The 1153433-nt window shown below is 45.1% G+C and overlaps 1 protein-coding gene and 12 pseudogenes across 7 annotated transcripts; 8 read left to right on the plus strand and 5 right to left on the minus strand.

Moving 5' to 3' along the window:
* Window positions 1–14456: 14456 nt before the first annotated feature.
* LOC136646791 (5S ribosomal RNA) lies at window positions 14457–14576 on the minus strand (annotated as a pseudogene).
* Window positions 14577–136741: 122165 nt separating this feature from the next.
* On the plus strand, window positions 136742–706285 carry NLGN1 (neuroligin 1). 7 transcript variants are annotated; one of them, XM_066619273.1, is made up of 7 exons: window positions 136742–137234; window positions 137720–137779; window positions 334881–334940; window positions 352580–352732; window positions 692164–692349; window positions 701882–702671; window positions 705451–706285. In XM_066619273.1, exons 1-7 carry the CDS (start codon window positions 136742–136744, stop codon window positions 706283–706285), a joined length of 2577 nt encoding a protein of 858 aa, XP_066475370.1. The 7 variants fall into 7 exon arrangements, with proteins under 7 accessions (XP_066475370.1, XP_066475373.1, XP_066475372.1 ...); XM_066619276.1 differs by lacking the exon at window positions 334881–334940 and having other exon boundaries at window positions 692164–692376; XM_066619275.1 differs by lacking the exon at window positions 137720–137779 and having other exon boundaries at window positions 692164–692376.
* LOC136647056 (5S ribosomal RNA) lies at window positions 188874–188989 on the minus strand (annotated as a pseudogene).
* LOC136646818 (5S ribosomal RNA) lies at window positions 204206–204325 on the plus strand (annotated as a pseudogene).
* Window positions 332660–332779, plus strand: LOC136646355 (5S ribosomal RNA; annotated as a pseudogene).
* On the minus strand, window positions 386437–386553 carry LOC136646429 (5S ribosomal RNA; annotated as a pseudogene).
* On the plus strand, window positions 435329–435445 carry LOC136647262 (5S ribosomal RNA; annotated as a pseudogene).
* On the plus strand, window positions 439848–439964 carry LOC136646359 (5S ribosomal RNA; annotated as a pseudogene).
* LOC136646529 (5S ribosomal RNA) lies at window positions 508930–509049 on the minus strand (annotated as a pseudogene).
* Window positions 662707–662823, plus strand: LOC136647080 (5S ribosomal RNA; annotated as a pseudogene).
* Window positions 706286–882029: 175744 nt separating the features above from the next.
* LOC136647066 (U6 spliceosomal RNA) lies at window positions 882030–882127 on the plus strand (annotated as a pseudogene).
* Window positions 882128–916158: 34031 nt separating this feature from the next.
* LOC136647145 (5S ribosomal RNA) lies at window positions 916159–916277 on the minus strand (annotated as a pseudogene).
* Window positions 916278–1083124: 166847 nt separating this feature from the next.
* Window positions 1083125–1083244, plus strand: LOC136646795 (5S ribosomal RNA; annotated as a pseudogene).
* The last annotated feature ends 70189 nt before the right edge of the window (window positions 1083245–1153433 follow it).

A 1153433-nucleotide genomic window follows, 5' to 3' on the forward strand; every position in this document is an offset into this window, starting at 1 on the left:
CGCCACACACAGACATGCAGCGGTGTAGCTAAGAGGGTACAGGGGGTATCAATTTCACCGGGCAACAAGCTTCCAGGGAGAAACAACCTGAGCTTGACACTAGTGGCCAAAATTGTGAAAACATTGGTATGTCCGAATAATACCATCATGTTATATACCATTCAATGTGGAATTCAATGCAGAATGCAATGAAACAAACTACATCAAATTATCCCTGTTCTATCAATAGTTATAGCCAAATAACCAGAAAACAAAAACACATCTGTTTTGTGTAATAAAAAGTAGATTTCTTTAACCTAAAACTAACAAATGAGTCTGATTGATCCAAGAGCTAATTAGGTATATTATGATACCGCAGGGATAAGGTGTTAATATGAGTCAGCTCTCATTTCCATGGATCATAATACAGTTGCCCCTCTTAACTGGGCAAAGCATTTTCAAGTAATGCTCCTCTTATGTTTAGCAAGTGGAGAATAACTGTCGCCCTTCACCCCAGCATAGTGTCTCTAACCCTCTAATACAGGGTACACTTCTTATTTATTTACTTAATTAAATTTGATTTCATTGTGGAGGGGAAAATCTTCTTTGACCCCCAGTAGCAGATGCCTTAGCTATCCCATTGGCTTGAGGGAGGTGGCAGAGCAAGTGTGTGGGAAGCAGCGGGGGGGGGGAGGCAGATTTTACCCCAATTTTACTTTTTTAACATCACGGGCATGACATCACTTCTGGGGCATCATTTTGACCTTGGCCCGAGCTACATGATCATTAGCGATGCCACCACTAACGTGGTGCTAAAATTCTCAAGGCACACCAGCAGTTTTTTGACAACTGACAAGGGACACCACACTGCCAGCGTGGGGACTCGCATCCCCCAATGGCCCTAGTAACAAATGACCCTCCCCCAAACTCCTGTGACACTTCGCGACCCTTCGCGACACACCAATTCGTGGCACAGTGGTTGAAAATCACTGCCTTGGGCACTCCTATGTATGTATGATACATTTGAAGTATCCATGGCAGCTTCTAAGTTTGGGGGGGGGGGAATTCCCCAGGCAGTATCTCAGTTTCCCAGCCAAGAATATAATAAACTCTAGATAGGCCCATCGCTTTCCCTCACCTTTCCAATCATCAACCTCAATGTGATGCTGCTCCGGTTTTACAGCCCTGGTACCTGATCCGACCTCTTTTGAACCTACACAGAAAGGTCTTAGGAGGAGGCTGTAAAAGTTACAGCTGGTCCTCACCAGCCATCTGTTTTTGGAGCTATATAACCTGTCACATCTCTGGATGGAAGGTGCATTGCCCATTCTGTTGCTTTGGTTATGTGCCTTTTTATTGTCTCAGCAGTGACACTGCCTCGTGAAAGGCCTCCTTCTCCCCAACCCAAATTCTGTTTGGTGTTAGCAATGATATGCTTGATCAGCCAACTAAGGCAATCTCTTTGTATCCTACTGTACAGCAAGGAAGTGTATCACACAGGGAACACTGTCATGCTTTTGTTTTATGTTCCTTCCTTTCTTTTTTTCTGGGATGTCACGCAGCCTTTGAAGTGGAAACATTTTCCAGTGACTCCACCTCCTCCTTTTCTGCCATTTGGCCATTTTTATTTAACCTGCTAGTGCCATCAGCACCGGAGATCACGTTTGCCTGGCTCTGGAAATAGCGGCTGACAGTTTGATCTTCTTTCCATGTGCCTAGGTGACCTAACTCATTATGTCGTTTTGTGTGTAGACAAGAATATAAAAAGATTTTGCTTAATAAACTGCATGCACGCTAGGCTTCTTCCACATTTATATTCTACTTTCCCCTCTAGATAGGAAGTACAATAATTCTCTCTCTCTATCTCGGTAGTGGGCCTGGAGGGAGGGCAGGGGGGCAAAGGCCCGACGTGCTGCATCTGTGGGCCCTATAGGGGCAGCACCCTCCACACCTACCACAGCACTGCCTCCATTCACATGCCACTGTCTCCGTCTGCCCTGAGGAGCCATTCGGGGGGGGGGGGCAGGCGAAGCCCAGTGTAACCTTCCCACAGTGCTCCAAAAGGCTTCTCGAGCATCCTTTGGAAAACAGACCATTGGAAAACTTTTAACGGCACTCCAGAAGCCTCAGATGGCTTTTGGAGCCCGAGAGGAAGGTTGCATGAGGTTCCATTTGATGGGGTAAGTATGGGGGGGGGTGTGTTGTGGGGAAGTGACATGTCCCCGGGCACTACAGTGACCAGGCCTGTAACTGCTCCCTCCCTCTCGTTCTCTGTAATATAAACAAACATAATAAATAATAACCAAAATTCAGCACTACTTCAGCCAACAGTAAAATTTCAGTTCATTATAAAAAGCCCTGATAATTGTTCACCTTTTTTCTAAAAATAGGGATGAGCTCTGGTGGACTTGCCGAGGAGGGATGAGCATGTAGGTCAATTTCTCAGGTGAATTTGGGATGAGGTGTCAGCCATATATAAATTGCACACAGCTCTATTTCTGATTCAGAACCGGTGGTGGATTCTCTGAATGGCAAATCATAGCTGGGTGAGTAAGCTGAAGCTTAAATGAGATGAGACAGAGCTGTTGATGCTTCTAGGCAAGTTGACCTAGAATTAGGGGGATTACCTGTCCTAGAGGATGTCACACTCCTGAAGCAGCTTGTGTTCTGTTGGGGGTACTGCAGCATTACATCTGGATACTTAGTTGGCATCTTTGATCAGGGCTACTTTTAAATCCTTTTTGGCTGATTATGCACTTACAGTTTCTTTGGGAAAGATAATCCAGCTCTTGTTATTCTTGAACCGGTAATTCCACATTTGAACAATTGTAAAACACAGTATGTGATGATGTCCTTGAAGATGATTTGGATACTGCAGCAAGGAAAGAAATGTGGCAAGCTCAGCTACTGACTGAGACTGGTCAGTAGAAACCTGCCATAACGGTATTGAAAGAAGTACACTGGTTGCCAGGTAGCTCCTGAGAAGATTTCAAGATGCGGCTTCTTACTAACAGCTCAGTCCAATGAAACTCCCCTGGTGCCAATGCATCCCTCCCAACAGGACATGTGCTGCTTCCAGCGGGGGAATTTCACCTAGTGGTAAGGGGTAAGACACCTTAGGTAAGACACCTTAGGTAAGACAACCTAGTGGTAAGGGGGATGCCTTGCCCTCGGGTAAACCTTTGCTGCCCTGCTGGATCTATTCAGACCAACTGGTGCAAGTTCAAGTTGACATAGCTGGATTGAGGCTGGGAAGGGGAACAGGCTTTTGCCCAAGCAGCTGCCACTGATATTGCTCCCTTCATATAACACTGGGTATTTATTGCGAATGTGTGTACATGCATGTATAGGTATAGAAAGTATATTATGTGTATTCATATCTATATATAAAGGTGTTTGAAAATGGTAAATGCAAAATAACACAATATAATGCAAAATTTGCATCAGAAAACAAAACTATTTTTATTTATGAAATGAAGTGACCCCAATTTTAGCCCTCTCGCAGCCTGATTGGACTTTAATGGACAATCGACTTATATGCCATTTGTGATCTGGGGTAGAATTAGTGGAAATCTTTGCTCTTTTTATGCTTATTGATTTTGACTGTTTTTATGCTCTGCTTGTTATGGTGATAGCGGGATTTTTGTTTGCTTTTGTTTTTTTGGGTAAAGTATTACCTTTTGCCCCCTTTTGTATCATCTTTGACATGTATCCTGATTTATAAATATAAACATCTGTCTGGGATGGAAGTGGGGCCAACGCTGAAACAGTAATTTTAAAAAACTATACAAATTCAATAGTTAGCATTGTTTGCTAGCAGTTGAGGTGGAGCTTGGAACCAGAAGGAACTTCCTGTTTCATACACTGTGGCATATAAATATATACATAGCACATATAGACACCCCTCCTGTATCCATGGAGCCGGTATCCATGGATCCAATTATCCATGGCAACTTGCATCCCTGCACCCTTTGTTTTTCTTTAGTACTGCTTGAAGCACAAGTGTTTCTTGCTTAACGGAGGAATATTCTGGCTTAACTGAAGAATGCAACATGCAGGCAGGCAGCCTGCTGGCTAGAGCAGCCATTTTCAACCACCGTGCCACAACACATTGGTGTGCTATGAATGATCTCCAGGTATACCGCAGGAGTTTGGGGGAAGGTCATTTCTTAGTAGGGCCATTGGGAGATATGAAACTCCTGCCGGCAGTTTGTGGTGCCTTGTCAAATGTCTAAAAACTGGTGCGTGCCTTGACAATTTTAGTCCCTTGTTCACGTGCTGTGCAATGAAAAAGGTCGAAAATCACTGTGCTAGAGGGACACAGCTAGATTGTTAACAGAAAGCAGGAAGCCTTGTTCCTGTATGTGTGCTCTCTCTCTCTCTCTCTCTCTCTCTCTCTCTCTCTCTCTCTCTGATCTTCTTGATTAACTTGCACTGGAACAGGCTAGCAGGCCTTCCCCATATCCAGTGTGAGTTTCAAGCTGCAAGCAGCTCAGCCCAGGACAAGGGGAATCGCTCCCTCTTACCCTGGGGAGAGCCACTGCAGCCCCAGTGGGTCTACTTGGATCACTCAAAGAGGTGGTGCAGAACCAAGCAGCTTCCCGGGAATGAGGTCAGGATCCAGCATAACTGCTGAGTCTTAGCCCCACCCCCGCTCTCCCACTGCCTCCCCATGAGTCCGTCTGCTGCCCGCCCTCCCTCTGCCCTAGAACGCCACCTCCCTGCCCTCCCCGTGCTCCCACAGACCAACTGCGCCAGTCAAGCTCAGTGGGCGCGTACCTACCTTCTCCCAAAGGCACAGAGGCTGGATCTGGCCTCCATGGGCTGGCGCACCTTCCTAAATTGGCCCAGCTGACTTCAGAGGAGGCACAAACGTGCTTTACAGCACATTTGCAACCCTCCCAGGCTGGTGGAAAGGACTTGCACCAGCCAAGTACACCTTTTGGATTGCGCTCTAACTCTTGCTGAATGGGTATTCTGCTTTATGATTCCTGTCTGGTATTGTTGCTGTCCCAGTAGTTTCTTTTTTTGTTTGTTGTTTTTTATAATTTTAAGGGGAATGGTTGTTTCATATTTATTTTGTTAGCCACACTGAAGTCTCTTTTTGGACCACAAATGCAGAATATAAATCAGCATGAACAAAAATCTGTGGACATATTACTGAGTGCAAGGACGAAGGTGTTTGCAAGGGTCAAAGCAAGTTGGCAACCTTCAGTCTCGAAAGACTATGGTATCGCGCTCTGAAAGGTGGTTCTGGAACAGCGTCTAGTGTGGCTGAAAAGGCCGATTCGGGAGTGACAGTCCCTTCCACACTGGGAGCAAGTGCAGTCTGTCCCTGGTCTGTCTCCCTGGCTATGGGCCTTCCTTCTTTGCCTCTTTGCCTCAGACTGTTGGCCAAGTGTCTCTTCAAACTGGGAAAGGCCATGCTGCACAGCCTGCCTCCAAGCGGGCCGCTCAGAGGCCAGGGTTTCCCACCTGTTGAGGTCCACTCCTAAGGCCTTCAGATCCCTCTTGCAGATGTCTTTGTGTCGCAGCTAAAGCAAGACAGAGGTGGAATAAGTGGGTAAGGGGAAACCAGGCAGTCATTGTGGCATGAATAGTCCACAGGTGTGCCAAGGGAGTTTGGGGAAGGATCATTTATTAGTAAGGCCATTGGGGGATGTGAGTCCCCCCACCCCCATTGGCAGCACGGTGTAACTTGTCAATTGTCCAAAAACTGATGGTGTGCCTTGTCAGTTTTAGTGCTGTGTCAGAGTGTCATGAGATGAAAAAGGTTGAAAATTCCTGTATAGTCTTAATGGGGCATGGCTGTGGGGGTGTGTGTGAATATCATGGGGTGTCATGATGAGCTCCTAAACTTTAAAATTTAACACTGCGCTTTAGGGTAAGCCAAGAAGTAAGCGAAGAAGAATTAATTGAGGCTGATGACCAACCAGCAACCTGTTCCTGCTTCCTCTTCTAGGGACTGCCTGGAAGCTATAAGGAAGCCCAGGTAGCCTGAGTCTGCATTGCAAGGCAGGATAGAGCTGAAAAAAAGAGTGATACTTGACAAGAGGGTGGACACATCATTTTTTGTAGAAGGTAAACCCAGCCAGTAAAGTGATGCTCATTCTGCAACCTGATTACATTGTATTAAGTTGTGACACTCGGTGATATGACATACTACGATAGACAGTTCCCAGGCAAGAGTTTGATGTAGTTTATGTTGTTGTTTAATCATATCAGGAAGCAGTAAGATATATATTTAAGAAATAATCAAGGTTTGGCCTTGGAACTTCTAAGCTAAATCGATAACCATTTGCCATTTATCTGCCGGAAATCTCGAGAAGATGGGTGAGGATAGCTTCTGCATGCAAACGGCTTCTCCATTTAATTATTCAGTCCCTTATCTGGCGCCCTGAGCTCTTTGGATAAGTGTAGCTTGATTGTTTAGTAATGAAGCTTTTGATAATGTACTATCATGCTGCCAGATTCCACGCTCCTTCATTCATGTTCTGCTTACGAGGAGGTAAAACAAGATCAATTGGGTATTAAGTAATTACTACATTGGACTACCACTACAAGGCTGTCTTGTAATGTAAGGTTCAGCAGATCTAACGATAGACCATTCTGGCTTTCAGAGGAGTTGCAAATATTTCCTTGAATGTGTCCTCGTCAAAAGGAACTACACTTGATTCTAAAGAAAACAGATCTAAATTCAACTGAGGGTTGTTCTTCCAGAATTGGGCTCCAGTTTCTGAGACCTTTTATTCTGATGTTCCCTGTGTAGATGAAAGTATGGCTAAGATCTGTTTGAGCTGGCCTGTAAATCTGATTACCTGGAGAGAGGTAGCAAACATCTAAGATTTGTTGGCCAAGGACATCTGCTAACTTTTTCTCTGCCAACTCCTGCCTTTTAATTTTAAAAAAAATCTTATTGCTAACTTTCCACTCTCAGGATTCTGTAACTAGGAAAGTTTGTAAGGTTTAGAAAGATTTAGGGGTATCCTGAAACATGGCCCAATGCTGGCAGAAAGCGCATTCTGCCAGCACACTCTGTTGCAAAAGTGCCATAAAGCAGTTTGTGATAGCATGAGTAGCTGGCATGCCAATAGCGGTCCGGGAGGGCAGGATCTGTGGCGCCCAAACACCCCGTGTTCTAACCCTGTTTGTGAGCCTGATCTGCTTGCATGGATTAGGTTGGACTTACACCAGCAATATCACTGGCATAGGTCTGAGTTGCCCATTGTGGTTACTGGGGATTGCCCAGTAACCACAAGGGAACAAATCTCCCCTTAACCCAAAGAGACCTCCAGCAGCCAAACCTCCCCGTGGGATGCAGTGGAGGCCACACCCGCATAAGAACATAAGAACAGCCCCACTGGATCAGGCCATAGGCCCATCTAGTCCAGCTTCCTGTATCTCACAGCGGCCCACCAAATGCCCCAGGGAGCACACCTGATAACAAGAGACCTGCAAGGCCTCCTGGGAATTGTAGTTAAGAACATAAGAACAGCCCCACTGGATCAGGCCATAGGCCAATCTATTCCAGCTTCCTGTATCTCACAGCGGCCTACCAAATGCCCCAGGGAGCACACCTGATAACAAGAGACCTGCAAGGCCTCCTGGGAATTGTAGTTTAAGAACATAAGAACAGCCCCACTGGATCAGGCCATAGGCCCATCTAGTCCAGCTTCCTGTATCTCACAGCGGCCCACCAAATGCCCCAGGGAGCACACAGATAACAAGAATCCTGCAAGGCATCCTGGGAATTGTAGTTAAGAACATAAGAACAGCCCCACTGGTTCAGGCCATAGGCCCATCTAGTCCAGCTTCCTGTATCTCACAGCGGCCCACCAAATGCCCCAGGGAGCACACCAGATAACAAGAGACCTGCAAGGCCTCCTGGGAATTGTAGTTAAGAACATAAGAACAGCCCCACTGGTTCAGGCCATAGGCCCATCTAGTCCAGCTTCCTGTATCTCACAGCGGCCCACCAAATGCCCCAGGGAGCACACCAGATAACAAGAGACCTGCAAGGCCTCCTGGGAATTGTAGTTAAGAACATAAGAACAGCCCCACTGGTTCAGGCCATAGGCCCATCTAGTCCAGCTTCCTGTATCTCCCAGCGGCCCACCAAATGCCCCAGGGAGCACACAAGACAACAAGAGACCTGCAAGTCCTCCTGGGAATTGTAGTTTAAGAACATAAGAACAGCCCCACTGGATCAGGCCATAGGCCCACCTAGTCCAGCTTCCTGTATCTCACAGCGGCCCACCAAATGCCCCAGGGAGCACACCAGATAACAAGAGACCTCATCCTGGTACCCTCCCTTGCTTCTGACATAGCCCATTTCGAAAATCAGGAGGTTGCACATACACATCATGTCTTGTAACCTGTAATGGGTTTTTCCTTCAGAAATTTGTCCAATCCCCTTTTAAAGGCATCCAGGCCAGATGCCATCACCACATCCTGTGGCAAGGAGTTCTACAGACCAACCACACGCTGAGTAAAGAAATATTTTCTTTTGTCTGTCCTAACTCTCCCAATACTCAATTTTAGTGGATGTCCCCTGGTTCTGGTGTTATGTGAGAGTGTAAAGAGCATCTCCCTATCCACTCTGTCCATCCCCTGCATAATTTTGTATGTCTCAGTCATGTCAGGTGTCTCTTTTCTAGGCTGAAGAGGCCCAAACGCCATAGCCTTTCCTCATAAGGAAGGTGCCCCAGCCCTATAATCATCTTAGTCGCTCTCTTTTGCACCTTTTCCATTTCCACTATGTCCTTTTTGAGACGTGGTGACCAGAACTGGACACAACACTCCAGGTGTGGCCTTACCATAGATTTGTACAACAGGTGATGCTGTAACCTCACCACTACATCTCGTCACAGGAGTTTTGTTAGGATTGGACTGTTAATCTCAGATTATTTGTTTTTGTTTTCAGCCTTTCCATAAAGCAGTTGAAGGTCGGGAAGGGCATATTGTCAGGAGTGCTCACCAAGTATCAAATTAAGCATTGCCTAGCACAGGTTGCTTTCATACAGTGATGTCAGTGTATTCAGCAGTGGTACTTATTTATAGTGGAGTTAAAGGGCATTTCACTTTGTCCAGGAATATTAGTAATTGATGAAGGAGATCTAGTGGTGGTCTTGATGCCTGTATGGAATCTCCAGGTTCAGGAATCATAGGAAATCATAGGAAGTCCAGTTGCTGGGGAGCCATGTAGGAGAAGACTGCTTCCATCATGCCCCATTTGTGGGATCCTGGGAAGATCAGATTGACCATTGTGGGAAAAGATATTGAACCATTAATCTGATGAACCAGCAGAGCTCTTTCTGTGTTCTTTAGAGCAAGGGTGTCCAAAGTTTTCGGCAGGAGGGCTACATCATCTCTCTGACAGTGTCGGGGGCTGGGGGGAAAAAAGAATTAATTTACATTTAAAATTTGAATAAATTTACGTAAGTTTACATAAATGAATATATTAAAGATGAACATATGAATGATGGTCTTGCAATAGCTCAAGACCTATAAAAGGCCTTGCACAAAGCAAGGCTGGCCTTTCCTTTGCTGCCTCTGCTTCATCACAGACTTGAAACTGCAAGCAGTGAGTGGCAGGAGCCCTCATCCCACAGCTCACGCAAGAGGTCAAACAGTTGCCCTCACGCTAAGAGCGGCTGCGTCGGGCCAGTGGGGGCGCCAACAAATCTCCAGAGGGCCAGAGGCTCATTTGAGACTGGGGGCTCCCTGAGGGCAGCATTGAGAGTCCTCGAGGGCCGCAAGTGGCCCCAGGGCCGGGGTTTGGGCACCCCTGCTTTAGAGAGTAAGCTTTGATTTGCATGCCCTCTCCTAGCAAGTGTAACCTATTTTGTGAAACGAACTGGGGCATAAATGAGTTATATTATGAGTGTTGTTATTATATTAGTATTAATTAAATAGTATCATTAATTATTATTATATTAGTATTATATTATTAATAAAAGATGTCATGAGTTATAAAAAGGGATCACAACTGATGCTCTTAAAAATAAAAAATAGGTGTTTTCCACAATCTAATCCCGTAGCTGTCCAGAGTAGAGAGTACAAGCTTTTCCGCCTAGTCCCTAAAAGAAGTTCAGTGTACAAGCATCTTCAGAGACAACCCAAGAAATATTCATTTCTAACGCAGTTTGCCCAATCAAGCGTAACCTAAGGCTAAGCCAGACCGATGAATTAGGAAGCTCTGTGTTCAGATCATGTCTCTGTTATGAACTTGAAGCCTAAGCAACTCTGCCATCACAGCACCTCCATCCCAGCTTGCAATACTGGGGGCCATACTGGCCTAACTTACGGGCGTGCTGTATGTATTGCTGTGAATGTTGGTATGAATGTTGTGAATGTATTGCTGTATTGCTGTGAATGTTTGTATGCAGGTCCTGGAGGCCAAATTTAGGCTTTTAGGCAGGAAGCTGAAAGCCAGGACCTCAAAGGTAGCGTTCTCTGAAGTGCTACCTGTTCCACGCGCAGGGCCAGCTAGGCAGGCGGAGATCAGGGGTCTCAATGCGTGGATGAGACGGTGGTGTAGGGAGGAGGGGTTTAGATTCGTTAGGCACTGGGGAACGTTTTGGGACAAGCGGGGCCTGTACAAGAGGGACGGGCTCCATTTGAACCAGAATGGAACCAGACTGCTGGCGCATAACATTAAAAAGGTGGCAGAGCAGCTTTTAAACTGATCCCTGGGGGAAGGCCGACAGGAGCCGAGGGGCATCCGGTTCGGGACTCCTCATCCCTATGGGATGAGGATGGGGAGGTTAGAGAACAACAAGACAAAGGCAGGGTAGGAGAAGAAATTGGGAAAGGTAGGGTGATGGGATGTGATAGACGGTTTGGCACAATGAGAGGATGCGGGGACAAAGGAGCAAATAAGCAGCCCATCCTGGGGCATTCCGTGTATAAATGCTTTTATGCGAATGCCCGAAGTCTACGAGCAAAGGTGGGAGAACTGGAATGTCTGGTGACAAGGGAAAATATTGACATAGTGGGCATAACGGAAACCTGGTGGAATGCGGAGAATCAGTGGGATACTGCAATCCCGGGCTATAAACTCTACAGGAGGGACAGGCAGGGGCGTGTTGGAGGTGGGGTGGCCCTTTATGTTAAGGAAGGGATAGAATCCAGCAAAGTAGAGATTGAAGGTGGGTCCGACTCCACCGTAGAATCTCTGTGGGTTAAATTACCAGGCTTGTGCAGCGATGTAATACTGGGGGCGTGCTATCGTCCTCCAGACCAGAAATCTGATGGGGACCTTGAAATGAGGAAACAGATCAGGGAGGTGACAAGGAAGGACAGGGTTGTAATCATGGGGGACTTCAATTATCCTCATATTGACTGGGTCAATTTGTGTTCTGGTCACGATAAGGAAACCAGATTTCTTGACGTGCTAAATGACTGTGGCTTAGATCAGCTAGTCAAGGAGCCCACCAGAGGACAGGTGACTCTGGATTTAATTTTGTGCGGTACGCAGGACCTGGTTAGAGATGTAAACGTTACTGAGCCATTGGGGAACAGTGATCATGCTGCGATCCGTTTTGATGTGCACGTTGGGGGAAGAATACCAGGCAAATCTCTAACAAAAACCCTTGACTTCCGACGGGCGGACTTCCCTCAAACGAGGAGGCTGGTTAGAAGGAGGTTGAAAGGGAGGGTAAAAAGAGTCCAGTCTCTCCAGAGTGCATGGAGGCTGCTTAAAACAACAGTAATAGAGGCCCAGCAGAGGTGTATACCGCAAAGAAAGAAGGGTTCCACTAAATCCAGGAGAGTGCCCGCATGGCTAACCAGCCAAGTTAGAGAGGCTGTGAAGGGCAAGGAAGCTTCCTTCCGTAAATGGAAGTCTTGCCCTAATGAAGAGAATAAAAAGGAACATAAACTGTGGCAAAAGAAATGTAAGAAGGTGATAGGGGAGGCCAAGCGAGACTATGAGGAACGCATGGCCAGCAACATTAAGGGGAATAATAAAAGCTTCTTCAAATATGTTAGAAGCAGGAAACCCACCAGAGAAGCGGTTGGCCCTCTGGATGGTGAGGGAGGGAAAGGGGAGATAAAAGGAGACTTAGAGATGGCAGAGAAATTAAATGAGTTCTTTGCATCTGTCTTCACGGCAGAAGACCTCGGGCAGATACCGCTGCCCGAACGGCCCCTCCTGACCGAGGAGTTAAGTCAGATAGAGGTTAAAAGAGAAGATGTTTCAGACCTCATTGATAAATTAAAGATCAATAAGTCACCGGGCCCTGATGGCATACACCCAAGGGTTATTAAGGAATTGAAGAATGAAGTTGCAGATCTCTTGACTAAGGTATGCAACTTGTCCCTCAAAACAGCCACGGTACCAGAAGATTGGAGGATAGCAAATGTCACGCCTATTTTTAAAAAGGGAAAGAGGGGGGACCCGGGAAACTATAGGCCGGTCAGCCTAACATCCATACCGGGTAAGATGGTGGAATGCCTCATCAAAGATAGGATCTCAAAACACATAGACGAACAGGCCTTGCTGAGGGAGAGTCAGCATGGCTTCTGTAAGGGTAAGTCTTGCCTCACGAACCTTATAGAATTCTTTGAAAATGTCAACAGGCATGTGGATGCGGGAGAACCCGTGGACATTATATATCTGGACTTTCAGAAGGCGTTTGACACGGTCCCTCACCAAAGGCTACTGAAAAAACTCCACAGTCAGGGAATTAGAGGACAGGTCCTCTCGTGGATTGAGAACTGGTTGGAGGCCAGGAAGCAGAGAGTGGGTGTCAATGGGCAATTTTCACAATGGAGAGAGGTGAAAAGCGGTGTGCCCCAAGGATCTGTCCTGGGACCGGTGCTTTTCAACCTCTTCATAAATGACCTAGAGACAGGGTTGAGCAGTGAAGTGGCTAAGTTTGCAGACGACACCAAACTTTTCCGAGTGGTAAAGACCAGAAGTGATTGTGAGGAGCTCCAGAAGGATCTCTCCAGACTGGCAGAATGGGCAGCAAAATGGCAGATGCGCTTCAATGTCAGTAAGTGTAAAGTCATGCACATTGGGGCAAAAAATCAAAACTTTAGATATAGGCTGATGGGTTCTGAGCTGTCTGTGACAGATCAGGAGAGAGATCTTGGGGTGGTGGTGGACAGGTCGATGAAAGTGTCGACCCAATGTGCGGCGGCAGTGAAGAAGGCCAATTCTATGCTTGGGATCATTAGGAAGGGTATTGAGAACAAAACGGCTAATATTATAATGCCGTTGTACAAATCGATGGTAAAGCCACACCTGGAGTATTGTGTCCAGTTCTGGTCGCCGCATCTCAAAAAAGACATAGTGGAAATGGAGAAGGTGCAAAAGAGAGCGACTAAGCTGATTACAGGGCTGGGGCACCTTCCTTATGAGGAAAGGCTACGGCGTTTGGGCCTCTTCAGCCTAGAAAAGAGACGCTTGAGGGGGGACATGATTGAGACATACAAAATTATGCAGGGGATGGACAGAGTGGATAGGGAGATGCTCTTTACACTCTCACATAATACCAGAACCAGGGGACATCCACTAAAATTGAGTGTTGGGCGGGTTAGGACAGACAAAAGAAAATATTTCTTTACTCAGCGCGTGGTCAGTCTGTGGAACTCCTTGCCACAGGATGTGGTGCTGGCGTCTAGCCTAGACGCCTTTAAAAGGGAATTGGACGAGTTTCTGGAGGAAAAATCCATTATGGGGTACAAGCCATGATGTGTATGCGCAACCTCCTGATTTTAGGAATGGGTTAAGTCAGAATGCCAGATGTAGGGGAGAGCACCAGGATGAGGTCTCTTGTTATCTGGTGTGCTCCCTGGGGCATTTGGTGGGCCGCTGTGAGATACAGGAAGCTGGACTAGATGGGCCTATGGCCTGATCCAGTGGGGCTGTTCTTATGTTCTTATGTTCTTATGTTCATGTGTGGATCCAGCTAACTGTGGACTTGCACTGAAGTAACACCCAAATTCCATCAACCCCTCCCCCCTTTGTTTATGTGGTCCCACACATGCAATTGCCACAGTCTCTACCTCCCTATCTCTTCTGCTGCCTGGCACTTCAAAATTGGATGCATGGACAAGATCCTGAGAACAGAAAAGGTTTATTTTCCACCCCCAAGATCTTCTGTGCCCAACTTTTTTTGAAAAAGCACCAAGCACAGGATGAGTTAAGGTTGGCAACCTCCAGTCTCAAAAGACTATGGTATAAGCCTACAGCACCCGGTATTCCCAGGCGGTCTCCCATCCAAGTACTAACCAGGCCTGACCCTGCTTAGCTTCCAAGATCAGGAGATAGTGTTCAGTATAGGGAGATGGTTGGCAACCTTCAGTCTCGAAAGACTATGGTATAACCCTACAGCACCCAGTATTCCCAGGCGGTCGCCCATCCAAGTACTAACCAGGCCTGACCCTGCTTAGCTTCCAAGATCAGGAGATAGTGTTCAGTATAGGGAGATGGTTGGCAACCTTCAGTCTCGAAAGACTATGGTATAACCCTACAGCACCCAGTATTCCCAGGCGGTCGCCCATCCAAGTACTAACCAGGCCTGACCCTGCTTAGCTTCCAAGATCAGACGAGATTGGGCATGTGCAGGGTAACAGTTGCTGTCAGGAGACAGCAGTCTTCTTCCTGAGAGCAGCTGGGATTAGAATTGCAGAGACCCCAACCTCCTTTTCAAGCTCCACTCTCACAATTTTTGGCAGCGACAATGGAAGTGATAAGCCACCCCCACCCATTCTCCAAGGAAAGTGAGCAAGAAGAGGTGCAAGACACCTCCCCACCTTCCCCAACGTGCCACTTGGAGCAGCCACTTTGCCCTGCTGCATGGATGGCCTGGCCCTGTGTGTGTGTGTGTGTGTGTGTGTGTGAGAGAGAGAGAGAGAGAGAGAGAGAGAGAGAGAGAGCACCTAGGAGGAGTATTGGTTGGCAACCTTCAGTCTCGAAAGACTATGGTATAAGCCTACAGCACCCAGTATGGTCTCCCATCCAAGTACTAACCAGGCCTGACCCTGCTTAGCTTCCAAGATCAGACAAGATCAGCCATGTGCAGGGAGTATGCGTGCTGTTTCAGATTTCATTTGGAGGTAGCCCATTGGCCATTGCCATATTCCTTCCCTTAGGGAGAGGCAAGATTAGACCATGAAAACATTGCATTAACTGAGTATCTTTTGTGGTTTTTATACTTTGTAATATATTATATGATGTTTTCATCTATGGGTCTAGTTGTTTATATGAATTATTACTCACAGAAACACACTACTTGTGATTCTCCAAGCCAAACAGCCTCTGTGAGTCATATCCGGTAGCCCACTAAGAATTCAATACACGTCTCTTTGATGCCTGCCTGGGGTTGCAAACGCATGATGGGGAGGAATCAAATGCCTGCCAGATCGTAGTACCTGGTTTGTGAGCTGCATCTGCTTGGTGGGCGATCAGCTGTGCAGGCTTTCTTTATCGCAGAACTCTTGTTAGTATGTTGTGATGCTTCCATCTAAATCAGCATTTCTCCACCGGTGACACTCGTACCGCCGCTGGTACTTGAGGTGGTGTCTGGTGGTATGCACAGGACCACCAGACCCCCGTCACCTGGCAGTGTGACCTGCGATGCAATGCAAAAAGCAGCAACAAAAGGCTCAGCTTGGCAGGCAGAGCTCCAATATGCACTTTTTGCACACTCAACAAAGCCCTCCTATCCAGCCTGAGCCTCTTACCGGTGTTTGTTGTATCAGGCCTGGCCTCCCAATCTGGAAGTAACTGGCAGTGACATCATCATCACGATCACTTCCAGTGGTACTTCCAATAGGTGGACCATAAGAAGGGGGTCAGGGGGCAAACATTATGAATTGCTGATCTAAATGGGGGGAGGGGACCACAACTGAAAGCATGCACTAGTGGATATGCAAGCAGAATCCAGCCTTTCCCCCTGCCACCCCCTTCTATTTGACTTAACATTTCTGTAGAAATTTAATCTGACTCTGAATCTTTCAGGCATAGGAGTTGTACTCACTGACCTTTTCCAACATACTAGACCTTACATGAACTTGACGTGTAACAGTGAAGGTGAACAGAAGGAGGAGGAGGGATTAGGATACGCTTGGTGACCAGCATGGTCCTTCCATTCTTCCTGCCTTGTATGTCAGGGTTTTGAAGGTAGGATGTGTTAAAGGGGGCAACCTATTATCTGGTCCATTTTGATTCATCTGTTCTAGCTGTGAGAGAGGAACCGTGCCTGGGAGGGAGCTCCTGGCGTGTTCAAACTGTCTATCCAATTGCAAGGTGCTCTTTTGCTTCCGAACGAGACAGCCTAGAGACACACAAGGAGCCCGAAGGGAAAGTGAACACGCTGCCTCTTAATTAGGACACCTTCCGAGTGGCAACATGCAAACCCGACAGCAGAGGTTTCTGCCGACACCAGCCATTTTCAATTGGTGGCTTTGGACAAGGCGTTTGCGTCCCCAACGTTGGACTGGGGCCAAAGGTGAATCAGCAAATCCGTGCCACTTGAAAGGTCAGAGGCACATCATGCTCCACTCTGCCCATAAATACGTCAAGAGCAAAAGTGCTGAGGCTTGCATTCTCGTGGTGTAAATCTGCAGTGTAGATGAGAGAATAACAGCATTGCATTAATGCAGTCTCATGACAGTGAAAGTTACGAGACTGGAAAAGGCCATCACCCCGTCACTTTTTGGTGTAACCTGCCAGCCTCCTTTACTGCAATATATGAAATGGAGTGAAAGTGGGTTGGCCTGGGTGAAGCTTATGTCTTTCCTTTCCATGGTCGTTTTCACGTTCCCGTATGCTAGCATCACATGCTTGGAACGTTTGTCTGCAAAAGTAGATAGACGAGGTTTACAGTGAAAACTGAGGGCACTGTTGTCTTAGCCACAGCTGGGATAACTACACATTCAAAAGCAGAGGCATTTGTCTAAACGGAATCATGAAAATTTGAATCATTATGCATTATACAGGCATTATTATAATCATCGTCCTCATTAGTGATTGATATTAATTGCTTATCAGGTTGCACATCTAGTTGTTCCTTTCTGTGATATTTTCTAATGACATTTTCAGTCTTGCTGAGTTGTTGGGACACTTATCTGTCAAAGTAAATGTACAGTTTTTGCATTTGAAGTGGGGGAAAAAATGAGTATTTCCATAATACCTAAAAACTGGAAATGAAAAACTGATGGCCCAATCTTATAAGGGCATAACGCAGCCAGAACTAGAGCTCTGGCATCATGAGGTCCTTTATGGCTGTTGCAAAAGGCAGCGTGCACTATCACGGAACAGTAAGCAGTTGCAGTGGTGCACCAGAAATTCCTCCATGTTCATTGGTGCTAGTAAGTCAGCAAAGGGGGTGGGAAGGAAGCAGAACAGGGCAGGCAGGGGAAGGAATGGGGAAGAGATGAGGGTGAAACACGGGGCAGAATAAGCCCTGGAAGGGGTTGATATCAGCAGTGATGGACCTCCCCAGCCCTGCAGCCTGGGGCAAAGGTCTGCAGTGGTGCCCCCCGCGGGCTGTTGCTGCCCCCCGCATGGAAATCTGCCCCTCCCCATTCACCTGAGGCTCATGGAGCCTCGTGTGACCCGACCCTGCGTTGGGAGAACTCCCTGAGGCTTCCACGATGCTATAAATTGTGCTTCAGGGAAACTGGAAGCACAGTTTCTGACCCCTTTGGGAACCTCAGAGAGACTTCCATGGGGTCCTGCAGGCTCACACCCAGAGCATTTGCTCCATCAGACATAATGGGAGGTCCAAAGCTGGTTATCAGCTGCAGTGTCCCCGCCAATATCCTACCCCCCCTTCCAGGCCTAAATCACTGGCACAGGTGGAAATATCGTTTTGAAGTGTAATGTGTGAATCACCGACACACAGAATTCACCTCTGGTTCATGGATCTCTATAGATCTTAGGACATGGATCCTAAAGGGATATCTGTGTCAGTGATCTGAATATTACATTTTTTCCCCCAGTGCATACACAGAGGCAAAAGTTGCTTGCGGGGTCTTGTCATCTTTCCATGGCTGGGCTTCCAGCTCTTGGTACTGTATGCAGTGCAAGCATACCATCTTATTAAAAAGAATACTGACATTTATTAAAATTTTAGGCTGTTCTAAAGCTAAAGTCTCCTGCTTCTTAATGGACAAAATATAAAGGTATACCACTGAAATAAATTAACATTCCTTTCCCACAGCATGGAGTCAAATATGAAATAATAGTAGAGCAGCTACACTACGAGTCAGAACTATGAACTTGGTGATAAAAGTGTGGCACTTGATAGATGCCAGGGTGAAACTCAAATTAAGAAATTGATAGGTTGCAATCCTATAATACATACCAGAGAGTAAGTTCCATTAAACTCAGTGAACCTTACTTCTGAGTAGACATGCCTAGATTGCATTGTAAGATAGGAAAACATTCCTAAGTATCTCAGAAATCTTCCGAATAGTTTCCAAAGCAAAATCTCACCAAGTTCAATGGGGCTTTGCTTCATGTAAGTGTACTTACCTGGGAGTAAGGTCTACCCAACAGGCAGCCCAATCCTGAGCTGCCCGAGGCGCCCATGCTCGACGGCACCGAGAATGGCCGCCACCGGATCCTGCACACCCCAGGCTTACGCAGGAGGCACCTCGGGAGAAGGAGACTTTCATCCCCTTCTCCCAGGGAAGGGAAGCAGCCCCGCAATGGGGCTACTCACTTTACCACCGACCTTTTGGTTGGCAGTAAGGTAAAGGAGCTTGCGTAGGGCACCAAGCCCTCCACGAGCACCTTGGATCCTGTGCAGCAGAGCTCCACGGACCTGTCTCCCTCTCTCCCGCCAGCACGCCTCCAGCCCGCCCCCCCTCCCTGCATCACGCCTCCACGTCATGCCCCCCACCTGCCCTCTCTCCACCCCCCGCCGGCCTCCCCCCCCGGAACACCTCCTCCCTGCCCCTGTTTACTGTGCCGCGGCTCGATGGTCTGGGAGACCCTGGCCGGCGCTGGGCTAGCACGGGCAGGAGCCCGGCGGACAGGCTCGCAAACATGTCTTACAGCACGTTTACGACACTGCTTGGTGGCACAAAGCCATGCCGCTGAGCAAGGATTGGGCTCTCAGTGATCCTTCCTTCTTAGAATAATAGGAATGCCACTCTATCTTAATTTGTTCTTCATGGGGTACCACTTATATAGACCAAACCTTTTGCTGTGTTATCATAATGTGCCCATTTTTTTTTTTTAGAATTGTCCCTGACAATTCAAAAGGTCAAATTCAAAATTAATTTCATGAGCCATCTCAAGGAAAAATATCTGACACTTTTCAAGGGAAGGCAAACAAGTTTCTCTAAGTGAAAGGAAATTTCTCAAGGAGTGTCTGCTTTTTGATATGCCAGATGCAGGGGAGGGCACCAGGATGCAGGCTGTGGTCTTGTGTGCTCCCTGAAACATTTTGTGGGCCACTGTGAGAAACAGGAAGCCGAACTAGATAGGACTTTGGCCTGATCCAATGGGGCTCTTCTTATGTTCTTATGGTAAACCTCTGTACTGCAGCCAGAATGGCAGCTTGCTACCTAGTTTGACATCAGGTCCACACAATTTGTGACCCAAGCAAGCTGAAAATGTATGGTAGCTTACATGCTTTTGCTATCTGAGGCAGACAGTCAAAGCCAGAAGGTTCATCAAGCAAACCTTTATGGATTGCCAATGTCATACATAGCTATCTGTTGGGCTTCACTCAGCTTGGCGGGTCACAAGTTGTGCAAGCCTATTCTACATTAGGAGGCAACTAGCATTATATGTGGCAGCTCATAAATGCATGTGGCCTGGTAAATTGGACCAAAGTCCACCAATGACTGTTTCCAACAGGGGTGGTGTGACCTGGAACTTTACCTCTTGCTGTCTTGGGCCTGCCACCTCTACGCTGAGGCGATGGTGGCAGATTCAGGGAGAAAGTCACCCCAAACACACCACTCCCTCAGATCCTTCACAATCTGTTGCTGATGCAACCCTCATCAGCTGGATTCATGGATGAGCTGGCATTGCCAACAGTGTTCAATTGGATGATCCTGAGAAGCCCCTAAGTAGGGCATGAAGACACTGGTCCTCCTCTATTATTTCTTCCCAGTACCTCATACAATAATGAACTGTAGCTCTCAGTGAATGCCACTTCAGATCATGATGTCCTCCTTTCCACCTTACCCAAGAAAAAAGTGTGTAGTGGGGAGCAGAGAGTTGGGCTCCGGTCACTAACCGCTAGGCTGTACCCCATCTTGCCCTCTGATGTCCCTTACAGGCAGTTACCACATTGTGTGGTCATGAATTATTTTGCCTTGGTGTTCAGCCTAGAAAAGAGACGCCTGAGGGGGGACATGATTGAGACATACAAAATTATGCATGGGAAGGATAAAGTGGATAGAGAGATGCTCTTTGCACTCTCATATAACACCAGAACCAGGGGACATCCACTAAAATTGAGTGTTGGGAGAGTTAGAACAGACAAGAGAAAATATTTCTTTACTCAGCGTGTGGTTGGTCTGTGGAACTCCTTGCCACAGGATGTGGTGACGGCATCTGGCCTGGACGCCTTTAAAAGGGGATTGGACAAGTTTCTGGAGGAAAAATCCATTACGGGTTACAAGCCATGATGTGTATGTGCAACCTCCTGATTTTAGAAATGGGCTATGTCAGAATGACAGATGCAAGGGAGGGCACCAGGATGAGGTCTCTTGTTGTCTTGTGTGCTCCCTGGGGCATTTGGTGGGCCGCTGTGAGATACAGGAAGCTGGACTAGATGGGCCTGTGGCCTGATCCAGTGGGGCTGTTCTTATGTTCTTAAACTACAATTCCCAAGAGGCCTTGCAGGTCTCTTGTTGCCTTGTGTGTTCCCAGGGGGAATTTGATGGGCCACTGTGAGATACAGGAAGCTGGACTAGATGGGCCTTTGGCCTAATCTAGCAGGGCTCTTCTTATGTTTTTATGTTCTTAACTACAATTCCCAGAAAGCCTTGCAGGTCTCTTGTTAGCTGGTGTGCTCCCTGGGGCATTTGGTGGGCCGCTGTGAGATACAGGAAGCTGGACTAGATGGGCCTATGGCCTGATCCAGTGGGGCTGTTCTTATGTTCTTATGTCCCTCGGCATGAGCGTTTTGTTTTAAAGCAGTGGCTGCTGACCTCTGAAATGCTTGGCTCGTGAGCATCATCAAAATCAAGAATTGGCCTCTCCAAAATAATGATTGGATGGGTTGAACCTGCTGCATCCCCCCAAACCCAGCAGTATTACGTTTGTTTGAAAAATGCCTGGATTTAATGTTAGCTCTCCCCCCCCTCCCCATAACATGGTGACTAGGACTGGAAGTTGGCAACATGACAGCTATTTATTAGGCTTCAAATGCTGTCTATATAGGGGTGAGATGCAAGGCAGGGGGTCAGCCTGATATTAATTCATCAGCCCCTTCACGGCCTCAAAGAGTTCTGGCATCTGTTTCGGTTGTCCTTTAATTGCAGCTGCTTGCTTGCCGAGTGATGGAATAAAAATGACAGATTGCAGCATTCCTCTCTGTAACAAATAATCTACAGGCAAGATCAAAGTTTGCTGTTAATTATTGCTGCTTTCTTTGTGTACCACTTTTGATCATTATTTCCTCTCCACAAAGATCTCTGACTTCTAGGCAAAAACAAAAAAGAGAGAGACGATAAAACACATTGTGGATTTTTGCCATTATAGATCTTGGAGTTTGTTGTTTTTCAAATTACATCATGAATAGAGGCTACAGAAAAAATTAAGTGTTAGGTTGCTTTTGATAAATTTAACCCAGTGAGATGTGGCTGTCACTTCATTAAACAACTAGAAGGCAGTACACAGAGAATGAAGTCGTCTTGGAAACGATCAATCTTTTAGGGTGTCTGAAGGTAATCCTTCATATTTTTTTTTCCTTCTTAAAATGCTAGTAGAGAAAACTTCAGCAAACTCAAAACATCGTGAGCCATGGGCAGGTGGCAGTAGGAGAGGTTGATGCAATGTGATGGAAACAGAGGAAGACGGCTCTGAACCTGTAGTAAGTGTGTAGAAGAGAGAAATTTATCCAGTGCTGCTTTTCCCATCCCTGCATGACAAACTGCATCTGCTGATATTCTCTCTTCAACACTTGAAGCAAGCCTACACAATTTGTTTAAACAACTAGCATCAAGGCTGACTTTAAACCAGTTGGATGAAGTGTGCCCAATTGGGCCCCGTGTCTAAGGGCCACGCACTACGGCAGTGATTTTCAACTAGTGTGTTGTGCTGTGAATGGTCTGCAGTGTGCCATGGGAGTTTGGGGGAAGGCCGTTTATTAGGAGGGCCATTGGGGGATATGACCCCCCCCCCACCGGCAGTGTGTGGTGCCTTATCAAGTGTCAAAAAATGGATCATGTACCTTGACAATTTTAACACCTTGTCAGTGTGCCATGAGATGAAAATGTTTGAAAATCACCGCTCCAGGGTAATCTAGTTGTGCCAAATATACACAGCAACACATCGCAATGGACACCTAACGCCACACTGCAGGTTTTTATAGAGAACAGTTACGATATTAATTTTCTTCTGAATACTTAAAAGGTCAGTAGTGTTGGTTTGTACTAAACAAATATAAACATATTTTGAAACTTCTTTCCCACTGTCCTTGAATTATATAATATATTAATGATAGAGCATTTTAAAATTTATTTCTCTGAAAAAAAAACAAATCTGTAAATGTACATGCAACGTGGATATTTTTTCAGGATCCTGTGGTTCCTGTAAATATGAACAAAAGACTAATGGATATTGGAAGATTCTACAGACCTTGGCTAGGAACCTGGGGCCCTGAAAAAATGTTTCCAGTTTGATCCTGAGGCTGTTAAGGCCAGTCTTGACTAGCATGACGCACGTGGCCATCATAGGAAGCACTAGTGTAGCTAGAGGGGGTGCAAAGCACTAAGTTTTGCAGGGAGCCTCACCGTGGCGTGCAAGTGCCCCTCTTCCTCCCCTTCGGAGCCATTCTGGGCCGTAAGAACAAAACGGAGAAAGCACCCATCATACCGACTTCCAGTCCTCATGGTCTCAGATTTGCCTAGTTTTGGAACCTGCAGAGACCTAACACACTGCCCTGTGCCTGAGGCAGTGATGTCATGACATCACATGATGCTGTGACGTCACATCTGGGTTCTCCCCGAAGGAGGGAGGGCTTGCCTCAGCGGCTTTGCACCCTATACCTTCTCCTGTGCAGGCTCCCCTTAGTGCCCGCCTTGGTGTAGCACCTGGAGTAGTTGCCCCTCAGGCTCCTCCCTAGTTATGCCTCTGGGTACCTGAGATCCACTGTGGAAATGCCAAGGGTTGGATCTGGGACCTTCTGCACCCAAAGCATGTATTCTACCACAATGTTATTTCCTTTCCCTATAGGAGGGATCATTGTTATGCAGTCGGAACACCAGAATATGTATTGCATGGGCTGCAAACAGCTTGGCAGGTGATAAGTTGTGCTGGCTTATTAACAGTACACAACCTTGACCTCTTTTGTTTCTTGTCACTCACAGTCATAGTCTTATCTTGTAACATGAGAGCACATCAGCTAATAATAATAATACAGGTATTTATATACCGCCTTTCTAGGTCCTCAGATTTCTCCTCAGACTTTATTCAAGGCGGTTTACATAGGCAGGCTTACTTAAATCCCCGTAGGGATTTTTACAATTGAAAGAGGGCTCTATCTTTCAAGAGCTACAACAATTCAGATGTTTCGTTCTGATCTGGCCTTCATCCTGGCCTCCATCCTCCCATGCTCAGAGCAGATGGAATAACTTGCCGCAGCTTGTCAGCTGCTTCAAGGTCTCACAGTGCCGGTGGCCTCGAACTGGCAAACTTCGGATGTTATCTTCAGGCAAACGGAGGCTCAACCCTCTAGACCAGACCTCCTGCCCATGATTCATGATTGCATGATTGCAATTCATGATTGCAGAGTAGTATACCCCAAGAGAGAGTTGAATTATGTCAGCCTTTCTGCCATCTATGAGGGACTAGTGTGGCTTTTCCCACATATAAACCCCTGAATTGGAGTGAACATGGGGTTGCAAATACCCTGTGGGTTGAAACTCATGGGTGTATTTTCCCACATTTGGAGCTTGAACAATGTGGAAAGAAGCTTAAAAAATTGCAGCAGGGAAAAGAAGACTTCCCTCCAAGCCCAAGAAGCCTATTATTTCTAGGGCATGTTTTGAAAACAACAATGAAGTAAAGAAAGGAAAGGTGAAGGGGGTAGGAGAGAAATGCAAACAGCCACTAAGTTAACAAGGTTGTTAGAAAAATGGAAATGAAAGGGGGGAAAAACCTGAAAGATCCAAAAGGGAAAAAAAGGAGGAAAGATTAGCTGGTTAAGGGCCAAATCCTATCCAATTTTCCAGCACCAGTGCAGCTATGTCAAGAGGACATGTGCTGCATCCTGTGTTGAGAAGGCGATCACGGAGGCCTCCTCCAGGTAAGGGAACATTTGTTCGCTTTCCTCAAGGCTGCACTGTGGCAGCACTGGAAAGTTGGATTGGGCCCTAAGACTACTCCCACATGTTGAATGATGTACATACCCAGAGCACAGGCATACCCTGGCCCTTTCCTTGCACTTCCTGCTTCCCCCATAACTTGTTGGCATCCTTCAGTCTCAGAAGACTATGGTGTCACGCTCTGAATGGTGGTTCTGGAACAGAGTGTCCTCTCCAGTGCGCAAAGCCTGGGTAAAGTAGGTATGGAGAATAGGCTGTTACCCATGCAGCAGATCCCCCCTCTCCACGTCGCTGAAATGGTCCAATGGAAAGGCAGAGGCCAATACGGTTGTTGAAGGAGTTGCCAGAACGTGACTGTGTTCAGCCATGAACTGCCTCAGGGACTCCGGCTCCGGATTTTGCCTGGAGGTTGACTCCTGAAGCCTTTTCCATAACTGGATGTAGCCACAAGGCAGTGGAGGTTTGGGATCAGAGTTTTCCTTCTCTCAGATGAGCTGCCTTCCCAGGCTGACGAGTCCCATCTACCCGGTGGTTGTTTAGTCGCCTCTTACGACAAGTACAACCAAACTGAGGGTCTATTCTTATCCCCAGCCCCCAGGGGAAATATTGCCCCATAAACTATTGTCCTAAGCTTATCAGGGGTGGTGGTCCAGATGGGGGAAATGATGGAAGGCCCTAGGAGCACATGCACTAACAGTGTATGCATCATTAAATGTGTGTGGGAAGCAGATTGGGTACGTATCACCTGAACCCGTCCAGAGAGAAAATGGAAACCACTGAAGAGAAGAAGAAAAAACTAGAGGAGAAAATGAACAGAAAAAAAACAACAACCATATAACTCATTTTGGGGGGTTGGTTAGATGTTGCAACATTTTGTTGCGGACGCTTTCCAACTGAAATCTGACCCGGTACCCTTGATTGGACTACCATAAAGAAAGGTCCAGAGCTGAAGATTGCACAGCATATAACAACTGCAACCATTAGCCAACTGTGCAAGAAAAAGGAAACAGCAGAACACTCTAATAGAATATTGCGCATAATGGCAATGACGGCGCATAGTGTGACACCGTGTAGCATCTTTGAACCTTGCCAATGAAATAATTGAGGTTCACAGCAAACGTCTAGAAATTGTTTGGCATGAGAGGGTAGAAATGTCTCTAGCTTTCCCTTTACAACCTTGTGTATTGTATCGGGTATAATTTTAATGAAATCACTGGGTACAGATGTCAGTAGGGGCTGTTCTTGGCCTGGCAGGTGAGATTCTGGCAAGAATGACCATTTTGGCCGTGTCAGAGGCTTTAAAATTCATTTGTAGAATTTAAACAAGTCATAAAAAGTAAATTGGCTTCAAATACTTATACTGTAAAACAACAATGGGATGAATTGCTTATTGTTGGGTGCGGGAAGGAGGGTATGAAATTTAGACTTGCCAGATTGCTAAATGAAGGATATTATTTGGAGTTTTCTCTCTTGTTATGGAAGAACTTGTGACAGCATGATTACAGCACAGGCTACTTCATGGATTTTTTTTTCTTCCCAGCCTTGCACGGATGGGTCTGTGAACTAGACCGGTTGGCAACTATTCCTGCAATCAGTTTTTTCCCCAGGTGCCCCCATCAAGATAACTGCTGCAGGCTGAATTTTTAAACAGTAGTGACGTTGCTCAGAAATATGAATTTCAAACATTTGTAATGCTCCCTTCTAACGCTACAGTCTTAGAGTTCTCCAGCTTTGCTTTTCATCAGAGATTGAGAAGAAATAGAGTATAAGAACATAAGAACAGCCCCACTGGATCAGGCCATAGGCCCATCGAGTCCAGCTTCCTGTATCTCACAGCAGCCCACCAAATACCCCAGGGAGCACACCAGATAACAAGAGACCTGCATCCTGCTGCCCTCCCTTACATCTAGCATTCTGATACATAGCCCATTTCTAAAATCAGGAGGTGGCACATACACATCATGGCTTGTAACCCATAATGGATTTTTCCTCCAGAAACTTGTCCAATCCCCTTTTAAAGGCGTCCAGGCCAGATGCCATCACCACATCCTGTGGCAAGGAGTTCCACAGACCAACCACACACTGAGTAAAGAAATATTTTCTCTTGTCTGTTCTAACTCTCCCAACACTCAATTTTAGTGGATGTTCCCTGGTTCTGGGCACTCCTATAAGTCTCACACATGCTGTAGGGCATTCACTGCCCTGAACTGGGGCTTCCGGTAGCTAGGCTCCAGTGCCTTATATCAGGATTAGGTGTGCTCCACTGTCACTGATCCCGCCTCCTCCTGGGCTGGATCTTCCCTCCACTCTACCCCCAACACTGCCCTCATCCACCTACCTCTCCCCCATTCTGCCTGCCCCAATGAACTCCCTCCTTGCCTCCGTCCAAACCCCTACATGGGCTTACCTGCTCAATCAGGTCTCTGTGGATCCTCTGGCATGTCCAGCCTCCCCACCAGCAGGCCTCCAGGCAGCATGCACTGGTAGGTTGGAACTTTCAGTCTCGAAAGACTATGGTATAAGCCGACAGCACCCGGTATTCCCAGGCGGTCTCCCATCCAAGTACTAACCAGGCCTGACCCTGCTTAGCTTCCGAGATCAGACAAGATCAGGCATGTGTACTGCAAGCACAGTGCTAGTTGTGCTGGCAGGAGAGGGGAATAGGATTGGGCTGTTTGAAGCTCTGGGCCAACTTCACCAAACCCTGCACTGAATTAGCCCTGCATCTTGTGTCTTTGATCACCTGTATCCTCTTCATTTTATTTTATTTGCCTTGTTTATCCCTGCCTTTTGATAAGCCCCTTTTGATTGCTTGTCATTGCCAGCTTGATCTCAGTTCCTCAGATTGCTGGTTGTCATGTTTTCCCACACAGCCTTTGTTATTGTTTGGTTTTATGCAAGTGAGGATCACCCAGACTTTGGAAACCCCTTTGCAGATCAGAGAGGGAAGTTTCTGAGGTTCATCTGGCAAGAATTGCTCTTGAAAATCCCAAGCTGGATCCTAGAAATCATCCTGTTATTTTCTAAGTATTCAGACATTCTGCTTAATAATCTTCCAGAATCCTTCCAAGTTTTGATAGGCTGTCAGCTCATCAGCTGTGCAAATTAAAATTCTGAATATAACATTTAAAAAAGATGGTGCAAGGGAAAGTTTTAATTTTTAGGAGGAACTAAATTTATAGAGAAGCTAGAAGTGCAGGTTGATCTTTAAAAAAAATCTTTCTTAAGAGTTAAACATGGTTGTCTCTATGTTTAAAATTCAGGATTGAGTCACTTGACTAAATTTGGTTCCATGAAAAAATAAATTGGATATATCATTAAGTGGTACACTGGTGGTTTTTGAAGGCAAGTACACCCAAGAGATGCGTGGAAGCTGTCTTCTCTATACAGTATTGGTTATATCTGTAGTTCCATCCACAACAGAGGCCAAAAATAGCATAAGGAGCCCTGCAGTGTCCCAGATTCAGGACTCCTACTTCCCATACCACACTGTTCCCATTATCCTTACCACAAGGATTAACATTTATTTATTAATATTTGTAGCCTTCCTTTCAAATAATTTTTTAGCAGCGCAGCTTACAAAGCAACATTTAAACTATCACCATCTTTGAAAACAAACCATACACAGCAAAAACCAAGCAACAGAACCTCACACTTCCACTAATACATAGAGTACTGCCCATATTATTATTTGGACTGGGGGGTTCCAGTCTTCTGGATAAAAGCCACTCAATATTCATTCATTCATAGGAGGCAGCCCCAATGCAACTTGCAGGAGCTGGAAAAACTTTGAACCTCTGTTCTCCATCCTCAATAGAGTTATAAGGACCACTCAGATAACATCAGATAAGTACTAATGTACAAACATTACTACATACATATTATTACTAATATCTTCATAAGAACATAAGAACAGCCCCACTGGATCAGGCCATAGGCCCATCTAGTCCAGCTTCCTGTATCTCACAGCGGCCCACCAAATGCCCCAGGGAGCACACCAGATAACAAGAGACCTCATCCTGGTGCCCTCCTTGCATTGGCTTTCTGACATAACCCATTTCTAAAATCAGGAGGTTGCACATACACATCATGGCTTGTAACCCATAGTGGATTTTTCCTCCAGAAACTTGTCCAATCCCCTTTTAAAGGCATCCAGGCCAGATGCCGTCACCACATCCTGCAGCAAGGAGTTCCACAGACTGACCACACGCTGAGTAAATATTTTCTTTTGTCTGTCCTAACCCTCCCAACACTCAATTTTAGTGGATGTCCCCTGGTTCTGGTGTTATATGAGAGTGTAAAGAGCATCTCTCTATCCACTTTATCCTTCCCATGCATAATTTTGTATGTCTCAATCATGTCCCCCCTCAGGCGTCTCTTTTCTAGGCTGAAGAGGCCCAAACGCCGTAGCCTTTCCTCATAAGGAAGGTGCCCCAACCCAGTAATCATCTTAGTCACTCTCTTTTGCACCTTTTCCATTTCCACTATGTCCTTTTTGAGATGTGGCGACCAGAACTGGACACAATACTCCAGGTGTGGCCATACCATCGATTTGTACAACGGCATTATAATATTAGCCGTTTTGTTCTCAATACCTTTTCTAATGATCCCAAGCATAGAATTGGCCTTCTTTACTGCCACTGCACATTGGGTCGACACTTTCATCGACCTGTCCACCACCACCCCAAGATCTGATCTGTCACAGACAGCTCAGAACCCATTAGCCTATAGGTTTCAGTTTACAAAATTACCATCTTTATTGCCCTGGCTCTCCCAACAGACCAGTTTGATAAGCCACTATTCATCTGTTTTCCCTTCTTGATCTGAGACAGGCTCAGAGACAGAATATGTGATCAAGGAAAGACTGCAGTAGAAGACAAATTAGAGGCAGTCTAGACAGTCTAGAGGCAGTCTAATTAGACAAATTAGATCTTCCATATCCCAAACAGAAGCATCGCAAGGCCAGTGCAGCTGGTGTGGGCCACCCTGGGTGCAGTGCTCAACATGGACCTGGGGTGGCACCATCACTGCCCAAGTCTTTGGCCCTCATTTCTTTGTTGGTGACAGAAGCCTAGAGCAGTGAGTAGAGCTCTGACTCTGCACATGTTTTTCTGCACATTGGAAGGACCCTCCCACTCATCCCTACCTCTGATTGGCTCTAAATCAGGGAAATCCGGAAGCAGTTGATGGTGTCATGGTTGAAGTGATGATGTCATCATGTCAAACCCAAACTTCCAGTATGCTGAGCCTCTGCAAGACAAGCTCCACCCTGGATGCCAGTCAATCCAGCAACACTGGTGCCCCCAAATAGGTGACCCTCTCACCATATTAGATATGTCACATATCACATAGCTAATAGCCTATGTGACATATCCCATATATCAGTAATGACAGTGTGGCTACTAGCCAAGGTTGGTGAGGTTGTTAGTGCACCAACTTAAGACTCTCAGGGCACAAGCCTAACCAGGTTTACTCAGAAGTAAGTCCTATTTTGATCAATGGGGCTTACTCTCAGGAAAGTGTGGTTAGGATTACAGCCTTAATTTCCTAACAACCTCCAATAGGCTATTCATGGGAGAAACAAATGTTTGAGTGAAGTACCAAGCACAGAACCCTATGGTTCTAGCCATAGCAGCAAACTCAGTGGACTTGGAAATTTCTGGTTAGTAGTTAAGGGAAGAGTTATTGATTGTTTTACCGAGTAAGAAGTCTTTAGCGTATTATAAAACTGGGGCATTCGGCTCCTTTGGGTCCCTCTTGCTGTCTTCTCTGCACATGGTTGTAAATGGTGTCCAATCCACTAATGAATGAGGCCCCAAGTACCCTCATTGGTACTTATACACCAGATGGTGCCATATACCTTATTGGTCAACAGAGCAGGATTACAATGAAGACAAATCGAGCTAATAAAGTAGAACACACTTGTGAATACTCAATAAGGCTGTGTACACAATATGAGTGTCAGTACGAATGTAGTGCTGTTAAAAAGAAAAAAAAAGAACCCCGTATAAGCATAGGGAAGGGGGACAGTCAGTGTGCGAGGGAGATGTAAACAGAGCCTTGGGGTTAACAGGAGAAAGATAATCCGTATTAGACTATTTGAAAACAAGCGCATAACAAGCCAATGTGTTCTGCATGCTAATCGCCCCTAGACTGCATGTTTTCTCCAGCTGTGAATCTGAAATATGGCAGGAAAATTAGAGACTGCAGTTATAATGGAGCATTTGATTTGCAATTAATTTTAATTTGACAATTACAAAGGTAATTGATTTAGGAACATAAGAAGAGCCCCAGAGGATCGCGATGCCGCCAAATGGCTTCTCCGGTCCTGTGAGATATTAGCGTGAAATATCTCCACCAGCAAGCTCAGGAGACATGCACGTGTCTCATGATCCTTGGCTCTGGGGACGGAGAGCAGGGCACGGAACCACCACGTTTTGCGGGGCTCGGTAACTAGACATTGTTTTGCAGAGCCAGTGGGTCTTCGCTTTCTCTCTTCCTACTGTTGTACTCACAACAAGAGTTTGCACAGCAGAGGGGAGGAGCAGTGGACAGTGCATGATATGTGTAGCAACATCTCCCCTCCAGCGCATGTTACTGATGGTGTGTACCACTGCATGATGCAGCCTGGCACCATTTTGAAAGTGACACCACTCTCTGCCGTCCTATTTTGCTAGCAGCTTCTAAAAAATATACTACTATGGTCAGAGCGAAGTTGCTCCAATGGGTGTTGCTCCACGTATAGGCAGCCAATGGGAGAAAGGGATGCCTATACATGGAGGGGGAAGGATGTAGAGGGGAATTGTATTTTAGTTGTTCATTTTAGGGCCATTGTAGTCAAGACATGTGGGGGTCTATGCCTGGACATTTTTATTCTTTTATTCTTACCTACCTGGTGTGTATCCATGTTCCAAATCTAGTTGTAGCAGCATTGAGTAGGTGGGTTATTTAACTATTTCCTTGCACTGTTTCTATGATCTAACATAAGAAGAGTCCCCTGAATCAGGCTAAAAGTCCATCTAGTCCAGCTTCCTGTATCTCACAGTGGTCCACCAGATGCCTCCAGGAGCACGCAAGACAATGAGATACCTGCATCCTGGTGCTCTCCCTTGCATCTGGCATTCTGAGGTAGCCTACTTCTTAAAACCAGGAGGTTGCACATTCCCACCATGGCTTGTAAGCTGTGATGGACTTTTCCTCCAGAAATGTCCTATCCCCTTTTAAAGGCATTGTTTAAAAGGTCAGACACATCTAGGCCAGACACCACCACCACATCCTGTGGCAAGGAGTTCCACAGACTAATTACATACTGGTTAAAGAAAGATTTTATTTTGTCTGATCTAAACCCCAACAAGCTGCTATTATCTTGGGAGGAAAAGACAGGGACTCATATTGGATGTGCCTTTTTCCCAGTGAAGCCTTTAGCATTTGTGCGTGTGTGTGTGTGTGAGAGAGAGATTTTGATCAGGGAAATGATGGGGTGATAAAGTTGTTCTTCCGTCAACATCCTCAATGCAACTCTGGCACCTTCCTAGCTTTAAAATACACCAGGATATCAGATCACAAATCTCCTATGTTACATATAGTTTCACTTTGGATTTAAAAGTAGATGGAGGAATAGGCTATCGATACCTTTTTCAATACCATGTTTGGAGGCATCTGGCATCTGGTATTCAGACAAAGAACAGGGGATCTGTTGCCTTTCACGTCCTCTCAAGTTCTTGGACACATGTGGCCACCACTGTAGGCCACTGTTGACACACCACTGATGGATCTAGTTGAACCCTGGTCTGGTCCTGCAGAACTCTTCCTCTGCGCTCAGTATGGTTGAAGATGGAATTGTTTTGATTTTTCCTGTGTTTGCTCGTCAGCTGGCACCATTGTATAGTGTATCTCATCTGTCGCATTCTTTGGTCCATACAGCATGGGATGGGTTGATAGGCAAGTGGGGGATGCTGGGTGCAGGTCCTGTTCCCACACTCCAGTCGAGTTGGACTACCTAGTTGTTTCCAACTCTATAAGCCTTTCACTTTATGAATAAATGATAATGGATTGCATTTAGCTGGTCCTTTTCATCACGGCCATCACAACCTTTCCACTGGACCCTCCCATTGAGTTCAGTGCCCGAAAGTGCCTGTCTGATGTCATTTGGACAACTTACTCGATCAACCGATCTCGCTCAATTATGACAGCTGCCAATAAGACGCAAATCTTAAATGTCAAAAGAATGGAGTGGAAATGGCCCCCATAAAAGGGCATGCTACTCAAGTGTCTTTCGCATGCAAGCCATTTCAGCCATTGCGTGTGAGCAATATGTGGTTTAGACATTGGGGAAATGGCTCATTTGCAGGGATCTGAATACATGGACACACTCAATATCATTGTCAACTATGGAGGTACTAGGATTGCACTGTAGATAGGTTGAATTTGTGTTATAGTTGGTGATCCTTTACAATCCAGGATGGACAAGTCATCATTGAAGGAAAAGGGCTGGGCTTGATAATGACCTCAATGAGTTTGGTTCTGTTGGGCCTTTTCTCCAGTGGCTGCACTGGCTGCCCATTTTTTTCTGGGCCCGGTACAAGGTGCTGGTTTTGACCTTTAAGGCCTTATACAGCCCAGGGCCAGGATATTTGAAGGACCAACTATTTCCGTACAATCCAGCCCTTTTTCTTTTCACTTGTAAAAGAAAAGGCCCTTTTACAAGTGCCACCACCTAGAGAGGTGGGGGGGGGGTGGCGGCAAGATCTTCTGACGAGGCCTGAAGGCATTTTTATTCAGGCAAGCCTTCAGAGTATTGGCCTTCTTAATTAATTTCTGGTTTCCATAGGCTTGTCCTTTTTAGGTCTTGCTGTTGCTCTGTAGATGTGAATTATGTTTTATTGTTTTATGGTTGTTTTTAATGTTTGTTTTAATGTTTTATGGATTTTTAGGGCAGAGTACGATTGTTTTAACTCTGTTTTTACTTTTTTTTTTTTTGTACCTGCCCTTTTGTACACCGCCTTGAATCCCCTTGGGGAGAAAGGCAGGGCATAAATGCTGTAAATAAATAAATAAATAAATAAATAAATAAATAAATAAATGAGTCATAGATAGTGATGGCAATATTGTTATACATTTTAGCTGTCACCATTGTTATGAATGGGTTTTGCACCTGGCAAGTAGGCTGACTAGGGGCTTAATGGATGGGATTGATGCGAAATCTCTCTCCGGCTTTTGAGAATGTCTCAGCCTTCAAGTACTATTTGAAGCTGGACATAGAGAGAGACGTGGAAGTTTTTCTCTGAAATTAGCTGAAGTAAAGGTGGAATGACACATTACCTGAGCAAATGTGGATTCCTAAAGAGCAAATGCAAGGGTGGAGGGACACTTTTTTGCCGGGGGGGGGGGGGGAGGATCTGCAGATGAATCTCTTATGAGCCTGCCTCCCTCTAAATGCCCTTCAAGCCATTTCCCCCTCAACCAGACATAATTCCAGTTTTATAGCCTCTTGGGGAAATCAAATTTCAAAGTTAATTCAAATCAAAATCCAACGCCTGACTTTTTGCTCTCACCCATAAATGTGCAAGGAATATCACCCTCATGTGCCTGTGCACATGGCCCCACAGTCTTTTTGTCCACCCCTTAACCTGCTTGCTATCTAGAACAGTCTCACAGCATAGGGACAGCCACTTTCAACCTTTTTTCACCTCGTGGTATGCTGACAAGTCACTAAAATTGTCAAGACACTAAAATTGTCACACCATCCTTTTTTTGACAATTGACAAGGCACACTGAACTAACGGTAGGGGCCTCAATGTCTCTGTTAATAAAGGATGCTCCCCCAAACTCCCGTGGAACACCTACCACACCATTCATGGGCACACTGGCATAGGAGATAGTGGATAAAAGAAATGTGGGACCAATATGTGGGAGAAACTGCAATTACGCTGTCTCCCATATTTAAAGGTAAAGGGGAACCCTCTGGGTCGTAACATGGAAGTGCTACCTGTATGCCTGTACAGGTGTGATGTCCCCAGCTGACTTTCCTATATAAAGGGTATTTTATGGCCCATCACTAGAGGGGTTTGCTTCCGGAGAGTATGATAGGATTACAACCTGTCTAACTGAAAACAGTGGGCTTACTGCTGAGTAAAAAAAAAACACCATGTTCAAATACCTCTACACATCACAGATCAAGTATTGCTCTCTATTTCAACCTCTCCCTCAATGAGAGACATGAACAAGTGCTCAATTCATGTCCTGAATCTGAATTTTCTTCCCATAAAATGTTTCTGACTTCTGGATTGAATTTCTGACTGTGCAACTTGAGTCATTCTTTTAAGACAAGTGCGCGATGAGAGATGAATCAATTAGGGGCGGCCAAAATGCCTTACACTCTCTGCACAGATGAAACCAATGTCGAAGAAGCAAGGGGACGAGGCTGCTTTGCATAAATCTCCAGGTGTGTGGAATTTATGAGTCATCACTGACTTTGTGTTTCGCTCCCAGTTTATCCGTGGGCAGTGATATACAGTCAGCTCCCAGATGACAGATCACAGCTAGAAGAAGGTTAGTTAGTGGAAGGAAGGGGGATCTGGGCTTGTGGTTTTATTTAGTAGTAAGGTGTTAAAATGCCACCAATTAGGGCATTTTATGTTGTTGCTTCTGTACATGAGGCTTGTATTGGCACATTGTGGAAGACCTATGTACGTTGAGGTGATGATGGTCCACATAGTTTCTTGCCGATGGTCAGTCTGCCCCTCCATTATTGGGTTAATCTTTGGCATAAGTGCAGTTTGCGCCTGTTTGCAAGGATGCCCCCTTTGCCTTATCTTGTCAGGAGGCATTCTGGGCACCACGCCAAGATCACACACCTGGATGAAGTCATCTCTCCCAGGATTGCATCAGCTACTTTTCCCCTATGGAATGATATAAAAGGGGATATGAAGCACCATTCAGCATGCCTCAGGTGTCATGTATGGGCAGCAGCAGATGGGCCACATGTAAACTTGCTCATGGGAGGAATGCATCTACTAGGAAGGAGGTGCCACTTCTGTTTGGAGAGACTTAAGAATGCTGCATTTTGTTGCATCTGTTTGAGGGGAAATTGTAACTTGTGCAAGGTAATAAAATCTCGGCTTCTGTCTGCCTCCCACTGTCCTGCTTTTTCTTTCCTTTTGCCCTTCTGGCAATACACAGCTACAGTAACAGTTGTGAATCTTCAATACTGCATGCAAAATGGCAGTTTTACAGCCCCAACCTAGTGTACTTTCCTTTATCTTAAGATTACTCCCCTGATCAAAGCACGAAGATGCACCTTTCCCAGTCTCGGTTCATAACCAAGTGAGATTCTAGAGCTTCTAACTACTTCCCTCCCCCCCCCGCCCCACAATTACCCACACCCAATATTCATTTCAAATTAGCTCACATAATGTGGATCACTCCACAAGATCACTGGAAGGGCTGCTTTTACTGTTTGAACATCTTTACCGTCCACCAGCTGAATCCATCTGTAGCCCCTCCTGTTCCCTGCCACTAGAGAGTAGAGCCAAGAACTGGAACTATCACATCAGCTGCTAGAAGCATGAAATGACAGCTGTAAATATCTCAATGAATCCATATATTACACTCTTTTACATTTTTTAATTGTAAGTCACTTTGAGAGCCAATCTTGGCTGAGAAGAACTTTATGTATGTATGTACTTATGTATGTATGTACGGGTGTGCATGACTTAATGACGGAGATACGTTCTCCAATCCCTGTTATGCGATTTGGACATTAAACAAATATTCAGTCCAATCTATTGCCTTTGTTGTGTAAGCAAACACTTCCTGCCAGACACAAGCTCACTGCACAGGCTACTGGAGACTGATTGCCTCTTCTTTGCATTTAGAGCCTCTTGGTTGTGTACCCTGCTGCAGGCTATGGGAGACTTGACTGCCTCATTAAGAGCCTCTTTGTTGTGCTTTGATCATCATCGTATACGCGGTCCGTCGTTAAACAGAACGCCATTAAGCGACGCTCGCCTGAAAAGGTTGCCGGAAAAGATGGCCAAACCTGGTGTACTATACGAGGTTTGGCCCTAGTTAATAATAAATGTATCTCCACTGAGGAGCTCTGGCCCATTCAAGGTTTTCAGAGGTATGGGCAAGAAATTCACATGTCTGATATGGGGAAAGGTAGTATTACCCCACGTTTACAGCCTAGAAACAAAAGGAACCCTAATACAAGGTGTATTGTAATTTTGAGCTTTGATCAAGGAGCTGGGTTGTTGTTGTTTTTCTTCAGCTGAACACAGTCCACCAGCCTTGTGTTACAATCTACAAGGAACTTTGCAAACTTCTTTTGTTGCCTGTCTGGGCTAAGCAACTTGCCAAGCACTGACGAGTCTCAAAACACAACTATGATACTGTGTTCAGTCTAGTTTATCAAGAGTTGTGCCAGACTTGCCAAAATATGCAAAGTTGGCTTACCCTGTCTGACCACTGGTCCATCTGACTTAGTGCCAGATGTCTCTCCAACTGGGAGCAGTACTCTGAGGGCGCAATCCGATTCAGTTTTCCAGCACCAGTGCAGCTGCACTGAAGCCTTGAAGTAAGGGAACAAATGTTTCCCTGCCTTAAGGAGGCCTCTGTGACTGCCCTACCACCACAGGATGCAGCACACACCCCATAGGCATGGCTGCGCTGGTACTGGAAAATTGGATCGGATTGGGCCATAAGTTCTCAAACTCTTGTTCAGTTTTATTTCTATAGAACATCTTAACTGGAGATCCAGGGATTGAAGGAACGGTAAACATGTGATCAAGTACTGTACTCTATCTTCTCCTTGCACACTTTCTTTCTTTCTTTCTTTCTTTCTTTCTTTCAGGTTAATGATTGAATAAATGTACCCTCACACATGAAAAGAGGGCACACCTGCAAATTTCAGGCCTTCAATGGCTGAAATTTGTGGTTCTCCTAGATGGGACACATTTATACAATTGTTACAGGTCGATGGACTGCAGTATGTTCTCTCCCTCTTGGTTCCAAAGCTCTGTCCAAAAACCAAGGATAAATTCACTCTTACTTTACACCAGCTGAAGATGTGTCTGAGAGAATCTTTGTCAGTGTGCACAAAAGGCACTGTCATTTTATTTGTTTGAGAGAGCCATATTTGGGTTCCTTGCTGCGCGCTACTCATTTCCGAATTGGTTCGGGGGCTGTATTATCATCCCACAGTTTTTCAGTACAGATCTTATGGCAAACTAGAAGGATGGACGGTGAGAGATATCACAATGTGACATTATACAGAACTTTTTACATAATATAGCCATTTACCCTGGCCATTTATTTTTCTTTCTATATAGACAATTTTTGCGCGAGTCCGTTTTGGTTACATTTATTTACAGCAGCCTCGTTTGGGACTCAGTGGAGACATTTCTGCAGCATGAACTGATTCGAGGCAATAATGGCCTCCTCAGTCAAATACCATGGGTATTATGGTGTGTTGGATATAAATTATGTTACATTCTGTGCAGCCAAGATGGTGTACTATGAGAGGTTATTTTATTTAGAAAAATGTCGGCGTCAGCGTCGTACTCTGACATGCGCTGCCTTAATGTCCCCAATAGATGCAGGCGCAGAACGTTTGCCCATTTCCCCTAAATATGATCAATGCGCGTATTTTTCCGGTGCGAATTTGTTCAGCGCTATAAGTTAATAATAATTGCATTTTCCAGATGTCAGTCCACTCAAGATGCAGTATCCCTCTACTTACTTAACAATGGATGGCGCTGAGGCCAAAGCTGTGTTTCTGTTCTTAATGGCCCAGACCTGCCTTCAGTCTCCAAGATTATTGCTGCCACAATGTCTGGCCTAATTAATACACAGGACATTAATGGATTTTTCTTCATGTAGTCTCAAAAAAAAAATAAAATTGTGCTGCATGACTTTAAAACCGTTTTAGCGACTGTCTCGAAATTCATTAAGAAGCAGAACTCCTTTCTGCTGATACCTGCCAAATACCTGCCTGGCATACTTGCTGACTTATCTTCAGTTTTAATATGCTGTAAACAAGAATTTTAGCAGAGGTAGAATACTTACCATTTTTGGGATTTAGTAGATTTTGCTGATATGTTGTGACTTCTATATAGCATCCCCAGCCTTCAGAATTTTTTTTTTTTAAAGACCCAACTTTAACTTTGTAGGGGTTCAGAAAGGGCAAAGTAGAGTTAGAAAAACTTTTTTTTTTAATGATTTCATATACCCTCCAAAATTAAACAGAAAAAAACCCATAAGGGCATATTTGAAACAACCCAGTTCTCATAGCAAGACAATTGCCTAAGCCTCCCTGTACCCATTTCATTCTGCCAAAGGCCTTATTCTTCCACTGAATACTGTATTTAATTCATTTACTCTTCAAGGGTCTGTTTGCCACTGATTTAATAGCCAAGAAGGCAATCATTCTTAATCACCCTACAACTTGACATTGACAGTTCATAAAATACACGTCAGCAGCTGTAGTGTGTATAACGGCAGACTGCGCACTGCCTGATACCTGAATGTTCATGCACATACTTTACATGCATGTGAGCTAGAGACAAAATGCATCAATTCCTCACTAATAGTCTAAGATCATTACAGCCACACAAGGACAGCTAGTGGTACTTGATGCAGGACAGGCACACCGAGTGGGTAGGGAGGAAGGTGTGCTCTTACTCCCCACTAGATGTAGGGGAGTGGAGACAAGTAAGGGCCTTGTCTGCTCCTTTGTGATGTTACATTTTGACAGCGTCTTCCCTGGGCTGCTTGGGGAGTTCACTGAGTTAAAAAAAAACAAAAACAGATTTGTGGATTTGGCATTAGAACTGCTTAGAAGGAAAAACCTATGAAGAGACAAGTAGTGTGTGTGTGTACACCAGACAGCAGAAAAACTGAGCAGTTAAGGTCAGGCACTGAGTTCTGGCATTCAATGGTGTGATAGTATTGAAGTCCTGCCGCAGGGCATGTGCTTTAAAATTCTTGGAAAACATTTTGGACTATGTTCCCAAATTGCTGTCAAGGGTGGGTGGATAGTGGCAGTGCTAGTTAATGTCTTTTTCTTTTTTTTTAAAGAGAAGTGAGAACTGTGCCATCTGCCCAGCCTTGCTCATTAGTCCTGTGTTTGGGGGGGGGGTGTAGTGACATTGTGGAAGATATTACCGAGGAGATAGGGTGTGGTGTCCACAGTGCCCCTTGCTCTAAGTGAATGCAGGATTAAGGCCCAGGTGGTAGCTGGAGGTGTGCTGCACAGCTGCAGCCACTAGAGGCTAAAGGAGATCCTCAGGATATAAGGAGCACCTGAGATAGAAAGGATTGTGGGTTGTAGGAGGAGATGAGACGGACGGACGGACTGACTGACTGACTGACTGACTTGGCACCTTTGGCTGATTGGACTGACTGACTGACTGACCTTGGACTGTGACTTGGCTTACTGACTCTGGACTCTGACTTTTGCTTGCTGTACTGGTGAGTCAACCAAGGAAAACTAATCAGCCTTAAGCGGGCACAAAGCCCAGTGGGGAGGAGCTGTGACCAGACAGGGGGACAGGCTGTAGTTGCCATCGCTGCCCTGAATGGCTCCAACGGTGAGTGGTAGGGGGCTCTTACATGACATGTGGTGCCTGCTGTACTCACTGCACCACCCCCACCCCCAGCTATGCTACTGGTTCAGTGCTGCGGGACCTTCCTGAAAGGAGTTGGGGGAAATGGGTGAGCAAAAGGGCTGCACACTCTCCAATTTCACTCTGCAGTCTACGGTTGCTGAAGTTGGGCTATTTGGGGAAGCAGAAGGGGACGCTAGGGGGACTTTTCCCATGATGGTGGTGGCAAGCGTTGTCAGGTTAGACGGCCAAGGGTTTTTTGGAAGAGATCAGAGAGGGTGGTATGATAGGACCAAGGCAGGAGGAACCCCGGTTGCCTTTTCTCCTGTTAGAGTGGGAATAGAGTGTTATATTCCTGTAAGCAATATACAGCCTCCCCCCCATATCTATGACGAATACATTCCCGCTGCTACCGCAGATACCCCAAAACATGGATAGCAGTGAACCATATAAATACTGATGCTCCGCGCAAGCCCTCCAAGCTGCTTCCTCTTTCCATCTGCTTGTTAGTGCTTGCCTTCCAAACTGCTTTGCTCAAGCAGAAGCAGAGAGTCTGGAGGGCTGCAAACAGGCAACAAGAACAGATGAGTCAAGCGCAGTGAGGGAATTTGTGAACCCTGAATAACTGAAACTGTGGACGTGGAGGGGGGGGACTGTCTCTTTGTATGACATGTTCTATTGGATAGCATAGGTTGACGGTATTATTGTTCTTACTAATAAGAGTATTTATATATTTTATTTATTTTTCACATTTTTATACCAAGGAGCTCAGGGTGGTGTGCATAGTTCCTCCCCTCCTTTGGTCCTCACAACAGCCCTGTGAGGTAGGTAAGGCTGAGAGAGAGTGACTGGCCCAAGGTCACCCAGAGCGTGACCAGCCAAATTCATGGCTGTGCAGGAATTTGAACCTGTATCTTCCGGGTCCAACCCCAGAACCAGTACAGCATCCTAGCTCTCAGGATAGATATATCCATTTTCCATTCAGAAACTTGAAAGTGGTTTATGTAGCTAAATAAATAAATAAATAAATAAATAAATAAATAAATAAATAGTTCCCTATCACCAAAAGGCTCAAGTACTCAAGAGGTCCAAAGATCACTGGGCATTTGTATAGATATGACAGCCCAATCGTGAGCAACTCAGCACACGGGGCTGCCGCGGCGTCAAAATAGCTACCACGGCATCCAATGTGCAACTGGGCAGCCCATGGCAGCTCTTTGGGGACTCTCGTCCCCTTCCCCCGGATAAGGGAAGTAGCCCCAGAATGGGGCTATTCGATTCTGTGGTGGCTCTGGAGCCAGTGCAGAATCAGTGTCCCATGTTAGGCTGCTTGGCTTGACACGGGGCTCAGGATCTGGTGGAGCTGAGCTCTACCAGTCCTGCCCTTCCCACTCTACTTCCTCCCCCTCTGCACCTCCTCCCTGCCCTCCCCCACCTCAGAACACCACCCCCCACGCCCCCACTCACCTCTCTGCTGCCCAGTGGTTCGGGCAAGCAGGATGTGGGCCCAGCACCTGAGCTGGTCTAGCACAGACTCATGCTGGCTTAGCTCTGGCATTAGGCCTGCAGTAATGGCCTTGTGGCACATTCGGGACAGTGTGCGCCCAGGGTAAGCCAGCACGCAGGCTCTGGATTGGACTCTGAGTATTTTTGCAATGCTATTGAGCTCTATAGGTTTTCTCAATAAATATTGTTCAGGGAATTTCACCAATAAAAAAAAAAATGTGAACAATAGCAATGTAATCATTTTCAGATGGCACAGTTTTTAGATTTGAACTCAAAGTCTCCGTCGGACAAGCACGTGGGGCAAATACGCTGCTGTGGTCTTAGAGAAATGTATGAGTTGGGCTATTAAAGTACACAAAGCACCTGAGTTTACAAATCAGGTAAACTGGGTGGTAAAACAAAACTCTGAAGAGAAAAAGGCTGCGTTGTTTGAGATCTCTGTAGAGATGAGCTCTGAGAGCTCCGGGCTGAGTTGATTGACAGGGGCGCTCCCGATCCATTGACTCAGTTATGGAGATTTTATGTAATGTTGTCATGTTCATAACAGCTTTACAGCAGAGAGGAGGCAAGCACCCAATCTCAAAGATCAATCAAAAACATAAAAAAGCTTCATGGGAATGTTAAGGAAAGCTGGTTCTTCAGCAGCATCTGCTCTGTGGGGTGGCCCACCTTACATGTTAAGTACGCTGAAATAATCTGTTTGATGCACACCATCTATTTTTGCAGTCCTTAGACCATTTCTGCCCAGCCCACAGGTGTACGCATTTGATCCCTGTTGCATATAGGGCAGAAATGGCTTAAAGTAAGTGACTGGAATAATTTCTGTACCCTTACCAGTGTGCATCTTCTGAATAGAAGACAATATTTGCTGGATCAGACTGAAGGACCATCTTGTCCTGACAGCTTTTCCACAGTGGACAACCAGCTGCCTCCTTTCTGCTCCCCAGTCAACTAGGAAAAGGATATGGAGAGAAGAGGGTGGTTATACTTACTGTAACTGAAGCCGCCACCGTTACTCACCCTTTCCTTATTCTGATCCTCACCCTGCAGAGTGCACATGGCCAACTGGTAGAAGAGCACAAAAAGATGTTAGGGAACAGGGTGGGAGAGGTGGGTATTGTGAACTTTCCATGCCATTGGGGGGAAAAAAAAACCTGGAAAAATGGGGGGGGCACCTTGAGGGTTTGGGGTTTTGGTTTGGGGCTGGACCTGTCTAGCTTTTTGATTTCTTGTAGAGATATGAGGACAGGTTGTGCTCTCCTAGTAATAGCACTGTCCGTAACTCGGTGCTTATTTTTACAGAATATGTACCATGATGTACATATGATGTACATTAGGGTGGGACCTGATGGTATCCACCCAAGAGTTATTAAGGAATTGAAGAATGAAGTTGCTGATCTCTTGACTAAAATATGCAACTTGTCCCTCAAAATGGATACGGTGCCAGAGGATTGGAGGATAGCAAATGTCACGCCGATCTTTAAAAAGGGAAAGAGGGGGGACCCGGGAAACTATAGGCTGGTCAGCCTAACATCTATACCAGGTAAGATGGTGGAATGCCTCATCAAAGATAGAATCTCAAAACACACAGACGAACAGGCCTTGCTGAGGGAGAATCAGCATGGCTTCTGTAAGGGTAAGTCTTGCCTCACAAACCTTTTAGAATTCTTTGAAAAGGTCAACAGGCATGTGAATGCGGGAGAACCTGTGGACATTATATATCTGGACTTTCAGAAGGCGTTCGACACGGTCCCTCACCAAAGGCTACTGAAAACTCCACAGTCAGGGAATTAGAGGGCAGGTCCTCTCCTGAATTGAGACCTGGTTGAAGACCAGGAAACAGAGAGTGGGTGTCAATGGGCAATTTTCACAATGGAGAGAGGTGAAAAGCGGTGTGCCCCAAGGATCTGTCCTGGGACCGATGCTTTTCAACCTCTTCATAAAAGACCTGGAGACAGGGGTGAGCAAAGTTTGCAAAGTTTACAAAGGTGGCAAAGTTTGCAGATGACACCAAACTTTTCCAAGTGGTGAAGACCAGAAGTGATTGTGAGGAGCTCCAGAAGGATCTCTCCAAACTGGCAGAATGGGCAGCAAAACGGCAGATGCATTTCAGTGTAAGTAAGTGTAAAGTCATGCACATTGGGGCAAAAAATCAAAACTTCACATATAGGCTGATGGGTTCTGAGCTGTCTGTGACAGATCAGGAGAGAGGTCTTGGGGTGGTGGTGGACAGGTCGATGGAAGTGTTGACCCAATGTGCGGCGGCAGTAAAGAAGGCCAATTCTATGCTTGGTATCATTAGAAAAGGTATTGAGAGCAAAACGGCTAATATTATCATGCTGTTGTACAAATCGATGGTAAGGCCACACCTGGAGTATTGTGTCCAGTTCTGGTCACCACATCTCAAAAAGGACATAGTGGAAATGGAAAAGGTGCAAAAGAGGGCAACTAAGATGATTACTGGGTTGGGGCACCTTCCTTATGAGGAAAGGCTACGGCGTTTGGGCCTCTTCAGCCTAGAAAAGAGATGCCTGAGGGGGGACATGATTGAGACATACAAAATTATGCATGGGAAGGATAAATTGGATAGAGAGATGCTCTTTACACTCTCACATAACACCAGAACCAGGGGACATCCACTAAAATTGAGTGCTGGGAGGGTTAGGACAGATAAAAGAAAATATTTACTCAGCATGTGGTCAGTCTGTGGAACTCCTTGCTGCAGGATGTGGTGATGGCAACTGGCCTGGATGCCTTTAAAAGGGGGTTGAACAAGTTTCTGGAGGAAAAATCCATTACGGGTTACAAGCCATGATGTTTATGTGCAACCTCCTGATTTTAGAAATGGGCTATGTCAGAAGCAAGGGAGGGTACCAGGATGCAGGTCTCTTGTTATCTGGTGTGCTCCCTGGGGCATTTGGTGGGGCCGCTGTGAGATACAGGAAGCTGGACTAGATGGGCCTATGGCCTGGTCCAGTGGGGCTGTTCTTATGTTCTTATGTAAAACAGCCATTTTCACCCACTGTGCCACCACACACTGGTGTGGCACAAATGGTCTGCAGATGTGCTGTGGGAGTTTGGGGAGGGTCATTAATAGTAATTGGGGGATGTGAGCCTCCCTACTATGGTGTGCCTTGTTTGATTTTCCAAAAAATGGATGGTTTACCTTGACAATTTTTGTACCATGTCAGTGTGCCAAGAGACGAGAAAGGTTGAAAATCACTGACGTAAAAGATCAAGATGCAAGATTGAGGGCAGGAGGTATTCTTTAAGGTGCTAGTGGTAGATAACGTTTTCCCAGCAATCACTGAGAGTTCTGCTCTCTGTCCTTGTTGCTTTTCCATTATTATGTGGACTTCCTACTTTCAATGGAAAATAATGGGGTGGGCGGGAATGGTTTGTGGCATGCCTGTCTTATTCCAATGTCTCTGGGAAACATGGCATTTAAGGGGCAAGAGCCGGGGTGTGTCAAAGACCCTGCCAAGTCTGTATCTGATCTTGGAAGCTAAGCAGGGTCAGGCCTGGTTAGTACTTGGATGGGAGACTGCTTGGGAATACCAGGTGCTGTAGGCATATACCATAGTCTTTCGAGACTGAAGGTTGCCAACCACTAGCTGAGATTCACAAGGATTTGCTGAGGATGAAAGCTGTTAGTTGTTCTAAGCAGGAAATCTGAATTTGATCCCATTAGTTTAATGCTTGGGATCATTTAAAAAGGGATTGAGAATAAAACAGCCAATATAACAATGCCATTGTACAAATCAGTTGTAAAGCTGGAATTGCAAAGCTTGTGACACATCTGGACTATTGTGTCCAGTTCTGGTCATCATATCTAAAAGGATAAAGTGGAACTGGAAAAGGGGCAGAAGAGAGCAACCAAAATGATTAGCAGGTTGGCATCTCTCTTAGGAGGAAAGGCAGTAGTGTTTGAGGCTCTTCTAGAAAGAAGGTGCCTGAGGGGGGACGTGATTGAGACATATAAAATTATGTATTGGATGGATAATGTGAATAGAGGGAAGTTATTTTCCCTCTCGCACAACACCAGGATTGGGGGCATCCACTAAAATTGCCTGGTGGAAGAGTCAGAACTGGCAAAAGTAAATATTTCTTTACCAGAGTAAAAAGGTTATGTGGAACTCAATTTTAAAATGGTTAACCACCAAAAGAAAGAACAACACCAAAATTTGGTTAACCACCAAATTATGAAATAATTTGAATTGGAAAGAGTATGAAGTTCTGTCTTTGCTACTACTCCCAGGAGTGCGTGTCTGCATGTGGAGGGCGGGATACTATTGTCCCATGGCGTAGCTAGAGGGGATGCAAAGCACTAAGTTTTGCAGGGAGCCTCACCACAGTGTGCAAGCAGCCCCTCCCCTTCAGAGCCATTCCCCATGGTGGGAGCAAAACAGAGGCATTTGTGGTAACTTGTATACTTTGCCTTGATGCTTCAAGACCTCAGTTGGCTTCTAAGACAATGTGATTTTAAAGAGAATTATCACATGCCCACTTTTGTCTCCCCATCAGGCCAGATTTTCAGTTGCCGGAGGTAAACTGGTGAATACAAATCACAGATTTTCCCACTTTCTAATTCCAAATGCTACTGTTATCTTGATGCCAAATTCTTCCTTTCCCACTGTCCCAATCCTAACCCCTCCCCAAAGCACAGTGTATTAGAAGAACAAATAATTTAGATGTAGATAAAGAGGTTTTGCATGAAGTTTAGTAATTTAAGGGTGGTCTTGATTTTTATTTACTTTCACATCAAACCATTCATTCAATTATCTCTATTTTCCAGTTCCTCTACCTGGAAAATCACTGTAGCCCACTCTATTTGCATAATTAGTAAAAATTTTGCATAATGCGCAGATTGGACTGCCCGGATTTGGTGAACTGGAATGTGGCAACTCTAAGTGAGGGTATTTAGCAGTTCTAACCTGATTAGTAAAATAATCACTTTGTTACTTTGCTTGAGCTCTCCATGGGTAGCTGTTCCAAAGCTTTTCCCCCCCTGGCCAGTACTCCCAGAATAGAATCACTGCAAATGATCATGATGATGATGAATATTTATATCCAGAAGTTCACAAAGCAGTTTGCATAGGAAAAGGAATGAGAAAATGAGGACATGGGGACCCAGTAGTTTCCAGAGGGTGCTATGTGCTAATACTGGAGGGGGGGAAGCAACATTAATTTCAGCTATTTCTTTTGCTGCTTGGAGTCAGATCAGGGTTTGACGTTATTCTGCATGAACTGCATTGCAGCCGGTTCAACACCAATTCCAGAACTACTTCTGAAAGTTAATATTGGAATCAGAACCAAACAAGAGGGTTTAAAAATGCTGATGGATTGGAACTGTAACCGAAGCCTTACAAGGAAAGGCTACGGCGTTTGGGCCTCTTCAGCCTAGAAAAGAGACGCCTGAGGGGAGACATGATTGAGACATACAAAATTATGCAGGGGATGGACAGAATGGATAGGGAGATGCTCTTTACACTCTCACATAACACCAGAACCAGGGGACATCCACTAAAATTGAGTATTGGGAGAGTTAGGACAGACAAAAGAAAATATTTCTTTACTCAGCGTGTGGTTGGTCTGTGGAACTCTTTGCTGCAGGATGTGGTGACGGCATCTGGCCTGGATGCCTTTCAAAGGGGCTTGGACAAGTTTCCGGAGGAAAAATCCATTACGGGTTACAAGCCATGATGTGTATGTGCAACCTCCTGATTTTAGAAATGGGCTATGCCAGAATGCCAATGTAAGGGAGGGCTACAGAATGCAGGTCTCTTGTTATCTGGTGTGCTCCCTGAGGCATTTGGTGGGCTGCTGTGAGATGCAGGAAGCTGGACTAGATGGGGCTATGGCCTGCTCCAGTGGGGCTGTTCTTATGTACTTAAGCCAAAGTTGGAATGGTTCAACGACCTGCTTCTCCTCCCAGCTTTTTCCCTAGAACTACCATGTACTTTGTTCATGCACTTTTTATGCAGCACCCAAATGATGGCACATCTAGATGAATCTGGGTTTAATTATTTTCTTTCTTTCTTTTTTCCGAATAGTGAAAAAATGCATGTGCTGTTTTTTTTTAAAAAAATGAGATGAAATCAATCATTGAAGCTGGCTCCCTGTATGAATAGAAACCCATATGGGGCGATTCGGAGAAGTTTTTCAAGGGGCTATTATTCACTGATTCCTTAGCTGGAACCAAGAAGAAGCGATAACACCGGCTGAACTTGCATGCAATTTTCATTTATTTCAAATAGCAAGGAGCATTTATTATTTTTTTAACAGTATTTTTACCTGCCTTTCTCCCCAAGGAGACTCACAGCCCAATCCTATCCACACTTTCCTGGGAGTAAGCCCCATTGACTCAAATGGGACTTACTTCTGCGTGGACATGCACAGGATTGGGCTGCCAAGCAGCTGGGGCACCTCCCTTACGAGGAAAGGCTACAGTGTTTGGGGCTAGAAAGGGAAAGCATCGCTGGTTAGGGTTGTTGCTAGTCAGAGACGTAACGCCCTGTTCTGGCTCCCAGGGCAGTGTCGTTGCACCATCACGTGATGCTGTGACATCACTTTTGGGTTCTCCTTGGAAGAGGGAGTGCTTGCTGTGCACTCCTTTTCCTTTGAAGGCTATGCTTGGAAGGAGAAGGGGCATGAAGCTGCCAGCACCTCCTCTGAAACCAGGGCACAGTCTGAAGGGCAGTCATGCACCCCACCTTGGTGTAGCGCCCAGGGCAGGTGCCCCTCAAGCTGCACCCTACTTATGTCCTGGTTGCTAGTTATAGTTAGTGCCATAGTAAGTGCTATGGGGAACTTGCTGTTTCAATTCTGCTTTCAGGGAATTGAGAAAAGCAGTGCCTCCACTCCATGAAAGAGCTTTGGTGTGGACTGAAACCCCCCTGGCTAGCAGCTGTCTTTGGAATGAGAGGCATTTTGAAGCCAACATACTGGTTGGCAACCTTCAGTCTTGAAAAACTATGGTAGAAGCCTACAGCACCCGGTATTCCCAGGCAGTCTCCCATCCAAGTACTAACCAGGCCTGACCCTGCTTAGCTTCCGAGATCAGACAAGATCAGGCATGTGCAGGCTAACAGAAGCCAACATTCATGTGCACCATCCCCGCAACAAGACAGGATGGTATACAACTCAGCTCAGTAGCTGTTTTTGCACGTCCGTGGTGTGCGAGGAGACACTGTTGTGGTTCAGGTCTTAATCTCTTGAAAGTACAGGTAAGCAACCTCATAATTTGTATGCTTGTGGATGATTTAGTGTAGCAGCATATCCAAAAGCACAAAAGATCCCTGATGGGAACGAGATAAGCAACTTGCCTTACGTACAATCTTCTCACAGGGCCTTTAGTGTTAATAGGATATTTTGTAGGAATCTCATTAGGCTGTAGCTAGAATTTGCATATTGAACAATACAGGAGCGAAATCTTTCCTTAGGGGGAAAAGTGATAGGTACACCTGGCTCCTTGCAAGCTTAAAATACACCCTGGAAACAGTTGCCTTTTAAAAAAATATTAGCTGTGTGCAATATTTCTCCCGCAAATATATTCTGTTCATTCTCAAGACTGGCAGAATCTTGTTCCATTCATTCACAAGGCCCAAATTAACCCCAGAATTGTATGGATGTATTTATTTAGTTAAAGCCCAGTAATATCTGGATATAATGCAGGCAGAGCATGGGATCCTGTCAGCTTATATCCCAGACTGTTGACAGGAAAGCTGCTCTGCACTCCAGTGTGGCTGCCAGAGCAAATTGCTGAAGGCCAACCCTTGGGTGACAGTGGCACACTGAACCTCCTCCATCCCCTGTTGTCACCAGTAAGATGGCAGTGAGGGTTGTGCACAAATTGGGAGGGGAACAGTCTGGACTGGGCTGGGGGAGGGCAGGAGGGGGATGATATTGGTGGCAGCCATGCTCACTGCGCTTCTGTTTGCTCTTTCCAGTCCATACGAGTCTCCTAGGATGTATGCCAGCTAAAGAACTGGCATAGGTTCAGAGAGACCCATTGGAGACCAGACAGCCTATGGAGAGGTAAGTAAGGACCAAATCCTAAGCCAGCATCAGTTGGTGTTGGGCCTCAGCACCAGTAAGATGCCTCCAAGGAGCACCAGGCAGTAAGCATCCCCGCTAGGTGGCAGGGAGGCTTTTTGGGGTGGGGGGAAGGCAGTGGGACTGGGCGGAGGGAGTTCTGGAGGGTGGATTGCTGGAAGGGGGCAGGGATAGTGGTAGCGTCTGCTGCCAAATCCAATGCCCCCTCCTGTGCTACTCTGCCTGGCCCAGGCCTCTTCCATTCTGTGCCTGATAAATGACAGGCGCAGTTCCAAGGAGACCCATTGCCACCAGCAGAGCTCAACCCGGGGAAAGGGAATATTTGTTCCCTTATTCTGAGGATGCTCTGACGCTCTGGCAGCTGGTCTGGCCCCGCAGGATACAGTGTCAGCCATTTCGGTGCTTCTGTTCCTCATGGTTGGGACACTTACTGCCCCTGGGCCAGCTGGTCAACCCCACCCTAGCGTGCAGCATGTGCTCCATTGGTGGCGCTGTGTGGTCTGGGCTGGCAAGAGAAAGAATTGGGCCCTTAATTACATTCATTTGTCAATATTTTTTTCTTCCCTTTCATTGGAGAAAAAAAAGAGTTTAGTGCAGCTTACAATCAATTTCATAAATCCATTGAAGGTCAAAAATTCTATGCCTTACTCAAAAGAGTGGGGATTTCTTTTGTGTAAGTATGTATTGTACTGTGGTTGTTCCACTGAAATCTATGAGATGTTACAGAGACCTTGATCCTGGGAATAAGTAACATATGAGAATATGTTACCTTGATCCTGGAAATAAGTTCCCATGTAATATAAGGGCACATACTGCTGAGTACACATGCAGAGGATTGGGCTGAAAGTCCTCTGGTTGTACCAAGATCTTGGTTTTAATCTTTAATGTAGGAAAATCACTGAGTGGAGAAAGAAAGGCACTTCTGTGCAGAAGCACACTTGCATAACATGCACTTGTGTACATATCTAGTTTGTGATGCAAACATAGTGTGGAAACATCGACATTCACAATATAGATGCACAATTCATGCATGTGAATAATATAGATGCACAATGAATAATAATAATATAGTGAATAATATAGATGCACAATAATATAGATGCACAATGGCATGATGTGCCATTCGAATATTTATTCACTTATCATTTAGAATAAGTAACATACCACTTTTCAAGCAACAAGTACTCAGGGTGGTTTACATTCTTATGTTATAGGAACATAACATAAGAACAGTCCCGTTGGATTAGGCCAGAGGCTCATATAGACCAACTTCCTGTATCCCACAGTGGCCCACCAAAGGGACAAGGATGGTTCTCTGTCCCAAATGGGCTCACAATCCCTATAAAGAAATGTAAGGGAAATACCATCAACAGCTACTTGGAAAGGTGCTGTGATGAGACCAGTAAGGACAGTTGCTATACCCCACCTACATATAAGAGAAGGGCAATATAATTGAAGGGCATATATAATAATAATAATAATAATAATAATAATAATAATAATTATTATTATTATTATTATTATTATTATTATTATTATTATTATTATTATTATTATTATTATTATTATTATAACTTTATATTAATATTTATAATACTATATATATTATAAACTTTATATTAATATTTATAATATTATTAACTTTATTTTTACCCCGCCTTTCTCCCCGGAGGGACTCAAGGCGGCTTACAACAAAGGTTAAAACAAATTAAAAAAACATAATTTAAAAACAGATAAACAGATAAAAGCATATTAACAACATATCATACAAACAGTATTCAGATAAAAAGTAGTCAGGTAAAAGAGCATAGAACAGCAAATCATAAAAGGATCAGGCCTGTAACCAGGTTTTTAAAAAGGTATTAACAGATGTTAAAAAGATGTTAAAAAGGCCAGAAACTCAGAAGGCTTGTCTAAACAGAAGGGTCTTCAGGCCTCGCTGAAAAGTTTCAAGAGAGGGAGCCATTCTTATGTCAAGGGGAAGGGAATTCCATAGCGTTGGTGCCACTACTGAGAAGGCCGTATTTCTTGCTGCCACCCCACGTACCTTCCTAGGCGGCGGCACTTGTATAAAGGCCTTCTCTGATAACCTAAGAGGACGAGCCGGATTGTACGGGAGTAGGCCATCTCTAAGATACCTTATATAACCTTATATATACCTTATATATAACTGGCATATATAATTGGTATCTGCAGGGGATCTGTTCCTGGACCCCTTGCGGATACCGAAACCTGTGGATAAATGAATCAGTCCAATATGACCGTCTAGTGTGGCTGAAAAGGCCAATTCGGGAGTGACAATCCCTTCCACACTGGGAGCAAGTGCAGTCTGTCCCTGGTCTGTCTCCCATAGCCAGGGAGACAGACCAGGGACAGACTGCACTTGCTCCCGGTGTGGAAGGGATTGTCACTCCCGAATTGGCCTTTTCAGCCACACTAGACGCTGTTCCAGGACCACCTTTCAGAGCGTGATACCATATTCTTTCGAGACTGAAGGTTGCCAACAAACCAATATGACCTTAGATGCAACCGAAAATGTTTCTCGGCTGCATCTGGAGATGTTTCTGAGGCCCACGTGGCCTCTGGGCCTCTAAACGCCGCTCAGATGTGACTGGAAAACACCTCAGGTTGCGTCTGGGAGCTCAGGTTTGAACCTGTGGATAAAGAGGTCAGTCCTGTGTACATATATGTGATTTTTTCTTTTCTTTTCAAAAACAGCTATTAGGGCCAGGAATATTGAGGTGGGTGTGGGGAGAGAGAAAGAGAGTGAGAGCAGGGACATACCACCCTTGAGGCAAAGCATGGTGCATGCCCTGGGTATCATCGGGGCGCCAGAGCATGTGCTCCAACAGCTTCCCCTTTGGGAAGCAGTTGGAACTCATATACCTTGTCAGCGGCCGGTCAGGCGAAATGATGGGGTTGAGGGTTGCCAAGAATGCCCTTGCGCTCCAACTGCTTCCCCGTCGGGAAGCAGTTGTAGTGCGAGCATGCTGAGGACATCATGACACTGCGTGGCATCGTGATGTCAGGTGTTGGCCTGGGTGCCAAAAGCCCTGGGTACACCACTGAGAGAGAGAGAGAGAGAGAGAGAGAGAGAGAGAGAGAGAGAGAGAGAGAGAGAGAGAGACTCACTCTTTCCTCTCATGCTGCTTTTCCTCAAGAAATTACTCCTCTGAAGAACTGGTTTGCTTCTAAAAAGCAATTTGAGGAAATTGCTGTTTTGGGGAGGCAAATCAGTACTTCTGGGGGTGATTCACTGACTATTGCAGTGGGAAAAACAGTGAGAGAGGAAGGAATGACACTCTCATGGACCCCAGCCCTGACGGTAGTCACCCCCCCTCCACAGTGGCTGTTTTTTGAGAGAGAGAGAGAGAGAGAGAGAGAGAGAGAGAGAGAGAGAGAGAGAGAGAGAGGTACTTCCAGTTGGAAACATGCTTTTATAGAGCACACTTGTGTGCATGTCTACTTTCACCCTTAGCAAATGGGGAATTGATTTCACAGCTACATTTCCAGGGTGTGCTGCAGTCTTGGGTGTTTAGTGAATGACGCACTCCGACTTTTTCATCTATCAAGGTTACTGAACTTCAGATTTGCTTTTCTTTCTGAGTTTACAAATCAATGAAACTGGAAGAACAAAGCTTTCTTTCTTTTCTCCTTTTCCCCCACGCTCATGAAATAATGCTCATTAAATGTTGGCTTAAGGTAGAATGACAGGTGATTTTCGGGATGTATGAAATTGTGCTGCCTTTAGTTCCTCTGCTGCTTTCCTTCTTCTTTTCTTCTCAGTTCCTCTTTAAAGTAACTTCTCTTTAAAGACCATGCAGTACTAAAAATTCAAACAAAGGGCTGTGATCCAACTGCCACGAGGCACTTTGAAAGTCTAATTGAGATCAGTGGGAGAGCTGTGGCATGTTTACTTGGAAGTGAGTCGCAATGTTGCAGGTTCAGGCAAGGATGGAAGTGGACACCAGGAGGTTTCAAGGAAAACAAGCTTTTATTCTCAGCCGGCTGATGGTCACAGAGGAATAGCTTCCAAAGTCTGTGACCCCGATTTTCTCGGGGCTCTGAGTTGATATACTAAAGCATATTCATTGTAAAGCATTGGTCAGATTTCTGATTGGCCAAATGCAAATTGCAAAGCCTTGGATACATTCTTGATTGGCAAACAGCGTATCACATGACGCTTTGTCCCTGCCTACACAGCCCCCTACTCAAATTCTGCTTCGCATGCTCTTACTAAATATGGCATTTAAAACATGAAATCTTTCTTACTGTAAAAATCCCCCTCTTCCCCTCCCACTGGCTAATAGCACGCTTGCAAAAAGTCCCTTGCAAAAAGTCCCTGTCTACTTGCGGTTGAAGCTCGCTGTTTCCTGTTATTGAGGTACTAGCTGCAACACAACTTCCTTTTTAACACAGACACAAAAGGGCTTTCAAGGGGCATCTTCTAAAATATCCTGTTGACCCAAGCAGCTAAGTATAGGGCCTACTTTGGCCAAAGCACCCTGCTTATGATTACAGCAAAACCTAAACGGGGCTCTGAAAGGATTTAAGCATCTAGGGGTTCTCCTCACACTATAGTACTCAGTAGGACTTACAGGAAAATGTGCATAAGATAGCAGCCTTAAACCATGAGCTTTACAGCCCAATCCTACCCCCTTTCCCCCGCTCCACAGCATACAGCCATGCCAACTAAGTGCACACTGCGTGCTATGGTGGAGGAGGTGATCACCAGCAAGCACTAAGTAGAACACTTTTTCCTTACCTTCCAGTAGGCCTCCTAATTGCCTGTGGATCTCCTTGAACACAAGCCACTTGTTTTGCTGGAAAAAGTCCAAGGAGATGAAGGGGGTGGTACAGATTAGAAAATCAGAGATAGAATCCAGAGTGTGCTTTTGCTGCCAAGATCTACCCCCTCCAGCCCACGCCCTGCCCACCCTGAACCTCCCCCAAACAGTCCATGAACAGTCTCTTTGCCACCTTACCTGGACCAGCACAGCATCTGAGTGAATCTGGCACACACAGAGCACCATCATATGATGGTGGCATGATGTTTGCACCGTCACAATCTCTCAAATTGATTTTAAAATGCTTAATTTTGGTGAATCATCTGAATATCTGCTGTGAGTTCTGTAGTCTGAGAGGGGCAGAGCTTTTGGAAAAGGAAACCAAGGGCCGATATAATAATTTTCTGTGCATTTGTATTTTTGCAGCAATGCCTGTGAATATTCTTGTACCCAGGCTTGTACTAAAGCCTTCTGTGTCTGAGGCCAGAGTTCTGAGCAGGTCTAGTGGTGGACACTGGAGGCGTCACACCGCAGCTTTTGTTGGAACGGGAGGGCGAGCTCCCATAGACCGTCACAGATTTTCACAGTCCAAGCGCAGCACAGAATAAGCATTGTCTATGGCTGCACAAGCCATGTTTTTAAAAAATTTAAAAATAAATAAATAAAGAGAAGATTACACTGCAGACCCATAAATCCTTTTAAATTAATTGAACAGTGATTTATGGGAACTTGTTATACATTTTACAGGATTAAATCTTTGCATTCTCCGGGCGCATTAAATTGTTTGCAGCATAAAGACTGGTCCTCATTTGCTTCCAGGCAGTCTTGCCGTGCAAAGGGAAAAAAGGCCGACGGATTCTTATGCAAAGTAGACAATCTCCAACCCATTATTCGGAGAGTTGTGATGAAATATTGTAAAGGAGAAATGAGTCCTGGAGACTGTCCAGGCATATGTTTTAAAAGCCTTATTAATTTCCCCCATTTACTCGGTTTAGTCTAAATAAGGAAGAGTCAAATAATACATATGGATAAATCATCCTCCTTAACGCAGTCATAGAAATGGCTCAAATAGTCATATATTGGTTGCCTTACCAGTTTCCAAGGGGGAAAAAAGTGTTTTATGATGCAAACTGCTAGAGATTCTTTCGGCAATAAACCTGTCAGGAGATTGAGTTATTAACTTAACCTTTTGTATGTATGTGTGTTTAAAAAAAAAAAAAAAGACCTCAAACTGTAAGACTGATTCATTACAAATTATACATCACTATTGCATGGGATGCTGGCATAATTTAAAAGATCCTATGAACCTAAATTTAAAAAGAAATTGGGACTAGGGCTTGGCTGATGTAAATCAGAATAACAGTGTTGAACTTGGTGACAGTGCTGTCACTTGCATACTGGTGGCTACGGCTGATTCAATCAGCTGCCCACACCAGGATTTAGCCGCATATCGTGGGTATCACTGAACATTCAGCTGCTTCATCCAGACATCTCCTTGCTGGTGCATTTTGAGCTGGGCAAGCATTGTCCTACATGTTAGATTTTGAAGAGAAGCAACTATTCGCAGTCCTGCTCCCATCTGAAACATACTCTCTCCAAAGTCAGTCATCTTGATTTTTATGATGTCAGTTTTCAAGTTGCCAGTTTATGACTCAGCCATGGATGCAGTAATATTGGGGTGTGTGGAGATAAGTTCCATGTCTGGAGCTACTTGACCGGGGTGATTTGTGCCCTCTTTTTGCCTGCTGTGGCTCTGCCTGTTCCAGGATCTCAAGCAAAGATCTTTCCTCAACCTGTGAAGTTACTGGAGATCTCGGTGTTCCAGGGTCACAATCACAGGGAGAAGCTTGTCCCTGCCACAGGGAAGTGCTGATCGTGAAGAGGACAGGGCATACCCATGGGTATCATTGGCAGAGCTAGTCTAAGTAGGCATGTTCATGGAAAGCCCTCATGTAGTCATCTTCTCAGGGACTGACTTTGGAGAGATCCATGGGCATTTCCAAGTAGGACAGTAGCTCAACTCAGATTGAACCAAGGACTTCCTACGGACACAGTCTGCTGCATACAAGACCTGTGCTCTACTGCTGAGCTATGGTCCTTCCTCTATGTTTGCTTCACTAGTTTTTCAGGGTATGTGTGGCTTGAATCAAGAACCTGCAGACTGAGACTGGGATTGAGCTTAAACTATTTCAGAGTGTGCGCTCCTAGCCATCCATGTCCTGCTTAAGTACCCAAGGGAACTGAGATGTGCAACATCAGCTCCTGCAATTGACAATTGGCATGAAAGTTCTGGATTGGCTGGTGCTTGTTCTGTATAAATAGTAGGAACTGTGAATTTGTCTGCCTTCTGTACAGCTCCCCGGTTCGGTTCCACTTCCAGAAATGTGAATGGCAGTGATCCTGGTTTGGAAAATACCCACAATGCACCTGGATTCCACTCTAGCCTGGCCTGTGTAGCCTATAATAGATTGCTTCGGTGACATGAGATATCCAAAGGTGTCCTGTGGTCTTAACAAGATGGTAGTGCTTTGAGTCAAGACAGAAAAAGTGTCACTAAGAAAAATGTCTGAGGGGCAGAAGAAGGTCTTCCCAGCACTGGCCTCAAGACTTTGGAGTAGACTTCGTGGTGAAGTGCATTATTACTTTTTTTGGTTGACCTTTGGAAAAAGTTGCCCAGTTTCTTAAAAAATAAAAAAAATCAAGCAAACTTTCCATGAAATGTGAAGGCTACCCACTGTTATACAGCTGCTGTGATATATTGGTTTAGAGTTTTGATATTGCAATCATTTCATTGACGGGATTTATTCTCTTTTATTCTCCTTTCTTTGCTTCCACAGCACTGCCTGCTGGGGTCAGGAAGGTGATTCTCCTGCTGCATGCGATCTGGAGAATCAGTGCCTTTTTCATGATCTTAGTTAGCCACTGGGGAATTGTGGCCTCTCAGTACATGAGTGGGAAGATGTGGCAAAAATCTTTGAGCTTCCCCTTAGTTTTGCTCGTTTTTTTCTCCATTTGTGGATCTCTCTAACACCCTCCCCCCCTGCGATGTCCCAGCTTCCTTAAAGTGTCTGAGACATCCTTCTGCAGCAGCCTTGTCTTTGGTTTGAATCCAGTGTCATTATAGAAGAGTCACATCACATGTGTATTCACGCTCTTCATGTCTGGAGTTTTTAGGAGAAAAAAGACTTTTGACCAGTCTTCCTGCTGGGATTGGCAGGTGTCCACTGATTGGACAGCCAAGCACACCTGGCTAGGTAAAGGTGAGGGATGGAACATCCCAGATGACCATCACCCCTCTAACCTGCTGGCTTTATGATACCAGCAAACATCTTTCTTTCTTTTTTTAAGTCCATGCAGAGATGCTTAGGGCTGTTTAACTCTGGTTCACCATATGATACTCAGGTCTCTTGCATTAACTAAAAGCTTGCTTGCTCCTCACAGGGGTCTGTGCAGCTAAAAGATAGGAAAATATCTCTCTGCTTGCATTCAGGGATTTTATTTTGCTTCCAGCTAGTCTTTTAAGTTCTATACCAACTTCAACAAACTTTGTTTTGGGACAGCCCTGCTTTCATCTGACCTGTGTTGATCACTTTCTTGTTTCTTTTATTTTGTCTTGTTTATTTAGGGCTTGATCCTAAATTCCCTCCACCCCCACACACGCACACAGCATGCAGCTTCACTGACAGAGCATGTGCTGTATACTGGGGGGACGGGACAGGAACCAGACAGCTCAGAAGGAAATCTTTATTACTTACCTCCACATAGGCTGTCAGGGTCTCCAGTGAGTCTCCTTGGACTTCTGCTAGCTATTCAGCAGGTGTACATCTGAGGAGACTTTAAGGCCAGGGCTCAGGCCAGTTATAGGGAATACGGCATCTGCTGTGTTGCGAGCATCTAGACCAGGGGTGTCCAAACTTTTTGCCAGGAGGGCCACATCATCTCTCTGACACTGTGTTGGGGGCTGGGGAAAAAAGAATTAATTTACTTTTCAAATTTGAATAAGTTTACATAAATGAATATATTAGAGATGGATCTTATATGAATGAATGAAGGTCTTGCAATAGCTCAAGGCCTATAAAAGGCCTTGCACAAAGCAAGGCCAGTCTTCCCTTTGCTGCTACTGCAGCATCACAGATGTGAACAGCAAGCAGTGGAAGGAGCCCTCGTCCCACAGCTCACGCAAGAGGTCAAACAGTTGGCCGTCATGTTGAGAGCAGTTGCATCAGGCCACCGTGGGCTCCAGCACATCTCTGGAGGGTCAGAGGCTCATTGGAGACTGGGGGCTCCCTGAGGGCCGGATTGGGAGTCCTCGAGGGCTGCAAGTGGCCCCAGGGCCGGGGTTTGGGCACCCCTGATCTAGACAGTGGCAGGAGGCTCAGCATGGCAGGCAGAGCGGCTGTGCTTGAAAACCGCGTTAGGCTCACACAAGGCCTCTGAACCTGGAAGTGAATGGTGGTGATGTCACCGTGTGATGTGTTTCGTGTCACCATCACTCGCTTTAGAGTGTCACAGTAACAGAATGTTTAGGAACCATTGGGATAGGGCCTCAGCTGCTGCTAAGGTTCTCTCCCTCCTGCCCCCACCCCTGGCCTGGGCTACTCCCTGCCTCATTCTGCCCCCAGTCCTCCCCTGTACCATTCCCAAACCATTGACCTACCTGCTACAGTGGAGGATGGGAGGTTCTGAGAGCTTGTGGCACCTTTGGTCCACAGAACAACTTTCATGCTGTCATTCCAGGACTTATAGTGGTGGATTGTGAGATAGCGCCATAAGTTTTTGACAAATGCCTTTCAAAATTGCTTTTTATTGCCTGCTTGGTCTGAATGCCTCAGCTGCAGGTATCCCTCCTTTCCCAGACTGCTCAGTCCTTGATATTGTTTGTTTTGGTTTTTGCACAAGTGGGTATCATCCAGATTTTGGGAACACCTTTACAGATCAGAGTTGGAGGTTTTCAAGGTACTCTGTCTCTGGTTTTTCTCTGCCTTATTGCAAGGGAGGGCACCCAGATGCAAGGGAGAGCACCAGGATGCAAGTCTCTTGTTGTCTTGTGTGCTCCGTGAGACATCTGGTGGGCCACTGTGAGATACAGAAAGTTGGACTAGATGGACCTTTGACCTGATCCAGTGGGGCTCGTCTTATGTTGGTGGCAGTGGGGACCTACTGAAACTCCCCAAATATCCTCCACATAAATCAGTTGGGAAAAGGGAGGGCTGTCATTAACCACTATGTGTTGCCCTGTTTCGCCCTCCAGTCAGGCTGTCTGCCTGTGCTATCTTCCACTAGTGAATACTTTGCATTTTTATTTCTTGCCTTCCTTGTACTGTACGTCTTTCTTTATCTACATTTGGGTCCCATCTGTCATCTTGATGGGAGGTGCCATTCTCTGAAGTCATTTGATTGAATAAATGCATTTTAAACTTTGGGGGGAATGCATTAAAGGGCCTAATAACTGCAGAGTTAGCTGCACGTATGGTTTCCTCCTTGCTTGCCAAATGCTTTTTGGACAACATAAATGATCCAACATAAATGATTCAACGTTTATCCTTTTGCCAACATTGACAATAAAAGTCTCAATGAAATCTAAGTTAGGGCCAGTTCCCATGAGCACAGGGTGCTTAGATGGCCACAGTTCCAATCCGGTTTGGGGACCCCTACAGCTGCTGTTTGTCCAAAAAGGGAAGCTCCCATTGATTGAGGCCATGCTGGTTGAAATGATGGATTGTCTTCTCTGTGTTGGCACCACAACCTAGGAACTCTATCCCAATGGAATTTGCTTTCTCCCTGTCAGCCTTCTGGGTCTTTAGTATTCCCACCATAGTTTTTTTCCCCATATCTTTTGGGCTTTTTTCCCTTTCTGGCTTTTTGGTCTTGTTGCCATTAAGAGGGGATGTTTGTGTTCTGATGCCTGCTTTTATTCTTATTGCTGTATTATTGTCAACTCTAGCAGGTGTTGGCCATTTTCGTTCATCTTCCCAGTCCGAACTGACCTAAGCAAGTGGGCCACGAAAGGATCTCCTCTATGGAGAACTCATGCAAGGAAAGCGCCCTACAGGTAGACCACAGCTGCGATACAAGGACATCTGCAAGAGGGATCTGAAGGCCTTAGGAGTGGACCTCAACAAGTGGGAAACCCTGGCCTCTGAGCGGCCCGCTTGGAGGCAGGCTGTGCAGCATGGCCTTTCTCAGTTTGAAGAGACACTTGGCCAACAGTCTGAGGCTAAGAGGCAAAGAAGGAAGGCCCATAGCCAGGGAGACAGACCAGGGACAGACTGCACTTGCTCCCGGTGTGGAAGAGATTGTCACTCCCGAATTAGCCTTTTCAGCCACACTAGACGCTGTTCCAGAACCACCTTTCAGAGCGTGATACCATAGTCTTTCGAGACTGAAGGTTGCCAACAACAATTATTGTCAATTATCACTGCCTTTTAATGAATTGTTTTATATTTATGAATGAGTGGATGCATTTTAAGGAGCAGCAACTGTTACCCTGCACATGCTCGATCTTGTCTGATCTTGGAAGCTAAGCAGGGTCAGGCCTGGTTAGTACTTGGATGGGAGACCGACTGGGAATACCGGGTGCTGTAAGGCTTATACCATAGTCTTTCGAGACTGAAGGTTGCCAACCACATTTTAAGGAATGTTGTTTGCTGCCTTGGGCATCCTGCTCGTGGGAGGAAAGACAGGGTATGTCTGGTCTAGACAAATAAATAAGTATATAAAACAACTGTTTTCTTAACTGTAAATATGCAGGCCCCCTTCATACATTTCTGTCTCTGGATCATCTAGTTTGGCCCTCATTATCAAGGGACTATATTGCTCACTATATATGAAAAACCACCTAAAGCAGATGGGGGAACATTATGACAGGTGCTCAAGAGGGTTGACTGGAAATATGACAAATATTCCCAGACAAATATTCCCAGACAAATATTCCTTCTGGGATAGGAAATATTGAATGAGGAAGGACAGAGGTACAACTCTATTCAATCAGAATTCTAAGTAGAGGCTATGCCTGGGCAAAAATTATATAAGCCTCTCTTGGCCTGAGATGGGGCTGAATTTTTTTTTTCTCCAGTTATTCCCCCCCCCCCCGTGTGAGGTGCAGAATGAGCCCATGCTTTACCTCTCTACCCATGTGGCATGCCTGCCCTGACTCTGACGCTACCAGCTGTTAACACAAGGGAGGAACGTTTGAATGAGGCCAGGTTTAATACAGTCCAAAGCATAAAGGCCCATTTCTCATGGTTGATTTCAGGAACTGACTATGTGATATGAACCAAGATACATTGTCACCCTATTCAGACAAAACTGTAACTGTGGACATGGCCTACATTTATAACCACATAGCACACACAAGACTGCCACACCACTGGCACAGCTGGCCCCTATAGCACCTGGGACCAGCGCACTCGACAACCTTGACACCCCTCAAGGTGTGGTACACAGGAACCTGTACCGTACCCCTAGTTACGCCACTGTGCCACACCCTCTGCTCCCCCTGTGGATAGCATTGGCCACGCCAATGCTCTTCATAGAGAGAACAGAGGCAGGGCTTGTAGCCTGGTGGGAGGGCTTGCTGGCACACTGTAACTCAATCTGTAACCCTGGAGAGTGCCCCCAGTTGCAGTTTTGTCTGAGCAGGGCTCGTGCTGCATGTACAATGATGCTACTGGGACATTCTGTCTCTGTGCGCATGGCCATTTCCCTTAGTGAGTTCACAACACAAACGAATTAAATCACAGGATATACCTTCTTCCCAGCTTTGAAATGCGAATACCCAACAAACATGCCAGTGAACTCAACACTTTTTCAGCCTTATCGCTTCCCTCTGTGCTTCAGCCAGTTTGCCTTTTTTTTTTTTTAAATGCTGTCTATACATTTACCTGTTCATTTGTCTCCTTATATATAATGTTTCTAAAAGTGAAAACACCTTTGCGGAAAGTGGAAGAAAGTGATGTGTTTGTGACAGCCCAGGCACCAGCCAGTCAGCACTGTTCACAACTGGCTTCTGCTGTACACTTGCAGAATTGTTTTCAGAGCATAACTGCAGAGAGGAAAGGTACATTTGGACTTGAGGCAGTGTGGGGGCTTCCGTATTGGTCTCACTGCCCTAGAAATAATACTTTATCCATTGGAATGCTTTGGGGAAGAGGCTTGTTTTCCTCCTCAGATTTATCTGCTTTATGAAGAACAATCTAGTTAATTGCAGGTTTCAGCTCCTCCTGTTCTTTGATTCTTCATTCATATCTCCATGTTGCATCTTTAGGCAAACAGCTGCCCTCTTCAGTTTTAAAAGACAGGTGCAGAAACAATGGCTCTAAAAGAGCCTTCTTGTTCCTTTACAGTCCATCACTTTTCTTTCCTCCCGTCAGTCGCCTGGTGTATAATTATGCTTAAAATGTTCTTTGGTATTAGCTGAGATTCTCGGCACTATTTGATGCTCATTTTTCAATTTGGCTTCCTCAAGTATTTTTGATTGCCGCAGGCTCTTGTCGTAATTTACATAATCCTCCTGTTTCTCAGATTCTCGGTGCTCTTTAGGACTGCCGTTTTCATCCCTGATATAGTTTTGTTCCTTCCTCGTTTTCTTCTCCCCGACTTCTTTTCTCTTTCGGTATGAAGAACACTGCGGGCATTTTACTGGGACGGAGAGAGACTGCAATATTCTCTTTTACGGCTCTTGGCTTTTAGACTGTGTTCATTTCCTCTCCATCTTCTCAGCTTCAATTGTCTCCCCTTTTCGGGAGGGGGGGATAAGGGAGAGCTTATTTAAAAGTCTATTTTGGGGTGCTATTTGACAACGTTCTAGTAACTGTCTTGTTAGGCATACCGTACTTCAAAATCCATAGTAGCCCCTGTAGAAATTCGGCTGCTCTTTAATAATTCATTTATACATCTGCAAAAAATAAAATAAATGAAAGTATCTGGGATTGCATTAAAACCTGTTTTATCAGCTTCAGTTGATCAGCAGTGTAAAAGACTGGCCATGCTTAGTATTTTACTGTTTTTCAAGGCTTAGTTTCAGTAGCTTCCCCTAAACCAGTGGCCTTCAACCTTTTAGCTTGTCTAGGGCAGTGTATCTCAACCAGTGGTACTCATATCACCGATGTGGTGTCCGGTGGTACCCATGGGACCCCAGGCCCCTGCCGCCTGGCAGCAAGACCAGCAATGCGATACAACAAGCGGCAGTAGGAGATTCGACTTGGCTGGCAAAGTTTCAACAGGTGCTTTTTGGACATTCAAAAAAGTCCTCCCATCTGCCCTGAGACTCTTACCAGTGTTGGTCATGCCGCATCTGGCCTTCCAATCCAGAAGTAACTGGTGATGATATTATCGCCAGTTACTTCCAGTGGTACTTCCATTAGGTGGGCCATGTGAAGTGGTATGGCAGGGGACAAGGTCTGGGGGATCCTGGTTCAGAGCACCCAAGAAGCTACCAGTATTTGTCATGTTGCATCTGGCCTTCCAATCCAGAAGTAACTGGTGATGATATTATCGCCAGTTACTTCTGGTGGTACTTCCATTAGGTCGACCATTTAAAGTGGTATGGCAGGGGACAAGGTCTAGGGGATCCTGGTTCAGAGCGCTCAAGAAGCTACACTTGGTCTCCCCCCCTCCCCTAAAGGGGAAAAGAACAAGCAAGGAAAGCAAACGTTCTAAGAAGATGGGGAAGGCTGGATTTTATTTCATTTGCTTATTGGAAGCTTATTTTTCTTTGCTTTTCTGCCTGGATGCCTAATTAAATACTCCAGTGGAACAGTAACATAAAGTTCCTGCCGTCAACTATCTTGGGTTGTATCACTTTGGCTTCCTTCCCCACAATTTGCTCATCTCAGGATATGGTTATTACCCAGAATTAACGGCTGGCCCCCACATGCTACAATATTTACTGGTGTCGCAGAAGGCTCAGTGCCATTGCTTAAGATCAGCAAACACTGGATAAAAATTCAAGTGGCTCCAGGGATGGGTGTGCTGTTACATCTTGCCTCAGGACAGCCAAAGCCTTTGATTCATTTTCGTTCCTTCTTTGACCAAAGAGGCTACCTGTGTTTCTGAGACTGATGGACCAGAGCAGGCTGCTTGTGGATCTCTGTTATCTGAACAAAACGAAACAGATCCAGAGCACAAAGCATTATATGCTATATCCAGCAATGAAGTTGTGCTGGGCAACAGAAGTAACTGCCATCAGTCCAGTCTATACAGAATACAAGATGCAGTGGCAGACCTCTCCAGCCCCACGCCCTAGGGCAAAGGACTGTGATGGTGCCCCCCCCCGCAGGATGCAGCTGCCCACAGGCGCCAATCTCCACTTATTTGGAGTGCACGGTGCCTCGTGCGACTCTAGGATGCGTCAGGGAAGCCTCTGGAAGGTTCCTGATGCTTCCGGCAACCGGAAGAGGCTTCTGTAGGGTCCTAAAGGTGCGTGAGGCTCAGCGCCCAGGGCATTTGCCCCATCAAGTGAATGGGAGGTTTGCCATTGGCAAGAAGGATTCTATTGACATTAAACATAAACAATGAATGTAGCAATGCACACACCTCTGTTACAAGACAGTAGGTGAAAAGTCAGGTGTTACTTTTCCTGGGAGGCTTAGTGAGGGCAGCAGGCCAGACAGAATTGCAGCTTCTTCTTGATTTTGCAGTGGAGACAGTAAAGCGCATTCAATTATTGAATACTGCAGTTAAGGGACCATGAAACAAATCTGCATTGTGCAACTGCTGCTGAGCAGGAGAAGTTGATCAGAGCAGCAAGAACGCTGAATTTCAGCAGCAGTACCTGCAAAGTCCACAATCATCCTTAAAACTGTAATCATAGGCATGCGTACCTGGGTATAAACCCCACTGAACATAGAGTAGGATTTACTTTTGAATAAACATTATAGAATTTTAGAAATGGGCTATGTCAGATTGCCAGATGCAAGGGAGGGCACCACGATGAGGTCTCTTGTTATCAGGTGTGCTCCCTGGGACATTTGGTGAGCCGCTGTGAGATACAGGAAGCTGGACTAGATGGGCCTATGGCCTGATCCAGTGGGGCTGTTCTTATGTTGTGTCTGTTGTCTTGTGTGCTCCCTGGGGCATTTGGTGGGCCGCTGTGAGATACAGGAAGCTGGACTAGATGGGCCTATGGCCTGATCCAGTGGGGCTGTTTTATGTTCTTATGATTGTGCTGTAAGTAGAGCTTTTGGGTTTAGGGCTCAATAAACTGTGGAACAGCAATGTCTTTGGTTTGCTTAGCATGGAAAGTACCCAAGACCAATTCAGAGCAGTGTTTTCAGTGAACTGAAACCAAACCAGACTCTAAAATGTCTTGACTGACTTTAATTTGGACCTGAACCACATCTCTAAATCAGCAATTTTCAACCTGTTCCATCTCACGACACACTGACAAAGTGTTAAAATTGTCATGGCACACCATCAGTTGTTTGTCAATGACAAGTCATACCCACTGAAAGCAGAGGCTCGCATCCCCCCAGTGGCTCTTCTTACAAATTTCCCTTTCCCAAACTCTTGCAGCACACTTGCAGACCATCTGTGGCACACGACACAGTGGTTGAAAATGGCTACTCTAAATCAAGGATGGTGTCAGGGGTTGGCAGGTGGGGTGGTGGTGGCCAGGATCCCATGGCTATCTGAGGGCCTTCCTGGTTAGGCTGACCCCTCAACCCTTCGTACAGCACCCAGTGTGCCAAGGAAGAGCCTAGGAGATGTCATGGGTGATTTCAGCAACCTTGAGCTGATAATTCAAGTAATGATAACTGGTACAAAATCAGTAATTGGGCACTTAGCTTGCAGTTATCATATTAATATTTTCTTTTCCTGTTCCTTATTTTGTTGTAGGTACCTGACATATAAAACCCTTCTAATCCTTAAAAATAAAACATTTAAAATAAATCTTTTTTGTGAGCTAAATGGTTAGGATTGTATACATTTTATAGTCACATCACAAGCAAGAGTCTGAGATCATTCTGCATGCATCTAAACCAAATCAGAACCAATTCAAAGGAGGTGAATCAGTCACTGAACACTTAAAGTTCATATCTGAACCAGGACTGAAGTAGAGAGTTAAAAAATGCTGATGAACCTGAATCAGAACTGAAGCCAAATGTGTAATGGTTTGGCTCCAGACTTTTACATTGATCAATTTATATCAATCATCTGTAAGGTGCTTTTCTCTGTCTAGTGACTCTCCAGGCAGCTACAGCTGTTAAAAAGAAAACCAAGTATAATAATACAATTTAAGCAGTAATAAAATAGTAAAACACAGGCAATGCAAGGAGAATACATGACAATGCACAGCCCAGTCCTGGACTGCTGCATGGAACCTGTTACAACAACAGAAGTCAATGGTGGCAATGTTGCATGATCTTATCCCCTCCTTTTTGAGGTTCTCACCCCATTCCTCTCCTTAGACTAAAGAGCTGGCACAGGTCTTAGGAGACCCTTGAAGAGGTCTGTCTCACCTTTTGAGACCCTTACCCAGAGCAGTCTTCCCTGGAAATGCTGGGATGAGGTTTGCAGGGGAAATTCCCAGAGGTCCACAAAATCCACTTTATCGCGCTTGAACTTAGCACGGTGACATCCCTCCTTACCTAATAGATCACGGAAATGGAGATAAAGTAGCAGTTCTGTTTGCTCTTTAGCACTATAGACTTACATTTACATTTAGTTGGGACTGCAGATGTTATCACTTTGCCAGTGTTTTTTGTTTCAAAAAAAAAAAAAAAGTTCTAAAGAGCATACAGATACTCCTTGAGGGCTGTACCAAGCGTGCAGATATTCTGTGGGACAATATATTCATGAGTATGTCTGTGATGTTCAACCCATGTGGGAATTGCAACTGCAAGTCCTCACCAATCCAGGGTTAGGTTGATGCAGCAGGATTTGCCTGTAGCTGCTTGTTTATGTGTCAGAGTTCAAGCCTATACATGTCTACTCAGATGTAAGGCCCATTGTAGTCAGTGGGCCTTACTCCCAGGTAAGTGTGGATAGGATTGTATCCACAGAGTGCAACTGTATTCAGGCAGCATTCCTCAGTATACTCACAGCTGTACAAGTCCTCAAGATTTCTTGTACATCCGAAAGCATGTCTATGATTGCAGCATGTTCACAGGTCTCCAGCCCCACAGCTGAACAGAGCATGTATGAAGAGCTGACCGTTGGCTGCAGTTTGGGGCTTGTTTCCAAGTTGGAGGGCATAGGATTATGCCCCAAAGCAGCACTGGCATTCCTGGGGGGGGGGGCAAAATGCTAATTTTTCAGGCATAGGAACACCTGTGTAAAGTTCCCCTTCCCCTTGCCTTCAAAGCCCGTCATGACTGCAAAGGCCTTTGCTTTGCTCTGAAGGCAAGGGGGAGGGGGCATTTTGCACAGGCATCCATGTACCTGGAAAAAAAAAATTAGTGTTCCTCCCACCTCAAACACCAGTGAAAGACAGGCAGGTAGGATGGTAGCCAAGCAAATTGTTCATACCCATGCTCAGGAAAGCAGAGAGAGATTTCAGTTTCAAAAATAATTTCTGCATGTCAAAAGATATTCCCAGCCCAACCCTAATCAGGGTTTATGCTGGCAGATCTTGTGATCTGTCAGCCTAAGTCCTGGAACAGTGGTGTTAAAGTCACTCCACCATTCTGCAGGCTGCAGCCATGAGGGTACACAGCCGGAAGACTCATGCAGGTGACTCTGGCCTGTTAAACTGTCCCACAGTGCTTCCAGTAAGTCAGTGGAAGGGGACGATCCAGGGCAGGATTCTGGGCAGATCAAGATGGGGAGCAGACAAGCCAGGGGTGGGAGGGGAATGATTTTGGTGGCAGCAGTGCATACCAAGATCTTATCCCCCTTTTCTTGGCCCAACACACAACCTGATTGACTAACACCAGCTATTTTGTTGGAGACCCATCAGCTAAAAAGTTGGTGCAGGTCTGAGTAAGCTCATTGAGTATCACGTCCCGGCAAAGTAGGTAAGTAAGAATTTAATTTATTTACTTCTCTGTTGCACCGTGGTCCTCAGCTGGATCACAGGATGCAGCAGAGGAGGCATCAGTGCTACTGTGCTGGGTTGAAAGGCTGCAATCCTATACACACTTACCTGGTGCGAATGTGTTCCATTCAATTCAACAGGACATATTTCAGACTAGGATTGCACTGTTAATATGATGGTTATTTACAGATCCTGATCTGCGTATCAATGAATAACGTAATAATGCTGCCTTAATAGTGTGTGTTTTTTATCTCTTTGCCAGAAAATAAAACAAATTTGAGATAATAATAATTCCATCTCCTGCGATTGATGCCCAGATTCTGGTTAGTGCTGAAATCGACCCCTCCATTACCGCTGTTCCTTTGCTGATGCTCCAATCAGCTTCTTAGGGCATTTTTCACACTTGAGGCTTAAAGTGGCTCTTGCTTCAATTGGGTTTGTAACGCGGATATAAAGCCGGGGACATCAGCTGGAACGCTAATTCGCATTACGAATGTCTCTCTCTCTCTCTCTTTCCCTTCCACATGAACAATGATCAGACACTATGAAAGGTGTGAGAGTCTCAGAGGCAACCTAAGACTTGCATGCAAAAAAAAAAAAATGTTCTTCCAGTCGTTCTGCCTTTGGTGATTCCCTTGTCAGCTTCTTTTGTTGCTGTTTGAATGCCTCTAGAGATTAAATTGCGACCCTTGCCATTTTCATTTGCAGGGGCTTCTGCTGATAGATGGGCTAAGCATGAACAACTGGGAAGCCTCTGCAGGTGGGTGGGCCAAACTGGGCTGATCTCTCCTTCTCTTTTACTTGTCACCTCCCAGGGACTCTCTAAACCTCCTGTTTGAGCTGCTTGCCTGGATGTGCTTTGATGGTTTGCACCTGGTTTGGTGAGTGACAATTTTTGCAGGCCTGTATCCTCCAGCCACACTGTATCCTCCAGCCCCCTCTGCCTCCAGCCCCACCAGGCAGTGGCACCTTTTAGCCCTGTATAGTCGGGGACTTCACAACTGCCATTTGCAGTAAATACGAGCAATTCTTTTCAGCTAACAGGGCAGGGGAAAGTGTAATCCGCAGGTACACCGGTGCAGTTCTCTAGCTGTGATAAAAGATGTGCAGTTTCACCATTAGACCTTTGGAAATGGAGAGGGCAGGCAGGAAGCCCAAAGGCATGACTCTGCATTGCTATCGTCTTTTTTAAGAAGTGAAATTAAGAGCTCCCTCGATTGCCGACTGCTTGGGATAACAGTGGGGTCAGTCATATTTTGCTTTTTGCTTTTCATCAGACAGCAAAAATACCGTGGTGCAACCTTTGCTTGGGGGCAGGACACACCATTTATTACACCGTCTTTGCAGTATTGATCATTGTCTGAGAAGCACCGCATTATTTTCTTTCATCTTTTTTTTTTTTAATACGCCTCTAAAAAGGGTTGTCATTGGCCTGCAGTTCAGGAAATTCTAACAAAATGAGGGCGAAAGGAAGTACATTGTAGCTCTGACCTCACTCTCCTGGGCTGTCCACTCCTGAAGCAGGTGGCTGGGGGAGGTGGTGAACTAGTAAGGGCACCCACACTCCATCCCCCCACCAGTGTTAGTGGTGTTCAGGTTGCTGCCTATAGCTATAGTGACACACACAAGCCCTGTCCATGCAATGCTAGCACTGCAGTCAGCGGATTACTGGGTTCTTCCTGCTGCTGATGCGGCTGTTAGCCATGCTTCCCAGTGGCCACATGTTTGGCATTTGTCTGAATGTATAATCAGGGTTTCAAACTGAACTTACAGGGACCAGGCAAGGAAGGTTTGAGGGTAAAGAAGTGCTCCTTCCTCACACAGTTTAACATTTAAAGAGATCACGTGAGGAAGAAATACTTCCCTATCGCTTCACCATGTTCTGTGTGAACTCTTTAAATTAAACAAGAAGTCCCGCATTCTCAGCCCAATCCAGCCTAACCTTTCCCCCACCACAGGGTGCGTGAACTGCACCCCTGTGGAGCAGTTTCAGGTCTCTGATGTCTCCTCCGGGTAAGGAAGCATTTGTTCCCTTGCCCCACGGAATAAGCCTCTGCTGCCCAAATGGGTCTACTTAGACCTGTGCCAGCTACTTTGCTAGCGCAAGTCCACGGGGACCTGGGAAGGCAGATTTAGGTTGGGAAGAGGGATAGGAGATTGGCAACACTGCCAGTATTGCCTCCTTCCTGGAACTTCCCATGTAGCTGGCCGAGGAGACTCAGGGAGCGGTTCAGGGCAGAGAAAATGCAGTAGGGCTGCCTTTGAAATTCTCCTCTTCCCACGCTGACCCAACCCCTGCCAGGCCCACTCTCTGCCTCAAACCACCCACAATCCTGCTCCAAACTGTCTCTGCTACTGACTGACCTGATCCAGCAGGGCTTATGTAAGCTGCTATTGTGCCTGCAAGGCCTCTGGCTGTTTTTCACTGGACCTCCAGGATGGCCGGATCCCAAAGAATATCCTTTATGGAGAATTCATGCAGGGAAAGCGCCCTACAGGTAGACCACAGCTATGATACAAGGACATCTGCAAGAGGGATCTGAAGGCCTTAGGAGTGGACCTCAACGAGTGGGAAACCCTGGCCTCTGAGCGGCCCGCTTGGAGGCAGGCTGTGCAGCATGGCCTTTCCCAGTTTGAAGAGACACTTGGACAGCAGACTGAGGCAGAGGCAAAAGAAGGAAGGCCCATAGCCAGGAAGACAGACCAGGGACAGACTGCACTTGCTCCCAGTGTGGAAGGGATTCTCACTCCTGAATTGGCCTTTTCAGCCACACTAGACGTTGTTCCAGAACCACCATTCAGAGCGCAATACCATAGTCCTTTGAGACTGAAGGTTGCCAACAATAATGCCTTTTAGTGGCATAAAAACATCACTTCTAGTTTTGCTGAAAAAAAATGGAAGTGACGTATTTTCTCTTCTGACAGTCGTTCTGAGCCTGGCAGAGGCTGTGGGAAGACTCATGTGACCTCTGCTGGGCTCAGAAGAACCTCTGGAGGCATGGAAAGCATAGCTCTCCTTGCCGTCAGAGAATAGGAGGGAGATCTCCCCTGTATCCAAAGTGGAACCCCCATGGATGTGGGGGCGCACCTGCAGATTAAAAATGAAATACACATTGAAAGGAATGGGGGCACACCTTAAATTGGCTCAGGACCCACAGTTTGAGAAACACTGCTATGCACACTTTCCTGGGAACAAACACCATTAAACATAATGTGACTTACTTTTGAGAAGACATACAAAGGATTGTGCTGTCAGTTGGACCTACCGCTGAATAAACATATATAGCAGGGGTGGGCACACTTTCAACTTTAGGGATCCTGGACCTTTAACAATTGTGTAGGAGAGAGAATTTCAGCACAATCTTCAGCAAAAGTCTGCTCACCCCTGATATATAGGATCAGATTGCACATGAGCATCTCAAGGACCAGTGCCAAAGGTAGCAGGAGGTCTTTTTTGGCATTGCCAAAATTATTTGTAAAAGCAGGAAGTCATTTTGTTTCAGGCTAGTCTTCATCCCCAACTCAGGAAACAGTTAGAGAAAATTAATTTCAGGCAGGAAAGAAAAGTGGACATTCTCAGAATGGACCTTTGTTTTTCTGATTTGATTGATCTCTCATAGATATTTGCTGATGTGGGTTCCAGAGAATTAAATTTAGAAAGCAGGATGTCATTTTAGGCATTTTAAACATTTTTATACGGTATAATCTCTGTTTGACTTTCTGATATTAGCTATACACTCATTGCCCTTTTTGCATGGCTCTCATTTAATTATAGTTTTGATCAAATGTCAGTAGAAATGTGTACTTAATTATACCTATGACATAATTTCATCTCCTTTGCCATGGAGGTGTAAAAATGTTTCTCCCCTTTTAGTCTTAAATAGAAGAGGAAGATTTATTGGGTCCTAGTGCACTGTGCCCAGTGGTTATGTCACTGAGGTCATCCTTTAATTTATTTGGACTGAAGTCAGAATGGATTTTGCAATATTCCAGTGCACATATTGAATGCATGACAAATGTATCTTCAGACCTTGTGCAGATGTCAGAGATGATAACTCTGAGGGTTTGGAAATAGACCCTTCTTTAGGTGGTGGGAGGATTCCAGCAGAAAGAGGTTAGGGTTTGGGCAAGACTTCTCTATTCCTGAAAATCCAATTACCTTACCTAGGCTATTTCAGGGATATTTTCCTCTAATATGGGGTTTGTCTGATGGACAACAACTTCATTGCATTGAGATATCCTTGTTGCAAGCGTATTGAATAACCAGATTGTCCCTATAAGACTGGATGTCTAAAAAAAAAAAAAACCCTTTGGGCAGTGGCGTAGCTAGAGGGGGGTCCAAGGCACTAACTTTTCCAGGGAGCCTCTCCTCAGTGTGCAAGTGGCCCCTCCCCTTCAGAGCCATTCTGGGCAGTGGGAGCAAAACAGAGGCATCCAAAGGGGAGGGGCCGCGTGCACTCCATGGTGAGGCTCCCTGAAAAACTTAGTGCTTTGTACCCCCTCTAGCTATGCCATTGCTTTTGGGAAAGAGTTTTCACAAACAGGGAAAATTAGAATGGGTACCAACTTGGTCAGCATTTTTAGACTGTTTTGTATCATAATGTATTAGATTCTCCTCCTAGTAGCTTCTTTTGCTTAGTGAGTTATGTTGCTAGATCATTAAATGATAAGCAGAAAGGCCAGGGTCAATTTTTCTGAATTATTTGCTGTGATATTTTTGTTTTTTCAAAACATTGTGTGTGCATATATGTGTATGCATTCAGAGTAATAGAAAATAACCTGTTAAAACAACAAAAAAATTATATGTACCTCACTTATTCCAATTTCTTTGACTTATATATACACAGGCAGTAGAATAAAGTAGAAATGAAGTACTGGAATCCTGTGGTGACAGAAAGGACTGACTCACTCCGGAATCGAGTTGGAAGATTCCACGTGTTATACTCCCCGCAGGTAGAAAACTAGCATAGCAGGAAGTAGATTGGGCTGGCATATTCTCCAGGATATGGTTGTTTTCCAAATTTTGTTGTTTTTTTTAACATGTGGGAAGGTTCAAACATTGTCTGCCACTTACAGTCTGAAATGATACAGTCCATTCTGCTACCCCAGGACTCTTCCACCCAATTCTTACTTCATTCTGTGGTTGAATCTGTTATCTTTCCGTAGGTACGAAAGGGCATGAAAACAGAATTAAAAATGTAAGTTTTCAAATAGTGACACACTGAGAAAAACAAAACTTATCCATTCTAACCCCCAACCCCCCGCAGCTGATGCAACGGCATCAAAATGGTTACCTTTGCATCCTATGGTGGGAGGCAATTGTGGAGGTCTCCTCTGGGAACATTTACAGCCCAATCCTATCCACACTTTCCTGAGAGTAAGCCCCATTGACTCTAATTGGACTTACTTCTGAGTAGACACGCATAGGATTGGGCTGCCATTCTCTTATTCAGGGACAACCTCTGCAGTGCGAGGGGGTCTGCTCTGACCTGCTCTCCCTAACTAGCTGGCACAGGTCTGTGTGGACGCGCCCCATGAGATTGGGTCTGGGAAGGGAGGTAGGATATTGGTGGCTGTGTAGATGCTGATCTCCTCCCCATCCAGGCCTGAACTGCCCAGCCCCTGCCCTCATCAACACCCTTCTCCTGCCATATTTGCCCCTCCCAACCTTGTTCCATAATATTATTATATTATATTATAATATATATTATATAATAATAATAATAATAATAATAATAATAATAATAATAATAATAAACAACTTTATTTCTATCCTGCCCTTCTCCCTAAAGGGACCCAGCAGGGGTCCATACTCTTGCCCCACCTCTTCCTCTGACTTACCTACTCCAATGAGCGGTGGGAGAAGCGCTTGGAAGGCACAGGCCTACCAGCAGTGCGCCAAGTGGTGCACTGTTCGAGTCCCTTTGCAACCGGTGCTGACTGCTTTACTCTCATAGCTTGAAAGTCACCTAGGCTTGACTCGAAATAGTTACACCAGTGTTTCTCAAACTGTGGGTCTGGACCCACTAGGTGAGTCGCGAGCCAATTTCAGGTGGGTCCCCATTCATTTCAATATTTTATTTTTAATATATTGAGGCTACCATAGTATGTGACTGCATTTGGGGAAATGTTACAGGCCTGTACTTTTAACAAGCTACTATGTATAATCTTTTAACAATGATAGTAAACGGGACTTGCTCCTGGGTAAGTGTGGGTAGGATTGCAGTGTAGGATTGTTAAAAATGTTCCTGCTTGATGATGTCACTTCCGGTCATGACATCACGTCCTGTGGGTCCTGACAGATTCTCATTCTAAAAAGTGGGCCCCGGTGCTAAATGTGTGAGAACCACACAAAACGTTCATACAACCACAGAATTGTTCTTAGATAGTTCTGTAAACCGCTTTGTGAACTTTCCGTTGAAAAGCGGTATATAAATACTGTTACTGCTACTAATAATAATAGCTGAAGTTTTCCTGCAAGATTAGAGCCAGATCAAATCTCCCACTGAAATGAAAGGTGCACCTCCATCATTCTTTCCTCCGGCTTTTTGGGAACCGTTGCTTGCTGGTAACTAGCACAGTGGTTGTTAAGGTTTGACAATAATGAATCTGGATGGCCAATGGATCTGTGGTCAAAAAGGAACAATAATAATGTCAGAAGCAGGCTATGATGAACAGCTCATGGAAGGTGGTAGCCTTAGATAGATCATTAGTGATGACTGATGTTCCAAGAAGCAATATACCAAGGTGATATATCAGGTCACCATATGAAGCTCCTCTTAGCCTGGGAATTGCACCGCCAATCACTCTCTTCTGAAGGTCTTTTCTGCCACGAGTGAGGGGGACCGGATATAAGTCTCCATTCCTAGCTTGATGGATGATGATTGAACTTTTGCCTGTTTCCATCTAGAATATTTGGAGATGTTTAGAGCAATGGCAGCCATCCTTAGACAGGCCGCAGTGCAACGACGCAGGGAAGGCTCTGCGAGATTCGGAATTTTGCGAACCCTAAATGAGGCAAAGCTGGGTGCTTCTTCGCTGTGTTATGGTTTCATTTTCAGAATTTTATCTTATATGCAAATTGGTTGGGTAGGGAGAGTAGCTACCCAAAATTGGAATGAGTGTGATGTGAAGACCTCCTCTGCTGGCCAATGTCTTCAGACATTCTTTTGAAGTCCTGGTTGTAGAGAAATGGTGCAGTCCACCATTGTAAGGACCTGAAATCCATTGGTCTTTGCTTTATTTGTTCTTGGCCTGTTTAGCATGCTCTTCCTTCAAGGAACTCAGGGCAGTGCATGAGGTCTCGCAATTCTGTCCTCACAACAAGCCTGACTCAAGGTCATCTGCGATTGTTATGACTGGGATTGGGGAGCAGGATCAGCTGAGACCTCTTCCACCATACCTAATACTCTTTCCTGGGCATCTCAGCTTTACACTGGGCTTCCCAGATTTGTGCCAGCTAAGTAACTGGCATGAATCGAAGAAGCCCCAGAGGGCAGGCTTGGGCTCCACAAGGGGTAAGGGAAAAAATATCCCTTTACCACAAGGAGACCTCCAACTGCCTCCCAACCTGTACTGGATACATCACAGGCCACTGTAGCCTGGCTGTGCCAGTGGAGGTTAGGATTGGGCTGCCTATATCAGACTCCTAGTCAATTTCCCCTTGGCAATGTGGCCAACCTCTCTTTTTTTCCAAGTTGCAGTGGTTACCGCTAGAGAGTGCATTATTTGCACAACCATGTGAAGCCTTCTTATACTGAATCAGTGCAGTAGTCCATCTAGTTCTCTGTCACGTAATCCAGTCTAACCAGCCATAACTCTTCAAGGTCTCAGCAGAGCTAAAGTGACTCTTTTAAACTGAAAATGCCAGGAACTTGACTTCGAATTCCATTCATGGAGAACATGAACTCTACAACTTTGTCTCTGAATGCTGTATTGTGTTTTGAACTGAAATCTGTGCTTGAGATGATTTTTCCAAGAGGAGTTAACGTTGCCTGCGGCAAATCATGGTTGAGAGAAATAGTTATGATTTCTATTTGTTTTTTGTAAATATTTACATTATGGAAATAACATTCGAGATGGCTTGGAAAAATTAAAACACATCATACACTTACAGCAGAAAAAAAAACAATTAAAAAAAGCAATTGAAAAGGTGGTTCAACAGCAAATATAAAACAGGGTTTAAAAGACGAGAGGTAAAACATCATCCACCAGGCAAGTTAAAGCCAGCCAGGATATTCAACAGAGAAGTGCTAACAAGCAAGTGAGGGAGGTCCAGAGTTGGGCATGAGGACCACAGAGAAGACCTCTTCCATGGCTCAGCCATGGATAGGAGGATAGGTGTGAGATCAGCTTCAGGCCTTGCTGATCAGCTTCAGGCCTTGCTGAAATTTAAGTACTGTACTAAATATCCTCCTAAATTGTTTTTCGATCAGGAGATCGCAGGAGAGAATGAAGTTTATTTTAAAGGCCAGTCCTATCCAGGCCAGGCCAGGCCTGGCCTATCCAGGCCAATACCCCGTGGTATGGTGGCACCGAAATGGCTGCTGTTGTACCCAAATGGCGCCGAAATGGCTGCTGTTGTTGTTCTGATTTTAGAAATGGGTTCTGTCAGAATGCCAGATGCAAGGGAGGGCACCAGGATGAGGTCTCTTGTTATCTGGAGTGCTCCCTAGGGCATTTGGTGGGCCACTGTGAGATACAGGAAGCTGGACTAGATGGGCCTATGGCCTGATCCAGTGGGGCTGTTCTTATGTATCCTGTGGGGCCAGGGAAGCAGCCAGAGGTCTCCTGGGGGTAAGGGAACTTTGAGACCCCTTGTCGGGCCTCGGCATCCCCTATGGGTCTACTCGGAGCTGTGCTAGCTGTTTAACTGGTGAAGAACCTAGGAGATTTGGGTTGGGCTCTGAGGCCAGGGAGGGTGGATAGGGTTTAGTGGCAAACAAGGCTGCCATTCCGGCCCGCCTCCCAGGCCTAAACCACCCCAGAAGTGCTCTTTGAAATTTTGTTCAAAATATTTCTGACAAAGCAGGCATGTAGCGAGTCAAGGAAGAAAGGAGCCCTCTGTGACACATACCAGGCTCTGTCTGCAAAAGCGGGAGTGGGAGTTGGGGCTGGGATCCGGCAGTTCTGTTATGCTGGATCCCAACCCCCTTCAGGCCTGAGCGGCTTCAGGCCTCTCCACTCTCCTTGGACTTGTGCCGCCTCAAGAGGTGGTGCAAGTCCGAAGAGACCCATACGGGCCAGCAGCCCTTACCCGGAGGCAAGGGGAAGTGTTACCTCTGGCTAAGCTGCTTACGGTCACTATCCTGTGCTAGATACAGCGCAAACCTCCTGGCTTGCCTGTTCCAGCGCAGGATAGGATTGTGCCCTGAATCACAGATCTCATTACAGGAAAGCTTTGCCCATCAACCAAACTGTTCTGTTTGGTTATTCATTTTATCTCTTTTTACTAGCAATAGTCTAAATTGCTTTTTACCTTTGGTGACTTTTCAATATTGTGGATGATTGTTATGTGACAATCCCTCTCCTTGCAGAATGTCTCTTGACTTAAAGTGATTCCATGGGTCAAAGTGGGCATGGAGGCCGGCAGAGACAGAGTCAAGGGGTATTGGAGATGGGAGGAGAGAGAGCCACATTATTTCTGTGGTAGTAGTGGTAAAGGAGTTGGAGTGAAAAGGGATAAGGGTTACCTCTCCTTGCACTCTTGAAATGTTATCGGCAAAAGAAACATAAAAGCGTACAGGTCCGATAAAAATATGGACGCATGGCACGGTCTGATGTCATATCACACAGTTGCTTTGGTGAAGCTAAGCAAGTCTAGGACTGGTCGGTGTCTGGATGAATGGCTACCTAGGAACCCCACAAACAACTGTGGGGATTCCACAAAGGACCACAGTTGAGATACAGGTGTGATGAATAAAATATCAGCTACAAGATAGTTTTGGCATAAGTCATAAAAAAAGAACAGCAGCAAGAATACATGTTAGACGTACTAAAAAATCTTTACTAGGAAAGAGTCCTTTTTAGAAGCTATATGTGCATGAATGAACCAGGCTGAGCTACTATAATGCACACTATTTGGGGCTGTGTAATGCCCATGGTGGGCAGAGACCCCGCCCCTTGGTGTGCAACCGAGCGCGGGGAGCTTACCCTGTTGAGGCAAGTCAGTCGGCGGCGGAAAGAAGGACGGGAGACAGACACAGCTGTTTTGCACAGACGGTTTACTCACGTCAAACTCTTGACATTCATGGGGCCTGTTACGTCACAGGCCCCATTGCCTTACACAGACTTGTGGCGTCGGTGCACGATAGGCTCTTTCCCTGCTCCTACCCAACCCCTTGAGGTTTCAGGCAGAGCTCTTGGGCTGGTGCCTGTCGGTCAAGGGTATGGATTCCCAAGGGCTGCAGTGCTGTTGTCTGGGGTCAGCTTAGCTGTCCTCAGGAGGACCCCCGGTACCTCCGGACTTGCCTCCCGATCAGCTAGCCTCCAATGGAGGTAGTTGGTACCGGGTCCTTGGTTCTGCAACCTCACCTCTCCTGCTGTCACCCCCAGGGCCCAGGCGGGCTTAGGATCGGGGAGTTCCCAGACTCCGGCCCCTCTCTCCAGGGCCGAGGTAAGCAAAGTTCCCCTTGGGTCCTGGGTTGTCAGCATAAGGCCGGGGTGGCTACCCCCTCTGGCCTTCCCTTCGACCCTGCTCCCAACTGGAGAGAAGCAACCTCTCTCTAGGCTGTCCAGCCTCCTTATGAAGCCAACCTTGGGCTGGGCCAGCCCCACCCCTTCTGCCCACATGTCTGCTGGCTGCTCCCAGGAGGCACTAGGTCCTACTCCCAGGGAGGTGTCTTGCCTGGGACCCCAGTCCTGACAGTGCTTAGGTCTTGCTCCCGAGGAGGCCCCTACCCCTGAGGAGACCCCTGCTCCTGACCATTTTTTCCTGTTTTTCTTGGAATTCCTTGCAATATGCCCAATATGGGGAGAAAGGCGGAATATAAATTAAATAAATAAATAAAATAAATGTGTCTCTACCTTTTGAGTGTAAAGCAGGAGATTGAATGACATGTTGTCAGATGAGTAAAGGGGATGGAACATTGTGATCCATTGTCCTTTCCCTGCATTGAGGGAAGTTCAGGTCAGGCTTCCCAGCATCCATTTCCTCTGGAGATGAGGACACTGGAGACCTACAGTGTTCATGCTGAAATCTGTTTATTTCTTAATGTACAGGCTGAGAAGGAATAATAGTGCATTCTCTAACGTTTGACAGAGGAAAATAAGCACGCTAGTTTTATGTGAAGTGAACAAGGGACTCGTAGTACAAGACGCAGGAAGCCAAATCAGCTTTCACAGGCAATGGCAGCATGTTTGCTGAACTTTTGAAATATTAACTTCTTCTAAATTTACATTTCCCTCCAATGCAGAGTGCACATTTTTGCATTTAGAGGTTATAAATGCAAGCATTTTTTATCACAGGAGTTTTGCTCCCAAATCACAAAGGATCCGTATATATGTAACAATGGCAATTGTTTAACCATGGTTAAGCAGTCAGGGGCAGGCCCCAGACTCATGTGCATCCTTCTCGATTACTACTGCAAGGCAAATCCGACCCACTGGGTGTACACCTCTGGTTAGCGATTACATTTGCAATGACCGTGCTTTAATTAGAAGCAAATCAGGTTTGGCAACTTGCGCCATGATCAGAAACCATAGTTTGGTGCTGGTTTTCTTGGAAGTTGGTGGTAACTGTGGGGATGCAGAAGGCATCCCCATCTGGACAAAGTCCCCAGCTATGAGAAGAGGGTCCATGACAGGAGTGGTAGTAAAAGCAGAAAGAACTGAAGTGGGAGGAAGCCTCATCTCCCATGGAGCTGGGAAGACCACCTCTGCCTGCAGCCTAGGAGAGCTGCTGCCATCAGTGTAGACAATGCTGAAGTAGCTAGACCAATATTCTGATGCAGTAGAACAGGGGTGCCCAAACCCCGGCCCTGGGGCCACTTTTGCCCCTCAAGGCCTCTCAATGCGGCCCTCAGGGAGCCCCTAGTCTCCAATGAGCCTCTGGCCCTCCAGAGATTTGTTGAAGCCCACACTGGCCCAACGCAACTTCTCTCAGCGTGAGGGCGACTGTTTGACCTCTCTTGTGAGCTGTGGAATGAGAGTTCCCTCCACTGCTTGCTGTTTCATGTCTGTGATGCAGCAGAGGCAGCAAAGGAAAGGCCAACCTTGCTTTGTGCAAGGCCTTTTATAGGCATTGAGCTATTGCAAGACCTTCATTTGTTGATTTAAGTTCATCTTTAATATATTCATTTATGAAAACTTATGTACATTTTTTCTCCAGCCCCCGACACAGTGTCAGAGAGCTGATGTGGCCCTCCTGCCAAAAACTTTGGACACCCCTGCAGTAGAAGACCGTCATATGGGAAACATTGCACTCTGTACAGGTGACCAGTTCCCTGAAGCCAGAGGAAGCCTTGCTCATGAACACGAACCTGTTTGTGAGTAAAGGAGTGAATGTGGTTGGGGGAAAAAAGCAGAGTAAATGGACTTGGCCCAAGCTTCCATGTGCTCTGCATTAGTGTGAATGGGGGTTACTCACATGCAGTTGTATATCCACAGGGCTCTAGCACATGATCATGAACTCCTAAGGGAATCAAGGATTCTGTAGAGGTGCACAGTGCACATTCAGCTTTATGTGCTTGGCTTTGTTTCCACTAACACCCAGCAAGCAGCTGCTAGGGGGTGAAGCCAATAGGCACCAATTTGCTCTTCCTTCGTATGTTCAGAAAACATGCAAAGGACATATTCATGCTTTGGAATCCTTTTACCTTCAACTCATGAACATATGAAGCTGCCTTACCTGAATCAGACCACTGGTCCATCCAGCTATGTATTGTATACACTGAGTAGCCGCCACTCTGTAGGGTTTCAGGCAAGAGTCCCTTCCAGGCCCAATTGGGAATGCCAGGATTGAACTGGGGACCTTCTGCATGTAAAACCTCTGCTCTTCCACTGAGCAATGCCCTAAACGATGTTTCTTAACTCAGCTTCATGTTTCCAATGGCGCAATCCTATGGGCCTGTGGTGCCAGCACATTGCCAGGTATGCCAGCACAACAAAGGTCCCACTGGGACAGCAGCCTCTCTGCTGGCCTATGACTGGTTCAGCAGTGAGAGAGCTGTGTGTCACCGGCAGTGCGGTGCAGACCGGCCACCCGCAGGGTTCTGCTGGTGGAGGGGCAGGGATTGGGATGGATCAGAGAGGGTGTGGCTTGCAGTGAGACTAACATGCGCTGTATCCCAAGCCCCTATTCCAGGCTGGACATGTCCCCCAGTTGCCTTGTCAGAACGATACCAGCAAAATAGCTGGCATGGAGCTGAGGGGTCTCATAGGGGGCTCTTCGGCAGAGACGCAGAGGTGTCTCCTCTCCTCTCTCTCTCTCTTTTGGCCCCTCCTCCCATAGGACTGCGCTGTTAATTCCGCTTAACCTGCTGAATAGGAGTCACAGTGGCAGCACGGATCACTACTGTGATGGGCCACTCTTGTATTTCTTTCTCCCAAACATCTGTCAGAGGCATGGCAGCTCCTGCCAGGCTAGTAGTAGCAGGCAGCCCAAAGCAAATGAGATGACAAATCGTCTTCCAAGTGTCAGACTTCATTCTGCATTGGAGTGATATTTTCTTGGAACTCATGCCATGCAAAAGACCCTCCACGGGCCAAGTGACTAGAGCCATTTCTCATCTTCTGCTTCAGTATGTATATTATCTGACCAGTTAGATGTCTGGACATCTTGGGAGCTACTTCTGCCTAATTAGTTCCCACGGCTCCTCTTATAGGTTTCTGTGTGTGCGTGTGTTTATTTATTTATTTATTTATTGGTAAACTTACTCTCAGTGCTGTCAAATTAGTTTGGGACCATTATCTACCAGATAAATATTTTCTCCAAGCAAAAGTCTTCCCAGAAGGGACTCTACATAGTTGTCTTGTCTTGTGCCACTCTGCCTGTTCTTGAACCTTGACCATAATTTACCAAAGCTTCATTCCCCCAAATTATCCAGTCTGCAGCACTTGCCTCAAAACGACACTTTACACACCAATATATGTAATAGTAGATCAATGACCTGTTTATATCCAGAAATGCCATTTCTGATCGAACCTGTCGCAAGTGGAGAAGAGGCACTTACTCCACAAAACGTCTTTCTCTCTTGTAGGTTTCAATGCACGTTGTCTTGCATTTGAGAGGCAAAAATGCAGGCAGGGAAAAAGTTGTGCGTCTTCCCCTGCTTCCCACAAATGCAATTTCTTACCCCCATAAAAAATGGTTTCCCCCTGATCTAAACATGCCATGGAAGCGTTCGTCATTTATCTAAGAATGGGCTGCTTACCGTAAAATAGTACTTACTATGCAAACCTCACATAAAAACAGACATAGCAGATAAAATTATGACTTTCAAAATAAAAAATAAGAGAGGAGCTCAGTGGGTGCAGGGGGTGTGGGCCGCACCGGTGTTGAACACGGGGAGGGGGGGATGACACCACTACTGGCCAAAATGTTTAAATTCTTGGTATTTTCAAATAATACCATCAGATTATATATCATTCAATGCTTTATTTCATGCAGAATGCAATGGAACTAACCACCTTTAAATATCTCCATTCTGTCAAAGGTTATAGCCAAGAAACCAGTAGGGGCGGGGCAATGGTGCATCACCACACCCACTGCCTGGCCCACTACATAGGCAGAGGTCCACCATGGGGGTGGTGTGCTGGTCTCCCTCACTGAGTGTCATAAACCCTAGTGACACCACTCAAGGAGCTGGCTGAAATCAACTACAGTCAGCCCTTCTTACTGTGGGTTCTGCATCTGTGGATTTGACCCAACACAGGTGCCAACACCACATCAGAAGGGGCCCCAAGGACCTCCCAGATGTGAATGGGTCTTCTGGTTGTGTCTGGGAAGTGTTCTGAGGTGGGGAGGAGCTACGCACAGCCACTCCACACTTCAGAAGATCTCAGAAGGCCTACTGGAGGCTTCAGAAAAACACTACTGGTTTTCAGCAAAACCAGAAGTGCCTTTGGATGCCTCCAGGAGGCCTTTTGAGGCACAGGAAGACCACAGCCATCCTTCCCAGGCCTCAGAACACCTCCCAGACATGAGCATTGTGCCCCTGAATGCCTTGTGGCACCACTGTAAATATGGGGTTTGCTGCTATCCACAGTGGCAGTTGGAGCATATCCCCTGTAGATGGGGCGGGGGGGCACTACTATGATTGATTTTGAGTTAGTGTTCAGTCCATTGGCAGTTAAAGTCAAAGACAGATAGTTGAACTAAGATTGGGGAAGTGCCAGATCTCTATAACTTGTCAAAAGGGTCTCACTTGCTTCACCCTTTTAGATATTCAAGATAGCAAGGAAATTGAATTAGGATTGGCTTTGGAGAAGGACACTGGAAGTTTGGGTCCAAGTAGCTTTGTAGACCTAAAATGGCCTTGTTTTTCTGTCGTGACAGGCTGCCCCAGTTTGTATGCCATGCCCAGCAATTTCAGACAGGACAGGCAAGCAACTGCAATCACTAGGTACTGTACATAAGGCTTCTTCAAGCAAGGGGGTAGAAGAAATGAGATACAAAAAGAGAAGTGTCCTTAAAAATCTTGCTTGGGTTTGATGCATTCCTAATATTGACCCTCAACCAAAGATTTGTGTCCGCAGCTTGAATCACTGGATTCAAGACCAAAGCCTCCAGATTAATTAATTACAAGGCAAATTATTCATAAATGTAGCATTGGAACAGATTGCTGAAGGAGGTGGTGGATTCCACCTCACTGAAGATCTTCAAGCTAAGTTTCGACAGGCACCTGCTGGAGATGCTCTGGTCTTCAACCTTTTTTGTGCAACGATCCCAATAAATAAATAAATAAATAAACAGTGAGACTGGGGACCCACCACATATCCCGCCCCCTTCCAGGACCCAATCCATCCAGCCTCCCTGCCCCATTGTGGATGTGGATCATTGCGTAAATAAGTGAGAACGGAACTTGAGCCATTTTGGTTCCTTTAAGAGGTGGGCTTGAAAGGTTGCCACAGCCCCGCACATGGGGCTACGCAACCCCCTTGGGATCATGACTTACGGGTTCTGCTCTAGGAGGACTTCCTGCTACGGACAGGGGTTGGACTAGATGACTTTGTGGGGTCCCTTCCAACTCTATGATTCAATGATTTTGAAGCTGCTTGTTATAAAGTCAGATGTTTATCCACCAAGTCCAGTCCTGTTGGCTCTGACTGTCTGTGACTCTCCAGAGCAGGGGTCTTCTGTCAGCCTTGCTGAGATGCTTTTAACTGAGAGCGCCAGGGAAGACCTCTGCAACAGAGCCGACAGCATTCTTGCACAAAATGCTCCCTTTGACAGTGTCGGCCACCAGCTAAGTTCTGCTGGCATGGCTGAAACGTCCCCTGATGATTAGAATGTCTGGCTCCTCCCCTTTTCTGTGCAGCCTGCTGTTGTCCCAATTTCTCATCAATGAGTCATTTCCTCTCCTTGGATGCAAAGAGCCTGATTAATTATCTTAAACAGTAATTTATGATTAAAAGGCAAATTGTGTGTTCTTCCACCTACCATAAATTATGTGGAATGTGTATCAGTACCCGACAATTTTCCTGGTCTTTATTAATAGGGCTGCCTCAGAACAGAATTAATGATACTTTTCACGAAAATAATTTTGGAGGAGTCGGGAGTCTGAATCTGATTTTTATCCCATGTCAGGTTCAGGAGGCCAGTCCAACACATTTTGAGCTTCTTTCTTGTGCGTGGGAGCCCCTCTTTTGTGGTTGCCTCCTTGCCGCGCGATTCCTGCTATCAAGATATTTGAATTTTGCACTCAGAATATCAAAGTAAAGTTGACGTGAGCTCCTTGTGGATAAATGCAGTCAGTATGCATAAGAATTTTGGGATCAAGCCAATAGTCCACTAGCCCAGCATTCTGCTTCCTTCCTCCAATGGCCAGCCAGTAATAGGCAAGCCCAGCAATAGGGCATAGAAGAAATAGCCCTCTACCAGTACACATCTCCTGGGCCTGGAGGCAGTGCTGGACTTACCCTGCTTCCAGGGCAAAGGTCCACAAAGCTGTCCCCCCGCAAGATGTTGCCCCTCTCCGCGTGCGAAGCTGCCCCTCCTACCTTTGGAATGTGACAGACTTGCGCAACCTGGGACCAACCAGGGAAGCCTTCTGAGGCTTCCCCGCAGTTTTAAACGGCGGAAGTGCAGTTTCTGACCAGGTCTGGAGCCTCAGTGAGGCTTCCCGCGCGGTCCTAGATGCATGTGGATCCAGTGCCCAGGGCATTTGCCCCGTTTGCCCAGCACTAGGCCCACTGCTGCTTGGAGGTTCCATTTAGCCATGTAATGACTGCCTTGTTTGTCCTTGGGTTTTTTTTTGCCTGTTTTTCTGTATTTTGGACATTTTCAACCTCTAGAAGCCCCAGTGTAAGCTGCTGAGACATCTGTTTGCAGGCAGCCTTTGTCTGGATGAAACTCCATTGCTAGAGGGCGCGTCCATGGGTTTGTGGATTGGGTTCACTTCCTGTCTGGAATGGCTACCGAATTAGGATGTACGTAGCAGTTGGGCAGTCGAATCTGTCCATCTCTGTCAAGGGGGGAAATGGTGAAGCCAGTGAGTTCTGTTCCTCCAGTTGGGTAACTTGATGACATCATCAAAGCCACGTTACATAAGTACCAGCCCATAGGAAGACTGGTTCTCTGCCAGTCGCCTGAACTGACAGTAAAATAGTATGTATTATACAAACATTTGGAGTCTGTTCATTGGGAGTTCAGAGAGGAGCACCTGCTTGCACACCTACCCCCTGCAAGTGCAAGGACGGAGGCTTCCTTGGACAAATGTAAGTAGGTCATTAATAGTGGATCACTGTTACCCTGCACATGCTTGATCTCATCTGATCTTGGAAGCTAAGCAGGGTCAGGCCTGGTTAGTACTTGGATGGGAGACCGCTTGGGAATACTGGGTGCTGTAGGCTTATACCATAGTCTTTCAAGACTGAAGGTTGCCAACCATCCATTAATAGTGACTATTTCTAGCTAAATTGCATTTAGGATTTATTTTTTTTTTGCTTTGTCTGCTATGTAACTCCAGCTAGCAACCAACCTGGTTTAAGCAATTGGACATGGGGGGGCCCCCCTATGGGCTGAGAGTTTTGGGAAGCATCCCAGCTCCATCTGCTAGGTCTTACTAGTTACAGCATTGATGTGGTGAAAAACTTTTTTTGTGCTTTCCAACCAAACTCACGTTTATGGGAAAGTTGTATTTAGACTACTCTGTTTTTCCCCCCATATTGTTTAATTCCGTTTTTGTTAAACTTCAAATAAATTAGTGACATTCTGATTCTTTGCTTGCCAGGTCCTTGTTCACGAGTAGTTCAGTAGATTGTTGTGTCTCTTTGCCCTGCAGATGCTATGGTGGGTTTGATTTCTAATAAGAACCCCTGGGATTCAGTGGTCTTCCGAGAGAGATTTGTCCTTCTCTGTCTGGTCTCTGCAGCTTGGGGTAGTGGCAGTGGATTCAGACTACTAAGGGCTTTCCCCATTCAGCTGCTGGTCCAGTAAAGGGAAAACAGTAAACAAGAAGGGTTGAAGGAACATGAACCACTAAGTGCTACTAAGTGCTACTCCCCTTGGTCAGGCTTTCTCCCAGGTCTCCCTTCTCCCTCTTCCCTAACAAGCTGTCATAATTAATACCTATTGATACACTTGCTGTCTTTGAATGTATTACATTCCCTTTTAACATTACCTAAGCAAGTGGCCATAAACGCAATGCCTCGGTTCCTTGCAGATCTGATATTTGCAAGACCCAGCTCTGCTCATTAAACATCGAAGTCTTGACACAGCCTGCAAGTTTCCCAAAACATTTTATTTATTTCCCTTAAGGCTGCCACCTTAAGGGAAATAAATAAAATATTTAACATGACCACATTTAGCAGCACCGTAAGGGAAGGTGAGGTTGCCTGCTTTAGGTAGCAGATTCTGGAGCACCATTAAAGGGCAGTCAATGGTGATATATATATAAACGATGATGCCACTTCTGCTTGCTGCCTCTGGCACTAACTTGTTGCAGGCTCTCTCTGTACATTTTCCAACTCAAGACTTATCCTGTTTTCAGCTGTGAGGCTGTGAGTTGAGACCACCCTGGTGTATCTTGTAGTGATTTTTTATCATACTTATTACCATCATAACGTGTGTTGCCATCAATGGGAAACTAGGGAGAGGCTACAACATTGCATACAGGGGTCCCAATTCTAACATATTTATCCTCTCTAAAATATCCATCAGTGTCCATATTGGTTAGATCTTTGGTGGTGAGGAGTTGTACCCCTGGAGAACAGCCATCAAGAACATCTCCCACCTGCCATCATCATTGTTAGATATAAGAACATAAGAACATAAGAAGAGCCCCACTGGATCAGGCCATAGGCCCATCGAGTCCAGCTTCCTGTATCTCACAGCGGCCCACCAAATGCCCCAGGGAGCACACCAGATAACAAGAGACCTCATCCTGGTGCCTCCCTTGCATCTGGCATTCTGACATAGCCCATTTCTAAAATCAGGAGGTTGCGCATACACATCATGGCTTGTACCCCGTAATGGATTTTTCCTCCAGAAACTTGTCCAATCCCCTTTTAAAGGTGTCCAGGCCAGATGCCTGGTGTCCGTCACCACATCCTGTGGCAAGGAGTTCCACAGACCAACCACACGCTGAGTAAACAAATATTTTCTCTTGTCTAACTCTCCCAACACTCAATTTTAGTGGATGTCCCCTGGTTCTGGTGTTATGTGAGAGTGTAAAGAGCATCTCCCTATCCACTCTGTCCATCCCCTGCATAATTTTGTATATCTCAATCATGTCCCCCCTCAGGCGTCTCTTTTCTAGGCTGAAGAGGCCCAAACGCCATAGCCTTTCCTCGCAAGGAAGGTGCCCCAGCCCCGTAATCATCTTAGTCGCTCTCTTTTGCACCTTTTCCATTTCCACTATGTCCTTTTTGAGATGTGGCGACCAGAACTGGACACAGTACTCCAGGTGTGGCCTTACCATCGATTTGTACAATGGCATTATAATATTAGCTGTTTTGTTCTCTTATACTCCCAAACCTGGGATTTCTGAGGATTTCTGTTGGTGACAACCAGTGGAATATGGGGGAAAATCTGGTAATGGGGCTGCCATTACCCAGTGGAAAAAGAATGGTCTAGCACAGTGGTTCTCAAACTTTTTAGAGGCCCTGGAGGCTGCTAACTGATTTATAAATGCCAAGGGGTGTAGCTATAATGGTGATTGGGCAGCAGCACTCCCCCCACATAGCATTGGGTTTAACCCTTGATGCACATAGCCTAATCTGCCCTGTCAGTTTGTGAATCACCAAAAATTGGGTCATGACCCATTGGTGGGTCCCAGACCTACAGTTTGAGAACTGCTTGTCTAGCAGAAAAAGGAGAGGAACAAGTGTCAGCCCCCAGATGGCCTGAGGTCAACTTTTACTGCCTGCCTGCCTGAGAAAGATGCCAAAGAAACAGAGTGATTCAACCACAAAAGTCCAGAGGAGCTGTGCTTCCTCCAAAAAAAAAAAATGGCCCAGCACTGTGTAATAATATCCTTATTGTACAGGCTGCAGACTTTGTCCAGGAAGTAAGTGTGAGCCATGAAAATTAGTATCTTTAAAAATGTTGCTCCGCAGCCTTCTTTCCGATGACTTGTCACTTCCAATGCAAGTTATATCTCACGTCTTTTCTGGAAGTGGGAACCAATTTAGCCATAAATATATATTATAAAAGCATTTCCTGCTGGTTTCATTGTTCAGCCTTCTGTGGAAGGCTGATTGTCAAGAGAAAAAAAAATTACTGATTGAAAAGTACCCCCTTATATATGCTGCCATATGACCATATTACATATGGAACAATGGGGTTCCACCGGGCCTGCCACCAAGTGAATTACATTCTTCCACATTGCTTTAGAATCTTGCAATTGCTTTTTTGTGCCCACTTCTGACTTTTTCTGTTACAAAAAAAAGTTAATACAAAAAACTTTGCTTGGTTTAACAATCCTCGGACAGAAGTCTTTCTCTGTACAGATGCACAGGGGACACAAGTTGCACTTGATTAAACTCTAACCGTCACGTCCCTTGTGGCGAAAAAACTCTGGGGGTCTCCATAGCCTCTGGAGCTTGCAGTGCAGAAGCAGCAGGAGGGAGGAGTTGTCAAAGGAGGCAGGTGAGGCAGAGCCTCCCCTGTCTAACTAAAAACAAAAATAGCTATTACAAAAGTTTAAAAAATAATATTAAGAATTTTCCACTGACCTGCATTGTAAATGTCATTTCTCTGTGATTCCAATCGTTTTTTTAAATAGTCAAAATCACCAAATTTGCAGAGCTCAGCTGCAAATCCAAAGAGAGACAAGAGGTGCAGCAGCAATTAGCTCAGCCTCCCCTCTGATTGCGCAACCCTGTGGAAACTGGGTGGAGCATGTGCACAGTGTGAGCATGGAGTGGTGCCCGTTGCTATACTGGGAGAGGCGAGAGGTGCAGTAGCAACAGCCTCCCCTCTGACTGCAGCCAGGGAGTGCCCCAGAATGCCTTGGGGCACCACAGCAAGTGCCCCCCCCAGACATTGACTTCACTCTTCTTCTGCTTACCACTGTTCTACTTTGGTTCCTTCCTCTAACAGCTCCCCCCCCCCACAGCCATGGGTTTACCCTCCTAAGCCCATCTCGCGCTTTGTGCAGGAGTTGTAGTCGCAAAGTAAAAAGATAGAGGGTGAACAACCTTTTCACTAAAACCTACTTTTCACTAAAAACTGTGTGTAATGTAGTTCAAGAAATACAGCACCATTGTAAAACTCACCATCCTTTTATTATTTAATTGCTTTTAAAATGAAATGCTCTGTCATTGAGATGGGTATGATGTGTGTGAAGGAAGGACCTATACATTATAGGTGAATTTCTTGCTTTAAATCTCCAGCTCATTAGAGAAAAAGAACCATATCTCTGATGTACTGTTGTCACTACCTGCCCTAAAAACGTAGAGGAGAGGATGTAAATTTCATAGGAGAACACTGAAGCATTTGCTCTGTTTTATTCATTCTGGGCTCTGCCTGTTGAATCAGACAGGCTTATGAGGCAGGTCAATAGATTCCTAGCTGAAGATCAACAGATTCCAATCAAGGCGGAGAGACTGGAAGTGAAACCGGGTTCTTTTGCCAAGGCATATTAGACTTTTTTAAAAAAATGTATATGTGAAATATTTTCACCATGTTGAGGGGGTGAGGGCCAAACGGTTTGCATAAACTTAAATTCACAAGAATTGAAGACTGTGAAAAGCCCTCTCCTTGCCAAGAAAAGAAAAACAGAGGGAAATGATTGACATTAAAATAGAATTGCTGGGTGCAATCAGCACGTTTCGATTCAATGGTTACTTTCTCATTTTTATTGCAACGTAAGTTATTAATCATGTGGTATAAATTCTAAATATGAAATATTAGAGACGGGTGATTCTCTCGCGTCGTCCCCCACCGTTCCCAGAGACTTGTGCCAGTTTTTACTTGGAAATAACAAGCGAAAACTGAATTTGTTCCCTGTGAAGATCTCCCCCCCTCCTTCCCTTCCCTTTAAACACCAATTACCAGTTGAGCCCGCAGCGGTGCTCCAGCAGAGGACGATGGAGGAAGTTTTCTACACCATGTAGACACATCCAGCACTGTGCACCTCTGCAGCTGTACGTCACATTGAAACAACCTTGCAATACTTGGGAAATGTGGTTTTCCAAGGTCTACCACAACATCAGTAGCCCATGGGAAAATGACATTCATTCATTCATTCATTCATTCAGGGCACAGTCCTAATCCCTTATGCAATGCAGCTCAGATAAGGGAACAAACATTCCCTTACTTTGAGGAGGCCCCTGTGAGCGACACCCAACTGCAGGATGCAGCACACGTCCCATTGGCACTGCTATGCCAGTGCTGGAAAGTACTGACATAAGGGGTTAGGATTGCACCCTCATTCATTTAACTTTTTGGAATTAAAACGTCTTCAGGTGCCATCAGAAGATTAATAATGAGGGAGCTATTCTCAGCTCAAAGGGGATAGAATTCCAGAGTACGGGTGCCACCACCGAGAAGGCCCTATATCTGGCCACCATCTTCCTGACCTCTCTTAATGATGGCACAACCAAAACGGCTTTCTCAGACAACCAAAGTGAATGGATTAGACTGTATGGAAGAAAGTAATCTTTGGATTTTCAAGGATCACCAGGGCTTTTCATGCTGACGAACACAGCGGTGTGCCATGGGGCCAGAGAAGGAAAGGAGAGAGGCCTCCCCATGTTCATTCCCACAGAGTCAAAGCATTTGTATCGATACTGCTGCTGTTGACCCAGTCAATAGATGCCATTTCAAAGAGAAAGGGGAATGGGGTTGGCAGTTGGGGAGAGTGGGAAGGAGGTAAACCAGGAATACTATTCTGGCTCAGATTGTAATCAAAGCAGGAAAGGAATCCATCACTCAAAAGGTTAACCTTTGAGACCAACATTATTTACTTTAAAAGATGTATAGCTCACCTTTCTTCATAAATTCAAGGCACCTCCCAGTAAAAACACAATGAAAGCAAAAACAAAACACAGAGTATCACAAAAACATCAATAGCATCACATCAAACAGCAAGGAGGGAGGAGACAAATGTTACCCCCTCCCAAACCATGCATGTATCCTGCTGCCAGATGAACAAGCATCACCAACATCTCTATCAAAGAGTCAACTCCTATATATACTTATTTGTTACCAACCAGTAGAGTTAGCACTGAAACTGCTTGAATGATTCTGGCTGTTCTTCCTCCAGGTACCCTGGGAATTGTGGTTTTCTGAGGTTGGAGAGAATCTTCTTTTAGAGGTATTTAGTGCCCTTGCCAGGCCGCTAAGAAGGAAGCCATGATCATTAAGTCAGCTTAGGTTTATAATGCAGGCCCCCTCTGACTGCACAATTCAGCTGGTAAGAATCAAAATATAGCAACGCTTGTTTATATAACACGTCGGTGGAAGTGAAAAGGCTAGGCAAGGATGGTTAAGAGTTTGTTATATAACAAGTTATGAACTTTGAAATATGATTCATTCCTTCTAAATATAGTGTCAAGAAGACTATCTTATCCAACAAAACTTACTGGATAGTATCAAAATGCCCACCAGATTGTAGGAATATCTGTAGAATACCTGAATTGGTTGTTGCTCACCTCTGTATCCTTACTTTGATTCTTGCCCCTTTGTATCCAGACCTGTTAAGTATGCTCTTTACCTTAGTCATAAAAGTAGTAGGTTGCTGGACATGCAAATAGGTCTGAGATGAAAATGGGGATTAGTGTGATAGCTGTTAATGTTCCAGTGGCATTGCTCACTCCCTGAAAAGGAAGAAAGCATTTGGTGGGCCTTTCCTGAGATACAGGAAGCTGGAGCAGCAGAGCTCTTCTTATGTTGTTATATATATATATATATATATATATATATATATATATATATATATATATATATATATATATTATTTTGCATGAAGAAAATCTAAAAACAAATTTGGCATTGCAAGAGTACTTAACCCGTAATTGTTTATGCTTCAGTTTATCTGAAGCAGCGATGGACAGGATGTGATGAAATATCACTGCATAAATTCACCTGAAGGGAGCTAGAAGGTCTACCTCCTTAAGAGAATAATTTTTGTTAGGAGGTCTCTAGTGTGAAAGTTGACTGAAATGGGTATTTTGAATAGATGCTCTGAAACTCAACCTCACTAAGCCTTGCATGCCAAACAGGTACTCGTATAAGATGTTTGTGAGCAACTTATCTCCATAATTAGGATGCCCATTTATGAAGCTTACCCTGCAATTTGCCTTGCTTGTGAGCTTTGCCTGCTTCTTAGGCAGCCAGGGAGTCTCAGCATGGAGGTCTGTTTCCATTGCTGGTTTCTTCTAGTCTAGTCTAGTTGCTGGTTTTCTCCTTCAAGGCCACAAGGTGCAATCCTGGGTCACCCTTGGGCTGCGGCAAGCTTCTTGTGCTAGCCCAGGAGTATTGCAAATGTGCAATAAGTTGGGTAGGCCAACAAAGAGATGCATGCCAGCCTCCCTGCACTGCTTCCTATACTTCAGCTGGTGAGTTGTGCCGGTCAAGGGTGGCTGGCATAGGGGATTGGAGAGGGAGGGGAGAGAGGAACTGCCCACTGGAGTGGGCAGAGGACAGACCGGTAGGAGAACAGGGCCTGGGAGGGGTGTGGTGCCAGGATCTGGCACTTAGGCCAGATCCTAACTCCTCTCCCCGGCGATCCAGCCTGGCACTGGGCCACTTGGATCTTTAGGTAGCACAGATCCAAGTAGCCTCCTAGGGGCAGCTACCGTGTGACATGGGGTAAGGAGAATGGATTCCCCTTACTCTGAGCTGCACTGCAACCCAGCCGAGACCTGCTCTTGATGGACCCCAGGCCAGCCAGCTTGCCTGCTCTGGCGCATGTCAAGGATTGGGTTGATCTAATTGGGCATAATCTACTACAGTGGTTCCCAAACTGTGGGATGGGACCGACCAGTGGGTTGTGACCCAATTTTGGGTGGGTCATGAAATTGAGGAACTGATGGTTGACAAGGAAAATGTATTGAGGCCTGTGGGAACTGGAACTGAGCAGAACATGCATGTTTATTTGCAAGTAGGTGAACCTGTCTCGGCCCACTTCCTGCCCAGGGGCAGGTTGAGGGGAATGCAAGGCCACCAGAATGGTCCCTATCAGATGAATGTGGAGCTCAACAAACGTTGTAGATGGCAGCCCCCCCACTATAGTAAAAGCCATAACAACTGAGACTTGAGTAATTGGTAAAATGATACTTTTTTTTTTTAAGTCTCGTAAAGCTAGGTGGGTCCTGACAGTTTGAAAAAGTGGGTCCTAGTACTGAAAAGTTTGGGAACCAGTGATCTACTACATCCATATGAAACTGCCTAACCCTGAAGGTGGTCTACTGAGTGTTACCAGTTGTGCTTTTAAGACATACGGAAAATGTGCACATGAGGGAAATTTAGTGCATGCCTGGGGATCAAGTGCAGTGGCCAATGGCACAGCCCCACGGAATGGTATTCCAAAAAGGAGGAGATGCGTTTAAAGGTGTAACAATAAGGAACTTTTATTGGGGGGGGGGGATAAAAATGCAATAATGTGGAGAGGAAATCAATAGTAAAAACAGCCCCGGCATGCAATCCTTTGGCTATAACTTTTGATAGAAGTATTTCATCGCAGTTTGTTTCATTGCACTTCTCATGAAATTACACGTCAAATGATATATAACATGATGGTATTATCCAAGATTTTAAAAAATTTGGCTAGTAGTGGTGTCACTCCCCCCCATGCTCATCACCCAGTGTGGCTCTCACTCCGCGCACCTCTCTAGCAACACCACTGATAATAAGGCACATGATATCTGCATGGTTTCCAAATGCCCCCCAGTTTGTACAGACCAATTTTAATACATAGTATGGCATCAGGGGGTAGCTATAGGATAGGTTAGGACTATAGCTAAAGGATAAGTTATGTCAGAATGCCAGATGCAGGGGAGGGCACCAGGATGAGGTCTCTTGTTATCTGGTGTGCTCCCTGGGGCATTTGGTGGGCCGCTGTGAGCTACAGGAAGCTGGACTAGATGGGCCTATGGCCTGATCCAGTGGGGCTGTTCTTATGTTCTTAAACTACAATTCCCAGGAGGCCTTGCAGGTCTCTTGTTATCTGGTGTGCTCCCTGGGGCATTTGGTGGGCCGCTGTGAGATACAGGAAGCTGGACTAGATGGGCCTATGGCCTGATCCAGTGGGGCTGTTCTTATGTTCTTATGACTCTTGGAATAGTTGGCACTGCAGGAAGACAATTCCACCTGACAATCAATACAAGCCAAGTGCTTAGTTATTCATTCTTGATTCTGCAGTTTATTGACGTTCCGTAGCTGATTCTTCCTGTAAAAATCATCTTTGCTTCCCAGGCAACTTATTACTCAGACCTGATATTTACACATCTTTGAAATTCAAAATCAAAAAGGCTTTCTAAAATTAAACTCAGCCTATGCCTAACTTCATCTTTTTTAGAGCGTGTTCCAAGCCTTATAGAAAAATATATATATAAAATAGACAATTTTATTTGAAATGCCCCCCCACCCCACACACACCAAGATGATATGCAGACTCATTAGCACCAGAGCTGGAAAAGTTGCCAAAAAGAGCCACCCAAAAGGTCAGGAGGTGGAGAACGTCCTTTCCAAGAAAAGAACAAAGCATTGGGGGCTTTTTAGTTTTGAAAACTATGACTAAGTAAGGAATAACCTGGGAGCTTATAAAATTGTGAATGTGGGCCAATTATGAAGTGGGCAAGGATGCATTTTTCCCCCTGCATGCTGCTAGAGTTTGTATGTCTCCCTCTGGTTCTTGGAGAACCAGAAGTAGGTGTGAGGCATGGTATGATACAACCAATTCCGGGAGAGGAGAAAGCTCTAGGCATGAGATTTTCAACATTTTTTTTCTCATAGCACACTGACCTCCAAGGTCTTCTCTATAGTCTTAGCCTCTTACGATGTCACTCCTGGCTTCTGGGGCTCTGATTCTAGGGCAATTGTCTATTCCTAGGGCAATTGTCTGTCTCTGCCGGACTCACTGCTTCATGATCTCTCTCTCTCTCTCTCTCTCACACACACACACACATATACACACACCCTGCTCCGGCTATTTGCCATGGAGGGCAAAATTGAGTAGCATCTTTGGAGAAGATGACTGAAATCAAACAATTGGCATGTGGGAAAGGGGTGGATCTCACATCCCCATTGCTGAGGCATTGATCCAAATAAGGATCTCCCCCCACAGCTGCTTTTATAAGAGGTATACTCAAAAAATCAGTGGGGGCAGAGCACTGGTTCATCACCAAGCACATTGCCTGGGGTACTGCCCCACCCACTGCATGGGAGGAGGTCCATCATGGGAGTGGCAGGATGGCCTCCCTCCCAGGTGATGCTGCTTTCAGCATGACTGCAAGGTTCATTTCATTTGCACACCCTATTAGTGCTTCGAAATGTACACGAAACAGCCCTGGCATGCATTCTTTATTGGAGCATGCTAAATATTTCAGGGAGGCTAGACGACCCTTGCTTGGACTTCTGTCATAGCTGCTTCAGACATTCAGGCTGCAGCTGCCTGCCACTGAATCTTACAAGCACAAAGGGTTTATCCAATTTCCTGGCACCTTTAGACCTTGCCTGGGGGCTCTATGCACACCAGACTTCTGAATGCATTGGGGATGCTCGGCTACACACCAGTATTTTGAAGTCAGACGGTTTGGTCAGAAAGTCTACCACTCCAAGTGTGAGCATGGAAAAGGAGCCCAGCCATCAAAGAGCATGAAGTGAGAATCTGAAAAGAGGATATTTAAAAGCAACTTTAAATACTTTTTTTTTAAAAAAAGATATGGCATGAATGACTTTGGAAATGGAATTGGTGATTCTCAGACTGTGGGCCTGGGACCTACCAGTGGCTCATGACCCAATGGGCTCCTGCAGTGGTCACTTATCCAGCCACTGCTTGTGGCAGTGGCCAGGCTGCACGATATGGCATATGATTTTTGCTGGCCATAAAGCAAGCTGTAGTACAGGAACACATATTTCAGTAGTCTCATAGGATTGGGCTGTAAATCTATCAATGCTTGTTTGCCCTGATTGCTGAATGGAACCTTTGTGTTCAGAGCCAGTAGACTTCTGAATCTGGGGTCAAGCTGTGGCTTTCATGGACTTCTTTCTGGTTGACCACCATTGGAAACAGAAGGCTGAACCAAATGAGTCCCAGGAAGACTTAAGAACATAAGAACATAAGAACAGCCCCACTGGATCAGGCCATAGGCCCATCTAGTCCAGTTTCCTGTATCTCACAGCGGCCCACCAAATGCCCCAGGGAGCACACCAGATAACTTAACATTCTAACAGCGCAATCCTAACTTCCAGCAATCCTAACTTGTGCTGAAACAGGCAGGCCAGAGAGGGCCTGTGCTGTATCCAGGGCAAGTTTCCGGTGCTTAGTGGCTTAACCCGGGGCTTCCCTTTTCGCTAATCCCTTTTCCCTTTCCCTAATCACTTCCCCTTACCCTGGGGAGAGCCACTACTTGGATCTGCACCACCAAAGTCAGTGGTACAAAACCAAGCAGCCCAGGGCTAGCCGAGGCTGCCTGGGAACGGGATTAGGATCCAGCATAACCACCGGATCCTGGCCAAGCCTCCTGCTCCCCACTGTCTCATCTGATTTTTCCTATCCTGCCAATTTGTCCAGTCCAAATAGTCCAACTCCCTTCTAATGCCCACTTTTTGGCTAATTAACACCCTCCTTTTCCAAGAACAGCTATGGTGTGCAAAGAAACGCAGAACTCCTTATCAGTTGAACAGTTAACAAGAATTTATTGCTACGAACACTGACGCTCCCTGCAAGTCCTCTTGTCCAGAGGCTTTCCCTCCCCAAAACTCCACTTAATTCAGGGGTAAAGGTCCAAGGCCTCTAGTCCAAGTCTACGGTCTAATCTCCAAAGCACAGTTCAGTCTTCTGCAGCAGAGTCCCTCGTCTCCAGCAGTGTCCTCTCCAGCAGAGTGTCTCCTCCAGCAGGGTCCTGGCAGGCCTCTCTTCTGTGTCCTGGCAGTCCCCTTCTCCTGTAGGTATGGGTCAGGTAGTGTCTCCCTCTGGGTCAGGGTAGCCCTGTCTGGGTCAGGCTCCCACTGGATCAGGTAGCTTTGTTCCTTCTGAAGCTGCCTTTTATCCTTGTATGTCCCATTAAGCCCAAATTAGGCTCAGGTGAGCCATCTCTTCAGTCCATGTCCACTTAAAGTCCCATCAAGGTCAAATGAAGCTCAGGTGTCCATCAGAGTTTCCATTGGCCTTGATTGACTACAGCTGTGAAGCCAGCCCTGCCCTTCCCAGAGCTGTCAAACAGCTGTCAAAACATGGAATCGCTGTCAACACCACATCATCCATCTGATGATCTTCTGATCTTCCATTACACCCACTCAGAAAGTTATCCTTTCCTAACCTGTCTCTTTGATTGGTGAGTACCTTCATTAGTGAACAGCTTTTTGGGGAGGCTTGAAAGTAGGTGCACCAAGACTTTTTGTCCAAGCCCCAATGCCATGGGTGCAACACCATGTTCCTCCTCACTCCTGTTTAACTGGTTGGTGTGGATATAGAGGGCAAGATGGAATTACACAGTCTAAGAAGCCGCCAGTCACCAATTCCTACCTTATATTCTCCTGCAGGCCCACCATTTAATGCTGCTACAGTTCTTGAAGCAAGCCTTTTGATTTAATCAAGAAAGAAGGCTAATTTTCAATATCAAAAACTACAACTGCAGCATGCTGTTAATGAATTGGTTGGATGAACTGATGAAAAACAAGCTGGTTGACTCAAAAGGTAGCCCCAGTGAAATGAACAGTACAGTGCTGTAGTTCTTTTTTAAAAAAAAATTCTGTTTTTAATATAAGTGCCAACAAAAACTGCAGCTGGCAAGTGAATCTGAGAAGAGGCATCCCTTTGCATTTGTGAGAAAAGGGGAAATACCTCTCCAGAGATGATGTACTGTGACCGATCCATGCATCATTTACAATGAAAGAAAATACTTTTTTCCTCTCATGTTTTCATATGCAGCTTTATGCAAATGTAATTGACCAATCAATCAAGTAACACATATAATTAATCAGCTAAGGCTTCCAGTCCTATGTACAATTACCTAGCAGTAAGCTCCACTGAACACAGTGCAACTTCTGAGCAAGCATGCAAAGAATTGCTCTGCACATTTTTGTTGATAGGTTGTCAAACAAATGGAGCATTTCAGGCGAATCCTGTGCATCTTTTTCTCCAAAGTAAATTGCAGTAAGTTCAAGGAGCCTGTGGGTGGGCCTGGCTCAGGCAGAGGGTGAGACCAGGATCTGGTACTCAGGATGGATTCTAATCTCACTCCTGAGTAGCCTGGCAGAACACAGGCTGCTCAAAGGAAAAGTTCATCACTGGTTAAAAGTCATGGTAGGTATGTGCAAGGTAGAGGTAGGCTGCCTCTGATTGCCAGACGTAGGGGAGGGCACCGGGATGCAGGTTGTGTTTGTTGTCTAGTGTGTTCCCTGAAGCATTTGATGGGCCACTGTGAGATACAGGAAGCTGGACTAGATGGCTCTTTGGCTTGATCCAATGGGGCTCTTCTTATGTTTTTATGAATCTGCACAAGTTCTCCATAGAGGAGATCCTTTGGGATCTGGCCATCTATGATCTGCAAGAGGACATCTGCAAGAGGGATCTGAAGGCCTTAGGAGTGGACCTCAACAAGTGGGAAACCCTGGCCTCTGAGCGGCCCACTTGGAGACAGGCTGTGCAGCATGGCCTTTCCCAGTTTGAAGAGACACTTGGCCAACAGTCTGAGGCTAAGAGGCAAAGAAGGAAGACCCATAGCCAGGGAGACAGACCAGGGACAGACTGCACTTGCTCCCAGTGTGGAAGGGATTGTCACTCCCGAATTGGCCTTTTCAGCCACACTAGACGCTGTTCCAGAACCACCATTCAGAGCGCGATACCATAGTCTTTCGAGACTGAAGGTTGCCAACATGTATGCACCCCCAGTTTAGTGGCACAGATCTGAGTAGCCCCATAGGTGAAATGATTCCCCTTACTCCAAGCTGCACCCCAGCCTGCACCAAACCTACCAGCTGGCCTGCCTTTTCCAGTGCAGGTTAGGATTGTGCCCTAAATAAACCAAATACCGCAGGTAACTAAAACAACATGGTGCAGTTCCTGGAACCTTTCATGGACAGCACCATACAATGCATTAATTGGAATCAGTGGTTAAGAGTTTCCCCATCTCTGACAGTACCACTCCAAGCTGTGTGTATGTAGCATGTTGGAATCTTTTTTTATCTGTAGAAAAAGATAATCCATGCATGGAATTAAACTGTGCCTTAGGGAGAAGCCTGGAGTGAACTCTTCTGCCTGACATGCTAGATTTGTAGACGCAGGGAGATTTTTTTTAAAGAGAGAGCCTTCAGTCATGAGATGCCCCAACTACAACTTCCTGAAGTGGTACAGACTAGGAAACCTGTACTGGTATAGAGCAGTGGTTGTCAAACTTTGAAGGAGCTTTACTCCCTCAGTAAGTTCTTGCAGGGGAGGGGCTAGGGCAGTGACGTGATCCCCACGACCGCACTTCCGTTTTGCAGGAGGTGCTTTGCGCCAGCTTCTATTGCAGGTTCTAAGCATCGGGGAGTGCTGCGGAGAGCTGCGCAGGGCTCCCCACACCTCCTGCAGCCATGCATTGTACAAAGTAAGTCACAAGCACCCCTCTCACCCCCCCTTAAAGGGACAAGGAAGTGTTATACGAACTGGTGGGTTGCGACCCACAAGTTTGAGAACCACTGGTATAAAGGGCTGGAGAACAAGCCCTACGAGGAAAGGTTGAGGGAACTTGGTATGTTCAGCCTAGAGAAGAGAAGGCTGAGGGGGAATAGGATAGTGCTCTTCAAATACCTGAAGGGCTGATATATGGAAGAAGGGACAAATTTGTTCTCAGCTGCCTCTGAAAGTAGAATGAGATCCAACAGGTACGAACTGCAAGAGAGGAGATTCTGAATGGACATTAGGAAAAATTTTCTGATGGTAAGGGTTCAGCAGTGGAACAGATTGCTGTGGGAGGTGGTGGCTTCTCCCTCACAGATCTTCAAGCAGAGCTCAACTTGCTGGAGATGCTCTAGTAGGAGTTCCTGCTTCAGGCAGGGGCTTAGACTAGATAACCTTTTAGGTGGCTTCCAACTCTATAATTCTAAGGCTTCTACCATCTGTTGAAGGTATATATTGGTGCTTTTTACATGCAAGAAGTTCTTATTCTGCCCCGGTCAATCCTGACAAAGGGTCATGTGTCCACTTCTGGACACTGCACTTTAAAACAAATCTAGACAGCATCAGTGTGTGTGTGTGGGGGGGGGGGAATCAAAACTGGCCAGGGGTCTGGAAAACAAGTCTTATGAGGAAAGTTTCAAGGAATTGGGTATGTTTGGCCTGGAAAGAAGAAGACTGAGAGGAGAGGCAGGACAACACTTTTCCAATACCTGAAGGGTGGTTCCGTGAAGAGGGCAAAGCTTGTTCTTTGCTACCCAGGGGCCAGAACTATATGCTATGGGCTGAAGTTAGGAGAAATGTCTTAAAAGTAAGAGTAGTTCAGCAGTGGAACAATTACCATGGGATATGGTGGAGGGGTAGGCTCTACTTTCTGAATGTTTTCAAGCATAGACAGGCAATTGTTGGGGGTGTGCCAGTGCAGGATATCCTATATTGGGGGGGGGGGATGTTGGAGAATATGTCCAATAAGGGCCCCTCCTTGCTTTATGGTACTTCCTAGGAGGTTCCTTTAGGCAGTGATGTAGCCAGAGGGGGTGCAAAGCACTAAGTTTTGCAGGCACCTGTAACATGCTGTGTAAATGGCCCCTCCCCTTTGGAGCCATTCTGGGTGATGGGAGCAAAACAGAGACATTCACCTCCCTGCCTCTGTTTTGCTCCCACTGCCTGGAATGGCTCCAATGGGGAAGGGGAGGGACCACTTATGTGGCCTGTTGAGGTACCTGCAAAACTTAGTGCTTTGCACCCCCTCTAGCTACACTATACCTTTAGGGTTGTTGCAGCCTTTGACAGCCCAATCCTATCCACACTTCCCTGGGAGTAAACCCCATTGACTCTGATAGGACTTACTTCTGAGTAGACATGCTCAGGCTTGGGCTGTGAATTAGTTCCTGGCTTTTAAGGACAATATGACAGTGGTTCTCAAACTTCTAGCACCGGGAACCACTTTTTAGAATATGAATCTCTCAGGACTCACTGGAAGTGACGTCATCAAGCAGCAAGAATTTTAACAATCCTAGGCTGCAAGCCTACTCACAATTGCCCAGGAGTAAGTCCCATTGAGTGACATTGCTAAAAGCATATACTGTACATAGTAGCCTGTTAAAAGTACATTTCCCCAGATGCAGTCACCTACCATGGTAGCATCAAGTTGAATATATTAAAAATAAAATATTGAAATGAATGGGGACTCACCTGAAATGGGTTTGTGACCCACAGTTTAAGAAACACTGCAGTATGGTTTTAGTTTCATACACACACACACACACCCAGGTAGCAAGAAAAAAATCATCGGGTTTTAATTCTCCCAGCTCGGTGCGATTAAAGTTGATTCCTCTATCCAGAGACATGGCTAATTAAGAAGGCAGAACAGCCCCCTTATAGAGACTCCTCTTAGCAGACGACTGTCTTGAAAGAAGGAAAAAAGAAGAAGGAAAAAAGAAAAACCAGTTGGGGGGGAAGAGAGAGAAAGAAAGAAAAGGGAAAAGTGGGATACCTTGTCCTTCTCCTCTTGGCCACTAGGGGTACCTTTGTACCATTTTTCATCCAGCAGCAATTTGGAGTTGAAACCTATAATAGGGGAAAACCAGGGTTCTTGGCATTTTTTCCCCCCCTCTTTTAGAGAGCAGTGCATCCAGGATCCTAGGGGGGGGGGAATAAATTAAAATTAGAAAGAAAGGGGGAAAGAAAAACCCAAACCCAGCCAGGCAGCAGCTCCTCTCCAGCCTGCCCCCTCCCTCCCCACACTCTGCTGTGTGCGTGAAATCGCCCCACTGGACCCCACCAGCCAAAAGGAGGCTTCATCCGGAGGGCAATTGGAGATCCAGCTCAATCTATTGGATTACTCGGGATTATCTGATTGCGGCTGCAAAAGAAGTCACGTTTGATCATTTCGAGTTCTTGCCTGATGGTCGGATTTCCATGGAGGTGGCGGCGCTTCGGTCCAGAGGGGGATGAATTCCGGATGGGGTTTTTTTTGGGGGGGAGGTCTCCTTCTTTCTCGCAGTCTTGGGAAGAGAAGAGCTGATTTTTTTTTTATTGGGGGGGGATATATGTATATCTAAATCGGATCCATTTGGAGATGTCCAGGGGATGATGGAAGAACTGGTTGCAGCTGCTTAAAGAGGGATCACGCCTGGAATCCAGTGAATTAGGGTTTTAGCGGTGGACTTGCATTTTTTTTTTTTAATTTAAAAAGACACACACAACACAACACACACAGGAGAGCCTTCGCTGGACTGGTAAATACTTTGCTTTCTCTCCCTCCCCCCCTTGCAATGATGCTATATGGTCACTCCTTGTATAATTTGGGGGGGGGGTGTCTTGGAGATCTATGTGTGTGTCGGAGGGTTGCCTGCTTGCTGCTCCTTCTGGTGGGGGGGAGGGGGGTTTCATAGTTTCATAGATCAAGGAAGGGAGGGGGGTTGCAAAGAGGGGACGGTTCCTGGGATGGAGATTGGGGGGGGCGCGCACACACACACGCACACGCACACACAGGGACGGAGAGAGCGGGGTGCGCAATTGCTTGTGACTTGCAAAACAGTGCTGGTATTGAGAGTGGGGCGGATGGATGGGGGGAGAGAAGGGGGAGGCTCTCCCGCAACTTTCCCTGGCGGGGGAGGCAGGATCGGTTTGCAAACCGTCCCCCCCCCCGCCCCAGACTGGTCTCTGCAGGCGTGTGTTAGTTTATGGAGGGATGTAATGGCGGGGGAGTGGATGCACGGCTCTCCCCCCCCCCGGCTGGAGGAGGCGTCTTTGCTCTCCCGGATCCTGCTCTGTGGCTGTCGAGAGAAATCTTGGCAGGCGCTGAATTGGGAATGGGGAGGGGGGAGGACAGATCTGGGCTGTTTAGATGCCCGTGCGGGGGGGGGGGGGCAGCGTCCAAGCCAAGTGCGTGGAGAGACCCGGGCACCTCCTGCGCCTCTCGGGTGCCTGCCCTTGTTTAGCTTGCCTTGCTGCTGCAAAGGCTGCGAACTTTCCTGCCGGAGCTGCAAGCCGGCCCTTGCTGGGGGGGGGGGCGGGGGGAGAGGAAGGAAGATGCCTGGCCCCGGAGCGAGGGGGGAGCGTGGGCGTGTGCAGGGCTTCTGTACTGCAAAGATCTGGGGCGTGTGTGCGCCTAATAAACATTGCACGGACCCCCCCAGTACATGGCATAGACCTCCCCAAATATTTTGCACGAACCCCCCCAAAGATATCGCACAGACCCCCCCCCAATACTTTGCATGAACTCCCCAAATGCATTGCACGGATTCCCCCCCCCAAAGATATTGCACAGACCTCCCCCAGTACTTTGCATGAACCCCCAAATGCATTGCACGGATTCCCCCCATACTTTGCACGGATCTCCCTCCAAAGATATTGCACAGGACCTCCCAAATAATTTGCATGGACCTCCCAAATATTTTGCACAGACCCCCCCTAAGGATATTGTACAGACCCCCCCAAATAATTTGCATTGACCCCCCCAAATACATTACACGCCCCCCCCACAGTGAGATCCCTAATCAGATGTCTGGATAACAGTTTGAGACCTTTTCGGTGGGAGCAAGTGCCGCCCCATTCATCTCACTGGACGGGAGGAAGTGAATGGGTGGGCTCCAGTTTCCCCGTTCTTGGGGGGCTGGCTGGGCTTTTCTCCCCAGCCCTGCCCGTTCATCTGTTTAGGGGGTGCCCTTTCTGGGTTCTTCTGGAGCCTAGTGATCTTTAGGGCAGAGGCTTTGGAGGACGGGTGCCATCCATTCCCAAGCCTTTGCAGTCCTCTGGGGGCTGCTGCCTGCCTGGGTTTCCAGAGCTGGAAAGGTCGCCTGGATGCCCCATCCCAGTGCATGGCTGGAGAGCCCCTGGATGCCTCTTATGGAGGCTTCCTCTAAATGGGGGGGGGGATATCACCCAGCACTCCCTGCCAAAAGACTGGCCTGGGGAGGGTTTGGGGGCATCATCTCTAGGAGAGGAAAGGATGGCATGAACTTCCATGGGGGGGCAGATGGGGGAATGCTTCAGACTGGCTGACCTCAGGTTGTGATGGAAATAGCAAGAGGCTACAATGAAGTCAGAGCCAAAGGGGAAAAGGTGGAATTAGCAAAGGCTTCCATGACACCAAGGTAGCTATCAACAGGTTTAAAAGAAAAGGAGTCAGTAAAGAATACCTTAACGTGATCATCTCAAGAGAGGCACAGAACTATTTTTAAATGCATCTGAAAGTGTCCAAGTGATGCTCCCCTGGAATGTCCCCGTTCATTCCCCACCACTGCAAATTCTGAGATTGGCCTGGATGTCCTACATTCCCAATGACTGTTTTGTGAGGTTAGAAGAGTGTGTGTGTGTGTGCCCGTTTCATATTTCTATCCTAACAAATGCAGTTTGAAAATCTGGAACTGGAGAAACATCTTTACCCATTTGACTTATTTGGAAGTAAATTCCTTCTGGATTCAGTGGAATTGACAACTGTAGGGGTGTCATCCGTGACCATTTCCTTGGGCGTAAGTCCCCAGGACTGAAAATCTGTGGCACTGACTTCTGAATAAACAGTCATCTCTACCGAGCTGAACTTGGCCTGCGTACTTGCAAATTGCACTGTTTTTGCAACCTTGATCTTTTTAAGTGTTACAGCAAAGTTGGGGGGGGGGGATAAATCTTAGTAAACATATATCTCTAAAGATATTTTCACATTGGCATTTCAGACCACTGACACTTTCAGTTCTTTCAGTTAGAAGTGAAGTGGTTAAAACTTTTTTTTTTTTTGTAAAAGACATGGGTTTCCATTAGAAATCCCAGTGTATAGTGCCATACAAACATAAGAACAGCCCCTCTGGATCAGGCCATAGGCCCATCTAGTCCAACTTCCTGTTTCTCACAGTGACCCACCAAATGCCCCAGGGAGCACACAAGACAGCAAGAGAACTGCATCCTGGTGTCCTCCCTTGCCTTTTGACTGGAGGTTGTACTCAAACCTCGTCTTTGCTTGGCTGAAGGAAAATCAATTTTCAGGAGGTTTAATTAAAATTAGTCAGATTACTTAATATTAATTGACTTTTAATTAAATATAGAAGTTACCTTGGAATCTGGAGAAAGGGCATTATCTCAAATCATTTTAAGGGTGCATATGGCTGCACAGCAATTAAGTTAAAATAATTTATTTATTTAAGCAGGTCGGTTATTTAATGGTGGCATTCTTCTAGCTTCAGGAAACATCACCTTAATAAACCACCATTGTCTGTCTCAGATTCCTTGAAGACAAATTTTTGTTCTATCTATCTATCTATCTATCTATCTATCTATCTATCTATCTATCTATCTATCTAGGTCTATTTGAAATGAAAGACTGGCTTTGTGACGATTTGAGAATCTTGTCCCTAAAAATGTAATTGTTGTCTGGACATTCCATGCATTTAGGGTTGCTCGTATCAGACTGAATGTTTCCCATCCTTTTGAGATCATTCACAGTGTTGAAATGAAACACTTGGCCATGACATTTGGCAAGTATGATTTTGTCAATGCCATTCTGTTCAAAATAATTTTTTTTTTTTTGCATTTATACAGCTGCCTCTTCCCTTTAAATAAACACAGGTAATTCACACTAGAAAACATTTATTTGTGAACAGATTGCAAACCACATTTCCAGCCCTTCGAACATCTGCTGCTCGATTACTGTAACTAGTTTGGTCAACACAAGAGATGGTTGGGCTTGGTTTGCAGTGATCTGGGCTGCCCTGGATGCACAGCATGGCCTTCCAGCCGTTGGTCCTTTATTACAATTATCATCAAGGCACCTAGATGTGTTTTTAATTTGGGAGAGGAGCAGCACTGAGATCTCATCAAATTTTGTGTTTTCTCTTCAAGTAAAAAATGACTGTAGAGCTATCTGCATGTCACCGAACAGTGTCTATGTTCAGTGAACAGTGAACACTGGGCTATGTCAGAAGGCCAGATGCAAGGGAGGGCACCAGGATGAGGTCTCTTGTTATCTGGTGTGGTCCCTGGGGCATTTGGTGGGCCGCTGTGAGATACAGGAAGCTGGACTAGATGGGCCTATGGCCTGATCCAGTGGGGCTGTTCTTATGTTCTTATGTCTAAGCTTTATTTAGACTTGCAGGCCTAAGAAAATCTACCCGAGACTTCAGGGCAGCCATTTTCAGCCAGTGTGCCACGGCTCATTAATGTGCCCCAAAAGTTGAAAACTACTGAAAAAAAACACTTCCAAGTTCTGTAGCTCTGTTGCTCGGGCAAACGCCTGTAGTAACAAATTGTTTAGCCTTCTTCCTCTACCCAAAGAGCAGAGCGGGCAGAGGAAGGACAATTTGTTACTACAGACAGTCACCCTACAAACTTGGAAGAGACTCTGGAAGCTGGAAGTGACATCACGAAAGGCAAAGACTACAGAGGAGATCATAGAGGTCAGTGTGCCTTGAGAAGAAGAGCATTGAAAATGGCTGATTTAGAGCCACTGCCATTCAAAGAAGTCAGTACTAAGAAGGCTAGATGTCTCTGTTTGTAATATACAGTTAGTTCTCATCATCTGCTAGGGTTAGGTCCCTGGAAAACCTAGTGGATACCGAATTAGCAGACACTGTATCATTGAGCCTATAGGGAAACAGTGAAAGTTCTCTATGGCCATGGCGTGGCAAGGGGAAGTCAGGTTCTGATCAGGACAAAAATGTTAAACCAGTGGCTCTCAAACTTTTAGCACTGGGACCCACTTTTTAGAATGACAATCTGTCGAGACCCACTGGACGTGATGTAATTAACCTGGAAGTTATGCCAGAAGGCCAGTGAGGCCAGAAGTGACATCATCAATTTAGGATTCAAGTCTAAGCCACAGTCAGCTAAAGGTCCCATTATACAGCATGCTCACAGTATTATTTTGTATAGCTCAGAATTCAGACATTGCAGCTTGGAAGGCAAAGGCTTGGATCCTTTTCCAACCACATTGCCCTTTCCCATATTCCCACCTATTCATCGCAAAGCACCATGCCTTTCTCCCACTGGCAGCTCCTCCGCCCAGCACTCTGCACCCTGTATTTTCAGCTCTGTAGTTTCAATGGTGGCTGAGCTAGGTGCTACATGACCCACCTGAAATTGGCACATGACCCACCTAGTGGGTCCCGACCCACAGTTTGAGAAACACTGAAATATGCAATCCCCAGTATGTGGGCAAGGAAAAAGTTTTAAAGCTGCTTAAAACTTTGCTCTCACAAATGCTGCCCTCTCCTCACACCCATGTCAGTGTTATGAATGAATTAGATTATTTCTTTGTAATGTGCAGATCTGCCCATAATTATCACCAGATCTGAAAAAACTTAGCTGTGATTTTTAAAAAGCCAGTGTCTTAAACTAGATTTCTAAGAGCCCAATGCTAGGCATGTCTACACAGAAGTAAATCCCATCATAGCCAATGTACCTTACTCCCAGGTAACCATGGATAGAACTGAAGTGTAAATAAAGCTGTGTTTTATTTACAGCCTCAATGTATGTGGCATTCCATAGAGCTACTGCAACAAAACAAAACAAAAAAAAAAAACAACCATTAGTCCTGTGCCTCCTAGAAGCTTACAATCGAAATCTGCTCTGGCCTTTGAAGGTAGGAAGTCCCCTTACTTCTCTTTGGTGCCAATGGGAAGATTTGCTTACTTCTCTTTGGTGCCTTACTTTGGCCCCTTACTTCTCTTTGGTGCCAATGGGTGCCAATGGGAAGTCCCCTTACTTCTCTTTGGTGCCCATTTACCTCCAATTCTCTTTGGAGGTAAATGGGCACTCAGCACTTAGAATGAGGTCACACAAGCTTTGCCATCCATTAGTGTCTTGAAAGAATCTTGGACAATGGCCCTTCCAGGTCTCCTGGAGGTAACCAAGTGAGGGCCTGAGGATTGCTTGAAATGATCCTGTTTTTATACAACAGCTTCATGCTACCTACCCTGCTTGAAAAGATGAACCTTGGAGCTCAAAGGCTCACTTCTGTCTCATGGTTATTTGCTTCCCAGATAACATCAGCAGGTTCCTGAGAAAGGAGGGCAATGAATTCCATCAGAACATTCTCTTGGCTACTTTGAGGAAGAGAAAAACAAATAAGATAACCAGTGCTGCATTTCAGAATAAATAAAAAGGAATGTTTTATTCAAAATGAAAATTATTGCCATCAGTTATTGCAGCCCAGAGGGAAATATTAAAGAATAGAGATATGGGGAAGTGCTGCTCCTGTGTGTATGTGTTGTCATTATAATTAATATGGCATGCAAAAGGGGAAAAAAAGTCATTTTTAAATTTAAATGCCTAGTGACCAGATAGATGGCTGTTCAAAGACATCATAAGTAGATTGATCAAATCTGCATAAATTTGCATGCAAATATAAAAAAAATAGTTACCTTCCTTCATTTGTAAATGGTGAGCAAATGTGTCATCCCAAAAACCATCTGAGAAGATGCATTCTCTCCCATGGGTGAGAGAAGGGGGAATGCCTCTTCTAAGTTGGTGCTGGTCATCCTCAGATATTCTCTTAAAATGATACCTGATTAGTCAGGGGAATTTTAATCGATCAAAGAAAAATTGTCATTTTTTCTTTGATCGATTAAAATTTCTTTGATCAATTAAAATTGTCAAAGAAAAATTGTCATAAAAGCTTTTTAGGGTGCAATCCTAACCCCTTATGTCAGTGCTTTCCAGCACTGGCATAGCGGTGCCAATGGGACATGTGCTGGATCCTGCAGTTGGGTGTCACTCACGGAGACCTCCTCAAAGTAAGGGAATGTTTGTTCCCTTAACTCAGAGCTACATTGCTCTTATGTCAGCACTGGAAAGCACTGACATAAGGGGTTAGGATTTCGTCCTAAATCAGTTAATGTGTTTGACTAAGGCTGCAGTCCTAACCACACTTTCCTGAGAGTAAGCCCCATTGAACAAAATAGGACTTACTTCTGAGTAGACCTGGTTAGGATTGTGCCCTAAATATCGCATCCCTAAGCGCAAATGGTCCTGTGGGCATCTCCTGTTCTTGTGTCACTAATAGGAAGTAAAAGAATTGTTTTGGTTCACACATGTATGCGCACAATTTTCAGCATGTTGAATAGCCATCATTTGACTGAATGTGTCCATCAATTTGTGTAAACGTGTGTTCTTTGGTGTGGTAGCGTGGTGTTACATTCTCATTCTTCTGCATTAGAAAATGCTAACCTAATATTTCAAAACTGGGCAAGGTTAGGAGCATGTTGCCAGTTAACCTGACTGCAAGCCAGCGCATCACCCCTCATGCAGTGGGCGGGGCAACACCCCAGGTGGTGGGCGTGGTGATGTACCATCACTCAGCCCCCACTGGATTTTTGGCTGTACCCTTTGATAGAACAAAGTTAGAACACATTCTGCGTGAAATTACGCATTGATTGATATATAACATGATGGTATTATTCCTCCAAACTGTGATTTTAGTGATTTTGGTCACTAGTGGTGTCACCCCCCCCAAGGGTGTCAACTTACTAACACCTTATTGCAGCAGTTCTCAAACTTTTAGCACTGGGACGCACTTTTAGAATGACAATCTGTCCAAGACCCACCAGAAGTGATGTCATGGTGGAAGTGACATCATCAGGCAAATTAAAATAAATAAGTATAATAATTAAAATAAAACAAATAATTAAATAAGCAGAAGCCAGACCTGTTCCACCAAGTGAATTTCCTCTGTAGCCTGCCTGCAATAACACCCCCTCTCCAAAACCAGTAAGGTTTTCAGCCCTATCCCAGTACCCTGTTCAATTTAAGAACTTATGTTTAAACTAGATCACTGTCAGGATCCACCTGGCTTTGCAAGTCTCAAAAAAGTTCACCTTATCAGCTGAAGCGTCTGTTTTGATCCTTTTTAGTGGGGGGGGGGGGCTGCCTTCTGAAGCACTTATTTAGCTCCAGGTGCATAGGATCAGGACCATTCTGGTAGCCTTGCACTCTCCTTCACCTGATCTTCCACACCAGCCAAGGCACGTTTGCTTACCTGCAAGTAAACTAGACCATGAGGCTTAGTTGCACTTTCCATAGGGCTCAATACATTCATCTGCTTGTAGAGAGGAACTTTCTTCTCAGGTGTTTTTGGGGGCTGGATTCATTGGATCAGGGCCACTTTGGTGTTGTTGGATTCCTCTCAATCTGCCCTTTCCAACAGACTAAGGCAAGTTCGCCTACTTGTGAGTAAACGTGCGATACGGCTCACTTTCACTTTCCATAGGGATCCATGCATTTTTTATTTTCCGAGTTTTTGGCCATAACTTTTGATAGAAAGGAGATATTTCGCTCTGATTTTTTGCACTGCATTCCGCTGGAAATTCTGCATCCAATGGTATATAACATGATGAGGTTACTCCGAACCACCACAATTTTAGCTTGTCACCCCCCCAGTGCACATCACCCCCCCGTGTGTGTCACCCGGTGCGGCCCGCACCCCCCTAGCGATGCCACTGCTGCAAGCAATTGCAGGAGATGATGTTGAAGAAGTTTGCTGTGAACATGGCTCAAATGTTTAGCAAAGCTGATCTCTATTAACTTGCATGTGCCTGAGGTCTTGCAATGAGTTTTGTTTTGATCAGTCAGCTCAGGTTCTGCAAACCTTATTCAAGTCCAAGTGCAGACACCCCTATCTGGTGGCATGCCATTAAACTGTACAGAGTCTTGGGAAGACCCCCACCCCTCCCTCCCTCTCTCTCTCTGTGGCTTCTACAGCAGCACTAGATCCTGAAGAAGAGTGTGTCCCTATTCTGTAGCCTGCTTAACAAGACACTTAGCCCTGCTCTTGGAAACAAATGGAACACACCCTTTGGACCCTAATAAATGGAATGTGAATTGCATGCAAAAATATATCAGGAGGAAGTAGGAGTTTAGGGATAATTGTATTAAGTGTGCTTGAGTGGAGCATTTGGCTGAAGACCTCTGCTAGGGATGATTCACTGAAACACAGAGATAAGCAAAATATAGTACATCACTTAATAGCGAGAGAACAAGAAGCTTGATGGAAATGGACTGGAGATTAATTTCCCCATTGCACTGGTGCTGTGGTGGCATTATTACGTATTAAGCAAGTTCTTAAAATGGCCAGGTGTGTGAGCATTGGAAGAGATGCAACTTATTTCATTGGGGAGGGATAGCAGGGTAGTGGTGGCATATGTGCCTTGTGTGTAGAATGATCTGAATTCAGTCCCTGGCAGCATCTCTGGATACGACAGTGAAGGACACCTGCCCCAAACCCTGGAGAGCTGCTGCTGGTCAGTGAGGATGATGATGATGATAATAGACAGGTCAATGGCCTGACTGTAAGGCAGCTTTATTTGTTTCTTGTGTGTTCTGTTGACAGGTTGACCATCTCAAGGTAAAGGTGTAATAAATTGAGAGAGGAAAAAGGAATGAAAATCAAGTGTGTTTTTTTTGGGGGGGGGGGAACCAGGGTGAGTGAATGTCAAAATAGCGCAGTGGAAGGGCTGCTTTCTTCCTCTGTTCCATGCAAAGTGCCTGGATCCTGCAGCCGCTAGAGTTCAAGATGGTATGTGCCAGGTGCCAGGTGGGCCCTGCTCTCTCTCTCCTTCTGCAGAACAGCAGAGTCACTGGCTGCTACTGGTGTCCCTATTTTGATCCACTTATCCTCAGTATCTAACAAATGTTGAAGAATCTGAGCAGGGGATGCCGATGAATTATTTGATGGCAGTTGGACCACTGCCCCAAAGGCGTTGAGTTTTCAGGACTGAAGTGCAGTCCAGGCTGAGACATTGGACTTGCAAGGAAGCGGTGCTCTGAGATGATGGTGCTAATTTTGTTTAGAACTATTTGCATATTTCATAACCACTGACTCATCGGCAGCCACAAGAGATGGCATTGTTAGACCCAAGTGGATGGCGGGAGGAGGCAGAGGAGAGCGGAGCACAGAAAAATGAGCAGCAGCTGCTTGTTTTGTATGTGTTTTAAAGAGGTACCATTTCCGTTATTCGGAGATAATGCCTGTTTAGTTTCCATCATGTACGGGGCTTCTAATGCAATTGTCCAACACCATTTGAATAATTTGTTCGATGCCTTATTGATTATATTTTTTTTTAATTGGGCACACCAAAAGAGAACTGCTTAATGCTGAATAAAACAGAGGAGCAGCCGTGGCACGGTGAATCATTGAAACTGCATCAGTAGATAATAATGGATTCATTTGAAAATATTCTGAGCGAAGAATCCTTTTAAACAAAAAAAGAAGAAGCTGCTGTTTAATCTTCCCTGATAAACAGAATCATGTCCCCATTATTCCAAATGGTAGCAATGCTTGCAACAACCCAGGATTGTAACAATTCCTTTACTGTATTTGAAAAAAAAAATAAGGTAATAAAAGAGAAATGTTAGATATTGAAATATTGCGGGGTGTTCTTTTTGCATACAGCCCTAAATCAAATCAATATACTGCTGTGGGAGGATGGATAGATGGATGGGGTATTGAAATACAGTGGTAATACTGTACACTTCCATTGGGGAAAAAAACAAGTGCGATTTAGCTAGCATTCTTTGGCAGTTTGCAAAAAAGGGGGGAGAAAAAAGTTGTGTGTGTGTGGGGGGGGGGAGAGAGATGCCTTGATTCAATTGAGGAGTTGGGCATGCATAAATAGACTTACATGCAGGTAACCTGGCTTACGTATGCATGTCAGTAGCTGGATAGGGACCTGTGGGCATAAACCTGTGGGCATCTGAGTGAGAGTGCTGTCTGTCTCCATTGCATTGCTTTGAGTGTGACGCACCTTCAGATGCACATCTGTGGGGACTGGGGAGGGGGACAGCCCTGGCTCCTGTACCTCCCACTAAGTCTGCCTTGATGTGCTCCTATGCCAGGGTTACAATTGGTAGATCACTGTGACAACACAAGGATATAGATTGGGGAGGGGGGAGAGAGTCTGTCCTTGGAAGCTTCCCTCCAAGTTACGCAGAGATTTCTCCCAAAACCTAGGCTATAGCAGACAGCCAAAGATCCAGGAGGACTAGGGCAAGGCTCTGATTTAGTTCAGCTGACAATAGGCAGGTAAAACAAGAATCATAAAGAGTATTTTAAAACACCAAAAAGGTTCGAGGAGGGGAATATTGGATAGTACAAAGAGGGGGAAAATAGAACATGTAGGCTTGGAATTCAGGACCGGCGGGGTCCAATGTGGGGTGCTCATGCCCCCCCCCACTCACCAGGCAGCCATAGAAACTGCGGCTGTGGCGAGCCAGGTGTTTGTGGTCCTGCTCACAAAACATGGCGCTTGGAAATGGCTGGCAGTGACAATTGACCACACACAGATTCGCTCTGAGAAAAGCCAGGCCAGAGCATGCATGAGCATCGTTGAGTCAAGACCTTAGGCCATTTCTTCCCAATGTTGCATGTACGCAACAGGGACCAAATGTGTGCATCTGTGGGTCAGGCAAAAATGGGTTAAGTAACCTAGGTTGTAATGGAGTTGGATGGCCCTATTTTTCACAGGGCCATCCAATTGAGTGGCTTATCTATGACCACCTGGGCATCCCCACCTACTCTCTGACCTGGTCAGGTGGACACGGATGCCCAACTGACTGGTGCATGCCAATCCCTGAAGATGGGTGGACCTGAAGTTATTGCTTTTGGTGGACTCAGATGATGGAAGACAAGGAATCCATGTCTGCTTGGTCATGCAGTTTTTCAGCAAGGGCACTGATTTCAAACTCTCAGAAAAGCCTTTTCCTGTTGGATCTTAACACTGAGATTTTCTGTAAGGGAACGCATTGGCAGTGAAGGGAGCCCAGTCATTGTGGCATCCCTATTGCATCTTAACACCACTTGTTTTTTCACATACAAACATAAGAGCCCCACCGGATCAGGCCAGAGACCAATCTAGTTCAGCTTCCTGTATCTCACAGAGGCCCACCAGATGCCTCAGGGAACACACAAGACAACAAGAGACCTGCATGCTGTTGCCACTCCCTTGCACCTGACATTCTGAGATAGGCTACCTCTAAAACCAAGAGGTTGAACACACCCATCATGGCTTGTAACCTGTGATGGACTTTTCTTCCAGAAATCTGTCCAACCCCATTTTAAAGGCACCTAGGTCAGATGCCATTACCACACCATGTGGCAAGGAGTTCCACAGACTAATTGCACACTGGGTAAAGCAATATTTACTTTTTCTCTGTTCTGATTCTCCCAACACTCAGTTTTTGTGGCTGTCCCCTGGTGTTTTTCAAGAGAGAAAAGAACATCCCTCGATCCACTCTACCTATTCTATGCATAATTTTATGAATCTCAATTGTGTCCCCCCTCAGGCACCTTTTTTTTGTAGACTGAAGAGCCCCAAACGCTGTGGCCTTTCCTCATAAGGGAGGCAGCATACCTATGGCTGCCTTATCCTGAGTGAGACCATGGGTCAATCCGGCCCGGAGTTCTCACTGACATCAGCTCTCAAGGGTTTCAGGCTGACATCTTTCCCAGCTCTACCAGGAGATGCCAGGCACTGCTCCTGAAACCTTCTGCTTGTATGGTATGTGATTTATCACTGGCCTGTGGCCCCTTCCTTTCGAACTAGAACGTTACTAGTGGGGAGGACAGCATTGGATGCAGACAGCAAGGCCTTCCTACAGCTTTCATGACACGCAGTTGGATGAAATCTCCTTCATCTCCCACAGTGAAAGTACTGGTAGTGAAGGGAAATGGTGCCAATTTGTCAGTTACTCAGCTTTGCATTTTGCACCTGCCTTTGAAGATCTACGTGTTTTCCCAACACACTCTGCTGTTCATAATTATCGCATTAATAGCTAATGCCGTGCATCTAAGCTTGAGGCTGCAATGTGGGGCACGAGGAGGAGGGGGGGTGTCTGCAGAGCTCACCTGGGTGTTCCAATTGTAGACAGCCATCATGATAGAATCTAATAGGAGTTAGTGCACCAAAGTATCCTCTCCCCCATGAAAAATAGCAATGGGGTATATATTTTACCCCACCTCTTATCTGAAAATGTGTTATCCAAGTCAATGCATAAGTCTAGAAGTCAAAAGAGATTAAAGGAAAGAAGGAATCTTTTCTGTATCAGCTGATTCTGTGAGAATATAATCCACATATTGAAAAGTCAGCATTCCCAATCTGTGGCCACTTCCGTCCAACGAGTAGCATAGCTACAGGGGGGCACAGCGCTAAGTTTTTCAGGGTGCCTCAATGCACTGTGCAAGCTGCCCCGCCCCCTTGCTGTCGGAGCCATCCCTGGTAGCAAGAGCAAAGGGTAGGAGACGCCTCCGCTTTGCTCTCACCCCCCCCCCGGGAATGGCTCTGACAGCGAGGGGGAAGGGTAGCTTCCATGACGCATTGACACCCTGCAAAACTTAGTTCCGTACCCCCCTGTAGCTATGCTACTGCCTCCAACTCACTGCTGGAAGTGCTTCAACCTCATTATTAAGCCAACCCTGCTACCTTATCAGATGAGTTTTTAGGGAGGGAGTTCCATGGCTCTGGTTCCAGCATTGATAATTCTGTGGTCCTTCTCACCATCCTTTTTATAACTGCAGAAGCACATCCATGGCTTAGGTCCTGCACTGATGATCTGCCTTCTGGACCAGCTTGAGTATCAAGTGGCCCAATCCTATGGGCCATTTATGGCAGTGGATCTAGTGATCCTCCTTTATAAATGGCCCTTTGATGGTGCAGATGTTGAGCAGCCATAATTCATGATGGAGCTGCTGGCACAAATGAGCCAGACTCAGTCAGACACTTGACTGGCCCAGGTAAGGTGGTAAAGGAGGCAGTTTGTGGCATGTGAAGCTTATAGGCTGCAGTGAATCTTGGCAGCAAAAAGGGCATGCCAGATCCCATCCCAAATTTTTCAACCAACCTCCTCCTCCTCCTCCTCCTCTCCTAACATACACACAAGTGAAATAGCTGATGTGGATCTGAGGAGACCCATAGGTGTTTGAAAATGGTGTTATTTATTTTACTCAGAAGTCCACTGTGTTCAGTAAGACAGTAGCTGTAATCCTAACTTACTCACCAGAAACAAACACCTCTACCCATAGGCAATCAGGCTACCCATAGGCAATCAGGTCACCTATCAGGAGGTAAGTAAAAATATTTTTGTCTTGCTGGCAGTCTTATCCCCCACCACCACAGCATGCATGGCATTAGGTGGTGGTGGGTAGGATTGGGCTCTTAATTAGAACAGACAAAAGGAAATATTTCCTTATCTAGCATGGAATTGGTCTGTGGAACTCCTTGCCACGGGATGTGGTGATGGGCATCTGGTCTGGATGCCTTTAGAATGGGATTGGACAGATTTCTGGAAGAAAAGTCCATCACAGTTTACAACTGATGATGAGGTATGTGCAACCTCCTGGTTTTAGAAGTAAGCTACCACAGAAAGCCAGGTGTAAGGGAGTGGCAACAGGATGCAGGTGTCTTGTTGTCTTGTGTGCCCCCTGAGGCATCTGGTGGGTCACTGTGGGATAGATACAGGAAGCTGGACTTGATAGGCCTTTGGCCTTATCCATCGGGGTCCTTATTATGCTTCTCATGTGTAATGCCTGAAATAGTCCCTGATTCTAACTTCCAAGGGCTTTGGGATGCAGTGAGTTGTACTCAGGGTGTCTCCTGGAGTAGTTGCAGGATCGGTTCAAAATGTGTAATAAAGAGAGGGAAGTTAACTGATGTTTATTTCAGTCTGTGCATGTTTGTGTTTAAATTATTGTGACTGAGCTGACATTTCTAAGTCCAGAACTAGTGAGCACAAGCATTGCATTTGGTAATGGTTTTTTAAATGTGTTAATGGTTTCTTTTTAATTGATTGTAGGATGGTGTTGTTGTTTTTTAAAGTAATTTGTCATACGCACAAATCTTTGCATATCTACTCAGAAGTAACTTTCATTGTGTTCAGTGTGGGCTTATGCCCAGGAAAGTGCATATAGGATTGCAGTCTTAATTTTTTTTTCTTCAGAAAAATTATCTGTACATTTGAGCAGAAAAGTGTTTTATAAGTGACTTGAAACCCTCAACTTGACTCATGAGTTATGATGGCTGTCATAGCTTGACCCGCAAGAAATTGAGTCATTTCAAGTCAAGTCACAAGTCATTTCAAGGAACAAGTTGAGAAGGATGGCCAAAAAAAAAAAAAAAGATCCTTCCTCCTCCCCTCAATCCCCTACCCCATGCCCTACCTTTTAGAACCTATCCTTCCACCATGTCTGCTACTATCCTTCAGAAGGCCTGCTTCTGAATTGCCCACAAGATCTTCGGTGTGACGTGGAAGTGGTGAAAAAAGTAAGCAAGAGAACACACACACACAAAGAGAGTTGGAACTTGAGTCCTTTCAAGTCCTCATTCTTTTTTAAAGTCACCGACCCTGAGTTGCGAGTCAAGTCAAGGTCCATGATGTCCATGACTTGAGTTGAGTCATAAAAAAACAGCATTTTTGTGTCGAGTCATCCTGAGTCAAGTGCCCATCCCTGCCTGGAACAAATAAATATTTGATGGACCTTTATTTGGATCCAACAAAGCAGTTATTTCTTATGTGGGAGCAACAGAAACAAGAAGCATGAGCAAAATGAGGGCTTGGAATAGGGCAGGCCTGAATGAGTCTGCACCTCTGGAGTTTTGCATTGCAGAGATTTGTTCGTACACCAGAGAGAGCTTTTACCTGAATAAATTTGTTTCCATGTTATCAGCTCACCTCTTAGTAATACCAGGTTGTCAGAGTTTCTTTTTAGCTTTCTGTTATTAGGTTATAGCCTAAGTTGTATTTTCCCAAACCTGTAATCAACGAATGACTCGAATTCAGCTCCTACAGTTTCCTGACTCACTGGGCATTTATGTGCTGAGCCTTTCTTTTGCTAATTTTGCATGGGTGGCGATGTTAATACCGGTCTTGCTGTTGCTTCTCTGCTCCTCCAGCCCACATTCTTGACATGAGCAGTGAGGCTGTAGAAGTGGCAGCCTGCAGGGAGAAACCAGCAGGACAGATACCTGACACGGGGGCTATCACCTGAAGTGAAGGCTGAACAACTGGTGGCTGAGGGTCACTGTATCTAGGCTGCTGGCAACCACACTTGGCAGCGAGTAGCTGCAGGGGCAGTGACACCCTTCCATTTTCCTAACCCCTTTTAGATCGGCTTGCCAGTGGGTAGGGGTTAATCCTGAAGTCGCCTAGCAACCCCAGTCTATTGCTTCTCCTTTGGTGCAACGTTGCAGTGCCGTACAGAGGCAATAGCACATAAGTGGTTCCAGAAGAGGATAAGGACCCATTCAGACAAGTACTTGCTTGAGCCTCCCATTGCTGAGCCTACCTGAAGGAAAGGCACTTCTCTTGATTATATTCAATATACGTATGTAAAGGGCATCATTAGTGCATAAAAAGAGCCATTCCCTGTGCAACCCTTTGTGTTTAGGGTAGCAGCATTAATTCGAAGTGGACCATTATTTCTCTTTTCAGAAATCTAATGCCAAACAACATTTGTTCCACTCTGCACTTTGCCTCTTCTGTGCCAACTGTGTAAATTTAGACCGGTCCCTGCTCCCACCCAGGCAATAGGAAAGGGAGGAAGGCAGGGAGGAATGTGGGCAAATTCCTGGTTGGTTTTGGTTCTAGCCCACTCTTCTCAACTTTTACCACTATAATTCAGTTGTATGCTGTGGCAACCACGTTGCGCTCCAGAATGCCTTGGGACTTCTGGGTGGCACCGGCAAACTTTGTGGGCCTTGTTGTGCCCCAGAATGCCTTGCTGCTTTTGGGTAGTGCTGGTGTGCGATCCACCAAAAATCAGGTCATGACCGCCTGGTATTCGCAACCCACAGTTTGAGAACCGCTGGAGTCTGGTCCAACAAGAAGCTGACAGAACATACCAAGATCCAGGTCTGCAGAGCTTGCATCCTGAGTACACTTCTGTACTGCAGCGAGTCATGGACTCTTCGCTCACGACAGGAGAGGAAACTGAACGCTTTCCACATGCGCTGCCTCCGACGCATTCTCGGCATCACCTGGCAGGACAAAGTTCCAAACAACACAGTCCTGGAACGTGCTGGAATCCCTAGCATGTATGCACTGCTGAAACAGAGATGCCTGCATTGGTTCGGTCATGTCGTGAGAATGGATGATGGCCGGATCCCAAAGGATCTCCTCTATGGAGAACTTGTGCAAGGAAAGCGCAGGTAGACCACAGCTGCGATACAAGGACATCTGCAAGAGGGATCTGAAGGCCTTAGGGGTGGACCTCAACAAGTGGGAAACCCTGGCCTCTGTGCGGCCTGCTTGGAGGCAGGCTGTGCAGCATGGCCTTTCCCAGTTTGGCCGACAGTCTGAGGCAAAGAGGCAAAGAAGGAAGGCCCATAGCCAGGGAGACAGACCAGGGACAGACTGCATTTGCTCCCAGTGTGGAAGGGATTGTCACTCCCGAATTGGCCTTTTCAGCCACACTAGACGCTGTTCCAGAACCACCTTTCAGAGCGCGATACCATAGTCTCTTGAGACTGAAGGTTGCCAACAACATGGTCTAGCCCCATGACTGAGCCGGTTAATGGCCAAGGACTGCTTTCTCCATGGGGAACATGGCCAGTCCCTCCAGTCTTGTGGCTAACACCTGCTCAGTGTCACCATATCATCTGGGATGAGTATGGTGACTATGTAGTTCAGAGCCTTCTCTGTTATTGCACTAAAACCCTTGGAGCCTTGCCTGGCCCTTTGCCTTCTGGTGATGTATGGAACCATTTTTCATTTCAGAAAGCATTTGGGCAGGGTTTTGAGCCTCAACTGTTGCTATTTGTGTTTCTGTTCCCCCCCCCTAAGTTTTTCTGTTTTTAGGTGGCATGGGTTTTGGGGGCACTGAGGTGCAGTATTTCTTATTCCTGTGTTATCTGCTCAGCTATTAGCAAAATATTAGGCTGTGGTTGGTGTTTTGTTTTTTTTCTTTCAGATATTTTCCAATTTAATATAAAAGAGAAAAAAAAAACCGGTGTTGTAAAGCTGCCTTGAATTCTGTGATTAAAGCAGAAAGATAATCCAAAACAGGTTTCAAATTAATAAATGAATCAAGGGCAACTAGAGTTGCCAGGGTAGCCAGCTGGAGATTGACTCCTACCTTGAATCAGAACGCCTCTGTTCTGATTGGTGAAAAGGCTGCAGAAGTCTTCCTCTCCTGGTCTCAGCTCCTACTCTCCCTCCTCTGTTGGAAAAAAAATCCCTAGAGCTGCCCCCCACTTGTTCCCCCCCCCAGTTGTCCAAGATATGTGGACAGGTGCATATGGGAGACAATTGCTTGCTTATTGCTAATGTAGAAGACCTGCAGAACTTGACCACAAAGAGACTTGAGGTTACAGTAATTTCTTCGAAGCTTTAAATGGGGCTCTTTCTATCACACAGGCATGAAAGGAAGTAGAAAACAAGGCAGCCACTTAGATTAGGCTGCACACATGAATTTGTGTGGAAAGAGGAAATCATTGCCGACGTTTTATAGAAAAGCTTTAGGGAAATTTTTATTTGAATTTGATTTTTTCTTGCAATAACAAATACAGTCTCGGCTCTACCTATTTCTGTTTTCATGTGCGAGAAAGAAAAATCCCCAGTCTGTGGCACAACATTTTACCACTGTCATTACTGCAGGCTTTATAGATCAGAGATGTGTCAGCATGTTAGCTTTAACTGTAATGTTTTTTGTGTGTGAGCCCTTATGGGCCTCGCAGCCACTTTCTCTTATCGAAACTCATAGACACATTCAGGCTCCCTTATTTATTATTTGATTCTCTCCCCAATCTAAAGCAATAGAGAACTTTCGAGGTAGATATTTCTGTGAGTGCGAAGCTAGAAGTGATGGACAGGATTGAATGTGACTAATAAGTTTTAATAATATACCTATTACCGATGACTAAAAGGAAGTGTCAATTATGCCAAATAAACTAAGCATGAAATTCATTTTTTTGGGAACACACACCAGTTGTGTTACCGCTACAGATTTGTAAAACTGAGTTGGTTGTTGTAGACACATGTGTTCAGTTCATGGGAAGGGCATCGTTACCACCGTTAAACGGGCCTGCATTTGTCAAGTGTTGTAGCTCCTCCTATCTGAAGGGACCTGGGGTGTAGCAATTCTGGAAGGGGTGGAGCCATGAATCACTCATGGAAAGTTCTGGCACCCTGACAATGACAATTTCCTGACTTCTGGGAGAGAAGCCACCACAATTAAAATGGTTTAATTTTGTAATGTAGATTTGGCCGAAGACCAAAATAACCCCTGTACAACTGTCAATGGTTTTCAGTCACACTCCAAAGCACATCAACCTTTTCTAGGTAGGAGGGCTTCGATGCGCATACCCAGCTCATTGCTCTCGCAGGTTTCCTCGTACAGTTTGGTTCATGAGAAATGGCTGCTCAGAGTGCATAAAGGGACATCTTCAGGTCTTGCAGAATTGCCATTTCCATCAAAGGGAAGGGGAGTGCTGGGATATGTATTGGATGGGATGGAAGAAGGGATTGTAGTTTAAAAATGGATCCTGCAAATGCATGCCTTTGCTTGCCTTTAGTCCCAGATAAAATTAATTGGATTCTGAATGTCTATTGGTGGCACTGGCATATCTGGGGGAGGTCACTGGGGCAAATACCCGAGGCATCACCCAGCTGGGGTGCTGCCACAACCACCTCCCCCTGCAACCCATTTTTTTCTCCCTTTGGACCCTTTTACTGGGCTTTAGAAGGTGAAAACAGGAAGTGATGTTTTTTAAGACCTTCCAGAGGCTTCAGAAGGCCTACCGGGGTCTGGAGAGGCTGTGCATGGCCAGCCCTCAGAAGGTCTAAAAACATCACTTTCGATTGATTGGACATGCCTATGTTTTTCTCCCACCACCCAGATTAGCTCCAAAGGGGAGGAGGAGGGGCCACTTGCGTGCCACAGTGAGGCTCCCTGCATAACTTAGGGCGCAATCCTAACCCCTTATGTCAGTGCTTTCCAGCACTGACATAAGGGCAATGCAGCTCTGAGGTAAGGGAACAAACATTCCCGTACTTTGAGGAGGCTTCCATGAGTGACACTCAACTGCAGGATGCAGCGCATGTCCCATTGACACCGCTATGCCAGCGCTGGAAAGCAATGACATAAGGGGTTAGGATTGCGCCCTTAGTGCTTTAAACCCCCTCTAAACTATAACATTGGTCAGGTCATACTTTTGTCAAATAAACCAGAAAGGCAAATGGACTAGATCAGTGTTTCTCAAACTGTGGGTTGGGACCCACTAGGTGGGTTGCGAGCCAATTTCAGGTGGGTCTCCATTCATTTCAATATTTTATTTTTAATATATTAGATGATGCTACAATTATATGACTGCATTTTGGAAAATGTACTTTTAAAAAGCTACTGTGTATATTCTTTTAACAATGACAGTAAATGGGGCTTAATCCTGAGTAGAATTGCAGCCTAGAATTATCAAAAATTTTCCTGCTTGATGATGTCACTTCTGGTCATGACATCACTTCCGGTGGGTCATGAAAGATTCTCATTCTAAAAAGTGGGTCCCGGTGCAAAATGTGTGAGAACCACTGGTTTAGATCCTTCAGCAATGTGTAACAGTGTGCAACGCAGGGTATGGAAGTCGAGTAATTATCTTAGTGGGAGAAGCATGCCAATATTTTATTAATCTGTGAGTGATTATTGTTTGTACACGGCTTTTCAACAACAAGTAGTTCACAATGCAGTTTAGATAGCAAAATAAATCAATAAATTGTTCCCATCCCCAAAGGGCTCACCAGTAAAATGTTAGAACAGTGATTCGTGAACATTTTAGCACTGGGACTCACTTTTTAGAATGACCATCTCTTGAGACCCACTGGAAGTGATGTCAATTAAAAGTAAATTAAAATTTTACAATAAGTTTTAAAATTTATTTAAAATAAATAAAAAACACTCCTAACCCTCCCAAGCTGTTGCTGATCTGTTTAAATAAAAAACCCCAAACATCCCAAAGGCTGCAATCTTATCCACATTTACCCGGGATTATTATTATTATTATTATTATTATTATTATTATTATTATTATTATTATTATTATTATTATTATTAACAGTATTTATATACTGCTTTTCAACTAAAAGTTCACAAAGCGGTTTACAGAGAAAAATCAAATAACTAGTGGCTCCCAGTTCCGAAAGGGCTCACAATCTAAAAAGATGCCACACCGGCAGACAGCCACTCAAACAGACACTGCTGGGGTGAGGTGGGCCAGTTACTTTCCCCCTGCTAAATAAAAGAGGAGCGCTGACTTGAAAAAGTGCCTCTTACCCAATTAGCAAGGGTAGAGAAAACACCATTGACTATCATTGTTAAAAGCAAATATATCCTGTCAAAAATACAGATCTGTAACATTTTTCCAAATGCAGTCACATACCATGGTAACATCAAGTCTAATATATTAACAATAAAATGCACATTGAAATGAATGGGGACCCACCTGAACATGGCTCACAACTCACCTAGTGGGTCCTGACCCACAGTTTGAGAACACTGTATCTCAACGCTGTATCTCTGTATCTCAACACTGTATCTCTAACACTGTGTTAGAAAGTATCAGAAAGTAGTTATTATGTTCTTATGTTCTTAGTTGTATCTTGGGTCTCAGTCTGTTATTCTGAGTCCAGGAGAGTCTTTTGTACAGGACTTTCCTAGTGAGTCACTGCAGTGGTTGTGGTCTATATGCATGACTGATCCAGTCAGTGGAGGCACCAGAGAAAGATACTCTGGGGTCACTGAAGGGACAAAGTGAATTTCGGGACTGGCCTTTTAGATTTTTAGGCAGTTAGATGTTTGACAGAGCAACAACAGTACTTCATGCCCCCCATCCTATGCATGACTACTCAGAAATAAGTCCCATTATACTCAATGAAGCTTACTCCCATGTAAATGTCTATAGGGTTGGTGCCTGATCTCCAGGTTATAGGATGAGGAGGTGAGTTACTTGTCTGGTGACATTTGCCCCCTTTTGTGCCACTCATGGGGCATGTGTGTTCAGAAAGCAACATGGCCTCAGCAACATCTCTGTCCTTTTCAGCTGTTACCTTGCAGGAAAAAGTAACCCAAGAACTGCTCTTTGGCATGTTTCCTAAATTCTAATGTGAAAGCTTGGATTTATTTGCTGAACATCATATTATAGGGTCAAATCCTGCTTACCCTATTCTATGATTAGTCCTACTAAATTTAGTTCTAATTATAGCGCTTAATCCTTCACTCACCCAAGGCTGAAATTTCTGGCAACTTTGAGGGATGCGTTGCTTCTCAGTTTTCATGACCAAAGAAAAAGGGAGAGAGTCCAATGAAACTGGTGTGAAATGAGGGGAGAGTGCGAGTCTCCATCCACCATCTAAGTAAATTTACATTTCAAAATATTGATGTGTCACTATAGTCCTGGGTGGTTTTAGTTGAAGACAATCACAAAGGAAAATTCCACATCTTATCTACACAAATAATAATAATAATAATAATAATAATAATAATAATAATAATAATAATAATAATAATAAAATTATTATTATTATTATTATTATTATTATTATTATTATTATTATTATTATTATTATTATTATTATTATTAACTCGGTATTTATATACCAGCTTTCTGGTCATCGGATTACTCCTCTGACTTTATTCAAGGTGGTTTACATAGGCAGGTGTTTCTAAATCCCTCAAGGGGATTTTTACAATCATAGAGGTTCTCTCTTTCAAGAACCAACAACATTTCAGAATGGATCTTCCTGGTTTGGTCTCACTTCTGGCCTCCAGTTCTCCCACGCAGGCTGACAAGCAGCTCCATCTCTCGCATAGAGGGCAGCCAAGACGCTTCTTGCTCACACCAAGAGCAGGAGGAATCACTCAGCTCAGCCTGTCAGCTGCTTCAAGGTCTCGCCATTCTCAGCCTCTCAGTCATTCAGGGAGCTGTCAGTGTCCTCGAACTGGCAACCTTCTGATATTATCTTCAGGCTAACAGAGGCTCTACCCTCTAGACCAGACCTCCTGCCCCAAATCCTATATCCATGTTGGCATCCTTCAGTCTTGGAAGACTATGGTATTGCGCTCTGAATGGTGGTTCTGGAACAGAGTGTCCTCTCCAGTGCACGAAGCCTGGGTGAAGTAGATATGGAGGATAGGCTGTTTCCCATGCAACAAATCCCCCCTCTCCACGTTGCTGAAATGGTCCAATGGAAAGGCAGAACCAATATGGTTGGTTCCAACGGCGTTGCAGGAGTTGCTAGAACATGACTGTGTTCAGCCATGAACTGCCTCAGGGACTCTGGCTCTGGATTTTGCCTCGAGGTTGACTCCTGAAGCCTTTTCCATAACTGGATGTAGCCACAAGGCAGTGGAGGTTTGGATCAGAGTTTTCCTTCTCTCAGATAAGCTGCCTTCCCAGGCTAACAAGTCCCATCTACCCGGTGGCTGTTTAGTTGCCTCTTATGACAAGTACAGCCAAACCGAGGGCCTATTCTTATCCCCCAGCCCCCAGGGGAGTAAATCCTAAATAAAGACTACAAAATTATACTCTTTTCATGATGGGAGTGATGATTCCATTACAACTGATCTATTATTAGATGCACATGCTGTTTACCATCAGCAAAAGTAGCATGAGCTTATTCGAGAAAGTAGCACTCATACAAGGGGCCTCTCTCTGTTCTGTTGGTAAAAGAGTGCATTAGCACAGGAGGATGCTTGAATGGGATTCTTCGATGGTTGATTCCAAATGAGAGAGCCCAGTCAAGCCTTTGTTAGTTCCATCTTCGCCACCATTACCAGCACCAACAACAAACAGGGCAAGGACCTGTAATTTTTGCTCAAGCTGCGATCAGCCGGGCATGCTGGTCATTCTGCAATAATAACAGTTCTGCAGCCTGCCTCTGTCCTTGCGTTTTCATAACCTACTGTTATTTGTGGCAAAGGAGGATGCCTTCTGCTCCATATCAGAAAGATGCTCTTCTCATTGACATCATCTAGTGCTCAACCCAGGCAGTGACAAGGGGCTCTAGGGCTGCGTCCTGGAACAGAAAGCCAACTTGGTGTCATGGTTTCAACGTTTTTGTTCTCATGACACACTGAACTCTATGGCCTTCTCTATGGTCTTCACCGCTTATGATGTCACTTCTGACTTCCAGGAGACTGTTCTGGGTTCTGTGGCTCTTTGTCTGTGGCAACTGTCTATAGAGCCAGCAGAGGAAGAAGCCATTTGTTACTGCAGATACTGTTACCCGGCAGATGCCTGATCTTGTCTGATCTTGGAAGCTAAGCAGGGTCAGGACTGGTTAATACTTGGATGGGAGACCGCTTGGGAATATCAGTGGCTGTAGGCTTATACCATAGTCTTTCGAGTCTGAAGGTTGCCAACCAATCCTAGAAACAGAGATGCAGAACCCTGAACGGTTTCTCAGTGATTTTCAATGCTCTGCTGCAAACTCCCACAGCACACCTGTGGACCTTTCATGGCACACCAATGTGCCATGGCACACCCGTTGAAAATACCTGGGATAGAGGATCAGTCTAGAGGTGGGAATACTGAAGTTCTTAACTCCACGCAGCTGTGATTCACACTGGCCAGCCTGAGGCCAGTCGCTATTCCACAGCCCATCCTACACACAGGGTTGTTGTGAAGATAAAAATTGGGAGGAGGAGGGATAACTTTGCCTGCCACATGTGAACTTATGGGAAAAGAATGGTGTCAAATTGTAAATAATATCAATATGGTGATAAATAGAAAAAAAGCTATTGGAAGGGAGATTAGGGACTGGATTGAATGCTGGGGGGCAGTTCTCTGCTTGGTCACTGGAAACTTCTCATAGATCCTTTCAAAAGACTACACTTTTTTCATTTTCAGCACATGGTGTGAAGACTTATAGCTAGAGGTGGGAGAAAACGGTTTTATATTTTCACGCATTTTGGTGTTTTCCAAAGTTAGAAGTGTAGAAAGCGGCATTCTGTGTTTTTATTTAAAAATTTACATTATAATTATAATCACTTTAAAAGTGTACTAGATTTGTGATATAGGTGGTATAGCGTCAGCTGATTCAGCCATCCTCATTACCCATGCAACTGTCTCCATTAAATAATAAATAAAAACCAAACGAAATAGGTTTTTCTGGGGTGTTTTTTTTGCAGATTTTGGGTTTGTTTGTTTACAAAGATGAGAAGTGCAGAAAGCAGTGTTATGTGTTTTTATTTCATTATCGCTGGTTTCCCCCCCCCACCTCTACTAATAGCTTTTTAAAAAAAGAATTAATAAATGAAATCTTAGATTCTTGAGAATGTCATACATTCACTGCATTCTGTACTGGAAGCCAGAGCCCATATCATATGAAGTTCCCTGTTGATAAAATTGAGAATCAAGCATGCCTGGATGGTTTTGTTCTTCTTTTTTTTCTTTTTTTTATAAGAGACTCCTTTAAAATAAAGTCTGTCTATGTTTCAAGATCAGTCCCCATCTTCTTTATGTCCAGGACCAAATTGCAAATTGACTATAATACTTGGAATGTTTAAGAGTTAACCATAAACTGCTAAAAGGAATAAACATTCACTTCAGTACCCATTATATTCCAAGCCAGCGCATCTGTCATTTTTAATTTAAATCTGTATTACTTAGCTGTCTAAAACTTTGCACATAAGTGACAAGAGTTATCCATTCTTTCTGTTATGGGGAAATCACCATTCTATTACCTACCTACCAGGGAAAATGTCACAGGTTTGCTGCACATTAGCAAACAGGGAATGTAAATATCATCTCCTAATATGAATAATTACTTTTGTTCTGATTTTTTCCAAAGAAAAGCAAAACTATGTTTTATTATGAAAAAAGGGAGGCTGATAAGAATTAAATGACTGTCATACATGCACTTATTTTGTACATAAAGAGAAACTTAAGGGCATAATCCAATACCCTACCAGTCCATAGCATACAGCTGTGGTTGGGGGGGGCATGATTGGTCAGCTAGCAAGAGATAAATAAAAATATCCCTTACTTACCCCTGCCCCCCAGTAGACTGCCTGATTATTAATGGGTCTCCCCAGACCAGTGCCAGGCATTTTGCTGGTTTATGTCAGAGGACAGGAAGGGGGCAGGTCTGGGTTGAACATGTGGGTTAGAATCCAGTGTGCATGACCAGAACCAGGGGACATCCACTAAAATTGAGTGTTGGGAGGGTTAGGACAGACAAAAGAAAATATTTCTTTACTCAGCGTGTGGTCGGTCTGTGGAACTCCTTGCCACAGGATGTGGTGACAGCGTCTGGCCTGGATGCCTTTAAAAGGGGATTGGACAAGTTTCTGGAGGAAAAATCCATTACGGGTTACAAGCCATGATGTGTATGCACAACCTCCTGATCTTAGAAATGGGCTATGTCAGAATGCCAATGCAAGGGAGGGCACCAGGATGCAGGTCTCTTGTTATCTGGTGTGCTCCCTGGGGCATTTGGTGGGCCGTTGTGAGATACAGGAAGCTGGACTAGATGGACCTATGGCCTGATCCACTGGGGCTGTTCTTATATTCTCCCCTCCCAGCCCTTGAACAATCCCCCAGTTTGGCCCACTCACAAATGGCCTCCTCTACCACTTTACCTTAATTGGCAGAGTGCCTGGGCAGTTCTGGTGCACACATGGAGCACAGCATTTGCGCCATCATCAGGTTACTCATGAAAGCAGATTGTGAGATCCGTTGCTGTAAATGACCCATAAGATGGGGCCATTGGTGGTAAAATAGTCTGAATGGTTACTTCTTGGTGTCGTTTAACACTGTTCACATGATCAATTTGATAGAACAGTGCTAAATGATACAGTGCTTAAATGCTTATGCACTTCCATGCTACTGAGAGAGTTTTCCACAGCATCAAGGAACATAGCTGAATGCTTGCAGAATCTTTATTCACCAGTATAATAATATTTATTTTGCATCTTTTAAAAGAGTTCTGAATAGTATAGAATAACAACAGAGGCCTGCCCTCAAGCTCACAATCCAAGTATTTGCATTTTCATTTCATTTTGTGTGTCTGTGAAATCACTTATTGGGGATTCATGTATTGTATGAACACTTGGGTAAGCAGCTACCCAAATGTAGCTTACAGTGCCTGGGAGAGAATGCCCACTTTGTAGCTCATCAGCTCTATGAAATAGTATGATCCACATTAATTCTAAGATCTGTACAACTTGAAAGTGCATTTTTAAACTTATTTAAAGCAGTTCAATGGGAATTCGGCCCTCTTCTGAAGTTCATGTTTTTTTACAGCAGATCTTGGCAACTAAAGAGGGCTAAAGTGTAATGAATTTTAGTCGGGTTGTCAGGGTTCAAATCAGAGAACCCCCCTGCCTAGTAAAAGGAAGTCCAGTTTGGCGGCTTTTCGCTGTGAGTGAGCTGCAGGTGGTTCTTGCAGGCAACTTTACAAAGAACAAGAAATCTCGGAGTTATGAAATGGAAGGGCTTTGGCAGTTTTTATGCCTCCATTCATATTGGTTTCACATGAACATCTAGGCTTTGCATGAGCTGTGTTTTGCCAGCGCAGGTGGTTCGTAGAAAGCCAATTCCGGGATTTGAAGTTCAAGTAGACTTAACTTTCCATTATTGCTGCATCCATCAGTCTCCCGTTGCCCAGTGTCAGGGCAATTCAGGTTCTTTCCTTGGGTTATGTCTCTGCTGCTACCAGTGCAATAGGAAAGCCTGTGGAGGGAGCATATTTCCCCTGTAGATAGACAGGAACTTAAAAATAAGGAATATTCAGAAAATAATTTGCAACACATTGAACATAAGAAGAGCTCTGCTGGGTTAGGCCCAGGGCCCATCTAGTTCAGCTTCCTGTATGTCACAGCAGCCCGCCAGATGCCTCAGGGAGCACACAAGCCCACAAGATACTTGCATCTTGCTACCACTCTCTTGCATTCTATTTATCCTCACACTTCCCGATGAAGATACCAGACTGCACTTGGGTTTAACTTGGGCCACTTTGTTAAACACAGGGACCAATTTTTAACACATGAAACCTACTGAGCACACCTTCCCTCCCTCTCCAGTCTGGGGTAGGTGAAAAACCTGCCATCCACGGCCAATTTGAATGACAGAATAAAATTCCTACCCAACCCTCATGATGAGCGACCAGCTAATCTCAGACTGTACATACGCATTATGGCTTGTAACCTGTGATGGAGTTTTCTTCCAGAAATCTGTCGAAACCCCTTTTAAAGGCATCTGGGCCGGATGCCATCACCACATCCTGTGGCAAGACTGGTAACAAAGAGAGTAGTTTCTTCATTTAGCAATTTATTCTTAATTTTTATGCACACATGGTCTATACACACCTCTTGCTGATAAGCCCAGAGCTATACAAATTTCTATTCAAACCTTCAATATTAATATTTTTCAGGGCATCTTACAATAGGAAAAATGTGACAAAGAAACAGTAAAACAGCAGTAATTTAAGTCATTTCAGCCCAACGTTGCATATACACAATAGCGATCAAATGTGTACACCTGTGGGCTGGGCAGAAATGTTAAAATGTGAAAACCAGAGATGAAAGTGTCAGGAGTAAAGTCCTGGTATGAACAGTCAAAGGCACGGTAGCAAAATTAGACAGCAGGCAGGTCCTCGTGGGAAGAGGATTCCATAAATGGGGCATCACAGCTGAGGAAACTGTCTCGCCAGCTGCTATCTCATGCCTGATATCGGCACACTCAGATGTGGACCTCCAGTGATGATCTCAGTGCATGGACAGGTTCGTGTTGGAGGCAGACAAGCCTCCAGGTTCCCTGGTTTTCAGATGTGCAGACACCCCCTCAGGAATTTCACTTGTCTTAAAGAAATGTGTTTGTCTTCCCTTGAAGCTTCATAGAGGCTTCCCCTTGGGAGAATGCTGACATTTGTTTCAGTGTTCAACTTTTTGCCAACCCTACTCTGTTCACAGGCTGTATAGGGCTTTAAAGACAAGAGCTAGCAAAGAGATCCACACTTACTATCTAGCTTGGGGTGACGGAGGCAAGAAAGTCCCTTTGTCACCAGTGGGTGCTTTTTCTCTGGTCAAATAAAGAGGAGGGGATGCTGGTCTGGACTGGAACCGTGACAATGAAAACAAGGATTTAATTCTTCTTCCTCCGTGGTCCCAGTCCAGATGGGGGGAGGGGCTGCACAATATTTTGTGCAAAAATACCCAGGCACACAACTGTGTAGCATTTGCTTGAAGTTATGTTTAAGAAAGAGAACATTCCTGAAGGTGTTTTTGTGTCCAGCTGGTGCTCACCCCCCGTTTATTATGATAAATCTAAAAGCGTGCACTAACCTCAAAAAAAGTTTGTGCAGCTAGATCTGTGTGTTCTTGACAAATCCTTCTGCTCTAGTGTGGAAGAATGAAGGGCCTAAGCCTGCCTTAGTGCAGTTTCACAGCAAAGATTTTATTGAAATTAGGAGAGAGATGGAGCTTGAGTGAAATTGTCAAAAAGCTCCACCTATCTCCTTATTGCCTTCTGAGATAAATGGTTCAACATTGTCAGAGCTATATAGGACAGCAGGTGATTTGGCATTTGTTTTAGTACAATATTTCTTCAATCTTCCCCCCCCCCCATTTTTTTTAAACAACCAAAACATCAGACTCTCCTTTTGAATTCCTTCTGGAAAATGTATGCAGGGAAATTAGAAAATTCTCATAGAACCTGCTAAGTTTCCCCTCTTTTTATAAAGCAGATTTTTTTAAAAGTCAAACTGTACAAGCCTAAACCCGCTACTTTTCTTGCATGAGGCTTTAATAAAGAATGCACTGCTTTTAAAACTGATTGTTAAGTTGGAATGGGAGCTGTGATTATGATTAATACAAGTGATATTATATAATGTGGACTGAGTAATGTTTCCCCAAACTCTGCATTGTGTTCACGGTGCTAATATAAGGATGAGAAAAAACACTTTATTTTTGCCATATATGGGAATGCACCTGGCAAGGTGAGATTGCCATGGCACGTCCCACATTCATGTGATGTGTGATTGTACAACAGTTTGCGAGCCAGACCTGGCACGCAAAATTACATCAGTGTAGGCTCTGTATGTGTGGTCCTTGCAAAAAGCAGTGTTCCCGATTGTGGGACACGACACCCAGGCTTTGCAGCTCCCTTCCTCAAGAGGCACATCCCACCCATCCAGCCATCCCCCCTTTTAATTTGATTAAGGGTGCAATCCTAAAGTGCAGTTGGGCCGGCGCAAGCCCCTGCGTCGGTCCAATGTTGTCGCGAAAGTGCTGTAAAGCACTTTTGTGCTGACACAACTTCACTTTAGCTGGCACAAGGGATTTGCACCAGCCTCTCTGCACCAATGTGGGCCCTGGGGAGGGTGAGTTTGTGCCACCCTCTGGAGGGGGCATGAGTAGGGCAGGGAGGAGGTGGGAGGGTAGCGTTCCAGGGAGGGGGTGGGTGGGTGGTGGGCATTCCCAGGGGTGAGCGGGGAGCAAGGCCAGGGCCAGGACCCAGCAGTTATGCCGGATCCTAGTCCCATTCCCGGGTAGTCCAGGGCAGTGTTGGGCTGCTTGGATTTGCGCCGCTGATTGAAGTGGCACAGATTCGAGTAGCCCCACTGGGGCTGCAGTGGCTCTCCCTGGGGTAAGGGGAAAACTTTCCCCTTGCCTTGGGGCGAACCTCTGGCTGCCTGAAACATGCGCTGGATACAGCACAGGCAAGCTGACCTGCTTGTTCCAGCGCAAGTTAAGATTGCGCTGTAAAAAGCGCTGTACTGAGGCAAATTTTAATGACTAACAGAATAGTTAGCATGTGTATAGTGCATGGTTTTTACAACAACCCTGTAAGGTAAGTAAGTATTCTTATTTCTGTCCTGCAGCTGAATGGGTGTGGCTGGCCTAAGGCCACTAGTTACGTTCCGGTCAGAGGCAAGATTTAATCCAGGCAAATTCTGGTTTGCACCTGTCTGTTATGCTTCAATAGAGTTCATGAGCTATTCCATGGGAAGCAGTATTTTTGCTGTGTATAGATGTGTCTTACTATGCCAATGGTACCATTGCATCAGATACAATTCTGTACTACTAGGTTGGGATTTTCAGTTGAGTGTCAAGTATTTCCTCTACAGCTGTTAATTACTATCATGTATCTCCGTTTTTTTTTGGGGGGGGGGCATGACTCTGGAATGAAAAGTAGTGAAATTGTCTAAACAGAAATAGTTAAAAGAGGTTCATAGTATTGGATGGCAGAACCCTTTGAGGATCACCTCCTTCCATGCAATCCAACCCGTCCTCTCATGTCATCAAGGGGGTCCTTCTAGCTGTGCTGTGACCAGCAGAGGTGAGGGGGATTGTGGCAAGAAATAGGGCCTTCTCAGTGGTGGCGCCCCACTTGTGGAATTCCCTCCCTGTGGAATTGAGAACAGCTTCCTCTCTAGAGTCTATTTGGCGGGGTCTTAAGACATTTTTTTTTCAGGGAAGCTGTTCTATGCTGACACCGGGGGGGAGGGGCTGGCACTTTTTATGGACATATTTTAATTGGGATCCAAGTTTTATTGTGTTTTAATTATTTTTAATAATTGTGTTTTATTGTGTTTTAATTATGTCAGAATGCCAGATGCAAGGGAGGGCACCACGATGCAGGTCTCTTGTTATCTGGTGTACTCCCTGGGACATTTGGTGGGCTGCTGTGAGATACAAGAAGCTGGACTAGATGGGCCTATGGCCTGATGTAGTGGGGGTGTTCTTATGTTCTTATTTTATCATATATATCAATATTTTTAGTATAGTTTTATTTGTAAGCCACTTTGAGTGCTCTTAGAGGGGTAGAAAGGCGGGGTTAATGTGGCACAGTGGGTAGGAGAACTACAGTAGTTGTGGACTTTCCATACTAGAAAGTAGTAGATTCAAAAGTAGCCAGGGAGCTAGGTTAGCTGTAATCAAGGCAGTCCACACCCCAGAGAGCTTGATCTGCAAGTTTTGACATTCCAGGATTCCATACTACTTATTTGGTAAACTCTTTTCACATTCTCAGAGGCCCCCTTCACATCCACCCAGCAGTGTGGGAGTGCCCACCCATGGTGGGTCACCATGATGCTATGGAGTGTGTGTATGTGTGGTGTGTGCATGTGGGAAAGGGAGAGAGATCAAGAGAGAGATATCATTCCCTAAACTAGGCCAACTGTACCATTCTTTCCCATTTGGCTGGTGCCATTTAATGCTTCATCTGAAGACAGGTGAGACAAAACCAAGGCACTGTCTCCACTCCTATGGTGGTTTAGTAACACTGGCCTGTGAAATTGAGGGTCACAAAAACTTTTTTCTCCAAAATTCATGGTGGTTTTATATGAATTTGAGGTGCTGATTTCAAAATTGGCATCAGTTTTGTCCTGTCAAAACTATGCAATTCATGCTTGCTGGAAGTGTGTGATGTTGTGTTGCATCCACTTGATGCTGTGGTTATTCACACAGTCATGGTTGCAGAGGCTATATTGGGATTATTTTCCTCTGAGCAGTGACGTAGCTAGAGGGGGTTGCGGAGAGAATGCCTCCATTTTGCTCCAGCTGCCTGGAATGGCTGAAAGGGGAGGAAGAAGGGCTGCTTGCGTGGCGCATTCAAGTGCCTGCAAAACTTAGTGCATTGGACCCCCTCTAGCTACACCACTGCCTGCAAGCTATGCTGAGAAAGAATTCAGCCACGCATATTTGCTGACAGCTTCAGAGCATTCCGCAGGTCACCGGGTCTCTCTGTAGAACGCTGTGGTCCACTTTGCGTTTACTGCAACTCTTAAGGTGATATAAAATTATAATTGATTTGTGGTTCCTATTAAACCATCCTCCAGTAAAGAGTTTAAAATTGATTACGAGCTCCTTTGAGATGTATAAAAAATGCAACATTAAAACACACTCAGTCCGGCCTCTGACTCCATGTGTTTAGTTTCAGAAATGGGGATTTGAAGGCTGCATTTCGATGAAACCTGTTTATACTCAGCAGGTGACATCATAAATAACTTGGTAATCAGTATTTTTCCTGTCATCTCGTGGAACCGTAAACCACTTATGGTAGGATTTTTACTTCCATGGCTCTAGCAAATATTAATGTATGTACAGTAACTTGTAAAACATCTAGTTATTATTCTGCCCATATTAGCTCTTTCATACTAATGATTTATTTTTCATTTTCTCCAGGATATAGACTTGCAGCTAACTGGAATTGATTTATTAGCGGGGATTCTGCGGTAAATGGCTGCTCTCGTATTGCTACAGTGGAAAAGAGAATTGCCAACAGAATGAGCCTGATAAATAGAACTGAATGAGGATGCTGCCACGACGAGGATGAAATCGACGGAAGATTTTTGTTGCGGGAAGAGCTTTTGGAGGGTTTGCTGACCGGCTTACATATTGGAGGCACGCTCCATTTCATCCCCCTGGTTCCCCGCAAAGAGTTCTGGTTCACCCTCTCCCTCTCCATCAAGTGGATACAAATCAGATCGCTTCAACCACAGCTATACAACTGATGTGGGACCATGGCTTTTCCAAGATCCATGTGGCTGAACTGCGTGTGGAGAGCAATGCTGGTCCGCCTTTTGCACATGCGCTTGGATGCCACATTCACCCTTTGCGTCCTGGGATTCTTGCTTCATGCTGCCGCGGTATCGTCGCAAAAATTGGATGATACCGACCCAGTGGTGACCACCAGCTTTGGGAAGGTCAGAGGGATGAAGAAGGAATTGAACAATGAAATTTTGGGTCCTGTCGTTCAGTTCCTCGGGGTTCCTTACGCTGCTGCACCTGTCGGGGAGCGCCGATTTCAACCGCCCGAACCGCCGTCTCCCTGGCCAGATATTAAGAACGCAACACAGTTTGCTCCGGTCTGTCCTCAGAACATTATAGAGGGCAGGCTACCGGAAGTCATGCTTCCTGTCTGGTTTACTAATAACTTGGATATAGTTTCGACCTATGTACAAGATCAGAATGAAGACTGCCTCTATTTGAATATATATGTCCCAACTGAAGATGGTGAGTTACTTACAGGAGAAGTAGGGTGAACTTTTTATTTTTTCTTTCCCTATTTGAAATTTTTTACTCTTAAATCATGTGTACTGGTAGCCAGCACGGCTTTCTTGTTTGCATGCCAGCATTTTTTTTTTAAATTTACATGTATGCATGTGGCTTTTCTATGTATGCATCAGTTCTTAGCCTCTACAGGCCCTCCCCTTCTCTTGTCTCTATTCATTTTCTTTGTCCTTCAGCACGTGTATTTTTTTAGGTCAAAGTCGGTACCTAATTCTCATTCCCACCCATTGACTTCTGGGAAAGATGCATCAAACATCTTGTTCCATTGCATGGGTAGGCAAACGGAGTTGGGACTCTTCTGCACCTAACCAAAACTGTACATAAGTAAATTAAGCAGGCCATCTTGAAGTTAGCTAGTGGTATTGCATGCTCCTACTGTCTTGTCACGGAGCTCCATGTTATTTTCTAGTCTTCTATTCATTTTTCAGTCAAAAGAATATCCAAGGAATGTGCCAGAAAACCCGGCAAGAAAATATGTAGAAAAGGAGGTATGTATAAAGCGGACACAAAATGAAACCTGATTTGGAAAAAGAAAAAGAAAAAATCTCAACTATTTAAAACCATACAGAGGAAGAACATTTTAAAAGAAAATTAGTCTGCTTTTGTTAATGATTGAAGTGCAGAAGGAAGCAATAGCTTGTGATTAATGAACTTGATAACCGGCTAAACGGGGCAGTTTAAAAACAAGGGAATGAAAGGATAATCATTTTTCTCCCCGGAGTCGGCAGGCGGAATCTTTCTCCCTTATTGTCTTGTACTGGCAGATTTGAGTGTTTGTTTGCACAGGGGCTGGATAGTTTAGAGATGCCATGCTGAACTATGGCTGGTATTTTTCTTACAGGGACCTAGTGATGTGTCATAGTGTCCGGTGAGTTGTAGTGTTTGAAGTCAGTACGAAATGCGGTTGACCTCTGGGATTCCAGGGGAAAGAAAACCCACTGAAAATGTTGTAGTAGGCCACAATCAGTATCACTTGCATGCTTTTTTTTTTTTTTTTTTTTTTTTGCCATTTTAGCTGGTGGAATGGTTGAAAAATTGTTATTTTCTACTGGCAGAAAAAGAACACTGGAATTCTAGGGAGTTCAGTTGATTTCTTTTTATTATTATATACTAATTATATAGCACCATATATAGTAATTCATAAGGCCTTTTATGCCAGCCCTCTTTGCTGCAGTTATGTACCTGAACAATGGAAACATCAGCTGAATAACTTACCCAAACAGATTATTGATAGAGATCTGGTGATGGTGGAAGGGTTAGATGGGATCCTGGAGCCAGTGCCTACCCTGATTGGTTCTACCACCCAGGACTGAAAAGAGTATACTCTGCTAACACCAGGAGGACAAAGCTGGGCAGAGAGAAACCATTCTCAAAAGCCTCCCTTCCCAGTTGCATTGGGGAATTCTCAAAAGCCTCCGCCGTAGCATGTAGCCAGTGGTCCAGGAGCACTACAGTAAAGTGCTGACTGAGTTCAACCACCAGACTAAGTGGTCAGATTTGAAAATAGTTTACTAAAACACCAGAAGGGTGGGTGGGTTGGCTGGACAATACGAAGAAGGAAAGAATAGAACCAGCAGACTGGAAAATGGTTTGAGCATTGGAAGTGCATAGATGTGGGTCATAGCAAAAATACAGGCAGGTGATTACAGGTGAGCTATGAAGTCCAATTGGTTGGCGAATGCCAATCCCAACATAATTGCCAGGGACTCTTGTTCTTGATATACCTGGGCAACGAAGACAAGCAGCCCACAAATTCTATAAAACAAATGCTGGTACCCACACATGAAATCTAAGTCTGAAATTTGGTCCCAAATATGCAGGTGGATGACTTTTCCATGGGTGGCAGCAGATGGAGAATTGATTTCTCTCTTGATCTAGAAATTGCTGAGATAATTTGGTCAGATAGGTTTTCCTGATAGAAGTGAATAAAATCATTCCACTGGTGTGTGTTTCTGATCCAAAAACCCCCAACTTAATTAATGAACTGAGAATGTGCATTAATTTTTCTACACAATTATATCAAAAATTTAATTTATTTTTAATGGGCTTAACTTCTTATAGTTCTCTCTATCAATCCAGCAGTTTTTGAAAAGTTTTGTAGCTAAGTGCCTATATGTTTTTGACAATGAAATCTGAAGACAGCCATTTTTGGTGATTCCATCCCTCCCCCACACCTTTTCTGTGTTTTCATCTTTCATAGCCAGACTGGAGAACTTGCAAAAAATGCTTTTGACAATGCTTGCAGAGTGCTAACCTAGCAATATGCATTTTTATTTGCATACTTTACAATAATAAACCGATACTGTTCATAAGGTACTGTAACTTTAAATGTGGCTCCAAAGAATCCACTTACAAAGTCACAGCCCATTTGAAAAGGGGACTACTGGAGATCAGTCCACGTGTTCAGAAAAAGCATGTGACAATTGAAGATTTGATCACTTCAGAATCTTGACAGAAGCTTGTGTAGTTGAAATCTGAATGTTTCTCCACTTGAAGCCCTTCTCCTTCTCACATGTCTGTCTATGAGAAAGATACAAAAATGTAGCAATTCAAGAACTTGGAAATTTGAAACCATCCATGAGAAAATAAGGGTTAGGCAGAGATGAGGAGGATTGAAATGTATGCAAGTTTGCTTATCAGATTTAGGGCGCAATCCTAACCGGCAGTTATGCTGGCATAGGTGGCCCTGGAGGGTCGCAAACATGCTGTCAAGCACATTTGCGCCTCCGTGAGCGGGAGCTGACACGAGTGGCAAAGGTAGGTGTGGGGGGCGTGGGGAGGGGGCAGGAGGGGGTGTTATTGGGTGGGGGGAGGGTGGGCCCGGCTACTTTTCTGGTGCAGGTCCAAGATAAGTAAAGGGGAATGAGGATTTCAGCTGAAGTTGTTGCCACCTATATATGCCCCCTTCCCCTCCTGGATGTTCCCCCCATTCCTCTTCCTCCCTGTCCACATTCTGCCCACTCCCTGCCCCCACCACTGGTTTCCCAACTCTGGCTTCAGGTGCTTCCATAACGGCTGCTTCCATAACGGCTGCTTCTGATGTTCTATATGTGCCATGAGCATCCATTTTATGACAGTAAAACAGCAGCTCTTTTTAGATTTCCTGTGTGAACCAGATCCCACTCCACTTCTTACAGACCTGCACAAATACAGTTTGGATTAGAAGCTGAACCTCAGGCCTCTGTTGAATTGAACGTGGCTCACTTTATAGACTTCTGCGCACTTTGCAAGAACGATAATAAATTGGATTTATTTCCCTAAAACATAATTTTGTTCAGCCTTCTTCTTTACATTTGGCATCGTGAAGATGTCATTTATTAACTTCAGTATTGCAGATGACCAAAAAGGATGTGCACCAGGGGAAATTAGGGTGTTCTCCTGAACAACACTGTCTTGCACTCCCATATCTCCTTCAAATGAGAATAACTGCAGTATTATGACTTGACTAACAGTATTATGACTTGACTATGCAGTATTTACATGACTTGACTAACTTGCGGTGCAGCAGTGGCTGTTATGCTGTTCATCAAGCATGTGTAATTAGCTGAGTGACTTTCGCCGTCTATTACTAGGCATTGATTTTACATAGCCATAAATAAAGATGCAGAGTTCCATCTCTTTTGAAAGTACAGCAAGACTTTTCCAGACTTTAAAAATCAAACCACAAGCAACAGGGACATCAGAAAGCTGAAAATTTGGGGTGCACAGTTGACAAGGTTATTGGATGTTGAACTTCTTGGAAAGTTTCCAAGAAGTTTCCAAGTTCTTGGAAAGTTTCTTTGGAATGGTTTACCAGCCTTTCTGATTGTTTTGACACAGAATTAACCAATTTGTTAATGAACCCTTTTGGCTTGAAAGGAGAACTTTTTGAAGGGAACACCCAAAAAAGTTTCATGAAAGGCTCACCTTTCCTGTTAATAATCTCCTGTGCATAATTCTGGTGTTGGTGCCATTCATGTTCCCTGCTGCTGCTGGGTGCGATGTTTTAAAATTTCTTTCTTTCTTTCTTTCTTTCTTTCTTTCTTTCTTTTTTTAACTAACAAGATACCAGAGTGATAGCAGGTACCATTTGCTTTTGCTCTGATTTGGCTTCAGAGGTCAGTGTGAAGCCAAATCAGAGAGAAGGCAGAGCTTCTTTTTTCCTGTTGTGTCCTGTGGGTATACAGAGATGTGTACATATTTGTATCTCTGTATAAACATTTAAAAAATGTTAACCCAGAAGCAATGGGGAATGTGATTGTTAACATGCTACAGGCGCAATCCTAACCCCTTATGTCAGCGCTTTCCAGCACTGGTATAGCAGTGCCAGTGGGACGTGTGCTGCATCCTGCAGTTGGGTGTCACTCACGGAGGCCTCCTCAAAGTAAGGGAATGCTTGTTCCCTTACCTCAGAGCTGCATTGCCCTTATGTCAGTGCGGGAAAGCACTGACATAAGGGGTTAGGATTGTGCCCTAAGTAAACATCCCTCTTCATTGGCTTCCAGAAATTGCCAGGGTTGTTCTCAGTCTGTGTCTTGGACAGTGACAGGGGCATTTTGGCTTAGTACAGCTTCTACTACCAAAATTATTCTATTTTTAATTGAATTACAGAAGTTAGAAAGGGAAAAAAATATCATTAAAGGTCAGTGTCCTGTTCCAAAAACCTTCTGGCTCAGTCCCTGCAAGGGAGTCCCAGTTAACTTAAGTGGAAAGGCCAAACTGCATGGCTGTGTGCACACAAAACAGTCAGCCTCTGTTGGAGTGGTTGGGAATGCCTTCTTATGGAGACCTGCTACCATTTTGGTTCTTGGTGTTTCCCAGTAGTCGAGCCATTCACCCTCTCAGTGGGACAAAGGAGTCAGGTTGTTACAGTTACCAAGAATATCCAGTCACATCATCAGTTTAATTATTAAATCTGGAGCTGGAAAGCAGATAATTAAAACTTCACGATCATTACAGCTCCTTTTTTTCAAACTTGTCATTAGGACCAGGCATGACAAAAACTTTGCATTGTATTTCTACAAAAAACAGCCTGCCCTCATTCATCTGTTTGTAAACACAGTTGCTGCAGGGTTGATTGAGGTTTGTTCAGAGAGACGGCTTTGGCCTTCATATGCAACACTTCTTTCAGTTTCATTTCTTAAAAGAAATAGCTCATTATTATTAGCCTGACACCAAAAATATAGAGAAGTTGGCCAAAGTAAACAATCTGTTTTGGGGGATTCTTATACATGCCTCTATTGGAGCTTTATGTGAGTGCATACAGTGGTCAGAAAGGGCACATGAGCAACCCAGTCCTATCGTAGCTCCCCTCACTGATGCAGTGGTGCCGGAACGGGTAAGCTATATCCCATGGGGAAGTTTAACAGGCAGAAAATCTCCTTGAGATAGGGGGACATTTGGCACCTTGCCCTGGCGGTTAGCCCCAGCCTGCACAATGGGCCATCCATCCATCCGTCCGTCCGTCTGTCCGTCCGTCCGTAATTCGCCTTTCTCCCCGGAGGGTACCCAGGGGTCATCTTGGACCCCTGCCAGTTATGTCACCGGCACAAGTCCAAGTTAATTTGTGTTGGCAGATCAGGCCAGGGAAGGGGGCTCGGATCCAGTGCATACTGGCACTGCCAATTTATCCCCCTTCTCATGTCCAGTCTGCCCACCCCATCCCAGTTGCTGCCCACCCCTTGCCCTGTTCCACCTCTCTCTACGCTCCCCTTCCCCCGCCCCTGTGCTGCACAGCACAGAACATTCCTGCAATGGCGTGTGCTGGTTCGTTGTGCTGGCTCTGGCCTACTAACTGGCACACTGTTGTGACAGTGGGTCACTTGGCCAAGCCGATTCCTAGAGACTTAGCACTGTGGGCAATGATAGCACTGAAAGGACTGTCAGGGGGTGGGTGAGGGATACCATGGGGGGTGAACTGAAAGTTTTGCCCTAGGGCTGTCAGCAACTTGCCTTCTTTGTTCCAGGGCGTTGCAGGACTCTGTCCTTTGGGAGGCTTATCTTGCCTGTTCCTGAATGGCTTTTCGATGCCTGATAGAAGACTGTCTTTATTCAATCTGCCTTAAGAAGTTAGTGCTCTGAACGTCCGTGATTTTGATGAGATTTGCTGGTTTAGGTGCTGATGTTGGTCCTTTTTTCTTTTCCGCTATTTGAGATCCCTATTTGTTCTTGTTGTGGTGTTGTTGAAATATTTTCTTTTTTGTTTTCTTCTTGAGAGTCATTTTGGGATATAAAATCAGATTGCAAATTTTTAGAAATCAAATCAAATATAGATGTAGTTTCAGGTTGGACTGTAATTGGCAAAAAAGATTGGCACCTTTTTAAAAAAAAATACGGCAGCCGTTTTTAATCTGCATGTACACAAATGGGGGGAAATGGCACAAGTGGGGAAAAACAGGTAGGGAAAGCAACGTTTGATGTAAGAGCAGTGGAAGTAGAGGGAACTGTAAGTTGGCTTGGTATGTGCACTGGTATTTTAGGAGCTTTGACACATTCTCTTCAATGTCCCGAATAGTTCAATATTTAAGGCATCTAATGCTTCTTTGTTGTTCTTTGTATGTTCTTCTTAGCATATATATTTATAAAAGTAAATGCAGTGGTTTAGCCAAACTCAAATTCAAGGCCACAAGCAAAAGTAAGAATTCAGATGGCCATCTGATAGTTTCCACAATAACATGAATCTATTATACAAATATATTCAGTGACTAGTTCATAAACTCAGAATTATCTCCATTAGATGGCTGGCAGACACACATGGTTTTTTTTCATTCATCTCTTGTGTCTACTTTTCTGCTCAGATTCCAGATAACACTTGGCCAAAATAATTCATTATTCAGAACCACATTATGACTGCAAACAGCGAAGGGGGAAGCTGTCGACTCTTGTTTTACTACAGCAAATAATGAACGCAGATACAGAACACCTGGAGCCCCTCCAGAACGGCTTTGGCCCTGCCTCCTTGTCCATCCTGGCCCCGTAATAAGCAGAGTTCTTTTATTAATGGGCTGGAAGGAAATTCAATAACACAGATGGACTGATGTTGTGTCTACTACTCAGATAACTTAGACACCCAGTGTAAGGGGATAACACTTGTACCAATTTGAGAAGCCCAGTGCTGGGATGCCAGAAAAATGCTGAATGGATCCACCAGGAACTCCTCCTGCTTGATTTCAGCAGGAGACAAAAGCACAAGAGTCCTGTAACATCTGCTCAGTGGCAGAATTTTCTGTGCCAGGAAGAATGCAGCCAGGTGAATGGATTCTTTTCCTGTTGGTCTTTGAAAAGTGAGCGAAGAAGGCACTGTGACGTTTCCAGTTGGCTAAGTAATTGTAAAACATGGCTTGTTAACCAACGTGGAGCACTGCTCTGTGATTCTCTTGAAGTTCATCTGCAAGTCAAACACTCTGCCTTGCTTGATTCCCAGATCTCTTTGATTCTATCCGGGGGGGGGGTCTCCCTTCCTACTTGTCTGATCTTTCAATATTTCCGTGGGGACAGCTCTTCCTCCACTTCCCTCCTCTCAGTTGGGGTCCCTCAGGGACCTGTTTTTGGCCTGCTGCTATTCTTTCTCTCTGCATGCTATTCTTGGTACTCTAATGCACCACATGGCTTTCCCGCTATGTTGATGATGCTCAATTCTAGCTCTCTGCCCCACCCCTCTCTCCTCTGCTCTCTTACTGCAAATGCTTGTCTCATATTTTCACATGGATGCTTCACCGGCCTATCAAACTCAAGGCAGAACTATTACTCCGTCGTCGTCATTATTGCACTGCTTTAAAAAAAATTAACATTGTAGTTTATATAGCTAAATAAATCATTTCCTGTCCCCAAAAGGGTCACAATCGAACAAAAATGCAAACGAAATACCAACAGCTACTTGGGGAAAGAAAAGAAACTGAACAGGTGTGAACAGAGTTTGTCACTCTCCCCCTGCTAAATAAAAGAGAAACACCATATGAAAAGGGGTAACATTGTTCTTATCATTTGTCCAAACCCCACCTCTCCTTACAATTCACCCTGTTGACTTGGCTTGGGATTTGGACTTAATCTGCCCTCTCCTTCCTTCCTCCTACTTCCTCCATCAATGGCTTGTGACACTTTGTTCTCTAAATTGCAAAAATACAACACTGCTTTGCTACTAGTTCACAACTTGATCTCTTCCCTAGTCTTCTGTTATTTTACTCTAGTGCTCCCACCATACTGTATATCCAGCATATTTATTTATCCAGCATATGCTGCCACATCTCTTAGGCACATTTCACATCTCTTAGGCACCCACTTGGCTTCCCATAAAAATTCTCAGATGTTTCTCTGTTATAGTCTTAGCCTGGACCCTGGAACTTTGCTGCTCTAACACAACCACTCTGAAGGCCTCCTTCTCCTGCAAAGGACTCCTCTCTTATCACACACTGCTCGCACCTACCGCCAAAGATGTTTCTTTGATGTCCTCTCTCTTATGTCTTCAGAATCTACCTCTTCTGTGAAGACCTTAAGAGCCCAATCCTATCCAACTTTCTAGCACTGGTGCAACAGCAATGCAGCCTCAAGATGTTCCCATACCTTGAGGAGGCTTCTGTTAGTGCCTCCCCACCATAGGATGCAGTGCACACCCCATTGGCACAGCTGCACCAGCACTGGAAAATTGGATAGGATTGGGCTTTAAGACTATCCTCTCGTTCCCATACTACTGCAACTAAACATGTGTTACTAAAATAATCACATATTCCTTCCTTGTTTTCTTCTGCTGCCAATTCTCAATTCTCAGTGTGGGCTCGCACTGCTCAGGCGCCAGATGGTAGACTATGCGACTTAACTTCGGAGTAAATGCACCTAGGATTGGGCTGCAAGAACTTGTAGCCCAAAGTAAAGGAGGAAAAAGTAAATCATAGTTTTATTTCATATAAAATTGCAGTATAAGGTAGTATATAAATATTTTTATTAATAACAAGAATAATGTTGGGTATACAGGTGATGCCTCATTATCCACTGATTTAGCATGCACTGATGTGACTCACCACTGATACTGGGGTCCTCCTTAAATGCCTTATGACAAGGAAAAAGATCACCAAAATCTAATTTCCACCTTTGCGCTGTTAAACCTGCTGCCCGAGGTTTCTCGGGATTAAAGATAGCTTTAAAGATTTACTTCCATAGTCAACCCAGAATGCGTCAGTATAGATGCTATACTGCACTCAGCCAAAATTTCATTCCATTATTGACCCCATCTAGTGGCTGAATGCAGTCAATACCAATGCAGTTTGGGGCATGGAGGAGCAAGTAACTTGGAAGTGGGTCTTTAAAGCTATTTTTCCACAGATTTAGTATCTACGAATTTTTTTTTTTTAATTCACTGAAGGTTCCGGAGTGGAACTCCAGTGGATAACGAGGCATGACCTGTAATCAGTGAATATACTTCTCCCTTTAACTATGCAAGCTTCAGCTGTAATGCTATTTGTGAAAAAAAAAAAAAATTTAAACGCGAACTAGTAATGGAGATCTATAAAATCTGTCTGGCACTCAAAAATCAAGTGTACTAGAGAAGCATTTATATCTCTCTGTGTGGCTGAATTATATTCTTATTAAAACTGGGCATAAAACCGAGAGCAATTCCTTTTACTGCAGAAGAAAAAGAACAGCATCTGACCTTATAAACCAGATTGGAAAAGTTAGCATTTCTAGTATTACAGCACCAAATCCATTATTTAACGTGATGCTACACAGTATTTGCTTTTCTGTATCTTTCCCAGCCTGTTGATTTTATATTTCTTGGCATCTCTTAATATGCTGTCATGACCTAGGATAGTCTGGTAATATGCCTTGGTCTATTATGTTCCCTGACTGTCACACTGAGAGTTCATGTCATGTTCTGATAATGTTATTTTGCTGGTTAATATTTCCCACCCTCTCATTTAAGTCTCCATAACACCTTGATACGTGTTTTCCTGATTTTCATTCCAGTCCTTTAATGTGGGAGAAATTAAACCATAAAGCCCTCCATAACTTCTATCCTGATAGGAAAATATGATATTCCCTGAGCTATCACCCTCCTGTGTCTCAACCTCCACGATCAGGGAATCTACTCTAGTATCACTAATCTCACAATTGGTAGGATACAGCAGGACCTTTGCTGTGGTGACCCCGGAGTCTCAAGTTCTGTATGTCCTTATTTCTGCAAGTGTTTTTATTCCAGTGAATGGTATCTTGCAGGCAGTGGCGTCACTAGGATTTGCGTCACCCGGTGCGGGAGGCCTGCGCGTCACCCCATGCAGTGGGCGGGGCAACGTTCCAGGTGGTGGGCATGGTGATGTACCATCGTCCCACCCCCACTGGTTTTTTGGCTGTACCTTTTGTTAGAACACAGATATTTCAATGTGGTTTGTTTCATTGCATTCTGCATGAAATTACGCATTGATTGATATATAACATGATGGTCTTATTCCTCCAAATTCTGACTTTAGTGATTTTGAAAACTTGTGGAGTCTCTCTCTTTCTCTCTCTCTCTCTCTCTCTCTCTCTCTCTCACACACACACACACACACACACACACACACACACACACACACTCACACACACGCACCCATGTCAACTTACTAACACCTTATTGCAGCAGTTCTCAAACTTTTAGTACTGGGACCCACTTTTTAGAATGACAATCTGTCCAGGACCCATTGGAAGTGATGTCATGGCCAGAAGTGACATCATCAAGCAATTTAAAATAAATAATTATAAATAATTAAATTAAAATAAAAGAAATAATTACATAAGGGAAGCCAGTCCTGTTCCACCAAGTGAATCTACTCTGAAGTAAGTCCTATTGTGGTCAAGTGTGGCCTGCAATAACCCCCCTCCCCCCCCCCCAAAAAAAAAAAACCAGTGAGATTTCCAGCCTTCCCCAGTGCCCAGTTTCAAGTTCTTCTATTTCAGGCACATCAAGATAAAGACCCACCTGGCTTTGCAAGTGCAAAATAGAAAACATGCCCCTTACCAGCTCAAGCCTCTTTTTTCTCCTTTTTAGTGGGGGAGAGAGGCTGCCTTTTGGAACAGATGTTGAGCTTCAATTCCATCGGATTGGGAACATTCTGGTGTCCTCACATTCCCCTTTGCCTGGCCTGACCACCAACCAAGGCACGTCTGCCTACCCACGAGTAAACGTGACCGTGAGGCTACTTTGCTTTCCATAGGGCTGAATAGACTCGCAGCTGGGAGGGGGGACCTCCTTCTCGGGTGTTTGTTTTTTTTGGCTGCATTCATTGGATCAGGACCATTGGATCAGGTGTCCTTGGATTCCTCTCAGCCTGCCCTTTCCGAAGGACTATGGCAAGTACCCCTACTTGCGAGTAAACGCGCGATACTACTCACTTTCACTTTCCATAGGGATCCATTCATTTTTTCTTTCTGGTTTTTTGGCCATAACCTTTGAAGGAAAGGAGCTATTTCAATTCTGTTTCTTGCACTGCATTCCGTTGGGAATTCCACATCCAACAGTGTATGGCATGATGGGGTAGCTCCTAAAGCCGTGATTTTGGCGCGTCATACCCCACCCCTGCGTCACCCCCCCCACGCGTGCCCCCCCGGCGCGTCACCCGGGGCGACCCGCACCCCCTAGCATCACCACTGCTTGCAGGTGTGTAAGGATCCAGTCTTCTCTGTTTACTGGTCTTAATGGTACTAATTTACAGCAGGGCTTTCCAAATCCTGGCCCAGTGGCCAGATCCAGGATTCAGGAAAGCCCTTAATTCCAGGAGCAGAGCTTACCTATCCACCTTTGTGCTGCATGTATTCCCTGTAGATCTGGGCGCAGGGACACTCTGGGCTGTCACATCTGCCCAGGTGTCCTGTCAATAGCTTTCTGGGATGCCGGGCAACAGATGTGACTGCCCGTAGCATCCCTGTGCCCAGATGTACTGGGAATACACACGACACGGAAATGGATGGTAAGCTCCGGTTTTCAGAGGATAATGGTTATGAGTTTGGCAACCACTGAATGAAATCCTTTGCTGGTTTTGCTGGTTCTATTTAGAGCTAATCTGAAAAATTTCACCAAACATATTTGGTGAAATCTGGGACAGGGTGCAATGGAAGTTGGGGGGGGGTTGAAACAATGCAATTTCAGAGGGTGGGTGAGATGTGTTTAACTTTCATGCTTCACTTTTCATGCTTGCCTCTTGCCAGTGGCAGATTTCATGTTTTAATTTTTTAAAAACTATTTTACTCTGCCACCGACAGGGCTGGCACTGCTGGAATGCTTTTGGCTCTTGTTTAACCACCAATTTCCTGTAGAATGCACTGGGGGAATAGGATGTGATGTCAACTGTAGCATCATTCCCAGTGCATCTTAAAGAGGACAAATGGAATACAGCTTCTCCAGCTGCAAGCTAGTTAGTTTTTCCAGTGCTCATTCTCAATGGGGAGAGCAGGGGGATGAGCGGACCACTCAACCCTCCCTCTTTTTCCAAGGTGCCCATGCCCAGCTAACTTGGTGATGGATGTCTCCTGTTCTTCAGTGTTGCCTGTTTTTAAGGAGGGAGACTGTCATTGGTGTCAACCACCAAACTCTGCTAAACTCCCCACTGGGCCCTAGTAGACTCACCAGGAGATGGTGGAGATTCTCCACTATAGAGCATGGGGTCACTTACATTTTCCAAATGCCTTGCTTCTGACATTACATTATTGTGAGGATTGAATGGGTGGGAGAACCATATATGCCACCCTTAGCTTCTTAGAGTCAGGGCAGAATACAAATGTAAGAAATAAATCCTTTCCCCCTTTCTAGTCAGGCTCCGAAACCATGTTCCCAAATCAAGTGAGGAAACACCGTTTAGGATATGAAGTTCAGTGGCATAGCTAAAGGAGGGGTGATGTGATAAGTAATGCAGGCACCACAATGTGTTGCGGTAAGTGGCCCCTCCCACTCACCGTAAGAGCCATTCCGGGCAATGATGGCAATGAACAGGAGTGGCTCTGATGGCAGGCAGGAGGGGCCAATGCAGCGCATTGTGTCGCCTGTAGTATTTACTGCGCCACCTCTCCTGTAGCTACACCACTTCACAGGGGGAAAGTGTCAGTCACAGGGGTAGTTAATCCCCCATCTGTGCCCCCACCTACATAAATCCCCTCTCTGCAAGCACGAGATTGGAAGTCTCCTATTTGGTACTTGGTTCTGCCCACTATGTAAGTTTCAGAATGTGGGTTTCTTTTTCTTTTTTGCAACTCATAAGCCAGCTTCATTCTGGAAGACCATCAGAAACAAATTTGGCCTCATAATCTCCGGCAGCGCCACTTGCACTACCAAGCAGATGCATTTTGCTGTTGATGTTTGAAATGTGGCTTGTTCCAGGTGTCTCTTTCTTCCTTTTTTATTGTTTAAATACCACTGAGGCCTTTCCTATTGAGCTTCTCTGCTCATAATACACGCAGTAAGATAATGAACCAAACATTGTCTTGTGCAGCCCTTTTCATCCCTCCACTATCTGAAGCCATTAGTATCACCTGGCAGTGTTTCCCCAAGACATGAGATAACTTAATGCCACATTTCTGAAATAATATAAAATGCTTAAACTAGCATCCTTTTTGTGGAGTCTTCTTTCTGGGAAAGGCAATGCTTGATGGTGCTATTGCTGCCAGGCTCTAAATGTGAAAATGCCAGCCATTTCTCATTTCTGTCTTTACTGAATGAAGTCATGTTTGAACGCTTTTCTTTTTTGGCTCCGTAGCATCTTGCTGACGTGTCTCAAAAATGCAGTCCACTGCCAACCAGCTAGGGCTTTGCATAGAGAATATGGGCTCAATGCTAACCAACTTCCAGCACTGAGGTAAGGGCAATGCATCTCCGAGGTAAAGAAACAAACACTCCCTTACCTTGAGGAGGCCTCCATGACTGCCACCCAACTGCGGGATGTGGCACATGCCCCATTGGCAGAGCTACGTCAGTGCTGGAAAGTTGGTTAGAATTTGGGCTTAATACTTTTTTCCAAGATCCTATTACATAGACAGAGAACATTGGCTGTTATCTGTGGCATCCCCTGCCCCGTTGGATGACCTGCTGTGATGTAACAGAATGTTTCCAAACATCATTCCTGTGCTTTGTTCATGTTAGCAGTGGTGTCTTGATTAACATTCTGGTGCTGGTGGTTTAGAGAAGGAAAGCACCTTGCCTGCTAACTGCCCACTGTCTCTGACACCTTGTCTGTGGTTTTTACCACTGCAGTTCTCCATCTTGATGATTGCAGTGGGCATTAGGAATTGTCAATGGTGGGAGAAGTGATAACTGTGATGCCAAGTTCTATGCGCAGCCCTGATCTAAGGGGCCTCGCAGCTCCTTAAATCAAAGGTAGATTTTCTCTTAGATCCCTGTCTGCTTGTGCCTTCTTGCAGCCATTCTGTGGAAGAGACAGGGATTTTTCTTAAGTGTGTATCCACCCAAAAGTATCAGCCCAATCCAGTGAGCTCTTCACGCTGGTAGAACAGCCTTGTGGATCAAGTTGTGAATCTTATACTGCGCTTGCACGTTGCTTTTATATTTACACTCCACCCTATCATCCTATTTGCTCAGGATGGCTTACAAAAGTTTTCCCTGGTATCCATCCATTCCCAAAGGTGCTGCTTCCGTTCTAAATTCCTATTCAGACATGCTCCTCCATGCGTGTACGTGACACTTGGGTCAGGGGGAGCAGGTCTATATACGACCTTCCCAACCCTCGTACTTCCCAACCCTGCCCGGTGATGTTAATGTATTATGTGAGTTATCAGATGGGGGCATCCATGTCCATTTGTATGCATATACTGTAGGCATGCAACTAGGAACCCGGCATTGGTTGGGTTTCTTATAGTATGGTAAAATAGACACAGTCAGATCTGTATGCATAGATCCCTTTTCTGACATTCTGCTGAAGGTGTGGTTTTGGGGAGGTGATGGAGACAGGAATTGGGTTGCATATAGCCCTGCCAAGGCTCATTGAATGGAGATTAAATATTAGGATAACCTGAGGGACTAAATGAGGGCAAACTAAAAACAGAATAAATGGTTTATCAAAGCTATGCTCTTGCATTTTTTGTGGTTGATAAAGTCCAGTCCTATGGGACCCGAGCAATGGCACTAAGCTGCAGTGCCAGCGCTAGGTGTCATAAATGTGCTGTAAAGCACAATTATGGGACCCTCGGAGCAGGGAGCTCTGGCACTGGGCCAGTGCCAGTTGCTGCTGAACCCAGCACCAGAAGGAACTCATTCCATGGCCACACGGAGCGAGGTAAGAGTGCTGGGCAGTGGCATGGCTTTTTGGAGTGGGAGGAGGCATTCTGGAATGGGGGGCAGGGAGGGGGGAGGAACTGTCCTGGGAAAGGGGTAGGACCAGCTGAAGCCTCCACCACCAAATCCAATCCTCCATGTTGGGTTGCAAAGCCTCTTCCCCCAAGAAGACCCCCGGCTTCTTCCCAGTATCCACTGGATACAGTAATCGGCATTTTGGTGCCGCTGTTCCACCGGGTGCCAGGAAGGGTAGGATTGGGCTGCCCGTCTCTGTATCCTGAAAGGAAGGCCTCTTGCTTTGCTCTTACTGGGTTTCTCTTCCCAGATCCAATACACAGCTAAAAGGAAATGAATAAATAAACTAAAGGTAATCATGATCATCATCACGGCCAGTTAATGAGGAGCTGACATAATTGTACAAACGCTGAAGGTCCAGCAGTGGCATAGCTAAGAGGGGCAGAGGGTACTTTGCCCTACGTACAGCACCTTGAAGGGTTGCCAACCCACAGTCCCAACGGCAGAGCCAGAGCCAGAGCCAGCCTGCTCATCCTGCCCCCTTGCCCTTGGTGCTTGCCTCTTCGCCACTGCAGTACCTTCTCCTGAATCCCCTCTCATGCACTCAGAGGGGTTGCAAGCCACTCTGAGCAGCCAAGCACTTTTTTTGCTTTTTTCCCTGGTGAATATAAAAGCAAAAAAAGCTATCTGCCACTCATAGTGGCTTGGAGCGGCTCTGGGCATGCTATAAACCCAAAAATAATTGACAGTGACATCATAATGTCACTGCAATTACTTCTGGGTCAGGCATTTCCAGGGGGTGCCCTGGGTACCAGTTGCTCTAACTATGACACAGTGACCCAGAGTTTTCAGAAGGTCCACTGTAGATCCCTAAGACCACTTCTGTGACCATGGTCTTCATAGAAATTGCTGGGGAGTCATGTGCCCACCCAGTTAGGAAAGGGCCATGGCAGGCAGTTTGTTCTGAGCCCTCTGTAACCTGGAGCTGGCCCTAATAATGCTGCAATTCTGGAGTTTGCTACTTCCCAATTGCTTTTTAAGAATAAAATAGGCATATTTGGGTCTTATGACTTGTAATGAAAGGGAGGATCTCAGACCATCTGACATGGTCACTGCAGAGGGAAGTGATGATGGAGACCATTGGCTTGGCTTACGTCTTCTTCTGTTCATAGAGCAGCTTATTCTCCAATATCTGTGATAAGGCCCATGTAAATAAAAGCAGTATCATTTCACTTAGCTTGTTCTATCAGGATGTGGTGACGGCATCTGGCCTGGATGCCTTTAAAAGCGGATTGGACAAGTGTCTGGAGGAAAAATCTATTATGGGTTACAAGCCATGATGCGTATGTGCAACCTCCTGATTTTAGAAATGGGCTATGTCAGAATGCCAGATGCAAGGGAGGGCACCAGGATGCAGGTCTCTTGTTATCTGGTGTGCTCCCTGGGGCATTTGGTGGGCGCTGTGAGATACAGGAAGCTGGACTAGATGGGCCTATGGCCTAATCCAGTGAGGCCGTTCTTATGTTCTTAACTACAATTCCCAGGAAGCCTTGCAGGTCTTCTTGTTATCTGGTGTGCTCCTTGGGGCATTTGGTGGGCCGCTGTGAGATACAGGAAGCTGGACTAGATGGGCCTGTGGCCTGATCCAGTGGGGCTGTTCTTATCATTATGCAGGATTGACAGAGACCACTGAAACCAACGTAAGTTCAAGGCTTTTATTGTGAGGAATGGAACCTGAACCAAAAAAAAAAAAAAAACACCTTTGTTCCAAATTCCCCAATTGAGTGAGGACCTGAGGCAGGCAGTAGGCAGGCAGGAGGCAGCAGGACTTGAGGCAAAAGGCTGGGTGGTTGCTCCCTGGTTCTCAGAGGCTCTTCCAGGGCTCCTTGCCTACAGCTCTCTCCTCAGCTCTTCTGTAGCTCCGCTCTGCAGCTTGGTCTCTTCCCCAGCTCGCTCCTTCCTGCAGCTCCTTCTCTCATCAGCTTCCCTGGTGGTCCCCTTCCTCTGTAGAGCTCGCTCTCCAAGGCTCCTCACAGGAGCTCTTCCCTGGTGGTCTATCCCCTCTCTGCTTGTGCAGCCCCTTTTATAGGCCTCTGCACACAGCAGCCTCTACCTTCCCTCTGCTGGTACTGCAGCCTCCTCTCCTGCAGCAGTTTTCCCTCTGGTCCTCCTCAGACAAACTCAAGTTTTACACATAACATTATGTTCTTATCAGAGGGAGACTCTGTGCTTGCCAATTCTTTACGTACGTATGGGACAATGGCAAAATGTTCTAATCATAAGGCATTTCTTTGAGAACTTCTCTGTTACTGAAATACTTTTAATAATCTCCTTATAGTTTAACCAGTGCCATAAAAATCCATCCTTTTTTCTTCAGAGTTTATTTTTTGTTTGTCCTTTTGTCAATTCTCACTTAATTTTATCAGATTGCATGTTTTACACTTCCCTTTCCTCAGTGTTCAGAACCTCTGATATTGTTAACTGTAGTTCACAGTCATAATTCCATTGTTCCATTAAGCTTAAGTGCCAGTGAAATTTGTTCTTGGGAATTAGACCCATTCATGCATTTTGTTCTTCACATGTGCGATCTGTCTACAGTCTGCAGTGTTCGCAAGTGCTCTTCTTGAATTCCCATCCATGTGTTCAGTTAATGCCTGGGGAAGGCCAGATCACACCAGCTACCCCCACATAGTGGATGGCGATCATTCCCAGCCCCCAACCATTGTTTATCAGACAGACTATATAAGAACAAGTCCTATAGGTCCTATATGCATGGAACAGATGGTAAAATGAGCCCTGTTAAAACAAACCAAATGACCCTCTAGTCCAGCATTCTGTTTCCCGCAGTGGCCAGTTGGATGACTCTGGAAGGCCCACAAGCAGAAGATAGTTACTATGTGCATGTAGGGCTGGCACACATAATCAGGAGCCATGGTTATGCCAGTGATATGCTCACAAAGCCCTGTCTTAGGTTCTGCTCCTTGGCTAAGCCAGGAGTATCATGTTTGGCATCTGGCCCCCAGAAGTTCTTTATCTGGCCTGTGTTATAACTGGGCTCTCCCAGAGGTGCCCTTTCAGCAGCGCTGCTTCTGCCAAGGTGTCACTTCACAGAGCATTTCTCAGCTGCTAAGGTACGAAGCGATTCTGCTGCCTAAGAGGCTCTGCTGAAAGGGCAGCCCGCATGATAATTGGGCTCTCCCAAAGCAATAATTGGGCTCTCTAGTATATTGAAAATGTCAAGATTTGCTCCTTTTCTCTTTTCATTTGCAGCTGAGTTTCTATGTGAAACCAAAGTGCTTATTTCTGACCATCGTCTGCTTAATGACATCACTTCCTGCTTAATGATGTCATTTCTGGCCCTAAGTAGGCACCATGAATGCTGTTGGCCCACTGTATGAAACCAGTTTGACACCCCTGGGCTAAGCAGATTGGGGTGGCAACCACATGCTACTCAGGGATGGGCCTAGCTGATATGACCTCAGTTGTGCTGATTGAATGCATGTAGGAGAGCATGAAAAGAGGGCTATGAAGTTGATCTATATGTGGATACATAACACAATGCATACATGCATTTTTCAAGGTGTTTCTAATATCCTCTTGCTCATCAAAGGATGTTCCTTCACCTAGGCCTGGAATCTCCAGACTCCGGCCCATGGGCCTGATCTGGCACCCTGCGTTTTTCCTCCCCCACATGAATGGTGCTTATAGTTCCATGAAGGAGCCTTCCTTCCCCACCACTGATCTCCCCTGAACTGTACTCCAGCCTGCTGCTTCTGGTTTCTGTTGCCCCAGCAGCCACTGTGCTTGGATTTCTAGGCAGATGCTGCTGGCCATGCCTGATCTCATCTGACCTCAGAAGCTAAGCAGGGTCAGGCCTGGTTAATACTTGGATGGGAGACCGCCAGGGAATACCAGGTGCTGTAGGCTTATACCATAGTCTTTCGAGACTGAAGGTTGCCAACCATATAGTGGTGGGGAAGGTAGACTCCCAAGCAGAATGGTAAGTGCTGGTCACCCTGGGAATGTCTTTCCCAGAGCGCAACAGTCTCCACTTTGGAGATGACTGACCTAATTAAACATGGATCTATTTCAGTAAGTCTTAGATAGCTGCTATACTATTCAAGTTCCTTGATTTAACAAATAATGGACAAGGAATGTTTGGATCTGGTGTACTTTAATTTTTTTAATGAATGCATTTACTCATAAAAGTACTACAGCTGTGCTAGTACTCTAGTTTACACAGAAATAAGAAGTCCTACTGTCTTCAGTGGGGCTTTTCCCAAGTATGGTGACAAAATATTGTCATTTGAAGTATAATATGAAAAAATGATTGGTCTCTCAAAAATGTCTCTTTAAAATATTACCATAGCTCTATTCAGGAGGATATTTGTTTTTTGAATGAAAAAAATATTTTTAGTTTTTTATAGTGTTGTTTTTCACAATTTAGCTGCCAGTTTCAAATAGATTATTTTGGGGAAAGTGTAGATCTTACTCAGTTTGAGAAACATTGGAATTGTTTCATTTAAACCACCCAAATATATACTGAATATTTATCATTTTTATGAAAATCTCTATGGATCTTTTTATAAAATAACCTGGATGAGAGGATAGAGGGGGTATTTATCAAATCTGCAGATGATATGCAATGGGAGGGAGAGAGAGAGAGAATAGCTAACACAGTGGGAGACTAAATCAGGATTCTAAACGATCTTGACAGCCTCTATCATTCGGCCTGGATCAACAAGATGAAGTTCAATGGAAACAAATGAGAAGTCCTGTACATAGGTACAAAATATTAGAGGCACATGTAAAGGGTGGGAGGGACCTGACTTGGCAGCCACACTGAAAAGGATTTAGGTATCCTAGTGGACCACCAGCTAAACACAGCCGAACGAAACAGTGTTTACTGCTTGTTGCTGTTGCTGCCTGGAATGGCTCCAGTGGTAAGTGGGAGAGTCCACTTACAAGGCAGCTGCTGGACTTGCTCTTTTGCCCCCTCTAGCTATGCCACTGCGGACTAGTCACTAGTCCAAACCCCTGTTGCCGCTGAACACATGCCAAGCATTCAACTCTTATGGAAAAGGAGCTCCATACACATACTCCTTACAAAAATGGTTCCTACTAGATAGAAGTATGTGTGTTGTGGTAGACCCTTTCTTTTGACAACTGAAGATGTGGCTGTTGGGCAGTGGTCAGCAGGTACACCATGGGGGGGTGAACACAACTGGTTGGAATGTTGGATGATTTTGGTAGGAAAGGGCTTAAGTCTCAATACTTTAATGTTATTGCAATCAGGCTTCTTAGTAACAGAAGTGAGGGGAGGAGTTTGAGGCGATCTAATAGGATGAAATCATATGGCATAAATAAATGTAAATCTATATCCTTCATTTACTGACAAGTGTCTCTATATGACATTTTATCAATTTTCCAAGAGGCTTCTTGTGAAATAACTGTTAGCAAAAAATCAGGTATTTATGCAATTACTGTAATTATATCTATGCATCTGCTGTGGTGTACCTATAATTATTTCATTAAAAATGGCAATTATAACGTAATTGTAGGTGATAATGATATATTTGGAGCGCATTGCAAAAATCCTTAACAAGTCAGCGTGGATGAACTTGGTGCCGTTTTAAAGCACAGTACATTATTTTAATGGGAGCGTCAGGAATTATTTGCACAGTCGGTGAATCGGCTGCAAAAATTTATGTGAAAATCATAAACCTTTTCCTTCTTCCCCCTCCCACCCAAAAAACATAAACAGCAAAACAATATTTTCAAAGTTGTTTTGAGGGGGAGGGAGTAGACTGTAAGCGGAATAAGCAATTGGCTGTCTGCCTTCCTTGCACACTTTTTTCTTGCTTGCTGAAAACTTGGAAATATATTTTACAAAATAGCATTTTATATGGTGTAGAATGGCCCGCACATTTGTGATATCTCCTGTGCCCCCTTGAAAACAAATACAGTCAATCATGCGTATACTGTTGCTTAATCCCCCCCCCCCCCATCAGCAAAAATGGGAGATTTATTAAGCCCCTGGACAACTCCGGTATATATCCAATGAACCTTGTTCCTTTTGAGGGAGGGGTCACAAATTGGGTAGATTTGATGTAGAAAAAACAAATGCATTTGCTGAATATCTCACCTTATACATTATAACTTTTCTATGCAGGCATTACTTTTATTTAGGAAACGGGCTATTCCCCTATAGCCAGAACATGTTAAAAAAAAACCTGTAATATTATGTCTACTTGTCAAATGCACTATGAGGATAAGGGAATCTGGGTATACCTCCTGATCCCTGTAATAGTGAGATATGCCCCCTAGTGTACATATGTTTGCTAATGAAGGGAAGCATGAAACCAGAGGCCTAAAGACATCCCTTCGTGCATGAGTGTTGACCAGTTAGAAAATACATTGCTCCCTTAGCATTCTATAAGTCATCGTAATTTGCAACAGTCCTTTACAGCTCTTGCCACATTTCTGCAGCTTGGGATGAAATTCTGAGATCATCCATCAGAGCCATAACTAGAGTGGAGGCTGAGGGGCATCTGTGCCAAGTGGAAGCACATGACTCTCCTCTCAGGCTCTGCCTTAGTTACAGAGGAGGTGCTGGCAGCTTCACACACCCTGTTCCTTCTCCTGTGGTGGCTCCCAGCCATGATAGACATAACATTGTGATGTCACTGACCCAGGAGGGGCAGCGTGTTACGGCTCTGACATCCACAATTCTTTGCATTTTACAATTAGGAGTATTGAATCTCAGAAATACCAGCCTGCTCACGATCACACCCATCTCTTATATATGGATTCCAGTCCTATCTCCCTTCTCTCAAGTTCAGCACTCTTCATCAAAGGCCAAGATATTATAATGATATATAATTATAACTAATAGAGGTAGGCTGTCAAGCATCCCAATGTGAATCCCCTCCCCTGTCTGTGCAGCATCTAGAAATGCCTACTTATGGCAGAATATCACTATGTTGTACATTTCCCTACCTTGGCAGCAGCTAATACGGAGCAACTAACTAGTGTGTGGAAGGGAAAATGACATCACAGCTTGAATAAGTATTGTTGCACACTCCTCACTTCCCCGAGGAATAAGAAGTTTCAGGGCTGGTGATGCTAGACTTTGCCTGCCATTGGATGAGAGACACCTCGGAAGACTTATGGCATTTTAAAAATATTTGCTTTACTTAAAAATATACAAGCATGTTGTAAGAAAACATAAGAACATAAGAACAGCCCCACTGGATCAGGCCATTGGTCCATCTAGTCCAGCTTCCTGTATCACAGCGGCCCACCAAATGAGCACACCAGGATAGCACACCAGGATAGCACACCAGATAACAAGAGACCTGCATCCTGGTGCCCTCCCTTGCATTGGCGTTCTGACATAGTCCATTTCTAAAATCAGGAGGTTGCACATACACATCATGGCTTGTAACCCGTAATGGATTTCTCTCTATCAAAAACAGCTTGCGCTCCTATAAGATAGCAGGTCGGCTACCCCAACCAGATCTCCAGGATCGTTGATGGTCAACACTCATGAGAGGTCTCCAGGTATTGAGAGACCATCTTATACTAATTTGTTCCCACTGCAGAAACATTAGCCAATCATTTTGGCCAAAGTAGCTATAACAGTATTTTAACACTCTGGGGGGAGTAGGGAAGGAGAACTTATGATGGGGCTGCCATATTGAAAAGCATTCCCATGTTATTTGTAATATTTACTTCCGCCCTCCACCAGAGCCATGTTTCAGAGCAGTTATAATATTAGAACAATATAAATGACTAGACAGATATATTCTCTTACAAAAAGAACTATAAACAAAGCTTATAAAAATAATGGAAACCACTGCAGTGCCACAAGTATTCCTCTCCAACCAAGCCTCTGAAAATTTATATTTTATTGATTTATCTTAGTTCAGGCTAAAATTGCAGTGACAAAGTGCTTCAATTTCCCGAGTTGCCCTGGAGGACTAAGACAATTTACAATCATTTCTGCAGTAAAATTACTGCCTCATGATATTGACCAACACAATTGTATGTAGCCTTGGTGAACAAATAGGAGAGAATAAAGAGTTGCCTTTTTTAAAAAGGATACCTCTTTCCTTATTACTGCCATTGTCAAGTCTTATTCCCACTGTCTAGAATTACTGTGCTTGATTTAAGAAAAAAACAACCGTGCAGGCATATGTGAAAATATTACTTTCTTGCTCATTCACTTATTTATTTGAGAACACGATCAATACATGGCTGTGCTATTGCTTCCTGTCTCCAGCACCAGACAGCTGGGTCTTATCAGGCTCTAGGTCTGAGACTTGACATACCTCAAAGGTCCTGTGCAGATTGCGACTGGTCAGAATAGTGACGAAGGGTCCTAGCTCAGGCTTGCACAGCTCATGACTCACCCAGCTGAATTCTTTAGACCAGGATGGCAAATTTTGCCCTTTCTTTGTCCACTGCATTTCATGGTCCTCATGGGGTGACACTCAACAGAACAGATTGAGAGACTCCTGCTCTTCCTTAATCTTGACATCATCCCCTACACGCACGTGCATGCCAGTGATATGCTGTGAAGTCCAGGCCTGGGGAGGCACAACTACATGCATAATCTCTCTTTCCCTCTGTTATGCAGGATTGAAAGAGACCACTAACACCAAACTGAGTTTAAGGTTTTTTTAGGAGGAATGGAACCTGAACCAAATAAAAACAGCCTTGTTCCAAATCTCCCCAATTGAATGAACCTGAGGCAGGCAGGCAGGCACTAGGCAGGCAGGAGGCAGCAGGACTTGAGGCAAAGGCTAGATGGTTGTTCCCTGGTTCTCAGAGGCTTTCCCATTTTAGATTTTAGAAATGGGCTATGTCAGAATGCCAGATGCAAGGGAGGGCACCAAGATGAGGTCTCTTATTATCTGGTGTGCTCCCTGGGGCATTTGGTGGGCCGCTGTGCAATACAGGAAGCTGGACTAGATGGGCCTATGGCCTGATCCAGTGGGGCTGTTCTTATGTCTTATGTTCCCAGGGGCTCCTTCCTGCAACTCTCTCCTCAGCTCCTTCTGTAGCTTGGTCTCTCCCAGCTCACTCCTTGCAGCTCTGAACTGGCTCCCATGCACATGTCTTTTTTAAAAGTATACAAAAGTTTTCCTGTTTTCATCTGTGAAAGAATCAGAAGTAGAACTATGCCAATATTTTGCACTTCAAAATTGCTGGGATGATATTTTCCCCCCAGTTTCCATTAAAAGGAAGGACAGATAAATAGGGTTACCAGATACAAAAAGGGACAGAGTGCCATTGTATTGAAGACAGAATTTTGGCAGGTACTGCTCAACATGGAAGGGTTTAAAAAGCCACACCTGCCAAAATTCAATCTTCTACAGCAGAGCTTCTTTACCCAGCATGTAATTAGTTTGTGGAACTCTTTGCCACAAGAAGTAGTTATGGCATCTTGCCTGGATGCCTTTAAGAGGGGATTGGACAAATTTCTGGGGGAGAAGTTCGTTACAGGTTACAAATCATAGTAGGTATGTGTTGGTTGGTTGGCAACCTTCAGTCTTGAAAGACTATGGTATAAGCCTACAGCACCCAGTATTCCCAGGTGGTCTCCCCTCCAAGTACTAACCAGGCCTGACTCTGCTTAGCTTCCAAGATCAGACAAGATCGGGCATGTGCAGGGGTTTTAGAGGCAGGCTGCCTCTGATTGCCAGATGCAGGGGAGGGCACCAGGACGCAGGTTGTGTCTGTTGTCTTGTGTGCTCCCTGGGGCATTTGGTGGGCCACTGTGAGATACAGGAAGCTGGACTAGATGGGCCTTTGGCCTGATCCAGCAGGGCTCTTCTTATCTTCTTATCTTCTTATGAGCTGTGCAAACTGCGGCTCAGTGTTCACGCAGATCTGCCTGTCTGGTGAGTGGACCTTTTGGTTCCACCTGGGTGCTGCATGATATCCTCCATGATCGGGAGACAGGGACACTCTGGGCAGTCACAGCTGCCCGGATGTCATGTTTGCACAGCCTTCTGCTCAGTGTGGTCCTGATCCCAACTATGGAGGACATTGCATGACTTCTGGGTGAAACAGAAAGAAGCGGTCCGAACGGGGACTACTTTTCCGTAACCCAGCAACCGTGAGTTTGGGCGCCACTGTTTTATAGTATAGAAGTATAGTATAGTTATAGTAAGTGGGACAGAGTGCCTATACCTTTAACCATTGTATAGAATTATACAATGGTTAAAGGCACTGTTTCTCAAACTGTGGGTTGGGACCCACTAAGTGGGTCGTGAGCCAATTTCAGGTGGGTTCCCATTCATTTCAATATTTTATTTTTAATATAGTAGACTTGATGCTACCGAGGTATGTGACTACCTTTGGGGAAATGTTACAGACCTGTAATTTTAACAAGCTACTAAGTGTATTCTTTTAACGCTAGTAAATGGGACTTGCTCCTGAGTAAATGTGGGTAGGATTGCAACCTAGGATGGTTAAAAATGTTCCTGCTTGATGATGCCACTTCAGGTCACGGCATCACTTCTGGTGGGTCCTGACAGATTCTCATTCTAAAAAGTGGGTAAATGTGCTAAATGTGTGAGAACCACTGGTTAAAGGTATAGGAACTCTGTCCCAATTTGTATCTGATAACCCTACAGATAAACTTCAGAGAAGTAGCTGAGCTATGGGACTGTGGCGTGATAAGTATTGCAGGCGCACTCAGGCCGTTGCCACTGCTGCCCAGAATGCCTCCGAAGGCAAGGGGCTGCTTACACAGTTCATTACAGCACCTTCAATACTTCCTGTTCCACCCCCTGTAGCTATTCTGCTGCAGCAGAGAACCCAAACCAGGCCCCCGTAATTCTACACTCAGGTCTGTGAGGATTCCTTGCTGTCTTGGCATGTTCCATTAAATCACGTTGGCGTCCAGGGCTGCTAGTACAAGCATCCCCAAATAAGCAACGAGTTGTTTTCCTTAAAACTCCAAAGAGATTGGATGCCTGCCAAGGAAGCAGGATAAAAAAAAAAAGACCATAAATAAATTAAAGTCACTAACCTACTGTAAATGTTTTCACTGCATTTGCTTGTTCCTTTCTTCAAGTTTGAGCTTCCTCGTGCAACCCAACAGCCTTTGGGATATTTCCTGTGGCTTTTCTCTGCGCATTTTAATGCCATGTTGCCTCTTTTCCTCACTTGAATATGCCCTTCTCACGTATTTTAAATGGAAAAGGTGGTCTGTTAGTTTCACATGGTGGCACCTTAGATGAACCGCCTTGGAGGGATAATTAATTGGGAGCATGGCTCAGAAAATAAGAGCATGCTTAGACGCACCTGGGAGCACTGCCTCCACAGCTGCCACCATATTGGCAGTGAAAGGTATTTACTTTTAAATGACTGGAGGGGAGGTTATCATGGTGTGGGGAACTTGGGTGGCATGAGTCTGCATGAATGAATGCATACCAGTGAGGAGCAGAGCTAGCAAGTGTGTCTTTGTGGAATGTCGGAGGGGTATGCATTTGCATACCCAATGGCCCTACTGATAAATGACCATCCCCCAAACTCCCGTGGCACACCTACAGACATTTGCGGCACACCAGTGTGCCACGGCACAGTGTTTGAAAATGGCTGCATTAGACTGTAAGAGGAGGCTTACTGAGTCTGGCCTAGTGCCCAGGGCCAGCCTTTGGAGCTGTGGGATTCAATTGGAAATATTTTCTCCAGTGCCCCAGGTTCACAGTTAAGGTCTGTAGAATCTTAGAGAGAGGAATAAAATTCATTATGGTCTTTATATCTCTATAGCGGAGTGGAAAGCAATCAAAATGTGCCCTTAAAAAGTTCACACGTGTGAATGGACCAAGTGGATCTAAGCACATTTTAATGTAAAATTGCATACATGAGAACCTACAAGGAAACAAGCAAAATGTGTAGATTGCCTTTGAGAAGCAAATAGTTACAAAACCACTCGTTTAAGTGTCTATGAAATGATTTAGTAAAAATGTTAATTTTATTTATTTTTTTAACCCTAGTGCAGCGGTTTTCAAACTCTCCGCGAGTTTGGAAACGGCTGTACGTTCCTGCGGGGTTGGGGGGAGGCAGCGGTGCGATCCCTAGGATTGCACCACCCAGGGGGCTGCAGGGGCTTGGCTTGCACTTACCGGAGCCTCCTGCAGCCTCCAGGGGGTGCGGCGCTCCACTTCCTGTTTAGCGGAGGCGGGGCACGATAGCCCCACTTTCACTTCTAAAGCATCAGGGAGCCCTGCAGACAGTTGCGCAGGGCTCCCCACACCCCCAGGAGGCTGCAGGAGGCTCTGGTAAGTGCACCCAAGCCCCTGCGGCCCCCTGCGTGGTGCGATCCTGAGGATTGTTCAGCTGCCTCCTCGCTGCCCCCGCCCCTTAAGGGGGCAGAGGCCAGGGCCCACAGGCTAAGGCATTGCAGCACCCCAGTTTGAAAAGCCCTGCCCTAGTGCAAGGTCCCCTTAGAGCAATTGGTCCAACTGGCCTAAAGATGGCCCTGCAAGGGCTCATCTAGTCCACCTTCTTTTATTTTACAATGGTCCGCGGGATGCTTCTGGAAGCACTAAAAGACAACATGATCCCTCTATCTTGTTGCCACTCCCTTGCATCTGGCATTCAGAGATATTAATGGTGGCACAGAAGAAAGTGCCACTCCAGATAAGCACCATGAGCTAGCAGTCTCCTTTACTCAATCCCATATGGTCTCCCTGCCATTTACCCGGCAATGTCTCAATTTGAGGAACAAGGTAAGAATGAAGAGATGAAAGTTCAGATAAAGAGCAATCAGAAAAAAAAACTGGACATTCTTAATGCAAATTTCCTTTGCTCCTATACAGAGTGAACAGAAGCCTATATAGGAGTTGGACTTGCACATGTTCATCTTGTGGACTTGGCCTCTCCCCAGTGTTGAATTTGATTGTAAGCTCCTTGGGACGGAGACCTCTCTTTTTCTTTATGTACATTGCTGTCCCGGTACGTTCAGAGTCATGCAAGAATGGCTTCTGAAACTGATTACAGCTTGCTAATATATATATTTTTTAAAGAGATGCTTAGTGTATATATGCCATATGAAACTCTGGTTACTATGGAAATGGTTTGAGCTAAATCAATCTTAAATAGGAGGATTTATGGAGAATAATTAGCCACAGCTTTTAAATAAACCCATTGGGAAGATACATACATCAGAATACATTTCGGTCCAATGTGTCCATGTGAGATAACACTTCACTTGGTATCCAACTTTGTGACAAGGCATTTCCTTTTAATTTATTTTTTTTTGGCAAAAGCACATTTTCATTGTTTCTGCCTCTCAAGTGAGATGAAATTTGCATTTGCTTGAGTTTGGGATCTGTAAGTTTCGGTAACTGCAGAGTTTAGAAGCCTGTAGAAGGGGGACTTTGAGCTGGGGCAAGTTTGTCCATATGAGTATCAAAATAGTTACAAGGATGCTGCCTTTTGTGCATCTGATCACTCAACCCTTCATTTATTTCTGACATGAGCAAGTGTTTTGAACGCGTTTCCTTGTACGGTTGCCAACTTTTCAGTGGGTTCATGCAGCTGTGCCTTTAACAGTATCTTGATCTGCTGCAACGAGTTTGCAAAAACTTACCTTCAAGCCATGAATGTTGCCCATCACCTTCTTGATGCTTCAGCCCAAGCCGCTGTTAATGATTGCAAGAAGCTTTTCTCATCCCTGTATCTTGCCAGAAAAAGCAGCAGGTTGAATTTATGCCTGAAATGCCACCATTTTAATGGCACAGGATCCCTGCCGGAACAAAACTTGGGGGACCTACTCTGGAAGTGAGTATGGCTTTTCGATGTCCTCTGCTTCCTCCCAAGAGCTGTCATATGCGAAGGTGGTCCTCAAATATGTTTTGGGAAATGTTTTGGGGATTGAAGTGATTGCTTCAGTGGGAAGTTGACTCATGCCTAGACATGTATTTATGCTCTTCCATGAAGTACTTAAGTAAATACATGCTAATCCCAGTAATCCGAAGTCTTTAGGAAACAAGACAATTGTCCAAAATTGCAGGACGTCGGCATTGCGAGCATCTGGGCATGCTCAGTATTTGCATACAGAGCAGCCAAATGTGCTGTGCGAGTTCAAACTCAATTAGCCCCAGGCAGAAGCAAGAGTTGACGCTTTAATGCCAACATCTCTTATCAGAATGCTTACCAGCTGATCGGCGCAGTTGGCGGCCAACAGCTGATCAACATTATTGGTGTTTATACTGCTATTTAGTGCTGGGAGCGTCAGATCATCCATCAATCACTCGATTGAATCCCAACAGCTGCTCAAAGAGTAAGGCGGAGGGGGGATATCTTGTGCCTCCAGGCGATTCTTAAAGAGGCTGATACGTGGCGCTTGGATAATAGACCCATCCACAAACCAGTTAAACCTCAGTGTGCTAATTTATTTCTTACATTTCAGGTTGAAACTAGCACTTTCCTGAAGAGAGAGAGAGTCACCAAACCACAATTACCATTTATTTAGCGCTGCTAATAGTGTGTGCAACAGAATTGTGTATGCAACAAAAGTGCAACTGTCCTTACCAGATGGGTTGCAGGCTACAGCATGTCACGACTCAGTCCGGAATCCTTCTAACCAGGCAGTGGTGTAGCCAAGGATGGGAACTCGAGTCACGGGGATGAGTGACTCAAGTCCAAGATGTGAAAATTCACGTTTTTTGCTGACTTGTGTGCGTGAAGGACTTGGCAAAATATTTGAGTCAAGGGCTCCTGACTCGACACTCATCCCCACGCATGCAGACTCATGTCTGGGTGTGCTTGCTTACTGTTTATGTGGCGTGAAAAACTTTGTGGGGCCACCATTCAGACTGGGAGGCCACCATTCAGCAGCAGAGAGGTTCCGGTCAGGAGGCAGGGAAGGGTCAATAATAATAATAATAATAATAATAATAATAATAATACAGGTATTTATATACTGCCTTTCTTGGTCTCTATTCAAGACTTTATTCAAGGCGGTTTACATAGGCAGGCTTATTTAAATCCCTGTAGGGATTTTTACAATTGAAAGAGGGCTCTATTTTTCAAGAGCCACAACAATTCAGATGTTTCGTTCTGATCTGGCCTCCATCCTGGCCTCCATCCTCCCCCGCTCAGAGCAGATGGAATAGCTCGGCTTCAGCTTGTCAGCTGCTTCAAGGTCGCACGGTGCCGGTGGCCTCGAACTGGCAACCTTGTGGATATTATCTTCAGGCAAATGGAGGCTCTACCCTCTAGACCAGACCTCCTGCCAAATGTTTGCTTTTGCAATGAATAGGAGGTGGTAACACGTTCTCTTGCCTGTCTCTGAAGGAACCAGTGATCAGTGGACAAAGGTTGGGTGGTCTGATATTTTCTTTGGCTGAGATAGGACAGAAGGTGGAGCCCAAGGGGGTTCTTGCCTTATGATTGACTGGAGAACTCAAGGGAAAGGGAGAAGGCGGTTTGTAGCAATCACGCTTTTCTCCTCATGGCTCTGTTGTTACTTGGGAGGAGGCAGCCTCATTGAACAACCGGTGCAAATGGGACTGCTTCTGAGTAGAGCTGCGAAAGATTGGGTCGTCCTAGTAAGCCTCGCAGCTGCTGCTTGTGACCTTCCTCCCTCTTGCTGCTTCTCTCCTGGATCTCACACAGCACAGACAGCAGCAGAAGTCACCCAGAGGAAGGAATTAAGCACCCTTGTCAAATGCTGCTGTTGCTTGTCCCTCTCGTGCCATCCATGTACTTGTTTGCTCCCAGCTCCCTGGACGAAGAAGTGGGTGGTGGCAATAAAGCGGCCGGTGGAGGAAAGTGCTAGATTGCTGTACTTGTAGGATTGGATCACAGAGATCTCACTCCTTCCTCCACACAGGCTCTTTACACAAAGCAGACAATGTAGGGTGTGCTGGACGTGTGCTCTGCATTGCTTGTTTTGATGAAAGAACCATGTGGAGGAAGAGGCCAGTAAAGGAGGACTGGGAGGTGGGTGGGAGATGAGATTTCCTACTGTTTTTCTCTTACCCATTAATTTTCATGGACTTAGTACTAACTACACTAGGCTTGTCAGTGTAGTTTTTCCGGTGTTGGAAGCATGTCCATCATCTGAAAAGGGGTTGGGATATGGTATGTACTTACTCCCGCTTGTCCCAGCCATGCCTCAATCTCCTCCCTGTTCTCGCCTCTCTGCTGGTAGAGTTGCACCAGCATCTGAGCTACGGCAGTGTGAGTTTTTCCAGCATTGCGTTGACATCTGTGGCACAGTGGCATCACAAGGGTTTGTGTCACCCGGTACCGGAGGCCAGTATGTCACCCCCATGATGGACCTCTTCCCATGCAGTGGGCATGGCAATGCATCATCGTCCTGCACCCGCTGGATTTTTGGCTATAATTTTTGATAGAATAGAGCTATTCCAATGCAGTTTGCTTCACTGCATTGTGCATGAAATGATGCATCAAATGATATACAACATGATGGTATTATTTCTAAAAACCGTTATTTTAATCATATTGGCCAGTAGTGGTGTCATCCCCCCATGTGCATCACCCAGTGTGGCTCGAACCCCCCCCCCCATGATGCCACTGCTGTGACATACCCATTGGCAGGCAGGTGTCTACACTGCCAAGGCTCTTGCTGCACCAGCATACATGGAGATACCCTGGCATATCTCAAGGATCGGATCAGGCTGTGGCAACCCAATCCTATCCACACTTTCCTGGGAGTAAGCCCCATTGACACTAATGGGAGTTACTTCTGAGTACACATACATAGGATTGGGCTGTGAGTCTGTTGGGACTATGCTGGCTCGAGTTTTAGTATTCTGCATTTGTTGACCTGTAAGTTTTAAAGTTATGGTACTCGGCCTATCCTTCAAGAACGAATGCTTTAAAGTGTGATTGTATGAACACTAATTTTGTAGCATGCTGAGCTGAGCTGAGCTGAGTCTCAGTCAGTAGGATTTCATTCTGAGTGCACGTTTATAGAGATAAGGCTGCCTTATAATCATTCCAACCCCATAAGATGTATTTTAGCCCTAGTTCTCTATAGGATCCAAAGTTATGATTCATGAACTTCATTCATTCACAGTTTTATTCTTTTTTAATAAAAATATAAATGTGCTTTCTTCAGAGCCATCCTGAAAACTCATCTCATTCCAGGTAGCGTAATATACATCGGACATTTAAACTCAATAAAACACCATAGAAATCTGTTTTACTTCTCCCTCTGTGTTACACATGACTGGATGATATAATATCTAGGTTCACAGAGCTCTCAGGACATTCGAAAGCAGCCAGTGCATGTGGTATTTTTAGTAATATCTGCATTCTTTTCCCGCTCCCCCCATTCTAATGTACACTTTCTGTTCTGATCCTGAATTGACCTAACTGTGCTGTCATGTTGATGTAGCCTAAATTTCTGATGTGATCTCACTTTCCTTCCCAGTGAAAGGGGGACGCACGCTTATTCCCATTGATAAAGGCACTAAAACACGAGCACGGCTAGAGGAGAACCACTTTGACTGCCTCAGGAGGCAACGGTCTTTTCTGTCTTTTGGAGAGGTGGAGATTTTTCCCCTCCATCTTTTTTCTTTAACAGCCTTTTTGTTTGCAAAAATATGTATATTGTGGATTTTAAAGTGGATACAGCTCTGAAGCTGCCCCACATCCCTGTCACTAAAATGTGCTTAGTTGTTGTCAAACTCCACCTTATGTACAGTTTAAGGGGCCTGGTGAATGCTTACCTTAATGCAGCCATTTTTAGTGTTTGCCTTCTCGTGGCACACTGACCTTTATGGTCTTCTCTATGGTCTTGACCTTTTGTGATGTCACTTCCAGCTTCTGGGAGACTCTTCTGGGCTCTGCAGCTCTGTTTTCTTGGACAGTTTCTTGGCCATTTGGCCTAGAAATAGAACTGCAGAACCCAGAACAGTTTTTCAGCAATTTTCAACTGCTCTGCTCCATAGGTGGCCCGTGGCACACCTATGGACCTCTCATGGCACACCAATATGCTTCAGCACACCAGTTGAAATTGTTGCCTTAATGCAGTGGTTTTCAAACTCTTGTGGAGAGTTTGAGCCACTGTAAGTGCTTGCGGGGGGGCAGGGGAAAGGCAGCGGCATGATCCCCAGGATCACACCGCTCAGGGGGCTTTAGGGGCTTGGGTGCACTTACCCAAGCCTCCTGCAGCCTCTCCCTCTCCGGGGTGCAGGGAGCCCGGCGCGACCTTCTGCAGGGCTCCCCGCAGCTGTGAAAGTGGAGTGATCACGCTCCACTTCCGCTTTAGCTGCCTCCACCTTGCCTCTAGGCTGCCCCTGCCCCTTAAGGGGGCAGAGGCCAGGGCCCACAGGCTGGGACGTCACGACGCCCCAGTTTGAAAAGCCCTGCCTTAATGGATAGATATTTAGGGTCAGTGAATAAATTCAGAGCACAAACTTGCATGTCATGGACTATGCTGTGCTTGAGGTTCAGGTTTGGACTTGGGCCACACAACTAGATGAGAAGGCTAAAGAAGTAGGTTCAGGGAGGATCAGGAGAACTGGGGGTAGACAAGCAGAATTATAAGTAGATTCAATAGGGATATTCAAGGCATAGCAAAGAGGAGGATGGACAAGCAAATTTCAAGGTCTCAGAAGCTTTAAACAGGATCTGTTGAGCAGCCTGCCAAAACCCTTGGCCATGCTTTCTTTGGCGGGGGGGGGGGGGCTGCTGGGGGTAGCAGTTTGTGGAAAGCACCCGAGTCAGTGATTCTCGCACATTTAGCACCAGGACACACTTTTTAGAATTAGAATTTGTCAGGACCCACCAGAAGTGATGTCATGACCAGAAGTGGCATCATCAAGCAGGAAAATTTTTAACTATCCTAGGCTGCAATCCTACCCACACTTACCCAGGAGTACGTCCCATTTACTAGCATTGTTAAAAAAAAAAATATGCATAGTAGCTAGTTAAAAGTACAGGTCTGTAACATTTCCCCAGATGCTACCATGGTAGCATCAAGTCTAATACATTAAAAATAAAATATTAAAATGAATGGGGACCCACCTGAAATTGACTCACGACCCACCTAGTGGGTCCCAACCCACAGTCTGAGAAACAGTGACCTGAGTCGTTTCAAATTGATGCAGGACTTCACTGCACAGAAAACCAATTTGGCTTCCCTTGAAGATCCTCAGAGATTTCTTCTTGGAAGGAACCCTGGTATTCTCTTTGAGTTTCATGGCTTTCAACATTTTTGGGTCACCCCTACTGAAGGTTGAAACTGAAGATAACAGGGAAGCCCAATGATGAGTTGGTGTTTTCTAACTTACTAGCTCGCAGTGTTGTTACAAGAGTAAAACTGCTCCATGCTCCTCAGAAGAAAAGCAGGATGCAAATGAAACAAAATTCGTTTGAAAGCATCCTATATAAAAAACAGCGTCATGTGAAAAATTCACATATTAGAAATCAGAATGTGAATTTTTGGATTCTTCAGGCATGTGAGAGTACCTCCCATGAGCCAGTAGCTCTTGGAATGGGCCAAGATTGTACTGCAAAGGAACCTGGAGAAAGTGTGTTCATTGGAGGACCCACCATGGTGAATTTAGGACCTGCTGGGGATGAGGGCTAGTGCGCGAGACAGAATGTGTGCAGGTTTGGGGCTCCATGCTAGGTTGCTTAGTCATGATTAAGCTGTCCGAGGCTGGCTGGGCGTGCTTTAGAATTTGCCTCTTGCAGGTCACAGTAGAGATCAGTGATGTGACTCAGGACAGACCAGCTTCATTTGTTCATCTGATGACCACTGGGGAATCACTTAGCCAGCCCACTGTGATCAAATGTCTGTGGGAGGAGGGGGGGGTCAAGGGAACTGCACATAGGAAGTTAAGGTTTCCCAGTAGCCTGCATGCACTGGGCGTCACTGTGATTCTGTCTTGTCTGATATCAAAAGCAATTTGCAGGGGAGGGCACCAGGACGCAGGTTGTGTCTTGTTGTCTTGTGTGCTCCCTGAAGCATTTGGTGGGCCACTGTGAGATATAGGAAGCTGGACTAGATGCGCCTTTGCCCTGATCCAGCAGGGCTCTTCTTATGTTCTTCTCTTTCCTTCTCCATATAAGAGGCCCCCACATTAAAGCAATTTTTATGCCATGAATCATCCATCCCTTCTTTCTCTATCTTAAACCTAGCTCTCAGCTTTTCAAACTGGGCAACACATTCAACGTTTTATATTAACATTGGATTACAGGAAGCAACAATGGCCTTACAGTTCTGATCTCCGACAATGGGTTTAGCCTAGTTTGAAGCTAAACTAAATAGAAGACAACTGTGCACTGCAAATAATAGCTCGGATTGTAGCCAATAAAGAAATAGCTCTTTGTAGGAGATAAACATGCTAGGCAATAACACATGATCCTCCCCTCTCTGAAAAGAAAATTGCTCCTTCCTGGCTAATGGTCTTAGATAGTGGCCGATTCGCTGTTTTCACTGCAATTCCACCATAAGGGTATCTATTGACTGGCATATTGGAGAGTCACAGATCTATCCGTGGGTGTATTGATCCCTTTGGAGATTGTCACTAGTACTCATTAAACGGTCTCCTGCTTTCATCTGCAGCTGGTGTTTTGCTCCTACTGCATGAGAAGGGGATTTCCTCTTCTCTGAAGTATTTATGAGATTAACCGTAGCTGATTTTTGCCAGCGTTTCTGCAAGAGAACTAGAAGTTGCACATATCTATTCATTTAAACAAACATACACCTTGAATTGCCTATTGTCTACCATGGTGGCTGAAGTGCATGGGGAAGGGAGCCCCTAACATGCTGAACACTGGTCAGTTTTGGGTCCAGGTGCTTTAAAAGTGGGTCCAGATGCTTAAAAGTTTGGAAACCATTGCCATAAATCTTGTTTTTCTTCATTTATATTCCACCCTTTCTCTAAAGCGCTTAGAACAGCACATGTTCTCTCCCTGCCATTTTATCCTAGAAACCTTATGAGATAGGTTGGACTAAGACAGCGGTTTTCAACATTTTTCTTACAGCTCATTGATCTCTATGGTCTTCTTCATGGTCTTTGTCTCTTGTGATGTCACTTCTAGCTTCTAGGAGACTTTTCCGGGTTCTGCAGTTCTGTTTCTAGGGCAACTATCTATAGCAGTGGTTCCCAAACTTTTTAGATCAATGAGCACCATCACATTTGCATCTCTTTTCTTTTTTTTAGATAGCATCTGGGGGGGAGGGGGCTGACAATCTGCACTGGGACTGTGGTGCAGAGGAAGGAGGTATTTCCCCCTCCAAGACAAGAAGAAAATGTGATAATGCATTGTGTGTCAAGTCTAGACTAGCTCCTTCCAGAGCTCAAGAAACAAGCAAACGGAGCTGGTGAGGATGGATCCGGAATGCACACACAGACTTTCTATTCCCTTGACCGGGGGTGTCCAAACATTTTGGCAGGAGGGCCACATCATTTCTCTGACACTGTGTCAGGGCTGGGGGAAAAATGAATTAATTTACATTTAAAATTTGAATCTCATGTTGGCAACCTTCAGTCTCGAAAGACTATGGTATCGCGCTCTGAAAGGTGGTTCTGGAACAGCGTCTAGTGTGGCTGAAAAGGCCAATTCAGGAGTGGCAATCCCTTCCACACCAGGAGCAAGTGCAGTCTGTCCCTGGTCTGTCTCCCTGGCTATGGGCCTTCCTTCTTTGCCTCTTAGCCTCAGACTGTTGGCAAAGTGTCTCTTCAAACTGGGAAAGGCCATGCTGCACAGCCTGCCTCCAAGCGGGCTGCTCAGAGGCCAGGGTTTCCCACTTGTTGAGGTCCATCCCTAAGGCCTTCAGATCCCTCTTGCAGATGTCCTTGTATCGCAGCTGTGGTCTACCTGTAGGGCGCTTTCCTTGCACGAGTTCTCCATAGAGGAGATCCTTTGGGATCCGGCCATCATCCATTCTCACGACATGACCGAGCCAACGTAGGTGTCTCTGTTTCAGCAGTGAATACATGCTAGGGATTCCAGCATGTTCCAGGACTGTGTTGTTTGGAACTTTGTCCTGCCAGGTGATGCCGAGAATGCGTAGGAGGCAGTGCATGTGGAAAGCATTCAGTTTCCTCTCCTGTTGTGAGCGAAGAGTCCATGACTCGCTGCAGTACAGAAGTGTACTCAGGACGCAAGCTCTGTAGACCTGGATCTTGGTATGTTCCGTCAGCTTCTTGTTGGACCAGACTCTCTTTGTGAATAAATTTGAATAAATTTACATAAATGAATATATTAGAGATGGAACTTATATGAATGAAAGGTCTTACAGTAGCTCATGGCCTATAAAAGGCCTTGCACAAAGCAAGGCTAGCCTTTCCTTCGCTGCCGCTGCTACATCACCAAACAGCAGGTAATGGAGAGAGCCCTTGTTCCACAGCTCAAGTGAGAGGTTGAACAGTTGAACAGTCGTCCTCTTGCTGAGAGCAGTTGTGTCAGGCCAGCATGGGCTCCAGCAAGTCTCCGTAGGGCCAGAGGCTCATTGGAGACTGGGGGCTTCCCGAGAGCCGCAAGTGGCCCCTGCGCTGGGGTTTGGGTACTCCTGCCCTTGACTAACCTGGCAGGTGTGGAGGGGAGAGGGGAGGGACAGGTGAAGCAACATTGTCCGCAGTTGGGTATGGAACCCTCTCAGATATCACTGCCCTGGCTCCTAGGGCAGTGACGTCTTGTGACGTTGTGTCATGTGACATCATTTCCAGATTCACCCTGGAGCTTGCTGCAGCAGCTTCTCATCCCTTGTTCCTTCTCCTGAAGGGGGGCCTCAACAGGACAGGGGGTGTGAAGCTGCCAGCACCTTCTCTTAACTAGGGTGGAATCAGTCATGCATCCCCCTTGGTATTGCAACCAGGGCAGGTGTCTCTAGACTCTGCCCTACTTACAGCTCTGACCCCTCTTGTTCCTTCCTGAAGCACCAATGAGAGCTTTCCCTCTGAAAGAATCAGCGACAACAAAGGGCCCAAATCCAGATTCTGACTAAGGTAGAAGGAAAGGTTTAAAACCTTTCTCCACTCCCAGCACAAATCTGGATCTGGGAATAACTTTGGGTCAAACCCCCGTCAACTGATTTTTAGGAAAGAGGCCAAGCACAAAATGCCCGTGAGCGCAATCCTAAGCACCCGTTTCGCCGGCAAAGTCTCTTGCGCTGGTCGAAGAGTGTTGCGAAAGTGGCGTAAAGTGACAGCCTCCTGCACTGATACGAACTCCAGGGCCTGGTAAGTTTCTGTTGGCGGAGCTTGGCCAGCACAAGGGGCTGGGGGGGGGAGAGGTGGGAGGGAAGGGAAGTGTTTCAGGGCAGGAGGAGGGCAGGTGGCGGGTGTTCTCTGGGACAGGTGGGCGGGGAGTGGGAAGCAGGACTTATGCTAGATGCTAGCCCTGTTCACAGGTGGCCTGGGACAGTCCTAGGCTGCTCAGATTTGCTCCACCGATTTTGGTGGTAAGTAGCCCCATTGGCACTGCTGCGGCTCTCCCTGGGATAAGGGGAAAAATTTCCCCTTGTCTTGGGCCGAGCCTCAGCAACCTGAAACATGCGCTGGATCCAGCTCAGGTCTGCTGGTCTGTCTGTTCCAGCACGAGTTAGGACTGGGCTGTGTGTCGTGTAATGTGTAGTTTGACTTCATTGTTCTCTAACTTAGCCTCTTCCACAAGCAATACCTGAAGTGTTAGCAAACGTGTGTTTTGGCATTCAACAATACCTGCTAAAAGGCAGCAAGTGAGCTAGCAACAAAATAGCCTTTGGGACAATGCAGAAATTAAATACTGGTGCTTTTAAGGGTAGAACACCGTACCCCGCTGATATTGTTTATTTACCTGCTGAGCCAGAAGCTTTTCTCTCTTGAAAGTCTACAAAAGGCTATTGATGAATGCGATGCGCAACAAGTATACAGGCCTGAGAGGGAAACTCTTAAAGGAATCAATTTTGCTTTTATTGAATTACTCTTCTTTTTAAACATTTTTTTATTCACACAGAGCGAGAGAGAGTTGATTGCACTTGGTATGTACGTTTGAGGAACGCTTTAGTTCCTGCTAAGTTTGCACAAAGCACAATCCATGAGTCAAGTACAGTAGTCCAGCTGGGGGTGGATCCAGTGTTTGGGGCGGGGAGCATGAGCATTACCTTAACTCCAGAGCCTAGGTCAACCAGTTGGGTAGATCTGGGCTCTTGGCTGAACTTTGACCTCTGTGGCTGGGGTTTGCTGGGCAGGTGGACCTGGCTCCTGCCTGGACTTGGAACCCAGATCTACCTGCTGGGTAGACCTGGGCTCCCATCTCACCTCTTGAGGGCAGGTAAACCTGAGCTCCTGGCCATGCTTGGGCTGTTCCCCATCCCAGTGGGTGCCCTTCCCCACTGGGATGTGGAGCCACAGTTGAGGGGGGCATGCACCCATAGTCGCCCCTTGGATCTGCCCCTGAGTCCAACAGGGGTTCAATAAACTGCCTGTTTTTGCTGCTTGTCTGGAAGTATAAAAACAGATCACCAGCTCAGATACTAACTGGGTCACAATACTTGATACTTGGAGCTGTGTTTGGCTTGGCATGACACAAGTACTTCAGGCTCAGTCAATGCTATCATTCCATGGTAAGGAATGTAGCTTAATAATCCACTGGATTCCTTCTCGTTTTGTTGCTTTCCAGATGATCAGAGAGTGTTTACTGAACAACAGATTTGCTCCTGCAGACCACCCCATCTATGTGCCTTCATTGGAAAGATTTTATAGAACTTCTGCATGTGCAGTTCTCTCCTGTGGTCAGAAAGCTTGCTGTACTCTTGTTCATGCATAGATTTTATTCCAAGCTTTAGCTAAGTGCCTGGAGGTCAATGAGCAAGAAAATAAAGTGTAATCTTTCTCTTCTTTTCCATGCATTTTGTGAAAGTTAAAAGGGCCTTCTGTCATTCCTGCATTGGCTTCCCTGGTGACTGTTCACACCTTCTGCTGAGCACACATATGGGATGGTGGGAGAGTATCAGGTCTACTCATGTGCAGATGAAGCAGAACAGTAAAAGAGCCTATGTGTGTAATAAATTAGGGAAGTGCAGAAACACACAGAGAAATTTTACTTTTCTTCTAGAAAAGTCTTTTGCTGGCTTCCCTTGAAATTTCTTCTTGGAAGGAATCCTGAAATTTGTTTTGGATTTAATTTCTTTGACATTTTGATGCCTACTTTGATGCCTACTTTGACTGCAGCACAGATTTCCATATCTTGTCTCATTGAGTTTTTAGGCATTATTGCTGCTGGGGAGAAATACTTTTAGAGGTAAATAGGAAAAAAAATAGGTATTTATATAAAGAGATAAAACTGATTGATCTCCATTGATATCATGCAGTCTGGGGAGGCAGTCTCCCCCCAGACCCAGCAAGTGAAAACACAAAGCCAAAGATCCAACAACAAAAAAAGTTCCCTGCCTTTCTGTGCTGCTCCTATCTTCTCCAGCACAACCAGAGAGATTAAGTAGGGCACACACACCCATTACAATACATAGTGAAGAAGCTAGCAGCTGATTTGCTGTAATCATTACTGGCTTTCAATGGAAAGCCAGCTGGGGGAAAAAAAAAAAAAAACAACCCTGGCAAGTTGCCTGGGTCAGCAGTCTCTGGAGAGGCAGCAGGAGGAGTTGCCTCCAGCAGGCTAGGCTGCAATCATGGGTAGCTATCAATTAAAAAAAAAAAAAAAGCAGGGTGACTGATTTCCAATGGAAAAAAAATAGCAGGACTACGTCAGCAAGCTTTGAGGAGGCAGCAGGAAGAGTTGCCTCAGCTCTTTTAAAAAAAAAACAAACCATGAAAAAGCAGGGAACCTGTGCAGTGGACCAGCTCTCTAATGCAGCAGGCAGCAAACCCTGGCCCCTGGACTGGATCTGTTGCCCTTCCTGATCTTTCCCCAGGGTGAATGGTGCCTACTGTTCCACCGGGCAGCCTCTACAAAGTCCCTTTGATTGCCCCCATTCCTCGTGCCAGCCAACTGCTTCCAGGTTTTGTCACCCCAGCAGGCTTTGTGCCCAGATTTCCAATCAGAAGCGGCTGGCCTACGTGAGAAATGGGGGTGATCGGAGAGTTTGCAGAGGCTCCCCAGTAGAATGGCAAGCACCTTTTGCACTGGGGAAGCCTTGGCTAGTGCACAGCGGTCTGCACTTTGGCAATCACTGCTCTAAAACACCAGGGGAGGCAATTTTCCAGTTGCCTCAGGGGGCGTGTAGCTGTGCTCTCACTAGCTCCAAGTGGGAGAAGAAGTGAGTTTTCTTTTTCCAGGGGGAGGGGGGGAGAGTGAGTGTGTATTTCAGAGACTGAGCTTTGCTTAAGGGGGAGGGAAGGGGATTGTGAGTGTGTATTGCCTCCCAGTCGGATACAAAAAATGTATGAGAAATGGCCTAGCAATATTTCTGGTCTGCACAAGGTTTGTTTGTTTGCCTGTTTTATGGTGCCGCCTAACCCCTTGACAAGTGACTAAATCAGATGTTATACGAAAGTAAGATATTTTTTTTTCCATTTCTTGCTTTCTAGCTCTCACTGTTTCTTTTTACACTTTTTTTTTAAAGCAATAGGATGAAGTATAAATTATTGACTCTGAGCCAAGATCTTACTGCCTTAAGCTTCGTCTGATGGTTAGTGGAGCACTATGCTAATATTTTTTTCCTTGTATGACAAAGAAAGGGCTTCCTTTTTTTTTTTTGCTAGGCTCAGTCCCCCTGTAAGAGAGCCTCTGTTCCTGTGATGCAAAGGTAGGCAACAGCAGTGAGCTTTTTTGAATTAAAAAGGGCAGCATTTAGTCATTTTCCAAGGGCCTGTTCAGTACTGTGATAGCCGTACCAGGTGACTCATGTGCGGCCACACTGGGCTTCCCGTTAAATAGGCCTTTATCTTTCCTGCACTCAGAAGGCAACCAGAAGAATGCAAAGCAGTTTTCCAGCATACAATGAATCACTCTGTACGTCTCCAACGAGTTGCTCGCCAAACACTTGCTGCAGATATTACAGCCGTTGGAGGAAGCTAGTTATCTAACAAGGACAGATTGTGGCCATCTTGGCTGAGCGATGACCTTTCCATTTGTCCGACCATAGACAAAATATTTGCAGTGACTGTCCTACGGAGACAGCATTGCTCTGATGGTCTTAAAATCTCATGGCAAAGCTGTAAAGAGAATGTAGTTGGGTTTACTCCTGTCATGAAAAGGTTGCCGCGGACTGCATTAGTCTATATTGCCTGCGTAAGCCGCATTCTTTCACAGCCAGCTCAACAACTCAGCCTCCTGGAAAACGTCTTTGGGTAAATGAAGTGTTCTTGAGCCAAACTCCAAAGGCCCTGAGGATTGTAAAGATGAGATTCAGAATCCATTCCATCCTTTTTTGTCCAAGGGCTTAAATACAGGTTCACACCAAGAGAGTTTGCACTGTCTGTTAGTCCTGACCAAAGCTTCAGATGCTCAACTCTTTGAAGCAGAGGGCTGTCTAGAGACAGGGTGGAGCATGCCTCTGTGCTACCTAAATTGCTACCCATCTGTGCACACCCTTCCTGTGCTGGGTGGGTTGGCAATATATGGGTACACTTCCACCGCCTCCCTTTACTACAAATATAGCTGCATGCAGCTTGGTCGTCATCTTTTTTGAAATGTACAGCTGCAGAGGATTCTGGGAACCCAGTATCCCAGGCTCATGCTCATTACAAAGAGAAGAGGGGAGGAGTGGAGTGGAGTGGCTGCATGCAGCGATCTTTGTAAGTGCCGGGAAGGAATGGACAGGCTCTAAATAACATTTTCTTTCCTACTTGGTGCTTTCTTGCCTACTTTCTTGCCTACTTGGTGCAATGAACAGGTGCTTGCCGAACCAAACTGCATCTCTTGCATATTTCCATCACTGCCTGGAATGGTTCGGACAGCGAGTCACAGAGGTCACTTACACTGCGTGTTGTGCTGCCTTCAGTACTTACCATTTGCCCCCCCCAACTACGCTACTGCTTCTTCCTCTAGAAGTACTGGAGGAAGAACAAAGTCACCACTGCTGTGACCCCTCTTCTGACTTGCTTCCAGCAAGCTGAAGGAAATCAGAGCACCTAGTGGAGCAGAGGTCTGGAGAAGACAGTGGACAGATGGGCTGGGGGTTTGTCTGTTTGCTATCCCTCTAAGGGTGCCACTCCATGTGAACACTTCAGGTGGCCTCATGTCACTCTGTCACCCTGGGAGGTAACACTTTAGTTGCTGGAAAATTGGATAGGATTGGGCCCTAAGGCTGCAATCCTATCCACACTTACCTGGGAGTAAGCTCCCTTGACTATCATTGTTAAGCTGATCCTGCTTAGTTTTACAGGCAAGTCAACAGCTCAACCTTCAGACTACACCTCCTGCTTTGCTCTTTGTGGTTTTTTCCTTCCTTAAAATAACAGCTGTAGGGGGATCAAGACTGGGTTTATCATCTTCTCTTTAGTCTTCTTTTTCATGCAGTGGTTCCAATGAAAATAGTCTCTCCCCCTACCCAAGAAGCTGCTAAAACCCAAAGAAGACTACCCAAGAAGCTGCTAAAACTAAAGAAGACACTTTAGTCTTCTCTTTCATGCAGTGGTTCCAATGAAAATAGTCTCTCCCCCTACCCAAGAAGCTGCTAAAACCCAAAAGCTGGCACCAAAAGGAAATCCCCCCCCCATGGGTTTATAACACATTTGGGGGCATTTTTGTTGGGCTCATGCTGCAAAGGGGAATAGTTAAATGTGCTCTCCTCTCATGTCATGGGCCTGATTCTGGTCAGGCCCCTCTTGTGGTTGCTCATTTCAGAAGCAGAGAAGAAGACATGTACACATGACACATTGTGTTGTGCTGCTTGTGGTTTGACCCTTAGCCAGCCTATTCGGCAAACATCTGTAATTGCATCAAGGGATTTTTTGCGGAAGATATAGTTGACTCTTTTAAAATAATGATCATGAAAATAGTATAGTAATATTAGAAAATGTACCAGCTGGATTTGGAAGAGCTGGAGAAAAAAAATTAGTTGGAGTGCTTCTCCGCCACTCCAAATAATGTGTTCCTACATTAATAATCAGACTCTTAATATGCATTCCAGTGGTCACACTTGCTGGTTCATTCATGTGTCTCCTTGTTGAGACACTTCACTTTCATCTGAATGGATTCCTGCTAAGAGGCTACTTTGTCATCATAATTATATGTCTATATGTGTTTGCAAATTGGAGGAATGTAACAGTCATTGAGACTCTTCCACGGATACCCTTCCCGCCCGCCCCCACCCCGAAGTACTGAACCTGTGTTTTCAGTCGTAAGAGAAAGTTAACACAAAATTGACGGGTGGCCAATTTTGTCGGGGGCAAAGGGCATAGAAAATGCCAGAGGCACATGATTGTGGCTTAGTTCTCTACTAATTAGATATGATCAGCTTTCTGTTAATTGAATTCCACCGTGGGTTGATTGCTGAAGGCATAAAGCTGTCCAGGCATAAGGAAGTTCTCAAACTTGAGCCTCTGCATTGCCCAGTGGGGGCGCAAAGCTTACTGTACAGCCCTATGTACAGTGGCATTGCTAGGGAGGTAAAGGCCACACCGGGTGATGTGCACAGGAAGTTACGCGACTTCTGGCCAAAATTTTTAAAATCTTGGGTTTTTTTGAGTAATACCATCACGTTTTATATAAATGTGTAATTTCGTGTGGAATGCAAGGAAACAAACCACGCTGAAATATCTCCATTCTATCAAAAGTTATAGTCAAAAAACCAACGGGAGAAGCGCATTGGTACATCATCATGCCTACTGCCCAGGGCATTGTCCCACCCTCTGCATGGGAGAAGGTCCATCATGGGGGTGACGTACTAGCCTCCTGCATCGGGTGGCACAAAACCAAGTGACACCACTGCCTATGCATGTTTACTCACAAGTAAGACTTGTGTGTTCAATGGGGCTTACACTCAGGAAAGCATGCATACAATTGCAGCCTTATTCTGCCATTTCTGAGGTCCTGCACTTAGATGGCAACTCTGTCATTGTCCTTCACTTCCATTTGTTAAAGTTCCATGAGCGCAGACCAGTATTTAATGTATATTAAATAGTTCATTCAAATCAGTGAGCTCTTATCATGCAATTCTCTGGGTAAGGTGTTGGGGTCTTGAACTGGGCAATACCAAGAGCCCAAAGAATTGCGCCCAAATTCAGTGTTGGCAACCTTCAGTCTCGAAAGACTATGGTATCGCGCTCTGAAAGGTGGTTCTGGAACAGCGTCTAGTGTGGCTGAAAAGGCCGATTCGGGAGTGACAATCCCTTCCACACCGGGAGCAAGTGCAGTCTGTCCCTGGTCTGTCTCCCTGGCTATGGGTCTTCCTTCTTTGCCTCTTTGCCTCAGACTGTTGGCCAAGTGTCTCTTCAAACTGGGAAAGGCCATGCTGCACAGCCTGCCTCCAAGTCTTTTGAAAATAATTATTTCACTCTCGTCTCAATTCAGTAATATTTTTCTCACTTGAAACAGGTTTCTTCTGATGGCTTAAGTAAATGCAAAGGCTTGAGGACCTGGATTGAAGGAACAGAAGAAGGAAATCTGCTGATCTCTGGCTTAGTGATGGCGCCAGATTCTACATGGTGTTGCCTACTGCTGAGGTTCTCAAACTGGGACGTCGCGATGCCCCAGTCTGAGAGCCTCAGCCCCAGGCCCCTTAAGGGGTGGGAGAAGGTGGAAGAAGGAGTTTATTTTTACTCCCAGCGGGCTGCTGCAAGGTCCAGGAGGTGCGGGGTGCCCCTATTCTGCAAACATCTCTCCCCAGTGCTCCCCAAGTCAGAGTACTGACAATAAGTGCACAGAAACCACTTCCGGTTTGCAATCTTGAAACTGGAAATGGTTTGCTATTGCTTATTGTTAGTATTCTAAGACTCGGGGAGCCCTGCAGAGGACTATGTGGAACTCCCCACACCTCCTGGACCTTGCAGCAGCCCCTTGTAAGTAAAAAAAAAAGTCGTCCCCTCCTGTTAGCCCCCTCCCCTGCAAAGACTTTCCTCTGGAGTTTTACTCCCAAGAACCTCAGGCCTACTGTCTTGACATGAGTATTGCATCAGTGGGATGGAACATTGGGGCGTCTCCTGCAGGGAAATGAGTTGAGCCCACTAGAGCAGTCCCCCAAATGCATGCCTCATTCTTCAGATTTGAATGGCACCAATTCATTGTTGACAATACAATACCTGCAAAGTTGCTCAGTATAACACTTACCCAGGAGTAAGTTCCATTTATATATTTCTGTTTAAAGCATATTATTATTATTATTATTATTATTATTATTATTATTATTATTATTATTATTATTATTATTATTAACAGTATTTATATACTGCTTTTCAACAAAAAGTTCACAAAGCGGTTTACAGAGAAAGTCAAATAACTAATGTCTCCCTGTCCCAATAGGGCTCACAATCTAAAAGATGTAGCCACTATAAAAGACACTGCTGGGGTGAGGAGGGCCAGTTACTCTCCCCCTGCTAAAAAAAGAGGAGCACCCACTTGAAAAAGTGCCTCTTACTCAGTTAGCAGAGGTTCACAGGAACCTATGAAAAGTGCAGATCAGTAATATTCCCCCAAATGCAGTCGCATACCATTGGATCATCAAGTCTAATATATTCAAAATAAAATAGTGGGTCCTGACCCACAGTTTGAGAAATGCTGCTATAGTGTGATGTGAGAAAAGCAGGTGTGTATGGTTCTTGAACGCAGATGAAATGGATATGGCAAAGGAAGAGCTCAGGGATCAACTTTCAGCAAAACAATGATCTTGTCATGTTAATACTCCTTCATGATTCAGTATCATCACTGACACCAGAGCAGTGTAAAAATATGTAAAAGGTTTTTCTTCAGCTGTGTAAAAGGTTTCCATTACAGTATGTCCTTACAGTAAATGAGTCCATGGTTTTGAGGCATTTCAGCTTCGCAGCTACAGTTTCAGAAAGCCACAAGACATCATGATTTGGCTAATAGGGTGCACGGCTTCTAGATGTTGTTAAGGGAGTCTGCATTGTCCCCATAATTTTACAACCGCTTCCTCCCCTTCCTTCATTACGTTTTAAATATTGAGGTTTCAGTAGAAGTACATTGCAGTCAGTTAGAGCTCTATTAAGCCATTTCTGCCCAATGTTGCATATACGTAACAAGGACTAAATTTGTACGCCTGTGGGCTGGGCAAAAATGGGTTTAAGCAAATAGGCAGGAGGAATGAAACGCGGTATTTCCAAGGTTCGGAGGTGTCCATATGACCCCACCATCGTGAATGTTCTCACTTCACAACACAATAGACACTTGAGGAATTTTTTTTTTCCAGTTATATCTCCAAGAGGTTTTGAGTTGAAGGAAAAAGTGCAAAAATAAGGTATTAGTGATGTGTGATAATGTGCAGCAGCAATTCCAAAACTTAAGGTAGTCGCAGCACCCATTTTTCGCCGTGGCCTTCCCAGTTCTCCCAGGTGCCACCAGCTTGATCATGTGGGATCTTGCACGCTCCAGGATGGGAGGCCCCGGAATTGCAGAAAAGATGGGCACTGCCATCTTGGATCACATGAAATCTTGTGCGATTCTCATGAGATCTCGCATGATCCAAGATAGTGGTGACCAGGACAGCCGGGAAAATGAGGCCGCTGGGGCAAGGCCCATGAGAGGGGGGTAAAGGGGGTAATTTGTACCTGGACCCAGGTTTAAAAAAGGGGCCCAGGAGCCAAAGGAGGGGCCCAGAAATTTCCTAGGTTCTTACATATTCCTGTCTACTCAGACTTATTGCCCACATGGGATGCTGGGTGTGTGTGGCTGCAGTTACTGGGAAGCCATATCTGCTGGGCCGAAGAAAGCATACATGACACTCTTTAACACAGTGTCAAATCTGGGAGGAAACAGGCCTGCTACAGTAGCTCTTTGGCTTGTGGATCTCAGCTGTGGGACTACAGCTGCTGCAGAAGTAAGTTTTGATACCCACAGGACACTTTCCATTCTAGTGTGAGCCTAAATGGGATGATAATAATGTTCTGCAATGATTTTCTATATTGAAAAGATTTTAGAGAGACTTAATAGTGTGTTTGGCTTTCCGTATTACTGTATCTAGCTGCTGACACTGTGCAGGGGGGTGGACCTGGTCTGTGCATTGGGAAGCCCTGTCTACTAGGTTCCAAAGACTTTTCTGGCTGTTGTCACCCTTCTTCTTTTTTGCTTCCTTCCAACCCCTGTTCTGCCTACCTTCTCACACACTTGTTCTGTCCACCCTCTCGCACCCTCCCCTGCTCTGTTTCACCCCTCCCCACCCCTTTGGGAAGGGCTCAAAATAATAAAATGATAAAATTCCTCTCGGAGGCCTCGGGCTGGGGACATCCTGTGGCACTCCTGCGAGTTTGTCGTGGCACCCTGAGGTGCTATGGCACACAGTTTGGGACCAGTGCCGCACAGGAATGTATAGGAGCGATTGTCAAAATAATGTCACTTTTTATTATAAATCAACTGGAGTCTTTTTGACCCCCAACATCAGATTAGTTAAGTGCTTTTTTCCAATGAACATTTTAATAGCATTTGATGGAATTTAGGGGTAAAGATCTTTGGCAGAGTGGGTAGTGACAGCTGCATCGTTGGCAAAGAGGAAGTCACGCAGACATTTCAGCTGGACTTTGGACTTTGCTCTCAGTCTGGAGAGGTTGAAGAGCTTTCCATCTGATCTGGTCTGGAGATAGATGCCTTCTGTTGCAGTTCCAAAGGCCTGCTTCAGGACAAAGGCAGGACAAAATTCCAAACAACACAGTCCTGGAATGAGCTGGAATCCCTAGCATGTATGCACTGCTGAAACAGAGACGCCTGCGTTGGCTCGGCTCGTGAGAATGGATGATGGCTGGATCCCAAAGGATCTCCTCTATGGAGAACTCGTGCAAGGAAAGCACCCTACAGGTAGACCACAGCCACAATACAAGGACATCTGCAAGAGGGATCTGAAGGTCTTAGGAGTGGACCTCAACAAGTGGGAAACCCTGGCCTCTGAGCGACCCGCTTGGAGGCAGGCTGTGCAGCATGGCCTTTCCCAGTTTGAAGAGACACTTTGCCAACAGTCTGAGGCAAAGAGGCAAAGAAGAAAGGCCCATAGCCAGGGAGACAGACCAGGGACAGACTGCACTTGCTCCCAGTGTGGAAGGGATTGTCACTCCCGAATCGGCCTTTTCAGCCACACTAGACGCTGTTCCAGAACCACCTTTCAGAGCACGATACCATAGTCTTTCGAGACTGAAGGTTGCCAACATACAGGGGTAAAGATTTCCTTCTTCTCAAGCGGGATTTATGCTTACATTTCAGTGCTACCAAGATGGGGTTGTGCTCCACACCGCCTAACGTGGCTTGGAGCAATGTCCTCTAAAACAGCCTGATTTATTAATAAGTAATTGGATTCCCTATGCAAAATGCTGCGCATCTCTTTGATCTGTAGAATTATCATCTTAAAAAAAAATCCATTTCACCAGGCCACAGCATGAGACTGAAGCAGGTGGAAATTACAAGATTGTCTTTTGAATGAAAGAATTTGGGGATCGTACTAGAGATTTCATCTCATTTGGGTTGTGTTAAGCTTATGACTGGAGGAAAAATTGCACTAGCAAGGAAAGCCCTAGCGTGGCAGCACAATCACAGGGCCAAAGAAAACTCTTTGTTTCCTACTTCATGATCACCAAGGATGGTAAAATCCAAGATGGATTTTCTCTTACGGAAACAAACACACACAGAAAAGGCAGGGAGCCCTACTCTCTGCAGTAGCGTGGCAATGGGCAGGCACTTGCTGAACCAAACAGCTTCTCCTGCACATTGCTATCGCTGCCTGGAATGGCTTCAGCCGTGAGTGGGCCACTTACACAGCATGTTGCAGCGCCCGCAGTACTTACCATTTTACCCCCCCGGCTATGCTACTCTACTATGGTTTAGGGAACTCTATACCCTGCCCCATGGTCTGGATCCAGTGCATGGCCAAATTTGTCCCTGGGTGAGTGGAGTGATCCATTCCGTCAGGGAGCCTCCTTACTGTGTCACCGATCTCCCCCTAAACTGCTTCCCAGCCAGCCACTTCCAGGGTCAGTCGCGGCAGCAGGATTTCTGGGCAGAAATGGCTGGCCTGCAAGCAGTTTGGGGGGATGAGTGGCATGGCAAGGGGACTCCCCTGTGGGACAGAGTGTTCCATTTGCACCAGAGAAACCTTTTTTGGGAGACCCGGATACCTCTGGTATAGTCCAGCAACTGCTATATACTGGTACTGCCATAATGTTATGCCGGATCCCAACCTCTGTTCCTGAGCAGTGGAGAGCGGCTTTAAGCCGCTCCGCTCTCCTCAGACTTGTGCAGACACCTGAGGACACCTGAAGAGACACCTGAGGAGACTCAGGAGCTGCAGTGGCTTACCTGGAGGTAAGAGTTTCCCCTTATCTTTGGCTGAGCCACTGCAGAGTCCTATCTTGCGCTGGATACAGTGCAAGCCTCCGGGCTTGCCTGTTCCAGCACAAGATAGGATTGTGCCCTAAGTTAGCTGAAAAGGAACTCAGTTATACACATGACACTGAAAAGGTTTCCTAATTACAGAGTGGTGGTGCTGAAAGATAATACAGCCTGACCTCTTTTGTGAAGGACAGTGATATAAGAACTGAGTAAACTGGATCAGACCACGAGTCCATTTGGTCCAGGACTCTGTCTTCAACAGTAGCTAATCAGGGGGCCATTCAATAGTGGCCAATGAGTTACTCAAAACAGGAGCACTCCAATGACTTTGCCTGTATCTCTCTGATGTGTAAAATGCCATTTACAGAAATCAGGAGTCAGGACCCATCTTGGTGATTGCTATGTGTTCTTTTTTTTTTTTTTCCCCAAGGAATGTCACCTATCCTGAATGGTCATCCCTAGGTTTCAGTGAAGAGTCAAATACAAAGAAAAGGATGTTTCTGGCATGCTTAACCTGTCGAAGAAAATGGACAGAATAGGAAAACAAGTCTACGAGCAATACAAAACAAATTCATGTGCGTCTACTTAGAAGTTTCCATTGAGCTCAATGGGACTTACTCTCAGATAAGTGTGTATAGGTTTGCATCCTAGATGAATTTCATCAGCTTTGACAGCTGTCCTTGTTAGCCCAAATGAATAATCTATCCTCCAATCAAACCATCAATGACAATGCAATAAATGTAAGCAAGGAACAAAGATTTCCGGATCATGATAATATAAGAAAAATTGAAATTTTATGTGCATGTCATCATGACAGCTGAATTCATCAGGTCTTCCTGAGAAACTCTTAGATAAAGCACCATGTGTTCTAAGTTGCAAATGGAGTATAAGTAGCCTTCCATTCTTATTTCAGTGGAGGCACAGCTGGTTGGCAACCTTCAGTCTCAAAAGACTATGGTATAAGCCTACAGCACCCGGTATTCCCAGGCAGTCTCCCATCCAAGTACTAACCAGGCCTGACCCTGCTTAGCTTCCAAGATCAGACGAGATTGGGCATCTGCAGGGCACAGCTGTGGACACATATACAAGCATGCCTCCTATCCACAGGAGTTCTCTTGCGGAATCCCCTGGGGTTACGTGAAACTGGATACGGGTCTGCAACAGCAATAGGACTGGGCCATTAGTTTATAATAAGGCATGTTTCTTACACTCTTTGTAGTACATAATGTATGTTTATGTACATTTTTAAGGACTGTTTAAATTTTCAAAAGTATTTCAAAAAGACTGAAAGCAAACTACAGACTGGAGCTGCCAGAAAAATATTCACCTAAAATGAAATTCAGTTTTTTTGCATATGCAAAACGTCTGAAGAACTTTGAGGGAAACATAAGGATGTGCAGAAATTACCTGAGCGATTTCTCCTGTCTTAGAAATGTATTGAAGTTTCCTTGAAAATTTCCAGATGTGTCTCTTTGGAAGGTACAGACATTCCCCCTTATCTGCTGGGAGTTCTGTTCTGGAACCCCCCCCCATTATGTCTATACCATGCCAGGATGGTATAGTGGTTCTGGTGTTGTACTTATAACTGGAAGTTCCAGGTTCAAATCCCTGCTCTGCCATGAAGCCTCCTGGATGACCTTGGGCCATTCACTATCTTTTACCCTCACCTACCTCACAGGTGGGAGTGAAGGAAGCTTATACAACATCCTGAGTTCCTTGGAGGATGTGTGGTATAAAAATACACCAAAAAAAGCAGCTTATTATCACTGATAATAGCATCCTTGCATCTCCCCCTCTCATCCTTGGTAACATATTCAAACAGGCCGGTATAGCAGTCAGCATGGTTGGGCCACTGTCTACCATCTAGCTGGAGGCCCACCATCAAGCACCTCTAGATCTGATGCTCTTTCTCATCATTTACCACCATCATTTACCATCCTCCTCTGGCCCAGAGAAAGTGAGCATGCAGACAACTGTGGTGATGAGGATTTCAACTCTGGAAAAACATTTGTGGAATTTAGATGGAAGGTAACAGAGTTACAGTGAGACCAGAGATGTTTCTCAAGGGAGATTTGCAAATCCCTGTTGCTGGCTGCCCCTCTGTGAAATTTCCTTTCTGTGAAGTATAAAGGAGATTACACTAAGGATACACTTGAATAAAAGTCATAAATTTCCGACCTTGAATCCCTTTTTCAAAGTAGTCCTGAATTTAAATAAATGGGAATATTCCAAGATTAATCCAGATTAGGTAACTTTGAGGACTTTAGTCATCCGTGATTAATTGTAATGCATTCAAACAATTAATTGACCAATAAATCAATTATAGAAAAGATGGCAGAACATAAATACAGCCTCATATAACATAATTCATTGGTATTTTTACTCCTCAGTGAACGTATTATTTTAAAGCATTAATTGATGAATAGGACCAATTAAGACTAATGGCTGCTGCCCTATATTAAGCAGTATTAAAAAATAGCGTTCATATAGAGACAAAGATAAATTAAGTATATAGCTTATGCTTCATTTTGTAATTTTATTTAATTGTATTGAAATCCCATAATGTTGAATTCCAGTAGCTGGATGATGGATATGAAATGGGCATCTTCCCAGTGATGGGCCAGGAGGAGGGGGGGGCAGAAGGACAAATGCCCCAAGAGCTGCGTCCACGCAGTGTTCCGGACTGCATGGGAAACCTTATGAAGTTTCCGATGTGATCTTAAGCAGTGCTTCCGGTTTCCTGTAAGTAACTGTTTAGATCGTGGGGAAGCTACAGAACGCTTTCCCAGCTGTCTGGAATGAGGCTCCAATGTGCTGGGTAAATATGGGGGGGGTGGCATGGTGTGGGGGGGGAGAGCATTGCGCACCTTTGCCTTGAGTGCGTCGAGGGGCAGGTCCATTACTGCATCTTCTCCACAGATCCAGTCACTATTTTCAATTTGGAGAATTTAAAGATAATGAAAAAATCCTTTGGCTTTTGTCATTTTAAAATGTAAACACCATTATGGTAAGAGATGAACGATACGTTGTATATCAAGAATGCGCCATAAAATAATTCACATCTTTTCATAGCACTCAGAGAAGGTAGGTTTTGTATTATCTAAAAATGTCAACTTTGATCAACTTTGTTTCATTATTATAAATGTCCCTGTGCCCAAACTTTTCTGGTTTAGATGTCTGTGACTTATTTTCATGTTATGTGGGTTGAGACCACCCCCCACCCCCCCACAAACACAGCAAGCTTGTAATACTAATCTCTTCTGATCTCTGGCATTTTCACAAAGAATATTAGTTTAGGTTCTAAAAATAGCAAGATGAAAGTCCTAGGGAAATGGACAGTGAGACTCCAAACATTAGAGTAATGGCATCCTTTCTGTAAGCAAAATTCTGCCACAACGTGCAGTTTATAGAGACACAGATATAACAGTATGCATGTATATTTGATGAACCCCTCCCCAAACCTAGACCCAAAAAGAGATGCCTGGCACATCTTTCAAATGCACCTTCTCTTTGAAGTGGAAATAATGCATTTCTGGATTGGCCTGAGGGCACATCACAGTGGGGATGAATTTTGGGTGAATTTTGAAATTTGAATACATATAGATAGGCCTGAGTAAATGCAAAAATGACCCCCCCCCCAAATCAGAATAAATATAGAAGAGCACGTTGTCATGAGCAGATATTTCTAATGATACCCAGAAATCCATTTGCTTTGCCTAGTTGCAAGTGGAGTGATGATGAGGCTCAAAAATAAATATGAGGTTATTTTTTGCATCCCCTGGAGAGAGCATCAGGGAATCTCATGCCACATTGTGCCTTCTAGATCAGCAATTTTTCTAGATCAATCATATGCCACAGCACATTGGTGTTCCATGAAAGATGCGCAGATGTGCTGTAGGAATTTGGAGCACAGTGCTTGAAAATTTTTTCCAGGTTTTGTGGCTCTGTTTCTATGGCAACTGTCTGTTCCTCTTCCTCTGCCGGCAGAACCGAAGAAGAAGGATAGAGAAAGAAGGACAAACAATTTGTTACTATAGATACTTGCCCCAGAAGCAAAGCCGCAGAACCTGGAAGTGTCTCCCGGATGCTGAAAGTAACATCGCAAGAGGTGAAGACCATAGAGAAGACCATAGATGTCTGTGTGCCATGAGACGAAAAAGGTTGAAAATTATTATTCCAGATGGATTAGGTCAAATGCTCATAATGATGTTGCTGGTGTTTCTTAACTTGAAAAGCAGGCTGAGATTTTAATGGGAGTGAAGGTGAAGTGCTGGCTTTAAGTCAGTTGAACCAATTGCCCCCCAATTGGGCCCTGCACCTAAAGGGGCCCCATGTGAGGGCAAAAACAAAAAATAAAATTAATATTTTTGCTAAATTACTCCACAGTCACTAAACCAAGTGTTTCTGTAACTATTTATATCTCTAAGGGCACAATTCAGCCCTTCACCGTAAGGCACGTTTGCGCCTCCTCAGGAGGAAGCCAGGCCGGTTCTCAGAAGAGCGCCGGCCTGCGGAGTCTGATGGAAGCCTCTGCGCCAGCTTCCTCGGTGAGACCCAACTGGGCCGACGCAAGGCTCTGGGGTGGGCAGACGGGAGGCGTTCCTGGGAGGGGGAGGGCAGGGGAGGGCGGGCAGTGGGCAGCCCCGGGGGTGGGCGGGTAGGGAATGGAAGGCGGGGCTGGGATCCAGCAGTTATGGCAGATCCCAACCCCCATTCCTGAGGAGAATGGAGTGGCTTGAAGCCGCTCCGCTCTCCTTAGACTTGTGCCACCTGAGGAACCTTGCATCCAAGCCGACGCAAGGCACTTGGAGGAAGCCACCACAGTGGCTGGATTTAGCCTCCGTGTGTCAGCGCACCTCTATGCGCTGACGCAGCTTCCTCCTGAGGAAGGGACTTGCATTGGCCCATGGGCACCTTTGGATTGCTCCCTCAGTCTGTTTGCTTCAATGCAAGTCCTTTAGTCTTGAATTGTTATCTTTTGTTCACTTCTGGTGGAAAAACCAGACTATGTCATTGTTAAAGTCCTCTATTCCACTGTTTTTCTGTGTTGTCTCATGCCCTTTTGCAGATCTGATTTTTGGTGATTTTGGGCGCAAACCAAACTTGTGCTGGAAGCAGGCAGGCCAGCGGGCCTGTTCTGCATCCAGTGCAAGTTTGGGGCCCAAAGTTGCACAGCCCGAGGCAAGGGGAAGCTTTTCCCTTTATCCTGTGTCTCGCTGCAGCGGCCACAATGGGTCTACTCAGATCTGCATCCCCTGATGAAGTGGTGCAGATCCAAACAGCTCAGAGCCACGCCATGCTGCCTGGAACAGGGTCAGTATCCAGCATAACCACTGGATCCTGGCCCCACCTCCCGCCCCTGGCCGCCCCCAGGAAAACCCAGTGCCCACCCTCTCCCCGCCTGAAATAGATCCCTCCTCCCCACCCTCACCACTCCCTCCCTCCTCCCTCCCCTTCCCACACCTTTCCCAGACCCCTGTATCAGCCGGCCTCAGCTGACTTAACTCACCCTTCTTCCAAGGCCTGCATTGGCATGGCCATCTCCCTGGAAAGTGCCTTATGGCACTTTTGCAATGCTTTTGGGCTGGCACAAGGGACTTGTGTCGGCCCCAGTGAAGGGCAGGATTGTGCCCTCTGTTTCTTACTTGAAATGGAATTATAGCACCAGCCTATCAAGTGTGGACTGGCAAAGCACAATTGAAGTATTTCAGGGCTGCTGTGCCCTTAACCAGAAGGTGCCTCCTTCTGCCTTCTGCCTCTGATTGCTTCCTGTTTGCCATCACAGCTTTAGGGATGATTTTCATTGTAATTGCCTCTTAGTTCCCTGTTTCCATGTGTCCTTAATTATTAGTATCCTCATCTTTTTAATTCATTTAATCATGAAAAAGAACAATGTTAGAAAATCAATATTTTGAACCTTTGTATTGGAATCGTGGAAGATCTGGCGAGGAGGTAGATGTGGTGTCAGCAGTGTCCCCTTTAAGGGTAAGGCCTGGGCACCCAGCAGAGTGTGCTGCACAGCTGCAGCCACTTGAAGGCAATAGGGCCCTCAGGGATATAAGGAGAACCTGAGGCAGGAAGGGGGTGTGGGTAGCAGAAGGAAGAAAGCTTGAGGAAGGACAGACTGGATTAACGGACTAAGGAATTGATGATGAATGGACTTTGGAGACTGCTGGAACAGACTGCTGGAGTTTGGTGTGTGGCTGCTGTGCCCAAGACCTGCTGAGGACCCAGGGTCTGCTGTAGTGGTGGGAGGCTGCTGGCAGGAGAGAGGACCTCTGCAGGTTGAACAGGTGAGCTACCCTGGAGGTGGGGTCCAGCAGGACTGCAGGGCAGAACCAGGGTCATTCTTGGGTGAAAAAGGAGTGCTAATGAGCTTAAAGTATTTTAATTATTTGTAAATTGTTTTAATGTTTTTAATGTTGTATTTTTAATTGCTGTAAGCCGCCTTGTGTGCCCTTTGGGCATAAAGGTGGGATATAAATTAATAAATTAATAATAATAATAATAATAATAAAGTGGGCATAATTCTCCAGGTGGAGCTTGAACTGGGAATCTGGCAAAACACCTTTTTCCCTGAACTAATGAAGGCAACAGCAGCAGATGACCTCCTGGGCCCCTTTCGGGGGAAGTAACTTCCATGGGGCTTGTGGCATGGGCTTGCACAGCACAATGCATTTGCCAGGAACAGACAAGGTTGCTCCGCAAAAGTCCTGCTGACAGTCTGTTTTCTTCTCTGAACTTAAACGCGGGCTTCTTAATAGATTGAACTGCCAACTGATTTAGCGAAAGCTTTTCCTGTTTTGTCATAAATGCCATATCCAGGCACTGGATTGGAAAATGAGTAGCGGCTGAAGTGTTTGTGTGTTTAAAGGTGTCACCATAGGTGGCTTCCTGCTGCTTTCTTGCTTGTGGCATATAGCAGAGATGTTCATCATTATGGTTGATATTTAAAATGTCAGAGGACCGTAATGTGAAGAAAAAGGTTTCAAGGAAGGCCCCTGCTGTACCAGGCCTGCTAATAAGCAGGCAGGGGAACAGAGCTTGCCTTCGTTCTTAGTGCAGCAGAACGATATGTCACTTCAAACAGCATGACAACCAGAGGCAATGACAAGAGGAAACTGAGCAGCGTGTATCATGGGTGCCACAGTGACTTTCCTGTCTCCCAGATCCAGAGGAAGGTTTGTGCAGGGATCAAGAGGAGAATTTAGTGCTCTCTCTCTCTCTCTCTGCGAGTGTGTGTGCATACATGGTATCTCTTCTCTCACCTGATTGCTTCAAGAACAGGGTTCTCTACTAGTGTCCCCCCCCCTCCCAATAAAAAAGAAAGGCTCCTTCTGTATTGCACCTCAGGCTTAAACACATGAAGGTGTCATATACTGAATCAGTTCATCTACGCTGGTATTTTCTGCTTTGATCAGCAGCATCTCTCTAGGTCTCAGGTAGAGGTCTTCCTCATCATTTCCTGGCTGGAGTTTTAAGTGATGATGCCGGACACTGAACCTGTAGTTTTCTTCATGTTCTATCACTGAGCTGTGGCCCCTCGTATTTCCCTCAGCTGTTCAATAGGGGAAAGGACAGGAAAAAATTTGGAAGGCTGTTGCCACTTGGGGTGGACCCAGTGGGCTCACTAGGGTTCGCATCACCCAGTGGGAGAGCTCACTGCATCACCCCCATGATGGAACTCCTCCCTTACCAGACCATAAAGAAAAAAATTATAATATCATATACACAACCTAAATGCAGTGGCATAACTAGAGTTGGTGTCACTCCTTTCACTTCATTCATCCAGTTATTCATTCATTTTAATGTATAACAGAGCAGGTCACCCAACAGATCAGTAACCAACAAAAAATAAGTGGCCATCTTGATGACATTCACACAACTGAATAAGATTTCTAGTATTGGTTGGCAACCTTCAGTCTCGAAAGACTATGGTATAAGCGTACAGCACCCAGTATTCCCAAGTGGTCTCCCATCCAAGTACTAACCAGGCCTGACTCTGCTTAGCTTCCAAGATCAGATGAGATCAAGTGTTATCTGATTCTCAATGGCTCTGATACATGGAAATGAGAACAGAATCTTACTGATACCTTATGGGTTTCCTGCTGTGTCATAATGACACTTCAAGGGCTCTCAGAACCATCAGTCTCATTGGTCAGTTTTGAGTTGGGAAAATCCACTTTTTGTTTCATAAGGCAGTTGTGTTTTCTTTTTCTGGTTATTTGGCTATAACTTTTGATAGAATACAGATATTTCAAAACAGTTTTTTTCACTGCATGCAGCATTAGATCACACATCAAATGAGGCATTCGATGGTATTATCCGAGGCATATGAGGCATATGATGGTATTATCCGAATGAGGCATAAGATGGTATTATCCGAAAGTACCAAGATTTTAACAACTTTGGCCAGTGGTGGTGTCATCCCCCCTGAGTGCGTCTCTCAATGAAATCCACAACGCACACACAGCTTTAGCGACACCAGTGCATAGACCATTCTGGGCTAGAGAAATCAATGGTCTGTATCTGACGAGTTAATTCATCTATTAAAAAGATGTTTGATCAGGAACTCCATAACTTCATATCACTACATAATGCTAGTTAAGTAACCTGAAATATACTTCAGTTATAGAACACTCCTATATCCTGGTGAATTCTTTTGTAGCAAATATCTGCAACAATTGTGGCTTCATCTAAGCAAAATAGTAGCAGGAATGGAACGTTCTTGAAATGCCATTTTTCACAATATAGTTTTTTTATTTTATTTGCAACTATAAGCATGCTGAGAGGCTATTTAGCACATGGCCTTTTAGTCTGCTTTGTGGGGAAGGCTCTGGTTAGCATATTGTTTCCTTCCAATCTCCCAGAGATCAGAAAACATTGTGAAGTATGCCATAGTCTGATTTTTAAGAAATGCTAAGAAAATGCATGAAAATAACACCAGACTTTAGCTCATGGCAAGGTGACACAAAATGTCTTTTTGGGGCTGCCTTCAAAGTTCTGGAAAGAGAATAGAAGGAGATTGATGTCTTGATGGATAATCATTGACACTTAGCCTCCCCTCTCCCCAATTTTCCGCACAACAAACTATTTTCTAAAAAGCAGGAATGAATTTACATTGCTGTTACCTTAGATGTCATTCTCAATAATATATTGCTGAGATTCAAGTACTTTTCTGTAATTTTAAGCTGGCTTTTCCCCCTTCCCCAGAGACTCAACAGCCTGATTGATCTGTTCATGAGATAAGAGACTTTAACTATTTGGTTGGCAGATAAAATCTAGAATCAGTGAGTACTACATGAAAGGACCTTTCACCAAGCTTGCTTTGGCGTTATTGTCTACCTTCATATTGACCTGAACTATAATTGCACACCGACCAGAAAAAATGGCCTAACCTCTCTTATGCCTCTAACAGCCACACAAATCAGCAGGTGAAGGTTCTCATGGCATGCAAAAATTTGCTAAGGTTGCAGATCTTGATTAAAGGCACAGCCCTAAAGGCTGGTTGATAAGTTGGCTATCCTCGCTGTAAATCAAAGTACAAAATCTAAATAATGGGTTAAATTAATATGCTTGTGGGCTTTGACTAAACATTGGATAAATGTGTAAAACTGAGAGAATGCTTCCTTTTCTAGTGCTGTGCTTAATAAGGAATTGTTAATTGGAAAATGCACCTGCTTTTCTAGTAGCGATAGTCACCGGTCATTGACCATCAGCATATCTGATATAATTGCAGAAGCATAGCTGGAGCTGGGCGGCACGGCAAGTATGACAGTCTTCACAACATGCTGGGTAAGCAGTCCCTCCTCCTTGCTGTTGGAGCCATTCAGGGCAACAACAGCAGCCTCCATCACTGCCCTGAATGGCTCCAACAACAAACTGGAGGAGTTGCCATACCTGCCATACTTACTGAACTGCCCCCAGCGACGTTTCTGTATAATGGCAACATCAACTTCAACCTGCTGTCCCTACAAATAGCCAGATGTGATGTGATGATGGGTTAATCTTGAAAGAAAACTGACAGTGTGCTAGGAGTGCCAACAGCTAATCTGTAGGTGAGCCCTCAGCAGCTCTGGAAGCTGGGAAGGACGGATGGCATGTACCACTCAGTGGCTTGGTAGTGGCTGCAAGCATGTTGTTAGTTGTTACGGTCAACATCCTTCAACAAAGGACATTCCCTGCCCCTCCCAACAGCATCCCTTCTGTGGCCTCCAAAGGTCCATTCCTGCGGTGGACCAGAGCAAAAAGAGGGGCAGCGCAGAGGATTGCCAATGGGATCAGTGAAAATTAGTCTCCCTTGTATGAGCAGAACTATCTTCTGTTTAGCTTCTGTATCTTTTGAACAGAAGTCTCTTCTGTTCGCAGAAAAGCAGGTTAGGATACAACCCAGCGGTTGGAGAAAGGGAAAAAGAAAGGTTAAGAGAGTGTTCTCTCATGTTACAGATGAAAACACCTTGAACCATGTGCAATAACCGTGCAAACATACCAAACAGTTTTCAACAATGCAAATCAGCTAGAACGGTTTCTCTGCTAACCTATCCAATGCACCCTTGCTTAGAAATACATCCCGTCGAATTCTGTGATACTGAACTTCTGAGAAACTCTGCAGAGGATTGAGCTATTTTGGTATTAATGTGCTTCGTTCTGCCGTCACCTATTGGATCAGGTTGCAGTCTGGTTTGGTTGAACCCCGCACTGTAATGTTTTCCATAGTTAAAAACCATCTAGCATGTCAGGCAGAGTTGCTGTTCTTCCACAGTATCAAATAGCCCCTTTTTTCCCCCTCCCTTCCTTAGTCCCTCCTCTGCTATTGTTATACAAGCTTTCAAAATGTTGCAGAAAGCAGAGATAGCAGCTAAGCGCTGAAGGTGCTGGAGGGTTGTATGTAAGCGAAGCAGTGGCACGCATGGTTTTCCTTTACGTCACCCAAAGGCTTGGAAAACTAGCTCTGTGATCTTCCTAGCTCTGACACACCAGTGTGAAGTCGAAAACCTGAGGTTATGTTCAGATTCAGATCTCTCAGGGCAGGGAAGCTCGGAGCTATTGTGCCTACCTGATTTTGAAGGGAAAGGTTACATCAAGTGTAAACTGCCTACTGTTAACCTTGTTTATTAAAATGCACGTGTGTGTATGTGTGAGTGCGTATAGTAAGCTTACTCATGGCTTACATGAACTCCATGAAAATGAGAGATCTGTATTACTTACAGCCCAATCCTATTCTTCCCCCTCCCCCACTGCCAATGTAACAATGCCAACAGTGCATTCCACTGCCAATACAAAAGTGGCAGAAGTCTCCTCTGGGTAAAGGAACATTCATTCCCTTACCTGGGGGTAAGCTCTGTAGCATGGGAGTTCTACTCAGACCTGCACTAGCAAACTGCAGATCATCCAAACCTGCACCATGGGAACAAGTGCAGGAAAGGGACTAGTATTCAGTGTCTGCGGCTGCAAACACACCCACCTTCCCAGAGCTGATCCACCTTTACCCCATCTCCGTCACCACTCTTTTTTCTTTAGCACCTTTTCCAGTTCTGTGATATCCTTTTTGAGATGCGGAGACCAGAACTGGACACAATACTCCAAGTGTGGCTTTACCATTGATTTGTACAATGGCATAATAATATTGGCCGTTTTAGTCTCAATTCCCCTTTTAATTATCCCGAGCATGGAATTGGCCTTCTTCACAGCTGCCACACTCTGGGTCGATAGTTGTACGGAACTGTCCGTCAGCGCCCAAGATCTGTTCCGCAACAGACAGCTGAGAACCCATCATCGTATCTGTAAAATTTGGATTTTTTGCCCCAGTGTGCATCACTTGATACTTCCTTACACTGAAGTGCATCTGCCATTTTGCTTCCCATTCGCCCGGTTTAGAGAGATCCTTTTGAAGCTGCTCCTCACAATCCCTTCTGGACTTCACCACCTGGAAAAAATTTAGTGTGGTGTTTCCCAAACTGGTGGAATGTGACCCACCAGCCAGGGAAGCACTCATTTCTGGCCCTTAAGAAGCAGGGTGGGGGAATGGTAACAATGCAATTCTCAGTATCGTACCACAGCCAGGGACAAAAGTGTTTTTTCTTTAACTTACCCAAGCCAGCAGTGGCCTGTGGAGGGTGCAGGAAGCCCCATGGAAAACTCCGCAGGCCTCCCCAATCCTCAGAATGATTAAAAATAGCAATTGGAACCCACTTCTGTTTTATCATGAAACTGGGTTATGATAGCTATATTTAGTCATCTTGAGGAGCCCTGCGGAGGTGTCCACACCTGCACCTCCCCAGGGATGCACCCCCCCAGGGATGCTTACTTAGGTAAGTAGCCCCCTTCTATCCCTGATAGCAGCACGATCCTGGAGATTGCGTCTCTGCCATCCCCCACAAAGACATGGTTCCTAACTCCTGAGGAGAATTTTGGGGACCACATGTTTAGTGTCAACCACACACTTGGGTCACCTCACCGCTTATCCCTAACTTTAGATCATTTATGAATAAGTTGAAATACACAAGTTCCAAGACTGATCCTTGGGGGATGCCACTTTTCACCTCTCTCCATTGTGCAAATTGCCCATTTGCAGACACTGTCTGTTCCCTGGTTTTTTTACCAGTGCCTAATTCATAAGAGGACCTGCCCTCTTATTCCCTGACTGTGGAGTTTTCTCAGGAGCCGTTGGTGAGGGCTGGAAACTTTTGTAAGGTGAAGTATTTGAAAGCTTCTGAGAAGAAGTATACGATGTGGTGGCTAATGATTCAACCCCTAATTTGAATCTTACTTTAGCCATGAACTCACTAAGAGAACATTAGTCAAGCTATAGTCTCTCATCTACAATATGATGGTCATTTACCTTTAAGGGTTATTGTAAGAATGTCAAGGTAAAATATGTGAAGTGCTTTGAACACTTGAAAGTGTTCATACAGATGATGATAATGATTGATTCTTAGAACTCAAGGCTGGGGAAGGTGACACTAGGAATGTCTGGGACAGCCTTCTGAAGCTTCCACGTGTTCTTACACAATACTTCTGGGAAACCAGAAGTACTGGTTAAGGTCTCCTCGGAAGCCTCAGAAAGCTTCTCGCGTGGTCCAGAATGCCATGCAGTCTCAGCACTCGGGCATTTGCCCCCCTGCCCCAAGGCCTGCCACTGTTTGCAAAACTGCCCTGCTAGGTCATCTTATTTTTCTTTATTAAGTTAATTTGAAGCTGCCTTTATGCTGAGGTCTTCCAAGCCAGATAAAATGAATACATGTGTGTTCCCATCATAAAGCTTCTGTGATGGAAGGCAGGTCTATCATGGGCTGCTAACCCTGATGGTTCTGTGCCATTTCTGAAATGTGCCGCAAAAGGTATGCCACAGGAATTTTGAGAACAGCATTTGAGAATCACTGAAAAACTCTTCCAGGTTCTGTGCCTCCATCTTTAGGGCATTTGTCTGTAGTTACGAATTGTTTGTCTCTCTTCTTCCATCGGCTAAGCAGTGGAGCAACATTACTACAGACATTACTACATTACTGCAGACATTACTACAGACAGGTGCCCTAGAAACAGAGCTGAAGAACCCGGAAGCCAGAAGTGACATCACGAGAGATGAAGACCATAGAGGTCATTATGCTGTGAGAAGAGGAGGGACAAACAATTTGTAACACACTGGCTGAAAATCGCTGAGTTAGAGTGTTGGACTTAAACCAAGAAGAAGACTCTGGTTCAAATACCTGGCCAGCTCCAAAGCTTTCTGGGTGACTCGGATTCAAGCGCAATCTCAGCCCAACCTCCATTACAGGGTTGTTGTGAGGATAAAATTGGGGACACTGATCAAAGCGCCGTGTGTGCTGTCATGTATTCTTGCAGAAGGGAGAGACAAACCTTCAAAATAAATGCACTGTGCTTAATAAATGCTTAGACCGGCTCCTATGGTTGCTTTTCATGTTAAACATCTGGGCCTTGACATTGAACACAGATTGTAGGGTTGAGACTTAGGGATTCCTAGGGTGTTCCCACAATAGGGCCCATTAGCACTCTGGAGACATTGCTGTCCCACAATCAGCTGGAAACAGAGTTTTAATTATGGTTCTGCACAGCACTTAATATATCACCACAACCCCATTAACACCCTGCAATGATTGTCCCCACAGCAATGGCAAAAAATAAAAAACCAAAAAAAAAACCCCTTGCTATTTAAATAGAGGGGGGAAGAACCACTTGCAGAGTTAATTTTTTCCATCTGATTGTTATGCATGAGACTTGCAAGCTAATGAAAATAATTTGAAATAATTGTTGCAAGAAGGATGGCTGTGGGTTCTGGAGAAAGATTGAAAAAGTCCAAAGTGAGTCAGAGAAATCACCCCAGACCTCCTGCTCTTATTCTGGAGCCAGAAGGAGGTCAGAAAGAATTTCTCTCTGTCTGGTGCCGAGAGTCTCCTGCAGCTCAGCATGACTGAGGAAGATTTTCTCTGACCTTCTGGAACTGGAAAAGCGAATTTTTCTGACTGCTTTGAAGAAAAAAAAAAAAAAGGAAAGAAAGAAACAACCTCAAAGCTGTTTGCAAGGTTGGCTCAGTGGCATAGCCGGGGGTGTGTGTAAAGCAATAGGTTTTTTCAGGGAGCCTCACCACCGCATGCAAGGGGTCCTGTCCCTTCAGAGTCATTCCAGTTGGTGGGAGCAAAACGGAGACGTACGAATGGCGCTGATGGGGAGGGGCCCCTTGCACACCGCGGTGAGGTTCCCTGATAAACTTAATGCTTTGCACCCCCTCTAGCTACACCTCTGGGTTGGCTGCTGTGCTTCCGCTTCCCACAGTGTAGATGTTCTCTTCCTTTCTCTGGATCCCCCATCTTCTTTTTGGCATTTAAATAATGATTGTTGATTTCTTTTCGTTTTTACAGTTCAATGTAATAGTGAAGGGGTGCCCAAGTGTGGAAGCGAAATGCTGTGGTGTTACAGTTCAGCCCTTCAAAACATCACTGCATGTGTCAAAGCGACAACTCTTCAGAAAGTGGGGAGTCATGCTAAAGTTTACCCTGCTCTTCTCTTCAGTCCAAAACGTTGTTCAACGTGCTCCTGAAAGAAACAGATACAGCATCAGGGCAGCATAGGAGAACAGCCATTTTCAGATGATGCTGGGGGCTCTGGAGAGGAATTTCAGGGGGTACAAAGCTTCTCTGGAGTCCCTTCCCTTGTCCATTGGAACATAATTTTGTGCAATCATTACATCATAATTTGTATGAATTGTGATTAAAAAAAACTATGTAGGCTTACACAAAATATGAATGCTAGTCATCACATGTAAACATTTTCTGAGATTCCAGGAAGTTTCTGGCTGGCTCCTGAGCTTCTTTTTGGACCCTGGACTCAGGCACAATGTACCCTTCTGCTCCCCCCTCTCGTTGGCCCTGGTGAGATTGGAAAATGTAAGATTCCAGGAAAGTTTTGGGATCCCTCCTTTGGCTCCTGGACCCCACCTTTTTGACCCCAGGCATGGGTACAATTTACACCCTGCACCCACCTCTCACGGACCCAGGATAACATAGGTCCATGAGAGGGGCATTTGGTGGGCCAGTGTGAGATACAGGAAGCTGGACTAGATGGGCCAATGGCCTGATCCAGCGGGGCTGTTCTTATGTTCTAACATCTAGTAGGTACTCTGCAAAAACAGAATGAACCAAGCAATAATAAAAGTAGTTGAAAGTACCCCTACCTCAGATAGAACACCATAGGGAATCAACATCAGGTGAAAGTGCCCAGACTGAAAGCGATGACCCACATCACTCATCAAACCCATGGGCATACCTTAACACAAATGGGATTAGGCAAAGGCGTCATGCTCTCTCACTCACATCAGGTGCAGAACATTTCCTACACACGGTGTCACAGCAACTTTGGAAAGTCTAAATCTGGCAGCCGCTGGTCAGGATGCATTTCATACACTTTCCTCTCCTAGAGTTGTTAGGTGTAGTGGTTCTCCCTAGAGTGGTGGGATAGAAAAGATGTTTGATGCTCCCCCCCCCACACACACACATTATATAACTAAAAGTGCAGCAACTGTCCTGCACATGCCTGATCTCGGAAGCTAAGCAGGGTCAGGCCTGGTTAGTACTTGGATGGGAGACCTCTTGGGAATACCGGGTGCTGTAGGCTTATACCATAGTCTTCCGAGACTGAAGGTTGCCAACCAACCAAACAGTGATCTTTGACAGTAATTATGGGGGATGAAACCTTACAAAACTCCAAGCTCCAGGTCTTATCTCCTCTTAATTTTAGACAGTTCATTTGTCATGATTTAACCTTAGAAAAAAAATCCACAAGCAACAGCAACTCTTACCCTGCACATGCCCAATCTCGTCTGATCTTGGAAGCTAAGCAGGGTCAGGCCTGGTTAGTACTTGGATGGGAGACCGCCTGGGAATACTGGGTGCTGTAGGCTTATACCATAGTCTTTCGAGACTGAAGGTTGCCAACCAGCAGTTGAATGTTTCATGTAAAGATGATTCTTTGCCTCCAGCTTTGAAACGCCACATTTGCTGCTGCTTTTTAAAAATTAAATATTGGCACAAGTAAACAAGGCAATTTGCTCTGAAGTTTTTTTTAAAAAAATCATTTTTCTTCTGTCTCTGTTTCCCAGTGTTAATGAGACACCTATAAGCATGAATAATGAAGTAATATATAAACATCATTATAAAAGACAGCTTTTCTTTTCCATTTTGGTCTCGTGGCCCTACCAAGTCAAGACATGGTTTGATTTTATGAAGATCAGTTCTGTATTAAATGGCAAGCCAAGCTAGGCTGGTACATATTAATAGAAGTATAGCGGTACACACTAGATAGCACTGGCACTGCAAAATAATCTATCACTGAATAGCAAACCCAGATATTTTTTTTATTTTGGTTATCACATAAGACAACTCTATTGGATTATCTCAATGGTCATTTTCTCAGTATCTTGATAGTCTAATACAGTATTCTGATACTGTGAGGAAATCATCAAAGGCTCCTGTGCGCCTTTGTAGCCACCCACAAAGAAGGCTCTTTCTCAGTAAGGTTCTGCCTGATACATTAACCCAGCTTGGCCTTCTTCCAATTAACTTCTGCTGCAGACAGGTGCATAGAAACCTGCTTAATCCTGAATCATTCTGTCTGCTGACTAGCGTGCAGCTTTCTAAGGTCTCAGGCAGGGGTCTTTGCCAGTCTTGGCACCTGTGATGCTTTTATAACTGGAGATGCCTGAGACTTTGTAAAAACACGGCATTTGTGCCACCACTGAGCTGTGGACCCAGCCCTAAAATCTGCCTATGTAAGAACAATGCACTGGGGGTCTCAAACCAGGGACTCAAGGCATGGAACCCAGGTGCTGCATCACCATAGTCATTCTGCTGTGATTCTTTGAATGATCCAGTTACTTCCAATGCAGGAGCATTGCTAAATGTTGTGCCTGGGGGTGGGGTGGGGTGGGGGCTGTATGCCAGGTTCTGCTGGCTGGGAAAGACCACCATCTGAAACCCCAGAGGGCGAATGCTTGCTAAAGAAAAGTGTGCTAGGTGGGCCAATGGTCTGACTCAGTGTAAGGCCACGGCATATGTTCCAAGCATAATTTATCAGCAAAAACTTTGGGTGAATAGGATGAGAGCAAAAGCAAGCTTTTGCAGCATTCGGATGGTGAGCCATCTGGTGGGCTGCACAGTTTCAGACTGTATATGAAGAACTGCTTCTTTTATTTCACTTTTATTGTGCATGTTCTTACCTGCATTAAAAAAAAAAACCCTCCTTGGGATTGGTATGTTTGGGAAGCTAAACTAGGCTAGAACCCTCTCCCCATATATAGTTGGAAGCTCATAGGTAGTGGAAGATGAAGGGGCAGAGGTTAGGTCATAACAACTGGTACATGTCTGCCCCTGTTTTCTCTATTGAGCTGGCATTAAACTGGCCATCAGTCAAAGCTACGAAGTTCCAGAACACTTTGGGAAAATCTCCCTCCCAGGTTAGCAAAGAGCCCCAGAATCCAGAGGTTTTTTTCAATAGTAGCTGAAGGTGATGGGGTCTGGGAAGATGGGGCAACTGGCTCTTCCCTGGTGAATAGGGACAGGCGGGTAAAATAGTCTAGCATATGACTAGCCATGGCTTGCAAAAGACTTAGAGCCCAATCCTGTGGTCCGCGCCGCGCCTCCGTGGTGCAGACCACAGTCGCAAACATGCCGTAGGGCATATTTGCAGGGCTTATCACCGGGCTCCCACTGGAGATGGCTCAGCTCCGGCCAGCGCTGAGCCACCACCCGGCGGGCGCCCGTGTTCTGCAGCTTGGCGGTGCCTGCGACTGCTGGGCTGTGGAACGGGGAATGGGGGCGTTCCTGGGGCTGTAGGGGAGGTGTCCCGGGGAGGGGGGAGGCGTGGTTGGGGGTGTTCTCGGGGGCAGGGGAGAGGCGGGTCCGCGGAGCCGACCTCTGCAGGATCCAGGATGCTCGGGCAGGGCTGCTCGCCCTACACTAGCGCCTTCACTTTAGCGGTGACCAAACAGTCGCCACTAAAGTGAGTAGTCTCATTGCGGGACTGCTTCCCTTACTCAGGGAAAGGGGATGAACATCCCCTTCTCCCGAGGAGCCTCCTGCAGTAGCACAGGAGGCTGTGGATCTGGCGGGAGCCCTTTATGGAGCTGCTGGGTCCTGCAACTCCAGGCAGCTCAGGATTGGGCTGTTAGGCAGAAGTTTCTTCCAGTCCTGTTCCCTGATATGCTTTTAACTGGAGATGCCAGGGATCCAGTCTGGTTGTGAAAGAAAAGCATATTCTTGACTACTGATCCCTCTTCAATATTATGTGAAAAGAGAACCTTTGAAGATGCGGGAAGGGTCATGGATAAATTAGTCAGTCGACTACAGGCCCAATGCTAAGGTGGGCCAGCATGTGTGCTGAGCTCCAGTGCTGACGCCGGACCAGTGCCATTCGGTGCTGAGCCCAGCGCCAGACTGATGCAGCCCAGAGCACAGGAAGAACTCAGGTTGTGGTGAGGGCATGGAGCAGAGGAACCAAGACAGGAGGGGAGTGGGACCAGCTGAGTCCTGCTCCACCATATTCTATCCTCCATGTTGGACTTTTGACACAGAGGCTCTCAAGTGTGTATGGTCAAAACAGTCGGCACAGACTTGAAAAGCCCCATTGTGAGGTTTGGGGCTTTCTTCAGGGGAAGGGGAGTCCCCTTCCCTGGAGGAGACCTCCAGTGGCCTGGCACTGCTGCTGGATGCAGCAGTAGCCATTTTGGTGCCGCTGCACCCAGTGGCGCTGCCAGGGCTAGGATTGGGCTGTGAGTTAGCTTAATCTTCAGTGTGTGAATGCTGCATCTCCAGGTTCCATTGAGCTTGGTAGACCATATTAGTCATTCAGATCACAAACTAGTGCAGGAGTGAAAGAAGAGAACATGCTTCTCCACTTGGGGACTTGACCATTGGTCAATGTTCCATCTAGTTTCAAAGGAGACCTGTAATGCTTAATATTTTCAAAGGGGAATGCTACTGTCCTCTTGCTTTAACTAGACATGGAGACAGGATTCTTTGCTTACGCTGGGACTGTAGCATTGTTGCAAAAAGTAAAAAAAAAAAAATGAAAATGGGTCAGTGTAAATGTCTAACTTTTCATTTGGAAAAGTGCACCAATATGAATGTTACCCAGAGTTTGTAATGCAGCCAGACATGATTTTCAAGTGGGAACATTTGTGGTGCGGTTTGGGGGTAGGCTTTGTGGTCAAGTCCGGGTGGTAAGACATGCAAGTGTTATTAGACTGACTGGGCCATTTCCATGGGAAGTGAAGAGAAGGAGAAAAGATAAACCTGTGGTGGCTGACAGTGATATGTTACATGTCACAGTTCAGAAAAGGAAAAAATGATGCAGGATGTCAGGAAGGTCCAGGATAAACCAGAAGTACAGGGGTGGACAGACTTCAGGCTTCTGGAATTTGCTTTCTATTTAAACTCTATGGTCCACCTAGGTTGGCCAAAGACCTCCTGGCGCCCAAGGCAGTGTGCCAATGCAGCTCTCCCTTACTGATTGACGTGACAGCCTCTGCTCAGACTGGGAAAGGAAGTGGAGTGGACCACCCTATCTTGTCTTCTACACTTCCACTTCATTTCCATCATTTTTTTTCAATCCAGGGAGTTGCAGAAGGAGAAGCAGTGAAGGTAAGTGAGCAGAAGACACAACCAGCAACCTGCTCAGAGGCAAGTAAGTTGGCACAGGAAGTAGGCTATGGGTAGGTGGTGGAATGGGGTGCGCAATGAGCGGAAAGGGGAGAGTATGTTATACTCCCTTAGAATTGCATTAGGAAAGCGGTATTCAATTTTCTCATCAAACCAATTTCCCCAAAACATAAGTCAAGGTATCTAAATCAGAGAAGTTAAACTATTGGTTCAGTACTGACTCTTTAATCAATCCAATCTCTTAACCATAGAACAGTTATGACTTTGTAAAGGTCAGTTTTGGTACAATCATAATGTACTCGCTCATACTGCATAAATAATCTGTATTGCTCCTTGAATGAGATTAATACTTTCTCATTTTCCTTTTCTAATTATCCAGCAATTGGTAATTTTCAATAACACCAGAGTATGCCAAACTTTAATTAGTTCCTGCTTTACTGCTGGAATTTCTTTTGACTGTGCATTTTTTTTTTTTGCAATCAAAGCCCTTGGAACTTTCGATAGATTAAATATTAGCTCAATTTCCCATCTTGAAACGAGTCCTTTCAAATATCCTAAGAAAATAACTACTAGATCCATAAGAATTAAATTGCCTGTTATACTATATATCCAGTGTTATTTTTGTCTAACATTATTTAATTTGGGGGCAGAATCACCCAAATATATAAAATAAAAATCATGCTATAGATGGAGAAAAGAGATGACTGTTTGAGCTACGTCCTTTGCTACGTCCTCTGCATAGAGTTGAATTGGACCAAGAATGAGCCATTTCATGAGATAACGAAGAACCTTTTCAATGTCATTGATCTCTTGCTTTCGTTTCACAACTATTTTTCCCCACCCAAATAAGTAACAGCTCAGTCCTGTATCCAGCGCACCCCAGGCAGCTGCTGCCGCTTCCTCAAGAGAAGGGGACATTCATCCCCTTCCCCCAGGTAAAGCAAGGGGCTATTCAATTCTACAATGACCCAAGGGTCAACGTAGAATTCAGAGCAAAGCTCCTCTGGTTCCGTCTCCCTCCTGCCCCACGCCCTCCCCTGACACGCCTCCTCCCTGCCCTCCCCCTCCCCCTCCCCCAACCTGGAATGCCTCCTCCCCATCTCCCCCCATGCCTCCACCTTCCTCTCCATTGCCTGGTGGGCCAGCACCAAGTGGCGGAGCTTCAGTGCTCCACCGGCGCCACCCCAGCACTAGCCAGCGATGGGCTAGCACTGGTGCTCCACCGGCACTAGGGCCCACAGACGTGCATTATGACATGTTTCCAACAGTGCGTGCTGGCGGTGAGCCGGCGTGCACTGAATCGGATTGGGCCCTTAGTTTCTCTGTTTTCAAACTTGGGTTACAACAAAATCGCACACATTTACAAATATGTGCATAAAATATGTGAACTGAATGAAATATTTCAGTAGTCATCATCAAGAGCACAAGAGGTCTTAGAGGAGACCACAATATCCTAAATGGAAACTTTGATGGAACCACTAATTACCATTTATAGCCATGATTAAATTATGGGCCATAGCTCAGAGGTATAGCTCAATGGACTATAGCTCAGTGGTAAAGCACTTCTAGAAGATGCCCAGCTCAACTCCTGGTATTACTAGAGAGGGCCAGTGAAGATCTAATAGGAATCCCTGGAGAATCAATTTAGACTGTGCTATATAAACCAAGGACCTCAGTCAGCATAAGCCATGTTCATGCAATTTAAGGACGTACACCTAGAGTAGTAATTTTCAACTACTGTGCTGCAGCACACTGGTGTGCCACAGATTGTCTGCAAGTGTGCTGTGGGAGTTTGAATCACAGTGGTTGAAAATCATTGAAAAACTCTCCCAGGTTTTGCAACTCTGTTTCTAGGGCAGGGCCAGTTGTGGACCTACCATAGACATGCCTCAGGTGCGAGCCTCTAGGACCCTGTGGGAGCCTCTCTGACACTCCCAACGGAGTCAGAAATTGTGCTTCCGGTTTCCCGGAAGAGAGGATTCCCTGACATGGGCTCAGGTCGCGCAAGGCTCCGAGAGCCTTGGGGGAGGGGGCGGATTTGCATGTGGGGGAGGAACGACAGCCCACGGGGACACCATCACAGACCTTTGCCCCAGGCGTGGGGCTGGGGGGGTCCATTGCTAGGCAGGGCTGGTGGAGGAAGAGTACAGACAATTCATTATTACAGACATTTGCCCAAGCAGAGCTGCAGAACCCAGAAAAGTCACTCAGAAACTGGAAGTGACATCAGAAGAGGTGAAGGCCACAGGCAGAGTGCAGTGACAAGAAAAGCATTGAAAATTACTAAGCTAGAAGCTCCCCTAAAGTCTACCCCCCATACTCACACACTCCATTTTTATTGCTGAAATCCATCCCCTGTCCCAGGCTGCCATCCAAGGCCAGCTGAGACAGCTATTGGGCTGCCTCTCAGGTAGCACATAGCACCACCACCCTTTCCAGCTCTGCTACCTCTCCTTATCTCCTCCTCCTTCCATATGGACTCTTGAATCAAAGCAGGAAGTGTGAAGCATGCTGGGCTCACTTGTTTGAAGAGCTCCCACATAGGAAAGAGCAATCTTGCTCCTTCTCCCACAGGGTTCTGTTAAGAGTATCCAGCGTAGGTGAGGGAACCAGATCAATGTCCACTGAGGGCTGGAATGCAGCAATGTCACTCTTTCCACCACATGGGATTTTTACAAAAAGCATGCTGGAAACACTCCCTGCATTCCCTGCTTTGATTAACCCATTTCTGCCCAGCCCACAGGTGTACACATTTGATCCCTGTTGCATATATGCAACACTGAGCAGAAATGGCTTAAAGAGCCACGTAGAAGAAGTGACTGAACATATGAACAGCCCCACTGGATCAGGCCATAGGCCCATCTAGTCCACCTTCCTGTATCTCACAGAGGCCCAACAAACGCCCCAGGGAGCACACCAGATAAGAGACCTGCATCCTGGTTCCCTTCCTTGCATCTGGCATTCTGACACAGCCCGTTTCTAAAATCAGGAGGTTGCACATACACATCATGGCTTGTAACCCGTAATGGATTTTTCCGCCAGAAATTTGTCCAATTCCCTTTTAAAGACATCTAGGCCAGATGCCATCACCACATCCTGTGGCAATGAGTTCCACAGGCCAACCACATGCTGAGTAAAGAAAGTAAAGACTGGTAAGGAGGCCAGCCATTTGTAGGGTCAGAGTGGGGCGAATAGGCCAGTGTCTCTTCACTGCCCCTCTGCTTGAGCCTTAATCCGCCGCTTGATGCAAATGGACTCATTTGCATAACAGATGGGCCAGAGGTCTGCCATTTTCCCTATGCAGGAAAAATAAAAGCTACTGTATAGCTCTATAAGTGTATTGTTCTATTTATCAAGCCATTCAAATGACCAAACCATCCTTTGCTTCCCAGAGGCTCCTTGTTAGCCATTCATTTCTTACCATTACTGTCTTCCTGCGGCTGTTAAGGATTATGCTGCACCAATCTTTCTTTCCTAGAACTGAATATTTGACTGTGATTCACAAACCAGTAGGAATAATTCAGCATATATCCAAATATCCATGCCCTCTAGAACCTAAAAGCCGCTTGTGGTTGTGATCTGCAGATGCAGAAGAATTTATCCTTTTTCTGCTAAAATTTAACATAAACTAGTCATCTGTGCTTGGATTCACACATCACAGCAACCTCTTCTGCTTTAAATTATTGACAAAATGCTTTCTATCTAATTGACCATGCGTTAGCAAAGCATATATATTTAACTTTAAACATTGCCTTGCCTTTTTTTCAAAGTCTCTTCCCAGCATGCCTGCAATTTATCTTTCAGCTATCTTTTTTTCCTTAATCTTCCAGTGGATTTTTCCCCCCTCTAAAATGTCAGCAAATGTTGGAGGATGCAGATATTTTCAAAATGTGGGAGATACCACAGTTCTATAAATTCCAGATGATTAGTCACATTAATACCTTGCATCAAAATAAGGGCCCAATTCTATCCCCTGCTAGCCCAGAGCATGCAGTACCACTGATGGAACCCACGCTGCATGCTATGGGGGGATGACCAGATGGCTCAAGAGAGGTAGGCCGCTAGGCTTCCAATGGCTCTTCCCGGATTTGCGTCAGCTATTTCGCTGGCATAAATTGGAGAGACTCACAACTCACAACTGAGCTGAGTTGTTGCGCTGCTTGTTGCGCTCCAATCCTGAGCTGCTTGTTGCGCTGGGACTGCCACAGTGCCAGAACAGCTGCTGTGGCGTCCTGCGTGCAACAGGGCAACCGCTGGCAGTTCCTTGGGGGAAGGGGACTTTCGTCCTACAATGGGGCTACTCAATCCTGTGGCAACCCTTGGGCTGCCATAGAATCAAGAACCTCCATGTGGGGCTCACAACCCAACATGGAAGCTCTGGATGAGGAGAAGCAGAGCTCCTCTGGCTCCCTCCCGCCCCGCTCCCTCCCCATGCATGCATCCTCCCCACCCTCACTCCCCCACCCTGGAATGCCTCCTCCTCCCCTCCCCCCACACTCCCACCGACCACTCCTCTGTCCAGTGGTTTGGGCAACCACAGAGCAGCGGAACAGTGGTGGTCCACCAGCACTAACCCAGCACCGGCCAGCACTGAGCTAGCGCTGGACTGGTGCTGAGGGCTGAATACTTGCCTTACAGCAAGTTTGCAACACTAAGCGCTGGAAGAGGTCCAGTGGTAAGAAATCAGGATTGGGCTGTCAGGCTGCAACCCTATCCACACTTACCTGGGAGTAAACATCATTGAATAATAATGAGACTAACTTGTGAGTAGACATGCCTAGGATTGGGCTCTCATGAGGTAGTTCAGAGGGGGGAAAGGGGATTTGGATCTTGGCATGCACTGCTGCTGCTGAAATCCTCCCCCTCCTGCCTCCCTCCCCCAGCCCAGCCCAGCCCAGCCCAACTGAGTTTTGGGGTGGAACTGTTTTTTAGTTGAATATTAAAGAATGAACAAACACCTCTCAAAAGCAAAGATAAATCATACAGTAATCAAACCAACCATGCTAAGTTGAAAGTTAAGGTATGTGAAAACGGCTATTGGAGACGCCGTTGCTGTAATAAACAGGCACAGATTTGCCCAGAATGCACTGCTTCCACTGAGCAGAATGGCTGTCAATCACACCAGGACAAACAGTTGTGTAACAAATGGGCTTGAAAAGAAACTGCATCGTTCAAGGGAGGATACTTGTGTGTCGTTCTTAGAGATGCTTTGTTTCCACATTGTTTGAGCCCCAAGACAGTTCTGACAACCTGCTCTGTATATTCCCATTATTGCACTGTGCGTGGCATATGGTGCAGAATACAGACTCTATCAGATTCACTGCTCTGCCTAAATTCCACCTGGTCAAGGCAATAGTTATTTATAACGGGAACAAGGAGGCAGAGGGCTGTGTAGTGTGCTGTCCATGGTGCTGTTCCAGCTCTCCTGTAACTCACATGATTACTACCACATTAACTCTAGGTTACTATCTCAATAACTTATACCTTCCCTACACACACACACACACACACACACAGAGAGAGAGAGAGAGAGAGAGAGAGAGAGAGAGAGAGAGAGAGAGAGAGACTTGTGAAGTATTAATGCAATTAACTGAAAGAAGTCCTTGGATTTCATTTGCCGCTAAACATTTACAGGTACAACTCTCTGTAGAACAGCCTGTAACCCTGCAGTAGCATGAACTGCAGATCAAAGATAAGCACATTATGGTGAGCATGTAAACAATATGGTGCGATGACCAAAATGTTCCCTGCCTTCCGCAAGCGTGCAAGGCGCAAGCAGCAAGTGCGTTGTGCATTATCTAGAAAAAGCATACCGCAAACGAATCCTTAGCATTCTTTTCTTTCTCTTCCTCAATTTGTTTAAGCAGTGCAAGTTGGATAAGTCTTGGCTGTTCCATCTACAGGCAAGGTTCCAATTTTTAGTATATGTGCTGCCGAAGCGAGCACAGGCAAGGTGCAGAAGAGAGCGACCAGAATGATTCCTGGGCTTGAGCACCTCCTTTACGAGGAAAGGCTACAGCGTTTGGGGCTCTTCGGTCTAGAAAAAAGGTGCCTGAGGGGGGGCATGCTTGAGACATACAAATTTATGCAGGGGTTAGATAGAGGGATGTTCTTTTCCCTCCCACACAACAAAAGAACCGGGAGACATTCACTAAAATTGAGTGTTGAGAGAGTTAGGACAAGCAAGAGAAAATATCTCTTTACCCAATATGTAATTGGAACTCTTTGCCACAGGTTGTGGTGATAGCATCTGGCCTAGATGCCTTTAAAAGGGGATGGGACAAATTTCTGCAAATCACGGCTTATATGCTGCGATAGGTACGTGCAACCTCCTGATTTCGGAAGTAGGCTGCCTCAGCATGGCAGATGCAAGAGAGGGCACCAGGATGCAGGTCTCTTGTTGTCTTGTGTGCTCCCTGAGGCATCTGGTGGGCTAACGTGAGATACAGGAAACTGGGCTAGATGAGCCTTTGGCCTGATCCATTGGGGCGCTTCTTATATTCTACTTTGGGCCCAAGCCATTAAGAGTTTCTACTGTGGAATTTCCACTGAGATGAATGATCCTGTATTGTTTCAATAAGGCTTGTTAAGCTGCCTGGTGGATTGTGCCCTTCATGTGTACATGTCTGACAAGCATGACTTCAGAGTGTTCAGTGCACCCATCCTGGACTTGGGAATCATTATGTGCCTTCCATGATTCTGTGATCTCTCTGATGAAAGACAGCATGGTGTAGTGAACAAGTGGAGTTGCCCGGTACTGAATGGTAGCCCAGTCCTGTGCTCCCATGGCACACGGCTGTGTCGGCACAGAAAACGGCTGCCGCCACATCCAGCGCACCCACAGCAGCTGCAGGCAGCACCTCGGGAAAAGGGGACTTTCTTCCCCTTCTTCCAGGAAAGGGAAGTAGCCCCGCAATAGGGCTACTCAATTCACCACTGACCAAAAGGTTGGTGGTGATGGAAGAGCATTTGTGTAGGGCGCTGAGCCCCACATGAACACTTTGGATCCGGTGGAGCAAAGCTCCACCAGACCCACCTCCTTCCCTCCCTGCTCCCTCCCCCTGTCACGCCTCCTCCTCACCCTCTCCCTGCCTTCCCCCTTCCCAAAAAGCCTCCTCTCTTCCTCCCCACCTCTCCCCCGCCCCCACTTACCGCAGCTCGGCGGTCTGTGCAACCACCGAGTGATGGAGGCTGGGCACCTGCCCGGCGCTAGCCCAGCGCCGGCCAGCACTTGGCTAGCACAGGTGCTCGCCTGGTGGTAAGCCTCGCAAACGTGCCTTATGGCACATTTGTGACAGTGTATGCCAGTAGTAAGCTGGCGCGTCGAGGGCAGGATTGGACTCTCAGTTAATTGGCCCATCTAGCCCAGACCTGTCTGTTCAGGCAGCTATCCATTCTTCATGGACTCATGTAGAGAACATTCTTGCTCCCTTAACAGGAGATGCCAGGAACTGAACTTCCAATCTTCTGCATAGTCATTTCTTCCTATGTCACTGAGCTACAATTCTTCCATTGAGATGTACTCCTAGTATGTAGTGTTGGGTTTTGAAAGGGGAGACCAGAATTCCATTTCATTCACAAAATTCACTAGGTGATCTTGGTCAAGTCACTTAGCTTTTAGTACAACCAGTTTCACAGGGTTGTGAGGATAAACGCCATGGATGGGAGACTATTAATTCTGTCCTGAGCTTTGCAGAGAATAAGTGCAATGGGATAAACTTTGCAAATGCAGAAATTGGCTTTGGGTGACTTCAGTGTCCTGAAAACCTCAGGTTTTTTTTTTTACTTTTAAAAGACTAATTTTCTAGCTCTTCAACTTATGAAGGTAGATGTGAAAGTAACTCCCAGTAAATCCAGCCCACAGTTTTTTCCTCCCTCCAAACACATGGAATGTCCCTTTCAGTCAGTACCTTTGCAATCCACCTCAGTATTCCACTTCAGGCATCATTCCTAGTCTCAGGTTCTTCTCAGCTTTGCCACTGCAAGGAAAGTTCATTTACCAATGCCAGGCTTCTCTGAGAGGATAACTAGTCCTGGTGAGAAAAAGAAGTGGATGATATCCACAGCACAGCATGACTCTCAAATTGCTTTCATGCATTCGGGAGGTCCTAAGTCCAGAATGAAACGTGCAGAACTCACTTGAAATATTTCACTAGTGTCATAGGGGGATAGCTTGGTGATAAACTGCATTTCTTGCATGCAGAAGGACCCAGGTTCAATTCCAGTTAGGGCTGGAGAAAGATCCTTTACTCAGCGTGTGGTCGGTCTGTGGAACTCCTTGCCACAGGATGTGGTGACGGCATCTAGCCTGGACGCCTTTAAAAGGGGATTGGACAAGTTTCTGGAGGAAAAATCCATTACGGGGTACAAGCCATGATGTGTATGCGCAACCTCCTGATTTGAGAAATGGGCTATGTCAGAAGGCCAGATGCAAGGGAGGGCACCAGGATGAGGTCTCTTGTAATCTGGTGTGCTCCCTGGGGCATTTGGTGGGCTGCTGTGAGATACAGGAAGCTGGACTAGATGGGCCTATGGCCTGATCCAGTGGGGCTGTTCTTATGTTCTTAAACTCTGGAAATCCCCTGCCGGTCAATGTAGATAGTCAGGAGCTGGATGGGCCAATGTTCTGGTTTAAGTGACACACACATCATTCTGTCAATTGTTGTTTTATTTCCTTAGATCAGGGTGGCCAACCTGCAGCATGCATGCCACTAGTGGCACATGGACACTTTCTAAGTGGCACATGCAAAGTCACCTGTGACGGCTGCACTGATCAATGCAGGGCTCCACAGCTGTAAGCACATGGTGCTTGTCCCTGCACAGAGCCCAGAAAGGGAGCAACAAGGCTTGGGGTGGGGTGAAGATAGACCAATAGTCTAAACCGATCATGTGGGCCAGTAAAACCACACAAGAAGGTCCAGAGAGGGCAAAAATAAGTTGGACTGGCATGTTCAAAATTCTGTATGTATGAAGTGGCGCGTGGTGTACTGCAGTTTGGCCATCCCAGTCTTAGAGGTACCTTTGATCTCCTGGCCAAGCAGGAACTTCCAAATCTGCATCAAGTTAAGCAGAAGAACTGCTTAAATTAAGTAGGCTGTTGTTCCTGCATTTTGATACCTGGTAGCAATGTGCATGCCAGTGTGCCGCTGGTATCCACAGATCCAGCTCAACCTCTCCCCTATTTTCTGCCTGCCCCATCCCCTGGCTCTCCTCGGACTTATACCTGCTCTATAAGGACACCCATGAGCCAACAGGAGGGCTGTGAAGAGGTTACCTTTCACAGGCTGTCTGATCTCCCCTCCCCTCCTGATCTCCATGGTGCTCCTGCATGCATTACAGGATAGCAGAACTGTTAGGGATGTGTTGAACTGACTGCAAACAGTTTAGACACCAGGGGCAAGGAAGATGCTGAGAAGGTTTTGAGCATGAACATTTTTGTCAACTTTTTTAAAAAATAGAAAAAAATGGCTTTGATCGGTGAGGCAAGGCATTGAGTTGTACTTGGATGATGTATCTTAGTGGCGAGGATGTGAAGGAATCCCCCTTGGACTCCACTGACCTGTGCAATATGCTGTGTTTTGAAACAATCTTTTTGGAAGGGAGGGTTTGGGCTTACCGCTCCTATTGTTTGGTGCTGAGTATTTAAATCACATCATAGCGCATGAAATGTTTTCACAGTGATGCTATGCTTGATTTTGCCTGATGTTTACATAATTATGCAGTTTAATGTAGATGTTAAACAGCATTAGGGATGAAATAAAAACTAGGTGGCCACCCATCACATAATTGCAATGGAGCAAAACAGTTGTGTCTCCACTCCCCACCCCCAGCACCACCTTCTCAAAACAGCCATTCAGACAGAAATAAAACTACTGAGATTTAATGCCTCCAATTCCCTTCTCAGACAGCTGCTCTGGGGTAGAACCTAGATTGAAATAGATCAAGATTATCAGTAGTTCCTGGCATTGCACTGTCACTGCCCAGTTAAACACCCTACCCAGAAAGGATATACTGTATGTGCAACTGGCTGATAGATAGATTAATACTGAGTGTCTCTTTACCCAGCTTGTTATTGGTCTGTGGAACTCTTTGCCGTGGGACATGGTGATGGCATCTGGCCTAGATGCCTTTAAAAGGGGATTGGAGAAATTTATGGAGGAAAATTCCATCACAGTTTACAAGCCATGATGGTTGGATGGAATCCTTTGGTTCTAGAAGTAAGCTATACCTGAATGCCAGATGCAAGGGACTGGCAACAGGATACAGGTCTCTTGTCTTGTGTGCTCCCTGAGGGTCCGGTCCTATCCAACTTCCCACAAGTAGCCACAATGCAGCTCCAAGGTAAGGGAAAAAATGTTCCTATACCTTGAGGAGGTCTTTGTGACTGCCTCCCCACAACAGGATGCAGCGCACACCCTATTGCCACTGCTACACCGACACTGGAATATTGGATAGGATTGAGCCCTGAGGCATCTGATGGACCACTGTGAGATACAGAAAGCTGGACTAGATGGGCCTTTGGCCTGCTGCACTGGGGCTCTTCTCATGTTCTTAATGTAGACTTTTGGCCAAGTTGAAGAACATCGTGCACCACTCAGAACATTCTGCTGATCAGAACTGCAAGTGCTAACTGAGAAGTGTTGCTTCTTTGATGTCATCACCATCACAGAGCAGGGCTTAAGATGAGCTCTTAGCTGTTCTCAATCAGAGCTATGAGTCTTCTTCTGCCTTTGTTCCATCTGCCTGAAAGTGACGCCTCAATTCAAGGCAGCTCAGGAAGGCAATCAGTGTGGATCCCTTTGACAGCTCGCTCCATCTCCCAGCTTTGGTTTCTTAGACAAGATGGAAATATTGATGACTGCCTTCTCAGGACTATTGTGAAGATGAATGAAGTCAGGACTGTAAATACTTTGTACACTAAACTGCTTACCAGCTGGGAAGCATAATATTTTTGAGGACCGCGGGGAGGAAAGGATTTGAAGAATATGACCATCCTTGCAATCCCTCACAATGCACATAAAACTATCCTCAGGAAAGCAACTTTCAGAACAAAATCCTGATAAAAATAAAGCAGAACATCTGGCTACGGTATTTGACACCTGGGAGCAAGAATATCAGGTCAGAAATGTAGGTCATATTAGACTGCACTGACTGAGCCTGAAAAATCAGACTAGCATTGTATAGGACCACTGAGATATAAGGTTTGTTGTTCTCTGGAGTCTAATGCCAACCTCCCCTATGGTACCATCAACAAAAGGAGGGAGTCATGAGCACCTATGGAACTATCATTTTGCAAGTGCTGTGGAAGGACAATGTTTTGAAGACTGGGAATCAAATAATATAGAATTGAAGTTTTGCAGTAGAATAATGAAAATTTGGTGGCATTTGTGCAGAATATTTCAAGTGTCCAAAGTGTTTTGCACACAGTATCTCAGTAATGTATATGACGACTCTGTAAGGTAGGCCAGTATGTAAAATGACTGGTGGGAGAGTCAAAACAGACAAAAGGAAATATTTGTTTACCCGACCTGTGATTAATTGGTGGAACTCCTTGCCACAGGTTGTTGTGATGACACCTGGCCTACACGCCTTTAAAAGGGGACTGGACAGATTTATGGAGAAAAAGTCCATCACATGTTACGAGCCATGATGGGTATACAAAACCTCCTGGTTTTAGAAGTAGGCTATCTCTGAAAGCCAGATGCAAGGAAGTGGCAACAGGATACAGGTATCATGTTGTCTTGTATGCACCCTGCGGCATCCGGTGGGCCACTGTGAAATGCAGGAAGCTGACTAGATGGGCCTTTGACCTGATCCAGCAGGGCTCTTCTTATGCTCTTAATTATCCACATAATGCAGCTTGAGGGCTGAGACCATGAGAATAATGGCTTGCCTAAGGCCATCTAGTGGATTTATGGCAATGGTGAGATTCGAACTGGGGCCCTGCTGGTTCATAATCAAGTCCCAAAGGCACTCTCGCTTACCTCTATTCCTTTTTATATTTCTGTGTTAGCAGAGATATGGCAGCAGGACATCACAGAACATCTCTATTGGGATGAAACCCACCAGTTATTATGGTCATCTCCCAAAGGTGAATTTCCAAGTACTTCCCATGGAGGGATGAGGACACACCTGAGAATCTTCAAGGGAAACCAAATGAGTTTTTTTTTTTCTAAGACAAGTATCATTTCTCAGGGGGTTGCTGCATATCCTCCACAGTGCTGCGTCATTCTGTTTTTAACATATACGTATATAACGTTAAACTGTAGAAACGCTAGTTCTGATCTCTGCAGAAGTACAAACCTTGTAATTGTCGAATTGTCAAATGACTAGGGGAGGCTTTGCCACTGTGCTCTTCCACCACTCAATAATCTTTTGCGATTCACTCCTTGTAGAAGTATTGCATGACTAGGCTATTATTAATTAGCATTTATATAGTGCCGGCCATGTACTGAGCACTCTACGGAGCTTTTGTTAGAGCTCCTGTACTTTATTTAAGCTTTGTTACAGCTGCCTTCTATTGACTTTGCAGTATTATGTCAGGAATTCGTTCGGAGGCTGGGTGTTTATTTTATTATGCCGTAAAACATTTGTATCTCACCTTTCTCCCTGGAAGTTGCCTGAGCTGTCTAGTACTGTAACTTGCATACTGCGGTGAGGCTCCCTGCAAAACGTAGTGCTTTGCACCCCCTCTAGCTGCACCACTGACTGCAACAGCAATTGTCGATATTGCTCCCTTCCTGTCCTCGATTCATGTTTCTCCCCTGATCTCCCCATTCCCCATCTCCTTTCTGCCCACCCCCTGCACTGACTTAGGTGCACCCAAAGGCCCGGTTAGGATTGGGCCATTAATGTTCATATGTTGGGAGTTCCCCAAAATACAGTTTGTTTTTTATTCCAATTATAAAAAAAAGAAATGTTTAGAAGTAAGGGCACAATCCTAACTTTCTAGCACTGGCGTAGCGGTGCCAGTGGGGCTTGTGCTGCATCCTGTAGCTGGGGGCCAGTCATGGAGGCCTCCTCAAGGTAAGGGAATGTTTGTTTCATTGCATTGCCCTTATGTCAGTGCTGGAAAGTTGGTTAGGATTGCAGCCTAGGGTGGCCGTTAGTTGCTGTTTGGAATATCAGGGAAGACAAGGTTCAAGACAAGATAATTAATTTGCTTTCTTTTAATACCCCTAAGATTATGCTTGCACATATTTGAAGGACAACAGAAATATTGTTTCATTCACAATAGGAAAAGATATGGTCTCTTTTTAAATGTAACTTTTGAACATTAGAAAAGGTAATGGAATTGTATGAGAAATATCAGTGCACATCTCCTCTATGGAGAACTCGTGCAAGGAAAGCGCCCTACAGGTAGACCACAGCTGCAATACAAGGACATCTGCAAGAGGGATCTGAAGGCCTTAGGAGTGGACCTCAACAAGTGGGAAACCCTGGCCTCTGAGCAGCCCGCTTGGAGGCAGGCTGTGCACCATGGCCTTTCCCAGTTTGAAGAGACACTTGGCCAACAGTCTGAGGCAAAGAGGCAAAGAAGGAAGGCCCATAGCCAGGGAGACAGGCCAGGGACAGACTGCACTTGCTCCCAGTGTGGAAGGGATTGTCACTCCCGAATTGGCCTTTTCAGCCACACTAGACGCTGTTCCAGAACCACCTTTCAGAGCGCGATACCATAGTCTTTCGAGACTGAAGGTTGCCAACTAACTTTTTAAAAAAATATTTATTTGTAACAGCAACTGTTACCCTGCACATGCCCGATCATATCTGATCTTGGAAGCTAAGCAGCGTCAGGCCTGGTTTGTACTTGGATGGGAGACTGCCTGGGAATACCGGGGGCTGTAGGCTTATACCATGATCTCAGAAGCTAAGCAGGGTCAGGCCTGGTTAGTACTTGGATGGGAGACTGCCTGGGAATACCGGGTGCTGTAGGCTTATACCATAGTCTTTCGAGACTGAAGGTTGCCAACCATTTATTTCTACCCTGCTTTATCTCCCCAAATGGCATTCAATTAATATTGAGATGGATAGTCACCTCCAAGTTAACAATTTTATTAATTACATAAATATATTTGATAATTTAAGGATGCGTTTGGGTTTTAGATGTTGTATATGTTTGTCTTTTTTATTTTGATAGTTTTCATTTTGCATATTTAGATAAATTCCTGAAAGAAGTATATTGTCTCCCTCTCTTACTTTATGTTATGTGCCTTCCCATACTATACCCCCAGCTGCTTCTCTGACAGTACCTGTTTCCTCCTCCACCCCCACTCTTGCCAAGAGTTCATTTGCGGACATGCTCTATCCTTGTTATAATTTAGTGCAACCTGCATACACAGCTTTGTGTCAGAGAAGATCCAAGTTGGCAAACGGCTCTTGGAACCATATCACTCAACAATCCTATCTTATAAACAAGGTAGTGGGCGTAGCGAGATTTAATACCAATATGAATTCTCACCAGTTTTTTTTCTTCTTCTTTTAATACCCAGTGTTAAATGTTAAGTGCTCACAGTGAATCTATGGAAAAGAGTGTCATATCTGCAGTTCTTGGTACTTTTGAAGTAGCACAAGGTCTTTCCACATAATTAGCAGAAAATATTGAGCCTGGCCAAAAATATGGGATTTGTCATTAAGTTTAGAGGCTGCGTTATCTCTGGGAGTCTAATCATGTGTGCTGAAGACTAATTGTTAATGGCTACGTCTTATTGCTCATAGCTTTCTTTTATTTTAAGTGGAATGGTCTGCTTTGTGAGAAATAATTAGGTTTTATAGTTCTACCTGCATTGAGCCTTTTGTTGAAATGCCTTATGGTTTTTCCAATGCAATTCCTAAGAGCAATTAGCGGCAATGGAGATGCTTTTCCCTAAATCACACATACGTAGTGTCATTGCAGGTTTCAACCTTTTTCCTTTGTTTTTCATCTTGGCTTCTCTCCTGTATGCGCACGCTTTAATTCAGAACTACCACCGCCAATACAGGAGATCTAGACGTCTGCAAACAGTTCTTGATAAGTGACCAGCGTGACAGCAGTGCGCAACTTTGGTGGTTGTGAGACACAGGTTGGACATGGCACATATGTTTTCTTGGTTCTAATGCATCCTTGGCCATGCATTTCAACAAAGGATTAAAAACAAACACAGTAGTTTAGCACTTAATGCCTTGTGACATTTTTTTCTGCTGACAATGTAATCTTGTTGACCTTGATTCCCGCCCGCCCCCCATACTTAAAATAACAGGATGATCATTTTTAAGGCATAGTGTGAGCACTGGGGGATTCCTTTATATGAATTTTTTTTCCCCTTGCTAACAAGAGAAATTCCCCCCCCCCCTTTCAGGCTGTGGGAATGTTTCCCTTATTCTGTATTTCAGAATCAGTGTAAACCATGTTAGGCTTTGTAAAGCAGGCTATAAATTCATTACACAAACAAACAAGAAGGCAACCACAAACACTTGGTGATTAGTAGAAGAGTCAGAGGAGAAGGAAAAAGGGGACTTGTGCAAGCAGATGCATGCAAAAAAAAAAAAAAATTAAATGTCAAGTTTCATGTAAAATGTAAGGTTTGTAAGACCATGAGATGGTACTTGGGGAAGGGTCATTATTCAGAGGTAGAGTACTTACTTTGCATACAGAAGGTCTCGCAGGTTCATCATCAGTTAAAAGGAGAGAAGGTACTATGAAAGACTTTTGCCTAACCCTGGAGAAAAGAGGCGCCTGAGGGGGACATAATGAAGACATACAAAATTATGCAGGGGATGGATAGTGTGAATAGAGAGATGTTCTTTTCCCTCTCATATAACACCAGAACCAGGGGAAATCCACTAAAATTGAGTGTTTGGGAGAGTTAGAACAGAAAAAAGAAAATATTTCTTTATACAGTGTGTAGTTAGTCTGTGGAACTCCTTGCCTCAGAGATGGTGATGGCATCTCGCCTAGATGCCTTTAAGAGGGAATTGGACAAATTTCTGGAGGAGCAGTCCATCACGGGTTACAAGTCATGACAGGTATGTGCCAGCTCCTGATTTTAGAAGTAGGCTACCTCAGAATGCCAGATGCAGGGGAGGGCACCAGGTCACAGGTTGTGTCTTATTGCCTTGGGTGCTCCCTGAAGCATTTGGTGGGCCACTATGAGATACAGGAAGCTGGCCTAGATGGGCCTTTGATCTGATCCAGCGGGGCTCTTCTTATGTTCTTATGAGAACTGGTGCCAATACTGGACTAGATAGACCAACAGCCCTGATTAAGCTCCCAATCCTATCCAACTTTCCGGTGCCAATGCAGGCATGCCAATGGGGCATGCACTGCATCCTGTGGTGGGGGGGCAATCACAGAGACCTCCCTAAAGTAAGAGAACATTTGTTCCCTTACCTTGGGGCTGTACTGCAGCTGCATTGGTGCTGGAAGGTTCAATAGGATTGGGCCCAAAGTGGAAGGCAATTCTATGTGTTTCTGGTTTGCTCAGTGAGTTTCATGGCTGAATGGTGATTTGGACAATGGCTCTCCTTCATAAGAGGTCAGTACTCTTTATATCTTGTGCCATACCCTTGGCTAACTCAAGTGTCACTGTTCTGTTTTGGGGTGTGTGTCTGCATGTGTGTTTTAAATACAAATGGAAGGAATAACAGAAGGAAAGCAGCATGGAACAGATTTTCTTATGCTTTAAATGAAATGTGACAGAGGTTTTGACTTGCTCTACCATACTCTCAGATGTGTCTCCTACTGTTCAGAAGTTTGTGACCATGTTGTGGTGTGTTCTCAGACCCACTCCAGCTATCAGTGTCCTCCGAGTGGTGTTGAAACTGAAAATGTATGCAGGGTCTGATTTCTGTTCCACTGCTGGTGAGCACGCTCCGAGAGTCAGCAGGCTTCCCTGAAAATGTTACTGTTGGACTTAACTGCAATAAATGTCATATTGTGGGCAATTTCCATGCAGCATGTTACAGTCCATTATCCTAGAGTTATAGCAGCACAAATAAATGTACTATCGTTATTTTCACCCAAAGATGAGCTGACCCACAATTGCCAACTGTTTTTGTTGATCTCTCCTCCTGTATGCTTATAGTGGAGATATCTGAGGTTAAACACATATGGCCATTAGCTTACCACCTTGTACATTTTACACGCTGCAAGGTTTAATGCTTGGTAATTCTTTGAATAGCTTCAACTCCCTTTATGGTGAACAAGACCCATCACCCATGGGAAGCTCCTAATATTATACAAGAAGTTGGGCTTGTCTTTATGCAGCTTTGCCATTGACCATTGTAACTTGTACATCTACAAGAAAAAAACCTAGGATGTGGCTTGCCTGTGCCAGTGTGGCTGAAACCTAGCCTAGGTAGAACAATGAACCAGGAGGAAAACATAGCTCCCCCCTGCTGGGTTTTGCTCACACATGTATGTTGATCAAGCCCAGCCACCGGAATATGGGTGGGGGGGGAGTCCAGGTGCTGAGCTAGAGTTTGCACTGTTGAAGTAACCAATGGGAAAGATATGATCTCAGACCCCCAAAATCCTGCAAGAGGAGGTGGCTAGATTGAGAGGTGGTGCATTTTGTTTCACGGCCCATTTGTGGCACAGGAGATATAGGATGTGCACCAGATCCTAACCACTTTCCTTATCTGCTTCTCTCTCCCTTACTCTCCTGAGTTCTGCACCAGCAAAATAGCTGGCCCAGATCCAATGAGACACCTTGGGGCAAGAGAGGCTTACAACTTCGTTTGCAGGTGATAAATGTGGGGAGGACTCTTCAGTGATTTTCAGAGAGGCAAATGGAGGGTGAAATGGGGCCTTTCACCTATGGTGAAAGGTGCTGTGGTGCTGTCCTGTTGGCTGAGGGCTACCACCTCCCCCTGCCTCCCAAACAGAATTTCCCTCAGAGCAATGCCATATTATCCTGAAACAGGCAGCAATGATGAAACAAGGTGAGCCGTGGGTGTGAATTCATCCCTTCAAATTCCAGCCACCTGTTCTCCATGGAGAACTTCTGCCGCAGCATTAGTTTTGATTCTCACTGGTATTTAACAGAGTTGGATTTTAATCCTGTTACCAACATGCTGTTATTACCTATTTTAATTTTTTGGGGGGGGGACGGACAGACGGATGGACTGTATTGCGTATGTTATTGTGTTTGGATAGTTAACCACAGGAGTCTTTGTCTGAGAGGCAGGGTATGACAAGTTTAATAAAGAAATGTTTCTGAGAAAGAGCAGAGAATATGAAGCGTAATAGATATCATGGTGAAATTAAGCAAGACTTGGTACTTTCCATGATCCTGTAATAGCATCACAAAATAAAATGGATCGGGCTGCACTTGTTGATATCCACTGTTCTTCTGCAATTTAATCTTGAACTTATCCATGATTTGGTTAGGATTAAAGGTCTGAGCCAGCCCCTCACCTTTCTCGTGGGACATACACATTCTGGTCCCGTCCGTCCCCCCCAGTGCACTTTCTACATTCTTCTAAATCCAAACATCTTCTCACGAGATTTAAACTAGCATTTAGATTGTGTGTGAAGAGAGGTTAGGGCAAACCCCCGTAACAGAACCCAGAAGACACACCAGGAGGTGGACCAGTACATGTTCTTATACATTTCTGATTGTGTGCTGAAGGGGCTGGCTTGGCCCTGTTGTTTAACCTAGCCCCAATAATAAACCTTTCAACCTTGCTCCAAATCCCTCCTCTATTCAAATCTAAAATATGGTCCAGTATTCTAGAGCAGGCACAAAGAGAATTGCATCATCATGATATGATGACTCATGGCGTTGGCACTCATAATGCGACCAAATTATGCAGGGGACCGCCTGGGAATACCGGGTGCTGTAGGCTTATACCATAGTCTTTCAAGACTGAAGGTTGCCAACCACAAGAGAATGTGCAGGGGATGGATAGAGTGGATAGAGAGATGCTCTTTTCCCTCTCATACAATACCAGAACCAGGGGGCATCTGCTAAAATTGAGTGTTGGGAGAGTTAGGACAAACAGAAGAATTTCTTTACCCAGCGTATAATTAGTCTGTGGAACTCCTTGCCCCACAAAGTGTTGATGGCATCTCATCCGGATGTCTTTAAGAGTGGATTGGACAAATTTCTGGAGGAAAAGTCCATCACAGGTTACAAGTCATGATAGGTATGTGCCAGCTCCTGATTTTAGAAGTGGGTTACCTCAGAATGCCAGATGCCGGGGAGGTCAACAAGTTCAGGTTGTGTCTTGTGTGCTCCCTGAAGCACTTGGTGGTCCATTGTGAGATGCAGGAAGCTGGACTAGATGGGCCTTTGGCCTGATCCAGTGGGGCTCCTTATGTTCTTATGCAGGGGGTGTCCAAAGTTTTTGGCAGGAGGGCCACATCATCTCTCTGACACTGTCAGGGGCCGAGGAAAAAAAGAATCAATTTAAATTTAAAATTTGAATAAATTTACGTAAGTTTACATAAATGACTAAATTAAAGATGAACTTATATGAATGAATGAAGGTCTTGAAATAGCTCAAGGCCTGTAAAAAGCTTGCACAAAGCAAAACTGCCTTTCCTTCATTGGCACTACTGCATCACAGATGTGAAACAGCAAGCAGTGGAGGAAGCCCTCATCCCACAGCTCATGCAAGAGGTCAAACAGTCACCCTCATGCTGAGAGCAGATGCATCGGGCCCAGTGTGGGCTCCAACAAATCTCCGGAGGGCCAGAGGTTCATTGGAGACTGGGGGCTCCCTGAGGGCCGCATTGAGAGGCCTCAAGGCCGCAAGTGGTCCCAGGGCTGGGGTTTGGGCACCCCTGTTCTTATGTAATTCTATATATTCAAATAGCGACTACGTGGAGTCCTAACCCAGAATTGTGGTAGAGACTGAGAACCCAGTGCCTATCCAACTTTCCATCACTGATGCAGCCATGCCAATGGGGCACATGCTGCATCCTGCAGTGTGTATGTGTGGGGGGGGGCAGTCATGGGGCCTCCTTAAGATTCTCCCCCTTAGTTTGGGGCTGTACTGCGGTTGCATTGTTGTTGGAAAGTTGAATAGGATTGGGCCTTAAGGGTTAAGGGCCCTCCTAAGGGACTGTCTGCAGACCTGATCTGGTTCTGAGCTGTACACAGTTGCTATTTATGTTTCACAAAACAAAAACTCAGGTTTTAGTCATGCAATCTGCATGTCCTCTTGTTTTTGACCCCAAGTAAGTAACTTCCCATCGGCAGCTCTGCTTTCTGGTTTAATGCATTTATCACGCCCACCCCTGTTCTGCCAAATCCCAATCCAATGGGCCTCGTGCCTGCTTAAAGCTTATCAGTCCCCCTGGTGAAACTCACCAGTGCAGCAAGCAAAAGTCAGTTCCAGATGCCAAGTTCCAGATGCCAAGTAAACCAGTCCAATCAATTAGAGTTGCCAAATCAGAATCTAGAGCCAATAAGCCAAGTTACAGTCCAAGGTCCAGTTCCGGGTAGGTCAGTCAAATCCATCAGGGTATCCAAGTCCAAAGCCAAAGTCCAGTCACAATCCACAGTCAGATTCCAAATTCAATAAGCAAGTCAGTCTCCTCTCCAACCTGCACTCCTTCAAAACCCATACCCACTAGTTCCTCCAGGTGTTTATATCCCTGAGGTGTTTATATCCCTGTTTATATCCCTGAGGGCCCTATTGCCTTCCAGTGGCTGCAGCTGTGCAGCACACTCTGCTGGATGCCCAGGCCTTACCCTTAAAAGGGCCACTGCTGACACCACATCTACCTCCTCGCCAGTTCTTCCAGATTCCAGTACAACCCCCCACCCACCCACACACACACAAACAATAAAAGGATTCAAACAAAATAAAAAGGAGAAACAAAATAAAAAGGATTCAAACAAAATAAAAGGAGAAACAACAGAAGCAAACAGAGGGCTACACTGTCTTACCCATATGATGGAATAGTTAAATTATTGGATATATCTAATTAGCAACCTGCAAAATTATAGTTTGCCTGCTGCCAATACTAAAGCCAATGGTCTGTGAGATAATTTTGGAACAGAGCTGAAGAACTGGTCCCACCATCGGAGAGTTTTACTGTGGTTCTGCCACCTGCCCCTGGAAATAAAATAATCCTAGCAATTAAAGTTTGTAATTTGAGAGTGGTTCGTAGCGTAATGACTTTTACTGTAAGAGATGAATTATCGTGCGTTGACAAAGCGCAGGTTTAATGAATAGTTGATGGCTAAAAGTTATTTGCATCCAGGCACTGTCGATTATTATAAAAATGCCTGAAAGAGGATTTTATTTTGGAAGCACAAGCTCCAGAAGAATAGCTGTGCTAACTTGTCATGGCAACTCATCATCCCCCCCCCCACAAAATCCTATGATGCCTTCCAGACAAACGGTTTTCTTACAGTAAGAACTTTGCAGGCAGGGGGCCTTCTTCATCAGGTGCACAAAGTAGGCTGTGATAATGCTAGATAACAATTATTTCCATACTCAGAAGCAGTGACGCCACTAGAGGTTTTTCAACACAGTTTGTTTCATTGCATTCTGTATGAAATTGCACATTGAATGATATGTACTGTGATGTGTATTCGTCAAAAATAGCAAAATTTTATGTTTTGGCTAGTAGTGGTGTCACTTCCCCTATGCGCATCCCCCAGTGCAGCCCGAAATCCCAGTGATGCCACTGCTCAGAAGGGATGGGGTGGAAATCAAGCTTATACAATGAGAAATGAATTAATTTTCTACTCCTCTTCCATCGCAGAAATCAAGGTGAAATACATGGTGTTCCTAAGCATACAGACCAGTCCTTTTCAGGACTGGGCTGTGATAAGGCAGTGGTGCGGGCAGGGAGGGGGTGAAACTGGGCAGGGAGGGGGAGGGATGACAGATAGGGAGGCTGCAAGAGTGGGTGGATCTGGAGGCAATCGTGTGCGTTGGATTCTGTCCCCTCCATCAGCAGCTTCCCGTTCCCTTTCTTTCCTTGGACTTGTGCCAGCTACAGGAGACCCATTGCAGAGCTGGAGGCTTACAATGCTGGAGTAAGGGGGATTGACAGCACAATCCTATGCCTACTCAGAAGTAAGTCACATTGTGTTCAGTGGTGCTTACTCCCAGGAAAGTGTGCATAGGATTGTAGCCTTGATCCCATTTTTGGTGGTACTGCACCAGTGGGGGGGGGGGGGAAGAGGATAGGATTGGGCTCTCAGTGTTTATTCAAACCAAAAGGTACGATACAAAAGGGACTTGTCTTGCAGGGTTGTTCTAAAGATCACTGACGTTATGGTCGTGAAGTATTTTGACCAGTCTAAAATAGTATATATAAATTCCCAGTTTCCACCTAAGTCTCCCCATCCTAGGAGCTGAACTTTGTGCTCAAGGGATTTTATTTTATTTTGCCACATAGTACTGACTGCACAGGAAGCCTGGATTTCAAGGCAGTGGCATAGCTTGAGGGAGTGCAAAGCACTAAGTTTTGCATGGAGCCTCACCACAGTGTGCAAGTGACCCCTCCCCCTCGAAGCCATTCTGGGCGGGGTGAGCAAAACAATGGCATTTGCCTCCATTTTGCTCCCCCCCCCCCCATGGGTCCAAAGGGGCCACCTGTACTCTGCGATGAGGCTTCCTGCAAAACTTAGTGCTTTGCACCCCCTCAAGCTACGCCACTGTTTCAAGCTACTTGTGCATGTTAGCATGATGTGAAGCATATACCTACTTTGGCAAAATGGTGTTTGAGAGGAAGATTTTGTGTTCTCATCTGTCATCAATTTAGCACATCCATCAGCTGCATGTTGATGGAGGCTGTGGACATGATGTCTAGCCTGCAGCCAGTTACTAACTTTAGTTTGCTGGGGAAGAGTTCAGCTTAGTTCACTTGCTTGCCTTGCATTGTCTTTCCCTCCCCCTCCCCCTCTCTGTTTGTGTGATTGACATGACTAGGAAAAAGATATTCTTAAAGAGACACAGTCTGCCAATTTGCTTATTTGATACTTAAAAAACAAATATGGCACTATATCTATGTTTTATTCATGGTGGAAAACCAGAGCGAGACTCTCAGAGGAATGAAGACTAGAATCTTGGGTGCCAAATTTCAAGACACAGCATTTAACTGTGCTAAGCCTCCATTTTCACACCTGTAAAATGGGAATCTACCGCACGGGGTACTGCAACAATAAATGAAAAGAGATAATACAGGTGGGGCCTCCGTATTCTCTGACCCATTCTCAGACCCCACACAGATACCCAAAACTGTGGCTAATGAAATCTGTGGTTTTTGGCCCCTTAAACCCTCCAAAGCTGTGCTCTTGTTGCCTTTGGAGGGCTTTCTGAAGTCTGCAGGGGCTGCATGCATTCGCTTGTGGCTTCTGCCAGCTTCACAATGGCCCGTAGAGGGGGAAAAAAAGCTATTTCCAGTTTCCCAAGGGAAATAGTAGCTTTTAAGGCATTCTGAGGCCTGAGGAAGCCCCCAGAGGAGCACAGCTCCAGTTGCCTTCAGAGGGTTCAGGTGGGACCAAATCTGGTTCAATTTGGGTCCATGAGATCCACGTTGAGCCAGATCTGCGGATGTAAAATCCGCAGATAAACGGGCTTCACCTGTACATTGCATGAACGCTACTGCTATGTATATGATGATGTTGAAGGCATCACATGTTGATTTTAAGTGCCATGACTCTGGGACCTACCCTTGACTTATGCTACTCTATACAGCAACTTGTACCCTGGTGACACAATTTAAATAATAACAACATCTAGGCTGCAATCCTAACCATGCTTTCCTGGGAATAAGTCCCATTTAATGCAATAGGACTGCCTTCTGAGTAGACCTGCCTAGGATTGTGCCCCTATTCACACAAGTCTAGTGAAGTCCTCATTTTACGTGCTGACAGCAGCAGCTGTAGTAAGGGGAATTCCCCCCCCCCTTTTTTTTTCCTTCTCATCTCTTGCTGCCACCAAAGGACAGGCTCAAGCTGTTCATGTTGTAGAGTTCATACATTCCTCCTTTTTTGTTTTGTTTTTTGACCTGCTCATGGACGACAAATGAATAGTGCCTTGTCCTTTATGCTAGTCAGTAAACAGCACTGCTGCTCTCAGCAGCATAATTCTGTCTTCCTTGCTGATATTCAAAGATAAGGAGGTGCACACTAATGCTGGGAGACAAACCTCATGCATACTCCTAGTGTTTTCCTTTCTCACCTCTGAACTCTAACTTCAAGGCACAGGGCAGAAGCTGTTCCACTTCATAACAACAACAACAACAACAACAACAACTTTATTTTTTTACCCCACCTTTCTCCCCGAAGGGACTCAAGGCGGCTTACAACAGATTAAAAAACATAATTTAAAACAAATAAAAACATATTAACACATGTCATAAAAACAGCAGTCAGATAAAAAATAGGTAAAAAGAGCATAGAGCAGCAGCAAATCATAAAAGAATCAGGCCTGTAAAAAAGCATTCATGTGCATTTCATGTGAAGTTAGCAGAGCCAAAGTTATTCATGAAGTTATTCATGCCAAAGATGAAATGCTTCCTTGTAACTTCAACTATGCACCTCTTGGATAAAGCACGCATGTCTTTTTGTGTGCCTCATTTCTTCTTAAAGACATTGAACTGCGTCGTTTTATGGAAATGTTTCAGCAGGAATAGTGGGGTTGGGGCAGGAGAATTAAAAAAAAGTGGATGCTTGTTTTCAAGAAGGAAGAAGAGTGGAATTGCCATAGTTATCAAATAGTTTGGACCAGAAGGTACAGAGAAGTTAATGTCATTCAGCACATTTTGAATAATGGACTCTATTAATAAGTGACTCTAATATTTTTTCCCCCCAAGGAGACACCAGAGATGTTTTCCACACCATCTCAAAATAACATCTTTGAGATATGTTGGGCAACTGTCAAGACCTGTTGGTGCTCAGACCGCAGCATCAATTACACCTCAATAAAGGAGCATAATCCTGTCCCAGGGGTCCTGCAGAGTCAGCCTCCCAAGGTAATGACAGGGAACACCTTTCCCCAGGTGGAACTTGCCCAAGAAGGCTGTAATACTGAGGGACCTTTCCCTGTTCAGTCCTCCATTTTGGCTCCAGACCTTCTACCATCACTTCTGACACCCTGGACTAGCAACACAATTAGGTTCATGCCAAAGCTCTGATCTGGCAATACAGTGCTCTGCTGTTCATCCGGCCGGATGAGGATGCAGGCCACATGTGTGCTGAAGATTAAGGGTATTAGGTTAGATATAGGAAACTTCAAGAAGTAACAAGTCCGACAGATCTACTGCAAAAAAAACTACTATAAAATTTCTCAGTGCTGGTGCAATGTTACTTTTGAGAAGCAGTAGCATAGCGGAGGGGGAGCAAACAATAAGTATTGCTGACCCTGCTACATGCCATGTAAGTGACCCCTCCCACTTGTCAAAGCCATTCTGGGCAGTGATGGTAACATACCAATGCTCACCAAACCAAATGGCATCCCTTGCGCATTTCTGTCACTGCCCGGAATGGCTCCGATGGTGAGTGGGAGAGGCCGCTTACATGGTCCACTGTGGCACCTGCAGTACTTACTGTTTTCCCCCCCTGCTACTTTTGAGAAGCTTCTTACCTAGTTGTGCAGACCCCCCCCCCCCCAATTGCTGCTTAAATTCTGCTGGTCAGTTTCCCTGGTGTTTCAGGCCTTCTGGTGTTGACTCTGCTCCTGTCACACAGGTCTTGTTGGACAGCTCCCCACCAGGCATCCTTCCCTCTTGCTTCTGTTGCTTGTGATACCAACATTGTTTTGGGCTGGCAGAAAAACAAACAGAAATCTATCCTTCTGCCTTTAGCAGCGGTTAGGTCAACAGGAGGCCAGTCTTCTCTTGAAGGTTGGGTTAACTTCCTGTAGTGCTGAAAGATCCTCCCCAATACAGTAGGACAAGAGGAGTTGTTGCTACTACTTTAAGTTAAAGGAGGGGAGTAGTGGAGATCACATTGAAGAGAAAAATGTCATCTCTCTCACTGACTTCATGACAGCCAGGCTGAGGAGGTGCACCTCTTGGATGGGAGGGGAAAGGACAGGTAGGTGTCCAAAGCAGCCTATCTCCAAACTACCACTTCTGTTGAGTCTTTCTTCCTATTGGCTGAGAGTTCCAAAGCTCTAGCATCCTTCATTCGCATACCTTACCAGGGTGAAGACTTTAACTGTGCCTTTTTGCACAGAGGGAGATGATTTGATTTAATTGGCAGGGGAGGGGTATAAGGCTGCAATTCTATTCACATTTACCTGGGAAGAAGCTCCATTGACTACAATGGGACTTGCACCTGAGTAGACTTGCATAGGATTGGGCTCTAAGAGGGCAGGGACTTAACTGCTTGAGGCTTTTCTCTTCTATTGCAAAATTAGTGTGTCACTGTTGACTGGGAATTAGCCAGGGTCCCGGGTGATTGTTTTAGTGGGCTTTGAAGATGGTTGGCTTTGAGATATTGGTAAACCTGTAGAGAAGAGACTGAGCCAATATGTTTGACAGGGTAGGAGTCGCTTACTTGTTGCATGTCTGATATTATTATGTGTTCTTTTCCTGATTCTTTCTGTTAATAAATTGACTGTGTTAAGTGGCTGCCCCTGTGTGTGGTTATGTCATGACTTCATGGTACCCTGAGAAGAATCTCACTCCTGGGTGGTGTTTGGGGTGATTTTTCCTACATAAGTGTCTGGATCCTACCTGGGCACTTATCTGGTCAAAGGTGTCCCAGGGCAGCAATTCCCCTCCTAGCTGGTGCTCTCTCCAACGAGTCCACAGGGCCCAAACCCCAGAGAGGCTGAGGTTGGCAAAACAGCTGCAGCTCGAGCTGAGGCTCTGGAAGACAGAGGGGACATGGGCAGAGTACAAGGAGAAATAGAGGCATTGAGGGCACAAGGGGGAGAAGGGGAAAGATCCTGCGATAGACCTGAAACCAGGGAGCGGGGAAGGAACAGGTCCAGAGGAGCCCTTCGAACCCTTTATAAGCAAGAAGCAGATCAGGGATCAAGGTCAGTGGTGGCCAGGAGGCTGGCTGGAGCCTACAAGGAGCCTACAAGGAGCCATAAGCAGGAAGAAGGCTGAAGCAAACCCCTTCCTCATAGCCTATCTATCACAGCAACCGGAGAGCCACTCCCTTTGCCAGATAGCTGTGTCCCCTGGTGGACCCCATTGAGCCTGACACCCCAGGGGTGGCAGATGTCCTGCCAGGGGCTGGACAATTGGCAAAATCTTATATGTGGCTGCTAAGCAACTACACAGACTCTGTTCTTTCTTCCTCTTAATATTGAATAAATAAAGGATACTTGCATGGTTGCCTAGCAGCTTCGGAAGCCATGTTTCTCCTTCTCCTCCCATCAAAGTTTAACTCTTCTTCAACCAACATGAAAGAGGCAGGAAAGTCATGCTGCTGTTTCCACCACTATTGCTGCACTCTTTGTTCATTAGTGGTGGTGGTGAGAGAACTCCTGCCTGGGGGCTGTGGATTCTGTAAGGCAGATTCTGCCTGATGAATGCCACAAGTAGTCCGTCCCGAGTCTACTGCCCATTCCCACAAAAGAGTTGCCAAACCAGTGAAGTGGGAAATCTCCATTTTGTTTGAAAGTGCTTGTCCATTCAGAAGCCACTGCAGAGATGCACAGTAACCTACCTCAGTTCTTCTACTGTATTCACAGAATTATTTTTTTTCCTCCTTTAAAAAGCTGTGGGCTGTGAAATCACAGCTCATATATTTTACACTAATGGGCTTCATAGTTGCTTTTCTTGAGGAGTCCATCAGCAATTCCACAGAATATCTAAGTCAGTCTATAGTTTCTCTGCTAAGAGCCCCCCCCCCACTTTCTGTTACCTCTTCCCTCCCCCTTCCCTTTGTTTTAATATATTAGGCTTTGCTAAAGGTTATAGCTTTGGCAATGTGTGTCTGGTGGTTTTGTGGGGGCTGTGGTTTAATTGCAAATGCCGCAGTTGTTTAGCTAATTGGTAACATTTTGAAATAAAGGGTTCTGTTTATAAATGATGTATTAATAGGCAGTTCATGGATAATAAATGTGCCTCTGTTGTTCTTTAGCTTATGGAAAAGTGTGTTCAAGTGCCATCAGCAGATGCGCAACCGATGCTATAATAAAGTGCTATAAATTAAGGTATAACCTATAGATACTTTTCAAAGCCTCATGCACTCAGTGCTTCAGAGACTCTGAGCAGTCTCAAGGCCCAGCTGAAAATGGAAGGCAATTTTTTTATGAAAACATTCATCAGCATTGAAGGGCACCCCTTTTTGTCGTCTTTCCTGGGTCACTAAGAAAGAATAAGAGCGTTCAGCTAATCAGGAAGCACTGGAATGAGTGCTTTTGATGTAGTGGAAATGCACAAGATCCCTTGAGACAGAGTGTGGTGTCAAGAGTAACCTCTTGCTCTGACAGGTCTGGGAAGCATGGGGTTAACACCAGGACCTTAGATTGTGGTCCATGTGCTGCACAGCTGCAGCTACTTAGAGGCAACAAGGCCTTGAGGGATAAAAGTAGCACCTGGAGGAGGGAGAGTTTTTGTGGGTAGCAGGAGGAGGAAAGGTTGGAGGAAAGAGAGAGGATTGATAAACTGACTGAGGGATTAATGGGCAGGTAAATGAACTACTGGACTGGGGAAGGCTAGAGATTGCTGGACGGTGGTGAGCTGAGTGGGTATTGCTGTACCTGGGAGAGCTGTTGCTTTAAGAACCAGGAGTAGGAGCCCTTTAACCCCACAGGTAAGTTACCTACTGGTTACCTTCCTGTTGGTACTGAGGGTCAATAGTAGTTTTGTATGCTGCTAGAGTGAGCTGGGTTTGAACCAAGAGAACTAATTAGCTTAAAGTGGGCATTAGTTCTCCAGGTAAAGCTTAGAATGGGAATTTGGCAAGGCTCACTGGTATGAAAAAGCCAATTGGCTTTTCCCTTACTCTAAATAAGCTTCCTTTACTTTTAGTGACTGACATCAGCATGTAGTCAAAACTGACTGGCTATATTGTGCATGAGATGGTGCAATGATGCCCAATCATCCCTGATGGATTGGAATCGCATTGAGAAGAGGCCCAACCACAAAGAGAAGCAGTTCCAGTGTAGTTGCAGTTTGGAGAACCAATAACTGCAGACAAGCGTGAAAGAAGAGAAGTGTTCTTGGAAGTAGTTTTTTCCCCTTTACTTTTTTAAGGGGGGAACATTGTGGAGGGCCCAAAGGCACTGCCTTGCCCCTGAAAACCAAAATGGGAGTGTCTGCTTAACAAGTACTTATTTCTAACCCTGTAGAGAGAAACAGGTGTATCATAATTCTAAAGTGGGCCAAATTATGCATCCAAGATGATGACACAGGGTAGTAACAGAAATATATTTGTGTTTGGCTCAGTTCCAGAAGTTCTTCTTGTTGCAGTCAGTAAAGAAATCTCTCTTGTTGTCCTGGAACAAGTTCCAAAAACTGAATTCTTCACTGAAGTGTGTGGTTCACGTTGGCTATGTTGGCAACTAGGAGAAAGTTGGCTATGGAAAGCATCAGGTGGCTAGCATCCTTTACAACATCAACACAATTTCCCCCTCTCACATAACACCAGAACCAGGGGACATCCACTAAAACTGAGTGTTGGGAGAGTTAGAACAGACACAAGAAAATATTACTTTACCCAGCATGTAGTTAGTCTGTGGAACTCCTTGCCACAGGGAGCCGTGATGGCATCTTGCTTAGATGCTTTTAAGAGGGGATTGGACACATTTCTGGAGGAAATATCCATCATAGGTTACAAGTCATGATAGGTTATGTGCAAACTCCTGATTTTAGAAGTTGGCTACTTCAGAATGCCAGATGCAGGGGAGAGCACCAGGATGCAGTTTGTGTCTTGTGTGCTCCCTGAAACATTTGGTGAGCCACTGGATGTGAGATACAAATATCTTCCTGATCCAGTGGGCCTGATCCAGTGGGGCTCTTCTTATGTTCTTACACTTTCTCTCTCCCCCCCCCAATTCTCAAAATAAATTAATTGTAACTGTTTTTAAACAATTTTCTTAACCAAATGGATAACAAACATGCATTACTACACTTTTTTAGAAGGTGAGGCATCTCACTTATAGCAGGCTGTGGGGTGGAAAAAGACAGGGCTGAATTAACATTTGACTTGTTGGTTTATATATCAGTCATAAAATGTGCATACCATGATATAGTGTCCATATAGAAATATATTCTAGAAAGTTATTTGTTACTTAAACAAAAAGGTAGATGCAGGAACTGTAGAGGAGAAGGGTGCAGGAAGGTGCAAGCTAGGAAATTATGTTGGCAACCTTCAGTCTCGAAAGACTATGGTATCGCGCTCTGAAAAGTGGTTCTGGAACAGCGTTTAGTGTGGCTGAAAAGGCTGATTCAGGAGTGACAGTCCCTTCCACACTGGGAGCAAGTGCAGTCTGTACCTGGTCTGTCTCCCTGGCTATGGGCCTTCCTTCTTTGCCTCTTTGCCTCAGTCTGTTGGCCAAGTGTCTCTTCAAACTGGGAAAGGCCATGCTGCACAGCCTGCCTCCAAGCGGGCCGCTCAGAGGCCAGGGTTTCCCACTTGTTGAGGTCCACTCCTAAGGCCTTCAGATCCCTCTTGCAGATGTCCTTGTATCGCAGCTGTAGTCTACCTATATGGCGCTTTCCTTGCATGAGTTCTCCATAGAGGAGATCCTTTGGGATCCGGCCATCATCCGTTCTCACGACATGACCGAGCCAATGCAGGTGTCTCTGTTTCAGCAGTGCATACATGCTAGGGATTCCAGCATGTTCCAGGACTGTGTTGTTTGGAACTTTGTCCTGCCAGGTGATGCCAAGGATGCGTCGGAGGCAGCGCATGTGGAAAGCGTTCAGTTTCCTCTCCTGTTGTGAGCGAAGAGTCCATGACTCGCTGCAGTACAGAAGTGTACTCGGGACGCAAGCTCTGTAGACCTGGATCTTGGTACGTTCCATCAGCTTCTTGTTGGACCAGACTCTCTTTGTGAGTCTGGAAAATGTGGTAGCTGCTTTACTGATGCGCTTGTTTAGCTCGGTATCGAGAGACAGAGTGTCAGAGATCGTTGAGCCAAGGTACACAAAGTCATGGACAACCTCCAGTTCATGCGCAGAGATTGTAATGCGGGGAGGTGAGTCCACATCCTGAACCATGACCTGTGTTTTCTTCAGGCTGATCGTCAGTCCAAAATCTTGGCAGGCCTTGCTAAAACAATCCTGGTACAGTGCAATTGTGGCAGTGTTCAAAGTAAGTGAAACCTGGACTTGGACATGTCCAAGCACCTGCCCAGTAATTCTCTTACATGTAATCCTAGGGAAGTCTATTCAGAAGTCTCATTGTTTTAAATGGCAAATGTATATAGTATTTCAGTCTTAGACCTTGTCTATCTAAAGAAGTAATCCTATGCACACTTTCATGGGAGTAAGCCATTAGTTATTTGATTTTTTTTCTCTGTAAACTGCTTTGTGAACTTTTAGTTGAAAAGCGGTATATAAATACTGTTAATAATAATAATAATTAATAAGTAAGCCCCACTTAAAACAATGGGATTTAATTCTGAGTAGCCATGCATAGGATTGTGCTGTGAGTCAGTACCGTCTGCACTGATTTGCAGTGGCTGTTCAGGGTCCTATACATGTTTACTTAGAAGCAAGTTCCTCTATATTCAGTAGGGTTACTCTTTAGAAAGTATAGGATTGCAGCTTTAGAGCAGTACATGTGGGTGAAGAATCTTCTGGCTGTTTAAATATGACATGCATCCATAGTTGCCTAAACATCTGAAACAAGAAAAATCAAATTGGGATTCTATTGCCCTGAGTAGCTTCAGGTCAGGGCATCCCAGATTTTCTCCTGAACTTAAAGGAAATGGGCTTGAAGGAATGAGACTTAGGCTGAATTCCTAACACAGCTGTAGACATGTTTAAGGCCTTGGACAACCACACAATTAAACCAGTTTCAGACCTGTTTAGCATACTATACAAATAATCCTAGGGACTGTTTTTTTTTAGTTTTTTTTTTGACAGGGTCTAGAATTTTAAGGAAATAATCCTCAGTACCTTCACACAGTTTCTTTAATTTGATTTCAATTCGCTTCACATCTTGTACCTTTTGACAAAGAAAAGTGGAGTGTTTTGGGCAGTATGTCTGTGTGGAACTTGTGAGTAAGCAAACGTGCCTTGGCTGGTGTGGAAGATCAGGCAAAGGAGACTGCAAGGCTACCACAATGGTCCTGATCCTATGCACCTGCAGCTAAACAAGTGCTCCAGAAGGCAGCCTCCCCCCCCCCCCACTAAAAAGGATCAAAACAGAGGCTTCAGCTGATAAGGTGAACTTTTTTGAGACTTTCAAAGCCAGGTGGATCCTGACAGTGATTGGTTTAAACAAAAGTTCTTCAATTGAACTGGGCGCTGGATAGAGCTGAAAAACTTACAGATTTTGGAGGGTGTTATTGCAGGCAGGCTACAGAGGAAATTCACTTGGTGGAACAAGGCTGGCTTCTGCTTATTTATTTGTTTTACTTTAATTATTTATACTTATTTATTTTAATTTGCCTGATAATGTCACTTCCACCATGACCTCACTTCTGGTGGGTCTTAGACAGATTGTCATTCTAAAAAGTGGGTCCCAGTGCTAAAAGTTTGAGAACTGCTGCAATAAGGTGTTAGTAAGTTGACACCCAGGGTCTGGGGTCTAACACCACTAGTGACCAAAATCATAGTTTGGAGGAATAATACCATCATGTTATATATCAATCAATGCATAATTTCATGCCGAATGTGTTCTATCTTTGTTCTGTCAAAAGATACAGCCAAAAAACCAGTGGGGGCGGAGTGATGGTACATCACCATGCCCACCACCTGGGGTGTTGCCCCACCTACTGCATGGGGGGGTGACGTGCTGGCATCCCACCCCGAGTAACGTGAACCCTAGTGACACCACTGCCATGGAGAGTCAGTAAAAAGAGGCCTGGATTGCCAAAGGGATATCATGCACATTCATTATGGTGCACTTGGGTGCTGCGGCACACAGTTTGGGAACCACTGCCTTAGCCCCCAGATCTTTCTTTTCCTATCTCCAAATTAAATCTTTTGTTGCGCCTTTTTTGCATCTCCTCCTACACTTGCTCAGTTGAATTTTTTCAGTGTTTTTCTCCAGCATCAAATTGCCTCGAAAGGCAAAATCCTACTACAGCTGAACAAAGGAATGAAGCCTGTCTGGATTCTTCCTGAATCTCTTGGCAGTTTTCAGACACTGTCTGACTTTCAGGGCACTTGCTTTGTAGAGAGTATACATTAATATTAATCAAAAAACAGTTTAAAGTTTGGAAATGGTCTCCCTCTTTTGCAAACTGAATTAATGTAAAGCAAAAATAAGCTCCCAAACGGCATTCAAGCACTACATTTTCAACAGCTAATTTTGCTGGGAGGGATATTTTAACTGAGTTTAATTGCCAAAAGACATTGGACCTTGATGCCCCTTTGAAGCAGTAGCTGTTTCCCCAAGGATCTAGGGGGAAAAAAATTATCACACTGAGGCACTTAGGGTACAGTCCCAACCTCATGTTGAGCTGGCGCAAGTCCCTTGCACTGACCCAATGGTGTCGTGAAGGTGCCGTAAAGCACTTTTGTGCCACTGCTCGAGGAGGGAGGCGGAGGCCAGCGCATGGATGTGCACTGGAAGCCAGCCCAAGCCCCACTGGGCCAGTAGACCAGTAAGGTTCTCTTAGAATGTTCCTACCTCATATAGGTTGTAGATTTGTGGAGCATTTTTCATCTATATAATCACAAGTGCAGTCCTTGTTTTCTTTGGGAGAAGACGGTTAACAACCAACTAGCCCAACAGTTTAAGCCAACGAGCCCAAGTTCCTTCCTCTGTTTAATTTGGAAGTTTGCACATAGGTGATGCAATTTTTAAATCTTCCCATGGGAAAATTATTTTCTGAAAGGGGAAAAAAATCTTCCCACTCCAGGGGTGTCAAACTCATTTCGTACAGCAGGATGAATAGCATTCATGCTGCTGAGGGCCAGAAGTGATGTCATTAATATTAATAATAATAATAATACTACAGGTATTTATATACCGCCTTTCATGGTCATCAGATTTCTCCTCAGACTTTATTTCAAGGCAGTTTACACAGGCAGGCTATACTAAATCCCTATAGGGATTTTTACAATTGAAGAAAGTTCTGTCTTTCAAGAACTACAACATTTCAGATGGATCCTTTTATGATCTGGTATCACATTCTGGCCTCCAGTTTCCTCCGACGCAAGCTGACAATCCTTCATATCTTACTTGAAGGGCGGCCAAAGAGCAGATGGAAAAACTCGGCTTGGCTTGTCAGCTGCTTCAAGGTCTCGCCGTTCACGGTGCCGGTGGCCTCGAACTGGTGACCTTCAGCTGTTATCTTATTAAGCAGGAAATGATGTCGTTCAGCAGGAAGTGACCTGAAATAAGCACTTCTCACCTAAGAACTCATTAGCTGCAAAAGACAGAAGAGAAAATACACAAATCTGGGATCAGTTATAAAGTAATTACAACTTCAGAAACTTCAAAAGGCTTCAGAGAATGCAAATTCCATCCTGTGATGTTTGATGCAACAACTATGGGCACAGTCCTATGCACGTCTACTCAGAAGTAAGTCCTAGTGTCTTCAATGGGACTTATTCCCAGGAAAGTGTGGATAGGGTTGCAACCTATGTTATACGTAGCTTTCATGAGTGACTCTTTCATGAGTCTGAAGATGGCCCTTCAAGTTTTGTAACAGCATCATAAAGAGCTTCCATGGGCCAGTTGAGGAGCTTCTGGGGGCTGGATATGGCCTGTGGGCCTTATGTTTGACACGGCTGGTCTAGCATATCAAGAAGAAAGATTCTGGTCCAGCCCAACTCTTGCTGTGCACATTTTCTTTGTCTTGCAGAGAACTTCCCTGGATGCTCCTGATGTGACATGTAAGCCCCCACCGGCAGGCTAAAGTGGTGCAGCTCATTCTATCACTTTGGACCTCTACTCCTCATTCCCACTTTAGCCTGTTGCACATGTAGGCTAGGCATTGGAGGTCAGAGATTTGCTTTGGCTAGAGTGAGTACATAATACGAGACTTGAGAAAGGGATAGTTTGACTTGGTGACTTGGAATGAGAGAGGTTCCTATGCTTACCATAAACCTGAGAAGCGGCAATTGTTTCTTCACCAGAGAATTACAAAAAACAGCCAAGCTAGTTCTGGTGATTTTTATTATCTCTTGCATTTATACCCTGCTTTTCTTCCAAAGTGCTCAGAGTGGCTTATATATGGCTCCATCAAGGCAGATTATAGGGCCAGAACTGCTTAGCAGCAGCAGCAAGAAAACTGGCAGCCCCATCCTAACTGGCCTTTCTGCTGGAAGAATGTGCATTTCACGGGTAGCAGTGCCACTGCCACGATGTATGCTACAAGGCTGCCAGCACACGCGGCTGGTGGCTTGTGCTTGAACCAGTAGAGAGGCCTTCCACCACCAGTGCTGATTAGGTGGTGGGGGTCTGGGTGGTGGGAAGAACTGGGCAAGAGGGGGAGAAATGGAGGAGTGTCTGGGAGGGGAGGTGGAATGGGGAGGGAGGGGCAGTTACCAACAGTTGTACCAGTGTTATAATCCCATTCCTTTCCCCCATTCCCTCTCCCTTACTATTCTTGGTTCAATGTAATAGCTGGCACAGATCCAAGGAAAAAAAGGAGACTTACCCCATAAGAAGAGAATAAAAGTTCTTTACCTTGAGGAGACCTCCAGACTGCTCCCTGCTGGATGCAGCATGCTCTGTGTCCATGGGGGAGGGGTAAATTAGGATTGGGGTGAGTATTATGTAACTTTCACTCATACAGCCCATCCAGAGATGCAGCTGGGATTGCTTGTTAATGTACTTCTTAGGAAGCTTCCCTTCCACAGCATTTTTGATTGCCAAGGGCTATGTGGTCCTTTCCAAGGCTATCGGCTCTGCAGACAAACGGAGAGAGATAAACAAAAAAGCCCACAGCCCAATAGTTGGTTTTGATGGGCGTTAATGAAACGGCAGCTTCGATTTGTTGGTCTGAATCCATTTCTAGTATTTGATTTTCCCTCCAGCTACCTCTGCAAGTTACTTTTTTATTAAATGACTGTCGATGAACAGAATGACCTGAACCACTCCTTAGTCCCTTTCTCCCACAGCGTTGTTGCAAAGAGGAGGCAATTAAACAAAAACGACCTCCAGCAAACATAGATTTAAGGAACAAATTCTGTTGACTTTTTTCCTTGTACCACCACATTAATTCTTACTATTACAGAGCCCCTTTGGTGAACTTGGTTCATTAATTGAACTTGAAATAATCTGGAATGAATTGCTGGTTTTATCTCTAGACTTGTAAAACAGTTTCTTGTAGAGAAGTGTCACTAGCACCAATGAGTTATGAAATCAAATATAACTGTTTCTGGCTGAGGGCTTTAAGAACATAAGAATAGCCCCGCTGGATCAGGCCATAGACCCATCTAGTTCAGCTTCCTGTATCTCACAGTGAACAAATGTTCCCTTACTTTTGGGAGACCTCTGTGATTGCTTCCCCACCACAGGATGCAGTGCATGCCCCATTGGCATGCCTGCATTGCCGCTGAAAGTTGGATAGGATTGGGAGCTTAATCAGGCTGTTGGTCCACCTAGTCCAGTATTGGCACCAGTTCTCACAAGAGCGTAAGAAGAGCCCCGCTGAGGGCTTTAAGAACATAAGAATAGCCCCGCTGGATCAGGTCAAAGGCCCATCTAGTCCAGCTTCCTGTATCTCACAGCGGCCCACCAAATGCCCCAGGGAGCACACAAGACAACAAGAGACCTGCATCCTGGTGCCCTCCCTTGCATCTGGCATTCTGATGTAGCCCATTTCTAAAATCAGGAGGTTGCACGTACCCATTATGGCTTGTAACCCATAATGGATTTTTCCTCCAGAAACTTGTCCAATTCCCTTTTAAAGGCATCCAGGCCAGATGCCATCCCCATATCCTGTGGCAAGGAGTTCCACAGACCAATCACACACTGAGTAAAGAAATATTTTCTTTTGTCTGTCCTAACTCTCCCAACACTCAATTTGAGTGGATGTCCCCTGGTTCTGGTGTTGTGTGAGAGTGTAAAGAGCATCTCTCTATCCACTCTGTCCGTCCCCTGCATAATTTGTTATGTCTCAATCTTGTCCCCCCACAGGGATCTCTTTTCTAGGCTGAAGAGGCCCAAACACCGTAGCCTTTCCTCATAAGGAAGGTGCCCCAGCCCAGTAATCATCTTAGTTGCTCTTTTGCACCTTTTCCATTTCCACTATATCCTTTTTGAGATGTGGCCACCAGAACCTTACTCCAGGTGTGGCCTTAGCATTGATTTCTACAATGGCATAATATTAGCCATTTTGTTAGAATCGAATTCTATTCTATTCAAGCATAGAATTGGCCTTTTTCATTGCTGCCGCACATTGGGTCGACACTTTCATCGACCTGTCCACCACCACCCCAAGATCTCTCTCCTGATCTGTCACACGCAGCTCAGAACCCATTAGCCTATATGTGAAGTTGATTTTTTGACCCAATGTGCATGACTTTACACTTACTGACATTGAAGCGCATCTGCCATTTTGCTGCCCATTCTGCCAGTTTGGAGAGATCCTTCTGGAGCTCCTCACAATCACGTCTGGTCTTCACCACTCGGAAAAGTTTGGTGTCTGCAAACTTAGCCACCTCACTGCTCAACCCTGTCTTTAGGTCATTTATGAAGAGGTTGAAAAGCACCAGTCCCAGGACAGATCCTTGGGGCACACTGCTTTTCACCAATCTCCATTTTGAAAATTGCCCATTGACACCCACTCTGTTTCCTGGTCTTCAACCAGTTCTCAATCCATGAGAGGACCTGTCCTCTAATTCCCTGACTGTGGAGTTTTCTCAACAGTCTTTGGTGAGGGACCGTGTCAAACGCCTTCTGAAAGTCCAGATATATAATGTCCATGGGTTCTCCCACATCCACATGCCTGTTGACCTTTTGAAAGAATTCTAAAAGGTTTGTGAGGCAAGATGTACCCTTACAGAAGCCATGCTGATTCTCCCTCAGCAAGCCTTGTTTGTCCATGTGTTTTGAGATTCTATCTTTGATAAGGCATTCCACCATCTTACCCGTTATAGATGTTAGGCTGACCGGCCTATAGTTTCCCGGGTCCCTCCTCCTTCCCTTTTTAAAGATCGGTGTGACATTTGCTATCCTCCAATCCTCTGGTACCGTGGCCGTTTTGAGGGACAAGTTGCATATTTTAGTCAAGAGATCAGATAAGTAATTCCTTAATTACTCTTGGGTGAATGCCATCAGGGCCCGGTGACTTACTGATCTTTAATTTGCTTTACAACACAGAGCATGCTTTTGTACATTACAGTGGGCCCTCATCTGTGGGTTTGGGTTTGACCTGGAGTATTTGATGGATTTGGCTAGAGGGCATCACATGACCTTCTGGACGCAACCAGAAGTGTCTTCTGGTCACATCTGGGAAGTGTTCTGAGGTGTGGAAAAGCCTGGCCTCCCAGACCTTCAGAAAGTCTACCAGGTATATGGAGGGCACAACTTTTTTTTTTACTAAAGCATAGGTGCCTTTCAGAAGGCTCCTGCAGGCCTTCTGGGGTGCAGGGAGAACCCCATGCCTCAGATGACTTGTTGGGGCCTTCTAATAGGCACCTCTGGTTTTTGAGTCCCATAGATTCCATTATCCATGGATAGTAGGGGCTAACTGTACTCCACTTTCTTCCTTGTTTATATTTTAGTCCACCTCCAGGGGCTGTACTTCCTGTTTTGTTTGGTTTGCAGAAAGGTGATTTGGCAGAGAGAGGTCAAAACATGACTAGCTACTTAACTAAAGTAGCCCCTTTAGTGGAATGTGAACCCCTATTTCACATTTATTTAAAATATAGTTTAATCGAAATATCTCATTTTCTGTTTTGAAAAAAAATATTTGGTTTCTAATTAAAACAGATATACAAGCAATCAGCAAACAATTAAAATAGAAAGAAGCGTCAAAACACATACAGCATCAAGAGGCAGGCAGGCCGGCCTTAGTTTGTTTTTCCCAGATTGTGGTTTTAAATAAACCACAGTTCTGAATGTGTACTGAACTGTGGTTCATTGAAACTGGAAGTAACAGCATTCCTTTTGGCACAACAGAGCAGGAGGAGACAGCAGGCTACACAAACCCATAACTTGCTGAGGTTCTTGTTGTGGAAAGCAATGGGTTCCTGTTTTGCCTGACCCAGGCCTTTGTGCTTCTTCATGAGTGACAGTATTGGGCACTCTTCCTTGGCAGAACTCATGCTAGAATGAAACAAGAGCAGTAACTCTGTTGGATCATCAAGCATGATTAAATGATCGACCATGTAGGGGAACACCAGAGAATGACTTGACCCCAAGGAAGATGAGTAAAGAGCCATAAATCATGAGAAGTAGTAAAGAACAGTTTGTTAATGCATTAATTGATTGATTTCTCAAGGCATACTAGCAGTTTGCTGCTTTGGGAATTACCGGTTCTATCTCAAGTCAAACCATCAGTCACAATTTGGTCTCGACAAATTGAGTTATTTTTAACCCATTTTCTTTTTCATCTACTCTGTTTGCATTCATTATGTTGATGTCTGATCCTTCAAAGTTCTTTCCCTTTTTCCTCCTCAATGGTTGAATCCTCCACTGTATATGGAATTCAAGTTACATTTCACATGAGGGATTGTGAATAATAAATATGAATTTAATGGCCACAATTTTGGCCACTAGTGTCAAATTCCAGTTGTCGCCCCCCTAAAGTTTGTTGCCTGGTGCAATTGCTACCTCCTGCACCCCTTAGCTATGCCACTACTCTCTATGACCCTTTTCCTCCTTCCTGCTACACTGAACTAGCAAAGTGTGCACTCTTGAATTGCTTTAACTGTTCCGCTACGAATTTTTTTTCCTGCTCATCCACGTGGTACTGCCAATTACCAAAGTCTGCTAGACATAACTGAGTGCAGTGCTGCCCACATAATACACTTGCTCTGTCCTTTATGGGATCTGTGGATGTCAGTGCTTACATACAACTGTGTTTAAAAGCAAGGAAATGGCTGCACGTACGTCTTAAAGCACGTAGGTCTGTATTAAAAACAGGGCATTAGAACTGCACATTTTGCAGAAAAGAACAGTTTTATTGCTCTTTTTATTGCCTGCAAAATGCAAGGAAAGTTTAAAATTAATAGCAACCAATGTACAGTAACAGAGCAGAGAATAAAAGATATGTTTATTGCACCAAGCAGCTGTATTCGCCTTACCTCCTTTCGAAAGGAACAAAGAAGCTTTATATCTTGGCACAGAAAAAACAATTTTTTTATTTGTAAAACACCAGAATGTTTTTTTTCCTTCTCTCCCTTCCTGCAGTCAAAATTTTGCAAGAAGAGGGGCGCAAAGAAAACAAATCCAAATGTATGTGGGAAAATTATTTTAGCTGTAATACAGAATATGGAGTTATAGGACTCAAGCGGACCAGGAAGTCGTCAAGTACAGTGGCAAAGCTAGAGGGGGTTCAAATCACTATACAGGTCCAGCCTATTTATACACGAGTTTTTTATACACGGATTTGTCTCAACAGGAATCGCCCCTGCAAATGAGAAGGAATGTGCTGATCCCTGGAGAAGGGGAAAATGCATCCCTTTAAAATCAATTTAAAAAACTGAACAGTCCTTTAACAATAGCCTTGTTAATGAGAGAGGGGGGGCAGCTGGCTGACAATCCATCAGTCCTTCTCTCTCCAGTGGACCCCTCCCTTCCCCCTGAGCACGTGAAAGAAAGGTGATATTTCTTTACTCAGCGTGTGGTCGGTCTGTGGAACTCCTTGCCACAGGATGTGGTGATGGCGTCTAGCCTGGATGCCTTTAAAAGGGGATTGGACAAGTTTCTGGAGGAAAAATCCATTACGGGGTACAAGCCATGATGTGTGTGCGCAACCTCCTGATTTTAGAAATGGGCTATGTCAGAATGCCAGATGCAAGGGAGGGCACCAGGATGAGGTCTCTTGTTATCTGGTGTGCTCCCTGGGGCATTTGGTGGTCCGCTGTGAGATACAGGAAGCTGGACTAGGTGGGTCTATGGCCTGATCCAGTGGGGCTGTTCTTATGTTCTTATGATCATTTTGCATTGGTGAAGGGAGGGGCTGATTGAAACACCTTTGTAAGCTCTTGGAGGATGACTGATGGATTGTCTTCCTAATGACTCTTATCTTGCATCACAAAGGTCAGCAAGGTTGTTTTTAAATCACTGGAGCAAAGAAACTTTGTTCTTTAAATTGATTTGCTGTAGTGCATTTTTTGCCATCTGCATGAGTGCTTGGAACGGAACCCAGGAGTCTCAACCTGTATTTTGCAGGGAGCCTTATTTCTGCACTAAGTTCTGCAGGGAACCTCAAACCTCAGAACTTTGAAGTGGGCTCAAAATAAAGGCAAACTCCTCCGTTTTGTGCCCACTGCCCAGAATGGCTCAGAAGGGGATGGGCTGCTTGCATGCCACGGTGAGGTTCCCTGCAGAACCTAATGCATTGCACCCCATCTAGCTACACCACTGGTCACGTGTTACTGTGTGATACAAGGCAGGTCCTTCATAAGCAATTCCCCCACCACCACCACCACAGCATGCCATGAGCTGTGAGCACAGGAGCAAATAAAGGGCACCACACCGCGGTGCCTGCGGAACACGTCGCTCCTGGTTACACAAGTAAGTGTACCGTATCTGTCAGCGCATTTAAAAAAAGTTGGTCAGTACCAGTCATAAAAGGTGCCTAAGCTGTACACTCAGTAGCATGCTTCTGGGGTGATGGCGGGAAGGCATGGCAGCAGATCCTGAGCCACCCACTGAGGAGGTAAGGTGGCAAGGGAGGCGGGAGGGCAGAACAGGGGCAGGGGATGATGAAATGAGGCAGGGATGGGATGGGATGGGGGTAGGTGAATTGGGTCTGGGAAGCAGCAGGGGCAAATCCTAACCCTCTTCCTGGACCTGATCTTATGGTGCAGGTCCATTGCAGACCTGCCACAGGTATTTAGCTAGCACAGGTCCAAGTAGACTCTCCTGCACCGTGGTGGCTTACCCTTTGGTAAGGAAATAATTATTCCCTTACCCAGGGGAAATCTCCACAATTGCCCTTCCCTGCACGATGCAGTGGTACCCATTTTGGTGGGGAGGGGAGAAGAATAGGATTGGGCTCTTAGTATACTAACAATAAAAATACTGTTCTATAGGGGGAGTGGGGTTTGGATTTGTTTCTGCTAAAGCAGAGTAGTGTCTCAGACAGATCATGGTGAAATCTTCCTCCCTTTTCAGTCTCTCAAAATTTTGATAATTTTAATCATCTATCTTGAGTTATGAGTATGAAGGAGTGACTTTATGTACCCCCCTCTGCAATCATTGTAGTTCTCAATCAGTTCTGTATGGTGCATCTTTAGACAGCGTGTTTTGTTACTTTGTGGTGTTCTATATCAGGGGTGCCCAAACCCTGGCCCAGGAGCCACTTGCAGCCCTCAGGGACTCCCAACCTGGCCCACAGGGAGCACCCAGTCTCCAATGAGCCTCTGGCCCTCCAGATACTTGCTGCAGCCCATTCCTTTACATAAAGGAATATATTAGAGACGGAACATAAATGAACGAATGAAGGCTTGCAATAGCTCAAGGTCTATAAAAGGCCTTGCACAAAGCAAGGCCCAGCCTTTCAAAGTTGAAATGTAAATTAATTCTTTTTTCCCCTGACACAGTGACAGAGAGATGATGTGGCCCTCTTGCCAAAAAGTTTGGACACCCCTGTTCTATATCCACAGAAGATTCTGAGCCAGCATTTCTTTAGTAGAAATCATTGTTGAAATGGCCCATTCCAAGGTCTTCTCTCTGGGTCAGATTTCTCCTTCAGCATAAGGAAGTACACCTGCTTCCCACTCCACCAGCCCATCCTACAGGACTGACCATACAAGTCACAATTCAGTACACTGATCCACACTGCAAAGCCTGCTACAATCTCTTTCTCTCTCTCCCCTCATCCCTTCCCTTGTCTGTGTTGAAAAACTGGAGGATGGATTGTTATCCTTTCATTTCTGTTAGTTCTCTTTGTTTAAGCGTCTCCTGTTTCTGCAGTCTAATGTGTATTATAATCAGAACTGGCAGTGTAGCATGTACGTCTTTTAATTATACACAAGTGCGCTGACAAATGGCCTTTAGACACTTTTCCTTGGTATCTAGTGGCTATTCATCAATGTCCCCTGGAAACAAAACGTCTGACTTTTTTTGCTCACACATCTTCTGGGACCTGGAAATTCCATCAGTAGCAATGGCCTTCTTCCATTCCTCCTGCATATCAAGGCCCCTCATTTTGATGCTGCCTGCCTGTTTCTTGTTGCCATACCCCACAACTATCCCGCAGTTCAAGGTTTGAGAAAATTGGACTTCCCTCCAAAGTGCCACACCAGAGGCTGCAGTGACGGGTGGTGTCCTAGGGTTGCACCACCCTTGCCATAACCTGTTGGTTCCCCTACCTGTGCCTAGTTAAAGCCAGTAGGAATCCTGGGACTTGACGGAAGATGCCACACTAGGAAGCAGACTGCTTTCTGCCTCTCAAATCTCAAGTTATAGAATTGCCTTCTGTAAAGGGGTCTCTTTTTGTCTTCAACAGGCAGGTTGGGCCAATAGCTCAGAATGTTACTGAACCAAAAAATGTCTTCTGCACACTGCCATTGCTACCTGGCTCTGATGGCAAGTGGGAGGGGCTGCTTACATAGTGCAGTACAGGTGTGTTGTACTCACATGCAGTACAGGTGGGGCCTCAGGTGCACCTCACATGCAGTACAGGTGGGGCCTCTTTATCCGTGGATTTGGCATTCATGGATTTACCTTACCACGGATATTGAACCTCCAGATCTCTCCCACCGCAGATCTTTCAGATGTGACCGCTCTCTTGTTATGGTAATCTCTGGGAGGTTTTCTGAGCCTCAGAAAAGAAGCGTGTCACTGCACAGGCTCCCTGAGGCTCAGAATGCCACCCAGAGCCTTTCTAATGTGACTTCTGGTTTGTGTTTGGCTCCGGTTGTGTTTGGAGTCTAGGTGGGCTGAAAATGGCTGATTCGATTATCCATAATTTTCAGTATCTGTGGGAAGTCAGGGAACAGATCCCCATGGATACAAAGGCACCTCCCGTACTGTTTCACCCCCTCTAGCTACCCCACTGCATTCTCTCAATAAAATACTGTATACATATACAATAGCAGTCTGATTCTGCCTCTCACCAGGGGGGAAGGGTATGGGGGGGGTGTTAAAAATGGTTGGCAACCTTCAGTCTCGAAAGACTATGGTATAAGCCTACAGCACCCGGTATTCCCAGGCAGTCTCCCATCCAAGTACTAACCAGGCCTGACCCTGCTTAGCTTCCAAGATCAGACAAGATTGGACATGTGCAGGGTAACAATTTTGTCATACAGAGGAGGGGATGATACCTGCCCTAGGTGTGAACTGTACTAGCTACGCCACTGGTTCAGAATATAGTTCATGACATGTATGAATTTGTTACTCTTTCAGGTGCTTCAGGAATTTTTGTTTTTTTTTCTGCAACAGGTTTAATACTGCTACCCCTTTTGGAGGCAATCAAAGACGTGGTGCTTGTGTCTGAACGAGCCTTAGTATTTGTTGTATGGTGGTTTTGGAGGTACTGACTGCAGTTATTTTCAGCGAGTTTTTTTGCTAGAACTTGAAATCTTGGGGCATGTAAAAAAAATAATTCTTTAAATTGTTCTAGCTAAGAACATAAGCTGTGTAGGTGTAAGAGACCGGCAATCAGGCTGTGTTATAAAAGCAATCCACATGCTGCTTCAGATCTGCTAACAGTTCCTTCCGTGTGTAGTGTTAGTGAAGGAAATGGAAATGCGTTCTGCACTTCTAATTTGTACCATTTGCGACAGATGCACATCAACATAAGACCCTCTTTTTTTTGAAGGCACACATGGAAAAAAAGATTTCTTACACCTATAATTGGGCTAATTAAAATGAGTGAACATTCCAGTTATTGTCTGGCAGTGGGATGGGTTTAAAGGGGGAAAAAAAACTGGAGAAAAATAAAACCCTTTACCTAAAAACCCTGAGAAATGTGGTTGTCTTGCATGAGTAAACTTCATCACCATTTGGAAAGCTTGACTATATTCATGTAGGTTTTGTAGCAAGTAACTTTGGGGCTTCCTTGGCTTCCCCCAAAACCTGAGGGCATGGTGGTGTGCCTGGTGTACTGTGATCCAATAACGCACCAAGTGGAAAGTGCAGAAACAGCTGTTTATTGCAAGTTAACCAAGCAAACACAATGTTCTCAGATCATGTGCAAAGTTCAGCTGGACACAGCCAGCGTTTTATACTCAGCTCAAAGCAATACAATCCAACAGGCAAAAGCTCAGTAGATTTCCACTCCAAATTTTGCTGTTCTTGCAGGATGACACAGTGTTTATACAGATCAGCTCTGTCTGATCCTCAAGGGCCAAAGCGCTGGGAAACTGGACACTGGGTGAGGATGTGGAGCCACTACTTATTATGCAAAAGGTTTGTAAGCATTTAGTTTTACTCTTGTCTCTAAGCATGGAGTTACTGCTGTTAAAGCAGCAGTTCTCAAACTTTTAGCACTGGGACTCACTTTTTAGAATGAGAATCTGTCAGGACTCACCAGAAGTGATTTCATGACTGGAAGTGACATCAACAAGCAGGAAAATTTTTAACAAGCCTACACTGCAATCCTACCCACACTTACCCAGGAATAAGTCCCATTTACCACCATTGTTAAAGCACATGTAGCCTGTTAAAAGGACAGACCTGTAACATTTCCCCAGATGCAGCCACATACCATGGTAGCATCAAGTCTAATATATTAAAAACAAAATCTTGAAATGAATGGGGACCCACCTGAAATTGGCTCACGACCCACCTAGTGGATCCCAACCCACAGTTTGAGAAACACTGTGGCAAGGTGATGAATCAGGAAAGAGGCATTGGGATCAAGCTAGATCACTTAGTGGGACATCAACCCTCTGGGTATCAGATGTGAAGAAGGCACTTTCCTTGCTGGGGTCATTGGGAAAGGAATTGAGAATAAGACTGCTAATGTTGTAATGCTCTTAAACAGATCTATGGTGTGAACACATTTGGAATGCTGTGTCCAGTTCTGGTCACCAATCTCAAGAAGAATAAGTGTATTGCTGGGGAAAGGCTACAGAAAAAGGGTGACCAAAATGATTAGAGAGCTCGAGCATCTTCCGAGTGAGAAAAAGTTACAGTGTTGGGGCTTTTTAGTTTCTTAAAAAGGTGATCAAGTGGTGAAATGACTGACACACAGAATTATGCATGATGTGAAGAGAATAGACACATACGTGGAAGGCAAGTCTAACAATGGCTACTTGGCATGATGGGTATTCATTAACTCTGTTTCACTGGTAGTCAGCCCCTGAATTTCAGTTGCAGAGGAAATTGGAAGAAGAGAATTACAGCTTCCTCTTCTGCTTATGGACTTCCCAGATGTGGCTGGTGAACCACTGTGAACAGTAGGATGCTGGATAAGATAGGCCTTACAGTCTGGTCTAGCAGAACTTTTCTTATTTTCTTATGACTCATTTATATATGTAGACCTTAAAACAGTGAGGATTTATGTGTTAGATCAGTTTGTTTTTTTTTATCTTAGATGGACTAAATCTATTGGCTAGTAGGCAACAGCTCTATCAAAATAGCTTCTCCAAAACAGCTGCCACAGTGGCAACAGATTTCTTCCACCTGAGCTTTCCTTATGCCTCTTAATAACATTCAGAATATCAGGGCAGAGGGAGCTCTATTAGTAGGAATGTGCAGGGGTGTTCTTTCACAAGAACTTAAATATATACCTGCCATCTGGTATGTTCAGGTGTATTCCAAAGGACAAAATGAAAAGATGTTGTGTTTTTTTTCTTGTTTGAGACAAAATGCATCTGGTGTTGGGCTGTGGATCACTGACTGTTTATGAACTTATTTTGATGCAAAGCTAAGTAGGGAAATGGGTTGCAGACTTCAGATATGCTGATGTTTTAGGGTCTCCTGAAATGCATTTTCTGGGGATCTGATTCAACTTTCATTGTCTGAAATGGTGCTGTTCTCATATCTGTGACTTAGATCAGAGGGTTAATTCATATTTTCAAAGGATGAACCTGCTATTTTGCCATCTCTGTGCTTAGACGTAACACCCGGTGAAAAATCATGACTCATGAAAATTTGCTACCTTGAATATTTGCTCATCTGGTATGGCCATTTTTCTTAGGTTTGCTTCCAAAATTCTCCCTATTTGAACTTCTCCCTGGGCTTGGAGTTGTGAATTACCTGTGGAGCTGAAGGAGAGCTCTCCATTGTTCTGTCTTTTTACTCCATATTTTGTATAGGACATTGTCCATACATGCAGTTTATTATAGCTGTCAGTTCCTTCATACAGTCTTACCCTTTACTAGAATGATAAAACACCACAAAAAAGCCAACTTTTTGTATTTGCATGCTCGATGATTTCATCAGGATTACTTTTTTGCAGTGTTTTATCAGTGCATAAGTTCACATTGTTAATATACACTGGGGGAAAGAAACAAATGAGCTGAAGGAATTGAAAGTTTTTGCAACATCACATGCTCGAGTTCTGGAATTAATTTTAGAAATTCTTCTAACTAAGAATTGAGGGGGAGTGGAATGCAAGGCAGGGCAAACTAACAGAACAAAGAGTCAATGAAACTAGAAAAATCTGCTCTTCTGTCATTCTGACATGGGGCTTGCCATTCAAATGTGGATGCATTTCAACAAGTGACTCCCCATGAGAAATCTAAGGTAGGGTTCTATGAAAGAACTATACCTCCACAGATGGTCAACAGTTGAGTTGCTCTTGCTTTAGAATGGCGATTTTCAACCACTGTGCCATGGCACACTGGTGTGCCACAAAAGCTCTGCAAGTGTGCCATGGGAGTTCGGGGGAGGGTCATTTATTGGTAGGGCTATTGGGGGATGTGAGCCAACAGCATGGTGTGCCTTCTCAATTGTCAAAAAACTTGACAATGTTAGCACCTTATAAGTGTGCCACCAGACAAAAAAGGTTGAAAAACACTGCTTTAGAACAACACAGATGAACACACTGTCCTGGTGTTCTTATACTCTGCAGTCTGGAAGCATAGATTTGCTTGGTCACATGCATGCTGATGAGTGTTGACTTCCACATGGCTGCTAACAGATTAATTTGATGTATACTGAAGCACTTCATAATACTGTTGAATGCTTCATGCGATCTTCGAACCTGAATGAGTCTATCCATCACTAAGCACGAGTAGGTGCACTGTGTGGCAATAATGAAGAGGTTATCTTGGATTTTCAGGCGTTAAGTTTGTGATTGTCGGCTCTCTTCTGCAACATTCAAGGTGTACACATTCTTAAACTGCTGCACTACCTTTTTTGGGGTGGGGAATGAAGGGCAAATAATAATAAAAACCTTGGAATAAGGGGTAACCCAGGAGATATAAATGTTTTCAAGGACATCATAACTTGCCATGATTTGGATCTACACTGTGAAAATTGTATACCCAATTCTTACTAGAACTGGCTCACCCGTGAGGCAGGCTGAAGTGCCAGCTTCAAAATTTGGGTTGGAAGAGGAGCTGAACTCGCTAGGTCTCCTTACATCCAATCCTCACCTGACCCATCCTCTGCTTGTTCACTGATCAGTGAACAAGTGAGGATGGGGGGCGGCTTACCCCCTCCTCCAAAGAATGTGGTGGTGGTAGAGCTGGAGACAGGGCCCCATGTTTGGTGCTCCCCCTGCGCTGTAGCAGACAGCAGATTGCCCACAGTCACAGCCGCCCCTTCATATGGTGGCAAGCCCCCACGCAGAGGCCAACACGGTGAGTGGAGCTCTTGTTGGGCCTGCTCACTGATCCCTGCATGTGTTTGTTTGGGCCAAAATTGGCCCCGGAAGCAATTGGCGGTGATGTCATCACATCACTGCCACCTACTTCTGGGTGCCACGTTTTACATGGGGTGTCATTGGCCTCAGGTTTGCTGATGACGCCCCACAGCAGGGTGGGGGCCCTATAAAATCACAGAGGCCAGCAAGATAAAATGAGAAGCACTTCCGCTGTCCAGTCTCTGGCACAGATCATCCACCAGGGTGTCCAAGGCTGTCACCGTCCTGAAGATTAGCCTGAAGCCAAACTGAAAAGGGTTTACCCTGTCCTTTTAAATTATCAGTTGTTTGTTAGCTGCAGCGTGCCAGTGTGATTGTATTTATTTTATTTACTCATTAAAATATCTCTGTCCTGCCTGACTGTTCATCAAAGGCAGCTCACAGTACAGAAAATAAAACAAATAAAATACAACAGATATCAATCAATTAAAAAAAAACACACATTAACAATGAATCATCCAACAAATCTATAGAGAAAGGCAGGATATAAATTCCTAAAGTAAAGACAAACACAGAAGTTGTTATAAAATAAAATATTTTTATTTATTTAATGCCCGTATTTCTTCCATCATGGAACCCAAGATGACACTGATCCCCATTCATGCCCCCAACCACACTGACACCTGCATAGCTTCAGTAAGGAAGCTATGGATCCTCAGATAGTACCATGGGACCACACTTCGGAACAATAAAACACCTGCAGTAGTAAGTTAAATAGAACCGAAGACAATCAGCCTCTAACTAGGTCAAATGCTCCTACAATAGTAGCTTCTTGACCTGGTGCCTAAGAACAAACTAGGAGAGAAGAGGGGTGTCTGTTGTGGCACTGAATCCCAAACCAGGAGTGTTACTGCTGAGAAGACCCTCTAACATGAATCCATGCAATGTAGTTCAGATAGTTATGGAACACTGGGCAAAACCACTTCCAAGGTACTTAGTATTTGAGTAGGTGTGTATGGGTTGTTGTTGGCATCCTTCAGTCTCGGAAGACTATGATGTCACGCTCTGAATGGTGGTTCTGGAACAGTGTTCTCTCCAGTGCGCGAAGCCTGGGTAAAGTAGGTATGGAGGATAGGCTGTTTCCCATGCAGCAAATCCCCCCTCTCCACGTGGCTGAAATGGTCCAATGGAAAGGCAGAGGCCAATACGATTGGTTCCAGCGGCGTCGCAGGAGTTGCCAGAACGTGACTGTGTTCAGCCATGAACTGCCTCAGGGACTCCGGCTCCGCATTTTGCCTCGAGGTTGACTCCTGAAGCCTTTTCCATAACTGGATGTAGCCACAAGGCAGTGGAGGTTTGGGATCAGAGTTTTCCTTCTCTCAGATGAGCTGCCTTCCCAGGCTAACGAGTCCCATCTACCCGGTGGCTGTTTAGTTGCCTCTTACAAGTACAGCCAAACCGAGGGCCTATTCTTATCCCCAGCCCCCAGGGGAAGGTAGTCCATCAGGGATCCTGATCTTAAGCTGCTTAGGGCTTTAAAACGGAGAATCAGCACTTCCGGTTGGGCTTGGAAACCAATCAACAAGTATACAAATGGCACAAGTCATCTTCATACTCTTAACTCAGTGTGTTCCATGAATGCAAGGGGAGGAGGTGAGACCACACTAATTGGCCATGCCTCCCAATGCAATGCATCCATTGGCCACACTCTCCAGTAGCTGTACATTCAGTGTTGGTGTGAAAGGAAGCATACATGTGCACCATTTCATGCACTTGCTCTTACTTGCATGGAATCATATTTAACCAGGATTCCTGCTTGTGAGGAGCAATCCAATGCATGTACCTACCTATACCTACCTTGGCCAGCTTTTACACCAACACTGTTGTGTTGAGGACACTGCAAGTGAATAGGATCCCAATAATAATAATATAATAATAATATACAGTATTTATATACCGCCTTTCTTGGTCTTTATTCAAGACTTTATTCAAGGCGGTTTACATAGGCAGGCTTATTAAATCCACGCAGGGATTTTTACAAATTGAAAGAAGGTTCTTTCTTTCAAGAACCACTACATTCAAGGTGTTACACTCCGATCTGGTTTAACATTCTGGCCTCCATCCTCCCACGCTCCGAGCAGATGGAACAGCTCAGCTGCAGCTTGCCAGCTGCTTCAAGGTCGCACGGTGCCGGTGGCCTCGAACTGGCGACCTTGTGGATGTTAATTTTCAGGCAAATGGAGGCTCTACCCTCTAGACCAGACCTCCTGCCAATGTGTTCATTGTTGTGGGGCAGTTTTGTGAAGAGAACTATAGCACAGAGGCTATATGGTCTAGGGATGAGCTCCCATCCTAACCATGGGAGTTCTGTACCAGTTCACATTTCTGAGCACACTCCAGGGCAGAACACACTCCACGTAGAGTGTGTTGCAGTAGTCTGATGTAAGTATAGCCAAGTAATGTGCAACAGTGGCTGCCTGCTTTTATAGGAAAGCATGCAGCTGGTACCACAGTTCAAAGCACCTGTGGCCATGGCTGCTACCTGCAATGTCCGCATACGATGCCAGAAGGTATCTCAAACCCAGCAGTCAAGCTCTGGTGTCCTCTGGCATCAGTTCTCTGTTCTAGTGCAAACCTAGTAGAAGAGCTTTGAGGCTCTAGCACAGAACCATATTGCCCAAGCCTCCAGATGGCTGCCCCCAAGAGTCGGCTGGCCCCAGAGCTTATTATTATTATTATTATTATTATTAACAGTATTTATATACTGCTTTTCAACTAAAAGTTCACAAAGCGGTTTCCAGAGAAAAATCAAATAACTAAATGGCTCCCTGTCCCCAAAGGGCTCACAATCTAAAAAGATGCCAAAGAATACCAGTAGACAGCCACTAGAACAGACAGTGCTGGGGTGAGGTGGGCCAGTTACTCTCCCCCTGCTAAAAAAAGGAGCACCCACTTGAAAAAGTGCCTCTTACCCAATTAGCAAGGGTTATCCTAAGCTTATCCTAAGTTTGAGCAACATCTAGCTCCTGCTGTCTGTCTAGCTCCTGCTCCCATATCCTGATTGCTGCCTTAGACCTTGTCATTTCTCTCCGTTCCTGCCTCTTGCCCCTCTGATCTTCCTTTGCTGTTCTGGACCTGAACTTCTGCCTTTTTGAGGAAAAAACGTGTATATTTCTGACTTACTTGGATGGACAGCCAGCTCCTGTGGGCCGTGGTACTTGCCAGCCCGGAGCCCTGACCCCTTGCTGAGGTCTGACAGTCGGCTCCCAGAGCTAGTTCAGAGGCTGTGAGCGCTTGAGTGCCCTCGGCGCTTGCCCTCCACCCTGGTTACACCGGCACAATCTGATTTGTAACTTGTGCGACGAGAATACAATACTTCTGGAAGAAGTTTAAGTTCCCAAAGGACGTTGTGGGACCTATAAACCAGAGTGGGACAAATGGCGGCTTTAATAATACAGTGAAAGGCTCATGCTGAAAGGAAAGCCTTCTGCTTGCTTTCCACATCACATACCGAACAAAAAACTGTGGCGCTTCCCGCATTGCTTGGTTGCCTAGGAGACACTGTCTATTCCACTAGGAGACACTTGTGACGATTCCAGCAGACACTTTTTCAAACCGTGATGGAAAATGCCATGGACAGCTGGTTGTATTCGTAATATAGAGTTAAGGCAGGAAACATATTAAGAAAGGAAAAGGTAGTAGTTTCTGAGGACAGTTGTTTATTAATTAGGTCAGTTAATTATTCTGCTTGTTGTATTCCAGCTTGTAAAACTTGGGAAGTATTTCTAGGGTAACAGTCTTGCAGTCAAGGGGTGATGCTAGGCATGATTTCCTTGACTGCATACATATAATTGTACACATCAGTGTTTCTCAAACTGTGGGTCGGGAGCCAATTGCAGGTGGGTCCCCATCATTTCAATATTTTATTTTTAATATATCAGACTTGATGCTCCCATGGTATGTGCCTGCATCTGGGGCAATGTTACAGGTCTGTACTTTGAACAGGCTACTCTGTATATGCTTTTACCAATGACAGTAAATGGGACTTACTCCTGGGTAAGTGTGGGTAGGATTGCAGCCTAGGATTGTTAAAAGTTTGCCTGCTTGATGATGTCACTTCCAATTATGACACCATTTCTGGTGGGTCCTGACAGATTCTCATTCTAAAATGTGGGTCCCGGTGCTAAATGTTGGCAGCCACTGGTGTACATGATTTCTAGGTGTACATAGAGTAGAATAAAATTAATGCATATTGGGTCACCGCTAAAATATGCCCCATTGTAGTTCTATGATCCCCAACAGTTTGCAAGCAAAGCAATCAGTTTGCAACCATAGGTGATTCGATGGTACAAGTTCTGGATGACTCTTATAACTTTAATTGTTGTAAGTGTCTTCTCTGTTGTGGCACCTGCCCTATGGCACTCACTTCTGTAGGAAATGGGATTGGCTCTCCCCTTGCTGGTGTTTCTATCCCGAGTGAAGACTCTCCTGTTCCAACAAACCTTATCTGCATGTGGGAGAGAACATCCCTAAGAGATGATGGGCCCAGACTGTGCAAGGCTTCAGACCTGGCACGTGTATATCAGTACAATGAAGATAGTCATGTTTCTGTTTTGCTTCCACCAGTGACCAGTCTCTCTCCTTGCATGCATACAAACATGAAAGAGCTATTAAATCATTCTAGGTTGACGGGTATGTCAATTTCAGACAGTTCTTGGCCCAGTTGGCATCCTTCAGTCTCGGAAGACTATGGTATCGCGCTCTGAATAGTGTTCTGGAATGGAGTGTCCTTTCCAGTGCGCGAAGCCTGGGTAAGGTAGATATGGACTGTTACCCATGCAGCAAATCCCCCCTCTCCACGTTGCTGAAATGGTCCAATGGAAAGGCAGAAGCCAATACGGTTGGTTCCAGCGGCGTCGCAGGAGTTGCCAGAACGTGACTGTGTTCAGCCATGAACTGCCTCGGGGACTTTGGCTCCGGATTTTGCCTCGAGGTTGACTCCTGAAGCCTTTTCCATAACTGGATGTAGCCACAAGGCAGTGGAGGTTTGGGATCAGAGTTTTCCTTCTCTCAGATGAGCTGCTTTCCCAGGCTAACGAGTCCCATCTACCCGGTGGCTGTTTAGTCATCTCTTACAACAAGTACAGCCAAACTGAGGGCCTATTCTTATCCCCAGCGCCCAGGGGAAACATCTCTCCAACCCCCTTTTCAAGGCGCCAGATGCCATCAACACATTATGTGGCAAGCAGTTCCACATGCTCACTTAGCTGGGGGGGGGGAAGTGAGCTGAGTAATTTTCTGGGATGAAATCCCCCAGTGTGGACTTGAAGCGAGGAGAGTTCTCCTCAGCACCCCGATAGCGCGCAAGGGGCGAGTCGAGGCCGCGGGGTGTCTCGCTACTGCTCGCCCGCCGGCCCCAGCCCTCAGAAGCAGCACCGCGGCTCAGCCCTGCCTGGAAGGTGCCGCCTCGGCTGTCAAGGCTTCTTCCCAGGGAGGAAACTCTTCACATGCTCAGGAGAACTCTCCTCGCTTCGAGTTCTTGGCCCAGCAGCAGCCAAACAACATGATAAGGATAATTACAGATAGAATGGAAGATATGCAGCATGTTGAACAACTGAGATTGCCTCCCACTAACTGCAATTATTAGGGTAGTCAGGGGCCATGGTTTATTGAATATCCATGAGTGCACTAGGCTTCACTAAATCCTTAGTGCATCCATTGGGTTCCTGAGAATTCTGGCTGTAGTTTTTACACTTGGACATTCTGTTTAGCCAGCAAAAGTTATTCAGGAATATTACTGCTAAAGAAAAGTAGTTCCAGTAGCAATTCTAATCCCATCCACTGTCAGTTGCTTTTGCTGTAACATCCCTGTTGGAAGGAACACATTGGAGATGAAACTGTAGATTCGGAGAGCTGACCCTGGTTTGTTTACAATAGCTCAATATTTGATGTTAGACAGACAGAAAGAGCCAGGGGAGCTTTGGTCATGATGTCAAGATTGGTATGGAAGAGGCCCTGCTGACATGGAAGAGGAAAGTTTCTTGAAGAATTCATAATGAAATATTGTATTATAGTAGCAAAATCGATACTAGAAACCTTTGTTATAAGTATACTTATACTTGCTATATATATTTGCTATAAGGAGCAGTATACACAGAAGAAAAGGATCTCTGGTAAACAGGATTTGAAAAACATTTTGAATTTTTACAAAATTGTCATGCACTAGATGGGCCTTTGACCTGATCCAGTGGTCTCTTCTTATAATAATAATAATAATATAGGTATTTATATACCGCCTTTCTTGGTCGTCAGATTTCTCCTCAGACTTTATTCAAGGCAGTTTACATAGGCAGGCTATTTAAATCCCCATAGGGATTTTTACAATTGAAAGAAGGTTCTATCTTTCAAGAACCACAACATTCAGATGTTTCTTTCTTGATCTGGCCGCACATTCTGGCCTCCATCCTCCCACGCTCAGAGCAGATGGAATAACTCGGCTCAGCTTGTCAGCTGCTTCAAGGTTGCACGGTGCCGGTGGTCTCGAACTGGCGACCTTGTGGATGTTATCTTCAGGCAAATGGAGACTCTATCCTCTAGAACAGACCTCCAGACCTCCTATGTTCTTATTATAGTCCCGACATGGGCTCAGCTGTTTTTTTATCACTTTCTTCATCAGAATTACCTATGGGATTATAACCAGATGAAAACTATATTGTGAGAACTGCCAGCATACCAAAACACTTAAGACTGTCTTAAGGAATTCTCAGAGCACTTTTTGGAGGTTGAACAGCACAAATGGTTGCATGCATTCATATACCACGGGTGCTTGTAATAACCTTGTTCGGTGCAATGAAATTCCCAGTGCTTCCTGAAAGACAAGCACATAGAGAAGAACAAACACCCTCCAATGACTGTTAATTAATGACTGACTCCAGTTAGCGAACCATTGTAGAGACAACCTGCACGTTACACAGGACATGATGGCTGCAAGTGGCTGGTTGAATTTTGGAGTCCTTTAGTAAAACTGCATGTTGGAGAGAGGACTTCAGTTTGTTCCTATTCTTGATGTGTAACATCACTATATGCCATGAGTTGTTTTTTTTAATGGAAGCATTAAAAAATGACATCCTACATGTGTCTTTGTACAACTGAGAATTCTACATCCTCAGTTGACCCCTTTGTCTGTGTAGAATGCCTATGAAATACGTGTCTAGACTAGTACTCCCGTTGCATTTTATATGCCCTTTTCTTCTCAATATCCTAGTACTAAACTACATGATCATGTTATTAGGGTTAACCAGTAAGTGTTCAAAAAGAAGGAAGTATGAGATGGGACGATGAAGTGGATTCCAGGATTGCAAAAGTAGCCAGGTTTATTTATGAGGCTAGATGGAGAAATCAGAGAGGTACCTATGGCAAATGGATATTAAAATGTAAAAGACTCAATTGGTGAAGGAGATGGAATGATGGCTGGAAATAAGCCCAGCATGAGACTTTTGTCCAGACCAATCATGGGAAGATTTGTACCTCTTTTATGAAATACAGGCTTTCATGAAAAAAACTAGGAAATGGGACACTAAGGAGAAATGAGTGACAGTTCATGGGGTACAATTCAGACTGTACCACCTCCTACCTAAGACTGCTATCTACGGAAGCAGGAAGTTGGTGCCAACACTAGAAGTTGTCTAGATTGCAAATAGCTAGGCTTTTATGCCTGGTTATCATGTCACAGAGGCCACCTAAAAAATGCAAAGTAACAAATGAAAACATATAAATGTTGCCAGAATCTAAAGGCTTTGATGGCAGCTGTGGTCTATGCAGGGTGGATCAAGCCCATACTTTCATCCAAGGAGGGTAGAACAGGCCCAGTTGCACAACTTGAAGACTCCTGCATGTTCAGCTGTCCTAAATGCAACATGTATATGTGCAGTTCATGTGGAAACATGCAACATGATGAGAACTGCAGTGCCCGTGAATTGTGGCCTGTGTGACACAAATCAGATTCTTCTTAGTGCATTATCTCCCCTTTCCAGTGACTGCAGGCGCAGAGGGAGTGCCCAAGTTACTCTGCCCAGACTACACCAGACATGGTGTCCTGTTCTCTATACCCTGGCATGTGCCAGGGATGTCAGTTCATGCCCAAATGTTCCAGACAAAATGTACAGAGACAAAATATCTCTGGACAACATGTTCAGATCATAGCGGATTTTGGAATAAGAAATCTGATGACAGATATCCAGAAAACATAATCTTTCAAGCCTGAACTAAAATCCATACCTGACTTGTCTCATGTCATCTTTAAGGCCATTTATGCTGTCTTTATGGGAACTACAATGTGCAGTGAACAGCTAAAAGACGTGGTTGAACTGCAGAGGTACCAGTATTTTGAAAGTTACTGTAAACAACTCTAAAGTTCATTTAACGGTGGGGACGGGAATACTGAGACAATGGCAGAATTTCTTTGTCTTTCTTCTAGATCTGATGAGATCTGATCTAGAGATCAGATTACTGATCTAGAGATAGTAATGAGTATCTATCATGAATTTGCTTATTCTGATGCTCTGCATTGATTTTCCTGTTACTGATGATTTTGGTTGGGCTTTTGCCCCTTGATTTTAGTCTTATTATTTAGATTTGCTTTGTTTTAATTGTGAATTGTTTTGATCTTTTTTAAAAATTGTAGACTTTTTTAAAATTGTAAACCACCGTGGGAGCCATTCTAACTGAAAGCAAATCTATAGATCTTATAACTAAATAAATGGAACATATTAAGTGCGCCCGGCTGCTCTATGAATCCCTTCCGCTGCACACTCTTTAACCAAATCATCTAGTATCTTTCATAACTGCTGCAGTAAATCAGTAAATTGGGCATGGTTCAATGGTGGAATTTTTACATTTTGGAGTGGGAAAAAACAACACATTGAGACAATAAATTCTTCTGCGCGCCGTACAAAACTGACAATTGTCTTCTGAGGTCTTAATTGAATATATTTTTCTCATTAATGTTTTATGACTATGTTAATATTTAAAATCATAATACCTAACAAGAGTAGGGAACGAATGAACAGAATACAAATTGGCTTGTTTAAGCACTCCAGAGACAAATGCTGGATTTTTCTCTTATCTTGGGTTTCTTCTGTAGTGCTGTGTTAGTCTCTGTCACAGTGTGGATTAACAGTGCTATTGTTAAATTTGTCTTAGGTGGGTGTATTTTGCTTAAAGATCCCCCACAGGTAATTATATGTCCGCACTTGATTAAATAGTTGGTTATATCTGCATAACGGACTACAGCAACCTATATTGTAATACAACAAGAGCCCAATCCTTTCCCCTGTTATATACCTACATGCAGCTGCGCTTACGGATTGCGTGCTGCATGCAGTGATGGGAGGGGGGTGACCAGATGGCCTGGGAGAGGCAAGTAAGAATATTTTTCACTTACCTCTTCATAGGCCACCTGGCTGTCAGTGGATCTCCTTGAACCTGTCACTGTGCTGACATTAGTTTGAGGAGAGGCAGGGGAGATGTCAGTTTGGGAAAATGGGGATAGTATACTGGTGGATGCTGCTGTTGGGATCCACTTCCATCTTTGAAATGTACCGTTTGCCCCACTTTCTTTCCTGATCCCAGTGGCATCACTAGGGTTCGCGTCACCCGGTGCGGGGTGCCAGCAGGTCACTCCCCATGTGGTGGGCGGGGCAACACCCCAGGTGGTGGGCGTGGTGATGTACTAGCACTCTGCCCCCACTAGTTTTTTTGGCTGTACCTTTTGACAGAACAAAGAACACATTCTGCATGAAATTATGCATTGATTGATATATAAAATGATAGTATTATTCCTCCAAACTGTGATTTTGGTCACTAGTGGTGTCAGACCCCACCCCCGGGTGTCAACTTACTAACACCTTACTGCAACAGTTTTCAAACTTTTAACACTGGGACCCACTTTTTAGAATGACAATCTGTCCAAGACCCACCAGAAGTGAGGTCATGGTGGAAGTGACATCATCAGGCAAATTAAAATAAATAAGTATAAATAATTAAAGTAAAACAAATAAGCAGAACCAAGTGAATTTCCTCTGTAGCCTGCCTGCAATAACACCCCCCCCCCCCCAAAATCAGTAAGGTCTTCAGCCCTACCCAGTGCCCAGTTCAATTTAACCAGATCACTGTCAGGATCCACCTGGCTTTGAAAGTCTCAAAAAAGTTCACCTTATCAGCTGAAGCCTCTGTTTTGATCCTTTTTAGTGGGGGGAGGGGAAGCTGCCTTCTGGAGCACTTGTTTAGCTCCAGGTGCATAGGATCAGGACCATTCTGGTAGCCTTGCAGTCTCCTTCACCTGCTCTTCCAAGGCATGTTTGCTTACTTGTGAGTAAAATGCGCAATACGACTCACTTGCACTTTCTATAGGGCTCCATGCATTTTTGTTCTCCAGTTTTTTGGCCATAACTGTTGATAGAAAGGAGATATTTCACTCCGGTTTTTTGCATTGTATTCTGCTCGTAATTCCACATCCAATGGTATATAATATGATGGGGTTACTCCTAACCACCACAATTTTAGTGCATCACCCCCCCAGTGTACGTCACCCGGTGAGGCCCGCACCCCCGCACCTCCTTAGCGACGCCACTGCCTGATCCTCTCCCTCTCACCCTCAAACCACCTCATCTCCCACCTTACTGCTCTAGCATGGTGTCCAGGAGCAACTGCTGCTGTGTGCATAGGGCCTGTTTGGTCCAGCAGCCGCAAAGTGCCCAGCAGCAAAAGCCTTTTATAACACCTCTGCGTTACTCACAGTGGTGGACCAGGATCTCTGCTACTGTAAGTGCCCAAGAGGGATCGGGTTGCCTGGAGTTTTGCATTGACACAGTAATGAGGTATCTGGAGCAATGTTTCTCAAACTGTGGGTCAGGACCCACTAGTTGGGTTGTGAGTCAATTTCAGGTGGGTCCCCATTCATTTCAAGATTTTATTTATAATATATTAGACTTGATGCTACCATGGTATGTGACTGCATTTGGGGAAATGTTACAGACCTGTACTTTTAACAAGCTACTTTGTATATTCTTTAACAATTATAGTAAATGGTACTTACTCCTGGGTAGGTGTGGCGTACCCAGATTGAGGCGTAGGATGGTTAAAAAATTTTTCCTGCTTGATGATGTCTGGTCATGACATCACTACCGGTGGGTCCTGAGATTCTCATTCTAAAAAGTGGGTAAATGTGCTAAATGTGTGAGAACCACTGCTTTAAAGGCAACTCCAAACTAGCTTCAGGCCTTGTTTCTTATCCTGGTTTGGTGGCCATTTGCAAACCATCATTTCTAAGGAGCTGTGGGTCCATTCAGGCATCGTGAGAAGCCATGGTCTGCATCACATTGAACTGTTTTCTCATATCCTGATGCCATTCTGCTGTACCCCACCCCATGTCACTACATTAGTTGCCATTGCGTTTATTACAAGGAAAGTCTCACCATAAGGATGTCAAACCGTGGCAGACAGATAGTACAGACATTTGATATCTGTAGCCCAGAAGAAACACTGATCTATCCATTATGACATAGAATTTGCTGTCTAGCATAACTGCAGAAACAGGTCAGTGTTTCCATAACATGGAAACAGGTCAGTGAAGAAATTCAGTCTTGCCCAGCAAAGGGAGAATTCTCAGTTTGGCTGCCCTCAACCTTGTTTAGTAGATGACAGTGAGAGATAACTTGCCTAAGGCTATCCCATAATAAATGTCAGCCAGATTGTGAACCCACCACTGCCAAGGTTGCCTCTTCTTCCTATTCACCAAGCTTGAAAAGGAGGTGGCCTTCTCCTCTGTTTTATCTGGCAGTGACAACATCATGACATCACAACGTGGCTATGCCACTGTCAACCTGGGGTCCAACCTTCTAGCCACTACACCGTGTTGTGATAGTGCATCAGACAGGGCCCTCTTCCAACCCCCTGTCTGTTATACAAAGAATATTTTATAAGGTGAACCTTGCTTTATTCCTTCAGCATGCAACATTTTGTCTTCCTTTTCAAACAGATTCACCTTATAAAATGTTCTACATTTTATATGTATGATAGACACTCAACCTTCACTTTTGTATATCGCAATTATGCTGCTGAACCTGAAAAGGGGTTGCGTACCGCACAATTTAGCCTTGGTACACTTATAGAAATTGTCGCATGTGCTGGTTAATTTTTCAGTTATGTTTCGTAAGTGAGGACTGGCAATTGCTGGTCAAAGTACCAAACCACTTTGGAGCCATTAAATGAGCTGCTGTAGTGTATCATGATGTCCATAAACGTTGTAACTGCTCAGAGTGACTGTGTAAGCAAGAGAACTTTGACCACCATGCAGCTTCTGTTGGGGGGGGGGGAATGGAATGCCAAGAGAGACCCTTCAGAATGTAGGAACTTGGGTGCTGCCGCTAGGAAGATGGGAAGTCCTGCACAGGAATGTTGGGCAGACGGGGATGTTTAGGTATAGGAAACTGAATGAGAAGTGGACTTAGTAAGCAGTATGGTGCAGTAGAGTAGCCATGGGGGGTGGCATGGCAAGATTTGCGTCCCATGCGCTGTGTAACTGGGCCCTCCCATGTGCCGTTGGAACTATTCTGGGCAGCGATGGCTATGTGTGTTGCCATTGCTTCCCAGAATGGCTCTGATGGTAAGTGGGAGGGGCCAGTTACACGGCATGTTGGACCACCTGCAATACTCACTGTGTTGCCTCCCCTGTAGCTACACTACCAGCATGATGAAAGAAGACAGAGGCAGAGTGCCTCAACGTGGCAGAAGAGATAGAGCTGTCACCTTTCCCATCCATTGAGGAAAAGCAGTCAGGAAAAGGTTGACTCCTAAACTAAATCAGAAGCCATAGCTGAAATCTTTCATCTATTACATTTTCCACTTTTCAATCAAGATTACATTCCAGGCCTATGTTTAAAATCAACATAAAGGTTCGGTATAACAGGGATGCATGTGAGGGAACATGATCCTGAGCTACTAGTGGGCAGAATGTAGGTGGGATTGGCCTGAAACTCACAAACTGATTGATTGACAGCTGCCATTTTGTTTTCCACTTGCCCTGTTCTAAGAGGCATTCTGGGAAAAGTAGCAGCCACCCCAAAATAGGGTAGATTGGGTGAAGGATGAATGGATAAGGCAGAGGTTGAGGAAAACAGCTGCAAGAAAGAGAATTTTGAGGAGTGGGCAGTCTAAGGAGAAAGGGGGACGACCTCCCCCAAAATAGTGAATTATACTCTTTCCATCTTTGGTGCTAGTAGCTTGATGGGGCTAAAGAGAGCCTACTGAGCTTGAAAAATGCAGTTCTGCCAACCACACTAACCAGCCAGTGCAGTGGGCCAGGTTACAGAGAACATCCTTGATCCTACCGTTTCCCTAGCTATTCAGCTCATATCTGTCATGAATCGGCAATGGAGACCAGGGCACGCCATTCCGTTTTGCAGACTGACTAAGTGCGCTTGTAGTGGCCATTCCTCATCTGTTGGGAAGGTGCCGATAAATCTCTCCATGTTGCCTGTTCTCCCTGGAAAGCATCATATAAATCTCTCTGGGTTGCTTGTCCCAGCAGCTGAAGGCTCTATAAATCTTCCCCTGCCCCCTGTCTCCACCATGAAGGCATCTATAGCTCTCTTCATGCCACCTGTCCCCCAATGCAGTGAATTGAGGCGCCAAGATTTATTGCGGGGGAATCTAGTGAAGGGGATTTCTTTCTCTTTTTTTTAAAGGAGATTTTTCAACAGGGAGAGATGAAACAAGGGGTTGCGAATGACACAATGTTTGTTTGCTTAAGATGGTAGTTGGTGTCCAGCCATAATCCTGCAAGTTCTTCATAGAGAGCAATTACATTACCAGTTTTCTGCCTTTAAGTCGAGAAGCACTTGATTAAATTTAGCACAGCTATAGTGTTTATATGGTGTTCGTCTCTTTTCAGATTTGAATTTACTAGCAGTGGCCTAGCTGTTATATCTGACATCCGATTCCTTTTCTAATGATACCGATGATTAAACTTTTATCAAAGCCGTGATCTATGTGGATTTACAGTGGAAGAAGCTGTCATAGGATTCCTTCAGCACAGCAATTTTCAATGCTTTTCTCATGGCACATTGACCTCGAGTCTGCTCTATGGTTTTTGCCTCCTGTGATGTCACTTCAGGCTCCCAGGAGACTTCTGAATTCTGCGGTTCTGTTTTTAGGGCAATCATCTGTAGTAACGAATGGTCTGTCCCTCTTCTTTGGCCACAGGAGGAAGAGAGAAAGCCAATTTGTTACTACAAACAGTTGCCACATAACCCAGGAGAGACTCCCATCAATTTTTAACTGCTGTGCTCCAACTTCCCCTGGCACACCTGTGAACCTTTCATGACACACCAGTGTGCCACGACACACTCATTGAAAATGGCTCCTCTAGTGCAAGCAGACCAGAACAGAAAGTCTGTATTGGGAGTCTTCTCTCTTCTCCTGAATGGCCTTGAAACAAACAAAAATCCCCAGAATATCAGGCCCATTCTGTATGATTAAACTGGCACATGGATTATAAAGCTGCCCTACAGTAAATCAAACCACCAGTCCAGCTTAATCTACTACAGTTTTGCCCCGGTATCTGCAGGGGATGCGTTCCTGTCCTCACCGCAGATACTGGACACCCCAGATATGGGGGAATGCTATATAAATAGTGCCCCCCCTTGTATGCCCATTAAATTACCTTAGTGGAAGCCCCTGCAGCACAAATGTTTTTGTTTCTTGCTGAACTAAATAGCTGAAAGTCCAGGCAACTATCCTTCATGCTCAGAAAGGCTAACCAAAAGCAAGAATTTGTGCTTCCTGCTGGTCACCCTCTAGTGTGCATGTTGATTACCTGCACTTTTAGCTCTTCCGTTCAGCAAGAATGTTGTGCTGCAAGCGCTTCTGGCTTACAACTAAGGTAATTTAATGGGTGTTGGAGGTGCGAGGGGCAAAGAGGCCCCCAATCTGTTGATAACCCCTGCTAATTGGGTAAGAGGCACTTGTTCAAGTGGGTGCTCCTTTTTTTAGCAGGGGGAGAGTAACTGGCCCACCTCACCCCAGCACTGTCTGGCTGTCTGCTGGTATTCATTTGCATCTTTTTAGATTGTGAGCCCTTTTGGGACAGGGAGCCATTTAGTTATTTGATTTTTCTCTGTAAACCGCTTTGTGAACTTTTGGTTGAGAAGTGGTATATAAATACTGTTAATATTAATAATAATATAATAACGGAATCCACTCATATGGAAACTATGACTAAAGCGGCCTGCCTGTATTGGCAAAAGCCCCTTGGGGTTCAGGAAGGGGTCTCTTTATTTCCTGTTACCTGAAATCCTTTGACCTGAGATGCGAGGAATTGAACCTGGATTCTCTGCATATGAAGTACAGGTGTACGCCACTTAACAACCATTCGTTTAACGACAGACCACATATATGACAGTGGTCAAAGCACAATAAAAATGCTCTTAATGAAGCAATCTTGTCTCCCATAGCCTGCAACAGAGTGTCCGTTTACACAATAGAGAGGCTCTTAATGCAAAGAGGCAATCTGTCTCCAGTAGCCTGTGCAGCCAGCAAGTGTCTGGCAGGGAGTGTCTGTTTATACAACAAAGGCAATAGATTGGACTAATGTTCACTTAATAACCTACTCACATAATGGGGAACGTATCCCTGTTAAGTGGCACATACCTGTATGCACCCGACTTGAACCTGTCTTTGAGGCAGGGAGGCCTTTCCAGAAACAGCCGTTCTCTTGTCACTTACATCCATCTATTAACATCCATAAGGACCTCAGGAACTGACCCATTATATTTACATTCCATGGAACTGGTGATTACACAACTGTCTGTAGGGAGGCACAAAAGCCCTGCCTTTTGTCCTCTGTCATAGTTTTGCTTCTCTTTTTGTGTGTATGTTTCAAGGAGGCGGGAAGGGTCTTGAATTCTGGTAGCTGCAGCTGTTCAAAGTTGCACAATAGAAACCTCAGCAAAAAGCTTTTCAGATAATGATTTTGAAAAGCACTTTATTCTCACCAAACATAACAAAGCTGCTAAAAAAAGAGTTGATCTTCTCAATAAAAGGTGGTTAGGAGCAGCAAGAAATACAAACACAAACACACACCCCTATCATTTGAATAGGCAGGAACAGTAATGCAGAGTTCCAGTAAGTGATACACAATGAGGATCAACTGAAATAAGAGCTGCTCTATTTTCAGGCTACTGTGTTTTTAGAAATGCATCCAAGAGCAGTTGCCAGTATCTCACTCTTCATCTTCATATTGGTTATTCAAAACCTATGTAAGGTTAAGAAGCAATCTGGGGTATGCTTGGTGACATGAGTAAAAACCCTGTGTGGAAGCTGTAGTCATAATTTAAAAAAATATTCATTTAATAGTACAGGTGTGCGCCACTTAATGACAGGATACATACTCCTATCCCCATTGTTATGCAATTAGGTCACTAAGTGAACATTCAGCCCAATCTACTGCTTTTGTTGTGTAAACCAACACGGCCTGCCAGACCCAAGCTGGCTGCACAGGCTACTGGAGACTGTTTGCCTCTTCTTTGCACTAAGAGCCTCTTTGTTGTCTAAACAGACACTCTGCTGCAGGCTATGGGAGTCCTGACTGCCTCATTAAGAGACTCTTTGTTGTGTTTTGACCACTGTTGTATATGCAGTCCTTCATTAAGTGAATAGTTGTTAAGTGGTGCATGCCTGTATATACTTCAGGGCAGTGATTCTCAAATATTTAGCTTTGGGACCCACTTGTTAGAATGAGAATCTGTCAGGACCCACCGGAAGTGACGGTGAGGATGGGCCCATGAGCAAGGGAGCTTCAATTGACCATATCCATTCCCTTTGGAATCTGGAGAGAAAACCAGACATCTCAAGAAAGGGCAGGAGGGAAATAGGGTTAAGGAGCCACACCTCCTGCAAGAACCACAGAGAGTAGGTCACAGTACCACAGTAGATGGTCACAGACAGCCATCTGCCCTCCAGATGTTGAACCAAAAATCCAACTATCTTGTCTTGCTACTCTCCATATAGCAACCCTGTGGGGTGAGTAATTGAAGATGGGGGAAGAGGCTGATGCACAGCGGGAGAAGTTGGGAAGTTTTGCAAGGGCCTCAATGCGTCGTGTAAGTGACTCCTCGCCCTCTCCTCCAAAGCCATTTCAGGCAACGCTTTGCTCTCAACACCCAGAATTGCTACAGTGAGGGGGAGGGGCTGCTTACACAGCACATTGAGGTGCCTACAAATCTTACCGTATTGCCCCCCTCTGGGAACACTGCTGCTCTAAGGTGATTGCAAGAGTTCATGGTGGAGCCAAGATTCAAACCAGGACCTTCCTCATTTGCGTCACAGTCTCTTAGGCTGCAATCTTAAACACAATTGCTAGGGCGCATGTCCCGTTGAGTACAGTGGGACTTACTTCTGAGTAGACATGCCTAGAATTATGGTGTTAGCCACTATGCCTCAGCTCTCTTGTTCTTCTGGTTATAGTGGAAAATCTTGGGGCTGGTGGAGCAAAAAGAAGGGCTGTATGCCCACAAGGAAAAAAAGACAAAAGCAAACATGAAAAACACATCACACATTTATGTCTTTAATTCAAATTGATTGAAATAAAGATTCACGTGTTTCAAAGCAGTGCAGCTTTATGCTTTTCAGGCAAACCAAGCAGCCCTGATCAGTTCAAAGAGAAATTCCCTTTTCCCTCTCAGCTTATCCTCCCCTGCATACTGGCAAAGAAAACTTAGACTTTATGTGCATCTTGATCATCAGTGCTCTGCAAAAACAGATGATCAGTGTATGAACCGGAAGTGCTTTGTATCAGAATCAGAAGTTAGACTGTGAGCCACAGCTGTTTTGGTATCACCAAATCATAGAGCAGTGCCAGTTGTGGATTGTAATGGCTTTGCCAGTGGCGTAGCTAGAGGGGTGCAAAGCATTAGGTTTTGCAGGGAGCCTCACCTTGGCATGCAAGTGGCCCCTTGCCCTCCCCTTCGAAGCCGTTCCGGGCCGTGAGCAAAACAGAGGCAACACCTCAGTTGTTGCCAAAGGCGGGGCACTTGCATGCCAGGATGAGACTCCCTGCAAAACCTAGTGCCTTGCACCCCCTCTAGCTGTGCCACTGCTGTGTGTGCACAGATAATGAGCTCAGAGAGGCCAAAGCAGTCATTCTGCAGGTGTCCAAGTGCACATGCATGTGTATTTTGAAACAGCAGGGATCTAAATATGAGGTGGCAGCATCCCATTCCACCAGTCATTCCTCTGGACTCTCTACCTGCACCCTAACAGCTCCTTGTATATCTGAGCTCAGTTGCCAAAATGGCAGCAGCGGTACTGACAATGAGAATGCATGCACACCCAGTAGCGCAGCTAGAGCGGTAATGGGAAGTAGCGCAGGCTCCCGAACTTGAGTGTAAGCAGCCCTTCCCACGGCTGTCGCTGCCTGATTGGTTCCCAGGGTGAGTGGGAGGGGCTGCTTACACTCATGTTTGGGAGCCTGCACTACTTACCATTTTGCACCACTCCAGCTACACTACTGTGTACACTTAGTGATTCGCCAAGTTGCATGCAGCCCACCAGACGCACAAGCTGGTCCATCAGGGGCTAAGGAGCCTACCTGTCTTAGCTATCTGCCTGGCATTGCAAAAAAACTGGAGGATGTTGAACACCTGCTCGGCTGAGCTGTTTTCACCTTGCTGGGTCACTTCAGGTTTGCCTCCCCCCTGCAGGCCAGGTTTGATGGGTCACCCAACTGTGTGAGTCGGCATGAGAAAGCGTGCGCGTCTCATTGGTTTGCAGGTGCAGCAGCGCCGAGAATCGGATCATTAGACTGATAAAAGTCTTTCCCGACTGCAGACTTTGCTGGCCATGTCAGCTGGTGCTTCATGAGTATGCTGCCGATTTCTCACAGTTCAAAGAGAGCCTGCAGGAGAGTGCGAGGTTGGAGAGGTTACCAGGACATGGAGAAGCTTTTGCTAACAGGCCGACAGGGTTGCAGGAGTGCAGAGTCTCTTGAGAGAGAGAAAGAGACCGAGCAGAACGTGGGTGGAAACTGCCAGCGTTAAATTGCACACGTAGGTGGATACCCAGATTTTTTTTTCTCCCTTCCCCTTCCAACCACTTTGGATCAGCTGTACTGCAAGATGTGGGGGGGGGGGGGAGAGGAGAGAGAGAAAAGCAGCTGAACATAATCTGCCTAAATATGTTCCTGACATTAGACGCTTCCACATGGATTTGTTAGAAATAGGATAGGGGAGGAATAATAATAAGCTTATATATTTATCCTACTTGCATAAAGGGTTGCTTGTCAGAATCCGTTTGTCGTTTTGCCAGTTATGCCTTAAGGTGCCTTTTTTTTTTAACCAATGCATGTATTCCTGCTTGCATTATCTATTTTACGGGGGGGGGGGGGGGGGCGGAACTGTGCAGATATCACGGACATGGACATGATTGTGTGCAAGTCTCATGCCTTAAGACACTATCAGCATTTCCATAAAGCTCACCGTTTCGGTGGCTCTGAACTTTTGTAATGTGCTTCGCGGAAGGCTGATGCACTGCTTTTAAAAGCTGTGGAACATTTGCTTTCCCGGATTTGACATGAATTCAGTGGAGTTCTGTTTTCTCATTGTCGTGCTTTTGGTGATGGCTAAAGCGTTGGATTTGGAGTGGGGTTTGCTCTGACCTCTATTTTTTTTTAAAAAAACAACAACTTTGAATTGTATGAAAAGTGGCTTCTGGCTGGTGCACACAAAATGTCAAGGGAGTCTTAACCATGGTTAAGAAAAGATAGGGGGTAACCATGATTAAGAAGACATGGGAGATGTTTTAAGCCTACAACCCTATGTGCAAGCTCCTGGTTTTAGAGGTACGCTACCTCAGATTGCCAGATGCAGGGGAGGGCACCAGGATGCAGGTTGTGTCTTGTGTGCTCCCTAGAGCATTTGATGGGCCACCGTGAGATACAGGAAGTTGGTCTAGATGGGCCTTTGGCCTGATCCAGCAGGGCTCTTCTTATGTTCTTATGTTTAACCCCCTCCCCTCCAAAATCACCCTGTCTTAACTCCCTTACCCTAATCCATTGAATCCCCCCGCCCTAATACAAAGCCATGTGGGCAAAGTTTTAGTGGGCTTTCTTCAATGTGAGGTGTTTTTTTCCTGGTTACCATTTAATGTATACATGAATGTTCACTGTAGTTAAAGTTACCATCATCTCTTAACCACAGTTAACCACAGAGTCCTAATGCAACTGAGGAAAGGGCAGTCGAGGGACCTTTGTAATGATTAGGTGGTATGCATTGTAAGAACATAAGAATATAAGAACAGCCCCACTGGATCAGGCCATAGGCCCATCTAGTCCAGCTTCCTGTATCTCACAGCGGCCCACCAAATGCCCCAGGGAGCACACCAGATAACAAGAGACCTCATCCTGGTGCCCTCCCTTGCATCTGGCATTCTGACATAACCCATTTCTAAAATCAGGAGGTTGTGCATACACATCATGGCTTGTACCCCGTAATGGATTTTTCCTTCAGAAACTTGTCCAATCCCCTTTTAAAGGCGTCCAGGCTAGACGCCATCACCACATCCTGTGGCAAGGAGTTCCACAGACCAACCACACGCTGAGTAAAGAAATATTTTCTTTTGTCTGTTCTAACTCTCCCAACACTCAATTTTAGTGGATGTCCCCTGGTTCTGGTGTTACCCCCACACCCGCAATAAAGACACCAGACTTCGGCTTGGATGAAAATGGGCCACTTTATTGAACTTTAACTGCAGCAGGGCAATAACACTGAACATCAATCATGCTGGGCCATATGGGGGAAACGGTCCTAGCCTTCTGCCTCCCCCTGCGTACTCATTGGCATACTACCTGGCTCGAGGCCCCAGCCGTCAGATGCCAGCTTAGGTCTGTCACCGCCACCCCCCAAAGGGGGACAAGGCAGCTGGACTTCAGGCTAGTTGGCCGAGCCACACCATCCTGTCAGTCCAGGCAAGGGGTTCGCCTGCCTGCCTCCTGGAGCCGGTTAAGCATCATAGGAGTGGTTCAGACTTACCCCTCACCCTGCTGCCTTGGATAAACACCGAGCCAAGTACCTGCCTACCCAGCCCCGCACGTACCCTGCCACAGGGGAGAGACAGCCTAGCGCTTGTCCTCACCGCTCCCCACAAGGAGAAAATCCCCCAAGCCCTGCTGCAGATCGGCCAAAAGCAAATCATTGCCCATCGGTTAAAGGTACCCCGTCACTATGAAAAACAGGGCGGGCTGATGGAACCCAATGGCAGGGCGCTGAATCACAGCCCTGCCCTGCCCGACTACGACCCTCCCCAGGTAAGCGTCCACCAATTTTCTAGTGACATTGATCCTACAGGACACACCGTGCCCCGTGCCAAACGCAACGGGAAGGAGATCGGACCAGAGGATGGTGATCCCCGGAAACCAACTTCTAATCAACGAGAACTCCTACGGGCCTAGGAGCCTCATCGACAGTGAAGTCCTCTGGCCCAAGTCGTTCTCCCGAAATACATTACGATTACCTGGGGCGGGGGGGGGTGCCACCTAAGACAGTCGAACAATATGGGCATAACTGCTCCTAGCGCATGCCCCTTCTGGCAGCCCCGGGTGACACTGGCCAGGCCACCCCAGTCCCAACTGGGATCCGAAGCTGCCCGCCAGCACTCTTTTCCTGGCCCAAAAGACAATTGCATGACTGCAGATTAGGACCCTCACCAGAGTCAACCGGGGCAGACTTGCAACAGCTAAGGTGACATAAGCTCCTGATTCCCTGTAACAAGATGCCGCTAGGCAACAAAACCAGGGACTCCAACGGATCATCCCCTCCGGAATTAATACCAAGGCTGGCAATGCCAGTCAACATGCCCCCCCAACCACTGGGGGAGCCCGATAACCTGCGTTCCGTCCCCACCACCGGCAGGCTCAACGCACATAGTACTTGAACGCCACAGAGCGCCACCGCCCAATCAACTGAACAGCTCCCGCTCAGAAGCCCAGCCCCACTGCCGCCGATGTGGCTCTAAATCTGAATGAATGCAAGTCGAACTGTCCGGCTGCTACACCCAGCCATTGCAGGGTGGCATTGAGAACTGCCCAAAACTGGTACACAGCAGGCGAGCATCCTGGTGACGGAAGAAAGGCCCCTCTCCGCAGGGCGCCACTCGGCAGTATTCCACCACTGCCTGGACAAGACAGATGACCTCACAGGCCACTCTTTTCAGATGGACCCACTGGCCCTTACCTCTCTGGTCAGTTGTAGAGTACCTTAACAAGAAAGAAAAGATGGTTAACACCCAACTGACAATCATCCATCGCAGGGCCCTGCCCCCAGGAGAAGCCTCGGAAACAGACAAGACTTCACTGGGCGAAAGCCCCGAAAAACAGCACCAGGCAACAAGCCTTGAAAGCATGGCTTCATATCGCGATGCACAGTGCAGACTGAAATCCACACATAAGCTGCTCAATAGGTCTGGGGTGACCGGTCTCCAGCATCCCGAACCACCGGGGCATGCCGCCTGACTCCTTCCAGCATCCCCTGGACCCTAAAGGCAGAGGTGCTAACAGCCCCACCCCAGGGCCTTGAATTGAAAAGAGAGCACCGCCGAATAGACTGAGATTGAGCGCGCTGAGAGCCCCCTTGTCCTAAGGGCAAGAACCAAGCGCATCAAGTGGTGCATGGCACCGGTCACAGCGTCCGCCAGACGCTCTGCCTGCGAAAGGCCAGGAATCCTGAACCTTCCTCCTCTAACTGACCCTGGTAATGGACGCTAGGGATGCCCAGATCAAATCTTGGGCAGAACTGAGCCAAGGCTCCACAGCCATAGGGGCATGGGTTCTGGGTCCACACAAGCCACTGGAGCCAGCAGCCAGAAACGCTCCTCCTGAAAACGAGAGAGAGCGTCGGCAATGCCGTCTGCACCCCGGGCCGTTGCCTCGCATAAAGAGAGCGTTAATCGACAAGCACTGGAGAACAAAAGCTCTCACCCGCGCACATAACACTAGGGGACTTGGATGTCTGCTGGTTGATAACCACCACTACTGCCCAGTTATCACACCAGAAACGAAAAACCGAGTTGGCCAACTCATGAGCCCATATATGCATGGTCCACAAGAATGGGAAAAAGACCAAAACATAAGGTCCCTGGCGAACCCTGCACACACCCAGTCACTTGGCCAGCGCGCAGGTGCACCAGCAGCCCCTAACATAAACTCTAAACCCATATGACCACCCTCCGCGCCAGACTGCACCTGCAGCTCAGCCTTGACCAGCTTCTGAATCCTCCAGAAGGAGACGCCATTAAACCGGATGAGGAACTGAAGCCACATCGCCACACCGCCCTGCAGGGCAGCCGTGACTCGGGTGCGGTGAAAAGGCCCATGCAATCCGGCCAGAGCCTCACCCAGCGCCTTAGAAAGGCGCGGCCCGGTGCCACTACTTGACAGGCAGAGTTCAGGTTACCTGCGAGCACCTGCAACTCCCTTAGAGTCAGTTTCTTAGCCACCAGAGCCAGTCTGAGCAACTCCTCCAGCTTGTGCAGCTTAGCCTCAGGGAGCCTGCTACACTAATTGACTGTGTCCAACTCAATACCCAGATATGTAAGCTGAGTGGCAGAGCCCTCGTTTATATCCTGTGCTGGGGGAACTCCCAACTGCTCACATGAAGACATAAACTCGAGGGCAGCATCTCGCACGTTCCAATACCTTCCGGACCCATAAACAAAATTTATCAAGATAATGAGTCGTGAAAAAATATTCTAGTCCTAAACTGGACCGCCTGCTCCAGAAAGGCACTAAACACACAAAATGGGGACACGAGATAGTGCACCCCATGGGCAGCGCCCTATCGCATAATGGCACCCTTGAAACAAAATCCCCGGTGACAAAAGTCCTCAGGATGGACCGGAATTAGGCGAAAGGCTGACTCAATGTCTGCCTTGGCCATCAATGCGCCCCTACCACAGGATCACCGCCACCCTATAGCGTGATCTAATGAAGTATACTTAACCGAGCACATAGTGCTCGGAATGCCGTCGTTCACGGAGCTACCCTCCGGGGACGAGGTGATGAATCATCCTAAACTCCCCTGGAGCCTTCTTAGAAATGACCCCCAACGGGGAGACCCTCAGCTTTCAAATAGGAGGGGTCGAGAAGGGGCCGACCACCCTACCAGCCTCAACCTCCTTTACTATCTCATTCCTAAAATATGCTCAAAGCCTTTAACAGAACGTAAATTCTCGGACAGCACAGGCCCAACTGGCTTTACTGCCGGAATTCGAAAACCCCAGGAAAAAACCTCCACCAAACGAACAGCTGCAACTTTATCAGGGCGACTAGTCCACTATAAACGTGAACTGGGGCAATTTAATCGGTGTTGGCCCCCTTGCTGTTGGGGGGGAGAAGGGGGAAGAGCCCCCCCCTTTGGCCCCACCTGGGCTGCTGCCCTGCATTTGGCCTGGACCTCCCCAGCTTCGGGCAGGAAAACACCGGATGCATTGCCTCACACAGACCACAAGCATGCAGGAAAGCGCAGTTGTTCCTACCACACTTTCCCGAGGCGTGGAATGTGAAGCAAGACCACGGGTTATGAACCCATGCGGCACTGTTAGGTGCCTTGCTGGGTTCCAATTTGCTCCTGGCTATAAGGTGCCCGCCATCGGAGTGAGCACCCCACGCCAGCCTGAAGGCCCTCCAGGCATATGTTGGGTAGGGGGCCCCCCACGGAGACCAAGGCCACCCTTGCGCCCCTGAGGCGGCAGGAGGCACCACAATGCCTTCCTGTTCGTGCCATACAGAGCCAATGCTACTGCCAGCATCCATCCTCGCCTCATCTGCAGCGCCAGGCGTGGGCTGAGCACCCTTCCATGCTGCCAGCGTGGCGCCTGTGATCTCCACATCAGGAGCAATGTCCCCCTGCACAGAAGAATCTGAAATGTCCTCACCCCCTTGTCCCCTCGCACGCTTTCCAGAAGACAAGAGTTCCCTGAGACGACTCCTTTGCCCCTCTCAGGTAGCCCTGTGAAGCGGCGTGGCTGCACCGGGAACTCTGCCTCCATCGCCTTTACCGGCCCCTCGGAGAGCTTTCTCTTTCTCCCTAGCCTCAGAGCGCGCAAGAAGCGCACTCAACTCGCCCTAAACCTCCTCATCCTCTGGAGAAGGCAAGCAGGGGGAGGGAGGGGGTGCCGGACGCCTGGGGGGGGCATTACCGCCCTTATTCTGGCTTTCTCACCCATAGGGAACCTGTAAATGAAGTGTCCCCCCGCCCAAGTGCTAAATTTCACAGTAGGATACAGGTGCACAAAGCACAAAACAACAGAGGAGGCCGAAGAAGCCCCCTCTCCGGCGCTCCCACGACACTCTCTCCGCTCCTCTCGGGCACAGGTGGACGCTGTCCAGGCGTCCTCCGCACAGTCCTCTGTGTCCTCTGCACGGTCCTCCGTGTCCTTCATGCTGTCCTACCCATCCTCCAAACTGTCCTCCACACGTCCTCCACGTCCGCGCTGTCCTCCGCATGGCCCAGGTCCCACAACGGAGCGCTGCCGCCGACCGCCATGTGAAAACCACCACCCCCGTGTACTAGATTCACAGAGGATACAAGTGCTACACCAGCACAAAATGGGGGAGGAGGTGTGCTTCCTTCACTCCCACTCGCTCAGAAGCCAGTCGCAGGAACCACCACGCCAGCGGGGCAGGGCACTATAGCCTCAACCAAGAGCCTCTGTTGCTGCTCCAGCGCCCTAGCCGCTTCTGTCCTGCTCCTCCCCGCCAGAAGCCAGTCGCAGGAACCACCACACCAGCGGGGCAGGGCACTACAGCCTCAACCAAGAGCCTCAGTTGCTGCTCCAGTGCCCTAGCCGCTTCTGTCCTGCTCCTCCCCGCCTTTGAGGCAACCCACGCTCCCTAGGGGAAACGGCGAGAGGCCACGCGCTCGACCAGCTGCTCCATCTGTCCTCGTTGCCAGCCGGGAGCAAACTGAGCTCCAGCCAGAGCGCGGGCTCCTTGCTGGAGCTCAAGTCCCGCCTCCCCAGCCACTTCACCCAATCGCGGCTCAAGCCTCAGCCCTGGAGCACGAGGCAGGGAGGGGGCAATCGGCTGCTAGCGCCTGATTGGCGCCAACAGCTGTTATGTGAGAGTGTAAAGAGCATCTCCCTATCCACTCTGTCCATCCCCTGCATAATTTTGTATGTCTCAATCATGTCCCCCCTCAGGCGTCTCTTTTCTAGGCTGAAGAGGCCCAAACGCTGTAGCCTTTCCTCATAGGGAAGGTGCCCCAGCCCCGTAATCATCTGAGTAGTCGTATCTGAGTAGTCGTTCTTGTTGACATTGCCAGAGGAACATCAACTTCGCTATTTCTCAAAGTGCAACTATAAAGTCGGTCCTTAAGTTGAGGTTTTGTATGACCATTATGCGCTCCCTCCCTCACACACAGGGAAGGACATTTTCTACTTCCAATGGTAGTTTAGAAAGCTGGGATTTGTTGCGAGATCCAAACTCTTCAAATCCAACTTTGTCCTAACCAAAGTTTAGGGCAAATGAGATCATGAAACTGGGATTCAGCCCTAGGCTGAACTATATCATGATTTAGCCATAGTATTGTGTGAAGTCTAGTCATGGCCACAGGATCTGTTCTATATGAAAAAATAGAGCAGAAGCCAAATTGGGGAAGCTTTGCATAGCTTCCTGGAGGCACAAAAACTGACATCTCTGACCTAAATCCACCCAACAGTACAGTCATGTCAATGGCGCACAGGTTGTATCCTGCAAAGGGGGAGGGCAGTTCATTCCCTTACCTTGGGGTAAGTCCCCACTTCCTTGATAGGTCTAGGTTGATCTGTGCCAGCTCTTTGGCTGGCACAACTCTGACTGGTCCCAGGGAGGTGGATTGAGGCCAGGAAGGAGGATGGAATGTTGGCAGAGATCCTGCCGCCAATAACCTCCTTTTCCCACTCTCAACACACCCCCTCTCTGCCCCGGTCCCTGCCCCATTCGTCCCCTTCCCTGCCGCATTCCCCCCCACCTCCTGGTCCATTTCTCATGCCAACCTTCTGGTGCCAGGGCATCTTCTAAAGCTGTTGATGCATGGCTGTAGCTCATCCTGTCCAGCAGTACTGCAGCCCAATTGCAGGCAACAGCATATTACTTTTTTTTTTTAAGCTGGAGAGGCTGTTTTGCCTCTGGAACATGAGTTCCAGCTGTGCAGTGGCGTGTTAGGATTAGGCCCTAAAAAGAGCACCAACCAGCCTTTCTCAAACTGTATATGTCATTGTTTAACATCTAGGACTGTCCCTGGAATACTGAGTGAGCCAATCTTTACCTCTCACAAGAAATGATTCAAAAGCAGAAAATGCAAAAGTCAGCTAATTCTAAAACTAATAATTAGCTTTCCCATCTTAACTCTCCTCTGTGTCATCATGAGGCATTTGGGACAGAGAGGGCAGCTGTGCAAACACACCGATATTGATGGAAGGCTTTGTGTATCACTTGATGATTAGGTATATCACCTATCTTAATTTTTGCCTTTCTTTAGAGTGACTTTGCAGATCACCTTTACATCTAGGTCTTGATTAGACAGAAGAAATGGAAATAAAGAAAAGAGGCACGGTTCTTGTGCAGCATTCCTAGAGAGGCGACCGGCTGTTTTGAAGCTGGTTCAGCACTGCTGACCAAGACAAGGAAGAGAACATTCTATAAGGAGGGCAAGGGGTTCTTTTGCAACTGCTTTGAGAAAAGCCTAAGCCTAAGTTTAAGCCTAAGTTTAAATCTTACCTACCTACCAGTTCTTTTGCAACTGCTTTGAGAAAAGCCTAAGTTTAAATCTTACCTACATCTTGTGCTCTCCACCCACCCACCCATGGTCTTTTGAAAAACAGAACACACTGTGACATCTCAATATAGAAAATGGTATTTTGGTTGATAGGGTTTGAAGGACGTAAGGTAGGATGTGTGGTGTGGAAGACAATATGTTCCCAGAAGCCAACAACAGCCTACAAGAAATCCCTTGCATATGGTCACACCTGGAAGGGTAGGCTCTATGTTGGAAATGGGAATAGGAGGAAACTCTTAACACAAAAGTTTTTTTTCACAAAGTCCACAAGTTTTAATTGGTGGATTCAATGCTTTGCTCCATTTATCCCAAGGAGGCTGTGGGCGCAATCCTAACCCCTTATGTCAGTGCTTTCCAGCACTGGCATAGCGGTTCCAATGGGATGTGTGCTGCCTCCTGCAGTTGGGTGTCACTCACGGAGACCTCCTCAAAGTAAGAGAATACTTGTTCCCTTACCTCAGAGCTGCATTGCCCTTATGTGAGTGCTGGAAAGCACTGACATAAGGGGTTAGGATTGTGCTCTATTTGACCCAACAAGCATAAATTGTAATTGGTAGAGATACAAATTAAGAGCACACAAAGGACAAAAATTTAGTTCTGGGGTGTGGCATAGTTAGAAGATAAGGACGAAGAAAGGTCATCTTTCAGATTTTCTGATCTTAAGTCTTACCTTCATCTGTTATCAGTATAAAAGTATAAAAATCAATACGTTTATTAATTAGAAAGGGCCAACCTCAGTGGTGTAGCTAGAGGGGGTGCAAAGCACAAAGTTTTGTAGGGAACCTCACGGAGGTGTACAATGGGAGCAAAAGGGAATGGCTCCAAAGGGGAGGGGGAGAGGCCACTTGCAAGCCACAGTGAGGCTCCCTGCAAAACTTAGTGCTTTGCACCCCCTCTAGCTACACCACTGGCCAACCTAGATGGAATATGGGAGCACGGTTTCCTCACATTTTTGTTTTGTTGAAGTGCAGCTGCTGTGAAGGGCTGAGTGTGTTTGATTGAAAGAGTGATGAGGAAAAATGCTTAATCGTCAAAATCCAGCCCAGCTGTTTTTTAACTGACAAAAGCAAAGAAATAGGCCCCTTTTCCTGAATTATATAAATATGGGGAGAAAAACATTGGGGGGAAAAACAGCTTGTCGAGAAAGGATTAAGTACCCTCCCCACTGTTTCACTGATCAAATTCACAGTTGCTCACTACAGCTGCATTTCAGGAGAAAGAAAATGTTTAGGCAACATGCACCTATATTTAATTACCTGGAGCAACCAAGAGCAGGCGTTTAATCAATCAAGCTGCTTTGTCCAAAGCTCCCAAGTTATTGCAGATGTTCAAAACGCTGTTACTGCCCGATCCTATTTGAGGATTATGCCAATGGAACATACCCTCTAGGCCTCGAGTCCTGATTCTTCTTCATGCTCCCTTTTCCCATGATTATTTCGTAAGTGATGGGCAGCCCAATCCTAATCTGCGCTGGTGCAACCAGGCTGCATGGCTTGTGCTGTACCCAGTGCAGGTGAGGAGGTGGCTGGAGGTCTCCTCGGGATAAGGAGATATTTTTTCCCCTTTCCCTAAGTAACACCCCAGCCTGTCCTATGTGGTGCTGGTAGACCTGGGAGGTGGGTTAGGATACAGTAAGAAGGCCTCCATCGATCCCATCCACACCCAGTCCTGATCCTGCCCCTCCACCATCTCGCACCCAGAAATGCCTCCTCCCCATGTCTGCGCTGGCAGCAGGGGGCTCTGAATGTGGCGCCAGCAAGTTGTCCACCCTGCCTGCTCTCCAGGTGCCGCAAATGTGCTTCACAGCACATTCATGACACCGCTGCGCTAGCCAGAGTTTGGATCACACTCTGAAGTCTGTTTCATACCTTAAATTGCAACCTGTTGGGATTTGCCCCCAAGTGTACACTCAGCAAGAAGCCGACAACAGCTCATTGATGAGCAATCCTGCATGACCTGCATGCTTTCAGACTCCTGCTTTTCACATTCACGCTTTTCATGTTTCCGTGAATAACTCTTAGGTATGGCTGTAATGTGTGAAGATGGCTGGCATATACTTCTATGTTCATCATTGTTGGCAACCTTCAGTCTCGAAAGACTATGGTATCGTGCTCTGAATGGTGGTTCTGGCACAGCGTCTAGTGTGGCTGAAAAGGCCAATCCGGGAGTGACAATCCCTTCCACACCGGGAGCAAGTGCAGTCTGCCCCTGGCCTGTCTCCCTGGCTATGGGCCTTCCTTCTTTGCCTCTTTGCCTCAGACTGTTGGCCAAGTGTCTCTTCAAACTGGGAAAGGCCATGCTGCACAGCCTGCCTCCAAGCGGGCCGCTCAGAGGCCAGGGTTTCCCACTTGTGGAGGTCCACTTCTAAGGCCTTCAGATCCCTATTGCAGATGTCCTTGTATCGCAGCTGTAACTTCTATGTTATCACTCAGTAAATGGTCCAACTCTTCTCCTTTTTCTTTCTTTCAATCTTGTGTGGTGGGCTCCAACAATTCCTAGTTTATGGATGGAGAAGTAAGAACAAGAAAGAGCAACCTGTCCAGGTCTCTCTGCTAAAAAAAAGCCAGTGCTCACATTTGGCAGGCATGCAAGATTAATTACTTTAGATATGTATCAGGTGTTGGAATGCCAGGTGGGGGCACTCTTTGACAACTCTTTGACGCTACTTTTGGTCCCAATGAAAAGCCCACCTGCACGTATAACGCTAGAATCTCCCTGCAAATCTAATACTTGCCTGTTGAGTAACTGAAGGTAGACTGACTTGAGTTTAGATTGGCTGAGAAGTTACCGTAAATCTCACTACGTAAATTCAGCAATACCCACTCAAATGCCTGCTCAGTTTTAGTGATGAACCAAGGTCTTTCTGGGTCAATGCTTGTATTATGGAGAAAGACCAGAAGACCTTTAATGAAATCTACAAAACCCATCCCCTGATTCTCCTGTGTTTTAGTCAGATAAAGCCCCTTGTATTATTTAGGGGGCCAACCCAAGAAGTAAGAGGGGCAGGTCCCCTCTGGCTCTCTGTAATGGACAGCAAACTGTGCTGTAACAGGCAGGACAACTGGCCTATGTTATATCCAGTACCAGATAGGAACTGGCTGCCACACTGTTTGGAATAAGGGAATTTATTTCCTCTGTGGGGCTACTCAGATCTGCAACAGCTATTTCACTGGCGCAGATCCTGGTGTAATGCTGGGCTGTTCGGGATGGGGGTTAGGAGGCCTAGGTCACCCAGGGAGGTCTAGTTCACCCAGGCGAGTCCCCCCCCCCAGTCCAGTCTGTCCACCGCTTTGCCCTCCCCCATCCCGAAACACCCCTGTTCCACCCTTCCTAGCCTGGCACAAACTCACCCCTATGAGGCAGGATCCAAGGGAGGGAGGGAAGCGAGCTTCACATAAGGGATATATGCTGATGAAGATACCTTCTGGATTATTCTCTTAAGCACTATAGCAAACTTCATAAACTAAGGGATGCAAAAGCACAGTCCACTGAAACAGAAATAATCACAGCAGCACCTTTAATTAAAGGAGAAAATGGTTTCAATCAGGTAAAGTTTAGATCTTTAAATTTTCAAAAAGTTTTCCTAGTTCAAAGGAAGTAACTAACAGGCTTTCAGTGTTTCTGTTGTTCTATAAAGGAAAGTAGAAAGAAATCCAGCAGGGGAAGAAGACAATTAATACCAGGGTGAAAGAAAAGAAAAGAAGGAAGGCGTCTCACCTCACTAAGTCTTAGTGGCTTCATAAAACTTATTTTGCTTTGGGGATGTCAGTGATAATAAAGTACCAAGCCCAGCCACAAATCCTTGCATTGTGAGTAGCTGTTTGCTTTTTTTTTTTTTTCATGAGACATATAGAACATATTTTGCTGCAAGGCGAGAAAGAATTAAGGAATTATCCACCACTGATGAAATAAAAGGGGTCCGTTTGCTTGCTTGCTTGAAAAAATCAACACCCTGCTCAGTGTTGCAGACAATGTGTTCTGCCTTGCCACGTAACGAGAATCTTGTTTGTGAATAATGTTCTGCACGGAGTCCACACGAATGGCATTGGAAATGGTCTCCCCATTGATCCAACGCTGGGAGGTTCAAAATAATAGCCCTATCAGGAGCTGATTTCGTACTTTTCCTCGTAATTCAAGTACTGGTCCTCCAAGGCTTTGATTCGTCGCCACAATTCACTTTCAGGTTTAATTAAAACTGTTGAGGCTCAACAGTTTGGAATGGACTAGAACCTACCAGAACCTTAGATCAGTGCCCAATCCTATCCCCACCCCCATGCAGCCCCCATCCTATCCCCGCCCCCATGCCAAAAATAGGTGCATTGTATCCAGCAGGGGGAAGATCAGGAGGCTTCAGAGGCAAAATGAGATTTAAATTCCCTTACACCCCTGTAAGCCTCTTGACTTGCAGCGGGTCTCCTCAGACCTGTAAGCCTCTTGACTTGCAATGGGTCTCCTCAGACCTGTGCTAGCAATTTTGCTAGCACAAGTCCTAGGAGAGAAAGGGGGACAGGGAGGCTGCAGGAAAGGAGAATAGGATCCGGCACACCTTCCCCGTAGCTGGCATGCTTTTCCATATTAGCATCGATGGCATTTAGATTTGACTGTATGGTGATGCCAATAAGGGCAGACAATGCTAGCTCAGAGAGAGGCCATTATTCCAAACTTGCTTGGTTTGACTTTAGTGATATGTGTCAGATAGACCTGACAGTGGCACCTGTAGGAAGGAAGTTGAATCCAGACCAGCGTTTCTCGAAGTTGTTGAGACAATGTACCACTTCATGTGTGGCCTCCTAGTTTGTGTATCTGAAGGCCTTAGGAGTGGACCTCAACAGGTGGGAAACCCTGGCCTCTGAGCGGCCCGCTTGGAGGCAGGCTGTGCAGCATGGCCTTTCCCAGTTTGAAGAGACACTTGGCCAACAGTCTGAGGCTAAGAGGCAAAGAAGGAAGGCCCATAGCCAGAGAGGCAGACCAGGGACAGACTGCACTTGCTCCCAGTGTGGAAGGGACTGTCACTCCCAAATCGGCCTTTTCAGCCACACTAGACGCTGTTCCAGAACCACCTTTCAGAGCGCGATACCGTAGTCTTTCGAGACTGAAGGTTGCCAACACAGAGAGATGACATCATGAATTAAGTGCCTGTAATTGCAATGGTGATCACATTCATAGTGCATGGGGCAGACAGCGCGTGCTTCATTGTCATGCGCCAACTTTCTGCCTTCCACCAAAATTAAAGTAGAAACCAATGGGGGCTCCAGCTTTTGAAGGGGCTGTGGACAACAGCACTTTGGAGAGCACTTGCCTGTGCCAGGTAACCCTCCGTAGTGACCGCAAACCAGGCAACAGGCAGTCTCAAGTCCTCCTTGGCACTGCTGACTGCAGCTACAACTCTACCGGTTACAGAAGGCTCTTGCTTGTCTGCTGCCTTGTTCCTGGGTAGCTTTCTGAGCTTCTCACCCTCTGTGGTACCTGGCCAGGAAGGCTCACTAGGCATTGCACAAGTGATAGTACACTGCCAGCATTGTTGTTACAGGGGGGCAGCGCAAAGGGGCACTTGTGCCTGCTGGTTCTGCCTGCTCCCCACTGCCTCCCCTTTGGGCCTTGGACACTGCTTTTTGAGTCCTGGCTGCTTTTTGGGTGTGAGGAAGGAGATGCGGGTCAGACGGCAAAAATCCTCACAGGCCCTGACTTATCAGGCAGAGGTGGGGGGGGAGAAGCCCCCACAACTGTACCCCAACAGTCTCCAAACACTGATAGAAGTAATGATGACAACTGGCTTCAACGGTTTTCCACTGATTAATATGCTCACAAATTTATGCAGTTGGTGGTGTTCTTAGACCTGTTCTTCAAGTCTGCCAGGATGTCGTTTTACAGGGTTAGCTCTTTCAAAAGTGTCTTGAGACTTCAGGCATTGCATCGGTGTTTGTTTGGCATGTTCATTGTCATGGATGTGCCCTTTCTGGTGTAAATCAAATGCCTCGTTAGCCTTCTGTTCTCTGAAATGTAGACTTCAATTTTAGAGCTGTTTCAGTCCAATTTTCCATTCCCAGCCCTGAGTCATTTGGGTGGACATCTGTTGCATATTTTCAGATGCTTCAATATGCTTCCTGTAATCTTGCTGCCAACATTGCAAACAGTACTTCAAATATTATCTTGTTAGTGGAGGGGAAGACGAGGCCTCAGAAGTTATCGTGGAAGTGTTAAAGCTCCTGATCTTGTCAAAACACTATCCAAGGAGGCAGAGAGGCACTCTTGTAAAATGTCTGGCTGTGATTAAGAAAATCCTAAAGGAAAGCCCTGCTGAATCAAGCCAGAGAACTATCTAGTCCGGCATCCTTTTCCCCCAGTGGCCCATCAGCTGCCTCTGGGAAGCTCACAAGTGGGAGAGAAAGCACCCATTTCTCTCACCTTTGCTCCCTTGAACATAAGAAGAGCCCTGCTGGATCAGGCAAAAGGCCCATCCAGTACAGCTTTTTTTTATCTCACAGTGGCCCACCAAATGCCTCAAGGAGTGTATACAAGACAAGGAAACATCCTGTTGCCCCTCCGTTGCTTCTGACCTTCTGAGGTAGCCTGCTATTAAAACTGGAATGATGCGTATACCCATTATGGCTTGTAACCTGTGATGAACTTTTCCTGCATAAATCTATCCAACCTCCTTTTAAAGGCATTTAAGCCAGGTGCCATCACCGCATCCTGTGGCAAGGAGTTCCATAGACTAATGACACGCCGGACAAATAAATATTTTCTTTTGCCTGTTCTGACTCTCCTATTGCTCAATTTTGGTGGATGTCTCCTGGTATTGTGCCATAGGGAAAAGAACAGCCCTCTAGCCACTCTATCCATCCTTTGCATAATTTTATATGTCTCAATTGTGCCCCCCCTCAAGTGCATTCTTTCTAGAGTGAAGAGCCCCAAGTGCTGTAGCCTTTCCTCATAAGGGAGGTGCCTCAGCCCAGTAATCATTTTGGTTGCTCTCTTCTGCACCTTTCCCACTTCCGTTATATACTTTTTAAGATGTGGTGACCCTGCAACTGGTATTCAGAGGTGTACTGCTGCTGAAAGAGCTGCATAGGAATAAAGACTAGTAGCCATTGATAGAGCTGTCCTCCATGAATGTATTCAACCCCCTCTGAAAACCATCCAAGTTTGGAGAAGTCCTTTTAGAGCACTTAATGAGTTCTATGGCTTGTAGCACCCTCATCGCTTTGCTGTCATCGGCAAGATAGTTTGCAAAATTGCTCAACTCAATTTGATTGCCTGCTCAAATTTTTAATAAGGCAAACAAACACGAATGGACTTCCTTTAAAGTTAGAGAGGAGCTGTGTCTCTGGAGTATTACACGTGCTTGCAATGCTGGTCACCCCAAGTTCATTCTCTTAGGGGGCTAGCAAAGTCCCCTGCCTGAATCCCTGGAAGGGTTGCCCCCAGTCATGGTAGATAGTACTGACTTAGTTGGACCAGTGGTCTAGGTGGTTATATGGGAGCGTTGTACATGAGGCCCACCACATGACTCTTGAAGCATCAAGTTGAATGCAACTTGCCACTGCTTGTCTGTTTTCAAAGACACATAAGAAACCCAACAGATTTTTTTTATGAAGAACTAAGACCCTGATGGGCTGTCCTAGATAACTGGTAGGGCTGCTTCAGCTGGATCAAGCACACATTGTGCAGAGCTCATCTAAAATGTTATTTTAAATTTTTCTGCAGAAGTAGAAAGTAGGATGGGCAGATGCAATAGATGGCAGGGTTCATCAATAGTGACAGGGAATAGGAAATTCCACATATGCAGGTTTATTTATTTATTTATTTATTTATTTATTTTCACTTAGCACCTTGGCAATACCTGCTGAAATTCCTTCTTCTAGAGCAGTAGTTCTCACACTTTTAAATCCGGGACCTACTTTTTAGAAGAAGAATCTGTCAGGACCCACTGGAAGTGATGTCATGACCAGAAGTGACATCATCAAGCAGGAAAATTTTGTGACAATCCTAGGCTGCAATCCTAACCACACTTACCCAGGAGTAAGTCCCATTTACTATCATTGTTCAAAGCATATACAGAGTAGCCTGCACACTGTTTAGTGTACAGATCTGTAACAGTTCCCCAAATGCAGTCACATACCATGGTGTTATCAAGTAATATATTAAAAATAAAATACTGAAATGAATGGGCACCCACCTGAAATTGGCTTGTGACCCACAGTTTGAGAAACGCTGTTCTAGAGAACTATTAGGGGGGAAATGGAGTCCTGCCCTCTGCTGTTTCCGCTCACCTTGTTGGGAGATGGCCTTGGTAAGCAATCTGCAGAAATGGGGCAGAGGGAGAGGGCTTAAGAAACACCTTAGAGATTCATGTAGAAAGTGGCAGCTCCTGAGGTCTCCTGGTCTAGAGAGGTCTAGAGCCAGTGTGAACTTGAAAAGGAAATGCACCACTTTAAAGTGGGCCAGGTGATGGACTGGGAGCTAGTGCAGTTCTTCTTACTCAATTGTAGTTAGTAACCCAACTGCCATATTTTGTACCAACAGTTGTTTCTGGATTGTCTTCTAGGGCTATGTGCTGTGCATTGCAGTAGTCAAGCTGGAACTTTCCCAGAACCTAAATGACTATAGCCAGGCTATCTCTGCCTAGGAGACATTGTAGCTGGCATGAAAGGGCCACTTTTGTGTGTCCACAGCTAGGGAACAGCCACCATACTTTCACAGTTTTGAATGGCTTATCAGGGGCGAGGGAGGTATTGGCAGTCCATTTAGTGTAAAGGAGCATCATGCCATGGGTTGAGTGTTGGATTCTGACAAGGGAGACATTGATTCAGATCACTGCTGGCCATGGGGCTCCCTGGGTGACCTTGAGACAGTTCCCCCCCCCACCTAATCCACCACACAGGATTGTTGCCAGGATAAAAGGTAGGGATGATTAGACCTCCCTGGAGAAAGAATGGGATAATAAAGGAATATACTGTAATTGCCATCTTTCATGTGTTTGTTTTAGTCTTTAAAATATGTGACAGTGTGATCCAACAGAAAGAGTTTGAGGAGGAGGGGGAGAGAGAGAGAGGCTACATTATAATTTAGAAGCTCTGTATCAGTAAGTTCCTGTCCTGCTTGCTTTTAAATTTGACCAATGGACAAATGAGTGTAACCTCATAAAAATTCTATATTTCTCTTTGATGAATATATCAATCATTACTATTGGCCAGCACAGAAACAAAATCTATAACACATTTTTATTAGTCACCTTAATGCGATTTCCAATCGTTAAAAAGGAGAGAAGAACAGATTTCAAAATGTTGTTGGAAAAACTCCAGTTTTCAACCTACAGATACTAATTAAGCTTTTGACTAATTTACTTGCTGCTTAGCCACAAAAATAACAAGGCGGGGTGTGTGTGTGTGTGTGTGTGTGTGTGTGTGTGTGTGTGTGTGTGTGTGTGTGTGTGTGTGTGTGTATTTGCTGCCATATTCCTTTTCTGCACACTTTTCCCCTGTGCTTCTTGTTAGTTCTCAGCACTGAAATACACGTGAGCAGAATGCAGCCCAAGCTGGGTCTGTTGGCAGAGATGTCGGCAAATTCTTAACACGCCCGTAAAAATCCATAGGAATTAAAACTAAGTCTAGGATGGACGGTGCCCCCCCCTCCATGTTTCTGCTCCTACATTTCAACCTAATCAATGGCATGCTTCCACACTGGAAAAACGAGAAGTTCAGCTGTTGCAACAGACAAATGTACTAGTTAAACAGTGTTTCTCAAACGATGGGTCAGGACCCACTAGGTGGGTTGCAAGCCAACTTCAGGTTACGTAGCACCTAACTCAAAATACAGAGCTGAAAATACAGGGTACAGAGCTGCTGGGCAGGGCAGGCTCCTGGTCAGAGACAGGCATGGTGCTTTGCCCTGAATAGGCGGGAAGATGGGATGCTGGAAAGGGAGGAGGTCTGTGTGGTTGGTGAAGGATCCAAGTCTCCTTTGACTTCCAAGCTGGAATGCTTGAATTTCAAGCTATGCAAAATAACAGCATGAGCATGCTGTGTAAGGGGACCCTTGGCTGACTGGGGCTTAGGTTTGAAGCCTAAATTGATGATGTCATTTCTGGCCATGACATCACTTCCAGGTTAATGACATCACTTTCAGTGGGTCCTGACAAACTGTCATTCTAAATAGTGGGTCCTGGTGCTAAAAAGTTTGAGAATCACTAAACTAGTAATATACATCCCAATGCGTTACCAGCAAAGAGTCTTCATCAGGGAATTGGTTGTAACTTCTTCAACAACTAGTTTCAAAAGTAGCCAAGACAGTAAGCTGCTGAATCCTACAATGGCAGCTGACTCAGGGCCCAATCCTATCCAATTTTCCGGTGCCGGTGCAGCCGTGCCAATGGGGCATGCACTGCGTCCTGTGGTGGGGAGGCAATCACAAAAGTCTCCTTAAGGAATGGGAACATTTGTTGCCTTCCCTTGGGGCTGCATTGTGGCTACACCAGTGCTGGAAAATTGGATAGGACAGGGCCATCAATCCACTATAACAGTTTGTTTGGACTAAAACAGGAAGAGTTAGAGTTGCAGTCTTCTAATGCAGTATCTTACAGTCCACTCTGAACACATCCTGTAATCAACACGTGCTTTGTGTCCCCTTTATGCTCAGTGTTCTCTTGTTAGTTTTGTTACCGAATTTCCAAGCCTATGTAGCATTAGCATTATTGCTGCAGGTGTCAGATCTCCGGAATGCTGTAGAGTCCAAAGTTTGAGAGCTAAGGCAGTGGTTTGCAAACTGCACATTGGCATCCTGGGGTACCATGGTAAACTCACCATGGTGCAGCGAGATTTTTCCAGAAGTTCCAGCTGCATGCAGGCCCTATAGCAGGGATGCCCAAACCCCGGCCCTGGGGCCACTTGCGGCCCTCAAGGCCTCTCAATGCGGCCCTCAAGGAGCCCCCAGTCTCTAATGAGCCTCTGGCCCTCCGAAGATTTGTTGGAGCCCACACTGGCCCAATGCAACTGCTCTCAGCGTGAGGGCGACTGTTTGACCTCTTGCATGAGCTGTGGGATGAGGGCTCCCTCCACTGCTTGTTGTTTCACATCTGTGATGCAGTAGCGGCAGCAAAGGAAAGGCTGGTCTTGCTTTGTGCAAGGACTTTTATAGGCCTTGAGCTATTGCAAGACCTTCATTCATTCATATAAGTTTATCTTTAATATATTCATTTATGTAAATTTATTCAAATTTTAAATGTAAATTAATTCTTTTTCCCCCCTGGCCCCCCACACAGAATCAGAGAGACAATGTGGCCCTGCTGCCAAAAACTTTGGACACCCCTGCCCTATAGCAACAGAACTGTAGGGGTGGTACAAATGAATTGCTGTGACACTAAGGATGCCGTGACCAGGGTAAGTTTGGAAATCACCGGACTAAGGGGTGTTGCTTGATCAGAGTAGGATAGGGGGTAGAACTTGGTGGGATGGAAATTGACAGGATTTGAATGAGATTAGTGGAGGCAAGTCTGGCATGTCGAGGAGTAGGAAAAGAGCCTGGCTGTACTTGGTTATCTAGTTGTGCATAGGGCTGGGATAAATATCAGTTCTCAAGCCATGCACAGAATAGTTTGGTTTGCCCCTTGATTCCCATCACCCTGAGAATGTCTTTCTTCCCCTAGAAACACTGATAAAACCAGAACTCAGAAAGCAGGATTTCAGCTTGAAGCCCCCCACCGGACATGCAGTTGTTCTGTGTAATATCAGATCTGTGAGGCGCATCTGTGTCAGTGCGCGAGGCTTGTGACACGTTCACCCCAATCTAGGGGTTTCTTCTTGGTAAAAACTGCACTATTCTTTCCTTTGATGCTATCAGACACCCTTGGTAGACTTCCTATGCTTGCATGTATCCCAGCAGTCGAAAGTGGTTCTTGAAGGTCCTCCTTTGTGAAGATGGTAAACTTCTCTTCTCCTCTACAAGTGTATATAGGATTGCAGCCCAAGTCATGGGGAAGGAGGCTTGCAATTTGTCTCAGAAACTACCACTTTTCTACATGTATCGGTCTCCTGGCTAAAAAAAAAAAAAAGGGAAGGACAACTCTGATGAAGGCCAGTTCCTCCAAGGGACAGTCTAGGGCAGGGATGTCCAAACATTTTGGCAGGAGGGCCACATCATCTCTCTGACACTGTGTCAGTGGCCAGGGAAAAACAGAATTAATTTTCATTTCAAATTTGAATAAATTTACATGAATAAATATATTAGAGATTAAACTTGTATGAATGAACAAAGGTCTTGCAATAGCTCAAGTCCTACAAAAGACCTTGCACAAAGCAAGGCCGGCCTTTCCTTTGCTGCCACTGCTGCATCGCAGACGTGAAACAGCAAGCAGTGGAGGGAGCCTTCGTCCCACAGCTCAAGCGAGAGGTCAAACAGTTGCCCCCATGCTGAGAGCAGTTGTGTCGGGCCAGCGCGGGCTCCAGCAAGTCTCTAGAGGGCCAGAGGCTCATTGGAGACTGGAGGCTGCCCACAGGCCAGATCGGGAGTCCCCGAGGGCCATAAGTGGCCCCTGGGCTGGGGTTTGGGCACGCCTGGTTTAGGGCAATGTTCTTTACCTTGTGGGTTGTGACCCCAATAGGGTCTTTGCAAGAGAGGGCTTGAATCCAATCCAGTAATGGTACTACCTTATCAAACATGAGTTCTTTATATAATTATGCACAATCATGCAGTCTTGCCCTGCAGCTCCTAAAGACAGCCCTGCTCAGGCAGCTAGTGATAGGGTGAGTGGATTGGGTCCCAAGAGCGGGGCAGAATCGGCAGTGGGTCCCCAGTTTCGTTCATTTATTGGGGTCATGGCATGAAAAAGGTTGAAGACCACTGGTCTAGAGTGCCATCTCATTTGTTCCAAGGATTTGAACTCATGCACAGAAGACAACCATAGGTTTGACCATATATACAAAACCCTTGTGGAAGATTCAGTACTAATGGAATAAAAAGTTTAAAAGATGCTTAACTTATTCCTTGGGGCGATTCTCATGGATAAGGAAGCCCACATAGATATTGCATCCATGGAAAACGCTCATTTCTCTCTGGGTTTCTGCACATCTGGGCTGGGCCTATGATTTTGTAATCTTTATTGTAGGTATCTCTCTGGGGGCAAAAATGTGGTTAATGTGGGCAGGAGGTCTGCTCTAGAGGGTAGAGCCTCTGTTAGCCCGAAGATAACATCAGAAGATCACCAGTTTGAGGACACCAGCAGCTCCCTGAACAGCTGAGAATGGCGAGATCTTGGAGCTAGAGAAGCTGCTCTGTGGGCAATGATTAGTAGTCCACAACTAGAGAAGTAGCAATTGCATTAGAAGTCACATAGAAGCAGCACCTGAGGTGCATCTCTGGCGAAATCTGTGCTTTCTATTGCAACAACTGGAATTTTTAAACTGGATTAAAAGGAAATAAAAATCTATTTAAGATTTAGAGATATATTTGAAGCCATATTTTTGTGCCCTTTTTTCTACCTGGAATTGTTAGAGCCAGCAATGAAACTGAAGTGGGATTGCCTTTTTTTCCATTTAATATGAAATTCTAATTCCAACGACAGGCCAAAGTGGCAGAGCCACTTGGATTTTCAGATCATTTGGAGTTTCTGTTCTGAGGGCTTTGGGTTTGACACTGAGCCCTGCTTTGTAGTTGAGCCGAATCCAATCCTTAAACACGGTTGCACAGTGTGGCCTGGTGTCAAAGCATGTTGCCTTACTGTGATCAGGCATCAGGCCAACATATTAATGTTGCTATTTCTCAATTACACAATAGTTTGTCATCTCTTTGTGCAGGAGTGTTGCCTTCAAGTTGTATTAGCGAGCGGCGGGGTGCCTTTCAGCTAAATGGGCATGACAGACAAATAGGAATCGGTTGCTGGGCTTCACATGACATGTTCGCTGTGATGCATTTCTATGAATGGACGACAGTCTTTAATTACACTCCTCCGCTCCTCTCCTGTGTGGTTTTTTGACACTATTAGCCCCCTAATGATATCTCATTTGACATGATCAAGTTACCCATCAGCTAGCATCCTGTCAGTATTATTCAGGCTGTTGACTTGGGAAATTGGTCTCCAGACAGGTGTGCTTACTTCTTTGTAAGCCTCTTAGGGTGCAATCCTAACCCCTTATGTCAGTGTTTTACAGCACTGGCTTAGCGGTGTCAACGGGACGTGTGCTGCATCCTGCAGTCGGGTGCCACTCACAGAGGCCTCTTCAACGTAAGGGAATGTTTGTTCCCTTATCTCAGGGCTGCATTGCGCTTAAGTCAATGCTGGAAAGCACTGACCTAAGGGGTTAGGATTGCCCCCTTGCTTGCTTTTTTATTTTTATTTATTTATTTTTCACTTTTTTATGCCGCCCTTTCTCCAAAGAGCTCAGGGCGGTGTACACAGCTGCTCCCCTACTTTTTGTCCTCACAACAACCCTGTGAGGTAGGTGAGGCTGAGAGAAAGTGACTGGCCCAAGGTCACCCAGGAAGCTTTCTGGCTGGGGGGGGGGGTTCGAACCTGAATCTTCCAGGTTTAAGTCTACCTCCCAAACCACTACACTGCCCTGGCTCTTTTTTTTTTTTTTTTTTCCTATTTCCAGATCTCATCCTAAGTTAAAAGATCCCTCTTTTTTCCTAACCTTTGGAAGTAAGTGGGAACTTTGTGGAGCAAGATCCAGAAGCCCATATACCCATACCCACTGGGATGGGCTACACTGCATCCTGCAGGAAAATTTTGGCTGCTGGAGGTCTTGTCTGGGTAAGGGAACATTTGTCCCCTTGCCCTTGGGTGGGCCCCGACAGCCTATGCACAGGTACCTGGGAGTAAGTCCTACTGCACCCAATAGGACTTACTTCTGTGTAGACATGCCGAGGATTGGGTTGTTTCTCTTAAGACATTCAGCAAGGCAAGAGCCACAGTTTGTGGGCCCAAAATGCAAAGTTTGTATGTTGCAATAAGACCCCCGATTCAGTTTCTGAAACCAGTCAAAGGATCTCAGGTTGAAGGGTTGAGAAAAAATGGTTCTTCTGAAGAGTGAAGAACAAAAAAAGCCTATTCGGGTATCCAGTGTTTCAAGTGCCATGACAGTCAGGTGGAATGGCCACTGAGGAAGCGGTTTTGTGAGTAGAGACACCCAAAGGTAGCTGGTCCCAGCCATGCAGATGGGGTGGCATTTCCTGGCCACATCTTCCCTCCTATGCAGCTTGAAGTAATAGCTGCTGAGTTCTGGGAGAGGAGGACTCCAAGGATGGTTGGTCTCAGACAGGCTGATGGAGTAGGGTTGAATGTCCACCTCTCCTTCATGTGCAGCCTGATAGATGGAAACAGTTTTGGATGGGTAGGAGCCAAATGGGGGTGGATGGCAGCTGATGGAGTGGGCCACACTGTCACCTTTTCTTCTACTGTAGCCACATTTATGACCCGATCCTGTGCTAGCCTGGGCTTCTGGCAATGCAGCAACGGCATATGAAATGGGCCACCAGCACAAGTGGCTGACAACCTCACACATACACATGCCACTGGAGTACCCAGCCACCACCAGTAAGTTGGTGGTAAGAATGGGCTGAGTGCAGGGAGGGGGAGCATTGGGGCAGGGATTGGGCCTACCGGGTTGTCAGGGTGGGGTAGGGCAGGGCAGGAGACAGATATTGGCAGCAGCAGCAGCTCCACTGATATCTTATACCTCGCTTTCAGCCTCAGCATGCCCCCATGGTCCAACTTGGACTTCTGCTAGTCAAAGAGCTGGCACAGATCCAAGTAGACTCATTGGGGACCATGTTGTGGCAGAGTAAGTAAGTAAAAATTCCTTTTACTTATCTCACCATTGTGTCCTGGTCACCATCTGGCCCATAGCATGCAGTGGAACCCATGCCAGCACGCCTGCATGCTATTTGCCAGCTGAGAATTGGGTCATTAATGGATTTACTTCTTGTGGCACACAGAATGCATGCTCATGGCAGACTACTAGAGTGCCCTGACTTGAAGCTAGTTGTAACTGCAAGATAGTCCAATGGTCTGACTTGGAGTAAGGTAGCTCCTTCGAGATCTCCGCAGGGTTGAAGGCTTGATCTTGAAAAGAATCTCTGTGCCAAAATCAATTTTAACAGTGTCCAGGCAGTTTGTCATGTCTATCATTTTTCATGTCTTCTGTATTGTGAACCCAAAATCCAGACCCTTGATGTGTTCAGATGTTCATCCTGCTATATAACTTCTTGTCTTCTAAACATTTCATTGTCAAGATCAGGATTTTGGAAACAAGTCTTAAAGAAGATTTAGTGAAGCATGTTCGGTATGAATCACTATGAAGATGGTATTTATTTTGTACATGAACACTGGCAAATGCATACTTTGCAGGAAACTGGAGGCTGGGAAATACATAATGTTCTCTTACAGGAAGTTAACAGTTATTTCTATTGGTCTTTAAATTTTGAGATATGTGCAGTGCAATACTATGAATGTTGTACTAAATTCAAGCCGCAATGACTTTAGTTAGGCTTACTCCCAAGTAAGTGTGTATAGGACTGCAGTCTTACAGCACAATCCAAGAAATGTCTACTCATAAGTGAGTCCTATTGTGTTCAATGTGGCTTATTCCCAAGAAAATGTGTATAGCAGTGGTTCTCACACAATTAGCACTGGGACCCACTTTTTAGAATGAGAATCTGTCAGGACCCACTGGAAGTGATGTCATGACCAGAAGTGACATCTTCTAGCAGGAAAATTTTTAACAATTCTAGGCTGCAATCCTACCCACACTTTTCCAGGAGTAAGTCGCATTGACTATCATTGTTAAAAAAACATACAGAGTAGCTTGTTAAAAGTACAGGTCTGTCACATTTCTCCAAATGCAGTCACATACCATGATAGCATCAAGTCTGTTATATTAAAAATAAAATATTGAAATGAATGGGGGGACCCACTTGAAATTGGCTCATGACCCACCTAGTGGGTCCTGACCCACAGTTTGACAAACACTGGTGTATAGGATCTCAGCTTTTGTCAGGTGTCATTTACCTTGTGCATATCTTACATTATGAACCTGGGCATATGGGTCATGCCAGTCTTAAAATAGCTATCTTCACAGTCTGTATTGAAACTTGGCTTTACCTAAGCTTGGCACCTTGAAAACAAAGTGCCAAGTTTGGGTAAAGCCCTAAATGGCTTGGAACCTGGAGACCTAAAGGATTGTGTTCTGCCACTCGAACTAGTCCAAATATTAAGATCTTCCTCAAAGGCCATTCTCTGTGTATCACTTCTGGCCGTGACATCCACCGTTTAAGGCAAGGTTGTGGCACTTCAGCTCTAAAGTGTTGGCACTGAGTCTGATGTCTTTCCATGCCAAATGAGAATCACTTTATTTGCCTAGTTCAGTGGATCCCAGTGGAACTTTTTAGCACTGGGACCCACTTTTTGGAATAACAATCTGTTTGGACCCACCAGAAGTGATGTCATTAACCTGGAAGTGATGTCACGGCCAGAAGTGATATAATCAAGCAGGAACATTTTTAACACCACATATGACCAAATCAAGTCAAATTAAGGGAAAAAAGTAAAGTAAAAGTTTACAATTAGTATAAGTTTAAAAATTTACTTAAAATAAAGAATAACCCTCCCAAGCAGTTGCTGATGTGTTTAAAAACAATTCCCCAAACATCCCAATGGCTGCAATCCCATCCACACTTACCCAGGAGTAAGTTCCATTGACTATCATTGTTAGGAGCATATACATAGTAGCCTGTTAAAAGTACAGATCTGGAACATATCCCCAAATGCAATCACATGCCATGGTAGCATCAAATCTAATATATTAAAAATAAAATTCACATTGAAATGAATGGGTCCTCACCTGAAATTGGCTTGTGACCCGCCTAGTGGGTCTTGACCCACAGTTAGAGAAACACTGGTCTACTGGATTCAGTAGTGTAGCCAAGAGGGGGGCGGCACAGTAAGTACAGCAGGCTCCACAACTCCCAGTATAAGAGGCTTCTCCTATTCAGTGAGTACCAATGTATTGCTTTCAGTGCCCCAAATGGCTCCAACAAATAATAATAATAATAATAATAATAATAATAATAATAATAATAATAATAATAATAATAATAAAAACTTTATTTTTATCCCGCCCTTCTCCCTAATGGGACCCAGGGCAGCTAACAAAGCCACTTACATGGGGAGTCGCGGCACCTGCTATTCTTACTGCACCTTCCCCCCTCTGGCTATGCTACAGAATCAGACTGTCAGTGTTTAGATTGTCAGTGTTAACCTTGTATGCTGTTGCTCCACTGGGTTTTTAATGTATTTAAAAGACGTTATTTTTTACTGGATTTTTATGGTGTGCTTGGTTTTGTCAGTTTCTCTGGCACGCTGTTTTGGAATTGAAGGCTGGGATAAACCATTGGTTCCTTTTGCCATGCTCTGTCTGTCTGCACCATTTGACAGTGGTTCCCCAAGGTCTCACAGAGGGTTGTTTTCCAGACTTGCTACTGAGATCCTTTCTGCTGGGTGTGCAAGGAACAGAATCTTGGGCTTCCTGCGTGCATGGCGTTTGATATAACACTGAACTAGAACTCCGACAGCAAATCCTAGGCATGTCTCCTCAGAAGTACATTCCATTGTGTTCAACATAGCTTACTCCCAGGAAAGTGTGTATATAGGATTGCAGCCTGAGGTATAACCTCTCTTGCTGATGGGCTAGTAGCATCTCTTTGCAAAGCCAGAATCAACTACCCGGGTGTCTGGAGCCATGACGTTACAACTTCAAGTGACTTCTGGGTTATCTCTGGAGAAGAGGGCACTTGCTGCAGCCACTTCGTGCACTCATTCCTTCCCCACAAGGAGAAGGAATGGGGCACGTGAAGCCCCCAGTGCCTCCTCCGTAACTAGGGTGGAGCCTCAAGCAATCATGTGCCCCCACTTGGTGGAGTGCCCGGGGCTGTTGCCCCTTGGGCTAGTTATGGCTCTGTCTCTTTGTAAACAAGTATTTCATATCCTTTAAAATATCACAGTATTATTATGCCTGGTCATTGTGGAGAGAGATAAAGAGAAAATCATAGAAGCAAGTGACATGATTGGCTATGTGGTCTTGCCTGATGCATGTATTCGAACGTGACTTTGGCAGCACCCCTGTTTTGGCAGAGTCCAGTTTTTGACACATGGCTGACAAACTGACAAGAGCTGAGGGAACAGAGAGCTTTGAAGGTTAAATTTCCTGGCCTCTGTTCTGGTCCACCAGAGTTTATATGCTGCAAGTTACACTGTCTGTATTCACCCCATTCCTTGTATTGCAATGCAACCCATGGGAAGGTCCCAGCACTGCCCCGTGAGGTCTTCTGCTCACACAAGCGTGCACAGAGCAGGACAAAAATATTTCTTCATCCTCCTCCTAGTCCAGGGACCCAATCCAATGCAACCCTACTGTCAGTACTGAGCTCCAGCGCTGGCACTCGGTGTCACAAACGTGCCATAAGGCACATCTGCGGCACCCAGGGAGGAGGGACCACTGGCACTGGACCTCAGCAGTACGTGGAGGGCCAGCTGGTGCTCCTGCAGCACCAGCCAGTGGTGAGTAATTTCAGGGTTGGGGGGAGGGGCAGAATGGGACAAGAGAAGGAGCCAGCCCAGGAGGGGGTGGGACCTACAGAGTTCTACTGTGCCTTATCCTATCCTTTGTGTCGGGCTGCAAAGTCCGACACAGAGACTCTCAAGTCTTCACCAGCATGACAGCTGGTGCATTCTTGAGAAGCCCCATTGCGGAGCTTGGGGCTTCCCCAGGGAGAAGGGGTTGAAAATTCCCTTCCTCCAAGGAGACCTCTGGTGGCCTCGGTGGTGCTGCCCGATGCAGTACTAGCCATTTTGGCACTGCAGCATCCAGCAGTGCCACTAGGGATTGGATTGGGTCATCCAACAATTGAAGGAAGATGAATACTATATGCCTGCTAGGACCTTCCCAGAGTAAGCATCGTGGAGTTCCTGTAGTTGTTGTTGGCAACCTTCAGTCTCGAAAGACTATGGTCTCGCACTCTGAATGGTGGTTCTGGAACAGCATCTAGTGTGGCTGAAAAGGCCAATTCGGGAGTGACAGTCCCTTCCACACCGGGAGCAAGTGCAGTCTGTCCCTGGTTTCTTGACGTGATTTCTTGACGTGCTAAATGACTGTGGCTTAGATCAGCTAGTCAAGGAGCCCACCAGAGGACAGGTGACTCTGGATTTAATTTTGTGCAGTACGCAGGACCTGGTTAGAGATGTAAACGTTACTGAGCCATTGGGGAACAGTGATCATGCTGCGATCCGTTTTGACGTGCACGTTGGGGGAAGAATACCAGGCAAATCTCTAACAAAAACCCTTGACTTCCGACGGGCGGACTTCCCTCAAATGAGGAGGCTGGTTAGGAGGAGGTTGAAAGGGAGGGTAAAAAGAGTCCAATCTCTCCAGAGTGCATGGAGGCTGCTTAAAACAACAGTAATAGAGGCCCAGCAGAGGTGTATACCACAAAGAAAGAAGGGTTCCACTAAATCCAGGAGAGTGCCCGCATGGCTAACCAGCCAAGTTAGAGAGGCTGTGAAGGGCAAGGAAGCTTCCTTCCGTAAATGGAAGTCTTGCCCTAATGAAGAGAATAAAAAGGAACATAAACTGTGGCAAAAGAAATGTAAGAAGGTGATAGGGGAGGCCAAGCGAGACTATGAGGAACGCATGGCCAGCAACATTAAGGGGAATAATAAAAGCTTCTTCAAATATCTTAGAAGCAGGAAACCCGCCAGAGAAGCGGTTGGCCCTCTGGATGGTGAGGGAGGGAAAGGGGAGATAAAAGGAGACTTAGAGATGGCAGAGAAATTAAATGAGTTCTTTGCATCTGTCTTCACGGCAGAAGACCTCGGGCAGATACCGCTGCCCGAACGGCCCCTCCTAACCAAGGAGTTAAGTCAGATAGAGGTTAAAAGAGAAGATGTTTCAGACCTCATTGATAAATTAAAGATCAATAAGTCACCGGGCCCTGATGGCATACACCCAAGGGTTATTAAGGAATTGAAGAATGAAGTTGCAGATCTCTTGACTAAGATATGCAACTTGTCCCTCAAAACAGCCACGGTACCAGAAGATTGGAGGATAGCAAATGTCACGCCTATTTTTAAAAAGGGAAAGAGGGGGGACCCGGGAAACTATAGGCCGGTCAGCCTAACATCCATACCGGGTAAGATGGTGGAATGCCTCATCAAAGATAGGATCTCAAAACACATAGACGAACAGGCCTTGCTGAGGGAGAGTCAGCATGGCTTCTGTAAGGGTAAGTCTTGCCTCACGAACCTTATAGAATTCTTTGAAAAGGTCAACAGGCATGTGGATGCGGGAGAACCCGTGGACATTATATATCTGGACTTTCAGAAGGCATTTGACACGGTCCCTCACCAAAGGCTACTGAAAAAACTCCACAGTCAGGGAATTAGAGGACAGGTCCTCTCGTGGATTGAGAACTGGTTGGAGGCCAGGAAGCAGAGAGTGGGTGTCAATGGGCAATTTTCACAATGGAGAGAGGTGAAAAGCGGTGTGCCCCAAGGATCTGTCCTGGGACCGGTGCTTTTCAACCTCTTCATAAATGACCTGGAGACAGGGTTGAGCAGTGAAGTGGCTAAGTTTGCAGACGACACCAAACTTTTCTGAGTGGTAAAGACCAGAAGTGATTGTGAGGAGCTCCAGAAGGAACTCTCCAGACTGGCAGAATGGGCAGCAAAATGGCAGATGCGCTTCAATGTCAGTAAGTGTAAAGTCATGCACATTGGGGCAAAAAATCAAAACTTTAGATATAGGCTGATGGGTTCTGAGCTGTCTGTGACAGATCAGGAGAGAGATCTTGGGGTGGTGGTGGACAGGTCGATGAAAGTGTCGACCCAATGTGCGGCGGCAGTGAAGAAGGCCAATTCTATGCTTGGGATCATTAGGAAGGGTATTGAGAACAAAACGGCTAATATTATAATGCCGTTGTACAAATCGATGGTAAGGCCACACCTGGAGTATTGTGTCCAGTTCTGGTCGCCGCATCTCAAAAAAGACATAGTGGAAATGGAAAAGGTGCAAAAGAGAGCGACTAAGATGATTATGGGGCTGGGGCACCTTCCTTATGAGGAAAGGCTACGGCGTTTGGGCCTCTTCAGCCTAGAAAAGAGACGCTTGAGGGGGGACATGATTGAGACATACAAAATTATGCAGGGGATGGACAGAGTGGATAGGGAGATGCTCTTTACACTCTCACATAATACCAGAACCAGGGGACATCCACTAAAATTGAGTGTTGGGCGGGTTAGGACAGACAAAAGAAAATATTTCTTTACTCAGCGCGTGGTCAGTCTGTGGAACTCCTTGCCACAGGATGTGGTGATGGCGTCTAGCCTAGACGCCTTTAAAAGGGGATTGGACGAGTTTCTGGAGGAAAAATCCATTATGGGGTAGAAGCCATGATGTGTATGCGCAACCTCCTGATTTTAGGAATGGGTTAAGTCAGAATGCCAGATGTAGGGGAGAGCACCAGGACGAGGTCTCTTGTTATCTGGTGTGCTCCCTGGGGCATTTGGTGGGCCGCTGTGAGATACAGGAAGCTGGACTAGATGGGCCTATGGCCTGATCCAGTGGGGCTGTTCTTATGTTCTTATGTTCTGGTCTGTCTCCCTGGCTATGGGCCTTCCTTCTTGGCCTCTTGGCCTCAGTTTGTTGGCCAAGTGTCTCTTCAAACTGGGAAAGGCCATGCTGCACAGCCTGCCTCCAAGCGGGCCGCTCAGAGGCCAGGGTTTCCCACACTACAGTGGCCTTGTTACAGTTTTACAGTGGAGTTACAGTGCTTTGGAAAATGGTGAAATCTTGCCTCATGAGGGGTTTTTCAGGCAAAACTAAACAAACATCCATCAGGAGTAGATGATCTACCTCAGATGCTTGATAGCCAACAAATACTTCTCCTTAGTCAGTGATTCTTTTATTCCAACAGCTTGCCCAGTACCTCCATTTTTTTTGCATATATAATTTCTGCTTAGAATTTTGCAGTGTGAGAAGGAACAGTGGATATGAAAAGACTGATATTTTAATCCTGAACAATGTATTTAGAATTAAGTCCTGTTTTTTCACTGGTCACAGTGAATGCACAAACCTAATTCCTAATAATAGGGTAGAGTTTTTCAGGACCCAGTTCTATCCAACTTCCCTGCGCCAGCACAGCTGCAGTGCAGCCCCAAGGCAAGGGAAAAAATGTTCCCTTACCTTGTGGAGGCCTCTATAACTACTCTCCCACCACAAGATGCAGTGCATACCCCATTGGCACCACTACACCAGAGCTGGAAAGTTGGATAGGACTAGGCCCTAAGTCACCGGCATGTAATCATGCACAAGTTTCTGGAGTTTTGTATAGTTTCTTCTCCCCCTTTTTCTTCTTCCTTCCAAAATTTAGTCATGTTGCAAAAAAAAAAAAAAATGCACTTAAAGATTTTGCTGTGTTATTGTGCATTCGTTTAGAATTCTGTTGGGCTTTTGTCTCTTCTCGCCGATGTCTGGCAAGCCAACAGCATGAATAGGAAGTGACATATGGCATACACAGTAAAATTCTGTATGTGCTTTGCTTTGCACTAAACAATTGGCTTCTCCTTTTAGTGGGTGAGAGGTGTCAAAGCTTTCTACCATGTGCCAGAAAAGCCTGAGTGGGTGGGAAGCAGCTGCCCACATCTTAGTTACCAGGAGCCTCTGAAGTGCACAAGCTTTTAAAACTAGCATCAACACAATTTTAAAAGGCAGAGATAGTGGCAGCTTTGAAGGCCTGGCTCTGAGTTGAAGACTGTCAGAGAAACTGCCCAAGGGGAGTTGTGCCTAATGGTTAGCACTCAGTGCACCCCTTTCCACCATCTGCTTTCCCATGATGATGGGCCAAGCGATGAATGTGGAGAGGACTGGTAGAACTACGTGATGCCATCATCCCAGGATAAGGAGACCAAGTACAGGGGGCGAGGTGGGAAAAACCACCCCTGCCAGAAGAATCCAGCGCCCTTATTTACAATCAAATCCCAGTAGCACACGTGAGCTCTCAGGTGCAATGACCTGTGACCCTGGGCTAGGTAAACAAGGAGTCAAAAGCTAGCCAGCTTATTTAAAAACCTAAAGAAAAAGGAATTGAACAAAATGGGGAAAGAGAATAGAGAAACAGAGAAAGAGCACAACAAAAAATGACTACCCTTGGCTGGATGGACACGAAAATATAGCTTGCCCAAATAGGGTGCCATATCTAGCAAGGCCCAGCAGAGAGAGCCAGGCAGCTACTTAAGTAAGAGCACAGAACCCAAGATGGAGTAGAAACAACTACAAAATTAATACCCTAAATGAGTCTAGCTAGTAATACAGCCCCTATTGCTAACTATTTACATTGTCCCCAGAATTCTTACCTTCTGCACTTGGGTGTTCCTTGTGTGAACTAGAATTTGGTTCCAACATGAGACCTGGAAAATACACTAGCATCTTGTGCTCAGTCTTATGAAACATTGTTTTGGTGATGTCATAAGGTTACCTGACTGGATGAGGCAAAACCACCTGCTCGCTTCATACCACCCATTTACCTGGGCGAGTGGGCCTGGCTGTTCAATCGGCGGGCACATGCCATTCTTGGTAGGAGCTGTGGCTAGGAGCTATACCCCTTTGTGAAGTCCAGAAATTGTGAAGGGGCAATTTGCGTCCAGCCACATGGCTGTTTGCTAATAGTGTATTCAAACAAAGGCTAATTCAGGAGGGTGTTGACGGCAGCTTTTAACATCAGAGAAGTCTTTGGGGAAGTAGATGTGTCCAAAAATAAGGGGGAGGGGACTTCACACCTTCATCACACAGATCCTAAAGGATGCATGTTTAGCATGTTTTGAATGAAGAACTGAGCAGGTATATCAGCAATATTTCCACATTTTGCTAAATTTTCTTTGACTGGTGGGCAGAGACCCATCCCTTTTCCTTACATCCTGACAGATTCCTATAGGCTCTTCCTTGGGAACCCATAGGTTACACCAGGCTGTTCTATCAAGAAGCATGCAGGTTTAAAGCTGTATTTGCAGGAACTTGACAAACTTTGATATTCCGTTGACCCCAGTTGGATGACCCAGAGAGAGAGAGAGGCAACAAAACCATGCTCAAACTACAGCCATAGCCCAGGTTTTAAATGCTAATGTGCATTAAACAGAACTTTCACTGAGCCATTGACATGACAATACATGGGCAAACAGTTCTAAAGACAGTATTCATTATACAGGGATTTGGGTCTGTTTGTTTAGTTTTGTGCACTCCCCAACAGCAAAGTGTAAATCAGGGGGACTCTTTCTGCAATCTCTGGATGAAGCATAATAAGAGGAAGAGCATTAAAGAGTCTCCAATAAATAACAGCAACAGTAAAGGCCTGCTTTTCAAGAAACAGCTTAAAGTAACCTATAGTGTTCTTTAGGATCTCTTGTCAGCAAATGACTCCATAGGCTGTGGCTTGCTGGAAAAGAAGTATCATTATTAAAAATAAAAAAATAAAAAACCAGGAAAAGGAATAGACATGAGAGTGGCATCACTAGGGTTAGTGTCACCCAGTTTGGTCACTCATGGTGCCACCCCCATGGATCTCCTCCTGAACCAGACCATACAAGAGATCAGGTCTACTGGAGAGGTAGACCATGGGTTCCGTATTGGGAAACCTGTTAGGCCTGGGCTCCAGAGCCTCGCCACAGATGGATATTGGTGTGCCTGGCTAGTGCTATCACATGCTTCTCCAGGAGCACACTCATTCCTCAGGTACCCAAACCGCTCTTTTAAAACAAGTTCTACCCCAGCAAGAACAGGTTAAATATCCCCTCCAAAACCTGTTCATCTACCTGTCAAAAGGACCTCCATCTTGCCTAAATTAAGCTCCAATCTGTTTAGCATCATCCAGCCCATTACCACCTGCAGACCTCAGTTGAGGGTCTCCACTGAACTCCTGGGATCAGATGACTGGAGAGGTAGAGCTGGATATCATCTACATGCTGGTAACTTCTCAGTCCAAACCTCTTCTGCTCACAGGAGCTTGAAATCTAGTGTTCTAATGGCTTCAAATTAAAGTGTGTTAAGACCCTGAATGAAAGCTCATTGAAAGCCATGGAAATCTTTTATGTTCCCATCTAAAGCCCTTGAGGAATCATCCTTTTAAATACAAGCCTCTTTCAGAAAAGTGTTGGTCGGCTTATGTACTAAACAGAACATCTTCCAATGTTACCCTGGGCGCCATTTTCCAAGACAGATGGTTATTAATGATGTGCTTTATGCTTTTATGTCTGCAATTATTACATAAAGTAATTCTTTTACCTCATGGTGTGTTAATATAGTTTTCTTTATTAAAGAGACACATCAGCAGAGAATGTGGCTAGCTCATACATAGGGCGACTAATGCTGTTTTAATCAAATGAACTGCTTGCTGGGTGATAGGGTCTTTCCTCCCACAGAGGAACTATTTGTAAAACTCAGTTCTAGCAGAAAAGTTGAAATTTGCCCTGTCTCATCTTAAACAGAAGTTGAGGTGTACTTTTTTCCCCCCTCAGTAGGTGGTTGACATGTTCTAAGCCAGTGTTTCTCAGACTATGGGTTGGGACCCACCAGGTGGATCCCCATTCATTTCAATATTTTATTTTTAATATCTTAGATTTGATGCTCGCATGGTATGTGACTGCATTTGGGAAAATGTTACAGACCTGTACTTTTAACAAGCTACTATGTATACGTTTTTAACAATGATGGTAAATGGGACTTACTCCTGGGTAAGTGTGGGTAGGATTGCAGCCTAGAATTGTTAAAAATCTTGCTGCTTGATGATGTCACTTCCGGTCATGACATCACTTCCAGTGGGTCCTGGCAGATTCCCACAGTAAAAAGTGGGTCCCAGTGCTAAATGTGTGAGAATCACTATTCTAAGCATATACCTCCCTGGCCGAACTATCACTGAATGCGGCAGTTCCCAAACTCTCTGGACTCAGTGGCATAATTAGAGGGGGTGCAAAGCACTATGTTTGGCAGGTAGACTCACCGCAGTGTGCAAATACCCCCTCCCCTTTGCAGCTATTCCGGGCAGGGGAAGCAAAATGGAGGGTAGTGAACAACTTCATGCTCAAATATGCTGAACAATAAAGAGTTCACGGAAGGGGGAGAGGATGCAAGTGGCAAAACAGTTGGGGGAAATAGCATAAAAACTGGAAACCAATAGCAATGATATACAGTTAAGTGACTCATGCTGAGCATGGACAACTGTAGTGGTGAATGATGTAACAAAACAGCCCAGTTTAATTAGCCTTGAAATGAGAGGTGCCTTGCCAGGGGAATGACAGGAGAAACTGGCAAGGCAGGGAGAGGGTAAGGGAACAATGGAAGAGAAGTTTCTCATCAAACAAAGGTGGGGGGGAGAGAGAGGTGCATTGAAGTCTTGCATTATAGGAGTAGAGTATAAAAAATCACACTACCATTGGCTACGTGTGAGAAATAGAGGAGTAAATTATATCTGTCCCCAGACTAAACAGACTGCGTCAGTGGTTTCCCCAGGGGCCATGGTGCCCAGTGTGGCACCATATCACGTGACATCATGAAGCCACAGTTCTCCCAAAGGAGGTGGCCTTCTCTTCATGTTTGGTGAACATGAAGAGGAGATGCCTGTCAAAAAAAAGTTGCCACCGCTGCTTTGAATGCACACACACTCTGTGTGCTTCCTGAGCATGTGCACTTACACTTCACGGCACCCCCTTCTGGCAGCTGGTGCAGGCTGCCCCCTCCACCCCAGCTTGCGTAGTCACTTGACTGAATGAAGAAAGATGGTGCTCCAAGGACACTGTGGTGATGTCAAGGTGTGTTAAGTTCCCAGGGGAGGCTTAGGGACCAAGCTGGATTCTAAAAAGGAAGCTCCAGAGACGTGTGTGCACAATCCTGCCCAGCTTGTAGAGCACGTGGATTGCGAAGGGGTTTGGCAAGAAAGAGCGAGTCTCCATCTCAAGGATAAGAGTGCTCCCTTTATAGGAAAGGGCGGCCACCTGAGAAAGGGGGGAATTGAACAAGGAAGGGACTCCAGTGGACGAAGGTGAAGACCGCTTGAACTCAAACTGTTAAAGGAGGATGTGTCAGACTTCTTACCATCCTGGTTTTGGTTCAAGTTGCAACAGCCAATACTGCAGGTCACTTAGGGGAAGGTAGCCACAGATTGAGAAGCCTCCATAACTTCACCAAGACTTTTGGTCAGTCAGTCAATTAGCCAGTCAGGGAGTGTCCTATTGTTCCTGCTCAGGGGAGCCATCAGGACAGAGGGCACTATTTCTGTTAGGCAAACGTGAGTAGGATCTGTTGCTTCTGAGTAGATACTATAGCAAGGGCTAGTTTCAGCACTTTGTCTACTCCAAAGGTTCAGGGCTGTAGAAACATGGCTCTAAAAGCCAACTTTGGGGTAACAACAGCCACCTCCATACAGGCAAATATAACTGTCTCCTCCACTGTAGTGAATGGGGATGCCTACTAGGGCCAAACCTCTGTGTGCATATCAGAATCCTTGTGATGTTCTGTACTGGGGGCAATGTGTGTACACTATCTATCTATCTATCTATCTATCTATCTATCTATCTATCTATCTATCTATCTATCTATCTATCTATCTATCTATCTGCACAAACATTATATATAAAGCATTATATAAAAAGCATGCGCAAACATTTTGAACTGTGTACTTTAACTGCTTCACCAGTAGGGGCAGGAGAGGTCTCGTCAGACAGCTGGGGGAAGGAAACAGAATATAATGGGTTGGAAAACTTGTGACCTCCTACTGTATATGAAAAAGCTTGTTACTTAAGGCAGAGCTTGTCGCTGACTGGGTCAGAAGACCAATTATCAGTCTTTTCCCTTTTAACATGTTTGTCATGTTGTGACATCAACAGCTGGAAGCCTCTTCCTCTTCCATTGCCCCATTTTCCATTGCCCTCTTCCATTCCATTCCATGTGTATATTTGACAGTTCCATGCTGACAATAGTGATTTGAGTAGGAATCACAATTTCTAAAAGATTATCTAATAAGCAAGTCTATTCAGAGGTGTGACTAGAAGCCCTGCTGCCCGGGGTAACGATGTCACAATGTCACATGACATCATGATGTCACTTTCAGGTTCTCCCTGGAGGGGGAGGTGTAGACTGCTTTGAACCCCCCTGTTCCATCTCCTGTGGAGGCTCCTCAAAGGGAAGCCTCCAGAGGAAAAGGCACGGAGGGCAGTGCAAAGTCGCCAGCACCTTCTCCTTTAGGGATAATCTAGAAGTGACTGCCTTACACACTGCACCCCCTGAGCATAGCACCTAAGGCAGGTGCCCCTCAGGCAGGGACATGCAGTGGGGGGCAGGTGAGGCAGAACCTCCCCACTGTAATCCTTCAGAAAGTGCCGCTACCATGTGAGGCACCCGTGTGTGGGTTGTGGGTGCTTGGGTGCCTCACACGGCGGTGGAGTTTTTCAAAGGCTCTGGTGGGGAAGCTCTTCGTCACCTGCCCCCACCCACCCACCGCACATCCCTGCCCTCAGGCTGCAGCCTAGTTACACCTCTGAGGCCCAAATTCTAACCAACTTTCCAGCACTGGCATAGCTATGTAATGGGATGTGTGCTGCATCCTGCAGTTGGGTGGCAGTCTCAGAGACCTCCTCAAAGTAAGGGAATGTCTGTTTCCTTGTGTCGGAGTTGCACAGCCCATATGTCCATGCTGGAAAGTGGTTTAGGATTGCGTTGTGAGTCTATTGCCTGGACAGACAACTGAGCAACAGTTTATACTCCCAGTATGGGGGCAACAAAAACTACCTGACCTTACCACTTGGTGGGCAACTTGCCAGTGATGTCATGATAGATTCCATTTGTTAACATTTCCCAACTGGTTTCCACAGAGAGAAGAGGAAAAACAAATGTGCAATGGTTTAGAAATTGGAAAAAAAGAAAGAAAGAGGTGATATGAAAGTATTAATTTGAAAAATAAGGCTGAGTGTTTTAGTATTGATGAAATAATAAAGTAGCAATACCTAGATTTTGAACTGCGTCTGTGATCTTTGAAAGGTATTCAAAACTAGCGATTCCTCCCCATTCATCTTCTGCTTGAAAACATTTGATCCTTTCATATTATAGACAGGAGATGATGAAACAATACAGGAGCGGGGAACAGACACGCAATGCAGTCGATCTCTCAAAATAATGCTGCCTCTTATTCTGTGTTGACCCCCAAGTTCTAATAAAGAGATTGGAATTATTGAGAGGAATGCTTCTTAGCCTATGCTTTTATTCAGGAGATGTAATGGTTTCATTTTTCACCTTCCAGGTCTAGGGAAGAACTGAAAGAAATTCAGTTTAGGATCAAGTAATTTCCCCTGCATTACGGAAGTGGGCTTTTAAAGAAAACTAAATCTCAACATAATTACAGTAGCTCTCAGGGTTTTCCTCTGTGTTTGTGGTTAATGCCACTAGCTGAGAATGATTTGCAGAAAACTGCCTTTAAGCCATGAACCTAATGCATTACCTTTTAAATATTTTGTAAACACAGTAGAATTATGTCCTGGCTCTGTGTTAAAGTAGATGTCTTGGGGGCATGGACAATGACACCCTGAAGTGAAAAATCTTCTGTAAGCATGCTTCCAGGCAGAGGGAACTTAGGAGTGTCAGGCATACTGAATCTGTGTGGCTCCTGACAAGATGAGGCTGATTGACCACATGGGTGCAGTGCTGTAGCTAGGGCATCTAGCACCTGGAGGCCATAAACTTTTAACACTTTCCCCATACACCCCCCAGGCCTTTAAAGGCCTTCTGGAGGCCTTCTTAGAAAGGCACTTTCAGTTTTAGCGGAAAATCAGAAATGCCTTTCTAAGGCCTCAGAAGGCCTACAAAAAGCATCTCTTGAACTTCCTCAAGGCAAGGTACCTGGGGCAATTGATCTCCAGCCCCCTCTTAGGTATACCACTGCATAGGTGACTCATGGTCACTCAGCACATGTGGAACAATGAAGGTAGCAGTCATTCATTTGCCATTGTACCAACCAGGGGACATCCACTAAAATTGAGTGTTGAGCGGGTTAGGACAGACAAAAGAAAATATTTCTTTACTCAGCATGTGGTCGGTCTGTGGAACTCCTTGCCACAGGATGTGGTGCTGGCGTCTAGCCTGGACGCCTTTAAAAGGGGATTGGACGAGTTTCTGGAGGAAAAATCCATTACGGGGTACAAGCCATGATGTGTATGTGCAAACCTCCTGATTTTAGAAATGGGTTATGTCAGAATGCCAGATGCAAGGGAGGGTACCAGGATGAGGTCTCTTGTTATCTGGTGTGCTCCCTGGGGCATTTGGTGGGCCGCTGTGAGATACAGGAAGCTGGACTAGATGGGCCTATGGCCTGATCCAGTGGGGCTGTTCTTATGTTCTTAACTACAATTCCCAGGAAGCCTTGCAGGTCTCTTGTTTATCTGGTGTGCTCCCTGGGGCATTTGGTGGGCCGCTGTGAGATACAGGAAGCTGGACTAGATGGGCCTATGGCCTGATCCAGTGGGGCTGTTCTTATGTTCTCTTCTGGAGCAATAGCCAGTTCGTTTTTAGGTTGCAAGCATTACTGGTACGGTGGGCTCGTGTGTTCCGCATCCATGGATTTTACCATCTGCAGATTGAAAATGTATTTAAAAAAAATTTTTTTTTCACATACCCTGCTGTAGCCTCCCACTATTTCACAGCTCTCTCTGGCTCTAGCACAAGGCTGTACCACTTGCCTCGTTCATGCCGTTCACGCAAGTTTAGGCAATTAAACCATTTCTGCCCAATGTTGCATATATGCAACAAGGATCAAATGTGTACACCTGTGGAGCAGGCAAAAATGGGTTAACACAAGTTCAGGCAATGTACACAATTTTCACAACTTTATGCAAATTTGCACAATTCACACAAATGTATGTAATTTACACAATTTTTTGCAATTTGCACAAATTTGTGAAATTTACACAAATTTACACAATTCATGTAAATGTATGCAATTTACATAAATTTATGCATTTTTTGCCATTTTCTGAACTGTCTGTGGCAGATCAGGAGAGAGATCTTGGTGTGCTTGTGGACAGTTCAATGAAAATGTCGACCCAATGTGTGGCGGCAGTGAAGAAGGCTAATTCCATGCTTGGGATCATTAGGAAAGGCACTGAGAATAAGGCAACTAATATTGTAATGCCATTGTGCAAATCGATGGTAAGGCCACACCTGGAATATTGTTTCCAGTTCTGGTCGCCACATCTCAAAAAGTATATCGTGGAAATGGAAAAAGTGCAAAAGAGAACAACCAAAATGATTACTGGGCTGGGGCACCTCCCTTATGAGGAAAGGCTACAGTGCCTGCGGCTTTTCAGTCTAGAAAAGAGTCGCCTGAGGGGGGACATGATTGAGACATACAAAATTATGCAGGGGGTGGACAGAGTGGATAGAGGGATACTCTTTTCCCTCTCACATAACACCAGAACCAGGGGATATCCACTAAAGTTGAGTGTTGGGAGAGTTAGGATAGACAAAAGAAAATATTTCATTACTTAGCATGTAATTGGTCTGTGGAACTCTTTACCACAGGAAGTAGTGATGGCATCTTGCCTAGATGCCTTTAAGGGGGGATTGGACAAATTTCTGGAGGAAAAGTTCATTACAGGTTGCAAGTCATAGTAGGTAAGCGGAAGCTCTTGGTTTTAGAGGCAGACTTTGTTTTTGTTCCTTTTTCATTTTAATTAAAAACAAGAACTGATGTACTTCTGAATAGCTTGGAAGTCCTCCAGAAACATCATGCACTGTAATGTAAGGAGCAATACACTGTCTGCGGATGGCTCCATTTTGTCACCTTACTGACGGTCGTAGGATCACCTCGTCTGCAAGTACGTGTAGTCATAAAGAAATGCAATTTAGGCCCAAATCCTAACCAACTTTCCAGCTGTGCCAAGGAGGCATGAGTTGCATCCTGCAGTTGAATGGCAGTCACGGAGGTCTCCTCAAGGTAAGGGAATGTTTGTTCCCTTATCTCAGAGCTACATTGCCCTTATCTTGGTCCTGCAAGATTAATAATAATAATAAACTTTATTTATACTCTGCCTTTCTCCCCAAAGGGACCCAGGGCGGCTTACAACAGGTTAAAAACAGATTAAAACATAATATTAAAAAACAGATAAAAACATTAACATATTAACAAATATCATAAAAACAGTAACAGATTGGTTAGGATTGTGCCCAAAGAAATGTAAGCCTAAGCCACTCTTTGCTGAAACATGCTAGCTCTAAACCAGCCATTTTCAACCACTGGTGTACTGCAACTGGTCCCTAGGTGTGCCACCGAAATCTGGGAGAGGGTCACTTATTAGTAGGGCCACTGGGGGATGTGACAACACAGTGTGCCTTGTCAGTTGTCAAAAAATGGATGGTGTGCATTGACCATTTAGTGCCTTGCCAGTGTGCCATGAGATGAAAAAGGTTGAAAATCACTGCTCTAAACTTTTGGTTTTACCTGCCATGCTTAGGGTGTGCTTCCCCTCCCCCCATATTTCTGTATTCCCACCAAATAAAATGAGAAATGTTTTCATTGTTCCCTGACTGTCAATTCTCCCTTTAAGGAGAATAGAAAATAAGAACCGATTTGACATTTTGCTCTTTAAAAATTCTGTTTATAATACCTGTATCCTTTTAATTCTCTCTTCACGGGCTTCAGTTTTTAAATAGTAAATTATTCATTGTGAGTGGGGAGGAATAGAAATTTCTGCTGGGGGAACTGACATCTGCTTTGAACCTAGGATGGGGCTATGGAAGAGATACGGTCTTGGACCCTCCCTCCTTCATTTCTTCTTGTTTTTGCAAAGCCCCCACATGGCTTGATTTTCTTTTCAGTGCCTCTGAGTGTAAAAGACTTTACGTTGCCATAGATGCGTCAGCAATACAAGCCAACCACCATTCAAAATAAATGTTGCCCTTGTGCTGAAAGCATCTTGGAAAGCAAATGTCTCTTTATGACATGCATTTGGATACTTCTAGTCTCCAGCAAGATGCTTTTTTATGTTCTGCTGAAGCTTGAAGATGCTTTTGGATGTTCTGCTTAGCATTTTGTTGTTGAGCCAAGTGGATAGAGAAGTCTATCTAACTCTCTGCCTTTTAGGGAATGTTTGCTGCATTAGCCCATCTGCCATAGAATCCTTGTGCTTTGCAGTGAATTAAGAGGCATACTTGAGGTGTACCCAAGCTAATGGGGGCCGTGGGGCTGCGCTGCTGCTCCATGTGAATTTGATGTATGTCACAGAACACACCCAACACTCTCTCTGCATTGCAAGAGAAGATCAGGAGTTGTGAGCTCACCACTCCTGATCTTCTCACTTGACTGCCATGCCTGATCTTCTCACTGAGAAGCCTCTAATGAACTTCCAAGGACTGGAAGCCCCTCGGGAAAGGGTATTTGTTTTAGGCCCAAATCCTAACCAACTTTCCAGCACTGGCATAGCTGTGCCAATGTGACGTATGCTACATCCTACAGATGGGCGGCACTCACAGAGTCCTCCTCAAAGTAAAGGCATGTTTGTCCCCTTACCTTGGGACTGCATTGCCCTTATGTCGGTACTGGAAAGTGTGTTAGGCTGACTATCTTTGGTCAGCCTGTGAGGTACAGCAATACTGATAAAGGCTCTGCTGCACCCTGCAGATCAGCCAGAAACCATGGCGTGATGGAGAGATATTTGTGGGGGATAGTCATGAAAATCAATCTTTTTTCAAAACTGTTTTCTTCACATTTTTTTCCCCTCTCTGCTGTGGCTTTGGCTTGATTTTGCAGAGGAATTTTACAGAGGGTCTCTTTCCTAATGAAGTCCTCAGCCAAAAAGGGGTCACACATGCATGACATCATGGTGATAAAAAGTTACATAGATTTAGCTGTGTGATGACATCACTTGACAAGAGTCCAGCAATTCTCCTGTATCAGTAAGATAGGCGATCTCAGCTAATCAGATCACCACTGTACAGGCAGGACGAACATTTTCACCCTCCTCTAGATGCAATCTATGAAAAATCATTGAAAGGGAAAGTCCCTTTCAATGATGCGGCCAAATTATCCCCAAAACGTTGACACTTTTGGCTCAGCCCTCATTTGGGCAAATCAGGCTGCAATCCAATATACACTTTCCAGGGAGTAAGTCCCATTGAATATACTGGGACTTACTTCTGAGTAGGGAAAGGGAGAGGGTTGGGCTGTCATTGGTTATCACATAGTGTTTTACACTGAAACATAATATGTACATTATTGAAATAATTAGCATTAGTATTTTATTTTAAGCTTATAAAGTGCAGATTCTGGTCCTTCTTGCTTCTGTGGGACCTCTTCCTAAATAGCTGCCTTCAATCTACTGTATAGCTGGAAGGTATAAATGCCACTTTTCACAGTTATCAGCTTGAGCTGAGCTGAATTTTCATAAGTTTTCATTCTGGTGGAAATGTTTTTCGCAACAGCAAAAATGAAAACTAACCTAGATAGATAGTTTCAATTCAGCTCTGTTATCAATCCGTTTGCTCCCCTGCCCTTCTGCCTTTGAGAATTAGACATGAATGAACTTCTTGAACCATTCACACCATTCCATATGTTTTGCGTCTTTTCCCTACCACTAGGCAGTTAATTGCTGCTGTTGCTGCTGCTACAGGTTTGGGCATCCCTTATCTGGAATTCTGAAATATGGGATATTCCCAAATACAGAACTTTTTTGAGCACCAACATGACTTGTTTGTGCCTCCGTTTTGCTCCCACCTCCGGGAATGGCTCCAAAGAGGAGGGGGAGGGACTACTTGCACGATACAGTGAGGCTCCCTGCATGACTTAGTGCTTTGCACCCCTTTGAGCTATGCCACTGAACCTGTGTCTACCAGTGAAATTAGACCACCACCCACAGTGAGGGTGTACAGGTCCAGCCTATTTATACACAGATTTTTTATACACGGATTTCACTCAACACGAATGGCCCCTGCAAATGAGAAGGAATGTGCTGATCCCTGGAGAAGGGGAAAAATGCACCCCTTTACAATCAGTTTAAAAAACTGAACAGTCCTTTAACAATAGCCTCCTTAATGAGAGAGAGAGGGCAGCTGGCTGACAATCCATCAATCCTTCTCTCTCCAGGCGACCCCTCCCTTCCCCCTGAGCACGTGAAAGAAAAGTGATCACTTTGTATTGGTGAACGGAGGGGCTGAGTGAAGCACCTTTCTAAGCTCTTGGAGGATGACTGATTGATGGATTGTCTTCTTAATGACTCTTATCTTATATCACAAAGGTCAGCAAGGCTGTTTTTAAATCACCGGAGCAAAGAAACTTTGTTTTTTAAATTGATTTGCTATAGTGCGTTTTTTGCCATCCACGTGAGTGCTTGGAACGGAACCCACGTGAATAATCTCAACCTGTAGTTTCATCATCCTCGGGGGTGGGGGGGAATTCTCCAGAAATATATTGAGATGTATCCAAAGAAAGGCAAGGTTAGTTCTGTGTGCCCAAGGTTGATTTGGGCTTGGGTGTCTTGCAAGGCATCCCTCATGCTGCATCCCTTTCGAAACCATGGAAAGCTTGGAGAACAGTTTGTGATGAGGCTTGAGCATGGGTGTCTCAAAAGCAGAACACCCAAGATTCCAGTAGGAGCCAAGCTGCTGGTATTAAAATTAAGAGAGAAAGAAAAGCAACCCTTCACTGCCACCATACCAACAATGACTGAGCATGCTTAGTGGTTTCCGGGCTCTGAGGTAGGTTGAGGATGATACTGGTCACCGCAAAACGGTATTCTCTGTTGTTGTTATGGTATCCTATTGATATGGAAAGATGCACCAGAAAAATGATCACATCTGCTGAAACAAAATGGTGTCAACTGCCTGTCTGACAAGCCTCACCTCCCTCTCTCTTCCCCTTCTTTCTGCCGAAAAGGCTTTTTTGGGGGCAGTAGCATAGCTAGAGGGGGGCAAAATAGCATATACTGCAGGCGCCACAACGCATCATGTGAGCAGTTCGTTCTACTCACTATTGGAGCCATTCTGGGCAGTGACGGCAATGTGCAGGTGCTTGCCGAACCAAACAGCACCTCCTGCACATTGCCGTCGCTGTCTGGAATAGTGATGGCAGGTGGGAGGGGCCACTTGCACAGCACATTGTGGTGCCTGCGGTAATTACCATTTTACCCTACTCTCTAGCTGAGTGATTTTCAACTTTTTTGTCTCATGGCACATTGACAAGGTACTAAAATTATCAAGGCACACCATTAATTTTTTGACAACTGGCAAGGCACACCATGCTGCTGGTGGGGGGCTCACATCCCTAATGACCCTACTAATAAATGACCCTCCCCCAAACTCCCCAGGCAAACCTGCAGACCATTCGTGTCACCCCAGTGTGCCATGGCGCAGTGGTTGAAAATGGCTGCTCTAGTGACTGTTTTGGGGTCATGCACAGGTGCTCTGTCAAGACTCCAGAACAACAGAAAAGCAATAATGATAGCCATGGCTCTTCCGGAACTGGTAAATGAGACCAGAGTGGGAGCAAATCAATTTTGCATCCCACTATGCAAGGAAATCTTCTACCACAACCTCTGTGTGCCTGTCTCCTACGGCACTTGACTAGTAGAAAAGGAGCTGCAACCTTTTGACAGGCTGCATCTTCTTTAGCAGATGCGTGATGGGCAGAAATTCAATACTTGCAACTTTATCTGGTATGGAGATGCGGGGACACGGAAAACGGCACCAGCCGAATCTCTGTTTATCATGTTGCTATTGAAGAGCAGTGTCAGAGAAGTACTTGCAGCTCTGCAGTCTCAACAGAGCATAGATTGGACTGATAGACTACTACGATCTGTTCCTGGAAGGGCCCTGAAGCAAATTTGCAACCAGGTTTTACAAGTCTGCTTTTGCACCTCTTGTGCAATATGGGAAAGGGCAATATCACATCCCGTGCATTGAGATAAACAAGTTTCATGTGAGGGTACAGCACATGCATCTTACTGCAGGGAAGGTGTACAGTGACAAGACCATTGCATCCTGGACAACTGTAACCTGGTCAAATGCGTCCAGATACTGGACATTAGCATCTCTTCTTTTTGCATCCCAGACATTTGTGTCCCAGTATATGTATATTTAAATTAGGTATATTAAATTTACCCCTGCTAACTGGGTAAGAGGGACTTTTCAAGTGGGTGCTCTTCTTTTATTTAGTGGGGGGAGAGTAACTGGCCCTCCTCACCCCAGCATTGTCTTTCTAGTGGCTGTTTGCTGGTATTCTTTTGTGTACTTTTAGATTGTGAGTCCTTTCGGGACAGGGAGCCATTAGTTGTTTGATTTTCTCTGTGAACTGCTTTGTGAACTTTCTGCTGAAAAGTGGTATATAATTACTGTTAATAATAATAATAATAATAATAATAATAATAATAATAATATACTTTTTTATTTTTATAACATAAAGTTAGGGTTAGCATTAGGGCTTGGGTAAGAGGCTTAGGATATATACATGGGGTTTGTTGCCCAGTTATAGCTTGTTTATTGCCTAGTTATAGTGGGACACAAATAACCAGGATGACAAAAATCTGGACATGAATGTCTAGGTAAACCAATGATTGGGACATATTTGACCAGAACACAGTTGTCCAGGATGCAAATACCCTAGTACAGTGGTTCTCAAATTGGTGGGTTGCAACCACTGTCAGAGGCAGGGGCAGGGGGAAGGCAGCGACATGAACATCAGGATCATGCCACTGTGGGGAAAGAGGGGGCTTTTTTAAACATCTTACCTGCTGCCAGGGTCTGGGGGATGCGGGGAGCTCCGTGGAGCCCTCTGCAGGGCTCCTTGCAGCTTGTAGAAAGTAATTGTGACCAACTTCCAGGTTGCAATCATGAAACCAAAAGTGGGTCGCGATTGCCTTTTTCTGCTTTCTGCAAGCCTGGGGAGCCCTCCAGAGGGTTCCACAGGACTCCTCACACACACACCCCTGACCCTGGCAGCAGGTAAGGTATGTTTAGAAAAAGCCCCTTCTTCCCCTGCAGCAAAACCATCCTTAGGATTGCTTCACTGCTGTTCTCCCTGCCCCTGAAAAGACTTACCATGGAGCTCAAATTCCGAGAGTGAGAACGAATGCCTTAGTAGCAAGATGTACAAATTTTTTGACCTGTGAATGGTTGGAGGCATTTTTGACTAGCTTTTTTTAAGGTTGGTGTGCCCCTCATTGCTCGGTGACACACTTCTGCCTCCAGCTGTTCTCTTCCATGGTCCCCATGGAATCTTCAAAAGAAAATAGTTCTTTACGCAGTGTGTAATTAGTCTGTGGAACTCCTTGCCACAGGAAGTAGCGATGGTATCTTGCCTGGATGCCTTTAAGAGGGGATTGGGGGCAAATTTCTGGAGGAAAAGTTCATCATGGGTTACAAGTCATGGTAGGTATGTGCAAGCTCCTGGTTTTAGAGGTAGGCTACCTCACATCGCCAGATGTAGGGGAGGGCACCAGGACACAATTGTGTCTTGTTGTCTTGTGTGCTCCCTGAAGCATTTGTTGGGCCACTATGAGATACAGGAAGCTGGGCCTTTGGCCTGATCCAGCATGGCTCTTCTTATGTTCTTATGATCTAAAGATAGCCCTCTCGGTGTCTGCACCATTGCCTCTAAAGAGTATTATTCTATTTATTGTACATTAATTTTGTCTTACTGTCAGGTGCCTTAGAAACCTGTCATCAGGCAGATAGGTGGAAGATACATTGTTCAAATCCATAAATAATAATAAATTAAAGTATTCACTCCCTGCTGGTTCCCACAATGTTCAAAGCTGCTCCTAGACTACAAGCTGCGCGATCTGCGCTTCATCATATCACCTTAATCCTTCTTTACTCTCTCGGCACTTGAAGGAACATGAGAACTCAGCCTATTCTCTGCAGCTGATTCTCTTATTGCCTTTTGGAAAAGATATCTGGGGCGGAGCAAAGTTGCGTGAAATAATACTGTCACAGTCAGCAATTAGCTTAATTAACTCTGATTATGGGTTGGAGTGCTCCTGCAAGTGCGTGGGAAAGGTAGTAACTTTGGAGAGCTAAATGCACTTGCAAATCTAACTCCCGTCTATAGAGCTACCACCTGCACAGGGGGAGATGTTCCCCAGCTCAGGCCTAAGAGACTCTTGATTTTGTTAGCAGAGTTGCCCTCAAGAAATTCCAAAAGTGTATTGCTGCTTTATCTGAAAGATTTGATAAGTGTTTGAGACATTTGAGAGAAGATTTCACATTCTGCTACATTATTTTCTTCTCTACTGAATACAGGATTCTTGTTCCTGCTTTACAAGGCAACTTCTGGGAGTTCTGGTTTTTAGTGGCAAGGGAATAGGACAGGCATTAAGAGATCAGACCCATTATGGGCGGGTTGCAAGGACTGTTGAGCGCATTGCTTAGAGTCTGGGGCCATAAGAGGGTTTGAGTAGTCCTACAAAGAAAGAATTGTCAAGATGGTGGGCATAAAGTATGAGTCCCTGTGACTGGGGGATGGGGGGTGCAGGGAATCCATGCCATAAGAAGAGTAAAAAGTCAGTAGAGCAGCAGTTCTCAAATTGTGACCCAATTTTGGGTGGGTCGTATAATTTCACCTGAGTTTTGCTAAGCATCCGAGTTGTCAAGCCTTCACTTTTTTTTTTACCACCCAAAAGTGGGTCCCAATCCACTGGTGGGTTCTGGACCCACAGATTGAGAATCACTGCCATATCCTATCCCCATTCCCAAACCTGATCCACTAACATGGATCCACTTGATTTGTGCCAGCTATTTAATTCCTACAAGCCCAAGCGGACCTCTTGCAGCTGTTGGGGCTTACTCTGGGGCAAGGGGATGAATGTCCCCTTACCTTGAGGAAGCTGCCAGCCTTTCAACTTCCCCCATATGATGTAGTGCAGCCCACACTGGCCCCACTGCATCAGAGTAGGGAGGGGGTCAAATTGGATTGGCCATCCAGTGCGTTTTAATCACTCTATCTGACCATGCGCCACTTTAAGCAAGAATACATTCTTTAAAACAGTAAAAATGTCTGCTTGGCAATATACTTAAATGGAAAATAATTATGTGATCTGAAATAATTAAAATCTATCCACGGCGCTCCAAGACTCCTTGTCTATGTGGTCAGGCACTTAAATATGTTCCTGCACTCTCCACTGTCAAAATACTGAGAGGTGAAATATACCATGTCCTCCTTTTTAACATCAGTTACTTTAAAGCTGGAGCGCAAAAGGTTGAATTATGTGCTCAATAATGGTAGACCAAGCACACTGAAATTAAATGAGTTCAGAGTTCATTAGGAGGTCCCCATTCACTTACAGCAGTCCTCTTGTTTCTGCATTGACGCCCTTCATTGCCTTTATGAAATGCAAAATGCAGTCATTTCTTTTGCTCCTATTTTTCCTCCCCAATTGACGTGGGGGTCTATTTCCCCATTAATGCTAATGAGAGTCATATGTTTGCGGCAATGGGAGGTTGAACTGGGCAGGGTCACTTGATTAAAGAAAAATCACTTCTGGAGGCTGAGTGTGGAGGTTTAGTGTCTTTGGTTTAAAAAACTGATTGAAACGATTTGCTTAGTTTACCAATATATATCATTTACATTGCAATAAATCACATATTTGATTTTGAATAACTTGTTTTTTTTTTCAATTGACATGGAGCAATAGCTGCTAGCTGGGGTCAGAGTGGGGAAGAGAGGTGTGTGCCTTAAGGCAGTATTTCTCGAATGATGTGTCAGGACCCACTGGGTAAATCATGAGCAAATTTCAGGTGGATCCCCATTCCAAGGTGTATTTTGTTTTAATGAATTAGACTTGATGCTACCATGGTATGTGACTGCGTTTGGCAAAATTATAGATCTGTTCTTTTAATCTGTTCTACTATGTCTATGCTTTTAACATTCATAGCCAATGGGACTTAGTCCCGAGTAAGTGTGGATAGGTTTACAACTTTTGGGATGTTTGGGGAATTTTTTTAGAAATAGATCAGCAACTGCTTGGGGGGGGGGGTTTAGGAGGGTTTTTTATTTTACATAAATTTCTAAATTTATATTTACTCTAAACTTTTAATTTATTTACTTGATTGATTAATATTTGTTGTATGGGGGTGTTAAAAATTTTCCAGTTGATGATATCATTTCCATTGGGTCCCAACAAATTGTCATTCTAAAAAGTGGGTCCTAGTGCTAAATAGTTTAAGAACCACTGCCTTAAAGAACTTGTGGCTAAGCATTATAGCTTAGTGGTAGAGAAACAGCCCGATCCGTTGTATCTTGCCACACAGTGATGAAATGCCACCAAGACAGCATTGGCTGAATGCAGTGGAGGGGTTTGGGGCTCCAGAAGCCTTCTTGGGGTAAGGGAAGATTTGTGCCCTTGCCCCAGAGTAAGCCCCTGTGGGCCCAGTAGGTTAACCGTGTTCTAACTGTTACCCTGCACATGCCCAATCTTGTCTGATCTTGGAAGCTAAGCAGGGTCAGGCCTGGTTAGTATTTGGATGGGAGACCACTTGGGAATACTGGGTGCTGTAGGCTTATACCATAGTCTTCCGAGACTGAAGGTTGCCAACCAACCATACTTTTGGAGCATGTCTACATTGACCGTAAAGACAGATCAGGTCTGGGAAGGAGGTTAGGATTCAGCTGCTGCTGACCCACCAAACCAGTTGAACTTGCTCCTAGTTCACCCTCTTCCCTACCCCCATTGCCACCCCATTCTACCCGCTCCCACCCCATTCTAACTGCTGCTCCCCATCTCCCTCTAGTCCTATACATGGTCTTACCTGAAAAGGCAGGCATCCATAGTCTGTCACTGCAGGTACCTGACAGCTCAGCTTTTCCTGAGTCACATTTGTGACAGCCAGTAAGTGCACTTTCTTAGCACACCCTTAGGATTGGGCCCTAAATTTGTTGTGCGCAGAAGGTCTTTGGTTAAGTGCTAGATATCTCCAGTTAACAGATCAGGGGCTACGCCTCAGGAAAAATTGTGTGGAGAAACCACCCAAGAATGCAGACAATACTGGGTAATCAGCTGGAACAGTGGCTTAGGGCCCAATCCTCTCCAACTTTCCAGCGCCGGTGCAACCGAAATGCAGCCCCGAGGTAAGGGAACAAATGTTCCCATACCTTGAGGAGGCCTCTGTGAATGCCTCCCTACCACAGGATGCAGTGCATGCCACACTGGCATGGCTACACCGGTCCTAGAAAATTGGATAGGATTGGGCCCTTAATCAGTTGTCACACAACAGGGTCAGGCCTCTCTTGGAGCAGTGGCATAGCTAGAGGGGGTGCAAAGCATATAGATTTTCAGGAAGCCTCACTACGGTGTACAAGCAACCTCTCCCCCTCCCCTTCGGAGCCACTCTGGGCAGTGGGAGCAAAACAGAGGCAAATGCCCAGAATGCGTCTGCCTGGAATGGCTCTGAACGGGAGGGGCAGCTTGCATGCTGCAGTGAGGCTCCCCGCAAAACTTTGTGCTTTGCACCCCCTCTAGCTACACCACTGCCTTGGAGCAAGGTGTAAAGCAAGAAGGATTCAGAGGCAAATTCAGGTTTAGGGATGGCATGGCTGCTTCCCCTTCTCCGCCTTCCCACCATGGATGTCCTGCTGAAGGAAGGTGAAATGCCACACCTCCAGAAGGAAGGGACTGCAGTTGTAGCTTCCATAGTTGCAACTTTTCTTGAATAGAGAAAGGAGAGAGAAAGTCAGGGGCTCTACATACTGCTCTATTGTGCACCCTGCTTTGTAAGGCCGCTTCATACCTTCACAGCCTGGGTCTTTGAAAAACATAAAAACAGAAACACAATGAACTTGTATCTTCCATTAATCCGTTGCAAGTTTCCACATAAAACAACGAAGCAGGAGATACGAGTACATTCAGTCCGTATCTCTTCTTCCAGAAAATTCAGGACAAGATCTGTTTTTTTTTTTCGTGAAAGGCTTTCCTGTCTTCCCGGCTCCTTCCATATCTAATTAAATGCAAAAGCAGAGGGTGCTACACACTCAGGATCCAGTTTGCCATCTGAAGCATCATTTGATTTCAATTTAGATGCCAGCTCTGTTCCCGCCGTAACAAGCACATAAATTATTAATTTCTGGTCCTGTTGTTCAGCACAACATCCGTTATATGTCCCACAAGTCTGATTAGAGGAAGTTGCAGCCGATTAGGTCTTTAATTTACATTGGCAACTCGTTTTGAAACCCTTCCCTTTATTGCAGGCCCACCTCAAGTGTAAATCATCTGCACGTGGGCTACAGTTTTTCCAACCGTTCCTGAGTTGGGTCATGCACATTTCCTTTCATTTTTCTGGGGTTCTCAAGCATGAATTCAGGTGGGTACAATGATAACCTTTCAGACCCGTGGAGTGCTTCAAATCACCTTTCTTCTTTTTTCACAGTGGGCCCTGCTTATCTGTGGGATCGGGATCTGCGGAATTGACTCATAGCATATCCGACCCCATGGTTGGAGGGCCTCGCAGGACCTCCTGGACATCACCAGAAGTGCTTTACAGTTATGACCGGGTAGTCTTCTGAGGCCTCAGAAAGGCACTTCTGATTTGTTGAAAAACCGGAAGTGTCTTTTAGAAGTCTCTAGCAGGAACTTCTGAGGCATGGGGAGATTGCATGTGACATCCCTGTACCTCTGAAGACCTCCTGGAGGCTTCTGAGAAGCACTTCCAGTTGGAGGGCAGCACCCCCCTCCCCCCATGGATTAGATTAACCGCAGAAATCAGCATCCACAGTCGTTCCTGGAATTGATCCTCCCCCTGTGTATATTGAAGACCAACTGTATATGGCCAATCAAGTGCAAAGAACTTGATAGGATTCATGGAATTGTCAGAAGAGGTTATGGGCTAAGACAGTGATTTTCAACCTTTTTTATCTCATGGCACATTGACAAGGTACTAACATTGTCAAGCACACAATCAGTTTTTTGACAATTGACAAGGAACACCATGCTGTTGGTGGGGGGGGGGCTCACACCCCCCAATGACCCTACTAATAAATAACCCTCCCCCAAACTCCGGCGGTACACCTGCAGACCATTTGCAGCACATCCCAGTGTGCCACAGCACACAGTGGTTGAAAACGGTTGGGCTAAGAGAAGACTGGGAAGGAAAACACAGAATGAATGGAGTGGGGTGTGTGTGTGTGTGTGTGTGTGTGTGTGTGTATTCAGTCTAGAAGTTCCTCTGCCTTTAGTTGCAAGATAGTTGCACATTCAACAGAGATTTTTTTTTTCCCCTGGCATGGAAATGCAGTGATGCCTGCCAATCATACCACTATAAAAAGTACAGGGAAATATATCAACTGTAAGAGCCAGGACGGTGCAGTGGTTCAGGAGTCAGACTTAGACCTGGAAGATCCAGGTTCAAATCCTCACTAAACTAAGAAGCTTCCTGGGTGACTCTGGGCCATTTGCTGTTCACTATCTTCTAACCTCACCTACCTCACAGGGTTGTTGTGAGTACAAAAGGAGGAGAGGAACTATGTAAACCACCCTGAGCTGCTGAGAGAAAGGGTAGTATAACAATGTAATTGATTAATAAACAATTTAGCCTCAATTGTGGGAGATGAAGAATCACATTTCCAGATCTGCAATATATTTGATCTGTTGCTGGCTGAGGCTAAATTATTATGAATAATTTTTAGGAATCATCTGCTTAGAATAGGTTTGGAATGATACTCTGGGAGTATCTGGGAGGCCTTCTCAGGGCTGGTGATCTGAAGGCACTGGCGTCGCTAGGAGGTTGCAGGGGGTACGGGCCACACCGGGTGACACGTCGGGGGGGTGACGTACCCTGGGGGGTGACGTACCCTGGGGGGGAGGACATGCTTACATCGCAGCATTAGGAGCTACCCCATTGTGCCATACACCATTGGATGCGGAATGTCCAGCGGAGTGCGATGCAAAAGACAGAATTAAAATCGCTCCTTTTGTTCAAAACTTATACCCAAAAAATGAAAAGGAAAAAAACGAATGGATCCCTATGGAAAGTGAAAGTGAGCTGTATCATGCGTTTACTCATGAGTAGGCAAACTTGCCATAGTGCATTGGAAAGGGCAGGCTGAGAGGACTCCAAGGAAGTCAGAATGGTCCTGATCCAATGAATGCAGCCTCCAAAAACACAAAAGGGAGAAGGAGGTCCCTCCCTCCCAGCTGCAATCTGTTGAGCCCTGTGGAAAGCGAAGCGGTTTCCTCACGAGTAGGCAGGCGTGCCTTGGCTGGTGGTCAGGCCAGGCAAAGGGGAATATGAGGACACCAGAAGGGTCCTGATCCGATGGAACTGGAGCGCAACAAATGCTCCAGAAGGCAGCCTCCTCCCCCCCACTAAAAAGGACAAAAAAGAGGCTTGAACTGGTAAGGATCATGTTTTCTATTTCGCACTTGTGAAGCCGGGTGGGTCTTTATCTTGATGTGCCTGAAATAGAAGAATTTTAAACTGGGCACTGGGGAGGACTGGAAATCTCACTGATTCTTTTTTTGGGGGGTGGGGGTTATTGCAGGTAGGTTACAGAGTAAGCTCCATTGACCACTATGGGACTTACTTCAGAGTAGATTCACTTGGTGGAACAGGACTGGCTCCCCCTTATGTAATTATTTCTTTTATTTTTAGTTATTTATAATTATTTATTTTAATTTGCTTGATGATGTCACTTCTGGCCATGACATCACTTCCAATAGGTCCTGGACAGATTGTCATTCTAAAAAGTGGATCCCAGTGCTAAAAGTTTGAGAACTGCTGCAATAAGGTGTTAGTAAGTTGACACAGGGGTGTGTGTGAGAGAGAGACTCTACAAGTTTTCAAAATCACTAAAATCAGAATTTGGAGGCATAAGACCATCATGTTATATATCAATCCATGCGTAATTTCATGCAGAATGCAATGAAACAAACAACATTGAAATATCTGTGTTCTAACAAAAGGTACAGCCAAAAAACCAGTGGGGGTAGGGCGATGGTACATCACCACGCCCACCACCTGAGGCGTTGCCCCGCCCACTGCATGGGGTGATGTGCAGGCGTCCCGCACCAGGTGACGCAAATCCTAGTGATGCCACTTTCTGAAGGCAAGCTAGTATTCAAACCAGGTAGCCCATTAGTGGGAATGGGCACTCTGAGGACTAAGGCAGACACTAAGGGTGCAATCGTAACCAACTTTCCCACACCAAGCTAAGGGCACTGCAACACTGAGGTAAGAGAATAAACATTGCCTTACCTTGAGGAGGCCTCCGTGACTGCCCCCCAACTGCAGGATGCAACACGGGTCACACTGGCATAGCTATGGCAGTGCTGGAAAGTTGGTTAGGATTGTGCCCTAAGTTGCTCAGACCAAGGAGGTAGACCAGAGGAAAAGTTGTATAGGAGAAGCCAGAACTCAACTGGTTGCTTCTGCCTGATGGCAGCTGCAATATCACCTCTGGGCCATTCAGAGTGGTGGTGCTGAAGTATAGCAGAGACCAAATGTCTAAGCAGCAACTGATGTGGTTCAGAGTAAGCTTTGCTTAGATATTGTTATCAGAGTCTTGGTTTGAAATCTCTTACAGGTGTTACCCTGTACCACAATTAAGCATGCGCACAGTCTTAGAAATAAACTGTGCCTCTTATATACAAAAACAAAACAAAACAGCAGGGCAGTAGCTAAAACAAGGCAGTGTGGGGAGTTAAGCTTGGGGAAAGCGTTCCAACCGTCTGCATTTACCCCAGGTTGTAAATTGGCCGTACCATCTGAATCTAGGTAGCACTCTGTCATTAACTAAGCCTAAGTACCTATTCATGTCAACCCATTAGGGTCGAGGCAGCTGGATGGCACTGATAAACGCTGTGTTAGCAGCAACTGTTACCCTGCACATGCCTGATCTCATCTGATCTCGGAAGCTAAGCAGGGTCAGGCCTGGTTAGTACTTGGATGGGAGACCTCTTGGGAATACCGGGTGCTGTAGGCTTATACCATAGTCTTTCGAGACTGAAGGTTGCCAACCATTGCTTATAAACCCTATTTCAGCTCAGAGTTTTGCCAGCCAGCCTCTTAGAGCCAGTCAGGCATCATGGGAGCGGTACTGGCTCACCCCTTGCTTTTGGCTTATCTCAAATTGGAAACCGAGGCCTAATACCTACCTACCCACCCCACACAACACCTGCCAAAGTGACCTATATTAAAACCTAACCCAAAACTCTGCATCACTCAGCCTATAGTTCAGGGTAGGTGGGAAAAAATCCCACTCTACCACCAATCTGGGTGGGAGCAAAAAGTTTTTACCCAGCCTTCTAATGAGCGACCAGCTAGACTAAAGAAGGGCGGGTGGGAGGGGGACGCTGTATGGGATACATCCGAACTGGCTGGGAAGCTGAGCATCTTGACCAACCCACTTAGTCCAACCCCTGAAGACCGGGCTGGTCAATCAGGCTGAAAGCCTGTGTCTGGCTGCACAAGGCTGGCGGTGGGGTAAATTCGTCAGCACACCAACGCAATTTGCAACGGGCTCCACCTGCAATGCTTTGCTCTTGGGATAAAGCCATTTTGTTTTTATTTGGAAGGAAAAATCTCTTGGCAGTTTGTGCATTGTGTCCATTTCTCAAACACCTACTGCCATGCCGGTAACTCCACTGTAGCTCATGATGCAGAAAAGTAGCACGTATTGTAATTTTCACGTATTGCGGATTTCATGTTGTTTTTTTCTTGTACAGTCCATAAAAACCAAGAAGAAAGTTTAAAAATACAAACCTTCCAGTGTTTCTGTGACCAAATGCATGCCTTTGCCTACCCATGCTCTACGTATGGTACTAATATACACCATTCATCTCCCCCCGCCCCACCCCACGTTTCCTTCTACTGTTACTTTGTGCATGAGATTTTTTAATCTTTATTTTTTTGGCTTTTCAGCTCTGTGCTTGGCTGCCTTTTCTCAACTTAAAAGTTGTACTGATTTCAGCAGGGGGAGGGCCTGTGTGTGTCTTGCATGCAGATTACAGAATGTCGTGGATGTGCACACATATAATGCTGAGTTTCTGCTGCTTTTGTTTGTGCTTTAAAGTGTGAAAATACATGGCATATGGTAATAGTTTTTTGATGGCCTTTGACTTCCCTTCTGGATCATTTAAAAAAAAAAAAAAAACTTACTAACTATGCTGTGTGCTTGAGAAGAAGGGTAACCATTTTTTCCCCTTGCAAAGTATGATTAATCTCCTAACACTTGTTAATAGTTTCTGTCCTGGGCAGGGAATGGTATTAAGTCTTAATTCCTTTATTCTTATGAATCGATTGTCTGATAATACCTTGACCTGCTGAGGCTGTAATCAACTCCGAGAAAGCAGAGTCTTCTAATATCTGACTTTTAATCCCATTTTGGAACCTCTTATTTTTTTTTAACAAATATGTTAGCAGGTAGTCAAAGGTTTCAAAGGATTCTTCTGTCCAGGATAGCATTTAAATTATGAACTAATGGGCAGACTACAAAAATCCAACCCAAGCTTAATGTTGGAAAGCATTAACTAATGTGGCTGGGTTGAGGGAATTCAATTTACATTTCACAGAGTCTTTTCTTTTCAAGTAAACTGATTATAAAGGCCTTTTTCTTCTCTCCCACCCACCCACTCCCCTTCCAGAAAAATCTCTCTAACCCAAACCAGGAACTAAATTTCTTTCATCATTTGGTTTAAATTTTTAAAAACGAACCAGTAGATTGAGCAGATGAAAAAACAGCATGGTTATTTTTGAATACAATGGGCCTGGTCGTTTGGGGTGTTTTTGTTTTTATGTTTTTTGAACGGTACTGATGGTGGTTCATGACTTTTTAATTTAATTTATGGAGTGCATATTTGCTTTTGATATTACGTGTTTGTAAAGAGGAAAAAAGAAATTCATCCAGTAGGGGGCTATTTTGCGGGAAAATCCTTTTTCAAGAACGAAAAGCAATACTTGTACTTCATCTCCCAAGTGTTTTTCTTGAAACGTCCTTGGAAGTTTAATATTGACTATTTTTTTTCCTCAGTCTTGTATATTCTTGAATTGTCTTTTTCCTCCATTTTCTCCGTTCTCAATCCTAGGTCCCCTAACAAAGAAACAGACAGATGATTTAGGTGATAATGAAGGTGCAGAGGACGAAGGTATTTTTTTCCCCGCCAAACTGATTTGCATGACAAGGACCCCTTGAAAAACCTTTTTTCTCCCCTCTTTTTTTTTTTTTTTGACTTCTTGTCTTCTTTTGAAGATTTGTTTTTTAATTCCCATTTTTGATGTGTTTTGTCTTCTTGCTTGTTGTTACATATTTTAATTTTTCTTAAAAGAAAAAAAATGTTACGTTCTTATGGTAACTGCGTTTAAAAAAAAATGGAGGGTGTTTTACTTTTGTTTCCTTGAAACAGACTCTTGGTATGTTGCATCCCACTTTTGACTGAATTTTTCCATAATAGCCACTAACACGCTTTAGAAACAGTCTCTCTCTGTACACCTTCTTGCATGTTTTCTAACCTCTGTTTCTATATATTTCACCAAATACAAAGGCAATGTTGTTGTTTTTTTTTCTTTTTGTCACCCACTTATCTCCATTTTAATAAATACGGAAATGTTGTGTTTGATGATGACAGAATGATAAATGCTGCTTTAAAAGTGTATCCCAAGCAACTTAATTTTTGTGACTACCATACGACTGTTCAGAATTCCTCGTTTCGGTTCCAAAATAATGTCTTGAACGTGGGTCAGACTTGATGTGATGTGGCAGCTCTTGATTTTTCTTCTAAAAAAAAGTCATGGAGGGATAGCTGTATGATCAGGTATATGTGGGCAGAAGGGGGCTTAACCATATACCCTTGCAACTGTGCCCCCAAATTCTTTCCTATTTAACAGCCCAGTCCTGAGCTCCCGTGGCGCGCAGCTTCAGCGGCACTGAAAATGGGTGCTGCCTCATCATCTGTGCCTTGGGCTGCTGCAGGTGACACCTTCCCCTTTCTTCCCCTTCTCTGGGGTAATAGAAATAGCCCTGCAATGGGGCTACTCAGTTCACTCCTGGGCTGGCGGCTCAGAAGTAAGTTCCTTCTTACTTAAAGATGAACTTACTTCTGAGTAGGCTATGCACCCTTTCCCGGGAGTAAGCCCCATTGAACACAATGGAACTTACTTCTGAGTAGACATGCATAGGCTTGGGCTCTCAGGCTGCAAGGCTATAAAACTTTCCTTGGAGTAAGCCCCTTTGAACACAATGGAACTTACTTCTAAGTAGACATGCATAGGCTTGGGCTCTCAGGCTGCAAGGCTATGACACTTTCCCGGGAGTAAGCCCCATTGAACACAATGGAACTTACTTCTGAGTAGACATGCATAGGCTTGGGCTCTCAGGCTGCAAGGCTGTGCACCCTTTCCCAGGAGCCCCTGGGTGAGGTAAAAGCATAAAAGGTAAAAGCATTTGTGTAGGATGCCGAGCCCCTCACAAACGCTCTGGATCCAGTGGAGTGGAGCTCCGCCAGACCTGCCTCCTTCCCCCTGACACACCTCCTCCCTGCCCTCTCCCTGCCCTCTGCCCACCTCCCCTCTTCCCGGAATGCCTCCTCCCCGCCTCCCTACACGCCCCTGCTTTCCTCATCATGTCTCGGTGGTCCATGCAACCGCCAAGTGGTGGAGGCCAGGCACCACCCGGCACTAGCCCAGCATCAGCCAGCACTGGCGTTAGGCCTTGCAAATATGCCTTATGGCACGTTTGCGACAACGTTTGCGGTAAGCCGTTGCATTGAGCTCAGGATTGGGCTCTAAATCTGCTACAGATGGTGAAGGAGAAAACTTATGGGTGCAAAAACTGTGGGGATGCTTAAATTATGAAGGACACAGTTTACTTCTAAACCACGGTTCATTCCCAATTATTATTCAAGCTCCTTAGAACAGTGCTTCCCAAACTTTTTAGCACCAGGACCCACTTTTTTAAATGACCCACGGTCAGGACCCACCTAGGTTTACCAGTCTTTAAAAAAAAGGAGTTCTAGAAAGTAATAATATTTCCTTTATTTATAAGACGCCTGCGTTGGCTCGGTCATGTCGTGAGAATGGATGATGGCCGGATCCCAAAGGATCTCCTCTATGGAGAACTCATGCAAGGAAAGCGCCCTACAGGTAGACCACAGCTGCAACACAAGGATATCTGCAAGAGGGATCTGAAGGCCTTAGCAGTGGACCTCAACAAGTGGGAAACCCTGGCCTCTGAGCGGCCCGCTTGGAGGCAGGCTGTGCAGCATGGCCTTTCCCAGTTTGAAGAGACACTTGGCCAACACACTGAGGCCAAGAGGCAAAGAAAGAAGGCCCATAGCCAGGGAGACAGACTGGGGACAGACTGCACTTGCCCCCAGTGTGGAAGGGATTGGCCCGAATTGTCCTTTTCAGCCACAGTAGACACTGTTCCAGAACCACCTTTCAAAGCGCGATACCATAGTCTTTCGAGACTGAAGGTTGCCAACAAGAAGAAATAATAACCAGAGAAAAAATTGATAATAACCAAAGGAAACCTCAAACTTTATCTCTCTGTATTTGCACATGCTTACAACAGGAGAAGCTCAACTCCTTGCAGGGCAGTTAGCAGCTATCTTGCAAGCTGTAGGAGCTGAGAACTTTACAGGGTAATTATCAGCTACAGTTTCTGATTTTTCAATCGTCTCAGGGCTTGAGGCAATTTGTTATCTGGTCTTTCCATTATCCTTTGGTGGCCCACCAAAAATCAGGTTGCAACCCACCTGTGGGTCCTGATCCACAGTTTGGGAACCACTGCCTTAGAGCAGGGGTCTCCAAACTTTTTGGCCAGAGGGAGGCATCAAATATCTGGCACAGTATTGAGGGCCAGGGGAAAAAATTAAATATAAAATTTTAGTAAATACATTAGAGATGGAACTTAGATGAATGAATGAATGAATGAATAAATGAATGGGCTCAAATGTCCAGGATTTCTCCAAGTACCAACACAGCCCAAGAAATAAAGCATACACTTAAATGGACCCCCATTCCCCCACCCCACAAGCACAACTCTGGTTGTGTTGGTCAACTGGGCCAGAGGCACTCAGGGGATCAGAGGCTGGCTGGATAGAGGCTCTCCGCAGGCCGCATCTGGCCCCCGGGCCGGGGCTTGGAGACCCCTGCCTTAGAGTACTGATCACATTAATAATGTAACCAAACATCTATTTATTTTTATTTTATTTTTAAACCTTATACACTACCCTTTTGTATTACCCAGGACAGTTTACATCAGATACCGCAACAATCAATAAGTATACAATAATGCTAAAACTATGGTTAAACAGTCAAAAACACATTGTAAACCAGCAATCAAGTCAGCAAAAACCAGGGCAAAATTAATTAAGGAGAGCTCCAGTATAACCAAATAACAATAGCCAGCACCAAAGTCCTTTGCAAACCATCACATTTTGCACCCAGGAAAGTGGCAGTGTCAGCTGGCAAATCCTTACCCCCTTCCCAATCCACCTTCACCATGTAGACTTGCACCAGTTGATATTGCTAGTGCAGGTCTGACTAGACCCATTGGCCAGGCACAGGCTTATCCCAGGCCAAGGGAACAAATGATCCCTTACTCCACAGAAGCCTCATGAGGACAAAACCCTTCTACTGGATGCAGCAGGTGCTGCTTTGAGTCACAAAAGCCCTCTTCAGAAATTCTAAAAATACCACATTCATAAGAACATAAGAACAGCCCCACTGGATCAGGCCATAGGCCCATCTAGTCCAGCTTCCTGTATCTCACAGCGGCCCACCAAATGCCCCAGGGAGCACACCAGATAACAAGAGACCTCATCCTGGTGCCCTCCCTTGCATCTGGCATTCTGACATAGCCCATTTCTAAAATCAGGAGGTTGCGCATACACATCATGGCTTGTACCCCATAATGGATTTTTCCTCCAGAAACTTGTCCAATCCCCTTTTAAAGGCGTCTAGGCTAGACGCCATCACCACATCCTGTGGCAAGGAGTTCCACAGACCGACCACACGCTGAGTAAAGAAATATTTTCTTTTGTCTGTCCTAACCCTCCCAACACTCAATTTTAGTGGATGTCCCCTGGTTCTGGTGTTATGTGAGAGTGTAAAGAGCATCTCCCTATCCACTCTGTCCATCCCCTGCATAATTTTGTATGTCTCAATCATGTCCCCCCTCAGGCATCTCTTTTCTAGGCTGAAGAGGCCCAAACGCCATAGCCTTTCCTCATAAGGAAGCCTTTCCTCATTCAACCAACATAGGTAAAGGAGAAACAGGAGCACCCTGGCAAACCATGCCCCCACTCCCACTTTCCCTGCATCCAGTGTTTGTTTCCAAAGGGCAGTGCTGAATGTGATGGCATCTTGCCTAGTTGCCTTTAAGAGGGGATTGGTCAAATTTCTGGAGGAAAAGTTCATGATGGGTTACAAGTCACCGTAAGTATGTGCAAGCTCTTGGTTTTAGAGGCAGGTTGCCTCTGATTGCCCGATGCAGGGGAGGGCACCAGGACGCAGGTTGTGTCTGTTGTCTTGTGTGTGTTCCCTGAAGCATTTGGTGGGCCGCTGTGAGATACAGGAAGCTGGACTAGATGGACCGATGGCCTGATCCAGTGGGGCTCTTCTCATGTTCTTATGTAATGCAAGGAGAGTTTATCCCTATGTTCTGGAACTCTCACAAGTCAAGAGACTAGAGCGTGGGAAGACGCTTACCCAGTGTTCAACACCTGTATCTGCAGATGAGTGCTGAATGTAAGGAAGAGTTGTGAGGCTAGGGAGCAGTGTGACACCAGGGGCATGGCTAGCCAGTGTGCTTCCATCCCTGCAATGGCAAATTGAGCGTACAGAGTAATTCAGGGAGGCAGTTATTGCTCATTTAGAAAACAGATTATTATTAGAAATATGTGGGCTGAACACATATGGATGTTAATGGTTCTTCAGGCACTTTACATGATTTAAGGCCCAGTCATATCCAAGGTTGGCCTGTGTGGTGCAGGCACACTGACACAACCTTTGCCACATCCTGCAGTCCAGCCAGGTACTAGGCTAGACAAGAGAGGTAAATTTAAAAAAAAAAATTACTTACTTCCTCTGTTGCTCCCGTGTCCCACATGGGCCTGCTCAGATCTACACCAGCTGTTTTATTGGTGCACATTTATTAGGGTGAAGTGGGCATGTCAGGCCTGAGACAAGGGCTCCAGACCTTGTGGATGCCACTACTGCTAATTCCTACCCCGATCGGACAGTGCTGCCACTGAGATCTGCCCTAATCCACCCCCCTGCCACCTTACTTGTGCTGATCTGATCTGCTGCCTGCCATTGCCGTTGGCAGCCTGTATGATGTGCTCGCGGATCACACAGATAGAATTGGACTGTCAAAGTTTAAACACTTCTTAAGTTTTAAGCAAACCAAGCTCCAGCAAACCTGGAGTATTGTGTCCAGTTCTGGTCGCCGCATCTCAAAAAAGGCATAGTAGAAATGGAAAAGGTGCAAAAGAGAGCGACTAAGATGATTACGGGGCTGGGGCACCTTCCTTATGAGGAAAGGCTAAGGCGTTTGGGCCTCTTCAGCCTAGAAAAGAGATGCCTGAGGGGGGACATGATTGAGACATACAAGATTATGCAGGGGATGGAGAGAGAGATGCTCTTTACACTCTCACATAACACCAGAACCAGGGGACATCCACTAAAATTGAGTGTTGGGAGAGTTAGGACAGACAAAAGAAAATATTTCTTTACTCAGCGTGTGGTTGGTCTGTGGAACTCCTTGCCACAGGATGTGGTGATGGCATCTGGCCTGGACGCCTTTAAAAGGGGATTGGACAAGTTTCTGGAGGAAAAATCCATTACAGGTTACAAGCCATGATGTGTATGCGCAACCTCCTGATTTTAGAAATGGGCTATGTCAAAATGCCAGATGCAAGGGAGGGCACCAGGACGAGGTCTCTTGTTATCTGGTGTGCTCCCTGGGGCATTTGGTGGGCCGCTGTGAGATACAGGAAGCTGGACTAGATGGGCTTATGGCCTGATCCAGTGGGGCTGTTCTATGTTCTTATGAGCTAACAAGTCTTAGGAAATGTTTTCTGTGTATATTTTATAATCCCTCTGGCTCTTCAACAATGCCAAACAATATTTCTGCCCAGGCGCAATCATGCAATCAGCTCTTGAGCAGCTCCCTTTGTGATCCTGAGCTGGATTAAGAAAACTTGTTAGCAGAAGCAGAAGGGTCATTTTGGCTGTTCCACAGATGTTTGTGCCAAAGCTCACAAGAGCGGTGCTGGTGCACAAGACCCTGCAAAGAAAAGAACATCTGGGGATTTTAGTTTCACTTTTCTCCTGCTCTGTTCCCACATAACAGAGGCAAAATGTGTAGAGGATTACACACTGCCCCGACGCCCGGGCAGTGACATCATGACGTCACATGACATCACTTCTGGGTTCTCCCTGGGCGAGGGGCGGTCGCTGCAGCAGCTTTGCGCCTCCTGTCCCTTCTGCTGTGGGTGCTCCCCTTGAAGGGAAGTCTCCGCAGGGGAAGAAACGGGGGTACAAAACCACTAGCACCTTCTCTGTAACTAGAGCAAAGTCTGTGCCCTCCCTTGGCATAGCACCCAGGGAAAGTACCCTCTGGCTTCACTCTAGTTATGGCTCTGCCCATGTGAAGTCTAAAACAGCCCTTCTGTGAGCAAAAGACACTGTCTGCCATGGGAGAGCCCCTTTGGGATCCAACCTGTTTGTTCAGGTTGCCTGGTTCTTTTGATCCATGGCTGTTACCTTTCACCCTCCGTTCCATGCTATGTAAGCCATTTTTGCACCCACTCAAAGCTGTGCGGGCCAGTTCCTTCGTCCGTAGTGGCTCTCCCTAGAATCATCAGGAATTCATACAAAGAATATTGTGAAATGCAACACTTTTGAGATATATCAGCCCAGATTTTATTTAATTAGTAACTGGAAAAGCCTATGTTCATCTCAGATAATTTTGAAGAATAGCTTCAAACCCGTGCTATTCGCACAGCAGACCTTTGCGGCTTTCCTAATTTGCCGCATAATTGCGAGGGCAGGCTCTAATAGCTAAAAATCTGTTGAGTTAATCAGTACCTTTCACTCTTTGAAAAAGCAGAACATTAAACATATCAGCTCAAATCCAGCCCCACTTGGCAGAGCCCAGTTCAGTCGCTTATATGAAACGAGTCAGTGGAATCTGTTGTGTTGGTGATGAATAACTACCCTTCCCAGTAAAACCCATTGCCACCAGGTTGAGTCACAAAAGGTAGACCTAGTACTGGAATAATACAGAGAGGAATAGAATGGAAAACATAACATAATCATGTTAATAATAATCATACCCCACACCATTTTCAACTCTTAAGATCAGTTAAGCCATTTCTGCCCAACGTTGCGTATATGCAACAGGGATCAAATGTGTACACCTGTGGTCTAGGCAGAAATGAGTTAAGCCATTAATATTTATTTGCAGCTACTCCCTGAGTTATGACTATCCAATTTATAAACACATCTAAGAAAATAAGATTGAAATCCTCCTGCTCCGAGTAAACACACGCAGGAGAACGACTGATGTGGTAGAGCACTGAAGTGGTAGAATAGACTGTATCATTCCAGACTGCAAAAATATCCCATCACCAATGGCAAACCCAGTAGTGTAGCGGGGGGGGGATAAATGGTAAGTACTGAAGGAGCTACAACACACTGTGTAAACACCCCTCCCACTCTTACGAGTGCCATACAGGAAGCTGTACTAGATGGGCCCTTGGCCTGATCGAACAGGGCTCTTCTCATATGTGGATGGCCTGCTCTTGTCTGTTTCCCTCTAAGTCTCCCCATTGGGTTCTCAGCCAGGAAAACTAACTAGGAGCTGGACAGCAGATAGGAAGCAGCCATCCACTACCATTTTCTGTAGATGTGGGTGGTGGCATAAAGAAGGACTTGGAGCCATTTGTTATCCTTGTGCTGGGCTCCATGAGGAGGTAGCTGGGTCATGGGTGTGCTTCTCAAGGCATAGGGAAGTGCGGAGCTTTTGCTGCTGTCTCCCCCAAACTGGGACCACCACTGCTGCAAACACCTTAAGAGTTGCAAAACAGTACCTGGCAAGCCATTGTGGGTCCTAGTGATGGAATATTTTCTGCAACTGTCTTTCTCCTTTCATATGTTCACAATGAAAAACAAAACAAAAAAGAATCAGCCCCACCCAAAAAAAATCTGCATAATAGGTTTTGTCAGAACTCAGAAAAGAACAGCTGGATTTGAACGGAATTCAGTGCCACCTTTGCTGCTCTCCGTATGTTACATCTGTCTTCGTGCCACATTATTTATTTATTAAGAAAATCCTCCTGCCTGCCCATCTTTCAGAAGGATCCCTTCACCTGAAGGCAGCTAGCAATAATAAAACAATACTGCATTCCGTCAAAACAATTAAAGTTTAATAGACATCAGCGCATGGGAATGCTAACGAAGTCAGAACACAGGGAACATACACCGCTATAAATCAGTCTCTTTCCCCAAAGAGCTATTTTGAAATGACAAAGTTTTTACTGAGAAAGGAGCTGTTTAGAAATCAAGCGTATCCACAACCCCAAGAGGGCATTCCGCAGCTGTGGATCGGGACCAGACAGGTCCTCATATGCCTACCATGCTTCAGATGACGGGGACACACTGAGCAAGGGGCTGAGAGAGACAGTGTTGTGTAGTGGTTAAAAGTACCAAACTAGGGGGAGTCTTTGCCGTGATTCTCCCAAAATGACCCAGCTTTTAGCATAACCTACTTATTTATTATTATTATTATTTATTTATTACATTTTAATTACATTTTTATACCGCCCTTCCTCCAAAGAGCTCAGGGCGGTGTGCATGGCAGCCCCCTCCTTTTTTCCTCACAACAACGCTGTGAGGTAGGTGAGGCTAAGGAATTAATTATATGGGCAGTCACTAAATAATTATACTGGGTACTCAAACTGGGTAGTGATATAATAATAATAATAATAATAATAATAATAATAATACAGGTATTTATATACTGTCTTTCTAGGTCCTCAGATTTCTCCTCAGACTTTATTCAAGGCGGTTTACATAGGCAGGCTAATTTAAATCCCCATAGGGATTTTTACAATTGAAAGAAGGCTCTATCTTTCAAGAGCTACAACAATTCAGGTGTTTTGTTCTGATCTGGCCTCCATCCTGGCCTCCATCCTCCCACACTCAGAGCAGATGGAAAAACTTGTCAGCTGCTTCAAGGTCTCGCCGTTCACGGTGCTGGTGGCCTCGAACTGGCAACCTTCAGATGTTATCTTCAGGCAAACAGAGGCTCAACCCTCTAGACCAGACCTCCTGCCCAGGGTAGGGTAATGTAGGTAGAGGGAGTGCAAAGCACTAAGTTTTGCAGGTGCCTGAACTCGCCATGCAAGCATAACTTCCCCTTCTCTTTGGAGCAATTCCAGACAGTGGGAGCAAAACAGAGGCATATGCTTCTATGGTCTTCTCTGTGGTCTTTGCCTCATGTGATGTCACTTGCGGTTTCCAGGAGCCTCCTCTGGGTTCTGTAGCTCTGCTTCTAGGGCAACTGTCTGTAGTAACAAATTATCTGTCCCTCTTCCTCTGCCGCTATGCTCCAAACTCCCACAGCACATCTACAGACCTTTCACGGCACGTGGGTTGAAAATGGCTGTCCTATGTGCAGCGGAGGGAACAGAAAGGCAGGAGCTGTTTTTGGCAGTGGACCGCTGCCTCTTATAACATCTGCTGTGAGAGAATAAAAGGAAAATGTCTGACTTCCAAGGAGAAATGAGAAGGAGAGCGAATAAATCACAAAATATGACAGAAAGGAAACTAACTAAATCTGCTTAGCAAATTCCAGGAACATAAATCCAGCTTTCTAATAAAATTCATATCAGTAGATCACTCCGATATCATATTTTTCAGCCCATTTCGGAGCTCTGCTCCAACTGCAAAGCGTCCTTCAACTCCATATGTAAGAAAAATTGCAGGTGAACCATTTCCTTTTCAAGCTTTTCTTCTACTTTTTTCTTTTTCTTTTTATAATATTGGGGAATTGCCCCATATCCAACCTTCCCCAATCCATACAACACAAAACAATAACTAAACCTGGGGCTCTAGAACTAAGCTGGCATTAATTAGATCATTTTTCATTTTTGTTTTCAGGAGACCCAAAGGCACCTCATGAACATTACAGGCTAATGATCTCTAGTTCTACAGTTTTGTAACAAAAAAAAATTTTTTTAAGAGGTTTCTAGACACCATATCAGTTTCCTTGGCTACTGCTAGGTTTCAGTGGTAGGGTAATTTCTAATGAAATTAAGGCTGTAATCTATGCACACTTACCTGGGAATAAGTCCCATTGACTTATTTCTGAGTAGACATGCATAGGATTGCACTGTAATAAATGCTACTGTAACACAGGAGAACGATGCCCTAAATAATTCAACATATATTGCTTTGGTTTCATGAAAACAGATACCCCTATAGAATATTTGAACTCATAAGTAGGAAATACATTGATAATTATCTAATTATATTTGGACTCTCAGTTGACCTGGTGTGGCATTCTATCTGGGAAAACTGACAGAGCTATTGATTAGAAGTTCAGAGAATACCTAAGTCCAGAGAGGTAATTGTGTTAGAGCCCGATCCTGTGGTTCGTGCCACACCTCCATGGCGCGGACTATAGTCACAACAGTGCCGTAAAGCATATTTGCGGGGCTTACCGCCAGGCATCCACCACAGCTAAACCAGCTCCGGCCGGTGCTGAGCCAGCATGCGGCGGGCGCCCAGGTTCCATGGCTCGGCGGTCTCTGTGACCACCGGGCTGCGGAATGGGATGGTCAGGGGCATGGTCAGGGGCGTGGAGGAGGCATGTCGGGGGAGGGGGAGAGGCAGATCCGCAGAGCCGAGCTACACAGGATCCAAGGCGCTCGGGTAGGGCTGCTCGCCCTACATGAGCGCCTTTACTTTAGCAGTGACCAAACAGTCACCGCTAAAGTGAGTAGCCCCATTGCAGGGCTGTTTCCCTTACTCGGAGGAAGGGGACAACCATCCCCTTCTCCCGAGGAGCCTCCCATGGTAGCGTGGGAGGTGCTGGATCTGGCAGGAGCCCTCCGTGGAGCCGTCGGGTCCTGCAGCTCAGGATTGGGCTGCCCATCTGGAACAGGATTGTGCCCGAAGTGTCTTGTGACCTCTTAAATGCTAACCAATTTATTTTTAGCACAAATTTTTGTGGGCCACAGTTAGCAATGATAGCTAAATGGATCCTCTATTTTGAGTCCTCCTATTGCATGAATTTAAGACAATGGATTAAAGATTTTTATTTTTTTTAATGCTACATCAAATTTAGTAACATCTCATTGACATAATGTGACTTGTTTTAAAAGGGTCAGTTACTTTTAAATGTCAGATAAGCACAGGTAAACTTTTATTATTTTCCTGTATTATTCAATTTTTTAATTTATTTTATTACATAAACCTCTTTGTGATAGATAAATAAATAAATAATAAGGCCCAAATCCTAACCAACTCCAGCACTGACACAGCTCTACCAGTGGGGCATGTGCTGCATTCTGCAGTTGGGGGGCAGGCATGGATACCTCCTCCAAGTAAGGGAATGTTTGTTCCCTTATCTCAGAGTTGCATTAGGATTGCGCCCTGAATGTTGTTGTTGTTGTTACTGTTGTTGTTGTTGTTGTTAATAATAATAATAATAATAATAATAATAATAATAATAATAGTTTTGTTTTTAATAGTTTGTAACAAAACAAAATAGTTTTGTTTGTAATAGTAATAGTATTAATAATATTTAATAGTAATAGTAATAGTATTATTAATACTAATAATATTAATATTAATTAATAATAATAATAATAATAGTTTTGGCATCAGCTATCTTAACCCAGTCTTGATGCACAAATGGAGATCCTCCTTTCCCACCACAAGAGGGAGCACTCCCTTGATCAAAAAGCAGTGCATTTGTGCTCTCTCTCTCTCTCTCTCTCCCCCCCCCCATTTGAAACAAATAGGAAAGACTTTGGAACAGTGAAGCTCTATGTTTGCACATGAGCTTCTAGTCTTGCAAGAATGCACTTGATGGGGACAAATACTTCTCTGTCATTGATCGAAGAGTCAATGCAGTTAAGGCTGCATTGCTTTCTGTTCTCTCTCGCAGTGAGCTCATTTGCTGACAATATCGAGAGTAAGAGAAGCCCTGACCTACTGCGGAAATTTAGATGACAATCCTTCCTAGTATTCAGTTTTATATTGGAATTAAAGCATATTCATAGGACACCCTCCTGACCCCTCCACTTCTTTATTTATGGCTTCATTTTAGAATGTTTTATCCTCCTTGTTTACCTTCTGCAGGCGGTATCCAAAGTGGCTTAACATAAAAGAAAGCCATAAATCAAAATTAAGCAGTCTTAAAGGAAAAAAAAAATCAAATAACATTCTCAAAAGCAGCACATTAAAGAACCTGGCATCCATTGGCTGGAGTCGCCAAGTCCATATTTCTTGTGCAAGCTGATCGTGCAAATACAAAAAGCCAGCCTCTCGTCTCCCGTTTTATAACCGCGGAAGCGTTCAAGTTAACCTTTCAAATTATTTGTGCTTTCAGGTTTGCTATTAGTTATGTTTCCCCGCAGACAAAGATAGAGCTCGCCCTGAATTATCATAATTGTATTGGTAACACTTGGAAATACAGGAAGAATAAACCCTGACAGAGCAATCGTGGCGGCAGCGCCCATATAATTATGAGCAATGAAGGGGCTATCAGCACTTCCTGTTGTCTAGCCCACATTTCCTATAGCAGGTATACGAGAGCTCTTGTCTTGCTCTAATTAGGAACTTCTGCGGCAGCTTCCCTTTGAAAGTTTGGAAGTCTGGCACTGCATCCTGCACAATCTAAGCTTATTCTAGGTTGTTAGTCATCTAGAATAAGGGCAGATGGCCTGTCCTGCAGGCAGGGACAAAGTCCAGCTCCTTCATTTATTTGAAAAGGTTTATATCCCACCATTCTCCTTAGTGAAAACATAAGGTAGAGGCCTCTATGTAGCCAAATGCCTACCAGTTGCCCCTCGACCATCTCTTGTCCAGCATTTTTATGACTTATTGACCTTGAATGAAGCACCACTGGGACTCACAATGGACAACAGAACATAAGAAATTCCCTGCAAAAGAAAACTAGCACAAGGGTAAAAAAAACAATCCCTGAGCATTTTGTCCACTGTACCGGTTTTCTGCTTGCAGGGAATTTGTAACATTGGGTAGCATCCAACGCTGTAATCCTGCTCCTGCAACCTGAATGGACTACAGACCATTCTACCATCTCATTCAGCTGCCGTTGTTGACTAGCTCCTTTTCAGGCTGCCTTGGTGACAGTGACTCGAGATTTCCAGAAGCCCCCAAAACAGGCAGCAGGAAAAGACCAATGACAGGTTGGTCAGCAAAGGAACTTCAGTGTTCCTCACAGTGAGGACTACCTCCTGGGACCAGGCTTGCTTGCTTACCTGTTTTTGGACATGTACTTCTGTTTGCCCTTGATCCTCCAAGTACCCCTCTCTTGAACCTGTCTCCTGACCATATTGCACATGGAGGTTTCGGGCTGAGAGAATAGTGGCTTGTTTGGGAAACCTTGTGGTGGTGGCGGCAAGATTTGAACTCAGGATTTCAGAACTCCATCTGCAACCCATGCCACTCTTTCCAGGAGCAGGGAGCAAGCAGGGAGAACCTCCATGCTTACAAAATTCCAGAGGCACCCCAGTGAGCCCCACCAATTTGCTCCATAGCCCCATCGCCATTTCCTGCAAATAATGTCCACAAGGATTTCTTCCTATGGTTGCATACCCTGTGCAAATGAGCACTGCCCAGGGAGAAGGGGGTGGAGGTACTTCATTCAAACACTGCACCAAAAGCGTTCCTGATGTGAATCATGCATTTGGGGTACTTAATGGTGGGGGCGATACTACATTAAGGAGAATTTTGGAAGCCCGCCTTATTAGCAATTTCAGAGAGAGGACTATACAGTTTTAGGATGACATTCCTCCTGATTCTCTGGGGAAATAGATGCCAAAAGTCCGTTTCTTACCATTCACAACGGCTGAGTGGAGTGAACCACCTCACTACTCACAGAAGACGAGGATTTCCTCTAGGTCACTGCTGAGATCTCTGACAGTGCAGTGTGGAGAAAATTTATGTCATCTCTATTCTTATCTGCTCCGGCATGTGGATAAATTGAGAGGAGTTTGCAGTACTGCCTGTCCTTAACCTTCTGGAGCATAATATTCTGAAGGAAGTCATAAAAAAGGCATTATGTAGGCTGAATTTATTCAGAGAATCCATTACACCTCGAACTTTACTTTATGTTGAAATGTAAGGTTGAGTCCTTTTTTTTCCTCGAGGTATGCTGCCCCATTTTTTCTAAACACCCCAGATTTTTGGTTTCCTTTTTTTTTTTTTCCTTTTTTGACCAGAGACACCAAAAATTGTGTGACCAAGATTTCATTACTGTTCACAGTTGGCGCTCTGTAATTCTATGTAATTTTAATTAAAGATGAATTCTTAAACAATCTCCTCCTGTGCTACCTCCAAGCATACAATTAGCCATGTACAGCGTCTGCTGTGAACAGTCATTTAGTGGTTTTAAATTAATAATTTATGATATTCCTCACTGCATTCTGCATCCGGGGTGGAAAAATATGAAGCCAAAGCGTGGGGAGAAATAGCCATCTGAAGCCAAAGTTTGGAGGAACTGGAAAGGGCCCGCAAATTCTCCGGAAATGTCCTTTCCGCATTAAGCTTGAAACGTTAACATGGAATGTTAACCAGCTGTACCACCCTCAGCTGCAGTAGCATAGCCAGAGGGGGGTGGCACGGTAAGTATTGCAGGTGCCATAAGGCTCTGTGTAAGCTGCCCCTCCCACTAGATGCCAGAACCATTGGGGCAGCAATAGCAACACACAGGCGCTGAGGTGAGTGGGAGGGGCTGCTTCATGGCACATAGCAGCACCTGTAGTACTTACTGTGCCACCCTCCTCTGGCTACACTTCTGTTCAGTTGCCCTCAACCACTGGTACCTCTTGTAAAGGAGCTGCAGCAATTCTCCCTCTTTGCTTTTACTCCTGCAATTTCCACCAGGTGAGACTCTCTCTCTCCTTCACATTGGTCCCTGCTCCCAGTCAAAAGCTTAAGTACATGCAGGTTCGTGTACTTATTCATTCTGTATTAGCATCCCAAATCCCCTTCCTCCTGAGATCTCCTGCTGTTAAAACTTAGACCGTCATCTAGTCAGGTCAGGGATCTCTCATTTTGGCTTGTGTTCATTTGTAAGCACCATAAACACTGGCGATGATGAGAAAGGCAATATATTTCATAGTAGCTTAACCGTGAAATCCAGTCCACTGCCTGAGAACATAAGAACAGCCCCACTGGATCAGGCCAAAGGCCCATCTAGTCCAGCTTCCTGTATCTCACAGCGACCCACCAAATGCCCCAGGGAGCACACCAGATAACAAGAGACCTCATCCTGGTGCCCTCCCCTGGATCTGGCATTCTGACATAGCCCATTTCTAAAATCAGGAGGGGGCACATACACATCATGGCTTGTAACCCGTAATGGATTTTTCCTCCAGAAACTTGTCCAATCCCCTTTTAAAGGCATCCAGGCCAGATGCCGTCACCACATCCTGCAGCAAGGAGTTCCACAGCCTGACCACACGCTGAGTAAAGAAATATTTTCTTTTTTCTGTCCCAACCCTCCCAACACTCAATTTTAGTGGATGTCCCCTGGTTCTGGTGTTACGTGAGAGTGTATAGAGCATCTCCCTATCCACTTTATCCGTCCCATGCATAATTTTGTATGTCTCAGTCATGTCCCCCCTCAGGCGTCTCTTTTCTAGGCTGAAGAGGCCCAAACGCCATAGCCTTTCCTCATAAGGAAGGTGCCCCAGCCCAGTAATCATTTTAGTCGCTCTCTTTTGCACCTTTTCGATTTCCACTATGTCCTTTTTGAGATGTGGTGACCAGAACTGGACACAATACTCCAGGTGTGGCCTTACCATAGATTTGTACAACGGCATTATAATACTAGCCGTTTTGTTCTCAATACCCTTCCTAATGATCCCAAGCATAGAATTGGCCTTCTTCACTGCCACCGCACATTGGGTCGACACTTTCATCGACCTTTCCACCACCACCCCAAGATCTCTCTCCTGATCTGTCACAGACAGCTCAGAACCCATCAGTCTATATGTGAAGTTTTGATTTTTTGACCCAATGTGCATGACTTTACACTGACTTACATTGAAACGCATCTGCCATTTTGCTGCCCATTCTGCCAGTCTGGAGAGATCCTTCTGGAGCTCCTCACAATCACTTCTGGTCTTCACCACTCGGAAAAGTTTGGTGTCATCTGCAAACTTAGCCACCTCACTGCTCACCCCTGTCTCCAGGTCATTTATGAAGAGGTTGAAAAGCACCGGTCCCAGGACAGATCCTTGGGGCACACCGCTTTTCACTTCTCTCCATTGTGAAAATTGCCCATTGACACCCACTCTCTGCTTCCTGGTATTCAACCAGTTCTCAATCCACAAGAGGACCTGTCCTCTAATTCCCTGACTGTGGAGTTTTCTCAGCAGTCGGTGAGGGACCGTGTCAAACGCCTTCTGAAAGTCCAGATATATAATGTCCAGGGGTTCTCCCGCATCCACATGCCTGTTGACCTTTTCAAAGAATTCTAAAAGGTTTGTGAGGCAAGACTTACCCTTACAGAAGCCAGGCTGATTCTCCCTCAGCAAGTGCAGCCGTCCCTGTGTCGACTCAGAGTGTTTTAGAAGTGCCGTAGAGTCACTTTGGGACCCTTTGGGGAGAAAAGTGGGATGAAAATACTGCAAATAAATAAATAAATAAAATACATACATACATACAAATTTGTGAGCTGGCAGCCAGCCTGCCGGTGCTTCATCCAAGAGCAGCAACAAACAGAGCAGGTAGGCTTGCACCAGGTGGTGCAGTGGCACGGGGAAGATGGTGGGGAGGAGGCATTTCTGGGTGGGCAGATCGGGCCTGGGAAGGGGCTGGATCAGTGAGGCCTCCTCCACCATATCCAACCCTCCTGGCTTTACACCAGGCTTCCTTGATTTGCCCTAGCTAAATAGCTGGTGCAGATCCAAGAAGCCTCTAGGGGCTCGACCCGGGGTAAGGAGAAACATATTCCCTTACCCCAAGGAGACCTTCAGCCACCACCTAACTTGTACTAGGTACAGCGCAAGCCATGCAGCCTGGACTGTGCCGGCACAGGTTAGATTTGGCTGTACATTTCTTAGTGAAAATAGGACCTGCCATATTCCCCAAACCAGCTCATTGCTCAGTTTTAGTCTTGAATGGGTTTTGCTATAGGTCAGAGGTCTCTATACACCTTTGTCATCATGATCTCCACCTTGAATCACTGTCATTGGTGATCAGCTGATAAAAGCTGTCCTCCACGAATGTGTCTGATCCAAGAAAAGTGACCAGGATTTCCATGGACCTATCCCCACACTACAGATTTCACACTCAAGCAGAAGCACAGAATACCCCAGACTGGATGAGCTCCATTTGTACTGATCCATAATTGCTTCAGATAACCTTCAGCGGCTTTAATGTTTGACCCATCTGTCTGTGGCACTGCATATATGTTGCTTGGGAAACACTTTCAAAAACAGCATGGGAAGCGCCTGAAAAATGTTGCCTGCATCACAACCTGCTTGGGATAACATGTTTCTCGCTATTTTTCTTCTAGACATTCGAGATAGTGGGGGGCCCAAACCAGTGATGGTGTATATTCATGGAGGGTCCTACATGGAAGGCACTGGAAATTTATATGATGGCAGTGTGCTGGCAAGTTATGGCAATGTGATAGTCATCACCGTCAACTACCGGCTTGGGGTACTTGGTAAGAAAGAATTGGATTTTAATCAGTTCTTGCATTGTTCAGTACCTTTTATCTTTGGAAAAAAAGACAATTACAGATGCTTTTGTTTTTTTAAAGCAAGGTTTGTATTCTGTGGATGTCCGCTGATTATTTGCAGACTAACCTGAAATTATACTCCGCTTTGATGATGCAGAAGCGCAGTGCAGATGTTCAGAAAGACACACTGCTTTCTTGTGGCTGTGCCTCTTGTATTCACAATGCAATTACATATTGTAAAGGGATTTAAAACAACTGGCAGACGCCGACTGAGATGGCATGTCCCTGTTTGTGGTGAGGCAAAAGCCTGGGTATTGTCCTTACGGGCTCATTATGTTTCTCTGAACTCAGTGTAGTAAATGCATTTGGGAAAGGAAGTTGGTTAGTTGGTACCTTAAACAGAAAAAAAGTGTTACTCTGGTTCAAGACATTTCCAGGTAAGGTAAGCTTGTTAAGGGAGAACTGTTTCGTAGTGTTGGTGTTGGAGAAACATTATTGTGTTAATGTTGTTCTGTACAACACAGATGAATACTTTTTAATCCCAAGTCATGTTTCTAGAAAGCTGTGGTTTCCAAAAGGTACCATTGTTCAGGCTTCTACGCTATGCACACTTACCTGGGAGTAAATCCCATTGTACTCAGTGGGACTTATTTCCAAGTAGGCAGGCATAGGGTTGGGCTGTACTGTCATTGTGGTTTTGACAAGAGTTTGCAGGTTGCTTCTTCTGTAGATTTTGGTATTCGTTGTGCTCCATCATTTTCTGAATATTTTCTGAATTTTCATGATTTTTTCTGAATATTCCTTGGAGAAAGGTTTTGTAACATACACTGAATATTAGAGTCTGGTGTGACAAGTTGGTAACATGAAATATGTTGGTAACATATGGCTAAGAAAAAGCAGAGGATCACCTACCAACAACACCCCAAATTCATTTGGCCAAGATGCAGTTTGATTTATATGCTGTGGTTTGCCTTGTAGGATCTTTTTATTTTTTAGCATGAAGAGAAGGCAACTTGGTTTTTAGACTTCTCTGTTCCATCATAAGATAATTTCCTCAGTACTCATCTTTGGAATTTACTTGTGGATGCCTCAGTTAATTCCCTGTTATTGGTTCTTTCTGGGGTGGGGAGAGGCATCCATCTGCTGGTTTTTGTTTTTTTTTTACCTTGTGATTAAAAAAGAATGATGCACTGGTAGGAGAATGAATTTTACTTCCTTGGTGTTCTTGGTTGTCATTGGCTTTGAATGCAATCTAACTTTAGTCCTTGAGACGTGGTGTAATTTTTGTTGCTCTGCCTGACAATCCTTCCCTGTCCACTTGCACACAGAGAAGTGAAATTTAATAGATGTGCATGACATAATGTGAAATCGCCAGACCCGACTTTGATTTGTATCAGAGTCCTTTTGCCAGGCACCTGGTATCTACTTTGCTCTCTCAGTGCAATTAAATATTGACTTGGAGTCCCTAGAGCCATGTTGTGTATTAATTTGCAATTCACTTTTGTGGTTGGTATGCAAGATCATCTTTCTGTTTAGCATACGTTTCTGATTTCTGACCTGTGGGTGTGTGTGTGTGTGGGGGGGAATGCATTTATGGTGTATCCACCTCCTAATTTCCAATCCATTATGCTGGATGAACTGTCAAATGCAGGCGGAAAACAAAGTTCATCTCTGAAAGTTGCATGATTTCAGAGACAACTTCTTGACAACCAGAGCAGTGCACTTAATTTATAAGAGGGGACAAAACCAATAACTTACTGGATCACTCTTTTCTTCCCTGCCCAATAAATCAGAGGTCATCTTTAGAAAAGACACGAGCTTTAGAATGGGGACTTATAACTGTGAACACAAGGGCCCCTCCCAAGTGCAAACTAACTGAGCCCACAACTGTGTTGAAGTTGGGCCCAGCCTCTGCTGGGTTTACCACCATTCTTTCTTGCTGGTTCACCTTGCCACCAGTGGTGTGTTTATGTTCTGTGTTATTCCTGAATCCGTCCCTTATATTCACGTACCTATGAGTTACGTACAGTATCCCAAATGCATTGCGTTCTAATGTAGACCAGGGGTGTCCAAAGTTTTTGGCAGGAGGGCCACATCAGCTCTCTGACATTGTGTGGGGGGCCAGGGAAAAAAAGAATTAATTTACATTTCAAATTTGAATAAATTTACATAAGTTTGCATAAATCAATATATTAAAAATGAACTTATATGAATGAATGATGGTCTTGCAATAGCTCAAGGCCTATAAAAAGTCTTGCACAAAGCAAGGCTGACCTTTCCTTTTCTGCCGCTACTGCATCACAGATGTGAAACAACAAGCAGTGGAGGGAGCCCTCATCCCACAGCTCACACGAAAGGTCAAACAGTCGCCCTCACACTGAGAGCAGTTGCATTGGGCCAACAAATCTCTGGAGGGCCAGAGGCTCATTGGAGACTGGGGGCTCCCTGAGGGCCAGATTGAGAGGCCTCAAGGGCCGCAAGTGGCCCCAGGACTGGGGTTTGGGCACCCCTGATCTAGACCAACAGTTTCCAAAGTTGTACAAGGGACTTGGGAACCTGGTAAGAGTTTGTGTGGGGTGGGGAGGGGGCAGTGATGGCGCTACAGGAATCACACCACTGCCAAGGGATTGTTTCACTTACCTGGGGGCTATGTGCAGCCTTCTGGAAGGTGTCAGGGGCTTGCAGCCCCGTCTGTGCACCCCAACTAAACAGCACTAAATTCCAATCAGGAGTCATTTCCGGTGACAATGATCCTCCAACACCCAAGACTCTGAAGTTAATTTAGTTAGAATTGGAGTGTAAATGTTACATATCTTACCTTACCATTGTGAACTGGTTGCCTTTATTCTGCTGGTTTCCATCTCCCTCTAGGCTTATTCTTGGTTGCTAGGAGTAACTCATTCCCAGTTGGAAATGGCAAGAGGGGACATAATGATAGGCTAATGAAAATGTACCTTTTGTGCTTCTTTGACCATTCCATCCTGTTGATATGCAAGTCCTGTGCAGCTGTCTATTTTAGTGATGGATCGTACATGGGAGAGTCTGGTATCCTTGAACTCCTGGGTCTCAGAAGGAAAGCTCTGCATTAAGAGTTAAGGCTTGTTTTCTTTCTTTCTTTTAAATAGAAATGACTTGCAAAAGGGCCTCACTGCCGAAACGGGAAGAAAATTTGGAGATCAGCTGCTCAAAGCCCTTTAGATGGCTCATTCAAATTTGAGCTAGATTACAGTAAAACTTTAGAGCGGGCATGTCGTAGGTGAAACATTAAAAATGAAGAGTCTGTGTTTTGCATTCAGGAAAAGAAAAAAAAGAAAAAAGGCCCAAATGGGTAGAAGCAGATTATCCTTACATAGATCCATATCAATGAATGAATGAACAAATGACCTTTCTTAGACCAGTATGTATTGAAATGATTGTCTGCTTGCCGTGTTCTTTTAACTCTCTCCTGCAAGAAAGGAAAAATATCAAAAGAGAAGTTTTTCTGCCATCCTTCATTGTAATGCTTTGCCATCTGAATCACTTGGCATTGCCAAGGACAGCCATATCTCTTGCCCTTGGCTGTTATATATTCAGCCTTTCTTTTCCCTGCCTTACATTCCTTTCCTTAGAGCTCTTGGATGAATTTTTTTCCCTTCGAAGGACTCTAATGGGATTCAAAGGAAAAGAACGTTTAAGAATCTGTTACTCCAACTCATCAGTAAATTGCTTTGAGGTTACCAGGGTGATTCACAGAAATCTTTTTTTGTCATTGCAAACGCGGGACTTAGTTCAAGGTTTTGTTTTGGACGGCATTTTTTGTTCTTCTTGCCAGCCAACGGGCATTTAGCCAAAGACACTACAACATCCACTCCCCCAAATGTCTAGCACCCTGTCGCATTGGGCCTACAGTCACATTCATGCTTCCAGTTCTTTCACTGCCATGTCTGAAGCGCCTGTTGGCATAGGGGAGATGCCCAGGCTTCAAAGGAATGCGCTACTTCTGCAACTCAGTGGTTGGTTATAGAACATCAATACTGCTGTGCTGAATCAGATCATGTTTCATCTCATCCCTAATTTGATTTCCAGCTGTGGCCAGCCAAATGTTGCTGGAAGCTTCACTGCAGGACATGGTGGCGATAGCCTTCTCCCCCCCTCCCCCAAAGATGGTATTCATTCATAAATCTGAATCTGGAGGGTCCATCTAGTTATCATGGCTCAGGGCCAGCATCAGAGCTCAGCATCATCAGGTGCTTGCAGACGCTCCATGCCCACAGAAAGACCCATTGCCAATCCCCAAGACCGCTTCTGTACCCATATCCTTGATGGTGGTGATGTAAAGGATGATGGAGTAGCTTTCTCTGTTTTCCCATCCCAAATGCCAAGGTAAGCCCCATTATGAACCTTTAGTGTGATCCTGATAAGAGGAGGCCCATGGAGGGCATTTTTTCAAGGGCCCCTTCAAATGCTGATGACTGTTAATCGCCCTATCTCCCCTAAATTAGGAACAGGGCAGATGATATACCCCCTGAAGAACTGGGGCCTGCATGCTTGAATGTTCTAATCATTAGATTATCTAATGCAATTGCATGTGTATGGGGGCCCTGAATCAGATAGAGACTGCAGGGTGAGGAGGGAGGGCTTTAACTCTTTGCCTCAATATACTCCCCAAACAACTGCTCTTTGCCCCCAGGATCGAAGCTTGGGGCAAACAACCATCACAGGGATCCAGATAGGAACCATGATAAAAGCAAAGTTCACAGGCTCTCTCATGGTCATGAATCCAGCCTGGATCAGGCTTCCCATGCATATACTTTGCATTGTCTACCAGTAACATAGCTAGAGGGGATGCAAAGCACTAAGATTTTCAGGAGCCTCATCGCAGTGTGCAGGTGGCCCCTCGCACTCCCGTTCGGAGCCGTTCTGGATGCTTGGAGCAAAACGGAGGTGTTTGCCTCTGTTTTGCTCCCACCTTGTGGAATGGCTCCAAAGGGGAGGGAGAGGGGCCACGTACACACTGTGCTGACGCTCCCTGCAAAACTTAGTGCTTTGCACCCCTCTAGCTACACCACTGTTGTCTACTATACGTAATGTGCAAAAATGGACTTTCTGTCCCCAACTCTTTGAAGGAAGGTTGAGTGAAGAGCAGAATAATAATGGAAATAAATTCTCTTGTCTTCAGAGTAACTTGCAAAATGTATTCTCAGAAATCTCTCTCAATAATTGCAAAGTGTGAATTACATTCCGCACAGTTTTGGATGCGCAGGCCAGGAATGGGACTGGTTGCCCAAGTGCTGTTTGCTGTATTATAGCTTTATTTCAGCAGGGAGCCTTGGAAGATGACATATATTAATATTAATCATCATGAAAGGGAAATAGTCTATGACGGTATTATCATTTTCTGAAATGCGTCTAGACTCCTTCCTCTCTCTTTTTGTGCTTGATGAAATGAACAAACAGCTTTCAGGAATCTTCAGCTTCTATATGGCAGCTCAGGAGACTTTGGAGTGTTGACGGGGTAATAAGGTAGAGGTAGGCTGCCTCTGATTACCAGTTGCGGGGAGGGCACCAGGACACAGGTTGCGCCTGTTATCTGGTGTGTTCCCTGAAGCATTTGGTGGGCCACTGTGGGATACAGGAAGCTGGACTAGACAGGCCTTTGGCCTGATCCAGTGGGGCTCTTCTTATGTAAGAACTGAATGACTGGTTTCGCCTTGAGGAGCACTTTACAGTGGGAACCCAATATCTATGGGTCCAGTATCCGTGGGACTGGCATTTGACTCATTGCTGATGCCAGCAGATATTGGGGTCTAATTTTAACCTTCAGACACAAACAGCTTGAAAATCAGGGTTTCTACCTTTTCACAACCAAACGGTGCCATTTTCAAGTCTTTATAGTTATTTTTAGAACCATAAGACCCATTGTATTAGGGTCTAATCTTGCCCTACAATGGGACCCCTGATGAATGGATGCACCACATCCATCAACTCAGACTTGTCCCAAGTAGTCCCAAGTAGACGCATTCCAAGTCCAAGTAGATGCATTCAGGCAGTGTTCCCTTACCTCGAAGAGACTTTTGGGACTACCCCCTGCAGGATGCAACACATGCTGTATTGGCACGGCTGCATCAGTCGGGGCGGGGTTAGACAGGATTGTTCTGCCATGCTCTTACATCCTGACTCGGGCACTGCATGTCCAAATGTAGCAGCCTCACTACCACTGCAGTATCATTCATGTTTGTGTGTGCATAGAAAAAAGGTACAGGTGTGCCCCCTTATCCGCAGGGGCTCCATTCCGGAACTCCCCGCAGATAGCCAAAACTGTGAATATGGACAGATGTCCATCCTTGCAGTCTGGACCATCTGGAGTGAGGAGAGCCTGGCTCTCCTGCCCTCCAGTGGGGCTTCTGAGCCCTGTGGAGGCTGTGGACGTCTGCCCACTACCTCAGTGGGCTTCAGAATGGCCATTTTTAGCCAAAAAAAGTCACTTCTGTTTTTTGGCTGAAAGTAATATTTTTTGGTCAAAAATGGTCATTCTGAGGCTACAGGCAGACACCCACAGCCTTGGCAGGGCTCAGAAGCCCCTCCAAAGCAAAGGGGGGCTGGCTGGTCCAGGTCATGGGAATGGGCATTCACCCGTATCCACGGTTTTGGCTATCTGCCGGGTTTTGTTTTTTTTCCAGAACTCTTTCCTTGCCTCCAGATACATGAAACCACAGATACAGGATCCATGGATAAAGGGACCCCCCTTCAGGGACCCCTTCAGGGACCCCTGTTGGCAACCTTCAGTCTCGAAAGACTATGGTATCGCGCTCTGAAAGGTGGTTCTGGAACAGCGTCTAGTGTGGCTGAAAAGGCCAATTCGGGAGTGACAATCCCTTCCACACTGGGAGCAAGTGCAGTCTGCCCCTGGTCTAACTCCCTGGCTATGGGCCTTCCTTCTTTGCCTCTTAGCCTCAGACTGTTGGCCAAGTGTCTCTTCAAACTGGGAAAGGCCATGCTGCACAGCCTGCCTCCAAGCGGGCCGCTCAGAGGCCAGGGTTTCCCACTTGTTGAGGTCCACTGCTAAGGCCTTCAGATCCCTCTTGCAGATATCCTTGTGTCGCAGCTGTGGTCTACCTGTAGGGCGCTTTCCTTGCACGAGTTCTCCATAGAGGAGATCCTTTGGGATCCGACCATCATGACCCCCCTGTACACATGCACATTGACCACTAACCAAGCTGAGATTAAGAATAAGCAAGAAAGTGTCCTGTCTGGGGGCAGTGCAAGTATAAAAGAACTGGGTAAAAACAAAAGAAGTTCAAGGAAGGAGCAGTTTCTATTTTTCTCCGTAGAACTCCTCCCATTAAAAAATGAGCACCACAAAAAGAAAACAGTGAATGTTGTGTGTTCAAAACGAATGGATTGCAGTTTATGTATTTCTACAAGGGCCTGTCATTTTACATGTGTTTGATTTAGAAGTTTTTGGAAGAATGAGCTTGTTTAATACCAAAACCTAAATGATGCTCACAATTTTTGGGAATGACATGGTCAAATGTAATGAAGTGCAGTTTTTAATTAAACTTACGTGCCATTCCGCCATAGATGGTTCTCTAGTATAGCAATCCTTACAATATTGTAGGGGGTGAGTTGTGAAAAACAACACTATAGGAAATCTGTTAATCTAGTAAATGGGCAACAGGCACTGATTGGGGCAGAAAGCAATAATCCCAGTAGTATGGCTGTCAGTTATGCTGGGAGAAAAAACTGTAAGAAATCTGTTTTAAAGGAAGCTGCGTTATTGGAGATATGTCTGTACAGTACAGCCGACCCCTGTCTCCACAAGGGATCTGTTCCAGAGCCATTACAGATCTCATGGCCCCTCATAGCCCCCACCCACTGTGCCAATTAATGTTGTTTATTTGCTTAAGAAAATATTTATTACTTTTACAGGCCACCATAAGCATGCAAGCTTAAAGCAACATGGAGGGAGGCTGCTGGCAGCCTCAATGCTTGAAAAGTCTACACTGAACGCTAACAGGAAGCAGGAAGTTAACTGCTTCCTGGTCATGTTTGATCTAGTCTTTTCAAACTTCCAGGCTGCTGGCAGTCAGCCTGCACGAGCGATAAGCTTGCATGCTTATAGCGACCTCTAAAAGCAAAAAGTATTTTCTTAGTGGTAAGCAAATAAACATTAATGGGCATGGAGGGTGCACCCCCTGGATCCCCGGATAAGTGAGACCACGAAAACTGGATCCATCGGTAGAGAGGGGGCACCATATATGGTACTCTTTAAGACCGACTCCCAGGGTCTCAAGCTAAAGAGTTATGACTGGAAACTGGGGAGGAGATTAGCACAGCCTGAGCACAGATGACTGCTGTTAGGTTGGTTGGTTACGCCACAGAATATGCTGTTGTATTGACAGCATCTTGTCTCCATTACTGGTTCTTCACCTTAAAACAGGGGTGTCCAAAGTTTTTGGCAGGAGGGCCACATCATCTCTCTGACACTGTGTCGGGGGCCGGGGGGAAAAAAGAATTAATTTACATTTAAAATTTGAATAAATTTACATAAGTTTACATAAATGAATATATTAAAGATGAACTTATATGAATGAATGAAGGTCTTGCAATAGCTCAAGGCCTGTAAAAGGCCTTGTGCAAAGCAAGGCTGGCCTTTCCTTTGCTGCTGCTACTGTATCACAGACATGAAACAACAAGCCGTGGAAGGAGCCCTCATCCCACAGCTCACGTAAGAGGTCAAACAGTTGTCCTCATGCTGAGAGCAGTTGTGTCGGGCCAGTGTGGGCTTCAACAAACTCCGGAGGGCCAGAGGCTCATTGGAGACTGGGGGCTCTCTGAGGGCCGCATTGAGAGGTTTCGAGGGCCGCATGTGGCCCCAGGACCAGGGTTTGGACACCCCTGCCTTAAAATAATAGCAACATAGGCAGTTTATCTCACTTCAAGCACGCAGCTTTCATAGCTCATGGGTTTTCAGAAGTTGGCATTCCCAACTGCTTTTTTTCTTTTTCTTTTTAATTTGCGGTGTACACCAAGGCCCCGTACCCATTCCTAGGGCACTGTTACGGTCGTATGTTTTAGCTCTATATTTGGCGCTTAAAAGCTTAAATTTGCTTTTCGCAATGGTTCCCGTTGTGAGATGAAGTAAAACTCTGGAAAACGTTAAATCGTTAGCTGGTGACTGACTGGCACATCCATTATCTTTTATGACATATTAAAGGTACTGTCAAAAGCAGGCAATACTATTTCGTCTCTCTCTGCAGTGCCACTCCAGGCTCCCCGCCCCCCGCTTTGAGCAGAGATGATAAATGAATGGAAGATTATATGTTATTGCCTAATTAAAGGTACATTAAAGTGAAAGTAAAGATGGGAAATTAATAGCAAAACACATCAAAAATGTGGCAGTAATAGAACTCTCTTATTTGAACTTCTTGCATTTGAAGAACAGACAGCAAAAGCCATTTATAATCTGAGATCCCTTAGTGATGGCATTTTAACAGCTCTTTCCGAAGTTATTTGCACACTCTGAACTTAGCAGCGGATTCCGCCTCCCTGACCACCACCTCCTTTCTATTTAACTTGCAGCAAGAGTTCATCAAGAATACTGAACTCGCACAGATTAAAGAATCGCTTTGGGGATGAGGCCGTAGCTCGTTGGGAGAGCACTTGCTCTGCATGCCGAAGGTTCCACTTTCAGTCGTCAGCATCTCCAGATATAGGGTGAAAGAGACGCTTCTCTGAAACCTGGGAGGGCCAGGACTGACAGAACTGCTAGATGGACCGCACTCACTTAAAAATAGTTCCATATGTTGATAAATTGTCAAGTCCTTCATCATGACGATTCTTAAGGACACTAGAGGGGGTGTAGCTAGAGGGGGTGGAAAGCAATAGGTTTTTCAGGGAGCTTCACCATAGTATGCAAGTGACCCCCTCCCCTTTGGAGTCGTTCCGGATGGTGGGAGCAAAATGGAGGCGAATGCATATGGAATTGAATAAAACGAAATATGTTGTGTACACCCCCCCCACTAGCCTGTTGTACTCCCATATATTTCTCTCCGTTCGTCACTTGTCCCTGTATTCTTAGGAAAGTGGTGCTGAAATGACACACGGTGGCAGCAGACTAATTTGTGACAAACTTGGATCTGCCATCATCAAATAGAAGGAGCCGTACTATTTAGAATGACTCCAGGTGAAGAGGAAAAGATGCTAGATTCTCCCCCTGGCTGCAGAACCTCTCCAGAGCCTGTTCTCCAATATCACTTCTCCATTCGCTGACCCAGTTAGAAGACAAAACCGCCTGGAAGGTAAGCGGCTGTAGCGGGGAGGATTCAGCTCCCCTTACTTGGAAGTGATATTACTGTAAAACTCAGATCCATAACCCCTGCTTTATGAGCAGTGGCATATCTAGGGAGAATGGCACCCGTGGCAAGCACTGAAATTGCACCCCTGTCCAAACAGAGAAGGGAAGATCATGGGATGGGAAGCCAACCCTGTCCATCCCACCATGTGAATCTATTCATTTGGCTACACAGAAAAATAATGGTTGGTTGGCAACCTTCAGTCTCGAAAGACTATGGTATAAGCCTGCAACAGCACCTGGTATTCCCAGGTGGTCTCCCATCCAAGTAATAACCAGGCCTGATGCTGCTTAGCTTCTAAGATCAAACAAGATCATGAAGAATTATTCAAGCACCAGAAAAGCACCTTGAATTTTTTTCTGCAGGCATTTACCTCTTTTTGGAGGTCCCCTGAAGCAAATGCAGGAATACAGCATTGCCTGTGGTGCTGAAACACCCCATCGGTAGAAGATGGGGATTTCCCCACTTGCCACACCCTAGATACACCAGTGATCATGAGTGCCTGCCCGAGGCCCTGGTCTCCAGCTGCCACAGGTAGTTTGAGCCATCAGATTTGGAAGCAGAATACATTAAGCAGCATAAGGAAAGACTTGCAATTATCTTTAACTTGCATGGATTACACAGACCTACACACATTTTTGCTGTCTTAAGAATAAGACCTATTCTTGGGTATATCTGGAGTGTTTGAACAAATTTAGGATATTTGGGGGGCACTGAATCCAAAAATGGCACCGGTTTTGCCTGATTGGCTCTAGTTTGGGGGGGGGGAGTATGGCATAACCGCCTTATATGCTGATTCAAGCAGCTTCCTCGTGAGGGATCCATAGCACCGGCTTTCTCACAAGGAAGCTGCTTGAATCAGCATATAAAGCGGTTATGCCATACCGTCCCCCAAACTAGAGCCAATTGGGCAAAACCGGTGCCATTTTTGGATTCAGCATCCCCAAAATAGCCTAAATTCATTCAAACATCCTTGGCAACTAAAAAATAATAATAATAATTGTAGCCTGTTATTGGTTCCCCCAAGCACCCCTTCTATTTCTGTCTTTTTTTTCTTTTTGAAATAGTTTTAACTTCTTTTGAATGTGTCCTTATGTTGTTGTTGTTTTTAACTCCAATTCCCTGTCATCCAGTTAACAACAGAATGTGTGTTTGTTGGGGGTTACAGAAATAAAACAAATTCATGTTTATTGTTGTATGTACACACACAGTAATAAACAGGAAGGGTTGCCACACTGAAGACTTTGGGATATTTTTGTTTTATGTTTTGGCACCAAGGATACACAAAGGATCTCCTAATATCAGTGAAAGACACAGTTTTCCTGGTGAAATCCTGCTTTCATCTCAGGTGCAGGAGTTAGCTGATAAAAGAGAACAGCATAATTTAGTAGAGAGCCAGGGATCAAAGGCCTGTGAATAATAGATGGTTGTTCTGTTGTCTTCCGGCGCTGTCAAGAATCCCAAACCCATCAGGATGTTCCCTCTGGTCTCGATTATTGCAATGCCCTTTATATAGGATGCCTTCAAAGATGGTTCAGAAGCTGCAACTGGTCCGGACAACTCTGTAACTTGCTCTCTCTTGGGGATGAGCTTCAAAGAGCATATTTCACCTATTTTAGCTCAGCTGCATGGTTGCCATTCAGTTTCCAGCCCCAATTCAAGATTCTGGTACTTACTTTAACTACAGTGTGTCTACCATAGCACCTTTACCCATAAATTCTTTCCTGTTTGCTTTTTAAGACCCCGGCTGGATCCACTGGCAATCTTGGCTGCCCTACTGCCCTGGGGCCAAGGGGCAAGGTGTTGCCCCCTGAACCAGAAATAATTGTGGTGATGTCATCATTTTTCACATACTCCTTTCACACTTGTATATGAATACAAAGCAGAACTAATCCAAGTGGGGGGAGAGAAACCAGCACCTGGTTGCATGTTCACCTGCGATGAGTAAGAATTATCTTCAGCCACGAAAGCTTTTGTGCACTAAAAAGGTTGGGTTTCTTGTAGCGTGTCGGGATGCCACAGCATAGATATGAGTAGATCATGTAGTTCAGTAAAGCATTTTTGTGGACCAGTGTCAGTGGCGAACCTCTCACTCATTTGATGGGAAAAATGTCCAGGCGCGGAAACTGGTGCACCTTTAGAATCCCACAGAAGCCTCTCTGATGGGATCTGTGCTTCTGATTTGCTAGAAGCAGAGTTTAAAGTGTTGGGGAACCTTCAGGAGGCTTCCTTGATGCATCCTGGAATTGTGCAAAGCACCATGTGCTCCAGGTAAGTGGGGGGGGCATCCGAGGGGGGGCCACCATCACATACTTTGTCCCTAGGGTGCAGGGCTGGGGAAGTCCACTACTGACCAGTGTGACTCACATGGACATATTTGCAAGCTTGCTTAGGGACAAGCAAGGATCCTTTCTTGTGAGATCAAAGCCTTAGTTTCCACTTTCAGCATAAAAGGGCAGGAATCAAGAAGCAGCAAGCATGAGATACAAGGGCAGATGTGTCCATGGCTGGGCCTTAAAAAGTGAGAAGTGGCAGTCACCTTCCTCCTGTCTCCACTAGCTAGCTAGCTAGCTCTGTCAGTGTGCTTCCCACACTAGGCTCATTTTGAATGCTGGGCACAGATGCACCCTCTCTTTTGTTAATGTAAGACACAACCTCGGGACAACCCGGATTGTATGAAGTTTCGCCTACCTAGATTTACAATGGTCCGATTTCATAGGTCAGTTAATAGGATTAACATTTGGCTCTCAGACCTGCTGTAATGCATGGCTTTCAAGTGGCTCTTTTACACCACGGCACTAGCTAAAGGGTGTCATGTATGTGGGGAAGCGGAGCGCAAAGAGAAGCTTGCCACGCTTGAATCGGTGCCATCAAAATGACAAAATGGGCTTACAGGAAACAATTGAGATGCTTCAGGGGCCAACTGCTGAGAACTGCATGCTGTGGATACTTATGAAATCTTCACCCTGAATATATTGTGGGTCAGGAAAATCAAACCCATCTTTTCTCAGCATTGTTCTTCACTCAGGCACCAGAACATATCATATGGATAAAGCTGTGTTTCTCAAACTGTGGGTCAGGACCCACTAGGTGGGTCGCAAGTCAATTTCAGATGGCTCATTCATTTCAATAATTTATTTTTAATATATTAGACTCAATGCTACCATGGGATGTTACTGCATATGGGAAAATTACACATCTGTACTTTTAACAGGCTACAATGTATGTGCTTGGAACAATGATAGTCAATGGGACTTACTCCTGGGTAAGTGTGGGTAGGAGTACAGCAAAGGATTGTTAAAAATGTTCTTGCTTGATTGCGTCACTTCTGGTCATGACCCACCATCTTCTGGTGGGTCCTGATAGATTCTGATTCTAAAAAGTGGGTCCCGGTGCTGAAAGTTTGAGAACCATTGATGTGGATGATTTGTTTGACCAATGAACAGGTTTTTGCTTTTCACTTTTTTTTTCCAAGTATACTGACACATGTAATTAGTGGTGCAGTTCGAGATCAATTCTGATAGCCCCAGCTTTTTATATCCCCTCATAGAAATCTATCATGGATTCCTGCATATTGCAGAGGATTCTGGGACATTTTTTAGCAACGTACTTGATTTTTGAAGCACGTCGACTAACACCATTTCCCTCTGTAAACTGGGCGTGCTCCCCAAAAGAGACCCAGCATTCTCCCAATGGCTATACCTTGGAAAGAAAGATCAGTAGTGGTGGGCAAGCTGTTTTTTTTTTTCCCCCAGGGATGCTTATTGGCTGCTATTGTTCTCCTCACTAAGGAATCCATCATGAGCTTTTAAGGAACCTGAGTTCCGTAGATCAGTTTTGAAGTAGTTAAATCATGGTCTAGGAATAAGCCCATTTGTTCTCTGTTCCCTTTGGGTATCAGAGGAACTTTTTTCCTTCAGTTGTTTCGAGTGTGTTACTTTGTTTTTTTGCAGAGATTTTCAACATTTTTCTTCTGGCAAGGCCACACCTGGAGCATTGCATCCAGTTCTGGTTGCCACATCTCAAAAAGGATACAGTGGAAATGGAAAGGGGTGAAGAAGAGGGCGATCAAAATGATTACTGGGCTGGGGCACCTCCCTTGCAAGGAAAGGCTACAGCATTTGGGGCTAGAAATCTAGAAATCTTCAATGTAGACAAAAGGTGCCTGAGGGGGGACATGATTGGAATATACAAAATTATATAGGGGATGGATAAAGTGGACAGGGGAATGTTCTTTTCTCTCTCACACATCAGAACCAGGGGACATCCACTAAAATTGAGTGCTGGGAGAGTTAGAACAGACTAAAGAAAATATTTCTTTACCAACGTGTAATTAGTCTGTGGAACGCCTTGCCACAGGATGTGGCGATGGCATCTGACCTGGATGCCTTTAAAAGGGGATTGGACGAATTTCTGGAGGAACAGTCCATCACAGGTTTATAAGCCGTGATGGGTATGTGCCACCTCCTGATTTTCGAGGTAGGCTACCTCAGAATGCCAGGTGCAAGGGAGGGCACCAGAATGGAGCTCTCCCGTTGTCTTGTGTGCTCCCTGAGGCATCTAGTGGGCCAGTCTAGAGGTACAGGAAACTGGACTATATAGGCCTTTGGCCTGATCCAGTGGGGCTCCCCCACCTTCATGCTCATGGAAGTAGAGAAGAGTGCTGTCCACAGAATTGGGCTAAGTTTTAGAAGATGAAAGTGAAATGGAGGTGGGGCGAAGAGAGTGCTGCCTGTACAATTGGGTTCAAGTGTTGGAAGAGGGAGGGGAAGTGAAAGCTGCTTTGGAACAGGGCTGGCCAAGCCCTCCTGATGCCTGAGGCAGCTTGTGAGATGCTGCCCACCTTTTCCAATCATGTGCCAGTGTCTGCTCCTTCCGCTCCTAGCCAAGCACTACCATCCCCTGCACATTTCCTCTTCCTGCCTGTCCCCTGCCTGGATTTTTCTCTTCAAATCCAGGGAGTGAAAAGAGGAGGAGGAGGATCTATGCAGGCAGGTATGAAGACAGGTCCCTCAGAAGACGATCTGCTGCCTGAGTTGGCCTCATGAATGGGTTATCTCTCTGACTAGAGAGTGACCTTTATTGTACTGAGAGCAGCAACAGAAGTAGCAGCAGCTGAGTGGGGGAGCAAGTCGGAGGGATGCATGCAAGTATACCCCACCATTCTCTCCTACAGCCCAAGCTGCTGCTCACTACATGAGCTTCTTGCTTCATGACAATGCACCTGGCTTAAAGCATGCAGACCCTTTCTTAAACTCTGTCCTCAGTTGTAAGTTGGATGTTTGTAGGATCCTATGCTGTACAGAGAATGGGGCTGGACCATCTTAAACCCCTCACAACCCTACAACTTTCAGGGGTTCCCAAAGTGTGGGTCATGGCCCACTGGTGACCCGCTGGTGGGTCATGAGCCCATATGTGGTGGGGCACAAGCTGGGCCCTCCTGCCAGCCCCAGGACCATTTGGCTCCAAATTGGAGCCATTCCAGAATGGGGGGAGGGGTGCTGGCCCAGTTATGCTGCTGGCTGGAATGACTTACCAGGAGCCTCCAGAGGTCTCTTCCAGGTCATGCTGGGCAGGCAACCCACTCTATTGGCCTCTGATGGCCTCAGAATGACCTGCAGAAGTGTCCAGAAGTGACTTCCAGTTTTCATGACTTTCAGATGCTTCTGCAGGCCATTCTGAGGCCCACGGGGGCCAATAGAGTAGAAGCGTCAGCACACCCACCATCTGTGGTGCTCCAGTTGTTTCTTGGCCTTTCCACAGAGAGGACTGGACTTGTTGCCTGAAGTTGGGCCTACTAGCGCTCCTGAGGGCCTGTTTGGCTCTGAAATGGAGCCATTCAGGCAGGGGGATGTAGAGCTTGCAGGCACAGGGGCAATGTGACGACATGGCGAAGTCACACTGCCATGTTTACTTGTCCCCATGAGGCCCAGGATGTGGCTGTTCTGCCAAATCCCAATCCACTGGGCCTCGTGCCCACTTAAGGCTGATTAGTTTCCCTGGTGAAACTCAGCAGTGCAGCAAGCAAAAGTCAGAGTCCAGTTCTAGTCCACAGATGCCAAGTAAACCTGTCCAATCAATCAGAGTTGCCAAATCAGAGTCCAGAGCCAGTAAGCCAAGTTACAGTCCAAGGTCAGGTTCCAGGTCGGTCAGTCAAATCCATCAGGATATCCATCAGGATATCCAAGTCAAAGTCCAAAGCCAAAGTCCAGTCACAATCTACAGTCAGATTCCAAATTCAATAAGCCAAGTCAGTCTTCTCTCCTACCTCCAACCTGCACTCCTTCAAAACCCACCAACCCTTCCTGCCTCAGGTGCTCTTATATCCCTGAGGGCCCTATTGCCTTCAAGTGGCTGCAGCTGTGCAGCACACTCTGCTGGATGCTCAGGCCTTACCCCTAAAGGGGCCACTGCTGACACCACATCTACCTCCTCTCCAGTTCTTCCGCAATTCCAATACAGTGGTTCATGCCTTCTCTGACTAAGGTTATGGTATACTTAAAAGAATTCCAACTTCTGTGAATGTGAATTGAACAAAACAGTTTTGTTTGAGGGTCTATGTTTGTGGGTCTAGGAAGCAACAAAAGCCTCACAATAGGGAAGATCCAGACATATTATGAAGTATTGGGTCAAAGTGGCATCTCTCTAAATCCCAGCTCTATATTCCAGCCCACCACAGTGTCTTTTAATGGCTTCAAATAAGCCATATATCAGGCAATAGATTCACATGTTTCAGGACCCCAAACTCTCCTGACAGTGCTAAGGGCAAAACATAGCCATGCATTATTTCCCTCATTTTGATGGGTGGTCCCTTGATAACTGTCTACTGTAGAAGCCAAAGATGGAAAATTGTACAGCATAATAGAGCCATTTGCATTAAACTCCAGCTGAGAATAAACAAGTCTGCAATTTTTTTTGACATGTCTTATTCCTAACTTGCACCCCTCAAATTCCTGTCAAAGAAATAATACACTTTTCCCTTGGAAGTGACCTTAAATGTATAATTACATGACAGGCTGTTAGAATGCCAAGAAATTTATTTGAATCTGTGGGTAAATCATGTGCATATGTTTTTAAGAGGCCTTCCAGTACATGTTATGAACATTGCCGAAAGGCTTATTTACATAATAAGCTCTAACACCTCTTTTTGAAACATTTTGAAGATCACTAGCATAATGTGTTCTTCTACCCCTGGCAGACTAAAAGCTACTTAGGCAAAACCATGCACAGGTCTTTGATGCTTTCTTTCTTTTAAAAGCTATACATAAAGTGACTTGTAATAAGAGATGAGTTAAGGTTAATTACCCATCCTCATCTACTCCATTTATATACCAAATATAATTTGAAACACTTAAGAAAAGGTGGTGCCTTATTTTCTATGCCACGTGCAATCTAAAGACATGAAATCTGTTCATGGAGCTATTTGGGGGAGCATATTTTCAAACTTACTTTTGTGTACATGCAGAAGGTTCCAGATTCAATCCCTGGCATTCCTTGGTAACCAGGGAGGGCTACTGATAGTCAGTATACACAACTACTAAGCTACGTAGATGAAACAACAGTCTAATGCCCAATCTGCACCAGCAGAATACGCATTCCACTGGCATGCGCTGTCACAAAAAACACCATAAAGAGCTTTGCGACAGCACTTCTAGCTGGTGCACTGGTGGAAAAACTGAAGCCTTCCTGCTGGCACCAGTGGAATGGGGGGAGGAATGGGATGGGAAAGGGTGGCAATGGGGGTTGGGTAGGGGTGGACAGATCAGGTCCAGAAGGGAGCAGGATCAGTGGCACCAGCACACAGTATCCTACTCCCCCTTCCCAGGCCTGAATTTGCATGCACAGATCAACCTGGATTTGCGCCAGCGATCTAGCTGGTGCAGGTCCTAGATGATCCATAGCGACTGCTGGGGCTTACCCAGGGGCAAGGGGACAAATGTCCCCCAACCCCAAGAAGACCTCCAGCAGCCTAAATTCCCCAGCAGGATACAGCATAGCCTGCATTGGTCTGTAAGTATCAGGATGGAACCCATGTTTTGCATGCAAAAGATTGCAGATTCCATCTTAAGCATCTTCAGGAAGGAGTGGGAGAAACCACCCTAGCCAACTTGAGTTCAACGGATCGATGGTCTGCTGTAAGACAGGTTCATATGGTTAAGCCTATTTCGTGACTGTATCAACTAGAAACATGTTTTTGTGGTTGTTTAATGAACCCTGAGATTTTCAGGACACTGAACAGCACGCAATACAAAAGCAAGGCATGGCTGCAGGGTTGCAAAATACGTACAGCTCTTTCTTTGCTCAGAAAGAGGAATGATTGTTGCTGAGTCAATGGATTTTGTACTCCAGTTGTTGTTGTTTTTTGTCACCAGCCTATATGTCAGGGCTCCTAAGAGAGAACATAAAAATTTGGTGAGCCAGCAGTCTTTGTCAGAGTGATTTACTTCACATGCAAAAGCCCCACTGACACAGGAAATAGCCTTCCCCACTGTGTATTTCTGTCACCTCTTGCAAGTTTGGTTTCCCAAACTCATTCGAAATTCAACAAATAGAAATGGTTACACATACCCCCTCCTACACACACTTACACCTTTCAGCCGTACTTACTGTGAGGGATTTCATATTACCAGGATGGCAGCACAGAGTGGCTTTGGAACAGAAATGTGTTTTTTTTTTCTCAAAATGGCTCACAGCTTCGTGCAACAAGTAGATGGAAATGCTAGCAAGAGGCAAAGACTTCCGTAAAGGGCGGAAAAGCGTCCCCTTATTGAGCTATACTTCATTCATCTCACTTAAGGATGGAGAACCCTCAACCTCCTTCCAACATTTGGTGTGACTTTACAGACTGGATGTTATGACCAATCCTAGAGGAAGGAGATTTCATCCAGGGAGAGCTGATGTATGCAAACAAAGGCGTGGTCTGCCTCTAGGATTGTTCCCCTCCACTGGGGTCTTTGTATGTTGTTGTTTTCAGTATGGGATGTGATGATGGTGAGAGGTTATAACTGGGGAATTAAATATTATTTTAGTTAGTAGGAAGAAGAAGGGATACATTATAAAGGATACAGGGAAAATGGAATTAACTGTATGAATGCTTTGCTTTGAATATTCAGAAGCCTAACCATCACCTCTGTTACATGGGGGAAAACACATTTTTCCCACAATCCACAGTGGTGGTTTGCAAGGTCCCCACCTTTGGGCCTGGATAGGATTGGGTTGTAAATCTGTCATTTTGTGGGTCCCCTGGGGAGGGAGCTGAACTGTGAAGAATGATGCTAGAATTCAAACATTTTAACAACATTCCCACAAAAAAATGGGGAATAAATAGGGATACTTGTTTAAATGGGGCAGGAACCAGAAAATAGGAGGTACCGGAAAAGCCACCTTGAGACCTGTCTATGTTAGCAGCATAAAATAGAGAAGAAAGAGTTGGAAAATGTGGTGATGGTCCACCTTTTGGTCAGGTCATGCCCCAAGAATGAGGAAGCACCACTCTAGCACACCTTCCAGTGAAGCTTGCAATCACCCTTGCAAGCTCGGTTCCAATGGGTGAGGATAAGCATTTGCCAGGATCCCCCACTGCCTGCGCCATTGTGTTGCACAACACACTGCACTGCCCCACGCTACTCCACCCTGGCTCCTGACAGGGGCAAGGAACTGAAGAGGTTGTGCAGAGGAACTTCAGGATCTTAACACCAGAAACAAGAATCCTTCTGGGCCTCCAGACAGACAGTCATTTGGCACTTCCTTCTATACACATTCGAGGTCCTTTGCTCTTCAAGACCATTGGCCCCCCTTGCAACTGCTGTCCTTCCCTCACATCTCTTCTGCGCCACATAATTGTCACTTTCCTTACTACTGTTGGGGCTAGACCCAATTTGCACTGAGGAATGGTTGCTGCTACACAGGCGTGAGACCAGAATAGTATACAGGATCACACTTATTTTGGAAAAAGAGTCCTTGCAAAAATAGCCTCTCCTCTTGTTCCGTTCCCTAATCGGCATGAGGGAAGGGCCACTCACTCTCCCACATACTTGTGGTTTCAGTACTCAGCATTTCCTAGCAAGGGTGACAATTCACCTGCTCCTTCCGCTGGTTACAGGGAGAAAAAATAAACTGCATTTGAAAAACTTAGGGTGCCTTTAAGAACTGTGCAACAAGCCATCCTCTTTTGAAATCCTGGATTTGCAAGCCCTTTATGTACAAAAGGTTCCTGTAAATATGATTCTGTGCGTAGACCTGAATGCACGCTGTCTGTCTGTGGCTTTGGTAAAACTGCAAGGAAAAACATTATGGTACAACTGAAAGCAGTTGAGCATTTGAGCATGAAGTGTTTATTAAGGCACAGGGACATTATTGGGCATGCTTTATAGTGCCATTAATGCATGCCTCATGTGTGTTGGGAAACATAAGGCCAAAGGCCATGTACATTCAACTGCTTGCATGTGGCCTTAATGATGCTGTAAAAATACCCAGGAGCCTCTTAATGCTATTATAATAAGGACTTTTATTATTACATAGTCTTTTGGAAGAAAAAAAAAAATACCCCTCTGTATTCACACTTTGCATTGCTTTTATCTAGGCAGGCAGCCCCCTTTGCTGTGAGCATACAAAGTGTCACCACTTCTCCCATCACCCAGTGCTTCTCGCTTATTCTAACAGGCTGCGTAGGAAGATGTTGGGAACCAAAGTTCACTTCCTCTTCCACTCCCAGAGTCCTCCTCCCAGCATGTTTCATAGAAGCAGTGAACTGGGGTCAGAGAAGGACATGGTGGTGAGAGGGCAGCGTTGGAGCATGCATGTGCTCACATGCGCGCACAAAAAATGGGAAGAAACTTTGGGTTCCAGTTCATGTGCTAGTTCAGCTTGCTTGGGCTGAGGCTGAAAAAGCTGGGTTTGGGCTAGAAACTCTCCCAGGGTGAGGAAGCAATGAAAACACAGTTATGTGTTTTCGTTGCGAAAGCAGCAATGATGCGCAATTAAGTCATGAAAGCCTGCTCCCATTTCCACTAGAGATACAAGGACTAGCTGTGACATCATGCTTCCCATGTGAAAATGCAGGCCTGCTGTCGTAGGTGAGTGTCTCAAGCTATACACTGTTTAAAAGTATGGCCTTCTCATCCGAGGAGAAAAAAGTGGCATATGGATGCACAGTTAAGTCGTATCCTCTCCCAGTCATTTCATGCAGATGCCAAACAGTGTGTACAACCAGAGCTAAGTCAGTTGTAGGTAAAAGTACCCACACAGTGTGCAACAATCATTCTGGCTTCATGGTGTAACCTGAATCTGCCTTTTCTACTAATAAGTATCCCAAATATGTATGGTAAGAATCCCAAATACAGGAAAGTATACATTGCTATGAAAATAATGGGGCAGGTATTGTATATCCCTGACTTTCGTAATGTTGGGTATTTTGTTATAAATAGAGAGCCTGCCTCTGCATATTCCTTCTGTAATAACAGATGCCTGCGGTCATGCTGAACTACCGCATCAGCATTTTAAAACTAAGGGTCCTTATAGTAAAGTTTGTATTATTGCACTAGGAAGTCTCTCCCACTCCTGTCTCTGTTAAGGAAACGGTCAAAGCTCAGTAAAGGGTGTATTAACACTATGGGCATAAAAGCCCTTTAAATGTATCAAGGTACTTTTAAAACCAATACAAAGTGAATGTGAAGCGTGAGATGAGAGCTCTGCTTCTCACTGGTGGGAACTGCATCCCTATGAGACCAACACCTTCCCTATAATTTCAGCTGGATGTTCAAGAGCAACCAGCAGCACCTTTTAAAGTGCTAAGGCATATAGAAAATAACTGCGCTCTCAGTGGTTGCACCAGAGCTCTGGAATTCCTCATTTGTATTGAGGTTCCTCACATCTTAGCATTCTCCACAGGTGAACTTATGCTGCAGTTCCAGTGAACCTTATGCCGAGTCAGATCACTGATCCATTTAGTTTAAAGTTATTTACTCTGATCATTAGCAGCTGTCAGTAGCTCCCATCTTCCAGACAGAGAGACATTCCTGCTACCTTAGACCCCAGTGCCATGCACTGCTAGGGTTCCGGCGCTGCAAGCATTCCAGAAGCGCAAAGCCCTTTACGGTGGCATGAAAGCTGGGCAGTCATCACATGCTTCTAGATTGCTGTCACAAGCAGACAGTGGTGCAGTGCATATGGCAGTGGCTTCAGAGGCCTTTGGGCCCAATCCTATCCAGTTTTCCAGCGCGGGCGCAGCTGTGCCAGTAGGGCATGCACTGTATCCTGTGGTGGGGAAGCAGTCACAGAGGACTCCGCAAGGTATGGTAACATTTGTTGCCTTACCTCTGGCTTGCATTGCAGCTGTACCAGTGCTGGAACGTTGGATCGGATTGGGCCTTAGTCAGCACTGGTAAGATGGCAGCAGAGGCATGTCATGGGCAGGGAGAGTTTTGAGGTGGATCAGGGAAAGAGTGGGGAAGGGGAGGAAGGGGGTAGATCTCAGTGGCACAGGTGTGTTCCAGATTATATCTCCTCTTACCCAGGTTGTTCTGCCCCTTTTCTCTCCTCATACATACATTAGCAAAATGGCTGGTGTAGATCTGAGGACATCTGTAGGTGATCGGGCAGCCAACCTGCGTAAGTAAAACATTTTTAATTACCTCTTGCTGGATGCCTGATCACCTATTCAACCATTCATCAGCACCAGTGGTGGGGGATAGGACTGGGCAGTCAAGTTTCTTGAACTAGAGATGCCCAGAAACTGAAACTGAAACTTTATGCATGTAGTAGTAGTAGTAGTAGTAGTAGTAGTAGTAGTAGTAATAATAATAATAAATAGGCTCTTAATATTGAACTTTAGTTAATCTTATACTATCAACAGACGCTCCCTGCCAGACGCTCACTGGCTGTACAGGCTACTGGAGATAGAGTGCCTCTTTTTTACATTAACAGCCTCTTTGTTGCGTAAACAGACACTCTGCTGCAGGCTGTGGGAGACCTGACTGCCTCATTAAGAGCCTCTTTGCTGTGCTTTGACCAACATCGTATATGCGGTCCGTCATTAAGTGGAAGGGTGTTAAATGACACACACCTGTATACAAGCTGGCTTGTCATAGTTCTGTTCCTCAACCCAGGGACTCTGACCCTGCTTGTCCCCTGCCAATCTTATATGAATGACATGCTTTTATTCCTCTTCTGTTCTTTTACTGCATTAACTTCCTGCAATTGTGACAAGAGTCACAAACAACTCACCAAGTCTGGTGTTGCCAAAGAGCATTTGGTTGATTTATTATATCAAGCAGTCAATTAACCTTCTTTCTTACGCACATTAAATTTATAAAACTTGGCATCCCCACTAATCTCATTTCTGTTTTCACTTGTAGCAGATTTTTTCCCTGCTCCTGACTGTGGGACATGGTAATATTAATTATGTTTATTATGTGGACTGACCTGAGAGTAAAGTAAAAGAACTATAGTAGACTACACCCCTGATAGATGAGTGGTCTGCCTGTTATCTAACTAACCTGACTGGCAGAGGCTCTCCAGCAAAGATCTTCCACAACTCTGAGACTTGGGAGCCATGAATGAATCATTAGGGATATGTGATATGTTGTTTTTGCACATGTTTGGCTTTGCTGGAGTGTTGCAGTGTGTGTTCAGGCTACTTTTTGCGATAATGCATGGCATGCTGACAGGAGATTTTTCAAATTATTGAAAATTATTGAAAAATTATTGAAATTATTGAAAAATTATAGGAGTGTTTCAAATACACTAGTTGGGGGTTGTAGCATTCTTGTGCTTTCTTCTCCTTTTAAACGCAAAGAAACCTGGCTTAATTGTACTCATTTAAAAGTATACATAGGCACGCTTTTAAAAATATAGGACATGGTACTTGACCTGCCATCATTCTTTGTTCATAGTGTTGATTGATGACTTGCTATCTTACAGGATATCAAGCTATTTAGCATCCTTCCCCACTGTGCTTCTCGGGGTGCTTATCTGCTATGAGGACAACCAGTGGCATAGCTAGATGGGGTGCAGAGCAATAAGTTTTGCGGGTGCCTGAACGTGCCATGCAAGCAGCCCCTCCCCCTCCCCTTCAGAGCAATTCCATGTGCCTTTGTTTTGCTCCCACCACCCAGAATGGCTCCATCCCTAAGGGATGGGGAAGGGCCCTTTACATGACGCGTTCAGGCACCTGCAAAACTTAGTGCTTTTCACCCCCTCTAGCTAAGCCACTGAGGACACTTCCTCCCTTTTAGAAATGGATTATTTTCTTTGCCACCACATCTTTCCTGATAATAGCAGATGAGTTTGGAACTTTATACAACTGAACGTTTTACATGGGTTATAACACTGAGTTTATGGTCCATTCCTATTTTTGTGATATGTTGTTTTTCTAATCAGGACATTTTTGAATTGCATGCATTTTAAAAGATGTGGGTTCGGGGGCAGGGGGGGAATGATGACACAACTTTCCATCTAGGGGCAGTTCATCCATGATGCAGACAGTGCAACTTACATGTGCAGTGGGTGCTGAAGTTGCACATTTAGGGTACCCTTAGCCCCAAGCCTGCTCCTACCTCCCTCCAACCTGCCATGGATCATCCACTTCCCGACAGATTCATTTCACTCATTCCTCCAGCGGTCGCTTTAAATTTGAGCGTAAAGAAGTGCCCTGTGGCTGCCTGCATCTTTTTTATTGAGTGGCAGCAGCGGTGCCCCACTTCACTCAACACTGGCATATCAGATATATTGTATTTTTTCATATTTCATATTTTTAGCAGCCTTGGGTCCCCTTTGATGTGGGAGAAAGGATAAAAATACTAGAAATAAATAAAATCAATAAGGGGCAAATTCCCCAGGTTGCCACACCTCTGGGGGGTGGCACCGTGACCCACAACCCTGCTGCCACCTTTCCTCGGCCATCATCTGGAGGCCTTCTGAGTCCTCCAGGGGGGCCTATAAACGTCATCAGAAAATGAGAAGTAACATTTAAAGGCCCTCTGAAGTGCTCAGAAGGCTTCTGGAGGGCCAAAGGAGACTACTCATTTCCCCGAAAGTGACCGGTAAGGGGGGGGCAACTGGCAGGGAGTGACATTCTGTGGTCCTAATATAATAACATTATATTATATATATAATATAATATATATTATATATTATATTATAATATATATATAATATATATATAATATATAATAATGCGCATAATGCGCATAACATTAAAAAGGTGGCAGAGCAGCTTTTAAACTGATCCCTGGGGGAAGGCCGACAGGAGCCGAGGGGCATCCGGTTCGGGACTCCTCATCCCTATGGGATGAGGATGGGGAGGTTAGAGAACAACAAGACAAAGGCAGGGTAGGAGAAGAAATTGGGAAAGGTAGGGTGATGGGATGTGATAGACGGTTTGGCACAATGAGAGGATGCGGGGACAAAGGAGCGAATAAGCAGCGCAAACTGGGGCATTCCGTGTATAAATGCTTTTATGCGAATGCCCGAAGTCTACGAGCAAAGGTGGGAGAACTGGAATGTCTGGTGACAAGGGAAAACATTGACATAGTGGGCATAACGGAAACCTGGTGGAATGCGGAGAATCAGTGGGATACCGCAATCCCGGGCTATAAACTCTACAGGAGGGACAGGCAGGGGCGTGTTGGAGGTGGGGTGGCCCTTTATGTTAAGGAAGGGATAGAATCCAGCAAAGTAGAGATTGAAGGTGGGTCCGACTCCACCGTAGAATCTCTGTGGGTTAAATTACCAGGCTTGTGCAGCAATGTAATACTGGGGGCGTGCTATTGTCCTCCAGACCAGAAATCTGATGGGGACCTTAAAATGAGGAAACAGATCAGGGAGGTGACAAGGAGGGACAGGGTTGTAATCATGGGGGACTTCAATTATCCTCATATTGACTGGGTCAATTTGTGTTCTGGTCACGATAAGGAAACCGGATTTCTTGACGTGCTAAATGACTGTGGCTTAGATCAGCTAGTCACGGAGCCCACCAGAGGACAGGTGACTCTGGATTTAATTTTGTGCGGTACGTAGGACCTGGTTAGAGATGTAAACGTTACTGAGCCATTGGGGAACAGTGATCATGCTGCGATCCGTTTTGACGTGCACGTTGGGGGAAGAATACCGGGCAAATCTCTAACAAAAACCCTTGACTTCCGACGGGCGGACTTCCCTCAAATGAGGAGGCTGGTTAGAAGGAGGTTGAAAGGGAGGGTAAAAAGAGTCCAGTCTCTCCAGAGTGCATGGAGGCTGCTTAAAACAACAGTAATAGAGGCCCAGCAGAGGTGTATACCGCAAAGAAAGAAGGGTTCCACTAAATCCAGGAGAGTGCCTGCATGGCTAACCAGCCAAGTTAGAGAGGCTGTGAAGGGCAAGGAAGCTTCCTTCCGTAAATGGAAGTCTTGCCCTAATGAAGAGAATAAAAAGGAACATAAACTGTGGCAAAAGAAATGTAAGAAGGTGATAGGGGAGGCCAAGCGAGATTATGAGGAACGCATGGCCAGCAACATTAAGGGGAATAATAAAAGCTTCTTCAAATATGTTAGAAGCAGGAAACCCACCAGAGAAGCGGTTGGCCCTCTGGATGGTGAGGGAGGGAAAGGGGAGATAAAAGGAGACTTAGAGATGGCAGAGAAATTAAATGAGTTCTTTGCATCTGTCTTCACGGCAGAAGACCTCGGGCAGATACCGCTGCCCGAACGGCCCCTCCTAACCGAGGAGTTAAGTCAGATAGAGGTTAAAAGAGAAGATGTTTCAGACCTCATTGATAAATTAAAGATCAATAAGTCACCGGGCCCTGATGGCATACACCCAAGGGTTATTAAGGAATTGAAGAATGAAGTTGCAGATCTCTTGACTAAGGTATGCAACTTGTCCCTCAAAACGGCCACAGTGCCAGAAGATTGGAGGATAGCAAATGTCACGCCTATCTTTAAAAAGGGAAATAGGGGGGACCCGGGAAACTATAGGCCAGTCAGCCTAACATCCATACCGGGTAAGATGGTGGAATGCCTCATCAAAGATAGGATCTCAAAACACATAGACGAACAGGCCTTGCTGAGGGAGAGTCAGCATGGCTTCTGTAAGGGTAAGTCTTGCCTCACGAACCTTATAGAATTCTTTGAAAAGGTCAACAGGCATGTGGATGCGGGAGAACCCATGGACATTATATATCTGGACTTTCAGAAGGCGTTTGACAGTCCCTCACCAAAGGCTACTGAAAAAACTCCACAGTCAGGGAATTAGAGGACAGGTCCTCTCGTGGATTGAGAACTGGTTGGAGGCCAGGAAGCAGAGAGTGGGTGTCAATGGGCAATTTTCACAATGGAGAGAGGTGAAAAGCGGTGTGCCCCAAGGATCTGTCCTGGGACCGGTGCTTTTCAACCTCTTCATAAATGACCTGGAGACAGGGTTGAGCAGTGAAGTGGCTAAGTTTGCAGACAACACCAAACTTTTCCAGAAGACCAGAAGTGATTGTGAGGAGCTCCAGAAGGATCTCTCCAGACTGGCAGAATGGGCAGCAAAATGGCAGATGCGCTTCAATGTCAGTAAGTGTAAAGTCATGCACATTGGGGCAAAAAATCAAAACTTTAGATATAGGCTGATGGGTTCTGAGCTGTCTGTGACAGATCAGGAGAGAGATCTTGGGGTGGTGGTGGACAGGTCGATGAAAGTGTCGACCCAATGTGCGGTGGCAGTGAAGAAGGCCAATTCTATGCTTGGGATCATTAGGAAGGGTATTGAGAACAAAACGGTTAGTATTATAATGCCGTTGTACAAATCTATGGTAAGGCCACACCTGGAGTATTGTGTCCAGTTCTGGTCGCCGCATCTCAAAAAAGACATAGTGGAAATGGAAAAGGTGCAAAAGAGAGCGACTAAGATGATTACGGGGCTGGGGCACCTTCCTTATGAGGAAAGGCTACGGCGTTTGGGCCTCTTCAGCCTAGAAAAGAGACGCTTGAGGGGGGACATGATTGAGACATACAAAATTATGCAGGGGATGGACAGAGTGGATAGGGAGATGCTCTTTACACTCTCACATAATACCAGAACCAGGGGACATCCACTAAAATTGAGTGTTGGGCGGGTTAGGACAGACAAAAGAAAATATTTCTTTACTCAGCGCGTGGTCGGTCTGTGGAACTCCTTGCCACAGGATGTGGTGCTGGCATCTAGCCTAGACGCCTTTAAAAGGGGATTGGACGAGTTTCTGGAGGAAAAATCCATTATGGGGTACAAGCCATGATGTGTATGCGCAACCTCCTGATTTTAGGAATGGGTTAAGTCAGAATGCCAGATGTAGGGGAGAGCACCAGGATGAGGTCTCTTGTTATCTGGTGTGCTCCCTGGGGCATTTGGTGGGCCGCTGTGAGATACAGGAAGCTGGACTAGATGGGCCTATGGCCTGATCCAGTGGGGCTGTTCTTATGTTCTTATGTTCTTATGTCCTGGTCCTGGGCAGCATAGGAGCCAGACTTGCCAGTGTGACTCACCTCCCTCCTTCCACAGTCTCTTTAAACTGAAAGGAGCCATGCAATGAATGAGTGAGGAGAGGGAAACAGCCACTCACTTGGCTCCGCCCTTGTAGCCTGAATGTGAAAGCTCCCAGCATGACCCGCACTTCCTGTTTTGTAAAAGGATTGTGCTCGAAGAAATGAAGCAAGTGGCTGGGTTGTCTGTTTTGTTTCCAGCTTTTATAACGGGAGTAGTGGTGGCACTGGCAGGTCAGAGCAGCCTCAGGGGTGAGATCCCACATGGACCACCTCATTTCCACCTGAAGTCTGTCTACTCGGTAGGCAAGCACTTACTTAAAATACATTAGTAAAATTCTAAACCCTTTGCAACAATCGTTGGCAACTCCAAAGATGTCACTTAATGCATCATCAGTGGGGAGCAGAGAGGAGTGAAATTGGCCAATTACAGTTGATAGCATTTCGAAAACGACATTCATAAAGCAGGCTTTTAATAGTTCATTCTAAGAGGAAGGTAGTAGGACACTTTGCGATATAAAGTTACTGCAGAAAAGCAAGTTAAATGTCTTGCGGTTAGCAACTTAAGAAATGCACAGAGGGCATCTTTGGAACAGTGGCTCTCTGATGGTCTGAGCCACAGTCAGATTAATAGCATTTGGTGAGGCTAATTGGGCTTAATTAGAGCGACTGCAGGCTGCGTCTAACTGGTTTGTCAGTCCGGTGGAACACACCATCAGCTAGTTCTCATTGGAGGACACAGACTTTCCCAATGCAACTTTGGTTGATGATTAGTGCACCTCAAGCATTCAGAAGCAGAAGAGATAGGCCTTGGGCTTCCTGTGGGTTACCTGGCAGGAATATCCAAAGGGATTCTCCAGATCTCATCCTCTGGAGGCACATCCAACATTAGCACCCTTGAACATTCTAGCATGGATACAAAATCTGCCCTTTGTTTCCAGCAGAATTCTTCCCTGATATACAGAATGAAGAGCCTTTCCTCATTCACCTAGACCAGGGTTCTCTTAACCCCAGCCCGTGGGCCGGATCCATGGTTTGGCCCTCCCCCCTTGAGTGGTGCTTACCACTCTGCATCACTGTGCCCAGTTAGCTTGAAAGAAAAACGGCACCATGGCAGAACAGTAAGCACAGCTCAGGCCAGGGAGGCCTTTTCGGAATACAGGGGTTTCCAGTTTAGAGACCTCTGACCTAGATCAGTGGTTGCCGAACTTGCAACTGCTGCCCGACAGAAAATTAGTCCCCATTTGGACTGGGGCTTACTGTTTAACCTCTGTGCTGCTTGTTTCTGAGTGGATCTAGGCACAGGGATGCTCTGGGCAATCACGTCTGCCCAGACATACTATTGCACAGCCTTCTGAGATGCCAGGCAACAGACGAAACTGCCCAGAGTGTCCAGGTGCCCAGATCTACTTGGAATACAAGCAGCACGGAGGCAGAAGCTCCACTCACAGAGCAGAGCTCTTTCCCCAAACCCCAGATCCAGCCCCCAGACCAGGGTTTATATCTGCCAATACTGACTGATACACATGAGGGCAGCCTCAGTGGTAGGCTAAGAACATAAGAACAGCCCTGCTGGATCAGGCCAGAGGCCCATCTAGTCCAGCTTCCTGTATCTCACAGCGGCCCACCAAATGCCCCAGGGAGCACACCTGATAACAAGAGACCTGCATCCTGGTACCCTCCCTTGCATCTGGCATTCTGACATAGCCCATTTCAGAAATCAGGAGGTTGCACATACACATCATATCTTGTAACCCGTAATGGATTTTTCCTCCAGAAACTTGTCCAATCCCCTTTTAAAGGCATCCAGGCCAGATGCCATCACCACATCCTGTGGCAAGGAGTTCCACAGACCAACCACACGCTGTTGAGTAAAGAAATATTTTCTTTTGTCTGTCCTAACTCTCCCAACACTCAATTTTAGTGGGTGTCCCCTGGTTCTGGTGTTATGTGAGCGAGACTAGATATGAACCTGATGTGCCCAGCAGAGGGCACTGCATGGTCAACCTTTGAAGACCCAATCCTTAGATGGAGTATCCATTGCTGCCCGTTACCCAGTAATCATCCCCTGTCAAATTGACTGGGCAATGGTGGGCAGTAGAAGCAAATGCGCCTCCTTCAGCACTGCTGTCCGCAGTGGTGGTACTGAAGGAGAAGCATGCATTTGCTGAATTGTTCGCTCTTTTGACCACCAGCTGGGGCATTGCACACCTGCGCCATCAGGACCCAGGGGCCAAGTGGGCACAGTGGGGGGTTCAGCTAAGGTCTGAGGTTGGCATCAATCTTGCACGCACAATACAAAAACACCCACTGTGACATCTCATAGATAGGTTTTTTTTTTCCTCTGTGGCTAACACAGAATGCAAAATAATGAGAATTTTCTGCTCAAATTGTGATATAAAACGATATTAGGATCAAAACAAGAAAAACAACTCGTTTCACAAAATAACTCCACTTTTGCTTACTTTGAACAAATCCACAAGTAGTTTCACTAAGACAGCAAGCCCCTGAAGCCTTTCCAATGGTGGAGCAAATGAGTGAAAATATCTGCTAGAGCAGTGATTTGCCACTTTTTTTGTCTAGAGCAGGGGTGTCCAAACATTTTGGCAGGAGGGCCACATCATCTCTCTGACACTGTGTCAGGGGCCGGGGAAAAAAGAATTAATTTACCATTTAAAATTTGAATAAATTTACATAAATGAATATATTAGAGATGGAACTTAGATGAATGAATGAAGGTCTTGCAGTAGCTCAAGGCCTATAAAAGGCTTTGCCCAAAGCAAGGCCAGTCTTTCCTTCACTGCCACTGCTGCATCACAGACATGAAACAGCACATCACAGATGTGAAACAGCAAGCAGTGGACGGAGCCCTTGTCCCACAGCTCAGGTGAGAAGTCAAACAGTCATACTCTTGCTGACAGCAGTTGCGTCGGGCCAGCATGGGCTCCAACAAGTCTCTGGAGGGCCAGAGGCTCATTAGAGACTGGAGGCTCCCAGAGGGCCTGATTGAGAGTCCCCGAGGGCCGCAAGTGGCCCCCGGGCCGGGGTTTGGGCACCCCTGGTCTAGAGGCACACTGACAAGACACTAAATAGTCAAGGCACACCATCAGTCTTTTGACAATTGACAAGGCACTCCGTACTGCCAGCAGGGGGCTCACATCCCCCAGTGGGCCTACTAATACAGGACCCTCCCCAAACTCCCATGGCGCACCTGCAAACCATTTGCGGCACACCAGTGTGCCAAGGCACTTGTGGTTGAAAATGGCTGTGCTAGAGGGTGTGCACATGTGAGGGGGGGAAGAGGAGGAGGAGACGTGAGTTGGTGGGGAGTGAATGGGATGCCCATGTAGTATACCAGCACTGTACTGTAATCTTGAGGTGAGGCGATTAAGTTCTAAACTGTAATATATATGTGATCTGTGATCAAGATCTGGATCTCCCCTCTGCCCCAAGCCACTTTCTGTAAATGCCTTTTCTGGGCTTCTCTGTGTGGTGCTGCACTTTTGAGAAGCTTAGAAAACCAAGCAAGGTTCAGTGAAGCCTTTCTTTGATTTTATTTTTTGTGTATTGCACTGCATCTTGAACTGATCACTTTCTGCGAGTGTGCATGCAGTCCAGAGGTGCAGAAAGAGAACCTGTTGGTATTAATGAGAAATCTGTCGCTCACACTGTGGGTTGAATGACATGGAAGATCCATGATTAGGATCTCACGGGTTTATTTGCTTGGAGTTCTAATCTGCACCAGGGCTATTCACTGACAAAGCAGCACTGGTGGAAAGGGAATTTAACCCTTTATCCCAGTGGTACTCAAACTTTTAGCACCGGGAGCCACTTTTTAGAATGAGAATCTGTCAGGACCCACCGGAAGTGATGTCATGACCAGGAAGTGACATCACCAGGCAGGAAGAATTTTAACAGTCCTACCCACACTTCCCCAGGAGTAAGTCCCATTGACTATCATTGTTAAAAGCATATACAGGTTGAGTCTCATTATTTGCAAGGGTTCTGTTCGAAGAACTCATGTGGATGGCAAAAAACGCATGAAAGCAAATCAATTTAAAGAACAAAGTCCCTTTGCTCTGGTGATTTAAAAACAGCCTTTTGTAATGGACACAGAGGCAATCAGTCTCTCTCCAGGTACTTAGGCTTCACTAGGAGGAAGCAATCCCTACCTTCACCAGGAGCCCCAGCGAGGGGGAAAGAATGGAGGAGGTGATAATTACTGCCATTTAGCCTTCTTTCACTTGCTCAGGGGGAAGGGAGGAGTGAAGCCTGCAGACAGATTGTCAGCCAGCTGCCCTCTCTGACATTATTAAACAACTGTTTTAATTTAAAGGGCCCTTCACATCAGCTTTGAGATAGAAAAATCTGTGGAATCTGTGGATAATTAGGTTATACCTGTAATCTAACCTGTATAATTATATAGGTTAATTATATAATTAATTCTACAACAGTAAAAAACAGTTTTTTAAACTGTGATTTTAAAGGGGTGCATTTTTCTCCTTCTCCAGGAATCAGCACATTTGCAGTGGCCATTCATGTTGAGTCAAATCCGTGTACAAAAATTCATGTATAACAAGGTTGGACCTGTACATAGTTACTTGTTAAAAGTACAGATCTGTAAATATTTCCCCAAATGCAGTCACATATCATGGTAGTATCAAGTCTATTATATTAAAAATAAAATATTAAAGTGAATGGGGACCCATTTGAAATTGGCTCACAACCCATTTAGTGGGTCCTGACCCACAATTTGAGAAACACTGCTTTATCCTATGTCATTTACTTAGTTGGAATCAGTCCACACACACACACCCCTTTGCACCAATGGGTTTTTTTGGTTGGTTGGCAACCTTCAGTCTCGAAAGACTATGGTATAAGCCTACAGCACCCAGTATTCCCAGGCGGTCTCCCATCCAAGTACTAACCAGGCCTGACCCTGCTTAGCTTCCAAGATCAGACAAGATTGGGCATGTGCAGGGTAACAGTTGCTGTCAAGGAGGAATCTAAACAAAATATTGAGACACCTGATCAGACACCTGCCATGTTATATCAAGTTTGGCCCTGAGAGTATGTAGCAGATCTAGGCTCTTTATAACATGCCTAGCATTGACATGGCATTGGCTCCCTGAGATCACCTGGTTTGTTTGGATCACAGCTTGTGTCCTTACTACCTTTGTCCTGTCCTCATGGAAAGCCACCACTGGGATTAAGAGAGAGGGTTTCCTTGCTCTCAAGAGATTGTGTAACTGTACATCTGGGACTCAACATTTTTAAGTCATTGCCAAATGAATAGTAACATTAAAGGGAAGAGGAAACAAGTTTAAAAGCCTCGCTTGGAGTGATAAAAACTTGCAATATACTGTTAAGTGTTCCCACTAATGGTTCTGCACTTACAGATGTTGACAAAATGGATCAAATGAACCCCTCCAAACTGTAGTTTCTCTCTCTTCACCCAAATTTGTTCTGCCTATTAAGCTGCTCATTTTGTGGGAAGAATGAATTAGTATCCTTAATGTTGGGAGAAACTACATGGGCAAAAGGCTATTTGACATATTTACAAAAAACCCAGGGCTCATTTCCCCCCCCAAAGAATAAGGAATAAGCCTTTCTGTGTCGTATTTCCTGATTATCTTGAAAGTACACCAAGCATAGATGGAAGGTTAAGAGAGGCGTAAACAATGGATGCAGCATGACATTGATGGAGAGTATGGCACTCTGATCAGTGTCTTTAAAAAGACCACAGGAGTCGGATTTGGAATTTAGGCAAAATGGAAACAGTGGCAAATATCCCATTTCAGGCTAAAAGGGAGGAGTAGAAAAGACAAGATTACGGTCCAATGACAGATTCTGGAAATGGACATAATGATTGCATCTGGATCTCAGGACCAGATTTCTAGTGCCGTTTTCCAAGTATTAAGGATTAAGTATATTAGGGCACAATCCTAACCAACTTTCCAGCACTGGCATAGCTGTGCCAGTGGGGCATGTGCTGCATCCTACAGTTGTGGGACAGTCACGGAAGCCTCCTCAAGGCAAGGCAATGTTTGTTCCGTTACCTTAGAGTTGCATTGCCCTTACCTCGGAGTTGGAAAGTTGGTTGATTGCACCCTTAATCATGGATGCATATAGGGGCAACACATCTCATTTCCAGGTGACTTTTGTTGCAGAGCACAACTGGATGCTCTCACCCCAAGAGCCACAATGTAAGCACCGATGCTTTGAGAGTTATGACCATACATGCATTGACAGAATGTGGTGCCAGTGGTACCAATACAAATGATACTAGTACAGCCAGGAGCCAAGCCTGCATCAAACCAGCAGTGGCCCTGTGCTAATTACTGAACCCTTATTATAGCATTGCCTTCTGCTGGAAGAGCTATTTATAATTTATTTATTAAACTTCCACTCCACTCTTGAAAGAAAGAAAGAAAGAAAGAAAGAAAGAAAGAAAGAAAGAAAGAAAGAAATGTTCCAGGAGTCACATCAGGAATAAGAAGTGCTTATTGCAAGGCCTGGAAAAGTTAACAGGCCTTCTCCTCAGAAGGGCAGGTAGCAGTGTGTGCTCCCTGGGGCATTTGGTGGGCCGCTGTGAGATACAGGAAGCTGGACTAGATGGGCCTATGGCCTGATCCAGTGGGGCTGTTCTTATGTTCTTAGAGTGGGGTGTCAGGCAATCCTTCCTGGGGAAAAAGTGCGCCACTTAAGCACCCTCATCAAGAAGGCCTACTCCACTTGTTTGCTACCTGCTATCCCTCAGCCAGCATGGGATCACTGAAGGTAACCTCAGTGTACTGATAGGCTGATATGGAGGTTGGCCACTCTTTTAGATCCTGTGATCCCAAACCACATGAAGCTTTAAAAGGGAAGCGTACATTCTGATGTTGAACTGCGCCTGGATGTATTCTCGGAAGCAAGGCAGCCGTTTCAGCCCTGGTGAGATGTGTTCTGAATGTCCCAAAGCAATAGAGAGAAAGGGAGATGAAGTTAGTCAGGTGTACTCACTGGGTCTTGACAAATGTTGTTCAGAAATACCCTTCTAAAATGGCGCCAGCCAGACCAGGATAATCACACTTGGTCAATGCTTAAGGCAAGGCCAAGGAAGGGGAAGTGGTGTAAGCCTGGCTGGCAAACCACCCAACCATGAGGCCAGTCTAGGCTGTTGCTTCAGGTGGCTGATTGGTGGGGGTGCCTACCTATGTCCTCCAACTTGCCTCTACTGCTCCTCCTCCTTCCTTGTTAAAAGAAGAGGGGTTGGAAGGGAAGAGGAAGTATGGTAGAGAATGGTAGGCTAGAGCGTCCGTGTTTTAGCCCATCACTTTCCTCTTTGCTGCATGTTCTTTTCCCCTGCACCCCCCACTGTCTTTCCAGTACAGGCAATGGGAAGAGCAGGGGCTGCACATCACTGTGTAAGGAGGGCAGCATTTGGAACACCAACTTGGGTCTTGTGCTGGCTGCGCTAATACGTGGCAGCAATTGCTGTGCTTGTACAAGTGCCAGATTTTTTTTTTTTTGTGCTTGTACAATAATAGACCAAAAGTTCATTAAAAAAAAAAAAAAAAGATGAGAAATTCAGTCCAAAAACTCCTCTGTGATCTCTTTCCAAATCTCTCCCTTGATATGTATATACACATATTCCTATCAAGATAACAACATATGGCTGTTAAAACTTGAATCACATTTGAAATATGCCAATATCTTTTAATTGCATTCCTAACATGGTTTGACCTGATGGAATATATCATGGAGCCTTGATTCATATTACTAGGAGAGAAACAGTTTGCCCTTGCTGGAAGTCTTTCTGTGCAAAAACAGGAGGGCTCTAATTATTCCTAGTGAGCTATCCATCGAACATCTTCTGTCATCAGCTGCGGAAGGTACCCTCAAAACTGCATAAAAATGATAGCTTTCTAAAGCAGATATTATTTCATTTAACTAGGAAAATAAGAAACAAGGTTTTGCATTTACCCGGAGTCAGTCATTTTATTTCAGCTGATATTTGGGGAACACTTTTGTGAGATCCCATTTGCTTCTTTGAATACCTTGGCTAGAGCATCTGGTGGTTCAGCCTTTATTAGATTAGAATAGTCCACAGCAGTGTTTCTCAAACTGTGGGTCAGGACAGTATTCATTTCAATATTTTATTTTTGATATATTAGACTTGATGCTACCATGGTATGTGACTGCAGGTGCTTTCAAGCTAGTTCCAACTCAGTACCTCTTTCCACCATCAATTACACTGTGATAACCCCTGGATTCATTTTGACCGCTAATTTGTATATGCAAATGGAGTGAATTAAAGGCTGAGGTTCAAAGGGAACCATTGTCCCAGCAAGATCAGGGAATCCTTCTTTCCATTCCAGCAACAGTGGTCATGTGATCAATAGCAGGGTTATATCTGATGGGAGGAATTGATAATTCTATAGGAAAACAAAGTGAGTTGTGAGCACCTGGGAGGAAGTGGAGAAGCTACAATGGTGAGGCAATTTGTGCTTCTGGCTTCTGTTGCCATTTTTTTAACTGGCTTTCAAACACCCTGACATTTTTTGTATTGTTAGGCAGAGGGTTTGTTTAAAACAAGACCAACAACTTGAAAATGACAATAGTAAAATCAGCAGGTCTGAAATAACATTTAACAGCCCAATCCGACAAGTATGTTATGCCAGTGGATCTTGTGTTCCCTTACCCCCAGGAAGCCTCAACATGGTGAAACTTCCTCGCAGGATACAACAGAATCCCTGCTGGCCCTGCTGCACTGCTGTTCAGGGAGTAACACTGGATGGAGGTGTGAGTCTCAGAGCCCAATCTAAACTTGGCACTGGCACAGCCACATTAGCTTTGGCGCCAACAGAGGGTGTTGCAAATGTGCTGTAAGGCATGTTGCAACACTGTGTGAGCAACTAGCACCAGTGGAGCAGCCAGCATCAGTGTTGCATTTAGAGTTCCAGGCTGCAGGTATTGCGCCAAGCAGTGCAGGGTCATGGGGAGGGTGGTGAAGAAGCAGGGAGCAGGCATTTCAGGGCAGGGGGATAGTGGAACAGGGGGCAGATCTGGCCCAGGAGAGGGGTGGGATTGGCACAACAGGCTGTCATCATATCCTAACACCCTTCCCAGGCCTACATGGGGCTGCTTGGACTTCTACCAGCTAAATAACTGACAGAGATTCCTGTAGCCCCATAGGACTTGCTGGGGCATGAAAATATCTCCTTACCCTGAGGAGACCTCCAGCTGGCTCCCAACTAGCACTGGATACAACGCAGGCCCAGTGGCCTGGCTGTGCCAGTGCTAGTTGGGATTGGGCTGCCTTTTGTGTCACTATGGGCACAATCCTAACTAGCTTTCCAGCACCAAGTTAAGGCAATGCAACTCCAGGGTAAGGGGACAAACATTCCCTTACCTTGAGGAGGGCTCTGTGACTGCCCCCCAACTTCAAGATGCAGCACATGCCCCATTGGCACAGCTATGTCAGAGCCGAAAAATTGGTTAGAATTTGGACCTAAGCCCACAGATAGACTACTGTATTAAATAATTTGCAGTGGCCAAGAATGAATTTCAAGGTCTTAGCCCACAAATATTGGTAAACAGCTTGAAGAAAGGGATGACAGATTGAAAAACACTGACTTAATTTTACGAGGTCTTCCTTGGTGAGACCAAATGTCACTGCACATTCTGTGTCCAAGTGCTTCTTAATGATACTTGTATAACCAGTGACCTTCAGGGTTTGTTTGTTTTTTAAATGTTGGTGTGAATACAAGAAAAAGGAAAATAAACTCATTGCTTTTCAAAGTACAGAGTGGGGGTTATTCTAAACTTTCCTTTGGTGCATTTTTCTTGTCTTAACTCCTTGTAACAGAATCAGAGAGGAAGACAGCCATGTTGCTGTCTATGTAAAACAGAAATAATGACTTGATTCACATATAAGGTCCCTAACTCAGTACCTTGGAGCAGGAAGGGTCTACTACTAGGCTGGGAGGGTGCTTTGCACACAGAAGATCCCAGGGATGGGAATTTGAGTGTTGGGAGAGTTAGAACAGACAAAAGAAAATATTTCTTCACTCAGCATGTAGTTAATCTGTGGAACTCCTTGCCACAGGATGTGGTGATAGCTTCTGTCCTAGTTGCCTTTAAAAGGGGATTAGACAAATTTCTGGAGGAAAAATCTATTATGGGATAGAAGTCATACTGTGTATGTGCAACCTCCTGATTTCAGAAATGGGCTATGTCAGAATGCCAGATGCAAGGGAGGGCACCAGGATGCAGGTCTCTTGCTGTCTTGTGTGCTCCCTGGGGCATTTGGTGGGCCACTGTGAGATACAGGAAGCTGGGCTAGATGGGCCTATAGCCTGATCCAGCGGGGCTGTCCTTATGCTCTTGTGAACTTGGCAGCCTGATGAGACTCAAGTCAAGTCCCAAGTCTCCGCCCCTGCAACTTGAGGTGTGCACAAGTCTTAATGGGCTCCCTTTGCTGACTCACCCTTCAAAATTCCTGAGTCATTATGACTCGAGTCAGTGTCTTTTGGGTCAGGCACACCAGGGCACAGAACAAAAGGGACTGGGAGATGTCCCAGTTTGGCAAAGTGGAAGAGGGCAGGACAGGCAGCAAGAGTGGACAGAAGTGGCAAGCGGGAGAAGGGTTGTGCAGCAGTGGCTGGGAAGCTTATTTTAAGAGTATGACCCAGTCTTTTGCAGCTCTACTCAGAACTCGTTCCATTGGCTGTCATACAATGAGGCAGCTTCTTCCTCCCATGGCCAAAGCCATGAGGAACCCGGAAGCCACTGATGCTTAGAGTAGGCAACTGGGTAGGGGTATGTCTTTTGATGGTGTTTAGGCTATTTTAGACCTGTTTGGGCTTTTCTCCAGGATTGTTCCAGGATGCATTTGGAGTGTTCCGATTCATTTTACTAACCCCAGTCATTTTTGTTCGATTAATTATAAAAATCTTGCTTTTTGTAAGTAGTTTTCACTGTGATCTGTTGGTGGCAGCAAGAGCTCCATTTTTACAGCCACCTTCTGGCAGGCTCCATCCTGAATACCACTGATGCCCTGGGAGCAGTATTGTTCTGGGACAGATTTGTTTGTGTATATTGGTGATATATCTGAACATCCGCTCTGCTTCCTCATCTGAGGCCCAAATCCTAACCCGCTTTCCAGCACTGGTATAGTGGTGCCAATGGGATGTATGCTGCTGTTGGGTGGCACTCTCGGAGGTCTCCTCAAATTAAGGGGATGTTTGTTCCCTTACCTTGGAGCTGCATTGCCCTTATGTCAGTGCTGGAAAGTGGGTTAGGACTGCACCCTAAGGGCCCAATCCTATCCAGTTTTCTGGTTTATTTATTTATCTATCTTGTCAAGGTGCTGGTTTTCCCTGTCAGTCTGCTTCTCCAGCAGTTGCATTGGCTGCCCATTCGTTTCCGGGCCCAATTCAAGGTGCTGGTTTTGACCTTTAAAGCCCTATACTGCTCTGGACCAGGGTATCTTAGAGATCGCCTACTCCCATACAATCCGGCTCATCCTCTTAGGTCATCAGAGAAGGCCTTTTTACAAGTGCTGCCGCCTAGGGAGGCACGTGGGGCGGCGGCAAGAAATAGGGCCTTCTCAGTAGTGGCACCAACGCTATGGAACTCCCTTCCCCTTGATTTAAGAATGGCTCCCTCTGTTGAGACCTTTCGGCGAGGCCTGAAGACCCTTCTGTTTAAACAAGCCTTCTGAGTTCTCGGCCTTTTTAACATCTTTTAATATTTTTTACAGGCCTGATTCTTTTATGACTTGCTGCTGCTCTATGCTCTTTTTACCTAATTTTTATTCTGACTGCTGTTTTTATGATATGTGTTAATATGTTTTTAATTGTTTAAATTATGTTTTTTAATCTGTTGTAAGCCGCCTTGGGGAGAAAGGCAGGGTAAAAATAAAGTTGTTGTTGTTGTTGTTGTTGTTGTTGTTGTTTCACAAGTACTTCTCTTCTCTTGAGTGAAGCCTGGCATGAGTTTGGTGGTGAGCTTGAGACGTTTTATGTGAGGTCCACTGTAAATGTGAGCTGCCCTGTTATTCCCTTTCCTGTCCCTTAGTGCATACTGAGTAGTAGTGTTCCTTTTCTCCTAGCCTTTACACAGCACAGTGGAGAATGAGTAACGCTGAGGAAGAATGATTGTATTACAGTACTGGGCTTGGAGACTGTAATCTAGGATTTCATGTCAGTTCCAGAGTACGATGTTGAATTGTTTGTCATTGGGGAAGTGAGCTAGGAGCGGCTGTGCCTGTGAGGGCTGAATAAGCTGGCTTTCTTCTTGCCTTTAAAGGGAATATATGGCTACAGCATCACGGTATAGTCTATCTGCTTTTCAGGATCTGTTTTTATATTGCTGGCTGCCATAGGTTAGAAAAATGTCATCTTTACTGAGTATAAATCCCTTGTTGATCTATCGGAGAGCATGTGTGGTCCAGAAGAAAGAGCACCGGCTGTGAGGCTCTGTCCAGTGAGTCAACTGCTTTACTGTACAAACTGCTTGGCCATTTTTATCTTGCTCTTTCTCTTAATGAGAAAGATTGGACACAGGTTAGAATTCATGAGGTGAGCCCCTGGCAGGCCATGGCTCCTGCTGCTGACATTGTGGTGGGAGAAGGGTGGCCAGATACCATGTGTACACCTGTGGGCTGGGCAAAAACGGGTTAATATAAAAATGAGGTGTATTCATGCTTGCTCTTTGTTCCCACCCTGGGTGGCCCAATACAATGGAGGACAGAGTTCCTATGTTGGCAACCTTCAGTCTCGAAAGACTATGGTATCGCGCTCTGAAAGGTGGTTCTGGAACAGCGTCTAGTGTGGCTGAAAAGGCCAATTCAGGAGTGACAATCCCTTCCACCTTTAACCAATGTATAGAAGAGGAAATTTGGGCAAGTGCAGCTTTTTAAACTCTTCCATGTTGAGCTGGAACTGCCCAAATTCCCTCTTCTATGCAATGTTAGAAGGTATAGGCACTCCATCCTCCATTGTATCTGGTCAACCTGGGCAGGAGCAAAGAGTAAGTATGCACACCTTGTTTTTATATTAACCCATTTTTGTCCAGCCCACAGGTGTACACATTTGGTCCACATATATGCAACGTTGGGGTCCCAAAATGTACAGGACTCAGAGGCCTGCCCTAACTGCACTTCATAATGACAAAGGGGTAAGCATTTCAGTGCCAACTCTGCATAGATCTTGTAGTTTATTTCTTCATATTTGCACATGAGCACATGTGCCGAACCTCCCTCCCAAACAATAAATACCAATAACATTTCAATATTTGATTTGGATAGTACTTAAATTGAAGCACCCCAGGCTACCCGAAATTGTAACATTAAGCCAAGCTGCCAATGTGAAATATGTCATCAGGCAAACAATAAGATTGAGAGAAAATATAGAGCAGCAATATCATTTTTTCCCCCCTTCCATTCTATTCCAATTTAATGAGACTTTTTTTTTCTTTAACTCCGCTAGTTAAATTACAATAGTTTATGAAGTCAGTTGTAGATGAGAGAAGAGTAAAACAGCAGGGTGTTGTGGGTTTCTTTGGGTACAGTTTTAGATATCTAGCTGATTTAGTAGGCTTTTATCTGTATCAAAATACATTATAGAAGTGGTCCCCAAGTTCCTACAGGGGAGTTGGGAACCAGGTAAGTATTTGTGAGGGTGAGGGCGGGGAGGGAGACAGAGGAAGGGGGAGACGGAGGGAGGGGGCAGCAAGGGCACCCTACCGTTGCTGCCAAGGGGCTTATTTCTTACATAAGAGGCAGAACTGGCTTCTGTGGGGTCCTAGAGGCTTGCAGCCCCCTCCGATGTCCTCCAGCCCTTATCTCCAATCAGCAGCTACTTCCAGTTTTCGCAGGAAAATGGAAGTAGCTGCTGATCGGAGATAAGGATTGTTTACAGAAGCCTCGGAGGACGTTGGAGGGGGCTGCAAGCCTCCAGGCCCTGCAGGGGCCCAACTCTGCCCCCAAGATAATAAGCCCCTTGGCAGCGGCAGCACTGAGATCTCTGCAGCTTTGCCATTGGAGCAGGGCCCCTTAAGGGGAAATGCCCTGCTTCCAGTTCCCCTGGTGGGTCATGACCCACCAGTTTGGGAACCACTGCATTGTAGGCTGTTTTTAATTGACACCTAGGCTTGGCGCTAGAATCTATTTTCAGTCCCAGTAAACATAGAGTGGGATGTGAATGTGTTTGCACTAGTTATCTTTTGTTTAAGTGGAAGAAAAAATAAAACCTGCCATCTCTTTTCCTACATGGAGTCAAAGAGTCAGTTCGCACATGCCTTTTAGATGTGTGTCTCAGATGTTATAAATGCCTATTTGAAAATGTGCAATGGGATCAACCACAAACTTCTGTTTGCAAACATTTGTGTAGGCCTCCATTTTGCTCCCCATTCCCAGAATGGCTCTGAAGGGGAGGGGGAGAGACCACTTGCATGCCGCGAGGAGGTTCCCTGCAAAACTTAGTGCTTTGAACCCCCTCTAATTATGCTGCTGTTCTGAAGAGATACACACCTCTCCTTGCTGATCCTGAGCACTGACATAGCAGTGCCTGACCTTGATTTTTTGGGCCTTTAATTGGCAATATTTATATCCCACTTTTCCAAAGCTCAAGGCATCAAGCTAAGGTGATGTGAATATTTTTCACGAATACTGCTCTCTCCCCTCCTTGGTGGTCTTAGCGCAGCTAATCTGGGTGTCACCTGCGTAACTCCGTAATGAACAGTAATAGTTCATAATGACCATAATAAGTGGTAACAGGTGAACATGTCAAATATATTGATGCTGAGAATCATCCCCTGTGGGATACCCAAGTTACAAAGTGGAGGCACGAAGTAGCTGGCAGAAGCTCAGCTCCATTGAGGAGCATTTTAAATGGCAAATCATCCATCCTGGGTAGCTTATTTGATGGTTAAGCTGCACCTTTGACACCCTGCTTGTTAAAAGGTGAGATTTATCAGGGGAATGTTAATATGAAGGGGCTGTTCAACTTTTAAATTCGGCACAAAGGAACTGGAGTCACGAACACAATAAACTGTCTTAAGAACCTCTAATCAATGGATTCCTGAAACTTGCGCTCCCCGTAGAGACACATGGGTGGATTTTGTCATACTTGCGGCATTAGTTGTGATTGCCAAATCTCCCAACCATTCTTGAAGTTTTAACAGCAGTTTACCTGCAGGGGTCATGAGGTGATACTTCTAGTACGGAGTATCAAGATCACCTGCTACTTGCTATAGATCAAACCACAGTTACACCTCAGAGCTGCAGGTGAGCTACTCAGCATCTTGAACCACAGTTCTCTAAATGGTAATTGAGTCTGCCTAGGACACCTGCATGCTTTTCCTACTGTGACAAACAGTGGTTTAAAGGGGAGGTGATTTTCATTGAGAAAATTGCTCTGGGACAAGTGTTGCGTATATTTCAAAGAAAGAAGTGCAGTGATGTAGCTGAAGTGGCTTGGGGGGTACATGCTCTCCCCATGGGGGAATGGCAGGTTTCCATTGTCTCTGCTGAAGGGGGGTGTGTGACAGCCCTTACCTCAGGCATGTGGCAGACACCGCAAAATCGACCCTCCTACCCACCCCTGGCTCCGTATGGCTCCAAATGGAGCTGTTTTCAGAAGTAAGGGCCACACATGCACAGGGGAGGGGGTGACAGCACAGGCGTGGGGGGTTTCTACTCATTTAGGGGGGTTACAAGTAGTTAGCCTTGACTAAGGTGCAAAACAGCCTGGCACCGGCCCTGGCTCTACCTGAAGCTGGGGTGTCTCTGTGTAGAACAGCATTTCTCAGTGTTTGACCCCCACTGTACAACTTCACATGGCTCCACCTACTGGAAGTACCACCAGAAAGAAGTGGTGATGGTGTCATTGCCAGTTACTGCCAGATTGGGAGACCAGACACAATGCAAGAAACACCAGTAAGAGGGTCAGAGCATATGGTGTGCAAATAGTGCATGCTGGAGCTGTGCCCATAAAGCTTCTTACTGCTATCTGTCATTGCTGGTCTTGCTGCCTGATGGTTGGTCTTGCTGCCTGCAGATCCTGCGAGTACCACCGGCCACCACCTTAAGTTCTTCTGGTGGTGTGAGTACCACTGGTTGAGAAATATCGGCCTAGAGATACACAGTAAACAGCCCATTTCACCCCAACAGGGAGCCTAGCATGACACCTTTTTTTTTTCACCACACCAACTATTCATCATAGTGAACTTTTGGCTGTGCAAATACACAGGCCATGTTTTCATTCCGAGTTAGTTTGCAAAACTCTTTACTTGCCCGGAGGACAAGAAAGTGCGGATTGCTGACACTGCCATCTCGACTTCCTTGCTGCTTGGGAATGCAACATTTCACATAATGTAACAGTGCTCATATTGAATTCTGATTCCCCACCCCCACCCTTTTAGCAAGCTAGTCCCACCTTTGTTTTTCCTTGGGCACCTCATTACATTTGGTTCTTTCTATCCATTTATTGACCTAGCCGCTGGTTTTTTTTTTTTATCATCTGCCTTTTTATTCATTACATAGACTCTTAGGACTAATAAACACTAAAAAAAGTTATGACATTCGACATGGCTGCAATGCAAGTGATGACATTCGACATGGCTGGTAAAAGCTGACAGTGTGAATGTACAGTATTATGGGTTTTGGTGGGCTACAAGCTCTGCGCCTGGTGATTCTCTGAGCTGCATTGCTACTTTTCAAAGTCTAATGCTCCCGTTGCAGGCCTATGTCGAAGTATCAATCTCCGTTTCCTAGAAATTGTTCATGTTCCCAAGCCACTGCTGACTTTGGAGAGTCAGACAGGAGCGTGGTTAAAATGATTGCCAGCTTTTAAAGAGCAAACTATCCCCACTGGACTCTGTTACAATTACTGTTGCTGTTGTTATTATTTTATTGAGACAGGTCCAATAAGTTGAATTCTTTCAGTGTTTCTGTACTTAAAGAGATTTGAACTCCCATGAAACTACCCTATGCTGAATCTGATCATTGGGCCTGCTAGCTTAGGGCCCAATCCTATCCAATTTTCTAGTGCCAGTGCTGTTGTGTCAATGGGGTATGCACTGTTTCCTGTGTTGGGGAGGTAGTCACAGACGCCTCCTCAAGGTATGGGAACATTTGTACCCTTACCTCAGGGCTGCATTGCAGCTGCGCCGGTGCTGGAAAGTTGGATAGGATTGGGCCCTTTGTCTCGCTTGCACTGACTGGCAGGGAGTCTCCAGGTTTTCAGGTATCATCTACCTGGAGATGCCAGGGGACTGAACCTGGGACCTTTATGCAGATCACTGAGCTAAAGACCCTCCCTCTAAAAATTCATTTGCCATTAAACCCAGCCCCTATTAAACGTAAAGTATCGTAAGATGCAGGATTCAGTCTGGCTTATTCGTCATAAACTACATTTGTCCCAGGAGAGAAGTGGGTGGGTTGTCATTGCAGATGAGCAATCAGATTCCCCCTGTAACTGCTACAACATTCTCCCATCTCTTGGGTTCTGTTTTGTTCGAAGTTTGGAGGGAACTCTGGACTCCAAAATGTTGGCAACAAATGTTGCCCATTACCCGATTGATGTGGCTCGCATCAAACAGCAGGTGGCAGGGGAGTGGCCAACGTGGGGTGCCCTTCACCCTGAGCCTGCTCCCGCCTCTCTCCAGCCCCCCACTGATGGAACTGCATTGTTCTGCTTCCTTAACCTCTCACCTTGCTCTTTCCTCACATGGTCATTTTAGGACTGAAAAAGACTGCAGATGGGTCCGAGGAGACCCATATGCAGTCAGAAGGTGTACCCAGAAATAAAGGGCAGCCTGATCCTACACATGAGCAGCACTGGTGGACCATGTGCTCCCCCAGTGACAGCCATTGCAAACTTGCCATAAGGCATATTGCGGCAGCTGGAGGTGGGGGAAGAGGCGCCAGCGTAAAGCCCACACCAGTTGATGCCGGGCCTCTCTGTTGGCAAGAGGACCTGCTGGAGTGCGCGGCGGGAGTACAGTGCTGAGTGGTGGGGAGGCGTTCTGGGGCATGAGAAGGTGCGGGAAGGTGGAGAGGGTTGAAACTGGGTAGGGGGTGGTGGGTCATGGCAGATTAGGCCCAGGAGGGGATGGGCTGGAGGCAGCACTGCCACTTAATCCTATCCCCCCTTCCTAATCTTGGAGCCCAACAGGGGTTTCCTCGGCTCTGCACAACTCTAAGAAGACCTGGGCTCTATCCAGGATAAGGGAACCAATGTTCCATTAGCCCAAGGATACTTCCAGGTGCTTCCCCGGCTGTGCAGGATACAAGGGCACAGCACTACTGTACTGTGCTAGCCAGGCATAGGATTGGGCCCTAATAATGAATAATTTTCCTTTTAAAAAAATCGGTCACAGTGGAATCTAAATAGCAAGCTCAAGCCAGCTGGCTTTGACTGGCAAAGACGAATGTTTGATGTCTGTGCTTCTTTCTTCTCTCCATACGTCTCATCTGAACTTGACAGATTGGGGAAGCTTTATTTTCTTCTTAAAAAAATATGAAACAACAACGCATTGTGCATTAGTAAAATAAACAATTTCTATTCTGAAGAAGAGGGAGAATTTTTAATATTTATAAAGCAGATTGCGGCTCTCTAAGAAAGAAATTAATCAGGTTTATGTTGAGACACTCGTCACTCTTTCCGGAGGCAGAGGACCAAGCAGTGCGAATTCCTGAATGATAATATCCTTAGTGTCTGCTACTCTTTAATTATTGTATTTTATTTATTACAGAATTTATATACCTCTTGTGGATTCAAGGTTGTTTATATAGGCAGGCTAGTCATTTCAAATGGGGTTTTTATAAGTATTGTTCCAGGAGAGACTCATAGAGCCCTCTGTTTCTCCAGATGTTTCCCTCCATAGGAAACATCCTGGCTTGCCAGCTTTTTGCACTTCCAAGGTTTCACAGTCAACTGCAAATCAAGCCACAGGTGTTATCTTGCCAGCTAACTGCTCTGCATTCCTCCACACTCCTCTGCAGAGATCTGTCCATGGGTTCCATCTTTGGCTTTCAGTCTCCCAGTGGTCTCCCATTCAAGGCTGCTGATCCTGTCTAGCTTTTTCAAGCAAGGCAACAGCTCAGCTTCCTGGCCACACCTCCTGCCCTTATTTTGGCGTTGAGAAGAGGGAGGGAGGGAGGAGGTTTACTTCCATCAGTTCCGTCACACCAGACCATCATCTCCTGACCAAGAGAGAACTCCAGAAAAGCAGGACAATGCCTCCTGGCTTTCCCCCAATCTCAGTCTATTCTTCTGAACAAACCCCCATTAGTCGACGAAAAAAGGGCTCCTGACTTCACAGGGAAACCCTATTTGCATTCAAGTTGTACACATGTAGGAATTATTCAGAGGTTCAACGAAATATGGGGAAGTGATGCCACACTCCTTTCATGTGTTCAGTGTATGTGATATTGTCTTCTGACCAGGGTAGAATTGGTTTAGGTAACCAAGGGTGCAATCCTAACCCCTTATGTCAGTACTTTCCAGCACTGTCATAGCGGTGCCAATGGGATGTGTGCTGCATCCCGCAGTTGGATGTCACTCACGGAGGCCTCCTCAGAGTAAGGGAATGTTTATTCCCTTACCTCAGAGCTGCATTGCCCTTATGTCAGTGCTGGAAAGCACTGACATAAGGGGTTAGGATTGCGCCCCAAATTGTTCCCTGCACCACTCTTCAAGAAGTCTCCCAAGTTCTACTCCCATCTGATTATTTTTCATGTCTGTTCTGACCCTCAGTCACACATAATAATAATAATAATAATAATAATAAAACTTTATTTTTATCCCGCCCTTCTCCCTAACGGGACCCAGGGCGGCTAACAACATATTAAAAAACAATAGAATTTAAAAAACATTAATACAAACAGATAAAAACATTTAAAAACACACTACAGGGCCATAAAAACAGTAGTCAGATTAAAAGAGTAAAAGAGCAGATCACCGAGGAATCAAGCCTGTAAAACTAAAAGATGTATAAAAAGTTAAGAAGGCCAGAAATCAGAAGGCTTGTTTAAACAACAGTGTTTTCAGGCCTTGCCGAAAGCTCTCAAGAGAGGGAGCCATTCTCAAGTCAAGGGGAAGGGAGTTCCATAATGTTGGTGCCACTACCGAGAAGGCCCTATTTCTTGCAGCCACCCCCCGGACCTCCTTGGGTGGCGGCACTTGCAAAAAGGCCTTCTCTGATGACCTGAGATGGCGAGCCCGATTGTACGGGAGTAGGTGGTCTCTAAGATATCCTGGCCCAGAGCAGTATAGGGCTTTAAAGGTCAAAACCAGCACCTTGAATTGGGCCCGGCAATGAATGGGCAGCCAATGCAGCCCCCGGAGAAGCGGGCTGACAGAGTCAAACCGCCTGGCTCCGGTGACCACACGGGCCGCCGCATTCTGTACTAATTGTAGTTTCCGAACCATCTTCAGGGGCAGCCCCACATAGAGCGCGTCATGAAAGCCTCATGAAAGCCTTGTTAACCTTCCCATACAGTTACCTGATTCACCACTGTACCTGTAAGGATGGCTACACCCTTGAAATTCTTACAACTTGAGCTATGACTGGAGAAAGTTTTCCCACTGTCTGTTTCCTTTCTGGCTCTTAAGTGGGTTTCATCCTCCATTTCACTGCAAGGGGTTCAAGATGGTTATCTGGGCCTAGTAATTTGCTATGGACATGGGAGGTCAAGCATGCATGTGGAGCTTTTCTGCTTGTTTGAACTAACATGCCAAATTTTCAATTTCTTTTTAATTTCCCTTCACCCCTCTCTTGAATTCCAGCTAAAAGAAAGAAAGTCCGCATTTGGCACCTCCCCCTTCAAATGGTGCCCAAGGCAGATGTCCCCACTTGCCACACTCTAGATACGCTACTATCCTCTCATACTCCCACAACAGCAGGAGATCCTATGCTGAGTCACATCTAGTTTGGCCTTTGATTCACTATAGATTTGAACATATCCAGGATCAAGCAATTAATCCTTAGTTAATGGCTTTCCCCCCAAAAAACAAAATCTCTCCCACATCCAAAATTTAAGACCCCTGACTGGAAGCTGGCCAAATTTTCAATTTCTTTTCTGGTTTACCTTCACCCTTCCCTTCCCTTGAGTTCCAGAAAGTCTGTGTGCAGTTTTTACAATGAAACAACTCTTTATGACTAGGGCTTTCTTCCATGTTTTCATTTCCAACTTCACCACACCAGACATTTTTCAAAAAGTAAACATAGGTTGATGGTCTCCTGCAGCCATAGAAAGAATGTGTCCTAAAAATAGTTATAGTGGGACCTCAGTAACCGCGAATTGGGCATCCACAGTCTTGACTCACCGCAGATACCAAGGTCCCATCTGCAGAATGCATGCCTACTCAGAAGTAATAATAATAATAACAACAGGTATTTATATACCGCCTTTCTTGGTCTTTATTCAAGACTTTATTCAAGGCGGTTTACATAGGCAGGCTTTATTTAAATCCCTTATTAAATAGGGATTTTTACAATTTGAAAGAAGGTTCTTTCTTTCAAGAACCACTACATTCAGGTGTTTCATTCTGATCTGGCTTCACATTCTGGCCTCCATCCTCCCACGCTCAGAGCAGATGGAATAGCTTGGCTTCAGCTTGTCAGCTGCTTCAAGGTCGCACGGTGCCGGTGGCCTTGAACTGGCGACTTTGTGGATGTTATCTTCAGGCAGAGGGAGGCTCTACCCTCTAGACCAGACCTCCTGCCCTGCCCTCAAAGTAAATCCCTTTGAGTTCAATGGGGCTTACTCCCAGCTGTTTAGATTGCACTCTTAAGCTCTTTTCAGTGCAGAAGAACCACATTAACCACTGCCCTTTGCAGACAAACTGTGAGTGTTGGGATGCTGGGGAGGTGACCAGTGGGCATGGCTAGCAAGCACAATTCAATTGTACGCTCATATGCTCACTGTACATGAAAAGGGAATTGTTTGAAGAGAACTATTGTTTGTGGGTGTGCAGTGCCTGTCTGTGTTTGCAAATACTTTCAAAAATATAGCACAGCCTAATTAATATGCTGGCTAAGATATGTTTTTCGTTTCTATTTCTACTGACTCAAACATCAAATTCATATTGTCCAAAACAGGAAGTAGCATCTGTAAAAAAGACAGAAGAGCTTCACTGGCAGCCAGTCAAATGATAATTAATGCAAAAATGCTTTTTAACCAACACACACACACACACACACACACACACACAATTTTGAAATAACAGCTAAAGAGGTCCTGATGAAAACCTAAATTGCAGGTGACTTACAGTCGTGCCTTATTATCTGCAGGGGTTCCATTCCCGGAATTCCTGCGGATTCCAAAACCTGTGGATAGTGAAATCCGTGGGTCAGACATGCCAGATCCTCCGAACACATCCAAGGCTGCACCCATAGCCACACAAGCCCTCAGAGCACCCTCTGGACTGCACTTCAGTCACATTCGGAGGGCAATAGGTCCTGCCAATCAGCGAGTTCGAAACCCGCAGTTAGATAAAACAGTGGATCCCAAATCTGTGGAATTTATTGATGCAGGTTGGACCCTGGTATCTGTGGGGGTTCTGATCTGGAACCCCCTGCGGATACTGGATTCTGTGGATTCAAGTTTGTGCTGTTGGAGCCCAAGCCTATGCGTGTCTACTCAGAAGTAAGTCCTATTATAGTCAATACGGCCTACTCCCAGATAAGTGTGGATAGGATTGCAGCCACAGTCAAATATTTGGAAAAAAAACAAGCTGTGCACTGAAGTGACTGCAGTAACAAAGGTTCAGTCATTCCACAATGTAAGATGTGATGGGAAGACCTGTTTTCCTCTATTGCAGGTGAGCCCTGAGTATAGACAGTGAGATGAGCCAGACTGTACCATTCCAGAGTTTAAAAAAAATAAAAATGGAAAGCAGCTGTGCATAGGGTACAGCAAGAAAATTAATGTCTGAAATTTATTTGGCATTTCTGAATGTAGTAAAAAGGCAAAAAGGAGGAGAGAGGAGAAAGAGACTTGCGTGAAGGTGACTTGTAAATATGGAGTGTTTTCATTACTTTTAATGTATGTGCCTTTAATACAGAAATACGTTATTATACCGAAGTGCAGTAAAATTTGATGATGGGTTTGAGTCACCAAGGATTTCCGCACTTCCTCCCCTCTCCCTTTTCTTTCATTAATGCAGCAATGAGTCAAACAGAATATTCAGTGATCTCCTCTGGAACAGAGACTTTTTTTCCCCCATATCAAATAATGTTACTGCTCTTCCCTTAAAGGTTCCCCCCCCCCTTTTACTTGCTCTGATGTGGCCTTCGGTCTTTAATATTCTAAAAGTATATTTCTTACATGGAGTGTGTGATAATCTCCTTAGAGATGATGCATTGGCTGGATGTAGGATTTTGGCAAAAGGCAGTTCCCTCCTGACACATCTTGCCCCTTGTCCGTGAGCTTTTCGAGTCAGAACAGGGGTTTTGGAAAGAGAAATCTGACTTATCTCCCGCTTTGTGACATGAAACTCGCACAGCGGGAAGGCGGTCCCTTTGTCGGCCTCACAGGTCCACTGCTGTGACATCACCTTTTATTACTGTGAATCATTTATGTGATACCTTTGAATATGCAAAGTGATTTAATGGGGCTTTTATTTAAAAAAATTGGACTCGCCCTCACAGTAATTCTCTGAGATAGGTGATTATTATCATTCCATTATTCAGCAAACATTTTCTTTTACCTCCCTGCTTTTAACAGCACCTGGTTCCGCAGCTGTAATTATATATTGCTTTATATCAATATTTCTGCTCCACTATGTTTATGGTCTTTTTCTTTTTTGTATAATATTTCAGCGTGGCTTACAAGAAGATAAAAGCCCTTAAAAGTACAAAAGAAAAGCAAAAAGAAAAGCAGATCAGTATCAACAATCAAGTGAAATTAACAATGTTTAAAACCAGGATAAACAAAAGGAGTGGTCAGCTTTTTAATATATCAAGCAGGAAAGGAGACTGCAGACTTGATATCCTTGGGGAGGGAGTTTGCAAGTTGGGTGCCACCACTGATAAGGCCTTGCCCCTGGTGGCTGCTAGAGTTGCCAGGAGGGATGCATTCCCCAACCTGAGAATTTCTGAGGCAGGGCTTGGTGATGTCAGAGGACTGTTAGCCCTTGAACATGGTGGTAGTGGGCAAAGCTGGCACAGCTGAGTAGTAAAGGGGTGGAACTCCGCAGTCATCCCAAAATGATCTAAGTTTAAACTTTGCCACCAGGCTACCTGAGAAAGAAAGGCTGAAGAAAGGCTGGAGAAATAGGGTTGTTTTTTGGCTGAGGTCAAAACCATCATATTGCAGGTGGACCCTTGACAAAATGTGCCAGACATTGTGATGGACACTGACAGTCATTCAAGCCATTAAACAGTGCACCATTTTCCACACTGAAAAACAAAACAAAAACTGATTAACCTAGCTTGCTAGTTATTGCAATACAAAAATAAGGATTTGCCTGCATATCCCAATCTTGTTGGCATCCTTCAGTCTCAGAAGACTATGGTGTCACGATCTGAATGGTGGTTCTGGAACAGAGTGTCCTCTCCAGTGCGCGAAGCCTGAGTAAAGTAGGTATGGAGGATAGACTGTTACCCATGCAGCAAATCCCCCCTCTCCACGTTGCTGAAATGGTCCAATGGAAAGGCAGAGGCCAATACGGTTGGTTCCAGCAGCGTCGCAGGAGTTGCCAGAACGTGACTGTGTTCAGCCATGTACTGCCTCAGGGACTCCGGCTCCGGATTTTGCCTCGAGGTTGACTCCTGAAACCTTTTCCATAACTGGATGTAGCCACAAGGCAGTGGAGGTTTGGGATCAGAGTTTTCCTTCTCTCAGATGAGCTGCCTTCCAAGGCTGACGAGTCCCATCTACCCAGTGGCTGTTTAGTTGCCTCTTACGACAAGTACAGCCAAACTGAGGGCCTATTCTTATCCCCAGCCCCCAGGGGAATATACCAATAAGTCATGATATAAGGAGTTATTGGTTATAATGAACTATAGTTTATTTGTGGATCATAAAAGAGGCTCTGCAGCAGGAGCTAACTACCCTAAGACTCTGCCCTCCTTTAGAGTAGGCTCTTACTTTCGAGAAGACTGCAGCTGCTGTCTGTTCCCCTTTCAGGTGTACCCACTCCAACTCAAAGTGATAAATTGCCTTTGGGCAGTTTCAACTTCTCTGCATCCACCTCTGCAAACAAGGGGAAAGAATCACATCTTTCACCCCATGCCACAAAGCCCTGGGACTGGAAGCTATTTCCAGCTGTGGCTGCCTGGAAGAAACCTGTATGTCCTGCATTTATATATGTCAGTGTTTCTCAAACCGTGGGTTGGGACCCACCAGGTGGGTCGCGAGCCAATTTCAGGTGGGTCCCCATTCATTTCAATATTTTATTTTAAATATATTAGACTTGATGCTACCATGGTATGTGACTGCATTTGGGGAAATTTTTAATAGAAACTTTTAACAGGCTACTATGTACAGGTCCAGACTATTTATACATAGATTTTTTTTATACACAGATTTGACTCAACACAAATGGCCCCTGCAAATGAGAAGGAATGTGCTGATCCCTGGAGAAGGGGAAAAATGCACCCCTTTAAAATCAGTTTAAAAAACTGAACAGTCCTTTAACAATAGCCTTGTAAATGAGAGAAAGAGAGGGTAGCTGGCTGACATCAATCCTTCTCTCTCCAGGCGACCCCTCCCTTCCCCCTGAGCACGTGAAAGAAAGGTGATCACTTTGCATTGGTGAAGGGAGGGACTGAATGAAGCTGATGACTGATTGATGGATTGTCTTCTTAATGACGCTTATCTTACATCACAAAGGTCAGCAAGGCTGTTTTTAAAGCCCCTGAGCAAAGAAACTTTGTTTTTTAAATTGATTTGCTATAGTGTGTTTTTTGCCATCCACTGAGTGCTTGGATGGAACCCATGCAAATAATGAGGCTCAAACTGTGTATGCTTTTATCAATGACAGTAAATGGGACTTACTCTTGAGTAAGTGTGAGTAGGATTGCAGCCTAGGATTACTAAAAAATTTCCTGCTTGATGTCACTTCTGATCATGACATCACTTCTGGTGGGTCCTGACAGATTCTTATTTTAAAAAGTGGGTCCTGGTGCTAAAAGTTTGAGAACCAATGATATATGTAAACACACACACACACACACATATATATATGCACATATATTTGTATGTGTGTTTAAATTCCCTATTCCAAGTTGTCAGCAAGACTCAAAAAGATGACCAACACCTGGCATGAAACAAAACAAAAAACTCCCAAAGAGAATTGTTACCAGTCCTTCCCCACTTACCTTGACTGAGGCTGCCTGTATTCTGATTAAAAGCTGTGAGCTATTGTGTGTGACTAAGCTAGTAAAAATGGTTATGAATTTTATCACTGGTTGTTATCTGACCATAAACACACACACTTTAATTTGCTGAGGTGCCTTCTACTCAAATTCCTACAGTAATCCTCAGCCTTCATATCTTTTTTCATTACCTTTTTGAATGTCAGATTTAAACCTCTAAATATTGAGTTCAAATGAAAGTTGGAATGGTAGTCTTCATGGAAGGAATAAGCCTTGTATTTACCACTATATATGCAAAGCAGGTCTGTTTTTTGAAACACCAGGATGGGACCCTCCTTCCCAGGCTACAATTCAGTGCACCATTACTTAAGAATAACACCCATGAAAAGCAGTGGGTCTACTTCTGAGTAAAAAGGTTGCAAATATCTCATCTCTCTGCTGTGAATTGAATTGCACACTCTCAGTTATGTGTTGTATGTTGTATATAGAGCTTCTGGCTTAACACACCAGGGACCTTAAAAGGGTCTTTGATTCATGGTTCTCCTCATGTCCACTTTAAAGGTGGATTTGATTCATGGATCTCCTGCAGTGGTTCCCAACCTTTTTCACTTGCATATCCCTTGGCAGCCCATTTCCATAAATTGTACCCTTCATATTAGCAAAATGTTTATAATTAATAATACAAGCCTTCATCTCCTCCATATGAAAGCCCAGACTTCATGTATTCATCATATATTTTCTCTTTTCATCTGAACAGAAGACTCTGCCTTTGCACTGTTTTGCATCAGAAGTATGCTGAGAAATTCTGGGTGATTGATCACTTTCCATATTATGTTTCAGCTTTTTTACTGTGATGGTTTTCAATCACTGATTCATACATGAATTGATGACTGAAAACTAGCTATTGGCGGGGCTTTCACAGCCAACTAGCTACTTCCCTTCCTGCCTTCCTGGTCCTTTCAAGGCATTCCTGCCTTGCCAGGCATTCTAGAGCACAGCCTGCCTTTTTCTGCCATTATTTCATTCTTTTTCAATTACCCCTAAAGGTCCTGTTGAGTGTCCCTGGGAGTACGTGAATACCAGGTTGGGAACCACTGCTTTACTGGTATGTTGTTTACAGTGCACTTACTCTGATAGTGTTTACAAAAAGGTGGTGAAGACCAGAATTTTAAAAAGAATAAAAATGTATCTTATGATCTTTTACTATGTTTTTAATAAATTAGAGACTACAGTTCTTAGGTAACAATTACTGGTAGGTTATTTTTCAGGATCTGGCCTTGGGTAAAATTAGACAAAACTATAGTCAGACACACCCCTAAGTTTAACCCCCGACTTATCCAAGGGTCATAGAAAATTCCATGATTGTTGGTTCAAAACGTGTCCTCGACTTATCTGTGGGGTCGACTTATATGCGAGTCAGAGAGGTCCCTGTGAGTTGCTATAACAGTGGTTCCCAAATTGGGGCATCACAGTGCACCAGCCTGAGAGTCCTGGCCTCTGCCACCTTAAGGGCGAGGGAAGATAGCAACACAATCGCGCCTCTGCAGGGGTAGGGGGGCTTTTGTAAAACGTAATTATCCTCATATTGACTGGGTCAATTTGTGTTCTGGTCACGATAAGGAAACCGGATTTCTTGACGTGCTGAATGACTGTGGCTTAGATCAGCTAGTCAAGGAGCCCACCAGAGGACAGGTGACTCTGGATTTAATTTTGTGCGGTACGCAGGACCTGGTTAGAGATGTAAACGTTACTGAGCCATTGGGGAACAGTGATCATGCTGCGATCCGTTTTGATGTGCACGTTGGGGGAAGAATACCAAGCAAATCTCTAACAAAAACCCTTGACTTCCGACGGGCGGACTTCCCTCAAATGAGGAGGCTGGTTAGAAGGAGGTTGAAAGGGAGGGTAAAAAGAGTCCAGTCTCTCCAGAGTGCATGGAGGCTGCTTAAAACAACAGTAATAGAGGCCCAGCAGAGGTGTATACCGCAAAGAAAGAAGGGTTCCACTAAATCCAGGAGAGTGCCCGCATGGCTAACCAGCCAAGTTAGAGAGGCTGTGAAGGGCAAGGAAGCTTCCTTCCGTAAATGGAAGTCTTGCCCTAATGAAGAGAATAAAAAGGAACATAAACTGTGGCAAAAGAAATGTAAGAAGGTGATAGGGGAGGCCAAGCGAGACTATGAGGAACGCATGGCCAGCAACATTAAGGGGAATAATAAAAGCTTCTTCAAATATGTTAGAAGCAGGAAACCCGCCAGAGAAGCGGTTGGCCCTCTGGATGGTGAGGGAGGGAAAGGGGAGATAAAAGGAGACTTAGAGATGGCAGAGAAATTAAATGAGTTCTTTGCATCTGTCTTCACGGCAGAAGACCTCGGGCAGATACCGCTGCCCGAACGGCCCCTCCTAACCGAGGAGTTAAGTCAGATAGAGGTTAAAAGAGAAGATGTTTCAGACCTCATTGATAAATTAAAGATCAATAAGTCACCGGGCCCTGATGGCATACACCCAAGGGTTATTAAGGAATTGAAGAATGAAGTTGCAGATCTCTTGACTAAGGTATGCAACTTGTCCCTCAAAACGGCCACGGTACCAGAAGATTGGAGGATAGCAAATGTCACGCCTATTTTTAAAAAGGGAAAGAGGGGGGACCCGGGAAACTATAGGCCGGTCAGCCTAACATCCATACCGGGTAAGATGGTGGAATGCCTCATCAAAGATAGGATCTCAAAACACATAGATGAACAGGCCTTGCTGAGGGAGAGTCAGCATGGCTTCTGTAAGGGTAAGTCTTGCCTCACGAACCTTATAGAATTCTTTGAAAAGGTCAACAGGCATGTGGATGTGGGAGAACCCGTGGACATTATATATCTGGACTTTCAGAAGGCATTTGACACGGTCCCTCACCAAAGGCTACTGAAAAAACTCCACAGTCAGGGAATTAGAGGACAGGTCCTCTCGTGGATTGAGAACTGGTTGGAGGCCAGGAAGCAGAGAGTGGGTGTCAATGGGCAATTTTCACAATGGAGAGAGGTGAAAAGCGGTGTGCCCCAAGGATCTGTCCTGGGACCGGTGCTTTTCAACCTCTTCATAAATGACCTGGAGACAGGGTTGAGCAGTGAAGTGGCTAAGTTTGCAGATGACACCAAACTTTTCCGAGTGGTAAAGACCAGAAGTGATTGTGAGGAGCTCCAGAAGGATCTCTCCAGACTGGCAGAATGGGCAGCAAAATGGCAGATGCGCTTCAATGTCAGTAAGTGTAAAGTCATGCACATTGGGGCAAAAAATCAAAACTTTAGATATAGGCTGATGGGTTCTGAGCTGTCTGTGACAGATCAGGAGAGAGATCTTGGGGTGGTGGTGGACAGGTCGATGAAAGTGTCGACCCAATGTGCGGCGGCAGTGAAGAAGGCCAATTCTATGCTTGGGATCATTAGGAAGGGTATTGAGAACAAAACGGCTAATATTATAATGCCGTTGTACAAATCGATGGTAAGGCCACACCTGGAGTATTGTGTCCAGTTCTGGTCGCCGCATCTCAAAAAAGACATAGTGGAAATGGAAAAGGTGCAAAAGAGAGCGACTAAGCTGATTACGGGGCTGGGGCACCTTCCTTATGAGGAAAGGCTACGGCGTTTGGGCCTCTTCAGCCTAGAAAAGAGACGCTTGAGGGGGGACATGATTGAGACATACAAAATTATGCAGGGAATGGACAGAGTGGATAGGGAGATGCTCTTTACACTCTCACATAATACCAGAACCAGGGGACATCCACTAAAATTGAGTGTTGGGCGGGTTAGGACAGACAAAAGAAAATATTTCTTTACTCAGCGCGTGGTCAGTCTGTGGAACTCCTTGCCACAGGATGTGGTGCTGGCGTCTAGCCTAGACGCCTTTAAAAGGGGATTGGACGAGTTTCTGGAGGAAAAATCCATTATGGGGTACAAGCCATGATGTGTATGCGCAACCTCCTGATTTTAGGAATGGGTTAAGTCAGAATGCCAGATGTAGGGGAGAGCACCAGGACGAAGTCTCTTGTTATCTGGTGTGCTCCCTGGGGCATTTGGTGGGCCGCTGTGAGATACAGGAAGCTGGACTAGATGGGCCTATGGCCTGATCCAGTGGGGCTGTTCTTATGTTCTTATGTAACTTGCCTCCTGCCGGGGTCTGGGTGGTGCAGGGAGCCCCACAGAGCACAAGCAAAAATATGGGGAAAGGGCTTTGTATATCCCTACTAACCCTAGAGCAGTGGTTCTCAAACATTTTAGCACTTGAACCCACTTTTTAGAATGACAATCTATCCAGGACCCACCAGGAGTGATGTCATTAATCTGGAAGTGAACTCATTGCCAAAAGTGACATCATCAAGCAGGACCATTTTTAACACCCCCATAAGGCAAAATTAAATCAAATTAAGCCATTAAGGGCACAATCTTAACTCACTTTCCAACACCAACATAAGGGCAATGCAGCTCTGAGGTAAGGGAACACATACTCCCTTACTTTGAGGAGGTCTCTGTGAGTGCCCCCCAATTGCAGGATGCAGCACATGCCCCATTGGCACAGCTATGCCAGTGCTGGAAAGTTGGTTAGGATTTGGGCCCATGTGAACTGAAAGTATAAGTTCAATATTTTATTTAAAATAAAGAAGAGCCCTCCTAACCCTCCCAAGCAGTTACTGTTCTGTTTAAAAAAATATTCTGTTAAAAAAAAAAAAAAAAGCCTTCTTGGGTGAATGGGGATCCCAACCTAGGTTTTAGTCATCCTACACTGACACTTTATCCACTGCATCAGACTGACTGCTCCCTTACAAATTTGCAGGTTTCTATAACGGATGCAGTTTGCACTCTCTCTGCAGGGCAACCAAATCGGAACAGCCTTGGAAGTATAGCAGTAAAATCTCTGCTCCTTGTCCCAGATGTCCTCACCTTGCATGGTGTGGGCACCTAGGTTGAGACCTGACCTGCAGACCACGACCACGGGGCTCATACAATAAGACAGTGTGACTTGTAAGAGTAAAGTAGACTTAGTGGGACCAGGATTCAAATCATAACATTGAAATGTGAATGGATTGAATTAGTGTTGGGCCAAAATGCTTGAACTGAACACTTGGCTATATGGGGGGGAGGGGGTTCAGTGGTGAAAGAAGGACCCCATTTTACCTTTCTCCCCTGCTGTATCTGTTTTGTGGCAGCAGCAGTGCTCCTCTTGAGTGTTAGTTGGCTGCTAGCATTGTTTTCCCTCAAAATGCATCTTCAAAGGATGCTGTATGATGTCATGACATCATGTAGAAGATCATTCTGGGGGGAAAATGGCAGCTACCTGGAGAAGCACCAAGCCGTTGTCAGTAAGTTTAGCCCTCCACCTCCAAAATTTGCCGTCATCCCTGAAAATTTACTGAACTGGGACAGGGAAGCAGGGAAACCCATCTCAACTTGACCCTTGGTTATACGAATATTGAGTCCTTGAAAACATGGACAGGGCTTAACTAATTAGTGATTTTTTTTGGGGGGGGGGGGGAGGAAGACCCAAACATTAACGGAGGTTGGATATATCAAATCAGGAAAATTGCTGAGTATATGAATTAACTTAATGAATATCGGAATTCTTTAATCATTTTGAAAGAAAAAAGCACGGGAGCGGCAAATTACTGAAAAAATTGTAGCTATTTAAATAGTATAATTATGTTGAATATCATATACAGAAATTGACAGATTACAAACAGCCTAGGGGAGAAAATATGAGATTTATGAAAGTGTGTGTGTGTGTGTGTGTGTGTGTGTGTGTGTGTGTGTGTGTTTAAAGTAATATAACAACAATAAAGGATCATGGATAGTTTTCTGACACTTAATGCTGTAGCACAGTGGTTCTCCAATCTTTTAGCACCGGGACCCACTTTTTAAAATGACACTCTACTTACTGGATTTTAAACAATTGAAATAGAAGGTGCAGTATAACTCAAGGGGCAAGACTGAAAGGGAATCCCCACTTCTTTTGTATCTATTTGCAGGTATGTCTGGTAAATTGCAAAGCCCATTTTAAACTAAGGGCATAATCCTAACCAAATTTCCAGCACTGGCATAGCTTTGCCAGTGGGGTATGTGCTGCATCCTGCAGTTGGGGGGCAGTCACAGAGACCTCCTCAAGGTAAGGGAATGTTTGTTGCATTGCCCTTACCTTGGTGCTGGAAAGAGGGTTAGGATTGTGACCTAAGGGTCTGATGCCTTCTTATCTCAAGGCTTGTCCCATAGTGCAGTGTTTGAGTTATCCTTTACGCTCCACCATGCAATAGGATAGTCAAAACTACCTTTGTCTCAGTGGTGGAAATGAGATGTAAGCTACGTTATAGGAATTTGTTGCAGTTCATTGCCGTGACAGCTAATAGATGTACATATTGGCAAATTGCTTAGTAGATTATCATTTACTGTCACATTTTTTAATTAGAATGTGATCTTCCTTTGTCTTCAATCTGTTTGCATCATGGGTGACAAATTTCTTCTCCTAAGGCACTGCAGGCTCTTATCGCAAGATGATTTTTACCCTAACCATTACACTTCAGAGGGGGAACCCCAGTGTTGGCAGCATTTGACTTCTGTTCACTTGGGAGCAATAACAGATTTTTAAATGGTTGATTTATCATAGTTGACAGGGCACTAGTTCTTCTTGCCGCTCTAACCTTTTGCAGCGGTTACGCAATATAAGCCATATCCTATAATTGCTTTGAATCTTCAGATCTCTATCATAGACACTTCAGACCAAACTGCTTTACTGCACTCACAGCTGAGGAACTAGGAAAGGCCAGAGATGCTAAGAGTGTGGTTGGAGGAATGAAGCATTTTCTCTGCACAGTCGTTTATCCTCTGAAAACTCCTACATTTGCTTACATTTCTGATTTACACATTATCGAGAGGTTAATCAGAGGCCGAATCAATGTGAAGTGAGAAAAGGATTTACTTCTCACCTTTATTAAGTATTTCTATAGTGCTTCAAGATATTCAAAGTGCTTAAGGCTGCAATCCTGTATACACTTGCCTGAGAGTAAGCCCCACTGTATCAAAAGGTGCGGAAGAGAGCAACCAAAATGATGAGTCAGCTCCGCTACCTCCGTTATGAGGAGAGGCTACAGCATTTGAGGCTCCTCAGTTTAGAAAGAAGGCATCTCAGGGGGGACATGATTGAGGCGAACAAAATTATTCAAGGGATGGATCAAATGAACATACAGTGCTCTGCGGCAGCAGTAGTTGCCAGTGCGCCAGTGGGTAGGCCAGAGCCTTCCCCTGCATACCAGCAGACATTGGAAGAACATGGAGAGGGGAGAAAGGGGGTGGACAGTGTGGGGTGGGGGGAGATGGGGTGGATCAGGCCCAGGAAGGAATAGGGGCGGCAGCGGCCACTGAATCCGAAAGCCCTTCCCAGGTCTGATTCACCTGCATGGGTCAACTTGCTGGAGCTTAGCCCTGGGTAGGGGGACAAAAATCCCAAGCAGAAATTCAGCAGCCAAAGCTTCCCTGCAAGAAGCACGGAGGCTGTGCTGACACAGCTGTGTTGCTGCACGGGGGTTTTGGTAGGTTGTCTGTGAATCTTATTTTTTTATTTGTTGGCAGCCTTCAGTCTCGAAAGACTATGGTATCACGCTCTGAATGGTGGTTCTCTCTGTGAATCATAGCAGAGGCAAGATTTGAATCAGGGACTATTTATATGCCAGTATTTTGCAGATAGTTTTTTAGATGTGCTGCTTGACGTGGCCCTCAGGCAAACACCTTTGTGAGGATATTGGAAGAACCCAATAGGCACCAACCCACCAACCTGTTCTGTCGTGTGGCCATTTTCTTCAAATATATATTTCCACTTCCGAGGCAGAAGAGTGATAGATTTTAAGTGACTAATACTTAATCCATTATATAGAATTCTCCTCCAGCTTGCCATTAAACTTCCTCCTGAAATGCAGTTTGCTTACTTTGTGAAAATCTGCAGTGGTTAAATGCTCCAATAACGGATGAGGAACAATAAAGCAAATAAAGTGGACACAAAGTGAAGTATCTGTCACTTGCAGCAAGAAAAAGTAAGGCTTGGCAGCACACAGCAAGCCAACCCCAGCCCCTCATTTTGATGAGTAATACTGTGTTTTCATAATTTTTCCTGATTTAATTATGCCGACATTATGAAGGCATTTAACCACAGTAATTGAATCAGTGTCAGAAACTAGCACTTAGTGGAGTTCAGGCTCAAGGCAAGAAGAATCACAAGTGAGCAGGGAAAAGCTGGGAGACGTGCTCCAAAAGTTTTCTGCGGACGTGTGGCTCAGACAGCTTCTCTGCACAAAGGAAACTGCAGTTTCAGGTATGGGATCACCTGTTCCACAGGTGAGCAGCCTGGGAAGGAGATATTATTGCTTTGCTAGCTCTGACCAATATCCCTCTAGTGCAGCAGTCCTTTTCCACCAGTGATCAGACAGTTATTCCTGGAGGTTCTGGAACTCAATATGACATACTGTCTCTGGAAGGAGGACTGGTCCAACTTCAGTTCCTTCCCCCAATGCCTCTCACGCTTGCTCACTACTTTGGAACGTTTTAGTTTTCTGACCCTAAAGAAGGTATTGCTTTTTTCCTAGTGGACCAACACAGCTACCTAGGATTTCCAGTGGTCTACTTGGCCTGGGCATGGAAGTTGCATGGAACTATCATGGCCAATAGAGATCAATTTCTTCATCTATTGTGTCATGTATTTCTCCCATAGGCTACCCATGCTTATTGTTTGGTATTCATGCAGGCCCCGCCATGGCTTGGCACGGAAAGAATCACTCTATGAGACGAATCACCCTGCTTGAACAATACCAGAATCGGGACAACTGCTAAAACTGAGTGTTGGGAGAGTTAGAATAGACAAAAGAAAATATTTCTTTACCCAATGTATCGTTAATCTGTGGAACTCCTTGCCAAAGGATGTGGTGATGGCATCCGGCCTAGATGCCTTGAAAGGGGATTGGACAAATTTCTGGAGGAAAAATCCATTACGGGTTACAAGACATGATGGGTATACACAACTTTCTGGGTTTAGAAGTAGTAGGCTACCTCAGAATGCCAGGTGCAAGGGAGTGTCAATAGGATGTAGGTATCTTGTTGCCTTGTGTACTCTCTCAGGCATCTGGGGTGGGTGGGGGAGCACTGTGAGATACAGAAAGGCAACAAAGGTGTGAGTCTCTGCACATTTCACCTCCACCCACACCATCCTTCAAAGTTTCTAAAAGTTTAGCCCTTCTCATCCAGATTAGTGTGGGCTCAGGTAACAGCATCTGCTTTGAGAGATTTTCAGCTGGAATTTGTTCTCGATCTCTCAGCAGCCTGGCATTTTGGGAATGGGTCTTGCATCAGTCAAGCCTCTGGAAAGCTGCAGGCTCAACATTTGGTGTCTTTTGGGGAAAGCTCACCCTGCTTCTTTTGCTCTTGACATTTTGTCACTCTGCAGAGAATTGCTGGGAAAGGTTACTTTGAGGGCATTGTCATATATGATACCTGGGTTCTGTTCCAAAAGTAGAGTTTAGAAATGCTCTTTGACTACAAGTCTAGACTGAAAAAGTTTCCTGAGGTCTAGCAGAGGTGACCCCTGTGTGCAGTGCTGCCAAAATATTTGGGGTGAACTGAACTTAGCTGCAGGGCATGTGCGGAAAATTCCTCTCGTCCCTCTGGAAGCCCTACAGCTTGCTTCAAGGTCCTCGGTTCCTTGCTATAGCCTTCGCTAAAGCTTAGCAAGCAAATAGCAGTCCGCGTTAATATTTAAAGAGTGGCGCTCATAAATATAGTCATGTTCTGTGTGTTCCCTATTAAATAAAGAGGGCCAGGTTTTCTACCAACCTGGTTACAGTGGTATCAACCCCAGCAGAGCCATTTACTCCCGTTCACAATATGGACCTGAATGTGATATCATTTGAGGATGACTTCTCAGGTAGGAGTGGGTGAGGTCCCTCAGATCCTGTCTGAAAATAACTCAGCACTACCATGCAAAGGTGTAGCTAAGGCATCAGGCACAACATTTTTTAATAACATCCCATACCCTGTACTCCCATAATATCTAACACTCCCCCATTTTTAACACCCCCCCTCATATGAGAGGCCTCCAAAAGTGCCTTCCAGAGGCCTCTAAGACACCCCTCTAAGTGTGGTACTTGGGGCAGTGTACCCCCGTGCTCCCCTTAGCTACACCACTGCTAGCTTGCTATATTTTTGCTAAATGTGGTGATCTTGGTAGCTGCATGTACAGTCTCTGTCTGGAGAAGCCATTTCTCACCAGGATAGCACTGGGAACTAGACCAAAAATAGTACAAACTGCAAAAGAAGAGATTCCGATTGGACATCAGGAAAAAATTCCTGACGGTAAGGGCGGTTCAGCAGTGGAACAGATTGCTGAGGGAAGTGGTGGATTCTCCCTCATTGGAGATCTTCAGGCAGAGGCTTGACACCTGTTGGAGCACTGTTGGAGATGGTCTAGGAGGATTTCCTGCTACAGGCAGGGGGTTGGACTAGATGGACCTATGAGGACCCTTCCATTGCTATATGAAAGGAAGGGGAGCACCTTTGGAGCCAGTGCAGTGCTTTGTCCAGAGCCCCAAGCAACCAGGTTCCAGTGTTGGCTCTCACAAAGCCTGCCTCCTCTTGAGCTCTGCCTAGTCACAAGTTATTGGTGGCCCTTCCCAACATGGATCATATGACGTGTTGCTGGCAGCAGGACCCATCCCTGGGCTTTCTTTATTGCAGTATCAGAGGATGGCTGATGCATCAGTAATTGTCAGCATTGCGTATCACATGTTCATAAACAATTGCAATGTTATGGCCCACCTAACAGCTATGAATCAGATTCATATGGGTCTCCAAATGGGGCACAGCTTTTTGGGTGAATTTCTCTCCTTTCAAATATGCACCTCTACCCTAGCTGGTTCCCTACAGCTTCTTTTCTCATTGATTACTCCAGAGTGGGACTACTTGTGTGGGTAGAAAGCAAAAAACAAAGGAGACAGCAAGCTTTTGTTTTTATTCTTCAGTGAAGACCTTTCCTCTGTGAACATTGAAAGGGCACTTACAACCCAGTCCTAACTAAATTCCATAATGATGCAGCGGCTTTGGCATAGGCTATTCTGCATCCTATGGGATTTTGGCAGCTGCACGTCTTCTCAAGATAAGGGGACATTTCTCCCCTTGTCCCAGGGTGTCCCAGCAGTCACAGTGGGTCAACCTGGACCCAGCAACTTCACTGGTGCAAGTTCAAGTTGGTCTGTGCAGGTGGATCGGGCCTGGGAAGGGGGATAGAACATGGTACATGAAAGTGCCACCAATCTCACCCCCTCCCAGGCCTGATCTATCCACCCCCTGCCCCATCACCATTCACCCCCTGGCCTGTTCTAAACCCTTCTGACCTTCCCCGGCAGCAGACCTCCCCAGCCCCGCGCCCGGAGCAAAGGTCTGCAATGGTGCCCCCCCGTGGGCTGTTGCTGCCTCCCCCCCCACAAAAAGCTGCCCCCCACTCACCTGAGTCTCATGGAGCCTCACACTACCTCCACCCATGTCGGGGAAACCTCTCTGAGAGGTCCGCGGGGTCCAGATTGCTCCCTTGGCTTTTTGCTCGTCTGACCTTATGGCAGGTCCGCAACTGACCTTCCCCCTTCCCCTGCACTGGACTTACCTGGTCCGGCAGGTGTCCCTCCTAGTGCCGGTATGCGTGGGAAGTCTTTGGCCATCATGTCGGCAAGCTGGCTAGAAGCATGTGTTCCACTGGCACAGGGATTCAATGTGCAAAATGTTTGTACTCTATGATAATGTTCTTTGTCATGTGCAGAGAGAGAGAGAGGTTGACTGAAAATGAAGTGCCCGTGGAACTCCTTATTGCTTGGAAAATAGGAAGCATGTACCTATATTCTTAAACATGTAAGAATATATCTGAGAGCAAAAGCAGTTCAAGGAGGTAATCCATCTCATTGAATTCAATAGGAAGAGAAAAGCATTGGTTATAATGGAGGAGGGTTACAGTTTCTTGATTGTGAGCTTTTTCCTGTGTTAAAGAAGATTGACCACAAAGTTATGTGAAATCCTGGGAATTGGCGCCAAGTGTGCCCTGCTGTGTGCACAAACAGTAATAAAAATCGAAAGCAATGTAAACAAAGCAATAAAAAGAAGCAAAATAAAGATCTCAAGTTATTTTGCTTTCATCTGGTAACTGAACTTTGTTCATTTAATTTCAGATACAGCTATTGTCGGGTGGGGGGAGGTTGGCTAATTTGTTCCGTAATGTGGAAAAGCCATAATCTCCATCTAGACCAGTGATGTCACTAGGGGGTGCGGACCGCACTGGGTGAAACACAAAGGGGAGAGGTGATACCCACTACTAGCCAAAATTTATAAAATGTTGCTGTTTTCAAATAGTACCATCATGTTATATATCATTCAGTGCACAATTTCACACAGAATGCAGTGAAACAAATCGTGTTGAAATATCTATATTCTGCCAAACGTTACAGCCAAAAAACCAGCAGTCGGGGCAATGGTGCATCACCACATCTACCACCTAGGTCATTGGCTCGCCCACTGCATGGCAGGAGGTCCATCATGGAGATGACACGCTAGCTTCCCACAAAGGGGAATGCAAACCTAGTAACGCCACTGGTCTGGACTTAGGCATGTAATGGAAGAGCATATTCTTGAACATTTTACAAACAAAAATAGGGACATGTTTGTATCACCCCAGTTCTCATAGCAAGAATTACTGGCCTCTTCCTGCCCACCAGCATTAGACATTGATAAAGGCTCTGTTCCACCTTTTGGATGCTCCATTCATTGACAGTCTTCCACCAGATTCAGAGCCTAAAAAGAGCTTGCTCTTCCTGTTAAAAAATATACTAGAGCAGGGGTTTCCAAACCCGGGCCCGGGGGCCAGATGTGGCCCGCGGCAAGCCTCTATCTGGTCCATGGCCAGCCTCTGGCCCCCTGAGAGCCTCTGGCCCAGTTGACCAAACTCGACCAGAGCTCTGCTTGTTGGGTGGGAGAATGGGGGTCAATTTAAGTGTGTGCCTTTTTTTTTTTTCCTGTGGTGTGTGTTGGTACTTGGAGAAATCCTGGAAATTTAAGCCCATTCATTCATTTATTCATTCATCTAAGTTCCATCTCTAATGTATTTATTTACATTTTATATTTTATATTTAAAATTATTTTTTCTGGCCCTCGACACTGGGCCAGATATTTGATATTTGATGCAGCCCTTTGTCCAAAACCTTTGGAGACCCCTGTACTAGAGGGATGTAAAAGTCCACAGTAGGTGATCAGCAGTTCAACACATACCATAGCACAGTGTTTTTCAGACTGGGGTTGGGACCCACTAGGTCCCCATCCATGTCAATATTTTATTTTTAATATGTTAGACTTGATGTGACCATGGTATGTGACTGCATTTGGGGAAATGTTACAGATCTGTACTTTGAACAGGCTACTCTGTATATACATACTTTTAACAACGATAGTCAGTGGGACTTACTCCTGGGTAAGTGCGGGTAGGATTGCAGCCTAGGATTATTAAAACGTTCCTGCTTGATGATGTCACTTCAGGTCATGACATCACTTCCAGTGGGTCCTGACAGATTCTCATTCTAAAAAGTGGGCCCTGGTACTAAATGTGTGAGAACCACTGCCATAGCAGCTGCACTGTGTGTTAAATGACACTGCATGGTGTTGTAGCATGCATATTAGAGGCAAGATGTTTCTACTCCCCACTCTAGTGGTGTAGCTAGACTACGTTTTGCAGGGAGCCTCACCATGGTGTGCAAGCGGCCCTTCTCTCCCTTCGGAGTCATTCCAGGCTTCAAGAGCAAAACTTGCTCTCATAACCCAGAATGGCTCTGAAGAGGGAGGAGGAGCCACTCACATGCCATGATGAAGATGCAAAACTTAGTGCTTTGCCCCCCCCCATCTAGCTACACCACTGCCCCACCCTGAGCTTTTGGTTTTAGAAACTATGGAAAAGGAGCTGAACTCTAAAGTTTGGGAACTCGTGGTAACAGTGTTTTAACAAGGCAACTCCCAAAAGCAAAAATAGGGATAGCCAATCAATAAGGCTAAGGCCCAACTTCAGGAAAATAGGGGTCGTTCCTGGTAAATATGGTATCTGGAAGCACTGTCAGCTCTTTGCTAAAAGGCTTGTTTTAGGGGAATTATTCTGTTTCGTGTTGTTGTTCCACAAATAGACCTCTGATCAGTGTATGACCTTAGGAAAGTGTTTGCTTTCCTCAAAACAGTTTCTGCAAGAGCAGCTAGAATCATCTCTCCTTAACAAATACTATCTCCAGCTACAGTAAACTCTGATTACACAGATAATAGACCTTGTGTGCTTGACACAGGCTTCAAATTCGGCATTCGATAAAACCAGACTCTCACAGCACCTTAAAGGCAAACAGATTTGTTGTGTGGCAGAAGCTTTCAAGGCTGAGAGCCCACTCCATGTAAAGCAATGGAGTGGCATACAGAAGCCCCCCTCCCCCAAAACAACTTTTTTTCCAGGGAAAAACCTTGTGGAATTGTTCCCTGTGGAAAACATCCTATAAATTTTTGACTGTTAGGAGAAAGTTCTGGCTTAGTTCAGAGGCAGAGCAAAGGCTTTCTCAGATGTACCTGGCTCTGAGGGCAAGAGGGAGAGGCACTTTACACAGACATCCCTGCACCTGAAAAAGCCTTAGTATTTCCCCCCCCCTCCAGGAACACCACTGGAGGCACTATGTCGGGCAATATGGGGTAGGTAGCATCATCTAGGACAGCATTTTTCAAACTGTGGGTCAGGATCCACTAGGTGGGTTATGAGCCAATTTCAGGTGGATCGTTTAGCACCTATCTCAACTGCCATTGAAAATACAAGGGACAGAGCTGCTGGGCAGGGGAAACTCCCAGTGGGAGAGAGGCCTGGTGCTTTGCCCTGAATAGGTGGGAAGATGGGGTGCTGGAAAGGGGGAAGGGATGTGTGGTTGGAGAAGTCTGCATTCTGCATGGACTTCCAAGCTGGAATGCTTCAATTCTGGGCTATGCAAAATAAGACCACCAGTATGCAGTGTAATGGGACCTTTGGCTGATCGTTGCTTAGGTTTGAAGCCTAAATTGATGATGTCATTTCCAGCCATGACATCCCTTCCAGGTTAATGACATCACTTCCGCTGGGTCCCGACAGATTGTCATTCTAAAAAGTAGATCCCGGTGCAAAAACATTGGAGAGCCGCTGATCTAGGAGTATAATTTGTAAAAAGAAGTCCATCATAAAGTAATGCCTGTCCTTGCAGGAGGCGGCTCTTTTTCTGGTCTGTCTGTCAGTCTTGTTTTTTAATCCACACTGCCCTGGGAAAACAAAACTCTGCCTCCCGGGGAATTAATGAGACTTGTCAAGATGGCAGCTGCCAAAAGGAAACCATGCTGACAAGACACTGTGCTGCTGAGAAAGCAAAGGGAAGCCCCTCTCCTTGTAAAGAAGTTATGAATGGTTGAATATGACTCCCAAACGCCTTGGTACCCATTCATAGCTCTGTTGGAACCAATGCGTTTGTTTTGTAATACATGAAAAAAATGAACTGGCTGGGCGTCAGCTGGTTGGTTTTTTGTGTTTGTCACAAAACAAATTCACACTCTTCCTTGTTATAACGCCCATACCTGTCCGTGACATAAGAGGGGAAAATGTGGAAGTTTCCAGAACAGGATTTCATTTACAGCCCAATCCTAACTAAATCCCCATGTGGTGATGCAGTAGCAACTACAGGGGATTTTCAGCCACTGGAGGTCTCCTTAGAGTAAGGGGACATTTGTCCCCTTGCCTCTGGGTAAGCCCCAGCAGTCACTATAGATCAACTTGGACCTGTACCAGCTCAATCGCTGACCTGTATTGATCTGTGAAGGCGGGTTAGGCCTGGGAAGGGGTTCAGGATTCAACGTGCACTGCCAGCAATCCTGTCCCCCCTCCAGGCCTGATCCACCCTCCTCCCCACCCTGTCACTGCCCTGTTATGCCCAACCGTCCTCCATTCCACTCCTGCCCCATACAACCCTCTCCCCTCCTTCCTCCAACTTCCTATGCAAGCTCATCTGTTCTGGCCTCCCCGCCAGCAGGCCTGTAGCGCATGCTGGCAGAAGTTGCTTTGCAACTGCTGTAAAATGACCTCTGCCTACACAAGGTTAGCAGTGCCAGCAGGGGAGGGGATAGGATTGGGCCATTAGTCCCTCACAGGTTATAAGTGCTAAGAAAGTCACAGTTAGCCATATTCTTACCTTTACATCCACACTGAGTTAGATGTGTGGAAGGTGAGTTAGATCATGTCCACTGGCCCCCACCCTCCACATTCAGCAGGAGGTACAAATTGGTGTGCAAACAGATGTGCACACGTTAGCTCTTCCAGGCAATCAGGAACCCTGTATATTTAGATTGCGTGTCTGGAACCTCTGGGCATATAACCTTCTGCTGAATGTATGGAGGTTGGAGGTGGGGTTAGCAGACATGATTCTGCACTCACCGACATGTATTCAATGAACGTGCATACTGAAGGTAAGATACCAATAGCACAATCCTAGGCATATCCTACTCAGAAATAAACCCTGTTGAGTTCAAGGGGATTTATTCCCTGGCAAGTATGCATAGAGGTGGTTGTGTGTGAGAGAGAGAGGGAGATTATACCAGGTCTAAGAAACATCAGTTGCTATCCATTACTATTTTCCATCAGCAAGTAAAAGAACATTTTTTCTGAAAGAACTACTTAATTTGATTAAATAGTTTGTCCATTATGGGCGCTTTAAAGTGCTCTGTTCTTTGTATTAGCTGAGCCACATCCTCTGAAAAGCTCCTGATTTCTTGTAACCAGAGCCAAAGAGTAAAGGAACTTCCTTCTTAACCAAAGGGAGCACACAGGGCTTTTAAAAAACTAATTAGTGACCGGGGGGGGGGGTGTCACTGGAGCAGGTGAAGATGGCAGCTGTTATCGTCATGTTGCTGCCGCTCCTGTTGGTGCAATTTGAGGTCTCTGGTTACTTTTTTATGACTTGGAGAACAAACGCCAGCGTAGAAAACATCCCTGGACCCAGCCGCGTGTTGCTCAGTCACCTGAATTTCCTCCTCCTGATGTGTCCTTTCTCTTTCACACAAAGTGTGCCTGGGCACCTGCAATCCAAAGCAGAAGATTAAACAGGCAGAGGGTTTGCTTAATGCTTTCCTGGTCAGCCACTTCTCCAAATCATCCAGTTCAACTTTGTGTGTGTGTGTGTGTGTGTGTGTGTGTGTGTGTGTGTGTGCGTGCGTGCGTGCGTGCGTGCTTGCACGCGCGGTGTGTGTGTTTGCTTGTTGCTCTCTTGGGTGAAAAACAGTTCATGGGTTATTTTTATAAGAAAAATTACTTATGGGAAACTTAGAGCCCAATCCTGAAGCTGGTGGTTTGGACCTACCACTAGCTGCAGTGTAGTGAATGTGCCGTAAAGCACGGGGGAGGAGGGAGTGCCAGTGCTGAGCCAGTACAAGTAGGTGCTGCGCCCCTGTGCTGGGAGGATGCCCAGTCGGCACTCCCACAGCGCCAGCCAGAAGTAAGTGTTTTCAGGGCAAGGGAGGGAGTGGGTGGAACAGGGCAGAGAGAGGGTGCCGGGAGGGGAGGATCAGACCCCTGATGGGGTGGAGATGGCAGCAGTGTCTGCCGCTGCATCCTGAATCCCCTGGCAAGCTGGGCAGCCCAACATGGACCTCCTTGACTCTGCGCCTGGTCAAACACGGGCACAGAGCCGAGGAGACCCATTGCCACTGGCTGCTGTCTGCTGTGGGAAGGGAGTGAGCACTTTCCACGAGGAAACACCGGTGGTAGCCATGGTGCCCACAGGATACAGCTGTTGCCCTTTTGATGCCACTGGAGCCCTTGGTGCCACCGGGTTCAGGACTGGGCTACAAGGCTCATCCTGCCCTATATGACATCTGCTTCTTATTGTAGCTTCCCATTAGTCCTCTGGATTAAAAAACAAGTCAGGGAAACATTTGCATAACTGAGCCTTATGTGTAGTTTGTCCCTAAAATTGGGAAACTGGGGAAAAGGACAAATTATGGTGCTGCAGTTGCAGTTCCCCAAGCAGAGTTTGTGGAATTCTTGCAGATGGCATATTTGTGGATCGTGTCTGTCTGTGAGCTTGATTGTGGCCACTGTACCCATCCAAGTTATTCACAGGGTCAATGTGAATGGAACCATGGATAAGAAAATCATAATGTGAAAGAGCTGTGCCCATATCTTAGAATTGCACACACAGTGATAGCCTTCAGTTGCTGCTAAACATATGCAAACTGTGTCTCACACTTGGGTTCATAAGGTATATATACACAAGCAGTGTCCTACAGTACATGGTGTTGCTACATAACAGCTATCTGCAGCATAAGCTAGGATAGATAAGACATGCGGGAAGATTGCAATCAAGAGGTAAGTGGTGAGAACAGGGAGAGATGGATACAACAAGTGATGGATATGAAGGTATCCAGAGGATAGTCAAGAGTGGTACCCAAGTGCTCAGTTTGTAGAACAAGATCAGATTTAAACCATTTCTCTGGGGACTTTCTTCCCTGGGACGGGGGGGGGGGGTGTCACAGATGCTACAGCTGGATGTTGACATGTGAATTCCAAATGTAGTGAGGATCCAGATCTAGTAAATTATTGAAGAATACATGCTATGTATTGGAAAGCTTTCTAATGCCCCAAGGCATACGGCGTCTTTTCTTTAGTGCTTTTCTCTCTTTTGTTTGTTTTGTGTTTTGGAGGGGGAAGAATTTTGTAATTTTTCTCATTTTGCAGAACTCTCTTTTCCTTCCCCTCTTCCTCTTCTCCCGCCTTGATTTGTTTTGATCTCATTGCTTCTTTACCATTGTTGCCTTAATCTGACATCTCCGTATACATACAACCCACACTTCTGCATCAAGAGATGAGAGGTTTTCCCCTGTTCCATTCTTTTGTACTTTCACTGGTTCAGCATACCATTTATTACAGAATAGCCCCATTAAATTTGATGTCACTGCTCCAAAGCCAGAATTTGAAAACTGGAGCCAAAATGCTGTCTGACATTAGTGTGTGTGTATATAACCCATTCCTAGTGTCTGGTTTCTCCTCTCTTTTTCCTAATTTTATGCTCTGCTGCTTATAAACGTTTTTATTGACAACAGAAAATTTTGCTGATTTTACAAGGAGCATTTAAAAAAAAAAATAACAGGTTTTGACGACTTTCATTGCAGGAAACCAAAGCCCAGCAGCAATAGCACTTCAGTAGGAGTCTATATTAAGAGGTGTGGCTAACATCAACCTCTTTTCTCCAAAGACAGCCCTCTGAAAAGTGTGTGGTGTGATAAGGCTGGGTCTTTCGGTTGTAAAATTAAAATGTGCCTGGACATAGTCCAGCCTGGAAATTCTGCATTCCAGACAGGAATGGGCAGAGGCTTATAGAGGAATGTGACTCAGTATTAATCCACATCATTTGTATATAGAAGGTCCCATGCAGTGGCTTAGCTAGGATATTGGACACCTGGGGCTGGCCACTCAAAGTGAAGGGTAGACCTGGTCTCTGCCTTGGGATACCTGGGTGGAGGGCAAGTCTACCCTTTGCTTCAAGAGGCCAGTAGAACTGGCTTCCACCAGGAGATCTCAAGGCAGAAGCCAGATCTACCCTTTGCTTCAAGCAGTTGCTCAAAGCAAGGGGAGACACTTCCCTATTGCTTTTGCATCTCGGAATAGCCCTGAGAGCAATGGAGAGGGGCAGCTTACATGGTGAGTTTCTAAGTAGTGTGGGGCTTACAGCTCCAAACCCCCTCTAGCTCTGCTACTGCAGGCAGGGCTGGTCTTAGGATCAGCTGGGCCCAATTGGAAGGATTTTTGAAGGACCCCAAATTCACAGCCCAAATCTGTAGAATCAGAGAGTTATAAATACAAGTTATTATAGACTTTGTATCTCTATGGTAGAATGGAAAGCAATCAAAATGTGTGCTTAAAAAGTGCATGTGAGTTAATGGACCAACCAAATGGATTTCATTACGTTTTAATATAAAATTGCATAAATGTAAGTCTGCAAGTAAACAAGCAAAATGTGTAGATTATCTTTGAAAAGAAAATACAGTAAACCCTTGGTATCTGTGGGGGGTCTCTTCTAGGATCCCCCCTCCTGTTCCAGGACCCCCTCCCCCTGATATCCGTGGATACTGGGTCTGTGTTAAAACCAGTTATGAAACATTTTTAAATGTTTTTCTTTTTAAAGTACTTACTTTAGTGCAGCAAACTGTGTCATCTAATGTTTCCTAAACACTTCCACATTGCATTCTGGGGTGAACCAGGGTCAAGGGAGGGGGTCATGGACCTTGACATGACCTGGAAGTGGCTTCGGGACCACCAGAGACTATTTTGCAGCCCTTCAGCTGGTGCAATTTTCTGCAGTAAGGAATGCTTAAAAAAAACAAACAACTCTTTTTGCCTGTTTTTATGGGAATATTTTTTAAAATTATCTGGTGTGACTTGAAAGTGGCTTCCCTGCCATCTGTGGATGGTCAAAACCATGGATGCTAAGACCGTGAATGGCAAAGGACCACTGCAGATACAAAACCACTTGTTTTAGTGACTGTGAAATGATTTAGTAAAAATATTAATTTTATTTTTATTTAGAAAAAAATTCAAAATAAACAGTATAAGCAATACTACTGACTTTTTAAAGAATTCAGAAGAAAATCAAAATCGTTGCTGTTCTCTATCAAACCAGCAATGCAGTGTTGGGTGTCTGTTGTAATGTGTTGTTGTGTGTGTGCTTCACAAGACCAGATTATCCTATCAAGGGGTCCCCTTAGACATGGGAGCAATTGGTCTGATAGGCTTAAAGCGGGCCCTGGATGCAAGACAGTAAAAAGCAACATCAACTAATACATGCATGACAGACAAAAGCAGATTCTAGTGCGTTATAATGAAATGTGAACAGGGTTCTGGAGCTGGACATTACAAACACCATGGGCAGAGTTTAGCACTGGAAGCTTGCAGCGGCTTGAAGACTTTGAACTGACTGAATTTGATGTTAATGTTTCATGCTGAGAGGGCCCTTAGCTGAGTAGTAGTACACATGTGTGCCAATTCGTAACATCTCGAATTCAAGAATCTCAGGCAGCAGTGGTGGAAAGGACTGTGCCCAACTCCCTGAAGAACTGCTTCCAGGCAGAGTGGATAGTTCTCATAAAAAGACAACTCTGTATATGTCTTCCTTCAAATGCTGGGAGGTTTTGGATGCCATTACAGAGGGTGCTTCCTATACAAGTTCAGTTCTTTTTTAGAGCAGAGCACTAGCGATTCAGGGATAGAACCTGTGGCATAGCTAGAGGGGATGCAAAGCACTAAGTTTTGCAGGTGCCTGAACGCACAATGCTAGTGGCCCCGCCCCCTACCCTTCAGAGCCATGCCGGGTGGTGGGAGCAAAACAGAGGCAAATATTCCCACTACCCAGAATGGCTCGGAAGGGGAGGGGGAGAGGGAGGGGGCGCTTGCACAGTGCATTCGGGTGCCTGCAAAACTTAGTGCTTTGCACTCCCCCTAGCTACACCACTGAATAGGAGTGTGCTGAAACAGGGGAAAGGTATTTTTCACAAACATTTTCCATGCACTGTGTTAAAAGCAGGGTTGGGAACTCGAGTCGCAAAACTGTGTGATTTGGGGCGACTCGTGAGTCGCACACATGGAAGACTGAAAAAGATTTGAGTCGGGAGCCCCCCTTGTGCGCACACATGCTGACTCGAGTCTGCCTGTGTCTAGGTGTGCTTGCTTACCGTTTTTGCAGCATGAAAAACCTTGTGGGGCCAGCGTTCCAACGGGGCGAGCAGCAGGGAAGTTCCATACGGGAGGCAGGAAAGGGTTAATGTGAGCATGAGGGGGGAGACAAGACTGGGCTCTCTTTTCCCATGTCTGATCTGAAGGAAGGAACAGATACCACTGGACAAAGGATGGGCATTCTCATATTTCCATGGGCTGAGGGAGGGCAGGAGTTGGAGCCAAGGGGGTTCTTGTCTTACAGTTGGCTTAAAAAGCCCAAGGAGAGAGAGGAGCAGGGAAGGGCAGAGGGAGTTCATAGAGATCACGCTTTGTACAGTATGGCTGGTTGGGAGGAGGGCACCTCTCTGAATGACCAGCTTCAGTGGGACTGCTTCTGAGTAGGGCTGCCAAGGATTGGGTCATCCTTGTAAGCCTCATAGCTGTTGTGCATGGCCCTCCTCCCTCTTACCGCTTCTGTCCTGCTCTCTCCCTGTCCCTCCCACTCTGTTTACATATGGGACGGGCAGCTGGGGAGACTTTAAAGGTGAACTCCCATACACGCACAGCATGGCAGCAGCACTGTTTTTTCCACAGTGGGCTTTTTAAAGGGCGGTGATTCAACTCAAGTCCTTTAGAGTCACTAAAGGGTGACTCAGCAACTCGGAAAGTGCCCCCGTTAGGACTCTTTTTCAAGTCGGGTCGAGGGGGGGCAGTGACTCTAGACTCGACTCGAGTCAAGCCATGCTGGGTTTTCCCATCCCTGGTTAAAATGTACAGGGAAGTACAGTATTGACTCTGAGAATGGAGATAATTTAAGTTCCATCTCCCCATAATAACATCAGCACATAATTGTTTAGCTTTAATCTGTTGCAGCGACATTTCGGTCACTATGTAATCTTCGACTGGCTGTCAATATTACCAGTAACAGGAAGTTCTAGAAAAGAAATGGTACAGCTTCAGTTTGGATGGCAGTGATCACACATGGAGAAAACAGTGGTCCTTCTTGTCACAAATGGACATTTTTAGGGGAATATTTAGCCCAAGCGAAAGTGCAGCTTTTTTCTCATCAAACCAACAAAATGGACTCAGGAGCCACAATTCAGTACATAGTTTTACACTCATAGATTTTATTTGTTGCCATGCATTCCTGCTGTCTGAAGGAAAGGGACAATGGGCGCAATCCTATACAGGTCTACTCAGAAGAAAATCCTATTGTGTTCAATGGGACTTACTCCCAGGATAGTGAGGATAGGATTGCAGCCAATGTGTGTTAAGAACTTCTTAGCAATGGCCCACTTGACTGAGATCATGCCTGCCAACTAGCAGGTATCTCCATGCCTAAGAGATAATGGCTCCATCCTTGGCATGTCATAAATACATGAATTTATACACAGTGGCACCACTAGGGTTTGCGTCAGCCAGTGTGGGAGGCCAGCATGGTACATCACCCCTATGATGGATCTCGTCCCATTCAGTGGATAGGGCAATGCCCCAGACAGTGGACATAGTGATGTACCATTGCCCTGCTTTATCTGGTTTTTTGGCTATAATTTTTTTATAGAACAGAGATATTTCAACGTGGTTTGTTTCATTGCATTCTGCATGAAATTACACATTGATTGCTGTATAACATGATGATATTATTCGAAAACACCCAGATTTTAAAAATTTTGGTCAGTAATGGTGTCACCCCTACCCCTGTGCGCATCAGCCAGTACACCCCCTAGTAAGCCACAGTTTATACATATCTTGGGGGCCCCTTTTGTGGTAGAAATGTGTGATATAAATACCTGGATAAATAAATAAATAAATAGCACTGTGTTAATTGCATAATGTTCCCCTGTACAACCCGATAGGATACATAGATTGTGTTCCATATTCCATATTCCCCTGGGGGCTGGGGATAAGAATAGGCCCTCAGTTTGGCTGTACTTGTCATAAGAGGCGACTAAACAGCCACCAGGTAGATGGGCTGTTAGCCTGGGAAGGCAGCTCCTCTGAGAGAAGGAGAACTCTGATCCCAAACCTCCACTGCCTTGTGGCTACATCCAGTTATGGAAAAGGCTTCAGGAGTCAACCTCAAGGCAAAATCTGGAGCCGGAGTCCCTGAGGCAGTTCAAGGCTGAACATAGTCATGTTCTGGCAACTCCTGCGACACCGCTGGAACCAACTGTATTGGCTTCTGCCTTTCCATTGGACCATTTCAGCGACGTGGAGAGGGGGGATTTGCTGCATGGGAAGCAGTCTATCCTCCATATCTACTTTACGCAGGCTTCGCGCACTGGAGAGGACACTGTTCCAGAGCCACTGTTCAGAGCACGATACCATAGTTTTCCGAAACTAAAGGATGCCAACATAGTTCTGTATTATTTTCAAATGTCTTTGAAGAATGGGCATATAACCATTGTCAGCTTGGATTCTTCATTTTTATGACTTTTCACATGAGATGTAAGTCCAGGCTTAGGCTGACAACTGCATATGCTTCAAGTCTATGTGATGATATTTGTACAATATAGGTAACAATTCCTCCACATTTTATATGATAGAATGTTTGTTACTGCGTAATAATGAGCAGGGGGTTTGGCCCTCCCCTTCCCTTTGAGGAAGGGAAAAGCATCTGAGACTCTTTAATTTTGAAAAGAGTGACCAAGACAGGACATGACTGAGATTTATAACATTATGCATGGTGTGGAGACTGGATGTTGTGGTGGTCATTAGATGGTTTAAAAAGAGGATTAGACAAATTCATAGTGGACAAATTCATAGTGGATTCATAGTAGTTTTATCATCATCTATTAGTCTGATAGCTATGTGGAACCTGTACAGGTTGTGTCTCAGCAACTGAGAGGGTTCTGTTCCCAAAACCCCTATTGATGCTAAAAATTGTGTTAAATGAAATCCATTTTAAAAAAATAAACAATGTCTCTTTACTCAGTGGTTTAAAAATAGCCTCACTTACCATTGTAATGCAAGAGAGCAGAAGGAGACAGACAATCAAATCAATCGATCTCTCTCCAGGGGCTTAGGTGAACAGCTTAGGTTCAATTCACGCCAATGCAAATGACCCTTCCCTTCCCTAAAGCACAGGAAAAAATGCAATCAATGCAGACGTGATTATCATCTCCACCTTGCATTCTCTTTGCATTTTTTCATACACTCCAGGGGGAAGGGAGGGGTTGCTGGCCTTGGCGTGAACTGAACCTAAGCTGTTCTAAGCCCCTGGAGAGAGACTGCCTGCCTGCTGCCACACTTCTACATTACAATAGTAAGCTAGGCTATTTTGAAACCTCAAAGAAAAGGGACATTTTCCCTTTAATTTAAAGGGCCCCTCTCCTCTTGTTGAGATAAAACCATGGGTGAAAAAAATCAATGGATAATTAGGCTATACCTGAATACCTTTGTATATCCGTTGCTGGAAAGGGGGCAATAGCAGGGGAAGATGATTGTTTCTGGGCTTCCTAGAAGCATGTGGTTGGCTACTGTGGAAAACAAAATGCTAGACTTGATGGATCCTTGGTTAGAGAGCTCGGCCTAAATAATTAATCTTTAAGGAAGTGAGCCTAAAGCATGACTATTCCATGGATTCCAGTTCCTGTGTTCTAGTATGAGACCTGCCATTGAAAGGAAGTTCTAGGGTTGCATTCTGGTTTAAATTAAGCCACGATTTCTCTTCCAGAAGACCTTTTTCAACCCAGATGAGGAAATCATTAGCTGCCAGTTGTTTCTCTCTGCACCAAGCCGAGCAAAAGGGGCTCCAGGCAGGATGGTTCATACATTAAAAAAACAGAGTACTCCAGCTCTCTTTTGTTGTGTTTTCCCTTTACTCACCAGTGCCCTGTTGGAGAGCCCAAGGCCACTCTGTGCACTCCCTCTTTCTTTTTTTATGTTGTTTGAGACTCTTGCCTTAAGCTTCTCTTATGGTTCTCTGTTCAGCCAACTTTTATCTTTCCCCTCCCCTTCATTCTATTTATATGTGATAGCCGCAGGACCCGAAATGGTGATATCGTGTGACATTTGAAAGAATTCTCCACAATTATGCACACATTTTGTTGCAATTTACTTTACAAATTGCCAGCTGTTGAAAGAAAGTGCTGTAGCCAGGGATGTTCACTTTCAAAGGGTAAGCCCATAATGCGGACTTGGAAGCCGTACCGCGAAAGTAGAAGAGTGCCCCATTTCAAAGTATGACCTCGCAGTGTTCTGTGCTGTATCCGGCATGCTATGAATTATGGAAACAAATCCTTTTGAAACACAGTGATCTCCACTGCCTGGAGGGGTTGGCTTCAACAAGAACTCCAGTGTTCAGAGAGCCGTAAAAAGTATTTACCTTCCTCTCCAATTGCAACACCAACCCCACAATTTCAACCAGTACCTTATTATGCAAGGGTATTTCTTGATATGCTCATAAGGCTTCTGTATGATGAATTCAAATCGAATTCCTTGATTCCTGCACTGAACTCTGTAGTTCAAAGGAGAATTGCCCTCTGTAATGGGGGGGGGGGGCCATAACTCCATGGCAAACACATGTTTTGCATGCAGACAATCCCAGGTTCAATTCTAGACATCCACATGTAGTGCTGGGTCAGGCCTCTAACTGAAGCCGTGGCACATCAGTGCAGACCATGCTGATGGACGGATGGTAAGGCAGCTTCATATGTTGAATTCAGTCCAAAACTGCATTGATCTTTTTGCTCGCTCTGAGATGTGAACATATTATAATTGCAGATTACTGCAACATACACCAACTTGGCTGAAGGAAAGAATCTGTTTAATGCCATGTCATGGAAGGAACCCCAATTTTGCCTCCTTTCCCTATGTTCACAAATCATAATAGACACTGGATTTGGTTTGAACTAGACCTCTGCAGCTTGTGGTCTCAGAAAGCAGAACAAAGCCTAGGAGCTATATGTGGTAGTTGTCCTCTGTGGGCTCAATAAATCTATTTTCAGCCTGCCTAGAACTGCAGTGGGATGTTAACAAGCAAATGGCAGGCTCCACCATGCCATGTGGCTGGTGAGTTGCATTTAGCCTGATGACATTGGTGGTCTAAGACATCGAGGTGACTGAAATGAGGCACTAGATATCACCCTGACATCACCCCCTACTCATAATTGTCCCTCCCCCAGGCTAGTCTTCTATCACACTTTCTGCTGTTAGAAAGTGACTGTAGAAAGTGATTTTAGCTGACTTTGGTGCTAGCCATGGAAGAGGGGAGCGAAAGTGTAAAATGAGGCAAGGAAAGGAGGAGAGATTCTTACCTGCCCACACTGCTGGACTGGCTGGTGCATTAGAGATGGCACAGCCTCCCATAGTGGAAATGAGCCACCTGAAGGAAGATGATCCCAAGTTAGCTACCTGAGGTGATTTGCTTCACCTTGCTGCATGGTAGGGCTGGCCCTGCTTGGTGGGGCCATAGGTTGTGTAGTCCTGCTTTACGCACCTGCCTTTGGAGAAGGCTTGGTCAGCCTCATCCGCTAATTCAGTTGCATTGCATTGCTAGGTCCTGGTGGCACCTGGGGCCGGGTGATGTCACCGAGGAGGGGAGTACCTCTCTCCCCTGCACTGTCACCCCTTCTCCTGTAGATGCATGGCCCTTGCCTCTGAAAACTGCCCCATTTGGAGCCGTCCAGAGCAGAAGACAGGCAGGAGGGCCAATTTTGTGGTGTTTGCCACACAACTGTTACCCTGCACAAGCCCGATCTCATCTGATCTCGGAAGCTAAGCAGGGTCAGGCCTGGTTAGTACTTGGATGGGAGATCGCCTGGGAATACCAGGTGCTGTAGGCTTATACCATAGTCTTTCAAGACTGAAGGTTGCCAACCAGTCCTTGACTGCTGTCACCCTCTTAAGCAGGGATGGCAGAAAATTGCTACTCTGCCATGGGGGGGGCATGTGACACCCCCAGGCCCACGTTAGCTATTCCACTGAACTTATTTGCATTAATGCATATGTCTTCAGAGAGGGTTTGTGGTTCAATCAGAGAAGTCTGAAGCTGCAAACCAAATTGGTAGTCAGTTGGTCTGCCTTTTCATGATACCGGAATATTCGAGCAAGCAATTATTTTTGAGACTTGTTAATCTTCCTATAAAGAGAGCGGAAAACATATAATGTACAAATTATAAATATATCATTTCCTACCCTTTGGTTTTATGGCAGAAATTGAATGTAATTGAAAAACATAAAGCTGCTATTAGTAATCACTTAGACCTTCTACCAAAAATTAAAGCGATCCAGGAAAAAAATATTGTTATACCTAATCCATTTATTTTCAATTTATGAGAGGCAAACATCTGTAAGAGAAACCAATGTTATTAGGAGGCATGGTTTCCGGCAGCTAGTTCAATATTACGATCATAGAATAGTTTCCACTGCAAATCCCTGTTTTTTAATTTGTTCATAACATTTATTAGGGGGGGAAACGCACCTTTGGGGTCTGAAAGATCCTGGATGCTTAATTAGCCAAAGTTATTACCGCAAGTTGCACATTGATTTCTTAGCATCAGAGGCTGAATATTTGGAGAACATTGTTCTGTTTTCTGTCCCTATCCCTTTACATTATGGCAGCATCACATGCCACCTTCGTAGTTGGTCCATTTTTTCCTCATTTGGTAAGACTGATTGGTTGATGATGTGCTATGCTAGAGGTGCTGCTTCACTGCGATTGCAACAGTATGGGAGCAACCACAGATACAGTGAAAGTCAGCTCCACATGACCTGGCAGTTCTAAGTTTCTGATAACTATACAGGTGTGCGCCACTTAACAAAGGGATTAAGTTCTCCTATCCCTGTTGTCATGTGATCAGGTCGTTAAGCGAACATTCAGACAAAGTTCCAAACAACACAGTCCTGGAACGTGCTGGAATCTCTAGCATGTATGCACTGCTGAAACAGAGACGCCTGCGTTGGCTCGGTCATGTCGTGAGAATGGATGATGGCCGGATCCCAAAGGATCTCTTCTATGGAGAACTCGTGCAAGGAAAGCGCCCTACAGGTAGACCACAGCTGCGATACAAGGACATCTGCAAGAGGGATCTGAAGGCCTTAGGAGTGGACCTCAACAAGTGGGAAACCCTGGCCTCTGAGCGGCCCGCTTGGAGGTAGGCTGTGCAGCATGGCCTTTCCCAGTTTGAAGAGGCACTTGGCCAACAGACTGAGGCTAAGAGGCAAAGAAGGAAGGCCCATAGCCAGGGAGACAGGCCAGGGACAGACTGCACTTGCTCCCAGTGTGGAAGGGATTGTCACTCCCGAATCGGCCTTTTCAGCCACACTAGACACTGTTCCAGAACCACCTTTCAGAGCGCGATACCATAGTCTTTCGAGACTGAAGGTTGCCAACACAGCCCAACCTAGTGCCTTTGTTGTGTAAACAGACACTCCCTGCCGGAAACTAGCTGACTTCACAGGCTACTGGAGATAGATGGCCTCTTCTTTGCATTTAGAGCCATCTGGCCTTCCAACACAGAAGTAACTGGTGATTATGTCATCACCAGTTACTTCTTGTAGTACTTTGAACAGGTGGACTGTGTGAAGTGGTACAGTGGAGGACAAACATTGAGAAACACTGTTGTAGACAAACTACGTTCCTGAAAGAGTAGTCTGGCCAAAGGAAAATGGATACTGAGAGGCAAGGAAGGCGCTACTAATACGGATGTATGTTTCAGTTCATGAAGAGAATACCTCTCTACCCCTCTCTGGGGGTCTGGTTACTAGCAAATAGTCCTCCAGTGTATCCATTCAGATCCATAGTTCTTGTCATTCAAATTGGTGTCTACTGTTCACAGGATGGTTTATTCAGGATGTGTGCCACAAGGAAGGGGGTGGCTCCACCAGTCAGCTGCTGTCCCCAGAAAGCCCAAGGGCCCTGGCCCAGCCCAATGGGGTAGTAATTTTGGGGAAGTCCTCCTGAAGCTCCTGTCTCATTCTGCTTCTTTCCTGTGCCTCTAATGTTTCTCCCACCCTCCTCTGCTCCTTGCCTTTTCCCTCCTGTCTTCCTTTCCCCCCTGTTTAAACCCACACTTTCTGGCCCTGCCTCTCTTACTTTGCCATAAGCTGATAGTGTCTATTCCCAGTTTGATGCAGGGTGATGATGTCATTGCCAGGTTGATGATGTCATGGCCAAGAACAGACCATATCTTGCTGCAGTGACTCCCCACTGAAGCAATGCTAGGTGGGCTGGATGCTGGATCCTCCAGGGGAGTGTTCTAAAGAACCGAATAAGATGCAATTTAAAAAGGAGCAGATTTTCCTCTTATCTATTTTTCTCTTCCTTATCTAGCCCTCTAGAAATTCCATCGGCTCCTAAGTTTTGCAATAAAAGGGGGGAGGGAAGCATCTCTGCTTTTAGAGAAGGATCTTATTAATAGTATTAATATTATTAATATTAATAATAAAAATATTCTTATTATTTTTCATGTGAGTTAAAATTTTTAGCCCCTGCTGCTTCCCGTTTTATTTATATATTATTTATTTAAAATATTTGTACCCAGCTTTTCCCCTCCCAGCAAGAAAGGGCTTGCTCAAAGTGGCTTGCAATATGTTTATTTGTAGATTTATACCCTGCCTTTTCATTAAATTGACTCCCAGGTAGGCTTACAATAGGAATTGAAAACAAACCAGGAGCATTCTCTGGCTGATGCTCCCACTTTCTTCCCCATTCCCTGGGCAATGTGGCTGTTAGAACAGTGTTCTTTTCAAGCAGGGAGAGTAAGGCAATCTCCCTGCAATGGATCCATTCATTGACCAGTGGTAGGGGCCAGGGCAATCTTCCCCTTGCCATGGTTGTTCATCTTAGGAGGACAGGGGCTCTAGCCTTCCAGGGACCTTAAGTCATCTGGCTGATGAAGACCAGAAGATGTCTTGACTTGCTTCTGTTGACCCTGGGCAGTTGGACAGAGTTCTTTTATACTAGTGCTGTGTACAAACAAGGATGGTTGTCATTTTTTTTTTTTAACTGGGTCCTGCTCCTCTACCCATAACAGCAACCTGACACACAGGAATGTAGCAGATGAAGATGTTTCCATCACTTATCCCCTTGCCAGGAAAAGCTACGTGTCTGTGTGCCAGTCAACTCTTCCAGGGACAGGGTCAAAGCCAATTTAAACAGTGTGCATGGGGGAGGTTGGAATATAAACTAGTTCTCTGACTACAGCTGTGACTTCATTACAAGAGGCATCATTCAGCTATGCGCTTAACTATATGCCTATAAGGGAGAGACATGTTCGGAGGCCCTTAATGTCATTCATGCATGAGAGCCAGCAGGGAACATCAAAGAGAAATGTAGCCTGCATTTTGCAATCTCTGAAACCAAGTATTATGTTCGCTGCTGTTCTGTCTGTGTTAGCACGGGAAAAAATATCTAAGGTCCCAGCAATGTTTTCAAGCTTTGAGCTCTCCATATGGCATGATGTGCCATCACCAGCAGAGCCAGCAGGGGGAAAAAAATCTAATTGATCTTGACATGGAACATCACAATTAAGTGTCAAAAGGAAAATAGCAATTTTTGCATGTCGGCCATGCTTAGGAACTGCATCTTTGATTCAAGCAACTTTTTATTCCCCCCCCCCCCCCAAATAAAGCGTTCATGGTAAATACGCATGTGGGAATTGATGTGCCTTCAGGTATAAAGATTGAGAAAGGAAGAGAGGGAAAGTCATACTTAGAAGCCAGACTTCAGGAGATGCTCTGGCAATGGGCATGTAGTCATGTGGTTTACATAAGAACATAAGAACAGCCCCACTGGATCAGGCCGTAGGCCCATCTAGTCCAGCTTCCTGTATCTCACAGCGGCCCACCAAATGCCCCAGAATTTAATAATTCACTCCCACCCTAGTTGCGTGCTTAATTGTGCTGATAGCAACTGCATGATGTCAGAGGTCAGCCAGGTTGGGCGCTGGTCAAGGGCCCATACCTGCCACTGGGCCCACTTTCCGAGGCTGAGCCTCTGAACCCTCAACATTGGTTGCAGTGGTTGCACCCAGTGCACTGTAGCTGTGGGCAAAGGGCATCACTGGAACCTGGTGCTGGACGTTGCTTTAGGACACCAGGAACCTGCCATGATTTATTTGGGGGTGCAATATATATGCTCTATACTAGAGTGTGCATATCTGGATGGGGGGAAGTCAGTTTTCTCCACATGTTTGCTCATTCAGATTCAGAAGAAGTCTGTTGCTAGAGGTTGTAGATCAAGGGGACAGCAGCTGTCACCCTGCACATGCCCAATCTTGTCTGATCTCGGAAGCTAAGCAGGGTCAGGCCTGGTTAGTACTTGGATGGGAGACCGCCTGGGAATACCGGGTGCTGTAGGCTTATACCATAGTCTTTCGAGACTGAAGGTTGCCAACCAGATCAAGGGGGCTCTCACTGGGCTGCCCACTAGAGAGGAATCTGAGTTGCAGTCCACTGGCAGAAGTGACATTCTGCCAATGGACCAGCATCTTTGCTGGCAAGAGGCCACCAACACAATCATGCATGCTTGCCAGCAGTGAGGACACTGTTCACTGAAGCCTGTAAGGCAGTGGCGGGAGTGGGGATATTTGGAAAGGGGTGGGCTGATATGACTGGGGATCAGGGCCTCAGAGCCAGCAAGTCAACCCCCATGATGGACCTCCTCCCATGCAGTGGGCAGGGCAATGCCCCAAGCAGTGGGCATGGTGATGCACCATTGCCCCGTCCCTGCTGGGTTTTTTTTGGCTATAACTTCTGATAGAATAGAGGTAATTCAGTGTGGTTTGTTTCACTGCATTCTGCATGAAATTATGCACTGAATGATATATAACATGGTGATATTATTCTGGTTGGCAACCTTCAGTCTCGAAAGACTATGGTATAAGCCTACAGCACCCAGTATTCCCAGGCGGTCTCCCATCCAAGTACTAACCAGGCCTGACCCTGCTTAGCTTCCAAGATCAGACAAGATTGAGCACATGCAGGGTAACAGTTGATATTATTCTAAAACACCAAGATTTTAAAAATTTTGGCCAGTAGTGGTGTCATCCCCCACCCCTTGTGCATGTCACCCGGTGCATTCCACACACCCCTATCAACACCACTGCACTTACGTCTCCTCCCCTGCATGGTCTCTGGCCACCTGCAGGATTCAGCAGACTCTGTGCTGTTGCACCCTGCAGGCACCCCTTAGTTCAGATTGGGTGCTAAAAAAAAAAAAGAACTATCAATCCTAGCTAGGAAGCAGTTCAATCTGATTTGTTTATCCATATATCATCCTACTGAGAACATTCAGTGTTTCTAGGTAGAATTGTTTTACCGGGTATTCGGGAGGGAAAGTGGAGCTTGCACCTTCCTTAACAACTATCACCCCTCTCTGTCGATTTACAGAACTCAGGTAACTCTATAGACATGCCTCATTTGATTTAAAGAGCACAGAAAATTGTGTCTTTTACTGAATCAGTCAACAGGTTCTGCAAAGGTTTTAAAGTTCTTCTGCAAAGGTTTTAAAGTTAGAACAAAAATACCTGCTGGAGGATCCAGGCACGTCCAGGCTTGGATTTTCAAATTGAATCCAGCATCGCAACCCACTCTCACATTGTCACCTCTGTTCTCCGAGTACTCGGGTGACCAACAGCCATGCCTAAGAGTGTGTCCAAGCTCAGGTTCTGTCTTATTACTGCTTAAAAAATTCTTTCTCCGCGACTTAGAATGCAGTCTCGGTCCCCTGATGCCCTGGCTGTTCAGACAGATAGAATAAAGAATTTTTTTTTTTTAAAGAAACCTATTAGGAGAATGTGATATTATTAGAGAATCTATCATTTGCAGCAGAGCATGCCAGCAAAGTGATGCTTTGCATTCGGTGCCCCGTGACAGGGTGCTTAGCCGGGGAGACAAATGGCCAGCCTCTGGCAGGTGTGTCAGCCTATCTCGGCAGCTATCTCGCCACTTTGACCCTGCCTGCTGCATAGCTGCCATTTTTACCCAGATGCATCCATCCTCTTTGAGGAGATCTTGACAAAATCAGCAGGAAGGTATATGCTAGAGGTCAGTTTGCATGTCCCGGGAGAGTCTCGCTTTGTACTGTGTAAACCCCAGCAGCGTGCGCATGAAGCTGAAACATGTTATTTTCAAGCAGCTGCACTTTCTTCTCTGCTGCCTGTGATGAAATAAAATGTACTGCCCTACTTTTCTTTTCTTTTTTCCTCTAGCTTTAGCATATGTTGGCATTATGTATTGCATCTGTGGGCAGAATGCAGAAGGCTCTCTTGCAGAACCGGGCACACTGTCACATGGGATGATTATTTTTTGAAAAGTTGTGCAATAACCATGTATGTACTGTGTGGTAAATAGGAAAGACTCTAACAGTGCAATCCTATGCCTGTCTATGCAGAAGTAAGCTGCATTGTATTAAATACAACTCACTCCTAGGAAAGTGCGTATAAGATTGCAGTCTCAGTTCGACAGGTGTATTATTTTTTTCTTCCTCTGAAGAATGTCAAGAAGGGCAGGAACTATCGCAATTCATGAGCCTCTGTTCCATGTGGATTGAATGACAGGGTCATGTCACTGGACAGCTTTAGGCACCCAAGGTCTAGATTCACTATCTACATGCAACTGGGTACATTAGCATGTGGAGAACATGATTCTATGAAGCAGGTGTCACACAGACCACTGGTGCGCTCCTCTTGATTTCAACAAAGAAAGTATAATCGCGACTGTCGAAATGGCTGTTGCAGGTGTACCTGTGTGTACCTGTTCCAACTTCTGTTTCTCATTCTGGACATAAATGTACATACAAAGTCTTGCAGAGCGAATATAGGACGCACAGCACATGATGGAGAAATGCAAACAAGAAATGAGAAAATGCCAACAACTTTAACATCTCTGTTTTGCTCCCCCCATCTGGAATGGCTCCAAGAGGAGGGGTTGCTTGCGCACTGCAGTGAGGCTCCCTGCAAAGCTTAGTGCTTTGCACCCCCTCTAGCTATGCCACTGGTGACAAGCCAAACATGAGTCAGTACTGCAGTGCTACAGCAAAGAAGGCAAATGCAATTCTAGGCTGCATCAACAGAAGTACAATATCCAGATCCCAAGAAATAATGGTACGGATGTATTCTTCTTTAGTCAGAGCCTCCCTGGAATTTTAAGTCCATTTCTGGGCAATGCAGTTTGAGAGGGGTATTGACAAATTAGAGTTTGTATGGTGAGGGTGTTGGAGACCATGTAAAGCTTGAAGGTTTGGGGGACGTTTAGTTTGGGAAAGAAACAGTTATGAGGTGACATCATTATCTGCAAAGATCTGAGGGGCTGTCATGTGGAGGATAGAGGGTTTGTTCTCAGTTGCTCTGGATGAAAGGACCAGGACAAATGGGTTTAAATTGTAAGGGAGATTTTAATTAAACATTAGGAAGAACTTCCTGACATTACCAACTCCATGCATGCCTCTTCCAGCCACCGGGGAGATGGGACTCATTAGCCTGGGAAGGCAGCTCATCTGAGAGAAGGAAAACTCTGATCCCAAACCTCCACTGCCTTGTGGCTACATCTAGTTATGGAAAAGGCTTCAGGAGTCAACCTGGAGGCAAAATCCGGAGCTGGAGTCCCTGAGGCAGTTCATGGCTGAACACAGTCATGTTCTGGCAACTCCTGCGACGCCACTGGAACCAACCGAAAGCCTCTGCCTTTCCATTGGAGCATTTCAGCAACGTGGAGAGGAGGGATTTGCTGCATGGGAAACAGTCTGTCCTCCATATCTACTTTACGCGGGCTTTGCGCACTGGAGAGGACACTGTTCCAGAACCACCATTCACAGCGCGATACCATAGTCTTCCAAGACTGAAGGATGCCAACAAGTTCTGTCCTTAGACTGCCAAATAGATGCCCAAGGGTGTTTGACTTCTATGAGAACATGGGAGATCCAACAGCAAGCAAACCAAGCTCCTGTAAGGTTGTGATTACCAAGCCAAGAGATGAGGGTTAGTTCCAGGACCAGGAGAAATGGAGGCTCACAAGATGCAAAAGAATGTAACTGTGGAGTCCGAGTGCCAGGTCTGGGGGCAAAAGTCACTGTCTGACTGTGGGCAGCTTTTAGTTAGTTCAGCTCTGAAACAGTTTCTGAGTAGCCACTTTGGCTGGGAATTACAGGGCTCCTGAAGCTTGGAAAGTAAAAGATGGGGGGGGGGGAAAGAGAGAGAGAGAGAGAAAGGGGACATTCTTGGACATTGCCAAGTGTAGCCAGGCACTGACACTCTGGCACCAACAGTGGATAACCTTGAATTTTGTTTTTACCTGTTCACACAAAGGTCAATCAAGACACTGAACAAGACAATCAGGAGTGGATAGCTGAGGATGTTAGCCCATTAACATAGGGCACTGGGTGTGGAAGGAATTGTAAGGAGGCTCACAAGACCTCCAGACTCTCTTGATTAAATTAGCTGAGAGAGCAATCTGTCTGATTGCATCTGGCCAGGAAGGCTCTTCTGTTTGCTGAGCTCTCCTATTCATCTGGGGTGAGGCAAGGCATTAACATCAGGGTCACAGAGGCTGGTTCCTGTGTGGCTGAGCTTCCTGCTCTCTTGAGGCTTGAGTGTAAACTCTAGCCATTGGTCATGTGGTTTGTACTCTTTCAAAAAAAAAAGAAGCCATTTTGGCCTGAAAGGTGGGTGACAAATTGCTTCATGAGTTTCCCTATTCCCCCAGCAACAGACATTGCAGTAGAATGGAGATGGAGAAAGTTGTAATGCAGCAGTATAAAAAAACCAGGGGTAGTAACCAGAGCCATGGATCATAATAGGAAATAAATAAAAGGGCCACACGGAAAAGGTCCCGAAGGCACAAGCATTAGAGGGCAGAATAACATGGTCAAACACCATGGGCACAATCCTAACCAAACTTTCCAGCACTGAGGTAAGTGCAATGCAACTCCAAGGTAAGGGAACAAACCTTGCCTTACCTTGAGGAGGCTTCCATTACTGCCCCCCAACTGCAGGATGCAGCACATGCCCCACTGGCACAGCTATGCCAGTGCTGGAAAGTTGGTTAGGATTTCACCCTATATCACTTCTCATATGAGCAAATGGTATATCACTTATCACCCCCCCAATAGCCAAGGGCATACAGGGGGAAGCAATTGCACCAGGTAACAAGCTTTAGGGGAACAAAAAACTGAGCTTGATACTAGTGGCCAAAATTGTGAAAAAATTGGTATATACGAATAATACCATCATTTTATATATCATTGGAAAGGAAATTTAATTCAGAATGCAATGAAACAAACCACATTGGAATATCTTTATTCTATCAAAAGTTATGGCCAATTAACCAGAAAAGGAAAACACAACCACCTTATGGAACAAAAGGTGGATTTTCTTCACTCAAAACTAACCTGAGACTGATTGTTCTGAGAGCCAGTGAGATGTTGTTATGATACAGTATGGAACCTATAAGGTGTTAGTATGAGTCAACCCTTATTTTCATGTATTATGAATACGGTTAACCTTACTAACTGGATAAAGAGGCATTTTTTCAAGTGGTGCTGCTCTTATATTTATCAGGGGGAGAATAACCATCCCTCTTCACCCCAGCACAGTGTCTCTGACCAATAAGGGGCACACTTTTAATTTATTTACTTAATTAAATTTGATTTTGTCGTGGAGGACTACAAAATCTTCTCTGACCCCAGGTAGCAGGAGATGCCTTAGCTATGCCGCTGGCTGGAGAGAGGTGATAAAGTGGGTGGCAATCTGGGGGGGAAGAGGCAGGTTTTTCCTCGATTTTCCCTTTTTTAAAAGTGCAGGCATGACGTCACTTCTGGTTGTGACATCACTTCCAGGGCATTTTGAGCTGAGCATCAGGTTACATGATCATTAGCTATGCCACTGGCTGACAATCACCAAGAAATAATCATGAAAGTCAAAATTAACAGGGAGAAATTCGGTGTAGGGAGACAACAGGGCAGGGAAGCACAAGATGAGGGGAGAGCTTCCCTGAGAAATTATCTGATGAAACCACTATTTGCTTCCTCAAAATGCCAAAAATGGGCAGAACATCCTGCTGGGAAATTTTATAACCCTCAGAAGCTGCTAGAGCAATAACTGAGTTGCATTTTGCTCTCTGCTCACACAGGCTTCAGTCTGGCAGCCACCCTGGAAGCCCAATCCAACCTCTTGAGCATGTTCAATCTTAGAATACATAAGATGTTAAGGCCGCCATGAACAGATGGGCATAAAAAACGAAATGGACCGGGGTGGCCTTTCTATGCCCAAGTAAAACAGCAGAGGGCCTTGATCTGCTTTGAGACTCTGGTGTGCAATGTGAAGGTGTGACGGTTTCCCCCTTGCACCATTTTTGCATGTTCAATCATCCTGTCCCTGCCTCATGTCTGTTTGGTGGCATGTTGGTGCAAAGTTCAAAGAGGAGGATGAGAACAAACAGGTAAACAGGCCACAAATGTAGAATGTTACAACATTATTGGCATGACAAAGGTAGTAACCCTGAATCCTGACAGCAGTAATCCCAGCTCAACTCCTGAGAAGGAATCTGGAGGAGAGACTAATGTAGTGTTGTCAATAGCAGATGCCCCTCCTTTTGCCTACCATCACCAACAGGTAGGATCTAATTGCCGGCTAAGGGGGGGCTGGGCTCCCCTAAACCGTGGCCCTTTTGTGGAGTCTGTTCCAACTTTGTCTCTGTCTATTGCCCCTGCTTAAAGCCCCATTACCTCTAACCCCAGTTTGTGACACAGGTGAGCAAGATACCCAAAACAAAAACAGTACCATGGAAAGATATTCCCAGTCCATGTAGTCTCCTGCTTCCTGTGAAATGCCTTAAAGCACACTCTAAGAAGATACATTAAGAACATCAGCTGTGCATATGCACATTTCAACAAGCTAAGCCATAGTTGTTTAGAAAATGATTTGCCCTGATTTGGAGTCTTGGGGGGGAGGGAGGAGCTTGTGGTGGTAAAAATTTGACATGTTGATTTTGAATGTGAACTTCTGTTTAAACTCTGCCGCATGAAGCTATGACCTTGGTAAATGCTTTCACATCAAATCCATGTGCAACCTGCCAAGCTGGATGAGATGGGTCTGGAATACTGGTGGATATTTTTATTCAAGCAACGTCTTTACAGCAGGGGCAGAGGACCAAAAAATGTGAAATATTCTTCCTTGCATTCTCCTCGAGAGAGACAGCCTGTCCAGCCAATGCGCCATTCACAGCTGCCGGCGTGCAGAGATGCCACCTGCTATGCTGGCCTTTGTGGTCAGAGAGGCCAGTACGTGATCTGTTCCCTTTGGAAATGATCAACCTCAGCCATCCCTTGTCAACCAGGCCACTGCCAGAATTTCAGCTTTTCCGCTGAAATAACCTAACGGGTGCCAGAGTGACCCTGAATTTTGACACTTTAATCATGCTCCTGGCAGTCGGGTAACCCAGTTTGAGTCAGCATATAATTGAAACATATTAGTTGTCCTGAATTTTCAACGAAGGGTTGGATACGAATGTTTCATCCGTTTAACCTTCACTACAGTCTCCCCTCCCTTTCTTTCATGTCACTGTTCTCTTTAAATTTAGATTCAAGGTGGTAGTCCTTGTTTTTTACATTCTGTTCCCAACTAGGTCTCTCTTTCTTTCTCATCTATTTTTATTTTGCTTGCCTTTGTGATTTTTTTAAATTACAGTGGTGCCTCGCATAACGAAATTAATCCGTTCCGCGAATCCTTTTGTTATGCGAAATTTTCGTTGCGCGAATCACGTTGCGCGAATCACGAATGCATTGAAATCTAATTAATGCGTTCCTATTGGCAAAAAAGGTCAAAACAAAGTCAAATATGGTTTACAAAGTGTTTATTACGTGCTCTTTAAAGGCATACATACTGTACAGAGAATTTCTAAAATTTGAAGCATACACGAAATTTTTAATTTTTAAAAAATTCGTTATGCGAAGCACGGACCTAAAAAATTTTTCGTTATGCGAAGCAAGGCCAGAAATTTTCGTTATGCGAGTTTTTCGCTGCACGGGGCATTCGTTATGCGAGGCACCACTGTATATGTTACCGGCGCACCCCCCCCCCCCCCAATAAATGCACCAGACTGCGGCTTGGATTTAAAACTGGGCCACTTTATTGATTGTTAAGTTACAGCAGGGTGACTGGGGTAGTTGGCTAAACTCCCAGTCCTATGTTCTGTGGGGTCATTAATAGGGGGAAACGAGCCTAGCTGTCACCTCCCCCTAGGTCAAAGGGCGAAACCCAACTCAAGGCTATCACCAAACCATGGCCTAGGACAACCTGTCAGTGTCGCCCAAATGGTTAAAACAGTAGGACTGGTGGCCCGCAGGTCAAGCCTTGCCAAGCGTGCCAGTCCAGTCAAAAGGGCTTGCCAGCCAGCCTCTTCGAGCCGGGAAAGCATCATGTGAGCGGTACTGGCTCACCCCTTGTCCTTGCTGTCTTAGACGGGCACCAGGGTGTGTCTGCCTACCCTGATCCCGCGTGCTTCACACTAAAGCGACCAATTTTCCATAACCAGTGACAACCTAGCCATGACAGACCGGGGTAGGTGAAAAAACCGACAGCCAAGGCCAGTGTTGTTCAAACTGTGAGGCGTCGCCCTTTAGGGCGGCACCAGGAACTCAAAGGGGAGGCGCGGGTTGTCCTCTCACAGCAATACAGTCACACCCCTGGGCAGAATACGAGCCCCGTCTTCTGCCCGTCATCTGCGCTTTTTTTTAAAGCAGAAGAAACGGGAGTTGCTCAGCTACAAGAGTAGCTGCTGCTGCCCTGCCCTCTTCCGAGCATGCTCGGCTTGCAGTCCTTAACCCTCGCTGATCCTTGTCTGGTTGGTTCCTAGTTCCCAACCTGGGATCGCTTCTCATCAAAGTGAAATCTCTCTTTCCAACCTCCCCGCTTTCGATCTCCAAACCTTCCCGCTTTCCTCCCCCTCCCCTTAAAGTTGTTTCCATGCAGTTAGCGGGGGGGGGGGGGGAGAGACAAGCACACACTTTAATTGGCCAGGAGCTGAAAAAGGGTACTGTTTTTAAAGTGTTTTATTAATCTTGTTTGACTGAAGAGGAGAGGCTGTATTTTTTAAGTGATGAATCTTGCTATTTGAAGGGAATACTTATCAGCCATTGATGAAGTGATTGCCAGCTCAATCCTATCCACACTTTCCTGGGAGTAAGCCCCATTGACTCTAATGGGACTTACTTCTGAGTAGACATGCATAGGCTTGAGCTGTGCCTCTCCTAGTATAGGAGACAAATTAGCTTCCTAACCAAACCCTTATCAGCTCTGATATATTTTCATGGTCTATTTTTGTTTTCCCCACTAGCTGCTGGAAAAATTTAATTTCATTAAATTAATAAAGGGTTCAGTCCTACCCAAGGAGAATGGGAAAAATGACTAGTTGGATTGGGATCCACAGGGGTGTGTGTGTGTGTGTAATGTTGGTCAGACTGGTTGTTCACAAAGTTCATTTGATAAAACAATTCTATTGGTATGCTTACAAAGTTTAACAAAAATGAGTCCTCCTGGACCAGACAAAATCTACCTACTCCAGCATCCTGACTCCAACAGTGATCAGCAGCTGATCATTTATAAAGCATGTATATTGCTGTGTATTAATAATATATTTTTAAGATCTGCATTTAATTAATGATATGATTAATATAATTAATATTAATATAGTTAATATATATTTAATATTACATTATAATAAATATAATGTTATAATATTGTATTTAATATATTTAATAGAGTTAATATTTCTGGCCACTTCCTGTTTAATGATGTCACTTCCAGCCCTCAGGAACATGATGGGGAGTCATGGCCAACAGCCACGGGGGTCAAGGGAGCCACTGGCCGGAAAAGTTTGAGTTCTACTGGCCAAGGCCAATCAGGACGTCAGCAAAAAATTCCTACCCAGCCCCAACGGCGGCCAGCTAATCTCAGACTGACGTAAAGGGGCAGGAGGGCGGGGTCACCGCTCGCTCCCGGACTGAGGCTGGGTCGGGCAGCCGCCCAACTCCAGCCTGATTGTCCCGTCTCCAGCTGCAGGAGGGCCAATGTGGAAACAAGCCCCAGCCTGTCTGCAGGGTTAGCAGCCATTAGAACAGTCATTTATCTTTTAATATTGACTGTAAGCCATCTTAAGCTCTGGGAAGGCAGGTGTATATCTAAATCATCATCATCATCATCATCATCATCATCATCATCTCTTTGTCAGACTCCTTCATTTGTTATCTAACATTATCAGTGGTGTTGCAGCCCACCAGATGTTTGAACTGAGGTTTGTGGATTCTCACTAGTTTGAATTCTTCCCAAGAGTTTAAGAACTGGTGAGACATCTCCCTTTAACGCTTTCTGTTCTTAATATTGTGGCTTATTGCAGCTGTTTATCTTATCTATAGCTATACTGGCCAGATGTTTCTTAAGGGTCTTGGGGATTGCACCTAGTGGACCACTGACAATAGGGATGGTTGTACTAACACATCATCATCATCATCATCACCACCACCACCACCACCACCACCATCATCACCAACACTACTACTACTACTACTACTAGTATTAGTAGTAGTATTTTTCAGAATGTGAAAAGAAAGGATTACAACCTTAAATCTAAATTTAAAGAGAACACTGACATGAAAGAAAGGGGGGGAGAATGTAGTGAAGATTAAACAGTACTACTACTACTATTACTACTACCACCAGCACCTTCTTTTATGCTGCTCCCAATTCTCGCTCTGTTCATTGCCTTGCCTCCCTCACCTCTTTTCGGTGCCTCCTCAAAACCCATTGATTTAACAGAGCAATTCCTGAATTACTCTAGCTTCAGTTTACCTGCTGTTTGATTGCCCCAACTTAACTTCTCCATTAGCCTCTACTGTTGCTTGACTTCTTTGCCTGCTCCTGACATGTCTATCCTACATTTTAATCTTTCAGAGCAGGGATTCTGCCATTTCTAAGCAGCACTGCTGTAAACGCTTTTCATTCAGTTCAGTAGTGCCAAACAGATGCTTTCAAAGTTTAGAGAGCAAGGGTTAAACGCAGTACATAAGTGATAGCAGGTAGTAAATTGGAATGAGCTCTCTGCACCAGAAAACAGAAAATATTCTTGTATTATGAAAAACAAGAGTGTCTTATTTATAGCAGGGATGGGCATTAATGAAGTGCTTCTACAAAGCAGGGGGAAAAAACCAGATTTGTTTTTGGCTTGAGGAGAGCTGTTTTTGCAAAGTAAATTTCATGGCTTGCAGCAAGCAACATTTTTTTTTTCATAGAGGCTGACCTGTTTACAGTATATATGACCCATCTCAAAATGTGTGTTTCTTGACTCTGAACAAAATGTTTGAACTCTGTACAGAGCTTGCTTCCTTTTATTTTTCCTTTCCCCCCAACAGATAAAAACACGTGTTTTGTAACCTATTGTGCTCAAATTTTGTTTTCTGCAATGGTTACCGCACTGGGGAAAAATGTGGCTATACCAGAAATATGGGAACACCCCAGCAGACTTGAGCCTTCCTGATACATGCGTATAAACTAGTATAAATTAAAATCACAGAGAAAACTCACTTCAAATCTGACTTTTTTCAGAATGTCAGTGTCACCCCTAGAACAAACCCACCTATGATTTTAGCTGTGAAAGTTACTAACAGGAACAAGGCCATGAGTTAAAACTGCAGCCTGGGAAGTGCCTGGAAGCAAATGGATCCTTATTGTTTCCATTCTGCGCTATAATTCCAGAGCAATCTCCTTGGCTTCATTCAGAGTGCATTAAAGCTAATACAAGAGCATTAAAGTGCATCGCAGTGTTTTGGGCGATTAGGTTTTCCTCTGTGTAAGTTTGACTATTGCTTTACTCAAGCCTGCTGTAAGGAATGTTATGTTGAGAGGAATGACAGGTCTGGGGGGGTACCTCTGGTGGAGGAGGGGGTGCCCTAGCACATTCTTTGTTCATTATATCTTATGGAAGAAAAGTTATATTCAGTGACATCACTAGAAGGGTTTTCGGGGTGTGGGCCACACTGGGTGACGTGCACATGGGGGGGGGGTGATACCAGTAGTAACCAAATTGTTAAAATATTGGTATTTTCAAATGCGATCGTGTTATATATCAGTTGATATGTAATTTAATGCAGAATGCAGTGAAATAAACCATTTTGAAATATCTCTATTCTATCAAAAGTTATAGCAAAAAAAAACCCAAAATATTGGGCTAGGGTGATGATGTATCACAATGTCCACCGCCTGGGCATTGCCCCACCCATTGCGTGGGACAAGGTCCATCATGGGGGTGACGTGCTGGTCTCCTGCACTAGGGATGACACGAACCCTAGTGTTACCACTGGTTATATTCCACCTTTCCAATCACACAGGAGTTCATGTTCAATGTAAGACTTCAGTTCTAGGCACATATACTTAGGAAATAGTCCCACTGAGTTCAGTTGGGCTTACTTCAGAGTAAGCATGCATGGGATCAGGCTGCACAGTAAATGAAGAATTATTTTTTTTTAAGGTAATTGCTTGAAACTTTGACCCCCTATGTTTTTGTAGCTCCTTCATGAAACAACCATATTGAAAGCATGCTCAGTATATAAGATGAATGCCAGGCTATTTTCTTGCTCAAGGTTTTCTGCAGTAGGGTGTATTGACAAGCAATCTTCAGAAGCAAACAGGAAGATTTCACAAATTTTTTGAAACTGAGTTAGTTTGATTAATTGAGTCAGGGAATCAGATTTGACGGTGACGTCAACTCTGATAAAGCAAACTAATGATTTTAAAGATCGCATGCACAGTCCCCGACTCTTACAGAGTTTCACTCAATTACTTTTAAAGCCCAAGGAGCTCCTATGCTGTCCTTCACAGGCCCCCGTGTGGATTTGTTCAAAGCGCATCTGCTCAATGGCTTCCAACACAAATGGTGTCATTTGTCTCAAATCACGATCCCGTGAGGTGGCTACAGAGGTACAATCTGTCAGACTGAATGATGCTTTCGTGATTGTCCGGTTTTAATGACTGTGTGGGCTGAAGAAAGCAAACACTTTGTAGGCAAGCAAATCCGCACTCCGTTTTCTAGGCAACATGTTTAAATGTTTGCAGTCTGAAAAAGACAACATATACTGAATTTATATATACTGAATTTATCCCTGAGGCTGAATGAGTTTGTATCTGATGAGCTCTGTCTGCCAGTCTGAGGACAGTTCGAGGTATTCAACTGAATTCTCATCACAAAGCTCTATACTTCCCTCCTCAGTTGTCCTCTCCATTCCCTTCCCAGCTATGTTTCTCTCAGGCTGGCTCTGACACCTGGTTTCTCAATCAAGAGAGGAAAAAGTGACAGGGAGAGGATGTGGAGGACAAGTACAACAGGTGCAAAGCCCCACTTTGTATGTCGAGGGCAAACACAAGCTCAGGAACTCCTTGCTTTCCTACTGAACATTAAGCTCCCATGTAAGTGATGCCCAAACCAACTCACTCCTTCCTGGGACTAAGAGCATCACATTTTTGTCAGTGTCCCAGTAACTTCACTGATGATCAGGGAGTCCACAACCACCCACATCTGAGCTTTTTGAGGATTTCAGGATTGAGATTTCAGGCTGTAAGCTTATGTTCCTTTGCAAAAGCTTAGATCATTTTTATACATGTAGCTTCAGGCAGTTTGTGCTTAATTAAATTGGTCTCCATTGCCAATGTCCTTCAATTTCTTTTCCACATTTTATCCCACAAAAACAACCTTCGTGAAGAGCACGCACAAGAGGCTCAACTGTGCTTTTCTGTGTGTTACATTTGTATCTCTGTTCTCTGTTTAAATCCTTCTTAAAGGGGCTTTCAAAGTTACCTTTTAACATGCGCCTCTTAGTGGCTGTGCATAAATAAAATCCCAGGTCTAATCTGAAAGTATATAGCAGCCTTGCAGCCCAATCCTACCTAACTCCACTTTGCTGATGTAGGCACTCCAATGGAGCACTGCATTGTTGGGGTGGGGGTGGCAGTTGCAATGGGTCTACTCAGAGTAAGGGAACCTTACCTGCAAACCCTCCACTTTCCCTGTGGGTCTCCTTGGTCCTGCACCAGCTATTTTGTTGGTGCAGAACCAAGGAGTATAATAGTGGCAGAGAAGGATAGTATCCAGCTGCACAGGAATACAATCAGTTCTTCCCCCATTCTGACACCTTTCCCATCCCCTCCCTTTCCAGAAACCGTCCTGTTCCTCCCTCTCCCCACCTTGTTACTCCCACCACCTACCCCCTCCGCCACTCAACTCATGCCAACAGACAGTCTTCTCTGCTGGTCAGTGTGCCCAGCCACCAGCAGTAGCGTTGGGGGCCTTACTGTGGCTGCAGGCAGAAGGGACATTCCACCAGCATCATCTTCCTGCCAGAGAAATGTGTGTTTCACCTGCTGGGGTGGGTGATAGCTTTGGGCTATTGGAGTAAGTAAGCAGGGGGTGTGGGTCTCACTAATCCTTCGATAAGAGTCCACTTTCAAACCCCATGCACACTTCCTTTAGTACTGGCATGGAAAATATAAGTGTAATGAATCTATAAATAAAATGTATGGATGTCTCTTAAGGATTGGACATGTCTATTTCACTGCAAGGTCACAACTGACAACCTTCAGAGATGGTTGAATCTGAAAGATACACTTGTTGATCCCTTGGCCTGCATCACTTGTTTGCTCAGTGCCCAATGAGTTGCAGCTGAATGTGTGAACTAGCTTCATGGAAAAGTACTATGTTTAAATTAACAGCTGATGTTATTAAAGTTCTATTTATGGTGATTTAATCAAGCATCACTTGACGCTACAACCAGTGAAGTGAAGGACATGCATGTCACCTATCTTTTAGTACCAGGGAGAACATTCCTGGAAGTTAAGATTACCTGAGGAGGGTCTGGTTTGAGCTCTCATCCTTCAGGTTAGGTCAGTGATGTTCGGGCAGAGTCTCTTCTAAGGTGGCACCACAATTGTGGCACCACAATTAGGGAATTGTGGCAGCACAATTAGGGAATGCCCTCACCTGGGAGGGCAATCGGGCCCCATGCTTTTGAATTAGAAAAACGCTTAGTCAAATCTGTCAGGCACTTCGAAAAAATGTTACGTTTCTTTGCTTGGTAATTTTATGATGCTGCTCTTATTGCATGTTGTTTCTGTCAATGGCATTGCTAGGGAGGTATGGGGGGTGCAGGCTGCACCAGGTGATGTCCACAGGGGGGTGACACCACAACTGGCCAAAATTTTTAAAATCTTGGTATTTTCAAATGATACCATGTTATATATCATTTGATGTGTAATTTCATGTAGAGTGCCATGAAGCAAACCATGTTGAATTTTCTCTATTCTATCAAAAGTTATAGCCAGCGGGGACAATCACCTTCCCCACCACCCAGACATTGCCCCACCCACTGCATGGTAGAAGATCCATCATAGGGATGACACGATGGTCTCTTGTACCGGGTGATGCAAACCAAAACAGACACTACTGGTTTCTGTTGGTCTGCAGTTTGAATTAATAGATCGTTAGTCTTTCGATTTGTTTGACTGTGTGGTTCTATCCAACTTTCCAGTGGTGATGCAGCTGCAATGCAGCCCCAAGGTGAGGGCTAAAAAATTTCCTTACCTTGAGGAGGCCGTCATGTTTGCCCATCACTGCAGAATATAGCACATACCCTGTTGGCGTGGCTGCATCAGTGCTGAAAATTTGAATAGGATTGGGCCCTTTGTTTTTATGGATATTGTTACCTTTAAGACCTCTAGTTTTTATTGCTGCACGCTACCACGAGCACCTGCAGGTGAGACAGCAGTAAAGAAATTTAGGGAAAAGAAACCAATATTTTTATACATATATAATTATGTTTTTTTTAAAAACCTTTGCACTTTGGAAGTGGCCCTAAAATGTCACACCTCTGAAAAAGTGAAAATGATGTAAACTTGACCCAGTGCACAATGATAAGTTTCACCTGAAAATTGTCACCCGGTTGTGTGAAAGGAACTATTTGCGTAAGAAAAGAGTTTGCTTGGGTAAGACTCCATTTTAGGATGAAGTCCTAGATATGTCTAAAGCAATAAAGTACTGTTTTTAGCTTCCGCTGCACAAATGTCAGTGTAATTTTTTTTATTAAAATATTCTAATTAAGAGAGGCTCTCCACATTTAGCTCCACTCTGCCCCTTGACATGTATGTCTTGGTTGCTATTAATGCCACTGGGAGTCTTGAGTACCTGTTAATAGATGAAGGGAGCTTGGTGAATTTTTTTTCCCCCAAAACACAGGAAATGTCACTTATCATCCCCATATAGGAAAGCAAAATAGGGTACATTTATCAGAGATTAAACTCAAGTGATCTGTGATCTTGAAATGTTATGAAGAATTATAGAAAAATATTACTCTTTAGTAAATGAGCTTCCTCGGAAAGAGTACTCCAAAGGCGCATGAACTAGAGTTCTGTACAACTGCGGCTTTGAGACTTGAAAAAATAATTAAGGGTGGCCCTAGCATTGAGTTTTACCAGAATCATGATGTCATTCTTACTCTATTCATCTCTCCATCACCGGAGAATGGGTCTGAATCAAAAGAGAGCTGTACCTTTTCTACCGAAATTCAAAAGCCTGCAATTTACATGGCTTTGAGAGTCAGCGTGAAAATCTTCGTTGATCTTACTCAGGTTTAAAATAAAAAACGTGTCTGTTTTGTAACTATTATTAGTTAGTTTTGTGACTATTATTAGTTTTGTAACGATTATTCTGCTTAAATGAGTATGTGGCAGCTCAAGCCACTTGGTCGTGTAGCAACTGCCTCAACCATCATTGAAAATACAGAGTTGAAAATAAAGGGTATCAAGCTGCTGGGCGGGGGAGACTCCTTTTGGGGGAGAGGCGTGGTGCTTTGCCCTGAATAGTGGGAAGATGGGATGCTGGAAAGAGGGGAGGATTATGTGGTTGTAGAAGGATCCAAATCTCTGTTCTGCTTTGGTTGCATGCTAGGAAGAGAAGACCAAGAAATATATTGTAGATGTATTAATGTTGCCTGTTTGGGTCTGTTTGATAACAGCGGTTGTGATAAGCTCTGCTACTTCTATGGCCTGGAACTCCCTTCTTCAAGTTCAGTAAAGTTTATTCCCCTTATTCGTTCCCATTATTAACCACTGTATAGATTTGAAATGAATCCATATTAACCTCACTTGGAATTGCTTCTAAAACCCGGGGCCAACTCTTCTGACTACCAGGCCAGGAAAACAAAACAAAACTTCTTTTTATATATATAAAGCAGGTCTCCGGACATTTTGGTGATTGTTAATTAAGCGGCAGGAGTAACAGATCTCCTGTCTCAGCCAATCGGGATTAACGCGTTTGCACGCGGACTTCTTACGCCACGGGACGGCAAATGTCAGCGGACCATCTGAATACGTTCAATCGGGTTACAAGCTTGGAAATCGAGGGTGGGAAGGGGGGGAAAGGGCGAAAGAAAGAAAAAGTCTTTGGGGAAAATAAATAAATAAATGCACCCAGCACCTCCTAAGCCATCTAGGCAAACAGAATGCTTAGCGGAGACAGGACTAATTTGTCATAGTGCAGTTGCCATGGCAACAACAGTTCTCGGTGATCAGGTGACCCAAGGCAGTTTCTGTTGACTGGTTCTGACTCACTATCAGTTCAGCAAAGGTTCCTCTGTTTACCCAGTGAAAAGAGAAGGCTCTTTGCATTGATGCAAGTTGAAAAGGCGCAGAATCGTAGCATATGAAAGCATCTCTTTGTCCTGGGCCGTGTTTGTTTCTGTTCAGCTTAAAGGACCCCCAACACCCCCCCCTCCACCTCCCAATTTTGGTCCTCTACAAAGTCCCCCTTATTTATTCACCCTTTAAAAATGTGTTTCTTTGCTTACTCAGGAGGAATGTCAACTAATCCATCGACAAGGCCTCAGATTCATTTGACACGAAACTTCCTGATTCGCATCCATTGCGGACTCTTGCAACTTAGGCGTGCAACTTACCTCGCAACTCTTTCACACCTTGCAACGGTTAACAATAGATTGGTTCTTTTCAGCCTTTTTCATCTCACAGCGCACTGACAAGGCGTGGAAATCTTCAAGGCACACCATCAGTTTTTTGACCATTGGCAAGGCACATCATGCTGCTGGTGGGAGGGGGCGAGAGGCTTGCATCCCTCAAGGGCTCTCCTAATAAATAACCTTTTCCCAAACTCCTGCGGCACACCTGCAGGCCATTTGCGGCACACCGATGTGTCACGGCACACTGATTGAAAATCATTGCAAACAGATGTTCAACTATTATGTGAACTATTATGTCAGAAAGCCAGATGCAAGGGAGGGCACCAGGATACAGGTCTCTTACTGTCTTGCGTGCTCCTTGGGGCATTTGGTGTGCTGCTGTGAGATACAGGAAGCTGGACTAGATGGGCCTATGACCTGATCCAGCGGGGCTGTTGTTATGTGAAACAGTCACCAGTATGTACTTCTCTGCTATGTGGGACTGTGAAGAAGGACTTCAGTATGTAGCTATTTGACAGTTGCAATACTTATTTGGTACATAGCATTCCAGCTTCTCTTATTTTCCTTTGATTACTCTTTTCTTCCATTTTTCTTTAATTGTATGGACGGAACTATATGAATATGGAATACTATGGCAAATAGACTTGTGGAACAAAGTGTATGCTTCTAGGGTGGAGTCATCACACCCCCCAGAAGGTCATCTCAGTCCTGGGCAAAGGGAGTTGCCTTATCAGAATCTTCTTGGTAGGAGCAGGCAAGGGTATCAATCCCGCGGGGGTTGATACTGGTCACTGGGCTGTCCTAAGACTGGGCCAGGAGAGGGGGTTATGTCACCCAAGCCCTTCGCCCATGCCCTCGCTTATCAGGCTGAGTCACATAGGGCCATGGGCCTCTGCTCTACCCAGCTGTTACCCTGCTACTGTGCATCTCCTCATCAGCTGGGCTGGTTTGTTTATATAGTTACCTCCCTGTTGGGCTGGCCTCTTCTGGCTGCCCTGTCAGCTTGTAAAGGGCTCTTGCCTCCTTACCAATTGCTCTCCCTCCTCCCGTTCCCACCCGCTGGAGCTCCCCTTCTGTTGGGGATGCCTTCCTGTATCAAGGGAGAATGTAGCACTTCTAGCAGGACACAACACAGTCCTGGAACGAGCTGGAATCCCTAGCATGTATGCACTGCTGAAACAGAGACGCCTGCGTTGGCTTGGTCATGTCGTGAGAATGGATGATGGCCGGATCCCAAAGGATCTCCTCTATGGAGAACTCGTGCAGGGAAAGCGCCCTACAGGTAGACCACAGCTGCGATACAAGGACATCTGCAAGAGGGATCTGAAGGCCTTAGGAGTGGACCTCAACAGGTGGGAAACCCTGGCCTCTGAGCGGCCCGCTTGGAGGCATGCTGTGCAGCATGGCCTTTCCCAGTTTGAAGAGACACTTTGCCAACAGTCTGAGGCTAAGAGGCAAAGAAGGAAGGCCCATAGCCAGGGAGACAGACCAGGGACAGACTGCACTTGCTCCCGGTGTGGAAGGGATTGTCACTCCCGAATCGGCCTTTTCAGCCACACTAGACGCTGTGCCAGAACCACCTTTCAGAGCGCGATACCATAGTCTTTCGAGACTGAAGGTTGCCAACTAGCAGGACAGTGTTTGCCGCTGCTTTTCCTTGGTGTCTCCAGGGGTGGCCGGCACATCATGCCACTGGACCACCCAGGAGCTAGGTGTCACCCCAGACAGCCCAGTAGTGTAGCATCCAAGGTCCCATTTGGCAGCCTGCCCCCTGCAAGCAACCACAGCCGTTGCAGGAAGTCTGGGAGCTGGGACTCAGCCTGCTGCCTCTCCAGGGAAGCTGGATTCTGGATGGAAAATTAACAGGAGAAAGGATGCAACACTAGGAAGAATATGTGATTCTGGGGTATTTTTGTGCTTAAAGTTTTTAAAAGACCAGTATGCTTAACAATATGAATTGGGAACTTGGATTCTTTCACATCATGTACCTGTTACCAGGACTGGTATATGTGATGAGTACATGACCTTGATAAGTAAACGACCATGCAATCCAGCTGAAGCATGGAAATGAATGGTGTAGACTTGTGGTTCTCACTCATTTAGCGCCAGGACCCACTTTTTAGAATGAGAATCTGTCAGGACCCACTGGAAGTGACATCATCAAGCAGGAAAAAATTTTTTAACAATCCTACCCACACTTACCCAGGAGTAAGTCCCACTATCGTTGTTAAAAGAATATACATAGTAGCTTGTTAAAAGTGCAGGTCTGTAACATTTCCCCAAATGCAGTCACATACTATGGTAGCATCAAGTCTAATATATTAAAAATAAAATATTGAAGTGAATGGGGACCCACCTGGAATTGGCTCATGACCCACCTAGTGGGTCCCGGCCCACAGTTTGAGAAACACTGGTGTAGACATTAGGTGGAGCAACATGGGGCCGTCTGTTATGACACCCCTTGATCATGGTTTGCTGTTACATCTTAACCCTGTCACTGAAACAAGTTTACACATTTAGTCGAGACATATGGTTGGTGTCCACTGTACAATTGTGGAATTTTTTTCCATTTGAAACTAGCCAAAGCTATCATTTCAGTCATTTTGGGATGTCCTTGAAGACTCTGCATTAGATTGACTCACAAGTGCTATATTTGTTTTGAAACATTGACTTTTTAGCTACTTAATTATAAATGAATTATAATGGGCTATACATTAAAATGAAATGTTTTCCAGTTGGCATCTCTCGTGTTTATAATAGAGTTCCACAATTTTGTTGTTTGCCTTTTATATTATACTAGCAAAGGGACCACCAGAATAGCAGGCCATTAGTATTATCCAAATTTGCCCTCAAACCATCCTCCTCATCCTTTCACCTCCTTACTCACTGTTATCTAGGCAGGCATTGATATCCAGGCACTGATATCCGTTACAAATGTCTGCCTGGGTATTCGATGTTACTCAGCGTGTGGTCGGTCTGTGGAACTCCTTGCTGCAGGATGTGGTGATGGCATCTGGCCTGGATGCCTTTAAAAGCAGATTGGACAAGTTTCTGGAGGATAAATCCATTATGGGTTACAAGCCATGACATGTATGTGCAACCTCCTGATTTTAGAAATGGGTTATGTCAGAATGCCAGGTGCAAGGGAGGGCACCAGGATGAGGTCTCTTGTTATCTGGTGTGCTCCCTGGGGCATTTGGTGGGCCGCTGTGAGATACAGGAAGCTGGACTAGATGCCTATGGCCTGATCCAGTGGGGCTGTTCTTATGTTCTTATGTCTCTTTATGTCTGCTTGATGCCTTTTTCTGATCTTCTCTAATGTACTCTTCACAGTTCTTGTGCGTGTGTGTTGGCTGCCATTGACGTATAGTGCAATCCTATGCTTGTCTAGTCGGAAGTCTAGTCAGAAGGAAGTCTTCTTCAGAAGGAAATCCCACTATGTTCAGTAGGGCTTACTCTCTGCTAAGTGTGCATATGTGCAGTGTAATGCCCCAATCCTATCCCCCACCATTGGTGGTGATCTGCAGTGCATCCAATGGGGGGGGGGGTGGTCGTCAAGAGGCCTCCTCAAAGTAAGGGAAATTTTGCTCTCTTACTTCTACATAGGCCTCCAGATGGCCTCTATAGCTGGCATAGAAATGAGGAAAATGAGGAGATGAAGTGTGCCCAAACAAGGTTACGGCTTGCATATTTGCTGCCAAGATGCACTCTCTCTTGCCCACTCCCCATATCCTGTCCTCCCCCCAGTCCACTTAGAAACTCCTCTTCCTTCCCCTTCCCTGCCCGTGAGTGAGGGTGCTGCCCTGCTGTCGTAAAATGGTAGATAGGATTGAGCTGTTAGTGCACCAACATCACAGAAGGGCCTACTAGTGTGGAGGCAGGCAGCCCAATACTGATTTTTATTTATTTTAACATTTTTATATCTTCAGCTCCACCACCAAAAAGGTCCTGTTTCTTGTGGTTGCCCTCTGCACCTGTCGTCTGCAAGAGCCCCTGGAGTAAGGCCTCTGATGGTTAACAGAGTATTCCAAGGGGCATCTGGTTGGAAGTCAGTCTGTGTAGAGGGGTTTTTTGGAAACTTTATAGCCCCATCTAAGTCAGTATGTCATGGACTTGTGAATGATACCTTGTCAGTGTGTATCTGTTGAGCAGGGCTGGCCTTAGGAATTAGAAGGGCCAAATGGCAAGAGTTTTTGTGGGGGACCCACCCCCACAGTGTCCTCTACTCATTGGGAAGAGTGGCAACAGCTCAAGCCTGGGGCGGATGGTAGTGAAGTGTGGTACCTGGAAGTAGATGTGACAATGTTACCACCAACTGCTTCTGAGGCTCAGTTTTGGCATTTTTGGATCCAGGGACAGCTGGCTCCATGGTCAAGGAGAGCATGAGAGCTCCTCTAATGCCGGCCTTTGCATGGAGACTTACCTCCATGGTGAGTGCTGTCTGGCTGCAGACAGCCCACTCTCTGCCACAGCATGGGGGAACCCAAGCACAAGGCCTGATTCCCCTGAATCAGACTGGAGCAGACCCTGTTGTTGAGTAGTCTCAAAGCCTTTTGCCAGAAAGTGATAGATGACCGCTTCTGCTTATGTATGCAGTGTGCAGGGTTGGGTCTAGAGCATGGCGAGGAATTGCACATGCCCGATCTTGTCTGATCTCGGAAGCTAAGCAGGGTCAGGCCTGGTTAGTACTTGGATGGGAGACTGCCTGGGACTACTGGTTGCTGTAGGCTTATACCATAGTCTTTCGAGACTGAAGGTTGCCAACCATTAGCAGAGGACCACAACGCCCTAATGTGCTACCATTCTCACTTTGCACTGAGCACTTTGGAAGACCAGAGGAGCAGGACAGAATTTTCACTCTACATGCTTTGCGCAGGTTAAGGCTGCAATCCTATCCACACTTTCCTGGGAGTAAGCCCTATTGAACTCAGTGGAACTTACTTCTGAGTAGACATGCATAGGATTGGGCTGTCAGATGGGCAGCTTAGGGTGCTGGTACAATATAATAAATCAGGATCGACAAACTTGTTTAATGTAAGAGCAGTGTATGATAAACTTCAGATATTTGAGTGTTGCAAGCGAAATGTTTGAGAGCTGCAATATTTAAGAAGTGCTTAAATTGTGAAATATGTTTACTCACCATGAACTTTAAACTTGTTTTAATCCAGTGGACTCTCAGTTTATACCTGGTAAATAATGATAGAACTTGGAAAAAAATTTACTTTTTTTTTTAAATAATTGTGAGGCAATAAGGAGCCCAGCCAATGTATTTCCACAATCTGCACATTGACTGTCAAAGGTGGCTCACATGCTCTGATTTGGCCACCCCTGTAATAAATGTTACATTCTCATTATAGATGGTTGCATCCTAATGAAATCCATGGAGGAGTTTTGGTCGAGTACAAGGCTAGGAAACTTCCAAGGTCTCATGAATTATAAACTTTTCATCAGAGTGTTCTGTAGTCAGTGCTCTGAGAATTTTGAACCTACCAGCATAAGCCCAATTGAAATGAATGAGACTTTTGCTGGCAGAGAGCTTTATGGGTTGGAGCCAACATCTTTCTGAAGACTTCATTGTCAAGGAGAGAAAAAGCAACAGTTTCCACTAAGGTTTCTTTTGAAATTGCAACAAATAAGCCACTGAGGTCAAATCAACCTGTCAGATACACACACAGAATAACAAGGCCCCACATATTGTAGGTGGTTGTCGTAGTGACTCTATTAAAACAATGTCTGCTTTTAGCTTTGATGGTCATTCCACACACATCACTGAAGGGATTGCCTCTGGCACGAAAGCCTGTTTATTATTTTTGCCGAGCTCTTCTGCTATTCATTTGTGGGGATGTTGTCTGTTGATTTACTGTGGTTTTTTTGAATTTGCATTATGTGGCAATTTAGGACCCTGTGCAACAGTCAGAAATTCCTAAAATAAACAGCACAATCTAATGTTTAGTCAATTAGCTTTAAAAAGCCATTGATGAGCATCAGCAGAAGAATAGCGAGGGGGAAAGAGGAAAAAAAAAGTGGGGCCTTGGAGCAAATCAGATGTTCTTTTAAAAAAAAGATTAATTATGCTGTCATGAAACCAGAAAAACAAAACAGTTGCATTTCTGGATTGGACAAAAATTCAGACTAGTCCAGGATTCTATCTGCAGGACTGACTTGCTAGGTATGTATAGGATTGCAGCCTTACTTTGTTTTCCTGTACCCATTGCCAATCAATTTAATTGAACATATCCCAGGATCTAGTATGTGGTGTCAAGTGCAACTGGGTGGGGAAGAGAGAAAGAAATTTCTCTGTTCAGTCTTTCCATACCATCTATCTTTCTGTATGTAAACAACCCTAGATGATCTGAAATATGTAAAGACCTTTGGGTTTCACCGATTCATTGATCGATGGGGTGTCAGAGTTTCTAAGGGCACAATCCTAACCCCTTATGTCAGTGCTTTCCAGCACGGACATAAGAGCAATGCAACTCTGAGGTAAGGGAACAAACATTCCCTTATTTTGAGGAGGCCTCTGTGAGTGACACCCAACTGTGGGATGCAGCACATGTCCCATTGGCACCACTATGCCAGTGCTGGAAAGCACTGACATTATTATTATTATTATTATTATTATTATTATTATTATTATTATTATTATTATTATTATTATTAACAGTATTTATATACTGCTTTTCAACTAAAAGTTCACAAAGCGGTTTACAGTGAAAAATCAAATAACTAAATGGCTCCCTGTCCCAAAAGGGCTCACAATCTAAAAAGATGCCAAGGAATACCAGCAGACAGCCACTAGAACAGACAGTGCTGGCATGAGATGGGCCAGTTACTCTCCCCCTGCTATAAAAAGGAGCACCCACTTGAAAAAGTTCCTCTTACCCAATTAGCAGGGGTTAATAAGGCGTTAACCCTTTTAGCAGGGGTTAATAAGGGGTTAGGATTGCAGGGGTTAATAAGGTTAGCAGGGGTTAATAAGGGGTTAACCCAATTAGCAGGGGTTAATAAGGGGTTAGGATTGCACCCTAAGGTGACTTCTGCAGTAGGTAAAAAGCTGAGGGTCATCATAGTCCAAGATATCCTGGTCATTTAAAATGTTTTGTTTTTTTTAATTACCTCTGTCTCTTATAATTTGGGATGTGCTCTCTGCCTCCTAAATGCAGCCAACACAGTGCAAGCCAAGGAACAAACTGGTCAGAATGCTTGGCTCTGGGATTGCACTTTTAGTGGCAGCCAGGAATGTAAGTCATAAAATGAGACAAGCCAGACATGCATGACTGTTCCCCTTCCTCTTTTGCATGCTTTAACATCTTCAGAGTAGAGAAGGGGAGATTTCAAAAGCTTGAATTTAATAGTCCTTATATAAGTTTCTTTCATATGTCCTCTTCTTAATCTAGAGAGTAGCAATCAGTTTTAGTCCTTTGTAAGGAAGGTGTATGAGCTCATTATTTTAGTTGATTTAGTTTCCTTTTTTTCCAGCTGTGGCATCTCTTTTTTTTTGAGACAATGTACTCAGAACTCAGACAGACATGCCTGCCCCCAAATATTTTCCAAGGTACAATAGACTTCAACCCTTCTTCTAACACTGTCATTTTACAGAGATGAAGAAAAGCAAATATCAAAATATCTTTAGCAGTAGCTGTTTTTGTGACTGCATTTGGAATAATGTGTGTAGTTTGTGTTGCCACCCCTCCCCCAAATAAAAAATATCGCAAAGCTGCTGAAGAAGCACAGAAAAGACCAGCTAGAACGACCAGGGTGATGAAACAGCTCTACAAATGAAGGCTTAGCAAACAGGCAGCCCAATCCTAACCTGCGCTGATGCAGCAGGGCCGTGTACGCCTCCGTTTTGCTCCCATCACTTGGAATGGCTCCTGCAAAACTTAGTGCTTTGCACCCCCTCTAGCTATGCCACTGGTGTGACTCCATTCCCTTTGCTTCTGTCACTATTTTTCTCACACTATGGAGTGAATGTTCCTTTCTCAAATGCTCATTTCCCAGCAGTACAGCAGGCAGCAGGCAATTTTGCCTTGACTTGCCATGTTTAAAGCTAGAAGTGTTTATACTCTTGCATAGGTTTAAGTTTGAAGAATCTAAAAAGCAATCTTCAGCCTTATGGGAAGTTCACTCCAGCAAATCATAACTTCAGTTTTACATCTTGCTTTACAGGTAATGTAAAGTGATAAAGATAGAATCATGCTTGGCTTAGACAGTTACAAATGATTGTTTTATCTCTTCTATGCCCAGGAATGGCTTTGTGCCCAGTAATTTATCACAATTTTCCCCATGTACAGTGCATCAACTACTTCTGTAATATAAGAAGCCCACATGTTCCCCTTTTTTTCCTGGTTTCCCCCCCCCCCCACCATTTTTTCAAGCAGAATGTGTCATTGCATTCATCAAATTAGATATATGAGAGATAATACATTAGAAGAGAGCTTTGCACTGTCAGGGAAATTCCCATAGCAAATCTACCTTTTGAAAGGAGTGGCTAAACTAGACACTTTCAATATGGCAACCCTTTATTGCTGATGTGCGTAGCTAACATACCGTACTTTCTTCAGCCATAACATTTACTAAAGAGATGCTTGGTTAGCCCTTGTGCATTTTTAAAATTATAATTCTTTGAGTAGAGCTGGATACCAGAATTTGATGAGATATTTGAGATGTTTCGTCCTGCAATTTTCTCTATTTTTATTGTGCATTGCCTGTATCTGTTGCTCTTAAATACATAATTTAAAAAGAGATATTAACATGATAGAACAGTGGTTCTCAAACTTATTCACACCGGGACCCACTTGTCAGAATGACAATCTATCAGGATCACCAAAAGTGATGTCATTAACCTTGAAGTAATGCCATAGCCAAAAGTGACATCATCAAGGAGAATTTTTTAACCCCCCCATACAACAAATTCAAACCAAATCAGTTAATTAAGTTAAAAAGGCCCAAATCCTAACCAACTTTCCAGCACTGACACAGCTGTGCTAATGGGGTATGTGCTGCATACTGCAGTGAATGGCAGTCATGGAGGTCTTCTCAAGGTAAGGGAATGTTTGTTCTCTTACCTTGAAGCTGTACTGCCCTTACCTTGGTGCTGGAAAATTGGTTAGGATTGCACCCGAACCCTCCTAACTCACCTAAGCAGTTGCTGATCTGTTTGAATGTTCCCCAAACATTCTAAATCCTCTTCGCACTTACCCGGGAGTAAACCCCATTGACTATCATAGTTAAAAGTATATGCATAATAGCCTGTTAAAAATATAGATCTGTAACATTTCCCCAAATGCAGTCACATTCTATGGTAGCATCAAGTCTAATATACTAAAAATAAAATGCCCATTGAAATGAATGGTGACCCACCTGAAATTGGCTTGCGACCCACCCAGTGGACCCCAACCCACAGTTTGAGAAACACTGTTTTAGAATGACTATCTGTCGGGATCCACCGAAAGTGATGTCATTAACTTGGAACGGATGTCAATGACATCAATTTAGGCTTCAAACCTAAGCCCCAGTCAGCCAAAGGTCCCATTCCACAGCGCGCTCATGCGGTTATTTTGCAAAGCTTGAAATTCAAACATTCCAGCTTGGAAGTCAAAGCAGACTTGGATCCTTTGCCAATCAGACAGACCTCCCCCCTTTCCAGCATCCCATCTTCCCATGGGATGCTATTCTGGACAGAGCACCACCCCCCTCTCCCAGCAGGAGTCTGCCCTGCCTAGCAGCTCGGTACCCTTTATTTTCAACTCTGTATTTTCAATGATAGTTGAGGCAGTTGCTACACTTGAAATTACCCAGTTGCTACCCTTGATTACCCAGAAATCAAGTTGCTACCAACTTGAAATTACCCAGTGATCCACCTAGTGGGTCTTGACCCACCTGAAATTTCCTAGTGATCCAACTGGTGGGTCCTGACCCGCAGTTTGAAACACTGTAATAGAAGGATAAGTAACGTGTGTCTTTCTGCTGGGTAAAATTGAACATAGTTCATGCAAAGAATTCTGAAAAATGTCTTCGTCCATATATTTTTTTTTCCCCAAGAAGCCCCTTAAAATGACATAGCATCATTCATGGTGCATTCTGAGAAGAAATGGGAAGGCAGCTGATGGGAGCTGGCTCCTTAAAAGTGTTCCATACTGCAACTACTGCTGTCACTGCCACAAAAAACCTATGGGGCAAAAGATAGTTGCCTGCTGCTCCCAGGATTTCTCTGGGCACTGCGGAATCTTGCCCGCCACTCCAAATTGGATGCAGAAAATTATTCAATGGGAATATTTGGTGCCACGCTCCCAAAACAGAAACACATTCTTTCATATTGTGAAAGAATGTAGATATCGTGTAGGGAGTCTGGCTCTAGTTTCTGTGTTTACCGCACAAAGCTCAAAGAGAATTATTTAATCCTTGTTTGCATAGAAATTTTCCATAAATAATTCAGTGACACGTTGGCCTCGAGTTTTTTTAAGGCATTGCCAAGCAGGGAAGGAACGCCGTTCCGCTCTTGTCTTAACAAGGAACCCCCAGCAGAGTTTCTGGAGCTCTTCTCACACCTGCTCGGTCAGGTTTTCATCGGAGAAATGCCGCAGATTGTGCCAGCGGAGGACTGGGAGGAATTTCAGGGGAGTTGTCAAGTAGGAAATATGAGTCGGCAATACAAATAACGTTTGCATATTGTGCACGAGAGAAATTGTGGGCTTGGAAGATAGATGCTTAGTAACTTGGTTTAATAGAGTAATCTATTAAATCAAATGTCTCGAGGGCAGCGTTCTGAAAAGGAATCTTTGCCTTATCTCAACAAGATGCTTTATGCAGCCTTGCTGACAGTAAGTGCTTGAAATTAACTTTTCCTTCTCTCCTGTGGAATATTTAACATGTTAAAATGATCCTGATTAAGCAATGAAGATGATATCATTGTTTTTGGCAGCACTTTCCCTTCCATGTCCTGTTCTTAAAATTACTTTGCTGTACATGCAGTAATTCTGACACCACTTAACCACTACACAGCATTCCTTGTGTCAGTGGCTCACATAGGCCGCCGCATCCAACCTAAATCCCCGCGTGGCAATGCAGCAGTCAATCATGGGACACATTGCACCCCACGGGATTTTTGGCTGCTTGAGATCTCCTTGGGGTAAGAGGGCATTAGCAGATGTCCCATACATCTTAAGTGGTCATTTGTCCAACTCGTCCAGCTTTTCGCAAAGAGGGCTGAGTGGTGCTGTTGTGATACGCGATTGAACTGCAAAAGAAGGCAGAGTGCAGCAAAATCACATGGTCATGCTTCTCCTCACCTTAAGAGCCCAATCCTATCCTTCCCCAGGTGCTGATGCAGCAGAGCCAAAAAGGCTATTGCTGCATCCTGTGAGGGGCAGTCACAGAGGTCTCTTCCCAGCAAGGGAACATTTCCTTCCCAGAGGGTAAGCCTTGGCAGCACCAAGGAGTCTACTCAGACCTGCATTAGAGAATTCACTGGCACAGATCCACGGGGACCTGTACCATGGAATTGGATCTGTGAAGGGTCCAGCGTGTGGTCGGTCTGTGGAACTCCTTGCCACAGGATGTGGTGCTGGCGTCTAGCCTAGACGCCTTTAAAAGGGGATTGGACGAGTTTCTGGAGGAAAAATCCATTATGGGGTACAAGCCATGATGAGTATGCGCAACCTCCTGATTTTAGGAATGGGTTAAGTCAGAATGCCAGATGTAGGGGAGGGCACCAGGATGAGGTCTCTTGTTATCTGGTGTGCTCCCTGGGGCATTTGGTGGGCCGCTGTGAGATACAGGAAGCTGGACTAGATGGGCCTATGGCCTGATCCAGTGAGGCTGTTCTTATGTTCTTATGTTCTTAAGGGGCAGTAGTGGACCTCTCCTTGAGGTCCAAAAATCCTTGATGGCGTCCTCCCCACAAGGAGTCCCCCATTTTCTTGGAGCACATGGTGCCTCGTGTGACTGCAGTATACACCGGGAAAGCCTCCTGAAGTTTCCCTGGGCTCTTAAATTGTGCTTCCAGCCTCAGTGAGGCTTTCAACGCAGTCCTAAAGGCATGCAAACTCAGCACCCCTTTGAATCAGTGGAAGGTCCACTTCTGTGAAGGGGGCTACCACTGCCACCGCCACCAAACCCACCCTCTTAGTGGACCGGAACAATCCTTCCCTTGTCCCATTGCTGCCCCATTCTGCCTTTCCCCATCCCGTCAGCACCTAATTCCGCCTTCTCCTGTCCCTGTTCTGCCTTCCCTGCTGCCTTACCTATGTCAATGGGTGTGAGTGGCTGCTCCCATGTGTGCAGAAAATCTCCAGCCTTCCCAACAGTGCAGGGATGTGCGGTGTAGGTGTGGCAGATGAGACAGAACCACTCTATCGTAGTCCATAGAAAAGCAGCACAGCTGCCATGACTGTTGATACCCAAGTAGGCTCTCCTTACGCCTGAGGAGACTCTCCCTTACACCAGCTTTCTCAGGTGTAAGGAGAGCCTCCTCAGGTATAAGCAGGCAGAGTGGCTGTGCTGCTTTTCCATGGACTACGATGGGGTAATTCTGCCTCACCTGCCCCACCCACACTTGCGCATCCCTGCAACAGTGCTCTGGCAGCACACAAGACCATGCACTGCTAGAAGTAGTTTCAAGACAGCCGTACGAAAAGGTAGCACTGGTGGAATGCTAGTTCTGCCAGTGCTAAGAGCCCATAGGATTGGGCTGTAAATTCTCTCTACCAGTGTTCTCAACAAGCTGGTTTGTTCATATGAATGCATTCTGGCTATCACACTGTTTCTCAAACTGTTGGTTGGGACCCACTAGCCGGGTCACAAGTCAATTTCTGGTGAGTCCTCATACATTTCAATATTTTGTTTTTAGTATTTTAGAATTAATGGCAACATGGTATGTGTCTGCATTTGGGGAGATCTGTACGTTTAATAGGCTACAATGTGTGTACTTTCTAACAGTCAATGGGGCTTACTTGTGGGTAAGTGTGGATCCAAATGCAGCCTAGGATTATTAAAAAAAAATGTCCTGCTTGATGATGTCACTACAGGTGGGTCCCGACAGATTATCATTCTAAAAAGTGGGTCCAGGGCTAAAAAGTTTGAGCGCCACTGGACTATCAGCTTCCTTTTTAGCCATCACCGATACTCACTAATGTGAAATAGCTGGACCTGGTGTGACAAAAGATGAAAACCACACTGTGTCTTCGCAAATTCTATACACTGAGCAATAGACTGCTGAAGAGGTTTCCTTGAAGAATCATGAACTAATGAAAACAACTCGGTATAGAGGGACTTTGTCAGGGAAAAGGACAAAGTGAACTATCGATTTTAATTTTGAATGGAGCGTTTCATACCTTCTCATTAGCAGGCTGCTGAAATGTATCTCTAGGTGTGGTACATTTATTTCAAGAAGTTGTTTTCTTCTAAGTAGGTTATTCATCTCTATAAATTTCAGAAATGAAAAAGGGATTTGTCCCTGTGGTCAGTGTTCATTTTCTCCTTAAGCATTAAGGGTGTCTCTTGAACACAACAGTGTGTGGAAATCCTTTAAAAAAAAAATCATACTCTTTTCTCATTTTATACCCAGTGGATCTCTTTAATTCATGTGAATTCATGCTTGCTGAATACAGAGATGATCATTGATTGGAAAATGATGATTGGTTAAGTACTTTATTATGTTCCTCATATCACCAGACTGTTTTAGGATATATTTCGCTTAATAATATGGTAAAATTATATGAGATGTGGAGAATTTGTCAGATCTCCTAATATTTCCATAAAACAAAAATAAAAGCAAAGCCAGTTGCACTGGGGGGGGGGGATAAGCTCTTTCCACCATTTCCTAATTTCAATCCCTCCTTCCCCATCACCCTCTGTCTGTGCCCTGCCTGAGAAAACGTATGCCCCAAATGGCTTCTAAATGGGTCAAATATCAAAGTAATGGAGGGGAAAAAGCAAGGATAAAAAGCAAACCATTGATAATTCTAATGAAAGTTGATGGGGGGGGGGTTTGGCAAAGATGCTAAAATGCAAGGCACAGATAAAACAAATCTGGTATGACTTCTCGGTACTTACCCACTGTCATCACTCACACTCTTCCAGGGTCTTAGTCAGTGGTGTAGCTAGAGGGGATGCAAAGTGCAAAGTTTTACAGGGAGCCTCATTGCAGCATGCAAGCGGCCCTTCCCCCTCCCCTTCGGAGCCATTCTGGGCAGGGGGAGCAAAACAGAGGCATATGCCTCTGTTTTGCTCCCCCTGCCCAGAATGGCTCCGAAGGGGAGGGGCCACTTGCACACTAAGATGAGGTTCCCTGCAAATCTTAGTACTTTGACCCCCCTCTAGCTATGCCCCTGGTCTTGGTTCTTGTACCTGCTCTTATAAGAACCTAAGAAGAGCCAAACTGGATCAGGGCAAAGGCCCATCTAGTCCAGCTTCCTGTATCTTACAGTGGTTCATCAAATGCTTCAGGGAGCACACAAGACAGCAAGACACAACCTGTGTCCTGGTTTCCTCCCCTGCATCTGGCATTTAGAGGTAGCCTACTTCTAATAGGAACATAAGAAGAGCCAAGCAAGGCAGGCAGGCCAGCCACCATGAAGCATCAGTTGCTCTCAACATTTGAGCTGGACAGATGTTCACCAAGGGAGTGTGTGACCCTCACTTGTGGGTGTTCACTGGGTTTCACTTGTCAGATTGGGGGTGGGGGGGTCACCTGAGCACCTGAATTTTCCACTCCTGGAAATCAGGTGAACTTCATAGTCCAATGAGCTGGTTCAAAAGTTTATTTGGTTTGCTGGTTGGTTAGAGAAGAAGGAGATGGTCAACGGAGAAACTGTGGCTTCTGCATCTGGATTACGGCAGCCAATTGAGGACACTGAAACATTGCAAAAGCCTCTGAAGTGATAGAGAGGTCAAAACAGGTGAACCAAAATTTGGGAAAAATCAGGTTTCACCGCCGGGCCTGATGAGAGAGGGGCTAAGGGGCAAAATCCCCAGGGCCTGGCTTCCAGGGGGTCCAGGCCGTGACAAAGTAACATCTGATTTGTAGGAAAATTTAGGAAGGGGAGGAACCCAATCAGACATCCTGCCTTCGGCCCATTGCCAGCTCTCAGTAGCCCCTGTTCCCCACACTCTCTTAAAAGTTGCTTTGAAGATGATTAAGTGTTAGTTAGTGATAGGACAGATTATGAATCTAAAATAAATAAGTTATACCATCCAATAATAACTAATTAGTTTGTTACCTGATTATGATTCTGTACGTGCCATCTGTTGTGCAGCGGGACTCAAGTCGTAAAAGTTGCAGTATCGATGGTAAATGAGGCATTACTGGAAAAGTTTTATAGAGGTTTTTGTTTTAATGCATTTATGCAAATTATTTTATGGGCTAATTTACAAATTCCCATACATTTCTGTTGACGTTAATCTTTTTTTTTTTTTTTTTTGCTAGTGTTCGTTTAGGCTTTCTCTTGATAGCCGCAGGGCCAAACTAGACACTGGTAGACTCCACTGTTTAAATACAGATCACATGGAAATCTGCATGTGAGGAGAGGGATTTGTTTTCGGCAGTAAACGTGGTGTGCAGAAAAGGAGTGCACGAGCCTTTCTCCTGCTGCCTGTAGCTCAAGCTCCAGTGCAGGGGTCAGCAACCTACGCCCCACAGGCCAGATCCTGTGTGCCAACCAAAGTCATTCAGCCCATACGGATCTCAGCTTTGAAGGTTAAGGCTCTGCCATTCCCTGTCCAGCACATGGCAAATTGGGTGAGAAGCTTTTCCTCTCATACTGAGCTCTGCACAGCCACTTCTGGGAGCTGGGCAACCTGGAAGTTCATCACCGATTGTCTGGTCCCTTTGCCCAGAAAGGTTGCTGGCCCCTGCTGGAAGTGCTGGAAGTATGCTCTGCTGGGTGGAGAGTGCTTGGGGAGAGAAGCTGCAGGAGAATAAGTAATAGGTGAGGAACCAGTTCTGCATTTTTTTCCCCATATGCCCCTTATACTCAACTACCCTTAGAGCAGGGGTGTCCAAAGTTTTTGGCAGGAGGGCCACATCATCTCTCTGACACTGTGTCGGGGGCCAGGGAAAAAAAAAAAGAATTAATTTACATTTAAAATTTGAATAAATTTACATAAGTTTACTTAAATGAATATATTAAAGATGAACTTATATGAACAAATGAAGGTCTTGCAATAGCTCAAGGCCTATAAAAGGCCTTGCACAAAGCAAGGCTGGCCTTTCCTTTGCTGCCACTGCTGCATCACTGATGTGAAAGAGCAAGCAGTGGAGGGAGCCCTCATCCCACAGCTCACACAAGAGGTCAAACAGTCGCCCTCAAGCTGAGAGAAGTTGCGTTGGGCCAGTGCGGGCTTCAACAAAACTCCGGAGGGCCAGAGGCTCATTGGAGACTGGGGGCTCCCTGAGGGCCGCATTGAGAGGCCTTGAGGGCCGCAAGTGGCCCCCAGGCCGGGTTTTGGGCACCCCTGCCTTAGAGGATAAACTTTAATCCTCCCCCTGCCATGGCTGATTCAGACTGCCTCCTCCCCACAGCTGGAATTTGCAGGGGAAAAATATTCCCATTGGCTTAATTTTCAATAGCAGTTGTAGAAGGAAAGGAGATCCATGAAGGATGAGTTGATCTGCTATTTAACATTAAAAGAAACAAACGTGTGTTTCACAACATGTTGTCTCAACTTCGGGTTTAGCCCTTAGTGAAGTAACATTAACTTCTCCATCCATAGGATTCAAAAACCTTTGCTCTGTTGGAAATCCACAGGTTGGCATATAATTCTCATTCTGGTCTCAGCCTCAGAGCTCCCTCTGTTTGTTTGGCGCACTCATGGAACACTTTTTTGAGCAAGAACCATGCAAAGATTAATGGTGTATGTGTTGTAAACACATCTTTTCTTAAAAGGCCAAGACACATGTTTGCAACACTGCCAAAGTCTACTAATCTTTATTCTATCCCAGAAATGTTGATCCTTATGCATTTTTGTCATTTGGGCTCCAAGTCACAAAAGATGATGCAGTGGCATAGCTAGGAGGGGGTCAAAGCACTAGGTTTTGCAGGGAGCCTCACCACGGCATGCAAGTGGTCCCTTCCCATCCCCTTCAGAGCCAGTTCAGGCAGTGGGAGCAAAACAGAGGCAAGTGCCTACATTTTGCTCATCTGGAATGGCCCCTAAGGGGAGGGGCCGCTTGCATGGTGTGGTGAGGCTCCCTGCAAAACTTAGTGCTTTGCATGCTCTCTAGCCATACCACTGAGATGATGATTCCACCAATGCCTGATCAGAGCTTGAATTACTGGGCAAATGGAGGAGACTCCAGTCCTCTTGTCTTTTTGTGCTAGCTGTTGTTTTTAGAAAGGTACAGCAGAACGGGGAGGGGGGGAGAGACTGGCAATACTTGAAGAGAGTTGGGAGGTGGGCTGCTCAATTTTAAGTCTCCACCTACTTTTTCTCCCATAACTTCAAGTACTGCAGAAATCTATAAATTTACCTAGCAAATCTCTTAATCCAAAAGGATGATCAGAGTCCTGCATGTCTTGAACTGTGCAGCCATTTTTCAGGACAATAATTGATGTCAGAACAGGTAAAAGAAGAACATTCATATAGTCCCATTTGCCATTTCAAAGGCTCCACAGGCTCCAGTTCAAGTATTCCCCGTAAGAAGAGCTATACAGTCCAAAATGCACAGGGATCTTCATAGATTTTCTGTTCATCTGTTCTGTCTTGTCGGGTAGATTTCCTTTTTGAACCTGGTTTTCATGAGGCAAATAGTTCTTCTTCCCTGTCTCTCTTCCTGCCATTCACAAGAGTCTGAAGCTGAATTATTTTTCCCCAAGAAACTGAGCAGGTAGATTCCTCTGATGCTGACAGGTACTTACAAGCTTTCATCTCCAGGTTATGTAGGTAAACAATTCATTTTTGGATGAGGATTTTATACTAAAGACACTTGTAAGAAAGCATCTCTTCAAGCACACACTCACACAGGCAGCCCAATCTTGACTAGCACTAGTGCAACCAAGCCACATGGCCTGCACTGTATCCAGTGCTATTTTGGAGGTGGCTGAAGGTTGCTTTGGGGTAAGGGGATATTTTATCCTATGCAGTCCTATGGGGCTATTTGGATCTTCGCCAGCTGTTTAACTGGTGCAATTCCAAGTGGCCCCATGTACAGCTACCTGGCCTGGGAAGCAGGTTAGGATACAGCAGAGGAAGGCTCCACCAATCTTGTCCCCTCCCGGTCTTGATTCACCCCCTTTAGGCACTTCTCCCACCCTGAAATGCCCTTCCCCACCTCTAAAACTCCCTCCTGCTGCCCCTCCACTGTCCAGCTCAAGTCTTGTCTCCACTGGCAACCGATTGGCAGGAAACTGAGTGCCAGTCATAGTGGTGGCCCAAGCCTCCCTGCTGGCACTGCTTACTCCTAGGGTGTCACGAGTGTGCTTTACGGCATGGTCATGACACCTTCAGCAGGTGCAGCGGCCACTGCACCAGCCAAAGCCTCTGTTAGAATTGTGCTCACACACACACAGAGCTGCCACAGTGAGAACCACTGGTCCATCTATTTCAACCTTCTGCACAAAATAACACAAAACCCGATGGATGAAAGGGTTAAACTTCGCTCCGCCAGTGTTATTTTCTTATTTTCTTAATCCTGACATCGATTTGTATGGCTAACATTTTAGTAATAAAAGGCATAATGTAAAGCCGAAGCCTGCTGTGAAGGGAGGTCTACACATTGAATGAACACTGCGGGATCTCGTCATAAATATTCATTAAGCCCAGCCTCATCGAAAATGAAGTTTAAGTACTTAGGATAATGGAATAAAAATAGGTAGAATGCTCTTTCACATGGGCTAAGAAATGAGGAGTCAGGGGGAGACAAACAAAAAAGGAGTAGGGAAAAAAGGTAGGATCATATTTTCAGATGAAAACCTGAGGTTTACATCTGTGATAGGATAAAAGGAGCGGAGATGGGTAGATCTCCACAGTCCAAATACTTGATATTAGCACCAAAGTAGCCTTGCTAGCAGGCTGCCCAGAAGTAGCTCACATTCGGTTGTGAAACTTTTACTCCCTGTGCCTTTGTGCCATCCTTCCAGTAGGGATCTGGTGGAAATGGAAGGTCAGCCTTGCCCAGTTTCTGCAAGGGCCACACTACATTCCCTGTCCTTGGAATCCCAGTCATCAACACACCCATTCAATAAGTGGGCCAGAGGGAGAAGATTGCAATGGCAAATGCACACACCAGATCCTATCCCCCATTCTTTGACCCATCCTATTTCTCTTCTTAGATGTATGCCGGCTAGATGTAATGTGGAACCAGAGACCCAGAGACCAGTGGTTCTCAAGCTTTTAGCACCTGGACCCATTTTTTATAATGAGAATCTGTCAGAACCCGCCGGGAGTGATGTCACGACCAGAAGTGACATCATAAAGCAGGACGGGTTTTGACAATCCTAAACTGCAATCCTACCCACACTTACCCAGGAGTAAGTTCCATTTACTGCCTTGTTGGCATCCTTCAGTCTCGGAAGACTATGGTATCGCGCTCTGAATGGTGGTTCTGGAACAGAGTGTCCTCTCCAGTGCGCAAAGCCTGCGTAAAGTAGATATGGAGGATAGACTGTTACCCATGCAGCAAATCCCCCCTCTCCACATCACTGAAATGGTCCAATGGAAAGGCAGAAGCCAATACGGTTGGTTCCATTGGTGTCACAGGAGTTGCCAGAACATGACTGTGTTCAGCCATGAACTGCCTCAGGGACACCGGCTCCGGATTTTGCCTCGAGGTTGACTCCTGAAGCCTTTTCCGTAACTGGATGTAGCCACAAGGCAGTGGAAGTTTGGGATCAGAGTTTTCCTTCTCTCAGATGAGCTGCCTTCCCAAGCTGACGAGTCCTATCTACCCGGTGGCTGTTTAGTCACCTCTTACGACAAGTACAGCCAAACTGAGTTCCATTTACTATCACTGTTAAAAACATATACATAGTAGCCTGTTAAAAGATCTGTAACATTTCCCCAGATGCAGTCACATACCATGGCAGCATCAAATCTAATATATTATAAATAAAACACACATTTAAATGAGTGAGAACCCCCTGAAATTGGCTTGCGTCCCACCTAGTGAGTCCCAACCCACAGTTTGAGAAACACTGCAGACCATAAGGGGATCTCTGTAGAAGTTAGTAAAAATATTTTCCATTCCTCTGGCAGACCTGATAATTCCTCAGCCCTGGGGACAGTGTGCACTCTGTCAGCCTAGCTGCATCTGCACCAATAGTGGGGTGGTAAGATTCGGCAATCAGTCACAGGAAGTATCTTTGCATTATGTATGACCAGAGACAATGTCAATACCAAGCTTTTTCCTTAAGGCTCACATCCTTTTGGGGTAATCCTTTTGGGGGCCTTTCTGAGACTATAGAGCATTTACCTTTGCCCATGTTTGGATGATGGTCATCTTCCAGACTTATTCTGGAATAGATAGCCTGGTGGAATTGCCTGCTTGTGGAGATCCCAAGGATTGTTTGTGAACTGGCACCACTCCACCACCGTATGCAGGCCACCATTGAACTTCTTCAAATTAAGACAGTCTTTTTTGTAGCTCTTACATCTACCTTGAGAGTGTTGGAACTGGGAACATTCTTGGCTCACCCCAGGTTGTGTGTACTCCCCGACCACAAGCTTGTGTTGTGCCCCAGCCCTTCATTTATACCTAAAATAAATTCAATTTTTCATGGGACTCAGAAAGTGAGCTTGCCATCCTTTTGTCCTAAGCCTTTGTAAGTAAGGAAAGCATTGGCGCAGACTAGACATCCACAGGGCATAACAAGTTTACCCAGTGGCGTAGCTAGAGGGGGTGCAAAGCCATTAGTTTTGCTGGTGCCTGCAAAACTTAGTGCTTTGCAACCCCTCTAATTATGCCACTGGGTTTACCTGCATAGGTTTGTTATGGTTAGGAGGTCTGATCCTTTTTTGTTGCTTTTTAGGAGTTTTCCTTGGGGAAGAAAGTGTCTCAGATCATCATCTCTTGATGGCTTGACAATTGTTTTTGTCTATGAAACATTGTGGAAGGTTCGGCCAATGGGGAACACTGCTCACTCAATCTTGAGAGGCTTCAGCAACTGAATCCACAACTTCTTGGGAAAGTTCTTCCCTGGAGGAGATTTCTTGGGCAGCCATCTGGGGATCTGCTCATACGTTAGCTTAGCGTGATAAAATCACTGTATGGTCTTCTTCTAAGCTGAGCTCAGTCTGTCATTTGCAGTTAACGAGTACTTATTGATTGAGAACAAAGTGCTTATTTTTGGTTGTGACCAGGTAAATTATGTACTTCCTGCTTAATGACATCACTTCTGGTCTGGGGGGGGGGGCGGGTCTCAAAAGACTATCATTCAAAAAAGTGGGTCTTCGCACAAAGTTTTGGGAACCACTGGTCTAGAATGAGGACTGGGAATTACCTCCAGGTGTTCTGGAAAACAGAAATTCATGGTAAGAATGTCCGTTTTCTCAGTCCCAGATGGCTCACAATCTTAAAAAAGATATAAAGGAAACACCAGCAAAAGAGCTGAAGGTAGGCCTCAAAAGTATCATTAGCAATTAGTTAGGGAGTTATGAGCCTCCAGGATTTCTCTCTTTTGAGTCTTCTGAAGGAGGTTGGCTCAGATCCAGTAAGTCCACTCGCGGAAGGCAAGCTAATATACCCACTGTGCAAATTCATATGAGGGGCTGTTTTTGTTTTTTTTGGTTTTGCTTTTAACAGCTGTGGCATCCGCAGCAAAGAATTACAAGGAATACCTCAGGGGAAACCTGCTGTGAGTCAAGTCATCTGAAAAATGAAATGCAGGTGAAGTCTGTGTTACCAAAGGACCAGATATGGTTTCATTCTTGAAATTAAATGCTTGCAGGTGTGCCCACATGACTTTGGTAGTGACAGAGAAAGGGACTCCTTGGGCATGACTGGCTGATCAAGGGAAATAATGCATAATGGTTAGCATGCATGCACTCCTTCCTTCTCCCCACTTTCCCCTTACTAGACCAGCAGCTAAGTGGGGAAAATGGGGAAAATGGGGAAAAATATTTGTACCTGTTGCCACTATCCCAGACTGTAGAGACCAGGCAGAGGGGGACCATCTGGGAAAACACACTTCTCAGGAGCATTCCTATTAAAAATCAAACCCATAGCAGCATCTACAGAGTGAAGAAATGTGACAATTCACTGAATCATCTGTGAATATGGACCAGGCAGACCAAGGGTCAAGACATAAGTAGTTTAATCAAAGTCCAAGAGAAAAAGGAATTAACCAAATGGGAGAAGAAAGTGGTGCCTGAATTTCGCTGGAAAGCACAAAGAAAAGTTTTCACCAACTGGATGCAGTAACCACTGAAACCCAGCAGATGGAGCTGGGATGCTATTCAAAACATTCAGCCCACAACCCCCACCCCACCTGGACATGTCACTGGGTTAAATCCCAGGTCGTTTTACACACTGGCAAAGATTGCCTGGAAGCTTTTTAGGTTGCTGAACCTGAACAGGAGCTTCTGGGGAGTTTTAAGCATCAAAAATAGGCAAAAAATGGGGGGGGGGTTAGAAACCGGGCATTCATCACAGATGGGCACTGAGAGTAACCATCAGGTAAGGGGTTTAAGGAGTTATCCTAAAACTATAACTACATTGCAAATTAGGGCCAAACTAGATGTGACTTTAGAAACATCATTAGCCCTGCCATGCTGGCTTTTTCATATGTAAATAATTGTGGGTGCGGACCATGGTGCGGTAAGAGGGTTTAACTGTGCACCCCCCCAGTTTGGATCAGGCCCTCCACATAAGCTAATTACTGAAGAAAAAAAACAAAAGGTCTGATTGACTCAACTAAAAGCTCTGTTCTGTCCCAGAAACCTGCTGCTATCCCTGCTGTTTGTTCTTCCCCTCTCTGCGCACATTCTGGTTCCCAAGTTTGATCTTATTTTATTCCTTTCCTGTCTTGCCTTTCAATCCAAAAGGATCCCCAAGGCAGCTTATGTACATAAAATAGTACCATATGATAGCTGTGGCTCCTTCCCCCAGTACTAGATGCCATTTTTTTACTCTCCAAAGGAGAAACCTACAGTAACTGCTTCTTGTTGAGTTGCTAAGCGATGGCACTAATCGGTCACTTGGATGTTGCGCTGCCTGGTTCTGTCCTTCTTCTCTTTCCCTTCTGAACTGCCGGTCTTTTGTACCATCTTGAAGGGGCATGCCCCATATTAGCAGACCAGACCGAGGGTAAGACTATCTCCTATGACTAGCTCAAAGAGAATCATGGGAAATAAGAAACATCATGGCAATTTGCTTAATGTGAAGGATTCTACAGCTCACCGAATACAATCACCTTGAAAGAGACTTGTGTTCTGTTTTCTTTAATTCAGAATTGACACAGCCCACTTAATGACTCCCTGCCCTTTTGTAATTGAACTTTAACAAATATCAAATGGTAGCATGAGAACCACCGGTACGCAGAATGTGTGTTTTCAAGTGTAAATAAATGGAGAATATATATATTTTTTTCTTTCCAAGATGGCATTATTTGCTTTTGTGTTGGAAACAGGGTTTCAATTAACATTCCCTTTATGCAGATGAGAAACCTTGAAAATACCGAGTCCTTGACATTTTTTTCCCTTGTAGTGTGTAACTAAAGTTTCTAAATTGCCATTCTCAGCTGAGGATGTTCCACAAGATTGAAGAAATGACCTTTACGGTGCAATAACATTCCTTAGCCGCCAGGAATTAGCACATTGCATCTATCATTCTTGAAGTCCTTTAAGGTATGAACACAGTTCTGTTATGCCATTCCTGTAATGATGTTACAGCCTTGAGAGAGACACTTTGCTCTCCTCAGTACAGTTATAGCCCAGAAATTGGTACTCTGGTTCCTGCAATATTACCACCATGTGTTATGGAACAAAATAGACCTTTAAAAAAGGTAATCTAGTTGTTACAATCGATTATTTTATTTATTTTGTGGGGTGTTTTTTTGGGTTTTTTTTTTTTTTTTTTTTTGCATGATCTATTCCAAAACCTCAGGAAGGTGCCCACAATATTTCCAAATTGGCAATGGCCTTTCTTGGAGCTGGGGTAATGGAAATGTGCAAGTTCCCTGGTGGAGATAGGGTGTGGTGTCAGCAGTGAGCCCCTAACTCTAACAGGTCTAGGATGCATGGGGTCCTTAGATTGTACCAGGACCTTAGATTGTAGTGAGTGTGCTGCACAGCTGAAGCCACTTTGAGACAACAAGGCCCTTAGGGATAAAAGCATCACCTGGAGGAGAGGGAGCTTTTGGGTAGCAGGAGGAGGAAAGGAAGGAGAGAGGACTAACTGACGGACTACCTGACAGACTGACTAGCGGGCTGAGGGACTAACGGTCTAGCTGACGGACTACTGGACGGACTAAATGACACTTTCTGACACCTCTTTGGGAGAAGGGAACATTTGTCCCCTTCTCCTGCATAAGGTAAAAAGCCCCACAATGGGACTATTTAGCTGGCACAGAGTGAAATAGTCTCATGTCGGGCCAGGAGGCACAACATAGGGCTTTGGATCTGGCGGTTCTGAGCCAGTTGACCTGGGCTCTGGCGTTAAGGTAGTGCTCATACTCCCCTCCCCCAACACAAACACTGGATCCACTCCTAGTGTCAACCCCCCAAGGTGTCACCTTGCTAACACCTTTTTGGTTCCATGCTGTGTCATAATCACATCCCATTGGCTCTTTGGACAGTCAGTCTTGTTGGTTCACTTTGAGTTAAGGAAACTGAACTTTTTGTTATATAAGGCAGCTGCATTTTTTCTGGGTTTTTTTTTGGGGGGGGGCATATGGAGATATTTCACTCCATTTTTTTCATTGCATTCTGCTATAAATTCCACATTGAATGGTATATAACATGATGGTATTATTCCTAACAACTGTAATTTTGGTCACTGGTGGTGTCACCCCCGAGGTTTGCACCCAGGGCGGACCACATCACCACCTCCGTTAGCTATGTCACTGTGCTGAACTAATGCAAGAACAGTGCATTGGTCTACTTACTATAGTATTGTCTGCCAGCAATGTTTACTCTAGCGGTGCTCCAATTGGGGAGAGAAAGGTAGGGGGCCTTGTCTTGAAATCCATGAGCCCCACCTTGTCTCCTCCCAATTTTTCCCAGCTGTATCATCTAATCATAGCCAGCTGTAGCCTTCAAAACAATAGCTAAGGGGGATACCCCAAATGTAACAGCCACGCTGTTCTCCAGCATTTCAGGCAGCAGCTTTCCTCTCCCCCCCAAGTCCTACTTGGAGATGTCAGGGATTGAAACTGGGGCAACCTGCCTGCCCTGGCCCTTAGAAACTGTGCTACATTCACTCACAGCTTTTTATGATCCACTTTGATGACAATTCAGTTAGGCAGTCATGAAGTCATAAAAGCAGATCCACATGGGTCCTATACGGATATAATGTTTTCCTGTGGTTTCCTGAAATAAGAATTGATGCTAGGTCTGCATACATTCGTGGTTTGGACGAGCTGCAAACCAGGATGTGAAATCATGGTTTGAAGGCAGCTCGCAAATAAATAATAATAATAATAATAATATAATATACAGTATTTATATACCACCTTTCTTTGTCTTTATTCAAGACTTTATTCAAGGCGGTTTACATAGGCAGGCTTATTAAATCCACGCAGGGATTTTTACAAATTGAAAGAAGGTTCTTTCTTTCAAGAACCACTACATTCAAGGTGTTACACTCCAATCTGGTTTAACATTCTGGCCTCCATCCTCCCACGCTCTGAGCAGATGGAACAGCTCAGCTGCAGCTTGCCAGCTGCTTCAAGGTCGCACGGTGCCGGTGGCCTCGAACTGGCGACCTTGTGGATGTTAATCTTCAGGCAAATGGAGGCTCTACCCTCTAGACCAGACCTCCTGCCCAACAGTAGCTTTGCATTGTGCATGTACCAAGCAAATTATGGTTAAGGCAATTTTCCCACTTCGCAAGTCTCTCTGCTTGCAAGCCAACAGACAAATCCTGCTGGTCTGTCCATGTACATGCCAATGAGGGCAGGGCTTAGGTCAAAAGCTAAGCTGTGGGTTTCATCATCTGCTTAGGCTTCAATCCTTTACACACTTTCCTGGGAGTAAGCTCCATTGATTGCAGAGGGATTTACTTCTGAGTAGACGTGCATAGGATTGCGCTGTTAAGGTCCTAACCAGGGTTAAGATAACCTGATTAGTGTGCTAACGCTGTTTAAGTATTACGCCAGCACTACACATTATGTCAGCACCGTACAGGGGGTTCCGTGATACCACAGGCGCTGGGAATGTCCCCACTCTCTGGAAGGTCGCAGAGGCTACATGTGTCTGCCTGCAGCCTCTTTGGGCCTCGGAATGACTGCTTAAATGAAAAGGTAACTTTTGGTTTTGTCAAAATCAGAAGTGACATTCTTATGCGTTTCAAAGACATTAGGAGGGCCGGGAGGCTCCCATATCTGTGGATACTTGAAACCACAGGTACAGGATCCATGGGTACAGGGCCCCCCCCATAGTCTATTCATAAGCAATAGCTAGCTTTTTTTCTCCTATAAAGACCCATATTTAGTCTTAGTCTGTGACAGTAACTTAATATTACAACTTGGAATAAAATAATCAGTAAAGCTGTTTTCAAAATTAAAGGTTTAAGGATCTATGAAGCCCGCCTTCATTCTACTTTTATTCATGTCGGCAAGACTTGCACTCTGTGGCCTTCTGTGGGTGGTACCCCAGGACTTTGCACCGACGATTAAAATGTCCAGAGAAGACACTTCTGGATTCACTGGCTTATTTTGCGAGCTGGATTTATTAATCAAATCTTTAGGGCTGAATTGACTATTAAGCAGGCAAATATATTGTGTCAGGCTTTGAAAACTGTTAGTTCTTCCCACTTAATGCACTTGCCAAAGTTTCAGTGTAAGAGCTAATAAAAAGGAATTTACTCAACCAACCAGCCTTTAATGCAAGAAAAAAGGAATTTTATTTGAACAACTTGAAAAGTGTGCCCAGGAAAACAAATAACAATGCAGTTAAATATATGTCTGCAGTATATTTAACTGAGTTTATTTCATGTGCCACATGTATCAAAATCTGATTACATTTTATTTTATTATAGTAATTAAACTGCAGGTGTCATTAGAATGAGCTTCATTTAGGCTTGTAAAGTGCAAGGTGCCCTACTGACTTGAAGCACTCACCCTGTTAAAATGGTTAAGGGGCCCAAAGGAGCTGAGATGATGGGCTTGCTCCAGTGGCAGCTGTCGGAATGGGTTGGTTTAGCAAACGCGAGAAGGATTGTTAGAGTGAAGTGGCTTTTGCCGAAGGCGATTAGGAAGAGAAAAGCCAGCGGTTCACAAATGTTTCAGGCTACAAACTGCAATGTGCATCCACGGGTGTAACGAACTAGGGGAACAGTGTGATCTGATCACCTTCTAAATTAAGTGATCACTTTCCTAAATAAATACATGGCAAAATCAAAAGGGTTGGTTGCAGCTTGTATTGTATCATTTACATCAGGGGTGGCCACTCTTTCAACATTAGGGCTCCTGGACCTTTAACATATGTGAGATGACAAGCTACTCCTTCTGAAATTCCCTCCTCTACACAATTGTTAAAGGTCCAGGAGCCCTAGTGAAAGTTGAAAGGGTGGCCACCGCTGAGTTAATGTATTCCTGAGAGACTTATGTGATTTGGGTCAGACATGGTTAGAATGTAGTGACTTGCTAAACAACAGCACTGCGACTCATGTACAGCCTAGAACCATGGTTTAACTCTACCTTACAAGCCAGGATGTAAAACCCCAGCATGAAATTTGTAGCTCATCCCAGTTGAGCTGAATGATATTTCCTAGCTTTGTAAAAACCAGAGAGTTTTGGGTTAAGAAGCCATGGTTGAAGTATTATGGTGTTACTACAGTGCCAAGGAGATAAGAGAACGAGGGAGCATGTAGGTTCAGCTCACATTCCCAAGCAAGCAACCCATGGTTCATCCAGTCATGTGAACTCACAGTATTAGCCATGTTTCCTGATTTGTTCTTACAGGTTGAGCATCCCTCATCCAGATTCCTTGGGATAGGAAGGTGTCTGGATTTTGGGTTTGTCTGGATTTTGGAATACAGGTTGAGTCTCATTATTCATAAGGGTTCCGTTTCCAGAACTCATGTGGATGGCAAAAAACGCACTATAGCAAATCAATTTAAAAAACAAAGTTTCTTTGCTCTGGTAATTAAAAAACAGCCTTGATGACCTTTGTAATGCACACAGAGTCAGTCAGTCTCTCTCCAGGTGCTCAGGCTTCACTAGAGGCAGCAATCCCTTCCTTCACCAGGAGCCCCAGCAAGGGGGAAAGAATGAAGAAGGTGATAATCACTGCCATTTAGACTTCTTTCATGTGCTCAGGGGGAAGGGAGGAGTGAAGCCTGCAGAGAGAATGATTGATGGATTGTCAGCCAGCTGCTCTCTCTGGCATTATTAAATGACTGTTTTCCTTTAATTTAAAGGGCCCTTCTAATCAGCTTTCAGATAGAAAAAACTATGGATACTTAAGTTATACCTGTAATCACTTGTTTGACTGTCTGTCTGCAACAGTAAAAAGCAGTTTTTTTAAACTGTGATTTTAAAGGGATGCATTTTTCCCCTTCTCCAGGGATCAGCACATTCCTTCTCATTTGCAGGGGCCATTTGTGTTTAGTCAAATTGTGTATAAAATCAAATTCGTGTATAAAAAATCCATGTATAACAAGGCTGGACCTGTAACTGCATAAATATAATGAGAAATCCCATCTCTTGCTCTTTTCACTGTTAACGGGTGCCTGCGGGCCTCTTTGACATTTTTCAAACAATGTCTGTACAGGAACACAATGCAGAGCAGGAAAACAGAACTTACATCCTGTACCTGCACTGTACATGGGAATGAGCACAAGACCTTCTAGTGTTCACACCACATAAAACAGTATACTAGTGCTCCTTGTTTTCACATGGCGTTCACGCTTCCTCTGTTTAAACATCACAAGTGCTCCTTCTGCAGTCCACAATGTCCTGCCTGCTTCTTTGCTGCTTTCTTCACTTTTTTTTTTTTTTAAAGGAGGGGCTTAGACAAAATTGTCTGGATATTGGAATAGCCTGGATTTCAGATGCCTGGATAAGGGAGAATCTACTATTTTGCAAGTTGTTTGTGAGGATAAGAACATAAGAACATAAGAACAGCCCCACTGGATCAGGCCATAGGCCCATCTAGTCCAGCTTCCTGTATCTCACAGCGGCCCACCAAATGCCCCAGGGAGCACACCAGATAACAAGAGACCTCATCCTGGTGCTCTCCCCTACATCTGGCATTCTGACTTAACCCATTCCTAAAATCAGGAGGTTGCGCATACACATCATGGCTTGTACCCCATAATGGATTTTTCCTCCAGAAACTCGTCCAATCCCCTTTTAAAGGCGTCTAGGCTAGACGCCAGCACCACATCCTGTGGCAAGGAGTTCCACAGACCGACCACGCGCTGAGTAAAGAAATATTTTCTTTTGTCTGTCCTAACCCGCCCAACACTCAATTTTAGTGGATGTCCCCTGGTTCTGGTATTATGTGAGAGTGTAAAGAGCATCTCCCTATCCACTCTGTCCATCCCCTGCATAATAAGGATGTGTTACTTGCCCTCATGAGTTTATTTTCATGCTGCCTTCTTTCAAATTTGGGGGGCTGGTTTCTGTGATCCTCCCCCTACCTGCTTGATCCTGATCTGCAGTGGGTTAGGCTGAGAGACAGTATGGCGCTGACCCAAGGAGAATGCCATAGCTGAGAAGTGATTTCAGCCCATTATCCCCAATTCTAATCTGTTGCACTAATGATTGTACCACACAGCCTGCTGCTGAAAGCAAATCTGAGTTGAAGACACATATGAAGAGAGTCACAGTCTCTCAGCCTGTGCCTGAGCATGTCTCATGTGTCTCTTCTGAGTAACTCTCATGTGTCTGATTCAAAGATCCCCCTGCCCCTGTGACACCTCCCCACACTTTTCACAGTAACCAAATTTTCTTATTAGAGAGAGCAGAAAAAATTACTAAGAACCTGGCGCTAGTGAAAGCTATTTTAGCACAAGTGCTAAGATCCTGAGCAGGACTAGGACACAATCTCCTGGTGCCTGGAGGGGTACACCTCTTGCCTCCCTGTTTACCTGGTGGTGCTCTAGTTCAGTGGTCTTTAACCTTTTTCATTCCTGTAAGTTGCCGCAACCCCACAACTGAAGCTTTGTGACCCCACTGGGGTCCCGACCCCAAGGTTGAAGAACACTGCTCTAGAGGCACCAAGGAAGGCGCCTAAGAGGTCATTTTACATGAATGTTAACTTTTGGTTGCACTTATCTTGTTGGCTAAAACGGTTCATTGATTACCAGTCACCTGTGGTTGTCGCCACGCACCCATTACCTTGTCTAGCATGAAGCTGAATGGAGGCTTAAAGGTGTCACCGGAAGCGATCAATAACAAGGTCTCATGAAATTCTTAATGCAAATACACTGGAAGGCTTTTGCTTGGTGGAGTGAGGACGTCTGTACACACAAACACCCCTTTGCTGAGAAAATCCTTCTCTGTTCCCTTCCCTCCCTGAAGCGGGAGGCAAATCCACCCCTTCTTTTTGTCACAGTGACTTTAAAGTTGAAAGGCTTTCTTCCCCAGTCTCTTTCATTAACTAAAGCTGTTATAAAGCAAGCAAGGAATTTTATATATATATATATATATATATATATATATATATATATATATATATATATATATATATATATATATACATACATACATACACACACACACACTTCAAGTTTCCTGGTGAATAGTGTGAAAATAATATCCATTGTTGCCTTGGCAATCTCACATGTGTGTTTTTCGGTTCTGTTTCATTGCCAATAGTGACAACAAGATTATTAATTTTCATTGCAGCTGTAGCCGACTGTGGCTTTCAGTTGGAATGTTGAAGTCAGTCTCCCTACAGATTTGGGTGTGATTAATTAATGTGCAGGTTTAATATGCATTAATTAATACGAAGTACAATGGCAGTAAGGTGGCGTGGTCTAGTGTAAAACAAAAGGCATAGCTATTATGTCACACTGTTTTTGAGACTTCAGAGTGCTTCATATGTGTGAGAGCTGGCATAGGGTGATGGGCAGGGATTCAAAACAGGCCATTTTAGGTTCAGATCTGAACTGGGCCATAAACTCTTCAGGTATGCAAGCCACTGTTTCTCAGTCTGAGGTCCTCATCTGCTTATATTAACAAATGTGCTCCATATTCATTTATTGTGCACAAAAAACAAATCTCACCTCATCTGTGAGGCCAAGTGAAGCATCTGGTCGCCGCATCTCAAAAAAGACATAGTGGAAATGGAAAAGGTGCAAAAGAGAGCGACTAAGATGATTACAGGCTGGGGCACCTTCCTTTTGAGGAAAGGCTACAGCGTTTGGGCCTCTTCAGCCTAGAAAAGAGGTGCCTGAGGGGGGACATGATTGAGACATACAAAATTATGCAGAGGATGGACAGAGTGGATAGAGAGATGCTCTTTACACTCTCACATAACACCAGAACCAGGGGACATCCACTCAAATTGAGTGTTGGGAGAGTCAGAACAGGCAAAAGAAAACATTTCTTTACTCAGCATGTGGTTGGTCTGTGGAACTCCTTGCCACAGGATGTGGTGTTGGCGACTGGCCTGGACGCCTTTAAAAGGGGATTGGACAAGTTTCTGGAGGAAAAATCCATTACGGGTTACAAGCCATGATGTGTATGCGCAACCTCCTGATTTTAGAAATGGGCTATGTATCAGAATGCCAGATGCAAGGGAGGGCACCAGGATGCAGGTCTCTTGTTATCTGGTGTGCTCCCTGGGGCATTTGGTGGGCCGCTGTGAGATACAGGAAGCTGGTCTAGATGGGCCTATGGCCTGATCCAGTGGGGCTGTTCTTGTGTTCTTAAGCAGTTGATTCAGGCAGCAGATTTGTGGGGTGCACCTATCTCTTGCCTCCACTGCTACTTCTTTCCCTTCCACTCCCTGGATTGGAAAAAGACGTGTGTACAGAAAGGAAGAGGAAATGTGGAAGGCAAGAGAGTGCTGAGCTGAGACAGTGAAGACTGGGAGGTTGGCTCACCATCAGGTAGGGAGAGTAGCATTTGGGATATCGCTTCAGGCATCAGGCAGTCTTAGGCCAGCCCTAAGCAGAAGACAAGGTGAATATCTAATTGAAATCAATTTGTTTTCCATTGATTAATTTCAATGGAAAACAAAACTGAGAAGACTGAAAATGAATGAAATTTTTTTTAATGGATTGAATCAAAGTAAATGGAAAATAAATGAAAACGAATCAACATTCAAAAAATTAAAATCAAGATGAATAATGTCGTTGTTGCTGTAGCATGGCCAAGAAAATAAATGTTGCTGGGAGACATGCTCTGTAGTAACTTTCCATAGTCTGTCCTTTCTACTGGCAACATTTAGGACACAATCCTAACCAGGTCTACTCAGAAGTAAGTCCTATTTTGTTCATTGGGGCCTAGTTTCAGGAAAGTGTGGTTAGGATTGCAGCCTTAGTGGTTTGGATTGTGTTAGTAGATTGGTCAGGATGTCATGCATAACTGGACATTGTCTGAAGGTGCAAGAGACAGCAGTCTTGATGAAGCTGAACAGGTTTCGAGCTGGTTAGTGCCTGGATGAGAGACTACATAAGATCCCTGTTCCTTATATTGAATTCCACAGAAGATAGAACAGAAAGTAATGGCCCACATATTCCATGTAGTGTATTGTATCACTGTGGGATGTGTATCACATGCTTTTAATCATCCCCCACCACTTGTAGTAAGGGCTTGTTATCTCCGGGTAACAACAGCGCTAGACCAAACCTGCAATGATTACAGTGTGGGAGCATTTCTACAATACCATATTTTTCTTTCTTTCTTTCTTAGTAATTATTAAGTAAAATAAATAGCAAATCCTTATGCATTTGATAAAATCCATTTGGCACAACATTAGAACTTTTAATCGTATTGGCTCATCCATTCCATTAGTTTAATTATTCTTTGGAAAACTGGGATGTCTATAATGGTGGTATATTTGTACAGTATTTCTAAGTTGTTGGTATTTAAAAGAGTGGCCTATTCCCCCATGTTAAGCTGCATAAGACCGTCAGGATTTCTGCGATCACACAGATTCAGAGAGACACTGGGGATGTCAGTTAATGTTTGCATGCTGAATGTTCAGTGTGCCGCTCCAATTATCCAAGTCTCGATCACTGTGTGTAATCATAATTTGTTCACCAAACTACCCAGGCCTGTCAGAGCAGTGCCTGAAATTAAGCCTCCGCTGCCTGCACGCAGCTTATGAAAAATTGAATGGCAGTCCATTTTCACAAAACATGACAAACACAAAAGAAAATTACGAATTAATTTTAAGCCCTCCTCACGGAGCCTTATCAAATGGAGGGAGCCTTTGTCTTGTTGGAGACGTCACCCGGGCTGATATGCTTAATTAGTATCAAGCATCTCTAAATGGCTGGTGACTGACAGCTGCAATCACTCGCTGCCCTAACTCCTAACCTGCTCCAGGTTGGAGTTAAGAACAGAACAATTGGTTTAGGAGGGAGATTAAATAGAATCTGCCCACCTGGCCAGTGAATTAAACACAAGCCAGTGGAAGTGTGCCCCGGAGCTTCACAATATGCAAGGCAATTAAAATGAAAACAATGCATAATTAATTTCTGAAATTCACTGCCACAACATGTGGTGATGGCCAGTTGCTTATAAATGACTTTATAAAAAAAAATTGGAAGAAATTTGTCATAGAAGCGAGGTCTCTGAAGGACTACAAGCCATAGGTTGTCCATATGGGACCTCCACATTCCAGATGTAGCCTGCCACTACTGAAGAGGGTGATTGCATTTAAGCTTTGCTTGTGGACTTCTTGGAGGCATCTTGTGACCTCCTGTGGGATGCTGGACAAAAGTAACCTTTGCCCTTAGGCTGCAAACAGCAAAAACCCACCTCATTTTCTTTTCTATAATTGGATGATCTAACCTGACTCATGGCTCAGCATTTTGAGAAACTAGGGCTACAATCATATCTACACTTACCTGGGAGTAAGCCGCATTGACTATAATGAAACTTATGTCTCACATGTTATGACATGCAAAGGATTAGGCCAGGGGTTCTCACACTTCATCCTGCCATGACCCACCTCCTTCTCCGGACCTCCAGAGGCCTCTGGAAACAACCAGAAGTCACTGTCACAAACCTGGAAGTAAACCAGAAGTGCCTTTCTTGAATTATGGAGGCCTGCAGAGGTCTGGTGCAACCTCCAATTGTGCCTGGAATGCTCCAATTTGGAGCCAACTGGACAAAAGGGCAGGTGGGAGGGCACAGCCCAGGACCCACCGGGCATTAGGTTTGACCCACCAAGGGGGTCCCAACCCACAGTTTGAGAAACCCTGGATTAGGCTGTTAGCCATGAATACTTAAAATTTTAGGTTGAAACCACCTTCAAATTCTGTTGCTAGAATTTTTGATGGTCTGCTGCAGAAATTATAGCTGGCTTGTGAGAGAACAGACAAAGCACCCTTTAAATCATTCATTACCGATTCAAGCTGTGCATTGATATTGCGCTATCTCAAAGCCGTCTTGTCTGATCACATATATGAATCAAGATTCTATCTGTATAGCATTTACTACACAGATAGATATGTCTAGATACAGATATGTATATCTGCTGCTGTGTGTTAGTAAAACACAACACAAAAAGAATCTTGTTGTAACCATAGAAATCACATCAAGACTGCACATTATTAATGACTTATAACTGCATATAGCCATACCTTGCATGTTCATCTATTTAGTGACCAGAGCATGGATAAAAGTAAAAAATTGATGAATATCAAAGCATGGCCTTAATTAGCTTGCAAATTAATTTTGATCAGTGAAAATTCACTATATAGGGCTCACTATAACCATCACTATATAACAACTGCAAATGTGTGTGAAACCTAAATAAACAGAAATAAAAGGGAAAAAAATAAACATAAGAACATTTTCAAGCATCAAGGAAAGTTGGATAAAATTGGATGAAAGAGGAAAGCACATGGACGAAACTTGAAATGCAGTTATAATTGAAAGCAGTTGAAAGAGCAAAGCGATGAAAAGTCAAGAGGGTGACTTGTATTCCATGTATGTACACATTGGAAATGTAATGGATGGAGAAAATTTGATGGAACTGAAAGCTGTGAAACCTGTAAATTACAGTCTCCATGCAGACATAAAAACAGAAAAATGGTGGATTCCTAATTCACGAGTTCCACTTTGAAAACAAGACCAATGTCCTTTGAGCATCTGATTCCAGGTTTGGAGAATGGGACAGAACCTCAGGCTAACTCTAGTTGTTAGGACACATGAGGTAACCCCACCAAAACTTTCTTACCCTGAAGCCCGATAGACTTGGGCCCTAAATCTATTTCAGAATATTCTCAGAATCTTGTTATGTTCTAGAACGACACCACCAAATCAAGCCTAATGAAGCAACATACAAAAAGAGGATGAAAAACCCAAACAAAGGAAAAATGAAATGTCCTCACTAGTCTTTAAAAGTGCATACAATAGAATTAGCAGAGGCAGCACCATTAATAATCCGTTATATGGCTCCATCAATTACCTGGCTCAGCTTGCCATTTAAGAAAGGACTCTAATAAATTCTATTTCCTGCTGTTGAGGGATGTTAGCCATCCATTTGCGGGGAGGGTTTTAATTTACAGGGATGTGAAACAATGTTTGACCCACTAGCTATTGAACAGGAGGTAATGGAAGATACAAATTGCTGCCTGATGTTGTTTAATATTTTAGACAACTAAGAAAAGGAGCCAGTCCCAGTAGTTGACCTCTGCATTTTGAATTTATTCTTGCAGATTCACAGGCTCTGCTGATATGAGAGGGAAATGTAGCTGCCTGTAATAAGGTGACAGGTAGTCATTAGAATACAAGAGCGTCCTCCCTTCCTTCCTTCCGGTTGAGGTATAGAGTATAACGTGTGTAGTTTAAAACATTAACAGTGATCTTCTGGAAGTATTTTTTTTTCAGAAATGTTGACAGTCAAACACAGTTATAATTTTGAAATGCAGCTGTTTTAATTAATTATTTTAATTAATTTATTTATTATATTTTATTTTCGTTTATTTAATTACTTTTAATTTTAATAAAGGAATTTATGCCCCACCTTTCCACCCCGCTTAAGGGCCCTCAAGGCGGCTCATTTTTGAAAGGAGGTTTACGCTTTTCTGATGGCAGGAAACTTATTTTACTCATTAGGTCCCACTCCACTTATGAAGTCGAAAAAGCTGATTTTTTTTCGATTTTTTTTAAATTCGCGAATGATACAGAATGATTTGTATAATCAAACAAGCACCAGAGAATTTCAATACCCAACACTTTGAGGTTCTTTGAATCCTCAGAGGCATAATTTTTTTTTTTTTTGGGGGGGGGGGATCAGATTACTTCCTCATCTCATATGATCTTGCATAGTTTTGCCATCTCCCCTCCCCTGAACTACCCACTATATATATATATATATATATATATATATATATATATATATATATATATATATATATATATGTTGCTTGTTGCTTATATATATATATATATATATATATATATATATATATATATATATATATATATATATATATATAGTTGCAATATATATTGCTTGTTGGCATCCTTCAATCTCAGAAGACTTTATGGTATCATGATCTGAATGGTGATTCTGGAACAGAGTGTCCTCTCCAGTGCATATATAAAAATAAAATGTATTTCTTTGAGTGCTGTATGTTCCCCCTCCAGAAAGAGCATTTCTTATGTTTCTTAAACTTGGTGTTAGGTTATGAATACCTCTTTACAGTCTTGGATTGCCCATGTAGCAGAGCCTGTTCAAAGCCTGTTCATCAAAGCTATTTCCCTCTACATTAACTCAGTCCCCCCCCAGATTAAGCCATTTCTGTCCAAAGCTGCGTATACGCAACAGGGATCAAATGTGTACACCTGTGGGCTGGGCAGAAATGGGTTAAGTGCAGGTTGGGTATAGTGTTAAGACATACCTGCAAAAGTTTGACATGCTCTGAGCCTTCTATATATGGTCTTTGGGGAATGGCTTTCTGAACTGGCCTGATGCCCACAGTACAGAATGGCAGAGTTACAAACGCAAGTTAAATCCTATTGGTATTCCTTGCACTTACGTGCAAGGAAGGACCTCCTTTCCTTAACTCAAAATGCAGAATTGCAGAATTGGTTTCTAGACTCACCGAACTGTGAGGTCTTCATTAGCTCCTCGGTTCCATAACATATCCCTTATGTTCTCTTTCCATCCTATATATTTGTCTGTTTTGTAACGGAGACCTCTTTGCTCTCCTAGCTAGAGCAGCTTGATCCTGCCTGAAATTTGAGTAAATAATTCAGTAATGCAGAGACAGGGCAGCTTTGCTGCAATTTTGCAATCCTTTCTTGCTCAGGTAGGCAGGACAAAGAGCAGAAACCATTTGCACCAGTCTAACTGCTTTCAGAAATTGTACACTGTCTTGAGCTCTGTCTACAGCTATCAAAACAAGGACAGGGAGACAAACGTTTCATTCTGAAAATCATTGTTTTGCATTGGGCTGTGGTAGATTTTACTGATGTCCACACAGCCTCTACCATCTCTTCCAATGTGTCTTGATGTAATAAGCTATAGAAGTGGAACTGGGAAGTTGAAAATTCCCTGTGTTGATTAAAGACAGAGGTGTATTAAGATCACCAATTCCAGCCATACCCCCAGCCGTAAGCATGTTCATTTGCAGGGCTACAAATAAGCTTCCTGCCGAATCCTATCTCCCACGATTGGCGTTGATGCATCCATGGTGATGGAGCACATGCTGCATCCTATGGTCAGGAGGCCGGCCAGAGGCAAGCAAAAATATTTTCTACCTCTGAGTAGGTCTCCCGGTGGCCTGTGGGTCTCCCCTTGGACTTAACGCAGCTGGTGTAGGTCTGAGGAGCAAAACGGGATGAGATATGTTCTCACGCATTTTCAAGGTGAGATCTTGAAGCAGCTGACAAGCCAAGCTGAGTTATTCCACCTGCTCTTTGGTTTGAGCGAAGAAGCGTCTTGGCTACCCTTCAAGTGAGAGATGAAGGAGCTGCTTGTCAGCTTGCGTGGGAGGCAACCGGAGGCCAGAAGTGATACCAGGCCAGAAAGATCCATCTGAAATGTTGTGTGGTTCTTGAAAGAGAGAACCTTCTATGATTGTAAAAATCCCCTTGAGGGATTTAGAAACGCCTGCCTATGTAAACCACCTTGAATAAAGTCAAAGGAGTAATCCGATGACCAGAAAGGCGGTATATAAATACCTGGTGGTTGTTGTTGTTATTATTATATGCATTCAAAAAGAGGGGATTGGCTGCTGGTGCAAGTCACTGCCACCAGGATCCACGCCCTCCTTCCTCCTCAAAGTCTCCTCCCTGCCCTCAAAGTCCCTGCCCCTGCCCACAACACATCCCTGTCACCAACTCACCAGGAGCAGTGGAGCCTCTGGGAGCCAGTGCTCAATGCTCCATGCTCCTTCTCATTTGCTGCAGCAGCCAGGAAGCATGCAACATGGCCTGGCTTTTGTGCCACAGTAAAGGGCCAAATCCCAGATAGGATTGGGCCCTTAAAACATATAGGCTCATATCTCCGTTCAAGTATCTGGAGGAAAAAAAAACCCAGTGTCCCACACTGTTCTTATAAGCCCATGCTCGTCTGTGGGTGCACACACATTATAGTGATGCAAGTAGCTGTACATACAGAAGGTTGTAGAGCTTGCTGCTGGAATCCCAGACCCTTTGTGTGTGTTTGTATGTGTGTTTGATCATATGAGATGGGCTTTTGTGTTTTTCTAATACATGGTGAAATCCAGTGATGGGAAATCAAGTCAGGTGACTCAGTCATTCGCAAAAATCGGTGTTTTTTGCTGACTCATGGAGACTCGAGACACCTGCACTGATGACTCAGGCATTGACTCAAGTCTGAGGTCACTGACTCGTCACTCATTCCCACACATGCAGACTCGAGCCTATCTGTGTCTGGGCATGCTTGCTTACCTTTTTTGCGGCATGAAAGACCTTGCAAACAGCAGGAAGTTCCAGCCAGAAGCAGGGAAGAGTTAATGTTTTGCTTTTGCATTGGGTGGGAGGGCAAGAGTGGGTTCTCTTTTCCATCTCTGAAGGAACCAATGGTCATTGGACAAAGGATGGGCAGTCTGATTTTTTTATTTGGATGAGGCAGGGCAGAAGGAGCCACCCAAGGGAGTTGTTGCCTTAGAACTGGCTCAAGAAGCCCAGCGAGGGGAAGGAGGCAGGGAAGCCAGGAGGAGAGGCGGTTCGTAGGGATTGTGCTTTCCAATGCGTGGCTCCTTTTGTTACGTGGGAGGAGGAAGCTTCACTGAATGACCTATGCAAATAGGATTACTTCTGAGTAGAGCTGCAAAGTATTGGGTTGTTCTGGTAAACCTCACAGTTGCTGCGCGTGACCCTCCTCTCTCTTCTGTCCCTGCTCTCTTGCAGTCCGTCCCACCCCCTCCTGCGTTGTTTACAGGTGGAATGGGGCAGCAGGGTGTGTGTTTAAAGAGAACTGATACGCACAGTGGCAGCAGCCGTGCTTTTTTCGACAGGACTCGAGTCTTTTTGAGTCATGAGAATGCTTCTGGTGACTCGGCAAGTGCCCTTGTTATGACCCATTTTTGAGTCAAGTCACGGGGACAGAAACTCGTGGCTCGACTCGAGTCAAGCCGCGCCTGACTTGCCCATCCCTGGTGAAATCTAAGTGACAGCCCTGAGTTCAGGCACTGTTGTTGTAAGAGCTGATTAGCTTACATGTTTTAAAAATTATCCCAGTCCTTCATCTGTTTGTCAAACACATTTTCACAGTGACATCAGCCCACATTTCCATGGCAAGATATAACTCCATAATCTTAGTATTTAAATGTTCAGTTTACTGGAAGCGAGAAAGCCAGTAAAATTTGCTTTTTAAGAACAAAGAACAAGTGACTTTTTCCTGGTTATGAAATATCCCTATTGCGGTTTGTGAGGCCTCCCTGTGGGGGGAGGGGAGGGGAGGGAAGGGCCCATCCAGCCTTTCCGAGGGGGATCCCCTTGTGGAGGCCTCAGAACAGTTCAGCAGAAGAAGGGGGGGTTGCGTCACCTGGTTCCCCCTCTTTGGGTTGGCAGCATTTGCCAGTCAGGAGCAGGGGCTGCTTGCAGCAGATCCTCCTGCCTGCTCTTCTGATTCCAAATTGCCTTACATAAGAACATAAGAACATCCCCACTGGATCAGGCCATAGGCCCATCTAGTCCAGCTTCCTGTATCCTGTACAGCGGCCCACCAAATGCCCCAGGGAGCACACCAGATAACAAGAGACCTCATCCTGGTGCCCTCCCCCACATCTGGCATTCTGACTTAACCCATTTCTAAAATCAGGAGGTTGTGCATACACATCATGGCTTGTACCCCATAATGGATTTTTCCTCCAGAAACTCATCCAATCCCCTTTTAAAGGCGTCTAGGCTAGACGCCAGCACCACATCCTGTGGCAAGGAGTTCCACAGACCGACCACACGCTGAGTAAAGAAATATTTTCTTTTGTCTGTCCTAACCCGCCCAACACTCAATTTTAGTGGATGTCCCCTGGTTCTGGTATTATGTGAGAGTGTAAAGAGCATCTCCCTATCCACTCTGTCCATTCCCTGCATAATTTTGTATGTCTCAATCATGTCCCCCCTCAAGCGTATCTTTTCTAGGCTGAAGAGGCCCAAACGCCGTAGCCTTTCCTCATAAGGAAGGTGCCCCAGCCCCGTAATCATCTTAGTCGCTCTCTTTTGCACCTTTTCCATTTCCACTATGTCTTTTTTGAGATGCGGCGACCAGAACTGGACACAATACTCCAGGTGTGGCCTTACCATAGATTTGTACAACGGCATTATAATACTAGCCGTTTTGTTCTCAATACCCTTCCTAATGATCCCAAGCATAGAATTGGCCTTCTTCACTGCCGCTGCACATTGGGTCGACACTTTCATCGACCTGTCCACCACCACCCCAAGATCTCTCTCCTGATCTGTCACAGACAGCTCAGAACCCATCAGCGTATATCTAAAGTTTTAATTTTTTGCCCCAATGTGCATGACTTTACACTTACTGACATTGAAGCGCATCTGCCATTTTGCTGCCCATTCTGCCAGTCTGGAGAGATCCTTCTGGAGCTCCTCACAATCACTTCTGGTCTTTACCACTCGGAAAAGTTTGGTGTCGTCTGCAAACTTAGCCACTTCACTGCACAACCCTGTCTCCAGGTCATTTATGAAGAGGTTGAAAAGCACCGGTCCCAGGACAGATCCTTGGGGGACACCGCTTTTCACCTCTCTCCATTGTGAAAATTGCCCATTGACACCCACTCTCTGCTTCCTGGCCTCCAGCCAGTTCTCAATCCATGAGAGGACCTGTCCTCTAATTCCCTGACTGTGGAGTTTTTTCAGTAGCCTTTGGTGAGGGACCGTGTCAAACGCCTTCTGAAAGTCCAGATATATAATGTCCACAGGTTCTCCCGCATCCACATGCCTGTTGACCTTTTCAAAGAATTGTCTTGTCATCCTTGTCTTGTCATGCCTTGTCATCCCTGGCCTCCAGGTTTATGTAGGGAAGGCCCCTCCCCTTTGGCCCCTCCCTTTCCCTCACAGGGATGGTACAAAAAGGGCCTGTCTCTGGGACTGCCCTCCCCTGGGATGACCAGCACTCCTCCCCTTCCTCTCTCTGTTTCTCTCCCACCTCCTCTCACCTGGAGCTGCCAGGGTTGCTCCTGAGATGGCTGGGAAGGCTGCTGTCTCTGCTCTGGTCTCTGCCTTTGGGGAGCGGGCTGGCCCTGCCCACCTGGGTCCTGTAGCTCTGCAGACGACGCCTGGAGGTCCAGCTGTGGGTTCCTGATGTCACAGCCAGGTGCCCTGTCCGGCAAGGCAGGCCCCGGCTGGTTGGGCAAGGGAGTGCTCCCCTTCCCCCACCCAGGTGGGGGAGGGGTGACTGCCCGGCAGCCGAATGGCCTGAGCCCTGTCTCCCCCCTCCCTCCTCCAAGGTGGAGGGCGAAGCAGTTCCTCCAAGCTGGAGGGCGAACACCTCCTCCAAGCTGGAGGGCAGTGTTCCTCTGCTGTGCCTTTCCGCCCACAGGAGTGCCCAGGCAGTGTATGGAGAGGTGGCCCCATGCTCCACCGACTTCCTCCCTGATCCTCTGACCCAGAAGTCCTCTCCCTGGGTAAGTTGGGGACCTGTGGGAGGAGGGGAACCCCGACAGGGTTTTAGATTTCTAATAAATGCTGCTTTATATTGGGTTTTAGGTAAACAGAGGTATTGTTTCCAACCATAATGCATAGCTAAAAGGCACAAGCAAAACGCAGCCAGTTTCTCCACCAAGGTTATCTCCCCTCCCCCCATCACACTGATGCTCTGAATCTTCAAAGGCAAAACAATTAACCTTGTTCAGTGTGCTACAAAGGATTTGGGGGAACCACATTCAAGATGACAACGCAAATTAGTGCCTAGCGACGCTTGAGACATCATTGTGCTTCCATATTTTTTCCTAAGGAATAAATAGCAGCTGTAGGGTGAATTTGTGTGTGTGAACTCAGATCAGGACTGTGGAGTGGAGGGTGGTGGAGCTTGACTCATCCCCACAGCAAAAAGGGAAGTTGGTGGTGTTCATCAGGATTGCAGCACAGGGGAAAGGACTGACCCCTCTCCTTCCTCCTCCCTGTCTGGATCATGCCTTCTCACACAGCGATTTTTTTTTTTGTATAAAACATTAACCGAAGAGCAGTGATACTTTTTAGAGTGTTGCACTTAGCACTCCATTTTGACTTGCAACAGCTGTTCCCAAAGTGTGTGTTGCATGCAAGGAAAAACCTCCCACCTGCCCTGACCCTCTTACCACTATTTTTGAGGCTTACAATGCCCTCCAAACTTGTAAGTGGTGATGGCATCACCTGCATGGCATGCGTCATTGCCACTTCCTTCTGGGTTCCGAGGGTGTTGCAAGGCAGGTATGTTTGGGAAGCGCTGACTTTCAGTCTTGGGCCAATTATGCAGCGTACATGTTTAAACCCAATAGATAAATAGATCCTGTTTAGTTCACAATCACAATAAAGGACAGGCTGTCCCCCACACTTTGAGTAATGCTCCTGGGAGGTTCCCCTCACCAGTGAGTATATCGCTAGAATAAAGCTTTTCCCCGATTGTAGCACCTGGCTGCATTTGGAAACCAGCTGGTTTTCTTTCGTCTCTCACATCATTTTGCCAACCCGCTTTCCCCCAAATTACGAGTGAATTATTGGAGAGGCCTATGACCACAAATGAAGGCATTAGCATGTCTGGCAGATGTTTTCCTAGCTCAACCTCCCCATCCCTGCTTCAGATAGTATTGCTCAGCGTGACAAGAGCATCTATTTTCCCACAGAGATACATTCACTCAGGCAACCCTGGCCTCCATAAACTGGACCTTGAACCAGATCCACACATGATGTCTCAAAACAACAACAACAACAGTATACCACTTTTCAACAAAAAGTTCACAAAGCTGTTTACAGAGAAAATCAAATATCTAATGGCTCCCTGTCCCAAAAGGGCTCACAATCTAAAAATATGCAACACCAGCAGACAGCCACTAGAAAAGACACTGCTGGGGTGAGGTGGGCCAGTTACTCTCCCCCTGCTAAATAAAAGAGGAGCACCCACTTGAAAAAGTGCCTCTTAACCAGTTAGCAGGTTGTACTGCAGGGTGTACAAAACAAGCTAGGAGTGTACTGGAGTTCTGTGATGGTACCACTTCTGAGTGCGCATGGGAAATGATATTTTTGAATGCTCCCCTACAGCCCTCCCCCATCCCTGCCCTTCCAGAAGAAAACTAGCATATCAGGGAACATAGGCTAAAGTACAACTTCTCTTCCTAACTTTCAGGATTTTTTTTTAAAGCAGCTTCAAAAGCAAAACAGCAGGTTGAAGTGGTACCATCCACCTTAGCATTTCAGACTGGCCAGTGTCATATTGCTGTGAGCCCTACACTGGAATCTGTGGTACTCCCTGCCCACCTTCTGGTGGCACATTGAATGTGACCAGTATCACAAATTCTGAAAGGCTCCAGGGTCAGTCCAGCCTGGTGTGCCATCTGATGGAGTGTGGGTCCAGGCCAGTGTCTGATCTGGCCAGCTCCTGATTCCACTCCTGACCACAGACAGTGGCATAGTGAAGGGTTCTGGCACCCAGGGGCACAAAAGTTTTTAACACCCCCAGATGTTAGCATCCGCTGGAGGCCGGATGCCCAGAACACCCCTGGGCAACATCCGAAAGATGGTTTGAGGCATGGGGAGCCACCTTGGGTCTCAGAAGGCCTGCTAGAGAGGCATTTCTGCAAAAAATGGAAGTGCCCTTGTAAGGTGGCCTCCCCAAGCCTCGGAAGGCCTGCTGGAGCCCCCTGTCTGCCTCAGGATCCACCATCAGGGGTATAGGTTAGCACATGACGGCATCTGGCCTGGACGCCTTTAAAAGGGGATTGGACCAATTTCTGGAGGAAAAATCCATTACGGGTTACAAGCCATGATGTGTATGCGCAACCTCCTGATTTGAGAAATGGGCTATGTCAGAAGGCCAGATGCAAGGGAGGGCACCAGGATGAGGTCTCTTGTTATCTGGTGTGCTCCCTGGGGCATTTGGTGGGCCGCTGTGAGATACAGGAAGCTGGACTAGATGGGCCTATGGCCTGATTCAGTGGGGCTGTTCTTATGTTGTGTCTGTTGTCTTGTGTGCTACCTGGGGCATTTGTTGGGCTGCTGTGAGATACAGGAAGCTGGACTAGATGGGCCTATGGCCTGATCCAGTGGGGCTGTTCTTATGTTGTGTCTGTTGTCTTGTGTGCTCCCTGGGGCATTTGGTGGGCCGCTGTGAGATACAGGAAGCTGGACTAGATGGGCCTATGGCCTGATCCAGCGGGGCTGTTCTTATGTTCTTATGTGTAGTACCTGGAACAATTTACCCCCCTTCCTCCCCTTAGGTATGCCACTGACCGCAAGATGCTTCATTCTCATTCAGTACATGTGTACAGCAGATGTGGCATTTCTGGTTGAACAAGGGGCAGTAGTTACTCTGGGCTTTTTAGCGCAAAGAACAAGGAGGACATGATCTTGTGTATGTGATACTAAGCATCTCGTGTTTTCCTCTGACAGATCTGAGGCATAGCTGCTGTTTGTATTATAAATAGAAGCAGTTATAATAACCCTTTTTATGCCCAGTGCCCTCCATAGACATCAGAAATATAAAAGAGGGAAAGAAGATAATGCAAAACTATAAATAACTGCTATAAAGATGTTTACCCTTTAATAAACGTGAAGCTTCTGATGCCGTTCAAAATGTATTTTTTGGTTTTTAAATAATAATAATAAGAGGCTGGATTTTAATATTATTTACTGTGTTGCAATTAAATTGTTGATCATATATCCAGGCTTAGCAGGAGCAGTGCATTAATTTATTGAATGGCTGGAGAAAGAGGGAGAGCAAATGCAGGGTTAGAAGGACAGTAAGAGCTTTTACTGCAGGGGGGGAAAAAGGAACTGATTTCTCTTTTCTAGGAAAAAGAAAGGGCTTCAGAGCACAGGTTGTTCTTGCAAGCACAAAACACTCTTCCATCATTGATGAGCCAATTAGCAATGCTGCCTACCCAGGCATGGGCATTTTTCCTTCAGGCTACAATGAAATGGTGCCCTTTGACAAGGAAAGCCTTGGGACCTGTGGGACCTAACATAAAATGATTTTGTTGGAACCCCCCCCCCCCCACAGTCCCCCTATTCACTGGGGCAGGACAAGCAGAAGCTGAAAGCCTGGGCTTGTGGGCATGCCCACACCAAGCGCAGCACCCGAAAGTAGGTGACATGACATGATGTTGGTTGGTTGGCAACCTTCAGTCTCGAAAGACTATGGAATAAGCCTACAGCACCCGGTGTTCCCAGGCGGTCTCCCATCCAAGTACTAACCAGGCCTGACCCTGCTTAGCTTCCGAGATCAGACGAGATCAGGCATGTGATGACATCACCACCAACTGCTTTCAGCTGTCCAATTTCAGGACAATCGACCCCAAGGTTGGGTGGGCCACATAGCAGCAAGGCTCTGCTCACCACACGATCCTCACAATGCCCCAGTATAGGCAAATCCATGCCAGGGTGTCAAGTGCAGAGCACAGTGATGTCTGTGGCTGCGGGCACTGCTTGCTGCCCCAGTGCGGGATCCTCCTGTCTGCAGGGCCTGATTCACTTGAATTGACCAAATTGCCCTAAGGCTGACCCTGCCCTTCAAGGAGCCCTATCAGCCTGTTTACAAGATAAGTTGATGATGGTTGGCAACCTTCAGTCTCGGAAGACTATGGTATAAGCCTACAGCACCAGGTATTCCCAAGCGGTCTCCCATACAAGTTCTAACCAAGCCTGACCCTGCTTAGCTTCCGAGATCATGGTATAAGCCTACAGCACCCGGTATTCCCAGGCAGTCTCCCATCCAAGTACTAACCAGGCCTGAACTTGCTTAGCTTCCGAGATCAGACGAGATCGGGCATGTGCAGGGTAACAGATAAGTTGAGTTGGGTTAACAACCCCTGAATTCACTTTCACCTTGATTTTCAGAGGCAGAGGTGAATCAGAGGTGGCGTTTACTAGTTTACTTTTTACATTTCTGTCCCACCTCTCCTCCAGCACAGAACTCAGCCTGACTGGGAATTTCCTGCAGTTGCCCATCGAGGCACCAACCAGACCTAGGCGTAGTGAGCTTCACCAATGTGGCTGCATCATGTGCCTGGCCAACCATGCTGCAGACTAAGGTCCTGAGGTTTTTTTTTCCCCATTCATGCCAACATATTATACAACATAATCATGAATACATGGCTTTTGAAGGCACATTTAGATGAGAGTTTCGCCCCAGGAAAATGCTTCTTTTCTGTTTTGCGATGGGCACCATTGAAGCAAGAGATACAATAAATTATTGCCATTGATTCCCAGTGGTATGCAGGGCTTTTCCCACTCTGAGTGTAAAGGTGATATATTTTTGCCCATAAGAAGAGTGAACTTTTTGAGCTAGATATTCCTCTTGGCTACATGCTGCATCACTGCCCATCACAGTAGTTACATTTCGCTTGCAACCCAAAGTTAGACTGACTCTGCTGCAGAGCATTTTTGCTTACATTCCGTATCCTGAGCTGTCTATCAAATCTGTTGTGAGGGGTAAGTGTGAGATCACATAGAGAGTGACGATATTAGAGTGACAGGACTGTCTCTAAGTTATGCAACATGGCTGTCGAGGTTGTAGCCCTGCATAAGAGAGTGATGCACTAGAGAGGATCAGTCCCTCTCTGGGGGAAACAAGGATGCAGATTTTTATAGGGTCAGGCCTCTTCTGATGAGCAGGCCAGACAAATGCCTGTGTGACTAAATGACAAAGTGAATCCATAGGGCAGAGAGGCAGGTGTGGGGAGAACAAGGATTCAGCTGAAGGCTTGCAGGACAAAAGAACAACACAGGAATAGGTAATGGCACGGCACGGAGTGACATCTGTTAGCGGCACAGTTGTGGCTGATCTACACATGAAGCAGAATGAGGTAGGAATGGATAGTATCTTTATGAGCTGGGAGAAAGGGCTGACTTCAGTGTATAGATGTGGGTTACATTTTTGAACAAATGCTTACATTAAAAACTCCCTGCCATTTCTTGCAAGCATCGTGGGACCTGTCTTTTTCTGAAACTAGTGCAGTTAGAATCGTGGATGCATACGTTTTTCAGCTAGCAGGAAGTGACATCACTAGCAGACCTCTAGTACACTTCTTTTCCCATTCATTACTAAATGACAAAATGGCATCGAGTCATAGACGTGTCATTACAACTCAAATGCACAGAGGCCAACATGTTTCTGCCAGTAGAACTCAAATGCATGGAGGTCACCATGTTTAGTAGCTTTGAACTAATGGTTGCAAGTATGGCAGGCATGTTAGAAGTTGAAAAACATATGCAACCAGAGCATCATGCTGGGAGGAGGTTTACATACATCTCTCCGGCACTACTGCTACCTGAAAAAATATATGCAGCTTGCTGGGATTTGTAGTCCCAAGCTGGAAAAGATGCCGCCTCCCCAGGCCCTGTAGCACATGTTGCAACTGCCTTCGCCCCCTCTCTGCTCCAAGAGGCAACCTTCAGTATCAAGGTGAGCACAGCTCTGCTCAGGTTTGCACCAGTCCTGCTTGTGAACATTGGAGCAGGGGCGTTTGCACTCCCAAATGTCACAGCTGAATACAGAATTCACCGCATCCCTAAATAGTAAGCTTGAGAACATTTGGGTTTTTTTAGTTAATTGTGGCCTGAACTCTGGTTACTGTATCAGGATAACTAAAGAGATCTTCCGAAGTCTGAGAAATAATGGAAAAATGTATTGTCGTGTACTCGGATAGTGCTATGGCTGTTTTTCTATGACTTCATATGTGCTGGCCAAATTGCTTAGGCTGTATTATTATTATTATTATTATTATTATTATTATTATTATTATTATTATTGATGCCAACCAGCCGCAAGCTAGTACCTCTACTAGAGACATAAGATTTCTACAATCCACATATGGCAATGGTTGCAGTTCTACAGATTAAGGTACCTTTACAGTGGGGGGGGGGGGTCTGGTTCCTACACTAGTTGTAAACAGTAGGAAACTACAACCACAGCCGTGCATGTGATCCGTCAACTTAAGATAGTCACCCATGAACCAGTCAGCATCTTTTTTTCCCCAGATACATTTTTAAAGCGTCCTGAACCTGGGGGTAGGAAATGTTTTATGCATGACTGCATAGGATATATTATAGCTTTTGCTTATGGCACCCGGAACGCCAAGGTCTGGGAATGCAAAGGGACAGGAAGCCCTGCTTCCTGAGCAACCAACATGTGAGCTTATGAATTTCACAATTTCTCTTACCACTAATGTCAGGCTAGGTGACTTGCATAATGAGCCCTGTCAAATTTACAGTGGAGCATGTTTTATTCAGCACGATGACCTAGAAATTCTTCTATTATTTCTAAGACCTAATACGGAGTCACAGAAAAACTTTTGGGCATTTTCGAAAGGGGGCAAAAAAAGAATCCATTATTAAAGAGATGCTGAGGAACAGAACTGAATGTACAAGGCCTATTCCTCTGTGTGGCTCTTTTCATATATTTAAAAATCCCCCCATGGTAATTGCGCTCTTCTTAGATTGTCGCTGTCTGTAAGTCATTGCTGGGGCCTACGCTACCATCAACTGCCTCAGAGTTCCACTGCACCCCCATCCCACTGCCTGAACAAATATTGGGGCCAGGAGATTCTCAGCCCCAAGGACACATGCAGGCATTCCGCTTGACTGTCTCCTTCAGTGGAGATCAGGGGCAGCTGCTCATAAGTTCAAGGGCAGGAGAGAGATGGAGCTGTTGGAGGCAGAGGTATCAGCAACGGCCTGCCTTCATTGTCAAGGGCTTGCAGGGACACTGAGACATCAGGCAGAGATCTTAGCTAACCTGGACAGGGGAAAGGTCTTTGCAGTCTAGCCACAGTAACAAAGAGAGGCTAAAAACGATTGCTGGGAAAACATCTGAACTACAGATGGGCCATGTGTACAGGTGTGCATCCCTTAACGATGGGGATGCATTCCTGCACCCCCGTCATCAAGTGACACGGCATGTTCAAAGATGTTACCTGTTCTAACCCTCTGAAACCAAGAGCTTCCCTCACCTCCGGAGGCTTTTCTGAGCTCCGCAGGGTCAAAAAGTCTGAAAAATTGCAACTTGCAGTTTCCTGGGGGAAACGGAAGTGACGTTTTTCGCCTTATAATACATTCTGAGGCCTGGGGAAGCCCTTCAGGAGCTTCCCAGGGCCTCAGAGGCTTGGGAGAGAACAGTGACTGGTGACGGATCATCACATTTGCAGCCCATCACTGATTGGAACTCACAAAGGGACAATCACCTGTACCAGTGTTTGAAGTACTTAAAATCAGTGTTTGTGTTCATTCCTGGAATGGAGTTGACCTAAACGTTTATTTAGGTCCGCCTCATCGGACAAGGGTTTGCACCCATGATCCTGAACACATGACCTGCTCTGCACCCAATGTGCAGCCCATTGGCTTTAAGCTAACACGCCACTGGGTCTAATTCTGTGATTGAGCTGTCGCTAGGGCCCAAGAGTAAAAGTTGGGAACCTACAGTCAAGATAACTTTGGCCTCCTGGCTGTTTTTCTAGGAAAACAGATCCCTTGGGTCAAAGGTAGCCCCAGTATTAGCCCATTTTTGCCCGGCTCACAGGTGTACACATTTTGTCCCTGCTGTGTATATGCAACGTTGGGCAGAAATGGCTTTTAAACAAAAATCATTTTTTTCTCTCTTTGGATTATTTTTTAAAAACCATTCCAGAATGCAGATGTTGTGGTAGCAAGCTCTGTTTGCCTGCCCTGATCTGGATCACTTCTTTTTTCAGTTCTATGTTCAGTTCATTAGCTTTCATTGCTCCTTCACTAATCACCAGCACTTGAAGACTTGACAGCACCGAGTCCAAGGAAGTTAGTGGCACTCCATGAACATCCTCTGATAATTTGGACTGGAGGCACTTAACATTTACTTCAGCTGCTTAACTTTGTGTGCACTTGGAGACTGTAAACAGAGGAATAACAGTAGAGCTCAAATGCGAGACAGGCTAAAAGTGTTCCACAGGGACATTGGATAGAACAGTGGCATAACTAGAAGGGGTGCAATCCACTAGGTTTTTCAGGGAACCTCACCACAGCGTGTAAGGGCAGGGGCCACTTGCATGCTGTGGTGAGACTTCCTGCAAAACTTAGTGCTTTGCACCCCTCTCTAGCTACACCACTGGGATAGAATGGAGACCAACAAGCTTATTAAGTCTCTGCACTGTGGAAATGCAACATGAATATCTGAGTATGAAAAGGTACTCAGACTCAATGTATTAATCTGATTTCTGTGCTGTGGGCAGCCATTCGTTGCTTTTACAGCCCTTTTGACAGGTGATGGAGAGCTAAAATGTTGACCTATTCAGGTGCTGTTCAGGTGTTGACCTATTCAGGTTGACCTGTTCAGGCCACATTCCATGGTCCGGACAGCGGAAAGGACTGGAGCAGCCCAATTCAGTCAGGCCAGCTGGTTGGTTGGCAACCTTCAGTCTCGAAAGACGATGGTATAAGCCTACAGCACCCAGTATTCCCAGGCGGTCTCCCATCCAAGTACTAACCAGGCCTGACTCTGCTTAGCTTCCAAGATCAGACAAGATTGGGCATGTGCAGGGTAACAGTTGCTGCCGACTTGTCTCTTATCCAGCACGGGGCTGGGGCTGGCTGTGGCCACAAGTCAGAGTAAAGGAAATGAACTCCCCTTATCCCATGTCATGCTGCAGCCAGCCCTAATGGGGCTACTCGGATTTGCACCAGTGAAATTGCTGAAGCAAATCTGAGCAGCCTGGGTTGGGCCAACCCAGCAGGGGACAGGGGTTAGGATCAGGCCTAAGTACCAGAGTCTGGTCCCACCTCCATCCAGTCCACCCATAAGCCCACCCGCCACCCGCCCTCTCCCCTGCCCAAAATGCCTTTGTTCCATCCTCCCCCTGCGCCCCACACTGGCTGCCCTTGGCTGGCACAAGCTTACCTGTTTCAAGCGGCACAGAGGCTGGATGCAGCCTCTGCGGGCCAGAACACAGCCTTGCACTGGTGAATGAATGAGGTGCAGAAGTGCCTTAGGACTTGCACTGGCCCAGAAAGCACTCAGGATTGCACTCTCAATCTCTCATTCCCAGGAAAGTGTGCACAGGTTCGCAGCCTTAGGCTGCAATCCTAACCACACTTTCCTGAGAGTAAGCCCCATTGAACAAAATAGGACTTACTTCTGAGTAGACCTGGTTAGGATTGTGCCCTTGGTTTAATAACTATTAGTTGTTGGCAACCTTCAGTCTCGAAAGACTGTGGTATCGCTCTCTGAAAGGTGGTTCTGGAACAGCGTCTAGTGTGGCTGAAAAGGCCAATCCGGGAGTGACAATCCCTTCCACACCGGGAGCAAGTGCAGTCTGTCCCTGGTCTGTCTCCCTGACTATGGGCCTTCCTTCTTTGCCTCTTTGCCTCAGACTGTTGGCCAAGTGTCTCTTCAAACTGGGAAAGGCCATGCTGCACAGCCTGCCTCCAAGCGGGCCGCTCAGAGGCCAGGGTTTCCCACCTGTTGAGGTCCACTCCTAAGGCCTTCAGATCCCTCTTGCAGTTGTATCGCAGCTATGGTCTACCTGTAGGGCGCTTTCCTTGTACGAGTTCTTCATAGAGGAGATCCTTTGGGATCCGGCCATCATCCATTCTCACAACATGACCCAGCCAACGCAGGCGTCTGTGTTTCAGCAGTGCATTGAAACAGAGTGCCTTCCATTGAATCCCAGTTTGCGCCCTTCTCCAAGTTTTGCCCAGGGTCTGTTTTGCTCCATCCTCATTCTCTACTAGAGCCACCACCAAAAATGTCCTGCCTTGGTATTGACCAACCTTGCCTCAAATGGTGGCATTCAAAACCGCTGCATTTGCCAAGCTCATGATGGTGGAACAAGTTTAGAAGGAAATGGCTGCGATCCTATCCACACTTACCTGGGAGAAAGCCCCATTGACTACAGTGGGACTTACTTCTGAGTAGACCTGCCTAGGATTGGGCTCAACAGCTTCAAAGCAATGTCTGTCCAAGCAGTGTCTGTCCAAGCCATTGTGTCTGCTATTGCAAGCATGTAAAGCTATTACGCTGGCATTGAAGATGTTATGATGCTGCTGTCTGATTTACCTTGCAGGCTTTAGTGTCTGCGTGAATGGCATTTGAATGTTCTTATTATCCAAGCTGTAACAGTCAGCTCAATTTGCAGGATTCTTTAGGAGAAGGACCAGTAGCTGCTCTCCTTTCTTCGCTGCCTGTGCTTGCAGATGAACTGTAACGAAATTTGCTAAGTGCATAATGTGTAGGGTCTGTTTTACAGCCAGATGGTGCACTTTGTATGCAATGTACAAGAGCAGGCACTCTGAGTAGTTCATTATTACACCAACCAACATGAATTATGCACACCCATCCTCCATGGCCATATATCTGAAGTTGCACAATAATCCTTTTTTAGTATCACTGGTTTTTTTTTTCCAGCTGAACCCTGTAAACAAAGACTAGGCAACAATTTCGCATGGTATCAGTGTACTGTATGTACTTCAGTGGTCATACTTCTCAGGGTTTTTCCAGCACTGCTTTGAAAACACATTTCAAAGACCATGGGCTGCAAACAAGGAAGTCATTGAAGATTTTTGCTGCAAGTCACATTTCAAGACACATATGGAGGTTCATGCAGAGCGAAACCTCCAAGGAGTTTTGAGAGAAGCAAAAAGTTGTTGAATGAGACCAGGAAAATATCTGATGTGGGGGACCATCCTGGAACCAATAGAAAGCAATGCAGCTTGTTAGTCAAGCTGAGTTGTGGGGTGTCACCTGTATCTAGCGAAAGTTGTCCAGGCCTTCACTATATGTCAAACGAAGTGGCCTTCTGCTGAGGCAGATCACCTAGTTCAGTACTATCTGGCAGCTGAATCCTGGGTTTCAGACAGGTCTTTCCCAACTCTTCCTGGAAATGTCAGGGACTGGGACCCGTTGCACGCAAGGCAGGGGCTGTATCATGAAGCTACAGTTCCTCCTCGCAGCTCCATAGACTTCCCGAAAAACCTTCCTTTAGTCCAGGGACATGCGGTCAAGAGAGGCAAGGAAGGCAGAGTCTCACATGTCATATGCAAATGAACACAACTGTCACAAAAAGTTTAAAAAAATACGAAGAATTTTCAACTGAGCTGTTACAAATGTCATTTTGATATGATTGGAATGTAGTGGTGGTGTTGCTAGAGGGGGTGCATTTGCCTGTTTTGCTCAGAATGGCTCCAAAGGGGAGGGGGTTTAATAACTATTAGTCCCTTCCATTGAATCCCAGTTTGTGCCCTTCTCCAAGTTGTGCCCAGTGTCCACTTTATACACTGCAGTGAGCAAAACCTTGTGCTTTGCACCCCCTCTAGCTATGCCACTGATTCCAATCATTTTTAAATAATCAAGATCACCAAGTTTGCAGAGCTCCGCTGCAAGTGCAGAGAGAAACTAGAGGTGCAGCAATGATGAGCTCAGCCTCCCCTTTGATAACACAACCCCTACAAAACTGGTTGGAGCACAGGCCATAAGTACGTGTGCATGCACTCCTGCACTCCACCCAGTTTCTGCCTGCACTCCATCCAGTTTCTGTGGGGTAGCGCAATCAGAAGGGTGGCTGAGCTTGTCACTGCTGCACCTCTTGTCTCTCCCTGTATAGCGACAGGCACCATGTGCAGTGACGAGCTCAGCCTCACCTTTGATTACAGCCAGGTAGGGCCCTAGAATGCCTTGCAGTTTCTGAGTAGCGTCCCAGAATACCTTGCAGTGCCACAGTAAGTGGCCTCCGTAGCCGTCGACCTCACCACACATCGCAGCTTTAGTGAAGACATTGTGCTTTGTGTACTGTTTAGCTTCAGGACTTTTATACCTCGATGCTAAATGTCTCAGCTAGCATATTTGTCTGTAATGGCTGAAAGCCATCCCTTCACTGCAAGGATAACATCTTTCATAATAGTAAGCTGGTTCAGTGGTGGAAATGCCCCATCTCCATCATTTATTTGCTGGCCCAGCAAGTCTCGGGGTGGTCCAATAGAGTGTCATTGAACAAGTAAAGCACAGTCTGCTTACTGTTTTATTTTGGCTATAATTTTGCTTCTTTCTCCAGGAAGGAAGGAACCATGTGTAACTGCCATCAAACCGAATACGCTCCAGTTGCTTTTTAAATGCAAGACTGGAAATAGCTTGATAGGGAGGTAAATATTTTGACCATTTATTTACAGGCAAAAAAAAAATAAAAATGTTTTGTTATGATGCTGCGATGTATGCTAATTGCAGTAATTGGCAAATTATTATTTTCAATAAAGTGTGAATAACAAACAGCTAGAGAGTTGGGAAGTTAAACGTAATAGCAGTGGCATAGCTGCAGGGGGGCATGGTAAGTACTGCAAGCGATGAAACATGCCATGTAATCTGCCCCTTCCACTTGCTAAGCCATTGCAAAGCCATGGCAACACACAGCCTCTCAAGGGCCATTTACGTTGTGTGGCTTCTCTATTGTTTATAACACATTGTGCTGGCAAACCTTGATATCAAGGGGTTGGTTTCAGTAGTATCACTAGGGTTCGTATCATCCATAAGAACATAAGAACAGCCCCACTGGATCAGGCCATAGGCCCATCTAGTCCAGCTTCTTGTATCTCACAGCAGCCCACCAAATTCCCCAGGGGAGCACACCAGATAACAAGAGTCCTGCATCCTGGTGCCCTCCCTTGCATCTGACATTCTGACATAGCCCATTTCTAAAATCAGGAGGTTGCGCATGCACATCATGGCTTGTACCCCGTAATGAATTTTTCCTCCAGAAACTTGTCCAATCCCCTTTTAAAGGCGTCCAGGCCAGACGCCATCACCACATCCTGTGGCAAGGAGTTCCACAGACCAACCACACGCTGAGTAAAGAAATATTTTTTTCTTTTGTCTGTTCTAACTCTCTGAACACTCAGTTTTAGTGATTGTGGGCATGTTGATGTAGCATCATCCCTCCTGCTGGGTTTTTGGCTATAACATTTGAAAGAATAGCGATATTTCAACTCTATTTGTTTCATTGCATTCTGCATGAAATTACGCATCGAATGATATATAACATGATGGTATTATTTAAAAAATACCAAGATTTTAAACATTTTGATCAGTAGCCGCCCTGGGTCCCTTTTAGGGAGAAGGGCGGGGTATAAATAAAGTTTATTATTATTATTATTATTATTATTATTATTATTATTATTATTATTAGTGGTGTAACCCCCCCACCCCGTGTGTGTCACCCAGTGTGGCCTGTACCCCCTAGTGACTCCACTAAGTGGAAATGGAAAAGGTGCAAAAGAGAGCGACTAAGATGATTACGGGGCTGGGGCACCTTCATTATGAGGAAAGGCTACGGCGTTTGGGCCTCTTCAGCCTAGAAAAGAGACGCTTGAGGGGGGACATGATTGAGACATACAAAATTATGCAGGGGATGGACAGAGTGGATAGGGAGATGCTCTTTACACTCTCACATAATACCAGAACCAGGGGACATCCACTAAAATTGAGTGTTGGGCGGGTTAGGACAGACAAAAGAAAATATTTCTTTACTCAGCGCGTGGTCGGTCTGTGGAACTCCTTGCCACAGGATGTGGTGCTGGCGTCTAGCCTAGACGCCTTTAAAAGGGGATTGGACGAGTTTCTGGAGGAAAAATCCATTATGGGGTACAAGCCATGATGTGTATGCGCAACCTCCTGATTTTAGGAATGGGTTAAGTCAGAATGCCAGATGTAGGGGAGAGCACCAGGATGAGGTCTCTTGTTATCTGGTGTGCTCCCTGGGGCATTTGGTGGGCCGCTGTGAGATACAGGAAGCTGGACTAGATGGGCCTATGGCCTGATCCATTGGGGCTGTTCTTATTTTCTTATGTTCTTATGTTCACTGGTTGGTAAGACTTTGAAAAGATGTTATGCCATCTTTGCTTACTAAGAACCTACCATTTAGAGTTGCAGTATCAAATCTGCTGAAGTAGAGTTCCTTTGCCAAGCAGGAAAAAAGCACTAGCTCAGATGCAAGAAGTGCACACCATCTCTCTTTACCTCTTTAACCTTTAGCTCAGGGATGGCCAACCTTCCAACTTTAGGGCTCCTGGACCTTTAACAATTGTGTAGAAGAGGGAATTTTAGAAGGTGCAGCTTGTCATCTGTGCAATTACCACTTCTACACAATTTTTAAAGGCCAGGCAATGGCATAGCTACACCATCTGGCACCCAGGGACACAAAATTTTAACACACCCCTGACCTGCTGAAGCCCTTAGAAAGGCATTCCCGGTTTTTGGTAAGATGGGAAGTGCCTTTCCAAGGCTTCCGGCAAACCTTCTGAGGCCCAGGAAGGCTGTTTGTGGTCTCCTCAAGGCCTTAGAAAGGCACTTCCCATTTTCAATAACTGGAAATGCTTTTCTAAGGCCAGGGGGGTGTTGCACAGTTATGCATAGCCTCCCTGATTCTAAACAGTTCTGATTTTAGCAAAAACCGGAGGTGTCTTTCTAAGTGCTCAAGCGGGTCTTTTAAATATTTTCAAGGCTCATGGCCGTGCGCTGACTCTATGAGTCTTGGAAGGCCTCAGAAAGGCACTCCCAAGGGTTGTACCTGGGGCAATTGATTCCCCAGCCCTCCCTAGCTATACCACTGAATCGCGGAGCATTAAAGTTGGAAGTTTGCTCACCCCTGCTTTAGCTGATAGGGTAGCAACTCCAGTGAATTATCAAAATAAAAACTTAGGAGGGGGGCTGAAGTTCAGTGGCAGAGCATATGCTTTGCATGCAGAAGACCCCTCTTGGGTTTTTTCCCCCTTTTTATATCACATGTTAAGCACGGTCACCCCCTTCTTGAGGTCAGTTTCTTCCCTTATTGCAGTGGCATATTCAAAACATGTTTAAAAGTTGGCGTCAATAGCATTTTGTCTGTTTTTCCGCACACCCGCTTTTGGGGTACTTACCTAGAGCAGTGTTGATTGTTTGCTTTTTAATTAGATATCGCTAAGGTTTGCACTGCAGAACTGCCAATGATTCAGTGGGACTAAAGTTCCAATCCTGAAAGCAGATCTGATAGCCTTGAGCACTTGGGAGTATCTTGAGAATGCAGGTGTGTTCAGGGTTGTGGCACTTACACAACCTGTGCTAGGCATGTGTAAACCGAAAGGTAGATTTCCATTTTCGTGTCTATTCTCCTGGCTCAAAGAAGAGTGGATTTCCACAGAAAATTCATCTGCCTATTTGAATAGTGTCAGTTTCCATTTTCACTGCCCTTGCTTGCAACATTTATATTTTGTAATTTTATCCCACACTTCCTCCCTTTTGCTCAGTGATGACATGGATCTGCCTCCCCCCCCCCCCATTTTATCATTACAGCTACCATGTGAAGTAAGTTGGCTGAGAGGTGGTGACAAACTGAAAGTCATCCATTGTGCACCTACACTGAACAGGGATTTGAACTAAGATCTAAATACTGACAAATCTTGTCAAAGGCTCACTTCACTTGAAAGCCTGCACATGCGTTTTCTACCACATTGCATCATGGATCTTGTAATCCTAAAACTGCAGAAACCAGTGGTTCTCAAACCTTTAGCACTGGGACCCACTTTTTAGAATGAGTATCTGTCAGGGCCGACCAGAAGTTATGTCATGACCAGAAGTGACATCATCAAGCAGAAATTTTTTTAACAATCCTAGGCTGCAATCCTACCCATACTTACCCAGGAATAAATCCAATATACTATCATTGTTAAAAGTATATATAGGTTGAGCAACAGTCAGTCGCTTAGAAAGGATTATCTTTCACTTGTTCAGGGGGAAGGAAGAGTGTTGCTTGGAGAGAGAATGATTGATGGATTGTCAGCTGGCTGCCCTCTCTCTAACTATTGTAAAGGACTGTTATTCTTTAATTTAAAGGGCCCTTCTCATCCTGTTGAGATAAAAATCTCTACAACAGTAAGAAAAGCAGTTTAAAGGGGTGTATTTTTCCCCTTCTCCAGGGATTAGCACATTCCTTCTCATTTGCAGTGGCCATTTGTGTTGAGTCAAATCAGTGTATAAAAAATCAGTGTATGAAAAGGTTGAACCTGTACATAGTAGCCTGTTAAAAGTACAGATGTGTAACATTTCCCTAAATCCAGTCACATACCAGAGTAGCATCAAGTATATTAAAAAATAAAATATTGAAATGAATAGGGATCCACCTGAAATTGGTTTGTGACCCACCAAGTGGGTCCCAACCCACAGTTTGTGAAACACTGGTAAACTATTAGTTGGCATTTGACTTATGATAGTTTGGTATAAAAGGGGCAGACTTTAATGAATTAGTTCTTGTTCATGTATGCTTATCTCATCAGAATGAAGATGAGTTGACATGATGTATGTATTGAAAGAATTCAGCTGAGTACAGACTACAGAAAGAATACAGGGAAGCCTTTTTATGCTGACACTGGGGGCATGGTGATTTTAATCAGAATCCAAGTTTTGAGTGCCCTTTGTTGGGATAGAAGGGTGGGCTATGAATTCTAAATAAATAAATAAATAAATAATGCTCATTCACATATCTTGCAAGTGGATTGCTTAACAGCATAGCAGTTTTTCAGATCAGTATTCAGAAATGATGAAACTGCAATCATTGACCTGAATTGCATGATTTCCCCCTAAAATTTGGCAGCACTCCTGAACTGTGCTAAAAGAAAATGATAGAATTCTTTCTTCATAGAAAGAAAGCTACTTTTGCCAGCTCTTCTTCAGTGGGGATAGAAAACAGTCCAAAATATTTATGATATGGAAAATCCTTGTTTTCCAGGTTGGTGGTAAAATTGGAATATGAATTACCTCCATACCGAGCTGTTGGAAAGATGAATGAAACAAGCATTGTAAAACAGGTCATGCATTGTACCCTTTTTTAAAAATGTCTGGTATGTCTGCTAGTAATCCCAGACTGAAGGTCTGGTTGGTGTGGTTGATTGCACTCAGGGATAGGTAAGTGGCTACCTAGCTTAAGCATGCATGTTTTTGGCACAGCAGATACAAGAATAGGCTACATGAAATAAACTAGCATAACACTGCTGCCTTTCCTCTCCAGTGCGCGAAGCCTGGGTAAAGTAGGTATGGAGGATAGGCTGTTACCCATGCAGCAAATCCCCCCTCTCCACATCGCTGAAATGGTCCAATGGAAAGGCAGAGGCCAATACGGTTGATTCCAGCAGCGTCGCAGGAGTTGCCAGAACGTGACTGTGTTCAGCCATGAACTGCCTCAGGGACTCCAGCTCCGGATTTTGCCTCGAGGTTGACTCCTGAAGCCTTTTCCATAACTGGATGTAGCCACAAGGCAGTGGAGGTTTGGGATCAGAGTTTTCCTTCTCTCGGATGAGCTGCCTTCCCAGGCTGACGAGTCCCATTTACCCGGTGGCTGTTTAGTCGCCTCTAACGACAAGTACAGCCAAACTGAGGGCCTATTCTTATCCCCAGCCCCCAGGGGTATGACCCCTATATATGACCCAATATAGGGTCATAATAACCCTTATAGAGCCTTACACTGCTGGAACTATCATCCTTTATGACTATTGCAAAGTGTGACATGACATTCCTTATAGCCTGGCCACTGCCGCAAGCCGTGATCAGCCAGGTACACGTACCTGCAGTCCGTACATATTCCCCAACACCAAAAAAATAAGGACGGGGGCAGAAGGAAGTTTAATAGGCAAAGTCCACAGTCCTGATTTCTCAGTACATGCATGCACTGGTTCTGCTTTGAGGTGAATTGTTATTAACATACCTCCTTTCTTGGTCAATTCAGCTGCTTTCTTCATCACCAGGTCTTGTGATTTTGCTCGTTTACATCGAAATCCTGAGCATTAAGCAATTAGCTATGCACCACTGGTGAAAGGTAGAGATATACTCTAAATGTGACAATTAGCTGTTTCGTTTGTTTATCTGGGTGAATAATGACAGAGCCTTGCACCAGAAGCCACAGAACAAATTGGTTTGCTTGCTACTATATTCTCTCAAATATTCACGGAAATGATAAAGAAAATCCATTTTCTTCTATCTTAAATGTCCCTCTCTCTTAAATTCACTAATGACACTGATTATTTTACAGGCAACTAATCTTTGGAATTAAAGACTCAAGTAAGAGAATCCAAGAGCTGTTCTAATTGGGTTGATACATGGGCTAGCAGAATAATTGATTGACACCAGGATCGCTTAAGCACACAGAGAGCGAACAGAATCAGATTAATGAAAACATATGGTAATTACAACTGTGGAAAAACAAGTTAAGATCTATAATGGAGCCTAAGGGTAAATAAGCAAAAGTGTGATCTAGCAATGATTAGAGTTTAAAAAGAAAATAATTTCTGAAGGGTATACTTCTTGAGCTCCGACAATGTTTAAATGGAAGATCTCAGCAATGTGTTTCTTCACACATTGATATTGTGTGTGATATTATGAAAGCTGTCTTCTTGATCGCTAAAGAAACATAATCCCTTAGTGATATTCTGAAATAAGAATGACTTTATTTATTTTTTCTGCACTATAAAATAAACTATGGCCTAGTTGCCACCCTTCTGCAAACTCTCCCATCCACTGGCTAAGGTACGGTGTCGGTCATGGAATGTTCATAGCGTTCTAACTGCTCAAGTGAAAGTAACTACCAATGAGAAGTTGATAAACAGCGTAGCTTCTGTGAAAGAAGCAACAAACCTCACACACTAACCTACTAACACGAACACGCTAACACACAGACAAAAGGAGCTTTGGGAAGGCAGTGGGATGTTACCTTCCCTCAAGAGCTCCTCTACTTAACATGCAACTTGAACATTCAGCTTTCAATAAAGGGGGGGCTCCCCATATCTACAGATCCCGTATCTGAAGATTCAGTTATCCGCAGATTGGGTCTGGCCCACTCATGCATCCCCTCCAGAGACAATCAATCAACAGTATTGTTGATTCAAGGGGAGCTCCACTCCACTTGCCTCAGTAGGTCCTTCTGAGCCCAGCAGAGATGCCCCTGGCAGGCTTCCCTGGGCCTCTTAATGCCTTTTAAGGCATTAAAAATGTCACTTCCAGTTTCTCTGTGAAACTGGATATCACATGTTCTAAGCCAGGGGTGTCCAAAGTTTTTGGCAGGAGGGCCACATCAGCTCTCTGACACTGTGTTGGGGGCCGGGGGAAAAAAGAATTAATTTACATTTAAAATTTGAATAAATTTACATAAATGAATATATTAGAGATGGAATTTATATGAATGAATGAAGGTTTTGCAATAGCTCAAGGCCTATAAAAGGCCTTACACAAAGCAAGGCTGGCCTTTCCTTTGCTGCCACTGCTGCATCAGAGATGTGAAACAACAAGCCGTGGAGGGATCCCACAGCTCACGTGAGAGGTCAAACAGACGCCCTCACGCTGAGAACAGTTGTGTTGGGTCAGTGTGGGCTCCAACAAATCTCTGGAGGGCCAGAGGCTCATTGGAGACTGGGGGCTCCCTGAGGGCTGCATAGAAAGTCCTTGAGGGCCGCAAGTGGCCCCAGGGCCAGGGTTTGGGCACCCCTGTTCTAAGCTCTAAAGCTCAGTCTGAGTCTGGCAGAGGCCAGGAGCAGATATCAGAAGCCCCTCCAGAAGTGATGTTACCTCCAGAGGGAGGGGCAGCCCCCTGGGATTGCGGGGATGGGTGTTCGCCGATATCCGTGGTTTTAGCTAACCGTGTAAGGGTTCGGGAACGGAACCCCCATGGATAAGGGGGCATGTCTCTATGTCTGAACATGTCTCCATAGATGGCTTTAGCACCCATTCTCAGCATTCCCAAACATTCCCCATCCTATTCCAGCCAGCCCCAGTAAGTCCCGTTAAGCCACTTTTCAAAGTCCACACAATACAGAATACTGTACTATAAGTGTACCGTGCATACATTTTTTGTTCAGATTTCACAACATGTTCACTATTTCACTATAAAAGCGATGTTGGACTTAAGAACTAAACACTTAACAAACTAACCTCTAGAACCTAACCTGTTCTTAAATAGAGGAACATCTATACTCCTTTCAGGAGTGGTGCTATCATTAGGCCAACTCGTCGGCCACCTAGGGCACAGACCTCAGAGGGGAGCAGATTTACGCTGCAATCCTAACGACACTTTCCTGAGAGAAAGCCCCACTGAACAAAATAGAACTTACTTCTGAGTAGACCTGGTTAGGATTGTGCACTTATACAGATTAGGTTTTGGGGGGGCATGTAGACCCTTTCTAAGTGGCACACACAAAGTCGTCATATGTTTTTGAAAACCACAGCAGTTTACTGTTTGCTTGATTTATTTATTTTATTTTTATTTACTATATTTATATCCCACCTTACTCCCTGAAGGGACCCAAGGCGGCTTACAACAATGATTAAAACGAATACAAAAAAACAACACATTAAAAACACAATCAAAAACAAGGTGAAAACACATTCACAACACAATACATTTCTTTGCTACTTCTTACATAGAATGCCCCCAAGTTTCTAGTGTTACAATGGGCGCACTCAAGGTGGGCACAACTACCCTGCTTGAGCAGGGAAATGGGGAGAAAAGTGGGGAAAGAGCATAAGAATATAAGAAGAGCCCTGCTGGATCAGGCCAAAGGCCCATCTGGTCCAGCTTCCTGTGTCTCACAGTGGCCCCCCAGATGCCTCAGGGAGCACACAAGACAGCAAGAGACCTGCTTCCTGGTGCCCTCCCTTGCATCTGACATTCTGTGGTAGCCCATTTCTAAAATCAGGAGGTTGCACATACCCATCATGGCTTGTAACCCTTGATGGACTTTTCTTCCATAAACTTGTCCAATCCCCTTTTAAAGGCATTTAGGCCAGATGCCATCACCAGATGGACTGTGTGATCGACAGGAGGGAATGATGGACAGAAGAGAAAGTCAATAGTGGGATGCTAGTGAGCTGCATTCCACTAACTGGCAGTTAATTTGCTTACCCGAGAATGCCAGTATTGGTGGAGTGTTGAAGAGGCAAGGGGGCAGAATGTAGAAGGCAGCGGGGGCCGATTGGAGCAGTGCAGAGATGACCAATGAGATCAGCCAAGCCCAGGTGGCCCTACTGGGAAGAGATACCATCTCTAGGAAAACCATCCACAAAGAGATTTTGGCTAAGATAATCTCTGAGAAGGTGGGCAAGCGGGGGGGGGGGGCTGGGCTGGGCTGTGCAGAAGGGCAATGACACCAGCCCACCTCACCAGTCTTACCCTCACCCAGTGGAAGAGGTAGAACAGAAGGTGAAGCAGAAAAGCTTATTGAAAACCCCACTCCTACATCCTACCTATCTGTAGCAAATAGATTGCAATCCCTAAGGAAGCATATGTTTGGTGTTGAAGGTAGATAAGATAGAAGGAGAAGAGACCAATAGATTTCTGGTGCACCGTGGAGGGAATCTTGCCTTGTGCCTTATCCTTTGACATTATATTAATATTTGGACCATTGCTGACCAACCACTTGTCCATTATGTGATGAGAAGGGAGTTCTCATCTTTGGTGAACCACCCCTTCCCAACATGGACATATGAGGGAGACCTGTGGACCTAATTGCATGGTTGATTGAATACTTCACTAACGTGTGAGAAGGATGTACACTCATTGCTTCTCAATATGTGATGGGCCAGTGGTTAGGCAGTGATTGACTGAACTAGCATGTTGCTGTCGCTACCCAGAATGGCTCCACTGGAGTGTTAGGGACTGTTTACACAGTGTGTTGCAGTGCCTGCAATATGTTCGGTGCTGCCCCCCATAGATGCATGATTGAACCAAGCCCAATATTTATGGCTGATAGTCACCACCTTCTATCTAGCATATGAAGCTTGATTTAGTAAACATATATGATTGCCTTGTGTGTTTGGGCTGTATGCAGTGGTATCACTAGGGTTTGTGTCACCCAGTACAGGAGGCCAACATGTCACCCTATGATGGACCTCCCCCCATGCAATGGGTGGGGTAAGACCCTGGGAGGTGGGCATGGTGACATACCATCGCCCTGTCCCTACTGGTTTTTTGGCTATAACTTTTGATAGAATAGTAATATTTCAACGCTGTTTGTTTCATTAAATGAAACAAATTAAATGAGTTATTTGCATCTGTCTTCACGGCAGAAGACCTCGGGCAGATACCGCTGCCCGAACGGCCCCTCCTGACCGAGGAGTTAAGTCAGATAGAGGTTAAAAGAGAAGATGTTTCAGACCTCATTGATAAATTAAAGATCAATAAGTCACCGGGCCCTGATGGCATCCACCCAAGGGTTATTAAGGAATTGAAGAATGAAGTTGCAGATCTCTTGACTAAGGTATGCAACTTGTCCCTCAAAACGGCCACAGTGCCAGAAGATTGGAGGATAGCAAATGTCACGCCTATTTTTAAAAAGGGAAAGAGGGGGGACCCGGGAAACTATAGGCCGGTCAGCCTAACATCCATACCGGGTAAGATGGTGGAATGCCTCATCAAAGATAGGATCTCAAAACACATAGACGAACAGGCCTTGCTGAGGGAGAGTCAGCATGGCTTCTGTAAGGGTAAGTCTTGCCTCACGAACCTTATAGAATTCTTTGAAAAGGTCAACAGGCATGTGGATGCGGGAGAACCCGTGGACATTATATATCTGGACTTTCAGAAGGCGTTTGACACGGTCCCTCACCAAAGGCTACTGAAAAAACTCCACAGTCAGGGAATTAGAGGACAGGTCCTCTCGTGGATTGAGAACTGGCTGGAGGCCAGGAAGCAGAGAGTGGGTGTCAATGGGCAATTTTCACAATGGAGAGAGGTGAAAAGCGGTGTGCCCCAAGGATCTGTCCTGGGACCGGTGCTTTTCAACCTCTTCATAAATGACCTGGAGACAGGGTTGAGCAGTGAAGTGGCTAAGTTTGCAGACGACACCAAACTTTTCCGAGTGGTAAAGACCAGAAGTGATTGTGAGGAGCTCCAGAAGGATCTCTCCAGACTGGCAGAATGGGCAGCAAAATGGCAGATGCGCTTCAATGTCAGTAAGTGTAAAGTCATGCACATTGGGGCAAAAAATCAAAACTTTAGATATAGGCTGATGGGTTCCGAGCTGTCTGTGACAGATCAGGAGAGAGATCTTGGGGTGGTGGTGGACAGGTCGATGAAAGTGTCGACCCAATGTGCGGCGGCAGTGAAGAAGGCCAATTCTATGCTTGGGATCATTAGGAAGGGTATTGAGAACAAAATGGCTAGTATTATAATGCCGTTGTACAAATCGATGGTAAGGCCACACCTGGAGTATTGTGTCCAGTTCTGGTCGCCGCATCTCAAAAAAGACATAGTGGAAATGGAAAAGGTGCAAAAGAGAGCGACTAAGATGATTACGGGGCTGGGGCACCTTCCTTATGAGGAAAGGCTACGGCGTTTGGGCCTCTTCAGCCTAGAAAAGAGACGCTTGAGGGGGGACATGATTGAGACATACAAAATTATGCAGGGGATGGACAGAGTGGATAGGGAGATGCTCTTTACACTCTCACATAATACAAGAACCAGGGGACATCCACTAAAATTGAGTGTTGGGCAGGTTAGGACAGACAAAAGAAAATATTTCTTTACTCGGCGCGTGGTCGGTCTGTGGAACTCCTTGCCACAGGATGTGGTGCTGGTGTCTAGCCTAGACGCCTTTAAAAGGGGATTGGACGAGTTTCTGGAGGAAAAATCCATTATGGGGTACAAGCCATGATGAGTATGTGCAACCTCCTGATTTTAGGAATGGGTTAAGTCAGAATGCCAGATGTAGGGGAGGGCACCAGGATGAGGTCTCTTGTTATCTGGTGTGCTCCCTGGGGCATTTGGTGGGCCGCTGTGAGATACAGGAAGCTGGACTAGATGGGCCTATGGCCTGATCCAGTGGGGCTGTTCTTATGTTCTTATGTTCTTATGTTCATTGCATTCTGCATGAAATGGTGCATCAAATGATATATAACGTGATGATATTATTGAAAAATACAAAGATTTAAAAATATTTGGTGAGTAGTGATATCAGACACACACACACCCATGCATATCACCCGGTGCAGCTTGAACCTCCTAGCACAGTGATTTTCATCCTTTTTCATCTCACGGCACACTGACAAGGCACTAAAATGGTCAAGGCACACCACCAGGTTTTTGACAATTGACAAGGCACACCATGCTGCCCGTGGGGGCTCACATCTCCCATTGGCCCTATTAATAAATGACCTTCCCCCAAATTCCTGTGGCACACCTGTAGACCACTCGTGGCACACCAGTGTGCCACGGCACAGTGGTTGAAAATGGCTGACCTAGCAACACCACTGGCTGTATGTTGTTTTTATTTTTCCTCACATGACACTGATTGGCTGAAAACAAGTGTTCAAGCATTATTTACATTTATATTTGCATCAGCCCAAAGTGTCATTAAACATTTTTCTGGCAGTAAAATTTCAGTTTAGTGTCTCTAACAGCCCAATCCTATCAACACTTTCCTGGGAGTAAGCCCCATTGACTCTAATGGGACTAACTTCTGAGTAGACCTGCATAGGATTGGGCTCTAACTCAGTGGTTCTCACACATTTAGCACCGGGACCCACTTTTTAGAATGAGAATCTGTCAGGAACGACCGGAAGTGATATGACCGGAAGTGACATCATCAAGCAGGAAAATATTTAACTATCCTAGACTGCAATCCTATCCACACGTACCCAGGAGTAAGTTCCATTTACTATAATTGTTAAAAGAATATACATAGTACCTTGTTAAAAGTACAGGTCTGTAACATTTCCCTCAATGCAATCACATATCATGGTAGCATTAAGTATAAAATATTAAAAATAAAATATTGACATCAATGGGGACCCACCTGAAATTGGTTCATGACCCACCTAGTGGGTCCCGACCCACAGTTAGATAAACACTGGTCTAAATCAAAGCAAGATATTCAATTCTGTTCTCATTTTTGGACTTTGTATTGTACTGATTTGTGTGTTTGCTTGTCAGGATAGTTCTACATCAACTGAGCAAACAAAATGGTGTTTAAAAATATTAAGCGTCTGACACATTTGTCTATCTTTTGTATGTCTCTTCCCTTTGGGAGACAGAGAGGCGAGTCTGCATATAAAGGAAGTGAACAAAATATGCTAATAAGGCTTTTATCTTGGATGTGCTCCATAAGCAGATTCTACAGGTATCTCCACGATTGTATACGCAATTGGCAATTGATTAATCAGCCTTCTCCGAGCAGATACAACAATACAGAGACCTTCTTGAGATAATAGCAGTTTGATTTGAAATAGGATTCAGTAAACAACACATAACTGTGTTCAGAGCAAGATAGGCTTGTAATCTTGAGAATTTCATATAGCAACTGTTTTTATTAATTTTTTTTTCAGAGAGAAACAAGCAAATGATGTTTTGTAAATAAATGTTTAGTAAATAACACAGTTGCTTTTGGCAGATTCTTTGTAAGCTTGTTCAGGCTGCCTAGGTTTGAAGGATATTTTATCACAGGGTCCTCCAGACCATGGCCCGTGGGCCAGATCCGGTGCCCTTCCATAGGCCTCCACTGCGTGACTGGTGCTTACCATTCTGCAGGGGCATCTTGACAAAGTACCTCAGTTTGCCCCAATTTCTTCTTGTATTCAGCCACTTCTGCCCGGAAATCTGGACGCAAATGCTGTTGGAGACCAGAAGTGGCTAGACACAAGGAAGAATGGGGATGAATGAACAGAGGTGCTTTGTCAAGACTCACCCACGGAATGGTAAGTGCCGTCCACACTAGGGAAGCCTTCACAGTTGCACAGCAGTCTCCACTTTGGAGACTGTTGCTTTACCATGAAGCAGCTTTCTTTCCTTTAGATATCTTTTCTGATATCTAGGGCTTTTTCTGATGAGGGCCAGCACTTTCTCTGAATGTTATCCGTGCCAAACATTGTGAACGACCTCTGATAGCTTGCAAGGTTTTCTACTCCCTTCACAAGATCCCTTTTGGTGACTGCTATACAGAAATCTTAGACTGTTTTGCAAAATTTTAATTCGAAGTATGTAGGGAACATACAGAGATGGGATGAAGTGCATTAATGTATGCATTCTGTAACCCTCCCCCCATTTATTTAAGGTAGGGTAAAAATCCCACTTATTAATGCTTAATCTTTCAGATTTGTGCCGCTGAGGCTTAATAGGCCAAGAAAAAAGATCCAATTGTCCCCGTACCATGCCATCCTTTCTTCTCTCCTGTGCTAACATCAATTTACAACAAATCTCTTCAAACTGGTCCAGCGCATGATGGATTTTGACATGGAAAACAATTTGCTTGCTCTAAGCTTTGGTAGTATTCTAATCTATTATGCAGTGAGCTCCTAATGATCATTCAGTTCAACAGCAATTTATTTTTACTTTATTTTTCACATTTTTAATACCTCCCTTCCCCCACGGAGCTCAGGTTGGTTTACCGGTTCCTTCCCTCCTTTCGTCCCCACAGCAACCCTGTGAAGTAGGCGAGAGAGAGAGAGAGAGAGAGACTGGTCCAAGGTCACCCAGGAAGCTTCATGGCTGAGCATGAATTTGAACCTGGGTCTTCCAGGTTAAGTTCAACACCAGAACCATTACTGTATCCTGGCTCTTTGATTCTTATTTGAAACCTAAAGGAAGTTTGCTACATTGGGGAGGGCACATGGCTCAGTAACAGAATAAGAGCTTTGCATGGAATTGTCTCAAATTTGATCCTTGGCATCTTTAGTTAGGAAGAAACCAGGTAGGCTTAAGCTGCATTGGAAACATTCTGAGAAGGTGGAATAATAAGCTACTAAGGGCCCAATCCTATCCAACTTTCCAGCGCTGATGCAGCTGCAATGTAGCCCCGAGGTAAGAGAACAAATGTTCTCGAACCTAGAGGAGACTTTCATGTTTGTACCCCAACCGCAGGCTGTCACACATACCCCATTGGAAAGGTCGCATCAGTGCTGGAAATTTGTATAGGATTGGGCCAGTAGTTGTCAAACTTTTTCAACTGGCGGCTCCTTTGACCTAGTGGGTCACTGGCCATGGCTCCCCATTAAGGCTACAATCCTGTATATTGCATAGGGTGATGGGTTTTACACAAGGATTCCACAGCTCCCCTGGCTGGGTTCTGCAACTTCCCGAGGACCTCTGGATTGGGCCTTAAATGTCCAATGATCTGACTCATCAAGGCAGCTTTATATGACCATAAATGTTCACATGTGGCCACTCTTGCTAACCATCCAAGATCGTTGAAGGTTTATTGCAGCTAAACAGTTATTCTTCTGTGGCAGAACATTGGAGCATTGATCTCAAATTATTTCATTAGCAATATTAGCCATAGGAGTGACTGCACGTTCATCGGATCTGAAGCCCTACCACCCACAGATTTAATATGTGGACTTGTGCCTACACAGGACATGGCAATTCTTCCAAATGACTTGGACTGGGAACCTTGAAGGTATGTTCATCTGTAGCACGGTGTTAAAATGCCAGGCTAAAAGTGGAACTCAGACCACTCATTTCTGGTTGAGTCTTCTTCAATCAAGCACTTGTCCACCGAACCTTTAAGAGAAAAAAACAGCCCCTTAGGCTGAAGACTCTCCAGTGTGACAAGTGTTCAGGTTACAGAGCAGGGTTGCATTAAGTGCAAGGCCGGATTTATGCTTAGTGGAGGGATGTCCCTATGTTTAGAATAATTTTTCTGTTAAAAAGAAAATCACATTTCACCTGGATTGTGACATTAACTGTCCTTTTGTGTTTATACAGCAGCGATTTTCAACCTTTCTCATCTCACAGCACACTGACGAAGAGCTAAAATTTTCAGAGCACGCCATCAATTTTTTGACAATTAACATCACACTGCAGGTGGCAGGCACACATCCCCCAATGGCCCTACTAATAAATGATCCTCCTGCAGCACACCTGCGGACCATTTGCAGCTCACCAATGGGCTGCAGCATGCTGGTTGAAAATTGCTGTTACAGAGGGACAAGTTTCTGTTTTCTTGAACATAGTCTCCTCTTGTATCAGGTAAGCTGATGATCAAGAGCCCAGTCTTCAGCTCTTCGGTACTGGCAGTACAAACATACTGCCAGTGGGTGTCATAAACGTGCCATAAAGCATGTTTATGGCACCCTGGGAGTAGGGAATGGCAGTGCCAGGCCAGCCCCAGTTGGCGCCGAGCCCCAACATGGTGGGGACAGCTGGCTGGTGTTCCACCATCGCTGGCCAGAGGTAAGGCTTTTCAGGGTGGGGGAGCTGGGAAGTGGTTGGAACAGGGCAGAGGGAGGGGAGAATCAGGCTCAGGAAGGGGGTGGGCCTGCAGAGGAGGCCTCCTCTGGATTCTATGCTCTGTGTCGGGCTGCAAAATAAGAACATAAGAACAGCCCCACTGGATCAGGCCATAGGCCCATCTAGTCCAGCTTCCTGTATCTCACAGCGGCCCACCAAATGCCCCAGGGAGCACACCAGATAACAAGAGGCCTCATCCTGGTGCCCTCCCTTGCATCTGGCATTCTGACATAATGCCATGTCAGAATGCCATGTTGGGTTTTGTTTCTTTTAGCCTTTGGGCCCAAATAATATTGATTTGCTCTGCTTGGACAAGGTACTGCTTTGTTGATACAGAATGAGAGTCGTAGTCCAGGTAATTATTATGCCTTTTTATTAGATTGGGCATAGCTTTTTTCTTCTTCTTTTTAATGTACTGTACAGGTTCAAGGTTCGCACAGTGAGAGTTCTCTTCTAGATAGCAGGGATGCCTTTGCAAAGTAGTCAGGGCGTCAAGCCTGCAAATGGAAGGATATAAAATCCTGTGGCATATCTAGAAGGGGGGCAAAGCACTAAGTTTGCAGGGAGCCTCACTGCAGTGTACATGTGGCCTCTCCTCATCTCCTTCAAAGCCATTCTGGGAGAATAGCTGCCCAGAATAGCTCTGAGAGGGGCAGAGGAGCCACTTGCATGCTGTGGTGAGGCTCCCTGAAAAAACATAGTGCCTTGCCCCCCTCTAGCTACACCACTGATAAAATCAAATTCCACCCTCTATTTTTATGATTTAGAAGCAGAAGGGGGCATTTGGTGGGCCGCTGTGAGATACAGGAAGCTGGACTAGATGAGCCTATGGCCTGATCCAGTGGGGCTGTTCTTATGTTCTTAAACTACAATTCCCAGGAGGCCTTGCAGGTCTCTTGTTGTCTGGTGTGCTCCCTGGGGCATTTGGTGGGCCGCTGTGAGATACAGGAAGCTGGACTAGATGGGCCTATGGCCTGATCCAGTGAGGCTGTTCTTATGTTCTTAAACAGCCTTATGGGAAGTCAGAGATTTGTGCATTGAGTTCAGTACTGTTTTTGTTAAGTGATTGTGGTTCTGCAAGGGCTCAGGCCTTTCCAGACACTGCAACCTGAGATCCTTTTCACTGGAGATGCAAGGAATAGAACTGGGACCTTCTGCGTACAAAATGCTGAGTAATGTCCCTTCGCCGTATGACAAACCTGATAACTGTAAGGCATGGGGGCCAAACTCTGCCTCTTCTCTGTAGAGACCAGCTCCTTCAACTACCAGTTCCTTGAGCTGGCAAGCATTTTTACAGCACAGAGCAGCGTTCCTCCTCAGCCTGGAGTGGTATGGGATCTTGTGTTTGTTCTGCATTGCTTGCTGATATCCAGTGAAAAATCTTGTGAGAGTCTGAAGGCTTGAGGAACATCTGGAATAGCAAGAAAAGAGTTTTTGTTTTCTTTTATTTTTTTATAGTCCCTGTCCATTGTGCAGCTGAATACACCCTGCAGGATCATAAGGACAGAATAATTGCCTTCCTGTGGCATCCCAATCCTATGCTGCCCTGGCACGGGGCAGTACAGATGTGTCAAATTAATTTCCTTACCACATGTTAAACTTGGATGGCCCCAATGGGTCTACTCAGATCTGTGCCAGCTCCTGAGCTGGCACAGAACCAAGGAAACCCATGTCAGTCTATGTGGTCTATGTGGTAGACTATATGTCAGTCTATGTCAGTCTATGTCTATGTAGGGGGGATAGGATTTAGCGGCATACTCTGCTGCCATCTTGCCCCCCCCCCCCAATCTGGGTCTGATCCTTTCCTCCTCCACTCCATTTCATCCCTTCCTCTGCTTCCCCCTCCCCGAAAAACTTTCCCACCACGCAGCAGGGGAACTCACTGGCTGGCACTCCTCTTCAGTGCCCATCTGGTGCAGAGGCCCAGCGCCAACTAGAGCATGCCCCTGCAACAGTGCTGGTTATCTCCCACCTGTGGAAAGTGCCTTATGGCACTTTTGCGATACCCACCACCACTGCTGAGGCTGCAGCACTGGTAGTGGGCACTATAGGATTGAGCCCTAAAAGTCAATCTAAACTGGGACTCCCCAAAATATAGATAATGGGGCACTTTCACCCCAGCAACACATTTTGAGCATCAACTAAACAACCCCATTGTTCTTTCCTGCCCCCTACAATGGCCTTTCCCTTTGGAAGGAGGCAAAGGATGGAGGGCAGAATAGCTCAACATCTTATGTCAGTTCTTTTGGCTTTTACTAATTTGTTGTAATGACAATTTCCAGAATTAAAAGTAGAGGGGGGGATAGTTATTTTGCCTTGTATTGAAACAACAGAGAAATCTCAAGTCAGATTCATTATGGATAATGACTGTCATTAGTGGTGTAGCTAGAGGGGGTGCAAAGCACTCAGTTTTGCAGGGAGACTCACCGCAGTGTGCAAGCAGCCCCTGTCCCTCCCCTTTGAAGCATTCAATTCTGTTTTGCTTCCTTGCCTGGAATGGCTCCAAATGGGAGGGGGAAGGACCACTTGCACGCTGCAGTGAGGTTCCCTGAAAAACTTAGTGCTTTGCCCCCCTCTAGCTACACCACTGCTCGACACTGAGCAACAGATTCAGCACTAGGATTAAATATTCCTATTAAATACCTCTTTATTCAGCCCATTCATTCCTGTAATCTCCTTTCACACGGTCTATGAAGCCTGCAAATGCTTGTTTATAACACTAGTGGCGCCCACACTTTGTCATGATTCGATTGAGCGATGTATATACATACACACCCACCGTTTCTTATCTTTCTTCATAAGTCGCTCTCTCCAGATTCATAATTACGTTAATTGCTCTTCTCTCGTTCCCTCCAATTTACCAAGCACTTCATAATATTAAAGTAAGCAGAAATGAATACTTTCTTCTTGATGCAATTATACAAGCACCATATTAAGAGGGACTATTGCTTTCCCGGATCCATATTGAAAAGTAATATTACAGGAGAGGCCACGGGCCTGCAAAAAGCACACGATATTCAGGGCAGGCAAAGTTTGGCACTTTAAGTATATTTATCTTACTTTTCTCGGTGAGGGTTGTTTTCTTCATGCTCGATACCAAAGTAAGGCAATTAAAATTAATGGTGATATAGTTTAATGGGACAAAAGGATCTCTAGTCCCTGTGGATAAACAGTTTCTCAATGCAATTTATTTTTCCTCCTGTTTCTTGTTAAAATATGTAAATAAGCAAAGGACACCCTGCAGTCATTTTCATTAGCTCTTTCGGTGTCACTGGAAATATGTTAGCATTGTTATGATGAGTGACCTACATGTGGCGTAAAAGTAACCCCATCAGTAATTGCGCGTTGAAATCTGGGGCGACTGCTACAGCAGTGGGTCACTGCTGTTAGCTAATCAACTGCTGTTGTTGATTCTTCAATTAACTAAAGGTCCATCAGGTTTGTCAGGTGCGGGGAGAAGAGCAACGGAGACTTCAAGTCCTTTCCCTAAGCAGCTCTACCATGCTTCATTGATGCCATTACATCGGGCTGGACAAGGTGGGATGAGGCCTGCTCTTTCAGACTTGGCCTTGAAGAACCAGGAGTCACTGAGCACCAAGGTGGTGGTGTATGAAGAGGGTGACGGCAGCATATATATATGTGAGATACAGCTGGACTAGATGGGCCTATGGCCTGATCCAGTGGGGCTGTTCTTATGCTCTTATATAAATATACAAACTTACACAAGCGTGATACCCGTGTTTTGCTACAGTATTTAACTACTTTAAGGCTGCAATCCTAACTGCACTTTCCTGAGAATACGCCCCAGTGAACAAAATTGGACTTACTTCTGAGTAGACCTGGTTAGGATTGTGCCCTGAATCTGTTTTCACTCCATTGCAAGAAACAATTGCAAGGAACAAGTGAAATTTAGAACTACCCCAAGTCATGCAACACCCTGTAATTATTGAAAATAATGGTTCCATTGAATTTTTTTGTTCAATAAATTGTTATTTTTGTATATTGAATTGCTTTTGTTCTATAATAGTATAGTATCCCTCCCTAACTCTCCTCTCACTGGAACACAGGGATAAGCCAAGCAAGGGCTGGCAATACTAGGAGAAAGGCTTGTCAAAGTCTTGGGGTAGCAGAACTTCTCATTGAGCCACAAATACACCATTTTACTGTTCAGAGTAAACAGTAAAATGACGGATATTTTACTGCAATTACTACCCCTTCCCATATGGACTTAAAAAGGGTTAAGTTAAAAGGACCAGCTTGCCCCAGTTGCCACGTACGCCGTTGGCCTCTCTCAGACAGTAGCACAAAGGAAAAAGCCAGTCAGGCCTAAGTAATAGCAAGGGTTCTGTAATTCACTCCTGAATTTAGATTTGCCTCTTTAGGGGTTGATTAGGGTGAAATCCTAAATTATGTTTTGCAGCATTTGTATGGGGAACCTTTGCAAGCAAAAACCAAGTTGATATCTCGTCGGATCTAAGAGATATTGAGGAATCCATGAAAACACATTTTACCCTTTTCACCCCCTTAGGGGTCAAATTTCTAAAAATCCCATCTTAGTTGATCCTTATTTCTTGGAAGGAATATACTCCTCAAATTTCATGCTTCTAAGTCCAGGGTTTTGGGCTGGGCATTGATGTGTCAGTCACAACACTTCTTTTTATATATATAATGCCCACTAATGACTTTCCAGTTCCAGGTAAAAACAGGTTTGTTTGATCAGGATTTTAACTTTAAGCACAAAATCATGTTGTTTTGTATCAATGTAGTGCTTCTGGTACTGCTTTATTAACTCCTCTTGTATTCTTTTGCTTTTAAATTAGCTTTAGTATGTGTACATTTTATTTTGTTTTCAGTATTTATTTTGTTTTTCTTGGAAATTGTGAACTACCTTGGAAATAATGCTATTTATTTAAAATGTATTTAAAAGTAAAGGCTAAGAATGAACAGCACTCTGTGAATGTTCAGAGGCATTTCATAGGGGAAAATACTCCATGCATACCCACAAGCTTTTTGCTTTTATGTTATTTTAACAAGAAAAGAGAAAAAAAGAAGCTTTCCTTTATACATGCTCTGGCAGTTGGGGGGGGCTCTCAAGGAGATGGGGTGGGGAACCTTCAGGTGAGAGTGAGATGCGACAAGATGTGGAGTTCAGAATGTCAGAGTCTAAATGAATTCATTTGAGTCTGATCTGAACTGAGTCCAAATTAGCTTGTTTTTAGGTGAGTTCATTCTGAATGGAGCCTGGGGGTACTGGCCCATCGCTAATTGCCCCTATAATGCAGATGGGGAGGGGGCTGAGACGGAGCGATGCCCCTGAGCTAGTTCACGGGAGTGTCAACAACTGAACGAAGGACTTTTTGGTTCACTGCCCATTCTCTTAGCCTCTGCACTAAATTACCACAAGCCCTTGCACCATTAGAGAGATGTTTCTTATTTTAGCATAGTAACACAGCACAGTGGAACAGGCTCGAAGAGAGTGTCTTACTTGGGGGGTGTTGACAGTGGCCTCTGTTCTCCTCTACCCTCTTTTGTTTGTGTTTCTGTAAAGTGAGATTTGCACTAAGTGAGACAGGTTCTTCCAGATCTGGGCTTCAGTGCAGCAGTTCTATGGGAGTGTAGATTTTAAGCACAGCTTGTTACTAGTCAAGAAAGATGGTTGGCTTGATTTTCTCATCACCGTTTCTGTGGCTGCTGTAGAAACAGTTGGTCAGTAGATGGAGCAGCAGGTCACACAGTTTTCCCATGAGGCATCTCCCTGATGGTCCTTGCTCAGAGTAATATAGAAGAAGATCTATTCTGTTGTTTCAGTGTCTTTTTTTTCCTTGTTCACTCATTAGTGTCTGGTTTATGGAAGAGGCCTCTTTCTATAGAGATATCTGCATAAACCCACTGAGCAATCATTCCCACAAGACTGAATATTCAGTGTTGTTAAATTTTAGAAATGCTGAATATTCATCAGCCAGAAAGTATTTAGCATGCAGGAAAATGGCACTGGCTTAACTGCAGATCTTTGACAAATGTCTTGAACCTCTAGTTGAAAATCTTTGGGCCGAATCCTATCCAGCTTTCCAGCACACGGTAGCCCCAACGCAAAGGAACAAGTGTTCTCTTACATTGAGGTGGCCTCTGTGATTGTTCCACCCCACAGCAGGATGCAATGTGTGCCCCATTGACATGGCTGCACAGTAGCATAACTGGGCTAGCTGGGCAGGTGATGCGATGGTGCCCTGAGTCATTGCCTCACATCACATTGCATCGCATCAATTTCCTGCCTATGGCAGGGGGTTGGACTAGATGACCTATTAGGTCCCTTCCAACTCTATGACTCTATGATTTACACTCTCACATAACACCAGAACCAGGGGACATCCACTAAAATTGAGTGTTCGGAGAGTTAGGACAGACAAAAGAAAATATTTCTTTAATCAGCGTGTGGTTGGTCTGTGGAACTCCTTGCCACAGGATGTAGTGACGGCATCTGGCCTGGATGCCTTTAAAAGGGAAGTTTCTGGACAAGTTTCTGGAGGACAAATCCATTATGGGTTACAAGCCATGATGTGTATGTGCAACCTCCTGATTTTAGAAACGGGCTGTGTCAGATGCAAGGGAGGGCACCTGGATGCAGGTCTCTTGTTATCAGGTGTGCTCCCTGGGGCATTTGGTGGGGCCGTTGTGAGATACAGGAAGCTGGACTAGATGGGCCTATGGCCTGATCCAGTGGGGCTGTTCTTATGTTCTTAAACTACAATTCCCAGGAGGCCTTGCAGGTTATCAGGTGTGCTCCCTCGGGCATTTGGTGGGGCCGTTGTGAGATACAGGAAGCTAGACTAGATGGGCCTATGATCTGATCCAGTGGGGCTCTTATGATTCTGTGATCACCCCCTGAATATGGGTTGTCACCTTCTCCCTGTGCATGCGCAGGCCTGATCTCGAAAACAGCTCCACTTGGAGCCGTATGGGAGCAAGTGTGGGCGGAAGGACCTCAGGTAAGAGCTGTCATCCCCCCCAGCTGAAAAGGTGGAAACCGCCACTCCACCATGGGGGGCCATGTACTCCCCTGGCCCTGGCTTAGTTATGTCACTGTGGTTGCATCCGTGCTCAGAAGTTGGATAGGATTGTGCTCTTTGTTTCTAAGAGCACAGTATTCTTTGTGTAAAAAATTCTGCCATTTATAAGCTAAAATATATCTGGATTAGGTCATTTAAAGCCATAAAGTTCCCAGTAGTTTCCCCCTGTCAGTCTGAACAGTTGGGTCGCTCAGTATATCGGCATTCGTAATGCTCTAGAAAGAAGCTTGTTCGGCACTCCCTGCTTGATTAAATCTTAAAGTACATGAAAAGGCTCTTATGCTAATCTCCAACATGAAATCAAGAGCTAGCAAGTCAGTCTAGTAATTAAGAACCAAACACATCAATTAGTATCTACTAAAATTCAGCTTCTGTGCTGTTTTAATTATGTGTTGCCCATGTGTGGTTTCCCTTTGTTTTAAAGGATGCCCGTGTTATGTACACTGAAGTCTGGGATGATACAGTAGGAGCTTGTTAACACTGTCAGCTATCCTAAAATAGCTTTCATTCCAACCTTTGATTTGTTTGTACATCCAGTGGAATAATTCAGAAATTGAAGCGAATCAAAAAAGAGTCAACATCCTTTTGCAGAATTAGGGACTCTCAGCTGGCCTCTTTTTCATGCCTGCAGAATATGTAATATGCACATATAGCAGAATTCTTACCTGGGATAAAAATTTCCATGTGTACAGAGAGTATTAAAAACTGTTAATAATTACTGTTAATAATTACTGTTAATTACTGTAAGTAAGTAAGTAAAGTAAAGTAAATAAGTAAAGTAAAGTAAGTAAATAAGTATTAATTACTTATTAATTACTTTAATAAATAAATTAATTACTTTAATTAAGTAAAGTAAGTAAATAAGTATTAATTACTGTTAATAATTAATAATTACTGTTAATAATTACTGTTAATAAATACTGTTAATAATGTGTACAGAGAGTATTAAATACTGTTAATAATATGTGTACAGAGAGTATTAAATACTGTTAATAATACAGAGAGGGCACAGTGATATTTGGCTCACCCAAGCAGCTCTGGTAGGCCACTGAATTGCTCTGGAAGTCTTTGCTCACGTAACCAAGGATTGTTATTTTGAGATACTCTCCATAGGATAAACATGGACACATGTCCTTCAGCTGTGGGAAGTCTTCAGTCGGGGACTCAGATCTAGGATGGAACTTTATTTCCTGATCCGCTTATTTTCCTTTGAAAACACAGACTTTGTAGAACCCAAGACCTTCCTTTCCTTGCTTTATCCCCCACCCATGTGAGTGTTCATTGCCCTACTTGGCTCCTATATCAACTTTTTCATCCTATCCGTAAATTTTAACCCTGTACAGAAGGTGAACACATGAGGCAGGAACTGGGATACCACCCATTGCTGCTGCTACCAGTTTCTACATGTTCTTCTGAAGTTCCAAGCAAACCTCTCATGCTGACAACTGGACCAGTAACCCTTGCCTTTTGTATGTCTTTATACATACATGGACTCTTTGACGATCTGCAGTAGAATATATGGAGGAAGGGGGTGAAATAACCAGCATGATCTTTATCACCTTGGGTCCCTTCAGGTTGAAAGGTGGGGTAGAAATTTAAGTCAGTCAGTCAATCAGTCAGTAAATGATCCTAATCCTATGCATATCTGTATGAATATCTGTATGAAGCTCTGGTTCATGCACTGTAGAATCTCTTGTGTGCTGCTGATGTAGAGAGTATACTTTCTGTTCCTACCTCTCTTACTGGCCTTTGTATGCTCCCCCATGCACATCATCCTATTATCCACTCTGCTCTGCTGCATTTGGACTACTTTCTCGAAACTGAACTTGGCTTAACTATAGGGACACACCCTTCCAGCGCTGCTAATTGCCCAGCTTCCAGAGCACTAGAGCAGTGTTTCCCAACCTGGGGGCCACAACCCTCCCAGGGTAGGTATACATGTTCACTTTGGGACACCATCCCATTAAGAAGGGTAGCGACCCAACCAGGGACCCTTAGGTGTTGGTCGTACAGCACTTCTGGGTTTCACTGCTGCCAGGGTTTTTAACTTACTCCTGTTATCCGGCGGTGGTAGAAAAACCCAGACATGCCATATTAATGCACCTATGGGTTCTTAGGCTGGTTGCTGCTTCTTAAAGGGTAGCACCCGACTGAAGGTTGGAACCAGTACACTAGGGGCTGTAATGCTACTAGATTCCAAAGCATCATGGATTCAAGATTCCAAAGCATCATCACCATCAATCACCATCATCAAAAAAGCATGACAAGCCATTCATCTTTCCTTTTACTCTGACTCTTTCCTCCTTCAAATGAATCAGCAGTAGCAGTGGTAACATATGCCCAACAGTTCCACTGTATGATATTCCAGCTTACATGCTAAATTGAATATAAATTATCCTTGACACCTTGGCCATATTTACTACTTGCAGGAAAAAAAATTTTGCTCCACTGAAGTCCACGACAACACTCTCTCGTTGACCTCGGAGGGCCAGAATGTTGCCCCTGTTGCCTGTTATTCATGAAAAATGACCTATAACAGAATGAAAGCTTTATGCCTTCTTATTAAGTTTTCAACATTAAAAAAAAAAAGAATGTTTGTTTTGCTCTTCAGGAGCACAAATCAATACCGGCTGGTCAATAAAGTTGAAATGAACTGGCCCATTTTGACTTCACAAATTGGATTTTGGTATTTGTGTGCTTCTGTGTATACTTGTTTTTGAAATCATGGCGCTCCCAAAGCCCGCAGTGGCCATTTGGGTCTCAATTGTGGTTTTGCTATCAGAATGACGATGCTACAGCCATCACAAAGAAATCATTCCGCGTCTTGACTACCAAATTTATTTTTTTTTTTCACTACTTATTCACCTGCCACCCACTGTATGCACACATGAGCTCCCACAGGCCCAGGCAGGTGATAGTACATTGAAAGATACATGAGTTAGCAATCAGATAGAAGAATACCATAATGGTTCAGTCCTATGTGCCTTTTACGGCAGTGTATCTCTTAATACATTGTCATGAAAGGCCAAGTGACAGAGAGAAAATCACTCTGCTGCTGGGTCAGTTGTAGCTGCATTGCAGAGCAGCAACAGCTCTGCACCCCTCTGTAGTGGGGTGTGTCTGTTGGGGTGGAGAAGAGGAAGGGAAAGGGCCATTCAGGGGAGGGACGAGGTGGAACTCAGCAGCAGTGACTTGCTCCAAGACCCAATCCCCTCTTTCCCAGTCCACGCTGCCACTTTCCTCTCCTCAGACTTACATCAGCTCCATAGCCGGTGTGGGTCCAAGGAGACCCATAGGCAGCCAGGTAAGTTTTTACTTACCTCTGTTTTGCCTTCTTGCCCTCCATAGATGCAGAATAGCCCCCAATGGTAAGTAACAGCATAGCCCCCGATGGTGTGGCTACATGCCATGAACTGGCCGGGGATAGCATTGTGCTACATCAGCACATGAGCACAATCAGGGGTCGCTATTCCCCTCTGGAGGGTGTGGAGAGCCCCCGGTCCCCTCTGTGGGTCTTCTCACACCTCAAAATGGCTCCCTGTTGCGATCACAACCCACTTCTGGTTTTTGTTGTGAAACCAGCAGTGGGTTGTGACTGCAGCAAGGAGCCATTCTGAGGCAGAAGGAGGCCCGCAGAGGGGACCACAGGCTGCCCACACCCTCCAGAGAGCCATAGTGACCCTTGATAAGTGGAAAACACCACTTCTCTGTGGCAGCATGATCCCCACACTACCATCAGTGTGTGGTATCTGATCATCCACACACTGGATGGATGGGATGCCATCCCCCAGCAGTCCCAATAAGGACTTAGTGGTGCTCAAACCTTTGCGTAAAAGTTGAGAACACTGGCGCAGACCAGGCTTCCTTTCTTGAACTAGCTAGCATTCAAGAGGCTGGAAGCAAACTTTCCAGTTACACAGATTTTCTCTTTTGGCAGACATGTCCAAAACAAAACTTTATACGCAGAGGTAGGCAGGGCCAGGTGGCTACACAGCTGAATTAACTGCCTTTTCAGACAAAAAGGCCACAAGTACTAGGCAAGGGGTACACACAGAAGCTCTGCCTTTGCTTAATCAGCCACTGCCCTATCTTTAAAGGACCACCCAAATCTATGTGTTTAAAATCTATCTGTATGGCTTAAGGCTGCTTTTAGTTTCACATTTATTTATTTATTTACTTACTTACTTACTTACTTACTTACTTACTTACTTACTTACTTACTTACTCACATTAGTGCCTGAAAAAGAGATGTTGTGTGTGTGTGTCCCCATCCCAATTTATGTTTATTTGACATCAATATCTGAAAAAAAAAAGCCAACGGAGTCTGTATCCCTCAATCCTGATGCTTCTCAGTATTTTCAACATTAGCCAGCTAGTGGTTATCACTTCTCTTCCTCTTTGTTCCCTATGTCTATTAAAACTCTGATCTCTTAGAAACAAAGAACACTCTGCAGAAGAAATTGTTACTAAAAGTGTTGCGTTGTCCACCCGAGATCCTGTGGCCCAAACCTCTCTCAATGTTTCTTTGAAGAAGCGACACTCGGAAGCAATTGCTGTATTGGAAAAAGTATGTGGTTGAACATTACCAAGCTGAAGCAAATTAGATCCACTGGGGCACACTGAGCAACTATTTAAAATGTGGAGAGGACCGGTGTGGCTTCCTGAGAGATGGTAGTGTTTGCTGCTTCACTAACTTTGGAAAATTTGTCAAAATATTTCCATGGATAGCACTAGCACTGAACAGGAAAACAAATAAAGACTATCGAACCAGACTCTCTAAGAAGGACAGCAAGACAAATAGCGGCAGGAACAGACTTCCCAGTGGAGAGCAAAGTCTCAAAATTCATTCTGAAGATAAGAGATTGTCTCATCATCGGTATGTGAACTAAAACATTCTCATTTGATTCTTCTGTTGAACCAGCACTAATTTTTCCCAGAGAAATTGCCTCTCTCGTTTGCGCTCACAAATGTTCTCCTTTTTACTGAATACTTCCCCTTCCCTAGACCGTCTTGACTCATGCTGGCAGATATCCGAAGTTGTGTGCCCGACAAAACCGAATCCTGCATTAACTAAACAAAGCAGTGACAGGCAGTTAATGCACGAGAAGTATTTGTGCAGTCTTGGCCACAGGTTGCGCAGCTCATCTTGCTGGGATCGACAAGAGCAGGGACGGAGGAGTGAAAAGTGGAAAATAGGCAAGGGCCTTGATGGTCGTATAGCAGTGCTGAAGTGATCACAACCTGTGGTGCTTCCCTGGGGATGATGCTATCTGTGTTAACTTGTAACATTGGCATGACATTTGCCTTGATTGCAGTGGCAGACCTCCCATTCGTTTGATGGGGCACATGCCCCAGGCGCAAAGCCTCGCGCAGCTGTAGGACCCCGCGGAAGCCTCTCTGAGGCTCCCGACAGGATTGGAAACTGTGCTTCTAGTTTTCTGGAAGCACAGGTTAAAGCATTAGGGAACCTTTAGGAAGCTTCCCCGATGCATCCTAGAGTTGTGCGTGCGCTCCAGGTAAGTGGGGAGGGGTGGATTTGCACGTGGTGGGTGGTGGCATCCCACGGGAGGTGCCATTGCAGACCTTTGCCCTGTGGCACGGGGCTGGGGAGGTCCACCACTGCTTGATCAAACTATCGCTTGTTGTCAGGGGTGGCGTGTACCTGTGCGCCACCTGAATCCACCATCCACTGCCACCTCTGCCCATGCACATCTGTGCACATCCTTCCTATGTAAAGTGGTTGAGTGAAGAAGTGAGACCATTCTGTCTCCTCCTTCCCTGCACATATGCATGCAGCCCTTCTTGGTCTACACCATCTTCTGTTTGAAATGAACCTGGCTCGTGCTCAGTGAAGAGGTGGGCAGGTAGGCTCCACATCACCCTTCCCAGCATACTTGGTACTTTGTAAGGAGCAAGGGAGGTTGCCGCTGCTACAGTCCTCTTCCAGCTTGCTCCCAGCAAGCAGGAAGAGGGTTGGAGCACCCAGTGGAGCAGTGGGTTGTAAAGGGCAGTGGATAGATAGGCTTTTGACTCATGTGTTCACCACCCCTCTAAGGGTGCTGCTCTACATGAACACTTCAGGGGGCCTCATGGGCGGGCCACCCCTGCTTGTCGCAGTCAGAAGGCGGCTGTCCTGCACTACATACATTTGATTGACCACAGGTTTTCCTCTCCATAGCAGCATATAGCAAGTCATCTTTTAGTTGTTGTCCTGGTATAAATATGAGATTTATAGATTTTTCTATACGAATTTTTCTAAACGATCTATACGTTTTCTAACGTATAAATTCTACGTACGTTAAAAACGTATAAATTCTACGTACGTTTTCTAACGTATAAATTTTTCTAAACGATCTAAAAATCTATAGATTTTTCTAAACGAATGGGAGGCTTGTAGATTTTTCAAGCCGTCCTCATCACTGCAAGAAAAAAGTATACAATTTTTCCATACCAGTGGGAGGAGATTATAATAAGAATGGTTGAATTTCAGTTTTCAGGTATCTGTACTTTATTCAAAATGCAGCTGTCAATTCAAAAGCAAAAAAAGAACAACTCATAATCCCCAAATGGAATCGTTCCCTATGTTTGGGGCGTTGCACAAGAATTGCACGTTACCACATTTCCGAAAGTGAATCCAGACTGAGTGGGATGTTGAAACTGTCTCCGCATCCGCACAAGTCAGTGCAATGCTGATTGTTCTGTTGACAGCCACATATCTGTGTGTCGTGTCAAGTTTTACAGTAACATTTTCACAATTCTAATGGGCCTTTGTAGCTGGAGCTTTCATGCGGTATGTTAGAACCATTTAGCCATCTGCCTAACTGTACTCAAATGCTGGTGAAAGGGGAGGCATTGGTTTCCCTGAGCTTTTCCAAATGAATGCCATGTCAAAGTAGCTTGGGTGAGCTGAATTGCAATTTCCTTGAAGTTGGTGGCCACTGACAGTCTTCCTTGTCCTGTGTTCTTTTCCCACTCACACAATACCAGAACCAAGGGACATCCACTAAAACCGAGTGTCAGGAGAGTTAGAACAGACAAAAGAAAATATTTCTTTACCCAGCATGTAATTAATATGTGGAACTCCTTGCCACAGGATGTGGCATAGCATCTGGCCTAGTTGCCTTTAAAGGGGCAGAATTCTGGAAGGAAAGTCAATCACAGGTTACAAGCCATGATGGGTATACACAACCTCCTGGTTTTAGAAGCAGGTTATGTCAGAATGCAAGGGAGTGGTAACAGAGTCCAGGTATCTTGTTGTCTTGAGTGCTCCCTGAGGCTTCTGGAGCATTTATTTAGCTGACAAAATTCCAAGGAGCCTCAATGCGCATGTCAGGTTGGAAAGAGGATTAGATCTTGGCCTGAACTGCTACCACTCAGATCCTCCTCCTCTCCCATTTCAGCCTCATCCCTTCACACAATCCTCTCTAAAACACTCCTGTTGCAACCTTAACTTCTCCAGTGGGGTATCTGGAAGCTGCAGGTGGATGCATGGAAGGAACCTCCAGCCTATTGCACTGGTGGTTCTGAAGAGCATGACAGCAGAGAAGGTTTTGTGCAGCCAGAATATGATTTATGCTCATTCATCTCGAGATCCATCAGCATAAGCCCACAATACCACTGGGCTGTTAATCATGGATACGAAAGTATTTACATATTGTCTCCTTTGAAGTAGCGTTTCCAGTTGCCTGTTTTGGTCACTGCATGATTTAATATACATACCATTAGAAGTTTCAGGAATATACTCTAAAAAAAGAAATCACGGTGATGACCAAGTAAAAAATTCACCCATGCAATGTAAACGATTCATATTGAAAAAAATCCAGAAGTTTCCCAAATGTATGCAATGGGTACCGCTGCCCTATGGCTACTGGGAATGTTAGCAACTGAGATGAATGGAGTTGGTGTTGGGCTAGAAGGCAGGGTGCTGGAACCTATGAATATAAAAGACCTACATGTCTCTTGGCCAAAGCTCCAGAAACACTAGTGCCATTACCCCTGAACACTGACCTCTGCCCCCATCTGTCCATGCCCTTTGTGGTAGAAAGCTCCATCTTTCACTGCTCCCCAAAGCTTGGTAATGGAGGTGAGGGTTGATGCTTTTTTACTTCTATGTGAAAATGAAACTCAGAGGCTGAAGATGGAAAAATCAAGCAGATTTGACTGTTCCAGTTTAAGTACAGCAGCAGACAGCGGCCCCTGCTACTTTTGCCCTGAGGGCTGTTTGCAGTGTTTTTATGCTATCTTATGCACCTGTACCTTGTCTTTTTGACTGGAGAAGGAGAGGAACATGAATTTAAAACCTGGGCAAAAAAGGGGAATGAGGACTATTGAGAAAATCCTCAATATGGGAGAGAGAAGGAAATATTAGAACTAGAAGTACAAATAAATAGGACAGAATTAAACTTCTTAATCACTTTTAATTTCTTTAGCTATAAAATCTAATGTGTAATTTTGGAGGCTTTTTATACTCTAAGCTCTTTAATTACTTAATTTACCTTTATTCCGAGCCCCTTGGGAGCAGAAACGTGGGCATCCGTGTCTGCGAAAACCGCTGTAATCCACTCCGAGCCCCTGGGATAGAGTAGGCTACAAATCTAATAAAATTATACAAAGGGATTATATAGATGTACTTGCTGTGCATAATTGTGTTTCTGTGATTCAAGTTTACAACAAATGTGGATTTTTTTTCTGTTTGCTTGTTTGTTTTTTTTGGCAAGGGCTGGGATGGCAAAATACACAATGAGAAGTCAATGGAACAGGAATACTGCTCTGCCCCCATGAATATGTGGGCGGGACTAATTTGTATGTCTTCCCCGATACACATGTTGTGGTTGCTGGTACAGGATTGGCCAAGTTGGGAGTAGCTGCCTGGACGTACAGGCAGACAGGATGAGAGGAGATGCCATTCTGCACCCAGGAGCGAGACCCACCTGCCCCCCAGTAGTTCAGTCTAATGCTTGTCTGGTCACCCTTTGTGGTCTTAGTAGGAATTTTTTGCTTCTCTCTACACTGGCCCAAAGAGCAGGTTTTTAAAAAATCCTGCCCCAGACTGTGACCAGCAGGGGGAGCTAGCTAGGTCATGCCTGGAAGTGTAGTGTGGGCAAGGAGGATATCAGGGTATCTGCATTTAGGTAAGTAAGAGTCAAGAGGAACAGTCAGAACTGATTCCAAGTGTCCTGCTAGTGCTGGATGCAGCTGTGTCCACTCTGCTACCTTGCCTTGGCCCAGTATTCTTTTATTTCAGGAAATGAGCTCTGTGTAGACCCCTCCCACAAGAACCACTAAGCTGTGATGCTTTCTTGGCTGTGATGCCCTGTTCTCGACATTTGTGAAAGCAGGTGAGGCAGCAAGGTATAGTGGTGTGGCTATGCTAAGTGTCTAGGTAGGCTCCTTCATTAAAAAATTTACCCATACACCACTTTGGGGGGCATTTGGTGGGCCGCTGTGAGATACAGGAAGCTGGACTAGATGGGCCTATGACCTGATCCAGTGGGGCTGTTCTTATGTTCGTATGTTGTTATTTTTTTTCAGAAAGCCTACATGTCTGTACCAATTCTATGGACATGCAGTGCGTAAACACATAGCTGCTGAGCAGAAGTTCTCACCCCTCCCCCATCTATATACCTATTTTGGTTGTGTGAGCGGGGTGTCTCAGGCATTAGTAGCCTGTCCTTCCTCCAAAGGTCTCACAGTGATGTACATGTGGGTTATGTGTTCTGCCTTTGCAACAGGTCTGTGAAGTCAATCAAGCTGAGAAAGAATGGCTAAACCTTAAAACACCCAAGAAATGCATGTATTGTGGGCTGGGGTATACATCTATGAAATGAACAAATCGATGAAAATGGTGGAATGGGATTTGAACCCAGGTCTCAGTAAACAGTGATTGGCAGTTTGTGTCAAATGTTTACTCCAGGCTAAGCCACTGCCCCTGTGGTTCAGTTAGTCTCACTGCACTGACATGGGAAACTTCAAAAAATGATTTTGAGCATTTGCTGTGAAAGAGGCCTTAGTGTACCCTCAGTGACTTCTGTTCTGCTTCACGAGATCTTTCCACATGAACATTTGGGCCCTTTGCCCCCTCACTGCTGAGCAGCATAGCATCTAGTTAAGCAAAGGTACCAAAGCTTTGTAATGTTCTGGTTAGGTCATTTCCCCCCCCCCCCCCAAGAACGCAGTTCGTAAAGTGTACTGTAGGATCCTATATATGTTTTGAGGTAGCCATTTCAGCCCATCATTCCTCCAAATTAAAAAGCCATCACTTGTAATTTGACTCAATTAACAATTTTATAGGTGGCAATTAACTTTATCGTTAATTGATTCCTCATGAACAAAATGCTGAAGGGAAGCATGTATATATAGGTTGATATTTAAAATGCTGGGGAAATGTACAGAGGTGGGGTTTTTATGTTTATGCCAATGTGGAAAGTGTCGTAATGCCAGGCTTACTATAAAACAAACATTATTTGTTGGAGGATACAAAAATTTAGTGGCTGCCACATTATCCATTCAGCAGTACATAATACCTCTTGTTAAATTGCAACATTAATGTAGTGGTGCTGAAAGCCATAAGAGAGAGAGAGAGAGAGAGAGAGAGAAATCCTAGCTTTAAAAGATTGTAATCTAAAGAAGAATAAGGAGTAATGAGTGAGAGAGAGATGGGCAGCGCAATCCTAACTTGCGCTGGAACAGCCAGGCTGGCGGACCTCTGCTGTATCCAGCACAAGTTTGGGCTCCATCTATCTAAGGCTCAGCCCAAGGCAAGGAGAAACTTTTGCCCTTACCCTGGGGAGAGCCGCAGCTGCCCCAATGGGTCTACTTGGATCTGCGCCACCTAAAGAGGTGGCACAAATCTGAGCAGCTCAGGACTGCTCTGGGCCACCTGGAGTTGGGGCTGGATGCCGGATCCTGACCCCGCCTCCTGCTCCCTGCCTGCCCAAGGGAACACCCATACCCGCCTTCCGCTCCCCCGCTCTGCCTCCACCCCGAAACACCTCCTTCCTGCTTCCTTCCCGCCCTCCCCATGCCCCCTCCAGACCTTTGCACCGACCAAGGTCGGCAGGCGCGAACTCACCTCTTCCTAGGCCTGGGGAGGCAGGCGCACATCCATTACAGCACCTTTGTGACACTCTTCAGCTGGTTCAAGGGACTTGAGCTGGCCGATTGGAGGGTTGGGATTACAGCCTGAGAAGCTGAGAATGATGTAAAGCAGGGGTGCTCACACTTTTTTGACTCGAGTGCTACTTTGAAACCCAGCAAGGCCCGGAGATCTACCAGGGGGGAAGGAAGAGTCTGACAGACACCCCCTTTAATGTATGGAGCCCCTGCTGGAGTCTAGTCAGTTTTGTCAGTTTTCTTGCTGCATGCCTGAAGAGCAGCTAAAGTGTCAGTTTCAATGTCAGTTTAGTGTCAGCTAAATATGTCAGTTTCATCTAGTCACTAGACAAAACTGACATATTAACAGTTTGGAGAGACAGGGCTCTGCGATCTACTCATTTTGCCTCGCGATCTACCGGTAGATCGCGATCCACCTATTGAGCACCCGTGATGTAAAGGTTTTTTATTGATTACGTTTTTGTTGTCATTCTTTTTAAAACAAAACAAAACAAAGTTGTTAGTTGTTATTACCCCAAAAGGACAGATTTAAAGGGGCCCATCTGTCCAAGAAGATGTCATATATGAGTTTGTTAAAATGAACCCAAAATTTAACAAAATTCATCAGTGGACAAGATCCCTAAACCGCCAGTTTCTAACCATACTCCTAGACTTCCTGGAGGTTAGCTGGAGATTTGCCATTCAATGGACTGCCCTTTGGTCACCAAACCAAACTGGAATACATTTTGCCTTTGACCCAGAGTGTGCCTGCTTGCTGTGCTGTTTCCTGTTAGCTGCACCTGAAATTGAAACAGAATCCCCTAGAGAACCATGGTTTAATCATGCAACAGCCCCTGGCACAATGGAGTTTAAATAATGCTACCCAGCAAAAACACTAGTTACTAATTACTACAAGTGAGAGAATTGCAATGGAAAACTTTCAGCAGTTTGTCATTCCTCAGTGACAGTATTATAAGGCCGGCTTGCTCTTGCCATATAAAATCCTGATTTTAAACTGATTAACAAAAACAAACAAACAAAACCCCTATTGGGGAGCAGAGCTCTCACATTGGAATTCGATATTTAGGGAAAACATACAAAAACTGCCTGGGTAATAAGCAGCACCATAAAAAGGTGTTGAACACTGAGTTTCATGGCACAAGCAGGAAGCATTAATCCTTAGAAGTGCTGAGCACATGCAACTCTCATTGATGTTGGAAAGACTTATGGGATCTTGGGATGCCCGGAACATTCGTCCTTTCGGTGGTTTCTGGTTTTAGGGGCAGCATGATCTAGAAATGAAGTAAAATAAATGATAAACATAAATCACAGGTCAGAAGTTTCACTGCTACCAGTTGCACTGCATGTTTAATTTTTATTATTAAAAGTTTTAGAAGACCGAAACACAAGTCCAAGGGTCATTTGGATGCTTTCTTCAGGAGAAGGAGAACTTAGAAAAACAGCTAGTAAATAAGGCTGCAATTCTAAGCATACTTACCTGAGAGTAAGCTCCATTGACTATCATGGGAATTACAACTGAGTAGACAAGCATAGGATTGGGCTCTGTATGTATTAACAGGTATAAACAGACCAGGCCCAGTGTAAATCGTTGGTTGTGAAATGAACATATGCTAAAGTACAAGCGTCCTCCAGAATCTCTGCAGTTGGTTGCATAACCAGTATGTGCAATGCACAACTGAACATACACAATTGGCAGTGTGAGAAGTAGTGTTATTTATGGCACTTCTCCAGGATTCCAGTTTGCTCAGGGTCTATTACATTCTGTTCTCCTGAGTGGAATGGAGGAACCCTTGATTGCAATCAATTTGTGAGACACACCACGGATCAAAATCACTCACATCCATCTTGGCCTTGATTCCACACTGGCTGTAGTACCACAAGATGTGATGAACTGTCACAAGGTGCAGTGATGATCAGTAGCTTAGGTGTCTTCTTGAATTAGTCTAAGCTCCTGTCAAAACTTCATGCGTTGTAGCAGTAGCAGAGATGACTACAAACAGCTTCTTGTCCTCTTTCTAGGGATACTTTTCAGTTAGTATATAGCCTGAGGACATAGAATTGCTAGAAACAGCAGCACATCAGAGCCTCCTGGCCCCTGGGGCGTGGTGACACATCGATGCAGAAACATCACCCCCCCCATGTAATTGTGTCACCCTGCACCTGCATTGGACCTCCCCCCCCACACACACATCTGGTATGGTTCCATTTTGGAGCCAAAGGAGGGCAGGTGGGCACAATTTGCTGCACATGTGCCCCCCACACCAAGCCCAGGATACACCCGGAGTGCCATAGAAGGGGATTGTGTCACCCCCTTGCACACCACTAGCCCAATACCCCCTGTGGTCTGGCATGTGGGCCCCCCCCGGCTACCCGCTTCGTCCACTACTGGCTAGATCACTTGGGCATTCAACCCCTGCCCCTTGTGGCTTTTCAAGCCTTGTCAGCATGGTACTAGAGACATTTACTCCTTCCTGCTGCCTGCAAAGGCTGCATTGTTCATAGGCATCTGTCCAGTGGCATCTTTAAGATTTAAGGAGCCGTTTCAGTGCTGGATCAACCTGTTCTGCACCATCCCTCTCCCCTGTCACAAACTGCAGCTCCCTTCTTGTGCCCTCTTTTCCTGCTTCCTCCTCAGTTAAAAAAGAAAAAAGAAAAAAGCAGGAATTGCTCATGGGGATGCAACCTGATCTTAGAGTCTGACATGCATCCCAGAGAATATCTGTGGGACTTACCTGTCGATGACTAAGCATAAATCTCCAGTGCAATTTAAAAGGGAAGGTCTGGAAGAGTAATGTAGTGTTTAATAGACAAGGCAAACAGCACTGATGAAAAGGAATACCAAATGAAGTGAGGGCTGAGGACAGAGCCATATGGAACAGAATATTCTTTGATACCCGGCAGCCTAAATTGCCTATGATGATTCCAGGAGAGAAGCAACATAAATATTTTAGGCGGGTAAAGTGGCAGTGAGGCATCACTGTGCTTGGCAGAAACAGGTGGAGAGACGAACAGATCAGGAATGAGAAATGAACTATGAAATAGTATGGAAATCGGCAGAACATCACAGTGTGTGGGGCCGGAGACCCATCCATACCGAGGGCATTTCCATAACTTCCGCAAGCACTAGCACAAATCCTCAACTCGAAAATAAATACACAGGCGGGTTTATCGTTTTTGCCTGCCTGTCATGTCAGTCAGCTGTGAAAAGAGGCCCTATTTCCGAAACACCCAGAAGTGGCTTGGCTTCTTTTGGAAATTGCTTCTCCTTCCTTTGCAGCCCCTCCCCGCTTCTTCCATTGTGCTAGTCCTTGTAAAAACCCTTTTACTTAAGAGCCAGAGTCCTTTTTCCTCGTGTGTTGCCAGCCCATCAGAGTGGGAAGGGAGAGAAATAACCAACAACACCACTACTGCTGGCTCAGCCAGGTTAAAGGGAGGGAGAGAGGTTGGGGAGGGGCTCAGAGGTTGCGTGGATAAGCTGGGAGTTCTTCTCTGAGTTGGACAAAAATTCAGGGATCTTGTAATATGCACTTCTTCTTTGAAGTGAGCAATACAAGTCCTCAAAGGTCACAACTGAGCCCAAGCTCCGTGAGATTCAGCAACATCTCCAGCCTGATTTTTATGCTCAGCGCAGCCCCACTTCTCAAGTGCACCCAGGGAAGTGGCACCCAGGGAAGAAAGGCTTGGGAAATGCAGTGGCCTTGGGAAATGTAGTGACCTTGGGAAATGCAGTTTTCCCCACCCCCAGCTTTTCAGAATGCTTTCTCCTGATCCTCGGCACACTGAGCCTAGTCTCACGCATCACATTAATGGAGTAGATTTGGACCTGCCAGTACTAGTGCAGACTGCACGTCCATTCAGTCTCAGCATCTTTCTTCCTGTAAACTGGAGCAATCCTGGCCTGAGAAGGAGTTACAGCATGGCATGTTCCTGCAAGGCTGCAGACTTTTGATGTCACCGGGGACTATAGGAGGGAGCCACACTGCACAGGTTCCCCATGTGCTGAAGATGCTGTCAATCCAGGGCTCCAGACCATGGCTACAGTCACCCCATGGAGTTGACAAGCAGCAGGCTGAAACTGGCCTCTCAGTTTTTCTTCCTCTTGCCAAAGTAGCTTTATTTTTTTTTTCTTTTTGCCTAAACTCTTCTTGAAGCTTGAGGGATCCCAAGCAGATCCACAGTGGCTTATTAATGTCAGTTTTTTGAGTTGCTTTCTCTTGCTCTTATTGAGATATTACTGTTCCTCCTTCAAAGCACTGATGGTTGAACCAGTTGGGAAATGGAAAACGTGGCCATGTAAAGTTCCTTTCTCTTTTGCCTGTCAGGTTTGGGCGAATTTACCCACAGCGTTCGTTTAGAACAAGGCACAACACCCATCCTTCAGCAAGCTGGCGACAGTGCTGAAGCACATAGAAGCCTTTCCCCTTATGTTCTTCAGAAAGCTGCAGCAACGTCTGGGGACTTCATTAGAGGGTTAACAGGATTCCTTCTATTAGTTTCTTTGGCAAACAAGAGCCCTGGGGATGGATGTATAATATAGAGTGAATAATGTGCAAAGTTTGGACGAGAGCAAAGCGGGAAGGAAGTACAACAGGCCAGTGTTCATTAGAAAATGAAAATACTGTAATATTGAAACATGCCTTAAAATTCCTGTTTGGAAGAACAGGCAGGTCAGGAGCCGGGTGTCAGTTTACTGCTGCATCAGAAATTGGAGGCTTATAAGGAAGTTCTCAGCCCCGTTTATTGACTTACTTTTAAACATTTGTACCTCTCCTTTCCCCTCCCGGGGGGGGGGGCACTACAGTTGCCTAACAGCCCAGTCCTACCCCCCATCATTGCACATGATGCTGCTGTGCTGATGGGGCATGCACGGCATCCAATGGTGTGTGTGTGGGGGGGCTTATCCCGGAGTATGCCTTCTAGCATGGCGCATTCAGGCGCCTGCAAAACTTAGTGCTTTGCACCCTCTCTAGCTACGCCACTGGACTGAATGGTTGTATAAGAGGACAGAAAACTCCACATTTCCTGGATACAACTCTGTTCCAGAGCTTTTCCCTGCATCTTTCTCCCAAGTATACCTAGAGACTGCTATGTGGGAGCTTTTGCATTGGGTCTGATGCCCTGATCCAGCAGCATAGCTGGAGTGGTCCAAAATGGTAAGTAGTGCAGGCTCCAAAGGCAAGTGGGAGGGGCTGCTTTTGTTCAGGATCCTGCCAAACATACCATTTTGCATCACTCTAGCTATGCTACTGCCCTGATTGGGGATTGCCTCTGGTCCTGGAGGCAGCAGGGACTGGAGAGGGTCTGCATGGAGTGGCAACTTCCTGGTTATGGAACTCCCTCCCCCATGAGACCTCACCAGCACCGACACTGTCCATTACAGCAGGGGTGCCCAAACCCCGGCCCTGGGGCCACTTGCAGCCCTTGAGGACTTCCAGTGCGGTCCGCAGGGAGACCCTAGTCTCCAATGAGCCTCTGGCCCTCCAAAAACTTGCTGGAGCCCTCAATGGCCCAACGCAACTGCTCTCAGCGTGAGGGCAACTGTTTGAGCTCTCGCGTTAGCTGTGGGATGTGGGCTCCCTCCACTGCTTGCTGTTTCATGTGTGTGATGCAGCAGCAGCAGCAAAGGAAAGGCCAGCCTTGCTTTGTGCAAGGCCTTTTATAGGCCTTGAGCTATTGCAAGATCATCATTCATTCATATAAGTTCTACCTCTAGTGTATTAATTTATGTAAACTTATGTAAATTTATTCAAATTTTAAATGTAAATTAATTCTTTTTTCGCCGGCCCCTGACAGTGTCAGAGAGATGATGTGGCCCTCCTGCCGAAAACTTTGGACACCCCTGCATTACAGTAATGAGCAGTAACGAACAACAGTAATGGAACAACATCCTGGCTCCATCTGACTTTCCTTTGATTACTCTTCTGTGCCTTATGCTTGCTGATGTTTGCTGGTTCCTGTTGGTTGGTTTGTTCAGTTTGCTGTGGTGTTTTACGTGGCTGGTAAATTGCTTTTACTGAGATCGTAAACCACTTTGGTGACTCCTTTATTGAACTAGAAAGGCAGCCTGTGAACTTCCAAATTCTGTCATTCAAAGAATCTTAGGTGTGGCTGGAAAAGAGCCTCTCTCTGAGAGCCACTCTCAGTCATAGAAAATCCCATCAGGCTAGAGCAGGGGTGGGCAAACATTTTGCCCAGAGGGTCACATCATCTCTCTGACACTGTGTCAGGGGCCGGGCAAAAAAGAAATAATTTACATTTCAAATTTGAATAAATTTACATAAATGAATACATTCGAGCAGGAACTTATATGAATGAATGAATTTTACGGAGCTTATTTATGACACACATGAGGACTATAATATAAGCATGTAGAACCACATGAGAACTATGAACTGTTTGGAACACACTTCTTGCACAGTGAAAACATGCAGATCAAGCCAGAAACACATGGAGACATAAGTTGTTCAGAGGCAATGGGGGGCGTTAAAATAATGCCCAGGGAAAAGCAGAAAATACATGGAGACTATAAAAGGCCTTGCTCCAACTTGGTCCACAGCTTGGTCCATGTCTGGTGGTTGCGACCATCTGTCACAGGCCAGTGCAGGTTCCAGCAGTCTCCAATGGGCCAGAGCTCCCTGCAGGCTAGATTGGGGGTTCTTGAGGGCTGCAAATGGTCCCCAGGCCAGGGTTTGCTCACCCCTGGGCTAGAGGGCCAATGGGCTGACCCCTTCAGAGCCTTGTAACTTTTTTTTAACAAACTCTGAGGGCCCAATCCTATCCAACTTTCCTGAGCTGATGCATCTGCAGTGAAGCAAATGTTTGGGAAACGGGGGGGGGGATACCATATTATCACTCATCCCCCCCTCTTCAGGATGCAGCACTGACTTCTTTGTCAAGGCTGCATCAGTGCTTGAAAATTGGGTAGGACTGGGCCCTTAGAGTCTTGTCTTTATCATGGTAAACATGGAATTGATTGAATAAATAATGACATTAATTTATCCTGCAATGGTGGCTCTCCTCAGGGTGTGCATGTGTTTTTTAATTGAGATATATTTTTTTCTTAAATACTTTTAAGAAAAATGATTTAAGATTAATTACTTGTTGATTGACATTTTGAACTGGTGCCTATTTTCCTCTTGCCTAATTGCACCTAATCATTTTGTTATCATTCTTTAATTTCGTGATAACACTACCAAAAGCATTTGTGTGACTGCTGATGGATGCTTTGCCACAACACACACACAAACACACACACACACACACACACACACACACACACAGAGCAACAGAGTGCCTATTAACAATGGAGAGAAAGCCCACCATGAACATAATTGGTTTTAAATTGGTCTTAAATTGTAATTGGAACAGAAATGAAGTCACAACTTGTGTATTTTTTTTTATCACAACATAATTAAGCAGGGTTGATCTGGCATTTAGTAATGATTCATAGATTGGATGTGCTGCAAAAAAAAAAATCTGTACTGTACATTCCAGTACAAGCAGTCTGTCAAAGGAGCTACAAAGAAGCAGGGATGGGGAAATCCAGGGCAGTGCAACTTGAGTCAAGTCAAGAGTCTCCGCCCCCATGACTCAACTCAAAAACGAGTCATAAGGGGGCACTTTACAAGTGTTCTCTACACGCAGCACTTTACAAGTTCCTGAGTCACCCTTTCGTGACTCTAAAGCAGGGGTGTCCAAAGTTTTTGGCAGGAGGGCCACATCATCTCTCTGACACACATTTAAAATTTGCATAAATTTACATAATTTTACATAAATGAATATATTAAAGATGAACTGATATGAATGAATGAAGGTCTTGCAATAGCTCAAGGCCTATAAAAGGCCTTACACAAAGCAAAACTCGCCTTTCCTTTGCTGCCGCTACTGCATCACAGACATGAAACAGCAAGCAGTGGACGGAGCCCTCATCCCACAGCTCACGTGAGAGGTCAAACAGTCACACTCACGCTGAGAGCAGTTGTTTCGGGCCAGTGTGGGCTCCAACAAATCTCCAGAGGGCCAGAGGCTCATTGGAAACTGTGGGCTCCCTGAGGGCCACATTGAGAGGCCTCGAGGGCCACAAGTGGCCCCAGGGCCAGGGTTTGGGCACCCCTGCTCTAAAGGACTCGAGTTACCCCGCCCCCCTTTAAAAAGCCTGCAGTGAAAAAAACAGGGCTGCTGCTGGGGTGTGTGTGTGTGTTGGAGTTCTCTTTGAACACAACTCTGCTGTCCCCACCCATCTGTAAACAGGGCGGGAGGGGGTGAGACGGACAGTGGGAGAGCAGGGACAGAAGCGGCAAGAGGGAGGGGGGGCCACGCACAGCAGCTGCAATGCTTATCAGGACAACCCAATCCTCGGCAGCTCTACTCAAAAGTAGTCCCACCGCAGCCGGTCATTCAATGTGGATTCCCCCTCCCAAGTAACACCGGAGCCCATAGAAGCCACAAGGTTGGAAAGCGTGATTGCTACGAACTGCCTCCCCCCTGCTTCTCCACCTCCTTTTTCCTCCTCCAGCCAATCCTAAGGCAAGAACCCCCTTGGGCTCTTCCTCCTGCCCTCCCATGCTGTGTCCAATGATCATGGTTTCCTTCCTTCCTATCGTAGGCAAAACAGCTCACTCCCACCTCCCCATTCCTGCTTGGATGCATTCTCTCTTCCCTGCGTCATAGCTGGAACCTCCAGCTATGAAATGATGGCCCATCAGGTCTTCCTCACTGCAAAAATGTAAGAAAGCACACCCAGACACAGCCTGTCTAATTTCAGCACAGAGTACGGCGTGGGCCGTGTGGCCCTGTTGCATCAGCTCTGCATAGGATTGAGCTGCAACTGACATGGCCCCAGCTGCTGAAACTTAGGGGGCCTGACCTGGCGTTTGATATCCATTGCATGTTGAAACATTGTTCTAGTTGTACTTATTACTTGATTTTGTTTTAATTTTGTGACAGCTTATCTGGTTGTAGGGTTATTAGCTTCTTTATTCTATAACTTATGGGAAAAGAGGGATATAATTTTTTTTAACAAATAAATTTAAATAGAATAAATTAAAGTTTAGTTACAGTTGGGAATGAGGATTTGTTGGAGAAGGGAAAAGCTGTACGATCGACTCAGCCTGCTTCGCAACAGAAGGAAACCTCGGTGAGTATATTATGCAGTAATTGAGGTTATTATGCAAATTGCAGTAGCAGTTCCCTTCATGTGCAAAGAGAAAGGGATTTGATAAACCAGTACCCTGATCCTCACAGCAGAAGCAGCAGCTGTTTCTGCAAGTTTGGAGAATTGTCTGGCATCAAGTTGTGAGGCAAAGTTGATGGTGAGTGAAAAATGTGCAAGCTTCCCAACGTAAGTCTTAATGATTTGAATAAGTGTGCCTTCTTGGACCAGGACCCCTCAGTCTTTCCAGTCTGCCAGTGTGACTTTCACATACATCCAAGGCACAGTTCTCTATAGTGCAGGTGGGGCAGAGTTCAAGACAGATACGACCTCCCATAAGTCCACATTGCTAGCATAAATGACACTGCCTTCAGCTAAGTCACACTGCTGGCTTAGCTAGCTCAGTATTCTCTACACCCAGCGGCTCTGAAACTTCTTTGCACCACGACCCACTTTTTAGAATGACAATCTGTTGGGACCCACCGGAAGTGATCTCATTAACCTGGAAGTGATGTCATGGTTGGAAGTGACATCATCAAGCGAGAGAAATGTTAACAACCCCCCCACCTCACATGACAAAATCAAATTAAGTGAATTAATTCATTAACAGTGCAATCCTATCTTGCGCTGGAACAGGCAGGCCAGGAGGCCTGCGCTGTATCCAGCGCAAGATAGGGGCCCAAAGTGACTCAGCCAGAGGTAAGGGGAAACACTTCCCCTTACTCCCGGGTAAGCCAACACAGCACCAATGGATCTCCTCGGACTTGCACCACCTCAGGAGGTGGCATAAATCCGAGGAGAGTGGAGTGGCTTGCAGCCACTCTGCACCACACACGAACGGGGGCTAGGATCAGTCATATCTGCCGGGTCCCAGCCCTGCCTCCTGCTCTCCACCTGCCTGCCCGCCCTCCCCTGTCCTGGAATGCCTGCTTCCTGCCTCCCCACCTCCTCCCTGCTCGGCCGACGCAAGCCTCCCCTTTCAAGTCAGTGCGGAGGCTGGATTCAGCCTCCACGGGCTGCGCGAGTTCCTGCGCCGGCCGAGCCAACTCTTGAGGAGGCACAAATGCGCCTTATGGCACGTTTGCAACTATCCTGGGCTGGCACAAGGGACTTGCACCAGCCCAAGGTGCAGTTCGGATTGCAGGTGATTATATCTTCTATAAATATAGAAGAACCTTCCTAACCCTCCCAAGCAGTTGTAGATCTTTTTTAAAAAACTTTAAACTTTTGTAGATTGTGATGGAAAGTGGGTTAGGAGTGTGCCCTTAGGATCATATGTTAATGTTTAGGCCATTATCTTTCTCAAGGGCTGTCTGAAAGACCAAATATAGTGAAATGCTTAACAAGTATAACAGTGGGAGCAGATACCAACAAAGTTGGCTTCAGAAGATCTAGTTCAGGGGTGTCAAATATAAGGCCCGGGGGCTGGATGTGGCCCGCGGAAGCTTTTTATCCGGCCCTCATACTCTCAGCTACTGAGTAGCGCTGAGGTGTTACTGCTGCAAGGGCAACCCATATGAAAATTGGGCTCTCTTATATCTTGAAATATGATCAAGATTTATGTATTTTCTCTTCTGTCATTTGCAGCTAATGAGTTCCTAAGTGAGAAAGAGTGCTTATTTTTGGTTCATAACCAAAAATAAGCACTTTTTCTCATTTAATGACATCACTTCCTGCCTAATGACATCACTTCTGGCCCTCGGCAGGCATCAGGAATGCTCTTCGGCCCTCGGTATGAAACGAGTTTGACACCCCTGATCTAGTTCATGATATCCAACCACAATTTATCTATATTTATGGTAGCTACATTTAAATATTGCCTTTCTGCCAATGCATTCAGGGCAACTTACTGGGGGGAAAAAGCCCTGCCTTGCAATCTAATAGATGCAATACAAAAAAATGACTGAACAGCAGAGAGGAAAATAAGCAAAGCCTGGTAACAGTAGCAGCTTGTGCATTTTATGACTTACAGTCCAATCATTATTGGGCATATATGGTGACAGATCTCATCTGCCTCCATGCGTGACGCTGAGGTATTGCAAATCCCATGTCACTATTATGCGCTATGGAGGTGCTGGCGCAAAGGGTTAAAGGGTCCTTGTCTCAGTGGCTCCTGGATTCCGGAGCAGAGGGGGTGGTACTGGGGAAGATTGGGACAGGGAGAAGGCTGAATTGGGGAAGGGAGAGGGTGGGAGGGGGAGGATTTCAGTACATACCAAGATCCTTTCCCCCTTTTCCTGGCATAGTCCCACCACCTGCAGGACTCTGGAATTACACCAGCTAAATAGCTATTCTTAAACATAGAGTTGGCCCACCAAATAATTATTTTAGTGTAGGTTTCCTCTTTTCTTACCCCAGTGGTGTAGCTAGAGGGGGTGCAAAGCACTAAGTTTAGCAGGGAGCCTCACCACAGCGTACAAGCAGTCCCTCCCCCTCCCCTTCAGAGCCATTCCGGGCAGGGGGAGCAAAATATATGCCTCCTTTTGGCTCCCCCCACTCAGAATGGCTCTGAAGGGGAAGAAGGGCTGCTTGCATGCTGCAGTGAGGCTTGCTGCAAAACTTAGTGCACCCCCTTGAGCTATGCCACTGTCTCATGCCACCATCAAGCTAAACTAGCCACCAGAACTGTAAAGAGTAGATTAATATAAAGTTAAGCTCTTCTTACATTCATTTGATTGAACATCCTCCTGCCCAAGATCTATTATCTTGCTGCCATTCAGTTGGCTCTCTTGCATGACCTCCTGCAACTGTTTCTCTCCTGACAGCATGAGAAATCCCATTTCTCCTCCATTACAACATTTCCTCACTCACAGAGAGCTACCCGGTGACATCCTCAAGATCCCCCCTTCCCTTTCCGTATTAGCAAATCTCAGGGTCATCGCGAAACGCCAATGGTTTTATTCCTCCTCTGGGTTCTGCCGGCTCTTTAAGTGGCATCCCATGGCTGCCTGTTGTAGAGGTGCTTTCAAAGTTCTTGCCTGGATTCTGCCGTGACCTTGGTGTTGTGTGCCATTTGTGCATCATTAAAAGGTTGTAATGAAGTTCTGCCTCACACAGATTGTAAAAGGTCAAGCAGAAAGTTGGGAGCCAGTGAGGTTGGGAAGAAAAATTGTGCTGGCGGCAGAGGTTGAGGGATTCATTATACTGATGCTGTGGGGTTTTCAGCAGAGTAATAACTGGGTTAGCAATAGAATGTAAATCTTCTCCGCCACTTAGTCGAAGTCTGCTTCTTCTTGATTTGTGGGGATATATTTTTACTCGAGTACAGGAAAAGTCATTACACTCTTCAGGAAAGCCCCTGGAAGCGGTGAAGCCCTTGTCGATGGAGAGGCACAAGGCAAACAGAGAGGGCTGTTGCTTGTTGGGAACCTTGCAGTGGTTGGTGTGGGTTGATGAATGGAATCATGGGATGTTGGCTTCTGTTCAAAGGGTTTTAATTGGAAAAATAATGGCTTGATCCTCAATCAAAATAACTGCTATTATGGTGGGCGGAGTATGTGTGGAAGGGCTAATATTGACTAGGTTACAAGATCTGTACACCACCTTTTTGCTAGACGGTATTCGAGTGGGTTCAGCGCCAAACTACACATGACATTTAAAGTGTTATTCACCCTAGAAAGTTAAGTTTCCTTTAACCAATGACAGGCTACACAGCCAGCCCAAGACCTGCTGGCACCTGAGTTGGTGTACCAAACTAACCCTTACCTGGTAGTGTGCCAGTCTCTGCACCCTGTCCCAGCACTCTCCTGAACACTTCTGCTTTGTCCCTCTCTTCCTTTTCCAGTTCAGGGAATGGGAGGAAGAGAATCAGCTAAAGCAAGAGGGTGGTCAGATGTGGGTGCTCCCATCAGACTGCTGTCTGTGATGACTGCTTCAGCTGGCCTCATTGATGGACCAACCTTGGCTGGATCAGGGCCACCCATGGATCAGAACTGAGGAAGGCTTAGTATGCCCTCACCATGATATTGCAGAGCCCTGATCTTGGCATCCACAGATGCCTTTTCCTAGATAAATAGTAGCTGGATGACCCTCCCAACAGATTGAGAAAGTGGTGTGGGGTTAAAGCCTATTGCTTGCTGTGCTCCTGGCTCACAGACACAAAACCCTTTCCATTCTCCTGGTGCACTGTCAAAAACCTGGAAGTGCGGGACTTCCAGTTGGGACAGCCTGAACTCTCATGCTGTCCCTGCAGATAAAACTCAAACTCTCACACTTCCAAGTATGAAAACAGCATACGAGGAGCATGGTAAGGAGAGAACTGATCAGCTTCTCACTCGAGTGAGTGGGAAGCAGGTGATTGTGGCTTGCATTGACAGCTGGCTGAAGGCAGCTGGTGAAGGCAGTAGAGTCAGGGTGAAAGAAAAGCACCCCGAATCCTCAGCCCCTCACAGACCTCTCACAATCTACCGAACATCTCACAGTCAGGACGCAACCTGCATTGTCTGACCTAATGGATAGACTGCCGTGTCAATATAAAGGGAGCTATCCACTCAGACCTTCATCAGGACCTCCCTTCTGGATTGTAACTTTGACTAGAGACAGGGCCTTTTCTGTTGTGGCACTATGTCTAGAACACCCTCTCTTGTGAAGTCTGTATGTATGTACCATTTATTTATTTATTTATTTATTTATTTATATCCCCTCTTACCCATGCCGAAGCAAATGCCCAATGTGGCTTACAAACACCACATCAAAATGCACAGTATGTAGAACGATAAAGAATGTCATAATAAGAACAGCCCTTCTTGTGTCTTTACCTGATGCCTCTTTTATCAGTTTGTTCTGCTCTAGTTGATATCTATTTAGCTCATATGTTCGTGTTCTGGTTAGTTTAATCCTGAGATTTACCGGATTGTGTTGGTTTTATATTGTAATTATTGTACTGCAAGTCACTTAGAAGAGCATTTTTTTTAAAGTGGCGTATAAATATTGTATGAATAATAATTACAAAGAGGTAATAATCAGGTAAAGTTCATCCAACAGATGAATGTGAATGAAAAACTACTTCACTTATTCCTCACGTTGTCTTCTTGAAATAATCATGTGTATTATTTTTTAATGAAACAGAATGCATATGTTCAAGCAATGGTTCCCAAACTTTTAAGCATTGGGACCCACTTTTAAAAACAGCACTCTTTTGGGACCCACCTAGCTTTATGAGACTAAAAATAAGTTTCACTTTACCAGCTACTCAAGCCTTTGTTTTTATCCTTCTTTACTATGGTAGGGGTGCACCTTCTGGAGTATTTGTTGAGCTCCATCATGTCTGGTGGCCTTGCATTCCCCTTTGCCTGTCCTTCAATAGGAGTCAAGGCATGGTTGCCTACTCTTGAGTAAATGTGCTTGTGTGGCTGAGTTTTGCTTTCCATAGGGCTCAATCCATTTTCTTGTCAGGATGGAGTGGAGGACTTCACTCTTGAGTGTTTTGGGGGGACCTGCATTCATCAGACTGGGACCGTTTTGGTGGTGCTACGTTCCTCTTGGCCTGCCCTTCAAAGTGGATTGAGACATATTTGCCTATAAGCATGTAAATGTGCACATGAGGCTCTGTTTCACTTTCCATAGGACTCAATACATTTTCCTTGTCGGCTATCAGGTTTTCAGTTTCACAACCCATCAACTGGTGGGGTGCAACCCACAGATTGGGAAACACCACGTTAAAGATTTGTTAAACTGGGGTAACAGTGAACATGACCCGCATGAAGGAAATTTTGCTCACTGTTGTCATCCTTAGAGTTGCAGATTTATGTGAAAGTATAACACGAAGAGATAATTTATGGTTCAGAAAATCAGCTTAGATACATTCCGGAATCAAAACCATTTACAGAGAATATTTACAGCAAAGCTGTTGGCATCGAACCACCATTTCATGGAGAACAAATCTCTGATTAATGAATTAATCTCACAGATTAATTGAGCAACGCTTTCATATCTCATTCTTCATAAAAAAAAATTTTTTTACATTACATGGTTTGCATTTATGTGACTTAAGTTAAAATACTTGTGGCAGATTATCTAGAGTCCTGTTCATACTTAGTTTAGTTTAGTTCCCCCCCGCCCCTGATGGGAGCCATGTGCATTATTAACAGGGTAATAATTCCTCTGTTGGAGGAAGAACTGGAAAAAAAAAAGCTGCATTGCCACAAATAGCCTTGGCAATATAAAAATGAGTAAATAATTAATTAGATTAGGTTCTGAGTGAATAAAACTGGGTTGCATTTAGTTTCGTTCTCCTTTGCAATTTGTCCCCTGCAAAAGGCAAAATCTTCGTTACCACCATCCTTTCCTCTCCCATCAGAATTTTCATTCAAATCAATCATTTCTTAAAAGCCTTTGACTGGAGATTGATTTGCACAAATAGACTTTCAAATGCTGAACACCTCAATGACATGATGTTGCCTGCATCCTCTGAGACTGTTTTGATAGCCAACCCAATGCTACTATCATGTGTCAATAGTATGGGTGCGGCCTCCACATCCACGGATCCTGTAACCGTGGATCTGGCTCAATGTGGGTCTCCCGGATCTGTGTTGAGTGAGACTCAGGTCCCACCTGGATACTTCAAAGGAGACCAGAGCTGTTTTCTGGTCTCCTCCAGAAGACTTTCTGAACCCTGCAGAGGTGGTGCATGTCCTCCTGCTGCCTTTGTGAGCTTCAAAATGGCCCATAAAGGCAAAAAAAAAAATTCCACTTCCGGATTCCCGGAGGGCTTCCCTAGGCCTCAGGATGCCGAATATGGGATAAAAACATCAATTCTGGTTTCTCTCAGAGTTTTCTGGTTTTTTTCACTTCTACAGGCCATTCTGAAGCCCACAGAGGCAGTGGGCAGAAGCTCCAGTCCCCTCCACAGGGCAGCTCTGGTCCCTTTTGGAGGGCATAAGGTGCCTAAAATTGTGGATTTGCTTATCCGCGATTTTCAGTATCCACGGCGGATTTGAGAACGGATTCCCCCACAGATACCACCTATATATCCCCTGTGCTCAGAGGGCTCTGGGTTCAAACACTTGCCTGAATCTAGGAAAGGGTGCAAGGTTTCCCCTGCCTTGAAATCCTGGAGAGCTGCTAGAGGTTGGTGTAGACAAGACTGACCTAGAGAAGCCAGTGTCTGATTCTGCATAAGGCAGCTAATACACTGGAAGATTAAAAATAGCAATGGCCATGTGGCAGAATCATCGCAGGAAAAATCACCGCCTTGATTTTTCATGCAGTACGGTATTCTGTTTCGCTCTGTGTGTTTGTGCTTTTGAAGCAGAGATGGTAACAGCAACAATTTATGAAAAGGGAATTTTTGGTTGTTTTTTTGTATGTAGTCTTAATGTGATGCAGATATAATTTTGTTTTCTTTTTTCTCCTCTCCATTTCTTTTATCTTCCTTTTTTTAGTTGACTGTAGTTTTTTTTTTCCTTTCCCACTAATAAAGGGTGGGGAAAATGAAATGGGAGTGTTTCAGAATTTGGAAACCTTTTGTGCTAATAATTTTGTCTACAGAAGTCACATGGTATTCTGAGAGACCCCTTCCACCCGGCTCATAAATTCTTTGAACTGTTGCCTTTGGGTGGACGATACAGAACTATTAGATCAGCACCACACGATTCCTGAACGGTTTTTATCCCACAGCCATAATTACGTTGAATAAGGCGATAGAGTTGTTACCATGCTCCTGGGCATTATGGTCTGTTATATTGTTTTTATATTGTGATGCATGTTGTATCGAATGTGTGGGTGAGTGTGTAGAGTGTGACAATTGCACAATGACAATAAAGTTACTACTACTACTACTACTACTACTACTACTTTTAATATAGCCTCATAAAATATTCTTGGGTAAGAAACAAAATGAAATTTACAGTAGCTATGATTTTTTTTTTTAAATATAGCACATAAATCCAGTTTTTCTCAGGGTTAGGGTTAGGTAGTTTTAATGTTTACTGAAACACAGAAGTTTCCCTCATAGGTAAGCCTATCCTAACTAAATCCCCCCCCACACACACACACACACACACCGATGCAGTGGTGCTGGTGTGGGCTATCCTGCATTAGGCAGGGGAATTACAACTCCTGGAGGTCTCCTCAGAGTAAGGGGACTTGTGCCCTTGTCTCGGAGTAAGCCCCAGCAGCCAAAATGGGTCAACTTGGACATGTACCAGCAATATTGCTGATGCAGGTCTGAATTGATCAGTGTCAGCGGATCAGACCCAGTAGGGAGAGAGAATACAGTGCACACTGGTGCCACTGATCAAACCTTGTTCCCAGGCCCAATCTGCCATCACCACCCTCTCCTGCCCTGTTGCACCTTATGGCACATTTGCAACTGTCCGCGGTGGCACAGAGCCACGGCACGGAGCCCAAGATTGGGCTCTTAATTGGGGCACCTTTTCAGGCAATCCAAATGCTTTTAATTGATTAACAGGGTAAATTAATCAACTAATTCTTTCAGGTCTAATGAAAAAAAATACTGTTAAACTGAGCATGAAAAATCTTCTGCTCTCTACAAAATCTGATTATACTGTATCTGTGCTGTGCCAACCAACTCTGCTATATATTCCCACTTATTCAGTGCCACTCGGCTCATAAACATAAGGACAGCCCATAAGATCAGGTCATAGGCCCATCTAGTCCAGCTTCCTGTATCTCACAGTTACTAGCTTAATTAGAACTGGGATTATATTCCTTACTTGCCAAATTGCTTTGATGTTCTATAATGTGTGTGGAAAAATGGGTTGTGGTTCATGATACCACACAATTGCTCTTGGTAGAAAGTAACTAAGTATTCAAAAGTAGAAGATAAATACATGCATTTTTAGTAGACCTTAAACCCACTGTGGGTCCTTAGAGAAACATGATACTGTGTGCAATTGCACACCAAGATCCATGGGTAGAAGCAGTTGGATACATGAATATGATTATTAATAACCAGATATGCTGGTTGAGCAGTTGTGGGATACCAGTTAAGAGCTAACTGCATGAAGCTCTGTTCCTTGAGAAGACGCTCTGTGTGAAGCATCTGGGAATCCATAAACGCATCAACATCTCAATCATTATCGCCTACCACTTACATTGTGCAAGGTGCGCTACACTAAATCCTGGCTGTATTGTTTATAAGTCATTGGTGTCCAGCGTCTGTCTCATATGAAATCATGTCATACCTATTAGCTTGTGAATTTTATGTACGCGTATGTAGGCCAGTGGTTCCCAAACTTTTTGCTCCAGGACCCACCTTTTAAAACCACACTCTATCAGGACCCACCTAGGTTTCGGAGACTTAAAAAAAAAATCTAGAAATGAATAATATATTTATCTACAAGTTACCCTGCACATGCCTGATCTTGTTTAATCTTGGAAGCTAAGCAGGGTCAGGCCTGGTTGGTACTTGGATGGGAGACTGCCTGGGAATACCAGGTGCTGTAGGCTTATACCATAGTCTTTCGAGACTGAAGGTTGCCAACCAAGTAATATTTTTATTTCTTTATTTACAAAAAATTCAATCCATTTCTCATAATGAGGCAGCCCTAATGAACTTAAATGCTCTCCTTCCTGTTCCATTTCTTCTTAGAAAAATAAAAAAAATCAAATATTCTTTTTTTTAAAAAAAATTTTATTAGGGGACATCAACTAAGACATGTTTATATCTCTATATTTACAGATGCTTGCAAACTGCAGTAGCTCAGCTCTTTGCAAACTGCAGAAGCTGAACCATTTGCAGGGCAATTAACTCCTGCAGTTTGCAAGTTAGCTGCTGAGCTCTTTTGCAGGGTAGTTAGCAGCTAATATTACAAACTCTAGGAGCTGGGATGTTGGCAGGACAATTAGCAGCTATCTGATTACTGAATAGCTTCAGGGTTTCAGGCAGTTAGTTATGTGGTCTTGCCATCACCTATGTTTACATTGGAGACTCTACTCAGTGCTTTGAGACCCATCAAAAATCAGGTTGTGACCCACCAGTGGGTTCCAACCCACAGTTTGGGAAACACTGAGATAGGCGGTAGTGTAATGTCTTCGAATCAAGTGTAGAAATCCTTGGGCCAAATGGACAGAACGTTAAGTGGAGAACCATTGGATCAGTTCATAGCTTAGCCATGAACTCAATGCACAGAGAATAAAAAGCCCACATTGACCTTCTTAGCAACTGCATAGGCCAGCAGGAAAGACCAGTGAAGATGAAAAAACGACACCATAAGCTGCCCAAGTCCCATGGCTTTGTCAGGGAATGCAGGATATAAAATAATAGCACCCTTGATGTCTGAAATCTAAACCTTCTAGTCTGTGCTTCCCAAACTGTGGGTCAGGACCTACTGTTGGGTCACAACCTGATTTTTAGTGGATCGCCAAAGGGTGATGGAAAGATCAGATAATTGTCTCAAGCCCTGAGACTATTTAAAAATCAGATACTATAGCTGCTAATTACCCTGCAAAAGCTCAGCTCCTGCAGTTATCAAGCATGGGTAAATAGAGAGAGATAAATGCTTGAGGGTTTTTTTTCCTGGTTAATATTTCTTGTAAATAAATAAAATAAAATCCAATATTATTTCTTTCTAGATCTCCCTTTTTTTAAAGTCTGGTAAACCTAGGTGGGTCCTGATAAAGTGTCATTTTAAAAAACGAGTCCTGGTGCTAAACAATTTGGGAACCACTGTACTAGATGTCCCTTCAGGAGAGATGGGGCCATGTGTCACAGTGTCCTTAACATACATGGTTAAACTGGCATCTTTTGTAGTTCTGATATGGGGGAAAAAACAGTGTTCCTTTGACCTTGTGGGATTCAGCCTCATATGCCCAAACGAAGAAGATGCAACTGCTTCAAGAATGTTCAGCTAGACAGCGTATTAACATCAAGGAATTAGCGCATGAAATGCAAAGTGACGCACTATTAAAATGGCTTTCAAGCATAAATACATTGCAGCTGCTGTTCCAGTGACAAGATATCTATCCCCATCACTCAAATTTCCACACTTATCACACAAAGGACCCGTGTTTACAAGGAAGGCCTGAAGATATCAAAGTGAAAGCAGGGAGAGAAGAGATAACCTCATTTGCAGTGCTTGAGGCTCTCTCTTGGAGATGGTGCTTGCATCTTCCCTTGACTGATAGATCTCAGGAAGACAGCCGCAGACATTTTTATAAAAAATGCATAAACAAAGATCATACAGCTGTTCACTTAATGGGCAACCAATTATTCAGAATTCTGTGAAAAGCGCAAAAGTCATTTGAGGCTTGCAAACTTGGCAAGGAGATGATCTGGAACTCTGAAGGTCTTTCTTCCCACCCACCCCCTCCCCCAAATTGGCAGTCGAGCAGCCTTCAGAAAAGCAAGACAGATTTCTCTGATAAAACTTTTAAGTGGCAAATTGCTCAGAAAATAAGCCATTTATCAATGTAAGGAGCAACAGAGCGCAGTGATGGTCTGCTGGCACGCTGATTAAAAACCTGCAACTCCTTTAACGGAATATGATAATAGTTATGGGACTGTGGGCTAGCCAAGCTGTGCTCCTGGAACTGCTTACTCTGGAGTAGTTCCAATGTCTTCCATGGGTTAACCCCAGCAGATTCAAAGCAAAATATTTCAGTAGTCCATCCTAATCCAGTCAAACCACTGCCAGTTTCACTTTGATGTCTTTGGGGGAATCTAAGCCTGCTAGATCATTAATCTTGGCCCACATGCTGGAGTTACAATCACTTGAACTGGTAATTTCTTCTGCTGTTTCCCATCAGCGCAATCCCAACCAACTTTCCAGCACTGGCATAGCTGTGCCAGTGGGGCATGTGCTGCATCCTGCAGTTGGGGGGCAGTCACAGAGGCCTCCTCAAGGTAAGGCAATGTTTGTTCCCTCACCTTGAGGTTGCATTGCCCTTACCTCGGTGCTGGAAAGTTGGTTAGGGTTGCACCCTATGTCAGTGAAACAAGCTGAGGAGCCTATTTTGACCATAGCACAAGCAATATCCATGCCTTCTTCCCTCACGTTCACTGAATGCATGAAGGGGATGTGAGATCACACCTGCTGACCTTGTCCATTTAGCCCCATTCATTCAGCTCCCTCCCCTTGCATACTTCACCCAAATGCATAAAGCTGCGGTTTTCAAACTCTCTGGGAGTTTGAAAAGCGCAATAAGTTCTTGCAAGGGAGGGGAGGGAGGCAGAGGGGGTGGGGCGAAGGCAGTGATGCGATCCCCAGGATCATGTCGCTCAGGGGGGCTGCAGGGACTGGGATGCACTCACCAGTCCCTGCAGCATTGTCCTGGGGGTGTAGGGAGCCCTGCATGATCGCCTGCAGGGCTCCCTAACTGGCTTGAAGTGAAAGTAGAGCGATCGCGCTCCACTTCCACAAAACCGGAAGTGCGCTGGTGAGTAAATCGCAGTCCCTGCAGCCCCGTTAAGGATGCGATCCTGGGGATCGCGCTGCTGCCTTCCCCCCTGCCCCCGCCCCTTAAGGGGGCAGAGGCCAGGGCCCTCAGGTTGGGGCGTCGTGACGCCCCACTCTGAATATCACTGGCATAGAGGAAAGGAGACAAGATCCATGGGCATGGAGTGGTCTTATCTGACATGATCCTAATCCTTCTCCAGGAGGAAGAGAGGAGGAATGAATAGAGCTAGAGTGCTGGCCAGGGCCAACACAGGTTTGTGCTGTACTCTGGGACAAAAGGGTAGGCCCACAGCCCCTACCCTCATGTCATGCTTTTGGCAGCAGCAGCTCCTTTCCCCTCTCACCTCCAGATGGTGGGAATGAAGAGAAGTTGCTACTGCTAAGGCTTCCGACAGCCTCAGAAGTGACTCCTTTGCTGTACCTCTAGCTGTACCTTTGCTCTACCGCTAGATCAGGCTTTCTCCGATCTCTGTGCTTTCCTCCATACAACTCTACTCATCCATTAAGATCTGGGAGGAAGACACTCTTGTACCTCATGCCACCTTTTGGAGTTTGGTTGGCAGCAACACATGAGAGGGCCTCCTCAGTGGTAGCCCCCACAATTGGGAATATACTGCAATCTAGAGTGTGTCTATCTCCTTACCAGTACTTTGCCAGGAGTTGAAGACTTGGCTTCTCTCACAGCAGTTTTCTGAATTTTTATGATGTGCTACACTCTTACTTTTGTTGCTTATGTGTTTGTTCCTGGTGCAATGTTGTCTTTTTCAAACGCTTTTGCGTAGACTTGTTTTTATCGTATTGTAAGCTGCCTGGAGTTCCTCATATCATTAGAAAGCGCAGTGATGGTCTGGTGTCATTTGAGATGGTTTGGCTTTTATGCTGGTGTTTGTACCATGTGCTGTATTTATTGCTGAGGGTTTTTATTGTTATTTATATACTATCTATACACTGCTCTGGCAGCAAATAAATATCAAAAAACAAAGAAGCCAATAAACTAACATGAATTTAAAATTATAATCAGAGGTGGAAAAGAAATCACCATCAACCAGTGGCCTCTATAGTGCCTGCCATACACTCACTCCAGCTTTCAGAGCAAGTATGACAAGAAAATGGCACCTTTCTGCCTTTGATTTGTACAGGACAATGAGCTTTTCCTATTCATAGAGAAAGGAGGATCTTGCTGCTGTTCCTTGTTGGTTCCAGAAGACCCCCGTTGCTCCTTGAAGTTTACTTAGAACCCAGTCCAAACTAAATTAGGCACGGGAAGGATAGAGTGGAGAGATGCTCTTTTCCCTCTCACATAACACCAGAACCAGGGGACATCCACTAAAACTGAGTGTTGGGAGAGTTAGGACACACAAAAGAAAATATTTCTTTACTTGGTGTGTAGTTAGTCTGTGGAACTCCTTGCCACAGGATGTGGTGATGGCATCTGGCCTAGATGTCTTTAAAAGGGAATTGGACGAATTTCTGGAGGAAAAATCCATCATGGGTTACAAGCCATGATGTGTATGTGCAAACTCCTGATTTCAGAAATGGGCTATGTCAGATGCAAGGGAGGGCACCAGGATGAGGTCTCTTGTTATCTGGTGTGCTCCCTGGGGCATTTGGTGGGCCGCTGTGAGATACAGGAAGCTGAACTAGATGGACCTATGGCTTGATCCAGCAGGACTGTTCTTAAATGCTGCCCAGATCTACAGCGGCATCAGCACAGGCTCCACGGCATCCTGCAGGCAGTTGGAGAGCATGTGGGGGTGGAGAGGTAAGTAAAAGGTTTCTTTACTTACCCTACTCAGTGCACAGATGGACTCCAATGGGTCTACTCAGTAGATATTTTGCTGACACAAGTCTGAGCAGACCCAAGGACACGTCAAGGGTGAAATGCGGGGACAGGATGTTGGTAGACAAGGCTCTGCCGATACCTGCTCACGACACCGCCCCTGAGGCCCCAATCCCTGCCCTGAAATGCCCACCCCCACCCTTTCAGCCTACCCCCAGTGGCTTACCAGTTCCAGCAGGTATAATGTGCTGTGGTGGTGAGCCTGTGGGGCCACTGCCATTTTATGGTAGCGGAGCACTGTTCTGTTCTTGTAAATGCCTCTGCGGGCCATCCTGATCCTAGTTAGGATTGAGCTGTCAGGCTAAAATTCTATACTCTTTCCTGGGAGTAAGCCACACTGAGCACAATGGAACCTACTTCTGAGTAGACACGCATAGGCTTGGACTGTTAGAGATACGTTTCTGCCTAGCCGCTGGTAGGCTGCCTGATTGCTTATGGATCTCCTTGGCCCTACGCCAGCATTTCTCCTATGGTAACACCAAGGAGACCCAGGGGGATTCCAAGGTGGGGTTTCAGAGAGAGGATCCAGCAGCAAATTGCTGCTGCTGAGCTTCACCCCTCCTTCCTCTGAAACACTTCCTGCTCTGCCTTCCTCCACCCCCAACATGTTCCCACCACTTACTTACAGAGGCTGATACAGTCGTGAGTCTGCAGCAGTAGGGATCTGATGTTGTCACCGCTTTGTGATTGCAGCTCAGACTGACCTGGCAGTGGTGTGCTCTGGGTGCTATCACTGGAAGCAGTGGTGTAGCTAGAGGGGGTGCAAATGACTACGTTTTGCAGGTGCCTGAGCGTGCCGTGTAAGTGGCCCCTCTTCTCCTCTTTGGAGCTGATCCAGGAGGTGGGAACACAACAGAGGCATATGCATTCAGGCACCTGCAAAATAATAATAATAACAACAACAACAACAGGTATTTATATACCGCCTTTCTTGGTCTTTATTCAAGACTTTATTCAAGGCGGTTTACATAGGCAGGCTTTATTTAAATCCCTTATTAAATAGGGATTTTTACAATTTAAATCTTTCAAGAACCACTGCATTCAGGTGTTTCATTCCGATCTGGCTTCACATTCTGGCCTTCATCCTCCCACGCTCAGAGCAGATGGAATAGCTCGGCTCAGCTTGTCAGCTGCTTCAAGGTCGCACGGTGCCGGTGGCCTCGAACTAGCAACCTTGTGGATGTTATCTTCAGGCAGACGGAGGCTCTACGCTCTAGACCAGACCTCCTGCCCTTAGTGCTTTGCACCCCATCGAGCTATGCCACTGACTGGGTGCTCTTCCTATAGTTGCAAACAGCCCATAGGATTGGGCAGTATGTGACCTGGCATAAGCAACAAATCATTTTTAAGCGACTGCTGGTTGGCTATCCCTGCTTATGTGCAAATTATCGTGCAGGTGCTTTGTTTTGTTCTTTCTGCGGTATCTTGACAGATCCAACAGTTCCTGTGTATATCAGATGATGGATTTTATGCACTGATGGTGGGGGAAAAAAACGCTCGTGCCATACGTCATGCGCCCGCACATTTTCCTACATGGCCTTTTCAATCTCCATTCAGAAGATTACAGTGGTCAGCAACATTCTCATTTAAGAGGAAAGTGCTGCAGCTGGGAAAGTTCAGGTCAATATTGGACACATCCTTCAAGTGTTCACACATTCATTGGTTAGTAAACTGGCTTTTAGTGGGTCTTAAGTGTCATTAGCAATGATGGGGTAAACAAAGCAATTCAGGGATCAAGCATGTTGATAAAATACCCATGTGCGGTGTGTTGTGCTTTGAATACTTGCTGCCTCCTCAGAGGCGAAGACCTGTGTTTTACTTGATGCCACAGGTTCCAACTGTTCAGAGGCTTTTTTTTTTTTTATTTGGAGGTTATCAGGCTCAATTCACATATCTAGTTCTGAGGTTGACAGCCCAGTCCTACATCCACGACCAGTGCTGATGCAGCCGTGATAGAAAAGGCATGTTCTACATCTGGTGGGGGGGGGGGCAATCTGAAGGCAAACTGGAGGTAAGTAAAAAACATTTGGACTTACCTCCAAGTAAGCCCTCAGGTCATGTATGGGTCTCCTCAGACAAATGCCACCTATTTTGGTGGTGTGAATCCAAGTAGGGAGAAGGGGCAGGTAGATTTACAAAAGTGGGGATAAGATCCAGACTGCCATTGCTTCTAGATCCATCACCTCCCCCAGTTTTTTCCCTGCCCAGAAGTGCCCCTGTTCCTCCGACTGCCTGCTCCTCACAGGTGCCAGAGGGCAGTGCTCTCTCCTCTGGGCTGTGCATATAGCCGCCGGCCATTGCAATGGCAACCTCATTGTTTGGGTTTCACCCCAGGGAAAACATCTGAGATGTTTCAAGGGAAGCAAGACTACATTCTGTTCAACTTATGAAATGTCTAGTTTCATCCCTAGGTTCAAGTTGTTTTATAAGTGACAAAAAGTACCTCCCGCTTCCAATAGTTGTTGACATTCACAGCAAACGCACAGTGTGTCAGGGCTGTTCTTGATGGCATGTCCCTACATCTTTTTTGTCCTCACTGTCCTTGGCCTAATTGCCTTCTACTGCTGTTTAATCCAATTGGATGTGTGACTCATGATGCTTTTGATCATATCATGATGCTACGTCTGTTGCGGTGACATAAACATCTGTAAACAAAAATTGCTTGACTACAATCCAATTGGATTCAGCTTATTTTTTTTCTTCTTGTTTTGATTGATTTAATTTGTTCTTCTGCACCACCTTGGGAGGTTGCTGACTTGAAAGGCACGATATACATCTTTTTATGGTTTTTAATGAGGCAAATGAAACCAATGACGGTGAAGGCAAAAAAAGAGAAAGATAACTGATGCTGAGAAGCATCAAATGGGGTTAGAGTATGTAGCTTGCATGCAGAAGGTCCCTGGTAAGGCTGGGAAAGACCTCATGCTTGAAATTCCAGGGAGCCAGTGCCTATCAGGGTAGACAATTCTGAGCTAAGATGGACCAGATGTCTCACTCAGTACAGTATAAAGCAGCTTCATATCTTCAGGATCCATGGAATAAAAAATAGCACTGCCCAACACTGAAACAATTCCAGTGCCGAGCCGTTTTACAGTGGATCTGGACCTCCAACAATTTGAGCAGCATTTGCTGTTAAGACTGGTAGCAGAGAAGAGAAAGGAAAAAATGTACTGGGATTTTACATATGGATGAGAGAGACTCCTCTGGATAGACTGCATGTATGATTTAAATGCAGAAAAGAAATGTGTGCAATGGGGAGGGGGTTGGTTGGTAAAGTATCTGAAAAATAGCCATTTTCCTATTATACATTGTCATACACAGTTCAAAATTATCTTTATAGCTTTGGCTGCTCATGCACTACATGGGGTCCCAATGTTCATTTGCATGCCTTTACAAGCTAAGGCATTGAAGCTGAGATGCATCCACCTGCTGTTCATATATACAGGTGACAATCACAGTTGCTGGAGAATCAGCCTCTCTAAATGTCAGGGACTTATGTCTGAGTCAGCATGTACAGGATTGTGCTGGTAAGGACTAGAGCAATGGTTCAAACTGTGGGTCAGGACCCACCTGGTGGGGTCATGACATGATTTCAGGTGAGTCCTGCAGAGCCTCCAATGAAAACATGGTTGTTGGAAAGATCAGATAACGAGTTGCCTCAAGCTCTGAGGCTATTCAAAAACCCAATAGCTGCTAAATAATAATAATAATAATAATAATAATAATAATAATAATAATAATAATAATAATAATAATAATACAGGCATTTATATACTGCCTTTCTTGGTCGTCAGATTTCTCCTCAGACTTTAATTCAAGGCGGTTTACATGGGCAGGCTGTTCTAAATCCCGGTAGGGATTTTTACAATTGAAGAAAGGTTCTATCTTTCAAGAACCATAGCATTTCAGATGGATCTTTTATGGTCTGTTATCACTTTCTGGCCTCCAGATTCCCCCCACGCAGGCTGACAAGCAGCTCCTTCATCTCTCCAAGAGCAGGTGGAATAACTCGGATGGGCTGGTCAGCTGCTTCAAGGTCTCGCCATTCACGGTGCCGGTGGCCTCAAACTGGCGACCTTCGAATGTGATCTTCAGGCAAACGGAGGCTCAACCCTCTAGACCAGACCTCTTGCCCAGACCTCCTAAATGCATAGTTTAAGGAACATATAAGGATTGTAAAAAATGAATGCACATTCATACATTTTTGGGGGACAGTTCATAACGCACAGATAAATCTGTGCCTGAAAAATGTAGGCACCTCTTCTCCCAGTGCTAGCACCAAATTGGTTTGGGGCCCTGGGTTGCCAGGGGCCATGGTTTCACATGGCACCCCTTCCCACTGCCTAATGGCACAATGGGTAGTACCACTACCACTGGTACTGAGAATTCAGGGGATGCTCCAGCCTGGTGGGTCCTGCAATGGGCATATGCACTTGGTCAGTGCCTGATTGCACAGATTGTTGACACCACCCCCATCCCTCCACCTAAAGAGGCATTCATATAGTGCCAAGTATTGCCTCCCCCAAAGAATAATTTTGAAGACTGATTTAGCAAATGGCAGCAGCTCCTCTTCTCTCATTGCAGGGATAGAACATGGTCCTGCTGTCTTTCCACTGTTTTCATTAAGGAAAGAGATGAGAGAACAGAATTCCCAAAGAGGAACAGGAACTTGGCTCACCCAGGATTGATTCAGACACCCCACACTTGGTCTATTTGCCCTATTGACTGTTAGGTATGTTTATGTCGATTCTGGAGAAATCACTGATTTTTCATTCATGCCTTTTAAACCCATCTTACTCCACCTAGCAGCGAAGGCTATCTATGGCCCTTGGACAAATTCTTCCCCAAAGGTAATATACATACAGTAATTGACCAGTGACAGGCACCAGAGAGCTGAATTCTGGGAATTTCATGTCTGCTCTTCTAAATAAGGGCAGAAATATTTGGGAAAAGTCTCCATATCATATAAAAAATCCTTTCGCAGAAAACGTTTTTAGTGGGAAAATCAGGATCATTGTGGGAACTCTCTTAGACCCAAGTCCTAACCCACTTTCCAGCACTGGCATAGCTATGCCAATAGGACGTGTGCTGCATCCTGCAGTTGGGTGGCACTTACAGAGACCTCCTCACAGTAAGAGAACGTTTGTTCCCTGATCTTGGAGCTGCATTGCCCTTATGTCGATACTGGAAAGTGGGTTAGGTTTGTGCCCATAAGCTTTTAACTGAAAGATTTCCTTAAAATGTTGTGAGTTGATTTTTGTTTGTTTGTTTGGGTTTGTTGTTGTTGTTTTTTATTACCATAAAGCTGGAAGAATACTTTGAAGGACAACTTTCTTTTTATCATTATAATGGAGGATTCACTCCCGAATCGGCCTTTTCAGCCACACTAGACGCTGTTCCAGAACCACCTTTCAGAGCGCGATACCATAGTCTTTTGAGACTGAAGGTTGCCAACTAATGGAGGAACAGTATATAGAGGAGATTTCTTTTTCTTAATATTCATTCACTATACTTTTTCAGGAGAATTGATTTGTCTTTTTTGTGTATGTGTGTATCAAGGGAGAAGTGATAAACATATTTTTCAATCAGCCTGGATCCCAGAATATCTCTCTAATTAAGATAATTGGGGGGGTATTCAAGTCTAGACCTGAACAATGTCCCTCCCCCCCCAAACACAGGCCAAAGGGGCAGAGAATCTTATGTTGCAGAAGCATTGAATGACATTGGCATACCCTGTGGTAGTGGTAGTGATTGCCAGCCCAATCCTATCCAAGCTTTCCTGGGAGTAAGCCCCATTGACTCTAATGGGACTTACTTCTAAGTAGACATGCATAGGATTGGGCTCTAAAGCAGGTGAGGAATATACACTTTGAATTATGCTGTGTTGACCCACTAGGGTCCACTGAATTTTAATATGGAGTTTTCAATATGGAGGTGGATTCTCATTAACATCAAGGTATAGTGATGGTGATGGGTTTACAGCCCAGTCCTATCCCCTGCAATTCCATAGCATGCAGCCATGCCAACGGAGTGGTGGTGGTGATGGGATTAGACAGCTAGTGAGAGGTTAGTAAAAAACATTTTTACTTACCTCCCAGTAATCCGCTTGACCACCTATGGGTCTCCTCCTATTTTGCTAGCATAAGTTCAAGGAGAGGAAAGGGGGTTGGAAAATGGGGGATAGGATCTGGCATGCACTTTTCTGCCAAGATCCGCCCTCCGGTCCAGTCCCCGCCCTGAACCTCTTCTGAACTGCCCGTGAACCGTCCCCTCCACCACCTCCACTACCCTACCTGGGCTGGCAGAGTATCCAGGCGGTTTTGGCATGTGCACAGAGCCAAAACCGCCTGGATCACAGGCGGCTTCATCACATGAAACAGAAGCACAGCAATTGTGCCATTGCACTGCCATTTAAAACTGTGGATCAATCAATAGCTTTGAGTTCAGGAAAAGCGGTATATAAATCTTGTAAATAAATTTTAAAAAATGGCCCATCGGATTGTATTGTCAGTCTAATGCAAGATATGTATCCAAAAAAGTGCCTCTGTCTGCTCCATCAAATTATTCTTTTGCCTTGAAAACAGCCTACTCTTTCTATATGTAGTATACTGGCATTTTGATTGGCATCTGAAGCTGATTGCTTTGCATTTTACTTTTCATCCACTTGGTGGTGCTAAGTTTATTTATTTATATTCTGCCCTTTCTCCAAAAAGTTCAAGACAGCACAAATCGTTCTTATCCCCCTTTATCCTCAGAAAAACTCTGCAAGGTAGGATGAGCTGAGTGGTGAAGGCTCGCCCAAGGTCACCCAGGAAACTTCATGGCTGAATGGAGATCTGAACCCAAGTCCTAGTTGCATATACAAACCACTCACCACACTGGTTCTCCTAAAAGACATTAACTTTCTGTCTTGAAAGACTTCTAGAGATTTTTAAGTGTCCAATACACATGCACATAGATAAGTGTTTCTCAAACTGTAGGTCGGGACCCACTAGGTGAGTCGCGAGCCAAATTCAGGTGGGTCCCCATTCATTTCAATAATTTATTTTTAATATATTAGACTTGATGCTGCCATGATATGTGACTGCATATGGGGATATGTGACAGACCTGTATTTTTAACAAGCTACTGTGTATATTCTTTGAACAATGATAGTAAATGGGATTTACTCCAGGGTAAGTGTGGGTAGGATTGCAGCCTAGGATAGTTAAAAATTTTCCTGCTTGATGATGTCACTTCCGGTGGGTCCTGACAGGTTCTCATTCTAAAAAAGTGGGTCCCGGTGCTAAATGTGTGAGAACCACTGACACAGATAATTGGCAGGCTAGCCCTGACTATAAATTGCAGTTACAGTGAATTGCAATTGATGTCGATTCCCTTAAGGATGAAAGCACCATCAATAGCTGATAGACACTCATTTGACTGATCTTGAAAATTCTCAAGATGTTTCTCATTTGGAAATTTCACCTTTAAAATTGCTTTTTTTCCCCCCAGAATATTGGTGCCAGCCCTATGCTTAGAGTAGATCCATGCTTGAAGTCAGTATCTCCATTTTAACTTATAAATACCGCAGAGAAAACTAGATCTAAATTTATTTATTTATTTATTTATTTGCTTGCCTTCCCTGAAACACAGGTAGTAGTTAATTACTTTTTGTCTCTTGCTGTGCGAAGACATACTTTGCAAAACATCTTTTTTTCTTTTCTTCCTGATCTGTGATCTCTAAGTGCATGTATCCCTCTTATCAGCCAGTGGAAGGGTTAGTACAAATACAACCCCAAACCTTTTGTTCCTTGTGCCTGTCCTTGAGACCCTCACAAAGGTTTTGTCGTCGCACTAGTTGTTTTAGGTTGCTTTACTGGAGATTAATTTGTCCTTTTGCTTGAATGTGCATTTTGGCCAGATGCATTGAAAACCTCTGACTTACCTTGCGCAGCACATCTCCGTTGACCTTATATCTGATTTCTGGCACACTGTGGTGGTCTTGAGGCACTATCCTGGATAAAACAAATGGAAGAAGTTTGAACTGCCGCTGGGCATAGTGTGACCTTTTGAGCTTCTCTGTCACAGATTTCTCCTTTGTGGAGTTATTCTATATCATCAAACTCTGGAGCTGTAAGTCTGTGGTGAAATCTCTGAAGTTTTCTCTCTAGCGTCACTCCCCATAGACCACTCAAGGCATTCCTCTTGCAGAAAGCTGCCAGTTCACTCTATCTTTCTTTCAAAGAAATGAGTATTGTATTTCTAATGTATAGCAGAGGGGTCCCAAGTTCCTCACTGCAAGAAGCTTTCATATGGCCGGGGTTGTGTGTAGCTTGCGATTCCACCTAAGTGCTACTTAAATCTCAAATGTATAGAGGTACAATATTTGACACACACACTGTTTTGGTTTTGGTTTTTAAGAAAAAGTAAGTAGCTGTTATGACTGCAGTCATTTCTCATTATCCCGTAGACCAGTGTTTCTCAAACAGTGGGTCGGGACCCACTAGGTGGGTCACGAGCCAATTTCAGGTGGATTCCTATTCACTCCAATATTTTATTTTTAATATATTAGACGATGCTGCCATGGTATGTGACTGCATTTGGGGAAATGTTACAGATCTCTACTTTGAACAGACTACTATGAATATGCTTTTAACAGTGATAGTCAACGGGACTTACTCCTGGGTAAGTGTGGGTAGGTTTACAGCCTGGGATTGTTAAAAATTTTCCTGCTTGATGATGTCACTTCTGGTCATGACATCACTTCCGGTGGGTCCTGACAGATTCTCATTCTAAAAAGTGGGTCCTGGTGCTAAAAGTGTGAGAACCACTGCCCTAGGTTTAGGTTTCTGGAAAACCTAGTGGGTACTGAATTAGCAGATACCGAATCATTAAGCCTATGGGAAAAAAGGGGTTAGGTTTCAGGTGAATGTCTACACATATTAACGTTCCCTATCTTCATTCTTACTATTTATTTACTTAAAAATGGTTGGCAACCTTCAGTCTCGAAAGACTATGGTATAAGTCTACAGCACCCGGTATTCCCAGGCGGTCTCCCATCCAAGTACTAACCAGGCCTGACCCTGCTTAGCTTCCGAGATCAGACGAGATTGGATATGTGTTATTTTTCACATTTTTATACCACTTTTCCTCCAAGGAGTTCAAGGCAGTGTACTTGTTTTCTTGCCCTCCATTTATCTTCACAACAACCCTGTGAGGTAGGTGAGCCCAAGAGACAGTGACTGGCTCACGGTCACCCAGGAAGCTTCATGGCTGAGTGGGAATTTGAACGTGGATCTTCCAAGTCCAAAACCAATTCCTGAACCAATACACCATCCTGGCTCTTGTTTTTCCTTTACAGTTGTGCTGGTCTGATCTGTTCCAAGCTAGAATTCAGCACCACTCAGACTTTGGATACTTTGTTGTCATGAACAAAATAAGTATTCTTGTGACACATTAGAAAGCAAGCAAGCATATTTTGCAGTGTGGAATTCATGACTGTGATAATGCTGCTGATTTTTTGCATAAATGCTTATTGAGTTTTAATTGCAAATCAACAAATCAACCACTTCGGAGCACAGTTCTTTATTTTATTTTTTTTACCCACTGTAATTGATGCATAACTCTTAGAGGATCCAAATCTCCTGTCAGTCAAGATTTGTTTTGAGCAAAACCTAATTAATCTAAGAACATCAAGTGAAATCTTCTGGTAAGTTGGGTTATCTTATGGGAGACAATCAAGCTTTTTACAGGGAACTGAAATGTTTTCTACAAACCCTCACTTGGTTTCTGTAAGCAATTTTAATTCATATGCAGAAAGCAAAATGATCCAAACCGCTCATTCCATATACTTTATGAAAAACAATAGCCTTCCTTAACATTCTTTCTCTGTCTCCAAATATTTACAAAAAATTACACAGGTCAGACTGCCCTCCGCCCACTCTCCCCCCAACCCAGAATGCTTCCACCTCCTCTCCGCCTCTTCCCCGCCCACCCCAGAGCCTTGCATCAGCCAAGGCTCCCTCACCATGTCTGTTCAGGGCAGGATTCAGCCTTCGCGAGCTGGTGCGCATCTTTGGGCCAGCCCAGCCGACTCACAAGGAGGTGCAAACATGTTTTACGGCATGTTTGCGACCTTCGTATGCCAGCATAAGGGACTTGCACTGGCCCAACCGTGCGTCAGGATTGCGCCCTTAAACGTTAGATCTATTCCTCAGTATATTTGGGGTGCTGATTCAAAAAATGGCATCCGTTTTGCTCTATCACGTCTAGTTTCGGAGATACGGCATAACCTTGTTAGTGAATGCTTTGAGCAGCTTCCTCATGAGGAAGCCTATGCCATCGCTGGTGGCATTTTTGGAATCAACATCCCAAATTCATCTAAAACCACTATAAATTTTGAAGAAGAAAAAATTGTTTTTCTGACCCTCAATTTCACAACAGTTTTGTTTTTGTTGCCATCTTTTCCCGATTCAGTCTTGAGTCCCAGAGATCAACCCAAAGGAGGATGGCCAAACTATATGGTATGTTAGCCCATGCTTTGCCTGCTTGGTTTCTTTAGCAGCTTGGGATGAGGGCAGATTTGAATCAGAAATGTGAAGTGGGGAGGGAAAGTTTCACCTTTTGCTTCCCCCACAGCCTTTAACAAGATCAGGTCTCTTGTAGCTCCTATTTGCACTAACACTGTTGTGAGCCTTCTTCCCATAGTAAACAGCAACTACAGGTGGAAACTTGGAGCAAGAAACTGTGGGTGCTGCCCAAAGAGTTTGAGCAGCCTTTCATTTATTGGTTCCAAATCTGGTTCTAGAGTGGGGCAGGGGGATGTCAGGCCGTGTGTCAAGAAGGAAAAAGCGAGTGGGAGAACGAGGGCAAAAAGCTCTTTATATATTACAAGCAGTGTTACTAATGAATTCCTAATCCGTACTAACGGCACATATTTCATGTTTATAGAATTGATGTTTATATTACATTTTGTTTATATTTGCTTTAGTAACTATGTCACTGCATATTAATAGATTTTATACTGAAGTTAAAATCTGTCAGTAGGATAGGATTGACTTAACATTGTTTTCTATGCTGCAGGGGTCTCAGAACGTGCCGCTGATGTGAGGCGGTAAGTGACGGCAGTGACGCAAAATGCATCACGCAGTGATGTCACTGCCACTCATTTCTGAGTTTGGAGGCCTAATGGAAGCCTCAAAAGAATGGTAAGAGGATCAGGGCAAGATACGTCGAGGTCCCTGCCTTTTTTGGAGCCTGGTGCTATGGTCTCACTGCTAGGCAGTGGGGGGGCCTGCAACACTCCCTAGTGCTTCACAATGCGCAGGAGCATCGTGGCACACACTTTGGGAATCTCTGATATATACCTCTCTCTCTCTCTCTCTCTCTCTCTCTCTCTCTCTCTCTCCCTGATTGACTGTTGATTAGGAAAAATGTCTCCCATTTTTGGAATGCTGGGAGGAGAGACACAAAACTGCTGTTTTGGCAAAAATCACACGTCTGGCAACATCTTATTCCACACTTTCTAAAATCGAATAGTCATCATTAAGAAGACTCTTTATACACTGTTTTTTAGCAAATAAGTTCACACACCTGCTAGCATAACGGGCAGCCCAATCTTAACTTGCGCTGGCAAAAGGAGGCCAGCTGGCCTGCCCCATATCCAACATGGGGTAGGGCCAAAAGCAGCTCAGCCCAGGGCAAGGGGAATCGCTTCCCCTTACCCTGGCTGGAGCCACAGCAGCCCCAGGGGGGTACTCGGATCTGCACCACTTCAAGAGGTGGTGTAGATCCGAGCAGCCTGGAGCTGCCCTGAGCTGCCCAGGACTGGGGTTAAGACCTGACACAAGTACTGGATCCTACTCCTACCCCCTGCCCACCATGGGCCTGCCCGCTGCCCACCCTCCCCCTGCCCTGGAACACCTCCTCCCTGCCCTCCCTACACCCTCCTAGACCCTCACACAGCTTACTTGCTGGCCCAGCAGGGCTTGGGCTGGTGTCCGGAGTGTCAGCCTCTCTCCACTGAAGGTGCTTTACGACACTTCATGATGCTCTTCAGCTGGTGCAAGGGACTTGCACTGGCCGGGGGCACCTTCAGGTTTGCGCCCTAAATAATGCACCAGTGAATGCATCAGTAATCGTTCAGCATTGGTTAAGTTGCCCTGTAATTAGTGGAGTTTTGTTTCGTTTTAATGACTGATTTGAAACAGATTGCGAACAGAAACTAAGAAAAGGAATACTGACTGTCTGTTTTTTAAAATTTCAATCGCATTCCAAACCCAAGGCAACTTCTTTGACCAGATTAATAAAGGCTGAGAATCCATTCTGAATGCAAGCAATGACTTCTATTACAAGGGGGAAATGAAAAAGCGGCTATTACTGACATAGTCAATAGATTGCATCTCGGTGTATACTGTACTTTTTGCATTTTTAATATAAATTCATACCGCTTCTCGTCCCAGAGCATGATCGGCATTCATTTAACTTCAGGCTGTAACGCAAAAGAAGTTAAGTGTTATGCAATAAAATAGATAACTCGATTTTAAGACCTTCTGTTCAGCGGAGATTCGCCAATCCTTATTTACACATCCCTGTGCAGGTTTATTTTGTTAAAGCCCCCTCCTCTATGATTTGTTACATGTCAACATTCCTGATCCTGCATATCCCCTCAATTTCTATGGTGATTCTGTCCAAGTGTATATATACAGAACCTACCTCTGTAATTAGTTTTTAAAAAACCTTTTTCTGCTTGCCTTAAAAATCCCTTGGACTTCTTTCTTTCAGCAGGAATTTCCTTCAGCAGGAAATTTCAGCAGGAATTTCATATGCATGTCAGAACATGAAAGAGATATTTTGTAGCTATTCCAGTTATCCCTTGAAGTAGAACTTCTTTATTCCAAGAGAAATCTCCTTGCACAGCAGGGATGTGCTCTCAAGGGAGGCAAAGCCTCACCACTTCCAACAAGCAAAAAAGTACCTTGCCTTTCCACTATGCTTTTCTTCTCAAGCAGAGTTAGGCTGCAATCCTAATCACACTTTCCTGAGAGTAAGCCCCACTGGGGAAAAAAAAATAGGACTTACTTCTGAGTAGACCTGGTTAGGATTGTGCCCTCAGTTAAGGCACACACACATGCACATTACATTACACAGGGAAGCAGCTAGCTGCTGATTTGCTGCAGTTATGGCATCTTTGAGTGAACATAAGAACAGCCCCACTGGATCAGGCCATAGGCCCATCTAGTCCAGCTTCCTGTATCTCACAGCGGCCCACCAAATGCCCCAGGGAGCACACCAGATAACAAGAGACCTCATTCTGGCGCCCTCCCTTGCATCTGGCATTCTGACATAACCCATTTCTAAATTCAGGAGGTTGCGCATACACATCATGGCTTGTACCCCGTAATGGATTTTTCCTCCAGAAACCTGTCTAATCCCCTTTTAAAGGCATCCAGGCCAGTCGCCATCACCACATCCTGTGGCAAAGAGTTCCACAGAGCAACCACACGCTGAGTAAAGGAAGAACAGGCAGCGTGCCTGCATCAGCAATCACTGGGGTTGCAGCAGGCAGAATAGCCTCAGCAGGTTAGGCTGCAATCCTGGCAAACTTTCAATGAAAAAAGGCAGTTCCTTTGTCAGCAACTGCTGGGGAGGCAGTAGATAGAGTTGCCTCAGATCTCTATATATAAAAACGAATGTCAATGTTCAACAACTTCAATGCCCAACCCAAACCCCTAGACCTAGAAACATGAAATTCGGAGAGTATATTCCTTCCGTATCATGAGGACCAACTAAAAATGGATTTTTTTAGAAATTCTATGCCTAAGGGGGTGAAAAGGAGTTAAATGTGTTTTCATTAATTCCTCAATATCTCTTAGGCCTGATGAGACTTGGTTTTTGCTTACAAAAGTTACCCATACGAATGCTTAAAAATGTAATTCAGGATTTTGCCGTAATCAGCCTCAAAAGGGGGAGATCTAAATTCTGGGGTGAATTATAGAACACTTCCTATTACTTAGACCTGGCTGGCTTTTTCCCCCAGTGCTGCGGCCTGAGAAAATCCTGTGTCCTACATGGCAATTGAGGCCAGGCTGGTCCTTTTAACTTAACCCTTTTTAAGTAGGTATGGGAAAGGGTAGTAACAGTAAAATAATAGAAAATAACAGTCATTTTAGTGTTTACACGGAACAGTAAAATGAAGTGTATTTCTGGTTCAGTGCAAAGTTCTGCTACCCCACGATTTTGGCAAGTTTTTCCCCTGAGAACTTGTGCTATCTCCAGCCCTTGCTCTGCTTATCCCTGTGTTCCACTAGCAAAGCACAGATATCACGCTAGTCACTCCATATACAGGTCGTGCCTCATTATCCTCAGGGGTTCCGTTCCGGAACCTCCAGTGGATTAAAAAAAAATCAGTGGATTCCAAATCAGTGGAAAAATATCTTTGAAGACCCACTTCCAGGTTGCTTGCCTCTTTATTGTTGCCCCAGAATGCATTGGTATAGGCCAGCCATTTTCAACCACTGTGCTATGGCACACTGGTGTGCCGTGGATGGTCTGCAGGTGTGCCACAGGAGCTTGGGGAGGGTCATTTATTACTAGGGTCATTGGTGGTTTTGAGCCACCTACCAGCAGCATGGTGTGCCTTGTCAATGGTCAAAATACTGATGGTGTGCTTTGGCAATTTTAGCACCTTGTCAGTGTGCCATGAATGAAAAAGGTTGAAAATCGCTGGCATACACACTATACAGCATTCAGCCACTAGATGGGGTGAATAATGGAACCTAATGGAATGAGATTGTAATTATTTAACAGCGCAAAGGTAGGAAATGGGATTTTGATGCTTTTCCCCCTTGTTACAAGGCATTTAAAGATGGACCTTGGTATCACTGATGAGTCAAATCCATGGATACCAAATCAGTGGTCCCACCTGTACTTGGAAAGGAAAACAGCAGGAAACCTGCACAGGCTAGCCTACTGCTGTATACCACACGTCACTGCTTAAGAGGCACTTCTGAAAAAAAGGGGCCAAAGTGTCTGATTTCTGGCCAGGACAGGTCTGCAAGGGCATTCCGTTCTCTTCTATGACAATGTAGATTGTCCATTATGTCCAGCTAATTTAGCGCCGTACATGGATCAGGGAAGCAGTTACATGTGGAGCAGCTGGAAGGTCCACAGGGCTGGACTTATCATAAAGTGATCTGAAATGGCCCCAGTCCTCTGGGTCTGCTACCCTCTCGAGCCTTGTTGCTCCTGTGGGACTCTGATCTGACTCACAGAGAGTGAGTCAGAACAGGTTTGCAGGAAGCAGCTCCTTGAACAACAGAAGAGAGTTAGCTAGCAATTTTTTTGCTACTTTTTTCTGTATCAATAAGGCAGGGAAGGTGAGCCACATGGCATTAATTTGCAGGTTCATCAAGGGATGACATTGACTCCTTTGGGGAAAGGTACAGAAGTAGCAGCTTTAAGAGGAGTTGGAACAGAGTACAACATTAAGGGAGAATTAATCTTGAAATTACCGGAGCAAATTCTAAGGGGAAGTTATGAAGGTTCTTTGTAGGTGATGGATCAAGTGCACACATGGTTGTCCTAATATTAAGAACAATAGACTAAATCTGGAGAGACTAGTCAAAGCAACATCAGCTAATTAGTAGTCTTGAGAAAGAGCAGCACAGGAAAGGTGTGACATCGCTTGTGGTGGGAAGAGCAGCACATCTGCAAATTAGGAGCGTATTCTTTATTAAAAGCAAACCATTTTTTCCCTTTGGTAAAACCAAAAGGCTTGGGAAATTGTTTGTTTTTAATTTTTAAATGATCACATGTGACATGCTTAGAAATTGAAAAAGCGTCAACAGATAAAGTCCTCCCTTCGAACATCTGAAGAAGTGAGCATGAATTTCCCCCTTGCTTGATTCATCCTTGACTTTTCCCTTTGACCATCCTCATGTTAAAAATGTTCCTCTGTCACTTACATGGACTTGAAAGAGACTTAACAAATTAACATACTGTACATTAAAAGAGACTTAACAAATTAACTTAAAAGAGACTTAACAAATTAACGTTAGAGCATGCTAGGAACTTTAAGGAGCCACCTTCCAAGTTTTAAACTCTGTTCCTCTGAAGCAACGGTCATCAAACTCATGACCGCAATGTAACAACAATGCGGTCCCTGCTCGGATGACAGCATCCCAGAAGGCTGTGCGACAGAACATTCGGACACAAACAACTGCCCAGAGTGTCCCTGTCACCCAAATGAGGAGAAAGACATGTGGCAACCCAGTGGAACAGTAAGGTGCATTCATGGGCACTGGTGTAGCTAGAGGGGGGCAGCGCACTAAGTTTTGCAGGGAGCCTCCCTACAGCATGCAAGTGGCTCCTCCCCCTCCCCTTGGGAGCCATTTGCTTCTGTCCCACCCCCCCTCACATGGCTCCAAAGGGGAGGGGAGGAGCCACTTGCACTCTGCGGTGAGGTTAAACTTAGTGTGCTACCCCCCCAGCTACACCAGTGCTCAAGGGCCAACGGTTTAGTCTAAACCCTGGATCTGGCCCCTGGGCCAGGATTTGAAAGGCCCTGCTCTGGAAAAAAGGAAGGAACCATTCCATTTTGTGGTTGTCCTTTGTGTTGTCCCACATCCCACACACTCACCCTGCCTTCTAGTTTAGGGTAAATAATTTCTAAGATTAATTTGTGGATTGGTGTATTCATATTTTGCCACAATGTTCATGTCCTGTAATTTTTTCCCCCCTTATGGCTACCAATGCATGGGAGAATATATGCACATCAATTCACACAGCAAAGGGAAGTACAAGGCACATGCTGATCACATCAAGATTCCTTTGTGCCCTGTGCTTTTTGCTTTAATCCAGGCACACATGTTTACACACACACATGGACACCGGTGTGCCTTTGAACTGAAAACTGTCACAAATTATGCACATGCAGTGGTTTGAGTTTGTCATGCTGCCTCAGGAGGTCCTGAATCCTGCCCCAAGTAGTTATTTCAGTTAATCTGCAGATTGTATATTGCTGACTGTACACCTGCACTAGTAGGTGTAGAGGCCAAATGTCTTTTTCTTAGACAGAACCATAATTTCAGTATTATGTTGTTTCTTTCTGAAATGCAATCCTGGCTTGTCAGCAAAAACAATATACAATTTTTATATCACTACCTACTAGCAACATGGATAATGCAACGTTCTTTTAAAGGTATTTCTTTTTAGCTATTTCAGTTGCACTGTTAAAATAACAAAACAGCATATAAAACAATAAGACTTAAATCTAATCAAAAATCAGCAATTAAAACAACAGCAATAAGACACAGAGTCAACAGCTTTCTGGAATAGAAAACTATTTAGGAAGTTTTGTATCCTAAACTTAGTGCATGCTGAAGGAAGTTCCTCCATGGGAACATTCTCACCTCCCCACAACAGGATCCATGGCACCCAAAATTCCTCTCCTAAAAGTCAGGGGAACCTCCAGAACAATCTGGGATGTGACATGAGGGAGGGTGGGGAAATCACACACACACACACACACACACACACACACACACACACACACACACACAGGCAGAAAAGCAGACCCCTGTATGGGAACCACGGAAGATCTGGTGAGGAGGTAGAATGTGGTGTCTGCAGTGGCCCCTTTAAGTGTTAAGGCCTGGCCTTTCTGCAAAGGGTTTGCTGCACAGCTGCAGCCACTAAGAGGCAATGAGATCCCTCAGGATATAAGGAGCACCTGAGAGGGAAGTGGTGTGGGTTGTAGGAGGAGTGAATGTTTGAAAGTAGGGTGACCTTGGACTCTGACCTGGTGCCTTGCATTGACTAACTGGCTTACCTGGACTCTGACCTGGCATATCCTTTCTGGACTCTGATTTGGCAACCTTCATTTACTGAACTGGGACCTGACTCCCTGATGAGTTAAACAAGGAAAACTAACCAGCCTTAAGTGGGCAGGATACCCAGTGGGGAGGAGTTGTGGCAAGACAACCCCAGTTTAGGATACACCCCAAAATGTTCTAAAAATGGCCAAGGAGAAAGCCATGTGGACCTTCTTAGGGGGAACATTTCTCTAATACAGGCTGTGTCTTGACATCCGCAGGAGTTCTGTTCCCAGATCCCTTGCGGATACCAAAATCATATTAAATGAAATCAATTTTAAAAAATGTCCCTTTACTCAGCAGTTTAAAAATAGCCTTGCTTACCATTGTAATGCAAGACAGTGGCAACAGGCAATCAATCAATCAACAGCTTAGTTTTGGTTCACTCCACTGCAAGCAACCCCTCCCTTCCCCCTGGAGCATGTGACAGAATGCAAAGAGAATGCAAAGTGGAGGTGATAATCACTTTCACTTTACATTCTTTCTCATTTGCTCCAGGGGGAAGGAAGGAGTCACTTGCCTTGGAGTGAACTGAAACGAAACGAAGCTAAGCCCCTGGAAAGAGTTTGATTGATTGATTGCCTGCCTGCTGCCACTCTCCTGCATTACAATGGTAAGCGAGGCTGAGTAAAGGGAAGTTTTTCCTTTAATTTAAAGGGCCCTTCTCATCAGGCTGAGATAAAACTGCATGTGAAAAATCGGTGGATAATTAAGGTTATACCTGTAAGAGAAGCTCTGGGAGTGTCATCAGAACTTTTGTCAATAGCAGGCTTCAGAGAAGGACCTCAATAGCAAGTCATGGGGTCTAAGCTGGTTTGAAACGAGAAGACTGAAAATGGCAATGAGGGCCTTAAAGTGCAATTTGTAAAACCAAGCACAATCGACTGCAGTGGTTCCCAAAGTTCTACTCAGATTTTAAAACAACAGGTGCGTATTTGCAGGGGCAGGGCCTGGGGTGGGGGTGTCCTGACAGCACCACAGCAATTGCAGCACCATGGGAACCTAGGGGTTTTTCTCCTTACCAGGGGGGTCCTGCTGGCCTTGGGGAGGGTCTGGGAGGCCCACAGCCCCCTTTGCAGGGCCTCTTGATGCTAAAAATCACTCCATATTGGGAGTGGAGTGCACTTCTAGTGTTCGTGCAAAAACTGGAAGTGGACTCCGATCCCCAAATAGAGTGATTTTTAGAATCACGAAAGCCCACGAAAGGGGCTGCGGGCCTCCTGGACCCTCTCAAGGGCCAGCAGGACCCCCAGGTAAGGGTAAAAACTCCTGGTCCCTGTGGGGCCACAATCGCTGCAATGCTATCAGGACACTGGGCCACTCCCTTTAAGGGGGAGTTTTGGTTCCCAATAACCCATGACTTTGGGAACCACTGATCTGCTGTGGTCCATAAGGTAAAAGACAATCAAAAACACAGAATCCATTAAGAGAGATGCTGTTTCTAAGTTGTAGTTAAATATCCTAAGTAGATGAAGCAGGGCAGGCATATCAAGTGTCATGGGGGCAATTATGAGCCAAGGCAGATAAAGAAGACACAGTGCAGTTACCTCTGCCCAGTGAAAATGTGGGCTTGACAGTGTGGGTGGAAGATTTCATTTTCATAGTTTGAGGAACACTAGCTCTAAAAACCTGGGGCCAGGTAGCGTGTGTTGGCAACCTTCAGTCTCGGAAGACTATGGTATCGCGCTCTGGATGGTGGTTCTGGCACAGCGTCTAGTGTGGCTGAAAAGGCCGATTCGGGAGTGACAAGCCCTTCCACACCGGGAGCAAGTGCAGTCTGTCCCTGGTCTGTCTCCCTGGCTATGGGCCTTCCTTCTTTGCCTCTTTGCCTCAGACTGTTGGCCAAGTATCTCTTCAAACTGGGAAAGGCCATGCTACACAGCCTGCCTCCAAGGGGGCCGCTCAGAGGCCAGGGTTTCCCACTTGTTGAGGTCCACTCCTAAGGCCTTCAGATCCCTCTTGCAGATGTCCTTGTATTGCAGCTATGGTCTACCTGTAGGGCGCTTTCCTTGCACGAGTTCTCCATAGAGGAGATCCTTTGGGATCCGGCCATCATCCATTCTCACGACATGACCGAGCCAACGCAGGCGTCTCTGTTTCAGCAGTGCATACATGCTAGGGATTCCAGCACATTCCAGGACTGTGTTGTTTGGAACTTTGTCCTGCCAGGTGATGCCGAGGATGCGTCGGAGGCAGCGCATGTGGAATGCGTTCAGTTTCCTCTCCTGTTGTGAGCAAAGAGTCCATGACTCACTGCAGTACAGAAGTGTACTCAGGACGCAAGCTCTGTAGACCTGGATCTTGGTATGTTCCGTCAGCTTCTTGTTGGACCAGACTCTCTTTGTGAGTCTGGAAAACGTGGTAGCTGCTTTACCGATGCGTTTGTTTAGCTCAGTATCGAGCAAAAGAGTGTCGGAGATCGTTGAGCCAAGGTACACAAAGGTGCCAGGTAGCATTACTTAGCAAACTGGGCACACAGATCAGAGGTTATTTATTTATAGCGCAGTCCTATGCGTGTTAGTGGAGTTTAGTTCCTGGTAAATATGCTCAAGATTGTGGCCTGACAGCACAATCTTAAATGTGTCTCCTCAAAAGTAAGCCCTGGTAAATTCACAGCACAATCCTATGCATGTCTACTGAGAAGTAAGTTCCATTGTGTTCAATGAGGCTTACTCCCAGGAATGTGTGGATAGGATTGCAGCCCTAATGCGACTGAGTCTTAGGGAGGTGTGCATAGGAATGCAGCCTTATATGTGTGTTATGATAGTGGTACTCAAACTGGTGGGTTGCAAACCACAGCTTGTGTAAAGCTTCCACTGTCTTTTTAAGTGGCAGGGGAAGGGGATAGGCAGTGACTCGATCCCTAGAATCGTGTCGCTAAGGGGGGGTGGAGAGGAGGTGTTTGGACTTACTGAGGGCTGCTGCAAACTGCAGGTGCTGCGGTGAGCCCCACGAAGCCCTCCGCAGGGCTCGATGAGCCTTAAGATGTTGAAAAAAAAGTTGTTTGGATCAGTAGCATAGCTAGAGCACTAGCTTTGGCAGGGAGCCTCACTGTACCATGCAAGCAGCTCCTCCCCCTCCCTTCAGAGCCATTCTGGGCCTGTAGAGCAAAATGGAGGCTCCCTCTAGCTATGCTACTGATTCAGAATTTGTGTTACCTGTTGATGTTTTAGCAACAAAATGCCTGAGCTGAGCACAGCCCAGCAGACAGGGCCTACAGGAATACTCCCGCATCCCTAGTCCTTTCACAAAATCTCATGAGCAAACAGCTTGGAAGAATATAATATGAAGCGTAGTCCATTGTGAGAAGAGGGAGAAGTGACAGAAAGCATATTGTGTGTCACCTTTTGAAGCTTTCTCCAACTGCCTTTTCAGATTTTATGTTCATCGTTGCTTCCTCCTGGGCAATAACTTTTTCATACCCCTTTTGTTCCAGCGTTTCAAGTTGGCTGTAATTGTGAGACACAAAGAGACGTAAAAGGACAAGGTGTTATGGCACATGTTAAGTTTGTGTCAAATTATGTCAGCCATGCATAACAAGCTCTGTTTGTGTTGGCCACACGCAATGACTGTATAACCTTAGAGAGCCGAACTTCTTGAATTTGAATGCTGTGCATAACTGTAAAGTAGAGCATAGTCTTTATTGCTTTCCCTTCTACTTAACGTGGCCAATTCCACTCCCCCCAAAAATTGCTCGCTTAGATGCCACTAAGGTCTTTGTACCAGTTCTTTCTGTTTGACATATCCTTCTCTTCTGCCATATACATACAGAAGTCTTCCTCTTGAACTAGTGGTTCCCAAACTGTGTGCCGTGGCATCCTTGGGCCCTGTGGTGAACTCAAAGGGGCACTGTGGGATGTCCCCAGTGGTCTCTTCTCACTGGCACTCCCAACCTCCACCATCTTGAATCTGCACCTAGATTGCCAGGTGGAAGCGGTTCACCAGACCAACTTTCTGAGACAATTAGCTAGCAAGAAAATGGGCAGCCGCGCAGAATGGTAAGCGCCATGCACAACAGGAAGGATTTTTTCACATGCAGTGGTCTCAGGGTTTGGACACTGCTGATATAGAACAGGGAATTTTGGCAGGTGCAATTTTTGAAACCCTTCTCTCTTCTATACCCTTCCCTCTTCTTGCTTCTTCCCTCTTCTCTCTCTCTCACATAAGACCAGAACAGGGGACATCCACTAAAGTTGAGTGTTGGGAGATTTAGGACAGGCAGAAGAACCCAGCGTGTAATTAGTATGTGGAACTCCTAGCCACAGGAAGTAGTGATGGCATCTTGCCTAGATGCCTTTAAGAGGGAATTGGACAAATTTCTGGAGGAAAAGTTCATTACAGGTTACAAGTCATAGTAGGTATGTGCAAGCTCCTGGTTTTAGAGGCAGGCTGCCTCTGCCAGATGCACGGGAGGGCACCAGGACGCAGGTTGTCTCTATTGTCCTGTGTGCTCCCTGTAGCATTTGGTGGGCTACTGTGAGATAAAGGAAGCTGGACTAGATGGGCCTTTGGCCTGATCCAGTGAGGCTCCTCTCATGTTCTTATGTTCTGTACAATGATTAAAGGTATAGCACTGTTGTCCATTATATCAGGTCATTCTGGCCAGATATAACGTGCTTTTCCATTGTTTGCTGCTTTCTGACCCACACCACATCTCCTCAGAAGTAAGTCCTATAAGAGTCAATGGGGCCTACTCCCAGGAAAGTGCAAACAGGGTTCCATCCCCAGTCTTGTTTTTTCTTTGTGGGCTAGAATAGCATGAGAATTCGACCTGAAATACTCAACTGTTGCTATTCCATAAATGTTCTTCGCCCAAATCCTCCAATGACAGCTATCAAACCAATTCTTAGCCCTTTATTTTCTATCTCTTTAACAAGCTGATTCCTAAGTTAGGCAAAAATGCTTGTATGCACAATTGTGTCTTCTTCTGGCATTGTAATTTTATGTCATTTATCCCTTAAAAAAAATAGAATGAAACTGCTCTAACAGTGTTTTTTTTTTAATATGGCAGAAAAATTGCACAGCTGAAATTAATAAAAGAACTTTCCACAGCTTGATGAATTTGTCTGCTTTGACAGGCACCAAATGTTTATGATGTCAGCTTATTTCCAAACATTACAGGTGCAGAAAAGAGGTAGAAATAGCTTTTGCTCAAAATTATGCCTTGCCAACAGATAACCCAATCCTGCTCTCAATCACAACGATATCTCCTTTCAAGTGTAGTCGTTAAGAAATGAAAAGCCTATTCAGATGCTAAACAGGGAAAAATTAAGGGTGGAATAAAAATGTCTTGCAAAAGGCAATTTGAAAAAACACACCGAATGTGTACACATGTGAAAGGAGGTGGGGGGGCAACTGTACTGGGGTTTTCAAAGAGATACATAATTGAAGTCGTTATCTATGTGTTGATTGACTGATTGGACAGCCTTGGAGGTGTCGACAAGCTGTGAGGCCAGGGAATTCAAGTTAATGGACAGCTAATCTGATGACTGAATGGTAAAAGTGGAGTCTGATGTCTTTGACAATGGAAAATCAATAGTCTATTAGATTCATAGGGAGGACAAGAACGGGAAAGGGAGAGCCAGAGAGAGACCACTGGATTTCTTCATATTGCCAGGGTTGCACTAATTAAGCACCAGTCTTAAGATGGAGGGTTGCCTGGAGAATTGAGCGAGTAATAAGATTCTGTCCTGAACGAAATTGAAGCAATTGCACCATAAGGCATGCTGACAGACAATTAAACCTCTTTATCAATGCAGCCTCTTCCCTGAAATGAAATCTCATATGGCAGCTATAAAATGAATGGAGCTGGGGTGACTGTAGATTGTGTATTGCAGCGGTGTCGGTTGACCATGACGTCCTGAATCTGGACAGTGTTGGCATTCAAGTGTGTTGTAGTGGGTCAGGCCGAACTCTTGTGCTCTCAACATTTCCAAAGGGTTTTGTTGTTTGATTTTTAAAGCCCTTCCTGGTCCTGGGGACTAGACCTGAAAAGAGTATTTTAGAGGAATTGTATGACTGATTACACGGGCCTACAAAATTGAGGGTCAGAAAAGTTTTTCCCAAACCTTATGGTGGTTTGATATGAATTTGGGGTGCCGATTCCAAAAATGGCATCCGTTTTGCCCTATCATGTCTCGTTTTGGAGATATAGTATAGCCTCATTAGTGAATGATTCAAGCAGCTTCCTTATGAGGAAGCCATGGTGTAGGCTTCCTCATGAGGAAGCTGCTTGAACCATTCACTAAAGATGGAGGGGCTTTGAGTGGGGCTTGAGTGGGGCTTCCTCCCAGTATGGCTAGGAGTGCAACCTCAGAGCCCAATCCTATGCCTGTCTACTCAGAAGTAATTATAAAATTAAGCATGCATAGTGCACTAGTTTTTCCCAAAACTTAGGCCTCAGACCTATCCAACTTTCCAACACTGATGCAGCTGCAATGTAGCCCCGAAGTAAGGGAACAAGCTTGAGGAGGCCTCCGTGACTGCCCCCCCCCCACTGCAGGATACAATACATGCTTCATTAGCATGGCTGCATTGATCCTGGAAAGTTCAATAGGATTGGGTCCTAGTTATATAAAATTGACATGCTCATAAAGTCTATTTTTAACTTGTCATTTCTCCAAAATCACATATACCCCCAAAATGACATCTAGGAATAAACTGTCATGTTTTAAGCATAAACAGTGCAGTGTATACATCATCATTAGGGCAGGAGGTCTGGCTCAGTTGGTAGAGCTGCCGCCTTGTATGCCTGAAGATCTGAGGCTGCCATTTCGAAACTGGAAGTACCCGAGAACTGACGACATGCTGATATACTGATGAGCTGACCCTCAGTGGGAGGCGAAGGGCCAGAGAGAGGCCAGACCGGAAAGGGGTCCATCTGGAACAAGGAGTTCTGTGAAAGAGTAGAACTATTCAATTGTAAAAATCCCTATGGGGGTTTAGAACAGCCTGCCTATGTAAACCGCCTTGGATTAAAGTCTGAGGAGAAATCTGATGACCAAAGAAAGGCGGTATATAAATACCTGTATAAATAAAAATAAATCTCTACCTACAGCCTTGTGAAGAAGACACACACTTGCCAAAATGATATGGCCAAAGCATATTCCTTAATAGGAAAACATCTTCAAGTAACAAATGTTCTTCTTCTGACTTGCAGCAAATAGCTACACACAGGCTAAATGATTTTATAATTCTTGGAAGGGCTGTGGAATACAGTATACAATACAGCAATCTCAGGGTCACAAAGGTGCCTTAGGGCCTAACCCTATCCAACTTTCCAGTGCTGGTGCAGTCATACCAGTGGGGTGTGCACTGCATCCTGTGGTGGAGGAGCAGTCACTGGGGCCTTCTCAAGATATGGGAACATTTGTTCCCTTACCATGGGACTGCATTGTGGTTACACCAGAGCTGGAAAGTTGGATAGGATTGGACTCTTTGGCCTTAATTTTTCTGACAAGTCCCTCCAAGGACACACAAAATCATGGAACCGTCCCACGGGTCATGTTTTGCAAACACCTCTTTTGCTTTAAAAGGAAACTCAAATAATCCTTGACTAGAACCATGAAAAACGTTTTCTTCCCAAACTTTATTCAGGAAAAGAAAAGAAATTAAAAGAACAGAGAAAAAAGAGAAAGGGGGGAAGGATGATGTATAAACAACAGCAATACAACATACATTGACTAAACTACTACCTACATTAAATAAAATGCTAGTGCACTGATTAAAATAGTTCATGCATGGACTGAAACCATTCAATGGTGATCATAGCAGTAGCTGTTCCCAAATGTGGCTTTCATTTTAGAATGATTTTGATAATTTGCGGCAAACAAATATGTTGTAAATGGCTAGCGTTTTTAAGGCCCAGAACCATTAGAAAGAGGCAGTTCATAGTCTCTCTTTCTCTCTCTCTCTTATGAAAAACACCCTGCTCTCCTATAATAAGGAAGCAAGAGCAGCTGAAATATTAAAGCAACATGATAAAAAATGGTATGGTGTCACAGCCCAATCCTACCCACACTTTCCTGGGAGTAAGCCCCTTTGACTCTAATGGGACTTACTTCTGAGTAGACATGCAAAGGATTGGGCTGTCATTCAACAAACCAGCAGCACACTGAACACTGAAAGCAACCGTAAACTTAAGCTGTAAAAAAAGTGGGGAACCAAAAATCCTCATAGCAGGACAGGAGAAAGCAGCAACTCACTCATGCCATAGGCCACTGAGCCAAGTGGTCCAATCCTAAATTGGCCATTGCTGGCAGGATGGGTGTATTGGAATCTGGAAGAACTGGCGAGGAGGTAGATGTGGTGTCAGCAGTGGCCCCTTTAAGGGTAAGGTCTGGGCATCCAGCAGAATGTGCTGCACAGCTGCAGCCACTGGAAGGCAATAGGGCCCTCAGGGATATAAGGAGCACCTGAGACAGGAAGGGTTGGTGGGTTTTGAAGGAGTGCAGGTTGGAGGGGAGACTGACTTGGCTTATTGAATTTGGAATCTGTGGATTGTGACTGGACTTTGGCTTTGGACTTGGATACCTTGATGGATTTGACTGACCTACCTGGAACCTGACCTTGGACTGTAACTTGGCTTATTGGCTCTGGACTCTGATTTGGCAACTCTAATTGATTGGACTGGTTTACTTGGCATCTGTGGACTGGAACTGGACTCTGACTTTTGCTTACTGCACTGGTGAGTTGCACAAGGGGGACTGATCAGCCTTAAGCGGGCATGAGGCCCAGTGGATTGGGATTTGGCAGAACAATGGGCACACATTCTGGCACACCGTCATAAGGGCAGCGCAAAGGACTGTCGTGCCAGACATAAGGCCAGCTTGGGCCTGTTGCCACCAGTTGGAGGCCTGTGCTGGCCAGTGGAGGATGAGTATAATGAAGGCAGGGAGGGGAGGGTTGGATAAGGCCCAGGAGGGGGCAGAAATGGCAGCCATGGCCACTGCTCTATCCTATCCTCCTTCCCACACAGCATCTCAAATTTTGCCTGGAAGGGAACAGCTGGCCTGTGAAGACAGCCTCGCTCTGGAGTCATGCTCCACAAATGCGTCCTGATTGTCAAAAACTTTTTTCCCATGTAACTTCTTAAATCGTTAAGATTTTTGTTAAGAAAACCATTGTATCTATTACAAAAAAAAAAATAGGTCAAGAATGCACTCCCCTTTTAGTGCCCCCTTTTTATGGTATATTCCTTCAATTTTCTGGTTTGAAATGGATACTTATTATTGGAGTGATTTTTTTTTTTTCTAGACCATAAAAATGTTGGCCAGGTAAATCTGTGGAGGTGTCTTAATGCTGCATTCTTTGAGGCTACAAATGCTCTTTCGGATGGTTTCCCTTGACTAGATCTTCCCCCTTATTTTGAAGTTATTAAATTCAATCCTGCTGGGGATTGTATCTTATTGGGGTTTATCTCCATCTCGAGTTCCACAGGCTTTTTCTTCATATCTAAAGCCCTGCTGCTCTGACACTATGTAATCTATTCTGTTCCCGGCTTCCATTACTGGCTCTAGTTAAAACCAGCTTGCATTAAAGGAGGTTACCGTTTTATTGTGAGTTTACTTCAGAGCAGGCTCTTGGCTCCTGATAGAGACAATCTCTCTGGGTTCAGAGGCCAGGCCTCAGAGGGAAGCCTGGGAGATGTGTAGCTCTTTTAAGAAGTTGTTTGTTCTGATCTGCTTTATGTAACCCTGACTCTTCTTCTGGCACAATTTGTCATTTTATATTGCACTGGGACATCCTCGAGGTGAGCCAATAAAGCCTATGACACCTCTTCTCAGCCTCCAGGGATACCAACTCTCGACCCATAGTGTCTCTAATAGCTGCAAAGCTGAAGGAAATTTGAGCAGGCACAGCTTCTCTTGCCACAGGGCCAAACATCTCCCTGCCCTCCAGCTATTAAAAGTCATAGGAATATCCAGGTGAGACATGAACACCAGTAGTGCAGCAATGGGGGGCGGGGGACACATGGGACAGTGCAGTAAGTCTTGCGAGTGCCGTAATGCACTGTATAAGCAGCCCCTTCCACTCATCCTTGGAGCCATTTGGGCAGTGACGGCATCACATGTTGGACCCGCAGATAAGTGAATCCACGGATATTGGATTCATGGATATGGGGCCCCCCAGTATTGTACAGTCTGGCTCATAGTTCTAGATGTCTGATATGCTCTTAAAATGCTCTCTTTTTTCGTTTGCAATTTAATCCAATTATATCTTAAAAACAGGCCTTTGAACCTTGTCTCTGAATGTCCTTGCCTTCTCTGTACTGAAACCTGAAATGGCCCACCTGTCAGCAATCAACATGGACTGAATTACTACTACTACAGCAGAACTGCTGGACATTAGCCATGAGTTGTTGTTTTTTTACAGAATGGGCAATGGGCTGTACTGTTTGACTACAATGCAGAGAAAATTAAGTGCACTCGAGTCCCATTGACTTCAGTGTAATTTTCTTTCCTTTGGACTTCATGCGTTGCTTGGTTGGGCTTCTATTCCAGTCTTAAGACTATCTCTGCAAAATCACGGTCCATAGAGCAGGAGGTCTGGTCTAGAGGGTAGAGCCTCCATTTGCCTGAAGATAACATTCACAAGGTCGCCAGTTGGAGGCCACCGGCACCGTGCGACGTTGAAGCAGCTGACAAGCTGAAGCCGAGCTATTCCATCTGCTCTGAGCGGGGGAGGATGGAGGCCAGGATGGAGGCCAGATCAGAACGAAACATCTGAATTGTTGTGGCTTTTGAAAGATAGGGATTTTTACAATTGAAAGAAGGCTCTATTTAAATAAGCCTGCCTATGTAAACCGCCTTGAATGAAGTCTTGAATAAAGACCAAAGAAAGGCGGTATATAAATACCTGTATTATTATTATTATTATTATTATTATTATATTATTATTATTATTATTATTATTAGTTCAACATGCAGTTAAGCACCCTTAAGCCAATTGAAATCAATAGAATGGTGTGTGCGCTGAATTATGGGTTGGATTGTGGCCTGCATAATAGATCGCCATGGTGACTGGAATATAAATGCAGTGTTCCAAAATATGGTACCACTGGTGCATTGCAGGGATGTTGTGTTAGCAGGGATGTGGTGATGTGTGTTTACAAGCGTACTTAAATTTAGGCTGTATTCCAGTTGTGGTTCTGCAATCCAAAAAGGGGGGGGGAGTTTTAGGGAAAAAAACTTTCTGGATTTTGAAGAGGTTCACCCATTTGCATATGCAATAATAAATTCCATCTCATTATGCTTATTGAAATGCACGTGGCACTGAATGCAGTCGATCGTGCCGCGCATCAGACAAGGAAGTGCAGTGCATTGAGCGAAATCTTTATCAGTTTGCATTCTCTTTAGGTAATGCCTAATGCAATTCCGTTTATTAGTGCTCTGGTATGTATGCGGCATTCTTGGAGGTTGGCAGCCATCCATGTCCGTTCCAGAGAGATTTTTCGTCTTCTTCTGACCTTGAATTTGACTTCAGGGTAATACTCTGAGAAAGACTGGGGGCTAATAACACCGCGATAAGAATAGAGCTTAAATTGTAAATATTGCATAATGCTTTTGTTCCTAACTGATTAAAACTTTGTGTAATTTTGTAGATGAGATGGGAGGGGGTACTGTGGGGGAAAGACTCCCCCCACCACTTCTTTTTTCCCCCAGGGTGAACTTTGTGCCTCTCCTTGTCCGAAAGTATGCCTAACACCAGTAGCATAGCTAGAGGGGGTGCAAAGCACTAGGTTTGCACGAAGCCTCACCACACTGTGCAAGCGGCCCCTCCCCTTCAGAGCCATTCTGGAACACTAGAGCGTAATGGAGGCATATGCCTTTGTTTTGCTCAAGCAGCCCAGAACGGCTTCAAAGAGGAGGGGCTGTTGCACAGTGCAGTGAGACTCCTTGCAAAACTTAGTGCTTTGCACCCCCTCTAGCTACTCTACTGTCTGTCAGTCTTTTCTTAGCCTTGCCATGCTGAACCACTAGAGGGCAAGATAGCAGAGCATCAGAAATGTATACCCTCCCTATCCCCCAAAACAATTTCCACCTTCCCTTCTTTTGACATGCTTTGACCAGGACTGTTAGGAATGTGACAGAAAGCCAGGTCAGATGCTAATACTTTCCTGGATCATCCTTCTATGTGTCATGGGGTGTGATAGCACCTAAGATGTCTGCTTGCTCTAGTCTAGCCCAGGCCTCCTAGTGCCTAGGGGCAGCAAGAGAGATGGTGCCACCACCCCTGCAGTGTCACTGCTTCATCGCCCACTCCTCCTGCTCCCTACCTTTTGAGAAGGCAGAGGGAGGGGAAGGAAGAACAGAGTGATAGATCAGCAAGTCTAGTCCACCACTCTGCTTCTCCACACTCTTCTTCCCAGCTGTGAAGCCTGTCCTTCCTCTGACTCCCCCGAGATGCTCAGGCATGGCACATATATGCCAAGCTGTATACGAAGGACCAGATTTCAGGTTGATTTTTGAATTGTAACTTGGATATTGGTTATACTGCCTGGGCCTACTCACAATGGATGGCTGGATGTACACAAAACACCCACGCGTGGCTGTTTGGTCCAGTAGGGTACTTTCACAAGATGACACAGGGAGAGAGGGAATCAGAAGGGAGTCCCACTCCTCACCATGCATTGGAAAGCAATTTGGATCTGTATCACCTGATCAGGAGAATGTTGACAACTGCTTATTAGATATATTGTGTAAAACATGCTTAGGAATGAAACTGCAAGGGACTCCATTTATTCTATTTTAGATTTTAGAAATGGGCTATGTCAGAATGCCAGATGCAAGGGAGGGCACCGGGATGAGGTCTCTTGTTATCTGGTGTGCTCCCTGGGGCATTTGGTGGGCCGCTGTGAGATACAGGAAGCTGGACTAGATGGGCCTCTGGCCTGATCCAGTGGGGCTGTTCTTATGTTCTTAAACTACAATTCCCAGGAGGCCTTGCAGGTCTCTTGTTATCTGGTGTGCTCCCTGGGGCATTTGGTGGGCCGCTGTGAGATACAGGAAGCTGGACTAGATGGGCCTATGGCCTGATCCAGTGGGGCTGTTCTTATGTTCTTAAACTACAATTCCCAGGAGGCCTTGCATGTCTCTTGTTATCTGGTGTGCTCCCTGGGGCATTTGGTGGGCCACTGCGAGATACAGGAAGCTGGACTAGATGGGCCTATAGCCTGATCCAGTGGGGCTGTTCTTACGTTCTAATTTTATTTATTCTAAATTACTTATTTATTTCTAGTATTTATTCTAAATTACTTATTCATTACCTTTCTATGTCACACTATCCTGTGATCTCAGGACAATCACCCTCATCCAGTTTGGGTGCCCTGAGACATAAAATTATACATGGGAGGGAGACTGCTTAGAGGGAAGTTCTCTTCCCTAGAACCCTAGAATGCTAGAACCAGGAGTCATCCACTAAAATAGACATGAGTAAACTGGAGCAGGTTCAGAGGAGAACAACTAACATAGTAACTGGTGCTCAACATGGTGGGTCACAACCCTCCATAGGATTTTAAAAAGGGCCATTCCCCCTTAAGAGGAGTGGCCCAGGAATGGGTGCCCCAGTGGCGCTGCAGCAATTGCAGTGCTGTGGGAACCCAGAGAACCTTGTCTCCCTACCAGGGGGGTATGCAAGCCTCTGAGAGGGTCTGGGAGGCTGGTAGGGTCCTGGAGACCCACAGCCCCCTCTGCGGGTCTCTCCCAAGCAATTTATCGCTCTGTTCTGCAGGTTGGAGTGACTTCCAGTTTACCAGACCTGCAGATTGGAGTGATACGATGTTTGGGGAAGACCTGCGGGGGGCCTGTGGGCCTCCTGAACTCTCTCTACAAGCTTGCAGGCCCCCCCCCAGTCGGGAGACAACCCACAGTGCCATGATTGCTGGCATAGCTGTGCCAATGGGACGTGTGCTGCATCCTGCAGTTGGGTGGCACTCATGGAGACCTCCTCAAGGTAAGGGAATGTTTGTTTCCTTACCTAGGAAGGAATTGCCCTTGTGTCAGTGCTGGAAAATGGGTTAGGATTGCGCCCTGAGTAAGGCAAATGTAGGAGCTGTCAAGAGGAAGCTGGATGTCAGAGATGCTGAATTTTCCTGCACTGGGCAGGGGTTTAAAGTAGATGACCTCCAAGATCCCTTCTAATGCTAACATTCCAGTGCTATGATTTTTTGACATAATTTGCAGATTCCACAGCTTTGATTTCTCATCGTTATTAGATTCCAAAGCTTTCACTGGGAATATAAACGTTGCATCTGATACTTCAGTTTTTTTTCTTCCCCCCCCCCCCAATCATTTTCTAAAGCAATCATGTTTTCAGGAATGAAGAAGTAGATTGCAAAGAAGGCTTTCTTATTTTATTTTATTTTATTTTTGTCCCCAAAGCCTATAGAAATTGAATGCTCATTCAGTATGCTGATTGTGTGCTGATTTTGAGAACATCTTTTCAAAAGGTCTCAGAGGCTACACAGGATGAGAAACTATATTGAATTATGAAAATGGGCTAGAGGAGATTATCTAATGTACACATAATACGTTAGGAGGGGGAAGATGCAACCATTCACATTGATTTGAATGACAATGATGCAAAGCTTCTAAGAAATAAGTACCTAAGGAAATTATTTGGGAGATGGTCCAGGCTTGTACAACCACTGGGCAAATTAGTGATGTATCCAGAAAGGAAGCAATATGAATCTTGGTATTGTCAGCCGGCAGGGAGGGGCCTCAGCCAGGCTTCCTTTCTCGACCACAACATTGCCACAGATCCTGCGCCCCCCCTCCCTTTCCATTTCATTCTCCTGCATGAACTGAGATGTAGGTCAAGGGATCTTTAACCCTCTTCCCCTCCAGTGTGAACAATGACAGAAGTGCTCTTAGGTTTAATGACCTCAGCTGCTCGCTCTCATTTGCCTGCTGGCTTGTATAGAACATAAGAACATAAGAACAGCCCCACTGGATCAGGCCATAGGCCCATCTAGTCCAGCTTCCTGTATCTCACAGCGGCCCACCAAATGCCCCAGGGAGCACACCAGATAACAAGAGACCTCATCCTGGTGCCCTCCCCTACATCTGGTATTCTGACTTAACCCATTTCTAAAATCAGGAGGTTGCGCATACACATCATGGCTTGTACCCCATAATGGATTTTTCCTCCAGAAACTCGTCCAATCCCCTTTTAAAGGCGTCTAGGCTAGACGCCAGCACCACATCCTGTGGCAAGGAGTTCCACAGACCGACCACACGCTGAGTAAAGAAATATTTTCTTTTGTCTGTCCTAACCCGCCCAACACTCAATTTTAGTGGATGTCCCCTGGTTCTGGTATTATGTGAGAGTGTAAAGAGCATCTCCCTATCCACTCTGTCCATCCCCTGCATAATTTTGTATGTCTCAATCATGTCCCCCCTCAAGCGTCTCTTTTCTAGGCTGAAGAGGCCCAAATGCCGTAGCCTTTCCTCATAAGGAAGGTGCCCCAGCCCCGTAATCATCTTAGTCGCTCTCTTTTGCACCTTTTCCATTTCCACTATGTCTTTTTTGAGATGCGGCGACCAGAACTGGACACAATACTCCAGGTGTGGCCTTACCATAGATTTGTACAACGGCATTATAATACTAGCCGTTTTGTTCTCAATACCCTTCCTAATGATCCCAAGCATAGAATTGGCCTTCTTCACTGCCGCCGCACATTGGGTCGACACTTTCATCGACCTGTCCACCACCACCCCAAGATCTCTCTCCTGATCTGTCACAGACAGCTCAGAACCCATCAGCCTATATCTAAAGTTTTGATTTTTTGCCCCAATGTGCATGACTTTACACTTACTGACATTGAAGCGCATCTGCCATTTTGCTGCCCATTCTGCCAGTCTGGAGAGGTCCTTCTGGAGCTCATCACAATCACTTCTGGTCTTAACCACTCGGAAAAGTTTGGTGTCGTCTGCAAACTTAGCCACTTCACTGCTCAACCCTGTCTCCAGGTCATTTATGAAGAGGTTGAAAAGCACCGGTCCCAGGACAGATCCTTGGGGCACACCACTTTTCACCTCTCTCCATTGTGAAAATTGCCCATTGACACCCACTCTCTGCTTCCTGGCCTCCAACCAGTTCTCAATCCACGAAAGGACCTGTCCTCTAATTCCCTGATTGTGGAATTAGATTTTTGGAATCTGATTGTGGAATCTGATTTTTCAGTAGCCTTTGGTGAGGGACCGTGTCAAACGCCTTCTGAAAGTCCAGATATATAATGTCCACGGGTTCTCCCGCATCCACATGCCTGTTGACCTTTTCAAAGAATTCTATAAGGTTCATGAGGCAAGACTTACCCTTACAGAAGCCATGCTGACTCTCCCTCAGCAAGGCCTGTTTGTCTATGTGTTTTGAGATCCTATCTTTGATGAGGCATTCCACCATCTTACCCGGTATGGCTGTTAGGCTGACCGGCCTATAGTTTCCCGGGTCCCCCCTCTTTCCCTTTTTAAAAATAGGCGTGACATTTGCTATCCTCCAATCTTCTGGCACCGTGGCCGTTTTGAAGTGAAGGAATAGGAAGTGAACAACTGCTGGGCTGCATCAGAAGAGACCTTTGACAGCTTCCATTGCCGATCATGCTGGGGAGGAAGGGACTAGCAGGGCTTCCCCATGTCAATTTGCTGCCTAGAGCCAAGAACTAAGTGGCACCCCTTCCTTCCCTTTCCCTCTGTTACATTTCTGTTTAACCATAACCCCAGTCTCTTTGTTGGCAACCTTCAGTCTCGAAAGGCTATGGTATCGCGCTCTGAATGGTGTTTCTGGCACAGCGTCTAGTGTGGCTGAAAAGGCCGATTCGGGAGTGACAATCCCTTCCACACTGGGAGCAAGTGCAGTCTGTCCCTGGTCTGTCTCCCTGGCTATGGGCCTTCCTTCTTTGCCTCTTTGCCTCAGACTGTTGGCCAAGTGTCTCTTCAAACTGGGAAAGGCCATGCTGCACAGCCTGCCTCCAAACAGGCCGCTCAGAGGCCAGGGTTTCCCACTTGTTGAGGTCCACTCCTAAGGCCTTCAGATCCCTCTTGCAGATGTCCTTGTATCGCAGCTGTGGTCTACCTGTAGGGCGCTTTCCTTGCACGAGTTCTCCATAGAGGAGATCCTTTGGGATCCAGCCATCATCCATTCTCACGACATGACCAAGCCAACACAGGTGTCTCTGTTTCAGCAGTGCATACATGCTAGGGATTCCAGCTCGTTCCAGGGCTGTGTTGTTTGGAACTTTGTCCTGCCAGGTGATGCCGAGGATGCGTCAGAGGCAGCGCATGTGGAATGCGTATGTAATTTTTTTTTCTGAGGAATGAATGGACAAAGGGAAATATTTTTCATGATGCTGCCTCAGTGTTGATTGAAAAGAACTAGGAGACAGGACTAGTAGACTGGGCAATCAATGCCAAGGATGCATCGGAGGCAGCGCATGTGGAAAGCGTTCAGTTTCCTCTCCTGTTGTGAGCAAAGAATCCATGGCTCGCTGCAGTACAGAAATGTACTCAGGACGCAAGCTCTGTAAACCTGGATCTTGGTAACCCCAAGATCCAAGATAACCCCAGTGCCTTCCTTAAATCTCTACCCCTTCCTTCCTTTACTGGGAAGAGGAAAAGTGATGGGATTCCATTTCACCTTCCTTCCGCTGCAGGCCTGCCATGGGGGGGAGGGGGTTGCTGGGTGGCTGCTGTGCTGCCCTTGAGAACTGGTCCACGTTCTGCTTCCTAAAGCAGTGTGTTTTGCCCTGTTTCATGATAGGGCTTGCCCTGGTCTTGGCTCATACTGAATTCAGTCAGTGGGGCACAACCCTTTAACTCGTGTTCCATCCAAAATATGGTCCCTGCTTAAAATTAATTGCTGATCAAGGTGGTTGATAACTTCAACCACTGTGTAATGGAATTACAGAGAGAATTTGGCCCTTTTTGCTGATCATTCTGCCTAGTTACTTCTGTGTGAATGTGACTTAACAAAGATCAGTTGTTTCTTTTTTAAGCACTGCCATATCCAGAGAATCCTTTGATACACGACCAGGATCGTCAGAGATAGGGAAAACAATAGAGGGGTGTTTTTTAAAAAAAAAAAAAAATCTTCAATGAAAATCACTTCTTTCAATAAGCTGTTATTTTGAAAGAAATACAGTTTGAATGGAATCCAAAGATAATTTTGGAGAAAAAGAAATTTGTGTTTAAAAAAAAAAAAAAGTTTTCTCCTTTGGGGACTCAATTGCTGTCAGTCACAGCATGGCGTAGATGTTTGGAAGATTGCCAGCCCATCGCACTGAATGTGATTTCTTTGATGTCCGCTGCATTAGCATTCTGCTAAATATGCTGAATATCTAGTAAACTGGAATGAAGGTCAGGGTACCAGTTGGCTATTTTGTGGTGTGGCTGCTTTCATATCAAGAACTAGCATCTGAACCTTTGGAGGAAATGCAAATTAATAGAGGGAATACACCGGGAGACTCTACTGCCCACAGTGCAATGATTTTGTTCCAAAGTTCTTTCAGTGAGATGCCTTGCTATTGCAGCTCTCAATATTTTGCTTGGTAACACAAGCAATTTCAAGCATAACAATTCCAAGATAACTAATTTCCTTAAGCCCTGAGGCTATTGGAAAAACCAGATACTGTAGCTGCTAATTATCCTGCAAAGAGCTCAGCTCCTGCAGTTTGCAAGATAGCTGCTGACTGCCCTCCAAGAAGCTGAGCTCCTGCAGTTTATAGTGAACATAAGAACATAAGAACAGCCCCACTGGATCACGCCATAGGCCCATCTAGTCCAGCTACCTGTATCTCACAGCGGCCCACCAAATGCCCCAGGGAGCACACCAGATAACAAGAGACCTGCATCCTGGTGCCCTCCCTTGCATCTGACATAGCCCATTTCTAAAATCAGGAGGTTGTGCATACACATCATGGCTTGTACCCCGTAATGGATTTTTCCTCCAGAAACTTGTCCAATCCCTTTTTAAAGGCGTCTAGACTAGATGCCATCACCACATCCTGTGGCAAGGAGTTCCACAGACCAACCACATGCTGTGTAAATAAATATTTTCTCTTGTCTCTTCTAACTCTCCCAACAATCAGACGATAGTGGGATGAAAATGACTGAGATGGAAAAAACAAAACAAAAACAGACATGAATGTCCAGGGGTGCCAATGATTAGGACACAATAATCCAAATATCCTAGTACTGGTTATGTGACTGCACTTATAGCAATGAGATAGTTTACAGTCTACTTTGTTTTGTAGTGTCCAGCCTTCAACATGACATCCCTACCTGTAAGAGGTAAGCCACACGTGATATTAGAAGCACCATTAGAGTCTGGGATTGCAAAAACCTGTGAATAGCCGTTGTATTAACAGATGGCAAGTTACCCTGTATGTGTAGTCATGGTAGAATGTTCTCTTGTTACGGTTGAACCGTTCAACAATGAAGCTCACCTTCGAATCTCCTATTGAGACTTCATAGGTGTGATCTCAACAAACAGGTATTAAACTTACAGGTGACACAGACCCCCTGAGAACTCTGGCCCCAGCACTGGCTGGCTGTCATTCTGCCACCAGCCTAGCTTGATGAGGAGAGCGTCAACTATGAAATGCTATTTCTACTCCACTATTGAGAAAGAAGAGGAGGTAAACTGTCGTTCCCCAGGTAGCTGGTAGAGTACAGTACACCATCAATCAACCTTGTAAAAATGAACTGATTGACACTGAAACCTGTCAGGTGACTAATAGAGGAACTAGCAGTTCAGAACCTTAAGGACTTTCCAAGAAAATACTGGAGAATTAATCCCAGCTTTTTCCCTTGTAAAATAAATTCAGCCAACCCTGAAGTATGCCCCACAGGTTAACTGAAAAGCCAGACTGCCAAAGGCTGTTTTCCAGATGCAGAACTTTGGCAGGGGAAATGAAATCATATTCAAGCCTTAGTCTCAGGCATTTAAAAACATTTAGTTTTTAAGGCAGTCATATAACTATGCCGAGGTGTGATGTATGATCATGACAATTTTTTTCCCCACGTCCTGTGTTTGGGAACTGTTGATGTTCTTAAACAATATCCTGGGTACTACCTTCTATGTCGGCAAAGCCGTAGCCCACACTACCAACCAAGACATGGGCACTGACCCCAAAACTGAAGGGCAGAGACACCTGAGTTACAAGAGCCATTAGCATAGATGACAGAGGGCAATGATTGGGGCTTGTACCCCAAACCAAGCTTAGCAGTTGCAAACCTGCCAGTCTAGAATCCCCTGAATCATAGGTCCCTGGCGAGGACCTCCAGAGACTGCAACCCTGAGCTGGACCCCACCAAAGATGCCGCATCCATATTCCCAAGGGCCTCACACTCCAGATGTGTGCAAGCAACACCTCTGGCAAGAGTTAGTGAAGCAATAGAGTGCCAGACTGTGTCAGAGGGCCGCCCTTCAGTCAGGTCTAGAATGTATACAGGAAGCCAGTGAAAATCAAGTGCTCTTGGAAGCTAGTCAGCTATTCCCTGGGATCTGGGATCTGTCCAGGGTCCTGAAGTATCTGTCTGACCACCTTTGTTTTCTGTGTCAAAGTCTTCCTCCATTCAGTGGAAATGCAGCCCTGTTTTTGCTTTTCCGACTTGACAGCTATCAGGACAGCTTGTCAGCTGACAGTGGCATAGCTAGTGGAGGTGCAAAGCACTAAGTTTTGCAGGGGGCCTCACGTGCACACTGTTGTGAGGCTCTCTGCAAAACTTAGTGCTTTCCACCCCCTCTAGCTATGCCACTGGTCAGGACGTCTTTCTCTGTACCCCTTTGTGGACTCAACCAGACTGGTCTGGAAACCATTGCAACAGCACAGAGTAAACGGTTGCCAGTCTGAAAAAGAGTCAGTTCACACACTCGCCCAGCTGGGGATCCAACATATGTGAGAAATCTGAGAAAAGGCTGGGAGGCAGGAATAGGAGCAAGGTCATAAAATGTAGAGCCTGTCTTGTTAGACCAGAAGTACTTCTATTACAGCCCAGTCCTAACCAGCGATGATGAAGCAGGGCTGCTTGGCCCACACTGTATCCAGCTCTGGTAAGGAGCAGGCTGGAGGTTTTTTTGGTGTAAGGCCTCATCCTGTGTAAAGCCCTAGCCTGCTCATGGGGCTACTCAGATCTCCACCCCCCTATGCCGTTATGCCCCTCCCTCCCCAACCCCTGTGCTGTCCAGCTGCTGCTTACCTGCTCCTGTTGGATCCAGCACCAGTGGGCCTGCACAGGCCTTCCCACCAGCTCTGCTTACTCACCAGGTTTTGCAACGTGCATTAGGACACACTTGTGACAACCTCAGCCAGCACAGTGATTTCCACACTGGTGTGAACCAAGGTTAGGATTGTGCTGTTAATCTTTTCTACAGTGCTGAAGGTGTACAACACACTTTGCAATCTTTATCTCACAACCATGTTTTTCAAACATCAATAGAAATGAGGGGAAGGGTCCTTTTTTCCCCTCCTTTCGAGCCATGAGGGAGTGATTCTATCTTTCCTTCTTTTAACCTCCCGGTTGCTAATCCTGCAGTCATGCTCAGTAATAACCTCTCCTAGGAAAAGGGGAGAAATGGAATTTGTAATACCCCCATGATGACTGTGTGCCAAGTTTGTCCTTCAGGCTTAGCACTGACTTTATTTTGAGCCATTAGAAGAGAAGAGTCTTCCCAAAGCAATGCAAGTGCTGTCCTTTCTGCGTTCCTCATATGGATGATCATTAATGCTCATAAAAGGGAGACAAGGACAACATTTCATCAGCTGCCCTTGCTCGGTGTATGACCTGGATACTGTAAGAGAACAGATTTTGCTCCTTCAGCTCAAAGGAGCCTGCCAGGATGTGCCAGACCACAGGGCATTCAATTTGCAAGGGCCACAAGGTGTTTCACTTAGTTTAATGAGAAGAATAAACGAATAAACCAGCACAGTGGTAGAGGGATGAAACCAAGAGGAAAGAAGTATTTTTTTGAATTAAGAAATAGCTGGTAGTATAGAATCCAGGGAAAGAAGTGCAGAAGGTCAGAAAACTGTGATGTCAGGGGCAATGACTTCACCAGGAAGTCAATGGACTGCTTCTTTGTTTTGATTATCAGTTCACCTGTTCGTAAGATCCATGAGTAGCACAAGGGCAATTTTATATGAAATAGATCGGTGTTTCTCAAACTGTGGGTCAGGGCCCACTAGGTGAGTCACGAGCCAATTTCAGGTGGGCTACATAGCACCTAGTTCAGGCACCACTGAAAATATGGGAAGATGAGATGCTGGAAAAAGGGGAGAGCTGTGTGGTTATTTTGCTTGTGTCTAAGTTGTAAATAGGCATTTTTTTTTCTTTCTGATTCACTTTGGTATTGGAAAATTGCTGATAAATAACCCAATGTATTGCTGCATTCTCAGGAAAGCAGCAGACTCTGGTGTCGCAATGATTGCACTTCCTGCTTGATGATGTCACTTCCGGCCATGACAACACTTTAGGTTAGTGACATCAGTTCTGGTGGGTCCTGGACATTCAATTCAATAATACCTTTATTGGCATATACAGTTTGTTATTCTCAAAAGTGAGTCCTGGTGCTAAAAAGTTTGAGAAACACTGAAATAGATGATGCCTCCTCAAGGATCCAACGATATCTAAGTACAGTTAGATAGAATAGATAGTATAGACCATGCTATTCATGGGGGATCTGTTCCTGGACCCCCCGCAGATACCAAAACCTTCAGAAAATTGAATCTGCTGGTGGGGTTTAATAGGACCTCCAGATGCAACCAAAATGTGCTCTCAGTCACATCCAGGAGGTCAGGTGAGGCCCTCCAGTGCATGTTTGGAACCCTCGCTGAGTCAAATCCATGGGTTCCAAGCTTGTGGACAAAGGGGGCCCACCCATTACATCAAACTGCAACAGAGAATGGAGAATGCCTTTTGTCTTTCATAATACACAAACTCAGGGTCACCCAATGAAGCTGACTGGTAATAGTTTTAGGGCAGACAAAAGGAAACAGCCCAACAAGTGTTAGGCACTTAACACAGTGCCTCATTAATTTATGGAGTCCAGTACCACAAAGTGTGACAATGGCCACTAGCTTAGAAGGCTAGACAAATCTGGAGGATAGGTCTATCTACAGCTATCAGCCATGCTAGCTAAATGGAACCTCCAATAAAAAGCAGTTATATCTTTGAATAGCAGATGAGCTCACAACAGGGGAGGTCTTCATGCTTTGCTTCTGAGCATTCAGTAGCACCTTGCAACTCCTCCGGTGGCATCTTGCTACTTCTGTTTGGAGACAGAATGATAGATGGACTCTGCTCAGAATCCAGAAAGTAAAGCAGCTCCAAAATAGGGGGGGGGGAGGTGGAAAAAGATTTGAAAAACAAGATCACATGTAGGTGTCCATTAGCAGCTGCACATCCCTGCTCAGTGAGCAAAGAGCTGGACAACAGGCAAAGAGCGACGGAGGGATAGTTGCATCCATCTGCTGGAAAACAACAAAGGGTTCTGTGGTGCCTTGAAGAATAATAAATTGCTGCAGAAGCTTGCATTGGCCAAAGCTCTCTTTGTTAGATGCATAAAATATAAGGATTAATACTCAAAACATATTTCATTTTCTTTATTTATGATTTTGATCTCGTGTGGGGGTAATTTGGTTGGTATTTTTCTGTACCTGCAGTGAACAACAACAACACTAAAGCACAATAAGAAGCTGTGTAATGTCAGAAAGATCAGGACGGAGTTCTGTGCATTCAGAGTAGCAACTCCAGAGAAGATCTGAATAACTCTGAATATACACTCAGCCCTCATTTCTGGAACCTCTATGGATGCCAAAATCTGCAGACAACAGAATCCACAGGTGGGTCCTTAGAGGACCACCGGACATGACCGTAGAGGTTCTGAGGTGTGGGAAGGCCACATGCACACCCTCCCCATGTCTCAGAAGGTCTGCTGGAAGCCTCTGAGAGGCACTTCTGGATTCAAAAAATCAGCAGTGTATCTCAGAGGCTTCTGGCAGACCTACAGAGACATGGGCTCACCACCTCCCTGTGTCTTAGAAAGCCTCCTGGATGTGATTGATTTATGCTTCTGGTCATGTCTGGGAGGTAAGGTGAGACCCTCCAGTGTGGGTTCAAAACCTGCACTGTGTCAAATCTGCAGGTTTGAATTTATGCATAAAGAGGGCCCACCTGTATCTCACATATTTGTATCACTGATGGTATAATGATGTGCCTATAGAGGTTCTCTGGCTATTTCCCTACACACATGTTTTTTAAAATAACAAAAGTTGTCCTAAACCTGCAGTTCTGAATTCAAAATGAAAGTTACACTGAAATCAGTGAGACGTACTTCTGCGAAAACATGCATAAGGTCAAGGAGGTTACACAGAGTGAGGACACAGAGCCACAGAGTTCACCTTGCCACTTGTTCTCTTTTCCCCAACTGCCTGTTTTAGGCTAGCATCATATCTAATTTTTGTACTCAGAGCAGTCAAACTCAAGCAGCCAGAATGACTCTGCTCAGGGTGTTGGACAAAGGACAGATTTATATGTGACTGACAACTGTGAAGATGGAGGCATTTACCCACTTGCCTAACTTGCTTGATAAGATCACTCACAAACCTGTTTTAAGAGATACCACAAGATGAAAGCATTAACCTTTCAGGCATTGGAGATAAGATGTGTCATTTGATGTGACTTCCCTATGGTGGCTCTTTAAGTAAAAGAATTGGTACTTTGTTAGGACTCTGCCGATTCTCACCTACTACCCAGAACAGCAGGATAAGAAAAGAAAAAAAAAAGAGCACAAATTCCTAGATCCAGATTCTGCTTTGGAGTGCGATAGCTAATCTTGCCCTCTTGGAAATCATCTAGAATATTTGACAGAGGTAAGCCAAAACAACCACCATGACAAACTCATTGAAGACTGCAGAGTTGCCCCCTCCTGCCCCTTGCTTTTGTTGATGTTTAAGAGAGGGGATTACAAAACTGGGTAAAATGTGTAATTAGTCTGTGGAACTCCTTGCCACAGGATGTGGTGATGGCATCTGGCCTAGATGCCTTTAAAAGGGGATTGGACAGATTTCTAGAAGAAAAGTCCATCATAGGTTACAAGACGCGATGGGTGTGTGCAACCTCCTGGTTTCAGAAGCAGGCTACCTCAGAATGCCAGATGCAAGTGGTACCAAATATGTGCTCCCTGAGGCGTCTGGAGGGCCCTGTGAGATACAAAAAAACTGAACTAGAGGGACCTTTGGACTGATCCAGTGGGGTTCTTCTTATGTTCTTATGCTCACTGTATAGTGCAGGAAAAAGAACTCTAGCCACTGCTTGCCAAGGCAATTTGGAGGTGCATCTCTCCAAGGCTGTATGGCTGTGTGGCAAGTGTCCCCATACCCAGTGCGCTCTGACTAGTATGCTCTCTCTCTCTCTCTCTCTCTCTCTCTCTCTCTGCTTAGCTACCAGCACTGTGCAGCAGGGCTCAAGCATGGTGTTAGAAACTTTATGAGCATACCGAAATTTGAGACAAATCAATCAACATGCTTGGAAACAGCCAAAGGAGGCATTCTGAGAAAGGCATTTTGACATTTGCACACCCAGCAATTCACCCCTGCCTAGTTTGCTCCAGTAAATTGCAGTACTTGAGGGCAGCCTTTAGCCTCTTAGCCACATGTATCTTTAAAAGGTGTCTTGTGTGGTCTGTAAACTCAATCCTTTCTGGTTTACAAAGAAATATAGGAAACATGAAGATACTCATGAGGATACTCAATAAAACATGAGTAAAACATCTTTTATAAAAAAGGATTTTATAATCTCTATTTTGGAACATTGTACTCCATTTTCTCTTCAAGTTCAGTGGTTTTCAAATGATGTCTTGGAAAACTTTTGGAAGCTTGTCAGATGTTCCTCAATGAAGAGAACCATAATGGTAGCTAAGCATCACTGAGAACCAGTTAGCTACTATCAAGCTTCCTCCAGAATTCTGGAATTAACCCATTTTTGCCCATCCCACAGGTGCACGCATTTGATCCCTGTTGTGTATATACAACATTGGACAGAAATGGTTTAATTGCAGAAACTCTGCTATTTAAATTGGGAATTCCGGAGGAGTGGAATACAGGTCATAACCAGCCAGGTGAATGAACGAGGGGAAATCCTCTCAGTTCCAAATTTTGGAAGTGTAACCATGTGATGAATTACCATCCATTGAAATTCAGAAGGCTGAAAGGTACTAAACTACATCCATTTTAAGTTAGAAGGGAATTAGCACCTTTAAGTAATAATCTAGAGCAGGACTTTCCAAACCCCAGCCCAGAGACTGGATATGGGATTTGGGGAAAGCCCTCTATTCCATGAACGGAGCTTACTGTTCCACCTCCACACCACGTGTAGTCCAAGTAGATCTGGGCACAGGGACACGTCTGCCCAAACATCCTGTTGTACAGCCTTCTGGGATGCCAGGCAATAGACACGACCAGTCAGAGTGTCCCTGTGCCCAGATCTACTCAGACTACACATGGTGCAGAGACAGAACGGTAAGCTCCGGTCCTAGTGGGGACACGTTTTTCCACAGACAGCTGTTGAGATTTTGGCAACTGCTGATCTAGAGCTGAAATTTTAATGCTCAGTGCTTCTGCCTGTGTTTTTCGTTGTATCTCTTGAGGGGTGCAGGGGGGAGATTTTCTTTCCTTATATTTTCTTTCCTTATATTTTTCATTTTGAAAAGTGGCCTTTGGTGAAATCCGGAGCAAATTCTTCCCTCTATTATACCCATGCGCTGCCTTTGATACTTTAATGCCTGCTCTATCTGCGCTGCACTCAGCACTGCTTAAAAAGCTGTCAATCTTGAAAAAAGGAACTGGGGAAAAAAATGTCCCATGACACCTCTGGTCTGAATTTGCTGCGGGCATTTGCTACTGTGCTGCTACCCAAGATTGCCTGTGGTCAGAGTGCACATTGGAAGTTATTTTGATCTTTCCTTTCTCTGGCCCTTCAAACACGATGTCTGGGCCAAGAAGAAAAGCAAAAAAGTAGGATTGAAGGTTACAAAGTATGCACCTGAAAGAAGAAGTAGAGAGCATTGTGACACACAATTTTTCCCCTCCTTTGGCTGAAATAACTGTGGATCCATTTGGACTCTGTTCACCAAACCAGCCTCTTTAGAATTAGGAGCACTCTGAGCATGTGTGCTATCCTCACATTCCAGCACACTGCTCCTCTCCCCTCCCCCCAGCCGCTTAAGCTGAAGGACAGAACAGTGGCAGCATGCCTGCCCTGCAAATGTACAAGAGAGACCAATATTAAGAACATAAGAACAGCCCCACTGGATCAGGCCATAGGCCCATCTACTCCAGCCTCCTGTATCTCACAGCAGCCCACCAAATGCCCCAGGGAGCACACCAGATAACAAGAGACCTCATCCTGGTGCCCTCCCTTGCATCTGGCCTTCTGACAACCCATTTCTAAAATCAGGAGGTTGTGCATATACATCATGGCTTGTACCCTGTAATGGATTTTTCCTCCATAATTTTTTTTTTAATTGAATTTTTTTTTTTTAAATTGGCCCTGTGCATCTATGGCACACACATGAAGTGGCCATCTTCATGTTTCCTAGAGGCCTGCCCTGACATGCAAAGATGCTTCATCCCTAAGAACATAAGAAGAGCCTTGCTGCATCAGGCCAAAGGCCCAACAAGTCCAGCTTTCTGTATCTCCTAATGGCCCTCCAGATGCCTAAGGAAGCCCTCAAAGCCACAAGATACCTACATCCTGTTGCATCTGGCAATCAGAGATACCTACTTCTCAATCCAGGAGGTTGTACATACCCTTCATGGCTTGAAACCTATGATGGACATTTCCTCCAGAAATCTGTCCAATCCCCTTTAAAGGCATCTAGGCAAGACACCATCACCACATCCTGTGGCAAGGAGTTCCACATACTAATTACAAGCTGGGTAAATCAATATTTTCTTTCTTTAAGGAACGGAATATACTCTGAGAATTATTGCTCTGTTAAATGACAGACCTGCTCACCATTTACACAAGGCTTGCGGCTATGTCTTTAATTGCATCATTGTCTCTGAGCTGCTTGTTTTTTTTCTCATGTATGCATGCTGTATAAATGCTTTGTCCTATTACTATTACTACTGCTGCCCTCTACAGGCCAAACCATACATGACGTTCATCAAAGCATTGGTCCTGGGATGTTTATTTTTCTTTTGTGGTGAGGGTGTTAGTCTACTCCCTGCCACAGTCTTATTTGTGCTGGAAGGAACACTCCCATTAGGAAGGAATGTGTAGTCACTCGCTGTTCTCTGCCCTGAACCCTAACTGTGCATTATGCAGACCTCTGCAAGGGTTCTTATTTAGCCCAGGGATTTACACATGATTTATTTCTTTGTTTGTTTAGCATTATTTACTTTTTTAGAAGTAAATCCTGGCAAAGAAGGCAGGAGAAGGCAAAAGAGAAGGCAAAGAGACAAAGAAGGAAGGCCCATAGCCAGGGAGACAGACCAGGGACAGACTGCACTTGCTCCCAGTGTGGAAGGGATTGTCACTCCCGAATCGGCCTTTTCAGCCACACTAGACGCTGTTCCAGAACCACCTTTCAGAGCGCGATACCATAGTCTTTTGAGACTGAAGGTTGCCAACTACTTTTTTAGAAAATTTTATTTTGCCTTCCCTATTCCCAAGGGAAAAATCAACACAGCCTACAAAATACAATAATTTACAAATACATCAGGCAAATATAACAACAAAATACTATCAAGCAATAGCACCAGAACATAGATACCAAAAGAAGTTGATGAAGGGATTTTTTAAAAAAAGTTTTTAAACCTGAGAATCCTCATCAGAGGGGAGGCCTTCCTCATCACGTTTGAGGCTGAGTTCCACAGGCTGGCTACCAGTCAAAAACACAACTCACCACCAGTCACACCTCTTAAGGTGTGAACATTTTCATCTGTTTCTAAAGTCACCTCCCTTTTTTTTGGGGGGGGGGGTGCTTTGGGTTCATCTTTCCTTAGTCATTTATACTGCTCTCACTTTCAATTGCTCTAGTTTGCCCTCATTTATATAACCCACTGGTACTCAAACTTTACAGAAATGGAAACCACCTTTTAGAATGAAAATCTGTCGGAACCCACTGGAAGTGATGTCATTAACCTAGAAGTGATTTCATGGCTGGAAGTGACATCATCAAGCTGGAAAATTTTTAACACCCCCATATGAAAAAATCAAATCTAATTAAGATATTTAGGACGCAATCCTAACTGCGCCTTGGGCCGACGCAAGTCCCTTGCGTTGGCCTGGGAGGGTCGCAAACGTGCCGTATAGCATGTTTCTGCCTCGTTACGAGGAAGCTGCATCAGTGCAAGGAGATACGCCGACACACGGAGACTGGATCCAGCCTCCAGTCTTGTGTCGGCTGCGGCCCCGGAGGCGGGCAGGCAGCAGGAAGTGGGGCTGCCGGATCCCAACCCCTGTTCCTGGGGTGAACGCAACTCCAGAGATGGCGCAAGTCTGAGGAGACCCATGGGGCCAGCAGCCCTTACCCAGGGGTAAGGGGGAAAGTTTCCCCTTGCCCCTGTCTAAGCCACTTCTGGCCATAATCCAGTGCTGGATACAGCACAAGCCTCCTGGCTTGCCTGTTCCAGCGCAGGATAGGATTGCGCCCTTAGGGTGCGATTCTAACATGTGCTTGAAATAGGCAGACCAGTGGGCCTGTGCTGTATCGAGCACAAGTTTGGGGCTGTGTGAGGCTCAGCTCAAGGCAAAATTTTCCCCTTACCCCAGGGAGAACCACAGCAGCCCCAGTGGGTCTACTTCGATCTGTGCCATCTGATGAGTTGGTACATATCCATGCAGCCAGGGACTACCCTGGGCCACCCAGGAATGGGGCTAGGATCTGGTATAACTGCCGGATCCTGGCCCCGCCTCCTACTTTCCACCCACCCGCCCCCAGGAATGCCCACTGCTCACCCTCCCATGCCCCCGAAATGCCTCCATCTCTCCTCCTCCTCGCCCTCTCCATGCTTCCCCCCCAGACCTCCATGCCGGCCGAGCTTGGCCAATGCAGTCCACCTTTTCCTGGGGCCCGCATTGGCATGGGGAAGTTGGTGCACAGAGATACCCTGGCATACCTCCCCTTATGTTGGTGCAAGAATGCTTTATGGCACTTTCGCAATGGTGATGCGCTCGCATGAGGAACTTGCATCAGCCCATCAACCACTCAGGATTGCGCCCTAAATAAATTTAAAGTTTATAGTAAGTTTAAAAAATTATTTGAAATAAAGAAGAGCCCTCCTAACCCTCTAAATCAATTGCTGATCTGTTTAAAAAAAAATTCCCCAAACATCCCAAAGGCTGCAATCCTCTCCACACTTATCCGGGACTGAGCCCCATTGACTGTGATGGTGAAAAGCATATACATAGAAGCCTATTAAAAGTACAGATCTGGAACATTTCCCCAAGTGCAGTCACATACCAGGGATCATCAAAAAATAAAATACACATTGAAATGAATGGGAAGACACCTGAAATGGGCTCACAACCCATCCGGTGGGTCCTGACGCACAGTTTGAGAAACACTGACCAATACAGAGTTATCTCGTCTGATCTCGGAAGCTAAGCAGGGTCAGGCCTGGTTAGTACTTGGATGGGAGACCACCTGGGAATACCGGGTGCTGTAGACTTATACCATAGTCTTTCGAGACTGAAGGTTGCCAACCAGGTGACATGCAGCCCAATCCTGAGCTGCCAAAGCATGCTGGGCAGCCACTTTTGTCCCCTTTCCCCAGGTAAGGGAAGTAGCCCCACAATGAGGCTACTGGATTCTGCAGCGGCTCTTTAGCTAGTGCAGAATCAAGGAGTCCCACGTTAGGCTGTGCAGCCTGACACAGGGCTCTGAATCCAGTGGAGCTGAGCTCCGCCAGTCCCACCCCTACCCACCCCATGCCCCCCCACGCCTCCTCCTCACCTCCCCAATGTCCCCACTTGCCTCTCCATTGCTCCGCAGTCCAGGTAAGCTGCTGGGTGGTGGACCGCGGGGCCAGCACTGGAGCTGGCCCAGAGGGGGCTCGCACTGGGCTAGCTCTGGCACTGGGCCCGCAATAAGGCTCACAGCAGTGCAACAGTAAGGCTTGCGACAGTAAGGTTTGCGACAGTGCACGCTGCTGGTGAGTGGGCGCGTAAGCCTCAGGATTGGGCCCATTCTCCTATTCACTATGTGATTGCTTAAAATCTTACATGTGACAAACTCTGGAAGATCCATTATGGGTTACAAGCCATGATGTGTATGTGCAAACTCCTGATTTTAGAAATGGGCTATGTCAGAATGCCAGGTGCAAGGGAGGGCACCAGGATGCAGGTCTCTTGTTATCTAGTGTGCTCCCTGGGGCACTTGGTGGGCCGCTGTGAGATACAGGAAGCTGGACTAGATGGGCCTATGGCCTGATCCAGTGGGGCTGTTCTTATGTTCTTAACTACAATTCCCAGGAAGCCTTGCAGGTCTCTTGTTATCTGGTGTGCTCCCTGGGGCATTTGGTGGGCCGCTGTGAGATACAGGAAGCAGGACTACATGGGCCTATGGCCTGATCCAGTGGGGCTGTTCTTATGTTCTTAACTACAATTCCCAGGAAGCCTTGCAGGTCTCTTGTTATCTGGTGTGCTCCCTGGGGCATTTGGTGGGCCGCTGTGAGATACAGGAAGCTGGACTAGATGGGCCTATGGCCTGATCCAGTGGGGCTGTTCTTATGTTCTTAACTACAATTCCCAGGAAGCCTTGCAGGTCTCTTGTTATCTGGTGTGCTCCCTGGGGCATTTGGTGGGCTGCTGTGAGATACAGGAAGCTGGACTAGATGGGCCTATGGCCTGATCCAGTGGGGCTGTTCTTATGTTCTTAACTACAATTCCCAGGAAGCCTTGCAGGTCTCTTGTTATCTGGTGTGCTCCCTGGGGCATTTGGTGGGCTGCTGTGAGATACAGGAAGCTGGACTAGATGGGCCTATGGCCTGATCCAGTGGGGCTGTTCTTATGTTCTTAACTACAATTCCCAGGAGGCCTTGCAGGTCTTCTTGTTGTTTTGTGTGCTCCCTGGGGCATTTGGTGGGCCGCTGTGAGATACAGGAAGCTGGACTAGATGGGCCTATGGCCTGATCCAGTGGGGCTGTTCTTATGTTCTTAAGCAGCAGTGGGGAATGAAGAATGCATCAAAGCAGCAGCTGGAGGAAAACAGTGGGGCTGTACAGCAATGAAAACCGGTGAATATTATGTGTACAATCTGATGGCTTTTCAGGAAAACGCACGTCCCACCAAAAAGTCGCGCTTCTACCTTATAACTGAATCAGGAGACTGTTCGGTTACTTGCAGTGTATTAAGGGGTAAATAAATCTGCATTGTGATCTTGTGTATGCTGGATACAGAGTCGTTTAACGCACACTAAATCTGGCAGGGCTAGACAGCGGCAGCATCACTGTGTGCTATTTCCTTCATTTGTGATGCATCAGGCTGCAAAAGAAAATAAAAATGAGGTAAGAATGTATACTTGGTGGCAGAGCTGAAGGCTTTTTTTTTTCCAATTTAACCTTAACTTAAGCAGCCGCATTTACGCAGGCTGAAATGTGGTGACAGTATTTCATTTCCTTTGGTATAAATTAGAGCAACTCCTAAAGTCTGTGAAATGGCTTGAGATTTATGCTGGTGTCATTAAAGGCACACTGGCCCATTATGATTTCATTATGGTGATGCATGTGGTGTTGTAGGAGACCCAATTAAAAACTATCACTGCTTATAGGCTAAAAAGACAAATGCTTATAAGCTTTCCCAGGCTGCTCCAAGGGATATGGTAACTTGGGGACTGGGACAAGTTTGTGCTGACTTTTGCTTTTGTTGCAATTTTCTGTGCCTGTGGTGACCAGATGCTGGGGTGATAAGAAGATGTGGATCTGCTGAAATGCCTTCCTCTAAACCGGGGGAAGGGCAGGAGGCAGATCTTGATCTATTACTAGATCTCTAGGTCAGTGGTACCCAAACAACCAAGCTGGGACTTACTGGTGGTTCACAAGCTGATTTTTCATGGCTCCAGTGGTGTAGCTAAGGGGGCGCAGGGGGTAACAACTGCACCGGGCAAGAAGCTTTAGGGGGGCAATAAGCTGAGCTTGACACTAGTGGCCAAAACTGTGAAAACTTTGGTATATATACAGGAAAGGTAATTTAATGCTGAATTCAATGAAACAAACCGTGCTAAAATATCTATATTCAATGTGAGATAAGAACATAAGAACATAAGAACAGCCCCACTGGATCAGGCCGTAGGCCCATCTAGTCCAGCTTCCTGTATTCCACAGCGGCCCACCAAATGCCCCAGGGAGCACAACAGATAACAAGAGACGTCATTCTGGTGCCCTCCCTTGCATCTGGCATTCTGACATAGCCCATTTCTAAAATCAGGAGGTTGTACATGCACATCATGGCTTGTACCCTATAATGGATTTTTTCTCCATAAACCTGTCCAATCCCCTTTTAAAGGCGTCCAGGCCAGACGCCATCACCACATCCTGTGGCAAGGAGTTCCACAGACCAACCACATGCTGAGTAAAGAAATATTTTCTTTTGTCCGTTCTGACTCTCCCAACACTCAATTTTAGTGGCTGTCCCCTGGTTCTGGTGTTATGTGAGAGTGTAAAGAGCATCTCCCTATCCAATCAGTCCATCCCCTGCATAATTTTGTATGACTCAATCATGTCCCCCCTCAGGCGCCTCTTTTCTAGGCTGAAGAGGCCCAAACGCCGTAGCCTTTCCTCATAAGGAAGGTGCCCCAGCCCCGTAATCATCTTAGTCGCTCTCTTTTGCACCTTTTCCATTTCCACTATGTCTTTTTTGAGATGCAGCAACCAGAACTAGACACAATACTCCAGGTGTGGCCTTACCATAGATTTGTACAATGGCATTATAATATTAGCCATTTTGTCTCAATACCTTTTCTAATGATCCCAAGCATAGAATTGGCCTTCTTCACTGCTGCCGCACATTGAGTCAACACGTTCATCGACCTGTCCACCCCCCCAAGATCTCTCTCCTGATCTGTCACAGACAGCTCAGAACCCATCAGCCTATATGTGAAGTTTTGATTTTTTGCCCCAATGTGCATGACTTTACACTTACTGACATTGAAGTGCATCTGCCATTTTGCTGCCCATTCTGCCAGTCTGGAGAGATCCTTCTGGAGCTCCTCACAATCACTTCTGGTCTTCACCACTCGGAAAAGTTTGGTGTTGTCTGCAAACTTTGCCACCTCACTGCTCAACCCTGTCTCCAGGTCATTTATGAAGAGGTTGAAAAGCACTGGTCCCAGGACAGATCCTTGGGGCACACCACTTTTCACCTCTCTCCACTATGAAAATTGCCCATTGACACCCACTCTCTGTTTCCTGGCCTTCAACCAGTTCTCAATCCATGAGAGGACCTGTCCTCTAATTCCCTGACTGTGGAGTTTTTTTAGTAGCCTTTGGTGAGTGACCAAAGCTGGACTTGATGGGCCTTCGGCCTGATCCAGTGGGGCTGTTCTTATGTTCTTATCAACATTATGGCCAATTAACCAGAAAACTTTTTATTTTCTTAATAAATTTGGTTTTGTTGTTGGGGGAGGGGCTACAAAATCTTCTAGGTAGCAGGTGCCTTTTTTAAAAGTCTGTGTGTAACGTCATTTCCGGAAGCGATGTCACTTCTGGGGCATCATCTTGCACTTGGCACCAGGCTACACTTTCATTAGCTACGCCACTGGCTGGGTCACCAAAAGGAGATGGAAAGATCAGATAACTAATTGCCTTAAGACCTGAGGCTATCCAAAAATCAGATACTATAGCTGCTAATTACCCTGCAGAGAGCTCAGCTCCTACAGTTTGCAAGCCTGTGTAAATATAGGGAGAAATGTTTGAGAGTCCTTTTTCTGCTTACTATTACTTATACTGTATTGGCAACCTTCAGTCTCGAAAGACTATGGTATCGCGCTCTGAAAGGTGGTTCTGGCACAGCGTCTAGTGTGGCTGAAAAGGCCAATCCGGGAGTGACATTCCCTTCCACACCGGGAGCAAGTGCAGTCTGTCCCTGGTCTGTCTCCCTGGCTTATAAGAAACAAATAAAATATTATTTCTTTCTCGATCTCCTTTTTTATAAGTCTGGTAAACCTAGGTGCATCCTGATAGAGTGTTGTTTAAAAAAGGGGTCCCAGTGCTAAAAAGTTGGGGAACCACTGCTCTAGGTGGTTTTCAGTAGACCAGATTGGTGAGGAAAGCTGGGGCTAAAGGCACATCCTTTTTGACCACATCAGTTATAGTCTTCGCCTTAGAGCCAGAAAGTTCCCAGGATGTGTCAGTGTTTGTAGGTCTGACTAGGTTGGCCAAGTAAAATGAGGATTTTTGTGGAATTTTCCGATGGCTTCTCACAAGCCAGCAAGGGGAGGAGGGTTGATGACCCAAAGTTTGACCATTTGCCGAAAGGCCTGTGAGATTTGATACTCCCTTATTAGCCCAAGCAAAAGCAAGGCAAGACTGATCTGGGCTATGGTAATCTGGCATACACCCAGCACTGCATACATGGTAGACAATGTCTTCCTCTCCCAGACATCTTTTATATGTGTGCTAATGCCAACCGCTGGTCTTGTAGATAGGATTATGTGCTAGTTGCACTGGCATAGCTAGAGGGGGTGCAAAGCACTAAGTTTAGCAGGTGCCTGAACATGCAGTGCAAGCAGCCCCTCTGCCTTCCCTTTGGAGCCATTCTGGGTAGTAGGAGCAAAATGGCAGTGAATGCAGGGAGGCAAATATCTCCAGTTTGTTCCCACCACTGGAATGGCTCTGAAGGGGAGAGGGAGGGACTGCTTGCATAGCCTGTTCAGGCACCTGCAAAACTTAGGCTGCAATCCTAACCGCACTTTCCTGAGAGCAAGCCCCATTGAACAAAATAGGACTCCTGAGTAGACCAGGTTAGGTTTGTGCCCTTAGTGCTTAGCACCCCCTCTAGCTATGCCACTGGCTAGTTGCAGACTCGTCTGGAAGCTTTGAACGTTAAAAGCTCCAGCTGCCTTTCAGAAATTGTACTACCTGCTACAGAGAGTAGAGTCTACTCCCCAGCACTCCCAGCTATCCACATGCTCAAAGGAGAGAGGAGGGGAGCTGCAAAGAGACTATTTCCACGACGTGACACCAGTTTGAAAGGAATTTGTGACTTCTTTTAATACAAACAAAAAATGACTCTTTCCCCCCCCCCCAACGCAGCCCTTGTAATATACGGAACCAGACCCTGTTATAATCAAACTGCGCTCTGCCATGTAGCAAAGTGATAAAATGAAATGAAAAGTGACAAGAACCTTTGTAAAATACCACAGTGAAGCAACCCCGTTTTAATGCTGTCATCCTACAGCATAGTCACAGGTAGTGACAAATCCAATCGAACATCTAAGAGGGACTGAAAATCACCTGCAGTGTGTCGTTAGTTTCTTTAGTTGTTGTACCCATCCATTGAACCTAAAGAGATTTCAACTCATTCCAGCAGGAATGATGATTATTCTTCGTTTTATTTATCGTTATGATTTTCATTAAAGTTATCATTGTTTGGTGCAAGGAGTGGGGGGGGGGTCACCCAGTGGCATAGCTGGAGGGGGGCAGAGCACTCAGACTGTCAGGGAACCTCAGCAAGGCGGGCAAGTAGCCCCTCCCTTTGGAGCCATTCCTGGCGGGGGGAGCAAAATGGAAGCCATACAGCTCCGTTTTGCTTCCCCTGCCGGGAATGGCTCCAAAGGGAGAGGCCGCTTGCCCGCCTCACTGAGGTTCCCTGCCAGCCTGAGTGCTCAGCCCCCCCTCCAGCTATGCCACCGCGGTCACCAAAAGGCCACTTTTAAAAGCAGGCTTATATTTTTATTCTGTGACAGAGCTCTGAACCATAGACTGAGTTCCAAGCTGACTCTCACATACAAAAATAGGCAAAATATACACAGAAATAAACACTTAAAAAATAGGGATTTTATAACACTGGCACATTGTCTTTTACCTATTATTGAACCCCAGAATGGGACCCCATTGTGATCCTTGAAGTATGGAATGTGGGAAACAAAAATTTTATCCCGCATGGTGAATTAAGCGTTTTAAAGCCTTGAAGAGTGATATAAATGTGAAGAATTTGAAGCTTTGATGTGAGTGTAAAACAGGGGGAGCTCAGTCCTAAACTGAGCTGGTGCAGTGGGGTTGCAAAGCCTCCGCTGGATCCCATACAGCAGGTTGGAGGTCTCCTCAGGGCAAGCCCTATAGGACTACTTGGATCTGTGCCTAATAAATAGCAGGCGCAAGTCCGAGCAGCCCTGTTTAAAGTTGGCAGGCCTGGGAGGGTATCAGGATAAGGCGGAGGTCTGCTGCACCAGTCCTGCCCCTCCTGGGTCTGATCTGCCCCCCTTTCCACCCTCCCCCACCCAAAAACACCTCCTCCCTGCCTCTTTCCCACCATCTGGCTCACCCTCTGCCGCCTGGCACATTCCTTACCTCCACTGGTAGCCAACCTCCTGGAGGCAGTGTTGATGGGGTGGTGCAGGCCTTCTTGCCAGCACTGCTTACTCCCGCTAGCACAGGGGCCAGTGGACCTGCAGGTTTGGATTGTGCCGTGAATTGTGGTGGTGGAAGTAGCTGTAGTGCAGTGTTCTTCAACCTCTGGGTCGTGATTCCAATGGGGTCAACAAAGCCTCAGCTGTGAGGTTCTGGCAACTTTCAGGAACACAATAGGTTGAAGACCACTGGGCTAGAGCACCACCAGGGAAAGGGGGAGGAATCGAGCCGGGAGATTGTGTCCCAGTCCTGCTCAGGTTCTTAGCAATTGTGCTAAAATAGCTTTCTCTAGTGCTTCATGGTCACTTATTTGGCTACAGTGAACAGTGCTGGGAAGGCATTATGGGAGCAGGGAGTGGGCGGAGAGGGGGACAGTGGTGGGAGGATAGGGTTTGGGGAGGGAAGTGGCTCCCCAGTCTCATACTATATTTCTTTGCTTATTGTGTAGTTGTGTATAGACTGCAGAGAGGGTTTGTACAGTCTTCATTGGGAGGATCCCTTCGTTCCTTCATGGAGAACATAAGAACAGCCCCACTGGATCAGGCCATAGGCCCATCCAGTCCAGCTTCCTGTATCTCACAGTGGCCCACCAAATGCCCCAAGGAGCACACCAGACAACAAGAGACCCGCATGCTGGTGCCCTCCCTTGCATCTGGCATTCTGACATAACCCATTTCTAAAATCAGGAGGTTGCGCATACACATCATGGCTTGTATCCCGTAATGGATTTTTCCTCCAGAAACTTGTCCAATTCCCTTTTAAAGGCGTCTAGGCTAGACGCCAGCACCACATCCTGTGGCAAAGAGTTCCACAGACCAACCGATTCCTCCTGCTTTGACCAGAATTGGCCTTGTGAATAAGAGTTTTGTTATGCTTACCTTGTGTTGCAAATCTTGACTAGTGTCTAGTAACGTCATTAGATAAAATGGCCGTCGCTGCTTATGGTATCTTCCTTTTGCTCACTTCTTGTCTCTTTTCTGGGTTGTGCTCCTGATTTCTTAGAGGTGTGTGACATTTCTGCAAGGAAAGAAATGTTTGCAGAGTGCGCTCTTCATTCTAAACCCGCCGGACTGTCATGATTCAATACAGCAGAGCATCTGACCAGTATCTCATTTTGCAATAAACAGAAGCTGAAATGTAATTCTACATGAATTGTTTATTCATCCACACCGTAGGGATTTTCCCATGCTATTGAATTACTAGCTAGCATGTTGACAAGTGGCTTATTTCTTCTTTTTTTTCCTTCCTCCTCATCATTTCTAAATTGTATTTAATATAGTCTTCAGGACTTAGAATTAATTATGCATGATATTGGAATTAGCACAGAGGCAAATAACAGAAGCCAAACATAAAGGATACATTTTTTGCCAATCTATTTCAGTGAGAGCAAGTGGACACTGCTACATTGAGAGAGAATTTAACATGGGCAATTGCATATCAATCAACGGAGCTGCATACTGCTGGTTTATTTCAAGTTTCCATTATATATCACTTTCTCCCCATTTAATTATTGGTGCCATGGGAGATGCCATAAATTCCTTCAAATGAGAAGAGCCAGATGTCAGCTAGTAGGCAGAGCAGAAAATAGCAGCAGTGACAGCCATAAAAGACCCTCAAGAATATCGGAGAGTTACCAAATGTCATTCTTGTTCCCATCATTGATTGATAAATGTCAGGACAGGCATCGCTCCATATCCTCAGGGGTTCTGTTCCTGCTCCCTATGGACACCTAAACTGTGGATAGAAAGGAACCCTATACATTATTGCCCATGTCTCTTCCTTTGTAGCCCTTCCTGTTACAGAACCCCAAAGAAGCAATCAGAATGCTAGAGAAGCCAAACATGAGAAACAGTCGGCCAGAACGCTAGAGGAGGAAGACTAAGAGGATGCTAAAAGGTTGCATCCTGCTTCCTTATAAGTGAAACTGCAGATACCAGTTGTCTCCCCACCCTCTGGAGGCAAAGGAAGCTCCACTAATTTTTAAAAGTGACTTTTAAAATGCCTTATAAGGTATTAAGAGACCCAGGGAAGCCCACAGTGGCTTCCCTTGGCCTCCTGATACCTTATAAGACATTAAAAACATCACTACCAGTTTTATGAAAAACCAGAAACTGCTTCTTTTTTTTCTGTAAGACTCTGCCTGAGCTTGGTATAGGCTGTGGGCAGACATGTGTGACCTCTGCTGGGCTCAGAGGCAAGAGAGGGGAGCGCGTGGGGCACATGTGTGGGGACGGGCGGGGGACTGTATTCAATTTGTTCTAGAAAGTGTTCTGATTGAGACATACAAAATTATGCAGGGGGTGGACAGAGTGGATAGGGAGATGCTCTTTACACTCTCACATAACACCAGAACCAGGGGACATCCACTAAAATTGAGTGTTGGGAGAGTTAGAACAGACAAGAGAAAATATTTCTTTACTCAGTGTGTGGTTGGTCTGTGGAACTCCTTGCCACAGGATGCGGTGACGGCATCTGGCCTGGACGCCTTTAAAAGGGGATTGGACAAGCTTCTGGAGGAAAAATCCATTATGGGGTACAAGCCATGATGTGTATGCTCAACCTCCTGATTTTAGAAATGGGCTATGTCAGAAGGCCATAGGGCACCAGGATGAGGGCACCAGGATGAGGTCTCTTGTTATCTGGTGTGCTCCCTGGGGCATTTGGTGGGCTGCTGTGAGATACAGGAAGCTGGACTAGATGGGCCTATGGCCTGATCCAGTGGAGCTATTCTTATGTTCTTATGGACAATAGCACCAGAGTGCTTATTTTGTATGATCTGAGCTTTAGTTTATGAAAACAGGCTATTAGTAATAAAAAGCAGGAACATAACCCTGGAACAGCTCCTCCACTTCCTGTCCCCAAACGGCAAAATCCATTTACACGCCCTCCATCACCTGCAGCTCACGGCTTATTGAGAAGAGGAACTCTTCTACTCGAGAGTATGAACTTGGCTCTCAAACTCTGCAACTTGGTCACGATTGGCTGGTTTGAGTGTTCCGATCCCATTGCCAAAACAAGAGATGAGGGCACTTAGTGGAGGAAGGTGATTGTGGCAGGTGCCTGAGAAGGAGCAGGTGCAATGACTGTAGGTCTGTAAATAAATGCCTGTTATAAGGCACTTTGCTCTGAATTCCTCATCCTGTTGGCGCACTAGTATAATCCCCTGGGGGAGACTTGAATGGCAAAACTTTATACTTCCAGGCAAAGGATAGAGAGAGAGGATGCAGCACTTGTAGCTTCAGCTAACTGCATGCTTGGTTTGTGCTTTTCGAGAAATTGTCCTTTGGCCTTTGCAAGTGTACGGTGCTTTGGAAGAACTTTAAATCACTGGCATCAAGCATTCTCCTAGATTTTTGGCTGGTTATACAAGACAGAAGAAAGGCACAGCCCATCCTTGTGTAATGAATCATTGCACAGGTACGCCTAACCTTCTGCCACTATCTTTAGAAACAGGTAGAAATGAGTAATTACCCCTAAATGGCAGGCTTTCTCCCATTACATAGAAGGAGATAGATAGCATTTGGCAGCAATCATTTCAGAGCTGAATGTTTAAAAGGGGGGGGGGGGGAATCTCCTATAATTTACTGGAAAACAACGTGCATTTCAAAAACTTTATTCAAAGTTTCCTCCTAAACTTCCGAAGCAGGTTGTTTCAGGATATTGTCACATTCCCCAGAATGTGTGAACAGCAAGTTGGCAAAAAAGATGGTGGGTAGGTGAGAGTTTGAAACTTTGCTACCTGCCCACCACTTAAGTGGCATTTCTCCACATGCGGCACCTTCGCAGACTCAGTCTAGAAGAAATGTAGAAACTCGGTTCAAGGTCACCTTGATTGCTTGAAGAATAAAAGGGCTCTCTTCCATGTTTGGCTTGCGCGAGGACGTCCTGGGTTTAGGTGGTGACCAGCTCAACCAAATCCTGGCTTGAGCTGACACAGGCCTTACCCCAGAGCCAACTGGGCTGATGTGGGGGCCCGTGTTGGCTCAGTCAAGACGTATCCTGATCCTGTACTGGGCACTGGGTGGCATGGGGGGTTGGGATAGGGTGGTGGGATGATGGTGTGGAGGTGGGATTTCTGGGTGGGGGAGGGTGGAACAGAGGGAGGATCAAGCCCAGGGGGGCAGGAGAATCGGCTGCAGCAGGGCATGCCGTACCTAACCCCCTCTCCCAGGCCAGGCAGCCCTACATGGGCTTCCCTAAGTAGCTGGTGTGGATATGAGAAGCCCCACAAGGACAGCTAGGCCTTTATTCCGGGAAAGGAGAAATATATACAGTTGCCTCCTAACCTGCATGGGATATAGTGCGGGCCATGCGGCCTGGCTATACCAGTATAGGTTAGGATTGTGCTGTGAATCTTGTTTCTGAAGTTGAGATACAGGACAATTGAAAAAAATGACCAAGCACTAGCTATGGCGGTGGGGGGGGGGGTTAATTAAATCTGTAGGTCTCACGCCCTGTTTTTGCTTAATGATGGCCTCTAGCCTTCTCTTGCCAATAGCTGCTAAGGGAGGCAGGACCCCACCTCCTATTTTTCCTCAATTTTGGACCATTCCAACCCATCAAGAGGCTTCTGTGATATCTCAGCAGCCTAAAAACAGCTAATTCCGATGTCTATCAGTGCAGCCTGGGGCTGGCTGTAAAAGTGCCTGCAGCTAGAGAGTCTTTCCCCCCATTACCAAGTCAAAACAGATACGTTGCTCGTCAGGACTCATCAAAATTGAGATGATGGCAGTAGGCTTTCCAGGATGGAAGGGGTGGTCTCCAGAGTTCTCTTTTCCTCAAGTAAGCTCTCTATATAAAATGAGTCTGTATTTTGTACCTGTTTCATAATGCCTCATGGCCTGGTATAGGCATCTTGCGGCCTTTGGCGTTTTTTATTTTCACCCACAACTAGGTTAGTATTTGCAGGTCCAGCCACAGTTACAGAGCATTTACAAGCATGCCAGCAAGAACCACCATCACTACCAATGCGCTCTATCGGACCACCCCCAGCCACCTACCAAACTTACAGCATTGGTCTGCATATCTCAATGCTCTACATGGGTGTAGATCCTCCCCATGATTAGGGATTCTGGGCATCTCCTTGGGGGAATAAAATCTCCAAGAATGGCTTTAGTCAGAGCTTGCCCCCTCAATGGAATGTGTTTCGGCAGGACTTGCCAGTGAGCTTCTAACATTCCAAAATAATTGACGGCCCAATGCTGTCCTGCGCAAGGTTGGAAGTGACTGGTGACCCAACTTGGGACAAAGGGATATTTTTCCCCTTACCCCAAACACTGCCTCAGAGACTCCAGTGTGGCTACTTGGACCTGTATCAGCTGAATCACTGGTGCAGATCCCAGCAGCCCAGAGTTAGGCCTGTCTGCTCAGGAAGGGGGTTAGGCTCCAGCCTAAGTGCTGGAGGCTGGTTCCACCCCCCCTCCTGGGCCTGTCCACCATTGCACCATTCAAGGAGTGTTGCAAACATGCTGTACAACACATCTGTGCCTTCTTTTGAGGAGGCCTCCTTGACACATGCTGGCCTCCCCATGTCGGAGCAAGCTCCAGCCAGGGTTAGTTGCGCTGCCAATGTGGGGGTTTAGGGAAGGCGTTTAGGGGGCGTTCCGGGGCAGGGGGAGGGCAGGCGGACCAGTGGGTGGACATTTATATAAATTTATTCCAATTTTAAATTGTAAATTAATTCTTTTTTTCCTGGCCCCCAACACAGTGTCAGAGAGATGATGTGGTCCTCTTGCCAAAATGTTTGGACACCCCTGCGCTAGAGCAACCCCATGTAGTATATTGTGCTAAGCAACATATGATGTTTTATGTTCAAGTACAAGCTAGCTTTGAAGTCCCTTCTAATCTCATCCTCCAGTAGAAGGGAATTAAGACACATTTCCCGTTAATGAGGGCATTACTGAGTAATGAAAGCATCCTGCGGTCTGACTTTTTGCTTTGCATTTAATGGCCCCCAGTGCCCCAATTGTCTTTGCTAAACTGGTAAAAATTAGAGATCAGTATCGCAATTTCATCAGGATCATTTTCTTGCCACAATGTTGAAACTGCAAATTCTGTTTGCTTCCATTTCTTCATAATTCCCACTGAGTGTGAATGTGCATTGGGTAAATGTTGTTTTCAGTGAGGTCTCTTATTGATCAGTGGATTGGAATTTCAAAAGTTTAATATACTCTATTCCCACACAGGGCACCGTTCTCAACCGCACGGACCCTCACTGCTGAGTTTTTAATGCATCATTATCAATTTCATTAAACCCAGGCATGTTTTGTCTTGTTTCTTCTGGATTCTGTTATGAATCTATTGCACAGAATCAAAGCTTTGTAAAGTGTGTGGCTTGTTTTTGCATTGTCTGGAATGAACTAAGCAATTATAGGCTGCCCTTACTGAACTTACTGTATGCCAGGCTTCAGTCCACGAGGCTGACATTTTTGGGCCCTATCTATTCTAGTAGCCACCAGCCCACCTGATTGGTAACAAACCTCATGGAAAATCTAGGTGGGCATCAGAAGCCCAAGTTTCTTCAGCAGCAAGGCTATTGGTTTATATCTCTCAGTTTGTTTGGCTCAACATCTGTTAGGATGGGCTCTTATCATTCTTCCACTCTGATATTAAATACAGGAGCTCCCCAAGGCTGTGTGCTGAGCTCCTTCCTCTATTCCCTGTATACACATGATTATACCCCATCACATAACACCAATGAAATTATAAAATTTGCAGATGATACTACAGTGGTAGGGCTTGTTAGCGGGAATGATGAGTCTGCTTATAGGAAGGAGGTACAGGAGTTGTTATTGCGGTGCAAAGAAAATAATATCTCACTTAACATAAAAAAAACTAAAGAACTTATAATTGACTTCCGGAAAAAGAGGGATGTATGCACACCATTATACATAAAGGGTGAGGGGGTGGAGAGGGTTCCTAGTTTCAAATTCCTAGGTATTTACATCACAGAGGACCTCTCATGGACTATTAACACCAGCATGTTGATTAAAAAAGGCACAAAAGTGGTTATATTTTCTGAGGAAGCTTGGGAGGTTAAATTTGTCACAGCATCTGCTTGTGTCTTACTATCGTTGCACCATTGAGAGTGTCCTAACCAATGATATCTTGGTGTGGTACGGAAATTGCTCTGCAGGGGACATAAAAGCTCTGCAGAGAATTATTAAGATCACGCAGCACATCATCAACCTTCATCTACCAGCTTTGGAGGAATAAGATAGATAAACGAATAAGGGAGTAAAAGAAAAACGAGACTGGGAGGATAAAACAAATATTTATAAATTAAAAGCCGGAGCTCTCGGAAAGAGCAACTGCACCGGCAGCCATCTTGGCCCCTCCTCCAGCTTTGGAGGACATCTATACATCTTGCTGTCTGCAGAAGTCACATAGTATTCTGAGAGACCCCTTCCACCCGGCTCATAAGTTCTTTGAACTGTTGCCTTCGGGTAGACGATACAGAACTATTAGAGCAGCACAACACGATTCCTGAACAGTTTTTATCCCACAGCCATAATTACGTTGAATAAAGCAATAGAGTTGTTACCATGCTCCTGGGCATTATGGTCTGTTATACTGTTTTTAAATTATGATACATGTCGTATAGAATGTGTGGGTGAGTATGTAGAGTGTGATTGTTGGAATTGTAGTATATATTTATACTTGTATCTCAAAGGTGCATAAATTTTGTTGTGCTGTAGCACGACAATAAAGTTACTACTACAACTACATCTCTATCTGTCCCAGTCTGACCTTCTTGACCCACCTGGCTTGTTTCTCTTTCTGTCCTGGGTAGCTGGAACCGAACCCAACAAGAGTCCCTCAACATCTTGTCTTAGGGCCCATCCTATGGGCTTTCAGTGCTGGTACTGAGCTACAGCACTGGTGCTGGGTGTTGCAAACGTGCCATAAGGTACGTTCACAGACCTGGAAAGGAGGGGTCACCAGTGCAAGTTAGACGCAGAGCCTCAGTACACTGTGTGGAGGGCCGGCCAGCGCTCCTGCAGTGCTGGCCGGCCATGAGTATGTTCAGGGTGGGAAGGAGGAAGGGAGTGGGCAGAATGGGGTTGGGCAGGGGGAGGAATCAGCCCAGGAGGGGGTAGGACTGACAGAGCTCTGCTCCACCATATCTTATCCTTTCTGTTGGGCTGCAAACCCTGACACGGAGGCTCTCAAGTCTGGCTGGCAAAATAGCCGGCGCAGACTTGAGAAGCCCCATTGCAGGGCTGGGGCTTTCCCCTGCAGAAGGGGATAAAAGTTCCCTTCTCCCGAGGAGACTTCTGGCGACCTCAGCAGTGCTGCTGGGTGCAGTGGTAGCCATTTTTGGCACCGTTGCACCCGGCAGAGCTGCCGGGAATAGAATTGGGCTGTTGGTCTTCTTGCCTGCCTGGAACATCATTCCTCAAGGACTGGCAGATGTGTAGGTGTAAACCACGTCCTGTTGAATTGCTTTGGAAATTGTCCCCCGATTATGTCTGGTCCCATGGCTCTGGGATTGAACCCCCTAGTATGCCTTTGACACTAAGTAAACTTTCTTTTTTTATGTGCAGACCCCCTACAAGTCTTACACACCCTCCCCTCACCCGCCACATAGCACAGCTCTCTTCCCTACTACATCCCTTTTACTTTTCACTTGGAGAAATAAGGCTTGGTCTACAGATGCAGCAGAATGAAATGGCCGAACACTGAGGTGGTAAAGTATAATAAGAGTCCAACTTTATTCTCCCCACCACCACCGTCGCAGCCATGCCAAACTGGTGAACGCTGCATTCCATGGTGAGGGGACAGGCCAGGAGGTTTCAGCGGAGTGAGGGGATTTTAAATCCCCTTTCTCCTACCTACCGGCAATCAGCAATGGGTCTCCTCAGACCTACGCCAGCAAGTTTGACAGTGCAAGGTCAAGAAGAGAAAGGGGTGGAGAAGCTTCTGCCAGAAGGGATAAAATCCAGCATGAACAATCCGTGACAAATCCTTCCCCTCTGCAGCCTCCCCACCCTGTTACGCTCTTCCCTGTCTGGTTTTACCCGCTCCCTGCCTCTGTTCCTTCCTCCTGCCACCTTTCCCAATGACTTACCTGCTCTGGTGGGCGGGAACCTCAACAATGGCATGGGTGGGGGAGGAGCGCCTTGTGTGCTGTCGGCGCACATTTTGTGACAAGTGTCATAGGAGTCACAGGAGCTTTGCTCTCATTGGGTGGTGAGAGAAAGACTGGGCTGTAAGCCACTTTGGAGTGCACACAGAAGTGAAAACATCCACCCATCTTCCTTAAGACTCTTCTGCTTTATCTCCACCTCCTTCTGTTGCAAGTATTGCCCAAGCCAAAAGGATTTCCGTTTACAGCACTACCATGACTGTCATCCACTTGACTTTCATCGCGTTGCTCTTTCAGCCATCTTCAGTTACAACCACATTTCACATTTCGGCCACGTGCTTTCCTCCTTCATCTGGTCTCATTCAACCTCCTGCGATGCTCATCGACGTTCTTATGTTTATTTTTATTTTTTCCTGTGCATTTAGGTTTTGCATATATTTGCATGTGTTCTATAGTTATTTACATTTTTTTGCCAGCCAAAACAAATTTGCAAGCTAAAGAAGACAATGCTTTGGCATCCATCCGTTTTTGAGTCTCTGGTCCCGAACCAGACGAGTAACCAGGGTGTTGCTGTATTTAGAGGAGTCGACATCTGCCTTGCTGGTGATGGACACTCCACTGTTATGTGCATGTTAAATAGGAGAGGAGAGAGCGTGACACAGGGGTCGTCAAGGTGTGAAACCTCATCATATGGTTCAGCAAAAGCCCTTGTATCCCTTTAATCCAGTGCAGAGCACAACAAGGAATATTTCTGGAAAGATTTGAAAAAAGAAGAAGAAAAGTGAGGTTTGATTAGAAGGGGAAAAGGGAATCGGAAGTGTTGCTGAACTAAACTGAACTTTGTTCTTTCTTGAGGGCAGCCAGGCCCTAATGAAACGTGGCTATTTAAACAGGGCAGATCCTGCTTAAAGCAGATTTCTGCAGATTTTCTTTCCTTTTATTTTTTTTTCCTCCCCTTCTCTGTGACACACACAAGAAAAAAAAGAGCAGGCACACCATTCTCTAGAGTGATCAACCAACGCTGCCTATATCTCTAAAGGAGAAAAATATGATGCCTGCATGAAGCTGCTCTTTTGATTTTATGAGAAACAGGATCCCAGAGTCTGGGGCAACTATGTCGGCCATTGTCTTTGAGAGGAAATCGATCCTCCTGCTATTTTAATATCAAAAAGCAGATCTGAATCTTTTTTTTTTTCATATTTCAGTATGAGTGAAAACCACCTTTTCTTCCCCCTCCATAGCCTCCTCCAGGGTGGAGTTTTGTGTCTCTTCCTTTCAAAAGATGCTTGACAGCTCATCCCAGAAGAGGGTCTCAGGCTTCTGAAAATTTTATTAGGCTGCAATATTTGAGATTTTTGCGGCTTGGCTTCTGTCTTTGAGGCACTGCATTTGACGGTATGGATTTTTTTACACCGTGGCAACTGCCAAGGATGAGAGGGCTGTCGATTTGTCACACGCCGTTTGTTGGGGTGCAGTAAGGCTTTTTTGTGAGCAAGTATAGGTGGGGCAGATACACTGACAAATACCTGGCAAGATGGATGTGTGGCAAGTGGACCTTCTGTGTGGCATGCAAAATTACAGAATGGGGTTACCTGCTCTCTATGTTATAAAAGCACAAAGAACTGATAGATTTAAGGGAGGAGTCGGGCATCACAACAATTAAAACAGTCTCAAGTCCTTCTCCTGCAGCCTGATCCCAGCTTTACAGAACTGTGCGCTACACAGAAATGTGTGTTTAAAACCAGACACTTGCTTCTTCTTAAGCAGCTGTGTTCTGCAGCTGTGGGAGGGGAAATATTTGGTGGAAAGATTGTGGGGGATAAACAACTATTTTAGGGCAGCAGAACTATGTCTTTCTATAAACGCTTCCACGCAATAGCCCATTCTTGGATAGGATTGGGCTGTTTAGATACAATCCTACACAAACTTAACTGGGAATAAGTCCTATTGAACTCAGGGGGTTACTTCTGAGTAGACATTTATAGGATTGCAATATAAGGGAATGTGTTCTGCCCTACAGTCAAGAAGTTCATTTATTTTACTATAGTAAAAACCAAGCCCACTTCTCCCAGAATCCATACAGAAGCGGTACAGTGGATTTTTAATGGAGCAGGGGAGAGTTAAACACTCATCCCTTTCCACAACACTCCTTCGCTAAAAACCATTCCCTCCGTTACAGATGTATATTCCAAACAGGGTGCTACAGTTAATCTTGCCCTTCTTTATATGCTTTAGGCATGATATTTGCCTTAAAATGAAAATTATGAAAATTAAAATGGCATCTAGAAGTTGGCGTTTTGTCACCTCCTGAAAGTGTCCCCACCCCCCATTTTGGTCTTTGGACTAGATGGTGGTCAATTTTTCGAACTTGGAAAGTGGATAGAGGTATCACATATAAATAATGCATATGTTTAGATGTATATACTGTACACTCACGGACTGATTTAAAAAAAAATCACTCCCACAGTTGCAAAAGCTAGGCTCGTCTTGGGGAAGGGGTCTTCAAATTGGCTGACCCTGTCCAAAGTAGCATGACTTGCAAAGTAACCAATGGCCCTTAAATAGATTGCAGACTTCCAGGGTTGCAGGAGAATGAGTGACTTCTCTCTTTCTACCCAGGCTCCTTCCTACTTGGCCTCCTAACATCAGAAAATCCTCGAGGGTTGAAGTTGGCATGTATATAATAACTACATGTCTTCGACAGAAGAAAGGAAGGGTGTGTTTGTACCTACCATTATTCTTCTGCAACAATATAGGGCAGTGTTACTCAATGTGTGCTCCTAGGGGCCTTGGAGCTCCATGAGACCCCTTCAGGAACTCCACAAGCACATCATAAGTGGCTACAATCGGAACCCTACCATTTGCGCATTCATCCCTCCTACCTCCCCTGCTTCTGGCTCTCCTTCCTCATTCCCTTTTGGTCCAGCTCTTTGCTGGTACTCTGTGCATGCGCTGGTGCTAGAGGGTTCTGGAGACCAAAATGTTTGCGAACCACTGATATACAGCAGCAACTGTTACCCTGCACATGCCTGATCTTAGAAGCTAAGCAGGGTCAGGCCTGGTTAGTACTTGGATGGGAGATCGCCTGGGAATACCGGTTGCTGTAGGCTTATGCCATAGTCTTTTGAGACTGAAGGTTGCCAACCACTGATATACAGAATCCTTCTGTGATATAGATGCTTTTTCTGTCATTTCCCCCCCCCCCCCAATTCCCTGTTGACCTCCTTGCTTTCTGCATAGATAGTCAAAATCTCTACTAGGAGAACGATAATATATTCAGTCATTCAATTGATCCTAATTTGAATGTTAGCATGATCTCATTTTCATACCTAATTTTTACTTTTATTTATATCTAAAATGCACACCCTGTTTCCCAGTCCATAAAACTCTTATATTACTTGTGATTTTTTAAAATTAAAAAAAATGTTTTAAAATATGCCCATCCCACTTCTGTAAGCTTCGGTCTCTATACTTGAAACGAATAAATAAAGGACTTGTAAGTAAAACGTAGTTGCCTCTTGGATGGAAAATTTCTGCCTTCACTGAAATATTTTTCTTAAAGTCACAGTGGCCCCAGTGCTTCTTAGGTGTTTACTTCCCTGGTTTATACAGAAATTCATCCCATGGTGAACCATTAATAATGCTCACAGAATAACATCTGTTCTCTGGGCTCACATTCTGGCCAAGCAAACCCTTGATGATGTATCATAGTAAACATACATTACAGAGAACAGTGCCATGTTGAAGATATACTGTAGTAGTTCATCATCAGGGCCCCTTTGCTGCAGTGATGTATTGCCTCATCAGAGCACTGGCTGACAAGTGGAAATGCGTTTCCAATACTTTGTTTAAGCATCCTTTCCAAATAACAGACCTGTTGGGATCACAGCGATGACAAACTCTCAAGGTTTGAGAGGGCAGTAAAAACATTTCTGGAGTTGTCGGGTGAGAATCACACAGGATTCGTGTGAAGAATCTGGAGCATTATTTGACTTCAAAATGTCTTCACAAGCACAGCTTTAAAACAATGTTCTAAGGACATACAGAGACTGGCATTTTGTAAGGGCAAGGGCTGTGATCACCTTCAGAACCACATCACCAGCTTGGTGCTTTGGTCACTGATTTTCAAGTATATGAAAGTTTGCTGTTTTCTGTTTCCACTGTGCATAAGAACATAAGAAGAGCCCTGCTGGATCAGGCCAAAGGCCCATCTAGTCCAGCTTCCTGTATCTCACAGTGGCCCCCCAGATGCCTCTGGGAGCAAACAAGGCAAAAAGATACCTGCATCCTGTTGTCACTTGCTTGCACCTGGCATTCTGAGGTAGCCTACTTCTAAAACCTACTTCCTTCCAGCACAAGTAATTGATTGGCTTTTTCTCCCTAAATTTGTCCAATCCTCTTTTAAAGACATGTAGGGCAGGTGCCATCGCCTCATCCTGTGGCAAGGAGTTCCACAGATTAATGACATGCTGGGTAAAAAGTTATTTTCTTTTGTCTATTCTAACTCTCCCAACATGCAATTTTAGTGGGTATCCCTTGGTTCTGGTGTTGTGTAAGAGGGAAAAGAACATCCCTCTATCCATTTTATCCATCCCCTGCATAATTTTTTATGTCTCAATCATGTCCCAACTCAGGTGCCTTTCACGGAGGCTCAGGGAGCCACTTTGGAAACTTCTGAAGTTGCTGGTGTGCAACCTGTCCTTTGTCTAATAGTCGCTTTTGTCTTTAATAGTTGCTTTTCCCAACTCAGGAGTCCAGAGCAATGTTTAGGGCCATAAATAAGTAAATCTGCTGCACCACCAGAATTTAGAACTGGAAAGCTTCATTTCCATTTTGGAGGCGTGAAAACTTCATTAACATTTAAGCAGGAAACAAAGTGCTCTGTTCAGATCTTGAGCACTGAATTCCAAGGATCCGTTAAGGAGTAGGGAGGGGGTTTTTACATGGTTCCAGTGCAAGATCAGAAATGGGGCCTTCTTGGCTTGAGTCGCTGCCTCCTCTTGCCAATAGTTCTTCCAACTATTCCAACTAGTCTGCCTCTTTAATCACAAAGCAGTAAATACTTGTGTTTAAATGACTGTCTCCTGCACACTTTGGATTAAACAGAATAAACAGTAATTAAATATTGACCGTATAACCATATTGTTTATTGTTTAACAATATAGAGTATTGTTTGAAACACTCTAGGCTCCTATTCCCCCAGCATAAGGGATGAGATGGAGTCTTGGGACAAGATCATGCTACACCATCTCCCTCCTTTCTAACACATCTACGTGAAGTCCTGCAACTGAAGGAAGCTGGCATCATGTCGGCATTAGGAAGGCTACAATAATCCTCTCCTTCACACATTATGGTCCCTGTGTCTGAACATGGGGACAGGAAAGCAGGCACACATCAGTTAGCTATGCCCTCTGTGCTGACATTCTCCTTAACAACACAAGACAACAAGACAGTACTACACATGCAGAGAGCAGGGGCATAATCAAGGAGTGTCCTGGCATGGGGGCATGGTTAATTAGTGTGCTTCTCTTTCCCTGATCTGAACACAGGATCAATAATTTGTGCAAAGAGCTAACGCCAGTCTCCAGTTAAAGCTGCAGTCCTTTTCAGACTTACCTAGCAATAAACCCCATGGAACTCAGCAAGACATGCAGGCCGTGCCTCATTATCCACTAGGGTTCCATTTCAGAACCCCCAGTGGATTAAAAAAATCAGTGGATACCAAATCAGTGGAAAAATAGCTTTAAAGAATAGCTTCCAGAATGCAGTGGTGTAGATGCTATACTGCATTCAACCACTACATGGGGTGAATAACGGAATCTAATAGAATGAAATTATAATTATTTGACAGCAGAGAGATAAGAAATGGGATTTTGGTGCTTTTCTTCCTTGTTATAAGGCATTTAAAGGTGGGCCTTGGTATCAGTGGTAAGTCAAATCAGTGGATACCGAATCAGTGGAAACTTCGAAGTAAGCATAAGTTCAGCAAAACATGATATCTTCTTTTAAAGCAATAACACTTTAAACAATGCTTTCTACTTGAAACATTTATGGCCTACATTTCATGATGCAGATTATTTTTAACTCTAAGGGCGCCAGCCTCACAGAAGGTCCCAAATGTTCCATAAAGCATGTTTGCGCTTCCTTGGGAGCAAACTGCACCAGCACATGGAGCAGTGGTGCTGGAGCAGGGAGGCTGCATCCAGCCTCAATGGCGGCTTGTGCCAGGAAGGCTGCATTGGCCAAGCTCGGCCAATGTAGGGGTTTGGGGAGGAGGTGTGAGGAAGGTATTCTGGGGTGAGGGGAGGGCGTTCAAGGGGGTGGGCAGGCGGGGAGTGGGAGGACCTGGCAGTTATTCCTGCTGCTGCTGCTGCTGCTGCTGATAATAAACTTTATTTGTATCGCGCCCTTCTCCCTAAAAGAGACCCAACCCCATTCTCTGAATAGCGCAGAGCAGCTCGAAGCTGCTCTGTTCTCCTCAAAATTGTGCCGCCACCTGAGGTGGTGCAGGTCTGAGGAGACCCACTGGGCCTGTGGTGGCTTACCCAAGGGTAAGGGGAAGAGTTTTCCCTTGCCTCTGGCTGAGCCAATTCTGGCCCCAACCTTGCACTGGATATAGTGCAGGCCTCCTGGCCTGCCTGTTCCAGTGTGAGATCGGATTGTGCTGCAAGGAACTGTATTTTCTATTTCCTTTAAACCCCAAAGAAACCTGAACAAAGCCACTGATGCATATAGTTCCTTTAAAAACACACACACAGGCATTAAAAGTTTTCTTCTACAAGTGTTGAAATGGACGGTATGAATGAAGAGCCCCTTATTCTGTACATGGGCTAAATGAGCTGTGAAGCCATTTCGACATTAATTGAAATATTAGTTGACCTTTTGGGACAACTCTCTGTGGGAGCCAGAGTTCCATTACAAAACACTGTTTTACCTTGACGAAATGTGCAACTTGACTAGCAATGCACTCTGTGTGAAAGTTAGAAGCAGGGCATTGCAGTGCTGTGAAATCTTGTCCAATCCACTGGGAGATCCTTCTATTCAATTGTACTCTTGAATTTCTCACTTTTATTTCAGTGAGGAAAGTGAGAAAATGCTGATGGACTCTGACCATTATCTTCTGCCCAAAAGGACTGTGAGCTGCGATCAAGACATTTACGATTTTCTTACATACTGGAATTCCTACCCTACAGCATTTTCAAAGTTTGGAACAAGTAATAATAAATTAAAATGAAAGTTGCAACCAAAATCCTGCCCAAAGCAGAATGCTGAAACTGGGGAAGTGTTCTTCAAACTTGGGGTCATGCAGCCTCATTTGTGAGGTTGTGGCAACTTTTGTGAATGAAAAAGATTGAAGATCACTGGACTAGAGCACCACAAGGTAAAGGGGGAGGCATCTGGTGTAGCACTTCAGGTCCTAGGAGATTGTGACGCCAGTCCTGCACAGGTTCTTAGCAATTGTGCTAAAATAGCTTTCACATGGTGGCATTTCAGTGATTCTAGAGATAGATGGGAAAGATGGGGAAAAACATCAGGGGTAGAATTATCAATGGCAATGTTGATAGCACTGGTAGCGATGCTCGCAGCTGGGGCCACCATTATCATGTGCTATCATTCCCAGAGATATTTGGGGGCGGGGGTTAGGTAACCACCACTGTTGCCAGCACCAGTTTCAGAGCAGTGGTATGAAAGCCGAGGCCAGAAGAGGTTTCATCTTCCCCAAAAAACATATTTGAGTCAGCAACGTGTTCTCCTTTGAAAACATTTGGCTCACCCCTCGTCCGAATGCACTGTGGTTCTGTTTTCCCAGGTCTGTGGGAAGAATGCAGTCAGAAACTCTGCATTTTCATCACCCTATGTGCTGAGTCTATGCACATAGAATGCATATGTAGGTTTGGTGGGCCGCTGTGAGATACAGGAAGCTGGACTAGATGGGCCTATGGCCTGATCCAGTGGGGCTGTTCTTATATTCTTATGTTCTTCAAGTTTAACATGAATATTCGGAGGCCTAGAGGCCTAGACCCTGTTTCCGTCCACCAGTTCATAGTCATGCATATGTTGCTCAAATCAGTCTCTCTCTCTCTCTCTCTCTCTCTCTCTCTCTCTCTCTCTGGTTCAGTTCATCTTGTTTCGGGTTGTGCCCCAGTTGTCCTTTGTAACCCACCATCTGAAGACCAATGGTCTAATGGAAGGATGCTCTGTCATATTGAGTCTCCCTAAGTCATAATGGTAATGGAGAGGAATGAATGTAAATGCATCTTAGACAAATATCTAGAATTTGTAAGCAGTTTGTTCTCTTCCTCCGGGACATGATCCATCAAACAATAACTCATTTGTCAAAGAGAAGACATCTTATTAGTATTCAGCAGCCATTTGGACAGAATAAAACAAGCAACAGTATAAAAATTGATGTTGCGAAACTTAACAAATGAGAGAATAAGGGATGTGCAGCTCAGGAAATTGCAGACCTGCCCTTGAGGGCCATTTTTAGGTCAGTTTTCGGCATTTTAATATTACCTTTGTTTTAGAGACAGCCTCTGAGTTATTAGGTTGGGAGGGGAGCCAATTTACAGCTAGGTGACTTTAATATCAAGGGGATTTAATAAATGAGAACATAACAACTCCTGGGACCCAGTCTGGGTTAAAAAGGTGTCACACGTCTGATCATGGAATTATAATTCAATTTCACAATTAAATTACAAAATGGCTCAGACCTCTCCCTTTCTCTTTTTTCATAGAGACATTTTTACATTTTTTTCCCCTTAGCAGTGTATCTGTTGTGGTGACTGTAATTTGAATGGAGAATGTGCTTCAGAACCTGTCAGTGAGCACAAGGCACTGTGGAGAATGCACATACATGCACAGCTCTGATGGAAAGTTTTGCTTATTGCCTAATGAATGTGCAGTCTCTGCATGATGCCAGGGACCATGCAGAGCATGTGACTATCAACAGGGCGTTTCACATACTGGGCAGCCAATATTCTTTGGAAAATATGTACATTATCTGGTCAATATGTGGAATGATTCAACATGACTTTCAAGTTATCCAAATTGCATAGACCAGTGTTTCTCAAACTGTGCGTTGGGAACCACTAGGTTCAGGTGGGTCCCCATTCATTTCAATATTTTATTTTTAATATATTAGACATGATGCTACAAGTATATTACTGCGTATTGGGAAGTGTTACAGACCTGTACTTTTAACAAGCTACTATATTATATTGGCAACCTTCAGTCTCGAAAGACTATGGTATCGCGCTCTGAAAGGTGGTTCTGGAACAGCGTCTAGTGTGGCTGAAAAGGCCAATCCGGGAGTGACAATCCCTTCCACACCGGGAGCAAGTGCAGTCTGTCCCTGGTCTGTCTCCCTGGCTATGGGCCTTCCTTCTTTGCCTCTTAGCCTCAGACTGTTGGCAAAGTGTCTCTTCAAACTGGGAAAGGCCATGCTGCACAGCCTGCCTCCAAGCGGGCCGCTCAGAGGCCAGGGTTTCCCACTTGTTGAGGTCCATCCCTAAGGCCTTCAGATCCCTCTTGCAGATGTCCTTGTATCGCAGCTGTGGTCTACCTGTAGGGCGCTTTCCTTGCACGAGTTCTCCATAGAGGAGATCCTTTGGGATCCGGCCATCATCCATTCTCACGACATGACCAAGCCAACGCAGGCGTCTCTGTTTCAGCAGTGAATACATGCTAGGGATTCCAGCACGTTCCAGGACTGTGTTGTTTGGAACTTTGTCCTGCCAGGTGATGCCGAGGATGCGTCGGAGGCAGCGCATGTGGAAAGCGCTCAGTTTCCTCTCCTGTTGTGAGCGAAGAGTCCATGACTCGCTGCAGTACAGAAGTGTACTCAGGACGCAAGCTCTGTACAAGCTACTATGTATATTCTTTTAACAATGATAGTAAATGGGACATACTCCTGGGTAAGTGTGGGTAGGATTGCAGCCTAGGATTGTTAAAAATTTTCCTGCTTGATGATGCCACTTCTGGTCATGACATCACTTTTGGTGGGTCCTGACAAATTCTTATTCTAACAAAGGGGCCCCGGTGCTAAATGTGTAAGAACTACTGGCATAGACAATATCCACAGTTCTCAGTTTATCCACCTTTGCATGTCCTCTACAAAGTTTGGTGAATGTGCACAATGCTCAGTTTTGTCCACATTAGATCTACAACAAGCACAATAGATAAGCAGCAATTCTTTTCATCACATAAGGTTGCTCTAAAATGAGACACTTGAAATGCCAACCTCCTGCTTTGATTTGCAGGGCAGGATGGGTGCTATACACCAACATCCATTCAGATGCTGATGATGTCCATGATGATGGACATTTCAAAACAGTCCAGTGGGCGCTGGGACCTGGGGTCAACCCCAGCATAAGATGGAATGAGGCTACAGGTTGAGTCTTCTTATTCACCAGGGTTCCGTTCCCAAAACTCAGGGGATGGCAAAAATCCAACTAAATCAAATCCATTTAAAAAACAATGTCCTTTTGCTCAATGATTTGAAAACAACCTTGCTGACCATTTGTAATGCACACAGAGGCAATCAGTCTCTCTCCATGCGCTTAGAAAGGCTTCAGAGGTAGTGACCCCTCCCTTCCCCAGGTGTCCTTGGCAGGGAAAGAATGGAGGAGGTGATAATGACTTGCATTCTTTCACATGCTCAGGGGGAAAGGAGGGGTCGTTGTTCTAAGTGTCTAGAGAGAAAATGATTGATGGGCTGTCAGCTGGCTGCCCTCTCTTGCACTAGAGAGATATAATAAGGCTTGCATTAGCAAAGCTATTGTAAAACTTTTTTTCCTTTAATTTAAAGGGCCCTTCTTATCAAGCTGAGATAAAATGGCAGGTAAAAAATCCATGGATAATTAAGTTATAACTGTACTTGCTAGTAGACAGATGAGACACCAACACAGGACAGAAAAATTGTTTCTATCTACAAAAAAATCAGGGATACCCTGCATGTTGGCAACCTTCAGTCTCGAAAGACTATGGTATCGCGCTCTGAATGGTGGTTCTGGAACAGCGTCTAGTGTGGCTGAAAAGGCCGATTCGGGAGTGACAATCCCTTCCACACTGGGAGCAAGTGCAATCTGTCCCTGGTCTGTCTACCTGGCTATGGGCTTTCCTTCTTTGCCTCTTTGCCTCAGACTGTCAATCCCTTCCACACCGGGAGCAAGTGCAGTCTGTCCCTGGTCTGTCTCCCTGGCTATGGGCCTTCCTTCTTTGCCTCTTTGCCTCAGACTGTTGGCCAAGTGTCTCTTCAAACTGGGAAAGGCCATGCTGCACAGCCTGCCTCCAAGTGGGCCGCTCAGAGGCCAGGGTTTCCCACCTGTTGAGGTCCACTCCTAAGGCCTTCAGATCCCTCTTGCAGATGTCCTTGTATCACAGCTGTGATCTACCTGTAGGCCGCTTTCCTAGCATGAGTTCTCCATAGAGGAGATCCTTTGGGATCCGGCCATCATCCATTCTCACAACAGATACCCAGATTTTAAAAGCAGTGGTGTACCTGGGGGTCCCGGCTCCCGGGGCAACCCCCAGTTTTCTGCCCCCACACACTCCTTGCCCCCCACCCCTTTTCTGCCCTCCTACATGTGACCCGGAAGTAATTGCGGTGACATCATCATCACTGCAATTACTTCTGTCCAGCTATCTCCTCCATTCCCCCTTTGGAAAAAGGGGGGAATGAAGGAGGCAGCCAAGGCCCTAATGGAGCCTTCCGCGCCACTTGTAAGTGGCATGGAATTCTCCATGGGAGCGGTTTGGGGCTGCTGGCAGCCCACCTGTCTGGGGTGCTCCTTCCAGCAGCCCCAGATCGCTTAGAAGTGGCACGGAAGCCTCCGTCAGGGCTGACACTCTAGGATGCGCTCTTGCTGCCTCCGGAGGCCTCTCCAGTGAGAGGGCAAGGCGCCCAGGTCAGAGTCATGCTGATGCTCTAGGGTGCCCCTGCCCTCTCCTCCTATAAAGGAGGAGGTGGGAGCAGCCCAGTCTGGTGCTGATTCGCTGCTGGAAAGGCAGCTTCTTGCTGCCTCTCCGGGAGCACTCCTGGGCACCCCTCCTCCGTCAGGAGGAGGCTTTTCTTAAAGGGACAGAAACCAGCAGAGCTACTGGCTTCTCTCCCTTTAAAGAAAAAAGCAGGCAGGTGGGCGGCGGGGGGGAGGCTTGAGGAGGTGCCCCTGGAGGGTCGGTGCTCAGGGCACTTGCCCCTTCTGCCCTCCCCCAGGTACGCCAGTGTTTAAAACTTGTATAAAATCTGTCAGTTGGGGCACTTGCATTTTTCCCTGTTGGGGAGGGCACCATTTGGTTTCTGGGCCCCAAACACTTTCCCTGATTCACCCATAAAGTAAGCCACAGTCCCATCACATACTGGCCTCAGCACACATAAGCACCTTCCATATTAATCTCACCACACTTTGGGCCTAATCTTATTTGGCTTCTGCATTGCAGGAACACACATTGCAGTGGCTTGGTGTGCATTATGGAGGTTTGCAAATGCAAATCCTGCATAGCACCAGTGGCAACCAGAGAAGCCCTGGCCCTGGTAAGCCAGTGCAGTGGGTGGGTTGAACAGAGAGGGGAGGAATGGGGTGGTGTGTGGGGTGAGGAAGGGATTCTGATAAAGGAAAGGGGAGATATTGGCAGCAGAGCTCCCCAAAATCCTAACCCCTTCCCTGCCTTGTTCATTTGGACTTATGCCAGAAAAATAACTGATGCAGATCAAACTAGATCCATCAGGGCAGTGGAGACTTTCCCCAGAGCAAGGAAACAAATATTCCCTTACCTCAAGACGTCTTTGGGAACCAAAACACCCCCTCCAGATGCACGTGCCCCATTGTTGTTGCTGCTGCAACGGCACTAGGGAAATTAGGTAGGAGTGGGCAGAAACTATGCTGTGTTATGCATGTCTACAAAGAAATAAATTTAAGTGTGTTCAATGGCAACTTACTTCCAAATAATTCTGTACCAGATTGCAGACTCAGTCGGTCTAAACATCGCACAAGTCTCCGTAGTGATGTGTAAGCTGGGGGGGAAGGTGACGACGTGGTGCGGGGGCGGCATCATGGATCTTTGCCCTGGGGCAAGTAGCAGGGCTGGTCCATTACTGGCTAGCCATCTTGGGAATTCACAGAATCAAAATGGATCATATAAATACATTAATACATAAAGGAAAACATGCCAAATTTTCTCAAAAACTCAGTTCCTAGTCACTGTATTGAAGCCTATCATGCTATGAGGATTGGTGTTTTCCTATTTTATTTAGCTTCTTCTACATTTCGTATGCACAATGTATTTTTCCAGTATTGATCTCCTCCACTGGGCTTATTAAAAAAATAAACTTTATTCATCAGATTTTCCTAACCACAAACTAGATGATTTTGTAGATTATAGCTAAAGAGACAACATGTAATCAAAAATACATACCTCAATATGGAAAAACAAACACATAAATAATGATGGCATAGTAAGAAATAAAGTATCTGTTGCATTATCAAATAAGGGAAGGCTGCAGACTTGGGAGGAAAGAGGAGAATTGCACTAACTGTAACAGAATTTGTATATATATTGGTAGTACGTCCTTGGCTACAATATAAGATATAAAAAAGGTGCATTTGTATTGATATTCAGAGTTGGATTCATAGTCTGTCTAGCTTGGCGAGTTAGCTGTACATAATCAAAAGTAATCATACATTCCCAAATCTTCTCCAACCATTGATTTTTGGGGGTTTCTTAGGCTATAGCTGTACAAATCTTGACAGCTATATAAATGTGTTGCAGCAGTGATCTTTAAAGGTAGCCGAGATCACATTTAGCAAAATAATGTAGCAGCATGGACAGGATCAATGCTTGATCCTGCAGATTAATTAAGCAGCAGTTAGAGATGCAGCATGGGCAAAGGGTACTTTTAAAAATGTGTATTGAATCTTATGGGGCACCAAGGAGCCATTTTTGTACAGAGAAACAGAGGGTGGGAAAATGGTTTAACATATCTGTTCTTCTCTAATGCCTCTTCACTCTAAGTTCCCTATCCTAAAGTGGCTTGTGACTATCACATGACAAAGCATGTAACCAGTGGTGTAGCTAGCAGGGGGCGGGCAACCTCACGTGCCACCCTCAGGGGAAGTGACACCACTAGTGACCAAAATTGCAAAAATTGTGGTTGTTAGGAATAATACCAACATGTTATATATCATTTGTTATGTAATTTACAGCAGAATGCAATGAAACAATCCAGAGTGAAATAGTTGTGTTCTATCAAAAGGTATAGTCAAATAACCAGAAAAAGAAAACACAACTGACTTATGTAACATAGGGCACAATCCTAACCAGGTCTACTCAGTCCTATTTTATCCAGTGGGGCTTGCTCTCAGGAAAGTGTGGTTAGGATTGCAGCTAAAGCAAATTTTCCTTAACTGAAAACTGACCAATGAGTCTCATTAACTGAACCATCTTCAGTTAAGATCGTTCTGAGAGCTAATGAGGTGTTATTATGACACAGCATGGAACCAGTAAGGGGTTCTCAAACTTCTGGGGAGTAAAACTCAAGAGGTAAGTCTTGGTAGGGGAGAGGCAAAGGCTGCAATGTGATCCCCAGGATTGCACCACTAACGGGGGCCAAGGGAGAGTTTTTACTTGTGGGGGGATGCCACAGGTTCCAGGAGGTACGGGAAGCCCTCTGCAGGGTTCCCCAGGTAGTTGAATACTATGTGCCTTTACTTCAAGGAGATCTCCAGTCTGCTCCTAACTTGTTCCCAATACAACAATGGCTACTCAGCCCAGTTGCACCAGTGCAGGTTAGACTGCCCTTTATTTAAATTGCTTCATTTAAGGTTCAATAAATGTCAGGCTCTGGAAGCCATAGCATTTTTCCAGCAGACTTTTCTTTTTTTTTTTTTTTTTTTGGTTGAAAACCTCTTAAGAAAAAATGTTTACAGCCTTTCAGCTATATTATAGCTGAGCATACCCATCTACCTTCAGCTTTCCAAACCCGGACTTTCCAGGCTTGAAAACTATTAAAATGCAGATTAACTCAACTTCAAACAGATTTATTTCAGATAGCGCCTGCAAATCCATTAGGATTACCTGCCCCTGGACATCATTTCCGAGCCTGCAGGGGTTCATTAAGGAAGGATTTCAGTGTGTCAGAGAGGAAAGGGCCAGCAGGAACTGCATATTGAAACTAAGCCTCAGGATCGCACCTGATATGAAAGAGCTGTCATGATTTCGAGAGACTCCACTCTGAGGTGTTGTGCGCTTGTCATCAGAGCTTTGTTTACAAAGTAAGAGCATTCTTCCAATAGCCTTTTGCAAACAAGTAGCAACAGAAATTAAAAAAAAAAATTGGATATTTACTCCAAATTTTAGAAGCCTTCGGTAATTCCATTTAGGGGGTGCCTTGAGTTTTGCACTTTTTTCCAATCATCTATAACCCATTTCAAACTGCAATTAGCTTGAGGATAAATATAAGACTGCTTTATGTTTAGAAAGATACATTTTAATAATTGCACAGTAATTTCTTTTGCTAATTGGTGTGGAGATCTTCAAGGCACATTCAGGGGGCAATCTTAACCTGTGCTGGAACAGCCAGGCCAACCCAGCGCAGGTTAGATGCAGGCTGGAGGTCATCTTGGGGTAAGTTCAAGTTCAAGTTTATTAGGTTGATCAGCACATAAGCCATACACCTATTTATCTAAAATCTTAAAACCAGAGTTTAAAACCACATGGAAACAGAATTTGGCTACATCCACAACACACTCTTTGCAAAGACTACTTAAAAGTAATTCCAATCTTAAAGAGTCCAAAAACAGAAAATTTATGTATCCATTTCTTTAAAAATCGATCTCTCCCTGCTGTATATTTTGGACATCGGAAAAAGATATGCACCGGGGGGTCTAATTCAGTTAAGGGACAATCACAATAACGCTGCCCAGGAAGGATACTTTGAAAGCGACCCTTCATTTGTGCAGTTGGTAAAGCATTACATTGTGCAATATCTTGGGGTAAGGAGATATTTTCCCCCTTACCTTGTGTCAAGCCCTGGCCACCCCTAAGGGGCTACTCATATCTGTGCCAGCTGGTTGCTGGCACAAATCTGAGCAGCGTGTGTAAGGCTGCAAGGTCCAAGAGTGGGGGTTTGAATTCATAGTGGCCTGCTGCCACCAACCCCAACCCCCTCCTCGGCACATTTGGCCTCCTGTCCCACCTTTCCCCACTCAAAAATGCCCTCCTGCCACCCTCTCCTACCCCCTGCACAGCTCACCTGTGCTGGCCTCCGTGGGGCTCTGAAACAGCACCAGCAGTCAACACGTGTCATTGTGCCAGTGCGGCCATCTCACACGTGGACCCAAACTTTCTTTACAGCACTTCTGAGCCATCACAGGCAACCTGTGCTGGCACAACAACCTGTTTCGATTACACTATTAGTCAGAGATGCATTGTAACTTAAGGACAAATTTCATTTTACCGGATTCCAACTTTGGAATGAAGACTTGTAGCCAGCAAAGCTCCTTCAGTAAGACTTGAAACAAACATGATGCTTTCAGGCAATAGAGGTATTACGAGTAGAGCTTCTTGGCTGTAAACTGGACATCACTTGAAGGTCTCCATCAAAGTTTCTGCAGCCCCAGAAGACAAGAGAGCCATGTCTGCTCACACCCAGATCCTTCCTTCTTCTCTAGCTGGAAAGGAAGCAGGACAGATCTAAGCAGCCTTGGGCAAAATAGCCTTGTATTTTGCTATTAAGATCCCACCAAGTGCCTGATCCGGCAGCTCCACTTGAAAGTAGGGTGGCCAGTTTACTAGAAAGACCATCTCTCCTTATCTTACTTTTTTTCTCAGGAAGATGGATAGCGAAGATGAATCTCAGGCCACTTGTGGGCTGCTGCTGGACTCCTTCCCAGGGCCACTGGGCTCTGTCCATGAGTCTCCACCCTGGGGAAACCTTTTCTCCATTTATCAAGGGTTGCCGGTCTTGTGTCATCACTAGGCCCCACCCCCAGAATCTCAGATTTTTGGATATGTCTGACCTGGTAATTCTAGTTGTGATTGACTCGCTTAGAACCTGTGTGGTGATCTACTGACACAAGGTAGATAAATATTTATACCTCCACGTAGAGAAATAGATCTCACTCGCCTTAGAAGAATAACCCAGACTGCTCTGTAATTCAAGACACCAGCAGTGGAGGGGTCCAGTTGACCTTCAGTTGGCATTCCAATTGACTGGAATTCACTGCTTTTCATTCATTTAAGGGGCCCAATCAACTCTCAGTTCTGGTTACTATAGTTGCAATTAAAGCTGTATTGAATGATCTCCAACCTTGATTTCCATGCTGAAATGAGCAATGTTGAAGAGGCAGAGCTTTTGTTACATTGTGCAAACATCTGCCATTATGTCATCCTGCTCGGCGACATTGTTTGCTTGCCTCCCTTGTGATGAAGCCATTTTTCCCCAGCTTCCCCTTTTCTGCATCACTCACATGAGTGATTCCACCCAATGAAGGATATCAGAATGCAGGTTGATGTCATAGCATGCATAACCCAGCAACGGACCTCCCATTAGAAGAACGGGGCAAATGACCCAGGCGTGGAACTTACATGGCTCCAGGACCATGCTGCAAAATGAAGCTCCCGACATGTTCGGAAACTGTGCTTCCATAAATCCGGAAGCATGGTTTAATACCGCGGGGAAGCCTCAGATCACTTCTCCCATCAGTTCTGGAGCCGCACAAGGCTCCGTGGCAATCCAGGTGAGGGGGGGGTGGCTTCACACGGGGAGGGGGGCAGCTTCATGGCGCTTTGTCCCCGGGCGCCTCAAGAGGAGGTCTGCCACTGGCATAGCCCATAAATTGTGGTCATGTGTGGCCATTAAGGGCAAGTGAGCACACGTTGAAGGTGAAGACAATGGAAATGAATGTGTGGTGCACATTTTCACAAAGTGTGCTGAGAAAAGAGTGAGCATTTTTCTACCACTGCAAAAAATATCAGTGTAAGACTGAGTCATTTTATAATGTCCTAGTTACAATGCCCCTGTCTTTCAACCACTCTGCTCTCATCCCAGTGACCTAACCTGCATGCTCCAGTTTCCTGTTCATCCTTGCCTATCCCTCCTAGCTGAACCTGGCTTTTAGAGAGATAACAGACCACCCTCTGTTTGAAATTCTGGGCCACGCTTGTACCTCTCACATCACTGGAATAAAATGTGCACCCGCAACCTGAGTTGCCTGAAGAAAAACACCAGCTTTTGTGAAAAAAAAGTACAACTCCTGGAGAAAAAAAATTGTTGGATGAACCCACTTCATTCAACTTAAATGGATCACAGCTGCCAATAGCAGACAAGGCAGTTGCTGCAGTCTGCAATTTGCTGGGCTGCGGCTGCACGGAGTGGGTAAGGCTGCAATTTAAGTCCACATCTCAAATAACAGCTCCTTTAAAAGGCAGTTAATTGGCACTAAAGCTAATTAATTGTGTTGCAAATCTACAACCATTACTCCAAAGGCTCATAAATGAAGAATTTGCAGTATAGTCATTTGGCATTTCTGCCCGTGATTGATTTGATTTTGTTCATAAACAGGAGGAAATGAATGAACAGCGTGAACCTGCATTTATAAACAGAAACCCCGAGGAATAGTCAGCTGCTCTTCTTTCACTCTGAGAGCGTGGAGAACTGTAGCCACAGTTAGGATGGAGACAGCCCAAGGAGACAGCCCTGCTCTCCTGGGATACAAGCAGAGCCTTCATTTCCCCCTTCATGCCATCACTGCCCCACAAATGGTCCATCACAGACATTCACTTGAGCTTTGCAGGAGTCCTGTTTCATTTTGCATAGGACAACCAGCAACTTGATTACTCCTGAACCTAACACGTGCATGCTGTTCTTAGCAGAGGCAGAAACTGTTCTGCAACATGATCATACTCTTAAGAAGAGCCTAGCTGGGTAGACCTTGAGGACATCCAGCCCACAGTTCTCTTTCCTTTAGTAACTAGCTAGCCACTGTCATGTGTCAGCCTCTGCTCCTCCTGCCCCAGAGCTCTGATACTCTAGCCCAGCGGATTTCAGCCACTGTGCCATAGTACACTGGTGTGCCACGGATGGTCCGCATGGGAGTTTGGGGAGTGTCATTTATTAGTAAGGCCATTGGGAGAGATGAGCCCCCTGCCAGCAGCATTGTCAAGAAACGTACCATGTTTTCCAGACTCACAAAGAGAGTCTGGTCCAACAAGAAGCTGACGGAACATACCAAGATCCAGGTCTACAGAGCTTGCGTCCTGAGTACACTTTCGTACTGCAGCGAGTCATGGACTCTTCGCTCACAACAGGAGAGGAAACTGAATGCTTTCCACATGCACTGCCTCTGATGCATCCTCGGCATCACCTGGCAGGACAAAGTTCCAAACAACACAGTCCTGCAACAAGCTGGAATCCCTAGCATGTATGTACTGCTGAAACGGAGACACCTGCATTGGCTCGGTCATGTCATGAGAATGGATGATGGCCGGATCCCAAATGATCTCCTCTATGGAGAACTTGTGCAAGGAAAGCACCCTACAGTAGACCACAGCTGTGATACAAGGACATCTGCAAGAGGGATCTGAAGGCCTTAGGAGTGGACCTCAACAGGTGGGAAACCCTGGCCTCTGAGCAGCCCACTTCGAGGCAGGCTGTGCAGCATGGCCTTTCCCAGTTTGAAGAGACACTTGGCCAACATTCTGAGGCAAAGAAGGAAGGCCCATAGCCAGGGAGACAGACCAGGAACAGATTGCACTTGCTCCCAGTGTGGAAGGGATTGTCACTTCCAAATCGGCCTTTTCAGCCACACTAGACGCTGTTCCAGAACCACCATTCAGAGCGCAATACCATAGTCTCTTGAGACTGAAGGTTGCCAACTACTAACTACTAGAATATCTGCTTTACCTACTATTCTCTTCCATGCTTCGTCTTCCATTCCACTTCCACTTCCTTTTTCAATCCAGGGCATGGGAGGAGGAGGTTAGCAGCAGTGGATGGATGAACAGGGTGCCCTCCCAGTCTACTGCCGCATGGATGGGCTTGACCTACTACAAAGCATCGTATACAGCACCAGAGAATGGAATTACGCATTTTTCTTCATTACACTTTTTAACCAAGGTGGAAAACTAGTCTTTGCAACACCACTCAGGTTGATCTGAATGCGTACTAAAGAAATAGATTCTTTGACTGCTACATGAAAACAGTAGAGATCAGTTTCATTCATGGCGTATTTAATTGAATAAATGCATTTTAAGATCTGATAATGAAGGGCAGGGCAGCGACTATTCTGCCTGACTGGAGCTTTTCATTTCTATGTAGTTTTTGCATTTGAGAAGACAGTGTGGTTCAGTAAGTCCATTCCCAATGTCCTTTTTCGCACATTTGATTGGAAATTTCCAGGTTTGAAAAGGGAGGCCCCAGCAAAATGGGAAGGTGGCTAGTGGGGATCTCAGCACAAGCTGGAATCAAACTTGGGTGGAGTTATGGGCTAGTTTATAAAGGATTCAGCCCCGGCAAAGCCCTTAGAAACCTTATTCTGAAGCAACAAACACCATCATTCCAAAATTTGGATACATCACTATTAAGAAAGTTAAACATTGCAGAAAGGCAGATAGAAAGAGAATAGATGCTTGTGCAAGGAAGATTCTCTGGTTTAGATGAATACGTGGTGTTGCCGGTTATTATTATTTATTGATTAGATTTATACTCTGCCTTTCTCCCTGAAAGGCACCCAAGGTTGTTTGATGCATGGTGAGTGGGGTATGCACAGGCAAGCTGCGGCAAACTGAGTCACACCATTGGCCCATATATCTCACTATTCCAGTCTGCCCTGCCATTGTGCGAGGCGTGAGTTTGCCCAGCCCATTCTATCAATAAGCCAGAGGTGCAAAATTTAGAGCACTTGATCAGCTGTATAGCTGGAAGGTGTGCCACCCCAGGGCACACCTTCCAGGGTTACCCCCTGACCTGGGCTGTCTCCATGCCCCCTCCAAGCACAACCAGAGCTGTGCCCTGGTCATATTTGGAGGGTGTTCTAAGGCTTCCAGATGTCCTTAAAAAGTCACTTCCGATTTTTCAGCAAAACCAGAAGTGTAATTCTAAGGCCTTCTGGAGGCCTCAGAAGGCCTTCTAAGGTCTTAAAACGTCACTTCCGGTTTCCCCCTGGTTTTTCTCCTCCCCTGGAGGAGATGCCTCTGCTTTGCTCTTACTGCCCAGAATGGCTCTGAAGGCTAGGAAGAGGGGCCACTTACACTGCACATTGAGGCACCTGCAAAACCTAAAGCTGTGCTCCCTTCTGGTAATGTACCTGCTGGGTTTTCCTTGTCTGATTGGCTTTCTGGAAAGTTGCCCAAGCCTCCATCAAACATGATTGTTGCGTGTGTGTGTGTGTGTGTGCATGGGCAATTGTTAGTATAACAATTAGCTGTTGACTGGCAACAACTATCCCGTTTTCAGAGAGGACCTTTTTCCCTGTCCTACGTGCAAATGTCTGGTACAGTCTGCACTGAAAGCATGTCTCTACCTCTGAGCAACATCCTTTCGTAGTTGCTGGCTATGCTAGCTCCAGGATTTCAGGGTCCCCTGGCAAAGCATTCTCAGTGAGTCTCCTTAATCTAATTGGTGAGGTGATCACTCCAAAAAAATCTTTCTTGCTGCCTTCGACTTTGTCCGGCCTCCTGTGCAAAATGAAATAACAGTCCTCTTAGGGTTAACAGGTCCTTTCCTGGGCTCAGGATTCTGCCACATACCCAACTTGCTGCCCTCCAGAGGCAAGCATGGCTGTCAACATTTTTGGAGCAGGATTCAGCCAGTCCAGAATTATAACATTTCACGCTGACTCTCTCACCCAGACTCTATATATTTGTTGTTAAGTCTGGCAGCAAGTTCCTAGTTACAAAGCAGATTTGTTAAGGAAATCTGCTGTTAAGGAAATGGGTGGTGCAGCTTACTCTCAGCAGTCCTCAATGTGGGACGAAGACCTGCATTTGGGTCAGACAAAACTGGAAAAAAAAAATCTGTTCATTGTTTCAAATCAAGAATAAAAACCTCTGTCCTACTCAGCTACCAGTTCACCTCCTTACGTTTGCTGTTGCATAAATATTTCTCTGGTGCATTATACCAGGGCCCTAGAGCAGTTTGTTTTGACATGATTAACAGATTGAGAAGTGCATTCATAATGAAGTAGATCATTTATTATTTCATAGCCAGTCCACACTGCACATATTTACCCTATCAAATTATGTTGTGGTGGTGGGGAGACAGTGAATTCATCAAGGCAGTGGTCTGCTTCATCCATTTTTAAATTACTGTAACAGCTGCCTCTGGTATCCAACTACATAGGGAGCCCCATAGAGTGAACTTTTCACTCGTGTATCTTTCTATATTCAAAACATTTTATTTCCCACAAGCAATACTTAAAAAAACAAATCTAGAGGCATTGTTCCCACTGCAGGTACCTAACAGGGGTTTCCATATAATAAATGCATTTGGGTGAAGCTAATGTACCATAAAATCAAGTCAACTGTATCACACTTGGAAACTGATACGGGGTACACCATGCTATAAAATAAACAGCAATTGGTGCTAATGGAATAATTGCACTTCATGGGGGGAAATTCACTGTCGTGCAGTGGTTTAATTTCTCGTTTAAAAAAATGGATTTTGGGAGATCTGCCTGGAAACTGTGTTCTTTTATCTCAGATACATGGGGTTCAGCAGTGTTTATACAGTGAAGCGAATGAACACATGACATCTCACAGGTGACCTCTATAACTTCCCAAGTTCCAGGGATGACCATGACTTAACAGTCGGTCACAGGGCTCCATTCAAGGTATCCTGCCCTTATTTTTGTTATTTCCCACCTTTCAGACACCTACTCTTTAAAAGACTTTAGAAGTTCTGAATATTAACCTAACTAAAAGGGAATCAAAAGTGTCAGAAAAACAGCAACAGCATAAAATCAACACAAGTCACTAAGGTTGCAATCCTAATCACACTTTCCTGAGAGTAAGCCCCATTGAACAAAATAGGACTTACCTCTAAGTAGACCTGGTTAGGACTGTGCCCTAAATCGGTTCTTCCCAAACTGTTTAGCACTGGGACCCATTTTTTGAAATGACAATCTATCATGACCCACTAGACATACAACAGCAGCAAGAGATCTAGGAAGAAACTGCATTTTTATTTATTAATAATCAATAAATAATTGGGGTTCTATGCTCCCGAGGCTGCTAGAGCCCTTACTTATTGTATCTTTGTGTAGACATTTGCTAGATTGTTCCTAGAAATGGAGTTCAAGAACTGTCCATTAGAACATGAGAACATAACCTTTAAACCTTTACAGTCATTCCAGGGTACCCAAAAGGCTGAACTGGTGAGCAAAATGTGCAGTTAGGGACTTCCAGGCCAGACAAAAGGCTGAAACTGGATTCACACATGATCTACAGCAGTGATTTGCAATGTTTTTTTGTCTCATAGCACACTGACAGGATCCTAAAATTGTCAAGGCACACCATCAGTTTTTTGACAACTGACAAGACACACCATGCTGTTGGTGGGGGGCTCACATACCCCCAATGGCCCAACTAATTAATGACCCTCCCACAAACTCCCATGGCACACCTGCAGACCACTTGCGGCACACCAGTGTGCCACGGCACAGTGGTTGAAAATGGCTGATCTACAGCATGCCACTTACTAAACAAAATTGGAAAATGGGGCATTTTAATAATACGGGGGTATGAAGATGACCTCAAACCATAGGTTGATATTCAGGCTAACGATTTTCTTCTGCAAACTGGGCAAGGGTATTTGCAAAGGTTTTTTTTAATGTTTCAGAAACTTTTTACGACACACCAAAAATTGACTCAGAACCCACTCATGGGTCCTGACCCACAGTTTGGAAAAGTTTGCACTAAATTATTTCCTTTTTTTGTTTAGCAGTTAGGTCCCTATAATGTAATTTGACCAGACTTTAATCTGCTTTATAGATTGCCTGAAACTTTGCCTGGGGAAGTGCAATGGCTTATTGAGAAGCCATATGTTGAATCAGATCTACTGTCCAATTCAGAATGATGGGAGGGTTAGCAGTGTTCTTCTTTAAGTAAATTTTTAAACTTATACAGGCTGAACCTTTTTATGCACAGGGAATTCATTCTCTGAACTTCCGCGACTTGGAAAATTTGCTTTGTGCCAAATCAACTAGAAACACGTGACTTTACACAAATTGCATAGTTATGCAAATTGCGTACAGTTAAGCAAATAGCACTACAGCCTGACACTTGGGGATGGAAGAAAAGCAAGGCAGTGGTTCTCAATTGCCTCCCCCCCACCACGTCCCTGTACTCAGCCCTCCCCTGTTGCCCGCTCTCCCCACTTGTTTCGCAGGTGGGATGCTGAGCTTTTAAGAGTCCAGTCCTATGCATTCTACTTAGAAGTAAGTCCCATTGTAGTCAATGGTGCTTACTCCCAGGAAAGCGTGGAAAGGATTGTAACCTGAAAGTTCAGTCCTATGCCTTCTTACTCAGAAGTAAGTCCCATTCTAATCAATGGGGCTTACTCCCAGTGAAGTGTAGGGAGGATTGCAGCCTCAGAGCCCAGTCCTATGGCTGCCTACTCAGAAGTAAGTTCAATTCTAGTCAGTGGGGCTTACTCCCAGGAAAGTGTGGGAAGGATTGCAGCATCAGAGCCCAGGCCTCTGCATGTCAACTCAGAAGTAAGTCCCCTTCTAGTCAATGGGGCTTACTCGCAGGAGAGTGTGGCTCAGATTGTAGCCTAAATCTTATGCTTCAGATTGCTGAGAAGACTTGCTTGCTGGGCTGTTTTGCTTGTGTAGGCTGGAGCACAGAGAGCCTTCAAAGTCTCAGCCTGAAGGAAGGGGGAATTCTGTGTGTGTGTGTGTGTGTGTGTGTGTGAGAGAGAGAGAGAGAGAGAGAGAGAGCACTCCTCTTTGCTGCACCAGTTCTGGCTACAGAGGTTTCTCCCTTGGCTTCCCCTCTCCCCATAAGATTTTCAGTGATTCTTGCAGAGTCTTCTGCACTTGCCTCTTTGATGGCTCAGGGGCTCCAAGGAGTCTTACTGTTCCTGTGCAAGGTGCTCAGTCTTGGCTACAGGGCTACTTCTGTGCCTGTGCCTACTTTTTTGCAATATTTTAGGCTGCCTTGAAATGGAAGAGACAGCAGCACGGGGCAAAGGAGGCAAAGGTGTGTGCGACTTTTAGTCCATCCGTCCCCATTTGTGTTGAGACAAATCCGCGGATAAAAAATCAGTGTATAAAAAGGTTGTACCTGTACTTACTGTAAACTTTTAGTTTACTTACTTTCTTAATTTATTTGATTTTGTTATATGGGAGATGTTAAAAATTTTCCTGCTTGATGATGTCACTACTGGCCATGACAACATTTCTAAGTTAATGACATCACTTCCAGCGGGTCCTGACAAATCGTGGGTCCCAGTGCTAAAAAGTTTGAAAACAACTGCTCTGGAGGAATCAGATGGTTTCTGATTACTGAAATACTGGAGGAATGTCCTGCCAATCCAGAGGGTAAGACAACTTAAGTCCTGCCTGCCTGGTCTACAGCTGTTTCAGCACAATACCTCACTGCCATGCACGTAACAAAAAATTACCCAGTTGCCAAGATCATGGGAAAGTTGTAGAATGGTACAGTTTTGCCTGTCATTCTATCAAGGTGGGTTGGTAAGGCAACCAGCAAAAAAAACTTGACTCTCCTAATTTTGGGCAAGATCATTCATCTGCCCTGACTGTTAAAGGACTGAACAACCCATCTGCATTTCTAACTAGATTTTCCTGTACAACCAGTGGAGCTCAGGGCAGATAAATCCTACTTTTGCTTCCTACCCGAGTGACTTTATACAATACTGATTTGTGTGTGTGTGTTCAAAAGCTACACCCAATGAAAACATACAGGTAGGTTGTAGTGCTGTTAAGTTGTTGCAGGGCTCTTCAGTACTTTTTGAAAGCATGTGTTTCTTAGAGCTCCCAGGCCAGGAATGCGCAATATTGCTTCTCAAGTAGTCACCTGGATGTATATTAATGGACAGATCTGATGATACTGTCTCTAATTGCTCCCTTGTGCATGAATGAATGATGAGGGGGAAAAGGAGTAAAAAGCTTGTTAAAGAGAATTGCTAGACAGCAATAAATGGGCAGGCAACATGAACAATGAAGGGAACAGAAAAGCATTTTTAAAATTGCCCCATGCCAGTGGCATAGCTAGAGGGGGTGCAAAGCACTAAGTTCTGCAAGAGGCCCTTCCCGCTCCCTGATGTCACCAGGCCCTGATGGCATCCACCCAAGAGTTATTAAGGAATTGAAGAATGAAGTTGCAAATCTCTTGACTAAAATATGCAACTTGTCCCTCAAAACGGCCATGGTGCCAGAGGATTGGAGGATAGCAAATGTCATACCAATCTTTAAAAAGGGAAAGAGGGGGGATCCGGGAAGCTATAGGCTGGTCAGTCTAACAGCTATACCAGGTGGAATGCCTCATCAAAGATAGAATCTCAAAACACATAGACAAACAGGCCTTGCTGAGGGAGAATCAGCATGGCTTCTGTAAGGGTACGTCTTGCCTCACAAACCTTTTAGAATTCTTTGAAAAGGTCAACAGGCATGTGGATGCGGGAGAACCCGTGGACATTATATATCTGGACTTTCAGAAGGCGTTCAACACGGTCCCTCACCAAAGGCTACTGAAAAAACTCCACAGTAAGGGAATTAGAGGGCAGGTCCTCTCCTGGATTGAGACCTGGTTGAAGACCAGGAAACAGAGAGTGGGTGTCAATGGGCAATTTTCACAATGGAGAGAGGTGAAAAGCGGTGTGCCCCAGGGATCTGTCCTGGGACCGGTGCTTTTCAACCTCTTCATAAACGACCTGGAGACAGGGGTGAGCAGGGAGGTGGCTAAGTTTGCAGACGACACCAAACTTTTCCAAGTGGTGAAGACCAGAAGTGATTGTGAAGAGCTCCAGAAGGATCTCTCCAAACTGGCAGAATGGGCAGCAAAATGGCAGATCCGTTTCAATGTCAGTAAGTATAAAGTCATGCACATTGGGACAAAAAATCAAAACTTCACATATAGGCTGATGAGTTCTGAGCTCTGTGACAGATCTGGAGAGAGATTTTGGGTGGTGGTGGACAGGTCGATGAAAGTGTGGACCCAATGTGAGGCGGCAGTGAAGAAGGCCAATTTTATGCTTGGGATCATTAGAAAAGGTATTGAGAACAAAAAAGCTAATATTATAATGCTGTTGTACAAATCGATGGTAAGGCCACACCTGGAGTATTGCATCCAGTTCTGGTCACCACATCTCAAAAAGGATATAGTGGAAATGGAAAAGGTGCAAAAGAGAGTGACTAAGATGATTACTGGGCTGGGGCACCTTCCTTATGAAGAAAGACTACGGCGTTTGGGCCTCTTCAGTCTAGAAAGGGGATACCTGAGGGGGGACATGATTGAGACATACAAAATTATGCAGGGGATGGACAGAGTGGATAGAGAGATGCTCTTTACCCTCTCACACAACACCAGAACCAGGGGACATCAACTAAAATTGAGTGTTGGGAGAGTTAGAACAGACAAAAGAAAATATTTCTTTACTCAGCGTGCGGTTCGTCTGTGGAACTCCTTGCCACAGGAAGTGGTGACGGCATCTGGCCTGGATGCCTTTAAAAGGGGATTGGACAAGTTTCTGGAGGAAAAATCCATTACGGGTTACAAGCCATGATGTGTATGTGCAACCTCCTGATTTTAGAAATGGGCTATGTCAGAATGCCAGATGCAAGGGAGGGCACGAGGATGCAGGTCTCTTGTTATCTGGTGTGCTCCCTGGGGCATTTGGTGGACCGCTGTGAGATACAGGAAGCTGGACTAGATGGGCCTGTTCTTATGTTCTTATGAAGCTGGATCAGGGGCTGTTCTTATGTTCCCCTTCAGAGTCAGCAACTGTTACCCTGCACATGCCTGATCTCGTCTGATCTCGCAAGCTAAGCAGGGTCAGGCCTGGTTAGTACTTGGATGGGAGACCACCTGGGAATACCAGGTGCTGTAGGCTTATACCGTAGTCTTTCAAGACTGAAGGTTGCCAACCATTCTTCAGAGTCATGCCAGGCCATGAGAGCAGAATGGAGGCAATGCCTCCATTTTGCTCTTGTGGCCCAGAATGACTTCAAAGGGGAGGGGGATGGACCGCTTGCACACCACAGTGAGGCTCCCTGCAAAACTTAGTGCTTTGCACCCCCTCTAGCTATGCCACTGCCCGGTACTGAGTCAGATAGCCACTATTGGTCCATCCAGCCAGGTCCTGTTGACTTGCTGAATAGCTCTCCAGGATTTTTCCTACCAGTTCACTTTGGGGATCTGTTTACTTTTCTTGATTTTTTCCCCCTGATGCTGCTGTAGGTTCATTTCTCATTGATTCTTGGTATGTTGCAGTCTCGCTAGGATTACTCCACATATTGGTTTAGTTCTGGTTTGTTGTTGTATATTCTGGTCTGTTGTTTCGTAGTGTGATTGTTTTGCTTTTAATGAATTTGGTGGTAGCTACCTTGAGTTTTTCCAAAAGGTAATATTATTTTTGGAAAATAATTAATTTTTTTAAAAAACTGGAGATGCTGTGGATGGAACCTGAAACCATCCTGGAGAACCTGTGGATGGAAAGGATAAGCCTTGCCACTAAGAGATGTTGGGTGCCTAACTCCTAGTGCTTAAACTCCAGGAGTCTGGAGAGCAGTGTTCAAACCAATTTCTGAGGAAATACTGACATTTGAAACATGAGCTGGAAAAGACATTGCATTAAAAACGGTAGTTATTAAATCCAAAGAGGAAAGTCATTCATTATTTTCAGTGTGTGAGAGATGTCTGGAGAGAAGCAAGACTGAAAGACACCTAGAAATGTAATATTAGGCAAAGGACTTGGGATACATTTGCAAAGTTCAGTGTGTGAGTGATGGAAATGTTTGTAGTTGCATATATATGGCAAAGCTGGAGAATGGAAGGTAATAGCATTTCCTTACCCGCCATCCATGTGTGTCAGCAGCCGAATGACTGGGCAATCAAATCCCCAAATAACCAACCCGTCTGGAGAAGAAGGAAGAAAAATAAAATCACAAAAAAGAAAGGAAAAAAAAAAGAAAAAACTGGAACTTGAAAAGAAATTATGTTGGACTCAGGGGCTAGATAGGAAAGTTATTACAGTCAGTTGGCTCAGTCAAGAAAATTTCTTCTCGGGAGCTTCTTAAGCTGAAGGGAGTAAGCTCTGCAATCGATCTCCTGTCACATTGTGGCTTTCTGCGAGCCCGAACAACTGCAGGGTGCCCAGGAAAAGATCACTACAGGTAGAAGCTGTAGTAACCCATTAGCACCGTGCATCATTGACGTGAGCAGAAGGCTGTCGGTGTCCGAGGGAAATGAATCAAACACATTTTGTTCCCTTCCCTGCATCTCCCGGGAGCCCCAGGCTGATGATTTCACATGGTGCGGCTGTTCTTGGAGAGGCGGTAGGGGAATGGTGGGGGAGAGGCAGAACAAGATTTGTAGTGTCACAGGCACGTCCCTTCTCCAGGTAGACATTGAACCAACTCAGGATAGACCTAGATATTATGGAATACATGGGGAAGCTTCCCAGTGTTCCTTCTGTAGGGCCATAACTCAGTGGCACAGCAGCAGTAGCATAAGTAGAGGGGGAGGCAAAGTGGAAGGTACTACAGACAATGCAATACGCCATGTAAGCCGCCCCTCCCATTCACCGTCAGAGCACTTATGGGCGGCAACAGCAATGCACAAGTGCTAACCGAACCAAACAGTGTCTTTGCTGTCCGGAATGACTCTGACAGCAAATGGAAGGGGCTGCTTACACGGCACATTGAGGTGCCTGTAGTAGTTATCATTTTGTCCCCCTCTAACTACACTACTGTACAGCAGATGCTTCTCATACAGAAGACCTTCACATCCCTGTGGCATCACTAGGGGAATTGCCGGTGACGTACAATGCACTAGGTGATGCATCTGGAGGGGGGGGTGACACCACTATTGGTCAAAATTAGAAAATCTTGGTATTTTCAAATGACGCCATCATGTTGTTTGTTTGTTTGTTTGTACTCCAACTTTCTCCCCGAAGGGCGCCCAAGCTGCCTAACAAGCCAATGGGTGCGAAGTGCAAAAAAACACTAAAATACAATTAAAACTATCAAAGAGAGTTTAACAGTATAACTGTTAAATAAATAAATAAATAAAAACAGTATAACAATAAAATCAAACGGTATAAAACAGAGCAGCCAGCAATAAAACTCTGATAACATTAAAATAGATTTGTAAGAGCTTTGGTACACTCCCCCTCTCTTTTCATTGGGGGTGGAGAAGAAGAATGTGCAGATTAAGCCAGCCTCTCTGTAGTTTATCCTAGAAACTTTATCCTTGTGCCAAGGGAGCATTCACTGCATTCTATGGGGAGGAGGGTAGTGAAGGAGGACTCCTCAGGTGTAGGGCATGTTTGCTGCCTTACCTCAGGGCTGTGCTGTGGCTTCGTCAGTGCTGCAACGTTGGCTAGGATTGGGCCCCGATTGTTCTGGGAGCCAGTGAGGTGTTAGGACACGCAGGGAGCCAATAAGGTGTTAGCATGAGTCTGCTCTCCTTTCCATGGATCAGAGCTAATACTAGAATTCTTAATCAGTTGTTTGAGTGTCATCAAGTTGGCCAGTGGATTTTTGGTGGTTACTGATTTGTTGGGCGACACACACTGTTCTGTATTAAAATAAATAAACGAAGTTATTGGGGGGGGGGGGCGACGCCATCCCTAGTGATGCCACCGCCTTTAGGCTGTGCATATGCTATTGTAATGTATTCTGTATGATCTGGTATGGGAGGAGGTCCAACATGGGAGTGATGCAATCAGCTCTCACACCTCGTGAATGCCTCTGTCACATTCCCAGGTAGGGCTGAGAAAGGCCACTCTCTCAAACCCTGCTGTCACCTGAGAGCCTGGAGAAGACTGTCTGGGCGGCTGCGGAAGGAGCAGGCACTGCAGAAGGATAAAGAGGAGACATGACTCCCATGTCAGAATGTGTTATTTCCAGGCAAGCATGAGCTCTGGTACACTCCCCCTCTCTTTTCTTTCGGGGTGGAGAAGAAGAATGTGCACATTAAACCAGCCTCTCTATAGCTTATCCTGTTGGCAACCTTCAGTCTCAAAAGACTATGGTATCACGCTCTGAAAGGTGGTTCTGGAACAGCGTCTAGTGTGGCTGAAAAGGCCAATTCGGGAGTGACAATCCCTTCCACACTGGGAGCAAGTGCAGTCTGTCCCTGGTCTGTCTCCCTGGCTATGGGCCTTCCTTCTTTGCCTCAGCCTCAGTCTGTTGGGCAAGTGCCTCTTCAAACTGGGAGAGGCCATGCTGCACAGCCTGCCTCCAAGCGGGCCGCTCAGAGGCCAGGGTTTCCCACCTGTTGAGGTCCACTCCTAAGGCCTTCAGATCCCTCTTGCATATGTCCTTGTATCGCAGCTGTGGTCTACCTGTAGGGCGCTTTCTTTGGCAGAGTGGGTAGTGACAGCTGCATCGTCGGCAAAGAGGAAGTCACGCAGACATTTCAGCTGGACTTTGCTCTCAGTCTGGAGAGGTTGAAGAGCTTTCCGTCTGATCTGGTTCAGAGATAGAACTGCAGTGAAATCCAAGAGATCAATTTCAGACTTGATCCTGTTTCCATTGTGAGACATTATGAGATTGTATAGCTGCAGGCATGACCTCAGGTTGCTATATGGCAGAGTTCACGTTGATTTTGGAAGGTGGCAGAGGAGGGACTTCTGGTTTCCAGCATCTTCTAACTTGGTAACATTGATAGTTTGCCTTACAGGGCTATTTTTCACATGTGGCTCTCCATGCGAAGCGAGAAATAAAATGTGTGAATCAGTTCACACTGTATCCTAGCAATATTAGTTGTGAATACAGCATTTATTTTAGGGCCTCTGTAATAATGTCGGAAAGCAGGATCATATGATGAGTCCTTTGTATTGACTTTGCCAGTTTCAGGTACACATGGTCTTTCTAAGTGTCATGCAATGCAATGGCCAGGCAACGAGACATTTAAATGCAAGACACTAGCTCTTTTCAGAATTTAAGTAAATGCACTGAGCAGGCAGGGGAATTGGGACCACCCTAGTGTATCTTCTCCTAACTTGCATGGATTCATCTGAACATAAGAACAGCCCCACTGGATCAGGCCATAGTCCCATCAAGTCCAGCTTCCTGTATCTCACAGCGGTCCACCAAATGCCCCAGGGAGCACACCAGATAACAAGAGACCTGCATCCTGGTGCCCTCCCTTGCATCTGGCATTCTGACATAGCCCATTTCTAAAATCAGGAGGTTGCACATACCTACAACTTCGTCTGAATGCACCCTCTGAGCAGAGGCTATGCACCCACAAGTTGGGCATGCTTTATAGCCCAATCCTATGCTTGTCTACTCAGAAGTGAGTCCCATCATAATCAGTGGTGCTTACTCCCAGGTAAGTGTGAATGGGATTATAGCTTTAGGCTTTTTCCATCCAGCTGCGAACCCTGGACTTTTCAATCGAATGTAAAAATAATCTTGAAACCAAAGATATCATCTCAACTGATTTATGCATTTATTACATTCCTCTTTCACCTTTCCTCCATGGAGCTCGGGGTGACATACATAATCATCCCCCCCCCATTTCATCTACACAGCAAGGTAGCTTATGATGAGATTATGGCTGCCCAAATTTACCCATTGAGTTTCAGAGCTTAGAGCCAAACTATGTGTTTAACATGCCCCCCAGGTGCTCTTAGTCTAGACCATAAACTTCTGTTGGTCCCTGATTTTCCCCTCCCTGGTGGCTGCTGTTTACACTTTAAAAACATTCAGAGACTAACTACATGTTTAACATAATATGTAATTTGATCTAAAGTGGAAGTTTGATCCTGTATCTCCCCAATCACACCACCTACACACTTATGCGGTTGTATCATGGGTAAAACCGTGATTGGACTCCTGTGTTATACAACCTTTAATGCTTATGGTCAAGACTGACCAAATATCCTAAAGCTGTCATTCATCTGCACTCTTACCTTCATGCAGATGATGAAATCAGAGACGTTTACGTGACAGAATAGCCATAAATGAAAAACAATTTAGATATACATAAAATGACCTCACCTGAATTTGTAAGGAGATCGGAAAACTGTTCATCTCTGTTGAATAGTATTCAGTTATTTTGCTTTTTAGGTAATAACTGAAATGAGGATGTCATTCCTGGCATTGCGACGGCATTGCCTCCCGGAACAACACTTCCTTATCAATGTTAATGAGACCGAGAAGATTTCTCCAGAAGGACCCAGGCTTTACTGCAATGAATTGTGTGTTTCAGTTAGAGTAAGCAAGGCAGAATTAAGGCCTAGATAATTAATCTAAATCTCGGAAGAGACTAAATGGAGACTCCTTCGAACAGCCATTGCACACTTTAATTCATGCACCATCTGTTTTGGGCAAATTAGCACAGATGAAATTTTTCATCCCTTCACCTGCCAATGTGAAGACTTCATTAGTGCCCGGGATACTTTCGATGCTTGCTTAAACAGGATTAAATGACATTGGCATGTTGTTTATTTCAAGTGTGAAGCACATTTTTGCTTAAAACAGAGACACTTTCACCCATAAGACAGAAGTGCTTCTGCTGAAGGGTCAAAATAAAACTGGCAGGAAGCTGACAATGAGTTTCAGCTCAATGTTCCAAAAATTGTCTATATGTCCTTATTTAATAAGTCATTGTCCAGAAGTACATGTTCCGGCTCCACCGTAAATCTTTGAAGCAGTCATTGCTTCTCCTTTGTGAAGTAAGGCCAGACAGGCCAGCTTCTTTTCCCCAACCATTACTTGCACTCTTTTGTCCATAGGGGCTCCATAGGTCTAGAAACAAGTCCTGAGCCTGGCATTGCGAGAAGGATAAGGATCTAGAACAGGGGTGTTAAACATAAGGCCTGGGGCCCGGATGCGGCCCACGGAAGCTTTTTATCCGGTCCTCAGGCTCTCAGCTGCTGAGCAATGCTGAGGAGTTACTGCTATACGGACAGCCCACATGAAAATTGGGCTCTCCCAGAACTTGAAATATGATCAAGATTTGTGTATTTTCTCTTCTGTCATTTGCAGCTAATGAGTTCCTAAGTGAAAAAGTGCTTATTTTTGGTTATGACCTGATTCATGACATCATTTCCTGCTTAATGACATCACTTCCAGCCCTCAGCAGGCCCCATGAATGCTGTTCGGCCCTTGGTATGACATGCGTTTGACACCCCTGATCTAGAAGAAAAGCCTGCAGGGCAGAAAGGGTTAAGTACTGTATTTGTACTAGATAATTAAGGGTGCAATCCTATCCTATGCTGGAAGAGTCAAGCCAAGAGGCTTGCGCTGTTTCCAGTGCAGGATAGGGGCCAAAAGTGGCTCAGCCAGAGGCAAGGGGAAACTTTTCCCCTTACCTTTGGGTAAGGCTCCTTCTCCAAACTGGTCTCCTCGGACTTGCTCCTCCTGTTCATCCCAGCCCCGCCTCTTGCTCCCTGCCTGCCCCCAGGGCTGCCCACTGCCCGCCCTCCCCCTGCCCAGGAACACCTCCTCCCCACCCCCTCCCCACCTACCTCAGAGCCTTGCGTTGGCCCAGTCGGGCCAACACAAGGCTCGGTGCCTCCGTCAGTACGGAGGTTTGTTTCAGCCTCCACAGGCCAGCGCCTCTCCGTGCACCAGCCTAGCCAACTTACGCCACATTTGTGACCCTCCTGGTCAGCCACAATCACTCTGCTTTAGCTACAGCACACCTGCCCTTGTCTCTTGCTCTCTGCTTTATCAAATGCTACTCCTTGAACCTCCAGTCATCCAGTCATCTCATCTCATCCTTGCTAGCAATTCAGCTTTCTTGTTGCAGTTCAGTTGTGTCCTCAGTACTTCACACACAGCTTTCATACATGCATACAACATCTGAGGTGTTGGTCCATCCAGTGCAGCATTGTTTACACTGCCTGGCAGAGCTTGTGGCAAGGCTCTTTTGCAGCCTGAACTTCCAGAATCTGTTTATTCAGAAAACAAAGGGATAAAAAAATAAAACAATAACAGCCCCAAATGTGCACATGGCCAGCAGTAACTACATTGAGGCATTCTTCTATGTCTGAAAACCAATTCTCTGTAATGGACTAATGGAGAGAATTCATGGCATGTGAATGCATCTAACCCAGGCTACACAGTAGTCTGTGACCCACATAGCCAAACATGGCCTCAAGCCAGGCACTGCACACTGCTATTTTTGCAGTTGTAGGCAAACAAAACAGGAGGCTTATCAAGTCCTAGGTGGGTGTCTTCTCATGGCTGATGGGCTGTGTAAGCCTGGGCTAGAATGACAGATTCTTCTTCATAGTTTCTAGTGCAGTTCTGCACATACTCATAGCTACATTCCAGAACTTTCTTGAGTGTTCTGTCTCTGTGCTTGAGTTAGGACACCCCATGCACAGCCATGTACCTTGAGAACAGGAAGATTGCCCAGTCTACTAGTCCTGTCTCCTAGTTCTTTTCAATCAACACTGAGGCCGCATCATGAAAAATATTTCCCTTTGTCCATTCCTCAGGAAAAAAAAAATTACATAGACCTTACTTCTCACCTTTTTGTATATACAGTTAGGTTTACAGAAATACATATTTTTAAAAGATTTTTGGTTAATATGCTAGTTAACCTTGCCTTATTATATGGCTTACTATATGGCTAGCAGCACTTTAGAAAGTGTGGCCATTGTGGGTGGGGAGGGAACTCCACTTGACTGACCAGCATGACATTTGCCTCTCTCTTGGGAGAGAGCCAGCTTATGGGCACCTGTGCCCACTGTAAGAAGCTCTCCAAGCAGACAAGACTGAAAAGGAAGCTTTGCCTCAAGTCTGTATTCTGGAAGGTGGCTGTCACACCTGCAGCAGCCATGTTGGCACTTCCTACAAATGTGACTCTTTCACCACCCTACCACCAACTTTTCAAAGCGGATGGGTCAGATGGCTCATAAATTGTCTGTAGAGAGCTGTCAGGGCCAAGGGGATGGTATCAAGGGCCATGATAAATACCATGTCCCACTCTGGGTAGGTATCTAGTACCAAGGATCCCCTTAATTTCACGTACTATAGGCGAATATCTACGGTACATTGTTCAAACTCTTAGGTGGAGCCCAGGAAGTTGGTTTCTCCCATGGAAGACCTGAAGTTGTACAAAAAAACATAATTAGAATGGCATCAACTTTGGATATGAAGTACCAGCATCAAGTGGAGCAATCAACAATCAATGATCCAACATTTCGTAGATGAATATCTCCATACCAGTAGCTTTCTCAACTCTGCCTGCTACTGACTCACAAGACCTATTCAATGAAGTAGAGATGTTTCTGTGTCTATGGGGGATCTAATAGTTATCAACCAGCAGGGGCCTTTGAACAGGGCGCTCTACAAAGCAGTAGGATTCTAAGCACAATTCCCTTTACATGAAGTTGACAGCCTTTGCCTCATTTGATGCAGTGCCCAGTTTTGCAAAACATCTTCTCTGGATTGACCTGCATTCAGCTTCATGTAAGGGATAAGCTAACTAACGTCTCCACTATGTGCGACGGCATAGAGAACACAGAGAAAAAGAGTTGCTTGCTTAAATGTAACTATAGTTCTTTGATTGATTGTGCAGACACATGACCAACCCAACTATCGCTTCTAAATGCCTGGCTTCTACTGTTGGAGCTCTTTTTAAATGTGACCGTTGGTGGGGTTGGTCCTCAAAGGAACTGGGCATTGTCCCTGGATTTAAGGCATATGAGCACACACCAGGTTTCTCTTCTTAAAAGCTCTGGAAGCTTCCAAGATCAGCCTGCCTTTTATGTGAGTTTGCACAGATGACCACTTGAAGAATAGTTACAGGTAAGCAACGTGTCCTTCCAGAATCTGTCACCATCTCATATAAACAACAACTACATGCTTTGATGTGACAAATTTAAAGCCTCATGTTTTTAATCATGTCTCTCAGTACTGAACAGAAAAATGTGCACCTCTATATTGAGCAGAGCATTTATTTAAAAACTGTGTTTCATATCACCTAATATTATGGTCATTTCCAAGGGATTCTGAACACAGACTTTAAGGAGGAAGATGAATGTGGGGGGGGGGGGGAACCACCAAATTGAGATCCTCACTAAATTGTTTCACTAGTACTCCAGAGGCCCACTTTGAGTTAATCGGTAATTTTTCACAGACGACATCTAATCCATGAATATAAATTACTTTGCACTCTTATTTTTCCTTAATTGAAGTGCACCAATGTGAAATTTCCATATGTGTAGCAGGAGTGATTCTAGCCGCAATTAACTGGAATGATATTGAAACCACTTTCCTCTCCCTTCCTCCCTGAATGAGGGAGTATTGCTGGACATCTTGTATTTATTTAAATGGCCACAGAAAATTAGAGAGAGAGAGGCTGGGTGCAATAGGCTGTTCCATAATGCTTTTTTTAAAGTAGAACGGTATGCCTTTAAAGCATGTTGTAATAATTATTATTAACTAGATGTTATTCATACTGTACGTATATATAAATATGTGTTTAGCATAGGTGTATCTATTGGTATAAATTGTATTACTACATGCAAGGACCTCTTATTTTACACATATGATGGGCAGCCCAATCCTAACCTATGTTGGAGTAGGCAGACCAGCTGGCTTGCGCTATATCCAGCACAGGGTTGGAGGTGAACCTGGTGCAACTTGAAGTAAGGGGACTTATGCCCCCTTACCCTGAGTAATGCCCCAGTCATCTCAGTGGGGATACCCATATCTGCACCAGCTAAATCTCTGACACAGATTCAAGCAGCCCAGTTGAAGGCCAGGCTGCTCAGAAAGGGGGGTTAGGATCTGGCTTAAGTGCCAGAGGCTGGTCCCGCCCCCCTCTTTCAATCCCAGCCCACCCACCGGCCCATCCACCCTCCCTCCACCCGTGAACGCCCCTGAAATGCCTTTCCCCCACCCTCCCCAAGCCCCTATGCTGGCAGTCCATAGCCAGTGCAAACTTACCTCTATTCTGTTGGTGCTGGATCTGGCGCAGGGAGGCCATCGCGCATCCTTGCGCTGGTCTCCCCAACTCTCAGTGGTGCAAACGTACTTTACAGCATGCTCACAACACCCAGAAGCCAGCGTAAGAGACTTGTGGTACCTTGGGATTGTGCTCTTAGACATGAAAAAATGTTCTTGGGAAGAATGGACTTGCTTAATACCAAAACCTATTTTACACTATAATGTTATATATATATATATATATATATATATATATATATATATATATATATATATATATATATATATATATATATATAACATTATAGTGTATTATGTTAGCATGTTTTATATATATTATTATTATATATATATATATATATATAGAGAGAGAGAGAGAGAGAGAGAGAGAGAGAGAGAGAGAGAGAGAGAGAACATTTTTATTCAAGTTAAGAATAATCACAGTGATAACTGGAAGTGAAAGAAGAACACACAAATAAAAATCACAGTATCACTGCTACTGCCCGTGAAGGTCGGGCCCCAACCAGAGGCCTAGGATCATTGCAGGTATCGATGGATAATTGACGCAGTTCCAATAATAGCAGCTCTTTGCAGCTCAGCGAGTGTAATTGCTGGTGCATTCAGTTGTTGCAAATAGTTGTCAAAATTTGCAGAGCTGGTTCCTAGTGCGCCTATGATTATTGGCAGCACTTTAGTGTGTTTCATCCACAATCGGGTGGTTTCTAGACACAGTTCATGGTACTTTTCTATTTTTTCATGTTCCTTTTCTACCACCCTGTGGTCACTAGGGATGGCAATGTCAATAAATGTCACAAGTCGGGAATTGTGGTCAATTAATGTGATGTCGGGCATGTTGGCCTCAACACGTCGATCCGTTTGGATTCTAAAGTCCCATAAGATTTTGATCTTCTCGTTTTCCAGGACTTTCTCCAGACGTGTCAAAGTCATATTTTTGGCATAAGGCCCAGTGTATAAGTCGTGCGACATCATCTTGTCTTCGTTTACAGTCGGTATTGGCAATTTTGGGACATTCACAAATCAGGTGGTTCACAGTCTCGTCCCATCTTTTGCATAGTTGACATAGGCTGTTGTTACTGGTACCCTGAATTCTGGCTTTCATTACATTCGTCTGAAGGGCCTGTTCTTGGGCTGCAAACAGGATACCTTCCGTCTCTTTGCGTAAAAATCCATCCCTAAGCCAGGTCCAGGTGGTCTGTTTGTCACAGACGCCGTCAATGTTTTTGAAAAATTGTCCATGTAAAAGTTTGTCAATCCAGCTATTAAGCCGGCAAGTGAGTGTCTCTTTTTTGTGGTCCACTTTTGTCTCTGATTTAGAGATAACATTTTCACTTTTGACCGCTTTTAGAAGTTTCTCCATACTGTTACATACATAGTCATGGAGGCTGTGCTTTTCCTCCTCCACTGTCTGTTGTACTTGTAATGAGCCATGACCTCCACTTCTGCGAGCTAAATACAGCCGGTCAATGTCACTTTTAGGATGAAATACATGGTGAATTGTCAATAACTTCCGTGTTTTCTTGTCCAGGGTCTCTAGTTCATTGTTGATCCAATCTATTATACCCGCTGGGTATCTGATCACGGGCACAGCCCAGGTATTAATGGCTCTGATCGTGTTTCCAGTGTTCAACTTTGGCTTCAGTATCTTGCTGACTCTTTTTAGGTACTGCTGCCGAGTCAATATCTTGACTCTGTTGCTAAGTATGACGTCCGCCTCAAGTATTCCCAGGTACTTATAATTATCTCTGTTGCCAAGCGATCGGATAATATCTCCGGCCACTAATTAAATTCCTTACACATTCTTGATTTTGCCACATTGGCGTGTTATTGTGGCGCATTTGTCCAGTCCGAATGTCATCTGGATGTTGGTGCTGAATATACGTGCAGTGATCAGTAGGTTAACTCAGACTGGTTTTTTCCATACAGTTTCAGATCATCCATGTATAGAAGATGGTTGATTTTACCAGTCTGAGTTGAGACAGTGTAGCCCAGGGGTCAGCAACCTGCTGTTCTAGAGCAGCATGTGGCTCTTTCAGCTGTCTGCTGCAGCTCCTCCAGGTGCAAGTGCCAAAGAGTGTGAGAGGAGGCACCTGCGTTGGGAGTGCAGGCTGCTTCCCTCCTCTCCCTTCACCCCCACCTGCCCAGCATTGGTTTCCCTTTTCAATTTTGCCCGCTCTGCAGGCTTAAGGTCCCTATTTTTCCCTTCCCCAACTCTCCAGCAGGCTCAGCCAATCAGCATCCAGCAGGCTCCTGGCTTTTTCTGTTGGAATGGCTCAGGGCCCTTCACTGGCTGACCACCAGCCAATCCTGAGCCGCCTTCCTCCTCAGCCATTGCGAGCCCTTGCAGCCGCCTTTCCCTGAGCAGGTCCCCACTCAGTGCAAGGAGAGGCTTTTCCTCCACAGCAGAGGAAACATCCTGTGTGTCTACTCAGTTGTAAGCCCTGTTACAGCGGATGAAGCTTGCTCCCAGGAAAGGGTGCCTGAGATTGCAGCCGTGGAGCCTGCTCCTATGCATGTCTACTCAGTTGTAAGCCCCATTACAGCGGATGAAGCTTACTCCCAGGAAAGGGTGCCTGGGATGGCAGCCTTGGCACCTGCTCCTACGCATGTCTACTCAGTAGTAAGCCCCATTACAGAGGATGAAGCTTACTCCCAGGAAAGGGTACCTGGGATGGCAGCCTTGAAGCCTGCTCAAGGCCAAGTGCAAGGATGGGTGAGTGGGAGCCCGCGCAGGTCTGTTCCAGAGTAAGCCCCGATGTAGTCCCTGGGCTACTCCGAGGAAGGTGTGGAGGGCTGTATCCTCAGCCTCCTCCTGTGCAGGTCTACTCACAAGTAAGCCCCACTGTAGTCAGTGGGGCTTCCTCCCAGTAAGGTGTGGAGGGCTGCAGCCTCAGCCCCCTCCTATGCAGGTCTACTCACAAGTAGTCAGTGATGCTTTCTCCCAGGAAAGTGTGGAGAGGACTGCAGCCTGAGAGCTCCAACCAACTTGTCTGCTCAGAAGTCCCATTGTAGCCAATGGGGCTTACTCCCAGGATAGTGTGGAGAGGGTTGCAGCCTGAGTGAAGGAGGCGGGTGGGCGGGCAGGCAGGCAGGCAGGCAGAAGCTGGCCTGAGGTCCCCCCCACCTTCCCCCCCCCCAGCTCTGGCTTCTTCTCTTCCCCACCTCTGGAGTCTGTGTCCTTTTTCCTTCCAGCAGGGTGCCTCTGGAAGGTGGGGGGAGTTCTTTAGTATCCATGTAAGATAAGCAGATGTCATAATCGCCATATGTATTGGAATCCTGGAAGATCTGGTGAGGAGGTAGATGTGGTGTCAGCAGTGGCCCCTTTAAGGGTAAGGCCTGGGCATCCAGCAGAGTGTGCTGCACAGCTGCAGCCACTTGAAGGCAATAGGGCCCTCAGGGATATAGGGAGCACCTGAGGAAGGGGGTGTGGGTTGTAGAAGGAGTGCAGGTTGGAGGTAGGAGAGGAGGCTGGCTTGGCTTGGCTTGGCTTGGCTTATTGACTTTGATACTCTGACTGATTTGACTGACTTACTTTGGAATCTGATCTTGAACTGTGACTTGGCTTATTGACTTTGGACTCTGCCCTGGATATTCTGACTGACTTTGTGTCTAATGGACTGCTGGACACACTGGAGTTTGGTGTGGCTGCTGTGCCCAAGACGCTGAGGACCCAGGGTCTGCTGTAGTGGTGGGAGGCTGCTGGCAGGAGAGAGGACCTCTTCAAGTTGAACAGGCGAGCTACCCTGGAGGTGGGGTCCAGCAGGAGTGCAGGGCAGAACCAGGGTCATTTGTTGGGGGAAAGAAGGGGAGCTAATTTGCTTAAAGTGGGCCTAATTCTCCAGGCAGAGAATGGCCTTGGAATCAGGCAAAACACTATAGAGGCCCAGGCGTCTGAAAACACAGGACAAGAATGTATGACAAAACTAACTAAAAGCTACAAGAGGGGGCTACATTATAAAAATGGGACCTATAAGAGCATAAAGGTGAAAAAAAAAACTATATATGCAGATTATCTTCATTTTAGATGTCAAAAGGGTTTTGTGGCTCCTGAGGTTTTTTTTCCTCTGGAAAATGGGTCCAAATGGCTCTTTGAGTGTTTAAGGTTGCCGACCCCTGGTGTAGCCACATCCAGTTTTATTGAGGATTGTGGACAGGGGAATAAGCGCAATATTGAATAGCAAGGGAGACAATATAAACATTTTACATGCCATTGTGTAGAAGATGTAGAGATGCTTCCAAAATTCCCCTGATCCAATTTTTAACCTGGATTTTGGAGTTCCACATTACCTTCTCTTGTTTCTAAACAGGAACTGATACACTTGAATGGCCATTTTCAACCACTGTGCCATGGTACTTTCGTGTGCCACAGGAATTTGGGGGAAGTTCATTTATTAGTAGAACCAATGAGGGACATGAGCCCCCCACTGGCAGTGTGCTGTGCCTTGTCAATTGTCAAAAACCTGATGGTGTGCCTTGACAACTTGTGTGCCTTGTCAGTGTACCATGGGCTGAAAGAGGTTGAAAATTGTGGCATTAGAAATTTTCCATTGTTCCATTTTTTTATACAGAAAAAGGTATATACAAAGCTCTGTGCATGCACAATTTGCTACAGCTTTCAGTTCCTTCCATTCATTCATGTCTTTCTTCCCTCTAGTCTACAACACCAAAGTGTGTGTTTGTGTGTGTTGATAAAACATCATAAAAACAATTATGATGTGAGTTTGTACAGTTGCATCAAGATTCCTTTTGTGCTGTATTTTACAAATACTAAGTAATGTGGTTGGGTGGGAGAGTGCAGATGAATGGAAAGAAATGAAAACTGCCTCAATCTCCACGTGTTGAATTTTGCAATTGATTTTAGAAATTCTGGAAGAGTAAAATGTAGTTCAGAGCAATCTTATGGTTCTTGGATGAATGGAAAGGGGGAAATCGATTCATCCCTAGAAAGAAGTGGCTCGGCTCATAGAATTTGCCCTTCGGAAAGATAAATACAGTCACATCTTGTTCTAAAGGATGAATCTATCATTATTGCAGTTTAGTACACATTGCCTAGTGTGAAAAGGAATCTTAATAGCATTGTTGATGTTGCAGTTTGGGGCTTCCTATTGTCTCCGAAGTCATACTTCATCCTCACCAGCACTAAAATAATTCCTTCCTGTTTGGACCTAATCTGCTGCCAAGTAGTGAAAATGATTAAAACTAGGTTTAAAACAGACAAAAGAGAGGATTTCACACAGTACATAATTACGATGGAATTCAGTGCTGCAGAATATAGTTAGGGCCACTAGCATATATGGCTTTTGAAAAGGATTAGACAAATCCATGTCCGGTAGCCATAACACCTAAATGGAACCAGAGAGAGTATAACTCTAGCCCAGTTATAGCAGAAGATCAAACAGGGAAGAAACTAATGTGCATCCTGGGCTGTTCCTCAGTGGTAACAGCATGCAGAAGATTGTCCCAGATTCAACTCCAGGCTTATGTGATGCTATAGCACAGTGAAAGTGGGGAGCTGGAACTGCCCCTGTGTTGCCAGGACAATGGAGGAAGGAGTCCCCTTCTGAGCTCAATGAAATAGTGGGTTGAATGGATCTATAATCAAAATTAAATGGACTGCAATAAAGCAGGGCTTTATGACAATGGAACACAGTTCTGCTGTCATAAAATAGCTGCTGACAAAGCGGGAAGCACTCCATTGGTGGACATTTTGGGAGTGCTGATGCAGGAGCTGGCAATGCTCGCCGGCCATCACTGGACAATCCAGCACCCACCAGATCCGGGAATGCAGCCATGGGGTAGGATGTAACTGGGCAGGAAGAAGGGAGAAAGGAGGGCTGGGAAGGCTGTGGGAGGGGGTGGATCCAGCAGTGATGGTGCATGCTGGATTCTATCCCCTCTCTTTCAAGTCTCCTCACCCTCTTTGTCTCCTTGGCACAGATCCGAGGAGACCCATTGCAGAGCAGGAGGCTTACAGAGGGGTCAGGAGAATTAAACTGCATGAGTAGTGGGTTTGTTGCTACACAAAAGAGGTCAAGTTCCTACTGAATGCATCTCCTAACAGCATTCTTTTGTTAAGAATGGACTTGAAATGTGTGCTGTCACACTGAGAGAATTGCAGACCTGCTGGGCTCAGTGTATGCACAAAGGTTTCTGCTACATCACTTGGCTGTTTCCAGCAATAGCTATCTACGTGTGCATGTGTTTTTAATGTAGACTGAATTTGATTGATCCATCACTTGCTTAGCTCAGATGAGAATCGATAAAGGTGTTGTTATCCATAATTATTTGCATTCATCATTTCATTCGTTTATTAAATGTATCTCCTGCCCTTTCATAAGTAAGCATAAGGTGGCTCCCTAAATCAAAATTGCATAGATCAGTGTTTCTCAAACTGTGGGTCAGGACCCACCAGGTGGGTTGCAAACCAATTTCGGGTGGGTCCCCATTCATTTCAATATTTTTTAATTTTTTAATGCCAGTGGATGTTGTCCAGGGCAGAGTGGAGGTGGCACATTCAGTTAGTTACTGCCCAGTCCCATCTCCCACCAATCAGGAGGCCTGCCAGAGGTAAGTATATTTTATTTAACTATGCATAGGCCACCAGGTGGCCTATGGGTCTCCTCAGAGTAAGCCCAAAGAGAAAAAGGGAAAGGAGAGGATGTAAAAAATGGGCGATAGAATCTGGCATGCACATTTGATGCCAATTGCTCTCCCCCTGTGGCCTGCTTCCTGCCACCTGCTCTTCCTCCCTCCCCACCCTGAAATGTCCACAAACCTCCCCCTCCCCACCACTAACATACTGGCACCTGCCAGAGCCTCCTGGAACTGCTGCCACACAAGTTGTGTCATTCACCATTTGCAGCAGAAGCCGAGCAGCTCATGATAATGGTCTGGATTTTTGTGTTGCCATAAAGGGTCTTGCGCTGCTTTAATGCCAGTTTCCCACAGTGCATGGCCAGAATATGATCGGGCCCCTGTAGTCAGTTAAAATATTTTTATTCTACTTTTCTGCATAAAAAGGCTCACAAAAAGTAAACTATAAAATGCAATCCCTACAAAATAATCAGATAAAGTATCAGGGATGTGCCGGAGCCAAAGTGACAAGTCCTGAGTTGGGCCCCAAGTCTCTGCCCCCCTTGACTCGAGTCGCACACAAGTCATAACAGCGGTTGTGGTGACTTGTCCAGAGCCTTTCGTCAAGTCATTTTGATTCAAGCCTGAGTCTTTCGAGAAACAAATCAAGTCGTGGAAGCGGCAAAAAATAAGCCAAACAAGCAAGCAAGCACAAAACAGTCGCAAGCACACACAAAAGCAAACCTTGACCTGAGTCTATTCGAGTCTTTTCATTTTTAAGGTAAAATCCCCCAAGTCCAGAGTCAGTTCCCACGTTTTTCGCACACATGACTCAAGTCCATGTGAGTCATGAAAAATGTGTTTTTGTGACTCGAGTCCAAGTCATCCAAGACTCAACCCCTCCCTGTAAGATTCATTTTAAAATATGGAGAAGGAACATCGTAATGCATCAACTGCTCAGGAAAATGAAATCTCTGTCCCTTGGTGGGGATGAATGAATCTGTATTTCCATTCTGTGTGAACTTGTATTGCTTCCTCTAATTACCATTCCACTCTCATCCTTTAACAATCCCCGGAATTTCCCAATCTTCCCAGATAATAAATGTCATGTATTTTTTCCAAGTTTCCCCCCCCCCCCATATTTCCTATCCTAACAGCTGGTGAATAATATGGTGAAAACCACACAATTAAATGCATGCGTTTGTATAAATTCCTGGAGTGCTTTGAATCCAGACACATTATTGTATCTTTAAAAATAAGATCTGATGAGGAGTGGGAAGGGTTCCAAGACCATGCATTTCATTGCAAATTGTGGCAAGAGAGGAATCTGGTAACATCCCAGTCTAGGCCCCTATGAGATAGTGAAGTCACCATCCTGTGAATATTACTAGTGAGGCTATATAGAGATAATAAAATGGCCAATATTACAGTGCCATTGGACAAATCAATGGAAGGCCACATCTGGAGTAATGTGTACAGTTCTGTTTACCAAATCTCCAAAAGGATATAGTGGAACTGGAAAAGTTGCAGAAGAGAATGACCAAAGTGATTAGTGGGTTGGGGCACCTCCCTTATGAGGAAAGGCTACAGTGTTTGGGGCTCTAAATACACCGGAGGAGGGACACGATTAAGATGTACTAAATTATGCAGAGGACGGATAGAATGGATAGAGGGACATTATTTTCTCTCTCACACAACACCAGAACTAGGGGGAAATCCATTAAAATGGATGTCGGGGGAGTTAGAACAGACAAAAGAAAACATTTCTTTACCCAGCATGTAATTAGTCTGTGGAACCCCTTGCTACGGGATGTGGTAATGGCACCTGGCCTGGATGCTTTTCAAAGAGGATTGGAGGAAAAGTCCATCACAGGTTACAAGCCATGATGGTTACATACAACCTCCTGGATTTAGAAGTAGGCTACCTCAGGATGTCAGGTGCAAGGGAGTGGCACAAGGAAGCAGGTCTCTTGTGGTCTTGAGGCATCTGGTGGACCACTGGGCTAGATGGGCCTTTGGCCTGATCCAGCAGGGCTCTTCTTATGTTCTTAAGCTATTCCACGAATGGGATATAGCCAAAGAAGAATTCTGTTTTTAATTTCCACTGGCCAGATCTCAGAAGATAGGGACACCCAGACTAGGCCTCAGGAAAAGCTCTCAAGAAATGGGCTGTTGCTCTACATATGGTAACAGGCAGGCCTTCAACCAATATTTTGAGCTCTTTCTCTGTTTATGTGGCATTTGACATGCTCTGAGCCAGCAGCGCAAACGTCAAATGTGGGCTTATCATGTACAGCACCTATGGTAACTTGCCTCCTTTTTTTGCACTGAGGCTCAATGTCTGCATCACCTTGCCTTATATAATGTTTAAAATGAGAGAGGGTGAAATTGAATCAGTGCTTTATCTACTCCCCCTGCCTTATGAAAAGCGATTCTCATTCTCCTTAAGTGAAAATTGAAATAGCCGTAAGCAGAGCAACTGCCAACAAGGCAAGATTTTTGATAAAAGACAAATTTGCTGGTGAGTTGCTTTAAAGTGGAAAAGCCCATGCTCTTAATCCACAGAGATAGAACTATTACCATGGATTCTCTCCGATGGGTTGTTCAGCAAAAAAACAACAACAAAGACTCACCGGTTCCCATATATTCATTCATCATATCACAATATATTTCAGAAAGCGTTGAGAAAACGCATGCACCAGTCAGCGTGAATGACTTGTTTCCATGAATTTAGCTCTCTCTGTGTGTTTAAAGCAGGGGTGCTCACACTTTTTTGGCTCGAGAGCTACTTTGAAACCCAGCAAGGCCCGGAGATCTACCAGAGTTTTTTTTACAATGTTCGCGCCATCATAACATATAACATTTATGTGTACAATGTATGTTGGTGTACCTTGAGCCCCACTGAGTATAACAGGACTTACTCCTGACTAGACATGCCTAGGATTAGGCTGTGAGGCTGCAATCCTAGCCACACTTACCTGGGAGTAAGCCCCATTGAGTACAATGGGCTTTACTCCCGGCGTTTCCTCCCAGAGGCACCTGAAGGGGGGGGTCGGCACTCCGCGATCTACTCATTTTGCCTCGCAATCTACTGGTAGATCGCGATCCACCTATTGAGCACCCCTGGTTTAAAGCATTTCTGAAGCACTCTTCAGCCAGTAACAGCTTTATAACACATTTGCAACACTGCATGCACTCATTGTGCTGGTGCTAGCCTGATTAGGATTGCGCTGGAGCTTGGCAGTACCTTGTGAGCTTGAATGCCATTCAGGCAATGCTTGTGACAGCCTCAGAAATTGAGCCATTTTACATAGCTTCCTTCATGTTTTGCTTAGACATCTAAATCTGTAGCCATGTGGGGGGTAAAAGCAGAGAGGGGAACTCGAGTCACGTGACTCGAGTCCGCGTCACAAAAACACATGTTTTTGACTGAACCATATACGCTCGAGTCAGGCATGTCAAAGACTCAGGTTTGAGGCCACTGACTCAGAAATGAGCTCCCACCCATGCATGCTCGAGTCTGTCTGTGTCTGGGTGTACTGGCTTACTTTTTTACTGCATGAGAGACCTCATAGGGCAATCATTCAGACACGGCGAGCAGCAGGGAAGTTCCAGCCAGGAGACAGGAAAAGGTTAATGTTTTGGGTTTGCATTGAGCAGGAGGTGGGGGGGAGGCTCTCTTGTCCATCTCTGAAGGAACCAATGATCATTGGATGAAGGTTTTTTCCCTGGATGAGTGAGAGGAGAAGGCAGGGGCAAGGCGGTTCCTTGCTATCCAGGAGAAACTCATGGCATGGCTCCAGCAAGCTCATTGAATGACCAACCGCAATGAGACCACTTCTGAGTAGAGGTGCAAAGGATTGGGTCATACTGAGAAGCCTCCCAGCTGCTGCACGTGACCCTCCTCCCTCTGGCCGCTTCTGTCCCCTCTCTCACACAGTCCATCCCACCCCTTCCCTCCTTGTTTACAGATGAGATGGGGCAGCAAGGGAGTTCTTAAAGAGCTCCGGCACACACACCCCTAGGTAGCAGCTCCATTTTTCTTCAGTGGAACCATGGCTGACTTTTTTAACCAAAAAAGCTCAGGACTTGTGTCACCCAAAACTTTCTGGTCCACTGAGAAAGTCCACCTGTTAGGACTCGTTTCCAAGTTGCATTAAAGCAGGCAGAGACTCGTGACTTGAATCAAGTCAAGCTGTGCTGGATTTGCCCATCTCTGGGTAAAAGCAATGGAGAGAAAGGGCCAGCATTTCCCTTCCCACCCTTGGCCTGATGCAAATGGCCCCTATCCCTGAGCACTTTGCAGGGAGAGACGGAGGTGGGCCTTTATTGCACGTTGTCGTATCCCAGTATGTAGTTTTGTTCTTTGTTTATGTTGACTGGGTACATGATTGTAATGCATCACCCATCTTGAGATAGCTGGACGGGGATGGGCTAGAAGTCCAAATAAATTTAAGCAAGAGCAAACACCAGCTTACTGCTCGCCTTTGTGCTTTTGCTCTTGCTTTTGTCCTTATCCTTGCGCAGGGAGCTCTCTAACCCAGACAGCTTGCGAAAGGAACTTAGGTGAAGAGTAACTGCTTGTTCAGAAAACTTTGCAACAGATCCTCTGGGAAGGGAGGCTGTGCCGTGTTAAAAGAAGGCAAGATTGTTTGAACCAGCTGAAGTGAGCAAGATCGATACGCCTTTGAAACTGATGTAGGGTGCATTGGGACACCAGGCCTCCACTAGTGGCTTGAAAATAATGTATCTACACCACTGCAGCTGCACAGGCACAGAATAATTAAAAAAACAAACAAACAAACAGTGGTGTATATGAGCGCTGAGGAAGGGATGTTTCTCCTTTGCTTCAGAGCTGCAGCAACCTAGATCAGGGGTGTCAAACATAAGGCCCCTGGAAGCTCTTTATCCAATCCCATTATAACTGGACTCTCCCAGTTTGGGAGGGAGATATGGAAGGAGACCTCAGAAGGCAAGAAACACTATAGTGTAAGGGGCAGACCAAGAATGTGAGAGAGGGAGGCTCTGCCAAGGTGCTGGGGGTGCCCAGTTATCATGCAGCTGGTCCTTTCAGCAGCACCACTTCTGCCAAGGCATCACTTTGAAGACCATCTTTCAACTGCTGAGCTGCAAAGTGACACTGCTGAAAGGGCGGTCCGCGTGATAATTGTGCTCTCCCAGCGTGATCATTGGGCTCTCATATCTTGAAAATATGATCAAGCTTTGCACATGTTCTCTTCTGTCATTCGCAGCTAACAAGTCTCTACATGAGAACAAGGTGCTTATTTCTGGCCATCTGGCTCAACGACATCACTTCCTCCGTAATGATGTCACTTCTGGCCCCTAGCAGGGACCATGAATGCTGTTCGACTCGCTATATGAAATGTGTTTGACACGCCTGACCTAGACCTTTGGGTTTTTAAGCCCCACAAACAGGAAAAAGGAGTGACACATAAAGCCCCAAGAAGATGCTCATATTCATGATTCTGCCTGACGAATAAGAGCACCTTCCAGGGCCCTTCTATGGAAATGTCCACCTTTCAGAAACAAGACATGAGTAGACTTGTTAGAAGTCTTTTATCCTCAAGTTTTCTAGTTTGGATTATGGACTTTTCCCGCTGGCTGATTACATTCTGTGACACTTATCCTCATGGAAGAAAAAAAAGCCATTTGTATCATTTACCATGCCAGGTCTACCCCCCCACCATTTGATAACTTCTGAGGCATTCAAAATCGAATTGACCGTACAGCCCAACTTTGGCAGGGATGGATTTCTTGGCTTCATGTAAGCAGGGGAAAAAGTAATTGTTATAATTAGATGGTAAATCAAGGTTTCTTGATGAGTCCCTTTCAGTGTTTGTGTATAGAGATGAGGGAAAGCAAAAACAAGTCTGCAGTTTATGGTAAATTTATGGGGCAGGTTTAGGGATTTGTGTTACAGCTGATAAATTGACCTAAATCAATTCTTAATTCCATTGCTTCAGTCCAGCGTCTCCACTGCACAGATTTACCCTCCATATGAAAATAAGGACATGCTTGTATCAAATAAGGACATGCTGGCCTCTCTCAAATCAAGAATTGCCACCCAAATTCACCCACCACCCGATTCCCACGTGCACTATTCATACATGTCTGAAAGCTGTAGCCTGCCTTCTCTGTGCTGCATTCATAGAGGCGCTGTCGTCACTTGTCTGACAGAGTGTTAGGGAAAAAGAAAAGAGCTTCCCAAGAGAAGTAAGTGTCATTCAATGAGCTTGCTGGAGCCATGGCATGAGTTTCTCCTGGATGGCTAGGAACCACCTTGCCCCTGCCTTCTCTTCTCACTCATCCAGGGAAAAAACCTTCATCCAAGGATCCCTGGGTAAGTGTGAGAAGGGTTGCAGCCTAGGATTGTTAAAAATAATTTTCCTGCTTGATGTCACTTCCAGTCATGACATCACTTCCGGTGGGTCCTGACAGATTCTGACAGATAAAAAGTGGGTCCCAGTGCTAAATGAGAACAACTGCACTAGACAACAGACACAACCTGCATCCTGGTGCCCTCCCCTACATCTGGCAATCGTTCCTTGTCTGCAAGTGGAATATATTTTAAGTACATGCTGAATAGTATTTTTTTTTTAAGTGATGTGGTCAGCAAAATGAGGTGAGCTGTCTATCTACCTACCATAATAAACTCTGACTGGGGAGTCAATCTAAACTCACAACCAAAGCCCATAGCAGAAGCAGCAAGTATGCTCTTTGAAATTAATCACATGATTTATGGCAAACCTAAATCATCCCAGGCTGAAAGCTGCAATGTAAAGGACAGTGTCTTTCATGAATTTTTTTTCTTTGGCATTCAGGTGGTATATACCAATGGCAATATATTTCTTTCCACTGAAGCTCCATGGCTACAATTCTATCCACACTTTTTTGGGAGTAAGTTCCATTGAATTCAATGAAACTTACTTCTGCGTAGACATGCATAGGATTGGAACCTGATCTAAATGAGCATCATTTTTATAAAGCTGATCTTTCAACAATTACCCAATTGGCAAGTAGTGGGGGAAGGGAGAAAGAAGAGATAGGCAGCCCAATCCTATTCTCCACCACTGATGATGACACAGCCGCACTGACGAGTGGGTAAGCCACCTGACTGCCCATGAACCCCCTCCAACCCATGCTAGCTATGTAGCAGCCATAAGTCTGGGAAGAGAAGGGGATGGGGTGGGCTGAGAAATTGGGGATAGGATCCAACATGTGCTTTTGCCACCAAGATCCACACCCTCCAGACCGCTCCCTGCCACCTACCCTCACCCTCCCTGCACCAAAATGCCGATGAACCTCCCCCTCCCCACCCTCACTGTCAACTGCCTCCTGGTGCATGTTTGCCCCTCTGTGGCTTTGTTAAAGATATTCTATTGCTCAGCTACTGTCAGCAAAAATGCAAGACTCAATATTCCTTTCCATCACTGAGGACATATTAGAATGATTCGTGACTTTTCCCTGGGTTGCTAAGGGCAGAATTAGTCCTAGAATTCCGTTTTATCCCTAATATGGTCTTTTAATAAGATGCCATTGCTATCACCCATTATTAAAAGGGCACTGTCTATGGGCCATCTCTTTTTTGATTAAAGTGTGGAGTGGAAATGCTGCTAACCCATCATCATAATTAAAGGCAGTTTTCCCATTTTCTGTAATTAAACCCAGTTATGAACAGAAGTACTTTTTTTTTTTTTTTTTACTTAATGAAAGGATCATGAAGTTTTTGGTCTTTGTAAAACATGCCGTTGACTGTTGCCCGCTGGAAAAATTGAGGGATTTAATCTAAGCATTTTTCTGCTTTGACTGATGACCTAGAAGGTGAAAGACCATTATTTACAATTTTTGGCTGCCATATTTGCAACCCTTAAACAAAGTTTACTAATAGCATCAAATTGAACCTTGTAACTATGGATAGCTACAGAGCAGAGATATGAGACACACTGTTGTAATAGCCTAGGAATTCATTTATATATTAAACTATCACATCAACAAAGATAGCCAGTATCCCTGCTTATTACTTTGAAAAAGAACATATGCTTCATGCTATGAACTCAGAAAACAAAGCCTAGAGTGGAGTGATGCAGGTGAGAAAGATGTTCTGTGCAAATAGGATTAAGCTGGAGTATCAATAGCTGGGGTTCCCATGGTGTAGGAACAGGTTTAATTGCTACCCCAGTGTCATTCATAAGTACATGCCTTCACTGTTTCCTTTATAAGTGAATGGCTGCTATTTTCTAAGGAAAATGATGTACTTGGGGACACTAAAATGTGTCCCCAAGAGACCAAAGCCTACTGTACAATCCTTGACACTGAGTGGCTCAGCGGCCATTGATGACTCACTGATAGAGTTCCTGCAGTGGATACAAGCAGCTCTTTGTGCACAGAATGAACCAATTTGTACTCCATTGTATTGTGCAGGACTCTCCATAGGCCCTTAGAAGATGAAAGCTTTCCCTCCACACATATTTCACCCTTCATAATAATGAGTGGTGTAATAATAATAATAATAATAATAATAATAATAAGGCACCTGGAAAAGACAGCATCCCTGCTGAAGTCCTAAAATGCTGCAAAGAGATCATCGTCACTGAGCTGCATGAAATCCTCTGTCTCTGCTGGAGAGAAGGTGGAGTACCTCAAGACATGAGGGATGCAAACATCATCACGCTGTACAAGAACAAAGGTGACAGGGGTGACTGCAACAACTACCGCGGCATCTCTCTCCTTAGCGTTGTAGGAAAGCTGTTTGCCCGAGTTGTACTAAAGAGGCTCCAGGTACTTGCAGAGAGCGTCTATCCAGAATCGCAGTGTGGATTCCGAGCCAACAGGTCCACCACTGATATGGTATTCTCCCTTAGACAACTGCAGGAGAAATGCAGGGAACAACGACAGCCACTCTTTATAGCCTTCATAGATCTCACGAAGGCTTTCGACCTGGTCAGCAGAGACGGCCTCTTCAAGATTCTCCCCAAGATTGGATGTCCACCCAGGCTCCTCAGCATCATCAGATCTTTCCACAAGGACATGAAGGGCACTGTTGTCTTCGATGGCTCCACATCAGACCCTTTTGACATCCGAAGCGGAGTGAAGCAGGGCTGTGTTCTTGCACCAACCTTGTTTGGGATTTTCTTCACTGTCTTGCTGAAGCAGGCCTTTGGAACTGCAACAGAAGGCATCTATCTCCGGACCAGATCAGACGGAAAGCTCTTCAACCTCTCCAGACTGAGAGCAAAATCCAAAGTCCAGCTGAAATGTCTGCGTGACTTCCTCTTTGCCGACGATGCAGCTGTCACTACCCACTCTGCCAAAGATCTCCAGCAGCTCATGGATCGTTTTAGCAAGGCCTGCCAAGATTTTGGACTGACAATCAGCCTGAAGAAAACACAGGTCATGGTTCAGGATGTGGACTCACCTCCCAGCATTACAATCTCTGAGCATGAACTGGAGGTTGTCCATGACTTTGTGTACCTTGGCTCAACGATCTCCGACACTCTTTCTCTCGATACCGAGCTAAACAAGCGCATCGGTAAAGCAGCTACCACGTTTTCCAGACTCACAAAGAGAGTCTGGTCCAACAAGAAGCTGACGGAACATACCAAGATCCAGGTCTACAAAGCTTGCGTCCTGAGTACACTTCTGTACTGCAGTGAGTCATGGACTCTTCGCTCACAACAGGAGAGGAAACTGAGCGCTTTCCACATGCGCTGCCTCCGACGCATCCTCGGCATCACCTGGCAGGACAAAGTTCCAAACAACACAGTCCTGGAACGTGCTGGAATCCCTAGCATGTATTCACTGCTGAAACAGAGACGCCTGCGTTGGCTTGGTCATGTCGTGAGAATGGATGATGGCCGGATCCCAAAGGATCTCCTCTATGGAGAACTCGTGCTAGGAAAGCGCCCTACAGGTAGACCACAGCTGCGATACAAGGACATCTGCAAGAGGGATCTGAAGGCCTTAGGGATGGACCTCAACAAGTGGGAAACCCTGGCCTCTGAGCGGCCTGCTTGGAGGCAGGCTGTGCAGCATGGCCTTTCCCAGTTTGAAGAGACACTTGGCCAACAGTCTGAGGCTAAGAGGCAAAGAAGGAAGGCCCATAGCCAGGGAGACAGACCAGGGACAGACTGCACTTGCTCCCGGTGTGGAAGGGATTGTCACTCCCGGATTGGCCTTTTCAGCCACACTAGACGCTGTGCCAGAACCACCTTTCAGAGCGCGATACCATAGTCTTTCGAGACTGAAGGTTGCCAATACAATAATGAGTGTTTTGGTAACAAGAGCGTTCCAAGAAGTTATACAGTGTTATGCGGTTTACATCACTCTGATGTTAGGGAAACATTAGGACCAGTGGTGTAGCTACAGAAGGTGCAAAGCACTAAGTTTTGCAGGGAGCCTTACTGCAGCTTGCAAGCGCCCCCCCCCCTCCCCTGCAGGACCATTCCAGCCAGTGGGAGCAAAACAGAGGCAAATGCTCTGAAGTGAAAGGGCAGGGGCTGCTTGTACAATGCGGTGAGGCTCCCTGCAAAACTTAGTGCTTTGCACCCCCTCCACCTACACCACTGACAAGGACTGTATTTTTACAATGTTTACACCCCATCATATGTCAAATGTTGCAGACCATTGTCCATTGCTGAATCAGGGCCAAATTTTATGGTGAACCACTTGGAGCTGGAGCTAGACTCAGCTGGATCAACTGGAGCTGATCAAACAACGTGCTCACAGTCTTCTTAAGCAAGATTGCATAGTTAGGATCAGGTAACACCGATTGTCATGTCAGAGACCATAAATCCATGTACTTTTCACCAGCTGTTGTAGGAAGATTGTAGCATTTGCATTGGCCCTCTTCAGAACTAGATCCGGATGTCTGGTGCGATCAGGTTAAGGAACTGCATTTGAAAATAGATTTTGTTGCACCAGTATTTTGCAGAATGAATTATGGAACCCCAGGATCAGGCTAAGTGGATTACTTCTTTGACCTTTTGTGGAGAGTGTAGCAGGAGGTTAGTGCAGAGCACAAACAACCATGTCAAATTCCATTTATTACATTTAAGAACAGAAAGAGAAAAGCCATTGAAGACTCGCATGGTAATTAACAAACAGTGATGACTGCCATTGTGATAGCCAACTGAAGCTGTATTGCCATATTAGTTCAGGGGTCTGTTTCTGGTGAGTAAGATGGGTTTATGGCTTTAGACTTATGGAATACAATGGGTTTAGTTCTGAGTAAAATAAATAACACTGTTTTCAAACATCTCTACATGTTAGTTAAATGGAACTCCATTTTGATTGTTGTGTCTATGTGAAAAGATCACTTTTTGTGATTAAAGTGTGGAGTGAAATTTCTGCTCGCCCATAATCATAATTGAGCCATTTCTGCCCGATGTTGCATATACACACCAGGGATCAAATGTGTGCACCTGGGGCTGGGCAAAAGTGGGTTAAAGACAGTTTTCCCATTTTCTGTAATTAAACCCAGTTATGAACAGAAGTACTTTTTAAAAAAAAAACGTAATGAAAGGATTGTGAAGTTTTTGGTCTTTGTAAAACATGCCATTGACTGTTGTCCACTGGAAAAATTGAGGGATTTAATCTAAGCACTTTTAGGGCACAATCCTAACCATCTTTCTAGCACTGAAGTAAGGGCAATGCAACTCTGAGGTAAGGGAGCAAACATTGCCTTACCTTGAAGAGGCCTCTGTGACTGCCCCCCAACTGCAGGAAGCAGCACATGCCCCACTGGCACAGCTATGCTGGAAACTTGGTTAGGATTGTGTCCTTAGATGCTTTAGGGAAAAATGCTAATTGCCTAGTGCCTATGATGTCTTTGTGTGACCTAGGACAAAAGACACCAGAGACAAAGGTTTGCTGAATTTGAGGTGATGTTGACTGAGAAAGTTTAACCCTACAGTCAATTTTTGGGAGTGTGGGTGAAATTGCAGGGCCGGGTGAAATCCACCAGCCTGGAATGGCATTCTTCCCAGTGGTTGGGGAAGGAGGAACCTTTTTATTCAGAAGCTGCCATTGGAACAATGGCGCCTAATAGTGATGTTCTAAGGGGCTTTGGGGTATAAAGAAATGGAGTCAGCAACCACCAGGAAAAGCACTCTGTGAGACTTGTGAGTTTCACCCTCCCCCCAAAAAAAATTTCACATACCTACACACAAAACTGCCAAAATATCTCCTAATTTTGCAGCCTTTAAATGGAGACATGAGAGATTTATGCCAAATAGACAATCCAATGAGCCTGACATCACGTTTCAACCTATAACTCCTTCTTTCCCTCGTCACAAATTGAAACAGCTTTGGCCCCCGTCTCTCCCTTCCCTTGCTGTATCATCCCTAGTGGCTTAAGGAGGCCGGCCATGACGCCTATCGCAATTTACAGCAAAACTGGTTGCAAGAGAAGTTAGCGCGTGGCTTTCTCCTGAAAGCAGCCTATATTCCTCAAAAGTGCCTGCGTAATACATGCAATAGTTTATCATGCATAACCTTATTATAATAAACACCAAAGGATTTGTATTGGAAATGATGTCACTGGTGAATTGTTGCCAAGTAGATAAAGAACACAATGTATTTACATAGTGCTTAACTCCTGTTACATTTGAAAGCAGCAGGGAGATGATAATGGCTCAACAAGCGTAATCTGAAAGAACACGCTCTAAATCCTTTTCTTGTTCTTCTTCCTGTTTAACTTGCAGGTTTCTTGAGCACGGGGGATCAAGCCGCAAAAGGGAACTATGGCCTCCTTGATCTCATTCAGGCCTTGAGATGGACTAGTGAGAACATTGGGTTCTTTGGGGGCGACCCGCTGAGAATCACCGTTTTCGGATCTGGCGCCGGTGGTTCATGTGTCAATCTTCTGACTTTATCCCATTATTCTGAAGGTAACCGTTGGAGCAATTCAACCAAAGGTATTATTGCAGGTTGCAAATTTTGACAATTTCGGTGTCTGCATGCCACCACCATGACTTCTATGTGATGCTCTTGTATATATGTATCTTGCTGTACCTACAGAATGCCAAAGCCAACTCAGTACACTAAAATTGGCTATTAATCCTCCTATGCTTTAGGTGTGAATTGGTTCAGTGGAGTATAAAATACTTAAATCGTCCCCAATCTCTTCAGACGCCATGCATTGCCCCACAATTAAGTGGTTTCTAGGTTTTGGCCGGTTCAATCCCTTGCTCTTATTGTTTCTTTCAAATCTGACATTTCAGTAAAATCACACTGCAGTCACTTAGACCCCCCCCCCCCAAAAAAAAAAGTGAATAAAGCAAATGAAACATACACTGGCAGATGTACTAGGGCAGTGGTTCCCAAACTGGTGGGTTGTGATCCTTTAAAGGGATTGGCCCAGAAATCAGTAGTGACACAACCACCAGGACTGTGCTGCTGCTAGGCAAGGAAGGGGTTTCTTAAAACTTACCTAGGGGTTGCTGTGGCTCTTGGCAGGGTGTGAAGAGCCTGTGACCCTCCTCTGCAGTCCTATCCAAGCCTTGGAAAGGCTGTAAAAAGGGGGGGGCGGACTTCAGGTTTTCATCCTGAAACAGGAAGTGTTTTTTAAACCTTTTTACAACATTTTCAAGGGCTACAGAGGGGGTCTCAGTCTCCCCAGATCCGTTGGAGAACCATAGCGACACCCAGTTAAGTTTTTTTTTTTTAAAATGCTTCCCTGCCCGGCAACAGTACAATTGTGGCAATCTCATTGCTGCCCTTCCACCCCCCATGCAAAGACTTACAGGGTTTAAGATTTACCACCGTACTAGGGCATGGATTCAACACGGTGAAAACTCATTTAATTGCTACTTTATTTTGATGTTGCAATTAAAAAAGAAGTCAAAATTATTCTGGTTTTTTGAATGCATTTTTATTTTATTTTGTATACAGAATTTGTATCTCCCCTTCTTACCAAAGTCTCAAGGTAGTGAACGAAGACCATATACCATTACAATCATTGCATTAATCAAATTGTAGCTGTCGAAAAATGCGAATCGATAAAACTAGCAAACGCAGCAGATGAGAATAAAACAAAATAGAAATGGCAAAAAGGTTCCACGTTAAATTAAAAGGAGGAAAAAAAATGGATGGGTTAAACGCAACTTAATGCCATTTAAAGCTCTGCTAACTTTCTTGGTTTGCATGCCATTACTAAATAAACTCTCATCCAGTGGCATAGCTAGAGGGGGTGCAAAGCACTAATTTTTTGCAGGGAGCCTCACTGCACCATGCAAATACCCCCTCCCCCTTCCCTTCCCCTCCAGAGCCATTCAGGGTTGTGAGAGGAAAATGGAGCCTGGCTCCGAAGGGAGGGGAAGGGGCCACTTGCACAGTGAATTGAGGTTCCCTGCAAAACTTAGATCTTTGCACCCCCTCTAGCTACATCACTGCTCTCATCTCTGGTAGCCACTTGCCAAAATGGAGGGAAATGAAAGAAGGGCTGCAGAGGAAGATATGAAGAAACAGGTAGACAGGCATGTGCTCATACTTCCAAGAGACTTTGAATTTAGAGGAGGCATTGGTGAGTAAAGTATAAATAAGATGTGTGAGACTCCATAAAAGCTAACACCATGGGTCATTGGAGATCCCAGCCACCATCTTTCCATATTTGAACTCCTGTACTATAAATAGGGGTGTTTGAAAATGGCTTTATTTTTTCATGGATTTCGTGATTTGAAAGGCAGAAAGCAGTTCTACATGTTTTTAGATCCACCCCCTATTCTGCCTTCCCCTGCCCTGAAACACCCCCTCCTCACCTCCCTGCCACACTCCTCACACCCCTGTGCTGCTCAACACCTGCTTGCACCAGTGGCTGGGGGCTCTGAATGTGGTGCTGACAGGGCAGTCGCAGGTGCTCCACCAGTACTACTTACTCATGTAGTGTCACAACACGTCTTATGGCATGTTTGCAAAAGCTTCGGCCAGTGCAGCCACCACTGCGCCGGCCAAAGGCACAGTTAGGATTGCACTCTGAAGCTCAGGACTTTCCCTGTCCCATTTTGCCTCTGCTAAAGTTTCCAAAAATCTTGGTTTGTTTTTTTTTTTTTTTACAAGCATAGGAGGATTGAACAGGTTGTCTATTGCTGTTTGCCTCTTAGCCTGTTTATAGATCAACCAGTTTCTTTCCTATGTTCGTTCTCTTTCTTGTGTAACTTGGGGAAACACCTCTATACAAGTCATCAGAACAGTAGAATGTCCGGTCATCTTCTCTTTGTATTTTGTCCATTATCTCTGAAGACTGCCGTCTTGGGAATGGGAACCAGTGACATTCACAGTGTATATGAAGCCAACTGTATTTCATCCGTCTTCAAGGGCCTGTTTAGTTTTTTGACGAGTAGAATGGCTGGAGGAAAGTTCAGTGACACGGTTTTCTATTTCCAAGCTAATGGCTGAGTGGCAGCAAATGGTTATCTACTGCAGGGTATCTACTGCAGGGTATCTACTGCGAAGAAAATGAGCACGCCATTCAGAAGTCTTTTGTCTGAAGCAGTTATGAGTTGTACTTGGTGCCATCCGAGGAATGCATGTTTGAGCCAGATACCAGAAACCATGGATAAGGGGGAACCCACTCTCCATCCCGCCCCCCCCCGCCTCTCCATGCCCCTTGCAGCTGATCACCTTTGTTTATGTGGATTCAGCGGTGTAGCTGGAGGGGTTGCAAAACACTAAGTTTTGCAGCGTGCCTCACTACCTAGTGCAAGGGGCTCCTCCTCTTCAGAGCCAGCCAGGTGGTGTGAGCATAATATACCTCCATTTTGCTCCCCCCACCTGGAATGGCTCTGAAGGGGAGGGAGGGGCCTGCAAAACTTAGTGCTTTGCAGCCCCTCTAGCTGCGCCATTGGGACACAGAGAATATAGTAAAAACCATTGGTGTTTTGTGAAAATTAGACCAAGGTTCCCAGACCTTTTTGAGATGCTGTTGGCACATTCAGATGAAGAATTTCTCATGTGCCAAGTATCCTGATTCAGCACACCCAGCACTTGTATGCTACATGGAAACTTGGCAATGCCCACCAGTGAATTAACGGGTTCAGCGTGGATAGCATAAGTCCACTTGATGCATGCACGCATATGATAATTTTGTTTCTTAAGGCACAATCCCATGCATGTCTATTTGGAAGTAAGTCCCGTTATGACCAATGGATCTTATTTCCAGGAAAATGTGCATAGAATTGCAGCCTGAATTACTCAACACGTGAAAACTCACAGCAGAGACTGGAGGGTGACAATAAGTTTTTTTAAGAGAGTTGAAAGTGATTAAGAGAGAGACATCATTTCCCATAATGTACATGTGTTTCTTTTGTTGTTCCTGATGAAACAGCCTTTCCAGGTTTTGAAACTAGACAAAACCTACAAAATTAGTGTTTTTCACTCCCTATACGGAACACTATCTCCTGATCTTGTCTGATCTCGGAAGCTAAGCAGGGTCAGGCCTGGTTAGTACTTGGATGGGAGACCGCCTGGGAATACTGGGTCCTGTAGGCCTATACCATAGTCTTTCGAGACTGAAGGTTGTCAACCATTTTAGTGGGATGAGTGCATGTAAGGGAATCCTTTATTCAAACCGACTTCAGCTCTGAAAATAATTATCATCTGTTTCTAGCCTAAATATGTACATTGACTCCAGAGAACAATGTAGGGCATGAGAAAATATGAGATATTAGAATGATCTGTCCATCTGTTTTGGTCTGTGATGCTTCACCTGACTGTTGGCATCCTTCAGTCTCGGAAGACTATGGTGTCACGCTCTGAATGGTGGTTCCGGAACAGAGTGTCCTCTCCAGGGCGCGAAGCCTGGGTAAAGTAGATATGGAGGATAGGCTGTTACCCATGCAGCAAATCCCCCCTCTCCACGTCGCTGAAATGGTCCAATGGAAAGGCAGAGGCCAATACGGTTGGTTTCAGCGGCGTCGCAGGAGTTGCCAGAACTTGACTGTGTTCAGCCATGAACTGCCTCAGGGACTCCGGCTCCGGATTTTGCCTCGAGGTTGACTCCTGAAGCTTTTTCCATAACTGGATGTAGCCACAAGGCAGTGGAGGTTTGGGATCAGAGTTCTCCTTCTCTCAGATGAGCTGCCTTCCCAGGCTGACGAGTCCCATCTACCCGGTCATCTACCCGGCGATAGTCATCTAGCAGTGAACAGGCACTTGTGAACCAGCCCATACTCCAAATAGATGGATTGTTTTCATTTTATTTTTATTTTCAGAATAAAGTATCCCACCTTTTCTCCTGTGGGCAGGGTGCTCAAGGTGGACCACAACAAATCCAAATGCAATGACAGGCAGCCCAAGCCAAACAAAATCCCTGCACGGAGATGCCATAACACCAGTACAGGCTACGCGGCATCCTGTGGGGGATTTGCAGTTGCTGGTGGTCTCCTCGGGGTGAGCCCAATCAGCCGCTGTGGTACAACTCGGACCTGCAATAGCGATATCGCTGGCGCATATCTGACTTAACCTGTGTCGGTGGATTGGGCCCAGGAAGGGAATTAGGATAAGACAAGAGGGACAGAATGGTGCATCAGTTCAGGTGCTTGTTTGGCTTGGGCCAAACCTGACAGTCACAAACAGTCTGTGAACGTTATAGCATAGTGAAAATTCACAATTGCTGTGATTGCGTTTTTGTTTGGGGAGGGGGAAGACAAAGCATACTTTTTGAAATGAGCAGCTTAGAATGAGTTAATGTGTACAAACTGCTAGCATCAGTCCTCACGTGTACAGTGGGCTGCCCAATTGTATCTACCCCACCCGCCCCCCATGCTGGGCCATGCTGCATCTTGGAATTGCAATAAGTTGCAATTTTGGAAGGCTGGTGGACTCCTGTTCCCCTCCCAGGCCAGATCCGCCCAATGCCACTCCCATTGCTACCCTCCCCCCACTCTGTTCCAACCTTCCTCTCACTTCCCCGCTTTCCCGCCACACCTTTCCACCTCCATGCTGCTCATCATGGATCTTGCCTTCTCTGGCGTGTGCACTTCTTTTGTCAGCGTGCGCAGGCTGGTGCAAGACTTTGTACCAGCACTAGCAACTGTGATGCCATTGTGAAGTTCTGTATGGCACTTTGGCAATGGCTAGCACCAGTGCATAGAACGATTTCCAGGTTGAGTGAACTGTAAGAGCCACAGAGAACTGTATGGTCCACAGTAGTGATTTTCAACCTTTTTCATCTCATGCCACACTGGCCAGGCACTAAAATGGTCAAGGCACACCATCAGCTTTTTGACAAGGCACACTGTGTTGTCAATGGGGGCTCACATACCCCAAAGGTCCTATTGATAAATGACCCTCTCCCAATTCCCGTGGCAGACCTGAGGACCATTTGTGGCACACCAATGTGCCACAGCACAGTGGTTGAAAATGGCTGGTCCAGAGGGTCTTTGACGGAGCTTCTGAGAAATGGAAACCCTGTTTCAGGTTCCACCTCCATGGCAGTCAGCCATCCATCCAATATGTGGTACCTATAAAGACATTGATTAGGTATGCAAAGATTAGGATTCTCCTTCGCCAGAAGGTGAAGTCTTGTCACCTTCAGGCAAGTGTCTGAACAATCTCTTGCCCCTTGCATCACCAGTCTGTAAGACAAGGCAGAAAATACATCTTCTTCACAGTGAATGTGATGAAAATGATAGTCACTGAAAGTAATAAGTAGTTGACTTGATTTATTTTTACTGCAGGCAACCACAGACCATGCGATCATTTAAAAGATAAGAAGGAAATGGTGCTGTATGTATGTCATCTGATATCTAAGCAAAGTAAAGCATTTTAACATTGCAACCCTCTGAGTACTGACTAGGGACCAAGACCCCCAAAACATATTACATGTATCACATGGCATGCAGTTAAATTTTAGATCTGCTGAAGTGCCACAGACTCAATTAGTCTTAATTAAGAGTTAATTAGCCGCTTCAGGACTGGGCCGTTCAGATGTAGCGTTCAATACACTCTCCCTCCGTACTGCAGCCCCAATCCAATCCAAGCCATTGCCCCTCCTTTTCCTTTACTCATGAGTAAAGGTAAGACTGACTGTGCATTTTGTGGTAAATGTGAGGGGTAGCTTAGGGCTAAGCCCCCATCAACTCACTAGAACTTGTTTTTGAGCAGACATGCATTGGATTGGGTTGTTCATATGCTTTTGAAGTTGGTTCTGAGAGTCTTGAGAATGCTTAGTGCTGGCTGGAACACGTCCCTTATTTTTATCAATAGCTGCTTCTTGTGTGACTACTATAGTACCCAAACCATTTACAGGTCAGACAGCCACAGAATTCTGACCCATGTTGAGGGTGGATATCATCTGACCCACATTGAGGCCTTTCCTGGACCCTCCAAGCTCAACCAGAGCTATACTCTAGTCATGTCTGGGGAGGTCGCCCTCAGAATGTCTTATAAAGGCATTAAAATGTCACTTCTGGTTTTTCCGAAACAACCAGAAATGATGTTTAAGGTCTTCCAGAAGCCTCCGAAGGCATTCTGAAGGCCGAGGAAACCTCCCCGGCCCTCAGAACACCCTCCAGGTGTGATCAGAGCACTGCTCTGGCCATGTTCAGAAAGGTCTGGGTGCATGACCTGTGGATTTCATTATCAGCAGGTTTCAGCATCCATGTGGGTTCCAAGAACAGAACCCCCTGCAGTTTCCAAAGCCAAGGCACCACCTGGTAGTCTGGAATTTCCATAAAACTTCCTCAGAAAATGTGTTTGAAGAGCTGAACATTTATTTCATCAATTTTTCACTATCACGGTTCAATTTTTTTTTTTTAAGATTTTTGTCTTTAAAGTAGCTGAATTGAGCTTTGTGGCTCAAGGAGTTGAACCACTTTTGCCTTAATCCAGTCATTAATGGAGCATTTAACAAGCCCTGCTGTTTATATCAGCACTTTTCGAACTCTTGATTTGCAGCCTAATCCATAACCCAGTTCAGCAGAAGTGACTTGGGTTTAAGCTGCTGTAGGGTTCTCCCCTCCATTAATGGACTAAGTCAGTTGAAATCCTTAGTACATCATCTGCATATAAAAGGAATTTTCTTCCAAAGAGCTTCACAGTGCAATCCCAAAGATAGGAGCCCAAAGTGGCTCAGCCAGAGGCAAGGAGAAACTCTTCCCCTTACCCCTGGATAAGCCACCGAAGCCCCAATGGGTGTCCTTGGACTTGCGCCACCTCCAGAGGTGGCATAAGTCAGAGGAGAGTGGAATGGCTTGCAGTTGCTCCACACTGCATGGGGAATGGGGTTGGGATCCAGTATAACTGCCGGGTCCCAGTTCCCAGGTCCCAGTCCTGCCCACCCTGCCCACAGGACTGCCTTCCGCACACCCTCCCCCCCAAGGATACCTCCCTCCAGCCTCCTCCCTGCCTCCTCCCCACCCACCCCAGACACTTGTGTTTGCTGAGCTTGGCCAACACAACCCTCCCAGCCAGAGTCAACACAGAGGCTGGATTCAGATGTGCTTTACGGCACGTTTGTGACCCTCCTGGGCCAGCACAAGAGACTTGCGCCAGTCGAAGGCACACTCTGGATTGTGCCCTCAGTTTAGTAAATGGGACTACTCACCATTATGGCTACACCAAATACTCTCTGATTTTCATTTCTGACTTGAAAAATAGCTCACATGGGTGATCCCAGCCAATCAGGAATCACAGTGAACTTCAAGAAGCCATGTTGCTATGTCACCAGCCAGATTTGGCTATATGATGACATCACAGAGGCCAGCACAATTCAGTGTGAGAGCAATGCGCATGAACAGTGACAGTGAACAATCTGCACAAATGTGTGAATATTCTACAAGGATTGTCAAAATTAGCTAAAGAATAGAAAGTTTTTTTGAGATGGTCAAAAGTATTCATAGAAATGCCGTGAATAGTTTGAATTCAGCCCTCACATAAGGAACCATTTGCAAAATTACAACCTTTATCTTCCTAAAATTTTGCAGAGTTGCACTCAGAAACTTTTTTTAAAAATTCTGCTCATTATGGAAGTGCATTCTCATCTCATTTCAGTAATCTCACTCAATGTAAACTAAACAAATCGATATCATGACTGCAAGCTTGCATTGATTTCATCCATAGATCAATCCGTTCAAGCTGTAATCATCTGGGTCCCATTTTCATCTATGATGGACAGTTTTAATTGGAAACACTGGGTTCAGTGACACATTTATTTTCAAAGCTTTTCTCATACATTGCTGCACTGGGAAATGAAAAACAAAATATCCAAGGTATAATTTCCTTCTAATAGTAAGATGAACTTACTAGGAGTTTACTTCACACCTTCTGACTATCCAGTAAAAGCATGTGTATTGAGATTTTGGTAACAGCAGCTTTTTTTTAGCTGTAGCCAAAGAATGGAAACTTTTTTTGAGACAGTCAAAAGTATTCATAGAAATGCTGTGAATAGTTTGGATTCAGACCTCACATAAGGAACCATTTGCAAAATTAGTGTTAAAAGTTAGTTAGTGTTCAAAGCAGCTTACAGTTAACAAAAAAATATACAGTGGGACCCCAGTATTTGCAGACTTAGCATCCATGGATTTGACTCACCATGGATGCCAGTGAATACCGGGGTTTGATTTAAAAGCCCTTTAAATACAAGACAAGAATGCCAAAATCGGGATTCCTACCTTTGCATGACCAAATCACACCATCCCCAAGCCTCTACGGCTATTTTTGGGCTATCTTTATAGCTATCTTGAAGTCTTAAAGAACCACTTCTGGGTTACACAGAGGTTCCTTGCTCCTCCCAATCTTGCCCCAGAATGCATCAGATTGCAGTGTGTCAGCCCGGGAGTTATACTGAGCATACATTCCTCTCATCCAGGCACCATGGTCTAACCCTAACCCTATTCTTCTGAGATTTGGGTGCCACCATCTTGGATATCACAAGATTGCACGAGATCCAAGATGATGGTGCCCAGAGAACATGTAGAAGGAGCTATGGGGGACATCCCATGCAACTCCCTAAAGTGTCATGATGCGCACTTGGATACCCATTCTGTCACAGTTTTCTCCCTTTATCTCGTGTATACATTTTAATTTGCTTTAGCTTTTGTTTCCTCTGTAGACTACATGGCCTCCAGTTTGCAAGACTGAGCCACCTTGCTGAAGTTAAATAAGTTTAAGTCTAGTGGCTGCTTTGGGGTCTCATGTACGCTACTTTAAGTCCCATGATGAAAGGAAGACAGGGTTATAAATGTTTCAAATAAATAGTTTATGTTTTGAACATAACAGCGTTATTTGATCTATATGATAATATACCAACCAACCAGCCGTTCCCTCATAATAATAATGCTGTTACTATTATTATTCTCTAAGAACTGCATTGTGACGGTAAGATGTTTCACTATCCTATAGACTTGATTCAAATATTTTAAGCATGTAGCTACCTAGTTATTGCTTTAATATCTGTTTTCTAATTTTCACCTTCCCACACAGGACTTTTTCAAAGGGCAATCGCTCAAAGTGGAACTGCCCTCTCTAGCTGGGCCGTGAGTTTTCAGCCTGCAAAATATGCCCGGATGTTGGCTACAAAAGTTGGTTGCAATGTGTCAGATACTGTAGAATTAGTAGAATGTCTACAGAAGAAGCCTTACAGAGAACTTGTTGATCAGGACATTCAACCAGCCCGATACCACATCGCCTTTGGACCAGTCATTGACGGGGACGTGATACCAGATGACCCCCAGATTCTGATGGAGCAAGGAGAGTTCCTCAACTATGACATCATGTTGGGAGTTAACCAGGGAGAAGGGCTGAAATTTGTTGAAAACATTGTTGACAGTGAAGACGGAATATCTGCCAGTGATTTTGACTTTGCCGTTTCAAACTTTGTTGATAACTTATATGGATACCCAGAAGGCAAAGATATATTGAGAGAAACAATTAAATTTATGTACACAGACTGGGCAGATAGACATAACCCTGAGACAAGAAGGAAAACACTGCTGGCTTTGTTTACTGACCATCAGTGGGTTGCACCAGCGGTGGCCACTGCCGATCTTCACTCAAATTTTGGATCTCCCACGTATTTTTATGCCTTTTACCATCATTGCCAAACAGATCAGGTACCTGCATGGGCGGACGCAGCTCATGGGGATGAGGTTCCTTATGTATTAGGAATCCCAATGATAGGCCCTACTGAATTGTTTCCATGTAACTTTTCCAAAAATGATGTCATGCTAAGCGCAGTGGTGATGACGTACTGGACAAACTTTGCAAAAACCGGGTGAGTACTTGACAGAGGCATCGCTTCTTAATGCAGCTTGAGAATCTGATCGAATCAAGGACTGGCCTTGCTCCTGGCAGGAAGTTTAAGGAGAGGCTATTTATCAAAATAATGGTTGCCATATTTGCATATAAGACTGGTTATCTTTTGTAGTGAAGGCAAATAATAAAGTCAGCTTTAGTCCATGTGTCAATGTGTAAAATTGTCAAGAAGGGACTCCATGGAACTTGGAAGTACAGCTTGAGCATCCCTAATGTGAAAATCCAGTATTTGAAACACTCCAAAATAGATAGTGACACCTTTGCTGTCTCAGGGTTCAATGTATACAAACTTTGTTGCTTGCCCAAAATTATCTAAACTATTGTATAAAATTAACTTCAGGCTATGCATACAAGGTGAATATGAAAGATAAAAGAATTATGTATATACAGATATTCCAAAATCTGAACCAAATCCCACTCATTCCAAGCATTTCAGCTAAGGGATACTCAGCCTGTATTAAAAACTGCCAGGAGGTTCATAATTAGGTCTGGTTTCCTCATCAGCTGACCAGAAAGTCATATAGGCCAACCCAAACACATACATGGAAATCTGTCAACTTCTAATGTGATGTCCTTACATCAGTGTTTCTCAAAATGTGGGTAGGGACCCACTAGGTGGGTCATGAACCGATTTTGGGTGTGTCCCCATTCATTTCAATATTTTATTTTTAATATATTAGACTTGATGCTACCCTGGGATGTGACTGCATTTGGGGAAATGTTACAGACCTGAACTTTTAATAAGCTACTATGTATGTTCTTTTAACAATGATAGTCAATGGGATGTACTCCTGGATAAGTATGGGTAGGATTGCAGCCTAGGATTGTTAAAAATGTTCCTGCTTGATGATGTCACTTCCAGTCATGACATCACTCAGTGGGTCCTGACAGATTCTCATTCTAAAAAGTGGGTCCCGGTGCTAAATGTGCCAGAACCACTGCCTTACATCCTTAAAAGCTAAAGTATTTGTGCTTCAACCATGATTTTGAGGGCAGAGGCAAAGAGACCAACAAGATCAGAAGCTCCTGTCCAGAACTTGCAGGCTGGGGCTCTGGGGCACTCTGAATGGTACCTGGATCGCTACACAAAAGGCACACCCTGGCATCTCGTTGTAAATGATGACTGAAATATGTACACAAAGGATGGGGAAGGAGGCTGATGGGGAAGGTGGGAAGAGGGCTCCATGGAGCTGTATGGTGCTAACCTTCCACAGGTCCAGCAGCACCGAATCATGCATTTGGTGTGTACAGTGGGCCATCACCTATGGGCTTGGCATCCATGGATTTGAGTATCCGCAGATGCCAAGCTCACCCCTCAGAGGACCTCCTGGATGTGACCGGAAGCCACTTCCAGTTCACACTGGTGATTTCCAGTAGTGTCCAGAATGCTTTCCGAGGAGGCTGGAAAGCCAATGCAACCTCCAGTGGGCCTGGTGCAGCCTCCAGGTATGTTTTTGCAGCACCAGTGCCCTGGACCCCTGCTGATTTCAGTATCCACAGATTTTGGCATTTGTGTGTGTGTGTGGGGGGGGAGGGGTGTTGAACTGATCTCCCATGGATACCAAGGGCCCATTGTATTGCATGTTAACATTTTGAATGATTGGGGCAAAGTGTGTGATAACATGTTTATTGCATTACATTGCGAGGGAGATATATCCTTTGAAGTCAATTTTCAAATTTCTTCATCAGGGCATGCTTGAAACTTTTATAGTATCATAGCTGCTACCAGAGCGGTAAATCAAGAAGCTCTCGGTTCAAATGCAATTCTGTGACCTTAGACAAGCCCTTCTTTCTCAGGCTCAGTTCTCCACCTGTAATATTTAGATAACAATACAGACCAGTCAGGTAGAGTTGCTTTAAGAATTACAGCAAGATAACCTATCTGAAGTGGTTTGCATACTCACTAAAAAAATATATATAGTGATGATAATGTCAACAGATGAAATGAATCAAGCTAATAATAATAATATAATATAATATACAGTATTTACATACCGCCTTTCTTGGTCTTTATTCAAGACTTTATTCAAGGCGGTTTACACAGGCAGGCTTATTAAATCCACGCAGGGATTTTTACAAATTGAAAGAAGGTTCTCTCTTTCAAGAACCACCACATTCAAGCTGTTACACTCCAATCTGGTTTAACATTCTGGCCTCCATCATCCCACGCTCCGAGCAGATGGAACAGCTCAGCTGCAGCTTGCCAGCTGCTTCAAGGTCGCACGGTGCCGGTGGCCTCGAACTGGCGACCTTGTGGATGTTAATCTTCAGGCAAATGGAGGCTCTACCCTCTAGACCAGACCTCCTGCCCTCCTGCCCTAATTTAACTCAGACACTAGTCTGATACGAAAGTGCACACAGGGGGTGCAAAGCACTAAGTTTTGAACATGCCATGCAGGCAAAATCCATTTTGCTGCCACCACCTGGAATGGCTCTGAAGGAGAGGACAGAACATTCCTCTGAATGTTGCACAGAACATTCAAGCGCCTGCAAAACTTAGTGCTTTGCACTCCCTCTAACTGAATGCACGTAACATATAATGACAGTTATGTATTTTCTTGTACATGACATTGATGGAAAAGATGCAATTACTGCTGTTGAACTCTCACCATTGCTTTTCCCAGGTGTACTTTGGAAAGTCGCAAAAGTCAATGTCATAGTGTGTTTTATGAAATGCTTTACTAAGTGATAAGCTGGAGTGGTTTCCAGTTCACATGCCCACTTTTTTTTTCTCCTAGGGATCCAAACCAGCCAGTCCCACAAGATACAAAGTTCATCCACACAAAACCCAACCGTTTTGAGGAGGTAGCATGGACCAGATACTCCCAGAAAGACCAACTATACCTTCACATTGGATTAAAACCACGCGTGAAAGAACATTACAGGGCCAACAAGGTGAACCTGTGGTTGGAACTGGTACCTCACCTGCACAATCTCAATGACATTTCACAGTATACCTCTACGACAACTAAAGTGCCATCAACCGATATTACTTTCAGGCCGACGCGGAAAAATTCGGTATCCGTAACTTCAGCCTTTCCTACAGCCAAGCAAGATGACCCCAAACAACCACCAAGCCTAATTTCCGGGGATCAAAGAGACTATTCCACGGAGTTGAGTGTAACTATTGCCGTTGGAGCATCTTTGCTGTTCCTGAACATACTAGCCTTTGCAGCGCTATACTACAAAAAGGACAAGAGGAGACATGATGTCCATCGGAGATGTAGTCCACAGCGTACTACAACCAATGACCTTACCCATGCACAAGAAGAGGAAATAATGTCCCTCCAAATGAAGCACACTGACTTGGGTCATGAATGTGAGTCCATCCATCCGCATGAGGTGGTTCTTCGGACCGCCTGTCCCCCAGACTACACCCTAGCTATGAGGCGGTCTCCAGATGATATTCCTTTAATGACCCCCAACACCATTACAATGATTCCCAACACTATACCAGGGATTCAGCCCCTACACACATTTAATACATTTACTGGTGGACAGAATAACACTCTGCCCCATCCCCACCCACATTCCCACCCACATCCCCATTCACATTCAACAACTAGGGTATAGCCAGACAAGACAAAACAAACTTTTATTTTTTGGTGGATTACCGTGGGTTCTAATCTGGAAGACTTGACTTGGCGTTCAACCTACAAGACTCTTACTATTTAAATATGGAGGAATATTATGTGAATATACATATCAAGACCTTTGGGGGATTTTGGGGGAAAAAATAAATTGTACATATGTACAAATGAACTTAAAAAAAAGTATAACTTTTTGCAATTGCTTGAAGCAATTGTCCTGAATGATACTTTTTTCATTCACATTCAAATAATTATTTTTTTTTTGAGGATTTAAGTTACGTATTGGAATTAGGCATGTGCAAATCAAATGGGAAAGAAACTATGACTGATTTTTTTTTTAAACAAAAAAAGTTCTATGAATATGCACAAGGGACACATTAATGGAATGTCAGATAATTTTCACCAGTTTTTATTTGGAACTGTTTTCTTGTGTAGACCATATTTACATATTTGGATAAGTATTCAAAGCACCAGTGCTGTTAATGGCCTTAGAAAGGGGCTCATGTGCTGAGATCTGCCATTAAAAAAGGAACAGAGCTTTATAGCCTGGCAGGTACGACATTATCACATAAGTGCTGTCAGTATAAACGTTGTGGGAATAAAGGAAACTGGATATTTTTAGCACGATGTGCATGATAATTTATTATGCTTGGTGGCTGTGCTGCTGATTAAGCCGTAATTAAAATTCTTCTCATCCCATTGGAGTTCTCAATAGAAGCTTCTTCCCCCAATTGACATAACCTAAAGGAGGTTTATTTTAAAGGGGGAAAAACTCAATTGACAACTTAGAAATTCCCACTGGTTTCCCAGTAAGAGAAGGCATTACAGTAGTTCTTAAAGGTGTTTGATGGTGCTCTAGTGTGACAAGTAGCAAACACACATGGAGAGAAATCCCAAAAGGAAAAAAAAGGCATATCTGTATGTTTTGAATGTTCTCTTTCCTTTTCACCCAATTAATTTATAGTGCTTGCGACATTTTGATGCAATTTCTTTCCAATCACATAGGTTGATATGAATAATTCTATTGGGGGGAAAAAAGTGTCCAAAGATTTGTTTTCAAGACTATTGCGCAATGTGTAAAGGTGCCACCCCAAAATTATCACACTGATTACAGCTCTCATGTATTCTTTTGACTACTCATATTGTGTGTGATAAAAATTCACTGGTAGTATATCCAAGTTGTTGCCCTTTTTCGGCTCTGCGTATCTTCAGCATTCCTGTGAGCTCACTGGAAATTTCTAAAGAAGATCTCGGCAGGGTACTGATATTGAGACAGAGGCTATATGAGGAATGAAAGAGTCACCAGCTGGAAGGGTTTCAGGTCTGCGTCATGACATCCACCTGTTTTGAAAGGGATGGTAGAAAATGACAGAAAGGTCTTTGTTCTCCCTTGTTCCCTCTTACTTTTGAATTTGAAAAAAGGTATGTCACAGTCATTTAAAAAAAAAAGTTTGTATGTGTAATCAGATGTACATTTATATAAAAAAAGAGAAAAAAATGCGATGGACTAAAGAGCACATCCCTGATGAATACTTTCTCTCTTTTCCTGTATTATATTTCTATTAGAGTAAAGTTATGTGATTTTTTTTATTTTGCATTTTTTCAAATTACTAGCAATTTTGATAGTTTGTAAGATAACAAGTGCAGAACTTTCTCTGACAAACTAACTGCAGTAACAGAATCATTTCTTTTCAGTTACTCTTTTTCAAGTTTGAAAGCTTATTACACACAGCAAAATTGTATACTACTTAATGGAAAAAAAAATTCTTTGTACTTCTGGGCCGTTCATGTTGGCCATTGAGTGAAAAATAAAGCTAATCTGGATAATGAATATTATAATTATTCCAATGCTAAGAGACCTGATATTTGCTCATTAAAGAGCTCAAATGTTTATTGCTGTTTTGTCTTTTTTTTTTTTTTAATGAAGTAATGGTAACTGTCTCAGAATAAAGAGTTATTTCTTGAGACCAGTCTGGTTTTTGAAGACTTCAGTATGCCTTCTACAGATAAAAATGTCTGAGATTGACTTCCTCCATGTAAAAAAAAAAAATTGCTGGCCTTGTGAATGCATAAGGCAACAACCCTTTGTATGCTTGACTGGGAGGAAACCCCATTGACCACAATGAGATTTACTTCTAAGTGAGTATGTTAAGGATTGGGCGCCATGTTTTTCTAACCAACATTGCAATATACTTGGCAAAAAAAAAACAAAAGCAAAAAAAATAAAGTCAGCATTTGCCAGGAGAAAAAAAAAGTAGATTTTTTTTTACAAAAGGAAGCAAATTTATTTCCAATATATGCAGGTTATTTCACAATGCAAAGGTTATACAGCAAAAAAAAAAAAAAAAAAAAAAAGCCTTTCGTTAAGTCAGTTTTTCTTAGCACAAGAAGCATGAGCTTTAAAAATGAAATGAAAGAATCTATCAGTTTTCAGTTTCAAGCACTTCTCTTGCCTTTAGTTTTTGTTTGTTTTTTTTAACAATGGTTAATACAGCCTAGATTGTTGGTCCCAGTTATGAAATTCCTCGGTAGAAGCTGAAACAGGGAAAGTCTTCAAAATTCAGGATGGTCTCTGTACAATTGCTGCCTGACGTAGTTGTGACTGTGACCTGCCAATGTAAACCAATAAAGCGAATTGTTTGCCATCGGATAATCATTGTTGAATAAGAAGATTGTATTTTGCTATGTTGACTAATGAAAATGAAACAGAAAAAAATACCAAAAATATAAATGGATGGCCATAAACCAATAGTACACATGGAAAACACCCACACCCACACACACAGACACTTTTGATGTGCTTTTTCTTAACATTATCAACACCAAATAACTTTCTATGCTAGTTTAATGGTGTCCATATATCTTGCTGAAGCTCTCTCGATATATACATTGTTTACTTTTATTAGTTAAAAAAAATAAATGATTTAGGTAAACTGAGCATGACACTATACTTTTTTTATTTGGGGTCAGCTACTGATCATGCTGCAAGTGTGACTGAAGAAGTTGACAATGCAACTACCCTAACTTGTATTTAACCAGTTCACAGAACCACAGGAACCTGTAATTGCAGCTATAACTGCACAAGAGCACAGCACAGGTGTCAGTCCAGTATCTTGGATGTACGGATAGCGACTGCTCACTCTCTTCTGTGCCCAGGGCAATTTCCTTTTCCCCAGACAAGAGCCTCACATACAAGTTTATTCCCAGATGGAGATCTTAGTTACCAGCTACCACATCTCTTTCAATGGAGTGTGAGCAGATCCATGTGTCTTCTGCTCCATGAACAAGGAAGCCCTGTGAATATGAACAAGCTCTCAAGCTGTAACAAACTTTTGTTTTGTGCTTTAATGCAAATAGGAGAATCCCCTCAAATAGAAGCTCCCGTCAGAACATGGGGAATCTTATTATAGTCACTACTATATAATTGCAGGGCAGCGACTAGCTGGAAAGTAAGAGTATCTCCCACACCCAATACAAATTTGAAATACTGAAAAAGTGCATTTTTGAAAATCTGAAACATAGTAAGAAATGTGATGGAATAAGTTTGAAGATGCTTTATGGAGTTTATAGCTTTTTTCTCCCCCTAAGGTATAAATGTCAGAGTTCATTGGTAAAATAGGTCTTCAGAACATTAATTTGGGTATGATATTTTCTTTCTGGTCTAATTATGTAAAGAAGTTTTCCAATTCAAGTTCAAAGAGGATTTATTTACATGCAGCATTTGCAATTTGCAACATGGACTCACCCACTCCCATATCTTTTTCATGATTTACTACATTTACATATATTTCCCATCTTCCTAATATATCTTGGAATCTCTATACAAAATAAACAATGGGAAGCCCAATCCTGAGCTGCCCTGGGCACCCAGCCTCAGCGGCACCAAGAACGGCTGCCGCCGGATCCTGTGCACCCCGGGCTACTGCGGGAAGTGCCCTGTGTGAAGGGGATTTTCATCATATTGGTTAATATTCGGCTCATATTGGTTAATGCCCATGACATCACCATCAACATATTTTTCCTTCCCAATCCCCTGCAAAATTGTACTTTTTCCTGAAAAGTGAAGAATGAAAGCATACACACATGTTCACAGGTGTGTGTGCGGATTACACATACGTGACTATGTAGGTCCATTTTTAATGCCAGGCTTCTCATAGAGGTAAGATTCATAGAGGTAAGAGGTAAGACTCACACACATCTTGCTTAATATACGCTTATACTTCCTATTTTCTTGTACTTTCATTTTGGAGATGCTTAAAAAAAATTGTGTTACGGTGCACACCTTGGGATGTCGGTTATCTTTTCATCTCTCTCTTCTACAAAGGCACCTTCCTGTTAGTAAATATTACAGAATGTGTTTGAGTTGCAGCTGTTCTATGGAGAAAGAAATGGATCCATTTTGAGATTAAATAATAATGTTTTAATTAATTAATTAATCCTTTTGAAAGTTTAGAATGCAGGCCAAAAAATTAAAAGAAATAAAAGGTGAAACAGATCTGTTTCATAAGGCAGAGCAGAAAGGCTTCTACTGAGGAATCCAGAAAGAAATTTTGGCAGGTAAAGGTGAGCACTTTCTAAGAGCTTTCAAGAACGTGTCATAGTTTGCGGAAGACACTCAGGCCCTGAATTTTGGCGTGAGCTTTTTACAAGTGTGCAAGACCTATTTCCATCAGTGAAATGTTGAGTTGTGTGTACATTCGCATTGCTGAGTTTGAAGACAGGGTCTCCCATTGGAGGTGAGGAACCTGCTGTAAAGGCAGAAGAAATGCCATCTTGATCTTCACCCAAGAATATGCAATTCCAAAGAGCCACAGCATGTGTAGAGGGACCATGTGCTAGTTATGCTAGTCCGACATGGTTATATATTGAAGAGACTTTTATATAGAAAAGGCCTTTGTCCATCCTGCTGGCTGACCAGCCGCAGTAAACATTTTCCAGACAGCTCCAACTGTGTATGTTCTTCTAAGACAATAAGAAGGTTGGTCAGATGCAATGTCAACCTAGTACTAGCACCTGGAGCAAAGCTCTGCACCGAGTCTCTCACCCACTCCTGTGACACACTTGGGCTACAATCCTAACCAACTTTCCAGCACCGAGGTAAGGGTAATGCAACTCCGAGGTAAGGGAGCAAATATGCTTTACCTTGAGGAGGCCTCCATGACTGCCCCCCAACTGCAGGATGGAACACATGCCCCACTAGCACAGTTATGCCAGTGCTGGAAAGTAGGTTAGAATTGCACCCTTGGTGTTTCCACTGCCATAGGGTCTGAAGGTTCAGAGACTGGCCCAGACAGGTGGGGCCTTTGGCCTGTGCCCAGCCTGGCTGGCCCTAAGTCCAGCACACTCCTTCACAGTGGCCAGCCGGATGTTTTTGGAAAGCCCAAAAGCCAAGAAATAAAGGCAATATTTGGGCAGTTAGCTATTCAGGTAAGTATGTAATCAACCCTTTCTCTCATTTTAGAATAACTGGACAGCGTCACACTGTTGTAAAAGGCCCACTGTCAAAAGCCCACTACCAGGTCAGTCCAAACCGGATTCTGCACTGCTGCTGGGCTGGGCAGGTGCTGGTACATTGGTGCAGGTGGTGTTTAGTGGCAGAGGAGGGGGAAGGTAGGGGGACATTCTGAGCAGACCAGGGGATGTCGGGAGGCGGAGACTGGGCCAGAGTGGGTGGGTCTTGATTACAAACATGCACGCCAGATCCTATCACTCTCGTTTCAGCCCACCTCACTTCCTTACTCTTCTAGAACTTATCAAGCTGCTATGAGACCCATTCAGGGGATTGGTGGTCTAATTCAGGGGATTAGTGCCTGTGAATGATAGCTGTCTTGGACTGCAGCTTTCAAAGGCCACGGAATCAAAATAAATAATCCTAATCCACTTTCCAGCATTGACATAAGGGCCTAGGGCAGCTCCTAGGTATGGAAAAAAACATTACCTTACTTTGAGGAGGCCTCCATGAGTGGCCCCCCAAGTGCAGCTATGCCAGTGCTGGAAAGTGGGTTAGGATTTGGGCCTCAGTTGGAAATCACAGTTAGCATTAGGGTCAAAAGACACGTCATATTAAGCACATGACTGGGACTGATGTACTCATGGTTTTTTGTTTGTTTGTTTTTAATAATTTCCCTAGCAGCTGTAGGAGGGGTTAATCAGGATTGGGAACAAGCTGTGGGGTAGGGCTGTCAACTATGTGCCCTACCATGGTCCTGATCTAGGCCAGGCCCCCAGTCACAGCTGTGGCTTCCCCTAGAAGGTGAATTCCCTGTAGCTAATGGAAAATTGCATTCTGGAATTAGCAGAAGGTGGAGGGGGGGCTGTTCTGGATCAGGGCTGTTGCAGGAGGAAAGGGTAAAAGTCCCCCCCCCCACACACACACACCACAATCCTGATCAAGTCCTCTGCAGCCACTATTTAATTTATTTTTAAAAAATCCAGGTGTATCAGACCTAGTTGAATGCTTAATTCAACAGAAAGTTAACTTTAATACTAACTACACATGTCAGCCCCAGCCCTCTGCTGAGTTTAAAGTGTAGTTTGGCCCTTAGAGATGTCATCACATTTTGTTTAAAAAGAATGTACAGTAAATGTGGTGGGTGATACCTTGGCAAATCATTTTAGGGGATGTGAAGGAAGTTCAAAGAACTGGAATTTAGAAATATTTATTTGGGAAGGGGCAGTGCTGGAGGTTGTACAGCGCTAGTTAGCATTAATTGACCTTAAATGCATTAAAAAAAATGGAACCCCTGCACCAAAAGTACAGGCTTTTTTGGGAGGGGTCATATATTCTTCGTACTTTACTCAGCATGTAATAAGTACACATGTGCATGAGACACAAACATACACCTAAAATAAATAAATGCACAACAGCTTTAAATACACCATAGCAAAGACATTTCTTGGGGTTCTGTTTTGATTTTACTAGAAATAAAAGGCCGAACAAAAAGGGAATTTTGAGGGAAATGTCAAATATTGTGGCAGGTTAATTTTTGATGTTTTGTAGATTGCTTCCTCAGGTGTCATTAGTTCAAATTATTTAGCTTTTTTCACTTTTCTAATAATTGTTACAGAAAGTTCACTTTTCTAATAATTGTTACAGAAAGTTATGCCTCTGGGGCATAAGTCATGGGTGTGTCCTCGGTACAAGGAGCTCCAGGGTCTCAGGGAACGTGTCCGCTCCCTTGAAGCCTTGGTGGCTGACCTGGAGAAGCAGAAGTAGGCAGAGAAGGACCATGGGGAGACTTCAGGGGACAATCAGACTTCGTCCCAACCTCAGGCGTGCAGCTTCTCAGCTGCCCGGGTGGGAAGTCTTGGGGCTGGAGGACGTCATCCTGGAGAGGAGGGAAACAATCCCCTAGGGGGGACCCCTTCTCCAGGGGACAGGCCCATATCTGAACATACTCAGGATACTCCTCCGTGGGAGGGGGGTCGGGGGCTTCTTGTAGTGGGGGATTCGATTATTAGAAACATAGAGAGGGGGGTTTGCAACGGATGTGAGGACCGCATGGCGACTTGCCTGCCTGGTGCGAAGGTTGTGGACATCACTTCTCGTCTAGACAGGCTGGTAGACAGTGCTGGGGAGGAGGTAGTGGTTGTGGTGCATGTCGGCACCAACAACATGGGAAAGTGTAGCCGGGAGGTCCTGGAGGCCAAATTTAGGCTATTAGGTATGAAGCTGAAAGCCAGGACCTCAAAGGTAGCGTTCTCTGAAGTGCTACCTGTTCCATGCGCAGGGCCAGCTAGGCAGGCAGAGATCAGGGGTCTCAATGCATGGATGAGATGGTGGCATAGGGAGGAGGGGTTTAGATTTGTTAGGCACTGGGGAACGTTTTGGGACAAGCGGGGCCTGTACAAGAGGGACAGGCTTCACTTGAACCAGAATGGAACCAGAGTGCTGGCGCATAACATTAAAAAGGTGGCAGAGCAGCTTTTAAACTGATCCCTGGGGGAAGGCCAACAGGAGCCAAGGGGCATCCAGTCCGGGACTCCTCATCCCTATGGGATGAGGATGGGGAGGTTAGAGAACAACAAGACAAAGGCAGAGTAGGAGAAGAAATTGGGAATGGTAGCGTGTTGGGATGTGATAGACGGTTTGGCATAGTGAGAGGATGCGGAGACAAAGGAGTTAATAAGCAGCCCATCCTGGGGCATTCCATGTATAAATGCTTTTATGCAAATGCCCGGAGTCTCCGAGCAAAGATGGGAGAACTGAAATGTCTGGTGACAAGGGAAAACACTGACATAGTGGGCATAACGGAAACCTGGTGGAATGCAGAGAATCAGTGGGATACCGCAATCCCGGGCTATAAACTCTACAGGAGGGACAGGGAGGGGCGTGTTGGATGTGGGGTGGCCGTTTATGTTAAGGAAGGGATAGAATCCAGCAAAGCAGAGATTGAAGGTGGGTCTGACTCCACCGTAGAATCTCTATGGGTTAAATTACCAGGCCTGAGGAGCGACATAATACTGGGGGCGTACTGGGGGTCGTCCTCCAGACCAGAAATCGGAAGGGGACCTTGAAATGAGGATATAGATCAGGAGGGACAGGGTGTAATCATGGGGAACTTCAATTATCCTCATATTGACTGGGTCAATTTGTGTTCTGGTCATGAAAAGGTCATGGCCGGATCCCAAAGGATCTCCTCTATGGAGAACTCGTGCAAGGAAAGCGCCCTACAGGTAGACCACAGCTGCGATACAAGGACATCTGCAAGAGGGATCTGAAGACCTTAGGGATGGACCTCAACAAGTGGGAAACCCTGGCCTCTGAGCGGCCCGCTTGGAGGCAGGCTGTGCAGCATGGCCTTTCCCAGTTTGAAGAGACACTTTGCCAACAGTCTGAGGCTAAGAGGCAAAGAAGGAAGGCCCATAGCCAGGGAGACAGACCAGGGACAGACTGCACTTGCTCCCGGTGTGGAAGGGATTGTCACTCCCGGATTGGCCTTTTCAGCCACACTAGACGCTGTGCCAGAACCACATTTCAGAGCGCGATACCATAGTCTTTCGAGACTGAAGGTTGCCAATACAATAAAAAAAAGAGCAGTTACTCTGCTCACCAGAGTACAGGTTCCCTAAAAATGTTCCAGAGTACAGCCCACCAGAGGACAGGTGACTCTGGATTTAATATTGTGCGGTACTCAGGACCTGGTTAGAGATGTAAATGTTACGGAGCCGTTGGGGAACAGTGATCATGTTGCGATCCATTTTGACATGCACGTCGGGGGAAGAATACTGGGCCAATCTCTCACAAAAAACCTTGACTTCCGACGGGCGGACTTCCCTCAAATGAGGAGGCTGGTTAGAAGGCGATTGAAAGGGAAGGTAAAAAGAGTCCAATCTCTCCAGAGTGCATGGAGGCTGCTTAAAATAACAGTAATAGAGGCCCAGCAGAGATGTATACCACAAAGAAAGAAGGGCTCCACTAAATCCAGGACGGTGCCCGCATGGCTAACCAGCCAAGACAGAGAGGCTATAAAGGGCAAGGAAGCTTCCTTCTGTAAATGGAAGTCTTACCCTAATGAGGAGAATAATAAGGAACATAAACTGTGGCAAAGAAATGTAAGAAGGTGATACAGGAAGCAAAGAGAAACTATGAGGAATGCATGGCCAGCAACATTAAGGGGAATAATAAAAGCTTCTTCAAATATGTTAGAAGCAGGAAACCCACCAGAGAAGTGGTTGGCCCTCTGGATGGTGAGGGAGGGAAAGGGGAGATAAAAGGACACATAGAGATGGCAGAAAAATTAAATGAGTTCTTTGCATCTGTCTTCATGGCAGAAGACCTCTGGCAGATACCACTGCCTGAACGGTCCCTCCTGACCAAGGAATTAAGTCAGATAGAGGTTAAAAGAGAAGATGTTTCAGACCACATTGATAAATTAAAGATCAATAAGTCACCGGGCCCTGATGGCATCCACCCAAGAGTTATTAAGGAACTCTTATTAAGAACAGACAAAAGAAAATATTTATTTACTCAGCGTGTGGTTGGTCTGTGGAACTCCTTGCCACAGGAGGTAGTGATGGCATCTGGCCTGGATGCCTTTAAAAGGGGATTGGACAAGTTTCTGGAGGAAAAATCCATTATGGGTTACAAGCCATGATGCGTATGTGCAACCTCCTGATTTTAGAAATGGGCTATGTCAGAATGCCAGATGCAAAGGAGGGCACCAGGATGAGGTCTCTTGTTATGTGGTGTGTTCCCTGGGGCATTTGGTGGGCAGCTGTGAGATACAAGAAGCTGGACTAGATGGGCCTATGGCCTGATCCAGTGGGGCTGTTCTTAAAGTTGCTATCTAATGTAAGTAAGCATTAGATAATTTGATGATCAGTGTGAAAAGAAAAGAAAAAACAGTACTCCAAGATAAATTTCAACAGACTATGGACGCTTCCTGGGTGAGAGTTTTTTTAATCATTCTTCTAACAAACTTGTCAAGATTGCTGGTGCAGCGCTCTCTCTCTCTCTCTCTCTGTGTGTGTTGGGGGGGATTCCATTTCTTCTTTCACTTGAAATGAAAGTTGCTGTAATTATCTTGGCTTAGCAATATAAATGAGACTGCAGTCCACACTTACCTGGAAGCAAGTCCCATTGACTAAAATGGGACACACAAACACACACTGAAAATAAATAAATGCATGACAGCTTTAAATACAGTTCTGTTATGACTTTACTAGAAATAAAAGGTTGAACAAAAAGGGAATTTTTAGGGAACTAAAATTGACTAAATGGAACTTGCTTCTGAGTATGCATTCATAGGATTGGGCTTTGAGAGTCACTATAGACTATACTTCTGTATACTATAGTATACTGTAGTATACTCTCTCTCTCTCTCTCTCTCTCTATATATATATATATATATATATAGAGAGAGAGAGAGAGAGAGAGAGAGACTATCACATATATGAGAGACTATAGTTTCTTAATGTTTGTATGAAAGCTAAGGTCTGATAGTTTACATTAGATAGTCGACATTAGAGCTGGGCTTAAAACTATTTGCACATGAACGAAAATGAAGAATCAGACACTACTTGAATAAACAGCCACAACTTCATTGACGGGCAGCCCGATCCTCATCTACACAGGAACAGGCAGGCCAGCTGGCCTGCCGCATTCCCAGCGAAAAGCTGGGACTGGCTGCCACGCAGCTCAGAGTAAAGGGAATTAATTCCCCTTACCCCGTGTTGCAAAGCAGCTGCTCCAATGGGGCTACTTGGATCTGCACCACTGAAATTGGTGGTGTAGATCTGAGCAGCCTAGTATAAGGCTGGGCTGCTTGGGAGGTGGGGGTCAGGATCCGGTGCCAGATTCTGGTACTGCCCCCCCTCCCCGGCCTGGTCTGTCCACTGGACAGCCTACCATCCGCCCTCTCCCTGCCCTGGGATGTCCCTGTTCTGCCCTCCCCCCACCCTCTTCAAACCCCAGTGCCGGCCTAGGGAGGCCAACCTGACCTGACATGAAGGCTGTGGATTTGGTGGAGCATTGCCCCACTGGTCCCGCCTCCTTCCCTCCCCTGGCACGCCTCCCCCTGCCCTCTCCCTGCCTCCTCAACACTCCTAACCCCACCCTCTGTCCTCCTCCTGTCTTCCCGGAATGCCTCCTCCCCGCCTCCCCCCACGCCCCAGCTTTCCTCTCTGCTGCTCTGCGGTTTGTGTGACCACTGAGTGGCAATTATGCTCGCCAGGCGTTAGAGCTTGCAAACATGCCTTATGGCATGTTTGCAACAGTGCATGCCAGTGGTAAGCCAGCGTGCTGAGCTCAGGATTGGGCTCTTACTCTGCACTGGCTAAATAGCCAGCACAGAATCGAGTGGTCCCATTGTGGGGTTTCTTACCTTACCCAGAGAAAGGGGCCTAATGTCCCCTTCTCCAGAGGAGTGTTCAGAGCTGCCTGCCACTACCCAGCTTCCATAGGATGCTGTGACAACCATTTGGCACAGCTATAGCCCTGGGCATTGGGCAGCTCAGGACTGGGCTGTCAGTCCAATTTAACACAGTTAAGTTTACTGCTGAGTAAACCAGTAAAGGTTTGTGCTGTGACTTGACCAATTATTAACTGTAGGCCACTCTCTGGCATTAGGTCTTTGGATAGGGGGAGCAAGGGGCAAAATCTCTGTTGGTTTTAGAAGCTACAGAGTATCCTGCAGTTTTATGAACCAATTGCTTATCTGATTCAATAACACTTGGAATAATATTTTTTTTAGATCTAGATCAGGGGTGCTCAATAGGTGGATCGCGATCTACCCGTAGATCGCGAGGCAAAATGAGTAGATCGCGGAGTGCCGACCCCCCCCTTCAGGTGCCTCTGGGAGGAAACGCCGGGAGTAAGGCCCATTGTACTCAATGGGGCTTACTCCCAGGTAAGTGTGGCTAGGATTGCAGCCTCACAGCCTAATCCTAGGCATGTCTACTCAGGAGTAAGTCCTGTTATACTCAGTGGGGCTCAAGGTACACCAACATACATTGTACACATAAAAGTTATATGTTATGATGGCGCGAACATTGTAAAAAAAAACTGGTAGATCTCCGGGCCTTGCTGGGTTTCAAAGTAGCTCTCGAGCCAAAAAAGTGTGAGCACCCCTGATCTAGATCTTTAATTTGCTTTTTCAAATATTGGTAAACTACATAATTATCTTGTTAAATGGTCATGAGCTGCCCCTGTAGGTTTCTCCTGAACTTGATTGAAACTTGGAGACGAAAAAAAATCAGTTATGCGAATCTGCTATAGGTGAACAATTCAACTGGGGTGACACTGTATATCCTACGCTTCAGTTCTATGACTCAAGCAAGCTTCATGAAAAAGCCACTTGAAGTGCTCTAGATCTGAACTGTTTACAAAGCAGACCGTGAAAATCTTTCATAGCAATGGATCCCCCCACTCAGCCCGAGCACATCCTTTGCCTCCGAATACTGCATGAAAATAGCTTCTCATTTTTTTGGTAGATTAACAAGATGTCCCCGGGATCTATTAACATGTCATGCGGCATTATTTTCCTTCATTGGTTGACACAGCTTAACTCTCTCTTATCATATTGCCTCGCTATATTCTATTGACAGAAGCTCCAGAGTGTGTTTGTATTTTGCTTCAACCCATACCCTACTGCGATGCCCTTCCAGAAACCCAGGATTGCTTGGGCTTCCACCATCTCTATCAAGTGTGATTTACTTGGTGTGCCTGAAAGGTTTGTGGGCAGAAAATGAAGGAAGGTGAAAGCAGAACAATAAAATATGCTACTACCATGCTCTCCAGCCCTTTCCGCTCTGATAGGAGGTCCACTGGCATTTGGGAGGGCAAAATGCTAAGTTCCTTCAAGAACCTGTGGTGTACAGCGGCCCCTCCTCTTTGCCTTCAATGCTAGTGGTGGCTGTAAAAAGCACAAGCTTTTGCAGCCCCAACTGGCTCTGAAAGTGAGGAGGGGGGCTGCTTTACACCAGCAGCCCTGGAGGACTTCCCCAGGCCTCCCAATGCCTTATAAGGCATTTTAAAAAGTCACTTCCAGTTCCCCCATGAAACTAGAAGTTGCCTTTTTTTAAGCTTTAGAGCTCAGTCTGAGTTTGGCAAAAACCAAGGATAGATTTCCTTGGCCTCTGCTGAGTTCAGAGGCCCCTCTGTATGTGAGGGGAGCACAGCTTTCCAGTGAACACCCAGACCACTGGGACAGGCGTTCACATGTATCTGCCGTTTCAGGTATCCGCAGAGGAAGGGGGTTCCAGAATGCAACCCCACAGATAAGGGGGCACACCTGTTCCAAAAACATGCCTGATCTTGTCTGATCTCGGAAGCTAAGCAGGGTCAGGCCTGGTTAGTACTTGGATGGGAGACCACCTGGGAATACTGGGTGCTGTAGGCTTCTACCATAGTCTTTCGAGACTGAAGGTTGCCAACCAGCAGAAATAGTGAAATGCAAACATCAACCCCTTCTTCACACATAAACACACCCAATTTCTTTTTTGGATATATGATCAGTGCTCAGATTATGGGAGAAAGGGTAGGGACTAGGGTGGAGGCCCTTAATGAAATCTATAAGTTGCAACCCCTAAGCTCTCAGTTATAGCCAAAACATTCCCCCCTGTAGTCCTCGAAGGCAGTGTTTCTCAACCAGTGCTACGTGTACCACCAGTGGTATTTGAGGTGATTTCCAGTGGTACTCACAGGATCCCTGATCCCTACCAACTGGCAGCAAGACCAGCAGCGATATGCAACAAGCAGTGGTAAGAGGGTAGGCTCCAGCTTGTGTTTTTCATGTGCTCAGAAAAGCCCCCCCCCCATCCACCCTGAGCCTCTTACTGGTGTTTGTCAGGTTGTGTCTGCCCTCCCAATTCAGCAGTAACTGGTGATTACAATATTACCAGTTACATCTGGTGGTACTTCCAATAGGGGGACGATATGAAATGGTACAGCAGGGGACAAATGTTGAGAAACACTGAACTAAGCCATTATAAAAAAGTAAAAGGGTGATCCCCCTCTGCCCCCTTCCCCATGGAATTCAAACACTGTGTCTGGGAGATTTTAATTATAAACTGAGTTCAGAACCAGTCTTGGCTGAAAAGCTGGGTATAAATAAACATTAAAGATATGGGAGGCTTCTCCTCTTTTGGCTTGGTCAACCGAGAAACACTTTGTCCACACATGTCAAGGTAGGAACTTTCCACTACAATTCAATTTCCTGGACCAGACATCCACTCTGCCTCCCATCAACTCAGGACCTTAAAATATGGTTAGGCTTCTGACAGATCACAGAAATGGCCGGTGGGTTTTTCCCTCCCCCCATTTATCTCTCTCTCTCACTTAATATCTTAGACTACTGCTCTATACTGCAACTAATTTTTCATAAGTTTCCTTTTTTTATTTCAGCCTTTCATTTTCACCTAGAAAAGAATATTCCCTTTTGCACGTACAATGGAGATAATTAATTAGTCAGCTGCCTATTTTAGAGAGAACAATAGCTTTTGCTAAAAATAGGCAACTATGGGTGAGCACAGGAAATTGCAAAAAAAAAAAACCTAAAAACTTCACATTTGCCATCTAGAAATCTCAAGTAAGAGAATGGGCAAAGCTGTTTCGCAAAGCAGGTCTACAACTTAAAACCCTTAATTGATGCAGGGGTTACGTTTGGGTGAAAATGGCCTCTTGTAGTGAAGTATTATTGACCTCCTCACATCTCTGATTGCCAGCTTTGTTCCTGAAGTGAAGACATTGGCCTTTTTTTTTTAACCCCCCCCCCAGCAGCTTTGTTTTCCAGACTTTTCTTGGCGTAAAGCAATTGTGCTCCCTTCATGGATCTCTGCCTTGCTGTGGCAAAGAGGCTTGAATAACTCAGTGATGTCATGACCAGAAGTGACAACATGAAGCTGCAAAATTTTTAACAAACCTCGGCTGCAATCCTACCCACACTTACCCAGGATTAAGTCCCATTGGTAAAAATTTACTATTATTTACATCATTGCCTGGTAAAAAATAGAGAGCTGTAACATTTCTCCAGATGCAGTCACGTACCATGGCAGCATCAAGTCTAATATATTAAAAATAAAATATTGAAATGAATGGGAACCCACCTGAAATTGGCTCGCGACCCACCTAGTGCGTCTCAAACCACAGTTTGAGAAACACTGCTTTAGTGCACACATACACACCAACAGAGCCAGAGTTGCCCCCCAAAAGAAACAGACTTCTGTGCCTGCATCTCTTTACTAGATCCTGTCATATAAGTGCAAATGAATAATTTTAAAAGCCTTTTAAAAAGCCCTGCACCCAGCAACCACAGTTGTGCATATGGTGATCTATAGTGGCTGATCTATGCACACACAATTTGACCGCTAAGGGTATATGGAATGGATTCCACCCAGGTGACTTTCGTCCACCTACTCTGATGGAGGTGGGAACAGCTGTGTGAAAACGTTCATAATTTACATAATGCCATCTCAGTAAAGGGTGGAACGAGGAGAATGTGAGAAATTGCCTAATAAAGATTCTCAGTTTTCTTTAGAAAAAATCTTTCTAGCCTTCCTGCTTGTGGAGCAAAATCTGAACGTGCACTATCCCTGTAAAAAAAGAAGAAGAAGAATTAGGTAACATCTTGATGGTGCATCCAATGATCATTCCCGAATCCCGAATCATCACTCCCCAATCGTTCTTTTCAGCCACACTAGACACTGTTCCAGAACCACCATTCAGAGCACGATACCATAGTCTTTCGAGACTGAAGGTTGCCAAAACTCATCCAATGATATATAGTGAAAGGGGCTCCTTTCACTATTTCTTTACCCAGCGTGTAATTAGTCTGTGGAACTACTTGCCACTGGATGTGGTGAGGGCATATGGCCTAGATGCCTCTACAAGGGGACTGGACAAATTTCTGGAGGAAATGCCCATCGCAGGATACAAGTCATGATGGGCAGGTACAACCTCCTTATTTTAGAAGTAGGCTACCACAGAATGCCAGACGCAAGGCAGGGCACTAGGATGCAGATATCTTGTTGTCTTGTGTGCTTCCTGAGGCATCTGTTGGGCCACTGTGAGATACAGGAGGCTGGACTAGATGGGCCTTTGCCCTGATCCAGCAGGACTCTTTGCATGTTCTCATAATCCTTCAATCAATGCTTAGGTGCTCTGTTTTGCTGGTGCTCCTGTTTTGTTCCACATGCACCACAAGATTGTTCAGGGTTGGTGATGTCAGGATGGGAAAAAGTACTTGTAACAGCTCACCGTGTGTCTTCTCCAGGCCCTTCAGCTGGGGTGCTAAGAATAGTAGTACCAGCCTGTACTGCTTTCAAAGGCTGAAGATACGCAGTTCCTCTCTGTTCATTTTTCAGACAATGTACTATACGCTAATGAAGACATCTCCGGAAAGTCACACAGCAGAGGCCTTCCGTAGTTGTAGCCTGCTTGTGGATTTGAGGACAGGTTCATTGAATAAAATGAGAATTAAAAGATTGGAGGAACATCTTTTGAATAGTATTCTCATGTGTGAAGATCAGCAGGTGGTAGCGTCTATTTTCCAAGAAAAGGCCAGGCGGAAAAGGGGAAAAAGTGTCCAAGTTATTGTAGAAAAGCTGCTAAAATAACACCATCTTGCAGAGAACTGGAATGAACTAATCACGATATGATTACTACTCACTAACTTGACATTATTAGTGCCCCACGGTGTGTCTATGGATAGTTGTTGCCTCTAGAAATCACAACAGAATTTGTGCTATGCTTGGAAATTACTTGAATACATCACAGGACAATTTTTCATTGACCAGGAAGTAACACCAACATGTAAACAACAGCCTCAGCTGTAAATTAGAACAAGACCAGGCTTGCTATATTCAACTATTCCTCACTTAATTCTGATTTAACCAAGACAATATTCCGCATAATATTCTGTTTCTTTTAACGCATTCAGATTGAAGTCAGGACAGTTCCAGCCAATCGCTTTCCCCTAAACCGGACCTTTTTATTGCTGCCCTGTGATTGGGAGTTCACATTCAGTTTTCAGATACTGAAAGAGGGTGCTAACCATCCTACCTTTCCCCGAGTAGTGGAAAATTCAACGTTATATATTTCATTTTCTACCTGTGTATTGTTTGTGCCAAAGCACTCAATGCGGTTTGCAGAGACAAATAATGGCTGGCACTTGAATAGGCATGACACAAAAAATGAAAAGGGGTGGGTGTATTAGAATCATGGTAGATATTGTGAGGGGATAGGATGTAGTGTCTGCAGTAACCCATTGAATCTGGGAACATGGGGTTAAAGCCTGGGCTTTCAGCAATGGGTGTGCTGCACTAGAGGTGGCCAGGTCATTATGGGGATAAAAGCAGCACCTGGAGCAGTGTTTGTGGGTTGTGGTTGCAGAGAGAGTGGAGAAGGGAAGAAGAGACTTGCTAGCTTATTGGACTGACTTTCTGGCTTACTGACTAATGGACTGACTCATGGACATGTTAACAGACTGGCTGTTTAATGGATCTGTGAATTGATTGATTGATTGATTGATTGATTGATTGATTGATTGGCAACTGACCAATGGACTGGTGGACATAAAATGAACTGGTGGACTGACCCACGGACTAGCTAACTGACTATCCAACTGACTAAAGAACTGACTGCAAGACACGGTAACTACAGAGACTGCTAAGTGGTGAAGAACTGACAGGGAGCTGCTGCACCTGGAATTGCTGCTGTCTTAGGAACTGGGAGGAGGGACTCTGCAGCCCCATAAACAAGCTATCTATTTTACTGGTGCTGGGGTACAGTCATAATTTTTGCATACTGCAAGAGCTAGCTATGGTTATGCTGGCGGAATTAATAGCTTTAAAGTGGGCATAAGTTCTCTAGGCCAACTTAGAACAGGAATTTGGCAAGACATTGGGGAAGAAAGATGAAAATCACATCAGCGCATTCAGGTATCACAGTGTAAAACTGTATGGGAAAAGGGTGAGCCAGATGACAGCTAGTTCCAGCCAGGCCAATGGAAGAGGAGGTACTGTTTCATTTCTTGCCCTGAATCAGCCAGGTGAAGTGACTGCAGAAGGGACAATTCTAGGATGTTGTTGTTGGCAACCTTCAGTCTTGGAAGACTATGGTATCACGCTCTGGATGGTGGTTCTGGAACAGCGTCTAGTGTGGCTGAAAAGGTCGATTCAGGAGTGACAATCCCTTCCACACCAGGAGCAAGTGCAGTCTGTCCCTGGTCTGTCTCCCTGGCTATGGGCCTTCCTTCTTTGCCTCTTTGCCTCAGACTGTTGACCAAGTGTCTCTTCAAACTGGGAAAGGCCATGCTGCACAGCCAGCCTCCAAGTGGGCCGCTCAGAGGCCAGGGTTTCCCACCTGTTGAGGTCCACTCCTAAGGCCTTCAGATCCCTCTTGCAGATGTCCTTGTATCGCAGCTGTGGCCTACCTGTAGGGCGCTTTCCTTGCACGAGTTCTCCATAGAGGAGATCCTTTGGGATCTGGCCATCATCCATTCTCACAACATGACTTGCATATAATATTATACATGTGATGTATAGGGGAATGTTCTTTTTCCTCTCACACAGCACCAGAACCAGGGGACATCCACTAAAATTGAGTTCTGGGAGAGTTAGAAAAAATTTACTTAGCATTTAATTGAACTGTGGAATTCCTTGGCACAAGATGTAGTAATGGCATCTGGCCTTGATGCCTTTAAAAGGGGATTGGACAGATTTCAACATAGTCCAAAGTCCAACATAGGTTACAAGCCATGATGGGTATGTGTAACCTCCTGGTTTTAGAAATAGGTTGCCTCAGAATGCCCAGTGCAAGGGAAGGGAGTGACAACAGGATGTAGGGGCAAAGCAATCCTGTTTTGATTGCTCTCTGGGAAGGGGAGCAATCGGATCAGGACCACAGTGGGCCCCTGCTGCTCCTTTCTCAAGCTCCAGCACTGTGAGTGCTTGCAGCAGCAACAGTGGCGCAAGAGGGGGCTCACTGATCAAAGCAGCCACCAAGCCTGACCTCATGGGTGGGCCTGCCCTTTCTTCGACCATACTGTTGGCTGGGTTTTTCCCTGTATGCATTCCCTCATAGCTTGGTAGGGGGAAAGTTAAACAGAATTCTTTTGAGGCAGGAATTGAAAGTCCTACAAGACTGAGCTCTCCAATCTTTCCGATTATGTAGTAATGAACCAGACTTCCACAAATCTGCATGTTCAGAAAATAAGGCGTAGTGCACATGCAGACAGCCCCAGGTTCAAGTCCCAGGATCTCCAGCTTGAAACCCTGGAGAGTCACTAAAGACAACATACTGACCTAGATGGCCAAAGCGGCCTGACTCCAGGCAGCTTCATATTTTCATATTTGTCCATCTTCTCTTCCTGAACTGCTTTGCCATCACTGTGGTATGAATGGTAACCTGGCAACGCTTACTAATTGCAGTGATTGACTCAGAGGGATTATAAAGATGAGTTTCAGCCTGTGTAGAGCTGTCCATTTTTTCTGGCACATTAAGTTGGTCTGTGAAGCAGCCCTGGCCTTGAGCCAACTTTGTCTAAACTGCCATGATGTTGTATATTTAAAGTTCTGACAGACATTTGAGGCATGATGCACAGGATAAAGATCAAAGGAGGCCCAAGATCATCCCCTAGATGGATAGAAGATGAAAGAGCTTCTGGCTGTCACTGTTTTCCTTTCTCAGCTGAAATGAAATCATCTGAACTCTACCGTACCCCTTCTTGTGACTGGGACTGGTGGGAACATCCCTGACTCAGGGCTGATCTCGCAGGCTCACCCCTCGCTAAGACATTCCTGAATTCCAACACAAAATGCCACACAAATGACATTCAGCAAACAAAGGATCTATGGAGCACTTTTTGGGTGGGTCAAAATATCCACCATTAGAAAACACAGAATGACACAGAGAGAACAGGCAACATCCCACTGAAAGGAAGAAAGCACACATAAAACATTGCAATTTTATCACAACAAGCATTTCACCTTCTGTGGGAATCCTGAATATCAGCACTGTGAATGCATTTCGATAGCATTGTTTTGCTTACTGTGGGTGGACAGAGACATGCACATGTAACAGTTGTGAAGACACCACTTTTCCACTGAAAAGCACATATCTAAACAGAATAAATCCCACTGGGGGCATGAATGCATGTCGGTAATTGAAATTGGCTTTAAATTGCATCATACTTCCAACTAACACATATTTAAACGGTTTAAACCATGTTTAAACATGGATTCAGGTTAGTTTAAAACATCATCATTTGTTGCCCTGTTTATCACACTTCTAAGCAGTATAAACTCCATTGGGAGACGGTGATATAACTTATGATATGAAGTTATAAACATATGAAGCTGCCTTATACTGGGTCAGGTTATTGGTGCATTCTACTGAGTATATGCTGGCCAGCAGAGCTTTTCTAGTCATTTGAGACAGGTGTCATTCTCAGTTTTTGTCCTAAAACACCTACCTTATATGTAGAAGTTCTCATGTTTATTCTTCAGCATCTGCAGCTAGAAAAGGTTTCAACAGACAGGACTGGGCCTGTGATCCAGGAGAGCCCCTGCCAACGTAGAGCAGGTACCAGGGATTGAAGCTGGTATCTCAGAGGAACTGAAAATACTTCCTTGAAAATACCAGGCATGAAATGTAGCCCTTTCTGCATGTGCTCATCCCAGAGGTGTAATGCACTGCCCCAGCACCAAGGGCAGTGATGTCATGTGACGTCATATCTCGTGATGTCACTTCTGAGTTCGCTCTCTTGGAGGAGGGGCCCAAAACCACTGTACCAGCTTTATGCCTCTTGCCCTTCTCCTATGGTGGGTCTCCTTCAAGGGAGTCACCACAGGAGAAGGAATGGGAGGTGTGAAGCTGCTAGCACCTTCCCCGTAACTAAGGCAGAGCCTGGTGTTAGTTATGTGCCCCCTTGGCATAGTGTCCATAGGTGCCTCTCAGGCTCCACCCTAGTTACACCTCTGGCTTTACTACTGAGTAATATCCCCATCCTCAAATTTAGTGTAAGGAGGATTTGGGAAGGAACTCATTCTACCATGTCCTGCCAAATCAGATATGCTTCCACATTTGATTCCAGTTCTTTTTTTTCTCTTTTCTTTCTTGTGGCTGTGATATATCCAGAACAGTCATCTTCAAAAGCAGGTATGTAGTAGTCTCATCAGAACCTATAAACTGCTTATATTTGCAACATCTCTATTTACCTAACTAGGTCTCATCTCCACAGGTTCTGTATTTAATAGGGTAGCATACAGATCCAACTTTTTCCCATGGCAAATATATAAGCGGTATAGAGGACAAACAAGCACATCAAAACAGCCTTACTTTTCAGCAAGGACACCATTTGGGTGCTCAGATTTTGTTGATACTCTATTTCCATTTCAAAGAGATGCTACATTTCAATGCGACAAAATAATCCCTAATTAGGACCCCCTATAAAGTTTTCTAACACATTTCTCCCTCATTTAATAGCAATAAAGTGTCATCTTTTAACTTAAGCTTGCAGTCTGAAGCAGGTTGCAAAACTTCCCTTCTTTGTGCCAACTTTCATAAGTGTACCAGTGACCTCTGCAACTTGGAGTCATCTTCATGCTTCCTTCATACTATCCAAGGGAATTTGTCTAAAAATATTTCCTCCATTCCCAAATCTTCCTCTAATGATTCTGTTATTCTAATGAAGCGATTAGGTCTCCTTATCCCTGCTGTGGATGCTATTAAACGAAGTGCAAATACTTAGCCTGCTGGGACTACCCTCCAGGCAACACTCAAATGACCTCTCTCATGAGTCCACTTGTCACCAGTTGACATTCTCTGCCCTTGGTAATATCACTGTAAGTTTTAAAAGCAGGCCAGCTGCACAACAGGTTATCCACAAAGTCAGACAAAGCCCACCAAACCATGTATGGTTCTCCACCTTCTCTTTTCTGGCCAGCCCAGGGCTGCAAAAATAAGAGGGTGTGCCAAACATTTAGTAACTCACAAAAAATTTTGCTGGATTGTGTTTAGCTTGGTGTGCAGGGCAATAAGAACATTCCTGCTTGATCAGGCCAAAGCCCCTGTGTATCTCATAGTGGCCTACCAGATGCCTCTGGAAGATATTGCATCCTTTACCAGGAGGATGCAGAAACCCATCATGACTTGAACCAGTGATGGGCTTTTCTTCTAGAAATCAGTCCAATCCCTTTTTAAAGGCACCTGGGCCAGATGCCATCACCACATCCTGTGGGCCGACCCAACAATGACGCACTATGAGATAGCTGCTTCAAGCAGCAGACTGGGGGAGGTGGTAGATTGGCAGGAGTGCCTTGTAACACACGGTAGCCCTTGTCCCCAAACCGTAGCCCATATGTGAAAGCCTGCACTGCTAAAGCATAGCAACACACAATGTAAAAACTGCTTGGCTTTAATAAAGTATCCTTTTTACTAGTCTGACTAAAGCTGCTTGAGCTTCAAAGGATATAGCTCAAGAGATAGCAGGTACCAGTTTTGGGCAGCTACTGGAGGGATAGGCCTCACATCCTTGGCAGGATGTGAGGATACACATGCCTTGGCAAAAGCATTCATTCACTGATTTAGAGCAAAAAACACGTATATGCAATATAGGGACAAAGTAACCTGTAACCCACATATAAGGGGACATAATAATCATATAATAATCATAGAAGAAGGCCAAAGGGAATCAAAACTGCTTGATTTTAGTAAAACTGTTAAAAGAAGTTTAAAAGCCTTTGCTTTGCAGAGGTGTGCAGAGGGCCCCGCAGTGCTTTACTAACACATAGAAAAGGAACGCAGAGGAGATAAGATAGGCTGTTCGAACCAGGCCATCCTAATGAGGGTTGAGTAAGTTCTGCCAAGAAATTATCTTACGTATGAAGTCATATGAAGTCATGTCGGCCTTCACACCTGTCTAAGTATTTGTGTTATACTGCTCTCTTTTAATGATGTTACCTGTCAAACAATCTGTATAATTGGCCTGATTTATGTGAATGAAATTCAACACTGGGTAAATGAAATTATAGTGCACCCTGCTGGGCTTTAGAAACTTTTGTACTTTTCTAAATTTTAAGGTTAAACCCCACCTGTATGTACATAAATCATAGCCAATCAAAGGTTCTGTCCACCTGTTGCCCACCTATTTAATACGTTTATGCAGAAACACACCTATCAGATATGTTGAACTTTATCTGTAGCCTATTAGGTGTTTTGCCCCATCTCTGATGTAAAATATCAGCCAATGGGAAGTCTAGATTTTGAGACGAAGAGCTGGGAAATTTATAAAAACTCTGGACATCATTGGGTTGGGGTCCATACTTTGAGACAGGAGTCCCATGGACCAATTGCATGCAATTCAAATAAAAGCCTGTGAACCTTCACTCCTGAGTACCGAGTTATTCTTGAGATGCTTTTTCAACCTTGCAATACCTTGGACCACTTGATTATGCACTTTGATGATCTTGCTCATTGAAAGGGAGACAGAAGAGGATCCAAGTGCGTGGTCAAGTCTTAGTCACCTCTTCTGGTGCTGCTGCCACAAGCAAGCAGTGATAGTAACAGGACTGGAGGAAAAAGCAGGAGACTTTTGCAATCTGTTCCAATTGCTCTCATTCCAGGGGAACGACTCAGAGAAAAAGAAGCAAAAAGGCTCCCAAGGGTTCTGGCCATTATGAAAGGCTGTGGTTCTCTGTAGCCTGGTTACAAACAAAGGTTACAAACAATGAGTGAGTACCTCGGTGAGCCATTAACAGTTTAATGGCCACCTCTGTATTCTGCAGGGACAGGGAGGCCCTCGTCAAGTTGAGGGAGGGAGTTGGAGGTCTCGTCAAGGTAAGGAGGGAGTTGGAGGTCTCCTCAAGGTAAGGGAACATTAGTTCTCTTACCTTATGTCAAACTCCAGCCAGACCAATGGAGCTACTCTGATCTGGATCAGATCAATTGCTGGCACAGAACTGAGTAGCCCCATGTAGGGCTTTTAGGCCCAAGAGGGGGTTAGGATCTGGTGGAGGTGACCTTCACTGTCCCCTCCCCTCTCCTGATAATCCATGTTACTAGCATACAAAGACTTACAGGTGAAATGTTCTAAATGCTATTTAGAAAAGCAATTACATTTGAACAAAACATTCAAAGATGAGGAATGACAAAAGTAGCGTAATAAGTAAAATTACATTAAAACAGAAAAAAATCGACATCTTGCAAAATCAGAGAATCATGGAAGGAATCTACAAGGTCATCTAGTCCAACTCCCTGCCTATAGCAGGATATCCTCCTATAATATCTTCAGCAGGTACCTGTTGAACCTTTGCTTGAAGATCTCTGGTAAGGGAGAATCCACTACTTCCCTTAGTAATTTGTCCCATCGCAAAGCAACCTTTACACTTAAGAATTTCTTCCAGATATCCAACTGGAATTGCAGTTTGTACCCACTGGATCAAGTTCTACTCTCAGAGGCAATTGAGAACAAATTTGTTCCTTTGTCCATATGACAGCCCTTCAGATATTTGAAGAGCACTATCATATCCCCTCTCAGCCTTTTCTTCAGGCTAAACATACTGAATTCCCTCAATCTTTCCTTGTAGTGTTTGTTCTCCAGTCATCTGATCCTCCTCGTCGCTCTTCTCTGAACCTGCTCCAGTTTGGCTGCACAACACGTGAGGTGCTCAGAATTGGGCACAGTACTCCAGGTAAAGAGTACTTTACCTACATGGAGTAAAGCAGAATCATTGCTTCTCGTGACTTGGAAGTGATGGTTCTACTAATACAGGCTGAAATGGTATTTGCCTTTCTTGCAGCCGCATCACAATGCTGACTCATGTTCATTTTGTGATCCACTGCAAGAGCCCTCACATGTTGTGCTGCCAAACCGAGTATAGCTGATAATAGTACTAGGTTGGTAGTGTTGCTGTGAAGTTTCTGTCTCTGAATGAATGAAGAACAGCTAGCATTAGGATAAAATGAACAAGTTATTTTTTTTTAAGTGTTAAATTACTCCTCTCTTTTTGCCAATAAGAGCCCTGAACATGTGATAGAAAAAATTTCTGAGCCAGCAATAGGGCAGGCATTGTGTATTCTGAGCAACAGACTGACATGTTTGTCAAAGATGGAAGCAAGATAAAATGCCTTCTCTCCAAGAACAGCAAATCAAATTATGGAACACGGTGATTATGTCTAAATTGACAAACTATGTGGAAATGGAAGAAGGAAGACAGGAAAAAAATGTTTTATATGATAAATGGGCACTTTTTATTCAATACTAGCATACATATTGTAAATAGATATAAGAAAAAAGAATTGCCCTGATGTCCTAAGATTAATTAGTGAATATCTTTTTTCCCCCCATGTGGTTCGCAATCTGCACGTTTACTCAGAAGAAAGTCCTGTATGGAGGAACTTTTTCCCAAGGAACTGGGTAAAGGATAAAAGTTATGCAGCCTGGCCCTGTGAATGGAGACACAAGAGTAAGGGCCCAATCCTGAGCTTGACCCACCGGCTTACCGCCAGCATGCACTGTCGTAAACATGCCATAAGGCATGTTTGCAAGTCCTAATGCAAGCACCCATGCTAGCCCAGTGCTGGCTGGCGCTGGGCTAGCACCAGGCAGGCGCCCGGACTCCGCTGCTCAGTGGTCGCATGGTCTGCAGAGCAGTATAGAGGAAAGCGGAGGTGGGGGGGAGGATGTGTTCTAGGGAGGGGGGAGGCAGGTGGGGAGAGGGCAGGGGGAGATGTGATGGGCAGGAGTGGGGAGGGGGGTGGGACCTGACATGAAGGCTCTTACCTCACCATTGCGGGGCTATTCCCTTTACCCCAGGGGGAGGGGACAAAGGTGCTCCCGAAGGGACAAAGTCTGCTCCCAAGATGGCAGCACCATCTCCCTAGGTGCTGCCTTTGGGAGCGTAGGATGAGCTGGCAGCCATTTTCGGTGCCGCTGCAGCTGTGCACCACAGAAGCTCAGGATTGGGCTCTTAGGCAGCAATCCTATACACAAGCCCCATTGAATACAATAGGACTTACTTCTAAGTTAGTCATGCATAGGATTGTGCCCTAAGTCCTGTTGAACTCAGAGGATGCACATTGTACATATGTTTGAACTTTGTCATTTAGTATTATTATTATTATTAAATTTATATCCTGCCTTTATGCCCAAAGGGCACACAAGGTGGCTTACAGCAATTAAAAATACAGCATTAAAAACAATAATTAAAACAATTTACAAATAATTAAAAATCTAAAGAACAAACCCCGTGGATCCTCATATAAAAAAGCAAGAAAGCCAGCCAGCCTGTCAACAATTAAAAGCTTTTTGAAATAAAAAGGTCTTCAGTCTATGCCAAAATGTTAGCAAAGAGGGAGCAGTTCTCAGTTCTAAGGGGAGGGTATTCCAAAGTTCGGGGGCCACCACCGAGAAGGCCCTCTTCCTGGCCGCCGCCCCTCTCACATCTCTTGGTGGCAGCACAGTCAGAAGGGCCCCCCCAGATGATCTAAGAGCCCAGGCAGGATTGTAAGGAAGGAGGTGGTCCCTCAAATACCCCGGACCTGAGCCGTAAAGGGCTTTAAAAGTCAAAACTATCACCTTGAATTGGGCCCGGAACAGAACCGGCAGCCAGTGTAGCCGCCGAAGCAACGGCTCAAAAGAGTCAAACCGACATGCCCCAGCAACCACACGAGCAGCTGCGTTCTGTACTAGTTGTAATTTCCAGACCGTCTTCAAAGGCAGCCCCAAGTAGAGCGCATTGCAATAATCTAATCTAGATGTCACTAGGGCATGGGTTACTGTGGCCAGGTCCACGCAGCTCAGGTACGGTCGCAGCTGGCGAATCAGCTGCCGAAGCCGAGCATTTAGTTATGAAAGTTTGATATTCACACAAACGTAGATATACAGCCAAAAATCATTAGGCTCCTCATGTTCTTTTGGTGTGCGCAAAACCCTTCATGTCCTTGTAACGTGACTCGTACATTTCAAGCATCGTTCTTGATACGTTAACCTGAACTGTGCCTGTTTACCCATTATCAACCTAAATCAGGCCATTTAATAAAGCACTTTGGTACACAAAGGCTTCCTGCAGGTATGAGTTAATGTACAAATACCTTTTGCTGGAACAAGAAAAGAAACAGTTCTTCATGTAGAACTGGTAACATACTTCAATCACCCATTCACCTTTGGCGTATTCTTAGCCACAGGAAATAAGACTATACCGAGATGAAGTAAGGATGTTGGAAATTGCTAAATGACCCTCATTACCTACCAATATCAGACTTGGAGAAGAGATTAACTCCCCATGGGTCTGTCTCAGAAACCTCCTGCTTCTCTGTTTATCTCAGCTCATTTTCAAATTTTCATTCTCACCATCTGGAAACACAGCGTGTCCCCAGATATCAAGCCCAGACCTCCTTGTTTAAGACCATTTTGGGGGGGGGGGAAACAAAAAAGAGGGGTGGTGGGGAGGTTTTTTTTTTTGGCCTTAGAACAGACATGTCTTCTCCCAAATCAACAGCAGCTTTGGAAGCATTTTATTTATCCGGCTGGTTATTAAAGTACGTTTTCTGCCAAGGCTAGCACTAAAGCAATCACGTGGGATTCAGACTCCGGCATTCTCATCTAAATAGCAATCACAGAAGTGTGTTTGAAATTATAAGGCTTTAATAATAGCTCAATTGCTTTAGACTGCATTAGGATGAATGAGTCAGACTCACAACTGTTCGGGGAAAAGAAAACCCCAACAGATTAAATCAGCTAAGCTGCCTTTTAATGTTGGTTGGGGGGGGGAGGGGGAAGGAGGAAGGGAAAAAAGGAACAAATTGAAACCTGACATGAACAGATGCAACTCTAATAAAGTTGACAGAATTGGAGCCACTTCTACCAGGTTGGCCTCCCAGGCCTTTCCAGGAAGTGATTATGCAAGCCATATGAACAATGCAAATGCCAATATTTGTTCCCTGGTGCATGCAAATATTTCTGGCTGATGTTTAAAAAGAGTGACTCCAACCAATCAATTAGCCCCAAGGAATTTGTAAATGCTTATGATGCAGTTTGTTTCATGTAAATTATTGAGAATAGAGAGACAGAAAAGACAAAGACCTTGAGCTAGAGAAACTGCAGGGAGGTGAACCCTCCCATAAAACCTGTGTTGATTTCATGCCTAAGCATGCCTTGCAAATATTGTGTAGAATATAGACAACTCTGGTCTTGGGGTGAATTATTTAAATCTGGAATCCTAAACATATTACTTGGAAGTAAGTCCCATTAAATTCAATAAGTAGAGGTGTTTGAAAATGGTGTTAATTTATTTTATTCAGAAGTAAGCCCATTGTGTTCAGTAAGACCTATCTTATTCACCAAACAAGTACCTCTATTAATAAGCCTTCACTTCCATAAATGCAATTCTGTCAGGTAATTTTTAGATTGTGAGCCCTTTTGGGACAGGGAGCCATTAGATATTTGATTTTTTCTGTAAACTGCTTTGTGAACTTTTTGTTGAAAATTGGTATATAAATACTGTTGTTGTTGTTGTTCTAATGGTGCGAGAGATGAACTATGAAATTGGCCAGCTTTAGGAAGAGGACTCTCAGATACAGTATACAATGCTTTTTTTGTGTTAGTGTGTGTGCATATGTGTCTGTTTGTCCATCTGTCTGAGGTGGGCAGGGGTATGGAAGATGGTGGGGAAGCTGTTCCATGATCAATAACTGGAACCCGACCAAAAGGGCTTACGTTCTAATGGCAAACAGAAATATACAAACACCGACCAATGTCTTTCTGTGCAGCTGGGATGAGATGGAAAGGGATTAAATGCTGCACTTTCTGTGATTATGTTTACACAGTCCACATGCCCTAAACTAGGACTAGAGCATTTTAATTCTATGGATATTCTTTAATTCTCTCTGCTCCTGCATTTGGTTCATTTTGTAATTTGCAGTGAGGTTACCAAAGGCCTATCTTCTTACCAGTGTATGAACTCACCCTCTGCCTCTCTTTAGTTCAACTGCTGCCTATGGGAAATTTGTGATCCAATTCAGACCTCTCTCCAGTTCTCCTTTTTCCCACGTGGTCCTCTAAATCATTGGGTTCATTTGACTACATTTTCTTCAAAAATAAAAAGTAGGTTGCATATTTTCCACCTTCAATTAACTGGTCAGATTTTTTTTTTTATCTTTAATTTTGGAACAAGCCAGAGTTGATATTTGAATTCTTTTAAGCCATTTTTGCCCAACATTGCATATACGCAAATGTGTACACCTGTGGGCTGAGTAGAAATGGGTTAATACACTTGTGGGAATGTTTTATTTAATAGCGATGGCATCTTGCCTAGAGGGGATTGGACAAATTTCTGGAGAAAAAGTTCATTACAGGTTATGAATCATAGTAGATACGTGCAAGCTCTTGGTTTTAGAGGCAGGCTGCCTCTGATTTTAGAAGCAGGCTGCCTCTGAGATGCAGGGGAGGGTACCAGGACACAGGTTGTGTCTTTTGTCTTGTGTGCTCCCTGAAGCATTTGGTGGGACACTGTGAAATGCTGGACTAGATGGGTCCTTGGCCTAATCTAGCGGAGCTCTTCTTATGTTCTTAATAATAATGATAATAATAATGATAATAATAATATCACCAGTATTTATACACCACCTTTCTAGTGATTGGACTTTTCCTCCAACTTTAATCCAAGGCAGTTTACATAGGAAGGCTTTCTAAATCCCCATGTAGGAATTTTTACAATTACAAGTTCTAATCTTTCATAGAATGTCTTCATTCCAGTGGAATCCTTCACAGTCAGGCATCTTTCTGGCTGCATTTGCCTCCAAGCTTTATCTGATGGTACTCCGTTACTCTCACTGAAGGCTGTGGTCATCCTCCACTCCTCTCACCAGCTGGGATGACTCATCTCAGCAGTAGCTGCTCACAGATGTTGCTAGCAGTCTCAAACTGCATTCCCAGATGTTCTTTGAGCATCATAGGCAGCAGCTCTACCACTAAGCCAGACCTCCTGTCTGGCTTTTGGCAAGGAAAAGTTTAGAAATCTTTCTCCTTTAATCTGAGAAGGACTCCCTGTTCCATTGAGAAAGCTGGGGACTGGTAAGATCTCTCAAGGCAATACAAAGTAGTTTTTCATAACTTTCTTTTTTGCATCAACCTGGAGAAGAGTTTCAAGTGGAGTGCCCCAGGGCTCTGTCTTGGCCCGGTTCTCTTTAACATCTGCATTAATGACTCGGGTGAAGGGATACAAGGTGGCCTCAACAAATTCGCAGATGATGCCAAGCTGGGAGGGGTAGTAAATACAACTGAAGACAGGAGAAGCCTTCAGGAAGACCTTGACAGAATGGAATATTTGGCTGAAACAAACAAGATGAAGTTCAACAGAGAAAAATGCAAGGTTCCATGTAGGTCAGACCTCACCTGGAGTACTATGCTCAATTCTGAGCCCCTCACTTTAGGAACGATGCAGCCAAACTAGAGTGGGTTCAGAGAAGAGTGACATGGACGACTGGAGGACTGGAGAACAAGCCCTACAAGGAAAGGTTGAGGGAATTTTGTATGCTTAGTCTGGAGAAGGCTGAGAGGAGATATCCTCAATATTCAGGATATTCTCCCGAACTCACAACTTTCTCTGAAGAGCCAGATGGCCACAGCGGCCAGGGGTGCGTTTGCCCAGCTCCAGCTGGTGTGCTAGCCGCGGCCGCACTCGAGTCCTTTGACCTGACCACACTGGAGCATTCCCTAGTGACTTCAAGATTGGATCACTGGAATGCGCTCTATGTGGAGTTGCACTTGAAGATGTTTTGGGAGTTGCAACTAATTCAGAATGTGCCAGCCAGGGTGGCTACTGGAGCTAGGTGGTTTGATTCTGTTGGACCGCTACTTCAGCAACTGAACTGGCTGCCATTCGTTTTTGGGCCCAATTCAAGGTGCTGGTATTGACCTCTAAAGACCATCACGGTTTGGGGCCAGGTTATCTGAGGAACTGCCTTCTCCCATATATTCTGATCCACCTTCTTAGGTGATCTGAGGGAGCTTTCCTGCAAGTGCTGCCTTACTCCCAAATTAGGGGGATGGCAGAATGGGGGCAAGCCTTTTCAGCAGTGGTGCCACAATTGTGGAACTTCTTACAAGCTCTATCTCCTATCTCATGGTGTTTCGGTGAGGGCTCAAAATATTTTTGTTCTGACTGGCATTTAGATGATGGATTGTTTGCCTGCTGTGCCTCTCTAGCAGTATCTTGGTTGTAAATAGTTAATCCTCCTCCAATTGGTTTTATTTATCTTTTTTGATTTTATCTATTGTTTTTATGTACTGTATTTTTCAGCCAGAAATTGTATGCCACCTTGAGCAGAGATCTCTGAAAGAAAGAAAGAAAGAAAGAAAGAAAGAAAGAAAGAAAGAAAGAAAGAAAGAAAGAAAGAAAGAAAGAAAGAAAGAAAGAAAGACCTTCAAATATCTGAAGGGCTGTCATATGGAAAAAGGAACAAATTTGCTCTCAACTGTCTCTGAGAGTAGAACTAGATCCAAACTGCAAGAGAGGAGATTCCAGTTGGATATCAAGAAGAAATTCTTAAGTATAAGGGCAGTTTGGCAATGGAACAAATCACTAAGGGAGGTGGTGGATTCTTCCTCACTGGAGCTCTTCAAGCAGAGGCTCAACAGGTACTGGCTGCAGATGCTCTTGGAGGATTTCCTGTTATAGGAAGGGGGTCGGACTAGATGACCTTTTAGGTTCCTTCCAACTCTATGATTCCTCGGGATGTTGACTATTGCACTACTACTGATTGCACTACTTCTGCTATACTTTTTGTCATTGAACTTGTTGTTCAAATGTAGTTGATTTTCTAACTGGCAGCGAGAATATTTCACCAGCAAATCTTTGTATGCTAGCACCATGAAAATGAATTGTAGCAATGCAAGAGCATGGCTGTGCATATAGTTCTCATTCCTTTTAAGAGATTTGTGCTAGAGGACCTCCTGGCAAGTCCAGTATTATCAAAACAGATGAACTTCAGTCCAGAGATTTTATAGGGAGACAGACATCTGTGTTGCAAGGGATCCCCGTTAACTTCTGTGGAGAAAGAGCAGACCAAGTAACAAAAAGCATTGTATGTGTGTTGTGAAATTCTAAAAGGATTAGATTATATCCATTTGGGTTCTGCAAGAAACATCTGCAAGCTGCAGGTGCAAGGAATGGGTAAGTCTCCTGTTCACAGACCTTTCATGCAAAAATCCACGTGAATATTTCATACCAAACAGAACAGTACAATCCATACCAGGCTGACCAACCAGCTTCCTTTTCTAAAACCAGAACAAAGGGGTATGTGTTATGAGCATTTCTGGTGATATTTTTCAAAGGGTCTTAGACAGGGTCAAAATATTTGCAGGTAGCATTTCCATTTCTGAAGCAATGGAGAACTGTCAAAGCTTTCTGTCTTACAGTGTGACATTGCCGATTCAGCAATGCAGAATTCTTTCTGCTCCTGACACCAATTTAAACCTAGTTTACAAGTTAAAGCATCAGATTCATGTGCCTGATGCTACATCATTGTGTAGCAGTCAAATTGCCCCTCCTTATCTCATCAGCTCTCTTCTCTTGACTCACTCCTATCCATAACCTTTTCCAGCTTCACCACCCTCAACTGTCCCAGCTGCCCTGAAATGATTTTGACCCTTCTCCCTTCCTGCCCCTTATGCTTGGGAACTGGTTCCTGGAACACCTGCATGATGCTTCCTCATCAGTTCCTTCAAATCCTTTATGAAAACTCACCTTTTCCCTGAAGCTTTTGGTGCAATGGCCATATTCCTGTTCCCGACAGTCACTGTTGATGCATGTGTAAATGTTTCCCTTATTTCTTTATTTACTATTAATTTGAAAGATCTGTATCCTGCCTTTGCCCTTGCAAATAAGAGGCTTGTAACAATTAAAAAACCACAGAAATAATAAATGTAGTCTCTGTTTGAACATCTAGTCTGCAAGTCCCTATGTGAAGTGCCATATACATCAGTGGTGCTATATAAAAATAGTAAATGACAATAAATTCTGATCCGCAATTGGTTTAGCTGGGATCACTTGGGGAAGAATGCATGGGTGCTGCCAGTTAAGTGAAGTAGCACCAAAGAAGAAGAGGATGAAACAAGACCAGTTAATTGTTGCAAATAACAGTGAAGAAAAGAGAAATGCAAGGGGTTTAGGGAGTGAAACATTTTACACCTGTTTTTACCCTGAAACTCTGTGGGCAGAAATTCAGCATAGACTTAATGCTTGTTATGTATTTGTCTTTGGGTTCACATGATATCCCTGCCTATTATTTTAACAGATAGCTTTTCTCCAGTCACACCTTCTGGCTCTTCCCCTGTGTTTGTGTTCTTTTTTATGAGTAAGTAATACTCCCTCTACTACTCCAATGCCTATTTTATGTCCAACTACTATATTATTGAAAAGAGTAATACTAAATATTCTGTAACAATGGAAGCATGTGACATACATCACATTTGTTTTTGTTTCTCAGGGCAGAGGACTGGTGAGCAATGAAAAAGATGAGGCCAAGAACAGCACTACTTAGTACTACATTTCAAAGAAACTGAAGGAGGAATCCAAGGGCCCAATTCTGAACTGGGTCAGCCCCAACACTGAGCTCCAGCACCATGTGTTGCAAACATGCCATAAGGCACATCTGTGACTCTCTGCACAGAGTCAGTGCCAGCACCCGCCCAGTACCAATTGGTGCCAAGTCCAGCACTAGCTGGACTCTACCCAGAGATAGGTAAGAGCTAGCTGGTGCAGACTTGAGAAGCCTCGTTGAGGGACTCGGGGCTTTCCCCAGGGAAGGGAAGATGAAAGTTCCCTTCTCCCGAGGAGACCTCTGGGGGTGTCAGTGGCACTGCTGCACCCGGTGGATTCGCTGGCTTTAGGATTGGGCTGCAAGACTTTAATCCCATTTCTTCACAGCAATATTTATAATGTATCAGAACCAGCCCTATTAATGTATATATTTGTGCTTTGTTTTTCCTTCAAGGAACTCATTTCCACCTCTTTTGCTGCATATGTGGTCCAGGCCTGTCTTGTGGAAGCAGTATAAGACTTCCAGATTAGCTTTCAGTGACCAGGAATCAGATGGGATACAGCAAGACAGAGATTTAGTAATTTAGTTGGGGGGCAGGTTTTGAGATTCTCCCCCCAGGCCTTAGAATGGGGATATTTTTGAAAAATGTGAGTCACTTGCGGCATTTGTTATAATTTGTCAGTGCTTAAATGTATGGATTTGAATGTTTTCTTGCCATATTATATTCCTGTGACAAATTTGGAAAGTGATTACTGCTACAGTAATGATATCTGCGTAGAATTTATCAAATTAGGAGGCAAGCTTTAGATTGGTGACATATTATGTAATAGGATAGATGTGTTGCACGCCTTGAAATCTTGCCATTTAATGTTGCATTCCTATGGATGTCCACAACCATATATGCATGTGTAGATCTAACAGTTAGGGAAAACCTTCTGAAATCTCAAGTTTAGCATGCATCAGTAGCAATTAATTAAGTCAGCAATGAGAGTGGCCCATCACCCACAGCTGTATGGATTATGTATGCCTTTCTAATGCTATGAAATGCTGCATTTTGTTTTCTGCTTAGCCAGAATTCCCTTTATGTCAGTACGTAAAATTTGATCTTGAATCCAATGAGCCCCATTATAACACAGTACACTTGTATGAAGAGTTTTCTCAAGGCGGATTAATGATTCAGTTCCACTAGAAAGCATTTTGTCATTCACTCTTGTCCTGAGTCGGCAATTTGTTCTCCATTCCAGTATTTGAGCATGCAAGCCACAGAGTTCAGCAGTCCATAAGAAAGAGAAAAAGTTTGATTTATTTTCTGTGCCTCAGGTGGTGGTTAGGAAGGGATTATTTACCTGAAGAGGACTAGTCAGAGAAGAGATGACTACAAAACAGCCTGCAGTGACTTTGGAAGATTTTTTTCCTTGATGACAGCAAAAAAACACCATCTCGAGCAAAAGCTACTTGCAGTGAAACCAATAGGACAGAAGGACAGTTCATGCTGATAGTGTCCACTCCCACACTGCCACCTGTATTAACTTAGTGTGTTGTTGGCATCCTTCAGTCTCAGAAGACCATGGTAACACGCTCTGAATAGTGTTCTGGAACAGAGTGTCCTCTCCAGTGCGCGAAGCCTGGGTAAAGTAGGTATGGAGGATAGGCTGTTACCCATGCAGCAAATCCCCCCTCTCCACGTCGCTGAAATGGTCCAATGGAAAGGCAGAGGCCAATACGGTTGGTTCCAGCGGCGTCGCAGGAGTTGCCAGAACGTGACTGCGTTCAGCCATGAACTGCCTCAGGGACTCCGGCTCCGGATTTTGCCTCGAGGTTGACTCCTGAAGCCTTTTCCATAACTGGATGTAGCCACAAGGCAGTGGAATTTTGGGATCAGAGTTTTTCTTCTGTCAGATGAGCTGCCTTCCCAGGCTATCGAGTCCTATCTACCCGGTGGCTGTTTAGTCGCCTCTTAGGACAAGTACAGCCAAACTGAGGGCCTATTCTTATCCCCAGCCAACTGGGGAAATTACCTTAGTAATCATCCCTTAATGCAATTGCTTGTTGGGAACCTCCTGCATGAGCTCTGCTGTGCAAGACAGAATGCATTTTCAGTTTCCATTTTATGCAGTTCTTCCCATTAAAACAAATCTAAGTTAAAAAAACAAGAAGCAGGCAAGGAAGAGAAGTTAAAGAGCCAAATGGCCTGAAACTGATCAATTGGTATCCTGCAGGATTCACATTCACTGCTGATAAACCTCACACAGGTAGGATAGTTTTTACAACATTAACATCAGTTGATTTTTTTTTCCGTTGAAAAAAGAAAAAAAGGGGGAGAAACTATGTATACCCCCACTGACAATTGGATGGGTAATTGGTTCCAAATGAAAAAAAAAAAAAAGAAACATTGCATTTTCTGTTGGCATTCAAAGCTGTTGGTGGTGGGGGGATTTTTTGTAACATTTGTTAGCTCAACTTAGGGATTTCACAGCTGAAGTCTCCTCTCCAGCTGCTTTGAAACAAGAAGAGACAAATATAGCAAAAAATACAAACGGAAGCAACATCTTAGGCTTGTTTCATCAACACTAGTCAAGGTTTTCTCTCCCATTACAGGGGTGACATTACCATAACAAAGTCAGGAATTGTGCCCATGTTACATCAGGGTGGTGTCAGCAGGGTGGGCACTGGTCAAAGGCCCACACCCTTCCGATGACCCACCCAACTGGGTCAACCCCCTGAGCCCCTCCCCCCACACCCGTCAGCCATCACAGATTCTATTCTGTTCACCAATGGAGAGGATCAAAAAGAGCTGGGCAGAGGGATATAGGGCAACCCAGTTTGGAACTGGGACTTGTGAGAAGTTCATTCTTCCCCCTGCCCATGCCATTTTCATGATGAAAATTGGCTGCATTGAGAGAAAATGACTTTTAGCATGAAAATGACACTTAGGGGAAAAACTACCCTCCCTATGGTTCTGAACAGGTTTGCCCCCCAACACAGCTATTTTTGAAGGAGGGGGGGGAAGGTGCATCTGGCTGGAAGCATCTTCTAGTGCCCACATTTGTGCATATGTGTAGCTTCGTACTCCATTGCATCTGACCACATTGAGGTTACCTCTGAGAAACTTGACTTTAAAGGTTCCAGGATCACCAGCTTATTTGCCCTCCCTCTTTTGGCTTAGGATAGAAAAGTAGTGGGGAGGCTTGAAATGAAGAAGAACCAGTATGGGCCACTGCCACCACACCCACCCCTTCCACCTCCTCCCCATCCCTGGTTCCTCCCCCTTCCCTGCCCTCAGTCCTTACTGACTGAAGACTTTCCCACTGTCTGGTGGGTGTAGCAGGGTTCAGTAGCAAAGGTGTGATACTGCTGCCTCTTATGGCAGTACTCGCAGAATGGTCGCAGACAGAGCGCTGCGCATACAGGTAGTGTTGTCTCCTGACTGGCCAACCCCTTTTCGATCGGACAAATGCAGTTCATGCCCCAGTTGGTCCCTGACAGCAAGCAATGGGCAGCCTCGCCACTTAAGTTTAGATGATATGGAAAGGTGTACAAAGCCTGGCAACAACATTTGTTATTTTATTTTACTCAATTGCTGGGAACGTTTTATTTCAGATTGCACGACCTGCTAAGGAAGAGACTAGAAGGTCCCCAGTGACAGAGGCTCTGTTTGGTGTGTTAAAAAGACAAGGACCTCCAAAGCCTGTAGGCTGTAATTTACTTCAGAGGACAGGTGCCTGTAGCCTGTGATTTTAATGATTATCTAAGAGTGGGTCATTTTGTCAAGTACCAAATAAAACCTGCTTCAACTAAACATTATCCTTTGATTCTCCAGCTGGACAATATTCCATTTGATTATTCCAGAGATATCTTTTACCATTTAAGAGGCTGATACAATGTCTAAGGAGAAAGAGCAGACTATCCTTCTGAAAACTGGACTTGGGGGAGGAAAAAAAATATTATAATTTTTCTTAGAAGTGAACAAAATAAAAACAGGGAGATAAACTGCAGCAACAACACTTGTGCTTATAGCAGTTTCTCCATTTTTTCACTTATGGACCATATCATTCCCTGCTTCCCACATATATTTCAGTGACTCATAGTACAGTGTTTCTCAAACTGTGGGTCATGAGCCAATTTCCAGTGGATCCCCATTCATTTCAATATTTTATGATGGGACTCGTCAGCCTAGAAAGGCAGCTCATCTAAGAGAAGGAAACTCTGACCTCAAACCTCCACTGCCTTGTGGCTACATCCAGTTGTTGAAAAGGCTTCAGGAGTCAACCTCGAGGCAAAATCAGGAGCCGGAGTCCCAGAGGCAGTTCATGGCTGAACACAGTCACGTTCTGGCAACTCCTGCGACGCCGCTGGAACCAACCGTATTGGCTTCTGCCTTTCCATTGGGCCATTCCAGCGACGTGGAGAAGGGGGATTTGCTGCATGGGTAACAGCCTATCCTCCATACCTTCTTTACCCAGGCTTCGCGCACTGGAGAGGACACTCCAACTTCGCCATACGGCGTCGGCACAACACGGGAAGCAGCAGGTTATTAGACTTGATGCTACCATGGTATGCGACTGCATTTGAGGAAATGTTACAGACCTGTACTTTTAACAAGCTACTATTTATATTCTTTTAACAATGATAGTCAATGGAACTTACTCCTGAGTAAGTGTGAGTAAGACTGCAGCCTAGAATTGTTAAACATTTTCCTGCTTGATGATGTCACTTCCGGTCACAACATCACTTATGGTTGGTCCTGACAGATTCTCATTCTAAAAAGTGGGTCTCGGTGCTAAATGTGTGAGAACCACTGTCACAGTGGATAATCATGAATATGACACATCCACGCTCATGTGCATGTAGTGTGATTTCATCTTTGCAGTATGAGAAGCATGCACATTCTTCCATGCTTTGATGAAGGGGTCTCCAAACACTTTGGCCAGAGGGCCGCATCAAATATCTGGCACAATGTTACGGGTCAGAAAAAAAATTAAATATAAAATTTAAATGAATACATTAGAGGTGGAACTTAGATTAATGAATAAATGGAATGGGCTCAAATTTCCAGCGCCAATAATAAGTACCAACACACACCACAAAATAAAATACACACTCAAATGGACCCCCCCCCCATTCCCCCAACTCCCAAGCAGCTTACTTAAATATACAGGAGCAAATACCACAGAACCAGCATATCATAGGAAACTTCTGGAGCATGTTCTGAGGGCCATGGAGGCCTCAAAGACCCTAAGAAATAAGGCCTTCAGAGGGTAAAAAAAGTCACTTTTGGTTTCTCAGGAAAACCAGGAAGTAATGTTTTTAAGCCTTTAGAAGGCATTCTGAGGGCTGGGGAGGATGCTCATGGCCTCCCCGGCCCTCAGAACACCTTCTGGATGTGATTGGAACTCAGCTCTGGTTGTGTTCAGTTGAGTTGGACAGAGGCTCCCAGAGAACCAGACTCTAGCCATGGACCAAATAGAGGCTCACTATGGGCAGCATCTGGTCCCTGGTCTGGTGTTTTAGACACCCCTGCTTTAATGCTAGCCAGTCTGGGAACATTGCTGGATGGAGGGCGAGGCACAACAGGAGTAAGGCTCTAGACAGGCATTAACACAGTCATCAGACCAGATCCAAACCGTGCCCCCAAGGCTGCATGTCACATTCTTTGCACAGAATCTAAAGTTGGCCTCCCCTGCAGTATCTGAATGACGGGCATCAGATCAGAAGCCAGTGTGACTTCTTTCTAAAGAAGGCAGCTACTTCTGTCAAAATAATAATAATAATACTTAAAAAAAATAAGTTTAGCAGTTCAAGTTGCAATATCAAGGAGTTGCTGGGAATTATCCTTCTTGGACAATCCTAGCTAATAAGAAGAAACCCACCCTATCTAGTCCAGCTTCCTGTATCCCACCAGAGGCCACAGGGAGCACACAAGGCAACAAGAGACCACACCCTTGCACCTGGCAATCTGAGGTAGCCTACTTCTAAAACCAGGAGATCATACATACCCATCACAGCTGGGTTTTTCCTCCAGAAATCTGCACAATCCCCTTTTAAAGGCATCCAGGCCAGATGTCATCACCACACATCCTGTGGCAAGGAGTTCCACAGCCTCATGACCCACTCAGTAAAGAAATTTTTTCTTTGTCTGTCCTAACTCTCCTGAGACTCGTGTTTTAGTGGAGGTCCTCTGGTTCTGGTGTTGTACATACCCACCATGGCTAACCTGTGATGGAGTTATCCTCCAGAAATCTGTCCAATCCCCTATTAAAGGCATCCGACCAGATGCCATCCCCACCCATCCTGTGGCAGCGAGTTCCCCAGCCTCATGACCCACTGAGTAAAGAAATCTTTTCTTTTGTCTGTCCTGACTCTCCTGACACTCAGTTTTCTTGGAGGTCCCCTGGTTCTGGTCTTCCTTTCACCATCCCTGCCCTTCTTTTCTCTTTATGCCCCCATCCCTTTGCCTGCCTCGCCTTGCTCTTCCTCCTCTGTGGCTCTCTGCAAGTCCTGCGCTCTCAGCACACAGGCTGCGCGAGCAGCGTCCAAGCCCGCCCTTGACCAGCCAGGCCGCTAATGCCACAGCGGGCAGTTGATCCCTTTGCATTAAGCACCACACCAGCGCGGGGGGGCGGGGGCGGAGGGGAGAGGTGGAAGGAGGCGCGCGGAAGAGAGGACAGCGCTTCTCCCTCCGCTTGCCGACTGCTGCACCCCCCCTCCAAGACAGAGAGAGCTCTGCGCCGCCGCACAGCGCCCAGGCGCCCTCCTCCTCTCCAAGGTAAAAGGCAGAGGGTGGGGGAAGGAGGCTCGCGGGGCAGGAAAGTTGGCCAACTCCAAGGCAGGCAGGCAGAGGCGCGCGCGCACTCAGGTAGTTGCGCGCGGGAATGCCCAGGAGAGCGCGCGCCGGGGTGGAGGGGAGGGGGCACCGCGCAGCAGCTCCAGCCCCAGCTGCCACTCACAGCCAAGCCTCTTAGCTTCCCAGGCCCTCACCCGAGAGCGGCTGGAGGGCTGGACCGGACCGTTCCAAGCCGGGGGGGGGGAGGAGGAGGTGGGCGCAGCTGCAAGTGGTCTCTGCGCCAGGGGGAGAGAGGGGGAAGGTGGCCCTTGGCGGGCAGGGGGCGTGGCTGCCTCAGGTGAGGGGCGGGCTTACCCAATCCTAACCACACTTTCCTGGGAGTAAACCCCATTGATTAAAAGGGGACTTACTTTTGAGGAGACACGCATAGGTCTGGGCTCTTGGGCTGCAGTTCCAACCACACTTACCTGGGAGTAAGCCCCATTGAGTATAATACTACATACTTTTGAGTAGACATGCATAGGATTGGGCTCTTAGGCTGCAGTTCCATCCACACTTACCTGGGAGTAAGCCCCATTGACTAGAATGGGACTTACTTCTGAGTAGACAGGCATAGGATTGGGTCTTGGATTGCAGTTCCAGCCACTCTTACCTGGGAGTAAGCCCCATTGACTAGAATGGGACTTACTTCTGAGTAGACAGGCATAGGCTTGGGCTCTGTAATCCTATCCATATTTACCTGGAAGTAAGTTCCATTGATTATAAGGGGACTTACTTCTGAGGAGACATGCTTGGGCTCATAGGCTGCAATCCTTTCCACACTTTCCTGGGAGTAAGCCCCATTGACTATAATGGGGTTTACTTCTGAGGAGGCATACACAGATTGGGCTCTTACCCCACCCCCCCAGGTCGCCTCGGTGGTGAGGAAGTGCAAAGCGCAGTGGTGTAGCCGGATGGGGGGGCCGCTTGCCCTGCGCGGTGAGACTCCCTGCAAAACGTAGCGCTTGCCCCCCTCCTGGCTACGCCACCGGCAAAGCTGGGCTGGGATCAAAGGTTGCCAGCATCGCCTCTTCTTGGAAGGGGCCGGCCCGTGCCAGAAGAAGGCCGGATCTTTGCTCTGACATCTCCCCGCTGGGCACTCCGCAGTGCCAAGAGCAGCCATTCACATCGCGTTGGCAAACCCAGCGCGGTTGTGTAACAGGCCAGGAAAGGACGCAAACAGGCTGATCGGAGCCTGGAGTTCAGCCAGGTTTCCCTTTTCAGGCAAGTCGCACACACACTGCAATGCAGGGCAGTCAGGCATTGCCCTCATCACACTGTAAATGGAAGACCCTTAGTCCTCATGCTCCGCCTACTCGTCACATTTCTGCACAACCCTTCCTCCAAGTGGCAGGCATGGATCCGTCCCTCCTCATTTTATGTTCACAACAACCCTGTGAGGTGGGCGACACAGAGGCAGCACTGTGCTTACCAGCGTGAGACCCATCAAGCTCTCTCTGGGGGCTTGCTTTTGGGTAGACGGAGGTAGGACTGCACCAGAACTGCCGAAACTGAACTGCACCAGAACATGCCGAAACTGAACTGCTGCATCTAATGCTGACATCTAATCAGAGTCTGAGGCTGCAATCCTAACCTCACTTTCCTGGGAGTAAGTCCCATTGAACACAATAGGACTTACTTCTGAGTAGACCTGGTTAGGATTGTGCCCTGAGTAAACATGCATAAACTTAGGCTGTAGGGAGGCATAAACGCTTGAAACCTGAGGCTGCAATCCTATCCACACTTACTTGGGAGTAAGCCCCATTTAATATAGTGCAACCTACTTCTGAGTAGACACAATGCATAAGATTGTGCTCTGGTTTCCGGTCCCCCCTTAAGCAGTGGCATCACTAAGGGTTGCATCACCTGGTGCGGAAGGCCAGCTCATCACCCTCATGGACCACCCCCCTTGCAGCAGGTGTGTTAACAACATTGCACCACCCCTGCTAGATTTTTTGGCTATAACTTTTGATAGAATAAAGATATTTCAATGCAGTTTGTTTCATTGCAATCTGCATGAAATTATGCATTGAATGATATACAATAGAATGGTATTTTAAAATACCAAGATTTAAAATTTTTTAGCCAGTAGTGGTGTTACCCCTCACCAGGTGTGTCACTCAGTGTGGCCCACACCCCCTAGCAACACCACTTCAGCACCCTTTTACCTGCAGCTCCTCTTCTTCCATGTTTATTTTAACATGGAGCATGCTTATTTTATGTGCATGTTACTTGTGTGTGATGCGAGGCGTTTCCCCCACTTCTTCCTCCAGCACTAACTCTGCTGCTCTGATCCTCGAGAACTAGTGGGGGTAGGATTGGAGAGCTGGCTGAAGTGGCAAGCTGGTGAGCAACAACAGGCAAACGTGGGGCGCAGAGCAGCCCTCCCCAGTTTGCAGTACCCCCACCCAACTTGACATGAGCATTTCATCTGTCTTCATTGCTGGTCTACCTAATGCTGAGCACTGCAGATAAGATGTTGCGGTTCACCATCACACCATTTGTGATGAGGACTGAGGATTGCAGCTATTTCCCAGAAATGAAGATTTCCTAGGAAGTGCTAGGTGTTAAGCTTGACTACCGATTGAGTGGTTTTGGGAAGTCCTTGAATGGGTATTGGTGAAGCACTGAGCTGAGGCTTGAACTTGACTGTCTGGAGGAGATGAAAAGCATAGCAAAGTTGAAATACTAAGCACATTTGCTGGGAAGCAAGTGCCATGGAGTTCAGTGAGAATGTGGCGTCCTGTACTGCTTTGCAGAGTTGGGAAACCTGCCCAGGACTGTTCCGGCCGGCTACCCAGTTCTGGTGCAACTGGCGGTGATGTCATTATTGGGGGTCACAAAGGAGGCCAGGAAGGGCTGGCCTAGCCAGCTGATTGGAGGTCTTTGGGCTGGGAAGGGCTGACAGTTGTGAAAAGAAGTTGCTGGGCAAAAGAAGGGCTTCAGAAGAGTCTCCCAGAGGATCCCACGTTAGGGCCACCTTTACCTGTAGGGGTGTCAGGGCTGAGATCAGGTACACTGGCAGCACACAGGCAAGGAGAGATGGCAACATCTAGGGTGCCAAGGTTGGATAGAGTTTCCCACAGAGCCTCATCCTTTCTGCTGGGCAGCTCAACCTTTGTGACTAGGTGAAGCTCAGTATGGGGGGGAAGTTCTGAAAATCTCAGTGAAGATAACCGGGGGGGGGGGGGGAGGTAAAAAGGAGGACAGAAGTTGGACTGAATCCTCCATTGTGTATTGTGACCAATAATGTAGCTAACTGGGGGCCGGGGGACACTCCCCCTATGGTGGAGTCACAGTTTTCTGCCATCTCTGCTGGGGGAAGGGACTGACAGTGATTACCATGTTGGCACAGTAAGCACAACAAAATCAGTCCTCCTGCCCTTGTCCTTGCAGAGCTTTCCAAAATGTAGACCTTTCCAGAATGTAGAGCTTGTCCTTGTCCAAACAGAGCCAGCTCCAGGACCAGGGTGGTGCATGTGTGATGCCTGTGAAGACACAGGGGTGACGCTGGGCATCGTCATGTCACCCAGCCCCAGGTACCACTCACCCAGGTACGCCAATGATTGTGATGGCCTGTGCTCAGTTTTCATAAACCTAACCTGAACTGCAGAGGATTCCTGACCTAGCATGATCTTTTGAAGTGATTAAACTTTGACATGTAGGTTTAGGTGTGATTAAACCACACCTTTAGATGTAGACCTTCCTCTGTGGGAAGAGGTGGAAGGGGCAGAGACTGCCACAGGGAGTTACTGCCTAGTAGGTGTCTATATAGCTTTAAAAGAGTTTAACTGTGGCTGGATTCTGCTCATAATTTCTTGTAACTTCCATATCAATTTACTGCTAAATTTGTTTGCCAATTCAGCAACTCAGCAAGCTGGTTGTCTGCATCTCAATGTTGCATGCTATATTAGATTCAGATAAAACTGGAAATTAATTGTTCTGACATTTTTATCTGCATAATGCAAATAAACAGTGATTCATTCTACACAAAGGCATATTATTTTTAACTTGGCATGATTTCCTTATTTTTCACTGGATCTTAAATGCTGTCCTGAATTCATTAAAATGTTGCAATGTAACTGGCAATCTGCAAATAGCCTCCACATTAATATGATTGGTGGTACTGTCAAAGTGATTTTTCACTTTATTTTTTAACCTCGCTGCCTTTGGTTATTCATCGAGAAAGGTATTTAATTATTTGTTTTCAGTGTGTTAGGGATGTAGATTTTAATGTATGTGCAGTTAATGGGCAAATAGTTAATGTAGCCTTTCAGAATTGAAGATTTTGCTTTGAATATGGAGAAACTGAACTGCCCATTAATTTTTTTTAATCAGATTAATATCCTGGCACAGCCTGTGGCACAGAGAAGGTAATAAGCATCCATATTGTAATACACTCATGCATTATTTTGTTTTTCGGTGATGCTGAAGCATGTCGCGGTGATTGGCTGAGATCTTTGGACTGCTTAGGCAAAAGGGCCAAGGGCAGAGGTTCTCAAATGTATGCCGATCACAGTGCCCTTTGTGCTGCAGTAATTCTTGCATGGCGCCCCTACAGTTCCATCGCTGTATGACTTGCTCGCAGCCAGAACTTCTGGTAAAAATCCCACAACACCCCTGTGAGTTCACCATAGCGCCCCAAGGCACTAGCACACAGTTTGGGAACCACTGGCTTACGGAAAGGGGCAGCTGGTCTATGAACAGAGGGCGGCAGGGCCCTAAGAATGTGGGAAACTATGGAATACAAGAGCAGAGGTGTAGCTAAGCTGTTTCCGGGGGGGCTTTGCTGCCCTTGGTGGAGTGGCCATTTTCCATCATCTCCACTGGAGATGTTGGTGACAGTGCTTACTTTGGTTGCATGGAAAACACTGTGACATTGGCCCTCCCACTCCAAATGGAGCTGTTTCCAGGGCCTGGGCCACACATGGATAGAAGGGGGTGACTGCACAGGTATGGGGGATGATGCAATGACACAGGGGTGTCATCATGTCACCCCCTTGCCCCAGGTACCTCCCCAGCTATTGTTCAAGAGGAAGGGGCTAGAAAGAGAGTGCTGGAACAGGGAGTGGTCCAGAGAAGTGATGGTGAAAGGAAGGTAAAGTAAGAAGCCTGAAGGTGCAGATAGGGAGGAACTGGAAAGTGAGGGAGGCCAAAATTCATTTATATTGACTTGAAATAACCAGCTGAGTTTTTGGCATCAATTAATTAGTCCAGTTATTAATAACAAACTAGGATGTTGTCTGCAGGTATGAATTAAATTTTTCTGCCAGTGAGGAACACAGTGTGAGTTTTTGCAGGGAAAAAAGTTAAAATCATATCCCAAACATCCACAAAAAGTCCCCAGCCTATACTCATATCCTGACACCAGAAATTTGAGCTGGTCACAGTCTGCTTCCTGTGCAAAAGCCTCCGTTGGTTCTTGCTATGGTGGGGAGTGAGTGCTGTTCACTATGTTTATATATGTAAAAAGGGAACGGTATATGCCAGACCAAGTTTCTTCCCCTTCAAAGCAAATTTTAACTTACAGAAAAGTGTCTTTTCTTCCTTACATGGGTATAATAAGTAGTCCTTCAGCTAAAGTTGCTGGGATAAATCAACAGCTACTCTGGCAAACTTATCAGTCAGTTTTTCCATTTCAGCAGTTTCCAAAAGTCTGATTAACCACTCCCTAATTGCTGGAAAAGATGCTACTTTCTAACAACAATCCCAGACAGTTTTTGCTGCAGACAAGAAGTTTTGTAATAGTAAACGTGTAACTTCTTGCAGGCCATCCTCTGAAACCCCTTTCCCAGGAGCAAAATAACTCCTACCTGAATTCTAGTATGTTTGAATATTAGGACAACAGTGTATCTGAAAAGTCTGCATGATCATTTTGACACTTTGCATCTTTCCTTGGAAGGAAATAGGGTTCTCTTTGGCTCTCTCACTAGTAAGTTTAGGATTGCAGTCTTAAGAAAATTTGGCCTTATGGCTTCCTTTAGGCTGCATTTCTAAGCACTCTTAAGTGTTAGTAAGTCCCATAGAACACATTAAGACATACTAATTTGTTTAATAAATATTATCCCACCTTTCTCCTGGTGAAGGCACTCTAGGTGGTTTACAACATTTAAATAAATCAGTAAAAACAACAAAATATTAAGAACAGTAAAGCAGAGCAGGAAACCCTAGTGGATTGCAGCACATAATCAACAAATTAAAAATTAAATAATTAAAATGCGCTCAGTCATCAAAATTCACCATAAACAAAATGCAGTTCCAAGAAGAGGAAGTTCCATAATCGAAGTGCCACCACTACGAAGACCCTGTTCCTAGTAGCTAAACCCCTCACCTCCATCAATGTTAGGATGGTTAAAGAAGTAAACATGCTTAGGATTGCACTAATAGTCTTGCAGAAGTATTTACTACCGGTAAATATAATAATAACAAAAAATGATATAACCTTCCTTGAAGGAGGAACACAAAGAGAATTATGAAATAGGACCACTAATGCTTTCTCCTATCTTATCCAGTACATCTCTTGTCTCACTCTTGAAGTTTCTCATACTTGCTCAGGGAGTTGCCGACATGTTGCAGCTGGGATGCATGGATAATTCCCAAGCCAGACTTACTGTACTGCCAATGTTGAGGGAGGCTGTACGCTTTGGGAGCCTAGAGCACTGGAGACCCAGAAAGAAATACTTTCTATAACAGTGATGCCAGTACAGTACTTAACTTTTTTACAGCTCATTTCAAGTGTTCAAACACTTTTGTCTCAGCAGTCAAAAAGTGGCAGTGAAGCCATATTCCTTAACTTCAAATTGCAGATAAGGGGACTTGTCTGCAGCAAGTGAGTTCACCTAGAGGAGTGAGATTTAACTGGCAATCTCTAGTACCCGACAGGGCTGTTTCACTCTTACTGTGATATATAGGAGTTTCATGTGTCTTTAAGATTTGCAACAGCAATGCCCAATCCTTGGCACACTTACTTAAGAATAGACCCCTGTTGAACTTGATGAGCCTTCATTGTGAGCAACAGGTGGACGGTGGGCTGTGTGTTATTTAGGACAGTGGTTCTCAAACTGGTGGGTCGTGACCCACCAGTTCATGTAACACTTCCCACATCCCTTTAAGGGGTGGGGAAAGGGGAGGGAGGCAGCTAAGGGGAGCAAGGGGGGTGCTTGTGACTTACTTTTTACAATGTAGGGCTGTAGCAGGTGCGGGGAGCCTTTTACAGCCTTCCGCAGCGCTCCCCAACACTTGGAATCTGCAATCAAAGTGGGCGCAAAGCACCTCCTGCAAAACAGAAGTGCTTTGTGCCCGCTTCTATTGCAGGTTCCAAGTGTGGGGAAGCACTGTGCAGGGCTCCCCACACCTCCTCCCCTCGCCCTCCTTAGCGACGCGATCCTGGGGATCATGTCGCTGCCCTAGTCCCTCTCCCGCAAGAACTTACTGAGGGAGTAATGCTCCCTCAAAGTTTGAGAACCACTGATTTAGAACATACAGGAAGCAATGAATAGGAATCATTAAAAAAAACACACAGATTCAGCTCTTTTGTTTTGAAGTGATGTGGTACAAACAGTTGCTAATGGAATTTTGCTGGCTAAAGCAACTGTTTTATTACTGAAGGCAGCTGGTAGTCTATTCTCACCAGTGGCGACTATTGCCTTTAAAAAGCTCCTGAGGCAGCTGGTTGACTCTAATGTACACTCTTATCCTAAAGGAACTGAAATCTTACACTGATGAGTAAGTCCTATACTTATACACAGCTTCCTCTACCTCCGTCTTCCCTTCTATGCTCTGCTTTAATTAGTTACTCATGCTTTCATGGAAACCAGAGTTTATCATTAGAACCCAATTGGCAAACTCAGATTTGCATACAACAAGAATTGCATTGGCCATGTTTTGGGGTTCCTGATTCTTTTATGGAATAGGACCTATAACTCTTTTCCCTGATCTTATCCAGTATATCTCTTGTCCCACTCTGGGGGGGGGACATGATTGAGACATACAAAATTATTCAAGGGATGGATAGAGGGATGTTCTTCTCTCTCTCGCACAACCAGGACTAGGGAATAGCCACTAAAATAGTGTTTCGGGAGAGTTAGAATAGACAAAGAAAATATTTATCCAGTGTGTCATTAACCTGTGGAACTCCTTGCTACAGGATGTGGTGATGGCATCTGGCCTGGATGCCTTTAAAAGGGGACTGGACATCTTGTAACCTGTGATGGAGTTTTCCTCCAGAAATCAGTCCCCTTTTAAAGGCATCCAGGCCAGATGACATCATCACATCCTGTGGCAAGAAGTTCCATAGGCTAATTACACACTGTCACTCATCTTGAGGGCCAAGTAGGAATTTTCCTGCCATCCAAATGGGATGTGAATGGCAGTTTTTTTTTTTCACCTACCCCAGTCTGGCATGGTAAGGAAGTTGTTTTCAGAAGGTTTCAAGTGTTAACAATTAGTCACTTGTGTTAACAGAAGTGGCCCAAGTTAAACCCAAGTGTAGTCTCGTGTCTTGTTGTCACTCCAAGCTCAAGCTATGTAAATGTAGGGGTAAGGGAATGTATGAGTTTCCTTTACAACACTTTAATTCTTCAGTGTACCATAGACAGTTAGCGTGTCTTGTGGTTCGGATTCATATTGTAGGTATAGGTAGAGAAACACGTACAGTTGTGTACAATCTCAGAGGCAATGCTAACATTTATCTTTATAATTTAATACATATTACACTATCAAAATGTTCTGGAAATGATTTTTCCCAGTAGCCTCGTGTCTACCGGAATCGTCTTTGAAAACGCAACAGTCTTGCTCTGAGATTTATCTTACGTTATCCGTCTTCTTGATGCATTTTTTTGCCCTTGTAAATGCCTCCCACTTACAAGAAGCTGGGCGTTCAGTTCCAATGTCTGTTGCTTTCTGCATTAAAACAAATGGTATGATGCAACCTTTGGGGGTTGTTGTTGTTTTTCAGAATTAATCTTAGTGAATTTGTGAGTCATTCTTGTGAATGAATGTTTTGTCCATGTTTAAGTAGTGAACTTCAAAGTCATTTGGTTGAACTGTGAAAGTCTGGGAACAGGATAACAAGTTGTAGTCTGTAATGCAGTTGACAAGACTGGCTTATTTAATATATGCCTTAATATCAAGCCAGTAGAGTATATTAAGAATTACAGGCACACCCTGTGTTGGCAACCTTCAGTCTCGAAAGACTATGGTATCGCGCTCTGAAAGGTGGTTCTGGCACAGCGTCTAGTGTGGCTGAAAAGGCCGATTCGGGAGTGACAATCCCTTCCACGCTGGGAGCAAGTGCAGTCTGTCCCTGGTCTGTCTCCCTGGCTATGGGCCTTCCTTCTTTGCCTCTTTGCCTCAGACTGTTGGCCAAGTGTCTCTTCAAACTGGGAAAGGCCATGCTGCACAGCCTGCCTCCAAGCAGGCTGCTGAGAGGCCAGGGTTTCCCACCTGCTGAGGGCCACTCCTAAGGCCTTCAGATCCCTCTTGCAGATGTCCTTGTATCGCAGCTGTGGTCTACCTGTAGGGCGCTTTCCTTGCACGAGTTCTCCATAGAGGAGATCCTTTGGGATCCGGCCATCATCCATTCTCACGACATGACCGAGCCAACGCAGGCGCCTGTTTCAGCAGTGCATACATGCTAGGGATTCCAGCATGTTCCAGGACTGTGTTGTTTGGAACTTTGTCCTGCCAGGTGATGCTGAGAATGCGTCGGAGGCAGCGCATGTGGAAAGCGGGCACACCCACCAACCAATTATAGAGGTATATACATTGCATGACTCAGTGTTTTCTAGCCTGTATCACCTTTTCTAGCCTGTCTAGTGGGTCACCAGTCTGGTAGAGGTCTCTGGAGACTCCGATAAGTAATGGGGCTTCTGGAATGGCTCCTATTTGTAGCCAAACCAGCACAAGGGCAGGCAGAAGGGTCCAGATCACAACCCACTGTGTTTCAGCTCATGACCCACCAGCGGGTTACAGCCCTCACTTTGGGAAGTGCTTGACTCAGTGGGTGGAGACAACATTGTGGACCCGTTCAGCGCTTGCTCAGGTGAAAATATGGCCCCTATTAGGTATCAATGCCTGACCAGAGCTAGTCACTTGGCAACCCAGTGATGGGCAAGGCTCTGGCTGGCTCATCTGTGAGAGATTGAATGGAACCAAACAATTTCATTCTCCCAGCACCACAGCCAATAAGTTTCCAGAGCGCACTTCTGTTTTCAGTGCTATCCACTTTTACATGTCTTTGGCAGGTTATTAGAAATGTCTGACTTGGTGGAAATAGAAGCAGCATTAGGAAGCAATGAAAGAGCGATTAATAAGAATCGTGAAACCTCTTTGGCACACACATTTGACAAGCAGAGCAGGAATCAAGTTGAAAGGTAAAGTTGAAGTTGAAAGGTGACAATCAAGACGACCCTCCCTTGAGGGCCATGTAATTGGTTTATTGCCCTTAGGGTAATCAAGTGGCTATAAACCCATATAACCACCTGACACCCCTCAGGTCTTTCCTGTTGTGAACAAAGAGTCCATGACTCGCTGCAGTACAGAAGTGTACTCAGGACGCAAGCTCTGTAGACTTGGATCTTGGTATGTTCCGTCAGCTTCTTGTTGGACCAGACTCTCTTTGTGAGTCTGGAAAACGTGGTAGCTGCTTTACCGATGCGTTTGTTTAGCTCGGTATCGAGAGAAAGAGTGTCGGAGATCGTTGAGCCAAGGTACACAAAGTCATGGACAATCTCCAGTTCATGCGCAGAGATTGTAATGCAGGGAGGTGAGTCCACATCCTGAACCATGACCTGTGTTTTCTTTAGGCTGATCGTCAGTCCAAAATCTTGGCAGGCCTTGCTAAAACGATCCATGAGCTGCTGGAGATCTTTGGCAGAGTGGGTAGTGACAGCTGCATCGTCGGCAAAGAGGAAGTCACACAGACATTTCAGCTGGACTTTGGACTTTGCTCTCAGTCTGGAGAGGTTGAAGAGCTTTCCGTCTGATCTGCTCTGGAGATAGATGCCTTCTACTAACTCTAACTATCACTCACCAAAGTCTTTAGATTTCCAAAGTCCAGTCTAACCTATCCTTACTGTAGTCAAGGCGGGCCCCTCTTGTCAGAATGGTCAAAGCTCAGCCCCCCTTAGCCAGAGGCAAAGCTAGAACAAAGAAAAGCTCTTTTCCCTCACCTTTATAGGTCTCCTGCCCCATCCACCAATCAGAAATTGGTTCCAGCTGAACATTTTAAGGGTGGATGTGCCACAAGCCTTCTTAGTCATGGTGGAATCCCCCCTCCCAAGCTGAGAAGTTCACAGCTGTACCCTGTTGTTAATCAAGTTGGCCTTGGAGCCCACTTGGTAGTTTGGTACAGTATCTGAGGTCCCTGTAAAGCGGCCTCCTCCACAGTTCTCTCAGGCCTGGCATGCACTAATTAGAAGTTGGTTACAGTTGGGGCCTTGTACGCGGGCCTAACAACATGGCTACAAGCAGAAACGTTCCTTGTTCTGATGTTACCTGGTCATTGATATTCACTTCTCTGTCACCAGCTGCAGCCAGGTGTCTCATATGAATTCTTTGCCTTTTCATCCTGCACATGCCTGATCTTGTCTGATCTTGGAAGCTAAGCAAGGTCTGGCCTGGTTAGTACTTGGATGGGGGACTGCCTGGGAATACTGGGTGCTGCAGGCTTATACCATAGTCTTTCGAGACTGAAGGTTGCCAACCAACCACCTCTAGAGAGAGGATTTTGTTTTTAGCAGCCTTAGTAGAACAGAAGGAGAAGGTCACTGAGATAAATGCAGTGTGCCTGGGACATCTCAGATTGCTAAGTGGTGCTGACATTTTTGTGTATGGAGCTCTTAAGATCATGAGAGAGTGACTGGTGAGGGTTGATTTGTACAGGAATATTTGCAGAAGGTGACCAAAAGAGCAAGGAGAATGACTTTTCAGATGCACGAGGCATGGGCTAGCTGGTACATCATGTTCAAAAGTAAGGTGAGAAAAAGAGTTTATATTGGAAAAAAACGTTAGGAACAGACAATGATAAATATTTTTAGGAAATAATATATTGTAAATCGCAGACTGATCAAGACTGAATGAGGTCTGTCGTGGGGCTTAAATGCTGGGAAATGCATAACAGGGAAAGTTATGATGAGGTCCCCCTTTAACAGGAAGGAAGGAAGGAAGGAAGGAAGGACGGAAGGACGGAAGGAGTGGGAAAGGCACCCAGGTTCCAGCCACAGTACAAGATCATGGCTGAATCTCTGTACTCTGTAGCCTGAACTGGGGCTACAGGGAAGGAACGAGTCCCTTGGCAGGCTGTGAAAAGGCTTTGCCCTCTTGTGGTGTGGAAACTTGTCTCTCCTACCACCCAGCCACTCTTAACTTGATTATCAAACCTCTGAGATACAGTGGAAGGGAATGGTAGCATTAATCCTTGTTCTAGGAGTCCTTGATACATTTGTTAAGGGAAATCATTCCTATAAGCCTGCTGCTAATTGTAGACCTTCCCCATAACGAATAAAAGATAGACCGGTGGTTCCCAACTGTGGTCTGCGGACCTCAGGTGGTCTGGAAGACCCTGAGAAGTCGTTCGCAAGGCCTCAGGAGAAAAAAAAAATTATCACCTTCGATCACTTCCAGTGTCTCTCAAAGGAGTGCCTTCCCCATGGACTACCAAATTTAATTGAATTTTTGTGTGCAGAGTAGTGGGCAGGTTGCACGTAGTCGACAATGATCTCAGTTTTTGCCTCAGTGGTCCATGGGCTCCTAAGGTTGGCAACCACTGACACACTCACAACACTCACATCAAAGGAGGAAGTGAGAGAACACTTCAGGCCTGACCGGCCTTACATGAGCCACTCAGATTTGCATCAGCTAACTTGCTGGCACAGATCTGAGTAACCCCATAGGGGTGGCTGGCACGTGACATGGGGTAAGGGAAAAGTATCTCCTTACCCTGAGTTGTGCTCTAGCCGGCACCTACCTTGCACTGGATACAGCACAGGCCACTTGGCCTGCCTGTTTGAGCATAAGGTAGGATTGGGCTGCCTGTTGAGTCCCACTTGGGTAGAAGAAGTCCCACTTGGGTACAAAGAGGTTGGGTGGCTGAGGGTCCTGCAGTCGTAGAGCAAGTTGTGCACCTGACTCCTCTATTTTGAGTGGGAAATGTACTAAAGTCTCATGCTCAGATTTTTCTCATAATCACACTGCCATGTATTATTTATTTACCAATTTCCAAGACTCTAGCCCAAGGATGTCAAACTCATTTCATATAGGGGGCCGAATAGCATTCACGGCACTTGCTAAGGACCAAAAGTGACATCATTAAGTAGGAATTGATGTCAGTGATGTGTCATAGCCAGAAATAAGTATTCTCACATAGCAACTCATTAGCTCAAATGACAGAAGAGAAAATGTGCAAATCTTGTTCATAATTTCAAGATATGAGGGAGCCCAATTATCATGCTGGGCGAGCCCAATTATCATGCTGGGCGAGCCCAATTATCATGGGGGCCAGAGAAATTGTTTCTGCGAGCCTCATCTAGAAGCATGTTTGGAACCCCTGCAGTCATAATATACTCTAATAATGAGTCAATCAAGCTCCCGCACTATATATAATACATACAGCAATTGGGTCCCCTTAGGAGGAGAAAGGCAGGATAAAAATAAGGTAAATAAATAAATACCTTGACTTTCATCCGCTTGACTTTCATTGCTTTGCCTCTTACTGCCATTTTCAATTATAACCACATTCCACATTTTGTCCACGTGCTTTCCTTTCGTCCAATTTCATCCAACCTCCTGCAATGCTTGTTGATGTTTTCACAATTAATTTTTGTTTATTTCTGTTTATTTAGGTTTTGCATCATTCACATGTGTTTGATATAGAGAGTTATTAATGTTTTTCAGCAGCCAAAATAAATTTGCAAGCTAAGGCCGTGCTTTGACATTCATTTCTTTTTTACTCTCATCTGGCCCCTAACCAAAGTGCAAGGTATTGCTGTAGTAACATTCTCCGAAATCTGTTAAGATGCCATTTGCTCTCCCCTACTGCAAAAGTAATGCAACGCATCTATTATAAAGATAAAAATTTTAAACCCCTACTGAATAGTTAGTGGTTAGAAAAGGATTACTTTGACAAACCTCTAACTAGATATCCATATAATATAATTAGTGAGGAATGGGATTTCCACTTGAAGAAGAAAAACCACATGTGAATTAGCAGTTTTCATGTGGAGTCAAGCATATTTTAGCAGCCTCTCCTTTGTCTCCTTTGTCTCATTTCAACCTGTGCTAAGCACAGGTTAGGGAAAAGCTCATTTGACCATATGCTTCTGTATTTACAGTATTCTCTGTATAAAGTGCATAATTCTCTTCTGCTTTAAAGTATTATTGTGCAGGAAGCAGGAAGACAGGAGAGTTTTTTTTTTCTTTTCTCAGAAATATTATCCCTTTATTTGAAAGAGAGCAGATGGTGTTTATAGAGAAAGCTTCAGTGAAGTTTTTGTAGATTGCTAAAGTTGCAGTGTTCTGCTAGAAGTGAAAACAGTGATGCTTCTATATCATCACCGACAGGTGTGTATTTGCAATTACGGCCAGAATTCCCTTTTCTTTATGGGAGATGTATGCTCTCCATTTGTAATGCTGGCTTTGGGGGTTTGTTGAATAGAGTTTTTCTTCTTTGTATTTTCTTTGGTGTGCAAAATTGGCATTTTTCTTTAGCAAATAGCTGCTGCATTTCCAGTTTGAATTCTGAGGTTAAAAGTGAGATTTTTAAAATACTTTTTTTAAAAAATTGGGAAAGATATTCAACTTCTTTTTAAGTTACTGTGAGGAACTGGGGGATTAAATCCAATAAGTATTGGAGCATGCTCCCCACTTTAGCAAGCAGTACCACTTAAGGGGCAATGCTTCTCAGGCTCAGTTTCAGTATGGATGAGATATCCTTGAAGATTTATTGGGTTTTTTGCTGTTGCTTTTTGTTTTGCTAATTGCTAATACGGGTGCCCCCCCCCCCGTGTTATCCTGTTGGAAACCTTCAGTCTCGAAAGACTCTGGTATCGCGCTCTGAATGGTGGTTCTGGCACAGCGTCTAGTGTGGCTGAAAAGGCCGATTGGGGAGTGACAATCCCTTCCACACCGGGAGCAAGTGCAGTCTGTCCCTGGTCTGTCTCCCTGGCTATGGGCCTTCCTTCTTTGCCTCTTAGCCTCAGACTGTTGGCCAAGTGTCTCTTCAAACTGGGAAAGGCCATGCTGCACAGCCTGCCTCCAAGCAGGCTGCTCAGAGGCCAGGGTTTCCCACTTGTTGAGGTCCACTCCTAAGGCCTTCAGATCCCTCTTGCAGATGTCCTTGTATCGCAGCTGTGGTCTACCTGTAGGGTGCTTTCCTTGCACGAGTTCTCCATAGAGGAGATCCTTTAGGATCCGGCCATCATGGAAATGCCCAAGATGCCTTGAGGAGATAGATTGTGGTGTCAACAGTGGCCCCTTGCTCTGGCTGGCAAGCATGGGGTTAACACCAGGGCCTTAGACTGCAGTCAGTGTGCTTCAGCCTCTAGAGGCAAACTGGTCATTAAGGGATAAAAGCAGCACCTGATGAAGGGAGAGTTTGGTGGGTAGTATAGGAGAAAATAATAATAATAATACAGGTATTTATATACCGCCTTTCTTGGTCTTTATTCAAGACTATTCAAGGCGGTTTACATAGGCAGGCTTATTTAAATCCCCCTAGGGATTTTTACAAATGAAAGAAGGTTCTTTCTTTCAAGAACCACAACATTCATGTGTTTCTCTCTGATCTGGTTTCACATTCTGGCCTCCATCCTCCCATGCTCAGAGCAGATGGAATAGCTTCAGCTTGTCAGCTGCTTCAAGGTCGCAAGGTGCCGGTGAACTGGCGACCTTGTGGATGTTATCTTCAGGCAAATGGAGGCTCTACCCTCTAGACCAGACCTCCTGCCCAAAAAGCTTGTAGGAAGGAAGGAGACTGGACTGAGGAACTAATGGATGATGGAGTACTGGACCTGCTGAGGGAGTGACTGACTGACTAATGAACAGATGGGCAAATGGACTTCTGAGGATTGCTGGAACAGAGACACTGGAGATTGATGTGTGGGTGCCAAGCCCAAGACCTGCTGAAGACCAAGGTGTTGCTGTAGTGGTTGGAGAAGCTGCTGGCAGGAGAGGACCCTTGCAGATTGAACAGGTGATCTACCCCGATGGTGGGGTCCAGCAGTGCTGCAGTACAGAACTGGGGCTACTGTTGGGGAACACAGGGGCACTAACTAGCTTAAAGTGGACATAGATTCTCTAAGCAAAGCTTGGACTGGGGATCTGGTAAAACATCCATGGAAACCTGCAGATTTCATTATCTACTGCAGTGGTTCTCACAGTTTTAGCGCCGGGACCCACTTTTTAGAATGAGAATCTGTCAGGACCCACCGGAAGAGATGTTATGACTGGAAGTGACATCACCAAGCAGGGAAATTTTTAATAATCCTAGGCTGTAATCCTACCCACACTTAAGAACATAACATAAGAACATAAGAACAGCCCCACTGGATCAGGCCATAGGCCCATCTAGTCCAGCTTCCTGTATCTCACAGCGGCCCACCAAATGCCCCAGGGAGCACACCAGATAACAAGAGACCTCGTCCTGGTGCTCTCCCCTACATCTGGCATTCTGACTTAACCCATTCCTAAAATCAGGAGGTTGCGCATACACATCATGGCTTGTACCCCATAATGGATTTTTCCTCCAGAAACTCGTCCAATCCCCTTTTAAAGGCGTCTAGGCTAGACGCCAGCACCACATCCTGTGGCAAGGAGTTCCACAGACTGACCACGCGCTGAGTAAAGAAATATTTTCTTTTGTCTGTCCTAACCCGCCCAACACTCAATTTTAGTGGATGTCCCCTGGTTCTGGTATTATGTGAGAGTGTAAAGAGCATCTCCCTATCCACTCTGTCCATCCCCTGCATAATTTTGTATGTCTCAATCATGTCCCCCCTCAAGCGTCTCTTTTCTAGGCTGAAGAGGCCCAAACGCCGTAGCCTTTCCTCATAAGGAAGGTGCCCCAGCCCCGTAATCAGCTTAGTCGCTCTCTTTTGCACCTTTTCCATTTCCACTATGTCTTTTTTGAGATGCGGCGACCAGAACTGGACACAATACTCCAGGTGTGGCCTTACCATCGATTTGTACAACGGCATTATAATATTAGCCGTTTTGTTCTCAATACCCTTCCTAATGATCCCAAGCATAGAATTGGCCTTCTTCACTGCCGCCGCACATTGGGTCGACACTTTCATCGACCTGTCCACCACCACCCCAAGATCTCTCTCCTGATCTGTCACAGACAGCTCAGAACCCATCAGCCTATATCTAAAGTTTTGATTTTTTGCCCCAATGTGCATGACTTTACACTTACTGACATTGAAGCGCATCTGCCATTTTGCTGCCCATTCTGCCAGTCTGGAGAGATCCTTCTGGAGCTCCTCACAATCACTTCTGGTCTTTACCACTCGGAAAAGTTTGGTGTCATCTGCAAACTTAGCCACTTCACTGCTCAACCCTGTCTCCAGGTCATTTATGAAGAGGTTGAAAAGCACCGGTCCCAGGACAGATCCTTGGGGCACACCGCTTTTCACCTCTCTCCATTGTGAAAATTGCCCATTGACACCCACTCTCTGCTTCCTGGCCTCCAACCAGTTCTCAATCCACGAGAGGACCTGTCCTCTAATTCCCTGACTGTGGAGTTTTTTCAGTAGCCTTTGGTGAGGGACCGTGTCAAATGCCTTCTGAAAGTCCAGATATATAATGTCCACGGGTTCTCCCGCATCCACATGCCTGTTGACCTTTTCAAAGAATTCTATAAGGTTGGTGAGGCAAGACTTACCCTTACAGAAGCCATGCTGACTCTCCCTCAGCAAGGCCTGTTCATCTATGTGTTTTGAGATCCTATCTTTGATGAGGCATTCCACCATCTTACCCGGTATGGATGTTAGGCTGACCGGCCTATAGTTTCCCAGGTCCCCCCTCTTTCCCTTTTTAAAAATAGGCGTGACATTTGCTATCCTCCAATCTTCTGGTACCGTGGCCGTTTTGAGGGACAAGTTGCATACCTTAGTCAAGAGATCTGCAACTTCATTCTTCAATTCCTTAATAACCCTTGGGTGTATGCCATCAGGGCCCGGTGACTTATTGATCTTTAATTTATCAATGAGGTCTGAAACATCTTCTCTTTTAACCTCTATCTGACTTAACTCCTCGGTTAGGAGGGGCCGTTCTGGCAGCGGTATCTGCCCGAGGTCTTCTGCCGTGAAGACAGATGCAAAGAACTCATTTAATTTCTCTGCCATCTCTAAGTCTCCTTTTATCTCCCCTTTCCCTCCCTCACCATCCAGAGGGCCAACCGCTTCTCTGGCGGGTTTCCTGCTTCTAACATATTTGAAGAAGCTTTTATTATTCCCCTTAATGTTGCTGGCCATGCGTTCCTCATAGTCTCGCTTGGCCTCCCCTATCACCTTCTTACATTTCTTTTGCCACAGTTTATGTTCCTTTTTATTCTCTTCATTAGGGCAAGACTTCCATTTACGGAAGGAAGCTTCCTTGCCCTTCACAGCCTCTCTAACTTGGCTGGTTAGCCATGCGGGCACTCTCCTGGATTTAGTGGAACCCTTCTTTCTTTGCGGTATACACCTCTGCTGGGCCTCTATTACTGTTGTTTTAAGCAGCCTCCATGCACTCTGGAGAGACTGGACTCTTTTTACCCTCCCTTTCAACCTCCTTCTAACCAGCCTCCTCATTTGAGGGAAGTCCGCCCGTCGGAAGTCAAGGGTTTTTGTTAGAGATTTGCTTGGTATTCTTCCCCCAACGTGCACATCAAAACGGATCGCAGCATGATCACTGTTCCCCAATGGCTCAGTAACGTTTACATCTCTAACCAGGTCCTGCGTACCGCACAAAATTAAATCCAGAGTCACCTGTCCTCTGGTGGGCTCCTTGACTAGCTGATCTAAGCCACAGTCATTCAGCACGTCAAGAAATCCGGTTTCCTTATCGTGACCAGAACACAAATTGACCCAGTCAATATGAGGATAATTGAAGTCCCCCATGATTACAACCCTGTCCTTCCTTGTCACCTCCCTGATCTGTTTCCTCATTTCAAGGTCCCCATCAGATTTCTGGTCTGGAGGACGATAGCACACCCCCAGTATTACATCGCTGCACAAGCCTGGTAATTTAACCCACAGAGATTCTACGGTGGAGTCGGACCCACCTTCAATCTCTACTTTGCTGGATTCTATCCCTTCCTTAACATAAAGGGCCACCCCACCTCCAACACGCCCCTGCCTGTCCCTCCTGTAGAGTTTATAGCCCGGGATTGCGGTATCCCACTGATTCTCCGCATTCCACCAGGTTTCCGTTATGCCCACTATGTCAATATTTTCCCTTGTCACCAGACATTCCAGTTCTCCCACCTTTGCTCGTAGACTTCGGGCATTTGCATAAAAGCATTTATACACGGAATGCCCCAGGATGGGCTGCTTATTCGCTCCTTTGTCCCCGCATCCTCTCATTGTGCCAAACCGTCTATCACATCCCATCACCCTACCTTTCCCAATTTCTTCTCCTACCCTGCCTTTGTCTTGTTGTTCTCTAACCTCCCCATCCTCATCCCATAGGGATGAGGAGTCCCAAACCGGATGCCCCTCGGCTCCTGTCGGCCTTCCCCCAGGGATCAGTTTAAAAGCTGCTCTGCCACCTTACCCAGGTGTAAGTCCCATTGACTATCATTGTTAAAAGCATATACATAGTAGCTTGTTAAAAGTACAGGTCTGTAACATTTCCCCAAATGTAGTCACATCCCATGGTAGCATCAAGTCTAATATGTATTAAAAATAAAATATTGACATGAATGGGGATCCACCAGAAATTGACTCGTGACCCACCTAGTGGGTCCCAACCCACAGTTTGAGAAACACTGATCTAATGGTTTCCTTATCTGCGGGAGATCCTGGAACAAAACCCCCATGGATAACTAGGGCAGCCCTGTATAGCATTGCCTCTATATAAATCTATGGTGTGGCCACATTTAACATACTGTTCTGGTTGCTGCACTTCAAGAAGGATATTGAAGAGCTGCAAAGGAGGGCAACCAAACTGATCAGAGAGCTGGAGCACCATCCTTATAAAGAAAGGCAACAAGGTGTGGGCTTTTTAGCTTTGAGAACAGGTGATTAAGTGCGGGCATGATTGAGATTTATAAAATTATACATGATGTGGAGAGAGAGGTTTTACTTTCTTTCACAATACTAGAATCAGGGTCATCTCATGAAATTGATTGGCAGGATATTTAGAATGGGCAAAAGTTTGTCCCCAGTGCGTATTTAGTCTGTGGAATTCACTGCCACAAGAGGTGGTGATGTCAACTGACTTGAATGACTTCTAAAGGAGATTGGACAAATTTATGGAGGACAAGTCTATCAATGGCTACTAGTCCTGATGAATATGCACTACTTCCAGGTTCAGTGACATTATGCCTCTGGATCCCAGTTGCAGGGGAGCAATGGTGGCAGAGGATATGCCTTTCTTTCTTTTTCTTTTTTCTTTTGCTGCTTGCAGGCTTCCTGGAGGCAGCTGGTGGGCCGCTTTGAGAGAAGGGATTCTGGACTTCACGGACCTTTGACGGATCCAGCAGGACTTTTCTTATGCTCAGAGCTAACAGTGATTTGTAGTGGATAGCTGCCCATATGACTGTCCTTTAATTGGCTTTGGATTGTATTCCCTTGTTCTAGTTTTAAGAAATAACAATTCACCAAGTAGTAGAAGGATTTTGCTGAGAATAGCTTAGCTTCTATGTTATTAGTAGAAGAAAGAAATCGTGTTTCAAAGATTGTCTGGGGACAGCCTTGTTGATGAGAGGGGTGAGTCTGACATTGCTCAACATCATTGTTTCTGAACCATCTCATCCAACTTGTACCAAAATTATGCAGGGGATCCAAAGTTATTATGCAGGGGATGGACAGAGTGGATAGAGAGATGCTCTTTACACTCTCACATAACACCAGAACCAGGGGACATCCACTAAAATTGAGTGTTGGGAGAGTTAGAACAGACAAGAGAAAATATTTCTTTCCTTAGCGTGTGGTTGGTCTGTGGAACTCCTTGCCACAGGATGTGGTGATGGCACCTGGCCTGGACGCCTTTAAAAGGGGATTGGACAAGTTTCTGGGGGAAAAATCCATTATGGGTTACAAGCCATGATGTGTATGTGCAACCTCCTGATTTTAGAAATGGGCTATGTCAGAATGCCAATGCAAGGGAGGGCACCAGGATGCAGGTCTCCTGTTATCTTGTGTACTCCCTGGGGCATTTGGTGGGCCGCTGTGAGATACAGGAAGCTGGACTAGATGGACCTATGGCCTGATCCAGTGGGGCTGTTCTTATGTTCTTACCACTGTCGGTACTTGGAACAGTCCAGTGCTAGTCACTGCCTACTGCCTGGTAGCAAGACCAGCAATGCCATGTAAAAGGCAACAGTAGGAGGCTCAGTTTGTCATGCAGAGCTTCAGTGTGCACTCTCCATGTACTCGAAAAAACCTTCCTGTCTGTCCCGAGCCTCTTACTGCTGTTTGTTGCATTGTGTCTGACCTCCTAATCCAGAAGTAACTGGTGATGACATCATTACCAGTTATTTCTGGTGATACTTCCAATAAGTAAACTATGCAAAGTGGTACAGTGGGAGACAACTGTTGAGAAAGAAGACGGTTGTGTTGGCTCACATACAACAGGCTTGTGAGATTCTTATGTGCAGAGTCAGGGCCCAGTCCTGTCCAACATTCCAGCACCAATGTAGCCACAATGCAGCCCCAAGGTAAGGGAACAAACATTCCCTTATCTTGAAGAAGCCTCTGTGATTGCCCCCACTACCACTGGATGCAGTGCATGCCCCGTTAGTACAGTACTGGAAAGTTGGATAGGATTGGGCACTTACTCTCTGGCTTCTGCCAGTGGGCAGGAGGTCTGCTCTAGAGGGTAGAGCCTCCATTTGCCTGAAGATAACATCTGAAGGTCGCCAGTTCGAGGCCACCGGCACCGTGTGACCTTGAAGCAGCTGACAAGCTGAGCAGAGTTATTCCATCTGCTCTGAGAGTGGGAGGATGGAGGTCAGAATGTGAAACCAGATCAAGAAAGTAACACCTGAATGTTGTGGTTCTTGTAAGATAGAACATTCTTTCAAATTGTAAAAATCCCTATGGGGATTTAATAAGCCTGCCTATGTAAACCGCCTTGAATAAAGTCTTGAATAAAGACCAAGAAAGGCAGTATATAAATACCTTTATTACTATTATGCACTATTATTGGTCCCATTGCCAGAGAACGAATACAAACATTCAGGATTTTAGAGAAAACCTGTGCCTTAAATTGGCAAGCCAAGGGTAGATTACAATCCTTCATTTCCAGTTGGTGTGGACTGCTGGGTCTGCTTCAATCACCCCCCCCCCCACCTGATTGAGACAATAAAGGTTGTGAAATGCTGTGGATGTACGTCCCTCCCTTTGGCACTAGAGCTGTCCCTGTCAGCTTCTCTCCCACCCAATCATCATGTGGGCCAGATAAATAGCTTCCATAGGCCAAAGATGGCACACAGCCCGTATGTCTGACACCCCTGTCCTAAAGAGTCCAGAAAGGATCAAAAGAGATCTGAGCACACAAAGCAGTGGCGTTGCCAGAGGGGTGCTGGCTACACTGGGTGTTGTGCACAGGGGGGTAACACCACTGCTGGCCAACATATTTTTAAAATCTCGGTACTTTCTAATAATACCATCATGTTATATATAATTCAGTGCATAATTTCATGCGGAATGCAATGAAGCAAAGCACGTTGAAATATCTCTGTTCTATCAAAAGTTATAGCTGAAAAACCAATAGGGTGGGGCAATGATGCAGCACCACACCCACTGCCTGGGGAATTGCAAGGGAGGAGGTCCACCACATCTACTGCAAGGGAGGAGGTCCATCATGAAGATGGCACACTGGCTTCCTTCCTTGGATAATGCAAACCCTTGTGATGCCTCTGACACCAAGATTACAGTGGTCTTGTGTGACCTTCCACTATGATCCCATTCGCAAACTGTTGCCAGTCATTTGTAGCTCTCTGTATCTAGGAGGCTTTGGACCCAAGCCTGTCCATCTTTCTAGCATATAAGCAGGCTGTGTGCTGCATCCTGTGGGGAGGGGCAGTCATGGGGGCCTCCTCAAAGTAAGGGATCGTTCCTTACTTAGGGGCTACATTGCGGCTGCATCGGTGCTGGAAAGTTGGATTGCATTGGGCCCTTTGTGTTTGTTTTTGGTTTGTGGTACTGTGTGGAAAAGAGCATGTATCATTCTGAAGGGATGCATGACCAGATGTGTGTGTTTTTTGTAAGTCAACGAAGAGAAAAGGCCCTATGTCATTACGGTTTTAGTGGTTTGCCTCTGCAATCGCTGGCAATGAAGTGCAGCTTTCTTTAGGACACAGTTGTTTTGTTTTTCACCCCTTTCTCAACAACAAATTTTGGTTGACTGTTTGCTGGCAAACTTCCAAGGTGGGTTTGTTGTGAGGGTTTTTCTCCCCCCCCCTTTTTTTTTTGGAAAATGGTGAGCAAGTTGTATGAGGCTTTTCTTTTTAAAATTGTCATGTTCCTCCTTGAAGCATACATTTTTATGAGTAAATGCATCTCAAAGACTTTCCTCTTGCTTGCCAGTGTTGAAGTGATTCCACTGCTGCTCAGTAATTTCTAGGTGGTTGTATAACTTTTAAAAAAATGCCAGAAGTAAGCAGTGCACTTTCAGCTTGTTCTGTAGTCCTGCTCAGAGATTTTTAAAAAATATAAATTTGAATTAAATTGGGCCATTAGCTTGGTAGTTATGAATATTTAAACTTGGCAATTTTGCACATGCATATTACATGGGGCTGGTTTTTAAAAGACACATTTCTAATACACCCCTTTTCACTTCTAATGCTCTGAAGATGCATCAAAAAATTATATAAAAATGAATGTTATCAGGAAAAGATTATATTAATGCAGTGGTTATTCATTCCAACAGTAAGCAATCTGTCCAAATGAAAACAGAATCTGTATTTTGAGGTTAAGTGAATCACTTTAAGCAAACATTTTCTAAACCAGTAAAATTCTTTATCTTTAGATAACAAATCATTTTAGCAACAGTGATATTAGATGATTTGACATCAGCATAAATCTGTTGTATCTTTCAAGGTATTTGTGGGAAGAACAGGAGCAACTGTGAATCCTCTTGTTGCTCAAATCAAGGGGCACCCTGCCTAAGGTCTAATTCAGTGATGTCCGAAATGTGGGTCAGGACCCCTCTGGTGGGTTGCGACCCAATTTTTTTGGTGGGTCCCATAACAGTCTATTCAGAAATCATATAGCTGCTTGTTTTGCCAGATTCCAAGGCCAAACTCTGCCTGGAGAATTATGCCCACTTTAAGCAAATTAGCTCCCCTTCTTTCCCCCAACAAATGACCCTGGTTCTGCCCTGCAGTCCTGCTGGACCCCACCTCCAGAGTAGCTCACCTGTTCAACCTGCAGAGGTCCTCTCTCCTGCTAGTAGCCTCCTGCCACTACAGTAGACCCTGGGTCATCAGCAGGTCTTGGGCACAGCAGCCACACACCAAACTCCAGTGTCTCCAGCAGTCCATTAGTCACAAATTCAGTCAGAGTATCCAGGGCAAAGTCAATAAGCCAAGTCACAGTCTGCAGTCAGATTCCAAATTCAATAAGCCAAGTCAGTCTCCTCTCCTACCTCCAACCTGCACTCCTTCAAAACCCACCAACCCTTCCTGCCTCAGGTGCTCCTTATATCCCTGAGGGCCCTATTGCCTTCCAGTGGCTGCAGCTGTGCAGCACATTCTGCTGGATGCCCAGACCTTACCCTTAAAGGGGCCACTGCTGACACCACATCTACCTCCTCGCCAGATCTTCTGTGATTCCAGTATACTGCTAGTTGCCCTGCAAAGTGCTCAGCTCCTTGCAAAATGAGTATCTGCAGTTTGCATGCATGTGAAAATATAGGCGGATGAATGTTTGAGCATTTGGGGGTGGGTATTATTATTTGTAAATAAATAAATGATGTCTTCTAGATTTTTTTTTTAAAAGTCTCATAGACTGAGGTGGGTCCTGATAGAGTGTCGTTTAAAAAGTGGGTCCCAGTGGTAGAAGTTTGAGAACCACTGGTCTAATTTGTAGAAAAGGGGAAGAAATATGAAATAATAGTCTGGGAGACCAGCAAGACTTTTATTCTAAAGTGAACAATACTCCCCTTGTAAGAGAGCTTGAGAATTGTGTCCTACCTAGAAGAAAGTATTATAAGACAACATAAATGCTCTGTTGCTTGAATGAATGCATGTGAAGCATAGTAATCAATGGCCCAATGTCACATTGAAAGTGGTACCCAGTAAGATTTGGCAAGGGTTGGTGCCCAGCTCTATGCTGTTTACTATTGTCATGATTAATTTGAATGAAAACAGAAAACATTAAATGAGAAGATGTGCAAGCACTAGAAGGCTAAACTTTAAAAGAAAGTCGAAGTAATTGGAAGACTTTTGCACATTGCAACAGAATACAGCTCAACAAGGCTGTCACACACAGTACTTTTTAGAAAAAGTGTAATTGTTTGGAGAGCTCTTGCGTAGTGGCCAGTGGTATAGCCATGTGCTTTGGCAAGGGAAAAAAGAGGGAGTGCCTTGTGGAAAATGGAAATCAAAATGTGGCTGAATTTTCTTATTCACTCTTATGGAGAGACAGAGGAAAAATTACTTCCAGCTACCAAACCCTGTGTGTAAGCTGTTGTTAGCAGTGGTTCTCAAACTGGTGGGTTGTGACCCATCAGCTTGTGTAAAATTTCCCTGTCCCTTTCAGGCAGTGACTTTCAACCTTTTTCATCTCGCGGCACACTGGCAAGGCACTAAAATGGTCAAGGCACACCATCAGCTTTTTGACAATTGACAAGGCACACTGTGCTGTCAATGGGGGCTCACATCCCCTAATGGTCCTGTTGATAAATGACCCTCTCCCAAATTCCCATGGCACACCTGGGGACCATTCATGACACACCAGTGTGCCATGGCACAGTGGTTGAAAATGGCTGCTTTAAGGGGCAGTGGAAGGGGGGAGGTAGCGGCATGATCCCCAGGATTGTGTCACTAACAGGGGTGAAGGGGGCTATTTTTACTTACTAAGACCTTCCTGGCTGCTTGGTGACCTGTTTTTTCAACATTCTAACATACTATGTCAACATTCTAAGCATCAGGGAGCCCTGTGGAGAGCTGCTCAGGGCTCCCCACAACTCCTGCAGCTGCTAGCAGCCCCCAGTTAGTAAAAATGCCCCCTTTCCGCCCTGTTAGTAACACAATCCTGGGGCTTGTGTTGCTGCCGTAGCCTCTCCCCTGCAAGACTTGGGGAGTAAAAGTTTCCCTAAGTTTGAGAACCACTGTGTTAGGAAAAAAGAGAAAGGGGAAGGGGGAAATGAAATCTTTAGAAGGAGAAAGGGCAGAGTGAGAAGGGGGAAAAGAAGGGGTAGAAGAAATGCAAGTGAATTAGATGGGTTTCCCAGAGAAACAGACTGACTGTTGGCAACCTTCAGTCTTGAAAGACTATGGTATCGCGCTCTGAAAGGTAGTTCTGGAACAGCGTTTAGTGTGGCTGAAAAGGCCAATTCGGGAGTGACAATCCCTTCCACACCGGGAGCAAGTGCAGTCTGTCCCTGGTCTGTCTCCCTGGCTATGGGCCTTCCTTCTTTGCCTCTTAGCCTCAGACTGTTGGCCAAGTGTCTCTTCAAACTGGGAAAGGCCATGCTGCACAGCCTGCCTCCAAGCGGGCCGCTCAGAGGCCAGGGTTTCCCACTTGTTGAGGTCCACTCCTAAGGCCTTCAGATCCCTCTTGCAGATGAGAAACAAGTGATTGAGAAAGTGGGGTTTAGGATTCGGAGAGGGAATGGAAAAGGAGGAATGTGGGCAGATTAATAAGAAAGAAGAGAGCTTTCTGAGGTTCAGGCTGTAAAAAAATGAATTATAAAAGTTTGTGTCAAGATATGGACATCCTCAGAATAGGGATGTGCCATGACACTCTGTGCCGGCACGCAGCCTCTACAGTCTTCAGAAAGACTCCTGGAGGTGTTTTAAAAGCACTTCTGGTTTTTGGCAAAAATCGGAATTGCATTTAAAACACTTCCAGGCGGTCTTTCTGAAGTCCGCAGAGGCCAGGTGCAGTCTCTGTGGGCCTCAGAAAGGCTCCGGGATACAACCAGAGAACATCTGCGGTCACATCTGAGAGCTCAGGTCTGGGTGATCTGGGAGCTCAGGTGAGGCTCATTTTTATTTTTTTACCCATTTAAGCTGCCATTCTATACATGTTTGTTCAGAAGTCGGTCCAATTGTAGTCTGTAGGACTTTACACCGAGGAAAGAGAGTATACAGGAATGTCATGTATGAAAAGAATGGGTGCATGCTTAACTGGGTGCTTAACTGGGTGCTTAACAGGGTGCATCCCCTGGGGGCTGGGGATAAGAATAGGCCCTCAGTTTGGCTGTACTTGTCGTAAGAGGCAACTAAACAGCCACCGGGTAGATGGGACTCATCAGCCTGGGAAGGCAGCTCATCTGAGAGAAGGAAAACTCTGATCCCAAACCTCCACTGCCTTGTGGCTACATCCAGTTAGGGAAAAGGCTTCAGGAGTCAACCTCGAGGCAAAATTCGGAGCCGGAATCCCTGAGGCAGTTCATGGCTGAACACAGTCACATTCTGGCAACTCCTGCGACGCCGCTGGAACCAACCGTATTGGCCTCTGCCTTTCCATTGGACCATTTCAGCGATGTGGAGAGGGGGGATTTGCTGCATGGGTAACAGCCTATCCTCCACACCTACTTTACCCAGGCTTCGCGCACTGGAGAGGACACTCTGTTCCAGAACCACCATTCAGAGTGTGACACCATAGTCTTCTGAGACTGAAGGATGCCAACCATGCTTAACTGGTTGAACAATTGCTTTGTATGGATCGTAATTCATATACCAGGGTTTGGCTTTAGGGAGGTTACAAGTAAAGAACTCTTTTTATATGTTTAATATTTTAGTGCTTGGAGGAGAAAGCGTTTTCAGTCAGTTCAGCAGGCCTCAATATTAAGGACATTCCACCTCTCCTCCCCCAATAATTCTGCTTGTCTTACAGGAACTCATTTGGTTTCCCCTGAAAGCTCTCAGATGTTTCCCCAAGGCAAAACCATGACATTTGTGTTGAATTTCATTTTTCTGAACTTTTGGTGCCAACTCCAACACCGCTACGTCTCCCTGTCTCAGGCGCCTAGATATTTGTGATTGGTGTCGGGGGGGGATGGGACTTGAGGACATTTCATGTCAGTAGCGACACCAAAGAAAATACTGGGGATGTGTGTGTCAAGGAAGAGTGCATTTTGAGATGGAGAACAACACCTTTGTCTCACATATTATAGGAGGAATTAAAGGAAAATAAATATGCATTTCACATTAATGCTCTCATTTTTAAACAGTAGAAGTAGGCCTAGGGGAAAACGGCCCTTTATTTAGGCATTCTATATATAATATTGATGGTAATAAAGAAAAGCACTTTAATATGTGAAATTATATATTTTTTTTTCTTATGTTACCACTGGAATGAGATGGTGGTGGCAGAGGAAAGAAGCTGCTTATCTGAGAGCACTTTCTTTTCTGCCCCCCCCCCCCAGCACTGACTTTACCTGGCATGGGCTGGAAAGGATGTCTCAGCAGCATGCCGGGGTCAGTGTCGCTGGGGTGGTGATGTCATGGCATCACATGAAGTCACGATGTCACTTCCAGATTTGGAGGAAGTGGCTGTGACTTTGCAGTGTGTTCCTTCTCCAACGGCTGACATTCAGCTTCTGCTGAGCCCTTCATCTGAGCCCCCGCAGGCCCCCAAGCACAGCACCATGCTTGGATGTTTGCAGTGGCCAAGAGTTGGCTGAGAAGCTGCTGCTTAGTGGCACTCCCCTTCAAATGGCATCCAGAGCACGTGCCCTTCCTGCTAACTGTGTTTCAAGCTATTTCCAGAATGAGTCTTTGGACCTTTCTGAAATCCTGATAGGACTGGTGGCCTATTTGGAGGCCCCAAATTACAGCTTGGGTTCTGCTTGGGACAGAACTCTCCATTTTTAAATCTTCCACTTTTTTTTTTTTTTTTGCATTTCAGTGTTGTTTTTTTTGTAGTTCAGAACGTGTAATTTTCTCATGCCATACTTGAGATTATTGAATGGTTGAAACATGTCGTCAGTGTTTTGGCAACTTTTGAAAACTAAAATGCCAAACTGAAGATCCCAAAAATCTGAATCTACAAAAGGTTTGAATAAACATGCTGGCAAACTTATTTTTGCTCTTAATTTAAAGGCAAAACAGATTATTTGGTTATTGTATTTATGGTTACCTTATCTTATATATGGTTCAAATTTGTTCTTGAATGATACAAAGCTGGTGCTTTTCTATTTCAGATATTTTAAAACTTGCTTAAAGAGACAACTTGAAAAAAATAGTCCATATGTGGTTCGTTTACCAAGATCAAAATCGAACTATTATGTAACGAACTCACTTTTGAAGAAAACTGTTTCAAAAGGTTTCAGAATTGTTTATTTGGTTAGGAAGTATTATTATTATTATTATTATTATTATTATTATTTATTAACAGTATTTATATACCGCTTTTCAACTAAAAGTTCACAAAGCGATTTACAGAGAAAAATCAAATAACTAAATGGCTCCCTGTCCCAAAAGGGCTCACAATCTAAAAAGATGCAAATGAATACCAGCAGACAGCCACTAGAACAGACAGTGCTGGGGTGAGGTGGGCCAGTTACTCTCCCCCTGCTAAAAAAAGGAGCACCCACTTGAAAAAGTGCCTCTTACCCAATTAGCAGGGGTTAATTAGAGCTGAAAGCATCTTTGTAGTAGATGCTTTCAGCTAGATCAGAAGTAGAGCTGAAAGCATCTTTGTGGTCATCTTGTGCCACTTGTAGCCTGAACTTTTGCATGTTTACTCAGAAGTAATGACTTTGGGCCCAATCCTATTCAATTTTCCAGCACCAGTGCAGTCGCAATGCACCCCCAAGGTAAAGGAACAAATGTTCCCATACCATAAGGAGGCCTCTGTGACTGCTGCCCCACCACAAGATGCAGTGCATGCCCCATTGGCACAGCTGCACCAGCACTGGAGCATTGGATAGGATTGGGCCTTTTGTCTATAGTACATTGTTAGAGGATTGCAAAAAAATAATTGACACCATTTTTGAATGATTAGTTATAGAAAACATTCTCTTCAAGTCGAAAGTTAGCATAGCATACAGCAAGTTTTATCTTTAACATGGTAGTTTGTTTTACTTAGAGTTGTTGTGCTTTTTTTAACATGGGGGAATACTGAAAAATAAAATATCCCAGTTACAGGCTGAAATGATGCTCAGGACTTTCAGGATTTGACCATCCCATTCTGCTGTATCTGTATACACCAGATCTTAGGTATAAACATAACTATGCATTGGTTTATGGCATACTCCACTTTTAGTTGAAGAAAGGCTCAACTGAAACTGAGGAATGCATTAAGTCAACTGAGAGAGGCCCATTCAGGCCAGTTTTGTCCTAGTGGTAATTCTTAATTGGAGTTAGAGACATGCAAAAGCTGAGAGCTCTGTAGAGTCAATGCATAGCTAGAGATGGAGGGAAGTAAGGCCAACAGTTGAATGTCAAAAATTTCCTCCATGTAGAAAATTAATAATAATAATAATAATATACAGTATTTATATACCGCCTTTCTTGGTCTTTATTCAAGACTTTATTCAAGGCGGTTTACACAGGCAGGCTTATTAAATCCACGCAGGGATTTTTACAAATTGAAAGAAGGTTCTCTCTTTCAAGAACCACCACATTCAAGATGTTACGCTCCGATCTGGTTTAACATTCTGGTCTCCATCCTCCCACACTCCGAGCAGATGGAACAGATCAGCTGCAGCTTGCCAGCTGCTTCAAGGTCGCACGGTGCCGGTGGCCTCGAACTGGCGACCTTGTGGATGTTAATCTTCAGGCAAATGGAGGCTCTACCCTCTAGACCAGACCTCCTGCCAAAATTAAGAAAAGCAGGGGGGAAAACCACATAAGAAAACCCTGCTGGATCATTCCAAAGACCTTCCCAGTCCAGCATTCTGTTTTTCACAGTGGTCAACCACATATCTTTGGGGAGCATATCCTTCCTTTTTCCTCTTGAACTAGGTCCAGGGAATAAGCAGAAGAAAATTTCCCTCTTTGATAGACCAAAGATTGGGCAATATTTTCAACCATACATAGCTTATTAGGTGAGTTTTGGATTGCAAGCTCTGTATTCCGTTTTGATGCTAGCAGACTTCCTAGGGATGTTGCTGTCTGAAGTGAATTCCCTAGGAGAATTTGTGATAATTTCATGCATAAATAATAATTTGCAATTAGCTTTTTTAAAGATGGGGATTCATTGATCTGAACATGGATGTCATCGTTTAAAGCAGGCCCTAGAGGATGCTAACAATTTTATAACACTCTGCTCATGCTGGGAATATCAAAAAATGAGTCCCCTATGACATGAACGTTTTTTGTTTAGTGCTGTGGAAGCTGTCTCCCGTGTTCTGGCTTCAGGATTTGCTGGCACCAAATAAACGTTTGGAGATTTGGAGAGATGGATTTAGGGTTCAGCTGCTGGAAACAGATAAGACATGGGAGTGTTATCTGGCTAGGCAGTGAAATGTACCCCCGAGGGAGTGAGCACTAACTGTTTCCCTACCAACACCTGTCTGAAAGCACAGAGGCAGGTGGATGGCTTTTAATATCAAAGATGTAGGATCCAAAGTGAGGTCTGACAACTCTGCCTTTGAAGGGATGGGGAGGGGAGAGTAGGGTATAATGTTATGGCTGCTGTAGTGTTACGACCATTGTGTCCTAGACAAATGTGACTGATAAAATGCATCCCAAAATTGGACATTTGTGTCCATTCTTTTCATGTCCTGGACATTTGTGTCCCAATATATGTATATTTATATTAGATGTACTTATTATGTTTAAAATGCAAAATGTTAAGACTGGAATAAGAGGCTTAAGATATATGAGGGGTTTGTCGCTTATTGTACAGGCTGAGTCTTAGCATCCATGAGGGTTCCATTCCCAGAACCACTGCAGATGCCAAAAATTGCATTGAATGAAATCCATTTAAAAAACAGTGTGTTCAGCAGTTTAAAAATGGCCTCACTTACCATTATAATGCAGAAGAGTTACATCAATCAATCAATCAATCAATCAGTTTCTCTCCAGACACTTCAAAAGTCTTCAATCCAAGGTAGCAATCCTTCCCCTTACCTTGAGTGTGGGAAAGAATGTAAAGAGAATGTAAAGCGGAGATGCTCTGGGAAAAAGGAGCGGTCGGTTGCCTCAGAGTGAACTGAAAAGCTGTGCTAAGCACCTGGACAGTGAGTGAGTGTTTGTCTGCCTGCTGCTGCTGCTCTCCCACATTACAATGGTAAGCTAGTCTATTTTTTTTTTTCCTTTAATTTAAAGGGGTCTTCTCATCGTGTTGAGATAAAACCTTGGGTGAAAAATGGAAAAATTCGTAGATAATTAGGTTATGCCTATAGTTTGTTGGCCAATTATAGTGGGATACAAATGACTGGGATGTAGAAAAAAAAAATCACAAATACCCAGGGATGCCAATGCCAATGACATTTGACTAGGACACAATTGTCCAGGACCCATATACAGCAGATGGTACTAGCGTATCTGAACTATCATGTATTTTACTCTTTGGGTCCTTTTAGATGTGGTACCCCCCCCCCATGCAGTTCATGGCCCTTTGGAAGACCAGCAGGGTCAGCAGGTTCCTTGCTGGCTTTTAGGAAGCAAACCAAAGTCTTTTTGTACTAAGAGGAACAGTATTTTGTCAAATAGCTGTCAGCTTCTTACACAGTGCTGCTTAAGCAGAGTGGTTCACATTTTGTTTTTAATTACTAACAGTTCAATCCTACCCTGGCCAGCTGCCAGAGGTACGTGCGTTCCTCCAACAGGGAATGCCTTACACCAGGCATAAACAGCACTCTGGCAGTGCACGAGTTCACACACTGCAGTAATATCAGAGGAGAGGCCAGAGCAGAGATGTGTGGGCAGGGAAGGCTGAGCCTCGCTTGAGCTCCTGGACCGAAGCTCCTGGAAGTGACTGGATATGTTCTTCAGTCACGTTTGGGAGCTTTTGAGTGTTGAGTGTTGGGAGAGTTAGAACAGACAAAAGAAAATATTTCTTTACTCAGCATGTGGTTGGTCTGTGGAACTCTTTGCCACAGGATGTGGTGATGGCGACTGGCCTGGACGCCTTTAAAGGGGGATTGGACAAGTTTCTGGAGGAAAAATCCATTACAGGGTACAAGCCATGATGTGTATGTGCAACCTCCTGATTTTAGAAATGGGCTATGTCAGATGCAAGGGAGGGCACCAGGATGAGGTCTCTTGTTATCTGGTGTGCTCCCTGGGGCATTTGGTGGGCCGCTGTGAGATACAGGAAGCTGGACTAGATGGGCCTATGGCCTGATCCAGTGGGGCTGTTCTTATGTTCTTAAACTACAATTCCCAGGAGGCCTTGCAGGTCTCTTGTTATCTGGTGTGCTCCCTGGGGCATTTGGTGGGCTGCTGTGAGATACAGGAAGTTGGACTAGATGGGCCTATGGCCTGATCCAGTGGGGCTGTTCTTATGTTCTTATGTTTTCTGAGGCCCACAGAGAGGAAAACCAAACATACTTTTTTAAACACCTCTGGGGGCCTCAGAAAGGCTCTGGATGTGACAGAATAAGATTATGTTATTTTCTGATCACGTCACTTCTCGGTCACTGGGCTTTGTGATGTTCTGTATTGATGAGGCACAGAACATCATGGCACATCCCTGGGCTCCAGAAGGCGTCTGTACAAGCACTGGGCTTAGCGCTCCCTCCTCTCCAGGTGTTGTGGATGTGCCTTAAGGCATATTTGCAACATCCAGAGCTGACGCTCAGAGCCCAGCGCCAACTCTCAGTCACATGACTGATTCCAGTCCACCAGGGTTCATGGAGTAAATGGGATACTATCCTGACTCTACATTTGTTTATTTTTTAAGCAGTTATATCCCTCCTCACGAATTCCTCAAGGCAACTACAATACTGATCAATATTTAAAATAATCATATAGATTAGAAATACAGACCCAGAAACAGACAGAGATAGCTGTGAAATAAGCATAACCAATAAGAAACTTTAAAATGTATTTTAATTCACAAGTGGGGAGATGAATATACAGGTTGAGTATCCCTTATCTGGCCTGCTTGGGATGGGAAGGTGTCTGGATTTCAGATTTGTCTGAATTTTGGAATAATTGCATAAATATAATGAGAAATGCTTCTCTTGCTCTTTTCACTGTTATCTATGCCTGCCTTTATGACACTTTTCAACAATGTCTGTTGACTGTCTGTATACACTACAGAACAGAACTTATCCCCTGTACTTGCACTATATATGGGAATTAACACAAGACCATCTAGTGTTCACACAACAGAAAACACTACACAAATGATCCTTGTGTTCACACTGAGTTCACACTTCCCCTCTTCGCACTCCACAAGTGCTCCTTCTGTAGTCCCCGATCTGGTGCCTGCTCTTGGACAAAAAAGGCTGGTATCAGAATAGTCCAGATTTTGGATTGCAAATAAGGGATAATCTACCTGTCATATGAAAAGCAATCTAATACCATTAAGAACCTAAATTGGATGGATTTAGCCTGGCCCCTAATAGATATCAATGAAGACACAAGTTAAATATGACTAGAGAGGGAGCTTCAGAGTTTAGGCGCCACCACTGAAAGGTCCCCTTTTCAGGTAGCCACCTGTATAACCTCAGAAGGTTGGAACACCCAGAGAAGGGCCTCTGATTATGACCTTAACTGCAAGGCAGGCTCGTATGGAAGAAGGTGGTACTTTAGATACCCTCTATCCGAGGCTTTAAGTGCCAAGACCAACATAGCTAATGAAATTTGCCTTCATGATTATGGCAATGGAACAGTGGTTCTTCTAGGTTGTCAGATTTCTCCTCAGACTTTAATTCAAGGCAGTTTACATAGGCATGTTCTAAATCCCCGTAGGGATTTTTACAATCGAAGAAAGGTTCTATCTTTCAAGAACCACAACTTTTCAGATGGATCTTTCTGATCTGGTATCACATTCTGGCCTCCAGTTTCCTCCCACATGGAGGGCAGCCAAGACGCTTCTTCGCTCACATCAAAGAGCAGGTGGAATAACTCAGCTCAGCTTGTCAGTTGCTTCAAGGTCTTGCCATTCACGGTGCCGGTGGCCTCGAACTGGTGACCTTCAGATGTTATCTTCAGGCAAATGGAAGCTCTACTCTCTAGATCAGACCTCTTGCCCAACCTACCAGTTTGCATAAAGGGTCCTTGTCTCTTTAAGGTTTGCACTGCAACCAGGAAGTGCTTTGCATTTGCTTATTTCTGTATGTTCTAAGTCTAGGGGATCCCTGTAGAGGGCTGCGCGGGGCTCCCTGCATCTCCTGGAGCTTCCAGCAGCCCAGAATTAGTAAAAGTATGTGAAAGCACACACCTCCTCTCTCCCCTTAGCGACACAATCCTGGGGATCATGTTGCTGCCCCTGCAAAGTCTTAGGGAGTAAATCTCCCTAAAAGTTTGAGAACCACTGGATTGGAGGGTAAAGATGAAAAATTTTTAACAGAAGCAGAAGAATAACCAAAATGGGGAACAGGGTGCTGCCTAAAACATCTATAATGTTTACAGTCTGTCTTGCATATAGTTTCTTGGAAGTAAATGCTACTGAATTCTGTGAGATTTAATCTCAAGTAAACCATCCTCTGTGGCCATAATCCTAGCCCTAATGAAAACCAACACACAGCATACACAGAACCTTGATCCTCTAATACATGAAGGAGAGCTGGCAGAAATTGTCTGCCTTCTTAATGTTTGATGTTTCTAGTTTAAGGATAAAGCTATAAGCAATTCTTTTACTACAGCAAATGCACAAAGGCAGTTAGTTATCTTTTCTGGAGTTGATCCTGATTTACCTAACTGATGGACCATCCTTTAAAGAGAAAAAATCTTTTGTATTTTTATCTTGATGCAGCAGAATGAAAAGGTTGAAAGATCCCTCTGTAAAAATTCACCGTCACTATCTCCATAATCTCTACTTCGGTGAGCTTCATTCGTGTGCGAAAATGAAAAATTTTAACCTGCCAAGCATGGGTGGCAAACTGAAATGGAAAAATTGCAAGTTAATAACAGCGATGTGTCCTTTAAAAATGCTGGCCAATTTAGCATTGTTTTGTCCAAGGTCATATTTAGATGTTTGTTTTTATTTATTTTAGTTGTGGAAAATCAGGAGTAAAGAAGTGGCGGGCAAGGTTTAATCCTCAAGGTTATCTGATGTCTAAAATGAGAAATACGAGTCTTTTAGCTTTATTTGCTTAAAAGTGGACAGAAGGATCCTTTCCACAGCAATGAAGTGGAAAGTCTGTGCTATTCTTTACGGTAATGATAAAGTCAATGGAACATAAAGTCTGAAAGGGAGGGAAAGGAGAAAGGCAGAAGGGAAAGATATGAATTATGTCTCCTAAAACCGTATTTCACCTTCACAATGGACATCTGATAATATATAACTGATAGCATCGTTTGGATAGTTCGGCTTCAGCCAGTGTAGAAAGTGACAGCCTGCTTCAGAAGGAACTGCATTGACAGGGGCAACTGCTTCTATACTGCACATCTACACTGCCTATCACTGTTGTTTCAGATACAATCTTCACTTGCAGAAATCGGTGGATCTGTATGTACAGGTTTGCATCACTTAATGACAGAGATATATTCTCCCAGTTGTTATGTGAGTGGGTCATAAAGAGAACATGCAGCCCAATCCTAGTGCCTTTGTTGTGTAAGCAGACACACCCTGCCTGATACTCCCTTCCTGACACAAGCTGGCTGCACAGGCTACTGGACACTGATTGCCTCTTCTTTGCACTAAACGCCTCTTTGTTGTGTTAACACACACTCTGCTGCAGGCTATGGGAGACCTGTCTGACTCATTGAGAGCTTCTTTGTTGTGCTTTGTTTGCTGCTTTTTTGTGCTTTGTATGTGTTTGCTTTGTTGTATATGCAGTCCATCATTAAGCAGACAGTTGTTAAGCGACACACGCCTGTATTCTTAATGTACTGGAGCCAAAATTGCAAAGCATTATTCCCACGGCCTGTTGCTTAACGCATCATTGAATCTTCCTAAGTGTGAGGGTGGCAGCGGCTGCCAAGGTAGTGAAAGTGTTAAAATAGAATTTGATTAAGATTTTTATTAAGTATATCGAAGGTGGAATGGGTGCATTTTTCCCAACTCTACCCAAAACTACTTGCAGCTCCAATTCCACGACTCTTGACTCCTCAGTTTGGACCCCATAGCCCTGCTTAGGCTCAGGGTTTAAGTCGTTGTGTAAAAGTTCCTCTTTTCGAGGAATAAGAAAGGACTTTCTGTTTGTAGAAATAAAGACTGGCAATAAATTCTGTTGGCCACAAATCTTCCCAACACTAGAGTGATTGCATAATAGATGTATTTTTTGTAAATCCATTTATGGTACAGTCAGTCCTTGCTGCCTGCAGATTTGCTACTTGTAGATTCACTTGTCTGCTGACGTCACACTGTCTGTTCTTGGCTACCCATGGCTGTTCACTGCATCCCTGGGATTCTAAACCTCTCTGCAGCCTCCTGAAGCTATTTACACCAGCCATTTTCAGCCATAAACCTGTCATACTAAATGCCTTCCTTGCATATGGTGGGCATTAGGACCACTTTGCAGCCATCCTCACACTATTGGGGCCATTTAGAGTTTTCTAGTAGTCTCCTGAAGACCACTTTCAGCTCTATCTGCACCATTTTAAAGTGCTGCACCCAGGGCCTTTCCACAGCCATTCTGACATTATTGGAACCTTACGCTATTTAGGAACTCTGTGTAGACATCCTGAAACTATCCATGGCAGCCATTCTAAAGGCACAGGTCCAACTTTGTTATACATGGACTTTTTATACATGGATTTGACTCAACACGAATGGCCCCTGCAAATGAGAAGGAATGTGCTGATTCCTGGAGAAGGAGAAAAATGCACCCCTTTAAAATCACAGTTTAAAAAACTGATTTTTACTGTTGCAGAGGGACAGTCATGCAAGTGATTATAGGTATAACCTAATTATCCAAGCTGATGAGAAGGGCCCCTTTAATTAAAGGAAAACAGTCATTTAGTAATGTCAGAGAGGGCAGCTGGCTGACAATCCATCAGTCATTCTCTCTGCAGGCTTCACTCCTCTCTTGCCCCTGAGCACATAAAAGAAGGTTAAATGGCAGCAATTATCACCTCCTCAATTCCCCCCCTTATAATAATAATAATAATAATAATAATAATAATAATAAAACTTTATTTTTATCCCGCCCTTCTCCCAAAAAGGGACCCAGGGCGGCTAACAACATATAAAACAAATTAAAACATAATTTCACAGATAAAAACATATTAAAAAACACATTAGCAGAACCCATAAAAACAGTAGTCAGAAGAGTCAGAATAAAAGAGCATAAAACAGCAGTTCTTAGAGGAATCGGGCCTGTAAAAAAGCAACTAAAAGATATATAAAAGATGTTAAAAAGGCCAGAACGTCAGAAGGCTTGGTTAAACAACAAGGTCTTCAGGCCTCGCCGAAAGGACTCAAGAGAGGGAGCCATTCTCAAGTCAAGGGGAAGGGAGTTCCACAACGTTGGTGCCACTACTGAGAAGGCCCTATTTTTTGCCGCCGCCCCACGTACCTCCTTAGGCGGCGGCACTTGTAAAAAGGCCTTCTCTGATGACCTGAGAGGACGAGCCGGATTGTATGGGAGTAGGCGATCTCTAAGATAACCTGGCCCAGAGCAGTATAGGGCTTTAAAGGTCAAAACCAGCACCTTGAATTGGGCCCGGAAACGAATGGGCAGCCAATGTAGCCCCCGGAGAAGCGGGCTGACAGAGTCAAACCGCCTAGCTCCAGTGACCACACGGGCCGCCGCATTCTGCACTAATTGCAGTTTCCGAACCGTCTTCAGGGGCAGCCCCACATAAAGCGCGTTACAATAATCTAACCTCGATGTCACCGTAGCATGGATCACCGTGGCCAGGTCTGCACGATCCAAGTACGGACGCAGCTGGCGCACCAGCCGAAGCTGAGCAAAGGACCCCCTAGCCACAGCCGCCACCTGGGAATCCAGGAGCAGCTGCGAGTCCAGGTGGACCCCCAAGCTGCGGACCTGCTCCTTCAGAGGGAGTGCAACCCCATTCAGAGCAAGCTGATAATCCAGCACCTGCATCGAGGATTTCCGAACCAGGAGAGCCTCTGTCTTATCCGGATTTAATTTCAGCTTGTTAGCCCCCATCCAGATCCTCACTGCTTCCAGACAGCGCTCCAGGCCCTCAACTGCCACCCTGGAGTCTGGAGGAAAGGAGAGATAGAGCTGGGTGTCATCAGCATATTGATGACACCCCACTCCAAACCCCCGGATGACCTCTCCCAGCGGTTTCATGTAGATATTAAATAGCATGGGGGACAGAATTGAGCCCTGCGGCACCCCACACCTCAATGGCCAGGGTGTCGAACAGGCATCCCCCAGCACCAACATCTGGGACCGACCTTCCAAGTAGGAGCGGAACCAACGCAAAACAGTGCCTCCAACTCCCAACTCGGCCAATCGGCCCAGAAGGATACCATGGTCGATGGTATCGAAAGCCGCCGAGAGGTCCAGCAGGACCAACAGGGACGCACTCCCCCTGTCCAGTCCCCGGCGTAGGTCATCCACCAAGGCGACCAAGGCAGTTTCCGTCCCAAAGCCCGGCCTGAAACCAGATTGAAAAGGATCCAGATAATCCGCTTCATCCAAGACCCTCTGGAGTTGGGCCGCCACCACCCGCTCAATTACCTTGCCCAGAAACGGGATGTTGGAGACTGGCCGATAGTTGTTCAACACATTGGAATCCAGGGAGGGCTTCTTCAGGAGGGGGCGAACCACCGCCCGCTTCAAAGCAAGCGGCAGTGTCCCCTCCCCCAAAGAAGAGTTGACCACCCTCCCCGTCCACTCAGCCAGTCCCCCCCGGGCAGCTCTTATCAGCCAAGCTGGGCAAAGGTCAAACAGGCAGGCAGACGGCCTCACACTCCAAAGGAGTCTGTCCACATCCTCAGGCTGCACAAGCTGAAAAGAATCCCACAACACTGGACAAGCAGTTGCCAGGGGGACATCATCAGACATTGTCAATGTGGCATCCAAGTCGTAACGAATGCGATCGATTTTATCTGCAAAATGTTGCGCAAACACGTCACAGCGGCTGACTGTGTATTCCTCCTGGTCCACTGGCGGGGCCTGATGGAGGAGGCCCCGCACCACACGGAACAGCTCTGCCGGACGGTTATCAGCAGACGCAATGGTAGCAGAGAAGAATGATTTCTTCGCTGCTACCACCGCCATGAAGTAGGCTCTGTAATGAGCTCTACTCCGTGTCCGATCGGATTCATCACGAGTTTTCTGCCACCGTCGCTCTAGACGCCTGCCCTGCCGCTTCATCAGTCGCAGCTCCTCAGTGAACCAAGGAGCCGCTCCGAGTCTGCGACGTGGCAGAGGTCGCTCCGGAGCAATCTCATCCACTGCCCTGGACATTTCCCTGTTCCAGAGGTCAACCAGGGCCTCAGATGAGACGCCAGTCTTGGCAGTGGGGAAATCCCCCAGAGCCCTCAGGAAACCTTCAGGATCCATTAGCCTCCGGGGGCGGACCATAGAAAATGGTCCCCCACCTCTGCAGAGGTAGGAAGTCGCAACCAGTCTAAACCTTACCAGGAAGTGATCTGTCCATGACAACGGAGTGATCTTGATCTCCTCTACATCCAGATCACTGCCCCCATGCCCAGCTGTAAACACCCCCCTTGCTGGGGCTTCTGGTGAAGGGAGGGATTGCTGCTTCCTAGTGAAGCCTGAGCACCTGGAGAGAGACTGATTGCCTCTGTGTGCATTTCAAAAGGTCAGCAAGGCTGTTTTAAAATCAACCTTGCTAAGAGACTTTGTTTTTTAAATTGATTTGCTTTAGTGAGTTTTTTGCCATCCACCTGAGTTCTTGGAATGGAACCCTCGAGAATAATGAGACTCAACCTGTACTGTATTAGTTACTGGCATTCCTGACCGAGTTAGCTACACCTTCCCTTAACCCAGAGGTTCTCAAACTGGGGCATTGTGATATCCCATTAGGGAAGCCCTGTCTCTTCCCCCTTAAGGGTGGGGTGGTGATGGCAGTGCTCCTGTGATCATGTTGCCACCAGGGACAAAAGGACCTTTTAAAAACTTACGACTTACCACTTACCATAGTGACCACAGAAGGTCACTATGACCTTCTGGAGGATGTGGGGAGACTTCAGACCCCACTACAAGTCTCCTTGTGCCTCCAAACTGCTTAAAAACACAATTGCAGCCCACTTCCATCTGAAAACTGGGTCATGGAGTGGCATTTTTGAGAAGTTTGGAGGCACAGGAAGGATTGCAGAGGGGTCTGCAGGTTCCCAATATCGTCCAGATGGCCATAGTGACCCCAGTAAGTTTTTATTTTTTCAAAGCCCTTTTGTCCCTGGCAGTGGCACGATGGCTGGAGTGCCACCTCTTCCCCATAGCACTTAACAGCAGCCCAAACTCTCTGAGAAAGTTTGGGAACCACTGACATAACCCCAGCAATTTTCTATTCGTGGATTCAGTATTCACTGGGTTTCCAGGAACCTCACCCCTGTGGATACCGAGAACTGGATACCGTGCATACTGAGAACTGACTGTACAGTATATACATTTTCCTGTTGCCAGAATGGGTCCATTATCAATAAACAGATTCAAGACCAGAACATACATCTTTGCTTCATTTGTATTTCAAACAATGGACAGATGCGTGACACCAACCTTCTGCTTAATGATGGATTACATGTACAATGGTGGTCAAAGCACAACAAAGAAGCTCTCAATGAGACTGTCAGGCCTCCCATAGCCTGCAGCAGAGTGTCTGTTTACACAACAAAGAGGCTCTTAGTGCAGAGAAGAGGCAATCTATCTCTAGTAGCCTCTGCAGCCAGCTTGTGTCTTGAAGGGAGTGCTGGTTTATACAACAAAGGCAGTAGATTGGGCTGAATGTTCGCTTACTGACATAATCTCCTAACAAGGGAATTGGAGAACATATCCCTGTTGTTAAGTGATGAGCACCTGTTCTCCAAACATCCCTGAAAGACTTCTTGGGTGGCTCTTCTTGAGGCTGTTGGCCAAACCCAGACCAGCTGTGCTTCCGAAGTGCATTGTATAGAAGGTGATATAGACACTTTGTATTATTTCACTTCATTCCTACAATCCTACAATCCTACAATCTCCTGCAGGTGTTGTCCTTGATTGGCTAGTTCAAAATGCAGAACTCCCAGCCCTCCTTTTTCTCAGACACCTGAGCCTCGAAGCAACTTTCCCCACTCTATTACTAATGTGCTTTGAGCTGTTTGGCTTCTGTAGATCTGACGAGTTCACAGCTTCAGGGCTTTTAATTTTTCTAGCTGTCATATAATGTAGCATATCAAGTCAGTTCAATAGCCTTAATCTAATGCTCACTGCTATAAAACTGTGAATGCATCAGTCAATACATTTTAAAGTGTATATAAAATCAAGGGGGAAAAAAATCAACCTTGGTGGTATCACTTCTATGTGCTTCTTTCTATCTTTCTTTATTCTGGGCCAAAATCAGACTCCTAAAAGTTTCCCCATTTCTTTGGACTTGTGTATGAGTGTTGGCAACCTTCAGTCTCGAAAGACTATGGTATCGCGCTCTGAATGGTGGTTCTGGAACAGCGTCTATAGGCCGGTCAGCCTAACATCCATACCGGGTAAGATGGTGGAATGCCTCATCAAAGATAGGATCTCAAAACACATAGACGAACAGGCCTTGCTGAGGGAGAGTCAGCATGGCTTCTGTAAGGGTAAGTCTTGCCTCACGAACCTTATAGAATTCTTTGAAAAGGTCAACAGGCATGTGGATGCGGGAGAACCCGTGGACATTATATATCTGGACTTTCAGAAGGCATTTGACACGGTCCCTCACCAAAGGCTACTGAAAAAACTCCACAGTCAGGGAATTAGAGGACAGGTCCTCTCGTGGATTGAGAACTGGTTGGAGGCCAGGAAGCAGAGAGTGGGTGTCAATGGGCAATTTTCACAATGGAGAGAGGTGAAAAGCGGTGTGCCCCAAGGATCTGTCCTGGGACCGGTGCTTTTCAACCTCTTCATAAATGACCTGGAGACAGGGTTGAGCAGTGAAGTGGCTAAGTTTGCAGACGACACCAAACTTTTCCGAGTGGTAAAGACCAGAAGTGATTGTGAGGAGCTCCAGAAGGATCTCTCCAGACTGGCAGAATGGGCAGCAAAATGGCAGATGCGCTTCAATGTCAGTAAGTGTAAAGTCATGCACATTGGGGCAAAAAATCAAAACTTTAGATATAGGCTGATGGGTTCTGAGCTGTCTGTGACAGATCAGGAGAGAGATCTTGGGGTGGTGGTGGACAGGTCGATGAAAGTGTCGACCCAATGTGCGGCGGCAGTGAAGAAGGCCAATTCTATGCTTGGGATCATTAGGAAGGGTATTGAGAACAAAACGGCTAATATTATAATGCCGTTGTACAAATCGATGGTAAGGCCACACCTGGAGTATTGTGTCCAGTTCTGGTCGCCGCATCTCAAAAAAGACATAGTGGAAATGGAGAAGGTGCAAAAGAGAGCGACTAAGCTGATTATGGGGCTGGGGCACCTTCCTTATGAGGAAAGGCTACGGCGTTTGGGCCTCTTCAGCCTAGAAAAGAGACGCTTGAGGGGGGACATGATTGAGACATACAAAATTATGCAGGGGATGGACAGAGTGGATAGGGAGATGCTCTTTACACTCTCACATAATACCAGAACCAGGGGACATCCACTAAAATTGAGTGTTGGGCGGGTTAGGACAGACAAAAGAAAATATTTCTTTACTCAGCGCGTGGTCAGTCTGTGGAACTCCTTGCCACAGGATGTGGTGCTGGCGTCTAGCCTAGACGCCTTTAAAAGTGGATTGGACGAGTTTCTGGAGGAAAAATCCATTATGGGGTACAAGCCATGATGTGTATGCGCAACCTCCTGATTTTAGGAATGGGTTAAGTCAGAATGCCAGATGTAGGGGAGAGCACCAGGACGAGGTCTCTTGTTATCTGGTGTGCTCCCTGGGGCATTTGGTGGGCCGCTGTGAGATACAGGAAGCTGGACTAGATGGGCCTATGGCCTGATCCAGTGGGGCTGTTCTTATGTTCTTATGTTCTTATGTCTAGTGTGACTGAAAAGGCCAATTCGGGAGTGACAATCCCTTCCACACTGGGAGCAAGTGCAGTCTGTCCCTGGTCTGTCTCCCTGGCTATGGGCCTTCCTTCTTTGCCTCTTTGCCTCAGACTGTTGGCCAAGTGTCTCTTCAAACTGGGAAAGGCCATGCTGCACAGCCTGCCTCCAAGCGGGCCGCTCAGAGGCCAGGGTTCCCCACCTGTTGAGGTCCACTCCTAAGGCCTTCAGATCCCTCTTGCAGATGTCCTTATATCGCAGATGTGGTCTACCTGTAGGGTGCTTTCCTTGCACGAGTTCTCCATAGAGAAGATCCACACATCCATTCTCACAACATGACCGAGCCAACGCAGACGTCTCTGTTTCAGCAGTGCATACATGCTAGGGATTCCAGCACGTTGTAGGACTGTGTTGTTTGGAACTTTGTCCTGCCAGGTGATGACAATAATGCGTCGGAGGCAGCGCATGTGGAAAGCGCTCAGTTTCCTCTCCTGTTGTGAGCGGAGAGTCCATGACTCGCTGCAGTACAGAAGTGTACTCAGGACGCAAGCTCTGTAGACCTGGATCTTGGTATGTTCCATCAGCTTCTTGTTGGACCAGACTCTCTTTGTGAGTCTGGAAAACGTGGTAGCTGCTTTACCGATGCGTGTGTTTAGCTTGTGTAACTTGTCTTCAATCATTAGATCACTTGGATGCCAGCAACTTTATTTCTTTCCAGAGAAAGTCCTTGGCAGTGTGTTGGGTTAATCGGTGTTGCCCTTGTGGAAGAATGAAGCCACATGTTCACTGACCCAGCAAGGCACTAGGGCAAGGCTCAATAGGCAAGATAATGCAACTGTTCAATCTCCATTCATTGCCTGTTTTGTCACTTCAGTACCCTTTTGATTGTGTCTGAGTAATTACGCTCTGAAATGTTTATCAAATCCCTACCTTTGCAACTCGGCATGATCCCGAACCTCTCCCTTCCGATCCTGCCTACCTTATTTGTCCAATGGCCATTTTAAGTCCTTGGAGGACTTGTTCACACTTCGCCACTGTGTAAATTATATGCACAGGATCATAGGAATGAGTCCTAGTCTTGCAAGCACCCCCTTGACTGTGGGGTTACAGAGGCACACACTTTTTGAAATTCTTTTTAATCAGTACAATTGAAAGAGCAGAACAGGGGCATGTTCCACCTTGTTCTAAAATGTAACAGAAGGCATTGGTGACCTCATGTGACATCCTGTGTGCAATTTGCCACAAAATGGAGGCAGATCCTACTCACATAAATGGGTTTGCATGCCAACCTATTTACTTTATGTTCCATACCTCATGGAACTTTACATTCCATTCAGGAACTCCTGCAGATACTGAAGTCTGTGGATACCGGGGTCACATTTTAAATTCCTTTAAAACAAAAAGCATGGAAACCAAATTTCCTACCATTTTGCAACCCAGACCATATTGTTTCCAAGCCTCTGCAGCTATTTTTAGACCTGAAAGACCCACTTTTGGGTCGTGTAGAGGTTCCTTGCTCCTCCCAGTCATGGCCCATGCTGCAGTAAGTCAAATCCATGGATGCTGGACCCACAGATACCAGGGTCCCTCTATGCATGAGTGTTAATTGTTCACACATATTATCTCAGTTTGTAAAGATCCCTGTAAGGTAGATCTGTGGCATAAAGCCCATACATCAGCGGTTCGCAAACTGTGGGTCGCGACCTGATTTTTGGTGGGTCACCAAAGGTGATGGAAAGATCAGATAACTAATTGCCTAAAGTCCTGAGGCTACTGAAAAATCAGATACTCTAGCTGCTAATTACCCTGCAAAGTATGTGTAAATATAGATAAGTTTGAGGGTCTTTTTCTGGTTATTATTACTTAAATAAATATTACTTTCTAGATCTCCCTTTAAAAAAAAAAAAAAAAGTCTGGTAAAGCTAGGTGGGTCCCGATAGGGTGTTGTTTTTAAAAGTGGGTCCTTGTGCTAAAAAGTTTGGCAACGACTGCCATACAGGAAACAAGGGCAGTAAGTAAGAATTGAAGCTGAGAGATGTTCACTTTCCTAAAGCTAGCTGATGATTTCATAGCAGATGTGTCATTTGAACTGGAGTTCCTGTTCCTGACTGGAACCCCGCAAAAATAGAGGCAAGAGGGCAGAATGCTGTACTGCAGAGCCTTTTGCGTCAGCAGAAGCTACTGACGGGATCAGATTGGGCTGTTAGTGTTATATAAATGTTTAGTAGTGATTTTAGAAGTCGTGGAACAGACTTTGCAAGGATGATGTGTTGATATGGGATCAATCTCGGTGTGCTTCATGTGCACCGAGTTTCTGAAGTTCCCCTTTGACAAGGGCCTTCCGGAACCTTCAGAATGTTAAACAGCAGGAGCTTTTGGATATGCAGGTAAGGAGCAAGAGCTGTTCCAAGGGGAAACATGTTGAAAAATATCACATGTGCAGTGGTGTCACTTCCTCTTCCAACAGTTCTTGCATCTGTTCCTTGAACCGCTTTTCAGCACAAGGAAGTTTAAAGGGCAAAGGAATGTCTTTGAAAAGGAAATTGTTGGGAGAAACCAGCCATGCATAAGAGATGTAGGTGTGTATATTTCTGGATTTTAGCCAAGTGAAGCCATTTCTGCCGTACATTGCATATACGCACCAGGTACCAAATGTGTACTCTTGTGGGCTAGGCAAAAATAAGTTAAATAAAGCTGGTGTCTTCCCCGTTATGCGTATTTCTATTGTATTAGCTGCCTTTCCTTCTTTTTTTTTTAAATTTACGTTTCCACCCTATCCCTAATTTCCCCTACAGCTTCCAGGCAGACATATGGTGTCTTTGTAAAGGAAACTCTGTATGTGTGAAGTTGTAACTGGATAATTTCTGATAGACTTCACAGTCCAAGGTTTGTTGACTGCAAAATTTCTCCTTGGCAGTCATACGTTTTGCTTAAATCTCTTGCTTATAATGTTACTGTCTCTGCTTGCTTGGCAACCTTCAGTCTCGAAAGACTATGGTATAAGCCTACAGCACCTGGTATTCCCAGGCGGTCTCCCATCCAAATACTAACCAGGCCTGATGCTGCTTAGCTTCTGAGATCAGACAAGATCACGCATGTGCAGGGTAACACGTACTGTCTCTGATGAAACAGAAAAATTAACATCCTATTGACAATTCTTCTTAAAAAAAAGAAGAGAATCTGGAGATTTTACATGGTGTCTAAGGGCTGTCTAGTGGAAATAGACGTTTGTCAGCAGATTGTATAATGTATTTCCGTGACATTTATAACTGTAGTGCTTCCAGAACAATAGCCCTGGCAGTTCATTCTCATATTGTTGAGATTTTATTTGCTTGTTAGATTTAATTGAAAACTGTGTTGGTACACTGCTCACTACACTGACCTGACGATGCTTATGACATAGCAGAGCCACTCAGTGATTTTGGAAAAAGACATATATTGTCTTTCACTTACTACTCTCCATCTGCCTCTAAATTCCTGTCCCTGGATTTCATTCTCTCCTTTCAAAAGTAAATTTAGGTTGCAATCCTATACATACTTACCTGGGAGGAGCAGCCCAATCCAATGCTGCCCGAGCGCTGGTGTTGCAGCCACGGCTCCGGCACTGGATGTTGCAAATGTGCCGTAAGACATGTTTGGACCACCCAGAGAGTAAACTGTGCTGGCAGGGAGGCCTGCGCCACACTGTCAACACTGCAGTCAGGGCCCCTGTTGTCGGCAGAGCAAAGGTAAGCACTGAGTGGCGGTGTGGGGAGGGTGGATGGAGGGCATGGGAGAAGCATTCCTGAGCATGGGGAAGGCAGGAAGGGAGCAAAATAGCTGGTGCAGACTTGAGAAACCCCATTGAGCAGGCTGGGGCCTTCCTCAGGGTAAGGGGACAAATGTCTCCTTACCCCAGTGGTTTCCAAATGTTTTCAACTAGTGTCTCCCTTAACCTACTGGGCCATTGACCACGACTGCCCATTAGGGCTACAATCTTATAGGGCAGTGGGTTTTGTGTAAGGATTCCGCGGCTCCTCTGGCTGGTTCCAATGGCTTCCCAGGGAGGCACATCTCCCAGTTTGGGAACCACTGCCTTATCCCAAGGAGACCTCCAACCTGCTCAATTCCAGCACAGGATGAAGCTGTAGGCATTGGGAGCTGCTGCTCCTATACTGTATAGGATTAGGCTGTCCCATTGGGCACAATTGGTATTTCCTTCTGAGTAGACCTGCGAACGATTACACTGTTAAAATCCCCCAGTATATATCTAGTTGCCTGGCCTAGCCTTGGAAATTGATGCCACTGCAGGTGGCCCAGAGACTCTTGCTGGCATTGAAGTTCAAACCGCATATGAGGTGGATCAGGTTTTCCTTCCTAATCCTGCAATTAGAGTATGATCACTGGTGCTAAACCCTTGACAGAAGATACCTGTTGAGAACCTATCAAATAGGTACAGATCCAATCAATTGCAGATGAGTTTCATAAGGTGGATTCCAGGCCTATTTAGGGAACCAGAAAAGTTCCATGGTTACGTGAATGGAATAAGAAGTCGATGTACAGGGAAACCGGTATGTGGCAGGGTGAAGAACAGGGAAAGTTTTAGAGCAGTGTTGCTCAAACTGTGGGTCGGGACCCACTAGGTGGGTCATGAGCCAATTTCTGGTGGGCCCTCATTCATTTCAATATTTTATTTTTAATATATTAGACTTGATGCTGTCATGGTATGTGTCTGCATTTGGGGAAATGTTACAGACCTGTACTTTTAACAAGCTACTATGTATATTATTTTAACAATGATAGTCAGTGGAACTCACTCCTGGGTAAGTGTGGGTCGGATTGCAGCCTCCGATGGTTTAAAATTTTCCTGCTTGATCATGTCACTACCAGTCTTGACATCACTTCTGGTGGGTCCGGACAGGTAGGGGTGTGTGTGTGTGTGTGAACCACTGTTTTAGAGGAACCAAGAACTGGGGAAAGTAGATCAGAACCTGGTTTACCGAACGTATACATTGCTATACATCGTCTGAGATTGGGCTGAGCTGACCCAGAAGAGCTCCCAGTTAATCAGAGTTAGAAAGGTCCTGCAGCAGTACAGAAGGATCAATAAATTGTACACAGACAGGGTTTTTCATGTTGGCCAATGGATAGAGATAGTTTTGTCTCCAAATCATAATGTTCCAGTGTTTGCTTTTTTTCCAGTGGTCAGCCCTTGGCAGTAAGTATTTGTGCATCTGTGCCTGACAGGTGATTTGTAACGACAAACAGAATGACATTTTCAACTAGGCTCATGCAGCAGGGCTGAACCGATTTCACTGGATTTATGTGATTTGCACACCAGTTCAGAAATGTTGAGCCTATTCTGCTTGTAAAGAATCAAAAAGCAAAGCAAAGTCTTCTTAAGAATCTCTTACATTCTTTGGCTCTTGGCAATTTCCTTTTCCCGTGGTTCTATGTGGGAGCTGTAACACCCTCTTCTTGTGTTCTTTTTAAAGAGGTCTATCAAGCACATCATTTGATGAGCCCTTGGCGGCTCCACGTCGAGACTGAGATTCAGAAAGCTGTGTCTACAGAGAGTGCAGAAAAGTGTATTAATAGGAGGGAAGATAAGGTGCCGAGGGAAAAGGTTAAACAGATTCATGAATGCAAAATACAAAAAAAACCAAAAAAAAAAAAAAACACAACCCACCACATTCTTCTTAAGCTTAAGTCAGCTGCGTAAGTTAAACACATGATACATGATACAAGCATGACTTTTTCTCAGAGACAGCCTGTGGATGGACATGTCAAGAGACTTAAGATGTGTCCTTTGTTAAGATAAATGGTTTCAGTTCTATTTGAAATAAAACAGTTGACTGTGTTAAGGAAATGTGCAGATTCTTTCTATGCAGAGGTGGATTTATCAGCTTGCTCTAGGGTCAAACAAGGTTTCAAAGATGGGAGGGAGACCATAACATACTCAATGGGGTGGGGGGAACTTTTGGCATTGTACACACTTAACTTAAGGATCAGCGTGATGTAGTGGGTAGAGATTTGGTCCTAGGCTAGAGAGAAATGGCTCAAATCCTCACTTAGCTGCGAAGTGCTTTCAGCGACCCTGGGTTGAGAGTAGGGATGGCACCAAAATTCTCCACATCGGAATTTCTCCCTGGATTTTTAAATTCACAATTACCTGATCTTATTTATGAAGTAGGTATTTAAAAATCCTTCATTGTTCCTTTATACATTTTTGTTGTTGTTTTTTTAAAAATGGGACACTGCCTGTGTCACAGCTTTCAGTTAATTTATTTTTCCCTCTCTGTACCACCAATGCACATGTGTGTATTGATCAAACTCTACCAAAAAAGCATTCTTAACAGGATTGCACTCGTGATTGCATCCAGACAGTGGCATAGCTAGAGGGGATGCAAAGCACTACATTTTGCAGGGGGTCTCACTACAGCATGAAAGTGGCTCTTTACCCTCCCCTTCAGAGCCATCCCTGGTGGTGAGAGCAAAATGGAGGTGAACACCCAGAATGGCTCCAAAGGGGAGGGGGAGGAGCCTCAAATGATGCTCAGAGTAAAAGAATTTTTATTTTGGGATGTATCCCAAGTGTGTTGCCTTCTTTAGGGTCATTGCAAGACTATATTGAGAGTACCGAATATTAAAATAACTTCGCTTAAAAATATGCACATTACATCGGATATATAAACAAACTGTATAGGACATTCACCATCTCAAAAACATTGCAAGGCACAATAATAAATACTCAGAATACATATCTATCGTGCACAGGAAGAAGATGGCATCTGGCCTAGATGCCTTTAAGAGGGGATTGGACAAATTTCTGGAGGAAAAGTTCATCACAGTTTACAAGTCATGGTAGGTATGTGCAAGCTCTTGGTTTCAGAGGCAGGCTGCCTCTGATTGCCAGCTGTAGGGGAGGGCACCAGGACGCAGGTGGTGTCTTGTTGTCTTGTGTGTTCCCTGTAGCATTTGGTGGGCCACTGTGAGATACAGGAAGCTGGACTAGACGGGCCTTTGTCCTGATTCAGCAGGGCTCTTCTTAAGTTCTTAACCTCTAAACTCTTTTTTTAGAATAGGAATTAAGGAACATACGTCTTAATAAAAAGTACGTATAAATCTTAATCGGAGCATAAGTTGTATCTAAGATGTTGATTTTGTAATCTCAGTAAGTCAGTCTATGGAACATTATCAAGGACACTGTTTTCAAAGGAAGAAGTCAAAGCTCTTTATTATTCCCACAACAAATGAACTGCTACAATAAATAGAATAACAAACCAATCCCATAGGCCATCTATTGTGTAGAATACTTTATGGAGAGGAGGAAGAAATAAGGTCAGGGGGGTGGATACAGTATCAACAACATCCATCAGATCTTATCCTCTCCTTTTTAAATCTCCCCATCCCTTTCCTCTCCTTGGACATGTAATACATTTGTGTGGTACTATATAGTTTGTTTTGTCGTGGCCTGGGTGCCTTAGAAACCCCTGGGCAAAATCCCCTGGGCCTTTTCAGACAAGAGCAGAAAACCCAGGTGCTTGGGGTATGTGGTTCCAGTTGCCCCCTCCCCGCGCATTTGCGGAACACTTCTGTAAGAGGCTTTGTTAAACTGGAATGTAGAAACAGTAGAACACAATATAGAACAAACCAAAGAAACAATAAAGGAGTGGAATGGACAAAATTATCCCTAGCCGAGAGAGAGATTAGTAGGCTTAGGCTTGGAAGTAAACCTCATTAGACTCGGAGAAGACATGCTTACATAGGATCATGTTGTTAGCTTACCTCACCGAGTTTGGGTGAGGACAGAGTTAGAAATTGCCTTATTTACTTTGACCTCCTGCTGCACAGAGTCTTCCTTGTCTGGAATGACTTTTTTATTCCCCTGCAGTTCCCTGCTTTGGCCAGTCCTGGATGATGGTACACAGCTTGAATCCCCACCTGGTATCTCACAAGTCAGTAGTGGAGACCTACTGCGGGATCTATGGCATGCGACTGGGAATTGTTATACCCCAAATATGACTAACCATTATGATATTCAGTTGCAAGCTTGCTAGAGCAGAGTTATGCACACATTTATATTTGGTGGAGTTTATCTCAAGGCAAGTGCTTTTAGTTCCAACACTATACCATACTACAGGTTTTCAGCAGTTACTCTTTGTTGAGTCTTGCTGGCCTTTGATGAACTTTTATTTAACAGTAGCACACGACTCTCCATTAGGCAAATGAGAGAATTATATTGTTCTTTGCTTGGGCTAAGGCAGGGGTGCCCAAACCCTGGCCCGCGGGCCACTTGCAGCCCGCTGCGGGTCCCCATGCAGCCCCCAGGGGGTCCCCCCATCTCCTATGGGCACTCGGCATTCAGCCCTCACCCCAGCCCGTGCTGGCCTGGCGCGTGAGCTCCACGCCTTGCTTTCCCTCGCTGCCGCTGAGCTCGGGGGCAGTGCAGGAAAGACAAGCCCAGCGCGTGTGCAGGGCCTTTTATAGTGGGAAGGTAACATGAGACTTGCAGGTCTCGCATTACTTCCCACTATAAAAGACCCTACATGCTTGCCAGCTGGTCTCTCCCTGCCTTGCCCATGGGCTGCGCTGGGCTGCGCTGGGCTGGGCTCCCCTCCCCTCCTGAAACCTGAGCCAGGAGAGTGAGATAGATCACGCCCACAGGAGGGGAGGTCTCTCCCTGCCCTGCCCATGGTTGGGCTGGGCTCCTCAACCTGAGCCAGGGGAGTGCAGGGGAGAGAGAGAGAGATCCCGTATGAGGGAGGGGAGGAGAGCCCAGCCTAGCCCAGCCTGCAGCACATGCCTCGTCTGGGCAGGCAGGCAGGTAGGCCAGCAGCACATGCTGCCCTAGCTAGCAAGGAAGAGCGGTTAGGTGGGCGGGCGGGCAGGCAGAGAGGTAGGCATGCAGCTGGGTGAGCAGGCAGGCAGCCAAGCGGGCGGCCAGGCAGGAGCACATGCCGCCCAAGCAAACGAGAGAGGGAAGGAGGGAGGGCGAGGGGGCAGGCAAAAGGCGGGTGTATGTATGTGAAAGTGTGGAAGATCCCCCCGCCCTTTGTGTGTATGAATGAGATCATAAACTGGCTTGAAGATCTCCCCCCCCCTCTTATTAGTGTGAATGGAATCATAAACTGGCTTGAATTCATTCATTTTCCATCTCTACTATATTCATTTATGTAAATTTATTCAAATTTGAAATGTAAATTAATGCTTCCCCCCCCCCGGCCCCCGACACAGTATCAGAGAGATGATGTGGCCCTCCTGCCAAAACCTTTGAGCACCCCTGGTCTAAGGGCATGTTTCTTATGCTTCCTTCTGTCTTTTGTCTCTGATTTCCATTGCTGTTTAAGTTACAGAAAGAATGGCTTGTTGGCTGGTAATCTGATTCATATTTCTGCTGTGCTGCTTTTTATTGGCTACTTTAAGAGAAAAGCAGAATGGTTTAACTGGCTTTACATGAGCTCAAGGAATGAAGATAGAAAACCGCCAACCTCTCCTTGGGGTGATTTTTTCCTATCCCCGAGATATATCTCTTGTTAAAATGTGAAAGTTAAATGGTGCTGCAGCTTTGCTCTTATAGGACATTGTTACCAACACCTTAGTTTATAGCATGGGTCTCCAAACCCCAGCCTGGAGGCCAGATGTGGTCCACAGCGAGCTTCTATCTGGCCCGCAACCAGCTTCTAGTCCCCTGAGAGCATCTGGTCCGCTTGACCAAACACAACCGGACCTGTGTTTCAGTCGCGTCCAAAGGGTTTTCTGAGAACTGGAGAGGCTGCACTCAGCCACCCTGGACCTCAGAACGTCTTCTAAAGGCCTAAAAAGATCACTTTTTGGCTTTCCCAAAAAACCAGAAGTAACTTTTTGTGCCCTGAAGGCCTTAGAAACCTTCCTGAGGGTCAGGGAGGCCTTCCTGGGAAGATGCTCCAGGTACATAGAACATGCTCCTATGATTTGCTGGTTCTGAAGTATTTACTCCTGTGTATTTAAGTAAGCTGCTTGGGAGGTGGGGGAGTGGGGGGTCCATATGAGTGTGTGCTTCGTTTCTGTGGTGTTTGCTGGTGTTGGAGAAATCCTGGAACTTTGAGCCCATTCATTCATCTATTCATTCATCTAAGTTCCATTTCTAGTGTATTTATTTATATTTTATATTGAAAATTTATCTTTTTTCTGGTCCTTCACAATGTGCCAGATATTTGATGTGGCCCTCTGGCCAAAACGTTTGGAGACCGCTGGTCCATAGCATACTCAACTCTTAACCAGATTTTCTATGAATTAAAATTTACCCAGGGTAGAATTTTACAATAGTGAAATACCATTGAAATACAATACTGATAGTTGCATATGGGGTTAAAAAACTACCCCACCTGTGTTTTCTGTTGAGCTATTTTTTTTTATCCCATATGACCCTAAGAGTTCCTAACTGTAATTTGACCACTTACCATCAATGCTTAACAGCGTGAGACAGTTTGCATTTCACAACACCTAATTGCATTTCCAAGCTTCAGGCCTTTGCAGTGATCTAGAAACATTTGAAGTGGCCAAATCAACTTTTATTTTAAAGCGCTGCAAGCTAGTAGACAGTATTGCAGTTACGTGGGCAGCCCAATCATAACTAGTTTCCCCCACACCAGTTCAGTGGCACTATCACAGGCTACACTGCAGACCACGGGAGAATTTAGCAGGTGGGAGGTCACCTCAGGGTAAGGACATATTTGTTCCCTTGCCCCAGGGAAAGCCTCAGCTGCTGCTATGGATGAACCCAAACCTGCACCACTGATATCGCTAGCGCAAGTCTGCTTTGGTCTGCATTGGTGGATCGGAAAAGGAAATAGGATATGGTGCATGCGGGCACTTCTGATTCTGCCCCTCCTGGGCCCAGTCCACTCGCCCCTGCCCCTGTTGCTGCCCCAGTTCCACCCCTATCTGCCCTCCCCCGGCTGGTATCCTCTGCTGTTCTACAGAGTATGTTCTACAGAGTATGTTCTCTGTTCTACATGCTCAGGAAGGCTCTGACCTTCCTACCAGTGCGGCTAACTGTAATGCTGCCACAAAAGTGTCATAAAGCCCTTTTGGTGTATGGTATAACCCAGTGTTTCTCAAACTGTGGGTTGGGACCCACTAGGTGGGTCGTGAGCCCATTTCAGGTGGGTCCCCATTCATTTAATATTTTATTTTTAATAGACTTGATGCACTACCATAGTATGTGACTGCATTTGGGGAAATGGTATAGACCTGTACTTTTAACAAGCTACTATGTATATTATTTTAACAATGATAGTAAATGGGACTTACTCCTAGGTAAGTGTGGGTAGGATTGCAGCCTAGGATTGCTAAAAATTGTCCTGCTTGATGATATTTCTGGTTGTGACATCTCTTCCGGTGGGTCCTGCTTTGCATCCTAAAAAGTGGGTCCTAGTGCTAAATGAGTGAGAACCACTGGTACAACCTATATCTAGGCTGTGCGGATGTCGCTCTTGTCCTTTAAAATTTACCGCTACACCGCAGGTTAATAGGAAGCAGAATTCTTGTGGATGATCCTGACAAGGTACCTTGTATTTCATTGTTATCCTACCTACTTTCCTGTATGATTTCTACAGTCCATTCAGGTGCAAAAATATGGAATCATCAGTTTTGAGGAAAGGATAATCGTGTCCTCTCCAGAGATGTTTTTTACACCAGTTCCATGTCACCAGAGCTTTTGATAGTGGAGGTAGGAACCAGTTTTATATTTGAAAACAAGGTCCTAGCATCAACAATAACCAAACGTCATCAAGATTGACTACCCTGAACTTGCTGGATGAGGCAAAAAACCGATAAAATACTAATCCTATCTCATGGGATTTCACTCCCTGCTGGAACTAATCTCATTAAGTTAAAACCACCTGAGGTTTAGGAATGAGAGAGAGAGAGAGAGACTGCCATGAGAAATTGTATTCATTCCAAATGCAAGAAGAAAGGGGGGGAGGAAGCTTGGTTTCTACCTTGCTTTTGACTTTGCCAGTCTTGAATTACTGGGTCGTTTGTATCCCTTGGGAAAGTTATTATATCACCGAGCTGCACAATTATGTATCTTATCTGAACTTTGCTTACATGCCTGCTCAATTTCATGGGTTGGCTTTTTTTTTTTTTTTTTTAATCCACTCCTTTTGAAATGGTTTCCTAAAGAAAATAATGATTGGAAACCTAATACAAGCAAATGGCAGTTGATTACTTGGAAATAAACAAGGCTCTCCTTTCAGGGAACCTTGCTCATTTGGAGCCACAGTATTAGAAAAAAGGGTTTTTCTTTTTACTTGACAGTGAATCTGTGAGGGGAAAAAAAGGATGAAAGAAAATTCCGTAACGTGCAATTATTATACTTGACTTTGAGACTGTAAAGAAAATTGTTGAGCATTAGCTTGAACGTATTTATATACTTATGCACCATCCTTGTTGTGTATTATGAGGTTTCATGTTTGTTTTTTGTTTTGCTCTGTGATACTACTATTGTATGACCCATTTTCAGTGGCAGCTGCTATTATTATTGAGGTAGTTCCGTCAATGGACTTGGCACGTTCACGTTCTAAAGCAGGGGTCTCTAAACCTTTTTGGCCGAAGGGCCACATCAGATATCTGGCATGGTGTCCCAGGCCAGGAAAAAAAAAAATTAAAAGTTTAAATAAATACATTAGAGATGGGACTTAGATGAATGACTGAAATTAAAAATGAATGGACTCAAATGTCCAGGATTTATCCAAGCACCAATGCAGCCCAAGAAATAAAGCGCACACACTTAAATTGAACCCCCTTTCCCCCATCCCACAAGCCCAACTCTGGTTGTGTTTGGTCAACTGGGCCAGAGGCTCTCAGGGGATCAGAGGCTGGCCATGGGCCAGATAGAAGCTCTCCATGGGCCGCATCTGGTCCTGGGGCCAGGGTTTCGAGACCCCTGTTCTAAAGTAAGAGGGAACAGATCCCTGCCTTGAGGAGTTTACAATCTAGCATTCAAGACAGGAGAGAAGACAGAGAAAGATGAAGGTATGGGCAACTGGGAGGAACTTGTATGTATTACAGTTACATGCGTGTTTTGTTACAGTACAGCAGTGGTTCTCAAACGGATGCATGTAATGCTTTCCTGCCTCTTTAAGGGGTGGGAAAGGGAAGAGGCAATGATGCAGTCTTCAGGATTGCGTTGCTAAGGGTGATAAGGGGGCGCTTTTGCCTTACAGTGTGTTAAGGCAAGCAGCAGGAGGTGCGGGAAGCCCCACGCAGCCCCTCCACAGGGCTCCTCGAGGCTTGGAATCTTCAGAAATAGCAAGCGCAAGCCACTTCTGGTTTGCAAACACAGCTAGGAGGTGTCTTGCGCTTGCTATTTCTGAAGATTCCAAGCCTCGAGGAGCCCTGTGGAGGGGCTGCGTGGGGCTCCCTGCACCTCCTGCTGCTTGCTCTTACACACAGTAAAATAAAGCACCCCCCTGGCCCCCCCCGTTAGTGACGTGATCCTAGGGATCACGTCGCTGCCCTTGCCCCTCCCCTGCAAAGACTTACTTTGGGAGTAAAGCTCCCAAAAAGTTTGAGAACCACTGCAGTAGAGAATCAGTATGAAGAGATCACTGGGGGAGCACAGGTGGAGATATGAGAGAGATGGGGAGAGATATGGGGGTGCAAGGCCATCAAGAGCTTTGAGTGTAAGGTTACTTAAATTTACTTCAGTTACTTAAATTTGATAGAAATGTACATGTATGGGTCTTTGAGTACTCGCCAAAAGTAACAATGGTACAGTACTAGAATTTATGTGGGGCTGTTTCAAAGTATTTTATATAGATTTTTTTCAGTAATCCTTACAACATGCTTGTATTTCTGTCTAAGTTTGTCAATTTTGTAATTGCCTCTCAAAGCTGTCAATTAGAAAATACAATCATTCTAAAAGTAAATATTGGATGTTCATCATTTAAAAAGAGTAAAATACACGCATTGCAAAATCTCTAACCCATTTTTGCTCCCTGTGGCTTAAAATCAAAAGGCCTGTTGAAATAAAAATGGTGTAGATTTCCTCACGAGGAAGCTGCTTGAAGCATTTACTGATGAGGCTGTTCCATATCTCTGAAACTAAAGGGCAAAACCGATCCATTTTTGACCTGTGTGTTGGTTTGTGAAAGTATTAGGCTGTGCCCTAGTTATCTTCTACCTCTCACCAGCACTGGCCATCCTGCTGGAATGTCTATGGCAGGTAAAGACACTTTCCAACTAGTCTACACAGTTGAGAAGAGGATAGAATTGCCACTGAATTTTAAAATAGCTGTTAAATGTAAAGGTGAGCTTGGAGGTCCCTGCAGAGGAGAACGTTTGAGTCAATTCAAGGAAAAGACAGAAAAGTCATATTTTTTGGAGTATTCTAACCCTCAAATTTATCCCCTTGCAAAAGTTCTTTCTCTGAAACAACCACATTGTTTGTCAATAAATCTGAATTGGCTGACTTTGGTTTGCACTTGCTTTCCAAACTAGGTCTGCAAACCATTTTCAAACAGGTTCTGGTTCTATAGCACTGCTAAACTGTGGCTTCATCTTATTGTCTGAATTCAGCCATAGTCTTGACTATAGTGGAAGCATCAAAACTCCGTACTAACTGTGTCTCATTTAAAAGTCAGAGTTTCAAACATCAGGTCCTGTAAAACAAATGAAGTTAATAGCTGGCCTGTAGGGGAAATAATTAGGAGCAATTGTAGACAAATTAAAGTAATAATGAATGAGAACTTAAAATCCATCCTTCCTGTCTCAGCCTGATGGCTTATGAATTGATCACAGAAAAAAAAGGGGGGATGTTAAGGCAACCCACAGATTCATTATCACTGATTTACTAGAGTAAAACAATGAATAAAGAATAATTTGAATGCATGGAGTACTAATCTTTCTTATGATGTTGGAATAATGTAGTCTTGAGTGCAACACTTGAAATCCTTGGAAAGAGCCTGCAGCCAAAGTGTATTGTGTTATAGTTGGAAGTCAGAGTAGTAGTTTTCAAACTACCTATCCCCCCCCCCCCCGAGAGAACCTCCCCAGTCAATTTAACTGTTGAGAGACTGCTGCATTTTGTAGAAATTTCTCAACAGGTTTTGAGATGCTCTTTGAGTTCAAGTGAGGCTTCGCCATTGCCCTGTATCAGAACTTTTCAACTTCTAAAAATCTTTGTGTACAGGTTTCACCTTTAGAGACATTTGCACTGCTTCCAAAAACAGTAGCAATTTGTCCCGTTTCCCTGTAGTAAGGAAGAGACTTTTCCTGTTCCTGCTGCCTCTTGCTTCCGCTTTCTGGTCCTCACCATTTCAACTTCTGGTGGATCAGACCAGTAACAGCAGTGCCATGCACCCCAAGTGGCAAGGGGTCCCAGTGCCACCTACCATACTGTGACACTGATTGAAAAACACTGCACTGTGCAGTAGAAAAACCCAACATGTGGCTATGCATTAGAAGGGAGGGTGGATAATTCCAAGAAGCAATAGTAAATGATGTGCAATATTGTTTTTCTCACTGAGCCCCTTGATGATTTTGTGAAGAACCCTAAAGTTCTGTGAATGACCACTTTTATTGCAGTATGTTCTTGTGCGCTTGTACTGTAATTCCTGAATTAAGAACTTGTGTAAATGCAATAGTGCAGGAAGAAAGGAGAAAAAGCCAAGTACTATCACAAAAGAAAGAGAGCTAAAAGTGTAGAGAAAATAATTTATTACCCATTATGCTAACTCTGTTTCAGGGGCAACTCTTAATCGAGGAGAGATCAGAACTATCTTCTACAGCAGTGATCTTCAAAGTTGGGACCACTACGGAACAAAAAAAATCCTTCCCATCATGACTAGAGCTTACTGTTCCATGGGGAAGCCATGCCACTCTCCTTGGTGATATATTTGATATCAAAGATACCAAGGATACCAATATCCTTGGTGCCAATCTCCCCCAAAGTTTGCTGTACCCAGCTGTATCTGTACAGGTTGAGACTAAATTTGCGTTGGTTCCATTCCAAGCACTCAAAAAACGCACAATAGCAAATCAAATTAAAAATCAAAGTTTCTTTGCTCTGTTGATTTAAAAACAGCCTTGCTGACTTTTGCTACGTAAGATAAGAGTCATTAACAAGACAATCCATCAATCAGCGGAACGGCACAAATTTTGGGGGAGATCAGCACCAAACATAACAGGCTTCCCCCATGGAATGGTAAGCTCCATTCACATGGGGGAGGGATTTTAATCTGGCCTGTGGGCTGGGGTTTGGCGCCTACTGTTCTACAACATCTCAAAATAACAGCCATATATGTGCCATTTTTCCCCCATTAAAAAATTGGGGTTAACAGAAGTTTTGCCAAAACTCATGCTTTTTAAAAAATTTTGCCTGGTGTCATTTTCAACTCCCTCAATGCAATCATATAAGGAGTAAAATGACATCATTATGTCAGACTTGCCTCCAGGGATGTGTCCCCTTCTCTTCACACAATCGGTGGGCATTCTCATGAGAAAAAAACAAGATTGTTCTGACCCAATACTATTATATGCGCAGGTTCAAAATGCAAAAAAAAAAAAAAAAAAAATCCCTTCCATTATTAGTTTCCACAACAGAAAGTTTAGGTGCAAGTTTAGGCATATGGTCAAAATAGATTAATTCATTTTTCTAGTAATCTGTATTTTTTAAAAATATGTTTTAAAAATTAGCATGTACGTTTTATTTGAATAAAAACAAAATGTCACTTTTTGCATTTTTATTAAACAAATTTTTAAAAAAATTAATTTCAAAAACCCTTGTCTATAAGAGAAATTCTAAGGTGGAATTATTTTTTTAAAATTTATTATTTATTTTCCAAAATAAAAACAAACAACAAACACATCACAAACACAAACTCAATGCGCGCGCATGCACACACACACACACACACACACACACACACACACACACACACACACACACCGTTGGAGGGCAATCATATATCAATATATCTAATCAATCAATGCATATTTTCTAATCTTCTTCTTCTAGCTTAGCCTCTTAATATTGTTTATCTATCATATTATATCTTGTATAATATATATCTTGTATAATATATCATGTATGCAACGTATAAGATAGGGCATTTAGATGAATATATTGTATATTGTATATCTACAACTTCACTTTCAACCAAGCATAAAATGATCTCCATTGCTTTATCTGTGTCAGTTTATGCTGTTGAGCCAAAGTATCTATAAGCCTATCCATTTCCGCCACATTCATTATTTTCTCTATTAATTCATCTTTTGTTGGAATTTTAATAACTTTCCAGTATCTAGCATATAAAATCCTTACAGCAGTTAATATCATAATAACTAAATATACATCATTTCTTTATAATATCTTTATTATATAATATTTCTTTATAATATCTAAGATAATATTAAGCAAATAACTTTTGCAATTGAAGGAAGACTTTCTTTCATTTTTGAGGTGAATTTAAGCCATTTATGTTGACAGAGTAAATACTCCATCCTGCCTTAACCATCATGTTTCTTTTTACTATTCACTTTCTCTTTTTGTCTTCTTCTTGTTGCTATCGGTGAGTGCCTCCTTGCCCCTCTAGTTTCTTCCTTCTCCGATTCCTCAATTACCATGCATTCCCCAATAAATACAGCCGACAACAGGTATGGGATTAAATGGGCCACTTTATTAACTTACAACAAGCGCAACAAGGCAAAATAGGTAACAATACCCAAACTAAGTGCGGGGTTCTAAATGGGGGAAACGGCCCTAGCCGTCTATGTCCCCCAGTCTCATAGGGCGTCCACCCGACTCCAGGCGTAGCTCAATTGTTATTAAGCCCGCCTTTCACTGTTGCCTGAAGAGGGTAAGCCAGCCAAACTACTCTGCCTTTAGGTCACCCCTGCAAGGCCCCAAAGTTCAGACCAGGGGCTAGCCAGCCTGCCTCCCCGAGCCGGTCAAGCATCCAAAGAGCGGTTCTGGTTCACCCCTGCCCTTGCTGGCTTAGATTGGACGCCGAGAAGGTCTTCTGTCTACCCACCCCGCACTTCTACCGCCACAAGGGGAGGTCAGCCTAGCGCTTGGCCTTCCCTGCACCCAAAAAGAGGTTCAAGCCTTGCTGCAAATCTGAAAGAAAGCATCCATAACCCATAGGGGAAAGGTGAACTCCATCGCCACGGTAAAGAGTAGCCTTCTCAAAACCAATACTGGGATGATGGATAGCCGCTCCACCAAGCTCCGTGACGACCCTGCCCAGGTAAGCGTTGACCCTTTTGTGTGCTACGACCATTCTTTTAACACCACTCGCCCACCGCCAAACTCGCCTAGACAGCATGTCAGACCACAGGATAGTGACGGACTAACAAGTTAAAATCCTTGCAGGCCTGGAGCCTCAAGGACATGGACGTCCTCTGACCCAGGTCATTTTTGCCCAAGTGTACCACGATTACCTGCGGCAGGGGGTTGATAGCAATGTATTCCAAAAAGGCCGGGCAAAATTGGCCCCAACACATACCCCTCTTGGCCAACCAGTCAATGTGCGCAACATCACCCAGCGCCAGCTGAGAGCCGAAACTGGATGACATGGCATGCTTCTGAGCCCAAAAAACTATGGAGTGTCCGCAGATCAAGACCCTGGCTGGGCAGCTCCTTCGCGGACCTGTTGCAAAAAGAAGCACATTGTGAGATAAGCTCACTGGACAGGCCAAGAGAAAGGAGGAATCCTTCCTCCGCTCTAATACTCACCCCCATGGCCAGTCACGGTCAGTGACCTGGTCCGCCTTACCTAAACTTACAGGACACCCCACCTACACATCACGCCAACAATGGCGCGGCACATGCCCACTAAGCGCTGCCAACAGAGCCTACACGGCTCTGACACATTGCGCCCACATGTCGCTGCACATGCCCACTGGCGCTGCACATGGAGCCCGCACTGCTCCCCGGACTCTCAAGGAATAAAGGCAGGGACCCCTCAGGTAGGTGAGTTAAAGGTTCCAAAACGCCAGCCTTGGGAAAGGCCCTTCAGTTGTGCCTATCTGCACAGGGCTACTGCCCCTGGCAAATGTGCAGCAGCACTACCCTCTCCTTATGAGGAGTAGAGACAGGGAACACATTAGGTGGTTGATTTAATAATTCCAACCGCAATCCTGAAAAGGCCATTACTGTTGTGCCCATCAGCACAGGGCTACTGCACCTGTTAAATGTGCAGCAGCTCTCAAGGAATAAGGGCAGGGAACCCATTAGGTGGGTGAGTAAATAATTCCACCCATAAACCTTGAGAAAAGGCCATTCTTTTAATGCCTATCTGCACATGACTACTGCACCTGTTAAATGTGCAGGAGCTCCCCAAGGATAAAGGCAGGGAACCCATTAGATGGGTGAATAAATAATTCCACCCACAAACCTTGGTAAAGGCCATTCTTTCATGCCTATCTGCACATGGCTACTGCACCTGTTAAATGTGCAGCAGCTCTCGAGGAATAAAGGCAGGGAACTCATTAGGTGGGTGAGTAAGTAATTCCACCTACAAACCTTGGGAAAGGCCATTCTTTCATGCCTATCTGCACATGGCTACTGCACCTGTTAAATGTGCAGCAGCTCTCGAGGAATAAAGACAGGGAACCCATTAGGTGGGTGAGTAAGTAATTCCACCTACAAACCATGGGAAAGGCCATTCTTTCGTGCCTATCTGCACATGGCTACTGCACCTGTTAAATGTGCAGCAGCTGTCGAGGAATAAAGACAGGGAACCCCTTAGGTGGGTGAGTAAATAATTCCACCTACAAGCCTTGGGAAAGGCCATTCTTTCGTGCCTATTCGCACATGGCTACTGCACCTGTTAAATGTGCAGCAGCTCTCAAGGACTAGAGGCAGGGGACCCATTAGGTGGGTGAGTTAACAATTCCAACCACAAGCCTTGAAAAGGTCATTACTTTTTATGCCTATCCGTACGTGCCTACTGCACCTGTTAAATGTGCAGCAGCTCTCAAGGAATAAGGGCAGGGAACCCATTAGGTGGGTGAGTAAATAATTCCACCCATAAACCTTGAGAAAAGGCCATTCTTTTAATGCCTATCTGCACATGACTACTGCACCTGTTAAATGTGCAGGAGCTCCCCAAGGATAAAGGCAGGGAACCCATTAGATGGGTGAATAAATAATTCCACCCACAAACCTTGGTAAAGGCCATTCTTTCATGCCTATCTGCACATGGCTACTGCACCTGTTAAATGTGCAGCAGCTCTCGAGGAATAAAGGCAGGGAACTCATTAGGTGGGTGAGTAAGTAATTCCACCTACAAACCTTGGGAAAGGCCATTCTTTCGTGCCTATCCGCACATGGCTACTGCACCTGTTAAATGTGCAGCAGCTCTCGAGGAATAAAGACAGGGAACCCATTAGGTGGGTAAGTAATTCCACCTACAAACCATGGGAAAGGCCATTCTTTCGTGCCTATCTGCACATGGCTACTGCACCTGTTAAATGTGCAGCAGCTCTCGAGGAATAAAGACAGGGAACCCCTTAGGTGGGTGAGTAAATAATTCCACCTACAAGCCTTGGGAAAGGCCATTCTTTCGTGCCTATTCGCACATGGCTACTGCACCTGTTAAATGTGCAGCAGCTCTCAAGGACTAGAGGCAGGGGACCCATTAGGTGGGTGAGTTAACAATTCCAACCACAAGCCTTGAAAAGGTCATTACTTTTTATGCCTATCCGTACGTGCCTACTGCACCTGTTAAATGTGCAGCAGCTCTCAAGGAATAAAGGCAGGGAAACTCATTAGGTGGATTAATAACTTGTGGGTTAACCCACAAAGGTGGGTTAATACTTGCAAAACTTCCAGCCATTACATTTGTGCCTATGTGCATAAGGCTGCACACCTGGTAAATGTGCAGCAGCCTGGCCATACCTGTTAAGAAGGGTACTGAAGGCATCATCCACCTATGAGGAGTAATTGTGAAAACCCCAGCCTTATAAAATCTTCACTGTCACCGACAATGAAACCCTTTCCATACAAGAAGATTGCAGGGATTCATGTAAAAGGATATTATTAAAGCAGAGGGTTTATGGATTTGTGCTATTATATCTTTGAGCTAGTTTTATCATAACCTATTTTAAGCACAAAGAATGCAAAGAGGGAAAGGGCCCAACGGTTTTCCCTCCTAATGCAAATAAAATGACATTTCTGGCTTCAAAACAAGGGCATTTCCTGAGGAAATGTAAATCTGACATCCTGCACAAGTCAGGTGGGCATGAGCATTTGACTATGCAGGAGGTGAAATAGATCGGAAGTATCGAAGCTGGGCATTGGGGATGAGCACCTGTGTTTCCCACTAATCACCCTAAAATGCTTGGCAACTGTAATCTCAGAGTCTGGGGAATAAGCCTACAACACCCAGAATTCCCAGGCATTCTCCATGGTATAAGCCTACAACACCCAGAATTCCCAGGCGTTCTCCGTGGTATAAGCCCACGTGAATTCCCAGGTGTTCTCCCTGCCCAGTAGTAACCAGGCCTGGCCCTTGCCTAGTAACAAAATGGCCCTGGGCCCTTACAGCCCCCCGTGCCATGCGGCCACCCTAAAATGCCTCCACTGCCCATAAGGCGTGCGGAGCCCGCAGCCTCCACGCCGGGTGTGCAACTATGCGGGCGAGCCTCAGCCTCCCCCTGCCCCGCCTTTCGACGGGCCTTTTCTTTTTGCCTTGCGTCGTAGCAAGCCAAGAAGGCCTGCAACTGTGCCATTTACTCATCATCATCCGATAAGGAGGGAGGGGAGGGGGGGCCATGCTAGAACTAATTTTTTTTTTTTTGCGGCTTTGCCGCCCAACTTTCAAACTTTCATCCCCATGTCCACCCCCCAGTGACTAAACATCCCCAATGGGGGCCCACCACCCCTGTGTTCTAATTTGACAGTATACAATACAGTAGCCCATGAAAGCGCACGATCCCAGCAGTGATGCCGCAGCAGCACTTTGTCTCACCCCACCATGCTTGCATGTTGGTTGCTGGTAGACCGCCCAACCCTGCAAAGGAAAAGGCCCCTTGGGATGCAAAGCTCCTAAAATGGCCACCGGGCTATTTTTAAATCTGTAAAATGGTGGCGCACCATGAGGCAGGAGCCTAAAATGGCGCCCAGCCACGGGCGCCCCGCCCAATGGCCGCCAAAATGCAGCCTGAACCGAGTGCCCCAGGCAGTCAAGGGGCCCTTGGGAGGCACCCGCAGCCGCCACTCCTGCGGCGCGCGAAGCTGCTGTGCCCCACAGCGCCACAGACAGGGTGCGCAGCGGGCCACCCTCTAACGTTGCCACTCGGGCAGAGCGCGCAAGTGAAACCCCCAGCTAATGCCGCTCAGGCAGAGCGTGCAACGGGTCGTCCCCGCTGTGGTCGCTCACGGGGCTCCGTGTCCTCCGTGCCCTGCAGCGATTGCAGAGCGTGCAGCTCACCCCTCTGGAGAGGCTACCCACTGCCGCTACAGACGGGAGCCTGCAAGCGTGGGTCCCCGCGCTCCAAGCCCCGTCGTGGGGCAGCCTCTCCTCTGCTCCTGGAAAAGCGACCTACTCGGTTGCTTCCAGGAACGGAACTGAGCCAGGTCTAGCGCCTGCGCGCTAGATCAGGCTCAGTCGTCCCGCCCCCCAATGCCAGTCAGCCAATCAGCTGGCAGCAAAGCCCTGCTGCCGGCTGATAGGGGGGATCAGCCTGGCAATCATTGCTAGCGTGCCCATTCAGGCACGCTAGCTGCCTTTGTCTCTGAATCATCTGATTTCTTTTCTTCCAGCTCTATTTCTACACTTTCTAGTTCTTTTTTTCTGAATTCCTCTTCCTCATTTTCTTCATCATTCTCATCTCACTGTTCTCAAAAAATTTTCTGCTTTCATTGTTGAATTTATATATATCTCTGTGACTGGAACTGAAAAAAAAAATACCTTTTGGGAGAAGCCATCTATATGGTATTTGCTTTCCTCTTAAAAATTTTACTAGCTCTTCATATTCTTTTCTCTTCTCTTCTTTCTCACTCTCCATGGGACATGTCTCAGAATTTTCACTTTGCTACCCTCCACCATCCATTCCTTTTCCTATGAGATCTTCAATATTTTATCTGTAAAAAGTTCTGATGAATTTCCCATGGATTTCTCTTGGTAGTTCATGTTTTCTTAGATAGAAAGTGTTCACTCTTCTCGCTGAATCCAGATCCATGAGTATCTCCCCTGTTGGCGTGTTGATCCACTCTGATATTAAATCACCAATCAGACGTTGTGTATCTTCCCATTTCTGTTCTGGTACATTTTGTATTCTCACCACTCGAGCTGCACTCTCCATCTGAATTTCCATTAAAGTTGCCTCTCCATCATATTGGTTTTGTTCTATCTCCAGTATTCTAGATCAGGGGTGCCCAAACCCTGGCCTGGGGACCACTTGTGGCCCTCAAGGCCTCTCAATGCGGCCCTCAGGGAGCCCTCAGTCTCCAATGAGCCTCTGGCCCTCCAGAGATTTGTTGAAGCCCACACTGGCTCAACACAACTTCTCTCAGCATGAGGGCGACTGTTTGACCTTTTGAGTGAGCTGTGGGATGAGAGCTCCCTCCACTGTTTGCTCTTTCACATCTGTGATACAGCAGCAGCAGCAAAGGAAAGGCCAGTCTTGCTTTGTGCAAGGCCTTTTATAGGCCTTGAGCTATTGCAAGACCTTCATTCATTCATATAAGTTCATCTTTAATATATACATTTATGTAAACTTATGTAAATTTATTCAAATTTTAAATGTAAATTAATTCTTTATTTCCCCGGCCCCTGACACAGTGTCAGAGAGATGATGTGGCCCTCCTGCCAAAAACTTTGGACACCCCTGTTCTAGATTGATCTTTTGTTGTTGTTTTTTTCTAATTTTCTAATCTTTTGTGTATTCTCATCTGCTTGATCTTTAACAGCTGTCAGTTGCACACTAAGATCATTTAGTTGTGTAGTTAAAACATCCAGACTAGCTTGAACCTGGAAAAATTTATTTGTGTGCTGCTGTCCCATCATCACTAATTTTTCTATATTGTAATGTCTGCTTCCAGTCTTTCCCTTTCGGTTCCTCTTGTTTTAGTTTTCCCAAACTAAATTTTACTTGACTCCAGGCCGGGAGAGCCCTTAACTTTCGCTCCTTTTCCTGTTGTCCTTTTTCTTCCTTCTTATATCTTCTTTCCTGTAAAACTCAAATATCTGTTATCACATATATCACTATCACCCATACATCACATCATATCATCAAAAAAAATTCAACTGTTCACCCATAAAAACTAACACGGGGAAATTTTAAATCAAATAAACCTTTGCCTTGCAATGTTTTTTTTAATGCCACTCGACTTGTCAAGTCCTGTTCTTATCATTGCAATGTCTTTTTAAATCCACTATATCTCCCACTAGAAGATTTTCTATTCTTCTTATTCTGTTATCTTGGTTCTATTGCTTACTTTTGTTGCTATATCAACCACATTCTGTTCCAAGAGATAGTCAGAGGAATTCAAAACAATGAAACCACCTTTGTAAAACAAAGAAATGCAGATCTCCAGCCCTCTCCACAGGCACTCCAAGATCTCCACAGGAAAACTAAACGGAATGTTTCAAAGCAAAGTTTATATTCCAAAATGATTAATTTGTAATCCAAGAAGTTTTAGATTTGTAAAGTTAGAGTTATGCTCTCATATTTCCATAACAAGCTCTGCAGGTCTCCTCCAAAGCTTCTTCTCACACAAGCAAACAAATGAGTGGAGAAAGCCTCCCCCCTCTTCCTCTTCCCAGAGGTGGAAAACCTGTCCCTCCTTCTTCCCTTGGGCAAAAGCTTAATCAAGCAGTCAATTAATCAATGCCAGACACACACAGCAGAACAACACTTAGTTCTTCCAACCTCCTTCCCTGCTTGGGGCCTTCAGCTTAGTTTCAACATGAATCCTCACCAACACCGACATTGATGGCTGGGTTCCCTTGGAGAAAAAACAGCCCCTGGCTGGACCCTTCCTCTCCAAAACCATACACCATCTGTAGGATCGAATCTCTCCTGATCACAGATCCTCAGATCTCATCAGATCCATGATTTTTTGGCAGGAAATAGCATGCTTTCCCAAAAGCTTTCAAGAGCTCAGAAAAGCACAGCTATTCTGTTGCCTCTGGCCCCGCACTCCATCGGAATTATAACTTCCTTGCTATTAAGCAAGAATAACAAATCGAATCATAAGTGAGTAGTATTGGCAAGCACCTTAAAAAATGTTAACATCTAAGTGGAAGAAGAAGGGGGGGGGAAAGCCCCAAACACTGATTATTCTACAAGGTGGTTGTGAATCCCCTTGCTAATTCTGAATAGCAGGCCAAAGACCTCATTTTCTTCAGCAGAATTGCTTACTAAGTAAGATAACTCATGAAGTGGCGAAATGGGTGGAATTGCACCAGAAGATAATCAGTGTTCAGTACTATTAATGTTTTGTCGAAATACAACTTTGCGCGGCTTTTGTTTTTGAGGGAGGAAAGCAGGATGCCATGAACTAGAAATGGAAATTGCCAAAAGGGCAAGGTGAGGTTTCCGCACTTCAGATGCTTTTCCAAATTAGGGGGATGGGAGGCTAAGAGTTGAATGGGCAGCGGTGGGGGGGAGTGTTAGAGTGGTCTTAACGCAGAATCTCATTAAAGCAGCTGTCAGAGGGCCTCTATTTTGCCATCACCTCCTCGGTTCTGTAAGAGGCAACTGTCGTTCTGAGTAAGCGTCCTGCCAAAGAGGCATTTACAAATAAATGAAAAATGTCACAATTGATTTTGCTGCTCTTGGAGTCCTGAGTGTCAGCTTGGTCACAAACTGTCTTTGTTACTTTCCCTTTTAGATTTTCTCAGGTGGACTCTGGAAATAGCTTTTGATGGTTCTGGACCTTTCTAATTTGACCCAAGGTAAGCACTTTCTCTCTGACCTTTCGGTACGATCTGTGTCACAATTTGGGGGCCATTGGGAAGGAATTCTCTTTCTTTGCCCAGACTTCTAGAACAAGCCAAACAAAAGCAATATTTTGCACCATTATCCATGAAAATCCTTATCGGAAAATCTTACCAGAAGGAATAATATTTCAGAATCTTTTCCATTTTAAAGTGTTAGAGATATTATGTAAAGAATATTGCAAGCAACAGCTGTTGGTTTTTTAAAAAAAAAATCACATTCAATCTGTTTTTTTTAAATTCCTGCATTCCAACTACTCAAATTTGATTATTAATAATTCTTTCGTGATGCATTTGACTTCAGAACATTAGCTCTGTCCATTTCAATCCTTGTAAATATTGTAGGAAGAGCAAGCTGTATTTCAAATGTGCTTGGGTCAGAAAAAAGAATAGATTTTGTTATTATTGTTTATGTATAGGCCTCCCTCTATATCCGCAGATCCGGTATCCATGGATTCAGTTATTCTCCCCTTAACACCAAATACAGTACTGGTGTGTGTGTCTCTTAATGACGGGGATACATTCTCCGATTTCAGTTTTGTGATTAGGTCATTAAGTGAACATTCAACCCAATCTGGTGCCTTTGTTGTGTAAACAGACACTCCCTGCCAGACACCAGCTGGCTGTGCAGGCCACTGGAGATAGATTGCCTCTTCTTTGCATTAAGAGCCTCTTTGTTGTGTAAACAGATACTCTGCTACCTGCTGTGGGAGACCTGACTGCCTCATTAAGAGCTTCTTTGTTGTGCTTTGACCACCGTCCTATGCGGTCCGTCGTTATGTGGAAGGTTGTTAAGCGATACATGCCTGAAAAGTTGTTGTTTTTTTTAGTACAGTTTGAAGCATAGGTGTTTCTTGCTTAAGGAAGGCTGACCAAACATTAACAGGAAGCAGGAACTAAACATTTGGTTAGTCTCCACCAGCCAGTGTGCAGGCTGGTTGCCTGCACATCACATTAAGTTAAGCAAGAATGTTTCTTGTTAGACAAACTCCCATGCTTCGAGTGCTACTAACGGAAAACAAAGATAATGGGTGTGGGGGGGGGACTGTTATTTATATTGGGTTCCCCTATATCCATGGTTTCTGTATCCACAGGGAGGGATGAACAGAACCCCCACAGATATGAGGGGATGCCTGTACTTGAATTTATACCTCTTAATCCAGTGGTATCCAAATTTTTTTAACTGGTGTCTCCCTTGAGCTACTGGGTCATTGACCGTGGCTCCCCATTAGTGCTACAATCCTAAACATTGTATATAGTGGCAAGTTTGTCACAAGGATTCAGTGGCTCCCCTGGCTGGTTTCCATGGCTCTCCAGGGAGGCACGGCTCACAGTTTGGGAACCATTGTCTTAACCTGTTTGGTTTCTGGAGTGACTTGTAAAAGTCAAAGCACTGACCTCTGGACAAAATAAAATGGCTCCTAGAGATGTATCAGCAATGCTAGAGATTCTTTTCTCCTCTTCTATAGACTTTAAGTGAGTTGACCAGATGGAGCTCCCTAGGAATACAAAAGTAATAGCATATATGAACATCAAAAGCCACCTTACCTTGAATCAGAGCAAAAGTCCATCTAGTTCAGTATTGTTGGCACTTGATGACAAGAGTGGTTCCAGAGAGGAATCCTTTCCAGCCCTATTAGTAGAGGTGTTTGATTCCTGTATGATAGGATTACAGTCTCTCACCGAACACAATGGTCTTACTTCTGAGTAAAATAAATAACAGTTTTCAAACACATCTATCTGCTGGTAGGTGCTAGGAATTGATCCTGGAACCTTCTCTAGATAAAGTATATGCATGTCTTTCTTTTAAACATTTACGCCTGCATTTTCTTCCTCTAGAGATTCAAAAAAAACCCAATCAATGTAAATTGTAAAATGGTAAAAACAAATATCAAACTGTAGCAGCAAAACACTTTAACCAAAGTATACAGGGTCAAAATAGAGGTGGCAGCAATGAAATGAAGAGAGGGCAGGAAATGAAGAAGCCAGGCATTTAGCCTTGCTGCAGAATGGAGGACAACCCACATTAAGTAGTAAGGAGTTTCAGACAGTGAGGGCTGCCACCCAGAATGCCCTCTCGTGTACTATTGCCAGCCTAACCTGAAGCAGCTGTGAGCAGTGCTGGAACCTGGTTGCTGGTAGAAAACCTTGGGTTAGAATTTTGCACTGGTGCCTTGCATGTCTTCCATCAGGGTGCTATCGCTGCCTCTGGTACTGTGGGTTCAGGTGTGGGCCTTGCCAGGTGGGCTCTCTGATGGGCATGGACCCTCAAGCAGTCCCAACTTGGCCAATGATTGTCACCACCCTGGTTGTGGGAAATGCAGGAGAGCCTCCCTCCCAGATCTTGATGAATGGGTAGATATTGTAAAGAAATACAGTCCTTCAGATCCTTGACCACTGAGTTACAGTCCCTCCTTTAGACTCCACAACAGAAACCCATAGATTTCACATGGTGGGCATCTGTAGCACAGCCTCTCTTGAGGAGTGCAAAGCCCCTGGCAAGGCATTGCTTAAGACAGCTGTTTCCAAACTGCCCATCATGATGCCCTGGAGAAGTATGTCTTTCACTCCAACTTGTGGACTTCCCAAAGGTAGCTGTGAACTACTATAGAAATCAAGATGTTGGACTGGATGGGTCTTTGAGCTGATCCAGCAGAAGTACACAAATTGAGAAAAACACCCTCCCTTTCATAAAAGACACGTGTACTTTTAGCAGCCATGTCTAAGGAAAATATTTTGCTAAAATAAATATCTGCCCCAGCAGCATTTGATAGAGTCACACAGAATTTGAGGAAGGCGTTCAATAGCAGTTGCTGTGCTTGTAATGATAATGCCAGATTTAAATTTTAAATGGCCAACATGCATTTTTCTTGTTTTTCTGCATTTTTAATGCATTTTTGTTGTGGAATACAGAAACCTCGCGTTCGGTAATTGCAATGTGCAAATGGTGATATCAGTGTGCATATGAAACCGAAAGCATTTTGTTATCACAACATGATGCTCCACTTAAGATGGTCACAGTTAGGGCAGACTGTTTTCTTGTACTGCTTTAAAACAGAAACCAGGGCCAAGGCACGGTACAGACTGACAGCGCATTATGCATTGACCTTGATGAAGCGAAGTCAGTCTGAGTCAGTGCCTGAATGGAACCACCCGGGAACCTTGAGTTCCTCAGGAAAAAAGGCAGAATAGAAATGGAATAAATAAATGAGCCTTACAGCTGAGTTGAGAAATGTAAGCTATTTTATATAGCTGTCTGGGCAATAGTCTTTTTGTGTGGTGGAAGAATGTGTAGTCAGCTTGTGGTTCTGCCTCACAGATATATGTGGCTTAGTTAAGCCTGTTTGAAAGCATCTTCTTTCTAGATGGTGTAGTGAAGACTGAACCGTTCTTGGGCAGTGCATGATCCATGGCTTTATAGTTGCCAGTGGTGTCACTAGAGAGTGCGGTGAGTGTGGATACGTGATGATTGTGTTTTTGCTGCTTGCTGGTGAGAACACAAAGCTGCTGGGTCCAGAATGGGCCGAAGATTGCCAAATGGAGGTGGTCTGGAGGTAGGCTTTTCACAATCAGAGGTGTCCTATCAGACGCCTTTATTTCTTTTATAAAGAAATGCAATCCTGGAAGGTTGGGGTATCATATACTTCATTACATCTCCCCTGAACTTCTGGGCCCACATCCGCCCCAGGGATGCCTCTGATAGTCGCACAACATCTTGTGCAGTTAAGGACCCAATCCTGTCCAATGTGCCAGTGCTGATGCAGCCATGCCAATAGCATGTGCACTGCACCCTGTGGTTGGGGGGGGGCAGGCACTGAAACCTCCTTAAGATAGGGACAGAGGCGCCTATACCTTTAACCATTGTATAGATGAGGGAATTCTGGCAGGTGCAGCACAACATGGAAGGGTTTAAAAAGCTGCAGCTGCCAAAATTCCCTCTTGTGGTTAAAGGTACAGGCACTCGGTCCCACTTGGTATCTGGTAACCCTACTTCAAGGTAAGGGAATGTTTGTTCTTACCTCTAGGCTGAATTGTGGCTGCATCAGCATGGGAATATTGGATAGGATTAGGCCCTAAGCTACAGTTTCTTAAAGAATATGATTTTTTTTTAAACTTTCTCAAGCCTTATTGTAACAGCGAGAATGTTTCCACTTATCAAATAGAAAGCTGTGGGTATTACATTTGGACTTTTGAGAAGAGACAGGATGTACCTCTAGCCATGCAAAGATCATAATTTAATTGTTTGAAAGTTTCATTGTTCCAGTTTTAGAGTCTAGAATTTTCTCCCATTAGTAGCTGCTGACATTTGTAATGCCATCATGGGACATTCTTGCATACTGAGTGGATTTACTTTTCCAGGAAATATTGCAGGAGCTGTTTCTTTCCAGAAGTCATTTTTGTATATGCGTTCATGCCAGCAGAGACTCAAGCTAGTGGGTGATGGGAATAGAAACTTCTGTGCAGTCATATGCTGGGTTCATAAATGTGCTTTCACAGAAGAAAGTCCTGTTCAGTTCAGTAGGATTTTGCATTCAATTAACCGTGTTTGAAACGTCACCATCGCAAACCATGCCTCGCTTTACATATTTAGATTGCTTATTTGATCTCGTCAATTAATGCCCATTTTAAAATGCTTGTTCAAGTATAATTTTTAATTGCTCATAAAATGCTTTTTAAATGCTTTTATAGGAACAGTTTGGTTTTAATGGCCAATTATTGTTTCCAAATAAAGCATTAGCAGTTCAAAAGGAGCTTTGAAATGCTTCGCTGTGGCTTGAGAAGGGTGTCTGGGAGAGAATTCCCTCTGTCGTCAGAAGGAATCTCTTCTTGCACATGGCACATGGCACTAAAGTGGCATGTGCCAATACTCCTTCCGTATCTTGAGACATACAAAATTGAGACATACAAAATTATGCAGGGGATGACAGAGTGGATAGGGAGATGCTCTTTACACTCTCACATAATACCAGAACCAGGGGACATCCACTAAAATTGAGTGTTGGGCGGGTTAGGACAGACAAAAGAAAATATTTCATTACTCAGCGTGTGGTCGGTCTGTGGAACTCCTTGCCACAGGATGTGGTGCTGGCGTCTGGCCTAGACGCCTTTAAAAGGGGATTGGACAAGTTTCTGGAGGAAAAATCCATTATGGGGTACAGGCCATGATGTGTATGCGTAACCTCCTGATTTTAGAAATGGGTTATGTCAGAATGCCAGATGCAAGGGAGGGCACCAGGATGAGGTCTCTTGTTATCTGGTGTGCTCCCTGGGGCATTTGGTGGGCTGCTGTGAGATACAGGAAGCTGGACTAGATGGGCCTATGGCCTGATCCAGTGGGGCTGTTCTTATGTTCTTATCTATTTTTGAAAATGCAAGCTCCATCTAATGTGGAAATGGGAATCAAATCTGTTCTTAAATCTCCTCATGAGAGAGAAAATGGGACCAGGACAATGTTGAACATCCAAACACAGTTGCTCAATAAGACATAAGAAGAGCCCCGCTGGATCAGGCCAAAGACCCATCTAGTTCAGCTTCCTAGATCTCACAGTAGCCCACTAGGTGCCCACAAGATCACAAGAGACCTGCATCCTGGTGCCCTCCCTCACTTCTGGCATTCTGAGATAGCCCACTTTTAAAATCAGGAGGTTGCACATACACATCATGGCTTGTAACATGTGATGGACTTTTCCTTCAGAAATTTATCCAATCCCCTTTTAAAAAGGCATCTAGGCCAGATACTATCACCACATCTTGTGGCAAGGAGTTCTACAGGGTAATCACATGCTGGGCAAAGAAATATTTTCTGACACTCCATTTTAGTGGATGCCCCCAGTTCTGGTGTTGTATGTGATGGTATCGACATCAGATGCCATCACCACATCCTGTGGCAAGGAGTTCCACAGACTAATCTGGCAGGATATCCAGAATCTCTGTAAATATCGTAGCATGCCACATTGTTAAGTAGGAGACATCCTATTACAGTTTTAATGCAGTTCCTGTCATTTCTTACCACAACCCATTTTAACTGTTTACTGCAGTGTCTCTCAAACTTGGGTCCAGACCCACTAGGTGGGTTGCGAGCCCATTTCATGTGGGCCCCATTCATTTCAATATGCATTTTTTTTAATTTATGGTGCTGCCATGATATGTGATTGTGTTTGGAGAAATGTTGCAGATCTGTACATTTAACAGGCTACTATGCCTTTGCTTTTAACAATGACAGTCAATGGGACTTGCTCCTGGGTAAGTGTGCATAGGATTGTAACCTTTGGGATGTTTGGGGAAGTTTGTTTAAAAAGATCTGCAACCTCTTGGGTGGGTTCCAAGAGATCTTTATTTGAAATTTTTATCTTATACTTATTGTAAACTTTTAATTTACTTAATTGATTTGATTTTGAGACGGGGGTATTAAAAATTTCCTGCTTGGTGATGTCACTTCTTGCCATGACATCACTTCCAGGTTAATAACATCACTTCGGGTGGGTCCCAACAGATTGTCATTCTAAAAAGTGGGTCCCGATGGTTTACTGTCTCTTTCTCAGTGCGAAAATGAATGATTTGAAGACAGTTTCGTATCTGCTATTGTCACGTGATTTGTGCATTACTGTACACACAGTATAGGCAAAGTGGTGGTGTTTCAGTGGTGTCCCCTTCTTGGACAGGCCAGTGGTTCTACCACACATGTACAGGATATATGGATACCAAATAGCAGTGAGTTTCCTGGAAGAGGTAAGTGAGGCTACATTGGTAAAATGAGATTCAAGAAAGGCTTTACTGAAGAGGAAGAAGGTAAGGCAACTTGACAAGAGGAGAGATGGAAACTGGTCTGGACATAGGATGGAGCTTGGCAGAAGGCATAGCAAAAATTAGTTATCAATTTATTGAATATCTATTCATAAAAAGTGAGCATCTGCTCTATGTCAGTTATAGTTACAAATAAGAGATTTCCTTTGGAGAATAAATTGTCACACTTGCTCTTGAGCCCGGTGATCAATATTTAACACATTTATCCCCTGAAACAGAACTTTTGTGGACTGAGGTCCCAGTCTACTGGAGGTCTTCAAGCAATGGGGATGTTGATTAGAGCTTGTGTGAGCAGGCAACACAGTCCCTGATCAGCTTCCCCTGCCCGCTTGTCACCTCTTCAAGCCCACCACCTGCAACAAGGGGTTTAGCTGGTCTCATGGCTGGGCCACCCTCTGAGTTGGGTAAAAAGAGGCCCTGGGGATGCAATTTGAATAAAAACTGCAGTAGGTTTATTTTAACTTTTTTCCCCCAATGCTCCCCCCCCCCCCGAATGAAAGTAGTTTCTCTTGAAGATGGTACTTTCCCTCTTGGGGGTGTGTGGGGAGGGGAGACACTTTATTTGAAACATTTCCAGTCTTGATCTAGTATCTCCTAATGAAATAGCCTCTGGCCAAATTTGCTGCCATTTTATTTTATAGGTTGAAAAGGAGGGATAAATTTCTCCCCTTCCACCCACAGCATTTTTTCTACCTGGCTCTTTCTAATGGCCAGTCTCCACATCAGTAATATCATTAATTCATCATCTCAAACCACCACCTGGTGTCCAAAGCAGTAGTAAGTTAACTGCTCAACCTAACAGAAGTATGAAGCTTTACGTACAGTTCATTTTTGAACTGTTTGAACATAAGGAAAAAAGCATAGAAATGTATTAAAATCCATTGGGAATTTATCAACACACTCAACTGTCTTTTTTGTGCTTTTTATGGTGCAGCAGCTACCATCTCAGAAGGGTTCAGGTTCAAGAAGCCAGTGCTCTTCTTCTTGGCCTCATACACCTTTTGACTCTGGCCAGCTACTTCATTAGTTGGGTAAAGATCATGCTGATCTCAGACTGCCCATGTGGACACGTGTGTGATCAGAGACGGGCCTACTTTGGAAACTGCAGCTAGATCCAAAACCTGAAAATGATCACACTCCAAGTCTTGTAGTCATGAAGATCAACTGATGACTGTAATAATAAAACAAGGCATATATGTGGGGTGCTATAAGTACAGATAGAGTGGAAGGGTCAGTCTAGATCGGGGTGTCAAACTCATTTCATACAGAGGGCCAAATTTTGCATTCATAGTACCTGCTGAAGGCCAGAAGTGATATCATTAAGCAGGAAGTGACATCATTAGGTAGCTGATGGCCAGAAATAAGCACTTTGCTCTCACATAAAACTCATTAACTGCAAATGACAGGAGAGAAAATGTGCAAATCTTGTTCAGAAGTTCAAGATAGGAGAGAGCCCAATTATAACAGGAGCCAGATAAATTGCTTCCAGGGGCTACATTCGGCCTGCAAGCCTTATCTTTGACACCCCTGGTCTAGAGGGTTAGTTGAGTTCATTCCAGTTTTATAGGGATAATAATTTACCTCCTGCATATCTGGCTGTGCCATGAAAAAAGGGCATTGGGCTCTAGTTTCGTTGCACTGCATTACAAGATGTCGGTACTGTGCTAGTTTATTCTAGAGGTGAAAGTTGCGACGGAGAAATTGCTATATCACTTGTTTAGGAGATCAACATGAGACCTCATTATTGCCTTTAGCTATCAGTGCACATTCTGTAACATCCAAGAAGATTAACTGTAAAAGACCAGTGTGTGATGATGCTTAATAAGAGGGAAGGGAACATTTAGAGAGAACCTAAAGAAAACAGTTGAAGAACAAATTAACACACTTGTCTTCAGGTGCAAAGACATGCTTTTGGACTTGATCAAAAGAAAAGGCTAGCTGAGTGGTGTACTCATCTGAATTATGATCCCCCACCGTGCACAAATGGAGTTTAGGGTTTGGAGTGGCTCCCACAAACCTTTGTAATAGCCCTTCTCTTCCCCAGCAAGCTCTTACACTGGCTGATCTCCTGCCATTTCAAGAGAGCAATCCAACGCAGTCTGATGATTCTCTCAATCCAGGTGAGCTGGAAGTGCTTCTCATGGCTGGTTCATTGGATCAAGGAGATTATGTTCACCCAAAGGCGTTGCTAAATGCTGCAATACCCAGGACAATAATGTCACTTCTGGGTTCTCCTGGATGAGGGGCTGGTGTCAGCAGCAGCTTTGTGATCTGGCTGCCACTCCCCCCACCCCTTCCTTCCCCCTTGGAAGCTCTTGTTGATTGTCAAGCCAGATTGCCAGGCACCCAAAACACGTAGAGGGGGCAATGGCAGCCTCTACATACCTGTGACCACAGCTGGTGCTGCTGCTGCTTCTGCTTCTCCCACCACCAACATCTTGACTGGGCCTCACATGGCACCTGCTTCTGGCCTAGCTATGGTACTGCATTCACCTTGTACTTTCCCAGGCCTTATTTTAATTTTTTTTAAAATTTCTGTATAATTAAATAATTGCTGCATTTATACTGTATACTACCTCTCTCACTGACTCCCACAACACAATGTGGTCTTAACACAATGTGGACACAATTGAGTCTTACAGACTCAATGGGGTTCAAGTAGGGAAACTATACTAATTTTTACAAACAAGTTTTTACAATGATTGTTCTACAAGCAGCTCGTAGAACCCTTCACTTCCAAATGGTGTGGTCATCATAACCAGCATCTAAGTAGGCTTTCCAAGCTTCCAGCAGGAGCAGTTTCGGGTCAGCCAAGCTCTTAATCATTCTTTCTTGGAAGCTGCCTTTCCATGCTCCTCCGCAATCCTGTGGCAGGTTATTGCTACGAGTCCATCACCCTCTCGCAGTGAGGTCACAACGACGACTCCTGTGCCTGTCTTCTCATGACAGCTTTGTCAGCTTTTGGACTCTCACCCAGAATTCAACCAGGACAACTCCGGCTTGGCATTCTTCAGGCAGCCTTCAGCTCAACCATCAATCCACACTTCCTGCCCAAATTACCCAAATATCAATTTGGTCTTACTCTGTTCCAGTGCTGCTTGTTATTCCCTATCACTGCTGCTGTTTTAAACTTTGTCATTATACTCTAGTTTTAACTGCTTTGAGATTAGCTGCTCTTAGAGCATATTGGTAAAGCGTTCTTCGAGGGGGGCAAAACAGTATCTTCAGGTGTTTCAGATGCTCAGATGTAAAGTGGCTCCTACCCCTTCACTACCAAGCCAGCCTCTTTGCTTTGATTAATTTGCCCCTCCCCAAATGACAAAGCCAAAGCCTTCCCAAATGGCTTAAAGGGCGTGGGGGGGAGCTGCTTTACTTGGGTGTCCAGGTGCCTGAGGATACTTACCGTTTTGTCCCCCTCCAGGAACACCTCTGAAGAGTAGGATACAACTTTTAAATGAAAACCTTTCAGCACCTCTCTTAGGAGCGACTGGCAGTTCATTCTTCCCCAGGCCTCCTTAACACAGCTCTGCTCCTGCTTTTTGGGAGGGTGTTCATGCACCAAGTATCAGTGGGATGGGTGCAGAGCATCCTTTCATTTGGAACCGACAGGGACCCCTGCCTGGTCCGAAGCAGTACCTACCACTTTGCTTTTGGCCCAGGCAATGCTTTCCCAAGCTATTTGGCAAGATTTAGAGTGGAAGCTGAATTTGACTCACGGGCCACAAGTTCACCATCACTGGTCTGGAGGCTACGTCAAGATAGTGACATGAACGTTAAAAAAGTGTGCCCCGGTATCCATGAATGCAACACATAACTGCTTTCTCGATCATCCAAATACTTGAATAGCTGTTACTTTGAAGAACTTGAATTAAAATGTTCTGAAGTGATATCTAGATAATAGATATTTTTATAAAAGTCTGTAGGAAAACACAATTCAAAAGATATCACAATGCCTCATCCTAAAAGGACCCATAAGGCAACATCTTGTTTTCTCTGAAAGTGGTAGCTAGTAATTAAAAGGGACCATAGCGTAATCCTTTAGCATTGCATATTAATTCCAAAGAGGGGCGAATTAATCTTCTCTGATTGCATGGTAATTCACAGCTCACCATGCTAATACCAGAAGGCTATAAATTAATCCTATAGAATAATGTAGCATTGTGCGCCCACCTCCCTCCGTGACTCCTTAACACAGCACATTAATGTAATGCAACTCTAAATGGGTTGCACATTATCCTGAGGGTGGTTGTGGTTGAAACCCAATTGTCATGACAGTCTTTACTTCTGGCTAAAGTCCTAAATAAGCTTACATGGAACTAAATTCTTGAACAAGAGAGCACAGTTCAGAATCTGAAACGAACTGTCCTACACCTCATGCACCCACAACATGTTTCTGTTTCATTCACTGTGAAATATTTGTAGGCTGCCTCACCTTTCAATTGTTAAATTACATTTACATGCATGTAATTTACATGCATGCAAATGTAAAGCACATTTTACATTTTATCAGCTTTAGAAACTACCCTGTTCAAACTGAAAGGATCAATGCAATGCCCACTTTCAGTGCTATAGATTTCAGTTAAAAAAACTTGAGCATCCCACAAATGCTATTTCTTTGGACAGAGACAGACACTTGGGACAAGGCTGTTGCTGCTGATCATAAAAGGTCCACATGGTACCATATGGGGAGTAGAATGTTTTAAGGAAGACTGATCCCAGGACATTTAGGTCCCTTTAGCTTAGCTAACTGACAGCCCAATCCTGAGCTTCCCAGAGCTGCAGTGTCGCCGAAATGACTTATGCTCCCTTAATCCCCAGGTAGTTCCTTGGATCTGCACCCGCTGAATGGGCACAGATTCAAGGAGACCCATGTTGGGTCTCCGGCCGGGTGAGGGGTTAGGATATAGCGGCAGAGCCTGCAGCCATCTCCGCCCACTCCACCCCGCTCTCTCCCACCCGTAACACCTCCCCCCATCTCCCATCCTCCACCCAGTGCTCCAACCGGGCTCGCGCTGAGCCAGCTTCAGCACTGGACCAACACAGACTGTCACACGTGTGCCTTACGGCACATTTGCGACACTGCGCACCAGCACTGGGCCAGTGAGGGTCACAATGGATTGAGCCCTGATGCAGCCAACTTGTTTTCCTCTTTTGGAGACATCGTCTTGGGACTCATGGCCCAATCCTGTCCTGTACTAGAGTGCCAAATGCAGAGCTGTTGATGCAACAGCCATTGTATCGTGGCACTGGCAGAAAAATAGTACTTAACTCTCTGGCCGCTGCCTGGTCACCTATGGGACTCCTTAGTTCTACACCACCTCTTTGACTGGCATAGATTTGAAGAGGCTGCTGGGGGCGTGTCAGGCCTAGAATGGAGGCTTGGATATGGTGGGCACTGGTGCTGCTCCATCCTACTCCCAATCCATACTCTGTTTTGGTCTCTCTGCTAGCCAGTCTGTGCTGCACTGTTGGTGGCATTGCATGCCTTTGCATAGGTGGGAGCACTCTGCAGATTAACTGAAACACTCCCGGTGTATTGCAAGGATCTCATTGGGCTGTTTGTTTTGGGTCACATATGGAGCACTGCTACCCTTTTTGTTTGTTTGTGTGGAACCTAAGAACAGCCCACTGGATCAGGCCATAGGCCCATCTAGTCCAGCTTCCTGTATCTCACAGTGGCCCACCAAATGCCCCAGGGAGCACACCTAATAACAAGAGACCTGCAAGGCCTCCTGGGAATTGTAGTTTAAGAACATAAGAACAGCCCCACTGGATCAAGCCATAGGCCCATCTAGTCCAGCTTCCTGTATCTCGCAGTGGCCCATCAAATGCCCCAGGGAGCACACCTGATAACAAGAGACCTGCAAGGCCTCCTGGGAATTGTAGTTTAAGAACATAAGAACAGCCCCGCTGGATCAGGCCATAGGCCCATCTAGTCCAGCTTCCTGTATCTCACAGTGGCCCACCAAATGCCCCAGGAAGCACACCTGATAACAAGAGACCTGCAAGGCCTCCTGGGAATTGTAGTTTAAGAACATAAGAACAGCCCCACTGGATCAGGCCATAGGCCCATCTAGTCCAGCTTCCTGTATCTCACAGTGGCCCACCAAATGCCCCAGGAAGCACACCTGATAACAAGAGACCTGCAAGGCCTCCTGGTAATTGTAGTTTAAGAACATAAGAGCAGCCCCACTGGATAAGGCCATAGGCCCATCTAGTCCAGCTTCCTGTATCTCACAGCGGCCCACCAAACGCCCCAGGGAGCACACCTGATAACAAGAGACCTGCATCCTGGTGCCCTCCCTTGCATCTGGCATTCTGACATAGCCCATTTCTAAAATCAGGAGGTTGCACATACACATCATGGCTTGTAACCTGTAATGGATTCCCCCCCCCCCAGAAACCTGTCCAATCCCCAGGGCAGGAGGTCTGGTCTAGAGGGTTGAGCCTCTGTTTGCCTGAAGATAACATCCAAAGGTCGCCGGTTCGAGGCCACCGGCACCGTGAATGGTGAGACCTTGAAGCAGCTGATAAGCTGAGCCAAGTTATTCTACCTGCTCTTGGAGAGATGAAGGAGCTGCTGTCAGCCTGCGTTGGAGGATTCTGGAGGCCAGAAAGTGATAACAGACCATAAAAGATCCATCTGAAGTGTTGTGCGGTTCTTGAAAGACAGAACCTTTCTTCAACTGTAAAAATCCCTACGGGGATTTAGAACAGCCTGCCTATGTAAACCACCTTTGAATTAAAGTCTGAGGAGAAATCTGACGACCAAGAAAGGCAGTATATAAATGCCTGTAGTAGCAGTAGTAGTAGTTTTAAAGGCATCCAGGCCAGATGCCATCACCACATCCTGCAGCAAGGAGTTCCACAGACCGACCACAAGCTGAGTAACAGAAGAAGTTGGAATGGAAAGAGTATGAGAGAGGGATGAGAATGCGGGAGATTGAGAGAATAGGAGAACGGCAGACAGAACGAAATAGTGAAAGACAATTACTGGTGAGTTCCAAGAGGCAGGCAGGAGTTACAAATCTCAAAGTTTTAAGACTCCTTTTTTAGATGTACCCTAAAGACAGCTTTGGAAAGGGAAGTACTTCATGTTCTCCTTTTCTTTTCCCTACACAGAATCTGGTCTGGACTCTTCATTGCTACTGTAGTAACTAGAAGCCATGATGACTGTTTCATCAGGCTGTCTTGGCTAAACAGCTAGAACAGTGATTTTCAACCCCTGTGCCGTTGCACATTGGTGTGCCGCGGAAGGTCTGCAGGTGTGCCGCTGGAGTTTGGGGGAGGATCATTTGTTAGTAAGGCCATTGGGGGATGTGAGCCCCTGCTTGTCAGTGCAGTGTGCCTTCTCAGTTGTTCAAAAACTGATGGTGTGCCTTGACAATTTTAGTGCCTTGTCAGTGTGCCGTGAAATGAAAAAGGTTGAAAATCGCTGAGCTAGAAGGTTAGATGCAAAAACGTCAGGCAAGGAATTAGCTTTGGTGCTGAATTTTGCATGTCAGAGTTGCACATTCCGAAGGAAAAGTATCTGAGGAAAAAAGGAGGAATGCTTCTCTTAAAATAAGAAACATCTGGCAGGGTTAGTTATGTGGAATAGTGTATATGCATGGGAGGGATCTGGGAGCAGATGTTGGGAAAGAAGGCAGATGTACTGGTTGCCTTCTTACTCTTCTTCTGAAAAAAGCCTCCCCCGTCTTCTGCCTAAAATAAAAACCCAACCAGATGTTATGGTAGCGAGGAAGAGGAAACAGCTGTTAATCCCAGCAGATTTGCCTGTCTCATTATTGCCCAGAGTTTGGGGGTGTTTTTGTCCCAGCGCAAGTGAAGATTTATGTGTGGAAGATGTGAGCATACAAAGTGTTGAGAGTGGAAGATCTTGCCATAAATTCTGATCATGGATGTGCCACTGGCAGGGTTTGAGGTTATAGACAGATGAACTTGGGAAGTAAACCAATGATCAAACTGTTCGTCGTTTTGCAATTAAAACATGGAATAATAAACATGATGTCCTAGCAGGATATTTTTGGAGTTCACAGTCCTCTTTTAACAATTTGTGTGGAATGTGCAACCATCTTCAGGGTTAGGAAACTGAAGTGCTTGACAGCTACTCCTTCCTCTCCATCGTGAAGGCGAATCCCAGTGGCATAGGTATTGTTTGGTTGCAAAATTGTGAGCGTGACCCCTAGGCACCTGCTGGGCTGGTATAGTGCAGTAGCTAAGGGTTTGGTCTGTGTATTAGGATTTCTCTGGTTTAAGCATTATTTCAAGCTGTGAATTCTTGGGATTTTGTTGGAGAGAGGCCAAAGCTCAGCAGTAGAGCACATGCTTTGCATATTGAAGGTCTCAGGTTCAATCCCACATCTCTTATCTCAAAGGATCTTGTGTGGAAGGGTTAGAAAGACCTCTGTCAGATTCTTGGAGAACTGCCAGTAAAAGGAGACAATACTGGTCTAGATGGATGGTGTTGCTCAGTATATATGGCAACATCAGGGGGTTATAGGGTAAGTGGGGAATTTGGCTTTTGAGTTTGTCATTGTTGTCTTAAGCTATTTCTGCTGATTAACACCTGCCTAACCTGAATTTACATTGACCAAAACTATTATAGTCCCAAAGCACTGTTTGAGAAGACATGCTGTAGACCAGTGTTTCTCAAACTGTGGGTCGGGACTCACTAGGTGGGTTGCGAACCAATTTCAGGTGGGTCGCCATTCATTTCAATATTTTATTTTTAATTTATAGGAGGTGGGAGGTAGGCGTTCTAGGGTGGGGGCAGGCAGGCAGGGAGTGGAAGGTGAGGCTGGGACCTGGCAGTTATGCTGGATCCCCACCCCCATTCCCGAGCAGTGCAGAGCGGCTTCAAGCCACTCTGCTGTCCTCAGACTTATGCCACTTCAGTAGGTGGCACAAATCCGAGGAGACCCATTCGGGCTGCATTGGCTTTCCTTCTTGATTATGTCACTTCTGGTCATGACTTCACTTCCAGGATAATGACATCACTTCCTGTGGGTCCCGACAGGTTGTTATTCTAAAAAAGTGGGTCTCAGTGCTAAAACGTTTGAGAACCATTTCTCTATACACAGTGCTACCTCTAAGCAAGCCTAGGTGTGGTTAGCGCCTGAATAGGTGATTGGGTAGGTCCAGAGAGTCCATATGCACTAGCTTGAGTTCCATGATTGAAGAAAGATGGAATATGTGCTGACCGAGTCCAGACTTGCACAAACAAAGGGTCCATCTGGAATGTCTGGTAGCCTTCCCAGGAGCTCACCCTACTTATTAGGGGCTGCAGAAATGGATAGTTGCCATGCACGCTTCTGGTCATGCCTTCTTCTGGAGGGTGCTTTGTTGTTGCTGTCCATAATATATGGCAGGTGTTCTGTGTTTAGCTCGATTGACCGCAACTTGAGCAGACTTGCACTTGGGGTATCATTCATAAGGAACTGGCCTAGTGGACTGGAGCAACAACAAATGGAGTGGGTATCATCCAGTGCATTGCCTGGTCAAAAGTGAGATTTTGTTTTTAGTTTCTTGTTTCTAAAATCCATGAGTGAATCAATTTTGGTGCTCAGCTGTGAGAAAGCAATAAAGGCTTTATAACATTTTCAAATTGCATTTGAACCCAGCTGGAATTAACCCGAGACCCAGCAGTGAAGTGAAGGTGAATCTTTGGTCCATTCTGCAAAGCCTAATTAAAAGGCTTTTGAGTGCATCTTCGTTGGAGAGTGTGCCGTTTCCTCTGCGAATCTCATCTCAAGCAGGGAGTTTTTTTGGATGCTTGTGTTAAAAGATCACCTTGGCGACGAAGGTGGTGTTGCTTAAGTGTAGAGGGTTTATATGAATTAACGCAGTGACCAATTTATATATGGGATTTGTGCATTAGCACATTGAATTACTGTCAGTCTTGATCTAGGAGGAATGTTTTATGGCAAACTGCTTTTCAGAGCCAGTGTGGAGAATATTGAAATCGTAATTCTTCTTCTTTTGTACCTTCCCTGATAAATGCAGGGCTGGATTGAGACTTTGACGTCTGGGATTGTCCACTTCAGAGTTCCATTCTTTTGAGTGCTGGGAAATTTTTTGCACCCAGTTTCTTTTGGGGGGACTATTACAAACTTCCCTTAATTTGGTGAAGTTATATTACTACTTTACAGGTTGAGACAGAATGAAAGGAGAATTGACCTAATGTGTTTGTGATACAGTTCTAGTCCTAAGAGTTAGTTCACACATGCATCCCCATCACTTGATTGTGCTGTATTTGGGAACTGGCCGCTGAATGTATGAACAGATTCCTTTGAAAGGTAGTACAGTTGAGATGACATTGGGTGGTGACCGACAGCCCAATCCTATGCACATAGTCTCAGAAGTAAGTTCTATTAGAATCAATAGGGCTTACTCCCAGGAAGTGTGGATAGGATTGGGCTGCCAAGCTTTGTCTGCGCACTCATGTGTTGATTCTAGTCAGTGCATGAAGGACTCAAGTGTGTCCTAAAGCAATACAGATGTGAGCCACTTAATGACGGGGATACATTCTCCTATCCCTGTTGTTATGCAGTTAGGTCATTAAGTGAACATTCAGTGCAATCCATTGCCCTTGTTTTGTAAACAGATACTCCCTGCCAGACACTAGCTGGCTGCACAGGCCACTGGAGATTGTCTTTTCTTTGCATTAAGAGCCTCTCTGTTGAGTAAACAAACACTTTGCTGCAGGCTATGGGAGACACAACTGCATCATTAAGAGCATCGTTATTGTGCTTTGACCACCGTCATATATGCAGTCTGTCATTAAGCGAATGGTTGTTAAGTGGCACAAGCCTGTAATTAGGCTGATCACAAAATCAGTACTTACAATGTCCAAGTAGCCATGGAAGGAAGAGTCTGCTTCTACTATTCTGTAGATCCTTTGGAGCAGGGACCTGTAGCTTTTGGTAGAGCATCAAGGGCATAGATAGTGCTAGATAATGTTGCTATACAAATAATTATAATGACGGCATGTGTGAATGAGCCACCAAAGGCAGAACCTTCATATAACCTCATGTCACCTTAAACCCAGTACTTTTCAGTGGAGCCCATTCACACTTTCAGCTATCAGAGGTCAAACAACTGGAAACCAAATGAAGTATAGGTATCAAAATAGCGCTGGATCAACATTATTTTCTCTTAGCATTTTTGCAAACTTTCAAGGTTCTGGAGAATTTCTAAGAGTAGAGACAAGAAACTAAGGGCATAATCCTAACCAACTTCCCAGCTTCGCGGTAAGGGCAATACAACTCCCGAGTTCAACAAACATTCCCTTGCCTTGAGGAGGCCTCCGTGATTGCCACCAATTGCAGAATGCAGCACACGCCCCATTAGCACAGCTGAGTCTGTGCTGGAAAGTTGATTAGGATTTGGGCCTACAACAACAAATTTGTTGTGCTTGTGGGTCACAGCAGCTGTGCTTCAAGTGTTGCTTGTCTTCCCAGCGGCTGTTGGCTACCACTCCAGGGCTGTTGGCTACCACTTTATTTGATCCATCTTCACACTGAGCTATGAAGTAGACAACCAGGCTCTGATCCCAGCATCCAGAGTTCATTCATAGACAACTGTCTATAAAATAGACAACCAGGCTTTGAGCCCAGCATTCCAGAGTTAAAAATAGGATTCATGAAGAGGTAGGTACCCATGCCTTTACCTCCTTGCACAACCCTTTAAATGATCTAAAACAAGGACTGAAGTTCTGGTCCTAGCCTTCACAGGTGGTGCATGGAGATAAGCGCACCCCATGTAAACCCTTTTTAAACCTATAATACTTTCCTTTTTCCATTAGTCTTCCAGGGGTTAGAAAGGGTGCACATAAACAGGCTGACCATTTATCTCTCTGCTGCATCCTTTCTATTGGATTTCCAATCCTCCCCTTCCAGCATTTAAGAGGGGTGCAGGAAGGAAAACAGCCAGGCTGCTTATCTCTCCACGTGCACCATTTTTTTTTAAACACTGGAAGGCTGAGATCAGAGATCTGATCCTAGCCCTTCAGCATTTAAAAGCACAAAGCTCTGCTGCTCTTGAAGCAGTGGCATTTTCAGAGTAAAAAAAAACCCAAGAAAACTCTGTCCTGACACTGCTGGACTACTGTCCAGCAGTTACTACCTTCCTGACCTCTGAAAATAGTCTTTGGTGGATTGCCCCTTTCACAAGAGTGTGCAACCTCATTCCCCATTTGTACTGCCTGTGGGTGGAGGTTTGGCCCAGCTGTAGCATCATGTAGCTGTGAACTTGCTTTTTAGCTTCAGCATCCAACCCAGTTAGATCAGTGCAGCCTACCAACCAAAGGTAAGGTTTTTGTGTGTGTGTGTGTGTGTTTTGCATAAAATGGACACCGAAATCTGATAAAAGACCAGCAATTTTCTTCATGTATAAAACTAGCCATTAGACAGTGCAATGAGACATTAATAATCAGATAAATTCATTATTGGCCTAGTCCAGACTGAAGTGACCCAGCGGAAAGCTTTTAAATCCAATTATCAGTCATCCAAGTGCTCTGTTTCCTTGTGTTACAGTTCATTTTTTAGTAGAGTTGGGGCAATTTTGGCTAAAGTGATAGAGCTGAATTGTTAATGAGTCCCTTAAATGTCACATTTCTTTCCCAAAAGAGTAAACTGAAGAAAACGGAACGGCCACAGACCCCTGGTGCAATTTGGTGTCTGTGAATGGCTTGCATATAGTGTAAAATGTACTTAACCTAAAGTACATAAAAAATGCATGCGATGTTTTAGATGTCAGACTAGATTATGTCTAAATGAGCAGAAAAGGGTGGGAGGGCTTCCTTCTAAAAGTAAGTATGGTAAAGTAAAAGCTTCACTCAAGACTGTCACAGAATGAATAGTGATTCTGTTCTGGAGCCCATACATGTGTACCGTATGAATTTAGATCTCCCAATATCAAGTACAGTGGTGCCTCGCATAACGAATGCCCCGCACAGCGAAAAACTCACATAACGAAAGAGTTTTTCAATTGAGTTTGGTAACTCGCATAACGAAAGTTTCTGGCCGTGCTTCGCATAACAAAAAATTTTTAGGTCTGTGCTTCGCATAACGAAAACTTTTTAGGTCCGTGCTTCGCATAACGAATTTTTTAAAAATTAAAAATTTCGTGTATGCTTCAAATTTTAGAAATCCTCTGTACAGTATGTATGCCTTTAAAGAGCACGTAATAAACACTTTGTAAACCAAATTTGACTTCGTTTTGACCTTTTTTGCCCATAGGAACGCATTAATTAGATTTCAATGCATTCCTATGGGAAAACGTGCTTCGCGCAACGAAAATTTCGCATAACGAAAGGACTCGCGGAACGGATTAATTTCGTTACGTGAGGCACCACTGTAGTATATTTGTAAATATACTGGAAATTTGTAAATTTCCCCTGGGGGCTGGGGATAAGAATAGGCCCTCAGTTTGGCTATACTTGTCGTAAGAGGCAACTAAACAGCCACCGGGTAGATGGGACTCGTCAGCCTGGGAAGGCAGCTCATCTGAGAGAAGGAAAACTCTGATTCCAAACCTCCACTGCCTTGTGGCTACATTAAGTTATGGAAAAGGCTTCAGGAGTCAACCTCGAGGCAAAATCTGGAGCCGGAGTCCCTGAGGCAGTTCTTGGCTGAACACAGTCACGTTCTGGCAACTCCTGCAATGCCGCTGGAACCAACCGTATTGGCCTCTGCCTTTCCATTGGACCATTTCAGCGACATGGAGAGGGGGGATTTGCTACATGGGTAACAGCCTATCCTCCATACCTACTTTACTCAGGCTTCGCGCACTGGAGAGGACACTGTTCCAGAACCACCATTCAGTGTGTGACACCATAGTCTTCCGAGACTGAAGGATGCCAACAACATTTGTAAATATAACTCTTAATTTCTTCCAAAGCCCTCAGGAAACATACATGACTCACCCACCCTGTCCATTTATCCTCACAAGAACCCTGTGAGATAGGTTAGAGTGAGGACAGATGCTGAAGCTGAAATATTTTGATCATCTCATGAGAAGGTCCAAGGTCACCCTGTGAGTTTCATGGTTGAGCAGAGATTTGAACTCAAGTTTCCTTAATTGTAGTTCAACCCTCTAACTACGACACCATGCTGACTTTCAAAACATGGTGTAAGGTGCATGAACTCCAGATTCAGGACTAGTTCATGCACCAGACATCATGTTTTGAAAACCATTTGAGAGCTGAACCATAAGGAGGGCTGAGCACCAAAGAATAGATGTTTTTGAATTATTGTGTTGGAGAAGACTTTTGAGAGTGCTCTGGACTGCAAGGCCATCAAATCAGTGGATCCTACAGGAAATCAACCCTGACTGTTCATTGGAAGGACAGATACAAAAGCTGAAATACTTTGGTCATCTCAGGAGAAGGGAGGACACTTTAGAAAAGACCCTGATGCTGGAAAAAATTGAAGACCAAAGGAGAAGGGAACAGCAGAGGATGGGATGGTTAGATAGTGTCACAGAGACAATGAACATGAATTTGGACAAACTCTGAAAGTTAGTGGTAGACAGGGGGGCCTGGCGTGCTGCGGTTCATGGGGTCACGAAGAGTCAGACACGACTTCACGACCAAACAACAACATGGTGTAGTAGTACGTTGAAGTAAGGATAGGATATAAATTAAGTAATAAATGTGCGGGAGGTGCACAGGATCCCCCTTCACACCTTAACCCAGACATACATGAAAAATGAACTGCAATCTACCGGCCCTTTCTCTTTCAAAATTCTCCCTTTTGAAAGGAAGTTGCTTGGAGATGAAAGCTTCCAGGCATTTGCAATGATGCTATACTCCCTCCGCTAGCTCATTGGAAAATGAGAGGGCATAACACGATCTATATGAAGTAGGGCTCAGAAGCATGTTGGCACCAGCTCCTTCCCCGCCATATTGTGATTTAATAAGTAAAGGACCATGCATTTGCAACCCCTCCTGCTTCCTGCAGGGCTGGCCAAAATGTGAGGTGACCGGAGCTGTCTTGCATATGGGTGGATTGTGGGAGGGGTGATGAATTCAGGGTGCCCTGCTCTCTAGCCTGCCACAGATGTGAGCCACATTGATCTGCTTCCCACACGCTAAAATCAGGCAAGAAATTGATCGTCCACTTTGCTATCCCCTCCACTCATTTCTTCTTTCTGTGGTCAAACCTAATGAGGAAGGAGTGAAGGAAGTGGGCTGGCTTCCCATTGCCTGTACTGAAAATCCGCTCTGGCAATGGTGAACCTCTTCACTATCCCCTCCCCTTGTTTCTTGCTTGTGGGGTTCCTTTAAACTTAAAGGGAAGAAGAGAGAGGAAGCAACCACTTCCTTGGTTCTTTCCTTGCCATCCCTTTAGGTAAAGTGCAGGGCATACTGGGAGTTCTCAGCACTTCCTGTTTTACCAAGAGGATTGCATGGGAAGGAGCTCAGTTGGGGGCTGGCATCAAGCAGTACCACATCCGGCAATGGCACTGGTCCGTCCTTTCCTGACCTTCAGGCCCATCAGAGTGGCAGTGGCAAAAGGACAACCCCTTAGATCACCCACTCTACGAGATAGACCGTTATAACGTATTTTCTTCAACTGAATAACAAGTTGCCAGTGTAACCTCACTATGAATTCTTGCTGATTGATTTTTATTCTCTTAATTTTTTGATGAGGGCATAAAAAAAAAACTTAAATGAATGTTTGTGCCTATGTAGGAAAAGGAGAACATTTGGCAGCTGTAAGACTCACAACTGGGAGGGGAAAAAAAAGATCAACCGAACCTTAATTTTTGTCTCCTGCTGTTGCTCCCACAGGGAAGAGATGCTGCTGCCACAAAAGACAAATATGAAAGAGGTTTTAAAAAACCTTTTTTTCCTCCAAGTGTTGTGCCTTTTTAAAGTTTCTTTGGCAGGGCATTTCGAAGAGTGTTCGTTTTCATTCCTTTTTCATTCTTACCAAAGTTTATTTCCAGCTGGTAATCGCAGGTGGATGCTTTTCTTTGGGGGCAAAGAAACCCCCAAGCTACTTTGGCATTTGGAAAGTGAAAATATATATATATTTCCCTTCACCACTATCATGTCTGTTAGTCTGTTAGTGTGTGGACACACACCCCCTTAGGGATCTTCATTGTTACATGGAATTAGAAAAGAAGCCAATTCCTTTTACACTACTAATGAAAATAGGTCATTTCATAGACATAAAGCAATAAAGTTATTCAAACCAAGGTACGTAAGAAAGAGCCCCGCTGGATCAGACCAAAGGCCCATCTAGTCCTGTTTCCTGTATCTCACAGTGGCCCACCAAATGCCCCAGGGAGCACTCAAGACAACAGACACGACCTGGTACAGGGTTTCTAGGGATGTGCTGGAGCCACAGCGCCAAGACTCAGTTGAGACTGAATCTTGGCGCCCCCTTGACTCGAGTTGCCCATGAATCATAACAGAGGCAGTCATGACTCATCCAGAGCTGTTTTTCAAGTCATTTTGACTCACGTCTGAGTTTTTCTAAAAAGCAAGTCAAGCTCTGGAAGCAGCAAAAAAAGCAAGCCTTGACTTAAGTCTATTTGAGTTTTTTTTAGGTTAAAACTCCCGAGTCAGTGCCCAAGTTTTTGACACGTGTGAATTGAGTCCATGTGAGTCACGAGAAACGTGTTTTTACAACTCGAGTCTGAACCACCCAAGTCTCAGCCCATCCCTGAGGGAAGCGGTTCTCAAACTTGCAGGGAGTTTGACGACAGCAGTATGTCCTTGCAGGGGAGCGGGGAAGGCAGTGGGGGCGGGGGGGGAAGGCAGCAATGCGGTCCCCAGGATCGCATCACTAAGGAGGCTGCGGGAACTGGCGTGCACTTACCAGTCCCTGAAGCAGCCACCCGGGCATGTGGAGAGCTCTGTGCAACACTCCGCAAGGCTCTCCAACCTTCAGAAAGTGAAAGCCAAGCGATTGTGCTGTTTCCGGTTTGCAATAGCAAAACGGAAGTGGAGTGCGATTGCTACACTTTAATTTTCTAAAACATGCGAAGCCCTGCAGAGGGTCGTTCAGGGCTCCCCTAACCCCTTGCCTCCACCACTTAAGGAGGCAGAGTCCAGGGCCCACAGGCTGGGCAGTCGCAACACCCCAGTTTGAGAAGCCCTGCTTGAGGGTTTCCAAACCAAGGGTGACTGAGAATTGGTCATGTAGAGTGGGTTTCAAGGTGGAGGAATGGCAGCTTAACTCTCCCCCTCCATTGTGCTCCCACTGCCTGGAATGGCTCCAAAGGGGAGGGGGAGGGACCTCTTGCATGCCCCGCTGAAGCTGACTGTAAAACTTAGTGCTTTGCACCGCCTCTAGCTACACCACTGGAATCCAGTTAACTTCATGATGGCTGTATGTTAAAGTGGTCATTCGTCTGAAATATCTTCAGGTTCATATCATGTTTTGCTGCACACTACTTTGGTTGGAAAGAATGCAGTTCATAAATTTGACCCCAAAAAAGCTCTTATGTAGTAGTTCTTTTTTAGGATTAAGGTAGCTTTGAAGCAGACATGCTCTGGGATTTTGCTCAGGCACAATCCTTAAGGTTTTGGACAAGCTACAAGCAAAACTCCCATGGATTTCAATGGGACTGTGATTTGCTCTACTGAGATTCTTTTTTAATATGTAAACACTTATCGGTGCTTAAAGCAAAATTTCATGCCATCCTACTATGAGCATTTTAATTGCTTTACTTCCCCATGCATCAAGCAAAGAAAGCTCATCTCCAGTGAAGCAAATATTTTGCACCTGCTTTTATTTTCACAAGCTTAATTGGACTGGTACCAACTTATTCTGAGCAACACACACACACACACACACACACACACACACACACACACACACACACACACACAAAATTGAGTGAACCAATTTATTTATATTTCATAAATATATATTAACTATATCTACAGAATTAGTTCCTAAAGGAGCCTTATAATGGAGATGTAAGATTCTAGCTACGTGTCCTTAATTGCACAATTAGCCCCAATTGGTGTTTAGATTTATTTAGAACTAGGAAGCGGGGGGGGGGGGTTGGTTGGTTGCAAAATGGAGCAAAATCACAGCATGGGGTGGGGGTGAGGGCTTTAGCAATTTGCCTTGCTGTGGATTTCATCCTGGTTTTCAGTAGCCCTTTTTTAATTTAAAAAAAAATGAAATGGGGAAGAGATGTGATTGGGGTGAAAAGTGTGGCAGGTTATTAATCCTCAACCCACCCCCAGTTTTGCCCTGCATATCAGGTCCCCCATTTCCTGTTGGCCAATAAATCAAAGTCCTGATCGGGGCAAGTTGTGCAATTAAGCACACATCTGACTAGATCTTAAGGCAGTGCTTGCATTTAGCCCAGTGGTTAGGGCATTGCAACGCCCCAGCCTGAAGGCCCTGGCCTTTACCCCCTTAAGGGGTGGGGGGAACAAGGAGGCAGGGAGGAGGCAGCAACACGATCCCCAGGATCGCGTCGCTAACAGGGCTGGAGGGACTGGGATGTACTCGCCTGTCCTTGCAGCAGCATTCTGGGGGTCTGCAGGACTCCCCAGCCTTCCAAAAGTGAAAGTGGAGTGATCGTGTTCCACCTCTGCAAAACCGGAAGTGGAGCGCAATCTCTCCGCTTTCACTTTTAGAAGCCTGGGGAGTCCTGCAGATGCATGCGCAGGGCTCCCCATACCCCTGACAGACTGCTGCAGGGACTGGTGAGTGCATCCCAGTCACTGCAGCCCCCCAGAGCGACGTGATACTGAGGATCACGATGCTGCCTCCCTCCCCTCTTCTGCAAGGACTAACTGTGGCTTTCAAACTCCTGGAGAGTTTGAAAACCGCAATTTAACCTATTTTTGCCTGACCCACAGGTGCACACATTTGATCCATGTTGCGTATATGCAACACTGGGCAGAAATGTCTTTAAAGAGATTAGTTAAAACTTTAGAGAAAATGGAATAAATATTGGACTAGGAGGAAGGACAACACCAAAATTACCCTAATCAACTCCACATTCAATACCTTGTGTTTGAATATGCCTGTTCTTTCTTTGACAAAAGCATCTTTCTCATAGATATTATTATTATTATTATTATTATTATTATTATTATTATTATTATTATTATTATTATTATTAATAATAATAATAATAATTTATACCCCGCCTTTTTGCCCAACAGGCACACAAGGCAGCTTACAATTTAAAAGTACAACATAAAAAAAATATAGTGCCTCTTGTCTTGATTCTCACTCCATTTGTATCCCATCCTTCCTTCCTTCCTTCCTTCCTTCCTTCCTTCCTTCCTTCTTTTTTGTGTATCTTATGTGTATCCTGTTAATTATAAAATAATATTTTTATATGCATTTCTGTTCTTTTTTGTTTCGAAGGTCAATTTTGCTTTTCTATTTATGATTCAAATTAGGAATATCTAAACAATTCCCTAGTATTTCTGCCACACTGGGGAAAAAAATTGCATTGCTTTTCCTGGAAATTTCATTGCAATAACGGATTTTTTTTCCAGTGGAGAACTTGTTGTTATTTGGGACACTGATCCACAGCTGTAAACACGTGGTGTCTACTGCCTATGAATAAATAAATAAATGAATGAAAATCATCAACATTTGTTGCATTCCTGTTGAGTTTAAATTATAGTCTGAGAAAAATAGCCATTTCTTTTCTGTGATCTTGTCGATGTGCGTTATCTTGGTCTAATAAACATTTCTGCTCTTAACAATGTGCATTCTCACTCTCATGTGTCTGGGCACATCTAAGAGGTCAGATGGGCTCTCTGCCTTGAGTTCAGAACGTGCGGTGAATCAAATCTGCAGGTTTTTAACCTGCAGTTAAAAATGGTCCACCTGTATAACTGCATTGTCGATCTCATTCATTTAGGGCCAAATTCTAACCAACTTTCCAGCATTGGAATAAGCTGTGCCAGTGGGGCGTGTGCTGCATCCTGCAGTTGGGTGTCACTCACGGAGGCCTCCTCAAAGTAAGGGAATGTTTGGTCCCTTACCTCAGGGCTGCATTGCCCTTATGTTGGTGCTGGAAAGTGGGTTAGGATTGCACCCTTAGTAACTTTTCTTAAGTTACACGCACATCATACAAAAAACAACAGAAGGCAGATTTTACGAACACTGTAACGTTAATAACAATGAGAAAAAAATGTAACGGTATAATTGCACAAAGAAATAGAATGAGCTCAAGAAAGGCAAATTGTTCCAACACTTGGGATACATGGTTACCAAATGGTTCCCTCATTTTGAAAAGGATGGAGTTTTTAAAAATTCTGCTTCATTTTAAGGCATCTTATTATAAAGCACAGCTTGACAAAATGCCTTGAATGATATTATTTTTTTGAATCATAAACACAGACGGACATGCACGCACTCACATCTACAGGGTCTTTTCCAAGTAATTTTAAATGTAATCAAAATTCCGCTGAACCATTTCTGTGTCTGAGTATAATGCATGGCATATGCATAATGATAGTCTTTCAACAGGCCATTTCTTAAAAACAAACAAACAAAACCAAGTTTATGATGCAAACCAGGCAGCTGATCTGTTACTCTAAATCAGCGATTTTCAACCTTTTACATCTCAGGGCACACTGACAAGGCACTAAAATGGTCAAGGCACACCACAAGATTTTTGACAATTGACAAGGCACACCATGCTGCCAGTGGGGGCTCACATCTCCCATTGGTCCTATTAATAAATGACCTTCCTCCAAATTCCTGTGCGGGTGACCACTTGCGGCACACCAGTGTGCCATGGCACAGTGGTTGAAAATGGCTGCTCTAAATGTAGGTCTCCCCCCAGCACTGTAGAATGCAGGTGCCTCAATTTTAAGACCAAAAATGATATCCTGGAGAGGGGCAATAAGCCTTTCCCCTTTCCACCTCCAGCACAATTTATTTATTTTTCTCACCTGGGTTTCAACCCTGGAAATGAGCTCAGCTGGAAAAAAGAAAGGGATAGTTCAGCACCTTTCACTCACACACCAACGCTCCCCTTTTATATGTGGTTGGGACAGTCCTGTATTTAAAGAGACATTTTCCCATCATCACTTCAATGATTGAGATCATTCTTTTGTGACTTTCACTGGTTGCTTTTGCCATCTGACCTTATCCTCAAGATGCTATTACAAGGAAAATGTCCTGAGCAGAATGGGAATTAATATTCCAGTCGTTTGATTCAGGGTCACAATAACAGAAGCGGTTAATTCCGTCCAGCATTCCATCCAGACCCCCTAATGTCTTCTTAGCTTATTTAATGGTCTAGTTTGGTGATAGCAGGTAGGCAAAAATGTTGATCTCATTTGCCATGCGATTATTCTAGTTCTATAATATTTGACTGCTTTCTTTTAATATGCATTTCATTTTACAGTATTGGTTTATTTTAAAATTCTCTTCCCACCACATGACTTACAACATTAACAGTATTCAGTAACAACGAATGCATAACTAAAATAATACAGATTAAATGGGGGGAAAAAAATCAGCATCTAGGAGCCCAGTCTTATTCCCCACAGTCAATAGCACTGCCAATGGAGTTCGCACTCCATGCTATGGTGGGGGAATGACTAGAAGGCCAACAAGGGTAAGAGTTTTACTTATCTCTTGGTAGGTATTCTGGTGTCCTGTGGGTCTCCTTGGACCTACACCAGCTATGTAGTTGTCATAAATCTGAGGAAACAAGGGAGCAGGGTGGGCTGGGAAATTGGGGACAGGAGCACAGTGCAAATAGCTGCCACCAAGATCCAACCCCTCCTTCCCTTGAACTGTACCCTACCCTCCCCCTTCTCTGTCCCAGAACTCCCCTCTGCCCATGACATGCCCCTTCTGGTGTCATACATGGGTTGGCATGTACCAGGCTCCACAGCGGTGAGTGCATGGAGCTGCTGACCAGTTCCACCTGTAGCTCATAAGAACATAAGAACATAAGAACAGCCCCACTGGATCAGGCCATAGGCCCATCTAGTCCAGCTTCCTGTATCTCACAGCGGCCCACCAAATGCCCCAGGGAGCACACCAGATAACAAGAAACCTCATCCCGGTGCCCTCCCTTGCATCTGGCATTCTGACATAACCCATTTCTAAAATCAGGAGGTTGCGCATACACATCATGGCTTGTACCCCATAATGGATTTTTCCTCCAGAAACTTGTCCAATCCACTTTTAAAGGCGTCTAGGCTAGACGCCAGCACCACTTCCTGTGGCAAGGAGTTCCACAGACCGACCACACGCTGAGTAAAGAAATATTTTCTTTTGTCTGTCCTAACCCGCCCAACACTCAATTTTAGTGGATGTCCCCTGGTTCTGGTATTACGTGAGAGTGTAAAGAGCATCTCTCTATCCACTCTGTCCATCCCCTGCATAATTTTGTATGTCTCAATCATGTCCCCCTTCAGGCGTCTCTTTTCTAGGCTGAAGAGGCCCAAACGCCGTAGCCTTTCCTCATAAGGAAGGTGCCCCAGCCCCGTAATCATCTTAGTCGCTCTCTTTTGCACCTTTTCCATTTCCACTATGTCTTTTTTGAGATGCGGCGAACAGAACTGGACACAATACTCCAGGTGTGGCCTTACCATAGATTTGTACAACGCCATTATAATACTAGCCGTTTTGTTCTCAATACGTTTTCTAATGATCCCAAGCATAGAATTGGCCTTCTTCACTGCTGCCGCACATTGGGTTGACACTTTCATCGACCTGTCCACCACCACCCCAAGATCTCTCTCCTGATCTGTCAGACAGCTCAGAACCCATCAGCCTATATCTAAAGTTTTGATTTTTTGCCCCAATGTGCATGACTTTACACTTACTGACATTGAAGCGCATCTGCCATTTTGCTGCCCATTCTGCCAGTCTGGCGAGATCCTTCTGGAGCTCCTCACAATCACTTCTGGTCTTCACCACTCGGAAAAGTTTGGTGTCGTCTGAAAACTTAGCCACCTCACTGCTCAACCCTGTCTCCAGGTCATTTATGAAGAGGTTGAAAAGCACCAGTCCCAGGACAGATCCTTGGGGCACACCGCTTTTCACCTCTCTCCATTGTGAAAATTGCCCATTGACACCCACTCTCTGCTTCCTGGCCTCCAACCAGTTCTCAATCCATGAGAGGACCTGTCCTCTAATTTCCTGACTATGGAGTTTTTTCAGTAGCCTTTGGTGAGGGACCGTGTCAAATGCCTTCTGAAAGTCCAGATATATAATGTCCACGGGTTCTCCCACATCCACATGCCTGTTGACCTTTTCAAAGAATTCTATAAGGTTCGTGAGGCAAGACTTACCCTTACAGAAGCCATGCTGACTCTCCCTCAGCAAGGCCTGTTCATCTATGTGTTTTGAGATCCTATCTTTGATGAGGCATTCCACCATCTTACCCGGTATGGATGTTAGGCTGACCGGCCTATAGTTTCCCGGGTCCCCCCTCTTTCCCTTTTTAAAAATAGGCGTGACATTTGCTATCCTCCAATTTTCTGGCACTGTGGCCGTTTTGAGGGACAAGTTGCATACTTTAGTCAAGGGATCTGCAACTTCATTCTTCAATTCCTTAATAACTCTTGGGTGGATGCCATTAGGGCCCGGTGACTTATTGATCTTTAATTTATCAATGAGGTCTGAAACATCTTCTCTTTTAACCTCTATCTGACTTAACTCCTCAGTTAGGAGGGGCCATTCGGGCAGCGGTATCTGCCCGAGGTCTTCTGCCGTGAAGACAGATGCAATGAACTCATTTAATTTCTCTGCCATCTCTAAGTCTCCTTTTATCTCCCCTTTCCCTCCCTCACCATCCAGAGGGCCAACCGCTTCTCTGGCGGGTTTCCTGCTCTAACATATTTGAAGAAGCTTTTATTATTCCCCTTAATGTTGCTGGCCATGCGTTCCTCATAGTCTCGCTTGGCCTCCTGTATCACCTTCTTACTTTTCTTTTGCCACAGTTTATGTTCCTTTTTATTCTCCTCATTGCTCCAAATTGCTTGGCAGCAGCATACCTTACAGTAGTAATTGCATTTACAACAGTGGAAAGTGAATTCTGCTACCACAATCATAGCATAGGATTGGGTCAGAAATTCCTTAATTCTGGTGTACCTTACAAAACAATTTCTATTTTTTGTGGTGGGTCCCAATGGTAACCTGTGGCCCTGATCTAGTGGTTTTGTGTCTGATAGTCTTGATGATCATGTAGAACCCTAAGAATGCAGGAGATGCAACTATTTTTTTTATTTCTGTCAACTAATATTTGCAGATTTAGGAATGGTTATTGTCTGGTATTGAAGTTGAGGTGGCAGGAAAAATACTGTGTTGGACAGCAATGGCCATAAATAAAAGACTAGTTAGAATGGGTTAGGACCCACTAGCTAGCCAATTGGAATCACTGAAACAGTTGCCTGCTAGTGTGAGCTAGTGTCAAGAATCCAGTTCACATATAGAAGACTGTTAAAACTGCTTGTGAGAGTAAAAAAAGTAATGAACCGTCTGGTTCATAAGATGAAAGATGCATATTATCAAGCACTATTTCTTGCCAAAGGTACATAACTTTCATGCTCTCTTTTGGGAGCATGCTTGTCTGAAATAGTGGTTGTGGCACTCTTGAAATGCAAAGAAGGACATAGCATGGATTGACTTCTTTGTGGACGTATTGAGAAATGTAAAATAAATGTCCCCCTCTCCTTAGGGGGAAGTACCCTAAACTTTATGCCAGTAGAAGCTTGACATCAGTAAGAGTTGTAGTTTTCTTTCCCAGCTATTGATTCTGGTGAGGGTTTTCCCCCCTTCCTTTTACAATAAGAAATATCTGTTAAAATGTTTCTATTGCTTCTTTATGATAGGCATTTCAGATGCCTGCTGCAGTATAAATAAAAGTGTCTTCCTAGATTAAAGGCGCCATTTAAACAAGGGGGAAGAAAGTCTGCCGCAGTGGAGAAGAGGCTTGGCTGTCAAAGTCAAGGAGATGGCATCCCACTGAAATGAAACAATAATCATTTTTACCTTTCTTGAGACTTGGGAGCTATTACTTAAACCTCTCCATAGATGTATTATCACTAACAAGGTCTCCTGAGAAAGATGGCAAAACCGCTAAGCTATCAACTCGAGAACTGAATGGCTGAACTCCCAAGGGTTTGCTTCAGTTTGGAATTAGATGGGGAAGAGTTGAAGAAATATAAGGCAATCTGGGGAAGGAACCGCGACATAATTCCAGCGAACTTGGGAGCAGTCACGTTTAAGGAGGAAAAGACATATCATTAACCCGGAATGCAGGGGGGGCTGTAAAATACTCGCACCCGAGTTCGCTCACTTTATATTTCCCAACATATATCTAGCTCTGGAGCCTGTCTGATCGGTTTATTGTGCTCTTGAAACACCAGGCAGGCGTCCAGACAATGGTAGATGATTTCTAGGAAGGGGATGCCAGCTTCCTGATCTCTTCCACTCTCGTCCAACTTTTACATTTTGAGTGAGGTGGCGGAGCTAAAATCCAGGCTTGCTGGTGAATGTAATGAGTTGAATGGAACAGTGGCATAGCCACAGGGAGGGGCAAAATGGTAAGTACTGCAAGCAGTTCAATGCTCCCTGTAAGTGGCCCTTCCCACTCACCGTCAAAGCCATTCCAGGTAACGACAGCAATACGCAGGAGATGCCGCTTGGTTCGGTGAGTGTCTGCCTGTTGGCACTGCTGCCTGAAATGGCTCTGATGGTGAGTGGGAAGAGCTGATACATAGAGCATTGTGGCGCCTGCGGTACTTACCGTTTGCTCCTCCCCAGCTACACTACTGGAATGGAGTACCCATTCACTAGTTGATAGCCAGGGGGGCAACCTTTATTTTTCAAGGGCATTGTGGTTCATCAGTGTCCCTTCCTCAAGGATGTTGAAGACTACAGGACCGCATGTCCTTGGCCCCCCCTTTTCACTTGGATCTGCCCTTGTGCGACACTGATGCATTCACATGTTATATTGCAGTTTCCTTCATTTCATTCAGAGATTGATCAGTTTTACGTTTATGTTTTACTAACCGTGACCCCACAGGCTCGCAGAGCATTCTCCCTTGCGAGATGCAATGCTTTTCCATCAGCTCTGCTAGCAGGCAGGTTTTGTGGCATTCCCTACTCAGAAAGAAGATGTACCTGTGACAGGAATTGTGTGGAGACATTTCATCATATATTTTTTTTACTGCCCACTCCATGATACCCTTCGTAAGATCTATCTGGCTCCACTGCTGAACAAAATGCAGGGCTGGGAGGATTCATTTAAATTACAAACTCTTCTTTCCATAGAGGAAACTGACTCTCTGGACAAGGTTGCCAACTTTGTTTATGGGATTCTGTCAGGACGGAATTCTGGGTCTTCCGCTATATTATGGTGAATGGGGGGGAGGGGGTATTGGATGATTATGAGTGTTTTATTTTATTGTGTGTGTGTTCTGAATGTTTAATGTTTGGTTGTTGTTTTGTATTTGTATCTATGCCAATAAAGGTCGTATGTATGTATGTATGTATGTATGTATGTATGTATGTACTAACCGTGACCTGCTTGTGATATCTGCTGGAATAGATGATGGAAAAACAAATGGCTGTTGTGGATGACCATACTCCTAAACAGTGGTTTCACTAGGGTTTGTGTCACTCGGTGCGGGAGGACAGCATGTCATTCCCATTACGGACTTTCTCCCATGCAGTGGGTGGGACAACGCCCCAGGCCATGGGTGTAGTGATGCACCATTGCCCTGCCTCACTGGCTCTTTTTGGCTATATATTTTGATAGAATATAGACATTTCAACACGGTTTGTTTCAGTGCATTCTGCATGAAATTACACATCAAATAAGAACATAAGAACAGCCCCACTGGATCAGGCCATAGGCCCATCTAGTCCAGCTTCCTGTATCTCACAGCGGCCCACCAAATGCCCCAGGGAGCACACCAGATAACAAGAGACTTCATCCTGGTGCCCTCCCTTGCATCTGGCATTCTGACATAGCCCATTTCTAAAATCAGGAGGTTGCGCATACACATCATGGCTTGTACCCCATAATGGATTTTTCCTCCAGAAACTTGTCCAATCCCTTTTTAAAGGTGTCCAGGCCAGTTGCCATCACCACATCCTGTGGCAAGGAGTTCCACAGACCAACCACACACTGTGTAAAGAAATATTTTCTCTTGTCTGTTCTAACTCTCCCAACACTCAATTTTAGTGGATGTCCCCTGGTTCTGGTGTTATGTGAGAGTGTAAAGAGCATTTCCCTATCCACTCTGTCCATCCCCTGCATAATTTTGTATGTCTCATGATATATAACATGATGGTATTATTAAGTAGTACCAAAATTTTAAAAATTTGGGTCAACAGTGGTGTCACTGACCCGAGGCCATCAGCTGGTGAGGCCTGCAGCTCCCCACACTCGCCTAGCAATGCCACTGCTTCTAGATTATTACAAGAATATGCATAATAATTAGATTTACTGGGAATTGTTCCTTATTTTCCTCTTGGCATTAGTACTTAGGTTGTTAACCTGGTTTCTCCCTTCTCCTTCTTCTTGGTTTCTCCCATTTATTCATGAATACAGCGAATGTCAGTCCACCATCTACTGAACCCACTTCATTTGTTTGATGAGAGAGGCATTTGCCTATAGAAACTCTTGAGATAGCGTCGCACGTAATTCTTTGTCTTTTTTTTTTCCTCCTTGAATGTATGTTGCACACAGTAATGTCTGATATGTTCCCACAAAGATTACAAAGCTTGGTAAATTATCGCACCTTTGTGCACCTATAGAAATTAGCTTTTAATAAAAGCTAATTAATGTCATTAACCTCGGCTTCCATTTCCAGTCTAATAACTATTCATGCACACACGTTGTGCTGTAATTTAATCAATGTGCTTTAAAACAGATAGGGGACTCTTACCTTGTCAAGCGGCATGGGATTTATCTTATCTTCACAGCAAAAATTGCACCACATCTCTGTCTTGGTGGGCCAGCCCACCAAGACTAATGAGACTTCATGGGATTGTGGGTCCAGAATGGCACCAAGATGCTCTCCATGATGGTTCACTGTGGACTGTAGCCACCATCAGAACTACCTTCTGCTCCTTTCAGCTGCTGCCTGCCACCCTTCCAAAATCCCTCTCATGTCACATTCCAGTCTCCTCCCTATTTTGGCTTCTCTGCTGGCAGAATTGTGGTGGCATCCGGGTAATGTCCAAGCTACGTTGCGGTGGCATTTTCCTAGCATCCATAGCACACCCTTTGGTGGATGGGCTCCTACACTGGCAGAACTGTAGTTGTGCTGGCACATGTGGAGATAAACCCGCATATCTCTAGCAGTGGTGTAGCTAATGATTGTGTAGCCCAGCGCTAAGCTCCAAATGATGCTCCAGAAATGACGTCATGCCTGCGCTTTAAAAAAAGTGAAAATGGGGTAGAAACCCACCTCCTCCCCCCAGCAGCTCACCTCCCACTTGTTCTGCCACCTCCCCCCAGCCAGTGTCATAGCTAAGGCGTTCCAGGGCGGGGGGGATGGAGGGCGTTCCAGGGGACGGGCAGGCGGGAAGTGGGGCTGGGACCCAGCAGTTATACTGGATCCCAACCCCGTTCCCTGAGCACTGCGGAGCGACTCCAAGTTGCTCTGTTCTTCTCGGACTTATGCCACCTCCTGAGGTGGTGCAGGTCTGAGGATACCCATTGTGGCTATACTGGCTTACCTGAGGTTAAGGGGAAGAGTTTCCCCTTACCTCTGGCTGAGCTGATTCTGGCCCCAGTCTTGCGCTGGATACAGCACAGGCCTCCTGGCCTGCCTGTTCCAGCACAAGATAGGACTGCGCTGTTAGGAAAACAACCTGTCGGCGAGTTGCTGCGTTTTAATTTTCTTCAAATACAGAATGGGTTAATCCATGGTGCCTCCACAGAGGTAGTAATTACTCCTTATCCAATGCTAACTCATCCATCTTTCCAGTAAATTCACATCAGTTTAATGGTACCCTAATGTCTGGGACCACCAGCTCAGGCATACCTCCCTAAAGGTTGTTAAGTTGCACCAGTAGATGAAAGACTTGGTTCCAGTCCTTTTCCAAATGTGTACCTGAGCTTGTTAGTAGATCACCTGGGTGTAATCTGTTATTACTCTAATAGTTTACCCATAGGCAACAAGAGACTTGCTGCTATTAGCAGGTGACTGAGTTTCCTGTTTGTGTCAAGGCTTGTGTTTATGGACCTGAAGAAACCGAATCAAGTCCCTTTTCCCTGGATACGTGGCTGCGGGTGATTTACACAGTAATTGTATCTGCTATTGGCAGCGCACTGAATTTGGAAGCAGCAGCAGGCCAGCCTGACAAGGTGCTGCTTCCATTTCCTCCAACCTTTAGGAAAGGGAAATAAATACTCTATGTTTTATTGCGAGTGCACAAAACTGGGTGATATAAACCACTGCATTGGGGAGTGTAGCAGCCTGTAGGGGCAACAGGAGGTGGGCTGCAAAGCAGCCGTTTCAAATTCCAGCAGAGGAGATTGGAAGCAAAGCTCTCAACAGCATCGAAAGGACCACGCTGGGATGTATTCAGGCACTGGCGTTCCTGGATGGGGGGTGCAAAACACTAAGGGCGCAATCCTAACCAACATTCCAGCACTGGCATAGCTGTGCCAGTGGGGCATGTGCTGCATCCTGCAGTTGGGGGGCAGTTACGGAGGCCTTCACAGGGTATGGCAATATTTGTTCCCTTACCTTGAAGTAGCATTGCCCTTATGTCAGTGTGGGAAAATGGGTTAGGATTGCGCCCTAAGTGTTGCAGCCTCCCGAACGCTGGTGTAAAGTGGCCCCTCCCCCTCACCTGCAGAGCCAGTCGCAGCTACGAAAGCTTTTGCTTTCAGCAGCTCCTGGACGTTGTGGTGGCCCCCTGTAAGTAAAACTCCCCCCTTTCCCCTGTTAGTGACGCAATCCTAGGGATGGCATCGCTACCTTCGGTCCCCCTCCTGGAAAGACTTACCTTGGGAGTTCTGCTCCCAAGAAGTTAGAGAACTCCCGGCCTATTGACTTACAGCCCAATCCAGAGTGTGAGCTGCATCTTGCTGGGTTGTGGTGGTTGCTTTATCTCTGGATAAAGGAACATTTGTCCCCTTTACAAGCCTAGGCACCTGAATCTGCACCTGAATGGGTCTACTTGGAACTGCACCAGTGATTTAGATGGCACAAGTGGACCTGGGAAGGTGGATCAAGGTGGGAAAAAGGGGGTAGGATATTGTCAGCTCTACTGCTGCCAGTAGCACCTATCTGGCCTCAAGTTGCTCTCCTCCCCACCCCAGGCTCCTCCCCATTCCTCCCCTTCCCGCCCCATTCCACCCATCCCTCCCTATCCTCCAACCCCCCATGTGATTTACTAGTGATGGGGCTCATTGAGAGGCCACAGGAGCAGAGCTATGGTCGCTTACAGCGCAGACAGGCTGTGCAAAATGGTGTGTCACATATTGCGACAGCTGTGGAGAACCCATGTGCTGCCAGAATGCTAATTCTGGCAGTGCAAGGCCTGCATAGGATTGGACCATTAACCTAGCTTCCATAAATGTCAGTGGCAAAATAGGTTTAGGGTAGACCTTTCAGTAGGGTCATGAATAATGTTTTTCAATGTTTTTTTGTACAGAAAAAAATGAGCTCTTTGCTCTTGAGTGAATACAATTATTTACCTTCCCCCCCCCCGCCCCAGTATTTGAACTGTATTTTCCCTCCTCACCTTTTCTCTCTCTTTCTTTGCTCTTTTGTTCCTGGGGTTCTATTGTTCAGGATTCCTTTTAATGGCTCACAATCAACAGTTTCGTTTTTTGCCCAGCTCTTTCACATCCCTTGTGTTTTTAATTAACATTTCAAAAATCTTGGCTTCTTTTACTATTTTGAATAACCCAAACTCATCTGCATTTCAATAGCATACCTCTAAAATCATACCAGTTTCATATTAAACACCAATTAACATTTTTCTTTCTCTGCCTGAAATGGCCTAGCCTCCCTAAAAAAAAAAAGTTTAATCACAGCCCTTACATTCATATGTATGGCACTTAAAATATTTAAACAAAGGGTATTATAGGTGGAGGAAATTAAATCCAAATAGCTAGTATGAACAAGGACTAATAAATCTATTATGTTAAGCGCTGGAACATTATTTATAGTATATAAAGTAGTGGTGGCTAGAGTTCATTCTTTATTTAGATAAATACACTGTGATTTTCACCATCTCTCTAATAGCATCATTCCATGCATGTTTACTTTAGAAGAAAGTCCCACTGTGCACAGTGTGTCCTAGGCTGCAATTGGATACATGCCTACCTGAGAGTAAGCTCCACACTGGACTCTGGGACTTTTGAATAGACAAGCACAGAATTGCACTGTTACTTCCTGCTAAGGTGGATCGTAATCCAAGAACATGTAATATTTAAAAACAAATTTGCAGTCAATCATAATTAAGAGAAGTCATTTGGGGGGGGGGAAGCAAGACAGAAAAAAATAAGTTACAACAAGTTTATTTCATATACTGCTGCCATCTTTTACTTCCTTGATGTTTCCTTTCTTGTAAATAATTTACTTTCTTGACCATTTAAAAATTCTGGACAAGGAAATTGGCTTCAAAGCTTCCTTTTTTAGAAGGGGGCTATCATTCAGTTGCAGAGCATCTGTGCTTCATTCAGAAAGTCTCAGGTTCAATCGCAGGCATCTCTGCCTAGGAAGGTGAAACTCTGAAATTCCAGGAAGCCACTGTCAATCAGGTTGGGTGTTGTGTTGTTTGCTCCTGGTGGGCCACTGTGAGATACAGGAAGCGGGACTAGATGGGCCTTTGGCCTGATCCAGCGGGGTTTTTCTTATGTTCTTATGTAGGGTAAACAATGCTGAGCTAGATGGGCTGATGGTCTTAACACAGAGTGTCCAAAGTTTTTGGCAGGAGGGCCACATCATCTCTCTGACACTGTGTCGGGGGCCAGGGAAAAAAAGAATTAATTTACATTTAAAATTTGAATAAATTTACATAAGTTTACATAAATGAATATATTAAAGATGAACTTATATGAATGAATGACGGTCTTGAAATAGCTCAAGGCCTATAAAAGGCCTTGCACAAAGCAAGGCTGGCCTTTCCTTTGCTGCTGCTGCTGCTGCTGCTGCTATTATTATTATTATTATTATTATTATTATTAACAGTATTTATATACCGCTTTTCAACTAAAAGTTCACAAAGCGGTTTCAGAGACAAATCAAATAACTAAATGGCTCCCTGTCCCAAAAAGGCTCACAATCTAAAAAGATGCCAAGGAATACCAGCAGACAGCCACTAGAACAGACAGTGCTGGGGTGAGATGGGCCAGTTACTCTCCCCCTGCTAAAAAAAAAAGAAGCACCCACTTGAAAAAGTGCCTCTTACCCAATTAGCAGGGGTGCATCACAGACGTGAAACAGCAAGCAGTGGAAGGAGTCCTCATCCCACAGCTCACGTGAGAGATCAAACAGTCACACTCACATTGAGAGCGGTTGTGTCGGGCCAGTGTGGGCTCCAACAAATCTCTGGAGGGTCAGAGTCTCATTGGAGACTGTGGGCTCCCTGAGGGCCGCAAGTGGCCCCAGGGCCAGGGTTTGGGCACCCCTGCCTTAGAAGATGCTCCAGTCTGCAGCCTGGTGGCTCACCACATAGGTAGCTTGCCACGTAGTTGCAAGTTTTGAGTCCTGGAGACTTCTCTCACAGAAAACCCAAATGGAACCCACCAGGTTGGCCATCGCATACTATGCATACTACTGCATACTATGTTGGAATCAAATGTGCATCATGATGGGTAAAGACAGGATCTATGCCCCCAAGAAGGGCATCTCACTGCCACTTGATGGCTTCCTTTCCTTTTGCATCAACGTACTCCACATTCCCTGTTTTTATTGGTTCATTTTCTTCTTCACTGAATTCAGAGAACACAGAAGAGTTCATTATTTTCAAGGATCTGGTAGAAAATGCATGCATGGGATGAGACTGTCAATATCATGTATTTACGTGAGTTTGTATAATAGTTTCAGAATAATCAATTGTCCTTAAGCATATCCATAGAATCAGCAATTTTTTCATCAGTTGCACAAAATCATCCAGTTTATCAAGGCAGCATAATTATATATTTCCACCGCTCTCTTTTACTCCAGTTCTTGAAATGCATTTGTACTTCTTTCTTCATGACGATGTATTTTAGTGGATGAAGGAAAATAATGGTGGTGTGTGTGAACTCTTGTGAACAGCAGTGTAACGATTAATAATACCACCCTTCAAATTAAGAGAGTTCAACAACAGTTTTCTTCTATAAATCACAGTACAAATGAGAGACTAAAGGCAGATTCAACTAGAATGTGGTGGAGATGGTCACATGCTTAACCTGTGAATTCTCAGCTCGCGTGTAATGTTAACCATGATGCCAATTCATATCTGAGACCTAAACACAAGAAACATTACACAGCTGTGATTCTGGCTTTTGTCTTAGGGCCCAATCCTATCCAATTTTCCAGTACTGGTGCAGCTGTGTCCATGGGGCATGCACTGCATCCTGTGGTGGGGAGGCAGTCACGCTGGCCTCCTCAAGGTATGGGAACATTTGTTCCCTTACCTTTAAGCCACATTGAGGGTGCATCGGTACTGGAAAGTTGGACAGAATTGGGCCCATGTTTATTTATTTGTCACATTATTATACCACCCTTCCTCTAAGGAGCTCAGGTGGTGTACTTAGTTTCTCCTCTCCTTTTGTCCTCACAACAACCCTATGAGGTAGATGAGGCTAAATGTTAGCACAGAAACAGGCTAAACCGGTGATATTTAACAGGACATGGGTTATGTCAGAATGGGGCACCAGGATGCAGGTCTCTTGCCATCTTGTGTGCTCCCTGGGGCATTTGGTGGGCCACTATGAGATACAGGAAGCTGGTCTAGTTGGGTCTATGACCTGATACAGCGGGGCTCTTCTTACGTTCTTATGACATCAGCCCTGTTAAAACTGGACAATGATTCACAACACCCATCTTCTCACTGGCCCACCTCTGTGATCTGCAGCCCTGTTTATCTTGCAACTGGTTGTCTGAGTCATCTTGCTCAGGAATGCTTTTTGAGGAAGGGGATCAGCATAAGGCAAGATTTTTTGTTTTCACCATTCTCCATTTCATTTGTTAATGAAATTGTATTGCCTGCTGTTCTCAGCTACTTTGTAGATTGTATAAGGAAAGACAGATGCACAACCCCCACCCCCCAAAAAAGAAAAAGAAAACCATCACTTATCAAGCCCCTAAAGCATAATCTATAATTAGCTGAAAACAGATTCTTGATGCAGCATTGTGAAACATTTGCAGTGTTAGATTCTGCTTCACTCTAGGCTTTAAAAAAATAAAACTAAGAACAGCAAAACAAAACTTCCCAAATCAGTAATAATAAAGAGAGACCAATAAAACCTTTAACTTCTTACAACCCCAGCTTCAACCTTTAGAACAAGGATTGGCAACCTTTCTGGGCAAAGGGGCCAAACTTCTGGGTTGTCAATCTCCAGAAGCGATTGTGTGGAGCTCAATTTAGGAGACAAAGCCTCCTACCCAATTTGCCCCTTGCTGGACAGGGAATGGCAGAGCAATTCTCCCAACCTCCATAGCCGTGGGCAGGGAGCTTGGTGATTCCCTGTTAGGCACATGGCAAATTGGGCAGAAGGCTTTGCCTTCCAAGAGAAGCTCTGTGCGGACTGGATGACTTTGGGTGGCAGGCCGAATCCAGCCTGCAAGCTGCAGGTTGCTGACCTCTGCTTTGGAACATAAGATGTTGTTCTTCAGCAAGAAGATGTGTAACTTTCAGATCAGAAAAGAGTAAAAATACTAGAAAATCTCAGACATCTGAACCCTTTGTGAATGAAGGTTGTATGCAATTCCCTAGTGCGGTGTTTCTCAAACTGTGAGTCAGGACCCACTAGGTGGGTCATGAGCCAATTTCAGGTGGGCTGCGTAGCACCTAGCTCAGCTGCCATTGAAAACACAGAGCTGAAAACACAGGGTTCAGGGCTGCTGGGCAAAGTGGGCTCCAGGTGGGGGAAAGGCAGGGCGCTTTGCCCTGAATAGGTGAAAAGGTGAGACACTGAAAGGGGGAAAGGCTGTGTGTTTTAGAGAAGGATCCAAGACTTCTTTGACTTCAGAGCTGGAGTGTTTGAATTCCAAGGTGTGCAAAATAACAGCATGGGCAGGCCATGTAATGGGACTTTCAACTGATCGCGGTTTATGTTTGAAGCCTAAATTGTTGATCACACTTCTGATCATGACATCACTTCCATGCTAAAGACATCACTTCCAGTGGGTCCCGACTGATTGTCATTCTAAAAAGTGGGTCCCAGTGCTAAGAGATTTGAGAACCACTGCTCTGGAGTATCTCTTACGGTTTTGTTTCCCAAGAATTCTAAGAACTAAAGTGGCAAGGAGAGAAATGCACCTGGATTGGGCCCTAAGCCTGAAGGCTGAGTTCTGTATACCTGGAAAACTTTTCAGACATTAAACACATATAGAATGGAAACAGGCAAGCAACTATTCAGCTAGCACCCTCAAGCTATATGATGTCCCTCTTGCCTCTCCCCTATCAGCCAGTGCGGTGCGCTCGCTGATGCCACCCAATGTGGGGAAAAGGTTTCTCTTGAGTAGCAGCCCGTGCTGCCAATTAGGAAAAAACATTCTCATTGGCCAGCAGGGAAAGGGAGGGGAAGCGCAAGTGAAATTCCTCCTGGTGCTTCCACCTTCCTCCTCTACCTGTTGGTCAACAGGGACCTTCTTGCCCTGGGCCACATCATCAGGAAGGACCCTTATGCATAGGCATGCTCCCACTGTTAAGACTCCCCCATGCACTATGCACTCCCCTTCCTGTCCCCAGCTTACCTGGCCTGCTTGGCTGCCAACCAGGCAAGTGGTGGACAAATGGATGATTTCTGGGAATTGGACAAGTGGGTGGAAGAAAGAGCATCTGACAGTCTTGTGCACTCCCTCTTTTTCCCTTAGTCTCAGGCCAATCACACTTGGAAGGTAGCAACAGGTTTAAGGGGTCGGCACTTGGTTTAGGGGGCGACACGACAAGTGCCAGACCTTTGGTCAGTGGCAGACCTGACCAACCTCTGAGGCTGGCCCTGAATCTGGTATTGTGGAGAGAGAAAGTCAGGAGTACTGCCTGCCTTGATCACCTCCTTTCACTCTGCCCACCATGACAGAAGTGGGAACTAATGGCTTTATATAGCATTATGCACCCTGAAAGGGATGCACATTTTCCTCTTCCAAGCATAATTGGTGGCCTCTTATTGAGTGCTATTTCAGCCAAGTCAGAGCTCATATGAGTTAGGTCTGCGGTCAGTGCCGTTTTGAATGTCAAAACTACCTCACTGTCACCACTGAATACGGCCATCAACCAACACAGGAAGGTGCCTTGTACTGTTAGACCAGGGGTACCCAAACCCCGGCCCTTGGGCCACTTGTGGCCCTCGAGGCCTCTCAATGCGGCCCTCAGGGAGCCCCCAGTCTCCAATGAGCCTCTGGCCCTCTGGAGATTTGTTGGAGCCCACACTGGCCCAACACAACTGCTCTCAGCATGAGTGTGACTGTTTGACCTCTCACGTGAGCTGTGGGATGAGGGCTCCTTCCACTGCTTGCTGTTTCACGTCTGTGATGCAGTAGCAGCAGCAAAGGAAAGGCCAGCCTTGCTTTGTGCAAGGCCTTTTATAGGCCTTGAGCTATTTCAAGACCGTCATTCATTCATATAAGTTCATCTTTAATATATTCATATATGTAAACTTATGTAAATTTATTCAAATTTTAAATGTAAATTAATTCTTTTTTTCCCCGGCCCCCGACACAGTGTCAGAGAGATGATGTGGCCCTCCTGCCAAAAACTTTGGACACCCCTGTTCTAAGGCACTAAGCATTTATAGGCCCTGGGCTGGTTCAAATTTTCCTGTTTGGACAAAGCACAGAAGTGGCCCCAGATTTGCGAGTGCCTGAGGTGGATCATCCTCTTCGTCTCCTGCCTACTCATCGTCCTCTTCCTCTTCTGCTACTCTTGCTCCCCTTCCCATGTTTGAAAGGGAAGATGGGAATGTAGCAGAGGAGGCAACCTGGAGGGGAGTTGCCCAGGAGATGCTCTAGAGGCCACCACTCTCCTTCCACACTTCCTCTTCTGCCTCAACGCCTTTCTTTTATTAAAATGAGGAAGCATGGAAGGAGAGTGACAGATGCATAGAAGAAGGCAGAGTGAGGCAACCACAATACTCCTCACAGATCCACCACTTGAGACAACCTGTTTGTGGGTTGGGCAACCATGGGATACACCTTGTTTGCACAACATTTTTCTCTCAGCAGTACTTTCTGACCCTTGGATCATCTCGCAACTCAGGTCCATTTCCTGGTTCCTTATTTCACCCTGACTGCTGTGCCACCGTTGGCAACCTTCAGTCCCGAAAGACTATGGTATCGCGCTCTGAATGGTGGTTCTGGAACAGCGTCTAGTGTGGCTGAAAAGGCCAATTCGGGAGTGACAATCCCTTCCACACTGGGAGCAAGTGCAGCCTGTCCCTGGTCTGTCTCCCTGGCTGTGGGCCTTCCTTCTTTGCCTCTTTGCCTCAGACTGTTGGCCAAGTGTCTCTTCAAACTGGGAAAGGCCATGCTGCACAGCCTGCCTCCAAGCGGGCTGCTCAGAGGCCAGGGTTTCCCACTTGTTGAGGTCCACTCCTAAGGCCTTCAGATCCCTCTTGCAGATGTCCTTGTATCGCAGCTGTGGTCTACCTGTAGGGCGCTTTCCTTGCGCGAGTTCTCCATAGAGGAGATCCTTTGGGATCCGGCCATCATCCATTTTCACGACATGACCGAGCCAATGCAGGTGCCTCTGCTTCAGCAGTGCATGAATGCTAGGGATTCCAGGCACGTTCCAAGACTGTGTTGGGGTACCTGCTGTGCACAGACCAGTCTTCATGGGGGAATAGGTCCACCTCCATTGAAGGGAGAGGCATGAGGCAGTCTGTTGTAGGGAACTCAGGAACAGAGCTCTTTGGTTGCTCATGACCTGCGTGATTCTCTAGCATCAGAGAGTCCTGTGTGACCTACTCAGGATTACTGTTGCTAGTTGATTTCCTCACTGATCAGCTTCTTTCCTAAAGTTACCTCCTTGGGATGGTGGACATCCTAATGGACATTCCTCAAGTCCTGGGTTTAGGACATTTACAAAGTGTTAAAAGCATGTTCAGTAAATAAAAGCTATGACATTTGTTAGCTGTGATCTCAGGAGTCTTGGCTGTCACCGAACTCCACTGAAGTCAAATGTGGTAAACTTCTTTAAAGATGTTCTTACGTTTGCTGCTTAACTGAAAGCTTCAGCCAAGTGTTCTCTGGGTTTTATAAGTTTAATGATGTGTTTTTCCCCCAGTGTATGATAAAAGATCTTTGATCTTTTTCTTGCGCATGAACATATGGAATTCTTTATACTGAATCTGAATATTAGCCCTATCTAGCCTAGCACTGTGTTTTTTTGTTTTTCCCCTTTGCATGAGCCACCATAGAAGTCTAGCCAAAGCAAAGAAGTCTTGGATAAAGACAGTGTCTGGAAGGAATCATAAGGAGAATAGCATTACCTTGTCTCCAGCGCAAACAGTCTGCTTGGGCCTCTGTTTGGAACTTAAGCACACATGCGTAATCCCTTTATTGGGTTGCTCCAAACGAATGAATTGGTCCCTCTTGCACCAATCCTGGGGTTGTGTCTGAGAGTGTCTTAAAATAGCCTCCGCTACAGAATACAACTTGTCTGTTGTTGTGATCCATCTCCTAATCCTATCAAGCAGTTGTCTTATTGGGCTCAAGAACGTTTTACCTTTAGGAAAAGTCCCAGTCAGACTCTTGCCATGACCAGATCCAGTAGTGTAGCTAGAGGGGGGGAATGGCAAGTACAGCAGGCACTGCAATGCGCTGTGTAGGCAGCCCCTCCCACTCGCCTCTGGAGTAATGTGCAAGAGACACCGTCTGCTGTCGCTGCCTGGAATGGCTCCAGTGGTGAGTGGGGGGGGGGGCACCTATGTAATGCATTGCGGTGCTGCAGTACTTACCATTTTGCCCCCCTCTAGCTATGCTACTGGCCAGATCCACAACCATACCTACTATCCAAGGCTATTCATCCAGGAATTCTTATGTTTTCATTTGTTCCGGCAGGTAGTGTTGGCCACCTTGGGCCATCAGACTTTCTTCTCCTCCCTACCTGAACACAGCTTGGTATCTGCCTTTTTTGGACTGGGTCTGGCTTCCCTGTCAGATACTTGGGCAAACATGACTCTGTCGTATCATAAAATCCTGCGGGTGGGATCATGTGCATTGTTCATACATGTATCCCAGAACACACGGTAACAGCTGGCTATTCTAACTGGGTTTGGAAGGTCTCGGGTAGTAGTCAGACAACAAATGTGGGCAGTAGCGTAGCTACAGAGGGGTGGCATAGTAAATATTGGAGGTGCTACAACACGCCATGTAATTGTCCCCTCCCACTCACCATCAGAGCCATTCTGGGCTGAATGGCTCTGACGGTGGATGGGAGAGACCAATTACAAGGCACATTGCAGCACCTGCAATACTTATCACCCCTCCTCCGGCTATTGAGTGTGGGTCTTGCCATATGCTTAATGCTACCATTGAATGTGGTTCCTTCCCTTGCTTCTTGGCAATGCATATAATTTATTCTGAGAAGTTAAAGTGACTGTTTTGTAGAATTTTTTTTTAATTTTAATTGTCCTGGTTCGTATAGGTTTCTGCCTCCGCCCATGTTCTCAATTTGCTTTTTCAAGTATAGTTGCCATGGTAGTGGATGTTATTGGAGAAGGCAGAGAATTGCTGTTTCTCTGCATTTTCTGTCAGTCTGTTCCTTGCACATGGAGTTTCATTTTTAAAAATCACACTAGTGAGGGCCCAGCTAGAAATCGCACTGACGGATTGTGATACCATCTGATTTCCTGTCCATTTGTCAGACTTTGGCCAAGCTCTGAGACTCACCAGAGTCCTGTTGGTGCAGGAAGGATAAGAGCGGGGGGGGGGGTGTAGCAGAAGATGTGGTTGTGACTGACTGGGGTCAGGTTCTAGATCAGGCAGATGAGGACCTGAGGGTGAGGAAGTGAAACACATTATTGAGCCGGTGGTTGGATACCAGATTGGGAAGAACAGGTCAACTCAGAGAAGACAAAAAAAGAGGCAAAGACATTCAGTAAGCATGTAGTCAATTTGATTTCATACATGACAATGACAAGGATTGATAGCAGGCATTTGGTGGGGCTTTGTCAAGGGTGTAAGGCTACTGTTCCTGTTTCTTCAAGGTTTGAGAACCTTAGGTAGATGTCTGCTTTCATATAGGTTTGGTATCATATTTCTACACCACCTCAGAATTTATTTGGCATCTCTGAGCTGAGGGACATCGAACATCTCCAAATGGGGAACTGAACCTAGCTCTCCAATGTTCAATGCATCACATTGTCCTTTGAGAAAGGCTACTCAGGAGAGACCAAACTGAACAATCGGAAGTTCATAGAATTACCATCACTTGATTGTCTTGTCAGATTGGATCCTGCTTTATAATCCATGAAATATCCTAATGTTAATCACTGTCATTCTCCTTCTGTTAAGGAATACTTAAACTGTGTGGGACGGGGAGGGTGACGGAAGACAAGAACAGGAGGCAGAGCAGAAGTGAATTGGGTTTAAGCATTCACGACCTTTTCTGTCTTGCATATCAGATTCATTTTTCCTCTCCTGGTTTCTGCATTGTGCTACATTTAATTTCACATTGCATATTCTTTCTTCATTATATAGTCCTGGTAATAACACAAAATTACATTTTTAATTCCCAGTGATACCTTAATCTAACATTGCATTTACCTCTCTTCTTAACTAATCTTCTGCCCTCCTGAGCAGACTTGATTAAAATTGTTGCATTTATTAAAAAGATATGACCCAAAATAGATCAACTTGAATATTGCTATGCACAGGACTGAGCATCCTTTACTGAAGTTTGCCCAGTGCAAAAGGGTGTCTGGGAACAGTCCTGTATTGCTTTCCTGCAGGGAATATTGATTCACACAAAACTCTTCTGCACCCTTATGGACTCTTATGTTTTATGGATTATTTCACGGATCCTGCTATAGCCAGTCTGCGTGATCAAGGGGACTCCATGGAGGTTTATATTGTTGTTCCAAAAATGCATCATGTATGGGTTCTACGTAGATCTAAAGTGAGCAAGCATGTCGAAGTCGCACCATTTCCCACAAATCCTATGCAAGCATTTTTGGAAGCTAAGCAGGGTCAGGACTGGTTAGTACTTGGATGGGAGACCACCTGAGAATACCGGGTGCTGTAGGCTTATACCCTAGTCTTTTTAGACTGAAGGTTGCCAACCATACCATACCATTTTTTTTTTTTTTTGCATTGATGCTTTGCCGCATGGATGCAACTTTTAGACTGCTGCCACTCCTGTGGAATATTCCGTTGTTCACTTTCTTCAAATCCCATCTTAAAAACCAACTTTTCCACAAAGTCTTTGACATGTTACCTTAGGTCCCAATCCTATCTTCCAGCAAACCATAGCACACAGTTCCACTGACAGAACGTACGCTGCATGCTGTTGTGGGGATGAGTGAAACAAAATGGTTCAGATGTTTATGTATTTTTTTTTTTTTACTTACCTTCATAAGAACATAAGAAGAGCTGTGCTGGATCAGGCCCAGGGCCCATCTACCTTAATCTCACAGTGGCCCATCAGATGCCTCAGATACCACACAGAAGACCACAAGATACTTGGATGGAGATCAGCTGCTCCCCTGCATCTGGCATTCTATTTATGCTCACACCCCCTGGCAAAGACACCAGATCGCAACTGGGCTGAACTTGTGCTAGTTTATTAAGCAGAACGACCCATTTTTAATGCATGAAACCTACTGAATGTACCTTCCCTCGCTTGCCAGTCTGTGGAGTAGGCAATAAAACCGCCTTCCTGTAGGCTGACTGGTCTCCAGTGTGTCTCCTCAGACCTGTGCCAGCTATTTAGCTGGTGTCAATCTGAGAAGACTCGAGAAAGGTGGGTGGGATGTGTGTGGACTCGGGCAAGGTGTATCTGATCATGTGCACAGCTACCTTCCCTCTCCTGCTCCCTGCCTGGCCTGCTTCCCACCCTGAGCTGCCATGATCCTCACCCTGCCACTGTCATACACACAGAGTCTCTAGCGGTTTGGGCTGGTGGCCCTGGCATGCACAACACCAGTGCAACTTTTGCAGGACTTACAGCAGCTGTTTTGCTGGCACAAGTCCTGGGTGACAAAGGGGGTGGTTTGAGGAGGGGAAAGGGGGATGGGATGTTGATGTCTACCACTGCTGCCAAGATTCTTCCTATTCAACACCTGAACCACCCCCTCTCCTGCCTAGATCCTGCCCCAAATCACCCACAATTGTCCCCCAAATCGCCCCTGCTACCGACCTACCTGCTCTGGTGGGATGCCCAAGCGCCACTGACGTACACTGGATCTCTGACTGTTTGTGCCAGTAGTTCCAAAGTGCATGATGGTGGTACAGCCTTTGCACTTCCAGTGCAGGGCTTAGAGTAGCAGATCACAAGATCTGTCTCTGTAAGCCATGCATAGGATTGGGCTGTCAGTTGTCCTCCAGCTGAAAATTCTTTTTGTAGAAACTGTATTTATTTAATTGTACTTTTATTCTTCCTGTCCTCCATAGGGCAATGTATAGGTCTCCCTTCTGTCCTCACAACAGTCCAGTGAGGGAGAGAGAGAGAATGTCTTTGCTACAGAAAATCCAATTCTGCTACCTGAAATTTTAGCTGTAAATTGTCTGATACTTCTCATTCACCCTGGTCTATTTTATGCGTCTGACTGCTACTTCCAGAATATTTCAACTAAACAGTGTTCTGATTGCGATTAGACAAGCAAAGCGCATATCAGCCTCTGATTACCTGACCATCACTGTAAAGTATCAAATTATTGGCTGCTTGATAAAAAGAAGAAAAGGAGAATAGCTGAAGTAAAATACTGCAGACTCTTAAGATGCTAAAGAACATTTAATGAAATTGCTTTCCTATTTCATTAAATATGTTCTTTTGGCCTTCCAAAAAGTGTTGTGTATATTTGTTCAGATCAGCTATATGACTAATATTTCTATCCGAATTCTTAATTTTTGAATTGGACTAAATGCACCCTAGAATCTTAGCATGTTAAAGAATATGTAAAAGCAACAAAGGAGAGTGCTTCTGGCTGTTACGAAAGTTCAAGGATTCATGTGATTTCAGAGAAGAAATGGCCATGTGCAACGATGGAATTCTGAGATGTGGGTGGAAGAGGTCCGGATCCCAGATTACTGGACCCTATGACCCCTTCTTGATTGTTTTAATCTGTGATGAGATTAGGTTCCAAGATGAATTGTAAAAACCCCTGCAGTTCATTGTTAAGCTTCTAGTAAAAGGGAAGTGCTTGATCCAGTTCAGGGAACAAGCCCCAGTCGCTGCAAAAGAATAGCTATGCTAATGGCATTGTTCTATGAGTGGGATAGAGTTTCTGCAGGATGCAAGACTGCTGTGGAATGACCTGGGGAGGGGGGGGTCAGGAGGGAGAATAGAATAATTGGCTAGAAAATGGAGCTGTTGCTGTCCACTCTTCCAGTGCTGATTTAGTCCCAGGGAAGTGACCCCTATCCTCTATCCCAATGCTCTTCAGCCTTGGGGTTGAGACCCCAATGGGGTCACAAAGCCTCAGTTGTGGGGTTACAGCAACTTACGGAAATGATAAAAGGTTGAAGGCCACTGAACTAGAGCACCACCAGGTAAAGGGGAAGGCATCTGGTGTGCCCCTTCAGGTACCAGGAAGTTGTTTCCCAGTCCTGCTCAGGTTCCTAGTCATGCTCAGTTGTGCTGAAATAGCTTTCACTAGTGCCAGGCTTCATGGTCACTTTTTCTGCTCTCCATAATAGGAATATTTGGTTCCAGTGAATAGTTCTGAGTGGGCATTATGGGGGTGGGGAGTGCGTGGGGATGGGATGGGTGGATAGAGTCCTGGGAGGGGGGTGGAATTGACAGTGGGTCCCCAGTCTTGCACTTTATTTATATATTGGGGTTGTGAAGAAGATCTTCAGCATCATTGCAAGTTTGTGTTGGCAAATAAATCCGAAAAACCCGGCACAGAATTATAAGGAGTCTGCACCACTCATCATTTATTTGCCACATGTTCTAATCCTGCCACTTGGTTCAAATAGCTACCTTTTTCTGGTAGCCATGTTCTTCACCTAAAAGAACAGGGACACAAAGTGAAGGATTGTTTAATTAATTTGCTGATTCAGGTGGGAGAAAGTGGCCCTTTATCATTCCAAGTTCCGTGAGAATCCTACTTCTTAATCAAGGGACAAACATGTTTCTAATAACTTAGAGCTGTGATGGCCAAACTACACAAGCGTGTGAATGTATGCTCCAAAGGCAAGCTTCCAACCGCAAGTACATTTCTGTTTCCAGAAGTAAAATCAGCACTTCAGGAGCAAAGCCCCTCTGAATCAGGGCGATTTTCAACATTAGAGCAGCACACAATGGAAGAATTAATAGCCTCCTTCCTGCATGCCCCATTTCCAACCAGGAATGCAGCCCAATGTGGCTATTTCAGAGAAAAAGAGAGGCACTTTGAATTGGAAGCTCGCCTCTGGACCACCTCTGACTACCTGCTCATATAGTCCGGTCCTGAGAATGCATGGAAGTTACAGGACCTGCTTAGGCTGGGAGGGTTGAATGTCTTTTCATTCATTCAATAGGACTGATGACTATGAGGAACTCTTAAGAGGAGGAGAAGGCAAAGAAAAGGAGAATGGAGCCCACACATACATTTAGTGCTGATCTAATTATTTCTGCTTTCCCTTTTTTTCTTCTGTTTCTCTTTCATGTTGTTTATCTGTTTGTTAGTCTTTGTCCCAGAATTAATTCTGGTAATTGTACTAAATGGTTTGAAATGAGCAGTGTGTTCTCTAATTAAATTGGGAAGAGATGAAGCACTTGGATATTCCTTCTCCCTCACTGAGCAAAAGGATCCTAATCACAAGCGCTGCATTCAGAGTAAATTAAATTCACGGCGATTTGTCTAGCAGAACTCACAGTTTCTCTAGCAAAGAGAAGGAAAGAAAACAAAACATAAAGACGGCAGGTAAACCCAAGCAATCACTATGCCAGGGTTTTGGCTTTCTTCCATGCTGGCTTCTGAAATGCCTCATGTGAATGCCACATTAGGGCATTTGTAGCTGCAGAGAGATGGATGAAGGGTCTAATAGTACATGTGCGTTCCCTGAAAAATTACACTTAAACTGTATCTTTGGGGTAGGTGCATGCAAGCTGCCATCTTCTGAGACTTTCTGCTCCTTCCCCCCACAGCTATTGGCTGAATTGCTATAATCCCTCAGTAAGATGGAGGTGTGATAAATGAGCATGTGCATTGGAAGAGCTTCCAGGATGCCATGGAGTGCTTATGGACATTGAAACTGTCAGCACAAAAGGGGCCGTGTGCGAGATCAAGAGCAGAGAAATGAGAAGGTCGCGCTTCCACTTGACAATCTACCATTAGCCAATAATTCACCTACCCAGTATGCATGTGGGAAGGTTGGAAGTCACTGCCATGGAGGAGGCAGTCACTGCCAATGGAGGGGAAGTAGCATCATCAACATCAACAAGGACTTATCAAAATTCCCTGACGCAACCCTTGCTATAGCTGACAGACACAGGGAACAACTGAGAAGAATCAGCATGATGAGTCCCTTACCTAAAATCTACCAGGCTGGTAAAGTGCAGGGTGGAGATGCCATGGGATACTGTTAACTGGGCCATGCTGAAATGCCCTGGAGGACTCCACCCTTTGTCTGGGAGAGGATGGGGAAAATATGTATGTTTTTGGCTACAGGAAGAGTGACATGAAGTTTCAATTTTAGCTTTGATCCTGGGGGAAGAAAAACACACACTGTGTGCTCAAGTCAACAACAGTTTAGGAAAAACTAAATATAGGTATCCCCTGCTTTATGATGGTTATAGTTTTAGTTATACCCAGAATTCATTCATTGAACACATGCTCCACTCTTTCAAGCTCTCTCTGCTGTTCTAAAGGCTAAAATTGCCCTCCCCCATGTTGATTTGCATATGACATGGTGATTCAATATGTTTTGGTGTGTGTGTGTGTGTGTGTGTGTGTGTGTGTGTGTGTGAGAGAGAGAGAGAGAGAGAGAGAGAGAGTGTGTCATCTTTACCTCTGGGTCTATTCCCATTTCCAAAGGCATTAATGAGAGTCCACTTGCAGAAATCCTTGTGTGACAGCAGAACTTTGCATGATAAAAAAAGGCATTTGCAATTTGCTAGCTAAAAAAGCATTGCAAGCAACATTTGTAAAGTAAAAAAAAAAAGACAGGGTACCTCTTTTCCTCTTTTCAACTGTTTCCACTTTTCATCACTGCTCCGGTCCCTAACTGTCAAATGAATGGGGGATGCCTGTACAGCATCTCCCATGTATATTGGACAAAATACTTCTGTATCTTCCCCTGGGGGCTGGGGACAAGAATAGGCCCTCAGTTTGGCTGTACTTGTCATAAGAGGCGACTAAACTGCCAACAGGGAGATGGGACTCGTCAGCCTGGGAAGGCAGCTCATCTGAGAGAAGGAGAACTCTGATCCCAAACCTCCACTGCCTTGTGGCTGCATCCAGTTATGGAAAAGGCTTCAGGAGTCAACCTCGAGGCAAAATCCGGAGCCGGAGTCCCTGAGGCAGTTCGCGGCTGTATACAGTCACGTTCTGGCAACTCCTGCGACGCCGCTGGAACCAACTGTATAGGCTTCTGCCTTTCCATTGGACCATTTCAGCGACGTGGAGGATTTGCTGCATGGGTAACAGTCTATCCTCCATATCTACTTTACCCAGGCTTCGCGCCCTGGAGAGGACACTCTGTTCCAGAACCACCATTCAGAGCGTGATACCATAGTCTTCAGAGACTGAAGGATGCCAACTGAGTTCTGTATCAGCAGAGAAAGCTCCCTTAATCTAGCTTAGTTTTGTCAGTGGTGATTGGCAGCAGCTCTTTAAAATTTCAGACAGGAACTTTTGTCTGCCCTACGTGGAAATATTGCGGATTGAACCTGAGACATCTGTATGCAAAGCATGCAACTAAAGATTTTCTATAGTGGCTGGCATCAATTCTCTAGTTTTCCGGCTTAGGTATTTGCAAGATGCCACATATTGCATCTGAGCCTTTTTGCATGAAACTTTCTGCTGACATACAGCCCCTCCCCCATGGGGATGAAGCAAAGAGGAGGCATATAGATCTTCAGAGAAAGCAGGTGGTCAGAGGAAGCCTTGTTCTGTGTTCTACCTGAATCCTCTCCAAGTTAATATCTGTGCTGGAATGGGGCCCCTATTTATTTTATTTAATAAATAAATTTAAATGTATTTATTTAATTTAATATTAATTTAGATGTAATTTAAAATATTTCTATCCCACCCCTCCTTCCATAAACATGGGATGCCCAAGGCATCCACGTCCCATAAGATGGGGTGTCTTGTCTCACTGCAACCCATATGGTCCAATTGGTCTGGAGTAGTTCATAAAAATACTAAGCTAATGATTTTCACCAAGGTTGCTGCACTATTTGTTTCAGAGTTCATTGTCACCAAGAATGACTCTGATGACCAAAAAATGCCTGTTATATTGAACTAAGCTGAAGAGTCATCTGCAAAGCACACAAAGTAGAGATTCAATTCAAACATATTAGCTTGTATGAGACTGTTGGTTTTCAATAAAGTCATCATATATGCCAACTGCTCATAATTGTTTCAAGCTTGACTGGTGCTTTCAGTTTTGCCGTACAGTTCCTGTTTGAATGGAAAATGTGATGCCCTTTATGGACTCCATTGCTGCATCTGCCCCCCAGAACATCTATAGACTACATAGACTAGAGCACTGGTTCTCAAACTCTCTGGGAGTTTAAGGACCAGGATAAGTCTTTGCAAGGGCGGCGTGGAAAGCAGCACCTTTAAACTCTGGAGAAAAGTGCTCACGATTCACTTCTGGTTTTGCAATCACAACCTCAGTGGGTTGCGGTCGTGTTTTTCCAGTGTTTTTTTGGGGGGGGGGAGCTCTGCAGAGAATGCTGGCAGGGACTAGGACTAGGATGAGTTACAAAAAAGCTCCTATATCCCCCACAGTGATCCTGGGGATGGTGTTGCTGCCTTCCTCCTTTCCCCACCTATTAAGGGAGTAGTGGCAGTGGTTCTCAGGCTGGTCACAACTCATCAGTTTGAGAAGCACTGGATTAGAGAATTTGGTTCACTCTGCTATTTAATTTTTTAATTAAATCGGAGCTATAGAGTTCAAGACTGGTGTTAGATCTCCAAAGTCAGTATTTGATACCTAAATCTTCTAGACCAGTGTTTTTCAAACCATGAGTTGGGACCCACTGCCTGGGTTGCGAGCCAATGTTGGGTGGGTCCCCATTCATTTCAATATTTTATTTTTAATATATTCGACTTGATGCTACCATGGTATATGACTGCATTTGGGGAAATGTTACAAATCTGTACTTTTAATAGGCTACTAATCTGTACTTTTAATAGGCTCTCTCTGCTATCGTCCATTGGCCCCATCTCTGCTCCCTCTCTCTCTCTGCAATCCTCCATTAGCCCCATCCCTGCTTCCACAATCTTTCTTTCTGCCCCTCCACTCCAGCGTCATCCCCCAGGGGCTGGGGATAAGAACAGGTCCTCAGTATGGCTGTATGTGCCGTAAGAGGAGACTAAACAGCCACCAGGTAGATGGGACTGGTCAGCCTGGGAAGGCAGCTCATCTGAGAGAAGGAAAACTCTGATCCCAAACCTCCACTGCCTTGTGGCTACATCCAGTTATGGAAAAGGCTTCAAGAATCAACCTCGAGGCAAAATCAGGAGCTGGAGTCCCTGAGGCAGTTCATGGCTGAACACAGTCACGTTCTGGCAACTCCTGCGACGCCGCTGGAACCAACCATATTGGCTTCTGCCTTTCCATTGGACCATTCCAGCGATGTGGAGAGGGGGGGATTTGCTGCATGGGTAACAGCATATCCTCCTTACCTTCTTTACCCAGGCTTCGCGCACTGGAGAGGACACTCCAACTTTGCCATACGGCATCAGCACAACACGGGAAGCAGTAGTTTACCGGTTATAAGTCTTTGCTCGATTGGCGTAGAGCGTGACGCCAGGGGCTGCTTCCGACGGTGGGAGAGATCATTGCATCTCATTGGGCAGCTACCGCCCGCCTTAAGCTGGGCAGTCCCCAGCCAGTAAGGTGTTGCCTCGCCACGGTCCGTTAACCTCATGGGGTGCATGGGGTTTAGGGTGAAAACCGACAAGCGGATCGACAACTCTGCACCATGCAACAGAAAAGAGAAAACTCCTGCCCTAAAACTGGGCACCTGGAACGTAAGGACAATGACACCTGGCTTCTCTGATGACCTGCAAGAAATAGACGATGCACGCAAAACAGCTGTCATCGACATGGAGCTGAGCAGACTGCAGATGGACATCGTCGCCCTTCAAGAGACAAGGCTGCCAGATTCCGTCAAGGAGAGAAATTTCTCATTTTTCTGGCAGGGAAAACCACCAAACGAAACCAGGGAACATGGCGTTGGCTTTGCGGTCAGAAATACTCTGCTGGAATCCATCATCCCACCTACTGTGGGAAGTGAAAGAATTTTGTCCCTGCAGCTCGAGTCATCAGCAGGACCTGTCACACTCATCAGTGCTTATGCACCGACTCTGTTGTCTCCAGCAGAAGCCAAAGACAAATTCTACGATGACCTGGCCACCACTATCAAGAAGATCCCTGTAAAAGAGCTATTGTTCATCCTCGGCGATTTCAGTGCTAGAGTTGGTGCTGATAACAGTTCGTGGCCCACTTGCTTAGGTCAGTTCGGCACTGGGAAGATGAATGAAAATGGCCAACGCCTGCTAGAGTTTTGCTGTCATCACGGTCTCTGTGTCAGCAACACATTCTTCAACACAAAGCCCCAACATAGAGTCTCTTGGAGACACCCAAGATCAAAGCACTGGCACCAGCTCGACCTGATTCTCTCCAGATGCTCCAGCCTTCCCAGCATCAAGATCACACACAGTTATCATGGTGCTGCCTGTGACACTGACCACTCCCTGGTGTGCAGCAGAGTGAAACTGCAAGCAAAGTGACTGTATCACACGAAAAAGGAAGGAAGACCTCGCATTGATACCAGCAAGATCTGGGATCAGAGAAAAGTGGAGGAATTTGCACAAGCACTTGAGGAATCTCTTCCAGGCCCGGCCGATGCAAACGCATCCAACAGATGGGAACATTTCAAGAATACCGTTTACAACAACGCCTTGTCCATATTTGGCAAGAAGACCAACAAGATGGCAGACTGGTTTGAAGCCCACTCTGAGGAGTTGACACCAGTCATTGAGGAAAAGAAGAGAGCTCAAGCAGCATACAAGGCCAGTCCCAGTGAGCACAACCTGCAGGTCCTCCGAGCTGCTCGAAGCAAAGTCCAGCAGACTGCCAGGAGATGTGCTAACGACTACTGGCTCCAGCTCTGTTCCGAGATACAGATAGCAGCTGACATGGGCAACATCAAGGGGATGTATGATGGTATCAAGCAGGCCCTAGGTCCAACACAGAAGAAAATTGCCCCTCTGAAGTCTGCAACAGGTGAGGTCATCCAGGATCGGGCGAAGCAGATGGAACGCTGGGTGCAGCACTACTCTGAGCTATATTCCAGAGAAAATGTAGTCACTGAAGAAGCGCTGAACAACATTGAGTGTCTGCCTGTGTTGGAGGAGCTTGACAGTGAACCAACCCTAGAAGAACTTCACGTGGCCCTCGACTCCCTTCCCATTGGCAAGGCACCTGGAAAAGACAGCATCCCTGCTGAAGTCCTAAAGTGCTGCAAAGAGATCATCGTCACTGAGCTGCATGAAATCCTCTGTCTCTGTGGAGAGAAGGTGGAGTACCTCAAGACATGAGGGATGCAAACATCATCACGCTGTACAAGAACAAAGGTGACAGGGGTGACTGCAACAACTACCATGGCATCTCTCTCCTTAGCGTTGTAGGAAAGTTGTTTGCCCGAGTTGCACTAAAGAGGCTCCAGGTACTTGCAGAGAGTGTCTATCCAGAATCGCAGTGCGGATTCCGAGCCAACAGGTCCACCACTGATATGGTATTCTCCCTTAGACAACTGCAGGAGAAATGCAGGGAACAACGACAGCCACTCTTTATAGCCTTCATAGATCTCAAGAAGGCTTTCGACCTGGTCAGCAGGGACGGCCTCTTCAAGATTCTCCCCAAGATCGAATGTCCACCCAGGCTCCTCAGCATCATCAGATTCTTCCACAAGGACATGAAGGGCACTGTTGTCTTTGATGGCTCCACATTAGACCCCTTTGACATCCGAAGTGGCGTGAAGCAGGGCTGTGTTCTTGCACCAACCTTGTTTGGGATTTTCTTCGCTGTCCTGCTGAAGCAGGCCTTTGGAACTGCAACAGAAGGCATCTATCTCTGGACCAGATCTGACGGAAAGCTCTTCAACCTCTCCAGACTGAGAGCAAAGTCCAAAGTCCAGCTGAAATGTCTGCGTGACTTCCTCTTTGCCGACGATGCAGCTGTCACTGCCCACTCTGCCAAAGATCTCCAGCAGCTCATGGATCGTTTTAGCAAGGCCTGCCAAGATTTTGGACTGACGATCAGCCTGAAGAAAACACAGGTCATGGTTCAGGATGTGGACTCACCTCCCAGCATTACAATCTCTGAGCATGAACTGGAGGTTGTCCATGACTTTGTGTACCTTGGCTCAACGATCTCCAACACTCTTTCTCTCAATACTGAGCTAAACAAATGCGTCGGTAAAGCAGCTACCACGTTTTCCAGACTCACAAAGAGAGTCTGGTCCAACAAGAAGCTGACGGAACATACCAAGATCCAGGTCTACAGAGCTTGCGTCCTGAGTACACTTCTGTACTGCAGCGAGTCATGGACTCTCCGCTCACAACAGGAGAGGAAACTGAATGCTTTCCACATGCGCTGCCTCCGACGCATTCTCGGCATCACCTGGCAGGACAAAGTTCCTAACAACACAGTCCTGGAACGTGCTGGAATCCCTAGCATGTATGCACTGCTGAAACAGAGACGCCTGCGATGGCTTGGTCATGTGAGAATGGATGATGGCCGGATCCCAAAGGATCTCCTCTATGGAGAACTCGTGCAAGGAAAGCGCCCTACTGGTAGACCACAGCTGCGATACAAGGACATCTGCAAGAGGGATCTGAAGGCCTTAGGAGTGGACCTCAATAGGTGGGAAACCCTGGCCTCTGAGCGGCCCGCTTGGAGGCAGGCTGTGCAGCATGGCCTTTCCCAGTTTGAAGAGACACTTGGCCAACAGACTGAGGCAAAGAGGCAAAGAAGGAAGGCCCATAGCCAGGGAGACAGACCAGGGACAGACTGCACTTGCTGCTGGTGTGGAAGGGATTGTCACTCCCGGATTGGCCTTTTCAGCCACACTAGATGCTGTTCCAGAACCACCTTTCAGAGCATTATACCATAGTCTTTCGAGACTGAAGGTTGCCAATATATATAAATATATATATATATGCATATGGTTTTGACAATGATTGTAAATGGGACTTACTCCTGACTAAGTGTTGGGAGGATTGCAGCCTAGGAGTATTAAAAATCTTGTTTGTTGACGTTACTCCTGGTCATGATATCACTTCTGGTGGGTCTTGACAGATTCTCATTTGAAAAAGTGGGTCCCAGTGCTAAAACTTTGAGAATCACTGTTCTAGACAATGCCTTGCATGAGTAAAATCAACATTACAATCAAGAGTTCTGTTCATTTAGTTTACAAGTAGAAAAGAGTACGTTGCATGAGGGTTCAGAGCAGAAGTTTTGTAGCCAATTTTTCAATGCAAGGGCGGTACCTGTCTCAGCTCTGTGGTAGAGCCTTTGCTTTGCATATAGAAGGTTTGGGGTTTTGATTCCACTTAACATCCCCACTGAAAAGGATATCAGGTAACAGGGGCTGAGAACGGCCTCTGCTTAAGACCCTAGAGAGCAGTTACTGGTTACACAGCCCAATCTTACCTAAATCTGGTGTAGCAGCAGCGCAAGCAAACTGGGAAGGGGTGGGGGGAAAGGGATGGTACATCACTAACACCGACTAAACTTCTTTCCCCACTCACTCAACTAATTTGAGTAGACCAGGGGTGTCAAACTCATTTCATACAGAGGGCCAAAGTTAGCACTCATGGTGCCTGTTGAGATTTGGAAGTGACATCATTAAGCAGAAAATGACGTCATTATGCAGATGATGGCCAGAAATAAGCACTTTGCTCTCACTTAGGAACAAATTAGCTGCAAATGACAGAAGAGAAAACATGCAAATCTTGTTCATATTTTTAAGATTTGAGAGATTTTGAGATAATTATCATGCTGAACCGGGGACGGCTAAACTGCTTCTGGGGCCTCAATCGGCCCACAGGCACCCCGGAAGTAGACTAAGAGTAGCAGGTTAGAGTATCTGTTTAACTTTGGAAAGCTGTTTGTTTGTTTGTTTGTTTGGAACCTGATCTAAAATGAAGAAAGTGCATTTGTTAATCTTGTTTTGAAGGCTTCTGCTTTTGGACGCAGTTTGAACTGTTTATTTCTTGGAGAAGAAATTGCTGCCCTGCAGTTTGGATTTGTGTAATTGCTGGGAATTATAAACACTCAAACCAAGAATGAATTGCACAAGGTTTTACGGTTCTGCTTGCCTGGTCTGTTTTATCTGGTTTTGTGTGATTTGGACGCCATCGTGCAGTTCTGTGTTTTCTCACTGTTGTTCGATTTACTTAATGGTATTTGCTGAGAAACAGGATGTCACTTGATTAACCAATTGGCTGTCTTTCTTGAAAGAGCCGCACCGCATTGGCTGGCAGGAGTTCACGATGGCTCTTTTCCAGAGCTGTAGCTGTTCCTGGCAGTTTTCTGCTGAAACATTAGCTTCTATTTTATCTTCTTTTCCCCATCCTCCTTCCCATTGTTTAGATGATTAATTGAATTGAAAGTGTCTGTTACTGTTCCTCAGCTATTCGACCTATTCCTGGAAACTCATTCTTATGGGATTTTGTGCTGCCTGCAATGGCATTTCAGAACCCTTTGTCAAGCACCCATTAAGAAGGTTGGCTACCCATTTGTTAAACACTCTTCAGCTAGGTAATTAACAAGTGTCAGCTTTTATGGCATTGCACCCCTCCCCGAAGAAAAAAGACTGCTGACACTTTCCATCATTTGCATTCATTTCTTTCACTCTCCCTCCACCTGTCTAGGCTTTTCTTTCCATTTTGTGCTATTCGGAATACATGGAGCTAAAGTGATGAAGACTGGAATCAGTGGTGATGACAATCAAGGATTTGTTGCCCCAAATAGCAACGCCAATCAATTTCCCATCCTCAAAATAAGCCGTTAAGGCAGTGCTATTCAAACTGGGGCGTCGCGATGCCCCAGTCTGAGGGCCCTTAAGGGGCAGAGGCAGCCTAGAGGTGCACTTACCCAAGCCTCCTGCAGCCTCCCCGGGGTGTGGGAAGCCCGGCATGACTTCTGGCAGAGCTCCCTGCAGCAGGGAAAGTGAATGCAGAGAGTTTGAGAACCACTGAGTTAAGGAAAAGTGCTGGATGATATCACAACGGACTCTTTGCTCACAACAGGAGAGGAAACTGTATGCTTTCCACATGCGCTGCCTCCGACGCATTCTCGGCATCACCTGGCAGGACAAAGTTCCAAACAACACAGTCCTGGAACGTGCTGGAATCCCTAGCATGTATGCACTGCTGAAACAGAGACGCCTGCGTTGGCTCGGTCATGTTGTGAGAATGGATGATGGCCGGATCCCAAAGGATCTCCTCTATGGAGAACTGGTGCAAGGAAAGCGCCCTACAGGTAGACCGCAGCTGCGATACAAGGACATCTGCAAGAGGGATCTGAAGGCCTTAGGAGTGGACCTCAACAGGTGGGGAACCCTGGCCTCTGAGCGGCCCGCTTGGAGGCAGGCTGTGCAGCATGGCCTTTCCCAGTTTGAAGAGACACTTGGCCAACAGTCTGAGGCAAAGAGGCAAAGAAGGAAGGCCCATAGCCAGGAAGACAGACCAGGGACAGACTGCACTTGCTCCCGGTGTGGAAGGGATTGTCACTCCCGGATTGGCCTTTTCAGCCACACTAGACGCTGTGCCAGAACCACCTTTCAGAGCGCGATACCAGAGTCTTTCGAGACTGAAGGTCGCCAACAAGTTTCTACATACTCATATCCTCGAGCACAAGGAAAAAAAATGTATTTTATTGTTCATATTTCTATACTGCCCTTCCGCCAAAAAGCTTAGGGCAGTGAATATGAATCTTCTCCCACCTTTTGTCCCCACAACACCTGTTGAAAAGACCCAGGAGACTGCATTTTCAACCAGTTGAAGTTTCCTCACAGTTTTTAAGAGCAGTCCCTTACTCTTATAGTGTAAGAGTTACAGATTACAGTATTACAGTGTGTTACAGTAATCCCAAGGCAAGGTGAGAGGGGCATGAAGTACTGTGCCCGGATTTGCTTTCCTCAGAAACAGGCACACCAGTTGAAGCTGGGCAAACATGTTCCTCACCATCCCTTACATCTGACCCTTCAAGGTTAGTGCTCAGTCCAGGAGCACTACCAAGCTGTAAACCTTGAAGGGGAGTGCAACCCCACCCAGAAGCAGTTACATTCCCAGAGGTTGGCAACGTTTTTGGGCAAAGGGGCTGGATATTTGGCAATAACATCATCACATCATTGCTGAACCTCTGGGTTGTTGAGCTCCCAGAAGTGGCTGCACGGAGCTTAGCTTGGGAGTTGAAGTCTCCTGTCCAGTTTGCCGCACACTAGACAGGACATGGCAGAGCTCCCTAGCCAGGCTCTGCCAAGCCCTCTCCAGCACATGGAAAATTGGGCAGGAGACTTTGGGAGAATCCTAACCCCTTATGTCAGTGCTTTCCAGCACTGACATAAGGGCAATGCAGCTCTGAGGTAAGGGAACAAACATTCCCTGACTTTGAGGAGGCCTCTGTGAGTGACACCCAACTGCAGGATCCGGCACATGACCCATTGGCACCTCTATGCCAGTGATGGAAAACTCTGACATAAGGGGTTAGGATTGTCTCCTAAATTGATGTGGGCTGGATGACTTTGAATGGTAGGCTGGATCTGGGTTGGGAACGGTACCTACCCCTGATGTAGCCCAATCAGAGTGAGTGCAATGCCTCCTGCTCTTCTCTATATGGACAAACATTTAAAACCCATTTAGCAGTTGCTGTATCCCTTACAGCAGCATTTTTCAACCTTTTAATCTCATGGCACACTGACAAGGCTCTAAAATTGTCAAGGTTACGCCATCAGTTTTTTTTTTTTACCACTGACAAGGCACATTGTCATTGCCCCCTGTTGGTAGGGGGCTCAAATCCCCCAATTGCCCTACTAATGAATGACCCTCCCAAAAGTCCTGCGGAACACCTGTGGATCTTCCATGGCGCACCAGTGTGCCATGGCACATTGGTTGAAAATAGCTGCCTTAGGGCCAAATCTTGGGTTCCGCCTTGGGTGCCCTTCGGGGAGAAAGGCGGATTACAAATCAAATCAAATCAATCAATCAATAAATAAATACTGTCCAATTTTCCAGCAGTGGTGCAGCCATATCAACAAGGTATGTGCTGCATCCTGCAGTGGGTGAACACAGAGGCCTCCTTTACGTAAGGGAACATTTGTTCCCTTCCCTCAGGGCTGCATTGTGGTTGCACCAACATTGGAAAGTTGGATAGGATTGGGCCCTCAGAGGATACCTCACAAGCTGCACTGGCCTCACTGCATTGGTGTGGGAAATTTCCGTAGGATTGAGCTGTTAATTCCATCCCTAATTTTTATCAAATGAAAGGACCTTCTGGAAACTGCCACAATCAAATGAGTGTCATCGCTCTAAAGATTGCCATATAGCTTGTTGTTTTTCTATCTGTATTGGATAAGATGATCACCCAAGAGTAATGAACACATCGGTTAAGTAATCCATATGCCACATTGTAAATGTTGCTTCCAAGAACAAAACCAAACCACAGCATCAGCTTTTTAATTTCACACAACTGATAGGGGCATGTGCATTTGGATATGATACCTTATATTTCTTGCAAGAGAGGGTGCCTGGGCTTGTGTTTGGTAGTAATTGGGTGTCTGGAGGCCTTGGATTCATTGCAGTAGGACAGATGATAGAAAGCTCTGTCAGTCTTTCATTGGGTGTACTAGAAAGCATAACACCACAACTCTGCTGCCTGGGGATAGGGAAAGCATTTGAGAATTCAGAGCTCTGCCTTTGTTTCCTACAAGACCGGTTTACAACCCAAGGTGTCTCTTTTTATTTCAGCTGTAACCAATATACTATTTTTTTAAACTCAGGAATAAAACCTTGAGGGTGAAGTCTGTCTGGATGAAAAACTATTTGTTGTTGTTGTGGTAGTTGTTGTGGCAGAAGCATCCAATGCACCAAACTGGATCACATGCTCATTTTAAATAAACCTGAAGCATCACAAGGCCAAAGAAAGCATAGAAAAATTACAAAGCTGGCTTTCTTTCTTCTTGTTGTTTCATACCAGCTTTATTATTCTGTCTGCAAAATGAAATCAAAAGGAGAGCATATGGCGACATCTAGATTAAAATTGCAATGATTCAGTGAAGAATGGCATGGTCCCTGTGCAAGGGTGACATGCAGGTTTATGAAATGTTCCTGGTTATATAGGGGAGTGCTCAGTGGTGGAGCACATGCTTTGTATGTGGAAGGTCCCAGCTTCATCTCCAAGTAGGGCCAAGGAAAATTTCCTATCAGAGAGTCTGGAGAGCCACTGCTGATCTGTGTGGATAAGACTGACTTAAACCAATGGTCTGAGACAGTGAAAGGCCACTTGTTATGTTCCTAGAACCTAAAGAAGACACAGAAATGTGGGAGAGTGTCCCATTTTGAAAGGGAAAGGAGGGACGGTCCCTGGGATATTTTCCAATTCTGGATCTTCCTTACTAGGATACAAGAGGAAATTCTAATCTATAACTTTTTTGTCCAAGAGCAGATGGGCCCTGTGGGGAAAGACAACCAAACCTGCAGGAGGGTTGTGAAGAGAGGCTGTGTGGGCAACTGTCTTTCAGGGGGGTGGCCTGCTAGAGGTGGGGTGCCCAATTCAATGCTTCCCAGTGCCCACGGCACCAAAATGGTGACTGCTGCGGGGCTGGGAAACAGTGCCAGGTCTCCTTGAGGAAAGGGAGCTTATGCTCCCTTACTCTGTGTAAGACTCAGGCGGCCCCAATTGGTCTCCTCGGATCTTTGCCTGCTACTGAGCCGGTGCAGAATCAAGGAGACCTGTGTCCGGTCTCCTGGGCCAGGAGGGGGTTCAGGATACAACGGCAGAGGCTGCTGTCGTCTCTACCCCCTCCCATCCTGTTCCCACCCCTGCCCCGCCTTCCCCTGTCCTTCCCCCACCCCAGGACACCTCCCACACCTCCACTATCTGTTCCACTGCCTGGCACTCGCCTGGTTCAACCAGCTTCTGCCTGATCCAGCATGGAGTTGCACTGAGTCGGCACTGGCCGGGCAGGAAGTGTTTCAGGCCTAATCCGGTGATCGTACCTGTGTTCCACCTGCTTGCAGCCATGTAAGCAAATGGAACGTAGGTGCAACCACTGGGTTAGGCTGTGGCCATTTTTGGAAGACAGTGTTGGGGCGGTCCTGCCTCACCTGCCACTCCCACACTGCTTGTCCCTGTTGCACTGTTAACGTCTAGTTCTATCCAACTTTTCAGCGCTGATGCAGCTGTGCCGATGGGGTGAGCTACATCCTCTGATGGGAGGGCAGTCATGGAGGCCTCCTCAAGGTAAGGGAACATTTGTTCCCTTACTCAGAGCTGCATTGTGCCTGCATTGGTGCTGGAAAGTTGGATAGGGTTGGACCCTTAGTCTAGTTAAAAGTGTTTGAAAGTGTTTTCCAGGTGTGCTAGAAAGGATTGGACTTCTGACAGTATACCATGTGCACGCTGTCTATGGTTACTGTTTGGAGACTTATGGTTGCGCCATCATGCACCATGCTACAAGTCCCTTATCTATTGTTGTGTGACAAATAATTCTGCAGCGCTTGTCAGTGGTGACAGTTGAGGATTTTTGCTTAGATGCCTTGACAGTGCTTGTATTAAACAGCCAGAGCCCTACACTCCATTAAGTTTTTGTAAAATGAACTGTCTGCAACTTGCTGTTTCCCTGATAGTGGCAGTGATGGCAACGGCTGCAAGCTAATCCTCTCCAGTTGGTTGGGTTGGTTTAGTGAGAGCCTTCAGTTGTACGACAGGTAGCAGATCTCCTTCAGCATCTAGTGCAGTGACTTCAGGGCTAAATATTAACCATGATAGACAAGGAGCAATTTAATGCAGAACAAACTTTTTAAGAACAGCAGTGGACTCTAAACTGCAGCTAAGTAATATAAGCTGTTTTCTTAAATAGATAAGTGGCAGGGTTGTTTTTTTTTAAATTTACACTTCACTAAAAGAAATTTTCCAATGGAGACTCTTTCTGAATATTGTGAATGGAAAGAATAGCATTTCACTTAAGCTTGTTTTATTTTTCAAGTCTACCACTTTGTGTCCCTCTATTTAAATATAGGATGCACTGACAAAGCCTCCTAAAGGAGGAGATTTGGGCTTTCCATACAACACACTGTGTTAGCACTGTACACTCCTCACCTACAGTTTCTGAGTGGATTTTAGGAAGACATATCTCTTAGCAGAGTCAATTTGCGTAACTTTGAAATATCTCTGATTGACTCAGGGTGCAATCCAAAATGCGTCCCGGGCTGATGCAAGTCCCTTGCACTGGCCCAGGAGTGTTGCACTTTTGCGCCACTCCAGGGGAAGAAAGTCCAGCACACAGACGTGCACTGGCTTCCCTGCACGGACGCAAGTTCTGGGTGAGTTTGCATTGACAGTAGGTGAGTTTGTGTCGACCCGCGCAGGGGTCTGGGGGGAGTGTGAAGGGCAGGAGGAGATGAGAGGGAGGTGTTTTGGGGCAGGAGAGGGAGGGTGTTCCTGGGGGTGGGCATGTGGGGAGTAGGAGGCAGGCCCCGGATCTGGCAGTTATGCTGGATCCTAACCCTGTTCCCAAGCAGCCTGGGATAGTCCCGGGCTGTTCAGATTTGTACCACCTCCTGAGGTGGCGCAGATCCGAGTAGCCCCATTGGGACTGCAGTGGCTCTCCCCTGGGTAAAGGGAAAGTTTCTCCTTGCCCCTGATGGAGCCTCTCATTGCCTGAAACTTGCGCTAGGTACAGTGCAGGCCCGTTGGTCTGCCTGTTCCAGCACAAGTTAAGATTGGGCTATTAGGCTACAATCCTGTGCATTCTTTCCTGGGAGTAAGCTTCATTGTACACAGTAGTGCTTACTTCTGAATAGACATGCATAGGATTTTAGCGCTAGTGATAGATGTAGTATTAAGATCTACAAAAATGTATGCTAATTTAATATCTTTTAAAAATTTGGAAGGATTTGAGATTGAAGTTAAATTCATTGCCATTATTGGAAGTTTTGTAAATGGGAGACTTTAATGAAGATGGAATAGTAGAGAACTTTGAAAGTTGGTTAGTATGTCCAGTGAGTTCATTAATATATGGAAGGATGGTTGATCTATACAGTATCAACATTCACCAGTGGGTACATAAGATCATTCTTAGAGAATCCCACCATTCCATTTTTTTTTTATATGTTAAGGCAGTGTTTCCCAAAATTTTTAAAACTGGCACCCACTTTTAAAAACAGCAATCTATTGCAACTCACTAGACCAGGGGTACTCAAAGTTTTTGGCAGGAGGGCCACAACATCTCTTTGACACTGTGTCAAATTTACATTTCAAATTGGAATAAATTTACATAAATGAATATATTAGAGAGGGAAAATGAACGAATGGATTCAATCCAGTTTATGATCCCATTCACCCTAATAAGGGGGGATCTTCATGCCAGTTTAAGATCCCATTCACCCTAATAAGGGGGGGAGATCTCCGTGCCAGTTTATGATCCCATTCACCCTAATAAGGGGGGAGATCTCCGTGCCAGTTTATGATCCCATTCACCCTAATAAGGGGGGGAGATCTTCGTGCCAGTTTATGATCCCATTCACCCTAATAAGGGGGGATCTTCATGCCAGTTTATGATCCCATTCACACACACACAAATGGAGGGGGGATCTTCCACACTTTCACACACATACACCTGCCTGCTTGCCTGCCCCCTCGCCCTCCCTCCTTACCTCCCTCGTTTGCTTGGACTGCCTGCCTGCTCACCTAGTTGCATGCCCACCTGCCTGCCTGGCCACCTAACCGCCCTTCCTCACTAGCTAGGGCGGCATGTGCTGCTGCTGCCTGCCTCGTTGGCCAGTCAGCCAACCAGCCCTCCTTCCCTCGGAGACATGTGCTGCTGGGCTGCCCTCCCTGGCGCAGGATATCTCTCTGTGTGTGTCTCTCTCTCCCTCTCCTGCACTCCCCTGGCTCAGGTTGCGGGAGGGGAGGGGAGCTGAGCTCAGCCAAGTGCAGCCCAGCCCATGGAAAGGGCAAGGCAGGGAGAGACCTCCCGCAGGGGATCTCTCTCTCTCCTGCACTCCCCTGGCTCAGGTGGCAGGAGGGGAGCAGAGCCCAGCTGAGCGGAGTCCAGCCCAGCCCAGCCCAGCCCATGGGAAGGGCAAGGCAGGAAGACACCATCCGGCAAGCACATAGGGTCTTTTATAGTGGGAAGTATCTCACGTTACCTTCCCACTATAAAAGGCCCTGAACTCAGCGGCAGCGAGGGAAAGCAAGGTGCGGAGCTCCCGTGGCGGGCCAGCGCGGGCTGGGGTGAGGGCCAAGTGCCCATTGGAGATGGGGGGACCCATTGGGGGCCGGGTGGGGACCCACAGTGGGCCACAAGTGGCCCGTGGGCTGGGGTTTGGGCACCCCTGCACTAGACAAAAGAAAGATATCTAGATAGAAATATTTCAATCATTAATAATCATTTATAAATAATTACTAATAATTGGGGTCCTGTGCTTCTGAGTCTACTAGAGTCTTTACATATAGTATGTATGCAGAGATTTGCTAGACTATTCCCCAAACCTTTACAATCACTCCAGGGTACCCAGAAGTCTGAACTGGAGGGCAAGATGTTCAGTTAGGTACTTCCAGGCCAGACAAAAGGCAGAAACTGGGTTCACACATGATCTACGACATGCAAATTACTAGCAAAATGTAAAACTGGAAAATGTGCCATTTTAGTTGGAGGATATGGAACTGTGAAGTTTGGTGATCGCCTGTGTGCTTCCGTTGCTGCCCGGAATGGCTTTGGTGGTGAGTGGGTGAGGCCACTGGATGGTGGTGAGTGGGTGGCATCACTGGAGAAACATATCTTACTGAAAATGGATAGGGGTAATGTAACTAGAACAGATTATATGATTTCTTCTAGAAATATAGTATATCATCCAGTGTCAAGGAGGTACATCATGAGAGGCGCAATCCTGGCAATATGGTTTTAATCTCAGCCCTCATTACAACTGGCAATAATAATGACAGAACCTGGTACTGAGCCCTGGCTCAGAAAAACCCCATTGCTTGGATAGTACAGCGCTATCTAAAAAGTGTGACACTAATATATGCTTTTGTGACACTAACACTGCTTTTTTTTCCCCTCTGGAGTATCAATCTGCACCAAAAAGAGAGAAAAAAATGGAAAAAGAAAAAGAAAGCAGAGCGAGGTAAATATAGTTACCTCTTGAGATGCTCTTGTGATTCCCATTAATGCTAATATATGAGTTATAGAAGTGACCCAAGGGATTATTTAGTATTCAGTCACTTTCCTTGGTAGTAACTGGGTGTTTCTGAAATTAGGGTACAAGAGTTATGCAGCATAAGAGCTTGACTAGCAAGGCACAGCAGGGGAAGTTGGAACTGGGCTAGAAGCCTTAACTCCGCAGTTCTTTACAGCTGTGGGGTTTATCTCTCCTTTCCTTAGCTACACTGCAACACCTGTAGTGGAAGGAAGGAAATTTTCCATGCAGGATGCTGTCAAGACACCTTCAGACACATTTCCTTTCAGTGAAAATGGAATTTAGTGTGAATTGGGTCAGTGTGGGTGGGTGTGTGTTGCTTGAGCAAAATATCTGAGGAATTTGCAGTTTCAATCAGATTGCCGTCCTATGCGCACTTTCCAGGGAGTATGCGCCACTGAATTCAATGAGATTTACAGCCCAGTCCTATCCTTCCCCCATCTGCTGATGCATTGGTGCTGAAATGGTGACCATTGCATCCTCTGATGGGGAGGGAGTTGCAGAAGTCTCCTCTAGATAATGGAACAAACATTCTCTTACCTGGCAGTAAGCCTATGGAGTGCAGGGGAGGGTACGAGCTACACTAGCTAAATAGCTGCAGGATCGGGTCTAGGAAGGGGGATAGAATTCAGTGGCCACAGTCTCCAAACCAATCCCCTTCCCAGACCCAATCCATACATCCATGGCCCCCTCTCTGCCCCATTTCGCCCCACTCTACCCCTTCCCACCTCCCTTGCTGACTTACCTACTCAAGCGTGCAGTAGGAGATGTGATGGTGCAGGAAGGAAGGCACAGACTTTCCCACTGGCACTCCAGGCAGTGTGCTAAGTAGCGCACTGTCATAGCACCTTTTACGACTGGCTCTGATTGGTTCATGGCAGTCATGAAGCAGGCAACAGCCAGTAAGTATATGGGCCCTTACTTCTGAGTAAACATGCATAGGATTGTGGTTTTTGGTGAGGCAAAACCCAATGAAACTTGCAGAGTACTTAGAGACAAATGTTCTAATACTCATATGGCTAGAATAACCTCTAGTACAGCAATTTTCAACCTTTTTTTTGTCTCACGGCGCATTGACAAGGCATTAAGGCACACCGTCAAGGCTCACCACCAGTTTTTTTGACAATTGACAAAGCACACCACACTGCTGGTGAGGGTCTCACGTCCTCCAATGGCTCTACGAATAAATGACTCTCCCCCAAACTCTTGGCACACCTGTGGGCACAGTGGTTGAAAATCACTGCTCTAGTACTTATACATTTAGAACAGTGGTTCTCAAACTGGGTCATGACCCACCAGCTGGAGAACCACTGCCCCTTTCTCTTAAAGGGGCGGTGATGGGGAAAGCCGTGATCCCCAAGATTTCGCCACCACGGGGAAAGAGGAGGCTTTTAAAAATGTAATTTACTTTCTGCCGACGTGCGGGTGGTTTAGGAAGCCCCATGGAGTCCTCTCAAGGGCTCCCCGTGGCTTGTAGAATGTAAAAAAGTGATCACAACTCACTTCCAGGTTGCAATCGTGAAACCGGAAGTGGGTCACTTTTCTTACTCTCAACAAACCTCTGGGAGCCCTCGAGAGGGCTCTCCGGGGCTCCCCGCACTCACAGACTCCGGAGCTGGTAAATTACATTTAAAAGACCCCACGTCCCCCGCAGCGGCGCGTCCCTGTGGATCATGCAACTGATGTCCACTGTCTCCCTACAAAGACTTAAACTGGTCCTTGAACGCCCAGAGAGTTTGAGAACCAGTGGTCTAGAAGAACCTTTGAAAGTACTGCAGAACACTCATCTGACTGTATCAATGGTTGATAGTAGTGGTAGAACTTCCCCATATTGCAGACCCCCCCCCCCATTTCTGGGTCTTCATCTCATCTTATCCCCAGGGAATCTTGACAGGACATTGATCGATTGGGAACTCAAAAGTTTCTGGGAATTTTTTTTTTAACCCATGGCTGCTTATAGTAACATTTCCTTCAAAGGACTTCTTCCCTTGAAGGAAGAGTTTGATGAAACTTCAGGGTGTCAGGACTTTTGTCATTGACCAGTTTCCATGGAAACATGCTACTGATAGCCGGACCAGCTGAGACAGAACTTTGTTTTCTAAAAATAATCTCGTTAATTCTGTAGAGTCTCCTCAAAACTCAGTATTGGATTCTAAAGCCTGTGGTATTTTTTGTCTCTTAATCTCTGTTCAGGTTAAAAACAAAGAAACTAGCAGTTAGGGTGATATGTTAATTTTTTAAACATCAGGATTTTGTATTTTGCTTTCTCAAATAATCTTTATGTAATATTATTTTGGTTATTCAACGTGCTCAACAGGCAAAAAGCTGTTTGGCCAGAGTTTTGATTGACATTTCACTTGATCTAATATTTAGATGCGGCAGGTTAGAAATCCATTTGGATTAAGCATGAAAGAATAAGGAGAATATTCTTATAATATGATAATTTAATAACTATAATATATTTTATTATATAATAATAGTAAATAATATATAACTATAGTTTAATAAACTATAATAATAGTTAATAATAACTATAATATTATAGTTTAATAACTATAATATGATAGTTTACAATTTGTTGCCTGCTATTTTTAAAAAAATGGGTACAGTAGAGGCAGCTGCCAGCATTTTCCTCCAGTGTGAAAATGTCTTGGTCTAGTCTCAAGTAATTTCAGGGTGGTTCTGGGAGTGACAACATATCAAATTACCTTGTACAGACTCAGGTCTACCTAGTCAACATTGTCTGGCACTAGCTCTCAGCAGCCCATCCTACCTAAATTCCCGTGTGGCAGTGCAGAGGTGCTGTTATAGCTTCCGCCACGGTATAGTGGAGAATTTTTGGCAGCAGGACATCTCTCGAGGTAAGGGAACACTTGTCCCCTTGCCCCGGGGAAAACCCCAGCAGCTGCTATGGGGCAACTCGTACCAGAGCTAGCTTTGTCGCTGGTGCAAGTCTGCGGTGCTCTGTGATGGTACATCAGGTCAGTGAAGGAGTTCTGGATTCGGCATGTGCTGCCACCACCAATCCCATCCCACCTGATCTGCCCTCCTCCCCACCCCTGTCAGCACCCGCCCACTCTGTCACATCCCATCCATGGGTTCGCCTGTGTACTGGAGGCCGCTCAGGCTTCCCCATCAGGTCTGCTGTGTGCATCGGCAGAGGCTGTTTTACAACAGTTGTAAAGTAGCCTCCATGGGGCACCACTAGTTACACCAGTGGGGAAAGGGGTTAAGATTGGGCTGTAGGTTATCAGGCAGAAGTGTTTCCCAGCCCTTACGTGGAGATACCATGGATCGAACCTGGGACTTTCCACTTGTAATATAGGTGCTCTGCGATTGATCATGTGGGGTCACTCCAAGAAATTTCTGGACAAGAGACACCATCTTATCTGTCATTTATTGCAGTAATTCAAGCCCAGGTCATATTTAGAATAGATTCCTGTAATATACTCTGTGTGAAGCTGCTGTTGAAAAGTATTTGGAAACCTCAGTTGGTACAGAATGTGGCTGCCATGTTATGAACTAGAACTGGCCATCCAGAGTACATTACCCCAATTTTGCATCACTGGCAAGGAATCTTATTAATTTTCCAGACAATTCAAAGTGCTTGTGTTGACTTTTAAAACCTTTGCTGCTCTAGACCAGCAATTTTCAAGCTATGTGCTGCGGTGCATTTATGTGCTGTGAAAGGTCCACAGGTGTGCTGCACAGGTTTGGAGCACAGTGGTTGAAAATAGCTGGGTTCTGCAGCTGTGTTTCTAGGGCCACTGTCTGTAGTGTCTCTATGCAGCTGGTAGATGAACAGACATTACTACAGACAGTGGCCCTAGAAACAGAGCCGCAGTACCTGTAAGAGTCTCCTGGAAGTCACATTACAATAGGCCAGGGGTCCCCAAACTCCAGCCCAGGGGCCAGATGCAGCCTGCAGTGAGACTCTATCCAGCCCACAGCCAGCCTCTGATTCTGAGAGCCTCTGCCACAGTTGACCAAACACAACCAGAGTTGTGCTTGTGGGGTGGGGAAATGGGGGTCCATTTAAGTGTATGCTTTATTTCTTGGCTGTGTCTGTGCTTGGAGAAGTCCTGGACATTTGAGGCCATTCATTTATTCATTCATCTAAATTCCATCTCTAATGTATTTATTTAAATTTTATATTTAATTTCTTTTTCCGGCCCTCGACACTGTGGCAGATATCTGATGCGGCCCTTCGGCCGAAAAGTTTAGAGACCCCTGCAATAGGCAAAGACCATAGAGAAGACCATAGAGGTCAGTGTTCCATGAGAAGAAAATCAGTGAAAATTGCTGGTCTAGATGCTAGATATTTGAAAGGCATCCAGCTCCCATACGGGCTTACCCACACATTGAGGCCCTATTTGGCGTTCCGACTCCAGCTGAAAAACAATGGGTAACAACACAGAACCAGGCCTTCTCAGTTGTGCCACCAACACTGTTGAACTTCTTTCCTAAGATTTTGCACCTCCATTTTTTCCTATTCTCTTTCAGGCAGGTGTGTTGGCAGGTGTGTTGCTTTTAGGCTTGTATGCTGGTCCTGGTGTCGATTCATATTCATTGCTGTTAATGATTTTTTGCTGTTTTGATGGCTCCTGTAGGGTTTTTAAAAAACTTGCTGTGGATGTGGTGTGTGTTTTGTTTTTTGCATTTGAATTTTAATGATTGGTATCCCCTTATAGGGGAGATATAGGAGATATAGGGGAGGACATCAATGCTTAAATACATAAATCATATCTTCTTGAACCAATTTTGTTGCGTGTGCAAGGTTTTGAGTTCAACAGAATGATACATTTGGCATTTTTTAAAAACTCTCTATGTAGAGCACTGACCTGCTATATAAGAGGACTGAAGTGGAAGTGAATGAGGATTGCGGCGGAGTGACCTGAGGATTGGGCTCTTGCGGCTTCTAAATTGCTTAGGTGCTCTTGATATTTTACACACAGTCTCATAAATTAACTCATTAATCAAGCATTAATGGCCTAGTCGAGGCAGATGTTGGATCCAGCTGCTAAACATGGTTTTAATGGGCTTTCTCTTTCTTTTTTTATAGAGCTAATTAATTCCAGTATAATGTTATACTCCCGGGGGGGGGGGGGAAGTCTAGTATTTGTCAGCCAGGGAAGGCAATCGCATCAACTTCTGAATAAGTATGATTTACGGACTTAAGGTTAGTTAGATTGCTTATTAATGCTAGGGTGATGCTTTGAGAGTAGGGAAATGAGAAGATCTTGTTCCTCCAGGTGGCTCTGTTCGGCATACACCCTGAATAAGCATAGCATTACCTCCATTCTGTAATTGTTTTACTCTGTGGGAAGTAGCTTGCCATTTTATTATAAGGATTATTAATTTCTGGATAGAATTGCCAAAATTCAAGGTGAATTTGGAGAGTCATGTTCAGTTGAACTATCTAAGAAGTTTCACTTTGACTTTGTCATTCTAAACATGTGGGAAAGGAGAACATGCTGGGGTCAAGTAACACTCTAGAGCAGTGGTTCTCACACTTTTAGCACCAGGACCCACTTTTTAGAATGTGAATCTGTCAGGGCCCACCAGAAGTGATGTCATGACCGGAAGTGACATCATCAAGCAGGAACATTTTTTTTAACAATCCTAGGTTGGAATCCTACCCACACTTACCCTGGAGTAAGTCCCATTGACTATCATTGTTAAAAGCATATCTATAAGTGCCTGTTCCAAGTACAGATCTGAAACATTTCCCCAAATGCAGTCACATCCTGAGGAAGCATCAAGTCTAACATATTAAAAATATAATATTGAAATGAATGGAGACCCACCTGTGGGTCCCGACCCACAGTTTGAGAAACACTGCTCTAGAGAAAGCCCATGGAAAGGAGAGTGCGCAAAACCAAACATAAATTACTTCAAAGCAAACATTATTCAACAGTGTGAACTAACAGCATTGCCCTCTCTACTCTTGGCATTCTATTATATGATGAACAATTTAATGAAGGCAGTATTTGTGGGGTTTTTTTTTTCTTTGCGAACACCAGCAAGAAGCTCTGTCTGTTTCTTATATTTAAAGATGCAATACATTATATTCTCCTTATCCCAGTTTATATGATGTTACTTTTTTTTGGGGGGTAGGGTACAGATCATTCCTCAAAGGCAATGTCAGTGGTCTCCCCTCTGTGGCAGTACAGTTGTGTTAGAACCCATCCTGCAGCTTTAGTGTGGCAATTAGGCAAATGTTATGAAGAAAGGAAAAAGATATCTTTTTTCAGGGAGACCAACCTTTTCACTGCTTTGTGCTCACAAGTGAATGTGTACGAGGGGTATTTATTTGCAATTATTTAATTTATGACACCACCCGCATGGTTTATGATGTAAGAAAAGGTAGATGTTGGGCATGAGGGTAATAGGGGAAGAATGTTCAAAGGAGCAGCATGATTTGGAACACTACGCAGTGCCGCCTTGGGTCCATCTCTCCCTTCTCGGTGCTATGATTTTTTTTTTAAAAAGCTCTTTACCATGTTTCCCATATGGTTTCTTCAGTTGTGGAAGTGTTGAACTTCTGGTTTTATTTCAAGGGATTGCAAAAAGGTAGAAGTATCTTCATTTACACCAGTGGTTCCCAAACTAGTGGATCGTGACCCACCAGCAAAGAAAGCACTGCTCTCTGGACCCACCAGGTGCAGGACAGAGCAATGGCAATAACACGATCCCCAGGATCACGTCGCTGCCGGGGTCAGAAGGGGGGTGTTTTTACAGGTGTCTGTGCTGGCCTCTGGAGCGAGGGTGTGGGGAGCCTTACAGGTACCTCTGCAGGACTCCCCAAGCCTCAGATTGAGTAAAAAATATTGATCAGAAAGCTCTTCCAGTTTCACAATTGAAAACCAGAAGTGGTTTTCGATCATTATTTTTTCTTAGTCGGAGGCTTGGGGAGCCCTGTGGAGGCACCCATGGGGTTTCCCACACCCCTGGAGGCCGGCACAGACAACTGTAAGTTAAAAAAAATCCCCCTTCTGACTCCGGCAGTGGTGCTATCCTGGGGATGGTGTTGCTACCATTGCTCCACCCTTGCAATCACTTAAGTGCTTCCCAACGTCCCCATAGGAGTTTGGGAACCACTGGTTTACACATCGCTGTAAATCAAACTGGAAGTCCTAAACTTCTGTGTTTGAATAAACACATGAGGAATGCAGGAAGGTGGTGGATGGTCTGCTTTCCTCTTGCTTTCAGAGGGCAGAAAACTGTTCAGTGAAGCTCGTGTTCATGGTGGGCTGGAAAGTGCAACCTTACCTCATGGATGGGCTGCCCAGTAGGGTATGAAAACTATGGGGTAATGATGGAAGAGAGCAAAATGCACATGGGAACTTGAACCCGAAACTATGGTAGCAGGGCTCCAGCACCTCACTACTGGTGCCACTAGGGTAGCTCCCCCAAAATGATCAACCTGTGGTACAATAGCCCCCTCTAATGGCCAGAGCCGGCACTGTGACCTGAGGAATCAACAAGAATCCGTCTGGCCATGTATAGCGATTGCTCCAGGCCTGGTTCCTCAACCTGAACAACTTGTCCTGAGTGACAACACAAAATGCTTTGGTCAATCAGGTCAGAAGGACCAGCTCTGGACCCTAGCCCACCTCTCACCCCCAGCCTGGGGCCTGGGCCTGAATCTATCAGTCAGTCTGAGGTCTCAGAGCCATAATTCAGAGTCATCAGAGCCGGGAACCGCAGAAATGAAAACCCCAGAGCCACAGCACTCTGAAACAGAATTCCTCAAGGTTCACCACCCTCACCAACTCTGAGAACCTTGTGCTCCACTGAATCTGTACTTGGCACTGATAACAGGGCAGGGAGAGTGCAGTAAAGGAGGGGGTATAAGTTTCCTGGTCAGAGAGCCTGAAAAGCAGAAGGGCACCTAAAATCTTTCTGCTGTGACCCACATCAGAGCAAGTTGTGCACTCCGAACTTGCCAGGTTTCTGCATCTCCAACTGATCCTGCCTTGCCTTGCCCTGCGGATGTATGCATGGGACATATCAGGACAGCTTCACCTTGCCCCACTCATTAACTGGCCACTTTGTTGTTGGCAACCTTCAGTCTCGAAAGACTATGGTATCGCGCTCTGAAAGGTGGTTCTGGCACAACGTCTAGTGTGGCTGAAAAGGCCAATCCGGGAGTGACAATCCCTTCCACACCGGGAGCAAGTGCAGTCTGCAGCAAGGGACAGACTGCACTTGCTCCCAGTGTGGAAGGGATTGTCACTCCCAAATTGGCCTTTTCAGCCACACTAGACGCTGTTCCAAAACCACCTTTCAGAGCGCGATACCATAGTCTTTCGAGATTGAAGGTTGCCAACAACAAAGTGGCCAGTTAATGAGTGGGGCAAGGTGAAGCTGTCCTGATATGTCCCATGCCTCTTAGCCTCAGACTGTTGGCCAAGTGTCTCTTCAAACTGGGAAAGGCCATGCTGCACAGCCTGCCTCCAAGTGGGCCGCTCAGAGGCCAGGGTTTCCCACTTGTTAAGGTCCACTCCTAAGGCCTTCAGATCCCTCTTGCAGATGTCCTTGTATCGCAGCTGTGGTCTACCTGTAGGGCGCTTTCCTTGCACGAGTTCTCCATAGAGGAGATCAGGTAGCATGTTCAAGGAATAGCAAGGGGGAAAGGGTGATGGCATCAAAGGGGGCAGGAGATATTATAGAGCTGGAAAAACAGCCACACCTAAATACTTTTAAACAGAGTTAGGACCCTCAGTTCAGGTAAACCTGACAAGTCTGAGCTCATCTGGCCTCTGCGACTTTGGGCCAATCATAGTGCGATTTTTGTGGAGGCCAGGTGGAGACTGAAATGTAATTAGCTGTTCATATTAGGACAACAATGGATGCAAATAAAAGGGAAAGGATTACACATCTCTCCCTGTGGAGTTGTCTGGCAACCTCCGTGAATTGTATAGGTCTTTGATCAGGCTTAATGAGCCATTACTGGTCCAGGAGAGAAGGCATAACAGCAAACACACTAAACCGAACCTGTTTGATAAAGGGCAAGGGCATAACAAAAGACTGTAAAATGAATCTGCATTTACATTTCTGACGTGGAGGATCAAAGAGGGAGACAGATTACTGACCCCGTTGGGCTGGCAGTTCTTTTTGGCCGAGAAAGGCCAGACAGAATAGCCAAAAAGGTTTTGCTGTAGCTACACAGAGGTAGCAGCATTAATAATGGCATAATTATAAGGCCATTTTCACTGCAAGAGTGTATTCAAATGAAAGGTTCACTGTGTGATATGGAGGTGGTAAAAAGAGTTTCATGGTGACTGTCTCATTTTATTTCTGTCCTAAGAATCAAGCCTGCAGCAGCAGTGCAAGAGGGAATGAATGGCCTGTACAACTAAAGTCTGATTTTATTATCCACAGATTGGTTGAACACATTTATATCCCACTTTTCACCATTTAGTTCTTTAGGGTGGCTGGCAGACCTGATCAGATAAAGTTGACCTTCTGCCTGAGAATAAATCAACACAACTGTTCTCAAACTGTTTACCTTCACAGCCCACTTTGTTGGCCATGGATGGATCATGGTCATAAGTCCTTACTGGAAGCAGCACCTGCTGCAGAACAGTCTGGAAGTGGGGAAAATAACAGTGCCATTTTCATAAGAACATAAAAACAGCGCCACTGGATCAGGCCATAGGCCCATCTAGTCCAGCTTCCTGTATCTCACAGCGGCCCACCAAATGCCCCAGGGAGCACACCAGATAACAAGAGACCTCATCCTGGTGCCCTCCCTTGCAGCTGGCATTCTGACATAGCCCATTTCTAAAATCAGGAGGTTACACATACACATCATGGCTTGTAACCCGTAATGAATTTTCCCCCCAGAAACTTGTCCAATCCCCTTTTAAAGGCGTCCAGGCCAGATACCATCACCACATCCTGTGGCAAGGAGTTCCACAGACCGACCACATGCTGAGTAAAGAAATATTTTCTTTTGTCTGTCCTAACTCTCCCAACACTCAATTTTAGTGGATGTCCCCTGGTTCTGGTGTTCTGTGAGAGTGTAAAGAGCATCTCTCTATGCACGTTTTCCTTCCCATGCATAATTTTGTATGTCTCAATCATGTCCCCCCTCAGGCGCCTCTTTTCTAGGCTGAAGAGGCCCAAACACCGTAGCCTTTCCTCATAAGGAAGGTGCCTCAGCCCAGTAATCATCTTTGTCGCTCTCTTTTGCACCTTTTCCATTTCTACTCTGTCTTTTTTGAGTTGCGGCGACCAGAACTGGACACTATACTCCTGAACTGCCCCTGCCATTCTGCTCTTCTCACAGGCAGTTGACTGTGCAAACACAGTCTTTGTCCATTCATGATTGTAACATATTCAGTCCAGAATCACTCACTGCACTTTTCTCATCAATTTGGGGGGGCTCCGGGAATCATCCACCCAGGTGGATTCAAGCCCCCTCTTTTTTGGAAGGAAAGAAAAGGATCATTCATTGCTAAGAGGATTTTGTGCAGAAAGGAACTTTAATGTGTTTATTTTTTCAAATAAGAAAAAGCATAAAAGAATCAATGTCAAGGTGAAGTGAGATCATTGACTGGAAGATTAAAGTGATCATCACAGGCCCTGCTCCTGTTATTCTAGGGTTAATACACATTCGCTATATCTCTTTTTGTATCTCTTCTGTACAATAAGCAGTGGGAGGGCAGCCTGCAGTTTGAGTAAGAACTGTGCATTACTGTAGTAAAATCTGTGCCACTTGAACATGGGTGGAAATGGGCTTAACAGTGTGAAACACATCTGGGATGCAAACCATTGCTCTCTGAAGTCAAAAGGGGGTCTTAATATTGGTTTCCTGGAGGCCACTGGCTTAAATAGCCATTGCAGGCATGCATTACTCAATGCATCCTTCAAACCCTTCCATGCGACATGTTCCCTCGAAAGAGAAAGTCACCATCAGTACTGCCCGCTCACCATCATTGCAAAAGGCTTGCATTTACTTGTAGCCCCTTCCTATGGGTGGGATGCAATGATGGATCTCATAATCTGTCATCACATCCTGCAGGCCGTTTGTGTAGCAGCAGCTCATGGAGTTCGCACCAGGGCAAAAAACCCAGTGGATGCATGAAGGCACCAGCAGTCTCCAAATTGTCCACTCTATTGGTAAGTTGGCAGGGGGGAGGATCAGAAACTGGACAGGCAGTCAGTCAAGCTAGGGCAGGGGTCTCCAAACATTTTGGCCAGAGGGCCGCGTCAAATATCTGCCGTGGTGTTGAGGGCTGGAAAAAAATTTAAATATAAAATTTATATAAATAAATTAGAGATGGAACTTAGATGAGTGAATAAATGAATGATGGTCTCATTCTTTCAAACTCTCTGGTCCTTAGAACACCCTCCAGACGCAACCAGAGCACAGTTCCAGTCATGTTCGGCCAAGTGCGACAGAGGCTTTCAGGGGACAAGAGGCTGGCCGCGGACCGGATAGAGGCTTGCCACAGGCCACATTTGGCCCCCGGGCCAGAATTTGGAGACCCATGGGCTAGGGGAAGGCCAGGGGTGGAAGGGGGAGGATCTTAGTGATAGCAGAGGTTGCAAAGATCCTATGCTCCCAGCCCAGGTGTGGCATGCAATGATGCATTTTTGGACCCTTGGACCTGCCAAATTTACACCAGCAAAAGAGCTAGCTTAGATCTGAGTAGACCCACTGGGGACCAGGGAGCAGCTGAATAGGTAATATTTACTGATCTGCCACAGCTTGATCATCAGGTTGCCTCTGGGATGCAGCAGAGGCTGCACACATCACAGAGGCCGGCCAAACATAGGGTTGAGTCCTTAATAGAGGAAACAAGACAGTCACTAGATGTCTATTTGCTTTTCTTGTTCTCTTAAGGTACCATCCAATGCATGTCTACTCAGAATGCATGTCTACTCAGAAGTAAGTCCCATTGTGTTCTATGGGACTTACTCTCAGGAAAGTGTGTATAGGATTGCAACCTCAGTTGCTGTTGCCTACAGTTGACAGGGGAATGCCACAGAGGTCATTCCAACCTTTCAATGAATCAGCCCATATTTGGGAAGGTCTGGTGTGTGGGTTAAGGCAAAAACAAAACAAAAAATTCAGATGATGAATATAGTGGAATCTGGGCAGGAACGCATAATCCAGCCACGCGTGGAGTGGTGGTCATGAGCTCAACTCAAACAGGAAGGATGGATCATAATTAGCATAGTACAAGCTGTGTTCAAGATGGGTAAAGGCTGAGTCTCATTATTCATGAGGGTTCCATTCCCAGAACTCAGTGGATGGCAAAAATCATATTAAAGCAAATCATTTAAAAAACAATGTCCCTTGGCTAGGCTAAAAACAGCCTTGCTGACCTTTGTGATGTAAGACAGAGTCATTAAGCAGACAATCCATCAATCAGTCTCTCTCCAGAGGCTTAGAAAGGCTTCACTTTGAGCCATCGACCCTTCCCTTCACCCAGAGCAAAGTGATTATCTTTCTTTCACGTGCTCAGAGGGAAGGGCAGGGTCGCTTGCCTCTGAGTTAAGCCATTCTAAGTGCCTGGAGTGAGAATGATTAATGGATTGTCAGCCGGCTTCCCTCTCTTGCATTAACAATGCTATTGTTGACTGTTTTCCTTTAATTTAAATGGCTCTTGTCATTGAGTTGAGATAGAAAAATCTGTGGATTTCTCCATGGGTGAAAAATCCAGGGATAATTAGGTTATACCTGTAATCACTTGCATGACTGTCTCTTTACAACAGTAAGAAAAGCAGTTTTTAAAACTGATTTTAAAGGGATGCACTTTTCCCCTTCTTGAGGGATCAACACATTCCTTCTCATTTGCAGTGCCATTTGTGTCGAGTCCAATCTGTGTATAAAAAAATCTGTGTATAACAAGGTTGGACCTGTATGTTCGATGGTTAGATGTGGAATGTCTTGAAAAAGGAAGGCATAATTTTGTAAAGTTTTGGTTACTGTGGTGTGGTAATCTCCTGGCAAGTGGCTGTTACCTGATTGCAAAACCTCTCTATGTATGTTAACAGCATAGTTAGAGATATAGCTGTCTTCCACCACTAACACAATACAAAACAGGATATAAGAACATAAGAACAGCCCCACTGGATCAGACCATAGGCCCATCTAGTCCAGCTTCCTGTATCTCACACTGGCCCACCAAATGCCCCAGGAAGCACACCAGATAAGAAGAGACCTGCATCCTGGTGCCCTCCCTTGCATCTGGCATTCTGACATAGCCCATTTCTAAAATAGGCGTGCCATTACTATAATGACCATCTCCTGATGTGTGTTGTCAGTGGTGAATCAAAACAGCTTTGGAGATTATGTTGCTAACACACTGAGGAGAGTCCTGAGTTAATGGCTGACCAGCATTATCTGGTAACCCAAGTCTCTTTGATGCAGGTTGTTGGTTGAATATTTAAAAAGCATTTCAGGCAAATAGGATTCTTTATAAGAAGCTTTCTCTTGGACCCCAGGCTTCTGCTGTTGATGAGGAGGCACACCAAGAATTGCTTTCATGCAACAACCAAAATAGAGACAGGAAAACGGCTCAATAGAAAGTGTGTCTGCTGAGAGTGACTTGGATTTTTTTTTTAAAAAAAAAAGTTCTCTGATGGGAATGGAGAAAGTCTTTAAGGGGGCAGGAGAATTACATAATCACAAAGAAATGATCTTTCCAAACCTAGAAAAGTCTGTGTTGCCATCTCTTGGTAGAAGTGGAAAATTGCGACATTTAACTGAGATACTATTTTGTGTATGGTACTGGGTTTCATTTTGTGTTGGATGTGAACAACTCTGAATTGTCATTATGAGTTCCAAGTTCCAAGAGTTTCAAGATACTGTGGTGAAGGCAGTGGTGGAAATCCTGTACTGAAGTTTTGGTTGCACCTGTTTATAAGAGCGGAGTGTATAAAAGCAGAATATATCAAGCAAGGAACTCTTCTGACCAATTTGGTGAATCTTAGGAAAACTGTTTTCTTTTTCATGGCAATCTTCAGATGTTTCTCTTCAACAGGAGCCTTCATGTTTCCCCCAAATTCTGCTGTAGGGGAAATTCTGTGGCAGTTGAAATCCCCTTTCTTATTAACTTTGCCCACTGTATCTTCGCTACTTTGAAATTCCTCAGAACCTCCAAATTCACCTTGAAATTTCACTTTCTCCAATTGCAATTCTGTTGTCAACCATGGAGTTGGCCTCTCCATTTTTAGTCTGATTGTCATTGGGTTAACTTAAGAGCTTTAGACTTTTCGAAATGCCAGGGTTCAAAATCACAAAAAGCTTGACCAAAGGTATTCTGGCATCTGCAATGTAAAACAAAATTCAAGCCTGTCTGGAAATGTACTGTAGATACTCGCCTTTAGGATGAGAAATTTCTGCCAATAAATCAAGCTTAGATCATCACCTCACCTTATCTCCAGGTGTCTCAGGGGTCAGGACTTTTCAAGTAAGTTGCGGCACTGGGGAAGCAATGCAGAGATAATTAGCAGGCTGTTAATCTCCACAGTAACCTCCTTGGCAAACTCCAGCCAAAGTCAACCTTTTATTCTCTTCCTGAGAAAAGGGCTAAAGGCTTCCATTGAAATCAAGCAAACCTCATTCCATTTTGCAAATGCTACTATTCTATCACTAGTTCGTACATGAATTGATGACCCAAAACTAGCTATTGGTGGGGCTTTCACAGCCAACTAGCTACCTCCCTGGTCCTGCAAGGCATTCTGAAGCACTTTCTGCCATTATTCAATTCTTTTTCAAGTACCCCTAAAGGTCCTGTCGAGTGCCCCTGTGGGTACATATACCCCAGGTTGGGAACCTACTGGTATGTTGTTTACAGTGCACTTACTCTGATAGTGTTTACAAAAAGCTTGTGCAGACCAGAATTTAAAAAGTTAAAGAATAAAATGTATCTTATGAGCTTTTATTATATTTTTAATAAATTAGAGACTGTACATTCTTAGGTAACAATTACTGGTAGGTTATTTTTCAGGATCTGGTCTCGGGTAAAATCAGACAAAACTATAGTCAGACACCCCCCTAAGTTTACCCTCCCTCCAACTTATCTGAGGGCCACAGAACATTCCATGATTTTTGGCTCAAAACCTGCCCTCAACTTTTCTGTAAGATCGGCTTATAGGTGAGTATCTATGGTAATTGTCTAGCCTGTTCGACCTTCCACCAGAAAATGTACTTTGCACATGCTCAAAGGTTCTGCCTATGACATCAGTTCACAACAGTTCCCAGTCTGAGCCTTAGCATTAAAGCAGGTTCTGGTGCTTTATTCAGGTGAGCTTCAATTCAAATGAAGGTCTAGTTCTTGAGCACTAGACCTGCAGATGGTTGTAAGTAGTGTTATAGATATTAAAACAGATCAATCAAAGGTAGAAACACTTCTTTATGAAGAAGGCAAGCGGATTTACACTGATCAACATTTTGTACACTCTGATTACTTAATAACCTGCTGAACTTTAAAAGAAACACAAGTAAGTAAAAGGCTTTACTCCTGGGCTCATTTCCTGAAACAACTTGCAGCCTACAGCAGATTCTAAGTGGCTTAGTTATAAATCCCAAGAGACACTGATCCAGTCTTAACTACTCTGTACAAACTGTGCCACGCTCTAATAAATGCAGAGGTATGTTTGTAGTACACAGTCACCATTTGCCCCTTGTTTGCATCTTTCCCTGGAGGTAGCAACTTTCTGTTTCAGTCCTTTTAGTTTCTCTGGAGCAGAATAAGGTAGAAAGGAAGAAATATTTGATAACCTTAATTATTGGCCATATTTAAAATCTGGCCTTTTAAGGTTATGCAAAAGCATATTGACTTTCATTAACTGCAAGCTAATCTCTGCAGCTATCAGGGGGGAAAAATGTAAAACGTTGCCTTTGAATTTGTGCATGTGAAACGATACAGTCTTATAATTATAGTGATTATAGAACCAAGGGGAAAAAATGAGTCTTTTTTTCATTTTTCTTAATGATCTCAGAGTACAACAATAATAAAAAAGAGAGCAGAGTTTCTTAGCATGCTTGCGTCTTGGTGAGCATGAAAAGTGATGCATTTTTTCCCCACTGAAATATTTATCAGTCTTTCCTAGACACGTTGTATATAAAGTAATGAATAAAACACAACAAGAACAGCAAAGGACCATGTTTTAATTCATTGCACATGAACAGTCACAGTTGCAGGAAGCAGTACCTGACCCCTGCATTATTTAAGGAGAAGTAATCTACAGACTTTTTTTTCCCAGGGATGGATTGTGTTGGATTTATTCCATTTATGAGTGGAGATCTTTTTATTTCCTGTGGCTGGGAGCTATTTTGCAAATGTTTTATATAATGACAGTGAGAGCTTCTTTAGCTTGGTGCACAAAGTTGGTTCTTCAGTAGTCAATAGTAACATTCCAAAAAAAAAAGTAAAACCAGGAAACATTGAACTCTAAAATTCATACCAAGTTAGATTAGATAAGAAACAAACGAATAATAATAATAAAATAATAGCAAATAACACAGGCCTACAGAAATGAAAAATTGTGTCTTGCCACTGATGTTACCCCAGCACCAGCGCTTCTTGTTCTCCCCCTGAAATAAACGTACTTTATGGCATGTTTACAGCACCCAATGCTGGTGCTGGAGATCAGCACTGGTGCTGGGAGAGAATAAGATTGGGCCTTAAGGCCCAATCCACACTTTCCTGGGAGTAAGTTCCATTACATGATAGGACTTAACTTCTCAGTAGACATGCATAGGATTGTGCCCTACGTTTCGATACTTCTTTGTAGCTCTGCAGCCCATACTAGTTAACATCTCTTTGTGTGTAAATCAAATACGAGTTAACTGCCAGTATTTATCAGTAATTTTTTTTTATCCCTTCCATTATCTGGTCATTCTTAATATTAAATGCCAAATTTTTGTGCTTAGATTGTATAACAATGAGGGTATGAGGCATCCTTGCCTTTCCCTCTTTCTAACTGCATCTTCGCAGATGTGAAGTTGTTAATTCTTGATATTGCAGTAATGGAGCTGTGCCCAAGTAGGAACTGTGAACAGTCTACCTTTAAATTTTTGTCCCTATCCAGTGATGGCATTGAATCTGTTAGCTGACAATGTGGTTGAGACTCAATGATTTATATTTAAACAGTTAACTGGGCAGTATGACTCTCGTCTCTCCTTTCCGTTTCTAGCCTTATGTATAAGTGCCACTTCTCCCCCTCTACATTATTTTGGTAAGGTATTTTTATTAATAAAGGTTGCAAATGACTTGCTGTTGGAAAGTCCAATTCTAACATTTGTTCCGTCTGGGCATTCTATTTTTATTTAATCAGAATAGGTAATTTCTCCATGTTACATTACAATAGGTTATTTCTTATTAAATAAGTTATTTCAGCCTCAATTATTTCTTTATCATTTACATAAATTATCCATAAAAATCTCAGTGTTCATCTGATATTTTTGGAACAACATTCCTTGCTAGATACTATCTCAATAGTCTCTTTAATGGGTATAAATCATTGGGGGGGGGGGGAATGAAACACCTGAGCTGTTATTTTTCAGTATAAAACTGCACTTAACGTAATCTATGGTAATTCGGGCTGCCCAATCCTACCTAAATCCCCACGAGGTAGTACAATGGTGCTCTACCGCTATATCCCATGGGGCATTTTCAACTGCTGAAGGTCTTCTCAGGGCTAGGGGACATTTGTCCTCTTGCCTCAGGGTAAGTGCCAACAGCCACTATGGGGCAACCTGGACCTGAGTCAGCTCAATCACTGGTGCAAGTCCTCATTGACCTGGGAAGGCTGATCAGACTCGAGAAGGGGTTGGAATTTGGTGTGCTCTGCCACTCTTGATCCCGCCCCCTCTCGAGCCTGAGCTGTGACAATGTATTGACCTGGCTTAAATAGTTCATCAATTTTGGTCATTCAGTTAGGTACTCTTTCTAGAATTTTTCAGTCATCCATTGCTATCAAATAATTGATCAACAGCATCAGACACTTATCTCAACTATTTATGTAGTCCTTTTTCAACACATGTATTACTGATTAAAAACTGCCAGTGCAATCCTATGCATGTCTGTTCAGTACTGAACTCGATAGGACTTACAGTGCAGTTCTATCTATTGGGCTTTGCTGATGGAATGCACATTCCACCAGCAGAGCTGGCAGGATCCAGGCAGAAGTTGTGAGACATTACCACATGGTCTGGTGTGGCATGCTCCACCACTGAGTGCAATGTGGACACCAGCACAGTCGCTGGCAGCTGCTCACGTGGGCCAGAAGCAAGGCCTTGTGGGCCTGCTGCTCCATCACCCGATAGAATTGGGCTGCCCATCTTGTAAAAGAAAAATGCTAACGTAGTAGTTCTTAAAAAAAGAAAAATTAATAAAGTTAACGTGATTTATTTTGTATGCTAAAGTCAGACTTTCTCCAGATTATTTTAAAGTATTTCCTGCAACAGCTCAGGTGCTCAATTGTGCCACTCGCAGCACCTTGTTTGTTTGTTTGTTTGTTGCCTTTCTGAAATGTATAGTTCTTCATAAGAGCTCTTTGCCAAGTGGCCTGGAGCTATAGAGAAATTACTTTTCTCTGAAAGCTGCACCTTGCCAATAGCATCTGGAATTGCTCAAATGCATTTAGTTAAAACAAGAGCAGCAGCAACAAAAATAAATGAGAAAGTAAAAAAAGCTATAGGAAAAGCTCCCCCGCCCTCATTTCAGACAGGATAAGATCTTGTAGAACAACTAATGATTCCAAACTTTCTCCTTTTCTGTATTTTTTTTTTAAAGCAATGAATTGTTTTAGAATGCAAGGCCAGGTTCTCCATCCACTTTCACTCCCTACTGTTCACATTTGCTCTTGCTTTTCACCTTCATGTAGTTAACTCTTTGAAAATCAATTGCACAGCATACAAAAGAGGACTTAATGGGGCAGGGAAATGGGCCCCTACTCACCATAATCCTAATTGAGGGGGATTTCGTCATAACCCACATCTCATCTTGTTTCTGAATTCCACTTTAAGGCTTTTTGAGGCCAAGTCGGTCACTGCAGAAATGTTTCCGTTGCTTAACAAGATTTTTTTCCCCCCTCTGTTTTTCCAGCAATTTGGCTATGGAACATTACATGGAAATTTGCTTCTGGCTTTGAATCATTGAAAGAAAATGCAAAATTGGGGCAGGGGGTTGGGGAACGGTGGCAATCTGGTTTTTTTTGTTTTTGTTTAAAAAGTCATGCTTAGAAGAATGAAAACACTAAGGAAAATTAGCCTTCTTTTGGTAGGGCAGTTCTGCTTTCATCACTTCTCATTACCATAGACTCTACCAAAAGAAGGCTTACCTAAAGAAGACTTCTCGAGGAACGCTGAAAACTGCTCTATGCCATCGAGCAGCACTTCTCAGTTTTTGGCATCCCACAAAGCCAATGCACACTCCTAACACAACCCCTTGCTCCTGTAAGTGACTGGCTATGATGTCAACTTTTGGATTTGGAGACTGCGTGGGATACTGTAAAGGCCAGTAAGAGGCTCAAAGCAGGCAGGAGGGTCCACTCCAGCAGGCGAAAACCATGCGCAGGAACTCAGCTGGCCAAGCTAAGCCTCTTACTGCATTTGCAGTCCAGCAGATGCCCGATCTTGTCTGATCTTGGAAGCTAGGCAGGGTCAGGCCTGGTTAGTACTTGAATGGGAGACTGCCTGGGAATACCAGGTGCTGTAGGCTTATACCATAGTCTTTCGAGACTGAAGGTTGCCAACCAAAAGTTCTGGTCCCTGTGCCACCTGTGGCCAGGACCACAAAGCGCCACCCCACCCCTCACTGGGTGTGTCTGGAGACTTCTGAGGGTTGAAGAGTTCACTTGTGAGGAAATATTCACTGCATTTATTTTCTGGCCATTATTATTATTCATGTCATGACTATTACCATCTCTCAGTCTCAGCTACCTCACAGGGTTGCTGTGAGGACAAAATAGGAGGAAGCAGACTGAGCTCCTTAGAGGAAGGGTGGTATAAAAATTTGAATTAATTAATTATACTGTATGGGGGGGGTGACAAAAATGTATGGGCCCTAGATGTCAAATGACCCAGCTATGCCACTGCGTGGTCCACCCTTTTGTCATCACAGCAGTCCTGTGAGCCTGAGAGTTCTCAACATGCATGAGGCTTGTAGCTGAGCAGGGATTTGAACCTGGATCTCCCTGGTGTAAGTCCAACAGCCTAATGAGTACACCAAATTGGCTCACTTAGTATTGTATGCTTATTTTATTCAGTGCTTTGCAATTTTATATTTGTAGTCTGAGTAGCTACAGTCATTGACAGAACCCATACTTTACAAGTAGGAGATCCCATGTTCGTTCCCTGCGTTCTTCAGCTGGAAAGATAACTGATATCTGATATCTGGGCTTGAAAAGAGATCTTGGAGAGCTATTGGAATGGACAGCACTGGGCTAGGTGGACCAAATAGCACTGGGCTAGGTGGACCAAAACTGGACACCAAACTTTTCCAAGTGGTGAAGACCAGAAGTGATTGTGAGGAGCTCCAGAAGGATCTCTTCAGACTGGCAGAATGGGCAGCAAAATGGCAGATGCGCTTCAATGTCAGTAAGTGTAAAGTCATGCAAATTGGGGCAAAAAATCAAAACTTTAGATATAGGCTGATGGGTTCTGAGCTGTCTGTGACAGATCAGGAGAGAGATCTTGGGATGGTGGTGGACAGGTCGATGAAAGTGTCGACCCAATGTGTGGCAGCAGTGAAGAAGGCCAATTCTATGCTTGGGATCATTAGGAAGGGTAATGAGAACAAAACGGCTAGTATTATAATGCCATTGTACAAATCTATGGTAAGGCCACACCTGGAGTATTGTGTCCAGTTCTGGTCGCCGCATCTCAAAAAAGACATAGTGGAAATGGAAAAGGTGCAAAAGAGAGCAACTAAGATGATTATGGGGCTGAGGCACCTTCCTTATGAGGAAAGGCTATGGCATTTGGGCCTCTTCAGCCTAGAAAAGAGACGCCTGACGGGGGACATGATTGAGACATACAAAATTATGCAGGGGATGGACAGAGTGGATAGGGAGATGCTCTTTACACTCTCACATAATACCAGAACCAGGGGACATCCACTAAAATTGAGTGTTGGGCGGGTTAGGACAGACAAAAGAAAATATTTCTTTACTCAGCGTGTGGTCGGTCTGTGGAACTCCTTGCCACAGGATGTGGTGCTGGCGTCTAGCCTAGATGCCTTTAAAAGGGGATTGGACATGTTTCTGGAGGAAAAATCCATTATGGGGTACAAGCCATGATGTGTATGCACAACCTTCTGATTTTAGAAATGGGTTATGTCAGAATGCCAGATGCAAGGGAGGGCACCAGGATGAGGTCTCTTGTTATCTGGTGTGCTCCCTGGGGCATTTGGTGGGCCACTGTGAGATACAGGAAGCTGGACTAGATGGGCCTATGGCCTGATCCAGTGGGGCTGTTCTTATGTTCTTATGGCTCAGGATAAGCCCTTACTTATGTTCCTGTTTCATCATGCTTGAAAGCCTTTTTTGCTATGTAAATGAAAGAATGTGCCCAAGGGTACTGGATAGCTTATGAGCCTGAATATACTAAATCCCCAAGCATTCCCCACATACCATGTTCATTATTTCACTGGTTTTCAAAATGCAACATTTCATCTCCTGTCTTCTACTTAATTCCCGTTCAAAGGGGTTGGTTTTTTAGTTTTTGTTTTTTTGCATGGTAATAGATGTTCATGTCATTCTTGAAATCAAAGGAAATCTTCTATATCTACTTGAGCACTGATATTTGAAATCATGTTATTAATTGACAGCATTTTTCTACACTATTCCCTCTGTGTTTGTCAGATTGCATGAACAAAGCTATATGGAGTTACAAGATTTTAGTCATTTATGGGATTCCCTCAGTCCGCAAGCTAATCACTCTAAAGGCTTGAATTGATTTTGAATGGCTAGTGATGAGATGCCGAAGTCCTGATCCGATTTTGCTCTCCCTGCAGCTTGAAAAACATGAAGGCATTGGGAGTTTCAATCACTAAACACCCCTGCCATGTCTCGTTTGTTCCTTAGAATGACGACTAAGTATCTGCAACTCTTACAGAAAGATGCATTCCTATTGCATAGTTGCACTCTGAAATTCTTGAAAGAGCATTTCATTTGCTGCTAAATTTTCCATTGCCTGTTGGAATTCATTTCTGAACATGGTCAGGTGTTAACCCATTTTTGCCCAACCCACCTCTGGTCCCTGTTGTGATGCAATGTTGGGCAGAAATGGCTTAAACTGCCCAATCCTACCCCCCCCCCACTGGCACTGATGCAGATGCGCTGGTAGAACACATATTCATCTGATGGTGGGGGTTATTTTTACTTACCTCCCCCTCGTAGGCTGCCCAATCAACTATTGCTCTCCTGTGACGTACACCAGCCATTTTGCTGGCATTATGATTGGGGAGAAAAAAGGGGTGGGACTGCTTGAGAAGGAGGGGATGAGGTCTGGTGCTACCAAGATCCATTCCATCCCTTCCCTGCCACCTACCCTTCCCTGATCTTCCTTGAAACTCCCCCTGTCTTCCAGGGGGAAAGTCTGTCCTTTCCATCCATGACACACCTCCACTGCCAACTTACCAGCACTGATGGAGACCTCTGGAGTCACCTGGGATGGGAACTTGAGCCAGGTGACCCGAGTCCAAGTTCCAGAAACAGGTGCTTCTGGCTGACTTGAGTACACTCAAGTCAGGCATGTCAATGACTCTGGCACTGACTTAAGTCTGAGGCCACTGATTCAGAAATGGGTCCCCATGGATGCATACTGGAGTCTGTCTGGGTGTGCTTGCATACTTTTTTTTGCAGCATGAAAGACCTCGTGGGGCCATCATTCAGACCATGCAAGCAGCAGAGAAGTTCCAGCCAGGAGGCAGGGAAGGGTTAATGTTTTGGTTTTGCACTGAGGGGATGGGCACATGCACTGTTGCAAATGTGACCTGTTGTGACAGCCAGACACAATTGGCACGGACAGCTGCACTGGCCTGCTGGCGCCATATCCTCTTAGAGTAACTGACGGAGCAGGTAATCTTCCACCGGGAGGTAGGTGCAAGGAGGACGGAACGGAGGTGGGGTAATGGGGTGGGAGGAGAGGGGGGACATTGTTCCTTTACTTTGGGAACCCCTTACTGATATCCCTGTCTTCTGGCCCAATCCTATCCAACTTTCCAGCAGCTGCATCGGTGCTGGAAATTTGGATAGGACTGGGCCAGAAGACAGGGATATCAGTGGCTGCTAGTCATGATGACAGCCCATCTCTGAATTCCAGTTGCAGGGAATCAGTGATGGTAAAGAAGTCTACCTTTCTTTCCTGCTTATGGGCTTCCCAGTGGCAGCTGCTGGGCCACAGTGAGAAACAGGATGCTGATCCAGCAGGGTTTTTCTTAACGTCCTTATGTTCACTCTGAGCAACTCTGTCAGAATGTAGGAGAAGAAAAACGGGAGTTTGCTTTTTCTTTTCTGAAAGAACTGTTAAGTTGGAAAAGCAGCTAGGGGCCTCGCACTCTTGTCTCCTGCAAAGTACATCTCTTCTGCAGAGAGCCTTACATCTGTGGGAGTAATTGTTATAAATGTTGAGCTGTTTCTTTTTTCCGCAGAACCATTTGAAGACGATAGTTGCTTTCTCTCCTTTTGTTTTGTTTTATCACAGTAAAAGGAGTGCATTTCCCCCCTTTTAAGCCTCCCCGCCCCCCGCTTTCCTCTTCTCTTGTTGTGTCAAAACATTTCAGACAGGCACGGTTTGTCCTCTGCAGTCACTTAGAACAACGTGTCTTAGGCATCACTTTATGTATTTGCAAAGAGGTCTTTATTATATAGCACTGTGCTAAGTAGACAGTCCATTAAGGAATGTGCATTGAATTCTAGCGTATTGCTGATGGAATAACGTCAACAGTAGAACTCGCTCAAGGACACCCATCACAAAGACAAATGCAAGGGTGCCCAGTGGAGTAAACTGTTGTAGTAAAAATGCAGCAGGAAAAAGAGGTACTTCATATATCAGTTTTCCACTTCACCAGCCAGAGCAGAGAGCTCTGAACACAGGACTTAATGGAGCGAATGAGCTCCTGGCAGTTCTATGGAAGAATAGATGGGTCTGTTCAGGAAAAGTGTTGGGGGGAGTTTGAATGGGTATGGCATGTGGTTTTGGATTTTGGAAAGAGGTGAGTGATGAGAAGAGACAGGGCCAATTAGATGGCAGGAAGGTTACCCAACTCTGGAACACCCTCCCATTCCCCTGTATCAGGCCCCTTCTCTCGGGAATGAACTGAAAATGTGTTTCCCCATTCGCTTTTAGTGCAGTGATTCTCAAGCTTTTTAGAAGCCCTAGAGGCTGCTGCCTGATTTATAAATGCAAAGAGGTATGGCTATAATTGTGATTGGGCTGCAGTGCTCCCCCCACCCCAGAGTAACAGCTTGTTTACCCTTGACACACATAGCCTAATCTGCCCTTTCAGTTTTGTGACCCACCCAAAACTGGTTCATGGCCCACTGGTGAGTCCCAGACCAACACTTTAAGAACCACTGTTGTAGTGGATTTGGATTTGTTGATTCCTTTCATCTGCTGTGTGCAACTGGTTTTTATGTTCTTAGCTTCCTGAAGAAACCTCATAACTGAGAGGCAGGCTGCAACTATATTTTAAGAAAATAGATAAATAGAGCTAATAAATATAAACCAGGGGTGCTCAATAGGTGGATCGCGATCTACCGGTAGATCGCGAGGCAAAATGAGTAGATCGCGGGGTGCCGACCCCCCCTTCAGGTGTCTCTGGGAGGAAACGCCGGGAGTAAGGCCCATTGTACTCAATGGGGCTTACTCCCAGGTAAGTGTGGCTAGGATTGCAGCCTCACAGCCTAATCCTAGGCATGTCTACTCAGGAGTAAGTCCTGTTATACTCAGTGGGGCTCAAAGTACACCAACATACATTGTACACATAAATGTTATGTTATGATGGTGCGAACATTGTAAAAAAAACTCTGGTAGATCTCCGGGCCTTGCTGGGTTTCAAAGTAGCTCTCAAGCCAAAAAAGTGTGAGCACCCCTGATATAAACAATTGATGCCTCATTTTTTAAAGGTTTGAAATTAAGTAAGCATCCTTCAGGATGATGGGGCAGCCATATCTTATTTGGCTTCCTGTCAGAGTCACAGTGCGGGTTGTCAAGTTATCACTAGGGACAAAATCTTTTCCACGTGGAGTGACCCTGCAAAGGAAAGGCGTGTTTCCGATATGCTACAACTGGAAGATGCATTCTTAGGGGGAGTGGCAATTAAACTTTCAAAAGGGAGCGAGATTTGTTTTCTTTTCTGAACTAAAATAAGAAGGTTTGCGTGAGTATGGAAGTGACTGCAAAGGGTGGTTCTGTTGTGCCAAGATACTGCATAAAACTATTACAAGGAGTGATAGGAGCACTGCACTGATGAATGGCTGCATTCAGTGGCATTAAGAAAATTTATGTTAAAGCAACTGTCACTAAAAACATTAATTAATCAAAGGCACTTACGTCCCAGTCCCTAATTTGATTTCTATTAGTGAGCCATCAATATTGCATTAGCTAATCCTTGGGTTTAATGACAGCTGTGATGTTCTTCCTTCACCTCCCCCCCCCCCCCATATACTGCAGCACCCAGAAGCCCAATAAGCTTTTCAATTTTTTTTAAATTATTGTGACTCATCTTGGCTTTTGATGGAATTTGTGCAGATTGATGTTTCAGCCCTCAGCAGTCTATGTTGATGTTCATCTAATTCGAGGCTCTAAGATGAGCCCCATTCTAATTGTTTCACAGTAGAAATATCTCATTTCCTCCAAAGTTCTGTTTAGAGAAATGTCATTCTGGTCATGCAGGGAGCATACACAAGAATGCCCAAGCATGTATGCTCATAAGAAAAGGGCTGACGTACAAGTCAGTTTTGATGGACAAATATCACATAAGAACATAAGAACAGCCCCACTGGATCAGGCCACAGGCCCATCTAGTCCAGCTTCCTGTATCTTACAGTGGCCCACCAAATGCCCCAGGGAGCACACCAGATAACAAGAGACCTCATTCTGGTGCCCTCCTTTGCATCTGGCATTCTGACATAGCCCATTTATAAAATCAGGAGGTTGCACATACACATCATGGCTTGTAACCCGTAATGGATTTTTCCTCCAGAAACTAGTCCAATCCCCTTTTAAAGGCATCCAGGCCAGACGCCATTACCACATCCTGTGACAAGGAGTTTCACAGACCAACCGCACACTGAGTAAAGAAATATTTTCTTTTGTCTGTTCTAACTCTCCCAACACTCAATTTTAGTGGATGTCCCCTGGTTCTGGTGTTATGTGAGAGTGTAAAGAGCATCTCTCTATCCACTCTGTCCATCCCCTGCATAATTTTGTATGTCTCAATCATGTCCCCCCTCAGGCGCCTCTTTTCTAAGCTTATCACACTATAGGGTGACATGTTTTCCATTGTTCTTCTGCAACTGTAGTTGTAAGTATGCATTGAGATCATCATGCAATAACACCTCTAGTATTCCTCAACCAGCTGCGCGCTCTCTCTCTCTTTAATGGCAGCTCCCTGGGATGCTCAGAAATGCTGCTCATCTTCTGGTGATAATGAAACAAGATTTAACAGCAACCTGCCAGTCTACTATTGCTAAAGGGCTAACATGGTGGTGGGATGTCTATCCATGCATGCACTGGTGGTAAACTGCAAATGCAAACTATATTGACGTGTTCTCTATAGTCCTGTATTCTGTTCTCAGCAAATGCGTTGCTGATTTTGTTTCATTACCTTCAATCAGTTCTACTGATGACACCACTGTCCAATGTAATAGCATTTCAATATTGATTTTCCAGACAGTCCTAAATAATGCTGTCATATTAATAACCTCCAAGGCATTCAAGGGGTCAGGCTTCATGTATCTTCCTTAAGGTAACACAATTGCAATGATCACCGTTATTTAGAGGTCTCCAGGTCAACAACATCTTATTTAACCCGACAGGTTATTACATAAACTGCTTTAGCCTAGGAGGGGAAAACATCAATACATTTGTTTAGTTTAATGAAACAACATGTTGGTTTAAAAAAAAGAAAAAAAGATTGATAGAGTAATCTGGCAATCTGTTGTTATATTCACTGTACAGCAATAGAGAATCATGTGATGGATGCACCCACCCCAATACCCTTCTCACGTTCAATTTCATTTTACTTTTGATTCACTCTCAACAGGTTGTATTGATTGTAGACATTTGTGAGAGTGGCTTGGAAGCAACCATGAGATAGAAGCTACCCTGCTCTTACAGGTAGAAGAAGGGGGGGGGGGAAGTAAATGAGATTTTTATATTTTTTTAATTAATTCTATTAAAATATGTGTATCTTGCCTTTTGCACCAAAGGTATTTAATTCAAGGCAACCAAGGACCCAATCCTATCCCCTGCCAAATAAAAGCATACATCCACGCCAATGAGGGGCACACAGTAGGGGAGGGCACTCAGATGGCCAGCATATATGTTATTTACCTCTCAGTAAGCCACTTTATCACCGATGGGTCTCCTCAGATGTATGCCAAATATTTTGCTGGCATAAGACCAAGTGGAGGCAGGAGGCGTGTCAGGGATAGGATCCTGCACAAGCTGTCGCCACCAATATCCACCTCCCAAACTGCCCCTGCTCTCTCCCTTCCCTGCTCAACCTCCCACAAACTGTTCATGATCTTCCCTGCCACTACCTTATCTACTCTAGGAAGGGCTGGGTCTGTTGGTGGTGGTTGAGTACAGCTGATGGCCATTTAAGGTGCCACTGCAGCCTTTACTATGGCAGATTTGCTGTTGTAAAGGCCCCATATATATCCAATATATGGGCCAAGCACATTTTATGATATGTATATAAATACAATTGCATTGTTGGGTTGGAACTTGCGGGAGTATCCTGCGTCTCCCACAAGTTCCAACCCAGCAATACAATATGTCAACAGACACACCATCGTAGATGAAGTATTGTATTTTCCGTGGAACAAAATATTGCATTTTTGAGTTATCAGAAAATGTGAAATCTGCACAAAAGAAGCACAGTCTCTGGGGGAAATGTGTGGGCTGAATAGAGCCAATGACAAACAAATATGGCCTACAAATAAGCATGAGTCTTCAGAAATGTATCAAAATGTAAGTTTTCTTTCATCCTTAATACTTGATAATTATCAGCATTAAAAAAAGTGTAGCATCAGCTGCTTTAATTATTTTCACACCCACAAGGAAACTTAACAGTAGATTAATTGGAAAGATTTAATAAAACTTGCAAACATCAGCTTTGAAGGTACGTCAGCCTTTTCTCAAATGCGTGCGGTGTGGCTGCTCAATAGGAAAGAGCACAGGATTTCTTGAACAATGCAAACAACTATCATGTCACTACCGGCCATTGCCACAGGAGACCAGTTGTGCGTTTGAGGGCACAACTAGAAGTTACATTCAGCTCAATAGGGAGTTGCCATTTTTGGCAACACTTCAAGTCCTTCCCCTTTCCCATGAGGGTTTGGGCATACGGACATAAGGGCCCAATCCTATCCAGCATCTGTGGAGCTCAGCCACTGGTGCAAAGGCAAGGCGGCTGCACGCTGGTGGCACCATGCAGACTGGGTGTCAACATAGTCATGGCTGCAGTACAAGAGAATCAGAGTGGGTATTGGGTCAGGCCAGAGCTAGGGTGGGTTTGGATAACAGTGACTGTGATGTCCTCTAGATCCAGTGCTCCCGTTCTATGCCCCTTCACCTAGTAGGTCTATGCCAGCTGTGAGTAGGCCCTTAGGTGACCATAGAGTGGCAGAGGAGATAAGTAAAATATTTATTTACTTACCTCTCCTGGATGGTTTCGTCCCCAGCTGGTCAGTGTGCTGGCCAAAATGGTCAGCAACCTTCAGTCTCGAAAGACTATGGTATAAGCCTACAGCACCGGATATTCCCAGGCGGTCTCCCATCCAAGTACTAACCAGGCCTGACCCTGCTTAGCTTTCAAGATCAGATGAGATTGGGCATGTGCAGGGTAACAGTTGTGCTGGCCAACTCTGGAAAGAATTGGGCTGTAAGTCACAGCGTTATCACATTATACATTTCCTTGCCATTAATAGTGAATTATTGGAGCAGGACAAAGATCTTTGCACTGTGGCATGATTATGGGACTGTAGCTCAATGGAAGAGCACATACTTTGCTTGGAAAATATCCCAGTATCTCCAGGTAGAGTTGGAAAGAGTCAAACATCTGTTGGAAGCCATTAGAGGCCCTCTGCTGCTGCTCTGTGTAGATAGTGCTGAGCTAGATAGACCAATAGTCTGACCAGGCAGCTTTCTCTGCTACTTTCTTGACAGAGGTAAGTGTACTCAGATGTTCCATGGAGAAGAGATGGGGGAAAGCCAACACAGTACTGCCATTTCAGAGTGCCTAATTTTAATGTTTTAATTCCTCCCCGATACTCTCCAAGCAATGCAGAATTTCCACATGAGGAGCCAATATGCCCACTGCAGGGACTGAGGGCCCAATCCTTTCCAGCACCGATGCAGTTGCAACGCAGCCCTGAGGTAAGGGAACAAATCTTCCTTTACTTTGAGGAGGCTTCCATGATGCCCACCACCACCACATAATGCAGCGCGTCCCCTTTGGCACGGATGCATTAGCGCTAGGAAGTTGGGCTCGGCCCTTAGTTACCAGTTTCTCAGTTAACCAGTTTCAAACTAAGGACTGGGCCCTTAGTTACCAGCTTCAGCCTCCATGCATTTAAAGGTTGCCCATTCTATGTGTGCACTGTTGCCATGCTGTAGAACTGTAGCCGAGCAGGATGCTGCCCTGCCCTAACACTGGTTGGTTGGCAACCTTCAGTCTCGAAAGACTATGGTATAACTCTACAGCACCTGGTATTCCCAGGCGGTCTCCCATCCAAGTACTAACCAGGCCTGACCCTGCTTAGCTTCCAAGATCAGATGACTGTCGGGGTTCTCCTCCTCCCCCGAGGCCCCAGCTTACCCAGGGAGGAGGCTTCTGGACCAGAGCAGAGGCAGCTGCCTTCCCAGCCCTCTCAGGAACAACCCTGGCAAATCCAGGTGAGAGGAGGTGGGAGGGAAACAGAGAGAGGAAGGGGAGGAGTGCTGGTCATCCCAGGGAAGGGCAGGCCCAGAGACAGGCCCTTTTTGTACCATCCCTGTGAGGGAAGGGGAGGGGCCAAAGGGGAGGGGTCTGCCTTACTTAAACCTGGAGGCCAGGGATGACAAGGCAGTTGGGAGTTGGAAGAGCAGGCAGGAGGATCTGCTGCTAGCAGCCCCTGCTCCTGACTAATGAGTGCTGCCAACCCAAAGAAGGTGAACCGGGTGACGCAACCCCCCCTTCTTGTGGGGAACGAGTCTGAGGCCTCCACAAGGGGTCCCCCTCGGAAAAGCCGGGCGGGCCCTCCCCTCCCCCACAGGGAGGCCTCACAATGACATAATCATGTTGAAAGGTGACCAAGTGAGGACTTCCATCTCATCAAGACACAAGGCCTGTACAATGCCAATCCTGTCCAATTTTCCAGTGCCGGTGCAGCCGTGCCAATGGGACATGTGCTGCATCCTTTGGCGAGGAGGCAGTCACAGAGGCCTCCTCAAGGTAAGGGAACACTTGTTCCCTTATCTCAGGGCTGCATTGCGACTGCACTGCTGCTGAAAAGTTGGATAGGATTGGGCCCTTAAAAGCTGAATTTCTCAATGTGACTTATATCAAGCTAGAGACCATTGGCCCTCTAGCTCAGTACTGTCTACATTGATGCGCAGAGCTTCAGATTGTTTCAGAGTTTCAGCCTTACCAAACAGAGGTGACCAGGCTAGTTAGACCGGCCTTGAGGACAAAATAAGTAGGAAGCTATTGTGCACATAAACCAATTTCCCCCTTAAAATATTCTGTTTGTTATAGAAAAAAAATACAAATATTCTATTTGTTATGGACTGTAAACTATCAACAGAATTCCCCCTTGAAAAGCAAGCTGTAGGAGTCTTAACGAAGAACATATTTGCATTTTTTTGGTTTTGTTTATGTAAATTTCCACCTGGAAGATAAACACTTGTTGATCTCCATGCTAAAGAAGGAGCACCATTTTGGCAGCTGTACAACCCAGATCTGTAATTGTCCTCTTAATAAATATTTGACTGTTGGGTACACATTTCTGGAAAATAGGTTTTGTGCCAGCCAAACACAGTAGCCTGCCTGTTCCCAGTAAATTAATGGGCTCAGCCTTGTCCTTTTGATGTTATACATTTCCACCTACTGCTGGGCATTGCCAACTGAAGTTCCAAACTTGTTTGCCTTTCTTCCAGCCTCTGAAAGCTTAGATTATTCACAGTACCTGTCACGCTGTTTTTCCTCCCCCTCTTCCACCTACAGTATCTGTATTTCTAGTCTATGAGTAACATTTAAACAGTCTGACTTTCTCACAAGTTGGTATGTCGAGTGTGAATCAATCTGCATGGTACTTAATGTTCAGAATGGTGAACTTGCTTGCCTGGAGGCAAGTAAGTTCTCGGCCTGAACTGGGCAGATGAAGAGTAGGCTGATCCATGCCTGAATGATGAGGTAGGCAGCCCAATAAGCTAGGGCACAGTCAGAAATTTTACTGGTCCCCGATTCCTCCTGAACTGGTAGCTGTGGAAGGTTTCTGAAACAAGTCTATCCTCTGCAAATGTCATCATTGTCCAATTCTCCTCCTGGATGAAAGACTAATGGCCCAAACCTATTGAGCAGTTACACATTTTCGGGAAGTTGCAAACATGACACTTTGGAGCTTGTGGGCTGGTTGCTGCCGGAAGCAGCAAGCAATCAGCTCCGTGCAGCAACAAGCACTGGTCAGGTCATCCCTTGCCCCAGGTAGAACCAGGGAGGTGGTAGAATTTGGAAGGGAGTGGTAGGGGATGGGGAGACAACAGGGCAGAAGGGAGAGCTTGGGAAGGGGACAGGTTCGGCGACTGTGGCTTCTGCCGAATCATCACCTTGCCGAATCATCGTTAAGTGTTCCTGGGCCCAATCTGCTTTCATGGAGCCACTTGAACTTTCACCTCCTATATAACTGATGCAAGTCCAAACAGACCCACTGAGCCAGCATGGGGCAAGGGAACAAATTGTTCCTTTTCCCAGGGAGATCACTGGAGGTCATGGCGCTGTTGCTGATCAAGAGGGGAGTTAGGTGAAATTGGGCTACTCCACTTTCTAAGACTGAGCCATAGGATAAATTGCAGTGCAGTATGAGAGAGACAGATAGGAATGAAACTCTGACTATATTCCCTAAATAAACCCACAGATCTTTCTCGTTCTGCCCAGTTGACGGCACGTCACCATTTTGTTTTCCCGTCTCACATATGGTGAAAATGCCACACTGTAGCCACATTCTGAATTAACTACTGAGTACACGGATTCTTGTTCAACTGTTTCCTGATAACTGGAATAAGAGGCACCTTTTAATGACTTAGTAGGGCAGAACAACTACCCCATTAGCCTCAGGAGAGTGTGTTTTCAGTGGGTGTTTTCTGTTTGCATTTTTTCTTAGATTGTGAATCATCCAGGCCAAGAAGCCAGAAAACTGTGAGCTTTTTGTTGAAAAGTGTTATATTTTATATCACTTATTATAGGTTTATAAATAGGTTTTATTATCAGTAAGTCTGGAAATGTTTTGAGAAATTATTCAAGTAACATTTATGTCATTTTAAGCAGTTAAAATTTCAAATTGTTCTTATTCCATCAAGTCTTCAGGCGTTTTTCAAAAAACGTGCTAGGTCAGGAATAATAATAATATATAGCATTTGAACCACACTTTCTGAGCGTGTCAAGGCTGCCACATATGTTTTCTTGATTCAACCCTTCCTCAACCTCGTAAGGTGAATGAAAGTTATCTCCATATTACATCTGGACAGCTGAGACTGTCAGTGAGTACATGCCGTGACTTGGCTTAGAAGCTACTTCGTAAGGATGAGTGTCCCACATGATTTGGTTTATGTGATAATTCTACTTAGTTCAGTGTCTTGGTTTCATTTATAGACATCTGCTTCAGTGGTTGGGAGCTCTGGTTCAATTAGGAGACTTTTTAGCAGAGAGACATCTCAGGAGAGTTACCCGCAGATTTTATTAACGGCCTCTGCTTTGGGCTCTGATTTTTCCACTCAGCGGTAAACAGGAGAGGAAATTTATTATATTAGATGCAAAGGCCATGCCCTGTAAGATGCACTCAACCACTTTAGCAACAGAAAGGTTGGAACAAACTGAGATGCAAGCAGATGAGAAGCCAGGGACAAAGAACAGTAAACATGTTTGGAGCTTAAGGGCGGAGAGAGCTAACAGGAGACACAAAGAGGAAATATGTAGGGCCAGTTCATATAATTGCCTCCTAAGCCTGGACAATTATCCAGCCAGCCATTTTGCTAATAGAGCACACTGAATAGAACCCCAAGGGGGTTATTGGGGCCATGTTATTATACTAGTTGCATTGTTTTGATTATACATTAAATGTATATCCTGCCTTTCTGCAATAGAATGCAAGGCAATGCATCCCAGGTGGTCCCTCCCACCCAGGCAGTGATCAGATCCAGACCTGTTTAACTTAAGTAAATGAGCCTAAAGGAAAATGAGATCAGCATCCTTAACTACTTCAAACCCTCATTGAGTTTCATAGCACAAATGGACTTAAAGTTTAGTTTAAAAATTAAAAAAAATGTGCTTGTGGTTTGCATATGGATTTCCCACCCTGGTCCACTTTGGCAAGGAGGCTGGAGTCAGGACCCATCCATTAAGGAAACAGTGCAGATTCAGGGTGCCCTTCGCTCCAAGTCTGCTACTGCCTCTCTCCAGCCCACGGTGGACAGAGTCACACTGTTTTACTTCCTGTTTGCTAAAAGTGAGCAGGACACAGATAATCCACTTCCGTGTCTGGACCCACTCTCTTTGCTCCTTCCTTTGTGTCTTTCCCTTAAATGTAAAGGGGGACCACATGAGGAAGGAATGCGGTGAGTGGGTAGAGAAGCAGTTCACCATGTTGGAAAAACTACACGAGCAGTAGTGAGCAGCTTCACTGACCTCACTCACTCCTTGCATGGTCCAGTTTAAAGGAATTATCGAGGGGTCCAGTTTAAAGGAATGACCTGGCTCTTTCCTTGCTGTCCCTTTAAATGAAACAGAAGCCATGGCGCATGGCCTTCACTTCCTGTTTTGTCCAAAACCATCACCCAGAAAGGAACGCCAGTTAAGTTGCTGCCTTTTTGGTTGTGTGTGGTGGTCCCCGGCTTCAGCTCTCCAGGTGTAGGCAAGCGGCAGACACTGGGGGTGCCTTGCTTCCCCCCAAGAGTGAGTGTGGTTCTCCCTTAAGAAAGGGGCTAGGTTATGACTGATTTTGCACCAGGAGAGTGGGACACAAAGTCATAATTTCTGTGCTTGGTGCCTTTCCTTCAACCTCAGAGAGAAGGAGACGTGTATGTTGCTTTCTTGAAAAAATCTGCTTGCTTACTTCCTCTACCTCACTCCTCTTCCTTGTCTTGGTTTGTTTTCCTTTCCCCTCTCCAGAATCCTTTTCTTTTTCCTGTTTCTTCCCTCTCCCCAGTTTTACCCATCCAAGATCATTTTGTTATGATCTACTACAGTGTTTCTCAAACTGTGGCTTGGGACCCACTAGTTGAGTCGCGAGCCAATTTCGGGTGGGTCCCCATTCATTTCAATATTTTATTTTTAATATATTAGACTTGATGCTGTCATGGTATGTGACTGCATTTGGGGAAATGTGACAGATCTGTACTTTGAACAGGCTACTATGTATTGTTGTTGTGTTGGCAACCTTCAGTCTCGAGAGACTATGGTATCGCGCTCTGAAAGGTGGTTTTCGAACATCGTCTAGTGTGGCTGAAAAGGCCAATTCGGGAGTGACAATCCCTTCCACACCGGGAGCAAGTGCAGTCTGTCCCTGGTCTGTCTTCCTGGCTATGGGCCTTCCTTCTTTGCCTCGAGGCAAATCGAGGAAGATCCGGTGAAGAGGTAGATGTGGTGTCAGCAGTGGCCCCTTTAAGGGTAAGGCCTGGGCATCAGCAGAGTGTGCTGCACAGCTGCAGCCACTTGAAGGCAATAGGGCCCTCAGGGATATAAGGAGCACCTGAGGCAGGAAGGGCTCCACTTATTTATGTGAGTCAGCCTTTTCCTACATGAAGATCATTGATTCACTTCAGTGCAAGTCATCAAAGTAAACTCAAGTAATTACAAAAAATATTTATAGTTAATTATGTTGTGTTGTGCAATATTGGCTCATGCGGTTATGCAAGGTACACCAACATACATTGTACACATAAATGTTATATGTTATGATGGTGCAAACATTGTAAAAAAAACTCTGGTAGATCTCTGGGCCTTGCTGGGTTTCAAAGTAGTTCTCGAGCCAAAAAAGTGTGAGCACCCCTGGTATAGACACTGTGTCCTCTGTTGGATCTGGTCACCTTGCTCTTTTGTCATACTCACCTCTGACACCTCTTTTGTCATACTCACCTCTGTGTGATCAGTCGGGATTGCGCTGGTTAGTTCCATTCCTGATGTGTGTGTGGCCTCTGGACCCCAGCTCTGCCTCCATACAGTGGGTGGAATATAAGCATGGATACTATGTGTGTATCTTCACACACATGGGTTTCCTAACCTGCAGACTGGCAGTACATGGGTAGGGTTCATTCCTAGCTTCCACTCAGTGAGCTCAATCTTACCCAACTTTCTAGTGCCAATGCAGCCATGCCAACAGGGCATGCACTGCATCCTGTGGGGTATGTGTGTGTGTGAGAGTCGCCAAGGTCTCTTCAAGATAAAAAAAAATTTGTAAGTTTGTTCCATTACCTTGGGAGAGCACTGCAGCTGCATAAGTGCTGGAAGGCTGAATAGGATTGGACCCAATGTGTGAGAACAGAATGTGGAAGTAGTAATCACATGCTGATGGGCAGTGGGGACTGGCCAGTACAAATCTGCTCCCCTTCACACATTGCTGGAACTCATGAACAAGAGAATGAGAAGTGGGGTGTTGGACATTTATTTTCCTCACACTCACATGCATTTTGGACAAAATGAAATATTCCGTCATTTGAGAGACTGATGATTCTCTCTCGCGCGTGCACGCGCACACACACACACAGAGGGAGAGAGAGAGAGAGAGGAGTAAACCTTCCACTTACCTACTACTTTCTTCCCCACCCCAGCACTTTTCCCCTACCTAGTGTTTAGCAATGTACAGTGTTACCTTAATGCTGATTCATTACAGCTCTCTTTGTACTAGCACAGTGGGTTCTAGAACAGTTCTAGAACCCACAGGTGGGTTGTGACCTGATTTGTGGTGGGTTGCCAAAGGGTGATGGAAAGATCAGATAACTAATTGCCTCCAGTCCTGAAGCTATTCAAAAACCAGATACTGTAGCTGCTAATTACCCCAACAAAGAGCTCAGCTCCTGCAGTTTGCAAGCCCGTGTAAATATAGGGAGTTAAATGTTTCAGGTTCTTTTTTCTGGTTATTCTTATTTCTAAATAAATAAAATATTACAGTATTTCTTTTTAGATCTCCTTTTTAAAAAGTCTGGTAAACCTAGGTGGGTCCTGATAGAGTGCCGTTTAAAAAAGTGCTAAACAATTTGGGAGCCACTGTCCTAGAATGATTGACTGCTATTCCAGCCAATGGGAGAAGTGCATGCTGGGCTACTCAGCTCTTGTTTCCTGCCTCACAAATTAACAATGTGTTCTATAGCACTGTCTTGTACAGTGCTTAACTCTCTGGAATGGATTCTCTGCATCAGGAGAGGTGTTGCCGTACTTGATAGGGGGAAAAGCACCCATGTCATGAAATTGGATGACCCAAGGCAAAATCAGCTGCTTTTATGGAGTCATCAACACCTGGGAGTTTTATTTATGAATCAGGAACTTACGAATCCCGCCACAGTCAAGGCTCATGAATTGAACTTTGGACACTGCAGGGAATTGTATGCAAGAGTCACTGGTTCTGCTGTCATTCCCAACTTTTATCCATGTCCATAACAGCCCTGAAGTGGATGCCGCCTGTGAGAGAACTAATGGAACGTGCAAACCAGGTGCATTATTTTTGCTGTTTTAACTGCCATTGGCATTTTTATAGCTTTGAACTACATAACAATGACTTTTCATGGAGAATTTTCTCTTTAATAAGCTGATTAATTCTGGGAATGAAAACTATCAAGTGCTTTCTCTCAGCAAGACAGGTTGTGGGTGCCATGAAAGAGAAATACTACAAGGGGCAGTCAGAGGCATACAGTATATATCTCTGAGATAGCATCTGGAAGAGAAGGATTGCAGCTCAAATATGCAGCGCATTGGGTTGATGCTCAGAACTGTTCCTGAGCATATATAGGGCATAGCTAGACATGCTGTGGGAGCAGGTAGACCTGGACTCCAAAGACTATTCTAGCTGTTGCCACCTGTCTCGTCCCCCCCGGTTCTGTTTCACCTGCTTCCCCTTTGGGAAGGGACCCAAAAGAAACTTTGTACACCCTGATAAAACTCCTCATGGAAATGTGTACCCCAGGCTTCACAAATCCTTTCTTTCAATAATCATCTTTCAGGCAGAAAGCAGACTTGACTATAGTTTGCTGTGGATCTTAACTCCATTTACCTCTATTCCCATAGCTTTGTGGGATTAATAGCCCCATGGGCAAAGATAGGAAGAGTTACACATCTTCCAAGTAAAGCAAGTCCTCTCCTGCTTGCTTTCCTCTCTGCATCAGTGGTAAGTTAGTTCTTATGACAACTGCTTTTGTGCCTGGGCAGAGATGTTGAATGGAACAGAACATGCCAGATGAGACAATCTTTTCTCTTTTGAGTGATCCATTGTACTGGAGAAGTTAGTGTTCTGTGATGGAAAGGTAGGAACAATCTAATAAGACAACAAGCAGTGTAAAAAATAATCACTTTTTATTAAGATTTAATACAGGAGTTTCCATTTTAAACCAGAGTACGTTTGTCTATTTTTATCCAACAGCGCTGTTGCTAACTTTGATAGAAGGCCAACTTGAGACTGTGTGTTGTGACAACTGTTGTCCTTGCAGGAATAAAGTCTCTGGAGGTATACACTGTTGAAAGTGTCTGTTCAAATATGCGTTGAACCAATTCCTGATCAAATGGGAATTACTGGATTTCTATAATCCCTCCATGCTTTTCTTCAATCGAATCAGAGGAGTCAATGAAACTATATGGATGCTGGTCACATAGACCTGCTGTAAATTTTTCCTCTCTCATCTGCTGTGCATGGACAAAGCTTTGCAAGAAAGAAGTTAGGATGGAAGCAGCCAGAGATTGCTCAGACTGCCATCCTTGATGTCTTCCAGCTGGAGCAATGGTAGTCACCCTATAAGAATATTGTATTGCAGGCAAGGGGAAGTTGGGCACGAAAGGCCCAATCAGTAGGGCTTGCAGGCCTGGCTGTGTTTGCCTCTGTCCAAGAAAAGTACCAATGTCTAAATAAACACAAACTCCTTCCCACAATTGGGAAGGCAAGGACTCCATGAAAACAGGAGTGTACCTGTTGCCACAATATTACAATAGAAAGATAGAGGAAGAATGGAAATGGGACATGATAGTAGTTTTCACAATGCTCTAATTCTTGCACTGCTTATTCTCTTTTCCACCTTACTTTTTTGTTTGGAAAGAATTGAAAATCTTGAAGTTGTGTTAAAAGTTTCTCTGCACATAAAGGTGTTCTCCTTTTCTTTTCCTCCCCATTTCACTCTCCTATCACTGCCTCTGTAATCTCAGATATGAATTTTTTAGTCTTTCTTCTGACTTCTGCCTCAGTTTCCCCAATACCCTTTCTTTCCTTCCTTCCAATTTGGCTCTCATCCTCCCATACACAGTTTCTGACCATCCCCCCTCAGTTTTTTTTTTTTTTCCTTTCCTTTCCATTTCTCTCTTATTCATTCTCGCTTTCATGATCACACTTTTCTACTGCTTGGCTTTTTAATTCCCTTTCTCCACTCTCTCCAACCTCCTCCCTAAATTCACCACTGTCATTCTCTTTTATTCCTCCTCCTCTCTTCACATTGAGATGAGCTTAACTTGGCCACACTGAGCTATCTTCTTTCAGCATTTTCTTTCTTAAAGCATCAGGCTCAATCTGGTACATCTTGGCTCTATTTTCTTTCTTCTTTTCTGTCTCTCATTATACAGGCCTACAAAATTGAGGGCCAGAAAAGTTTTTCCCAAAATGTATGGTGGTTTGATATGAACTTGGGGTACCAATTCCAAAAATGGCATCTGTTTTGCCCTATCACCTCCAGTTTTGGAGATACAGTATAGCCTCATTAGTGAATGGTTCAAGCAGCTTCCTCATGAGGTGAGAAAAGGGTCAAAGTGGCCACACTGAGCTCTTTTTTCTTCCTTCTCTTTATATTAGCAGTCTCTATTTGGACACTAATTATCTCTCCTTTATTCCCTTTTTTCCCCTTTCCCACCAGTTAACTCCCTTTTATTCCTTGTCTTCAATCTTTCATTGCCAGTTTTGATTGGGCCACTACTTACCTGTGTCTCAATCCCCTTTCCACTGAGCTTTCTTTATTCCAACTTCCCTCCCCATGTTATCAGGCTCAAATTTGCCACACTTAGCTCTCTTTTATTCCTCCTTTTCTTTCTTACCTTATCAGGCTCAATTATTAGGCCAACACTTACCTGGGTCTTATTTATTTTTTTTCCTACTGAGCTCTCCCTCATTCCATGTTTTATGAATTTCCATTTCTCCACACTTACGTCTCTTTTATTCCATCTCCTTGCACTATGATGCTCTATTTGGTCACCACTTAACTCTCCCCTTTCTTCTTTCCCACTGAGAGATTCTGTTCTCCTTCTCTTTTTTCTTACTTTACCTGAACGTTGTACATGGAACTGCACATCTGTTCGCTGTGCTTGGTCAGTTCTGGAGCTCAATCTTCCTTGCAAATCAGCCTCCTAGCCCTTTTTCTGTGTTGGCGCCAGATGGCTAAGCCCATGGGCAGGGAGAAGTAATGTGTTGGAAAGGTCTCGTGTTCCTCGCAGTGGCAGGAAGTCGTCAAGGGAAGGAGCTGGTCGTGTTGGGGTCGGGGCTGCTGTCCGAGGGAGCTGGACTTGCGTCTGGGCTCTGGCGCAGCCCCCTCTCCTGCTGTGCGCCGGGATTCGTTCCTTACCCTTGGCCAGGACGGATGGCTTAACCTTCCTGGGCCCTGGTCACTGAACCTGCTCTTGACAGTCCTGGAGCGCTAGAACAGGTTCATCCTCTCCATTTGACCTCCTGACCCTTTCTGATGCAATCAACAACCTACCAAAACCCACCTGCCTGTTTTGCATCCTGCTCACTTTTATGTAAGCCCCAGGAAACCAGTGGCAGGATAAATCATGTGTTACAACATGGTGAAATAATAATATAGTAATCATGTGAAGTGATTTCTCTTATTCTCAGCTTATGGGGAGTGAACAGTCCCAGTCCAAGGGGGGTATAATGACCAAGCCCAAATTAAGAAGTGGAGTTTTATTAAAGGCCGGAGCCAAGTGTTTGCTCCAGGGAGTGGGAACCGGACCCGATGCAATCAGGTTATTCCACAGGAGGAGAAGCTGCCAGTATCGGGAACAAGAGAAATCATTTCACATGATAACTATATGAATATTTCACCATAATATAACACACGATTTATTCTGCCATTGGTTTCCTGCGGCATACATAGAAGTGAGAAACATGCGAAACGGGTAGATGGATTTTGGTAGCTGGTTGACAGCCTCAGAAAGGGTCAGGCGGTCAAATGGAGAGGAGGCACCGGTTATAGAGCTCCAGGACTGTCCAAGAGCCGGTTCAGTGACCAGGGCCCAGGAAGGTTAAGCCATCTGTCCTGGCCAAGGGGAAGGAAGGAATCCCGGCGCACAGCGGGAGAGGGGGCTGCGCCAGAGCCCAGAGGCCATGCCAGGTCCCTGGGTCAGCAGCCCCGCCCCCAAGACGACCAGGTACTTTCCTTGAGGGGTTCCAGTCACTGCGAGGAGCAGGAGAGCTTTCCAGCACATTAGTTCTCCCGACCCGTGTCTTTTGCGGGGCTGGGGGAGCGGTCAGGAACAATGTGGATTTGCCATCTGGCACAACTCTGAAAAAGGGCTAGCAGGATTGAAAATTTGCAAGCAGGATTGAGGAATGAGCTCCAGAACTGGCTTAGAGCAAGCACGGCAAACAGGACAGCATATGGGGATTGAACAGTCCCAGTTCAGGGGAAGGAAAAAGGCCTAGTCCAGATTAGGAAGTGGGTTGGCACTAAAGGCCAGAGCCGAGTGTTTGCTCCAAGGGAGTGGGACCCGGACCCCAGTTCAATCGGTTTTTCCCCAGGAGGGGGCGCTGTCAGTATCAGGAACAAGAGAAATCATTTCTCATGATTGATATATTATTATTTCGCCTTCATGTAGCACATGATTTATTCTGCCAATGGTTTCCTGGGGCATACATAGAAGTGAGAAAGATGCGAAACGGGTAGCTGGGTTTTGGTAGCTTGTTGATAGACTCAGAAAGGGTCAGGCGGTCAAATGGATAGGTTACTGCCTCCGCGAGGAACAGGAGAGCCTTCCAACACTTTAGTTCTCCCGACCCATGTCTTTTGTGGGGCTAAGGACTGAGGGATCGGTCAGAAATTATGTAGTTTTTCCATGAACATTGAACGTTGTACATGGAACTGCACATCTGTTCGCTGTGCTTGGTCAGTTCTGGAGCTCAATCTTCCTTGCAAATCAGCCTCCTAGCCCTTTTTCTGTGTTGGCGCCAGATGGCTAAGCCCATGGGCAGGGAGAAGTAATGTGTTGGAAAGGTCTCGTGTTCCTCGCAGTGGCAGGAAGTCGTCAAGGGAAGGAGCTGGTCGTGTTGGGGTCGGGGCTGCTGTCCGAGGGAGCTGGACTTGCGTCTGGGCTCTGGCGCAGCCCCCTCTCCTGCTGTGCGCCGGGATTCGTTCCTTACCCTTGGCCAGGACGGATGGCTTAACCTTCCTGGGCCCTGGTCACTGAACCTGCTCTTGACAGTCCTGGAGCGCTAGAACAGGTTCGTCCTCTCCATTTGACCTCCTGACCCTTTCTGATGCAATCAACAACCTACCAAAACCCACCTGCCTGTTTTGCATCCTGCTCACTTTTATGTAAGCCCCTTGAAACCAGTGGCAGGATAAATCATGTGTTACAACATGGTGAAATAATAATATAGTAATCATGTGAAGTGATTTCTCTTATTCTCAGCATATGGGGAGTGAACAGTCCCAGTCCAAGGGAGGTATAATGGCCAAGCCCAAATTAAGAAGTGGAGTTTTATTAAAGGCCGGAGCCAAGTGTTTGCTCCAGGGAGTGGAACCCGGACCCCAATGCAATCAGGTTATTCCACAGGTGGAGAAGCTGCCAATATTGGGAACAGGAGAAATCATTTCACATGATAACTATATGAATATTTCACCATAATATAACACACGATTTATTCTGCCATTGGTTTCCTGCGGCATACATAGAAGTGAGAAACATGCGAAACGGGTAGATGGATTTTGGTAGCTGGTTGACAGCCTCAGAAAGGGTCAGGCGGTCAAACGGAGAGGAGGCACCGGTTATAGAGCTCCAGGACTGTCCAAGAGCCGGTTCAGTGACCAGGGCCCAGGAAGGTTAAGCCATCTGTCCTGGCCAAGGGGAAGGAAGGAATCCCGGCGCACAGCGGGAGAGGGGGCTGCGCCAGAGCCCAGAGGCCATGCCAGGTCCCTGGGTCAGCAGCCCCGCCCCCAAGACGACCAGGTCCTTTCCTTGAGGGGTTCCAGTCACTGCGAGGAGCAGGAGATCTTTCCAGCACATTAGTTCTCCCGACCTGTGTCTTTTGCGGGGCTGGGGGAGCGGTCAGGAACAATGTGGATTTGCCATCTGGCACAACTCTGAAAAAGGGCTAGCAGGATTGAAAATTTGCAAGCAGGATTGAGGAATGAGCTCCAGAACTGGCTTAGAGCAAGCACGGCAAACAGGACAGCATATGGGGATTGAACAGTCCCAGTTCAGGGGAAGGAAAAAGGCCTAGTCCAGATTAGGAAGTGGGTTGGCACTAAAGGCCAGAGCCGAGTGTTTGCTCCAAGGGAGTGGGACCCGGACCCCAGTTCAATCAGTTTTTCCCCAGGAGGGGGCGCTGTCAGTATCAGGAACAAGAGAAATCATTTCTCATGATTGATATATTATTATTTCACCTTCATGTAGCACATGATTTATTCTGCCAATGGTTTCCTGGGGCATACATAGAAGTGAGAAAGATGCGAAACGGGTAGCTGGGTTTTGGTAGCTTATTGATAGACTCAGAAAGGGTCAGGCGGTCAAATGGATAGGTTACTGCCTCCGCGAGGAACAGGAGAGCCTTCCAACACTTTAGTTCTCCCGACCCATGTCTTTTGTGGGGCTAAGGACTGAGGGATCGGTCAGAAATTATGTAGTTTTTCCATGAACATTGAACGTTGTACATGGAACTGCACATCTGTTCGCTGTGCTTGGTCAGTTCTGGAGCTCAATCTTCCTTGCAAATCAGCCTCCTAGCCCTTTTTCTGTGTTGGCGCCAGATGGCTAAGCCCATGGGCAGGGAGAAGTAATGTGTTGGAAAGGTCTCGTGTTCCTCGCAGTGGCAGGAAGTCGTCAAGGGAAGGAGCTGGTCGTGTTGGGGTCGGGGCTGCTGTCCGAGGGAGCTGGACTTGCGTCTGGGCTCTGGCGCAGCCCCCTCTCCTGCTGTGCGCCGGGATTCGTTCCTTACCCTTGGCCAGGACGGATGGCTTAACCTTCCTGGGCCCTGGTCACTGAACCTGCTCTTGACAGTCCTGGAGCGCTAGAACAGGTTCGTCCTCTCCATTTGACCTCCTGACCCTTTCTGATGCAATCAACAACCTACCAAAACCCACCTGCCTGTTTTGCATCCTGCTCACTTTTATGTAAGCCCCAGGAAACCAGTGGCAGGATAAATCATGTGTTACAACATGGTGAAATAATAATATAGTAATCATGTGAAGTGATTTCTCTTATTCTCAGCTTATGGGGAGTGAACAGTCCCAGTCCAAGGGGGGTATAATGGCCAAGCCCAAATTAAGAAGTGGAGTTTTATTAAAGACCGGAGCCAAGTGTTTGCTCCAGGGAGTGGGAACCGGACCCGATGCAATCAGGTTATTCCACAGGTGGAGAAGCTGCCAATATTGGGAACAGGAGAAATCATTTCACATGATAACTATATGAATATTTCACCATAATATAACACACGATTTATTCTGCCATTGGTTTCCTGCAGCATACATAGAAGTGAGAAACATGCGAAATGGGTAGATGGATTTTGGTAGCTGGTTGACAGCCTCAGAAAGGGTCAGGCGGTCAAACGGAGAGGAGGCACCGGTTATAGAGCTCCAGGACTGTCCAAGAGCTGGTTCAGTGACCAGGGCCCAGGAAGGTTAAGCCATCTGTCCTGGCCAAGGGGAAGGAAGGAATCCCGGCGCACAGCGGGAGAGGGGGCTGCGCCAGAGCCCAGAGGCCATGCCAGGTCCCTGGGTCAGCAGCCCCGCCCCCAAGACGACCAGGTCCTTTCCTTGAGGGGTTCCAGTCACTGCGAGGAGCAGGAGAGCTTTCCAGCACATTAGTTCTCCCGACCCGTGTCTTTTGCGGGGCTGGGGGAGCGGTCAGGAACAATGTGGATTTGCCATCTGGCACAACTCTGAAAAAGGGCTAGCAGGATTGAAAATTTGCAAGCAGGACTGAAAATTTGCAAGCAGGATTGAGGAATGAGCTCCAGAACTGGCTTAGAGCAAGCACGGCAAACAGGACAGCATATGGGGATTGAACAGTCCCAGTTCAGGGGAAGGAAAAAGGCCTAGTTCAGATTAGAAAGTGGGTTGGCACTAAAGGCCAGAGCCGAGTGTTTGCTCCAAGGGAGTGGGACCCGGACCCCAGTTCAATCAGTTTTTCCCCAGGAGGGGGCGCTGTCAGTATCAGGAACAAGAGAAATCATTTCTCATGATTGATATATTATTATTTCGCCTTCATGTAGCACATGATTTATTCTGCCAATGGTTTCCTGGGGCATACATAGAAGTGAGAAAGATGCGAAACGGGTAGCTGGGTTTTGGTAGCTTGTTGATAGACTCAGAAAGGGTCAGGCGGTCAAATGGATATGTTACTGCCTCCGCGAGGAACAGGAGAGCCTTCCAACACTTTAGTTCTCCCGACCCATGTCTTTTGTGGGGCTAAGGACTGAGGGATCGGTCAGAAATTATGTAGTTTTTCCATGAACATTGAACGTTGTACATGGAACTGCACATCTGTTCGCTGTGCTTGGTCAGTTCTGGAGCTCAATCTTCCTTGCAAATCAGCCTCCTAGCCCTTTTTCTGTGTTGGCGCCAGATGGCTAAGCCCATGGGCAGGGAGAAGTAATGTGTTGGAAAGGTCTCGTGTTCCTCGCAGTGGCAGGAAGTCGTCAAGGGAAGGAGCTGGTCGTGTTGGGGTCGGGGCTGCTGTCCGAGGGAGCTGGACTTGCGTCTGGGCTCTGGCGCAGCCCCCTCTCCTGCTGTGCGCCGGGATTCGTTCCTTACCCTTGGCCAGGACGGATGGCTTAACCTTCCTGGGCCCTGGTCACTGAACCTGCTCTTGACAGTCCTGGAGCGCTAGAACAGGTTCGTCCTCTCCATTTGACCTCCTGACCCTTTCTGATGCAATCAACAACCTACCAAAACCCACCTGCCTGTTTTGCATCCTGCTCACTTTTATGTAAGCCCCTTGAAACCAGTGGCAGGATAAATCATGTGTTACAACATGGTGAAATAATAATATAGTAATCATGTGAAGTGATTTCTCTTATTCTCAGCATATGGGGAGTGAACAGTCCCAGTCCAAGGGAGGTATAATGGCCAAGCCCAAATTAAGAAGTGGAGTTTTATTAAAGGCCGGAGCCAAGTGTTTGCTCCAGGGAGTGGAACCCGGACCCCAATGCAATCAGGTTATTCCACAGGTGGAGAAGCTGCCAATATTGGGAACAGGAGAAATCATTTCACATGATAACTATATGAATATTTCACCATAATATAACACACGATTTATTCTGCCATTGGTTTCCTGCGGCATACATAGAAGTGAGAAACATGCGAAACGGGTAGATGGATTTTGGTAGCTGGTTGACAGCCTCAGAAAGGGTCAGGCGGTCAAACGGAGAGGAGGCACCGGTTATAGAGCTCCAGGACTGTCCAAGAGCCGGTTCAGTGACCAGGGCCCAGGAAGGTTAAGCCATCTGTCCTGGCCAAGGGGAAGGAAGGAATCCCGGCGCACAGCGGGAGAGGGGGCTGCGCCAGAGCCCAGAGGCCATGCCAGGTCCCTGGGTCAGCAGCCCCGCCCCCAAGACGACCAGGTCCTTTCCTTGAGGGGTTCCAGTCACTGCGAGGAGCAGGAGAGCTTTCCAGCACATTAGTTCTCCCGACCTGTGTCTTTTGCGGGGCTGGGGGAGCGGTCAGGAACAATGTGGATTTGCCATCTGGCACAACTCTGAAAAAGGGCTAGCAGGATTGAAAATTTGCAAGCAGGACTGAAAATTTGCAAGCAGGATTGAGGAATGAGTTCCAGAACTGGCTTAGAGCAAGCACGGCAAACAGGACAGCATATGGGGATTGAACAGTCCCAGTTCAGGGGAAGGAAAAAGGCCTAGTCCAGATTAGGAAGTGGGTTGGCACTAAAGGCCAGAGCCGAGTGTTTGCTCCAAGGGAGTGGGACCCGGACCCCAGTTCAATCAGTTTTTCCCCAGGAGGGGGTGCTGTCAGTATCAGGAACAAGAGAAATCATTTCTCATGATTGATATATTATTATTTCGCCTTCATGTAGCACATGATTTATTCTGCCAATGGTTTCCTGGGGCATACATAGAAGTGAGAAAGATGCGAAACGGGTAGCTGGGTTTTGGTAGCTTATTGATAGACTCAGAAAGGGTCAGGCGGTCAAATGGATAGGTTACTGCCTCCGCGAGGAACAGGAGAGCCTTCCAACACTTTAGTTCTCCCGACCCATGTCTTTTGTGGGGCTAAGGACTGAGGGATTGGTCAGAAATTATGTAGTTTTTCCATGAACATTGAACGTTGTACATGGAACTACACATCTGTTCGCTGTGCTTGGTCAGTTCTGGAGCTCAATCTTCCTTGCAAATCAGCCTCCTAGCCCTTTTTCTGTGTTGGCGCCAGATGGCTAAGCCCATGGGCAGGGAGAAGTAATGTGTTGGAAAGGTCTCGTGTTCCTCGCAGTGGCAGGAAGTCGTCAAGGGAAGGAGCTGGTCGTGTTGGGGTCGGGGCTGCTGTCCGAGGGAGCTGGACTTGCGTCTGGGCTCTGGCGCAGCCCCCTCTCCTGCTGTGCGCCGGGATTCGTTCCTTACCCTTGGCCAGGACGGATGGCTTAACCTTCCTGGGCCCTGGTCACTGAACCTGCTCTTGACAGTCCTAGAGCTCTAGAACAGGTTCGTCCTCTCCATTTGACCTCCTGACCCTTTCTGATGCAATCATCAACCTACCAAACCCACCTGCCTGTTTTGCATCCTGCTCACTTTTATGTAAGCCCCAGGAAACCAATGGCAGGATAAATCATGTGTTACAATATGGTGAAATAATAATATAGTAATCATGTGAAGTGATTTCTCTTATTCTCAGCATATGGGGAGTGAACAGTCCCAGTCCAAGGGAGGTATAATGGCCAAGCCCAAATTAAGAAGTGGAGTTTTATTAAAGGCCGGAGCCAAGTGTTTGCTCCAGGGAGTGGGAACCGGACCTGATGCAATCAGGTTATTCCACAGGAGGTGAAGCTGCCAGTATCGGGAAAAAGAGAAATCATTTCACATGATAACTATATGAATATTTCACCATAATATAACACACGATTTATTCTGCCATTGGTTTCCTGCGGCATACATAGAAGTGAGAAACATGCGAAACGGGTAGATGGATTTTGGTAGCTGGTTGACAGCCTCAGAAAGGGTCAGGCGGTCAAATGGAGAGGAGGCACCGGTTATAGAGCTCCAGGACTGTCCAAGAGCCGGTTCAGTGACCAGGGCCCAGGAAGGTTAAGCCATCTGTCCTGGCCAAGGGGAAGGAAGGAATCCCGGTGCACAGCGGGAGAGGGGGCTGCGCCAGAGCCCAGAGGCCATGCCAGGTCCCTGGGTCAGCAGCCCCGCCCCCAAGACGACCAGGTCCTTTCCTTGAGGGGTTCCAGTCACTGCGAGGAGCAGGAGAGCTTTCCAGCACATTAGTTCTCCCGACCTGTGTCTTTTGCGGGGCTGGGGGAGCGGTCAGGAACAATGTGGATTTGCCATCTGGCACAACTCTGAAAAAGGGCTAGGAGGCTCGTTTGCAAGCAGGATTGAGGAATGAGCTCCAGAACTGGCTTAGAGCAAGCACGGCAAACAGGACAGCATATGGGGATTGAACAGTCCCAGTTCAGGGGAAGGAAAATGGCCTAGTCCAGATTAGGAAGTGGGTTTGCTCTAAAGGCCAGAGCCGAGTGTTTGCTCCAAGGGAGTGGGACCCGGACCCCAGTTCAATCAGTTTTTCCCCAGGAGGGGGCGCTGTCAATATCAGGAACAAGATAATTATATATCAATCACGAGAAATGATTTATTTCGCCTTCATGTAGCACATGATTTATTCTGCCAATGGTTTCCTGGGGCATACATAGAAGTGGGAAAGATGCAAAACTGGTAGCTGGGTTTTGGTAGCTTGTTGATAGCCTCAGAAAGGGTCAGGCAGTCAAATGGATAGGTTACTGCCTCCGCGAGGAACAGGAGAGCCTTCCAACACTTTAGTTCTCCCAACCCATGTCTTTTGTGTGGCTAAGGACTGAGGGAGCGGTGAGCTCCCTTCTATTCCTTTATTGTTTCTTATATTAGGCTAATTGGGTCTATTTATCACTTTTTTACATCATTAAGCTCTGTTAAGACCACTCCTGGTTCTCTCTTTTTCTTTCTTTTCTATCTTGCATTATCTGTCTCATTTTGGCCACTTCTTATTCCTTTCCCACTGAGTTCTTCCTCGTTCCTTGCTTCTTTCCTACAGGCTCAGTTTGGGCACACTAAGCTCTCTTTTATTTCTTCCTTTCATTCTGACATTACCAGGACAAAATTGACTACCACTTACCCAGATCTTATTCCATTTTTCTTTTCCATCATTGAGTTCTTCTGCCTTTTTGCCCTACATTATCAAGCTCAGTGTGGACACAACGAGGTCTCTTTTGTTCCCTCATTTCTTTTTTCAATTATGAAGCTCTGTTTGGCCATTCCTGACCTGTGAATTATTCTCCCCCCCCCTTCCCATTGACTTCTTCCTTATTCCACCTTTTCTTTCTACATGAGCAGGCTCATTCAATGTGGCCTCGCTTAGTCTCTATTTTTTTTTTTTGTCTTTCTTGCATTATCAGGCTCTGACAGTCATACAGCTATGACTATATCTATGTTACTCTTTTGTCCTTACCACTGAGCTCTCCTCCCTTTCACCCTATGTTTTCAGGATCTGTTAGCTACACTGAGCTGTACTTTATTCCTTCTTGCATTATATGCATCATACCTCCATGCTTAGCTCTCTTTTATTCCTTCTTTTCTTTCTTACTTTATTAGGCTCTACTTGGCCACTGCTCACCTGGATCTTATTCTTTTTTCCTTTCCCACCTGTTAGCTCCCCTTTGTCTTGTCCTTTCTTTTTTACATTACCAGGCTCCATTTGGCTACTGCTTACTTCTTTCTCATTTCTCCTTTTGTCCCTTTCCTTCTTCAATTTTGCTTCTGCTCCCCACTGCTTAGCTCTTTCCCCCCTTTCCTTCCTCAGTCCTGTTTCAACTTCCCACCACCTCCCCCTCTTTCTAACATGTTCAAGTTCAAGTTGGCCACAGATTGCCACTGTATCAACCCTGATCCAATTCTCTACAATCTGCCTCCCTTTATTCCTCCTTATTATGTGTTTATTTAGTGAACTATTTCACTAATTTAATTGAAATCTTTCTACCACAGCCTTGCAGCCCCATAGGGGCCAGCAGGGTGCCTTTCATCAGGCATTAAGCAAAAGAGCAGCATTTTTACCCATTTTTCATATGATCAAGGCCTTAATTTCCTACCATCTATTCACCTCCTTTCTCTGGCTTCCTTTCCTTTGCATAGCTTCCATTTCCCAGCACTTGCCCCTCTTCTGTTCTATTTTGTCTTCCCTTCTTTCTTTCATCCTGCCTTAATTTCCCACCTTCTAACTCACTTGAATTAATGTTTTCTTCCTTTCTCTCTTGCAAGTTTTGACATGGCCTCTTTCTTTCTTTCTTCCGTTTTTATTTCCAAAACCCTGTGTGTTTTTCTCCCCATTTGCCCTTTTCTCTCTGTCACTGTATTCTGTTTTACTTTTTCTACCTCTTTCTGAATTTCTCCCTATTTTTTCAGTTGTCCTGCAGTTCATTCAATGTTCTTTTTAGTTTTTTCCTTATGGGGAGAATTGGTTTCTTGGACAGAGGAAGAACAGAGTCTGAGCTTGCCACCTCTAGGCTGTGGGAACTCCCAATTTTTCCCTGATTTAAGGAAACCCTCATGGCCTACTTGCTAGATGGTAGACTTAAAGTCTTCGTATTACTGCAGCTGGAAGATCTGAGGCATGGCAGTCAGCTTCTGAATGTTGGCTCATATCTCCTTCTTCTTTTTCATCAATGTCTTTTTATGTAATGTCATCTGGGGAGAAGAGAAATTGAAGAGAATAATTACTTATGCTTTTCTAAATTTTAATTTAGAAAAGGAGCTGGGGGGTGTCACCAGAGAAGTGGAGGAGGCTGAGTTTGATGGGTCAGGGTTGTGTGCTGGGGTTCCCAGAACAAATGATAATGTCTCCTTCTGTACTTGCCTTCTGGCTGTGAATTCTTCCCAGAATGGGCCATATTTGTTCTATGGCACAGTTGGGATTTTGGGAGACAGGACATTCCTACCTGGACCCAAACAGGCATGACTTTGATCATTTTATTGGCCCCTACATATTGGTATCCACATGGATAAATACCATGTGGCCCGAGGACAATCCAGAGAAGGGTTGCAGTGAAAGGCAAGGGAGGTTTTAAGCCTAACTTCTGTTGCAGTTTCTATCAGGGCCTCCCTGTGCATGTTCCTTGTCCTAGAAAAAAAAAAGCTTCTATTGACTTCAATGGGTAAACAGCATGCATAGAGCCCCCAGTTTCTATACAGATAACAGTGGTTAAGTAAGGGCTAAAAAGTGACCAGCCCTCTCCACAGTCCCACACAAGATCAGAAGGACCAGAAGGTGAGGTTGAACCCTTCTCTTTGAATATCTTAATAACCCAGGTCCATAGATTTCCATTTCCACATGCAGCTGAAGGGGAACAGTCCCTGGGAAGGCTTTCTCCATTCCTGCTTGAAATGGAAGGCACATTTGCTACGCCTTCTCCTCTGTGCGCTTACCTTGTCATTTCCCACAAGGTGTTCTGTCATTGGGTCCTATAGAATGCTGAATGTCCCAAAAGGGAAGCTATCGTCCTGCCACTTTTCTTAGTCTCTTCCTTCTCTGTCTGGAGCACACAATGCCCCCTGGCCAGCCAGAGTGTTTTTTGCAGTGCTGAGAGATGTCCTGGTTAAAGTCACCATCAGGTCTTGAGAGGATGGGAAGGAGCATCCTTAGAATCAATCAGAGGAGTGCAAGCTCTGTTTCCATTCAAGGGAAGGCTGGAAGGAAGGGAAAAGAGGACATTGCGTGAGGAGGAACAGTGATCCTGGTGCTAGTTTAGTGTTTCTCAAACTGTGGGTCAGGACCCACTAGGTGGGTCATGAGCCAATTGCAGCTGGGTCCCCATTCATTTCAACATTTTATTTTTAACATATTAGACATGATGCTACCATGGTATGTAACTACATTTGGGGAAACATTACAGACTTGTACTTTTAACAAGTTACTCTGTATATGTTTTTAACAATGTTAGTCAATGGGACATACTCCTGGGTAAGTGTAGGTAGGATTGCAGCCTAAGGGCCCAATCCTATCCAACTTTCCAGCACCAGTGTAGCTGCTATGCAGCCCCAAGGTATGGGAACAAATGTTCCCATACCTTGAGGAGGCCTCTGTGACTGCCTTCCCACCACAGGATGCAATGCACACCCCGTTGGCATGGCTACACTGGCACTGGAAAATTGGATAGGACCTGGCCCTAAGATGGCTAAAAATTTTCCTGCTTGATGATGTCACTTCCAGTCACGACATCACTTCTGGTAGGTCCCAACAGATTCTCTTTCTAAAAAGTGGGTCCCAGTGCTAAAAGAAGCAAAATTTCTCCTTCTCTTCTTCCACAACCACCTGTACCTGATGGAAGACTCCAACCCACCTCTAAAAGTGGCCCCAGAGCCAATGGGTTTCAGCATTTCATTGTACAGATAGTTTCAACCATCACCTTGTAAAAGATCCTCTTCTTTGGACTGTCTTTTCTCATCTGAACCTTTTCTCATCTTGTGTTGGTTCTACAAGGGCTTTAGTTGGCAACCTTCAGTCTCGAAAGACTCTGGTATTGTGCTCTGAATGGTGGTTCTGGAACAGCGTCTAGTGTGGCTGAAAAGGCTGATTCAGGAGTGACAATCCCTTCCACACTGGGAGCAACTGCGGTCTGTCCCTGGTCTGTCTCCCTGGCTATGGGCCTTCCTTCTTTGCCTCTTTGCCTCAGTCTGTTGGCCAAGTGTCTCTTCAAACTGGGAAAGGCCATGCTGCACTGCCTGCCTCCAAGCGGGCCGCTCAGAGGCCAGGGTTTCCCACCTGTTGAGGTCCACTCCTAAGGCCTTCAGATCCCTCTTGCAGATGTCCTTGTATCGCAGCTGTGGTCTACCTGTAGGGCGCTTTCCTTGCACGAGTTTACCATAGAGGAGATCCTTTGGGATCCGGCCATCATCCATTCTCACAACATGACCAAGCCAACGCAGGCATCTGTTTCAGCAGTGCATACATGCTAGGGATTCCAGCTCGTTCCAGGACTGTGTTGTTTGGAACTTTGTCCTGCCAGGTGATGCCGAGGATGTGTTGGAGGCAGCGCATGTGGAAAGCGTTCAGTTTCCTCTCCTGTTGTGAGCGAAGAGTCCATGACTCGCTGCAGTACAGAAGTGCACTCAGGACGCAAGCTCTGTAGACCTGGATCTTGGTATGTTCCGTCAGCTTCTTGTTGGAACAGACTCTCTTTGTGAGCCTGGAAAACGTGGTAGCTGCTTTACCGATGCGTTTGTTTAGCTTGGTATCGAGAGAAAGAGTGTTGGAGATCGTTGAGCCAAGGTACACAAAGTCATGGACAACCTCCAGTTCATGTGCAGAGATTGCAATGCAGGGAGGTGAGTCCACATCCTGAACCATGACCTGTGTTTTCTTCAGGCTGATCGTCAGTACAAAGTCTTGGCAGGCCTTGGTAAAATGAATCATGAACTGCTAGAGATCTTTGGCAGAGTAGGTAGCGACAGCTGCATTGTCGACAAAGAGGAAGTCACGCAGACATTTCAGCTGGACTTTGGACTTTGCTCTCAGTCTGGAGAGGTTGAAGAGCTTTCCGTCTGATCTGGTCCGGAGATAGATGTCTTCTGTTGCAGTTCCAAAGGCGTTCTTCAGCAGGACAGCGAAGAAAATCCCAAACAAGGTTGGTGCAACAACACAGCCCTGCTTCACCCACTTCGGATGTCAAAGGGGTCTGATGTGGAGCCATCGAAGACTACAGTGCCCTTCATGTCCTTGTGGAAAGAGCTGATGATGCTGAGGAGCCTGGGTGGACATCCGATCTTGGGGAGAATCTTGAAGAGGCCGTCCCTGCTGACCAGGTCGAAAGCCTTCATGAGATCTATGAAGGCTATAAGAGTGGCTGTCGTTGTTCCCTGCATTTCTCCTGCAGTTGTCTAAGGGAGAATACCATATCAGTGGTGGACCTGCTGGCTCGGAATCCGCACTGTGATTCTGGATAAATGCTCTCTGCAAGTACCTGGAGCCTCTTTAGTGCAACTCGGTCAAACAACTTTCCTACAATGCTAAGGAGAGAGATGTTGCGGTAGTTGTTGCAGTCAGCTCTTTCGCCTTAGTTGTTGTACAGCGTGATGATGTTTGCATCCCTCATGTCTTGAGGTACTCCACCTTCTTTCCAAAGGCTTTATCCTTCTTCAGATTGGTACTCTCTGACACTACAAAGACAATCCTTGAATTCCTTTGACAGAGGCAGGATTCAAGATGGCTCACACCTAGAACAGAGCAATGGGGAGAAGGTCAACCATGGAACTGGCAACTTCTTCTTTCATTGGGCTTGCTGGCCATCCAGAGCTTGTGTTAAAGTCCTGAGACAAAAATCAGATGAGAAGCGCTCTTCAGAAGAGATTCCTCACAGAAGCATCTCCATTGCATAGGGCTGAGAGACACATCACACTTCAACAGTATGTCTGATAACACCTCAGAGTGATACACTGTCTGGGGAACATGGGGAATGAGGAGGCCAAACATGTCCCAACACCCATGCAAAGCTGTAGAACACAAGTGAATTTTAGGCAACAGCAATGAAGTCTTGAGTTGTGATACCAGAAGGTAGCACTTGCAAATTTGAGACAGACCCCCCCCTCCATTTTGATGGTAAACTATTGGGGGGGAAAATCCACATCTCCCTTTCAGATACTTAAAAGGATTTGTGGATAAAGCGAATGCATCTGAGATGCCACAACATCTCCTGTGCTATCTCCTCCAAAGGACACTGAGCGAGAGTAAGTTTGCCATCAAATTTTCTTGCTGCTCAAGAAAGTGGGGAGCCTGTCACAGTGCCTCTTTCACCACCTCCTTGCCTCACCTGATGGGATTTGAAAGATGCCCACAAAGGAGAAGTTTGACTGCCTTGAAGCGTTTAATCTGGTCTTGAGCATCACTTTTCAGATAACTCTCCCCTGGCTGCCAGGAGACGACTTCCTGAGATTGCCTGAAATATCAGAGAGATTCAGAACACAGAAGCCATTAAGAAATCATTCTTACATGTTTCTGTATGTTATCTTTCAATCAGCATAGACAGGAGGAAAAGAATGAAATCCCTGCCAAAATGTACTCCTGATCATTAGAACCATCATTATTACTTCTGTGCTACAATAACGAATAAGATCTCTAATGCTGTCTTCATCCCTTCCTCTTCCTCTCTAAATCTCTTTTATAATAGTGAAAATGAAAAAAGCAAAATGAAGGTTAACCAAAAAAGAATTGCTGGTTTGATCTGGTCTAATCTTTCTGGTCTGGTGAGAGCAATGTTCTGACCTGCTGACAGTTGAACCAAGGGACTATGATGACAGAGTGTGATGTCACAAGAAGGCCATCAGAGTGTGATGTCACAAGAAGGCCATCACGCTGCCAGGACAACCCCTGAAAAGGCAGTCACAGAGGTCTCAAGGTATGGGAATATTTGTTCCCTTACCTCAGGGTTGCATTGCAGCTGAATCGGTGCTGGAAAATTGGATAGGATTGGGCCCATAGTGGGTCCATTAGTCTAGCATGCTGTTTTGCACAGTGATTAGTCAAAGGCTTCTGGGGAGCCCAGAAACAAGGTATCAAGGCAACTGCAAGTGTTATTCAGTGGCCTCTGAACTGAGATGTTCCACTTGGGAGATTTGATTAATAGCCATTGATAGACCTCCTCTTGAAATTGTCCCCTCTCCTTTTAAAGTCATCCCAACAGAGTGGGTTCATTAGTCTACCATGCTGTTTTGCACAGTGACTAGTCAAAGGCTTCTGTGGAGCCCCGAAACAAGGTGTCAAGGCAACAGCAAGCGGCATTCAGTGGCCTCTTAGGTAGCACTTGCAAATTTGAGACAGACCCCCACCCATTTTGATGGTAAACTATTGGAAAAAAAATAGTTTATTTCTCCCTTTCAGGTACATAACAGGATTTGTGGATAAAGCAAATAAAACTGAAATGCCACAACACCTCCTGTGCTCTTTCCTCCAAAGGAAACAGTGACACAGAAGACATTAAGAAATCGAAAGTTTCTGTATGTTATCATCTTTCAATTAGTATAGACAGGAAGAAAAGAATGAGATCCTAGCCAAAATGCACTCCTGATCATTAGAACTATCGTTCTTACTAATACTCTACAATAACCAATAAGATCTCTAACACTGTCTTCATCCCTCCCTCTTCCCCTCTCAATCACTTTATAATAGTGAAAATGAAAAGTGTGAAATAAAGGTAAACCAAGAAAGACTTACTGGTTTTGTCTGGTTTAATCTTTCTGGTCTGGTGAGAGCAATGTTCTGACCAACTGACAAGGGTCAACTGTCAGTCAGCCAACTGACAACCAAGGGACTATGATGTCAGAGTGTGATGTCACAAGAACACCATCACACTACCATGACAACCACTACTAAATTCCATCACAGTGGGTCCAGGCCAGTCTAAGCCAGTGATTTTCAATGTTTGTCATCTCATGGCACACTGGCAAGGGACTAAAATGGTCAAGGCACACCATCGGTTTTTTGACAATTGACAAAGCACACTGTGCTGCCAAGGGGAGGGCTCACATCCTCAATGGCCCTACTAATAAATGACCCTCTCCCAAACTCCTGTGGCACACCTGGGGACCATTCACAGCACACCAATGTGCCATGGCACAGTGGTTGATAATGGCTGGTCTAAGCCATCATACTACCAGGACAACACCTGCAAAATCCCAACATAGTGGGTCCATTAGACTAGCGCCCTATTTTGCACAATGACTAGTCAAAGGCTTCTCTGGAACCCAGAAGATATCAAGGCAACAGAGCAAGTGCTATTCAGGGGCCTCTGAACCAAGAGGTTCCACCTGGCAGTCTTGATTAATAGCCATTGATAGGCCACATCTCCATGAAATTGTCTGCTCTCTTTCTAAAGCCATCAAACTGGTAGCCATCTCCACTTTTTGTAGCAGCAAATTCCAGAAGTTAATTTTGTACCTTGTCTTTGTATTTGTTTCATTTGTTTTATTCATAAGGACAGTTGGCAACACACTAATAACAAGATACTGAACATTAAATTCTTATCCCAACAAGAAGTCTGGGAACATAATGAAATCTTTGGCTCGTTCCAAAAAAAATTATACGTTGTGTGATTAATTCCTCTCTTCAGAATCAATGTCCATCAAAATGATTGTGTCACCTGGAATTATGGGAGATGGAGCAATCCTGTTTCAATTTCCAACCAATCATCTCCATTTATTTTTTCTTCTTATGTGTTTACTTAGCTGAAATATTTCTACCATAGCCTTGCAGCCCCATAGGGGCCAGCAGGGTGCCTCTCAGCAGATATTAAGCAAAGGAGCGGCAGCCCATTCTTCATATGATCAAGGCCTTAATTTCCTACTATCAATTCCCCTCCAATCTCTGGCTTCCTTTCCTTTGGCCCTGAATGTTATCATATTTCAATCAGTACAAAAACAATGCGATACCTGTCAAAATGCCCTTCTGATCATTAGGCCCATCATCATTACTACTATGCTACAATAACCAATAAGATGTCTAATGTTCTCTTCATCTCTCCCTCTCCCCCCTCAATCTCTTTATAATAGTAAAAATGAAAACTGCAAAATGTGGGTAAACCAAGGAGGACTTACTGGTTTGGTCTCGTCTAGTCTTTCTGGTCTGGTGAGAGCAATGTTCTGACCAACTGACAGTTAGACCAAGGGACTGGGATGATGTCATAAGAAGTTTGATGTCACAAGTAGGCCATCACGCTACCATGATAACCCCTGTAAAATCCCAGCATAGTGGGTCCAAAAGCCTACCACCCTGTTTTGCACAACGACTAGTTTAAAGGCTTCTGTGGAGCCCAGAAGCAAGGTGCCAAGGGAACAGCAAGCGACATTCAGGGCCTCTGAACTGAGAGGTTCCACTTGGGAGTCTTGATTAGGCCACCTCTCCATGAAATTGTCTCCTCTCATTTTAAAGACATCAAACTGGTAGCCATTGCCACTTTTTGTAACAGCAAATTCCAGAAGTTAATTTTGTTCCTTGTCTTTGTCTTATTTGTTATAAAGACAGTAGGCAACACAGTAAAGAAACAAGATACTAAACATTAAATTCTTATCCCAACAAGATCTCTGGGAGCATAATGAAATCTTTGGCTCGTTCCAAAAAGACATTATATGTTGTGTGATTAATTCCTCTCTTCAGAATCAATGTCCATCAAAATCATTGTGTCACCTGGAATTATGGGAGATGGAGCAATCCTGTTTCAAATTCCAACCAATCATCTCCATTTATTTTTTCTTCTTATGAGTTTACTTAGCTGGAATATTTCTACCATAGCCTTGCAGCCCCATAGGGGCCAGCAGGGTGCCGCTCGGCAGATATTAAGCAAAGGAGCGGCAGCCCATTCTTCATATGATCAAGGCCTTAATTTCCTACTATCAATTCCCCTCCGATCTCTGGCTTCCTTTCCTTTGGCCCTGAATGTTATCATATTTCAATCAGTACAAAAACAATGCGATCCCTGTCAAAATGCCCTTCTGATCATTAGGCCCATCATCATTACTACTATTCTACAATAACCAATAAGATCTCTAATATTCTCTTCATCTCTCCCTCTCCCCCCTCAATCTCTTTATAATAGTAAAAATGAAAACTGCGAAATGCGGGTAAACCAAGGAGGACTTACTGGTTTGGTCTCATCTAGTCTTTCTGGTCTGGTGAGAGCAATGTTCTGACCAACTGACAGTTGGACCAAGGGACTGGGATGATGTCACAAGAAGTTTGATGTCACAAGTAGGCCATCACACTACCATGACAACCCCTGTAAAATACCAGCATTTGTTTCATTTGTTTTATTCATAAGGACAGTTGGCAACACACTAATAACAAGATACTGTACATTAAATTCTTATCCCAACAAGATGTCTGGGAACATAATGAAATCTTTGGCTCGTTCCAAAAAAAATTATACGTTGTGTGATTAATTCCTCTCTTCAGAATCAATGTCCATCAAAATCATTGTGTTACCTGGAATTATGGGAGATGGAGCAATCCTGTTTCAATTTCCAACCAATCATCTCCATTTATTTTTTCTTCTTATGTGTTTACTTAGCTGAAATATTTCTACCATAGCCTTGCAGCCCCATAGGGGCCAGCAGGGTGCCTCTCAGCAGATATTAAGCAAAGGAGCGGCAGCCCATTCTTCATATGATCAAGGCCTTAATTTCCTACTATCAATTCCCCTCCAATCTCTGGCTTCCTTTCCTTTGGCCCTGAATGTTATCATATTTCAATCAGTACAAAAACAATGCGATCCCTGTCAAAATTCCCTTCTGATCATTAGGCCCATCAACATTACTACTATGCTGCAATAACCAATAAGATGTCTAATGTTCTCTTCATCTCTCCCTCTCCCCCCTCAATCTCTTTATAATAGTAAAAATGAAAACTGCAAAATGTGGGTAAACCAAGGAGGACTTACTGGTTTGGTCTCGTCTAGTCTTTCTGGTCTGGTGAGAGCAATGTTCTGACCAACTGACAGTTGGACCAAGGGACTGGGATGATGTCACAAGAAGTTTGATGTCACAAGTAGGCCATCACACTACCATGACAACCCCTGTAAAATACCAGCATTTGTTTCATTTGTTTTATTCATAAGGACAGTTGGCAACACACTAATAACAAGATACTGTACATTAAATTCTTATCCCAACAAGATGTCTGGGAACATAATGAAATCTTTGGCTCGTTCCAAAAAAAATTATACGTTGTGTGATTAATTCCTCTCTTCAGAATCAATGTCCATCAAAATCATTGTGTTACCTGGAATTATGGGAGATGGAGCAATCCTGTTTCAATTTCCAACCAATCATCTCCATTTATTTTTTCTTCTTATGTGTTTACTTAGCTGAAATATTTCTACCATAGCCTTGCAGCCCCATAGGGGCCAGCAGGGTGCCTCTCAGCAGATATTAAGCAAAGGAGCGGCAGCCCATTCTTCATATGATCAAGGCCTTAATTTCCTACTATCAATTCCCCTCCAATCTCTGGCTTCCTTTCCTTTGGCCCTGAATGTTATCATATTTCAATCAGTACAAAAACAATGCGATCCCTGTCAAAATTCCCTTCTGATCATTAGGCCCATCAACATTACTACTATGCTGCAATAACCAATAAGATGTCTAATGTTCTCTTCATCTCTCCCTCTCCCCCCTCAATCTCTTTATAATAGTAAAAATGAAAACTGCAAAATGTGGGTAAACCAAGGAGGACTTACTGGTTTGGTCTTGTCTAGTCTTTCTGGTCTGGTGAGAGCAATGTTCTGACCAACTGACAGTTGGACCAAGGGACTGGGATGATGTCACAAGAAGTTTGATGTCACAAGTAGGCCATCACACTACCATGACAACCCCTGTAAAATCCCAGCATAGTGGGTCCAAAAGCCTACCACCCTGTTTTGCACAACGACTAGTTTAAAGGCTTCTGTGGAGCCCAGAAGCAAGGTGTCAAAGGAACAGCAAGCGGCATTCAGGGCCTCTGAACTGAGAGGTTCCACTTGGGAGTCTTGATTAGGCCACCTCTCCATGAAATTGTCTCCTCTCCTTTTAAAGACATCAAACTGGTAGCCATTGCCACTTTTTGTAGCAGCAAATTCCAGAAGTTAATTTTGTTCCTTGTCTTTGTCTTATTTGTTATAAGGATAGTAGGCAACACACTAAAGAAACAAGATACTAAACATTAAATTCTTATCCCAACAAGATCTCTGGGAGCATAATGAAATCTTTGCTGGTGCCAAAAAGGCATTATATGTTGTGTGATTAACTCCTCTCTTCTGAATCAACTACATTGTGTCACCTGGAATTATGGGAGATGGAGGAAAACTCCAGCCACTTTCTCCACAGCATGTGTGCTGAATCCAGGTGTTTTCACAGGGATCCCCACATCTTTTCTGTGCCTTTGGGTCTGTTTTCTCATATTGTGGGCAAACTGGACTCACCAGCAGCTCCAGCGCATTCAGCAGCTGGGAGCATTACAGGTAGCTTTTGGCCCTTTCTTTTATAAGCGCCATTTTGTAAGCTCTTTCTCTTCCATTTGAACCAGAGAACCTGCCAGGGACTGGGATATACCTGCTAATTGGCTCACATTTCAATTTGTCCAACTCCAAAGGGGAATAGACAGGTATCTTTCCACTAATCAGGTAAACCAGTGACATCATCATAGCCAAATCTTAAAGCTTGCAAGCCCACCAGGAACTGAGTGGTCTTCATGCCAGTTTCTTGAGAACCCAAACTGTGGGTCTCGGAGAGAAGTACCCACTCACAGGCAGCAAGAGAAAGTGGTCTGGAAGTTCCATCTTCCAGGTAATTAGGACAGGGACTAGCAGCGTAGCAGAGATCTGTCAGGTTCTGATTCATTTCAGTTCTGTTTTTCCACTGGTTTACAAAATTTTCCTAAATAAGGCAAGCAGAATAGTAGCCAGAGCTCCTTCTGCACATTTTTATCTAGTTGCCTTGGTTTTTTTGTTGTTTTCTACTCTTATTTAATGTTGTACTACAACTGGTTACATTTGAACCCTTGATCTGCCTGGAACTTGTTTCATTCCTGCATTATCAGGTTTGCTTCGAGCATATTAAGCTCTCTTTTATTCCTTCCTTTCATTCTTACATTACCAGGCCAAAATTCACCACTACCTACCCATATCTTATTCCATTTTTTTCTTCCCATCAATGAGCTCTTCCAGCTTTTTGCCCTACATTATCAGGCTCAGGCTCATTCATACCACACTTTTATTCTTTCTCACATGTTCTGGTTCAAATTGGCCACAGATTGCCTCTGTAGCAGTCCTGTTTCAATTTTGTACCACCCTCCTCCCTTTATTTCTTCCTTATGTGTTTAGTTGAAATATTTCTGCCACAGCCTTGCAGCCCCATAGCAGCCAGCAGGGTGCATTTCAGCAGACATTAAGCAAAGGAGTAGCAGCCCATTCTTCATATGATTGAGGCCTTAATTTCCTACCATCAATTCACCTCCGATCTCTGGCTATCTTTGGCCCTGAATGTTATCATATTTCAATCAGTATAGATAGAAGGAAAACAATGAGAACCCTGCCAAAATGCCCTTCTGATCATTAGGACCATCATTACTACTACGCTACAATAACCAATGAGATTTCTAATATTCTCTTCATCTCTCCCTCTCCCCCCTCAATCTCTTTATAATAGTAAAAATGAAAACTGCAAAATGTGGGTAAACCAAGGAGGACTTACTGGTTTGGTCTCGTCTAGTCTTTCTGGTCTGGTGAGAGCAATGTTCTGACCAACTGACAGTTGGACCAAGGGACTGGGATGATGTCACAAGAAGTTTGATGTCACAAGTAGGCCATCACACTACCATGACAACCCCTGTAAAATCCCAGCATAGTGGGTCCATAAGCCTACCACCCTGTTTTGCACAACGACTAGTTTAAAGGTTGTTTTGGTTTTCACAGGGCTCAATATGTTTTCCTTGTCAGCTATGAGCTTGTCAGTTTCACAGCCCACCCCAAATCAGATCGTGATCCACTGGAGTTCCCCACTCGCAGTTTGGGAACCACTGGCTTATTCATTTGTCCCCTCCTCTTTTATTCCCTTTTAAAGGGCAAACTCAACTCTTTGAATATTGAAAAATTAAAAGGGGAAATAGCCAAACAATGTCACCAGTTCAGCTCTGTGTACAGGCAATTTTTGCAGCAAACAGGAAGACTGAGTTTCTACAGAGCTCAATCTGGGGGGGTGGGAACATCTTGCTGTACATCTGAGCAAAGCACAGTGAGTGCATTTCCACAATGAGCCAGCTGCTAAAATTATGTCTGTCCGGATGCACCCTCTGTCACATGTGATGTGCTTTTCTGATCTGTGATAACGATGCATGTGAGAGAGGTGTTCAGATGGGCAGCAATCATTTCTGATAAGCATTGAATTTGGGCACAGGAGCAGCTAATTGGAGTCAATTTATTACTGCCATGAAAGTATCTGAAGCTCTGTGTTCTTTTTGCTAAGTGCTAGTCAAAAACTTTAAAGATCCACCTGCCCCCTGCCTCCCTGGGCTGTGGCCATCAACATCTTTTGCACTTTTGACTTCCATCTTATTCATAAAGTTGCGTACACTGTGGGACATCTTTTGAAATGTGCTTAAATCTTCATCTTGCCGTAATTAATTTCAATTTGGGAGGGAGGGAACTTCATGAGATTATTAGCAGACCTTTTTTCACTCTCAAAAGCAGATGATGTCATCTTTTTCTCCCCAGAAATGTTTTTCCATCTCATCTTTTTTTTTAATGATCACCGTTAGTATCTTGGCATAGGTGCCTTTTGAAACTCATTAGTCATACAATAATTGCTTGTGCTTCATTACTTTGCAAATCTCTGCAATTATTTTCTCTCTTAAAGCTACTAGAAAGCCTAAACTGGGTGTAATGAGGGCCAAATGATAGATGATGGTGATGGACTTAGGCTGCAGTCCTATACATGCTTACTTGGGAGTAAATTCCATTGCACTCAATGACTTACTTCTGATTAGGCATGCATAGGATTGCACTGTCTTTTAATACCGCTCTGCTCCAGTGAAGAAGAGTGTCAGTGTGATTTAGGGCACAATCCTAAGCAGGTCTACTCAGAAGTAAGTCCTATTTTGTTCAATGGGGCTTACTCACAGGAAAGTATGGTTAGGATTGCAACCTCAAAGAGGAAAAAACAAAGCGTAAGTGAACTCTCAGTACATTCCCACTCCCCAGGTACTTTTCTTTCACTTTCAGTGTAGAAGACTGCCTGATAGGGGGATGGAATGTGGAAAGTTGGCCACTGATTGGGGAGAGAAGTTACCATTTGCTCTTTAAATGCCCCCATCCCAAGTTATATGTAAATGACTCTCAGATCAGCTGCTCTCACATTTGCCTAGGTCCTGAGAGAGTATCAGATCTGTGAGCACATCTGATAGTGGTGATAATAATCCTGACCTGTTGGCAACCTTCAGTCTTGAAAGACTATGGTATCGCGCTCTGAATGGTGGTTCTGGAACAGCGTCTAGTGTGGCTGAAAAGGCCAATTCAGGAGTGACAATCCCTTCCACACTGGGAGCAAGTGCAGTCTGTCCCTGGTCTGTCTCCCTGGCTATGGGCCTTCCTTCTTTGCCTCTTTGCCTCAGACTGTTGGCAAGTGCATCTTCAAACTGGGAGAGGCCATGCTGCACTGCCTGCCTCCAGGCTCAGAGGCCAGGGTTTCCCACCTGTTGAGGTCCATTCCTAAGGCCTTCAGATCCCTCTTGCAGATGTCCTTGTATTGCAACTGTGGTCTACCTGTAGGGCGCTTTCCTTGCACGAGTTCTCCATAGAGGAGATCCTTTGGGATCCGGCCATCAAGCATTCTCACGACATGACCGAGCCAACGCAGGCGTCTCTGTTTCAGCAGTGAATACATGCTAGGGATTCCAGCACGTTCCAGGACTGTGTTGTTTGGAACTTTGTCCTGCCAGGTGATGCCGAGAATGCGTCGGAGGCAGCGCATGTGGAAAGCGTTCAGTTTCCTCTCCTGTTGTGAGCAAAGAGTCCATGACTCGCTGCAGTACAGAAGTGTACTCAGGACGCAAGCTCTGTAGACCTGGATCTTGGTATGTTCCGTCAGCTTCTTGTTGGACCAGACTCTCTTTGTGAGTCTGGAAAACGTGGTAGCTGCTTTACCGATGCATTTGTTTAGTTTGGTATCGAGAGAAAGAGTGTCGGAGATCGTTGAGCCAAGGTACACAAAGTCATGGACAACCTCCAGTTCATGCACAGAGATTGTAATGCAGGGAGGTGAGTCCACATCCTGAACCATGACCTGTGTTTTCTTCAGGCTGATTGTCAGTCCAAAAGCTTGGCAGGCCTTGCTAAAACGATCCATGAGCTGCTGGAGATCTTTGGCAGAGTGGGTAGTGACAGCTGCATCGTCGGCAAAGAGGAAGTCACGCAGACATTTCAGCTGGACTTTGGACTTTGTTCTCAGTCTGGAGAGGTTGAAGAGCTTTCCGTCTGATCTGGTCCGGAGATAGATGCCTTCTGTTGCAGTTCCAAAGGCCTGCTTCAGCAGGACAGCGAAGAAAATCCCAAACAAGGTTGGTGCAAGAACACAGCCCTGCTTCACGCCGCTTCGGATGTCAAAGGGGTCTGATGTGGAGCCATCGAAGACAACAGTGCCCTTCATGTCCTTGTGGAAGGATCGGATGATGCTGAGGAGCCTGGGTGGACATCCAATCTTGGGGAGAATCTTGAAGAGGCCATCCCTGCTGACCAGGTCGAAGGCCTTCGTGAGATCTATGAAGGCTATAAAGAGTGGCTGTTGATGTTCCCTGCATTTCTCCTGCAGTTGTCTAAGGGAGAATACCATATCAGTGGTGGACCTGTTGGCTCGGAATCTGCACTGTGATTCTGGATAAACGCTCTCTGCAAATACCTGGAGCCTCTTTAGTGCAACTCGGGCAAACAACTTTCCTACAACACTAAGGAGAGAGATGCCACGGTAGTTATTGCAGTCACCCCTGTCGCCTTAGTTGTTGTACAGCGTGATGATGTTTGCATCCCTCATGTCTTGAGGTACTCCACCTTCTCTCCAGCAGAGACAGAGGATTTCATGCAGCTCAGTGACAATGATCTCTTTGCATCACTTTAGGACTTCAGCAGGGATGCTGTCTTTTCCAGGTGCCTTGCCAAAAGCAAGGGAGTCCAGGGCCACGTGAAGTTCTTCTAGGGTTGGTTCACTGTCAAGCTCCTCCAGCACAGGCAGGCACTCAATGTTGTCCAGCGCTTCTTCGGTGACTACATTTTCTCTGGAATATAGCTCAGAGTAGTGCTGCACCCAGCGTTCCATCTGCTGCGTCCGATCCTGGATGACCTCGCCTGTGGCAGACTTCAGAGGGGCAATTTTCTTTTGTGTTGGACCTAGGGCCTGCTTGATACCATCATACATCCCCTTGATGTTGCCCATGTCAGCTGCTATCTGTATCTCGGAACAGAGCTGGAGCCAGTAGTCGTTAGCACATCTCCTGGCAGTCTGCTGGACTTTGCTGCGAGCACTCGGAGGACCTGCAGGTTGCGCTCACTGGGACTGGCCTTGTATGCTGCTTGAGCTCTCCTCTTTTCCTCAATGACTGGTGTCAACTCCTCAGAGTGGGCTTCAAACCAGTCTGCCGTCTTGTTGGTCTTCTTGCCAAATATGGGCAAGGCATTGTTGTAAACGGCATTCTTGAAATGTTCCCATCTGTTGGATGCGTTTGCATCGACCGGGCCTGGAAGAGATTCCTCAAGCGCTCGTGCAAATTTCTCCACTTTTCTCTGATCCTGGGTCTTGCCGGTATCAATGCGAGGTCTTCCTTCCTTTTTCGTGTGGTACAGTCGCTTTGTTTGCAGTTTCACTCTGCTGCACACCAGGGAATGGTCGGTGTCGCAAGCAGCACCCTGATAGCTGCGCGTGATCTTGATGCTGGGAAGGCTGGAGCATCTGGTGAGAATCAGGTCAAGCTGGTGCCAGTGCTTTGATCTTGGGTGTCTCCAGGAGACTCTATGTTGGGGCTTTGTGTTGAAGAATGTGTTGCTGACACAGAGACCGAGATGACAGCAAAACTCTAGCAGGCGTTGGCCATTTTCGTTCATCTTCCCAGTGCCAAACTGACCTAAGCAAGTGGGCCACGAACTGTTATCAGCACCAACTCTAGCATTGAAATCGCCGAGGATGAACAATGGCTCTTTTACGGGGATCTTCTTGATAGTGGTGGCCAGGTCATCATAGAATTTGTCTTTGGCTTCTGCTGGAGACGACAGAGTTGGTGCATAAGCACTGATGAGAGTGACAGGTTCTACTGATGACTAGAGCTGCAGGGACAAAATTCTTTCACTTCCCACAGTAGGTGGGATGATGGATTTCAGCAGGGTATTTCTGACCGCAAAGCCAACACCATGTTCCCTGGTTTCGTTTGGTGGTTTTCCCTGCCAGAAAAATGAGAAATTTCTCTCCTTGACAGATCCGGAATCTGGCAGCCTAGTCTCTTGAAGGGCGACGATGTCCATCTGCAGTCTGCTCAGCTCCATGTCGATGACAGCTGTTTTGCGTGCATCGTCTATTTCTTGCAGGTCATCAGAGAAGCCAGGTGTCATTGTCCTTACATTCCAGGTGCCCAGCTTTAGGGCAGGAGTTTTCAGTTTTTTTATTGCATGGTGCAGAGTTGTCCATTAGCTTGTTGGTTTTCACCCTAAACCCCATGCACCCCATGAGGTTAACGGACCGTGGCGAGGCAACACCTTACTGGCTGGGGACTGCCCAGCTTAAGGTGAGTGGTAGCTGCCCAATGAGATGCAATGATCTCTCCCACCGTCGGAAGCAGCCCCTGGCATCATGCCCTACGCCAATCGAGCAAAGACTTATAACCGGTAACTGCTGCTTCCCGTGTTGTGCCGACGCCGTATGGCGAAGTTGGAGTGTCCTCTCCAGTGCGCGAAGCCTGGGTAATGAAGGTATGGAGGACAGGCTGTTACCCATGCAGCAAATCCCCCCTCTCCACGTCGCTGGAATGATCCAATGGAAAGGCAGAAGCCAATACGGTTGGTTCCAGCAGCGTCGCAGGAGTTGCCAGAGCGTGCCTGTGTACAGCCACAAACTGCCTCAGGGACTCCGGCTCCTGATTTTGCCTCGAGGTTGACTCCTGAAGCCTTTTCCACAACTGGATGTAGCCACAAGGCAGTGGAGATTTGAGATCAGAGTTTTCCTTCTCTTAGATGAGCTGCCTTTCCAGGCTGATGAGGCTCATCTACCCGTTTGTCTCATCACTGCTCCCTCTTCAATTTCCTGATACCTACAAACCCCTCTCTTGCCCCTCCCCCTGCATCCCGTTTGTCTATGTACATATACTATATACTATATACATATACTATGTATATGCTCTTAACAATGATAGTAAATAAGACTTACTCTTAGATAAGTGTGGGTAGGATTGCAACCTAGGATATACATACACACACACACACACACACACACATATATATATATATATACACACACACACACACATATATATATATATACACACACACACACACACATATATATATATACACACACACACACACACACACACACACACACACACACACACTATATATATATATATATATATATGCTCTTAACAATGATAGTAAATAAGACTTACTCTTAGATAAGTGTGGGTAGGATTGCAGCCTAGGATTGTTAAAAATTTCCTGCTTAATGATGTCACTTCCGGTTATGACATCACTTCCAGTGGGTCCTGACAGATTCTCATTCTAAAAAGTGGGTCCCGATGCTAAATGTGTGAGAACCACTGATCTCAGTGTAATTGGCTATAATAATATTTTAAAATACTGCTTTAGAAGTGTTTCGTTGTGATGGAGGAGGCAGGTTGCTAGCCACTACAAGAACTCTTTTTCTTACTCCATTCCATAAAAACTAGTTATAAGTTGTAACTCATATTTAAGAAGGTTAATATTTGTCACACAGATCTGTCGCTAATATAGAATACAATTTCATTTTTAAAAAGGATCATTCCTATGTTTACAGTCCAATCCTATGCATGTCTGCTCAAAATAAGTCGGATAATAGATAATGGAACTTACTCCCAGGTAAGTATGGATAAAATTAGACTCCTAAACATCCCAAAATTAAAAAATTATGAGCTTGTTAGCATAGGTAAGCAACTTATTTTGGAACAATAAGAAATGTTTATACAATGGGCCCTCAGTATCCGGGGAGGGGGAATTCAAGAACCCTCCCTGGATACCAAATTCCATGGATAATGAAATCAGTAGTGGGGCCTGCACCAGCAAACTAGACATCTGTTTCACATTTGGGAGGAGTTCTGAGGCATGGAGAGGTCACACGCAACCTTCAAGCTCCTCAGAAGGCCTTCTGAAAGTAACTAGAAGGCACTGTCTGAGGACATGTTGTTTTGCCAGATTCCAAGGCTAAGCTCTGCTTGGAGAATTATGCCCACTAAGCAAATTAGCTCCACTTCTTTCCCCCAACAAATGACCCTGGTCCTGCCCTGCAGTCCTGCTGGACCCCACCTCCAGGGTAGCTTACCTGTTCAACCTGCAGAGGTCCTCTCTCCTGCTAGCAGCCTCCCACCACTACAGCAGATCCTTGGTCCTCAGCAGGTCTTGGGCACAGCAGCCACACACCAAACTCCAGTGTCTCCAGCAGTCTGTTCCAGCAGTCCATTAGTCACAGAGTCAGTCAGAGTATCCAGGGCAAAGTCAATAAGCCAAGTCACAGTCTGCAGTCAGATTCCCAAGCCAAACCAACTCTCCTCTCCTCCAACTTGCACTCCTTCTACAACCCACCAACCCTTCCTGCCTCAGGTGCTCCTTATATCCCTGAGGGTCCTGCTGCCTTCAAGTGGCTGCAGCTGTGCAGCACACTCTGCTGGATGCCAGGCCTTACCCTTAAAGGGGCCACTGCTGACACCACATCTATCTCCTCACCATATCTTCCAGGATTCCAATACACATGTCCAAGAGGTAATCTGAGGCCCTCCAGCTGTGTTTGGCATCCACAGATATTCAATTTTGTGGATGCCAAGCCCAAAAACAAGGAGGGCCCACAGTATACTGCTTTTTAAAAAAATGTTCACAAAATGGTTTACAGAAGAAATCAAACAAATGTCTCCCTGTTGCCAAAGGGTTCACAATCTAAACAGATGCAGAAGAGACAAGAGCAAACAGCCACTAGAAAAGACACTGTGGTGGGGTGAAGAGGGACAGTTACTCTCTACCCAGCTAAACATAAGACGAGAACCACTTTTAAAAGTGCCTCCAATATCTAAATGTAGCATTTGTGAATTAATTATTCAGTCTTAGTCCTGTGATGACATTTCCAAAGTGTTTGACGCAGGAATAGATTAATCACCATGCTAAGTACATGATAGAGGAGGACCTGTGCCTCACGTGGCTGCAGTGTAATTATCTGGGAGCATTCCTGTGTGGATAGAGGTTCATTTTGTGGCCTGCCCTGGGATTCTTTAAAATTCATCTTCCACCTAGAAATGGTCATTTTTCCCCCCCTCAATGCTGCAAACCAATGCTGGCATGTAGAGGAAATGGAAAAAGTGCAGAAGAGAGTGACCAAAATGATTTCTGGGCTGGGTCATCTACCTTATGAGGAAAGGCTACAGCATTTGGGGCACCTGGGGGGGGGGACATGATTGAGACATACAAAATTATGCAGGGGATGGATAGAGTGGATAGAGAGACACTCTTTTTCCCCCCTCTATTTATTTAACTATAATAAACATAAAATAGAAAAACAAATACATACATAAACAAAATTCTAATAAAGCAGCACAAGCGAAACCAAAACATTCTCATACTTATAGTCCAAATACATACTGTCCAACCATTAACAAATATTAATCTATACCACTAATACTTCAAAATCAATCTTCAAATCCAAAATACCTCAAATCCCCATCCTCTCTCTGATTCAAAAAATCAATAACTGGACTCCAATTCTTCAAAAAGTTTTCTGTTGAATTCTCCCTAAGCAAAATTGTTAATTTATCCATCTCCACATAATCCATAAATCTTATCCACCATTCCTCCACCGAAGGTATATTCATAGTCTTCCAATTTTGAGCATAAAGTATTCTAGCAGCGCTTATCATATACAAAAATAAAACTTCATTTTTTCTTTCCACATACTCATCTGTCATACCTAATAAAAATACTTCTGGCTTCAATTGTATATTTGTTTTTAAGATCAACTGTATCTGTGCGTGAATTTGTGACCAATATTTTTTAACTTTTGAACAGGTCCACCACATGTGGTAAAATGTTCCCTCTTGTTTCTTACATTTCCAACAACTATTGGACATAGTTTCATACATTTTGGCTAATTTACTTGGTGTCACATACCAACGATAAATCATCTTATATATATTTTCCTTAATGTTAACATTCAAAGTAAATTTTGTCTGTTTTATCCATAATTTCTCCCATCTGTCCATTGAAAGTTCATAGCCCACATTTTTTGCTCACTGGATCATGCATTCCTTAACCTGTTCATCTTCTGTTTCAAACTTCAAAAGCAATTTATATATTTTAGATATTACCTGCTCATCTGATCTTAATTGTTTCTCCAATATTGTCTCTCCCTCTTCAAAACCATATAATTTTTTATCAATTTTAAATCTTTCTAATAATTGTAAGTACATAAACCATTGGCAGTCAAAACCCTCTACAATCAATTCCTCTCTGGACTTCAAAATACATTGACCTTGATTACATTTCAATAAGTTCTTATACAATAACCATTTATCTCCTGGTACAGTTCCCAAACCAAAATGTGCTTCTTGTGGTGAAGCTAAGAGTGGAATTTTGTTGTAAAACCTTTTCTTATAACGATTCCATATCTTCCACAGTGCATGTCTAACATAATGATTCTTGAATTCCATATTCACTTTCAACTTATCATACCAAAGATATCCATGCCAACCAAATCTTAAATCATATCCTTCTAACTTCACCAATTTTTTGTTTTGCAACAATATCCATTCTTTAAGCCACAGAAAACAACATGATGCATAATAAGTCTTCAGATCAGGCAGTCTTAAACCACCTCTTTCTTTTGCATCTTGCAAAATCTTAAATTTCACTCTTGGTTTTTTCCCTTGCCATATAAAACCTGTCACATCTTTCTGCCACTCTTTAAAAGGTTTATCAGAAAGTAATATTGGTATATTCTGGAAAAGAAAAAGCATTTTTGGTAGTACATTCATTTTAATTACAGATATTCTTCCCAAAAAAGATAATTTCAACCTTTCCCATCTTGCAAAATCTTTTTTGATTTCACCCCAAACTTTAACATAATTATTTTGAAATAACATACAATCCGTGTTTGTCAAAATAATACCTGAATACTTAATCTTCTTCTCCACTTTGAACCCAGTCTTATTCATCAACTTCGATTGGTCTTGTTCGTTCATATTTTTAGATAAAATTTTAGTTTTCTGTTTATTTATCTTAAATCCTGCTAATGATTCAAACTTCTTCAACTTAACCATCAACAACTCTATGTCTTTTAAAGGTTTTTCTAAGATCAAAACCATATCATCTGCAAATGCTCTTAATTTAAAACATTCATTTTTAATCTTTGCACCATGTAGTCTTTCATCTTGTCTAATTTCCACATAACACTTCTAAGGCAAGTATAAATAAAAGTGGCGACAATGGACATCCTTGTCGTGTTCCCTTTTGAATATCAAACATTGTTGATAATTCTCCATTTACCACTACCTGCACAGTTTGTGATGTATAAATTGACTTTATCTATTGAATAAAGTTCTCTCCAAAGTTCATCTTCTCTAAGACAGCAATCAAGAAAGTCCAACTCAAATTGTCAAACGCCTTCTCAAAGTCCAAAAAAATCAATGCTAATTGTTTCTCTATCCTTTTATCATAATATTCCAGCAAATCCAATACTATTCTAATATTATCACTCATGTATCTTTTCGGTAAAACACCACATTGATCTTCATGTATAAGATTTTGTAATATCGTCTTCATTCTTTTTGCAAAAATTGCTGTAAATATTTTACAATCATTATTCAACAAGGAAATAGGTCTGTAATTTTTTATATCCATCAAATCCTGTCGTTCTTTAGGAATCAAAGTTATATTTGCTGCCTTCCATGAATCTGGCATTTTCCCAGTCTGCAAAATATCATTCATCGTGTTAAGCAATGGTAAACTTACTTCTTCTTCTAAACATTTATAGAATCTACCTGTTAAACCATCTGGACCCAGAGCTTTATCTATATTAATCTTCTTTATTGCCTCTACAACTTCACACAGAGTTATTCTATTATTTAAAATTTCCCTTTGTTCTTCAGACACTTTTGGTAAATTTTGTTTATCCAAGTAGTTCTTTACTTCTACTTGATCTATTTTTTGACTTTTGTATAAATTAGCATAATAATTTGTAATTTTTTTTTATATCCTCCTGATCAGTATACATTTTTCCCGCCTCCTGCAATTTTAAAATTACTCTCTTCTCTCTCTGCTTCCTCAATTTGTAGGCCAACCATTTCCCTGGTTTATTGGCATGCTCAAAATATCTTTGCTTCACAAACTTTAATTTAATTTCCATTTGATTCACCATCATCAAAGATAATTGATGCTGTAAATCTTTTATTTGTTGTACTATTTTTTAATCTCCTGGGACTTCTATTAACTTATATTCCTTCTTTTTAATTTCCTCCTCAATTTTCTGAAACTTAATTTGTCTCTCTTTTTTCCATTCTATACTTTTCTGAATAAAGTATCCTCTCATAAAGGCTTTACTAGCGTCCCAAACTATCCTCATTTCTGTTCCCTTATTTAAATTCAAATTAAAAAATTCCCTTAATTTCTGCTTAGCATCCTACAGCATTTGGCTACAGCATTTGGGGGACCTGGGGGGGGCACATGATTGAGACATACAAAATTATGCAGGGGATGGATTATGCAGAGGATGGATAGAGTGGATAGAGAGACACTCTTTTCCCTCTCACATGACACCAGAACCAGCGGACATCCACTAAAAATGAGTGTTCGGAGAGTTAGGACAGACAAAAGGAAATATTTCTTTACCCGGTGTGTAATTAGTCCTTGGAACTCCTTGCCACAGTATGTGGTGATGGCATCTGGTCTTGATGCCTTTAAAAGGGGTTGGACAAATTTCTGGAAGAAAAGTTCTCCATTGGTTACCAGCCATGATGTGTATATGCAACCTCCTGATCTTAGAAGTAGGCTACCTCAGAATGCTGGTTGCAAAGGAGGGCAGTGATGAATGTGCATGAACAGGATTCCCAAGATGAAACTCGTTTGTACCCATTCATTGCACATCACGTTCATTTGGGAAGTGTCCAATGGTCAGTTCATTTCCCACTCATTCTGAGAACAAGTGCGCACAATCCAGGCTGTTTTTCACCATTGCCCAAACTACATGTTTACCACAACTGGCTGCATCAAAGTGTTTAGCTCCTCACTTGTTGCCCAAGTCAGCTGAGGTGAGGAGTTCAGGACTAGAGTAGACTTTGTTTTGAGCGAGGATTGAGCTGCACTTGTTCCCTGGTAAATGAAAAAAAGAAAGAAAATCCATCGATGTGGATGTTTCCTCCCAGAAAACCAAAATCCCTAAAGTATATTAAATGTAATCCCCCCAAAAAACACTTCCCTGAGTGCCAAGGAGAGGCCATTAAAGAGACAAACTGTGCATTACAAGCAGGGCTTAAAATGCGAAGGGGAGGGGAAGCTGATTGCCAAGCAGTAATGGGTCAGTAGGAACAGCACATATAAAGCTTGCTCCTTAAAACCAGCCAAGAAGTTTAGTCAATTGGCAATGGGCTTGCAGATACTAAAATAATTGCTCAGTTAATTGCCAAGAACCGGGGTGGGAGAGGAACGCTTTGAAAGGCCATTTTTAAGCTTTTGGTGTACAAATTATGAAAGTGCCTCAAAAAGAGATCAGCGAGAGATTGGGGGGGGGGAGGGAGGAAGCACTCGGAGCAATTATCCTTTCACAAGACCTTGCTTAACTTGGAAGTCATTAAATCATTCTTTGTAGAGCGAAAATCTCCTGACTTGAAATCTGCCAATGCACAGATGTTTGGCGCAAAGGCGATAATGTCAGAGGCAGCCCTCCACTCTTCATCCCAATCTGAGAAGCCTTTAAAAAATAGCAATTGCCTCATTAGTTGCAGGGCAAAGCTCTTGAACTTCATAGTACTCTCTGCTTAACGTATACAAATGACTTTTTGAAGATACGCTTGACTTCGCCAGGCTGTTGTTAAGACAGCAAGGGGTGGACTGTGTGTGAAGGCTGAGGGTGGCATCCAGAGAGTGGAACAGAAGAGCACTCTGATTACGCAAACTCCCTTGTAGAGCCGAGGAAGTATCCTGTTGGCGTCAGTGCCAGGGTCCTGACATGAGTCCTCCATTTCTCTGGGAGCAAAGCAGGACAGCAGTGGTGCCCTCTCTGAGGATGGGAGGGGGAAGAACTGCGATAGGCCATATGCCCAGCATCAGCTAGTCACTCCACCCAGTAATTTAGGATTGGGGATGGGGACCTGCAATAGCATAGCCAGTCGTGGTGCAGTACTTACTTCACCATTACCCTTCTGGCTATGCTACTGGGGACCTGTACCAATGAGATGTATCCCCACACACGTAAGGAAGGAAGGAAGACCTGTGCGGGAGGAGGAAGAAGAGAAAGAGAGCTGCACTGGAGGAGGAGGAGGACAGAGAGGAGGGAACCTCCTCTGTTTTGTTCTCAGAGGGGACCAAATCTGAGGGAAGAGGGCTTCTCAGACCCACCTTGGTGAACAAGTAATCTTACCCTTCCTGATAGCCCCCTCTGAGCACAAGGATCCTGGAATCGGCCTGTAGCCTGCCTCATTTGGTCAGTACTCCACTGCCTATGCCAGAGGTAGACTTTGCCTACCATGTGTCGTGAGCATGCCAGGCTGCCCAGTATTGACAAGCCAAAGCAAGCCCCCTGGATCCCTGCTGAGTTTTGTTCATACCTAGTCATTACTCCAAGTTAACCCACCCAAGTTAGCAACAGAAAATTGGGGGTGTTTGTTGAGTCTAATCAACTGGAGCTTGGGAAATGCTTCTTCCCTAAAAGGGGCTAAAAGGAGGTGATCAGTGGGGCCACTGCAAGATTCCTGCCCTGTCCAGGAAATGGATGGTGCTGCACAACAAGGACAGGGTTAATTTCTGTGATGTCTCCCACTCTGGTGCCTGGGGAGAGCCACAAGCTGAGTGCTATTGACTTGTGAGTAACTTTGCCAGCTAGGAACTATGAGCTAACAACTGGTTTATTTTTTCCCTTTTAAATATTGCCTCTGCTTGCAGGGACAGTTTTTGACTGTTTGTCTTCTGTTTTCCCTTTTGCCCCCTTTTCATTCCAATACATCTTTTCATTGTCTTAAACCTCCTGCCTACTGATTTGATCTATCCGGAGAAGCTGCTTCGCTGCCTTCTTCAGACTCCACAAGCCCATTCTACCCAGGGAGAGAGGTGTGTGTGTTTGTGGAATGGAAGAGAAGAGCCAACAGGCTGTCAGTCTCAGCTTCTTTTGCCTCCTTCTCTTTCCCCTTGCCCAGATCATTCAGTAAGGAAAGCTGCCAGCTAACAAGCAAACACCAGGCTGGGTGAAAGGCTGAGGGCCAAATCCTGTCCAAGTTTCCAGCACTGGTGCAGCTGTGCCCACAGGACTTATGCTTCATCCTGTGGTAGGGGGTAGTCATGGAGGCCTCCTCCAGGTAAAGAAAGATTTGTTCCATTTCCTCAGGGCTGCATTGTGGCTTCACCGGCACTGGAAATTTGGATAGGATCAGGCCCTTAGTAGAGCATGGCCTTCATTCATGTTTCTGCTTGCAGTGAAAAGTGAACCTTGACATATATAGCACTGGTGTGTGAGTTTATTTTACAGTGATCCAAGGGTGAAAGGAAAGTTAAGGTTTAGAGAGGTAAACCAAAATCCTTCCCACACAGCCTGTTGGCTATATCTACTCAGTATGTTTACAGCATCCTAGGAAACGTAACCCAGTTGTAACCCCCAATCCAGCCTGCTGCACCACACGTATTCTCTCTTCAATAAGGCCTTTGGGTTGCTGTTTTTCTCCAACAACCAAATCACTTTTCCATAAAGACAGATTGCAGTTGTGAATCCTGATTTCGTGGCTTCAGGTCGAGCGATGGCTTACCTGCCTAGGAACAAATTGCAGCAATTGAGCCTTTAAATTACATTATGTCCATACAAGAAAACAATAAAAGATTTTTTTTGTTGTTGTTTTGGGCATCTTGTCGACTTGTAAAGAGCGATTCCGAGATTCTGGTTTTAACCTTGTTCCTCAGTTTGTCACATTGATCCACTTCTGTGTAATATGAAAAGGCAGCTTTTGAGAGGTGTACAGCTGAATAAAAAAGAAGTCCTATTTCAGCACTCGCAGGTAATCAGGAATGCCAAACACCTGCAGCCCCAGACAAAGAAGTCAAAAAATGGAAACGGCTTCATTCTTGGTGAATTGCTTTGCACCCAAAGGTGAAACAACCAGTCCCAGTCAATGAGGCCAGTTGTAGCTTTTTCAGAACACCATGCTTCCTCTAAATGTGCACCACCCACTCTGCCTGATTAGATTAGAACAGTGGGGGGGGGGGATCTGATTTGGAGGTTGATGAGACAGATCCTGGACTGTCATCTCACGTACAGAACTTCAGAGCGCACATCTTCACAGCTTCTCTCCAGGTGTCGTAACGCACAGGTGGATGCCAGGCCTGACTGCTGTAATAGAGCTCTAGGAACATTTTCTAGCTTCCCTAAGAATGGAGACTAGCTTCTTATGCAGAATACCAAAGTGATGGTTTTTAATGCAACCACAAGAATCACTCGCTGTGGTCCTTCCAAGAGCCACCTCACCAAACCCTAAGCAGCCGCTTCTTCCCAAGCTGCACCAGGATGCCAACGGGCCTTCCTCCAAATAGAAATTCTTAACACTCAAAACAGTACAGTTGCACTGTCTTTGCCACACCCGTGTTGCTCTGTCTTTGGTTGGGGCTTGTGGGTTTCTTGGCCAGGTGCCTTGAGTTGTACCCTTCCTCTTCAAGCCTTGCAACGCTAGCTAGAGTATGAACAATATTCTAATATAGATGCACATGTATCCATTCAGCACATGTCATTTGCTTTTTTTTTTTCAAAGCCCCCCACACCTCCTTATTCACTTATGCTCCCTTTTCATTTTAGGATAATAAAATGCACTTGGCACAGGGCATTTCCTGGGGATTAATGACTGGCTGAGGTTAATGGCCCTTGGCTATGCTCTGGGCCATCAACTCCTCCCAGCTGGTCATTAATCCCCAGGAAATGCCAAGCACCAAGATGATTATTGCTTTATTTGGGTTCTTCTTTCAGAGCAGAATTCAAGAGCCCTCAGTGTTCTAAATGCAGGAAGACCTGCTGCTTCAAGCTGCATTTAGTGCTTACGGCTCTGCATCTTGTAATGTTTTCAGATTTTTCCACTTAATGGCTACAGAGGAGTGCCACACTTTAGAGTCTTTTCAAAGAACTTCTAGAGAGCCGTTGGAGATTACCTGGCTAAGAGGTAAATAAGTGACTGTTGAGGCATCTCACCGACACAGGCCACATTTGTGTGCTAGACAGAACTCACAGACCCAAGTTCTCCTTCCTTCATGTCGCGTGCAAGCAACACCGGTACAAGTTGAGGAGATGACAAACTGCAGAAGGCAGTTTATTTTTTGACTTCATTTTACAGAACCACAGATAACAAGAACCAAACACTTAAGCAAGATACAGTCAAAAGCAATACACAGCAGAATAGATTAGTACAGGTCCCGTCTTGTTATACGTGGATTTTTTTATACACGAATTTGACCCAACACAAATGGCCACTGCAAATGTGCTGATTCCTGGTGAAGGGGAAAAATGCACCCCTTTAAAATCACAGTGTAAAAAACTGCTTTTTATTGTTGCAGAGGGACAGTCATGCAAGTGATTACAGGTATAACCTAATTATCCACAAATTTTTCTATCTCAAAGCTGATGAGAAGGGTCCTTTAATTAAAGGAAAACAGTCATTTAAAAATGCCAGAGAGGGCAGCTGGCTGACAATCCATCAATCATTCTCTTCAGGCTTCACTCCTCCCTTCCCCCTGAGCACATGAAAGAAGGCTAAATGGCAGCGATTATCACCTTCTCCATTCTTTCCCCCTCGCTGGGGCTCCTGGTGAAGGGAGGGATTGCTGCCTCCTAGTGAAACCTAAGTGCCTGGAGAGAGACGGATTGCCTCTGTGTGCATTACAAAAGTCGGCAAGGCTGTTTCTAAATCACCAGAGCAAAGAGACTTTGTCTTTTAAATTGATTTGCTATAGTTCGTTTTGGCCATCCACCTGAGTTCTTGTAACGGAACCCTCATGAATAATGAGACTCAACCTGAATAGGGGGAAAAATGAAACCAGAAAAGAAAATTCCTGATTCAGTTCACTCCCTCTCTCTATATCCTGCTGTTCCTCAGAGATCAAAGTGGCCTGGACTCGCGCCTGAGTTTCTGACCATGTGGATTCATGTTTCGCTTCAGAAATGCCTTGTGTTTGGTCTGCTCAAACAGTTCACTGTGCCCGTCTTCTAAGAGAAAGCAGAATTGTAATTAGGGGACTTCCTGCCTAGTAAGAGTTGTGTGATCTGAAAGGAAGGAATTTGTTTTACTTGTACCTGTCTTGCATTTAAGTAGCATTGCATATGAAATAACATTCATTCACTAATGGATGATGTGGGAAGATATGAGGCTTATGAAAAGCTTGCTTTTTTTTTTTTTTAATTTAGCTACATAAGTGCTCTGTGATATGATAAAATAACCCAGTGGCACATGTTAACCTGAGCAAGCAGGGTGTTAAGTACAAAATAACAGTAGTGAACCATTACATCTTTTGACGTCTGTGTTAATTCATTTCATGATTCCCATCACATACAATCCAGGCCTTAAAAACCAAACAAGCAAGATTGTCTCTAGACAGGGAGTTTCTTTTCTGGAAACTCCACTTGACAGGGAATTTCCCAAAAAGGAGAAGTAGAAGAACACAGTCCTCGTGAACCCTCTCCCTTCAATTTCTTTATCACGTTTATGAAAGGTGCACAGTAAAGGTCTGTGTTTGGAAGTCTTTGTTACAGCATATTCACAGTGGCCACGTTCTCACTGACAACATTCTCAACATTCAAAGAGATTTACATAAGAGAAGCCAATCCATAACATACAGTGAGCTAAAGTCATTGGCTCAGTTCAGTAAACAAAGTTCAGGAGACTTGAGTTCCAGCCACAAAAAGACATGTTCTTTTGCTGATTCTTATACGCTTGAGTCAGGCATGTCAGTGACTCCGGCATTGACTTGAGTCGGAGGCCACTGACTCGGAAATGAGTCCCCACACATTCAGACTCGAGTCTGTCTGTGTCTGGGTGTGCTTGCTTACTTTATCTTGCATGTATGTGAAAGATCACATGAAGCCATCATTCAGACCAGGCAAGCAGCAGGGAAGTTCCAGCCAGAAATACAGGGAAGGGTTAGTGTTTTGGTTTTGCATTGATCAGGTGGGAACGGGCTCTTTTGTCCATCTCTGAAGAAACGGTTGATCATTGGGTGAAGGTTTTTTTCCTGGACGACTGAGGGGAGAAGGCAAGGGGGGAGGAAGTTCCTATCCATCCAGGAGAACCTCATGGCATGGCTCCAGCAAGCTCACTGAATGACCGGCTGAAAAGGGACTACTTTCAGAGTAGAATTGCAAAGGATTGGGTCATACTGGTAAGCATGACCTCTTGCTGCTTTGGTGCCTGTTCTCATGGTACGGGGACATCAGGGGAGAACTCACAAATACACACACACACACCAGTAGCAGCTCCGTTCTTTTCCAGGGACTGAATCTGGGACTTTCTGCATGCAAAGCATGTGTTCTGCCATGGAACTACAGCCATTCCCCCTTGCTAATTTTCCAGAAGCATCTCATTGGCCACTATGGGGGGAAAAGCATGCCAGAGTAGATGGATTTCTGATCTGATTCAGCAGGGATTTTCTTTGGTTCTTATGTAATTTTTTTGTGTTTTAAAAAACTTTGAAAACATCTATAAAATTACAATAACAAGACAAAAATAGAATACTATAACAATATTATATAACATAAAAAATAATATTATAATAGAAAAAAAGAAAAGAAACCTCCCAAACAAGAACATAGAAAATTCAAAAACAATTAAGGAGGTCTGGTCTAGAGGGTAGAGCCTCCATTTGCCTGAAGATAACATCCACAAGGTCGCCAGTTCGAGGCCACCGGCACCGTGCGACCTTGAAGCAGCTGACAAGCTGAAGCTGAGCTATTCCATCTGCTCTGAGCGTGGGAGGATGGAGGCCAGAATGTGAAACCAGATCAGAATGAAACACCTGAATGTTGTGGTTCTTGAAAGAAAGAACCTTCTTTCAATTGTAAAAATCCCTATTTAATAAGGGATTTTAAAAAAGCCTGCCTATGTAAACCGCCTTGAATAAAGTCTTGAATAAAGACCAAGAAAGGCGGTATATAAATACCTGTATTATTATTATTATTATTATTATTATTATTATTATTATTATTAACGCCCAACCACTGATGTATAAGTTTGCCCAAATCAATGTTTTGTGACCTGCCTTTCAAAAGAAGCCAATGAGTGAGCCAGCTGGCCCAGAGAAGGAAGGAAGATAGGTAAATGAGTCATCATTCACACTTCCTTGCCATCTCTGGAAGGAGGATGATAAACAGAACCTGAGGCTAGAAAGCTCCTGTTTTGTTTTTTCTCAAGTTATCTATAATGTAGGATCCTCCTTCCATTCCCAGCTCCCTCCAAACATATTTATTTAGCTTCGCCAAGCTTGGTTGGTAGGTAATAAACACTGCAGTTCAAGCTTGTGAACTCTGGATGTCAGAGGTTTGGATCTCCGAATAAAGAACATGTCCTCTTGTAATTACACTTTTGATGGGTCAGTTTACCTCCCTGTTCTGCAAGCGGCTCGACTTGACTTCTGTCACACTTGACTTCTTTGTAAAGAATGACCTTTTGGGCTCTCCGGCATTTAATGAACAGTTAAGATAAGACCATGTCTGAAGGGGACAGTTGTATAGCGCAAACAATGTGCATTTTAGAGGCATTTAATAGGAACCACAAAGCTGGTAGAATTCCATTCAGAGCTCCTTAGCTTTTCTCTTTTGGAGACAAGTTCATAATTCTCAGTAGTGGTCCTGGGATGGGAGGTTGGAGTGGCCAAAGCCCCAGGTGCCAAACCTGTGGGCCCTGTGGGGGTGGCACTGCTGGGCCTGCCATGGCACTATCACCGCCACACTGTCGCTGCTGCCTCTGTCTGCCTTCTGGAACAATTCTGGGGGCAGGTGAAACCCCACACTGATTCAACGAGCGCTTTGAAAGCCTTCTGAGGCCTCCGGAGCACGCTTAAACACCCTTTCGTTGGAAAACCAGAAGTACTGCTTAATAGCACTCCAGAGGCCATTTGGGGCACCCAGGAATGGTGCATGTGGCTCTGTATGGAACTGCATAAATATCTGAGGGGGACAATGTGTTGCAGGGGCCATGTTGTGGTCCTGTGCCTGGGGGTGGCACAGGGGCCAGGTCGGCAACTGGCCATTCTACATGTTATTTTAGCTAGGTCAGAAATTCAGCATCTCTAGTGTGATTATAACAAAGGTGCAAAAGAGAGCGACTAAGATGATTACGGGGCTGGGGCACCTTCCTTATGAGGAAAGGCTACGGCGTTTGGGCCTCTTCAGCCTAGAAAAGAGACGCTTGAGGGGGGACATGATTGAGACATACAAAATTATGCAGGGGATGGACAGAGTGGATAGGGAGATGCTCTTTACACTCTCACATAATACCAGAACCAGGGGACATCCACTAAAATTGAGTGTTGGGCGGGTTAGGACAGACAAAAGAAAATATTTCTTTACTCAGCGCGTGGTCGGTCTGTGGAACTCCTTGCCACAGGATGTGGTGCTGGCGTCTAGCCTAGATGCCTTTAAAAGGGGATTGGACGAGTTTCTGGAGGAAAAATCCATTATGGGGTACAAGCCATGATGTGTATGCGCAACCTCCTGATTTTAGGAATGGGTTAAGTCAGAATGCCAGATGTAGGGGAGAGCACCAGGATGAGGTCTCTTGTTATCTGGTGTGCTCCCTGGGGCATTTGGTGGGCCGCTGTGAGATACAGGAAGCTGGACTAGATGGGCCTATGGCCTGATCCAGTGGGGCTGTTCTTATGTTCTTATGTTAACAATTTTTTTTTTTTTTTGCCTCTGTGAATATTTTATTGCTGACCCCAGAATCAGTCTCAGGGACTGGCACAGTCAGACAGCTGCCAAGATCCAGGACCTGCTGGATCAGCTTCTCCTCCATGGCCAACATCTTCCTTGCCCGTCTTCTCTTTGAAGCCTAGAGGGGATGAGCAAATAAACAACATCTGCAGTGAATCAGCGGATCAACCACTGCCAGCACTTTGCCTGGTGACTGAACCATCGGTTACAGCAGGCAAACAGAAGCAAGAGTAGAATTCATTGACAGAGAGAGTACTAAGACGTCCCCAATCAGGAGCTGGTACTACACCGCCCATATCTACATGTTGAATCCACTCTTACTTAACAAGGTCTTCAAATAATTTACTTGTCAATTACATTCCCAATGGATTTGTACAAAAAATGGTGTCACGTTTCTTAGTATTTTCCCACCACGATTATTTCCATCCATAGAGTGCTTCATAATTTTGGTTCTCACCTTCAGATTCAGAAGAGTAGTTTATAAAAGGTAGAGCTGTTCTCCTGAAACAGTTTAACTTCCTTGTGCTTTTTGTTTTTGCCTTTTGTCTTGATTTTTACAAAGAGCAGAAACATTATCTTTCTTTTCAGTTTTTTCCCCCTAAATGGTTAGATCTTGTAAAGTACATGTTCCTGCTTTTACTTTTGATTGTTTAAACAGTGAAAAGCATCATAATTGCCTAAACACTGCAATCACAGTAATAACCAAAGAATATAGTAAAGGATTTATTCAAATGTATTTAAAATATCCTCACCTTGCCTTTCCCCATCTAAATGGGGGCATTCAAGGTGGCTTACAGTGACAGTAAAAAAAAAAGAACTCAGTATGGTAATAAATACAGAACATTGAAACAAATCAAAATAATATATTTAAAAAGGGAAATCCTTGCCCTATCAGAGAATTAACAACAACAACAAAAAAAAAACCCACATCAGCCCTAAAACAGGAAGGTAACCTAAAGCACCAAGGCAGAAGAAAAAAAAGAAGTTTGCAAATGCCACCCAAACATATGCAGAAAGGTGGGCAACGAGCTCTGCAATCCTATGCTTGGACTGTCGGCCGTTAGCACTTTGCATTCCGCTGTTGCAAAACGGCTGATGAAGCATGTTCGGTGTTGGCGGCTATTTTGGGAGCACTGTCGTAAGAGGTGGCTGTGCACCCTGTATGTCGCCAAACCTCAGCCTGCCCGCCAGAGCAGGTATGGTAGTGGCAGTGGCGGGGGCAGGAACAAAGGGTGGGGAGGCTGTGGACAGGACAGTGAGGCATGCCAGATCCCATCCTCCCTTTTGGCAGCCTCCCTGCCCCCCTTCCTCAGCCTGAGGAGATCCGTTGCAGGGCGGGAGGCATATGGAGGGTTAAGGGGATTTAAATAATCCTTTCCCCTCCGAAGCTTCCTGATCTGTCTCCCTGCTGGATACAGCACCATGTCTTTTCGGTGTGGCTATACTGGGGGACAGGGAGGGGAAGAAGGTGACTAGTGGCGTAGCTAGAGGGGGTCCAGCAAAACTTAGTGCTTTGCACCCCCTCTAGCTACGCCACTGCTATTGGCTGTGATGCAGCAGCTCCGCCATCACCAGCATAACACAAGAAGGAAGCCAGAGTTAGCATTATCTGGCTCTTCCTCTCTTCCCTCCCTGATCCCATCCAAGTGTTTTTCTGTGCTTATATCTTGAGCTCTTTATACCTGTCATTCATTGCTGTGCTGATTTTTCTGTTTAACAGCATCATACTGTGGGCCTTACTTGGGTCAATAGCAAAGCCTCTGATCTTTGGAATGCCACTGAGTATGAGATTTGAATACAGCAAACAACACGGAAGATGCTGGCAGATCCAGGGAGATCAAGTTTCCTATAGCAGAGAAAAAAAAGGGTACTAGGTTGTTTTTCCCCAGGTGCTGAAGAAGCATTGAATTGGGCAGTAATGCGCAGGATCATCAAGGTGGCTATTTCAGAAACCCAGCATTTTTTAGAGTTCTCCTCATTGTTACTCTAGAACAGGGGTGCTCAAACTTTCAACTTTAGGGATGCTGGACCTTTAACAAGTGTATAGAAGCAAGAATTGCAGCAGGTGCAACTTGTCATCCCACAGATGACAAGCTGCACCTGCTGAAATTCTCTCTTCTATACACTTGTTAAAGGTCCAGCATCCCTAAAGTTGAAAGTTTGAGCACCCCTGCTCTAGAAATTTTCCCATGATCCAGGCCCAGAAATTTTTTAATACTTAAAAAAAAAAGAAAAAGCCAGCGGTATAATTTGTTATAATTTATCTCTCATCTCAGAGTCAAAAGGTTTAGAATAAGTTCACACCCATGACAGTCCAAGATGAATATCTTATGTGCCAGAGTTCTTTCAAGCATGACCAGATTAGGGTTTGGTGACTATATACCTACCAGTGTACCAGCACTCCTTTCCTATGGTGCTATTTTGCAAAGGCTGGTCCCACCTCCCCCTTTCAGAAAAAAAAAGTATATGGCAAGCAGAAAAACGTTGAATTCTGAATACTTTAGTACATGGGTGTGCACATCCCAGGAACCATCACATGTGTCCCATTGCATTCAAATTTCTGGAGGAAAAGTTCATCATGGGTTACAAGTCATGGTAGGTATGTGCAAGGTAGAGGTAGGCGGGCTCTGATTGCCAGATGGAGGGGAGGGCACCAGGACACAGGGTGTGTCTGTTGTTTAGTGTTTTCCCTGAAGCATTTGGTGTGCCACTGGGAGATACAGGAAGCTGGACTAGATGGGCCTTTGGCCTGATCCAGTGGGGCTCTTCTTATGTTCTTGTGTTCTTATCTATCACAGAGGACATTGCTTGGGCTACTAGCTCATGAACTTGTCCTAAATGTTGTTTTGCAGTATAGGCTTTTGTAAATTACAGCATATTTATTCACTGCCGGCCCATCCATGAGGCCATCTGACACAGGTTTTATCAGCAGCAGATTGTGAGGGGTCCAAGCAGGTTGGTGGATTAGGGGTGTCTTTCACCTAAGTCTGTTGCTATTGCCTTTTCTTTCTTTGTTTCTTTTAAAGGAATCTCACCAATCATTTTACTCAGGAGGAGAAGTGTGCAGTTTAATGCAGGTCCCACACACCTTCCACCCTGCTCCCTTTTCCCCCTGCCAAATAGTTATTGGGATTACAGCTTTGTTTAACCCATTTCTGCCCAACCCACAGGTGTACACATTTGATCTCTGTTGCATATATCCAATGTTGGGCAGAAATGGCTTAAAGAACTAGAGTTACAGGGAATAAAAGGAAGAAAAATCAAGTTATCCAGGTGAAAACTATGTCTCCTCTTCCAATACAACCTGATAAGTCAGTAATATTTGATTAAGTTTTTTAAAAAACAAATTAAAAACATAGCAAATGTAGAAAAGTGGTATATAAATACTCTTAATAATAATAAAATAAAACCTTCTCTGACAGTTTGCTTTCTCTTGCTTTGCAAAGCTAGCAAATATTAGTGGGCTGAACCCAACCCATTTATATATTTTAAAAGCCCTGTGAAACCCAGGATAGCTGTATCTTCTGCACCCTCTCTACATACCAAAATTACCAAGCCAGCCATTCCATCAGGACAGTGTGCCACTGGCTATGAATTCAACCCAGCCCTAATAGTTAAAAACAAAAACAAAAAAAACTTCTATTTTTGTTTAATTATTTTTAAGTCCCTAATTGGAGAAATGGCGAGAAAGCGATAGTTTCAATTGAGTCTTGGTTTGGCTACTGTCCTTTGTTTTTTATGCTTTCTTGTTTTTATTTTGAAGCTGTCAGTTCCCAATGAGCCTCATTAAGGGTTTGGAAACAGGAAGCACAAATTAATTTAGAAAGGTTCGATGCTAGTCTTGATGCACTTGAGAATGCCTGCTTGCTAGAGTGTAAAAACCATATTGCAGAAGGCAGGGCAGTAGGAATCGGAGGGGACCCAGACAAGAGGGAGATTCCTTCATACCAATCTAAAGAGGCAGAAATGGAGAGGGCAAAGGCATCTATTCACTAATGAGAAGAGAGCCTAAGTCTAATTAACAGCCAGATGAGCAAAGATCAAGTAGATAATCTGTCAACTAAGTACAGTGAAATCCTTCATTTTGTAGACATTTGCTAGTGATTCTTAATGTATGTGGCAGCTCAGCTGCCTTCATTAAGGAATCCTGGGCAGCTGGCAGGGCTGGGATGGACTTTGTCCCAGCTTCTTTCATTTAATGGTGGAGAAGAACACCAGCTCAGTTTCTTGCTGCCAGTGGAGGAAATGAGACACTTTGCCCAGTCCTATCTCCCCACCATTGGTACATAGCCACATTGGATATAGCCACATTGTTGGAGCGTCTGCTGCATCCAGTGGTGAAGAAGGCAATTGGGGAGGCCTGTGAAAAATATTTTCTACTTACAGTCCCAATCCAACGTTCCAGCTCCGATGTATCTGTGCCAATAGAGTTTCTGCTGTATGCTGTGATGGGGGAGCAGTCATGGAGGTATACCCAAGGTAAGGGAATGTTCGTTCCATTATCTTGGGGCTGCGCAGGTATTGAAAAGTTGAAAAGGATTGGCCCTATATCTGCATAGCATCCCTGATGACCTATGGGTCTGCTCAGACCCTCTCCAAGCTAGTAAAAGTTGGGAGGGGGGAATCGGGGATGAGATCCACTATGTGTGTTTACTGCCAATAATCCCTCCTGCCCTCCCCTCTCCTCAGCTGGCACCCCTGCTGCCAGCCCACCAGCACCTGCAGAGCCTCCCAGATAGGATTCCATAGTATTGGGGCCTAAATCTTTAATAGATTGCTAAGGAGCCATTGGAGAAAATTGTTCCTTATGGAAATTTAGCTTAGAGTTGCAAAGAGTCGCTTAGAGATCAAATATGGATCTAAATGTGTGCTTCTGTCTAATTGAAGTTATATTCTAAAACTGCAGAAATCTTTACCGAAACCATCAATGCTTTTGTCAAATCACCTATACGCTCACATGTATGACAGCAGTCATCATTTGTGTTCACTGTAATCTCAGAACCCATTTTATACCAATAAGCATAATTTCATTTAATGTTATTTATTCTTATTGTCACTTTTTAATGCTGTGAACACCAGTGGTAAAGGCTGAATATTTACTCTCCAAACATAAACACATATGAAATTGAACAATGTATTGTTCATGGATATTAAAGACTACCAAACCTATAATGCATTAGAGTGTGAGTCAAATCATTTTCATGAAAATAGCTTTGAATTGAAGAGTACAAGTGGAAAAAAAAATACTGGAAAGGATGGAAGCTGGCTTTTGAAATGGGAATAGATTTTTGATAGAAATTTTACTTGGGTACAGAAATTGATTTCTTTGCATCTCTTTTGCATGCCCCCTATTTTTTTCTTCTCTGTATACAGATACCTTAAATACATTTGGTACAAAATAAAATCCCCATAGGATGTAGAGAACATCTTTTCACTCATCAAAGGGAATAATTGAATACCAGCTGAATACCCAAGCATGCTCTGAAACCCGTACTGATGCACCAAAGTTCCAAAATTATTGTATGTATTGTATTGTACAGATATTGTATGATCTGTTTTGACATGCATGGTGGGGAAAGAATACTGGGCAAATTTCTCACAAAAACCCTTGACTTCCGACGAGTGGACTTCCCTCAAATGAGGAGGCTGGTTAGAAGGAGGTTGAAAGGGAAGGTAAAAAGAGTCCAGTCTCTCCGGAGTGCATGGAGGCTGCTTAAAACAACAGTAAAAGAGGCCCAGCAGAGGTGTATACCGCAGGAAGGTATAGGAAGAAGGGCTCGACTAAGTCCAAAAGGGTGCCTGCATGGCTAACGTGCCACGTTAGAGAGGCCGTAAAGGGCAAGGAAGCTTCATTCCATAAATGGAAGTCTTGCCTAATGAGGAGAATAAAAAGGAACATAAACTGTGGCAAAAGAAATGTAAGAAGGTGATACGGGAGGACAAGAGAGACTATGAGGAACACATGGCCAGCAACATTAAGGGGAATAATAAAAGCTTCTTCAAATATGTTAGAAGCAGGAAACCCGCCAGAGAAGCGGTTGGCCCTCTGGATGGTGAGGGAGGGAAAGGGGAGATAAAAGGAGACTTAGAGATGGCAGAGAAATTAAATGAGTTCTTTGCATCTGTCTTCATGGCAGAAGACCTCAGGCAAATACCGCTGCCCGAACGGCCCCTCCTGACCGAGGAATTAAGTCAGATAGAGGTTGAAAGAGAAGATGTTTCAGACCTCATTGATAAATTAAAGATCAATAAGTCACCGGGCCCTGATGGCATCCACCCAAGAGTTATTAAGGAATTGAAGAATGAAGTTGCTGATCTCTTGACTAAAATATGCAACTTGTTCCTCAAAACGGCCACGGTGCCAGAAGATTGGAGGATAGCAAATGTCATACCAATCTTTAAAAAGGGAAAGAGGGGGGACCTGGGAAACTATAGGCTGGTCATCTATACCGGGTAAGATGGTGGAATTCCTCATCAAAGATAGGATCTCAAAACACATAGATGAAAAGGCCTTGCTGAGGGAGAATCAGCATGGCTTCTGTAAGGGTAAGTCTTGCCTCATGAAGTCTTGCCTCATTTTTTGCACATTGGGGCAAAAAATCAAAACTTCACATATAGGCTGATGGGTTCTGAGCTGTCTGTGACAGATCAGGAGAGAGATCTTGGGGTGGTGGTGGACAGGTTGATGAAAGTGTCGACCCAATGTGCGGTGGCAGTAAAGAAGGCCAATTCTATGCTTGAGATCATTAGAAAAGGTATTGAGAACAAAACGGCTAATATTATAATGCCATTGTACAAATCAATGGTAAGGCCAAACCTGGAGTATTGTGTCCAGTTCTGGTTGCCACATCTCAAAAAGGACATAGTGGAAATGGAAAAGGTGCAAAAGAGAGCGACTAAGATGATTACTGGGCTGAGGCACCTTCCTTATGAGGAAAGGCTATGGCGTTTGGGCCTCTTCAGCCTAGAAAAGAGACGCTTGAGGGGGGACATGATTGAGACATACAAAACTATGCATGGGATGGACAGAGTGGATAGAGAGATGCTCTTTACACTCTCACATAACACCAGAACCAGAATCCACTAAAATTGAGTGTTGGGAGGGTTAGGACAGACAAAAGAAAATATTTTTTTACTCAGCGTGTGGTTGGTCTGTGGAACTCCTTGCCACAGGATGTGGTGATGGCATCTGGCCTGGATGCCTTTAAAAGGGGATTGGACAGGTTTCTGGAGGAAAAATCCATTATGGGTTACAAACCATGATGTGTATGTGAACCTCCTGATTTTAGAAATGGGCTATGTCAGAATGCCAGATGCGAGGGAGGGCACCAGGATGAGGTCTCTTGTTAACTGGTGTGCTCCCTGGGGCATTTGGTGGGCCGCTGTGAGATACAGGAAGCTGGACTAGATGGGCCTATGGCCTGATCCAGTGGGGCTGTTCTTATGTTCTTACGTTATGTTCTCCACAATGATACTGCGGTCCTATGATTCTAAGGGCACAATCCTAACCCCTTATGTCAGTGCTTTCCCGCACTGACATAAGGGCAATGCAGCTCTGAGGTAAGGGAACAATCATTTCCTTACTTTGAGGAGGCCTCCGTAAGTGACGCCAAACTGCAGGATGCAGCACATGTCGCATTGGCACTGCTATGCCAGTTCTGGAAAGCACTGACATAAGGGGTTAGGATTGCGCCCTAAGAGATTTTGGTTTGCCGTCTTCTAAGTCACTACTGATGGACTGGTGGAAGAATTAAGAGTGGATGAGGGGAAAACGGTTGTGAATGAGCAATATATATAATCAATAATAATAAAAAATATTTGTCATCATGAAAGTGGGGCATTGGGATGCAAATGGGACAGCTGTATTCTTTAATTGCAGCTGGATTAATAAAATGTAATTTTTACAACCCATTTGCAACAGACCGCTGGGGAATACATTTTATTACCACTATGGGTGTCTTCTAGTTAATAAATTCGTGTCTTTTGAGCATAAGCGTTTGGCTTCAAATCCCAGATACAAGTTTATTAAAATTGTAATAGTTCTTGGAGACCATAAAATGAAATGAAGTGCACAAAATGTGCATGGCTTTCAAACCATTTTTTACATGACTAATTTCGGCATTTCTAACTTAGGCAGTGTGTGGTTGAATTTAAATAATAAATATTTAACCAGCTGCAGATCTTCGTCTAAATGAATTCCAATACTTGGTTATTTTTCCCTCCCCCCCTTCTCCAATTATCTTATTTACATTTGTTAGTTAAAGTCTAAACATAACAGCATCATTTGAAATATTAACTAGAGTCAGTAGAAACCTCCAAGCAATTTAATATGAAGTAATGGAAAATTTCAGATTAGATTATTGTAAAACACAGTGCATCAATAGTATAGGTTTTACTAAATAGGGAATGATTATGAGTATTGTAACATAACAACATTGAATTAAAAAAAAATCCAGGTATTGTTCTTTTTTGTGTTAGCAACTAGCAAGATGCCCATTTAAATCAGCATTAAGCATAATTGTGATGACTGGCAGCTAAGAAACCCTGGGAAAAATGGTTCTATGAAGGACCTAAAGAATCACTAAAATAGAGTTATCACTATCTTTCCAATACTACAGTGAGGGCACAATCCTAACCCACTTTTCAGCACCGACCTTAGGGCAATGCAGCTCCGAGGTAAGGGAACCTTACTTTGAGGAGGCCTCTGTGAGTGTTTTCCAACTGCAGGATGCTGTACAAGTCCCATTAGCATAGCTATGCCAGTGCTGGAAAGTTGGTTAGGATTTGGGCACGAATCTCAGACTCCTTACATCCAGCATATACTGCCAAATATGTTTCTCCTCTGCTCTGTCAGCTGTACTGTATACCAATTTGTTTCCAGGTATAATTCAAGGTGCTGATTATCATCTTTAAAGCCCTAAATGGCTTATGATCATGCTACCTAAACAATCCCCATATGAGCATGTCCAGTCTCCAAGGCTGCCATTTTTTTCCTTCCTAAAGTACAGTTTGGTGGGACATATGAGAGGGACTTACGTGTTGTGACTTATGTCACATGGAATGCACTGAGTTGCTTGACAGCCTGTGATGGAAATGCGCAAGATCCCTCGAGGAGATAGGGTGTGGTGTCCACAGTGACCCCTTACTCTGGCAGGCAAGCATGGGGTTAACACCAGGGCCTTAGACTGCAGTCAATGTGCTTAGGCCTCTAGAGGCAACCAGGCAATTAAGGGATAAAAGCAGCACCTGATGAAGGGAGAGTTTGGTGGGTAGTAGGAGAAAGAAAAAAAAGGAATTGAATTGAACTGATGGATTATTGAACTGAGGAAGTAATGGTAATGAACTACTGAACCTACTGATGGACTAACTGACTAATGGATAGATGGGCAAATGTACGCGTACTTCTGAGGACTGCTGGATACACTGTAGACTGGTGTGTAGCTGCCATGCCCAAGACCTGCTGAGGACCAAGGTATTACTGTAGTGGTTGGGGAATCTGCTGGTAGGAGAGCGGAGGAAGGAGGATCTCTGCAGGTTGAAAAGGCAAGCTACCCTGCTGGTGGTGTCCAGTGGTGTGCAGGTTGAAAAGGCAAGCTACCCTGGTTTGCAGTGTAGAACTGGGGCCATTATTGGGGAACTCAGTGGAGCTAATTAGCTGAAAGTGGGTATAGGGTCTCTAGGTGAAGCTTGGACTGGGGATCTGGCAAAACACAGCCCTTCTTCTCAGGAGCTCTTTGCTCTGTAAAAGCCCTCTCCACATCCACAGCTTATCTGTCAAAAAGATGAGCATCTCACAAGTAAAGGATATTTTGGTCTTGTTCGATACTTACAGAGCTTTAGACTCTAAAGTACATCTCCGTATACAAACATAATTAGTGCACTCCTATTGACAGAGGAAAAGATAGCGACACTTTGCTAATTTCTTCAAGATGAGTCAGTCAATAGTTTCTCTATATTGATTGACACATCTCTTCCATAACCTTTACGCGGGGGCTCTCTTGCATTGATTGCAGCATCTCAGTGTTATTTTGTCCTCTGTGATATTCTTGTTGAAGATTCTTTATGAAGATGCCATCGCACACAACCTCTGATCCTGTTGTTTACCATGTTATTCATGGTGTGTGTTTTGTATTCCCACTCAAAAGGATCTTGGACAATAGTGATGGGTTGGAGGGGGGTGAATGTGTTATGCAGCTGCTGAGTTGTGACTGGTGTGTGTGTGTGTGGAGGGGGAGGAGAGTGGTTTGCAGTTACAGGAGTTTATTGGTCATGTGGTCAAAATCCTTGGATTGCTTCTTCTCTGTTCCTCATTGGGCTAGTGAATAGTTTAGGACAGACGTTCTCAAACATTTTAGCACAAGGACGCACTCTTTTTGAATGACAATCTGTCAGGACCCATCAGAAGTTATTTCATTCACCTGGAAATGATGTTATGGCCAGAAATGACATAATCAGTTTAGGCTTCAAAATCTGTCACAATTAGCCAATAGTGCCATTCCACAGCGCACTTGTGCTATTATTTTGCACAGCTTGGAATTCAAACATTCCAGCTTGGAAGTCAAAGCAGAATGCAGACTTAGATCCTTCTCCAACCACACAGCCCTCCCCCCCTTTCCAGTGTCCCATTTTCCCACCTATTCAAGGCAAAGCATCAGGCCTCTCTCCCACCAGGAGCTCCCCCTGCCCAGAAAGCTCTGTACCCTGAATTTTCAGCTCTGTATTTTCAATGGAGGCAGAGCTAGGTTCTATGTGACTCACCTGAAATTGGCTCACAATCCACCTACTGACCCACAGTTTGAAAAATGCTACTTTAGTGTCATTGCCATTAAAAGCCAGCACATGGTTTGTTGATTAGGGCAGAGGTTCTCAGATGTTTAGCACTGGGACCCACTTTTTTAGAATGATAATCCATCAGGATCCGCCGGAAATGATGTCATGATCGGAAGTGACATCATCAAGCAGGAAAATTTTGAACAATCCTAGGCTGCAATCCTCCCCACACTTACCCAGGATTAAGTCCCATTGACTATCATCGTTAAAATAATATATATAGTAGTCTGTTAAAAGTACAGAGCTGTAACACTTTCCCAGATGCAGTCACATACATGGTAGCATTAATATATTAAAAATAAAATATTGAAATGAATGGGGACTCACCTGAAATTGGCTCGCAACCCACCTAGTGGGTCCCTACCCCCAGTTTGAGAAACACTGGATTAGGGAATAAGCTGGGATGAAGAATGAAGCCTGGGTTGAAGTCACTGATTTAGTGCACCCTTCCTGCTTGAGCTGGTGTGGACTGAGATTGGGTACCCCTGCCTGCCTGACCTGGATCCTAAGGCAGATAGGGATGCCCAGATAACCATCTGTTGATCACAGGAAGCGGAATGGTGACATGACCAAACAAAGGGCATGTACAGTTAAACCAAAAGATTATTTTTGCTTTTGCTCCTGTCTGAACAGGTGACCAATGTGTTGTCAGGATCCAGTCCACTTTTGAGAGAGAAGGGTGCTATAACTTATAGAAGGGTGCTTACCAGAATAAGTAAGATTAGATATTCCCAATCCTATGCATGCCTACTCAGAAGTAAGTCCCGTTAGCATCAATAGGGCTTACTCCCAGGAAAATGTGCATAGGAGTGGGCTGTAAGGCTGCAATTCTATGCACATTAACACAAGAGTAAGGCCCCAATCCTATCCAAATCCCCCCCCCACTGATGCAAACACAGGAAAAAGACACACACTGCATCCTATAGTGGGGGGTGGGGGGTCGGTAATTGGACAGCCTGCAAGAGGTTAAGTAAAACATTTTGTACTTCCCTCCTGGTGGACTGCCCAGTCTCCCTGGATATACACCACCTATTTTGGTGGGGTATATATGAGGAAAGGGAATAAGCTGAGAAAGGGGTGGGGATAAGATCTGGCATGCACCATAACCACCGGATGCACCCCCCTCACCTCTTCCCCATCCCAGTTCTTCCCCTTTCTTTCTAGAAAATGCACCCATTTCTCCCACTCCCTTTCACTACCCTCCACCCACATCCTTGACCAACAGACCCGGTGCTGGCAGACGTTGCTTCTGGTGAGTGTGTGTGGCTGCAGTGACTGCTGTGGCAACCTCGTTGCGCTTTTTCTGGTAGTTTTGGGAAATGCATTCCACACTTCGATCCTGGAACTTCCACCGGTGGCATGCGTTACCAGCAGCAGATAAGATTGTTCCAGTTTGGGCCAGCAGTGGATAGGATTGGGCTGTGAATCCCATTGAAATCTGCACTTAATTCTGAGCAAAACATGCGTAGGATTGCACTGTGAATGCTACTGGGGCCTTGTGCTCCAGAACTAGCATTTTGTTTTGTTTTCTGATTTCGTTGTACCTGACTGCAAGGACTGTGCCTAGGTCTTCCATTACCTAAGTCTTTTTGCCTATACCTGCCTATACCTGCCTTGTTCCCCTTTTGTGTCTGCTGCCAGTTCCAATAAAAGTCCCTCTTATTTTGATCACTAACCCCTCTGGCCTGGTGATGCAGTAGACAGCATGTTGCCTCATCTCTGTGGCTGTTAGTCCTGGGCTACTGCATCAATTTTGGGGGACCTCCTGGGAATCTGGGGCTCCTGCCGTCCACTGGGGGGGTAGGATCTCCAAGGCATCTCCTCTTCTGTCTTGTTTTAGCCCTAGTGTTGAAGTGATTGGAAGGATGATTCAGGCTGAGGGGCTCTTTCCCCTCAATCATTACAGACTGGCAGAAGTAAATGGGGGGGGGGGGGCGCGCGCGGCACGGTTGAATTAACTGGTACTGAATCATATGCTATAGCCTCACTGGTTTTATAAAAATGATACAGCATCTGGTGTAGTGCTTGTAGGCATCTGAGTGCTTGACATGTGTTCCCTATTTGCAGGCCTTATAACTACTCTGTAAGACAGGTGAGTCTTATTCCCTCCATATTGTAGATGGAGGTAATAGAAAGCTGAGAGTGACTTGCCTAAGGCCATTGAGTGTGGTCATGAGATGAGAGTGGAATCAGTAACTTCATTTCAGTGGCATAGCTAGAGTGGATGCAAAGCACTAAGTTTTGCAGAGAGCCTCACCGCAATGTGCAGGGGGCCACTCTCACATAACACCAGAACCAGGGGACATCCACTGAAATTGAGTGTTGGAAGAGTTAAAACAGACAAGAGAAAATATTTCTTTACTCAGTATGTGGTTGGTCTGTGGAACTCCTTGCCACAGGATGTGGTGACGGCATCTGGCCTGGATGCCTTTAAAAGGGGATTGGACAAGTTTCTGGAGGAAAAATCCATTACGGGTTACAAGCCATGATGTGTATGTGAACCTCCTGATTTTAGAAATGGGCTATGTCAGAATGCCAGATGCAAGGGAGGGCACCAGGATGAGGTCTCTTGTTATCTGGTGTGCTCCCTGAGGCATTTGGTGGGCCGCTGTGAGATACAGGAAGCTGGACTAGATGGGCCTATGGCCTGATCCAGTGGGGCTGTTCTTATGTTCTTAGAGCCATTCTGGGCAATGGGAGCAAAATGGGTGTGTATGCCCAGAATGGAGTGGGGCTGTTTGCATGCTGCAGTGAGGCTCCCTGCAAAACTTAGTGCTTTGCACCCTCTCTAGCTATGCCACTGCTTCATCGTTTAACTGTTATGCAGCTATAAGTAAATCCCCAGATCATGCATTTGGGATGCTTGGTGGCCTTGGAAAGATATACTGAAATGAGTCTTCTTTAGGTCACTCATTGATAGAATTTTGCTCAAAGGCAAAAGAGTTTTGCTAAGGCGAGCACGACTTTTTCATATCCTTGCATAACGTTGTTTCTAAAGGGCTTCATCACTCACTTTCCCTCTGATGTGTCTTGCACAGGCCATGCTGCTAATTCTTGAGCCATCTGGAGGTTGCGGATTAGGCTGACCTGGTGCTGCAGAAGGGGCCTTATTAAGGTAATGGCACAGCCAATGTTTTGTTTATACAAAGGAAGGAACCCCAGCTCAGTTCTACCGAGAGTATTTGCCACTTGATTAGGAACACCTTCCCACTCATCCCAGTTGGATGAAGGTGGGCTAGCAGTGGTTAGTCAACAGTGAACGGAATGGACTCTGTACATGCTCAAGGTTGCTTTGCCTCATTATCACTGCACATATTCCAGAGTTGAGGTCTCAGGTTCTTAAATGATTCCAGGTAGCTGGATCCTGATAATATTTGACTCAAAAGAAATCTCAGATCTGAACTCCTTAATACCAACTTTCTGATACCCCCCCTAACTAGGGAAAGGGCAGTCTGGAAATGTGGCAGTGCTCTTGTCTCCAGCATGTATACATGTGGAATGACAAGGAATAATCTCAAGTAATCCCTGGTTAAGAGTGAACCCTGGTTCATGGCTGAGCTACCATGAATCATTTTCACGGCTGCCTTGGAAAGTTCCTGGGAATGTTAACTGGTTGGCAATTCTGCTACCATGCTGCTGGCTGATCATAGGTATTAGATCATAGTCTAAATGTTTCCAGCACCTCAAGTTAAGGTACTAATTTAATCTTTTCAAAAGCCCTCAGTGGCTTGGGAACAGGATGCCTTAAAGAGTACCCCTCCAAAATGTCCCTCTTTGTATGTTCTGTTTTACATCACAACTCTGGCTCTAAAATTCCACCAGGAATAAGGCTTTTTTTTTTTTTTGGGCAGTGGCACTGCTTTTCATGTGATTTGTCTGTTTATAATGGGAAATATACATGTATGCATACATACAAATATCTGGATTTTTCTAGATATACAAATATTGTATGATATTCCATAAAAAATATCTGGGGTTTTTTTCTGTAAAGCTTTTGGGGTGATGTGGTTTTTGCCTGTTGAATTCCTATTTTATAACTTATGATGATGCTGTTACATTGTACTGCTTTTTCTACTGTATCTGTGGTATTTGAATACTGGCTATTTTAATGGGTGTGTTTTCTTGTCATTCACTTGGAGAAAGTGATATAAAATGTTAAAATGATGGTGAATGAGTAAGGAAAAAAGAATTTAAGGGCCAAATTATATGTTAAGCTAATTGTGTAATGTAAGGGTTTTAGTTTTATTCTAAATTGCTCTTGATGGAGTTGGGGGGGGGGAGGCAAAATGTGGTGAAACCACACCAGGAGACAGATGCTATAGTACAGTGGTTCTCAAACTGATTAGCACCAGGGCGCACTTTTAAAAATGACAATCTGTCCGGGAACCACCGGAAATGATGGCATTAACCTGAAAGTGATGTAATGGTCAGAAGTGACATTTTTAAGCAGGAAGTCACTGTGATACTAGAGTCTGCTGCTTTCCTGAGAATGCAGCAATAAGTTGGGTTATTTATCAGCAATTTTCCAATAGCAAAGTGAATCAGAAAGGGGAAGAAGCCTATTTACAAACTAGACACCAGCAAAATAACCCCCTTTCCAGCATCCCATCTTCCCATATTTTCAGTGGTGCCTGAGCTAGGTGCCACGTGAACCACCTGAAATTGACTGGTAACCCACCTAGTGGGTCCCAACCCACAATTTGAAGAAACACTGCTATAGTATTTCCTCCTTCAGGGTGTAGATCCCAGTTGCAGCCCCCATGCACTGTTTTTAGTGGGGGGGGGGGGGAGAGATGGCCACAAGACCAAATGTCCTAAGACACTCACCTCTTCCCCCATGACTACTCATCCCCTGAGATCTTCTGGTTAGCCCTCTTGCATGTTGTGCTGCCTTTCTGAGGTACAGCTGGCAGTGACATGCAGGAGGGTCTCTCAGTAATGGCTTCTTGTTGTAATAATAATAATAATAATAATAATAATATATGTATTTATATACCGCCTTTCTTGGTCGTCAGATTTCTCCTCAGACTTTATTCAAGGCGGTTTACATGGGCAGGCTGTTCTAAATCCCCATAGGGATTTTTACAAACACAGAAAGGTTCTATCTTTCAAGAACCACAACATTTCAGATGGATCTTTCTGATCTGGTATCACATTCTGGCCTCCGATTTCCTCCCACGCAAGCTGACAAGCAGCTCCTTCATCTCTCACATGGAAGGCAGCCAAGATGCTTCTTCGCTCACACTTGTCAGCTGCTTCAAGGTCGCATGGTGCCGGTGGCCTCGAACTGGCGTTAGGATAGTCTTCCTTGGGAGATGCAGTTGGCTTGCTATTTCAGTGGAAATTGAAAACATGCCTTTTCCGGGTGGCTTTCCCTGACTTTTGTCATGTTTCTGAATCCTGATTGCTACCTGTTTTAATGGTTGCCTTCCTTGATTGCTATGCTGCACAAGTGCTTGCTTTTTTTATTCTTTTATTGTACTGTTTGTTCTTTTAGCGTACTGTTGTAAGCTGTCTCGAGTCCATTTGGAGAAAGGTGGTTTATAGTCTTAAAAAGAAAGCGTCTGTAAAATAGTTGTGTAATCTGGGCCAGGGTATTTAAATTCCCATCACCAATCTGGTTGTGTCAGAATGAGCACAGAGTTATGAATAGAGGTGGGAGATAATGGTTTAATTTTTTTTGTGGATGTTGGTGTTTTCCAAAGGTGGAAGTGCAGAAAGTGGTGTTATGTGAAAATTTACATTATCATAGAAATTATAATCACTTTAAAGGTTTACTAAGTAGTTGATATGGGTGGTATAGTGTCAGCAGCTACAGTCATTACCCATGCACTCTTCCTGAATTCCCAACTGTCACCCTCAGCCTGTCACTTGGACTCTGTATGAATTAACTGCAAGAAATTCACTTCTCTGAAGAAAAGGAATTGCCACAATCTGTATGTGATGTTTATCATGCGTTCTGCAGAAGCTAAATTAGTTAAATTTAAAGAAGGGATATAAAACCCAGAAAACTGGTTATAGCCACATTAAGAGAAAAAAAAAAGGATTGTGAGTGTTAAATCCAAATCTTATTCTTGCTTTAAAAAACACACATTGCAAAGAAATGACAATCTTTGGGAAGCTTACATTACTGCTAACTAATCAACAGCACTTAGTCACTCTCTAACGCTGTGTGCGATTTCTAATTACTTTGGTACTTTGTCATTGTTTAACACAATCAAAGCTAATTGACCAGAGATTTTTTTTTGTTATATTGTCGTAGGCGGCACTGGACGTTTTTATTGTTATTGTTCTGGTTTCTTTTTCAAATATCTCAACCTTCTCTGCATCATTAAATCTTAAATTGGACTTCGATAAGGAGCATATTTTATTCCATTTATCAAATGGAAAAGTGTATTCACCGCACAGAGAAACATGTATTGGTAGGGTAATTGTCAGGGTCTATATTTCATGGTGAGTGGCCATTCTTCGCAGGTCAGCTGTTTCAAAAACGAAGCTTTGATTTGAGCTAAAATAGTCCCACTTAGTACAGCGTTATTATAAAACTCAAAAGCGAGAGCAAGACCTAGTGTTAAGTGGCATCACTGCTTCTCTTTTCTACTGAAAATCTTAATGCCTGAGGATGATTAAGAACAATTACTGGATTGAAGAAATATGACTGGGGTGAATAATTTGTAACCATCTTGTCTCTTTACTGGTTTAAAAAAAGTACGTATTTTCCATTTGTCTCTCCCTTTCCTGCCTTCTCGCATTTGCCCATGAGAAAAGAGTTTTTTCCACTAAAAACCAGAGACAGGAGCATAGATGGACTGAGACACAGTTGGATTCCCTAAATCTAGTACTGGACATTGTAGTGTTTTTCAGCTTTGGGGCACTGATGCTAGTGGCCAGTGTTGGTAGCCAGGATCGTAAACTGGAGCCAGAAGTGCAGCCTGTTCTATTGACGGGCAAATGCAAAAAGCCTGGCTCCTTGCCTTTGTACCAGAGTCAGACAATCCAGAGGTTCAATACCCTTTACCAACTGTAGGGGTTGATGTTACAAACCCCCCCCCCCACCACCATTCCATTCTCTGCTTGCAGTATGAACATCTGCAGTATGAATTCAGTACTGTAGTATGGCAATACTAGGCTCAATCTCTGTCTCAGGAAGGGAGGCTCCAAAGTCCGTGACAACTATAGTGACAAAGCAGAGCTTACTTTGTCACTCAGGACAAAGGCATAGGTCCAAAGAAAGCATGCTGATATTTACATATGCAGTTATACTGGAAGTATACTCTGGAGGGAAACATGCAAGATCCATCTAGAGACGATGATTACTCATGGACTTGTGCAAGTTAATCAGGGCTGACCTCAGGGGTTGAAATTGCTGGGCAGCTGCTGGAGGACTGAAGGGCCCACTGTTCATCCTTGAGATTGTTTCATGTAGTAGTGGCAGAACAGCTTGCTAGGGATCCCTCAGGTAGTAGGGGACATGGAGGAGCATTTCCTGTAGACTCCTAGAAATCTGGAGCCAGTCTGGGGAAACTACTGTAGGCATTTCCTCCTTATCAGACAACCAGGCGTGGTTGCCTTTGTTAGGGTTCCTCTGGGGCATGTTCTAATCAGCTGGGTCACAACCACAAGCTACAATCTAGAGAAGCCTTTAGTATGCACGTCAGTGTTCATGCGCATGCTCGCGCGGGATTGTGTGCTGTAGGTTCTGTTTCCATAGTTCAGACTGCAGTTGTCTTTCCCAGTCTTTGACCAGTCCTCTGTCACAAGGTGCAGCTAAAATCTCCCAAATTCAGGGGCACAAGTAATGGGAAAGAATACGTAAATTTACACTTCTATATTTTTAGAGGAGAGTATTTTGTAATAACTGGGTGTTATTCTAACACCGTGAGCGTCTGTGAAAATTGTGAATTCAGAGAGGAAGCAGCTAGTGATTCCAAATGAATGAAGCATGCTGAGGGTTACAGTACAGTATGGCTTGCTAGAAATTAGTTATTTGCAATGGGGGCATCAAGAGCAAATGAATCCCTGATTTTTATGCATATGTGGTACTTTGTAACTGAAGGCATATGTGCATTCACCTGCATGTCCATAAACCCAATCCCTAAAATTCTTTCTCTCTGAGTGTCATTCCAGGCCAAACCAAGGTGATGGACTTGCCATTTAAAGCCATAAATAGACAGCAAACTGGATTTCTGAAGGACTCTCATCTCCCACACAAGTCATTACATTAAGATCTTCATGCGAGGCCCTTCTGTGGGCATCTTGCCATCTAAGATTAGATAGGTGGCTTCTGAAAGGCCTTCTCAGTGGTGGTGTCCAAATTATGGAACTCCTTCTCAAGTCAGGTTCACCGAGCACCTGTGTTGCTCTGTTTTGGCACCAGATGAAATCTCTCCTGTTATCCAGAGCTTTCAGTGCCGTTTAATACCTTTTATGTCCCATTTTAGTCTGGAACAGTTTCATCGGCAGTTACATGTTCTGCCATCTTGAGGCTTTCGTGAAAAGGCAGGCTATAAATTCTGAATGTATAAAAATACACAGCATGTAAAAAGGAACAGAAGAACAGCTTCTTCAGGGTTGGGCATAGGCATACATAGATTTAGCATTTATAACAAAAATGATGCTTATCTTGTATATTGTGTGGGTGGTCCTAAAGCTTCACTCCATGCAGTATATTTGTTTTACCAGAGCTAGCTCTGAGTTGATAAAAAAAAAGCCAGGTTTTGGCATGAATCTAAACGAGCCATAGTTTAGTGGCAGTGCACATGTGTTGCATGCTGTGGGGGAGGGGAAAGCAATGGGATAGAGTGAAGCACTCAAGCCCACTGACTGCACCCCTCTTGCTCATGTTGGAGATGGGTGGGTGCCCCTCCATCATGAGGCTGCCCCATAGGTGAGCTAGCCCCACTAGCATAGCTATAGGGATGTCGCAGTAAGCCTTGCAGGCGCCATGTAAGTGGCGCCTCCCATTTGCCATCAGAGCCATTTTGGGTAGCTTTGGCAATGCACAGCAAGTTGGCGGGGATGCTTATATGGTGCATTGTGGTGCCTGCACTACTTATCAATTGTCCCCTTATGGCTATGCTGCTGGCCAGCCCTGCTTATTCTGCCATGATACAGTAGCTCTCATTTCACAGACTTCTTTTAAAGACACCAGAAAAGAGGCAGCAACAGGTTAATCTCTCTGCTCATAGCAGTGACATTCTTGAATTATTAGAATGTTCAAAAACACAAGGCTAGAGTCTCAACTGGCCAAAATTGTCACCGCTGAACTGGAATCAGTTTTACATCTGCAGAGAATCTTGCCAGAGGTCCTGTAAGGTCACTTGATTAAGACTTTTGCAGAGCTGGAAAATTATTAGAACATTCAGGGACCTCTTCTGTCATTCCGTGAAGCCCTTGACATTTATTGTAATTAAAAATCAGAATGCCTACAAAACATTTCTCTTGTTTAAATGGTAAAGAAGTGGTGCTCTTGTCACTTGAAACCACCCATACATCTTGACCCTGAGTGTAGGAGTTTAATTTCTCTAAGGAAGCAGTTGGGGGGGGGGGATTTAGTGAAGAAATCTGCGCATGTTCTCTATATTACCATTACCCCCCCCCCCCCGCCTTTACATTGAAATTTGGTGTGTATTTATTAAGTTGACATTCACAGGCTGTTAGTGATTCGCTCTGGGTCACACACACTTCTTTGCTACATTCTGTCATAGTCTAATTAAATTCTGCTGAATGGAAGGAACTAAGGAATGGAAGGAACTGAACTAAGAAATCAGTAACTGGGATATGAATTAGCTCTAGAGTTGCTAGAAAAATGTTCCCTACAGTGAAATTTTCACTCAAATAGTGTGTGTGTGTAATTCCTCCTCCAAAGCTAGCATCAAGGGTCTACTAAGTTGGGCACCTGCTGAGGGCCTCAAAGTTTCAGGGGTCCATCTGGCCAAGTGCAGAAACCCCAAGTAGCTGGTAGGTAGCTTTAATGTGAGTTGCTTAAGGGAGCATCTTTCCCGGTGCTGCTTTCTCCCAATCTCTCCATTCATAGCTGGTCTTCCAATGTCTTTCTTAGGGAGCCCATTGGCCAAAGACAGAAGAGGGGAAAATGACGGCAACTCCTTCTGTTGTTACCAGTGGCATAGCTGGGGGGCGGTCAAATAGTTGTCAATACATTAGCTGTATGTATGTTTGTATCTAAGGGGGGAAGATAGTTATCATACATTGTCCCATTTCCAGTTTCCGCTGAAAACAGAGGCCTCTAAGACATCATATGGAAGAGGGTTTTGAAAATTTTTGTACCCCTGGATGCTAGGTGCCTTAGCTTTGCCACTGGTTGATATGTTTCTTTGCTAACTGCTTCGATAGCCTAAATGGGTGTTGGGACACTGAGGGGAAAGTATAAACCACTCCTTTCTCAGGGCCCTGGAAATAGTGAGACAAGGGCGACTGAACAACCCCATTTTTATCTTCTCAGGCATCCAAGAAGGTAGAAAGAGGGTTTGAGGAAGCTGCTTGGGCAGGAGCGGCCAGAGATTGCTGTCCTTTTGCTTTTCTACTGAGGGTCTGAGAAAGAAGCATTCAAACCCTGGGGGGGTGGTGGTGGTGGTGGTGGTGGTGGTGGTGGTGACAACATCATGTGTGTGTGCATGCACGTGTGCATGTCGTGGTTGACCAAGAGTCTCAAAATACCTTTTTGGCCCCTAATAACTTTTTCACCTTCTGCATTTGATGTTGGCTTTCTAATAGTATCGCATAGCTGTTTCTAATAGGGTTATGAAGACTCACTGACACAGATTATGCAGGGGATGGACAGAGTGGATAGAGAGATGCTCTTTACACTCTCACATAACACCAGAACCAGGTTACATCCACTAAAATTGAGTGTTGGGAGAGTTAGGACAGACAAAAGAAAATATTTCTTCCCTCAGCATGTGGTTGGTCTGTGGAACTCCTTGCCACAAGATGTAGTGATGGCGTCTGGCCTGGACACCTTTAAAAGGGGATTGGACAAGTTTCTGGAGGAAAAATCCATTATGGGTTACAAGCCATGATATGTATGTGCAACCTCCTGATTTTAGAAATGGGCTATGTCAGAATGCCAGATGCAAGGGAGGGCACCAGGATGAGGTCTCTTGTTATCTGGTGTGCTCCCTGGGGCATTTGGTGGGCCGCTGTGAGATACAGGAAGCTGGACTAGATGGGCCTATGGCCTGATCCAGTGGGGCTGTTCTTATGTTCTTAAACTACAATTCCCAGGCGGCCTTGCAGGTCTCTTGTTGTCTTGTGTGCTCCCTGGGGCATTTGGTGGGCCGCTGTGAGATACAGGAAGCTGGACTAGATGGGCCTATGGCCTGATCCAGTGGGGCCGTTCTTATGTTCTTAACCTTATTAGATTCAGTTATGTCTTAGATGCATTGGAAATGCACTAAAGGTTAAAGGAATGTCTTGGATATATGCATTATCTTCAGGATGCTCAGGGGAGAGTTGCTAAGCCCACCACATTTCTAGTCCACACAGAGGAAAAGGATTGCATTGGCTTGCATGGCAGGCCCACGAGCAGACATTTCCCAGGTTTCTTTTTAAGTTCCCCGATGCCATTTCAAATAGCACAGGCACCAATTGCACCAGTTTGCTTTAATTACCTGGAAACGTCTTCCATTCTGAGTGTGACCTCTTGCAGGAGGGAGTCATCAAACCTTTCCCAGTGGGTTGAAGGTTAGATGCCTCCCTGAGCATACTTCTCTATTCTTTCTGCGATTCAAGGCCCTCTTCAACTGCTCTGTAACACCCATTCTCTCTGGAATCAATCAGTTTGCAATGATTGTGACAAGACAAAAATGCCACTGTAAGCAAGGCATTGTGATGTTTCCTGTGTACTTTTTTTTGGGGGGGGGCATTGAGTAAATTGGGCCATCACACCTCTCCGTCTCCATTTGGAGTGCTTGCACTAGCTTACACCTGCCAAGGGAAGCTTTTTTCCTGATTAAAAATAGAACAGAGGAGGAATAAACAGGATCTAAGCTGCAACAAGGGCAAAATGTCAAAGCCCCTTAACCCTTTGTGGTTTTGCCCCATTTTGGCTGCATCCCCCATGCTGTTTGTTTAAAAAAAAAATGGATAAGAAGCAGCAGTGGTGCCACAAGGGTTTGTGTCACCCAGTGTGGGAGGCCAGAGTGTCACCCCCATGATGGACCTTCTCCCATGCAGTGGGCAGGGAAACACCCTGGGCGGTGGGTATGGTGATACACCATTGCCCTACCCCACTGACTTTTTAGCTATAGCTTTTGATAGAACAGAAATATTTTGTTGTTGTAACAAAACAACAGAAATATGTTGTTTTGTTACATTCTGCATGAAATTACACATCAAATGATACATAACATGATGGTTTATTAAAAAATAACCAAGGTTTTAAAAGTTTTGGCCAGTACTGGTGTCACCTCCCTGTGCGTGTCATCTGGTACAGCCTGCAGCCCTTGCACCCCTTAGTGACACCACTGAGAAACAGGCCAGTACTCACATTTAATGCATGTTATGCTTTGGTGCTGTGCACAGGGGAGAAGAAGGGGGGGGGGAGAAGGATGTAACTCTGTCTGCTGCAAAGATAGTAACAGCCCAATCCTAACTTGTGCTGGTACAGGGAGGCTGGCTGACCTGACCTGTATCCAACACAAGGCTGGGGCCAAAAGTGGCTCAGCCCAGGGCAAGAGGAATTGTTTCCCTTTACCCTGGGTAAAGCGGCAGCAGCCCCAATGGGGCTACTCAGATTTGTGTCACCTGAAGTAGCAGCGCAGATCCGAGCAGCTTGAAGCTGCCCGGGCTGCCCGGGAACAGGTATAGGATCTGGCATAAGTATCGGATCCTGGCCTGCTGCCCGCCCTCAGCCCACCCTGCCCCAAAACACCTCCCTCGCACCCTACCCACACTCCCAACCCCTGTGCTGGCCTAGCTTGGCGGGTTTGGGCTTACCTGTTTCCCCAGCCGAGCGCGTCCTGCGTCGGCCTCCCTGCTCCTAAGTTGGCACAAAAGTGCTTGACGGCACTTCCGCAACAGTGTGGGCGTACAAGGGATTTGCACTGGCCCATCTCCTCTTCAGGATTGCACCCTAAGTGAACTGGTCATCAGAGGTTAAGTTCCATACCAGGAAAAAAGTAATACACACTCTATGCTACTGTCTTCGGATAGTTGCATTTAAGAGACCAGTATCTTTGGGGCCAGTCTCCAATATCTGCCCATGCACTTATACAGAAAAAATTCCAGGTGGCTTAAAAGAGGTTACCATCTTGTAACAAAGGCTTGTTATACTTTAATTTCCCAAATGAACTTTGATCCAGTGGCATAGCTAGAGGGGGTGCAAAGCACTAAGTTTTGCAAGTGGCCCTCTCCCCTCCCCTTTGGAGCCATTTTGGACTGCGAGAGCAAAATGGAGGCAATGCGTCCGTTTTGTGCCCACCTCTCGGAATGGCTCAGAAGGGGAAGGGCTGTTTGTATGGCATGTTCAGGCGCCTGCATAACTTAGTAACCTCTAGTTATGCCACTGCTTTGACTGCTCCATCAGGAACAGACTCACAACTGAAAGGGAGCTCTTTTGCACTTATCAAACACACAAGCAATGTGTGGCATGGCTCGTCTTTGTTACTGTGAGAATGTTTTGTGTTTTATCTAGTCTGTTTTGTCTGACTCTTGGAGGGGAATACTCTGGGGCAATTAATATAGAACAACAGGCGCTGTATTTATGCAGGCAATATAAATGTTAATTTAAATGGGAAATTTTGTGTGCGTATGAGAGAAAGGTCAGATTTTCCCCATAATCACCTAAAAGAAGTTGATAATGAACATTTAATAATGTCAGAAACGTACTACTTATTCAGTAGCAATGGGATACCATGGACTCCTATCACCAATGATAAAATCATTATCTTGGGTGAATGGGAAGAAAGCCAGTCAGTCATTCGAGATGATTTATTTAGATAACTTTTAACACAGAAAGGACCAAAGGTGATTTCTTCACTTAAATCACTTTGTAATGCCTTTCTGCTGAAATGTCTTTATTTCATTTCCTTTATTAAAACTTCACAAAGCAGATCTGAACTACTCAGGTGGTACAATTATTTAAAAATTTCAGTTGGCTCATCCCAAGTGCTTCAGGCAAGCATTAGTACCTTGAATAAACAAAGCATCATGGTAGTCCTAGATGCACCTACCTAGGTGTCAGTCCTGCACTGCACTTACCCAGAGGTAGGCCCCTGAGTAGACATGCATAGGTTTTCACTCCAATACGATTACACTCTATGCAGTGTAATACCTACAAAATTGCAGTGTAATACCTCTAAGGGCGCAATCCTAACCCCTGACACAAGGGCAATGAAGTTCCAAGGTAAGGGAACAAACATTCCCTTACTTTTGAGGAGGCCTCCGTGAGAGATACCCAACTGCAGTATGCAGCACATGTCCCATTGGCACCGCTATGCCAGTGCTGGAAAGCACTGACAGAAGGGGTTAGGATTACGCCCTAAATTGCACTATAATACCTACTGCCTGCCAGAAGCAAGCCAAATCTGTACTTCTATTTTATTTTATTTTATTTTATTTTACAATGTTTCAAAAGATATTCAGGTTTATTCTAGCAACAAATTTGATGATTGTGTGATAACTTCTCAGAAGTTCTAGAAATGTGCAGAAATGCCCTGAAAATATTTGTCTTGTAGAAATTCCTTTGGCTTCCTTTGAAAATTCTCAAATGTTTCACCTTGGAAGTAACCCAAACTTTTGCTTCATATCAGTGGCATACCTGAGGGGGGAGCAAGGGGGACAAATACCCCAGGGACCAGTTGGGGGGCAGTGTCACGCTGCCATCCATCTCCACCCTGCAATGCCAGCCCTACACCACCCAAATCTTTTGCCCACATGTGTTCTGAGGGTCAGGGAAGCAGTGTACTGCCTCCCTGACCCTCTGAAGGCCTTGCAAAGTTCATATTTCTTTCTTGTTTTAATTTCAGTGTCAGCCATACTCAGAACTTTTGGTTTCTGTGCTGTTGTTGCTACTGTTGTTGTTACCATCATCATTGCTTATTTACATCAATGTACATGGTACTTTACACAAAAGTACTTGTCCCTGTCCTTAGGACAGCAGTTTTCAAACTCTCAGGGAGTTTGAAAACTGCTCTAAGTCCTTGTGAGGGCGGGGGGGGGGAGGCAGTGGGGGTGGGGGGAAGGTAGTGACGTGATCCCCAGGATCGCACTGCTCAGGGGGCTGCAGGGGCTTGGCTGGACTTAGCAGAGCCTCCTGAAGCCTCCCGGAGGTGCAGGGAGACCTGTACGACCTTCTGCAGGGCTCCCTGCAGCCCCCTGAATGGTACGATCCTGGGGATCATGTCGCTGCCTCGTCCCTTCCTCCTTGCTATCTCCGCCCCTTAAGTGGGCAGAGGCCAGGGTCCTCAGGCTGGGGCATCGCAATGTTTTGTGATTTATCTAGTTCAGGGGTGCTCAATAGGTGGATCGCGATCTACCGGTAGATCGCGAGGCAAAATGAGTAGATCGCGGAGTGCCGACCCCCCCCTTCAGGTGCCTCTGGGAGGAAACGCCGGGAGTAAGGCCCATTGTACTCAATGGGGCTTACTCCCAGGTAAGTGTGGCTAGGATTGCAGCCTCACAGCCTAATTCTAGGCATGTCTACTCAGGAGTAAGTCCTGTTATGCTCAGTGGGGCTCAAGGTACACCAACATACATTGTACACATAAATGTTATATGTTATGATGGCGCGAACATTGTAAAAAAAACTCTGGTAGATCTCCGGGCCTTGCTGGGTTTCAAAGTAGCTCTCGAGCCAAAAAAGTGTGAGCACCCCTGATCTAGTCAGTTTTGTCTGACTCTTGGGGGGGAATACTCTGGGCAACCTAACGCAGGGGTTTTCAATCTAGATCAGTGACTTTCATCTTTTTTCATCTCACAGCACCCTGACAAGGCACTCTCATCTTCAAACAGGCCTGCTAGAGCAACAACCAGTGTGCCATGATTGGTCCACATTTCATTAGTGTGCCACAAATGGTCTGCAGGTGTGCCATGGAGGTTTGGGGGAAGGTCATTTATTAGTAGGGCATTGGGGGATGTGAACCCCCTAAGGGCAGTGTGGTCTGCCTTGTCAATTATCAAAAAACCGTTGGTGTGCCTTTACTACTATATTCTTGCCTTGTTAGTGTGCCATGAGATGAAAACAGTTGAAAATCACCCCCTCCCCCAGACTGAGAGAAAAACATCTTTTCAAATTACATCAGGATACTTTTCCTCAAGATTTTCTTTCCAGAAACTAACACATGCAAAGCTAATCACAAGCGTGGCCCCACCCAGCACTTACCATCAGCCTTTATTTCTAGAGAAGCTGTATTGCAATCCATAGGTCTGGACAACAAAAGCTGTGATGGTGGTTCACCCAATTAATCTGAACGGTTGCCATTAGCCAGGAGGATCTGCTCAATTCTAGGCAGAAGCAGCATTCAGTGGAATAGACTTGGGGGCCAATCCTATCCACTTTCCAGTGTTGATTCAGCCATGCCAATAAGAGCATTTCTTTCTTAAAATGCAGTTTGGATTGGGGGCAAAGGGGAAGGGTGTGTGTAAAGTGTCTCTGCTATTTTGCTCTTTCCTTCCTGATTAATAGTTCTTGTGTGTGTGTGTGTGTGTTGGAGTTCCAACCCCATATGTCAGCAGTTTCCAAACTGGTGGGTCGCGGCCCACCAAGAGAACTGAAAATGGGCCATTCACCCTTAAAGGGAGTGGTCCAAGAATGGATTCCCCAACAGCATCACAGTGATCGCAGCACCGCTGGGACCCAGGTCGTGAAGGCTAGCAGCCCACTCTGTAACCCTCCCTGCGGCTGCTCTGAGCTCTGATAGCAGACTGGAGTTCAATGCAGCTGTGTGGAGGGTCTCGGAGGGGCTGCAAGCCCCCAGGACCTTTCAGAAGTGTGCAGGTTGACCCCAGGTAAAATGCCCCAGTCTCCCTGCGATTGTTGCGGTGCTGTCCAGGCAACCCTCCCCGCTCAGCTCCTGCAACGACTCAGTGTTCCCAACTCCCTTGGAGGAGTTTGGGGACTACTGCCATATATAGTTTAGTCCTGTAAGCAATGGTCAAATCTTACGTCATTTAATTCTCTGAGAAAACATTGCTGAAGGGAGAAGGTGTTGACCCCCAAAGATCCTGATCATAGTTTTGCCTCACCTCACCAAAGGGGGGCACTTTGAGAAGAGTCTCAGATGAAGAATTGGGCAGAAAAAAACAAAGAAGCAAAGCTGTGGGCAACTAATGAAATATTAAGTTTCTGGTTCGTTCACAGTTAGTAGATAATGGTTTATCTAAATGGATGGTATGAGTCGCTGCATGTCACTTGCCCAAATTGCATTTGCAAACACAGGAATATTTATTCAATTTTCCTTATTTTATGTCAAGTGGAGGCTTTTTCTGCACGTTAATAGACATTCAAGAGTGAACAGGAGCTTGCCATCGTGTTCCAGATTAGCAATGTGAGATGATTTTCCACTTTTCAGGTGAGCAGCAATTACTTTTAATGGGCTTGTAATATTTTAAGTAAATTCAACCGTGTGTGTGTGTGTGTGTGTGTGTGTGTGTGTGTGTGTGTGTGTGTGTGTGTGTGTGGTTTTAAAACCTTTCTATAGGAGATTGTTTAATGATTTGATGAAATGATAGATCATTTTACTTTAACCAAACACTTTCTTAACTAGAGTTATTATTTATGTATTGCCATGAGAAACTATTCCAAAACTTTAAAATGTACTAGGGCAGGGACTGAAAAATCCTTCCTCTTTGCTCTGAAAAAGGAAGCACAGAGAGTACAATCAGATTTCTCCTACCATATAATTCTCCACATAAACAGCCAGTCACTGAAACTGAAAATAGAGCACAATCCATCCAAAGTTAAGTACTTCTAAGCCCCATTGATTTCAATGGGAGAGATTTAAAGCAAGTGTTTAACTCTCCAGTTGAAATCAATGGGGCTTAAAAGTCCTTATCAAGTTAGATTGTGCCTACAGGTTGCCCCCCCCCCACACCAAAATAAATATGTCTCAAACTAATTGTTTCCATCACAGCAACTGTTACCCTGCACATGCCTGATCTCGTCTGATCTTGGAAGCTAAGCAGGATCAGGCTTGGTTAGTACTTGGATGGGAGACCGCCTGGGAATACCGGGTGCTGTAGGCTTATACCATAGTCTTTCAAGACTGAAGGTTGCCAACTAATTGTTTCCATCATGTTCACTCTTATTTCTTTGAATATTCATGGTTGTTTCTAAACATTATTGGGAGCCGGATCCAGCCCATAGGCTGGGGTTTGGGGAGCCCTTCTGTAGACTGGAAAATGAAGAGGACAGAGAGGAAGAGGTAAGGTGGCGGGGAGGAGAGTGCTGAGCTAGAACACTGGAGGGGGGAAGGAGCAGAGGCTGGCACATCATTGGATAAGGGGGCAGCATTGGCATGCTGCCTCAGGCGTTAGAGGTCTTGTGCTGGCCCAATCTATGAGACTTCTTTAATTCTTTATCCCAACTATGGGTGCAATCAAACCAACTTTCCAGCACTGGCATGGATGTGCCACCGGGGCATGTGCTGCATCCTGCAGCTGGGGGGCAGTCACGGAGGCCTTCTCGAGTATGGCAGTGTTTATTCCCTTATCCTTAATTTGCATTGTCCTTATGCCAGTGCTGGAAAGTGGGTTAGGATTGCGCCCTATATAGTATAAATGGGAGAAAATCCAGTTGCGTTGCCGTTCACACCAGTTCTGTCTGTGGCCTGACCCTACAAGTTGCTTCCTGTGTTGTTACATGTGCTGAGCTTATTAGCAAGACACCCACAGACTTCGGTATTGATCGGCTGCATAACAAAATGCACATCAGGCAATCAGAGTGTGTGGAAAGATCAGGGGAAGGAAATAAAAAAAAGGAACATTATTATCAGCAGGAGCCTGGAGTCATTATGCAGTTAGCATCTGGCTTTGATCCAGAATCTCATTTCCACCAAATTTACACCAGTGACTTTAAAGAAAACTGTCCTTTAATTAGACTGGTGTAAATGAGAGGTAGAAACGGACCCTTTTGCCTATACTTCACTCTGTAAAATGATTATAACTCACTCTTCCGTAGCCTTTTAAGAAGTCAAATTACATTCCGTGTCTTGTTAAATACAAATGTTTCCTTTATAGGATGGAATTGGATGGTAGGCGCCCACGGATGTTTGTGCACCCAAGTAGCATATTCAACAATATTCCTTTCTTGTTCTCAGTTCTGTATTTCGGATGTGTGGAGCTCTGAATGTATGGGTATATTTTTTGCTTTGTATGCTGTTCTGATATCGTCTCTGCTCCACCTACTAGAATATTGATTCTTTCTTTTTCCAGAGCATATTCTAAAAAAAAAAAATCAATATGATTTATAGTGGCACTTGCTGGTGACATTATAGTTTAAAGTCTGCCAGCAGCTGGCTCCTTGCAAACCTTAGAATAATGCTAACGCATTGACAGACACTCATGAATTAGAATTAAGGCTATAAAATAACTAAGAGAGTTGGGTCGGTCACTCTTACTCTGCTTAACCTACTTCACCAGGTTGTTGTAAAAATAAAATGGACGAGAGGAAGAATCATGGGTGCCATCTTGATCCCTTGGGACAAAGGGCAAGATGAAAAATGCAGCAAATAAGAGATTTTAATAATAGAGCTGATACAATTAGACAATTATTCCTTTTAGAGACTCAATTCAGAAGACTGTGGGCTGGTAACGATACATTAAAAGCATGTATAAAATAGTCAATTAAAATCAATGAAATAGATAAAACTCAACACGCTTAACCCCTGCCATTAATTTGTTTGTTTACTTCTGGACTTCTAGCTCATCCAGCCCCAAGGAGAGGCAATGAAATTCATAGAGCACAATAAAATGTCCAATTAACAGAACACAATAAAAGTGCCCAATTACAAATCAAACTAAATAAAACATGCTAATAGCCGATTCCCTGTTAAAAGCTTAACGCTTGCCATCAAAAACCGGACTCCATAGAGAGGGTGCAACACTATGTCACTTAGTCCTGCATTCCGGTGTGTGTCTAACAGCCCAGTCCTATCATGACCCACTGGTGCAGCCATGCCCGAAACAGGTGTGCTGTATCCAGTGGGGAGGCTTCAGAGGCAAAGGGGGGTCCCCTTACACCTCTACAAGCCTCTCAATCCAAAATGGGTCTCCTCAAACCTGTGCTAGCAATTTCCAAGTGCACATCAGAAGGATAGAAAGGGGGCAGGGAGGCTGCAGAAGATAGGATCCTGTGCATGCCATTGCTTCCAAATCCTCCTGCAGCCTCCCCAGTGGCATATTCAGGAAGAGGCCATGGGGGCAAATGCCCTGGGCGCCAGGTTTGGACAGCGACACCATGACCCATACCATGGCCCATGAAACCCTGACCCCCACCACCATCCAAACCCATGCTGATAGTGGCTGTGCTTGCTCAGCAGTTATCTGTGTGGTTCTGCACCAATCCGAGACCCACCCTCTTCTCCTCCCCTTTCTTTTAAAGGGGCAAGAGGAGGGCAGCCCTCAGGTCAACATAGAATAGAGCGCTCCTACAGCCACTCTCAGTGCGGTTCGCGACCTTGTCTGAGGGCCGCCCTCCTCTCCTCCCTTTAAAGAAAGGGAAGGAGAAGAGGGAAGCCCTCAGAACGAGTGGGTAGCCGGTCAGAAGTGGCGCTTGCCTTCTCCGATTTTGGAGGAGGTGAACAACACTTGGCGCTGATGGAGGTTTTTGTGCCGCTGCTAAGTGGCACAAAAGGCTCTATTGGAGCTTTTTGGTGCCTCTAGAAGTGGCGCCCAGGAGGCGGGTGGAGCTGGCCTTCTGGGTTCTGCTTTTAGCAGTGCAAAAAAACTGGGATGGTGAGGTGGGTGAGCATTTGGGGCACAGTCCTAACCAACTTTCCAGCACTGGCATAGCTATGCCAGTGGGGCATGTGCTGCATCCTGTAGTTGGGGGGCAATCATGGAGGCCTCCTCAAGGTAAGGCAATGTTTGTTCCCTTACCTCAGAGTTGTGTTGCCCTTATGTCAGTGCTGGAAAGTTGGTTAGGATGGCGGTCTCAATCTCAGACTTACTTAAAACCTACTACTTTTGTTTTTCTTTCTGCCATATAGCCCAATCCTATGCTGACCTCACCCAGCGGGAGGAGCGCATGCACAGTTTCAACGTGCCATGAGACACATTGTGCCAGTGTGGAGGCCTGTCCTGCTGGCAGAAAGGCCTGCACTAGTCTCCTGCTGCCGTTTGGAGACCAGCGCCTACTGGAGGTGGCGGGAGGGCGGGGGAGGTTAGAATGGGCTTGGGGAGAGGTGCTTCTGGACAGGGGGAGAATGGGGAAGGCTGTTCAGGCCCAGGTGGACATCCACTAAACCAGGGGACATCCACTAAAATTGAGTGTTGGGAGAGTTAGAACAGACAAAAGAAAATATTTCTTTACTCAGCTTGTGGTTGGTCTGTGGAACTCCTTGCCACAGGATGTGGTGATGGCGTCTAGCCTGGACGCTTTTAAAAGGGGATTGGACAAGTTTCTGGAGGAAAAATCCATTACGGGGTACAAGCCATGATGTGTATGCGCAACCTCCTGATTTTAGAAATGGGTTATGTCAGATGCCAGATGCAAGGGAGGGCACCAGGATGAGGTCTCTTGATATCTGGTGTGCTCCCTTGGGGCATTTGGTGGGCCGCTGTGAGATACAGGAAGCAGGACTAGATGGGCCTATGGCCTGATCCAGTGGGGCTGTTCTTATGTTCTTATGTGGGAGGTGGAGATGGCGGAGGAGGAGGCCTCCAGCATATACACCCCCAAGCCTGAAAACCCAACAGGGGTTGACCCAGATTTGTGCCAACTATAGAGCTGGCTCAGATCTGAGTAGCTCAAAGAGGCTGCTGAGGCTTTACCCGGGGTTGGGGGTGGAAGGTCCTCTTATCTCAATGAGATCTCCAGCAGCCACAATTCCTGTGCTGAATGCAGCAGAGGCTGCACTGGCCCTGCTGCCCCGCATCGTGGGAATGTGGTTAGGATTGAACTGTTAAGCTTCAGTGTATTCAACAGGAAACTGTCTACCCAGCTTGGATCTTTGCCAGCCTCTCCCCCCCACCCCGGCCACAAACACTGGATCACTTTAGCTCCTTCGACTGAAGCCCAAAATGCTGTCCCCGTACAGAACATTTGCCTTTAATAGCTATTCACATTGCCCGGCCACTCTAGCCACTTTCAGACTTAATGCAGTTTGTTCTCGGGTCATGTTACTCTAAACTGCCAAATCTTTCCTTTTTAACTTTGAATCAAAGGCTGACTTGTGACAAGAAACAGCCTGAGATTGTCACTGTTCTTTTGAAATCAACAAGAAAGAAACCTTATGGGATCATATTAGGGGCAGAAATGATCGGTAATGCAGTTTCTTCTTATTACGGAGGTACAATATTATTCAGCTTCTTGATGCTGGAGTCTAGTGGTAGCTCATCATTTTTTTCCCCCCCTCTCATAATAACATTATTTTTTTGCCCTTGTGTTATCAAGGCAAGACCAGACACATTTGTCCTTTTGATGTGTTAGATATCACATTAAAGTTTTGTTCCTTTATGATTTTACAGGGGTTATCTCAAAGACGAAAGGGTTTGTTGGTTTAAGTTATCTCCTTGCTTATGGCCAGTTTATTGCCAGTAATATGGCCAGTGGTGTCAAGTATGAAAGGTTGTCCTGCCCTCTGCAAATTGGGACTCCTTGTGAGTGAACAACATTTTACCTTATCCCCCATAAAACAAAAACTCTCTGTACATAAACAGTGTATTAGGGAAAAGAACAAACCCATCTCCCTAACGCATACACACACAGACAGACATTCTGCAGCCTAAAATGATGGATTGTGTCCCAGGAAACTATGGGTTTTCTTTGAAGCTTTCTATGGGGCTCCTCAGTGGAAGAATAATCCACACTGGTGGCTAGGCTTCTGAGACAGACAGCTTTCCCTTTTCTACCAATCTTCCAGTGGCAATACGCAGACCACAAGGAAGTAGATGAGAGCCAGGGTGGTGTAGTGGTTTGAGAGATGGACTTAGACCTGGAAGATCGAGGTTCAAATCCCCCCATAGCTATGAAGCTTCTTGGGTGACCTTGGGCCAGTCACTTTCTTTCAGCCTCACCTACCTCACAGAGTTGATGCGAGGACAAAAGGAGGGGAGCAGTTGCGTACACTACCCTGAGCTCTTTGGAGGAAGGGTGGTATAAAAATGGTAAAAATAAATAAATAAAAATAGTTGGAGGTATGTTCTGGAGCTGCATTTCTCAATGTTTATCTCTCCCCCCGCTGTACCACTTCTCTTGGTCCACCTGTTAGAAGTAGCACTGGAAGTAACTGACACTGATGTCATTGCCAGTTACTTCCAGGTTGGGAAGCCAGATGCAATAGTAAGAGGCTCAAGGCAAATAACTTTTTTGAGTGCTGGAGCTCTGCCTGCTAAGCTTCCTACCACTGCTTGTTGTGTTGCACCTCTGGTCTTGCTGCCAGGCAATAGGGGTCTGGGGGTCCCACATGTACCACCAGACACCACCTCAAGTACCACAAGCAATGATAAGAAATTCTGTTCTGAAGGTACATTTTCCATCTATACAGTCAGTGTTGCAGTGGTACGAAATGGGCCTAGCCAGCCCCTGGATGAACTGAAATGCACTCTAAAATGTGACCTAGAAGCATCATCCATGCATAGGGATTTACAGGCACACTTGCAGGGGTTTCTCGGCAGTCAAATTTAAGTGGAATGTGTTTTACCCAATCTCTCACCAAAAACTCCTGATTAAACTGAACCAGGGAAAAAGAGGGCCGCTCCTCTTATGGACTGAGAACTGGTTGAAGACCCAAAAACAGAGAGTGGGTGTCAATGGGCAATTTTTGCAATGGAGAAAGGTGAAAAGCGGTGTGCCCCAAAGATCGGTTCTTGAGACCGGTGGTTTTCAGCTTATTCACAAATGACCTGGAGGCAGGGAAAAGCAGCGAGGTGTCCAAGTTTGCAGATGACACTAACATTTTCTGGGTGGTGAAGTCTAGAATGGATTGTGAAGAGCGCCTGAAGGACCTCTCCAAATGGGAAGTGCAGGTGACGGAATGGCAGATGCACTTCAGTGTAAGGAAGTTATATAAGTGATTCACATATATGCTAGTGAATTCTGAACTGTCTGCAACAGATCAGGAGAGAGATCTTGGGTGGCTGGTGGACAGCTTGATGAAAATGTTGCCGGTGTGCACTGGCTGTGAAGCAGGCCAATTCCATGCTCAGGATCATTTAATAATAATAATAATAATTAATAATGATAAAAGAGCCAATATTATCATGCCATTGTACACACAGATGATAAGGCCACATCTGGTGTATTGTGTCCAGTTCTGGTTGCCTCATCTCAAAAAGGATTGGAAGCTCCTCCCCCACCCTGGAGCCCCAATCCAATCACTGATAGAATGTAAAATATGAACTGATCAGAGAGGGAAAGTAAAGCAACCTTGAAGGAGGCTCCATCTGTACTGAAAATGTTGCCTGGGCCCAATGTGCTGTCCCCCCAAGCAGTCCTCAGAGCTCTGCCCAGTTCATCTGTCCCACCACAAGTGCTGCTGGGTTTTGAATTGCACCACTTGACTCCTGCCATTGATTTTCACCTGTGGCTCTGCTCCTCTGTTAGTAGTGGAACAAGTATTATTCTTCTTCCCCCCCCCCCCCCCCTGAAAGAGAAAGCCTGAAAAGACTTTTTAAAAGAGCAAAATGGGTCTCCTGCAGTCTCTTCCATTGCAAAGACTCCTGAAACATCCCTCAGTTCTGCCTAACAGGAGGGATGATGAAACTTCCAGCTTTATCACACTAGTTGATGTTTGAGCTTACAAGGCTATTGAAACTTTACGGTTCAGTGTTTTGGCTTAGGAAAAAGAAATCACTTGAGGTACCCCCTTCTTTTATCTCTAATTCTCAGCCCCCTTTAGTCAGTGAGGATGTGCAAGGCCAGGGGATAAGGGGTGTCTGTCTTTTTTCCAATGTACTTGAACCCCTCTTTTTTGCCATATACTTGGTAGAAAACTGGGATGTTTAATCTTTTACTAATAGAGAAACTTCCTGTCTAGATTAAATATAATTATTACAAGGTATTTCAATATGTCCTAAAATTCTGGGACCTGAGCATTTGCTTTGAGATTAATCTTCATTAAGCAATTTCATATCAATAATCAAGATGCTTATTCAGACTTACTCTTACCAGATTCTACTCCAGAGTTTCTGGTTTCATACCCCCAGAAATGTCTTCTGTCATGAGGAGGGTTGGATTTTGCTTCCTGAACTAGTTTTGGGGATCTTTGACTCCAACTGTGCAATTGAGACATCCATCTTCTTATTTAATTCAATAGAGAAATGCAAACAGGCTGCAGCCCTATAAACGTACGGTGGGGGAGAAACTGCAACCCCCAACTGACAATCCTTGTACACACGCATAATGCACACACATATACGCAATCCAGGCTGAAGATGGAACACATAAGGAGATTCAGAATCCTAGGACAGTGATAGAACGGAACTGTTTGGTTCCACATTCCTGGTATGATAACTGTAGTATATTAAGAACATAAGAACAGCCCCACTGGATCAGACCATAGGCCCATCTAGTCCAGCTTCCTGTATCTCACAGCAGCCTACCAAATTCCCCAGGGAGCACACCAGATAACAAAAGACCTCATCCTGGTGCCCTCCCTTGCTTCTGGCATTCTGACATAGCCCATTTCTAAAATCAGAAGGTTGCACATACACATAATTAATATGCCCCTGTCCTATCCTTCACCAGCCTACGTGATATGGCAGTGCTAATGGAGCATGCTGGCTGCCAAATAGTCTCCTTTGACCTATGACGGCTATTTAGCTGGTATAAGTCCTAGGAACCACAGGGGATGTTCAAGGCAAGAAAAGGGGAATAGGAACTTTGTGAACATGACTGCCTCCAACTTCCACCCTCTAACTGCCCCTGCCTGCCCTGCTCCTCTCTGAATCCTCCCCCAAAGGGCCCACAAACCGTCCCCACTGCTGCCTTACATACACTGGTGCAACCTGGCTGAGCCATTGGAATGAACACAGGTCCTCTGGACCATCTGCACTAGTGCTCCTGCCGCACACAACAGCTGCAAAGCTGCACTGGAATTTACAGTGGCAAATCACGATATACGCCACTGTAAACCCAAGGTAGGACTGGGCTGTCTGTGACATGGTGAGACAAGGTATTTGAACCCTAACCTGCTGTTTCATTTCCAGGAGCAATTCAGAGTGATGGTGCTTGTCCTTTTAAGGCTTGAAACTCTTTGCTACAAGAAGTAGTTATGGCATCTTGCCTGGATGCCTTTAAGAGGGGATTGGACAAATTTCTGGAGGAGAAGTTCATTACGGGTTACAAGTCCTAGTAGGTATGTGGAAGCTCTTGGTTTTAGAGACAAGCTGCCTCCGATTGCCAGATGCAGGGGAGGGCACCAGGACGCAGGTTATGCCTGTTGTCTTGTGTGCTCCCTGTAGCATTTGGTGGGCCACTGTGAGATGCAGGAAGCTGGACTAGATGGGCCTTTGGCCTGATCCAGCGGGACTCTTCTTATGTTCTTATGAAATCTGGGTATGTGGAAGGCCATGTTCTCCCGCATGTATTTGCCCAGGCCTCTGATCTTTGTCAGAGACTCTTATCTGAGTGCTCCACGCTGAGGTGGCATGAATGGTGGCTAGGGACAGGGCCTTTTCAGGTGTGGTGACTTCTCCTTGACCCACTTCTTCAGTGGTGTAGGAATCTTTACTCCACCTGCTGTTGCAGACTTTGGGGTCAGATGCTAAAGTGGACATTTGTCCTATCCTAGTCTGTAATGCTGCCTGTATACAGTCATTTTGCTTTCTTATGTAAAATAATTTAGTCTCCAGCAATGGATACAAGCTGGCAACTCTAGCCTATTCCCCAAACTCCCTGATGCTACATTATTATTATACTACTTCATCACAGCCTATGGTGCACTGGTTATAGTCTGCAATGCGGAATCTAGCCAAGATCTTGGGAATCACAGAGATATCCCCATAAGATTCTTGCTGTTCCAAACAAGGCTAATTTTTGAGGCTGAGCTGGTCTGATTTGCTGAAGGCCAAGAATTTCAAGGTGTTTCTTCACGTTTCTAAGCACTGCTCCAAGGGCTCCAATGACAATTGGCACAGTGTTGACCTTCTTCTCCCAGAGGTGCAGGTCTTGATATCTTGTAATCTTCTCATTGTCTTCAGTTCTACTGTCACCTGAGATTGCAATATCCATGAGCCGAACTTAAATTTTCTTTTTGTCAGCTACTGTTATGTCTGGTGCGTTCTAGATGTTTTATCAGTCTGTAATCTGAAGTCCCAAAGGATCTTTGTTGGGTTGTTTTCTGTGATCTTATCAGGGATGGTGGTGGTGGTGGTGGTGATGATGATGATGATGATGAAATAGAAGATTTATATACCACTTTTCAACAAAAAGCTAGATTTTGATAGAGAAAATCAAATTACTATATGGTTCCCTGTCCCCAAAAGGCTCACAATATTAAAAGATGCAGAAGAAACCAGCAAACAGCCATTAGAAATGACACTGTGCTGAGATGCAGAGAGAGACAATTACCCTTCCTGCTCTCAAAATATGGGAAGTAGAAAGAGAGTCCAATTCTGGGAATCCAGTTCTTCTAATCCTGGTACTTTGTTTCTTTGTTCTTGTCCCATTTTTTTAACCGGTGTGTATTCAAAGGCTCCCTATAAAAGTATTATATTGTTTTCCAGTGCAACTTTTTCTCTCTCAAACCGCCCCCCCACAACCTTTCTTTGCCATACTATGAGTAACTAGATTTTATTCTGTCCACGCTTGAGATAATAACACTTCAAAGTCAGAAAAGAGGATTTATGAGGTAAAAAGGAGGGCTTTTCGAGTTACAATTCATATTGTTAAAACCAAATTTCCTTTCCTAATAACAGCGGAGCTTATTAGGGCTGAAGTACTCCAAAACCTAATTTGCATTTTCCCTCTATTTTTAGCTTTTTAAAGCATTACTCTTACTTCTGAGAGGAGCGTGGACTAATCAGGTGCTCTTTGGTCCAGTCACTTCTCTCTCCATCTTTCTCAAATTTGTGAGGCACTTAAACAAATTGCAGTGCAGATACTGTGGGGAAAACGTTTTGTTGGTTTTACAGATTGCGTGCGGACACAGAAGAGAGGGGCGTCTGTCCCTGCTTCTGCAAAATATATGTTTGAGTTCAAATTTAATCCGACATTGTCACTTTAGAAAAGCAAATTTTTGTCTTGAACTGTTGCAAATCCATTGTCAGATGGTCACAGCCTTGGCTGTTATTTTCGTTCACTTTTAAGCCCTGCATTAGGTCATATCAGTGGGAGTGTAAAGCACTTTGATAAGCTGCAAAGCCGTTTCAATCCTTTATTCTCCCAAACCAGACATTTTCTTTTTGCTGGCTGAGCAGTCACACTCTCTCACACACAAGTCAAGGAAACTTCAGGAGCAGTAGTTCCATGGCGGGAGAACATAAGAACAGCCCCACTGGATCAGGCCGTAGGCCCATCTAGTCCAGCTTCCTGTATCTCACAGCGGCCCACCAAATGCCCCAGGGAGCACACCAGACAACAAGAAGACCTGCAAGGCCTCCTGGGAATTGTAGTTTAAGAACATAAGAACAGCCCCACTGGATCAGGCCATAGGCCCATCTAGTCCCTGTATCTCACAGCGGCCCACCAAATGCCCCAGGTAGCACACCAGATAACAAGAGACCTGCATCCTGGTGCCCTCCCTTGCATGCTTTGCATGTACATTATGTACAGCAAGATCTCAAGTTGGAGGGGCTGAAGAAAGTGATGCTAAAAGTTGCAGAAACTTTCCCAGTTCCTCCTCAGGAGAAACATCTGAGGAATTTCAAGGAGAGTAAAATATATACATATATATTTTCAATCAGGTGTGTTGTTTCTTAGGGTGGGTGGAGGAAGGGGTTCCAACACATCACCCCCGGATTAATTGCCGCAGTACATCTGCTCTGATCACAAATAGCTATATTGCCAGAGGAATTTATCATATGCTCTCAGTTATGTAATTTGCAGGTGTGTAGGCTCATACCCAGGCACCTATGGCGGAGGAATAAGTGTCACTTGATTACATTTCTATTGCTGTTCTGAAACCTGTAATCTTTAGGCTCCAGCAGTATTTAAAGCAGAGTAGAGGGCTCGGTTGTGTCTGTGACTCTGAACAAGCTGAATATAAAACGGGCCAATATTTGTCAGGAATAATTTATCACATGACTAAGTAATTAGAATACGATGGCTGGCCACCGCTGTTCAAGTTTCCTTTTGAATAACTTTGGAGTCACACTGAGTGAAAGGGATGTCAATTAGCCTGCAGAGTCAGGGTTGTTGTTTTTTTTTAATGGACTATAATTTCAAAAAAAATGGGGGGGAGGGGGCTTAAAGTGTTTGGCTTTGAAGAACACTTTAAGGAAACGTCTCTGTATAAAGGCGCTTTGTAACCTTCCATCACACCTTGGCCTGACCAAAAAAGGACACCTTGATAGGGCTGCACAGATACTGGTAAGACTGATACACGCTGCTGGAAACGTATAAAGCTAGGCAGCTGCCTTGTATCAACTGAAGACTTCATTCCATCTAGTGCAGTACTATCTATATTTTCTGACAGCAGATCTTTAGAGTTTTGGACACTGACAAGGAACCTACAAGGGTGCGTGCATGTGTTTGTGTGTTCATAGCAACCTCAGCCCTGTGAAGAAATTCCTTCTTCACACATACACTGAATATGTGGAGAGGGAAGTGGAACCACAATTGATGGCTGTGAGTCCACTGGCCATACACTCTGACAGTTATGTGTCCAGGGTAGTGTGAATGGGGTCCTATGGGCTTATAGTTTCTTTATTCAATCTGGAACCTTATCTATACCAGGATGGTGTAGTGGTTTGGGGAAGATCCAGGTTCAAATTCCCCCTCAACCATGAAGCTTTCAGGGTGACCTTGGGCCAGTCACTTTGTCTCAGCCTCACCTACTTCACAGAGTTGTAGTGATGAGATAAAGAGGGGAGCAGCTTTGTACACTGCCCTGAGCCTTTTGGAGGAAGGGCAGTGTAAAAATGTGATACAATAAATAATCAGGATTTTTGATCTTGCGGAGGAGCTTTATGTGCATGCAGCTATATGTACATAGTGTCTCTTACACAAAAATGCACAGCAGCTGGTGGGGGGGGGAGATATGACCAGCAGTTATACTGGGAGCGGGAGATGCAGTCTGAAGGCGTGGTTCTGCTTTCCTCCATATGTTCAATATATTCATGGAAGAAGTCTTCATGTCCTATCCCTTCTACAGACTCATTACAATGAGATGCTTTTTGCAAGAATTGTATAAATGTGGTACATCTCCTGCTGCCCTGTGGAAGCTTGCAAACATAACTAAGGGTACAGACTTGGGCCAGCGCAAGTCCCTTGCACTGGCCCAGGAGTATCGAAAACGTGTTATAAAGTACATTTGCATTGGCCTGGGAGTTGGGGAGGTCGGTGCAAGGACTTGTTTCGACCACCCTGCACCAGATTCAGCCCCGGTGGGGTAAGTTTGCTTTGGCCGAACCCGGCCAACGCAAGGGTCTGGATGGGGCATAGGGAGGGTGGAGAGGAGGTGGGAGGGAGGTGTTTTGGGGTGGGGGAGTGCGGGCGGCGGGCATTCTTGGGGGCAGGCAGGAAGTGGGAGCTGGGGCCAAGATCTGGCAGTGCAGAGCAGCCCATGGCTGCTCTGTTTTACTTGGATCTGCGCCACCTTGTCAGGGGCCGCTGCAGCGTGATATACATCTTATTACCTTTGTGGCTCCTGTTGTTCTCATTATTTTTCCCATGCCGGTAAGAATATGCATGTCTGAAGTCTTCTGTTCAGATGTGTTGCCTGCTTGGTTTGCTGTGATTAGGAAATATGCAGGTGACTCACCTACCATGGGGCATTCACCCTATGAAAAATAATAATGCTATCTCCAAATCACAGCCAAAAATGCCTGAACCTGTATAATTGATTGCTGTTTTGGGGAGGTTTCCTGCAACACTCCTGGTTCTCAAGAACTCTTTGAGTATTCTTGTACTAATGTGATTAACCAGGGCAATAAAAATGCCCATTAAAAAAGCTGCCAGAATCCCTTGCAAAAAAATTGTTCTGTTGCCTATTGTCAAGCCATATGTTCAACCCATCCCTCCCAAGATCTGTTCCTTCACACAATCCAAATGACTCCCATTATAAATTGCTAAGCTAATATGTGTCCCGTCAACCATGAAATGTGCAATTCCACAAACTACATATTCATAACTCGAGACACTATCATGATGAATTGTAAGCGACAGGTGATCCAAGCTGTCAGTTATTTTATTTGCTGTTTCCTGTATCCTTGAATCCCCACTAGAGGGTTGGCATTTGCACACTTGTTCAATGTGGAGATGGGGCCAGCAGTAAGGAGTTGAGCTAGCGCATTCAAATTAGCCGGAATGTAGCTCTTCAGAATCAGACTGCAGTCACATGCAGAAGGACAAAAAATTTGTTTGTAGTGAGCTTCCTTAAATCAAGAGAGGGGAGACCTATTCAGCATCTGCAATCAAAATTATAAATCTAAGATGATGCCGTACCGAATTAGACTATTTGTCCATCCATATCTACACTGACTAGTAGCCACCCTCCGAAGTCCCAAGCCCAAACTAGATGTTACATGGGAGCCCCACAACCATTTTCCCCCCTCTCTCCACACCATGGCCCCGAACCAAAGTGGTCCATCCCTACAACTGCTTTTTGAGATTGAAAGAGAGGTGTGGGGAGTTCCAATTAAGCTCCCATATAATGTGTGATTTGGCCATCAGGCAGAGCTCGGCTAATGAAATCTTGTCTTCATCGAGACTGAGCTGGAGAGCTGCTACATTCAAGGCATATGCTCTGTCCTGATATATGCATACGCTGTACCCCAGATGTTACACGTAAGGCCTACTGGCTGGATATGACCCTCAGAAGTCCATGTGATACGACTCGTATTTGGGTTCTCCCAGCGCCACCTTTCAGCAACGGCTCTTCTGCTCAGACTCTTGGAGGGAGAGATGGAAGGATGTTTCAGAATGCTACAGAAGGCATGGCAGAGTAAGAGGGCTGAGGGAGGGAGGCATTGCTGAGGTGCCTGGAAAGTCAGTTATCACACAGGCTGCCTTTTCAAGCAGCACCGCTTCTGCCAAGGCATCACTTTGGAGAGCACCTGAGATGAGAAGTGATACCTCTGCAGAAGCAGTGATGCTGGAAGGTTGGCCCGCATGATTGGGCTCTCTCATCTTTTGAAAGCATGATGAAAATTTGCTTTTTTTTTTTGCAACTAATGAGTTCCTATGTGAGAACAAAGTGCTTATTTCCGGCCATCATCTGCTTAATGACATCACTTCCTGCTTTATGATGTAACTTCTTACCCTCAGCAGATGCCATGGATGCTGTTTTGCCTACTGTATGAAATTAGTTTGACACCCCTGTATACAGTGGCAGGGCACATGTTTTGCATACAAAAGTTCATAAGTTCATTAAGTTCCTGGTATCTCTACAGAGAGAAAAGGATTTTCCATAGCCTGAAACATCTTCATGAGGCATCTCACCTGTTTTTAGAAACAGTTGAGGGGGGGAAAAAAATCAAACTTATAAAAGGGGATAATCATCCAGCTGGTTTATACCAGAAGTACATGCTTCCCTAGGAGGGATACCCAGGAAAGCAAACACGGTTGTTAAAGCCTAGTGGGATTCCTGCTCCTTTGATTCCTGTGATCTGTGTGAGTAGCACTGAGAGAGAAAGAGGGTACACCTCTTTTGAAGTGGTGCCTGCCAACCACAGGTGTTTGGGAGAAAAAAAAATCTTGCATTGAAATAAATCATTAAAAACATTGGCTGAGTCATCAGAGTGCCCTTTATGTTGAGGGAGAAAGGGGTTTTAATTGATTAATCAACTAAAGGGCAGCCCTGCTGACAAGTGATGTTTAAAATTTTCTGTGACGCCGGCAAAGATCACATTTTAATGTTCAGTGAACTAATTATCAGCCTTTTGATGAGGCCTATTTTGCTTTCTAAAGTATAGTAGTTTTTGACCATTTCAAAACGTTCATCCTGTTTCTCAATCATCACCATGCTTCTTGTATAACCCTGCCACTAGACTACACCTGCAGTCCTTATGTGCACTTATCCGGGTATGGCCCAATGGGGCTTACTTCCAAGTAGACAGGACTAGGACTGCATCGTAGGCCACTTTCATTTCCTCACATCTGGCACTCCTGATTTTAATGTTGTAACTGACTGTATCCCTGAACCTGTATCTGATACTTGCACATGTACACCTGCTCCCTCTCTCTGAAGATCTGACGCATCTGATGGAGTGACTATGAAGTGGCTGTTGACGACGAAAGCTTGTGCTTTCAAAATGTGTTACTGTATCAGGTGCTGCAAGACTCCATATTTTGCCAGCTTGCAGTCAGATGCCTGACCTGGTAAGGTATGAAAGATGAACTGAGGGCAGAAACACTGAAAAAGCAGACTCTTCTAGCCACTACAGCTTCCTGAAGCCATCGCATCAGAAGTCGGGAAGAAACTTTGCATACGGGAAAGTTCAGCTTAGTGCTAAAATTGTCACTCTCTCTCTCCTCTACCTCTTTTAAAACTGCTGGCATTCAGACCCAGCTGCAACTATTTAGTTCAGGGGTGTCAAACATGTTTCATACAGAGGGCCAAATAGCATTCATGATGCCTGCTAAGGGCCAGAAATGGTGTCATTAGGCAGGAAGTGATGTCATTAAATAAGCCTTAACCAAAAATAAGCACTTTTTCTCACTTAGGAACTCATTAGCTGCAAATGACAGAAGAGAAAATACACAAATCTTGATCATATTTCAAGATATGGGAAAGCCCCATTTTCATGTGAGCTGCCCTTATAGCAACAACACCTCAGTATTGCTCAGCAACTGAGAGCCTAAGGGCCAGATAAAAAGCTTCTACGGGCCTCATCCGGCTCCTGGGCCTTATGTTTGACAGCCCTGATTTAGTTGGGGTACTAAGCTTGTTCCAGATGAGCAGATTCAACTGAGATCCATCCTAGGGCCCTAAGAGACCAGCTGCAAAAGAAACAGCCAGAAGTGCAGTGGAAATGCAGATATAGATGTCCCAGAGAAAGAGAAACAGTAGGTAGACTTACTATCTCCCCTTCCCTGCAAATAAGCTTTGTTGTTAATGGCTGCCTGGTAGAACTCTAACAGGAGAAGCTTTTATGACATGGAAATGCACTGTCGGGAACAATTTTACTTGTTTTATTGAAAATTTTACATGCCTTGAAATTCCTTGCTTGAGTTCTTTTGCTTTAAAAGTTTAAAAAAAAAATTCGGTGGCAATTGAGGGATGTTTGAAATTCCCTGCAGCATTTCACTGAGCATAAAAACTCTTTTTGCCTCTCTTGAAATGTCAGGCATTTTGCCTAGGGTGGATAAAACTCGGTTTAAAATGAACGATTAAAAAAAAAAAATTAAATTGGATATTTACACTTTTAATTTTTTTTAATAGTTATCCTACAATTATCATTCGTAAATCATATTAAATCTGGGTACAAGCATGTTAAAAATGCAGTTATAATTTCTTAGAACCAAATCAATAGCTCTCAATCAAGCACATTGAGTAAAAGCCCATATAAGGGAATCAGCAACTGTTACCCTGCACATGCCTGATCTTGTCTGTTCTCAGAAGCTAAGCAGGGTCAGGCCTGGTTAGTACTTGGATGGGAGACTGCCTGGGAATACTGGGTACTATAGGCTTATACCATTGTCTTTCAAGACTGAAGGTTGCCAACCATATTGTAAAAGGGAGCCTGGGAGAATATCCTTTTTTTGTCATTATAAATATGGTACAAAAACAGTCCTGTCCTAACTGGGCCAGGCAGCAGCAGAACGGAGATTCCACCAGCACTTACCACTGTAAAGCAGTCTGTGTCAGCTGTACAAAGCACTCCAGCAGCACACTGAGTAAAGCACTGCTGGGATGCTGGTGGGAAGGTTGGAGCTTTCCCGCCCACACCACTGGATCCTCGGGCATCCCTTTACTGCTCACCCAACTCAGCACCTGATGTGAGCAGCATTGCTCACATCATGGGCACGCAGGCCATGGATACGTGTTAGAAACTTGATTTAAATTGACCGTCTTTCCTCTCTAAGTTAAATTGTGGTTTACCCATTTTGATTTTGTCCAAGCTGGATCCTGTAAATTCTTCACGGGCAACATACAGAACCAATGGCAAACACCAAACTGTATATTATAACTGCAACTCTGCTTTTCTTTAAAGTGTTTGTAGATAGCAGCTGGGGCGGGGCGGGGAATCCAGACTGGGACCATGAGATAGAGAAAGGAAGGATTGGCCCCTTTTCTTCTTTCTGTTTTTTTGTGATGAATATTGCCATATTGAACTGGTCAGGCATCACCCTCAGTGCCCACACCCTGCAAGGTGAGGACATCTGGGAGTTCACCTCTCTTCAACCAAACTGTCACTGATCCCACTTCTGTCCTCTAGTACAATGGTTCCTTAAGGGAAGTGACCCAGTAATGGGTATCCTGATGGGGCTGCCACAGTTGTGGCATTGTGGGGACCCAGGGGTTTTCCCCTTACCTGGGGAAAAGTTCCACTGGCCTTGGGGAGGGTCCAGGAAGCCTGCAGCCCCCTCCATGGGCCTCCACCATGCTAAAAATCACTCCATTTAGGGCAGTGGTACTCAGACTTTTCTGGCTCCCTTGACCCCCGTGGCTGTTGGCCATGGCTCCCCATCATGTTCCTGAGGGTTGGAAGTGACATCATGAACAGGAAATGGCCAGAAATATTAACTATATTAAATATATTAAATATAATATTATATTTATTATAATATAATATTAAATATATATTAACTATATTAATATTAATTATATTAATCATATCATTAATTAAATGCAGATCTTAAAAATATATTATTAATACACAGCAATATACATGCTTTATGAATGATCAGCTGCTGATCACTGTTGGAGACAGGATGCTGGAGTAGGTAGATTTTGTCTGGTCCAGAAGGACTCATTTTTTAAAACTTTGTAAGCATACCAATAGAATTGTTTTATCAAATGAACTTTGTGAACAACCAGTCTGACCAACATTACACACACACACACACACACACCCCTGTGGACCCCAATCCAACTAGTCATTTCTCCCATTTTCCTTGGATAGGATTGAACCCTTTATTAATTTAATGAAATTAAATTTTTCCAGCAGCTGGTGGGGAAAACAAAAATAGACCATGAAAATATATCAGAGCTGATAAGGGTTTGGTTAGCTGATTTGTCTCCTATATTAGGAGATGCACAGCTCAAGCCTATGCATGTCTACTCAGAAGTAAGTCCCATTAGAGTCAATGGGGCTTACTCCCAGGAAAGTGAGGATAGGATTAGGCTGGCAATCACTTCATCAGTGGCTGATAAGTATTCCCTTCAAATAGCAAGATTCATCACTTTAAAAATACAGCTTTTCCTCTTCAGCCAAACAACAAGATTAATAAATCACTTTAAAAACAGTCCCCTTTTTCTGCTCCTGGCCAAGTAAAGTGTGTGCTTCTCTCTCTCTGTCCCCCCCCTTTGCCAGCTGCATGGAAACAACTTTAAGACCCTTGGTGACTGGTAAAATAGGAAGCGTTTTATTTGGGGAGGGGGAGGAAAGCAGGAAGGTTTGGAGATCAAAAGGGGGGAGTGGAAGAGGGAGGGGTTGAAAAGAGATTTCACTTTGATGAGAAGCGATCCCAGGCTGGGAACTAGGAACCAACCAGACAAAGATCAGGGAGGGTTAAGGACTGCAAGCCGAGCATGCTCGGAAGAGGGCGGGGCGGCAGCAGCCACTCTTGTAGCTGAGCAACTCCTGAGCTGAGCTGAGCTGAGCAAAAAAAAGCGCAGAAGACGGGCTCATATTCTGCCCAGGGGTGTGACTGTATTGCTGTGAGAGGACACCCCGCGCCTCCCCTTTGAGTTCCTGGTGCCACCCTAAAGAGCCGCCCTCACAGTTTTAATAACACTGATTTAGGGAATGGAGCACACTTCGGTTTTTGCATGAAAACCGGAAGTGTACTCTAATCCCCAAACAGAGCAATTTTTAGCATCAGGGAGGCCCATGGAGGGGGCTGTGGGCCTTCTGGACCCTCCCCAAGGCCAGTGGGACTCTCCAGGTAAGGGGGAAACCTCTGGGCCCCCATGATGCCATGATCATTGTGTCACCTTCAGGACACCCTCCAGGCCCAGGCCCTGCCCCTGCAAATACTCACCTGCAGGCCCAATCCAAGTAGAACTTTGGAAGCGTTGGCTGTAGTATGTTGAATGATCAAAGTCCTTTTTACTTGTTCCTCCTCCATACGTACAGGTTCCACTTACCTTCCACAGGTTCAGTAGCGTAGCTAGAGGGGGCAAAATATTAGGTACTGCAGGTGCTGCAAAGTGCTATGTAAGCAGCCTCTCCCATTTGCTGTCAGATCCGTTCTGGGTGGCAGTGGCAAGAGACACTGGTTGGTTCAGCTAGTGTCTGCATGTTGCTATCACTGCCCGGAATGGCTCCGATGGCAAGTGGGAGAAGCTGCTTACTCAGTGTGTAGTGGCACCTGCACTATTTACTGTGCCACCACCTCCAGCCATGCCACTGCACAAGAGTTTCCCTGTTTTTTATCCGGGCAGTGTTAGAGCATATAGAAAGGTGGTTTCACTCTTGAATTTAAACTCTCTGGAAGTTAAAAGTACACAACACCAAAAAAAAAAAAAAAAATTCCACCTCGGTTCTCACTGAAGTTTTGCTTATGCTGCAGTGTGGAACTTCTGTTGGTATAGGATCAAGGCATTTTTAGAAGATCTCTTCTTTTGAATTCGTACAATTCCAAATGCACTAGAAGAATCAATACAATATTTCCATTTTCCTGAGTGAGGAAGCTGTGTAGCTGGTTTTCAAAAACTGGCACGGGTTTACAATAGCATACCCCTGACAAGGCTGTTTGTTGTGCTCAAGCTGGTAAAATAGTGTACTCAAAGGAGAGTTAAGTGGCAATCAGGCAACACACAGAATAACAAATGCCCCTGGCTGGGTACAAGGTTACTTATATCCTGAGGGCACGCATAATAATCAAAATCACCCTTTCCCAAACAAGTGAATGAGTTTGAAAAGGGGGGGGGGGAGTCCGCAACATCCTAACATACCCATGAAAGTACCTTTATTTAGAAAAAAACGATTTTCAGTGTTTTTCTTCTCATGGCAAACTGACCTCTATGGTCTTTGCCTCTTGTGATGTCACTTCCAGGAGACTCTCCTGGGTTTTGTGGACCATGGGCTTCAAACCTCGACACTTTTAAGTGGACTACTGGCTGTTCCGGTGGAAGCTTCGGGGTTTATATAAAATGCCTCTATAGCAGGGGTGTCAAACTCGTTTCGTACAGAGGGCCGAAGTTAATGTTCAGGGTGCCTGCTGAGAGCCAGGAGCATTGTCATTAAGCAGGAAATGACATCATTAAGCAGCTGATGGCCAGAAACCAGCACTTTGTTATCATATAGAAGCTTATCAACTGCAAATGGCAGAAGAGAAAGTAAGCAAATCTTGATTGTATTTCAAGATATGGGAAACAATTTTCACTCTGGCTGCTGTTTCAGCAGTAACAGCTTGGCACTGCTCAGCAGCTGAGAGCCTGAGGGTCGGATACAAAGCTTTCAGGGACTGCATCCGGCCCCCTGGCCTTATGTTTGACACCCCTGCTCTATAGGGAGGAAGCGTTTTTAGAGCTTTGGAAGTTGGTGAACCTGTGGACAACTCTGCTGTCTTCCAGAGAGGGGGGATGGAATGGTGGTGATCTCTGGATCATGGAACCTTTGAAAATGCCCTCTACGTATGGGGGCAAAACGTCAGGTGAAAGACATTTTAGTGGACCATGGCCTTCAAACCCAGACACTTTTAATTGGACTATGGAATATTCCGGCCATGAAAGTCTCAGTGTGTGGCTGCTTCTAAGACAACTGTCTGTAGCCGTGATTCTCAGACTTTTCTGTAGTATTGAATTGTCTGCCCCTCTTTCTCCGCCAGCACATTGTAGGAAAGTTGTGATTTGCAGCTCAGTTTCTTACTGTGCATGTCTATGTAGATCTACTCAGAAGTAAGTCCCACTGAGTTCAGTGGATGTTCCCCTGGATATAAGATTGCAGTCTTAGACCAGTTCAAGTGAGTGTTGTTTTGAATGTTCTGACCCACCCGGAGTATACAGGATTGCAATGACACTCTTGATGGGGGGGAAGTGCACAGTCACACCTCCTCACCAGTTTGGGTAACCACATGTATAAATAGTGTCTGAACCAGTACATCTTTTTTTTTAGGTACACACTTAAAACTACTGAAATAATGCATCTTTAAAAAGTGAATGTGTGACATGGCTCTGTGTTTGTATAATTGAGTAGTTATATAATATTCAATTATACAAATATAAGTGTATAATTGAGGGCACAATCCTAACCTGAGGTTAGGTCTGCCCAAGTCCCCTGGGAGGGTCACAAACATGCCATAAAGCATGTTTGCGCCTCTGTGGGAGGAAGCCAGGCCAGCGCTCCGAGAAGTGCCGGCCTGCGGAGGTCGACGGAAGCCCCTGCGCCGGCTTCCTCCTGGCTCCTTGCGTCGGCTCGGATGAGCTGACACAAGGGTGACAGGTAGGTGTGGGGGAGGTGGGAAGGGGGAGGGAGGGAGGCTTACTGGGTGGGGGGAGGGCCATGGTGGCCCCAGGGGTGGGCACACAGGGAGCTGGAGGTGGGGCTGGGATCTGGCAGTTATGCCAGATCCCAACCCGTCCCGGGGGAGAATGGAGCGGTTTCAAGCCACTCCGCTCTCTTCGGACTTGTGCCACCTCAGGAGGTGGAGGAAGACTACCTCATGATGAAGTGGCTGACATTGGAACCAGAGAGTTCTGAGCTCTCCTGCTTAACCTGGGTCCCACAGACATGCACCAGCTCACCCACAACTTACAAGTGCTATGCTCAAATTTGTGTAATAAAGTTTTCAGCTGAGAACTTTGAGCTTCAATGTGATCTCCTAGCTCAGTGATTTTCAACCTTTGTCATCTCATGGCACGCTTACAAGGTATTGTCAAGGTATACCATCAGTTTTTTCATAATTGACAAGGCACACCATGCTGCTGGTGAGGAGCTCACATCTCCCAAAGGCCCTATTAATAAATGACCCTCCCCCAAACTCCTATGGTGCAACTGCAGACCATTCACGGCCCACCAGTGTGCCTCTGGTTGCACCAGTGTGCACTCTGGTTGAATATCACTGTCCTAGCTTAAAGGGGAAAATTTCCCATGTAGAAATTTTCAGGTTCAGTTCCTGGCATCTTCATTTAAAAGGCTCCAGTAGTAAGTAATGGGAAGGACCTGCCTGGGACCCTGGAGAAACACCATGAGCCTGAGTGGACACTCCTGGCCTAGCTAGCCTTGTGGTCTGCCTTATTGTAAGGCAGCTTCATCTCTTAGCAAGTCTCTCCTCTACACCAGGCCCTGCAGATGATACAGCTTTGATCAATTGTCTGTTTATCCCCCTTTCATTTGTCTTCATTATTTCTTGGAAGCAGATGAGCACAGGAGTACAATTTGGAAATCAGTAGATGTTTTTAATAGTCTGAAGGTATTGCATGGTTGTATGAAGAATGAAGTTTTGCCTCTGAATAGCAGGCTTGCTTAATGATCCTCTTTCCCTCAGTAGGCACATTGGAAGCCTTTGTTGTGTTAGCGACTCCCCAAAACGCCCGCTTCTTACATCCGCTACTGAAGTCCAATTCCCAGCCTCTTGTTGTGAGGGAGCTGTACTCTGAATATTTCACAAGAGCTTAGCAGGAAGGTGGTTTTAATCTGATGCTTCACCTTTGCAATCGTAAAACTGTGAGGCAGACAAACTGCTCCATGGTGAAACTTTAATCTTTCTTAGTGTGCGGAAGGAGACCTACTGATGGCCCAGAATGAGAGAGAGTCATGTGTGTCTTTTTTCTCCTTTCAAATTTATATATAATAAGTATGTGTGTGTGTGTGTGTGTGTGTGTGTGTGTGTGTGTGTGTGTGTGTGTGTGTGTTGGCAGCCTTCAGTCTCAAAAGACTATGGTATCGCGCTCTGAATGGTGGTTCTGGAACAGCATTTAGTGTGGCTGAAAAGGCCAATTCGGGAGTGACAATCCCTTCCACACTGGAAGCAAGTGTAGTCTGTCCCTGGTCTGACTCCCTGGCTATGGGCTATGTTGTGGTGGTGGTGGTGGTGGTGGTGGTGGTGTGTGTGTGTGTGTATACACACACAAACACACACACACTGTATTGGCAACCTTCAGTCTCGAAAGACTATGGTATCGCGCTCTGAAAGGTGGTTCTGGCACAGCGTCTAGTGTGGCTGAAAAGGCCAATCCGGGAGTGACAATCCCTTCCACACCGGGAGCAAGTGCAGTCTGTCCCTGGTCTGTCTCCCTGGCTATGGGCCTTCCTTCTTTGCCTCTTAGCCTCAGACTGTTGGCAAAGTGTCTCTTCAAACTGGGAAAGGCCATGCTGCACAGCCTGCCTCCAAGCGGGCCGCTCAGAGGCCAGGGTTTCCCACTTGTTGAGGTCCATCCCTAAGGCCTTCAGATCCCTCTTGCAGATGTCCTTGTATCGCAGCTGTGGTCTACCTGTAGGGCGCTTTCCTTGCACGAGTTCTCCATAGAGGAGATCCTTTGGGATCCGGCCATCATCCATTCTCACGACATGACCAAGCCAACGCAGGCGTCTCTGTTTCAGCAGTGAATACATGCTAGGGATTCCAGCACGTTCCAGGACTGTGTTGTTTGGAACTTTGTCCTGCCAGGTGATGCCGAGGATGCGTTGGAGGCAGCGCATGTGGAAAGCGCTCAGTTTCCTCTCCTGTTGTGAGCGAAGAGTCCATGACTCGCTGCAGTACAGAAGTGTACTCAGGACGCAAGCTCTGTAGACCTGGATCTTGGTATGTTCCGTCAGCTTCTTGTTGGACCAGACTCTCTTTGTGAGTCTGGAAAACGTGTTAGCTGCTTTACCGATGCGCTTGTTTAGCTCGGTATCGAGAGAATGAGTGTCGGAGATCGTTGAGCCAAGGTACACAAAGTCATGAACAACCTCCAGTTCATGCTCAGAGATTGTAATGCAGGGAGGTGAGTCCACATCCTGAACCATGACCTGTGTTTTCTTCAGGCTGATTGTCAGTCCAAAATATTGGCAGGCCTTGCTAAAACGATCCATGAGCTGCTGGAGATCTTTGGCAGAGTGGGTAGTGACAGCTGCATCGTCGGCAAAGAGGAAGTCACGCAGACATTTCAGCTGGACTTTGGATTTTGCTCTCAGTCTGGAGAGGTTGAAGAGCTTTCCGTCTGATCTGGTCCGGAGATAGATGCCTTCTGTTGTGGAGATAGATGCCTTCTGTTGCCTTCTGTTGCACACACACTACACACTGTATATATATATGCACACTGTCTTTTTCCCCTTTTGAATTTTTATATATATATAAGTTCAAAAGGGGAAAAAGACACGTGTGTGTGTATATATATATATACACTACACACACACACACACACTATATACACTGTAGTATATACACTACACATACACACACACACACACACAAAAGTGTCTTTTTCCCCTTGAATTTGTGTGTGTGTGTGTGTGTGTGTGTGTGTGTGTGTGTGTGTAATTCAAAAGGGGGAAAAGACATGTATATGTGTGTGTAGAAAAACAGAAGAAAAATAAAAAGGAAAATAAAATACAATAAAAATACTGTTGATTTGTGGCCATTGCAGATTTTTTTTTGTTCTTACCAAAGGAAATGTACCTGTACTTTCAACTTTCTAAACTCCTTTTGCTTTGATTTTTATTGTCACCTTAATTGTCTTTCTGTCACGGGGGCCTCTGTGCTTTGAAGGGCAAAATAAAATTTTAGCTCTTGCTTTGCCTTGCTCTTTCACTTTTCGAGAACACTGCCGTATTTTATATTACGGGTTGCTGTGCTTGGCTGATCTCCTCTCTAATGAATGTACCCGGTGATTGAGCAGAGCTGCAATCTGCTACTGTACCTGGCTACTTCATTTTCACTGGTTTAAGTTTGGTTTTGAAATATGTCTCAAGTAGATCAAAAGAAAATGCTTCCTCCATCAGGTGGAAGAAACTACAGTGGAGGACTGTGTTAGGCATTGCTGCAAATATGTATTCCAATTCAGAAGTGCCTTATGGACATGGGAGCTCTAATGTCTGTGAGAATGTCCCCTTTCTAAAGAGCTTCTGTTTAATGTCTGTAGGAAAACCCAAATCCCCCCCCCCCCAAACAATGTGTATATGGATATAGTCTGTTCATTAGCATCAACAGATTGACTTGGCCATGCAAATGTTCTGGGCTGTTAGGATTTGTGTTATAGGCAAGGGCACATTTTCTTCTCTTTGGTAGCCTTCCAGTAAGGAAGTCAAAGGAGCAACCATTCCCTAATTCTTCTTGGCATATGCCCCTCATTCACAATCTTTCTTTTCCTTGGCCATTTCCTTGGCCTAGATCAGGGGTGTCCAAAGTTTTTGGCAGGAGGGCCACATCTTCTGTCTGACACTGTGTTGGGGGCCCGGGGGAAAAAGGAATTAATTTACATTTAAAATTTGAATAAATTTACATAAGTTTACATAAATGAATATATTAAAAATGAACTTATATGAATGAATGAAGGTCTTGCAATAGCTCAAGGCCTATAAAAGGCCTTGCACAAAGCAAGGCTGGCCTTTCCTTTGCTGCCACTACTGCATCACAGATGTTAAACAACAAGCAATGGAGGAAGCCCTCATCCCACAGCTCACACAAGAGGTCAAACAGTTGCCCTCATGCTGAGAGCAGTTGTGTCAGGCCAGTGTGGGCTCCAACAAATCTACGGAGGGCCAGAGGCTCATTGGAGACTAGGAGCTCCCTGAGGGCCGCATTGAGAGGCCTCGAGGGCCGCAAGTGGCCCCAGGGCCGGGGTTTGGGCACCCCTGGCCTAGATCATTTTGCTAAGCCAATGCTGAGGCCTCAGTGCAACAGACCAGTCTACAGCATTCTCAGTCACTGCTTTGCAACCTCTCTCCTCACTGACCAGGAAAGAAGACCAATCTCTTTCTGAATTTTTTTTTGCTTTGGCAGGTTTTTTCAGACTTTTTACATCCCCTGAACACTTTGCAGGTAGCTACTGATGCTATTCTTCCAGGCAGCCCTGTGAACTTGAGGCTGCAATTCTGTGCACATTTACTATGTACAGTGATCAAAGAGGTGCAGGTCCGAGTTGACCTATAGCAGCTGCTTGGGCTTACCTTAGGGCAAAGGGACAAATGCCCTTTTACCATGAGGAGACCTCCAGCAGCCAAAAATCATGGATGCCAACATGGCTGCATGGCCATGCGGGGATTTAGTTAGGATAGGGTTGTTAATGTATAGTAATTCCTACACAACACTGCTTCCTTTAGCATACGTTTGTCAAAGCACTCTTTATCCTGGTGTAATTGACAGCTATTCTAGCCAATGGGAGCACTGTATTCTGGAAAGCGTAAGGTAAATCAGCACCAGTTTCCTGCCTTAAGTCTCCTATAGCACTGTTTCACACAGTGCTCAACTTTCTAGTAACGTATATCCCACGTTATGAAATGTATTACTTTATATGTGTTGGAAGGGTTCAGGCTATGATCACTGGTGTAAGAATAGGAATATTACTTAAGATTTTCTATTTACATCTGTGAAACACTGGGAGTTATGACACTATGGAAAATATTTTTTCCCCACAAATTATCTTTTTATTACCAAATATCTTGCTTTGTGTAAAAGAATTTTTTTTTCCTAATTAGTACAACATATAGTGTTTAAAGCAAAGCAAAAGTGTGATTAACATTGTTGACTTCCATGTGAGCATGGAATTTCATTGTGATTCCAGCACTTGTGAGGGATGTCATAGACAGATGGAAGATTACAGTGCAATGTTGATTAAAAATGCTGTGTGTAAAATATTAGAAGAAATTACTAGTGTACTACACTAACTGGCAGCCTCAAGTATTGTCATAATTCATGCCAAGTTTGATTTTTGGAAGGTATTTGCAATGAATATGGTAGGATGTATGTGTAAGAAAAAGACTGAAAAAGGCAAGAGTCCATGACAGGATACTGTCCCATAGCACACAAGGCTAATTTCCAAGAAGAGTGTGCTGCACTTTCCTTCCAGGGAAATCCTCCAAGAGTGCCATGAACATAGTACATTACTAGTGCCAACTGCAATGTCCAGGGACAGTCAAATGGTGGTAAGGATGCTAGAGTATATAACTGGTCAAGCTGTGTGTAAGGAAGGCCACACAATACCAAACTGAGTCATGAGTCTATGTTAAGAACATAAGAAGAGCCCCGCTGGATCAGGCCAAAGGCCCATCTAGTCTAGCTTCCTGTATCTCACAGTGGCCCACCAAATGCCAGAGGGAGCTCACAAGACAACAGACACAACCTGCAACCTGGTGCCCTCCCCTGCATCTGGCAATCATAGGCAGCCTGCCTCTAAAACCAAGAGCTTGTACATACCTACTATGACTTGTAACCCATAATGAACTTCTCCTCCAGAAATTTGTCCAGTGTTGACTCATGAAGGCAAATCAGTCCCAGGAAAGGGAGGGGGGTAAGGATTTGGCAGCTGCCACTGCCACCAAACTCACTCCCTTTGTGGACCTGATCTGCCCTCCTCCTTGCCGTCATCTCATTCTGCCCACCCTGTTCTGTCCCCGTCCCTGCCTTCCTCCCATCCCCTGCGTAGCCTCACTTGAGACAGTGAACATCCAGTGACCATCACTGCGTGGAGCCGGCAGTTTGTCCTTTCTGGCAGTGGCCAGGACATGCTCTCTGCCAGAGTCAGGTTCGCAACAGCCACAAAGCATGTTATGTTGACAGAATGCATGCTCATTCTGCTGGCATAACACACCTATAGGACTGAGCCCTAAATCATTTTACCTAGGAATATTTCATGTAGGTTTCCTCAGTACAGAATAGAGGGTGAGTTTTGGTATCCACAAGGGTTCCATTTCCAGCACCCACCTGGATACCAAAAATTGCATTAAAGGAAATTCATTTAAAAAACTGTTTCCCTTTGCTCTGTAATTTAAAAATAGCCTTGCTGACCTTTGTAATGCATGACAGAGGCATCAGGCAATCGTCAATCATTCACTCCGAGGCAGTGACCCTTCCCTTTACTGGGAGCTCAGCATGGGAAAAGAATGCAGAGGAGGTGATAATCACTTGCATTTTTTCATATGCTCAGGGGGAAGGGAGGGGTTGCTTGCCTCTGAGTGAAGCTGTTCTAAGCACCTGGAGGGGAGAGAATTGTCTGTCAGCTGCCCTCTCCCGCACTAATGAGGCTATTGTTAAATGACTATTTTCCTTTAAATTAAAGGCCCTTCTCATCTCTTTGAGATAAAAACGTGGGTGAAAAATCCGTTGATAATTAGGTTATATCTGTACTCCAAAATGTAATCAAAGTCTGATTCATAAGAACATAAGAACAGCCCCACTGGATCAGGCCATAGGCCCATCTAGTCCAGCTTCCTGTATCTGTACCCTGTATTCCTGTACCCACCAAATGCCCCAGGGAGCACACCAGATAACAAGAGACTTCATTCCGGTGCCCTCCCTTGCATCTGGCATTCTGACATAGCCCATTTCTAAAATCAGGAGGTTGCACGTACACATCATGGCTTGTAACCCGTAATGGATTTTTCCTTCAGAAACTTGTCCAATTCCCTTTTAAAGGTGTCCAGGCCAGATGCCATCACCACATCCTGTGGCAAGGAGTTCCACAGACCAACCACATGCTGAGTACAGAAATATTTTATTTTGTCTGTTCTAACTCTCCCAACACTCAATTTTAGTGGATGTCCCCTGGTTCTGGTGTTATGTGAGAGTGTAAAGAGCATCTCTCTATCCACTCTGTCCATCCCCTGCATAATTTTGTATGTCTCAATCATGTCCCCCCTCAGGCGCCTCTTTTCTAGGCTCAAGAGGCCCAAACACCGTAGCCTTTCCTCATAAGGAAGGTGCCCCAGCCCCGTAATCATCTTAGTCGCTCTCTTTTGCACCTTTTCCATTTCCACTATGTCTTTTTTGAGATGTGGTGACCAGAACTGGACACAATACTCCAGGTGTGGCCTTACCATAGATTTGTACAACAGCATGATATTAGCCGTTTTGTTCTCAATACCTTTTCTAATGATCTCAAGCATAGAATTGGCCTTCTTTACTGCCACCGCACATTGGGTCGACACTTTCATCGACCTGTCCACCACCACCCCATGATCTCTCTCCTGATTTGTCACAGACAGCTCAGAACCCATCAGCCTATATGTAAAGTCATGCATAATGACAAGGTTCCAAAAAGTTTAGCAGTACTCAAGGGCTTGGGCATACCCAATGGGATACAATATTTGACTTTTTAAATTTGAACAATAGGTATTCCCTGATCTGCTGCCTTACCCCCTTCCCAGGCCTGATTCGCCCAGCACAGACTTGGGACTCGGTTTTGTAGCATGTGGCCTTCTTCACACACAGATTGGGCAGTCACAGCTTGACCAGAATGATTTCAAAAGTCCCTTGAGTTTGCCATGAGATTGTTAAGAACTGTAAGCTCAAATTCCCCTTAGGCACAGAAGCAGGTTACCCTGAACAAACCTGGTTTACCACCAGTCTGCTGTTGAGGAAAGAGAAGGAAAACAGAGATGATAAATTCAGTCACTCTACTTACTGGTTCTTGCCAAACAGCTGGTGGGCAGAGGTCCACCTGATTCTACTTGCAGGTGCCATGGGAGGGATGGCCTTAATGCTTCTCAGATCAGTTATTTTTTTTCCTCATTTCTCCATTTGCAGAATGGGACATTTTCTCAACTAACAAGGTGCAACTGTAAAATCTCTTTACACACTAACAGTTGTGTGTGTGTAAATACTATGAATATTGTATACCTCATTGTACTATTGTACCTCATTGTACTATTGTACTCATTGTTCCTGGAACGTGCTGGAATCCGTAGCATGTATTCACTGCTGAAACAGAGACGCCTGCATTGGCTCGGTCATGTTGTGAGAATGGATGATGGGCGGATCCCAAAGGATCACCTCTATGGAGAACTCGTGCAAGGAAAGCGCCCTACAGGTAGACCACAGCTGCGATACAAGGACATCTGCAAGAGGGATCTGAAGGCCTTAGGAGTGGACCTCAACAAGTGGGAAACCCTGGCCTCTGAGCGGCCCGCTTGGAAGCAGGCTGTGCAGCATGGCCTTTTCCAGTTTGAAGAGACACTTGGCCAACAGTCTGAGGCAAAGAGGCAAAGAAGGAAGGCCCATAGTCAGGGAGACAGACCAGGGACAGACTGCGCTTGCTCCCAATGTGGAAGGGATTGTCACTCCCGGATTGGCCTTTTCAGCCACACTAGACGCTGTGCCAGAACCACCTTTCAGAGCGCGATACCATAGTCTTTCGAGACTGAAGGTTGCCAACACACATCATTGTACTATTTCATTTTCTTACTAACCAGAGGCTTGACAGACACCTGCTGGAGAAACTCTAGGAGGATTTCCTGTTACAGGTAGGGGCTTAATGACCTTGTAGGTCTCTTCCAGCTCTATGATTTTCCTCGAGATTGAACTGTTTTGACTACATGTCTTTTTGTTGCAACTTTGCATGTAGTTCAGAGTTAACTTCTGATAATTGAAGTTAACTGCAGAATTTTCAGGGGCTGTCTCAGGATGTCTCTAGGACTGCATCTCCTTTCATCTTAATAGCAGCATCTCAGAAGAAATCATCACCTTTCCTTATCCTTCCCTACACAGCAATTAAGAATTGTTTGGATTGCCTGAGAAACCTTAGCTATTAAAATTCAAAAATTGATATTAGTTTGTCTTGTTTTCCCTCGATCGTTGCCATATATACATGAAACGGGGAAATAAATCTTGATGGCTCTTAATGTCTAATGCATCCACCTAACAATGCAGTTGTGGTTGCCTGGCAACCAAGAAAGTTATACTGGAGTCCCAGAAGACTAAATAGAAGACTCAGCAATAGTAGGGTCATCTTCAGAGCAGACGACAAAAACGCCCATTCTGTATCGTCTCACATAACATTTGAATAACTTAGTGGCAGATGAGTTAATTTGTTTTATGTTTTTTTCCTATCTTTACTGGATTTTGTTGAAAATGGGAAATGTGGCAGCCATTCCAGTGACACTGTGAAAGATAAACTTGTCCACCATGTCTGGGGTCATGCTAGCCCTCCTGCCTCATATGGCAAAAGATATATGGCATGAGGAATCAGGAACACCACTCCCCGAACCCATCCACAATATTTGAGGCCTTGTGGCATGCTTAGAACAGCTCAGGATCACTGGCGGACCTAGAGGGGGGCAAACGGGGCAAATGCCCTGAGCGCCGATCCTCCAGGGGCGTCTCTCGGACCCTCGTCCCCCCCTGGCAGGAGCGCCTCTGTAGAAACTAGGTTATTCAATACAGGCATTGTCACAATACAGCCTTTATGCAGAAAGCCTGTGTTCATTTTAGGAATAAAGTGACTGCTTCTTCCGAACACTGAGGTGCTGTCATATGACATTACTGATCGGAAGCTTCCTTGTGGGGACAAATAACCTTCAGATGTCAAAGACTAGACCCTCTCAAATGATGGGGCTCATGCAGTGTATGCTGGTGCGTGAGGATATCTCTCTTCTTTGATCCTCCTTTCCTCCCTGCTGGATGGGTCTATCTTGTCTGGTCTTTCCCCCAGCTTGCCTGCTGCTTACCCTCTCCCTGTCCATCCTGCTCATCTCCCTGCTCCGACTGACTGCCTTCCTTCTACCCAGCCCGGAGCAGTCCTGCCTTCCTGTCCTACCCCTTCCTCCTATTTAAATCCACTGATGTCCCTTGGCCACACCCTTCTCCAAGACTGCTATCAGCTGTGCTGCAGCCAGGAGCTCTGGGAATCCAAAGACTGGGCATGTATGGGCAGTGAAATTTGGGATGAGCAGGTGGCTGAATCCATTTCCTTTTCAAGTGATGGCTTGGCTTGGTTCACCCCTGTTGCCAGTCCCAGAGGACTGGGGGTTTCACAAGGGGGTTCTTTTCAGATGTTCACATGAACATGTGTCAGTTAGGGCTGAGCCTGCTGCCTAAATCAGTCTGCCTCTTGTCATACATCCTTGTGCATGTCTGAAGAGGGCTATTGTTTGCCTTTGTTTAGGTGAAAGCAGAGGTGGGAGATCCATTAAAAAAAAAAAAAAAGACATGGAGATAAATAATTTAAAACAGCCTGCTTCTCATATCTGATATTCTGAAGAGGTGAAACTGCTTCTAACTTAGATATTGTCGGAAATAATTGATTTGCTGTTTACAAAGAAAAACCTTACAAACCCCATAAACAGCATGGAAAATACAAATATGACATTGTTTATCAATTTCTAAGGAGTGCTTGGTGCTCGTATACCGCAGCTCAGTGGGCAGAAGAGCCATTAAAAGAGCTGATCGTGTTTGCGTTCTCCATAATGAAATTTAAGTTTAATGTAAAATGTCTACAAAACAGTTCCCTGGTAAGGTATAGAATATGCAATTAACTCAAGCTGGAGCAGAAATATAGGCGAGAGGCTCAGTGTTGGTGCTAAAACACCTTTTTATAGCCGCCTTTTATCATATTCATTGCCTAAGGAATGTTAACAAAAATAAGTGTATAAAATAGTCATGAAACATGGTGAACTTCAGTGTAAACAACCATATACCTTTGTTTCAATGAGCAAACTTTCTAACCCCCATGAGCTTGTTATGACCAGGAGTGCTTGTCTCACATGGTTCTTATATTTATTTGACACTTAAAATATAAGAGCACAGCTGATCTCATCCAGCATTCTGTTTCCAGCTAACCGGAGGCCTCCCAAAGCTCACAGGTGGAACAGGATATCTTTCTCCTGTTCTGTGTCTCCAAAATCTCGTGTTAAGATTCAGAGGCATCACTGGGGTTTGTATTGCCTGGTATGGGATCTCATTGCATCACCCCTATGATGGACCTCCTCCCATATCGGAACGTACAGAATAAATTACAATGTCATTTGCACAGCCTAGCTACAGTAGCGTCATGAGGGTTAGTGTCACCCCCATTAACTATTTATTTATTTTAATATATAACAGTACAGGTCACTCCAAAAAATCACTAACCAACAAAAAACTAGTGGCCAACTTGATGGCACTCAGATAATTAAATAAGAGTTTTAGTGCCCAGTCCTATCCAATTTTCCAGCTCCAGTGTAATCGCACTGCAGCCCCAAGGTAAAGGAATAAATGTTCCCATACTTTAAGGAGGCCTCTGGGAATACCTCCCCATCACAGGATGCAGTGCATGCCCCATTGGCATGGCTGCACCGGCACTGAAAAATTGGATAGGATTGGGCCCTTAGTATTAGTTCTGAGACATGGAAATGAGAGCTGACCCATACTAACAACTTATTGGTTCCCTGCTGTGTCATAGTAACACCTCATTGGTTTTTGGAACACAGTCTTATTAAGTCTGTCAGTCAGTCTCTTGAATCTCATCAGACTCAAGTTTTGAGTTGTGAAAATCCACTTTTTGTTACATAAAGCGATTGTGTTTGCCTTTTCCAGTTATTTGTCCATAATGTTTGATAAAATACAGATATTTCCACACAGTTTGCTTCATTGCATTCTGCATTAAATTATGCATTCAATGATATAAAATATGATGGTATTAACTGGTTTAACCCCTGCTAACTGGTTAAGAGGCACTTTTTCAAGTGGGTGCTCCTCTTTTATTTAGCAGGGGGAGAGCAACTGGCCCACCTCACCCCAGCAGTGTCTTTTCTAGTGGCTATCTGCTGGTGTTGCATCTTTTTAGATTATGAGCCCTTTTGGGACAGGGAGCCATTAGATATTGGATTTTTTCTGTAAACCGCTTTGTGAACTTTTTGTTGAAAAGCGGTATATAAATACTGTTGTTGTTTGTTGTTGTTGTATTATTCAAAAATATCAAAGTTTCACAATTTTAGCCAGTACTGGTGTCAGCATCCCCCGAGTGTGTCATTCATCGCGGTGCACACATCCCGCACTAGCTACGCCACTGTTTAGATTGCCAACCAGCTCATATTTGACTGGTCTGACCAGTGAAACTGCATTCTACCAAATAGTTAGTATGGAGGTGTGAAAACACCCCATTTACCCACTAATTTAGGTGGATGAGAATAAAATTATAATTATGAGGTCATGACATTCTGCCAAATAAATATGTATGGAGATGTGAAAACTCCCCAGTACCCCCTCCCTTATTTAGGTGGATAAGAATAAAATGATAGTTATGGTGTCATCATGACTATGAAATGCCTTTTGAGAGAGTACGCCCCTTGATCTATTCACTGTTCATGTTTTGATGAGCAAGGGAAACTTGCTTTTCTAGGAGGTTTCATGAATGTGATAATGTATTGGTTTCTAGGCTGGCTTGTACTTTTATGATTTGCTGTAATGCTTTCTGCTGATGCCGCTGTGTTTTGTAAATTTTATGGTGTATTTTTTTAAATACTCATTTATCAACTTCAAACTCTGCCAGTCTCTACTCATGACCTGTGTCCTATGAGATTCTGTCATGTCCCGCTGTGGCTATGTTCCAGCATGCCAAATGGGCTGGTGTTTTAGAAATAAAAAAATGGTAACTACGTGGGAACTGGACATACGACACAATAGTGACATTGTACTATATCCAGGCTTCCTTTCATGATCCTGATTGTGTGCCCCTGGTTTGCAAAGTATAAGATGAATGGAAATCAGGGATGGGAAAGGATAACTATGCTAGGAAAATGTAAGTTACTGTTCCATTAAAATGAGACATTGAACTAGACTTAATTGGATTAAGCCATTTCTTCTCAACACTGGGATCAAATGTTGGCCTGTGGGCTGGGCAGAAATGGGTTAAAAGTGTGTCAAGAGATATTGATAACAATAAGGACGAAAGGCAGTAAATGGTACTTTTTGCAAGCAGTGTTTGTTAATCTGCATTCTTATTTTTTTTTTTTTAGTTTTTTAAACCAGTCACTACTGTTCTCATTTTACAAAATGGTGGTGTGAGGTTCAACAATGTTTGAACCTTGAAATGTTTGGTTTGTGGAACTCAATGGTTGGCAACCTTCAGTCTCGAAAGACTATGGTATAAGCCTACAGCACCCAGTATTCCCAAGCAGTCTCCCATCCAAGTGCTAACCAGGCCTGACCATGCTTAGCTTCCGAGATCAGATGAGATCAGGCATGTGCAGGGTAACAGTTGTGGAACTCCTTGCCACAGGATGTAGTGATGGCATCTTGCCTGGATGCCCTTAAGAGGGGATTAGACAAATTTATGGAGGAGATGTTCATTATGGGTTACAAGTCATAGTAGGTATATGCAAGCTCTTGGTTTTAGAGGCAGGCTGCCTCTGATTGCCAGGCGCAGGGGAGGGCACCAGGGCGCAGGTTGTGCCTGTTGTCTTGTGTGCTCCCTGGGGCATTTGGTGGGCCACTCTGAGATACAGGAAGCTGGACTAGATGGGCCTATGGCCTGATCCAGTGGGGCTGTTCTTATGTTCTTACTGGTTGCCTTAATTCAGCACTTTTATCTTTGTCTGGGAGCTCAGACATGCATAGAGAGTGCTCCCCACCCACAAAGTCATCTTCTTTGTGCATATGGATTGCTCCACATTCTCATGCACTTTCCAGCACCGAAACCACCACTGAAGTGAATGAGGAAGGCTGAATTAATAGAAATTCTTTGTGCATATCACAATGTACCGAGGGTTTAGCTTAGGATGAATATCTTTCGTCAGGCATCCTGTGAATTCATGGCTGAGCATGATTTTGAATGCAAGAAAAACTCTTGCATTGCAAGGGTGACATCTTCCATGCTGCCATGGTTTCAGGTCTTGATCTGGGAATCTCATAGGCTGGAACTTATATCTGGAGCTTCTGTTCCTGATTGAACTTCTGGCGCTAGCTTTCCCAGCCTTGCTAGTCTCCAATTCTGCTCAGCCTTCTCAGCTCCAGTGGCTGACTTGATAACCTGGAGAATGTGCCCACATTTGTATCTGGCTGCCCACTTCCTGCCCCAACATGCACAACCACTCACAGGAATATCCCAAAGTGCTTATCTTGGAAATGGAACATGCAGAACTCCAGTTTTACTGCACATCTCCATGCCAAGAGGAATTGGTGGCACCTCTAGCACTCTGGAAGTGGTGAAATACAGCGGTTGCCACCAAAATAAGCATCTTATGAAAACTATCAAAGGAGTGGTAAAGCTCTCCTCCCCCCTATTATATGTTGTCTTTAAAAATCACAGGTGTATTTGCAAAAGGATTAACATCCAAAAATCTAAGCCCATTCGACAACTGAGAGCCCAATCCTGGGCTCGGCATGCCGGCTTACCACCGGTGCACACTGTCGCAAATGTGCCATAAGGCACATTTGTGGGCCCTACCGCTGGGTGAGCGCCAGTGGTAGCCCAGCACTGGCCAGTGCTGGGCTACCGCTGGTTGGGCGCCCAACCTCCACTGCTTGGCGGTTGTGCGGACCGCCGAGCAGCGGGGAGGTAAGCTGGGGCATGGGGGGAGATGGGGAGGAGGTGTTCTGGGAAGGGGGGAGGCAGGTAGAGGGTGGGGGTAGGCATGCTGGTTGGGAGGAGGCAGAGAGGCCCCATTGCCTCCCATAGCCCCATTGCGGGGCTACTTTCTTTACCTGGGGGAAGGGGACACAAGTCCCCTTCTCCCGAGGAGCCACCGGTGGCTGCCCAAAGTGCGCAGGATGCGGCAGCAGCCATTTTCTGCGCCGCCACAGCCACGTGCCCCAGGCAGCTCAGGATTGGGCTGTAAATCTGTTATCAGGGACTATGTCTCAGTTGCCACTCCCTGCCTGCTTTAATTAGATTAGGGAGATAACCAACCTTTTCAGACCATTCTAAAAGCCTGGAATGATCATACATCATGGATAGGTGAGGACTGTCTGGGTCTAGAGTCCTTACATTAAAAAAAAAAAAAAAGTAGCCAGGCAGTTTGTTACGTAAAATGTACATCGCTGCTAAAATTTAGGCAACAATATCAGTGAATAATGGCCAGTCACTAAATCGTCCCCAGATTTTGATGTTTTGTGGATCGCTGAACTATGCCAAAGCATACTTTTAAGAGACCAAAGTCACGTTGGCAACCTTCAGTCTCGAAAGACTCTGGTATCGCGCTCTGAATGGTGGTTCTGGAACAGCATCTAGTGTGGCTGAAAAGGCCGATTCGGGAGTGACAATCCCTTCCACACCGGGAGCTAGTGCAGTCTGTCCCTGGTCTGTCTCCCTGGCTATGGGCCTTCCTTCTTTGCCTCTTAGCCTCAGACTGTTGGCCAAGTGTCTCTTCAAACTGGGAAAGGCCATGCTGCACAGCCTGCCTCCAAGCGGGCCGCTCAGAGGCCAGGGTTTCCCACCTGTTGAGGTCCACTCCTAAGGCCTTCAGATCCCTCTTGCAGATGTCCTTGTATCGCAGCTGTGGTCTACCTGTAGGGCACTTTCCTTGCACGAGTTCTTCATAGAGGAGATCCTTTGGGATCCGGCCATCATCCATTCTCACAACATGACCGAGCCAATGCAGGCGTCTCTGTTTGAGACCAGAGTATATTGCCATCGAAGACTAAGAGACCAAAGTACTGTATATTGCTTTCAAAGAACATGAAAAAGAACCCAGAATGAAGGCACTTCCAAAGGAGTGTTAACGTGAATGCCCAGAGGATAATAACCTGTTTTGCAGAAATTCAATTACTAATTATGTTTTTATACCTTTTAGCAAGCTGGATTTTTATTATTACTTTTTTTCTTAGGTGCAAGGAAAGTACATAGCAACTTTAATGGGGCTCTCTGGTAATTGAACAATCAACAGTCTGTTGTATCAGCATTCCTTAATCTTAAATTTGTGGCTCATAGGATTGAATAAATGTGTAGCTCTTGCAACAGAAGGGCATCTCTGTAATGTAACCAGTGCAGTCATTTCTTTTTATGCGCATCTTGTATAAAAAGAGATTGTGTTCTGTTACAAAGACCACCCATTTGCACTTTTTCATGTATGAGAACAATGTAGGAAACCTCTTACCTTTTTATTGCTATCTGCTCCCTGGTAAAAACCAGTGCATGAAACTTAAATTGGAAGATGAAACATAATGGCAGCAACACACAGGCACAAATAATCTGCAGGCTATCTCTAGTTTCTTAAGTATTCCATCTGGGCCTAGGAGTAACTGGGCATGCTTTTAGACATGTGTAATATGTGCACATGGGAGAAATCTATTGCAGGTGCTCTTTGCTCTCCAGGCTGCTACTCAGCACCAAGTACATGTAAATGCACTTACGTCTCCTGTCCACCTTGCATTGCATGGTTCCCGCGCCAATGACACATGGATGTGATTCTGATGATGCACAGATGTTGTGCTGACATTGTGCCAATGTAAGGAACCTGCTCTGTGGGTGACGGGCTGTATCAGGGTTTCTATGGAAGCTGTCAGCATCGCTGGGAAGGACTGAGCAAGCCTTTTCAGGAGGCTGCCATGGCGTAGCATTGCTTAGACCAGTGGATCTCACATTTTTAGCATCGGGACCCACTTTTTAGAATGAGAATCTGTCAGGACCCACCAGAAGTGATGTCATGACCAGAAGTGACGTCATCAAGCAGGAAAATTTTTTAACAATCCTAGGCTGTAATCTTACCCACACTTACCCAGGAGCAAGTCCTATTGTCTATCATTGTTGAAAGCATATATGTAGTAGCCTGATCAAAGTACAGATCTGTAACATTTTCCCAAATGCAGTCACATACCATGGCAGCATCAAGTCTAATATATTAAAAATAAAATATTGAAATGAATGGGAAATTGTTCTCGCAACCCAACTCAAATATCATACAAATATGACATTGTTGACTCTTTGATTAACAATTTCATTGTTGAAATTGGCTCGCAACCCAACTGCTGGGTGTCCCTACCCACAGTTTGAGAAACACTGGCCTAGCCTAGACAGTCTTAGGATAGTATGGATGTTGCACCAGCATCTGTACAGCATTGATGTGGTGTCTAAATAGGATTAGTCCATTAATGTACCATCTTAAAAAATATGCCTGTCTGGTCTACACATGTGGCAGAATGAGGCTGTAGAATCCTGAAGTGGTAAACTAGGCTGTACCACTTCAAAATGATTGATATTGAACAAATTGCAACCAGAAGGGTGACATTTTTGAATGCATGTCCTTGTTACCCTGCACATGCCCAATCTCGTCTGATCTTGAAAACTAAGCAGGGTCAGGCCTGGTTAGTACTTGGATGGGAGACTGCCTGGGAATACTGGGTGCTGTAGGCTTATACCATAGTCTTTTGAGACTGAAGGTTGCCAACCATGTGCTTGTAAATACTTCCTGCATCTAAAAACCCAGCCCACCAGGGAGAAAGGTTTAAGCCCAGCCCACTCCCTATTGTATTAGTCTTCCACTGTGGAAGGGGGCTTTTTTTATTCATTGGCAAGCATTTAAAAAAATGTGTGATTTCCGCCCCTGCGGTACAGTGACCGTTTGTTCTACCAATTCATTGCACATAGAGCAAACCTAAGATGCTGAGAACAAAACATTTAGTTTAATAACTGCCAGTATATAGATCTTGATGCCTCATTTGCATGTCTAGCTTGCACCCAAGTTAAGCAGCCCTAACCCCGAACTTTGCCACACTTCTGACCATTTGTGATAATCAGAGACACCACTTATGTACGAGAATTAATGCCTGCAGTGCAGGTATTCATTGCATCACATCATTCTAAAATCCAGAGATGACTAGAGTTAGGGCGCAATCCTAACCCCTTATGTCAGTGCTTTCCAGCTCTGGCATAGCGATACCAATGGGACACATGCTGCATACTGCAGTTGGGTGTCTCTCACGGAGGCCTCCTCAAAGTAAGGGAATGTTTGTTCCCTTACCTCAGAGCTGCATTGCCCTTATGTCAGTTCTGGGAAGCACTGACGTAAGGGGTTAGGATTGTGCCCTTAGTTGATCACATGCCCAAGACTATTGTGGCCTGGCTTTGTGGCAAGAATATTTAAGTAAGATATATTATGTATCTTAGTCTGACTAGATAAGAATTTATTTGGAGTGGCCATGGTTGCAGTTTTTTTTATGCTTTTATAATAAAAAATATCATAGTTATTGCTGCTGCATTTAATATTTTTAAAAAAGATATTATATTCCAGCTTCTGTGTATTTTTTTTACCATTTTGTTGTCATCTTATCTTTTTTCCTCTCTATTGTATTTTAGTGAACACTGTAAGCTGCTCTGGGCATGTGTTTATCAGGGGGCAAAGGTGGGGTGTCAAATCTTTAAAATAAAACAACTATAGGTGATAAGTTGATCACAGACTTTCCTGCTAGTGGCTGGTTCTTCATTTGATCTCTGCATCCCAGCCACAATTGCAGGTTGTATAGCTGTGTAGTAGAATATGCCTTGTGTTTTCCTCTTATCTGTCTCTCTGTGTGTTATCGTCTCACATCTTATATTGTACTTTATCAGGCATTAAGGCAGTTTATTGATCAAAGCATATGAAGCAAAAAGTAGAAAATGTGAGGGAGCATATGTATTTTTTTTTCCTTTCATTCTCTGTGTTAGCTTTACATCTGAAAAAATAATCTATAGGAATCTATTAAGCAATATTGCGTCTCTATGCTAGAAATGATGGTCAACTGCTATACGGTGCCAACATATAAAATATCTGCAGATGGGATAAGAGAGACGTTTTCTGCAGATTTGAGAGAAATGGCAGATCTATGGCTATCTAAAGTTAGATTTTTCTCCAGTTGCAAGGCAGTAAATTCTAAGTCTTTTGAAATTATCTATTGATTGGTTCTCAGGGAGATTGCATACTACTTTGTAATCCTTAAAGAGAAAAGAAGCTATTAATTCATACCAGAAATGGCGGTCTTCCTTTTAGCAGCATCACACCAGCTTGCTGGGACCCCTGGAAAGCCCTTGTGCATGGCCCTATGGCATATTTCATCCACCCTAGGTGGTGCCCTGGGTTCTGCCAGTGGTGCTCCCTTGGCGGAGCACTGGGTGCTCCTTGGTATTGAGTGTTAAGGCATTAGCCCGAAATAACAAGAAATAACAAGAAGGTTGACTACAGCAGTTTAGCATAGTGTAAGTAAACCAGTCAGACTTTGGTTTAGTTTGATAACTTGTTGTGAATGTCCTCCCATGCAGGAAGTGAAACTTGATGGCCAGCTTCAGTCTGTGAATATCAGCAGGCAACTGGCTGCATCACTGGTTCTCAAACCTTTTAGCACTGGGGGTCCACTTTTCAGAATGGCAATATGTTTGAACCCACCGCAAGTTATGTCGTTCACCTGGAAGTGATGTCATGGCCAAAAGTGATGTCATCAAGCGGGAAAATTTTGAAAGCTCCCATATGACAAAATCAAATCTAAGTAAGCAAATTAAAAGTTTCCAATAAATATAATTTTTTTTTTAAAAAAAATTAAAATAAAGAACCTCCCTTCTGACCCTCACAAGCAATTGCTGATCTGTTTAAAAAACATTCCTCCAACATCCCAAAGGCTGCAGTTCTCTCCACACTTACCCAGGAGTAAGCCACACTGACTATCATTGTTAAAAGCATATACGTAGTAGCCTGTGTAGAAGGTAGAGATCAGTGACATTTCCCCAAATGCAGTCCCATATCATGGTAGCATCAAGCCTAATATGGTAAAAATAGAATACACATTGAAATGAATAGTAACCCAGCTGAAACTGGCTCGCAATTCACCTAGTGGGTCTCGACCCACAGTTTGAGAAACACTGGGCTACATGACTGGTAACTGCAGCAGTTGGTAAGTAGTATGGAAACTAGCACCTAAGAGAGGCTGTGCTGTCTCCTTATTTCTTGGTGGTATATGTAACTACATATAAAAATATATAAAATTTTCCTTTGTTGCTTCAGTTGGGCTCAATCTTAGCAATACAGTTTGTCACATGGAACATTTCTTTACTGGTGCCAGACTAACATATTATCCACTGTAGATGATCTCATGGGTGGTGCCACATAGAGCACCACCCCAATCCAGTGCTGCAGCTGCCCCACTTCCCCTACAACACTAGGGGAAAAAAAAATCCACTCTCTTTACTTGTTGCGCAGTGTCATCAAACTTGGAAGTGCAAGATCTCCAGTTGTATTTATTTATATAAACACATAGTGTTCCCTTTATGGTTACGTAACATGACTCAAGTTCTATTCATTTGAAATTATCCACAGGCTGGTTTGCTTCTTCAAATAGTGTCAGATCAAAATGGTGTCCCCTCTCCCGTTACAAAACTCTCTAGAACTCATCAAGATTCTAAAAAAAGGGGAGAGGCATCAGGGATTGACCAGGATAGCATTAATTTAAATTTAAAATGGTTTAAAGGAGCGGTGCATACCGTCCCCCTAAAGAAAGCTGGATATCCTGCAATTACAGCTTTAAGGAAACTGAATGGGGAGCAAGATATTACAAGGGTAATACACAACTTGAATCTGCTGAATTTCGTTGAGTGAGTGCTTCCAATTGTGCCTTGTCATTTTTTTTGCAAACAGCACATAGTATTGTACTGATAGGGTCAAATGAATAATATTTTTTTAAAAAATAAAAACCCTTGAAACCTAGCAGTTTCACTATGGTAATTGTTTTTCGCCACTCTGGGCCACATCCATTAGAAAAAAATTCTTGATGTAATTGATTTTCATTAAATTAACAGCTTGTGTGTAAGTCCAGGCTTAATTTCTGAATCAACATGCCCTCTTCATAAGCATTTGAACTGGAGAATCCCAAAGGCCTAGTTGGTTATAATATAGAAATATCTGCATTAATATCTGCTTTAGATAGGACACCATCAGTTTCCTTCAAAAAATATGATTGATACAGTGGCAGAAAAGAGCAGCTTCAGAACCAGGATGAAATTCTCTGTTTTGCATCTCCAAAGTACCAGTCAGCAACATGTTAATGTAAAGAAATTCAAATATGAAAGAGTTGCTGGGAGTGGTAAGGTCTTTGGTGTGAAAGTTCTGTCAAGCCTACTGCTTAAGTTTACACACACAGACATAAGAATTGGTTTGTAGATCAAGTTGATTGCATCTATGCAATAATTCTAGACAGCAGGTGTTGTCAGAGCTACACAAGAGTATATGAATCATTTTGTTGGATCAGACATATCAAAGTTTGATTTGTTCCAGGTTTCTATTTCTAGCAAAGGTCAATCAGTGGCTTCAAAAAACAGGGTATAAAAGGGATAACCTTCCCTCTGTTTGTCCCAATTGCCTAGTATTCAGAAATATGCCATCTTTGAAGCTAAAGGTTTCATTTAATTCCCATGCCCGACCTCTTTTTCCACGAGACCTCTTTTTTCATAGACCTCTTTTTCCACGAGGATGAGTCAGCAATGCTGGACTAAGACAGAGGACTTGAATTTGGATGTCATAATCCAAGAGGGAGACCCAAGTTCCCCTCTCAGCCGTGGAGCTCACTGGGGGATTATAGGTCTGTCACTATCTCTTAACAGAACCTAACTGGGTGATTCTGAAGATGAAGTGTGAGAACTGTGTACATGACCCTGATATGAGGAAGAGCAGGATAGAAATGCAACAAATTGGGGTAATTGAGTTGAAACTAAATGTGTTTTGTTGGCACTCTAAATGAAGTTTAACATGGGGCCCTGCCCAAAATTCTAACAGACTTATCAAATGACGACTGTAAAAACCAAAGGGACCAGAAGTGATCATGACACTGAGGCCCCAATCCTATTGAGATCTTGCTACTTGCACAAGGCACTTCACAGCAGCACAAAAGCTGCTCTGAGAGGCTTTACTAGCACCAGTGGTTTGTTCCATTTGTTCTCCATTTGTTCCCTTCCCCCTGGGTAAGCTCCCACCAGCCTAGTGGGTCAACTCAGACCTGCACCCGGGGCCTAGGAGAGGGGGGTAATTTGTACCCTGGCCCAGGGTAAAAAGGGGGCCCAGGAACCAAAGGAGGAGGCCCAGAAATTTCCTGGGATCTTACATTTTCCTATCTACTCAGACTTGTTGCCGTCACAAGATGCTGAGGATAATACCATGAGCGTGCGGCTGCAGCTACTGGCAAGCCATATATGCTGGGCCAAGGAATGCATACATGACACTCCTTAACACAGTGTCAAATCTGGGAGGAAATTGGACTGCTATAGTAGCTCTTTGGCTTGTGGATCTGCTTACCATGAAGGAATGTATATGAGCTCAGCTGCAAGACTACAGCTGCTGCAGAAGCAAGTTTTGGTACACACAGGACACTTTCCATTCTGATAAAATTCCTCTCAGAGGCCCTGCTTGCACCAACAGTATCATTGGCACAGGTCTGTATTGACCTGTGAAGGCTGACCAAGCCTGGGAAGGGGATTTAGTTTCAGTGGTCGCTGCTGCACCAAACCCATCACCTTCATGGACCCAATCCGCCCCCTCCCTGATAGTCCCCTCCCTGTTTTGGAATTCAGGGTAGATTTAGTTACTTTACAGTCTGCTTAGTTGTTATTATGGTGGGATCTCAGTATTTAACCTATTACTTAGATTAACATAAATATTTAGAAAAAATTTTTCCCCAGATATTTTATTTTTTTAATACATGTGTGTGTATTATATAATAATTATACATACATACATACATACATACATACATACATACATACATACATATATATGTATGTATGTATGTATGTTGAGCTTCCCTTTATCCAGAGTTAGAATTTCACCTCTATAGAAAACAGAAACATAACTGTTGGTGTTCTATTTAATATAACAGATATAAATGACACTTCCTCTTTGTACCAAACTTCTTCTTGCCTTAGGGCCTAATCCTACCCAATTTTCCAGTGCTGGTGCTGCTGTGCCAATGAAATATGCACTGCTTACTGTGTTGGGAAGGCAGTCACAGAGGCCTTCTCAAGGTATGGGAACATTTGTTCCTTTACCTTGGGGCTGCATTGTGGCTGCACCAGTGCTGGAAAGTTGGATAGGATTGGGCCCTTAGGCCACTTATCTGGGAGTACGACCCCTGAACTCAGTGGAACTTAGTAATGCATAGGATTCTGCTGTTCAAATGTATATTACGTCTGTCTTGTATATGTTAGAGCAGCGATTTTCAACCTATTTTGATCTCACGGCACACTGTCATTTCACTCCATCACTTTTTTGACGGTTGACAAGTCACTGCACTGACATCAGGGGCTTGCGTCCCCTGGTGTCCTACTAACAGACGAACTCCCATGGCACCACCCACAGCAGAGTGGTTGAAAATGCTCATGTTAGACGTTGGCTGCAAAAATGAATGGGATTTAGCCGAACTTCCCATAAAGCACTACTAGTCAGATTCATGTTAGGTTAGTCCTTGCTTGCTTCCTACACATGCAGGATTAGAATAGCCCTTGCTTGCTTCCTACATATGCAGGCAAGGGAATGTCTGAAGCTGCATAGTGTTTGAGGACGCAATGAAAGCATTGTTGCGAAGGACCAAAAACCACTAAGGCTCCACTCTGGATGAATTGCAGACATTGTGTTTAAACTGATAAACTCCATGGGCATGCTGATCTGCTCCGCAGGGGGACACACTGTTCCAGGAAGGGACTGTGTGAGATGCAAACATACCAAGCAGTTTTGTTCCGGTGACAATCTGAATATTGTGTTTCTTTAATAAGCACTTTGTGGGTGAAAGATAGCAGAAGAATTCCCCGCAGTATGTCATTTGTACACATTTCTACCTACTGTCAGACCACAACTGTATGTGCACAATATGCATTGTCTAAGCAGCCTCAACTGATGATTTATGATCACCCTTTTGGTACATGCTGTGCACTGTAGCCCCTTGCCTTGCGCATAAATTGGAACTTGTGGGTATAGGTGAACAAAAGGTACCAACAGTTAATTCACTGCTCCCTACAATCTAGCAAGTTCTCAACATTCTCATCAAAAGACTCTGTATGGAAACCCTGGAAAGCCACCACCAAGCAGTGCGGACAATACTGATCTAGGTATACCAATGATCTGACTCAACATGAAGACAGAGCCGTATGCTCTGGGTGTGTTTGAATTCTACAACATCCTCCTGTGCTCGGGAATCATGTACAGAACCGTGTATGTCCCTTGCTGGACCAGGGAAGCAATCCTGTGCACACTTTTCTGGGAGTAAGCACCACTGAACATAGTGGGATGTACTTCTGAGTAAACGGGCATGGGATCATGCTGTAGGTCACATATATCTCATTTCCTTCTAGTAAGCCCCTTTCAGTTCTTGTTTTGTGTGTGTTTCCTTTTAAATATAGAATGACTTAATTAAAATGTTCCATATGAGAGAGTTCCTTTGCAACCTTAAGCCTTGTTAAACATCTTTCTTTCTTTCTTTCTTTCTTTCTTTCTTTCTTTCTTTCTTTCTTTCTTTCTTTCTTTCTTATTTGGTTGGACCAAAAGTGCCAGTTTTTCTAGAGCATGGGAAAAAATTGTGTTGCAAGGGGGTTGAACATATTAAAAAAAGCAGCATTATGCTCTTTAAGTAGAGCCACACAGACTGTGAACTGTCATTGAGATGGACCCTCTCAGGCTGTTTTCAGTGTCTATAGATAATTGCCAGGCACAATGTATTGCAAATGCCTTTTCGTATTCGAATATATGAAACTTTAATGCGCTTCAGCTCAGCATGCGATGCATTTTTCACATGAGAAATAGGAAAACACCACAGCAAAAACTAGCTATTTCTTATGCCCTTATTCCTATCAAGACAGGCTTGTGCCTCGAAATGTTGTGGTGGGAGGATTTAAGTCTGCCCTGTGAGGTTCATCATATTTCAATATGAAACAGCAAAAAATGGAACACTGAGAAGCAGCACTGTAGCGCTGTAGTTAGTTGTTGCTAGAGCTTTTGATCTGAGCTGAGGAGACCCAGGTTCAAAACACTCCCAATAGGATAGAGTACTGCCTGCACATATTTTTAAAATATCTCTACCTCAATGTGCATGTTATACTCAGCATACGTGCATGTGATCTGTGTAGAGCAGCGGTTCCCAAACCGGGAGTTGGGACCGCTCTAAGTCTTGGCAGGGGCAGGGCCTCTCCCCTTACTTATTGCTGGACCACTCCCCTTAAGGTGGGTCACAACCCACATTTTGGGAAACACTGGTAGAGCAATGATTTTCAACTTGTGGGCTGCCATAGCACACTGGTGTGCTGCAAAATGTCCGCAGGTGTGCCGCAGGAGTTTTGGAGCACAGTGGTTCAAAATTGCTGAAAAACTATTCCAGGTTCTGTGTTCATTGCTACAGACACTTGCCCTAGAAACAGAGCCGCAGAAACTGGAATAGTTTTTTTCAGAAATTTTAAACCACTGTGCTCCAAACTCTCATGGAACACTGGTGGACTTTTCATGGCACACCAGCTGAAAATCACAGTTTAGGTAGGTTTTTCTTTCTTCTTCAAGCTTGTATTTTGTATTGTTTCTGGGCTATTAGTTTTATGTGCTGTGTGCGCGCGTGTTTTAATAAACTGGTTTCTTTAGTATCTTTTGTTTCAGTGCAACTGATTTTGTTTGGTTGCATTTTAAATGCTTGCAGGCCAACCCAGGAGGTCCTGGCAGGACTGAAAAAGCAGGGTAGAAATCCTGTATCTGGCTGAAGTGAATATATAATGTTGTTTGCTCCGAAAAACTGTTCCAGAAACCTGGCACCTGCACTGCTAAGGTGAATCAGACAGCAAGAATACCAAATTTGTTTACAACCAGGTTGTGCAGCTTCACTCCTTCACTCCTTCCCCTGCTTTCTGTTTACTATGAATTGGGTTTCTTTTATGATCAGCCTGTTAATGTTAATGACAGGCTGAGAACAGAGTCAGATAACAGGGCTGGCCCTACAACTGGTGGTGGGAAGCAGCCCATTTCAGGGGACAGACTTTGGGATTATATTATTTTATTATTATAGGACAGCCAGTTCTCACGGGTTTAGTTTAGCATCATATTTTTACCACCAGGGGGTGCCATTTGGATTTACTGTCTTGGACATGGAAACACCTTGTACTATTTCTGTAGTGAGAGGATGCCATCAAGTACCTCAACCCTAACAAGGGAAAATGAAAAAAGAAAAACAAACAAGTTATGCTGGGGGGGGGGCTTGAGTATGTATTAAGAACATAAGAAGAGCCCCGCTGGATCAGGCCATAGGCCCATCTAGTCCAGCTTCCTGTATCTCACAGTGACCCACCAAATGCCCCAGGGAGCACACAAGACAACAGGCACAACCTGCGTCCTGGTGCCCTCCCCTGCATGTGGCAATCAGAGGCAGCTTGCCTCTAAAACCTCTAAACCTTTTCATCAGTTTAGGAAGCATTTACTTACTGAGACACTGGACACAGTTTAGAGGTCTTGTCAGTGAATTTGTGTGAATGACAGCACAGTCCTATGCATGTCTACTCAGACTGAACTCAGTGAGACTTACTTCCAGGTAAGTCTGTATAGGAATCAGCCTGAGAGCTCTTTCGATGTGGACTGTAGAACATAGGAGTGAATTGGGGCGGGGGGGGGCTAGTTTGGGGGGATTGAAGGGATAGCAAAGACCATGATTAGGGGGAAAAACATCTTGTGGTACACATGGAAAACATACTTTATAGATCTGAATATACTAAGTAGCCAATGTGGTATACCAACTTGTTACTAGGGAATAAACCTCATTGGGCACAACAGGACTTACTTTTGAGTAAAGATGCATAGGATTGCACTGCTCAGGATTCAGTGACTAGATTTGATGCTGCTCCATTTATCCTGCTTGACTGTTGGCTGTAATTATTTTATCATCTTATATCTTCTTTGTGAACCGCTCTGATCAATTTGATTGAAGGGTGGTATACAAATGTATTAAATAAATAAAACAAATAATGAAATATGTTATGTCTCCAGCCTTTCTTAGGTTGTGGTACCAGGCATACTTACCTGAAAACAAACCCCACTGAACACTTGGGATTTTCTTCTGAGTAAACAAGCATGGGATTTCATTGTTGGAAAATCAACCCTATGTGATGTGTAGGTCACTTCTCATTGTGGCAGACTTCCCTCTGAAGAGCTAAAATCAGCAGAGTCTGACTGGATGATTCATACCCCTGATATGACAGTGTTGTCCCAGTGCACTCCACAGTTCTGGGTTAGATTCTGATAATATGTGTTATGTCAATACTAGCATGAACTCCTTGCAAAAATTTACATTCATTGCCTTGTTTGAATGGAAAAAAAAATGGCATTTTAAAATGCAGGGGGAAAGAGTGAAAAAGCATGTGAAGCCACCCTGCCTCATAACTCAAAGTCCTAAATTATCACTTTAATGTGATTTTTATTGCAAGCAGTACAACCAGTTGTTAGCACCTCCAGAGTACAACTTGGAAGTGTCGCATTTTAATTGTTCTAAGTGTTACTTAGCTGTTTCTACTGGTCCTCAACTTGAGCCTTCATCTATTAGAAGTGTTAAAGCAGTGAATTATCAGTTGGAGTGGGGGTTTGGAAAAGCTTGAATAATGACACCCAAAGCCTTACACCTCTGGGTGGCTAATTCAGATGCAGCCAAGTGAAAGAGTGATGTGGAGAGCTTAGCAAGCCGACCCCTTCTCAGAAGCTTCCCAGTTAGAAAAGTTAGACTTTTGGCACAGGCAAACCTTAGTTAGTTAACCCCAGAGTTAATGGGGTGATTAGTCAGTTCATTAAAAGCATGGCTTCCTGGCTTGTGGGTTTGAGGCCTCCTTCCAATCATCCTTGCAGTAGCTACGTTCCTGGTCTGGCCCGTGGTCTGCAGCCAGGCACTTGGCTCCAAGTTTTCCTCTATAGATGAGTGTTTTCTGCTCATCTTGAAATAAGATTTGACAGGGTGATACATGGGAATTCAGAGGTTTTGCACGTTGAGTGAGTATTGTTATAAACAATTAAATGGGCCTGGTTGGCAACCTTCAGTCTTGAAAGACTATGGTATAAGCCTACAGCACCCAGTATTCCCTGGTGGTCTCCCATCCAAGTACTAACCAGGCCTGACCCTGCTTAGCTTCTGAGATCAGACGAGATCATATTAGATGAGATCATACCTGCCAACCACATAAATCCCTTTGCTTTCTTCGGCCAGTAACAATACTATGGTTGTCATTAATACAAAGAATGCAAAAGTATTAAATGCCAGGGCTGAGCTGAAAGTTCTCTCCATTTGAATTTGGGGGTAGACTAAGGGGGTGGGGGTGAAACAGACTTACCTGTTTAGTATTTCATTGCTGCCTGTTTTATACCAGTAGTATTCCTCCGAGAGACATTCACCCCCCTCCCCAGAACAATGTTGCAGCGTGACAGCGTCTGATTCCAGATCTCCAGAGGGAAAATGGTGGCTCCACTGATACAGATGCCATTTCACACACATCCCTGTCAAAAACAACAGAATGCCCCCCCCCCAAGTTTCATTCCCAAGGAACAGCATGATGAAATCTAAAGGGAGCATTTTGGGTCTGCCTTCTAAACACAGAAATGAAATCTCTGCTGACCATTTTAGAATTTGGTGAAGATGTTTGTAGCATGAATATATGCACATACTGTGACCATCTAGAGCAGGGGTGCCCAAACGCCGGCCCGGGGGCCACTTGCGGCCCTCAGGGGCTCCCAATCTGGCCCACAGGGTGCCCCCTGTCTCCAATGAGCCTCTGGCCCTCCAGAGACTTGCTGGAGCCTGTGCCAGCCCCACACAACTGCTCTCAGTGTGAGGATGACTGTTCAACCTCTCACCTGAGCTGTGGGACGAGGGCTCCTTCCACTACTTGCTGTTTCATGTCTGTGATGCAGCAGTGGCAGTGAAGGTAAGGCTGGCCTTGCTTTGTGCAAGGCCTTTTCTAGGCCTTGAGCTACTTCAAGACCTTCATTCATATAAATTCCATCTTTAATAAATTCATTTATGTAAATTTATTCAAATTTGAAATGTAAATTATTTTTTCCCTGCCCCCGACAAAGTGTCAGAGAGATGATGTGGCCCTCCTGCCAAAATGTTTGGACACCCCTGATCTGGAGTAGTGGTCGCCAAACCCGCGACCATGATGTACCAAAAATGTGGTCTGTGTTCAGACCGCAGCTTATCATTACGCCTCTGCATGGCTCTTCCTTTGAGTTGATCTGGGCACCGGGACACTCTGGGCAGTCGCATTTGTTGGCCAGCATTCCAGAAGGCTATGCAGCAGGAAATTTAGGCAGATGCAACTCCCCAGAGCATCCCAGTGCCCAGATCTACTAGGACGACAAGCTACACAGAGGTGGAACAGTAAGCTCCACAACAGAGTGGAAGACATTCCCCAAACCCAAATCTGGCTCCCTGTATAGGGTTTGAAGGAGCCTGCTCTAGATTTCATAATGAGGTACAATTCTGAATTACATTTTAAAAAGAATTTTAAAAGCAGAGGCCCTGCTAAAATGTTAGATCTAACCTAAAAAAAAACAACTTAATATTGTTTGTGAAATGTATTTTTTAATGTTTATATCCTGCTCTAAGAAGTGACTTACATAATAAACATGTTTAACACTTGTTCCACATTTCTAAGCACTTTGTAGGTATTATCGTGTAATCCTTACAACTTTTTAAGATGAGTATTAAGTGTTATCTCCAAATGGCTGAGGATCCCCCTAATGAGTTTTTTTGCAGAAGTTCCTGATTTGTAGCTCAGTCTCTGAGCCACTGGACTAGCTCACAAATGGTTTGTAGTTGTTTTCCATCTAGGTAGTGTTCAAGGTCAGATCAGCAGTTTTGAAATGCTCAAGCCATGACTTGCCTGTGAAGGGCATAGCAGAGAAGTTCTGTAATAAGAGAAGTTGTGACCCTGGTATATGTTGCCCAAATAAAGAGGTATCCAAAAAATACTGAAACCTGGCTGTCTATAGGGCTCTGGTGCAAGGAGTCTGACACCTATGTGATAGGCACCAAGGACAACATCTCTCTCTCCCTCCCTCTCCATATTCCTGATGTCCAAACTTCCGAAGGTGCACAGAAAGTGTGAATGAACTTCACAGAGCAATATGGGGAAGGGCACCCTTCATTTCAACAAATAATTCTTGGGATTTTATAATAGAGATGTTGACAAATGCTTCCATATGTTATATGCAGCTCAGTCAAAGCGAGACATAGTGGTTATATTGTGCCTAAAGGTTTTGGGTTGCACTGAAATAGACTAACAAAATATAGCTATTATCAAAATTTCACAAAATGAAATTCAAAGCAAATATCAGAGTTCCTTCCAAGGTGAATTTTTTTGAGAAATTTCAAGGGATGCCAAATGCGTTTTTATTGTTGTTAAGACAAGTGAAATTTATCTGGGGGATTCTGCACATGCCTAAATTAAAGCATCAATAAAAGTTCTCTCTGTTTGAAGTCAGCTCTTCTGGAAACCATCATAGGGGCTAAAAACCACATTCTGGGTTAGGATGTGAGCTGTTCTCAGCCAAGACTGAATTGCTGCTCTGCTCCTATCTTTGAGGCTAAGCATGCCAAAAGGCAGCATTCACTTCCAGAGTTCTGAGAGGTCAGCCCAAGTGTTGAAGACCCTTTCACAAATCACCATTTTATGGCTCATGCACTATGACACCATTACATTGAGTAAGCGGCTAGCACGATTCAGCCTTCCATTTTTGGATAGTTACCCATGTGAACTGGGCCTTTTTCCCCTCTTCAACCAAATTAAAGGTACCCATGCCAGGAATTGAATATGCTGCCTTGTAGCATAATCATTTTCTTGATTTTCGCTTGTGAAAAAGAGCTGCCTTTGCTATTTAAGGACTATAAAGCAGAAAGCTTTTTTCATCGCTTCAGCATCTGTTGATAAGGGGGTATGCAAGCTTTTGAATTACTTCCTTATTATTCATGTTTGCATCTACTCTTCCTCCACTGGGCTCACATTGGCAGGCAGGCAAGATCCGTTTTGTCTTTGCAACAGTCTTTTGATGTAGGTGAGGCTGATTGAGAATGACTGGGCCACAGTAGTCTAACAAGTTTTGTGGCTGAAGAAATTTCAATCCAGCTCTCCCTGTCCAAAGTCCAGCACTCTAAAGACTAATGCAAAACTGCTGACTCTCATAAGTCTTCTTCAGGCAGAAAGCACAACAAAGATCAGCCCTGCAATTGCAAACTGAGGGTGAAATCACAGCTTGGAGTCTCATCATATGCAGGGCATTCTTCCCCAGTAGGGCACCTGACACCTCTGTCATGCACATCTGTCTTTATGCTGCTTCTATGTGGAAGGAGCATGCAGCATCAATGTTTGGTACTTGCAGATCAAATATTCCATCTATCACAATATCCGGCCATCCTTGGTAGGTGAGGCAAGCATAAACCTGGATAAGTGGTTTTCCACACCCAGTGATGCTGTTGCATGGAACCTGTCGCAATTCCCATGTGCCTGGATCTTGCAAAATGAACTGGTCTTTGTTGGCGCTGGAAGGGAAATGCGCTCCATTTCCTTTTAAGCTGTTAAACTCATTAACAGCTTTTTAATTTAGCTGAAAAGAAAGTAATATCTTATCTAGATCTTGTAAAGACCACAGCTTAACAGGTGACTCAGTTCCACAATCCCTAGGCAAACCTGAGCACAAACACCTATTCAACATTTCATGTGCAATGCAGTTATCATTTGTATGGACGCTTTGTTAGTATTTTTCAGCTGAACCGTGTTTCTCTGGTCAAAAGGCATTCCATGCAGATAGGGAACTAGCATGTCAGGGAGAAGGGGCATAGCCTAGGCCTCTCTGTTTTTTTCTACGCTTGTTTTCTATGTTCAAGGCAGAGATGGTAGTGGGAATCAGTCAGGCTGGGCACTGGCTAAAGGCCCATGCATATCAGAGAGCCTGCCCAACTGAGCTGCCCCTTGAACCAGTAGTGTAGCCAGAGGGGGGCAATAAGTACAGCCGGCACCACAAGGTGCCATGTAAGCAGCATCTCCAACTCGAATGGCTGCTGCCGCATACTGCATGCTCCAGGCAGCCACCGGCAGCTCCTCGGAAGGAGGGGACTTTCGCCCCCTTCCCTCAGGTAAACTGAGTTGCTCCGCAATGGGGCTACTCAATTCTCTGCTGACCCAAAGGTTGGCGGAGAATCAAGAGCCTCTGTGTCGGGTTGTGAGCCTGACATAGAGGCTCTGGATCTGGTGGAGCTTTGCTTCATCGGTCCTGCCTACCTCCCTTCCCCGGAACGCCTTCTGCCCCCTCCCCTGAACACCTTCTCCGCACCTCCCTCCACATATCTCTCTGCTGTTCAGCGGAGCTCCAGAGGCCCCCTGGCACTAGCCCAGCACCAGCCAGTGCTGGGCTAGCACTGAGGCTCGCCCAGCAGTAGAGCCCGCAAACGTGCCTTACAGCATGTTTGCGACAGTGCGCACCGGCGGTAAGCTGGCCTGCACTGTTCAGGATCGGGCAGCTAGTGTTTGTTTCAAAATGAATGGGCAAGCTTTGCGTAAAACCTATGCAGTCTTGTTTGTGGAGTGCAAATACTACTGTAAGTAGCTTAAAGATGGTGTTCTGTTGTTGGGTTGTGTCATCTCGTTTGTGTGAGGGTGGATGGGTGCCTAATTTTATTTCTTAAAATTTGAAATTTGATCCTACAATTATTTGCCATGCAAAAGTCTTCTTAGGGTCAAGCCTTTAACCAAAATACTCAGTTATGTCTTTGGGGTATCTTCCTGCCCCCCCCCTTTTTTTTTTTTGTGGAAAATTATCTGGGGAGAATAATTCCTTTCAACAATATTGCAAAGGTTTTATATATACGTATATATTTTGGTTCAATTAAAAAATCATTCCCAGACCTCAAACCGTCTCATGAAATCACCCACCTCAGTTGCCCTTAGGGTGTTAAGGGCAACCAAAGTGTGTGTTTTCATGAGCTGGGTTGAGGATTGGGAATTTTTTTTTTTTTTTAATTGAACGAAAATATATATAAAATCTTTGCAAAATTGTTGAAAGGAATTCTTGTCGCATGTATCCTCCTTCTCAACCGGCATTCTGAAATCGTGTCAGAAAGCAGAATTTTGAATATTTTGGTATCTTAAGAACTCAATGATTTTGTTATGGGGGGCAGGGATACTTCTGTCACATGCATGCACAAGTTAATTGCAAAATACTTCATGCATGCCTTGCAATGGGAAAATTAATTTGGATCCAAGAAGTAATTTTTTTTTCCAGTGGTAGTATCTTTAACACCAATCAAGGATTAATTATGAAGCAAGTCATGTACCATTTTGTTGTCAGAAGCGACTCTTGAGCTTCTGTGTGTAATGGCAGAATAGAGTTAGATAATGCCTGGTTTTTTTCCCCATGGAAAATATACTTTTGCCTGTCTCCTCAAATGTCTCCTCTCCACTGAGGTCAATGTGACTTATTCCCAGGTAAGTATCTATAATTTTGCAGCCTAGCTGTAATGTCCCGAGTGTGACTGAGGAGGAGAGCAAAACATGAACCCGTTATAGTTCTGAATGTGCGTATCATGCTTGAGGAGTTTCATTGCTAATTCTTTTTCCCCCTGTTAACACACCAGAGGAATTTAGTTGCTAATTCCTTTTCCCTCTTCGGAAGCTGAGCAATTGAAACCGAGCCTTGCTGTTGTTATATTTCATGATCCTATTATATTTCTGTTATCCGCTGACCTCAATTCTCTACGCCAGTATCCATGGCACCTTGAAGGGGCTGCTTCTGTGAGCATGTGTGGGCTACATGGAACCAAGAGAAGTCCGTCTTTACTGCAAGTCTTCTCAAGAGTATTATTCTCATAGTAGTCTTCTCGTTAATCTGGTGAGGCTAACAGTGAAGGTGGGGGAGAATTTAGCCTCATCATCAGGACCCTGGAATGTCCGAGATTTCCAGTCTTGGGAGAAGGGAACTCTTCCTGCATTCATGATTGCCTCTGCAGACAAATCCTGAACATGGGGAGAGTGAAGGGGTCAGGGAGTTTGGATGTTGTAAAATGAGACTTTTTCATTTTTCACACTAACCCTTAGGCTGAGAGATGGCATCATCCAACTCAAGGCTGCCCGGTGAGCTTCTTAAGGCACAATCCTAACCCCTTATGTCAGTGCTTTCCAGCACAGAGGTAAGGCAATGCGGCTCTGGGGTAAGGGAACAAACATTCCCTGACTTTGAGGAGGGCTCTGTGAGTGACACCCAACTGCAGGATGCAGCACATGACCCATTGGCACTACTATGCCAGTGCTGGAAAGGACTGACATAAGGGGTTAGGACTGCACCCTTGGTTATGTAGGGATTCTCATCCCATATTGGCATTAAAACAACTAGCCCAGTGGCATCACTAGGGTTTTTGTCACCCAGTGTGGGAGACCAGCGCATGACCTCCATGATGGACCTCCTCCCATGCAGTGAGCATGATAGTGCTTCAGGCAGTGGGCGTAGTGATGCACCATTGCCCCGCCCAGCTGTTGTTTTGCTCTAACTTTTGATAGAATAGATATTTCAGCACTGTTTGTTTCATTGCATTCTGCATGAAATTGCACATCAACTGATATAAAACATGATGGTATTATGAAAAATACCAAGATTTTTTTAAAAAACTGGCCAGTAGTGGTGTCGTCCCCCAAGCGTATCACCCAATGCAGCACCTCCCTAGAGATTCCACTGATTACCCCATCCTTGGTGCTTATGGTATTACCTTATTGCACTGTATGACAGAATGCCAGATGCAAGGGAAGGCATGAGGATGAGGTCTCTTGTTGTCTTTTGTGCTCCCTGGGGCATTTGGTGGACCACTGTGAGATACAGGAAGCTGGACTAGATGGGCCTATGGCTTGATCCAGCGGGGCTCTTCTTATGTTCTTATGAAACCAGATTTGAGTCAGATTCTACATTTGATTCACAGCAAACCAATATGGCAGAAATGAGCTCTTCTCTCCTGTCTGAACCTGCTCAGCTGTGGTCTGTACTAGCTGTGTAAGATGAAAGGTTAACTTCTATCTTGAAATCAAATTCCTCCACAAGGAATTTGGAAATATGCAGGGCTGCTACAGACTGTGGGAAATACTCAGAATAAGAATGAGGTGCAGTTCTCACCATGGATTCACCTGTGGGGAGGATGCCAAATATAGGCAAACCTCACTAGGTTCCAACCTGATTGATTTGCATTGGAACTTTTCATAGAAATTCCCCACCTGCTTTACATTCCTGAGCAAACTGGATATAAATCCAGCTTCCAAGCTACCGTGAAGTTAGATTTCAGTGTGAGGGATTTATATGTGTGCCCAACCCTCCCACTGAAATCGAGAAGGTTTAAAAATACTTCACTTGGCTGCATGTATTGGATGCCTTTTTGACAATGCCATGTTGTGCTATGTATTCATTTTTAGCACGCCAAATAGTTCTTGTGCATTGAGAGCTCATTTGGCTGAACAGCAAACCACCATGAAAATCCAGAGTCACTGCTTCCTGTCCCCAGTCCAATTGGGTCCAAGAATAATATTCTCAAACATTGAACTGCCAGTTCAATGCAGGTATATTCATAATTGTCATAAGAACATAAGAAGAGTCCCGCTGGATCAGGCCAAAGACCCATCTAGTCCAGCTTCCTGTATCTCACAGTGACCCACCAAATGCCCCAAGGAGCACACAAGACAACAGGCTTAACCTGTGTCCTGGTGCCCTCCCCTGCATCTGGCAATCAGAGGCAGCTTGCCTCTAAAACCAAGAGCTTCCACATACCTACTATGACTTGTAACCCATAATGAACTTTTCCTCCAGAAATTTGTCCAGTCCGTCTTAAAGGCATCCAGGCCAGATGCCATCACTACTTCCTGTGGCAAAGAGTTCCACAGACTAATTACACGCTGGGTAAATAATATTTTCTTCTGTCTGTCCTAACTCTCCCAACACCCAACTTTAGTGGATGTCCCCTGGTTCTGGTGTTATGTGAGAGGGAAAAGAGCATCTCTCTATCCACTCTGTCTATCCTCTGCATAATTGTCCAAGGAGACAAAGGGGTCTCGGGAGGGGTTGGGATCCTGTGCAACTCACTTGCACTGGGATACACCCTCTCTCACCTGGGACACCCCCCCTCTCCAATCTGCCTTATCCTCCCACCCCTCCCCTGTTCCACCACCTCACTGAGTTAACAATATCAGTGGAGCTTCCCCTTACCGCCACTGCGCACAGCGTCCTCCCTGCCGTTTGTGGCGGTGTCCCAGAAGGACATGGTTTCGCTTGCTTCCAGAACAGCATTTGTGATGTTGTAAAATGTGCTCTGGCACTGGAACACTCGTTCCAGCAGCAGCAGCAGCAACGCTCAATAGGATTGGGCCATAAAACTGTCAAGTACATGCAAAATAGAAAATTACCATTGTTACTCAAAGTAATACAGAATCCTGAGAAGTATGAAAAACAATTATGTGCACCCTGGTCCAAGAATGTTGCCAGAGGAGGCTGGTCCAGTAACCCAACTGTGGGGAGGAAGGATTAGTTGAATCATGGACAAAGGCTTCTATCTACATGTTAGCTTTCCCTTATACTGCATGCTAATGTTTCCTTACACTAGTGGTTCCCAAATTGTACACCATGGTTGCCTTAGGGCACTGTGGCACACCCAAAGGGGTGCCATGGGAGGTCCCCAATTGCCCCTTCTACCAGCTCCTCCGGGTGCTGCCATCTGGATCTTGCAGAATTTGGGTGCTGCCATCTTGGATCTCATGAGCTCTTGTGAGATTTGAGCACTACCATCTCAGATCTCATGAGATTTGGGTACTGTTATCTTGGATCTTGTGAGATTTCACAAGTTCCAAGATGGCGATGCCTAGCTAAGCCGGGAAGGAGAGTCTGCGGGGCTGCCAAGACTCCATAAATTTGGGAACTACTGCTCTATACCTTTCAAAGCCCCATAGATATGGATGTCATCCACTGGCTGACCAAAGTAAAAACATCAACAGAAAGATATAGACAGACTATCAATGCCTGTTAATTCTGCCCTGTGCGTAAAATGTTACCTTTTGCAAAGATTATCTCCAAGGAGAATGATTTACCTCAGTACTTCAATGGCAAGATTACTTTGACTCTGACATTGGAGAACAAGAGGAGAATTACAAGACAGAGCCTGGTTGGCAACCTTCAGTCTCGAAAGACTATGGTATAAGCCCACAGCACCCGGTATTCCCAGGCGGTCTTCCATCCAAGTACTAATCAGGCCTGACCCTGCTTAGCTTCCAAGATCAGATAAGATCAGGCATGTGCAGGGTAACAGTTGCTGCCTGAACAAAAAAAGAAAAGTCATTAGGTTCTCCTGCCCTTCTCCTTTTTGCCCAAGGACAGCAATGCAAAGGTAATCTTATCTCCATTGCAAGTTTGGGTTCTGAGGAAATATTTTCTTTCTCCATTGCAGGCTTGTTGCAGTGCACTCACATAGTAAATTGGTAACAAGGAAATGGATTTAGGATTAAAAAAAAAAAAGATGCATCTCGTGATTTATTTTATTCTGTCGTTTACAGAGCTATCAACTGGAGTAATGCAAACAGAGTTACAACCTTATTGTGCAAATACTCTGCATATTAAACTAATACGCATAGTAAAATACTACGCTGTGTGTGTGCCAATAGTCATTTGTTTCTGTTTAGAGCACTCCGTAAAATGTCATCTAATTAAGAAGGCTGAGTGCTATTCTGTTCTTCTATGCCATGTAGGAGGAAGCAGGATTATTTTAGATTTTTTTACTTACAGAATATTTTCCCCAGGCTGTTACCACGCCATGCTGGGGCAGGAGACGAGGGCATCCCTCACTCTGCCTGAATTGTTCTCAGCTACCACCACAATTTTGCAACACACTCACGCATGTTTATATGTATTTTTAGAATGTGTACCCTGTCTTTTCCCCAAAAAGCCTCAAGCCAGTTTGCAAAAATTACAAAATTTTTATTATATAAAATACAATAAACCAACAAGATAAAACAGCAGAGCCAGCGGAGAAAATATTCAAAGGGAACAGCAGTGTGAGCCCATATAAAAAGGATCTCAAATATCATTAAAAGCCGTTCAAGCCAAGGAGAAAACAGTAAGCTTCACTGGGCATCTAAGATAGCAGTGGTGACATTAGGCAAACATGCCTTGGGAGATTTCCTTAATTTGGGTATTCACGTTCTCTGGTAGCTGCCAGCTTCCTAACCTCTGGAGGTAAAAGGATTTGGTCAAGGGCCTCTGAAGAACATCTGAATTACTAGGCAACCTTCTCCTTGGTTCCCATGGGAGAAGAATGTTCTTTTGGCCAGCAATACTGCAGAAATTCATTTCTTCTACACCCAGCCCAAATGCCATATATTGCCATCATATTCAATGATGAAGATACCTGCCTTGAACTGGCAATTCAATGTTTGAGAATATTATTCTTTGACCAATTATGGGCGAGCAGCAATCCTCTGCCTTTCATTTGGGACCATAGCTCCATTGTTGAATACATGCTTTGCATGCAGAAGAACCCGAGTTTAGTCCCCGGCAGGATCTCTAGGCAAGGCTGGGAAAGGCACCTGCCTGAAATCCTTAAGAGATGCTGCTGGTCTGTGTAGACAGTACTGAGCTAGATGGACTAGTGGTCTGACTTCTTGTCCGAGCAGGGATTTGAACTTGGATCTTCCAGGTCTAAGTCCAACACTACAACCAATACACCATCCTGACTCTCTGGCGGGGGGGGGGGGAAGCGGGGGAAGTGTATGCCAACCTAAGCAACAACTTGCAATCGCATATTTTAAAAGGCCTCCCAAAGTTCTCTACTGCTTTTTCAGGCATGGGTTCCAGAAAACCAGGCCAGTGTATCTGATAAATAAGAATAGTTGGAGCATGCGTAGTATCTCTCCGAATGTATGGCTTTGTGCAGTTTAAGCTCAAATACAACCTTGAACATCATGTGTGTAGAATCTTGCCCTATCTCTATAGAACTGCATACCTTTGCCTGCCTTTTGAAGCCTGAACCAGCTGCTTGAAATTAGCTAAGATATATTTCTCACCTTTTTTCCCCTGTGAAGTGTATATTTGTGACTCATAAACAAAAAGGATAAAGTCACTCGAATCCCCAAGCTTTTAGTATTCCAATTCTTGTAATGCTAGCTGCTAATAACAAACCTTGTGCAAGCTGCTTTCTGCCTAAAAGTGAAAGTAACCAATGAGTGAGTGAGAGAGAGAGAGAGAGAGAGAGAGAGAGAGAGATTGAATAGCAGGGTCCAAAGTAAAACAAGTGCAGTGTTGTCCAAAGCGCATGTTAATTCAGCACAGGAGATCAAAGGATGTGATGTCACTTTATAGAGAAACAGGTCAGGCAAGCCCAGGTAACTCAGGAAGGCAGGTTGCTAATTATTCCCCGAAGAAAGCAAGGTGTACGGTTACACTGCCTACAGTGGGAAGTCAGGAGGTCAAACTTTCCCAGTAAGGAACTCATCTGGGGACTGCCTGGTCCCATCATAAAGATCCAGCTGTCTCTCGCACACACCCACTATATTTAGAAAAATGGGAGAGAACGAAACCAGCTTCCCAAACCCTCCCCTGCAAGGTAAGTGCCTGCAAAGAGTGAGATCACCATTGTCGTCCGCAAGGAACAGGGATTAGATTCAAGGCAGTTACTGTTTGTTTTCAGCAGCTACAGGCAGAAGCTGCCTGCCAGACTGGGTGGAAGCTTTTTCTGTGCACGTGGACTGTTCTTTTGGGAAGTGGGGAAAACCCAGCCCCTTCCTGTGCTCCTTTTATGGTGGGATGTTGGTTTTGCATCCATGCATGCATGTGTGTTTTTGCAAATGCTGCCTTGGTTCAGGAGAATGCAAGGAGAGGATCCCACAGTTGCTTAAATGTCTTTAACAAGGCTGGAAAGTGCTATTATGTGTTATACTGAACCTCAAACTTCTAGGTCCTTGTGGTTTCTGAGGTTGTATTTTGTGTGTGGGCAGCAGTGGGGGTGGGCAAGAGTTGAGCATATGGAGATTTTGTCTTCTGTTTCCAACTAGGAAAAGTTAACTTCAGAACAAAGTGCAATGAAATCTAGTACAACATAAGCACTTAAAATGACCCTGGAGGGGTTGGCATCGATATTATTGGAGGAAATAATTTGATTTATAACAAAATGTTGGTCTGAGTCAGTTCGGATTTAAGGGAGCTTTTGGCAATCTGCCCACCATGAACCGCTTGGTGGGGGGGCTATTGGAACAATTTGGCAGAGGAGATAGGAGTGGGAATGTGGCAACAGAGTGAATCCCATGGTGGTCAAGAAAGTTCCATCCAGCAGCGTAGCTAAGGGGGTGCAGAGGGTAGCAGTTGCACTGGGCATCAAGCTTTAGGGGGGCAACAAGCTGAGCTTGACACTAGTGACCAAAATTGTGAAAATCTTGGCATGTATGAGTAATACCATCATGTTATATATCATTGGAAAGGTAATTTAACGCTGAATGCAATGAAACAAACTGCATTGGAATATATCTATTCTATCAAAGGTTATGGCCAATTAACCAGAAAATGAAAACAAAACTGCCTTATGGAACAAAAAGTGGATTTCTTTAACTCAAAACTGACCTATGAAACTGATTGTTCTGAGAGCCAATGACATGTTATTATGTTATTAACATGTTGCAATGGCATGTTATCATGATACAGCATGAAACCAATAAGGTGTTAATATGAGTCAGCTCTCATTTCCATATATCATAATACAGTTACCTGGGTAAAAAGGCACAGTCGCTCTTCATCCCAGCACAGTGTTTCGAACCAATTCAGGGGCACATTTTTTGTTTATTTACTTAATTAAATTTTGATTTTGTCTGGGGGGGGGCTATAAATGTTATTTGACCTCAGGTAGCAGATAGATGCCTTAGCTATGCCACTGACTGGGGGGAGGTAACAGAGCAAGTGGGTTGCAAGCTGTTGTGGGGAGGAGGTGAGTTCCTCCCAATTTTCGCCTTTCACCAATTGGGTTCCTCCCTATTTTTTAAAGCATGGGCATGACATTGCTTCCGGTTGTGACATCACTTCTGGGGCAACATTTTGAGCTTCCCACCAGGCTATATGATTATTAGCTACGCCGCTGGTTCCATCATCACCACGCAAATGCTGTGAGCACAGGATAGTCTCAAGAACAACACTGGTGAGCTCCCAGCAGTTACTCTACATCAGTACCGACACCTGCTTCTGGCCCTGGTAGCAGCCATCTAGTGGAGCCAGTTAGCCTGCTCCTAAACATATTTATTCAGGAGTAGCTCCAATTGAGTTCAATAGGATCTAGTTACTGGTAATTATGCATAGGACTGTGTCCAATCTCTCACAATTTGCATTCCCCTAAAGGGTTGAAAATGAGAAGGACCTGGGAGCTCAAAGGAATGCAGAAATACTTGTAGCCCAGTCATATATGTGTGTCTACTCAGAAGTCCCAATGTAGTAAATGGGGCTTAGTCTCAGGTTAATGTGGATAGGATTGCAGCCTTAAATATCAAAGGAAGTTTTTATCAAATGGACAATTGAAAAAAAATATGGCGTGAGAAGCAAAATTGTTGGAAATTAAACCGTTTCTTTCCTGCCATGGGAATCTTTGGGGTACTTCTAGTGGTGTAGCAAGAGGGGGTGCAAAGCACTAAGTTTTTCAGGGAGCCTCACTGCAAGTGGCCCCCCCTTTTGGAGCCATTCCAGGAGCCATTAGCCGCCCTGGGTCCCTTTAGGGAGAAGGGCGGGATATAAATAAAGTTTATTATTATTATTATTATTATTATTATTATTATTATTATTATTTATTGGCAGCAAAACAAAGGCACTGCCCTGAATGGCTCCAAAGGAGAGCAGGCACTTGCACACTGCAGTGAGCCTCATAAGAACAGCCCCACTGGATCAGGCCATAGGCCCATCTAGTCCAGCTTCCTGTATCTCACAGCAGCCCACCAAATGCCCCAGGGAGCACACCACATAACAAGAGACCTGCATCCTGGTACCCTCCCTTGCATCTGACATAGCCCATTTCTAAAATCAGGAGGTTGCACATACACATCATGTCTTGAAACCCGTAATGGATTTTTCCTCCAGAAACTTGTCCAATCCCCTTTTAAAGGCATCCAGGCCAGATACCGTCACCACATCCTGCGGCAAGGAGTTCCACAGACCAACCACACGCTGAGTAAAGAAATATTTTCTTTTGTCTGTTCTAACTCTCCCAACACTCAATTTTAGTGGATGTCCCCTGGTTCTGGTGTTATGTGAGAGTGTAAAGAGCATCTGTCTATCCACTCTGTCCATCCCCTGCATAATTTTGTATGTCTCAATCATGTCCCCCCTCAGGCGTCTCTTTTCTAGGCTGAAGAGGCCCAAACGCCGTAGCCTTTCCTCATAAGGAAGGTGCCCCAGCCCCGTAATCATCTTAGTCGCTCTCTTTTGCACCTTTTCCATTTCCACTATGTCTTTTTTGAGATGCGGTGACCAGAACTGGGCACAATACTCCAGGTGTGACCTTACCATCGATTTGTACAACGGCATTATAATATGGCTCCCTGCAAAACTTAGTGCTTTGCACCCCCTCTAGCTATGCCAGTGGGTTAATTCCAGGATTCAGGGTCACCACTTAGCGTTCGTGTTCATTACTCCACAAGCGCAGTATCAAGTGATTATGCCATGTGTAAAAGAGGCACTGCAGCTCAAGCATTCTGAATTTTGAAAAGGCACTTTATCTTTGCTGAGCCTTTTTAGTCTTATTGCATTTTCTTTTTGTTCTGGCTGGTGATGTTTTCTTCCCCTTGTTGCTGAAATTTTGCTGTGATACCTGAGTTACGGCATTATCCTGTGCATGTTTACTCAGAAGTAAGTCTCACTTTGAATGGGACTTAAATCCCAGGTAAGTGTATCTAGGATTGCAGCCTTGGATACACCCATTCTAACAAGACACATGTTGTTTTCCCTTTCTAGTGCCCATTCTTGGCTGGTTTGCTTCCTGTTGTTTTGGGCAAACATACTCTGTACAGAGTCTGAGATCCAAGAGGGAGGCTCTGCAGCTCTGATTAATATTGTCATTTCAGTGGGCTTAGAAAGCTCCACTTTAAGAAAAGAAAAATAATAGACAGTCCAGAAAAGATTTGCTTCTTTGGAAGAAATATTCTGTTGTGGCAGAAGATTGCATTTTGTTTTCCTTCCAGTGAATGTTTTACGTTCTTCCAGGATGGTTTGGAGTGCCTCAAGCAAGGAAGCCTCCTTGAGATGTTAATCTGTCGTTTCTTGGATCATCCCCTTTCGGATAATCACCCTCAATTATACCCTCCACTTGACTCATTCCACCTCTCTCCTTAATCTTCCTTAGGTGTGTAACTGAAACTGTTGAAGTTTGTGTTCCAGCCATGTTGAAAGGCCTTCACAACCCCTTTTTCTGCATGTAGTTGCCTGATGTGAACTTTATTTCTCCTCTGCCCAGCAGCTGTATTCCCTCAGAGTCAGAAAGCGATGAGGATTACGATTAGTTGCCACAGTTTCATGCCCGAAGTACCTTTGTGCCCGCAACAGCTGCATAGCGGGCAGAAATCCACATGGGTGGCTTGTAGCAGAGTTTGTAGCAAAGTCATTTTCATGTCAATTTCTGACAGCCTGTTTAAGGCCTTGTTCCCACATGGTGAACACTGATCAGGACTGAACCAATTATGACTAGTGCCCATTATTGAATACTATTTTAAAAAAACCCTGCAAGTAGAAAACCAGCATGTCAGAGAGAAGGCTAGGGGAGAACCATTCTCCCTGATGTCTGGTTCCCTGTACGGAGGAGTCTATTTATGAAGAAATCTGCTATCATGGAAGCTCCCATCTCCACTCTGAAGTGGTGCAGCCTAGGCCCAGGTTTACAGTGAGAATGAAGGCAGCAAGCATCCTCACAAATGCTTTTTCACAAAGAAGTGGGAAATACGCACTTCCTTGTGAGTTGCTTTTAGCTGCTTCAGACATGGTCACGGCTGTAGCAAACTTTTTCTCAAGTCTCTGTTCCCCCTCTTCCAATGTTTGCTTCCTGTAAGAGCTTCCTCCTGTCACAATGACAGACATACCTTCTAGCATCACTATGTAGAAACAATACAAGTATTGTCTGTGTACACACAGTTGTTTCTGTTACTGCCCCTTGCCTTCAGTGTGTGCCACCAGTGGTGTAGCTAGAGGGGGTGAAAACAGGGCCTCTGAGAGGAATTTTATCAGGGGGTACCAAGTTTCTTTGGGTCCCCTTCCCAAAAAGGGAGGGGATGAAACAGAGTGGGGAGTGGCAATGGGGGCAGACAAAATGGGGCAAAACAGGCAAGGGGAAAGGGGCAACAGCCAGAATAGTCTTTGGAGCCCAGGTCTACCAGTCTTCCAATGCAGAGCTCACACCTACCTACCTGCCTGGCACTGGCAGCTAGACATGGAAAACCTAACACATTCCTAAACCTCTCTAAAATCTTTCAGATATAGAAAATCGTTGCAGGAGATTAACCTCGTTGTATTTAGGCTCACACTAGAATGGAAGGTGTCCTGTGTACTCCAAAACTGACTTTTGCAGAAGCTGCATTCCTGCAGCTGTATCCCTGAGTTCCTCCACACTCCTCCACGCTCTTTCATGGTTAGTGAATCCATAACCTAAAGAGCTACTGTAGAAGGTCAGTTTCCTCCCAGTTGTGACACCATTAAGGAATGTATGTATTCCTGGGCTCAGTGTGTATGGCTTGTGGCAGTAGTCACTGTCATGTGCCCACAGTAATGCTCCCAGCATCCCGTGTGGGTAGTGAGTCTGGGTCAGATTTTAAAATGTAAGATGCCAGGAAATTTTGGGCCCCCTTCTTTGGCTCCTGGGCCCCTTTCTGACCCTGGGCCCAGGTACAAATTACCCCCTTTACTCCCCTCTCCTGGGCCCTGGGTACAAAGCACTAAGTTTTGTAAAGAGCCTCACTGCAGCGTGCAAGCGGCCCCATTCCCTCCTCTCAGAGCCATTCTGGGTGGAGGAGAAAAACAGAGGCATTCCCCATTAGAATGCCCATTCTAATGTATGTCCCCATTCAAAATGTAATTCTTTGGTTGGCAGCCTTCAGTCTCGAAAGACTATGATATAAGCCTACAGCACCCAGTATTCCCAGGCAGTCTCCCATCCAAGCACTAACCAGGCCTGACCCTGCTTAGCTTCTGAGATCAGACAAGACTTTGCACCCCCTCTAACTATGCCACTGAGTTACACCATCTCTAGGTATTTGTTACATGCTGGAATCGAGTACCAAGAGCCACCTCAAATTGTCACTCAAATTGCCCAGCTAGCAGCTTTCTTTTTGACCAGTCTTGCACCTTGCCTGCCATAAATGTAAATAATTCAACCTGAACTGTTGACTGTGGCCAAAAGTGGCGAGTCTGAATATCATTATTATTACTGTTTAACCCACATGAGGCAGCTCGGTGGCAGAGGCATTCAAAATGTTGGCTGATGCTTCTGACAAATGGTTGTCAGCGCTTATCAAAAGTGACTTGTTTGATTGCTTGTGGTGAGTATGAATTTCCACTAAGCAGCCATCTTTTTGGCAGGGAGGTCGATAAGAATTCTTGTGCGCTAGTAACATTTTTGGAGTTATTTGCATCACACTGGTTTGCTATGTATGCAACATCACCTGCTGGGAGAGGGGGTGAAAAGAGAATATGTAATTGATGCTTGAGCCGGCCTCTGCCCACAATGCCCCAGACATCTCCCAGGTATCCACATGCTGGAACCATACCACTTTTGCATACCTCTCTACCTTCTGCTTTTTCACCTACTGTTCTTTCACTTTGCTAAATTCCAAAGGATTTTTCAGCACTCTGCAGATGACACTGTAAATACACCACATGTGGAATTTTGACTGTGTAAGTAGTTTCTGCAAGGAATTTGGTCCCAGATGCTGATTGCAGCTGGAAGTGCTGTTTCATGTCTGTCTGTTCTTGGATTTGCGTGGAATTCAGCATATGCCGTTTTGACACCCTCTGATACCAAAGTCTTTCGTTTGTGATAAGTGAACAGTGGTGGCTCAAGCTTCCACATGTTATCACACTCCATAAATGTCTATCAAGCCTTCCGACTGACAGATGCAGGCTGTGCCCGTCTTTTTAAATACTTGAGTGAAACTTCACAGAAGCCCTCTCAGATATCTATTCCAGGAAAAGCAATTGTGTAAGGAAGACATAAGAAACATAAGAACAGCCCCACTGGATCAGGCCATAGGCCCATCTAGTCCAGCTTCCTGTATCTCACAGCGGCCCACCAAATACCCCAGGGAGCACACCAGATAACAAGAGACCTGCATCCTGGTGCCCTCCCTTGCATCTGGCATTCTGACATAGCCCATTTCTAAAATCAGGAGGTTGCACATGCACATCATGGCTTGTAACCCATAATGGATTTTTCCTCCAGAAACTTTCCCAATTCCCTTTTAAAGGCATCCAGGCCAGATGCCGTCACCACATCCTGCGACAAGGAGTTCCACAAACTGACCACACATTGAGTAAAGAAATATTTTCTTTTGTCTGTCCTAATCCTCCCAACACAATTTTAGTGGATGTTCCCTGGTTCTGGTGTTATGTGAGAGTGTAAAGAGCATCTCTCTATCCACTCTGTCCATCCCCTGCATAATTTTGTATGTCTCAATCATGTCCCCCCTCAGGCGTCTCTTTTCTAGGCTGAAGAGGCCCAAACACTGTAGCCTTTCCTCATAAGGAAGGTGCCCCAGCCCTGTAATCATCTTAGTTGCTCTCTTTTGCACCTTTTCCATTTCCACTATGTCTTTTTTGAGATGTGGCGACCAGAACTGGACACAATACTCCAGATGTGGCCTTACCATCGATTTGTACAATGGCATTATAATGACAGCACGGGCATGCTGGTTCTGAAGTGCTGGTTAGCCACATGCACCCAGCTTTTCACATGTTCTGCCCTTATCTGCAGAGGCAAGCACTGAGGATAGAAACTGCCTCTGCAGTAAGGTCCTGAACAAGGGTGGATCAAGAGAGCGGTGCCTCCGTTATACAACTCCTACCCCCAGAATGGATATCATCTGAAAAGGGCTACAGTCTCTCTGCTGTGCAACATTTTGTTTCCATCCTAAAGCCCTTTTCGCACAGTGCATCTAGGGTGCGTGAATATATGTTGCTGCAGAAGAGGGATTGCATTGGAGGCCCTGACCACAGTTTAGATCACCCATTTTCAACCACAGTGCCGCGACACACTGTTGTGCCATGAATGGTCCCCAGGTGTGCCGTGGGAATTTGGGTCATTTATCAATAGGACCATTGGGGGATGTGAGCCTCCCATTGACTGCACAGTGTGCCTTGTAAATTGCCAAAAAACCAATGGTGTGCCTTGACCATTTTAGTGCCTTGCCAGTGTGCCATGAGATGAAAAAGGTTGACAATCACTGACTTAGATGCATTAAATACTCCCATTAAAAGTCTCTGAGTTTACAAGCTGCATGCATGTAGACATATCCAAGAGCATGAGGACGCTCTTTTTGGCAGTGGTTCTAATCACATGCAGCAAGCCTTCTTGTGCACAGTTTCTACACACCTAAACACTGTTAATGCAGTTTATGGAATGTGCATAGGTCAGGAACAGGGCCCGGCATCCCGTTCCCAATCTGTCACTCCCCATGCATTTATGCGCCTTGGAGGTGTAGTGTGAGAAGGGCCCTAATAATGTCACTTCAGAGGGAGAAAGTCTGCCCTCTCCTTTTTGCCATTCTTATCGCTTCCTTATCACCACCTTAAGCAACTGTTTCAGATTACGATGGTGAAAGACACTTCGTCTCAATTTCACTTGGCTTAGCAGGAAGGTTGAAGCCAGCAGGGTGTGGCTTTTTGGAACAGGTAGAAAGTAAACATTGAAGAATAGGACTTTTGATGACTGCTTGTATAAAACTGGCACTACGAATGTGTCTGAGAAAGTACGAGATACTGCTTTGAATACACACAGAGCTGTTTTCCTGTACCACACATGCTAAGCTGGTTCATTTGCAGCCCCTTTACAAACCATGATTGTTTGGGGCCAGGGAAAAGATCCAAGTGTTTTGCACACAGGTAGAGCTAATTGGGAATGTTATCTGTGTGACAGCATCAAAAGCAACTCAGGGTTCCACCCTTTGGCACATGTGCTGAGCTCTGGCAGTGAGGAAATGGCACAAGGTGAATATGGGCTTTTTTGTTTGTAAGTCTGCAGAGTCACAGAGTTGTAGAAACAGGTGGGAAACTTCATTGTGTCAAATTCAACTTTCTCATAGGATTTGTATTAGGATTAGTGAAGGGCCGAAGTTCCCAGCTAGGAACCAGCCTCAGAAATGGTACAGAAATGAAGCCATTTCTGCCCAACACTGCATATATACAACAGAGACCAAATGTGTACACCTGTGCAAAAAATGGGTTAATTGGGAGAGTCCCCATTTCTGATGGTTGCATTTGTCCCTATTCTGCATTTGGGGAAGATTTTTTTTTTTTTTACTTTGCACATCTATGCACTAGAGTGGTAAATTAATAACTCGGGTGGCATGTTGTTGCAGAGTGAACCCTTGAAAGTATGTCATAGAACTGGGGGGGGGGTGGCCCTAAGAGAACAGAGATGTTAAATGCACTTGTGTTCCTGTTGTCATGCATGGCATGTTGGAGGGTATGGGCTTGCTTTGAGTGGCTCAGGTCAGGGTGTCTGTAAATCATTGCTGAAGGAAAATGAAAGGATCCTTAATTGGCCCCTGGGGCTTAATCTCTGACTCCTAGAAGTTTGGCAGGGAAATAGCTGTCTTAGCCAATCCTGTATGCAGGAAGAGCATATCTCTCCCTTGTGACGCAAGAGAGCAAAGGGGCAAGGGAACCTGCAGTCTTCACAACCTGTCCCTTTCTGCTGAACTGGACTGTCCAGCTTTGGGAACGGAGGCATCCAAAGGGAGACCACAAAGCCAGAGGCACATTCAGTGCAATTCACATAAAAGCAGTTGCTCCTTAATTACTCTAGGGCAGTGCTTCCCAAACGTTTTCATCTGGTGACTCCCTTAACCTACAGGCCATTGGCCGCAGCTCCCATTAGGGCTACAATCCTATATATTTTATAGGGTGGCAGGTTGTTTGCAAGGATTCTGCAGCTCCCCTGGTTGGTTTCTGTGGCTGCCTGGGGAGCCGCAGCTCAGAGTGGGGGAATCATTGCTGTAGGGGAATTATATCATGTCCTTTCAACCACATGTTTACGGGTAGTACATGGGGGAACCCAACAGAAAACAGATGGCTTGTGGGTAAACACATAGGGCTGTAGGGCTGCAGGCTACATTGTTTGGCCAGGAGTGGCAACCTGAGTATTGCAAATGCTGCAGTGCTGTCAGGGTAGGGAAGGAGCAAATGGCCAGTCTAGACTTCTCAGTGCTCCCACACAGCAGCCTTTAGTGACTTGAAAGCATGAATTGCCAAACTGAAGTAGACTGCACCACTCCACCATCACCTCCCCATGTCTCTTGGTAAGTCCAACAAATCCTCTCCCATTCCCAGTCACCGTGGCAGCTGTCACACTGTCTAGCAGCACTGTCAGTGCAGATTCATCACAGTAACGTTTTTTTAAAAGAGTGATACGGGGAATGAAAGAGTCTACTTGGATCCTTAGAAAGAGATGACATGAGGTCTCATGTAGTGTGAGGGCCTCTCAGCTTCCAGGGATCCCCATGTCCCCCCCCCTCCAAAGTTGCATTTTACTGAATCATGAATTGCAGCTGGTGCCACAGCTCTCCCATCCATTATGCAATTCAACCCATTTGTATAAGTGTGGATTGGGGCCCCCAGGCAGAGAGGCTGTGAACAGACACATCCTTACCGGCTCCTTCCTCAGTTTGGCTCTTCAATCAAATCAGGAAGTACAGGGTGCGCTTCCAGTGCCTGCTTTGTGCAAAGAGCCTGCATAGGAGTAGGATAGCTGCTGGAAGGAGTAGGATAGCTGCATTCTAATTCTTGGAGTGCCCAATAGTTTCAGCCGGCCCTGACTGGTGCAACTGTGCAGACGCCCTGCTTTGGGTAATCCCTTCTTCAGAGTGAGTGACTACTTAAGGCAGTGATTTTCAGCTGGTATGCCATGGCAAATTGGTGTGCCGTGAAAGGTCTGCTGGTGTTGCCGAGGGGTTTTGGAGTACACAGCAGTTCATCATTGCTGAAAATCTCTTCTGGGATCTATGGCTCTGATTCTAGGGCAACTGTCTGTAGTAACGAATGGTCTGTTCATCTTTCTCCGCTGGCAGAGCTGGTGGACAAAGACAGGCAGACAATTTGTTACTACAGACAGTTGCCCTAGAAAAAGAGCCACAGAACCCAGGAGAGTCTCCTGGAAATCAGAAGTGACTTCACAAGAGGCGAAGACTATAGAGAGGACCATAGAAGTCAGTGTGCCATAAGGAAAAAAAAAAAGCGTGTTGAAAATCGCTCAAGGGAAGGCGCTTTCTGTAGTAGCACCCATACTTTGGAGCTCCCTCCCCTGCTACAGTTAGCAGGTGCTCGCTTAATTAAATTTTAAGCACCAATTAAAAATGCTCATACTCCCAAATCACCAGTTTGATGCCTGGTGATTAAAACTCAGAAGCGTTAACTTCTTCGCTTGGTATTTGGCAGCCTTTTCAGTTTTGGACTTTTCTAGAAGAAAAGTCCATCACAGGTTACAAGCCCTGATGGGTTTGTGCAACCTCCTGGTTTTAGAAATAGGCTACCTCAGAAGGCCAGGTGCAAGGGAGTGACCACAGGTTGCAGTTTGTCTTGGGTGCTCTTGGAGGCATCTGGTGGGCCACTGTAAGATACAGGAAGCTGGACTTGATGGGCCTCCTTTGGTCTGATCCAACAAGGCTCTTCTTATGTTCTTAAGGATTTTGTTGTAGATGAGAACTGTTCCACTGTTGTGTAGGGTTTATCTAAGCAAACGTTTCAAAAGGCAGGCTAAACACAATTTAAGTAAGTAAAGCAAATAATAGCACAGATGCATCCTCCTTTCAAAATACTGATAAAGGTTCATATAGTCCTGCAGGTTGAGATGGCAGGGGTTTCCCCTTTTGCTGCAGAGCGTCTTTCGAACTTCTGCTCCGCAGATGCCGACTGCATTGTTGAAAGCTTTTAATTTGCAGCTGATAACGAGTGAGTGATTTGCTTTATTTGCATGGTGAATGGCATGGTGAAGCAATTGTGCTTTTGGCTTGTCTGGGGGAAAAAACAACCACAACAAACCCAACCTAATTGACAATTCGTACCGAAACCTGCAAATATTGATTTTACAGGTGGGAAAACTCAAGTACAGTGAGGTTAACTGCTGTGCCCAAAGTGGCATTCTGCGTCAGCCGTGAAGGGCTGGAAAGAACTAGAGAGTTCTAGCCCCTGGTCCCTACTCTCCCGTGCTCATTTGGATTTAGAAACCTTTCCAATATTCACAGGTGTGCCTGCCTGATTGTTTCTTAGCATAGCTTGCTTGCCAATGCCGCATGAGCTGAGATAGTAGCATCACAGAACAATGAATTAGAGAGGAAGAGAAGGAGGATTATTTGAATAGATTTTGGAGGCCTGATTTGTAATAATATATATATATTAAACTAGCTCACGCCAAGAGGTTTGTAACCATTCGAGATATATATTGATTAATTGCCATAAAACAGTTAGATGAAACAAGTAAGAAATAGTTCCAAATGCAGAGCTGCCAAGAAAAGTTACGTGTTATGAACATGTGAAGCTGCCTTGTACCAAGACCATTGGTTGACTTACAGCCCAATCCTAGACGCTACTACCACTGGGTGCACCAAAGTGGCTACCACTGTATCCTGCAGCCCCACGGAAGACACCGGAGGTCTCCTTGGGGGATGGGGACTTCTCCAAAGTTAGCCCCACAATGGAGCTTCTCAAATCTGCTCCGGCTATTTTGCTGGCACAGACTTGAGTGTCTCTGTGTCAGGCCTTCCGGCCCAACATGGAGTTCAGGATCTGGTGGAGCACCTGTTCCTTTCAGCTACAGCCCTCAGCAGGCATCATGAATGCTATTCGGCCCTTGGTAGAAAACGAGTTTGACACCCCTGGCCTAAATAATAATAATAATAATAATAATAATAATAATAATAATAATAATAATAATAATACAGGTATTTATATACCGCCTTTCTTGGTCTTTATTCAAGACTTTATTCAAGGCAGTTTACATAGGCAGGCTTATTTAAATCCCCGTAGGGATTTTTACACTTGAAAGAAGGCTCCATCTTTCAAGAGCCACAACAATTCAGATGTTTCGTTCTGATCTGGCCTCCATCCTCCCACGCTCAGAGCTCCCTTCAGCTTGGCTCGGCTTCAGCTTGGCTGAAGCTTGTCAGCTGCTTCAAGGTCGCACGGTGCCGGTGGCCTCGAACTGGCGACCTTGTGGATGTTATCTTCAGGCAAATGGAGGCTCTACCCTCTAGACCAGACCTCCTGCCTAGATGCTTTTAAAAGGAAATCGAATGGATGTTTGGAGAAAAAGGCCATCACAGGTTTCAAACCACTAAGGGTAGATGCAGCCTTCTGTTTTTAGTAGTAGGTTGTATATGAATGCCAGGTGCAAGGGAATGGTGCCAGGATGCCGGTCTCTTGTCTTTCCGCTCCTTGAGGCATCTGGTGTGCCACAGTGAGATACGGGAAGCTGGACTAGATGGGCCTTTGGCCTGATCCAGTGGGGCTCTTCTTATGTTTTTGTAGTTTGGATTAGTGTTGCAATATGACTTGAGTAGCTGTTGTCTTCAGACCTTTTTTCCCCCCATTCTGGAGTGTGGAAAATTCCTTCTCGTAGCTAAATCTATCCCTGAGTTTCACCTTCTCCTTTTGAAGATTGAGGCGTAAACTTTCAATTGAGCAGGATCCAGTTTCAGTGGGCTGTACACCATTAATATTTTTACAAGAATGTACTCCGTGTTTTCTTTTTCCATTTTTTTTGTTGTTGTTCCAGGTTGCTGCTTCAAAGCACAAGGGTACCTTGTAAACTTTCTCTTACAAGCTTTCTGAAATTCAACCTCCAGTGGCTCCAAGCCAGGGCATCGTCTGATTTTTGCCCTCTCCCCCAATAACAAACTGAGATGTTCCTTGACAAGTTTCTGATCTGCCCACATTTTTTCACTCAAGGCTTCCACATGAAAGTTACTTTAGATTTTACAAGCTTTCTAGCTGAATTTGGGTGCTGCTGCCTTTGCCCAGTCCCTTGATGTTGTACAATCCCACATGTTTCCATATGGCTCCAAGCAAACTTATGGGCTTAATCAGTTCCAGTATGGGCACCACATCTGCATGTAGAAATACATCCAGAGGGTATAGAGCTGCGTTTTCTCCTCCCCCCTACATACACAACCCACTGTGGCAGGTCGTTACAGGGAATGAAAGACAACTTCAGAAGACTTAGGACAAGGGTGAGCAGACTTCAGACTTGTGGAATCTATTTAATTTTTTTTTTTTATTGGCACCTGGAAATCTACCAACCTAAGCCAGGTGCACATGCTTAGCCCAGAAATTTGTGTTCAGTAGTTATTCACAGTCTGTTCACACCAAAATTCACTCCCAATGGCAGCATCTGGCCAACTCTAGCAGTGCCTGTCTGCCTGCTGCTGTTCTCCCACCACCTGGTAAGCCATGGGGATGCTTCGCAGGAGATGTTGGGGGACCAGAGGCAGCAGTGGAGAGTCCTCTTCCTTTCCAAGCACCATTTTAAAATCCCCCAATATCTGGTCTCCGACACTGCACCAGAGCATTCAAAAATTTTTTAATTATGCTGACCAAGGAAACGCTTGTGTAGCTAACGGGACAGGGGGAATGCTGTGCTCCTGGGTGGCATATTTTGGAAGGTAGCAACATTGCCTCCTGCTGCAATCACCACCGCCTAACCTGTACCCTTCCAAATGTGACTGGAGCTGTGTTCCGGTTGTGTCTGGAGGGTGTTCTGAGGCCTCCAGAAGGCCTTAGATCATCACTCCTGGTTTTTCAGGCCTCTTCCACCTAGGCTTAGAAAACCCTCCAGATGCAGCCAGATCACAGTCCGGTTGCATTCAGAGGGGTCAGGAGGCAGCCCTGGAAGTTGTGCCCCGGGACAGCACTCCTTCCAGCTTAACCACTGAAAGGATGGGAGAAGTTTTGCTATTGCCCTTGATGTTTTGCTGTTGTCTCCCCATCTCCGCCAACAACATTGTAATGTAGCGGTAAGTGCCGCTATAGTTTGATGGGCGATTTGGCAGGGGAGAGTGGTGGCAACAGTAAAACACCCTTTTCTTTCTCTGGGCAGTTCTAATTTTGGGCATTACAGAAGGATATAATTTTTAAAACCAAAGTATGGTTTACATTGCAATTGAATTACATTCCTTTTTATTTATATTCCTGTGCCTTTAAGCCTGATGCATAGAAATTTAGCAGCTGATGCTTCCTGCCCCCCCCTCCCCATCTCCATGTGAAGAGAAGCTTCACTTGCTAAATTTTTCTGTGCCAGGTTGTTTTTAGGCAGGACCATTGGAAAAGTGACAGCGCTAACAGTTTAGGGGAAAAATGGACTTGAAGTTTGAATGGAGATGTAGGCTATTAACTACTCGCCACTCGCTGCATTGGTAGGCAGACCTCCCGAAGGGGACATGTTCCATGAAGGGCAGAAACCTTTGTGGAAGGGAACATTGCTAAATGATATAATTAGGGAAATGTAGTAACCAACATATGCTTCCTTTAGTCTTTGCCTTGCAAGGGAGCCATTAATTCCAATTAGTGTTAGCTTTCTTATATTCAGATATGGTGAATTCTGCACTCTTCCTTAATCCAGCTCCCATCTCTCTCTTGTCCTGGGTTGGACACAGATTCCCAAACTACACTGAAGGGGCCCAATCCTATCCAATTTTCCAGCCCCGGTGAAGCCGCAGCGCAGCCCCAGAGTAAGGGAACCAATGTTGCCATACCTTGAGGAGACCTCTGTGACTGCCTCACCATCACAGAATGCAGTGCACGCCCCATTGGCACAACTGCACCAGCACTGGATATTGGATAGGCTTGGGCTCTGGGGCTCTGCCCTCCCTTGCTCACGACCATGCACCTTCTTCTTCCTGTTGGGTCACTCTCACTAAGAACTCAGCGAGATGTTTTTCAGTTGTAAAACTTATTAGAGTTATGTACAAGAAGCTGATGCTATCTTCTGGAACTGACTTTCTCCACCTCATTGTCAGAGCAAGACTGAGTGACGCGGCCATGGCAGTGGGACATTTGGGAATCCCTGACCTGAAAGCAACCATGCTGCAAACCTATGTTAGGAGGCCTGCCAAGGACCTGTGTAGAACTCTGTTTAGTAAACCAATTAAGTTACCACCACCTGCATTCTGTTGTCAAGGATCAACACACACACTTGAAACAGATATGAATAAATGGTGGCTACACATGCCCGATCTCGTCTGATCTCGGAAGCTAAGCAGGGTCAGGCCTGGTTAGTACTTGGATGGGAGACTGCTTGGGAATACCAGGTGCTGAAGGCTTATACCATTGTCTTTTGAGACTGAAGGTTGCCAACCATAGTAACCATTCCCCCCACCCTTCCAGGAAAGCAGCCATTGCTGCATTGTCACAGTATCCTATGGTGTACACTTGTCTTTGATTGTGTGCACTGGGCACAATCCGACATCACTAGTCTGCAAAAGAGTTTCCTGCATCTCCCACCTTAAATTACAGCAGGTGAAATGTCCACTTCCAGCAACTGCTTTCTCTCTTCTTTTTTGTTTAATATCAAGAGACCAGTGAAACTTGAAAGTTGTCTCATTGTTTTGTGGATGTAGTCATAACGAAGCTCAGTTACTTCTAGGTTAATGTAGGTCTGCAGCAAATGACTCATGGAGGTACTCTGGAAGCGAGATAGAGATTGCACTCTTTTGTAGTGTACAAAACCTGAGACTCACACCCTTTGCTTCCCTCCAGGTTTGTTTTGGAATTTTAAGCTGCCAGACTCAGGCATTTGAGCTTCAGGCAAATGTCTGAAATAAGAAGTGGTGTTCAGATACGTGTAAAGAATAATTTCCAGGGGGATAACCATGATAATTTGGAAGTGATTGTTAGAGTGTGGAAGTGGGAGAGAGAAGACCCAGGTTAAAGTTCCCACACAGCCAAGCAACTAATTGGGTTAAACAAGGATTATCCCTGAGCCTAACCTACCTCACAGGGTTGGTATGAGGATAATGCAGGGGGTAGGGAATCTATCTCAGCCTCCTTGAAGGATGGAAGCAGGGAAGGGACCATGCAGAGAATTGGGGTTTACAGTGAAATTGGAGGACTTAAAAATTGGTTCCCCTATGTGATGGTCATTGTCATGGTAGAATGAGTGTAGACACTCTGCAGCTTCCAAGTTGTTATACTTTTAGTTTTTGTTCTGTATGATGCACACAGGCCTCATATGTGTGTTTGTCCTTTGAACTTGTATGTTCTAAAACGGACTGAATAAAATGTGAAAGAAAAAAAAGAACAAATTTAACTAATAGTTGCAGCAAAGACACCTGTTGAAGTCCAGCTCATTTAATGTAGTATGCAAAAAATGATTGATTGATTGATTTTCCCATTTTTATGCCACTTGTCACAGGTGTCTCAAAACAGCTCGCAATAAAATAACACCAAAATTCAATTAAAGCAGCTTCCAGACACAATGAAAAGAAACAGCAAAGAAACATATATTCACTTATATCTCCATGAGCATAGACCTGGAGGATGATAAATGTCAGCTCTCCATGTTTTGCCAAATGAAACAAGGCTTTGATGCAAGCCAGGGACCAAAATCCCATGGCTCCCTCCCCAAACTGGATACCTCCTTTATTCGATTTATCAGTGCTGCCACTGGAGCCAACTTTTGGCAAAGAATTCTCCTGCAGCAATTTTGAAAGTGAGTCACAGCTTGTGTTCTAGTTACTCCCCCCCCCCGCCACACACAGTGGCCAGAATGTCATCTATGTATTTGAGACACAGCTGGGGCTTGCTTGTCCTCATGTGGGCTGCAGAAGGACATCTGCAAGAGGGATCTGAAGGCCTTAGGAGTGGACCTCAACAGGTGGGAAACCCTGGCCTCTGAGCAGCCCGCTTGGAGGCAGGCTGTGCAGCATGGCCCTTCCCAGTTTGAAGAGGCACTTGCCCAACAGTCTGAGGCTAAGAGGCAAAGAAGGAAGGCCCATAGCCAGGGAGACAGACCAGGGACAGACTGCACTTGCTCCCAGTGTGGAAGGGATTGTCACTCCCGGATTGGCCTTTTCAGCCACACTAGACGCTGTGCCAGAACCACCTTTCAGAGCGCGATACCAGAGTCTTTCGAGACTGAAGGTTGCCAACAGTGTGTGTGGGCTGCAGTCATGAGATAAGGGCTATTGCAGTGCAGTAGAGCCATGTTTTGCGTGTCCAAAGCCCCAGGTGTCACCCCTGGCATCTCCCTTTGGAGGGCTTCACATCAACTAGCAAACAACTAGGAAAGGCTTTTGTCTGAGACCTTGGAGAGCTGGTGTATAACTCACGGCCCATAGGAGACTACCCCAGAAGGCTGTGTTGGTCACTAGCCAGTACTGGTCTCAATAGCTGCTATGATGACCATTCCACACACGATGTTCTGCAATTTATACCTAAATTTTTGCAGTGTATACCTGAAAGTATGAATGTGATAAACAGATGTTTGAAGCACATGCATCATACAGATAGAGGTGTCAGAGAGCTGGGATCGGCTGTCACTCCCTGTTAGTAGTAATCCTATATTTATTGCTATGTAATGTGTAAAATGGGCTTGGAAGACAGCAGAAGACATGTTCTATGCTGACTGGCTCCTGCAGTTCACGTTGGGAAGCTAATTCTTAATTTCTGTCATTAGAATTGCCCAACTAGATCAGATCAAAGACGCCATCTAGTCCAACCCTCTGTTGCTCAGCCAGGTGCCTCTGGGAAGCCCTGAAGTGTAAAAGGAGGGTGATGACCTTCTTCTGTTGGCTGTTCCCAGCATCTGGTTTACTGCCTTTGTGCATGGAGGTTTTATTGTAACTGACATGCCTACTGGTAATAAATATAACCCCCCCCCCCACACACACACACACACAGAACTCAAGCAATAATAGTTATTATTATTAAACTCTGCACAGCGTAGAAAACTCTTTGTCAAACTTGAATAAAGCCTGAAGGCATTCATTCCAGCAGTTTTTAACATAGCTACTGAGAAGATCTGTTGCAAAAGTCTGCTTGCACACTCTTGGATAATAGAGCAGAAGTACAAGGTACCAGAACAGCTTTACTCAGAGGTGTAAAGTAAGTGTAAACAACATGTTTTACTTTTTAAATCTTTTCCATGGTCAAGGGTTGCACATCAGATTAGCCTCCTTGTCTCTGACTGAAATCCTGATGGATTGTGAACACAGCAGACTGTTGCTCCAAATCACACAAGTTGTATCATCCAATAGGATCAAATGGCAATAAGGGCAAGAGAGGTTGTAGTTAATGAGGAGTACTTGAATTATTGGGGGGGGGGAGAGATAAGTGTGTATGTGGGGTGTGTGTCAGAGATTGACCAGTTTGGGTACTGGCTGGGGCCTGTGTACATCAGGGAGCCCACCTGGCCTGCTTTGCACCTGAGCTCTCTGTAAGGTGACAGAGGGAGCTTATAATATGCTATCAGGAGTGGGCATGGGGCACTGTGGAGGTCCAGTGCAGGAGTTTAACCTGGGTTACTGTACGCAGGGTACCTTAATAAATCCTACAAACTCATTCCCTTGACTTCCCTGTTTGAGTCAAGTCTCCATCTACAGCCTCCTAAAAACAGTAGCTCAGGGGCCATCAGTCAGTGGCATAGCTAGAGGGGGTGCAAAGCACTAAGTTTTGTAGGGAGCTTCACCGTTGTGTGCAGGTGGCTCCTCCCCCTCCCCTTCAGAGCCATTCCTATCAAACTTGCCTCTGTTTTGCTCCTGCCACCGGGAATGAGAGGGGAAAGAGGGGGGGGATACCCTCTGCCAAGATTGGCTTGTATGCCACAGTGAGGCTCCCTGCAAAACGGAACCCCCTCTAGCTACTCTATTGCACAGTAAAGTGAAAGAGATGGGACCTCCCTGCCTGGCCCCCCCCCCCCAATAATCTGAGTACTGACTGTGAGGGCAAAGAAAATGTAAGTAGCAGAAAGGACAGTGTAGAACCATGAATGTGTTCACAAGCGGGGCAAATGCATAGAGACAGGAATGACTTTGCAGCTCTCGAAAAATGGAACACAGAAGAAGGCAAGTTGTTTCAGCTCATCTCTAACTGGACTGCTTGACATTCCTTTGTGTGTTGACTCCCTGCTGAGCACTTTATGTGCACTTAATGTAACAAATATACCTCTGCTTATCTTTTCAGAACTTGGGAGCTGTGCTTCTGCAGTTCTTTCACCTCCCCTGTCTGTACAACAGACTAGCCAGAAGTGCTAAATGGGAGTGAATCTGTGTTAAGTAGTATTGAGAATGTGCCCTCTAGGAGAGCAGAGGCAAACTTGTTTCATGCAATGGGCTGAATAGCACTCATAGTGACTTCTGAGTTCTGTCTGAGTTGACTTCAGGGGAAGCCAATATTGCAGGGGAAGTGATGTCATTAAGCTGCACGTGACATCACTAAGTAGGTGATGACCAGAAATAAGCACTTTTTTTCTTTCTCACACAGGAAATAGCTGCAAATAGCAGATGAGAAAAATATGCAAATCCTGATCATATTTTCAAGATATGGGAGAGCCCAGAGATCATGCTGGCTGCCCTGTTAGCTGTGCTGCTTCTGCTGAGGTGTCCCTTCACAGCTCAGCAACTGAAAGATACTCTGCAAAGTAATGCTTCAGCAGAAGGAGTGCTGCTGAAAGAGTAGCCCACATGATAATTGGGCTCTCCCTTTGGATCTGCAGTTTCTTCCATTCTCACCCCTCTTGGTTTGCCTCTTCCCCTGTACGGTTCCTTGCCTTCTGAGGCCTCCTTCCTGCCAGTGCCTTGGCAGAAGCAGCGTTGCTGCAAGGGCAATGCTGGGAGAGCCAAATTATCACATGGGCCACCCTTTCAGCAGTGACATCTCCCAGCACCACCCATTCAGCAGTGCTGCTTCTGCCAATGTGTCACTTCACAACCTCAGTGCACAGCCTCTGGATTAAAAACCTCATGCTGGTGTCATTGAGCTGCCACTGGGATGTATGTGAGGCTCATTTTCCACTTCCTCCTCAGGCTATGCTTATGAAGCATGTCAGGGGAAGTCAAATTACTGTTGAGTAAATAAGAACTATTGGAGAGATTTTGTTGATGTTTTGCATCATGTATGTGTAATTTCCTACACTGAAGGAAATGTACAAGTTGCACCTATTTGGGACAGAACTCGGATTGGAAGTTTCTCTGCGCATTCCTTCCCATGGTAGCGCTTTCTTGGGTGGCATAATCTTCCAGCTCGGTCGTAATACCACAGACCTCCTGTTGCATTTGGAAGAGCTATATGAGAACTTCTGAGATCATCTTTAACAATGTTGCTAAGTGGTAAAAGTGACTGACATCAACCAGTGGATCAGATATCACCAGCCTAGGACAAATGCACATGTATGCCCCATTCTTGAGTGCTGGTATTTATTTGACTTTGGAAAACAGAAAAATGTGCAGGGTTGGGATAAAATAAAGCAGTATTTTTGCTCATGCACAGGGTAATTTGATCTGAAAGTCACTGAGTGACAAAACCACAAAATAACTCAATTCTGTTTCCACATTGTAGAGCTGAAATAGTTTTTGTCTCTGTCTTCAGGCTACCAATTTCTGCATCTTTTTCTCTATAGCTGAACTTTTCTTTTGTTTTGCTTTCAGTTTTGGGCTGCCCGCCCTTTGCTTCTTAATGGATATTTGTTCTTGTTTTTGCTTTTGCAATTTTGCACTTAAGCAAATTTGGCATTCAAGCTGCCAAAACAAGATACTTTGTTCTCTGCTATTTCAATTATTGAAAAACATTCTTATCCTTCACTGTAGCAGCTATATAGGGAGTCATAGAGATCAAAGCAATCCTTACTGGTACAAGGCAGGATGATTGGCGTATCATTTCTCAACATATCATAAGAAGAGACTTACCAGAGCAGACCAAAAGGCCATCACCTAACACACTGTTTCTCACACAGTCCAACTAACTACATGCCTCTAGGAAAAGCATGACTGGTAGCCCTTCCAGATAATCAACTCTGCATGGAATTTGGTATGCAATGACTGATGATGATGATGATGATGATTGGGCCTCTGAACGTGGAGCTTCAGCTTCCAGTCTATATCAGCAGTCTCAAACTGGAGACCGCTGTGTGCTACAAATGGCCTCCCCAGCACAATTGGAGCTTATCGTTCCATTGGGGACGCTGCCATTTGTCACCAGCAATCTCCACCCATGTTCAATCCACCTTGCTGCATCTACCAGGAAATTATGGTGCAGAGCCTGCTGGGGCAGCAGGACATGGAAACGGCAGGGTAGAGTGAACATGGGGGGGGGGAGAGATCAGCAGCAACAGTGGCAGCCTCCTCCATGGAACGGTAAGCATGTGGGGGAGGGGAAAGGCAGAGTGCCAGATCTGTCCCGCAGGCTGTGGTTTGGAGCACCTTTGCCTATATAACCTAAACCAGTGGTTTTCAGCTTTTTTGGTATCCAGAGCCCTTTGCACTCCTAAAAGGAGTTTTGGGGTTCCCCAGAGAGATGGTGCAACCCAGGCAGGGGGCAGAAGGCAGCCACTTATGGTGTGTTCATGGAGCCCCTGAAGGGGGTCTCAAGTCCCAGGGCTCCTAGGAGCACACTTTGAGAAACACTGATCTAGACAAAATGAGAATGAACCAGGTGACACCACACTACGTTCTGGAACTTATATTTCAGATGACTCAAATGAAGTCGAGGAGGGTAATGCATGACTCAAATCAAGTCCAACTTGGTAACGCATGCAGCAACTGTTACCCTGCAGATGCCCGATCTCAACTGAACTCAGAAGCTAAGCAGGGTCAGGCCTGGTTAGTACTTGGATGGGAGACCGCCTGGGAATACCAGGTGCTGTAGGCTTATACCATGATCTCGGAAGCTAAGCAGGGTCAGGCCTGGTTAGTACTTGGATGGGAGACCGCCTGGGAATACCGGGTGCTGTAGGCTTATACCATAGTCTTTTGAGACTGAAGGTTGCCAACCATGAGAAAATTTAAACCATGTACATTAGCCAGCCTGCATGATGCACTGGTTACTGCTGCTTCTCCCGCCAGTACGGAGGCCCAGCAGTGACTGGCGCTGGCCTCCCTGCCAGCGCCTTCCCCCTCTTGGCCACCACAATGTGCCTCACGGCATGTTTGTGAAGCTCTTGCCCAGGCAGCATGTTAGCAAGCAGCGCTGCCCATTTGGAGAATCGGGCTGCCCCTTGTTGTATGGAAGTTTGTTCAGTTCTCTTGAAAATCCTCAGATGACTCCTCTTGGGCAGAACTTTGAAATTCATTATGAATTTCTTTTCTTTTTTTTTCTAATTTCAGGGCTAAACCCAATCAGCATCCAAATTGCATGACTATAGGCCAGAACAAAAAGGAGAGGGCTATTGTTATCATACACTTGCAAAGCAGACACCAGAAGCACAGGCTTCTTCTGCCTCATTACTCTTTTTGAACTTGCGAAATTACATGTATAAGCCATAAACTCCTCCGTATCATTCATAAACATAATAAAAAAATGTTATATCACATAACTTTGACTTGTCAATAATTCTAGTCTTAGCCTCAGGGGTTGAAAAGAAAATTATTCCTGTTCCACATTTTAATTATGCCATAAACTTTGGGAAATAACTATTGATTTCCACATCTGGCATAAAAAGATTGCTTTCTTTTTGTCATATAAAGTCAAAGTCTAAAATATGAGTGGATCTTGAAGTGCATGTTGTGGAAAAAAAAATCAGATTATTTTCGCTTCAAAAACAAGCAAGAAAGAAATGTAACAAGGATAAATCAGAATCGGAAATAAATCAAATAGCAGGAAAATAAGTATAAATGATATACAAATCCGTTACAGTTAAAACATTTTTAATTGAACTCTGTGTAGTAATAAACTGAGCATTTAAAGCTTTTCCCAAGAGGAAGTTCTCTCAACCTTCTTTTAAAACTCAAATCTGATTAAGCATCTGCAGCTGTCATTGGAATGCTAATGTTAAATTGTGGAGCAAAGTCACCGCTGAGAAGGCCAAGTCTCACCAGGCAAAACTGAACTTGTGACATGTGACACACACACACACCCCAATACCCCCAGACCCTTTTTGCCCCGTATTCATTCTCCCATATGCACAACAAACCCCTGCCCTTCTCCCCCATCAAAGAGATTTTTCTGTTCTCAGCAGGACATCCTAAGCAAGGCCCTAAGTGATGCTCGTAGGGGACATGCAGGATTATATTGGAGATGGTGGTCCTTGAGGTACCTTGGTCCTATGTCATATAAGGCTTTAAAGGTCATCACCAACACCTTGAATTGGGTTCAGAATGGAGTCACTGTAGCTTCCAGAGCATCTGAAGATCGAAGGCTTTAAACCAAATGTTTTGCCACATATAGCTCTTCATTGTAGGATGTGACCAGCTCTAAAATTAGAGCTACTCCTATATTTTGCTACTTGCCATATTCTGCATGCCCACATGGGAAGACATGTTTTATTGGGAGGAAAATATGCAGTTAATTGTCCCTATAGTTACAACGCAGTGAAATTAAGTGGTCAGTTAGCTGCCAAGAATTCCAGCTCTCAAAGACAAGCACGAGGAAGCCAGTTTTGATCTGTCCTTTCTGGGAAAGCAAACGTGTTGCGCAAAAACCCCCAACAGTCTTACTACAGTGTAAAACCATGTTTGTTTTCATGTCACTGCACTACTTCCAAGGGTGAAGGCAGTATTGAGAGAGCGTTGCCAGGAGTCCCAGTTGTCTGCCTGGATGCCCACCTGGTTCAGCCATGGTTAACCAGGCTGGTGTAGTGATTTGGGAGGTGGACTTAGACCTGGAAGATCCAGGTTCAAATCCCCCCTCAGCCAAAAAGCTTCCTGGGTGACCTTGGGCCAGTCACTTTCTCTCAGCCTCACTTACCTCGCAGGGTTGTTGTGAGGACAAAAGGAGGGGAGCCCTGAGCTCTGTGGAGGAAGGGCGGTATAAAAATGTGGGAAAATAAATAAATAAATAAATATCTGGAAGTGACTATCTGGAGTGTCATTGGTTCATGAGCTTCAATACAGAAGTCAAGAAGGATGAGGTTTGTGTCCTTAGCTCAGTGACTGTGGACTAGGAACCTGCAAGACCAGAGTCAACAGTGGTGTTCTGAAAAGCAGAGCATTATAGGGCAGGACAAGATTGGCCATAATTGACAACTTTTCCCCATCTCCTGGAATCAGGGAACAAGAGGCCTCAGGCCAGCTCACGTCTCCTGGGGACCATCACGGGACTAATGGAAGAGGGCTTCCTTCAAGAGAGAAAATGTGGAAGGGGCCTAATCCTCACCCTTTTTGTGTTGCCTTCCCTCCAGCCATAGCCTACCCAGCTGCTGGGAGAAAAAGAGAAGAAGGCAGGACTCAGGAAGAAAATAACAAAAGACACCGTATACAGAATTTTGCGCCCAATACAAAGGCTACTCTTACGTACAGCACACGTTCCATCGCTTTGTGATCTTGTCAAGTGCACATGGAGATCTATGATGTAACATACTCATTTCTTCGTACCCACTCTTCATACAGCCTTACACCAGGTAGCTGCTTCTCTTGGGAAATTGGGGCATAGAGCAGAAGGAACTGCCCGGTGTGAGGCTGTGTGAAGAGGAGGTGCGAAGAAAGGAGGCTGTGGCACAGAATGGAAAGCCTTCACCACTACCACACGCAGACAGATATCCCTGGCATGCAGCGGGCCACGGTTTGGAAACCGCTGATAGAGATCAGCAGGGCAAAACATTTACATTTAAGGCAAGAGTTGAGGACTTGCTACAGATGTGGCATCCTTGCCACAGGATGTGGTGATGGCGTCTGGCCTGGATGCCTTTAAAAGGGGATTGGGCAAGTTTCTGGAATAAAAATCCATTACGGGTTACAAGCCATGATGTGCATGTACAACCTCCTGATTTTAGAAATGGGCTATGTAAGAATGCCAGATGCAAGGGAGGGCACCAGGATGAGGTCCCTTGTTATCTGGTGTGTTCCCTGGGGCATTTGGTGGGCCGCTGTGAGATACAGGAAGCTGGACTAGATGGGTCTATGGCCTGATCCAGTGGGGCTGTTCTTATGTTCTTATGACTCCCATCAGCTTCTTGGTGTACGCTATTGTCTCTTCCATCCTTGACTAGACTCTGTTTTAAAACCTGGGCAAACCACAGAATACTGGAAATGTATGTAAAATGGTGGGATTGGATATCACATCTGCTTTAGGTGGAGCAGTACTCTAGTCCAGGGTGTGGTGGATTTGTGGTTTCTCAGGGGCAGTTGGTTGGCCACCGTAGGAATCAGAATGATGGGTGTTTGCTGCGATCCAGCAGGGATCTTCTTATGGACAAGGCCAAAGATATCTACTTGGTTTGAGTGTGTTTTGTGGATTTTAAAATGCATTTTCTTAACTATTGTTATTGAGCCATTTTGAGACATTTTTGAACGGAAAAGCAGTGATTACAAAAATGTCGGTGATAACACTTCAGTAACATCAGAATGATCATAGAGAGTCTGGATGAGAGTGATAGTGTCGTCTGAACTGGCTCAGCATAGGGTAATGACAATCAATAACAGGCGTCTTTATAGGCTGTTATAAATTGCTCATCTATGGGTGTGCTGTTATAGGTTTATTTATGCCTTGGTGGATGGGATTTGTGATACACCCTAATGGTGAGTGCAATAGATGATATTTACACTAGTCCATCAAAAGTGCCAACCAAAGAGAGCTTTTCCTGAGCAGCTCATAACACCATCTGCCAACGTAAGTCCCTCTTCCTTTGTGCCAGGTCAGGCTTGATGTATGAATCCTGGCATTCGGCATTCTTTTCCACTTCTTAAATCCTGAGCAAATGAGAAGGCAGGGGAATCCTCACAAGACGACGAGGTTGCCAACAAGTGGGCTGCATTCCAGGAGGTACATAATGAACCAATCAGGAACATGCTGGGTGACCAAATATGCCATCCAGGAGTCGTCAGTCAGTTTGGATGAGGTTCCATGTTGAACAACGTTCCTGAAATTCCTCCTCAGGAAGGCAAATGTCAGGCCAAGAAAAACCAGGCATCAGAGAAAGTTGAATTAATCCCGGTGACACCTCATGACACCTCTTTCGTTTCACCTCATGAAAGAGAGAATAAAATGAAAAAAACAAGAGCCTGGCTAATTTTCTGCATAAATTTACAGGATTCAAGAGTGGGATGTTACACACAATCTCACCCCCCCAACACACACACACACACACACACACACACACACACACACACACACACACATATACTGGACAATATACTGTTTATTTCGTTGCAGAATTTACATAAAAATGTGATCCTTTTAAATGAGACTTGGGGCACAAGCCTAACTAGGTCTACTCAGAAGTAAGTCCTATTTTGTTCAATGGGGCTTACTCTCAGGAAAGTGTGGTTAGGATTGCAGCCTAAGAGCCCAACTCTGAGCTCTAACCGCTGGCTGTGAATGTCGCAGACGTGCCGTAGAGCGTGTTCGTGGCCCTTAGCACCAGCCAGCTGTGCGCTAGCACTGGTGGGAGGCCAGTGCTTTATGGCTCAGTGGTTGCGCGGACCACTGAGCGGTGGAGAGGTAGGTGGGGGCGTGGGGAGTAGCAGGGAGGAGGTGTCCCAGGGCAGGGGGAGATGGGGAGGGGTGGGCAGGGGGTGCGCTGGGGGAGGGAGTGGGATAGGACCAGTGGGGTGAAGTTGCCAGCCCGACATGGAGGCTCTTGATTCTACGCCGACCCTTTGGTTCAGTGTAGAATTGAGTAGCCCCATTGTGGGGCTACTTGCCTTAGCCAGGGGAAGGGGATGAAAGTCCCCTTCTCCCAAGGAGCCGCCAGCACTGCCTGGTTAGCGGGCAGAATGTAGCAGCAACCATTTTGGCGCCATTGCAGCCCTTGGCACCAGGCAGCTCAGGATGGGGCTGTAAAGCTATGATCCTATCCACACTATCCTGGGAGTTAGCCCCATTGACTTTAATGGAACTTATGTCTGAGTAGACATGCATAGGGTTGAACTCTAACCGCCCAGTCCTATCCCTCACCAGTCCATAGCATGCAGCCGTAAAGCACATACTACATGCTATTGGGGAGGGAGGGGGCAACCAGATGGCCAGTGAGATGCAAGTAAAAAACCTTTATTCTTACCTCCTGGTAGGCCAAATGGCTACCTACCAGATTTTTTGCTGGCCTAAGTCCAAGAAGAAGAAGGGGGCATGTCTGGCTGCAAAACAATAATAGCAACCCGGCACATACTGCCACCACCAGGATCCATCCCCTCTATCACCCGAACCATGCCCTCCCATTTCTGCTCCATGCCTCCCCCGCACTGCCTACGACTCACCCCTGCCTACCACCTTACCTACTCTGGTGCAGACAGTGTCCATCAGTGGTGAGTGCGCAGAGCTGCTGGCTGCTTGCTCTGGCAGTTCCAATGCACTTAACAGTGGTGTGCCATTTATAGAAGTGTTGTGGCAATTATGATGGTGGAACATGAGCTCTGCTATCATAAACAGCTGATAGAACTGGGCTGTGCGAATGTACTTTGGACATGTATTTATAATGCAGAAAGTCTGTTACCCTGCACATGCCTGATCTTGTCTGATCTCGGAAGCTAAGCAGGGTCAGGCCTGGTTAGTACTTGGATGGAAGAGCGCTTGGGAATACCGGGTGCTGTAGGCTTATACCATAGTCTTTCGAGACTGAAGGTTGCCAACCAACCTGACTTATTCGGTAGTCATGACTTTGCCAATGCTTTATGTAAGTGCACACTCAGGCAGCTTTTCAGTTGCGAACCACATTCAGTAGTAGCATCAATGAATGCTTTGAACATTGTTGTGTGCATGCAATTAAAAAATTGGCAGATCTTGTGCAGTAAGCTAAGCTTGCATCTTAAAACTGCTCAGACAGTATCATCAAAGTTGAAGTGTCAATAACTACATCATGTATCAAATAAATATATTGGCAGCCGAGTTCTATCCAGGATTTTTGACAGCAGAAGAGTCTTCTGCTGGTGATAGCATGTGCAGTGCTATAGCATGTGCAGTGCTTCCATAATGACATGCTCACTGGCAATGTACTGGTGTCAGTGTACAATATTTGCAGGTGGAGAGTAGCACCAGATACGAGAAATTTCAGATACTCACCTGAAATTGGCTTGTGACCCACCTAGTGAGAAACACTGTGGCATACAAATGGGCAGTGGCTTAGCTAGAAGGAATGCAAAGCACTAAGTTTTGCAGGGAGCCTCACTGCAGCATGCAAGGGGCTCCTCTTCTTTGGAGTCATTCTAGGTGGGGGAAATAAAATGGAGGCTTTTGCCTGTTTTGCTCCCCCCTGGAATAGCTCCGAAGAGGATTCCGTGCACACTGCAATGAGGCTTCCTGCAAAACTTAGTGCTTTGCACCCCCTTTTAAGAAACTATGGCTGCAATCCTAACCACACTTTCCTGAGAGTAAGCCCCATTGAGCAAAATAGGACTCTCTTCTATTTCTATTACTACATAGACCTGGTTAGGCTTGTGCTCTCAGCCACTTAAAACAGGTATTTGGAAAGCAATGGACCTTCATTTTTAGATTTTCCACCTTTACGATTAGAGAAAAGAGTGCTTGAGCTTAAAAATACAACTCTGTCTGGGAGCATTGTGTTGTGATGATCACCAATCTTAGAAGACCATTTCTTTATCCCAAAGTCCACAGGGATAAAACAAAATTGAAATCTATCTCAGCCTAAAATCCAGCATTTCATTGAACCCGTCTTGTCATTTTATTCTCATGTTTAAAAACCAAGAATTTTAGAACAGATTTGTTACTACTTCTGCTTTGTCTGGCATGTGCATTTTCCCACTATTGAAAATGCAGTGTGCAGCTCTGTGACATGGTCTGTTGAAAGTTAACCATTTGAAGGTCCAGAGATTTCCATAAGGAAGAGAGTTAAGCACATGGAATCAATGGGAATACTTAAACTTTGACTGCTGCCACTATGGGCTGCAACATACAGCAATTGGGACAGTGAGGCGGGAGGAAATCTCCTAATTCTTCATTAAATAAAAGTAGGCTAATAATCTAATATATAATGCCATAAAATGGCATTCCATAAAGCACAGTAATGGCTTTTATTTGGAAAATGCTCCCAGTATCCTAAGTTAAAAGACATAAATGTGACTTCCTTTTCAAATGAAAGAGCTCACGACTTCTGTTTATGATAACAGCTGGAGCAGCCGTTTTATTTTTGTCATTCCCACCCTCTTTATGGCCCCAGGTAATGAAGCACTCCATTTATGTGGTTGCATCACTAGTTTTGCATCTCTCACAAGCTACTCAGTTTTTATTTGGAGGAAAAAAGAAAAGATTTTCATTGTTACTCATCTATACACTGGGATATTCTGGACGAAACACTTATCTGTTGATTCTGCCAGATCCTGCAGTGAAATATATGTATTTTTCAAAATTCTTGAAATTTGATAATGGTCTTTGAAAGGCACTTTCAGATAGGAAACAATGAAATCAAGTTGTTGTGATCTGAGAAATATTCCAGGAGGCCAGAACGTTTTCCAGAATAATTTGAAGACATTACCCTCCAATATTTTGAAGATGAAAACAACAACAACAACAACAACAACAACAGTATTTATATACCGCTTTTCAACAAAAAGTTCACAAAGTGGTTTACAGAGAAAATCAATCAAATATCTAATGGCATCCTTTTTCTCATATGGAAATTCATTGTCCAGAGTTTCTCCCCTTTACTCATAGCTTACTCCCTTTTACTCAGTCCCCATCTCCTGTATACTATCTTGTTGTACACTTCAGTACTCTGGCCTCCACCGATTTAAAAGACAAGCAGGCGTTTGTTGGTTGGACTGAAGATGTATTTGAAGGACATTGTCGTACAATAGATTATCAATAATTTACAGCAGGAGTGCCCAAACCCTGGCCCAGGGGCCACTTGCGGCCCTTGGGGGCTCCCAATCAGGCCCTCGGGGAGCCCTCAGTCTCCAATGAGCCTCTAGCCCTCCAGAGACTTGCTAGAGCCCATGCTGACCCGATGCAACTGCTCTCAGCATGAAGACGACTGTTCAACTTCTCACCTGAGCTGTGGGACAAGGGCTCCCTCCACTACTTGCTGTTTCACATCTATGATGCAGCAGTGGCAGAGAAGGAAAGCTTTGTGCAAGGCCTTTTATAGGCCTTGAGCTACTGCAAGACCTTCATTCATTCATAGAAGTTCCATCTCTAATAAATGCATTTATGTAAAGTTATTCAAATTTTAAATGTAAGTTAATTCTTTTTTTCCCTGGCCCCCAACACAGCGTCAGAGAGATGATGTGGCCCTCCTGCCAAAATGTTTGGACTTCCCTGATTTACAGCATACCTCTGCAGCTGTAGTGAAATGGCTGGCTGGGCATTGCGTGGTGTGTTAGTGTTCATGTGCATGAATTTACAGGCAGGGGTGTAGCGAGAGGGTGTGCAAAGCACTAAGTTTTGCAGGTGCCAGAATGTACTGTAACAGCAGCTTCTCCCCTTTGGAGCCATTGGTGGTGGGAGCAAAACGGAGGCATATGCCTCCAGATCTGTCTGGACTTGGCCCTCCTTTGCAGAACTGCCTGCAGACCACCCTATGGACAGTCAGAGGGCTGCAGGCTTGCAGTGTGTCAGTAAGAATAAGTAATCATGTAGGACTTACCTTTCGGGTCTGTTGCACATGCAGATCTCCCTCCTTCTAGTAGCCCCATCTGTCCTTGGGCAAACATTCCCATGGACCAACATAAGACAAGCAGCTAGCACCAATTGTTGGAAAAACTGATATTGCGATTACAGAAATTACAGCCACATCAGTGATTGCTGGGCATTGATGTAGTGCTTTAAGTGGAGATGATGTAATGTTGCACATATATTATCTCAGCATCTTTACAACCATGCTGCACACTAGGACACTGTTATTATCCATATATTACTGGATAATAAATGTGGGGGGATGAGGCGGAGAGAATCATGGCTTGCCTATGGCTATCCAATGCATCAATGGCCTTAGTGAGATTGGAACTACTGATTTCCATACAGCACAAACCTGTGAAGGTCTACTCAGAAGTAAGTCCCATTGTATTAGTGGGACTTGCTCTCAGGTAAGTATGTATAGGATTGCAGCCTCAGACACTAGTCTGCACCAGTGCTTGATTATGTAATCGATGCACACCAAACCTTTCGCAAATCTACTAACAGGGCAACCTGCATGGACAAGATTAGATCTATCCGCTCTGCTTCTGTGCGACTACTGTGTGCATGTTCTGTGCAAAGTGGATGGCAACCAGCATATTACAGATTAGTTGTTAGCTAATAAAAGCCAGGTGGTTAGACTTTGGGCTTGTGAGATCTGCTTTTATTTTCACTGGATCTCTCGGGTCCACCAACCAGTCCCAGGCGCAAAACAGTTGCTCAGGGAGGAGTATAACCAGGTGCAAAATGGTGGCTGAACAGGCAGAGCCAATTAGCTACAGCGCTACATGAGCTGAAATAACTTGTGTGCATATAGGTACACAGACTTGATTGCTATAAACCAAGGGTTCTAACACAAAGCTCTCCTTTGCAGTGGAATAGCTAGAGGGAGTGCAAAGCACTAAGTTTTGCAGGGAGCCTCACCATGGTATACAAGTGGCCCTCTCCCTCCCCTTCGGAGCCATTCTGGGCAAAATGGAGGTGAACGCCTGGCTCTGAAGGGGAGGGGCCATTTGTATGCCTTGGTGAGGCTTACTGCAAAATTTAGTGCTTTGCACCCACTCGAGTTATGCCACTGTGACTTTTTGTGACCCAGCCCCTCTTTTGGTAAACACACTTTGCTTTCTACTCTACATAACTTACTTTCTTTACTTTCTTGCTGCCCTGTCCTCTTCTGACCTATTTAGCACTTGCCTCCATCATCACCTATGATTACCTCCCCTCTTTCTTCAAATCTTATTTCTATTCATTGCCTGCCCCCTTGTTTTGCTTCCTCTGAAATCTCCAGTCCCAGGTAAGTGTCACCAACCCTCTCATCTGTCCCAGATCACCTGTGTGACATCTCCTCCCTTTTGGGAGTCAGAAAGCCTTGCTGATCTCCCAGATATCTGCCTTCTATCCATTCACCATAAAAAGTATAGATTATTCCTGAATGACAGGCAGCCCAATCCAATCTGTGGTTTACAGTGGCAGATCTTGTGATCTGCAGCTATAAGTCCAAGTCCAGCATTGTGAAAAGTGAACCACTGTTGTGCACTGTGCACCAGTGCAAATGGCTGGGAGACCTCAGTGCATACTAACAGCTCACTCAGACTGCACCAGAGTGGGTAAGATGGCATGGAGTTCATGGATGGCTCAGGAGAGGCTCAGGGTGGACTGGGCTGAACCAGGGGTGGAAAGGGGAGAATCTCTGTTGCAGAAGCATATGCCATCCAAGGAGATGGCATATGGAAAATGGAAAAGGTGCAAAAGAGAGCGACTAAGATGATTACGGGGCTGGGGCACCTTCCTTATGAGGAAAGGCTACGGCGTTTGGGCCTCTTCAGCCTAGAAAAGAGACGCTTGAGGGGGGACATGATTGAGACATACAAAATTATGCAGGGACTGGACAGAGTGGATAGGGAGATGCTCTTTACACTCTCACATAATACCAGAACCAGGGGACATCCACTAAAATTGAGTGTTGGGCAGGTTAGGACAGACAAAAGAAAATATTTCTTTACACAGCGTGTGGTCGGTCTGTGGAACTCCTTGCCACAGGATGTGGTGCTGGCGACTGGCCTGGACGCCTTTAAAAGGGGATTGGACAAGTTTCTGGAGGAAAAATCCATTATGGGGTACAAGCCATGATGTGTATGCGCAACCTCCTGATTTTAGGAATGGGTTAAGTCAGAATGCCAGATGTAGGGGAGGGCACCAGGATGAGGTCTCTTGTTATCTGGGGTGCTCCCTGGGGCATTTGGTGGGCCGCTGTGAGATACAGGAAGCTGGACTAGATGGGCCTATGGCCTGATCCAGTGGGGCTGTTCTTATGTTCTTATGTTCTTATGGGATCCTATTTCCCTTTTCTAGGCCAGACATGCCCCTTGAGGCTGCTCAGACTTAACACCACCTAAATAGCTAGCATAGGTCCAAGGACACCTAGTACAGGGGTGCAGCATTATAACTATTGCAGGTGCTGCAGTGTGCCATGTAAGCAGCCCCTTTCACTTGCTATCAGAGCCGTTCTGGGTGGTGAGTGGAAGGATGCACTTACACTGCATGCTGTGGCACCTGCAATACTTACTGCCTCCTATAGCTACACTACTGAGGACACCCATTGACAGCCAGGAAGTTTAAGGAAAAAGAAATAAAACATATTTTTACCTTTTTCAAGTCGCCTGGTCTTGTCCCCCCCCCCCGCCATAGGATGCAGTGCACACTCTGTTGGCACCCTTCCACTGCGTAGGCTGGTGGAATATAAGATTGGGGAATAAGAGGGATATACCACTGAATGCAAACATTTGTATTTAATCTTGAGCAAACAAGAAGTTGCTGGTGATACAGTCTAGAAAACATGAATCTTGTGTCTTGCTTTAAAACGTGTGTGATCAAATCTGACTTACTGTGAGGGAGTCAGTAGAAAAACAGGCTCTCCAGGAGAGAAAGATCAGCGGTCTCCATGTCATAAGGATGCCAGAATTCCTTTTTGAAATGCTTGTTCAGCCATCAGTCAAGAATAAACAGTGCCTCGAATAGTCAGGAGACTCAACTACAAATGGCTCAGTAGCGGAATTGTGGAGCTAATGATCACTGGCCTGCCTTGGCAGTATAAAAAGGGAGGTTCCAAGGAATGTGCACACCTACAGGTGCTATTTGGGGGAAAAGGGAGAATTGACAACTGTGAGAATGAGAGAGTGTACCATTTTTGTTACATCCAAAGGATAGTCATGGGATGTGAGTACTTTAGACTACCCCGATGCAACTTGTGACCCACCAAGCTGAATGCTCTGGATCCTTTTCAATCTGGTTTCAGGCTGGGCTTTGGGACAGAAACCGCCTTGGTCGCCTTGGTGGATGACCTACGCCGGGGACTGGACAGGGGGAGTAGGTCACTGTTGGTCCTGCTGGCCCTCTCAGCGGCTTTCGATACCATTGACCATGGTATCCTTCTGGGCCGATTGGCCGAGTTGGGAGTTGGAGGCATGGTTTTGTGGTGGTTCCGCTCCTACTTGGAGAGTCAGTCCCAGATGGTGGTGCTGGGGGATGCCTGCTCGACACCCTGGCCTTTGAGGTGCGGGGTGCCGCAGGGTTCAATTCTGTCCCCCATGCTATTTAACATCTACATGAAACCGCTGGGAGAGGTCATCCGGGAGTTTGGAGTGGGGTGTCATCAATATGCTGATGACACCCAGCTCTATCTCTCCTTTCCTCCAGACTCCAGGGTGGCGATTGAGGGCCTGGAGCGCTGTCTGGAAGCAGTGAGGTTCTGGATGGGGGCTAACAAGCTGAAATTAAATCCGGATAAGACAGAGGCTCTCCTGGTTCGGAAATCCTCAATGCAGGTGCTGGACTATCGGCTTGCCCTGAATGGGGTTGCACTCCCCCTGAAGTAGCAGGTCCGCAGCGTGGGGGTCCACCTGGACTCGCAGCTGCTCCTGGATTCCCAGGTAGCGGCTGTGGCTAGGGGGGCCTTCGCTCAGCTTCGGCTGGTGCGCCAGCTGCGGCCATACTTGGATCGTGCAGACCTGGCCACGGTGATCCATGCCACGGTGACATCGAGGTTAGATTATTGTAATGCGCTTTATGTGGGGCTGCCCCTGAAGACGGTCCGGAAACTGCAATTAGTGCAGAATACAGCGGCCCGTGTGGTCACTGGAGCTAGGTGGTTTGACTCTGTCAGCCCGCTTCTCCGGGGGCTACATTGGCTGCCCATTCGTTTCCGGGCCCAATTCAGGGTGCTGGTTTTGACCTTTAAAGCCCTATACTGCTCTGGGCCAGGGTATCTTAGGGACTGCCTACTTCCGTACAATCGGGCTCATCCTCTTAGGTAATCAAAGAAGGCCTTTTTACAAGTGCCGCCACCTAGGGAGGTACGGGGGGTGGTGGCAAGAAATAGGGCCTTCTCAGTAGTGGCACCAACGTTATGGAACTCCCTTCCCCTTGACTTGAGAATGGCTCCCTCTCTTGAGACTTTTCAGCGAGGCCTGAAGACCCTTCTGTTTAAACAAGCCTTCTGAGTTCATGGCCTTTTTAACATCTTTTTTAACATCTTTTCTACATATCTTAGTATTTTTTACAGGCCTGATTCCTATGATCTGCTGCTCTATGCTCCTTTTACCTGATTTTTTATCTGATTGCTGTTTTTATGATATTTGTTAATATGTTAATGTTTTAATCTGTTTTTAACCTGTTGTAAGCCGCTCTGGGTCCCTTTGTGGAGAAGGGCAGGGTATAAATAAAGTTTATTTATAAGTATAAATTATAAAGTATAAATTTATAGTATAAAGTATAAATTATAAAGTATAAATTATTATTATTTATAATGCAGCCAACCAGCCACATATTGGGGTTTGACAGCCCTCCGGTATATGCTGTCCCAGACAGGCAGAAAACACAGGGGGATAGTAACTGATACTGTTCTTTCATTCATGCTATGGGAATGCTTTTTTACCAATCCCTCCTTCTTGCTGCAGTACCTAATACCTGCTCTCTAGAGTAAGTTTTTGGGGGATGCAAAGGAAGGGGCAATTGGGGAAAATTCCCTCCAGTTTGCACAAACAGAAGTGTCTTCCATTCTTGGAAGAATGACTTAGGATTCCGCCCCTGATGGATCCATTACTTTGTTCAGTCCAACAAGATTTTCTCATGGTTTCCAAGCCTGCATTCAGTGAATGTGATGTGTTGTGGTGTAGCTAGAGGGGGTTGCAAAGCACTAAGTTTTGCAGGGAGCCTTGCCACAGCGCGCAAGTGGCCTCTCCCCTATCCAAACGCCTCTGTTTTGCTCCCCCCACCCAGAATGGCTTCGAAGGGGAGGGGCTGCTTGAATGCTGCAATGAGGCTCCCTGCAAAACCTAGTGCTATGCACCCCATCCAGCTATGCCACTATATGTTTCAGCAATGTATGCATTTATAGGATAATATTTATTTGTCTGTCTGTTTCCAGATCTTTTTGAGAAAATGCTTAAAGCAACTAGTAAAAGCCATAAAATGCAAATACAATAGAGAACATCATCTCAGCAATACAAAGCTACTGAGCACATCCACAGCAGCATCATTAAAACCATTTTGCACCCAATCATTCCCTGTAATTCAGTCAAATCTGGCACTGCTGCACGTAAAAAAAATGCTTAAGGGCCAGAGATGGGGTTGTTCAGGAGTAGGCTGTGCCTTCTCTGTTGGTGTGTTTCCTTCTTAGGATAGCCAGAATTCAGACTCTGAGAATCTCAGATTGAGGAGACATTTAGAGATTCGCACTGGAAGATCTCACTCGAAGAACCCAATCCGATCCAGTTTTCCAGGGCTGATGCAGTCATGCTAATGGGATGTCTGCAGAGAGGGGTCCAGTCACGGAGGACCCCTCACTCTAAGGGAAAGTTTGTTCCCTTACCCATAGCTGCATTGTTGGAGAGGATTGGGCCCTTAGCTTCTTCTTTTATGTACAAAATGAAGAGAAATGTACAAGATAACATAGGCTACTGCGTTGTAGCACACCCCATCTGCAAACAAAATGCCATTGGCTAACTTAGTTTCATAGCTGTTATTTACACAAATGCTAGGTTTCATTCAGCTTTGGGTTTGTGTCTCTTTCCATACTTTCCCTCCCACGACTTAGAAATAATATCCCAAACAAAATTACCTGAATATCAACATGTGCAGGACCACTTCTTTTTAAATAAAAGAAAGCTCTGCCGTTTAGAGATAAAATGTAATATGACGGTTGCTAAGGGAACCGCATTTATTTTATTTTATTTTTTGAATTGTAGGACAAATTAGGTGAGCAAGACACCTGTACTTTCTCAGTACATAAGTCAGAGTTATCTTTAAGCGGAAGAAGTTAAGCCAGTGTTTCCCAAACTTCTGATACCTTACAGTCTTTTCTGAATTAAAATGGGAGGCTAGCTTCACTCCTACAGTCAATAATAAGAACATAACGCCTGCTGAATCAGGCCAAAGACCCACCTAATCCAGCTTCCTGTATCTCTCAGTGGCCCACCAGATACTTCTGGGAGCACAGAAGACCACTAGATACCTGTGTCCTGTTGCCACTCCCTTGCATGTGGCACTCAGAGAACCTCTAAAAACTGGAGGCTGCATACAGCCATCATGGCCTGCAACATGTGATGGACCTTTCCTCCATAAATCTGTCCTATCACCGTTTAAAGGCATGTAAGCCAAGTGCCATCACAACATCCTGTGGCAAGTTCTACAATTTAATCCCAAGTTGGGTAAAGAATTATTTCCTTTCTTTTTCGTTTGAAACTAATTTTTTTTTTTGAGAGCATAAAAAGGCAATCCTAGTATACACATTTAGAGGGAAGTAGGTTCCATTGAACTCAGTGAGGTTAACTTTTGAGTAAATATGCATAGCAACATATGTGCGAAATTGCGTGGTACACCTATGGCATGATCAGGGACTGTGTGCTTGATCATTGTGCAATATTGCTGGTTCCACTGCCATTATTATTATTATTATTATTATTATTATTATTATTATTATTATTATTATTATTATTATTGTTGTTGTTGTTGTTGTTGTTGATGTTGATGTTGATGTTGATGTTGATGTTGGCAGCCTTCAGTCTCGAGAGACTATGGTATCGCGCTCTGAAAGGTGGTTTTGGAACATCGTCTAGTGTGGCTGAAAAGGCTTAGACTCACAGCTGGGAGGGGGGAAATTCTCAGGTGTTTTTTTGGGGCTGCCTTCATTGGATCGGGACAATTTTGGTGTCGTTGGATTCCTCTGAGCCTGCCCTTTCCGATGGACTATGGCATGTACACCTACTCACAAGTAAACATGCGATACAGCTCACTTTCACTTTCCATAGCACTCCAAGCATTTTTTCCTTCCGGTTTTTTGGCCATAACTTCTGAACGAAAGGAGCTATTTCAATTCTGGTATTTTGCATTGCACTCCTCTGGCCATTACGCATTCAACAGTGTATGGCATGACGTGGTAGCTCCTAACCCCGCGATGTTAGTGTGCCCTTCCCCCAGGGCGCGTCACCCCCCGGCACGTCACCTGGTGCGACCCGCACCCCCTGCGCCTCCCTAGCAATGCCAGTGTTTTAGCCTCTTTAACTTCACAATTTCTGAATGATTATTACAGATAAAATAAATATATTCAAATTATATTGGTTTCTGCACCAGTTATCAGGGTGTAAAACATATTCTGAAATTAGTGTGGGGTTGTGAATCTTGAGGCCTGTAGGATGTTGAGTTGCATTACCCTGCAATTGAATGTACTCACTTGACATTTTGTGATTTTCTCTTGTAAAAAGATGGCATAACTTAGGTGATGATGGTGGGTGTTTGCGATTATTTTCTTGAACGAAACTTGCTGGATCTAATGGGATACAAGTTGCTTTAGGCCCAAATCCTAACCCACTTTCCAGCACTGACATAGCTGTGCCAATGGGATGTATGCTGCATCCTGCAGTTGGGGGGCACTCATGGAGGCCTCCTCAAAGTAAGGGAATGTTTGTTCCTTTACCTACGAGCTGCATTGCTCTTATGCTCTTATGGAAAGATCCATTATGGGGTACAAGCCATGATGTGTATGCGCAACCTCCTGATTTTAGAAATGGGTTATGTCAGAATGCCAGATGCAAGGGAGGGCACCAGGATGCGGTCTCTTGTTATCTGGTGTGCTCCCTGGGGCATTTGGTGGGCCGCTGTGAGATACAGGAAGCTGGACTAGATGGGCCTATGGCCTGATCCAGTGGGGCTGTTCTTATGCTCTTAAACTACAATTCCCAGGAGGCCTTGCAGGTCTCTTGTTATCTGGTGTGCTCCTTGGGGCATTTGGTGGGCCGCTGTGAGATACAGGAAGCTGGACTAGATGGGCCTATGGCCTGATCCAGTGGGGCTGTTCTTATGTTCTTACGTTCTTATGTCGGTGCTGGAAAGTGGGTTAGGATTGCGCCCTTAATGAGATATAATTCAGTGAATGTATTAGATCTACCTATGCAACTGTAATAAAGTTCTTTAGTTTTATATTTGGAAATAACATCAAAATGATGCATTTTTCCCACCAGACCTGTGTGTTCTCCTATTGTATAAAAATGACAAAATGATCCATTCAGGAAAAAATGGAATGACCGTGTCACACAGCCAGATCTGAATTTCAAAGAAGACTGGAATATGAAATCCTCATAGACTTTATTTGCTGTGCGCAATGAAATTAAATTTGAGACGCTTCATTGACAGGCATACATTGATCACCATCCGTGTGTTCAGAGACTACCAAGTTATGTATGGTGGTAATCTACCATAGGCCCTACTTTTGTCTGGCTAGACTTCGTCTTCCTGAAACTTGTATGGGCCTGTTCCGGATATGTAATTCATAGCCCAATCCTATTGGGCTTTAACACAGTCAGAATATGCAGCCTGCCAGCATTAAGTGCCTTATGGCAGTCGTGAAAGGCACTCCAACAGTGCGCAAGAGGTGCATGCTGCCAGATGACTGGCAGGAAGGCCTCTTGCGTGCCATGCATAGCGGCGGTGGCTCCATTGCAACTGCAGAACTCAGAGCAGAGAAGAAGTGGTCACTCCAAGCTCAGAAGCCAAAAGTAACTGGCACCTTGGGCCGAGTAACCGGCACCTTCTGAGTCCGACTGACTCAGCCTGAGGTGTCAGTTATTTCTAGCTTCCAAGCTCGAAGTAGCTGCTTCTTTGCGTCAAACCTTTTACATCGCCGCAACCTCCATTGTGTGTGCGCATGATCCAGCTGCTGTTTTGACTGAGGAAGTTGCTGGAGTACATGTGCTCACACTGTATGGCACCCCCTTTTGGCCTGGCACCCTCCGCTTGCTGTGCCACTTGCTATGCCCTGTCAATTCCAAAGGTCATGGGTACTGCTCTGGACCTGATCTCCCGTCTGGAACCCATCACCACATACACTATGTCATAAAAAAAACACAGGAGAAGGGAGAGTGGTCATGCAACAGTGCCTTGGGGCAGTGGGAAGAGAAGATGGCAAGAGAAGGGGAAGTGGCAGGGCAGCGTTGACGCAGGATTGGGACAAACACAGCCCAGATCGCTTCTGCTCATTTGCAAGCCATCAGGACTGCCATCACCCCAATACTGCTGGACTGCAAGAAATCAATCCAGGCAGCCTGATATTTCAAGCTCCTCCAATCAATTTCTTGTGACATCTCTACTGCTGTGTAAGTGACCAAAGAAGGACATTGGTTGGCAACCTTCAGTCTCGAAAGACTATGGTATAAGCCTACAGCACCTGATTAGAGATGGAGATTAAGCATGAGGTTATACTGCAAATCACATAGTGCATTAAATCGGTACAGAACCAAAAATACAATAGAGCTGCTCAGAATGAGGCCATTGAGGTAGCTGCCAGTGACCACTGTAAGCTTAACCTCAAAGAAGATGTTCTCCCTTCATGTAGCCCACAAGTATTAGTTTATGCTCTCCATAACCTGGGAGAGTTTACATGGGGTTCTTCTCATTTTACCCTCTCCACAAGCCTGTGAGATGGAGTCACTTGCCCACTTGGCTGAGCAATAATTTGCAAGTGGCAGCCCAATCCTATTGCAGATTGGGCTGTTGTGCAGAGGGATTAGTAACAGTGGGACAGAGTTACGCTGTCGTAAAATGGCTGCCCGTGGAGTGCACGGCGCTCCATCAGTGGCCATTTTCCAAACACTGCAGAAGGAGGTGGCAGTGACTTCACTGCCGCCGACAGACCCCGCTGTGCCCACCAGAGTGGCCACTGGAAGAGGTGACGAGCCAGAGAGCACAAGCTGACCACTATCTCAAGAGTGGCAGTGGCAGGGATGGTGAAGGGGTAGGGACGGGGGAGGAACAGGGAGCAGTGAGGCTACAAGAGGGGGTAGATCTGGTGGTGGTGGTGAATGCCAGTGATGGTGAACACCGGATCCACTTTTGCAAGTCTCCCGCCCCCTTTGTCTCCTCAAACTTGCACCAGCTCAGGACATCAACCTGCACCACCTCAGGAGGTCTGAGGGAACCCAGGTAGGTGGATTGAGGCTGGGAAGGGGGATAGGATTCTGGCGTTACTGCTGCAGATACTGCCCTCTTCCTGACCTCAACTCCCCCCTCCTTGCCCCAGTCTCCTCCCCCTTCCTTCCCTGTTCCTCCCACCACCTACCCCTGTGCTAACTTGCTAGTGCAGGGGCTCCCGTGGTGGGCGCTCACATGTGGGTGCAGCCATATTCCTCTTGAGATAGTGGTCAGCTTGTGCTCTCTGGCTCGTCACCTCTTCCAGTGGCCGCAAAGCACGCTGCCATATGGGGATGTTGCTCTGGCAGTGCAGCATCTCAATGGGATTGGGCCATTATATTCTGTATTCAGTGCCACAAGAGCACCCTACAATGCTTAGCATCTTATCTTAAGGTCTGAAATAGCTTCCCAGCATCTGTGCTCACTTATAAAGAGGTGAGGATGAGAATTGATGGAACTGCATGAAACCTTCCTAAACAACACACCATGGTTATTTGTTAAATGGACTGGAATCTTCAAGTGAAAAGCAATTTTGATCACTAACTGGCTTTTGGGGGAGGGGGGGGATGCGTGCCAGAGGGTGGCAGGAGGTGGAAACAGAGAAAGAAATAAAATAAGGGAAGGCAGTGAATTAGATGAGGTAGGAAGAGTGAGGGGTGGGCAGAGCTATTTCTTTATTGGTGTATTTTTCCCCCTTTCTCTTTCTTAAGTCTTTAAGGATCCATCTCCAGGCTTCAATTCCAGGCTCAGCTGGTTCCATTTGAGAATGTCACTATGAGCTGATTGCAGTAGCCACAATGCAAAAAAGGCTGGGGAATCAGAGGAGAGTTCTCCGTTGTTCTCCCAGACAGATTGTCACCAAGGAGGGGATTTTCTCTTACAGTGCTGATGTACTGGCTCTCTTTGTGTGTATGGTCACCAGCTCTAGCAGCCAGTCCAGTGTTTGAAACAACTGCCTATGATGTTTCGGCTGCATTCATGGAGCCCCTTCATACTGAGTCAAAACATCACTCCGTCTACCTTAAAGTCCAGTCCTATGTGGCTGTCTTGCTGAAAGTGCAGAGCCATCAGTGGGGTGGCCGTTGCCATCCAACCTCTCATCTCAGCGGAGAGGCCGGTTCAAAGAGATAAGAGGGATGGAACTTACCTTGCATTCCAGGTTGCCACATAGCCCCATATGGGACTCCTCAGAGCTACCCCAGCTCACATAGTGCTACAATACCACTGGTGGTGTTTCCGGCTGAGGAACAGGGTTCAGGATCTGCTTCCTCCTGCCCCCATCCTGCCCCACTCGCTGCCCTTTGCCCCCCTCTCCACTGTTGTGCATGGCTTCTGAATACCCTCCCTCCACAAGTGAATGGGCTGGATTATAATTACATTTGAGCACAATTCTGTGCTGGTGCTGCCTGTCTAATTATATCCAGAAGTCAGTTTCTAGGCAATTAAGAAAGGAAGTCCCTTCATAGCAAACCTACCCTGCCCAAAGCACCTTACTCTTCAGTGATTGGGGGGGAGCGTCCTGTTTGACCCCCTTCTGTACACATCTTCCTCAAATTTCTCATCTTTCTATACACTAACAAGCAATAGCAAATGTATGATGGTGTTGAGTTTTTTCCCTACAAACTTTGCAATTGATGATGGAAATTCCTTCCTTAATGAAATCGTATATTCCATTTAATAAGGTAAAAACCCACATAAGCTGGAGCTGCTCCAGAGGTACTTATTTTAGATTGACAGCTATTTGTAAGCTATGCCGTCCTATTTGAGTCCAATAACATGAGCACATTTCCAGGAAGGCTCCGAGATGATTCTTTGAAAATTAGTCATCCTTCTTCTTAAAAGGGAATGGAAATTAGGCAGGTGTCAGCATTTCCCATGAAATGATAGAATTTATCTTCCTGTGAAGCTCTGTTGGTATTCTTTAATGACAAAAGGTGCCGGGGATCATAATTAAAGACATTTCTAGAAGACAAGTGAAGACACTAGAAAGTTCAGGAGGAAGAAAAGGAGAGTTCATAAAATCCCATGACTTTTTTAGGGCTCAGGGAGACACTATCCATGCCCAGCTCAGGCAAGAGTGGCTATTGCTCTAAACCAGGGGTGTCCAAAGTTTTTGGTAGGAGGGCCACATCAGCTCTCTGACACTGTGTTGGGGGCCGGGGAAAAAAAGAATTAATTTACTTTTAAAATTTGAATAAATTTACATAAGTTTACATAAATGAATTTATTAAAGATGAACTTATATGAATGAATGAAGGTCTTGCGATAGCTCAAGGTTGGCCTTTCCTTTGCTGCCGCTGCTGCATCACAGACATGAAACACTAAGCAGTGGAGGAAGCCCTCATCCCACAGCTCACATGAGAGGACAAACAGTCGCCCTCACGCTGAGATCAGTTGCGTCGGGCCAGAGTGGGCTCCAACAAATCTCCAGAGGGTCAGAGGCTCATTGGAGACTGGGGGCTCCCTGAGGGCCGCATTGAGAGGCCTCGAGGGCCACAAGTGGCCCCAGGGCCGGGGTTTGGGCACCCCTGCTCTAAACCTAATGTTTACATTAATTAATTTACATTCATTAATCTTATGAGATCGAGAAAAGGTAATTGATTCCATGCACACAGAGGTTCTATCCTGGTTCAGTTCCCAAGATCTCCACTGAAAGGACTCTGCTGACAGGGCCATGAAGGACTTCTGTTTCAGGATAGACATTCATGGGTTTGACAGACCTATGGTCTGACACAGCATAAGGCAGTTTCACAACCCTGCTAGCTGGGCAAAGAGACACTTTTAAAAGTGGTGCTCCTCTTATATTTATCCGGGGAGAGCAACTGCCTCTCTTTCACCCTAACTACAGCCTAGCGTAGCATCTAGCCTGTGGCTATCTTAGTACCCACAAATCATGCCTTTCAGTCCGCATATGTGAGTCTATTATGTGGTGAAATCAACATTCAGGAACATCTAGTGCAACATTATATTTTGATCATTGCATTTGATGTGGCTTAAATGCAGATTCAATTATAGGGACCACAAGATGTGCCATGGACAAAATGCTGAAAATAGTCTCCTTGTGGTGCATGACCTTCACTCAGACTGTAGCATGTACAGTGACTCACCACATGCTTTGCTGTCTTTAGGGTTAGTGCCAATTAATCCAATTTCAGCATTGGATCTGGGAATGTAGGACACCTGGAGCTGATTTTGAAGTGGATCTGGAGATAACTGAGTCGGGGCAGATTTGAGGTTGAAGGCCTAGGCCATGTGGCAATGTGACAAAGGGCCTATGAATACCTGGCAATGCTGCCACAACTGTTTAGCCTGCCACCCACTCCAGGCCTTGCTTGCTACATGCTCCAGGGAGACTGAGTTCTCTGTGCTGTCTCCTTTCCCTGAATGACTCCATGGGGCAGGAGAGGATGTGAAACCCAATGGGCCCCAGCTGACCATGCCTCCCACAGTGCTTCTCTGAACAATGGCGTAGCTATAAGAGGGGCGGAGCATTAAGTACTGCTGGCGCTGCAATGCACCATGTAAGCAGTCCCGTCCGTCCCCCCTTCGGAGCCATTCTGGGCCTGTGCATTGGCATCATTGCCCGGAATGGCTCCAGCAGTGAGTGGGAGGGGTCACTTACATTGCACCTTATGGCGCCTGCAGTACTTACCGTGCTGCCCCCTGTAGCTTTGCCACTGTCTCTGTATAGAGCTGCTACATGTACCATGAATTCCAGGAGCTTCAGCCATGCAAGGACCCACTCGCATTCCTGGAGAGGGGGGGCAATATGCTCGGCGCCTGAACGCCACTATAAGTGGCCCCTCTCCCTTGCCTTCAAAGCCAGTTGTAGCTGCAAAAGCAAAGTGGAAGCGTCTCCTCTGCTTTGCTTTCGCAGCCGCAACTGGTACTGAAGGCAAGTGGGAAGGGCCACTTCACACTGGCGTTCAGGCGCCTGAAAAACGTAGCATTTTGCCATCCCCTCCAGGAACACCAGTCTAAGGATCTCTATCCCTAAACTTCAGTGTGCCAAGACTTATTCATAATTAATTCAGTCCCTAGACTGGGGTCTTAGACTACAATCCTATCCGCAGTTTCTTGAGAGTAAGCCCCTTTGACTATAACAGGACTTCTGAGTAGATCTCATAGGATTGGGCTCTTAGGGCACAATCCTAAACACACTTTCCAGCACCCACACAAGGGCAATGCAGCTCCGAAGTAAGGGAAGAAACATTCCCTTAGCTTGAGGAGGCTTCCGTGAGTGCCACCCAACTGCAGGATGCAGTATATGCCCCACTGGCATAGCTATGCCAGGGCTGGAAAGTGGGTTAGGATTTGGGCCTGAGTGTCGGTGTTTTCAGTGCCATCCCTATCTCAAAGCAGTGTGCTCTAGCCCTATGAGAAGAGCAGAGGAGAAAACTGTCAACTCTTTGTTATTTATAACTTATTTATTGCTATTTTACATTACTGTGGGTGTATTATTCTTAAAACATATATTCTGTGCTTCATTTATAGCAGATATTGCAGTGGATGCGTTTTTAATAATAAAACCATTATTTTAAAGACTGAAAGCTGTGACAGTAACTGATCTTCGTAAGATTAGAATATAAAAGGATTTCTTCTACCTAAGCAGATGGCTGTCCTGGGATACTGTTGAGAGTGGTTACCGCGTGACTGTGAATTGTTCAGGTTACAGCAACTAAACGGGACACAGAATTGAGTTGCTTAGTCCTTCTGATGCTGCTGAATCAACTGTTTAACTTACAGATACTGTGGATGACATCTTACGGTGTTAATGGATGCTTTTGTAGGAGCAGAGGACTCCCAGGCATAAAGATAATATTTATCTTTTGTAACTGGGACAGATCAAGAAGTTGGATGAAATAGGTGTTATGGCAGTGATTTGGCGTGTCTTTTCCTGATGATAATTCAATGGGGGGGAAAAGTACTTTCTGGTTATGTTTTTGCTGCTTGTAGCAGTGTTACTTAGAAGCTGCCATCTTTTTCAGGGTTTCCATTTACAGTGAATAACACAAGGAAGCACAGCACTGATGAAAGTTGTACAAAATGAATGGCGCTGATTTACTGTTAAGCAAAAAACTGTATCTGGCCACAACTCATTCTATATAAAGGAAACGTCATAGTTCATATAATTTTGGTTCTCATTTGTTCTAGGTCACCAGAGAAGTTCAGTCTATTGCTGTTAGCAGGACAGACTCCTAAATATATATTGGGGTTTTTTTGTTTTTTGTTTTTAAATCATATAAGCCTGTGTTAAAAAAATACACATACATATTGGTCAAGGTTGTGAATGGCTGGAGGCCCTGTGTTCTTACCAGCGTCTTTCAGATACCGCACTAGAAAAGGTAAGGTGGAGAAGGGGGCAGTTTGGTAGAGGATTGGGGCAGGGAGCAGACTAAACTGGGGCAGGAGGGGGTAGGGAGAGAATTTCAGCTGCAGCAGCACACAGCAAGATTCTAACTCTCCCCCACCTGCCCTGGACCTGACTCCAGGAGTCTCTGCAGATATATGCCAGCAAAAGAGCTGGTGTAAGTCCAAGGAGACCCACTGGTGATCAGGCAGCCTATGGAAAGTTAAGTAAAGTTTTTGCTTACCTCTCCTAGGCCACCTGGTTGCTTGCTCCCCCACCCCAGCATGGAGCACAAACTCCGGCAGCACGACTGTGTGGTGTAAACACACTGAGGAGAGGATTGGGCTGTTAAAGCGTAGGCTGCTCTGGAAGTGGTTAAACTGAAGTGTGGTTTTCAAATGTTTTAAATTAATAGTTACTCTATAACCCAACTTGGAGTTCACAACGCTGGCACGGAGCCAGTTGTGTGAACTTCTCATGGACAATAGGATATTTGCACCTGTGCAAAGCTGCCTTATGCCGATTGGTTCACCTAGCTTTGGTCCAGTGGCCTATCTAACATGGTACTGTCCATAACTGGCAGCATCTCACCAGGGTTTCAGGGATGGAGGTCTTTTCTAGCCCTTGAGATGTCACAGACTGAACCTGGGGCCTTCAGCAGGCAAAGCAGATGCCCTGTCCTTTTTGCTAGTGGAAAGTGATACTGGAATCACTTCATGCCTCCACCATGTTAATAAGGGAGAACTTCTTGAGTCTGTTCTGAAATGGTCAAACCACTCTTATATGGAGTAATCATTTTTTCCATAAATGGGGACTCATATTCCATGAATTCATTTTCCACTGAATATAGAAAATTCCTAAATAACGACAAAAATTATGTGCTAGTAGTAAAAGAGGGAAATAAGCATGGCATCTCCTGTGATATATTCTGGAAAGCAGTGACATAGCTAGAGGGGGTGCAAAACACTAAGTTTTGTATATGCCTGAACACTCGGTGCAAGCAGCTTCTCCCCCTTTGGAGCCATTGGAGCCATTTTGGGTAGTGGGAGCAAAATGGATGCATTTGCCTCTGATTTGCTTCTCCTGCCTGGAATGGATCTGAAGGTGAAGGGGAGGGGCCGCTTGCACGCCGCGGTGAGGTTCCCTCCAAAACTTAGTGCTTTGCACTCCCTCTAGCTACGATACTGCTGGTAAGTTATATATTAACTGGATCTATCCAATGAAAATGCACTCCAGTGATATATTCCAGACCAGATGATGTGCTAATGTGATTAGTAACAACATCCAAACCTCATTAATTGCCCTAAATATGCCAGTAATTATTCAAATACAACCTTTCTTTTGAACTCTGCCCCATCACTCACCTTAAATCGTCATCTCTGATTGATACCTTGTAATCCTTTTGATCACTGCTGGCCCTTCATTTGCTTGATGTATAGCCTGTTGGTGTTAAGACTTGTATGCCAGGGTACATTTCACAAAGAAGGTCAAAAGCATACAGTCCTTGACGCCGGGATTATTTTGCTCTTTATAGCGCCATTAGTTTGGCCAGGTTACAGGTTAAACTCAGCATCCACAATCATTACTGGCTCCTGTGCAGACATGTGAACATTTCTGCCATTTCAGCAAGTATCCCCTTCAGTGCAAACCACAATTAAATATTGGTCAGGTGAAATCAGCCCCTGAAAGAAAGAAAGAAAGAAAGAAAGAAAGAAAGAAAGAAAGAAAGAAAGAATTTACAAGGCTTAGTCGCAAAGCAAGGTCTCAGATTGCTGTTTTATGGTTTTTCTTGTACAGAATTTATAGGAGTAATCTGAATATGACCTTCCTCTAAGAATAGCAATTCCTTCTTTAAACACCTATCAAGGTAAGGAACAGCAGTATTTAAGTATAGATCTCTCTCTCTCTCTCTCTCTCTCTCTCTCTCTCTCTCTCTCTCTCTCAATTTCCTGGCTTGTACTATTTCAAGGACACTTATAAGACAGAATGTGGCACTTATCATTCAACATCCTTTTTAGCTTTCAAAGTCCTAATGAAAATGAACGACGGTAGTCATTGCCAGTGCTGTTTTCTTTCATTTTTCACTTGACTTGGGGAATGTCCAACAAACATTTCTTCCCAATGCAGTAGAGCAACCATTAATCCGAGCCTGGCGCTGTATCTCCAGTGTGAACGTAGCTCTCCTTGCTCCCCCCTCCCCTATCCAGCAAATATTATTCTTCTTTCTCTGCACCGCTGTCCTAAATGTCAATATAGCTATAAAAGCTTTTAGAAGTAGTTTGTGTTGTAATCACACTACACATCAGGAACCTCATTCAGATCTCTCCAGAAGAACCACTGCGCTTAGGTGTTACAACGTCACGACTGAGACCAGAGTGATCAAGGTGCAATCATTGTTCATTCATGAAACCCACCAGGAGGTTTTAGGCCAGTCACTAACTCTTCCTCACAGGGTTGTTGTGAGGCTTAACTAGAAGGGCGCAATGTATGCCATGTTGAGCAGGAAGGCTGGAATGACAATGAAATGAATACTGTGGTTTAATAGCTGGTTGTCAGGACCTTCACAAACCATCCCTGTGCCTAAGGTAACATGTCACTGCTATGCGCCTTCCTTGATTGTATGCTCACACAGATGTGTGCTCATGCCCTCTTATCTGGTACTACATCAGTACCACCTGCTCCTCTGCCCAGGGCCTCTGAGAGGAATTTTATCAGGGGGTTCAAAGTTTCTTTGGGGCCCCTTTGCAAAGGGGGAGGGGTGAAACAGAGCAGGGGAGGGTGGTGATGGGCGAGCAGAATAGGGGCAGGGAGGGGCGAAGCTGGGTGAGGGGAGGGTAGAGACACCTGGAAATGTCTTTGGAGCCTAGGGCTCCCCACCCATGTAGTGTTCCCAGCATCCCTAGTCATGGTAGTGTCCCCAGAATTCTGTACAGGCAACAAGTCTGAGTAGATAGGAAAATGTCAGATCCCAGGAAATTTCTGGGCCCCCTTCTTTGATTCTTGGGCCCCCCTTTTGACCCTGGGCCCAGGTACAAATTACCCCCTTTACCCCCCTCTCCTAGGCCCTGCCTCTGCCACTCCCCTGCTATCATTCCCTTGCTCCCACTCCTGGCCCTGTCCCAGGTCCGGCTATGGCAACAGCAGCCATCTCTTCCCACTCCTATTTCCAACTCTGCTGTACCCAGAGCTGGTGTAGCATCACAGAGAAGAGACTGAGCTGAGAAGCAGGACTTGCCTGGTTCAGGTGTTGCCTTTGCTGTGAACTCATTAGGTGGCTTTGCTTCTCTGTTGTGAATCATCCCCTTTCCAAATGACCTTAGGGCATTGACAGGGCATCAGGGTTTCATTACCAGTGATTGCCTGCAACATGGCATTTGACCCTATGGTAGCAACCTTCCTTATTATAATTTTAAATATTATGGATGTACTGCAGAGTTTTGAAGTGAATGCGGTCACACTCCAGTCAAGAGGGGTGTGTCCAGAACAATTGATTTCCTGTGTTTGCAGGTAAGTGGACATTGACAGACAACCATCAACCATCATCCACTTTTCTGAGGAAGCTGCTATTACCCTCTTCTCGGAATCCACTTCTTCTTTCCTCCAGAAGGGTCATTTAAGCCTACAACCACTTTATGTTATGCCTTATGCTATTAATAATCCTAGTAATTATTACTGGGTCCTTACTGCCGCTCTGACTTATTTGGAAGGGACGGTTTTCACAGGAATAGATTGCCAGACCGAGAGCTTGTGTCCTTTTATCAAATACTAAGCTTGCTGGTGCACACTTCCAGCTGAGATAATAAATGAACAATGAGAGCATATCTATACTATGTTGTTACCCTACCTTAATGCTCTTTTCCTTTTCCCCAAAAGCCTATTCACTGTAGTTTCATAGCAAATGATGGTGTGTGTGGGTGTGTGTGGGGAACAGGGCTAATCTTTAACAGAGAATTCTCTGGATCCCTTAAAACTGTACTGACTAGAAGGATTCTTTGGGGAAAACCCAGTTGTATAAGCTTGTAATGCTTATTGCTATAAATCGGATGTGGGCAGACTTCAGGCTTGTGGGATTAGGAGTCCAATCCTATTTTTCCCCACCACCAGAATGAGCTGCATTATATATTATGGTGGTGGGTGGGAGCAAAACCAGAGTCTTGGGAAGAGAAAGGGAGAAGATTTTCCCTTGCTCCTCCATAACCCTTTGGACTATCAATGAGACCTGCACCAGCTTTTTAGCTGCACCAGCTTTTAGCTTTTTAGCTGTTGCAGGTCCAAGGAGATAAAGGAGGTGTGCTGGCTAGTCCCAGAGGGGCTAGGTGACTCACGTGAGAAGGCTCCAGCCTTCCACCCAGTGCTTCGGCAGTGGGCTACTCAGCATGCTTTTGAGGCATTTGGTGGGCCACTGTGAGATACAGGAAGCTGGACGAGATGGGCCTATCCTGCGGGGCTGTTCTTATTTTCTTATGCGTTCCATTGGCAGAGAGGCCCAGTGCAATTTGGCTCTTTGAATTAGAACAGATACAGTGTGCCCTGAGCATATGCTTTGCCCGATAATTTCTTTTTCTGTGCCAAAACTGAATTCTCAGAGGCAGGCTGTAACTTTCTGTGCCCACTATTACTCAGTTTCATGATAGATGATTCATTTTCCTAAGGTGCAATTTACCTGCTTCCCTAACCCTGTAAATTTTACATATAAGGCAATGGTTTTGTGTCAGAATGTGGTAGGCAGTTGGTGTCTCTCCCAAGACTCTTTCTTTCCCTCCCATTCCAATATAATTCCATGTATTATGGCCTTTCCTGCAGCTTTCCTGTGAACCTGGTTAAGTCTTGTATTCATAAGCTTCCAGCAGTCTCTATCTTTTGCCTTTATGATGTGGGTTATCATCTTTATGCAGATGATAGCTGCATTTATGTATCTTTTCTGGCCAGCTTTCGCTGGTAGCCTCTGTTATCAGCCTGACTGAGTGATGAACACTGGGAGGCCCAGAACTTTAAATCCAATGTGCTACTGAGAGTCTACCTTATCGGTTTTCCAAGTATGTCAGCGCGAGTACTACAAATAAGGGCGGGCGAGGTTTTTCTGCTGGGTTATTGAATAATCTTGAAAATATGGCTGAAGTCTTCACAAGCGAAGCAGGAGCTTAAAAACAAACAACAACAAACCAAAACATTCCCAGGCCCTTCGCCAACTGCTGACATTTTGAGTTTGTTGTTCAAATCTGACCAGTGCCATTGGAGAGTGGCTGAAATGTAAGAAGCCATGCACGTACCGTTTAGGATTCAAGAATTTCCGGAACACTCTGATACCGTACAAATTTGCTGTTTCCAGAAGCAAATGCAGCAGCATAAGTTCTGGTAAACTAAACATAAATGTCCACAGTGCATTTTTTCAGTGGTAATATTTTTCTGCACACTGTCTTTCAAAGAGCCTAACCAAGGAAGTTTTCTGTTCTTCTAAGGAATGATTCTACCAATTCATAGCTTGATTTACTAGTTTTTCAGAGGGTTTCCACTCACCGCAGGCTGTTACCTGATTTCACTCAAAGCGTAATTCAAGGTAAATTGGAGGTTTGGCCTCAAGCAGAACTAGGGATGGGTAGAAATACTTCATTCCATTCTGAAAAGTTTTGAAAGAGCACAAAACAAACTCACTCGGTTGTGCCCAAAACCCTGGAATGGGTTCCTCATCATTCTGGATATCCACAAAGAGGCCGACTAAAAATATTATTTAGGTTCCGTCTGCACCAAGTTGAAAGTAATCACAGTTAGCTTAAATCTGAGTTTGAAGTGGTAGGTAGAAGAAGGTTTCAAAGTTTGGTTTAAAGCTAACTATTGTTATTGGTGCAGATGTAACTGGAATTATAGCTGTAACTGAAAAGAGTAGGGAAAGGGGAATAGGAATGAGGGGCGGAAGGAGAATTATGGAAATCCAAGAGGAAAGATGGTATGCTCTTGCTGTTGAAGTATGCCCTTGCTGTTGTACTGAGGGTTAGTAGATTACTTATGCCTCTGTTTTATTTCCGCTCCCGGAATGGCTGCAAAGGGGTGGGAGAAGGGCCACTTGCATGTGACGATGAGGCTCCCTGCAAAACTATGCCACTGCCTCCATCATCAGTTGCCCAGGAATCAGGAGATTTTATGAGATCCCTGGACCCTCCAGCCTATAAACCAGACAGCAGAATTAGGAATCAATCCTACCCAGCTTTCCAGTGCTGATGCAGCCATGCCAAGAGGGCATGTGCTGCTTCCTGTAGTGGTGGGGAAATCACAGAGGCCTCCTCAAGGTAAGGGAATCTTTGTTACCTCAGGGCTGCCTTTCAGCTGCTTTAGAGCTGGAAAGTTGGAGAGGATTGGGACCTTAATCTGCAAATGAAAAGTTTGCCTCACAAGTCTTCATTATGTATTTTTCCAAATTCGTTTTCTTAATTTCCTGGGCCAATATTTCTTGCTTAGTCTTCAGTCAGCCTTTTATGAGTACTTTTCACTTATCATATATGACAGGACTTCCTGGACTAATGATCATAGCTTATGTAGTGACATTTCTCTTGAGGAAATTATGGATTGATTATTGTGTTGGGGCAATGGTAGTACACTTTATAAACAAACCTTAGTATCCGGTGACATAGGCTCTTGGCAGGATTGGGCCATTCTTAGAGTTTGGTCAACAGGGATTCCAGTGTACACGAACTCAGTATAGAGGAAATTTGGGCTTCATTCAATGGAGAATTCCTGCAGAGAGTTGGGAGCGAGTGGAAGAACCTGACAGGAAGAAATGAGATACAAGAATAAACTGCTTCGATATCTTCTGTCCAAAGCAGCATTTGTGGCTTTTAAATTTCCTGTGGTTATATAGACTGAAGAGAACAAAGAGTTAAAAAAAAATCAGATTAACAACAGAGAAATACTTTGAAATAATTTTCCAGTCTAAAACAGCAGAGAAAATTTTATCCATCTCTCATAATACTTGAAGTTGGAGTTATCTGAGGACGTTGACTATCAAAAGGCTCATAATAATAATAATAATAATAATAATAATAATAATAATAATAATAATAATAATAATAATACAGGTATTTCTATACCGCCTTTCTTGGTCGTCAGATTTCTCCTCAGACTTTAATTCAAGGCGGTTTACATAGGCAGACAATACTAAATCCCAATAGGGATTTTTACAATTGAATAAGGTTCTGTCTTTCGAGAACCACAACATTTCAGATGGATCTTTTATGATCTGTTATCGCATTCTGGCCTCCATTTTCCTCCCACACAGGCTGACAGCGGCCAAAGAGCAGGTGGAATAACTCAGCATAACTCGACTAGGCTTGTCAGCTGCTTCAAGGTCTCACTGTTCACAGGGCTGGTGGCCTCGAACTGGTGACCTTCGGACCTCACCCCAGCAGTGTCTGTTCTAGTGGCTGTCTGCTGGTAGTCATTTGCATCTTTTTAGATTGTGAGCCCTTTTGGGACAGGGAGCCATTTAGTTATTTGATTTTTCTCTGTAAACCGCTTTGTGAACTTTTAGTTGAAAAGCGGTATATAAATACTGTTAATAATAATAATAATAATAATAATAATAATAATAATAATAATAATAATAATAATAATAATAATAATAATAATAATGTTATCTTCAGGCAAACAGAGGCTCTATCCTCTAGACCAGACCTCCTGCCCAATAAAAAGAAGAACTTAGTGCATTATTATGGAATTAGGGCGCAATCCAGTAAACAAGTTGAATATGCATTCTATAAATCACATTTGTGCCTCTTCAGGAGTAAGCCAGGCCGGTGCACAGAGGTGCGCCGGCCTGTAGAGGCTGACACAAGCCTCTGCACCAGCTTCCTCGGTGAGCCTTGGGTTGGCCCAGTTGGGCCGATGCAAGGCTCTGGGGTGGGCAGGGAGGAGGCAGGGAGGAGGTGGGAGGGAGGCGTTCCTGGGCAGGGGGAGGGCAGGCGGTGAGCGGCCCCTGGGTGGGCGGACGGGGAGCGGGAGGCGGGGCCAGGATTCGGCAGTTATGCTGGATCCCAACCCCCGTTCCCATATCCCCCCATTCCTCAGAAGGTGACGCAAGTCAGAGGAGACCCATAGGGGCCAGTGTTCCTTACCTGGAGATAAGAGGAAAATTTTGAGCCGCTTTGGGCCCCTATCCTGCGCTGGATACAGGGCAAGCCTCTTGGCTTGCCTGTTCCAGCGCAGGATAGGATTGCGCCCTTAATCAACCAAGGTTTGGTAAAGGCCACTAGGTTGGATGGCAGCAATTTTCACCCTTTTCCATTTCACAGCACACTGATAAGGCACTAAAATTATCAAGGCATCAGGTTTTTGTTAGTTGACAAGGCACACTGAGTAATGGCTCACACCACCCAGTGGCCTTACTAATAAATGACACTCCCCCAAACACCTGTGGCACACCTGTGGACCATTCATGGCACACCAACCAAAACCTGCATGTACACAGGCAATTTTCCAGTACATATCAAATGCTGGAAACAAACTGGGGAAGTCCATCATCTGCAAGACCAGTGTCTGAGTGTAGTTTGCTGGAAGTGCACATGCTTTGCATGTAGAAGGGCTGGGAAAGACCCTTGAAGAACCACTCCCTGTCATCATAGACAATACTGAGCTAGATGGTCAAATGGTGAGGCTCAGGAACAAAGCTGGAGCTGTCTAGCTTCTTCGCATTAATACAGTGTACATACAAATCATAGATGCGTACATATCTTATGTACACTGCATTTATGTATTAAAATATTTATGTTTCGTTTTTACCAACCATAAATGAGTGTTTAAGGTAGCTACAACTCTATAATAAAACAATATAACAACAGCATAAGAACATAAGAACAGCCCCACTGGATCAGGCCACAGGCCCATCTAGTCCAGCTTCCTGTATCTCACAGCGGCCCACCAAATGCCCCAGGGAGCACACCAGATAACAAGAGACCTCATCCTGGTGCCCTCCCTTGCATCTGGCATTCTGACATAACCCATTTCTAAAATCAGGAGGTTGCGCATACACATCATGGCTTGTAACCCAAAATGGATTTTTCCTCCAGAAACTTGTCCAATCCCCTTTTAAAGGCGTGCAGGCCAGATGCCGTCACCACATCCTGTGGCAAGGAGTTCAACAGACCAACCACACGATGAGTAAAGAAATATTTTCTTGTGTCTGTTCTAACTCTCCCAGCACTCAATTTTAGTGGATGTCCCCTGGTTCTGGTATTGTGTGAGAGTGTAAAGAGCCTCTCTCTATCCACTCTGTCCATCCCCTGCATAATTTTGTATGTCTCAATCATGTCCCCCCTCATTGTTTCGGCACTGTCCAATGAACACTTGAGACAACAGATATGGGAGAAAGGGCAACTTTATTTCATGTTACCAAGAGAAGCAGAGGCTGAGACCTGCAGCATCCGAGGCAGCGAAAGCCCCTGTGGTGCAGGGAGGGACCTCTGGGCGGTACCAGAAACCTCTGCCCCAGGCGGGCATGCACCCGACTCCAAGTCGCGCCCCGTTGCTGGGCGGCGTGTCTCATCCATGTCTATCCCTTAAGGGGAAGGCAGCCGGATCGCGGATTGCGCCATCTCGAGCCGCTGAGCCTCTGAGGTGTGCCCCGTGGTCCCGGCCAGGGCTCCGTCTACGTCCTCGTGCCGCCAAGCCCCTGAGGACTGAACTAGGGTTCCGCCCTGCCTATGCCGCCTGAAGGTGCATGCCAAAAGTCCCATTCACGCCTCCTAACCCACACCACCTGCCCTCTTAAAGTGACCAATGGCAGCTTGCAAACGGGGAATGTAACCCCCTGGCCCACAGCAGTCTGGGGTAGGCAAAAAAACTGCCTGTCCTTCAGCCAATCTTGGCAGGCAGCAAAAAGTTCCTACCTGGCCCCAAACAGCGACCAGTCCCCCTGCACTCCCCAGGGCTTACTCCCAGGAAAGTGTGCCTGGACTGCACCTGATCCTTCCTTGGGCAGAGCCTGTCCAAACCCCCATCCCCACCTTACAGATCAAACACGTTGCACATGAGATCCAGCGCAGGAGGCTCCTGGTCCTAAGGTAGCTGGATGGGGTCAGGTCCACTCTGTTCCCACGGTGCCCACGTGCACAAGGAGGAAGAGGGCTGGGTCTCATGCCTTTTTAAAAGGTCCGCTGTAGCTGCCAGACCCAGCCCCTTTCTCCTCCCCCTTGGGGAGGCCAAACAAACTCCGACCACCTTTTAATTGGGCGATTGGGAGAAGCAGCAGCAATCAGGTACATTAACAATGCAAAACAGAGGCTACAACATTTGGAGCTCTTCAGTCTAGAAAGAAGTTGCCTGATTGAGGCATATAAAATTATGCATGGGGTGGATAGAGTGGGTAGAGGGAAGTTCTTTTTCGTGTCGCACAACATTAGAACCAGGGGGCATTCACTAACATTGACTGACGGGAGAATTAAAATAGACCAAAAGGAATATTTGTTTACCCAGAGCATAAATCATCTGTGGAACTCCTTGCCACAGGATGTTGTGTTGGTACCTGACCTAGATGATTGTAAAAGGGAATTGAACAGATTCATGGAGGAAAAGTCCATCACAGATTACAGGTCATGTATGCAACTTCTGGGTTTTTAAATGTGGTCTATCTCTAAATGCCACGTGTAAAGATTCAGGAATCTTGTGGTTTTGTATGCTCCTGGAGTCATCTGTTGAGCTACAGTGAGATGGGCAGGAGGTCTGGTCTAGAGGGTAGAGCCTCCGTTTGCCTGAAGATAACATCCACAGGTCGCCAGTTCGAGGCCACCGGCACCGTGAATGGTGAGACCGTGAAGCAGCTGACAAGTTGAGCCGAGTTATTCCACCTGCTCTTTGGTGTGAGCGAAGAAGCGTCTTGGCTGCCCTCCATGTGAGAGATGAAGGAGCTGCTTGTCAGCTGTGTGGGAGGAAATCGGAGGCCAGAATGTGATACCAGATCAAAAAGATTCATCTGAAATGTTGTGGTTCTTGAAAGATAGAACCTTCTTCAATTGTAAAAATCCCTACGGGGATTTAGGACAGCCTGTCCATGTAAACCGCCTTGAATAAAGTCTGAGGAGAAATCTGACGACCAAGAAAGGTGGTATATAAATACATGTATGATGATGATGTTAGCTGTACTTGTTAGGCCCTTGGCCTGATCCAGCAGGGCTCTTCTTATGTTCTGGGCAGCGCAATCCTAACTTGCACTGGAACAAGCAGACCAGTAGGCCTGCACTGTAACCAGCACAAGTTTCGGGCTGCCTGAGGCTTGGCCGGAGGCAAGGGGAAACATTTCCCCTTACCCCAGGGAGAGCTGCAGCAGCCCCAATGAGGCTACTCAGATCTGTGCCACCTAAAGAGGATCTGTGCCACCCCAGACCCCTGTGCTGGCCAAGCTGGGCCAATGCAAACTCACATGTCCCTGGGGCCCACATCGGTGCGGGGAGGCCAGTAGACATTTGTGTGCCAGCCTATCTCCCCAAAGACGCTTTACAGCACTTTCGCGACACTCTTCGGGTGGCACAAGGGACTTGTGTCGGCTGAAGCAGCGCTTAAAATTTTGTCCTAAGTGTTTTAGCTGCTATTTTAATCCACTGTGCTTAATTTTGTTGTTTGGCTATTGTTTTTATTATTTTTAGAGCACTCCTATGTGTGTTTAAAAGACCAAAACGGCCCAACAAATCTATAATACTAACCGTCAGGCTTCCTGCAGTTGAAGTTTTGACCACACAGTAGCTTGAGCAGGAATGTGTATCTGGGGTTTATTGCAGTCATGCCATGTTTCATCCAAAATGTGACCCCTTTGCTTATTCCGCTACCAGCAGACCTGTCATAGCGCCAGCAGAGAAGGTATTAGGCAGATAAGAGGAAAATAAATAACTTGTGCGCAGGATATATGCTCCCCAACATGACTGTGTTTTATAGTCCTGTGACGCAGGACCTTGGGAAATCTTACATCCACAGGTGCATCTACAATGGCATTTTTCTCATATGAAACCACCTCCTGCCCCCAGTCACTATTTTTTCAAAACCATTTCCCATGCATCATATCCTAGGATCTTCTTTACCTACTTAATCCATCCTTAAAATGTATTCCTCTTAATAGCTCTGGGCATCACAGTGCCAGTTCAGGTGAGAATCTCTGTGGGAAAGTTGGGCTGAAATCTGCTGGAATCCTTTGGTGCTGCAGCAGAGGTCAGAGAATATTTATTTTGTTACCTGGGGGGGGGGGGAATAGCAGCAACATGCAATTATAGAGAATTTCCAAGGTTATTTCTCTCCAGCAAAGGATCCCACATTTTGTTTCAGTGAGCAAAGAAACAACCTTCTGAACCTTTCTGGATGTAATGGAGACGATACACAAAAGCTGCCCTGTTTTATGTTGGCAACCTTCAGTCTCGAAAGACTATGGTATCGCGCTCTGAAAGGTGGTTCTGGCACAGCGCCTAGTGTGGCTGAAAAGGCCAATCCGGGAGTGACAATCCCTTCCACACCAGGAGCAAGTGCAGTCTGTCCCTGGTCTGTCTCCCTGGCTATGGGCCTTCCTTCTTTGCCTCTTTGCCTCAGAATGTTGGCCAAGTGTCTCTTCAATCTGGGAAAGGCCATGCTGCACAGCCTGCCTCCAAGCAGGCCACTCAGAGGCCAGGGTTTCCCACTTGTTGAGGTCCACTCCTAAGGCCTTCACATCCCTCTAGCACATTAGATTCCAGGGGTCTGTTCATAAGTCATTTTGTCTGTAAATGCAGTACAGTGGGACCCAGGAATCCTGGGGGGAGGGGTTCCTCTTCTGGAACTGCCCCATAGATACAGAATCCGTGGATAACAAGGTCCAGTTTTAAATCCTTTTAAACACACAAAAAAACACCAAAATCAGGTTCCCTACCTCTTTGCTGTTTCCATGGCTAAACTGCACAGTTTTCAGACGTGTTTCTCAACCAGAGGTACCGGTACCACCAGTGGTACTTGAGATGGTGGCTTGGTGGTACTCGCAAGACCCTGGATACCTGCCTCCTGGCAGAGAGACCAGAAATACGACCCAACAAACAGTGGCTGGAGGCTCTAAAGCATGATTTTCCGCACTTGAAAAAGCCCTCCCATCCACCCTGAGCCTCCCACTGGTGTTTGTCGTGTTGCATCTGGCCTCCCGACCCAAAGGTAACTGGTAGTAATGTCATTGCCAGTTGCTTCCAGTAGTACTTCAAAAAGGTGGACCATGAGACATGGTACTGCAGAGTTCAAATGTTGGGGAACATTGCTCCTCAGCTATTTTTAGCCCTGGAAGACCCACTTCTGGGTCACACTGAGGTTCCTTTCTCTTCCCAGCCCTGCCCCAGAATGCATCGATTTTGGTGCTTTTCTGTGTTTAAAGGGATATAAAATTGGACCCCAGTATCAGCTGGTGAGTCGAATTCGCGGATGTTGGACCAGTGGATACTGAGGTCCCACTGTAATGCCCCCTCTCTGTTGCCGTAGCTGTCAGTGTCACTTGAGAAGCTGTCAGAGTTAGCTTCACTCCCCACACCAGATTCAAACTGCTTTCAGAGGGAGGAGAGTGAGAAACGCTTCCTTTTCTTTCCTTACCTCCACTGTGTTGAGCAATTTTTGTTCTATCCCAGCTAACATCTGATGTTGGAGCCGGTCTGGAGGAAAACCGCTTAAAATAACGGAATGCAGTGAGGTCAGGCAGGAGAGGGATCTGCTTCTTTCCCCAACATGCTCCTTTTCATGTAAATAACAGACCTCAACCCACTCCAGCTCTGTTTTACATGTGGACGGAGCAGATAAAAAGTGCCAAATCACATTGAGTTTGACCCTTATCAGATCTTTTCTGTGGCTGTTTGCTTGAGGTGGAATCCCCAAATTCATGAAAGGAATCTGTGTCTAATACCGCAAACCTAACTAAATTCCCCCCACTCTGATGCAGCGCTGGAGGTCTCCTTGGAGTAACGGAAAACTTGTCCCATTGCTCCAGGGCAAGTCGCAGCAGCCACAACTGGTCAACCTGGACCTGCACCAGTGATATCGCTGGTGCAAGTCTGAGTTGATCTATGCTGGTGGATCAGACCCAGGAAGGGAGATAGTATGTACCCGCACACTATTCCCGCCCAGTCCACCCACCTCCGTCCCATTGTTGCTCTCTCCCTGCCCCATTACACCTCCTCTTCACCCTTCTCCTGCCCCTATCCCTGCTACAGATTTACCTGCTCCGGTGGGCATTATTCTGTGCTCTGACCCCAAAAGGAATGTCAGGTCTGTGTTCTGGATAAGGCAGAAACACAGCCAACAAGGTGGTTCAGGAACAGGTGCAGATTGCTGGAGTCAGCAGGATCAGCAAACACCTGTGACTGCCTCACCCTGGGTGTGGCTTAGCCTACACTGATTGGCCACTCCAACTACTTAATGTTTGGTCTGTTGAGCTTCCAGTGCAGCAGTAGGAGTGTAGTAGGAGACTACTGAACTGCTGCCAGTAACTTGGGAGGCTGGATGTGAGTATATACATGTTGTTACTGACCATGGAATGAACTTTGACTGTATATCTTGGAAAACTGATTTGGATTTGTTGTTTATGGACTGACTGCTCATCGTGCTGACTAGGACTGTTTACTGATTACTCTACTTGTGATAACCCTTGCTCTGAAATATAACCACTGCATTCAAAGAACTCTGCTGGTATATGCTGTTTTGTGTGCCTGCTCATCCAAGGTTCCATACAACTCTTTACCAGACAAAGGGTTGCAACTCTAACAAGGAAGGCTCTGACCTTCCCACCAATGCTGTTTGAAGGTGCGCTGTGGCAAAGTGCTTTACGGCACTTTTTCGACAGTGTGCCGGTGCAAGGAAAGGTTGAGACTGGACCACAAGGCCTATAGTGGCTAACACCATTAAACGTATGGGTAAATGGGATGTTTGGGTAAACAGGACTGCTGTTTTCTTACGTCTACATGGAGGTGCCTGTATAACCAGCCTTCAGATAATAGGATTCTTTTGCACTGTTCATTAACCTGAAGAAACTCTGAGCCATAAGCCTCCAAGTTCGGCTCAGGAGATAATATGATTACCTTTGTAATTAATTGGAAATAGTATTCAGATTTAATTCCTCTCGCTGTATGCTCCTCTCATGCATGCTAGGGAGTGTGGCGCTCAGGCTAGTTCTCTCCTCCAACTCTTGAATGGCGTATTCTGCATTGTTAAGCTAATCATATGGCTAATGTTTAATGCCATTTAGAATATAATTAATTTCAGATAAATACCTAAATGGACAAAGCATAATCTGGCCAAATCTCTGCAGCACAGATGATTACAGCGAAATGGGATGTAATATTAGAAGCTAGATGGCTCAAGGTTTTGTTACATGGGGACGACCGAGGAGCTGCTTTGCCAAGACGAATCTCTTTTACTCTGTTTCAGTGGCTCGAGGTTGTTAATCTGGTCCAAGATGATCAACTTCTCATTAATCATAATAATTAGAGATAGATTTACTGAGCATTAGTGCAATTTTCAATCATGCTAATAGTTGTGCAATCCACTGTTCATTAATATAGATGAGGTAAATTAGGACTGTGACATTTTAAAGAGGCGGAAGGAGCTGCTGGAACTTTCACGGATCCTCCCAAATCTCTATTAATGTAATGGGGATCTGTTTTTGCTTTGTAGTTTCTTTCTTCCCCCTCTCTTTATAGCTACCCTCTTGGTTTTGTGGCACTGTCAGTGGTAATTAATGGAGTTGCTACAGAGATCAAAGTGTAACTAGATTTCTGTGCTGTGTGCATTTATTTATTTCATCGATATTTATTTCTGCTAAGAAACTATGTCCTGTCCTTCAATGTAAAGCATTCCCAGAGAGATATACACCAATTAAGTTTAAGAACAATAGTAAAGCAATAAACATAGACAAATAAAGGGCAAAAACAGCAGGATACAAAGAACCTCATTTTCCATCGTGGATTAAAATGAGTGGGAGAATAAAAAAAAAAAAAATGTCTTCCCCTGGCCTAGAAAGGATAGTAAGACAGGAACCAGTTAGCCTACCTGGGAGAGATCAATAATTGATTGATAGTTAACTACTGATTGGTTAGTTTGTTGATCCCATGACTCTTCTTATCCAGTTGCCCAAACTGACAGGCCGTTCCCATGGCATATATGATGCTTATGAAATTGAACCTAAACATTTTATAGCCGTGAACAGCATGCATTCTCTCATTACCATTTTTTAAAAGTTGTATTCCAAAAATAAATAGCATATGGATATCAGCATAATCTCAGCAGAATTAATATTTTTCTTCAGGCCAATATGCACATTTATCAACTGTAGGCTTCTATCTTGACTCAAGTAAAAATCACTTGTGAGACCTAAATCGATGTGGTAATTGTCACTATTTTTGCCCATATCGGTTTTTGAGTAGCATTTTTTGTTGTTGTTGTGAAATGATTCTCTTGAAGCTCTGTACTAATAATCTGTGCTTGCCTCCGTTTCAAAAAGCATTGCTTTGCCCTTGGCTATGGTGGGGAAACAGCTGTGATTTGAGATGTCAACTTTGCCATTAACTTCAAGTGCTGCGAATCACTTTTTATGAATGTGTTTTGACGAGCCTCACAGTATTATTGGGTGTGGATGAATGAATATCTGAGAGAGTAACTGCCATATCAGCTGGGAAAAATAAAAAAAAAGAAATTTCTCCCTGCAATCCAGAATTTTCTTTGCTGACTACAAAATACACTTCTCCAGTATTTCCCAAACTGTGAGTTGGGACCCACCAGTGGGTCGCGACCTGACTGTTGGTAGGTCATGAGACCGAAATTGAGAAGATGGTTGTTGACAAGGAAAATATATTGAGGCCTGTGGAAAGTGAGACTGAGCCATATGTGTGTATTTATTCCCGAATAGATGAATGTGCTCTGGCTCTTATTGAGGCCACCAGAATGGGCTCAGTCCAATGAATGTGGAGCTCAACAAATGGTCCAGAAGGTGGTTTATCCCCCACCATTTTAAAAGAAAATAAAAACAGGCTTGAGCGTCTAGTAAAGTGAAACTTTTTTTAGACTCCTAAAACTAGGTGGGTCCTGATAGAGTGTAATTTTAAAAAGTGGGTCCCAGTGCTAAAAAATTTGGGAAGCACTGCACTACTCAATCATGCCCCCCCCCCACTATCCAAGTTTTAATTATCAGTAGTTGATGTTCTAGAGGGTGACTATGTTTCTGGGTACTTAATATGCTCAAACCTGAAGTAGCAAGACATGTTCAAGCTTGTAGGAGTAACCAAAAATTGTCTCACAATAGTCACACTTTAACTAGTTTCAGCCAGTGATTTAAATGCACATTCAAGGGGTGAATAAGAGGCTGACATGAATTCAAGGCATAGAAAAAGCCATCGGTCAAAATGGTAGTCTTATGATCATAGAAGCCAGAGCACCCATTGTTATCGGGCTTGTTTTTAAAACACACATGGAAGATGCAGCCAAACTGGAGCAGGTTCAGAGGAGAGTGACAAGGATGATCAGAGAGTGGAGGACAAGCCCTACGAAGAAAGGTTGCAGGAACTTGGTGTGTTCAGCCTGGAGAAGAGAAGGCTGAGAGGGGTTATGATAGCACTCTTCAAATAGCTGAAGTTCTGTCATAGGGAAGAAAGGACAAATTTGTTCTCCATTGCATCTGAAAGTAGAACTAGAACCAACGTGTGCAAACTGCAAGGGAAGAGCTTCCGACTGGACATCAGGAAAAAATTCCTGATGGTCAGGGTGGTTCAACAGTGGAACAGATTACCGAGGAAGGTGGTGAACTCTCCATCACTGGAGATCTTCAAGGAATGGCTTGGCAAGCAAGGATGCTCTAGAGTCTAGAGGGATTTCTAGCTACAGGCAGGGGTTTGGACTAGATGACTTATTAGGACCCTTCCAACTCTATGATTCTATAATATGATTCTATGTATATACGTGGAAAGTCTATGTGCACAGGGACCAAATGCAGAAGCCAGTGGTAGAACTCAGTGGACTGGTCAAAAGAAGGCAAGGTTAAAAGTGCAACAATATAGCACTTTTATTGTGGGGATAATAATACAAAAATAGGCAGGGGAATCTGTTGAAAAAATGCAGTGTCCTAAGCGCAACATTCACGCATACATCTAAACCCTATAGAGAAAGACAGTTTCTAGGTATAGGAAAGAAAAATAAATCATTACAAAGAGAAGGGTGTATGCAATGATGCAAGCAAAGGAAGGTGGGGGCAGATGCAGAGAGATCAGGAGGGTCACCCAGGAGGAACAGGTGCTGAAGAATAGCAGGAAGGAAAAGGGAGAGGAGATGAAAGGGGGGAGGAAAAAAACAGGGAAATACTGTGCTGAAAGACTATGGCTCAGTTGTGGTTCTCTGCAGCTTGGACCAAGGGCAAAAGGTTCAAAGCCTACAGGCAAGGAGTGAACCCCTCAGTAAAATAACTACAGGCACTTGTGGTGGACGAACTTTCTCAAAGCATTCAATCGCAGTTAGTGATGCCCCACACCTCTAGAATCATGAGAGAGAGAGAGAGAGAGAGAGAGAGAGAGAGCAAAAGATAGGTAGTCTCTACATTAGCCATTTTCAACCACTGTGCCGTGGCACACCAGTGTGCCACAAATGGTATGCAGGTGTGCTGCAGGAGTTTGAGGGAGGGTCATTTGTTAGTAGGGCCACTAGGGGATGTGAGCTCCCACCAATAGCACGGTGTGCCTTGTCAGTTGTGAAAAAATTGATGATGTGCCTTGACAATTTTAGTACCTTTTCAGTGTGCCATTAGATGAAAAAGGTAGAAAATCACTGCTCTACATTCTTGGAGCCCATGATGAATTGGTTTAGAGGAGTTGTTCGTTGCAGTCTTGGTCTTCCCCCTAAGACAGTTAAAAACAGACCCAAGAATCCTAAATTCACTAATATGCACACATAGCACTCCCACAAAGGAGTAAAAGATAGAGGCGTTAGGTGTGTCATCAGTCTGACTGCACCTGAGACACTGAGTGGGTTTTGTGGGCCAGTGGCCAGTAGTGCCAAAGACTAGAGTTATCTCATCTGCAGAGACTGTGAAATGAGGGTGCCAAGAGGCTGCAATCGCTAATTGCAAAGGCACGGAGAAAGGCAGAACTTGAAAATCAAAGGTGGGCTATCCATGTGTGGCTGGTTGTGGAATTTTCCCAAAACAAACAAACTTAAAAAAAAAAGACCAAGATTCTCTTGAGCCAGATAGCTAGGCTGGGGGCAGGGGTATTTGTTCTGATGAACCAAAATATTGGCCTTCCTTTAAATCTGTGGGAGGTGAGGCCATCCAGTGCCATCCACTGCCACAAGACTGACCTGGGTCATGTTCCCTCCAGGCACATGTCCAGTACCATGTACACGTACCAACATGCATCTATGAAAAGAATGTCTGGCAACACCACCCTTATTCAGACAGGTATGGGCCAAAGCCAGAGATCTACATGTGCACAGATACGTACTTTTTCCCTTGTCCTGAGCATCAGCCCCCACACACCACTTTTCCAAACTCTCTTGAAGCCTGGTCTGTTGACCTGGTCTTCAGTCTGGCTTTCACAGAATCATGAACTGGTAGTTACATGTGCCATTTCAGACTGTGGGTGTGAGATAACATGTTAGGAAGTTGCTGTTCCTTGTTAGTAAAAATGAAACAAAAAGCACTCCAAAGGAATAGACTAATCTGGAACCTCTCTCCCTGCTATGCTAGTGTTTCTGCTGGTAATAATAATAATAATAATAATAATATATACAGTATTTATATACCGCCTTTCTTGGTCTTTATTCAAGACTTTATTCAAGGCGGTTTACATAGGCAGGCTTATTAAATCCACGCAGGGATTTTTACAGGGATGGTACAGTACTTGAAGGATGTTTCCCAAATGGCAAGCCACCAGCAGTCTCAAGCAGTGCAGCTCACTCTACAACCTCAGATTCTACAGGCCAGAGGTAGGATGGGAGGATTCAAATAGCAAGCTTGGCAACTGGGCAATCCCTAGAAAGAATTTGAGCTGCTGCATCCTTTTGAGAATTTGTAGGTGCTCTGTAAGTGCTAGAAATCCAGTCTGTCCGGAATTCTGAAAACCTTGTGCTAGAATCTGTAGGTGCTCTGTAAGTGCTAGAAATCCAGTCTGTTCGGAATTCTGAAAACCTTGTCCAAAATTCTGAAAACCAAAATGCTTTGAAATCCATTGCTTTTTGAACACTGACATGTGACCACATGTAACAGGTCATGGGTGTTGGTTGGCATAGTGCAAATAGTAGGTGGTGCAGAGCGTGGTGTAAAGCCAAGCGAGTGGCCTCGGTCCAGGGGGGTCTCACCCACACCAGGGCAGACAGCACATGTGTAGATAGCATGCACCAACAACAGGTTGCTTCTTTGTGCACATAAGGCCTTGTGTTCATCCCCATGTGTCTCTAGATCAGGGGTCTCCAAACCTTTTGGCTAGAGGATCGCATCAAACAATTGGTGTTGAGGTCCGGAAAAAAATTAAATATAAAATTTAAATAAATAGAGATGGAACTTAGATGAGTGAATAAATGAATGAATGGGCTCATTCACTCAGCCTCTCCTGCCCTCAGAACACCCTCCAGAAGCAACCAGAGCATAGCTCTGGTCATGTTCAGTTGAGTGGGCCAGAGGCTTTCAGGGGACAAGAGGCTGGCAGCGGGCCAGATAGGGGCTTGCTGTGGGCTGCATCTGGCCCCCGGGCCGGGGTTTGGAGACCCCTGCTCTATATGAAAGATTCTTGGGTATGTAGGATGATGCCCTACATGGAGTCAAGACGTACTTGCATTTAGGTCCCATTCCATCCCCAAGATATCTCATTATGTTTATGCAAATATTCCAAATTCTGAAAAAGTCTGAAATCCAAAACACTTCCAGTCCCAAGCACTTTGGATAAGGGATACTCAACTTGTATTCACTTAATTGACTAAGTCCTGAATGTACTTTCTGCCAGTAGTAATACATGTGGAACTAACGAGAGATTTCACTCAAGTGAAGATATATTAATTGGTACTTCACATCAAAGTAATGCAATTCTGTAAATAAATTGTTTGAAAGCAACCATAAGAAACATAGATTTGCAAAAGTGCCCCCAGCCTTGCCCTGTAATGTCTCATGAGCCCCCTAATGTCCCTCATTTACTAATGACTGACTCAGAATCCACCTGTGACAATGTACATATGCTGTGCCCAGTACAAGTGAATGGTGGGGTATACAGAAAGCTCCTGCTCTAGCAATCAGACTGGTGTCAGTGAACTTGTTTAACAGGATATTATGATATATGAAGTTGAAAAATCTTTTGGAGCAGTAAAAAGTCGTCTTGTCAGTTCATCTTTGTATACGGCACTTGATAGATCGTTCGCAACATTTAATTATATTGTCACGGTTGAAAGACTCAAGCAAAAGTCAGGCCAACATTCATTGCAAATGCTCGTTAAGCTAATAGAATTCATCTCTGGAGATCAGTTCCAGAGAAATGGGATTTACAAGATTTCAATAAAATGCCATTCAAAATATGATGTTACTCTACCATTTGCATCAAGGTGCATCCATCCATTCAGCTTCCGAATGAAATTCCACACATTAAATAGATTACCAAGTGCTTGCTTCGTTGTGAACACAGATTGCTCTCCACCCCACCTGGAGAAAACTGATCTGGCCTCTGTTACTCATGTGCTGGTTCCATTGAAGTTAGACAGTTGTAATGCACTCACATGTGGGACTGCCTTGAAAGATTATTCAAAAACCTAAAGTGGTGCAAACTGCTTCCACAGACCTGTTGTTGGATGTGACATTGATCTTAAATCAGTTGCAGTGTTTGCCACTTCATTTCTGGTCAGCACTTAAAGTGCTGGTATTACGTTCAAAGTTCAACGTGGCTTAGGATCTGGTTTCCTAACGAAACAGCTTTGTCCACGTGAGCCTACCTGAATCCTACAATAGACTCTGCTTTCTGGCCTACGTAAGGCACATTTGTTTGGTAGCTCCCTTTTCAGTAGCGAAGCCACTGGAAATGTGGTAGTCGTGCTGTGGAATTCTCTCCCTGAGGGAGATTCAGGGCCCAATCCTATGCAGTGCACGCCTGCTCACCACTGGTGCGCACTGTTGCAAATGTGCCATAAGGCACATTTGTGAGCACTATCACTGGTACCTTGCCGGTGCTAGCCCACTGCTGGGCTAGCACTGGTGGAGCACCAGAACTCCGCCGCTCGGTGGTCGGATGGACCGCCGAGCAGCGTAGAGGTAGGTCGGGGTGTGGGGGGAGGTGGGGAGGAGATGTTCCAGGGTGGGGAGAGGCAGAGGGAGTGTGGGGAAAGGGAGGGGAGGAGGCGTGCCAGGGGGAGAGAGTGGGTTGGGAGGGAGGCGGGACCAGTAGATCTTTGCTCCACCTTATACAGAGCTTCTGTGTTGGGCTAGCCACAGAGACTCTGAATTCTATGCCAACCTTTGGGTCAACATAGAATCGAGTAGCCCCATTGCAGGGCCACTTGCTTTACACGGGGTAAGGGGACAAAAGTCCCCTTCTCCCGAGGAGGAGGTGGCAGCTGCCTGGAGCACGCAGGATGTAGCAGCAGCCATTTTCGGCACTGCTGCATCCCTGTGCGCCAGGCAGCTCAGGATTGGACTGTCACCCAGCTCCTTTCTTCCCTGGTTTTGTGTGTGCTCTGTGTGCTCTTTTCTTTTTCATATGGCTTTTAATTAACTAGTTATAATTAATAGTGTAATTTGCTCAGGTGCTAGTTTTATTGTTTTAGTATTTCTATTGCGATTGATTTTATATGTTTATTTTGATACTTCAACACAGGCTGAGCAAGTATACTGAACTGGCTAGGTTCTGCCATTCAGGATCTAGCCCAGATCCTAGGAACCACAGAGTTATCACCATAGGACTCATGCTGTTTCAAGCAACATTGTTTTCTGGAGCTGAGCTGGTGTCATACAAGAACAAACATACAATTTGTTCTTGTTGTTATCAAGCTGTTGATTTGGCATGTTGAATATCAGTATAAAAACACCGATGTCCAAGGACCTAGGATTTTCATAGCTATTTTTGTAAAATGGGTCATCCAAGTAAGACTGCTTTCTGTAGTTGGTACGTAGTGATCTCTTGTACACCTAGCTATATTTCACAGTGTTTATTATTATAAAATTTTATTACTGTATGCCAATAAATGTACTGAATCTGAATCTAAAATTTTATTTTAAATGGTTAGTTGACTTGTGATGATAATGTCCTGAAACATAGAGCTTAAATATATAAATGAAATAAGCCAATCAAGTAATCAGCTGCTTGCTGTTGGTGCTTAAACTTATTTATTTATTTATTTATTTATTTATTTATTTATTTGCAGTGTTGAGACTGAGGCTCTCAGCAGTATGGCTAGCCAAGCCCAACACCAATAGGGTGCCAAGCATATCTGATTTGTCTTGTGCAGAGATGGGATGGGCGGAGCAGGGTCTCAACTCCAAGGCCTCAGTGGATGTGCAGCCTTGAATGGGGAGCTATGCACAGTTAAACTACTTCTTTGGCCCTTAAATGGGAAAACCTGCTAGGAGCTGAAACAGCTTAATGATTCTAGGAGTTTGGAAAATGCTAAACAATTCCCTGGGTATAAAGGATTGAATGTGGTATGTTGTGATGATGGTCACCGGGGACATCCACTAAAATTGAGTGTTGGGAGAGTTAGAACAGACAAAAGAAAATATTTCTTTACTCAGCGTGTGGTTGGTCTGTGGAACTCTTTGCCACAGGATATGGTGATGGCGACTGGCCTGGACGCCATTAAAAAGGGATTGGACAAGTTTCTGGAGGAAAAATCCATTACGGGGTACAAGCCATGATGTGTATGCGCAACCTCCTGATTTTAGAAATGGGCTATGTCAGAATGCCAGATGCAAGGGAGGGCACCAGAATGCAGGTCTCCTGTTATCTGGAGTGCTCCTTGGGGCATTTGGTGGGCCGCTGTGGGATACAGGAAGCTGGACTAGATGGGCCTATGGCCTGATCCAGTGGGGCTGTTCTTATGTTCTTATGGCCTTTAAAGGAGGTGGCACAAATTCATGGGGGGAGAAATCTATCACTGGTTGCCTTCCTGCCCCCTACTTGTAAGCTAAGCTTCCCAGAAATACCATGCTGGTCACTGCTGGAAGCAAAATATGTAACTAAATAGACCTGGATCTAACCAAGCAAGGCAATGGTTATGCTCTGCTCTTCCAAAAATCATGCTGTGCCTGCTTTTGTGTATGAATGTCCCAAACAGGACTTGTACCAACATTTCAAAAAATAAAAAGTTAAACTTGAAGCATTTCAGGGTTCCTTCCAACGTGAAACACCCAAGAATTTTCAAGGGGAAATCCCTTCAACTTTTTGCTAGATGCAGGGAGGTGGCCGCAAGATGCAAGTATCTTGTGGTCTTGTGCATGCTCCCTGAGGCATCTGGTGGACTGCTGTGAGATACAGGAAGCTGGACTGGATGGGCCCTGGGCCTGATCCCGCAGGGCTCTTCTTATGTTCTGGAAAACAAGTGAACCTTCTCAGGGGCGGGAAGGGTGCTGTACTCTTCTCCGCTTTTCCAAAAAGTATAAGTTTCCGTAAAAAAATGTCTGAGAATGTTTAGCATGTTCTTAGTGCCTGTGAGATTCCAAGTCTGTTAAAGACAATGGATAATAGTGTTGGGTAATTATTGACACCTGTGCCCAACAGAAGGTGTGAATAACCCAGATCCAAAGCACACAAGTGGTACTACATTCTGCCCCGAACTAGCAAGAAAGGAAATAGCTACCCATTTCTGAACTCCAAGGACAGGAGATGTTGTTGGAAAGTTTGTGTGGTACATTCAATTCTCCATAAAGACATTTTGACACCGGTGCACGAGGCCTATTAAAAATTAACTGGCTTGACTAGTGTCTCATAGCAAGGCCACATTATTCAGTTATTCTCATATCAGGAAATGAAGGTGATGAACTTATGTTTGATGGCAAATTTGCAGAATATAAATGGAAGTTCAGATACTAATAAACATTTACAGTATATTCCAGAACAAATTGAGAACATCACCATAAATCTTGGGGAAAGATACCTCTGCCTATTAAAATACATGATAAATCACCTTTACAAGGATGTGCTTGAAAAAACACTGTCTTTCTTTAATACCAAATTATAAACTCAGAAGTGCCAAAGCTTGCATAACTCCAAAGAAGGCTCCTGGAAGTCTACCAACCAACCCAAAAGTGACCTTGAAGGGCAGCGAGCACCTCGGAAGCACCGAAATTCTCAGACAAGCAAATGGCTGTTGATTGAAGCATGTCGGGTTAGTCGCCTAAAACAAAAGGGTGCATTGTAGTCTTACAGCCCAATCCTACCATTGATGAAGATGCAGCTGTGTTGATGGAGCGCACACTGCATTCAGTGGTGGGGAGGTAAGCTTACCGGGCAAGGGTGGGCTGAAAAATGGGGGATAGGATTGGCGTGCATGTTTGCCACAGAGATCCACCCCCTCAAGCCCACTCCCTACCCTCTGCCCTCCCACTGTCCTACCACTAACTAAATAAAGAAACTAATGAACTAATTAAAGGAAATAGCTTTTGGAACTCCTTGCCACAGGATGTGATGATGGTATCTGGCCTAGATGCCTTTAAAAGGGAACTGGACAGATTTATAGAAGAAAAGTCCGGAACAGGTTACAAACGGTGATGGGTATGTGCAACCTTCTGGTTTTAGAAGTAGACTACCTCAGAATGCCAGGTGCAAGGAAGTAACAACAGGATGCAGGTATCTTGTGGTGTTCTCCCTGAGGCATCTGGAGGGCTGCTGTGAGATACAGAAAGCTGGACTAGATGGGCCTTTGGCCTGATCCAGCAGGCTTTTATTATATTCTTATGTTCTTAAGTTACTGACACTGGTAGGGCCTCCTGAAATCACAGGCACACATGCTGCACCTCTGGTCATTTGTAGCAGTGGTCCAAAAGCTTGTGATGGAATCTCAGCTTTCACACTGCAAAGATCTTTGTCCTGCTGGAGCACGAGTTCCAGCAGTGCAAGGCCCAGGTTGTATTTCTTGTGTGGGCCTCCTTGCTCCTCAGAAAGCTTCCCAGTGGCCTCTAAGAGGCACTTCTGGTTTGCCAAGAAAATGGAAGTGTCTCTCAGAGGCGTTCTGCGGTGCGGGGATGCTGCACAAGGTCTCTTTGCACCTCAGAACACATCCGGATGCAACAGGAAGACACTTCCAGTAGTGTATGGAGGTCCTCTATGCCCCCCCCAAGGATCTCGTTATCCGTGGTTTTGGTAACCATGGGGGGTGTCTGGGAACAGATCGCAGATACTGAGGTCCAACCTGTATATTCACGCTGTACATAAGAACAGCCCCGCTGGATCAGGCCATAGGCCCATCTAGTCCAGCTTCCTGTATCTCCCAGTGGCCACCAAATGCCCCAGGGAGCATGCAAGACAACAGAGACCAGCATTCTGGTACCCTCCCTTGCATCTGGCCTTCTGACATAGCCCATTTCTAAAATCAGGAGTTTCCACATACACATCATGGCTTTGGACCCGTGATGGATTTTTCCTCCAGAAATTTGTCCAATTCCCTTTTAAATGCATCTAGGCCTGATGCCATCACCACATCCTGCGGCAAAGAGTTCCACAGATTAACTACATGCTGAGTAAAGAAATATTTTCTTTTGTGCGTCCTAACTCTCCCAACACTCAGTTTTAGTGGATGTCCCCTGGTTCTGGTGTTGTGTGAGAAGGAAAAGAATATGTATAGAACATGTACATGTACAGTCTCTGTGTCTCCAGGTCACACCTTTCTAGCATTCACCATTTTCTCTGCTCATTCCCCCCCCCCCAGCTCTGATACCGACTGGTTGGCCTTCTTTTCCCAGCCCTTTTGATGAGTGGTTGAGTGGGTCAAAACTGTTTTTGGTGAAGTGGATCAAAAGCTCTAATTCTCTTGGATACTTCCCTAGCCAAAATAAACTCTTTTCACCCTATGTAAGAAAAGCAAGCATGTCATCAGAGTTAATACCAATTTTGTGGTTCTGGAGCAACAATTCCCCTGATAGGCTGGTACTTTTCAGAACCGTGTAATGAAATGACAAGGAGTACAGTACGTGCTAAATAAGGTGCAAGTGAAATATTTTACCTCCTGATTTTAGGTTGATTGATAGCTAAGAACACCATGGAGTTCTTCCCCCCCCATCCCTGTCTAGCAAATTGCAATGTATCTACAGGGCAGTTATAAATGTTGGGTAGAAGAAAATATAACAGCTTTTTTTTTTTGCTCTACATTTGCCCAGATTTTTTTTTTTTGGGGGGGGGGGCGTCATTTCTCCATTTGCTTGAGCAAATGTGACTGGTGTTTGTCATTTAATTATGACAGAAATAAAGATTTGCATGTGTTAATTAGGGACTGTCTTCCTCCTCCGAAATTGTTTGCTACAGTAAACTACTTTTTTTTTCTTTAAAAGAGCAAAATGTTTCTTTACTGTTCAAAACGGCATTTGTCAAAGCAATAACACTCCAGGTTGCACCTGTCATCCCTTCAATATGCCTAACTGCTCTTGATCTAAGAAATCCAATTACAACAAATATAAATTTAAAACATAGGTCACATGTTTTGTGTTGCTCTTTATAATGAGGGATAGAGTTTGCATAGCACAGGGGTGCCCAAACCCCGGCCCGGGGGCCACCTGCAGGCCTCTCAATGTGGCCCTCAGGGAGCCCCCAGTCTCCAATGAGACTCTGGCCCTCCAGAGATTTGTTGAAGCCCGCACTGGTCTAACGCAACTTCTCTCAGTGTGAGGGCGACTGTTTGACCTCTCGTGTGAGCTGTGGGATGAGAGTTCCCTCCACTGCTTGCTCTTTCACATCTGTGATACAGCAGCAGCAGCAAAGGAAAGGCCAGCCTTGCTTTGTGCAAGGCCTTTTATAGGCCTTGAGCTATTGCAAGACCTTCATTCATTCATATAAGTTCATCTTTAATATATTCATTTATGTAAACCTATGTAAATTTATTCAAATTTTAAATGTAAATTAATTCTTTTTCCCCCCCGGCCCCCAACACAGTGTCAGAGAGCTGATGTGGCCCTCCTGCCAAAAACTTTGGACACCCCTGGCATAGCACATCCACACTTTATACAGTCGGCCCACATCTGACACACATTTGACTTGCGCAAATTCAAGTGTACACAGTCGGCAGACCGAGAGAGAGGGGGGGGGTTTAAATCTCACCTAGTATGTGCCACAGAGTGAGCCTGAGATAGGAGAATGAATATGTTGTTCCCTGCTGGTCTCCGTTCTATGTGCCTCTTGTAGTTTTTAAAGAGACAATACATATTTTTTCATATTTAATTGATTTTTAAGATAATTTTGAGTATACATTATTTTAGCCTTAGGTCATGTAAGGATTTCAGATTCAGAGAGGGGGGTACAATAGGGTACAATGGCATACATGGCTGCTGTTGATCTCACCCCTCTCCTTGGATCCAATCTGCCCCACCCCTGCCCCCTCCTTTCTTTCCCCCTCCTTTGCCCACCCCTGCACTGCTCAGAGCAGCTCTTACCTGCTCTAGAGTGCATTCTTCCTTCACTGGTGCTAGTGAGATGGCACAGGCCTTCCCACTGGTGCCCGTATCTTTTGCACTGTCACAACATGCTTTGTAAGCATGTTTGTGACGGCGCATGCTGGCATAGCGGTTGCTGCACCAGCACAGGGTAAGTATAGGATTGTACCATTATACTGAGACAGAACATTAGTGCATCTCACTCAGTATTATTGCCAGTGGCTCTCCAGGGCTTCAGGCAATCATTTTTCTTTACCCTACCTAGAGATGCTAGGGATTAATCCAGGGACTATTTACAAGCAAGCAGATGCGCTTCCACTGAGCTGTGGCTTTTCCCTGTTGCACATCACTTAGACATAAGCATCATTGACATCAGAGGGACTGATTTCTAGATGTTGTCCCCCCCAATCAATATGTAAAGCACCATATTTCTGAACCACAGAAAATCAGGTTCTGCAACATGGACATTTGGAGATAAGATAAAAGGTTGTCTTGGGCTTGAGCCAAATAAGCCCATCTTCAGTTCCTGTTCCCAGAACACTGCCTGAGATCCCCTAACATTGGGCTGGCCCCTTTCTGTCAATCTTGCTTCCTTCAGGGAGTTGCTGGGTAGGTAAAATGGAAGTAACCAATTGAAAGGATGGGATACAATTGTGAAAAATAATACAGGTGATAAGTCCAACTGCAAAATTATATACCATTCAAGTTTTTCCAGGCTACATTTTCTCCCTAGACCAGTGATTTTCAACCACTGTGCTGTGGCACTCCGGTGTGCCACAGATGGGCCACAGGGACGTCATTTATTAGTAGGGCAATTGGGGGATTTGAGCCCCCACCAGCAGCATGGTCTGCCTTGTCAATGATAAAAAAAAACTGATGGTGTGCCTTGACTATTTTAGTGCCTTGTTAGTGTGCCATGACATGAAAAAAGTTGAAAATCCCTGCCCTATACAATACATAAAATCAAACAATTGGAAATTAATGCATCAGAAAAAGTCACAGTTGGAGGTATTGCTTGCTTCTTTGATCAGCCTCCTCATAGGAGAGGCAGTGGTGTCACTAGGATTCACATCACCCGGTGCAGAAGGCCTGTGCGTCATCCCCATGTAGTGGGCAGGGCAATGCCCCAGGTGGGCACGGTGATGTACCATCGCCCTGCCCCCACCAGTTTTTTGCTGTAACTTTTGTTATAACACAGACATTTAAATGTGGTTTGTTTCATTGCATTCTGCATGAAAGTATGCATTGATTGATATATAACATAATGGTCTTATTCCTCCAAATTCTGATTTTAGTGATTTTGAAAACTTATAGAGTCTTGCACACACAAACACACATGCGCACGCGCACGCACGCAAACACACACCCGTGTCAACTTACTAACACCTTATTGCAGCAGTTCTCAAACTTTTAGCACTGGGACCCACTTTTTAGAATGACAGTCGGTCCAGGACCCATTGGAAGTGATGTCATGGCCAGAAGTGACATCATCAAGCAAATTAAAATAAATAATTATAAATAATTAAAATAATTAAAATAAAATAATTAAATAAGGGGGAACCAGTCCTGTTCCACCAAGTGAATCTACTCTGAAGTAAGTCCCATAGTGGTCAATGGGGCTTACTCTCAGGAAAGTGTGAGTAGAATTGCAGCCTGTGAGCCCAATCCTATGCATGTCTACTCAGAAGTAAATCCCATAGTGGTCAATGGAGCTTACTCTGTAGCCTGCCTACAATAACACCCCCCTCCCCCCCCCCAAAAAAAAAGAATCAGGGAGATTTCCAGCCCTCCCTGTGCCCAGTTTAAAGTTCTTCTATTTCAGGCACATCAAGATAAAGCCCCACCTGGCTTCGCAAGTGCAAAATAGAAAACTTTTCCCTTGCCATTCAAGCCTCTTATTATTATTATTAACATTATTATTAACAGTATTTATATACCGCTTTTCAACTAAAAGTTCACAAAGCGGTTTACAGAGAAAAAAATAACTAAATGGCTCCCTGTCCCAAAAGGGCTCACAGTCTAAAAAGATGCAAATGAATACCAGCAGACAGCCACTAGAACAGACAGTGCTGGGGTGAGGTGGGCCAGTTACTCTCCCCCTGCTAAAAAAAGGAGCACCCACTTGAAAAAGTGCCTCTTACCCAATTAGCAGGGGCAAAGGGGTAATTTTGTTCTTTTTTTGGGGGGGGGAGGAGAGGCTGCCTTCTGTTGCACTCCAGCTCCATCGGAACAGGACCCTTCTGGTGTCCTCACATTCCCCTTTGCCTGGCCTGACCACCAGCCAAGGCACATCTGCCTACTTACAAGTAAACACGACTGTGAGGCTGCTTTGCTTTCCATAGCGTCTATAGACTTGGAGGGAGGCAGCTGGGAGGGAGGAACCTCCTTCTCCGGTGTTTTTTTTGGGCTTCACTCATTGGATGAGGACCATTCTGACATCCTTGGAGCCGCTCAGCCTGCCTCGACTAAGGCATGTCTGCCTACTCATGAGTAAACGCGGCCACGTGGCTTCATTTCAGGCTCAGACTCGCAGCTGGGAGGGGGGAGCTTTTGGGGTGTTTTGGAGGGCTGTATTCATTGGATTGGGACCATTCTGGTATCTTTGGATTCCTCTCAGCCTGCCCTTTCCAACGGACTATGGTAAGTATGCCTACTCATGAGTAAACGTACGATATGGCTCACTTTCACTTTCCATAGCGCTCCATGCATTTTTTCCTTCTGGTTTTTTGGCCATAACTTCTGAACAAAATGAGACATTTCAATTCTGATTTTTGCACTGCACTCCGCTGGCCATTCCACATCCAATGGTATATGGCATGACACAATGCCCTAACCCCGCAATGTTAGCATGTCCTCCCCCATAGCACGTCTCCCCCCCGGCGCTTCACCTGGTGCAGCCTGCACCCCCCCAGGCGGCACCAGTGAGGAGAGGTGATATTTCTGTAGCAGTTATGGGGGGCACATGATGCAAGCTTAAAGAGACATCAGAAGAGGTGAGAGGAGTGAGAGGTCCTTAGAGACTAAAGTACTGCTGTGAGTTTAAAAGCAGAGTTATATGATTGCTTTTGTGCAGTCTTTCTTTCTCTTACATTCAGTTCGGAAATGAAAAACTATAAACATCTCATTTCTGCTTTATTGCATTTCATGACTGCAACAACCTGGACTTCACATTATGCTACCAGCTTATACTATGGAGGCATTTTTATCAATCCCTGTCAATTTTAACTCATACAAACAACTCACTTGCAATTTTGATGGTCCAACCAGCCCTTCCTGGTTGGGCCTCTGTGTTAACAATATGCAGTTTAACCCTAATCAAACATTTGTCAGGATCAGGGGAACATATATGTCTTCCTGAACAGAGATCCAATTGTGGTGGTTTCTGTTATTCCAAACTATTGCATGCAGTGGGCAAGGAGAGGCAGGAACACCCCTAGTATTCCATTCCATTTTCCTCACTGTTATATTCTACTATTGCTTACATTTTAGGCTCCAGTTCTACTGTATATACACTTTCCTGGGATTAAGCTTCCCTGAATACAATGGGCCTTACTTCTGAGTAGACGAGCATCGGATGTACGGCTAGAATGTTATTGGTAGAGGAGTTTGAAAACTGTATTGTTTACTTTGCTCAGAAGTTAGCGCATTGTGTTCAGTAATAACTTGCGCTGGAGCGGGCAGGCCAGTGGGCCTGTGCTGCATCCAGCGCAAGTTTGGGACCAGAAACGGCACAACCCAAGGTAAGGGGAAAACTTTCCCCTTACCCTGTGTTGCGCTGTACAGGCCCCAATGGATCTCCTTGGATCTGTGCCACCTCAAGATTCAAGCAGAACAGTGGCCGGGGCTGCTCCGCACTGCCCTGGAATGGGGTCAGGCATAACTGCAGGATCCTGGCCCCACCTCTCACTCCCCACCCGCCCCCCAGGAACACCCACTACTCACCCTCCCCTGCCTGGAAACACCTCCTCTCTGCCACCTCACCTCTAGCCAGTAGTCTTATAATGGTTTTTCAGTTCAGACAATTCTTATCTGGGGCCCATGACCACAAAGAATCTGGCATGATTCCCAACACCCTGGCCATCAGATACCATCTTACTACTCCTCTGTGTCTGTCCTGAGAGATGGAGACAAGTGCATAGGAAAACCACTGACTGTGGGATCTGGGTGGCTTCCCTGAAGGACAATAAGATATCAGACATGACCATACAGAGTGGTTTACTTAATAATAATAACAGGTATTTATATACCGCCTTTCTTGGTCTTCATTCAAGACTTTATTCAAGGCGGTTTACATAGGCAGGCTTTATTTAAATCCCTTATTAAATAGGGATCTTTACAATTTGAAAGAAGGTTCTTTCTTTCAAGAACCACTACATTCAGGTGTTTCATTCCGATCTGGCTTCACATTCTGGCCTCCATCCTCCCACACTCAGAGCAGATGGAATAGCTCAGCTTCAGCTTGTCAGCTGCTTCAAGGTCGCACGGTGCCAGTGGCCTCGAACCGGCGACCTTGTGGATGTTATCTTCAGGCAGACGGAGGCTTTACCCTCTAGACCAGACCTCCTGCCCATACTTTTTGCATGTTTGTAAAAAAAAAAAATGTATAACTGTTGAATTCCATATCTTCTCTCATGGCTTTCTGATGTGCTGATAATTTGTTGTTCAACCATTTACAGGTTGTGGGTCTCTTACAAACCCTACTCCTTTTATAATGTGAGAGTGTTCTGAGTGAAAATAGACCAAGATTAGATATACTCTTACATGGTCTGCTGTGATGGTTCATCGCTTGAGTCTTCTGAAGATTAAGGAGGTTTTCTGAGCAACATATAATAATTTAGGTGCAGTCATTGTGGCTCTGCCTATGGAACTATAGAAGAGACATTATTTACTGGGTGATTAACATAACATTTGTGTTCTGGTCTTTCACATCAAGCAGTAGTTTGACCATGTGCAATTGGAGAATAATACAAGGTATTTTGGATAATTCTAAAATGCTCATGTGCTTTTAGGTCTGTGGGGAAAAGAGTTTGAGAAGTAGACCCTTGTAATTTCCACTTCAAAACTTTTTTTGGAGGATTTTATGTACTTGCCTCACTTAAAGGGTAAGGTTCCATCAATCAGATTTATTGGAAAGGTAGTAGATTTTGTGTGCTTGTTGTACTGAATTACAGTGTATCTTTAGCAATGATTAGTCATAAATCCTGCAATTATTCAAAAAATGGCCCCTTGATTAGTGGCATTGACTGTGTTATCCTCTCTTATTACAAGGGTATGGTAGCATTTTCATAATAGCAAGGGATTTAATTGCTGTGAAGATTTATTTGCCGAATACTAAACACCTTTGTAAGCAAGGCTTTTGAATTGTACCTTACAAGCGCCCAGAGTATTATCGGCTAATTAGGTACTGAAAGTGCATATGTAATGTTAGCTGAGGCTGTTCAACCTTCTGACACAAGCTTCTTTTAAAAAAAATAAAATAAAATAAAATAATTACAGCAAGTGTTGTAAATTTGGTGTCATTGTTCTCTTTGCTAGATTGAATCATATTTCTGAAGTAGTTTGCGAGTGAAACTTCAAATGTCATCCGAAAGTTGGTCATAAATAGCAAAAACTGGTGTGACACAGAGATTACATACATTTAACATTGGAGTGGTTGGTAATTATGTTATTAATGGTTTCACAGTGGTTTCACAGTGCCACAGTGCCAGTGGTTTCACAATGGTTTCACAGAATATTGTAACAGCAGCAATGCGGGCTTGGTTCAAATGGGGCCCTACTTAGGTTGAACAGGACACTCCCCCAGAATTAAATGGCTGATGTCCTATCCTAACCGACACTGGTGCAGCAGGTCCACATGGCCTAAGCTGAATCCAGCACTGGTTAAGATGAGGCTGGAGGTCTACTTGGGGTAAGGGGACATTTGTGCTTTACAGCATGTTTGTTGACACCCAGCACTGACGCAGTGGTAGCAACGCTGGTGCTAGTTGTAAGCTAAGATTATAGCCAATCTTTTACATTTCAGTCACAGTACGGGCACACACCAAATAAAGAAATGATCCATCTTTGATTTTTTAATATTTAAGAAAAGCGTACTCGGGACATCATTATATATATAAGACTGAGGGTCCAATTCTAATTAATGCTGTCCACAAGGTGCATTGATGCATCTTGTGGGCAGTTGGAGAGCATGCAGAGGCAGAGAGGTAACTAAGGGTGCAATCCTAACCTTGCGTTAGGCTGGCACAAGATGAGGTGGGAGGGAGGCGCTCTGGGGTGGATGGAGGGTGGTCCCAGGGGGCATGCGGGTGGGGAGCGGGAGGGCAGGGCTGGGATCCAGCTGTTATGCCAAATTCCAACCCCCGTTCCTGAGCAGCATGGAGCAGCTGCAAGCCACTCCGCCCTCCTTGGACTTGTGCCACCTCAGGAGCCACTGTCTGAGCCACTTTGGCGCCCTGTCTTGCACTGGATACAGCACAAGCCTCCTGGCCTGCCTGTGACAGCGCGAGATAGGATTGCGCTGCACAAGACTTTTTTTTTTTTACTTGCCCTGCTCTGGGCCTGCATGACCTCCAATGGTTCTACTTAGATCTGTACCAGCTATTTTGCTGGCACAGGTCCAAGAAGACCTGAGGGGGCAGGTTGTGGAAGAAATTATCAGTAGAGAAGGCTCTGCCAATATCCGTTCACAACACCCCCCCTAAGGCAGTGGCATAGCTAGAGGGGTGCGCAGTGCTAAGTTTTGCAGGGAGCCTCACTGCAGCGTGCAAGTGGCCCCTTTCTTTCCCCTTTGGAGTCATTCCAGGCAGTAGGTGCAAAACAAAGGTGGAGGCAGGGAGGCAAATGTCTCTGTTTTGCTCCCCCCCTCGGAATGGCTCCAAAGGAGAAGGGCCGCTTGCACACTATAGTGAGGGTCCCTGCAAAACTTAGCATTTTGCACCCCCTCTAGCTACACCACTGCCCAAAGGTGCCAGTCTGCATCTCTAGTCCACCCACCCCTTGGCATGTCACCGTTGGTGGGCTCTGGAAGCAAGGCTGCAGCACCATCACCTTTGGCAGTGTATGCAAAATGACCACCTGTGCACAACATTGGAAACCATTTGACAACAGTGGAACACTATTCTGCTGTTGTAAATGCTTCTGCATGCCGGCCCAATCCTAGACAGACATGACATGAAGTGTGTTACCATATTTCTATCTTTCTTTTTTTAAAAATCAGTTTCCAAATCAACTGTACATTCTAGAGATGATTCAAATTTTCATTCAAATGACAGGTGCATGAGACGAAAAACAGGAATTGGACCATCACATGTGAACATCTTCTAGAATAGGTTTCAGATGCCTGTACATGAGCAAGAAAGTCAGCCCACTCCTCCTTCTGGACCACTTTTACTGCTACAGGCTGGAAAAGTGCCATCAGAACCACTGATGGTTCTGATGAAAACCATCAGAACCACTGAAAAGTCGAAGCTTTTCAGCTGAGAGTCTTTTTAGCTGACTCTCCCCCAAAAGAAACAGGACGTAAAACACGCACTTGGGGGATCATTAAGGTCACTGTGACATCAGTGGCTAGTAGTCTAATCCTGTCCCTCTTCACTCTACCCTTAGTGCATGTATGAAAAATTCCAGATCTGTAATGTTAATCTGGGTCATGCTGCATCTTCTATACATTGCCTAGGAAAAGCACAGACAAATGAGTGACACTATAAATTCTGGGGAGGCCACATCAAATTCTCTATGCTGGCAGGCAAAAGTATTCTGTATTTGATGCCAAACTTCCCCACTTTTCAATACACATTGCCACAACTACTAAAATAGGGCCCATCATCCTAAAGGTAACCTTGCTACTTTCTAGTGCTTTCAGTAGCTGCCAAATAATCCACACATTATCTGCCACAGCAAGAATTAAATATGAAGGAGGTCATCCCAAATGTGTGGGGCAGCTGGATTTTATGGCATCCAGAAAAACCATTTACAGCATAAACAGGTCTCAAAGCAGAGCAGGCATATCACTTTCCTTACACTAAAATCCTATGCGTGTCTACTCAGGGATAGGCCCCACTGAGTTTAATTGAACTTCTGCATGAGTACAGGATTGCAGCCTCAGTGATGGTTTTTCAGACATGGCTTGCAGTCTTAAGAACTTAAGTAGAGCCCCGCTGGATCAGGCCAAAGGCCCATCCAGTCCTGCTTCCTGTTTCTCACAGTGGCACACCAAATGCCTCAGGAAGCACACAAGACAAGAGACTTGCATCATGGTGCCCTTCCTTGCAACTGGCATTCTGAGGTAGCCTATTTTTAGAATACCTCAGAATGCCAGATGCAAGGAATGGCACCAGGATGCAAGTCCTTTTTTTCACGTGTGCTCCCTGAGGCCTTTGGTAGGCCAGTGTGAGTGACAGGACTAGATGGGTCTATGGCCTGATCCAGCAGGGCTGTTCTTCTTTTGTTCTTATGTAGAATTAGGAGGTTGTACATCATGGCTTGTAACCTGTGATGGACTTTTCCTCCAGAAATTTGTCCAATCCCCTTTTAAAACAAAGGCACCCAGGCTAGATGCTGTTACCACATCCTGTGGCAAGGAGTTCCACAGACTAATTGCGTGCTGGGTAAAGAAATATTTTCTTTTGTCTGTCCACTCAATTTTAGTAGGTGTCCCCTGGTTCGGGTGTTGTGTGAGAGGGAAAAGAACATCCTTCTATCCACTCTGTCCATTCCCTGTATAATGTATGTCTCAATCATGCCCCCCCCAAAGCACCTTTTTCTAGACTGAAGAGCCCCAAATGCTGTAACCTTTCCTCGTAAGGGAGGTTCCCCAGCCCAGTAATCATTTTGGTCGCCCTCCTCTGTACATACTTTAAAACTCAACAGGCCTTCTTCAGAGTAAGAGGTTCTGGGACCACTGCCAAAACCTTTCTAAGAAACTTGCCAATCATCGGTACAAAAAGAAAGAAAAAGAGAAAGGTTGAGAATTCTTCAGTGTGTGCCGTATCCCCAGAGTCCTCTAGCTTTCACTCCTCTTATAACCTTTCATCCAACTTCCCTCCAGCTCACGTCTTTTATTTAATTTCATGAGGGAGCTGCCAGCCTAGAGACAATCAAAACGTCTGTAGATCTGACCATCTGAACAACAAAAGACGGGGCCATGATCAGAATGTAGCTGCTTTTTCACTCTTGATGCACTGAAGGGTGAAGTTTATTTTTCTAGTACGGCGAAGAAAACATTTTATTGTGTTTCTCCAGTAATAGGTTCTATCCATTTTTTGTCAATGTCATACAATCATCTTAAGAAATAGGGCCAGTTTACACAGTCCCAAGGCACTTAATTTGAAAAAATTTCCAAATCCTGCAGTTCCAGGAAGCTGCCAGGTTTGCTGCCAGATAGGTTGTTTTGGGAACTATCCAAGGAGTCTTAGTAAAGGCTCCAACTAGGGCAGTTATGGAGTGTTTGTGTGAGTCCCTTACGCCAGTCCGGGAGTGTGCCTCCTTTTGAACCAGTTGGGCTGGCACACAGAGATGTGCCGGCCCACAGAGGCCTAATCCAGCCCCTGCACAGACGGAACAGGGTAAGTTCATGCCAACCGTATTGGGCCACCACGGGGGTCTGGGGTACAGGGGAGTGTGGAAAGGTGTTGGGTTGGGCTGGCCATTGGGCAGGCTGTGGCCAAGCCAGGGATAGGGCCAGGATCCGGCACTTGTGCCGGATCCTAACCCTGGTCCCGGGCATCCTGGAGCAGCTCCGGGCTACTTGGATTTGTGCCTCCTTTTGAGGGACAGATCTGAGTAGTCCCATTGGGGCTGCTGTGGTGTTATCTGGGGTAAGGGAAAGGCATTCCCCTTTCTCTGGGCTGAGCCACCACTGGCCCTAATCATCCCATATTGGATATGGGGCACGGCAGGGCAGCCAGCGGCCCCCGCCCCCTGTTCCAGTGCGGGATAGAATTTGGCTGTGTGTGTGTGTGAGAGAGAGAGAGCGAGAGCGAGAGCTGTTCTACCTATTTAGTTTTGTTGTTTTTACTGATGTTGTATGAGCCACCTTGGATCCCTAGGACGGCCTAAATTTGAAAATTTGAAAATTTTTTCTTCTCATGATGCACTGATCTCTATGGTCTTTGCTTCTTATGATGTCACTTTCAACTTTGGCAACTGTCTGCGGTAAGGAATTGCCTGTCCCTCTTCCTCAGCCAGCTAATATGCAATAATTAGTGCATTATTAGTGTGGAAATGTGTAGACTTGTGGGTGAGTAGACTCAGAGCTGGTGCTGATGTGTCTGTTCCTGGCACACAATCAAGGGCAGTCCTTCCAATCAAAATGCAGATAGACAGGGAATATTGCTTAAGGGGTTGATCCAAAGCCTCAGTGGTGGCAGCTAAAATATTCAAGGAACTTCTCACAATCAAGATGTAAATTCAGATTCACAATGCAAATGTGATGGGGGATGTCAGGCAGATAGCACATTGGAATGGGGTGGCAGTGTTGAAAGGATTGCTTTCGAAATGCAGATACAAGCAGGCCCTTTCACAGTGACACATTCAGTGGAACAAGATAGAATGCAGAAGCCTTGATTCAGAGTTGGCTGAAAGGATGCTGAAAGGCTGCATCAAGTGGGGACAATACAAAATGCAAATACCGAACTGGGGATGCACTGAAAGCTGGCACTGGAGGCAGGAGGTTGCAGGATGGGATTAATTTATCTTCCCAGGGTGTGTGACATGAGATGGCAAACAGAGTTCTTGGGCTTGACCTGACTTTCAAGAAAAGCAGAGTCCAGCATTCATATGATCCGTTTGGGGGGATATGAACCCATCACATGATGCGTGGTGCAGGAAGGCAGATAGTTGGTCGCAGCGGTGTAGCTAGAGGGGGTGCAAAGCACTAGGTTTTGCAGGAAGCCTCGCTTCGGTGTGCAAGGCCCCCCCTTCGGAACCATTCCAGGCGGTGGAAGAAAAACAGAGGTATACACCTGAAATGGCTCCAAAGGGGGTGGGGGAGAGAGAGAGAGAGAGAGAGAGAGAGAGAGAGAGAGAGAGTCCCTTGCATGCTGTGGTGAGCCTCCCTACAAAACTTAGTGCTTTGCAGCCCCTCTAGCTGCACCACTAGTTGGTCTGAGCAGGCAGGCTTGGCTTGTCTGGTGCTGCCTGGCTTAAGCCTTCCAGTGGTGTCAAGAGAAACTTCCCTGCTGAGGCTGATTGCTTTGGGGCACAATGTCCATGAAGTCTGCTGAGATAGCTAGCCCTCCCTTCCAACAGAGGCAGCTGCAGCAATGATATTTTCTTACTTTGGTTGGTTGGTAACCTTCAGTCTCGAAAGACTATGGTATAAGCCTACAGCACCTGGTATTTCCAGCGGTCTCCCATCCAAGTACTAACCAGGCCTGACCCTGCTTAGCTTCCGAGATCAGACGAGATCGGGCATGTGCAGGGTAATGCAAAGGGAGAGTCAGAGGGCACCCTTCCCCCTGGTGTGACAGTTTGGGGGGCGGCATGCACCCATGACCCACCCCTTGGATCTGCCTCAGCTCTGTCCTTAACAATCGTGAGCAAGGACTCCTTGAAACTGAAGACCATTATACTGCTAAACTGGGCAAAATGGCAGATTCCTGTGCATAGGGTATTTTGAAAGAAGAACTGATTAGAAACAAACTGATTAGTGAACAAACTCTAAAGCAGGGGCGTCCAACGTTTTTGGCAGGAGGGCCACATCAGCTCTCTGACCCTGTGTCGGGGGCCAGAGGGGAAAAAAGAATTAATTTACATTTCAAATTTGAACAAATTTACATAAGTTTACATAAATGAATATATTAAAGATGAACTTATATGAATGAATGAAGGTCTTGCTATAGCTTAAGACCTGTAAAAGGCCTTGCACAAAGCAAGGCTGGTCTTTCCTTTGCTGCCGCTGCTGCATCACAGACATGAAACAGCAAGCAGTGGAGGGAGCCCTCAACCCACAGCTCACACGAGAGGTCAAACAGTTGCTGAGATCAAACACACGCTGAGATCAGTTGCGTCAGGCCAGAGTGGGCTCCAACAAATCTCTGGAGGGCCAGAAGCTCATTGGAGACTGGGGGCTCCCTGAGGGCCACATTGAGAGGCCTAGAGGGCTGCAAGTGGCCCCAGGGCCAGGGTTTGGGCACCCCTGCTCTAAAGCAATAAAGCAGAGAACATGCACCATGCCTACATACATAAATTCACTAATGGGCCAATCCTATCCCCTGCCAGCCCATAGCATACAGCCTAACCAATGGAGCATACACTGTATGCTGTGGTGGAAAGGTGTTCAGATGGCCTGATTGCCAGTGGGTCTCCTCGGACCCGTGCTAGCTGTATTTTGCTAGAATAAATCTGGGTTGTAGAAGGGGGTAGGTGTGGGGTGGGAAAGGGGGACAAATTCCAGCCTGCATGGTTGCCACCAAGACCTTCCCCCTCCCACCCTTGAACTCCCCCACTGGTTCAGCCTACTCCCCATTACGCACTAGTTCTGTAGTGCGTGATGTTGGGACAATGTTTGCATCATCTCAAGGTCACATGGCTAGATTCACTGCCGTGACTGGCCAATATGGTTGGGCCGTGAACCACAAATGCAATTACAGAAGAACAGTGGTGAGCCAAGTGGATCTCAAAAGGCCCTGAAAAGGCAGCCAACATGATCCCAGCAAATGCCCAGCTGGAGAAAAATTATTATGCCAGGGTTTGGAAGTGTTCTGAGCAGGAGATACTTGACAAAGATGTGCAATGATAATCCAGGCAGCAATTCAGAAGTAGATTTTTTTTTTCAAATGTGATATCTAACAGTTGAAAATAAGAAAACAAACGGGGTTGTTTAACATGTGCTAGCACTCTCTGTCAAGAAGCTTTACGTCCATGGCTCAAAATGGACTCAGAATTCCAAATCAACAGTGGCACAACAGTAGATGTAGCAGGTTACAAAGCTTGTAACATCATGCATGATAGAGCAGCAAAACTATCAGCAAACAAAGCCAGATTGAGACTGCAAACAGGAAGCAGAAACCCCCCCTTTGAGCTAATACTAGTGAGTAAATAATAATAATAATAATAATAATAATAATAATAATACAGGTATTTCTATACCGCCTTTCTTGGTCCTCAGATTTCTCCTTAGACTTTATTCAAGGTGGTTTACATAGGCAGGCAATTTAAATCCCCGTAGGGATTTTTACAATTTGAAATAAGGTTTCTATCTTTCAAGAAACCACAATGTTCAGATGTTTCTTTCTTGATCTGGTTTCACATTCTGGCCTCCATCCTCCCACGCTCAGAGCAGATGGAATAGCTCGACTCAGATTGTCAGCTGCTTCAAGGTCGCACGGTGCCGGTGGCCTCGAACTGGCAACCTTCGGATGTTATCTTCAGGCAAATGGAGGCTCAACCCTCTAGACCAGACCTCCTGCCCAATCTTATCCACTACCCACTCCACTGATGCAACAGTGCCAAAATGGCGACAGCTGCATCCCTATGGTGTGGGAAGCCAGTCCACGAGGTCTCCTCTAGTTAAGGGGACAGTTTTTCCCTTACCCTGGTGTAAACCTCCATGGTGCAGTGGGGGGAGGGTCTACTTGCTGGCTCAGGTCTGCGTGGACCCAGGCTGCAGAATTGGGTCGGCATAGGGGTTAGGATATAGCCAGTGCCACCAATTCCGCCCCCCTCCTGTGCCCAATTCAACCATCCCTACCACCTCCCGGCCTTCCCCCACCCCATTTTGCCCCCCCCCCCCGCACCCTGAACTGCCCTCCCACCACCTCTCTCCCATCACTACATTACCACCTCTTCTGCTGACTCACTTTTGTCCGGCAGTCCACAGAAGTACTGGAGCAGGTGGGAAGGCATAGACCTTTCTGCCGGCACTCCCAGCAGCATGCCTTTTGCGACTGATATTGTTTTAGTGCCAGCAGAAGAGAAGACACGAGGACATGTGATAAGTATAAGATGAGGCTCTGAACCTAGTAACATGGAGCATGTCACAAACCAGCTACACAATTGTGGTGGAAGCCAACAAAACCTGTGCTTGGCTATCTGTACCAGGTGGAATACCAAAGGCACACACTGTTGTTTTTTTTAAATTGCAATCTTGGAAGGAATTGGATGCCTCCCATCATGTCACACGACGTCTTAAAGTAGATGATGCAGTTCAATCACTGCAACATCTACCATGTAGAGTTCCCATAACACTGTAACGGGGGGGAGGGGGTGATGACGATGACGACGATGACAATGAAGACAGTAAAGCAGTTAGAAGCAGTTGGTGTAATTGCCAAAGTAGCAGAACCTACCTAGTGGATCAGCAGTATAGTAGCCATACAGAAGCCTGCCAGACCTCACATCTGCATTGATCAGTGTCACCCTAGATGACTTTTTAGTGTATGGATGTGGTGACAGTACAGAAACAGCTATAGCAGACTACATTCGCAAGCTTATCTGTCATCTTGAAAGGCCAGAACAGTAAATCTCAAACTCAGTAAGAAAAAAATGGGATGATGTATGGCGGCAGGGTCTTACATGGGATGTCTCTTAGCATCTCAAGGTTTGCAGCCAGAACCTGTAAAACTGTTCTGTGTTTGCCTCACACGATCCTACAGCTTGTTTTGTTTACATCAGGTCTCTATCATAGACTGAGTGTAACTATATCCAAACTGGGGAAAAAAAAAAGAATGCCTGGCAATAGTATCCCAGCCCAATCCTCCAAGGGAATGTTGATTACTCATCCCCAAAGCCTTGAGAAAAAGAGAAACTATAAAAAAAAAATACATTGCTGTCACTGTGGCATACTGGGATGTCTGAGAAATGCCAAAAATTTAGAATTTATGCCTGATATTACTTATGAAATGGGAGACCTAGTAAGGAATTGTGTTAAATTGTGCTGAGTTCTAATCAAGCCAACGTAATCTTCCACTGATGAGACACAGTATTCCAATCAGACCTTGGAGTAAGGTGGAATGGAGTTCTTCATGAAGTTAAATGCCTGTGCATTGCTGCCCATGGTTCTAATGGAGAGGGGCTGCACTACTTCCCATACCCCCTCTCTGGCTATGCTACTGCACCAGAACATTATCAATAAAGTCTGTATTCCTTGGATAATCTAGGCATTATTACAAGAGGGGCCACAGTGCAAAACGAAAGGGTCAAGTGCTCCCTTCCTACATGCCAGAGGCTCAACATACTTACTAGCTAAACTTCTTAGAACAGCAGTTGCCAAATTGGTGGGTTGTGGTCCACCAGGGGAACCGAAAGGGAGCCATTCCCTCTTAAGGGGAGCACCCCAGAAATGAGTGCCCCGTTGGCTATCACAACCCAGAAGTGGGTCACAAAACCCACAAAATCAAGGAGAAGAGCTGTTTTCAGCAGCAGGGAGGTCTGCAGAGAGGACTGCAAGACTCTCCCAAAGGCCAGCATGACCCCCAGGAAGGTGTAAAAGCTGCTTGGTCCTGGCAGTGCCACTATTGCTGCAGCATCATTGCCACCCCCACCCCCTCAAATACTTACCACTGTCCCAAAGTCCAAGTAGGGCTTTGGGAATTGTTGTCTTAGAAGGCACATTTCCAAAATCACTACCGGAAACTCTGTAATTGAGCATCCTCTGACTGGTTAAAGAGGGCCTGTTGCTTTAGCCCTGCATACTGTGTGCCAGTCTGATGTGTTTCAAAACCATGGTTGGGCAGAGCAGTGTTCTACAGGGTTTACAACACTGGGAGTTTGCAGGGGGACGCTAGTCAGGGAGCTCATTTCTTTGCCAGTTAAGGCTCTCTGAGCCGCAGCATCGCTGCCCTTCAAGAAGAAGATGCAGCGGGGAACAGATTGGGGATTTTGTTTGTATTCTGAGGAAATGCTCACTGAGCCATGAATCCTTCACTGCCTTTCCTGACATGAGTATCAGGGCTTACTGCAGAGAAGTTCCTCCAGGAGGAAGGAGTCTTTGCACAGAGGGTTGGTTGGGAAGTGTCGGGGAACTTGTGATGTGGTCTTCCCGGGAGCTGCTGTCATGAAAGTGGCACAGTTTAAGTTTTATTCTCACACAGGCTTTTCTGGGAGGTTTGGAGAGACATGAACAGAGCCTTCAACAGTTTTTCCTTTTGGATTCCTTGGGAAACATCCCTTGAGATGAATTAAAATGGGGTTGGTGAGGGGGCACCCTTCAATGCAGGTCCAGCCCAAGCCTCACTTGTGGGTGTGGTGCTGATTGTGTGGTTGCTGGTCTGGTGCTGCTTCCCCTACTCCATGGCATGCAAAGTATGCTATGCAGTTTTACTCTCCAGTGCTTCAGCCCCCTACTAATCACCCCAACTTACTTCCTCCCTCCCATTGCAACTGTGATTTGCACCACCCTTGTACGCCCTTCCTGCTACCTGCCTTTAAAAAGGCGTTCTGGGGCAGGGGGAGGGTGGGGGGAGGGTAGTCCCAGGGGCAGGCGGGTGGGGAGCGGGAGGCAGGGCTGGGACCTGCCTCTTATGCCAGATCTTAGCCCCCATTCCCAAGCAGAATGGAGCGACTTCAAGCCGCTCCACTCTCCTTGGACTTATGCCACCTCTGGAGATGGCGCAAGTCCGAAGAGATGCATTGGGGCTGCAGTGGCTTACCTGGGGGTAAGGGGAAGAGTTTCCCCTTGCCTCTGGCTGAGCCACTTTGGAGCCCTATCTTGCACTGGATACAGCACAGGCCTCCTGGCCTACCTGTTCCAGAGCAAGGCAGGATTGCACTGGAAGTGTATCAACAAGTTTCATGTTTAGTTGTGTGTTGTATTCATTTGATATCAGCACAGCCCAGTAGCATAGCTAGAGGGGGTGCAAAGCACTAGGTTTTGCAGGGAGGCTCGCCATGCTGTGCAAGTGGCCTCTATATTTTGCTCCGCCCAGAATGGGTCTAAAGGGGAGAGGGAGGAGCCACATGCACGGCATGCGAAACTTAGTGCTTAGCTACGCTATTGGCATAGCCTTATGTGGTTTGAGGTGGAGGTGGAG

This window comes from Tiliqua scincoides, chromosome 3 (assembly GCF_035046505.1).
Source record: "Tiliqua scincoides isolate rTilSci1 chromosome 3, rTilSci1.hap2, whole genome shotgun sequence".
Classification (NCBI taxonomy): Eukaryota; Metazoa; Chordata; class Lepidosauria; order Squamata; family Scincidae; genus Tiliqua; species Tiliqua scincoides.

Excerpts from the sequence above, each read along its gene's own strand:
- NLGN1 (XM_066619273.1), top strand. The coding sequence starts at position 136,742 with ATGGCTTTTCCAAGATCCATGTGGCTGAACTGCGTGTGGAGAGCAATG. Across the intron at positions 137,235-137,719 it reads ATATGTCCCAACTGAAGATG|TCAAAAGAATATCCAAGGAA; the intron begins GTGAGTTACTTA and ends TTCATTTTTCAG. Across the intron at positions 352,733-692,163 it reads CTACCGGCTTGGGGTACTTG|GTTTCTTGAGCACGGGGGAT; the intron begins GTAAGAAAGAAT and ends TTTAACTTGCAG.